The 1,153,433-nt window shown below is 37.3% G+C and overlaps 2 protein-coding genes and 3 long non-coding RNA genes across 24 annotated transcripts; 3 read left to right on the top strand and 2 right to left on the bottom strand.

Annotated features, from left to right (window-relative positions):
* Positions 1-8,166: 8,166 nt before the first annotated feature.
* Positions 8,167-74,632, top strand: TSPAN12 (tetraspanin 12). 2 transcript variants are annotated; one of them, XM_086395951.1, is made up of 8 exons: positions 8,167-8,322; positions 9,267-9,402; positions 24,126-24,208; positions 25,311-25,446; positions 47,754-47,828; positions 52,160-52,267; positions 56,323-56,466; positions 73,002-74,632. In XM_086395951.1, exons 2-8 carry the CDS (start codon positions 9,337-9,339, stop codon positions 73,305-73,307), a joined length of 918 nt encoding a protein of 305 aa, XP_086252077.1. In that variant the 5' UTR covers positions 8,167-8,322; positions 9,267-9,336; the 3' UTR covers positions 73,308-74,632. The 2 variants fall into 2 exon arrangements, with proteins under 2 accessions (XP_086252077.1, XP_086252079.1); XM_086395953.1 differs by lacking the exon at positions 8,167-8,322 and adding an exon at positions 8,374-8,790.
* Positions 74,633-109,754: 35,122 nt separating this feature from the next.
* Positions 109,755-678,164, bottom strand: KCND2 (potassium voltage-gated channel subfamily D member 2). Of its 2 annotated transcripts, XM_086395954.1 has the most exons (6): positions 675,917-678,153; positions 126,864-127,026; positions 119,592-119,687; positions 118,136-118,228; positions 114,300-114,547; positions 109,755-112,408 (listed from the first exon to the last, which is right to left on the bottom strand). In XM_086395954.1, exons 1-6 carry the CDS (start codon positions 677,029-677,031, stop codon positions 112,231-112,233), a joined length of 1,893 nt encoding a protein of 630 aa, XP_086252080.1. In that variant the 5' UTR covers positions 677,032-678,153; the 3' UTR covers positions 109,755-112,230. The 2 variants fall into 2 exon arrangements, with proteins under 2 accessions (XP_086252080.1, XP_086252081.1); XM_086395955.1 differs by lacking the exon at positions 118,136-118,228 and having other exon boundaries at positions 675,917-678,164.
* LOC147373927 (uncharacterized) lies at positions 396,026-405,712 on the top strand. Its single transcript, XR_015162222.1, has 3 exons — positions 396,026-397,051; positions 404,277-404,408; positions 405,590-405,712. It is a non-coding gene; the product is annotated as an uncharacterized LOC147373927 (long non-coding RNA).
* Positions 443,111-563,608, bottom strand: LOC147373928 (uncharacterized). Of its 5 annotated transcripts, XR_015162217.1 has the most exons (4): positions 558,989-563,608; positions 558,590-558,655; positions 524,437-524,501; positions 520,492-522,729 (listed from the first exon to the last, which is right to left on the bottom strand). It is a non-coding gene; the product is annotated as an uncharacterized LOC147373928 (long non-coding RNA). The 5 variants fall into 5 exon arrangements; XR_015162219.1 differs by lacking the exons at positions 520,492-522,729; positions 524,437-524,501 and adding an exon at positions 443,111-454,580 and having other exon boundaries at positions 558,989-563,606; XR_015162220.1 differs by lacking the exons at positions 520,492-522,729; positions 524,437-524,501 and adding an exon at positions 545,663-545,787 and having other exon boundaries at positions 558,989-563,607.
* Positions 678,165-713,777: 35,613 nt separating the features above from the next.
* Positions 713,778-879,254, top strand: LOC147373929 (uncharacterized). 14 transcript variants are annotated; one of them, XR_015162226.1, is made up of 5 exons: positions 713,778-714,087; positions 725,218-725,296; positions 834,261-834,361; positions 854,538-854,687; positions 878,540-879,254. It is a non-coding gene; the product is annotated as an uncharacterized LOC147373929 (long non-coding RNA). The 14 variants fall into 14 exon arrangements; XR_015162224.1 differs by lacking the exon at positions 878,540-879,254 and adding an exon at positions 861,053-861,363 and having other exon boundaries at positions 713,779-714,087; XR_015162229.1 differs by lacking the exons at positions 834,261-834,361; positions 878,540-879,254 and adding an exon at positions 861,053-861,362 and having other exon boundaries at positions 713,783-714,087.
* Positions 879,255-1,153,433: the final 274,179 nt, after the last annotated feature.

Genomic DNA, 1,153,433 nt, shown 5'->3' on the forward strand with positions numbered 1-1,153,433 from the left:
AGTAGTCATTCTGGAAAATATGTGTGAGTTTTCTAAAACAAACATATTATACCCTAAGTCTTTTTTTTTTTCTTTCCAGCTTTAGTTAGTAATATTCCTGATAAAGCTAAGAAATATATTAATAGTAAAAACTCTTGTAATTTATTAAAACTACCTATATGAGTTATGTATGGATGACTTATGTCCCTGACATGATATCTTTTCCTTTATTACTATGAATAGTAATCATTTGAGACTACTTTCTAAGAAAGAATACAAACGATACAAAGATAGTAAAACATAATGGCAATTGTTAGTTCTTGGCAATTAAAAAAAAGCAGTATCATCACTGAAATAAAGCAGGAATGCACTTTTCCCCCCCTTATTTTTCAGTCAATCATTCACACATTCATACCATGAAACATGAAATGAAAATTTATTACATCTCTAATTTGCCACACATGGTTATGGCTAATATATATGCACACAAATAATAACATAAAAATAGAAAGTCTAAATTTCAATGATAAAACTTTCATAAAGGCTGAATTATAATCACAAAACCACAATTCTTTTTGTTGCATAAAATAGTTTATATATGAAAACTGAGGACATTCAAGAGTTTGGATTAGCTAACTGAAAATAATTTTAAAACTTAAATATTTGTATCTGGTGTAAATAAATAAATGTTTTATGAATGTACTGTTGGAGGAACCTAAATGTTTTAAAAAACAATAAGTGAATTGAAGGGGTAGCAGATGAAGACAGATGTCTAGTATTCATGATAAATATTTGTTTATCTTTCTTCTAGTTGTATTGTGGATGTGAAAAGAAACTGATGTCACAAGATAATGGAATTATTCCTTAGGGATCTTTCTAAGAAAAATAGCGCTTGGCGCCTGTTTGTAAATGGAACCTACATTCCTTCCTTTTCTTTATAGCTTGTTTTAAAGAACTGTCAATTAAGACTTTTTACAAAGGGAAAGAATTCTTAAGTTCTGTAAGTTTGACCTTCTGAAGAGAAAGTAGGCTAATGATGTTACAAGTTCTTTGAGACTCAAAATTATGTTAGAACTTTTGGTATCTCCTGGCACAATTCTGAGTTTGTACTAACAATTAAATAAATATTTATTGAATAGGATTCGATTATTTGTACCAATGACAGCTGGTGAAATGAGTCCAAATCCTGAACTGTGTACAGAGGATGAGGTTTGGATAAACTCTGAGGAAATTCTTCTAGGAGTTTATACCAGGGTACTAATTTGGACCATTCTTTATCCAGTCATATGGTTTACAAAGGTAAATGTGGATACAGGATAGAAGCTGATGGCATGGGATGGAAATGATGTGATCTGAATTTTCTTAGGGTTCTTTGCGGTTGCCAGGATGTTCCTGCTTCAGGAACTAAGCATCTTTGCTGAGTAGGACCGCAGACATTTTTGGCTGAGAGCTGGGATTTCAGCAGTGAACAGGAGAAAAAATGGCAGCACCCATTTTTTTCTCCACCTTGCAGTTCAAAAATCTGATTATTTTCAGTTATCTACCCTCTTCCATTTGACCATGTGCTTCAGAGAATTGCCCCAGGCAGAGGAAAGGCATCTAGATTTCTTTAAACAAGTCAAGACCCATATCCTCACCAATAATCTGTGCATGCATCAGTATGTGATAGGGTTCTAGTTGATGAATCATAAGGAATAACCTGTTGCAAAACTTCTGGGAGAGGGCTCCTTGAGTATAAGGGAGAGCCATAGGTGGGAATAGCTTATGCCCTCTGTAAAAGTAAACCTGTACATAATGCCTGGATTTGCACAGTTATCTTGTAAGGCAATGGCAACCCACTCCAGTACTCTTGCCTGGAAAATCCCATGGACGGAGGAGCCTGGTGGGCTGCAGTCCATGGGGTCGCTAGGAGTCGGACATAACTGAGCGACTTCACTTTCACTTTTCACTTTCATGCATTGCAGAAGGAAATGGCAACTCACTCCAGTGTTCTTGCCTGGAGAATTCCAGGGATGGCGGAGCCTGGCGGGCTGCCATCTATGGGGTCGCACAGAGTCAGAGACGACTGAAGCGACTTAGCAGCAGCAGCAGCAGCAGCATGTGAGTATGAGAAGATGAAGCCCAAGAATGTTAGTTGACACACTGTGTGTATCAAAGAATTCGGTGGTAAAAGAGTTGATTGCTTGATGTCATTGCTAATGTGATGGATGGTTATTTTTGGATTTGTGAAATAATATATTTATGTATATCCTTATTGTTGTGGCACTTTGAATTGAATATTTAGTTTGCATAGGATTGCCAGAATTATCAAATAAAGATGCAGGATGCACAGTTAAATTTAAATTTCAGATAGGCAATGAATACTTTTTTAGTATGTGTATGTCCAGTGTGATACTTGACCCATGTAATATTTGGGACATCTTTATGCCAAAATTTTTTTATTGTTGATCTGAAATGCAAATCCTTCATTTTATTTGTCAAGCTTATAGTTGAGCGAAGTCTACTTAATTCAGTGCTGAAAGGCTATTCTCGGGTCCAACCGAGTATACTCTTTCAGAAGTAAACAGTGAAAGTAGATTCTCCAGTCATAGTTTAAGTATACATATTTGAAACAGCTTCATATGCTCAAGAACTAATAAAACGTCTAGAATATTTTTCTTCTTGAGGATCATCAGTGAATTTCCACCCAAATTTGAAATAGTATTGTAATGAAGGGTAACACTGGGAAGAATCAGACCCATCTTAGAACCTCACTTTCTTTACTTACTACCTGTATGGCCCTGGGGAAATCAGCTCTCATAGTCTCAGTATCCAACTATGTCATTACAAGGCATTAATAAGATAGTTTATGAGAAACACTTATTATGTCAGGCACCTGTGTGCATGTGTGTGTGTGCACGTGCACACTCAGTTGTGTCCGACTCTTTGTGACCCCATGGACTGTAGCTCACCAGGCTTCTCTGTCCATGGAGTTTTCCAGGTAAGAATACTGGAGTGGGTTTCCGTTTTCTGCTCCAGTGGATCTTTCTGACGCAGGGATCAAACTTGCATCTCTTGTGTCTCCCACACTGGCAGGTAGATTCTTTACCTTTGAGCCACCTGGGGAGAACATCAGACACATAATACTTCTCAAAACATATTAGATCTCTTTCCTGTATTAATTGTGAAGAACCATCAAAGGAATACTGTGAGGGTTTTATACCAAGAAGCAATAGAAACTCACTCACCCTACCAAAATACCTATGCAGTTCCTTCCCTCTGCACAATCTGAGCAGAAAGAGCACAATAAGATATGGACAAATGAGTTGCCTTGTGGAGTGAAGAACTTGTATTACCTTACTGCTTAGCTAGTGAGTTTTGTTCCAGTTCTAGAAGCAACACAAGAGGTAACCAGGATGGCAGAATAGAAGGACATGTGCTCATTTTCTCCGTGAGAACTCCAAAATTGCAACTCACTGCTGAACAACCAGAAAAGGCAATGGCACCCCACTCCAGTACTCTTGCCTGGAGAATCCCATGGACAGAGGAGCCTGGAAGGCTACAGTCCATGGGGTCGCTAAGAGTCTGACACAACTGAGCAATTTCACTTTCACTTTTCATTTTTATGCATTGGAGAAGGAAATGGCAACCCACTCCAGTGTTCTTGCCTGGAGAATCCCAGGGACAGAAGAGCCATCTATGGGGTCGCCATCTATGGGGTCGCACAGAGTTGGACATGACTGCTGCTACTTAGCAGCAGCAGCAGCAGCTGAACAACCATCAATAGGAGAATGTTGGATCCCACCAAATAAAGGATATCCACATCCAAGGGCACAGGAGAAGCCCCAACAAAATGGTAGGAGGGGTGAAATCATGTTTAGAATCAAACCCCATACCCACCAGAGATGCTTAAGAGGGCTCAAAAAAAAAAAAAACAAAAAAAACATTGTGTGCACAAGGACCCATGTAGCATGTGGCAAAACCCCCTTGGAGGAGATCGCCATTAGCCCCACCATAGAGCTGCCAAGCAGATGACCCATAAACTGCAGAACAATTATACCAAAGAAATTCTCGCACTGTTAAGAAAATTCTAGGACTCAAGATAACTGCACCTGGTCCCATCATTTCATGCAAATAGATGGGAAAACAATGGAAACGGTGACAGACTTTATTTTCTTGGGCTCCAAAATCACTGCAGATGGTGACTGCAGCCGTGAAATTAAAAGACACTTGCTCCTTGGAAGAAAAGCTGTGACAAACCTAGATAGCATATTAAAAAGCAGAGACACTACTTTGCCAACAAAGGTTCATCTAGTCAAAGCTATGGTTTTTCCTGTAGTAATGGATGGATATGAGAATTGGATCATAAAGAAGTCTGAGTGCTGAAGAATTGACGCTTTTGGTTGTTGGAGGAGACTTTTGAGAGTCCCTTGAACTGCAAGGAGACCCAACCAGTCAATCCTAAAGGAAATCAGTTCTGAATATTCATTGGAAGGACTGATGTTGAAGCTCCAATACTTTGGCCACCTAATGCAAAGAACTGACTCATTGGAAAAGACCCCGATGCTGGGAAAGATTGAAGGCAGGAGGAGAAGGAGATGACACCTCCGAGATGAGATGGTTTGATGGCATCATCAGTTCTATGGACGTGAGTTTGAACAAGCTTTGGGAGTTGATGATGGACAGGGAAGCCTGGCGTGCTGCAGTCCATGGTGTCGCAAAGAGTTGGACATGACCGAGCAACTAAACTGAACTGAACTGAGCTAGGAACAACACACATATGATTGCTTGTAAATAGTGACTGCTATTGCTTTCCACACTGAAGAGTTTTGTCTTTTCTCGAAGGGCAGACAGTGAAACAGTTAGTCACTCATTTGTGTCTGACTCTTTGCAACCCCATAGACTGTGGCCCACCAGGTTCCTCTGTCCATGGAGTTCTCCAGGCAAGAATACTAGAGTGGGTGGCCCTTTCCTTTTCTAGGGGATCAAACTTGCGTCTCCTGCATTACAGGAAGATTCTTTGCCATCTGAGCTACCAGGGGGAAGTACAGGGACCCATCTTATCCTCAGTCTCTTCAGCATATGGCACTGTAAGTGCCATATGTACCTTCACTCAAAGGTACTGAGTGAAGCGTATGCAACCATTAAACTGGGTTCCTACTTCACAGGTGGGCAAGAAACAGATCATACCTCTTTATTCGTGTGTTATTCTATGTTCAAACCATCATGCCCACTGGGGATTTTTCTATTCTACCCTTGTAGCTATTCTCACGGAGAAAAATGTAGAGCTGACAGAATGACAGCTTCACAGCTGTCAAGTCTTACTGTGCTTCTATGATCCCAGAGAAGAGAATACTTGGAGTGGGAGGGCCTAGCAGCTGCCCTCAAGGAGTCGAACGGCTGTCAGATGGGAGAAGGATTGCTTGTGCTGTGGATTCCAAAAGGCAGAATGAGAGTTGAGTGGTACCAGTTATAGGCAGGTATGGTCAGACTTAAGCTATTAAAACTAACCAGTTCTGCAATGCCTCAAATATGGTGAGGGCTCCTCTACTGAGATGTTGATCCATAGACTTGTATAAACCATTCTTCAGGAATATTAGAACAGGAATTGCAGCTCTGTCTTCTTCTTAATTTATAGAAATAATCCCAGGTATCATTTCATGGTGAGGGATTTGATCCAGCTGAACCTGAAGAAACTCCTTTGCTAGTTTTTAGGCATCTGTAGAGTGTTAGCTTCAGGGGTTTTCAAACTTTGCTACAGATTAAAATTACCTTGCAAACTTTGAAAAATCTGGATGACCAGGCCACATCTGCAGAGATTCCAAATTAATTAGTGTGGGTTATAGTCTGAGTATTTGGGTTTGTCCAAAACTACCTCAGTGGTTCTAATACACAGCGATTTTGAGACTCACTGAACTACTTAGAGCATATGATTCTGGATTTTAGCTTGGAATCTGATTCATTAGAGGTGTAACTTTTAAAGCTTCTCGTGGCTCTATATTCCTCATTTACTAAAAGCAGGTGGAGGTGAGGGTGGGATATGTACTTCTAAATCATCTTCCTCTAAAATTTTATTATTCTGGAGCCCTTTATAGGTTTAAGATTTTTTTTAAAAGATTTTATTTATTTTGTTTTTTGGCTGTGGTGGGTCTTCGTTTCTGCACTTAGGCTTTCTCCGGTTGAGGAGAAGGGGGGCTACTCTCTAGCTGTGGTGTGTGGGCTCCAGACAGCGGCCTCAGTAGTTATAGTGCTTAGGCTTAGTTGCTCTGGGGCATGTGGGATCTTAGTTCCAGAAGTGAAGTGAAGTGAAGTGAAGTTGCTCAGTTATGTCCAACTCTGCAACTCAGTGGACTGTAGCCCACCATGCTCCTCTGTCCATGGGATTTTTCAGGCAAGAGTACTGGAGTGGGTTGCCATTTCCTTCTCCAGAGGATCTTCCCGACCCAGGGATCAAACCCAGGTCTCCTGCATTGTAAGCAACACGCTTTACCATCTGAGCCACCAGGGAAGTCCTTAGTTCCAGAACCAGAGATCAAACCCCTGTCCTCTGCATTGGCAGGCAGATTCTTAACAACTGGACCACCAGGGAAGCCCAGATTGATGAATCTGAAAGATACTTTTCCTGCTTTCTAGAAAGAGAAGAGTATCTCTGTTCAGGGACTTGGGAGTGACTGGCACTCTTTCCATCATTTTTAGTGGCAGTCATAGACTCCCCTCGTGGTGGGGATATTTCTGTCACTCAGAGGAATGCGTGGCATCAACAGCATTCAGATGGCGGGTGGTTCCAGGCCTTCTGCTTGGAACTTGTATACATCCCAATTTGAGCAGTAACTGAGGATCAAAGAGGGTTGCTTTGCTCCTCGCTGTGATTCCAGAAGATACTTTGTGGCCAGACTTAGCCTCATCTGATGGGTGACTGGACATTTTCTTGGTGTTTGGAGTGTATGGCTGTCTTTGTGCTCTTTGAAGCTTGCTGCCTTACACTCAGCTTAGCCACTTGCTTGCCAAGACTTTTCCTCCCATAACCCAGGACACTCAAATTCTCTTTGGGTCTTAATTTTACTTCTATCCAAATGACAATGTGTGTCTCTTCATTACCCTGGTCATGTAGCAATTGATGCTAGACAGGCAATGAGGGACGTAGGACTCCATTTTACTCCATGTCTACTCTGAAGAAAATTTAAGGAGGACTCCTATTATTAGGTTTCTTCAAAGATACTGCTTATATTTTTAGGTAATTCATATTTGTTAGTGAAACTTTATTTGCCACACAATGTGCACAGAAGTCATCAGAAATGTGAACTACAAAGCATAAAACATCAAAATTAGATAGTATTTTACATGTGAAATTTCTTAACTTTCAAAGGAGAAGGCACGTTTGGAAGTACAGTTTCCCCTAGTAAGATTTCCTAAATTTCTAGTTAAAAAAAAACTCAAAACCCATCACTACTGTACACAATTCAAGATAAACCACCCAGTTAAAACTCAATCTTATTGCAAGAAACCTTTGGAAAATTTGGGCTACTTGTGAAAGGGTTAAAGGCATTCTTCCTATTCCGGGTGTCAGACCTCCACATGCCTACCCTGGGGTGTAAGTAAATGCTCTGAGTGCATTATGCAAGTGGGAAAGAACTGTTTTCTTTCTTTTTTTTTTTTTTAAACTCAGGGAGGGCAACAAAGCAATAAGAAGGAGTAGAGGGCACCACCTTAGTGACAAATCACAGGAGGTGGCTCTCGAAAGGTTGTGAAAACTAGTTTCTCATTGCAGGAACTAAGCTGGGCCACTCCACCCCCCTTCTCAAACACAAATATTTTCATATAATAAAAGCCTGTTTCCCTATGGCTATAACCCAGCCTCCCCTCCTCCGACACCACCATTTTAAAGGGGCTTGCTGCGCGAACGTTTTCAAAGCGCCTAGGCTTTAGCTTTCTCTGGCCCGCGTAAAGGTGAGGCGTCCCTTCGAGGGGCTCGCGACTGGCTAGGGGACAAGAAACAGCCACTAGGCTCGCGGCCGGGCGGCCGGCGGCCCGAGCATGCGCCGAGAGTGCGTGCAGCTGGCCCTGGCCGCCGCCGCTGCCTCGTCCGGACTTGGCGTGGACTTGGGAGGGACAGCGGCGCTGGGAGGTGGCTTAGCAGAGACTTTCCAGCAACTGCTGCCCAGGACTTTTTTTTTTTTCCTTTTTCCCAGGAGGCGGCGACGGCGGCGGGGGGTACGGGGGGAGAGGAAGAGAAGGAAGCGTCTCCAGTTTGAGCCAATGCAGCCCTGCGGCTGTCCGGGAGGAGCACCCCTGCCCCGATGAGCCCCCGCCGCGCTTCCCAGACTGTCCCCCGGCGGGATCGGGGCGCGGAGCCCAGCGCGGACGGTGAGTGGCCGCGCGTCTCTCGTCCTTCCTGCCCGCTGTCCCGCCAGCCCGCGGGCGCTGTGTGCTAAACTACTTAGAGGCTGGCTCCGGGGCTCCCAGCCGCCCGCGCTTCCCCGCGCGCCCTACCGGGGGCGCGCGCCGGGGTGGTGGGGCCGCTGACCGCGCTGGGCTTTGTGCTCCTCCGGCGGCTGGGAGCGCGGGGTCGCGGCCGGGACCCGGGTCGGGGCCGGGGGAGGGGGGGACATGAATGACTAAGCCGGCGTCTGCACAGCTGCACCGGCCCTAATTCCCCTGCGCCCCTCCCCGCCCCCCGCCCCCGACTAATCCATCATTCCGGGGCCGAAACATCATTTCTCACATTCTCCCAGAGAAACCCTAGTCGCCGAGCGGAATCCCAGCTCAGCGCTGCGCCCCCTCCAGTGGCCCGTGTTCACACCGGAGCTGCGGGATGCGGAAGGGGCTGCGGAGGTGGGGGGCGCAGGAACTGTCCCAGTGAGAGGGGCACTCGCACCTTCGATGTCTCTGGCGGCATTTGTGACATCTCCGGGGGTGGTGGTGTGCTTTCCAACCTTCGGGACCGCTCGGAGCAGAGCTGTCCCAGAGGAGCGGTGTGGATTGAGGGAGATTTTAAAGAGCGTCTCATCAGAATGCAGAGGACACCGCCGCGTGTCTCCTGAGAACGCAAATGTAGTGCGCGCATTCATTCATCTAGGGAGACGATCTTTTCTCTTCCCCAGCAGGTGTTATCTGAAGCCAGTTTGGAACTTTGGGAAGTTTAGGTTACTATTATAACTTTAACAAGTGATTTGCCATGAAACGATGTCTAGAATGAGATAGGCTTCGGACCAGACCCTGGACCGGGCTGAGGGCTGACAGAGGAGAGATGGGCGGGGGTTGGGGAGCGCGGTGGTTAGGAGTCTCCTGTTCTCCCCCGCCCTCTGCAGATCGCTGCTGTTTAGCCCGTCGGGGTAGGATGTGTTGAAAGGATGGGGCTTCTCTCTCTTGGGGCTCACGATGGCGAGAGAAGATTCTGTGAAGTGCTTGCGCTGCCTGCTCTACGCGCTCAATCTGCTCTTCTGGGTAAGTCAAGCAGCCCACTTGCACCAACAGGTGGGGACGGCTGGACTCGGCTTCCTGCAGCCACCACATAAAGCGCCAAAGGGCATGGCTAAGCATTAATTAATTACATGCGATCACACCCTGTATTTTTCGCAGAAGTATATTTTGACCTTTAAATGCCTTTGATCTAGCTCAAGTTCCATTTGTAATTAGAAAAAAGAAATCCACCCCTGGATACTAGTGGCAGTAAAATTAGACTTGAAGTTAATCTAGGGATATAAATAAATGCACGTGCTTGTGCTTGTAGATAAGAAAATTTTGACATACTACTTAGGGAACTGCTTGTTTTCAGGAATTTCAGATAACCGTGCAAGCCATAAATTGTTTCCTTACGTCATCCTATAAAATTTGGTTGGAGCAAGAAGTCTTACTATTTTTTTCGGTTGTAGGAATTCATACCCAGATATCCTATTAAGAGACTGCGTAGAGTTTTCTAGGAGATTCCTTATAGTCTGAAAAGGTGGTTTTCATGTAACTGTTTCTAAGTTGGCAAAGTTTTAAGGAATTTTGTGTATGCTTTTGGAAAATCCCATAACCATTTAAGGAAATAAAATACATAAAATTTAACAAGCTCATGGAAATCTTTATGCCTTTTGAGTTAGTGACTTTTTATGCTTTGCAGCCAGGCGTAAATGTTCATTAAGTGTTGTTAATAATCACATTGTTATTTACAAAACTTATGAGGAAACTATAAAAATTAAAAGTGTTGATTTCAGAAGCTGTCATGCTTAAGCAGATACTTTTTTGTGTGTGCCAAATTTGTATTCTATTAGTAATTTATATTCAGAATGTTCTGTTGGAATTTTTAATGAGTAATGTGTTTATTTGGCTGACCTGCTGGGCTTGAGCAGCTTTTTTGCATTCGGTTATGACATATGGTCTCTAGAGGATGACATTTTGGTTGAACTTATGGATGGTTCCATTTTAAGGTGACAAATTAAGCCTTAATTCTGCAAGTAATCGGAAAGATATCAAAACAGGTAACTTTTTTTTCTCAATATGAAAATTAAAGCATATTTGCTACCTGGAAATGTAAAATACCTAATTGATCTTATTGCAGTTTTTAATTCTAAAAATGTACATATTTAAGTGGGTCATTAAATTATCTGCTTACCTATAAAGTATTAAGATCTCTAACACTGTGTCTCTAAAATGTGCAATAACGGTTACTTCTGTTTACTAGTTTTTCACTTTTCTACTTTATGATTTTTAATTACAGAATCATCACATTTTTATAACTAAAAGGGAATTTAAAGATGATCTGTTGAACTTCCTTACTTTGGGTATGAGAAAAATAAATGTAGGTTAGTGACTTGCCAAAGGTCAAATAGCCCATTGGTGACAGTGCCAGGAGCAGAACTTGGCTCTCTTGCCCCTAGACAGGGCCTTTACTTGGATGAGCACTGTGTTTGAACCTTGGAATTACTAGGGCGTTTTTTATTCAACAAAGAATAATTTTTTTGGCAATTTTCTCAATAATTTGTATCTTGTGTATGTGTTGGGGAGATTCAAATCATTTAACAAAAATATTGCCCTTCTGAGTAATGAAATTTAAAACACCTATTCCTTAAACTCCTCAACGGCTCTTTGTGTCCCCAAAGAATGTAGAATGTTATTTCTTTGTTGTTATCTGGTCCTTCAACACTCTCACTTTTCTTGTGCATGTTTTGATTTATTGAAATTGCTTCCCCCTTTCTCTAGCCCTTCTCTTCTCCAAATATCATCTCTCTGCCACCAGAATAATATGTGCTAATTGCCTAGTGTGCATCCTTCAGTATTTTTCTTTATTTCATGAGAAAATATCTTTTCTCATACCTGTCCACATATACCCATTCAGGTACATATTTGCTATTTTTTATTAGGCTGTTTTTTTCTCATTTGGCTAGAGTTGCAGGAGTGGGATTGCTATGTGAGAGGATATGTAATGATGACAACCAAATAGCTGATATTTATGTAGTTCTTACTATGTTTGCCAGGCATATTTAGTGTCTCAGTTTCCTAGTCAGTGAAATAGGAATGGTAGTTCCTATATTTTAGAGTTGTTGGAAGGATTAGAGTTGATATACATAAAGTACTTGGACGGTGCTACTTAATAAGAGCCATCGATGTAGTAGCAGTAGCAATAATAGTTGTAGTACCTGCAGTTGTTACTACTACTACATAATGATGCTCCGTAATAGTCTACTGTAATAAGATTACCAGTTGAGTCAAAGGAATCATTGTATTAGTAATAGTCATTGTAGTAGTAATAGTAGTAACTGTTATTGTTATGATTAATACTACTACTGTTTCTACCACTCCTGCATTCCTTTGATCTAGTCATTCTGTCCTGGGAATCCATCTCCTAGAAATAAAAGTACCCATATACTCCATTATAGGTACACAACTATTTGCTGCCATCTTGTTGGTATTATGACACCTTTTGACTTCCACCAATCTGAAAAGTTTAAAATGTTATTTCACTATTACTTTATTGTTTTTCCTCCTCCACTAGCAGTAAGCTTGAGCATCACTTTATATAAACAAATCATTTTATATAAACAGAGTTTTGTATGTTTTCAGTAGAATTTTTCTCTTGAATTATATAAATATATATATATATATATATATATATATATATATTGTTCTTGTGTTCTCTTAAAGCACCTGCCTTTCTTATCTTGGTTAAGGTTTCTTTTTCCATATGGACTTTAAGATTGTTTTGTACAATTAAAAATATCTGTTGGGAGTTTTGTTGGAGCTGTATGAAACATATACACTAACTTTGGGAACATTGATGTCATTCTTTCAATGATAAAGCAATGTTTGCAGATCCTATATTTCTTTATTGAATGAGAAGCAGTTTTATTCCTTGTGCCGGGCACATTCCTGGACATCCTGAGGCTAATTTCTCATCTAATTCTCATAATAGCCATGAAAAATGGAAGTGGAGGGAGTAGTAAAGAGATGTTACTCAGAGAAGTTCATTCACTTGTTAGTAAGTTAGCAGAGCAGATTCAAAGTCTTTTTTTTTTCCTTTAAGCGCAGCAAAAGTTTTACTGTTGGGATTGGTGGTGAATTTATTTGCAGCAGAGAAGTAAACATCTTCAGTAGGAAGGGATTAGCTGTCCACCTGCTCATTCCAAGTCCTCCACAGCAGTGCTTCTCAACCTCCACGTGCCTACAAATCACCTGGGCATCTTATTAAAATGCAGATTCTGATATGGTACCTCTGGGGTTGGGCCTGAGAGCCTGCATTCCTAAAAGCCCCTCTGTGATGCCATTGCCTCTGGTCTGAGTGCCGAACTTGGACAAGCAAGGCTTTAATCCTTGCTTTTAGTTCTTTTGAAATTAAAAGCAGAACAAACCAGTGTGGCATGAACTTGAGTTTATCATGAGGATAGAGAGAATGATTGTTCTGGTGTCTGGTTTTGTGGGATTGAGATAACTGCTGTTGTTACCTTTGGGATCAAAAGCTATATCCTTTTACTTTTCACATAGCATTTCTTGTTTTGGTCGCTAAGTTGTGCCCGACTTTTTGCGACCGTATGGACTATAGCCCACCAGGTTCCTCTGTCCATGGGATCTCCCAGGCAAGAATACTGGAGTGGGTTGCCATTTCCTTCTCCAGAGGATCTTCCCAACTCAGGCATCAAACCCAAGTCTCCTGCATTGGCAGGCAGATTCTTTACTGCTGAGCCGCCAGGGAAGCAATAAACATAGACTAGCACTTAATGTAGACTTTTCCGCTATTCACTTCTACTATACTGATATCTTCTCCCCTTCTCTACCAAACAAGAATTTTAAGGAAAGAAAAATAAATTTATTTGGAAAAACACTGAGGACCTATACAATTTTGGTTTTGTGTTCCGGGAGTTGGATATCAAGCTGATTCGTTTCAGTAAAATTATATCTTGCATATTTAATTGTTAAGTGGGAGGTATAGATAGACCCGTCTAAGAGGAAGCAATTCACAGAGTATTCAGGATCACAATTGCACCACATTCATTCATTGCTATGTATCCAGTCACCTTGATTTACCATCTGTTGAGTGGCTCTTTTACTTAAAGAAGCATGAGACTGGTTCCGCTGTATTGGGGTGGGCAGAAAGATCTGGGCCCCTGAGGTTTGTCATGAGTTTTGTGGGTTTGTAATGGGGAAGGGCACATGAGACAGAGGGAATGTGAACAAACTGCCCGAAGAGCTCTTTTGAGACCATGATTCACGTTCTGGCCACGATGGAGCAAGGAAATGGGTTATTTTTACCTCAAATGTATCACACTTTTCCTTTCTAAATGACATATTATTTCATAAATGAAAGCTTTCCTCCATTTTAAAGACAAGTTCTGTGGCTTTATCATATGAGTGTTTGCCATTCTTAGATGATAATTTTCTGCTATTGGAAATATGAATGCATATGTTCTTTTTGGAAATTCCTGAAATTGGTGAACACAGCATTCCTCACACGTTTGTTTATTATTTTCTATAAGTATAATATCCCATCTGTATTAAAGTCTCTTTTCTCACCAGCAGATAGGAGCCATTGTTACCATTACCAAAGATAGTAGCAAGAGAGAGGAACTACTCTTGGTGAAATATGAAAAAAAGCTTATAAAAGAAAGCCTAAAAAGTAGACAGGAAATCTGGTTCACACTTTTGGGATCCATACAAGCTAGACGAAAAAAACAGAAGGCTTTATGTTTGGTTTCTTTTTCTCCAGCTCTCTGTAGTGAATCTTAGGTGTTTGACCCATGAAGACCCTAAAGAGGTTCTTGGCAAGTGGGTGTTTGCATTCAGACAGCATTTATATGGTCATATGAAAATACTACTTTTAAAATTGATGCCATCCCCCTCGCCGTCCGCCCAGCTTTATACTATGAAAGGCATTCCAGTTTACTTTAACTCTTCCTAAGGAATAGTGGGGAGCCCTCCAAGAAATGTCAGTGCTTTTTAAAAATAAACATTAAATAAACTTTAGTCTCAGGGGCAAAGCTAATACAATTTTTTTTAATGCAGTTGGCTCAGCTGAGCAAAGACAGGCCACTGCATGCTTCTTAAGGAAGCGTTTCAAGGAGAAGGGCGTGGAGGTTTCTTTGGGGCACAGTCTTGCTGCCAACTGGACTCATAGGCCCCTCACTCATCATCTCCACTCAGAACAGTCACAGTCATGTCTCTGAAGAAACCATGGTGTAGAACGAGGCCATTCCCCTTTCTTTGACCTGCAGTGTCTATGGAGTAACCGGTTCACTTATTGTGGAAATCAGGCCAAGTTTGATAGTTAAGTTAAAGGGACCGTCTCTCTTGATAATGATGCCAGGATAACAGGGATTCAAAGCGGAGCCATCCTGGTCAGAGCAGGATGTATGGTCACCTGTCTGCAGGGCAACATGATCTATAGAAACTATTAGTCAGCACAGTTCCAAGGTGCTATTGATTTATTCAGGCCTAATTAGCAGATGTTCATGCTTAAATGATGCCCACAAGTAATCTCCGGAACTCATTTCAGCCATCATTTACAATGCCTACTCTTTCACAGCATTTACCAACAGTCTTATCTGTTTGCTCTTTTCTGCTGCTGCCCCCAGCACTAGAAGGGAAGCTGGTTGAGGCGTGAACTGATTAAAAAGCAGAGGGGAGCAGGCCTGGAAACATGAAATGGGCATGTTCCTGGGAAGTCCTTGCCTTGGGCTACCAGCTTCCAAATTATCAAAAATTGATTTACCTTTACATTTTAATAAATAACAGTTAAAGTCTTTGTTTTTTAAGAAAAAAAGGGAATTTTAAGAGCACCTAGTTCAATTTCTTCATTTTCAACATGAGTGAACAGAGTTTCTAAAAGTTTGAATTACTTGTCCAAGTTCTCTGTAGAGACAGAAATGTAACTAAGTTCCCGGACTCTATTCCCCATTCTGCTCTCTGCTAACAGATTTGACATAAAAAGAGAAGTTTAGGTAGGAGGCTTTAGACATCTGTCAGCCTGGAGCAGAAATGACTGGTGTTACTGTCACCTTATATGAGATTATATATTACGTGTGTCAGACAGCTGAAGGATGAAAATGGCTGTTTTTTGACTGTGACCTTACTATTTGGTGGAAACTATACATATACATTTCATAATAAATTCTGATTTAGAAAACCTGATTTTCGTTTTTTACATGATTAGATTCAAGCAAAGCCAGAATGTATCAGCAACATAGCACATTTCATTTTTATAAATATTTGTTGAGAGCTCGCATTTTCTAAATGTTTTTGCAAGACAGAAGGTGGCAAAGGACCTGCCAAGTAGTACATTAAATATATTTCTTTAGAGTAATATTTGTGAGGACTTTCCTGGCGGTCCAATGGTTAAGACTTTGCCTTCGATGTACAGGGTGCAGGCTGGATCCTTGGTCAGGGAGCTAACTCCCACATGCATTGTGGCCAAAAAAAAACAAAACAGAAAACAGAAGCAATATGGTAACAAATTCAATAAAGACTGTGAAAATTATTCACATAAAAAAAATCTTAAAAAAGTAATATTCGTGTTATTTTCTAAATATTCCTTGAACTACAGGTAATATTTTTCTATATTGGAGAAGATGTAACGAGCTATGAACCTTGCTACATGTGATAACTACAATGCACTAATAATTTAGTCATCATGAATGGCAGTTGAAGAATTATTTTAAGTTGGAAAATTAGTGGACAATAGCATTATTAGTAAGGAGTCCTAAATTACTTGCATAATTTGTCCTTCTGGATTTAATAACATCAGGATTAGATACTGAGGTGACCGAATCTCATTTTAGCTTGGTTTCTTGCTATAATATGTACTGTATTCATTGTTACCATTATTATTTTCTCAACCCTAGTGAGTAAAATCGTTCCGAGAATTGAACTGTTCTCATACACTTAACATGGCTGGAAATAATGTCAATAAAAAGCAGCTTCTTTTCAGAATTGCTTGCTTGCTATGAGATCAAGCTTGTGCTGGTATTATTTATTTTGCCTGATAACTCTATGCACAGTTGTGACACTTGGATAACTACAGTGATAGAAAGCAGTTGAGCCAAGTAGAATATGACGTTTGCAGTTTAAAGGACTTTTGAGAACACTTAAGCCAGCTTCTGACCTGATATATAAATCTTTGATCATGTAATGTGGCAAGCGTCTCTCTACTGGAAAACTTCCAGTGATAGAAAGCTCGGTTCTACTTAAAGCATCTCCTGATTTTGCTGAGCTTCTCCATTAGTTAGCTTATCTGACAAGTTGAAATCATCTTCCTTTAATTATGTTCTCATTCATTCATCTAACATGTAGCAGGTCTCACTACTGGGCCTGGTACTCTGTTGTGAGAGGAAGCTAGAGGCAGTGGTCTGTGACCTCTAGTGGATGAGATGGGTGGGTAAGGCAACAGTAGATCAGTGCTCTGAAGTCTAGACAAGAACACTGACTCTGGGTAAGGAGGGAGCTGGGAGAAAAGCTTCATGTTTGAGTTGGTCTTTAAGGATAAGGTTGTTCTGCTCCTGAGATGGACAGGCTGGAGCAGAATTGTATTTTAGGCAGAAGAAACGACAGGGACAAAGACATAGGTTCAGGAGGTCTGCAGCGGTACATATCAGAGAAGCAGAAGCTGGACTTTGGTCATACGAGGACAGAATGTGTGTGGGAAGGAGCTGGCAGGAAATAAGTTGAAGGAAGAGGTCAAAGGGTAACTGGAGAGGGCCCCGTGTGTCTGCTGCAGAATTTAAACTTATTCTCTAGGAGAGAGCTGGAGGAAGTAGAAGTGAGCGATGGCAAGGAGCCATAAGGGGCAGCTATTAGAGGTTTATAAGCAGAAGAACTTGATTTGCATTTTATAAAGCTAACTGAAGGGTGAATTTGAGGTGAAATCCATGAACTGGAGAGTCCTATTGTAAGAGGATTATAATTGCCTGGCAAGAGGTTGAGGGCCTGGACTAGCCGGAAGTGGCAGGAAAGGGGGAGGAATTCACAAGGCGTGTTGCAGGAACAATCTGCAGGACTTGAAAGTAATGAGATGTAGACTGAGGAAGAGGGAGAGGTTCAGGCTGCCTGCCAAGGTGCCAGTGACTGTGATTGAAGCATTGATCATACCATTTACTGAGAAAGGAAGAACAGTGGGAGGGACATACAGGTTTCCAGAAGAATGAAGACGAGTTCAGTTTTAGAGATGTCAGAACCAAGAATGGCTGTGGAAGTTCAGTAGATGGTTCTATTTCAGTAGATGGTTCTAGTTCAGTAGATGGAAAAGTCTGCCTTTTTCCTCCATTTGTTAGACCTTCACATAGCGGAAGATTCCATTTTTGAACTGATTTAGGATGCTAAAGCTGAAACTCCAGTACTTTGGCCACCTCATGCGAAGAGTTGACTCATTGGAAAAGACTCTGATGCTGGGAGGGATTGGGGGCAGGAGGAGAAGGGGACGACAGAGGATGAGATGGCTGGATGGCATCACTGACTTGATGGATGTGAGTCTGAGTGAACTCCAGGAGTTGGTGATGGACAGGGAGGCCTGGCATGCTGCGATTCATGGGTCGCAAAGAGTCGGACATGACTGAGTGACTGAACTGAACTGAACTGAGGAGTTGTCTCCTAAACTGAGAAAGATTAAGAGAAAGCCCTGAGGTCAAAAGTGGCTTGAGATAGTAATAGATAGTATGTAAAAGAATCCTGCTTTTTTTTCATCCCTGGAATCCTTTATGAAGTCGGACTTGCTATTATAATGTTTTATATGGGAGGAAACTGAAGCTTAGGAAAGGTTAAGTGACACACCCAAAGTCATGAAGATGGAAAGGAGCAGAGCTGAACTCAAATTCAAACCAAGACTTTTGGATTCAATGGCATCACATGGTCATTGTCATCACATGACGTACAAACAGTGACCTCTAGGACCCGTGATCTGGCCCCTGTCTGGCTTTTCATGCCTGCCCTGTGCCGGTCTCCCTTCCTTGAACATATCCTGCTGCCTTCCACTCTGGGACTCTTGCTGTTCTTTCTGACTGGAATGTTCTTTTCAGCCTCCCTTTCCCTAATGAACTTGATAATTATCCTTTAGATCTTAGCTGTCTGGAGAAGGCCCTTTGACCCCATGGACTAGGTCAGCCACCCTAAAATGAGTTCCTACAGTAACTCATATTATTCCTTCCTCTTACTTAATTACAGTTTACAGTTACACATTTATGTCTCTCATGAGTTGACTAACATGTGAACTCTTCACTTAGTATAAAATTTCAACATAGATTTGAGAGGGTGCCTGCTATTGCCAATCAACATATCTCCAGTTCATTGCATGGTGCCTGACAGAGAGCAGCTGATCAATATATATTTTTTGAAAGAAAGAATCACTTCAGAACCATGCTTTTAACCATTCTACCATATTAGAAATGTTTTTGAATATGCTGTTTTTAGAAAAAACATTTTTGTTATGAATGGATGTTAGTCACTCAGTCATGCACGACTCTTTGCAACCACATGGACTGCAGCCCACCAGGCTCCTGTCCATGTGATTTTCCAGGCAAGGATACTGGAGTGGGTTGCCATTCCCTTCTCCAAGGAAGTTATGAATGGAAGTACTGTTTATATAATGACAGCCACTGATACTATATTATACAAAATGAAAAATCTGATAATTTATTGCTACTTGTCTTGAAAGTAAAAGTGTTAGTTGCTTAGTCATGTCCTATTCTTTGTGACCCCACGGACTGTGGTCTCTGTACATGGAATTCTCCAGGCAAGAATAATAGAGTGGGTATCCATTCCCTTCTCTAGGGGATTTTCCTGACCAGGGATCAAACCCAGGTCTCTTGAATTGTAGGCAGATTCTTTACTGTCTGAGCCACAAGCCCTAATAGCTGTCTTAGAGCTATGATAATTGAAAATTGGCTCAATAGACTGTGAGAAATTAAAACATGGAGAAATCAGTATCAGTTATTATTCTGAAGATGGTAGAAGAGAGGATTATTAATAACTGCCAAAGAATTAAGGTGAATAAATAAAATGGCACAATGGTAGAATTTCCTGACCTCCTTAAACATATAAGTTATTTGAACACCCACATATAGCCAAGTAGAGGAAGACCATTTAGCCTCAGATTTAATCAAATGGTTTATGGTCCCCTGCTAGCTCTGTGTGTTGTAATAGGTTCTGTGATTATTGAGGACTGGTAAAGCCAATAGATCAGAAGATAACTGTCATTGAAAATGGCTTCTCTGGTAGCTCAGCTGGTAAAGAATCCACCTGTAATGCAGAAGACTTGGATTTGATCCCTGGGCTGGGAAGATCCCCTGGAGAAGGGAACGGCTACCCACTCCAGTATTCTGGCCTGGAGGATTTCATGAACAGTGGAGCCTGGCAGGCTACAGTCTATGAGGTTGCAAAGAGTCAGACATGACTGAGAGACTTTCACTTCATTTTACTTCACTTCAGGGTCAACAGATCAGAAGATAACTGTCATTGAAAGCGTTGTGTGTTATACTCGAAGATCCCAAGTGACAGAGTACAGTTCTCATCCTGGTGGGCCAAGAGGGGAAGCATGGGGTCCATCACGAGGCAGGGAGAGAAGGGCACTGGGCAAGTACTTTTACTGGGGCTTCTTCAAGAAGGAACTGGCAAGGCAGGGTAAATAGGTTTTGGATTGGCTAATTTGAATTCTTTCAGCAGCCTCTCTCCCTAGTTGTCTGGCACGTGGACCTTGTGGTGATTTGGGCAGGTGTAGAGTGGCCTGGAATGAAAGAGCTCAATAAAGGAGTGGTTGGGAGTGTGCACTCTGGATTGGTTGATTTGTATTTAAAAATGAAAGCTATGTCCCTTGGAGAAGGACTCCTCCTAAGGTTAGGTAGAAGGTGGCCAAGGCAAGGTGACTCAGGCATATTATCGGTTTGTCCAGACAAAGGTGTGTCCAGCATGAGCATGTAGAACAGATGTTAAAGCATCAAGTTTGCAGGAGCTATAAGCACAGTTAATACACTGTGACAGAGCCCCTGGGGAACTTTTATTAGGTTTACAATCTGTTCTTCACTCCCAACAGGGATGAGGGTGGTAATGTGTGTGTGCTCACAAGTGTGCCTGTGTGTGCTCAGTCACTCAGTCATGTTCCACTCATTGTGACAGCCTGGACTATAGCCTGCCAGGCTCCTCCAGACAAGAATACTCGAGTGGGTTGCCATTTCCTACTCCAGGGGATCTTCCCAATGCAGGGCTTGAACCCGAGTCTCTTGTGTCTCCTGCATTGGCACGTGGATTCTTTACCACTGAGCCACCTGGGAAACCCATACAAGGCATTTTTGAGGATGGTAATAACTGGCCTCATTCTCCTCTGAGCTGTGGTCCAGAGGTTCTTAACCTGTTTTAGGCCATTGAACCCTGAGCCTTCATTCAGCAAAGAATGTTGTTCGGATGCTCAGACTGAGCCTGGCCACGACAGACAGATGATCCTCGTGCTACTCCATGCTCCCCACCCCCTTTGAAAAAGAAACCCTCCATGCTGCTGAAGCTCCTCCCGTTTATGGAGCATAATGCTTCTTTCTGCATTTGGAAGGTAGTTAGTGACTAACTCTGAAGCTTCAGAGATGAAGGCCTGGATTTGAATCCAGCTCTACCATTCAGAATCTGTAAGACCTTGAACAGGTTTTCATGTCACATTTTACACTATAATTATCTAGAAGCTCCACAGAGGCTGGGATCTTGCTACTTTTATACATTTTTTGGGTCTGAGACTCTGATACAGAGAATACAAGGCAGATGGTTGGTGCTAGGTAAATGAAGTAGTTCCCCTTACCCTCGGTTTCATTTTCTGTAGTTTCAGTCAGACATGGTCAACCGTGGTCCTAAAATATTAGATGGAAAATTCCAGAAATCAACAATTCATAAGTTTTATGTGGTTCTGAGAAGCAGGATGAAACCTCCCACTGTCAGGTCTAGGATGTGGCTCATCCCTTTGTCTACTGTAGCCGTGTTGCATTTGCTACTCGCCCATTAGTACATACAGGATTTGAGACACTCTGTGGTTTCAGGCACCCACTGGATTTCTTAGAAGATATCCTCTTTGGATAAGGGGGGAATCTACTGTATTTGCAGCTAAATGAAGACAACATAAGGTTACCAGTTGATTTTCCAGGCAGGTGACTATGTTTCACTGAACAAGAGGTCGCAGAGCTCCAGGTGTCGTGCTTACCTGGGAGCCTTTTTTGAGAAAGCATGTTTTATGGCCACTCTTTGAGTCAGTAAAGACTCATTCCTGTCTTGTATGTTCATTATTTCAGCATTTAAAGAAAACTTCTAACATAATGGTACTTAATGTTCATTAAGATGCCAGAAACTATTAAAAATCAAATTAAGCTGAAATTCACTGTATTGCACTTAAGGTAAGGCACATTTGAGAAAATTTTCTGAAAGACCTTTAGAACTTAGGTTTAACCTTCAGCTCTTAGAAAAACCTCCCAGGAAGACTCATTTTGAACATATTCTAGATAGTAGCTGTTTAATTTTGTTTTTTTAATTATGGACAATTTAAAACACACAGAAGTAGAGAGCACAGTATAATTAATCCCCATTTATGCACACAATCTCCACTTCCCACTTAACTCCCATGCATCATGATTATTTTTTAAACCATTCATCATGTATCTCTAAAACATAAAGATTCTTTTAAAAAAGTAATACCATTGTCATATCTACAATACTAAATAATAATTTCCTAATATTTTCAAATACCCAGTCATGTTAAAATATCCCCCATCATCTCATAAATGGTTCTTTGTGGTTGGTTCATTTAAATCAGGATCCAAACCAGGTCAACATGGCCTTGGACAATCTCTTTTAAGTTAAAACAGTTTCACCTTCCATCTTTTTATTCCACTTGCCAGCTTTTTTTTTTAATTGGAGTATAATTGCTTTGCAATATTGTATTAGTTTCTGCTATAGAATAAAGTGAATCAGCTGTAAGTATACATATATCCCCTTCCTCTTGAGCCTGCCTTCCACACCCCACCATCCTACCCCTCTAGGTCATCACAGAGCACTGAGCTGAGCTCCCTGTGCTATACGGCAGCTTCCCATTAGCTATCTGTTTTACACATGGTGGTGTATTTATGTCAAACCTGATCTCCCAATTCATCCTGCCCTCCCCTTCCCTTGTTGTGTCCACATGTCCATTCTCAACATCTGTCTCTGTTCCTGCCCTGGAACTAGGTTCAAATGTACTATTTTTCTATATATATGCATTAATATATGCTATTTGTTTTTCTCTTTCTGACTTATTTCACTCTGTATGACAGACTCAAGGTCTGTCCACATCTCTACAAATGACCCAGCTTTTTTAATTAAAGAAACCAGATCATTTGTTCTGTAAAATTTCTTACATTTTTTATTTTGTTGATTGCATGCCCATGGTGGCATTTAACAAGTTTAAATCTGTTCTTTGTATTTCCTGTAAACTGATAGATAGAGCTTGAGGCTTGATTAGATTCACGTTTGACTTTTTGGTAAAAATACCTCAAAAGTATCTTTGAGTACTTCTGATTGCATCACATTGGGAGATGTTATCTCTGTTGTCTCTTTCTGTGATGTTAAGATTGATCAGGGCATCTGGTATTTTATGTCCCCATTCTAAAAGTCCCCATCAGCTGGTGGTCCAGTGGCTAAGACTAACACAGATGGAGTTCCATCTGTGGTCAGGGAACTAGATCCTACAAGCCACAGCTGAAGATCCTGTGTGCCACAACTAAGACCTGGCGCAGCCAATAAATAAATTCAATGAATATTTTTTAAAAAGTCCCCATCAGTCCCTTTTCACTTAATGCAGTAGCTCTCAGCCCTGTACTACCTATTAGAACATCTGTGCAGCCTTTACACACTTCTGATGCACAGGCTCCACTTCCAAGAATTTATTCAGGGTTGACTTGGGCTCAGCAATTTTTTTAAGTGTCCTGGGTGATTCTGATGTACAGACAGGACTGAGAGCTACTGACCTGATAATTTTGGCAGTCATTGAGGATCTTTGCCAAGAGAGCCATTATTTCAGAAAAGCTTGTCAAATAGTGATATTCTATCTTGCTTTCTGTACGTATTAGCTGATATTCTTCTGTAAAAACTTTCATTAAGTCTTTGATTCTTTCTCTAGTTTGTATGGGAAAAATTGAATAAACATTGGATTCTTATCAGTTTTCTGAATGATGAGTTGAATATCTAATATCCTCCAAAGCTGTTTAGTGAGTTTTGTTTAAATATTTTTGTGAATTCGTAGACTTTAGTGTATTGGATGTTTTAACCATTGCAGTTGTTATTATTATGTATTATTTTGATGGCCAAATTGTTTAACTTTAGCCAGTGGAAGTCCTTTGAAGTTAGTGCCTGTAACTTTTTGGACATCAGTAGTATTTTATTGCTTCCTTGCTTTTACGTATGATGTATTTTAGGCTCATCTTGTACATTTGATAATTTAGTTGTTCTGTGAAATTCCTGTCCTGGTCTTTCTAATAGTTCAGCTCTCCGTGTCCTATTTAGTGACATTCTATTTAGTGGCTATGATGTAATTACAAAACAGAATGGCAGATATTTATAGTAAAAGTAAATTTCAACAGGTGGTAAATGGTCATTAGGAAAAATCGTAATAATTATGTAAATAAAATCCTCAATATTTTGTTATAAGTCCTGCAGAGCATGATGAATAACTTCTTGGTCACCAATTTGTAATTTTTTACCCACAGTTAATGTCCATCAGCGTGTTGGCTGTGTCTGCTTGGATGAGGGACTACCTAAATAATGTTCTGACTTTAACTGCAGAAACAAGGTAGGTTTTATAATTAATGATTGAATTCTTTCATCAGGGTTTCCTCAGACACTAATTTCTAAGAAACTTTGCCCTCAGCTGTTTAGATGGTAGTGCTCACCCCCGATCATTTGGAAAGTTTTTCCTGCCCATGGTAACACTTGGATTTTCTAGAATTTTCATTAAGGTATACTGCTGTTTGTAGAGGACACCTCTGGTTATGGTAATACCACCTGCCTGTCCTGGAAGTGTTTGAACCAAGCCATATTTGTTACAATGGACAGCACAGCTACTTTTCCTTAAGAAAATAATTGCCAACTTTTTCTTGCCTTCATATTCCTGAGCTAATGAAAACCAAACCCTGCATGTCATTTTCTTACCCAATTTCAAGGATTAATCCACTAACATCACAAATGGCAAACTACTTAATGTCTCTGAGCCTCATTTTCTTCATCTCTGAATAGGAATTATATACCTCTTTGAATTTTCCTAAGGATTTCTGTAAAGTCCTTAACAGGATGGAGCTTAGTAAGCACTTAGTAATGGTCTTTTTTCTGTTATCCTAGTTATTACTCTTACTGTTAAGGCTCTAGCTAATCATTTTTCATGGTTTTTGAGCAGAGAACGAATCTCCCTCCCTTCTTTATAATATAGACCAATTTCCCTTTCCGTAGCAGTGTTTCATATTTTTGGAAAAGTGCACACTGCATGCGGAGTCCCAGATCAGAGAAGAGAGTCTTCTCAGCTGGGAAATACTGAAGTTTCATGTGGTTTCCTCATGAAAGTTAAGGCTTCGGCGCTAATATTAAATGGACTTTTTAAACTGTAGGTCCCTATCTTATAATATATTTTAAATGAGCTGAGATGGGAAGTTTTTTTCTTTTTTTTTTGTACCACTTGTATAAAAAACTAAACCAAACAAGATAAAACATGAAACAAACAAGCAAGTTGGTGACAGCACAGTGCACAAGTCAGTTGTGTCTTGTGCTATGTCTTGGGTGCCTTTTTATTCTATTTATAATATAAAGACTTAATGAAAGTATCATAGAAGAATATCTGTTTGTGTGTGCAGAAAGCGAGATGGGATATTGCTATTCGACCATCTTTTCTGTTCTTCTTTCAGGGTAGAGGAGGCTGTCATTTTGACTTACTTTCCTGTGGTTCATCCGGTCATGATTGCCGTTTGCTGTTTCCTAATCATCGTGGGGATGTTAGGATACTGTGGAACAGTGAAAAGAAATCTGTTACTACTTGCATGGGTATGGTGTTTATATCTCATCTTTATTGTGGTTAAAGAGACCAACCGGTATTGTATTATTGGTTCATCAGTGCAGGAGATTATATACGTAGGGAACCGTGAGAGCAGTTCCCTAATCTGTGGTCATTGTTCAACATCCTGTGAGAAGGGAAGTGTTCTTTCCATGAGAAATGATGTCAGTACAAGTGTTTGCTGTACTCAGAAGATGAGGTGTAGAAATATGTACACTAATTATTTCACTCAGGCCACATGTTGACATTTTCATTTGAAAGTATGAGTTTTTTTTCTAGTGTCAGGGACCTTATTACTGCTCCAATAAGCCTTTTGGGACTTGAACTGAGATGTCATCATGGAATTCTGTTTCTTTCTCTCCTTTCTTGTTGTAAACAAACCCACCACTTAAACGCATATGGAATTCAGGTGGGGAGGTAACAGAGAGAAAGGCATAATAATCCTAGTGCTACCTTTACATATGGCAACCCACTCCAGTTTTCTTGCCTGGAGAATCCCTATGGACAGTGAAGCTGGTGGGCCACAGTCCATGGGGTCACAAAGAGTCGGACACGACTGAGTGACTAAGCACCAAGCACCTTTACCTAGGTTAGTGAAAAGAAGTAAGCCTCAGTTTCCATAATCTTAGTTTTTTTTTTTTTTTTTAATTTGGGAAGAATTGGACTAAATTACTTCTTAAATTCCCTTTAGTACTCCATTTCTATGATTCCAAAATCTATGATTAGATTTTTAGCTTAGAAATGAGCAACCCCCCCTTTAATATGAAACATTTAAAATACAGTTTACACATAGATTTTTGAAGCTCATTGAGTGTATAAAATATGTTAGTGGCACCAGGTAGTTGAGACTGCTAACATGTAATTGCGGAAACTTCAGACTCCTACAAAAGCAATTTATTGAGTATATCCCTTTCTTTGCAGTAGTTCTCAATGGTATCTGTGCACTCATTTCTTATAGGGAACTTAAAAAAATTTTTTTTAGTGGTGTGCTGATATGCTAGATACCTGAGCAGAAAAAAGCCCTGATTTGTAGCATTTGAAGATTTCTGTGGTGTAAATACTCCCAGCATGGTCAATTTTAGGTTACCAACACAGTGTTGCTGAATGCAGAGCTGGGGAGAGATGAGCACAAATTCTCATTCCGGAGCCAGCTCCTGCACACCAGGGCTCGCCTGGCTTCCGTCCCAAGCCCATTAAAACAGAATCTTAGCGTGAAGCTAAACTAAAGCTTTGCATTTCACAGGAACAACCTGTGTTAATGTATTACTTGGCTTCATGGATGATGACTCTTCAGGTCGCGTGACTGGAAAACAGAAAATGCTGCAGAAAATAAACTACCCTCAGAGAAGGGGTACATGCCCATTTCCTCATTTCTGTCCACTTTGGTATACAATGATCTTGATTATATTTTATTTATAATATGTCATTGTTCTTTCAGGGGAAAGGAGGTGGAAGGGTTTGGAATCTTATGTTGCAATTTAAGAAATTTGGAGAATAATTTAAACATAAAATAAAGGACTTATATAAAACATAGTTTAAAGGATGGATAAAGTATCGAAACTTAAAATCTCAGAATCATTTTCTAAAACCACAGTCTTACAATGATGTCCCATGTATACAGTCATTAGGTCTGGCTACTATTAATATGATTCTTCCTCCTCCCAACTTGTATGATTCTGGATGGTTCCTGGACTGTGGGATGGGGAGGGGTAGGATAACATATTTCATAGAATCTCAAAGACTTTTAGGAACATATTTTGAAAACCATCTATGCATTCCTTTAGGTTATTTGAATGAAAGTAAAACAATTTGACAAATAAGGTAATTTGGGCTCTCCTTGGGGCAGGATGAATCATAGAGACTTGTGCATAGGAGCTAGTTTGTGATGCTGAAAGAACCTTATGATGCAAAGGTGGCGTGGAGGGCTGAGGTTCTAAGGGACGGTAATTTGTTCATTCATTCATTCTTCAAACACTTCAGAGAATATAGGCACTACTAACCTTTGCCATCAGACCAGGTTATACACAGTGGATAGACAGTTTCACTACTGTCTGAAGAGACCTCTAGTAAGATTTACTATGAGTACTGAGGCTAGAGAAGAGCTCCAAGCTCAATCCCAAGGGATCAGCCCACCCTTCAGGAGGATGACTGGAGTAGTTTGATGATGCTGTATCCCATCCCCTGTCCTTTTGCCTGGTTGTTGTTGTTAGTCGCTCAGTCGTGTCCAACTCTTTGCAACCCCATGGACTGCAACATGCCAGGCTTCCCTGTCCTTCACTATCTTCTGGAGAAGAAGATAGTGTCCATTGACATGACTCTATCATGTCCATTGAGTCGATGATGCTACCCAACCATCTCATCCTCTGTCGCCCCCATCTCCTCCTACCCTCAGTCTTTCCCAGTATCAGGATCTTTTCCAATGAGTCGGCTCTTTTCACAGGTTGCCAAAGTATTGGAGCTTCAGCTTCAGCATCAGTTCTTCCAATGAATATTCAGAGTTGATTTCCTTTAGAATTGACAGGTTTGATCTCCTTGCTGCCCACGGGTCTCTCAAGAGTCTTCTCCAACACCACAGTTCAAAAGTGGATGTACTCTTTTCCATAAAGCAGCTTTTGGTGCATCGCTGTTCCCCATGTCCATGGCTGCCATCCGCACGTTGGTCGTTTCTTCCCCTTGACTATCTGTGGCGGTTTTTCCCCCATTCACATCAGGCTGCTTCTCTCCTCCTAGGAAGTTTCCTGTCTAGACCCAGCACAACCTATCCTTTGCTTGAAGAATGATCTGCAGTCTTAGGTCCCAGTTACCTGTTGCTCATAACTAACCTGCTTCTCAGACAGTTTTTTTCTTCCCCTCTGGCTTTCTTTCCATAGCCTCTTTCTCTAAACAGTTGCCAAGTCCCTTAAGGTTCTAGTTCTACAACTTTCGGATCCTGTGTGCCTTCTTTTCTATTCTCATTTGGAATGCCCAGGATCAGGTTCTTCTGACTTCTTACTGAAACACTTCATAGCCCCCTAACTAAACTTCCTGCCTCTGTTCTCTCTTTCTAATTTACCCCAAGTCAGTGCTGCAAGGTTAGTATAATGCTACAGTGATCACATTACTCCTGTTTTCCAAAACCCTGAAAGACTCTTAATGGGGTAATGAAGTGTTTAGAGACACCTTAATCTTGCATCAAACTCTTCTGCAATCAAACTTTCATCTGTCACTTCTAGCTTTCTTACTTCATTATTTTCTGGTCCAACTGAATTTTCTGACCCGTGAACGAACTTTTCTGGCTGTGTTCTTTCCTGCCCTTATTCTTGCTGTTCTCTTAGCTAGGGATTTCTTCTAATACTTCTGTTTCAGTACTAACAGCCTGTTACAGTTTGTCTGAAATAGTGCCTCCTGAAATTGTAATAATGATGAAGATGATGATGATAATCAAAAGTAATTGACTTTTCTCAAGTACTGACAAAACGTAAGGCTTACAGGCTGTATAGATTTACATAAAGAGTTTTATATTAATTAAACAGTTTTGTCCTCTCCACAATTCTAATGAGATGTACTGTGCTTAGTCACTCAGTCATGTCTGACTCTTTTCGACCCCATGGACTGTAGCCCACCAGGCTCCTCTGTCCATGGGGATTCTCTAGGTAAGAATACTGGAGTGGGTTGCTATGCCCTCCTCCAGTGGGTCTTCCCAACCCAGGGATCGGACCCAGGTCTCGTGCATTGCAGATGGATTCTTTACCGTCTGAGCCTGAGATAGATAATTATTCCCATATTGTAGGTAAGGGAATGAGGCACAGATTGGTTTAATTATTTGCCTAAGTTTGCATAGCTAATAAATGGAGTATATGGTATTCAGACCATCACAGTCTAGTTCTAACAACATATGTGTAGCACCTTCACGACACTGTTTTACTCTTTGTGTGTGTGTTAGTCACTCAGTCATGTCCGACTCTTTGCGACCCCATGAACTGTAGCCTGCCAAGCTCCTCTGTCCATGGGAATCTCCAGGCAAGAATACTGGAGTGGGTTGCCATTTCCTTCTCCAGGGATTTTGCTCTTTAATTGCTTCCTTTTCCTAAATACTTAAGTATCTTAGTTTAATATGGATTATGTATCTTACATTGTATAAAATGTTTTCTATAAATCTTTCATCTTAAACTCAACAATCATCTAAGATAGATAATTATAAACGAAGTTCAGAGAGGTTTATTAATATGTCCAAGGTCACTCAGCACTAACAGGTAAAGCTTTGATTCACACCTCCATGTTTCTGACTGCCAAGTCCATTCTCATTGGGCTTTTACCAGGGTCTCCAACAGACATGTTTCAACGTTTGAAGTTCAGTGCTTTTCTCTTATTATAAATTTCCTTTTTTATAACTAGCCCAGATTATCAGACTACAAACAGCTTGATAATATGAACCATTCATCTTGCCTATTGCTTTAATAATTTTTTTATGAACTCAAATAATAACCAGAAAATTAGAACAGTGTGAGTAGAAGTGGTCAGCACATCACATGAAGGATGGTGTCTGGAAGACAATGATGGATGAGATTTTCAGGCAGGAACCTGGCTGTTAGATAGGTTCAGACAATAGTGGCTTGTTAAAGTGGGGCAGCACTCATGCAGGTTATGATGGGTTATTAGGTCTTTGGCAAATATTTGCAAGGCAACTCTCATGGTTTCTTCTTTTGTGTCCTTTAGCTTTTTATCCTAATTAAAAAAAAACTTTGGAAGGTTCCTTAATTGTAGTTGTAAATTTTAAGAAAGCCCAATACGTTCAATCCAAATTGTGCACTTCCTTGTATTCAAAATCATGCTTCACTTTTAAGACCCATGAACTATCTTAGAGGAGGAAACATTTTTCTTTTTTTAAAGACAACTTGTATCTCTGAGAGCTGCCGTATCTCTTGAATGATTACTAAAAAAAGAGCTGACAACTGGGCGATGGTGCTACTTAACCATAAGTCAAAGTCAAAATGCCATTATTCATCTGACTGGTCAAGAAGAAGCTTTACAACTCCCCTACCCTCTACCCGACTCCTACCCCCACCCCCCAAAGAAACAACTGCAGGCTAGGAGGCCATCTGTAGGAAAAGATTTATTGAGAATCGTGATCAAGAATTTGACCCTTCTATTGAATTATAGGTACAAATTGTTAAAACAGCCTAATTTAAGTTTCCTAAACATACAATTAAATTTGCATTTCAGCTAGACAACGAATAATATTTTCGTATAAGTATTTTCCTTGCAACATTTAGGATATACATCTACTAAAACATTTTCTTATCTGAAAGTCAAATTTAAATGAGCATCTTGTATTTTTATTTCCTGAAGTTAGCAACCCTACTGTAACCAGATTTGTTCTTAAAAATGTGAAACTGTCACAGAACAGAAACTTCCATGTATTTGTAGGAAGAGATTATGAGTAATTAAATCCCAATTATATTGGGAAGACAAGCCAAAATGACTAAGAAGATAAACTTGAATGTGCCATGACTTTCAAAGTAATTTCAGTAGCAGAACTTCTTTTCTATTTTAGAGAGAAACTGAAGCTAAATGGAAATTGGTTTTAAGCTTTAGATGGGTACTTCCCAAGGCTTTTAGCTGTAGACTAAGTGTAATTCATTTGTTATTGCAGTTCTACCTTGCTATTAACATAGGCATTAGGAAAGCGGTGCCAGCACAAGGGAAATGTAAACAGGTTGAACAGACGTGTTTACAATATCGACAGCAGCTGAATGTCACCATCAGGAGATTGTCATTTGTCAGAGTGTGATGTTAATATGTACTCGACTGCCAGCAACCCACAACTTGTCAGGCCCTGGTCAGAAATTAAGTTGCATGCATCTCACATGTGTAAGATCAGTACCTTATATATAAATGGAAAGGTTTTATTTTTTTTCACCCTTATTATCCCAGAGAATTTTCACATAGCTAGTGATTATGTGGAAGCACTTTTAAACTTTCTTAAAATATCCAGTGGTTGCACCAGATTTGAAATGATTCTCTTGATGGAAATCAAGTACATTTTTAATGGCCATGGAGAAATAAACCATCCTCAGTGTTCTGTTGTTTAAAATCATAATGCAAAACTGGAATATCTTTAAATTGGAGTTAATTTCCTACAGACTCAAAGTTCTTCTTTCAAGTAGTTACACATTTAATAGTGATAATGCTACTGATAACCTATTAAGTTAAAATTAAACTATTAAATTAAGTATCTTTATTATCTGCTAATAGTTTTGGTTGATAGCCTAGTACCTTTATTTCTAAGTCAAGGTCCATCATATCATTGATTACATGTTCAGCATCTGCCCAGAGTTTCGCTCTGTTTTCTCAGAAAATACTTATAGCAACTTTATATGGTTAGATGTATTTTATAACTGAGGGAAAGTAAGATGCCCAAAGACACACAGCTGCTAGTTGCTTTCATCAGCATTTAGATACAAATTACATTCAAAGTCTGTACATGTTTCACTCCACCACCCAATGACTGGAATATATTTAATTAATTGCTGGCATAACTTCTATAAGACTTAAATATGCTTCATCTATTATTCTAACGTATTCAGTAGTCATTCAACTTTTAAAGGTATATAATATTTTAATGTTCTTATTACAAAAGGAATTCTAAAAATCCAACCTTAGTTCTCCCTTATCCTATCAAAGAATCAGACAGCTTCTCTTTTCCTTTCTTGCCTCTTTTCTGCCCCTGTCTTTCCTTTTCCCCTCTGTAAACATATATTGAGTACCCAGTCTGTGATAAACACGAGATACAGAGATGAAATGGGAGACTGCAAAAAATAAAAAAGCAAAATAGACCATTAAAGTTATAAATAAATTAGTGTGGGAACCCTGAATAAGGAGCAGCTGGAGGTTTCCAGGAGATTTTGCAGGAGAGTCTTTGTTTGAGCTGGATGTTGAAAGTGTATAAGAGTTTTCTGGCGGAGGAGGGAAGTTACATGCAGACTGTGTGCAAAGATACAGAACCGTGTACATGTGTTCCCCATCCTGAACCCCCCTCCCACATCCCTCCCCATCCCATCCCTCAGGGTCAACTGATCCATGTCAATGTATGGCAAAACCCACTACAATACTGTAAAGTAATTAGCCTCCAATTAAAATAAATATATTAATTAAAAAAAGAAGAAAACAAACCACATTAAACAAGCATTTCTTATATAAAAAAAAAAAAGAACTGTGAAAGAACATGGCAAGTTTAGGCAAAACTTAGAAATTCTGGTGGCTATGGTGTCAGTGAAAAGTGGTTGAAGTAGTCTGAAGACCATGAAGATCTTTGTAGGAGAGTCTAATGTTTTCCCTTGGACTGTGGTCAGTGAGTGTGTCTAGCATTTGATGAAATGATAACATTTAGGAATGGAGGCTTTGGGAAGGATGGTTAGTGGTTATACACAAGTAGGAGAGCTGGGTTTGATCCCTGGGTCAGGAAGATCCCCTGGAGAAGGAAATGGCAACCCAATCCAGTGTTCATGCCTGGGAAATCCCATGGACAGAGGAGCCTGGCAGGCTGCAGTCCATGGGGTCACAAAAGAGCTGGACATGACTGATCGACTGAGCACAACCCCTAGTCCTTGGAAGCATGGATGGGGTCTGGACCAAGACTTTGGGGACTGGATGGAAGACAGCTGAATTCAGCATATCTTGCTGAGATAGTATTTTTGCACATGATAGTAATGTTTGTATTACTTGACATCAGGAAACAGGATATTATTCAGTATCTATGTGTTTCTAATCTAATAGACACATATCCCATTCAATATAGGCATTTTATTTTGACATGTTAACTAGAATTCTTTTAAAGTTGTAGTTTTAAAATTTAGTTGTTAAACTCACAAAAATTTCAGTCAGAGGAAACCAAAGATGATGCAGGCATTTCTGCATCCAGAGGCTCAGTTTGCACATCTTGGTTTCTTAAATGAAGCTGGCCGTATTGCCTCTAATTATACCCCAGGAAAGCACATAAGCAAATGTATTTGAAAGGAAATGTCATGATATTCCTGCCCTTAGTGGTGGGTCTTTGTGACAGGATCTGGAGTGTTCTTTGGACTTTTTGCTTACTTTAGGGTTTGAAGTATGAATGGCTCAAGGTTTTGTATTTCTGACTTTGGTATAATTTAGGTATACTCTGTCATAGTAAGCATTTTAAGCTTTGTTATATATTGTTTCTTAATATATACATTTGCGATAGCTTTGGCTAAATGTAAGGGATATAAATCTATACCCATCGATTTGGTGAATGTCCCCAGTCTGTGTGGAGTTCAGTGACAGATATTTCTCTGGCAGCACATGCTCTTAAAAGGGTGATTTCAGCAAATGCTCCCTTGAGGCTAATTCAGCAATTGTGTAGAGTTTCTGCTTTCACGTTTGCTATTGACTTCCTTTGGCCTGGGTGGAGCAGTAACTATTCATTTGAAATCATATCAGTGTCTAGAAGACTTAGGCAATAGAGTTAAATCAATAGTCAAGCAAATGACAGAAAAGATGAGAGAATTAAGAATTGTTGAAGCTATAATGAGGAAAATAACTTTTAGAAAGACTTTCTGGAAAAATGAAGTTTAATATTTACTTGTATGCAATATCTGAAAAATGTGAATTTTTCTTTTCTTTCTTTCTTTCTTTTTTTTTCTTTTTGGCCATGCTGTGTGGCATGCAGGGGCTTAGTTGCCAGTAGGTGATGGTGGTTTAGTCACTTAGTTTCATCCGACTCTTTTGTGACTCCATGGCTCCTCTGTCCATGGGATTTCCAAGGCTAAAATACTGGAGTGGGTTGTCATTTCCTTCTTTAGGGAATCTTCCCAACCCAGGGATCAAACCTGCATCTCCTGTATTGACAGGCAAATTCTTTACTGCTGAGCTACCAGGGAAGTTTCCTGACCATGTATGGAATCTGTGCTCCCTGCAGTGGAAGCTTGGAGTCTTAACCACTGGGAACCACCAGGGAAGAGCCCATTTCCTTCTTTATTCAGATATAGGGTGATTACAGGCTCTGATGATGTGCTCAAATTAAGATGAATCTTCTCAGCTCACATTACAGAAACACTAATTTTAAGTATATAAGCACTGTAGTTGTATCACTTAGTATTCCTCTTAAGCAATATATTTGAATTATTCAGAAATAAGCGATTATCCCTGAATTTTCTTTAGATTACCATATTATTTCAGTTTTTGATGCTGTTGTTCAGTCGCTAAGTCGTGTCTGACTCTTTGCAAGCCCATGGACTGCAGCACACCAGGCTTTCCTGTAAAACTTTATAATTTGGAAGCTATGCATTTTCTCAGTATGGTCACAGCTGTGAAGACATTTCAGAAACATCTTTTAGAATACTGGAATTTTATTAGATTATATATCCAATGTCAAAATTGTTTCTAATTAAGTAAAAATATGAATCTGTTCAGTGACTCTTCTAGGAAACAACCATTTAAAATATAAATTTTCCAGTTTCTGTGCAGAATTTACACAGCTGAGTTGAAGACACGGACTGATAACTTTTAAGGAGACCCTGAGAAGTTTTTGTTTTGTAATTAAAATACTTTAATTCTAAAAGCTCTTTTTTGTGTTGTTAAAGTACTTAAAAACAACAACAACCACTATGAGGAAGGATAGATAGCTTCTTCTATGGGAAGTATTTAATAGCGACAAGAGGAAGCGTTTGAACTGAGATCTGAGGGGGAAGGCAGAATTCCGGTGAATCATGGGCAGAGGTGGGCAAAGGTTGATAGAAAGACCTTTGCTGGGGAAGCAAGGGACTTTGAGGAATTGAAAGGCTAGTGGAGAGAGTAATTGTGATAAGATTCAGAAGTTCATGGAGTGCTTGGCAAAGGGCATGTGTAGGTCATTGGAGAGATGTGTGCCAGGCATGCAGGGCTAAGACTTGACTGTGTGACTTAAGCCAAATCATGGGGATGTCTTGAATATCCTGTGCATATACTCTGCAGTGTGAAGTTTGGGGAGCTGAAGAGTGATGTGATCTGCTCTATCTTTTGCCACATAACCCTGAAGCAGTATCCCTTCTTACTTTCTTCTGGGCTCTTATCTCATTTACCTGGCGGGGGATCGCTACCCAATCCTGCCGCTCTGGGCTAAGCAGACTTGGCATTTAGAGAAACTTTTTTAATGATAGAAGAGAGAATGGAAGATGTATTTTTCTTCTATCAATGTGCCTTTACTAATGAAGGAATAAAGGTTTTCAGGTGGGGCAGTCTAGCTAAGGTTTTAGAAATTTTTCACAGATGTACATCAGAAATAAAAATTTTATTATTCTGGATGTTTTGAGTTCAGGTTTAATAGCAAAGTTATAGTCATATCAAGCTAAAGTAGGCACCAGGAAACTGGGTGTGCAGCAAGGGTGCTCTCAGGGAGACCAGCCAGACAAGGGCTCTTGTGGAATGGTCAGAACAGTAGTTCTTTGGAATGCTGCCACAGTTTCCCAGACTCAGGGGAAAAAACGTTCCATAAACAGTTGACTAGTAGCAGAGGATTGTTACAGAACTGCTTAACTTGTTTGAGAACAAAATTTTTAAGCACGTTAGAAGCACTTATCTAATGATAATGGATAGGGACCTTTCAAATTATTATTAGTCTGTCTATAAAAGCAGGTCTTCAAGGATCTCAAGTTTTTAACATTCTTATAACTAAAATATTTGTTGTAACAAACATGCATTAAAAAAATTCATCTGTAATTTGTGCTATTAAATTGTGTCTTTCACCAATTAGATTCTATTACTGGTGTTTGGGCACTTTGGTGAAAATTTTGTAATTATATCATTATTCACATATGATTTTCTTTCCCTGAACTTTAAGCATGACTGTGGACAGACAGGCTTGTGTTCTTACATTTTATTATTTTAAAAAGGAAAATACATATTTTTGGTTCAGGAACAAAGTACTTTTACTCGAGTAGATTTATCAAAAAAAAAAACCAAAAAACAATAAACTTCTTCACTTGTAATAAATATTTGTATTCATGAATTTATAAAATTTAAAGAATACATTCCCCTTTAATATTCTTAAAAAATTTTTTTGGCCTTGCCATGCAGTCTGCGAAAACCCCAGTTCCCTGAGCAGGGACTGACCCTGTCACCTCTTCAGTGGAAGCGTGGAGCCCTAACCACTGAACCACCAGGGAATTCTGTTAAAACTCTTTTAACAAGTTGGCTTGAGATTTTCCGAAAAATGTGCAAAGATAAGTTAAAATGTGTATCTTGTTTGAAAATAAAGGTAAAGCCAAAGAATGTGATTTAGAATATAATTTTGCAAATATAGATCAACTTAAAAGTTATTATGGATAGTAAAGTATGTATTCTCTTTTTATCTAATAAGTCTCTTAGAATTTCCAATCTCTTATCCTACTCTAACTGATGTTGTCTTAAAGATGCCTGTGGTAATGACTCCTGGCCCTCTGGTGTTTGCAGGGGATCTGACCATGTTTGGGTCTGAGTGAGAGGCGTGACTGGGATTGAATCAAGCCTAGCGTCCTTTGGTTGCTTGGGATACTTCCTCTGTACTTTCCCTCCAGGCTCTGGTGATGGAGACCCCTGTCTCGCATTGTGAGGAACAGCCCAGTAATGCATAGAGACAGCTTCTTCTAAGACCAGTAACACCCTGTAAATCATTTGCAATGGGGCCAAGCTTGTAGACTTTAGCTGACCTGGCTTACAAAGCAGCAGAAACTATATATGTGGTGACCCGTCTAGCGAGACCAGTTGCTTTATTGTCTCACCCTTAATGGTTTACCTGTCACGATATACATCACTGACCCTGAGAACCCATAGCCCTTGGCCGAGTCCCTCTGATCCTGGCATAACGCATTTCTCTGTCTCGCGGTTTGAACTGCGTGTGAAGCAAACACCTACTAATCTGAACTTCACTAGCATCTCTGATAGAGAAACTAGCTCATCAATTACCAGTGTCAATAAGATGGAAAGGAGGGTAAATTAAGATACATTATTACAAAAAGTTTTCTATATTTTTACTCAAGTGTAAACATGCGCAAAGGACCACAGCTTACCAATCACTTTCTTACTTTAGCTCACTTTTCTGCATGGGCTCAAGAATGACAAGACTTTATTTCTTCAAAAACTGGTGTATGGTTCTAGCTTTTTCTCAACTAGATTGAACTCATCTCACTTATGATTCTTTAAAGAAAGGAAATTTAATGTTGCCTTTTTTTGGGAAATTTTTGTAAAGACACATGAAGCGTGGTGAATAATTGGCCTTCAGAAAGTACCCAGCCTATGTCTGCTATGACATCGTTTTGAGACTTGGCTAAAACAAAGGCTTTGTGTAGGGACGTATTCTAAGCACAAGTGCTCTTGGACTGTTAGTTTCATCCGGGTGGATTCTTAACAGAATGTCGGCTGTTCCATTATCTTGTACAAATATTTGGCAGTGGAATTCTCTTATTTACTAACTATAAGTAATATAATATTTTTAAACCTCCAATCACTGGGAAAGGAAAAATAAACAACTGACACAGAGATACTTAACACTGAAAGCTTGCAGAGTTTAGCATTTGACAGGGTAGAGACTGGAGTTTATCATTTATCATTTAGTGAATTCAGGCTTTCATCAAACTTTTTGTTTATTAAAACTGTTGGTTACGTAGTATGTAAGTAGGAGTCCAAAGGCACCATGTTTTTAAAATATTCAAATGTCTGGTCAAGTATGTTATATTTTAAAATAATTTTTATTTGCAGAGAGGTGAGTCTCAGGTTGTATTCATTTTCCAAGATAAGCAAATCTGACTTTGGTGGTTTTAAATTGTGTTGAATGTTACTTAAGAAAAAAACCTGAGTCTTTACTTATAAATTAAGAGGATAGCAGATTAAAGTAACTTTTACAATGTTTATAATTTTTACTTTTTGCTTAGTGAAATATATCCTCACTGAGGAGTTCTGTGATATGTAGTTGATTATCTGCTTGCCGGCACAGAAAAACTTATGAGAAAGACATACAGTTTTGCTTTAATGTAAAAATTCTTTTCCAGGAAAACAGTTTGGAGAATAACTATTTTGTCTATTTATGGTAGGGCTTCCCAGGTGGCACCAGTGGTAAAGAATCCGCCTGCCAGTGCCAGAGACGCAAGAGACACAGTTTCACTTCTGGGGTGGGGAAGATCCTCTGGAGTAGGAAATGGTATTCTTCCTGAGTAGGCTCCAGTATTCTTGACTGGGAAATTCTGTGGACACAAGAGCCTGGTGAGCTACAGTCTATGGGGTTGCAAAGAGTCAGACATGACTGAGTGCACACACACACACACATGCACACACTATTTATGGTACATTGGATATAGGATTCTTTGTTTCCTTTAGATAGTATATATCTCAGAGTCCTCTGTCCATAAAACTGGATAGGATGAGGCCAAGTTTTATATTAATAGAGCATATTTCTTATAAAAAGGCTCTTCGTAATGAATGTATCTTTTCCTATATTTCTCAACTGCTTATAAAGTTTAATATCCTCAATAAATATTACCACTCATTAAATTGATTGGCTTTGTTAAGGCAGATTGCTTTCTTGTTTTCATTAGATTGAAAGAAGTTAGAAATGAGAAAATTAAATGAGTCTGTTTTCTCCAAAGTAAAAAGTATTTGAAATATTTTATATAAAAGCTTAAGTAATGCTTATTTCATTTATTAGTGTTTTTATGAAAGTTCAATGAAAGAACTGTTAAGCAGTCATTGGCCATATGGCACTGTATTTCATTATAAAAATTGCAAAATATGAATAAGAACAAAAATTAATTTTACTATTAATTTAAAAAAAGCTGATCTGACTGACTTAATGTAAGTTCAAAACATGAAAAGAGGAGGTGGAATTTTTGATGTAACTTGTCCAGGAACTTGACACAGCAGTTAAGGCAGCATTTGTGCCTTTAACTAGGCATTATTCAGTTCAGTTCAGTTCAGTCGCTCAGTCGTGTCTGACTCTTTGCGATCCCATGAATTGCAGCACGTCAGGCCTCCCTGTCCATCACCAACTCCAGGAGTTTACTCAAACTCATGTCCATTGAGTCAGTGACGCCATCCAGCCATCTCATCCTCTGTCATCCCCTTCTCCTCATGCCCCTAGTCCCTCCCAGCATCAGGTTCTTTTCCAATGAGTCAACTCTTTACATGAGGTGGCCTAAGTACTGGAGTTTCAGCTTTAGCATCATTCCTTCCAAAGAACACCCAGGACTGATCTCCTTTAGAGTGGACTGGTTGAATCCCCTTGCAGTCCAAGGGACTCTCAAGAGTCTTCTCCAACACCACAGTTCAAAAGCATCAATTCTTCGGCGCTCAGCTTTCTTCATAGTCCAACTCTCACATCCATACATGACTACTGGAAAAACCATAACCTTGACTAGACGGACCTTTGTTGGCAAAGTAATGTCTCTGCTTTTGAATATGCTATCTAGGTTGGTCATAACTTTCCTTCCAAGGAGTAAGCATCTTTTAATTTCATGGCTTCAATCACCATCTGCAGCGATTTTGGAGTCCCCCAAAATAAAGTCTGACACTGTTTCCATTCTATTAGGTGGAGGGAAAAAGGAATATTTTTGCTATCCTTAAAATTTTGATATTATTGGTAGTCTTTTTTTCCCCTACTGGATAAGTTCAAAGATGAGAGTATGGTGTTTTAGTTCAAAGACAAGAAAGCATTTGTAAACACCCGTGGGAGCATGTACTTGTATGTATGTGTGTTCAGTAGTTGGGATCTATAGGTGATGGGTTGTAAGGTATTGTTAACATCACCATCAACATGACTGATATAACATGTACTATTTGCCAACCATTATTGTACGTGCTTTACATGTATCAGCTCATTAAATTCTCTCAACTGTACTATAAGGTTCCCATTGTTGTTATTTCCTTTTTGTACATGGGGACACAGAAACACAGAAAAGTTAAGTGATATGCCCAACTATTAAGTGGTCAAGTCAGTATCTGAATTCAGGATGCTTGGCTGCAGTAACTGTGCTGTGAGCATTCTGTTGTCTCTCAGTGAATCTAGTTCCATTCTCTCTTTCAAAGGTACAGCTAATTATATTTTTGCAATACTTATTGAAGAATAACATATAATGTACATACATCCTTGGCATAATAAGCACACATACATTTGTATATATGCATATATGTGTAAGAATACTTGATTTTTACCTACTTCTATATACTTTTAACTTTATATATTTATAGTACTTGATTATATGTACAGACATAAATGTTTCTTGAGCAAATAAACTAAATCCAAGCCTCTCTCTCATGGAACAAAATTGCCCCTAACATAGAGTTCTAAGCTTCAAAATTTTGTGACTAAAGTGAATATAGACATATATTCACTTTATTTAAAATATATAGAATAGAAAAAATAGAAATAGAAAAAAATATAGAATAGAAAATAATCCAGCTCACACTGATTTAAATAGACTGTATGTGTGGTTTTAATAAGCAGTATCACAGGAGAGATTCAAATTTCCAAATAGGGTCTAGTGAAAGAGACGTCTGGGAGTTTGTAAATCACATTTGTGTGCATATATGCTAAGTCATTTCAGTAGTGTCCGACTCTTTGTGACACTGTGGACCATAGCCTGTCAGGCCCCTCTGTCCATGGAATTTCATAGGCAAGAACACTGGAGTGGGTTGCCGTGCCCTCCTTCAGGGGATCTTCCCAACGCAGGGATGGAACCTGCATCTCTTATGTCTCCTGCATTGGCAGATGGGCTCTTTACCACTAGTACCACCTGGGAAGCCCAAATTACATTTAAATATACACCTTTTGTATTTTGTATAGCATCCCTATTTTCAATTAGTGAAGGTACATTTAGCATAAGGTGTTTCATCACCTGAGCATAAGTTTCTGTCAATCACCCCCTTTACTCCCAATAAGCATGAAGTATAATTGAGCTACTTAAAATTTGCAGCCTTTTTGAATAACCTTTTCTGTACAAAACATATTAAATCCTCCAGCTACCAGCCTTTTTATCTTGATCTCCAGGTTGTCAGGGGCAGGGCTATTGTTTAATTTTATTTTTACTTTTATCAGAGTGCTTCATACACAAAATGTAAATTTAATTCTAAAATGCTTCTTATGAAAAATAGTAGTCCTCCACCTTTATCATTTTACACTCCAAAGAAAGAAGCAACGACTTTCAGTTTTTGTTTTAGCAGATTCCCTTGAAATTTTCATCCATGTCTTTACATCACATTTTAATGTAACTCTTTTCATTCTTCTAGTTTTAAGGGTCTATCCATTGACATCTATGGAATAGGAGGAACTGGTATCCTTTCCTGCCCTCAGCAAACCCCTTCCCCCACCATGGATACTTCCTGTCTCCCCTCAACACAGACATATCATTTTGGTTAGAACAGTGTTTACATGATCATGACTATGTAAATGTTATTCACAGTTGGGCAAGGTAAATTATTGGGTTTACCTTTTCTTTCTGGAATAATACTTTGGATTTTGGGGGGGGATTAATAACTCTCCTTGTTTTTCATGTATTAATATTTCTAACTCTAAACTTCTTCTGGTGTATGTTTTCTCCTTGTATATTCAAATATTTGGGGTAGTCTATCAATGATTATTTTTAAAGAAATCTCAGTGTGTCTTAGACCCAGTCTAGACTGTTGGAGCTATTGCCGTCATGGGATATCCCTTGACCACCATTCTGAGATTTCCTTTGCCTCGCTTTTGTTTTAGATCCCTTGTTTCCTGGAATCCAGGTCATTGTCCTGCTCTGTTTAGTCTCTCATTTTAGGGAGCATACCTTCCAGTAATTTCCTGAAAAAACATACATAGGAAATACAGTTTTTAAAAAACTGCCTGCCTAAAAAATGGCTTTATATACCCTTACATGTTCTTTTAAAAAAAAAAATTTTTTTTTTTTTGTTGGAGTACAGTTGATTTACAATGTTGTGTTAGTTTCAGATGCACAACAAAGTGTGATTCAGTTATACGTATACATATATTCATTCTTTTTTAGATTCTTTTCTCATGTTGGTTATCACAGAATATTGAGTAGAGTTCCCTGTGTAGTAGGTCCTTGTTGGTTATCTGTTGTATATAGTAGTATGTGTGTATTAATCCCAAGCTCCTGATTTATCCTTCCTCCCCACGTTTTCCCTTTGGTAACTGTAAGTTTGTTTTCGATACCTGTAAGTCTGTTTTTGTTTAGTAAATAAGTTCATTTATGTCATTTTTAAAAAAAATTAGACTCCGCATATGAGTGATAAGATATATGTCTTTCTCTGTCCGACTTACTTCACTTAGTACAATAATCTCCATGTCCGTCCGTGTTGCTACCCTTATATGTTAATTCTGATGGCTATAGAATTAAAGGTTGGAAATAATTTTTCCCTCTGAATTTTGAAGACATTCTTCTGCTGCCTCAGGCTTCCAATATTTTACTGAGAAGTCCAGTGCTATTTTGGTTTTGAACCTTTGTGGGAAAAGTATTTAAATATGAACTATTCTGTTTCTAGTATTCTCCTTTATCCTCGGCTATACCTAGTGTCCCCAATTTTGAGACTCTGTTTTACTGTTTCCACAGAATAACACCCCATCTTTTAACTTCTGTACTGGTAGGGGTGGGTAGTCACTCAGCTACATAGTAGAGAAGGGGACCAGAGGGCTCTAATTTCTTCCTAAACAAGTTTTCAACACATCATCCTCTTTTTAGCTCTACCTTCGTCCACTTCCACAAGTGGATGCCCATACCAGGGCTGCCAGCACATGAGCATCTGGGGGGCTCTGTATATGAATCAGGTTATTCCCAGCTTTCTCCACTGACGATTAAGCGTTCAGCTTTGGGGGACTGCTGAGAAACTTGCTATTCATCTATTTGCTTTGTACCTTCCAAAATATGCTTGCTATTGTCTTCTTTTCCTTTATCTCTGGGTTTAAGTCTTTTAAAAATATCCCTTTACTGTTGTTGAAGTGAAGTTTCAAGAGAGAAAAGGGATAAAGGCGTGTATTTAACCTACTTTCTTTAGGGGGAAATTCTGGGGAGTGGGGGAAGTGTCAGGGGACCAGCTTATTTTTATAAATCAATATTTGTTTAAGAAAAGACCTCCTTGAGATTTTACTCTCTTGTCTGTACACATGTAATAAGATGAAATAATCTTTAATAAGGGAAATGAATCCCCTTTATTTCTTTTGGAGGATGTGTTTATTTACAAGTCATGAAGGGTTAAATAGGAAGGCAGGATTCCATGCCTTTACCTTCCTCCTCAAATACTTCCAAGAGACAAAGGGACTAGTAAACTGTGCCATTCTTGCCCTTCTGTGGCCAACCTTTGTTTAAAATAACAGAAGAATTGATTTCAGTATTTTGAAAAAAGAAATCGAGTTCCCCACCCTCCACACCCTTCCTTCTTTAGTTTCCTAATAAAGATGTTTTGAAAAATACCAGCTATATTCTCAGTGGACAGGGATTTTTGCTAAAGATTTCACCAAATAACTTGGGGGATTAGCTGTTCTCTAGTGGAAGTGGCTGGTTGTCTTTAGGATGAAACAAGCAGTTTTACTTGCTGTCATCCTCCAATCATAGTTACATCTATTAAAGAAATATTCATGGAGTATGTGTTCTGTGCCAGGCAGTGTGTTAAGTATTTAAAACATAATGGTACTTCTTGTACTCCTGGAGTTTATTTTCTAATAGATACCAGGATATGGTTAATAATAGCTACCCTTTAGGTGATGAGTCCTATGGGGCAGTTCTTTACCTGGCCAAATCCTTAGTGAAGCACTGCAAGGTAATTTTAATATTCTCATTTTCCAGATGAGGAAATTGAGGCTTAGTGGTTTGCCCAAGGTCAACCAACTGGTATGTAAAGGAGCCAGAATCTGAAGCCAGTCTATTTTATCTCGAAGCTCATGTTCTTACATTTGTAGAGTTGAAAAAAGTCAACAAAGCAATTTCATCTATAGTGTTTTACCTAATCTTCTATTATCTAACTCAGTTGAGGACGCTTATTTTTTAACTGAAAGGTAGTTAGTCTCAGCTTTAGAGATTTAGTGAAAAAAATCATTAATTAATTGCATAATTTTGAAGGTGTATCTTATTATTAGCTGCTTTACTTGATGCAGTTTTTTCATGAATATGTGTTTAGGGATAAAACTTATTCATAGAACACAAATTTAGCTTGCAGTAGAACTTAGCTCTTTTAAGAAAGTCATATCAAATCATTTTTAAAGCAAATAAAATAGTTTGTTAATGCAAATAATTGTATTCTAAGTCCCTTGTATAAATATACTTCTTCAGACTTTATTTATTTAAAATATCCAGTTGATAGAAGCTCAGGAAAGATGAGGAGAGTCTGCATATGGTTCCTTTTTCTTTAACTATGTAAATTGTCTTAAATGTTTAAAGGTGTACTGAACTATCATAGGATAATCCTCCAAAAAGACAAGTAGTAAAACAGAGAGGCAATATTTAGAATAGAAATGTGTAAGCAGAAGTCAAGGGGAGTCAAATGTTAACAAGAAACTCAGAGCTTAAATTAGCCAGAGAAATTCAAGGAAATCTGAAATTGTTTTTTTTTTTTCCTCAGTTAGTAAGCTGATCATTATTCCCACTGACATTTATTAAATACCTGCTGTGTGACAGGTGCTCCTTAGGCACTGAGGATAAAATAATGTTTATGAACAAGATCCCTGCCAGCCAGAACCCATGGTCTGGCGGGTTAGTGAGCACAGTGACTTGTGGGTGAGGCAGCCAACTGCTTTAAAAGCTGAAGCCGCTGAGAGCTGATGTACAGGAGCTCTGCTACACAAGGGGGAGGAGAAACATAAAATGATAAAGAACAAGAGATGAAATACTGGAAAACAATGATGAGAAAGAAACTGCAGCACACTGCAGGGAATTAACGGCAAATCCAGGAGGAAAGGACAAGTCCATATGGGATTGTATTTCAAAAACTACTTCAGAATAGCATTTGTATAATGCTTTACAAACTCAAAATTTTAAAATTTCCCAACCGCTTTCCCATGTGTCAAATCAGATCATAACAGTAAAGAAGACTTTCTTTTTATCTTCATGAGACAGATGAGCAGACTGAACTCAGGGCAGTTGAATGATTTTCCAGAGATCAGAGTGTTTCAGAGCTGAGTTTGAACTGCTATCGGCTGACTCCAAATTCAGAGCTTTTCCCACCCTTCTAGGACAGCATTTGTGGAGGAAGAGGGCAAGAGTTACTCTGCAAATGCGATTGTGCGCTTAGTCGCTTAGTTGTGTCCAGCTCTTTGTGACACCATGGACTGTAGTTCTCCAGGTTCCTCTGTCCATGGGAATTTTCCAGGCAAAAATAATGGAGTGGATTGCCATGCCCTTCCCCAGGGGATCCTCTAGACCCAGGGATTGAACCCAGGTCTCCCACATCACAGGCAGATTCTTTACTGTCTGAGCCACCAAGGAAACAAATGTGATTGGTACAGATCATCTCAGCACAGCATGTGTGTGGGGGAGAGTAAGAGCTGGAGAGACACAGGTTGACATCATTAGGAGAGATCCACTAATGTTCCAATAATATTGAGGACAACAGACGGTTTTGTAGTGAAATGTGATACGTATGTACACTTCCTACCATAACAAAGCTCAGCAGGAGCTGTTGCTGAATTCTTTGCTGGTTTTGTTCTGTGTAAACTATGGATTAACACCAGGTTTTATAAATGCTGCTCTTAGATCCAGCCCTTAAACTAAAAGTGACTGAGTGATTCTCTGTGCAATGATCAATATGAGGATGGTTTTATCTCATCCTAACCCTAACCGGAAGTCAGTTTTGGACAAAACTTAGGTTGGAGATCTGAGAAAGCAAAAGTATATCATAGTGTAATTTTTTTTTTTTTCTGGAGTCTCACTTTCTCCTAGGGTCTTATTAAAGATAAGAACATTTACCTAGAAAATAGTTATTGAACATTTGTTGTTGTTGTTTTGTAATATAAAGTGAAGATATGATATTGTTCATGTCTAGACACTCCAGTACTCTTGCCTGGAAAATCCCACGGATGGAGGAGCCTGGTGGGCTGCAGTCCATGGGGTCGCTAAGAGTCGGACACGACTGAGCGACTTCACTTTCACTTTCACACATTGGAGAAGGAAATGGCAACCCACTCCAGTGTTCTTGCCTGGAGAATCCCAGGGACAGGGGAGCCTGGTAGGCTGCTGTCTATAGGGTCGCATAGAGTCGGACATGACTGAAGTGACTTAGCAGCAGCAGCAGCAGCAGCAGCAGCAGCAGACATTTCTTAAGTATTAAGGTAAATTTGGAGAAAAACTGACTTGGAGTACTGTGTTCACGAATTTTCTTCTAATTAAGGCTAAAATCTTCAAAGTAAGGCAGTACTTGGAAATGAGATCTGAGTAGATTGAAACTGACCAGAAATACTACATAGGCTGAAAATAAAAGGACTTATAAAATGGAATCTCTTTAAGAAAATATTACTTTATCTTTTGCATAGCAATGGTCCCCAACATTTTTGGCACCAGAGAAGACAAATTTTCCATGACTGGTCTGGCTTCTCTGGTTGCAGAGCACAAACTCTAGGCGCACGAGCTTCTGTGGTTGCCGTACGTGGGCTCAGCAGTTGTGGCTTGCTGGCTGTAGGGTATGTGGGCTTCGGTAGTTGCAGCACACAGGCTCAGTAGTTGTGGCTTGCAGGCTTTGGAGCTTGAACTCAGTAGTTGGGGCACATGGGCTTAGGTGCTCCGAGGCATGTGGAATCATCCCAGACCAGGGATTGAACCCATGTCCCCTGCAGTGGCAGGCGGATCCTTATCCACTGCACCACTAGAAAGTCCAGTGGAGTTGTTTTAATTCTGCTGGAATTAGTGAACTTTCAGAAAGCCCATTCTTTCTCACCCTTTTACTATTTACTCTGTAAAGTGACCCGCTTGACTGGAGAAGTGGCAAGGAACAGCACACAGAACACGTGCAGTGGTCTAGGTCTCTAAAATTTATTATGCATGTTCTTGAGCAAGTCATATTGTATACTTTCTCATTAATTTCTTCATTTGTAAAATAAGGTAGTGTTATCTGTTGAGAGAATTAATTATAAAAGCATTTGATAAATGGAGTACTATCCAAACGACCCACTTAGGTAAGTATTGAATGTTGTCTGCCGATGCCTCAAAATTTGCTGAAATTTTCCCCATCTGCTCCCTAGGGAGGGAGCTTCTTGAATATGTGTCTCTGGTTTCTTGTTCTTTGGGTGAACAACACTGAATAATACTTAGCTTGTCTCTGATGACTGTATTTAACTTTGATTCTATCCTAACAGCATTCATTTTCTGTTCTCCTACAGTATTTTGGAAGTTTACTTGTCATTTTCTGTGTAGAACTGGCTTGTGGTGTTTGGACATATGAACAAGAAATAATGGTGAGTTCAAAATGGAATATAACCACACTCTGAAACAGTATTCGTTCAGATACTCTGGATTTGTTAGGTACATGGTTATTAATTTGAATGTTTATGCTTTCTGTCACAATGCATACTCCCAATACTTCTAAAATGTAATGTTTTCTCTCCTGTCTCTACATCACAGTTAGTTCCAAAGTGTAATTTGTAATATTTCATTTCCTGTACTCCAATACATGTCTTTAATTCCACAGATTGCTTAGATATGGATATAATAAACCAAAATAATATATGTTCTTGAACAATTTTATGAAGTTCTGAGTGAATAATAGGAAATGTTCACATTTGCAACAGGTCTTAAGAAATCTTGAAAAGCTACTTGAAAACCTTGTAAAATGCTGACTTCAGCTGTAGGCTGATGTCTAGGAAACACACCCTTCTGTTTACAGCAAGCTGAAGTGTTTTCTTCCAAATTAAGAAGTGTGCGTTAAGAATGAATGAGAATGAGAGTTTCTTAACCTTAAGGTTTTACCAGCCATGTTTGGTTTACCACTCACACCTTTGCTCCACTGGGCATTATCACTTCTTTAATGTTTGCTCACTCCATTGGTAAAAATTGGTGCATTGATTATCAGTGAGGTTGAGCACCTTTGTATGTCTGTGAAGGCTGCCTACTCTGAGCCTCATAGAAGAATTCTATTTCAGGAAGATGATGCTTTTTTCAACATGTAGTCTTTGGGTTGTGTATAGCAGGAGTCCATCAGAGTGATTCTTTAAAATGCACAGTATAAGTCTGTAGGCCAGACCTGCTAAATTGAAATAGAGGGAAAGGCGGGGACTGGGTATTTGTATTTGTGGCAAGTTCTCCAGATGAGTCTTCAACATTTAAAAACTTAAGAGTGATCTTTTTTGTTTGTTTGTTTGATTTTTTACTATGTATTTATTTGTCTGCGTGGCATATGAGATCTTAGTTCCTTGACCAGGGATCAAACCCTTGCCCACTGCAGTGGAAGCGTGGAGTCTTAACCTCCAGATCACCAGGGAAGCCCCTAAGAGCTCTTGAGAAGAGAAAATTCTTTTACGTTTCTGAGAGGCATTTTGGGAGCTGTGTAAGAAAATTGAAGACATTTCTGGTACTGATGCAGTTTTTAAAGGTTCTATGTTGAATCTGCAACTGTACTGTGACTCTGTTTTAATACTAAGTGATAATTACAGCCTAGTGGCTACTCTACATAATTCAGCTTACACGTAGGCTGCCCTTTGGCACTGCCACACCTCTGAACCCCTCTGAAAATACTCACGCTTTCAATATGTGACAACTCTTAGGAAGAAGAGGGAATTTATCGTTATTTTCTTCTCTGTTAAAAATTGAAAAGTCAGGGCAGGTTCTAGCTAGTTTAATATAAAGTTAAACACTATCTTCAAAACAAAATGTCCCATTAAAATAGAAAGGCTCTTGCTGTCTTTGAAAATCATATTTTCACACTATCCCTAGAAACTTGGTTTGTTAAGGAAGTGAAGTGGTAATTGGGTCCAGGGACTCAGTTTTGGTGTCATTAATTGTTTCTGATTTCAAAAAACACATGGATCTCCTTAACATTTAAGAATAGATAGTAAATTATATAATTCTCATAAATTATACAGTAATTATACAGTATATTGGTGCTGGGAAAGATTGAAGGCAGGAGGAGAAGGGGAGGACAGAGGATGAGATGGTTGGATGGCATCACCAACTCGACAGACATGAGTTTGAGCAAGCTCCAGAAGTTGGTGATGGACAGGGAAGCCTGGTGTGCTGCGGTCCATGGGGTTGCAGAGTCGGACACGACTGAGTGACTGAACTTAACTATATAATTCTTGATGGCCTCATTTCAACATTTTTGTTCTTTTTTGGTAATTAAAAGGTTTTCAAAGTGAGTTTACTTTCTAGTGGATTTTAAAAATGGTTTATATAGTGTGTATGTCACATTAATATTTGATTAATTTCCTAAGTTACAATGAGTTTGAAATGAATTAATTTAAGTATTTGAAAGGAAATCTTTGGACTCTAATGTAATTCTAAGGAACTTGAGGAGACAGAAAGGAATGTATGTATTTTAGGTACTTTCTTCTATTCTATGAAGGGGTCATTGGCAAATATTTTCTTAGTATCACAGTGGTGCTGCATGGGTGTACACTGCTGTGCCAGCTGAAGCATACATCACTGTTTTGCTTGTGTAAATCTCCTCCCCCCTCCATTAAGTCACCAGGATAAAATAAGGGCTGTTTAAAAGAGAAATGTGGAAAGTAGTCCTTTAGGAAAAAAGTTTGTCAGAATTTTTTTTATTGCTTTTGCACTAATAGCAGTGTGAATGAAAAGTGCCATTAAGGTTTATTAGCTGCCAAATTTTGCAGAACCCAGCCTTTACATAGAATGGGCTTTGTGCTCTTAGCTGTTCCACGCAAGAAGCCAATATACGTGTGTGTTTTCCTTCATGGCCAGATCACTGCATTTTGTGCCAGAACCTCAATGACCTCCTCTGTTTCTTGCTATATTTAGTCTCAGATGGATTGTGGTCACAAGAGGGAAACAACTTATATTTATTTTGGAAAATAAATTAAAAATAAGACTGTTCTAATAACCAGATCTAATAACCAAAAAGATCCTGATCCTGGGAAAGACTGAGGGCGAGAGGAGAAGGGGGGCAATAGAGGATGAGATGGTCGGATGGCAGTGAACATGGCAATGAACATGGCAATCGACACAATGAACATGACTTTGAGCAAACTCTGGGAGGCAATGAAGGACAGGGAAGCCTGGCGTGCTGCAGTCCATGGGGCTGCAAAGAGTCAGACACAACTTAGTGACTGAACAATAGCAATAACCGAATCAAGATATTTGGGGTCAGACAGCCTATTTCCCCATTATTTCTGTTTTTTATACATATTCACTTCCCATTCATCATTCCTTCTCTAGATAAAATCTGTCAATAATACTAACTGCTTCCGATCATACATTTCTAGAGAATGTATTTCACTTCCATTTATTTTATGTTCAAAGGATATGAAATAATAAGAATTTATAGGAAGTAGCTTGAACTTTGGTTAGTTCTCTGAACTTTGTTCAAACCATATGAACACAAAGAATACCCAATCAACTCATTATTTAGGGAACAAAGTTGTGTGCCTAGATGTTGGGGTGTTTTCTTTTGTATTGTGCATTTCCAAGTAATAAAAATGAAAATTAACAAAGGAACAAAATGAAGATTTTTTGTGGCCAGGAATTTTTAAACTACTGTTGATATTACTATTGTTAAAAATAAGATTTCAAAAAGATATGAATCTTGAATTAGTGTCAAATTTGCTCAACTAAGCCCAGTTCATATTGCCCTATAGATCAGATGTGGACGTCTGTCTAGTCTCCTAAGAGTTACTTTAATACCACAGGTGTGGAGAGACTACGATTTGTGTGACCCCATTTCTCCTGTGACACTGTAGATAAATCTATACAAACCCTTCCAAAAAGGTTGAAGAGGAGGAAATACCTTTCAACTCATTCTATGTAGCCAGCATTATCATGATGACGAAAACTAGACAAAGAGATTAAAAGAAAACTATAGATTAATGTCTCTCATGACAGATATAAAAATTCAAAACAATGTTTTAATAAATCAAATTCCAGCTATAAGAAAATCACAGCATGATATGCTGAAACTAAATTTCTTGCCAGCTGTTGTATTGTGTACCTGAAGCTCTGTTGTGATTAAACTCTGTTAATTGCCTCTAAAATCCAATTCTTGAAAATGTATTTACAAGGTTATTCTGGAATGAGGCTTGACTTGAGCTAAACTCTTTCTGTTCTTAATTCTTCTCTGTTTATTTTAGTATCATAATCTGCAGTCACTTCAAAGAACAATTTCATAGCATTATATACTCAAATCAAAGGGCATTTTTCAGCAGGGATCGTTTGTTATTAGGAGCTCTTCAGGTGTATCTATAGAACACATTGCAGGCAGATTCTTTACTGTTTGTGCCACCAGGGAAGCCCATAGATCACATAGCTTATTTGTTTGTGATTTCCTTAAACTTGATATTGGCATTAAGTGATTTCACATTATTTTGCTTAGTATGAAGTAACTCCTCATTTAGCACATGTAGAGATTATTCACTAAGTTTTTAATAACCCTGAGTTAATTTAAACCACAAACAAATATAAATTTAAGATAGTATCTGTCAACTGCAGTATATTCCAAGTAAGTATATGTGGATGAGTCTATGAGTGATTGTGTTTGTGAATATGTAAACATATATGTGTCTGAATGTGGCTGTTTGAATGTTAGAGTTGTTGATATTTTGTTTCTTTTAATTTCTAGGTTCCAGTTCAGTGGTCAGACATGATCACTTTGAAAGCCAGAATGACAAATTATGGCTTACCGAGATACCGGTGGCTTACTCATGCTTGGAATTTTTTTCAGAGAGAGGTAAGTGCTACATTTTCTAAGGTAGAGGTTATGGAATAAATGGCACATGTTCATGAGTATGCAGAGCTTTGGCTTTGGTCATTTTCTCTGTGCTGAGCAGTTAAGCCCATGATTTAGTTACCACTGGTGTAGTTCTTTATCAAGAAGTACTTGAAGTAGCTCTATGCCCTGCTTTTCTTCCCATATACATCATTTCCCCTTCATTTCACATGGTTCACATATATTTTAGAGTTTTTTAAAGCTCTTTTGCTAAACTACTGTAAATTTTCCCTTTTTAATGAGAATTCCTTGATAACTACCCAAGCTGTATTTGAATGGATCATTTTTCATGATTTTTAGAGCTCTCCTATAATTTAAACACCATTAAGAAATTTAAAATAATGGGTCTCATTGGGGAATTAGGACTCAGTATATCATTAAAAGCATAGCTTTTTAGAAACAAAGACCTTCCTTCAAATTCTAGCTCTGCTGCTTACTATTACATGAGCTTCTGTAATTTTCTTAACTTCTTTAAGCCTCAGTCTCCTCATCTGCAAAATGGGGATAATAAAAGCACCTGTCTCTTCTGGGTGTTGAGAAAATTAAATGGGATCCTGAGTTTGATCTCATTTAGCTTATGATTGTTAATAATAACATTACAAAGTTAGGTGCTTTTAGGTTTTTGTACTTACTTTGCATATAGCACCTCATTCCATTATCTTCTCAAAGAGGGACTATATTTAGTTGCTTAAAATCTGGTTACTTTAACCATTGATTCAAGCTAAGTTCTTCTCCCAAGCAGTTTCCTCGTGATTGGAGTGAGATTCTCAGGTGACCAAGTATATCTCTTTCTGTTCATGTCATTTAACCCTGGGCTCCGAGTGTTTGAGGATCAGTGTCTTGCACAATAGGTGTCCTGCTCTCTGCTCAGTCACTCTGTCTTGGATATGGGCAGAGGTTCAAGTCCAGGGTAAACTCCAAATCTGGCTCTTTGTGTTACAGTTGTTGAGATGGTGAAAATTATCATTGCAGCACAGATTTCCTGTTTATTTTAATGCTTCCTGACTTTGTTTGTTTATTTTTCCTCTGTATTAAAAGCAATGTGAAGGGAAAATAAATGAAGCATGTGGGGAATTTATAGTAAGCTCTGTTCAGCTACTGCCCTGAATGGGAGCTTCCCAGAGCTCTTTATTTTCTGAGATTTGTGTTGTAGACCATGATATTCCAAGTCAAAAAATAAAGTGAGGTTTTGTTTTTTTTTTCCCCCTAATGGTACAAAGAGGGATCCAACTTAGGTAGACTGTATAGCACTGCAAACAATAGCACTCCTGTGTTTGGATTTGTTGTATATTAAGTTCTCTCCTCCATCTCGTAGGCCTATTTCACCCAAAAGGAGGTGGGGAAGACCTCTGGGCCTCCTGGAAGAGTTTTTCAAAGGCCCTTGTATTAATTCGCTAGAGCTGCATCCATGACAAAGTACCACAGACTGGGTGGCTTAAACATCAGAAATTTATTGTCTCACAATTCTGGAGGCTGGAAGTCTGAGATCAAGGCATCAGCAGGATTGCTTTTTTTTTTTGAGACCTCTGTCCTGGGCTTGTAGATGGCCAAAGTCATCTCCTTGTGTCTTCTTTTGTGTCATCTTCCCTCTGTGTTTAAATTTCCCCTTCTTATAAAGACATCAGTCCTATGGGATTCCCTGGAGGAGGAAATTTCAACCCACTCCAGTATTCTTGCCTGAAGAATCCCATGGACAGAGGAGCCTGGTGGGCTACAGTCCATGGAGTTACAAAGAGTCAGACACATCTGAGTTACTAAACAGCAGCATATGGGACTAGGTCCCACCCTTGTGACCTTAGATTAATTAAATTACTTCTGTAAGGATATTTCTTCCCAAATATGGTCACATTCTGGAGGTTAGAACCTCACCCCATGAATTTTGCTGGTAGGGTCGGGAGGACACAGTTCAGCTGATAACACTCTTCTCCCAAAATAAATTGTAGAGCTGAGAGCAACCTTGTCAGGCAGCAGTTTTCCTGACTTTTCATTCAGTGTGGTTTAGGCATGCATCTCACTTTAGTGGAAACTCACTTGAGACCTAGTGATGTTTATTCAATATTTTTTAAAAAAACTGATGCTAAAAATGTATTTTTTTTTTTTTAACATAGAGGTGGGAGTACAGGCTTAGGAATGAATAGGCTCCATCACTCACTGATTGGTGATCTTGGTAACTTACTTGACCTGTTCATCTGGTTCTGCTTATGTGAAATGGTGGTGGGATTTTCCAGTTGACAACATGTTAGAGGAGTGATTCCATCTCACAATGTGACTCTACAGGAGGCAGGAATAGTCTAAGGAGATGTAGTCCATAGTCATGTATGGTTTAAGAATGGGTTTGTGTCATAAGGGAGTTCTCAGGAAGAATTTCAGTATCAATTCAGTATCTTCTATTGATGAAGAAAAACAATTATGTAAAAAGAAACAATATCTCAGTGACTTATTAAAATAAAAAAGTGTTTGGTCCAAAACATGAAATGCTTAAATTATTTGGAAAAGTCATTTCTGTGCAGCCCCTCACTTCATGACAAGGCCAGATAAATGGACTGTTCCATTGTGGATGGAGTCAGAGTGTTCCCAGAACTGTCCTCCTGTCATCACACAGAAAAACACACGATGTTAGGAAATGAGAAGTAGGTTTCCTCTGCATGCAGGGATGTAAAAAGACTAACCTGGAAATGTAGTAGTTTATGATTTTGAGAAAGTGGTCATTTCTGCTATGTGTGTGTTTTTATGGATACTTAATGACAGGTGGAATATATGGTATTAAATTATGTTTGCCTTAATTTCTGATATTTGTGGCATAATTGTATCTTTTAGACAAAAATATATAAAATGAAAATACTAAAATTATTTCTCAAGTTTCTTGGAAAATTTAATATTACTCATAGCATCAGTGATTCATCATTTATAGTATTCAAGATGATTTTTTTTCTGTTTCAAAATAGATGTTTAAACAACTGAAAACATGTTAAATCATCTCTTGTTTCATTTCACAAAAGAAGTTCAGAATTCTTTAAAGTTTGTTTTAGATAAATTTTGAAATGGTGGGTTGTGATATTTTATGATGCAGAGTTAATCCTGAACACAGATTGATCAGTTGGTCCACATGATTTTCAAAGCCAGCTGCTCTTGGCAGAATTCTTCTCAGTGACTGCTCATGTATAGTCCTTCTTTCTGACTGTATGGAAGAGTAATCCTCCTCTACCCAAGGGCAGAAAGTTTTCATAGTTAATTACTCTGAATCTAATCTAAATTAAGCAGTCCTTAAGCAGTGTTTCTAAACCTTGGCCAGAGAAAGTTTTTGTTAATACTTGGTGAAATGAGACTTAAAAAAAAAAGACAATTTAGTTTGTCTTAAACCCAACTTTATTCAAGCTAAAAGCACATCATTTTTTCTGAGATTATGGTGATAGGATATGACAGCTTTTTTCAAGATTCTCACTCAGTTGAATAAAATTTTGTCGGCCAAACCTATGTTTATATCTCAGAAACTTTTGGAAATTTAGTGGTTAATGAACTCAAGTTGGGTAATATTTGTGATGTGGGCTGTTGGCCAAAAATCTTTCTACAGAGATTGCAGAAACATTTAGTATAATATTTGAATTTGTGAAGCAGTTAAGTCGGTAACTAGGCAATATGCAAACAGATTGATCAACTATTCCCTAGTAGCTAGAGGCTTAATGTTAAATGCATGATTTCAGCTATTTGTTTTGTTAGTATGCATATTAATACTATCGCTCTATGATCACTTGTAGAGGAGCTTACACTTGGGGAATGAGTCTCAGTCATGCCTGATCTGTCTTCGTGCATTATGGGCGTTATTGTTCAGAATTGTTCCATTATGAAGTCCTCTTCTACATTTCTGTTGCCAGTATAGAATGTGCACATATCATTAGGTGATGACAGAAGTGACTTCAGCTCTGGGTGCAAAAATTTAAGAAATCTAACGTTTAATCTCCCAAAAGTTAAGAAAATATTTTTGTTGTTTCTGAGCCTGACCAGTCATTCTTTTGCAGTTCAAGTGCTGTGGCGTTGTCTATTTCACCGACTGGCTGGAAATGACAGAGATGGACTGGCCCCCGGATTCCTGCTGTGTTAGGGAATTCCCAGGATGTTCCAGACAGGCCCACCAGGAAGATCTCAGTGACCTCTACCAAGAGGTAGGGCCCTGTGTCATTCACTTATCATGGAAGTAAAGAACCAACAACGGGCCAGTGCAATTTTCCTCCTCTATCTAAATATGAAGAACTTGAAATATTTTTTCCTCTGAAATGTGAAGAAAGGGAACCAAGCTAAAAGTAAAAGTCTGAATACTGATCACATTTTAACAGAGAAAATTGGGAAAGATTAGGTTTTAGAATTAATTGGAGTTTGAACTGTGTTATCTAGAACCAAGCTCCATTGCCGTCTCCTAAGGGTGCTTTTAAAATAGACATGCAGAGTGTGTGACTAACTCTGGATTTTCAGGAAGACAAGGTTTGGAGTTCCTGAGCAGAATAGGTATTTAGGGCTTCCGTATATACTAAAACATGGGAGTGGGGGAGAGGAAGAAAACAAACAAAACAAAACAAAATGACAAAACACACACACACACACATACACACAAAATTGTGTGTTTCTCTCCACTCCCCAGAGAAAATGCTATCCTCAAGTCTTCAGGTCCCCCTGCTGGTTAATGATCAGTGATGTTAGTTTTAGCTGGTTTAATGACAGATGCTCACTAGGATTCAAATCAGTTATCAAGTGGCCAAGAAACTTTCATAGTTACGTTTTCTGGGAGAATTTATTGGAATCATCAGTTATTCATTTGTTAGCAGAATCGCTCTTATTCCTTCATTTTTAATGGTGACTTTCAAACTTCATTAAGGGAATCCTATTTTCAAGTTAAAATTAGAACTACATCATTCCAGTATAGTTGTGCTGTGCTTAGTATAGCTGTGCTGTGCTTAGTCGCTCAGTCATGTCTGACTCTTCAAGACCCCATGGACTGTAGCCTGCCAGGCTCCTTGTCCATGGGGATTCTCTAGGCAAGAATACTGAAGTGGGCTTTCATGCCCTCCTCCAGGGAATGTTCCCAACCTAGGGATTGGACCCAGGTCTCCCACATTGCAGGTGGATTCTTTACCATCTGAGCCACCTGGGAAGCCCAAGGATACTGCAGTGGGTAGTCTATTCCGTCTCCAGGGGATCTTCCCGACCCAGTGATTGAACCCAGGTCTCCTGCATTGCAGGTGGATTCTTTACCAACCAATAGCTACATGTTCTTATTTCAATTAAAATTAAACCAAATAAAAATTGCATTTGCTCAGTTGCATTAGCCACATTTTAAGTGCTCCACAGCTACTTGGGGCTAGCAGTTCCTATGTAGGACCACACAGATATAAACATCTTTACAGAAGGTTTTATAGTCTTGATCTAGAATGGAGGCTCAAAACGTAAATCAGATGCTGGGAAGCTGCTCCAGCTGATGGGCTGGGATCATTTCCTAGATACCTCACCAGTCAAGCATCTGGGTACCACAAATCATCTTAACATAAAAATAACAATTGACACCATTCATAATATAATATATACACACAACACACATCTGTTTTTCCCTGGAAATACTATTATTGTTCCAAACACCTTTTAGGCCATTTGCTAAAGTCAGTTGTAAAGATACACAAAGAGAAAATCAGTTTTATTAATTTATAGTGTAAATTAACAAATTTGAAAAAGATGCTGGATTACCCATACCAATGCTTCATCTCATACATATCTTAAATATGAGTAACTTTTGGCTGTTAAAAAATTCATATGAGAGGACAAGGCTATGTCACATTTAAGATATCCAAAATAAAGTTCTTTGGGCTCTGAAGACATGCCACAGAGAGAAGTGCCAAATATTTTTAAGAGATTCAGAATTGTGTTAGTCTTCCTAAGGTAGGAGAGTACCACAGTGTGAGTAGCTTAGACAAAACATATTTATTGACTCACAGTTCTAAAGGCTGTATGTCTGAGACGAAGGTGTCAGCAAGGTCCGTTCTTTCTGATGCCTGTGAGGAAACAGCTGTTCTGTGCCTCTCCCTCAGTTTCTGGTGGTTTGCTGTCCATCACTGGCATTCCTTGGCTTGTAGAAGCATCACCCACGTCTCTGCCTTTATCTTTACATGGCAGTCTCCCTGTTTGCATTTGTCTCCAAGTTTCCCTTTTTCATAAGGACACCAGTCACACTGGACCAGGGGCCCATCCTTCCCTGCTATGACCTCATCTTAACTAACTCTATCTGCAGAGACTCTATTCTCAAATAAGATCACATTCTGAGGTTCTGGGGATTAGGGCCTTAACATATGAATTTGGAGGGGCCGAGAATTTTTGAAGCAGCTGAATAACTCAGGTTGTTTATTTTAAAGAATAATCAAAATACTTATAGTCATGCCCCACACTACTGGGAAGTACTGTGTTTAGATGTTAATCATTTTAAGCATATTATGCTTAGTAGCATTTTGGCTTTGAATGAAAAGAATATACAAGATATATTGAACAAAGAATTATTTGTTCAGTGTCTCTTGAGTTCCTCAGTGATATCCTACATCTTTTTTGGGGGGTGAAAGCTGAATATTGGTTGGTATCTGTAGTAGGGATGGTCACCTAAGTTCAATAGTTAAAGTCTTGTTGATTTCATAAAACAGGAGGTTGTGCTAAATATTTCTAAGATAATAGTAAATGCAGACATAATTGTGGATATTCAAAGACATTATAACTCACCACTAGGTTTAAAAAAAAAGCAAAACAGATGACTATAGACAAACATTTACTTATTGAAATGTGAGCCCCAGGGAGTGCTGCCTCCTGGGATAAAAAAAAAAAAAATTTCAGAATAAAATCCAAAACCAAAATCCATAAAAAGCCCCAGATGATTACAGAATAGATGTGAATGTAGACATATGAGTTGAAACCTATCAGTGTTCCTAGTGTGAACTTAGTCTAATCCATTTGTTAATTCTTAGGAGTAGGAAGTCAATATGGGAAATTATTGGGCTACATATATAATAATTTCTACCTTCTTTGGTGATTAATACTAGTAATATGATTATAACCAATATTGACCCTTGAGAATGACAGAACATGGATGAATTTGCCATATCTTCCCACAAAATCTGAATATGGACAGATTCACTTCAATTTTGTTACTTAGTTGAGAAGCAATTAATTAAATATTTAATGAAAATTTTTGGTTTAAAAAGGCAATTCGCTTTTGCTGGTAGTATTTTAATGGTGCTTTACTTCAGGATGTCTATAATTGCTGTTACATGAATTTTAAGATTAAAAAGAGCTACACTATTGTGCATGGGCCAATTGATGATCCATATTATTTTAAAAGTTTTTTTCATATTTTCATCAAAGACTTTCAAAAGCAAGCTGACATTATCAGTTCTGAGATGTTCTCTGGAAGTCTGAGACAGACTTCCAGCAGAGATAGAGGTTCATTATATCAGAGTAATTTGCATTTGCATTTTATAATTAATAACAGATGCTGATATTGATAATGATATAGCACATAATTATATGTATAGCTGACTTACAAAAGTGGATAACTTAGTAGCTTTATGGCACAAATACAATTAAATCCATCATTAAAGATAAGAGTTAATTCCTCTCTGCCCTGGAGAACGTTTCCAAATTGCAGTGTGCCCAGAGATCATCCACCTGAACCATGAGGGGTCTAAAAGGGTAAACAAGTGAGGAACAGCTATTGGTATTCAGGAAATTTATTCTGAAATAGTAAGTACTAAAAAGAGATATTTTGATGTCTCCTAATATTTCAAAGTTCATCATTCTGAACAGGAACTAGACTTATTCATTGTTGCTCCAAGGGCCAGAAGTTACAGGAAGGAAATTTTGAATCAATAGAAGGAAGACCTTGCTCATCAAAATCCGTCCAATTGTGATAAAGGTTCTCTTGTAAAACAGTGAGTGTCTCATCACTAAAAATATTAAAGTCAAGGTCAGATAACTATGTCATTGGTGGGTAGAATGGATTTTTAAATTAAGAGTGAATCTGGACTAGATGAACTTCAAGGTCCCTTTTATCTTTCATATTCTGTAAGCTTAGAGATAAGAACTGACTTTCTTCCTGCAATCTTTCTTCAGCAGTCTGAAATCAAGGAAATAAATCATTCTGAACCATCTGGTGGCCTGCATGGTCCCTGACCCAATAATATTTTATGACATATTTGAAATCTGTGAAAAATGACAGAGTGGAAATAGAGCAGTAATCACACATTTTAAAAACATTTTTATCAGAGGTATTGTTTGGTTTGGCACACAGCTCCTCAAATATCCGTAATGAGCTATCCACTTGTATAAAAGTATACATTCAAAAATTCACAGATGAAAATATCTCTGAACATCAATTTGGTTCTGTCCCATTCATTCATTCAAAAGTTTTGCTTACTGGTTTCCAAGTGCTGTTGTGAATGCTGAAGATATAGTGGAGAATGTTGGAGACAAAAAGTTCTCCTGCAGTATAACATATATTCTAGTTAGACATTTAACAAGAAAAAAATAGCAGTAAAAGATCATTTCAAGTGGTGAAAAGCACTTTGAAGACTCTCAACAGGGCCATGTGCTAAAGAATGACTTTCTTGGTGAAAGTGAAGTGAAAGTCACTCAGTCGTGTCCAACTCTTTGTGACCCCATGGACTATAGTGGAATGGGTAGCCTTTCCCTTCTCCAGGGGATCTCCCCAACCCAGGGATTGAACCCAGCTGCCTGCATTTCAGGCAGATTTTTTACAAGCTGAGCCAGAAGGGAAGGCCAAGAATACTGGAGTGGGTAGCCTATCCCTTCTCCAGTGGATCTTCCTGACCCAGGAATTAAACCAGGGTCTCCTGCATTGCAGGTGGATTCTTTACCAACTGAACTATCAGGGAAGCCCTATGAAGGGATTACTTAAGACAGGCTGTTTAGGAACAGGTTCTCTTAGGAGATGACATTTGAACCTAGCCCAGTTGGTGGCAAGGATTTGGCCTGGCAAAGATCTTTTGAAGAGTATCTTTTCACCCATAAAACTGCAAGTGTAAAAGCTACCCTTCCTTCAACCTGGAGGTGGCTGGACCACAGATTCCTGACTACTTCCTACCCTCTAATTTGATTTTTAATGTAATCACACTCTCTAAATATTAGGTGTGAGACTTGGCTTCAATGAAACATCAGAGTTTAAGTTGGTAAAATACAGGACTAAGATGCATCTCTTCCTTCTCTCCCTTGCTGAGTTTTCCATCCTGTCAGCTACTAGAGCTCTAGACTTGACTGGAGAATAAGAAGAGAGAAAGAAGACTAAAGAAGGCTGGTAGAGTTAAAAGTTTGGGTAAAATAGGGACTTCTTACTCCTTGCCCAGGGACCTTACCCCAAGCCCAACTCTTGGATGGGCTTCAAGAGAAAAGTGATACTATTGTAATTATTTTTGATATTTTGCATGCATTTTTTCAGTGACCCGTATCCATAGCTTTCATCAGCTTTTCTCGGGAAGAGACAATATACCTAAAAGTGTGAAGAAACACAGTTGTAGGGAATAGTTACAGTGCTTGCTATCTCAGACAGAAAATGAAGAAAAAACATCTCCTCAAAAAAAATTGAAAAAGCATGTTTATCCTCTGTGTGCCACCTCAAGAAAAAGAAATGGAGCTAAACATGCTAACAACAGGCCCTACTTCAAAAGGACCAACTCAAATGTACAAGCAAGAGGGAGAGAGAGTCAAGTAAAGTATATGTCCAAAGACACAATCCTTTGTTTTGTAGTTAGGAGAAAGACAACTGTTCAGAGATGGACTGCTTCTTCAGAAAATTAGTTATTCACAGAGGTTATGCAAGGGCCAGACGGTGAGCTGGTTTCCACGAAGCTGTGTGCCATTTAGACACTTTTTCTTTAGACCTTTAATCTTAACAAGTTCCCTGTGGTATTGGGTTTGAATATCAAATATTCTTAATACTTTCCTTTATGGCAAATAATTTTGCCCTAAACCATTTCTTCCTTTCTAGATGGTTGTTTGTTTCTTTTCTGAGTAACAGAAAACCTCTCTATATAAATAGAGAGAGAGAGGAGGGCAGGGCTTCCCCGCTGGCTTAGCAGTAAAAGAATCTGCCTGCAATGCAGGAGATGCAGGAGTCTTGGGTTCGATCCCTGGGTCAGAAAGATCCCCTGGAGGAGGAAATGGCAACCCACTCCAGTATTCTGGCCTGGAGAATCCCATGGACAGAAGAGTCTGGCTGGGTTACAGTTCATGGGGTTGCAGAGTCGGACACGACTAAGCACCAGCCTGAGGGGTATGGATATGAAGGGGATGTGTCTTTCTCTCTCAGTCCAGACTTGCAGGAAAAAGAACGGAGATGATAACGATGTGTCTAGGTCTGCAGTCCTCTCAGAAAGCAAACGGACATGCAGAGATGCTCCCCTAAGTTGAAGGTGGGGGCAGCCATGGTGATCATGTGAGATGGCTTGTTTTGAGGCTTTTCTCCCAGTTGTGTGTTAACCTTTCAGTGAGTTGAGAGTCAGGAATTCAGCCTTCCTGGGATTGGAGGTCCTGGCCCCACCCATCTTCTTTGCACCCTGCTGTCCTTGAAAATGATATTCATTTTATAATCTATGTACATTTTTTCTGGGGAGGGGCAGTAATCTCAGCCCTCAACTCTCTTTGTTAATACTCTTCTCCTGCCAACGTTTTTGTTAGAATTAGAAAGGTGAGTCAGTCCTCTGTGTCTGCTTTGACTAATAGAAGTTTAATTTTATGATTTTCACACACAGCATCCTACACACATAAATATTATGTCAGCACTTCTGAACCAGAGGAAGAAAGATGACAGAGTGTTGTGGGTACAGAAGGACGGGGTGGGGAATGGGGGTGTGGCCTTCTGGCAAGCTCTACCTAGGTATGGGATGGATTATTTTTTTCCTAGCTCATCCTGCTGTTGTGCTGCTAGTAGGATTCTTCTCGGGACCAGGTAAATTGCCATGCCCCAAACAAACAAAATTAGGGGAAAGTGTTGAAAAAAGGAGCCCAAGGCAGGAAGGAAGAGGTAGAACCTCTTCCTTAGAACCTTGGCCAGGTACCATCCAGTTGCACTACTGTGAAATTGGTTAAATCTGTGAAGGAATGATCCTCCCGTCAGTGACTAGGAAAAGAGGTGGGAAGGAGATGATCCTGACCTGGGGCATGGGAAGAAGCCTGACACTGGGTGGGCGGTTCTTCATGCCACTGTCTTTATAATGGAGTTGTGTGGTGAGAACACACAGAGCAGGTAGTAGATACTGGGTCTCCAGTCTTATTAAAGGCTAAGTGAATGTTAGCCAGGTGCTGAAAAACATGTGGGTGGCTTGGGTCCCTAAAGGACTTTTCAGGCAGAGGCAATGGTGCAGAATTAGAGCTAGAAGCAGGACAGCCCAGTGGGTGCAGGGGGCATGGGAAGGGCTGAACAGGGCAGGTGCTGACTTATGAAAAGCCCTGTATGTCCTGCTAATGCGTGTATTTTATCCTGAAGTCTGTGAGTAGTTGCCAGATGAAAAGACAAACAAGTTCACCAATTTGAGGCATTGTTAGGAAAGTAAAGCTGAGGACAGAGTAGTTATGGGATGCTGATTTATTAATAATGAAGCGCCATTTTCAGATAAACATACATAGAATTGCCTGAACGGTGAACGGTAGGAAGCTTTTCAAGTTCCGTGGTTATTTAGATGGAATATCCCCAAGAAGTTCCATTCTCAGGGCTCCTTTATATAAAGGCAAAGACACTCCCTCGTGCTTCTCTGCTGACTTCATTATCTCCTCCGTTAACTGCTGGCAGGGATCGGGGTTGACTGGGACCTGGGGTGATAGCTGTCTTATCATCCAAGCCTTGCAGGACCAGTTTGGGCTTGGTGGGGGTGGAAATTCCTTTTATCTTCAAGCTTTGCTTGATCTAATCAGGTCTTGAACTGTTCTGCCGGTTTTGCTTCGGGTATACAAATGCCTTCTTTCCTTTCTCTCTCTGTCTCAATATAGTCACTGGCGAGTTTCCTGTTACCTATTCACTATTCAAACAACTTATTTTTCCTCCTGTGCTTTATTAGTAGAGACTTGCAAATTTTGCCTTTAGAAGGTACCGATATAGAAAGCCATAATAATATTTTGACCTGAGAAAGTACCTCACAGAGTAACAATTTTAAATTTATGCTTTAAAAAAATCATTAGGTTGGCTTTGTGAAGTCTGAGTGGAGGTGAGAATTATGTCTTGATGGGATGAGAAGGGAATCAGGTAGGGAACTGTGCAAGTAATTCACATGAGTGATTATAAGGGCTGGAATTCAGGTGTGCCATTGAGGAGGGCAAGGAGGGAATGAATGTGAAAGACATTTAAAGGGGGAGAATGAATAGAAGGATGACTGGGGTGGGTGTGGGGAGTGAGTGACAGGGGAGCTGCAAGGACAGGATGCTTGACATTGACTTGGGCTCTGGAGAGATGAAGAAGTCATTTGTTGAGGGGAGCAGTAGGATTTGATTAGCTCCATTTTGGAAATGCTGAGCTTAAGGTTCCTATCAGGGCTTCCATGTGCAGAAACCCACTAGGAAGTATGAAGCTCAGGAGACAGAATTCAGCCAGAGATCTGGGTTTTGTGTGCCCTATTTAGGAAAGTGCTAGCTCCAAATACAATGGCTTGCATAAGGTAGAACTCTGTTTCTCTCTCATAGATCAGCCAGCTGGTCCAGGCTGCCAGGCAGCCCTATTGTACAGGTTTACCCAGGGGTCTTAGGTGGTTAGACAGTCACTTTTTTAAACATTTGTCTTCCACAATTGCTCCTCTTTTCCTTAAGTTGCAGTAGTGGGGAGGAGGAGGAAGTAGGATGGGGAGCATCCAATGCATGAAGCTCCGCCCTCCGCACCTCTGCACACATTCCCTGGGCTTACAAGACTGTGCTTAGCAGCAAGGAAAGCTGGTAAGTGTGGTCTCTGGATAGGAGGCTGTGTTCCTGTAGAAAATGCTATGCTAGGAAGAGTGGAGAACACACTGGGGCAAGTGGGATGTCTTAACAGTTTTCAGGTGTTATCAATATGTAGGAAGCAATACATTCATAGGAGGAGGTAAAACTACACAAAGAGATGACATAATATATGCAGCAAAGGACAGAAGTTGGAGAATGGCAATACTTAAAGACAGAGAAGACACCTGTTGTAGGTAGAGAAGAAATGGAAAGCAGTGTCCTAAAGGCCAAGGGAGGAGAGGATTCTAGGAATGAGTTTTCCTTCGTGAGGAATCATGGTTCAGAGGTTCCAAAGTAGACTCCAACTAGACCCCTTACTAGACTCCATACTAGACATAGGCTCCAAACTAGACTCTTTGGGTTAACCTCTCTGTGCTTCATTTTTATTGCCTTTAAAATGAAGATAACAAATACCCATCTCATGTGAGTGAATTAGCATGTTTACAACCCTTCAAATAATTCCTGTTTGTAATACATACTACAGTAATAGCTGAGACTTAAAGTAAATTAGGGATTGAAAAGGACACATAGGGTTTTTCAAATGAGTCACATATAGAACTCTCTGAGCAAGCATTTTATGTATGTCATATAAATGTATATATAAGCCCTATAACATTTATTTGAAGGTGCTGTATCATTATCTCCATTTTACAGATAAGAAAGGTGAGGCACAGAGAGGTTCAGTGCCCTAGTCCAGTTTTATAGAGCTAGTCAGTGACTGGACTCAGATCTATTTGATTCCAAAGCCCATACTTGTATTAGTCACTAAAATTTCAAGACGTGGAGTACATGGTGAGGAGGAAGCTGAGTGTTTGTAGATTTTTTCACTTCTAAACCTCAATTTCCTTATCCATCAAATGAGATAATAGTAGTATCTGCCTCATTATAATTAAAAAAAATAAATTAAGCTACTTAATAAGAAACCCTTAGCAAACCACTTGACACGAAATAAACACAAATCTTCAATGCATGGTGGTAGCAAATGACAATAATAACAGGAATTTATTAACATTTATTAGGGTAAATAGAAAAAATAGTGACCCATGATTAGATTTTTAACTAACCAAATTGCCCTAAATTTTGCTAGTAATGGCAGGAAAATATGCATTTTCTAGTTCTATTTGTGTTGGCTGAAGGTAGATTTTAGATCAAGGTTTTGGGGACTTCATGTGGTTTCTCATTTCGTTTTCACATTTTTCCAGTTCTTAAGGACAAACATTTAGGTGGACAAAAGCGCCCAGTGAGAGATGACGTCTAATGAGCAATTTGTATTTATACATTTTCTGCTTAGACAGTGAACGTCTGCCCCTGCACCTCACCTTCCTAGGGAGAATACTACCTTCTGGGTTTTCTAACACTTGTTGTTCAGTCACTAAGTCATGTCTGACTCTTTGCAACCCCATGGACTATAGCACACCAGGCTCCTCTGTCCTTCACTGTCTCCTGGAGTTTGCTGGAATCATGTGCATTGAGTCAGTGATGCTGTCTACCCATCTCATCCTCTGCAGTTCCCTTTTCCTTTTGTCTTCAGCCTTTCCCAGCATCAGGGTCTTTTTCCAGTGAGCGGGTCTTCACATCAGGTGGCCAAAGTACTGGAACTTCAGCTTCAGCATCAGTCCTTCCAATAAATATTCAGGGTTGATATCCTTTAGGATTGACTGGTTTGATCTCCTTGCTGTCCAAGGGACTGTCAAGAGTCTTCTCCAGTACCACAATTCAAAAGCATCCATTCTTCAGCACTCAGCCATTTTTATGGTTCAACTCTCACATCTGTACATGAATATTGGAAAAACCATAATTTTGACTATACTGATCTTTGTCACAAACTGATGTCTCTGCTTTTTAACATGCTGTCTAGCTTTTCATAGCTTTCCTTCCAAGGAGCAAGCATCTTTTAATTTCATGGCTGCAGTCACCATCTACGGTGATTTTGGAGCCCGAGAAAATAAAATCTGTCACGGCTTTCACTTTCCCCCTTCTATTAGCCATGAAGTGATGGGACTGGATGCCATAATCTGAGTTTTTATAATGTTGAGCTTTAAGATAGCTTTTTCACTCTCCTCTTTCACCCTCATATTTTTGGTAAAAATGACAGATGTTCAATAAATGTAGTCTTTTAAACTTGGGATTCTTCATCTCTAATAGGGATCTTGTGAAGATGAAATAAGATACAAGTGTCTGTGGGTTTTTTTGAGATACATGAAGACTTTTTCTACTGCTTTTCCTGTGTATGGGTGTGAGTAACTTTACTCTTAACAAAACAGAAAATCTGGTAGTGAATTTTATTACTTGCTGTTTAATTTTTTTTAAGGACGGGTTTATTTTCCTGCAGAGCTTATGCTTATCAGTAGAGAACTTTTGCTCCAACCTCTTTAAAGCTCATGAACTCATTAACTGCTATCACTCAGTTTTTCAATTTTAAAATAAATAGGACTGAATGTTATTTATTTGTACTTGATAATTAATACTGTCATCTCAAACTTGGGAGTTATGTTTATTATGAAAAATAGGTTATGAAGATATCAATACTGGCATGTATTGGCACCTAGATTTTATTTATACTTTATCTTCATAAGCACATTGGAAGTCTGTCTAATTTTTTGATGTGGCCTGTGAATATTGAGTACTGAAAAGCCACAGGAGTTCTTCTAATTTTAGAAACTCATCTTGGAGCTTGATCAGAGAATAATTTCAAGTGTATAATTTCCTCAAGTGAAGTAAGGCATCTTGACATGCCTTCAGATAGATTCCAGGAAATACAGGGATTAGTGATTTCTCTCTGATAAAAAGGTAGTGTTGTTATTTACAGTTGACCAGAATTTTAACATTGCAGCAAGCAAAGTAGGTTAGCCAGCTTGTCTTATTCCATACCTTTGAATTATCTGAGGTTATTAATGCAGTGCTAACATGGCTTTATTTAGGAAGAAAACATATTCAAGGTAAATCAACTCAGTATTTTATTTTGAGAAAAGCAAATAAATGCAATTTAGTTCTTTCCTATTGTGAGTAAAAGAGTCTTTGTGAAATGGAATGCAGTTTTGAACTCTAACATTTCTGTTTCCTTTTTTGTCTCACTCAACAGCAAATACTCAACAGTGTTTATTTGTGCAACTAAATATCTGTGAATAGTTGAATAGATTATATAGAGACACATTTATATTTTTTATTCTCTAGACTTAGTGTCTTGCTTTTCAACAAAAAAATCCAAGTTTACACTGAAAAGTGTGAATCTTATTCATGATTATTTGACTGGCTCAAAATAAGCTCACAACTTGTATTCAGACTGAACTACTTTGAAGAGGGTGTTGCAGAATAGGCCATAAACCCGGAGCTGTTTCTATGAAGAATTCAGAGAGTGGCTGAGGCAGACAATCATATTGTACACAGAAATCTGAAAAAAATACTCTCTTTCCAAGAAGAAGAATATTCATTTGGAAAGTTAATCCTTAACTTTAAGTAATAGTGTAAGCAATTCTCTGAAATTCAGCGTGATACCTAATAGGCTGCAAGTTTTTACAGTGCCTCCTGAATTACTAAAGAAATATTAAATTATACACAATGTAGAGGGATTTGTGCTTTATTTATATGTTTACACTTTGTATATTTTTATTAAATGATTTAATGCAACATACAACAAAAAGGCACAATGGATGAATAATAAAAATAAAATTTATTTATTGGATAAAGCTAAATAAGTCCTAGAGAAGTAATGTAGAACATGATTAATATAATTAACATTGCTGTGTGTTATATATAAAAGTTGTTAAGAGAGTAAATCCTAAGAGTTCTCATTACAACTCTTAAATGTAAAAATGTTTCTTCTTTTTCTTTTCTTTTGTATCTATATGAGATGATGGATATTCAGTAAACTTATTGTGATAATCATTTCATGATATATGTAAGTCAAATTATTATGTTGTATGCCCTAAACTTACACAGTGCTGTGTGAATTATAACTCAATAAAACTGGAAGGGAAAAATACATAAATAGCAGTAGAAAGCCAGGATTAAAGAAAGAGTAATTGGACATGCTTGATGTGAAGGCAAATGGGATTACTGTGGTTTAGTTTCATATTTGTCCTTGAGCTTTCTGAAAGCCCAGGTGAAACGACACATAATCGTCTGGATCATTTTAATGTTTGGAGGGCATGTATTCTAGTTTTTCAAAGGGAGCAAAATTCTAAAGTATTTGCTCAAGTGCAGTTTTATATCTACCACTCTAAAATACCTAGGAAAATACCTTCAATATTATTTTTCAAAATTTTTATAGAGTAATTTCTTATGGTGTTCTTCAATATCATTGAAATACACTTCAGTGGAAAATAAAACGTAAGGGCACAGGTTAATATATTGCAGAATGGCAGAATTTGGTAGTCTGGTGTGGTATTTAGATATAAGTTGAAGTACCTAGAGATGGCAATTGGTTTTATTTATTTTAAAGAGTCTATAGATAACATCTCTTTTTGAGGGGTTTTTGATAGAGAAGGACAAACTGTAATTTAATAAATTCTGATGACAAACTTAGTACTAAACTAAATACTTACATTCTGTCTAGTTTGGGAGTTATCTTTGTAAACTAAATGAAGAAGTAATAGGGCTGATTTATTTATTAAAAATTGATATTTGGCAAAACCAATACAATATTGTAAAGTTTAAAAATAAAATAAAATTTAAAAAAAAAATTGAGGAGTCTAACTAGGGCCTTTGCTTTGAATAAACCACCTTTACCCTCCTTGACATGGAGATAATCTTCCAGTCCAGTGACCTCTAAGGAGGCCAGGTCCTGACTATGAGCCATAACAATACAATCCTATGTCCACTTTTTTGGGCGGAACTGGGATCCAAACCCTTTTTTCACTGGGATCCAAACCCATTCATGACAGCCTGGATTGTCTTAATATTTTATTGCATTTTCTTGTGTGGCCACTGAGGTTTCCTTAGATTCCCAGAACCAATAAGTCTTCCAGACTTTGCTGAGGAAGCATAGAGCCTCAATTAATATGAGCCAGAGGTGAGATCTTAGGGTCTTCTTAGTTCTTTCTTGAACATGTGCACAGTCCTGGGATTGAGCATAACCTTACTCACGTGTGTAACTTTCTAGATCCCTGCAAATATGTCAGAGCTTTGCCAAAACCACAAAGGACTTCACATTCTCGTTTTTCCCCTTCGGCTTTTGACTAGCCCATTGTGTGCAACTATTATCCACTGCCTCAGGCAGCCTCGGTGTTGAGCAGTTACCTGTGAATGCTTTTGACAAATACTCCCCAGAGGGAAAATTCTGTTGCCCAGGTTGAACTGCAAGTCAAGTCAAATAAAGACAGCTTTGCTAGTGAGCTCTTTCAGGGAACCACCAGATAGGACAAATAATGACAGTTCTCTGACAGTGGGTCTTTGAAGGAGCTCCAACCCTTTTCTGTTGCCTTTGGTGGCTGCCAGACAACTGATTTTTACCATAATTGTGGGCTGTTTATTTTCAAGGCTCCTGCAGAGCTGGGGAAGGGGTATGGGAGTAAAGCACATTAAAATGCCACAAAGCTTGCTGTTCTTACTGAGATTCAGGTGCTTCTCTTGAATAAATGCTCCTCAGATTGCTGCAAGCATTTGGTTAATTTCCAGAGTTCAAAAAAAAGTTGATTCTGACAATTTTCTGTAGTGCTTATATGGGGGACAGGCTATTCAGAGGTCCTTTTTCTGCCAGTTTTGTGGATGTTACTCTAGAAGTGCTTTTTAGCCGTATTTTTACAAATTAAAAAGCTGAACTTTTTGACTTCTAAGTTCCCCTCCCACTCTGGAACATTCACTGTTATCTAATATATCACATTGCCAAATATCCTAGATAATATAATTTACTGTATCTTTGTTTTGGTATATGTGGCTGTTTAAAATAAAATTGAAACAGACTTTACTGGATGCCAGAGTATGAAGCACAGTCGATTTCTGCTTTGTTTTAATCACAAATTAAAAAGTATTAATCACAAATTAAAAAGTCTTACCTTTTCTGCATAGTTATTCAGCTTAGAGTGAGTTAGTCTAAAGGGATGGGAGATCTTTACATGCCAATGGGAAGAACTATATGGGTAAAATTTAAGCACCAGAGACTGCTGAAAAGGTAAACATCAAATAATAATTGACTTATTTCACAGGGTTGTATCATTAGCATATGCACTTCTTGAGTAGTTTACCTTTAATTGTAGATTTTATTTTAATTGTTCTTCATTCATTAAAGATCCACTTTTGTACTAAGTACTGAAAACAGTTGAGGAGTCAACTAAACCATGCAAAGCCATTTTATATCAATTTCTTTGGAGATGGATATGATGATCTGTGCTGCATTACTCGCAATGATGTTAATTTCCAAATGTCTGAAGCTAAACCTTTTTAAGTAGTTTTGATGTGCCTCTTTCCAAACTATGTTAAAGATTTTTTTGCATCATGAGGAGAGTCATGATCTAAAGTCTCAGTGGCAAACATCATTTTGGATAGTTACTTCACTGTCTTGAGAAACAGTGGCCCCCACCTTCGCTGTTACAGGTGGGCAAGGATTATTTCATCAGTACTCAGTGGGAACACAATGCCATGCTTTTGGTGTTTTATTCTCTAAAAAAGTTTTGTACTCATACTTGTCCATTAATACCTGCTTTTCATAGATTTTGCAGCTCTTTTAATTTGTGCTTTCTAATCTTCTGTGGGCTGATATATCAGATAAATCTGATCCCTACTGAGCTCTTACTATATATGAGATCACATTCTAGGTGTTTAATTGTGCTTGTTCATTTAATTTCCCCAAGATCACAAACAGGCCAGCCCTATTATCATTCATGTTTTCATACAAGAAAACTGAATCACAGAGAGATTAAGTAACATGAAAAAAGTCACAAAGCTTATAAATAGCAGAGCAGGAATTTGAATTCAGAATTCTGGCTCTGAAGTTCATGATCTATATGGTGTCATATAAGGATGTTAGAATTACATATAAGCATAAGTGCGAGTGGGTTCTGATGAATTACCTGAGTGGAACTCTTTGAAAAATACCTGAATGTCGGTGATTGTCTTTGTGTCATCTATTTTGGTTTCTCAGTGTGTGTGTGTGTGTGTGTATTAACTAGGTAAGATGAATAGAGAAGTTATTTTATTAAAGCAGTATTAAGTATCAATAGTATTACTTATAAATATTTTAACTTCACTTTTGGTGAAATTGATAAAACTGCTAATGTTTTGCTGTTAATTTGCATTACATGGTATACCAGAAAAGGTAGTTACTGAAATGTGTCTGTGACTAGTTTTACATGATTTTTATTTCTTAAGAGTAATGACTTATTAGGGTATAGTTACTTATAAGTATCTTTGGAAATTTAAGAGTTATGTATTATGTATTCCTCTCCTCTACTATAATCCACAAATTAACAATAGGCTGGTTCAGTAGCCTTGGTTTCCTTGATTTAGTTGAGTTATTTATAGAAGCTGGGGAAGGAGACAAGAAGGCAGTTATTTTAATAATTAAAATTTATTTTCAGAGAATGCACACCTCTGTCTCCAATCCAGCAGCTCACAGGGGTTCCCTCTTGAGAGTCACTATCTTAAAAGTTTGTAATTCAAGTTGTTTGGTTCCACTAACTGATGGATGATTTTATTTTTCACTATTTTGATCCTCTGTAACACAGTGAGAGGAGTATTGACCATATTATTTCTTTTACAGGGTTGTGGGAAGAAAATGTATTCCTTTTTGAGAGGAACCAAACAGCTGCAGGTGCTGAGGTTTCTGGGGATCTCTATTGGAGTGACACAGATCCTGGCCATGATTCTCACCATTACTCTGCTCTGGGCTCTCTACTATGACAGGCGGGAGCCTGGGACAGACCAAATGATGGCTCTGAAGAATGACACCACTCAGCATCTGCCTTGTCATTCAGTGGAACTGTTGAAACCAAGCCTGTCGAGGATCTTTGAACACACATCCATGGCGAACAGCTTTAACACACATTTTGAGATGGAGGAATTATAGAGACTGTCAAAGAAGGAAACCACAAATTTATTTTACTGGACTTGTGAATTTTTTGAACACACACTTAACTGTTTCAGAAATGTGTAGAAATGAAAATGTTGCCATAAAAGGATACCCAAGCACATAACGTTCCACTCTTTGAAAGGAAGTGGGAAAAGTTCCATATATGATAAAGCACCACCTGGACAATAGTTGATACCTTTTGTAATGCTGAGGACAGATCTAATACCCACTTTATAGCCTGTGTAAGATTTTTACTGAACACAGTTATGCTTTGAGGTTTATGCTTTGGCAGAGTTTGACCAACATTTCTGCATCCATGTAAATGTGCCGAAACATGCTAGGGTGGAGTTGGAGCTACAGTAAAGTTTGATTTACTTCCATAAGCTTACTAGTATATAAAGTTCCAAATAACTGCTAACATAGGAAGTTAGACAGTACTAATGACTTTTATTACTTGGTGATATATTCTTTTGAGGAGAAATAGATTATACATAAGTACACTCTGAAGATTGGTGACTACCTAAATGTGATTTTTGCTGGTTACTAAAAGTATTCTTACTACTTACAAGAGCAAACTATAACATTGTCTCAAACTGATCAGGGATATATGTGTATATGAGTCTGTGTTGAGTCTGTGTTAATTCTGTATAATTCAGTAGATTTCAGTTCTTATAACATGAAGAATAACAATTGTGAAAAGGATAAATCCATAGTGTATAGCACCATTATTTTAACCTTTCCTGTTAATAGAGCTAAATTTAACATTCTGTCTTGGGTTTATATTACATACATAAGTGTTAACTTAAATACTTAACCACTAATTTTGAAAAATTACTCATGTGATACAAAGGAATCATTATAATTCAGAATGCAGTCTAGTTTCTAGGAAGTATTAACAGAAAAAGTTTACATATAACTTTAGTTCATTCAGCAAAGACCTGGATATTATCCTTCTGCCAAACTGAGACTCATTTTGACACTAAACACTTTATAAAGGAACTTATCTTTGTCTTCTCCAAACTAGAAGCAGCAGTCTCCAAGTCTCAATATAATTCTACAGAGAATAGTTTTCCTTTTCTCTAGCAAAAAGCCAAGAGAATCTTAAAGTAAGTGACAGTTTAGCTAGAGGTTTTCTTTGCCTTATTTCACTGATTAAGATACTGTGGTGAATTACACAGATTATTAAATTTTTTACAAGAGTAAACTATATTTATTTGAAATGGGAAAAGTGCATTTTACTGTATTTTGTGTATTATGTTTATTTCTCAGAAAATAGAAAGGAAATTAAAATGTGTCAATAAATATTTTCTAGAGAGTAAAAATTTGCCTGTGTCTAATTTTTATACTTTATAATCACTTTCACCATTCAAAATATTAGCAAGGGGGAAAATCTGAGACAACATGATTGAATAAAGTAATAATAACTATCTCTAAAACCCAAAGCTACTCTGTAAGAATATGTATCTTCACTGAAAAATGACAAAAAGATGCCCATTTACTTTTCAAGTTTTCTTTTTGAGCTAAATGATAAATAATGTAGTTGTCTGATATAATACAAAATATGCCCATTTATGTCAATTTATCTTCTCAGTGTTTTCATATCCCAGTTTCTTAAAGTGATTTTCTGAAGAAAAGGAGCCTAAGGAATACAATATATGAAATCAACTGCTAAATATAATGTTTACCATAACTTAAATAAAAATTGAGTAGATAACTTGCTCAATCAGAACCATAAGCATCCCCAGGACTTCCCTGATCGTACAGTGGTTAAGACTCACACTTCTACTGCAGGAGACATGGGTTTGAACTATGGGTCAGGGAACTGAGATGACACATACTTCATGTGTGCTAAGTCGATTCAGTCGTGTCTGACTCTGCGACCCCATGGACGGTAGCCCACCAGGCTCCTCTGTCCATGGCATTCTTCAAGCAAGAACACTGGAGTGGGTTGCCATGTCCTCCTCCAGGGGATCTTCCCAACACAGGGATTGAACCTTCATCTCCTACGTCTCTTAGCTGGCAGGTTCTTTACCACTGGTGCCACCTGGGAAGCACACATACTGCATGCTGCTGCTGCTGCTAAGTCGCTTCAGTCATGTCCGACTCTGTGTGACCCCAGAGACGGCAGCCCACCAGGCTCCCCCGTCCCTGGGATTCTCCAGGCAAGAACACTGGAGTGGGGTGCCATTTCCTTCTCCAATGCATGAAAGTGAAAAGTGAAAGTGAAGTCGCTTCAGTCGTGTCCAACTCTGTGCGACCCCATAGACGGCAGCCCACCAGGCCTCCTCATCCCTGGGATTCTCCAGGCAAGAACACTGGAATGGCTTGCCATTTCCTTCTCCAATGCATGAAAGTAAAAAGTGAAAGTGAAGTCGCTCAGTCGTGTCTGACTCTTAGCGACCCCATGGACTACAGCCTACCAGGCTCCTCCATCCATGGATTTTCCAGGCAAGAGTACTGGAGTGGGGTGCCATTGCCTTCTCCGACATACTGCATAGTGTGGTCCAAAATATTAAAAAATTAAACAAAAACATAAGTATCCCTTTTTCTAATTTCTTCAACACCTCAGCTTCCTATAATTTCACCTAAAATGCCAAGTAATTAAGACAGCTGTATTATTTGAATTATTTGGATAATTTAGCTACTAAATTTTATTATTAGTCTAATTTAGCTACTTCTCTTTTGAAATATCTTACAGTCACAGAAAGAACAAGCATATGTTATGTTGAGCTCAGTTAAAAACAACAACAACAACAAAATATATAAAATTAATTTCTAAAGTTTTGATGTATTACCTGACTTAATAGTCTAAGAATACTCGACATAAATTTAGACAATCACCTCATGCACTTATACACTGCTTAATGGGGCCAAATGACATTTATAGCAGTAGACCACAAAGGCTTCTTATGGTTGCAGTGCACCTGGAATAATAAAACTGCAAGGGACTTTAAAAAGTGTATTTAATACAGTGGAGCTGAGGGAATTCACTGGGCACATTGCAAACAAATAGCTGTTTCTTTGCTATTTGTAAAAGCTTTATTTAAAAAAAAAAAAAACTATTTCTTATAGTAAGAAATTAAGAAGATTATTTTCAGACTGGTGAATAGTCAATTCAAAATGTCCTGGAGATTCAGAGATGACAATAAGAGATGGTATCTGTCCTCTTGCATTGTAAAATCTGGTTGTAATAGCCACCAATGAGAATAATAGAAGAATACGCAGCTAATGCGGCCCTGCTTAAGAATATGAGATGAAGAAGGTGGCCTGCAACCTGAGTCAGGAAGGAAGACAGGAGCTTAGCTAGCTCGAGCAGAATATTCCAGGAGCCACTAACTCTGAGGTTAAAAATTTACATTATTTGGACTCACAGACTTAGAGAACAAAGTTATGGTTACTATGGAGCAGGGGGAAGGGTGGGATAAAGGGATGGTTGGGGAGACTGAAATCAACATGTACACACTGCTATATTTGAAACAGATAACAAACAAGGACCTATTATATAGCATATGAAACTCTGTTCAATGTTTGTGACAGCCTGGATGAGAGGCAAGTTTGGGGGAGAGTGGATACATGTAGGAGAAGGCAATGGCACCCCACTCCAGTACTCTTGCCTGGAAAATCCCATGGATGGAGGAGCCTGGTAAGCTGCAGTCCATGGGGTCGCTAAGAGTCAGACATGACTGAGCGACTTCACTTTCACTTTCCACTTTCATGCATTGGAGAAGGAAATGGCAACCCACTGGTGGGCTTCCGTCTATGGGGTTGCACAGAGTCGGACACAACTGAAGCGACTTAGCAGCAGCAGCAGCAGCCAGTGTTCTTGCCTGGAGAATCCCATGGACAGAGAAGCCTGGTAGGCTGCAGTCCATGGGGTCGCAACAAAGTCGGACACGAATGAAGCGACTTAGCAGCAGCAGCAGCAGGATATATGTATACGCATGGCTGAAACCCTTTGCTGTCCACCCGAAATGATCACAACCTTGTTAATTAGCTATACTCCAATACAGAAGGTAAGAAAAGATGTCCAGGTCATACAAAATTCTAAGAGGTGGAAATGGTGTTGAAAGTGTTGGGAGAAACTAGTTACACTGCTTGAAGGACAGGGCCTGCCATTCAAGGTACATAGATGGAGCATAGAAAGCTTGAAGAGATACCATGGGAAAGGTGGTGGTGGTTTAGATGCCAAGTTGTGTCCAATTCTTGTGATCCCATGGACTGTAGCCCGCCAGGCTCCTCTGTCCATGGAATTTCCCAGGCAAGAATACCAGAATGGGTTGCCATTTCCTTCTCCAAGGGATCTTCCCAATCCTGAATCGAACCCAGGTTTCCTGCACTACAGGCAGATTCTTTACCAACTGAGCTACGAGGGAAGTCCGTGGGAAAAGGAAATGGAAGAAATTTGGGTTTGGGGACTTCGTTCTGTGAACTCAGTGGTAAGTTACCGAAATATTTTTGGAAAGAGAAGTGATTTGTGCTTGGGGAATTTAACTGGATTAGCCACTTGAGAAGCTGGGAACAGGGGCACAGGTACATCCATTACACAGCTCTGTGGGGTGGGCCATCATTTCGCTGGTATCCATTAAGGAGTGCTTTGGAGTTGCAGGAGCCTAATGTCTCTTGAAGGGCTTCCCAGATGACACAAAGTGGTAAAGAACTCATCTGCCACCAGATGGAGCAGTGGTAAAGAATCTCCCTGCCAAGGCAGGAGACACAATAGTTGCAATTTTGATCCCTGGGTCAGGAAGATCCCCTGGAATAGGAAATGGCAACCCACTCCAGTATTCTTGTCTGGAAACTTCTATGGACAGAGGAGCCCGGCAGGCTACAGTCCACGGGGCCGCAAAGAGTTGGACATGAAGCCTCTGGAGAGGGCCAGGCTAATTGCTGATGTCGTACTCCAGGAGACAGCAGAAACCTCACTAGGGCAATGGAAGTCAAACAACGGAGTGCAGGGCACAAACGACAAAAGGGCGAATCCACAAAGATGACAGCAGACTGATCTTGCAGGTTATGAGACGAGAAGTGAACGGACTGAAATGTCTAGATTTTGTACCTGGGAAATTGGCTACGGCATTAACCTAGACAGAACACTGGAGGGGGGAACCAGTGTGTGGGAAGGTAATTAATTTGGTTTGGAATATGCTGGGTTGGACATGCCTGCAGGACATGCAGATGGAAGTGTCTACAGGCAGCTGTAAATTCCCGTCTGGAGCTCAGGAGAGTTCACTTCAAGCCTGAGAATTTTTATGCACTGCTTTCCTATCTCAGGAAGCCTGACAGAAAATGGGCTGAGAACCAAATCTTGTATGACGGGAATCTTAAGCAGCATGCTACAAGATCTTTTTGTTTCAACTCCCACATCTGCGTGTGAGTCAAGGGAGGTAAAGAAAAGAGAAATGAACACACCACTGAATCTTCTGTGGCAAATGGAGCCGCCTCCTTTTGAAACAATACTGCCAACTGCCATGTTGCCTTACCTGACCCCACTTCCTATCTTTCTGTGATTTACCAGTGACTTTGTCTCTCCTAATAGCCAAGGTCTTATTTCCTCATGTGCACAAACATTGACAGTGTTCAACCACCTCCTAGAAACACGTATGGATAGTCTTCAATATCATCTTGCAAGCTCACCTATTTTCTATTATAATATGTGATTATTACAGCTATTCTCAGTCTCATGCACTCATGGGTGCCTAGCAGGTGACAGGCCAGAAGCTGCTAGGTGTTTTGCACATTTTTTTTCTCTCTGCTGTTCACAACTTTTCCAAAATCCATATCATCGTTAACCTCATTTTACATATGAAAAAGGACTAGGAGAGACTGGAAAATATATTTAAGTGGTAAGTGTGGCCCTCCATCTTCCTCGCTCTCAGTTTTGTGATGTGGCATCTTCACCAGCCTGTGGGGAAGCTTAGCTCATGCTTCACATAGAAAAGGCAGATCCTCTCACATGTGAATCAGTATCTCCAGGACCAGTTTGTCTCCAAATTCTGTTACTTCTTCCCTCAAAATGACTTTTTTGTCTAATGATTTCCTTCTTCCCACTATATTCCCAGAACAAGTTCAAATGATCTAAAGTTTTGTTTGAAGTCATAAACTGTTCTCCCCACCCCTTGTCTCCTCCCACTGATCTGTTTTGCACACACAGCCAACTTAATTTCTTTACTCAGTTTTACTGAGGATATATATATATATAAATATATATATTTACATACACACACACACACACACACACTCAAGGACGAGATCAAACCAGTCAATTTTAAGGGAAATCAACTCTGAATACTCATTGGAAGGACTGATGCTGAAGCTGAAACTCCAGTATTTTGGTTATCTAATGTGAACAGCTGACTCATTGGAAAAGTCCCTGATGCTGGGAAAGATTGAAGGCAGAAGGAGAAGAGGGTGTCAGAGGATGAGATGGCTAGATGGCATCACCGATGCAATGAACATGAACTTGGGCAAACTTCGGGAGATTGTGAGGGACAGAGGCCTGGCGTGCTGCAGTCCATGGGGTCACAAAGAGTCAGACATGACTGAGCAACTAAGCACGGTACACACACACACACACACATACAAGTATTAGTTTTGACAAACATACATATATATATTATACATACTTATGCACACACACACTCATCATCAAAACCACAATCACAATCTAGAATATTTCATCATCTCAAAGAGTTTTATCATGTCCCTTTGCTATAAATTCTCCCATTCCCCAATTCTAGCTCCAGGTAACACTGATGTGTTGCTCAAATTCTTATAAAACACAATTTTAGCATGTCACTTCCTTACAAACTTCCAAGGATTCCCTGTTTAAACTAAGACAGAACTTCCCAGTTCGGTAGTGTGTAAGTCATTTCTATAGCACACTGGGTCAACGAGCCTCAGAGGCGACTGGCCATCGTAGGGCTTGCCTGGCTAAGTGAGGACTGCAGGGAAGCAATAGCTCAGCACACACTATAGGTGTAATACACAGTGGCCTACACAAAGTAGAAGTGACTTTATAAACACGTGTGTGAGTAGCCCGAGGCTTGCTGCCTGAGGATGTCAGAGTGTCAGACTCCTCTCCTGCTACCGTGCTGTGCCATGCTCCCCTTATTCACCGGGTCCCAAATGACACACTCGACTTCCACAATTCAAGTGGCAGGCTGGGGAAAGTGAAAAGTGAAAGGGGAGGAGGCTCGCCTCTTTCCTTTGAGGACATGCGCAGAAGCCCACACTGCTTTCATTCACATATCATGGCTGGAGGGGTGAGTGGGAAACAGTCTTTGTTCTGGAGACCCATGTATCCAGCTAAGCCAGGAAGTTTGATGACCATAGAAGGAGAGGCAAGTGGGTATTTGAGTCCACTAGAAGGCAATGGCACCCCACTCAAGTACTCTTGTCTGGAAAATCCTATGGACAGAGGAGCCTGGAAGGCCGCAGTCCATGGGGTCGCTGAGGGTCGGACATGACTGAGTGACTTCACTTTCACGCATTGGAGAAGGAAATGGCAACCCACTCCAGTGTTCTTGCCTGGAGAATCCCAGGGACGGGGGGGCCTGGTGGGCTGCCGTCTATGGGGTCGCAGAGTCGGACACGACTGAAGTGACTTGGCGGCAGCGGCAGCAGCAGCCATCTCTGCTGCATGTCTAAGTGTCTACAGAATAAAATCTTCCACTTAAACTTCTTTTTCCAAACCTATCCCCTAAACGTTTCCCACTTGTCCCTGTATACCACCAGATGGGTCAACCACGGTTCCCTCATTGCCTCCACCATCCCACACATCCTGGCCTTGTCTTTGCTCACCTTATGGTGTTTCCCTGACATGCCATCATCGCCATAGTTCACCTTGCTCTCAACCTTCAGGTCCCAGTGCAGCAGCCACTCCCTCTCTGAAGCTTTCCCTGACCACTCCACCCCTTAGCCATCCTTCCTTCTCTGAGCTCAGTATTTATTTGTTGCTACTCTGCTCCTTGCATTTTCCATTTTATAATATTATTTTTCATTGATAGTATTTTTTCTTTATATTTCTGGTCTCACGAGAGAAAATATTATGCCATTTTGTATCCCACTCAGCATTTTGCATAAGCCTAGATACTGTTTCTTATGTATGTTATAAATCACTATGTATGTGAATTAATATATGCATGAACTGTGAGTCGGTTAAATGAATCAAAAGCTATTGTCCTAAATGATTCCAAGAAGGAGAAACTGCTCTAAAGGATATCGTCTCTTCTTGAGTGAGATGGGACACTGGGTTATCAAAGGCTAAATACTTATTTAGCTATAAATGGATGTAGATTGGATCTGCAGAATGTGTTTAGAGCTTAGCCAAGTCTTACTAATGTCTGAGTGAACTATCAAATTGTATTTGTGGTCTAATCATATAACAGCATCTTAGATTTATAAAATGCTTTTATGCCTAACTTTCAATCCTTTAACTTTTAAATCTACATTTATTTAACTGGGAGTGTACAGAGTAAAAGCTGAGTACACATCCTTGAAGAAATCTCTGGAGAGCTGGAGGTTGGAGCGGATCACTACTAATGTTGCAATTTCCATGCAAATTCCAGAAAGCAACTTAAAAAATAAATGTGGTAATCCAAAATTTTTTGCTAAGTACATCAGAGTGTTTGATTTATTCTTCTCGTAATCTCAATGAGGTCAGTTTTATAAAGCTAAGGTAAGTATGGATCAGTGACGTTAAAAAACATGCCCAGAATTATATGGCCAGTAAATGATAGGGTTGGGATTTTAACAGATTTTTTTAAAACTCAAGGTCTATGCTCTTAACTGCATTATAAGAGGGCTATGGCTTCTTGCTGTTTTGACTAAGATCAAGTGTGGAATGGGGGCTTTCCTGGTGACTCAGTGGTAAAGAATATACCTGCCAATGTAGGAGATGTAAGAGGTTTAATCCCTGGTTCAATCTCTGGGTCAGGAAGATCCCCTGGAGTAGAAAATGGTAACCCTATGCAGTATTCTTGCCTGAAAAATTACATGGACAGAGGAGCCTTGTGGGCTACAGTCCATGGGATTCCAAAGAGTCAGACATGACAGCAACTGAGCACATTGTGGTAACAAATTTCCTAAGTTATTTTTAATTTATTGGTCATGGTATATTGTCAATTTAATATATTGCTAAATTTTACTAACTTGTACTTTTTCCTGATTTTGTGTGTATATATTCAAAAGTTACATTCATTTGTTTCGTATATGTGTGACACATTCACTTTTGATAGATATTATCAAAAGGACAAGTTAGAGTCCTTTAAATATATTTAATTAAAACTTTATTTTGGTTTAAATATGTGGAAGGTATGCATACTGTCGTTGTTTGTATAAGAAAAGAAATTCTTTAGTCTATTGCTATCAACATTGAAAATGTAAAATAGGATTTCTGCTTCCAGCCAAGATGGAATAACAGGAACCAAATTCACCCTCCTGCCTGATATAAGCAACAATAGTGATGCTGAAGCTGCAACTCCAGTACTTTGGCCACCTCATGCGAAGAGTTGACTCATTGGAAAAGACTCTGATACTGGGAGGGATTGGGGGCAGGAGGAGAAGGGGACGACAGAGGATGAGATGGCTGGATGGCATCACTGACTTGATGGATGTGAGTCTGAGTGAACTCCAGGAGTTGGTGAGGGACAGGGAGGCCTGGCGTGCTGCGATTCATGGGGTTGCAAAGAGTTGGACACGACTGAGTGAATGAACTGAACTGAACTGAACAAAATATTTGAAACATGGATTTTAAAACACTGAATATCAGACAAGAAAGGATAGTGATCTATGAGGCTGGTGACAAAAGAGGTGAGTCCTACAGTTTTCCCAACTCATTGCCTTGAGAGAGCTTCCAGGATGTGGCAAAAGGATGGAGAATCTAAGTAGAGCCTAGGGACTCCACAATGAGAAGAAATGGAGCTCAGAATACAGGGAGAGTAGGGCATTATGAGTTTGGAGGACTGAGTAATGGAAGAGAGAGATGCACAGACAAAAAGCCTGATGGATATGTAGACTGTCCCCTTTGAGTGTTCAACATATTCAAAAGAATTAGAGCAATGCCTGGTGCCCACATACGGCTGGGAATAGTGCTGTTTCACCAGCCAGACTACAAAATCTCATAATTCACAGCGTAGTGGGTAGAGTACTCAGAAAGGCTCACCTCAGTAGTGGAGAATAGCTAGCCTTCAAATTAATATGACTCTACTGGCACCAAATACATCATAAAAGTAAGACCCTAGATTATCATACTGTTTCCACATACTATAAGTACATCTGGAACAAAGCTCAAGACTATTTAAGGAAATACAAAGGTCTCCTTGCTGGAGCATAAAGAGAACATTTATAAAATTTGATAATCAGTCAAAGATGATTAGCTAAAAAGCAAGAAACTATGATCCTAAGTGAAGAGAAAAACATAAATTGAATTAGATCCAGAATACATGTTAAAGTTAGCAAAGGTATTAAAGGAATAATTATTGTGGTGTTCCATGTGTTAAAAAAATGAAGCAGAGATGGGAAGATATTTTTAATAAAGAAATTTTTAGAGATGAAAACTATAAAGTGTGACGTGAAAGATATGCTGGATAGAACTAACAGAACACTAGTCACTGAGGAAGAAGAGACTAATGCATTTCAAGACATAGCAATATAAATGATGCAAAAAAGAAACCAGTGATAGAAAAAAATCAGAAACACTGAAAAGTGCATCACTGAACTGTGACAAGTTCAAATGATCTAACATACACGTACCCTGTGTCCTCAAAGGGAAGGGGCAAAAGAAGGACTGGAATAAATGTTAGAAAAAATTTCCAAGTTTGATTTTAAAATATCCAAGAATATAAAAGGACTCCAACCACAAAAACATGAAGGAAAATTACATCAAGGCATGATATAATCAAATCTTGAAAGAGGTCAGAGGAAAACAGTCTTTATGTAGAGACGAACAAGCATCTTCATGACAAAACAATGTATTCAAGAGGACAGTGGAATAATGTATATCTTGTGTGGAAATAAAAAATTGTCAAATTAGAGCTCTCTACCCATAGAAAAATCTTTTCAATGAGATAAAGTGAAAACTTTTTCAGACATACAAAAGCTGAAAAAAAATCCATTGTCAACAGACCATACGTGAGATGTCAAAGGATAATAGAGGGGCTACTACATGAGTAAATACATGAGACTTTTTTCTTATTCTACAAGGCAAGAAAAAGAATGAAAAAGGATTCAGATTTTCTTTATTTGTATACCACATGATTGTCTCTATAGAAAATCCATTGAAATCTACAAAAGTACTATTCGAATTAAGAAGATATTTTAGGAAGAATGCAAAATACAAAGTCAAAATGAAAAACTAAATTATTTCCTATATATTCGGTTCAGTTCAGTTCAGTTGCTCAGTCGTGTCCAACTCTTTGCGACCCCATGAAATAACCAGAAATTGAAATTGAAAAGTGCCGTTTATAATTATGGACTTCCCAGGTGGCTCAGTAGGTTAATGAATCCACCTGCCAATTCAAGAAATGCAGAAGACACAGGTTCAATCCCTGGGTAGGGAAGATCCCCTGGAGAAGAAACGGCAACCCTCTCCAGTATTCTTGCCTGGAGAATCCCATGGACAGAGGAGCTGGGCAGGCTACAGTCCATGGGGTCACAAAGGATCAGACATGATTAACTGAGCATGGATTTATAATCACATTAAGATACTAAAGGGCTTCTCTTGTAGCTCAGCTGGTAAAGAATCCACCTGCAATGCAGGAGACCCTCGTTCAGTTTCTGGGTTGGAAAGATCCACTGGAGAAGTAATAGGCTATCCTCTTCAGTATTCTTCGGCCTCCCTGATGGCTCAGCTGGTAAAGAATCTGCCTGCAACGTGGGAGACCTGGGTTTGATCCCTGGGTTGAGAAAATCCCCTGGAGAAGGGAACAGCTACCCAGTCCAGTATTCTGGCCTGGAGAATTCCATGGACAGAGAGGAACCTGGCAGGCTATGGTCCATAGGGTCACAAAGAGTCAGAAATGACTGAGCAACTTTCACTTTCAGTTCATTTCAATTCAGTCACTTTGATACTAAAAGATATTTCTTGGAATGAAAAAGATATGAAAGACCTATACATTGAAAGCTAAAAAGCATTTTTGAGAGAAATTAAGTAACACGTAAGTAAATGAAGATATATAGCATGTTCCTGAATCAGAAAGATTATTACTGTTAACATGATAATTTGTCCTCAGTTGATCTTTTGATTCAATATAATTTCCATCAGTATCCCAGAAAGTGTTCATGTAGAAATTGACAAGCTAATTCTCAAATTCATATGAAAATGCAAAAGAACTAAAATATTTTTAAAAATTTGTACCAGAAGAACAAATTTTAAGGATAAATACTGCAGAATTTTGAAGAATATTATAATGCTATCAAGACTATGTGGTACTGATATCAAAATAGACAAATAGAGTCATGAAACAGAGTAAAAAGTCTAGCAATGAACCCTACATATATAAGAACAATTGATTTTGAGCATAAGTACAAAGACAATTCAGTGGCAAAGACAATTTAGTGGTAAAAGGATAGTCTTTACTTTCAACAAACAGCACTGGACAAATTGGGTATCCATACACAAAAACAAATAAAACTTCCCCCTTCAACTTTGTTCCATGCCTCAGACCATGAACAAAATAATTAAAAACTGGTCACAAACACCTGTGGCGGATTCATTTTGATATTTGGCAAAACTAATACAATTATGTAAAGTTTAAAAATAAAATAAAATTAAAAAAAAAAGAATAAAAGTAATCACTTATGCAAAAAAAAAAAAAAAAAACACATAAATATACAACTGAAAAACAATACTTCTATAAAAACATAGGAAAAGATTTGTAACCTCAGATCAGGTAATTTCCTAGATATGGTACCAAAACATATTCCTTTTCCCTTTGTGTATGCATGGATATTCAAAGCAACATTAGTAAAAATCACAAGAATTAAGCTGAATGAAAGAGGCCAAACTATAAACATAGTGCATACTATGTGATTCAGTTTATACAGAGCTCTAGAAAATGCAAATTAATCTATAGTGACAAAAGCAGATCAGTGGTTGCTTTGGGGAGGACATGGAGGGAGGGAAAATACATGGGCATGAGGAGACTGTCATGGGGATGCTAGGAAATTTAAGAGATATCTCAAGCTCTGACAGTGCTTGAACCCCATTTCCTATAGGCTAGGTCCCTACTGGCCTGTTTGGGCTGTGGTTCACTTCCTACCTTGCTCCTACTTGAATTGTATGTTCGCAGTCATGCCCTGAGCTTCGCTGACATTTTCTTCATTAACCACTTGAGCAATTTTTGAACCCTCGTGTCTAGTCATTAATCGTTTATTAGAACTTGGAATAATTTCTCCTGCTTTAATTTTTTTTTTTTAGATTTTTTTTGATGTGGATGATTTTAAAAGTCTTTTTTGAATGTGTTACAATATTGCTTCTGTTTTATGTCCTGTATTTTGGTTGCAGGGCATGTGGGATTTTAGCTCCCTGACCAGGTATCAAACCCACACCCCCTGCATCGGAAGGTGAAGTTTTAACCACTCAACTGCAAAGGAAGTCCCTCTCCTGTTATACTTTAAGATAATTTTGCCTCATCAGAACTGAATAAATCAAATACTGAGCCAGCTATTAAGCCTGATAGGTTGGGACCTTGCAATGATTCAGCAACAAGCTAAGCAATCAGATGTAGCCTCTCTTCCACTCCTCAGGGATTTCATTCTGCTCCAACCCAGAATATCTCTACCATACTCTCAGAATGTATTCTTCTCCTTATTCTTAAAAGAAGGTTTAACAAGATAGGCCTATAAATAATGGTCTTTGATTGATCTAGTAAAGAAATACAGACAGCATCTGTTACTTACTGAGGCAGGAGAAAGTTTACCCCTGTTGTAGAATTCATTGTTTAAATGCTTATCAAAGGACAGGGTCTGGTAACTCGAACAGTTAAATGGGAGAAAAAATAGATGCATAGAATTAAAAATTAAGCCTTGGGCTATTACCTTTTATATATTATGGATGAGGTGTGTGAGAATTTAACTGCTCTTGTGTTGTTAAGTTCTCCATACATGCATAGCTTGAAAATCTATTTCCCTCTGGAAAGCTGTCCTCTGACAAAATTGGAGACGAAAATTGCTGTGATGAAGGTATAATGTGCCATTATTCTGCTGAGGTTCAATATGAATCAATCTGACAATCAGATGTCTAATGATGGTTCCTAATTCCCTTCTAATCTTTCCTCATTTTCTGTGGAATTCATCTTCTTATTTTTCTCTTGCCAAGTTTGAGACCAATTCAGTTCAGTTTAGTGAGACCCATTGAACATCTGCTATGTAGAATAAGTTGGGCTGGACACTGTGAAGATCAGAATATATATAAATATATATATATATATATGTTATAATCCCTGCCTCAAGGAACTCACAGTGTAATTGAGAGATCACGCAAATGGACATGGACTTGTTAACTGGTGCCTGGTAGTTTCTGGCAACTGAAGGTACTCATTAATCTGTGAATTGGATTTAAAACCCTGAAAAAGAGTGTAAGGCTAGATGCAATGTGTGTGGTACAGATATAGGATTTCAGAAATAGCAAGACATCAAAGTAGGCTGAAGTTTTGGTGCATCATGGAAAAATTGTATTTGTGGTGAAGCAAGTTTTAATGAGAAGGATATTTCAGGTCAGGGCCATTATGAAAATCAAAGAGATGGGTGTCAGCATCGTGTGTGTCTCCTGCAGAGAGAAGCCCTTTATGATTAGAGAAGATGGAAACATAGATGTAGGTTGGGTCAGATAATGGAGGGCCTTATATGAATTTTGGACTTAATTCTGAGGCTTCTGAGGGCATTGGAGAACCCCACAAGTATTTTTATCAGCAGAGCCCTATTTTTGAAATTTACATTTGTGTAACATGCAGGATAGTCTGAAAGAAAAGTATCTGAAGGCTAGGAGACCTGAGTGTAGGACAATAGAAACTGGGTAATGATAAGTTGAAGTATTATGTTTGCAACATGGTTGAGAAAAGAAAAGCCAATTATGGAAAGTAGAAAATCATGAATCTCACAAATTGTGAAGAACAAACACATTTTGACTTCCTGATTTGGAACTCAAAATTTAGGACAATAGAGTCCCAGATACAGAAGAGGAAAAGAAAAGGCGGAATTGTGGTAAAGATTTTGTTTTTGATTCAAGTTTGAGATTGTCATGACCAAGTCAGGTTCTTAAAGGACAAGATGTTTAATAGTGATGAGCTTAGAGCCTTGAAAACAATGGGATTGTCTTCTGTTAACTCAGCAGTGCCTCTGTTTCTTCCTTCTCCTATCTTTCATAGGAAAGAAATATGGTGCTCATTCCTCAAAATTTCCTTCTTATGTGGTTTCAGGGTAGCTTATTCCAATAAGAGCCATTTTTATGATGTTCAGAAGGCCCCGTCTTCATTTGTTCCTGAGGCAGCTGTAATCTGACTTCTTACTGAGAGCCTCATGGTAATTGAGCAATTGTTTCTAGACTTCTGGGCACCTTCTGGACTTTTGCTTCCTTCAGCCCTTAAGTTGGGCATGCTTCTAATTCCCTGTATTAAATCCCTTTCTACTCAAAATTTCTAGACTGGAGTCCTCTTTCCTCATGGATTCTGACACAAAAGCACATTCCCTGTGAAGACATGATGAGCGATGACAGAGACTGAGTGATAATTTTGTGCGTGTGTGTTGGAGAAGTACAACTAGTGAAAGACGCAGAGAAGAAATGGCATGAAAATTAAGAAAAAACTGAGCACGTCATGAAAGAGAGGCTACTTAAGGGAGGTTTTTGAGGAGAAACATTTTTTTAAAAATTCAGTTAAAGGGACAAAATAAAGAATCTGTAGAGACATGGATGAACCTAGAATCTATCATATGGTGTGAAGTAAGTCAGAAAGAGAAAAACAAATATTATATATTATCATATATCATATATATGGAATCTAAAAACATGATGCAGATGAACCTGTTTGCAGGGGAGGAATAGAGAAGCAGACATAGAGATGGATGTGTGGGTATTGGTAAGGAAAGGAAAATGGGATGAATTGGGAGATTGGGACTGAGATATATACACACCATGTATAAAGCAGATAGTAGAAACCTCTTGCATATCGCAGGGAGCTCAGCTCATTGCTCTGTGGTGACCTAGAGGGGTGAGATGGGGAAGGATGGAGGGAGGTCCCAGAGGGAGGGGATATATGTATACATATGGCTGATTCACTTCACTGTACAGAAGAAACTAACACAACATTATAAAGCAACTATACCCCCCAACATTTGTTAAAGTTAAAAAATTAAAGAGTACTGCTTGCTGAGAAAATGGTGTCATATTCGTCAAGGTGAAGGACAACTTGCAGGAATTTAGTTCCCATGTATTGTTATTCACACACATTGAATTACAGGGTCAGTTAGAATGATATCACCAAAATAGCATCCATAATGTTTGGTGGGATGATCAGATGATCAAGCTCCCTGGAACTTGGTTACCACAGAGGAGACAAAGTCTTGAAAGCCCTGAATTAATAAATGGAATGTCTAGTATTGCCCTGCCACATAAAAGCAAACTGCTTCTCTGGTCTTTACTAATTGGTCTAGAGGAAAAGCATTTGGCACATTTTATAGTGGCATGCTATTAATCACATTTTGACCAACAGTGCAAGAGGCAACACTACCTGATTATTTTTATGAGAGTCCATGTAAGTGTACAAGATCCATGTGTCTTTGGCATAAACCATGTAGGTGAATTAAATGGATTGGGTGGAAATCTCCACCACTTACTTTTCAAATTTGATACTGGCACCTGTTTCTGACATATTCCTGGTGATTTTTGAAGGGAGGGGGCTATTCCAATCACTTTCATTTGATCCTTCCTGCTTTATAGTCCTTACTCCATAGATCAAACAGCTGAAGTGGATATATTTTCTGTTGTTGAAGCATGATTTATATTCAGAAACTGCACAGATGAGTTCACACCCATGAGGTCTAATTTTTGCATTCTTTCTCTGTATTATAATAAAGGCTTTCTGGCTTCTCAGCTCCATTTAGTGTAGGTCGTTGATCAGAAAACGAAGATCATGGCATCAGGTCCCACCACTTCATGGGAAACAGATGGGGAAACAGTGGAAACAGTGTCAGACTTTATTTTTTTGGGCTCCAAAATCACTGCAGATGGTGACTGCAGCCATGAAATTAAAAGACGCTTACTCCTTGGAAGAACAGTTATGACCAATCTAGATACCATATTCAAAAGCAGAGACATTACTTTGCCAACTAAGATCCGTCTAGTCAAGGCTATGGTTTTTCCTCTGGTCATGTATAGATGTGAGAGTTGGACTGTGAAGAAGGCTGAGCACTGAAGAATTGATGCTTTTGAACTGTGGTGTTGGAGAAGACTCTTGAGAGTCCCTTGGACTGCAAGGAGATCCAACCAGTCCATTCTGAAGGAGATCAGCCCTGGGATTTCTTTGGAAGGAATGATGCTAAAGCTGAAACTCCAGTACTTTGGCCACCTCATGCGAAGAGTTGACTCATTGGAAAAGACTCTGATGCTGGGAAGGATTGGGGGCAGGAGGAGAAGGGGACGACAGAGGATGAGATGGCTGGATGGCATCACTGACTCGATGGACGTGAGTCTGAGTGAACTCTGGGAGTTGGTGATGGACAGGGAAGCCTGGCGTGCTGTGATTCATGGGGTCGCAAAGAGTCGGACATGACTGAGCGACTGAACTGAACTGACTTCCTTAAGTCCCTCCCCTGAGTAGGGCCACACTTCCAGAATTAGTGTTAGTTCTGAGCCAGTTCAATAATGTCTGAAGAGTATTCCTCTTTCCCCATGGCACAGTCACAATAGTAAATGACATCAGGTTGCTTTAGGAAACTAAAGGCAGAAGATTTACATGAACTTCTTGTGGTGGTGTGGCAAGGGAGATCCTTAAGGGAATCTGGTTCTCCTTTCATTTATAGGGCACGTTTACAAGCTGGCTCAAGTTTAGAAATTGAGTGACAAGTTGTGACTCTGTGTGATGTCAAAGTCAAGACTCTGTTCACAAGAATTAAAGATTAAAAATGGCTTTCTTATATTATCCAGTGCTCAAATATATTTGTTCTAGGAACACCATAATCAATGAGCCACTCACAAAGATTTTCGTGGATTAAACACTTTTGATTACTGCTCGAATCCTGCTATGTGTTTCATCACCTCCTGCTGTTGCTTAATGTGTGAGTCAGTGAGTGCAATTCAAAGGGAGCATCTCTCAACATCAACACTGGCTTGAAGCACCCTGAGCTTTTTAGGAGGTCTGTCATTTTCTTGGTTGTTGTTGATGCTTAGTTGCTTGGTTGTTTTGGGGGACTCTTTGCAACCCCATGGACTGTAACCCACCAGGCTCCTCTGTCCACAGGATTTTCCAGGTAAGAATACTGGAGTGGGTTGCTATTTCCTCCTCCAGGTGATCTTCCTGACCCAGGAATCAAACCTGTGCCTCCTGCATCTCCTGTATTGGCAGGCAGATAGTATATTTCTCAATGCATTGGTAAATGTAGTAATTTCTAAACACTCCCTTGGATTAGACTTACTGGTTTGGTGAATGGGACACACATGATAAATTCACTCCAAATTCCTGACTTCCTAAATCTTTGAATGTGTCCTTCTACAATATACCAAAGACATCTGGTATCTCAACTTCATTTAAATTGCATATATAATACTATACATACCTATAAACACACACACATATATAGATACAGATATAACAACTATTGAAAAGTAAATTGTCAGTGTAACATACAAATTTTAGGTTTGTATCTGAAAAGCGAAGAAGGAAACTGGAAGCTGGAAGTCTTCACCTGCCATTTTAATGCTTTTTTTCTTTAAAACAATAAAAATATCTGAACCAAACAAAGCAAAACATTAACATTTGTTGCATCTCAGTAGTGAGAACACAACTGTTTGTTTATTCTTTCTATTCTTCAGTATTTCCAAAATATTTCATATTAAAAATATTCTAAACTCTCAAACAATCAAAATGAAGCCAATGGTTGAAAGTAAATATGTTTGTAAGCACAGATCACATTGCAGGTGTTTGGAAAAGTAATTCTCAACATAAAAGCCCTTAAAAAGAATTGATCACCAAAAAATTAACCTCTAAGAAGACAAAGACAGAAGTAGATGAAATTGATGCTCTAATTCAAAATTTTTTATGAAGAGATGATAATTCTGCATGTTTCTTTGAGTAGTTAGATGCGTCAATCTTGCCATTATGATCGTTTTATTCATTCATTCCTGGAGACCAGGCACTTCTCCTAGGAATGCCCTTCTCCTTTATACTAGAGGTTAGGAGAGGAAGAAGCTAATAAAAAAGAAAAATTTAAGTCTGATGCCACAGTTATTGCAATAGCCAAGCAAGAGCACATATATTTTGTTTATACACATTTCATCTCGAAGTGTGGGTTTTATGTGTACGTGGCCTTTAACACTATCATCTGCTTACCACTGACTGCTGTGATGACTGATTCTTTTTAATGATTTTAACAGAGAGAAAGGAGAATAGAAACTGATGCTGAAAACACTAGCTAACCCAACCAGAACTGACAGCACTTCCCTGAGATTTTCTGTGTCTTTAATTCAATAAAATAGCTTGGACTGAGAATTCTCAAAGAGGAGTAAAAGCAAGCTTCTAATAACCACTTATAAAAGTGAAATAGAAGAATAGCTGAATCAGGAGTATGAAGCTACACTGAGACACTTGGGGAGAAACGTGTACTTTGGAGTAAAATGTGCTGAGCTCATGCAATATATGAACAATTTGAAAGAGGAACATTTAGGGTCACCTGAATAAATGTATTCCCTCCTCAAACAAACCATTGACCTCTATCTAGCTATTTCTATCCACACACCACTAGCAGAGGGAGTAGATAGGATTATCCCAAAACCTTGTCATTTAAAAGGACTTTTCACATCTTTTATTTAACCCTCTCATCACTATGGGAGATGAGCAGAACTTCATTTCAGAGATGGAGACATTGAGGAACAAGACTGAATACATATTCCCAGTCTCACAGCCAGGTGATGGTAGAGACCAGGCTTCTGGGATTTTGCTTTACATCTCACTGACTCCTCATTCTCCTTGCTCTCTCCGTGTTCTCTTGGTCTTGACTTTCCAGTTTTAGGGAGATTGAGAATGTTTATAGCAACTTCTTTTTGGAAATCCTTTATGAAACACACAGTGTATTGACTCTAAGGGATAGTGTTTCATCACCAGGAATACTGATTCAGGTAGGTAGTACTTTGACCAAAATAGTTGAAGGCGGAAGATGTTACCCACACATAGATGCATGCCACAAGGGCTCATTTCTGTGCTGACAAAAAATGCGATCAATTTTGGTCTCTCCAAATACACTTCGGAGAAGGCAATGGCACCCCACTCCAGTACTTTTGCCTGGAGAATCCCATGGACAGAAGAGCCTGGTAGGCTGTAGTCCATGGGGTTGCTAGAGTCGGACACGACTGAGCGACTTCACTTTCACTTTTCACTTTCATGCATTGGAGAAGGAAATGGCAACCCACTCCAGTGTTCTTGCCTGGAGAATCCCAGGGACGGGGGAGCCTGGTGGGCTGCCATCTATGGGGTCACACAGAGTCGGACACGACTGACGAGACTTAGCAGCAGCAGCAGCAAATACACTTAGCATGTTTGACTTTTTTTTCCTCTTAGGAGTAAAGCAGTAGAGGGGAAGCTTATAACACACAGTTGTTACACAATGGCACCACACTCCAGTACTCTTGCCTGGAAAATCCCATGGATGAAGCAGCCTGGTAGGCTGCAGTCCATGGGGTTGCTAAGAGTTGGACACGACTGAGCGACTTCACTTTCACTTTTCACTTTCCTGCATTGGAGAAGGAAATGGCAACCCACTCCAGTGTTCTTGCCTGGAGAATCCCAGGGATGGGGGAGCCTGGTGGGCTGCTGTCTATGGGGTCGCACAAAGTCAGATACAACTGAGGCGACTTAGCAGCAGCACCAGTTACACAGCATATCTGTCCTCTATGATGAGTCATTAGTCATCTATTGCTTTTAACATGCTAAGCCTAAAACTTAATGGCTTATTTACCAAAGGGGAAAGAAGCGTAGTGATAAATTAGGAGTTTGGGATAACATACATACACTACTATATATAAAACAGATAATCAGCAAAGACCTACTGTATAGCACAAGGAACTATATTCAATATTTTGTAATAACCTATAAGGATAAAGGGCTTCCCAGGTGGTGCTAGTGGTAAAGAACCCACCTGCCAAAGCAGGAGATGCAAGAGATGTGGGTTCCATTCCTGGGTTGGGAAGATTCCCTGGAGGAGGGCATGGCAACCCACTCCAGTATTCTTGCCTGGAGAATCCCATGAACAGAGAAGCCTGGAAGGCTACAGTCTATGGAGTCACAAAGAGTCAGACACGACTAAAGATACTTCGCATGCCCACAAAAGGAAAAAGAACATGAAAAAATATATAATTCTATATCCATGTCTATAGACATATATCTGAATCATTTTGCTATACACCTGAAACTAACACCAGATTGTAAAACAACTATATCTCAATTTAATAAAAGATACTTAATGACTTAAAACAGCAAATACTTATCTCATAATTTCTGAGAGCTGCTGGATTGGATGGCTCTAGCTCAGGTTTTCTCATGAAGACATTGGATGAGGCAACCGTTATCTGGAGGTTCGCCTGGGAACAAAGGATCCAGTTCCAAGCTGGTTCACTTAAATGGCTGGCAAGTTGAGATGAGCTGTCCACCGGAGCCCTCAGGTCTTCTGTACGTCAGTCACCTCGGAGCACACCCACCTCAGATCAAGTGATCCGAGAGAGAGAAAGTGATAAGGAGCAAGAACGCTCACCCAAAATGGAAGCTGCCATCTTTTTATAAGCTGATCTTGAAATCATAGCCCATCACTTTGCCAGATCCAATAAATTAGAAGTTACATGCAGCTCACACACAGGGGAGGGAAATTCAGCTCTACTTCTTGGAAGGGGGAGTATAAAAGAGTTCTTGGACATATCCTTAGAACCACAACAATGCCTTGCTCAAATTAGCTTTGCAGGAGAAAGCACATAAAGTAGACAGATTCTTTTTCAGCTGGTTCACATATTTCTGAGGCTGCTAAGTCACTTTAGTCATGTCTGACTCTTTGTGACCCCATGGACTGTAGCTCACCAGGCTTCTCTGTCCATGGGATTCTCTGGGCAAGAATACCAGAATGGTTTGCCATTTCCTCCTCCAGGGGATCTTCCCGACTCAGGGATTGAAACTGTGTCTTTTGCAGCTCTTGCATTGCAGGCAGATTCTTTATCCCTGAGTCACCGGGGAAACTCATGGTATTTGTCATCCTTTACTAAACAGTTTCTTCTATATTCTTTGCTGTCCCAACTTCTTCATTTGCCTTGAAATGTTGGAGGGTCCCTCGCTGCTCAGAGCTCTTCTTTATGCACACACTTACCTTCCCAACACCCTCTCGCACCATCTCCAAACTCCACCCCTATTTCTCACAATTCTTATATTTCTGTCTTCAGCCTTGATCTCTCCTTGTAGTTCTGGTTTTGTACATCCAGCTTCTCCTTGACATTTCCGGAAGGATCACAAGAATTTAAAATGTACCATGGCTCACAGAACTCTTGCTTCCAGAGTATTCTCCCAGCCTCCCCATTTTCAGTAAATCCACCCAGTTGTTTAAGCTCTTCCCCACCTCCTGTCTAATCCCTCAGCAAGTTCTGTTGGCACTTTGCTCAGTGTCTTTTCTGGGTCTACCACTGTCTCCATCTCTACTGTTCTCACTCTAGTCCAAGTCAGCTCTCCTCTCACCTGGACCATGGCAATTGCCTCCTAAAAGTTTTCCCTGTTTATTCTGTGGTCCTTGTAAGTATTCTCCATAGCCCAGCCATGATGGCACTTTGAAAATAAATTCAGTTTTTATCACACCTGCATTTAAAACATAACGACTTTCTATAGTTAGAAAGCCACTTAGAATAATAAACCCAAACTCTTTGCTCTGACTTAGAATTTTGTACACTTTCTTGTCCCTGCTCACTGACCAGTGACACTGATCGTCACTGTACACAGTACTTAGGTATGTCAGCATACACTGTGTGGGCACTTGTATCTGTGTGTATGTGTGTTTGTGTGCATGCTGTGTGGGTGTGTATAATGTATGTGTGTCTCAATGTGTTGTTAGTGTGTGTCTGGAAATGTGTCTGAGTGTATGCATGTGTGTGTGTGTGTGTGTGCCTTTCCATGTGTATCTGGTGTGTCTGGTATATACAGGGCCATCTTGATCGACCCTGTAGATTATTAGGCAGAATAGACTGCTCCCTTGAGAAAACTCAGGGACCACAGATATCTTCTCTCTCAATATTAATATTTCTCTAGAGATGCATTAAGTTTAAGTGGTTTCTTTTCAATTGCAAATCTCCTGGGAGTTGCATCCATCATCTGTATCTTTTTGTGAGTTGTGATAATTAGATTATATTCCTCCCAGCACTTGGTGAAGACAGCCAGAGATAAGACCGAGTGTAGGGAGCTCAGAAAATGAGACCCACGGCCCCTTGGGTGGTAGGGTAGCAGCTTGCTGACTCAGGTGCCACTTCCTGAATGATCTCCCTGGATCACAAAGATTCCTTCTCATCTTCAGGACTGGGCAACACTGGGGAATGAGAGACAGCACAGAGAAGAAGTGTAAGGGGAAAAAAGAAACATGAAAAAGTCCGTTTTCCCCAAGTATATATGAGTGCCATCCATGCCTGGTATGACTTTCTGCTTCAGAGATTTCTGGGTGCTCTTCAGAGTAAAGTCATTCCTCCTTTTATTCAGAGCAGTGTAAGGGCATGCTTTTTCCCATGAGACACAGTAATTCCTTGGGGAGCACAAACAGAGGACAGCAATGTAGCACATTCAGCAACTATTCCGTGTCTGTTACAACACGACTACAAGAGTACCACCATTAGAGAGGTGCCCCACAGGAAGCCACCTCCTCCCATCCTCCCTTGCAGTGTCTTGTCCTTCTCCTGCACTCTGATTCCATGCCACTCTTTCTTCACTCTCCATATTTCTCTTCCCTTCCCTGAAACTTCAACCTTTATTTTTCTATCTACTAGATCTTTCTTACCAATATTGGAACATGTCATCTTATATCCCATTAAGTTGAGAAAATGAAAACACACACACACACACACCTTTCCCTTTTATCCCATTTCTTCTCAGAAATCTCTTCATCTTTGAGCTGTGCTTTGGAGGGAAGGAGTTCCAGAATGTTTTCTCCAGTTCAAGTGTCTAATACAGTGTAGCTTTTGTTTTCCTCATGTCACATCATGGGCTTTGGTTTAATTGAATAATGCCCACTCCGGTGCCACATCGTCCAAACACCTGCACTTCATACCTTACTAGGCATGTTAGCAGTGTTCAGTGAGTTGCCCCTTCTCTTTGTCTTGAAATCCTCCACACTCACCCTGCTTCCTCTTGTTCACTGATTATTTTTTCTCAGACTACTTTCTAGCTCTTCCTAGATCATTGCAGGGATCCTTCTCTTATGTTACACTCTGTTGCATACTCTTGAATTTAAATACCTCTTCTGTGATGCTGATTCCCTGGTGAATAAGTGCAATGAATCCTCTTTTGTGCTGTAACTTCCCTCCTGTATCTGACTGCTTACTTAAAGATCAAAGAGAGAGATCCCTAGAGTTGTTCAGTTCAGTTCAGTTCAGTCCTCAGCTCAGTCGTGTTCGACTCTGCAACCCCATGGACTGCAGCACGCCAGGCCTCCCTGTCCATTACCAACTCCTGGAGTTCACTCAAACTCATGTCCATTGAGTCAGTGATGCCATCTAACCATCTCATCCTCTGTCATCCCCTTCTCCTCCCGCCTTCAATCTTTCCCAGCATCAGGGTCTTTTCCAATGAGTCAGTTCTTCGCATCAGGTGGCCATAGTATTGGAGTTTCAGCTTCAGCATCTGTCCTTCCAATGAATATTCGAGACTGATTTCATTTAGAATGGACAGGTTGGATCTCTTTGCAGTCCAAGGGACTTTCAAGAGTCTTCTCCAACACCACAGTTCAAAAGCATCAATTCTGCGCTCAGCTTTCTTTATAGTCCAACTCTCATGTCCAAACATGACTACTGGAAAAACCATAGCTTTGACTAGATGGACCTTAGAGTTATTAGGTATTCAGGATTCAGAGTCCGAGTCAAAAAGCTGTGTGACTTTATGTAAGTTTGCAAAAATTCTGCTTTTTTGTCTATAAATTAGAAGAAAGTACTAGTATGTATTTTGAGAACTGGAATGTTAGTCCTGTCATAGTAAACAAAGATGTCAGTCACCAGCAATTGCAGCCATGATGGATGGTGAGCTGGTGAGCCGTGAGGGAACTCAGGAGGGAAGGAACACCTTCCCTAGATGGCTAGAACATCTAGCGGCCATCAGACTGTAGCAACTTCCCACCATGAGCCCTGAGGAAATTCAGGATGTGAAAACACAGGATACTGGCCCCATATAGCTGAGGTGCATATCAAAGAAATGATTTCAGTGAACCCAGACTCTTGAGTCAGAAAGACTCAAGTTCTATATAACTTCCCATGCATAGAACACTAAATTTCTTAACTTGGGTTATCTGGTTTTCTTTAATTAACAATGATTTTGATGTTCAGACTTCCTGCCCTTTGTTGCAAACCTTGTATATAACCTGGATCCTCTCTTCACCTCCTCAGAAAGTTCTCTCAGGATTACTTGAGATGCTGTTTCCCAGGCTTGAAGTCCTAAAAATTCTCACCAAATAAAGCATAACTCTCAACTTTTGGGTTGTGAATATGTTTTAATTCCACAGCTTTGTAGGGTTTTTCTGATGACAATTAAATGAATACATTTAAAACACTTAAAAATTGTGCCTAACATATAGTAAACATTTAATAAATATTTATCAATTCTCCTTCTTATTATTTATCCCCTTTCTTTACATGTTCAAAGCAACACTTCTGATTGTCTCAGCAAATGACATTTCCACTCAGCTATTGAAATCAGAAATTGGTAGTTTTCTTAGAATTTTCTCATGCTGACACTCATCACTACCAAGTCTCCTTGACTTTAACTCCAGACTATTTCTTAAGTCATCCAGTTCTCTCAGACACCACTCTACATCAGCCACACCTCATCTCTCACTTCAGTTACTGAAATGGGTTCCTAATTAGACTTCCTGCCTCCTTTGCTGCCTGCTTCTCTGACTGATTCTTCAGCACACAGCAACTAGAGTGATCTTTAAAAAGCACAAACTGGTTCCTGTCACTCCTCTGCTCAAAACTCTTCCTGATTTCCCAGTGGACTGAGGACAAAGTCCAAGATCCTTAAGTGGAAGGGCCTATAAATTTAGACACCTTCTGCCATGTCTACTTCCAAGCTGTGTTCAGTCCCCCATCACTCACTGTGGCTCATCCACACAGCCATTCTAACAGGTTTTCAAACGTTTTAAGGGCTTTTCTACCTGTGAATTTCAATTTTGCTTCTAGGGGCTGCCTGGAATGTTCTTATCCCCCTTTTTGAGATAATTCCCACTTCCCTCTTTTGAGCCCCAGTAAATGTCATTTCCTCAAGAACTTTTCTGGACCTTGAATCTTAGCAATTTGAAATTATATATTATCTGTGTATTGATTTGCGTAGTGATAGTCTTTTCAACGGGATGAAAATACTATGATGATGGAAATCATTTGTCTTGTCCCTTGTTTTATTTCAAGCATTGAGCAGGGTAATGCTTAATCAACATTTATTGAATTAATGAAGTGAAGGAAAGAATTGTGGTTGGTGCAAGTCCTTAGTCATTTCATTGATGGAAACATAGTAGTACAAGTATGATAAGCAAGTCACAAGATGTGCCTAGATTTATTGCCTTTAAATGATGAAATTCAGAATTGTGTATTACATGCAGATTTGATACTATTTAGTTTTACAATTAACATAAGGAGAGACTGTGGTCGAGGGGGAAGTGCATGGGTTTTGTAGCAGATTCAGGTTTAATAACATCTTAATCATTTGCTGGTGGTGTGACCCAGGTAAAGTCCATTTCCTAGCCTGGAAAATGGTTTTTCTAACTCCAGAGTTGTTGCAGAGACTTGAGATGGATGGCTCAAGTTGATTGCTTTATAAATAAATATTAGCTGTCATTTTTACTGGAAGACCTTTGTGTTAGTACTTAAATATAAAAGGGAAAGACATAGGAACCAAAAATGATAAACTGTTGACTTGTTTAAAATATCCAGAAAAAGTTGGCCTCCAACTTTTAGATCCTATAAAGGCCTGAAATAAGACATAGTAGAAGGGAAAAATAAAAACCCATGAACTTTACTGAAATCAAATAGATTGATTCTTAAAATTCCAAAGACAAAGGTATATGTGCTTCCTAGGCCTGGAATGTTCTGTGTGTGTCTGGTTCTTCCCTCTGCATGTCCCACATGCTTTTTCCTAGAGGCCTTTTCTTTAGCACCATGTTAAGTCTCCCTCAACTTCTCCCCACCGTACCATTTCATGGCTGATATGAACATTTTATGGGCTCCCCAGGTGGCACTGGTGGTAAAGAACCCACCTGCCAATCCAGGAGACGCAGGTTTGATCCTCTGGTTTGGGAAGATCCCCTGGGGAGGAAATGGCAACCCACTCCAGTATTCTTGCCTAGAGAAATCTGTAGACAGAGGAGCCTGATGGGCTATGGTCCATAGGATCACAAAGTATTAGACATTTAGCTTCCCTGATAGCTCAGTTGGTAAAGAATTTGCCTGCAATGCTGGAGACCTGAGTTCAATTCCTGGGTTGGGAAGATCCCCTGGAGAAGGAAATGGCAACCCACTCCAGTATTATTGCCTGGAGAAGTCCATGGACAGAGGAGCCTGGTGGGCTACATTCCATGGGGTCTCATGTACTGGGGCATGACTGAGTGACTTTGGGAACTTTTTGTAGGCACTTGAAAAACAGTAAAGGCAGGGAGAGATGTGCTCCGAACTGATCTCATCTGCTTAAAGATAGAGCTCCAAAAGCAACTCCTTTGTCATCAATTCTCCCCAGGCATTTTGTCAACCAAGGTGGACTGACTGTTGCTATAGGAGAGAAGACTTGCAGTTAACACCATACCCAGACACACTTTGTCATAAACAATTATACTTTCTATCTGTTCTTCTAAGGGCCCAATTACCTTTTCTAAAAATCATTCACTCTCTCCTAAGAGATCCCGGGGCTTCTCTGGTGGCTCAGGGGTAAAGAATCTGCCTGCAATGCAGAAGCCCTAGGAGACACAGATCGATCCCTGGATCAGGAAGATCCCCTGGAAAAGGACATGGCAACCCACTCCAGTATTTTTGCCTGGAGAATCCCATGGACAGAGGAGACTGGCATGCTTCAGTCCATGGGGTCGCAAAGATTGGACATGACTTAGTGACTGAACAAAAAAATAAAAACAACATATAGGTTAATAAACTTCTTTATTTTTCTTTGATTGTTTTTCTCTTGTTAATCTGTGTTTTGTATCAAAGGATCTGAGCCAAGAATTCACAAGGGTAGAGGGAAAATGATTTTTCCTCCCTTACAGTGCCAACAAGGGTAGGATCTTGTTACTGATTTATCCCAGGTACTAACACACTGCATGGAACATAAGATGTGCTCACAAAGAAAAGGAATGAATAGAATGGCTACCTGTACAGCCTGAGAGCCATTATGCCCTTCTGCAGAACTATTTTTGTTATAGCTGGAGTTTAATGCAAGATTCATCTCTTAAAAAAAAAATCCACTTCCTTTTTAGAAAAACCTCTTGAAATTTACACAGTTTTAAGCTGCATTATACTATCAATTAAAGGAGCTGAAAACAACTTTCTTGAGTTGCATCTTCACTGTTTAATATTCAGGATGCATCTAATGTGCCCTTTGAGTAAGGGGACTTGCTTCCATCCTCTGGGGTGTCCCCAGTTCTCCACAATAGTGTCATATACAGTGATTAACATGGACTGGAGAATGTGGGCATGTGTATACCTCTGTGAATCTTATAAATTATAAAGTCCAAACAAAGTGGTTTAGTCACTTGAAAAGTAGGGAGAATAGGGCAGAAGTTCATAGATACATTTTGTAAGTGAGGATTTGAAGTTGTTAGTGTTCTTTTTAACTTCATGGTAATAGAATACAGGGATAGCTTGGTTTTCACAATTTTAATATCAGATAAAATTACTTTAAAATTGAAAACAAATTTAGCCAAGAAATGAATTAAAAATTTTGGAAACCTATCTATTGCTTTACTTCAAACTATCCTAAAAGAGACAGATTCTCAACACATTTGCAAGTTAAAAAGCAATGAGTTTCCTCTTTACATGTGTATACTAAAAATTGTTGCTGTTTTATTTTCCCCCTGTTCCAGCTAACCTGCAGTTTCAGGCATTCTAAGCTTTGAAGTTTGGAAAAGAGACAATGTTGTCTAGTAATCCTAAGAATGCTAACCGTGATGGTTCTTTTCAAGAAGATTTGTTTAAAAAGCCTAGACATTACCACATTATAATTTCTACAATCAACAAAGATTAAAAAAAAATGCCCGAAGATATGACTACTGGCAAGAAAAACTTTCCTTTCACATTTCATTAAAACATATCAGGCAATAAAATGAATGGAACTCTACATTCCGCCTCTGTGTGTGTGTTCAGTTCAGTCTCTCTGTTGTGTCCATCTCTTTGCGACCCCATGAACGGCAGCACGCCAAGCTTCCCTGTCCATCACCAACTCCCGAAGTCCACCCAAACCCATGTCCATTGAGTCGGTGATGCCATCCAACCATCTTATCCTCTGTCATCCCCTTCTCCTCCCGCCTTCAATCTTTCCCAGCATCAAGGTCTTTTCAAATGAGTCAGCTCTTCGTATCAGGTGACCAAAGTATTGGAGTTTCAGCTTCAACATCAGTCCTTCCAATGAACACCCAGGACTGATCTCCTTTAGGATGGACTGGTTGGATCTCCTTGCAGTCCAAGGGACTCTCAAGAGTCTTCTCCAACACCACAGTTCAAAAGTATCAACTCTTCTGCACTTAGCTTTCTTTATAGTCCAGCTCTCACATCCATACATGCCTACTGGAAAAACCATAGCCTTGACTAGATGGACCTTTGTTGACAAAGTAATGTCTCTGCTTTTTAGTATGCTGTCCAGGTTGGTCATAACTTTCCTTCCAAGGAGTAAGTGTCTTTTAATTTCATGGCTGCAATGACCATCTGCAGTGATTTTGGAGCCCCCCAAAATAAAGTCAGCCACTGTTTCCTCTCTTTCCCCATCTATTTGCCATGAAGTGATCGGACCATAGGCCATGATCTTAGTTTTCTGAATGTTGAGCTTTAAGTCAACTTTTTCACTCTCCTCTTTCACTTTCATCAAGAGGCTCTTTAGTTCTTCACTTTCTGCCATAAGGTTTAGTGTATGTGTGTGTATTTTCAGTCTTCTCCCTGCCACATTTTGTCTCCTGAGTTTTATCTGAGACGCAAAAGATTTCATAAGGAAACCACTGCATAAATTCTATAGTAACCTGTGATTAAAAATAGAAATGTATATACAAGAAATGTCCTAAAAACTTATGTTTTCATAGTAATATTTTATATTGCTTTACATGTTTCTATTATGATAAATGCACTGGATGCTTAAGGGAACTTGTTCAACTTTCTCTTTGTTGTTGTTTAGTTGCTAAGTCGTGTCTGACCCTTTGCGACCCCATGGAGTATAGCCTGCCAGGCTTCTCTGTCCTGGGATTTCCCGACAAGAATACTGGAGTCAGTTGCTATGTCTTTCTCGGGGGGAACTTCCCAAACCAGAGAGCAAATCCACATCTGCTGGCCCTTTGACTTTCTCTTATATTGTGAAAAACTGTTGAGGCTGTGTTCTGAAAGTATTTTGGTCATTAAAGATATTTTACTCCATTATGAGAAGGAATAGAGAAGGGAAATACAGCTAATTAAAAATGAACGATAGTCATGCTAAAGTTCATTTGTGTTTAAATGTTGACTATGTTCAGGGATTATTATAGAAACACATTTAGTCAGAATCAGAGATACTCAGACACCAAAAACTGAAGCATTTGTAATCTCACTTTTTTGTCTTACTGCCTTAACATTATTCTCCTAAATTGAGTTTATTATAATCATTTTACTGTTCATTCTAAATTTCTGTTGAGACACTTATTACAACTTGAGGCTATAGATAGTGAGTGAAATACCTTGCATTAATTTCAGATAATCATACAAAATTGATCCTCTATATCTCATAGTAAACAGTTGCAGTGTAATTGAACTAAATTCCCAGAATCTTTGCCAATGACCTGAATTCTAGGTAAGGTAGTAAAAGGAATTGACGTGATTTTGAATTCTTTGGCTTCTTCAAATTTTGTATCTTTCAAACCCCATATAGTTTCAGGTTCCTCCAGTCACTCATAGCCCCATTTCTTTCTTAGTCTCTCATTAGTTGGCTCCTGCACACTTGGATGAATAAATGCATTTTGTTTCAGATGCTAGCAGAGCTGTCTGATATTATATATGTCTCCTGTTCAAAATATAGCTTGATTTTTATATCAGACTTTATCTACTGTGTATTCCTACATTGGAAAAAGACAGAAATGAAAATTTCTCTCCTGTAAGACAATTTGGAGAAGTTTTACTATTTCATTGAAGCAAATTTTTATAATTTATCATGTTAGGATTTGAAAACAACAGCCATATATAATATTATTTTTTCTATACATTTCTTTTTAATCATATTGCACTTTAATTTTTCATATAAAGGAAGTTTTGGACACAATATTAATACTTTAAAGAAATAACACATTCACCTTTTGAGAAACAGGGAAGGAAAGATTGAGGTGGAAGGTAAAGAGATTATTAATAGGCCACTGTTATTTTGGAACATAAAACACGCAAACGATGAAACTCAAAGAAGTTTTATGACAAGCAGTTATATCCCAAGTACCATTTTAAAAGGTACATTAAATTTTCTACAGTTCCATATAAATCAAATGCCCATGTTTACACCTTTATTGAAGCTTTCTATTTTATTCGGAGAAAATAAAAGCTATCAACTACCTGCAGAAAAATGTTGGACTTCTTTATGAGGATGGAAAAATCCAAGAATATTTTAATTGTATTATATTTACTTGGAATACTGAATTATGCCATCTCTTTGCCTATCTGAGTGAATCTTTCAGTGCCTTATTTTGCATGTGGAACTAAATGCCAATAGGCATTTCATTATCATCCTCCAGAAGTTTTGCCTGCAGGAATTTGAAGAAGCTGCAAAAGATAATGAAGGGTGGGAATTGTGGGTTTGACCTTAATTCCAAAACGTTGCTGTTGTGTTATTATAAGCCTCTAGGATGTGGACTATGGGCCAGTTAGTTGCTGTACATGTGACTACAGCCCTGATCAGCAACCTTGAGAATGTTGGCAGGCCTTGTTCAAAAAGGGGGACGAGTGAGAGATGATGCACGCTCCAACACATAATTCTCTCTGTTCCTGGAAAATTAACTCAGTGTGTTTGCTGTGCTGATATGGCCTTGTTAGAAAATCTTTGTCAACTAGGACAGTACTGTATTTCCCAGCTAGGTTCCATCTTTATTTTAATTTGCCAATAGTCAATCAGGAATAGTAATTCATAGCACATTTTGCAAGATAAGAAAAAAAATTTAGATCAAAGAAAGTGGAAGGAAACATTGATCCTCTTTGATAATGAAATTGCAGCCATTAGAGCAGGGATATAATTAGGCTTCCTCCTACCCCCCATTTTTAAAATAAACTCTGTTTTACTTGGAGAGAAGAGATAGTTGCCTCAATATTTCTATAAAATAGATCTCCATGGTTTAATTAAAAATTATACATCATTTAATAGTTTTCTTCACATCTTTTGAAACTATGGAAGGAAGAGCAGAGTGTATACTTGGAAAAGACTGTATTTTTACAATGCTTAAATCATAAAGGTGAAGTTTTGCCTCCTTTTCTGTTTGCTTTGCCTTGTCTTGCTTTCCATTCTTCAGAAATACACATGTGCTCTTTTTCTGCTCCTCAATTCCTCCATAGAAAGAGGACCATGGCCTACAGAATAAGGATTTTAATAATGTGATGTGAAGATTTTAGAAAATACTTCAAAGAACACTATCTGATGTAAACTCTGTTGGAGAGATATTGTCAGGAGGTTAAGTAGGAAAATGACTGTCAATGTGGCAGGAAGGAGAATACTTATTTGGTTTGGATTCCTAATCATTATTTGTCCAGCATCTATCACAATGTGTAGTCCATCCTGTGTACCCAGTGACTTGTGTGATAAACAGAATGAATAGTACTTACATAGTGGATTTTCATAGAAAACAGAGAAAAGAAAGTGATTAGGGGAAGAGGGAGAATAATCTAGTTAAAGAATGATTAGTGCTGGAAGAGAAAGAAGGGAAAAGATATGGCAGGCAGTAAAGATCATAGGATTAGAATGTACAGTATGGATCTAATATTTTCACTAAAGGTATTTCACTATATATATATATATATATATATATATATATATATAATATTATAAAGTAAAGTGAAAGTCACTCAGTTGTGCCCTACTCTTTGTGATCCCATGGACTGTAGACTGCCAGGCTTTTCTGTCCATGGGATTCTCCAGGCAAGAATACTGGAGTGGGTAGTCAATCCTTTCTTCAGGGAATCTTCCTGACCCAGGGGTTGAACCTGGGTCTTCTCCTCCTCTCTCTCTCTCTCTCTCTATATATATATATGTATAAATGGCTTACATATATATCTTATATATTGGAAGGATGGATGCTGAAGCTGAAACTCCAATACTTTGGCCACCTGATGAGAAGAACTGACTCCTTGGAAAAGACCCTGATGCTGAGAAAGATTAAAGGCAGGAGGAGAAGGGGATGACAGAGGATGAGATGGTTGGATGGCATCACTGACTTGATGGACATGATTTTGAGCAAGCTCCAGGACTTGGTGAAGGACAGGGAAGCCTGGTGTGCTGTAGGCAATGGTGTTGTAAAGAATCAGACACGACTGAGCGACTGAACTGAACCAAACCGATATATCTTATAGGGCTTCTAAGGCGGTGCAGTGATAAAGAATCCACTTGCCAATGTAGGAGATGCAAAAAGATGTGGGTTCAGTTCCTGGATTGGGAAGATCCTCTGGAGTAGGAGGGGTCTTCCCTGATAACTCAGTTGGTGAATAATCTGTCTGCAATGCAGGAGACCCTGGTTCGATTCCTGGTCCAGGATGATCAACTGGAGGAGGGATAGGCTACTCGCTCCAGTATTCTTACCTGGAGAATCCCATGGACAGAGGAGCCTGGCAGGGGGCAGTCTGTGGGGTTGTAAAGAATTAGACACAACATATATTTTATAATTGTCTTAAGCAAATGTGGTATTCAAAAGTCAAAATTCCTTTTAAGTATAAACTTACTTTTTGGAGACTGTTTTACCACCCTAAACACAGCCACCTCCAGTGGATAATTTAAACTCTTATTTTTTAAAAAAAATTATAGTGTGCCTACATGATTGTGTTGACAGTTCTGATGAAGTTTACACAGTGCTGACCAACAACCATTCTTGAACACATGAGTTAATCAAACAAACACTTTAATAACATGCTAGGGAAGAGGAGTTGCCTTTCTTGTAAAACTCAAGAGGCATCAATCAAGAACCTTTTTTATTTTTTTAAGCAATGTGGTTGACTGACATTGGTATAATTCCCTGGAGGCTGTTTCCAGGCCAACTCTGTAACTGAGTTGAAGGAATAGGGAGGCATGTTAAATCTTTTTAATGAAAGATTAGCATCTCAATAAATCAAAGGGTGTAAAGGAAAATAATAAGAGAAAAATGGAGATTACCTATCAAGAGAATCACTAGTTGCTCTCTGGGTACTCGATGATTTACTCTTTGTCCTTCTAATAATCTCTTAACATTTTTTTGCTTTTGGTCCCCTATTGAACAGAAACCATTGGTATATGTGTATTTTTAAAGGGAGAATTAAAGGTGGGAAGATTTGGGAGAATGACATTGAAACAGGTAAAATATCATGTAAGAAACGAGTTGCCAGTCCAGGTTCGATACACGATACAGGATGCTTGGGGCTAGTGCACTGGGACGACCCAGAGGGATGGTATGGGGAGGGAGGAGGGAGGAGGGTTCAGGATGGGGAACACATGTATACCTGTGGCGGATTCATTTTGATATTTGGCAAAACTAATACAATTATGTAAAGTTTAAAAATAAAATAAAATTTAAAAAAAAATAAAGGGAGAATTAAAAAATCTGTATGTATATATAGAAATATAAATACACAAACACATGCACATATAACCATACAAATAAATCACCTCTTTCCATAGATAGAAAAGTGTCTGACTAAGAATCTACATGGTCTAGTGGCTAAGATCCTAGGCTCCCAATGCAGGGGCTTGGGGTTTGATGTTCCACCAGGGAACTAGATCCCACATACTGAAACTAACAGTTTGTATGCCGCAAATTAAGATTCCCCATGCCAGAATGAAGTCAGAGATCCCCGGTACCATAACTGAGAGCTGGGACAGCCAAATAAATAAAATAAATATTTGGGGGAAAAAATCTAACTGGGTTTTGACCAAAGTTATTACCCCAGAGCTTCTCGTTGCTTAACTCAGGCAGTGATGATCAAGAAGTACATAAAGTTCAGGCATCAGTCTTCTCTCTGATCCACACTCTCTAAGCGGCAAGTGGCATTTAGGGTACAGACTAATAACTGTGGGGTCACACACTGAAGAAAGCATTCTACTTGAAAATATCCTATACAAAAAAATCAACGGATTTCAACCCTACTTTTTTCTTAATAACTAGTAAAACCAAGCAATATACTTATATTATCATAGTTAGTAGCTATGGAGGAGTGTGTGTGTGTGTGTGAGAGAGAGAGAGAGAGAGTCGCTCAGTTGTCTCTGACTCTTTGTGACCTCGTGGACTGTAGTTCACCAGACTCCTCACTCCATGGAATTCTCTAGGTAAGAATCCTGGAGTGGGTTGCCATTCCCTTCTCCAGCTATGGAGGTGTAGTTGCCAAGATATTTCCAAAAGTGACCATTTAAAATAGTGGCACTCTTTTATCTTTAAATGATAGTAACTTTTCTACTGAAGCCTCTGCCTAAATTCCCAATGCAGGCAGAAAATTATTATCTCCACCATTTAGAGTAGATTTGTTTCACTCACAATCGATGGGTTCTTTGAGTGTGTCCACGTTACAGGTTTCCCAAAATATGTATGAAGAGTGCAGTACATACTAGATTTTGGAAAAGAAGGAAGTCTTAAAAAAAAGGGCAACAGTCAACCATGTTGTCCTGTTCAAGCATGCACATGTTTTATTTGAGTATTCTCCAAAGGTCTATTTTTTTCCAGCATAATGCAGATATTATGCTATCCTTTGAAATAAGATATATGAATTTCAAACAAAATTGTCAAAAACAATGACCTTGGTTACTCCATATGGTACACAGAAATAATTACATTTCACTTACAATACAGATGCACTTAACACAGTCATCAATAGTCATTCACCACCAACACAGTATATTTTTAAATCACCTAAAACACCAAAAAGTTTTTTTTTCTTTTCCAAAAGTCTAAAGAAATTAATAGTTTTGGATAAATGATAACTTGAAAAGGAGGCAGAATTGTCAACGGAAGTAATCTAACTGCATTTTAAAATGTAATATTAAGAACATGAAAATAGAACTTTTTATTGGGAATAAAGACCTAAGTATTCCTGATTGTGTTTTGTTTAACCTACTTTTTAAAAAGTTTTTCAACAAATGCCATCAAAGAAGTTTCACTATATATTTGCTCTAGAAGCATAAAGTGACATGAGGCAGGTGTTAATATAATTGTTAATATTCACACTTCAGGAAGATTAGTGACTTTTAAAAAGACATACTAGGTATAAAGCCAGTTTTTCCCTAGAGATAATAGAGTTTATTTGACTTTCACTCAGCAAGTGTTTATAAATCTACTGTGTGCACAGCTTTGTTCTAGAAGCTAGTCTAGAAATGGGAAGCAAGAATTTCTGGCTTTACTTGAAAATGGTTGGGTTAATTCCTTTTTATGATAAATTAGGATTAAGCATTTTAAAATCTCTATAGTAGAGGGATAATTATTTACTCTTTCCATGTGTTGAAGCTAAACTTCATTCCTTACAGTGGTGGTTTGGAATGAACAAAACTTTTCATTGGACATAAAACTTTTTTACATTGTCACGTGCAGACATGTCTGCTGATATATTTTAAAGGTGAAAAGATATCAAGACTTTTCACTTAAATGTACATAGAGATCAATTTTGCATCATCAAAATCCTGTCCTCCTGATTTAGAGGAGAAAAATTGCTCCTTGCAATAAACAGGAACCTTTCTGAGACAAATCTGTGCTGCCTTCCTCAATGGCATAGAAAGCATGCTTTCATCAAATACTGCTACATAAAGCACTCCAGTTTATCTCTGCATTTCAATTCACATTAGTTATTCTCAAAACGTATTTGAGATCTAAAGCTAAATAAATAATACATCATGTGAGAGTCTGGGATTACTGGTTCTGTGATATTAGTCCCAGCTAATTCTTTTCATGAAACATACAATGATGTATACAGTATCTGGGCTTTTCCATAACAGCAAAAAGTCAGAGATAATTCACAGATGTCAACTCCTTTTTTTTCCTAATTCTTGACAAATGGATTGAAGATGATGGTGATCTGCTGATAAGATAATTTGTCGGGGAATACAAAAGTAGGAAATTCCTTTGAACTACAAAACGTTAGTCTAGTAGATGACGATAAACCCAATAGAAAGGTGCTATAGAAATACAGGAACAAATCATTCACTGTCACAGGAATACAGTGGACCAAACAATATTACAGAAAAACGTTTATGGCACAAGGGTTTTGGATTAAAAGGTTATCTAAAACCTGGCCACACCAGAAGTTTTTCTATGGAATGTGGCTCTTAATGTATCTCTGAAGATCTGGAAATACAACAACAAAAATATCCTGATTCCTGATACAACAAGTGTACAATTAATTATTGCAGTTGTAACAGTATCTAGGTGCAAGGTAAAACAATGATTCGTACTGAACTATCTGAACACTTTAGATGTACTAGTGAGCATCCCCGTGAGAAATACTGCAGTTCTAAAAGGAGTTTATTTGCACAGCCCACCATGGAACATGAACAATCAGCTTGTTGTAAGTGCACAGAAATTCCCTCTTTCTACTAGTATAGTTTATCATGCCTATTCTGAAGACAACATAAGGAAACTGAGATAACGGCTCCAAAGAATTCTAGCATGCATTATGATGGTTTCCTTCAGTCAATACAAATGTGTTGTGTGTTTGTGTTTTTTAATGTGTAATCATCTTCATCATCGCCAATGTTCATGGTTTTAACAGGAAAAATTTTTATCAAAATGTTTTCCATATTTTTTGTTTTGCATTCAACTGGAACATTATGTTCAAAGATTTATTTTATTAAAAAAAGAGTTCTGGTCATAAGAAGCATCAATAGGCGGCATTTCATTTGTGCTCATTCACAGTCAAAGGGCCACAGACTATTTTATTTCTCTGTATAACAGGTCAAACTCTGTCCAGAAATGCCATTTGGTGGTTTTATTTCCATCCACAAGGTTGAAAGCTTTGTGTTTGTTTCATTACCAACCTCCTTGCTTTGTCATTTTCATCTGCAGAGTGTTTATTATTTCTTCTTTCTTCCACATTGGGACTCTTTCCACAGCCAGGGCTCAAATTCTCTTGAACCTGATTGCAATTGTCTTACAGAGCAGACACTCTGACGATATTGCCTCCTGAGTACTCAGGAGACTCTGGCCTGTCATCTCCTTCGGGGGTGGTGACTGGAGGTGTTGGGATGCTTATTATTGCTGTAGTCACATAAGGTTGTTCACAGTTCAGTTTAACACACTCTTCCATTTTGGCATTTAAACTGGATCGGCTGATGAGGAAGAAAAGATTTAAGAAAGAAGGTTGTTTACTTAAATTTTTTTTCTTACAACTAAAGAATATATGTTTTCATGTTTATCAGTAACATTTTAAAAGGTTAAAAACAATCACCATAATTAAGAAAAATGAAACACCAAAGCTTAAGATAAATTAACGTGAACATTAGGGCATTAACATCAAATAAATGTCTAAAAGCCAGCTCAGTGTGGTTCAATTAGTGTTTCTCAAAGTGTTTCCTGCTTTGAGAATGCAAAAAAGAGGATCAGGTGAGTTTTAGAAAACCTAGGCTGAGCAAAGTAAAAGAGTTTTCTTTAAGACAGGATCTCTGAGAAGTCTGAGATGCCATAGTGAAAGGGATGGGCCTCCCAGATGGTACTAGTGGTGAAGAATCCTCCTGCCAATGCAGGAGATGCGGGTTCCATCCTTGGATTGGGAAGATCCTCTGGAGAAGGAAATGGCAGCCTACTCCAGTATTCCTGCCTGGAAAATCTCATGGACAGAGGAACCTGGTGGGCTATAGTCTGTGGGGTTGCAAAAGAGTTGGACACGACATGGTGATTAAACAACAATGATAATGAAGGGGACATACCCTGTGGATATATCTTAATTCTTTGGACCAGAGTCACTTTACTATCTTGTCTCTTTGGGATACAGGATGCCCTTAAAGCTCTCAACTTAATGACAGCAAACATTAAGAACTCAAGTTAGTCATTATCAATACTTAAAAGTTTTCCCCAGTGCTATTTTTGCATGAGTTATATACTCTGTGTGGGGAGGCGGGGGTGGGGTGTAAGGGAAAGGGATAAGGAGTGTAGACGTAGGAGCTTTAAACTATTCTTTTTCATAGGAAACAAGATTTTTGTGTCCCAAGATTTTCTTTTTTTTTCCCTGAACACTACTCCATTTCCTACCTTGTTCTGGAATAAATGTAAAGCAACATACAGGTAGACTATCTTAGAGACAGAAATCTTCATTGCTCCAACATTTAACATTCTGATCCCAGAAACATCTGATTACATAAAATTGACAGAGCCTGAATTCAGAATCTTGTCTAGACTTTCCAAAGATGGTTGGATGTCAACAAAGAAGTTGGACTGAATTAATGGATTGTTAATCTGAAATGGTAAGCTTTTTAATTCGAAGAGCAAAGGAAAATCATTTGGGCAGAAATTGATATTTTTAATGACTTATGTGGTTGAAATGTACTACTTATTATTACACATGCATGATTATGGTCAAAACAAGTGGCATATAAAGAGAAGCAAAGGGAAAATGCCAATAGAAAAATACACTTAAATTGTCCATAAACTCACCAGAGGTAAACCATTTGAACGTTTCACTTACCTTTTTTTGGTATTGGATTGGTTTTTGTGTTTGTTGAGGCCCAAAATACCTTCATGATCAAAACCGTATACTGATTCAAAAGATCCTTCTGGCATAGTTTTATTTTTCACTGTGACAATGACTGTGTGGATATATTTTGGCATGTATTGAATACCTTACAATCATATCAATGTTAATTTGTCACTTGTGGTTGTGTTGCCTAAATTTCAGGTCATTCATGTTTACTTAGGGGACTCCTAAGTGGAGAGGTATCTGCTTAAGACAAAGTTGTGAGGTTGAAGAGGTAGAAATATATTTGTGAATGCCTGACCTTCTTATCTTCTTTCTACTCTTTTAGTACTGATTTAGCTACTGTCTTTGCCTCTACATGAATATTACAGTACATCAATTTTCCTACTTGTTTCAGATCAGTTTTGTCTCATTCTAAACCCAAGGAGTTAGGATTTAGATGTCACAGAAGTAACAGCATGACAGCTGGTGCAGATGTGCTCTGAAAAACAGCACAGGTGTGTGGACGCACACAAACTAATCTCAGGTACCTGTTAGACAGTGGGGTTCTCTCCACACATCTAATCTGAATCGTGCTGAGTTCTTGCACGCTCCCTCGGTGGCTTCCTGATACGTTGGCATTTGGAATGCGGAAGGTTTTTTTGTGTCGTCTTGAACAGCAAGTGCTGGTGATTCCTTGTTGTGAAGAAAGAGAGGGACTGTGACTTGAAGGACGATTAACTGTTGCAACTTCCATGCAGCTTTCTTCAAAGACTTGTTCATCCACAAATTCGTGATTCTATTTCGTAGCGGTAAGAAATGTGGAGAAAGCACAGAAACACAGTTTAACTTTTAAAAAAATTCTTTATTATTTTTAGTGAAGTATAGTTGACTTACAATATTATCACATTTTACCTTAAAAAAAAAAAAAGATTTGAATAGCTTTCTTTTTAGAACTCAAATATGCCCACAGTACATTTAGACTATCTAATGGGTAAAAAAAGTACCATTTTCATAATAATTAGAATAGCAAAGCTTCATGTTGTCGTTTGTATGAAAATAATATCTCTCCAGTTAGAATCTGAGATTGATATACACAGGCTGATTTAGCATCCGTTATAGACTAACTTTATTTGAAATATCATTTACTAATTTAAACATACAATCTGGAAGTTATAAACTAAATATTAAAATACTCAAAAATGAGTATAGATAAAACCCATAGGGAATGTGCAAATTTACATGTATGTTATTTTTTAAACAAATTGACAGACTGAAGTTATGATAGAGAGACTCTTTTAATAGAATGTTCCAAGTAAGATTGTCTGTTATATATTAGCAAATACTTTCACATGGGATTGAAAATATTTTTTAATCAGAAAAATGAGATAACGAAGACATTTCCCATTTCTTTAGATGCTCCTCTAAAATTCCCAGTGTACAGAAAACTATGACTTATTAAATAAGTAAAATATATTTATCAAAATGTATTACTTTATATTGGACCTAGAAGTGGTTAACACTGAACTTCTGAGGTCTCCATTCTTATCTTTGTAATATATTACTGGCTGGACCCATGATCTGTACCTATGTTCTTATAACCCAGAAGTCATCAGTGATGGACATCATTTCACATAGCACATCATACAGAAACACAGTGTAAAATTTAATTTTAAAATATTTAATAAAGAATTGGCCCATAAATTGTGTATGGAAGACTTTAACCTCAGAAATAAACGACAAAACATTTTTGGTTTGAACTACTAAGAATGTTTTCAACTACTATTATTTTTTTTTCTTTGTGTGGGTGGGAATAGTCTTATAATGGAACGTTTTGCTCATGCCAAATTTCACTTAACCACCTCTCATCCAAAAATATTAGTAAAACAATGGAAGGAAATTGCTGGCTAATAGGAAATAGATTGCTTTAGTTATTCATTTTGCCACTTCTTTGCTAAAATAAGCATTTTGCAGTAAATGAAATTTAACATTCTAAAGTCCAGAGGATACTATGATCATCTAAGACAGAATTTCATGTTAAATATTAATTTTTATAGAAAAAACTATTGCTTACAAAGGAACAGATTGTTCACACTCTGTTTTCTTCTCTTACATGCACATTTCACACACAATATACAAGTTATAAGGCATGACATTCTAATTTATCTCATCAGTGATTGGAAGGGAAGAAGCCATTCTGTGACAGGTTACCACATATTCTGGAGTAGGTAGCTCCATGTAAACTATATTAGTAATTCAGTTTAGTGTTAATAATAATTTAGTGTTACATAATTTATGATTAAAATAGCCCTAAAAAGCTTCCCTGGTGGCTGTGATGGTAAAGAATTTGCCTGCAATGCAAGTTCATGGGGTCACAAAGTGTTGGACACGACTGAGCAACTAACACTTTCACAAAAAGTAAAATAGTCAAAAAATGAAAATAAAAAGAAAAAAATGGTAAGGGTAAATAAATTTGATTAGTGTTGTCATTTAACTTTCAAAGTTATCCTAATATAGAACTTTATTTAAGATACTAATATAATCAGTAACCAGTAATATTTGTTTAAAACTTTCTAATATTTTTCCATTTATTATGAGATAAAGATCAAAGTTCTTTACGTGCCTCCAAAACCCAAGGTTATCTGCCCACTGACTTCCTCTGTTCCTCCCTTGTGTTATAAGAAAGGTCAAAATCTGACTCCATGTTGGATCTACTTCTTTAACCTTTGCTTCCTGTTGCTTTTGTTTACAAAATGATACTGTCTATACATAATGGCCTGACTTGGGGAACCCTGCCCCTCTGCCTGAATGTTAAACCAATGTGCTTTTGTTGAGGGAGACATCTTGACCCTGTCCATCTGGTACAGGAAGGAAGAAATTAACATATCCCCTCCCTGAAGCTGACCATTCCAGGAGATATTTGCAAGATTAATAGCCTTTTTATTTTACTTCCTCATCTCCCTCCACTCTGTTCTATAAAAGAATCTGGCATTCAGACTTTGATAAGATGGTTATTTTGAGACATTAGTTGGCCATCTTCTTGGTCTGCCCACTTTCTGAATAAAGTTGTTATTTCTTGCCTCAGCACCTCGTCTCCAATTTATAGGCCTGTCATGTCGTGAGCAGAGTGAACTTGGACTCGATAATACTTGCAACGTAGTACCCTCTTTCCTTCTGACAACCCTCAATTTCCTTTCCTTCCTCTTAGGCCAAGTTCCAGTCTTCTCCAGGCACTTACACCTGCTTTTAGCCCCTTCATCTCTTTGCTTAACTAACTCATAACCGTCCTGTGGGTCTCAACTCAATTTTCTCCAGGAAGCCTTGCCCGATCCTGTACCTTCTGGCTGCCCCTTCTTCGCCCCTAGTCCACTGGGGCCTCATTGTTTCTTTCCTTGCTTATTGTCCTTCTCTAGTAACATCCATATTTTGTCCCAAACCTGGAGGCTCAAGTAGGCCAGAGGTCATACTTGACTTCATGGTGTATCTTGGGTCTGGCTGACTGTCTGATACATTATAGGCAAGAAATACATATTGGTTGAAAGATTATATAGGTAAATGAATACATGGATGAACAATATGTCAGAATTGACTACAAATATGTGTCTCTGGTGAATGGACAAGCAGACTTGATTCAAATACAGTGAAAATTTTATTCTGCTCTGTGGTCACAGACTGTGATCCCTTTTGACAACCTATCTAAGAAACAGATGCCTTTGTTAAAGAGGAGGTCCAACTGGGAGCTTATAAGGGAAGAAATGCAGACTCAATCCTCAGGCCCTAGGGGTATACCAGTAACTAAACGTGTCATTTTTCTTAAGAGAATAGATAGTTTTTATTGTCTATCTGTTCATTATACCTGTGAATGAAAGAAACGTTTATTTTCAGTTATTCTCTATTTTGTTATTGCTATTCCCTTTTCCCAGATGTCGGGAACACTTAAACTTCATTATTTTTTTCTGTTTAATCAGCATTTTAAGAAGCAGGAAAAGATATTTTATAGAACTTGCAGTCAGCTATTAGAACACAACTTTCTATCTACATTCAACTGATGTTTTAGCCTAAAGTTAATAACATTTTAAATGTCTATAAAATACTTTCTATGTTGAAATGTCACTAGAGCCTTTCAAAGTAATTTCAATTATTGTGGATTTTTTTTGGGGGGGGACGCTTAGTATGTTTTGCAGTAATGCAGACATTGAAATCACACTTGGAAACCTTAAATATTCACAGAAACCAATGGGATTACTGTCTGAGTTGCAGGGGCAGGCAGTCCTGCCTTTTCCTTACCGTGGACAGTGCAATCACACTTGGAAACCTTAAATATTCACAGAAACCAATGGGATTACTGTCTGAGTTGCAGGGGCAGGCAGTCCTGCCTTTTCCTTACCGTGGTTTTTTCTAGGCAGTGAAGCAGGTGGTGGTGCTGGGTTTCAAAGCTGGAGCCAGATTTGCTAACAAAGGCCTGCTCATCCTCAGAGGACTGTTAACAGAGAGAAGACAGAAGGGCTTTCTCTTTTATTTGCAAACAATGAGAATCTCAGCTACATATTTCTACTGAGAGATCTGGCCTATTTTCTGAGATTAAATGGCAGTATTTTATTTTTACTTTTTTTTTTTTTAAACCGAAAAGGATCAAATGTAGAGTTCCTTTTGAGTTTGATAATCATCATTTACATTTTCATCAAATTAGTGGTCTTGGCTTTTAGACTTGCCTCCCTGAATTGAAAATGTAATTCTCTTTTACTCATTCATCTCCCAGTTACCTTTGAAAGTCTGAGAGCCATTATTTTTGGATAATAATTTTTAGCCTAGTACTTACATAATCCTGAAACCACATCACGCTCACCTACACAAAAGCTATTATGCAAGTAAAGATGATTGGGATCCTAAATATTAAAAGAAAGTTTTAAGGTGAAAATTAAGTTTCTCAAATTACATTTTATACTATGTGACTTTCATAACACTGAATGATGTTCCCTCTTCAGTAAGAAGTACAGTAAGTTGGTTGTATACAAACCTTCAAGTTGTGAACTTTCAAAGATTCAAATGTACATCTGGTTCCAGCAAGGAACCAGAACTTGTGCCATCAAATCCAGGTGTGAGTGAAATTGCAGCTTGCCTTCCAACTCCTATTACTGATGATTCTTTAGCTCTACCATCTCCCATGCCTCTCCCTCCTCCAGTCAAAACTCTCGCCTGTTCACTCAATGCAGTCCCTGTGTGCGAGCTCTGGTACTGTACAACTGTATACGTTTTCAAGGTGCTAGCTATACTGTAAGATTAAAAATGTTTTCTTTATTTTTTGTGTTTGTTTTTTATTATTTGTGTAAAGGATTATAAACTTATTAAAGTACAGTACTATACAGGCGATTGTGTTAGTTGGGTATCCAGGCTAACCCTGTTGGACTTATGAACACATTGGACTTATGAATGCACTCTCAGAACAGAGCTTGTTGGTATATAGGGGACTTACTGTAAAACAAGATATCACATCACCCCTCCTATCGACACCCAAATGAACTTTAAGGAACACACCTAAGTTTGAAATAAAAAAACCTAAGTATTTGAACTGTTGAGAATTTTCCCCATGTGTACACGAGATAGTGCCAAATACTGCCTGATCATGAATGGGAATCATGACTCACTGGCAGTATGACATATCCCAGCTTCTAGCCTACAGCCAATAAGATGGTACAGGGCGAGGTTACATTAACAAATGACACTTTTGTTGTTTCGGAGCCATTTTCATAATTGTTCACAATAAAATTACACGGTTAAGTAGAACTAAATCAATATTGCACCAATAAGTTGAACATTAAAAGAAGAGAAATTCTTGACTATACCTGCAGTTGGTTACTGAGTAAGCCGTTCCGTTTGCTCTGCATGTAAGCATTTGCACTTCCGCTTTTGGCTGCCCGGATCCTGGCCAGTCTGGCTTTCTGTAAGAGCGAAAAAACAATATCCTCCTAAGATCTATGATTGGTTTTCTTAAAACACTGATTGCACGCTTATATAATCCTGTTGTCAGCACACATATTTAAAAAAGCATACCAGCTTTTCACACTAACTACTGAAAAATAGACTTTCAACATTTGAGTGTTTGATTTTGGCTAACATTTATCACTGAGATTGATGACTTATTTTGGAGTTTAGAGGTAAGAATTTAGGTAATTAAGGTAATTAAGGTTTTACAGTAAGATTAAGTTATTTCAGGGCTTCCCTGATAGCTCAGTTGGTAAAGAGTCCGCTTGCAATGCAGGAGACCCTGGTTTAATCCCTGGGTTGGGAAATTCCCCTGCAGAAGGGATAGGCTACCCACTCCAGTATTCTTGGGCTTCCCTTGTGGCTCAGCTGGAAAAGAATCTGCTTGCAATGTGGGAGACCTGGGTTTGCTCTCTGGGTTGGGAAGATCTCCTGGAGAAGGGAAAGACTACCCATCCCACTATACTGGCCTGGAGAATGCCATGGACAGTGCATGGAGTCCCAAAGAGTCAGACATGACTGAGGGACTTGCACTTCAATTTCAAGTTATTTTAGTGTTGTTTCTGGTCAATTGCACCAAGAAAAATAGCAGTCTTACTTATATTTTCACTTATCCCAATCTGAGTAACTTAGTGAAATGAAGACCCAGCAAACTAGCTGCCAACTTCTTTTCATTTAAACTAATGTTCTTTTTAAATTTAGTAATTAAGTTCCAGGAACCTACTGCCGTTCTCTTTCTTCCTTTCCTCCCCAGTCCTTCCTTCCCTTCTCCTCTCTGTTTCTTGCCTTCCTCCCTCCCTCTCTCCTTCCTTCCTTCAGTCCCTCTTAAAAAAAAAAAAAAAAAGGCTATTCAGTTGAATCTGCATCCTTGAATTTCAAATTTGTTTTTGCAATTATTTTTATTCAATTGGCCAATGAAGTCCCTGTACCAAAAAACAAGGGCTCTCTTAAAAAAAAATCCTCTAATTTATCTTTGTTTACTGGTTGGACTTTGATAGTTCATTCTACTTTAAATCTGCTGTTCTATATATGTCCCAGACTTTCATGGTAAGGGTCTGGTTTTTGCTTCCTGGGGAGCACTATTTGGTGACCGTTATGTCCATACTAAACATGTCTAGCAAGTGTATTCAGGAAGCGACTGGAATGACCTGGGTAAGAACTTGTACAATTACCCTACAATGACTCTTTTGCTTTTTCTAAACAACCAGAGGGAGACCATCTCAGTCTCTAATCCTGGAATCTTCTTTTTAACAAAACAATTTTAATGATCTAGATATTTTAAATGGAAAATGAACATGTCCGCATGATACAAATTTTGACACTACAAAAGTACGTGAAAAACAAAAGTCTCTCTGGGCTTACCTACTCCTGTCGTTCAGAGTCAACTACTGGCAAAATTTCTAGAGACATTTACCAGAAATATACTAGGCAAATAAAAGTAAATATATATATATATATATATATATATATTCATAAGTATGCATCCATACATTTTTATTCATTTGGGATGATTTGCCACACAGCCTTCTGCACGCAACTGTTTTCATTTAGTACAGGTTGGACTCCTCCCATATCTCCACATATAGAGCCACCTCATTTATTTATGCTTGTATAATATACCGCTGTAGGAATGAAGCATCCTTTAGGTAGCAAACCAATCACAATGAATTTTCAAGGCATTTTTTTTTTTTTGCTACTACCAGCAATGCTGCCTTCTTGGAACGTCATGATGAGCTGATCTGCAATTTCGAGAAGTAGAACTATTCCTAGGTCAAAGGGTATGCGTGCATGTGTTTCGTTTGCTAGGTTTTACCAAACTTCCCTCCAAAGTGGTACCAAGGTGCCTTTTTACCAACACCCACAGAATTTGACAGTAACACTGAGATGTTTGAAGCTCTCAAAAAAGCATTAAGATAGCATCTGGCTTCAACCTAACCCCCTCTCTCTTCCTCTGTGAATTTCTTCTTCCTGTGTGCCAATTCCAGGTTAAAATAATACTCTGTACAAAAATCATTTTATAAGTGATGCGAAAACTGACAAATTTCACTGTTTGTTGGCACGACAGCGTTTAGATGACTCAAAATACTGAGACAATGCTCGAGAATGAAATTGGAAGGTAGAAAATGTTTAATTTGAAAAGCTGTGGTGTGCAGCCAGGATTTCAGGACAGACAATAAAACAACAGGAAGTGACAAGCACGTTTGGAAATGATTTAGAATTGATGTAATAATTCAGAAATAAGTAATAGAAATATACATTAGGTTTCCAGAAAGGGGTTATGGTTGAAACATCAATCCTAAAGTCTCACTGGTGTCCTGGAACGTTCAATGCCTTTTTTGCTTCCCTTCATCCCTTGACCTTCCTCTTCCCCACCCTTTTTTTTGCAACCACTGCATGTAATTATATTACCTATATCATAGTTACTAGTCTCACCTATGTCTTTCTCCAAGCATTAGGCTCAGTATTAAGAAGTATTACTTTCTTTCATGAATGAGACACACACACTACTCAAAGATACCCTCCGACAAAGGAAAATGACATATTTTCCATAACAGAAAACCTACATGTTACAGAAACCACTACTGCAGAAGTAGTTCTAAGTTGAGGAAAAAAGAAACAGTTGAGTTTTAGTGACTGAATAGCCATTTAGTGACTGAATAGCCACAATAGTCAGGTACTGTGTTAGAAAAAGAACTGGTTTCATTCACGACTTTTCTTTTGGTTTACTACATACAATACTACAAGTTAATTGGTTTACTCAGTCTTGTGGAGCACCATGCTAAATGTCTGTTGAATGCTAGCCTTCAACCAGAAGATCAGAAATAGGAGATTGATAAATGGAAATAAGTATAAGGCATCACAATGCAAGACATGGTACCTGCTCTCAAGACATATTAAACTTCGGCTAGGAAGATACTATTCATGAAAAGATAAAAGTCAAAAATAAAGTGAGATGTATGGAAAGAGTAACATGGAAACTTATACTGCCATATGTAAAATAGATAGCCAAAAGGAATTTGCTGTATGGCTAAGGAAACTCAAACTGGGGCTCTGTATCAACCTAGAGGGGCGGGATGTGGAGGGAGATGGGAGGGAAGTTCAAAAGGGAGGGGATATGTGTATATGTAGGCTGATTCTGCAAGGAGATCCAACCAGTCCATTCTGAAAGAGATCAGCCCTGGGTGTTCTTTGGAAGGAATGATGCTAAAGCTGAAACTCCAGTACTTTGGCCACCTCATGCGAAGAGTTGACTCATTGGAAAAGACTCTGATGCTGGGAGGGGTTGGAGGTAGGAGGAAAAGGGGACAACAGAGGATGAGATGGCTGGATGGCATCACCGACTCAATGGACATGAGTTTGAGTGAATTCCGGGAGTTGGTGATAGACAGGGAGACCTGGCGTGCTGCGATTCATGGGGTCACAAAGAGTCGGACACGACTGAGCGACTGAACTGACTGAACTGATGGCTGATTCATGTTGAGGTTTGCAGAAAACAACCAAAATTTTGTAAAGCAATTATCCATCAATAAAAAATAAATTAATTAAAAAAATAGAGTCAAATAGAATTGTCAAATGGAGACTAGAGATAGCAAGTGACATAAGATTTGGGAGAAAGAGAGAAATGACTGCTAAGGGAAGGTTTCACTGAGAATGTAGGACTTGGGACAGTAAGATTCAGAAATCTGAAGAGAGTAAGAAAAGAGATTAAGTGTCTCTTCATATTCTGTCATTCTATCCTGGGGTGTGTGTGTGTAGAAGAGGATTTCTCTTGAGATACTGAACATTTGCTATTATAATTGAAAATGGCAAGTGCAGGTATGCAAGATTCTCATTTTTTACTTAAACCCTCCACAAAGTGGTTAAAACTTTGAGTACAGTATTGTTTGCATACCTATTTTTTATTTTGTATAAGTTTTTGCTTGAGCTTGGTGCTGGCAGTGGGATTACATATAAAAAATTTTGGCCTCAAAAGCATTTTGTTATTTATTATTCAGCTTGACTGCTACTTTTTACTGAATGGACATCTTAGTTGACTGAATTTAGCTGGTTATTTCTGCATAACTTTGATATTTGTCAAATCACCCAGTTTCAGATAAATCTAAATTATTTTAGCCTAATAAATGTTTATTATTTTTTAAGACATTTCTTGGGAAGGAAAATAGAAAATACCCTTTGGTGACTTATTTAGTTCCATATTTATCTTTCTTTCTTGGATAACTATGTTCAGTTTATTGGTCACAGACTATTTACTGAACTTGTCACTTTAAGTTATTATATTTGACTTTATTAAGCCAATTATTCTAGTAGTTACAGTATGTAAAATTCACTCATTATGGCAGAAACTTAGAATATAGAGATACTTTAAAGATTAAAAAATTCATACAACATACTTTTCAATTTAGTGTTCTTTTTAAATACCATATTTATTTATGCATTTTAAATTTATTTAGATAGAAAAGCTTCTCAAATATTCTAAGATTTTCTTTATCGATTTGCTTGTTGCAGATGACAAAATTTAAAAAATACATATATTTTGAATGTTGGTTTATTTGAAAATCATATTTGTATTTCCTACAGTTTTCATGCAGGTAGCTCTTTTTTTGGTGTTCAGAAGATGAATGATAGATAGCTCATACTAAAGAAGAAATTTCTAGAAGGGAGATGGATGGATGCTGGAGAGCTAAGCTTTTGCAGGATTTCTGTTATTGTTTTTAAATAATTTTTATTTATTCATTTATTTTTAGCTGTTCTGGGTCTTTGTTGCTGCATGTGGGCTTTTCTATAGTTGCGGAGAGTGGGGGCTACTCTCTGGTTGCCGTTCTGGGGCTTCTCATTGTGGTGGCTTCTCTTGTTGCTGAGCACGGGCTCTAAGACACCCGGGCTTCAATAGTTGCGGCTCCTGGGCTCTAGAGCATAGGCTCAGTAGTTGTGGCCCACGGGCTTAGTTGCTGCATAACATGTGGGATCTTCCTGCATTGGCAGGAGGACTCTTTACCACTGAACCACCAGGAAAGCCCAGACTTCTGTTATTTTAAACAATGCACTTGTGTGTCCAGTAGAGGGATTGTAGTGTGTGGGCAGAGACAAAGCTGTGGTATGTGACAAGGCATGACGGAGGCTGATTGTGGACAAAATTTCACCATCTCTGTTTGTGAACAGTGTGACCCACAGGAGACTACAAGTGCCCAAGAGGGTACCTTTTTCTACTCCTCCTTGTTTATTGGATTGCCAGTTTTATTTGTCATCATTCTCTACAATAACTAAAGACTAGATGCTTGTCCAAAAAATGGGGGATTCTGTAAAGGAAGAAAGTACAAGGCAGAAAGAGTGATTCTTGCTAAAGAGAGCAGATCTCTGACAATGGACAAAAACAAATTCTCCGGACAACATGCTGTGTGGCCACACTGATTAACTTGCATTTCCAAAGAGTTACTTTATATGAGATTTTTATACTTTATATGGGGCTTCCCTGGTGGCTCAGTGGTAAAGAATCCACCTGACAATGCAGGAGACACAGGTTCCATTCTGTGGGGTCAGGATGATTCCCTGGAGAAGGAAATGGCAACCCACTCCAGTATTCTTTTCAGAGAAATGCCATGGATAGAAGAGCCTGGCAGGCTACAGTCCATGGTGTTGCAAGAGGCAGACATGACTTAGTGACTAAACAACAACAACAACAATACTGTATACTGTATGAAGTATAAAGTATACTTTTTATTTTGCTAAAGGCATCAACACTGTCTAAAAACATGTTTAAAACCTTGTTCTAGAATTACCTACAAAGCTAGTTACGAACTGCACGAGAATCTCTCATGGTATTTTATAGTTACACCACACTATCTAGATTGTGCATCCACTTTAGTCACAGTTTATGGATATTTAAAAAAACAAACCTATTCTTAAAGGACATGATACAGTATCCATGAAGAATCCTGGAAATCTAGCTCCGTAGCCTTAAGGAAATTATAAAAGATTTCCATAATTATTTCTAAGCAACAAGGGCTCTGACTCTCAAGGTGATTATTTTAACAAAGAATGGGGAGAGGCTATGTGCTCACCTTTAGTTAACTTTTTTTGGGAGATATCTATTATAGTGTTTAAGTGTATGAACCTGGGAGCCAAGTGCCTTGGATTGAATGAGAGATTTCCAATTTGTAAGGTATGTAATCTTGGAATTTCTCAAATTTTGGGTAGTTTAGAATTCTCATCTATGAGTACAAATAGTAATAGTAAGTAACTCCTAGACTTGCTATGAAGACTACATGATTTTTAAAACATCTAGCCAATACCTCGCACATGGGAAGCCACCAATAAATAGCATTATATTATGCTTATGTAGATTTATATACATTTGCATATAATCTTAATCTTATTGTGAGGTAGGTGTTGTTTTCTCCATTTCACGGATGCATATGCAACCTGTTTCCTCTGAGATGGATGAGGTCATTGATGTGAAGTTCAAAGAAACAGTAAGGTGCTGGGCCAAAAATAAGACTCAGCTACTAATGATCAGATTTCTCCTACTTCCTGTGTCAACTATGGTGGACATCTGAGACATATTTTGGCGCCCTTTAATAGCCCCAGTCTACTGGAACCAGCTTGATCTCTGATGGACAGAGACTAAATGAATCAGATCTACAAATCTGATTCTAATAAAATTTACCAAGAATCTATCATTGGTTTTACTGTTGTCATTAGTGCTACTCACCAAATATTTCTTTCTTCTCATCTGTGGTTGCATAGTAGGATTATCTTGTTCTGCCAGTTCTAAAGTTACACGTGACCAAGCGACTTACTTGGGTTAATGCAATAGAGATGGAAGTGACTTGGCCCACTTCCAAGAGGAAGCTTTTGGGTCAGGCTGTGATTCATCATGTCCTTTTACCTCTGCTTGATGACTGCAGATGTACATTGTTAAGATGGAGTTTCTATCACCAGAGTAATCTGTAGCATGATTAAGAAATACTCTTTGTCTTTAAGTCACTAAGATATTAAGCTTCTTTTTTACTGTAGTATAATTTAGCTTGTGCTGACTGATGCAACTATCGACCCAAACCAGAACACTGAATTTTAAAGCTCACTTTACAGAGTGGGAGATGCTAAATCATGGTTGCACAGAACTGAATACTCACCTTTTGCGCTCTTCGTTTGTCTGCTCGTTGATTCTGGTGGTAGATCCGACTGAAGTTGGATACGATCACTGGGACAGGTAGAGCGATGACCAAGACTCCACTCAGTGAACAGATGGAACCAAAAATCTTCCCTGCTATGGTTTTCGGTACCATGTCACCATACCTTGGAATAGAAAAAAAAAATTGTTTTAAGTCACAGAAAGTTATTTCCATCTTCTACAAATAGTTTTTAGCTTCCAGTCAAGTGATGTTTTGGACCAATCTATCTCTACTTCATGCTTCCTAGGTGGTAATAGTGGTAAAGAACCCGCCTGCCAATGCAGGAGACATAAGAGACATGGGTACAATCCCTGGGTCATGAAGATCCCCTGGAGGAGGACATGGCAATCACTCCAGTATGCTTGCCTGGAAATCCCATGGACAGAGGAGGCTGGCAGGTTACAGTCCATCAGGTCACAAAGAAGCAGACAAGACTGAAGCGACTTAGCAGGCATGCACGCATCTCTACTTCATGGCTAAAACATACATGGTTTAAGACTTCAATAATCCAGGCATCATGAATATCTGAATATAAAAATTACCTTTTGTCCTTGCAGAAGTGGATTCTAACATTTAGAGATTGCTTTAATTTATAATAAATTAGAAATTTATTTTAAATTCTTAAAATATTTTAAGCCAGATGATGTAATGAGAGCTATTCGATTTGTCCTTTACATTACATGGCATTGTTCTTTACATTTATTTATAGTCACTATTTCCATGCTGAATGTTATAGTCTAGATAACACTCTTTTCCACTTAATTTTTTTTCTACAATGGAGTGGTTATGAAATTTAAATAGAAAAAGTGGTACATCACATTCCTTTCATCAGATATAATGTCTTAAAAACTTGAACTCTCCAAGGTCCCATTAATCTTCATTTATGAAATACAATGGCCATTTCTCCATGATTATTCTTACTTAATCTCTTATTTATGTTTGGTTGGTTTTCTCTTTAGTTAAAATACTTTCTATCATCTTCAGGGTTAGCACATTCCCTTAGTGATCTTCTACCTCATTGGCTGCTACTTTTCCATCTTGTTTTCTGGCTCCTCCTTTTCTCTTATCTGATTTCTAAATCTTAGAGTAATGTCAGTCTCAGGCTCTTATCATCTCAGTGTTAACCCTCTTCCTATGTGATTTTATCCAATCCCATAGCTTGAACTATCTGTACTTTGAAAGTGAAAGTCACTCAGTTGGGTCCGACTCTGTGACCCCATGGACTATACAGTCCATGGAATTCTCCAGGCCAGAATACTGGAGTGGGTAACCTATCCCTTCCTGATCCAGGAATTGAACTGGGATCTTCTGCATTGCAGGCAGATTCCAGGATTTCCTGGAATCATATTTGTTGTCTATATGCTACTGACACACTAATTTACATTGATATCTCTAATGTTGGTCTTGAAAATCAGACTCATCTCTTCAGTCGTTTCTGCTCTGATTATTCCTACCACTAGATGTTTAAGAGCCTATTAAGGCTTAAATTAGCCAAAAAGGAACTCTTATTTCCCTAGCTTCCTCTGCTGCTGCTGCTGCTGCTGCTGCTGCTAAGTCGCTTCAGTCGCATCCGACTCTGTGCGACCCCATAGACGGCAGCCCACCAGGCTTGCCCGTCCCTGGGATTCTCCAGGCAAGAACACTGGAGTGGGTTGCCATTTCCTTCTCCAATGCATGAAAGTGAAAAGTGAAAGTGAAGTAGCTCAGTCGTGTCCAACTCTTAGAGATCCCATGGACTGCAGCTTACCAAGCTCCTCCATCCATGGGATTTTCTAGGCAAGAGTACTGGAGTGGGGTGCCGTTGCCTTCTCCCTAGCTTCCTCTAGCCCCTTCAAATCTGTTCCTCTTGCAATCTACCATTTCTAGTTAAATGGAACCACAAACCATCCAGTAGCTCATATCAACACTGAAAAAGCCACCCTATCCTCAGTCCATGCATCTCACTACTCAGCTAGCCTTGTTGACTCTGACCAAACCAAATTATATTCCATTTGGGTCTCTTTCCTCAACCAGAGCCAGGGATACCACTTCTCACTTGAATTCTCTTTTCTACATTAGCCCCATTACAAGTTACAATTCACACCACCATAGCAGCGAGGGTTATGGCTTTAAAAATGGAGTTTGGGCTACTGCTACTTTATTTAAACCTTCTAATAAACTTGAAACTAGAACAAACCCAGGTTCCTACTTTTGTCTCCAAAGGCCTACATCCTTCAGTTAGTTTCTGGCTATATTTCACACTGTCTTCCATCCAGCTCCCCGTCTTCCAGCCACATTGACCATCTGATTTCCTATCACATGGGAAGCCCCTAGATCATCATTATGCAGGTTGAGACTTAAATGTCTCTCTTCCAGAAGTTATTTTCTGGCCACATTCCCCATAGCGGTATTATTTTTTCACACAAGTCTTTCCCTAAAACATATTCCCATTTGATTACCTTTAAAGGAGTTATTAACACATGAAACTTTCTAATTTGTTAATGTGAAACAGTTTCCTTGGCTCCCCACATACTCTGCTGCCATGAGATTATAACCTTGATGAACTGCAGTTATTCTATTTTGTATCTCACTAGCACACAGAAAGTTCTTCCTAAATATTACTTAAATGAATATGTTTTCACTACCTTATTGATACAGAGTTCTTCTAACAGTTCATTGTTGGGGAAGGGGACAAGGAGGAGTTTTTTTTTTTTTTTTTTTTTAATTGAAATATAGGTGATACGCCTGGTATTAGGGATTCTTTGGTGGGTCAGATGATAAAGAGTCTGCCTGCAATGAGGGAGACACGGGTTCAAACCCTGGGTTGGGAAAATCCCCTAGAGAAGGCAATGGCAACCCACTCCAGTATTCTTGCCTGGAAAAGCCCATGGCCGGAGGAGCCTGGCAGGCTACAGTCCATGGGGTTGCAAATAGTCAGACACGACTGAGTGACTTTGATTCACTTTCACTTTCAGGTGATATGCAACACTATATTAGTTTCAGGTGTACAACCTATCGATTTAATATGCGCAGTTTTATTGAGATATAAGTGACACAAAACATTCTATTAGTTTCAAGAAGGAGATCTGTTATAGCATTGCACAAGTTACTGGGCTGCACCTTTGAAGTGCCAACTACTCCCTGTTTGCTTCAGGGCTTTGGGGTGCTCAGTGCACTGAGAGTTTAGTCCTTAGAAACAAGGCACAGATATTGGAATCCAGACTCAAGGAATTTGGGAGTACTTGGGGATACTCTAACTTGAAGAGTGATCTAGGACATGTCATTCTAATTAACACTGTTTTTTGGGCATTTATATGTCAATATGGTAGCTCAGATGATAAAGAATCTGCCTGCAATGCAGGAGACCTGGGTTCAATCCTTTGGCCAGGAAGATACCTTGGAGAAGGGAATGGCAACCCATTCCATTATTCTTCCCTGAGAATTCCATGGATGGAGGAGTCTGAGGGGCTACAGTCCATGGATTGCAAAGAGTCGGACACGACTGAGTGACTAACACATATACACGCGGAGATGGAAATTGCAGAACTGGCTCAGGACAGGCTGCTGAGAGTGACCACAGGCTGTACTAACCAGCACCACATTTGCTGACCCTATTCCAGGCTCTGGTCTTTTGCTTTGAAGGCCCAGTGATTCACTCTTGTCCGTATTTGATCAGTAGTTGAGCTAATTCACTATAACTGAAATTCATACACGGTTTTGGCATCAATATGACAGAATTGATTTACATTAAAACAAAACAAAACAACCCAGCCCAAGAACTTGAAACAGACTGCATCCATGTGAAACAGGACCTCTTTCCATAGTCCATCAGGGAAGCTAAATCAGAATCTGAAAATGATGTTAGTAAGGAAACAATCAAAACTAAACGAATATAGATGGTGAGCATAAAAGGCTTGGGGTCTTTCTTGCCATAAGGAGATATCAGTGGAAGATCAACTTTTTACACCGTGTTTGCCACAGATCACACTGAGTACCCAGCCGTGGTTTATAAATGTCTTCTTTCCTTTTGCACTGACTATGCGTGGGCTCTGAAGAAGTCTTTAACACACGTCCCCTTCATATGTACATGCATACATAAAAGCTGCTTTTCAAAACAGAGATTTGATTTTAATGTTTAGCAATTAAGATCTCAAAAGTCTCTCAGAAGAGAAAGTAAATAAAAACCTAACTATTTGTTATAGCCAGAGAAGATACAGATTAAGTCCATGTAATTAAAGTAAACCTTTAAAAATATAAGTAAAATAACTAAATGAATCCATCATATACTTTGTCCTGCCTCTCTGAGATTTTTTAAAATTACTATTTCTTAACTAGTTTTTAAAATTTTAGGCTCATTATATCATCCTGCAGGCAGGGCCAGCATACTTGTGATTATTAGAAAAAATAAAGGGCTGACTGAACCCAAAGCTCAGTAAGATGTTAAGAAGAGTCGGGACTAGTAAACTCAGTTGGCAGCTGATGGTGGTGATGGGGTGGGGGTAATCATGCTATCAGAAAGGCTGCACCTAAAAGAAGGGAGAAAATAGATTCTACGGGATTCAGTCAAAGAGATGCTGGGTCAATTGATAAAGCAGGTTTCCATGGGAAAGAAATTTTTGATGAGGTGTCTGGGATTCAACTAGAAAAATAATCACTGCAAATCCTTTTTGAATATAAATAGAGATTATAATTTCGGAGAAGGCAATGGCACCCCACTCCAGTACTCTTGCCTGGAAAACCCCATGGATGGAGGAGCCTGGTAGGCTGCAGTCCATGGGGTCGCTAAGTCAGACACGACTGAGCGACTTCACTTTCACTTTTCACTTTCATGCATTGGAGAAGGAAATGGCAACCCACTCCAGCGTTCTTGCCTGGAGAATCCCAGGGACAGGAGCCTGGTGGGCTGCCGTCTGTGGCATCACACAGAGTCAGACACGACTGAAGCAACTTAGCAGCAGAGATTATAATTTGAATAAATAAAGCAGAAAGTGAACTTACTACTCAGAGGGAAAAGACGGGTAAAATGAAATATCTTGTTTGTACTGTAACAAAAGGGGGAAACGTAAGGGTATGAACCAGCTTGCTGAAAGTTAGCAAATTCCCATCTAGAAGGATGCATAAGGGAAAAGAGGTAATAGACAAAAAAAGGGGTGGTTTAATGCCATAAAGCTCTGCTAATCTGCATCAAATACAATTGTATCTATTATTTGCCTTTGTCATATTTGTTTTTAAATCCGAATTTACTTTATAGTCAAGAAAGCATAAGCGAATGCTTGAGACGACTGGCCAGTGTGCTATGATTATGTGGGAAGAAGCAGGGAGAACAAAATCCTCATTGGTGGGAACACCTCTCAATGTTTTACTCCTGGGTTCCACAGATCTTTCCCACATAATAGAAAATTAGGATGGAACCTCCCTGGTGGTCCAAGGGTTAATAATCTGCTTGGCAATGCAGGGGACATGGGTTCAGTCCCTGGACTGGGAAGATTCCATATGCTGAGGGCAACTAAGCTCATGTGCTCAACTACTGAGCCCAACAGTCCTTTACAGCCCGTGCTCCAAGAGAAGCCGCCACAGTGAGAAGCGCATGCGCCACAGCAAATGGTAGCCCCCAGTTGCCGCAACCAGAGAAAGCCCGCTAGCAGCAACGAAGACCCAGGGGAACCAAAAATCAATGAAAACAAAGAAAAGTAAGATGATCCTCAAGGCCATGGAAGATGGCGAAAGCACAAGGAAGCAGAAGGGGCAGGATATTAAGACCAAGCAGCCTTGTGATTATGTGTGTAAGGGCAGCCCAAGGCTTGGGTGATCCCAAAGGAACACCTGCTGCCTCCGTCCACACGCCCTTTGGCACTAAATGTACTTTTCTGTCAGTTCTACTCCCTACCCCTCTCTCCTTTTTACAATTAAACTGCTATTGATATCTTTAATATTCAAAGCACCTTTCATTAGCTTGACTGTGTTGGAGAATCATGGAAAAGGCACAGTATGATTTGTATATGTTCTTATATTGTCCATTTGGTTTCTCTTCTCACTTGGGAAGGGGTTCCCAGGTGGTGTTATTGGTAAAGAACCCATCTGCCAGTGCAGGAGACCTAAGAGACCTGGGTTTGATCCTGGGTTGGGCTGATCTTCTGGAGGAGGGCATGGTAACCCACTCTGGTATTCTTGCCTGGAGACTCCCATGGTCAGAGGAGCCTGGTGGGCTATAGTCCATAGGGTCGCAAAGAGTTGGACATGACTGAAGTGACTTAGCATGCATGCTTGTTTGGGAATGACCTTGAGAATTGAAACAGGTAATTTTTATTGCAAACTTGTAATTGGGCATAGAATCTGGTAGGGAAGGGAAACAGTTTGCTAGCAAAACCAGCTGCTTTCCTTTGTTTCTATTCCTATTCCTACTGGAGTATTCAAACTCCAATTCTTACTAAGAAGCTAAACAGCATTACAGACCTCAGGAGTAATCTCTTTGAAATCCAGTGGAAGAAAGGCTTAGCAGAGAAAGCTTCCTCATGAGAGGTGACACTTATAGTGGCTAAATGATCATTTTAAAATTTATATATTGCCTACAATACTGCCCATCTTTTAATGATTATTCTTATCCTAGGCAACTTGTATAATGGTTGGTATTTTATTTTTTATCATATAAAAACACATCTCACTTTGCCCAACTCCTGATGTTTACATTTATGCTAAGCCCAAAAGTATTATATAGTCTATTCTTTCTGTCTTCTTCAGATTTTTATATTAGGTCTCAAGTCTTCAAAAATCCATTTTCCTAAAACAGTTACATTAGAACATTACAAAGATGTGTTTTTGTTTCCACAGAGACATTTTTTTTTCTATATGTAAATAAAACTGATTCAAAGACTATAAGAGGCCTCTAAGGTCAAGTAAGAAAGAAGAAAACAGTGGAGAGAATAGCATCATATAAAAGAAAAACTATCAATAAATTTTACACAATGAAAAATGAGCAGACTTGAACTTTATTAATGGAAGGGACGCTTTCCCGATACATCTGCTTTCCTCTCTTTCTTCTAACTTTCCCTTCTTTCTCCTACATTTACCACAGAGAGTCACCGTAGGTTCTTTCTGCTCCTTTTTCACCCTGAGCATCCCCCAAACTTTATGTTTATTGCTCCCTTTCCTCCTTATATCAGTTAAAAGGTACAATATAGGGGTATTATTCACATAAAATGTTAATTCTAAATATGTACTTACAGCCCCCTAAAATACTTGGTTAAAATGAAATATTTTGCCATATGTGAAAGATCATATTGAGTGGAGGACCAATTTCTCAAGAATAGTTTCAGTCATTGGTTCTTGAAGATTTTAATCTCAAATATTATCCAAAACTTTCATGCTAAGTACTTGAATTCTGGAATGCACTCAATGCCAAAAAAGTGGTAAATCTTGTTAACATAGACAATCAAACAGTGGTAAATCTTGTTAACTAAGACAATCAAATGAATATATCATCTATCCTTTGTCCATTTATCTTTCCAATTTATCAAGTAATACTGAAATAGATGCGAACGTGGATAATTTTCAAGCGTAATACATTGCAAACCAAATTTTACTAATATCTACTCAAACTTTCCATTGTTGGCATTTCTCCAGAAATCAGATGACTAAATACATTTAGATCTCAAATGGAGAACAATTTCCTTGAATTTTTTTTACACAGTGCGAACACAATACTGCTAGCTTCCTAGTCCTATTCATATAGCTTCTATTTTTTTCTTCTCTTTTCGTTTGGAGAGCATAAATGTAGGCTCATTGGATAAAGAAGAAATGTTATATAAGGCAAACCTCCCCAGCAAAGGCATGACTTTCCATCTGTGAAACTCTTTCCCATGGATAACAAGAAAGAAAACAAAACCCAGGAATTCTGTGAATAATTATAAAGGTAGAACAGATCTTCGTATAACAGGAAGGAAATGCTGATTTGAAAATAAACCTTGATGCTTACTGTAATTCAAACTCACTCTCCTTTTTTCTTTCTTATAATGAAAAAGTCTTAAATTGCTAGTTATCAGAGACAGAGTGAATGGACTCTGTGCAGCTGCATTGAAGTCCAGAACATCCTGTACGTTGTATAGGGCAGGTGCTGGTTCAATAAAGACTGTATTTTACTATGTTAGAGTAAAAAACCCCGACATTTTCATATCAGACATAAACCAAGATTTGGGGATACAAGTATCTGAAAAATTTTGTTGCTAAGTCATGTCCAACTCTTTTGCAACCCCATGTACTGTAGCCTGCCAGGCTCCTCTGTCCATGGGATTTCTCTGGTAAGAATATTGGAGTGGGTTGCCATTTCCTTCTCCAGGGAATCTTCCTGACTGAATTTCCTGCACTGGCAGGCAGATTTTTTTTACCAGTGAGCCATCAGGGAAGCATCTGAAAAATAGATACCTGCTATGATTATGATATATTTGAATGCCTCACTATCCCCACACACAATTCATAAGTTGACATCTTAATGTCCCTTGTGATGATGTTAAGAGGGGGGCATTTGAGAGATAATTAGGTCATGAGGGTGAGGCTCTCATGAATGGGCTTCATACTTTTATAAAAAGAGACCCCACAAAGCTCCCTAGTCCCACCGATTTGTGACGATACAGAAAGAAGGGCTGTCTGTGAACCAGGAAATTGAGCTCACCGACCATCACAAAGAATCTGCTGGCACCATAACCTTGGATTTCTCAGCCTCCAGAACTCTGTTGCTTATAAACTACCTAATCTGTGATATTTTGTTATAACAGCCCAAATGGATTAAGATGTGTAACAAAATAATTAGAGGAATATAAGTAATATGTATAACAACTTCCTTGTGAAAGCAGTTAGCTATGTGTGTGTATGTGCATAGGTGTGTGTGTGTGTGTGTGTGTGTGTGTGTGTGTGTCTGTGTGTGTTGTAATTACTGATTTTGTGTCTGAATTTTTCTCCTAGATCTGACTGCTCTTCTGAGTTAGACTGAGAAATAATTTCTTCTAACCTGGAAGCTGGATCACTTCTTAACTAATAATTCAACCCCTTAGGGTCTCAGTAGCTATGTTATTCATGAATTTTTCTGCCATCAACTTATTATTCTATAAGGATCACAGTTTGATGGATAATTTTTATGGTAGCTGCAATGTTTGCAAATAAAAAACAGCTTAAAAAAAGTGTTACTATATAACACCTGCTTATGGTACAGAACTTGTTTGCCAGAGGGGTCCTGCTATTACTTTGACAATAGACAGATTTCTCTTTGACATGTTAAAATCAATGTTTGCCTAAAAAGAGCTGCCTTGATTTTGCTTCCACCTCTCTTCCTGTAGGATCAATCACTATACTATCCTGGCTGTGTAGAAAGTTTGATATTTTTTTGGATTATCTAACATATATAGTTATTTCAAGTAATCTGTGTACTCTCTTGTTTCTTTAAATTGAAGCCAAAAATTTGAGCTATTTTTAAAAAGCGTATCTTTCTTTTTTTCTTTTTCTACTGTTTACAACATTAATAATCTTAGCATAACCCCACACTCCCTTTATTGGACGTTCCTAGCCAGGAGTCCATGGATTCTTAAGGAACTCATGGATAAAATTCAGATGAGTCAGGGAACTCCATGATAGTCTCAGTCTTCATAGGCATTTTACTGAAAATTTTTGAAGCTTTTATTGAATTATCACAAGTGGAGTTTCCAAATAATGTTCAAAATTTATAATTTGATTATTTAAGGGCATATCAATTGTCAGTGTAAGCAATTTGAACACACACTGCACAAAGGAAATGCTGTAAAAATCACAGCATTATTTTATAGCTGCAGAAATACCATATATCCACTAGGGGGCATAAAAGCCTAAATGAAAGTAGAAACCAGGTTCTTTTTTGGTTTTCACAAACTGAAGGAAAGAGAGAAGTATTTCCAGTAAATTGCCTGCACCGATTCCTTATCTTTGCCTACACACATTCAATATTTAGGATATATCTTGGGCATTTTATTCCTCTGGAAATAGTTGAACAAGACAAAAACCTTACCAGTTTCATTGATTATCTATTTTTAAGGTGCTTCCAAAAAGAGGGACCAGAATTCTGACAGCATGTTCTATTTCTTGTAGAAAGAGAAGTAAATTTCTGTAATGTGAGATATCACTAAAGTATTATTTTCAATAAGAAGCCCTTTAGCCAAGACTTTTAGTGAAAAAAATAGGGGAAATTAAAGGACCAGGTTTGGAAATTAAAGGGGAAAACTGAGGAGATGAGGGAGATTCTTTTAGCACATTTATTCCCGTTTATGCACTAAGCTCTCAACATGAGATTTCAGTAGGGCTTACTAACCCTTTCTCCAGCTTGTGCCTCTTTCAAACACAATTTTTTTTTTCTGACTTCTTTCGTTTTCTCTTGTTTTTAGCCTACTATATGATCAAATGATACTTTAAAGGCTACAAATAAAGCATATGATTATGACCCAGTATACTGATAAAACATGTTACCCAAGTGAGTATCATTAGTAAAAGCCTTTACAAATCTTTAAAGAAAAATTTTTTTTTTAACTTTGAAAGAATTCTTGTCAGAGCCCACTTTCTCATACTGTATTCTTTCTTTTTTAAAAAGCTATGAAAATACATGTACCATTGATTATTGTGAGCATGCATATAGAAAAACAAAACAAAACCAAACACCTGGAGCTGGCTTGCCCAGCTGTGGGACCACCGGAAATACTTTCCCCTGCTTTTGGAGCCTAGTCTTTGTTGCCTGGAGCTATCCTTTCACTCTCACATATCTTAGAGTCTGATCATGTCATTCTCCTGCATGAAAGCCTTCATTGTCTCTCCATCACCTGCAGGAAAAAGCTCCAGCTTCTTAGCATGATACACCCAGTTCTTCATGACTCTCCCATCCCATCCTCCACCGCTCACCCCACAAACCTTATATTGTAATCGGAGCAAATAACTTTGTATTACTGAAATGTACTAGGAATGTACTAGAGGAATCCTTCCATTCTTCTATCCTTTGTATATATTGTTATTTCTAGAATACTCCCCTTTGCATAAATCCTTTGGGTGAACTCCTAATTTTCAGTGATAAAGCTCTAGCATCAATTCTTATTTGAAGAATTTCTTGACAAGTTTATCTGTCCAATAAAAGTAATATCCTCTGTCTCAGATGCCTCCCATGTTGCTTGCAATTAATAAAGCACAATTAGTTTTGTACAGGTCTTTTTTCTCTCAATAAACTAGGAGGTCCAGTAGGTCAAGGATCATGTCATCATTATAACCCAGTTTAGCACAGACCTTGTCCGAGAGCTGAGCAAGTAGTTGAAACTCAATAAATGTTTATGGTTTAAATAAATCCTCCAGGGAGAGCCTGATGGTAAACAATAAATAATGGGAGGGAGTGAAGGTGAGTATACATCTCCTGCTCTTATTTTCTCTTAACCAGATTTCCTTTTCTTCCCCAGACCCAGCACCAACTCATCTCCTCAATTTGTCTAAATTCCACTTCAGATACTTATATGATGTGCCCAGAATAACCTAGTTCTACCCTGTCAATTAACCTTACTTTTTATACCCAGAGGAATTATTTTTAACCTACATGATTTTACATGAACAGAGAAGTCAAGAGACCTGACACTTTTCAGTTCCTACCCACTTTCCATTGTCACATGCTTAACCAACGTATATCCAGCCAGAGTTTCAAAATACAAACCCCCTCAAATTTGACAGGTTTTGCAATCCTCAAGTGCCCAACAAGTTGAACAAATATGACTCATGCTTCTCTGAATCTCACATGTCATCCTAGGAGATGGCTGAGTCTTTCCACATCTCTGTATTCTACTTGAGGATGCTGCTAATCTTAGATAGTGAGCATTATCAGTTCTCTGAAAATGTCATTGTTTGGTGCCCATTTTTCTTAACAAGGTCTATCTGCTTATGCCCTGGGAGTATATTGGAGCAGATAGGCTTGTCTTCCATCAGAAGATAGTTAATACTTCAAGCAAAGTCAAGGTCCCAGTGAATACCTGATCATTTTGGCTGTGGGCTGATGTCACCAGTTTTCATAGTTTTGTGTGTTCTGGTTGTGCATCCCAAGGGGTTTCATCTTTAACACTGTCAGAGGTACTCTCACACCGGGAACTTTCTTCAGTTACCTCCTGCTGTTGCTTCCATCTCTTCCTGTCCTTTGAAAGGTAAATCTGTTGGAGGAAGTGCCCCACTGTTCCTGTTTCCAAGTCACTGCTGCTACACTGCAGGCTGCCACCCAAAGAGACAAATCCCAAAGCCATTTTGACAGTTCTGCTCGTTAAGTCTGTTTTCTTATAACCAGCCACTGATATCTAACACCACCAAAATTATTCACTATTTACAATCCATTCAGACTCCTAAGTGCCTTTGTCATGGGAAGAAGGAGGAGTTGGTCTCCAGGAGTTTGCTTGAAGCCTAAGTCTTAGAGGAGAATTCAGTTGGGCAAAATAAAAGCATGAAGTGAAGATGTTTATTGTGAAAGTTTTTATTTTTTTCCACCTGAGTTTATAGTCTAAGACCTGTTAGCTGTTATAGGCCTCAAGGTACCTTTGAGATGTCTTCAAGTATTTACATATTTTATTTTGAGCCTTACTTTAAAAATTACTTATAGATTATCCAATAATGACCTAACACATCTTTTGTTTCTAATTCTGCCCAGGAAGGCTTAATAATTTTGCCACATATTATCTAGTTCTTAAATTTTACAGAAAAGAAGGCACACAGTTCTAATTATACTGGAGATAAGATGTGCTTAGGGAGTCAGGTTCTGCTTTGGCAGCTGCAGTGTCTCAGGAAATGGTGATGCTGCAAACACAAGTTGTGTCACTGCTGCCATCTAGAGGCTGGGAAGTCCAAGGTCAAGATGCTGACACCTCTAGTGTCTGGTGAGAACCCACCTCCTCGGTCACTGATGGCTGTTCTTTTGCCTTTTGTGAGGACCAGGCAGCAGGAGGGAAGGAGCTCTTTGGGGCACTAATCCTGTTCATGAGGGCTCTGCCCTCATGACCTAATCATCTCTCAAAGGCCCCACCTCCAAATACCATCCCACTGGGTGTTAGGATTTAACAAGTGAATTTGGGGAGGAGGGGCACATTCTGTCTGTATTATCTAAAGGTAATCCCAGGAATGGCCTGGCACCCCTCACTCAGCTGACCATGGGCAGAGGCTGGGCTTCTCTTGTCTTGTAGGGAAGGTGAGAATTCAGTTTGGAGCTCATCAACATGGAGTAGTTTCTCCAAGTCATACAGCCAGGTTGGATGCCGGCCTTGTAACTTCTCTATCTATGCATCAATCAGCCTGGTCACTGACCAGGAAAGCTACTTCTTTCCTGTTAAAAGTTTCAATATTCCTTAAGTATAAATTATTTAATACAATTATGCCTCATGTAAATAGTCACAGCTGTTTAAATACAAAAGGAAGTGAGACTGGAGGAGCTGTGATTTAACCTCCCAAAGACAGCCAGGCATTTCTGGTCTTCAATTTAACCTAGAAAGTTTCTATATCCTTAAACAAACTTTGATTTTGATGAGACTCCAAAGACCTATATTTACATTAGAGATGCTTTTGGAGAACAATTCTATTCTGTTCAATGTGCGGCAAAGTTATTTCCTACAATTGAATGAAGATACTATATTCATTTTGTGTTTAGATTCTTTCACCTCTTCTCAGGATAGTAAAGCATTGATGAAATCATCCTTTTTTCTTTAACAGTAAGAAACAGTAAATTTTAAAATTTATAATTAATTGCCTAAGTTGTATGTACAGCAAATTTTAAATTTTATAATTTAACAGTAAATTTTAAAATTTATAATTAATTGCCTAAATTGTATGTATAGCAAATTTAAGGAAGTTCTGCTTTATGTTATTTAATGACCTTGATAAGGATATAATAGTTACATGTTTCCCCAAAATACTAAACACCCACCCCTCATTACACAATCATCCTTTTAAAAAACTTAGATGGTGAAAAATTGCTATAAATTAATTATTAGACATGTTTCAAGTCTAATCAAGTCCGCTGGCACACTGCTGCTGCTGCTGCTGCTAAGTCGCTTCAGTCGTGTCCAACCCTGTGCGACCCCATAGATGGCAGCCCACCAGGCTCCGCCGTCCCTGGGATTCTCTAGGCAAGAACACTGGAGTGGGTTGCCATTTCTTTCTCCAATGCATGAAAGTGAAAAAGTGAAAGTGAAGTCGCTCAGTCGTGTCTGACTCTTAGCGATCCCATGGACTGCAGCCTACCAGGCTCCTCCGTCCATGGATTTCCCAGGCAAGAGTACTGGAGTGGGGTGCCATTGCCTTCTCCCCCACTGGCACAATGCTACATGTTAAAACTTTTTATGTTTTATCTATATAATAGGCAGAGGGGAAAAAAGCTTGTATCCAGTAATATAACTTAGACCTTTTTTAAAATTTTGTATTTTGTATTGGAGTATAGCCAATTAACAATGTGGTAACAGTTTCAGGTGAACAGGGAAGGGACTCAGCCATACATATACATGTGTTCATTCTCTCCCAAACCCCTCTCCCATCTAGGCTGCCACATAATATTGAGCAGAGTTCCACGTGTTATAAAGTAGGTCCTTGTTGGTTATCCATTTCAAATATAGCAGGGTGTACATGTCCATCCCAAACTCTCTATTTTTTACCCCATCCTTTCTCCCCCTCAGGAATCATAAGTTCATCTCTAAGTCTGTGAGTCTCTTTCTGTTTTGTATGTAAGCTCATTTGTATAAATGATCATTTTTTTTCTACTACTTATGTAAGTTAAGGCCTATTCTGAATAAACACAAATGAAGGGTCTTAAATAAACACAGGTCTCTATCCCTATAGTCCTAACTGGTCAGATTTCAGTATGAAAATTCACCTGTGTTTGCATTCTGATAGGATCTAGCTTAAACAATTTAAAATGAAACAAAAAGGTGCACCTGTTAAAACATAAACCAACTAAGAAGAAATTCTATAAAATATTATTTGCCTGAGGTTTCATTTTAAGGAAAAGAGGAAACAAATTATGTAAAAATAAGTTAAAACTAGAAATTAAAGTTTAAAAAATTCCAGAATATATCCCACATTCCAAGCATATTAATACTTTTCTTACATCTCTTTGGATTTTCCTATCTAGTTAATCTTCTGGAAATGAGATTAGATTATAGGCACAATATCTTACTTTTAAAATACTACTGTTTATATTCAAGGTCTACGCAGGAAAGCAGAAGCCACCTCAAGTATTTACAAGAGAAAGGACTTAATGAACGGAATTATTTTCATGGTGGGGGAGCAGACAATGGGGGTGGGTTGGGGTGGGGTGGTGGATTTGCAGAGACAGGACTAAAGGTTAACCCAGGGGGTGGTAGCAGGAAAAGGAAGGCATTCCTTTTCCAGGGGATCTTCCTGATCCAGGGGCAAAGGAAGAGAAAGCTTGCTGACCTCAAGAGCAAATTCCTGATGGAAGCTGGGTCCTTAGAGCCTCTGAGAAGAAAGAGCCACTGAAGAGGGTTAGCTTCTGCCTTAGAAGATGCAAAGAAGGAAACCTGACTCCTCTCCCATCCCCTTCCAATCTCCCATTGGACAACCCTGCAGAACATCAGATCACAAGCCAGCCTGGGAAATGAAGCCCTCTAGGTTCTGGGAAAGATTGAAGGCAGAAGAAGAGGGCAATAGAGGATGAGATGGTTGGATGGCATCACCAATGCACTGGAAGTGAACTTGAGCAAACTCGGGGAGATGGTGAGGGACAAAGGATCCTGGTGTGCTGCAGTCCATGGGGTTGTGAAGAGTCAGACGCAACTTGGCAACTGAACAACAATGGGGTCTAGCTAGGACTTCCCAGGTGATGCTAGTGGTAACGAACCCTCCTGTCAATGCAGGAGACATAAGAGATACAGGTTCGATCGCTGGGTCAGGAAGATCCCCTGGAGGAGGGCATGGTAATCCATTCCAGTATTCTTGGCTGGAGAATCCCATGGACAGAAGAGCCTGGTGGGCTACAGTCCATAGGGCTGCAGAGAGTTGGACACAACTGAAGAGACTTAGCATGCACACACAGGGTCTAGCTAATAAAAGGCAAAATCCAACTTGAAGCTAGGGCTTTTCCCCTCCAAACAGGTCTCTGTGCATTCACCACAGCACACTGCTAAGGTCCATCCTGATTTCAAGTTATTATGACCCAAACACAGACCTGTTTTTTGGTTGACTGACTCCAGAACTCCCCTAAAAGCAGCAAATTACATTTGACCAGAATTAGAATCCTGGTAGTCAGACTGATAGAACCTCTCTGCATAGCAGTGCCACGTGTCATGTCATGTCATCCTGCTTTTGGAAATGTCATAAGCACATCAGGCTTCCTACCTTAAGGAATAAGGGGCAGTCGGACCTCCTGCTAGGGCAGGCTTGAGGCTTTTCAGTTTCTATCAAAGGTGTGTGTTTCAACCCACTGTAAACTAAAGAACCAAAATGTCCGTTTGGACAGAGTGAGGGGAAAAAAATGCCAAGCATAAAGCAATCTCATAAAGATGTCCAATTAGATCTGATGATTGTAAAATGCTCTACTTGTATGATACTGGGCACAGTATGTAATAATATCTGGTCCCTTGGGCCTTCCAAGCCTCGTGGTAAGTAAGTGCTGACAAGAGGCTCTTCATTAGAATAAATCATTTCAGAGTTGCATCCTTCAGCAGATCATCGGGAATGCCATTAGTAATAAATTAAAGCATATTTTAAAGGCAGGTGAAGAGATGTAAAAACAAATTGCCTTCCCAGATGAAGAGAGTTCCACAATTTAGTTGTTTGTGAGGCTGTTTGTAGCAGAAGCATCTGCTTTGGTTGTTGTTATTTTTGTTGTTGTTGTTTATTATAGTAATGAAAGTCTACAGCTAAACATGATAGAGCCTGGCTGTTAGTTTTAAATTTGAGTACAGAAAAAATATTCTTATGTTTAAAAGTGAATATAAGATTGTGGGTGTGGGTTTTGGCAATAAAATGATAATATACAATGTGTGCTTTAAATTAAAAACAAGAAAGAACATAGTGGTTCCATTATAGATGTCATTAACATGGATAGCTAGAATAGTCTCTTAAAATTTGTTTGACAGCTTGCTGTTTCTACCACTAATGAGTGTTTAAGATAACTCTATTTACAGTTGTAGAGTTAAAGCCTTTATAACACAGGGCCTTAACCTCAAAGAGCAGTCACTATGTGATCAACAGTGCTTGATTTTTCACTTTGAGAAAATGAGGCTGAAACTTGAAACAGCATGAGTAACATTCCTTGAAATATTCTTTAATACATTTGCTAGTGGTTTTATGCATACAAATAAAATTGTCTGCTTGGATAAAAGCACTTAAGGTAGTGAACTTCCACATATAAAAAAGAAAAAAATAAGTTAAAGTGAATGATAAAAGCTAAAAGCAAATGCTCCTCTTAAATCTATTTTCTTCCTTTCTTTTCTCTCTCCCTTTCTTACTCAAAAATTTATAAAGTTCCTATAATGAGTGAGGTACTGATAATAAATTCAATACTTGGTTCTTTTTTCTTCCCCAAAGATCTTATAGCTGAGGAAGAAAGTTAGAGTAATAAATAAACAACTGAACTCTTGCTATTTCAGGTTTCTAAATACTTGTGTATTTTTTTCTCTTACCTCCAAGATGCCTGAGGTTATTGTTTGCAATGTTTTATTTTATCTAACTTCTACTGGAAATGTCATTAATTATCTTGTTTATACCTCTACTATTCACACTAAGAAGGGATGTCCCAATGGGTTTCTCTATTCAACCGTAAAGAATCTCTTTTCCTCATAGGCAACTGTGTCTGAACTATTTTTCAAAAGAGATGTAAATAATGTCATTTTGATCCCTGGGTGGGGAAGATTCCCTGTAGTAGGAAATGGCAACCCACTCCAGTATTCTTGCCTGGAAAGTTCCATGGACAGAGGAGCCTGGTGGGCTACAGTCCATGGGATGGCAAAGAGTTGGACATGACTGAGTGACTGAGCACACGTGTGCATGGAAACACACACACACACACACGTTATTCCTTATATGCTCATTTAGAGCCCTCTTCGTGTAAAGGACAAGATGATGATATTTTACGCCTTGCAGGACATGTGGCTTCTATAACAACTGTTCAAAGTGCAAACACAGCCCTAGAGAATCCATAAATGAATAGGCTAACTATAATCCAATAAAAATTTGTGTTCATAAATAAATAAATAAAAACTTAATTTATGGACCTTGAAATTTGAATTTCATATAATTCTGTGCCAGTAAATATTCTTCTTTTGATTTTTCTCCCTAACAATTTAAATAAATGGGCTTCCCTGGTGTTTCAGTCGGTAAATAATCTGCCTGCAGTGCAGGAGACCCAGGTTCAATCCCTGGGTCGGGAAGATCCCCTGGAGAAGGAAATGGCAACCCATATTCTTTCCTGAAGAATCCTGTAGACAGAGGAGCCTGGTGGGCTATAGTCCATGGGGTCATAAAGAGTCAGACATGACTTAGTGACTAAACCCATCACCAACTATTTAAATACGTAAATAGTCTTCTAAAATCACAAGTGGTACAAAAACAGGAGATAGGCTGTGTTGGACTTGTGGGTGGTATCTTATCAACCTCTGACTTAGAGGGGCCATTCTTTGTGTCATCAACTCACTTTGGAAATGTTAAGTGTTGTTTTCCTGTGGAAGAGCCTGAAATCATTCAAGGAAATATTTCCTCAATACTGTCACACATATTTCTTGACATATTTTGTAATTCTTGACTTTAGGAAATGTACCTTCTAGGAGGGAAGAATAGAGGAGCCCCTGTTTTCCCAGCTCATCTGCCCTTCCCATCATAGCCCACTCTACCCACGACTGGAAGCCTGGTGTCAATGAGTGTGCAGCAGATCAAAGGGGAAATGGATTGATTGTCTGGTGGCAGCCAACTCTTTATCTAATTTGGGGTACAGTGGGTAGGAGGAAAATTTATTGTGTTCCAAGCACTTTGCTAAGTCTGGGAAGGCAGAGGGAGACTAAAAGAGGCAGACCTTGTTCTAGGTGACTTCTAGTAGGGAGAGAGGCTACATAGGAAATAATAATGCAATGATTACCACTGTAACAAGAAGAATTCTGGGATTCATCAGGAGTTGAGCATACTTGAGAAATACTCCCACAAGTATTTGGAAAGTAGGTCGATTGGAATTGAGTCTAGAAGGCTAAAAAAAGAGTGAGCCAAACAATAAAGAGAAAGAATATGTTAATAATGAGAGGCTTTCCGACAAGTGTTAGCAGCAGGAATGGTCTTATAAGCAGGTGGAGTAAGTCCCTGCCTATGACCATGCTCAGATACCTTCCTGGCTACTTCCTGTCTCTCATGCTCTTTGAATTACTTGAATTCCACCATAGAGACTTATTCTGCCTAAGAACTCTTCTCTTGGCTGAAATACAACTATTCTTGAGAGTGCTAACACATTAAGCCTTTGAACTCATTTGTATCTCTTTGGGATTAAATTTATGTATCAAACCGCTTCTTAAAGGCACTTGTAATGGGGAAAAAATGGTTCAAATATGGAAATCAGGCCCAGCAATGAAGCCTGCAGCACTGAAATCCAAACTTGGACTGTTTGAAAGTTTTACCTAGGGCTGGTTGTGCCTAGAAAAAGCTTTTTTCGTGAACTGACTTTTAAAAGGGCATTTGTTTGTCTAGCAGGAGTGAATGGAGCCAGCCATTATGCCTTAGAGACCCTGTATTGATCTTTGTAGACAAACCACTAAATAGGACTTGACTGCTACACAATGGAGGATTAATTTGCCCTTCCGTATAAGCCTACAGTGGGCATGTCAATATGCATTTATGAAACCTTGCTCTGTGCAAAGAAGAGAGTGAAGAACCCAATAAGCAAATTAAACTAGGGAAGCCAAAAAAAGGAATGTGGCCAACATGTTTCATTTTCCTTAAATGAAATTTGATTAAATGAAACCAGAAAAAACAAGTTTTAATATAATTTTCTAACTCTATTCATGGTTTTTAATTTACTGTTTATACACAGTTTGATGCTAATTATTTTATATTTTAGAAGGAATAAGATATGGAAACAAGTTTTTATCATCTGAATGACACTTTCTTGTTGAAACACCCAGAGATTACAGAAGATTTGAAATAAGGGTGAATCTAGGTAATTATGAGCTCCTGCTAGCCTGGAAATATAATTTTGTGTGGAATTTTGCCTAGGCTTACTAAGTGAGTAGGGAAGTAGGAAAGTTCTCTTGGCTAATTATTTATCAAACAAATTTCACATTTAAAACAAAATAGTTTTTCAAAAACCAAACTGATTAGCTAAGATATAAGTTTAACTCCGTAATTATTAATTAATGACAAAACTCACACAAGATAGGTGGCTTTCAGGAAAGCTAGCAAGTGAGAAAAAGAAACACACAGACAGCTACATGTTGGTTTTAATGTAATCAGGGAACATTTTGGTGCCTATGAGGACTCATCACTATGTACCTACTGAAATATGGTGTGCGTGCATACTAAGTAGCTTCGGCCCAGTCCGACTCTTTGCAACCCCATGGACTGTAGCCCACCAGGCTCCTCTGCCCAATGGATCCTGAGGTAAGAATATTGGAGTGGGTTGCCATGCCCTCCTCCAGGGGATCTTCTGGACCCAGGGATCAAACCCATGTCTTCTTATGTCTCTTGCACTGGCAGACAGGTTCTTTACCACTAGTGCCACCTGGGAAGCCCCACTAAAACATGGTACCATTAACTAAAGATGTGGAGCTACGGAACCATGTGTTAATGTTAAGCTCTACAATCTTTCTTATGATGCACGTGAGGTGCTCTTTTAACCTCTTTTCAACTTTTCTGGAAAAGGTCAGTTTTCATTCCAATCCCAAAGAAAGGCAATGCCAAAGGATGCTCAAACTACTGCACAATTGCACTCATCTCACACACTAGTAAAGTAATGCTCAAAATTCTCCAAGCCAGGCTTCAGCAATACGTGAACCTTGAATTTCCAGATGTTCAAGCTGGTTTTAGAAAAGGCAGAGGAATCAGAGATCAAATTGCCAACATCTGCTAGATCACTGAAAAAACAAAAGAGTTCCAGAAAAACATCTAATTCTGCTTTATTGACTATGCCAAAGTCTTTGACTGTGTGGATCACTATAAACTGTGGAAAATTCTGAAAGAGATGGGAATACCAGACCACTTGACCTGCCTCTTGAGAAATCTGTATGCAGGTCAGGAAGCAACAGTTAGAGTTGGACATGGAACAACAGACTGGTTCCAAATAGGAAAGGGAGTACATCAAGGCCGTACATTGTCATCCTGCTGATTTAACTTATATGCAGAGTACATCATGAGAAAGGCTGGGCTGGATGAAGCACAAGCTGGAATCAAGAATGCAGGGAGAAATATCTATAACCTCAGATACGCAGATGACACCACCCTTATGGCAGAAAGTGAAGAACTAAAGAGCCTCTTGATAAAAGTGAAATAGGTGAGTGAAAAAGTTGGCTTAGAGCTCAATATTCAGAAAACTAAGATCATGGCATCTGGCAAATAGATAGGGAGACAATGGAAACAGTGAGAGACTTTATTTTTGGGGTCTCCAAAATCACTGCAGATGGTGACTGCAGCCATGAAATTAAAGGATGCTTGCTCCTTGGAAGGAAAATTATGACCAACCTTGACAGCATATTAAAAAGCAGAGACATTACTTTGCCAACAAAGGTCCATCTAGTCAGGGCTATGGTTTTTCCAGTGGTCATATATGGATGTGAGAGTTGGACTATGAATAAAGCTGAGTGCCTAAGAATTGATGCTTTTGAACTGTGGTGTTGGAGAAGACTCTTGAGAGTCCCTTGGACTGCAAGGAGATCTAACCAGTCCATCCTAAAGGAAATCAGTCCTGAATGTTCATTGGAAGGACTGATGCTGAAGCTGAAACCCTAATACTTTGGCCACCTGATGAGAAGAACTGACTCATTTGAAAGAACCCTGATGCTGGGAAAGATTGAAGGAAGGAGGAGAAGGGGACGGCAGAGGATGAGATGGTTGGATGGCATCACTGACTCAATGGACATGAGTTTGAGTGAACTCCTGGAGTTGGTGATGGTCAGAGAGGCCTGGGGTTCTGTGGCCCATGGGGTCGCAAGAGTCAGACATGACTGAGTGACTGAACTGAACTGTACAACTTTTCTACTAAGAAACAAAAGTACGTGCTAAGTTGCTTCAGTTGTGTCTGACTCTTTGTGACCCCATGGACTGTAGCCTGCCAGGATCCTCTGTCCATGGGATTCTCCAGGTAAGAATACTGAAGTGGGTTGCCATTTCCTTCTCCAGAGGATCTTCCTAACCCAGGGATCGAAATGACATTATTTATATCTTTTTTGAAAAATCATTCAGCAGCCAGCAGTTATGATTTATTAACTGGAAGCAGAGAGTTAAGTGTAGCAATAGTTTCTATTCTTTCATAATTGGATGTGAAAAGTACAAGTAATTGCAGAGAAGTACAACAAACCTTAAAAATCTCACTTTACCAGGCTACACAACTACCAATTTTCTTTTTTTTTATAAGCTAACCTTAACAATTATATTTAAACACACACACACACACACACACACACACACATAAAACAAAACAAACCAAAAAGCAAGGTAGAACTAACTTTGGGACAAGATAGAGAATCTTACTTTAAATACTCTGCCAAATCCCTGCTATTAGTAAGCAGAGAGACATGAGCCCACAGTACGACCTCTATCAGTCAAGATCCTCTTTCTTTAGTCGTTTGCTCAGTTATGGCAGTGCTCCATCTCTAATGCCCCAAAGGTGAATGCCAAAGAAAGCCAGAGAGCTGAATGAGAGGTCTATTTGGTATATTTGGTCTGCATCATCTTCATGCTCTAAGTTCTTGATTTACAATCATTGATTCCTAGTATCCCAGTAAGTCTTTAATTATCCTAAGAGCTATTTGGTGTTTCCAAAAAGTTTTTCTGTGATTTAATTTATATTTAATTCACATGAAAAATTAATATATGGCATTCTGCTCTCTAATTAAAAATGGGTGCTTGTTATAAACTCAAAATCTTAACAGAAAGATGTCTCAATTCCCAAAAGTTATAAATGGCTATTGTGATGAGATTTTCCATTTTTATCTTCTATTTCATATGAGAACATACCTCTGAGGGGAAGGTAAGTACCATAAATATTAAATGTGAGAAAACTGATAATACAGAAGGAGCAGACAAAATGCATCTGAATATTGCTAAATTTGTGTGATTACAAATTAGTATACAATTCTGGGGGTAAAAAGAGTTTAAAGATGAGAAATAGCAACTGGCAAACCAAATCAATGTAATTAATTGTTTCCATGGATAGCTGTTTGCAGGCACAATGTTGGCTCATCCTGGGTTATAACAAAATGAATCTATGAATTATAACTGAACATTTTTTACATGTTAATTGCATTGTATTTATAACAACACATGTTTTTACTTACATAATCAGATAGAAATAGTAATTTGCTTTCTTTGTCAGAACTTCCTTATCATATAAAAGAAGCTTTATCTGATTAACTTTAGGTGGTAAATTAAAATTCTCGAGGATTGAACATATTAGTACCATTCTCAAGGGAGGCATGAAGGAAGGAAAGGACAATTTTTAGGAAAAAAACATGTGAGCTTGTTTAGTAGTCCTTTATAAGTCCTTTAGCTTATAGTCCTATGACTATAGGATTCAGAATTATGTATCAAATTTTTGATTTTCTTGTATTCACTATCTCTTAGCATTAGAGATTAAATAATAATCTAAGTATTCAAGAAAGCACAGTAAAAGATCTACTACTCTCTGGATATGAGTAAAAACCTATTTTAATTCTAGAGCTTTCCTGGAATAAGCTATCATACAGAAAAAATGCTTGCTATCAAGCTAATATTGTTATTGGACTAGAGCTTCCCTGGTGGCTCAGTGGTAAAGCATCTGCTTGCATTGCAGGGGACACAGGAGACATGGGTTCAATCCCTGGGTTAAGAAGACCCCGAAGGAGGAACTGGAAACTCACTCCAGTATTCTTGCCTGGAGAATCTTATGGACAGAGGACCCTGGCAGGCTATAGTCCATGGGGTCACAGAGTCCCTATGGCTGAGCACATACACATACATACATATTCCAGAAAAACTAAACCTAACCAAACCAAGAGGAGTACATCACCACTATCCAGGCTTTTTAAAGTCCTTTCCCTCACAGTTTAGCTGTGCAGTTCACATAACTAATAACCTTACAGCAGAATCTCCCAATGACAATAAGGTCTTTGAGTCCCAGCTGGCACTTTAGTTCATTTCAGGAAAAAACAGATGCAGTTAAATTTCAGATTAGTGAGAGATGACAGGAACATTTGAATAAGGGTTTATTCTGGTGACTCTTGTCAGGAGTCATGGCCATCTCTGAGCATACATTTGCCAAGGGGTGAAATCTGCATGGATTTTGCTAAAAATAAGAATCCACCATTGCTGATTATCAAACACTAGCATAATATGCCCCTTATTAGTGTTTCCCAGTTGACAGAATTTTATTTGAAGCAACAAGATTGTGAGATATTTTATTTTAATCTTGACAAGACAGGGAGTCAGAACACCTGCAGTCAAGTTCAGACCTGTCTCCTTCCAGATTTGTGGACATGGAGTGAATAATCTAACCTGAGACTGCTGCTGCTGCTGCTGCTAAATTGCTGCAGTCATGTCCGGCTCTGTGTGACCCCATAGACGGCAGCCCACCAGGCTCCCCGGTCCCTGGGATTCTCCAGGCAAGAACACTGGAGTGGGTTGCCATTTCCTTCTCCAATGTGTGAAAGTGAAAAGTGAAAGTGAAGTTGTTCAGTAGTATCCGACTCTGAGTGACCCCATGGACTGCAGCCTACCAGGCTCCTCTGTCCATGGGATTTTCCAGGCAACAGTACTGGAGTAGGGTGCCATTGCCTTCTCCGAACCTGAGACCGCTCCTCTGCAAAATGTGGGGATAAGCATATTCACTCTTTCTACTTTCCAATTTGTGATGGGGGTTATATTCTAAATCATCTCATCCAGGTGGACTCTGCTGTTGGAGAAGAGTTGGTGCATTTTACAAATCATATTTCTAAAAAGTACATAATCCCATCATTGGGGAGGTATTATTACTACCCTTATTTTGCAGATAAAGGAAAGTAGGATTAAAAGGGCTAAGTATCTGCAGGGACAATCACAAAAGAAGTGAGGTGTAGGTGGGCCTGACCTCACACTCTTCCAGGGGCTTACATGTGGTCTTTTGACTCTTTTTACAAATGATGCCAGTTGCAAGCAGATGCCATGTATGCTTATCAATGGCAGAGCTAAAATCTGAACCCAGTACTCTGGACCTTGCCAGTGGAATAAATGTCTTTCAAGAAGCAAATGTAGGTATATCCTGAATCTGTACCCTTCAGGAAATTTAGGTTCAGCCATCACTTCAGGGACCTGTAGCTGGTTTTTGAACTTTCAGTTTAAGAGAACCATTTCTTTTGATTACCTTCTATTTTATTGTATTTATTTTTTTAATTTCCTTCTATTTTAAAATCAAATAAAATTTATTTTCTTGGGTGAAAATGTTTTGCACTTTTCATTATGGACTTCTGTTTGCTCTCCTTACCTAATATTCTTTTGTTCATTTATATTTTTCCTAGACTATAAAACTAAGTTGAAAAAAATACAATTCAGAAATTCAAACTTCAAAGGAAAACAAAAGAAATATTTAAAAAAATTAAATAGAATCCATGGATACAAGTATGAATCAGATTCAGTGAAGTAGCCCTCATAGTCAATAAGAGTCCAAAATTCAGTACTTGCATGCAGCCTCAAAAATGACAGCATGATCTCCATTCATTTCCAAGGCAAACCATTCAACATCACAGTAATCCAAGTCTATGCCCCAACTAATGCTGAAGAGACTGAAATTGAATGGTTCTATGAAGACCTACAAGACCTTCTAGAACTAACACCCAAAAAACAAACAAACAAAAAAACAGTTGTTCTTTTCATCATAGGGGATTGGAATGCAAAACTAAGGAGTCAAGAGAAACCAGAGTAACAGGGAAGTTTGGCCTTGGAGTACAAAATGAAGCAGGGCAAAGGCTAATAGAATCTTTTTTAAGAGAACACTCTGGACATATCAAACAATCTTTTCCCAAAACACGAGATGACTCTATACACGCACATCACCAGATGGTCAATACTGAAATCAGATTGATTATACTTTGCAGCAGAAGATGTAGAAGCTCTATACAGTCAGCAAAAACAAGACCTGAAGCTATAGCTCAGATAATGAGCTCCTTATTGCAAAATTCAGCTTAAATTGAAGATAGTAGGGAAAACCACTAGGCCATTCAGATATGGCCTAAATCAAATCCTTTATGATTATACAGTGCAGGTGATGAATTTATTCAAGGGATTTGATCTAGTAGATGGAGAGCCTGAGGAACTATGGACAGAGTCATGTAACACTGTAGAGGAGACAGTGAAAAAAAATCATCCCAAAGAAAAAGAAATGCAAGAAGGCAAAGTGGTTGTCTGAGGAGGTTTTACAAATAGCTGAGGAAAGAAGGGAACTGAAAGGAAAGGGAGAAAGGAAAAGATATACACCACTGAATGCAGAGTTGCAGAGAATAGCAAGGGGAGATAAGAAGGCCTTCTTAAATGAACAAGGCAAAGAAATAGAGGAAAACAATAGAATGGGAACAATTAGAGATCTCCTCAAGAAAACTGGGGATATCAAGGGAACATTTCATCCAAGGATGAGCATGATAAAGGGTAGAAACAGTAAGGACCTATCAGAAGCAGAACAGATTAAGAAGAGGTGGCAAGAATACATAGAAGAACTATACAAAAAAGCTCTTATTGACCCAGATAACCACAATGGTGTTGCCATTCACCTAGAGCCAGACAATCTAGTGTGTGAAGTCAAGTGGGCCTTAGAAAGCACTGCTATGAACAAAGCTAGTGGAGATAATGGAATTCTAGTTGAGCTATTTCAAATCCTAAATGATGATACTGTTAAAGTGCTGCATTCAATATGTCAGTAAATTTAGAAAATTCAGCAGTGGCCAAAGACTGGAAAAGATCAGTTTTCATTTCAGTCCCAAAGAAAGGCAATGCCAAAGAATGTTCAAACTACTGCAAAATTGAGGTTATTTCACATACTATTAATAGAAAGTAAGTAAGTAAGTGTTAGTTGCTCAGTCATGCCTGACTCTTTGTGACCCCTGGTGGACTGCAGCCCACCAGGCTCCTCTGCCCATGAGATTTCGCAGGCAAGGATACTGGAGTGGGTTCCCATTTCCTTCTCCAGGGGATCTTCCCAACCCAGGGATCAAACCGGGTTTCCTGCACTGCGGGCAGATTCTTTACCAACTGAGCTACAAGGGAAGCCCAATAGAAAGGTTGTGCTCAAAATCCTTCAAGCTAGGCTTTAGCAATATGTGAACTGAGAACTTCCAGATGTATAAGCTGAGTTTAGAAAAAGCAGAGGAACCAGAGATCAAATTTCAGATATTCACTGGATCATAAAGAAAGCAAGGGAATTCCAGAAAAAACATCTACTGCTTCATTGACTACGCTAAAGCCTCTGACTGTATGAGTCATAAGAAACTGTGGAAACTTCTTAAAGAGATGGGAATACCAGACCACTTTACCTGTCTCCTGAGAAACCAGTATGCAGGTCAAGAAGCAACAGTTAGAATCAGACATGGAACAACAGACTGGTTCAAAACTGGAAAAGGGGTACAGAAAGGTTTTTATTGTCATCCTGCTTATTTAACTTATATGCAGAGAACATCATGAGAAATGCCAGGGTGGATGAAGCACAAGCTGGAATGAAGATTGCCAGGAGAAATATCAACAATCTGAGAAATGCAGATAGTACCACTGTAATGGCAGAAAGTGAAGAACAACTAAAGAGCCTCTTGAAGGTGAAAGAAGAGAGTGGAAAAAGTTGGCTTAAAACTCAACATTTAAAAACCGAAGATCATGGCATCTGGTCCCATCACTTCATGGCTAAGAGACTGGAAAAAAGTCAAAACAGTTTCAGATTTTGTTTTCGTGGTCTCCAAAATCACTGTGGATGGTGATTGCAGCCCTGAAATTAAAGACACTTGTTCTTTGGAAGGAAAGCTATGACAAACCTAGGAAATGTATTTAAAAGTAGAGACATCACTTTGCTGACAAGGGTCCATATAGTCAAACCTATGGTTTACCCAGTAATTATGTACAGATGTGAGAGTTGGACCACAAAGAAGGTTGAGCACAGAAGAATTGATGCTTTCAAACTGTGGTGTTGGAGAAGACTCTTTAGAGTCTCTTGGACTGCAAGGAAGGGAAATCCACCCTGAATATTCATTGGAAGGACTGATGCTGAAGCTCCAATACTTTGGCCACCTGATATGAAGAGCTGACTCACTGAAAAGACCATGATGCTGGGGAAGATTGAAGGCAAAGTGGCAGAAGATGAAATGGTTAGCTAGCATCACTGACTCAGTGGACATGAGTCTGAGCAAATTCCAGGAGACAGTGAAGAACAGAGGAGCCTGTTGTGCTGCAGTCCCTTGGTTGCAAAGAGTCAACACGACTTAGCATCTGAACAACAACAACAAACCAAAGAGTAAGTGCTTTTAATCTCAGTCCTTTTAACGTCCATGCTGACAAACTGTAGAGCAAAAAGCCTTGGTTCTGCCTGATCACATCGACTTTTAATCATTTCAATTGGGAGGAAGCACCTGGGACATCAGCTGCCAACTCTGGAGCGCAAGCACTCAGTCTTCTTAATTTTCCCTAACCTTATTTAGAGTCTTTGTTACACAATCAGCTCTTTTGCTGTCCACTTTAGCTTATATATTTTTATTTTTTGTCTCTTGTGTTGTCTGAGTATGGCCTGAGACTAAATAAAATTAGTTGTGCTCCTAACTTTAAATACAGATCTTGGTGATCCTTCATATTAAAATGAACCAAAATAAAAAATGAACTCATTCTGAAAAATCTGTTATGAACTCCTTTTGCCCAGAAACTAAACCCTTAAGTATGAGAACCAGAATATTCTCTTAGTTGAATCTGAACAAAACTTGTATAAAACACGAAAAGCATTTAACATTTTTTACTTATTCCTAAGGAAATCCAGGGGAGTTGTGTCAAATCCTCAGTGACAAGAAAGGCTACTTTCTTATGTAATTTAATTTAGGGAATCCTACTGGGTCCCTGCTGGTGGCATGACCCTCTCCATGGCCTATCTGGTACTAGTCGTTTTCATAAGAAAATATAATTTCTTTCAATTTCTTTGGTGCCCCTTAAATTAAGTTTGGACAAGAATATCTTTATAGCTAACAGACATTGAACTATTTTAGGCTTCCTGGAAAAGTATATACAAGTCATTTAAATCCAATGTTAAATTCATTGCTTAACATATACTGACCTTCAGTTTTACTGAATAAATAATAAATGTTACAGAACATGTGGAATATAAACAGCGATCTAAATGTACATATGCACTATATTGATGAAATCAGTATTTTGAATCTGTTATCAAATGCTAAAATCAGTATCTTTGATGAGAAGATATGATATCTCTTAAAGTGAAAGTGAAGTCACTCAGTCGTGTCCGACTCTTTGAGACCCCCATGGACTGTAGCCCACCAGACTCCTCCATCCATGGAATTTTCTGGGCAAGAGTACTGGAGTGGGTTGCCATTTCCTTCTCCAGGGGATCTTCCCAACCCAGGGATTGAACTTTAGACAACTGATAATTTATCATTTTTATATAAGCATTGAATGTGACATACAATATATAAAAGTATATAAATATAATATTTAATCTACATTTTATATTTTTGTGTCATATATATGAACTAGGAAAATGTTTGGTACAAAATTTTCTAATTGTGGTATAGTTTGGAGAAGGAAATGGCAATCCACTCCAGTACTATTGCCTGGAAAATCCCATGGACAGAGGAGCCTAGTTGGGGTTGCAAAGAGTCGGACATGACTGAGAGACTTCACTTTCACTTTTCACTTTCACTTTAAGGAAATATGGGCTTCCCTGATAGCTCAATTGGTAAAGAATCTGCCTGCAATGCAGGAGACCCTGGTTCGATTCCTGGGTCGGGAAGATGCACTGGAGAAGGGATAGGCTACCCACTTCAGTGTTCTTGGGCTTCCCTTGTGGCTCAGCTGGTAAAGAATCCACCTGCAATGCGGGAGAACTGGGTTGGATCCCGGGGTTGGGAAGATCCCCTGGAGAAGGGAAAGGCTACTCCAGTATTCTGGCCTGGAGAATTCCATGGACAGTATAGTCTATGGGGTCGTAGAGAGTCTGACACGACTAAGCGATTTTCAGTTTCACTTTAAGGAAATATTCAATTTATTTATATCTTCAGGAAAGTAGTGGCAGAAAAGCAGAAAGTATGTGAGAAACAGTGTAGACAGACAAAAAACTTACCTAAGAACATGGTTAACCGATTAATGTAAATTAAAAACTCAGACTGAGGGGGGAAAAGTGCACAATATCTCTAGTTTTGTAAAACCATACAGATATTATCATTGCCATCTCCCTTGCTTTAGTGAGTGCAGTAAGAATGATCAGGTAAGGATGCATGTCTTGCCAGACTTGAGTGCAAATGCTACTGCTGCCGTGTAGCCTGGGTGTGAATTAACCTCGATGAGACTAAATTTTCCCATCTGTCAAACAGAGCTAAAATCCTCAGTTTGTTAATTTTCTTGATACAGTCTGAGTACCAATCTTATTATGGCTGCTTAAGCCAAGACAGTCACAAGTTACAATGGTAAATAAGAAAACTTGTTGTTTGGAGCACTTGCCTTCAGAACTGGGATTCATATCAGGGGACACTGAAGGCAAAATGCAAAATCAACTCAGGTTAAAAGGACTGAGATGATAATTAACTTTGTTTATCATTGTCTCTCTTTTCAAAGGGACTGAAGTGTACAATGCCCTCCTGGCTAAAATATTTGCAATTGCATTATTGTATAATTTAACTTTTATTCAACTTTTATAATGAGACAGAGGAGAAAATATTGCTGCACTAAATTACCTGCTCCCTGCTCAGATTTGAATATTTAATAGCTCAGTCAATGGCAAAGCAATTATAAATGTCTGCAAATAAAAATAATTCCTTATTCCTGGTGTGCAAACATATGCATGTGCTTTCCTTATCAGTTACAATAGGAGTTTGAAAAGAGGCTTAGGAAATATTTGTCATTCTTCCTTGTCCTCATAGTATATTGAAATTCCGGATCTTTATTATAATGATTCGTTATTGTGAATCTGGAGTGTGATTAAAGTGCCATCAGGTACTAAGCAGCAAAACACAGTAGACACACGGAGTGCACAGGGCCGGCTTCACAGGTGTGTGACCTTGCATGAGCACAAGGTCATGTGCTCACAAAGGCCCCCTGCTGGGTTTAATGTCTGCTGCTGCCATCTTGAAATTCTTCTTAATTCCATCTGAGATCGTGTTTTGTAAGTGCAATCCTGTGGGATGCTGGAGCACACGCAAGAGCAGAGGAGCTGCACACAGCCTGGGAGTCAGCTGTTCTTGCTGCTCTATTTGCATATAACACGTCCCATGGGCATAGGCTCCTGGGGGATCCACACACACTATGTGGGAGTTCAGCAAGACAGAGCAAGTACATCTTGCTCTGAGCGTTACATCCCCGCCTGAGGAAGTAGGGGTGCTCACAGCCCTGCAAAGTCACACTTTCCTCTTGAACCAGAATGTGGTTCTAATATAGAAAGAAGGAATGGCATCCTAAGAAACATGAACAAGCAAAGAACCTTCACCACATACACCCCTTTTTACTCCTGTTCTTTTCCTCCTTCGCTGACCACTTATGGGGAAGATAACCAGAAGGAAAGGGGAAAGACAGGGCAATCCGGAGCAACCCAAAGCTTTTCCCTCAGGGCTTCCTCACTCATCAGCAAGCTCGGTAGACAATGTGGGTATAATGAGAACATAATCATGAAGGTACATAAAAACAACTGAGTTAATTTTGTTTAGCATCTCTACTATTCTTATAAAACCAAAATATGCATATGTATTTGAATTATGAAATATGAACTATGTAATTTTGCTGTTTCTGCATATAAGGGGAATATTCATATTTGCATTTCACACTGATATTGCCCAGTGTAAAGATGAAAAATAAAATTCATGGTAGTAATTTAAAGTTGTAAGTTTTCTTTACTTAGAATCACAATAAGTAGCAAAGAATTACAAGTGAAGATAAACTATGGAAGAAGGGACAAAGCTTTGCATTTTAATGTTTTTAAGGGACTTTTTCCCTTGCTTTTTGAACAGAGGCTCAAATTTTTATTCTGCACTCAGTTCTGCAAATTATGTAGCCTAGCTGGCATGAGCAGGGTATAACAGTGGTTAATTTCAAACGTTTTGAAGTCACCCAGAGCTTGATTTAAATCATGTTCTGCCACTTGGATATGGCTTCACTTTTCTAAGCTCCAGTTTTCTCATCATTTAATTATTTAATTAACCTTTATTGAGCTTATTTAATTAACCTATATTTATTGAACATACTGTGCTTCTGTGAGGCACACAAGTAACTTTCTTTACCCTCATGGGACTTACATGGTAGAGAGGAAGACAGAAATTAAACTGATAAAAAATAAGTGCATAATTACACATTCGGATAAGGGCTATTAAAAAATATGAAGATATTTTGAAAAAGAAAACTGGGGAGGGTATTGCTGCTGCTGCTGCTGCTGCTATGTCGCTTCAGTCGTGTCCGACTCTGTGCTACCCCATAGACGGCAGCCCACCAGGCTCCGCCATCCCTGGGATTCTCCAGGCAAGAACACTGGAGTGGGTTGCCATTTCCTTCTCCAATGCATGAAAGTGAAAAGTGAAAGGGAAGTCGCTCAGTCATGTCCAACTCTTTGTGACCCCATGGACTGCAGCCTACCAGGCTCCTCCATCCATGGGATTTTCCAGGCAAGAGTACTGGAGTGGGGTGCCATTGCCTTTTCCGGAGGGTATTGAGACCCAATTTATTTTGGGTAGTAAATACTTAAGTTGAGACATGAGGAGGAGATAATTGGGAAAAGAATTGATCAAAGGAAGAAATGAAAATACCTCTCTCATAAGGCATTTATGAAGACTATCTGATACACATAAAAACATCAGGACAGTCCTGATAATAGTCCACAGTGAACACAAGAGAGCTTTATCATTATTAGAAGGCTGACACTAGCCTGTCTAAAAGTTGATTTTTTTTGCCTTATCCTCATTATCCATTCATATTAGGCAGTATGTGTGTAAATATTTTTCTAGAAGGTTCATTATTGACATACTGCTGCTACTGCTAAGTCACTTCAGTCGTGTCTGACTCTGTGCGACCCCGTAGACGGCAGCCCATCAGGCTCCCCCCTCCCTGGGATTCTCCAGGCAAGAACACTGGAGTGGGTTGCCATTTCCTTCTCCAATGCATGAAAGTGGAAAGTGAAAGTGAAGTCACTCAGTCGTGTCCGACTCTTCACAACCCCATGGACTGCAGCCTACCAGGCTCCTCCATCCATGGGGTTTTCCAGGCAAGAGTACTGGAGTGGGATGCCATTGCCTTCTCTGTCATTATGGACATAGTCACTCCTTTAATGATATTTAGCTGAACTTTAAGTATGGAATGGGCTTCCCTGGTGGCTCAGAGGTTAGAGCGTCTGCCTGGAATGCAGGAGACCCGGGTTTGATCCCTGAGTTGGGAAGATCCCCTGGAGAAGGAAATGGCACCCCACTCCAGTACTCTTGCCTGGAGAATCCCATGGAGGGAGGAACCTGGTAGGCTACAGTCCACGGGGTCGCAAAGAGTCGGACACGACTGAGCAACTTCACTTTCACTTTAAGTATGGAATAGGATTCCATTTTGTTCATTCTGTCTTCGTTTCCAAGCTCTTTCTTATACATGCATATCAGTTTCTAATGAATTTACTTGGGAGGCTGTAGTTCATGGTCTGAATCTATACGCTGTCGGACTCAGTTTTGTTTCATTATAATTGTGATAGCACACTTCCCTTTGGGCATAAGAGCATTTCAATTAAAGAAAGCTAGCGAAGGTCTCTCCTTCCTGTCTTTAGTTTTCTTTTACATGTCATTGATTTTAGCAACTGTTATGAAAATGAAAAAAAGAAAAAGTGCCTTTCTTCTCTTTGGGTTGTCACTTTTGTGTCTCCCTTTCTGCCAATCATGGAATTATCATCTCCCATATGCCTCTTTTATTTGAAAACAGGCTCTTCCCTGTCACCTTCCCTGGTGGAATCCCAGGTCTGAGGTCAACTTAGCTAGCTTCATGCCAAAGCAGAAACATCTGGGAAAGGCTGGCAAGTATAGAACTGTCCCCGGGCAAAATCCTGTGATGGGGAAGGTGGTCTTTGCTGTCACTGTGCCCCTCATCACTAGCTCTCTTACCGCTTCCTCCCTTGATCATCCAGAGCCCTCAGCTGATGGAAAGGTGTCCTATTGCAGCCTGCCTTGTCCCTCAGCCGCATCCTTGGTGCTCGACAACCCCTTGCTCACCCCCACCAAAGGCAAATGAACTTCAGGGCTCTGGGAAGGGGCCTACCAATGTGTCCACAGTGTCAAGTATATATTTGTTTAATTTTATAGAGTCAATTATTGTATGTCTATAGACTAGTGCTGCTGTCTCTTTCTACTTCTACTTTCCTGCCTTCATATTTCCCCTATGGTCAGAGAGTGTTGGAGCACGTTAGGATCTGACTAAAGGATTAAACTGGGTATACATTTAGTTTGAGTTTAGTGGGCTACATTTATGGGATTCATAGCCACTCCCGAGAATAGTTACTATTGTCATCGCTGTCTTGGTGTAGGGATTATTTGCAGGTATATACCTACCACTCTCTGTGTCAGTCATCCGGTACCTCACCCACAGGTACAAGGCTACAATCTTTATCAATATAGAAATATATTCTGCATCATCTGGGAACAGAAATAGGTGTATTTCTCCTAGACTAGCCAGAACTAGTCTAAGGAAAATTCTGTCAGTCATCACATGTGTAAACTAAGAAGCGAAAGATTCAGTTCCCATTAATGCAAAGTGAAAGACAAGTTCTCTCCTGCTGGGGATAGAATTGATAATGCAGGGTACATTGCATCATACATTTTTAATAGGAATCTTAAAGCAGAATTGTACTCAGCTACACTTCTGGAAAGACAGAATTCTTGCCTTTTTACTAAACAAGCCTGTAATAGTACTATAAGCAATAAATAGGTTTTATTCATAAGTGTCCTAAAAATCCTAATAATGATGCTGTTAAAGTGCTGCACTCAATATGCCAGCAAATTTGGAAAACTCAGCAGTGGCCACAGGGCTGGAAAAGGTCAGTTTTCCCAAAGAAAGGCAATGCCAAAGAATGTTCAAACTACTACACAATCACACTCATCTTACATGCTAGTAAAGTAATTCTCAAAATTCTCCAAGTCAGGCTTCAACAGTACATGAACCATGAACATTCAGATTTCAAGCTGGATTTAGAAAAGGCAGAGGAACCACAGATAATCGCCAACATCTGTTGGATCATCCCTTTGGGCATAAGAGCAAGAGAGTTCCAGAAAAACATCTATTTTTTTTCTTTACTGACTATGCCAAAGCCTTGGACTGTGTGGATCACAACACACTGTGGACAATTCTTAAAGAGATGGGAATACCAGACCACCTGATCTGCCTCCTGAGAAATCTCTATGCAGGTCAGGAAACAACAGTTAGAACTGGACATAGAACAACAGACTGGTTCCAAATTGGGAAAGGAGTACATTAAGGCTGTGTATTGTCACCCTGCTTATTTAACTTATATCCAGGGTACATCATGCTAAATGCCAGCCTGGAGGAAACACAAGCTGGAATCAAGATTGCTGGGAGAAATATCACTAACCTCAGATATGCAGATGACACCAGCCTTACGGCAGGAAGCGAAGAACCTGAGAGCCTCTTGATGAAAGTGAGAATAGAGTTAAAAAGTTGTCTTAAAACTCAACATTCAGAAAACTAAGACCGTGGCATCTGGTCCCATTACTTCACGGCAAACATATGGGGAAACAATGAGAGACTTTATTTGGGGGGGGCTCCAAAATCACCGCAGATGGTGACTACAGCCATAAAATTAAAAGATACTTGCTCCTTGGAGGAAAAGCAATGACTAACCCAGATAGCATATTAAAAAGCAGAGACTTTACTTTGCCAACAAAGGTCTGTCTAGTCAAAGCTACCTTTTTCCCAATAGTCATGTATGGTTGTGAGAGTTGGACTATAAAGAAAACTGAGTGCAGAAGAATTGATGCTTTTGAACTGTGCTGTTGGAGAAGACTCTTGAGAGTCCTTTGGACTGCAAGGAGATCCAACCAGTCCATTCTAAAGGAAATCAGTTCTGAATAGTTATTGGAAGGATTGATGCTAAAGCTGAAACTCCAATACTTTGGCTATCTAATGTGAAGAACTGACTCATTTGAAAAGACCCTGATGCTAAGAAAGATTGAAGGCGGGAGGAGAAGGGGTCGATGGAGGATGAGATGGTTGGATGGCATCACTGACTCGATGGACATGAGTTTGAGTAAGCTCTGGGAGTTGGTGATGGACAGGGAGGCCTGTTGTGCTGCGTGGTACAGTCCATGGTGTCACAGAGTTGGACATGACTGAGAGGCTGAACTGAACTGATGCATAAATGTGTGTGTGTTAGTCACTCAATAGTGTCTGACTCTTTGCGAACCCATGTACCGTAGCCCACCAGCCTCCTCTGTTCATGAAATTCTCCAGGCAAGAATACTGGAGTGGGTAACCATTCCCTTCTCCAGAGGATCTTCCTGACCCAGGGATCCAACCCAGGTCTTCCACATTGCAGACAGATTCTCTACCATCTGGGCCACTAGGGAAGCCTTTTATGCATACCACCTATCAATGAAATAAAGCCTAACTTTGACCATCCATGCTGCTGCTTCTGTTAAGTCGCTTTAGTCGTGTCCGAGTCTGTGCGACCCCGTAGACAGTAGCCCACTAGGCTCCCCCGTCCCTGGGATTTTCCAGGGAAGAGTACTGGAGTGGGTTGCCATTGCCTTCTCTATTGATCATCCATGTTATAGCAAAAACTAAATTCTGTTTATATTCTCTCTGTAGAAAATACTACAGGGACTTCTCTGGTGGTCCAGTGGTTAAGTCTTTGTACTTCCAATATGGCAGGCATGGGTTCAAACCCTGGTTGAAGAACTAAGATTCCACACACCATGCCCTGAGACATGGCTAATAAAAAGAGAAAATACTACAAATACTATTATTAAGCAAGGAGGTGTGCAGTAAGTATGCAACCTAAAAATACGGGGAAAAATATTAACAGATGTGTGTTAAAAGATTAATTCATAGATATATTTTCTGGATTTTGTAATATTTATGTTTTTTTTTTACTTTCTTAAAGTATATAATTTGCTATACCTTCATAATTCTAAACAAATATTTTTCTATGAAATGTTTCATTCGTTTTGCATGTTTGCCTTAAAAGGGTCCTCAAAATTACCTGCTTCAGCAACCCCCCTAAACTGTATCCATCCTTACTTCAACTGTATACATCTTATTAGAAAATTAATGTTATGGTGACAAGCATTTAATGTTACCTTTAGTTTTATGATGGAGTACTACCCTCTACTACATCCCCATTCTAAAGGGTCTTCTTACACTCCATAGATTGAACTGTGAACTGCACAACACCACCTACCGGTTTTACATTCTATTCCTCAGCTGGAAGTGAAATACAGGTTATTCAATAAGGAAATTTTTATGGGGATAAAGGGCTTCCCAGGTGGTACAGTGGTAAAGAATCTGCTGACTAATGCAGAAGACACAAGAGATGCAGGTTCGATCCTTGGGTGGGGAAGGTTCCCTGGAATAGAAAATGGCAACCCACTCCAGTATTCTTGCCTAGAAAATTCCATGGACAGAGGAGCCCCAAGGGCTACAGTCCATGGGGTCACAAAGATTCAGACACAACTGAGCACACACATACTCACATACATACATGGGGATAAAAGAGATAGAAGAGGGCTCCAAGGAGCTGTGGATACTAAGGCGGGAAAGGGTAAAGAAAAGAAGAGAGATATTGCAGAAGGGGAAATATCATGTGAGCAGAGATAAAGAAGGGCAGAGAGTAAGACCTTTATTCCTTTTCAGTCTTCCATTCCAAGATACTCCACCTTGAGATCCATGGGTCTCTCTGAAACATCCTGACACCCCTGCTTCACATCTCTCATTTATTGGGACTTGAGTGGCTTCTTGTTTCCAGGTAGATAAAAAAAAAAGTCCTAAAAAAATCATCCTTCTCAATGAATTTGCATTTTACTGGAGGACTCTGGAAAATAATAGCTGTGATTAATTGAATTGCCACCACAATTATTGAATGGGCTTCCCTGGTGGCTCAGCTGGTAAAGAATCTGCCTGCAATGTGGGAGATCAGGGTTCAGTCCCTGGGTTGGGAAGATCCCCTGGAGAAAGGAACGTCTACCCACTCCAGTATTCTGGCCTAGAGAATTCCATGGACTGTATAGAATTCCATGGACTATAGAATACTGTAAATTATTGAATATCAACATCATTTCTAATGTTCACAACATCCTCAGCAGGTAGCTATCATCCACATTTTAAAAGGGATAAAATAGCCTCAGAGTTGATAATAACTTGCTAAGATCATGTAACTGGAAAGCAAAGCTGGGCTGGAACTCAGCTTTGCTGACTTCAAACTAACCTCTATCTGTTATATCACACTACCTACCAGTGTCTAAAGTCAAAGGAATTAATTTCTGCTGGTGAAATTTTACGTGCTTTCGAACATATGACGTTTGGATGTCAGAAGCCATAGAGATTGTATAATTCAACCCCTCATTTTTACATTAAGGTCATTGATTTCTTACAAGTGGTACAGCTCAAAGTTCCTAAATAAGTGTTGAAGCAGAGCCTGGTTTCCTTCTATTAAGTTTTGCCTATTTTGATAGTGTACAAGAATCCCAGTCATAGCTCAGAATCGTTTTCCCTTGAATAAAAACTATTGTGTATGCTAAGTTGCTGCAATTATGTCTGACTCTTTGCAACCTCATGGACTGAAGCCCACCAGCTCCTCTGCCCATTGGACTCTCCAGGCAAAAATACTGGATTGGGTTCCCATTTCCTCCTCTAGGAGATCTTTCCAACCCAGGGATCAGACCTTTGTCTTTTATGTCTCTTGCATTGGCAGGCAGGCTCTTTACCACCAGAGGCACTATCTACTTCTGGTAAATTCACATCTAATATTTTACAGTTTTATTCCAAAAGAAAATATCAATAGGCAGTATTAAAGACATTTAAATATTTAAATTCCTTTAAAAAGTGTCTTAAATTTTATTCCACATGTTTATTCATTTTAAAGGGTTTACTCTTTATGTCATTTAGATTATTTAAAAACTGGAAAATGAGAGTAATACTTGCTATCAATAGCACCTGCTGTGTTTTACATATATTATTTCTAATCCATGCATAGTGTAGTATGATATGCATAGGGACAATAAAATTAGATAAATTAGGTAAATTAGGTAACTTACATGTGGTCACTCAAGTGATAAGGGGCAAAATAGTATTTAACACAGATCTTGGTTGACTACAAATAGCAAATACTCTATGAATTTTGTTGAAGTTTGTATATATATAAGATTCAAAATATGGGCATTTAAACATGGCTTGTGTTATGCCCTTATCTTTTTGTGCTTCTTTTCTTACTGTGAAATGATTATGACTTGCATTGAAATCAACGACCTGGTCAACAGCTTTTAAATATTCCTTGAACAGAAACCTTGGTAAATAAATACTCAAGACTGTGAATTTTCTCATTGAGCAGGAATAGCCTTTGAAGAAGAGATACATTATACATTATAAAAATAACACACCTGACCCGGGCTTTAAGATTTAAGAATCACTTCTGCATTTCAAGCTGAAGTTGAAGGATTTATAAGGCATATGTAAGCCTTTAGGAAAAAGATCATCTTGGGAATTCTATCATCCTGAATAATGCATCATCCAAAAACAAACCAGAATTTATTATGAAATTCTGATATTTTAGAAGTGCCTTTTTCTAAAAATTGCTACTTGGATATGTTATGGTTGATTATACTTGATATTGATTTTTGTTCTTCTCAAATAAACAGATAGAGGTTATGAAAGGTAATATTCCTTACCTAGACTTTTTCATTCAGGATTCTATTAGAAGGAAAGTAGACAGGTCTGGATAGTATTTGGCCAACAGCCATTATTACATGAGATGAAATGAATATAAATTTAGCACAGTGCCTGGCATACAGTAAAAACTCAATAAGTGTTTAGCTATTGCTATTTTTACTATTGGCTACAGAAAGATGCCAGGGAAATCACCAAAGATGTGGATGCTTCCCCAAAATGCACATAGTATTTTGTCAAAAGCTTCATAACACAAGTGTGCTAGGCTAGTGGTGAAATAAAGCGACTTTGTGTAGCTACAAGGTGGGATTTCTGGGAAATGGTTTGCTCCTGGCTTTTTGCCATCCATGTCCGAGCCCTTGTCGATTACCGTGCAAGTTCGATCTGACCTGCCGATGTGACGCTGCTGACACCACAGTGCGACCAGTGCCACCTGCAATGTATCAGCACTTTTCTGCAAGTCCCATGTACCTCTAACAAATATCCAATTTCTCACCCTGAGGATGCACTTTCTTTTCTCTTTCTTGTACTTAGGGCCCCATTTAGGTTCTAGTGCTGTGTGATCACTGTCCTTCTGAATGTTACAATGAGCAGGCTCAGGTCTTTTTTCAGTTGTAGCTATCTGAAAGAAAAAATTGGCAGCCAAATATTCTGTCAACATAGCCACATTGTTCCAAATAATTTTAACTGTAAAAAGTGGAAAAAAAATGAGTTCAATACTCAGCTAGGCAATCCACTCCAGTATTCTTGCCTAGAACATTCCATGGATGGAGGAGCCTGGTGGGCTACAGTCCATGGGGTCACAAGGAGTCGGACATGACTGAGCAACTTCACGAGGGATGACAACCTTTGAAAGGGAGTTTGCCAAAGTTCTGAATATCACCATCTGGATGCTGATGGCTAAATGCTGACTCCTGTCATGCAGTAGTAAGAAAGGAAGAACACTGACCTTGGATAATTCCTGAAGGAAGTTGCTGATGAGCAGTGCATGCTTAGTCGCTCAGTCATGTCCCACTCTTTTCGACCCTACGGACCGTAGCCCGCCAGACTCCTCTGTCCATGGAATTCTCCAGGCAAGAATACTGGAGTGGGTTGCCATTTCCTTTTCCATATGTGCAGCAGAGGCAGCTATCACTGAATTGCCCCTTCAATTCAGTGGATGGCCCTGATGGTTGTATCCAGCTCACGTTCCAGTGAAAAGTGGCATGTGTGAAAATTTCAGATTTTTTTTACATGTTCAGATGCTTTTTCTCTTTTATAGCAGCCATTCCAGAGTTTCTCAAGAATGTCAACTTAGCCCCCTAATCATTGGACCAATTAGGACATTGAAATTTGCCATTCCATGTTTGAGGCCAAGTTTTCCATTCTTTTCATGGATATATTAGAATTAACTGAGCTAAGACAGAGAACAATCACAAAGTGGACTACCCAAACTTTCCAGGCAATTGACTTAGGAATATGAGCTCTCTTAGAACATGACCTATTCGCCATCCTGATTTCTACCCTAAACTCTTCTAGAGCCTACTTTGCTTCTCATCTCATTCCCTGCTGGGCAAGGAGGGATCTTTTGGAAGCTTCACTGCAGGTAGAACAGTATGGCAGAGATTTCTATAGAGCCAATATAGCTAATCACTAATAGAACTGGTACATTATTTTTTTTTTTTAATTGAAGTATAGTTTATGGGCTTCTCAGGTGATGCTAGTGGTAAAGAACCTGTCTGCCAACGCAGGAGACATAAGAGATGTGGATTTGATTGCTGGGTCAGGAAGATCCCCTGGAGGAGAGCATGGCAACCACTCCAGTTTTATTGCCTGGAGACTCCCCATGAACAGAGGAGCCTGGCAGGCTATAATCCATAGGGTTGCAAAGAGTCAGAAATGACTGAATCAACTTAGCACACGTGCACGCATGCAAACTTGATTTACAATGTTGTGTTTGTTTCTATGTGCAGCAAAGTAATTCAGTGATATATGTTTTATTTCTTTATACTGAATATAGTTCCCTGTGCTTCTTATTTATCTATTTTATATACAGTAGTTTGTTTCTGATAATCCCAAACTCCTAATTTATCCCTCCACCTGTTGTTTTTCCCTTTGGTAATCGTAAATTTGTTCTCTATGTCTATGACCCTGTTTTCATTTCTGAAATAAGTTCATTTGTATCATATTTTAGATTCCACCTATAAATGATATCATATATTTGTCTCTCTTTCTGACTTACTTCCTGTAGTACGATAATCTCTAAGCCCACCCATGTTGCTGCAAGTGACACTATTTCATTCTTTTTTATGGCTGAGTAGTATTTCACTATATATATGTACCATATCTTTTTTATCCATTCATCTGCCCATGGATATTTAGGTTGCTTCCATGTCTTGGTTATTGTAAATAGTGTTGCTATGAAAAGTGAGATGCATGTATCTTTTTGAACTAGACTTTTCTTTGGTTATATGCCCAAGAGTGGAATTGCTGGATCACATGCCAACTCTATTTTTAGTTTGTTAAGAAATCTCTATACTGTTTTCCATAGGTAGTCACAACAATTTACACTCCCACCAACAATGTAGGAGGGCAGGACCCTAATTTTTTTGCTATGCATTGCAGTGTTTCAACTAGGCAATAATTCAGCTAGGTTTTATCATGTGACTAAGTTCTGAGCAGTGAAATAAATGCACATATGCTAGAAAGAACTTCAGGGGAACTTTCCTTAAATAGGAAAGGAAATATCTTTATTTTTCCCCTTTCTACCTTCTACTGCCCAGAATATAAATATAATAGATGGAACTCTCACAGCCTTCTTTGGCTGTGAGAATAAGAACACATCGTAAGGATGGGGGAGCAGTGATCTAGGAGGCTGTCTCTAGACTTTGTGGAGTCTATATCAGCCTTCTACATCCTTCTTTTATTCCTTTATGTAAGGGTCAAAAATACTTCTATCTTGTTTAAGTTGCATGCTTATCTTGTTTGTTGTCTTGATACATAACATAATGGATGTTACCTGAATTTTTTTTTTTAACTTTTATTAAGTATTGTCTCTTCCTTTATGACTCTGCGGAACCATGTATTTTTGCATTCAGTAAACATTTAATAAAGCAAATTAGTCTTAACCATCCTAAGATAGTTTTGTGCTACACCTACAGAACTGAAAATATTGATTTGTTTGATTCACTGAGGACCTTGCCAATCTAATTAAAATTGTTGTCAACTTTGGAAAATTTATTTTTGTATTTTTTTTATCATTATATGGATTTTATTTAATCTCTTGATTTCATAATAGTATCTCTCTTCTTTTACATTGAAAAATCTTGGACCTTAACAATATAAATATAACATATTAACTTGCTTTATTTTCCTATATAGTACTTTTAAAATTCCAATATTATTAAAAATAGTAAGACTTTCAAAACGTATTTTAATATTCTGTGTAGCCCTACTGTGCCTTGAGTATATCAGTATAGCAACTAAGAGTGTACAATCACAAGACTATATTCTAAAGCAATACAAAATAACTTTTTTCACTATGTACTTTTTCCCCAGCTTCATTGAGATATAATTGACACATAACATTGTCATGTTATGTATTAAACTTAAACATAAGTTTAAGGTGTACATGTTGATTTGATAAATTTTTATGTTGTAAAAAGACTACCACCATAGCATTAGCTCACACCTCCATCACATCACACAACTACCATTTCTTTTTGGTATTTTTTAAGTGCTTAAAAGTTTGCATGTTGACAGGGGCCTAATTATGATCTATATCATGGTTGTAAGATCATATCAAAATGGAATATTGACTTCAAACAAACAAAAAAACTAAGACGTAGCATATTTATCATGTCATAATTTCATATGATGGCCATAAATAAAAATGCGACTTTGTCAATTGAACAGGCTATCACTCTGGGATCATGTCTCCCACTACTTCCACAAGGCATGTTGCTACCTAGTGGGAAAGAGTTACTATGGGTACAGATAACTTTGAGTGTTCTTTTTAAAGGAAAGTGCTCTTTTCTGAAGTGTAGTTAGGCTGATATGAATTAGCCATGTGAAGCTTCTCCCTTTCTACTGGCTCATTATTTGCAGTAAATACACATAATGGAAAAACAAAACAAAACACACCATTTCTCACCACTCAGTATCCATCTACTTTACTGTCTTTTCCTTTAGCGATAAACTTAATGAAAGATTAGTGTAAACTCACTCTTTATCCTCACTTTGACGAGACTTTTCTAACATAAATTTTATGGACCAACCTTTGGCATTTGCCTCTCTTTTTAACATCATCCTGGGAAGCACTTTTAACTCCCAGCTTCTGTGGGAGTTCTGGTCCTGAATCTCCCAATTTAGTAGCCACCCCTTATTCTCAATTTGCTGTGTCTTTTCTCTCCCACCATGCTTGAAATGTTGGTTTTCTTAGGATTCTATCTTGAGTTTCTTTCTCTGTCACTGCACATGCTACCTATTTTCTGATGACTCATAATTGTACATTCTATTTCCTGAAGTTTAGAGTTGTATTTCTGTAATCGTGAAAAAATCTACAAATCTAAGACTCAGCTCACCCACCTAAATGTCAAGCTGTTGCCTCCACCTCTCCCTCCACCAGTGTTTTCTCTTTTGGGTGATATCTTTCTTGTTTTCCTATCCCTCTTTACCTTGAAAAACTCATTCATCCTCTAAGACTGATTTCAAGTTTTATTTCTGCCTGGAAATATTTCTCACCTTACTGGGGGATTTTCCTTCTCCTGCACTGCTGTTCTTTGCCTCTATAGGGTTGGGACGATTCACTGGAAGGGGAAATGGCAACCCACTCCAGTATTCTTGCCTAAAAAATCCCATGGACAGAGGAATCCAGTGGGCTACAGTCCATGGGGTCACAAAGAGTTGGATATAACCAAGTGACCAAGCATACACACACACAGAGGAAAGAACTACAGAAGAATGATAGTAGTATTTTCCTGTTTCTCTCTATTTTGAACCCAAAACACAATTGTTTTCTTGGGGAGGAGGAAGACATACATGCCAGATTCCAATACCAAATTCCTATCATAGAGTAACCGTGATTAGAAACCTAGCCCACTTATTGGGTCTGACATTTGGACTTATTCTAAAGTTAGCCAATTAATCTACAGCCTGGTACCAGTAGGCACTCACTAAATATTTGTTGAATGACTTTCTACACGAATGACTTCATCCATTATTTCAAGCTGAGATAGCATGTGGACTAGTTCATAACTCATGGTAGTCATGAATAGCTGACATTTACTGAAGGCATGCCAGGCACTGTTACTTACAGTTTTATATGTATAGTCTCATTTAATCCTCATAACAACCTTATAAGGTAGATGATGATGAATATCATTTAACAAATTGGGAAACTGAGTCACAGAGAGGTTTAGGAAATTGTCTAGGATATCATCATTTGTTGTCCTTCAGTCCCTGAGTTGTGTCTGACTCTTTGCATCCTCATGGACTGCAGCACGCCAGGCTCCTCTGTCCTCCACTATCTCTCGGAGATTGCTCAAATTTATGTCCATTGAGTCGGTGATGCTATCTAACCATCTCATCCTCTGCTGCCTCCTTCTCCTTCTGTCTTCAGTCTTTCCCAGAATCAGGGTCTTTTCCAATGAGTCAGATATTTGCAGCAGGTGGCCAAATTAATGGAACCTCAACTTCAGTATCGATCCCTCCAATGAATATTCAGGGTTGATTTTCTTTAGGATTGATTGGTTTGATCTCCCTGGAGTCCAAGGGATTCTCAAGAATCTTCTCCAGCACCACAATTCAAAAGCATCAGTTCTTTGGTGCTCAGCCTGCTTTATGATCCAACTTTCACATCCATACATGACTACTGGAAAAACTACATCTTTGACTATACGGACCTTTGTCAGCAAAGTGATGTCTCTGCTTTTTAATATGCTGTCTAGGTTTGTCATAGCTGTCTTTCCAAGGAGCAAGTATCTTTTAATTTCACAGCTGCAGTCACCATCTGCAGTGATTTTGAAGCCCAAGAAAAATCTGTCACTGCTTCCACTAGCAGGCAGGAGGGCTGAAACTTACGTCCAGCAGGATGGTGTAGCTGAAGCCTGCATGCTCTCAAGTAACCTGCAATAGTTGCTCTGTGATAAACAAACTGATTCTAAATATATTTTTAAAGTCAATTTACATAGACAGATATTCTTCCCTAAAATATGAGAGTTGTGGGTAACCTAAATAATTACTCTTTGATGTGTTTTCAGAGTGTAAATACAGTGATATTTAAAAACCCACAACCACAACTGGATGGACTATAAACAAAAGCTCTTTATTATTTTATAAAATGTCCAGTAATTTTACTTGAGAGCAGTTGATACATGATGCTGAAAATATTTCATCAGTCTCAGGCCCTGCTAACTATATTTTACTGTTTAGAGGCAGGCTACTTACACTTTAACTATATTTCACAGCTTTGTTGATCATTGTTCTTATCATTAGCCTGTCAAGAGCCTCTCAGCTTTTACTTTTCATTCTCTTGCAGTTGGTCTATGGGGATAAATCTGTTGCTTCCTTACTCTTTTGCATTTTACATGCTCTCACGTTTTTATGAAATCCCTCTAAAGGATCATCTGTATATCACCGCATGCATGACTTACATATTAGAGTCTATAGGAAAAATTTATACTCTGCAAAAGCTGTTAAAACCTGTTTAGCATATAAGACTAGGGACTCTTCATTATGAGGTATCTCTGTGCTCTTTTAAAATATCCTGGAGCGCTTTGCAGCTTCTGAAACAAATAATTATAATAAAAATTCCTCTCACACAGAGATAAATCTAAAGGGGGATTATTTTATTCATCTAGGTGGAAAAATTATTAATTTTTAGAGGCTGGCATTCTCAAAATCAACACGGGAAAGATGCTTAGTTAAGTAATGAAAAAATTATTGGGTGCAGTATAAAAAGTTTTCCTCTGATTACTTTACCTTGTGGTAATCTGGAGATTTGAAAGGAGGAAACACATAAACTATATCTGTAATTAGAATGCAAACTCACTCATTTATCAGCACTTAGGGAAGATTTATCCCCTCAATACTCTCTCGCCCTATGTGAAAATGATAACATTTCCTCTGAATCAGCAGTTCAAGACTCTACAAAACAGGATATGCTCAACATTTAAAAAAGGGACAATGTCAATGTTTGCAAATGAATATAAATGTATTTTTCAAATATTTAAGTAATTATATTTGCTTGAGAATCTAGGAGTATTTCACTTATGGATCAAACAAGACAATTTAAAGTTTCAGTTCAGTTCACAGTTTTGCAACATGACCAACTTTAATATGGAAAAATGACCCAGGAGGTCACCACATACTTCCATTAAAGTATTACATGTTGGGTGGGGTCTTTGTTGGCCGCTCCTAATTAGCAATGAGAATGATTAAACTTGGTCCTGGAACCCTTAATAAAATTGTAATTTATCCTTCAGCCTAGCCAAACTTTTTTCTGCTGAGGAAAAAAAAAAAAATATATATATATATATATATGGTGAAATGATTTCCTGTTACTCATTCAGTTCTAACCAAGAATGTCTGCAACCCATATGGAAAACAGCATCATATTGGGTTGTCTAGGAAAGATAAAACCAGATTTTTCTAAAGATAAATTACAGTTTGAGTTAGCTAGCTTTATGAAATAGAAATGTTGCTTGGGATAATGACATTTCCGGCTGGTTGCCTTGTTTGATGCCCCCAGAAGTGGTTTCCACTGAGACTATTAAGTAAAAGGATTGATATGATATGGGACTTCAGTAAGTGGTACTTCTTGTATGAGGATTAGTTGACTCTTTGATTTACTTTGGCATTTCATTTTACACCTCTTTTTGAAATCAACTTATGGTCTTGTGGTCAATCAACTTCCATTTATAAACTAGTAAACTTCTACCCTGAAATAGTTTATATGTATTTTGATCTCAAATGTTATCAAAAATAAATAAAGAGTTTTAAATGCAGTGCTCCATGAATAAGCCTAAGAAGATGAAATTTCCATTTTCACTGTTCTTATCATTATCATCAATAAATGCATTTGTTAGGTTCACACATGTACACGGCACTTTCTGTTTTTTCTTAATTATAGTTTCACTTGAAGGCACACACACTTGGTGATTATTTAAAAAAATGCTAATTCAGATAGTTTCATCAATAAACAGTATAGGCAAAATCAGATATTTCATGCAAGAGAATGAAATGAGACCCCTACCTTATACCACTCACAAAAACTAACACAAAATGAATTCAGAACTCAAATGCAAGGCCTAAAACCATAAAAATCCTAGGAGAAGACATAGGCAAAAGCCTCCTTGACATAGGTCTTGACAGTAACTTCTTGCATATGATGCCTAAATAAAGAATAAATGAGACTACGTCAAATTAAAATGCTTCTACATAGCGAAAGAAACAATCAACAAAATGAAATGGCAACCTATGGGATGGGAGAAAATACTTGCAAACCACACCTCTGATAAGGGGTTAGTATCCAAACTATACAAAGAACTCATATAACACAACAGAAAACAACAACAGAAATTTTACAGAGACTTTCTTCCTTGGAACAATAAGTCATGACTTCTGAACTTGCCCAATGCTGAGCTTTTAACTTCATAAGCATATATTAACCAGCACAGGACAAGGGCAAACATCTGAGCAACCTAGGCATTATGATGGGTAGTAACATCAACAAGTACTAGAATTGCAGTGGTCCTTCTCATTCACTTTAGTCCTAGTCTTTTCCAATCATTGGAGGCCATAGGAAATTATTATGGAAAATCTGTCTATTGCCTACTGGAACAGAGGGCAGCTGAATTTGGACTTGACATTATCTCTGGCCTGGCTCATAAAAGAAAAGATAGCTGTCCTCCAACTTGAATGTATATATGGTCATCTCCAATAGAAACCATTTACAAGTCATTTATTTATAGATTGTGTCTGACTTAATGAATTCCAGGCACTGGACCATACTGTTCTTATGAACATAAAATACTTTGTAAAGCCCACCTGTGAGGACTATACCCAGGTCTAGGTGTCCAACATGAAGGGCTAGCCTCTAAAATATCAAGTTGGCATGGGCTTGCTCTACCAAAATGTGGAGAGGACACAGAGACCAAGTTTTAAAGTTTGGGGAAATGTAGATGATAACTGCATCAAGCTGGAGGCACCAGCGCAAACGGGTTTGGGAAAGGAGGCATCAACATGGGTTGCCCAGAGTTGGTTCTGAGTCTAATTCCTAGAAAGTAGACAGAAAAGATCATGTTTGTCCATTTTCATATGTTTTGATGTTTTATCTCCTTTCTGGCCTTTCTCTGTCATATTGCTTCCCCATTGTCCCGGGAGAGCAGAATGGAAAGAGGTGGATAAATGCATTGGAGAAGTAGATAGGATACTGTTCTAGCTGCCACTTGCCGGTTGTGAGACCTTAGCTTCTCTGAGTCTCAGTTTTTCCTTCTGTGAAATGGGAACGATAATTCTTTTTTGTGAGGGTTGATTTTTGAGATGGTGTATATAGAATAGCTAATGCTGAGCTAGACATGCAATAATCACACATGGGAAGCTCTTGGAAGCTATTCCAGAAGATGCTATGGAAAAACCCAAATGAACTTTTTAGCCAACCCAACATTTTACTTCCCTACTTCTTTCCTTTCTCTCTTCTCCCCTTTTTATCTCTCCTTCTTCCTCTCCTTCCTTTCTCTCATTCTTTTTTCATTATCTATTGAAAATATTTTTAAACCACTTCCCATTTGCTAAGTATGATGTTTATCACTGAGGATAAGTTGGTGCCTCAATGTGATCCCTGCCCTTACCTATTCACTATCTAATAAACCAAAAGAAAGAAAGTGAAGGTCTCTCAGTCATGTCTGACTCTTTGCAATCCCATGGACCATAGAGTCGATGGAATTCTCCATGCCAGAATATTGGAGTGGGTAGCCTTTCCCTTCTCCAGGGGATCTTTCCAACCCAGCGATTGAACCCAAGTCTCTTGCATTGCAGGCATTCTTTACCAGCTGAGCCACCAGGGAAGTCCACGAATACTGGAGTGAGTAGCCTATCCCTTCTCCAGGGGTTCTTCCTGATACAGGAATCGAACCAGGGTCTCCTGCATTGCAGGCAGATTCTTTACCAACTGAGCTATGAGGGAAGTCCCAATAAACCAAAAAGACAAACTTTAATCAAAGTAGGACATGGTGATCATAAAGAATTATGACTATTAAGTACAAAGCAGAGGTGGATGGCATTATGAGAGTGAATAACAGGGCTATTAGTATCTTTTCCTTTTCCCCTTTCTGTAAGTATAAACAGAAAAACAGACTATGCTAGAATAGAACTCAAAAAGCTGATAGAAAATGTAAATGCATCTGTGTTGGTGAACTGATCTTGAAAAATGTATGAATGCTGATACTTCAGTATTTTGAAGTTCTGGAATCAGGAAGATGTATAAGAGACATAACAACCAAACACACTTCTATTCTATGTTTGTATCTTATGCTTGTTTGGTTCATTTTTCCAGGATAGTAGTTGTTTTAGTAGACTTTTATAGGTTTACTCTTCCTTTGATTAAATGAATAGACATTCCTTTGTTCCTTTGAGGGGAAAATGTACTTCGGAGTTCAAAACAGTCAGCTGCCCAGAAACTCTGTGTTCAATCACATTACAACCACTCAATAGGAAATAAAGCTTCTTCGCTTGTAGGAGTTCCATCGTAATGAATAGAGCTGAGGCAGCTTCACAGTATGGAATGCCTGTAGGGGCTGAATTCTCTCCCAAGCCCTGTGGCTTGAACAGAATAGAGAACTCAAAGTCCCCATCTACATAAAACCTCCTGCCAGGAAGTGACAAAAGTCAGCAGTCCCAAGCAGCAAGGCTCTCTCTTATTGGATAATAATTCTCTTTGAGTTAATCCTAGAAGGGATGGGTTCCTTGCAGGAGGTCTTGCAGTCTGGGATAAAATTAACTTTTATTAAAGGACAACACCTGGGAAATCTCTTTTCCTCACTTGTCCTTGTCTGTCAAGGCTGGGGAACGTGGGTCCAGTCACTAAGAGAAACATAATCTAGTATAACTTTTACTCTAATTATAGTAAGGGACTATTTTTATGGCCAAAACTGGGAGAGGAAAGAAAAGTTAGTTTCCGAGGATCTTTAATAGAAAATTTGGAGTTAAATGATTCACAAAGCATCATAGGGCCATCAATGATCATCAATGATGATCACAAGGGTCATCATTTCAGAAGTCATCGTTGGAGTAGATTATTACTTTTTTAAGGAAGTGTTTTCTGTTGTTGCTGTTGTTTATAATTTTATTTTTTGGCCAGGCCACACAGCATGTGGGATCTTAGTTTCCCAACCTGGGCTCAAACCCATGCCCCTGCCTTGGAAGCACAGAGTGTTAACCACAGGATCGCTAGGGAAGTCCCTGGAGTAGATTATTGAGCTGTGGTGATCTTTGTTGCTCTAGGAGGTGGCTTTCCTGTAATAATACACCACACACACACACATTCTCTCTCCTCTAATTCCCCATAATCAAACAAAAGAAAAACCTCTCTTGACTCCACTTCCCTCTCTGGCTGCCTCCTTCCCTTTATAACAACATTCGTTGAAAGAATTGCCACCCATTGTGTATCTCCTTTCATTATTAAACTTTCTTCCCCACTACTTCACCAAAATCGCTCCTTTGAATGTCCTCTAAATTGCTAGAGCTGAAGGTCAGTTCACAGTGTTGGTCTCCCTGGGTCCAGTCACAGCATTTCACACAGTGAACACATGCTCCTCCTGGCAACACTTTCTTCACTTGGCTCAGGATCTTAAGTTCTGCTGATTCTCCTCCTAACTGAGCTCTGCTTCTTAGCCTCCATGTTGCATGGACCCCTTTGGACTGGAATCACTCAGCTGTAGCCCCAGCAGCACTTCTTTTCTATATTCATATTATATTGATGATCATATGAGTGGCTTTCTAACATTAATACTCAGGTGATGCCCAAACTAGATCTTGTCCTCGCATTCCAGACTCACATATCCAACATCCCATACGTCATGTCCATCTGATGTCCAGTAAGCATCTCAACATGAACATGTCCCAACCTCCACTCCTAATTCTCTCCTCTGGTTCTATTGCTCTCTGTCTCTCTCAGTATAAAGGCAGCATCACTCCTCTAGTTGCTCAGGCCCCAAATCTCAGAGTAATCCTAGACTTCTTTCTCTTTCACTCAGTGTGCAGTCTACCAGCAAACAATGTCAGCTCAACATCTGAAATATACTTACTGTCCACTCTCTTCTTTACATGTCCTCTGACAACACCCTGGCTCAAGTCACCATCTTCTGTCTCCAGGATTATCATTATAGCCTCTTTATCAGTCTCTCTGCTTATACCTTGTCCCTCACAGTCAAGTTTAGTCTAGTAGCCAGAGATACCCTGATGTTAGAAATGTCTGATGGCTTTTACTGCTCTGTTTAAAATCCTTTATTGTCTCTTTTTTTAAGTAAATTTTTATTGGAGTAATCACTACAGATGATGACTGCAGCCATGAAATTAAAAGACGCTTACTCCTTGGAAGGAAAGTTATGACCAACCTAGATAGCATATTCAAAAGCAGAGACATTACTTTGCCAACAAAGGTTCGTCTAGTCAAGGCTATGGTTTTTCCTGTGGTCATGTATGGATGTGAGAGTTGGACTGTGAATAAGGCTGAGCGCTGAAGAATTGATGTTTTTGAACTGTGGTGTTGGAGAAGACTCTTGAGAGTCCCTTGGACTGCAAGGAGATCCCACCAGTCCATTCTGAAGGAGATCAGCCCTGGGATTTCTTTGGAAGGAATGATGCTAAAGCTGAAATTCCAGTACTTTGGCCACCTCGTGAAAAGAGTTGACTCATCGGAAAAGACTCTGATGCTGGGAGGGATTGGGGGCAAGAGGAGAAGGGGACGACAGAGGATGAGATGGCTGGATGGCATCACTGACTCGATGGACATGAGTCTGAGTGAACTCCGGGAGTTGGTGATGGACAGGGAGGCCTGGCGTGCTGCGATTCATGGGGTCACGAAGAGTCGGACACGACTGAGTGACTGATCTGATCTGATCTGATCTGATAGTTGCTTTACAATATTATGTTAGTTTCTGTTGTACAGCAAAGTGGTTGTTACACATATACATATACCCCCTCTTTCTGGGATTTCCTTCCCATTTAGGTCACTGCAGAGAACTGAGTAGGATTCCCTGAGCTATACAGTAGGCTCCCATTAGTTATCTATTTTATACATAGTATCAATAGTGTCTGCATTGTCTTCCAACTTCACTGAGGATGAAACCAAATCATGGGGTAGACCATCATTGGGATGGTCTACAAGACATACATTATCTGACACCCACTTAATTCCCTGCCCTTCCCACTCCCTGTACTAGTGCTGCCCATTGGCCTCCATGTTATTCTTCACCAATCCCAGACATGCTACTGTTTCTGAGCTTTTGTACTTTCCTGAAATTCTCTTCAAGGCCTTTAAGTTAAGTGTTAGTTGCTCAGTTGTGCCCGATTCTTTGCAACCCCATGGACTATAGCCCATCAGGCTCCTCTGTCCATGGGATTTCAAGGCCTTTAGGTCTTTACTTAAATGTCATCAAGACCTACTGGGAGTTATTTGTGGATTTCCTTTCCTTCTTAAGAAGTATTACATGAAAAGGTAATATAATCATATTCATATGTAAGTGTTTTTATTTAAAAAAGAAGAAGGCCAACTTAAAAGTCATTCTAAAGAAGGTATTTTTCTGCATGTCTCATACTCGCATAATATACTAGCTCTTCATGGACAAGTACCAGGGAATATACTTGTCTACTGGATGTCTGTCACTAAAAAGAAATAATTTTCATTTTTGATAAAAAATTACTATTAAGAAGGAAATATTTTCCAAAGTCAGAATTAGGTAAAAAAATTTGTACTTTGAAGGTGAAGATCAGGAAGTATCTAGAAGCATTGTTGATTTGAATAGAACTACTACACACCCTTTGGCTAACGGTAAAAGGGTTCAAGAGCTGGCCACTAGTATATAACCTTCAAACTCTTCCAATCCTTTCCACTGGTACAAAGGACCAGGAATTCTGCTACTTATCTGAAGGCTGCTCTGGGGAATTTACTTAATGGAGAATAATCCCAAGATAAAAAAGACATTAGTCTCCTACTCTCATTTATTTCTCTAAGGAGAAAAAAAGGGGTAGGGGGCTGCAAAATGAAGTCAACTTACATAAATTTCATGTTACAATGAAGCAGCTTACTGCAATCTTCAAGTATATTATCCAGGTAATTTTAGAGAGAAGGATAGTGATGATTTATGAACAAATTTTCATATAAATCATAATTACTAAACCAGAATATTGATCTAAAAATAAAATAAGGGGCAACCTGCATCATAAATTTGATGACTGGATATTTATTATATATATTTCAGGTAAGTATTAGGTCCAAATTATACAGATGGTGATTTTAGACTCACACTCTTTGTAAACAAAAATAGAGCAAACTACAAAATGAGATTATTGAGCTGAGGCTATTTTAGTCCAGAGACAAAACAAAACACCTATTTCAATGTATGTGTCTAAAGGGCAAATGTTTAAAAAAGGAGAACTGAACTTCTTGAAGTATTATCACTATGATTCAAAATTGGTGACAAAGAAAAGGAAAATAGTACCAATGTCTCATGGTATTCTGTATGGTACTTGTTGAATTTTTCATTTTGTGTCCCATCTTGTATTTTTCTTGTCCAGAAGGGAAAATGCAATGACAATATCTGAGTTAGGTTCACCACTATGCATGTTTCAACTCACAGTTCCATTTTTCATAAAAATAAGACTGTAATATAATGACACTGTGTGTGGATAGTAACCTTAATAAGGTTCTCTCTAGCTTCTGGAGGAATGGCAAAGCAGAGAGGGCACCAGTTGGAAGAGAAGACTGACTATGTAGGGTCTGCCTTTGGATACATCACTGAGTTATCCCGTCTGCAAACCACTTCCCTGCTTCTTCCTTTATATTCAAGATGTGACTATTGCCATACAGGAGGTAAGACTTCCCTTCCTCATGCTATGTCTTATAAAAGATCTTTCTTTTTTGAGAGCATTAACATCAGGAAATGCAGACAAAGCATGTTCACAGAGGTGCAGGTAGTTCTTTTTTAAAAATCATAACCAGCCTTGAATACTACTCTTAAAATTTTTTTCTTCAAAAATTATGTTATGTAATGAAGATGGAGTCTCAAAATGAAACAAAGACTGAGAATGACAAACTTTTCAGAAGCCCAGAGATGAGGGCAATGAATTCTCATTGCTCTACGGCAGACCTTCAGGGCCTGGGAAGATCTCCATCTATAGAGCACAGTTTGGCAAATTATAGCCCATGGATGAATTCCATCTACCTCATGTTCTTGTACAGCCTGCAAGCTAGAAATGGTTCTTAAAATTTTAAACGGCTGAAAAAAAAAAAAAAAAAAACTCATAATACAAGAAAATGGCATGGAATTCAAATTTCAAGGCCTATAAAGTGCTACCAGAATTCACGCATGTTCAATTGTTTGTCTGTTTTCTGTGATTTATTTCATGCTACTACAGCAGAGTTGAGTAGTTTCCACAGAGTGTGTGAGGTCTTTAAACTGGAAGTATTTATTCCCTGGGATCTTATACAAAAAGTGTGTGAACTCTTGGTATACTTTAAGCAACTCTTACCTAAAATGACATATAAATCAATTGCAATTTCTTATGTTAAATATAAATCAGGGATAACTATATCTGTTACATGGTAAAGCTTTAGTTTTTGCGGCCCTAAGTTTTGAGAAAGTCACATTCATCATTGGACTTATCTGAAGCTGAGATTCAAGAATGCTTTTTCCAAGTCTCAGTAGGTATTCAGCCTACTCACTCTGAAATAAATGCTAAATGCTTTCCATTACCTGCAATATTGATTTGTCTACCCTTATTTTATTATTAAAAGTACAATTAAATAGCTGAACCTCAATAACAAAAGAGATACTTTTGAAAGAAGTAAACTGTTACAACTGGCTATGGTTTTTCCAGTAGTCATGTATGGATGTGAGAGTTGGACTATAAAGAAAGCTGAGTGCCAAAGAATTGAAGCTTTTGAACTATGGTGCTGGAGAAGACTCTTGAGAGTCCCTTGCACTGCAAGGATATCCAACCAGTCCATCCTAAAGGAAATCAGTCCTGAATATTCATTGGAAGGACTGATGTTGAAGCTGAAGCTCCAATACTTTGGCCACCTGATGTGAAGAGCTGACTCATTTGAAAAGACCCTCATGATGGGAAAGATTGAAGGCAGGAGGAGAAGGGGATGACAGAGTTTGAGAACTTGGATGGCATCACCAACTTGATGGACATGAGTGAGTAAGCTGGTGATGGACAAGGAAGTCTTGCATGCTGCAATCCATGGGGTCGCAAAGAGTTGGACACGACTGAGCGACTGAACTGAACTGAAACTGTTACAAAAAGGTGAAGTATTTTAAAAGGTAAACGTCAATTCCAGTTTCACTGACTGTAAGGGTTATGTATTTGTGTGCCTTGATTAGAATATTGTTTATTATGATTTATCATTGAATGAGATGGCTGGATGGCATCACTGACTCGATGGACGTGAGTCTGAGTGAACTCCGGGAGTTGGTAATGGACAGGGAGGCCTGGCGTGCTGCGAATCATGGGGTCGCAAAGAGTCGGACACGACTGAGTGACTGATCTGATCTGATCATTGAATCTTATTCGGAATCCAGATATTCTTATGTGGGACTCCAGAAATGCAAAATGCTTGATGTAAAGATCCTCTCGGATATATCCCTCAGAGACTAATATCTTGACCTTTGCTAGAGAGAAAGTTTTTAAATTCTGCTTTCTGCTGAATACCAGAGCATGTGTGATGAGAAGATGAATCGTTAATCTTTGCAGTGTCTTGCATATGTTCTCTGAGACCCAGGGATTCCTGCTTCTTTTCCTTATAAAGGACTCAGAGGAAAGGTAGAAACAGGTTCTAATAGGACAACATCTGACTACCAAGGGAGTGGGGAAGAAAGGTTCTCTTCCAATCAGATAGGCAGCCCTTTTTCCTTCATCTTAGGAGGAAAGAAATCTAAAAGAAAAAAAAACAACAAACAATTGGCTTGTCACAATGTTCCTCAGAAACTGCTTTTTCTAAGAGCTCTCTTCCTTATGTAGAATAAAACATACTTTATCAGGATTCAAATAAAGCTGTGGAGTAGAAATGTAGCTGCTTTTGTGACAGCAGATACGGAGTTGACATTGCAATGCTGATGAAGACCAGATTCGGCAGTGACAAATAGATTGTAAAGCAAGAGTTGGCAACCCTTGAATTTGGAAATTTCTGTGTTCAGCTGTATGATCGTGCATTTATCTCAGACCTCCAAATTCTGCCAACTGACACTGTGGCATGTGATATCATCATAGCTACTTCCTATACATTGTCAGATAATTGTCCCTAGACACATAATCTGATATTAAGAAATGTTTGTGAGAACTTGGACAAGCTCTTGCATCAGTGTCTATATTGGACCATGAAAGGTCTCATGATGCTGAAGAACCCTCAGAGTGTACACATTCTCAGTGCTGAGTCAGCTGCTCAATTTTTAACAATGAAATTGTTAAAGGTGACATTCCCTGCAGTGGAGTGACAGAGTCTCACCTTTGCCCTCGTCTTAGTTTAGACACACACAGGGACTCCCCCCTTCCCAGCCTTCATCTGTGTTGCTGCCTCTGGGCCTTACTGTAAATTGCTTCTGAGACTTAAGATCTATGAGAAGATCTACCAAAGTAACTGTTGCTGTTGTTCAGTCGCTAAGTCATGTCCAACTCTGCAACCCCAGGAACTGTTGCCTGCCAGGCTCCTCTGTGCATGGGATTTCCCAGGCAAGAAATCCGTAATGGGTTGCAGCTTCCTTCTCCAGGGTATATTCCAGACCAGGGATCCAACCTTCGTCTCTTGCATTGCAGGTGGAGTCTTTGCTGCTGAGCCACCAGGGAAGTCCATCAAACTAACTAACCAGAGTCTACACAGAGTATGTATGTTCCTGTGTAGCTGAAAGTTGGCTAGAATTGCAAAACCTCTTAATTTCTTAATGGGAACAGGATGAAAACTACTAGCCAGTCTGCTAGATCTCATCATCAAGAGGTAAATTCAGATACTCTATTGGGATATTCTAGGAGTGCTTCTTATAATTTTTTTATTAATCTATAGCTCCTTAAAAATGACTTCTACTTATATGGAGTTATATAAGCCACAAAGCCCGAGGGACTGAAATGCAGTGTGCTAACTTGAACTTCATGTGACATATGTTAGCAAAGAAGAACTTGCTATATTTGAAGGCCCCAGGTGTAAGACGACTCCACGCTAGCGTGCATACAGAGTTCAGCCTTTGTACAAACTTAGGCTTTGTCTTGACAGAGGCTTTCTAGTTAATGAGCAATATCCCTTTTGCTTTTAGGTAATGATAAAGCACTCCATTTTCTTATTACAACTGTTTTACTAAATAAAGGTTCTATTTGGAAATGGCTCCTATTATCCCAATGGCCCAAGTAAGAAGCCATAGAAACATTAAAAAAAATTACAAAATAATTTTATACAAGCTGCAATGGAATCATCTGTGTTTACTTCACTATTCCTACCATTACTCCATCTGCATTTAAAGTCTCAACTCTCAAGTCAGCTGAATGTTTAAAGTGTTATTTCCACTTCTAATTTCTTTTTCTTCTTAAACAAATATCAAAGGGATTTAACTTTTATTCAGAGTTCTCATCCTCTATTTTACTGAAGTTTCTGTACAAGAACTCGCTTTTGTCGTACCTCTACTCATTGGATCCTGTCATTGATTACACTGTTATTCTCAAATTTTCAATCTCCTCAGTCATCTTTTTTCTTTGAGTACAGAATGTCCTGATTGTGCTATACATGTTCAAAGTGTGCATATATTACATGCCAGTTATAATATTATTTAAATAGTTTAAATCATCATCCCTTTTGTGAAGTATCTTAGAAAATAGAACTTTTCACATTTGAGCATCTGCTTCTTTCACCAACTATGAAAATGCTACCAGTATCTTTCCAATTAGTTCTCTTGATGTTATCCCTTTGCACAGAGGATAAAGCACTTCTGAGTTCCATGGACATCTTTCAACCCCATATCCTACAGAGTTTCTAGGGCACTCATCATTATTAGTGTGTCCTCTTGCTGACTTGTTGAAGAAATGCCAACTAGTATGTCGATAGTAGACTAAAGTTCCTCGTTCATCTCCATTTGCAGTGTCATCATCAGAGAAAGCAATTCAACAAACCATAGGACTTTTTCATTTATTCATCAAACATGTGCTGAACGAAAGACACCATGCTTGGTGTTTGATATAAAACTTGACTCCAATTGCTAGGGGGAGGAAGTAATCTCGTCAGTGTCTCTACTTTCAGGACTGACTGAAAGTCAGAATTTAATTATATTTTCCATTTGAAAAATTACACTCATATTCAATTTTTGTGGCAGATATCGATATTTTCTTTTTCTGCAGCCATATGTCTTTCTTCTTCCTTAAAGAAGTCCAATTTTGCTCACATATGAGATAATGTTTTTCTCTGAAGAAGAGGCATCCAACCAGGTTTCATGGGATAAACCAATAGCTTGTCTAAGTAAGCCATGGCAAGCCCATTTGTCTTTGCCAATAATTGGCTTTGAGATAAGCAAGTGAAGCAGTTTTGGCCAACAGGAGAGTTGGAGAGTCTGCTAGAAGCTCCAAAACTTGGGAAGACTGGCCCTTCTATTCATTTGGAAGTTGTTCTATGGAGACATGGTGCTTATAGCTGCTATTGAGTGAGTGAGTGAAAGTTGCTCAGTCATGTCCAACTCTTTGCCACCCCATTACTATATATTTCATGGAATTCTCTAGGCCAAAATGCTGGAATGGGTAGCCTTTCCCTTCTCCAGGGGATCTTTCCAACCCCTGGGATCTAACCCAGGTCTCCCACATTGCAGGCGGATTCTTTACCAGCTGAGCCACAAGGGAAGCCCAAGAATACTGGAGTGGGTTGCTTATTCCAAACCAGGGTCTCCTGCATTTCAGATGGATTGTTTACCAACTGAGCTATTAGGGACCTTAAAACCCTAAGTAGGGAAATCACCAGCACACCAAATGAAGACAGAGCAGAAAAGTGGAACAGACATTATTAAGCTAAGTCAAACACAGAACAGCCTAACCCCAGAGTTCTTGTTAAGAGAGAGACAATAATTGACTATTTCTTAAAGTACTCTATCTAGGCATTGTGTAGCATATAGCTAAAAAAATAATCTTAACTGATACAACCATGTTCCCCATTCACATAATTCTGAGCCACAGCTTCATTCCTGAAGCCCTTTCTCAGCTTTAGCTGTATGGTGTTGTTATAAAAGAGAATGCTGTATCTTTCAATAATCATTAAAATGGCTAATCAGTAGGAACAGTTTTTTTTACCATGAGTGGATAGTTGGGATGATTTTTGGTTGCTTCCATGGAATCTTTGTGCTTTTTGTATATATTCATGCTTCATAGAAGGAAAAGCACCTCACAGGAATCTTAACCCATTTTACATGTCATTTTGTAAAAGTCTTTATTGAATTTATTAGAATATTGCTTCTGTTGTTTATGTTCTGTTTTTTTGGCCATGAGGTATGTAGGATCTTAGCTCCCTGACCAGGGGCTGAATCAGCACTCCTTACATTGAAAGACAAAGTCTTAACCACTGGACTGCCAGGGAAGTCCCAATATGTTATTCCAATTCACTGTCCTAGATTTTATTTTACTTTGCAGTCTATTAATTAGGAAAAGTGACCATTACTAAAAATGTATCTGAAAGATTGCTAATTTAAAATTTTTAAGTGTCCTGATAATTTAATTTGTTATCTGCAACAACATATGTATTATGGATCTCATATTTGTTAATATTATCTTTTATTCCTCCACATATCTCTGAGATAAATAACTGAGGCAATGAAAACAAACTGCACTTGAAGAAAACATTTAGAAATCTTGTAAAATTATGTTTATGTTTCTTAATTTAGATCAAGGAAAGTAAGGAAAGGTAACTATTGCATTGATGAAATGAATTGTTTCAAGTTATGATAGCTTATGTTCTAGCAGGTTTTGAGACTATATTTTTGAAAATGATACAACAAACTGCAATCAAAGCTAAGTTATACTCATTACATTATGTAGGATTTTATCATTTTTTAAAAACCAGTATCTTGTCCATTGTACAATTATCTACCTAAAAAGTTACACTGTGCCTTTTGGGGAGTTTCATTTAATTATTTTTAAGTTAATATTAGTTGCTTAGTTAGCCTAATTATGTTATTGAGATAAATAAAATGATGCTTTTGAACTGTGGTGTTGGAGAAGACTCTTGAGAGTCCCTTGGACTGCAAGGAGATCCAACCAGTCCATTCTGAAGGAGATCAGCCCTGCGATTTCTTTGGAAGGACTGATGCTAAAGCTGAAACTCCAATACTTTGGCCACCTCATGCGAAGAGTTGACTCATTGGAAAAGACTCTGATGCTGGGAGGGATTGGGGGCAGGAGGAGAAGGGGACGACAGATGATGAGATGGCTGGATGGCATCACTGACTCGATGGACGTGAGTCTGAGTGAACTCTGGGAGTTGGTGATGGACAGGGAGGCCTGGCGTGCTTCGATTCATGGGGTCGAAAAGAGTCGGACACGACTGAGCGACTGAACTGGACTGAACTGATACAGACATTCAGTAAAGGGTATTTACCATATGGTATTAAGAATGATCCCCGATTTCTGATATAAAACCAGCATTTACATACCCTACCTGTTTATTTTTAACCAATACTGCTTACAAATAGGTTTCTTGACAGTCAACAATAAAAATGTAAACAGTGATACCCAAAAGATAGAGAGGAATTATGTAGCCCCAAACTCATTTATATGCATAGGATAGTTTGATAAGAAAAATTGAATAGAAGTAACTTCTTGATAAAAAAATTTAGTAGAAGGCACAAGTTATAATGATTGTGCCTTCATTTTATAGAGTCGGATATAGAAATTATTTGTTACTGATGCATTTTAAATCATTCTAACAGAAATGTCACCAGATCTAAGCACAGGTGAAAAATTGTAGTTGCTGAATAAATGTGCTTAGTAAGAACATGATCAGTCTGCTTTTTTCCCTCATCTTCCCCATTTCTCTATCAAAACCTTCCTCAATGAGAAAAGAATTTAGAAGCAGTACAACTGGAAAGAATTTTAAATCCAAGTATGCTATCTCTACACCCTCCATACCTCTATCCAGAGAAGAGAGAACTGAAATCTAAGGTTCCACAGAAATCTGTGGTTCCACAATTATTTAGTAGCAATGAAGGTCCTGGAACTCCTAATTTCAGTCCAGTGCTCTGAAATAATAGTCCTAGGCAGTGAACTCATTAGGGGCCATATTGCCATCCAAATGCCACTTTGAAATAAGCCACTTTGGGGGAACTGCTTGTTTACATAGCCTGAGATACACTAGCCATGAATCAGTTCAGTTCAGTTCATTTGCTCAGTTGTGTCCAACTCTGCGACTCCATGGACTGCAGCATGCCAGACTTCCCTGTCCATCATCAACTCCAGGAGCTTGCTCAAACTCATGTCTATTGAGTCAGTGATGCCATCTAACCATCTCATCCTCTGGTGTCCCTTTCTCCTCATGCCTTCAATCTTTCCCAGCATCAGGGTACTTTCCAAAGTCAGCTCTTCACATCAGGTGGCCCAAGTATTGGAGCCTCAGCTTCAGAATCAGTCCTTCCAACGAATATTCAGGATTGATTTCCTTCAGAATGGACTTGTTTGATCTCTTTGGAGTCCAAGGGACTCTCAAGAGTCTTCTCCAATACCACAGTTCAAAAGCATCAATTCTTTGGCACTCGGCTTTCTTTATGGTCCAACTCTTACATCCATACATGACTACTGGAAAAATCATAGCTTTGACTAGGCAGACCTTTGTTTGCAAAGTAATGTCTCTGCTTTTGAATATGCTGTCTAGGTTGGTCATGGAGAAGGCAATGGCACCCCACTCCAGTACTCTTGCCTGGAAAATCCCATGGATGGAGGAGCCTGGTAGGCTGCAGTCCATGAGGTTGCTAAGAGTTGGACACGACTGAGCAAATTCACTTTCACTTTTCACTTTCCTGCATTGGAGAAGGAAATGGCAACCCACTCCAGTGTTCTTGCCTGGAGAATCCCAGGGACAGAGGAGCTTGGTAGGAGGCCATCTATAGGGTCGCAGAGTTGGACACGACTGAAGTGACTTAGTAGTAGTAGTAGTAGTAGTAGTAGGTTGGTCATAGCTTTTCTTTCAGGGAGCAAATGTCTTTTAATTTCATGACTGCAGTCACCATCTTCAGTGATTTTGGAGTCCCCCCCCAAAACTAAGTCTGTCACTGTTTCCATTGTTTCCCGATCTATTTGCCATGAAGTGATGGGACAAGATGCCATGATCTTTGGTTTTTGAATGTTGAGTTTTAAGGCAGGTTTTTCACTGTCCTCTTTCACTTTCATCAAGAGGCTCTTTAGCTCCTCTTTGCTTTCTGCCATAAGGTGGTGTCATCTGCATATCTGAGGTTATTGATACTTCTCCCAGCAGTCTTGATTCCAGCTTGTGCTCCCTCCAGCCCAGTGTTTCTCATGATGTACTCTGCATATAAGTTAAATAAGCAGGGTGACAATATACAGCCTTGACGAACTCCTTTTCCTATTTGGAACCAGTCTGTTGTTCCATGTCCCATTGTAACTGTTGCTTCCTGACCTGCATACAGGTTTCTCAAGAGGCAGGTCAGGTGGTCTGGTATTCCCACCTCTTGAAAAATTTTCCAGTTTGTTGTGATCCACACACACTAGCCATGAATACTTCATTCAAAATGTGAAACTAATCTCAGTCCTCTAATGTGAAGTAGCTGTTTCACCTTAAAGCACTAACAAGCAAAGTATACCATTACTGATGTCCAACAGCTGTGCCAACACATAGCGTTACAGAGAAAAACCAATTCTGACTGCATGTTGGAAACTGTTTCTTTGACCTGCTTTTCATTGCTATTATTATAATCATATACATATGATTGCTTTCATCAAAGGACATTTCCCCTCTGACAATGAAAGTGAAAGTCACTCAGTGGTGTCCAGCTCTTTGTGATCTCATGCACTATACAGTCCATAGAATTCTCCAGGTCAGAATTCTGGAGTGGGTATCCATTCCCTTCTCCAGGGGATCGTCCCAACCCAGGGATTGAACCTGAGTCTCCTGCACTGTAGGTGGATTCTTTACTATCTGAGCCACCAGGGAAGCCCAAGAATACTGAAGTGGGTATCAGATCTTCCCCAGCCAGGAACCAAATCTGGGTCTCCTGCATTGCAGATGGATTCTTTACAAGCTGAGCTACCAGGGAAGCCCTAACTGACTGTTTAAACTAAAGTGCCTGTTCAGCTCTTAAAGAGATAATCTGACCCTGCCCACCTGTAAATGGCTACAAAAAAGAAGAGATTAACACATCCCTTCCAAAGACTGGTCCTCCCTGGAGATGTTTTGCAAGACTGAAGATGTTTTTTACTTTACTTCCTCACTGCCTCTCCTTCTCCATTCTGCCTTTTGACTTTAATTCCTCGTTCCTTCTCGCTCTTACTCTATAAAAGAACCTTGCTTCCAGACCACAACAAGGCGGTTACTTTGAGACGTTAGTCTGCCATCTTCTCTGTCAGCCACCTTTCCCAATAAAGTTGTATTCCTTGCCTCAACACCTTATCTCTCAGGTTCATCCACATGTCATGCTGCGAGTACAGTGAATTTGGACTTGATAACAGTAGTACAACATTGACATGGTCAGGGACCTCAAGACCATGGGAGAGACTTGCTCTTTTTGATCTCATGTTTCAGAGTTTACTGAAAATATCTGGTCAGTGCCTTAAATCCATTTTATCTAAAATTAAACTTATAATTTTCTACTATAACTTTATCTCTTCATTTATCTATTCAACAAATATTTACTGAATGCTCTAAAAGGAAACTATTTTCACAACAGTGGATAGAAAATTTCTTTCTTCCAAGGAGCTTACTCAGTATTGGATTTGACTGAAAATAAATTAATATTTAATAGAGTGAAAGGCAGCAGTAATAACTTTTAAAATTGAATGGTGAGAGAGAGAGAGAGATCATGCCTGGAGAAAAATACAGACTGGTGGCCAGAGAAAAACTCTGTAATATGACATTTGGTCAGAGATCCCATGTGTGTGGCACTGAGTATGAGTTATTTTGCCTTGTAATTTGTTTTAGTCATTCATTGAGTATTTGCTATGTGCCTTTTGTTGTAAAGCATGCTGCCTGGTATCATATCTGGATGAAATAGGCACAAACCATTGCCCTCATGGCCTCACAGTCTAGAATCAGAGATATAACATGTATACATAGTAGTAACTAAAACAAGTGCTAAGTGTTAAGTTGCTTCAGGAAAGTGAAAAGTGAAAGTGAAGTCGCTCAGTTGTGTCCAACCCTTAGCGACCCCATGGACTGCAGCCCACCAGGCTCCTCCATCCATGGGATTTCCCAGGCAAGAGTACTGGAGTGGGGTGCCATTGCCTTCTCTGAACTAAAACAAGGCAGATAGTAAATGTGGTAAAGAAATATTGGTAATGTGTCCAGGAGTTCAGAGGATGGAAAGAAAATGAAGACAATGCTCATTTCTATTAATCTTATCTTTCCAAACACATATTAAGGAGGTGGGGAAATATATTTTTTCTTTGTATTTCAACTTTCTCTAACAGTGTCTTTCCTGTTTGGGCCTTGTTTGTACTATGAAATCTTGCTATAGATGATAACTATCCTCTCAATTGGAGAAGGCAATGGCACCCCACTCCAGTATTCTTGCTTGGAAAATCCCATGGATGGAGGAGACTGTTAGGCTGAAATCCATGGGGTCGCTAAGAGTTGGACACGACTGAGGGACTTCACTTTCACTTTTCACTTTCATGCATTGGAGAAAGAAATGGCAGCCCACTCCAGTGTTCTTGCCTGGAGAATCCCAGGGACGGGGGAGCCTGGTGGGCTGCCGTCTATGGGGTCGCACAGAGTCGGACACACTGAGGTGATTTAGCATAGCATAGCATATCCTCTCAATACTTTTTCTTCTATGGGTTAGTAACTGCTGTCCGTAAAATGAAGGACAAAAATGATGAGAATTTTAAGTTTAAAATGAAAAGATTTTAAAAGGATGTACAGCTTGGACTCCATGGTTATTCATAGTGGAACAATGGAGCTTTCACTTCTAGTGCTTGGTTAGGCTGCAATTTCTTCAAGCAGGTGAAAAAAAATAAAGGAACTAATCATGTTCAACTCTTTGAGACCCCATGGACTGTAGCCCACCAGGGTCTCTGTCCATGGGATTTCCCAGGCAAGAATACTGGAGTAGGTTGCCATTTCCTTCTCCAGGGAACTTTCCTGACCCAGGGATTCAACTGCATTTCCTGCATGGGCAGGCAGAATCTTAACAAGCCAGGAAGGAAGCCCCTCTCTTTTAGTAGGTAAAAAATAAATAAATAAATAAATAATAATAAAGGAACTAAATTAATTATGTGCATAAAATGTGCTGTCTCTATATTTAAATGAATGCAGGGTTGTCTTCTTTTGTGATCCCTTTCAAATTCCAAGTGTCTTATTTTAAAAGGAATTCTTTCCATTCCTCTTGCAGTCAAAAGAGTAAACCATTTTAATTTTCTGAGGGAAGAAGCCCCCAAAGCCACATAGAAGTTTTTAATGCTGCCCTATTGTAAGCAGAATTTCCCAAAACGCCTGCCTCTAAGGTAAACAAAATCCATTAAAAAGTAGTTATTAAGCCCTGTGAACAGAAAACAATATTAGAAGCCTAAAAATGATAGCTCTGGGGCTGTGAAACTCAGTGGAAGTAGAGTATAGAAGCAGGCACAGAAAAGGGAGAGGACTCCTTTAGTATATAAAAAAAGAGATTATGATGAAAAATATAACTAATTAGCATTTGCATTGTTTCTTTCAATAAAAATCTCAAGAAACTTTACAGGACAAGTAGGGTGATAAAACGAAGCTTCAGGGTAGACCACCAGATGGAATAATACATACAGGATGGAAATACATACAAGTAGGGAAACTTCACTGTTTGTAAAAGCTTTGTAACTGCCTAGTCATGTCATCTGTGTATATTCTCTACAAGATTTAGTACTTTAGAAAGACTTAAGGTTTAAAAGTATTAAAATTCTTTTAGAAAGTATTGTTACCTTACACGTTTAGTTCTAAAGCCAAGGACAACTGGATCAAGTCCCGAAAGGTGTTTTGAACTAACACACACACACACACACACAACTGGGCTTTTATATTCACAGTATGCCCTTATTGAGAGGGAATATATATACATATCAATGACTATAAATATAAAATCTTAAAATGCATATATATATACACATATATGTTTGTATTATGTATCATATGTATCAATGGTAGAAGAGTTCTAGAGAATTAAAAACTATAAAACTAAGTCCTATGCAATCAAATGAACAGGGAATTGGAAATGCACAATACTTATTTAGCTGCTGGTATAAATGTAAGTAATGTTCTTACTAAGGTCAGATCCCCCTAACCAACTTAGATTTAATATTCATGAACCACAATGAAGTTTAAATATAACCCATACTAACACAGTACATGTGTTCTGTTCTGTTCAGAAAATGCCTATTTTCAATAAATGGAGAGAAGGATCAGCCTTGGTCTCAATTCATTAAAGTCATCTATTTCACTGACAATTCAACAAAATGGTTCACAAATTAATGATTATATTTCTGATAAAATATATAGATGGAACACTGATTAAAGCATATGGACTACCTATTAGTTTCATGAACCCTAAAATAACACTTTCTATACATAGTCTTACTCACCTAGAAACAAGCTTGAATTGCCTTTTAAAACACAAGCCTACATTAGTCAACTTAGACTACAATCTTTTCTTCAGAGGCTAGTCTTTGCAATAACTTAGCATTTTGAAAATGAAAATGAAAAAACTGAAATCACATATAACAACTGGAGATGATATCCCAAAGACTGACAGACCTCATCTCATTGATAGTTTTGATGTCTCTGGACGTGGGAGTTCCTATATTCTATCTTCTGGCTATTCAAATTTCTATAATTTAAAGTAACATTCAGATCAACATTGGATACTTTATATGTACTTGAGTTTTAACCACAGATTATATATGGTCATAAACACTCAATAGCAGGTCCACCTCTGTCCTTAACTATTTCACAACAACTAGCTGGATAGAGAGTCTTTGGGACTCACAGATGGTCTGTTTCATCATCCTTCCCTGGATCTTATCAGTTCTTGGCTTATTGGCTAATCCTTCCCTGGGAATGATTTTTTCCAAGGTGACTGGCTGCCTTCTGATATCAGACATGTATTAATAAATGAAGTACATTTCCATTTACTCACAGATGTTGTCTTGGTAGCACTGTCTCTATTGTCACTAAATATCAAGTCTGGAAAAACATTTTTTGTTAGGTCCAGTAGCTATGATTTCTGCTTTTATTCAGTTTCAAACACTGCTAGATAGTCACGCTGTGCTCTTAAATCCTGGCAGCTTGATCACTGTCAGGGTCTGCAAGATAAGAATAGCAGTTTTCAACTTACTCTGATCATGTATTGCTTGATTTTTCCATAGTGATTACCCACTGGATTAACAAAATGCTTATTTAATCAGGACTCAATTAGTTATGACTTCATGATTTCAGGTTTCTGTCCTTCAAAAATAGAACAGATTTGATTACTACAGATAAGTCCTCTAAAAGAAGGTTCAGTTCAGTTTTGTTCAGTCACTCAGTTGTGTCCGACTCTGTGACCCCATGGAATGCAGCACGCCAGGATTCCCTGTCCATCACTAAAAGAAGGTACCGTTTTTAATTCTAATGTTGATTGTGGTCATCCAGATATATCTTTTCTACTTTCTATCCTACATCACCAAACAGTTGATTTTATAAGCATTTTAGTATTGCATTTTGAAATAGCAAGAGACACAGGGAAGTAAATGTTGGAAGAAAACTAGAAAATAAGTCTGGTTACTGTGGCAAATATACATACAGTATTTCCCAAGAGAAATGTAAATAATTGATCAGGAATTTTGCTCACTTCTTAACTCATCGTTATATCTTGAAACATTTATCTTCAAATGAATCTGATGATAATATTCAAGACGTTATTAAAGAAATATGAGTTTGTGGTCAATGTATTTAGAATTCCTATAATCTGAAATGAATGAACCGAGTGTTAAACCAAATAAGAAAATGCTACAGGTAACTCTACTACTGAGAAAGACTAACAATCCATACAATTTAAAGACGTCTAGAAACTAAGTCAATGTGTTAAATTCAATGATGCAGAGCTGAGCACGGTGAGACTAAGCAATACCCAAACGGCAATTAAACAAAGTGAAATACATCCAAACTATGTTTCAGCTAATGATAAGAGTCCATTTAATGGCAAAAAGAGAGGGAAGCATTTAAACACAAGACTTCACGAAAAAATAAAATAAAATCGTTTCAACATTGGCAATAAAAAAAGCAACTGGCCAAAAGAATTCAATACAACAACTACCTATTGAGCATCCTTAAATGCTATGTTGTTTTGGTGCTGAGAATAGAAAAGTGAGTAAATGGATGCTACACTCAGATAATCTACAGAGTAGTCAAGGGGACAGCAGCTATATAGCTCATTATAATACCATGATAAATGAAATCATTGAGGAATAAGCAAAGCATTATGAGAACACAATGACTTTGAGGCTGTTCTCATTCCTGACATCTACAGTTCCGGCTGCAGGCACAGGGGTCTGAGATGGAAACAGGTCTGTGGCATATGGGAACTCTCTATGATTCATTCCTATATATATTCCAATATTCCAGAGATTCAAACATACGTTGCACGAAAGCATGCGTTCACTACAGAAAAAAACTAGCAACTCAAGAATCATCAGGTTAAAAATTCTAGGAGTTAGCAGGCTTCAGTAGTGTGAATGGAGTTAAAATTTTGTATTGATTCTAATTAACTAGATAGATGAAATGTGATTTGATGAAAGACTTGTAAGAAAAGGAGGAAATAAATTCAAATTTCAAAAAAAAAAAAAAACTACAGGTAGGGAAAGTTTTCTTTTTTAGAAATTCTAATCAAGGCTGGAATAAGATCAAGTTAGTAAACAGGCATCAAACTTCTATAAAAATAAAGAATTTGTTTTTGAAAGTGATGTATATTGAAGATGCATTTATTTTGAATTTAATTTATTATAAAGATGCACTTTACTATTTTACTTTTTTGAGAAAAGAAAAGCCCTCCTCCCATACACATACCTCTGGTAGACTACAAGTAAACTGCACTAACATTGCATTTGAGGGCCTTGAGCCTTGTGGGCACATGTGGATGGCTAAGAAACTACAAGTTTATGCAATTATAGAACTAGGAAGATACACCAACAAATTACCTTTAGGATGTGGCTATATTTTTTTAATAGGAGAAAGGAAAACTTAATAATTGGCTGGATTAGGTTGTTTATCTGAAAATATTTGTCTAAAAAATTCTCAAACACATAAACTATAACCAGGCCTACTGATGGTTTTCCCTCAGGAAATTCTAGATAAACTTTAACATGCCTAAACCTGCACTCATATACTCATTCCTTGATTTATTATTCTATCAAATTATATTGATTGAACTCATATGAAACCCTATGATACAAATTCAAGGTTTTTTTCAGACTTTATATCGAGTGCCTTAGATTTTCAGGTAGAGTCTGTTATAGGACAAATATAAATAAAATACTTTTGGATGTCAGCAGAGGGACACCTAGATTAGGCTGGCCAATGGCAGGTCATTTAAGTAAGGCATTTTGCATGTGTTATCTGTGTTGGCTCCGAAAGGAAAATCAGAGTTAGGCAGGTAAAGAAGGGAAGGCTATATAAGGGGAGGAGGAAGGAGAAAGAAATGTTCAAAAACATGCAATTCAGGATGCCTAGAATATAGATCGGGAAATGCAGATGATGTTGGATGTTGTGTCTAGGTCATGGAGGACATTTTATGCCATTATGAAGATGTATTTTATTCTGTAGGCTGTCAGGAACATTGAGAGATTTACAACGAGGGAATGATATCATAAGATTTACATTTTGGTAAGCCCATTCCAACCTAGACAGCATATTAAAAAGCAGAGACATTACTTTGCCAACAAATGTCCATCTAGTCAAAGCTTTGGTTTTTCCAGTAGTCATGTATGGATGTGAGAGTTGGACTATAAAGAAAGCTGAGCGCTGAAGAACTGATGCTTTTGAACTGTGGTGTTGGAGAAGATTCTTGAGAGTCCCTTGGACAGCAAGGATATCCAACCAGTTCATCTTAAAGGAAATCAACCCTGAATATTCATTGGAAGGACTGATGCTGAAGCTGAAACTCCAATATTTCGGCCACCTGATGTGAAGAACTGACTCATTTGAAAAGACCCTGATGCTGGGAAAGATTGAAGGTGGGAGAAGAAGGGGATGACAGAGGATGAGATGGTTAGATGGCATCACCGACCCAAGGAACAAGAGTTTGAGTACGCTCCGGGAAGTTGGTGATGGACAGGGAGGCCTGGCTTGCTGCAGTCCATGGGGTCACAAAGAGTTGGACACAACTGAGCAACTGAACTGAACTGAACTGAAGCCCTTTCCAGCTGCGGAGCAAAGAGTTGATTAGAGCAGGGTGAGACATGACAGGGGACTGGTCTGGAGGTTGATGAAGCACTTGAGTGTGAAATAATGATGTGGAGGATGACTTCGAGCTCCGTAGATGTAACACAAATAGGAATAGTGGCTGAAGAAACTCAGTGTACATGACAACTCTCAGAGTTCTGGCTGGGCAACTGGTTAAATGTAGATACTTACCATCAGAATGGGAATAAAACAAGAGAAGCAGATTTTGTGGGAAATACAGTGAATTTAATTTTGAACATGTTGATATTGGGGAAGTTATAAGATATCCAGTTTGAGGTAACTGGAATGCTGTATGTTTGTGGATCTGGAGTTGAACAAAAAGAGGTTGTATTACTTTGACTATACCAGACTGATTACTATGGAAAAGGATGATTCATGAGAATTTTAGTACAGATAATATCTGAAAGGTTTCTCCCAGTTTCTTATAAGTGTCACGGACTTCACAATTCATGAAAGCCACCTGTGTGAAGATTTTGCCTCTGGCAGTTGCTATTTCTATATTCTACAACTAGAAAGGCTCAGAGTTTGGAAAATCATTAAAGTGTTTCTTGTCCTTTTTGTTACAGATAGAAAATAAAGACAGCCTTTCAGTGGGTTATCTCTTTGTGCCTTCTTACTTATGGAGAAGCTCAGTAACTGAGATATGTAGTCAAATAGTTTCTATTTTCCTATGGCCAGAGCACCAAGTTAGCAAATGACCAAAATAGTATTTCACCATATCCATTATTTTCTCTCCTAGTTCTATAAATTTATGTAAATTCCACTGGTGATAACGTTCTAGCAGTTTAGAGAAACTCAGAGTAACTTCAGACGCCAAGTAAATGGAAGCTCCTGTTTGTATGACATATCCTGTTTGTATGATAATTTGAGCGACCTTAGGGAAGGGCATGGATGAAACTCAAAAGATTTATTTGTAGCCTAAATAGAATTCTCCTCTTGGAAAATTCATTATTATTACTATCACCTCAGTTTTACACATGGGAGACAATAATGTTAGACTCTCATTATTTTTTTCCTCTGGCAAATAAAGAAAGCTGAGTAACTCCGTTTATTAAATTCTATTTAGTTAGTTCTGCTAAGATCCATTTTAAATGTCTTAATATTTTATAATTATTATGGCTTCCCTAAAAGGAAAGAGCTTTACTAATCTATTTACAGGCTGAACTAGAAAGAATGGACTGCTCAAGTTCTTTGAGAAGAGCTGTTTAGAAACAGGATCATCTATAAAACACTTTTAAAAAGAACTGATCAAATTTTGCAACTGGTCTTAGATAATAAAGAGAAATGCCAATGTAGTGAAAGATAAAAATGAAATGATTTGGTAGCTCTATCATCATAAATATCAACGAGCTCTGTAATTTTAATGTTGCTGAAATTGGCACTAGGGCATTATTGATTTTCTGTATCATCTAATGGTTTCCTGCAAATATCTTTTATAAAAGTACATTATACATCTTCTTAATAATCTTTTCTCGAGTCATATACTATCAAATCCTGCAGAGTGCTATTCATTCAGCAGTAAGTTAAAGTCATCAAACATATTTCTATTAAAATTTTATTAGACTTGAACTAATATCCTGAAACCGATACAATGTAATTTTACTATTCAACTAGGTACCTGATTGCTTTATGTTAAGAAACATTTTAAAAATCAGAAACACTTTCTAAAAGGACTATTAGAATCCATTAGAATTTGTTTTTGGCATTTTTTAATGCAGAGATAATTATTTTAAAGGCCTATTGAAATAATGACTTTCCTTTCTCAGGAAATCTTTCCTCTTCCCTCCTCCACCCCCCTGCCCCTATTTCTTTTCACTTTTTCAAAAAAAAGATATTCTCAGATCATGACCTATGTGAAATGTATGTTAATTTCGGTTCTAGTCCCAGTGACTTTACATCTTGACGGAGAAGAATTACTGCACCACACCATGTTAGAAGGAGAAAGACAGAAGATAATTACTGAACTCTATGTTACTATTGATGTATGAAATTTTTCAAGGAAGAAAATCCATTCATTTTGATAATATAGGAACACTGGTTAAATGTGCAACTTTGTCCCACGAGAAATTTATTTTTAACACATTTTCCCCTTAGTAAGCCATTATATAAGAGTGCTTCAGTGAATTTTGATTCTATTTTGTGACATAAGAGACACATATTTTAATATATATATTCTTCCTCTGGGTCATTTGGGCATAGTTAAAAAAAAAAAAACTTCCTAGTTACTGACATATTTAAAGGCACTTTCTGCTTCTATTTGGGGCTGTCGGTATACAATAAGTTTACTTTGGCACCACATGTCATCTTTGGTATTCTGTGTCATCATCTCATATCTGAGAAGAGTATTTGTGCTTTTTGTCAGGGAAAGAAGCTGAGGTCAAAGTGGAGTGATGTGTCTGGCCCAGCTGTTTCTTTGTTTCCTTTTTATTTCTTTCTCCTTTTTCTGAAGTTCAATAAAGAGAAGCTCAGACATGTTCATGTCTGCTGCATGAACATCTGTAGAGACAGAAATTGTGCTTCATTGCTCAGTCGTGTCCAACTCTTTGCGACCCCACAGACTGTAGCCCGCCACGCTCCTTTGTCCATGGGGATTCTCCAGGCAAGAATACTGGAGTGGGTTGCTATCTTCCCAATCCAGGGACTGAACCCAGGTCTCCTGCATTGCAGGTGGATTCTTTACCAAATAAGTCACCAGGTAAGCCCAGAGACAGAAACTGGGTAACTGTGAAAAGGTTAGAGATATTTAGATTAGAGAGGATTTTAACATTTTACATAAATTGGGAATCATGAGGTAACTCTCATGATGTCCAATTTTTTCTTAACATCACTCTTAGAAACTGAGTATGGGGCTGAAGACCCATTAATCTCATCCAATATGATGTTTCTTAGGGTTTTTATTATATGCATGCATTCACCTGACCCAGGATTTACTATGTTACTTTGTATATATGTATATATGCATATATATATATTACATCTTACAGAAAAACCCAAAGGAAGTTTTTGGCCAACCCAATAGCTATTTATCTATCTATTATCTATCTATCCCTTTATCCAAAATAAAGTTCATTATTTTCTTTCTCATTACTGTAAATTAATTGATTGGAAATGCACTTAAAATAGATAAACTATATTCACTGATGGTTGCAAGAATTCTGAGACCACTTTGAAGATATATAGGATGTGTATCTGCACTTTTCTGGGGAGATCCACAGTTTTTAGTAGAATCTAGAAGTCCTTCAAAGTTAGGCATCTTTGTTACTAGACCACATTCCTATAACTAGCCACCATAAAGGTTTTCCTTATCAAATTAAAAATGAGAAATCAAAGCCTATGGTCTTTGCTATAGCAAGAGTCGTATTCTACTAGGGGAAAAAGAAGCTAAGCTTAAAATTAGCCTGTCACCTTATGCCTAAGTAAAAGATAGTTGATGGGAATTCAGCTTGTTATATATTTTCTTCTTATGAAGTCTTCTGCAGGATTCAGTTAGTCTTTTTTCTCTATTTCTTTCTTCCTTCTACTCTTTTCCCAATTTTTGTCTCTCCCTCTGTGTAGCTAAAAAGAACATTAGACAGCTATTGAGTAAATTTGACCCTAAAATTTCTTTACTGTTAATTTCCTAAGTATTGGTGCTTTTTTGTTGTCTTGAATTATTAAATACCCAGAGAACTACATGTAAATGGTAAATAAAAACAGACATATTGAAGGATTATCCTTTGTTGGAGCTTGCTCTTAGATAAAGTGGAGGGACCTAGTGGTCAAGAGTTAGACTAACTGTGCTGACTTAGCTTAGCAAGATTGGGTTGGGCCAGATGGTAGGCATTAGAGATGATTCCGTAAGGGCTTACAAATATGTCACACTGGACTACAACCAGGAAAATGGGGACATTCTCACTTGCACATATTCTAATTTACCCTTGAGTAAATAGAGAAGTAAAACTCTAATCTGAAATTCCCACCTGTGACCTAAACTATCATTTACATTTCGTGGCCCTGTTTTATCAGAATTGCACTGTTCTAATAAGTACTAGATTGCACATTCATTCCTCAAGCAAATTAACTGAATCTTTTATCTTAGCACTTTTTAGACACTAGTTGGGTACCTGGCACATAGTGCATATTCAAAATTGACCAACTACAGTTGTCCATCCTATATTGTAGGAATTCATATTTTTTTTTCTTGTTGATCATGATCCTTTTAAGTAATTTCTGCCTTTTAATGTCACAGGTCACAATGTTCTTTAATATTCCTTTCCTGCACCACCCCCCCGCACCTTGCCAAATGGCATATTTAGATGTATGACTAACAATGATCACATTGATCCAATATTAAAAATATTTTGTGATGTAATGCTAGACCAGCATTATGCAGTCACTTATGAATAACCGTCAAACCTGTTTGATCTTTTAAAATACAATCCTTTCAAATTTCTTGTTCAAATTACTTGTATTCTGTAATAGTTTTCTTAATAATTCTGTCCTCCCCTCCACTATTATTTTCTGGTTGATTTGAAATTTTATTTGTTTAATCAAGAACTTAATATTTAGCATATTCAGTTATTTGCAAAAATGTGGCCAATATTTGAAATACTATCTGTAATTACTAATAGAGCAATTGCAACTTTATACTTGATTGGGTATGCAAGCTTCTGGATGATTTTCCCATTTGTTATTTGAATAATGGTGCTTATAAAATAAGACACAACCACAGAAACATCTAATCTAGTTTGATCATCTCAGAGCTATTTGAAGAAAAAGAGATGGGCTGTGTGAGTCAATTATCATAAAGAGAATGGAAAGTAAATGACTCCAGTGATTCCGTTTAGATTAGTAAAAGCAGCACAGAAAAGCCTCCCAATCTTCCTTCTTCCTCCTTACGTAATTTTATGTTGGCTTTATTGCTAGCAAGTCCACAGACAAACACAACACCTTTCCTCCATATCCTGAAGGAATAAAAGCTGTTGGCAATATTTGAAAGAAAATAGGGGTCTTGAATCTGTTTTTGTGCTATATAGGCATGCAACTCAGTAAAATGGTTAATGAGGAATTAACTCAATTTAAGATAATGGAAAGTGCATTGACATATCAAGTAAAGTTGTAAGTGTAAAACAAATTGAGTGTGGGTATTGCCTTGGAGAGAGGTAGACGTTGTCATGTTCAACTGAAATATCTGTTTGTTTGTTTTTTTTATGTAGAACTACAGAAAGACAAATAAATATCAACTCATTAACCAACTCAAAAAAAATTAGATTATTTCAGTAATTACTCAATAAATTATTTGATTATCGTGACACACAAAACTTATTTCTTTCCACTCCATCATCCCCTTAAATATCCACTTGTTTGCTCTAAAATCTGAATAGAAAAAGGATTTAAGTTTATGAACTTAAATGGCAGTGTCACTGCCATCCACACAAAACTCAACTTTTCTGGAAACATCAGCATTTGGGGTCCCTGAGCTTTAAACTTTGACTAATTAAAACATGGCTTCAAGGATCTTTTCAAGAAAAAGCAGTAATCTGGAACAAATGATAATTAAATATAATATTCAGTATCTCTGAAGATAGATATTCTTATATTTTTCCAGAGTATGAGAACTAACTATTCTGTTACTATTTGATTGGAAAATTATTGCAGAGTTTGCTGCTGTTGCTTCTTAGTCATTTCACTTGTTTCCGAATCTGTGTGACCCTATGGACTGCAGCCTGCGAGGATCCTCTGTCCATGGGATTCTTTAGGCAAGAGTACTAGGGTGGGTTGCCATGTCCTCCTTCAAGGAATCTTTCTGACCCAGGGACCGAACCTGAGTCTCCTGAATTGCAGGCAGATTCTTTACCGCTGAGCCACTAGAAGCCCACTGTGGAGTTTAGAAAGTGAAAAGTGAAAGTGAAGTCGCTCAGTCATGCCCGACTCTTTGCGACCCCATGGATAAGTAGCCTGCACCAAGCTCCTCCGTCCATGGGATTTTCAAGGCAAGAGTACTGGAGTGGGTTGCCATTTCCTTCTCCAGGGAATCTTCCCAACCCAGGGATTGAACCCAGGTCTCTCACATTGTAGACAGACGTTTTACCATCTGAGCCACCAGGGAAGTCCTGTGGAGTTTACCTACCTCCAAATATCTCTCCTACAGTGTTCTCTGACTTAGAATAATCACCGAATCACTAATGTGATACCTAAGGCTTCTGAAAAGTCATAGATTAAATGGAATCAAAGTTTTAGGGCTAGAACAAGGGGTTCATGAGTTCCATTTTCTCATCAACAAAATTGTCCTTGGCACACAATGATTGTAGTACTACTTGAAAACCTATAGAGACGACTTACAAATGCTGATGCCAAGCCTGTATTTTTTTATGACGTACATCTTCCTCTTTCTTCTTGTCTTTTCTTCCCTCCTTCCTTCCCATTTTTCTCCCCTTCTTCCTTCAATAAGTTATTATAGAAATCGTACCCTGAGTATAGCAGGCTACAGCCCACAGGGTCACAGAGTCGGACACGACTTGAGGATGCACACACTTAAGCCTCAGGAGGCTTAAAGTAAGTATCATGTGGCCATAAGTATCATGACGAGAAGCACCGTTGCATGTTTTGTGTTAAAAAAAAATCCTGCTTCTTCATAATCATTTTTTAAATAAATAGAGCTTTTTGTCTCTGCTTCTAGGAGTGGTACAGATCAGTCATTCTGAGAGTTAGGAGGATCAGTCCTCTTTGCTCTCCACTCCTCCAAAATTATCATTTAGGTTCAGACCTTTTGAGTCCACTTGCTTTATAAACTGTATTGATTTTTAAAAACCTCGTCTAAATATTTGAGAATGTTTCCCATATAAAATAGGATTGGAAGACTGTGATACTAAACCCTCCTTCTTTTACCTCCTCATTTTTTGGAAAAAAGTCTCTTGGATGTTTCATTTTTATATGGTGGGTAGGAAAAAGCTATATGGCATGAACACATTTTTAAAATAAATTCATCATTCAATAGAATCCAAGAATTCTGTATTCTTAATAGAAACTACAGAACCTTTACAAGATATCCTTGGCTATGCTAATACCATTGATACTTTTGTATGCAAGCAAGCCTCAGTTCATATTATAATGATCTGTGTTCGCACATTTGCATATAATGGTTTTTCAAGGCCACACTGACAGCCCTATCCTAACCAATAATAATGGCATGGTTTGAGTTTCTATAGTAAATTAAGGCTAAGCAAACTTAACATAAAAGTTATTTCTATTGAAATCCAACCAACTGGAAAGAAATAGGAGATCATGATACACACAGGAAAGAAATGATCCGTTCTTAATTGAAGATTCCTTTTCATATCTACTTTTGTTTTATTTAGAGAAAAGACATTCTTCTTGGTTAAGAAGCTTTCTTCACATGATCAGTCATTGTTTCTCTTTTGAAAATTAAAAGAAAAGCATGTATGCATTTTAATCAAAAGACTTTCTGTACAATGCTCACTGCTTTTAATTGGAAGGAAAACTTCAGGGGCAATGAGAGTCAAAACGTGCTTTCCTCCTGGATACCAGTTACCAACTCAAAAAAAAAAAAAAAAAAGAAAATAGAATCTGAATAACATGACTTTACGTATGCCTTACCCATGTGTTGTAGTAGGAGGAAATGTCTACAACAAGAAGTTACTTACCTTGTGAACATACTGTATCAACCACAGCCACTCATAATATCTCACCTACAAGGAACCTACAGAATCTCTAGGGGGTGATAATCTTTCCTACAGATCTCCGAAGCAACAAGAAAATCCAACAGTAATCTTTCTTTTGCTATATTTGCCTTGTCGAAATTAGCTTTCTCTTTCAATGACTCATTGGATTGACGTACAAGGACAGTCGCAAATTTACTTACTATATTCTCTTCATGGTATGTAATCAACACTACAACATCTTAATCAAAGAAAAGTTTCACAATTGCAATTTAAATGTAGGAGGCAACCATGCATTTGGCAGTCATTTTCCACCCTTGCATAGACAGAATTTAAATACGTCACATAATTCCACACAGAAATACTGCTTTGCAGGTGGTGCCTTTATTGACATGCTTGTTGGATTAAGGTCTCTGATCAGGGAGTCCATGTGATTGTATCATCTTACAGCTGTAGTTATAACTCAGAGCTGAGTTAGTAAAGCGTTTGAGAGAGTGGTCTCCCATCGGCTTAGTTGTAGGACATGTGGAGGCTCAGATCCCCTCATCTTAGAGCTATACACAAACCTTCTGCATACTTTTCCACAAATGAAAACACGGCAGGGCCAGAGGAGTACTGGGAAGTCTCACAAGTTGTAATACTCTTCTTTGCTCCCATCTCTCCAAAAAACGTAGTAGAATACCTCTTCGTTTCCAGCATTTACCTTTAGGTATCCTGTTTTTATAAATCCCTATCTTAGCAAAAATTACCTCTATTGACTGAATGTTTATGTTGGCTTTCTCTTAAAAAAATTTATATATTGATCCAATGTAACAGTATTTGGAAATGGAGCTTTGGGGAGGGGGTGATTAGGTCATGCAGACAGAACCCTCATGAGTGGGGTTAGTGCCTTTATAGGAGGTTCCAGCGAGTTCCCTTGCCCCTTCTGCCATGTGAAGACACAAGGAAAAGATGGTCATCTATGACCAGGAAGGAGCCCTCATCGGACACTGCATCTGTTAATGCCTTGACCTGGGACTTCTCAGCCTCCAAAACTATGAGGAATGCATGTCTCTCGTTTATAGGCCACCCAGTTTATTGTATTTTTATTATTAGCAGTCAAAACAGGCGAAGTCATTACTCATTCCATTAGTTATATATTGAGGATTATTTCATACAATGTCAGGAAGGTTCCAATCCCTGCACATATTTCACCTCTCTTACTGGTATTTAAGTTTGAAGGAAGGATTCAGTTTTATTCATCTTCGTAATTTTTCACTACTTAATATATTCCTGCTGCTGTAGAGCCATCCCACAATGCTTATCATGTACTATACTGGACAACTGTTGAGTGAATGCATGTGGAAAGAGCGCACCTTCATTTAAAGCATTTTAATATATTGTCATATAGTACCTTCCCAAGTGGCACTAGTGGTAAAGAATCTGCCTTCAGTGAAGGAGACCCAGGTTCGATCCCTGGGTTGGGAAGATTCCCTGGAGAAGGGCCCACTCCAGTATTCTTGCCTGGAGAATCCATGGACAGAGGAACCCAGTGGTCTGTAGTCCATGGGTCAGACACAAGTGGGCAACTAACACTTTTACTTTCATATAGTACCTTAATGTGAGGCAATGAGAGGATTATAATAATTATTCAGGCTGAATCCTGGAACAAAGAAAACACCTTGCTGTGCTGGGGCTAGAACTCTGAGAAGTAACCCCTGGGTGTTTGAAGGTCAAGAGTCAGGACTTCTTTCTCTTAAGGTTTGAATGTTGGATGGTGCTGCTGATGTAGATAATGACTTAATTTCACATAATATCAGGGAAGACAGCCACGGCTGAAAATAAACCTGGGAAAACTGATCAATGAAGGGAGAATAACATAAAAGACAACTGATTTGGTTACTTTAAATAATGCTAACTTTGATCACTTACATGATGTCATTTATGCCTAAATGACAAGTCACCCGGTAGACATTATGTATATCATAAATATTTGCCAGAATAATTTTGTTTGATTAAAATAGTGAAATCACTCATATGATTTCATGTATTGGGGATGATTTGGCATAGAGGTCTGGCATCTGAACCATGAAAGAATATAAATATTTGAACAGTTTATGACATTGGGGATAGAGTAGGAACCAAGCAGATTCAATTTCTTGCTTGTCTAGGACTTACAACTAATACTACTGATAGCTCTTCTCCTTGAAAAAAATGCCTTTTGTCTATAATATCACATGAGCTTGATTAGGGGTACTGATCAAATTTTGGTGGAAAATGGATTTGGTATTAGGTTAACCAATGTCCAGGCCAGTTAGCTTCTCTTGGTTCTATAACAAGCTTAAGCATGAATATTAGTAAGATCCTTCAGAATGTGTTTTACTGGTCAAGAGTAAAATCAGGTTATATAAACCTATGTAAGTCTATCAAATAGTGAAAATCAGTCACAAGGTAAAGCACATGCATAATGAATATAAACTAACAGTAAAATCCTCCTGTCTACCAAGAACCAGCTATGGGCCCAAATGAGGGCCAGTACCATAACGTGAAAGAGAAAATTTGATATGTTGTATATCAATGCTTGTTTTCACATCTGTTATGGGCAAAAACAATCTATCTCTAATAACATATGCTCAAATTATTTTTTACTGTTTTGACAGTACCCTATTCAATTTTTCAAAATGGACTTTGTGTATTAGAGATGAAAAATCTTCCCAGAATCAGCAGTAAGAATGCATGGAACTGAATTCCATTTCTATGCATATCTGGTCCAGTAAAAATATCTCCTCTTTCCACGTGGCTATAGCTGTTTATTTCTCTGACACGACAAACTTCCAGAAAACAGAATGCTTTCCCCTCTGTGAAAGCACGGTTGAAGAGGCATTTCTCTCTGCTTTTTGCCAAAAAGTTTTCTTGGGATGTGAGTTTGCTGTATTTGCATGTATGGCCCCGAGGCCTCATACAGTCTCAGCTGGATAGGTCCCTTGGAAAGGGAAATAGCTAACATATCACATTTTATGATGAGGCTGCCAGATTGTTACTCCTCCATATACACCTCCTAGTTGTTCTGCACGGGGGACTCCCTAGGGTGAATGGGAGAGATAGATGAGGTGCTGAGGGGAATAATAATTTTGCACAAGGTAAAGGATAAAGGAAAAGTGAAAAACATTCCTGCTTAGCCACAGGATAAGTCATATTAATTAGCCAGTGTGCCACACAACTCCACAAGTGGAAGTAAAATTTATGAAAAGAGAATCATAAAATGGATACAGCTTATAGATAAATATCACTTGAATGCTACACTTCACAGCTTTTCTCACATTGTATCAAATTACTTCATTATTCATGACCTTATTAAAATACATCATAGATACCGTTGGATATGAATTCTAAATATTTAATCTCAGCCCTGTGTATTTAAAAATGTAAGGAAAGCTCCATTTCTACCATTTCAGATTTAGACATTCACTTTACAGTGACAAATGGTGCAAGGAAATAGTTTTCTATGGTTCATTTGGTTAAATATCTATAAGTCAAGTCTAGTCCACAGTAATGTAAAGATGTGGCTGCTGCTGCTGCTAGGTTGCATCAGTCGTGTCTGACTCTGTGCGACCCCACAGACGGTAGCCCACCAGGCTCCCCGTCCCTGGGATTCTCCAGGCAAGAATACTGGAGTGGGTTGCCATTTCCTTCTCCAATGCATGAAAGTGAAAAGTGAAAGTGAAGTCATTTAGTCGTGTTCGACTCTTAGTGACCCCTTGGACTGCAGCCTACCATGGGATTTTCGAGGCAAGAGTACTGGAGTGGGTCGCCAGTGCCTTCTCCGAATGTATAGATGCAGTCATGTGCATAATCTAAAAAGCACGAACGTTCTTTGGCCTCTAGAATATAAAAGTAAGTATTTTCCTCATGTTCACCTTCTGAATTTTGTTTGACTTAGGATATTAATGAAAAATTGTATTTATAACATGGGACAAAAACTGGTCATGAAATGTCTCCCAAACATTGATCAAATTTCAGACCAAGAGGGGGAACTGAGAAATGAAACATTGCTTGCAATATCAGTAAACAAAGGTTGTCATAGTTATCAGCAACTACAGCCGCCTCCAGCCACCAGGTAAGCTGGTGAGCTCTGAGGGAACTCAGGATGTGAAAATACAGGATCCTGGCCCCAGATAGCTAAGGTGAATATCAAAGGAATGATTTCAGTGAGCCCAGACTCTTGAATCTTCCCATATATTGAAAAATGCTAAATACTTTAGCTTGAGATATCTAATTTTCTTTTATTAACAGTAATCTTTTGTTCTTACTACCTTCCCTTTGTTAGAAAACTCCTGTATGTCCTAGTTCCGCCCCTTGCCTCCTTGGAGCAGTTTTCTCAGGATTACTCAAGATGCTATTTCCCAGTCTTGAAGTTCTCAGTATGTCTGTGGAATTTAAAAATATTCATAGCCTAAAAATTGAGAGTTATGTTTAATTTGGCAGGAATTTTTAGGACTTTGAGCCCACAGGGTAGCATCTTAAGTAACCCTGAGAGAACTGCTCCAAGGACATGAAGGTGGGGAGCAGGTTATACAAAAGTTTTACAATAAAGGGCAGGTAGTCTGAATGTTGAAAGATTATTATGAGTTAAAGGAATACCAGCTATCTCAAGTTAAGGAATTTAGTGCTTTTCTATGAATGGGAAGATGCAAGAGTCTGGGCTCACTGAAATCATTCCTTTGATGTGTACCTCAGCTATCTGGGGCCATTATCCTGTTTGCACACTCTGAGCTTCTCAGAGAGTCACTGTAGGGAGTGACTGCAGTCTGATGGTTGCTAGATGGCAAATATTCTTTACTTCCTGTGTTCTCTCAGGGCTCACCAGCTCACCATCGGTGATGGCTGCAAACCCTGATGACTGTGACATCCTTTTGTTAGGTAGATAGAATAGAAAACAGGAGTCCAAAATGGCGGTGGCTAAAAGACGAGGAAGGGAAAAGCCCGCGAAAACAGAACAAAGGAAGGTCAAAATAAGGTCTGAGGACCAGAGTGAGGACTTCAGGTAGAACAGCACTCCTGGCTAAGCCCAATTTGCATAGGGCAGGCCCAGGGGGATGAAAAAAACATAAAAAGAGGAGCCAAAGGGCTCTCTCTCTCTCGCTCTCTCTCTCTCTCTCACACACACTCTCTCCCGCAAGCTGGGGCGCTCTTCTCTTCAAGTCTTTGGGTTGACATGCCTTGACGCCTTGAAGATAGATTTTTCTGCTGCTGCTGCTGCTGCTAAGTCGCTTCAGTCGTGTCTGACTCTGTGCAACCCCATAGACGGCAGCTGACCAGGCTCCCCCGTCCCTGGGGTTCTCCAGGCAAGAACACTGGAGTGGGTTGCCATTTCCTTCTCCAATGCATGAAAGTGAAAAGTGAAAGTGAAGTCGCTCAGTCACGTCTGACTCTTCGCGACCACATGGACTGCGGCCTACCAGACTTCTCTGTCCATGGGATTTTCCTGGCAAGAATACTGGAGTGGGTTGCCATTGCCTTCTCCGAGATTTTCGTGCTATTATCTAAATAAAATAGAGCTGTAACACTGAGCTGTAACACTGATTTGTCTAAGAGCTATAACAGGGTCCGCTCAAGACCTGAGAGCTATAACACGGTCTGTCCAAGACCCGAGAGCTGTGACACGCTGAGGGCTTTAATGTCTGTCACCCCAAATTTTTGTTGCGAGGAGACAGAACCGAGGAGCATACACTCGCCTGATACTTTGTTTACTGATATGGCAGTATCACACTTTGTTTACTGATACCCCATTTCTCTGCCTGCTGAATAAAACTTAACTCTCAACTTAAAAAAAAAGTATTTATAAATATATCCCAACTGATGACCAGGAAAGCCAGATCAGTCATGGAAGAAATACATGCTAGTATAGAACAACATTAAGTATTAAATATGTGTTATAGATGATCTGTAACTGAATAGAGTTGATGCAATACTAAATTCCCTCCATTTTATTAAAATACTTCTGCAAATTATGAATTAAATGTAATTTTAAACAGCTAAAACCCCAGAAGAGTTTGTGATTTGAATGTGTGCCATCAAGGCAATAGTCTTTCTTTTTTTAGCTTTGCTTTATATAATTAGATTGATTAGATTAGATATACATACATAGAGATATAAAATTGTAATTATAATTTTAGGCAAATATTAATGTTTGTGTTTAGACTTTTTCTAACTAGAATATAGATAATTATTCACAAGAAAAAGGCAAATTTTTTCTCTCCTTTTCCATTTTTCCAATCTTACATTAATTTTGTTTTTTAGTATTGTGGTAAAAAAAAAACATAAATTTTATCATCTTAATAATCTTCAAGTACATGGTTCAATAATGTTTCTTTAACAAATGTCAGTGAGAAATCTAGTAGGTCATGAACAATTAGAATCTAGTATTAAACTGACTTTACGTACTTTTTCTGGAAAAACTTGAGCACAAGAGTTTACTGAAAACTCAATGCTCCTTTAAGAAATGTGTTTTTTTCTATTAACATATTCCCCTTAAAATATTGTACATAAATAATTTTATCAACAGACTAGAGTTATAGTTCTTTAAGATGTGCCTATATCAGCATTGTTTCTTTTATGTGATTGAAGCAGTAATCACCACAGTATAATAATTATCTTTTTTTTTTTCAAGGAGTAATTAGGAATGCAACCCTGAATAAGTAATGGTGTGTAAATTACGGCTGGTGTCCCAAGGATCCACTAGCTTACACATTCTTCTTTTCAAAAGTATTTTCCCTTTGATTATTATGCCTCATTTATACTATCAAATATAGGATTCATTCCTTTTTTTATAGCTGACGCTGCTTGTTGTGGAGTAAAGTAATTGAAGTTTATTGACTTCCTGGGGGAGAAAGTAACCTAGAGAATTTTAAAAATATTCTTCCACTACAAAAAAGTTCAAACTTTCTTCTACATAAATATAAAAATGAATTAACATGTATAGCTCATGAATTTACAGAAAAACTTACCTCCATGAAAATTTTTATAAATATGGTTGGGAACACATTCTGTGTTTTATGTATTTTTTTTGTTAACTCATTTAGTGCTTTTTGAATAGGTAATATATACACATCATGTCCAAAGGGAACAAAAGTATATATAATGATATGTGGATATTTCAGTTTTCTCTCCTTCCCTTGTAACCATTGTGACTATTTTTTGTCTATCATTTTAGGGATAGTTACTAATATACAAGAATCTACAAATGTAATGTATTTATCTGGAGTGATATTCAAAACTATCTATAAACCTAGTTATATCTTTCTGCATTAATTATTTTATACTATACACACTATTGTGCACTTTGCATTTTGCTTGACATTGTATCAGTACCTATTGTGTCATCTGATTGTTTTTAACCACTGCATAGAATTACATTCTATGTAACTGTTTGAATGTACATTCATACAATGCTCAAATTTATCTAATAATTAAAAAACCCCATTCACTACCAATTGAACGTTTATGTCATTTCATACTTTTTGCTGTTAAAACCACTACAATGAATATCTTTATACATACGTTACTTCACTGATGGCCAATATGTCTGTATAATACATTTTTAGAATTAGTATTGTTGAATCAAATATCCTGTGAATTATAAATAATGGTTGATATTTCCAAGTCACTCTGCATATAAACTGTACCATTTAACATGCCGACCAGCAATGGATACAGTATCTATTATTCCTCACATTCATAGGGTATTCTATAGAAAGTACTATATCTCTAGTCAACATCTGCTTAATTAAATATAAATATATTTTTCATTCTGTTAAAAATTTTTTTTCTCATTGAAAGTAGGAAATAACTGCATTCTTCAGTCATCCTAGGATTTGAAGAAAGAATCAAGCACAATTTGCTACTAAAACTGGCTGTAGAACCATGTGAGAGATTTCAATCACCCCTGCCTCCCCTGTAATAATACAATACAACTTAATGGGAAAGGGCATTAAAATAATTGCTGATCAGAAACATTTTTGAGCACAAACCATATATGAAGCATACGTCTCTAAAGTACAGAGAACTCGGAATTGGAAAAGCTCTGACTGCATTTAAGGCACAGTTTAAAGCTGGGTAGATGGAATATACACAAAAACACACCTTTTTTCAAGTCTCTTGCTTGTTAACTTTCCCCAAGCAAAGTTAATGATTCTTCCTTCCCACAGACAATTCCCACAGTGCTCTATTTATATTGTGCCCCTTCTCACTGTGTGCCCTTCTCATTGTGTTTATCTGCTGACCTCTCAGCAACTTTGCTGAGCTGTGAGACCTTCACGTCAGGAACTCAAGACTTTGTGTATCCTCAGTAGTTAGCATACCACTTGCTACATAGTAAATGTGTTAACTATTGCTTATATTGGGTTGGCCAAAAAGTTCATTTGGGTTTTTCCATAAAATCTTACAGAAAAATCCAAATGAACCTTTTGACCAATCGAGTATTATGAATTAATAGATGCTGAGCAATATCTCCTTTCATCCTCACAATAAATATATGATGTAAATAATATTATCATTTTAGATAAACTAATTGACATCTTTAAGAGAAAGCTCATTCTAGGTGACATGGCTAGTTAGTTGTAAAGGCAGAGTTCACGTCTTAAGACATTCAGACACCAAATCCAAGCTTTGGATGAAAGACAAGATACTGCTTCTGGGGAATAAATGAACTATGGAAGATATCTCTCAGGCCCTACTGAGATCACCAAGTGGCCCTTTATCCAAGTTCTGCAGAATTACTGAGATTTGATCTCAAATCTTTCCCTTATTGAGCTTTGACTATTACACTCTCCCTGGTGGTTCTTCTCCATGAACAATGATTATAGAGAGAGTAAGTTTCTCCAATCATCTCTGTTCTTGCTGTCACCAAAAATACATCTTTCATACACTAAATTTTCCTGCTAATCAGTAGGAGAAAGAAGAAGAGGTAAAAATTATAACAAGATGAGGAAATTTAAAACGTTCTGGCAAACTGCAAAGTTGTTTTTCTTTTGTGGTATGGTATCTTAGTCTTTTCCTCTCTCCAAACTCAAGTTATGCCTAGTTTCCTATTTTAGCAGAAAGAACTGAAATCATTGTCAAAATGGGAATGATTTTGAAGTGGTGAGCCTTCCAAACACCAACCTTAAGAGGTAGCTTGTGGAACCACCTGGGCCTCCCTTTGGCTCAGCTGGTAAAGAATCTGCCTGAAATGTGGGAGACCTGGGTTCAGTCCCTGGGTTGGGAAGATCCCCTGGAGAAGGGAACAGCTACCCACTCTAGCATTTTGACCTGGATAATTCCATGGACTGTATGATCCATGGGGTTGCAAAGAGTCGGACATGACTGAACGACTTTCACTTCACTTCACTTCATGGAACCACATAGAGATGATACATCTCCATTTATCCCAAATGTGATTCAATTAAGATCATTTTTAAAAATGTCTTCTTAGTTCTCAAGTTCCATTCTCTTGGACTACATGAGGGAATCTGGACTTCTGATTAGTTATCTCTACTACCACAGTCTCTAAATTATGAGTTAACAATGGTTTTTTTGCCCCAAGTTTTTTGGTTCTGTTTTTGTAATCACTGAGAAATACAGACAGCTAAAGTCAAGAGGCATGAGGGCATCTGGAACTGAACATTCTTTCTACCCTTTTAGTTGTTTATTTTTCCTGCTCCGATACATTTCTCATAGATTACATTATTTGTCATGGGAGGGCTTTGGATAATTTGGGAGGTAAAGAGATAATGTATCTTACATTAAAACTAACAGATTTCCAACAGCTTTGAAAACTGAATTGAACTATATGATTCACCAGAAATCAGCAGAGTCATTAGAAGATTGATAAAATCAGAAATGTGTAAGGTGCTCATGGGGACCAAATGTTTTCCTTTCAGAAAGACTCAAAAATGATATTAATGTTAAGGTGGAAGTAAAGGTGTCCAGAATAAATCATTTGTCTTAAAATGATTTATGACCTCAAACTTAAAATTTAGGAAAAGCAACCAAGATACCAAAGAGAAGCAGAATGATGTAGACTTATCATTAATTCAACATGAACTTTTTGAATTCCCACAATGTGCCCAGCAGTTTGGTGGAGATACAGCAGTAAATAAATCTTAAAAAAAATTCCTGCCTTCTTGGGGCTCATCTTCTGCTGGATGGAAGAGGCTCTAAGCTAGGAATTAAGTGAAATGGATTCTAATCCTAACTTCAAAACAGACTTCCTATATTAATTTCAGTTCAGTTCAGTTCAGTTGCTCAGTCGTGTCCGACTCTTTCAACCCTATGGACTGCAGCACACCAGGACTCCCTGTCCATCACTAACTCCCAGGGTTTACTCAAACTCATGTCCATCAAGTCGGTGATGCCATCCAACCATCTCATCCTCTGTCGTCCCCTTCTCCTCCTGCCTTCAATCTTTCCCAGCACCAGGGTCTTTTCAAATGAGTCAGTTCTTTGCATCAGGTGGCCAAAATGTTGAAGTTTCAGCTTCAGCATCAGTCCTTCCAATGAATATTCAAGACTGATTTCCTTTAAGATGGACTGGTATGATTTCCGTGCAGTCAAAGGCATCAAGAGTCTTCTCCAACACCACATTTCAAATAAATTCATCTATGTCTAACCTCATTTTCAAACTGAGATTTTTCCTACTTGTCTTAAACAGTGTTATAAAAATTGTGAATATAAAAGCACTATACAAAGCCTATCAAGCTTTGTTGATAGGCTTGTTGTCAAAATAACAAGATGCTATTCATTTTGTATTATTCATTATAGGTCTGTAAGTCACAGCTCAATGAGATTTTTGAATTAACTGTTAATTCTGAATTCTTACCCACACTAATAAACCATGATAACACAATTAGTCACAGTCTCCAGTTGTGTGACCATCAATATAACCAAAAAGCCAACTCCAGTATGAAGTATATTGGTATTCCCCTTTGCCCCATAAGAGTATGACACGGTTAGGCAAACTAGGCAAGACTATCACAGAAGTCTTGAATAATCTCTATAGACCAGGAAAGTTTTAAAAATATTTATGACCCCTTCCCCCAAATTCTGATGGTTTTCATTACTCTTTTAAAAGGTCACACTCCATATGTGAAACCTTAGTCAAATGGAATTTTGATGATCCATTTTTCTTTATTTTATTTTTATGAACACAAATATCAAACAATTCAATCTAAGTGCAATGTTGATTAATTTCCTTTATTCCTCAATGAAATACCTTTGTCTTTCTGAGAAAAGATACTTTGTTAGGTCTCTTTCTCCTTCCCTGGCCCTCTCTGTTTCTCTCCAACTATTTACATAAAATAAACATTCTTGGAATATCCTATTATTTATCCATTGAACATTATGTCTTACTTATCTTAGAAGATTGTTTTCTTCTCTGTAATGTATTCCAATTTTTTACTGTCTCCATAGTACAAAAAAAAAAAAAAATGCCATAGGATTAAAAAAATCTTATCAATGCTAATGTGTGAGTAATGGTGCATTACTATGCACCATTATATAGAACTATATAAAAAAAATCACAGGAGTATGTATCTTGATTATAACAAAGAAAATAAGTCTAATTTTGAGTTCTACTCAATTCTATGTCTAATTAGTTACATGCCTTCGGGGAGTATCCCTTTAACAACTGTAGCTCACTGTCTTCAACATTTAAATGAGGGGTTAATATAAGTCTATCTTTAAGACCTTTCCTTCCAGGGTCAACAGGTCCATGAAACTTCTTGTTTTTATGAGTTGCATTTCAATTTTCTAAACAAAATTTCATTAATGTGATTATTAATTTTTAATTACATGAATGTCATCTCCAGGAAGAATTTGCTTTTAAGAAATTAAAATACAATTTCAATAACTTTGTAGTATTACTAAGAGATGTAAGTTAAGTGATAAAAACCACAGTAGCCATAAATAGAAAATGCTATTCCAGTTGAAATACATAGGCAAGTTATGTCTTAGGGTTGCCGTAGTAAACTGTATACATAGCACATATGGAAGCCTAATTCTTCAGGGCTTTTAGGCCTGTTAATCTTCTTCAATTTTTGTTATTTTTAAAGTATGAGGAAGATGCCAAATTTGTAATTTAAAAGCAACCCAAAGTCATAAATACATACTGGAAGCTCAAGAGTTAACTCAGCGGCCTAGTTCCTTTTGTCTTATATCAAGCTATCCTTTGCATTTCTGCACTGTCTGAATTCCACTCTGCTTGTGTTTGCTCACATGTGTTGCTGGGCCTTCTCTGCTCCTTTCCAGATCCTTCTTCTTTCTCCCTCCATCCTTCAGTAACTGTGCTCTTGCTTTTTCACTTCTTGTCTGTCTCCTCATTCTTCTCTATTTCCATGTCCTTCTAGTAAAATATATTCCTTAACTTTTTTCTCTTTCTTCCTTCTACTTCTACTCTGCATTTAGTTTTTGCTTCCATTTCCATGGTACTCCATAGTTGAGCACCCATTTCTCTTTATTATCTTTTTAGTCCCTCTTCTGCTTTTTTTGTTTTTGATCTGCACTATGAAAATCCCATGGACGGAGGAGCCTGTAGGCTTCAGTCTATGGGGTCACAAAGAGTCAGACACGACTGAGCGACTTCACTTCACTTTACTTCATACAAACTCATCCCAATCTGTGATCATTACTGTGTGTTTGTGTGTGTGTGTGTGTGTGTGTGTGTGTGTGTGTACACGCATTTCCAGTCGCATCTGACTCCTTGCAACCTCATGGATACAGCCTGTGTGGCTCCTCTGTTCATGGACTTCTCCAAGCAAGAATACTGGAGAGGGTTGCCATTCCCTTCTCCAGGGGATCTACCCAACTCAGAGATTGAACCTGCATCTCTGGCTTCTCCGGCATTGGAAGGTGGATTCTTCACCACTGTGCCACTTTGGAATATCTTTACTTATTCATTATTTTAATTGTAAATATTTATTGAGCCTCTACTATGGGCCATCAGGTTTTCTCTCTCTCTCCTTGGTGACAAAACATTAGATAAACAGATGGTAATTTAGGTGAGAAGAAAATGATACTTTAATCATATTTTTTGTTAGAAGTATGAAATCATTCACCCACTTAGGCATTCAATAAAAAATAAAATGTAACTAATGGCTAATTAGTTTATATGCCATTGATAATATTCCTGTACTTATACATGACTGCTTAAAGAAGGCAACATTTCTGTATGCATCTCTATTCATATACACAAAAGAACCATAGCCATATTCATGATCATACCTAAGTCTATATGTAGCATATGTATGTGAATAAAAATCTATACATTCTGGTCAATGTTTCCACTAAATTAATTAAAAGTTGGAACTAGTCTTCCATGCTAGGTGAACATAAAAGTATAAAACCAGATGGTACATACACAAACATACACATATAGTCAGAACTGAATATTAAAACAGAAGGAAACTTACAACAAAGTTAATCTGACAAATATTTAATGAAGTATATTAATAGTATTATACTGAAAGACAATTAGGATTTAATGGTAAATAATTCATGTAAATGAAAAGAATTAACCTCTTTTTCCCCCACACCCAAATGTTTCCACAAACTCTTGCTTTCTTAACTAGAAATAAAAAGAGCTTTATTTTCAATACGATAACAAACATTTAATTAGACTGCTTTCCTAACAAATCATTCATGTGTTTGTAAAGGGAGTGGGAAAGGTGAGAGAAATTTTGATGTGTAGGACACACAGAAGGCAAACAGTTTTATCAGGAGTGAAATAAAAATGATGGCACATGGTCCATGGGTTGTTGAGGAACAGTGGTATAGGCAGGGACTGCCTATGGTGATGATATCCTCCTGCTTTCCTAAAAGCCATGGATGTTATGATTTAAGTATTGAAAACTAAAGGTACTATCCTCACCTGTGTAGCTAGCCACAGAGAGCTCAGTTCAGTGGCAGTCACGGCAGTCAGGCAGCCTAGGGCTGATACACCGAAAGCAAACTCTATGCCCTAAAGCTTGATATGATGCTTAACTGAGGGCAAATTAAGATCACAAACCTTTGAATTCAGATATGTTCAATAAAGTGGGCACATCACTGTGTAAGGGTAGAGCTAAAAATGGAAAACATATAACTTGTAGGGGAAGTCAAGTTCAAGACCTGGTAGTATAGAGATTATTACTTCAAATGCCTCAGATAAAAGCAATACTCTTGGCCTAATATTTTCAATGAATACTTTATCATTTAGGCTGTTTCTTAAAACTCTGTATATCTGAAAAATGAATCTGAAAGTTTAATAAAATGGTTCTGTGAGCTGTCTTTCTATAAGATTGAACACACACGAATAAATAAAATCAAGAAGGGAAGTTCAAAAATCACAGCGAGACTTATATTTTGATTTGCAAAACTATGCACTTTTCTTACTGTTGTCTAAAGGGATATGGTTTGTAGTAATTTGGTTTTTAATTTTTTACTGAGATGAAAACAAAATTATTTAATTCTTTTCCCCACCGGTAGAATATCTATATATTCCCTTGTATTTTGCTTTAAATAGCTTCCTTATTTAGAAACTGAGCTCTAGTTTCTTCCTTTCTCACCGCCCCCCGCCCCCAACCCCACCACTCCATAAAAAGGAAGCTATGCAACTATTCACAGAGTATTGGAGTGAAAAATGTTATTATATGTTGGCATGGACAGAAATCAGAAAGAAAGGTTAATGAAAGATTTGACTTAATATACAATAATCAAAACTGAGAGTCAAATGTCTAATTTCAAATCACAATCAACAAAGTCATTAATAAAGAACTAATTTTTTAAAAGACGTCTTTGGCCATGATTGCATCTCACAGCAAACAAGTCTGAGCTCTTGGAAAACAGGAAAAGTAGGTACTAGGAAGGAGCTCCTTCCTTGGAGAAGGAAATGGCAACTCACTCCAGTATTCTTGGCTGGAGAATCCATGGACAAAGCAGCCTGGTGGGCCACAGTCCATCGGGTCGCAAAGAGTTGGACACGACTGAGTGACTTCTCTCACTCACACTCAGGAGCTATCATGGTGGCAGGCATGAACCAGGCAGGAGTCAGACCATCAAGAATGCCAGTGATATAGGGTGGTTGTTGTGGAGTGAATAATTTTTAAGTTTCTTTTCATCATTTGAAAAAAGTCACTTACTGGGCTCTGTTAAATATGTCACATGTGGTTATAGGAAGACAATCTTGGGTCAGATTGTCATAGGAAAATGTCTGGATTGTAAAATAATTCCAGCAGATCTCAGTTTAATATCCTATTGTTACAGAAGTAATCTCATGGTCCAGATCTGCACAGAGGTGACAAAGCCACATCCTGGTGGTGGATGCTTACATGATGGGATCTATTTTCTTCTCACTAAATGTGAGAGCTTCCAGTTCTTCCTAAAAGAGGAGGAAAATGGGCCTTGCTAAGTGTCCCTTGAGTTTATAGCTTTATACAAATGAATGTAAAATATTCAGCCATGGGACACAAAACCATATATCAGCATGACCTTTTTCACGTGGCCAGCTGACAGGCAGACTTTTATAGCAATGGGGCCCAGGGCTACAGTTCCGTTCAATCTCTTCATTTAGTTGTGAGGACTGGAACTACTTCTGAACTTATATTTGTTTTACTAAACCAATTTCCTGAGTCATTTAACAACATATCACAAGTGCCCTCCTGAATGCATATCACTGCAGTAGGCACAGAGATTCAAGGCAGATATAGGACATATACATAGCTTACAGAGAATTAGAACAACTTCACAAGGAAAAAGCAAACTGTTGTTGCTGTTGTTTAGTCTCTAAGTCATGTTTGACTCTTTCGAGACTCCATAGACTAGAGCCCACCAGGCTCCTCTGTCCATGGGATTTCCCAGGCAAGAATACTGGAGTGGGTTGCCATTTCCTCCTCTAGGGCATCTTCCCCACACAGGGATTGAACCCACGTCTCTTGCATTGGCAGGTGGGTTCTTTATCACTGAGCCACCAGAGAAGCCGAAAAATGCAAACTAGCAACTTCTGGAGAAGGGAATGGCAATCCACTCCAGTATTCTTGCCTAGAGAATTCATGGACAGAGAAGCCTGGCAGACTAAATCCGTGGGGTCACAGAGCCAAATGTGACTGAGTGACTAATACACATAGACACAGCAACACATAAACTAGAGTAACTGTAAATCCATTCAACAAATATTCATTGTCTATCATGGTCCAGATACTGTTAACTGTCAAAACAAATGTGGCCAAAATAGATTCTGATCCTACTCTATATACTTAGGATCAAATTCCAGCTAGTAAACACAACCACTAAGACAAATTTGGCCTTGCAGTGCAGAATGAATGAGGGCAAAGGCTAATAGAGTTTTGCCAAGAGAATGCACTGGCCATAGCAAACACCCTCTTCCAAAAACACAAGAGAAGACTCTACATCTGTTGACATCACCAGATAGCCAACACCAAAATCAGATTGATTATATTCTTTGCAGCCAAAGATGGAAAAGCTCTATATAGTCAGCAAAAACAAGACTGGGAGCTGACTATGGTTCAGATCATGAACTCCTTATTGCCAAACAGATTTAAATTGAAGAAAGCGGGGAAAACCACTAGACCATTCAGGTATGACCTAAATCAAATCCCTTACGATTATACAGTGGAAGTGAGAAATGGATTCAAGGGACTAGATCTGATAGACAGAGTGCCTGATGAACTATGGACGGAGGTTCATGACATTGTACAGGAGACAGGAATCAAGACCATCCCCAAGAAAAGGAAATGCAAAAAAGAAAAATGGCTGTCTGAGGAGGCCTTACAAATAGCTGTGAAATGAAGAGAAGCAAAAAGCAAAGGAGAAAAGGAAAGATATACCCATTTGAATGCAGAGTTCCAAAGAATAGCAAGGAGAGATAAGAAAGCCTTCCTCAGAGATCAATGCAAATAAATAGAGGAAAACAATAGAATGGGAAAGACTAGAGATCTCTTCAAGAAAATTAGAGATACCAAGGGAACATTTCATGTAAAGATGGGCTCGATAAAGGACAGAAATGGTATGGACCTAAGAGAAGCAGAAGATATTAAGAAGAGATGGCAAGAATACACAGAAGAACTGTACAAAAAAGATTCACGACCCAGATAATCATGATGGTGTGATCACTCACCTAAAGCCAGACATCCTGGAATGTGAAGTCAAGTGGGCCTTAGAAAGCATCACTACGAACAAATCTAGTGGAGGTGATGGAATTCCAGTTGAGCTATTCCAAATCCTGAAAGATGATGCTGTGAAAGTGCTGCACTCAATATGCCAGCAAATTTGGAAAACTCGGCAGTGGCCAAAGGACTGGAAAGGTCAGTTTTCATTCCAATCCCAAGAAAGGAAGTGCCAAAGAATGCTCAAACTACCACACAATTGAACTCATCACACATGCTAGTAAAGTAATGCTCAAAATTCTCCAAGCCAGGCTTCAGCAATATGTGAACTGTGAACTTCCAGGTGTTCAAGCTGGTTTTAGAAAAGGCAGAGGAACCAGAGATCAAATTGCCAACATCCACTGGATCATCGAAAAAGCAAGAGAGTTCCAGAAAAAAAAACATCTATTTTTGCTTTATTGACTATGCCAAAGCCTTTGACTGTGTGGGTCACAATAAACTGTGAAAAATTCTTCAAAAGATGGGAATAGCAGACCACCTGACCTGCCTCTTGAGAAATCTGTATGCAGGTCAGGAAGCAACAGTTAGAACTGGACATGGAACAGCAGACTGGTTCCAAATAGGAAAAGGCGCACGTAAAGGCTGTATATTGTCACCCTGTTTATTTAACTTATATGCAGAGTACATCATGAGAAACACTGGGCTGGAAGAAACACAAGCTGGAATCAAGATTGCTGGGAGAAATATCAATAACCTCAGATATGCAGATGACACCACCCTTATGGCAGAAAGTGAAGAGGAACTCAAAAGCCTCTTGATGAAGGTGAAAGTGGAGAGTGAAAAAGTTGGCTTAAAGCTCAACATTCAGAAGACGAAGATTATGGCATCCAGTCCCACCACTTCATGGGAAATAGATGGGGAAACAGTGGAAACAGTGTCAGACTTTATTTTCTTGGGCTCCAAAATCAATGCCGATGTGACTGCAGCCATGAAATTAAAAGATGTTTACTCCTTGGAAGGAAAGTTATGACCAATCTAGATAGCATATTAAAAAGCAGAGACATTACTTTGCCAACAAAGGTTCGTCTAGCCAAGGCTATGGTTTTTCCAGTAGTCATGCATGAATGTGAGAGTTGGACTATAAAGAAAGCTGAGTGCCAAATAATTGATGCTTTTGAGTTGTGGTGTTGGAGAAGACTCTTGAGAGTCCCTTGGACTGCAAGGAGATCTAACCAGTCCATCCTGAGTGTTCATTGGAAGGACTGATGTTGAAGCTGAAACTCCAACACGTTGGCCACCTGATGCAAAGAGCTGACTCATTGGAAAAACCCTGATGCTGGAAAAAGAGGAGAAGGAGATGACAGAGGATAAGATAGTTGGATGGCATCACCGACTCACTGGACATGAGTTTGGGTAAACTCTGGGAGTTGGTGATGGATAGAGAGGCCTGGCATGCTACGGTCCATGGGGTCGCAAGAGTCCGACACGAGTGAGCTACTGAACTGACTGAAGGGGGTTTATAAGAATTCTCAACAAAAGTTATTTGCAGTTTCATGTGTATTAGGAGAGGGACTATATATTAGATGCACAAATAATTTCTGTAGTTCTTACTCATAAGTAAAATTGCTCTTAATTAATTCCAAAGATAGGACCTGGCTTCTAATGTGTGCATGTGTGTGCTAAGTCATGTCAGTATGTCCGACTCTTTGCAACCCTATGGACTGTAGCCCACCAGGCTTCTCTGTCCATTGGCCTCTCCAGGCAGATAGTAATGAGCATTTATCAGTAAACAAAACCGAAAGCCATCCTGAAATTATGATGTGAGTATTTGTGATGTGTATATCTCTATCTTTGTGGGAAAGACAAACATTTTCTGCCTATAAGGAACACTTTATTTAGTTGAGACAAAACTGGATACTGTCATTTTGACCAGAAATAAAATCTTTGCCAATGATTTCTTTGCTTTGATGTATATTACATCAAATTAATATAGAAATTAAATACAGCCATTTCCTGGCACTTTGTTCTTTTTTAGGGGTTTGGAAATTGATTTTTAAATCATTTATCCAAGCAGTTTCCTTTGAAAAGCTAACAGGTTTATCATTTACAGCATCTACCGTTCTCGAATCATCAAATTTTATTTGTTTATAGAGCCTGGCTAGAATCTCTGGGCTTCAGAAATGGAACTAAGTTCTGTGTGTGACTAATATATTTTCCAGGAGAGCTAAAAACAGGAATGTCCCTGAAATGAATGGTTTTCCCGTATTTAATAGTCATCTAACACTTACCATATTATCTTTCTCAGTATATAATATTCTGAAATTCCTGTCTTACCCTTTAAATATTACTCTAAACTCTCAGACATCATAATTGTGTCCCTAAGGAGATTTCATTCAGTTTCTTAAAAACTAGGATATGCGTTAGTCAACATTTAAATATATCTCACTTTAGAAACATATATACTTTCACCAGTTAATTTTGAGATGGTTTTGAGTAAGATAACATGAGGAAATAGCCTAGATTACTTATGTTTTCCCCAGTAATATGCCCTGAAAATAGCTAATAATAACATAGAAAACTAACAGTATTATACTAGCATTGTATTATAAAATTGTTATTTTAAAGATTCCTTGGATTTCTATCACTAAAAAACAAATATGCAAATATGTAATATTTTACATATATGTAAATATTTTACAAATATGTAAATATTTGCATAATTACATATGCAAATATGTAAATTTGCTCTATTTCTGAGAGTAGGTAGTAAATGTTTTTCTGTTTCACTCATGGCTAAAGTTTTTCTTGGCCATATTCTGCAGCTTGCAGGATCTTCATTTCCTGGCCACGGATTGAATCTGGGATCCAGCAGTGAAAGCACAGAGTCCTAACCACTGGCCAACCAGGAAATTCCTAACAGTATTTAAAATTTCTCTATAAAGTATTTTGTATGATTATTTTGTAGTGTTCCATGTGTGTAATATAAAATAGGAAGTATATTTGACATCAGTTTTTGAAAAAAAAATTGTGATTATTATTGTCAGTCTTCCAATTATGTTTGGTGTTAAAAAGGACTTTGGTTTCTCATTTGTTGAGAAGCCCAAACCCTGATCCTGATGTAGTGTTCTATTTCCCAAATAGCCCTCATAGACATTTAAAATAAAACATTGCACAGTTAAAGATATAAATACTACTTTGATCAAGTCATACACACTGAAACAGAGCTTGATGTTCTAAGTTAATAGTTTTGACAAATATATGGAAGTTTTAATACTATATGATGAAGTTAACTTTACAAATCAGTATATTTCTTATTCTATGATCATGTTCAGAAATCACAGCCTATCATATTAAGCCTACTTTTACATTTTCTTTTTATGTTAATATAATTCATGAGATTAAAACTGCATTTCCCATGGCTAATATTCTTAGTTCCTTACTTAGGCACAAAAAAGCATAAGTGAAATACAGAAAGGCTTTTGAGGATGATGCCTTATTCGGTAAAAAATTCTGATATATACTACTCAATCTATTATTCCTTTAATTATCAAACTTTGTTTCACACTTACTGTGCAAAGGTTAAGCTAGTTGTGTTTGGAAGGATTTTTATGACAGATATTATGGAATATTGTCCTCTGAAACCTGCAGCATGCCATAGAACGAAAGTTATCATTTTCAAAGAGTGAAAGTTTTATTATAGAATTTCTGATGTATAGTATGGAAAAAAACACATGCAATTTTGGAATCACAAAACATGTTTAAAGTCTTAGCATTTTATTTTCTAGATATATAACCTTGGCAAAACACTCAACCTCTTTGAGAACCAGTTTTTTAACCTATAATGACTGTTTCATACACAGATAGTTATATTTAAAAAGATAATATATATGAAAATACTTTGTAAATTCTGAGGTGGTTTGTAAATGTTCATTATTATAATAAAACATGGTTCCTGACTTAAAGGTGGAATATCTAACAGAAAAGAAAAAAGGCTGTTAAAATGCATCAAAGTATCTTTATTTCTCTTGAAAATATTTAATGAAAGCCACATAGTATTTTATATAATAAAATTTATATAAAGATATTTTATAAAATACAAACATTTAATATACAAAATAGTGTATATAAATTATGTGTATTTTATGTTGTTGCTGTTGTTTAGTCACTAAGTCATGCCCAACTCTTTTGTGATCCCATCAACTGTAGCCATCAGGGTCCTCTGTCCATGGGATTTCCCAGGCAAGAATACTGAAGTGGGTTGCTGCTTCCTTTTCCAGGAGATCTTCCTGACCCAGGGATTGAATCTGCGTCTCCTGCATTGGTAGGCAGGTTGTTTACCACTGAGACATCCATATATTAAAATTTTTACACAATAAAAATTGCATTTTTTTTATTAGATGAATGGACAGATCTGGTTGTAGATTTCTCTTTGAGCGTAAGATCAGTATCTTTGATCTTGGGATCTTTTTGTGATACAAATAGGGAAAGGATTCAAAAAACAAAAACACCTGGAAATAGCCAATTGTCGAAAAGATATGGAAAAAAAAAAAAACGAAGCCCCTTAGAAAGACACTTTCCAGAGCAAACATTCAGAAGTACTTTAATAAATTCTGATTCAGTAATATTTGTGTTATATGAAGTTAAATTAGGCATCAAAATCCCAGCAACGATCAGGACAGGGAAGTTCTACAAACGCTAATCTTCTTAGTGAATGACAATGACTGATTTTTCAGGCTACATGTTAGTAGGTGAACATTTTCTTTCCGCCCCCTACCATTATCTTTCATTTTTATACTTCATAATGCAGAACACTGGTCATACTTTCCAAGAAATTTTTGCAATTGGATTTTTAAGTATCAATCAAATGGATAAAATAAGAAAAAATTCTCAGGAAAGTTTTATTTTACAAGGAATATCCAATGCAGTAATATAATAATGACATTATTATTTGCTCAGTCGCTCAGCCGTGTCTGACTCTTTGTGAACCCATGGACTGTAGTCAGCTAGGCTCCTCTGTCCATGAAATCTCCAGGCAAGAATACTGGAGTGGGTTGCCATTTTCTTCTCCAGGGGACCTTCCTAACCCAGGGATCAAACCCAGGTCTCCTGCATTGCAGGCAGATTCTTTTTACCTACTGAGTCACTGGGCTGGGTGGAGCTTTTATTTTACAAGGAATATCCAATTCAGTGATATAATAATGACATTAATAATGTCTTCTTTCATTTCATGTCATTGCATGGATATGAAGCAGTGACACTGATATTTCTATCAGCCCATTGCATCTGGTGGTCCTTTCTCCTGGGATACCCACTCACAAATCCTATTAAAGTCAGTGGGATTCAGGTACCCAGTGGAAAAGAGAGGCAGATAACATGGAGAAAAATGTCCATGATCAATGTGATTTACACAAGGTCACAGATTAGTTTGGTCTCTAAAAGGGAAAAGCTTGCTTGGAAATCTTTCCTGCTTGCTCTAGGGAACTGGGAGGGCACAGGGCCTTTTGGAACAGCCGTCCCAGAAAGACCATCTTATTTTCCTCATGTTTTCTCCTTGGGTTCAACAGTTTAGGATTTGCTGGGGGCTGCTAAATGACAGCCCCTAATGAGCTGATGCCAGATCTACAGAGTCAAGGTAATTGGATCTGCCAGGTTAACTAAGCAGTTGGCCTAGATGAAGCCCTGAGCACCTCAATCAGATTCCATTTTAATTCTCTAGGTAATTAGATATTCTATATTGGTTGTAGAAGGGGCATTTCTCAACTCTCTTTCTTTCCCTTGCCTTCACTCTGTAATCCTCCTATGAGAAACATAGCCCACACAGAAAAAATGCAAATCATATCACCAACCTGGCCCTCAGCTAGATGGCTCCAATGACTGGGCTATATCTTTCAGAGCAAGAAGCCAAATGAAGGATTTATACCATGAGCTGTTAGTAATAACCAAATTCACAAAGCAACGAACATAAAACTTTTTTCTTTTGTGAGACATGTTTTTATATATTTGCATTATAACTTTAGACTTTTCTCTATGGAAATATACATTTATACAAATATAAATCACTTAAATATATGGAACTATAAACCGTTGATAAATAAGATTTATGATGCCTCTTATGTTTATGATGTATTTTTATGCAATACAACCATTTAATGAAAAGAGTTCAAGGATCCTATTGACATTTACTTTTCTTCTTACCATATATTTATTAAGCCCGAATATAACATTCACATTAACATCAAATACACGTAAAATATGAAATTGCTGGAGAGGAATGATGACATATTTTAGTACTTTGATGGTGGCGCCAACATTTCATTTAGGATATTTATATGTGTCATCTAAAAAGGACAATAAATTCCAGTGAAGGCTCAATATATTACAAGACTTTTCATCAACACACTCCACAGGGTAGGCTAAAACCACAGAGGGAAGGAAGAAATACTGCTGAATAATCAATCTTTGAAAGCATTCAATGTTATTAAAAAAGCTACATTTAAAATATCCATAAGTCTGAAAAATGAATGTGGCAGAGGTGGTGCAATGCATACGCATGTGCATGAGAATTCTACAGAACATTTACCTTTTTATATTTTTAGAATTAAGATTATTAGGTAAACAAAATATATTTAAATATACAATGGGATATTAATAATGTTAAGCTATTGAAACAAACTCCACCCAGGAGGTAGAAAAATTTCTTTGTGTGAAGTATTTTTTAGTTTTCAATGCTCACTCTGGTTAACTCAAACACATAACAAAGCAGGCAGACACACTGTTCAGTTTTAAGGATGGGTGAGTTGAATTAGATGCATTCTTTACTTGTATCTGCTACTGAAGACTGGAGTGAAGTTTGCTTATACCTCTCCTATCCTGAGTTGGAACTGATTCATGTGTCTAGTATTTCAGCATTACAGGCAGGCATCCTTATAAAGCCACTATGCCCATGTTATTGTAAATGACCAGCGTTCACGAGAAGAATGCGAGAATTAAGAGTTTGTACTGTTCCTTGCCAGAGCTGATGGTAGCATATTTTAAAGCAAAGGGACAGAGGTCCATAGTCCGGCCTCTTCTTGGAAGGAATAATTTCATCCATTATAAAAAGACCAGCATTATTTTTTTTTAAGCTTTGTTCTCTTTTACTTAAAAATGTATCATACTGAAAGGAGAAGTTTCCTAAGATCCCACCACAAAAGCAGGCCTCCTGATTCTGTGCTGTTTCAGAATTACTCTTTTTCACTTGTATTTGTTCTCTGAATAAAGTCAGAAAAAATGATAGAATTTTCTCTGTCCTCTGCTGCCAAGAAGGAGATCTCTTCCCCAAATCAATGCCATCAAAGTTGCTGCCGTTATCTCTTTCTCTAGGCCTTATTCAGTAATCCTGTGTGCACGCTAGTATTTGAAGTTCTTTCAAGTATAAATGAGGCACCAAAGGAAAACTGTTCTATAAAATTCATTCTGGGAAAATAAGCTTAAAAAACATTTGCAGCAGAATATCTCTACAGAGGAATCTGGCAAAGTGATAACCTACATATTTTTGTTTTTCATATTCATAAATCAATTTCTGTCTCCCCCTTCCCTCCAGACACTCACACACAAACACAGGCACACACATGAATACTACAAGCCCTTTCTCTCAAGGTGGGGGTGGGGTTGGGGTGGGGGGTGGGGCATGATTGTAGATAATCTATACCTAGCACTTTTAATGGTATCTTTCATTGTTATACAAGCCTAAAGGATGCATGAAGCACCTGTTGGGTGCAAGGACTCTTTTGATTTCCAGACAGCACTTTCCATTTTGAAGTAGAGGGAGGTACATGAGCCTCCTCAGTGTGAAAGCACTGTTTCCAAATAGGACCTATTATTCTCAAACTCTCAGGGAGGAAATGATTCGCCATCACACTGAGAACTATACATACATCACCTCTATCCCTCTCCTAAGGGCTAATATCATATTCTGTCCAAAGGGCCCTTTTAGGATTTACATGAAATAGAACACTCAAGAAAATAAACTTGAAAGTTTACAAAGTAAATGTCCAGTTATTAATTATGCAGAGAATCCACATCTCTCCCCAAATGTCAGGGAAAGTTCTCCTTTTTGCAAATTAGTATTTTAAAATATTTATTTATTTTTGGCTGTATCATCTTACTTGTGGTGTGTGGGCTCTCCAGTTGCAGATTTAGTTGCTTCGTGGCATGGAAGATCTTAGTTCTCCAACCAGGGATTGAACATGCTTCCCCTGCATTGGAAGATGTACTCCTATCCACTGGACTACCAGGGAACTCCCTGCAAATTAGTTTCCTAACTGCATCTATTATGGAACTGACATACCCCTCAGTTCAGTCAATTTAGTCGCTCAGTCGTGTCCAACTCTTTGTGACCTCAAGGACTGCAGCACACCAGGCTTCCTTGTCCATCACCAACACTTACTCAAACTCACGTCCATCGATTCGGTATGCCGTCCAACCATCTCATCCTCTGTCATCCCCTTCTCCTCCTGCTTTCAATCTTTCCCAACATCAGGGTCTTATCAAATGAGTCAGTTCTTCACATCAGGTGGCCAAAGTATTGGACTTTCAGCTTCAGCATCAGTCCTTCCAATGAATATTCAGGACTGATTTCCTTTACAATGGACTGATTGCAGTCCAAGGGACTCTCAAGAGTCTTCTCCAACACCACAGTTCAAAAGCATCAATTCTTCGGCGCTCAGCTTTCTTTTTAGTCCAACTCTCACATCCATACATGACTACTGGAAAAACCAGAGCTTTGACTAGACAGACCTTTGTTGGCAAAGTAATGTCTCTGCTTTTTAATATGTTGTCTAGGTTGGTCATAACTTTTCTTCCAAGGAGGAAGCGTCTTTTAATTTCATGGGTGCAGTTACCATCTGCAGTGATTTTGGAGCCCAAAAGAATAACGTCTGTCACCGTTTCCAATGTTTCCCCATCTATTTGCCATGAAGTGATGGGACCAGAGGCCATGATCTTAGTTTTCTGAATATTGAATTTTAAGCCAAATTTTTCACTCTCCTCTTTCACTTTCATCAAGAGGCTCTAGAGGTACACTTAGAAGTCATCTTAAATCTACTATCCTGACCATGTCTGCCATTCATTTGGCTTGTGGTTGAGTGTATCTTACAGATTTAAGTCTCTGAAAGGTCAGGTAAAGAGGCAGTCATGGAGAGTCCACATTGCAGATATTTTATAGCTTCCCATTGCTTTGTTTTGGATGTAATCAGCAACATAAAAAAGCTTGAGAGCATGTAGGCTCTTTAGCAGCACACAACCCAGAAATTCTGAGGGAAGGCCCTAATCCAAAATGAACCTGTCAAAATTTTGCTCTGATCTTAACTTCACTGCAGACACTTATTTCTCCTCTGTCACTTAAGCCAATATGACCTGATATCTCAGTTTTACTGTTTCCTGTATCAGTTGTGTTTATATTTTTAAAGAATGGTTATCTTCCAATATCTGCCTCTTTATATTTATTTTAGCTTTGAGGCAGGCAGGCATACCACTGGGTCTTTATTTTCAAACTCTCAGCAAAAGCCACCCAGGAGCTAATCTCTTCCGAATAGATTCCAGAACTCTGTGTTGGCTATCAAACTCTCCAGACTAAGGTATAAAGACACTTCAAGCATTTTAATTATGTTAAGAAATTTGGAAGACATATTTTCTAACTGTGACTTAGTAAAAAGTCACCATGCGTGTGTCTACGTGTGCTTAATCGCTTAGCTGTGTCCTTTGTACACGTCCTTCAGTGTAACTCTTTGCGACCCTATGGTCTGTAACCTGCCAGCCTCCTCTGTCTATGGGATTCTCCAGGCAAGAATACTGGAGTGGGTTGCTATACCCTCCTCCAAGGAATCTTGACGACCCAGGGATCAAACCTGCCTGTGTTTCTTATGTCTCCTGCATTGGCAGGTGGATTCTTTACCACTAGGGCCATCTTGGAAGCCCCAAGTTACCAAAAGCAAAGACTTTTTCACCTAAATAGTGATTACATCAAGTTAATCTATTTATCTATATTATAAAATGGGCATTGAAACAGCTAAATAAATTGTGGTTCTGGGTTAATGCTTACGTCAGAAATGGACAGAAACAAAATCTTTTCTGTGTTTGTATGCTATTGTTGACGCCCAATGAAAGAATCAAACCGGAGTTGCTTCTTACTCCTTTAGTGGACAGTTGCCTAGAAATAGTTGAGAAATGCAAAAATCGTAAAGAAAAACTTTGAATAAGAATAATATTTTTCAAAGAAAGAGACCTAGGTGAAGGTGATTAAGAGGTAAAGACTTTCAGTTACAAAATAAATAAGTCACAGGTATGAAATATACAGCAGCATGGGTTTTGAAGAGGCAGAATAAACAGATATAAAATTGCCAACATTTGTTGGATTGTAGAGAAAGCCAGGGGTTCCAGAAAAACATCTACTTCTGCTTCGCTGACTATGCTAAAGCCTTTGAGCGTGGATCACAACAAACTGTGGAAAATTCTTAAAGAAATGGGAATACCAGACCTCCTTGCCTGTCTCCTCAGAAACCTGTACATGGGTCATGAAGCAACAGTTAGAACCAGACATGGAACAATGGACTGATTCAAAAATAGGAAAGGAATACTTCAAGGCTGTATATTGTTACCCAGATTACATGTAGAATACAGCACGAAAAATGCCAGCCTGGATGACTCACAAGCTAGCATTCAGATTACTGGCAGAAATATGAAGCAACCTCAGGTATGCAGATAATATCACTCTAATGGCAGAAAGAAAATAAGAACTAAAGAGCCTCTTGATGAGGGTGAAAGAGGAGAGTGAAAAAAACTGACTTAAAATTCAACATTCAAAAAACTAAAATTATGGCATCTGGTCTCATTGTGTGTGTGTGTGTGTGCTGAGTCGCTCAGTTGTGTCCAACTCTTTGTGACCCCATGGACTGTAGCCTGCCAGGCTCCTCTGTCTATTCGCATTCTCCAGGCAAGAATAATGGAGTGGGTTGCATACCCTGCTCCAGAGAATCTTCCTACTCCAGGGATCGAACCCTGCATTGTAGGCAGATTCTTAACCATCTGAGTCACCAGGGGAGCCCAAGAATACTGGAGTAGGTAGCCTACCCTTTCTCCAGGGGATCTTTGTGACCCAGGGTTTGAACCAGGGTTTTCTGCATTTCAGGTGTAATCTTTACAGCTGAGCTACCAGGGAACCCCCCAGTCCCATTACTTCATGGAAAGTAGAAGAGGAAAAAGTGGAAGCAGTGACAGATTTTATTTTCTTGGGCTCCAAAATCACTGTGGACAGTAATTGCAGTCATGAAATTAAAAGACGCTTGCTCCTTGGAAGAAAAGCTAAGACAAACTGAGACAGCATATTAAAAAGCAAATACATCACTTTGCCAACAAAGGTACATATTGTCAGGCTATGGTTTTTCCAGTAGTCATGTTATAGATATGAGAGTTGGACCATAGAGAAGGCTGAGTGCTGAATCATTGATGCTTTAGAATTGTAGCATTGGAGAAGACCCTTGAGAGTCCTTTGGACAGCAAGGAGATCAAACCAGTCAATCCTAAAGGAAATCAACTGTGAATATTCACTGGAAGGACTGTTGCTGAAGCTGAAGCTCTAATACTTGGCCACCTGATGCAGAGATGATTCATTGGAAAAGACTGTGATGCTGGGGAAGATTGAAGGCAGGAGGAGAAGGGGGCAACAGAGGATGAGATGGTTAGGTAGCATCACTGACTCAGTGAACATATATTTGAGCAAACTCTGGGAGATAGTGGAGAACAGAGGAGACTGGCATGTTATAATCCATGGGGTAGCAGAGTGGGACATGACTTAGGGACCGAACAACAACAACAACAACCTTTTTATGGTGACAGATGACAACTAGATTTATCATGATGATCATTCTGAAATGTATAGAAATATTAATTCACTATATTGTATACCAGGAGCTATCATAGTATTGTAGGTCAATTATACTTAAAAAACAGACAAGTGAAAGTCTCTCAGTCATGACTTTTTGAGATCCCATGGACTATATAGTCCATGGAATTCTCTAGGCCAGAATACTGGAGTGGGGAGCCTTTCTCTCCTCCAGGGAATCTTCCCAACTCAGGGATCAAACCCAGGTCTCCTGCATTGTGGGCAGTTTCTTTACCAGCTGAGCCACAAGGGAAGTCCAAGAATACTGGAGTGGGTGGCCTATCCCTTCTCTAGCAGATCTTCCCGACCCAGGAATCGGTCCAGGGTTTCCTGCATTGCAGGCGATTCTTTACCAACTGAGCTATGAGGTAAGCTCTCCGAGACAGACAAAAATCACAGAAAGAGATCAGACGTGTGGTTATCATAGGCTGGGTTTGGGGGAAGGGGAATTAGATGAAGATAATTGAAAAGTACAAACTTCCAATTTTAAGATAAATAAGTACCAGTCGTGAATGTTCAATGTGATAATTACCAGTGCTATATGTTATACATGAAAGTTATTGAGAACAAATTCTAAGAGTTCTCATCATGAGGGAAAGTAATTTATTTCTTTAAAATTGTGTCTATATGAGATGGTGGATGCTCACCTCTTGTGGTCATCATTTCATGATGTATGTGAGTTGAATAAGTATGTTGTACACCTTAAACTTATATAGCGCTCCATGTCAATTATAGGCCTTCTGTGATGGCTAAATTGGTAAAGAATCTGCCTGCTATGCAGGAAACCTCGGTTTGATTCTGGGGTTGGGAGGATCTGCTGAGGAAGGGATAGGCTACCCAGTCCAGTATTCTTGGGGCTCCCTTGTGACTCAACTGGTAAAGAATCCTGCAATGTGGGAGACCTGGGTTTGACCCCTGGGTTGAGAAAATCCCCTGGAGAAGGGCAAGTCTACCCACCAGTATTCTGGCCTGGAGAATTCCATGGACTGTATAGTCCGTGGGGTTGAAAAGAGTCAGACACGACTGAGTGACTTTCGCTCACTCAGTCGTGTCAATTATATCTCAATAAAACTAGAAGAAAAACAGTATCCATTTTAAATTCTTTATCTATTTTGAGTTTGGTTACAACCCGCTGTACTTTGGCAGCACAGTTAGCATTATCATCCATGTATTTTGGACTCAATGAAGTTTTGGATTAATCCAACAAGTAAGAAGCAGAGGAGGAGCTTGATTTTCAGCCTTCATGTCTGAACCCTTTATACTATCCTTTCCAATTTCTTTTTTAATTTGACTCTTTTGAAGTCTATGGAAAGAAAAAATAAGCCAGATAGCAAGTTATGAAGACTCAATTCAAGAACTGTTGGTGGTGTTGTTCAGTTGCACAGTCTTGTCTGACTCTTTGTAATCCCATGGACTGCAGCATGCCAGACTTCCTGTCCTTTATCATCTCCTGGAGTTAGCTCAAACTCATGTTCATTGAGTCAGTAATGCCATCCAGCCATCTCATCCCAATTCAAGAACTGGGACTCATCAAAATTTAGCAAACATGTTTTGGCAGTTATGACACGTGTTTTGAAACATGACTTAACTCTGAAGCAAATCTAATTACTTACTTTGCCTAAACTGTATGTTCTTCAAGGGCAGATACAACTTCTTACTAATCTTTGGCTCCGAGAGTAAAGTGCTCACATGGAATGGTTCATAAGGAATGCCTGTTGAATGAAATTATAGGGCAGATCTTGATTCTGGATAAACCGTGTTCTCTTTCATGCAAGTTTACATAAAGGGGCCACAAAAATAGAATTTGTAAGTACCAGGTTTCCTGTTCATAGTTCGGCAAGTCCTTCAATTCAGTTCAGTTTAGTTGCTCAGTTGTGTCTAACTCTTTGCAACCCCATGGACTGCAGCATGCCAGGCCTCCTTGTCCATTACCAACTCCGGGAGTTTACCCAAACTCATGTCCATTGAGTGGGTGATGCCATCCAACCATCTCATCCTTTGTCATCCCCTTCTTCTCCTGCCTTCAATCTTTCCCAGCATCAGAGTCTTTTCAAATGAGTCAGCTCTTCACATCAGGTGGCCAAAGTATTGGAGTTTCAGCTTCAACATCAGTCCTTCCAATGAATACTCAGGACTGATCTCCTTTAGGATGGACTCGTTGGATCTCCTTGCAGTTCAAGGGACTCAAGAGTCTTCTCCAAGACCACAGTTCAAAAGCATGAATTCTTCTGTGCTCAGCTTTCTTTATAGTCCAACTCTCACATCCATACATGACCACTGGAAAAACCATAGCCTTGACTAGATGGACCTTTGTTGGCAAAGTAATGTCTTTGCTTTTTAATATGCTATCTAGGTTGGTCATAACTTTCCTGCAAAGGAATACGCATCTTTTAATTTCATGGCTGCAGTCATCATCTGCAGTGATTTTGGAGCCCCCCAAAATAAATTCAGCCACTGTTTCCACTCTTTCCCCATCTATTTGCCATAAGGTGATGGGACTGGATGCCATGATCTTTGTTTTCTGAATGTTGAGCTTTAAGCCAACTTTTTCATTCTCCTCTTTCACTTTCATCAACGGCTTTTTAGTTCCTCTTCACTTTCTGCCATAAAGGTGGTGTCGTCTGCATATCTGAGGTTATTGATATTTCTCCCAGCAATCTTGATTCCAGCTTGTGCTTCTTCCAGCCAGGCGTGTCTCATAACGTTCTCTGCATATAAGTTAAATAAACAGGGTGACAATATACAGCCTTGATGAACTCCTTTTCCTATTTGGAACCAGTCTGTTGTTTCATGTCCAGTTCTAACCATTGTTTCCTGACCTGCATACAGATTTCTCAAGAGGCAGGTCAGGTGGTCTGGTATTCCCATCTCTTTCAGAATTTTCCACAGTTTATTATGATCCACACAGTCAAAGGCTTTGGCATAGTCAATAAAGAAGGAATAGATTTTTTTTTGGAACTTTTGCTTTTTTGATGATTCAGGAGATGTTGGCAATTTGATCTCTGGTTCCTCTGCCTTTTCTAAAGCCCTTAACAGTAGAGTATTTGGATGTCAACTTGCCAGAGGGTGTTTAGGCATCATGTAAAAGAAATGAAGAACTGTGTTACTACCAGGTGGATTACAGAGGAGTGAGCCACCAATTGAGCTATCTTGCGAAATGCTTATTATGTTATTTTTTTTAACCTAAACGATGTTCTTAGTATTTTCCTTCACAGATATTCAGAGAGCTCTTTCATATTCTCTTTCATGTCATCAAGACATTTTGCTAAATCTCATCTAGCTGCATTTTTATCCAGGCAAAGCTTCAACTGTGTGGGAACTCAGTCTCTTCACAGTGAGAAAAGTGCAGCTTCATTTGATAAGAAGGAGGATATTGGCAAACACAGCAAAAAAATCTAGTTAATCACAAATTTTAACCACTATCTAGTTGACATGTGCCTGCTGTGCTAATTGCTTCATTACTTAATTATGCAAGAAATAATAGCATCCACAGCAAACATAGCCCATGAAGCATTATTAAAATACAAAGAAACATGGTCTAGACTCTTTAGCATAAGCATAAATATTTCATAATGAGGAAGAATGTTTATTATATAACAGTAATGAAGATTTTGCAGCTAGCTTGAGCTCTTCCTTTCACTAAACTTCCAAAATGATATTATGTGCCTTGACTTCTGTTGTCAGTCGTTATAATCTTGGATCTTGTCCAAATTCCCACTACCCAAAGTAAGATTATTTTTTTTAGGGCATTGTTGCATATCCCATCTCTAACAGATAATTTCTGATCACTGTGTATTTGCTAAATATATCAGTGAATAAATAAATCCATCAATCAAGAGAATAGCTGTAGAATTAGAAATGAGGCCTAGAAACCACTTTACTCAAACAGAAGATAGTGACTTCTGAAATAGAAAGACCTCAGCTGTGTTTTCAAGCTTAATAATAAATGCCTTTAGTCCAGAAATTTATTTTTAAATAAATATACCCATCCCTGGGTAAGCAAAAAAATATTGTCATTTGAAGCCTTCATGTTCCATTGTTTTAAATGTTTTTGAAACTCTAAGAATTTTTCTTGGAGAGCCTAGTTTAAGAGTCATCCAAGAAATTCAGTTTCATTATTTTTCTTTTTTCCTTAAACTCAAAAACAATATTTTACCTTTGCAATTATACTCACCATTCACAGCTCTTAAATTTGCATGGTTTAAAAATTCAAAAATATAATTGAAGCTCAAATACTTAAAATTGTTAAAGATATTATGAAGAAAATTTTTATTAACCCAAATATAATTAAAAAAATAATCTCAAGTATCATGAAAATGGAGGCATCCCTGGAATAAGCATATATGCTCCTATTGTCTATTCTGAGGAAAGTAACAAACACTCATCTCATTATGTTACCTCTGTTGCATTTTCATTCTTTCGTATTTTAACAAAGAAGCTCACCTCATCCCTTACATCTATGAATGTTTCTGTAGTTCTTATAATGTTCATAACATCTTCTGGTTCTCAAGATAAAGAGAATAAGATACTCTCTTTGCCCTCAAACTTTATAATGAGACACTAATAATCTTGACAAGTCAAGGTAACACCCACAGCCAGTACTTAGTCCTTCCAATGTGTCTCAAGATGAGATATGCTGATTCTTATCCTAGCCAACCAAATGTTTAGTATTATTTTATCCATTCATTTCTCTGTTATATCACACAGTTTTTAAATATTAATATATTTATGAATGATCTGCTCTAGAATCTAGGGCTACAGATGTGAACAAGACAGGCAAGTTTATGAAACAAGAAACTTAAATGTCATGAGTATTTTTACCAGGGAAGTAGAAGGTATTAGAGTCCGGCTAGCAGGAGGATCTAACCTGGTTTGAGGGGTTGGGAAATTCCCTGTTAAGGAATGATGTCAATAAATAGATTCTGAGGGTCAACAAGGATAATACAAGTAAAGAATAGGTAAGTCTATTTCAGGATAAGACAGTAGCATCATGTGGCCAAGATGTGAGGAAGAGGTGCTATGAGGTACTTTTGCAGCAAATTCCAAAATTGCTGATATCCAGATCTGGAGGTTGGGGAGCAGCCTGAGGTGAGGATGGACTGGGGGGAATCGAGAGTCGTGAGATCTTAACATGGACGGACTTCACCCTATGGCTGGTGTGGTAACATGGTCACTTTTGTAATTTTAAAGTTTCACTTTGGCTGCAAAGTGAGTAGACAGGAGGCGAGCAAGAGAAAAATGTGAGGAGTCTCTTAGGAGTTACCAGAAGTGTCAGATGAGGAATGATGGTGGCAGTAAGTTATGGTGGATAGCTCTGGGAGCTCTCTGGGGTTCATTTAACAGATGAGGTGAAGAACAGGATGTGGCAAATAAGCTGAGGTCTATCATGAGCATAACACCCAGGGTTCTGGATTGAGTAGCCGGTGTATATAGTACCAATCCCTGTGTCAGGAAACATGGTGAATGGAGCAGTTCAGTATTGGTCTTACTAAGTAAGAAATGTGTTTGAGACATTCGAGTAGGGACAGAATTGAAAAGTAATACTCTCCAATGTTTGGATCAAATTTTAGTGTGTTTACAGCATGCTTTCTCACTTAAACTTATAAACAAAATCTTGATGTAAAAAGGCATTATAATAAGTATTGTTATTCAATTAATGTTTGTTATGGCTTGTGTAATACCCTCTTTTTATGAACAAAGAAACCGAGGCTCAAAGAGTTGAAAAGCGTTTCTTACCGAAGGCTGGATTACAAGTCTAGAATTTGTAGCTTTAAATTTTGTAGCCTATCTATTAGATCAATATTACATTGTCTAAAATAAAAAGATTCTACAAATGTCAAGGATATGGCAATATTAGGTACTATTTAGAAAGTTTACTTTATCTTTATAACTATATATTTTCATGCATATATGATAATTTATTTTCCTTATGTTAAATAGCTTCAAAATGCATGCCCAATGCTCAGATTGAAATCCTTGCTATGTTACTCAATATAAAACTTAACATATTCTCTAATAAGGCTGATGGAAGTTCAGGCTATAGATTTTCTTGACCATAATGTGAAAGTTGCTATTTTGTCAGAAGAGACTACTTAGTTTTCTTATTTATACCATATGATAAATTCAGAGTAGTAAAATGGTTGAGAACATGGGCTATAGAATTAAATTCTCTGGGTTCCAGTCTTGGGCCCACAGTCTTCAGGTAATTTTGATAAAGCACTTAAATTTTCTTAACTTCAATTTCTTCATCTGTAAAAGGAGAAATAATAACCCTCATGAGTTCTAGGGGAGAATTAAATGAGATAATTCCAATAACCCTGTGCTTACTTAAGTTTGACTCTAATATTACAGCATGCCATAGGAAACAGCATGTTTATTGCTCTTTCTTGACCACCCATTAAATTCTAGCATTAGAGTTGGTTTCTCTTTATATAAATACATTGCAGATTCAGGTTGGGCTTTAATGTGCTTGAAAAATGATTTTCTCTGCATCAATAAATAGCTTCCTCTAACAGTCTAGTCTAGTCAAACAGATTAACAGACTAGTCTCTTCAGATCTACCTGCCAAGTTTGCCAAAAAACAGAAATTTGATAACCCTTCTTTTCACAGCTCCAGTGAAAGAGCAACTAGTTCTAAGAGAAAATTGCCAATTAATTTAAAATGAGAGAGAGACATTCTTAACCCTACAGCCTCTCAATTTCTCTTTTCTTTGAGAAGGAAAAAAGACATATCTCTCAATACTTGAAATGACAATAAATCAAAATTTTATCTATGTGATTTACATTGGATAATCAAGCCTGTAAGTGTGCTGTTACAAATGGAATTATTTTTCTTGTAGCTTGACTAACAGTTTAAGATTTTCTGCAGGTTTTAAAGTCCCTCCTTATACAAAGATTGGAGATTCACATTAATGTAGTGAAATAAAATGAGTCCTGGTCAGTGATGGGGTAATCCTGGTGTCTCTTTGCAAACAGACTATAGACAGCCAATCAGTAGACAGCAGCTAATCAGCAGACTTCCAGAAGGAGAGTCCTTCTTAGTTCAAAGGCTACCTCTAAAGGTATCAGATGAACATTGGGGTACACATATCTCTTTCAATTCTGGTTTCCTCAGTGTGTATGCCCAGCATTGGGATTGCTGGGTCGTATGGCAGTTCTATTTCCAGTTTTTAAAGGAATCTAAAAAAAAAAAAAAAAAAGGAATCTCCACACTGTTCTCCATAGTGGCTGTACTAGTTTGCATTCTCACCAACAGTGTAAGAGGGTTCCCTTTTCTCCACACCCTCTCCAGGTGTGTGTAGACTTTTGGATAGCAGCCATTCTGACTGGCATGAAATGGTACCTCATTGTGGTTTTGATTTGCATTTCTCTGATAATGAGTGACGTTGAGCATCTTTTCATGTGTTTGTTAGCCATCTGTATGTCTTCTTTGGAGAAATGTCTGTTTAGTTCTTTGGCCCATTTTTTGATTGGGTCATTTATTTTTCTGGAATTGAGCTGCAGGATATGCTTGTATATTTTTGAGATTAATTCTTTGTCAGTTGCTTCATTTGCTATTATTTTCTCCTATTCTGAAGGCTGTCTTTTCACCTTGGTTTAAGTTTCCTTTGTTGTGCAGAAGGTTTTAATTTGAATTAGGTCCCATTTATTTTTGCTTTTATTTCCAATATTCTGGGAGGTGGGTCATAGAAGATCCTGCTGTGATTTATGTTGGAGAGTGTTTTGCCTATGTTCTCCTCTAGGAGTTTTATAGTTTCTGGTCTTACATTGAGATCTTTAATCCATTTTGAGTTTATTTTTGTGTATGGGGTTAGAAAGTGTTTTAGTTTCATTCTTTTACAAGTGGTTGACCAGTTTTCCTAGCACCACTTGTTAAAGAGATTATCTTTTCTCCATTGTATATTCTTGCCTCCTTTGTCAAAGATAAGGTGTCCATAGTTGTGTGGATTTATCTCTGGGTTTTCTAATTTGTTCCATTGATCTATATTTCTGTCTTTGTGCCAGTACCATACTGTCTTGATGATTGTGGCTTTGTAGTACAGCCTGAAGTCAAGCAGGTTGATTCCTCCAGTTCCATTCTTCTTTCTCAAGATTGCTTTGGCTATTCAAGGTTTTTTGTATTTCCATACAAATTTTGAAATTATTTGTTCTAGCTCTGTGAAAAATACCATTGGTAGCTTGATAGGGACTGCATTGAATCTATAGATTGCTTTGGATAGTATACTCATTTTCACTATATTGATTCTTCCGATCCATGACACGGTATATTTCTCCATCTATTAGTGTCCTCTTTGATTTCTTTCACCAGTGTTTTATAGTTTTCTATACATGGAAGCAACCTAGATGTCCATCAGAAGACGAATGGATAAGAAAGCAGTGGTACATATACACAATGGAGTATTATTCAGTCATTAAAAAGAATACATTTGAATCAGTTCTAATGAGGTAGATGAAACTGAAGCCTATTATACAGAGTGAAGTAAGCCAGAAAGAAAAACACCAATACAGTATACTAACGCATATATTTAGAAAGATGGTAACGATAACCCTGTATGTAAGACAGCAAAAGAGACACAGATGAATAGAACAGTCTTTTGGACTCTGTGGGAGAGGGCGATGGTGGGATTATTTGGGAGAATGGCATTGAAACAGGTATATTAGCATATGTGAAATGAATTGCCAGTCCAGGTTCGATGCATGATACAGGATGCTCGGGGCTGGTGCACTGGGATGACCCAGAGGGATGGGATGGGGAGGGAGTGGGAGGGAGGTACAGGATAGGGAACACATGTTCACCCATGGCCAATTCATGTCAATGTATGGCAAAACCAATACAATATTGTAAAGTAATTAGCCTCCAATTAAAATTAATAAATTTATATTAAAAAAATAAAAATAAAATAATTATTCAAAAAAAAATAAAGGTAGTAGAGCAGAATATTAACCTCAGATCCTCACTGTGTGATCTATGGCATGCTACCTAAATTTCCATACCTATTTCCTTATCTGTGAGATGGTAAATAACAACACTTAGTGATGGTGTAATGATTTAATGGGTTAATTTATGTAGACATATATTATAAAGAAGGCAATAAATAAGTCATGGTTATTATTATTTAGTAAAATCAAATAAATAAAACAGGGGTGGTATGGGAATTTTTGGTCAAATAATATTTTTTCTCACTTTGTAATGAAAGGGAAACACTTCCATATTTCAGTAGTAAATGTGTGTGTGTGTGTGTGTGTGTGTGTTAGTGGTTTAGTCATGTCTGACTATTTGTGACCGCATGGACTGTAGCCCACCAGACTTCTCTGTCCATGGGATTCTCCAGGCAAGAATACTAGAGTGGGTTGCCATTCCCTTCTCAAGGGGATCTTTTGGACCCAGGGATTAAACCTGTCTCCTGTGTTATAGGCAGATTCTTACTGACTGAGCTACCAGGGAAGGCATATATATATATTCAGAATGTTCAACTCACTCTTCAAATAATTCTAGACAGAGCCAGTTACTTGTTCTGTATGTGATGTACTTCACCTCTCTAAAGAAAGCAGTAACTGTAAGCTACAGGTTGTTATCTCTGGCTTTAAATTTGCATTTATTTTAACCACTTTCAGTTTCTTAGATGCAAAGTATATACAAATGCAAGACAGAATTATTTGTTTTCTGGAAGTATGCCCTTGTTTCTCACTGTTCAGCATGTGTGCATATATATTGCTAAAATTACATCCTAATGATAGCAAATTGCAGAATTATGAGATATTCTGTACCTTTTTTTTTTAAGAAATAGAAAGTCGGGAGACTTTAATAGCAGATGGTGCATCATGAATACAATTTACTGGAACTGCTTTTCTCTAATCATCCAGAAATCACGTTATGTCCCAGAGAGATCTCAAAAATATATAGGAATCCATTTATCCTCCAAGAAAATGGAGGTCTTAGAGTAATGACAAGAACCTGCAATCAAATTGGAAGCCCTGACGTCATAAATTGAGATGATGCCCTAATGGCTAGATTTTCCAAATCCACAACATAGTGAAGACATGAATAAAATGAGGACAATATTGACCACAAAGGGTATCTATCATTTTAATCTTTCTCTGTTCCTTTGTAAGAGTTTTTTAAAAGAGAATTTATACATTTGTATAATGAAGGATTTATAATCTCCTTTTCTAGGTTAATTAATTGGTACTTGATGCTTTTATTAGAAACTGATAAAATGAATTATGCACACATAAAGTTACTTTTTAATATTTTCTATGTATAGCTATAGAAGGTAATCTATGTCCAAACAATAGTCATTCCTTTCAAATATTGTCCAGAATTCCAACTCCAAAAAATAGTTAAATAAGTGTTTTAGAAAGCATTGTATCCAGTAGACTATGCAATTGTATTTCCTGCTAGAGGAAAACTCTAATGTTGATTTCTCTGTGTATCTTCCTAAAAAGTGAAAAAAAATATAAAAGCTTACATTTTTAATGTGGTCTTTCACATTTACATTATTTTAAGCCTTTCCAAAGTAATGAGCTTCAATAACTTTAGACTCTAGTTTTGATTTAAAAAAATCACTGGGCCTCAAATGGAAATGTTAAAACTATCTAAATGCAAGGCTACTTTTTAGTATATTCATGGTTTTAGTTCTAGACAAGTATGTCAGGATCTCAGGAAAAAAACAGTTGGATAGATAATGATTCAGTTGATAGATTGTAAGAATATATTATTTAAGCTTGCAAAAGTGATATTTTATGATACCCTATGTTTGATTCAATGTCATCCAAATGAAAAAAGGATCAAAATATTACCATGAAATAATTTTCAGACATTTTTCAAGATAATAGGCATTCATTTCCTTTTCTATCAACAGCTTTGGAAACAGTTGTTAGAAATACATCTAATCTCTTTTAAACTGCAGATCCTTAAGGCTGCTGTGATCACTAAACCAAAGATTTTCTAATTTGCAGATTTAGTTAGCAGACGTACTTAGCACTATTCTCATAGCATTAGCAGGCACATATACCTCATTTCAATTTCTTCCTTAAAATATCATTGTAGTCTGCTTCTGGCAAGAATAATTTTCATATTAACAGGACAACAAATGAAAATGCAAAAGTTTAACCTAAATATTTAAAAACTCATGTCATTTATCCTAGAAGACCATATCGTGAAAAATACGTATGAGTCAATACCCTTTAAGAGAGATACCGTAATTATCATTGAAGTAGTTTGAGATTTCCCTAATGATTCTGCAATAAGATATAAGCAATGATACAAGCAGTAGGAAACAATTTAACTAGTATTATATGGATATTTTTATTTACTATGCTTCCTAACAGTGCCTTTATAAAAATACTTAAAACAGTCAGTCACTCAGTCAGTTCAGTTGTTCAGTCGTGTCTGACTCTTTGCGACCCCATGAATCGCAGCACACCAGGCCTCCCTGTCCATCACCAACTCCCAGAGTTCACTCAAACTCACCTCCATTGCGTCGGTGATGCCATCCAGCCATCTCATCCTCTGTCGTCCCCTTCTCCTCCTGCCCCCAATCCCTCCCAGCATCAGAGTCTTTTCCAATGAGTCAACTCTTCGCATGAGGTGGCCAAAGTACTGGAGTTTCACCTTCAGCATCAGTCCTTCCAATGAACACCCAGGACTGATCTCCTTTAGAATGGACTGGTTGGATCTCCTTGCATTTAAAACAAGTTGTTGGGAAAAACTGACCTGAACTCTCGGTATAACAGTTTCTCTGCCATTCATGTCAGAATAGATAGACTTGCTTGAATAATACAGAAATATTCATTTCTATAACTAGAGCAATGGAAACTGACATCTAAAATTTTGGATAGCATGAGAAAAAAAAAAAAACTTTTTGTACATTAAACAAATGCAACAGCAACTGTGATTCTTTACATCACTGTCTATAACACCTAGATTCTGAATCATGTTTCTTTTTATAAGACACTACACTGCCTTGATAATCTCCCAAATGTTAATGATTTTGCATTGGCCAAAGAGTAACTGTCTCAGTGTATTGGGATCAATAATGCGTGGGTCTGCCCCGTCATTATGAAAGTGACTTGCTAATTGCCTATCTACATGTCTATCTACTAATGCTGCACACAGCACAACAACTGATTTATTGTTCTTTGAGAACTTCTCCTTCAGTGAGGGAAATACCAAGATCATATGCTCATTGGCTCACTGTCTTACCTTCTTTAAATGTCAGTGCTGGCACTTGTTTCCTTTGGTGCACTCCCTCTTTGTTAATTATTTTATGTACACTGATGACTCCCACAGTTAAAACTTCAGCCCCAACTTCTCCTCTGAACTCCAGACTCCTATATCCAACAGCCTCGTTAACATTTCCCTTTAGATGCTCAGTTGACATCTCAAACTTTCTACGTTGAAAACCAAACTTCGTTTCCACCCATCTATTCCAACATAGTTCCACTATCCCAGTTGTTCAGACTAAAAACTTTAGAATCATTATTTAGTCTTTCTGTCACACACATACCACAGTTCATCTAACAGCCTTCAAATATATCTAGAATCTTGCTTTAGTCTAACCACGTCAGCTACCATACCAATGGAAGCCATCCAGCTCTCACCTGTACTATTTATTGTCATAGTTTTCCAACTAATGCACAACTTCCATCCTGGCTCCTTACATACATTTATCATTCAATGAGCAGAGTAATTCACTTAAAATATACATCTGATTAATTTTGACCTTGCTCAAAGTAAAATCAAAAGTTCTGTGCATGGTTTTTACAATTTCTACATCATTTACTTTGCACTGTCTTCTCCAACCCTAATTCATCCTGTCCTCTTTTCTTTCTCTAGACGAACCTGAGCCTTCTTTCTCATATTCATATAGGTTGAGCAGTTTCTTGCTCCTGGGCCCTTGAACAACTTCTGTTCTGAAAATTCTTCTCACAGATATGCACATGGCTCTTTCTTTTAGTTAATTTAAATTATTCCTGAAATAATACTTTATCAGACACTCTTCCATGAGCTCCTGTATCACTTGTTCTCTTATCCCACCCATTTTTCTTAATAGTGTCATCATATTCATCACATAATCCTCACCCATTATCTAGAATAGAAGTCCCTGAATTCTGAGACTTTGGTTTATCACTGTAGTTTTACCTGCACATATGAACAATGCCGGGCACAAAGTAGGAGCACAACAAAAATTTATTGAATTAATTCAGAAAAGTTGCACAGAGTGATGGTGTAGAGACTGTGGTAAATACATATTTAATTATAGAAGTTCCTTGGGGTGATATCCATTTATGTAGTGGCTGGAACTGGGTACTTGAGCTTGTGGAATATGCTCCTTATATAGCCTCTAGAATTCCTAGGCATATTAGGGAAACATTTTTCCCCAACAGGGAGATTGTTAGTTCTGATTTCATTAGTGGTACTCTTATTTATGACAGGTAGGTGCCAAGGGAAATGACATTCTTAGTCCTTTCAATTATAAGTATGTAGATGTACCTTGCTTCAAAGTCTGACTTATTCACCTGGAAAAACAGTTATTAAAAACTTGAAATTACCTAAGAAGGGATTTCCTATGGGGACAGTCACAGTTGGTTGGCAGCACCATAGCTAACATTGCCTCAGTGTCTGGTAATGTGCACATTCCCTTGAGCTTGGGGAATGTCTGCACTGATTTTCTCTCTTTGTGTTTGATGCAGTAACTCTAAGAGTGCCTGGGTTCCCACTCTGTGTTCAGAAAATAGCATGGATTTTTGGCTTGTGCATTTGTTTGGTTTTATACTTTTAGCTTCCCCACCTTGTTCTCAACTCATGAAAAGAAGTGATTGAAACCTCTGTCTTAATAATTTGAGGTAGTTACTGCTTTATAATGGATTGATGTCTTATAATCTGGCTTTTCTCCTTTCCATATATTTGAACATTTGTTGCCATCAGTGCTTCTTAGATTAAAATATCTATATCTACATATAGATAAAATGGTTTTATGTAACTGTAGCTTAGTCATGTCCGACTCTATGCTACCCAATGGACTGTAGCCTGCCAGGCTCCTCTGTCCATGGGAATTCCCAGGCAAGAATATTGGACTGGGCTTCCATTTCCTTCTCCAGGGGATCTTCCTGACCCAGGGATTGCACACGTGTCTCCTGTATATCCTGCACTGCAAACATATTATTTATCTGAGGAGCCATGGGGGAAGCATATGTATACATGTATGTATGTATATATGCCATTATATCTACAGGGTCAAAGATTTCTGGAACCAGTGTGTATTTTTTATATCAAACTTTCAGGACTAACAAATATTTTTCTTTAATTTCTCAAATTGCCAACTGTTGTAGATTCAAGTTTTGACTTTGGATTCCTTAAGACTTCTCCACCAAAGGCATAAAGGAAACAGCAATTATTAGGTGTCTGCAAATAAGTGGATGGTTTCCTCACCTATTTCTAACACACTTATAGGTGATTTTAATATTATATGTAATTGGTTATAAATGTACATACACACTGGGTATATATAATTCTATATGCATGAAAATCTTTGATTAAACTATTTGGGACATTGCCATTAACGTTCCACCTTAAACTACAGCATAGACCAACCATATTACCTTAATTCCATAGAAGAGTTAAGCTCTCTGAAAAGCTTATTAATATGACTGATAGAAGGGCATAGTCAAGTGAATCGAATTAAAGAACAATTCTTTTAGAGCTGAAATAAACTATAGTGGGTAATATTTAATAGGAATTTTACTTCTAAAATAGACATTTTTTGAAAAACTGACATAAATCAACCTCACTAATCCTACTATAACCTTTTAAATCAAATACCTCTTTGCTAAAATATATAAATATTTCTCCTTTAGTCATTTTTTAAATAATCATATTGAAAATAGGATGTTAACCTATGTTCATTTGTTTTTCTCTTCAACTATTTGAAAAGACCCAGAAAGATAGGCATAGTCTTTTCTGTATCCCCATGACAATTGTGAAGCTGGACACACTGCAGATACTTAATAAGGATTTGTGGAAACAGTGCCTTCAATTTCCAGTTCTGTTTAGGTCACTACTGTACCAAATGCTTACTCAAAGTTATATCAGAATATAATAGCTTTGTGGTATATATAATGAAAATTGTTCTGTGTACAGATGGGAGTCAATGTTGGCCAGCTCTAGATAGAATATTAGACAAACTCAAAAAGACAGAGGCTTTGTTTAGCGTGTATCACAGGACCAGATGGGAACTTGAGGATCATGAACAAACAAGCATGAGGTTTTCCATAAGAGATTCTCACAGTGATATATTTCTTTTGTGTACCACACTTTTTAAAACATATTTACTGTGAGCTTCATTTGGACTTTCAAAGAACATTATGGGTTGCATAGGGCAAAAACTATAATTTCATTTTGAAAAATGGGAAGAAAATCTTACAAACAGAAAGGCAATGATTTGCCCAAGGTCACACAATTAATCAGCTTTTGAATCTTAAAGACGGTTAAATATTAATGTACAGAGGAAGCTACAGTAACACTTATTTTTAAATAAATTCCAGTATTCAAAAAAAAAGAGTGGTGCCATTAAATATGGACTGATTTAGAGATATGCCGGTTTTTGATACTATCATTGGAAATAAATAGTGTTGACTGACGATGGTACTCATACTACAACTATCCACCCATGAACTCTTCACAAAACTCATTAACCTCAGGATCACCTTGGTTAGTACCACCTAGCTATGATTACTCTTTTAACCTACATTTCATTAGAAATACACAGAATGATAATTGGCATTTACTTTTATGAATCCTTGTTACATCTCAAAAGGATTAAATGATAGTTGAAAAAAAGAGGTCATACCCTTTTTCTATGGATTCCCCACTATCATGCTTAATGGCAAGGAAGGTTTCAATAAATTTTTCATTATATATCTAGCACACAAATATTCTTCTTAGAGTTTGTTTTTTTATGTAGAAATAAAAGTAGATCAGACAAATTTATTAACTACTTATAAGGCAATAAAACAGAAAATGCAAGAAAAGATTAAATATTAGTGTAGAACACACATTCTTAATAGTGATATTAAACTTAAAGCAAAGCTATAAGTATAAGCATTGTTACAAAAATTGAAAATAAGTTCCTGATTTAGATTAAAAAGTCACAAAATTTGAAGTGTCTCTTTGTCCCTTAGCATATCCTTTCTTTTTTTTTTTTATTTTTAGTCACTCAGTTATGTCTGACTCTTTGCAACCCCACGGATTGTAGCCTGCCAGGCTCCACTGTCCATGGAAATCTCCAGGCAAGAATAGTGGAGTGGCTTGCCATTTCCTTCATATTTAAAATCATATTCTCCCAGAGAAATTTTATAAAGGTAGTTTAAAACGTCTCTTTCAATTTGCAGTTAGGACAAAATATTGAGGATTTATCATAATCAGTGATAAAATGCAAAAGTGAAATCAGCAATGAATCCAAAATTTTTGTTTCTTGTATTTGTTCTTGCTTTTGTCTAACACATTCACAGTTCCCCCAACTTTCTCAGAAGAAAGTAATTAACATGATTTTCCAAGTCATATTTCACAGTTTGTAAAGCATAGATATGCTTCTGGATATGTCTCATTCCAATAATCTTTACATTTCATGACTTCTATTGAGTTCTCTACAAGTAAAATAAATTTTTCTCCCTCATATAGTATATGAATTAATGGATTCTTACCTTGAGAAGTTTTCTTTTTGAATTAAATGAATGATTCTATCTTAGATTGGGAAAGAGGGGAGCAAGAAATCAATTGAAATATCTATACTGTATATGGAACACTGCAACATAAATAAGAAACCTATAATAAAGTTCTAAAATATATTATTTTACATTTACATTAAGTTAAAAATTATGTGATAGTAGATAGTATCTTTGCAAAGCTTAAGAAAAATCCAGAGATGGGAAAATTGGAATGGAGACTGCATGCATTGTCTTTAATGAGATCATTACATTTTTCTGTTAATGGCAGCAGTCTTGCTTCGCTATTTTACTATGTTTTTTAAAATTCTTTTCTGCCAATTACTTACTCTGCTTCATTGGTTCTAAGTGATGCAATACGCTAAATCACTTGATCTTAGAATTACTTATGAGGGCTACTGTTCAGTTAATTTTATGGCAGCTATATACTATAGTTAGATGTTAAAACAATACAATATAGGCCAAGTTTCATTTTAGTTCCCCCCCAGGGAAATGAATCACATAATGGGCAAAATTGAAATTAGATGCTTTTAGATATACATTAGTGAGTGATTTTCTCAACTGTGAACTTTATAAATTTGATCAACACTTGAGTTGATTCTTTTACAATATAATAAAACTGCTATCTCGAATATGACTACTCCTTTCATTAAATATATTATTAGATAATGCCATGTTCTCTTTTTATGTTTTAATTTTTTATGGAAAATATCTGACTGGCTTACTCTCCCATGGATTATTAGTAATTCCATGTATTAGCTGTTTAATAACATTATTAAATATAAGAGAATAATAACAATATGTGCCAAAATATGAGTCTCCCAATCAAATGCCATAAGTTATTTTTGTAGTTTTTCTTCTTGGTGGTAAAGTTGTTGAAGATCTAAAAAGTCTGCAGGTGCTCAAATTCAGGAAAGTTGCATCATAATTAATGTGTTCTATTTGGTAGAAGGATCCATGAAACAATTTTATCTTGAGACTGAATTATACTGATTCTTCTAATTTTGTTTGGGGTTAGTTAAAATGTGATTTAACATAGCAAAAGGAATGCTATGTAAGGATGTCTTATTTGATGTCAAATTTAAATCTTGGAAGCTTAATTGAATTTTATAGTTAGAAGCTTGAGTTAAGAATCATTGAACCTCCCATCTTCCATTTTCTCTTGAACCATTTTACACATCACCACCAAGAATAACTTTCCTAAAAACATAATGATCACTTTACAGGCAGCTCAAAAACTCTACATTTGTTCATTGCTTATTAGTCAAACATTTGCATCAACTGACATGCTCCAACTTCTTTTCATTCTAAACTAAACCTTACACTTCGGGCACACTGGCTGTACTAATCTAGGAACCCTGTTTGTGCTTTGCCCTCTCCACAATTTGGCTCATGTTCTTCTTCAAGCCTAGAATTGCTTGCTGTTCACTCTGACCATTCGTATTTCTATATTTCTTTACAACCTGGGCAAATACTCATAAAATTTCCTGCAGTTCATTCCTCTGAACATCTTCCAAATGATTGTTTCTGTAATTAACTTGACAATTTAAATTGTGTGTTTCAAAGTATCTTTTTATTTCAAGAAACATTATTGAATGTCTTCCACATACAAAGTAGTGGTATAAGTGCTGTAGGGTCACGATACTCAAAAGAGAGGTCACAGGAACCAGAAGCATTGCTGACAGTGCAGAATCCCAGAATCCTACCGTGACCTACTGAGCCAGGATTGAGTCTTCATGGCAAGATTAATTAGATCTCTCACTAGATTAAAGTTGGAGGAACTCCACAGTGGAGGATGCAAACATGAGCAAATCATACCTGCTCTCATACAGATCACTGACTAATTATGGAGCATTAAAATAATCAAGGCAGAGTGAACATAAGGGTCACAAGAGAAGTTAAACAAAGTATCCAGAGTAGGGATAGTTTGAAGGGAGAAAGATCACAACCAAATACAAATCCAACTCTTTATGCTATGAAGTGGGCTTCCCTGGTGGCTTAGCTGGTAAAGAATCTGCCTGTAATGCAGGAGACTCCGGTTTGTTGATGTCTGGGTTGGGAAGATACTCTAGAGAAGGGATAGGCTATCCACTTCAGTATCCTTAGGCTTCCCTGGTGGCTCAGTTAGTAATCTGCCTGCCATGGGGGAGACCTGAGTGTGATCCCTGTGTTGGGAAGATGTCCTGAAGGAGGGCATGGCAACCCACTCCAGTAGTCTTGCCTGGAGAATCCCTATGGATAGAGAGCCTGATGGGTCCATGGGGTTGTAAAAGAGTCAGACACAACTGAGCCACTAAGCACACACATTCTTAGAAGTATCATTACTAATAATAAACACTTATTTGCTGACTCTGTGCATATGCTTGGTCCAGTGCTAGACGTTTAAGGTGCCTCGTTTCCAATCACCATAATGATCATGCTCTGTAGTTATTAGTATCCTCATTTCATGCATGAAAAATGGAGGGATTTTAAAAGATTACTAGCTACTGTCCAGGTCAGGATTTAAATCCATGTCTATTTTCTCAATTCTTTCCTTTTGACACTCCTCTCCCTAAAGTTGTCATTTATATCATTACTCACACACTAGTTTTCTGTTGAATATTCTATTTTTCTTAAACTTGATTTCAAAGACTTTTCAAGTTTTTACATTTATTTCTCTTTGATTCTGCTCTAGGACTGATTGCAGGTACAAAATAAATATTACATTAGTATCTGAAAATTAACAATGTCCAAAGGAGATTATTTTTTTCAATTTTGACAACATAGGCATACACTGGTTTGGTTTAGCCACAAATGTCTCAATATAAAGAAAGGGGGCCTAAAGTGTGTGTGCATGTGTGTGTGTGTGTGTGTGTACGTATGCCTGGAAATAGAAGAGTTAGGTTAGTTAAGATAAGTTGAAAACCTGAGAGAATAAAATAATAAAATTAGCCTGAGTATTACATGATTCCACTATAATCTCTTGAATACAGTGGAAAAGTAGAATATATTTTATTAATGTATTTGCTTACTTATTAACGGAAATGATAATACTATACATAATGATTTTACATGAATTAATTAATTAGTTAATTCAATTACCTAATAATCCTTGGTAAATAATCTTTGGGTAAAAACTCCCATTCAATTATCCCATAGAGAAATTATCATATCTATTTTGAAGTAGCATCAGGCTCCCTCTCTTAAAAAAGAATCCTGTAACTGCAAATTTATTAGTTTTCATGAACTCTAAACTTTTAAGTTTATGTATTAATAATTAAACCATTCTTCTAGAGAGGCTTAACATATGTTGAGTGCTCTTAAAACAAACTCAGACACTTAGAACTTAGAGCTTAGAAACTTAGAACATCAGTTCTAAGTTGCTTAAAATCCAATATAAGATGGCAATAAGCACTTGACTTAAATAGAGGATTATTTATTTTGGAATAAGTGGCATTTTCTTTTTCTTATAGTCTAGTACAGCATATAGAGTATACTGTAAGAGTTTTCTTTATAACTTGGTCAGGTCTAAACAGGTTAGTCAAATAAAGAAACAAGTATTTGATAAAGAAGGCTAGTTTCATTCTCCAAAATAAATTCCTTCATTTTTTTTATATAATTGAATTCTATTCATAACAGAAGTATCAGAGACAGCAGGACTTTCAGAAGAGATGAACAAAAAAGGAAATGATTGCATTCATAGCACTTCTAGACCTTCTGCCTTCAACAGTCAATGACAGTTATAATTGGAGATACTGAAATTCACCCCTTTAATCTTATTTCCTTCTTGCATTAAACTATGTAACATTTTCTCTTTTTCTTCTTTTTATTCAGTCTCAGAATGTGTTTTTCTATTGAATATTACCAGCTGCCTACATGTTTTGAATTATTTGTTCTTGGTGACAACAAATTTTTCCAACTTTATTAATTTTTTTTTAGTAAAAAACAACCTAACATTTAATATCAGCATTACTTTATAAATGGCTTCCCTGATAGCCCAGTTGGTAAAGAATCTGCCTTCAATGCAGGAGACCCTGGTTTGATTCCTGGGTCGGGAAGATCCCCTGGAGAAGGGATAGGCTGCTGCTGCTGCTGCTGCTAAGTCGCTTCAGTCGTGTCCGACTTTGTGCGACCCCGTAGTCGGCAGCCCACCAGGCTCCCCCATCCTTGGGATTCTCCAGGCAAGAACACTGGAGTGGGTTGCCATTTCCTTCTCCAATGCATGAAAGTGAAAAGTCAAAGTGAAATCGCTCAGTCGTGTCCGACTCTTAGTGACCCCATGAACTGCAGCCTACCAGGCTCCTCCGTCCATGGGATTTTCCATGCAAGAGCGCTGGAGAGGGGTGCCATCACCTCATCTGAGGGATAGGCTACCCACTCCAGTATTCTTGGTATTTTATCAAAGAAACTATTTTGTAATAAAGAGCAGATCTTAAAATAAAAAAAAATACTTTAATGAAAAGCTTATTTACTGTCCATGTTGTTTAATTTTGCTACTATGATAACTAAAAATATTTATCACAGACTTCAGAATGTATTAACCCGTATTTGAGAGTCTCTGGGTTAAGCAAACAGGCAGGTGCACTGTCTCCAGAATCACTGCAAAAATTGGCACTTCATCCTTCAATGTGTTTAACAGAAGCAAATGTGAAAGATTAAGGATAACGAGGCAGAATCAGAGAGGCTGAAGGTGACAAGAAACCATTGTTGTTGTTTAGTCACTAAGCTGTGTCCGACTCTTTTGAAACCTTCTGAACTGTAGTCTGCCAGGTTCCTCTGTCCATGGGATTTCCCAGGCAAGAATACTGGAGTGGGCTGCCATTTCCTTCTTCAGCACATCTTCCCAACCCAGGGATTGAACCCGGGTCTCTTGTATTGCAGGCAGAGTCTTTACCACTGAGTCATCTGGGAAACCCATACAGGTATGTTAAAATTCCTTTTTTAACTTTACCCAAGATGAGCCTGGCTTTGCCCAGGATCTAGACCTTTGCAAAGATGGTGTTTTCTTGTTCAGTATTGGTTAACTTATTTGGATCAAGACTTTATGATTTAGGATATCAATTATCCCTTTTCCTATCAGAGGAGAGAAGAAGCCTAATTCTTAAAATCATGAGTTTTTACAAATTCCTGGGCTAAAATTGAAACACATTCACTTAGTTTTCCCAAGAAATTGTCTTTTGTAATAGAATGTTTTGGGGAAAAATACGGAGGAGAAATGTTTTTCTTCTGTATTAAAACCACAAACACTTTTAAAATCATGTTCAGTTTTCCTAGAGTTAGTATTTTTCTTTCATTTATTCAAAATACAGGGATAAAATATATTAACTGAACTGACTACTAGGAACTGTGCTAGAGACACAGAAGTGAGCAAGATAAGCATGGTGTCGGCTCTCAATGTTGAGTCTGATCTTCAGATTATATTCTTTCATGGATGAGGACTTATAGATTGTAAAGAAATGGAAATGTCTGAATTCCTCTTAACAGTAACAGAGCTTTTTTTTTTTTTTTTTTTTTGCAGTTAGAATTCTGACAGTTTTTCATATGAGAGGATGAATGATAGTATTTAAGTGAAAAACTCAAGATACTAATTTTTAAAGGCTACTTAATTATCATTTTGTTTTCCTAATTCATATTACTATTTTTGTTCTGAAAAAATATTTTCAAGAATCTCATCATTTGAGGTGACTTAATAATTTTCTTCACATAATTAGAATTGTTCAATTTTAAGATATTAAAAGAAGGATAGTTATGTGGCCTAAATACTAGTTTTATGAATAAATCCACAGCTTGAAATTTTTGCAAAACAAATCCTTTTTAGCCTCTTGGCTCCCACATATGATCTTGAATAGGACCAATATGAATCCTGCTTTTGTATTTCTGTTCCACAAATTCATAATTTGATGTTCAGTTTTCAAAAGATTACAACAAGCCAAGAATCGTCATGACAATAAGAAAAATAAAATTAAGGCTTCCTGACTGTTGAGTTAATGCTCTTTAAGGAACCATCTCATGTGACTATATTCTGGTTGTTTAGTTTCTGTTGCCATTGTTACAAATTCTATTTCATGCCTGTAAATTATATTTTCTAAGTTTGCATGCACAAAATAATATTTATTGCACCACTGGTTGGTTTTCTGATTTCTTGAATTCATGTATGAACAGGCTGCTGTTTTGTTTCAACTATTCATATAGTGTATTAATATATGAAGTCACACATCTGGAACATTAATGTTTTGAAGCTTACTGAAGCTGTTTACCCTCAAGACACATCCATATCCTTAGTACAAAAGGCAGGTGATGTTAGAGTACAAAGTTTAGTCATGTTTTCATTTCATCATATGACACCTATTTCATTCTTTAGTCATAGAAAAAACATCTAAGATAAGAGGTAGTCAGTAAATAATGACCTTCAACTTCTGGAATTCTTTTAGCAAATCTTCCTAAAATCTTCAATGTGAGCACAGAGGATATCAGAAAGAAATACTTTATGTGTTTCTTACCTGATGTCTCTAGCCTGAAACACAGCAAAATGTTGCCGACTGAAGTTCATTTAGACTAAACTAAACTGTAACTAAAAAGGCCAATCCTAGTTCACTATAAATCAATGACTAATGTGATAATTAGAGAAAATATAGGTTAAGAGGAAGACACAAAAGCTTGCACTTTCTTCTGAAATATTTTTATGTCTTTCCTTATGAAACAATGACATTCTTACAAATACTAAATGTTATATATTAATAATTGATAAACTTCTGCACCAAATAATACATGTTTATAATTAAGGACCATAAAGTTAATGTAGCTATAATTCAGTTTAGACTCAGTGAGAAACTATCCTCTTTTATGAGGTAATTTTTTAGGAAGAAGACAATTAGATTAATGACCACTGAGACAAAGAGTTTAGATGATGTCTACATCATCTACAAAACTTTAAGGCTTCTATGATTGTATAAAATTTAAATAGAAAATATTTTAAATGTAGAAATGGAATTACGTTTTACAGAAGAGTCACTTGACTCATTGTTTGATTCTGGTTCCAAGATTGGAAAGTGGACAAATCAGCTTAAAGCAATTTCATTCCAAACATCTAGAGCACACGTTCATTACAGCTTCGTTATAAGGTATCACGCCATAGCAAAATTTGACTGTAACATGTCAAGCTGTGGAATATAATCGGTGATTTGGATGTTATCTAGAAGAACATAGTTGCTAGAAGCATCTTGTTATATCCATTTCAGGTATAACACGCTCCCAGGTCAAAGCCTAAGTGCAGTATTACAGGGAAACTAGAATAAGTCATCTACATGGCACTCCTGGAATTTACATCATACATCTTATCTTCTGAACACGACATTTATGCGGCTGATGTGGTTAATATACAATGATCATTGCAGTTAGTTAATTCATTTTTAAAATGATTAACCCTCTGGTCACTTTCATGTGCACATTGCACTCAAATGTTTGCAAAGAGACAAGATAGAATGATAAACAGAAAGGGCTGAGAATCAAGGACACTGGGAGAAGCTAAGAACAAGAAGGGCTAAGAAGATAATTAGGCATTAGAGTCTGAAGGATGCTCTAGTGTAACCCACCTTGAAAAATGCAAGTTATAGAAAAACCTAACACACACACACACACACACAAATACCTGAAACAAAGTTTCATGAAACTTTTACCTTTGTTTTTCATATTTAAATAAGATGTAAGATACATCCTATTTTATATTTTATTCTATTCTCCTCCTTAAAAATGTGACTGGTCCTTATAAAATAGGTAGATTTTACTTCACTGAGTCATGATGTGGAGCTGAAGAAAGTGACTAAAATTTAATGAACAGTTCTTACACATGGACAGTTTTGAAGAGCTTGTTAAAGCCAGAAAATTATTTGAGGAGATGGTCCATATCCATCAGATTCTGGAATGAATTCGTAATATTCCCTCAAGATAAAAGCTAAAATATATAGAACTATTTTCAATTATAATGGCACACAGTTATTATATTAACAGGGCTTCCCTGGTGGCTCAGTTGGTAAAGAATACACCTGCAATGAGGGATATCTGGGTTTGATCTCTGGGTTGGGAAGATCCCGGGAGGAGGGCATGTCAACGAACTCCAGTATTCTTGCCTGGAGAATCCCATGGACAGAGGACCCTGGCGAGCTTCAGTCTATGGGGTCACAAAGAGTTGGACACAACTGAGAAACTAAGCACAGCACATTATACTAACAACTTTATATGCTTTATCTCATTTAATCCTTACAACAGCCTTTATAGATTGGTACAAACTGTATTCAAAAATTTTAGTTGCAGAAATTAGTGTGTAATGAGAGAAAATAATTTTTCCCTTAGAGTACTTAGTTTTTAAATGGCAAATAGGATTTTTAATACAGGCCTTTTGATTCCAGGTCACAATTTTTTTCAAGCCTCTGAAATCCAGTAAACTTAACTTCCTCCCCTGCTCCCTTCCTCCCTCCCACAAAAATGTTTATTCATAATCTGCTCTCTACCATACACTGAAAACAAATGTAACAAAGACTGCCCTGATACTCTATATAATCCAGTGAAGGATAAACAGAAGTCAAGGCTGAGGGAAATTTCAAAACAACAATAAGAATCAGAAAAGCAAAAATAGATACAACTTGACCTTGAAACTATGGCAACTTCTTTAGACAGTAACTCTTTTGTAAATTTCATCATTGAACAGGAAACAACCTGGAGTTGGCTGCTTCAAAACCTGTAATCTAGGAATCTGCCACATTGAGCATATCTTGAATTCTTAGTAGTGGACTGGTATACTACACACTGGGTCACCCTGGAGGATCCTTGATTGGAACTAAGATGTACTCCCTTGAATTTTCACATGTTAACTCTAGGGTGCTGTTTGCTGTAATAAGATTAAATGCTGGTTGCTGCAACCCATTGAGAAATCTTCAGAGTCATTAGTAGTGTCTCCATTGTGGGAAAAAGGCTCAGGTGGTACAGAGCAGAATTCTTTACTGTAAAACTAATTTTAGTAAAGGTCAAATTCTCCAGGTCTGGGTGTAATTCATGAAATTCACAATGTGCCTGTCAATTTCCCTGACAATATGTATGAAAAAGATTCAGAATTACAGCGAAACAGAGAACCCTTTACAAAGAGTCACTCAAGGCTAAATTGCCTTTTTACAATGGCTAGCAGAACTCAACCTATTAGATAAGGGTTTATATTCCTTGGCTTCCCTGATAGCTCAGTTGGTAAAGAATCTGCCTGCAATGCAGGAAACCCCAGTTTGATTCCTGGGTTGGGAAGATCCCCTGGAGAAGGGACAGGCTACCCACTCTAGTATTGTCCTTGTGACTCAGCTGGTAAAGAATCCACCTACAATGCAGGAGACCTGGATTTGATCCCTAGGTTGGGAAGATCCCCTGGAGAAGGAACGGCTACTCACTCCAGTATTCTGGCCTGGAGAATTCCAAGGACTGTATAGTCCATGGGGTCACAAAGAATCTGACATGACTGAGCAACTTTCATTTACGTTCCTTTGCATTTCATATAAATTTAAATAGAAACATCTTTGCAATAGATGGTGGCTAATGCTGGTTGTAATTATTAGGAATATGTGGAATGAAGGTGAAGCATCTCAGAGGAATAGACTCTAGTTAGTGTTATCTGTTGAAATGTTTGGTATGATTTTGAAGTATTAAGGTTTCAAGAAAATGTCAAACAATTATGTAGAAACCAAGGGTCAATATGGGAAGCTACAACTACTTTCAATTATTGTGTAATTCTTCTTTTGTAATTGTCTTTTTCAGTCAGTTATTAGCCATGTGGGAAAATACGTCTATTTAATTTATAGTCTCTTTATAACCTTTGTCTAATTTTTATCCTCAATTTATATACCATACTTTGCTTATTGAAATGTTGGTTGTTTCTGAAAATTAGTTCAAAGAGTCGGACATGACTGAGCGACTGATCTGATCTGATAGAGAAAAAAACTTGTTGTTATTTAAAAGTATTCTTTCCTTTTAAGGCAAGTTCAAAGGAAGTTTCCAGAAATAATGTCATGAAGCCTCCTAAAGGGGTTGCTTTGAAGGGAAAGAACTTGTTTGGTATGTAAGCTCTGATAATGTTGATAAAATTTCTTCTATGACAACATTGCATTGTAAAGCATTTAACAATAGGCAAATGAGACAAAAAAGCCCTTCATCTCCTTTGGGATATACTCTTAATGCTGCTATAATGTTCATTTCAGCATAGTTGATGTGACTTAAAAAAGAGTGTCTGAACCTCCTCAGGGGTCTCCACGTGAGTGTTTCTGTCCTACAAACAGGGGGACAGAGAGAACTGCCTGAGTGTAGGGTTTGATGAGGCTCTATAACCACTGAAATTGGGATGACATCTCCTGGTCCCTTGACCATCACATGTGTGATGATACTTCTCTCATTCTGAGGATGTTTCCAGACATCTCAAGCTTAATACAACCAAAATATAATCAACTTGTCCTTCCCATTTTTCTCAATAAATATATTCAGTTTCTGAAGCCAGATATCTGGTATTACTCCCTTTTTCTAAACATACAACTCTGAATCATCAGCAATTTATCCACAAAATGAAATCTCAAATCCAACAACTTCTTTCCTGTCTATTTTTATTAAGCCTCCTTCACATCATTCCAACAGTTACCATCTCACCTCTTCTTTTCTACCTCCTTCCCACAAACCAGTATTAACACAGCAGCAAAGTGATCCTTTTTACCAAGTAAATCTTAATTTAAGCATGAGGTTCTCTTGTACTTATCCTTTCAATTGCAGTTTATTTCACTTAGAATGAAATCCTGTCTTTGCCACCTCCTGTGGCTTCCCTGGTGGCTCAGAGGTTAAAGCGTCTGCCTGCAATGCGGGAGACCTGGGTTCGATCCCTGGATCGGGAAGATCCCCTGGAGAAGGAAATGGCAACCCACTCCAGTATTCTTGCTTGGAGAATCCCATGGATGGAGGTGCCTGGTGGGCTACAGTCCATGGGGTCGCAAAGAGTCAGACACGACTGAGCGACTTCACTTCACTCACTAGTGGCTCTTAATGATTACTTCCCTCCTGTCCTTGTTGGTCTCTCCAGAATCATTTAAGTTTCAATTGCCCTGATCCCCTCTGAGTACTTTGGACAAGCAAAACTTTTTCCTTATTCCTCTGAATATCTTCTTTGCAGTGGTTGTGTTGAGATTCCTGCTGATCACATTAGCTGACATACCAACTTCTTAGAACCCCCATTGTTCAGCATATTATAGTATATTGTCCTAGGTCACCTTATATTTTGTGTATTTGTTTATTTTCCCCAGCATTAATTAGATTTTCTTTTTGTCTATTCCTGGATACTGAAAAGTAAACTCCATAAAGACAACAGTCATATTAGTCTATTTTCCCATCATAGTACCAAAACACAGAATCTGGAGCATGAAAATACGCACATATTTGTTGAATGAGTATCATTGTTTTTTATCTATATTATTGCAAAGGGTAAATGCCTCCCTGGGCTTTCTCAGGTGGTAAAGAATGTGCCTGCCAATGTAGGAGATACAAGAGACGCAGGTTCGATCCCTGGGTCAGGAAGATCTCCTGGAGTAGGAAATCACAACCCACTCCAATATTCTTTCCTGGGAAATTCATGGACAGAGGAGCCTGGCGGGCTACAATCCATGGTGTCACAAGGAGTCAGACACAACTGAGAGACCAAGCATAAACACAAATGTGCCACTCTTCTGGGTTATCGCTACCTTCCCACCCTCTTTCTGTTACCAGGTTTATCTTCCTAGAGCATATTATCGTTTTATTTCTTCCAAACTGTTTATGTTTCCCTTAACCTACTGAATAAAGTCAGAGGGACTCAGATGAGAATGACACTCAAAATCTTCCAAAATTACACAGGAATATCTCTGTTCTGTCACAACTCTTCAACAATAATGTTTATTGTGTTTCAGTCATGCTGATCTATTGAACCAACTTGATATCCAGTGTAATAACATCTCGGGTATTTCTCACCATTATCTCTGAAAATTTATTTACTTTAACTCACTGAAAAATTCACAACTTCAGATCATGCTATGAAGCTATCATTCTAGGAAACCTAGGCCCTGCAGAAGCAATTATTTTCTACATTTTACTCTTTCCTATTTTCTACTACAATAGCAGAATGGTTAAAAAGGTGATTTATATAGAACTAAATTCTGGTAATCACAGGCAGGAATTATAGGGGAAATGCTAAAGCAACAACAATAAACAACATTGAGAAGATTTTGGCTGTTGGGAGGAAACAGCAGCACTTTAGCATTCTGTCACTCTGAGCTGCAGTTGCCCCTTATCAGATAAGGATACATCCAGGAAAGTGACAAGTGTCAGCCTCCAGGAAGACAATGGGCATACTGCTTTGAAAGGGAGAGTATTTCTCCTTTGGACAATAAAACATTCATTGGCCTTCTTCGCTATTATTATTTCCCCGGGCTAGCTTAGCAAACACTTTCTACAAGAGAATATCTTGACCGTTAGAATAATTAGACCACTGGCCCTCTTCGCTATTATTATTTCCCTGGGCTAGCCTAACAAACACTTTCTACAAGAGAATATCTTGATCATTAGAATAGACCACTGGCCCTCAGAAATGGTGCCCCTCTCAGTGGGGTTTACAAACTTATCTGCCAATCCAAATTCTGTTTATAAATTATCCTGGAGTCAGATTTCAGTGAAGGACTTCAATGGTAAGGCCACTTTCTGTCACTGATGACTTGGCCAAGTCATCCTTCTTTTCTGGATTTCTGAAGCAATAGCAGAGTATAACAAACATGTCTATGAAGCATTATGGAGTAGTTGGGAAAACATGAGCTAGGGTCAGGGTTATAAATCCTCACGTGGTTATTGTAGATATCTAGCTGTGTGAATTTGATTTAAAAGATCATTCAAGTTTTCAGGGACTTCATTTCTTCATCTGTCCATGAAGGTTTATTAAAATGATTTTATTTATCTCCTCTTACTGTGAATTCTATAATAAACTCTATGATGAATGCAGTTAAATTGCTAGTGTATATTGTTTGAAAAGGAAAGGTCAAGGTATAACATAGTATGCCTAATATTGTACTCATTAAACTTTTCTACCACATTTTCTCATAGGCAGAAAATGGTAAATACCTCCCTCTGGAAGTTTCTTTGAAGTATCTTGTTTTATTTTAAAAACTATGCCAATGTTTTTTAAAACATTTTCTCCATAAGGTATTCTTGTGCATTTTAGTACAAAGTGCTGAATATAATTACTTAACATTAGAAAAAAATCAATACACTAAAAACATTTTTACCATACTTATCCTGTGATGTTGACTATCTCCTGGCACACATTAGCTTACTAAATGAAGTTTTAATCCAATGTTCATCACATTTTAATTGAGTTTAGCTGGGGAACATATAAATATAAGTGGGAAAGAATATGTGTGTATGGGGAAAGGATATTGGGAGGTAAAATCTGGAAGAGTTCTGGCAAAGGAATTGAATGAAACAGCAGAGTCTACAACTGCAAATAAAACTAGATGAGGTGGATTTTTACTTCTATAGACTTTATTATAGACGAAAGGGTCCTGAGGTTCAAATCAAGCAAATCTAAAAATGAGTCTCCATTGAAACAGTTTGTGCCATCTGTTTGAGGCACTTAGCTTTGAGTACAATCTTTAAAAAAAATTACTCCAAAGGTTAAAATGCTTTATTAGAGATTTGTCTACCTAAAAAGCATGTTATATACAAATAAATTTTAGACTCCAACAACAATAGGAGTATACATAATTTAAAGGTATTGGGATATGAAATATGGAATTCAACTTTGTGAAGAAGGAGCTGCCTTTTAGGGATTTTAACAATCAAGAAGATATAGAAATGGCTGTAATTCTACTCCTAAAAATGACAAAACATCTCATAAGTAAAATTAAATACCTGCCTCCCCAGCCAGAATTTCCCCTCCTACATCACGGTATAATGTAAGGAGCAATTCAAGGAAAAGGAATTTGTTCATTATGGAGGGAAAATAAAAAGCAAAAAATGCTAAATCATGACTGTCTTTAATTGTGTAAATAGTTGCAAGTTTCCTTTCTTGAGGTTTTCATTTTCCGGGTACCTGCAAGCATGGAGCAGACCAATTGACCTTTGGTGGTACTGTGGTGTGCCATTTTTTGTTTGTTTGTTTGTTTTGAGTCATTGTGTAATAGCTTATATATGTCCCTCAAACCCAGATTATGGCCTCCCAAAAGGACCTGAAAATTAAGGTAAACATTCGGTCTTCTACTATACAAAGCATTGAATTTCCTCTCAATTTCTATGGCTGTCTTTTTGCTTTTCCTAAACTCATATGCATACTATTCTGTAAAGAACAATTTATTTGAAATTTCATTTATTTTACAATTTAATTATGAACAAGTTTAAAAAAATACAATTTGAATTTATGAAATGATTTGTGAAACAAGGTCTGAGAATAACATGCAACCCTCTTCCAATTTATCAGTGGAAATTCAATTTTAACATCCTTCTTCAAATGCCTAAAGAAGTAACTGAATGAGACACATGTGATTACAATGTTCATGAGTTTATCAAGTTTCTGATAGATTAAAAAGTTATAAAGGCTAGTAACCAAAACTCATTACACATCCAATAAGAAGGGGCTCATTCTTTCTAGAACTAACCTCCATGATTGAAATGCATGTTTCTTAGGACTTACATTTTACTCAGTGAGTCATGAAAACCTGGGATCTTAATGTGTGCATGCAATAACTGAGTATTCAATGCAACAGTCGAAAAGGGGTAAAATTTAATTATTTGAGGAATAGTATGAAAGACTTTGCAAAATAAATATGCGTCTCATACAGTGCAGTAAAACAGACAGGGCTGTTTTATTTTTCTACATATTCTTTCATAATTCAGTTCCTTAGCAGAACATCTTATGTATTTCCTTCACTGCTGAATGACTCTTAATTACTTTATTTAATGGGAAACACTAGTGTACACAAAATGAGTGTCATGAGGAGACAGGGTGATGGAACTAAAGTGTAAATTACCTCTTTATTTCATGAACTATAAGTTTAAGTGTTAGGGCAGAGGGGATTTGAAAGATGAATTGCGGTGTTTTGTTCTGATATAGTTGCTTGTTTAAATTCAGCCTGAGTTGTTTATCAATTCTTTATATCCTAATTCAGGGACAAATTAGCAATGGCACAACAGCTCTCTATCTGCTCATTAGTAGGCAACAATTCACAAAAGACATATTTTGTGTACAGAGAGCTCTCGGCTAAATGTTCTATAGGGGAGATTCGGAAAGCTTTAAGAACCAACTTGCTGCATTCATTTTGGATCAGGCGCATTTCAGTGGTTGGAGAACCCAGATTGGTTGTATGCTGTCTTTTTTGGTAAGAGTAAATTCAACAGAGTTGTTAGTACACGGCCGCACCTGTGTGGTCTAAGTACCATGGGCCAGGACTTCCGTGGTAGTCTAGTAGTTTAAGACTTCACCTTCCAAAGCAGAGGGTGTGGGTTCGATTACTGCTTGGGAAGCTAAGATCCCACATGCCTTGAGGCCAAAAAAACAAAACATAAAACAGAAACAATATTGTAACAAATTCAACAAAGAGTTTAAATATGGTCTGCATAAAAAAATATTTTAAAAGAGGAAAAAAATAAACAGTATGGGCCAAAGATTTCTTCCTATGAAATATCCTTTTCTCTTCTAACTTATGTTAGTGGTTTTCTCAAGCAAGCATAGGCAAGAGCCCTGTGATGAGTCCAGGGTTTTGTAACCTGTGGGGATGTTTCAAATATCATTAAAAGGAAGTCTTACAAGGTCATCTTATTAGGTGACTCATCTTGGAACAAAGTCTGTTTTTCACTTTATTGTGGAGAACAGAATTTTTTTTTTTTTTAATTCTCTCTCTCAGGTTTTAATCTCTGCAACTTTATTCATCAGTTCCTTTCCAATCTGAACAATTCAATGATGGTCTTCTGGACACAGACAGGAGTTTTGAGAACAATTTTCCCCAGTGCTTTTCACCCCAAATCTAACCAAATAAATATCCCAAACCCATTCACATCCTCTCGGTAAAAACTCATTTCAATGCTAACTGACATCCCCTGAAAATATAGGGTGAAGTGAAGTGAAGTGAAGTCGCTCAGTCATGTCCGACTCCTTGCAACCTGGTGGACTGTGCCCACCAGGCTCCTCTGTCCATGGGATTCTCCAGGCAAGAATACTGGAGTGGGTTGGCATTTCCTTCTCCAGGGGATCTTCCCGACCCAGGGATCTAACCCGGGTCTCCCACATTGCAGGCAGACGCTTTAACCTCTGAGCCACCAGGGAAGCACCAAGTTACAAGTCTTTCATGACTGGGCCAGAGGAGGTCTATGAACTGATGCAAATGGCCTTGAAAGGTCATGGTTGGCCACCCCTGTTTTCTTTAAGATTCTGTTTCTTATTAACATGAAGTTCTGAATTGATAAAAACTCTTTGTAGCCTCATGTTGTAGAAACGCACAGAAATTATGCAAATTATGTGTATAATCATGAAACATCCTCTGAAACTATTTGGAATTTATTAAGTAATAAAGCACATGTGTGTATGCTTAGTTGGTCAGGCATTTTTGACTCTTTGCAACCCCATGGACTATAGCCTCCTCTGTCCATGGGATTCTCCAAGCAAGGATACTGGAGTGGGTTGCCATTTCCTCCTTCAGGGGATCTTTCTGACCCAGGGGGTGAACCACATCTCTTGCATCTCCTGCATTGGCAGGCAGATTCTTTACCAGTGCATCACCTGGGAAACCAACAAAGCATAGCGGAGCCCAGATATTCATCATCAGAGCAATCTTGTCTCCCACTGGCTTTCATTTAATGGCACCTTTCTCTACTTCCAGATGGCTGCAGGACCTTATCCTCCCTTAAGGATAGAACTGGGCTTCCTTGGTGGCTCAGTGGTAATGAATCCACCTGCCATGCAGGAGATGCCGTTCAATCTATGGATCGAGAAGATGGCCTGGAGGAAGAAGTGGCAACATGTTTCATTATTCTTGCCATGGAAAACCCCATGGACAGAGGAGTCTGGAGGGCTACCATCCATGGGGTCACAGAGAGTAGGACACAACTCAGCAATGAAACAACAATGATAGAACTGAAACGCAAACTAAAGCACACAGATCTTGTGTGATTTCTTTGGGTAGCAAGATGGGGGTTTTCAGAAACTGATACTGGAAGAAGCTTTTGATAGGTGGGAGCTTAGAGTTCTAAGAATAAGGGCTGAGTCGGTGGAAAGGATAAAAGGGCAGGCTGCTTCACACTCCTGAAAATACACATGTATCTACATAAAAAAGCAATAGAAACAAGACGAGCAGATGAAGAGCATCCTATTATGTTCCCCTTTAGTATGAAGACATATTTTTTTAAAAATGAGAGAAACAGCTTCCTTAAAAATGATATAACCACAGAAAGACTATACAAAGCCCTGAAAGTAGTTTCCTCATGAAGAGTGACTGCATAGTGGCACAGCTGTCCTGGGTTTATTTCTGGGCAGGTGATTGTTTGATTCCTCCAGGGCCCTGCCTTTCAAGTATAGTCCGCAGAGCAGCAGGACAGGCATCTCTGGACACCTGGTAGGAAATTCAGAATCTTGGTCCCCCTTCACCATAACTCAGACTCTGCATTTTACCAATATCCCCAGTGATTCACGTGCATATTAGAATGGAACAATCACTAGTCCAGGAAATTCATTTCTCTTGCTTTTGGGGATGGAGGTTGTTAAACCCAGCTACCCTGCATGAAACACCTGGTTCTAGTGCTGTGATGTTTTCAGTTTCTGAGGAGGAATCTGGCTTCTTATTCTTGAAATGTTTCAAAGATGATTCCATAATTCTCAGGGAGACCAAGAAGTATAGCTGATGTGGCTAAGAGGTGCTATCGAAACCTGCCTCATACTTTCATTATCTTTTCTGTAATACAGTTGGACATCTTCAGCAGTTTAGTCACCCATTCCATTGAGTATCTGGGGTTATGTATTAAGTAAGTATGATAACATATCTGTGTGTGCTCAGTTGCTCAGTCATGTCCGACTCTTTGTGACCCCATAGACTGTAGACTGCCAGGCTTCTCTGTCTATGGGATTATCCAGGCAAGAATACTGGAGTGGATTGCCATTTCCTCCTCCAGGGGATCTTCCTGACCCAGCAATCAAATCCACATCTCCTGTGTCTCCTGTATTGGCAGGTGGATTCTTTACCACTGAGCCACCTGAAACCCAGGCACTCAAATAGCTGTGTGTTTATTTATGGGATAATTACTATACTCTTTCCAAATTGTTACAAAACAGCACTGTATATTTAAACATTTAGCATTTCTATGAGTAGAATGTGAACGTAAATCCAAGGCAGAATGTTTTTATATTGTTCTGCATTCATAGTCAAAAGGAGGAAGGGCAGTTCTAGGAGCATGTGACCTGTGCCATCAAACAGGGTCCTAGAATTAGAACAGCCCTACCCACTCCAGTATTCTTGCCTGAAAATTGCATGGGCAGAGGAGCCTGGTAGGCTACAGTCTATGGGGTTGTGAGAACTGGACATGACTTAGCAACTAAACCACCACCGCCACCACACTTGTTTTAAAGTTCAGGTAAATGTCTTGAAATTCAAAAATAATTTCTATACAAGAGGCTTGGCATTTTTATTTTGAAAATTATGTAGCTGGACCTGTATGGAAGAGATCTAGTGGTAAGGAGATCCCTTAAACTTTAATCAGAAGTCTTGGCCTTAACTTTTCCCATTGTAAACACAACAGGTTGGAGGAGTCTTCAGAAATGGCTTGTGCTACAAAATTGTCAGTGACTTTAAACTTCAAAAGTTCACAAAACTCAAACTCAATTTTTCTTTTTGTACAGCAATTATAGAAAAATAGTGGGTGACGTCAAGATATCCATACTACCGGTACACAATATAGGCATTAGTCTTTCCCAGTGTTGGTTTGACCATATTGGTGTATCAGATTCCTGCAAGGCCTCAGTAGATCTGACTGCCAAGAAATATTAAGTGAGTTCCCAAAGCTACTGCAAATCGTGTGCACAGTTATGTCAGGGTTGACTGAGTGCTGTTCAACCCTCTCCTCATCAATGAAAGTGAAAAATGTTGGCTAGCAATTTCAGTCAATCTAATATGCTCTAAAACATCATGAGGGAAATGGAAGCTTTATTATAGAATATATTTCCCTCAACTTAATATTCTATGGATGTTATCAAAGTCCTTAAGAGAGTGATTCAGTAGCTTTTGTACTACTGCAGTCTTAACTGAGTAAGAAAAATATTCGGAATATTATGAATCTCTTTGCATGATCAGCATAGTGTTTTGAGATGATTAAAACCTGCTGAAAACCAAGGTTATACCTGAGCATATGTAGGGAAAGTTTCAATAAAGAGTAAAATTTTCTTTGTGTAATAGACAACTAGTCTGTGTACAGGTAACTTGTCAGAGGGCACACTATATAATTAGTAAATTACTTGTTTTTGTTGTTTTTACAAAGGAATTTAATCATGAAAGCTGAAAAGGCCTTTGGAAGTCTGAAATATTGATGGTATCAGCTACTAGACCAAACAGTGAAAAAAATTTTCAACTTAGGCATTTGGAGGAGTTGCTGGTAATACTTGACATTAACTGTTAAAAGACTACTAGTCTTCCTGATGATGTAGCTGATTGAATAAACCACTGGAAACCATCTAACTCCGAAGGGCTGGGAGTAAAGAATAGAAAATTGCTGGAAGCCCAACCAGCAGAAGTGAAATGACAGAAGAAAATTTAAAATGGGACTTTGAAGACTATACTGGAGCTCAGTTTTGGACTCTGTCAAACAAAAGATGATCAGCAAATAATCTATTGTGCTGGGATCAGAGGTACCATAAATTAGGCTGGAAAAACTAAAAGTGTCTTGTGAATAGAAAATGTGGCAACACCATTAAAAACCTTTCCATATACTTGCAAATGGAAGGAATGCCTGGATAATGTTATTTGTATGTGGTATCCTGTTTCTGGGACTTTTAGTTGTGCTTATACATGTAATGAAAGATTACTGGTTCTAAGAACCTCTATAAAGCAAACAGATCTAAAACAAGTAAGTTACAAAATAATCAGGAAGCTAGTGTCTCCATCCCCTCTTTATCTTGCATTCTATGCTATTTTCAGTTCAGTTCAGTTCAGTCACTCAGTCGTGTCTGACTCTTTGCGACCCCATGAATTGCAGCACGCCAGGCCTCCCTGTCCATCACCAACTCCCAGAGTTCACTCAAACTCATGTCCATCGAGTCAGTGATGCCATCCAGCCATCTCATCCTCTGTCGTCCCCCTCTCCTCCTGCCCCCAATCCCTCCCAGCATCAGAGTCTTTTCCAATGAGTCAACTCTTCGCATGAGGTGGCTAAAGTACTGGAGTTTCAGCTTTAGCATCATTCCTTCCAAAGAACACCCAGGGTTGATCTCCTTAGAATGGACTGGTTGGATCTCCTTGCAGTCCAAGGGACTCTCAAGAGTCTTCTCCAACACCACAGTTCAAAAGCATCAATTCTTCTGTGCTCAGCTTTCTTCACAGTCCAACTCTCACATCCATACATAAGATTTTTAAAAATAATTTCCATCTTTTTATACTGCTTTTATCTTGATGCTAAATTATATTTGATCATAGTATATCCTTCAATTAAATTTCTCAATTATTACAGATGTATAAATAATGAGATTTTTGGAGTACAGATCTAATCATGTAATCTTTAACAGCACTATGCCTCCTACAGAAAAAAGAATCCACATTCCTTAGACTGATTAAATGCACTGCTTAGTTAGTCTAGGCTTAATCTTTCTTTAACCTTAATTGTCACTATTTTCTTTCAGACTCTAAGCAACACTCAAGCAGACCTACTTCCGTTTTCCTGGCTGGGACTAGTGTTTTCTTAAAGTCCATGCCCCTGTTTCTACTGCTTCCTTTGTCTGAAATCATCTTGCCCCATCTTGCACATTTCACCTCTATTCACACACTGTCTAAAACAAGCAGCACAGCCTCTGCGGAACCACTCCTATTTATTCTCCAAGGTGAGAGCAGTATCTTTTAACCCTTATTTTAAATCCCATTACCTGTATCCCTTTAAAACATTTATCATGTTTGACTTATATTTTAGTTACACAGGTCTTATTTATCACACTGAGAATAATCTTGTATACACTAAACAGTCTATCACAGTGCCTTAAGCATAGAATTTACTGAATAAATAATGAAAAAATTAATATAATGGATGAATGTTTACCTGGGATAAAGGGACTAACAGAGATAAGTAATAACATGGTTTATGAGAGAGTAGATAGAACCAGAAAGTAAAATTGAGAGTCTGTAGGTGTCTTACCCTACAGATATTTTAAATGGAATATTCAGAAATATTCAATGCTATCCTTAAGATTACATTAATGTCTCAATAAAACTGGAAGAAAAAACTTTTCTGTAAAAGATTGCATTAATGGAGTGGTGGAAGTGGGAATGATAAGGTAGAACCTCTGAAAACCTCACCTTCATAAGAACAATGACAATGCTGACAAAAGTTGTCAAAATAGACTTTTACAAAAGTCTGGAAAATAACCAAAGGCTTGTAATAATCTAGAAAGCATTTATTCTAAGAAAAGAATGGCTGAATCTCCATAGGTGAGCTTTACATGTTTTAAATTCACATATTTCCAGTCTATTCTTCCCAGCTTCATAGGAGCCTTTAGAACCATTAGCCCTATAATTACAGTGAAAGCAAGCAGTTTGACAAGAATGAATGGTTAGTTTCACATTTGAAAAGTAATTACTGTAATACAAAACATCAATAACTAAGGGAGCAGAACACATGATTGTCTCAATAGAGGAGGAAAACTATGTGACAAAATCCAACACTCTTTCATGATAAAAATATGTCTCCAACTAGGAATAGAAGCAGAGAAGGCAATGGGACCCCACTCCAATACTCTTGCCTGGAAAATCCCATGGATGGAGGAGCCTGGTAGGCTACAGTCCATGAGGTTGCTAAGAGTCAGACACTACTGAGTGACTTCACTTTGACTTTTTACTTTCATGCATTGGAGAAGGAAATGGCAACCCACTCCAGTATTCTTGTCTGGAGAATCCCAGGGACGGGGGAGCCTGGTGGGCTGCTGTCTATGGGGTCGCACAGAGTTGGACACGACTGAAGCGACTTAGCAGCAGCAGGAGCAGGAATAGAAGGGAACTTGTTCAACCTAATAATGGGGATTTATGAAAAATCTACAGCTAACATTGTCTTTGGAGAAGGCGATGGCACCCCACTCCAGTACTCTTGCCTGGAAAATCCCATGGATGGCGGAGGCTGGTAGGCTGCAGTCCATGGCGTCACAGAGAGTCGGACACGACTGAGCGACTTCACTTTCACTTCTCACTTTCATGCTTTGGAGAAGGAAATGGCAACCCACTCCAGTATTCTTGCCTGGAGAATCCCAGGGACGGGGGAGCCTGGTGGGCTGCCGTCTATGGGGTCGCACAGAGTTGGACACGACTGACGTGATTTAGCAGGAGCAGCAGCAACATTGTCTTTAATGGTGAAATACTGAATGCTTCTCCCCAAGATTAAGAAAAAGACATTTTACTGGAGTTTATAATCAGGACAATTAGATAAGAAAAAAAAAATAAATGATATATAAACTGGAAAGGAAGAAGTAAATCTATCTCTGTTTGCAGATGACATGATCCTGTAATAGAAAACCCTAAGGAATACACACAGGCATGCATACATAGACACACACATAAACAAAGAACCAAACAATGAGTTCTGATGACTGAAGGAAATAAAATTAATATGTGAAAGTCAACTGTGTTTCTATACACTAGCAATAAACAAACCAAAAACAAAATGAGGAAAACAATTTCATTTATAAGAGGCTTCAAAAAGAATAAAATATTTAGGACTAGATCTAACAAAAGAAGCATAAGGCTTATACACTGAAAATTCCAAAACCTCATAGAAAGAAATTAAACGCCTAGTGAATGGAAAGACATCCTGTGTTTTCACGGCTAAAGTGGCAAAATTCTCCAAGTTAATCTACAGATTCAACACAATCCCTATCAGAATCCCAGCAGGCTGCTTTGTAGAAATTGACAATCTGTCCTAAGATTCATACAGAAATGCAAGAGACCTAAGATAATCAAAACAATCTTGAAAATGAAGAACAAATTGTAAGACTCACACTTTATGATTTTAAAGCTTACTACAAATCTACAGTTATCAAGACAGTGAGCCACAGGCATAAAGATAGATGCAGATCAATGGAACAGAATGAAAAGTCCAGAAATAAACTCTCATATTTATAGTCAATTGATTTTTCCACAAGAATGCCATGTCAATTCAACTGGGAAATTATGGTCTTTTCAGTGAGTAGCGGGACGGCTGTATATCCATGTGCAGATAAAGAATGAAGCTGGATTTCTATGCTCATTATATAAAAAAATTAATGTAGATCAAATATCTAAATAGATGAATTAAAACAGTACAACTCACTGAAGAAAATATAGGAGAAAATCTTTACAATCTTTGATCAAGCAGTGGTTTCTTAGATATAACAGCAAAATCATAGACAACAAAAGAAAAAGATAGATAAATTGGATTCATCAAAATTAAAAATTTTGCACTTCAAAAGACCCTATCAAGGAAGTGAAAAGAGAGTCTATGGAATGGAAGAAAATATTTGCAAATCATATATCTGATAAGGAACTTGTATATAAAATATGTAAATAATGCTCACAATGCAATAATGTAAAGACAAAAAAAAAAAAAAAAACCTCAATTAAAAATAGGCAAAGGATTTGAATAGTCATTTTTCCAAAGAAGATATACAAATGGCCAATAAGCACAGGAAAAGATGCTTAACATCATTAACCATAAAGAAAATTAAAATCAACATCACTTCACAGCTAGTATGATGGCTCTAAAAAATGATAAATAATGTCTTGGTTGAGTTTGGGGAATTGGAACCCTTATCCTTACTGGTAGAAATGTAAAATGTTGCAGACAGTTTGAAAAACACTTTGGCAGTCTCTGCAAATTCTGACATTGAGTTACTATATGACACATCAATTCCACTCTTAATTATATACCCAGGAGAACAGAAAAGATACGCCCACAGAAAATCCTGTATATGAATGTTAATACTAGAATTAATCATAAAATCCAAAAAGTGGAAACAAGCCAAATGTCTCTCAATTGATGAATGGATAAACAAAATGTGGTATAACTATATAATGAAATATTATTCAGCCATAAAACTGAATGATGTACCAATATATGCTGCAACATGGATAAATCTTGAAAACATTACATTAGGTGAAAGATACTAGATACAAAAGGCCACATATGGTATGACCCCATTTACATGAAATATCCAGAAGAGGCAAATTCATAGGGACAAAATAAAATAGAGTACAGGTTGCCAGGGATTTGAGAGAGGGCCTTAGTGACAATTAATGGGTATAGTTTCCTTTGCGATGAAAAAGATGTTCTGGAATTAGATGATGGTTGTGCAACTGTTTCAGCCATTGACAACTGTCACTCAGAGGTCAAAGTTGCCTGCTGAAGACTACTGATGTACACCTATATGTATCAATGTGGAGAGATCAATGATTGTAATAATAAAAAACAGAACCAAAATTTGCATTGATGCCATTTCAAAAATTGCCTGAAATTCAGGAGAGGAGTAAATTTCAAATGGGTAGAGTAGGAATAATCTGCACAATAATTTTCTTATATGTATTATAAGCAGTAATGTTCTACCTATGTCAAAGGTATGTTGGAATGATTAAGAGGTCACATTTATCAATGTCATTCTTTTTATAATTGTTAGCTGAAAAATGATGCACCATAAAAGATATTCTTTCTGTTATATTCTGTACTTAATACAGTACTGAAAAGTATGCAGTCTGCTTTCCACAATGATTAAAGCATAATTATCTAAATAAAAATAAATCAAACTTTGGCATATTCCAGACAAGAGAATGCAAGGAGCACCTGCTTCTACTTTAATTGCCAGGGAGAACACTGAATCTAAATTGGATCCTCTGAAAGAAGAGAGTACCACCTTAGTTTAAAAATACCAAACTAAAAAGACAGAAAATGTAAACCATCCTTGTCAAGGCTCACTTAAAAAGAATAGCAGCAATCACTAACAGAATAATAGTACATAATACAGAATAATAGTAAATGGTCATAACAAACACCCTCTTTCAACAACATAAGAGAAGATTCTATACATGGATATCACCAGATGGTCAACACCGAAATCAGAATGATTATATTCTTTGTAGCCAAAGATGGAGAAGCTCTATACAGTCAGCAAAAACCAGACCAGGAGCTGACTGTGGCTCAGACCATGAATTCCTTATTGCCAAATTCAGACTTAAATTGAAGAAAGTAGGGAAAACCACGAGACCATTCAGGTATGACCTACATCAAATCCCTTATGATTATACAGTGGAAGTGAGAAATAGATTTAAAGGCCTAGATCTGACAGATAGAGTGCCTGATAAACTATGGAATGAGGCTCGTGACATTGTACAGGAGACAGGGATCAAGACCATTCCCATAGAAAAGAAATGCAAAAAAGCAAAATGGCTGTCTGGGGAGGCCTTACAAATAGCTGTGAAAAGAAGAGAAGTGAAAAGCAAAGGAGAAAAGGAAAGATATAAACATTTGAATGCAGAGTTCCAAAGAATAGCAAGAAGAGATAAGAAAGCCTTCTTCAGTGATCAATGCAAAGAAATAGAGGAAAACAACAGAATGGGAAACACTAGGGATCTCTTCAAGATAATCAGAGATACCAAAGGAAAATTTCATGCAAAGATAAGCTCGATAAAGGACAGAAATGGTATGGACCTAACAGAAGCAGAAGATAATAAGAAGAGATGGCAAGAATACACAGAAGAACTGTACAAAAAAGATCTTCACAACCCAAATAATCACGATGGTGTGATCACTGACCAAGAGCCAGACATCTTGGAATGTGAAGTCAAGTAGGCCTTAGAAAGCATCACTACGAACAAAGCTAGTGGAGGTGACGGAATTCCAGTTGAGCTATTCCAAATCCTGAAAGATGATGCTGTCAAAGTGCTGCACTCAATATGCCAGCAAATTTGGAAAACAGCAATGACCACAGGACTGGAAAAGGTCAGTTTTCATTCCAACCCCAAAAAAGGCAATGCCAAAGAATGCTCAAACTACTGCACAATTGCACTCATCTCACACGCTAGTAAAGTAATGCTCAAAATTCTCCAAGCCAGGCTTCAGCAATATGTGAACCGTGAACTTCCTGATGATCAAGCTGGTTTTAGAAAAGGCAGAGGAACCAGAGATCAAATTGCCAACATCTGCTGGATCATAGAAAAAGCAAGAGAATTCCAGAAAAACATCTATTTCTGCTTGATTGACTACGCCAAAGCCTTTGACTGTGTGGATCACAATCAACTGTGGACAATTCTGAAAGAGATGGGAATACCAGAACACCTGATCTGCCTCTTGAGAAATTTGTATGCAGGTCAGGAAGCAACAGTTAGAACTGGACATGGAACAACAGACTGGTTCCAAATAGGAAAAGGAGTACGTCAAGGCTGTATATTGTCACCCTGCTTATTTAACTTATATGCAGAGTACATCATGAGAAACGCTGGGCTGGAAGAAACACAAACTGGAATCAAGATTGCCGGGAGAAATATCAATAACCTCAGATATGCAGATGACACCACCCTATGGCAGAAAGTGAAGAGGAACTCAAAATCCTCTTGATGAAAGTGAAAGTGGAGAGTGAAAAAGTTGGCTTAAAGCTCAACATTCAGAAGACGAAGATTATGGCATCCGGTCCCACCACTTCATGGGAAATAGATGGGGAAACAGTGGAAACAGTGTCAGACTTTATTTTTTGGGGCTCCAAAATCACTGCAGATGGTGACTGCAGCCATGAAATTAAAAGACGCTTACTCCTTGGAAGGAAAGTTTTGACCAACCTAGATAGCATATTGAAAAGCAGAGACATTACTTTGCCAACAAAGGTTCGTCTAGTCAAGGCTATGGTTTTTCCTGTGGTCATGTATGGATGTGAGAGTTAGACTGTGAAGAAGGCTGAGAGCCGAAGAATTGATGCTTTTTTTTTTTTTCATTTTATTTGGTTGCTGTTTATTAATATAAAGCTGTACAAAGGTGATACAAATTTCTGTCTTGAAAATTTTATTGGTCTTACTTTCTTTTTTTTTTTTAATATTTCAATAAATGTTCTATAGATACTCTTCATCTGATTTTCAACATAGCCATTTGACACAGCAGAATAAGCCTGCACACTGTTCTGTTCCTAGCCACATGTTTGTACAGTGAGCTTTATACTGTTTCCAATAAATGTTTTACTGAAACCTAATTCTAATAAATACTTCAATAACCTGCTTTTATGAATGTAACTAAATTAATCAGAACAATATTTTTACCTTGGTTTTCAGAATAAAACACGTATAAATAATCAAAATTCTTTAATTGTCAACTAGAATCTTTTTTTAGTATTTTCACTAAATTACTGATGTTTCCTCTGAAATATATAAGGTTTTTAATGACCAGACTTTACAGGTGAGACATTTTGAGTTTCTCTCGGTTTCTTTTTATTTTATTTTATTTTATTTTTATTTTTTTATGTTAATAAACTTCTGTTTGATTTTGTCCTGCTATTCTGTCATTTCTTACAGAGATCCTCAGCTAAGAACTCAAAAGGGTAAAGGGAAATAAGCCTCTATGTCACCCTAAGTCAGCTTCAATAATTGCCATAGTGAGCAGTCTTTTTTTTTGGGGGGGATGAAATGTCCTATAGCTATCAATTAGGTCTAACTGGTCTATTGTATCGTTTAAAGTTTGTGTTTCCTTGTTAATTTTCTGTTTAGTTGATCTATCCATAGGTGTGAGTGGGGTATTAAAGTCTCCCACTATTATTGTGTTATTGTTAATTTCTCCTTTCATACTTGTTAGCATTTGTCTTACATACTGCGGTGCTCCCATGTTGGGTGCATATATATTTATAATTGTTATATCTTCTTCTTGGATTGATCCTTTGATCATTATGTAGTGACCTTCTTTGTCTCTTTTCACAGCCTTTGTTTTAAAGTCTAATTTATCTGATACGAGTATTGTGACTCCTGCTTTCTTTTGGTCCCTATTTGCATGGAAAATCTTTTTCCAGCCCTTCACTTTCAGTCTGTATGTGTCCCCTGTTTTGAGGTGGGTCTCTTGTAGACAACATATGTAGGGGTCTTGTTTTTGTATCCATTCAGCCAGTCTTTGTCTTTTGGTTGGGGCATTCAACCCATTTACGTTTAAGGTAATTACTGATAAGTATGATTCCGTTGCCATTTACTTTATTGTTTTGGGTTCGAGTTTATACAGTGTTTTTGTGTTTCCTGTCTAGAGAATATCCTTTAGTATTTGTTGGAGAGCTGGTTTGGTGGTGCAGAATTCTCTCATCTTTTGCTTGTCTGAAAAGCTTTTGATTTCTCCTTCATACTTGAATGAGATCCTTGCTGGGTACAATAATCTGGGCTGTAGGTTATTTTCTTTCATCATTTTAAGTATGTCTTGCCATTCCCTCCTGGCTTGAAGAGTTTCTATTGAAAGATCAGCTGTTATCCTTATGGGAATTCCCTTGTGTGTTATTTGTTGTTTTTCCCTTGCTGCTTTTAATATTTGTTCTTTGTGTTTGATCTTTGTTAATTTGATTAATATGTGTCTTGGGGTGTTTCTCCTTGGGTTTATCCTGTTTGGGACTCTCTGGGTTTCTTGGACTTGAGTGATTATTTCTTTCCCCATTTTAGGGAAGTTTTCCACTATTATCTCCTCAAGTATTTTCTCATGGTCTTTCTTTTTGTCTTCTTCTTCTGGAACCCCTATGATTCGAATGTTGTAGCGTTTAATATTGTCCTGGAGGTCTCTGAGATTGTCCTCATTTCTTTTAATTCGTTTTTCTTTTATCTTCTCTGATTCATTTATTTCTACCATTCTATCTTCTAATTCACTAATCCTATCTTCTGCCTCTGTTATTCTACTATTTGTTGCCTCCAGAGTGTTTTTAATTTCATTTATTGCATCATTCATTATATATTGACTCTTTTTTATTTCTTCTAGGTCCTTGTTAAACCTTTCTTGCATCTTCTCAATCCTTGTCTCCAGGCTATTTATCTGTGATTCCATTTTAATTTCAAGATTTTGGATCAATTTCACTATCATTATTTGGAATTCTTTATCAGGTAGATTCCCTATCTCTTCCTCTTTTGTTTGGTTTGGTGGGCATTTATCCCGTTCCTTTATCTGCTGGGTATTCCTCTGTCTCTTCATCTTGTTTAAATTGCTGAGTTTGGGAGTCCTTTCTGTATTCTGGCAGTTTGTGGAGTTCTCTTTATTGTGGCATTTCCTCACTGTGTGTGGGTTTGTACAGGTGACTTGTCAAGGTTTCCTGGTTAGGGAAGCTTGTGTCGGTGTTCTGGTGGGTGGAGCTGTATTTCTTCTCTTTGTTCAGTCGCGCTGTGGGGAGGGAGGGAGGGATGCTGCAAACAAATGACACTGGCGTGCGCTCGCAGTGCCTCAGCCACACTGGGTCTGCCCCCGCTCACGGCGCGTGTAGCCTCCCTGCCCACACTGCTCGGGCTCTAGGTTGTTCCGCCGGGAGCAATCCGAGGCTGGCCCTGGGTTGCATGCACCTCCCAGGTCCAAGCCACTCAGGTTCAGGCACTCAGGTAGTCCTCAGAGGCGGAGACTCAGTTGGGCCTGCGTTTTGTGCTCTTCCCAGGTCCGAGCAGCTCAGGTGATGAGGTGTTTGGCGAGCGCCAATGCTGCGACTTATCGCCTCCCCGCCACTCGGTTATCTGGGTGTAAAACCGGCGCACCTTCTCAGGCAGATGTTGACCGTCCAGAACCCCAATAAGTTTTAGTTAGCAAAGAAGCCAGTTTTATAGATAATGTCTCTCTGAGGCTGCGATTGCCCCCTTCCGGCTCTGGCTGCCTGTCACCGGAGGGGGAAGGTCTGCAGCCGGCTATCTCTGTTTAGTCCTTTGTTCCGTGCACGGGCTGGCGGTGTCTTAGGTTAGGGCTGGCTTTTCGCATGGTAGATATCCCACAGTCTGGTTTGCTAGCCCAAATTATTTCGCTCAGATAGTGCTCAGGGTATTCAGGCCAGATTCTTACTCTCAGCGATGCAGCCCGCGCCGCGCCTCCCTGCCCAGCCCCCGCTTGTTAATGGCGGATGCAGGCGTCTGCGCTGCTTCTCCGCTGGTGGAGTTACCGTAGGGCTCGCAATCTGCGAGTTTTAATTGTTTATTTTTTCTCCCTGTTATGTTGCCCTCTGTGCTTCCAAAGCTCGGCACGGATTCGGCAGTGAGAAGGTTTCCTGGTGTTTGGAAACCTCTCTCTTTTTAAGACTCCCTTCCTGGGACGGAACTCCGTCCCTCCCTCTTTTGTCTCTTTTATTGTCTTTAATATTTTTTCCTACCTCCTTTCGAAGAGTTGGGTTGCTTTTCTGGGTGCCTGATGTCCTCTGCCGGCATTCAGAAGTTGTTTTGTGGAATTTACTCGACGTTTAAATGCTCTTTTGATGAATTTGTGGGGGAGAAAGTGTTTTCCCCGTCCTACTCCTCCGCCATCTTGGCGCCTCCAGAATTGATGCTTTTGAACTGTGGTGTTGGAGAAGACTCTTGAGAGTCCCTTGGACTGCAAGGAGATCCAACCAGTCCATTCTGAAGGAGATCAGCCCTGGGATTTCTTTGGAAGGAATGATGCTAAAGCTGAAGCTCCAGTACTTTGGCCACCTCATGCGAAGAGTTGACTCATTGGAAGAGACTCTGATGCTGGGAGGGATTGAGGGCAGGAGGAGAAGGGGCCGACAGAGGATGAGATGGCTGGATGGCATCACCGACTCGATGGATGTGAGTCTCAGTGAACTCCGGGAGTTGGTGTTGGACAGGGAGTCCTGGTGTGCTGCGATTCATGGGGTCGCAAAGAGTCGGACACAACTGAGCGACTGATCTGATCTGATTCATTAAAGGCATCAGGTCTTACAATGCCTTTTTTTATATTGCATTTAACTACATGATCCTGTTAGGTATGGCTCAAGGGTCACTCCCATTTTATAGCTATGGAAACTGAGGTTTATTAAGATTCAGGACAAATGGGTGAAAAAATGATAAGATGGGGTCCTGAATTCAGGCTTACTTAATTACAAAGCCCATATAATATACCACTTCCCATAATTTTTTTTTTTTAAGTTCTTAAATCTTAAGATTCATTGTATTTCTTATTATAGGCAGGTGAATCTGCAACTCCAACTTTGCCACCAGAGATAAAATTCACTATGATGAACATTTTGCAAATAAGTTTTCACAGGACAAGGAACAGAGAAACTTTGAACACCGGGATTTGTGGTGGGTCTGGAGAAAGTCAGGATATGATGTCTGGCTCTACCCAAAAAGAATAGGAGGTGAAAGCCACAGAGGGTTAATAGGTGTGGGGTCATGAGTGGGCCTATGCTTGTCTCACTAATGACCACCTGCTTTTTCTATAGTATTGTGCCACTCATCACAGTCCTGCAAAACAGATAAGATATATCAAATGCAGGACTGGACACCAGCCCAAAACCTTAACTGTGTACTCAGAGTATGTTAATGAATTCAGAATCACATTCACCCTCAGAAAAGAAGACAACCTGATTCCTGGGAATTGTCTGGTCTGGGGTTTGACACATGAGCAGTCCACTTGGATATTTGAGAAGTTGTTCTTAGAAGGACTTTCCTGGTGGTCCAGTGGTTAAGATTCTGTTTTCTAATGAAGGGGGTGCCAGTTTGATCCCTGGTTGGGGAACTAAGGTCACATGTGCCATAGGCCAAAAAATTTTAAAATAGGAACACCTATCATAGGCTCCTTCTGAGTTGAGGAGCTATAAATGGTGTTTCCACTTTTGCTATTATATTTGAACTTCATACGAACCCATTAAATAGGAAATCCATACTCTATTAAGCTCTAATTTTACAAATGAAGAGATGGTGATTCAAAGAATTTACACAAAATCAAGCAGGTCATATGTCATTGAGTGGGAAAGTGTATGTCTTCTGGTTCCATGTGTAGGGAATGTTCTCTCTATTACATCAAACTTATATGTAGACTACATAATTTTTTCCAGGAATTGTTTTGCTCTATTAAATACTTCTTTGAGGTTAATAATAATTGAATGCCTCACATAATTTGTGTTGAGTTTCTGCTCATCTTTCTCTCACGGGTGGAAGGGAGCATTTTAATAGCTTTCTAGAGTAATACTCACACAAACTGTTTAAGAATCTGAGTCTTTATTTTGATCTGCTCTACTTTATTTCAAGAATTCCTCTGAACTGTTTCCATAGAAACAACTGGAGAAGAAAATGATGAGCTATGTAACATTCTCAGGGATGTCTTTCTGAATTTTGGACATTCATTCCTCAGAAGATTTGAGATGGTTGTTTTGGGGGGCAGGACAAATTTCTAAAGGGGATTCTGTTCACACATCCCCTGTGAGTTTTAGGTTTGAAATTCGTAATCTATCACATAATAAAACAGTTCAAAGACTGGAAAAGAATTCAAGTTCCATTACTGTAGTTTAAGAGGGGCACCCTCCTCTGTGTTACCTGCATCAATTCTTTGCTCTGCTCAGCATCTCCATAACTTCCTCATGTTGAGGTTGGGTCATGGGGTCCGGGCATACTGGATAGATTACCTGCAGCTGAAGCAGGAGGACCAAGAAGAAAACAAACAAGAAAAAAGTGCATGAAAGCTTAGTGGTGTATTTGAAGGAAAAAAGAGTGGACAGATGCATTCCAAAACCAGGAATTTTGATCCATTTAGAGAATCACTGAGGTTGAATCTTTTTCCATGATAAGCCATTTAACATCCATGAATTCTCTACAGTGAGGAAATTTCAAAAATGTAGAGGAAGTTGAAATTTTCCATTATTGTTGTTTATATGACTTCATTATTTACATCTGTACCACAAAAAGCTTGAAGTGGAGGCCATAATTCCGTCAGTAGGAACAGAGCTCTGCAGCCTTTGTTCAGCACACAGGGAACAGCAATAACTAACACTGTCTGCTGCTGAGTGTCCTAAATTATATGCTCTTATCTTCACTAGACAGTTTTATATTGGAAAATTTCTTATTTACTTCTTAAAGGTGATCAAATTGCAAAAATCACCAAATGGATTTCTATACTGGCCTTACATGTGAACAGGTGAACCTGTAAATTAGCTAAGTGAGAAGGGGTTATGTGTTCCAAGGGATACTGTGGTTCACTGTTGGTGAGAAGTTTTAATGTTCTGAGTAGTGGTCTATTACAGGGGCTTTTTGAGAGAAGGAGGCAGAAAGGATGGATCAGGGTGACTTTGCAGTGCTAAGAATCTGTTGTAATAAATAACACACTTTGTTGCTAACTTAATATGTCCTATAATATACAACTTAATATATAGTTAGATTTCTTTAGCTGCCATTTGCATTTATGCAGAGAAGTGGATCCTAAGCAAAAAGACTTATGATTATACAGTGGAAGTGAGAAACAGATTTAAAGGCCTAGATCTGATAGATAGAGTGCCTGATGAACTATGGAATGAGGTTCACGACATTGTACAGGAGACAGGGATCAAGACCATCCCCATGGAAAAGAAATGCAAAAAAGAAAAATGCCTGACTGGGGAGGCCTTACAAATAGCTGTGAAAAGAAGAGAAGCAAAAAGCAAAGGAGCAAAGGAAAGATATAAGCATCAGAATGCAGAGTTCCAAAGAATAGCAAGAAGAGATAAGAAAGCCTTCTTCAGCGATCAATGCAAAGAAATAGAGGAAAACAACAGAACGGGAAAGACTATAGATCTCTTCAAGAAAATTAGAGATACCAAGGGAACATTTCATGCAAAGATGGGCACAATAAAGGACAGAAATGGTATGGACCTAACAGAAGCAGAAGATATTAAGAAGAGATGGCAAGAATACACAGAAAACTGTATAAAAAAGATCTTCACAACCCAGATAATCATGATGGTGTGATCACTGACCTAGAGCCAGACATCCTGGAATGTGAAGTCAAGTGGGCCTTAGAAAGCATCACCATGAACAAAGCTAGTGGAGGTGATGGAATTCCAGTTGAGCTATTCCAAATCCTGAAAGATGAGGCTGTCAAAGTGCTGCACTCAATATGCCAGCAAATTTGGAAAACTCAGCAGTGGCCACAGGACTGGAAAAGGTCAGTTTTCATTCCAATCCCAAAGAAACGCAATGCCAAAGAATGCTCAAACTACCACACAATTGCACTCATCTCACATGCTAGTAAAGTAATGCTCAAAATTCTCCAAGCCAGGCTTCAGCAATATGTGAACCATGAACTTCCTGATGATCAAGCTGGTTTTAGAAAAGGCAGAGGAACCAGAGATCAAATTACCAACATCTGCTGGATCATAGAAAAAGCAAGAGAGTTCCAGAAAAGCATCTATTTCTGCTTTATTGACTATGCCAAAGCCTTTGACTGTGTGGATCACAATAAACTGTGGAAAATTCTGAAAGAGATGGGAATACCAGACCACCTGATCTGCCTCTTGAGAAATCTGTATGCAGGTCAGGCAGCAACAGTTAGAACTGGACATGGAACAACAGACTGGTTCCAAATAGGAAAAGGAGTACGTCAAGGCTGTATATTGTCACCCTGCTTATTTAACTTATATGCAGAGTACATCATAAGAAACGCTGGACTGGAAGAAACACAAACTGGAATCAAGATTGCCGGGAGAAATATCAATAACCTCAGATATGCAGATGACACCACCCTTATGGCAGAAAGTGAAGAGGACCTCAAAAGCCTCTTGATGAAGGTGAAAGTGGAGAGTGAAAAAGTTGGCTTAAAGCTCAACATTCAGAAAACGAAGATCATGGCATCTGGTCCCACCACTTCATGGGAAATAGATGGGGAAACAGTGGAAACAGTGTCAGACTTCATTTTTTTGGGCTCCAAAATCACTGGATGGTGACTGCAGCCCTGAAATTAAAAGCCGCTTACTCCTTGGAAGGAAAGTTATGACCAACCTAGATAGCATGTTCAAAAGCAGAGACATTACTTTGCCAACAAAGGTCCGTCTAGTCAAGGCTATGGTTTTTCCTGTGGTCATATATGGATGTGAGAGTTGGACTGTGAAGAAGGCTGAGCGCCGAAGAAGTGATGCTTTTGAACTGTGGTGTTGGAGAAGACTCTTGAGAGTCCCTTGGACTGCAAGGAGATCCAACCAGTCCATTCTGAAGGAGATCAGCCCTGGGATTTCTTTGGAAGGAATGATGCTAAAGCTGAAACTCCAGTACTTTGGCCACCTCATGCGAAGAGTTGACTCATTGGAAGAGACTCTGATGCTGGGAGGGATTGGGGGCAGAAGGAGAAGGGGACGACAGAGGATGAGATGGCTGGATGGCATCACTGACTCGAGGACGTGAGTCTGGGTCAATCTGGGAGTTGGTGATGGACAGGGAGGCCTGGTGTGCTGCGATTCATGGGGTCACAAAGAGTTGGAAACGACTGAGTGACTCAATTGAACTGAAGCAAAAAGACTAAATCTCCATTCCCTGTCCACAGGTTAGCTCTTGTTAAAAGCCAGTTTCTGCAACCACTGTCTTACATGGTAGAGTCAGCTGAGTCTTGGACACTACTTTACAAGCATGAAGAGACTTTTGCTTATGCCATTCTACTATTCGACTTTCTTTCTCCCACTCATGGGATTCTGTTCAAATATCATCTCCTCTAAACAGATTATTTTTTGTTGTTTAGAGAAGAATTGGTCTTTAGAGCCTCTGTGTTGTCTCCATATTTGTTTAGAGTCCTACTATTGCAGCATCAGGCCTGTGAGTGCATGTAATGCAACATTCAGTTTTAGCACAATAGCTACAGGCATGCATAAATATAATGCATTCCCTACTCTGAAAGTATTTATAATATTTTAACTATTACTTATGAATCTAATTTACTCAGTCGAATAGCACATAAATTCATTCCAAGAAGGCACGTGCTAGCCTTCATTTATCTTTGCATTTGTAGCACCTAGCAGAAGAATTTGCATAGGAAAAAAAATCTATTTAAGTACTTACTGATTGACTATGTAGTACTAAAAAAATGTATCTGATTTACCAGATAAAGGGTGACTCAATAAAAATATATAAATACAAAAATTTAAAACTAAAATTGGACAGAGATTATGGAATTATTCATAATGGAATATTTACATTTTTCAGTAAAATGATACATGATTCATTGATTTATCTAACTGTTCAATTTAACAAACTTTCATTGAAATAATTCATGAACCACATTAAGATATTTTCAATTTCTGCATATTATGCTAAACTTGAAAATCATATATAAAGTTACTTAGAATTAGGAATAAAGGAAATTTATAATCAATTTTCCCAAATCTCTAATAAGTAATGGCAGATGATGTCTTAATATAAGCAATGATGCTCATCTGGTAATTAGACACATCATTGTTAGTCCCCTCTATTTTGAAAATTCAATTTACAATTTACTTGCACAGTCTGCTAGTTTTCTTTTGAATGAACAGTTAGTAGATTATCTGAAATTAAAAGCTAATGAAGTTTGAGATCCATTTGGAAATGCTGACATTCTTAAATATCTATTCTCTGTTAATAGAAGGTTTCAATAGAACTCACTCCAATGAGATAAATTTGAATATGTTACACATCCAATAAACCTCTGAGTTAATAGAATTACATTTAATTCTGTTAATCTTAGCCAGAATAATAATTTTAGATATTCTAAACTTTAACTTAAAAGAGAACTGAATTATTAAAAATTAATATTTGGATAATTTCTTTAGGATTTAATGAGACCAAGAAGGCTTTTCAGTATCTATCTGTTCAGCATACACAGAAGGGTGAAGTGGTATTGAATGTTTGAAGTCTGATTTAACCTCATAAATATGCACTGTGTAAACTTCAGGAAAGAAACTCCATCCTCTGACATAATGTTTTCATCTTGTGATTATCCAATGTGGACCCTTACAAAGTTCTTTAAGTAAAGAAGCACAGTATTAATACACTAAAGAAGAAAAATGAAAACCATATGATAATCTCAATGGATGCAGGAAAAAAAGCTGACACAAATCACATCATTCCATAACAAAAATTCTTAATGTATAAATTCCCTGGTGGCTCAGATGGTAAAGCGTCTGTCTACAATGCGGGCAAACTGGGTTTGATCCCTGGTTTGGGAAGATTCCATGGAGAAGGAAATGGCAACCCACTCCAGTACTCTTGCCTAGAAAATCCCATGGACAGAGGAGCCTGGTGTCCATGGGGTCACAAAGAGTCGGACACAACTGAGTGACTTCACGTTCACGTTCAATGTATAAATAGAAGATAATTATCTCAACCTAGGAAAAGGCATCTACTGAAAATCTAGGTGAAACACCATATTTAATTGGGAAAGGCTATATGCTTTTCTGGAGAAGGCAATGGCAACCCACTCCAGTACTCTTGCTTGGAAAATCCTATGGACAGAGGAGCCTGGTAGGCTGCAGTCCACGAGGTCGGTAAGGACTGAGCGACTTCACTTTCACTTTTCACTTTCATACATTGGAGAAGGAAATGACAACCCACTCCAGTGTTCTTGCCTAGAGAATCCCATGAACAGGGGAGCCTTATGGGCTGCCGTCTATGGGGTCGCACAGAGTCGGACATGACTGAAGCGACTTAGCAGCAGCAGCAGCATGCTTTTCCATTATAATCAAAAACAGGGTAAAAATGTCTGCTCCTATCATTCCAATTCATCATTTTGTAGAAGGCCAGTGAATGAAGCAAGCAAAAATGGCACACAGATCAGAGACAAAGAGATAAAATTTCTATTCACAGGGTTATGATTATCTATATAGATATCAATGAATCTTCATAAAACCTACTAGAACTGATATTTGAGTTTGGCAGTGTGGCCAGATGCAAAGTCAACATACAAAAATTAATTTCATTTCTATATACTAGCAACTGGAAATTGAAACAAAGCACCATTTACTTCAAAAGCATGAAGTATATAACTGCAAATTTCACTTAATGTGCAAGATTTGAATGCTAATAACCAAAAAACATTGATGAAAGAAATCAAGACCTAAGTAAGTGGGGAAATACACTGAGGAAGATGCAATATTGTTAAAATGTCAGTTCTTCTCAGAACTTGTCTGGAGATTCAGTAACATTTCTGCAGAATATTTTATGGAAAGGTATAAGTGTATTCCAAAATTTATGTGGATATGCAAAGAATCCAGAATAGTCAAAATAATTTTGAAGAAGAAAAGCAAATTTAGGGGACTCACTATCTGATTTTAAGACCTACTATGAAGCTACAGTAATCAAGACTGTAGTATTTGCAAAAGGATAGACAAATATATCAATAAAGCCAAATAGTGAGTTTAGAAATAGACTCACACATACATTGACAATTTATCTTTTATGGAGACTCAAAGGCAATTTAATGGAAAAATAAATGGAACAAACTGCTGGAACAATGACACCCAGATTAAAAGAAAATTATCCTTGATCTATACCTCATGCCATATAAAAAATTAACTCAAATGGGTCAGAGACCTAAAATTTAAAACACAAAACAACAAAATATGTAAAACAAAACAAAGGAAAAAAAACCTTCATAACCTTGGGTAAATGAACAATTTCATTACATTGACACTAAAAACATGATCATAAATGGAATAAAAACACATAAGTTGGTGTTCATAAAAATTAAAAGCTCTTCTCTGTAAAAGACATTTAAGAAAAGAAAGACGTAAGCAAGAGCCTTGGAGAAAATATTTGCAGGAAAAGAACACTATAGAAGAATTTTATCCAGAACATACAGAGAACTCTCAATTCTCAATAATTAGAAAACACCCAACCCAACTGTAAAAAATGAGCAAAAGTTCTGAACAACTATTTGACTAATGTGAAAATAAAATTAAGATGAAAATAACCCCCACTTTCTCCCCACCCATGTGAAAGAAACCTGACAATACCAAGTACTGATAGAGAGTGAAGCAACTGAAACACTCATCCATGGTTTGTCAGCATGACAAATTTTGGAAAAGCTTGTCAGATTCTTAAACATATAACTACCAAATAACTTAGCAATCCCATATAAAAAACTACATAATCCATGTGTCTTCCCTGTATGAAATGGTAATTTAACAATAAATATGGAGCTATCACATAAATGCATTAAACTTGTCGAGCACAAAGATAACTATTCAGTAATAAAAGGAACTACTGATATGTTTTAGGGTTAGAGTTAATAAGTATTTCCATCAATGTTCCTGAGTATTTACACAAAATTCAATCATATTAAAATTTAAGTCATAGAGGAAAGACTAACCTTTTTTTCCCCCCTCAACGAAACTACTTCATTTAGATAGTTATGAATAAAAAAGAAATATAAATAAAACCTTTTACTGCAAAACCAGAAGTACCAATGGTTTGGGGTTGAAGTACTCTCTCTGGAGAAAAAATGTTGTTCCCAGGAGGCCAAATGCTTTTGGGGAGGCAGTTTTTAGTATCTGTGAACAAATCTACAAAACCAAACCCAGATGGTCCTCTTGACTGAAAGAAGAGTCCCTGAGGGACAGAGGATGATGTTCTATATCTAAATCATAGCTTCTAGCAGTTTAGTACAGGCTGTCTTCTAAGAAGAACACAGTAACTCGAAACTAGACTGACCAGCTCAACTTCATCAAACTGAAAAGTATTTATAGTTCCCAAATAATCTTTAGCCTGAGAATTTAAAATAAAAACAATGGTTAAGTGTGGGGATACTCTCCCAGGACCTTCAGGGTGGAAATGTTTTAGTTTATTTCACTTTCCCAAATGGTAGTCCCCAGGAAGGACTGATGCTGAAACTCCAATCCTTTGACCACCTGATGCAAAGAACCAACTCCCTGGAAAAGACCCTGATGCTGGAAAAGATTGAAGGCAGGAGGAGAAGGGGATGACAGAAGATGAGATGGTTGAATGGCATCACCGACTTGACGGACATGAGTCTGAGCAAGCTCCAGGAGTTGGTGATGGACAGGGAAGCCTGGCATGCTCCATCCATGGGGTCACAAAGAGTTGGACACAACTGAACAACTGAACTGAACTGAGGTTCTTGTCAGTCATCATGTAATGAGACTTGCAGAGACTGTTAAGATCCAGGAAGTGCTGTACCTCCCAGAAATATAAGACTCTAATGAGGAATACCCTTTATTTGGTGATAGAGTTTCATGAAAGGAAGCTAAACAATATGTGTGCCCTTCCATATGTGATAGATAGCATCTTTTTAATTGGAGGAAAATTGCTTTGCAATGTTGTGCTGGTTTCTGCCATACAACATTGCAAATCAGTCATAATTATACATATGTCACCTCCCTCTTGGGTATCCCTCCCTTTTCCCCATCCCACTTATTTAGGTCATCACAGAGAGCCAGGCTGTCCTCCCTGTGTTATATAGCAACTTCTCACCAGCTATCTATTTTATACATGGTGGTGTACATATGTAGATGCTACTTTCTCCATCCGTCCCACTCTCCCCCCCCCCCCACTGTGTCTACAAGTCCTTTGTCCATATCTGCATCTCCATTCCTTCACTGCAAATAGGATAGATAGCAGATCTTTAACAGCAGACTTTCCTGCTCAATCTATATTTGTGGACATTTTTATTTCTGTGTCTTAAAAGATTAGAAATCATTGCATCTAGGACACATTTTTTAATTGAACTAAACATGTCAAAAGTTAAATCCAGAGAAAGACAGATACTATATATCACTTGTGTGTGGAATTGAATACATACAACACACTAGTGAAGAAAATGAAAAAGCAGATTAACAGATGGAGAGGACAAACGAGTGGTTACCTGTGGGGAGAAGGAAGGGAGGAAGGGCAATACAGGGGTGAGGGATTAGGGGGAAAAAAGGTTATTATGGGATTATATGAAATTATGTGTGTGAAACTTTTAAAAACTGTGAAGCACTACAGAACTTAAAGAATCATTCCAAAAAAGTTTTTAAAAGTTAAACCCATTTCTCCTCCCTCCAAACCTCTCTCGATCCTTTATTTTCTATTTTTGTTAAGGACATACCATTCGTCTCTTCATTTGGTCTAAAGCCCTTGATCTGTGACTCCTCCCTGTCTCTTATCAATACCTCTCACTGCCTCTTCCACATCCAATTAGGCATCGAGGGCTCTCATTCTTCTCTCTCAAGTGTCTCTCACCTAATTCCTTTCCAATTCCACTGCTGCCGTTCTAGTTCAGGTCTTCATCATCTTTCATGTGGATTATTGCAGTAACCTAACCGATCTCCCTTCTTTCAGTCTCTCTTTACTTTCTAACCTGGGAAGAAATACAACAGTTAAGGGCAAGAGGACCAGAAATAGTCTAAGTTTGAACTTCAGTCTTGGACAAATTACTTCCTGTCTCTCAGTCTCAGTTTTCTGAATTTCCTATGAGGTTGTCATAGAGTGGTCAGTACAGTGCTTGGCATACAGAATTTCTAAATATATGTTAACTTCTCAGGGCTTAACAACATGTAGGTTAGTCACATAAGCATCGTTTTATCCTTCTGTGGAGACTGTAGAATTCTTTAGGGTAGACATAAAATCTAACCGGTTTTTGATTAGGTAGCGATTACACAGGAACTAACACATAGCAAACAGAATGTGATGCAGTAAATATTTATTTGGTAGTATTATTTACAGTTTCAATCCTCATCCAGATTCCTAATAATATTTACCTCCAAAGAACATAAGCTTTGAAGTCAAACACACTGAGTTCAAAATAGGGTTTTGACACATGTGATTGGTGGGTTGGACTTGATGGAGATTTTGACCCTTTCTGTGCCTTTCTTTACCTGAAAAACTTGCATGACAGGATCTACAACACAGCATTTGTGTAATTTTTGCTAACATAAAATGTTAGTGTCTCCATTAACATAAAACTTCCTACTGCTAATATGCATATTGATCCTTCATATTTTTGGAACCATATCTCTGCTTTGTTACTTTCTAAGCATATATTGGCTGATACTTTTCATACATGAATAACAATCTGGTAATAGTTTGGCTAATATTTAATTCATTAAAAAGCCTCAAAGTTTACATAATTATAAAAGAATTCTTCAGGGAAAATTAGATCCAGCCTGCCTTACACTGTTGAGAAATACAATTAATAGAGACAAGGTCGCACTTATCAAAGGTTATCTGGAAAAATTCACTTAATGTCATTATAATGAAGAGGGTGAGAATCTTTATCTTCTGATTTCATAAAGATTACCAAAAAGGCAGACATAAGGTCAGTGTTAACAAGGCATTCATTCATTCACTCAGTGATCCCTCACTCTGTCCCTTAGATTCTCTTTCTTTTTCACTCCCTTTCTTTTTTCTGCTTCCTCCCTTCCTCCCTCACTTCCTTCCTTTCAGATCATATTATTTCAGAGCCTTATATCTGCTGGGTGCTACAGGTACAAGGGCTTCCCTTGTGGCTCAGCTGGTAAAGAATCCACCTGCAATGTGGAAGACCTGGGTTTGATCCCTGGGTTGGGAAGATCCCCTGGAGAAGGGAAAGGATACCCACTCCAGTATTCTGGCCTGTATAGTCTATGGGGTTGCAAAGAGTCTGACACGACTAAGTGACTTTCACTTTCACAGGTACAAACTCTACCTTTAGAGAAATTCACATTGTAGTTTCAAGGGAAATTCACTTGATCATTTAAAAGTTTAATTGTTTTTATTCTATGGGTTCTAAAGAAGGGGATTAAATAATATCATTGAGATTGTTTTGGCTTGGCAATCTCTAAGCCCCAATGTATCTTTGAGGTATTAGCAATGACATAACAATTTCTTTAAAGGGGATTTTTAAATTACTGATTTCTACTATAGATTTCATGGGAACAGAAGTGAGATTATTCTGCTTGGTGTTTGGGAGTCTTAGGCAACATCTCTCTCCAGAGGTAGAGTGTGGACTTCTGATACACCAACCACCAGATAGTCATTAAATGTTTGAGGACTTCTTTAACTCTCCCTGTATGTTTGGGGCTTTGAAGTAGGTGTTCCACTGCAGAAAGAAACAGGCTGTGGTACAAACTGTTAATTTCCAAAAGCCAATCTGTATACTGAGGTTGTACTATCTGCCTATTAATTAACAACTATTTTTTGCACCCTGACTAAATGCCTTTATTGCGGGGAACTTGTTCCAAATTCCATCGTCATGAGATCTGCTTCTAGAGTTTCATGTTAGGTTGGTTGGGGGTGAGATTCCCAAATCTATTTTTAAAAGCATATATAAGATGATTCTGATGTTCAATGAGGTTTGGAGCCTCCTGTGAAAATACCCTCATGTATTACTGTTCCAAAATCTCTGCCCTGTGAATTACTTGGTTATGAAAAGTGGCAGACCCCCATGAGTTACAGAGATGAGTGACAAAGCTGGCCATTTGGTGGAGGCTGGTTCTGGTGTGGGCAGCTGTCCAGAGGCAACAGTGGTCTGTGGGCATTCAAGCAGAGATGCTGCTCTGTGATATGCGAGCAAACCTCCCTTTGCCCTCCTCATAGAATAACTGGGTGGAGAGGAAGACTGCAGGCAAAAGTCTTGATTACACTTCTAATGAAGTGGGGAAAGAACTGGAGAAGAAACGTTTGGTTTCTGTGGTATCATATTTGTACTTTGGGTGTAGGTAATGGTCTGGTTACATCTTTTGCTTATTTATGTCTGATTTAAAAGAAAAAAAAGAATATATATATATATATAACAATGTCCTTCCATTTTGTGATTTAATAGATCTCTGGTCATAGAACATCAGTAATAGGTCCTGTGGTAGGTAAGTTCCTAGCTGACGAAATTGTTTGGATGAATTTTTCATACCTGGCTACTATCGTTGAGGATATTTGTGGCTAGGAAGTGGCTTTCCTATCAAATTAACCATTTGACCTGGTCTTAATAACAGTGGAAAGTGACAGGGAGTCTACATTTGAAAGACTTCTGTGACATTCTCCTCCAGCATATAAAAGGACAATGCCTATGGACCTCATCCAGTAGAGAAATTTACTTAGCTACTTGTTTGTGCATTTTGAAGTTAATTCTGTTTGGAGAATCAATCAAGAGGCTATTCTATTCCAAATCAAGAATTCTTTAGCAACAATGAAGAGCTAAATTAGCTTGTGATTGGATCAGCTGTCACATATTGCATCTTATTTGGGTTCCAATTCTGCTCTGGGAAGGAATATTTGATAGGTAGGAGCTTTTCATTTCATCTTGCTGCTTAGCTAAACTAAACAAGGTTTGCACAAAATGTTTTTGAAAGCATTTTATATTTATTCCTATATAGACTAACTGTTTTTGCTGGTATTTGAAATGGCTGTTTCCTGTGAACACTTTAACAAAAAATGTTTGCTTGTAATATTTGATATTTCTCAATACATACTGACAACAGGTAACTCATCGGCCTCCCAGAAAATATTAGTATCAAGAGTGTTTGTCAAGATCATGTTGCAATTCCACTAATCATTCCCATCTCCTTTTAAAATCCATAAATATCTTCATAAAAGACATTTATAAGAAATTAATACTTGAAGAAATTTTGAGTTGCAGTAGAAGCACTTTAATGACTATGCATCTTAATTTTCTTCAGATCAAAATGAAATTACTTTTATTAGACCTAGACACACTAATGTTTTCTGGTCTTTACAATTTATATAATTGTTCCAACTATATTACAGCTGCAATAAAGAGATTGTGAAAAAAGGCTGTGGCATGCATACTGAAGATGATAATTTATGATTTTACAAGAAACTTGGTTCACTTTCTCTAAAACTTTGTATGTAATTAAAACTACAATAAATCCTTCCACCCCTTCCGTAACAATTGTTACGGAGGAAGGGGACCATGGCTCTGTTGTTACAGGACTGTATTTTGTTGGAGTTGTGTTTACACCTGGACTGTGTACTTGGTGAATGAACACACCTGACATCATAAACACGTAACAGCTGCCTTGTTAAAGACCCTCAGCTGCATCCACTGCTGTTAAAATAAAAGGACACTTTGAACAGCAATTTTTAAATTTACACATTTTTCCACTAAATTTTAATCAGTGCCTAGGATCTCATTAATTATTGTTTATAAAATCTTGTCAGCCACCAGTTGCTAGTATTGGCAACCATTTAACTTTAGTGTATATATTATATTTCAGCTTAATGAAATGGGCTTTCATTTTGAAATGCCTATGAACTCTAAGGACAAGGCAAAGGAGCCCACCAGACTCATCTGTCCATGAAATTCTCCAGGCAGGAATACTGGAGTGGGGTTACCATGTCCTTCTCCAGGGGATCTTCCCAACCCAGGGATTGAACCCGGGTCTCCAGCATTGCGGGCAGACGCTTTACCCTCTGAGCCACCAGGGAAGCCCATTAACTCTAAGGACAAGGCAAAGGAATTACGTATTAGTAACAATTGCTAAGATTTCTCAAACTTCCCCACAAAGGAAAAGACTACGCAGAGAGTGTTCCATTTATTCCAGAGGGCATTATCTCATTTAATCCTCTCAAAAAGCTGTGAGAAGACTGAGGGACAGGCAGGCTCAGAAAATTGCCCAAGATCTGATAAATAATAGATGATGAAGGCAGACTAAATGAAAGACTAACTAAATTTATATTGTTTGAGAGTTCTTTAACCACAGGTTCAAAGATAAGGTTGAGGAACTTGCTGGCGGTCCAGTGGCGGTGCAGATTCAATCCCTGATGGGGGAGCTAAGCTCCCGCAATCCTCAGGGCCAAAAATCCAAAACATAAAACAGAAGCAAGATTGTAACAAATTCAGTAAAGACTTTAAAAATGGTCCACATTAAAAAAAAAAAAATCTTAAAAAAGAGGTAGGGTGGAGTGTGGTTGTGATTCTTCATTAGGCAAGAAAGTTGAATAAATCTACCTCCTCAAATTATAGTTTGTGTCAGTACTTTGTATTTCTATAGTATTTTCCACAACGCATTCTGCTGTATTATTTTGTTTATCTTAACACAATCTCATGAGGTGTATAAATGTAGTGGTAATGTCTTCTACTCCTGGAGAGGATAAACTTCTCCCTGAAGTCCTAGAGCCTAGACTAGAATCAGTTTTCCAACTCCAGGAGTAGGGCCCTGCCTACTGAAATATGCTGTCTTCCTTTGTAGGCCAATCCATTCTTTTGCTACTTTGACATTCACCTAGCAATAACTCAGGATAAATCAAGCTACAAAAGAGTACACTTTAATATTGTGACAGGTTTTTAACCTAAAATCCCCAAATATCTTCTGAGCAGTCACTGAATTTGTAAAAAAGGGTTTCATTTATAATCACAACCGTATGGGTGGAAATCTGAGGCATAACTTTACTGAAAGGCCTCAAAAATGGTTGGTGATATATACTAGGAAAAGCGCTACTCATGTTTTACTTTTTCAAAGAAAATGAGTGGGAAAGTCAGAGGAAGCAGAATAATGGCAGGTAAATAAGATTAATTTAACATGGGAAACCTGTGTATAAATTGCAGTGGAGATTTTCTAACAGTCCAAGAAAAAAAAATATTTACTTTTCTTGTAAGATAAACACAGACAGCTTTTCAGATTTTTTTCTGACACTGAGGCATAAGTGATATTTCTCTTATCAAGTCCCCATAACAAGATTATTGTGAAAGTTATTATAAAGGTCAAGCAAAATGAAGATCTACAGAATAAATGTCATTGAAACCAGATGACAATGACATAACACCAAAATCTAATTCAGTAAAAAGTTCTATGAAAGACCAAACTATCAATTATATAGTCTATATATATAATTTTATAAGGACCTGCATTGATACAAAGATAGAATCAGAATATTCAGAAAATCTCACAAAAATTGTGTCTTTGAGGCCACCTATCCTTTTGAGAATCAGATGAAAGCTTTGATTGGGATGTCTCCCTCCAAAAATATAGACACAAAATTACAGTTGCAATATCCATAATGAAAAATCTATAAAATTAAAGACCTGGCAGCATCCTATATTCCTCACATTCAGAATCCCTCCAATAAAGGAACACATAGCTTTAACGTCCCATTCATATTCACCACAATCAGGCTTTTGATAAGAACTGACAGCAAGGATTTGAAGGCTGAAGTCTCTGACAAGAATCTGTGTATTTTTGGTGACTGATCCAAGAGAGAAACAACCCATTGTGAAGAGGAAGAAGGTAAGAACCTTTATGAAAACTAAGGAACACAACCAAGAGGTAAACTTCAGAGGCCTCTCTCTGACTAAAAGTAATATATAAAATGGCAATAATAATAATAACGGTAATAATAATAAAACTGTATATTGAGTACTTAGATCCTTCCACTCAAGCTTCCAGTCAACTCTAGGAAGCTACTACTATTACAATCTCCATTCTACACAGGAACAAACTGAGGCACAGTGAGATCAAGTAATGTGCCCAAGTTCTGACCCCAGAAAAGACAGCTGAATTAATAGAATTCACTTGTAAAGTTTCCAGTTCTCCACTGAGGGGAGAAATGGTGGCTTTTGTTTTTCCAAGAGAATAAGTTATTTTAAAAGAAATTGAACTCATAAAAGGCAAACTTTTTGTATTAAAATGGGTGCTAAAATACAAAAGTAACAATCATAAACTTTATTTTATTGCCTGCTACCTTGTCCTAGCATTCGAGGATTTTAGGCTTAGTGAACTGGAAAGCACTTCAATAGTCACTGTCCCCTTGCAAATGCTTTCGCTTGTAGAAAATGGTTGTTAAATGTTATTGGTTCTATGGCTTAAAAAGTCTACAGTGTCACCTCCCAAAATAGTCCACTAAATTCTTCAATATGTTTATGTGTTCAGTTCAGTTCAGTTGCTCAGTCGTGTCGAACTCTGTGCAACCCCAGGAATTGCAGCACGCCAGGCCTTCCTGTCCATCACCAACTCCTGGAGTTTACCCAAACTCATGTCCACTGAGTCAGTGATGCCATCCAACCATCTCATCCTCTGTCATCCCCTTCTCCTTCCGCCTTAAGTCTTTCCCAACATCAGGGTATATTCCAATGAGTCAGCTCTTTGCATCAGGTGGCCAAAATATTGGAGTTTCAGTTTCAACATCAGTCCTTCCAATGAACACCCAGGACTGACCTCCTTTAGGATGGACTGGTTGGATCTCCTTGCAGTCCAAGGGACTCTTAAGAGTCTTCTCCAACACCACAGTTCAAAGCATGCTTATGTATATTATATACTAAACATATTTAGTATATTATACACTAAAACATACTAACAGTTATGTTTTAAAGTCAAAATTTCTATTTATTCTTGTGTTATGCATAGTCATAGTCACTGGAGAAGGAAATGGCAACCCACTCCAGTATTCTTGCCTGGAGAATCCCAGGGACAGGGGAGCCTTATGGGCTGCCATCTGTGGGGTCGCACAGAGTCGGACACGACTGAAGCAACTTAGCAGCAGTAGCAGCATGCATAGTCATCATTCACCTCAGGTATTTATATCACACCATCAATTTACCATATCCTAGTCCAGAGTCTAATGTACACTGAAAATCTATTGTCCATCATTTATGTTAACGTAAGTTCTCATTTTAGAAGGAAAGAAGATTCTTGAGTTACTGCATGCCTGAATTCAGCACTGTGCAAATAAATAAGGCCTAGGAATGTGAGCTATATAATAGGCCCAAATAATTTAGAGCCTAGCTCCTAATTGTAGGGTTAAATATTTGCTGGTTTCACTCTGTGTCCTCTGAAGAATGCTTCTGGGCTAGTTGAGGAGAAGGTGTTTTTGATGAATGTGTTGTGACCTTGCTTTATGATCACACATACTTTATTTTGTTTTATGACATTTTAATTTGGGTCTTTCAAACTTGCTACAAGAGATAATACTGTAAAACCCCACAATATTGCTACGTGAAACATTATTGAAAAAAATACTGCCAGATAGGCACATGGATAGGCACATGGATAATTAGGTTCCAAACTTAAAGAAATTAGATAAGGATAATTTAAAAATATACATTAGACGATGGTACAAAATTAATTCAGTCCTCTTCCTGTTTCTATTTTGCTATGCCATCCTACAACCCCTTTTAAAGTTTTCATCTTAATTGGTGAGTTAATGTAATTTTCTTCACAAGCTTGTATTTCCGAAGCCCACAGATGTCAAGAGGAGGGCGGTGAGTGACTGCAGGTGTGAAAGAGAATCATCCTTTCCAGTAAATAGGGGGGTGAGCAGTGCTCTGCTTTGTTTTCTATTGGTAACTTCCTATTAGATTCAGTTTTAAGATGATTCCAAACTAACTGGTCTCTGAGGTTCTGATCCTAGATTCTAGCCTAAGGGACCCAGATTCTATTTTGAGGGACCCATTCAGGAACAACATGCTCATTACTGTTTCCTCAAGAGCCTTGGGTGCAAATCCTGAGATAGCCTAGAACTAAACCAGCTCCTGAGGGCCTTTGCCCCTGATGGCAGAACTCAGTCTCCTGCCAATGGCTTCATCTGGACCACTTCACTTGTGACATATTGACAGAGTTAAGGAGTCCTCTGTGTGTGTGTGTGTGTGTGTGTGTGTATTTATTACATACATATGTATACATATAAATTATATATATTAAGGTTTATGTATATTTACATATTGAGTTCAGTTCAGTTCAGTTGCTTAGTCATGTTCGACTCTTTGCAATCCCATGAATTACAGCATGACAGGCCTCCCTGTCCATCACCAACTCCCAGAGTTCACTCAAACTCACGTCCATCGAGTCCGTGATGCCATCCAGCTATCTCATCCTCTGTCGTCCTCTTCTCCTCCTGCCCCCAATCCCTCCCAGCATCAGTCTTTTCCAATGAGTCAGCTCTTCACATGAGGTGGCCAGAGTACTGGAATTTCAGCTTTAGCATCATTCCTTCCAAAGAAATCCTAGGGCTGATTTCCTTCAGAATGGACTGGTTGGATCTCCTTGCAGTCCAAGGGACTCTCAAGAGTCTTCTCCAACACCACAGTTCAAAAGCATCAATTCTTTAGTGATCAGCTTTTTTCACAGTCCAACTGTCACATCCGTACATATATACGTAAATTTTACATACTTACTTTCCTCTATTAAAAGCAAGAGAGTTCCAGAAAAACATCTATTTCTGCTTTATTGACTATGCCAAAGCCTTTGACTGTGTGCATCACAATCAACTGTGGAAAATTCTGAAAGAGATGGGAATACCAGAACACCTGATCTGCCTCTTGAGAAATTTGTATGCAGGTCAGGAAGCAACAGTTAGAACTGGACATGGAACAACAGACTGGTTCCAAATAGGAAAAGGAGTTCATCAAGGCTGTATATTGTCATCCTGCTTATTTAACTTATATGCAGAGTACATCATGAGAAACGCTAGACTGGAAGAAACACAAGCTGGAATCAAGATTGCCAGGAGAAATATCAATAACCTCAGATATGCAGATGACACCACCCTTACGGCAGAAAGTGAAGAGGACCTCAAAAGCCTCTTGATGAAAGTGAAAGTGGAGAGCGAAAAAGTTGGCTTAAAGCTCAACATTCAGAAAACGAAGATCATGGCATCCGGTCCCACCACTTCATGGGAAATAGATGGGGAAACAGTGGAAACAGTGTCAGACTTTATTTTTTTGGGCTCCAAAATCACTGCAGATGGTGACTGTAGCCATGAAATTAAAAGCCGCGTACTCCTTGGAAGGAAAGTTATGACCAACCTAGATAGCATATTCAAAAGCAGAGACATTACTTTGCCAACAAAGGTCCGTCTAGTCAAGGCTATGGTTTTTCCTGTGGTCATGTATGGATGTGAGAGTTGGACTGTGAAGAAGGCTGAGTGCCGAAGAATTGATGCTTTTGAACTGTAGTGTTGGAGAAGACTCTTGAGAGTCCCTTGGACTGCAAGGAGATCCAACCAGTCCATTCTGAAGGAGATCAGCCCTGGGATTTCTTTGGAAGGAATGATGCTAAAGCTGAAACTCCAGTACTTTGGCCACCTCATGCGAAGAGTTGACTCATTGGAAAAGACTGATGCTGGGAGGGATTGGGGGCAGGAGGAGAAGGGGATGACAGAGGATGAGATGGCTGGATGGCATCACGGACTCGATGGACGTGAGTTTGAGTGAACTCTGGGAGTTGGTGATGGACAAGGAGGCCTGGCGTGCTGCAATTCATGGGGTCGCAAAGAGTCGGACGTGACTGAGCGACTGATCTGATCTGATCTGATCTGATTATTTTTGCCAATGATTACTGTCTATGCCCTTCAAAGGGACACACTATCATTTCCATCACTTTAATTCTGGAATCAGGATTACAAAATGCAAGTTATAGTGAGATATGGACTTCTAAATTACCTTCCATACACCTTTTAATATATAATGAAATAATAAGAAAAGCACTTAAAATCAGAAATGTCATTAATTCCTTACTTTGGTAAAATCTCATTAAATTTCATGTGAGTTTTTATTACAGTAAGGACCAAAGAATCATGTCCAAATTATAACTATAAACATTCAGCTAAGGAGAGGAGCACACATGTTAAAAGCAGATTTGTTATATATTAGACAAAGAGAATATCCTTTCTCTGACTGATATTCTACTACTCAGAAATGAATATGAATACAAACATATTTTTAAAGTACATGTGAAAGAAAGAGAAAGTTAAGTCTCTCAGTCATGTCTGACTCTTTGTGACCCCATGGACTGGAGCCTACCAGGCTTCTCCATCCATGGAATTTTCCAGGCAAGAGTACTAGAGTGGGTTGCCATTTAAATACTGCTTATATCACGGCAGATGGTGATTGCAGCCATGAAATTAAAAGACGCTTACTCCTTGGAAGGAAAGTTATGAGCAACCTAGATAGCATATTCAAAAGCAGAGACATTACTTTGCTAACAAAGGTCCATCTAGTTAAGGCTTTGGTTTTTCCACTGGTCATGTATGGATGTGAGAGTTGGACTGTGAAGAAAGCTGATCACCAAAGAATTGATGCTTTTGAACTGTGGTGTTGGAGAAGACTCTTGAGAGTCCCTTGGAATGCAAGGAGATCCAACCAGTCCATTCTAAAGGAGATCAGTCCTGGGTGTTCTTTGGAAGGTATGATGCTAAAGCTGAAGCTCCAATACTTTGGCCACCTCATGCGAAGAGTTGACTCATTGGAAAAAGACCCTGATTCTGGGAGGGATTGGGGGCAGGAGGAAAAGGGGACGACAGAGGATGAGATAGCTGGATGGCATCACAGACTCGATGGATGTGAGTTTGAGTGAACTCCAGGAGTTGGTGATGGACAGGGAGGCCTGGCGTGCTGCAATTCATGGGGTCACAAAGAGTCGGACACAACTGCGCGACTGAACTGAACTGAACTATATGTGAAACCTAAAAAACTGGTACAAATGAACTTATTTACAAAACAGAAATAGAATTACAGATGTAGAAAACAATCGTATGGTTACCATGGAGGAAAGGAAAGGAGGGATAAATTTGGAGATTAAAATTGACATATACATATGGACATGACTGAGCGATTAACACTACTACTATAAATAAAATAGGGGACTTCCCAGGTGGCTCAGTGGTAAAGAATCTACTTGCCAAGCTGGAGACATGGGTTCAATCCCTGGGTCAGGAAGATCCCTTGGAGAAGGAAATGGCAACCCACTCCAGTATTCTTGCCTGGGAAACTCCATGGACAGAGGAGCCTGGAGGGCTACAGTTGAAGGGGTTGCAAACAGTTGTATGCAACTGAGTGACTAAGCATGCATATTCCCATAAAAATTAATTAAAAACAAAGTACAATAAAGTCCATGTGAAATACCCTTGGCTTCTAAACACAGGTCTCAGACTTTAGAGAACCTTTGAGTCTACTACAAAATCTATCAGAGCTGCCTATAGATTAGCATTTGTGATACTACTAAATTCTTTTTTAATCTGTTTGAAACACTAAAAAGTTAAAGTTACAAGAAGATATGTGACAGCACACAGGAGGAGCTGTAATATGGACCTCATGCATTATTATAAAGGCAAAGTAATACTTCATGAGACTGATATATCATGAAGATAGGAGATTTTATAAACCTGAAAGTGGTTGTTCTTCATCATTATATGGAGAGAAAAGAGTGACTGATGTTACAAAAGAAACGTTGACGAGACAGGTTATATCACCTATGATTCACTTGACTTTTTTTCTTTCCCAGAAGATAGACATATCTGTTAGAAGTTCTATTCACTTGGAAAAAAAAATCCTGTAACTCATTATGATATGCATTCTCCTGTCACTTATGACCACATGAATAAACCATTCTTACTGACTGTGAAACCTAGATCAAGAAGAATAGTATATAACTGTCTTGAGGCTAAAATTTTGAAAAATCTTGACATCTTTCAAATAAATTGTATTCTTGGTGTCTGTCTGGCTAGGTTAGAAATAGAATTTGGGAAAGATTTCTATTTTCCACTTTCCATTTTGAATCTGATTCAACACAGGTCTCTGCTAGATTTGGTATACTACCTTGAGTATTAAAAGCAAACACCTGAAGATTCTTTGCCCTGTGTCACAATGCTAATACATACAAATTTTTAATACAAAGAAGAGAAATAACTGTGGGGTAAATTAGAGGTGTTGGGAGCTTTAAAAAAAACATGCCGCACTCATCACTAGCATTCTACAAAACGTTTGACTTAAATTGCAAAACAAGATACCAGAACTGTTTGCCTTTACAGAAAAATGTTTACAACATTGGGGCATCAAGGGTATTTGATTTATAGAGCTAAAACAGTGGACATATTAAAAATATATATTCAGAGATTTTACTCTTCTAGCCTTAAGAGAAAAAAAAAACACTAAAAACCCATGATGGATTTCAAATAGAAAATTGAAGTTAATTTAATAATGTGGTATAGTATTGGATCTATTCCAAAATCAAAGAAGTCATCTATATTTATTTGGGGGGCTTAGGAAGTTGTGCTTGATTACTGAATGAAAACAAAGTGTTATTTCATCATGATAAAGATCTTGAAGAGACTTGAAAAGTAAGGGTAGTCTTAGCCTAAATGAAACCATTCAAGCAGGGCTATGAATGTGCCTTTGGCAGAGATTTATAACATCTACTTAAAATGCTACTCTGGTAGGAAATGAGAAGAAGAAGAAGAAAAAAAATCCTCTGAAAGTCAGGAAACCATTGAGAAAGCAGTGAACATCTTAACAATAAAATACTGCAAATCGCTAATAATACATCTTCAGCTCTTTGACAGTTAGTCTACAAAATGTACAGTTGTACAGAATTATAACAGCACAGAAAAGAGAGAATCAACTGCTTAAAAGTGACAGAACATTTTTTACTTGTACCTGACAATTTCTGATACTTCAATTTATAGTAATTTTGATAACAACACCATATCTTCTAAAAGATTTTGGTGAACGTTAAGTGTAACCAAAGACTGCTTTTTCCTTTGACAGAAACAAAGAAAAAATACAATAATGATGAGCATTTCAGTATTTAAATAGAGAAAATAATAATGGAAAAAGTCTTCAGCAAAAAAATAAATAAGAGCCAATATCACTAGTCTAACTTTGGAATATGTAAGTGTGATTTTCATAAGAAGGTATAATGTCATTATATTGTAAGACGAAGCTACTATGTGCACACTTTTGTGTGTTGATAACCACTGTATGTTTTATACTGTACGCTAGCTAATATATTTAGGAATCTGACTATATAATAGTTATACTGGGGAAAAAAAGCCCATATAGATATCAAGGAGAGTAGACTGTGGTATATTTCTTGAGAAAAGATTACACAAATGAGCTCAGAATTTATACATTGACCTGGACTGAGCAATATGACTATTAAAAAATCAATCTTTAAAAGCTGCCAATTCAACCCAGTGGAATCTGGGAATTTTCTCATTAATGTGGACTCCATGAATAGGCAGTGATGGCTCAAAGACATCAGGGAAAATTGTCTAATTTACTAGAAATGAACATTTAATAGATTAAGTTTCATTGCCATTGCTATCAAATATCGCTTTTGGTAGAGGTCCCTGGTTCCAACAGCTAAGCATTTATCTGTATCAAAATGGAGCAAGACCCTATGTCCCCACCCCATGTCCTCCACCTGCCTTTTGTCTGTGGAAAAATGTTAGCCAAAGAATAAGCTTAATCAGAGAAGTGAGAAAATGCAGAAACAAGAGAAAATAGTCCAACATGACTAAATAATAATAGTTCAGTCAAGGACCTGTAGTTCCTCTTCATGAGCTATAGATAACTATATCCTGTGAGCTGTCTCGTAGATATGAAAACCCCCACAGGATGGAAGAAGTTAACTCATACTGACCAGGCCTTAGCCATAGCAGAAGCCGCCACAATTCTGAGAATTTGTATTGAAGAAATGGAGTCAAACCAACTCTGAAACTGAAGCTTAACTATACTTAAAACAATAAAGATAAACACTAGTCAGACCACCACATAACCAACTTAAAGATGACTGTCAGCACTGACTGTGGTGTTTCTACATGTAGCCCCCCTCCCTTCACCTATAAATCTCTTGCATAATGATTTTCAGAGGAGTCGGGGAGGAGTCAGCCTTTAGATTCTTTCCCCTCCTCCACCCGTTGCACAGTTACTGGTATCCAAAATAAATCAAAGTTTCCTTTCCATCAATCTTGCCTCTTTATTGGCTTTTGAGGCTCGGGCAAGCCAGACCCCACTCCCAGTTGCAGTATCACTAACCAATCTTGTCTTTAGTTCCCTGGCCCAGCTTCTTGATTCCCTGCCTTGCTCCCTGGAATTTATTCTTTACTTGCTTATATGAACGGCACTTGCCTTCTACTTTCCTACCTTCCTTTCTCCCCTACTTGCCTGGAGAATGATCTCTTATCTCCTTAAATATATGTTACAATCCGACCCTCTTCCACTCTACCTTAATTTCAGACCCTAGCTTCCTCTAGAAAGCTCTGGCATCTTTCCTCTATTTATTCTGTCTACCCACATTGTGCCTGTGTAGTGAGTACATTCGCAGTTCTCCCCTTTTGCATATATTTTAAGAATTTCAAATTGGACCACATTAAGCCTTTGTCAACTATAGTACATTCCTTACTTTCCCCATCTTTCCCCCTTTTTTCTATGTTCTTCCCTCCATGTTTCCTTGTGAGTCATCTAAGAGCTAGACATGTCTCCACTGAGGTGAATTTACATAACTTTAAAATTTCCCAGCTCTTCATGTGTACAAAAAGCAATCATTAATAATGCCGCTATCATACTTGGTCATTCCGAAGAACCGGCACACTTCGTATGTATCAGGAACACTGAGGTACACGTAGTTTGAAAAAAGTCCTGCCAACCCAAATGCTGCCATCCTGCAAAGGCTATGCTGAGCCAGATGAAAAAAGTCAGCTTTAACTCACACAAATATCCCAAGAAAATCCTACCTGTGGTTCCTTTCTTTTTCTGTCATCGATTGCTTTCTTTATTTCAGGGCTGACCATGAGAACTAATAAGGTATTTTTAACAAGCTCAACACAATGGCACAGTTTCAGCCTTTATTTTGTGTTGGCAAATATTTCATCTTTCACGCAAAGTGTGCCTGCACAGTGCAGAATGTCTTGCGTGGAGATGTGGAAGAAAGTGGGTTCATGTCCTGAGGATAACCAGTAGGGACTGTCGAGGGTTGTATTGTGTTTCTATGAGAGTTTGTGGGGTATTGGAGGGAGTCTTTGCTGCACAAGAATGTTCTTCAGGGAGCTAATTCCCAAACAGGATCCCTTTATATTGTTCCCAATGTGTCCCAATTTCAAATACTAATATGTTCAACCTTTTCACTGATAGTTTAGAATGACATTGAACATAAAATCCATTTTCGCTGAGTGAAAGCGTTTCTTCTGTTAAGAGAGTCAGGTTGGAAAATTACAACATGAGTCACCTAAGAAATAACAACAGGGATTTCAGCAAGGAAACTTTCAAATGTGCTGTAAGAGCCTCCTGAATGTGAAACTAAAACTGATCAGTAAAAGCCACGACCAAACACAATCAATAAATGACCCATGTCTGGGGACAGTTTTAGGAAATGGATCTGCATGGGAGGCTAAGCTGTTGATACACAAGGGCAGCATATGTGCTGTGAGGTAATTCAGAATGTAATGTATGCCCCCGAAGAGGATAGGAAGCTTATTTATATGAGTAAAGCATGCACTCCATATGTCTCTGTCAATTGTGCACTCCAGATATTTACCTCAGTTTCATGAGAATTTCTCAAGGGAATAAAAACTGAAATGACTAACACCCTCTGAAATTCCACTGGATCTATTAGCCACTTCCTTCTCTTTCTGAGATGAGACTGTTGAATCTGATAACCTCCCTGATGCCCTGTGGTTGACAACTTCCCAGCTGAATTCTTTAGACATCAGTCTGGTTGGCTAATTAAATTCTTGTGTGATTTTTTTTTTTTCTTCAAAGCTTAATGTCTTCCTATACATCCTTGTCTCAATTTTTTTTTTAATTTGGGTTTACATCACTGTACACACACACACACACTCCCTCACACACACACACACACACACATGGCTGAAATTTGTTATCCCCAAATTCATATGTTAAAGTCCTAATCCCCAGTATTTCAGAATGTGACTATTTGGAGATAAGAATCCTTAAAAAAGCAACTAAGTTAAAATAAAGTCATTTTGGTAGACTCTAATCTAATCTGACTATTGTCCGTATGAGAAGAGGAAATCTGGACACAACGAGATACAGAGGGAAGGCCATGGAAAGCGTGGAGAAGACTGTCGTCTACAAGCCATCAAAATTGCTGACACCTTGGTCTTAGACTTCCAGCCTCCAGAACTGGGAGAAAATAAATTTCTGGTATTTAAGACACACTCAGTCTGTAGTTCTTTATTATGGCAGCACTAGCAAAATAATATTGATACAAAATATAATATACACACATTTACACATATACATATATCTTTGTGTCTGCATGTATAAACATAACTGTGTGTATATATACATATTTTCTCTAGTTCAACAGTTCATAGTTCAATTTTAAAAAGCTGAATAACACAATATCAATAATATAAAGCACATTATAAAAAAAATTCATATTTTTAAATATAAATTTGGGAAATAAAATAGTCATCAAGAAGAACGCACCTCAGTGTTCACTGTGACACTATTTATAATAGCCAAGATATGGAAGCAACCTAAATGTCCACTGAAAGATGAATGTTCAGTATACGTATATATATACAACAGGTATTTATATATTATATACATATATACAACAGAATATAACTCAGCCATAAAAAAAGAATAAAATAATGTAATTCACAGCAACATGGAAGGAGCTAGAGATTACCATACTAAGGGAAGTAAGCCAGACAAAGACAAATATCATATGATACTGCTTTATGTAGAATTAAAAAAGATACAATTGAACTTACTTACAAAACATAAACAGATTCACAGACACAGAAAATAAACTTATATTTACCAAAGGGGAAAGGGGGTGAGGGATAAATTAGGAGGTTAGGATTAACATATACACACTGCTGCTGCTGCTGCTGCTAAGTCGCTTCAGTCGTGTCCGACTCTCTGTGACCCCATAGATGGCAGCCCACCAGGCTCCCCCATCCCTGGGATTCTCCAGGCAAAGAACACTGGAGTGGGTTGCCATTTCCTTCTCCAATGCATGAAAGTGAAAAGTGAAAGTGAAGGCACTCGGTCCTGTCCGACTCTGTGCGACCCCATAGACGGCAGCCTACCAGACGCCTCCGTCCATAGGATTTTCCAGGCAAGAGTACTGGAGTGGCGTGCCATTGCCTTCTCCACATATACACACTGCTGCTGCTGCTAAGTCACTTCAGTTGTGTCCAACTCTGTGCGACCCCATAGACGGCAGCCCACTAGGCTCCCCCGTCCCTGGGATTCTCCAGGCAAGAACACTGGAGTGGGTTGCCATTTCCTTCTCCACATATACACACTACTACATATAAATAGATAACCAAAAATGTCCTACTATATAGCACAGGGAACTATACTCAATGTTACTCTTGAGAGTCCCTTGGACTGCAAGGAGATCCAACCAGTCCATTCTGAAGGAGATCAGCCCTGGGATTTCCTTGGAAGGACTGATGCTAAAGCTGAAACTCCAGTACTTTGGCCACCTCATGCGAAGAGTTGACTCGTTCGAAAAGACTCTGATGCTGGGAGGGATTGGGGGCAGGAGGAGAAGGGGACGACAGAGGATGAGATGGCTGGATGGCATCACTGACTCGATGGACGTGAGTCTGAGTGAACTCCGGGAGTTGGTGATGGACAGGGAGGCCTGGCGTGCTGCGATTCATGGGGTCGCAAAGAGTCGGACATGACTAAGCGACTGAACTGAATTGATAAGGCAAAAGGCTCTGAAAAAGAATATTTATATATATGCACACACACACACACATATATAGCTGAATCGTGCTGTGCACCTGAAATTATTACAACATTGTCAATCAACTATACTTCAATAAAATAAAAAGAAAAATAAAAGAAGAATTAGAGGAAATGGTGATGAACTTGGAGTGGTCCTATGGTGCGGAGTATATTGATCAGAGTAGAGGTCTGAAGTAAGGAAGGAAAGGGTACAGGATATTCCTTATCCACTCTCCGAAACAATGACTAATAAAAGTGAAAGTCGCTGAGTCATGTCCAGCTCTTTGCAACCCCAAGGACTATACAGACCATGAAATTCTCCAGGCCAGAATACTGGAGTGAGTAGCCCTTCCCTTCCCCAGGGGTACTTCCCAACCCAGGGATCGAACCAGGGTCTCCCGCATTGCGGGCGGAATCATTACCTGTTGAACCACAAAGAAAGTCTGAGATCTCTGGCGTGGGTAGCCTATCCCTTCTGCAGCGCATCTTCCCGACTCAGGAATCGAACCATGACCTCCTGCATTGCAGGCAGATTCTTTACCAACTGAGCTGTTAGGGAAGCGCCACCAATGACTAAATTCTTATCAATTATCATCATGGTTACAAGTATCTATTCAACATGAACCATGAATAATATGCTAGTTTTATAGGTTATACTGCAAATACATATGATTTCTGCCCTTCAGGAGCTTACAGCGACGTTGGGAAAGAATAGATAGGCACACACAGAACACATACTCACATACAAAGAGATTGACAGAATGTAAACCAGATAGAACAAGAGACAAGAGAGTAAGTTAAAAGCTAAGAAAACTGTTTGAAGTCATTTTGAAAGTTCTATGGGTTATATAGGAGCTGAATGTGAGGCTAGAAAGAAAGAAAATAAACTATGTAAAAATAAAATTCCCTATGGGTTAAGATTGAGGCCAAGGATAAGCCCAAAATTGATGAGAATATGAAGAGATGCTTTCAGGTTTAATTAGTAAATTAAATTCATATTTTTATTATCCTTTAAAAATTTTCAGAGACATTGATTTAATCCTTGGAAGTTTAGGAGTGGATAAGGGATAAGATCTCTAAGGAAGAAAATGCAAAAAAAAAAAAAAAAAGAGAGAGAGAGAAATGGTACATATCTTGAGGGAAAAGCCCATTTTATAGAAAGGATGGATGGAGAAAGACCAGCAAAAGAGGTGGAGGAGTAGTGGTCAGAGGGATTGGAACAGACTCAAGTCCTTGCAGTGTGACAGAATCTAACATGTGACAGAAGCAGGGAGTGGCCAATAACAGAAAAGGCAGTAGAACAGTGCAGGAAAACACAGACTAATTTAAGGAGCAGATGACCGTTTTTGTATCCTTATAACAATCTCAGTACAGGATGAAGACAGAAGCTTCACTGCAGAATATTAGAATGATGAGGGTAAATATGATGGTAAAACAAAACCCTTCATTGAAAAGGTTAAACTTGCTAGAAATAATGTTTAAAAATTGAACAGGAGCTAGTAGAAGGGTTACATGATTTTTTTAAAATTTATTTAATTTTTAAATTTTTAAAAATTTATTTATTTATTTTTTGGAGGCTAATTACTTTACAATATTGTATTGGTTTTATTATGATGGAGCAGCGTCTGGATATCGGAGGGGCAGCACTAAGGGAGTGATGAACTTTGCTGCAGAATTGGGGCTAGGAGAGGCCATGGACCAGGTTCTGAAAAGTCCACAGAGAAAGGCAGGAAGCAATTATACTGCTTTTCTTGATGAAGAGTGATATGTATTACCCTTAAACATTAAGGGAACCCAGAGTTTTCTTTTCTTTTGCTTTTCCATTTTGGTAAATTGTTAAGATCTGTCAATTTTGTATTCCAGGCAAATAGCCTCCTGCTTGTTCATCATGCCTACTTTTCTGAACAGAATACTAAAGTTACAAGCCACATTTTTCTTCTGTGATGAAAAAATGTAGGTGGAGTATTGCTTCTCTCCCCATCGATAGAAACTGAAGCATTGCTATTTTGGCTCCTTTTATTGTATTTCATTCCTCTTTTATACTCTAATTATATCCCCATCAGGATATATATTTCTCTTTCTTGAGAGATAAGATGATTTAAGGTAGAAATGGATAAGATCTTTCTGTCCTAGGCTCTTCTGTTAAATCCAAACATCTTTATATCAGCACAACTGGGGGCAAGGCTCTGTTTGTTTCAAGGGCCACCTGCGATATAAACTTTATCACACTCAGAAAATATTTTCCGTAGGGCTTCTACAAGCAAGTGAGAAACAAACTATAAATTTACTTTTACTTAAACTGACTCTAAAAACTATGATCTGCTGACACTGTCACACTTAGCAAATTTGTTTAGAACAGTATGAATAAGCTTAGAAAACTGCCTTGTGAGGAGAAGGAAATGGCAACCCACTCCAGTACTCTTGCCTAGAAAATTCCATGGATGGAGGAGCCTGGTGGGCTGCAGTCCATGGGGTCACAAAGAGTCGGACACAACTTCACGACTTCAATAAGGTATTACATTAGGAACCATTTATCTTGAGTTCTCAGAAGCTTTAGTTTCAAGTTTCAATTTAGGAGACTTACAGAGTATATTTTACTATATGTCATCTCAAACAATATATAAATTTTTACAGTGGATATATAATATAAAAATTGTTTAGGCCAGTCTTCTATTGAATTTAAGATTCTTTGCAGAGCTATCCTTATTATTTGATCTTCCTTTGAGTACTTTTCAAGTTGATCATTGTGTCAGAATTAAAACAAGCCCTTACACTGAAGTTATATGGAAGTTATTTTCAGATTCAGGTTGCAAATTACAAAACAGACAGCGTAAGATATTAAAGTAGCTTGTCAAAAATAAAATATGGCTTCTTATAATTTAAAAGAAAACTATGTCTTTCTTATTAATAGAATACAAGTTCTAAGAAAAGGTGAATTGCAAATGTGTTCAGGAATCAAGAGAAAACATTAGACATTTGGAACAGGGGCAGGCATTTGTAAACAATGAGAGACTGTCTGAATAATGATCACTTAGAAGATTCCTTGTCCTAATTCTGATCAGTGGGTTCTGCTGGTTCTCAAGTTTCAAATCTGTTTTGCTATCTGTTGGCCTGGGGAGGAGAAGGAGGAGGGAGCTGGGAAAGAGGAAGGAACAAAGGTAGGAGGAGGGGAGAGAATTGAGAAGAGGAGGGACAGTTCACTTGTTTTCTGTACCACCTGCTGCTGCGGCTAAATCACTTCAGTCGTGTCCGACTCTGTGTGACCCCAGAGACGGCAGCCCACCAGGCTCCCCCGTCCCTGGGATTCTCCAGGCAAGAACACTGGAGTGGGTTGCCATTTCCTTCTCCAATGCATGAAAGTGAAAAGTGAAAGTGAAGTCGCTCAGTCGAGTCCAACTCTTAGCATCCCCATGGACTGCAGCCTACCAGGCTCTTCCATCCATGGGATTTTCCAGGCAAGAGTACACTGGAGTAGCTTTCTCTTATTCTTTTCCTTTAGGTTTCACTGCCCTACTGATAATGGTTATGGTCTACTGATATGCAAACTTGGACAGTAACAGAAGGATTGCTTAATATCTGTAAGAAATGGGATGGAGGCAGTGGGGTTGTCATGTGAAATGCTATATATGGGTATGGGTATATTCAAGGGAACATTGAGGACTTCTAAGACTCTTTCTTAACCAAATGCTTCTCAAAGATGAAGTCAAGATGTCCAGTCCTGGGCCACTGAGGGCATTCCCAGATCTGTTACCATAACTCAAGTCTAGTTCCCCTCTGCCATTGTCTCAATGCTTAACTTTTCTTCCACTCTAGCATATTTAGCACAGAGGGAAATTGCCCAATTTTATACTATACTCCTTCTATAGTTTATTTCTGGTCTATTATAGTTAAAATAAATGTTCTTTATTTAACTCAAAACAAAATTAGAAATATATGGACTCTGTACATCTTTGGAAAAACATCTTTATTAAATTGCCCATTTTGGAGTGGATCTCTAGGGATAGTTTTCATTTTATAAGAACAAATGTAGATTTCATAAAGTTTATTTCTTGAATGGTATATCTCACCTTGCTGAGGATAGAAAATAATTACAAAGCAATTATTGGCTAACTGTAGGTTTGTGGAGCAACCATAAGTAATAAGATTTAACGTGCTGAATTAGCATTTTTTATGGCAATATAAAATGGGTTGAATTTTAAGTTGGTGTTTCATTGCTTCACAAGAGGATTTTTCCTGAATGAATAAAACTTATTTGAAAGACGTTTTTCTGAAAAATGCTTTTTTTTTTAAAGAGTCCAGGAAGGCATAGTTAAGTAAGTGTTGGTCAGCATGGGCTGAAATGGAAGGCAAGTAGCTCTTTATTCTTATTTCTGCAGCCAAGAGAAAGCCAATTTGCAGAATAGTAGGAATGACTTATGTTCCAGGAAAAACATATTTTACAATTGCACATTCATAATAAATTATGGACAAAAATTAAAAGGAAAAAATCAAAATGACCTTTCAACTATACTATTATTGTTATTTCCTCTCTTCTCAGATTTAACATTTAGCTTCTCTTAAAATATGAAACAGATCATTTAAAATCTCCAAATGTTAACATTAAAAAAAGTCATCATTGCATTTTCATATATTGGATATTGGCACCAAGATCCCTTTTTTTTTTTGAACAGTAAGACATTATATAGTAAACACATCAGTCGTTATCAGGCTGTCATCATCTGTGGATTCTTCTCACTTTCTACTACTGGCCTATGGATAGAGTGGTCTATTTTTGGGAGAATGAAGAAAACAGGTTTAGAGGTAAATCTTCCATTTACTTATACAACTGACAAAAAAAGACAATTCATTTCTGTGACAGTATGGTGTCGGGTGCTCTTTCTCATGCTGCTAGAAGATTTTACATTTGCAAACAAATTTTTTTTGACATGCAGTTTGCCAATTTGAATAAAGAACTCCAGAAGTATTCATACTCTTTGAAATTGCTATCTCAGAGAACCTAGCCCAAGGAAATAATTAGAAGTAATCAAAGGCACAGAGTTTTTCCTCTTAACATTATTTATGAATACAAAAACAGTGGAGTCAACCTAAATGTTTAACAGTAGCATTTGTAAGACATAACACTGTTTAAAACTGCATGATATTTGCAAATATTTTTATTCTAAACTTTTGCTGTTTGCCACAATAAGCATGACAGAGTCTAATCAGGCATGATACAAAGTTCTGAGAGAATTAGGATACAAAACTTTATATATATCATGATCCTAGTTGAGTAGTATAGCAATACACGTGTGTCTATAATTTTATACAAAGGAAAAAAAATTCACCAAGATGTGAAAAGAAATGAAATCTACAATATGAGAATTGTTAAGAACTTTAGATGACCCTGTCAAACTCATTTATTTTAGAAATGAGAAAGTTGGGTTAAGAGACGGGGAAAGATTTTTCCAAGGGTATGAGAGTTAGGGGTATACTTATCCATAATGTGTTGATACCAAGTCATCAGCTTGCTTCTGTTCAAATGCAGCTTGAGATTCAGGGATGAATAAAAGCATATTCTCCTGATTGAAGGTTCCCCAAACTCTGAGTACCATATGGCAAGGTGTACAGATTTTAAACCATCAGAATCATTTTATTAGGAGACTCTTGATAAGTAGTTACTTATTAATACTAATATCTCTTTATAAGAGTGAAGAATGGGATCCATCTTATAGTAAGGACTGACTCTCCCAAAGAAATGCAAAAGAATGCTCAAACTACCGCACAATTGCACTCATCAAACACGCTAGTAAAGTAATGCTCAAAATTCTCCAAGCCAGGCTTCAGCAATATGTGAACCGTGAACTTCCTGATGTTCAAGCTGGTTTTAGAAAAGGCAGAGGAACCAGAGATCAAATTGCCAACATCCGCTGGATCATGGAAAAAGCAAGAGAGTTCCAGAAAAACATCTATTTCTGCTTTATTGACTATGCCAAAGCCTTTGACTGTGTGCATCACAATCAACAGTGGAAAATTCTGAAAGAGATGGGAATATCAGAGCACCTGATCTGCCTCTTGAGAAATTTGTATGCAGGTCAGGCAGCAACAGTTAGAACTGGACATGGAACAACAGACTGGTTCCAAATCGGGAAAGGAGTTCGTCAAGGCTGTATATTGTCACCCTGTTTATTTAACTTCTATGCAGAGTACATCATGAGAAACGCTAGACTGGAAGAAACACAAGCTGGAATCAAGATTGCCAGGAGAAATATCAATAACCTCAGATATGCAGATGACACCACCCTTATGGCAGAAAGTGAAGAGGAACTCAAAAGCCTCTTGATGAAGGTGAAAGTGGAGAGTGAAAAAGTTGGCTTAAAGCTCAACATTCAGAAAACGAAGATCATGGCATCCGGTCCCACCACTTCATGGGAAATAGATGGGGAAACAGTGGAAACAGTGTCAGACTTTATTTTTCTGGGCTCCAAAATCACTGCGGATGGTGACTGCAGTCATGAAGTTAAAAGCCGCTTACTCCTTGGAAGGAAAGTTATGACTAACCTAGATAGCATATTCAAAAGCAGAGACATTACTTTGCCAACAAAGGTCCGTCTAGTCAAGGCTATGGTTTTTCCTGTGGTCATGTATGGATGTGAGAGTTGGACTGTGAAGAAGGCTGAGAGCCGAAGAATTGATGCTTTTGAACTGTGGTGTTGGAAAAGACTCTTGAGAGTCCCTTGGACTGCAAGGAGATCCAACCAGTCCATTCTGAAGGAGATCAGTCCTGGGATTTCCTTGGAAGGAATGATGCTGAAGCTGAAACTCCAGTACTTTGGCCACCTCATGCGAAGAGTTGACTCATTGGAAAAGACTCTGATGCTGGGAGGGATTGGGGGCAGGAGGAGAAGGGGACGACAGAGGATGAGATGGCTGGATGGCACCACTGACTCGATGGACGTGAGTCTGGGTCAATCTGGGAGTTGGTGATGGACAGGGAGGCCTGGCGTGCTGCGATTCATGGGGTCACAAAGAGTTGGACATGACTGAGCGACTGATCTGATCTGATCTGACTCTAAGTAAGGAAATTTTGGATACTTCAAAGAAAAACAGCTCCAGAAAACCATCATTCCTAGCCCCTTCAAAGATGGAATTATTATTATTTGTATTGCAAAAGTTGATTTGGACAGAAAGAGCAAGAATGAGGGAGAGAGGCAGTGATTGAACACAGTTGAGAGACAGTCTAGAGCAGTGGATTGTAATCTGGTGCCACATTAGAATCACTTAGAAACCATAAAAATCCCCAAGCACAGGCCATCTCCCAGCATTATAAGTTCTCTGAGAGAAGGACCCAGGCTTTGGTAGTTGGTATTTTTTAATACTCCTCACGTGATTGAAATGTGCAGCCAAGTTTGAGAGCCATTCGTCTAGAAGTTTTTGAGAATTGATTTTAGTTCCTTGATACTTCGTCCTTTTGCTACAATAGCCATTTACTTAACACCCAGGTTCTCTCTTCCTTTTAAATGGTTGGGTCATTTATCATATATTGTAACCAAAGGCCTTACTGAGTGGCATTTTTGCTATCATTTGTTCCCTCTCAAGTATTGCCATTACTATTTTTAATCACCTTTCATTTTTATTTTCATGTATGGTATGTAGACAGAGAAGGCAATGGTACCCAACTCCAGTACTCTTGCCTGGAAAATCCCATGGATGGAGGAGTCTGGTAGGCTGCAGTCCATGGGGTCACTAAGAGTCGGACACGACTAAGCGACTTCACTCTGACTTTTCACTTTCATGCATTGGAGAAGGAAATGGCAACCCACTCCAGTGTTCTTGCCTAGAGAATCCCAGGGATGGGGCAGCCTGGTGGGCTGCCGTCTATGGGGTCACACAGAGTCAGACATGACTGAAGCGACTTAGCAGCAACAGCAGCATGGTATGTAGAACCTGGCTGCTGTCAAGAATTCAAGTGTTCATTTGCACAGTCACAACACACTTGACTGATTGAGTTCTCGCTACCTTGGTCGATGTACACCTAAAGTCAATTCTTTTGGAGGCAATTAAAAGAAAGTCCTTCAGATTTGAAAACCGAATACATTTAACATCATTATAAACATCTATCAACAGTGTTATTTTTGTTCACATTTTAAATTCTGTGATGGAAAAATATAAATATTGTTCTCTAACCCATGAATGGAGAAGGCAATGGCACTCCACTCCAGTACTCTTGCCTGGAAAATCCCATGGATGGAGGAGACTGGTAGGTTGCAGTCCATGGGGTTGCAAAGAGTCGGACACGACTGAGCAACTTCCCTTTCACTTTTCACTTTCATGCATTGGAGAAGGAAATGGCAACCTACTCCAGTGTTCTTGCCTGGAGAATCCCAGGGACGGGGGAGCCTGGTGGGCTGCCGTCTCTGGGGTCGCACAGAGTCGGACACGACTGAAGTGACTTAGTGGTAGTTGTAACCCATGAAAGAACAAGAAAAAGTCAAGGATCTTAAACCTCAATATTTCCTAGGATTTACTTTAATTAGTTTTATTTTTTTCTCATTCTAAGAGGATCTTTCACTTCATCTCTCTTAAAATGCCTAACACAGAGGCAAAATCACAGAGATCAAAACACTGGTGCAAGGTACAAATATTTTTAATGTCCAAATTTAAGTTATTTAAAATGATAACATTATACAGGAAAGTGAAGAAAGGATTTCTCACAGGATCCTAAATTTTGTTTTCTTGATTTAATTTCAGAACAACTTCTAAGTAATTTATCAAAGTGGACTTTTACAGAATTGGTATCTTGCTGAGGGTTTGTTTGGTGTGTCACTTGACTATATATAAAGTTTTGGCCTTGTGATTGTACCAGCTATGCAAAAGTCTCTTTCTTTTTCTGACAGAGATATTTATTTACTATTCTAGGCTTGCATTTCCATTACTCTCAAGTTGATAGAATCCCAAAGCCTTTTTTTATATGAATGAAACCTCTCTCCAAATGTCAAACTGAAGATGTATTTTCCAAACCCTTTCCCTTCATTTGTTATGAAAAAGTCTTTAGGTACACTGGACTACTAGGAGAAGCAGCCCATGTTATGTGAGTAAGAACAGTAATTGTCAAATAAATTTAAGGGGGGAAAATTCCAAGTGGCAGAACAACTGTTTCAGGAAAAGTCGTCACTTAAATTTGCAGTGCTATGGGGACTTCAGATGAGCTAAGATTGGAAGTTTGTTTCTTTCTGCATTTCTGATAGACTTCCAACATTTCAGTCTAACTTTGAAGATGGTACTTGAGGCTACCTTTCCCAACGACTACTTTACAATTGAACCTGAAATATGATTAGAAATACATAATATAAAACAAAAAATAGTGAAAAAAGTTGAGCATTGCAACATAAGTGACCCAATTTTCTTGTATATGTAAATTTACCTGTTGTGAGAGATTAAAGTAATCAAGTTTTACTGTTTTTATCAGAGGTTTTAAATAGAACTTATAGTAGTTTGTCACACTGAATAAGTCAATGCATTCTCTGATGTATACATAAGCATTTGTATGAGTAATGAACCACATACAAACCATATAAACACACTCCTAAACAGCAGTGCTTTGTTTCTATGGTAGTACAGAAAAAACTAAAAATAGAGCTACCATATGATCCAGCAATCCCACTTATATATCTGGAGAAAACCATAATTTCAAAAGATAAAAGTACCTCAATGTTCACTGCAGCACTGTTTACAATAGCCGGGACGTGGAAGCAACCTAAATGTCCATCAACAGGGGAATGAATAAAGAAAATGTAGTAGATATGTACAATGGAATATTACTCGGCCATTAAACATGAAATAATGCCATTTGCAGCAACACGGATGGACCTAGAGACTGCATACTGAGTGAGGTAAGAGGAGACATACATCATATTATATTGCTTATATGGGGAAACTAAACAATGTTATTAATACCAATGACCCTATTTACAGAACATAAATGGAGTCACAGATGTAGAAAACAAGCTTATGGTTACCAAGGGTGAAAGGGGGGAGTGATATATTGAGAGACTGGGATTGACACATACACACTACTATATATAAAATAGGCAACTAATATCAACCTGCTGCGTAGCACAGGGAACTCTACTCAGTACTCTTTAATGACCTCGATAGGAAAGGAATATAAGAAAAGAGTAGGTACATGTATGTATATGTATAACTGATTCACTTTTCTGCACAGCAGAAACTAACACAACATTGTAAATCATCTATACTCCAATAAAAATTAATAAAAAAGATGTTCCTAGACTTATGAGGTTTTGACTTATGATTTTTTTCAACTCTGCAATGGTACAAAAGTAATACAAATTTAGTCATAACTGAACTTTTTTGAATTTTGATCTTTTACCAGGCTAGTGATGTGCAATAAGATCTTCTCTCACTTGCTCTCGTGCAATCACAAGGAGAAGGTGAAGAGGATCTGTACACCTCTGCACTGTCTTTGCACATAGTGACAGAAGAGATTGCATTGAAAATCCATTCTCCAGTCCAATCCCACAGCGTATGCACCTACACATTAACCACTCTCATATTAATGTAAAAACATATTTGATCAAATGGTCTTTGTACATTTCTTAAGCAATCAATGAACTGTATTTTAATCTACCTGAAAAAAACAAAAACGCAGACATAGTACTGGTGGGAAAAATCAAGCAACAGATCCATCCTCAACCTAAGCCTGTATGATAAGAATTAGGGAAATTATTCTTTTCATTTACTTAAGTGACAAATGGATGAAGGTAAAGCAGAAAAACATCACCAATAAGGAACTGGTCATGAAGACAGAGCTGGAAAATCCTGGTTAGGAAGCTAAGCATTTCTGTTACTATTGTTTCCCTTTCAGTCAGTATTCCCTAGTTTTACCACTCTAAACAGGTTTCTGAGAGAAGAGATTGAGTGCATTGGCATCAGAGAAAACAAAGAGAAATATTCTACGTGAAAAACATAACCAGCAAATTCATATGATTGTCCTTGGAGTACTAGTGTCTGCCTTTGAGGAAGGGTAGGCTAATGGATCATGCTGTTGGCAAATCCTGGTTTATTTTTAATAGTGTAATTGGTTTTACTTAGCCAGATGTTTAGGTACTACATATTGTGGAAGATGGTTCATTGAGAAAGAGTTATGTAGCTTCTAAAGAGAAGGCAGATGTTGAACATGCAAAGGAACCCTAAGGAGTCATTTCTTGCTATGATACTTTACACAAAATAAAAACCTCAACCGAAATTGTTTCCTGTCCATTTTTCTAGGGTGGAGCAAGAGGGGCATAAAAAGCTAGTCTGCCCTCAATCCAGAAACTGATTCAAAGAACCGCCAAGCTGCCTTACCTTCTGCTTTTTCCTTATCTTCTTCCTTCCCTCGCTCAAACCCATACTGCGTCACTGCTCTATGCCTTGCACAGAGTTTTAAAAACTGTGCCCAAGTGGAGGCAGGATTCCATATTATTTATCTGATTTCAATTTAATTCATTTATTAAAGCTAAAAATGTCCTTCTAAATCCTTTTCTCTATTTTATTCATATTTCAGCTTCTCTGTTCAATTCAAAGCTGTAAAACTAGATAGATGTATTAGTCACAAACAAGGGCTAAATATAGGAAAGGCTGAGTGAAGCATAGATGCCTGGGGACAAACAGTCCATACATCAACCACGTCATAAATATCTGAATGTGAGTGGCAATGGAGAGGAAGTTATAGGCTCTGCTCTGGCGAAGCTGTGAGGTGGGGTGAGATGTGGGTGGTGGAGGAAAGGGTGTGGATGAATGTGGTCACAGAAATGTTAAGGAAGCCAAGATAAGAGCAACAGGGTGTAGGAGCAATGGAGTGTAAGTCCTTAGAATCTGCAGTTACAGCAGTATTTGTCTCACAGTGGCACTTTTATTTTTCAAACCCTTTTAACATTACTAACACAAGACATATTTAGGAAATACCAACTGTTTATGCCACTTTGGATATTAGCCAGGACAGGAAATGTTACTTGGTGTTAAGAACTGAAGGATGGGATGGGGAGGGAGGTGGGAGGCGGGTTCAGGATGGGGAACACATGAACACCCATGGCTGATTCATGTCAATGTATAGCAAAAACCACTATAATGTTGTAAAGTAATTAGCCCCAATTAAAATAAGTAAATAAAATTTTTAAAAAACAACAGGACTGGTGGTGTTATATTTTTGAAAGAAATGTTGCTTGGTGATTGGAATTTTAAGAAATCTGAAGATGAAGGTAAAAATGTGAGGAAACTATAATAGAGATAAAACTATAATGAATCCAAGAATGGTCAAATCTTTAACTGAGAAGCATCTTTAGTGAGAAAAATAATATATTATTTATACATTGGTATAAAAGAGGATATTATGGGATTTAGCAATAAATTGTTTTGAGAGAACACAAGAGAAAAGATCATACAAAGATTATCTGAAATAAAGAAAAATTGAAGAAAATGGAAAACAACTATCACTCGAAATCAATTGCTAATTTCTAAAAATTTTATTTCCTTATATCATGCAGATATTCTAAAATTATGTTCTAACAAACACAAATTATTTACACAAAGGTTAAGAGGTAGGGAGAACATCAATTAAAATAAGTATTTACACAAAGAGGGAGACTGGCACTTCTCTAAACATCCTTAATTTATTACCTAACAGAGACAGTGCTGGGAGTGTTTCAGTGATCTTTTTTCAACCATCATTAGCATTTGTCAAATAAAAATCAATCCCCCGGCTGAAAGGTCCCTTGCCTCCATCACAGCTCAATCAACCTGTCAGTCTTGTGGCCCAGCGCAGAAGCTCTCCAATTACACATCCACCTCCACTGTCCTCTATCACAGAATCTCAGTTTATAAACAAGAGTTTACAAAATCACCTTGGTGAGATATTATACTGTTTTACCAGGAAGATTACTTAAGCTAAAAAAAATGTTTTTCTATTCCCCAAAGTAAACTTTAAGTAACACCTGCTAGGTATATGACTGGAAAACAAGAAAATTTTCCCTTATAGCATAATTTTGTATTTACTAATGCAAAGTTAGTTTGTTTTTTTAAAATATGGATTGTGTTTCTTTATGGTGATGCAGGAGCATTGTGCGTGCGTGTGCGTGTGTGTGTGTGATGAGGGTGTTGGCCAAAGGTGGTAAACAAGCAGAAGGCTCAGGCTTCATATTCCAGTCTGGGTTCTTAATTTTGATTTGTACTAATAATGACATCGCCCAAAGTGAAGTAAGTGATTTGGATTATTAAGCTTTATTTATAAATAAGGGGATGCAATCAGGAAATAATTAGATAAATAATTTTCAGAGGCAATAATTAACAATTAGAAATTGTAGAACACAGCACTGGAGGGTATTCTGCTTCTCTTATCATTAATCCAGGAACTAAAGCAATCAAGGAATCAAGTCTGAAATTAGAGGTTCCTCTTATGTGTGAAGATTCTTCAGTATTATTATAGATAAGGAAGATGGTAACTAGAGCATACAGCGTGGTCACTTCAAAAATATTTTTATATGAAAGAGATGAGCATAGCATGAATAAATTGAGAAATAAGTATACTTAATACAGATGTCCTCCTGGATGAACTTAAAGTCAGAACTATGCCCCCAAATTAACATTTTGTTTTTTACTCTATTCCTATTCACTTCCTCTTTTTATCTTTTGGTGGTGCTAGTGAGAAATAGAGTGACCAGAAGTGAAAGATACATTCATTCATTCAGCCAAAGTTATGGAGCATTTATCCAGGAAGTGCCAGGGGACACAAAAAATTAAGAAAAACCAGACATGTCCTGCTTTTATAACATATTGGATGAATAATCAATTCCAAAATATCAAATCATTCATAACAATCCTCATGACATTTACCATAGCAAATACTTACACAGCACTTACTAAATTAACTTGTTTCATGGCTCAGATGGTAAAGAATCTGCCTGCAATGCAGGATACCTGGGTTCGATCCCTGGTTTGGGAAGGTCCCCTGGAGAAGGGAATGGCAACCCACTCCACTGTTCTTGCCTGGAGAATTTCACAGACAGAGAAGCCTGGCAGACTACAGTCCATGGGGTCACAAAGAGCTGGACATGACTGAGCGACTAACACACTATACTACTATCTTCATAATAACTTCAAGAGGTAGATCTCATTGTCGCCATTTTATTGGTAAGGGGCTTGAGGACACAGAGAAGCTTAGTAACTTGAAGATAAAAAATAAAGGAATGTTAGAGATCAGATAGCCTGGCCCAGAATTCAAGTGCTAATTCATCTCACAACACTCATCTAGGTGTTCTAATCTTGATTGTTAATTGTACTTTAAAGCCAGAGTTCCATGATTGGACATCTGTCACATTTCTTAAGTAACTCTTTGGAAGTCTTGGGGTTTGATTTTAAGAAAACCTTTACCTAAAAGTGGGCTTCTTGGCTAGCTCAGTTGGTAAAGAATCTGCCTGCAATGCAGGAGACCTAGGTTCGATCCCTGAGTTGGGAAGATCCCCTGGAGAAGGAAAAGGCTACCCACTCCAGTATTCTGGCCTAGAGAATTCCATGAACTGTATAGTCCATGAGGGTCACAAAGAGCTGGACAGGACCAAGTGACTTTAACTTTCACTTTTTTCACTTGCCCCAAAGTAAGATACACTTGTGTTTTGAGAGAAATTGTAATCACTTAATTTCTAATTCTTTTATAGTCATTTGAATTATCTGAGGTTCAATAAGACTTTTTACTTGATTAGTCTTTATCCTAATAATGGGAATTTACATTTTGCTAAGGATAAATTGGAATCTAGTCAGTCTCTTTAGAAACTCAGTAGTTCTAGAGTCAAATTATTTTTAATTCATCACAAAATACTTATGGAGCTTAAAGTCTGTGATTTTTAGTTTAATACAGAGCAATCTTCATGTAACCCCACTGAATTTTCTACAGTATTAATCTTCAGGGTTAGAAAAGGGTTTATTTGTTTCCTGCCTCAAAGTCATTAAACTTAGCTCCTCCACTTATGTTGGAAAGGCTTATGTAAATGTTCCTGGATATTTTTGCAATGCATTAAATTGGAAACTGATCTGTATTGACCATTTTTTATGTAGGTTTATTACCAAGAACATACATAGGGAAACGCTAAATTAATCCTATATGCAGGAGCATGTATATGCTCCTGTAGTGCTCCAGGAGCACCACATGCATCATTGGTGCAACCTATGTGTAACTGGAAAGATGAAAGAAATGAGTGCTAACCTGGTTTGATCCTACAGATTGTGATCTGACCTATAGATATCTCATTTGATTCCCTAAGCATTGGTTTTCTTTACCAGCATGATGGCACACATGATGTCGTTGTGCAAGATTTAATATCTGCAACCAGCTTTGCAGGCAGCAATATAAATCTTAATGAAAATGTTATACTGCATAATTATTGTGTCAAGAAGCAATTATAAGTGATACTTTATACTGAGAGGAGAAAAGCATTTACTCATTTTCAGTATTGGTGTTTCTCTGAAAATATCTGCATATAAAGACAAGGGATTGCAGAAGTTTATGGGATGTCCTCACCATGGCAGCTGAAATTCTGGGAGGGCTCTACCATACTCCCATCTAAAGTAGAAGACTAGAGCTCGAGCTTTGTAAGTATACCTGAAAGAAAATCAACTTCTGAGCTCAAAACTGTGACAGATTTATTTTCTTCTTAGATCTCTGGCTACTTTTTCAGATGAAAGATACATGGATTTCAAAACATCTATATCTGAGGCAGTCGTTTGTATCAAGTGGATAAACTGGATATCATTTCTATTGAAATTCTGGATTACTAAGGAATTACATTAAGTATATGCAATTATATATGGCTCTTCACAGATCAGACTATGGTTATATCTATTACAGAGCTTTTGTAAAGAAGAACCTTCATATTCTATGTAGAAGGATAGCAATCACTGTGACTGCTGAAGAGATAATAAAAGGGTTGGTTCCAATGGTCTTTGAACATAGACAAGCAGCACAACAAAAACAAGAACATGGGTATTATTTTACAGGATTTTTTTCCTCAGAGACATGTTGGATAATAGATGCACTGATGAAAAAGAAATTCCTGTTTCTAAAAATGCAAAACAGGCTTACACACAAACAAACTGTTTAGTGTTTTTCAATGCACTCATTAGTAAAATACAATCATAAGCTTCATAAGTGAGCCAACATCTTAGCCAAGTGCTAGAGGTTTAGGCATAAATGTAAATGTATTTAAATTTATTTGTATAAAGTTCTTTATGAAAATCATGTGGGAAAAGATGAATAACTTAAATATTAAGAAGGAGCAATGTCTTAAGAACAAAAAATATATATATGGAAATGAAGTTTGGAAACCACAATTTTATGTGTTTATATATATGTGTGTGTATGTATATATTCTGTTCTGTTGATTTGTTAAATGTCCCTGAGCCTCAGGAGGTCTTATAAAATAGTAATAGAAATTCTTGCTAAAGAAGTGACAGAAATATTTTAAAAGACATATAAATTTCTAGGTTACATTACACCAGGTAACTTGCGACAATTAGGAAAACAATGTGTCTTTTCCCAATTAATTCTTTCCCTTTCCCCTCAGCCATACAGTGTTCTGCTATTTCAGAGTAGATGAATACAAATGACAAAGTAGTACCCTCAGCATACACATGTCAGTAAGATTAAAAAAAAAAAAAGGTTACATATTCCTGAGCAAAAGCAACCATTTTAGTATTAAAAGTTCCCAGGGGCTCTTTCTGTCCATGACAACCATCAGCTAACCCCTGGATACAACTCTTGTGGTCTGGGAGCCCTCAATATTAAGACCCTTAAGTTTCCTTTGATGAATAGGATGGCTTGTGTACTTAGGAATTAGAGAATAATTCTGTAATCCTTGTGGATCACTGGAAAATCGACTAATCATGCTCACCTTGACAGAACTTCCGAAAGTTAAAAAATATTTGTCAACAATGCAGACTTTGATTTTCTAAATAGAACAGAAGCAGTCTTGCAAATTCCTTCTCAGGTATTCTGTAAGAATACAGAGTCATATTTTTATTATTCAAAGAAGGAACACTATAAGAAGAGAATCCCAGGCCTCTTTTTCCCCCTGATTTAACAGACAAGCATGCATTTCATCTTAAAAATTATGGAATCTCAGGAACTCTCATTCTTGTCTAGAAAATGATCCATGACTTCACACCTAGGCAGAAAGAGTCTTACAAACAAAAGTCCCTAAACCAACTGTGTTAGAACTTACTGGATCCTAAATAGGCTTTTCACAGAAAAGCTGTCAACACAACTATATTATGAGCTGATAATTTTATTCATTGGATGGATATTCAATATGGCCTTGATACCAGTCCCTTAACTGAAGAGGCAACCAGAGGGGCTGTTACAGTCCTAGAATGTCTATTTTTATTAAGTCTTATTCCTTCTTTTCTGTGATGGGCAGACTATAAGTGAAACATAAGATACATAATGCCATGATGCTTTTGAAAATATCCCATATTTATTTCTCACTCAACTCAGATTAAGAGCTATTGTCAGATATAAACATCTTTTACTTGTAAATTAAAATGTGAATGTTATAGCCTTCAATCTGAAAAGCATTTTCAAGAGCATTTAGTACAAACTCCTTGCTCAGATATGGACTTTGAAGTCTACAGCCATGAGGTGCCTTGATTAAGCTCACAGAAGCAGTGACAAGGCAGATCTTCTTGTGTCCAGTTCAGGCCTTTCCATTCTGTTTTTTTTTTAATACAATCCCAGTAACAGGATAATAGTTACATGATAATAGTTATATCATAATATATAGCATTCCATTAAAATGTAAGAAAAATGCATTATTTATCCTGCATAAGAGCTCGATTTCATCCCACTCTTTGTGACACTATGGACTGTAGCCTGCCACGCTCCTCTGTTCATGAGATTATCCTGGCAAGAATACTGAAGTGGGTTGCCATTTCCTACTCCAGAGGATCTTCCTGAACCAGGGGTCGAACTTGCCTCTCCTGTGGCTCCTGCATTGGCAGGTAGATTCTTTACCACTGCTGCTGCTAAGTCGCTTCAGTCATGTCCGACACTGTGCGACCCTATAGACAGCAGCCCACCAGGCTCCGCCATCCCTGGGATTCTCCAGGCAAGAACACTGGAGTGGGTTGCCATTTCCTTCTTCAATGCAGGAAAGTGAAAAATGAGAGTGAAGTAGCTCAATTGTGTCCGACTCTTCGAGACCCCATGGACTGCAGTCCACCAGGCTCCTCTGTCCATGGGATTTTCCAGGCAAGAGTATTGGAGTGGGGTGCCATTGCCTTCTCCATCTTTACCACTGAGCCGCCTGGTATTGAAATTTAATTGAGCATGAGTGAATATGAATCTTGAAAATGAGAACTCATCCCCACTGCAAGCATCTACAAACATCACTCTGTGTGAACAGGCATGTTCAATAATATATTAAGTACGATTAAAAATAAGAACAAAGTTGGGCACATTTTGTAGAGAGGATTCTAAAGGATAAACTGATTAAAACCTGTATCAAAATCATCTGAGGTTCTCATTAAAATGCAAATTCCTCAGCCCTGAACTACAGTACTGAATCAGAATTTCTAGCAGTAGGAGTATTAATTATATATTTTATTATAAATCTTAGGTTAGATAATAATTAGACACTGAAAATTGAGAATCAGATGTTTTAGGCCTTACACAACTACAAAAGGACTACTAGAGATAAGCTTGACATTTCTCATGCTTTATAAAAAATACATTTGTTCCTTTGATTTTTACATGTTTTCCTAAATGCATGTAAAACTTCCTGAGTTAAAAATTTCAACCACAAGCAATTCTATAGAGAAAACCCCAAAGAGTTAAATTAATTCTGATGAGTTTGAGGTTAAATCTAATTCTATTATACTCTATTAAGAACTGTATGGCAGAAGTATATGCATTTATATCCTTGTTGAATAACATCTTTATTAATCAAACAGCTCTAATTTATTGATGCAAACTCTTAGTAACCAGTTATTAATCCATGGGCTACTGTTGTGGTTTTCTCCAAGGAATCCTTTGATGGATGGGCTGTCAAAATGTGGATGGGAGAGCCCAGATCTGCAAATGGAGAAGAATATAGAGTGCTGTCTCAAGGCGATCATAAAAGCAGCTGTATCCATGGCATCAGTTTCACAGAGGACCAGTAACAAGAACAACAACAACAAAATGCAATAATATAGCACACATTAGATATCTGCCTTATTATTATTAATGAGTTCTCGCTTAAGTATCCCTTTTGATCTTTTCAGTGATCCTGTGCTTTTATGGATAAGCAAAACAGAGGCTTACAGAGAGAAAGTTACTTGTTCACATATTTTCATATTACACAAAAATGAGGGTTTTAGAAAATTTTCATTTACTCACTTTTTTCCTGGTAATATATATCTAAAAGTATAGAAGAAATGCTGTCTATCCTTAAGTTAGCTACAAGTAGAAACATAAATATATAAACAGGCAATTTTAATGTGGTTTTACAAATGTTCCAAGGGGCTAATTATGGGCTGCATGGAGAGTATATAAGAGATACTTAATTCACCTTCGGGAGATAAGGGGGAGGGGGAGGATTCCTGAAAGGGAACACAGCTATGTAGACAAATGGAAAGGTGGAGGGTTAGCCAGGTAAAGAAGCGGGAAAGCTACAGTTAAGGAATTCCAGGCAGAGGGAAGAGTTTCTACAAAGGCTTGCAGTTAGGAGTATGTCTGGACTATTTGAAAGAGTACAAGTGGTTAAGTGTGGCCTGAATGTAGAGGTAAAAGAAAACATGAATCAGATCATTAAAGATTTGGTACATCATGCTGACAAATTCGGATTTCAGTCTTTTGGTGATGGCGAGACACTGAGGAAATTACATTTACATTTAAAATGATCCCTCCCTATGCGAAGAATGGATTGGGAAGGAGCAGAAATGAAGGCAGTATGACCAGTTTGAAGGCTTAAAAAATGATAATTCAAGTCTAAGTAGGGACACTGGAGTAACAGATGATAGATTGATGTAGCCTACAAAAAGGGAATAGAATGGAAAGGATGTGGGTGACAGGGAAATAGAGTCGAGAAGGATATCTCACATGCTGGGCAATTGAGGGAACAGTGTTGTAATCTGAGGTAGGAAATTCAGGAGGAAAGGCTTTTTCCTTAAGAGAAAAGCCTGTCACTACGTAAGTATTTTTCTTCTAAATTATTTTTAAGTTTATTAAGTGCATATCCTTCCTAACAGTGGAAAGGCAAGAACGTTTGCTGTGTTAGTTTCTGTTTACAATGAAGTGAATCAGCTGTATATAAACGTATATCCCCTCTCTCCTGGACATCCCTCCCACCCGCCACTCTATCTCACCCACCTAGGTTATCATAGAGCAGCAAGCTGAGCTCCTTGCGCTATACTGCATGTTCCCACCAGCTGTATTTTACTTATAGTAGTATATATATATATATCAATGCTACTTTCCCAATTTGTCCTTCCCTCTCCTCCCGACCCTGTGTCCACACGTCCATTCTCTACGTCTGTGTCTCTTTTCTTGCCCTAGAAATAGGTTCATGTACCATTTTCTCAACTTTTAAGAGACAGCATTTTCTCAAAGGATAATTCTTTGATTACCAGGGAAAATAATTATATTGAGCTTTCCTCTAACAGATATGCTAGGGTTCTATTTTAGAGAACCACTTGTAATATTAGAACCTCTAATGGTGGTGAATAATAAACAGCTAGATTGGGGTCTCAGGTAAACTAGAATATACACATTTCATACTGCCTGACTTTTCAGATTTTTTCATGTTGCTGATAGGCTGAAGTTTTTTCCTGAATATTAGTATAGCTCCCAAATACATTTTCACAATGGAACTTCATCTCATGGATTCTATTACTGGCATATAGTATCTTTCATTATCTTGAAATTGACATCTTTACTTTTGTTCCTCATATCATTTCTGATTCTGCCTGTATTTGCTCATGATAGATCTTTAGTGCAGTTTCTGCTATGTACATTTGTAAAATTTATCTGTTTTATTTTATGGCATTAATCTTAGAGTTTGCAATTTATTTTTTTAATGTCTCAAATAATGCCAAATAATTGTTCTTTAAGAGACTGTTTTATTTTGAATACAATTAAAAGCCTGTTTTTTATGTGAGAGAACACCTTACATCTTTTTATATAAAAATCAGGACATTATTATTCAGGGCAAAAAATCCATTTTTGCTTCCCTCAACCCCAACTATTTCTTCTCTTCACAATAAATATTTTTCAACAAGAAGTCCATCTCACAAGTAATTCCTGACCACCGCAAACTCATGGTTCAACATGCAATACAACAGTTTTTTTACTCTTTTGCTCAATACCTCCTGTTTTCAATTTCAGTGGCTATATTTTCATCCTTCAACTTCTTGACTTGCCTTTGAAGCTGACACTGTGGAACATGTTCTAATCTTTAAATTTTTAATACAGTATTCTCATGTTTTATTCTTTTTCTTTCTGATGTTTCCATCTCATTCAATTTTGCTAGTTTATTTTCTGCTCTGTTTCCTTAAGTGTGGGTGTTTGAACTTCAGAGAACTTCATTTATCACTCAGTATAACCTGTCTGAACAACGCTGGCCATTAGGTGGCTACCTTTGTGTTGATAACTCCTAGAGAAAAATGCAGCCCTGACCACTGTAAAAATGCCTGACTCAATAACAGTTTCCTGAGTCTGTCCAAACTTGGAAAAAAAAAACAAACACATTATCTTTCTCCCTTCCTCATAATTCTGTTTGGACTTCTTCACACCTAGTATACTTCAGAAATACTTCCATCTGCTTAGCTACTTAAGCCGTCAAAACCATTCTGTAAAAGTTTAGTAATGAAAATTGTGGGCTCTATAGCTGAACTGCCTGGGTTCATACTCCAGCTCTGTGACTTTGGGAAATTCCAAGTTCATTATATCTGAGTCTTGGTTTCCTCATCTGTAAAATAAAGATGAAAACAGTTATACTTCATATGTTGGCTTGAGGATTAATTTTCATAAATCCTTGAATCAGTTCCTGATACAGTGAATGCAATTTATTATTTACCTTCACTCTTTCCACCTTTCTTGTGTGCCTTGAATCGTATCAATCTTCCAGTTTGATTGACAGTGTTTCCTACTCATTTTCCTTGTGTCCATCTTTACTTCTACTGCTATCCTTAAGAACAAGGAAATAATGGCTTTTATATCTTTATTTGAGATACTCAATGTGTAGTAGACTCTTAATCACTGTTAAGAAATAACTAAACACATGTGTAAATGTTGGAAGATCTGGCTCCAAATGAGGTCTCCAAAACTCTTTTTTTTTTTTTGCAATCATTGGAATGTTTGTGTATCCTCTTAAAGTAATTGTTTTGAAAGATTGATCATTTGTGCACAAGCATGTATATTTGTGCACAAGTTGGTATATTTCTGGTTGTTTAATTTTAAAGATATTTTGATGTGGACCATTTTTAAAGCTTTTACTGAGTTTGTTACAATATTGCTTCTGATTTATGTTTTGTTGTTTTGGCCACAAGGCATGTGGGATCTTAGCTCCCCGAATAGGGATCAAACTTGCACCCCTTGCATTGGAAGGTGAAGTTTTAACCTCTAGACCACCAGGGAGGTCCTGGTGTGTTTGTTAATCAGTTTTACTCTTTGTAAAGCTGCTGCAATTTGACAGTACTTCTGGTTGGTTTCCCTAGTAGCTCAGTTGGCAAAGAATCTGCCTGCAGTGCAAAGAGACTCCAGTTAGATTACTGGGTCTAGAAGATCCCCTGGAGAAGGAAATGGCAACCCACATCAGTATTCTTGCCTGGAGAATCCCATGGATAGAGGAGTCTGGCGGGCTACAGTCCACGGGGTTGCAAGAGTTGGACATGACTTAGCAACTAAACCACCAAACCACCACCACCACCATGGCTGGTTTACAGGCTAATCAACATTTAGTGTAATAACTGACCACAATGTGTCCTGTTATTTTTGTAGCATTGGGCAGATCATATACAGCTTCTCTGATGCACTTTCTTCTCTACTAAAATTGGTAAGTTGGACAAGAATTATCCAATGATCCTTTTAACATTTATGGCTTTAACAGATTTGAGCAATTATTCAGCATTTCAAATATGAGACATTGAGAGAAACACATCATGTGGAAAATTTCAGGCAGGGGGATATCAAACTAATGATCTTGATTTCTCAGCCTGCTGCTTATTTGTTCATTGAGACAAGCCGGTAGAAAGAATTTTCTAAAAGACAGCTTTTTAAATGCAATTCTGTAAGATTTCCCCCGTCTTAGCATTCATTTGCACCTTTCTCTCCCCAAAAGGCAAAAGATTTTAGCTTAAGCCCTTTACCACACTGTTTTGACCTTGAGCGTAGGAAATAATCTATAGAAACTGAATTCTTATAATTTAAGATGATAGTAGCTTTTAAAAAATGACTAGTTCCAATAATTTCCTGTCACTTTTCCCACTGGTTATTTGACTGGAGGTTTTTTAAAAGGCAAATATTTTAAATCAAATTTTATTCATCATTCTACTTCAAGTAGCAAGTCTTTTAAATGTAGCCTTTTAAAACTACTGAATACCTAGAATTTCTTTCTGCTGATTAATCTATGGCAAGGTTTTGTGTAATAAAAATGGACTGCAAAAATGATTTTGGGGACCTGGGAAAAAGACTTTCCTGTGAAAATCAGGAGTGTTTATATCAATGTTGAATTATTTATGAGTCAGCCATATTAATGCTAAATTTTAACTGAGAACGACTCAACAATTTTGGCCCACATGCACCGTTTGCTTAAAATTATTTTTTATGAAAGACAGTCACCTTATGATTTCAATAGATGAAAAGGAAAGTCATTCCAGCTCTATCATGGTCCATGGAAAGCTCTTTTGAATGCAGTATTAAATTGTTTATTTTATGTTAGTATTGCCCTTTATCTGAGAACTTTTTATTCCAAGGACTGTGGATATTTTGCAATACCTCCTTAGGTGATCAGAGTTACAATGTATTAAGGTATTGATTAATCTTCTGATTGATGTCACTAGAAAATTAATTCATAAACTCAAATTTGGATGTGGAAGATTAGCAAATCAAGTTTCAAGGATCACAGTTAACTAAAATTAAATGCTTTTTGCCATGTCTGACTCTTTGCGACCCCATGGACTATAAGCCACCAGCCTCCTCTGTCCATTGGATTCTCTAGACAAGAAGACTGGAGTGGGTACACATTCCCTTCTCCAGGGGATCTTTCCAACCCAGGGATCAAACCCAGATTTCCTGCATTGCAGGCAAATTCTTTACCATCTGAGCCACCAGGGAAGTGACTAATCAAATGCTAGCATAGAGCAACTCATGATATCACAGACTGGATTCTACCCTGTGCTCCATAGCACACTTATTTCACAGCCATGACTATCCAACAGAGTCTCAATTTCAAGCAAATTATCCCACTTTCTCATGAGGATCCTTTTCCTTTCCTATCAGATCATTTGCATAAATTTCTTCATTTAGAAAGCACAGTCCTTAACTGGAGATAAAATAACAAAGGCGGTAGTCCCTAAGGTAAATCTTTTTTTAAGAGTGGTGGCTGATATTTAATCCTGAGTCCAGGTATTTTCCTTTTAAAAAAAATAATAATTAATTTTTTATTGAAGGATAATTGCTTTCCAGAATTTTACTGTTTTCTGTCAAACCTCAACATGAATCAGCCATAGGTATACACATATCCCCTTTGTTTTGAACCTCCCTCCCATTTCCCTACTCATCCCACTCCTCTAGGTTGATACAAAGCTCCTATTTGAGTTTCCTGAGCGATACAGAAAATTCCCATTGCCTATCTATTTTACCTATGGTGTAAGATGATGCTGTGAAAGGGCTGCACTCAATATGCCAGCAAGTTTGGAAAAATGAGCAGTGGCCACAGGACTGGAAAAGGTCAGTTTTCATTCCAATCCCAAAGAAAGGCAATACCAAAGAATGATCAAACTACCACACAATTGCACTCATCTCACACGCTAGTAATGCTCAAAATTCTCCAAGCCAGGCTTCAACAATATGTGACCTGTGAACTTCCAGATGGTCAAGCTGGATTTAAAAAAGGCAGAGGAACCAGAGATAAAATTGCCAAAATCCTTTAGATTATCGAGAAAGCAAAAGAGTTCCAGAAAAACATCTGCTTTATTGACTTTGCCAAAGCCTTTGACTGTGTGGATCACTACAAACTGTGGAAAATTCTGAAAGAGATGGGAATACTAGACCACCTGAACTGCCTCTTGAGAAATCTGTATGCAGGTCAGGAAGCAACACTTAGAACTGGATATAGAACAACAGACTGGTTCCAAATTGGGAAAGAAGTACGTTAAGGCTGTATAATGTCACCCTGCTTATTTAACTTATATGCAGAGTACATCATGAGAAATGCTGGGCTGGAAGAAGCACAAGCTGGAATCAAGACTGCTGGGAGAAATATCAATAACTTCAGATATGTAGATGACACCACACTTACAGCAGAAAGTGAAGAGGAACTCAAAAGCCTCTTGATGAAAGTGAAAGTGGAGAGTGAAAAAGTTGGCTTAAAGCTCAACATTCAGAAAACGAAGATCATGTCATCCGGTCCCATCACTTCATGGGAAATAGATGGGGAAACAGTGGCGGACTTTATTTTGAGGGGTTCCAAAATCATTGCAGATGGTGATTGCAGCCATGAAATTAAAAGACGCTTGTTCCTTGGGAGAAAAGTTAAAACCAACCTAGACAGCATATTAAAAAAGCAGAGATATTACTTTGCCAACAAAGGTCCATCTAATCAAGGCTATAGTTTTTCCAGTCGTCATGTATGGATGTGAGAATTGGACTATAAAAAAAGCTGAGCACTGAAGAATTGATGCTTTTGAACTGTGGTGTTGGAGAAGACTCTAGAGACTCCCTTGGATGGCAAGGCGACCCAACCAGTCTACCCTAAAGGAAATCAGTCCTGAATATTCATTGGAAGGACTGATGTTGAAGCTGAAACTCCAATACTCCACTTGATACTGACTCATTTGAAAAGACCCTGATGTTGGGAAAGATTGAGGGCAGGAGGAGAAGGGGGGACAACAGAGGATGAGATGTTTGGATGGCATCACCGACTCAATGGACATGAGTTTAAGTAAACTCCAGGAGTTGGTGATGGACAGGGAGGCCTGGTGCGCTGCAGTCCATGGGGTCGCAAAGAATAGGACACGACTGAGTGACTGAACTGAACTGAACTGAATGTAAGTTTCCATGTCACTCTTTCCATACCTCTTATCCCCTCCTCCCCTCTCCGCATGTCCATAGGTCTATTCTCTATGTTTGTTTCTCCATTGTTGCCCTGTAAATAAATTCTTCAGTACCATTTCAAGGTAGTCAGATCTTCTCCTTTTGCCTGCACAATGTTGAGATTTTCTAGTTTGCCTGAGCCTTTGGTTTCTCAGCTGTAAAAGGAAAAGAGTACTCATCACTTACCAAGGAATAAAGTTATACACTGAAGGCTAACTGCATTCTTGTGACTCAACTTCTGAGGAATGTAGCAACATTTTCAATGTTTTTAACCAATATTTGGGTCTGTGCTGTGCTAAGTCACTTCAGTTGTGTCTGGTTCTTTGTGATTCTATGGACTGTAGCCCGCCGATCTTCTCCGTCCCACTCTCCAGGCAAGAATACTGGAAAGGGTTGCCATGCCCTCCTCCAGGGGATCTTCCCGACCGAGGGATCAAACCCACATCTCTTACATCTCTTGCATCGGCAGGCAGGTTCTTTACCACTGGTGCCACCTGGGAAGTCCTTATTTAGTTCTACATGTTAGTAATTCAAAGAAACAAAAATTACTCTGTGAACTCTGGCTATATGACTTATCATTCACTTATCTATCTATTCGGATAATTTATATTATCTTGGAGGTAGTCCAAGACCTGATGACATGATGTTTTGGACTACCTCCCACCTTTACGTTATTGTGCCCTGTTGGATATAATGATCTCTGTAATATTTGCTTCTGCTTCTCACCCAATGAGGCTGAGTCTACATAGACAAACAGGGTTGAGCTTTTGAGGGAAAAGACAATTATAGAAAAATAGAAATTTAAGGCCCAAATTATCCTGAAAATAAAGAACAAATTCATCAGTTTATCCCTTGAAAAACTCAGGGAACAGCTGACTCAATCTGTTTCACCATAGGACATAGACCATTATTTTCAATGAGAGAATCATTCAAGTGAAGATATTGTAAGAAACAGAGCAGCTAATTAGTTGTTCACATATATCCTACAGCTCCTGTTTAGTTTTTCCTAGAATTCCAAGTGATGTACAGATAGATAAAATTAATTTAATTCTGAGCTGAAAATAAGGTGTTAATGTCCCCTTCCATTCTAGGGGTGAACAGTTAGGATGAGGGAGTGCCTGTGTGTAGGAGGAAAAGGTTTTCAGAGCTGTGAATGTCACCAAGCATGCTGTAATTTAAGGGTGTGATAGTTGTCCTTCCAATGTCTTACCCCCCTACCTATGATTGCAGCGCCTCTCCTTTTGTGATTCATCAGGGCCATTTATAGTCTCTCCCTTGCACGGTTTTCTGGTTATTTTATTATTTAATTCTGGAATAAAATCTTAGCTTATAATAATCAGATCATGATTTTTTAGATATGTATACCGTTTTGTTGAGTTCCCAACTATATGAAAACATAATGAAACATCCCATGAAGATCTATGTGATGATTTTCTAAAGGCCTCTGAATATTTTGTAGTGCTATAGAAAAATAGTAGTAGTAAAAGCATCAGGGGGAAACATTAATAACAATTTTAAGAGGCCTATACTGTTAATTTTCTAACCCAGGTCACAGAAAGTTAGCCAATTAGGACAATTGCAGATATTCAAATCTTGTATTTCTTCAGGATTGTGGTACTTATATACCACAGAATAAGAATTAGTCTCTTTTAATTGCTCATTATTTCTCAGTTGCCTCTACAACTGTCATAGAAACTAGGATTACTCTGGGTGTTAACTTGAAATTTTATGCAAAGGATTTTTACTGGGTATTTATTAAGTGTTAATGTTCTGGAGTTGGAATTCAGGAATAACAGAAAACACAGTTCTGAACCTCTCAAAGAACCTAGGCTATTGGTAGAGAGACATGCAAATCAATGAAAAGTATAATATATTTTGGTAGGAAAGTTGTATGTTATTAGTACAGTAAGAAGGTTATTAGGAATAAAAACAAAAAAAAATGTAGGCATTGAAAGATTTAGGAGTATTTCTTGGAGAACATGAGCTTTTGTGTTGGAAGAGGGAAATGATGGTGCAAGCAATACCAACAGAATGATTAAAGACATGGAAGAGAATCTTAGCTACTACTTATATGAATTGTTTTATATCATCACTTTACACATGGTTTTAAAGATATCTATATACAATTAAAAATGACATAAAATATTCTGGAAAGTATTTCTCATTGATAGGAACAAGTGATGTGCTGTCTCACACACAGGAAAAATGAAACACTAGCTGCCAACTTGCAAGATTCAGAAATGAAATCCTAGGTTGCAAACTTCAAGAACTGGGGACTTTTATAGATTAACACAGGCTTCCCAGGTGGCTCTGTGGTAAAGAATCCACCTGCAACACCAGAAACTTTGATCCCTGGGTTGGGAAGATCCCTTAGAGTAGGAAATGCAATCCACTCCAATATTCTTGCCTGAGCAATCCTATGGACAGAGGAGCCTGGTGGGCTATAGAGCTGTAGGGGAGCCTGCCCCCTCTACAGCATGGGGTCTCAAAAGAGTTCAGACAGGACTTAGCAACTAAACAACAACAGAAACAACACAGATTAACACACTCATCAATTTAACAATATGCACAGCAACCTCTGTAAAAATGTTAGTGAACAACAGTGTAAAATCTCCAACTGGGACGAAAACAATAGACCTCTACACAAGGAAACTTGGTTTTATGCAATGTTAATATGCCACAAATTCCGTAGAGCGATTTATATTTCATGTCTATTATATAGGTAAATCTGTTTTATTAATATTGTAAGTCTAGGACGTTTGCCAGCACATGTTTTTTCAGGTAATACTGTTCTCTGTGCATGTGTGCAATAAATCTTCTCTCTTACAAATCTGTGCTTTAGTAGCAAGTCCTCATTTTGCATCCCAATAAAATAAAATGTCATAGTGAATACAGCAAAATGGCCACGTATCTGATGAGATCCTAAAAGAACCTTCCCAGAAAAAGACTTTGAAATAGTGATAAAACAGAATCAAATTCCTGGCTAAGGATTAAGCTTTTCTGAAGAAGGGAGAGCCTTCTAGGTGGCAAAGGTGTCCACATAGTTAGGCCCTTCTGTTCCCCCCAGCACACGTCTCCGTGCTCCTTGAGGCAAGCCTCCTCACAGCTTCTGTTGTTTTCTCCTTCCTAATGTTATCAGCAGAATAATGGGTCGCCTTAAGCTGCTTGAAATAGGAGGCTCTCTGTGTGGAGTGGGCTTGGGGGCATCAAGCCAGTCCTTGATTTAAAGATTATTCATTGTAAAGATTCCTTCTCTGTGGCTCACCAGGAAAATATATTCAATTTAGTGTTCATTATGTCTTTCCCTTTTAAAGTGTGGAGGAATGGAAGGACAACAAATAGTGTTGGAAGATTTTTAGGGGGGTCACTACAGTAAGTTTCCTACATACGAACCTTCAGGTTGCGAACTTTCAAAGATGCGAGTGTGCCCCTGTGTGCCAGCCGTGGTACTGTACTCCTGTACTTTTCAAGGCACTATACTGTAAGGTGAAAAATGTTTTATTAATTTTTTGTGTTTGCTTATTATGTATTATTTGTGTGAAAAGTATTATAAACCTGTTACAGTACAGTACTGCATATTAAATTATATACAGACTACATCATGAGAAATGCTGGGCTGGATGAAGCACAAGCTGGAATCAAGATTGCTGGGGGAAATATCAGTAACCTCGGATATGCAGATGACACCACACTTATGGCAGAAAGTGAAAAAGAATTAAAGAGCCTCTCGATGAAAGTGGAAGAGGAGAGTAAAAAAGTTGGCTTAAAGCTCAACATTCAGAAAACGAAGATCATGTCATCAGGTCCTGTCACTTCATGGCAAATAGATGGGGAAACAGTGGAAACAGTGGCTGACTTTGTTTTTTGGGCTCCAAAATTACTGTAGATGGTGACTGCAGCCATGAAATGAAAAGTCACTTACTCCTTGGAAGGAAAGCTATGACCAACCTAGACAGCATATTAAAAACCAGAGACATTGCCAACAAAGGTCCGTCTAGTCAAGGCTATGGTTTTTCCAGTAGTCATGTATGGATGTGACAGTTGGACTATAAAGAAAGCGCTAAAGAATTGATGCTTTTGAACTGTGGTGTTGGAGAAGACTCTTGAGAGTCCCTTGGACTGCAAGGTGACCCAACCAGTCCATCCTAAAGGAAATCAGTCCTGAATATTCATTGGAAGGACTGATGTTGAAGCTGAAACTCCAACACTTTGGCCACCTGATGCGAAGAGCTGACTCACGTGAAAAGTCCCTGATACTGGGAAAGATTGAAGGCGGGAGGAGAAGGGGACAACAGATGGTTGGATGGCATCACTGACTCAATGGACATGAGTTTAGGTAAACGCTGGGAGTTGGTGATGGACAGGGAGGCCTGGCGTGCTGCAGTCCATGGGGTTCCAAAGAATTGGACAGGACTGAGGGACTCAATTGACTGACAGACTAAATAGTCAATTGTGTTAGTTGGGTCCCTGAGCTAAATTTGTAGAACTTAAATTGGACTTACAAACTCCCTCTCACAATGAAACTTGTTTGTATGTAGAGGATTTACTATATTTTCTACTTACTATTGATCTCTTTAAAGTCACATACAAGATGATGGTATAAAGTGTGTGTATAAGGAATCAGCACTCTCTTGTACTTCACATGGGGCTTGCCTGGAGGCTCAGACTGTAAAGTCTGCCTGCAATGCAGGAGATCCAGGTTTGATCCCTGGGTTGGGAAGATCCCCTGGAGAAGGGAACGGCTACCCACTCTGGTGTTCTTGCCTGGAGAATCCTATGAACAGAAGAGCCTGGTAGGCTCCAGTCCATGGGGTCCCAAAGAGTCGGACGTGACTGAACGATTAAGCACTCATGTAATTCATCTGTCTATTCATGTCTGCCTTTAATTCAAGAACTGCTCAAGTGTCAGTCATTTCCAATGCTCTCCTTTTCAGTTTTAAACTCCCCCCTTTAAAATATTACAAGTTATAATTCTTTAATGCTAACAACATGGTATTTTAAATGCACTTTAAGCTATTTTCTTTATCTATAGAAAAAAACATCTCTTTATCTTGTTTATAGGTACACTCACTTAACAACTATGTACTAAACATGGTGAATTTTCTAGCAGATATGCTCATATTTCGGAATATTGAGCAACTCAATTGGAAACAATCCAACTTAAATGTCCCCTGAAACAAGTGTCATTATCTTCACACTTGATTTACATCGTACACCTGTTTAAATTTGCCTTTAAATTACATTTCTTTGAAACCACACAAAGCCTCCTTTACACTCAGATTTTAATCTCTACCTTTTAAGAAGCTAAATCCTGAGCAAACAGTTGGATTTTGTAGAAAGCTCACTGTCTTGAATTTGTAAGATGTTGACCTGACAGATTTGATTTTCATGGAGTAGAAGATTTTGCCAATCATTGTTACTTTCTACTAAGAAAATGTAAAGCAGGAAAAAATAATTAACCTGTCCATGTTTTTTCCCCAAATTGAAAGTGATTGGTCAATATCATTATGGTATATCATGACCCTGAACCATAATCCTCCCGTAGGTTATTTTCTAAAACTCAGTGTAGAAATAGGGGATGGCATCACCAACCACCAGGGGTCAGCAGACACCTGGAATGTGTGGCATCATTGTCCCTGTGAGAGAATGGGAGGATGAAGGACCTGCAGATCTCTGGGTAGCTGTACAACACTGTGGTTCCCTGGCACACATTTACATTTAAATTCACATTATAATGAAAGAAAAGCACCATATATTTAGGTGTGGGATCAATCAGGACTTTGTAGATTCCTGGTGTTTCCTTCTTAGCCCCACTGTTGCCTTTAATTATGTAAATAAATGGAGGAAAGAGATTAAGAGAAATGAAGGAAGTCTTCTTCCATGAAGAAGAGAGGGTAAAACACGTCATGTAAGAAGCATAGCTAGCCAGGTTTCATTCTGTGTTTAACTCCAAAGATCCATGAGAATGTCCTCTCTTCTTTCTGTATCGCAGGGGGTTTCTCAATGTGTCTTAAGACTCAGCATCTCCTGGGAATGTTAGAAATGTAAATTCTTGGCTTCATTCCAGAACTACTAAACCAGGAACTCTGGAGATAAATGCCAGCAGTCTTTTATAAACCTTTCAGATGATATCAATGCCAGTTAATGTTTGAGAACCATGGCTCTGACTGATATTGGAGATGATGTGAAACTGGCCAGGATTACTGTTATTGAGCAGGACCCTAAGGAGCCTTCCCACCCCTGCTACGGTCTCTGCCTACCTATTGTTTGTAGAAAATCTATAGTCTCCTGGGCCTCCCGCAAGTCACAAAAGCCTGGCTCAAGAATTAATGATTGAAAGGATATGAACACATAGTGACAAAAGTAGCAATGGGGCCAGGAAGACTGGTAACAATTGAAATAGTAAATCAGTCATGTGGAGTCACAGAATCCTCAGTTCCTCCCTGAGGTACATAGATGAAAATATCTAATGTTCATTCCCAAGTTGTTTTATGGATGTTAACCCCCCACTAAACGTAAGAAGTTAACTACATAATGACTATGAGTATATGGCCACAAGATTAGCTAGAGCCAGAGAATTGATAATAACCTCTGCCACACTGCCCTGTTTCCCCACCATCAACCAATCAGAGACTTGTACACAAGCTGATCACACACTCTGAGACGCCTCTCCCTCATTCTGCCCTTAGAAACTCTTCTATAAAAGCCACTGAAGAGTTTGGATTTTTTGAGATTAGTTGTCTCATACCCCTTGTTCAGTACCTACAACAAACACTATACTTCCCTTTACCAAAACACAGCATCAGCAAATTGGCTTTACTGTGTATGGGTGAATGGATTCAAGTATGGTTCAATAACAGTAGCAGAAGGACATATTGTATTTACTCTAAAATATATAATTGAGTTAATTCTCTGAACTCCAGTTACTGCCTCTTGGGTCCTTAGCTACTCTTTACTCTTTGGTGTGTACTTGTGGCCAAAACTAATTTTTGAATCCTCTCCAGCTCAGCAGGAAAGTAGGCTAACTCTGTAGGGAGTAATAACAAAATACCAGTAATTCCCACTCGAAGCACATGAAAAGAAAAGGCCCATAGGGTATGAGCTGCTTATCAAGGTCAGTAAGTCACAAGAGGAGATGACCCAGAAGAGCTCCAGTTTTTCCCTAAGCAATCTGCATAATAAACTTTTATTAAGGAAGAGAAGGAAAATTTGCAACATCGAGGATGCCCCCCCCTACTCCCCACCTGACATTCACACCATTCTCTGAGCCATAAAAGCTGCTAGAATCTCCTTTTCTCCTGTACTTAATTTCAGCCCATCTCTTTAAACATCTCCCCTCAGTCAATAAGTACTATGAGAATCATTTTCCTTTGCTGAGTGATCTAATCTCTGTGCTACAGGATGGTCTAAAATCATCCCCAACAGATGCAGGCCATTTCTCTATTTAGAGATGGATTGAGATGTTAATTTATCAACCTCATCAGCAGCTGCAGTAGCAGAAACAGCATATTGAGTACCCAGTGCACAGAGTATACTGTAGTAGGTACAGGAGCCACACAGTCAAGGAACCTACACCCAGTTGTAAAGGCAAAGCAGAGGTTCAAAAAATGACAGACAAAAGGATAAGGTGTTGAGAGGGGTGGCTAATGGCAGGAATAGGTAAGACGAGGTATAAAAAGTATGGATTTTAAAATTCTTTCACAATTAGTCCTTTATATCCAATAAACAAAAACACTGCCCATTCTCTTAAGCTAATAGAAAGTGACTTTTATGAATTCTTTCAGTGTAGTAAAACTGAAATTTTAATACATTTGGAGCTTATCATAATTCACATATATAGGATTATAAGGAAATGTTGCATTCTAGGATTTGCATATACTTATATAAGATTTTTATCTCCCTTGAGGGTAGAAAGTGATTGCAGTCCATTTTCTTGGAATCTCTTTCTCATTGGGTTTCTTGTATCTTGTGTCAACCTGAGTTGTTATGATGCCTGAAAAAGGTCAAAGAGAAATGCTCTGTACCCAGTACTATCATTCTATCTCCTGGTTATCAGACGTCCTCTTGGAGGTGCTTTAACTCCAGAGGCTACTTGAGGGCAAGGATTTTGTTTCATTCATCTTCATTTCTTCAGTACCTGAGTACAGTGAGTGCCTGGCACATAATAAACATCTAATGAATATTAGATGAATGAATGACTGGATATACAGATTACAGGCCACGGTGATTAGACGCTGCTATCTATCCTTTATAGCACAGACACAGTTTGATAAGAGGAAAAGCAAGAGTGCCTTAAAAAATCTAGACCTCTCCTAGTTTAGCTAAAGAGAAGTCATGCAGCTTTTACAATAGTATTCTGTGGCAATATTTTTAAGTGTGAAAGCTAACTCACAATGAAACAAATGTGATGGTGTGTCTTCCTGTGCATTGAGAAAATCTGATGAGTTATATTCCATAAAAAGCCCTGATTCACAGGTACAATCTTATCACCAGATAGAATTCAATTTCAAATTTTCTCCACATACCTTGTGTGATTCAATTTTATATCTCCAATACCTAGTTCAGGGCCTGGCAAAACTGATCAATGAATGAGTAAATATATATGAACAAAAAAAGGAACTGATAGATAGGAAGCTATGTGCTGAGCTTTTCACTACTAGAGGTTCTTAGGGATCTATTTTTGATAGATAGGAATGGTTCATAATTATATAGATTTATTTTAGAAGAAATTTTTATATGCCCACTGATAGTGGAAATCATTCAAATATTTCCAAGTAACTATTCCATCTCCTTTCTTTCTTAGAGTCTTTCACTTAAGCATAGCATAAAGAATAACTTTATTAGAGTCCTGCCAGTTTATTAAAATATCTTAATGAATAGAAAACCTTTTATTGTACTTGAATATTGATTGGCATTTATCAATCTTTAGTTCTCTACAATAAATAATTGCAAATTATCTTTATTCTTTGCTCCTCATGGGATTTCAACACAACACTACCCTTCCTTAGAGCTGGTCTGCTGCTGATTATAACACCCCAATTTAATCTTATAAATTGAGGTATTTCCATTTGAGAAGTGCTATTTCAAGGTTGTCTTTCCAACTCCATTCATGTGTGGGAAAGTCCATAGGAAAGTGACTTATTGCTTTGCTTCCTTCCTCAGAATTTGCTTTCTCTCAGACTCATCGGGAGATTCCACAAACATAAAGGCAAATTGTTCCTACTCTAGAGGCAGAGAGTTATCAAGGCATGTTTTATCCTGAAACAGCTCCCTGGAGACCCTGATGAGCATGTGTGAATACAAAACAGTGGCGCTTCCTGTGGTTGACTACAAAGTGCTTGGTTGCAAAACCATTTCCTATTTCTTAACATGAAATGGAATCAAGTACAGTCAAATACCATTTGGCAAATCTGCAGATCCATCAGCCTGCAGTGAGGTCTGACCAGTTGAGTATCATTCATTCTGTTGCTTTCATTTGGCCACACCTTGCGGGTCTCTCTGCTTCAAGCAAAATAGGTAACGAAGTGATGGGGATAATTCTAACCATTTTGTTTCTGATCATCCTGCTAAGAGATAATCATCTCTGACCAATTTCTGAAATGGCATTGAATCTTGTGTTTACTTCATTTTTCTCAGTTTGTAAAATGGGGATAGTAATCCTACTCACCGCCTACCTTACTAAATCAGCTGATAATATACTTTGCTTTTTAGGGCATTTAAACTTTAAAAAAGAAAAGGAAAGTAACTCCAATTTTAGTATCATTCCCCCCAAAGGCAAGAGAACAGGCAGAACCCATGAGAATTGGTAATGGGGTGGGGGATGAGAAGACAGGTACCTTGCAATCCTAAAACATTCTTCTGCAGAGGCAGCTTCTAATTCCAGCTCTGTGTGAGGCTGGCTGTGCACTCGGGGAAGATTGCTGAATTATCCATGCTTCCATCTTCTCTTCCATCTCATCTTTATTATCTCTATGTCCTTTATTATAATCGTTTTTGCTATGGCTCTCTCTGTGCTATCTGCCAATACTACAGAAAAAAAAAAAAAAACAAACAAAATCTGACAGGCCAACAAAGGATGTCACACTTAGGAGAGCTGAGGTGAAGAAAAGAATTCACTCAAAGAAAGCATCTCCCTAAAAAGCAGCCTAAGAAGATAATATTTTCACTTCTTCATGGAGCACTTGTTCAGGCAACTCCCATTAATGATAATGGGAGCTAATCGGTGAGAGAATAAACATCTTATAACACATTACATTTAAAACTCAGCATGAACTGAAAAATAGCTATTTTACTCAGTTAGCAGGATGAATGCTTTTAGAGTAAAGGGAAAACCTGCTGTTGAGTTCACAATTCCTCCAGGTATCAAGGAAAGAAATTATCTTAAATGTTATTTGTATCTATAACCCACTACAGGGTTCTAGCTGTAATTGGCAGCAACATGTCAGTTAAGTCATAATAGATACACTATAGCAGTGTTAGTCAACTCACAAATGCCAAGTGTGCAAAGACACAGCCTTGGTGGCAGGAGTGTGCTGTGAGGCTTGCAGAGAATGACTCTTCTCATTTGTCTGCTTTCTCTCTGTCCTCTTCCCATTCAATTTCCTATATATTCCCCCCTGTGTCCTCGCTAGAAAATGGCTAATTTCTATAAATGATGACTGATCTACAGAACAGAAAGAGATGGGATAGAGGTCCTCTTAAAAATGGCATGCCTTTTATTTCCAACATGGCTCAAATATAATGCAGTATGAATGTACCTTCCCTTTAGGATCTCCATGTCTAATGCTGACACGCTGCTTCTGCTTTCACTTCAAAAGGGTCAGCCTTGTCTCTGTGGCTTTTGGCATCTTAATGGATATAGGGTCAGATTTCCCTGAGATACCAACCCTGTTAAAATGCAATTCCTGAAACTGAGTGCTTCATTTGAATTCAAAGTCTAGTTAATAAAAAAAAAAAAAAAAGATGACATCTGAATGCCACAACCAAACAGAAATGGTGATAGGAACAAAATCTGTCACACTGTCACTGAGCTAGATGTTCATCTGTGGTCAGTTCTCCAAGGTGCGTCCCTCACTCTGCCTCCTGTCCAGGGCTCTCCACCTCCCTTGGCAGCCTCTCTGGTCCAGCCCTTTATACAGTCTTCATTAGCACCATGTAGCCATGGAACTTGACCACCACCAGTAACAACCCCCTCTCTTTCTCACAGAAATATAACTTCTATTCCAGTTCCCCTTCAGCAGGCTCTGCTAAAATGACTGAATCTGACAGTATACTTCCCAAGGGAAAGCTACAAGAGCCCCATTCCTTCATTTCTTTTTAATTCATTCATTCAACAAATATTTAATGAGCATATACTGCTAAGGTACTGATGTGGAACCTTGCTTTCCCACTAAGAGCTTTGTGGAGGCAAGACTTCCCTTGTTTGATCTCAAAGAAATAAGTCTCTCTGGGGAAGGTGTGCTGGGTAGGAATATAAAGGCAGGCTGGAAGGGGGGCCATTCTGGAGGATGCTGGGCTTTCAGATTCTCCTAACTCACCCCACATAGAAACTGATCACACCATTTTAAACTGAGGAAGACTCCTGCTCACCTCCCTAGTAGCAGTGCTTCTAATTAGTTCATCCAGTCAGGAATAAGTTTCTACCTTCTCCTTCCATACCTTCCCCTCCACCTAACACTGTGATTTGGGACAGTTTCATTCTGACACAAAATTTCACACTATGAAAAAGTCACAAGTAAAGTAGACTTCCACAGAAGAGAAAGCTTGATTATTCTGAATGAGTCTCCAGACTCCTCCTCTGGTTCCTGAACTAGGGGGCAATTACCCAGGTAAACACATGCTCTATTGGAAATCCTACCGGTCATTTCTCTCAGCAGTTTCTCGGAAGCACCCAGGTGCTGACTAGAGGAGGCATCTTTTCTTTATAGCACCGAGGAAGCATTTTTAAGGTCATAACATTGGAACAGCTGCTTCAATACAGAAATGTGGAAACTGAGTCCCCAAGAATTTAGGCCTCTTGGTCACTGTCACACTTATTTGTGACAGAATCTGAGGCCAGAGCTCTGTTTGAAATACTGGTGCCTCCTTCCATCCTTGAAAAGGCTGTATCTAAAAATCCGTAGGACGCATAAAGGTGAACAAAGCTGACTGCCTCACATTCTTAATGTATTACTCAAGTCTCAAGTCAGTATTCACGTTTCATCAATCATGTGATGACATTCTATACTATTGACGATACAAAGAACATTCAGGAAGCACCTGTTAGTCTTTTTTTTTTTTTATTTAAAATTAAATATAGAAGAACAGCATAATTCTTAGTTGCCTAGAGTTATTTTAAGTAAAGTACTTTTTTAAGATGAGTGAATAATTTATCCACATCCTCAGGCTGACTTTGAAATCCATATCACCCCTAGATGTACTGGACTCTTTAATAGCAACAACAGAAAGAAAAAGCAGAGGCAACTGAGAGTTCTAATAGCTTCTACAGGACTGCAACAACCATATCTCTGAGTCTTTCTTTGTCATTTTGCCAGAGAAATAAGAAAAAGGGAAGATTTTTTTTTTGCTGTAAAAACTGAAAAGAAAATGGAGGCTCGGGGACAACATGACCCACAAAAACCCATTTTCTTAGAAAGTGAAATCAGAAGCAGAGGTTCTTCAGATACTATTAGAGCAGAATGGACAATGATTTCAGTCATTGAGCTCTTATTGAGGTTCATGGTGAAAGTCCGAGGGATTTTGGCAACTCTGAGGCTGGCTATTGACTGATTCACAATTTGCCTATCTGTCTTGGGCCTTTTAGCTCTCGTTTTATTTGAATGGAAGGAAGATTTAAATTGTACATAACTATTGAGCACTCAGGTGAATTTCTCATAAATTCATGCATATTACATATTTTGTTTTCAAATAATGATTCTGACTCTGGTACCAGTGCTTAACAGTTTATAATTACTGAAGAACATTGGTTATAACATGGCTGTTGTCATTTCAGATTTTGACAACAGATCTAGATTTCATGGGAAGAGTGAAATAGAAGATGAAAATGGGAAAAATATAAATATTATTTCATATTGACTGAGAAGCCACAACATGAGAGCATAAACAATGTTCAAGGATGTAAGATTTGTTTTTAACATTGCATTGTAGATAGCATGAAGTACATATTATACTAGACACTGATGTAAAATGGATAATTTCTCTTACTGTGCTAAATGTTAACTTAAATCTGTATCCTGTATTGCATTCTTATCCATGTAGACAATAATCTTTTTGAGTACTCAATGAACTATTTATTGCCCAAGAGTTTAACAAGCTAACTGTCCAGCTTCCAATTTTGATACTGTCAGGGTGAACTTGTGGAAGGAGATGTTTTCCAGGTGTCAGAGGATTTAAAAGAAAAGGACCTGAACTTACAGTCAGATGAACCTGGTGACTTCTACTTTTGCATCTATGACTTAGTAGTCATGAGATTTGGGGAAAATAAATGTTTTGAATTCTGGATTTCCAATTTCAAATACAGAAATAGGTAAACCTTCCTTAATTCACAGTGTTATTAAGGGAATCAAGTGAAATAATGGGTGTGGATTACTTTGAAAAGTACATATAAAATGATTTCTCTCACATACATTGCTAAGTTTCAATAGATCTGTCTCCCAAATTCAAGGAAACAAAAGAGTATTTACTGCTGATGCCTCCATTTTACTCATGTCCTTCTTCCAACCCTTTTGCACTGTTGCATTAACGGGGTTAACTGGTGTTCAATAAACTTGTATTGGGGCCTACTAACAAATTTGATTTTCAAAGTAGAGATCATTACTTTCCTGAATTGTCAGGTTCTACTGGGAGGCAGAGATAGAGGTCAGAAGACTGCTATTTGATGTTTATCTTGCCAAAATTTGGGGAAGAAAATTAAACATGTATATATATTGTGAATACGTTATTGTATATTTTAGTTCTGGATGTTTTATTTAAATTTCTTGTGCAATCTCTCCTTGTAGATTATGTTTTTTCCCATACTTTAAGTATATTTGTCAGTATATGGTCAGTTCAGAGAGTCAAGAAGCTAATAATGCTGAATTCTAAAAACAATGATTTTTGAGCTCTAATGGTTTGCTAGTCAAAGGATGATTTATTCCAAATTTGATTGTTTTCTTGGTAACAGCAGTTGTAAAATGAGAGGTTAGAACATGCTATTCATTTATTTTCTGAATGACATTTTTTTCTATAACCCTGAGTACTTTTTTAAACTGCTTCAACACCAATAACTTCTACCTTGTTTTCAAAGTCATGCTTACTAAACCCTACATTTCATTTACTAGTGTATTAGTCCTGTGCTGGCTGACCTACTATCTGCAAACTGGAGATGCAAAGAGACTCTACACAGATTATACTTGAAATTTAAATCAGGTCAATGGAAAAAAAACAAACAAACTGAAAGAGATACTTCTGTTTAAAGGTAATTTATATAGGAATTATTCTGATTCTTTCTATTTAACTTTAACTTGGCAAATAGTTTGTCTTAAAGAATAAAACTTTATAGACTCAGGGAAGACATTTGCCTGTAATTTACACAATGAAAATCTTTCTTTGGGTATTTAATCCCCATTTTGTTATTTCTTAACACCTGTAAGACATAGTTGAATACTCAAATGTTCAAATAATTCTGCATAAGTCAAAGTTCTCCAATCTTTTCTCTTAGTTCTGACTGAACTTCAATGAGGGCAGACTAGGAAGATGGATATCTGCCTTGTTCAATTCTACTCTCTCATTCTTGGTGCCCGACTACTTCAGGGTAGGCACATAGAAATACAGAGATTGATGGGTGGGAGGTAGAAGTAATTTCTGCACAGAATGACAGCCTGAATCAAGTTACTTTTGCAAGACATTTTTCCTTTCAAAGACATGTCTCAGATTGGAATCTAAATATTCAGTTTACATCCATGGCCATGTTTGCTTGGATAGGAGAGAGGGAAAAGGTCTCTAAAGTAGTTTTCAGAACCATGAAGGAACTAAGAGTATTGAGTATCCTCAAAGGCTTTCTATAAGTAGGAGTTATCTCTATTTTTTGATATTCAGACTTGTTCTTATTTCTAAGATAACTTAGGGAATTCTCAGCAGACTTACACATAACAGCACTTATCATTGCTTATCATTTGACTTCCCGAGAAAATCAGGTGATTTTTGAACTTCAACTTTTTCAGTCACTGAGGAATTAAGAAATGAGCAAAAGCTATTGAGGATGAGTTTGTGGGAACACGTGTAATTATTATCAAGGACAGAAATGCAAGAGAACAAAATTTGTGCTGAGAATTTGATCCTGACATAGTTAAAATGATGTTGTAGATGGAGCCATGATTCATAGATTTTTTCCTAAGGATTAACCAATTACAAAGCCAAGGTCAAGAGGCCACTGCTAATTTTAGATTGATATGTATTGTCTATGAAAACATTTCCAGTATCTTGTGGTTGCATAGGGATTCTTAATTTATAATGGTTATTAATTTAAAAACAGTTCCTTAAATAAAATTTATTTAGGATAAAATGAAAAAGATGTTTTAATGATGATATTGTATTTTTGTATTTCCATTGTTGTGAAAATATTAAAGAGTACCTATAAAGTAAATGACATCCTTGCTCAAAATTGTGTAAAAGATAAGGCTGTGTCTATTATGGGATGGCATCCAAGCATGAGCCATTCCTTAGAATTTCTGTTAATCTTCTCAGTTGCAGTTTTTTGTTTTTTGTTTTTTTTTTGCTTTCCTGTTTCCTACTGCTCCTAACCTATTATAATTTGCGTTAACATAGAATATTATTCCTTAAGAAATTTATTTTTCACAATATGCTCCTGTCTCAGTCAAAACCTATTTTTGAAGGTAGCCAGTTCAGAGGGGAGTAAACATTTCCATGTGAATGCTAATGCTTTTAGCTATGGAAATCCACAACTCAAATTGATAAGGTAGACAGCGATCACCAATATTTGCTTTCTTGTGAGTCATGGGATCATCACTTCCTTCTCTATTGACTCAGTTTTTCAGATTAGTTAGTTAGAATGATGGTCTATCCCAACTACACATGCCACCAAAAAGCTCATACAAAGGGACACCTTTTTAGGAGATAATAATTGTCTAAAATGTAGGTTCTTATCAGAAATGAATGTCAGTTGCATTTGATGATGTCTATCATTCAGAAGGCAGGCTGGGTGAGAAAAAATTCCCAGGCTTCTTTTCAAATTAGACACTTAAATGGACTATGCAACCTTGGCTTAGAAAGAGAGATAAAAGGAACTGGCAGATTTTTGAGAATCAGTAGGAAGCACATATAAAGGATGCATCCTGTATACTAGACAACTATCTTTGGTTTTTAAAGTTCATATGTTTGGACATAATTTCTACAATAAACAGCACTATGCAGTGAAAAAAATAAATTTAGAAACCTATTCACTTTAAATTCTTGAGTGCAGCGTTTGTGTGTGTGTGTGTGTGTGTGTATGTACGTGTGCGCCCCTGTGTGTTATCTTTTTCTGGATGCAAATTTATCAAAATTGACTTTGGTCATGAAAAAGTAGGGTCAAATGCCTGGGTTAACAGGGACAATCCTCGCCTTGCTGGACTGCTATAACAGCTAGAATTATTTATTACATTGCCTGACACATAGCAAGTGAGCAATAAATAGAAGCCATTCACTGTATCCTAATGCAAAATATTGTTACAACAGACAACTTTTCAACATTAAGTCATGCTTTCCACGTGCTCTGGCCTCCAAATTGTATTAGATGCTATCAACAGATTACTGGGAAAGGTAAATATCTGTCTATATTTAGGAATAAAAGTATTCCACTAACAGGACACATTTCATTAAACAATGTGGAAATATGCTGAAGTGAACTGAAAAAAAGATGGTGGATGGTTAGGGCATTTTACTTAAAACAATGTCACATTAGGTTTTAATAACATGATGTTGTTGCTGTGCTAGAAATTAGGACACTTACTGGGGTAGTTTTATTATTTTTCTCACAGTTATGGAGAATCAATACATTAGAAATCCTGTGCTATTTAGAGAGGAATGACCAACTTCTTTCAAAACTGCTTCACTCTCATAATATAAAATAATTATACAAGTGAACAGTGTCAAGTGTTGTGACTCTTTCTCCCAAAACCAGTTATAAAACTGACTTTAAAAATTTCTTAAAAGGTGCTGACATTTGAAAATGAAATAAAATTACCCAATGTATGATAAGTGCTTACTGTAATGAATTGGAATGTAATCCAATATATTGATATTATTGTTTGATGGCTGATGCTGACACTGTCTTTGATTTATTTACTGCTTTTCAAACAGAGCACTGAGTCTTGAGAATCTGAAATTTCGGGTTATATTTTTAACTCCATTAATTTATCAAGTAGCAGTAAGCAAATAGGGGCTTCCCAGGTGGCTCAGTGGTAAATAATCTGCCTGCCAATGCAGGAGATGCAGGAGACATGGGTTCAGTCCCTGGGATGGGAAGATGCCCTGGAGGAGGACACTGCAACCCACTCCAGTATTCTTGCCTAGAGAATCCATGGGCAGAGGAGCCTGGCGGGCTACAGTCCATAGGGTCGCATCCATAGGGTGGCAAAGAGTTGGACACTACTAAACGACTAAGCACAAGCATGAGTGAACAAATAATTGACCCATGTTCCTGATATATGACTCAGCTGGTCAAGAATCTGCCTGCAATGCAGGAGACCTGGGTTCAATCCCAGATTTGGAAAGATCCCATGGAGAAGAGAAAGGCTACCCACTCCAGTATTCTGGCCTGGAGAATTCTATGGACTGTATAGTCCATGGGGTCACAAAGAGTTGGACATGACTGAGTAACGTTCACTTTCCCAATATCAAAATATCTGAAATATTTAATCAAAATTAAGTCACAAAAAACATCTTTTTAAACCAATAAACGATTATAAAATGGTACATGTATTTAAGGTGAACATTCAGAGTGTTATAATGATGTCTTCCTTCCTCATACAGAAAAATGCTAAATAGAAGAGCCAATATGACATTGGTTATAAAATACCTTCAAATGAATTGCCCTAGATGCCTGTAAATTTATCATCAAATATATACATGTAGATACAATTTTGATGATTAATGACATAATCTGGCCCATTTCTCTTTCCTCCTGACCAGAAGATTTATCACAAAAAAAAAAAAAATTTTTTTTAAATTTTATTTTTTAACTTTACAATATTGTATTGGATTTGCCATGTATCAAAATGAATCCGCCACAGGTATACATGTGTTCCCCATCCTGAACCCTCTTCCCTCCCCCCTCCCCATACCATCCCTCTGGGTCGTCCCAGTGTTTGTGCAAACCACTGAGGCCAAGTTCCTCTTCCTACTCTCAGGTCATCTGGTGCTTCCAGGCTTGTCACCAGGAGCAACTGGAAAGGCCAGATCCAGGACTATGGCCTATCCTGGTGGCTGCCAACTGATGGGCCTTATGTGCTTACAGCATGCAAGCTTCACGCGTGAGCTCAGAAAATCCTCCTCCAGACTGAGAATTCTGAAATTTGAACTTGGAAGCTCTCCAGTTTTTCTCTGTTTCATGAGGTTCTGTGGTAGCTGTTTTTTGTGTGCGTAGATGATGCACTTTATACTCCTATCTAAATGGGAAGTGCTCCCACTTCCTCCATCATCTGAATAAATGCATTCAATGAGGATATCTCTCGTTTATAAAGCTTTCCCAGTGGTAGCTCTAATCATTAGCCAGATTGGGGAACAACAGATCTATTCTAAAACAGAGGTACTCAAAGGAGCTAGGGTTCTCCGCTTCCTCCAACGTTAAGTTGAGATAAGGACAGAAATTGAGAGTACAGATTTAGAAATTTAACAGCAATTTGATGAGTACTTGTATAACTTTTGAATCTAATAATAGGTAGCACTTTATGGTTCTTTATTTTTCCATTAATCTTTTTAACTGCATTTGAAAGATGTATTGGGAAAAAGTAAAAATAGAGCATAGGCTGGGGTGGAGAAAGGATACACGAGCGATATTGTCCTGAGTTCTACCATATTGAATGAATTTTTATAAAAACAATAAAATAATTTCAAGTGATTTTGAAACTATCAAGTCAGTATGTTAACTATTTTGCACATAAAATATGTTTTAGCTATGTAGAGAGATACTAGCCAATTCAGTCACTGACCAATGAAAGCTGTTATCATTTCTGTATTTAGTGAAGCAGAGTCAATCCCATTCAAGAAAGTCAGTCAAAAAAGTCAACATATTATTTTGATGAATTTGATTATATTTTGATCAACTTATCTACTATAGTGGTCAAAAGTTGCCTGTGTAGACACAGATATCCTCCCAGGAAGCAGCTTTCTTGGGTACAAATTCTCTTGTAGTTGGCCTGCTAACAAAGTGTGTAAAATTTGAGCATTACTCCATATATGAATATTTATCTAAGACTTTGGCATCATCCAAATGTCTGAGGCTCTAATTAAGAAAAAAATGTAATGTCACTCCCAAATTTTGACATGTTTTAAAAACACAGTCAAAACTAATATATATCAACAAGGTATGACAAAAAGTTGCTATAAATGGTGCTTCTCACACCAGCTGGAGAATATTTAAATAACTATATTAGGACATGAAGCTTAAAGCCTATACAAAAAGTACATCATTAATGCGTAGATCTATCAATGCTTATGCACTCATATTAAAACAGCACAATTTATAAAAATAGTCTTAAAGAGGTTTTGACAGTTTTAAATCATAAGGTAAGCTTAAACAGCATTTTAACTTGTTATATAACATCTACTGCTGAAACATTTTACAAGAATATAATTTCATTTGATGCCTTTGCTAGTTTGATTTCTAAGTCCCTTTCTGTTGGGTTCACTATGGTGGAACCTTGTTCTTCTAGTTGAAGACATTCGATTATTTTCACCTCTGGATGTGCCACATGTCTTTGAGTTGTGCTATTAGGAGTCCAGAGTTAATAGGGATGTCTCACTATGCTATCCACCAGCTCAAGTCAAGGCTTCATAGCCAAAGTTTGTTTCTGGGTTCCCATCATCAAGTTCCATTTTGGATGATACCCGAGTCATAGCCTTGGGAACTATACGGGGGATGCCAGTCCGTGTCTCTAAGAATCTCATCTCCCCATCTTCCTTCCTTGGTTCTACACCTGTGCTCACTGTTCCTTGGCAAGAATTTCTATCAAATGGAACCCAGACATCAATACCCTTGTAAGGAATCAGCAAACCTTTGCAGGGCTTCCCAGATGGCGCTAGTGGTAAAGAACTTGCCTGCTAATGCAGGAGATGTAAGAGATGTGGGTTCGATCTCTGGGTTGGGAAGATGCCGTGGAGGAAGGCATGGCAACCCACTCTAGTATTCTTGCCTGGAGAATCCCATGAACAGAGAGGAGTCTGGTGGGCTACAGTCCATGGGTTCATAAGGAGCTGGACACAACTGAAGTTACTTAGTACAGCACAAGGAATCAGCAAACTGATCATAAGCCATAAAGCTTTCTTTAGAGGCGACTTTGGTTTCACGCGGCTAGAGGCTTTTGCCAACCAAATCCAGATAGTTTCCATAGATGTCCCTGAATTCCTAAGGCAAATATGCAAATGAACTGTTTATAAGAAAAGATGAATTTAAAGATATGTGTATATGCATCCTGTAATACTAGCTATCAATTGATAATCTAAATATTTATTTGACTTTTTATAATAATCTTCATCTTTGTTCTTACCTATATGTATGGATTTCTTACCTATAATTTATATAATTGATATACATTACTTATATTACATATAACAATTGTTTGTTTTACAAAATAATTTTAAAGGGTGACTAGCTTAACTAGTGGCCACATTGCCTGGGGATCTCTAGCACAAAAATGAGCAAAATACAAAATTACTAGACTGTATATTTTTCAATTACCTTTCAGCTGTGTTACATACACATGCATACACACTCACACACACAAAAAATACAAGTAATGCTGAAGATCTTCTGAGGATCACAGACTGTCTCCAGTTGGATCCTTCATCCTGCTGTGGGTTAATATATAGAATATAAATGAATGTATATCCTATTATCATCCACGAATGATACAGTACAGTTTTAAATGGTTACTTCACTTGTCAGAAATGTATCAACATATTCTGTAAGAAACTGTGATAACTACACATTTAAATAACTTTATTAAAATCCAGAACACTGGGGAAAAAACAGCTGTGAATATTAGTTTGTGGGAAGTATGTTAGAACAATAGTAGGAATAAGATGTACAGTACATGCTTTGCAATGAACTATGCATATGTGTGTTATGTACTATGTACCCTTAGGTAAATCATCTACCCCTTTTTGCCACAGTTTCTTCCTTTAAATAATAAAGGTTCTATGGCAAGTGAACTCTGTTACCTCCCAGCTCCAAAATAAACTACTAGAAATAAACAACACCGCCTCATCTAATTGTTGCACAAAACACCTATTAAGTAAAGGTTTTTGTGAGAGACTCCCAATAATTACCTTTTCTCAAAGAAACCAGAAACTGGAATGGAAGTGCAGAGAGAAAATACTATTAAACCCTTTATGGCTCAAAGTATACAAATCAGCAGAATGAGTCTTCATTCTTGAACTACATACGCCAGATTAGACAAGCACACAGAATGTATATATATTGTTATTTGTGAAGGGGAATAATGATGGAACTAAGTCATGCTTTAGCTACAGAAGAATGGAGACATCCAAAGGATATAGAACGGCCCATAATTCTCCAGAAGATTACTGTAACAGTCAGGTTTTACTAGGATTCATCCATTTTCCCTCTTATTTATTGAGACATGTATTTCAACTGTTTGTAGTAGTTATAACTCTTTAAAACCAAAGACTATACATAAAACACAATCTTGCTGGAGACATAGAATGACATTCTAGAACAATTCTTCTTTAACCAGCACCATTTTCATTTAAAGAGTATTACACACCAAAGATCAAAAATTATTTCTTGTATCACTGTACTTGATGTGGTATGTTCCTGTAAACATTAAATGTTACTTCATAGTGGATAGTACAAAAGACATTTTATAATTTAAATAATACTTTTATTTTAGAATAGATTTGGATTTATAGAAAAGTTGCAAAGATAGAAATCCCATTTATACCTATCCCAGTTTTGACTATTGCTAACATCTTGCGTTACTATAGTGAATCGCCTCACTTAAGAAACCCACATTGGTTAATTGTTATTAACTAAAGCCCACACTATGCTCAGATTTAACTGCTTTTTTCCCTTTTTTGTTCTGTTCCAGTATGCAATCTAAGATACCACCTTACATTTAGCCATAATGTATCCTTAGGCTCCTCTATACAGGAGTGGTTTCTCAGATTTTCTGTGTTTAGATGACCTTGACAGTTTTGAGGAATATCACTTGGTATTTTTTAGGGTTCCTCAATTTGGGTTTGTCTGTTGTTTTTCTTGTGGTTAGACTGAAGTTAGGGTTTGGGAGAGGAAAACCACAAAAGTAAAATGCCCTTCTTATTAAATCCTATAATGGTACATGCTATCAGTAGGTCTAACATTGAAGATGTGAGCCTTGATCACATAGATGAGGTCCTGCTTTACACATTACTCCAATATAAGTTACGCCCTGCTCCTTCCATATTCTACTATTAAGAAGTAAGTCCTAATGCCACCTTCAAGGGGGTGGAATTACTATACTTCACTTCCTTGAGTGGGGTGTATGTACATAAATTATTTGGACATCTTCTGTACAACAGATTCATACAAGAGACATTTTAATATTTGTTTTCTATACTACTGTGGAATGTTGTCAAACAAAACAATTTTTTTTTTCAAAATGTTTGAGCTAGGAATGACAATGCATCAAGCAGATGAAGAATTTTTCTTGGCCTTACCACTCCATTTTTATGACTGGAATTTTTCAATCCTTTTCAAACTAGTCAGTTTCAAAGAAGACCCTTAATTATTCTGCATCAGTTATCATTTAACAAGAGTTATATTATGTAATTGATATCAAGCTATTAACTCCCCATACTTACAGTGGATAAAGGACTGCAAAGAGAGCTGTAGAAACATTTATATGTCAGGATGGAAGGGACTGTGAATAGATCTGGACAAGAAGCAGTAACAATGGGATGTTGAAGATCAACTTACCTAGTTATATGACCCATTTTTCATAAAACTAACATATTTTAAATTTATCTTCGGTTAAACAAATACATGTCTTCGTTTAATATAAATTATTTTAAAACATTAGTAACAGATTTATGTTAGCTTGCATATCATCCTTTAGAATAATACCAACATTTGTTAAGGATCTTTGTAGGTAGAGCTCTCAGCTTGATGCAGGTTACTTACTTTGTTTCTTTAGTAATGTCAAATACTTAGGGAACACAATTACTTAAATTTTAAGAACTGTCAGAAGTCCTTTGTCTTCTGACAAGATGAACAGTATATAGAAAATGCTCTTAGAATCTAGAGTGAGAATAATCTCTAAAGGTTATAATGGTCTCAAAGGGTTCATGGAGGAAATGAAATGTGAGCTGGACCTTGAAGGCATTACAAGTTTAGCTAAAGGTGAAAACCTGCACAATGCCTGAAGATCAGAAGGCAGATCTCTTTAGTTGGAGCATTTTTCACATTATAAACCATAAAAATGACTAGAAAGTTGCTAAGTGCAGTAGACTTTGAAAGTCCTTTAATTAAAGGTGAAATACTTTGTAAATATATGGAGATTAAGGTTTTAAAGATGGGCTGTAATTTATTTAAATAATGTACTGTTATTAACCTTTGCTGATATGAAAATAATGAATATTTACCAACAAAAATATAAAATACAGGGTAGTAAAAAGAAGACAGCAATATCATGAGTCAACTTTTCATCTGTAAACTACTATAAACATGCACGTCGTATCTTTCCAGGGGAATGTATGTGCGTGTGAGTTGTGTTTGCATTTAATGAGTCTTTTGTTCTATTTGTAGATTTTCACAACTAATATATTTCATCTCAAATTTTAATCATGTTTTTACTATTGTTTTATGCTTCTTTTCTACATCATCCTGCCACTAAAGTTCAGTAATCTTGCATATCTTTTGTTTTTGTAATAATCTGAAAGGAATACATTATCTTTGTATCTCAGCTAGGGGGCACTTACAAGTTTTGTTGTCAGTACTTAACCCTGCTTTACTCAAACTGATAGGTCACAACTATCTTTGTGACATCTGCTTTTTTCATTAAAAGAATACAAGATTTTAGAACTAGAATACTGTAACAATTTTAATGTTATATCATCCATTGTATTAGGATATTAAAAATAATAATCTAGCTCAGGTTTCAGTGATTTAAAGGTTTATTGCCTATACTTTATAACTTGGTTAGATGTGAGCCTATTTGTTTGATATATTTTTTCTGTAGCCATGTCACATGTTGACAGGTATTGATATTTGATATTTTTAAAGAATGTGAAAATAGTTTTTATTTTTAATAAAAAATGATGCATTGAAACTATAGGGAAAATTTGAAACATAATTGATATTGATACAATCATTGCATAGATTTAGCAAGAATCACCACTTTTCTTTGTCTTCCCTCCAGTTTTTAGAAATAAACTTAAAAAGTATGACTCCATTCACACATCACATACATCAAGGGTTCTGTTTGATATGCCTGTTGGACAGGCAAGCAGAACTCAGGAGAATATGAAGCTTGAGGCCTGAGAGGTTTTGCAATATTTAAAACCATAAGACTGGATAAGATCATCTGGAGAGTGAATGTGGATTAAAGAGAGATGAGGCCCAAGGTCAGATAGCTGCAAAACTCCAACATTTATTAGGAAGGGAATAAAGAACCAAGAAATGTGATTAGAAGAGGAGCTAGTCAAATAGGATAGAAACCAGAAAAGTGTTGTGGCATGGAAACCAAGTATAGAAAGTCTTTTGCAAAGGAGGGAGTAAATTAACTACATCAAAGCAGCTATCAAATAAAACGAAACCTGAGAACCGACCACTGAAGTAAGCAGGGTTGATGTTCCTGGTGACCCAGGAAAGAGAACTCAGAAGCAAAGTGGGCTTAAAAGCACATCTATAAAAATATCAAGAGAGAAAGTAATAGAAACAAACCTTTTGAGGAGTTTTTCTATAAAGGGTGACAGCTGGAGAGGGATATTTGATCAAAGGAGTTTTCTCCCTAAGGTGGGAATATTTCAGAACATTTGTATGCTGATGAGAACAATCAGTTAACTGGTGCAGGAAAAAAGTGAAATTATTTATAAGAGCAAGACTTTGAGTGCATGAGAAGAGGAGGATACAGTTTGGATTGCTGGATTTCAATGGTGTCAGGGACAGTTCAGCCACTAAAGTAGGAGTAAACAGAAGTACTGATACATAGGTAAATAAAGAAGGTTGGTAGATTTGTGGTGGGCCAATTAGAAAGTTATCATCTGATTGCTTCTCTTCAAAGGATATAAAAATAAAGGTAATCAGCTGAAAAAGTTAGGATGAGGGAGGAGGCACTTGAGGTTTGAGGAGAGAAGAGAAGGCATCAAATAGCTATTTCAGAGTGTGGGAGCATGGATTGACTAGAGAAATGCAGGAGGATTTCTGGGCAATGCTGAGTCATAAATCTGTGGCCATAAATTTAACATCTGTCAGTACAACTGTCAGTTTCTTCAACCATGTTCACTGCACAGTGTAGGCTGGCAGTAGGAGGAGAAATGGATTTTTAACAAAAGCTCAAGTCTGACAGGTGAGTTTGATAAGGTAAAAAAGAAAAAAAAAACACGCAAAGAACAAGAGAGGGTAGGCAAAGGAATGACAATTATAATGGTGAGTCATGTAATCTAAGATACGTACAAGGGCAGTGAGGAAGGTTAAGTGGGGGTGAGGGACAGTAAAACCTGAGTAGTGTCAATGAATTGCAGGTTCCTATGGGATTGAATAATGGCTAAAGCTTGGCTAATAGAAGTGAGGTGGAGAGGTGGTGAGTGGTGGTCAGACTGTGAAATATTTAAAAATGAGATTTTAGAGATGTTGCCTCCAATGACTGATACTGACCAGCTCTAGGGAGACCCTGGAAACGGGCTCATAAGATGGGATAAAAACACAACTTGTTAGGATGTGAATGTTAGATGGAAGACCTTCATGAAATCCCCCAAAGTGATGAAATACAAAGCAGGTAATGTCAATGATGACTTTGAGAGTGAAGACAATGTTACTTAGCACTACTAAGAAAAGGGGCGGATGTAACCATCAGAAGCCACATGCTTTGAGTAGTTTGTTTCAGAAGAGAAAGGAAGGGGCTGTTTACAGAGGCTGAAGTTATCCAAGATGTATGATATGGTGAACTGACTGGTCCCGATGGCTTCTTAGGGGAACACAGATGAGCTCCCTTTTCAGGCATGTTTCTGGCATTTTACACTGGTGACTGGTGTAGTGGTGGTCATACCTGCAGCTCAAGAAGTACACTCCTCAAGTATTGCCGTGAGCTGAGTTCAGTTTAGGGAGACTGGCGGCTCCTTTAAACCGAGTTCAACAGTGGAATGCCCTGCACAAGAAAATGGCTGCCTTTATTAAAATTGACTGTGGAATAATCCTACTGGTAGGTGTTTCTTCTCATATTTGGGGGTCAGGGTATATTTACTTAGGAAAGGCACTTTAGCTGCTAAGCTTGATTTGCTATCTGGGATTTTACTGACATAGTTGAAACTTAGCCAAGGTAATAGAGCATTTCAAATTCCACTAGAAGAAAAGCAGCTGGAGGGTTGCCATGAAAAGCTTTCTAGAAGAGAACAGGGTGAAGGTGAAATAGCTCCTCATCTTTTACATTCCAATAATTCAGAGACTCAGTTTCATTGCTGAATAAGCCACTACGAGAACATCTTGCTCACTTAAGCTCTAATGTAGACACTGTCTAGTCTCAAATTTTAGTACAACTGACACTTGTGGGAAGGTAAGAAGGGAAGATATGAAAGAAGACTGAGAGCACGGCCCAGACGTAGTTTCCAAATGGGTTCGTGGGCTCCCAGATATGCATTCACTGCACGTTTGCTGGACACCACCTTCACTGGAGTCCCTTGTTTGTGAAAGCTGCCAACAGCCAAGGAGGAAAAATACTCAGCAGAGAATCTAAGTACTGACTTTAGGAGATGTCAACTCACAATATCTATCTTTATGGCGCTGACTTCTGTGTTAGTTGCTGTGTGTGCTCAGTCTCGTCCGACTCTTTGCAACTCCAGGGATTAGAGTCCACTAGGCTCCTCTGCCCATGGGATTTCTCAGGCAAGAATACTGGAGTGGGTTGCCATTTCCTCCTCCAGGGGATCTTCCCAACTCAGAGATAGAACCCATGTCTCTTGTGGCTCCTCCAGTGGCAAGCGGGTTCTTTACCACTGTCGCATCTGGGAAGCTCGATATTAGTTGCTAACAGGAAAAAAAAAAAAATTATAGGAGATAATTAGCTAAAGAGGTTTATAAAGATATTGGTTGGGGATTCCCTGCCAGTCCAGTGGTTAAGATTCAACATCCAGTGCAGGGGGTACCAGTTTGATTTCTGATCAGGGAGCTAAGGTCCTGCATGCTTTGCAGCTAAAAAACCATAAAACAGAAGCAATATTGTAACAAATTCAATAGACTTTAAAACAGTGGCCCACATAAAGAAAAATCTTAAAAAATATACAGATGTTTGTCAATTTGAAGGTTCCCACAAATCCCACAACTTTATACTCTTGTTTGCCACATAGGTCAATGCTAAGGAACAGTGAACTTGTGAATGGCAGTCAAATTGGAGCAAGGGTTACCATTATGTATTAGTACGAAACAGCTGACAACAGCATGGAGTGGAAACATTTTGTAATACTGTAGCCATGGTTGCATAGAAGAAGAGTGGTATCATTTCAGGGAAGTTTGCGTCATCTTTCTGTTTCATTTTCTTGTGGGTTTATCTCATTAAGGCGAGCCAATTTCTGTTCCGTGTTCTGGAAGGTGCTGGCTAGTCTTAGTGTATTAAGATGGATAGAGTCCAAAGAATAATAAAAGAAGATATTTACTCCTATCACAATTTTGTTTCTTTTTAAATGACATACAATACCTTACATGACAGTGAATTAATGTTTTGCCCAAACTGTATATTTAGATTGACTCAAGGAGCCCAAACTGAAAGAGCTCATTGCTAAGTGACCTTCTATTCAATAAAATGTCATCAATTTATTTTTTTCAATAATGAATCACTTTTAAAACCTCTTCTACATATATAACAAGTTCTCCTTTCCAATCTAACCTCTAAATCATTCTTCACAGCTAGGAAGAATTGAAAATTTAATTTAATATTGCAGTCGAAGAGTCTAAATTCTATGACTGCTGTCATTTATAAGGAAGCTTTCCTGATCCAGTTTAAAGAGTCATGTTTGTATAAACTACTTTGAAAATCATTCTTCCTTCCCTGAGGGTCTGAAAGTATTGGAACAATGTTTGTCTTTGTAGCAGAAAAGTAATAAAATCACAGAGAAAAGTAAGTATATCTGAATTGTTGTAATATGTTATTGTGTAGCACAATAATAAAAACCACAGCTACATTTTAAAATGTATTTATTTTATTATTTCCCACAATTAGGTCACAGAAATTCTCTGTGATCAAATCAGATGGATAAATACCCCTGTTCTACAAACCTATCTGCTCCTTAGCATGCATTACTTATCCTATTTCTGAGATATGCCATATGGTCCTCCATGTATTCACTTAATAAACATATCCTGATATTTTCTATGAGTGTGGCTGCTAATGTAAAGATATTTTAGTCATTGTCCTGATTTTTAATTAATCAAGGGTCCCAAGTGAAAGACATAAGACAATAAAGAATACAATTAATGCTGCAGTAGAAGTTTAAGAAAAAACTTTAGAAACCACTAAAAAAGAAGTCAATCTGAACAGAAGTAGGATAAAAAAATGCTTTAGGGACAGATGGCCCCCTGAATTGGCCCTGAAAGAAGCATAGAGCTTTTATTTTTTTTTATAACTTGCACTGATTATAAAGGTAATACAAGCTACTGGCTTAAGATGGTTGATTGACTATTTTACCTCTCAAAATATCTGAAGCGGCAGAAGAAATAGAATATGTCTATGAACGGACTGTTTTGGTTTATATCTATTGGGCTAGCCAATTTCTTCCTAATTTTTCTGAGAATGGGGAGGATGTGCCTTCAACAAAGCAGACTGTGAAGGGTTTCTAGAAGATATCACTCAGCTTGGAAGACACTGAGTACAAGTTCCACCAGAGTTAAAAATCTGTGTCTCAACATGGAAGAGGGACATGGCTCCCAACATTACTCAGTTTCCTTGAAGAAATCTCAATGCTCAAAGTCTATAGCCTGGAGGAAGGAGGTGGGGGCAGTTGAAAGAGAAAAAGGGAAAGGATCATGGGCTTTTGACTGAATTATTAGTAGAATGTATTGGAATAATAAACTAGGCTTATATCAAGGCAATCTCATTACATACAAAAAAGTCTGATTATTAAAAAATATTAACTGAAAAGAAAAATATATAAATATACTAGATAATTTTAGAGAAACATGTACAATCTTGGGGTCAGAAAAAAGTCAAATCATTCACCCAAAACAGTGGTTAAATATAGTATATACATTATAGATAATAAAATGGAGTTGTTAAAAGAATGTGGTATATATACTATTAGTGAAAAAATATCAGAATAATACATAAAATGTTACATCAGTTATAGAGAATATATATGTGATGGCAGGAATACACACACACACACACACACACACATATGGGGCTTTCAAGATGACACTAGTGGTAAAGAATCCACGTGCCAATGCAGGAGACAGAAGAGATATTAGTTCAATGCTGGGTAGGAAAGATCCCCTGCAGTAGGAAATGGCAACCCACTCCAGTATTCTTGCCTGGAGAATCCCATGGACAGAGGAACCTGGTGGGCTACAGTCTATAGGGTCGCAAAGAGTCAGACATGACTGAAGCAACTTAGCACACATATGTATATGTGTGTGTGTGTATACATACATACATATATGTATAACTTATTTCTAGAAGAATACATACTAGGCTGAAAACAGCAATTACCCGAGAGGCTAGTAGTTGAAAATGGAGATGGGGGAAGCAGGAAGTGGTGAAGAAGACATGTACATATTTGAACTTTTGCTATCTTTCAAATATGCTTTATTTTATTTATTTATTTTGTAATGGCAATTACAAATACACAGTCATTTTAGAAAAGTTGCAAAAATACATATATGTATAACGAGGCCATAGAAAGCACGGACATTCCCACAATCATGAAGGAGTAGGATCTGAATAGGGGAAAATAGATGAAAACCATTTCTGGTCAAGGAATCCTTGGGTTTTAAGGGAAAAACAAAACAATCTCACGAATTTCACTTTTCTTGCAAGAGTTTCCAGCTGACGTTAAGTTAAATTCACAGATCACTTGCTGTGGTGCTCTCTCAGGCTCAGCTCCATGCATAGGGCGAATGCATACCTAGCAACCCCTTTAGAGATGCAGGGTCCCTGAAGTCAGGAGCCTTCAGGTTTTTGGCAGTTTTCAGGATGCCCTTGAACTGAGTCCAACTAACAGGCAAGAAGATGTTATAAAAATATGACCCTTGAAATGTTTTATTGATTTCCAGGAATGAGGCCCCTAATGACCACTATACTTTGCTTGCAACATGTTTTATAGATGTTTTTATTAAAGTTGATTTAATTTCCCCCAGTTCACGTGTTCTTGCTAATTGAATCATTTCCCTCAGTTCCCAGAAGACTATAAAATAGAGAATTTATTGCATACTGCATAACAATGTATATCAGGGTAAATATATCGATGGGACTCCTCTGCCAGCACCTTGTTCAGAGCTGATAAAGTGCCATCATAATTACTCAGTGAATCTGATGTACTTCATTATATTAGCATGGGCTCTATTGGTTATGAAAGTTGAAATGGTCTGTTGCTGTTATTATTGAATAAAAGTCAACTATTTATGTGCTCTTAGGTATAGGAAATAGATTTTACCTTCTCAAAATTGTTTCTGGAGCATTACCTGGGGGTTCAGCTTATTGTCCTTCTGAGAGTCAATAAGATGTCAGTAGAAATAGGAAGACTGAAAAAAATCAGATCCCTTTTTTGAAAAAAAAAAAGAAGCAAAAAATTTTAAGAAAATTTAAATTAAAAAAATATGGAAAAAAATTTTTCCAAAAAAGAAAAATTAAGAAGCAGCAGCATGTCCAGCATGAATATGTTGGCATTTAAAAGCTAAGAATCGGGACAATTATCAATTTAAATATCCATTTTCTATAATGAATAATTATCAAACCTTAATATTTAAGGATTTAATTAAATATTTCCCCTCTACAATAAGTTTCATTTCTAAGTCATTTATTTGATTGGTCTATTGGACACATGATATTTTCAAAAGTTGAAAAAAATCAAAATATGATACTGATTTTGTCAAATTTCTAAAATGAATTAAAATCTATTTTCTTTGGGGGTGTGTGGGGGTAATGAGCACTCTATTTAGAGTTCTTTGTTAGGTACAATCAGAACAAAGAATAAGATACTTCCTTAAAAATTTTATTGTAAGGTAACATCTACATCCTTCATTTTTACCTTCGAGTATAACCTTCCTTTTGTACATGGAAAGACAACTTCAGGAGAGTTTAATGGAATTATTTTCCCTCAAAGCTACATAGATTTCATAGTTGGGATCCATTTCTTGTTCTACACTCTACCGTGTTTCTATAATATGCAATCAATATTGATTAGTTGAATTCTGAAATGGATCAGAATCAGAAAGTACCTTGGTTGAATTATTCATAAACATTCATAAAAGACAGTGTATAGATTACACTCATATGTCAGCATGATAAGAAGCATGATCTAGTGAGAATGTGCTGGCTCAAGAAAAAGGCAGGGACTTTTATTTTCCTGTGGGTAAGGCTTTAGAGACCTTGGGAAATCCCAGGATTATTAGAGGCGATTATCTGTTAGGAGAGTAGAAAGGACGGAGAAGAGGAAGCAAACATGCTTGTCTAGACTATGAGTATTAGAATAACACAGTAAACACGATTATGCTATAATGAGGTTATTAACATGGGAAAGCTGAAAACATTTCTAAAGGAGAAATCAGACAGGATCATGTGCACAGAAATGAATATAAGAAGTCTCAGTTTGGCTTTGCTGAGGTAGTATGGGTCAATAGGGCACTTATGATAGGTTTTCATTTTTTCACTCATTAATTTACAAAATGATTACTGAATGGATAAATGGCTTTACACAAGGCCCATGGTGTTTACTTGCATTCGTGAGTAAAGACTGTATAATGTTAATGTTGCAAGATTAATATAAAGGGTGTAGAGAGATTTGTGAGTCAATTCAAATGTTGCAAAATCTTAAACTCTCCAAGTGTGTGTGTGCCCCCCTGGGAAAAAGACTAGGATTTCCTGCCAGATACTTAATTGTGCCCTCAGAATTGGAAGCAGGAATTTTGAAGTTATTTAACTTACACCAGCTTCTATTATGCTGATTTAAGACTAAACAGTCATAGCATTCAAATACAAGCTAGTGCCCTAAAAATAAAATAAAAAAACATTCCCAGAAAGTAAGGTAATTCAGAAACTAATTAAAATTCTGGGGACTCAAAGTGGGTAAGTCTCATGCCTGGGTACATTTTATGACTTAGGTTTGGAATCTAAAAATCTCAGTTTCCATTCTGGATGTCTAAACTTTAAAACTTATTCCCCAAATCATAGTTTATAGATATAATTTTAAGGTTTTCTTCAAGTGATAGCTTGAATTTGTACAGAAGAGCAGATAAACATTTAGGGAAATATTTAGGAAGTATCCCAAATTCTGGGAATTTATCCTATAAAACTAATGCTAATACCAATGGTAAGTAACAAAAGATAAATGCCCTTTAGCCTAAAACACAGTTCAAGATGAATTATAAGTATACCTCATTAAGTTAGAATGACCAAAGAAGGGTTCAGAAATAAATGAAGTGTTAGGTATTTTTAAAAAAATGCAAGTTCTAAGTCATACTAGACTGTGAGGTCCTCAAAGACAGGTTATAGTATGTAACAGCTTTGCTATCCTAATGTTGAATACACTCCCAAGAAAATACTATTATTTATCTCTTAGCATAATTTGCGGAGAAGGCAATGGCAACCCACTCCAGTACTCTTGCCTGGAAAATCCCATGGATGGAGGAGCCTGGTAGGCTGCAGTCCACGGGATCCCTAAGAGTCGGACATGACTGAAATGACTTAGCTGCAGCAGCAGCATAATTTGAAATCCTAGGCTAGCTAAACTGAAGCAATTTGTTGGCAAGAAAGCATCTCTTATATTTTAAGAATACTCATCAGGATATTGGCTGGTCCCAGTAATATTAGAGGGCTTTCCAGGTGGCACAGTGGCAAAGAATCCACCTGCCAATGCAGGAGACACAGGAGATGTGGGTTTGACCCTTGGGTCAGAAATATCTCCTGGATTAGGAAATGGCAACCCACTTCAATATTCTTGCCTGGAGAAACCATGGACAGACGAATCTGGTGGCTATATATAGTCCATGGGGTTGCAGAGTTGGACACGACTGAGCACACACGCATATGCACAGTATTATCAGAATAATTAAGAGCTATACTAAACTTGTCAAGCTAAATGAATAAAGTACATCCTCAGATGAAGTACCCATGACTTTTATTATATTTGTTCATATACTTAGTAATTTGCAAAAATTCAGCAATTGTCTCCCTGTCATTAGTTTGAATTAACAAAGCCCTACTGGAATAGCAGTTAGGATGGTAATTATGGAAAATGAAGTTACATTTCTAAATAAATGGAGGTTATATTCATATTTAGTAAAGCCTGAAGACTAAGCTTCAAAGTAAAAGCATTTTAGAAAATATTTTAAAAGCTAGTATGGTACTGAAACAAAAACTGAAAAAGCAATGTAATTTTTACATGTTTTATTATTTACTATCAGGCTCAACTCCTGTTTCTCAGCTCCTACTGTCTTATTGTTTTAGTACATTTTGTTAGTTCCCTCTGACTTTGCCCTTCTGGACATTAGCTGACACTTTAATTTTTATAATTTCAAAAATATTGATTTTCAACAATTTTTAAATTAAATTTCTATATTTTTTCTATTTCAGGGCTCTTGATACAACAATATCTTTTTCTTTTTGGGGGGCTTACCAAGAATATCAGTGTCTGCTTCCTGTTGATATGTCTCAGAATGTTGAATTGGTATAATCTGGCATATGATAATTTTTATGTAAAAATCATGTCAGCTTAAAAAAATCTCTATATATCTTAAACTGTTTGTCCATGTAAAGATACATAAACATACATATACAGATTACTACCTACCAAGAGAAAGTCATTAGTATTTTAAATATTTATTTACTCAACAAAGTAAGACTAATTTGTTCTGAGATATCTGGAAATCTGTTTCATTATTCAAAACACACATAAAATTTTGTCTCCTTGGATTTCTGCACAATACTCTTTAATGGCAGAAACCAAGCACAGTTATAATAGAGCCATAACATCGAAGTTAACCTTAAAGGCTTCCCAGTTGTCACAGTTGGTAAAGAATCCACCTGCCAGTGCAGGAGACACAAAAGATGTGTGCCCTACCCCTGGGTTGATAAGATCCCCTGGAGTAGGAAATGGCAAACCATTCCAGTTTTGCCTGGAAAATTCCATGGACAGAGGAGGCTAGCAGGTTACAGGCCGTGGAGTCCCAAAGAGTCAGACACGATGGAGCGACTGAGTACTCAGTGTTAAAGAACACAGCTTTTGTTAACCAAAGTTAATACATAATATAGATAGTAGGGATAGCACAATAACAAACACAGTTTTCCACATCTGAAATGTTAGGGCTTCAATTTAAAGGGCAGATGGTGACCATCTACAAGTATTCAGTTGGCCAAAAAGTTCATTTGGGTTTTTCTTTATGATTGTAGGGAAAAATCCAAACAAACTTTTTGGCCAACCCAATATTTCACTGCTTATCTTTTAACACTGTATTAAAGATTATTAGGTGAGTCAGGGTAAAAACGTCATGCATTGGTCACTTTCAGTTCAGTTCAGTTCAGTCACTCAGTTGTGTCCGACTCTTTGCGACCCCATGAATCACAGCACACCAGGCCTCCCTGTCCACCACCAACTCCCGGAGTTCACTCAGACTCACGTCCATCGAGTCAGTGATGCCATCCAGCCATCTCATCCTCTGTTGTCCCCTTCTCCTCCTGCCCCCAATCCTTCCCTGCATCAGGGTCTTTTTCAATGAGTCAACTTTTCGCATGAGGTGGCCAAAGTATTGGAGTTTCAGATATAAAATTCAAAGTCGGATTTGATGCCATGTGATTTTATGTTCAATATGCCAGCAAATTTGGAAAACTCAGCAGTGGCCACAGGACTGGAAAAGGCCAGTTTTCATTCCAATCCCAAAGAAAGGCAATGCCAAAGAATGCTCAAACTACCGCACAATTGCACTCATCTCACATGCTAGTAAAGTAATGCTCAAAATTCTCCAAGCCAGGCTTCAGTAATACATGAACCGTAAACTTTCTGATGTTGAAGCTGGTTTTAGAAAAGGCAGAGGAACCAGAGATCAAATTGCCAATATATGCTGGATCATGGAAAAAGCAAGAGAGTTCCAGAAAAACATCTATTTCTGCTTTATTGACTAAGCCAAAGCCTTTGACTGTGTGCAGATCACAATAAACTGTGGAAAATTCTGAAAGAGATGGGAATACCAGACCACGTGACCTGCCTCTTGAGAAATCTGTATGCAGGTCAGGAAGCAACAGGTAGAACTGAACATGGAACAACAGTCTGGTTCCAAATAGGAAAAGGAGTACGTCAAGCTGTATATGTCACCCTGCTTATTTAACTTATATGCAGAGTACATCATGAGAAACGCTAGACTGGAAGAAACACAAGCTGTAATCAAGATTGCTGGGAGAAATATCAATAACCTGATACACAGATGACACCACCTTTATGGCAGAAAGTGAAGAGGAACTACAGAGCCGTTGATGAAAGTGAAAGAGGAGGGTGAAGAAGTTGGCTTAAAACTCAACATTCAGAAAACAAAGATCATGGCATCTGGTCCCATCACTTCATGGGAAATAGATGCGGAAATAGTGGAAACAGTGTCAGACTTTATTTTTGGGGGCTCCAAAATCACTGCAGATGGTGACTGCAGCCATGAAATTAAAAGATGCTTACTCCTTGGAAGGAAAGTTATGACCAACCTAGATAGCATATTGAAAAGCAGAGGCATTACTTTGTCAACAAAGGTCCATCTAGTCAAGGCTATGGTTTTTCCTGTGGTCATGTATGGATGTGAGAGTTGGACTGTGAAGAAGGCTGAGTGTCGAAGAATTGATGCTTTTGAACTGTGGTGTTGGAGAAGACTCTTGAGAGTCCCTTGGACTGCAAGGAGATCCAACCAGTCCATTCTGAAGGAGATCAGCCCTGGGATTTCTTTGGAGGGAATGATGCTGAAGCTGAAACTCCAGTACTTTGGCCACCTCATGCGAAGAGTTGACTCATTGGAAAAGACTCTGATGCTGGGAGGGATTGGGGGCAGGAGAAGAAGGGGACGACAGAGGATGAGATGGCTGGATGGCATCACCGACTCAATGGACGTGAGTCTGAGTGAACTCCAGGAGTTGGTGATGGACAAGGAGGCCTGGCGTGCTGCAATTCATGGGGTCACAAAGAGTCGGACATGACTGAGCGATTGAACTGAACTGATGTTATGTTCTAGTTTTATGTTCCGACCAGAATGTAATTATTTGGGCCCTGTTTGGATTACAATTAATTTTTAAAAAGAAATAATTCTCTAAACACATAATTAATGATGTACTGAAAATAAATCAAAACTATTTTAAAGTATTAAAAAAAGAAAAGATGATCAGAATCTGCACACAGTCCTACAAGGCTGAAGCTCTTTCTGAGATTTGAGAAAAGATTACAGAGAACTGCCATTTCAGCTGAGTCTTCTGCAGAGGTTTAGATGGGAGAGAGAACCCTGCACCTGTGGTGTGCTGCACATAATTTAGCATGGCTGTCATTCAGAGTGGATGTGAGAGCATGATGGAGAATCAGTCTGGAAATCAAGGCAATGTCCATCCAAATCATGAAGAACTCATGGAAGTATAGCAGATATACACCCCAATTTTCTCAGAACAATAGCAGTTTATACTTATTATCACAGAAGTAATTAGTAGCAATGCCTCCTTTCACTTTAAGAGATGAGATGTATGCTATGCCCACTCTACTTATAAACTACAATAAAGGTTTGGTGGTTATCCTATAGGCAGTAGGAAGCAACATTCTGTTTTCTCTAAAGAATTAATAAACCATAGTCTTGAACTTTCAGAACTTTATAGACAAGTAGAAGAGACGTACACATATCTATAATATGAGATGAGAAGTAACCGGCTTCATAGGAGAAGTATGGTAATTTCAGGCTAGCTATATCTTCCCTCTGCATGAACCAGGGAAATCTCTGCGGAAGACGTGGCATTTGAGGAGACCCTGAATGAAAGCTAGGGACCGGACCTACATTTGTTTTATATCTAGTGGTCTAGGCAGCTCAAATTTACATATAGGAATAATGCACCAATCTGGTTAACTATCATACGAATTATACTTAACTATTGTGCTAAGTTGCTTCAGTCACGTCTGACTCTGTGCGACCCTATGGACTGTAGCCCTCCAGGCTCCTCTGTCCATGGGATTCTCCAGGTAAGAATACTGGAGTGGGTTGCCATGCCCGCCTCCATGCCTCCCTCCTCCCTCTTCCCGACCTAGGGATTGAACCCACGTCTCTTAACATCTCTTTCATTGGCAGGCAAGTTCTTTATCACTAGCGCCCCTGGGAAGCCTATTGTAAGAATTTAAAAACCAGTAATATTAGGAAGCACATAATAAATTGGTGCCTTTAAAGATGTAAGTGCTGAAAATGATGATTCAAGGAAACTTTAAAGTTACAGTTTACACCACAGAATTAGACAGGCAGATTGGTAAAATCCATACATACTCAAATCACTTCCTGTGTCAAGTCTTAGAAAAATGCAGCTGTGTCGGCAGGCAAAGTGAATTAACATCAGTGATTAGGTTTATGATCCTACCGACCTAGCTGATGAGGAGGGGGGAAACAGACAGTAGTAAACCTGAACTGTGTATCTGTTGCAAGATTTACAAGTGTTCCTTGCAATCAGGGTTGTTCTCCACCCATTGAATTGTCCCTACCAATATATTATTTTTTATGGTCCAGTCTAATATAGTCATTTGTGAAAATGTTTCAGCTCTAGCTGATGGTTTGTAGAACCATGACTCTAAACCTTGCCAGATTGGGGTAGGGAATATTTGGCTTCCCTCAGCTTTGCATGTGGCTCTGTGTTTTAAATATATTTTACAGTCAGCAAAAACAAAACTGGGAGCTGACTGTGGCTCAGATCATGAACACTTTATTGCCAAATTCAGACTTAAATTGACGAAAGTGGGGGAAACCACTAGATCATTCAGATATGACCTAAATCAAATCCCTTATGATTATACAGTGAAGGTGAGAAATATATTTAAGGGACTAGACCTGATAGACAGAGTGCCTGATGAATTATGGATGGAGGTTCATGACATTGTACAGGAGACAGGGATCAAGAACATCCCGAAGAAAAAGAAATACAAAAAAGCAAAATGTCTGTCTGAGGAGGCCTTACAAATAGCTCTGAAAAGAAGAGAAGTGAAAAGCAAAGGAGAAAAGGAAAGATACAGCCATCTGAATGCAGAGTTCCAAAGAATAGCAAGAAGAGACAAGAAAGCCTTCCTCAGTGATCAGTGCAAAGAAATAGAGGAAAACAACAGAATGGGAAAGACTAGAGATCTCTTCAAGAAATTAGAGATACCAAGGGAACATTTCATGCAAAGATGGGCTCAATAAAGGACAGAAATGGTATGAACCTAACAGAAGAAGAAGGTATTAAGAAGAGGTGGCAAGAATACACAGAACTGTACAAAAAAGATCTTCATGACCTAGATAATCATGATGGTGTGATCACTCACCTAGAGCCAGACATCCTGGAGTGTGAAGTCAAGTGGGCCTTAGGAAGCATCACTATGAACAAAGCTAGTGGAGGTGATGGAATTCCAGTTGAGCTATTTCAAATCCATAAAAGATGATGCTGTGAAAGTGCTGCATTCAATATGCCAGCAAATTTAGAAAACTCAGCAGTGGTTACAGGACTGGAAAGGGTCAGTTTTCCTTCCAATCCCAAAGAAAGGCAATGCCAAAGAATGCTCAAACTACCACACAATTGCACTCATCTCACACACTAGTAAAGTAATGCTCAAAATTCTCCAAGCCAGGCTTCAGCAGTACGTGAACTGTGAACTTCCTGATGTTCAAGCCGGTTTTAGAAGAGGCAGAGGAACCAGAGATCAAATTGCCAATATCCTCTGGATCATCAAAAAAGCAAGAGAGTTCCAGAAAAACATCTATTTCTGCTTTATTGACTACGCCAAAGCCTTTGACTGTATGCCGATCACGATAAACTGTGGAAAATTCTGAAAGAGATGGGAATAGCAGACCACCTGACCTGCCTCTTGAGAAACCTGTATGCAGGTCAGGAAGCAACAGTTAGAACTGGACATAGATCAACAGAATGGTTCCAAATAGGAAAAGGAGTACGTCAAGGCTGTATATTGTCACCCTGCTTATTTAACTTATAGGCAGGGTACATCATGAGAAATGCTGGGCCGGAGGAAGCACAAGCTGGAATCAAGATTGCTGGGAGAAATATCAATAACCTCAGATATGCAGATGACACCACCCTTACGGCAGAAAGTGAAGAAAAACTAAAGAGCCTCTTGATGAAAGTGAAAGAGGAGAGTGAAGAATTTGGCTTAAAGATCAACATTCAGAAAACAAAGATCATGGCATCCGGTCATATCACTTCATGGGAAATAGATGGGGAAACAGTGGACACAGTGGCTGACTTTATTTTTTTTGGCTCCAAAATCACTGCAGATGGTGACTGCAGCCATGAAATTAAAAGACATTTACTCCTTGGAAGGAAAGTTATGACCAACCTAGTCAGCATATTAAAAAGCAGAGACATTACTTTGCCAACAAAGGTCCATCTAGTCAAGGCTATGGTTTTTCCAGTGGTCATGTACGGATGTAAGAGTTGGACTATAAGGAAACCTGAGCACTGAAGAGTTGATTCTTTTGAACTGTGGTGTTGGAGAAGACTCTTGTGAGTCTCTTGGATTGCAAGGAGGTCCAACCAGTCCCTCCTAAAGGAGATCAGTCCTGAGTGTTCATTGGAAGGACTGATGTTGAAGCTGAAACTCTAGTAATTTGGCCACCTGATGTGAAGAGCTGACTCATTGGAAAAGACCCCAATGCTGGAAGGGAATGGGGGCAGGAGGAAAAGGGGACGACAGAGGATGAGATGGTTGGATGGCATCACCAACTCAATGGACAGGAGTTTGGGTAAACTCTGGGAGTTGTTGATGGACAGGGAGGCCTAGGATGCTGTGGTCCATGGGGTCACAAAGAGTCAGACATGACTGAGCAACTGAACTGAACTGAACTACAAAAGCCTGCATTTAAAAGGCATTTCCACGATACTGGATGCTTGGGGCTGGTGCACTGGGAGGACCCAGAGGGATGGTGTGGGGAGGGAGGAGGGAGGAGGGTTCAGGATGGGGAACACATGTATGCCTGTGGCGGATTCATTTTGATATTTTGCAAAACTAATACAATTATGTAAAGTTTAAAAATAAAATAAAAATACATGCCTGCTAAAAAAAAAAAAAAAAAGAACTTGAGGTTGTTTGTTACACAGCATTATTGCAATAAAAACTGGCAAATCCAAAAAAAAAAAAAAAAAGGCATTTCCTGGTACTCCAGAATCCAACGGATTGGAGACTCTTTTTTCCTCCTCATCTGAATGATTCACCTACATAGGCTCTGGGGTTTTTCTCTCTCTAGTGCTCCAATTTAGGCACAGTCTATTGAAAAACAGTATGAATTCAGAATAAAAATAAAAAAGACATGTATATCTAAGTATTGAAGCCAAGAAGCATTACTGAAAATAGCAGAATACAAGGAGTCCCTTTATTATTTAGTATATCCATAAAAGAGCACTTTATAGAGATTTGTTTTATTATTATTGAAACCAGCACTAAATTTATCAGATTTTAGAGACACAGAACCTGAGACTTATCACAATGTGATTTTTCTAACCTTACCAAACATTTCTATCAAATTGGTATTTAGAACATAGAAAACCTGAATATTCATGACTTTTATTTACCCTCTCTGGTCCAGCAGGGGTAATTTTTAGTACTGTTATTCTAACTTACACTGAATGACCACTTTTCCTAGGATTTGCAGCAGTATATGAAAGTGAACCACCTACAAGGCAATCATAACAAAAAGACATTAGAGCAATTCATTTAGAAAAGCAGGAGAGGATGCAAAGAATTCTTGTTTACCCCTCTGCTTCTTTCCAAAAACCACTTTACATATTTTATCCCACTGATCTTTCAATTTCTCTATCCTGGAATGAGTAACTAAGGTAATTCCTTTAGCCTAAGCCTGATGAGATTAAGTGATTCACTCATGGTCATGCCATAAATCCTGGGTTTCAGGAATCAGTCTGTGCATTCTGTTCTAATTCTGTACCCTGTGTCCAACTGGGTAGATTAACTTGGACTTTTGAATAGTGCTTACACAAGATCTTTTCAGAAAAGTCCAAGTGAAAGCCAACACAGAGGACTAGAGTGGAAAATAATTTCACTTCCTAACAACAGGCTGAGAACAAGAGGGCAAATAAAGCTACAGAAGAGAGATTACGAAGAGTGAGAGGTGGAGTCCCAGAAGGAAGCTGGGAAAAAAAAAAAAACAAAACAAAGTGGAAGCTGAGATTGGAAATAGTGAATTGTAACTCTGTGTGTGAAATGTAATTCCACATTATTATGATATTACTTTTTCATAAAATAATAGAGGCGGATGGCACCCCAAGAGTCTGTTGGGTGCAATATTTGCCTTCAGGCACTAATTGGCTGATGATACGGGCAGAGGGATATCAAGATACATCTAAGAAAATAGGCCTTTCTTCTAATTTACTTAATTGGAAGTAATTGGTTATTCTGCTGTTCTAATCCCCCATTACATTTTAGCTGTGCCTATAGTGTATGTCTCTGCTTTTGAATATGCTATCTAGGTTTGGACTGTGAAGAAGGCTGAGCACCGAAGAATTGATGCTTTTGAACTGCGGTGTTGGAGAAGACTCTTGAGAGTCCCTTGGACTGCAAGGAGATCCAACCAGTCCATTCTCAAGGAGATCAGCCCTGGGATTTCTTTGGAAGGACTGATGCTAAAGCTGAAACTCCAGTACTTTGGCCACCTCATGCGAAGAGTTGACTCATTGGAAAAGACTCTGATGCTGGGAGGGATTGGGGGCAGGAGGAGAAGGGGAAGACAGAGGATGAGATGGCTGGATGGCATCACTGCCTCGATGGACGTGAGTCTGAGTGAACTCCGGGAGTTGGTGATGGACAGGGAGGCCTGGCGTGCTGCGATTCATGGGGTCACAAAGAGTCGGACACGACTGAGCGACTGATCTGATCTGATCTGATCTGATAAGTGTATGTGTGCATACATAAACAAACTACTTACCTACACACACATAAACAGGTAGAGCTAGATACTGTATTTATAAAGTACTTTTAATGTTCTTTTCATTTGAATCTTGTAACAGTCCTCTGAGGTATCTGTTCAGTTCAGTTCAGTTCAGTCACTCAGTCGTGTCCGACTCTTTGCGACCCCATGAACCACAGCACACCAGGTCTCCCTGTCCTTCACCAACTCTCGGAGTCTACCAAAACCCATGTCCATCAAGTTGGTGATGCCATCCAGCCATCTCATCCTCTGCCGTCCCCTTCTCCTCCTGCCTTCAATCTTTCCCAGCATCAGGGTCTATTCCAATGAGTCAGCTCTTTGCGTCAGGTGGCCAAAATATTGCAGTTTCAGCTTCAACATCAGTCCTTCCCATGAACACCCAGGACTGATCTTCTTTAGGATGGACTGGTTTGATCTCCTTGCAGTCCAAGGGACTCTCAAGAGTCTTCTCCAACACCACAGTTCAAAAGCATCAATTCTTTGGAACTCAGCTTTCTTCACAGTCCAACTCTGACATCCATACATGATCACTGGAAAAACCATGGCCTTGACTAGATGGACTTTTGTTGGCAAAGTAATGTCTATGCTTTTTAATATGCTCTCTAAGTTGGTCATAACTTTCCTTCCAAGGAGTAAGCATCTTTTAATTTCATGGCCACAGTCACCATCTGCAGTGATTTTGGAGCCCCCAAAAATAAACTCTGCACTGTTTCCACTGTTTCCCCATCTATTTGCCATGAAGTGATGCAACCAGATGTCATGATCTTAGTTTTCTGCATGCTGAGCTTTAAGCCAACTTTTTCACTCTCCTCTTTCACTTTCATCAAGCGGCTCTTTCGTTCTTCTTCACTTTCTGCCATAAGGGTGGTGTCATCTGCATATCTGAGGTTATTGATATTTCTCCCAGCAATCTTGATTCCAGCTTGTGCTTCCTCCAGCCCAGTGTATCTCATAATGTACTATCCATATAAGTTAAATAAGCAGGGTGACAATATACAGCCTGGATGTATTTCTTTCCCAATTTGGAACCAGTCTGTTGTTCCATGTTCAGTTCTAACTGTTGCTTCCTGACCTGCATACAGGTTTCTCAAGAGGCAGGTCAGGTGGTCTGGTATTCCCATCTCTTTCAGAATTTTCCACAGTTTATTGTGATCCACACAGTCAAAGGCTTTGGCATAGTCAGTAAAGCAGAAATAGATGTTTTTCTGGAACTCTCTTGCTTTTTCCGTGATCCAGCAGATGTTGGCAATTTGATCTCTTGTTCCTCTGCCTTTTCTAAAACCAGCTTGAACATCTGAAAGTTCATGGTTCACGTATTACTGAAGCCTGGCTTGGAGAATTTGAGGTATATGTTATTATGCTCAATTTAGATACTGGGAAATCAGTGTCACAAAACACTAATTAAATATATTTAAAAATTCTGTTTTACCTATTCCTTTGCTGCATGTGACTCAGTGTTTAAATACTTATACTATTTAATAAAAAACAATGCATTAAAATTTTTGAAAGTCCAAGGAGGAAAAAATATTCTACAAATTTAAGATTATCTAATCATGCTTATAAAGTAAATATGATATAGTAAAAGAAGCATGCTCAGTTGCTTTAGTAATCATTCTGTCATTCTGTAATTCATAATTACAAGTGAAAATTAAAGGCAACATTTGGAATATAACCATAGAAATGATTTCCTGAAATTGACCACCTTATATTGCACCCTAAGAGTAAAGCTGTTAGGTTTCATGCTTTCTAGAAACTGAAAATTGCACATTTGGGGGTGCAGTTTTTTAAAGTAGAAAATATTTATTTTCCTTTCACTGACTTTATAGTATTCTATATGTGTTCTATAGTATTCTGTATGTGAGGGTGTTGAGATTATAAATTTTGCTTTCATGTGCATCAATGTAAACTTCACAGAGCTTAACTGGTAGAAAACTACTGTCATTTAATGACGTTCTTTCCATAGTGTCATCTGTAGATTACGTTTCCCAGTCATCCTACCTTGCATCCAAGCTTGATCCTATGACTAGATTCTAGTAATGGGATATGGACAGAGTATTCACGAAGTGGGCATACCTTCTCCGTTCTCTTTTCTCTTCAACTACTTAAATGCAGAAGAGGATGGTAAAATTAGATGGATGGAACATGAGTTCCTGAATCACCACATGGAGGAAACCTTGACATGAGGGCCAAAAAACCTCTATATGTGTATCCATTAAAAGCTGGAGATTATTTGTAATAGCACTTACAGTTATCTTATCTAGTATACATATCCAAACTCTCTCTCTCTCATCCTGCTTTTTAAAAAAGAATGCTCTAAATTCTACATTTTCATCTTTCCTTCATTTGCTGGCATTTTATCACCAATAAAAAATTAAATGTGTAGTTGGTTTAGTTCATCATTTGTCCAGTAAAATAAAATAACTTTAGCCTCATGTCTGTCACATAATCTAGTTACTATCACACGTCTTCATTCAGAAATTATATATTCTCTATTATTTTTCATAAGCTTCCTTGAGCACATACACAGTTGTAGTTTATTTTACTGCATTTTCTTTTATTTCAGTGATTCATGTTTATTGCCTCTAACTTTCTCAAGGCAAGAACTCTCTTCATCTCTCTATCACCTTTAGGAAGTGTTTGTTAAACAAATATTTCTATTTTCATATACATATATATGCATTTTTTTTCTCATCTTGTGCAGAAGCCAATGGATATTGGCATATTAAATTAAAATATATTATAAATGACCACACATGGTTTGGGAAAGGCTGGTTGACCATATGCAATAAAAAATTATAAGGTAACTTTGTTAGGTAGACCTTTCGCAGTTCAGGATTAGAGTGAAATCCAGCAAATCCCCAAACTTAATAGGGTCCTCATGTTGAAAGAGCCCTACTTCCTTGGGCCAGGGTTACATATGAAAAATTTTACATAAATCAGAATATTAACTTACTGATTTACATGAGCACAACTGACAACTGAGCTAGCACATTCATGTTTTATTGCCATCACATTTCTTCCTGTAAACCTAATCACTTCAAAAGCCAACTTGGAATCAAAAGGTTTATTTTGATTTATTTGAAAAACAACATGAAGACTTAACCTGTTGATTCAAATGTTTAATGAATTAGACTAAGCCAGATTGATGGACTCATTTATGCATTAATGCTCTTTGCCAATGAAACTATAATTCTCGAAGTCCATTGGCACCTTCATTTGCCATACTGTACTGGCAATTTGATTTTTATTTAAAGGTGCCTTTTATTTTATTTGTGAACTAATTTATAATGTCACTTCCCATTACTCACTCACTCATTTATTCACTGAAAAATGTTCATTGAGCACCTATTATATGTCACTGTTCTTAGCACCCCAGTAACAAAGTAACAAAGATAGACCTAATCTTCCTAGTGATTCCAAAATGTTAATGGAGACAGGTAATCAAATCATTTAAAAAATGAAAGTATAATTACAAACTGATTAAATAAGCAGTCCATAGAAATGAGCCTTAGATAAGGGCATATACCATAACAATAGATTCTGAGCTGTAATGCACATGTTAGAGCTGATATCTGAAGGATAATTTGGTATTAATATCGCAAACAGATTACAAAGTGGTGCAGAAGGAAGAGCCTGCGTAAAGGACTGCGGTGTATGGGACAATGTCTGAAGGATGATGTAGCCAAAGAGAAGAGTGTGAGAATGTGAGGGCTTGGGAAGCAGTTGGAAAGTCTGGTGGGGGAAGGCCATGCTCAACTTTGTTAGCAAAGAATTTTATCCTTTAGCCTCAGAGCTAAGAAGAGCTATTAGAAAATTTAAGCAAGGTAATGTGAGCAGATTTCCTGCTGAAATCCATCATTCTGACTGCACTGGGCTGTGAGAAATGGACTGAAGGAAGACAAGGTGCCTGGTGCTGTAGCCTGGACCTGGACTGGTGAAGATGAACTGGAGAGAATGGCTCTCCTACTGATTTCTATGAGCAAAATGTAAAGGGTCAGTTTTTCTCTCCTTCATTTTCAAGATTTTTTTTTTGATACTTTATTGTAAGAATATGCAATATTCATTCCTATTCAAGCTCAGACTCCATCAAGCTATGGAATTATATGAGAAGAAAGGCTTCAATCAGACTCATAGGATTCAAGAAATAAGTATGATGTTTATTTTTAACACATGTAAATAAAATTGCACAAATTATGTAACCATAAATTGTTTGAAAATACAAATGAAAGAGCTACTACCATGATTCCATTATTCATAAAAGTATTAATATGTGTGCATATTGTCTTCCTTTGCAAATATTAAAAGTTTTAAGTAATTATAATCTTAATAACATATTTTTTAATGTATTCACTTAAAACCATAATCTTATGAGTTTCTATATACTCATAGCTGTCTTTTATATAAGTGCATCATTTTTCATTGCATTTATATCCCAGAATTTGGGTAAACATTTCCCTATCACCTAGTTCACTTAAGTATTTTTGTTATCATAAATGACACTGTAATGACTATCCTTATGCATAACTTTTTCATATTTAGAAGTATTTCATTAAAATAGATTCTTAGAATTGGGATTACCGAAATGGCAATATTTGTTAAATACTATACCCTCTGCTAACTTGTATTATGCATAAATGGCAGGCTAAACCATTTAAACAAGGATTTTCTACCTATGTTGGAATTATTTTTATTCTTAAATGACTATTATTACTTATTTATTATAAAGAACTATTGTTAACAAATTCATTGTGAAAGTATACTTGCAAAATTAATAAGAGCAACCATTACTTTTGAAAAAATATTTTCACCAAGAAAATATTATGATCTTAAATAATTATGATAATTTGTAATTTATATTCATGGCTTACCTGATAAAGTCATTACATGTCTTAACATTAACTCTGATTGCATAAATATTACATTAACTTCAATCACATAAGGATTTTAGAAACTATTTTAAATAAATATGAAGTAATAAATCAGGCTTGAGGGTAAAACTCCAAGTACATAAGAATAGATTTTAGTATTTAAAAAAGCTTTAGTTTGTCTGATTGCTCTGTTATAGAAATAACACTTTTCATATTAAAGACAACTGGGGAAATATATATACTAATTTTCTACTGTTACTTTAACAATTACCATAAAGTTAGTGGTTTAAAATAATATAAATTTATTATCTCAGTTCCCTAAGGTTAGAAGTCCAGGTGAGGTATAATTCTGGAGAAGAATCTATTTCCAAGCTCATCCAGGTTATGAGCGAATATCAGTTCCTTGTAGAAGGGCTGAGGTCCCTCTTGCCTTGATAGCTGTTAGCCAAGAGTCACTCAGATTCTTAAGGCCACTTGCATTCCTTGCCATGTTGGCCCCTCCCTTTACAGACTAGCAACAGCTTGTCCAGTCTGTCTCAAGCTTCCAAGCTCTCAGTCTTCCTCTTCTGTGGCATTGCTTCTTCTTCCAGCCAGAGAAAGTACTCTGCTTCTAAAAGCTCATGTGATTATATTGAGACTCTCTGGATGATTAATAATATCCTTAATTTTAACGGCATCTATAGTCTCTTTTGTGACATGAAGTATCATATCCACAAGGTCCAAAATTAGAATGTAGGAATCTTTGGAAGTCATGATCTATCTATGGCAGAGTACTATCACAGAAAACAAAGAGTTGTTTCAGTTCTTCAGCTTTTATTTATTTACCTCAGTTTCCACATTTCTTACCCATATAACAAATACAAGAAACTCACTATAATGATATTTTCCTACATCATATCCACATGTTTGTAGAGTGAATGAAAATAGTCTGTATATGTAACTTCATTCCTGAACTTTATTCTAGCAGATGGTTTAGTGTAGTGACAATTTTTAGGGGAACTCTACTGAACTGAAATGAAGTTAAGAACTGTAAAAATTCTCCAGATGATACAAGGAGAAAAACTATACAAAATTGCTGATTTAACATAGTATCTTTGAAAGAAGCCTAACAGTCAAAGCCATAATTTTTCCAGTAGTCATGGATGGATATTAGAGCTGGGCCATAAAGAAGGCTGAGCGCCAAAGAATTGATGCTTTCGAACTGTGGTGCTGGCGAAGACTCTTGAGAGTCCCTTGGACAGCAAGGAGATCAAACCAGTCAACCCTACATGAAATCAATCCTGAATGTTCATTGGAAGAACTGACGTTGAAACTGAGGCTCCAATTCTTGGCCACCTGATGCAAAGAGCTGACTCACTGGAAAAGACCATGATACTGGGAAAGATTGAGGGCAAGAGGAGAAGGGGACAACAGAGGATGAGATGGTTGGATGGCATCACTGACTCAATAGACATGAGTTTGAGCAAATTATGGGAGATAGTGGAGGATAGGGAAGCCTGGACTACTGCAGTTCATGTGGTGGCCAAGCGTCAGACACAATTTAGTGACTCCTGCACTGGCGGATGATTCTTTACCACTGAGCCATGTGGGAAGCCCTAGCCAATACTAGCACAGATTTTTTTTAAATGAGCTATTTGACCAGGACGTTAAGGTTACGGGTAAGGAGAGCTTAATAATATTGAAAATCATTATGAAATACAAGAGGATTTATATTTAAATGCACTCCTGAAATGAGTATCTTATAAGTTGTTCATGCATAAACACATAATGAAGACGTACAAAAAATGGTTAAATTTGACAATAGCAGTGTTTTTATAATAGCCATCCTGTATTGAAGTTGTGTGCTAAATACCTGAGCTCCAAAATTTTTTAAATCTGCATAACAAACCTAAGAAACATTGAGAGGTTCGAATAAATGAAATAATTTGCTAAGATCACATGCTAGTAAGTGAAGGAGGCTGTATTTTAACACAAATCCTCTGCTTTTTTACTGTTATGCTACACTGCTTCTTTAAGCAATCAGATAATAAACTGATTTTGCTGACACTTCACAGCTTACTAACATTAATTATAACTTGAACTTCAGCTATGGATAGTATTTGTGAGCAACAGTTACAGAAACAGTTCTAGAAGATGCAATTCTGACTCGACAACTATATGGAGAATAATAGTTTCCTTATTTTCTTCAAAAAAAGAATATTGAGTATATCATTAACAGGGTCTAACTCTCATCAGATTTAACTATATGACTGTGCCTCCTGCTGCACAGATCAACTCACACAAAAAAATCATTATCTGAAAAATTGTGTGCAAATCCAGTTGTGATAAATGGAATTGCTTTTTGTATATGCAATGAGGTCCCATTAATAAAAGTAATTGTAGAGTCAATAATTTGTAAAATGAACAATCAATTCCTAGTTTGCCATTGTTCTGTAGGTCAGAACTTGACATACCATACATAAAATTGTTACACTGGAACAAACGGTTTCCTTTCAAGTGAATAAAATTTTGACAAGAAGTTATAAGGCTGATTTCATACCTCTCAGAATAACATCAGGACTTCTAGAGTTTTATATAGAACTTTATGCAACACTTCTTCAGTTGATGAGGAAATATCTCATTGTAAAATCTTTCTATGCATTAAGAAGCCTTCCTGAATCTCTGAAGTATAACATGTAATGATCCGTAGGTTTGAGTCTGTGTATGTGTATTTTGTATAAGTAGATATGCATTTGTGGGTCAATAGCAGAGTTCCCATTTTCTGTCAAGTTAAATACAGACCATTTAAATTAACAGAGTTCAGCTGATTCCCCTTTGTGAGCTAACTCTGCAGTACTTGGAGAGTCAAGCAATACATATGTAAACTTGAGGAGGGAATGGCAACCCACCCCAGTACTCTTGCCTAGAGAATTCCATGAACAGAAGAGCCTGGTAGGCTACAGTCCATAGGATCATGAAGAGTCACACTCACTCTGTGATTGACTTTCACTTTCACCAGTAAATCATTTCTGGATGAGAGTAGCATAAAGATCTTCATCTTGAACCCCAGTTTCTTCTCCAACTTTTTGATGCCCTATCCTAACAGCTCCTTCTTCATTTGGCTCATCTTCGGGAACACTGTCAGTGTCTCTTTCTTGGGTTCTGCTCTCTCTCTTAGTAGAGACAGGAGAACGCGGCAAGGTTGAACTGAGAAACAATTCATCTCTTGTGAAATTGAAGCAATATTTGCCTAATTTATATACAGACTGCTAAAAGATTAATTTTAAAAAGAAGACTCTTGTCTGCTTTTGTTTGGATATATGTATTATCATACGAATACTCAATTAAATCCTAGAAAAATTATTTGAAGCGTCAAAGAAAAGAAAAACTAATTTTCTATGATCTTCCTTTATAAAGAAACATTCAGTACTTACAATTGAAAAGGAAAAGGCTTTGATTTGGGAGAGTTCACTTATCCAACACTATTAATTGAAATCTGAAAGATCAAGATATGAATCATACCATTCTCAAGGATCCTTAGACACTGAGAGGAGATAAGATAATCTAGAACACTATATTAGAAGGAATGCTAATGCTAAGTATTTGAAAGAGGTATAATTAAAATGCTAAAGTGCTGGTTACTTAGTTACTATGTCTCAGTTTCAAATCTGCCCTTCTGCTCTATTTTGTTATGCTGAAGTTAGCTTCTCCTTTGCCAGCTGGCTCTCTGTTAGTTTTCTTCAATCAAAAGAGTAGACGATTGAAGAAGGGAGAAGAGAGATGGCACTTTACCTTCTTCCTTCCTTTCCCTATCAACATCAACATGGGATTCTCTGGTGGCTCAGATGGTAAAGAATCCACCTTCAACGCAGGATACCTGGGTTCGTTCCCTGAGTTGGGAAGATCCCCTGCAGGAGGGCATGGCAACCCACTCTAGTATTCTTGCCTGGAGAATCCCATGGACAGAAGAGCCTGGTGGGCTACAGTCCAAGGGGTCACAAAGAGTCGGACACAGACACAACTGAGTGACTAAGCACACCTATCAACATCATCTCAGCAGTTGACTCAGAGTATTAATTCGTTCCATATTCCATTTTCCCCTCAATCTGTGAAGCCAGCTGTGATACCTCATTCTCAGAATTCAGTCCTCATTCTGTGGGGGGAGTTCCTCTGAGTTTCTGAGGCACCAGCCATGGCAGAAGATGTCCCCTCCGGAAGATGTGGGGCCCAGCCCCAGGGGGACTTCCTCTAAAATTCTAGGTTCTCATAACCATAACCTCTAGGGCTAGGTTCTCCCAGCTCTAGGGGTGGTATCTTTTCCTACAGTTACTGTCTCTTTGTAAAGTCAGGGTTCCCTTCTCCTTTTGCCCTCCTATACCTGTTTAAACAAATTCTTAATTAAATTCTCTCTGGCAAAATAAATGGAATGGATTGTTTTTCTGACTGGATCCTGACTAACAGAGCAATAAAAACTTAGAGAAAGGAATAAATACTTCCAGATGCAGTGATCAGGGGAGGCTCCACAAAACACATGTATTTCCACTGCACTGTGAATGAGAAGTCTGACATGAATTGGGATTGATGGTCAGGAAGATAGAAGAGGAAGTGGCAGATAGGAAAGCAGGAGGAGCCAATCAGGGGGAAATGAGCTGGTCATTTTGACTGGGGCCCGGGGAGGGGGAGGGGGCGGCAAGAGCATCAGCAAATAGAAAGAGTGAGAACAACTCAAAACTACCTGTCTCTTTGTGCAAAAAAACACAAAGTACTGGTTGGAGGCCTTTTGATCTCATAAAATAATGTAACAAGAGAACAACAGATTTAAAAATTGAACAAAAGAATACATTTTAAAAAGAAGTGAACTTCCTGACTTCAATAACTTATGTGGAAGTATACATTCACTATCTAACTGGTTGCAATAAGAGTAAATTGTAAGTTAATTTTTTTTTACATGATTGGGTACTAGAATGTCCTATTTAAACATACTTAATAAATAGTTATATTAGATGGGACTATCAATTATACTTAAGTAATGCTTGATTTAAATCTTATGAGTGAGGTCTCAGTTTCCTGGGCACAGTGTGACATGCATTAGTGGAGTGCTTATAATTTGGACATTTGCAATTTATATATTGTCTTTGAGAAAACTGAACCACGACTTTTGCTTCACAGCTGATTTCATGTTCTTTTGACAGTTTTTTCATATTTTTGACAGTTACAAAGCATTCTTTGCCTTTTGGGTTTTTGGTATGGACAGGTAAGAATATGAGCAGGTCATTGGTCATAAGCAAAACCGTCAATCATACCAGGTTTGGCTGTGAAAATCAGATCTAGCTTATATTGTTTATATTTGCAACATATTTTCTAAGAAGTTCTATTCCATGAGTATGCTATACAGAAAAAATAAATCCTTTTATCAGCTGCTTAATCCTTCTAGCATATATTCCACTGACCTCAAAGGAAGCAACATGTGAGCATTCAAGGACAAGTCTAGGCCACTATTACTAATGAATTCACATTTAATACTCATTAGTGAGTTTAAATTGTTAGTAACAATGCATTAAATGTCAGCCTTGGTGTTTTGCTAGAGTAATGGTATGGTTTAAATCAAGTTGTCTTCAAAACAATTCCTGAAGTATACAGTAAGTTTAGCTTGTAAGACCTTTGGATGGATATTTTAAATCCCTTTATTGCCTTCTTAAAATAAAAATGTCTACATTAAATGTGATTTTTACCTTAAGGATGCATTTTTCTATATTCACATGTGCAAACGGGTTGACAAAGAGCTGGCAATTAGTAAAAAATAACTCCCAAGTGCTAAAACTATTTAAACTACAATCTGGTTTCTCTATATCTTTATATTGAACTACTTACCTTGTGTTCACCAACCAAAGCCACTGGCTAATTCCATTAAGTTAATGAAACTGGAAGGCTAGTTCAGTGAAATAAATTAGTCCAATAACTTGTTTTTTAAGAATGGAGTACCTGAGTCTATAAAAATGTTAAATTATTTAACCTCACATGGATACAACCTAAATCTGAATTGTAAGTGGCAAAAAGAATTTAAAAGTGAAATGAATTAAGATAATAAAAATAAATGTGTGTGTGAGCGTGTGGGGGGGTAGAAAAATAGTAGGTAGAAAAATAGTAAAGCAATGTCACTACTGATTACCTGTCTTGGTTGGCTTCAAAGTCTTCTATAGTTAAAACCTTCCAAATACGCATCTCACAACACCTGATTCAGAATGTGTGTACACAATCATTAGAATTTTGTGAGCTGCTCAGGTTAATAGACTAAGATACAAAAACTGGGTTTCACTAGGAAATTGCTCCATTCATACTTTAAAGAAACTTCAAAGATATCTCAAAACTGTAATTGTTCGTTGATTTAGACAGTCTCTGTCCTTTCTGCTTTTTTAAAAAAGGAGAAAGAAAACCTTCAGTAATTTGTTAAAATTGATCCTAACATGCATGTATCATCTACAAATAACCTCATCAACATTCAGAAAAGATTATCTAAATGAACCTGTCTACATATTGCTCCTTATAATGAGTCCCCACAAGACTAATAACTTATTAGTGCCATGGGCAATGAATGATTAATTGGTTGATTCTTTTAAAGCGAATTGATAAGAGTATAATTGCTACCTTTTCCTAATTTCTGAAGGTTAGAAGAATAGGATGCTAATGTAGCTGAACAGATACAATAAATTTTTTGTTTATTAACAAACTTTAAAAATTTAAAAACTAACCATAATACATACTAAAATTTTAATGCTTTAATCTCTAGTATCTAATATTTATAACAAAATAAGCAACTACATACATCAAAAATCTTTCCTAGTTTTCTATCAATATTTATCTTTAATCTATAATTTTTATCAATATCATTATCAAATTTCAATGTAGATAAAAATTTTGCACTTGCATTGTTTTGAAATGCATTAATTCTTCTTTATTAATTTGGAGGTTGTGAATTCTGTTTTGAAAAGTGAACTGTACTATGGGATTGTTGATCCTCCTGAATACAATCAACACTCAATTATTCAATGTCAATGAAGGGAGGCATTGGTATGAATAAATAATTGTGGTGGGTAATTCACACACCTAGGTTAGGGCGAAGGCAATTTATCTCAGGTTGCTCCCATCATCTGAATGAAAAGCAAGCATAATTAAAGAAATTCCGTAGGTGCCATGTTTGGGAAAGCAGTGGGGAGGTGGCGCTGTTATCATAATACAAACAGGCTGGTCTGGGCTCCTCTTCTGTCATGGTCACAAATGTTCTCCATGATGAACAGCTGTATATTAGCCTGACATTTCCATAAAACTCTAAATTAGTATCTTCTAGGTATTGTCTCCTCACTGAAATCTGCAAGATAGCTGTTATTATTCCCATATTACAGTTGAGGACACAAACTCAAAAAGGTAAAAAAACTTGTCATATGTCTCTCCTGTGCTGAAATTGAGATAGTAACAGCTTATTGTATTCAAATAGTGTAGAAATCATTCTTAGGATGTATAAATCGCCAAGGAAGAAAAGAAAATAGATTGATAAGTGTATCCCACTACATACTGCATAAGGCATATCATACTTTTTAGATTCATTCATTCATTTAGTCACACAACAAATATGTAGTTTACACCTATGAGGGACCAAGTGCTGGAGATATTCAGTAAACAAAAGTAATCTCTGCCCTCAAGAAGATTACATACTTGGGGGACAGGATAAATTAAAAATAAAATAAAATAGTGTATAAGGGTGTTGGATGGTGATAAGTTTTTTTTTGGCGGGGGGGAGCAGAGCATGGTAACAATGATTTGCATGCATGGGGCGAGTCGGATTTGGGAAATGCTCTTTTATATAGGTGATTTTTTTAGAAGAGATGTGAAAAAAGTGAGAATGAGCCATAGAGCTTTCCAGGTGAAGAAACACTCTTCAGAGAAGAAATATGATGCCCTGAGTTGGAGTATTCTTGACGTGTAAAAAAATAATGAGGGGATAAGAGTGGTAAGGCTTATCTCATAGCTTCCCTCATAGCTCAGTAGGTAAAGAATCTGCTTGCAATGCAGGAAACCCAGGTTTGACTCTTAGGTTGGGAAGATCCCCTGGAGAAGGAAATGGCAACCCACTCCAGTATTCTTGCCTGGAGAATCCCATGGACAGAGGAGCCTGTCAGGGTACAGTCCATGGGGTTGCAAGAGTCGGACACGACTTAGCGGCTAAACCACCACCAAGAGTGGTAAGGAAAGAGTGTGCAAGGGAGTCAGTAGTTAGAAGAAGCTCCGGGAAGTGTGTGTGTATGTGTGTGAGATGGGGGCAGGTGATGCACTAGGTGAGGCATTTTAGGATTATAGAGCATTTTAGGATTTTGGTGTTTTTTTTTTTTTTTTTTTTTTCTTTCTTTCTGAAAATGGGAAGCTTTTAGAAAGTGTGGATAGGGGTGTGATTAAGGTTTGCAAAGACTTCCTAGCTGCTGTGTGGATAACTGCTATAGGGGACAGAGGATAAAGTAGGAAAACCTGTTTAGGATGGCTAAATCTGTAATTTGTGAACATTATGCCCAACATCTTAAAATGTTCTAAAAATTAATACATTTAATTAGTTGTCAACTAATTTTGAATGTGGGAAAGAATTTAGTGCTTATTGAGTAGAGAATTTTCAAAAGTCATGGAGAGGGTTGTTAAAAGATGGGGTGTCAAATAGTCCCTTCCTCCAACCAACCTTTGGGAAACTGGCATTTACTTAAATCACATATATTTATCAATGAATAAACTGAGATAAAGTGTTTTAAGTACTTCCAGCTAAGGTTTGGCTTGGATTTATGTCTTTACATTCCCCAACAAGGCTTCTTTTGATAGTTTCAAGCACTGACACGATTCTGAAAGGTGGTGTACAGTGGAGAATTTGGATCTGGGGTGAAAGTGAAAGTGAAGTCGCTCAGTCGTGTCTGACTCTGCGACCCCATGGACTGTAGCCCACCAGGCTCCTCCATCCATGGGATTTTACAGGTAAGAGTACTGAACTGGGTTGCCATTTCCTTCTCCAGAGAATCTTCCTGACCCAGGGATCAAAGCCGGGTCTGCCTGCATTGTAGGCAGATGCTTTACCGTGTGAGCCACCAGGAAAGTCCCAGGATCTAGGGTACTGTGGATTGAAAATCGGGTTCCAGTACTTAATGGTTTGTGATCTTGGGCAAGTGAATTAAAAACTTCTGGCCTCATCTTCCTCTTCCTGTAAAATTAAGAACAGTGCCAACCTCAAAAAGTTTGTTAAACGTGAATTTTAATACATGTGGAGTGCTTAGACCTGCCTGGTTGTCTGGGACAGCTAGAACATGCAGTATTTCATATGCTAATATCAACCTATTTTGCTGACTGGGGGATTCTTTGAAGCCAGAAAAGACTCAAGGCTGCTTAGCCTGAATGTTAGCGCTAGGGATGTGTATACAAGGGAATTTTTTGTCACATAGGAAAACATAAACATTAAACTTCAAACACTGAAGCACAAAGAATGATGGAGGAGAAAGAGACTGACTGTCTCTAGGGTTTTATGACTGCTACTACTAAGTCATGTCAGTCCTGTCCAACTCTGTGCGACCCTATAGACGGCAGCCCACCAGGCTCCCATCCCTGGGATTCTCCAGGCAAGAACACTGGAGAGGGTTGCCATTTCCTTCTCCAGTGCATGACAGTGAAAAGTGAAAGTTAAGTCGCTCAGTCGAGTCCAACTCTTAGCGACCCCATGGACTGCAGCCCACCAGGCTCCTCCGTCCATGGGATTTTCCAGGCAATAGTGCCAGGAGCCGGCATGTTGCATATTGAGTGCATATTGCATATTGAGTGCAGCACTTTCACAGCATAATCTTTCAGGATCTGGAATAGCTCAACTGGAATTCTATCACTGCCAGGAGCCAGCGTGAGGAGCTCCACCCATGACAAAGGTCATGAGGAAGGAGGCTTGGCATACGCAAAGGCGGGATCGAGCCTCAGGAGTCCCCCTGAAAATTCTCGAGCATCTACCCCCAAAACCAGAGTCTGCCTACTTTCTGCTTTGTGCTTTCACCTACACCTCTGACTTTACGGGGGGCTGTCCCCCACTACCTCTCTCTGAAAAAAGAGTTAGCTTACAGCTCCAGTTAATAATTCCTGGGTGTGACAGTATTTCAACCTACAAACTCCTTTGGAAGTCCTCTAGCCTGCCTGAATAGGTTTTTCCGGCCACATGTGATTGCTCAGAGCCTCCCAACTGTGAGAGGCATGAGATGTTCTAAACTGTCTAAATACAGATTCCTTTGAGCAGTTAAAAGATTGATTAGAAATTGTATTGGTGAAGGGATTTTCACTTGTTGGGCCAATGTTTGCTGCTAAATTTCCATATCCCTTACCTGCTGTGTCCCTGGCAGTGTATTGATTAATATAATTGGTGTAAGTAGTAGCTTTAATGTTTGTAACCTGGGACCCTTGAGTTAATTCTTTTTCTTGTTACAGCCCACCACACCTTTGCTCTGTAGGAATGCAACTTTATCTAATGCTTTTGGAGGGTGGCGCCTGACTAATCACCTTTAAAGAAAAATAAGTTTTCTGAAGAAAGGGTCTTAAAATGTTAACAGGCCTCCAGGCCAGAAGATGATGCAAATCACCTGAACTTTTGCATATGATAAGTCTGCAGGAACAAAGCCTGGCTTACTGCATGACTCTACCCCTTCCCCCATTATCCTCTATGCATAATTTAAGGTATAAAAACTACTTGGGAAAATAAAGTGCGGGCCTTGTTCACCGAAACTTGGTCTCCCCATGTCGTTCTTTCTCTCACCTTCTGGCTGAATTATTCAGCCTCTTTTCTCCACTGAATTTCCTCACTGAGCTATCCTTATTTCAGTCTCTTTTCTCCACTGAATTTCCTACTGAGCTATCCTCATTCTATTACTCTTTATATCCTTAATTAATGTTTAATTAAGCAGTTGTTTCCTGATCCTCGCCGACGCCGTCCCCACTTCGAATTCCCTGGATCCACCTGGCATGGACCCCGGCACAAGAGCACTGGAGTGGGTGGCCATTGCCTTCTCCTGGCCATAAAGTATGTAAGGGATTAAGAGAGAGAGAGCATTCACACCACAACACCTATCCTGCTGCTCCTGGTCTTGGCAAATGTTTGGCTAGAACAAAGAACCAAAGGTCATCCCAGATGGTGTCACATACTAAGTCCCAGGTAGGTATTGTTTATCTTATTGAAAGAATGATAGGAATTATTTCCTGAGAAAGAGGCAAAATCCATTTTAAGTAAATGAATATAAGTTCGCAAGTAATTTTGAAGCTGGAAATTGCTTTGCATTACACTGACACAATATAAAAAGTGGCATTGAGGTAACTCAGTAATATGTTGGGTGAACCTGCCAACCTGCCTGTCGTTCAGTAAACGACATAAAATTAAGGTGCCATTTGAACATCAACAAGCTATACAACCTCTCCAGGTTGCCAAAAGAACTAAAACGTTCAATATTTGTGACACTTTTAAATTGAATTGAGAATCCAACCCTAAACAAGAGATTCTTTTTGAATGCCTATCTCTAGATAACATAATATTTTAATATATTTTTAAAATGCACTTTTTATTTTAGAACCACTTTACATTAACATAAGAAAAGCAGCATATAGAGAGTTCCCACATATATTCCACAATTTCCCTTATTATTAGTATCTTTCATTAGTGTTGTATATTTGTTAAAATTAATAAAATAGCTATTCATACATTGTTATTAACTAAAGCTCATAATTTATTCAGTTTTCCTTCGTTTTTACCTAATGCTCTTTTCCGTTCCAGGATCCCATTTAGGTTACCACATTACATTTAGTAGCCATTTTTCTTGGGATTCATCTTGGTGCTGACAGTGATTATAATATTTTTACATTATAAATATAATGACAAGTAAAATGAAAAGTTAATTAATACATACTTGGGCTGATTTGAAAACTTCTTGACAGAAACATCTCTTTCATGTTTTCCCACTTCATCACATGCAAATCATATATACGTCTTATTTCTAATATTTTATCAATGTTTAGTATTTTATCAATATCCTATATTTCACCTAATAGTTAATTACTGCCATTCTCTGGAAACAGAAGGGCAAAAACAGTTTGAGCTTGGAAGAGACTATTGGAAGAAAAAAATAAATCATAGACGGTAACTTACAACCTGAAAGTATGTATTTGGAAGAGGATAAAACTGGATTCATCTAGTTAGGTTTGGTGTTAGTATTGCTGGATGCCACAAAGTTGGCATAACACATATACAATTCCTGTGGCACACAAGCTTTCTATAGTTTGGATCACTGATTTTATAGACCATTGGGAACAATTTTTAAAGCAATTGACAAAACAGATAAAATAGGCAGTTGTGGAACTTGAGGCATCTGTGTTTTTTCATATTTATTTTTACTTCAGCTTCCTTTTATTTTTTAATTTATTTTTTATTGAGGTTTAATTGACATGTAACATATTTGAGGTGTATAGCATAATGAGTCAATATTTGTATACATTATAAAATGATCACCACAGTGAGTGTAGATAACATCCACCACCATGGCTTCCTTTTAGAACATTTCTGAAAGACCACTAGGAAAAGACTGCTAGAGTAATCATTTGAAACATAGAATTTAATTTTTTAAACACTACATTCTTTCTTTCTGCCTTACTGTGAATATGTAGTATATGGCAGCCAGAGGGCTGAATGAATGCAAGAATTATATCTACTGCTACCTTCCTTGAAACCATCTTTCTGGCAACTTCCTTTGAGTGGGAACTCTTCAAAATCTATCACTTCATTTTGGATGTTATAAAAAAAAATAGAGTTCTTGTTTAGAGTTTCAGATAATGTTAAATACTCATTTCTGATTGGAAATCTCATATACCCAGAGAACAGAAATATATTACAATCGATTTTTTAAAGTTAGCTTTCTGATATAATGTAAAACTGTGGATATCAGCAAAATATATAAACATAAGAGAAGGGATCTTTCTAATTATGAAAAACAATTTTTATTTGTTCTATAAACTATTAAGAATTTTTTAAAAAAAGAGGAAAAAGTAACCAAATCTGTTTATGATTTTTGTTTTCTTAAATAAAAGACTAATTAAAAATCTTAGAAATGTGCCTTGATTTGCATTGTGGTTAATAAGGAAGCAAAACTCTGAATTTCTTTAAAATAATTACAGTACCAATCTAGATTCAGCCTCTTAATGCTAAAAAGAAAAAGTTTACTGTTAAATCAAAGCTTCAAGATAAACTTTTACATATTTGACATTTACTCCCAATGATCTTATTTTTATGAAAATCAACTTAAACATATCATGTAATACTGCAATGTTATGTCAAAAATGCTTTTTTTATATGTTAGGTATAATTAGTTTGAAATGCTAGTGCATGCCTGCCTGTGTGCTAAGTCACTTCAGTTGTGTCTTTATGACTTTATGGACTGCAGGCTCCTCTGTCCATGGGATTCTCTAGGCAAGAATACTAGAGTGGGTTGCCATTTCCTCCTCCAGGGGATCTTCCCAACCCAGGGATCAAGCCCATGTCTCTTGCGTCTCCTGTGTTGGCAGGCAGGTTCTCTACCACTAACAACACTTGAAATGCTAGTAAAAAAATATTTAAAGAAAAATCCAGTGTCTTATGTAAGATAAGAACGTATTTCTTTCTCACCTGAAAGTCCACAATTAAGAGATGTAGGACTGACAGAAGCCCCTGATAAAAAGGATACAGACACATTCTTCCTTGATACTCTATAACATGTAGGCTCCCCTTCTCAAGGCTTCCTCATATTTCAGATAACTTTTGAAGAAGCCGTCATCAGAAATGCATTTCACTCAAGAGAGAGGAGGAAGGGGAATGGACATAAGGAAAGCTGCACACTTACGACTTCTGCTTACAACCCATTAGCCAGAACTTCTGATATGCAGGATAATCAGAAGTCTTTGCCATGTATGTGGGTACAGAAAAATCAACAGATATTACCATACAATACAAATTTGATAAATAAGTAGAAATCCTGTTCATAAAAGGATCTCTTATTTATCTGACATCTAAATCTCCCTCTCCTTTCCACGTTCCTGCTCTGGAAGAACAAGACTAAGAAAAATGATTTTCATAAATGTTTAATGCATTTTATTAAAAGATGAAAAAATAAGGTCTGTAATCATGTATGGTTTTACTAAATACTGTTGAATAACCAGTTTGAATAGATAAATTTAACTGAACCAATTTATAAAACAATGATTATGTAATATATAACATATACAGAAATGCAGAGATACCAGCCTCTGATTATTTATCAGAAATTCCATCCTTAGTTTCTTCTTTGTGGGATTCCTCAGCAAATGAATATATAAACTTATGATTATTATGATTTCCACAATAATTAAAGACAGGAAAATAATGCAGATAGTAATTAAATAAGAAAATTAAAAAGGACTTAATAACTCTAGTGAGGAAAATTTGTTTATAGATAGTCTAGCTATAACTAAGAAATCTCTCATTCTTCAAATTATTATCTTTGGATATTTGTATCTGTTATCCTAAATTTAGAGTCTATATTTAAGGTTTGGTTTCTAATAAACGAATTTGTTGTTGTTCAGTTGCTAAGTCATGTCCAACTCTGCGACCCGAAGGACTGCAACATGCCAGGCTCCTCTGTCCTTCACTGTCTCCCAGAGTTTGTTCAAACTCATATCCATTGAGTTGGTGATACTATCTAACCATCTCGTCCTCTGCTGCCCCATTCTTCTTTTGCCTTCAATCTGTCCCAGTGTCAGGGTCTTTTCCAGTGAGTGGCTTTAGCATCAATGGTGGGCAAAGTCCTGGAGCATCAGCTTCAACATCAGTCCTTCCAGTAAATATTCAGGATTTATTTCCTTTATAAGGGCTGGTTTGATCTCCTTGAGGGAACTGTTGAATTTCTTTACTCTATTAAAACCACCTTACATTTTTAAGTATTTTCCAGATCGCTGAATTAATCAATACATTTCAGTTTCAATGTGTTTCATAGGCTAAAATTGAAATACATCTTTTTGTAAGTTTGAATAGCCTTATGAAATACAGTCTCAAAAAACCTTTTCTATTATCTTTCACCAAGTTTCTGTACTCTATATATCTTTGCTGGATGCTCTTTCAAGTTCTTTTTGGCAAGAGATAGAGTACAAATGCACAAACCCATGAAAACATCTTATCTGTATGCAATCTATGGCCATAGAACAAAGACAAGCTAATTGGTCCATAAGTGGAATCTATGATCTTGGCATCATTTAGTATGCTGTTCTAATCCAATTAACCAGCCATTGCCCTTGCCTATATGCTATTCAAGGGCAGGAATTGTATTTATTTTTGTGTACCCAGCATCCAGCACATGTCCCAGCACATGAATTGAGCTTAATATTTATTGAATAAAACAATAGCCCCATACTTTTCACTTAAAATATAGATACTTTTTTTAAATGTATTTCTATTTACTTCCAAATTTTGTGGGAAAATAAACAATTAAAAAATAGAATTTTGAAAGAGAAGGCAAGATAGTCATTCTTCCTCTTTGGATGGAGGAAACACATATATATAAGGCCGATTCATACTGATGTATGGCAAAAACCAACACAATATTGTGAAGCAATTATCCTCCAATTAAAAAAAAAAAAAAAACAACAGCTTAAAGTATTGGTAGCAAATATAATGTAGAAGTGACTTTAAAAATTCTTTTATTAAATTCAAATAATAAAAACTTCAAAAGGAAATAAGGTATTTACTTTTCTTGATGAGAAAATAGGTTTTAATGACAAATGTGTTTTTTTCCATACAAGGTTAAACAAGGAATTAGATGTGTTAAAAGGATGAGTAGCACCCAGACACTGAATGGTGGGTAAAATTAGATATGAGAAAGCAGTTTGGTCCTTACGACCCTGCTTCATCAGTATGCTTTTCTCATTTATCTATTACACTGACTGAGTCCAGAATGCTTACCACTCTGCTGGCTGTTCATACATCATGCAAATAGCTCCCTGGGTTTAGGTTGACCTGGTGGAGGAACGGTCAGAGCTGGAGAGGATGTGCGCTGACACAGGGTCAGGGGCAAGAGACTTAACTGAAACTTAGATTTTTCATTGATATGATAAAATCCCACTTTAGAAAAAAAAAAAAAAAACCCAAAATGCATTTTTTGTTATTTTATTACAAGCATGAAGTTTCTCTATATTTTCCTAAGTTTGTAGCTCACTGCTTCTGTATTTGTATTTGCAGCTCAGTGCTTTACTTCAGCAAACCCAACTTCTGTTTCTGTGTCTTATTTTGTTTCTCTCGCTCTCTGCTCTGAGATTTGTTTTTGAAGATTCCTAAGATAGATGTCAAAAGGAAGAAGGAATGAGAAGACACGTCTTTTATTTCAAAAGAGCGTCTAGTGTTTTTATCTTCAGCTAGCTTATGCTAGTCTCTGCCTGACATATTTTTACTGAGTTTCAAAAAATAAAATAATAACAATAAAATATCATTTAATGATGTTATTCAATGGTAGCTAGCAGAGTAGCTGTTTTACACTTTGTGAGAATAAATTTATGACATTAAATAATGCCTGAGCACTTTTACTATTTTTTAAATTGGGAAAAATGTTACCTTTAACAAATATTAATAGAATCTGGGCCCTTTATTTTAAAAAGCTAGAGTGTCCTATATTTTATAACAGGATAGTATTTCTTAGTGTCTTATCCAATATCCAGATGCCAACAATATTTACCCACCTACTCACCTGCTAAAAAAGTGTATATCAATATCCATGAGTGATGCAAAATTCTACCAGCAGAAACAGTGATCATCAAAGTCTTACCACAAGTAGAAAAAGTATACCTGTGTATTGTAATGATACTTAGAAATTAGGCCTTTGGCTGAACTCAAACCTTCATAATACTTTGCTGAGTTTTCCATAATTTATAGAACCACCCCCTAATCCTTAATTCAAACATGTATAACAATATTTTTCTAATTTTAATGACAATTGTACCACATGGTCTTTAGTATGGCAGCCTGCCTAGAAACTGTTTCAGTAAATTACACACCAAGATGATCTACTCTTTGGATTGTCTCCAGAACAAAGACTATGATGTATAATTAAAACCAACTAACAATTAACTGCCATCAAATATAACACAAGGGACAAGCATTGTAAATTTAGTTATTTACAATAAGAAGCGACATAAAGGCTTTTTTCAATGGATGATAAAAATAGGTTTATATTCTTGAGGTTATATTTTAAGGTTTATGTAAAATAATAATGAAACAAGAGAAAGCTAACACTTTCCATATTTTACTATGTTGAAATACTTTTGTTAGTATAATAAGGAACTGTCTAAGAACTCAAAAACATATTCTATTTATTGCATGTTTTGAACTAAAGAATTATTTTAAGAGACATAGTAATATTACTTTGGCATCATTACTAGTTATATAAGTGTGAGGGTGTTGAATGAGCCAAAATTATGTTTTTGTACACTACAATATATTTGCACATTCCAAAAAGAGTTACTTAATTACTGTGATGTAGCTTTTATATTTAACACCCACGTACGAATCAGATCTTGAAGATCTGAACGAACAAGTTTCTTCATTATTTATTCTTATATAACCTAGGGGAAAGACATAGGGAAGCAGCTAACTAATTATGACTGTTTTAGAAAGACAGAAGGAAAGAGCAAAAGATTTTTCAAGGCTTTTTATATTTGGATGCAGAGGCGGACTTGCTGCAAAGCTAATGAAGCTTCACGGCCCCTCTCTTGCAGGGGTCCTTTCCAAGGTCTCGAACTTAATTTTACATTCTTTATTTTGTATTTTATTTCTACTGCTTACTGTGGTTTGCTCCCCACCCCAAATTGTATAAACCTGCATACAAAACGGATACCCTGTGTGGAAGTGTGACCATCTGGATGTCTTTTCAGTTTTAAATAGCTGGGGACCTCAGAATCAAGAAGGGACTATTTAGTAGAGGAAACTGAAGGATTACGAGCCAAACTGCAGAAAAGTTTGCATCATCTTCAGAAGGAAATAAAAAAGAGAAGCAAAGGACAGCAGGCAGAAAGGTGAACAGAGGAGGAAACGTAGAGGTAAAGGAAGGGATGTGGAAAAAAGAGCCGAAGCTTAAAAAACGTACGTAGAAAATCTCTCGAGTCTTAGGGATTGAAAGAGGACACATGAGTCTCATGTGTATTCTTGGCCACAGCTTTCCACTCTCTACTTTAGAAATGAATTTGTAATCTCAAGTTTTAAAACATCAACTCTGTAGTATTTGTCTGGATTATTGTTTCTTTCATCTTGGATCTAGGCCATACAAATATTGCAGAGACATCACTCTGACTTCAAAGTTCAGTGTAGCCTAAACTATGTTTATTCCTGGAATCATGTACAGATATAAGAATTGGACCACAAAGAAGGCTGAGCACTGAAGAACTGATGCTTTGAACTGTGTTGTTGGAGAAGACTCTTGAGAATCTCTTGAGCAGCAAGGAGTTCAAATCAGTCAATTCTCACTTCAGTTCAGGTCAGTTCATTTCAGTCACTCAGTCTTGTCAGACTCTTTGCGACCCCATGGACTGCAGCATGACAGGCTTCCCCGTCCATCACCAACTCTCAGAGCCTACTCAGACTCATATCCATCAATCAGTGATGCCATCCAACCACCTCATCCTCTGTTGTCCCCTTCTTCTCCTGCCCACAATCTTTCCCAGCATCAGGGTCTTTTCCAATGAGTCATTTCTTTGCATCAGATGACCAAAGTATTGAGTTTCAGCTTGAACATCAGTCCTTCCAATGACTATTCAGGACTGATTTCTTTTGGGATGGACTGGTTGGATCTTCTTGTCATCCAAGGGACTCTTAAGAGTCTTCCTCAACAACACAGTTCAAAAGCATCAATTCTTTGGCACTCAGCTTTCTTTATAGTTCAACTCTCACATCCATACATGACTACTGGAAAAACCATAGCTTTGACTAGACGGACTTTTGTTGGCAAAGCAATGTCTCTGCTTTTAATATGCTGTCTAGGTTGGTCATAACTTTTCATCTAAGAAGAAAGTATCTTTTAATTTCATGGCTGCAATCACCATCTGCAGTGATTTAGAGCCTAAGAAAATAAAGTCTGTCACTGTTTCCATTGCTTCCCTATCTATCTGCCATGAAGTGATGGGACCAGATGCCATGATCTTAGATTTCTGAATGCTGAGTTTTAAGTCAACTTTTTCACTCTCCTCTTTCACTTTCACCAAGAGGCTCTTTAGTTCTTCTTCACTTTCTGCCATAAGGGTGGTGTCATCTGCATACCTGAGGTTATTGATATTTCTTGAGGCAATCTTGATTCCAAATTGTGCTTTAATCCAGTCCAGCATTTTTCATGATGTACTCTGCATATAAGTTAAATAAGTGGGGAGACAATATACAGCCTTGACTTCCTCCTTTCCTGATTTGGAATGAGTCAGTTGTTCCATGTCAAGTTCTAACTGTTGCTTCTTGACCTGCATACAGATTTCTCAGGAGGCAGATAAGGTGGTCTGGTATTCCCATCTCTTGAAGAATTTTTCACAGTTTGTTGTGATCCACACAGTCAAAGGCTTTGAGTTAGTCAATAAAGTAGAAATAGATGTTTTTCTGGAACTCTTATTTTTTCAATGAATCAATGGATGTTGGTAATTTGATCTCTGGTTCCTCTGCCTTTTCTAAATCCAGGTTGAACATCTGGAAGTTCATGGTTCACATACTGTTGAAGCCTGGCTTGGAGAATTTTGAGCATTACTTTTCTACCACGTGAGATGAGTGAAATTGTGCAGTAGTTTGAGCATTCTTTGGCATTGCCTTTCTTTGGGATTGGAATAAAAACTGACCTTTTCCAGTCCTGTGGCCACTGCTGAGTTTTTCAAATTTTCTGGCATATTGAGTGCAGCACTTTCATAGCATCATCTTTTAGGATTTGAAATAGCTCAACTGGAATTCCATCATCTCTACTAGCTATGTTCATAGTGATGCTTCCTAAGGGCCATTTGACTTCACATTCCAACATGTCCGGCTCTAGGTGAGTGATCACACCATCATGATTATCTGGGTCAGGAAGATCTTTTATTGTATAGTTCTTCTGTGTATTCTTGCCATGTCTTCTTGATATCTTCTGCTTCTGTTAGGTCTATACTGTTCTGTTCTTTATTGTGCCCATCTTTGCATGAAATGTTCCCTTGATCTCTAATTTCCTGAAAAGATCTCTAGTCTTTCCCATTCTCTTGTTTTCTTCTATTTCTTTGCATTGATCACTGAGGAAGGCTTTCTTATCTCTCTTTGCTATTCTTTGGAACTCTGCATTCAAATGGGTATATCTTTCCTTTTCTCCTTTGCCTTTCACTTCTCTTCTTTTCACAGCTATTTGTAAAGCCTCCTCAGACAACCATTTTGCTTTTTTTTTTTGCCTTTATTTTTCTGGGGCATGGTCTTGATCACTCCCTACTGTACAATGTCACGAACTTTCATCCATAGTTCTTTAGGGACTGTCTATCAGATTTAGTCCCTTGAATCTATTTGTTACTTCCACTGTATAATCGTAAGGGATTTCATTTAGGTCATACCTAAATGGTGATACCTGAAAGATGAACTCCCCAGGTCAGCAGGAGCCCAATATGCTACTGGAGATCAGTGGAGAAATAACTCCAGAAAGAACAAAGAGACAGAGTGAAAGCAAAAACAACACCCAGTTCTGGGCATGACTGGTGATGGAAGTAAAGTCTGATGCTATAAAGAGCAAAACTGCATAGGACCTGGAATATTAGCTCCATGAATCAAGGCAAATTGGAAGTGGTCAAACAGGAGATGGCAAGAGTGAACATTGACATTTTAGGAATCAGTGAACTAAAATGGACTTGAATGGGTGAATTTAACTCAGATGACCATTATATCTACTACTGTGGGCAAGAATCACTTAGAAGAAATGGAGTAGCCATCATAGTTAACAAAAGAGTCCAAAATGCAGTACTTGGGTGCAATCTCAAAAACGAAAGAATAATCTCTGTTCGTTTCCAAGGCAAATCGTTCAAGATCATGGTAATCCAAGTCTATACCCTGACTAGTAATGCTGAAGAAGCTGAAGTTGAACTGTTCTATGGAGACCAATAAGACCTTCTATAAATAACACCCTCAAAAAATGTCCTTTTCATTATAGGGGACTTGAATGCAAAAGTAGGAAGTCAAGAAATACCTGGAGTAACAAGCAAATTTGGCCTTGGAGTACAGAATGAAGAAGGGCAAAGGCTAATAAGAGTTTTGCCAAGAGAATGCACTGGTCATAGCCAACACCCTCTTCCAACAACACAAGAGAAGACTCTACACATGGACATCACCAGATGGTCAATACCAAAATCAAATTGATTATATTCTTTACAGTAAAAGATGAAGAAGCTCTATACAGTCAGCAAAAACAAGACCGGGAGCTGATTGTGGCTCAGATCATGAACTCCTTATGGCCAAATTCAGACTTAAATAAGCCTTTGTGCATATCACAACAAACTGTGGAAAATTCTTAAAGACATGGGAATACCAGACCACCTTATCTGCCTCCTGAGAAATCTGTATGCAGGTCAAGAAGCAAGAGTTAGAACTTGACATGGAACAACTGACTCATTCCAAATTGAGAAAGGAGGAAGTCAAGGCTGTATGTTGTCTCCCTGCTTATTTAACTTATAAGCAGAGTACATCATGAAAAATGCTGGACTGGATAAAGCACAACTTGGAATCAAGATTGCCTCGAGAAATATCAATAGCCTCAGATGTGCAGATGACACCACCCTTATGGCAGAAAGCGAACAAGAACTAAAGCTCCTCTTGGTGAAAGTGAAAGAGGAGAGTAAAAAAGTTGGCTTAAAACTCAACATTCAGAAACCTAAGATCAAGGCATCTGGTCCCATCACTTCATGGCAAATAGATAGGGAAGCAATGGAAACAGTGAGAGACTTTATTTTCTCAGGCTGCAAAATCACTGCAGATGGTGATTGCAGCCATGAAATTAAAAGACACTTTCTCCTTAGATGAAAAGTTATGATCAACCTAGACAGCATATTAAAAATCAGAGACATTACTTTGCCAACAGAAGTCCATCTAGTCAAAGCTATGGTTTTTCCAGTAGTCATGTATGGATGTGATAGTTGGACTATAAAGAAACCTGAGCACCAAAGAATTGATGCTTTTGAACTGTGGTGTTGGAGAAGACTCTTGAGAGTCCCTTGGACTGCAAGAGATCTAACCAGTTCATCCTAAAGGAAATCAGTCCTGAATATTCATTGGAAGGACTGATGCTAAAGATGAAACTCCAGTATTTTGGCCATCTGATGTAAAGAAGTGACTCATTGGAAAAGACCCTGATGCTGGGAAAGATTGAAGCTGGGAGGAGAAGGGGACGACAAAGGATGAGATGGTTGGATGCTATCACCAACTCAATGGACATGAGTTTGAGTAAACTCCGGGAGTTAGTGATGGACAGGGAAGCCTGGCTTGCTCCAGTCCATGGGGTCACAAAGAGTTGGACACAACTGAGTGACTGAACTGATCTGAATGGTCTAGTTGCTTTCCCTACTTTCTTCAATTTAAGTGAATTTGGCAATAAGGAGTTTATGATCTGAGCCTCAGTCAATCCTATAGGAAATCAACCTGAATATTCATTGGAGGGACTGATGCTGAAGTTCCAATACTTTTGCCACCTGATGTGAAGAGCTGACTCATTAGAAAAGACCCTGATGGTGGGAAAGATGGAAGGCAAAATGAGAAGAGGGAGACAGAGGATAAGATGGTTAGATAATATCAACAACCCAGTGGCCATGAATTTGAGCAAAGTCTGGGAGAGACTGGGAAGGCAGAGGAAGTAGGCATGCTGCAGACCCTGCTTCCCAGCATGGGGTCACAAAAGAATCAGATATGACTTAGTGACTGAAGAACAACAATCATGGATATGCTGTTTAATTTCCATTTCATAAAGTATGAATTGGAGAAAAACCTCAAGATATGCACTGAACATGGGAACCCCCTCTTTTTCTCTTTCTTCTCTGAATTTGATTCGTTTTAGGATGCTTGCAAAGGAAGTGCTAAGTGGCTATAGTGCAAGAGATTACATTGGTTGTTGTTTAGTCACCAGTACACATCTAACTCTTTTGTGACCCTATGGACTGTAGCACACCAGGCTCCTCTGTCCATGGGATTTCCCAAGCAAGAATACTGAGTGGATTACTGTTTCCATCTCCAGGGGATCTTCTGAACCCAGGGATTGAAGCTGCATCTCCTGAATTGCAGGTGGATTATTTACCACTGAACCACCTGGGAAGCCCAAAATTACATTAACAAGATTTTAAAATGGATATCAGCCTAGACCCTCAGGCAATCAGTAGCAGATAAGTAAGAGGACGTATCCTGCAAAATATTCAAAATAGGTAAATTAAAACTGAAAAACCAATTTTGCCTTTCCTACTTTAAGCATGTAACATGGTTAGAAAGGTGACCATGAAATGGAATGTTTACACAGCAGAGTTTTCTGAAAAGAGACGGTGCATGTCAAGAGAGAAATAATTTAATGGACCATTTGGAAAACCTTTATGTGTTTCCCTGCAGAGTGACAATGAAAGTCACTTCCGACTCTTCACGACTCCACGGACTACAGAATCGATGGAATTCTCCAGGGCAGAATACTGGAGTGGGTAGCCTTTCCTTTCTCCAGGGGATCTTCCCAACTCAGGGATCAAACCCAGGGATCAAACCCAGGTCTCCTGCATTGCAGGTGGACTCTTTACCAACTGAGCTACCAGGAGATTACAAAGAACCAGGGTCCAACTTCCAGCCAGAAGAACGAACAGCAAAGAAGCTTGCTCACTGCTTTGGTGCTATACTGAAGAATGGCTGCTGTGTTCAAATTACCTTTAGTTCCTATGGTTTGTTCAAGAAATGGAGGACAGAGTCCTGTTTTGATAGAAGCACCTCAGCCAACCAAAGTTGGAAGTGGATTGGTGAAGTCTTAGTTGCTGCTGAAACAGGAAGCAACCAGCTAGAACAGAGAAACCTTCACCCAGACTGAGGGTACTTTGGATGACAGACCCCAGGTTAAATGGCCCATGAGAAAGTCTGAATACCTGTGAGGCTCAGGGAAGGGGCAGTCATATTAGCAGGTGCTCTACCTTTGCTCTCTGCCTGCCTCTCTCCATCCTTCTGTGACTCTGCTAAAGTCAGAAATTTTAGTTCACCATAGGGTGGAAAAAGGAGTGAAAGATTGGGAGAGGGGAAGGAAGTAGGAAAGGCAATTTCTTATATTCTCCAGTCCAATAGACTGGAGCTATTTAGTAGCTATTTAGTAGCTCAGTCGTGTCCAACTCTTGAGACCCCATGGGCTATAACCTGCCAGGCTCCTCTGCCCGTGGAATTTCCCAGGCAAGAATACTGGAGTGGGTTGTCATTTCCTTCTCAGATCCAGTAGTCAACCATTATCAGGCCTCAGCTTTGGGGGATGAAACAATTTACTCTTAAATCAGTATTGGGATTGTCATAGGGAACTGACTGTTACATGGGACTGAGTTTGCTACTAACCAAGATAGTAGTTAGGGGCATCTTACATTTCAGCCACTGGCTAGAGACCTCCGCACACTGAGTGAATTTTAAAAGTATAGCAGGTACAGAAATAAAGATGCTTTTTAATTATAACGCATTCATCCAGCTCATTCAAAGCCCTGTTTAAAAACATTTTATAATTTTTACAGATTTTTTTCTGTGACTATCCTTTGTTTAATCGATTCAATGAAACATTTTTAACGTATATGTTCTGAAAAACTTTAACTTTGTCAAGACATTTTTCTTCTAGTCATCTGAATATTTAATGGAAAATTAAATTTTAAAAATGAAGATATTTAAAAATATGAATCACCTAGGGAAATACAAAAAGCCACAGAAGGAAACAAATGATCTCATATACTAGAGTTGGGATTCCCTAAACAAAGTAGAATTGTCAGCATAGACTGAATTTCTTATGTTTGTGTGTCTGTGTCTGTCTGCAATTCCCAGCCTGGAAATGTATCAGAGAGCATGCTGAGTTTAGAAGCTAAATAATTCAAGTAGATTTTTACTTTAAATTCTTCATCTATACACGAAGAAATAATTCTGTTTTTTGCAAAATCATATATGTTTTTACAAAGGTGATGCTCCGAAAGGGCAGAGGGTATTTATTTACATGCCACTTGCTTCTACTACACTGGCAAATACTCTGTAGATGGCATGGAAGAAATATGATAATTAAGTGCATTGCTTAAGAACCTGAATCACAACTCATTCCTTCTCTGTATGCATTTATTTGCTCCCATAATGTACAAAACCTTAAGGGACCTGTCATATAAATATTTCTAAAGATCAGTCAATACCTGCAGCATTGCCATCCATCATTGCTGAACAAGTTCAGTTTTACACAGTAATCACATAAATCGACATACAAGAGATTGTAATTCTTTAAGACACACCTCTTGGTCCTTGGCAAGGTCATTACTGTGCTGTGAGTCTGTTCCCCTAGATGACATATGTCAAAGTATAAAGACAAGCGCAACTAAGAAATAAAGAACATGCAGAAACAGATTCTGGAGCAACTAATCTTACTTGAAAATTATACTGAAAGCATGACTTTAGGTTTTAAGCTAAAATTTGATGAGTTCTTACAAAACAAAGTGAGTTTAGCATTACATTTATTTTCGATGCAAAAAGAACAAATTCTAGGCAGAAGTCAAATACAAATTTAACCATTATTTGTGGTACAAGAGAACGAAAAGAGATGCTTTGGTATTAAAGAGGAATGTTCTTAGTAATACTGTTGTTCAGTTACTAAGTCCTGTCTGACTCTTTTGCAACCCCATGGACTGTAGCCACCAGGCTCCTCTGTCCATGGGATTTCCCAGGCAAGAATACTGGAGTCAGTTGCCGTTTCCTTCTCCAAGGTATCTTCCATACCCAGGGATCGAACCCACGTCTCCTGTTTCACAGGCAGATTCTTTACCACTGAGCCATCAGGAAAACCCTGTTAGTAATAATACTTAAAACTAATATTCATCATAATTCATAGATGCATATGTTTTAAAAAAGTGAAGTTTATCTATCAGATCAGATCAGTTGCTCAGTCGTGTCCGACTCTTTGCGACCCTGAGAATCGCAGCACGCCAGGCCTCCCTGTCCATCACCAACTCCCGAAGTTCACTCAGACTCACGTCCATAGAGTCAGTGATGCCATCCAGCCATCTCATCCTCTGTTGTCCCCTTCTCCTCTTGCCCCCAATCCCTCCCAGCATCAGAGTGAGGCAAAATCTTAAATTATGTAATGATGAAATTCTGTCCTTATTTGAAAAGTTACAGAAACTTGAGTTTTTGTTTTATTTTGCTATTGTTATTGTTGTTTGTTAGACTCTCTGGTTTATTCAGTTTTGTTCATTTTTTTTTATTGAATCACCCTAGGATGTTGTTTAAAGGTTTTTTAACCTCTTATTTAGAACAACATTTCTTTGGAAGCCTTTCAAAGAAGTACACGCACTAAGAATTTCTAACACTTGGGCATTGTTATATTCTTCATGGAATTTTCAAGAACGTTTCAATATTCTTGCCCGGAAAATTAAATGGACAGAAGAGCCTCATGGGCTCCAGTCCACAGAGTCACAAAAGAGTGAGTGAGGAAGCAACAGCAGCATCCTAGAATGAGGGCTTAGTATCAAGTCAGATATTTCAGAAAACATACTGTACTTTTATTACTTGATGGGAGAAGGAAATAACAAGTAATACAGCTTGTTTTATAATTGATAATACAGTGCAATATCAGTTTTATAACTGATAATCCAGCTATGGAAAAGCAAAGTATTTAAGTATAAGAACACTGACTTGTTTAAGATGGTTTGTGGAGATGATGGGTTAAATAGAGGCTGTCCCTAGCAGGGCCCTTCCTTGCTAGCATTTGGTGAACTATAAAATAATCATCATTTCCCATCTCTGGACTTTGTTGTGCATGCATACTCAGTTGCTTCCGTCGTGTGCAGCTTTTTGCAACCCCATGGACTGTAGCTCATCAGGCTCCTCTGTTTATGGGATTATTCCCAGCAAGAATACTGGAGTGAGTTGCCATTTCCTCCTCCAGGGGATCTTCCCAACCCAGGGATCAAACCTGCGTCTCTTGCATCTCCTGCATTGGCAGGCAGATTCTTCACCAGTAGTACCACCCTTGTAAGTCACATCAAAAAATTCTAGAAATGCAGGTTAGAGACCTTCTCTGATCTCGGAGAACGGTAACTAGTAAAACACTGATAACAAACAGAGTGAATCAACTCTCTGGAACTAAAAAAGTCCATGTAGAAAACATAATGTAATGAAAATGACAATATAATCCAGTATTTATTGAAGTGTTGCTATATTCTACATCCACAACTATTCATTGTTTGAGCATTAAACATGTGCCAGGTATCCTGTGCTACCTGGGGACAAGTGGTGGAACCAGAATTAATCAGATACAGATCTGGTGCTCAAAAATGAGTCATCTAACAGGAGGGATAAGATTAAGTCAGGATTCTATACCATAAAAGTGTGTGCTGTATGATAGACCAGACAAGTACTTGTGGAGGGTAAAAGAGGTTGGCATGGCTTTTAGGTGGAAACGGCATAAAAGATTTTCATGATAGCATGTAAACTGGATGCTAAAAGTATGATTTTCTCTCAGAAAGGTGTGTGATGAGGAGGGGACATTGGCAGAGAGGAGTGGAGCAAATTGAAGGACATTCTAGATAAAGAAAACAGAATGATTAAAAGTGCCACACTATAAGAAATTCTGTGATGAAAATTATTACTTGAAAATGGCTTTAGTTCTTAAAATTAAGACTATACTTTTTAAAATGTACTTTGTACAGACCCCAAATACAGCATATAAAATCAGAAATAAAATGGCTTTTTGCTACTGATGATAAAAATAAGGGTATGGTTTCCCCCTTTATTTTGGAACTTTAAATATAAAATAAAAATAAAAGGATAATATAGATTATTTATGATTTGTTTTTAATTGAGTTACAATCTACTTATAATAAAATACATGAATATATTTTGAACATTCATTAATTTCCATAACTCTGTTGGAAATGGCTTTGTAAAATTTCCCTTATCAGAGAATCCATTTAAATACAGCTCAGCATATAATGAGGTTCTCTTCCCTTTGCTTCAGCTGAATATTTAGCAGTATAGAAACTTGACAGGTTAGGCAATTAGAATATAATTTATGATACATGGCTCATGTGAATGAACTGCTTCCTGCCTATAATTTTGAGTGCAAGTCAAATCACAGATTTCTTGCACTAGTCCCAGAGAAAAATTTTCCTAGGAAATGAATAGTATAATATATTAATACTTTTAACTCATATCTTCAAGTGACCATGCTAGGAAACAGTACTGAGTGCAATCCATTTGACCTCTTTGCAAGCAATTAAAAAAAAAAAAAATTTCCACACTGAGCAGCCTAAGTCTTTCAGACAAAATTTATTTCCTGTGGGTAGACATTAACATGCTTGAGTTTCCAGGGTGCCTTTTAATGTATTGTTCTTATTTGGTTTATTAAATGCTCTTTTAATAGCCCCTGGGAGCTACTGTGCCTTATAAGAGGCCTACCTCAAGGAAAGTGGTATCTGAGACTTACAAAACGTTGGTCAATGGAGATCTCCTCAAAGAGATTATTAAATAAGAAGCTTCATGGCAAATTGCAAAATTCATGAAGACCTTGTTGCTTCTTCTACTCGTTTCATTCATTCATTTCTCTAAAAACCTTCTTTTTAATGGGTACTGTTTTGTGGCAGTGGTGCTAGGGGTCTTCTGACATCTGTATCACTTCTCCCACCAGACTCAAACCCGTGAGTTTTACCTGAGGACATATTTGAAGTAAAACTACTTTCTCCTGTTCTTCTGCATTAAGTTTGACTGTGCAATGAATTCTGGTCAATAAAATGCAGTTGGTGTATAGAACAGTCTTATGGACTCTGTGGGAGAGGGAGAGGGTGGGAAGATTTGGGGGAATGGCATTGAAACATGTATACTATCATGTATGTAACGAGTCGCCAGTCCAGGTTTGATGCATGATACTGGATGCTTGGGGCTGGTGAACTGGGACGACCCAGAGGGATGATATGGGGAGGGAGGAGGGAGGAGGGTTCAGGATGGGGAACACATGTATACCTGTGGCAGATTCATTTCGATATTTGGCAAAACCAATACAATATTGTAAAGTTTAAAAATAAAATAAAATAAAAAAAAATGCAGTTGGAAAAAATGTCCTGTGCTTCTGCGCTTCTGGGACCATTACTTAAAACACAGTAGTGCTACAACCCTGACCACTTTTCCCATTGTCCATAGACACTGAGTGTATGAATGGAGCTACACCTGCCACCTTGGAATGTGAGGAGGATGGTTACACCTGGGATGAATGGAAGGTGCCTGGGTCCCTGAGGACTTTGTGGAGCAGAGTCATATTTACCTCCTGACACAAGGGAAATCAAAATCTCTGTCTCTTTAAAACCTATTATCACAACCTGGTGGTCAGTGGTAAAGACTGCCTGCAGTACAGGAGACAGGGGTTTGGCCCCTGGGTCAGGAAGATCCCCTGGAGAAGGAAATGGCAGCCCACTCTGGTGTTCTTGCCTGGGAAATCCCATGGACAGAGGAATGTTGCAGGTTACAGTTCCTGGGGTCACAAAAGAGTCAGACATGGCAGTGACTAGACAACAACAACTTAAATAAACACAGGAACTTAATCTTATGGAAAACAAGTTGTTAGCTCTTATCTTTTAAACATTCTGAAGGATTCACTTCTTTCAGAAAATTTGCCAAGATTGAGCAGTATGCTGCCCTGTGAATAATTTCATTTTCCAATTGTGGCCATATTGACTCTTCAAAGGGACCCTAAGGGCAAGATGATCTCTTAAAATATACATCACTTGAAAGAAACCGTGGGAGCTTTCTAGCAATTAATGATAATGCAATTAAAGAGATCTTGATAGAACTGTGTGCTCTTCTGTGCTTATTATTTTTATCTCTAAAAGTTAGCAGCATCCTTTATTTTTACTTCACATTTCAGTCTGGTTAACAAAGAGAATAATTAATCAGTATTTTTACATGCTACTCATAACAATTAACAGAGAAAGGATATTATTATAGTCTCAGATATATGACAGTTCTTGTAAATTATCTTTATCTTAAAAAGAACCAGGACAAAATCAAATGCCATCATCAACATCATTATGCTACATTAATAGTTTTTCATGAAGCTGGGTAATGCATTTTCTTCCATGCATTTTCTTCCAGCTAACAAGTGATTGCACTAAGTACTACACCTGGAATTCCACTGTTAGGGCTTCCCTTGTGGCTCAGATGGTAAAGAATCTGCCTGTAATGCAAGTAGACCCAGGTTCAATCCCTGGGTTGGGAAGATCCCCTGGAGAAGAGAATGGCAACCCACTCTAGTATTCCTGCCTGGAGAATTCCATGCACAAGGACCTGGAAGACTACAGTTCATGAGGTCACAAAGAGTTGGACAGGACTGAGAGACTCACACTTTCACTTTTTCTCCCACCACTGTTAGGGAGGTTAACATCTTATAGGTAAGATAAGACAAAAATAATGAAAACAGAAACCAGAGAATGAAATCTGCTATCAAGTACAACAGAGATTTGGAGAAAAGAAAAGTCAAAGCCTGCGGGCAGGGATTAGGAAAAGCTTCAAGAAGCAGGTGGCAGCAACATATTGCAGAGCAGCAATTCAGTTTAGAATACGTGGTCATCTCATCTGATACCACCTGTAGCCTCAACTGGGACCAGCAGTGACCATATCAACTAAGTCTGAGATGAGAGATCCGAATCCTCCAACATTTATCTACCAAGGAAACTTCTCAGGGAGAGTGAGGTGCTTTATAGAATGGCTATTGCCCAAGGAGCTCTCACCAGAAGAGATCCCTTTTCCTCATCTGATTAAATTATTGCTTCTAAAAGCCGTGGGTCTTGCCTTCTTGATTCCCACAACCTTTGGAAATGATTCCCTCTTATTTGAAATCAGTTCTGAAGCCACCAGTATATATTGAACTTTTAGTAATTTGATTTTGGCCTCTCTTGTGTGAATTTATCCCCTTCCAGAATTTCTTTGTCTCTGTCACAGTTCTCCTGCCTGTCCCTGGTACACTGCCTGTTAAACAGGTAGAACATTTTACTTCCTCAAAGCCTAGGAAATTCTTGTTCTTTTTGCTGCCTGAAAGAAAGTGTTAATGATTTGAGACTGCTTTTCCCTCAACTGAGGTAGACATCCCTCCTAAGGCGGGTGGAGCAAGGACATTAGAGCATATGCTGTATGCTATAATGGCAATGCCTAATAGCAATTAAGCATACACAGAGTAGTTTGGACTGTTGTCTTCATTTTTTCTAGTAATTCATCTATCTATCTTGACCTTATCCAGAAGTGCAGTAGGTTTATGAGTGACTAAGTCTATGAAATACAGGGAAAAGAGAATCTCAACCAAAAATCTACCCATGACAAATCTAAAATTGTAACTATCCACATTTTCTTTTCCTTCCTGGGAACAGGGAAAAGTTAATGGCATTAAAATGCATTAGGGTGATCAGCCATTATGCTAATGAACAATCTGCCTAGTTCTGGGTCAGTAACATTAGAGCCCCAACTTTCCTGATTGAAAGGGACACAGTGACCTGGGAAAATTGGTTTGACAGGCTTGTTTCTTATCTCACCAAAATAAAGCAGGTCTCATCAAAGAGCTGGGTCATATTGAATTGGTTAAAAAACATTTGTCACTCTGTCCTGTCTTAAAATATCCAAGCGTGGGTCACCAGTATTTTTGTTTTTGAAATGGATGTTTGATTTCATTAATTTTCAAAACATAGTTTGTTTAAAAACAACCCACATTTTCCCACTGCTTGTAGAATAGGTTTGAATGTTTGCTTTTATAAAATGTAAATATGAGGGGTTTCCAGGTTAATATATTAGGGAGAAGGAAAAATGAAACAAATGTATTTTAAAGATTTGATTATATTTCCAAAGAATCTACTTATTATTACTAATGCACATGATTTCAGGGGAGTAGAGAAAAGCTGAATTTAAATAACTACTTATGGCAACACAGCACCAATTATATACTCCATGGCTATTTACGTCCTCTGGTGATCAACTAGCAGTGGGAAGTCAAATTGACAACACACTGGTACAATCACAATTATGGGTCAAACTTCAACAAGCCTGTATAAATGGTTCCATTAGGTCCTACTTGAAATACTGATTTACATATATTTTGACTATTTTCAGACATGTTATCCACTTTAACATGCAGTGATATAATCATTTCCTTTAAGAATGCATTAGTCTAAAGCACTGAAAAATAAAATAGCATGCCAGGCACACAAATTTCTGCAGAATTTCAATTGCGTCAGAATACATCCCCAACCATATTTTAGAAGATTAAAGTATCATTTGGCTTCCACAGCAGGGCTATTTAGTAGGGAATTTGGATATTTTTAGAATTGTCTAAATTGGCATTTCCTTGGAGCATTAATGTATTTTTAAGGTAAACAAAAACTGTGCATAAGCCATGAGATGTTTTCTTATAAAGAGCTGTGCCTTACCTAATTTTTATTTTTTATAATAGTGCATGATCTAAATACAGCTTTTCCAGGTGATTTCTCTCTCCTTCACAATGGCAAGTCTTCTGCCATGCTTTCTAAATATTGCTCTTTGAAAGACACATTTTCACGTGACATAAATTGTTCAGTTGCTAAGTCGTGTCGGACTCTTTGTGACCCCATGGATTGCAGCACACCAGGCTTCTCTGTTCTCCACTATCTCCCAGAGTTTTCTCAAATTCATGTCCATTGAATTGGTGATGTTATTTAACCATGTAGTCCTCGGCTGTCCCCTTCTCCTTTTGCCTTCAACCTCAGAAGGTGACATAAATACCTTATTTAAATTCTTCCCTTTAAACATGTTGTCATAATATGTAGGAAAAAAACCAACATATGTACTGCATACTACAGGACATTATAATGATACAGTATACCTGAAAACTCATCAATTAACTTATGTCTCGACAGTACTGCTTCTTGACACTCCTTGAGTCTTCTAAGTGGCATCTTCCATCTTTCCCACCAAAAGAAACAGCTATGCTAAGCTTTATCTTATGACTTTAGTGCTTTAAGATGTAGCTTTTACCCCACATATGTTTCCCTAAACAGTATACTGTTTGCTGATTTTTAAACCTTCAAAAACTTATATTGTTCCTTGCATATATATTCTATTTTTAATAGTATTGAGAATCTTTTTATAGGTTTACGGTGTTTCTGTGTTTGTTCTAATGTGAAAAGAAAATGCCTGTTTATGTCTTTTGTCAATTTTTCTATTTGTTTCTTTCTCTTGTATTTGCATTAATTCTTTATGAAATCACATATTGTTTCTTTAGATGTCGGTCTCTGCCTATTAAACTTTAAATTCCTTGAAAAGAAGGATTACTCCTTCTTTACTGTTAAATCCCCAATGATCATCATTGTGGTTCAAATATATATTTCTCTCTTTTGCAGAGGACATGTTTCTTTTGCTAAAATTTCTTCTTAAATCATTACGAAAAATACTAATTACTCTATAGGATGCTTATAGCATGATGGGATAGGAAAGCTGTGGGAAGGGAACAGGCTTCTTTCTAAGCACATTTATATACATATGTGTATATGCATATATATGTGTGTATTTATAACAATGTTTTAGTAGAGAGATGCTATCAAATTTTGATGTGGCTTATCTATAACATACTTCAAGAAATTCACCTACCTTAAGACTTTCTTTCTAAATCGCACATTATGTCATAATTTAGTTACTATGTATAATATATAATTTTCTATCTGCATGTATATCTTACTTTTTAGTAGAGTCTCATAAGTATAGTGGGGAACTGAAATGTTCCAAGATCTAGAGAAATGAATTGCTTATTTGATTGATGGCCATGAAATAATGTGGTCAAGAAAATACCGATGTCTGCAAGCAACTTCTATAAGGCATAATGAAGACAGTTTCCTGCTTGAGAGCATGAAATTGCAACAGCTATTTTACATAGCACTATAGATTTAAAAATTTGATTAGATGTGATTTAAAAGGCCAAAGATTTATAATAAAATTTCTACTGTTACATGAAATTTCTTAGCATTATAGATATTTTATTAAAACATGAGGTGAAAGTTGCTCAGTTGTGTCTGACTCTTTGTGATCTCATAGGCTATACAGTCCATAGAATTCTCCAGGCCAGAATACTGGAGTGGGTAGCCTTTCCCTTCTCCAGGGTATCTTCCCAACTCAGGTTCAAATCCAGGACTCCCGCATTGCAGGCAGATTCTTTACCAGTTGAGCCACAAGGGAAGCCTGAGATTACTAGAGTGGGTAGCCTATCCCTTCTCCAGCGGATCTTCCCAACCCAGGAATTGAACCAGGGTCTCTTTCATTGCAGGTGGATTCTTTACTAACTGAGCTATCAGGGAAGCCTTATTAAAACATAACAAACTGTGATTGCTGGTTCTAATTATTTATATTAATTATGTAATTGAACTAATCACATAAATAGTTTTCAAACATTTCCTGCTGCTGCTGCTAAGTCGCTTCAGTTGTGTCCGACTCTGTGCGACCCATAGACGGCAGCCCACCAGGCTTCCTGTCCCTGGGATTCTCCAGGCAAGAACACTGGAGTGGGTTGCCATTTCCTTCTCCAATGCAGGAAAGTGAAAAGTGAAAGTGAAGTCGCTCAGTCGTGGCCGACTCTAGCGACCCCATGGACTGCAGCCTACCAGGCTCCTCTGTCCATGGGATTTTCTAGGCAAAAGTACTGGAGTAGGATGCCATTGCCTTCTCTGAAACATTTCCTAGCTGCTTCTAAATTTTTAAATATATGAAATGAGAACTAAAACTAAAATTAAAAATGAAGAGATGACAGAATTCCGAGAATTCATTTTTTAAATCGGTTGAAGGGTTTATAGGACTGAAATAAATACACAGATATTTTGCTAAGATATGATATTACTCCTATGCCTTTAATACTTAAAGATAATAATTATTTACTGTGAATATGCACAATACTTGATCTGTTATGTACCAAGGATCTAGATTATTATTCCCATATGCATTAGGTAAGACTTTTTACTATAGTTCCATGAAACATAAAAGGAAGTTACCTTTAATTATGAATTATATGCTACCAACCACAGTATTCCATCTCTTCAAAAGAAAGAAAAACCTTTCTGTAATACTGGAAAACCTTTCTTTTGTTTCTAGAATGTCTGTAATCATATGTCTATCCTATCGCTGTAGGAATGACACATTACTGCCTTTCCATTGTGGGCACCCAAATGCTACTTGTCCTATAATAAATTGAAACATTTTCATTCCAGGGAACATAGGCTTACCCAATAAGAAAGCTTCCCATGGTATCATCAACTCACTTGTCTCAACACTTGACATGTGATACGTGTTTCTTTTTTTTAAATATAAATTTATTTATTTTAATTGGAGGCTAATTACTTTACGATATTGTATTGGTTTTGCCATACATCAACATGAGATATGTGTTTCTTAAACATGATTCACAATCTTATTGTGATGAACATGGCATCAGTCCTTCCAATAATATTTAGGGTTGATTTCCTTTAGGACTGACTGGTTCAATCTCCTTGCAGTCCAAGGGATTCTCAGATGGTTAGATAGCATCACTGACTCAGTGGACATGAATTTGAGCAAATTCCAGGTGATAGCGGAGGACAGAGGAGCCTGGTGTGCTGCAGTCCATGGGCTCGCAGAGTGGGACACTACTTAGCGAAAGAACAACAACTTAGCATTCCCTAAGTCCCTCATTCTGGTTTGTACATGTGGCCTATGTACTTTGCCCAGTCATTCTCAAAACCTCAGTATAACTTCAGCAACAAGATGACAGATTTGCTTGCTTTAGCAATTTTATGCCAGATGGTGATGACTAATGCTGAATATGGAGAGAAATATTATTTCCTGAGCTATCCATATTTGTTTTTTGTAAATAATTCTTTCATCCAATCACTGCAAATCCCTTTGTGGCTATTAAGCACTTTTGCAATCTTCCAGGGAGTGCTTAAGGTAGAATAGAGCCACAGAGGCACGGCACAGAAATCACTCAACACCTTAGACTTGATATGATCTGGTGCGGCTACTTAACTTGCAGTCTGCATTTTGAGCATCTTCACTATTTATGCGCCATGCACACCTTTGGAATTTTTATAAAATACATGGGTTCCTTTTCTGAATAGAGTTCTAAAATGCATAAAATAAATATATAGGATTAAAACAAAAACATCAATACCAAAGTTCAGTTAAAAGTGTATTAGAAACTAAAATCCTGGTATGCTTTGTTAACAACAAATTAGCTAAGATAATATCTAGGATTGGGTTCTCTTGAGTACCTAGATCACAAAGTAGAAATGAGTTTAAATGCTATATGAGTACAACTACCATAATGCTATATAATATAACACAGAAGGGTAGCAATACTACCGTGTATGCTGTTTAAATTTACATTTGACAGAAGTGCTAAGTATAAATGAGATTTTGGGGAAAATGAAATTGTAATTTTACTTACAGCCAAGTTTCCAGACACTAGATTATTATTGAAATCTCTGATTCCTGGGAGTTATATGCTCTAAGCCCAACTGTTCTCTGCCCGGGAAAGCTGTGGAGACAGAGCATTCTGGTAGCTTTCCTAGGGTTCATCCAGGTGCCTTGAAAAAGCCTAGGTTTTAAGTGTAATTTAATAAAGGTGCTCCTTTGTTTATAGGATGACAAGATGACTTGCCTGGTTGCCCATTTTTTTGCTCATCTGGCTGGTTCATCGACAATGGTGAGTGTTAAACTGAGTTGCCATCTAAAATGCTTTCAGATATATTCTGTATTTCTGACAAAATTATCATTGCTTTTGTTGAGTCTCCCAGTTGTGTTCGACTCTTTATGACCCCATGCACTGCAGCACGCCAGGGCTCCCAGAACCTCACCATCTCCCAGAGTTAACCTTCACATTCACGTGCCCTAGTTTGCATTCATTGCATTGGTGGTACTGTCCAGCCATCTCATCCTCCAATGCCCTCTTCTCCTTCTGTCCTCAATCTTTCCCAGCATCAGGGACTTTTCCAATGAGTCATCTGTTCGTATCAGATGACGAAAGTACTGGAGCTTCAGCTTCAGTATCAGTCCTTCCAGTGAATATTCAGGGTTGATCTCCCTTGAGATTGACTGGTTTGATCTCCCTGCTGTCGAAGGGACTTTCAGGAGTCTTCTCCAGTACCACAGTTTGAAGGCATCAATTCTTCTGCCTTTTTAAGGTCCAGCTCTCACAACCGTACATGACCCATGGGAACACCATAGCTTTGACTATAGGGATCTTTGTCGGCAGAGTAATGTCTCTGCTTTTCAATGCACTGTCTAGGTTTGTCATCGCTTTCCTGTTAAGTAGTAATCATCTTCTGATATTATGGCTGCAGTCACCTTCAAGGATCACTACCTTGTCATGGCGAAGGGGCTTGCACAACTCAATGAAGCTATGGGCCATGATGAGCAGGGCCACCCAAGATGGATGGGTCACAGCACAGAGTTCTGACAAAACGCGATCTGCTGGAGGAGGGAATGGCAAACCACCCCAGTGTACTTGCCATGAGAACCTCATGAACTGTATAAAAGGCCAAAAGTATCATAGAGCACACACAGAGTGAGTTAGGTAATCTTCACTAATTTCCTAAAGTTACAGGATCCACAGTGTTTACTGCTTTAAATCTCCTTCTATGTCCCTTTAGGATGGGACAAGAAGCCTAGTGCTTTCTTTAACTACATAAAGTACCACCATTTTTCAGATTAACACTGATTCTAATAACTGATTAAATGAATAATAACTGAAATAAAAGCACTTTCGTCTCTATTGAAATTGCTATTAATGCAACATGAAAAAATAACTGTATGGAACTCTGTCAGCAAGTCAGATGATCCATCAGGGATAGGAGGAGTAGGTCTTTGAAGTGGATGTGGAATTTCTCTGAAAGTTACTTATTTAGAGCATGTGATGACTTTGTGTTAATTGTATAAATGTCTATCGTTCAAAAGAAAAACCAGAAATAAATTCACTAACAAAACAATAGACCTATTATTCTATTTAGGTTATTAATCTTTAATGTATATACTACTGTATACATCTGACATACAAATATTAACATATAAACATATATGATTTATATCCATATCTGAGTCATTCATATATTAGTTAAAGAGACTAACTTATAATTATGGGCTTCACTGGTAGCTCAGATAGTAAAGAGTGCACCTGCAATGCAGCAGACCTGGGGGTAGGGAAGGTCCCCTGGACAAGGGTATGGCAATTCACTCCAGTATTCTTGCCTAGAGAATCCCATGGACAGAGAAGCCTTGTAGGCTATGGTTCATGGGGTCGCATAGAGTCAGACACAACTGAGCAACTAACATACACATACAACTTATAACAAAAATAAAACAATCTAAAGATATATAGATCATTTTTATTATATATGAATTAATTTCTATTTATGCTGTTTCAGATATGATTTATTAGCTATTAAAACTATTCTAGATGGGAATATAAGATTATTTTGGCTTATGTTTAATATACAGAATATTAATATATATGCAGAAAGGCTGAATTTATTTCTAGCAGAGTGGTAATTTTAATCAGGATACTTGTTAACATTTAGCTGTAGTTGTTGATTTATCCTAATGATCTAACATTCTACACTTTCAAATGGTTGGGGAAAATTGGACAGATTATTTACAGTCACTTATTGAATATGTACTTATTTTTGAAAAAGTCTGGAAAATATACTTTGGCTTTAATTAGCATGTTAGATACCTAAAATAAGTCACAAGTAATTAATTTGACTTTCCAATTAATATTACTCTATTTAAAGGACATAATGCTTTTAAATTCATTTTTTTTGCAAATATAGAATAATGGACTGAAAAGATAATTTATGAAAGGAATATAGAATTAGTAAAAAAAAAAAAAAAACCATGAAATAACTTAAATAAAAAGCATGAGGGTAACATTTGTTTTTCCAAATAAAGGAACTAACTTTATTGTATATTAACAAATATTATTTTAATGTTTAAATAACATAATCTTCTACAAACAATATTTTTAAACTATTAATACATAGTTACATAAAATATTTAAATACAATTTTCACAAATATTTTAAACAATATACTTCTAGTCCTTCAGTGACTATAAAGCCACTGGTAGTACTATCTTGGGCCTCTATTTAACTGTGCATTCTTCGTCTGCTTAATGGATAATGAATTTTGATTCTGTTTTTGTATTTGATATGTAAAATCTTTAGACCTTTTCCATATTACTTGAAAAAAGGTCTTAACTGAGGTGAAGTCTAGGCAGTTGAGGTGAGATATGGTTTCAGTATTTCATTACCTTGCCTTTTCAAGGCCATCAGGTTTAGTGATGGTGATACTGTCCAGAGAGTTTCTACATGAACTCGTAGATGGAGAAGGCTTAGGGAGACCCTGCATGACCCATGCAGTCGAATCTATTGTTTAGATTTGGTGAAATTTAGTGACATTGGAGATAGATAAAGACATTCAATTTTCTTCCCTCTTTATTTTTCTTATTCTAGCTCATGTCTTCCAATTCCTTAATTTTCCCTGATATTCTACTTTTCAAAAAGTTGCTCATTTTTCTCCCATTTGGACTTCGGCACTTGGTTGTACAAAAAAGAGTGACTTAGCTCAGTTTCTGATATTAAGAGCTAAATTGTTTCTTGCTCTAATATTAAGGGTATGTTTCTTTTTTCTCTTTTACTTAAAAAACAGTCCTTATTTCTAGTAAGAGCTGAAGGCCTCTTTGGCAAGAAAGCCAAACCTGTTGAAATGTAATTTATAGAATGGATGCCAGGCACTGGTGGGAGTGAGGCTGACCACGAGTGTTCCTGCACTGTGCTTTTCACATTGGCTTCCAGTAGCTTAGTGTATTGATTTTACAATTTATGGCTTTCAAAGCCGTTTGCAGCACTGATTCTTCATATAGTTCCAATTTGCTTATGTCAGTCAAGAGCACTGAAATTGTTCTGGGGTAGTGTGTTTCCTTTGTAGCTTAGATTTTTTAATAGTTCAATTCATTTAAATTGGGATTGAAAGTTAACATTGATTTTACTTTTTAATGTCTAGCATTCCTCAAGTTCCAGCCCCATATATTTAGAGCTTATATATATGTTTAAAAGGACAGCATTGGTAGTAGCATTTTACAGTTTCCTTTTGCATTGTTTCAATTACTGTAACTGATTCACATAATTTGTGAGTTAGCCAAACTAGAAAAAAGAAGTGGGCCAGTCACAGAAAGAAGCCTGCTATTTCTCACCACTCAGCATGGACATTTTCACTCATTTTATTTGTGTTCATTTCAAAGCTCTACCTCCATCTGGAGTCCATGAATCTACCTAATGGTACTCTGATTCCACTTTGTGGCATGGAAACCTCTGAATCCTAATACCCTTGTTGGCTGGCTAACTCCTCCCCATTTTAACTTGTAATCAATCAGTCTTACCTTACCTTTCCACCTTCAGAAGAATTTGGTACCTGCAATTCTTGAGTGTTTTTTTCTAGAGTTCTGCAACATTAATCACCTCATACCCTCTTGGCTTCCTTCTGAAGCCTTAGGTTTCATGTTTTATGGTCTGTTAACTATCATTCCTCTCTTCCACTCTTGAATTTCCAAAATCTCTATGATATTTCTCATTCATCATTGTTCTTCATATTCTCTTTGACTTCTCTAGTTTTGTGCCTTTTTATTTTATATTATTAAAACCATGGTAGGCCTCCTTGATGGGGGGAAGAGTTAAACACATATCTTCCATTAATAACAAACATATCTAATGTTTTTTTTTACAAAAAAAGCTTTACCCTAGAAATACATTTCAAAGGTTTGTGTTGATAACATTCAAACATATTAGGTATAGTTTTCATTTTCATTACCATATAGCTTATAATTATTTAGCTTTTCACAAATTATTATGTTAATATAAATATACATCAAAATACTCATGGGTGAATGAATTCTAATCATTCAGATCTGTTCATTTCATTCATTTATGCATTTAAATTATTTTGAACACATCATGTATGTTACGGGCTGTAAATAAGCAGTGAGGGCTTCTCAGGTGGTACAGTGGTCAAGAATCCATCTGCAGTGTGGGAGATGTGTATTCCATCCTTGGGTCAGGAAGATCCCCTGAAGAAGGAAATGGCAACCCACTCCAGGATTCTTGACTGGAAAATTCCATGGACAGAAGAGCCTGGTGGGTTTCAGTCCATGGGGTCACAAAAAATTGGACATCATGACTGAATGACTGAGCACTCATACACACAAGAAGCAGTGGACAACACAAACAAGGTCCCTCCTCTTGTGTAGCTTATTTTCTAGAGAACGGAGATGGAAAATACAAAAATAAAGGAACAGCGTGTAGTCATACCAAATGCTAGGAAGAACACCATGAGGGATCTTCAGGTGATTATTTTACAAAAAACGGAATAAACAGTATCTTTGATGAGGTGACAATTGTTATCAATTTTCTTTTCTATATTTCCTACTTGATTAAAAAAACTGTCTAGTGTCTTCTGCATATAGAGTACATCTTTTGTCCATAGGAAATCCAGTCAAGGCAAGTCTGCTGTGAAACACCTTAAGGTCACTCTTCTGTCTGAGCAAATCAAGGACTACTTTTCTCCTCTTTTGTGCTTTATGAAAAGCTATAGTCACATGTCATTATCCAGATTCCTATTCAGGAACCATATTTCCATTTCTACACTTTGATATTTCATGTTGCCATGGAGTCAACTCCTTGGCATTATTAGAAGGGACAACAGAGATTTTGTTACTCTAGGATAATTAACCCTGGGCATTTTAGGATTTGAGATTTAGATGAAAGTTTTATAGGGTAGAGAAATAACATCCAAAATACAACCTCAGTAATTTCATCATTAATATAATACTAAACACACCAGTTATTGTAACAAATGTTAATGGGTACAAGTATTACATGAAATGAAAGATTATTTTCTATTTCATCCAAAACAAAAACACAAAACCTAAAAGCATAAACTTTAGAAGTTTTCACAATGTTTACTAAAATGCCTCCAAAACATTTTAAATTTGTTTTAATTTTTCTTTATACATATATGTATAGAGTTTCCCTGGTGGCTCAGCCGGCAAAGAATCCACCTGGGCAGGAAACCCAGGTTCGATCCCTGGGTTTGGAAGATTTGCTGGAGAAGGGAATGGCAACCCACTCCACTCTCTTTGGGGAGAACCCCATAGACAGAGGACTCTGGCTGGTTAGTACCCATGGGGTCACAAAGAGTCAGACGTGACTGAGTGACTAACACACATATATGTACATGAAAATGTACATATATATGTATATCTATATACATATATATATATATATACACACATAGAATATAGGTAGGCCTGGATCTTAGAAATAGGGTGTATAATTCATTCATTCAATAATGTGTATAATTCATTTTACTATGAAGAAAAAAGTACCCAGAGGTATAAAACTCTCATATTGCTAGCTTTTATCAAAACTATAAAATTTTGACAAGTTTGTAAAATAAAATGGTCATATAAATACTAGATTCCATCTTTTAATTGGAGATCCTGCAAGAACTTTATATTATGCATATTATATGTTATCTAAAAGAAATTTTTAAAAAACACTTAAAATGAAAAAAGTATTAAAAGTATAATAAGCAATTTCAACTGGTAATGTTGAAAATGACCATTTTAATTTTAGGGAAAAAAAGTATTTGTTGGAATGTATTTCAGCAGAAATGCATTCCATATTAGAAATTTGTTGCTTTTTAGAGACGTATACGTCTCCTCTTATGTAATAAACTACATTGCTATGCTATGCTATGCTAAGTCGCTTCAGTCATGTCCGACTCTGTGCGACCCCATAGACGGCAGCCCACCAGGCTCCGCCATCCCTGGGATTCTCCAGGCAAGAATACTGGAGTGGGTTGTCATTTCCTTCTCCAATGCATGAAAGAGAAAAGTGAAAGTGAAGTTGCTCAGTCGTGTCCGACTTTTAGCGACCCCATGGACTGCAGCCTACCAGGCTCCTCCGTCTATGGGATTTTCCAGGCAAGAGTACTGGAGTGGGGTGCCATTGCCTTCTCCAAAACTACATTATGTATCTGCATAAAATAAAGCAGGTGTGAATCCTTTATAGAATTATGGAAATTAATTCCACAATTGGTGGCCTCAAGAGGACAAGGGACAGCTGACCATCTCCCTGAAGTCGTAAGATAGGTATAAGACCTTTCCAAATCTAGAAGCAGAAATGAAGGATTAACTGATAACAAAATCTCAAAAAGAAATCAAGATTTATAATAGTCACATCAGAGTGTCCTTTGTCTACACTAGCCTTGCCCTCACTTCCATATCCAAGAATTACCTTGCACCTCATAAATACTTACTTTGTCTTTTTTTTATCTTCACATTAAAACTTTTTTTCAGTTTCTTATTATCGTTTTTAATTGGAGGAAAACTGCTTTACAATGTTTCTGCCATACAACAAAGCAAATCAACCATGATTATATGTATACGACCTCCCTTTTGAGCCTCCCTCCTCTCTCTCCCACCTCTCTCATCACAGAGCACCAAGTTGGGCTCCCTGTGTTATTCAGACACTTTTCCAGAGAAGACATACAGATCACCAATGAATACAGGAAAAGATGCTCAACGTCACTAATTATTGGAGCAATGCAAATCAGAACTGCAAAGAGGTATTACCTCACACCAGTCAGAATGCCCATCATCAAACAGCTACAAACAATAACCGCTGGGGAGGATGTGGATAAAAAGGAACCTTCTTGTACATTACAACATTTTAAACATTTTTTCAGCTATCACATTTTAAATTTTCCATGCTAAAAAATTATCAAAAAAAAAAACCCTAAAAAACAAACAAACAAAAAAAAAACAAAACAAAAAAAAATAAAAAATTATCAAAACAAAATATAACCTTAACAACAAAAGCATCTTCTCTGGATTCTTCTTCCCACTCAGAGACCTGATCATACCCATTCTTCCATTTTATCAAACTTCTAGAAACAATATTCTACACCTGTTGTGTTTGATTATTTAACTAAATTTATTCATCAGTAACAATCATTTGCTAGACTGAAATTCCTTTCTTCAAGGTTACAGATATCTAATTTTCAACTTTTGAATTCCAGCCCTACTGAATGTATCTATAACATTTTCTACCACTGTTTCTTTCTTTCACTATTTCTCTCCTTGGCTAATTTGACACTGCAAGTTCATAACTGTAGTCCTCTCATGTCTCTGAATCTTCTCAGTTACCATTGCTACCTTCTTTATTTCCCTTTCTCTAAATGTAGATGTTTTCAAGAACTCTTCACTAGTGTTCATTTCTTTCAGCTTTCTACTATTCCTTTCAGATAATCCCAGATATTTCTACTGAAAATATCATTTTTAAGCAAATGACTCTCTGACCTGTATGTCTGGCATTGACTTTTTAAAAAAACTGAAGGATCCAGATTCATATTTCAGTTGCCTGCTGGTTATGTCCTCCTCTGTCATTCTGGCATCTCAAACTCAATCTGCACAAATTCTAAATCATCACATTTCCTTTTCTTGTATTTTTTTCTCTCCTCAATATTCCCCTTGCTGAAAGCCACATACTTTTCAAGATCTGATGCAAATACTACAGTCTTCTTAAAGTCTCTGATCATGTAAGTAAAATAGGTTAATGAAAGGTTTTTTTAATGTCAGTTTTTAAATAAAATATAAAGCCTTTACTTCGAAAATCCCTACAGCACAATGTTGAAGAAACTAAACTTTCAAGTTAGATATCCCTGGGTTTGCATCTCAGCTATACCTCATAGTAATGCTGTGAACTTTCTCAAACCACTTAACCTTCCAAAGCCTTGGTTTTCTCACATGTTAAATGAAGATAATAACATAAGAATTGCAATTATTATTAATATAACTAAATTAATAATAATTTAGGTAATGTTCATTGTAAGTAATTATCACTGTTAACCATGGCAATTTATCACTGTTCTCAGAACACAAATACTCAATAAATGCCAGTAATTATTATTATTAAAAATTCAACGCAGTCACTAGAGTATAGGGTATGCTCCCAAATGGCAGTTTGAGTTAGAGAACGTCATCTATCTTTAGAGAAGCATTGAAATAATACAGAGAAAGGTATGTTTTCTCTCTTCAAAATTTTCCTGAAAGTTGCCTAACTTTTGTTTCTCAAACTATAGCTGTAAGAGAGCCTGTGAAATAGCTTCTTTAGTTCAATGGAGGACTACTGTGAATAAGGTAAGGAGAAAAAAGAGTAGAGCTTCAGATAAGCAACTAAACATCACTGCCCCAAGACTATGGTAGTTTCAAGTTTAGCAAGATTAGCCAAATAGACTTGATTATATCAACTGTGTGGCTTAATGCAATTAAGTTATCCAGTGATTATTCCTAAGACAATAAGTTTATATGGGCTCCCTTGATAGCTGAGTTGGTAAAGAACCTGCCTGCAATGCAGGAGACCCCAGTTTGATTCCTGGGTTGGGAAGATCTGCTGGAGAAGGGATAGGCTACTCACTCCAGTATATCTGGGCTTCTCTTGTGGCTCAGCTGGTTAAAGAGTCTGCCTGCAGTGCCGGAGACCTGGGTTTGATCCCCAGGCTGGTAAGATCCCCTGGAGAAGGGGAAGGCTTCTCACTGAAGTATGCTGACCTAGAGAATTCCATGGACTATATGGGGTCGCAAAGAGTAAGACACAACTGAGTGACTTTCACTTTCACACTTTCTTATAGGTTACACCCAAGAAATATGATGAGAGTATTATTTCAATGTTCCTTAGATTCACATTTAGAACTAATGTGAGTAATGTATGAACTGCAAATTTACATGCTATTTGAAATGGGAAAAAAATGAAAATGTGAAAAAAGTCAATTTGGCCTTTAAATGTAAGAAGAGCGGGGAAATAGGCCCACAAAGGAGGGGATTTATAATTATGGCTGATTCATGTTATTGTATGGCAGAAACCAATACAACGTTGCAAAGCAATTATCTTCCAATTTTAAAAAAATTAAGAAGAAAAGATTTTAATTTACAGATTTTTAAGAGTTTTCTGGACATGCTTTTTTAGATGTCCAAAAAATGCCACAAAGAGTTTATTTTAATGACCAAAAAGAACTCAAGACATATTTTCCCCATGTATTTCTAAAGTTAGACATGTTAAAGTTAGCACAGAGATAAGAGAATTAAATCTGATTTCAAAAATGACAAATGCTTACATAATACAAATTTATGACTTTTCATAGTCAAAAAGATATTTTTAATAAACTTCTTGAATATATTAACCATAGAAATGTAGAGATAAAAATAAGCCAAATTCTCATAAAATCATCAAACAGATTCAACAGTTTTCATGATTTTGCCCCATTCACTTTACTCTCTCTATAATTTTCCTGAGGTATTTTAAAACAAATTCCTATAGCATATCATATTACTAAAATGATATCAATAGCTTTTAAAAATAGTATGCAATCATTAATTGACAATGTGTCTCTACCATGTGTCTTCTAGGGGTTTTGTCAATGTATTTGTAAAGTTTTCAAATGATGTATTTATCAAAAAGGAAAAACACTCTGCAAATGGTTTGTAATTTCTATTATGTATTTTTCTTGTATAGCAGTCATCTACAGATCTTAAGTGTTAAAACATCCTCCTTCTGAATGGTGAAAGAAAATTTAGCATATGCACAGACCTAATTATAAGTAATATTAAATGTAATCCTTTAATTACCACATGAAAACTGATCAAATAAAAAAATAGTCAACAATAAGATATGGTAATATTATCAGTTTGAACCTTAAAGTCTTTTTATGAATAAAATTCTTGACAATTGAGCACAGAAATTTATGTTTTGGGCAGATATCAGCCTTCATCACCATGCCAACACTACCATGTAATAATGGTTTATATATCCCTTCTGTATTTGAGTACTATATTCCGATTCTTTCTCTTTTTACAATGGTGTTTATGAAAATCAAATAGAAAATTCAAACAGAATTATCAGAATAAACATTTTAGAAAGCCCTTGAAAAAATCAGAATATTAAAAAAAAATTTTTTGAAATAACTCATATATAAAGTAATTTTTTGAAAATAATGATATATGTTTTGAGGATCATTATGGTTTGCTTTAGGTGGTAAAAAATCATTTGTAGTTAAATATGTTTTTCCTAGTTCTTTTGTAACTCTATATACTTGTACTTCTTTCTTGTCTTTAAAGTTCACAAATTCACTAAATTAAAAGTATTTCAAAATCAAGCTGAAGAGAATACCATTTTATGCGTGAGTTGATAAAAAATATATTTGAATGATTTATAATATATCTCTTAAAATATTAGGATATTTTATTACACAAAAAAGCTGAAATTTTATGAACATCTAGTATAATTTTTATCTTAACATATTGTCATACAGGTATATATGATAGATATTCTACTAGAATACATTTAATGGTAAATCTGAGTAGATAAGAGTGATTTACTAAATCTATAATTAATATTGAAATACTGCTTTAACTCTACGTTCTACATGTGAAATGAAAACAAACAAATGTGTAACATACATTTAAATTTTTTCTAATAAACAAATACCAATACAGCTGCACATGAAAAGAATGTATTTAAGTTTCCTAGGAAAAAATGCATGAGGTTTTGCTCTTCTTTTGTCTCTTGTTGATGAAATTGTATGCATGAAGCCTCACAACACATCTGGAACACTACAACCTTGAATTTTAAGTTGATATTGCCTGTAGTCAAGTGTGAGTCATGAATTTCAATACATTTGTTTCAATTGTTCCCTACAGCAAAAATTCAGAAAATACTTATTTCCCTGGTTAGCATCAAATTCAAATGAATATTATCATTTGAATCAAGACTCCTCTAAGGTACTATCCTTCCTATAAAAATGCATAATGAGGGAGAAAAATATTAATGGTTTAATATTTAATACATTATTAAATAAGAGAGGCTCAAGTTTCTTTTTTACTTGGATATAATTATAAAATCCTCATATGGTTATTTTCCTGGATTGTCTAAAAAAGGGATAAAATATCCTGTTTCTGGAGTCTGGTAGAAAACATTATAGCCAGAGGCCAGTAAAAGAAATTGTTATAGAGTTGGAAATATAAATTGTTAGTAGGGCTTTTAATCCAATTCAATTTTTTCTTAGAGCTATAATTATACTATTTAAAAATATTTAAGCAAACCTTTGCCTAGATCACCAGATATTTAAATTTAAGTTCTTTATTTTTCATATTACGTCAGGAAAGAGACATCTTTTTTCATGATTCATTACGCAAGTTAAGGATAAATTATTTCCACTTTTCCATGGGCTTCTGGCATAAAGAAAAAATGAAAACAGTAACAAAACTTGGTTCCAGTCACATCCCTATAGTAAACTGAAGATGTTACTTCTTTGACAAGTTTTTCTTTTTCCTTGTGTAAAAATGAGTAGAACTTATTGTTGATACCATCCCCAAGAAAAAGAAATGCAAAACGGCAAATGGTTGTCTGAGGAGGCCTTACAAATAGCTGTGAAAAGAAGAGAAGCTAAAGGCAAAGGAGAAAAGGAAAGATAAACCCATTTGAATGCAGAGTTCCAAAGAACAGCAAGGAGAGATAAGAAAGCATTCCTCAGTGATCAGTGCAAAGAAATAGAGGCAAATAATAGAATGGGAAAGACTGGAGATCTTTTCAAGAAAATTAGAGATACCAATGGAACATTTCATGCAAAGATGAGCACAATAAACAAAAGAAATGGTATGGGCCTAACAGAAGCAGAAGATCTTAAGAAGAGGTGGCAAGAATACCAAGAACTATACAAAAAAGATCTTCACAACCCAGATAATCATGATGGTGTGATCACTCACCTGGAGCCAGATATCCTGGAATGTGGAGTCAAGTGGGCCTTAGGAAGCATCACTATGAACAAAGCTAGTGGAGGTGATGGAATTCCAGTTGAGCTATTTCAAATCCTAAAAGATGATGCTGTGAAAGTGCTGCACTCAGTATGCCAGCAAATCTGGAAAACTCAGCAGTAGCCACAGGAATGAAAAGTTTTCATTCCAAACCAAAGAAAGGCAATGCCAAAGAATGTTCAAACTACCGCACAATCACATTCATCTCACATGCTAGCAAAGTAATGCTCAAAGTTTTACAAGCCAGGCTTCGACAATACGTGAACTTCCAGATGTTTAAACTGGATTTAGAAAAGGCAGAGGAACCAGAGATCAAACTGCCAACATCTGCTGGATCATCGAAAAAGCAAGATAGTTCCAGAAAAACTTCTACTTTTGCCTTATTGACTAACTCAAAGCCTTTGACTGTGTGGATCACAACAAACTGCTGAAAATTCTTTAAAAGATGGGAATACCAGACCACCTGACCTGCCTCCTGAGAAATCTGTATGCAGGTCAAGAAGCAACAGTTAGAACTGGATATGGAACAACAGACTGGTTCCAAATCAGCAAAGGAGTTCGTCAAGACTGTTTATTGTAACCCTGCTTATTTAACTTATATGCAGAGTACATCATGCAAAATGCAGAGCTGGATAAAGCAAAAGCTGGAATCAAGATCGCCGGCAGAAATATCAATAACCTCAGGTACGCAGATGACACCGCCCTTATGAAGAAAATGAAAAACAACTAAAGAGCCTCTTGATGAAAGTGAAAGAGGAGAGTGAAAAAGTTGGCTTAAAACTCAATATTCAGAAAACGAAGATCATGGCATCTGGTCCCATCACTTCATGGCAAATAGATGGGGAAACAGAGGAAACAGTGACAGACTTTATTTTGGGGGCTCCAAAATCACTGCAGATGGTGACTGCAGCCATGAAATTAAAAGATGCTTTCTCCCTGAAAGAAAAGCTATGACCAACCTAGATAGCATATTAAAAAGCAGAGACATTACTTTATCAACAAAGGTCCGTCTAGTCAAAGCTTTGGTTTTACCTGTAGTCAAGTATGGATGTGACAGTTGGACTATAAAGAAAGCTGGGCACCAAACAATTGATGCTTTTGAACTGTTGTGTTGGAGAAGACTCTTGAGCGTCCCTTGGATGGCAAGGAGATCCAATCAGTCCATCCTAAAGGAAATCAGTCCTGAATATTCATTGGAAGGACTGATGCTGAAGCTGAAACTCCAATTGTTGGCCACCTGATGTGAAGAACCGACCAATTGGAAAAGACCCTGATTCTGGGAATGATTGAAGGCAGGAGGGGAAGGGGACGACAGAGTATGAGATGGTTGGATGGCATCACCGACGTGATGGATGTGAGTTTGAGTAGGCTCAGGGAGTTGGTGATAGGCAGGGTAGCCTGGTGTACTGCTGCCCATGGGGTCGCAAAGAGTCAGACATGACTGAGTGACTGAACTGATTGTTGATATCAATTGTGTTGCTAGAATGACTAAGTGACAATTTACAGGTGACGTAAGGCAAATTTCAATATATGACATAGTGAAAATTTATAATTGATAAAAGCACACTTTAAAAGTATCATATTTAATATGATACCACAGTATCTTTTATACTAGTAGTATGTTTTAACACATTCATTGGAGGCTCAGTGGTAAAGAATCCACCTGCAATGCAGGAGACATGGGTGTGATCCCTGGATCACGAAGATTCTCTGAAGAAGGAAATGGCAATCCTAACAGCACAGCAATTATAAATGTAACAGACTTTATAAAGTTTATTTCTTGTTATTTTTGCTACAAATTTTTGATGAATTAATCTGTAATAATTGTTGATGAATTCATGTGTAATGCATGACAAATAAATGTAAAATAATTATTATAATAAACAGCATTATATTCTTAGCATTCATTTAAAGGGATAGATTCCACTCTGAACATTTTGAAGAGAAAAGCTAGTGATGAGAGATCAATGGAGATAACAGTGACCAGAATTTTTTAAAAAAGCAATTCTTACTATTAGTTTTGACTTCAAGCTATGTGTCTTCTAATAATTAAAGATACTTATGCGGATCTCACCCTACAAGTGTGGAACCCAAATAAGGAGTATCCAACAAGGTTTCTAAAATATTCTGTAGGCCCTATATTATTCTAATTTGGTCAGCTCTAAATAAATGCCATCCCAATGTGTCCAGCACGCTTGCCTGCAGTGCCTTATTCAGACCTACCTCCTTAGTACATTTCCATGCAATTCTTTCTCTAAACAAATTCAAGCTATCATGTAGCTACTCTCTCACATATCGGTATCTTAACATTTATACACTGATGTTAGGACAGAGGGAGAAATAAGCTGGTGTTATGGAACAATCTAACTACTACTCAAAAATGTCCTGTGTAATGGCTACTCACTTACCACTTTAGCCATGAAATGAGGCTAGCCCTGCTGGATGGCATTTGTAAAATTTAAGGGCTGTACAAATGTTGAGGCCATTGTGATGCTCAAATAGCAATGGCTTGTATGGTTTAGCTATTTCTTTCTTTTCCTTTTACTGAACGAAATTTTCCTCCTTCTGTTTTATCACATTGTATTGTTCTCTAACATCAGTCGGCACAAATTTCTTTTGAAAAGAGAAAGAGTATAATAGATATTTTGAAAGGAGAAATAAGGATGCGATTAGTAAGGTTATGTATAAAAGCCTTATTTCCTAGTGCTTTTATACTTAAACTTCCTACCTCACCCTCCCCACCCAGACACACATGCACACACCATATACCAGAAAAACGACAATTCAATGTGCGGAAGAGCAGGTCAAATCTAAAGTGCTAATAGACTTAAAGCATTCATGGTAGGAAACAATGGCATGGGCTGATCAGCTTCACATTGTCTAGAGTGCCTATTTGATTAAATAAAATTGTTCAATTAATTGACATAAATATTAAAGTATATTTCTAGGTTAAGTACTGTTATAGACACTGGAATTACAGTAGTAAAGAAAACAGACTAGAATTTCTGCTTTCAAGAGCTTATAGTTTAGTACAGCTCTGTGCCAGGCACTGTTAAAGTTGGCTTATGTCTTTTAAATCTCATGACAACCTCATCAGATGCTGCTGCTAAGTCCCGTCAGTCGTGTCCGACTCTGTGTGACCCCATAGACGGCAGTCCACGAGGCTGCCCAGTCCCTGGGATTCTCCAGGCAAGAACACTGGAGTGGGTTGCCATTTCCTTCTCCAATGCATGAAAGTGAAAAGTGAAAGTGAAGTCGTTCAGTCGTGTCCGACTCTTAGCGACCCCATGGACTGTGGTCCACCAGGCTCCTTCGTCCATGGGCTTTTCCAGGCAAGAGTGCTGGAGTGGGGTGCCATTGCCTTCTCCGATAGGAACTATTAACACAGATGAGATAATTTCTCCCTAGGTTGTATGCACTCAACAACATATAGCTGAGGCCTCACAGAAATAAAGATTAACATTCATAAAGCAACTGTTTTCTGAAAACTACATTCTTTTCTAGTGGAATTAAGGAGCATTTCTTAGGATGATAAATGTTCACCTTTGAAAACTTATTGCATTTTGCATCCTCCTAAAACCATTTAATGGCATTTATCAGTGTATGGTTTGAGGTAACAGAATTTGATTTCATGGGAACTCTATAATATTTTGTCTCTTCTGTCCTTAATTTTAACCAAATTTAAGTAAATTGGTCAGATATGTACTAAGATTAGCATTCGGCAACATTATTGCCACAATACTACACAACTTAGATAAAAAATGAAAGTGAAAAGTGAAAGTTGCTCAGTCGTCTCCGACTCTTTGTGACCCCATGGACTACACAGTTCATGGAATTCTCCAGGCCAGGATACTGGAGTGGATAGCCTTTCCCTTCTGCAGGGGATAAAGTTGAGGGTTCAAACCTTCAACCCAGGGATTGAACTCAGGTCTCCCACATTGCAGGCAGATTCTTTAATGGCACATTAAACATTCCATCACTTACTCTAATGCTATAAGAACACGAAGAAGCTTGGAAGAGAAGGGCAAGATGACATTCCCTCCTTGCAATTTATTTCTCATCCACCATGCTCTGTTATTTGACATTGGAACCAGCCATTTAAATTCTGGGAACCTCAGCTTCTACTTCTAAAACAGATCTACCAACAAGCTTCTTCCACACCAACAGGGCTACTGTGAGGATCTCATAGGGAAATGTAAATTAAAAGGCTTTGACATTTTTAAAAGTTATTCAAATTTTCAGATACAAATAAAATTTTAAAGGGATATAACATGTAGCCTATTCCATAGCAAGCAGTATGTGAAATCTTTATGCAGACTCTACTTAAGGGAAGAGGAAATGACAGAGCAGCACCCTGGGTGTAATTGAAGAAAATAGAAATGTAATTACCTCTTGCTTCTTAAGGGCGTGAAAGTGAAAGTGAAGTCGTTCAGTCGTGTCCGACTCTTTGCGACCCTATGGACTGTAGCCTACCAGGCTTCTCCGTCCATGGGATTCTCCAGGCAAGAATACTGGAGTGGGTTGCCATTTCCTTCTCCATCTTAAGGGCATAATATTTAGAAACTTACATAAATACATAGGAATATATTCTAGTGTATCAGGGGAACAGATAAACTAACATTTGTCAAGGGACTGATACACTCAGGGTGCTGCTCTGTCATTTCCTCTTCCCTTAAGTAGAGTCTGTATAAAGATCTCACATACTGCTTGCTATGGAATAGGCTACATGTTCTTAAGAGCATAATATTTAGAAACTCTTAATCCCTTTTAGTCCCACCTTTGCCTTTCTGCACCTAAGACTTTTCTGAGCAAAAACGTCAACAAGGAATTGGCATTTCTTATAGCAATAGTTCTCAAAGAATGAAATGTACAGTGCTCAGTTAGGGTAGCTAAAGCCAGGTCCTTTATGATCAAAAATGAAAGCCCAGAGGTGAGCAGATGACAGAGGTCCTGATTGACAAGGGCTAGAATGAGACTATGTATAGAGAAGCATATGATCTTAACTCCCCCACCCTCTTTCCCTGGAGAAACTACATAAAGATCACCAATGTTGGGGTGGGGAGATAGTGGTTAGGGGGTGTCAGACAGCTGGGGAAGCAGCAAGGGCACAGAACTCTCCTGTTTCTATTCCTCATTAAGGACTTTGAAGAGAAGCCAACCTCAAATGACCCCCAGTGCACTCTGATGCCCTCATGTGAACTTGGCAGAGTAGAACAGTCAGGCACAGGGAGACCTCCATTCCCATATGGCATCCATAGCACCCACCTAGAAGCAATGGCCAGTGAATCTGTGGGTGGAGGACACCACGAAAAATAGCTGGGACAGTGGCTTCATAGAAAGAACTGGGCATCACCCAAGCTAGGGTTAACAACAAGATGCAACAAAACCATGGAGTGCCATAGTGAAGGGACCACTGAGATGAGTGGGTCATGGCAAAGAGCATCATTAAGCCACATCACTAGTTACATGACTACAGCTTTCAGTCAAGTGTAAATACAGGATGGGCATCAACTTGTCAAATAAAGAATAATACCTTGAGGTCCCAAAGACCTGAGAACTCCTTCTGGGAATACTGAATCTTCCTTCTCATGATATGGTCACAAAGCCTCCTCCTTCCCCCAATATACCCAGGGATAGGGAAGGGAAGCAGAGTTAGGGAAAATTAGTTGAAGACTGGGCACTTCTAGCCATAAAAGCTGAATATCCCTCCACATTGTTAAAATTACTAAATTCAAAAAATATTTTTGGTTAGATTAAAAGTTTTTTTTTTTTTTTAATTAACCACTGCATAGGTTAAGCATAAAGGAAGCTAGGTTAATTATGGAGAAGGCAATGGCAACCCACTCCAGCACTCTTGCCTGGAAAATCCCCTGGAGGGAGGAGGAGCCTGGTAGGCTGCAGTCCATGGGGTCACGAAGAGTTGGCCACAACTGAGCAACTTCACTTTCACTTTTCACTTTCATGCATTGGAGAAGGAAATGGCAACCCACTCCAGTGTTCTTGCCTGGAGAATCCCAGGGATGGCGGAGCCTGGTGGGCTGCCGTCTATGGGGTAGCACAGAGTCGGACACGACTGAAGCGACATAGCAGCAGGTTAATTATGACATAAACAGAAATTACATTACTTCTAAGCATGAGTTGGTATTGAGTGACATTTGCTATCCTGACGCAAAAATAACTGAGCATGGAGGAAGAACTATTATGTATACTGGTCACAGGAGGCCCTTAAAAGAAGATGGCACTGGAGCAGCAAGCTGAGTGGTTAGAAACACTCAGCCGAAGCATCATGGTGGAGAGTCTCTTTCAGTCAGAGAAACTGCAGCTCCCCTGCATCATGAAACTGACATGAATGCCTTCCAAAAATGATGCTTTTCATTGCTGTCAACAGATATATTATTCCCCATAAGAGCAGCCATGGAAGGCTCAGTCCTTTAAATTAAGCACAACCCATTGTTGCTTGGGCTTCCCTTGTGGCTCAGCTGGTAAAGAATCCACCTGCAATGTGGGATACCTGGGTTAGATCCCTGGGTTGGGAAGATCCCCTGGAGAAGAGAAAGGCTACCCACTCCAGTATTCTGGCTTGGAGAATTCCATGGACTGTATATATAGTCCGTGGGGTCCCAAAGAGTCGGACGCAACTGAGCGACCTTCACTTCACTTGATTGTTGCTTAGGATTGCATTCTATGAACCACCAGCTCCATCACATGCTCCATACCCAGGTCTCACATGTACCTCAGAGCCCAGTTTCCTCCATCCCTGGGTGCTCTCATCTGAACCTCAGCACTGCTTCCATGCAAACCTGGGGGCTGCATGCTGGCCTCATGCAGGCTGGACTCCAGGCTGATTGTGATTGGAAGGCTTTCCGGGTCAGGATCCAGCCATCCTTGCTATCAGGGAACTCCTAACTATCATCATCTACATTTTCACATATGGATTTCTCTTGGGTTTTGATTTTTAGTTTTATTAAAAATCCTTCATCAACTCTTACAAAGGATTTTGTAATTTCAACCTTGTGGATTTCAGCCTTATGTTGATTCCCAGGTTCACAGCTGTAGCTTTTTCTGAGTGTCTTTCCTGCGTCACCATTTGTCTTCACAAACAATATAATTATAAAATTAGAGCCAGTTTTGGATTTCCCATTGTTCACAGCATTCTGTATCCTTGTGATTCCTAAGTTTTAGGAGTCTAGTTTGCAGAGTCTAGTTATGGTTGTTCTAAAGCTTGAACTTTTCAATAGATTCCAAGCTTCCTCCATGAAGTTAAGAAAAAAAAAAAATCAAATAAATAAAAAACAAACTGTGTGTGTCTGTCGGTACCAGTGTCTGTGTGAGTCTCTCCGTATATGTATTTCAAGCTTCACAATAATCCTATGAGAAATATGTTATTATTGCTATTTTACAAGAACTTGAGTCCTGATAAAATAAATTGCCCATGATCACAAGCTGATGACAGGGATTTGCTACAAGCACAGTGTTATTGTAAAATCCATGTACTTTCCACTGTGACTCAATGGACTCTTTTACTCCAGGTACTCTCTCTTCTGAGAGGCCTTTTTCCCTGGCCTGCTTTCCACTCATCCCTGAGGTCACACTATACTGACATACTCCTTTTAGCAAGACCTCCCACCCACTTGCCACCCGGCAGCACTACAATCTCATGTAAATTATATCACCTATCTGAATTTAGTTTTCCTTATTTCTAAAATAGGGTAATAAATATAGTAATATAGTGAGGGTTAACTGAGGAAATACTCGGCACACGACACATATTTATTCTTCTAGTCTAACTGTTGCTTTGTTGAAGATTTTACCATTTGTGATTGCCCACCCTGGTGAAGGTATGTGATTTCTTTCCCTACACTTTGTTTTACTGAATATTACCATATTACTACAACTCGCTCTAATACTTTACTCATTTTAAAAAGTATTGCAAAGAATATTTGACATGGGCTCTGATATTTTATAATTGAAAGCAAAATTCAGTATCCTATCCAATAGGGTTAACTTTTGAAAGACTAATGTTATCTTGTCATCCTTAGTCTCCTCATGACATAGTCCCTGAGGATGGTGATTGTGAGGTCATAGTGAATTAAAGTCTCAGAGAGATTAAATAGCTTGACTCTGAATGAAGTGGACAGATGGTGACAGCAAAGAGCTCAAATTTCTGGACACTCATTATTAGAATGCTACCCAAGTCAAAAAAGGTATACCTTGCAGTATCAAAGTGATTCCATTTCTGTGGTGTCAATATATTCCAAGCATGTATTTTCTATTTAGGCTTAATTTGAAGATTTCTAAAAATAATTTTTTCCTCCAATTAAACATTTGGAGGAATGTATAATCCCAGTCAAGATCACAATACATTATTATTATTTGTACATCTGCCCAGTGATTTATCTTTATTTTGAGGATTTATAATATGAGAAAAAGAATGATATCTTTAATTTGAGGATAGGTTAATAGTGAGGCTAAAAAGATACTAAATTCCTAGTAGATTCTCAAGGAGTACTGCTAATAGATGAAGAAACATAGTCTTTCCTATCATATTAAAATATAGCAGCACAATCAAAAACAGTCTTTCCTATCATATTAAAATATAGCAGCACAATCAAAAACTACTTTATTCACATGATTGATATATAATGTGTATACATACATGTAGCATTAAGTACAGTTTGCCTGTAGTTCATTGTGGCAGTTATTTACATTAAAATTATATCAGCATATTAACCAAATCCAATGCCTTCCATGTTTATTAATTGATGGTTCACTTATAATTTCTTATGGTTTTGATGTTACACACACACACACAATTTTCCTTTTTTTAAGTTAATGGAACATATGCAGGAAATTATTAAACTCTGTGACCAACTTATACATTGTGAGGTAATGCATTGAAGTTTAAGCAACTTCGAGGCATTACCAACAACATGAATTCAATCAAAAGGAAAGTTGGATGCATTTTAACTACATTCTATATTACATATGTAGTATGTAATTAGTAAATTGTATGTAATTAACTACATCAATTAATTATATAGTATATTACATAGTCATATAATAGTATATTTATGATATTATAACAGATGTATTGAGTTACCATGACATCCATCCTTCTCTATTCCCTCTTGTCTACTATGATAGTTCCATTTTATGCCTTTTCTAGACAAATTTATTAATTCTTACAGAATCATCAACTCTAAACTCACTAGGCTGTGGAAGGGAAGTAAAGGTCATCGAGTTGCTTCTCATTTCTATTTACCATTATTCTGAAAGCAAAAGCAAACAACCAACATCACCAAGAACAACCACACTCTCTATTTTAAAAGTTTATGGAAATTTGATGAGACATGTGAAAGGAATAGCCTATGATGGAAAGAATAGCCTTCGCATGGTTAAATTTGACAAAATTATGTTAAATTATTAGGTTTTTAGAGCTAGGATATAAACCTTCTTAATCTGTATTTTAAAAGTTGGCATTAGCTTACCTAGAGAAAAGACAGATTGGCAGGGCACATGGAATGCACTTACATTAAAGTGCGTGTTAGTTAAGTGGAAAAGGAAGTTGGAGACTTCAGGGATAAATGTCCCAGACTTCTGGATATTCTTAGTTAGCTAAAATTTAACTCACTTAACAATGCAAATAACATTTTAATCCCTTTCTTTTGAGTAGATATAGCTGACAGTGGTAATGGTAAAATGGTGCAAAGCAAGGTCTGAGCTTTATTATTTTGTGATTGCATGAGTGTTTCTTAGGAAGAGAAGTACTATGTATACCAATTATCATACACAATTATGGAAGGAGTATCAATCTTGTTATTATGAAAAGGAAACCATTTCAGATAGTAAGTCACTCTAGGGATCTAAAGCTCAATAGTCAGCATATGAAGTGAAACTTTACAATATCCTCTATCATCAAGGATAAGTGACTGGTCATAATTTCAGATTTCAGAGCAATTCTCAACCAATATTCTTAATCTGTATAATGAACCAAAATGCCAAGTGTGATATTTTTATACTAGTAATAGGACCTAAAAATTCAGTGTTGTTACTTTCTGGTTTTTATGAACCAGAATATAGATTTTCAGCCTCTGATTTAAGTAATACCAACACTGGCATCATGCAGTTATTTTGGTAGTTTTCAGTTTAGCAGACTCATATCAGATTTATAATTGTTTTTATCAGAAAAATACAAACAATTGGTCTAACAGAGAAGAGGGGAGACATTTGTGCTGATCTATATTTCACACCAGTTCATGGAGACAGTCCAGGGCTGCTAATTTGGTTTTTGACTCTGTCATAGTCCACTGAACCTTTCTGGGGAAATATCCTATGCATCTGGCAGTTAAAAACAGACAGAAACGGAAATGGGACTTGAGTTCCCAATCCTCTTCTGCTGAAAGGGCACTGACTAATGATGATTTCCCTAACAATATTAGTGTTGTTAGACTCTCCCATATCCCTTTGTTGAAGTTTTCTGGCACCAGGGAGCTAAGAATGAACACGCAGGACATATTTAATGCTAAAAAGCTAAGCATCAACTAAAGACGTTTAAAATTCTAAAATGAAATTATATGTAGCACTTCACTGTGAACAGAATTTAAATATGCCACTCATGGATGAAAACAGGAATTCCATTTTACTTTCAAATACACATCTTTATAAGATTATATTCAGCTAATAACTAAACCTATTCCATTATAGGTATGACAAAGATGAAGTGCCGAGCTTCACAAATGAGAGAATCCAATTCATCTCTGTTTTGTGAATTACTCAGGCTTGGCATTTGAGGAATTTATACCAATAAAATGCATAATGGATCAAAAGTTAGTAAGTTTTCAATTTAGTTTTCAAATATAGGGACCTAAGGTGGGGAGGGGAACTTTGAAGATAAGAGGCACATTTTGTGTGTGTGTATGTGTGTGTGTATCTATACATGCCATGAACATAAAGATTTTTCCAGAATTTGTCATTATCATCCAGGGGCCACGTTTCCCAAGTGGGCTCTAATATGCAAACAAGTAAGATTTCATGGTCAGCTGTATTCTAGCTTTCAGTCAGGGATCAATGAAGAATAAGCCTGAAGCTGGGCCTATATCCTGTGCAATCTCATTATGACAGGTTTCTAGGAAATCAATCTGTCTGCTGTTTATTGCTCATTTCTCAGGCAGATCACATTGAAATTCAGCCCTAAAGTTCTTCAACTCTCATCCTGTAGAAAACAGCAACACTGGAACCAATTCAATGTTAAAAAGTACATAAATATGTAAATAAAGTTGTAGCATATAGATAGGCTTGTTGTGGCTGTGACCTTTTAAATATCCATAAAAGAATACAATTTCTATAAATATCTACAGAAAATTAAGTTTTTATGTAGAAGTCACTTGATTTTTTTTTTTTTTTTCAAAAAGGAAGGTTATGAGTATATATTGGGGAGTTTTCATGAAAATAATCAGTGGAAAGAGCCATTATTACAGTACTGTCTGAGGGATGTTACAGATGCATATTACAGATAAGGTAATGACATTAAGAAGGACACTTCTTAAACAGTGTTCAGACAAGGCCATCTTCATTTTCCTATCTGCTTTAGAGAAAATCATATTACAGCAAGGAGACTCCATTTGTTATTTACTTTAAAGCTGCAAATAAATCACTAATTGTCTTTCTCTTATTCATCTAGCTGTGAAATGAGAATGTAAGAGAGAATTAAGTAAAGTACTTAGTTAATATTTGTGAGGGATTTAAATGGAAAACAAGAAGAAAAGTCCTAATAGACAAATGCTGTTTTCTGCACTTAGATGGAATTAAAATGTTTCACACCCCGGTTACTAAACCAGCTGCGTGCATTCTCCCGGAGACCAATTAGTTTAGAACACACTCTTTATTTAACAGAGGCCCAACGCTTCCAGATCCCACCTTGATGAATGCAAGTTTATACATACATGCATAATTGTCATTTATCAACACTAACGCTAACAGTGAACTTCATAAGTGGCCATTAAAAATTCTCAGTAAGGCCTGATTTTTCATTACAAAAATACTACAGAAGTACCTTCATGGATTTATGTTCCAGATGGTAGTACCATCTGGGAGCTAAGTTTCATTGTCTAATGGTTTTTTGCTACATTTACATGTATTAGGCATCAACACCCACTTCTGGTTACAATCGTTCCCTTTCCAGAGTCAGTGCTTAGTAGAAGGTGTTCTGTGTAGCTTATTATGAAAATGATCTCAGGTGACAAGAGAAAGTAAACAGATTGAAAATTTCATATTGCTAATGATAGAAGGCACAGCCATAATGCAACCTCCATTGACCATCTCAGATCAGTAGCATTTGGGCCCTAACACATTTGCATGGAATGTGTATCCTAAGCAGGTTGGGTCTGCCACCCAGCTTCCTTGGGAATGTAGACTTGCAGATGGTTCTGATGAAACTTCATTTTCTTGAGAGGCTGCATTTAAAAAATACCTGATGGCCTCCAAATGCACCAGAAACGAAACTGCTAATTTTCTAGTAGATTGATAAAAATGAGAATGAAATGGAGTGAACATTAGCTACCACCATGGATTTATTACCCCTTCCTTTAGGGCATGGGTCCTATTCTGGAACAATCTTGAGAGTCAAGCAACAGATGGATAGGCTGATCTCTTTTATTTCACATATCATGACCAATTTGATTTACTTTCAGAGAAAATATAATTCTTCCTCTTCCATTCCCTGTATCTAACCTACAGTAATTCTTATCATAGCTTCACAGTCTTTCTTTCACTAAAGAGTAGGACCACCCAAATATGTCCACATCTTAACACTTGGCAACTCTTAGTATGTTACCTTACATGGCAAAAAGGAATTTGGAGATGTGATAAAGTTAAAGACCTTGAGATGAGAAGATTATCCTAGATTATCTACTTGGACCCAGTGTAATCACAAAGATCCCTCTAAGACAGAGGAACAAAAGTCAAAGTCATAAGAAAGAGATGGGATGATGGAAGCAGAGGTTGAAGTGATGCACTTTAAAGACAGACAAGGGATCATGAGCCAAGAGATGTAGGCCAGCTACTTCCAGCTACTCTGGAAGCTGGAAAAGACAAGGGAACAAATTGTGCCCTAGAGCCTTCAGAAGAGCACAGCACATTGATTTTAACCGCATATTGCTCATTTCAGACTTTAGGCCTTGAAAACTGTAAGAAAGTAAATTTGCATTGTTTTAAACACTAAATTCGGAGAAGGCAATGGCAGCCCAATCCAGTACTTTTGCCTGGAAAATCCCTTGGACGGAGGAGCCTGGTAGGCTGTAGTCCATGGGGTTGCTAAGAGTCGGACATGACTGACTTCACTTTCACTTTTCACTTTCATGCATCGGAGAAGGAAATGGCAACCCACTCCAGTGTTCTTGCCCTGAGAATCCGAGGGACGTGGAAGCCTGGTGGGCTGCCGTCTATGGGGTCGCACAGAGTTGGACACGACTGAAGCGGCTTAGCAGTAGCAGCAAACACTAAATTTGGGGTAATTTGTTACAGCAGCAATAAGAAAGTAACGCACATTACCTTTTGTGTCTGTGAGTTCAAGAGCTTTTTTCACAGAATCTTGAATTATTTTTATTACAGAAATAATCCATAGAGAGGGACAATTTGTTGCTGAGGAAGAGTAAGAGAGTATTGCTAAAGCAATGATCTCAAGGAAGTGAGAACAATGGGAATCCAGGACTCAAGTGGGAGAACTGTCTTCAGCTAGCAACAGAGACAATTGTTTTCATTAAAAAAATATCTGATAATGAGAATATCACAGGCTATGATATCATTGGCTGGCAGCTTCTTTCAGTTTTCCTCCAAATCCTGTAAACAGTGTTACTCTCCAAATTTTCCTCCATCTTTAAATGTTTGTATTCCCAACGAACCCATCAACAGACTGTTTTTCTTTCCCCAATGGATCTCTTAATATTCAATCTCATCCTCTTCTAATTGCATTTATACTTACTGATTGCTTATTTTAAATGAATGCCTTCTAAAGCAATGGTTCTCAACTGGGGATAAATTTGCCCTCAAAGGTATTTGGCAGTGCTTGGAGATATTCTGATTGTCACGAGATATTCTGATCGTCACAAATATGCTGCTGGCATCCAGTGGGCAGAGCTCAGGGATGGCTGTTAAATATCTTACAATGCACAGAACAGCCCCCCATAACAAAGTTATGCCTCCCCAAATGTCTACTGGCTGTTGAGAAAGCCCTGTTTGAGAAGATACATCATTCTTTAATATTATAGCGCGTATTTTCCTCTAAGCCAAGCTTCTTGAAAGAGTAGTCTCCACTCATATTTTCTACTCTATCACTTCCCATTAATCCTTTACTACAGTGCGTTGATTTTGACTCCTATACCTGTACGTTCTCCTTTGGGATGACTCTTTCAAGCCCCTGACTTTAAATACTACCAATATACAAGTGACGCTCATATCTTTATATTTAGCCAGTACTACCTCCAAACTTCAGACAAAGAAGTCTAAGTGACTGCTGCTGCTGCTGCTGCTGCTAAGTCGCTTCAGTCGTGTCCGACTCTGTGCGACCCCATGGACTGCAGCCTACCAGGCTCCTCCGTCCATGGGATTTTCCAGGCAAGAGTACTGCAGTGGGGTGCCATTGCCGGCATCTCTATTCATTTCAAACACCTCCAATTGAACATATACAAACTGATCTCCTCAGTTTAATATTGAAACATATTCTTTCTTATGCACATACCACTTTCTTCCCTCTTTGATATTTTGGTTTTTTCTTCATGGTCCATTCATTATCGCCACCCACTTACCTGGAAAATAGGCCTATTTTTAAAAACTCAGTTCAAGTTTCTTCATGGAAATCTTTCTGAATACCTCCATCTGCTGAGAGTTGAGTAAGATGCCCCTTTTCTGTGCTCATTCTCTATGTCTTATTGTATCCTTCTCTTGATACATCTATTACACAGTCTGCCATATGGTATTTGCACTTAGCTGCACAGGAATCAAAATCTATAAAACTGCACAATATTACCCCATAAGAATCCAAGATGAGTATCACCTGACTTTTTTGATACAAGCACACTCGACTTTCCCAGTTGTCTTCACAATATGACATAAACTTTAATGTCCCGTTGTCTCTGTCCTTCCTCTCTCAAATGCTGGGTTCAACCTTAGATCTATAAAAAGACTTCTTGAACTTAGTGTGCAGAATTCTAGAATGGCCCACATGACCTTTGCCTCCTGATGTTACTCCAATGATTATGTTACTTTAAGTGGCCAAAGGGATTTTGCCCTTATAATTAAGATTACTAATCAGTTCATTTTAAAATAAGAGATCATGTAGGTAGGTTTAATCTAATTATATGAGCTCTTAAAAAGTAATGAGTTTTTCTGCTGCTGCTGCTGCTGCTAAGTCACTTCAGTCATGTCCTACTCTGTGTTACCCCATGGACTGCAGCCCACCAGGCTCCCTGTCGCGGGGATTCTCCAGGCAAGAACACTGGAGTGGGTTGCCATTTCCTTCTCCAATGCATGAAAGTGAAAAGTGAAAGTGAAGTCGCTCAGTCATGCCCAATGAGTTCTTCTGGCTGGTAGCAAAAGGGAAAAGTCAGAGATGTAAGTAGCATAAGGACTTTAAATGCCATTGCCAGATTTGAAGATGAAGGAGACCCAATGATAAAGAAGGCAGATGGCCTCTGGAGCAATCAGTGGCCCCCAGGCTGACAGCCAGCCAGGAAACTAGGAGCTTAGACCTATGACCACAGAGAACTGGGTTCAGCCAACAACCTGAGTTGGCATGGAAGCAGATCCTTCTTCCTCAGATCCATCAGATAAGAGCTGAACTTAGCTGACATCTTGATGCCAGCCTTGTGAGACCCAGAACATGAAATCCAGGCAAACCCACTGGAATGTCAAGCCCAGAGAACTGTGAAATAATGGTTATTGTTTTAACCTGCTAATTTCCTGTGACATGCTAGGCAGCAATAAACAAAACTAATATCCTAAGCAAGCTCCAGCTTGTCTCAATGAATGAATCACTCCTATTCTATACTATAGTTCAAACAGCTATTATGATTCTTACATGTATCATGGAGAAGGAAGTGGCAACCCATTCCAGTATTCTGTCCAGTCCCCATGGACAGAGGAGCCTGATGAGATATAGTCCTAGGGGTCACAAGGGTGGGACATGACTTAGCTACTAAACCACCACTACATGTATCTACTCCCTCAACCAGTAGCTTTGAAGTCTCCTAAAGGTAGGCATTGTGTATTATTCATGTAATATCTAAGGAATAAATAAGCAAATGAGATAAAAATTTTCATGTGACAAATAGTCATACTATTGGTTTGGCTCTGTGGAAATGGACATTTTATAACCTTAACTAGGCAAATCAAACTATCCAACTAGCTTGCAAGACTCAGCCAGAGCCAGGACCTCTGACAACTCAATTTGATATAGCACTGTAGTCTAATTGACAGCTAAGGGAAAACCAGGCAGTGCTGATATGCTTGGGGGTGGCTCTGTACATGCTCTTCTTGAAAAAACAGGCTCAACTGCAAGAGAAAGAAATGAAAAACCTTTGCAACATCCAGATGAATTTGGTCAGGATATTCTATTACAATATTTATGCCTCAATCCTTCCTTACCTTTCAAGAATAGAAAGGCATTATTTTCTATATGCAAAGATTTCATGTGCTTGGTGAAAAAGTTCAACTCATGACCAGCGGTCCCTTTCTTGGAGTAATATAATCAGCAATGTCACCTTCAATTTTGATAAACCAAGATATAAATGGTAAAAGAGGTTGCAATCAAAGAGGCCTCCTTTGTTTCTTTCTGTAAATCAAATACTGTGACTCCTGGTAAATTCAACCTGTAATTTACAACCCAAAAGTAAAGAGAGAAGACTGATAGCTGAATGATTTTGTTTAAACTGTACAGATTAGCCACTTTAAAGAATGTGTCTCTCATTTTAGACTAGGTCATATCAAAATGGGAAGGAATCAGACAGAGTGACCCAAAATCACAGAGGAATTCTGCTTATCACACTGTGCTCTTTGTAATACTCTGCAATACAAAGTAATTTGAAGAATAAAAAGAAATACTAACTGCTTGTTTATACACCTATGGATCTGACTTTATAGAGATTACAAATATAAAAAATAAAATCCTAAAATAACTTTTAAAAAGAGGCCTTTAATAATATTATCAGTTGCATTTACTCTGAGAGATTTAATTAATACAATCTTTCAAATTATATCATTACAGTTGAAAAGACAGAATTCCTCTGTCTTGAAGGGTACAATATATTGTCAAAATTTAAAATTAAATCATGATTTAATTATATGAGCCTATATGGGAAAGATTCTATTTAAAAAGTAGATACAAGAAAAAACTAGTAAGTTATATGCTTTCACTGAACTTCAAAAGACTTCACAGGATAACAAATAAGATTGTGTTGTGCTAAATTTTGAGATTTTGTGATTTGTAACTAGTAGCAGCACGATCTATCTTAGTTTGTCATACAGATGGTAAGAAAATAAATATGGGTGAATACATAAACAAAAAACAGGATTAAAGCAGAGCAAGAAACAACTAGTATACTCATTTATTTTTACTTTCAATATTTGTACACTCCACTGGAAACATGAAAATCGATTACAGTGGTATGGTTTTATATTGTGGTGCTCATTTGAAAAGTTTGGTTTTTTCCTTTCTTATACCTTTCTATTGGTTATATCCTTGTTATTTCTTTTCATGGAAAAGAGCTGCACATTGCCTGATAAAATAGGGATTGTTATTACTTAATACAGAATAAAGTAAAAAGGTAGATGATTATTTAAGCCAACAAGAGAAAGAAGTCAGGGTAGAAAGTGTATACTCTTTTATTTAAGTGAGTGAAACATTTGCAAAAGCATTTTAGGAGTTTACATAATCATTAAGTATTATTCTACTACAACAGCACTATTAGAAATGGTGATATTTCTCCCCAGCCAGAGACTCATTACACTTAAGAGTTTTCACTATTTAAGCTCTAAAATGCTCAGTTACCAGCAAATTTATTCTCAACAAAGCAAAGCTGAATGAATCTCAGAATCTAGACTCCATACCAGAGTTGAGTGGTGAGTATTCATGTTGGACTTTCCTCTTTTCAAAAGTTGATACTCTGTTTGTGTTAATTTTATCAGGTTTAAAATCTTTGTTTATAGGATTTCATTTCAGATAACAAATTTTAAGTTATCTGCTAAAGACTTTAACTCTGTAGACCACTGCATACCAAACTAAAAAAAAAAAATCCATTTTTCTTGGGATTTTTTTTTTTTCTTGTACAATACATTTTGAAATCTGCTAAGGAAACAGCATTAGTGAAATTATTTGTAGAAAGATGAATCAATACTAAAAATTTATCAGAACTTTCTTACATATTCCATTCAACTGTTGTTTAGCTGCTAAGTCATGTCTGATTCTTTTGCGACCCCATGAACTGTAGCCTGCCAGGCTCCTCTGTCCATTGGATTCTCCAGGCAGGAATACTGGAGTGGGTTGCCAGTTTCTTCTCCCATTCCACTGTAAGAAGAACTTAATCTTACCATTTTATTTCTGAAATTTTTAATATCCTAAGTGCCTTAATTTCCATTTAGATGGATGAAAATAATCATCTTTTTGATTATTTTTAAAAAGGAAAGTGTGTAAGGATCCAACTTTCTTGAGGACATTTAAAAATTTCATGAATTTACTAAGCATACTCACTATTTGTTAAATTTGCAATGGAAAACTACAAGTACTGCAGTGGGAAGATTATGATTTTAGAAAGGTAAACAAAAGATGAATTAAATGAGGGCAGAAATCTTTATTTTTTCGAAAAAACAAAAAATAGCATTCTATATTACAAAAATAACACAATCTCCATTAATCTACATACATATTTATAGTCTTGTTTGAAAAAGTATCCTGCATCTCTTAGAAAACTCTGACAGTTAGTAAAGTCTCTGTCAATTATATAACTTCAAACAGCAGCTCAAATATTTAGTAACCTTCTGAAATACCTAGAACCATACATGTGTTGAAAAGAATAACATGAATGATAAGGAAAGAGTCAAGCAGGTTTTAAGAGAGCATTGATGAAAGCATCTGTGTGTCTGAAAAATGAACCAGGAAGGGTGGGAAAAGGTAAGGCACAGTAGCTATATATCTGAAATATCCAGCAGCTTGAAGGTAACAGCAGCGATGGAAGAAATGTTATTATTGTTTTAATGTGAGAAAAAACATAATTAGAATTTACACTAGGAGCCATAGTGAAAAAGGCACCTGCTTTTGTGAATATTTTCCACAAAGAGGACAGAAGTGAGTGACCTCAGTGGCATCTGATAAACCACCAAAGCTAATTAGCTGCTATTCTGTCAATGGTACGAATCCTTGTAGGAGCTGCAGGAGTTCTTTAAATAGGGGCGCCTGGAGCAGAAGGTGCTAATGACACCATAACCTCCAGCAAGGAGGCTTGGGGCAGTACATTGTCTCCTAAGTATTCTGGCATCCAGGAACAGGGAAAGTGCTGGGTGTCTGCAGAACAAAAGTCAGATGTTAGGTTTAACAATAAAGCATGGAGTAGAACGTGTTTTTCCCCCAAGTCATGTATCAAAGCAGTAAAACAAACATGTCTCAACTCTCCAGGAAGGTATTAATTTTTTCTGATAGTCTATAAGAAAAAGAATTACTTGTCTTGGTTGAATTTGTAAAGAAGAGTGTCAAGCCTCTTAAATCTTTTTTTTTTTTTTTTGTATTCTTTGTGCTGCTTTTTGTTTGGAATGAAAGAAAATGGTCAAAGGCATGCTGAACCCTCAAATTACGGTGATTGTTTCTAGTGTCTTGTTAGCGTACTGTATCAGCGCGCTAACAATCAGCATCAGTATATAAATGCCTCTGATATTTCCACAGGCTGTTTTTAGCTTTTTTGGTAACTTACCTCCCTTCATGGATTCAAAATGGATAACTGCTTCTGTGGTTTATATTCCAGATTCTAATTACAAATGTTAAAATGAAAGAAAAAAAAGAAAAAAGAAAAAAACAAGGTCCTGGTGATGAAACAAATTCTCTTAAGCTGTTTAGTAACTTAAAGATGTCTTTGGGGACTGAGAATAAAACTGGAATGATGGAAGAGGAGACACTTGATGAAAGAAGAGATACTTGCAATTATAGGAAACACAAAGAAATATTTGCAAAGAGAAGGCAATGGCACCCCACTCCAGTACTCTTGCCTGGAAAATCCCGTGGATGGAGGAGCCTGGTAGGCTGCAGTCCATGGGGTCGCTAAGAGTCAGACACGACTGAGCAACTTCCCTTTCACTTTTCACTTTCATGCACTGGAGAAGGAAATGGCAACCCACTCCAGTGTTCTTGCCTGGAGAATCCCAAGGCCGGGGGAGCCTGGTGGGCTTCCGTCCATGGGGTCGCACAAAGTCGGACACGACTGAAGCAACTTAGCAGTAGCAGCAGCAGAAAAAGAATCATTGCTGGAGTCAGGATGATGTGAGTGGATGTAAGCTCCATCACTAGATAGCTGACTGTAGGCACGCTGCCTATTTTTGTCCAACTTCATTTTTCTAAACTGTAGTATGGTGGTAAGAACTTACAGCCCTAATATTGTTATTGGAATTAAACTACATAACACCTTTAAAAGCTCCTAAAGGGTGCCTGGTCTATAGTTTTCATTTAATAAAATTTTCTAAGGAGAGCTCAACTAAGTGTGCTGCAGAAACTGTTGCAGGAAGGGGGACCCCTTCCAGGATCCGAAAATGGGCTCTTGTCTAACACTTGGAAATGAATTGTCCACGGAGACACATATGCTGACAAAGCAAGAGATTTTATTGGGAAAGGGCACCCAGGTGGAGAGCAGCAGGGTAAGGGAACCCTGGAGAACTGCTCTGCAACATGGCTGCAGTCTCCAGTTTTATGGTGACGGGATTAGTTTCCAGGTTGTCTTTAGCCAATTATTCTGACTCAGAGTCCTTCCTGGTGGTGCACGCCTTATTCAGCCAAGATGGAAGACAGAGAGAAGGATTCTGGGAGGTGGTCGGACATGTGGTGTCTCCTTTTGACCTTTCCCGAACTCTTCCAGTTGTTGGTGGCTTATTAGTTCCGTATTCCTTACCAGGACCTCCTGTCGTAAAACAACTCATGCAAATTATTACTATGGTGCCTGGCCAGGGTGGGCGGTTTCAATCAGTGTGCTTCCCCTAACAAAACCAGTATTCTTGAGAAACCAAACACCACACTTGGAGAGCTGGAGAACTTAGGTTTATTATGCCTGTGGGCCCAGAGGAGTTAACACTCCAAGATTTGAACCCCGAACAAAGGGGTTACACAGTTTTTTATACACAGACAGGCATGATAAAGCAGGTTTGTGGGTTTGCAGGGGCTAGGGTGATTGCAAAGAGCAGGACAAGGGTGAGTGAGTTAAGCTGCAGTTCCAAGTATTGTGAGTTCCCACTTTCTGAGACCTACGTGATCTAGACTTTGCAAGGAGCAAGCTGGGTTACAGAGGCAGAAGGAGCAGGAGCTTATGTAAAATTTTAACTGTTCCTCTTCAAGTATACACAGAGATAGTAATGTTACACTTAGCTATAGAGGAAGTTGGTGGCCTAGGACACACTTAGGAAAAGAATTTCCCTTACCCAAGTTTGAACAAGGAAACATTCTCTTCTGCCTAGATTAAGTTCTTGGATGAGAATTATTATCAGAGAGAGGCAAAAGGAAGGAGGCATTGAAAAACAAACAAGTAGAAGATGCAGCCTGTTTATTAAGTACACTATTTCCTAAATCTTTTATCTCTGTTATCTGGAGGACAAGAAATGATGGTATTTATTTGGGACACAAGGAAGATTCTTGGACTATGAGTTCACAAGGGTGGAGATGGAAATATACTCAAATAAAAGATTCTAAAGTTAAATTACTAGGAAAATAAATTAAAAGACACAAGGAGAAAAAGTTATGGCACAAAGGGAAATCTGTCTGTGTTTCTATCCTTCAACTGGGATCTTTAGTCAATCACGTATTTGAAAAATATCTGTGAGTGTTTACCATATGCCAGGGTTTCCCAGGTGGGGCTAATGGTAAAAAACTTGCATACCAATACAGGATCAATCCCTGGGTTGGGATGGTCCCCTAGAGGAGGGCATGTCAACCCACTCCAGTATTCTGGCCTGAGAATCCCATGGACAGTGGAGCCTAGTGGGCTACAGTCCATGGGGTTGCAAAGAATCAGACAACTGAGCACAAAGTTCTATCTGTTGTAGTTTAGATAATTTCAGATATAGATATTATCTGAACAGTTCATAAAACAGAGAGAGTACTGAAAATGATTCTCTTGATTCATCAGTACACACAGGCCTCACTTATGACCTACTATTTGGAAAATTCTTCTAAGCCACTGAGATTTATAGGAGTCTAAGTGGCAACTAATCATAGGAAATCGAGAGTTTAGACCCATCTGGGGTTATGACAGCATGAAGACGGCAAATGTATTCAATGTCTCTGTATCAGTGCATATTGATTATGTTGTGATTGATCAGCAAAATCTGAAATGGTATTGGAAGGGGAAATGACATCACCTTTGCCATGAGCTTAGCTGTTTCATATAAATCTTCTTATGTTATTCATTTGAACTTTACCAGTCTATAGAAACATTATAATAACGCAGTCATTATTATTTAGTATTAGTCATTATTATTATTAGGAGTTTGTCAATCTATAGTTTGAAGTTATAGGGAATAATTGATATAAAAATATATAACACATGGTACAGCACTTGGCCTATAATAATATAATCATCAATGATACCTCTTATTATTTTTATTATTTAATTTTTGTAAGAAACACCTAAATAAGCTAAAAAAACTTTTACTGATATCTTACACAAAAGTGCCTGTCACTTAAATTTCCGATTCTGTCCACAGACTTTGTCTAAACATACTTTTTTCTTGAGAGCTGATGCTCCCTAGGACTTAGTGCTTTATTGAACACTAATGTAAGCCAAGTAGTTGACCTGTTTCCTCCTATAGATTCCAAACAACTGTGAGCAGACACTGAGAGCCACATGACAATCTGATACAGCACTGGCTTTGCTATTGTTACATACAACAATAGAAAACAGCCTCCGACCTCAAACCAAATGGTCTCTGGAAAAGTTCTGAGATACACACAAATAGGAAGCAAAGGGGGAGGGAAAATGCACTGTTGAGAAAAAGGCAAGAGAGAGAAGCAAAGAGGGAATGAGAAGGAAGAGGAGAGAATGAGAAGGAAGAGAATTACAGAGGATTGCTTTCAACTTTTAGTTAAAGGAAATTTTACCCATTCTTGGGGCATGGCCCAATGCATGTTAGGTCCTCAGTCTCACCTGCAAGTAAATCCTTCCATCTCCTCTCCAGGCAAGGCTAAGTAGGAAGAGGTATCAGAAACCTTCACTTTAATATCTTCTCTCCTAGGCAGTGGATGGGGAGTCTTAACCTCTTTATGAAAATATGAGATGAAGGAAATGTCCTCTAGCTCAAATATGACCTCGAGCCTGTAACTTTAGGTGATTTTATACTCAATCTCAGACCAATTTTGCTTCCTCTGTCTCTTCTCCTGGTATGTAAAAATCAGATCATGCATTCGTATCAGCCCACTTTTATTGAAATCCTATTATATACTTAGGTGGAGAATGGTAGTTTCTTCACTTAAATTGAACACATGTATTTAAGCAATACATGCAATGGAATCTTTAGAGGATACTATTATGACAGCCCACTGTAGGAATCCTGATTTGTTTTTTTCAAAATTTCATATTATAGAGAGTGGTTGCAGTGATATATCTAAACCTGAGTCTTGCTCAATGATCTTATTCACAAACGGCTGAAAATGGCACTTTTTCATTACAGATGCAGATTTGAAATGAGCCCAACAAGCTGTGGTGTTATGTACTCTGACATCATAGTTGTCAGGCACTACAGGTAAATTACAGAGTAAACTGCAGGCTTCTCTAAGCTCTTTTTTTTGCTTCTTTCAGTTGAAATACTCCCTAAGGAATAATTTTTTTTTTCTTAATGGTTTACAACATTTTGAATCTACTTCTATTAATGCTAATAAATCTGTCTTCACACCCTAACTTATCACAATAAAATTAAACTCTTAGTCTTAAATAAAGATGTATTTTTCAAATATCAAAAATGTTTAACTGTTAATGAATCAATGTTTTCTAAAAACAAGCAAAAAAAATTAAAGCAAACTGAGACTATATTACCTTCTTTTACAGATAATCTAAAATCTTTTAAAATGGTGATTAATTCTTACTTTCAATCTGATCAGGGAGAGGCAGTGAGGCAAAGTGGACATGTATGCTATCCTTTGAAAACCAAATTTTTAAATCTGAAGGAAAGATATTTCTTCCTGTCTGATTGATTGTTTAGGTGAGAGGGGCCTGGGGAAGTTCATATGACAGAGGCTAACATAACACAAGTTTAAGTTCAACTTAAATATAAAGAAGGAAATGAAACTGAATTATACTTTCATTTTGCTAACTATTACTATTATATGATATGAAAAAAGTCAAATAATTCAAATGAATCCACAGTTTAAAAATTAAAGTTTTCTTTGTCAAATTTGTCAGTGGAATTTAAAACATGTTTTCAAGCTAGTAATTCGTGAATCAAGCTGGTGATCTAATTTTAGAATTAGTAAAAAGTAAACTGGAAAAAATAAAATTATTGCATTTGTTTCATATTTGGCCAAGAATAAAAAATTGGTATATAAAGGAAAAAAAGTCTTACAAATACAATCATACCTATATGAAAACCTGAAAGAACATAAGATGCTCATAAATACTCATATGGGAATACTAATCTTGCTGATTAGAAATAAAAATGTCATATTTTATGACAAGATCTAAGAGTGGAATAAATCAGCGATTTATACTTTCATCACTAGGACGATATGAACTGTAGCTAACAATATTCAACAAAAAGTAGCTTTAGCAAAAAAAAAGAAGAATTACTACTCTCACAGTATAAGCTATTCATAAGGAAGGAGGTCCAGGGTTAGTACACAAGCCTAGATATGTACAACCACAGAGTGACACTGTAATTCTCTTGACCTTCTTTTCAGTTGCGAGATGGCTACAGAAGCTCTAAGCATTACATCCTCACACATCAATATCTAAAATTAGGGAAGAAACTGGGCCTCTTTTAACACGTCTTTTTATTTTTTTGCCAGTGTAGAAAATTAAAGACCCAGAAGGCATTTCTTCTAATCCTGTTGGCCAGAACTAGGTTACATAATCCATCCTTGCCTTCAGGGAGATCAAGAAAGTAACTATCACACAGAAAGGGTCTCAGAAAGGATCTGGGGGGCAGAGGCTTTGTGTAGGCAACCTACGGGGTCTGCCAGCAATATGGCAAGGTAGTTACAACATTGGCTCTGGGGCCAAAATTCCTAGGTTCGAATTCTGGTTCATCCATTTCCAAACTGTGATTTTGACTATTATTTAACCTCTTGCAGTTTCGGACCTCCCTGGTGGCTCAGACAGTAAAGAGTCTGCCTGCAATGTGGGACACCTGGGTCCAGTCCTTGGGTTGAGAAGAACCCCTGGAGGAGGACATGGCAAACCATTCCAGTATTCTTGCTTAGAGAATCCCTGGACAGAGGAGTCTGGTGGGCAGTTCAATTTCTTCACCTATATTTATGGGGATAAAATAGTGTCTACCTTAATTAATTTAGTTATTGCTTATAAAACATTTGCTTACACTTTATATAGTGAAACACTGCATTATTTGATTAGCTGCATTATAATTTTGAATTTCTTTGAATCTTTACAGATTTAGAACTAGGTACATCAAATTTTGAGAGATGCAGAACACATTAGAATGGCCTGTGAAATTACATTAATTCAATGTTAAGGGTGTCTATAACTGATTAATAGCTGTATTAGACTCAGAGTAAAGTTTAAAGTATTTTATTTGCTATCCTGCATCTCCCATAGTAGCAGAAGTTGAATACATACAGGGCCAACTTGTCGTTGGCCCATGGGTAAAAGGGAAATACATATTCATTTAGTGTCCCTGAGTTAGAAGCTAGAATCTTTACTTAACTCCTCTACTTCATATGATAATATATTTGTGTGTATTTATAAACATATCAGAGAAGGCAATGGCACCCCACTCCAGTACTCTTGCCTGGAAAATCTCATGGACAGAGGAGCCTGGGGGGGTCTATGGGGTCGCACAGAGTCAGACATGACTGAGTGACTTCACTTTCACTTTTCGCTTTCATGCATTGGAGAAGGAAATGGCAACCCATTCCAGTGTTCTTGCCTGGAGAATCCCAGGGACAGGGGAGCCTGGTGGGCTGCCATCTATGGGGTCACACAGAGTCGGACACGACTGAAGCGACGTAGCAGCAGCAGCAGCAGCAGTAGCATAAACATATAATATACAAATGCAATATTGCAACTCTTCCTTTAAGATTGGAAGAATTACACTCTAATGAAACTATAAGATGTCACAAAAAAGTATCATATTCATCTCTGCTCTTAAATTGCATATGATCTAGTTGAAGAGTCAAATTTACCATGAAACTAAATAAACAGGGCTAAATACTGTTGCACTGAATATGGTTGTGAGTGTTAAGGAGACAGAGACTAGGGTGAACTGCTGCTGCTGCTAAGTCGCTTCAGTCGTGTCCGATTCTGTGCGACCCCAGAGACGGCAGCCTACCAGGCTCCGCCGTTCCTGGGATTCTCCAGGCAAGAACACTGGAGTGGGTTGCCATTTCCTTCTCCAATGCATGAAAGTGAAAAGTGAAAGTGAAGTCACTCAGTCCTGTCCAACTCTTCACGACCCCATGGACTGCAGCCTACCAGGCTCCTCCGGCTGCAGTCCATGGGATTTTCCAGGCAAGAGTACTGGAGTGGGTTGCCAGTGCCTTCTCCAGGGTGTACTAAGAGCAGTATATAAGAATCAGGAGGTGATGGAGCTCAAATGGCTCCTCTGATGGAAAAGATTAAAGATGAAAAGCCCCAGGCCATGATAAAGGATGGTTGGGTGAACTGGCTAGTTGAATAAATGTACAAATAAAGTGGAATATTTATCTTGAAAAGAATTGGATTAATATTTACTGAATGCTGACTATGTGCTAAGCCAGAGTTACATGATAAAAATGAAGAATCCAGTAAGAAATGGTCCCTATACTCAGGCAATTGGATCGAATAGCTATGTTGGATTAAGAGAGGCAGAGAGAGATAAAAAATAGTATTTGGATTAGTCAATAAGTCCCATTCTTTGTTATTCACTGACTGTTAGGAATTAAGAGTCCTCTAAAATCATTATTCATATAGCATGTTTACATTGATATCCTTTTCCCTAATATAGAGTAAAATAGAATAATCACATCAAATATATTTTAAAAGAGCATAAAAATAAAACAAATATGAGAATTTATCTTGTTTTTTCCAATATAATATGTTTCATATTTATGATAATAATATCGATAATGAACATTTACTGGCCATCCCCAGGAGCTAAGTGCTTTAAGGGTATTAATTCATTTTAACTTCATGATCTTAAGAGGTAGGAATTCTAATACTTTCAATTAATCAGTAAGGAAACTGAGACCCAGAAATGTTACATAATTTATGTAAGATGACAGAGCTGATTATCAGTAGAATCAGTCTGTGAACAGTTTGGTTTCAGAGACTGTCCTTTTAACCACTATTCCATATTTGATTTATGAAAAATTTTAAAATGAACATAGAATCAAAGTTTTGAAACTTTTCCAATATATCATTAATCCTAAAACTTTACAGTCAGACAATTAATATATTGTTGTCTTGTTGTTCTTCAATAATGAATTTTCTTCTTTGTTCACAAAAAACTTTGTTTTTAAATTTTCAAATTCCTACTATTTTCCAAGTATGACTAAAATGTGTGTCCAAATTCTGATTTTCAAAGGTGAGTATATATTAAGGAATACTGTGGCTTTTGCTTTTTATTTAGTGTTATCAAGGATAACAGAATCAGTTTTATTGTAAATACAATGTGTGAAGAAAGATGTTCAACATCAATGCTCCAGTCATTCAGCCTGACATTTCTCTGTGAAGTGGGCAGAAAATTAAATTGCCTCAAATTAGAGGAGAAAATCACACACCACAAAAAGTAACATGTCCAGTGACAGTTGAGGTCATGCTTCCACTGCAATATGTGTGAATTTTACCATATTAGTTTCATTGATGGTAATGGAAATTGTGCAGTCGCCCCTCTTAATATGCTCTGAATTGTTACCCATTAACATCCTCAAAATATCAAATTTTTCCTGGCATTTTATGTTGGTTTTAGAGTATTACATTGTTATTATGTATTCGTTTGAAAAGGTAAAGCTAATTTCATTATGTTTCTTTAGTTTTAATTTTTTCAGCTGTTTTCACCCAATCTTCCTCATCCCAGACCAATGATCAGATATCCTGGATTTTGACTCTTTTGAACTTCCCTGGGTTATAAAATAAACACTGGAAACTGGAATTCATTAGTCATTTTTTTAGAGTCCAGATTTTTATAGCAAGCATTTTTATGAGACTGTTTTGAGATCCCAGTGTACTCTGCTGGGATCCTTACAGAGGGTAAGATATGAAAATGGCAAGCCTAGGCAAGAACTAAGTCAATATATTGCCTTTATGAAAATTAATAAATGGTGTTTCATATCTAGGATAGAAACTGCTGAATGTTAGATGTCTAAAAAGATTAGAGAGCTTAGATTTAAGCTCTAACTTGCCCTCTGGTGAGAAGAAGATGGAAGAGGTAGGAGGGATGGCCTTTGTGAAGTAAGTTTCAATATCACTCACTGTGAACCAGGAAGGACAAAGTTAAGGGGAAATAATGCATATAAAGCAAGTAGCAAGACTGCCTGGCATGTGTAGGCATTCAATGAATATGAATTGCCTTGGGAATTCAAAAGGAAGGTGAAATCTCTTTGAACTAAGAATTGAGGTGATTTCATTAAGGCATCATGAGTTAGCTATGAAGACATTTCAAACCAAGGCAACAGCATGAATAAGGAATGAAGGCAAGTGAAGTTCGAGAGCATATCTCATCTTGAAGGATAGTAAAGCTCTCTTACTGAAGGTTCAGAAATAGGTGAGGCATTTTTGTTTGTCACTATGACTTGAGAGGTGATGTTGGTGTTAACAGCACTAAAGCTAAGCAGGTGTGTGTGTGTGTGTGTGTATGTATATATATATATATATATATATATATATATATATATATATACATATAGTTGCTCAATCATGTCTGACTTTTTGTGATCCCAAGGACTTTAGCCTGCCATGCTCTTCTGTCCATGAGGATTCCCTGGGCAAGAATACTGGCATGGGTTGCCATGCCCTCCTTCAAAGGATCTTCCCAACCCAGCGATTGAACTCAGGTCTCCTGCATTGCAGGTGGATTCTTTACCCTCTGAGGCACCAGTGAAGCCCATGAATACTGGAGTGGGTACCCTATCCCTTCTCCAGGGCATCTTCCCAACCCAGGAGTCGAACCAGGGTCTCCTGCATTGCAGGCAGATTCTTTACCAGCTGAGCTACCAGGGAAGCCCAAGGAGGTTAAAAGCCCAAGGAGGTTAAAGGCTATTTAATTAGTGCTCCACAACAAAACACTCCTACAAGAATACCAAAGCAATCTATCTGAGAAAAGCTGAAGGATACAGTCTATGAAAATAAGCAACAAAAGACAAAATTGGAAAGTGGGTTCCAACATCACACTGGACACCAAATGCCATGGAAATAAGTGTGCCTCAATTGGTAGACAATGGGATGTTTTTAAAAGCTTTGTAATGGAGGAAAGATACGATGAGTCTTTGTAAGTACTGAGAATAATATTGGATTACTGGAGTGGATAGCCGTTCCCTTATCCAGAGGATTTTCCCAACCCAGGGATAGAACCCAGGTCTCCCTCATTGCAGATGGATTCTTTACCAGCAGAGCCACTGGGGAAGCCCACTGAGAATAAGGAATATCACAATTCAACAAGAAGACTTTGGCCCTTATTGGCGAGGTGAGTTGGGGAAAAATTGCCCATGGGCAGGTGTTAGGTAGAGTTTATAGGCAGTGAGAAGGGATAGGAGAGAAGTGATGCAAAGCCAGTTTCTCCAAGGAAAGAGGCTATGGTTCTAATCTTACTCATATCCCTTTCCTCCATAGGAAATCTCTTTTTTTTCCCACTTGGAAATCGTTAACCAGTGAGATATTCAAGTTTTTCTGAGTGCTTAGGACCTGAAAGGGGAGGAAAATTCTATCAATCTTTCAAAGCCAGAATTTCTTTTCCCCTACTCTTTGGTCTGTCACAATAACATTGCCTTGAGGGAGATAGTGGGAAAGCAAGCGTCAAAAATGCAATTTCAGCAGCACACCTTACCCTGATTAGCAGTTAAAAGCAAGTACAGGAGCTGCTCCTCTGGGGCTACACACCTGAGGTTGTCTGTTAGACCTAACACAGTTCCCGTGCTTCATGACTAAGAGCCACTCGCCCGGAAAAACTTGGATATGACAGAGTGAGTCACATAAACACACAAGCATTCACATCTCTGCATATACACTCTTGTACACACTACTTCTTTCCCAGAACAAAATAATGGCAACCAGTTAATAATCATGAAAACATTTATAGACCTTAAATTACTTCTTTTACTTTGTCTTTAAAAATTCACATAGCTTAAGATGGTTTGTTCCTGTCTGTTTTGACACAAAAGGTGGAAATGATGGGCAAGCATGGCCAACCACACCAGCCAGCACTGTACAGAGGAACTGCTGGCTATGTACAGTCTGCTGCTGGAACCAGTCACAAAGCTGTTTTGAAAATGTTCTGCGACTTCTTAGATAAATCTCTATAAAAATTACTTGATGTGTGTCATGTTAAAAATGCCCAGCAATTAATCCTTTCCAACTATATAAACCATGATGTTCAATAGGTTAATTACATGTTGCTTCAAAATGGATTTGCTAGTTTCTTCTTTCACTCTGCTGACTTTTAGGTTTCCACTTTTTTTTTTTTTTTTGGCATAGCATTTGGTATTTTAGATTCTGTAATGTCTCCACTTATTACTTTCCTTCTCAATTAAAGAAAGTTTTAATTATTTAATGCAATAAAAGAAGGAGTTGAGTTTGTAACTCTTGGTTCTGTATGAAGAGTTGCAAAGACAAATCCACAAATTTAAGATAACAGGTTTCAGAATGGACTGCAGTTGACTAGGAAGAGCACACCAGCCTACAGGCATTCACATTCAATGTTATTAACCATGACCATGCTGGAGGTACACAGTGTAAATGCTGGCTGCATTAAACTCATGGACTACAATCCTGAGGTCTCCCTTCCTTCAATTCTTTTAGTGCTAATGGGGGCTCCACATAGTACAGTGGGTGGAAGAGTCTCTTTGTTGATAGGCAGTGTCCCTTGACACTGGAACTTCTGAACTTCCTCTGTGGAATCAGGAGAAGAGCTGTGGTATGCAGTCTCTGTTTGGATCAGAAGAAAGTATATGCCAGGGTCTGTGGTACTTTTTACCAGAATTGGGCCTTGTCCTTGATTCTAAATGGGTTTCCCATTCAGTGAACCAAAGGGAAAAGATAAGAAGTGGAAAATAGGAAGAACTTGCTTGGATATCATCTGACTGCCAACCTGCTGGTGCGTGTGTGCATGCTTAGTTGCTAAGTGCAACTCTTTGTGACCATGAACCCCCACCAGCCTCCTCTGTCCATGGGATTTCCCAGCAAGAATACTGGTCTGGGTTTCCATTTCCTTCTCCAGGGTATCTTCCTGACCCAGGGTTCGAACCCAAGTCTCCTGGAAGGTGGATCTTTACCATGAGCCACCAAGGAAGCCCCAACTTGCTGGCAGTTTACACAAATTTACATCAATAGCCGGAAAGAAATTTACAGCCATGGGCAGAGTGTGGTAACCATAAATTTTGAGCACATATATTTTCTGATAAGCTTATTCCTTGAAGCACCATGGTATTTCCCTAGTTGATTTTAGTTCTGTAACTAGTCATTTGTTAAACTCACTAAACTCACTTAGCAATTAATTGTTGTCTAACTAAGATAACAGGTTGCAGTCAAAGATGGAGAAGTTTCATTTTCCAACTAGGTGTAGGAAAATCATCTAGGTCCCCAGCTTTTTTTGCACCAGGGACTGATTTCATGGAAGACAATTTTTCCATGGACTGGGGGTGGGGGGTAGGTTTTGGGATAATTCAAGTACATAACATTTGTTGTGCATTTTATTTCTAATCTAATGCCATTGCTATTGGGACTGAAGGTACTGGTCTGCAGCCTGGAGGTTGAAGACCCCTGGCAGGATAATTACATGTTGTATAAAAGACAATTTTTCTGTTCCATTTTCTCTGGGTTTCCTGTTAGATACCCATTTATTTTTACAAGTAATTTATTGTCTTACAGACTATTATAGAGTTCATGTTCACTCTACATAAAGGAAAAGTAAACAAAGCTCATCCTGCCATTTGTTCACAGAATTAAAAGTCAACCCCTACTTCAATAAACAAGCCTCAAAACCAAAGAGCTATTTCCTGAAGAACAAAGTGAATAGGATGTGCCCACTTGTTGTGCAACAAATAAAATAAATATGTATTAAGTTTTTACCATGTGCCACATACATACCTTTGATGTTAATCACATTATTAAATTTCACACTAATTTCATTCTAACAGGTTTTAGGCATATTTTATTAAAATAGGTGAGTAATCTGTGTAACAGAAAAGTTTAATAGCTTGGACACAATTTCACACAATTTCAAAGAAAAGACTCAAGGATTCACATGCAGAAACATTGTTTAATTTCAAAATATCTATAAAATTATCCTTTCCCTCATGAACTAATCCTGTCTTTCCAAAACTAGTTTGATGTACCAAATGGTTTGATGTACCTTGTCTTCCATGAAATCACTAGCTGTAGTATAATGTGAGGTGCTCCTGTATTATTTTATTTCCATGCAGCCATCAGTGTGGGTATTGGAAGATGAATCAATAGCATAAATGTTCTGCCTACTTTTCACTGAACTGAAGGATTACTATAGTCACAGGAAAAGGATACCCTCAACATTTGAGCACTTTTGGTTACCTGTTTATTGAAAATCTGTCCTTCATTAAGATATTTCTTTTTTTTTTTTTTGCAAAGACAGAATAATTAGACATATCTTCAGAGAAGAAAAATCCAAAAAAGATGTAACCCAGAAACATATTAAAGCTAATTGGGATTACAGAAACTCTGAGATTCAACAAATATTTCCTCATTTCAGGAGGAGGCTTATATGAGCACAATTCAGTGTGTCAGAAGTCAGGTAGGGATCTGGTTATACAGGGAACTCTGGAAGTGCCCCTCTCTGGGAAAAATACGAATGAAAATAAGTGAGAGGTAGAAATGCAAAGTACACATTTTAGGTTAACTACTCTCCTTTCAAAATATTTTGTTAGTATTTTGTTACCTGTTTTTATTCACTCAGTTTCTATATAGCAAAGTGAATTCAGAAACCTACAAGTAACTAAAGAAAACCTTGTTTTCTACCTGGATGAATAAAATGAAATAAATTCTTGCATTTCTGAAAAGTGTTCATCATCTCTCATCTGAAATCACTAGCCATTTGTTTTAATTTTGTAAACAGCCTCATCTAAAAGTCAAAGATTAAATTATATTGTATTCCTGTTATTCTTCCTTCCCTGGAACATGAATATGAAGTTTAATCTTTGTTTTCAACAATTTTTTAAGGAGGAATGACCAAAATCACAGAACTAGCTTAAGAATTTCTTTTTCTATACTCGATGAATATAATTCTATATTGAAAGTAAATAGGATTTCAGGAATCCTAGAATTCAATTACACTTTGGTATGATTTATCTGGTGACATATCAAATGGAATTCCTCACTATCCAACACTCAGTACATCTACAGGAGATTTAAAAATAATGTTTCATAATGATGAAGGCATCACTATAAAATCCCTATGCCTTCTGAACCTTCAAAGATTGGATTATATTTAAAAGAGTTTGAATTATGAATGTTATTTGTGCCATTCTAACTTCTGGATTCAGTAGAGATTCCAAGAGGGAACAAAAACACCCTGACATCACACACACATTCCTTCTTGGCATGGCAGCAAGCAAGACAGAACACAGAAGAGGCTATGCAGGAACTAAGTACATTCAAATCTCATGAGAAGGTTTATGTTTTCCCTAAAAATTAGTATATAGGAAATACCTGGTGAACCAATGAGGAAGGTAAATTTTTATGGTATAATTTCAGGAGAGAGCTTGTGGGGAACACAGACGCATATAAAAACCAAGATTATAAGTTCTGAAGAGGAGGCCTTGTCATTAATTTTATACCCAGGTCTACCATGCTGACCAACCCAGAATGGGGATTCAATTAATATTTAGTATTTACCTGGTAATGATGTGTAAATGATTATTGAACTGATGCTGAAGAATGGCAAATTGAGTATTTCTTAGAATTCACATTAATGTATCTATTTACTTTTATAGAGCGAAGATGCAGCTAAATTTGGAACTCAATTATTCTTCTGAAAACTACTATTTTGATTACATATTTCAAAATAAAACACTATCTGAAGATCCTCTGACTCAAAACCAATTTAAATCCTATTGTAACTGGTTGACTCTAGATTCTGAGAAAAATCTATTTCAGTTATTTCCTTAAATATGGCACCTACAACATATATTTGAAGAACAGTACACCCTAATTTTCCCTAAAAGGCAATTCAAAGTTCAGTGTTTTTCAAAACATTATGTTTGCTTTCTTAATTAAGTGGAGACTTGATTCTCTCAGCCCAACAGTTCATATACAGAACAAAGCAGCATCAGGCATGGCTATTCCACCACTGACCTTCTTGAACTAAGACCCAGACACCCTGAACAAGATTTAAATTTCTAGATCAAGGTTCTGACCTGAATAAGAAGGTTAATAAATATCTGTGAATTGAATATTGCATGAATATTATGGGGGGAAATCTCCTTAAAACAATATAATACGGTTTATAATTTCAGTAACTGTATATAAATAAACTGAAAATGAATAAAAACAATTTATGTCAGGTTACATGTACACAATAAAATCTGATTTTTAATGATACACATATCAAGGCAGACAGAGAGATGTTCTACAAGATCACTTTTTAGTCTCAAAATATATTTTTTAATGTAGGACTTTACAATTTCAAGGTATTTGAGATTTAATTGGACTTAAGTAATTCTTAAAATGCATCTTACATGGTTTTATTACTATTTTGATCATGAAGTGGCCGTGATAAAAATAAACTGCTCTTAGTATCTATTAAATTCTTCACTAAAGATATAAATATTCATCTACATTCATCCACACCCCTTCTTTCCTTTCCTTCCTACCTTCTTTTGTCCTCCATGACTTCCTTTCTTCCTTCTCCTGTCTTTTATTTCTTGCCTTCCTCCCTTATCTATCTATATTATGTAAATATTATACCTTATGTTAATGTCTTTATCTTTGACAAACATTATTTGAATTGATCTATATGAAAGATTTTATTTAAAGCCGAATAAACCAAAAATAATGCCCAGTTGTGGATGTGACTGGTGATGGAAGTAAAGTCTGATGCTGTAAAGAACAATATTGCATAGGAACTTGGAATGGTCCATGAATCAAGGTAAATTGGAAGTGGTCCAAGAGGAGATGGCAAGAGTAAACATCCACATTTTAGGAATCAGTGAACTAAAATGGACCAGAATGGGCGAATTTAATTCAGATGACCATTATCTCTGTTACTGTGGGCAAGAATCCCTTAGAAGAAATCAAGTAGCCCTCATAGTCAACGAGAGAGTCTGAAATGCACTACTTGGGTACAGTCTCAAATACAACAAAATGATCTCTGTTCATTTCCAAGACCAACAATTCAAAATCAGTAATTCAAGTCTAGGCCCCAATCACTAAAGCTGAAGAAGCTGAAGTCAAACAGTTCTATGAAAACCTAAAAGAACTTCTAGAACTAACACCAAAAAAAGATATCCTTTTCATCAAAAGGGACGGGAATGTAAAAGTAGGAGGTCAAGAGATATCTGGAGTAACAGGGGAGTTTGGCCTTGGAGTACAAAATGAAGCAGAGCAAAGGCTAACAGAGTTTTGCCAAGAGAACACACTAGTCAAAGCAAACACCCTCTTCCAACAATACAATAGGTGATGCTACACATGGACATCACTAGATGGTCAATACTGGAATCAGACTGATTATATTTTTTGCAGCTGAAGATGGAGAAGCTCTATACAGTCAGCAAAAATAAGGTCAGAGGTGACTGCGGCCCATATCATGAACTCCTTCTTGCAAAATTCATATTTAAATTGAAGAAAGAATAGAAAACCACTAACCATTCAGGTATGACCTAAATCAAATCCCTTCCAATTATACAGAGGAAGTGATAAATACATTCAAGGAATGTGACCTGATAGAGTGCCTGAAGAACTATCGACAGAAGTTCATACACTGTACAGGAGGCCATGATCAAAACTATCCCTAAGAAGAAGAAATGCAAAAAGGTAAAATGGTTGTCTGAGGAGGCCTTACAAACAGCTGAGAAAATAAGAGAAGCAAAAGGCAAAAGAGAAAAGGAAAGATATACCCATCTGAATGCAGAGTTCCAAAGAATAGCAAAGAGAGTTAAGAAAGCCTTCCTAAGTGATCAATGCAAAGAAATAGAGGAAAACAATAGAATGGGAAAGATTAGAGATTTCTTCAAGAAAATTAGAGATATCAAGGGAACATTTCATGCAAAGATGGGCACAATAAAGGACAGAAATGGTATGAACCTAACAGAAGCAGAAGATACTAAGAAGAGGTGGAAGGAATACACAGAAAAACTATACAAAAAAGATCTTCATGACCCAGATTACCAGGATGGTGTAATCACTTATCTAGAGCCAGACATCCTGGAGTGTGAAGTCAAATGGACCTTAGGAAGCATCACTAAGAACAAAGCTATTGGAGGTAATGGAATTTCAGCTGAGTTATTTCAAATTCTAAAAGATGATCCTGTTAAAGTGCTGTATTTAATATGCCAGCAAATTTGGAAAATTCAGAAGTGGCCACAGGACTGAAAAAAGTCAGTTTTCATTCCAATCCCAAAGAAAGGCAATGTTCAAACTGCCACACAGTTGCACTCATCTCACACTCTAGCAAAGTAATGCTCAAATTCTCCAAGCTAGGCTTCAACAGTACATGAACCATGAAATTCCAGATGTTCAAGGTGGATTTACAAAAGGCACAGAAACCAGATATCAAACTGCCAACATCTGTTGGATCATTAAAAAAAAAAAAAGGTAATTCCAGAAAAACATCTACTTCTTCTTCATTGACTACACTAAAGTCTTTGACAGTGTGGATCACAACAAACTGTGGAAAATTCTTCAAGAGATGGGAAGACCAGACCACCTTACCTGCCTCCTGAGAAATCTGTATGCCAGTCAAGAAGCAACAGTTAGAACCGGACATGGAACAATGAACTGGCTCCAAATTGGGAAAGAAGTACGTCAAGACTATATTGTCACCCTGCTTATTTAACTTATATGCAGAGTATATCATTGGAAGGACTGATGCAGAAGCTGAAACTCCAATACTTTGGCCACCTGATGTGAAGAACTGACTCAATGGAAAAGACTTTGATGCTGGGAAAGATCGAAGGCAGGAAGAGAAGGGGACAACAGAGGATGAGATGCTTGGATGGCATCACTGACTTGATAGACATGCGTTTGAGCAAGCTTTGGGAGTTGGTGATGGACAGGAAAGCCTGGCGTGCTACAGTCCATGGGGTCACAAAGAGTTGGACATGATTGAGCAACTGAACTGAATTGAACTCAACATTATGTAAAATGCCAGGCTGGATGAACCACAGGCTGGAATCAAGATTGCTGGGAGAAAATCAATAACCTCAGATATACAGATGACACTACTCTTACAGTAGAAAACGATGAAGAACTAAAAAGCCTCTTGATTAAAGTGAAAGAGGACAGTGAAAAAACTAGCTTAAAACTCAACATTCAAAAAACAAAGATCATGGCATCTGGTCCCATCACTTCATGGCAAATAGATGGGGAAACAATGGAAACAGTGACAGACTTTGTTTTTGGGGGCTCCAAGATAACTGCAGATGGTGACAGCAGCCATGAAATGAAAAGACACTTTCTCTTTGGAAGAAAAGCTATGACAAACCAAGACAGCATATTAAAAAGCAGAGACATTACTTTACCAGCAAAGGTCCATATAGTCAAAGGTATGGTCTTTTGAGTAGTCATGTATGGATATGAGAGTTGGACCTTAAGGAAAGTTGAGTGCCAAAGAATTAATGCTTTTGAACTGTCATGTTGGAGAAGACTCTTGAGAGTCCCTTAGACAGCAAGGAGATTAAACCAGTCAAATCTAAAAGAAACCAGTCCTGAATATTCATTGGAAGGACTGATGCTGAAGCTGAAGCTCCAATACTTTGGCCACCTGATGTGAACAACTGATTCATTGGAAAAGACCCTAATGCTAGTGTTTGAAGATTGAAGACAGAAGAAGAGGACAACAGAGGATGAGATGGTTGGATGGCATCACCGACTTGATGGACATGAGGCTGAGCAAGCTCCTGGAGTTGGTAATGGACAGGGAAACCTGGTGTGCTTCAGTCTGTGGGATCGCAAATATTCATACATGACTGAGCAACTGAACTGACTGAAATTGAACACATTGTTATCAAGTGGATACACTAAGAATACTAACAATGAGCATAAGATGTTCCAGGAGAGCATAAGGAAATTGTTCCACCACTATGACCAACTCATGATAACATCTAGATTGAATTTTTCACTTATTACTAATATCTATAAGATTGTGGGTACTAAATTAAGCACTTGACCCCTAATGCCACAAATCCTAAATTGTTCCTGGAAAAAATGAGGCTGCCTGTGGACACTTTTGATTGGAGGTGGACTGGTCCTCTATAAAGTCCCTTCAGCTTCATATAAGTTGCCAAGCTGTTCATCTGACTTTCAAAATAAATACCTTACCTTTCATGATCATTAAAAGTCAAATCTTCCAGACTTTCACTATGTAGCACAATCCATAATCCCTTCTCTTTAAATTCTAATTCATCAAGTCAGAGAAGTGATTTTTAGGAAATATTACCTAAGAGGTATGTATCCCTAAAGGCACTCCAAACTTTATTACTGGATAAAGTTGGATCACATTTGTTAGCCATTCAGAATCTGACAACACAGACCTGCAGTCTAATGTGATGGCTTCAGTTTGTTTCCAGTGGTTAGTACAAAAAACCAATAGTTTCAAATCTAGAAACATATTCTCTGTATTGTTCAGTATCTGATGAGAAACAGGTGAAATGAATTACCATATGGTTCTGTAGCATATATGTTAATACATAATACAGGTTTAATTAATTTTATCTGATTATTTGAAAATTAGCTCTAGAAGGTTAGAATATTATCATATTACCAACGTGACTTCTCTTTTTGGTACTTGGTTTTTTGTTTTTTTTTTATCTTATGCTCCTTCCCCTAATTCAGGTAGTTAGAATATTTCATTCTCATTGTATCAATTAGTGACCAACATGCTAGAAATAAAATGAGATAAAATATAGCCATAGGATTTTGAGTTTCAAAACCCAAACAATTTGGAAGAATGCAGAAAGTGTAGATGAAAGCTGTTTTCCTATGTTAGCTCCCTCTCCACGGCAAAATTCCATTGGCTAGGAAGAAAAAGAAAGTGAGAGGCAAAAAAGAAGAGTCTAGCTATCACTGAGACATTGCTGAGAAATGATGATTGCTTTATCAATGTCCACGGAATAAACCCAGTGTTGGGAGAATAATGACAAAAACTTCAAATGAATCAGGACTCTCTAAAGGCAAGACTTGAGTAGGCATGTAGGCTAAGAGCAGCTCACAGAGTTGTCCTTAGCCTAGGGCAGGATAGGAGAAGCAAAATTTCTCCAGCAAAAAATGCAGAGAGAGCCAGCAGACTGAATGTGTCCTTGGAATGAGGACAAGGAGGCTGCAGTGGCAACCTGCAAGGACCAGTGACCACAGACCAGACTGAAAGAAGGACGTCTCAGCGGGTGCCAGCAGGGACAGTTGATGACACGGAGGGCCAGATGGCCCCCCACCTGGCAATTTGTAGACACAGTCCTGGAGGAGAGTCGGGGAAAGCTGATTGAGATTGAGTTTCTGCCACTTGATGGAACTGGGGCCCAGAATACAAATTAAGTTCAGCTAGAGAAAAATATAGAAAACTGTTTCTTGCATACTTGAACACCTGAGCTTATACACTGAAATTTCTTTCTGTTACAAGTCTGTAAATGACTCATAGGACAACTCTTATTAATCAAATACTGCATTCTAATTATTGTATTAACATAATCTACTTAATTATTTTATTTACCTCCTACTCTATATTTCCTAACTAAACTATATATCATCATTATTTTATTTATAGACTACCCTTCATTCCTGAATCACTGTACATATTAATATCTACCATGAGAATATTTGTCTACTCTACCCTGGGTTTCCTCTCTACTTTTTTTTTTTTGTACTCCCCTTAAACTTGTCAATAGTGATGACAGCTAATTTTGACTGGAAATAATGTAATCTTTTTATATATAACAACAATAGTTTATCCATCTCAGAAGTATAATAAAATCTGACGGTCTTCCCTTTTTTTTATTGTTTGTGTGTCTCTTTTCCTTTTAAGCTCTGTACTTCTCAAGTCTGTAGTCATATTTTAAATTATTATGATCAACATTTCAGCCCTCATACTCTAAGTCCAATTTCCTAACATTTCCATCTAGTTAGACCAAGTATCACATGGCTGCAGATCTAAATTCTGGATCTTAATTTTCCTTAATATAGCACACAGCACCTTCATGGGGCAGCAAAGTCTGCTAAAGAAAGCTGAGAAAACACTTCCATTGCCCAGATATGGAACCAACATACTTAATTGAGAAAGGGAAAAATGGGAAAGGGTAGAGATGATGGATTCCACTGAGGCCAGCCAAAATGTATACACAAGTGTTATATATTCCAGAAGGAACTATAGTTCAATTTAATTATTTAGATTTCTCCTGAATTCTGTTGTTGTTATTAATATTATTATTACTAATGTTCAGTCTAAGGTTAGATTGGTTCTAAATTGTATGAATGCACAATTCATTTTTTACCAAGCTTCTCCATTTGTGACACCCGTCATTACCTTGTGCTTTATACTATTTTCTGTAAAAATGAGATGCTGTCCTTCCTGTATATCCAGTTACTTTCAAAGTTTAAGAAACACAAGCTTTTGAAAACATAATGCAAACTACAAGGAATGGGAAGATAGACAGTCTAAAATTTATTGTCTATATATATGATTTTTAATATTCAGTACATTATTCATGTTTTATTCCTAAAGATTTGATGTCAATAGTTTCCTATGATGCAAATACATCTCATTTCTTTTTTCTTAAATTCTGCCACTCCTGTGAGTCTTAAGTAGAAGACAATGTGTCCTCTGACATCTACTAATGGACAATGATCGCAGATGAACGCAGGTGGGAAATGCTATTTCAGGGTAATAGCTCACACCTGGAAAGGTCTATTTTTTTTCTCTAAGATCTTTCTACACAGCAGTGAAAATAAACTAATTAGGTCAAAGCATCACATTGGGACCCATGAGCTTTAACAATCTCTATAGTTTGTGTCCCCACAAGAGGCCACTGTCCAAAGGCAAACAAGCAATAAACTCCAAACCAGAACAGGAGCTCTTGGCTTAACCATTTCTCTTTTTAGTATAGTTTCTCCTTCAGTTCACTGCATATGAATTCCTGCATGGTTCACAGAGGAGAAAATTGGGATAGAAAAATAAGTAAAATGCAAGAAAGGAAAGAAAAATAAGAAGAAATGGTGTTTCCTAGAACCATAGCCTGTGCTCAGACCCAAGTGCTACAAGGTCCTGCTTATGAGAGAAAGGGCTAACAACCGCGGCTCAGGAGTGTGATTTGTCAGCCTCCCTGGGCTTCAGTGAAAACTCTACACTGACAGCACTGAAAGAGATGAATATTCCAGGCATGGACACTCCTGCTTTTTTTCCTTTTGATAGTTTTACCTACTGCACAAAAGGAGAAAAGGAAAAAAGGAAAACTAATAAGAACTTGCTATCTTTTCTCTGGTAGATCCCTCCTGTGGTTTAGTTAAACTCTCCTAGGAAGCTTGACCTCATCACCACCTTTAGGACACAGGTCCGGGATCTGAGGGAGTTGGACCTCCAACAGCACTGGACCCATTTTTAATTGTTTCACCAGTGCTTCTTCTAAATGCGACTGAAGCAAGTCTAGCTTTGATTCACTTGAATCCTTTAACAAATACTTTCTAGCTATTTTTCCCTTACCTAAACTTTTGGGCACTTAAATTTTCCATTTGTTTAACAAACAGTTGTTGATCATCTATAACACAGCTGAATAATGAAAATGTAAGGAGATGTAAAGACATAACATTCTAGGCCCTCAACAGTAAGCAAATGGTATGACACATGCCTACCCTGTATATTGTCACCCCGCTTATTTAACTTCTATGCAGAATACATCATGAGAAATGCTGGGCTGGAAGAAACACAAGCTGGAATCAAGATTGCTGGGAGAAATATCAATAACCTCAGATATGCAGATGACACCACCCTTATGGCAGAACGTGAAGAGGAACTCAAAAGCCTCTTGATGAAAGTGAAAGTGGAGAGTGAAAAAGTTGGCTTAAAGCTCAACATTCAGAAAACGAAGATCATGGCATCTGGTCCCATCACTTCATGGGAAATAGATGGGGAAACAGTGGAAACAGTGTCAGACTTTATTTTGGGGGGCTCCAAAATCACTGCAGATGGTGACTGCAGCCACGAAATTAAAAGACGCTTACTCCTTGGAAGGAAAGTTATGACCAACCTAGATAGCATATTCAAAAGCAGAGACATTACTTTGCCAACAAAGGTTCGTCTAGTCAAGGCTATGGTTTTTCCTGTGGTCATGTATGGATGTGAGAGTTGGACTGTGAAGAAAGCTGAGTGCTGAAGAATTGATGCTTTTGAACTGTGGTGTTGGAGAAGACTCTTGAGAGTCCCTTGGACTGCAAGGACATCCAACCAGTCCATTCTAAAGGAGATAAGTCCTGGGTGTTCTTTGGAAGGAATGATGCTAAAGCTGAAACTCCAGTACTTTGGCCACACATGCGAAGAGCAGACTCATTGGAAAAGACTCTGATGCTGGGAAGGATTGGGGGCAGGAGGAGAAGGGGACGACAGAGGATGAGATGGCTGGATGGCATCACCGACTCGATGGATGTGAGTCTGAGTCAACTCCGGGAGTTGGTGATGGACAGGGAGGCCTGGCGTGCTGTGGTTCACGGGGTCTCAAAGAGTTGGACATGACTGAGCGACTGAACTGAACTGAACCCTGTATTTAAAAATGAAAGTGTTAGTCGCTCAGTCACGTCCAACTCTTTATGATCCCATGGACTGTACCCTGACAGGCTCCTCTGTCCATGGAATTCTCCAGGCAAGGATACTGGAGTGGCCTGCCATTCCCTTCTCCAGGAGATCCTCCCAACCCAAGACCAAACCCAGATCTCCCACACTGCAGGCAGATTCTTTAGCATCTGAGCCACCAGGGAAACCCCACCTGTATTTAACCAAAACTTAAAAATGCATTTCTTTTAAAAATATTAAGTTAAAAGAACATAATTTCTCAATTATAAAATTATCATAATCTCATCACTTATCTTAACATTTCATGCTTTTTTCAAACTTTGTCTACTTGCATAAACCATCTTATGTTTTAATCCTGTTGTTATACTACAAGTAGTACTGCATGTTTGCTCATGGTCTCAATACTGAACTAATTTTGATGATTATAAAATGTCATATTACTTCTACCATTGAGTATTCGTCTATATATATATTTAAAGTCATCATCATTTCATCCAATACTCATTTTTCGAGCATTTACTACAAGCCGGGTAATAGTGCTGGCTATCAGGAATACAATGTGTTTTCTATGCTCCAGAGGTACCAAAGTGGGAGACAGACTTATTTATAAACAAGGGATTAAATGCAGTGAGAGATGTGCTCAGAGATCTGCTAGTAGATTGAACCATATTACACTGAGTGTCCTGAGGGCTAAAAATGACCAAATAATAGCTGTCTGATATAGCTCAAATGAATACAATGTGTATGGAACCCCTGGTGATAGAAGACAGACAGAGCTTCAGTGAAAAGGTATATTTGAACAGAATTCTGAAGAGATTTGGATTTTACACGGCACACAGACAGGGAGAGCAGTACTGCTCCATCTTTTATCTATTTTATCTATTTTAATTCAACCAAAGGACATGACACTCTCTGTTCACAATGGCTTAACACTGCCACGATGCTCAACAAGGGGTCCCCACCTCTGGTTGGGGGATATGAGTATTTCTGAGAAATGGGAGAGGGACCTCTACAGTTTGAGAAACTTTCAGATAATACTGATTATGATCCTCTTCTCACCCTCCTCAAGTCACCTTCCTGCATCCTCTAAAAGGTCAGAGCTGGAGGTATAAGACCCACCCACCCACCGTATGACTGAAGCCTGGAGGGGTAGATGGGAATAGGAGATGGATATGGAAACAGGCAGGATCCAGACTGTGAAAGGCCATGGAAATCGAGTTAGGAAATTTGACTTTGCAATTGATGGGGAACCACTGGAGGGTTTTGAAGTAGAAAGGTGAAATGACTAAATTGGGACTTAGAATAACATGTCTGGGAATGAAGCAGTAGACAGACTAACAAGGAAGAGACTGCAGATGAAACGAACAATTCTCCAGGACAGAGACAAAGATGTTCAAGCTCAGGCAATGGCAGAGGGGTTATCCTTTTTAAAATTATCCCTATAAAATCAATTATCAGGAATGGTGTTACTTGGCAAAATGTTACAACTATTTTCATTTCTCTTAAAAGCTATTTTGAAATTGTTCTCTAAAAATGCTAAGTATGCACATATACAAGTATATGTATATTATATTCACACACACACACACACACATATATATATATATATATATATAAGGTATGAATGGTATTCCATTTTATATGTCTCTACAAAACATCATCCTTGTCTAGCATGGCATTATCCTTGGCACACTAGACAAGTAAATGTACATTTATGATGTTTCTTTAAGTTATTAAAAAAAACTGTAGTTTCTATGTCAAGAGGTGTAATAGTTCCAATGTACATGTATAATTGTAAACACACCTGAAGAAATACAGAATGCAATCTGAGCAATCTTTATAGAGGCATTAACATACCAAGATATGTCTTGAGGGAAGCTATCAGGATGAATGCAGTAATACAAATCTTGTCAAATGAGAACTGCTTGAAAGAATTGGTGATATTTACATTGAAGAACAAAATACTAAAAGGATAAGAAATGACTGTCTTTAAATATTTGAAGATCTGTCATAGTGAAAATATTAATGTTTTGATTGATTCAGGAGATGTCTTCTAGGATTCATCTAGGATGAATGAGCATACATTTAGTGGCATTAAATGTAGATTCATCCTGAGGCCATGGGCTTTAGGAATTAGAACTGATCAACAGGGATTTATGTTGTTGAATGAAGTAATAACCCTCCTACCACTGCATCCTAATCTAAGGTCTCAGGAACAGTTGTGAATGGAGGATTGTGTGTGCTTGTGTGTGTGTGTGTTTATGAAAGACAGAGAGAGAGAGGGAGCGGTGATTAAAGTGAGAGAAACGTAGGGTGATAGGCACCAAACACTAATGATGAGGCTGATTAACCCAGAAACTTTCCTTCCCTCAAAGACTGGACAGTCCTCCTTTCTCATCTGAGAGAGAACTGGATGATGACCCATTTTCTGAATGCTAAAAAGGCAGAATCCTCAGGGTGTTGTAACCATTCCATTCCCACTAACTCTGCTTTCAACAAGCACACCACGACCAACCCCCTTGACTCCATGGGGAGTACTTTTTTGTCCTTAGCTAAATGTATTCTCTGCAGTAATCAATACTCACCTCTCCCTTCTAAAACCTCTCCTGGCCCCTCTCCCCCCAAAATTTCCCCCCCTTTTTCCATTGAACTGTAAGCTCAGTGGAAGCATGGACCACATTTGTTTTGCTTATTTCAGTGTACCTAGATCTCAGTATAGCACCTCACAAAATGTAGGTCTTCCTTTCATTCTTTACCAGCTCATTCTTCTCTACCTGACCTTTAAATACAAGTATTTCTCAGGCAAATATATATATATATATATATATATATATATATATATTTTTTTTAAATCAGTTGCCGATTTCTTCTAACTTGTTCTTTGACTTTGATGAATCATCTTCAGGGTAACCACAAGTTATAAAGTCTCATAGCTAACATCTGTGCTGATATTCTAAAGCTGTAGATGTTAAACCTTTAGGTCCAAATAACCCTTCAGACACTTAGAAAGTAATGAGGACCCAAAACAGCTTTTGTTTATGTGCATTGTGGTTACAGATATTAATCATGCTAGATATTAAGATAAAAAGTATTGATGCATTAAAAATAATAGAAAAAATTCCATTGGATATTTATAGAGCATGTTTTTATGATAAATATCTTTAAAAGTAAACAATCAGTGGGAGAAAGGCATTGTTGTACATTTTGCAAATGTGTGGCTTAATATAGGCAGCTGGATATATGCGTTCAATCTCTTATACTCTGTTTTGTTTAAAGTATGTGAAGAAAATCTGGCTTCACAAAAATATATATTTGAAAAAGGGAATAATAGTTCAACAGCTTTATCAGATAATTATGGATATGCTTCAGTACTAGACCAAAACTTGGGAAGTGGTAGATGCTTAAAAGTTGATTTCAATATGGAATCCAAAAACAGATTGTTATAAACTGAATCATGTCCCTCCAAATTTATGTTTGAAGCACTAATCCCAGTGTGATTGTTTTTGGACATAGAGCTTTCAAAGAAGCAACTAAGATTAGACGGGGTTTTAAGGGTGAAGCTCTGCTATAAAGTGAATAGTAACCTTATAAAAAGGAGAGAGATAACAGGGATGAAAAAGTCCCTATGAGGATGCAGCAAGAGGATGGCCATCTGCCAATCAAGCAAAGAAGGCTCAGGAGAAATCAAATCTGCTGGTACCTTGATCTTGGCTGGACACACAATGGTTGGAACTTTGAGAAAACAAATTCCTGTGGCTTAAGCCATCCTGTTTGTGATATTATGTTATGGCGGCCCTAGCAAATAAACACACCCATCAGTGAGATGGACTCTGTAACATTAAAATCCATTGGTTCAGCTTTCACTTTGAATGGATCTGTTATCTACACATAAGTTTGTGAAATCATATCTAGGTCATTTGGAAAACATTAATTCATTGAGACAGATTTTCCAAATGTTGACATATTTCATTATACTAAATAAAAAAGTCATACTTAAAAAATATTCCAGTCCCATCAAGAATGTCTTTATTAGATGTCAATCTTATAGTGACAGACACGAGTTTTCCAACTTTCTGATTTTCACCAGAAAATGTGAATTTTATTATTGGTAACAAATATTGTCAGTAGTTTTTCTTTACATGAAGGGTTCATTTTATTCATTTTTTGATATGTCAGCCAGACAACCAAATCTGAACAATCACAAGTTTGTCTGTCTTGCTCTTTCAGGTAACGATGAAGCTCAAAGAAAAAATTGTCTAGTTCAGCTCACAACTGAAGACAACCACGTGAAGTTTTTTTTTCCCTTCTACCTCCCCTCCCTGAGACAGTTTATATGGAGTGCAAGTTCTTTTTGCACTTCTCCCATTTGGTCACAAGATTATTAAAAAGATGAGTACCCAAGGGTTGAAATTACTAATTACATTACTAATTATTAAAATTAGTAATTTACTGGCTTTTAAAGGTTTCTTTTGCAAGTGAGGAATATAATGACCACAAGTGACTATAACAAAACTATCAAGGGTTTTACAAACATTGCTTTTGCATCATTAGTAAAAAGACCAACACAGTAGGGAAAAAATAACATCTTAATAATATGAAATTAGATTTGATCTTGTGAATTCCCAGAAATGTCCTGGGGGAACCCTAGAGGTCAATGAACCTCACTTTGAGTTTGGTTGTGTTGGAGAATCATAAGGAATAGAGGTTACAAATTTAGAAGCACACAGAGGACTTTTAAGAAATGTTTCATGTGTGTCTGTGCTCTTTTTATAGTCTACATTTAAAGGTAAGAAATCAAGTTATAAATTAATTTCAATTTTTTTCTTTTGATTGAAAATCCATCAATAATGCTCTTATTTAGTTTAGAAAACACCTCTCAATCAAATTATTTCAATATGCACCTGAATGTTATGCACTGCACCAATCTCCTTCCAATTTACTCCTCCTAGAGCCAGAGTTAATTCACTTATAGTTCTTTAGTAGTTCTCCATTGCCCTCAATATAAAGTCCCAAATGCTTTCTCATAGTTTGATTCTTCCTAATTGGACCCTCTTAACCTTTTCCTCTTTTGTCATTTACCACAGCTACATCAAACTTCATGATAAAGTTAAGCATATCTGCAGTTTCTTAAATATCATATTTTTTCTCTCCAGACTCCTAGTCATCACATATGTTATCCTTTTTGAATGAAATTCTTTCTTTTCTCATGATATTCACTTTCTGTTCCTGTCGTTTAATGCTATTGTTTCAACACTTCATCATTGTTCAATTCTGCTTCAGTAGCATCTGTACCTCTTCTATCATAGCATTTATTACAGTATATTGGAATCGATTGCTCCACAGAATGTAGCCCCTGTTAGCTATTAAGCAGCATACTGTTAGTAGTTGTCACACAATCAACTAAGGCAGTTACCTGTTGACTTGGTTTTATAGAATTTTAATTGTAGAGATGTTTAAAGAATGGGTTGATACCCATATTAGAATATGATAAATGCATTTTGTTTAAATGCCCTATGTTCCAGTATGTATATCATTCAAACTCAAAAATATAGTTCTGAGAATTTCATAGGTATTGCTTAATATTTTTACTGTTTCCATTCCCAACATTTTCAAATAAGATGTAAACCAACTGAAGTACCTAGAGCTTGCCAGATTTACCTTATAATTCAGCTCATTGTTATACAAAATGGAAACAGGGGTGATTGTATGATCATACAGAAGGATACATGTTACAAAAATGTACAATTTTGAAAGATTTTCAGACATGTCAAAGACTAAAAAGAGAGAGAGAGAGAGATGGGCGTCTTTTTCTATTATTAGATAACTGGTATCTCTATAAATATGGTAAAATATATACATATATATATATTTCTCTATAACTATGTGAGAAAAGAGACACAACACCAATGAAGTAAAAATTATTCTAGCAGCAAACAAAAAAAGAATCTGAATTTTTTAAATTAAAATGTATCAGTATTATCTTTTTAACAGATTCAAAGAATTCTTTCATACAAAAGTTCTTACAAAAATGGATAAAGATTTTCTCACACATTTTCCTATTCTTAGACTCTCATATTTGTTTCACATGTAAAAAATACACATTCATTGCCAGCTTTTAATAATTCGTTCACAATTTACTATCCTTAATACTGGAGCCTTGGCATTGCTAGGGTAGCACATGGCATTGCTTAGAATAGTGGGTGAAATGTTGATTTGCCCAGCTCAGTCTTTCCCATTTGTGGATGTTAATGGTCTGAAGAGTTTTCTCATCTGGAGACAAAAAGTGGTCAGTCTAAGGTTCAGACTAAAATTCATCAAGACTTCTGGTCCGCTGAATGATGTTTGAGTGTGCAGTGCAGCCCACGGGGCAGAGTAACAAGGCCCTGCTTACAACAGGATATTCCTGAACTGTGGCAAAATATGTGGGAAAAGGGCTGAGCGAATTATGTGCTATACCCTAGGAATTTGGGGTCCTTATGTAATTTAAATATGTGTGAAATATTAGCAGATGCTGGTTTATGATCAAAACCATCCAATGACACTGACTTAGGTAAAATAAACATGAAACAAACTGTGACAAAGGCACTGGGAGACACTGGGGGATTTGCTCAGAGGCCACTCTCTACATCAAAGCAAACGAGAGAACATGACTAGCTTAAAATGCCAAACTGGGACTTTTCTGTATTCATCATGTACACTTGACAATGAAGGTATCTCCCATGGAGCTTTTTCCACTTAAAAGAAGTCATATTATAAACGCAAGGGAGACCTGTAAACAAACAGTACACTGCCCCTTACAATATTTTCCAAAGAGAGTAGTGTATTCTACGGCTGCAGGAAAGATGATTACAACATTTAAATTTAGCTTGGTAATTTCAGTTTTAAGAGTCAAGCCCAAAATTAAATCGATCATCAGCATCTTGAAAATGCTAACATGTAAATCAATTTTCAGTGTTATAGAAGTTTTGTAGAACATGAAGAATTTCTAAATTCTTTCTTCCATTTGATTTTTACTAAATGAATACCCTTGTCTTTAAGACATACAAGTGTTATGAAAATGAAATTTGGATAGGATTTCATATTTTGGGTAGGTTGACATGTAGAGAATATATTTCAGTTTAAGTAAATATTTTAAGAAATAGAGTTTAATTTTTATTTTTTTCTTCCCTTCATTCATTGAAGCATTATGATTGAATACAAACCTAATTATGTGTTCTTTTCATTTTAGACCTAGGAGATACTTTCTTATTAATTTTAAAACTACAATCCATTATTGATACACCTAAGATAATTTACATATAAATAGATAAGTCAGTTTTTCCAGTAATCATGAATGGATGTGAGACAAGAACCATAGAGAAGGCTGAACGCTGATGAATTGATTCTTTCAAACTGTGGTGCTGGAGAAAACTCTTGAGAGTCCTTTGGACAGCAAGGAGATCAAACCAGTCAATTCTAAAGGAAATCAACCCTGATTAGTCATTGGAAAGACTGATGCTGAAGCTGAAGCTCCAATACTTTGGCCACCTGATGCGAAGAACTAACTCATTGGAAAAGACTCTGACTGAGGGCAGAAGGAGAAGTGGGTGACAGAGAATGAGATAGTTGGATGACATCACTGACTCAATGGACATGAGTTTGAGCAACCTCTGGGAGATAGTGAAGGACAGGGAAGCCTGGCATGCTGCAGTCCATGGGGTTGCAAAGAGTCAGACACGACTGAGTGACTGAACAAAAGTCAGTACTATATGCAGGTCATTCTCTTACTTCCAAAATAAAATTGACAAGTTATAAAAAATGAAAATGAAACAGGAAGGGAGGAAGACTATAAGGGAGAGACAGAAGAATGTAAAAGAAGTTTACTGAAATTTAGTAGGGAATTTAAAAAGGAATAAAAAAGAATGGTGTAGCAGATGAAGTGATTGAGAAAAATCACTTCATTTTGCCTGCTCCTCACAAGCCAGGGGGAAACATGATACAGCCAGGCAATAGGGTCAGGGTTAATGTGCTTCCAGTATATCTCTGAAAACGACGGTGTGACTTGGGGGAATGGTGCAGTATAGAATCACGGGATGGGGCTCTGTAGCACACTCACAGTGAGATTTTGCTGTGCTAAATAACAAAGAGAGAATCTTAGGAGAGTTAAGTTACTGAGACAGTACTGTGACAGAAAATAGAAAATGTCTTCAGTATAAAAGTAGCTAGAACATATAGCAGTGGTAGGTGCAAATTAAATAGGTGATGTTGGCCCTGGGGTCAACATGAAGGCAGAATTCAAGTGTTTGCTTCAACTCTTTCATCACTGTATGCCATATTCCTTTGGATATTAACTACCCCACAGATAGGTGTTTATTGAATAGATGCTGAGAAACATTGCCTCCTGCAAGAATTACAAATCTGTGGCCTTGAGAATGCTGTCTGTGTGCATGTATGTGTGTATTTTCATTCCAATATCCCTTTGCAAAGTTGCAAAATGTTCTTTATAATGAGAGTGAATAGGGCAAGATAAATTTCTAGCAACCTAGATGGAGGGGCTGAGCCAAGATATTATTGTTTATTACTGTGTTTTTCCCTCCATTATATGCTCAGTTTGCACCTGTTACATAAATATAAACATAGCAGAGAAGAGCATAAAGAAGAGGAAACAATATACAAATATGCCATACAAAGAAAACTAATTATATCCATCCTTGAAAAACAATAAGGAGAGAGAAACAATTGTGAAGTTTTACTAGAAAAATTGAATCAAATTGTCCCCACTTTGAGTAAACTTTGTCTTGCAATGTTTTCTTTTTTTCAAGACAAATCTGTGATAGCAGCAGATATTAACTGTGGAAGTACACTAGCAAGATGCATGCCACACTAAAGGACAAAATAGTTAGCTCAGCCTTAAAGATGTGGAGAAAAAAAACTGTCCTTCACTTATTTGCCTTTAGATTAAGTGGTAGATTAAACCTGACTTCACAAATATTGCCAAGTAAGCTGATAATTTATTTTTAATTCCATTTACTTTGATACTTCCAATTATTTTCTTTAGTAGCTGGGTTCAGATTTCCTATATGGGGCTGATTTCTGGTCTCTGCTTATGAAATGAAAGATGAGGTCAAATCCATCTGTAGGGATGGATTGTTTATTAAAGAGGGGACCTAGTTCCAGAGACATTACAAAAAAAAAAAAAAAAAAGCCTCCAGATCAAATGCATCTTTCTTCCTATGGCATCCGTTCTTAGCTTTCAGGGTTAGGCGTCACCACCATTAACAGAAGAGATTATGACCAAAATATCCCACCACTTTAATTACTTGTTATTGATTTGCAAGGCAATGTGATAGCATCATCTTAATTAGTTGCTCTGAATTGTATCTGACAAACCACTGGATAACATATTCACTCTTTTCCTATAGGTCTTATGTTGAACCAGACTCTTCATATGTTTTATCTCATGTGGGCTTCATTCAGTTTCGTCAAGAGGTTAATACCATCTACAATTTGGAAATGACAACTTTAGAGACATTATTAACATGCACAGAGTTACAAACCCAATGGTGGCTGTGCTAGGGCTTGAATTCCCAAGGTTCTGATCCCAAAGCTGCATAGTTACAATGCTCCACTGACTTGAGAGTCAAGTTTCCATTGAAATAACATTAACTTTGGCATCGATATCAACAGAAGACATTACAGTTTGTCAATGGCATAGATACCGTGAGAACTTCAGAAACACAGAGTAATTAACCATTTTCTCAGAAGCCTATAGGATAACCTACCACTTAAATGGGCTTCCCATGTGGCTTCCCTAGTAGCACAGATGTAAAGAGTCTGCCTGCGATACAGGAGACCAGGGTTCTATTCCTAGGTTGGGAAGATCCCTGGAGAAGAGAATGGCTACCCACTCCATTATTCTTGCCTAGAGATATTCCATGGACAGACCATGGGGTTGCAAAGAGTCGGACATGGCTGAGCACTAAGCAAACCCAGGTGGCTCAGTGGGTAAAGAATCTGCCTCTAATGCAGGAGACGCAGGTGATTTGGGTTTGATTCCTGGGTCAGGAAGATCCCCTGAAATAGAATGGCATCACACTCCAGTGTTCTTACCTGGGAAATCCCAAGGACAAAGGAGCCTGGTGGGCTATAATTCAGGGGGTCACAAAGACTCAGACATGACTGAGCACAAACACAGCATTTAAATATTTTTATCCATGAGAAGAATTAAGAAAAGTGCCTTATAGTTAAGCTTAGTGTGAAACAAGCAAGTTTATCTTAAAAGAATGTGGGAATTAATATATCCAAAATTATTATATTTTATTGTGTTCAAGTAGAGTTCAAATACTCTGATAGAAAATAAAGAGCAAAATCACTATAAGAAGCAGTTTGCTTTTGATAGAAAGCCAAAATTTAAAATGCCAGTGGTATGTACCAGAACAGGAAGGGTTAGTAAACAAGGTGATAAAATGTATCATTTTGTTATAAGAGCCAGCCAACATGGTAACAGGTTCTTTGAGAGTGAGAAATATTTCCTGTCTGTCAAGGAGGGTAAAGGAAGACAAGTTAGTTCAGTTTCAACCGTCTTCCATCTTAGATGGGGTTCTTGTGCTTAGAACATATGGAGACTCTGTAAGCGGCTTTCTGGGAGAAAAACAAACAACAAACTCAAATATCAATTTAGATGTGATCTGTGAGACTGATATTTAAGACAGCAGGATGCTCTTACTTTAGGGGTTAAGTTGAAGGTGTAGTCTGACAATGGACTTCTGATATCTCCAAAGAACTGCCTCCCTCAGAGTCTAGGGAAATCTTTTAAACAGTATTGAGCTAATGAATAAATCATATTTGCCAAAAACCCTTCCAAATGTATGGTCTCAGGTTAGAAAGAAGGGCCCACACTACTTTTAGACGAGGCAACAAGACTAACAGGAAGACTTCTGTGAAAGAGGACATCAAGGAACTGAGTGCCCTCTGGTCTAGGGGAGGTAGCTGGAGGCAGAGAAGTCAATTAAGAGCTCTGACACTAAGGTCTCCATTTAAAAGCTATAAGGTGGTGAAGACTAACCAGATGAGTTTGGGAAAATCCCGTGGCAAAAGATTTGTATCTTTTTCTAAAGGTGTAACCCACAATGATTGCACGCTTCTGAGAGAAGTCCTGTATACAGTAGACCACAAGCTACATACATAGCAACAATTCAGAAATGTCTATGGGAAGCATCAACAAAGAATCAGTCCTAGGACAGAATGCCTTCAGTGTGCTCTTACAAACATCCCTGAGCAGTGAGTCTTGAAGTCTATGACAAATTTTTGGTCAAGTTGTTTCCACTGAAAAGTACTGGTTTGAAAAACCAATAATTTAGAATGGCTACACACAAAATAAATGGTTCACAAATTTTCCTTCTGAAGATTTTGTGATACATTGTTATCATTAACCAGTCCTTTACTATTAAAATTCAATAGCCAATTGAGACAAACTGTTCTGAGCCTGTTCTTCCACCTCTGATTAAGACTGGGGGGCAGATACTGGGGATAATGACATCCCTGAGCAGTGAGGTGAATTGACTCTGATATACTGTCTTGGGGCTTCCCAGGTGGCATGGTGGTAAAGAATCTGCCTGCCTACAAAAGAGATGCAGGTTCCATCCTGGGTCAGGAAGATCCCCTGGAAGAGGAAACGGCAACCCACTCCAGTATTCTTGCCTAGAAAATTCCATGGACAGAGGAGCCTGGTGGGCTACAGTCCATGATGCTGCAAAGAGTCAGACATGACTGAGCGACTAAGCATTCCATGTTGACTCCTGGAGTAGAAAAAATTTCCCAAATCTCACAGGGTCCCAATGGGTACAGGGAGGGAGAAACTGAGTCGAAGACTAGAGGGTTGCCAAGTAGCTACGTTCACAGCAAGCAGAGTAACCAAGGACCTAAAGCTACAGACTAGGGAACCCAAAACAGGAGCCTGGATGGAGGAAGGATCTTAGCCTCAGGTTTATAGCATTAGTTAAAGAAGCAGAGTCCAGAGAACCAGCTTGGAAGAATGAGAACATTATGGTTATCCTCATTGGATAGTTTTAGCGTTAGAGGCTACTAACAGGTAACATATGAAAAGCAAAGAGGGACAGAAATGCCTCAGCAGTCACCAAGGCCAGAGAAGGGCATCCCAACAACATGATTCACCATAACACATGAGGGTAGAACCAGTCCAAACTCAGAAGTTAGCCCTAGGAAAACAGATCCTTTTTCCAGTCTCATAAAGATAACTGCACTGATGAAGGAGGGAGAAAAGGGAAAAACAGCATTGAGTGGGATTTTTTGGATTTGAATTGATCCCATATTTTCTTGAGACTGTTTCGAAATGTTTTGAAGAACAACAACAAAAGGTTTTAAATAAGGAAAGCTTGAGAACCTTGTATTTATTTTCAACCAGCCAGAATGGCAAGGCTCATGAGGATATTTAGATCACTTTAGAACATAAAGAGGGAACAGATTTTGGCATATCTGTATTAGAGTATGCAAAACTCCAACCATGCTACATATGCCAAGCCCAGATGAGAGGATCCACCCCTTCACTCTTTTTCTACATTTAGCACTTTGAACTTAGTAATTTTCCTAAAGATTGTGCAGGGAGGATGTACTGAACAGCCTTCTACCACACAGTCATCCTGCTGCTTCTCTACACTGAATCTCCCAGAAGCCGCTTCTGACAGGTGGTGCCCTCACCGTGACAACTCCTTAAAAAGTGAGTGCAAGTCCAGAGCTCCCACCCCTTTTCTGGGGAGAAGCATTTGTGCTGGGCTGGCTGGTTCCAAGATTGTGCATGGAGGAGTTCTACCTTGCTATCTAGGCTATAATTAGACCAGCCTAGCAATTCAAAGTGTGGTACCTCCATAATGAGGGAGCAGCCTGAAATGATGACTGGTATTCATATGGTCCTAACTAAAAACAGGAATTCTTTGTAAACTAAGATCAAGGTGGTTCATGTCAGGTTCTCATCAAATAGCATTTATAAACAGTAAGCTCTAAACCTGGCTGAAAATGAACAATCATCAGTGGAGTTTTGGGAAAAGGCTCTTAGTGTCATCAAGGTCAGACCCAATAATATATGGTAAATGTTTTAAACACTTTCACATTGCTTTCCTTACAAATCAGTGCTGTGATGAACATGTCCAGTTCTTCTATATTCAAAATAGAAACCTGATTTTCAGCAGGGATGTCATGTGGGCAGTCATTTGACAGGAAAGGCTAAAGTTTCCTGGCCACAGACAAGAGACAAGGTCTTTGCCCTGGACTTCTATGCAAAATAAATTGTCTAAGCTCTCTGACCCAAAGTTTCATCATCTCTAACAGAGAGATAATTATCTATATTTACAATTATTATGACAATATGATCACAGTGCTCAATTCACACATAAAGGACACTGACATTATTGTTGTTGGCTAAGCATCACCCCTCCGTTAGCCACACCTGTCACTAACTAAAGTGGCAAATCCTTGAAGTGCACATACTACGATTAGGAAATCTAGTAGTGTCAAGTACAATCTCATAACTGAATATGTGTCAATCATATCTCATTCTTCCATATGTTAGTCATATCTCATTCTTACCATTATGTATTTTATTGATATATTTTATTTTTATAGGATCAAATACCTGTCACTAAATTAACCATAATTACAATAATAGTATAATATATTGTTATTGCTGTAACAAAATCACTCAGCACTTGAATTTGTTCTCTTATACATTTCTGTCTCACAAAGCTCATGATTTTATATATGTCAAATTATACAATGAATGCTTGATTCCTATGTTAATAGTTTTCAATGGCATATACATGTCAGTAATCATTTTGAGGACAGTGTTCTCTTCCTTTGGTCTTCATAATATTTTTTTTGACATTATTTTTTCCTTCTTATCTATACTCAGAAAATGAAAGTGTATCCCACCTCCTTAGTCATCAAAAGACAGATGACAAGATTATGGATTTTGTTTCACTGTCTACTTGCAGGCTGATCAAATGTCTTTTGAGACACTTCTCTCTCCACTCCAGATGGATACACATCTCTTCTACTGAAGTTGTCCTTGACTACTGAGCATGCAGTGTATGTATGATTGGCTTGCAACTAGTTAAGTGAAGCTCATCTCATTAAGTGCCTGGGAAACTGCTCTTTTGAGATACACCATTGCCAAAGTCTTCCTTTTTCCTTCCCATCCTATCAAGACCTATTTTCATCAATTCTACAAATAATTCTTGAGCCCTTTAAACCAACCACGCAATCTTATAATAAGTCTCCTCTACTAACCTCCTAACTGCAAAGAGGTACTGTGTTCCAATAAATTCTTTGTTTCTGTTTTCTGTAATTTTAAATCTCTGAATATTATAAAATTGGTATAATGTCTACTTATGAAAATATCTTTCTTGCAGTGCAATATTTATCATTACTAATCACAGAGAAATTATTCTATGCAAGGCACTAACTATAGGCTTTAAATGCATTAATTGTATAGTATTCATAACAACCCTAACGTAAGTTTTAAAAAAGAAACTTAAATTAGAAAATTCCTTAAGGCCAAGCTGCAAGAAACTGACAAAGCCAGAACTCAAATTCAGAGAACTGTATTTTTACCATTATGCAAAACTAATGACCTTAACTTCCTGATTCTTTGCTCAGGGTCTAGTTAGTAGGGGTTAGGGAAGGGGAGAGAAAAAGTATCTTTCTAAAATTTTTTTTCTGGCAGGGAAGTTTACTTAGGCCAGCCATGTTTATTTTTTCTAAATCAGTCAAAACACTGATGATTAATGGAATTCACTCTGAGATCCCGACTATAAGTTGTAGCCATCAATTTTTTACAGTATTTTTAACTTTTTCTATATCCTTAAATACACGTGCGTGTGTGGCGGGAGAGTGTGTGTGTGTGTGTGTGTGTGTGTGTGTATCTTAGGTAGTCAGTAGAAAAAAGGTGAGTCCAAAATGATGGTTAAGAAAGCCCTGGAGAAAGAGAACATAGGAAAAATTCCAGGACTAGAGTGGTAACTTCTGGGGAAAAAACACATCCCTGATTGATGGCAAGTATGAGCCCTATCTTCATAACACAGAACCAATCAGGCTCCAGTGGGAGGAGACAGAAAGTAAGAAAAAGGGAAGCCCAGTAGTGTTGAGGCCGCTTCTTTGGGTCAGCCAGCCCTCCCCTCTTTGTGGTGTAATGTTTGCTGTCTGCTTAATAAAACCTTGAGATGTAACTGAACCACTGGTCCATTATTTCAGATCTTTGCTGTGAGGAGACCACACTGAGGGAAAAGAACACACCACCTGACATACACACACACACACGCATGCACACGCACACACATTTACAGTTGACCTTTGAACAATGAAGGGTTTAGGGGAGCCGTCCCCTGCACAGAGGAAGATCCATGTGCTGTGCTTCCTCTGTAACTGAGGTTCAGCCCTGAGATTCAACCAGTGGCAGACATGTAGCACTGTTGTGTTTACTGTTTAAAAAGAACCCTCCCATTAATGGACTCATGCAGTTCAAACCCATGTTGTTCCAGGGTCAATTGCATGTATAAAACCTCCTACCACTGCCATTTCCTGCCTTGTCAATTAAGGTGCTCCAATAGCCAAGAACATATTTTGGCTCAGCTCCAAGAGAGGCTTCATATTAGATCCTATTGCTTAGTCAATTGCATTAAAAGGAGAATCCTTTGTATATACAAATGCCTGTAACATGTTGCCAGGACAAATGGGATTCATCTGCATTCTAAATATGCTGAAATTTAACAGACATCACTTACAAATAAAGGGCTTTTTTTTTTTCTTTGACCAGTCATTTTAATTTTGCTTCCTAAAAATGCAGAAGCTATGAGAAATTCATTAGCAGCCCCTTCAGCAATGCATAGCAGATGGGAATTTGAAGCTTTAAGAGCTGCAGGAGGAAAAAGTTGCCCCTCCCTGGTAGTAGCCCTTTTATTTCAGGATAGACAGTGATCCAGGTTTAAAAATGACTTGTGGGTGATATATATAGGAAGTACAATATGTTCCAATTTGACAACAGGAACAAGACTTTTTAGAGGAAAATATAATGCAGGAGTCACTCATATTCACTTATATATTTTAAAAAGGCAGAGGGATTCAGTGATACAATGATAAATTATTTCACCAACAGAGGATTTAGGGAAGGCCAATCGACTGAATTTTCAGCAGAGAGAAAGTGTCAATTAGCTAAGCAAGTGATTTAACTCATGATTTCTTTTTCCACCGAATGACCTGCCTGCCTGAATAATTTAATGCCTATTTTAGCAATGGTTAGGATAGTAAAGCAATGGATTCGTTTGGTGGAACAATTAAATGAAAAAAAGAGTCCAACCCCTTATGGGTGGGAGGCTAGATAGCATTCTCAGAGTTTCAGTTACTCAAAGTTGTTTCTTTAGCCTGAATGCTGCTGCTCAATTGAGAGTAGTGAGTTGAGGTCAAGCGAAGCCAGTGATTCTCAAGCCTAGATGAACAGAAGCATCACGTGGTAAACTAATCAAAGATTACCCATGTCAGGGTCCCATTCAGTATCAGTTCAGTTGCTCAGTTGTGTCTGACTCTTTGTGACCCCATGGACTGCAGCACACCAGGCTTCCTTGTCCATCACCAACTCTTGGAGCTTGCTCAAACTCATGTTCATTGAGCGGATGATGCCATCCAATCATCTCATCCTCTGCTGTCCCATTCTCTTCCTGCCTTCAATTTTTCCCAGAGTCTCATTAGAAACCAATTTCATTAGAATCTCTGCATGTCAGGCATCTGGGGAATGGGTATTTCTAAAAGCCACCCCTTTCCTGTACAGGGTGATTCTGATAAGCTCTATGGGTTGAGAGATCAGTTGGTGTTTTGGATACAAATTAAATCCAGTTCAAGGCAGACTTTGGTTGCTGAAAGTAGTCTGTTCTTGAGGTGTATCTTTTTATCACAAGATAAATTCTCCTTAACTTTTCTTGCTTATTGGGTTGGGAAAATAATAAAAGGTGCTTTATAAATCTTAACCAAACACTACACTTTGTGATATCATTGTAATTTATGTATGAGCCCCTTTCTTCGTTATCACAATGTGAATATAACCTTCTGAAAGGCATCCTTGTTTATATCTAGATAAATGCTTGCCAAGATCTTGGCATTAAGATGATAAAGTCAAGCTTCTAAGATCTCTTAATAGGATTTAGAAAGAAAAGGAGAGATTAATATCACAACTGAGGTAGAAAGTAGAATTGACCTTTTGTATTAGAGGAAAGACAATCTTAAAAAAAAAAAAAGGTGTTCTATCTTAAAACAAGTAAAACACTTCATAATCCAACTGAAATCTTTTCTTGGATCAGCTTTTACCAAGTGGCTATTTAGTGGTTTCTTTTAACTGAACATTTATTATATATATTTCTGAAATTTATAAAAGGCCAGTAAAAGAAGTCTTAGAACGCCCAGTGTTAAATCTACACAGCAGGGCCTGGATACCTGGTTCAAAGAAATTAAGTTTATATCCACCATAAGCCAGATCTTCTTTCTTTAAACTTTGGATTCTGTGTTGTGCTGTTCTCACTGAGACACTGTAAATTAAAGGATAAAATGTGACTTTCCACTCTGCTTCCCGTAATGATGTATTCTTAGTTGAGCTTAGGTGAGAAATTTGAATGTTTCAGAAAACCAGATTGCTTTTTTCCTGCCTCAGGGACTAAAGTGGCACAACACAGGATCGTATATCATTCCAAAAAATTTATACTTGCTTACATATTAGATTTTGTTTTAGCCTTTTATTTCTTCTCAACAGATTTTTCATAGCCACAATACTGGAGGCTGTTTCTGAAAACTGCTAATTTTTAAAAATAGACCAGTCAACCAAATTAGCAGGATGACTGAGGGAGAACTTTATTAGGGAATGAACAGCCGGAAGGTCTCAATAAATCTTTTCAGTCATCTGAAAAAATGAAAAACTTGGAAGGATGAGGGGGATGGGCTATGATTAGCTCAGATTTATTCCAACAACCAAGAAAAGCAAATGCATGACTTTGTATAAGTCCCTCTGAGATTTCATTCTCACAGACTTAACTTTTTCTTGCCTGGGGGAGTGGGGGATGGGGAGAGGGGCCACAATCATTTCCTATGATTTGCATGGATTTAGGTACTGGATATCCTATTAGGAAGGTATTTACTTTAAAATACTTATCAGCATGTTTGACCTTTCCCTTATCAGAAAGCTTTCTTAATATCTGCATGATATACAGCTCACTATAATTTTTAAAAACATTTTCCCTCATAGTCTAAGTCCCCTTAGTGCCAGGTTGTGTTTTTCTTTTGTGCCTGGCGTAAGCTACAAAGGAAACATTCATTCAATCAAAAGAAGGGCTGTATTACTCTTTGAAAGTACTGTTTTGCTTAATTTTAAAAATGTGTGTGATTTCTCTGATTATGAGATTTTTAAGAGCACAGACTTGGTCTGGTGTTAAAGTAGACACTAAGAAATCTTTTGATGAATTGAACTGATTGTCATGAAATTGACTGTTATTTTAATACATACTTAGAGTTATTAAGCCAGATTTTATGGAAAATGATTATAAGTTATTGTGAAAGTCAATTGCAAGAAATTAATATTATCTAGAGTGTCAAGGAGATTTCTATGAAGTGATATTTGAGCCAAGAGCATAAAAACAAGTAGGCAAAGGTAGGGGGTGGGGTGGGGGAGAAAAGTGGGACAGGGAGGGGGTACCTTTGAAATAGAGGCAAGAGTATTTGCAAAAGCCCTGAGGCAGACAGAGGGTTGACACATGAAAAAAACTGATAAAAGCCAATGCAGATGTAGCACAAAATGGGGTAGAACAGTTTTAAGAAAGATTAATAATTCAAACAATTTCTGGCTGTTACAGAAAAAATGATAGACACCTAAGAAAAGACATGGGCAGGCCAGACAGGATACTACTGAAGCAATCCAGGCAAGAGAAGACGTACCTGGGTGTGACAATGTGGGTGATGTTCAGAAAGGGAGTGACTCAAACATATTTGACAAGGTTTGCTAATGATTTGAATAATGACTGAAAGAAATAAAGATGTTCAGAACGACTCTCCAGATTCTAATTTTCTAGTTTTGTAAATAGGAAGAGGACTGTCCATTCCATTAAGGGATGGAACACAGAAGGAGCACAGGGGTGTAATACTGTATAATCTGGAACACGCTGAATTTGATGTGCTTTTGAACATCTAACAGGTGATATCTAGAAGAGATCTGATACACTCCTCTGGAGGTCAGGAGAGGAATGAGTTAGAAATATAATCAGAGTCATTGGCAGGAACAACTGGTTTTGAGCTGAAGCCATTCACTGGGTTAACTGGCCTACAATGAAATATAGAATGGAAAGGAAAGGCAGGCCTTAGACTAAGCCTATAAATTTAGATTTAATTTGTATAGAATAGAGCAGGCTTGAAGTAATATTTTCAGAAGGTAGGAGCAAAAAAATATAGTAGGATTTTATGACAATAATAGTCCAGTTGAGTTAATTCATATACACTACATATCATGTGTGTAAGTAATGTATGCACTAATTTGACATGTATTATTATTGTATCTGGCTGAGCCCAGATGTACAGACACAGGCCACATAAAACGAATAGTTGCCTTCATCAGGGGTTTGTGATTTTTATGATCAGAAGGTTAAAGCCAGTGGGGCAATGGAATTTGGGATAGTGACATTATGATCCATGCAATTCAAGCTGGTTAAGAAGAAAAATGAAAATAGAAGGAAAGAGTGGGAGCAGGTAATCAATAAGGAGAGATATCTGATAGTGATAAGAAGGTACTGGATGTCCTGATAGGGTGGAAGAATGATGAAGTGAGGGTGCTTCAACAACCAAGCTGATGAATGAAGAAAGGACAATTACAGTAGCACTAAGGAAACTGAAGTAATGATGAAGTGGAAAATCATCATACGGAGGTTGCTGCTGCTGCTAAGTTGAGTCAGTCGTGTCCGACACTGTGCAACCCCATATATGGCAGCCCGCCAGGCTCCTCTGTCCCTGGGATTCTCCAGGCAGAATACTGGAGTGGGTTGCCATTTCCTTCTCCACATATGGAGGTTATATGGAGGTTATTTCAATAATTAAAGGTATACTTCCAAAGTAAAATGCTCAAATTAGTGGAGGTGATACGGTTCTGAGGGATAAATATAGAGCACAGCTGTGAGACTGATTGCCTGAATCATGGCAGAAAAGTTTGTGGGAGATGAAGAGGTCAAAATGAGGCAATAGACTCTACCAAATAGGGTATCGTGAGGGTAACTCACACCAATCTGCACCATCACTGCAGGAACTGGGTTGCAGAAGAAAACGGAAGTAAATGGACTCAATAAATTTAATTAAATGATCCACAGTGATGAAATACTCAAATGGAGGTAATGCTAACTAGAAAACTGGTAATTATTGGAAGAAAATTTTTTGGAAAAACCCTAAATGGCTTGTGATCTAGCTGAAAGTAGAATAATCTGTTTAAACTACTTTAAAATACAATGTCTTGGTTTCTGCCTCTGGAACCATATTTTTGATATAAATGAACTATTAGAATGAAACTTTGTTATTGTTATTTTTAAAGCTTGGCATGATTAGACTGTTCCCAATATGAAATTTAAAAAATTATTAAGAATGATAAAGGATAAAGCTTTCCAAACAGAGGATTTCACCCTATATTGCCTTTTTTTTTTTTTTTTTTTTAAGCAGGAGATTTTTTTCCCTAGCAGGAGAGAATTATAACATCATCAGATTTAGTACAAGAGGAAAAAATTGAACTTCAATCTAATAGATTAACTCACTGTACATGTTCAGAAAAAAAGGAAATTGCCTTAGGAAATATCTGAAACATAATAAATCAGTTTAAGGAATAAAACAGTACTATATATTATAATGCCAAAAAATCATCCTGGAAGCATTGATTTATCTAAGTCTTCCACAGAGAAAAACCCCTAGCTAGCTAATGTTAATCACCTAACATGAAGCATTTATTTAAAATATTCAGAGAGAAAATGCCAACTAACAGGCAGTAACATGAATTTCTCTTTTCCTATTAAGTTGAAGAACTTTTTCTTGATGTTTTATTATAAACTGTAGTACAATGCTTCTTCAGAATTTCAAGGATAACTTACATGAAAAGGATCAAATTGCTACTGAAATATAATTTCATTATGTTGTACTGAATAGTTTGAGATTATTCTCTCTCTAGATATATGAGTGTATATGTATACATGTGTATATAAATACACATGAACGATTATTGATATTATATATCAAAGAAATGTCAAAAATTAACCACATATTTTTCTAATAAATTGCAAATGTAGACATATCTGGACAAACCTATAAAAAACTATGGTTTGTTTAGCACCTTAAAATTCTTCTACTTCTAGTTATTTCCTAGTTGAAAAACTGTTGGTGCTGCAGATAATGTTCCAGTCAATAACTCTTCAAACTTTTACTTTACTCAAAGAGCATGTTACCATTTCACTGGATTGTTCAGCAGATTTCTATAAACTAGCCACTATCAACATGGTCCATATTGATGTGAATGTTAAGTGTTCCTTTAAATGTTTTTCTTCTTAAATAAACATTCTTCTTCATTACTGAATTGGGAGGATGGTGCCAGTAGTCACAATTATTACTCTTTGGAGAAGGAAATGGCAATCCACTCCAGCACTCTTGCCTGGAAAATCCCATGGATGGAGGAGCCTGATAGGCTACAGTCCATGGGGTCCCAGAGTCGGACACGACTGAGCAACTTAACTTTCACTTTCTATATCATTTCAAGAAATTTCCAAGATTTTTCATAGGTTAGGATTTCAACAGAACTAACTGAAAGCAGGGAATTTATATTGAACATGTGAATGAAAAACACATGATCTGGTGTAAAGAAGTATTTCCAAAATGAATGCATTGTCTTAGAAAAGGCTAGCAACATAAAAAGATCCTTGGTTATGACACAGAGTGGTGAGCTCAGAATAGAGTGACATCAGCCACAGTTATTTTCAGGCTCAGAAAAGAAAAACAGAAATTACAGAAAAGGAAACTATGTAGGAGACCACAAGTAGCGGTTTAGTGTAGGTACTAAACATGAATTTTTCAAAAGGAATAGGAAAAGTGAATCCAACTAAAAAAGTCTTGGTAACAGGTGAGTCACAAACCTAGTAAAGTGTAGTAAGATTCTTAAGCTCTCCCTACAATACATATAAGGAAGTGATACATCAAGGCTTTGAATACACAGGAGCAGAACTGAGAACAACCCAATCAAAAGACCACCATCACCGATTACCTAGACAGAGGTAGGATATTAAAACTATGTTCATGCCAATTCAATAATTCTGAATTTAATTTTTATTTATTTGCATGAGTTAAATGTGTAACTTCTCAGTGACTCAGTTCTAAAGTCTACTAATAATGGAATTAAATAATTATAAATCAATCCATTTTTACTTGACTCCTGACTAAGCAATGATAAAGAAACCTTGTTTTTAATATTCTTTTGGACCAGGGAAAACGTAAGTAAAAAATAAAATGTAGTATGATAGTGTTAGAAGTAAAACACATTAATCCAGTTGTACCTACTGATCACTGGCTGCTAGATAGTATTCAGGCAGAAATAATTATCTATATATAATTCTTGAAAGATGCAATTAGTTACACAAGTTGCAAAAGTCCTAACTAGGTAACCTGAGAGGAAAATAGAACAATCGAGAGAGACAGGATTCACAAGGCCCAGGTGCTGCTGCATCATTTGCTACTATTTTTTCTATAGTTCTGAGAATGGCACATATTTCCAATCTTCAGTTTCTTCTTTTGTAAATAATAAGTAATATAACCTGTACATTATGTAATACTTAATCGTGCACTATGAAAATACAGAAGTAAAAAACATTGTTTGTTTGTTTGTTTTTAACTAGTTAACATATAACCAGGTATAAAGTAACAATAAAAAGATGTGTGCTTTTCCCCACACGTACTGTCTCAACATTCTTCAAGGATGATAGACAAGTAAAAACTTAAAGTTAAAAATGCCATTTATAGTCATATCTAAAAGTATGAAATACACAGGAATAAACTTATAAAAAATATGCTCAGGATATTTACATTGAAAACTACAGAACACTGCTGAGAGAAAGTAAAAGAGACATAAGTAAGTGCTGGGATGTACCATGTTCATGAAATAGATGACACAATATTATTAAGATGCATATTTGCCAAATTAATTTACACATTTAATGAAATATCAATCAAAATTTCAGAAGGAATTTTTGTAAACAGTGACAAAATTAATCTAAACTTACATGGAATTACTAAGGGCCTTTCATAGCCAAAAGCATTCTAATGAACATATTTGGAGGAATTACACTATTTCATTTAAAGACTCAGTATAATGCTATTGTGTGGTGCTATAGAAACAAACATAATACTAGGATGAAGGTATAATCATTAATGGAATGGAATAGAATATAGTGTCTAAAAATTGACTCTTACACATGTGGTCTGACGATTTTCAGCAACAAGCAAGGTAATTCAATGAGAAAGGATAGTTGTCTCAACAAACAGCACTGTAACAATTACAGTATCATTCAAATAAAGAAAGAAGGGGAAAAAAGAAAGCAATCTGTATCTGAATATAAAGTGAAGTCGTTCAGTCCTGTCTGACTCTTTGTGACCCCTTGGATTGTAGCCTACCAGGCTCCCCTGTCCATGGAATTTTCCAGGCAAAAGTACTGGAGTGGGTTGCCTTTTCCTTCTCCAGGGGATCTTCCCAACCCAGAGATCAAACCTAGGTCTCCTACCTCGCAGGCAGATGCTTTACCATCTGAGCCACCAGGGAAGCCCTGTATCCGAGTATGCTCCTCAGTGAATAAGAACATCAAACTGTGTGTGTGTGTGCATGTGTGTGTAGGTAGAGAGGGCAATGATCACAACTAATTGATGAAATAATGAGGAAGTCTGGTTTTGAACTGAACAGCAGTAGACTATAAAATAATTTCTAATACCATGTTTGGGTAATTCTAGTCTTAATCTCTTTTTTTCTCAGATGATATCCTTGGTGATCCTTCAGTCTTCACTATTGTTCTGCTAAGTGTTCTCATCACCTCCATGTCTTCACACGTGTTACAGCATGCAGTGATTTGCAAATCTTTATCTCTAAATTAGATTTCCTTCCTATGAGAATCCATATTTGGGTTCCAGAAATGTAAGTTTGATTATCTCATTGATAGATTTCTCTGGCTATACTACCGGGACCACAAACCCAACATCCACCACAGATATATCTCACTGTTTGTCTCCTTGCATTATTTCTCTTTCATCCCATTCAGCTCTTCTTTTGTTCCCTGAATTGATTACTGATACTGCTTTTCACTCAATCTCCAGAGTTACAAGTTCAACATTCATTCTTAACTCCTTTGTAACCTTCATAGTCAGGAGTTTAAGATTATATTCCTTAAATATTTTTGAACTGACCTTTTTTGTCCATTTCTGCTTCTATTTCCTTGGTTCAGGTCCCCCTTACTTAAATAAGCAATTATAGGAATCTCTTGGCTTGTTACCAGGATGACCGTTCAAAAGTATAAATCTGAATATGATAATCTTCCTATAACCTTCCCTTGACTCCCCATCACCTACATAATCAAGAACTTGGATGATCAAGTGAAAACTCTTCAGTATAACTTTCTAGCCTCACCCTTCACCTTTGTGTCTTCATACAGTACTATTCAATAATATCAAATTCTTTTAAATTTCTAGCATATCTGAAGGTGTATCCTCATAGTTTCACAATGCACATTAATATACTAAGGGCTATATGAATATCAGTTGTATGGAAAGTTGCTTACTTTATTTTTAATTGAGAAGTTCCCAAACACATTGAACTTCTAAGCTTCATTCCTATCTTTATTCCTTCCCCAGGAGTAACAATCGCATATCATAAAACTGTTTGATGACTATGATCTGGAAAATACTTATTTGAAGGATAAAATCAAAACCACTTAACCAGACATTCAAAAGATATTATTCTCTGACTCTAAGCTAATTTTCTAGCCTTTCCATTCCATATAGAAGCTCTTCATATATCCATGCTCACTCTTATCTAAAAAGACATGTTACTTTCTCATCTCTCTGCCTGAGCTCTGGGCATTTTTTCTGACAAGAAGGCCTCTCTGGCCCTGACCCCATCCTTCATTTCTCAGCTCAGTTCCTACCTGTGGTTAAATGTGCGGCTCACCTCCTCAATGAAGTGATCTTTTCCTGTGAACTCCTTGGCAATTATTGCCTAAGTCATAACTTTTGCGATTAACATGCACTACTTTGTCACATATTTCTGCTGTTGACTAGAAGTGATTTAAATGTTTACCATGCGTAAGTTTTGCTTTTCAAAAAATTTCTTTAAACACTTTGACCTATACCTGGATTCTCTTCCTATTCACTCAGGGCAAGTATGACTCATCTTTTGTTGCTGCTTCTAAACCAGCAGAAGGGATTTACTAAAATCATAAGCTTTTATATTAATGCAGTGAAAGAGAATTTCAAATGATGGGGAATTTACATATTTTATGTTGTGCAAACTAGGCTGACTTTAAGATTCCTAGAAGAAATAATGCATATCTTAAAGCTAGAGCTCTGAATTTTATTTGAAATAATTATTCTTTGACAGGGAAAAATAACTGTATTCAAGAAGTAAAGGCAAATTTCATCCATTACGACTATGACTAACTATTGATGCGTCATAGTTACTTCGCCAGATATTTTATATCTCTCCTGTTCCACTGGAGAACAAATAAATTACATTAAGATATTTTTATGTGATTAGAACTGAATTCTAAAGTAACACCTTTCTGCCTCTGCAAGACAAATACATCTACCAGAGAGCACACAACTGAAAAACGAAAGCTACAAACAAATGAATTTCCCTTCACTTTCATCACTAACCAATAACTACCATACCATGGCAGAAACCAATAAACTCTCAATGCAATGTATAGCCACACTAGCATATGGTATTTCCCCAGGAGTTTTCTGAGGTCTAAACCACTACCTTGAAAAGTACTGAATACTCCTACCTTCATTCTACATTTAATATCTGTCATGATTCTGCCTTTAGAAAGACAAATTAGTCATATGATGACAGGTAGTTCAGTAACTACCTGACAAATCAGACTTTTAAAAAAGCCTGTTGTTCTCTTAATTTTGATTTGAAGGTGACATTTATTGTTATAAATTTGGCAGATAGAACCTTATAATGGTATGCATGTAACCGATATATTTTAGTGCTTGTTTACTCCTTTTACTTGAAACATTTATGTAAATATACATAGAATGTGTTTTTTCTTTAACTGCAAATTAAAAATTATTCTGCATTTTTGGCAAGTCATCAGAATAAGATGCCGTCTTTGAGTAAGATGTATTTTACATCACTCTTGTTTCTAATCCTTGTTTATATTCATATTAATCTGCTCCACTCAGCCTACTGGACCTGCCCAACTACAAATCACCCTTGAGGAAATATCAGAAGATAGTCAGGATTCCCTGGGATTTGCCACACGAGGTATCAGCAGTGATAGACTTTTGATGTAGCACATGGTAAATGTTAACTTTAGAAGTACAAGTAACAAATAATGTACAGGACTTACTTTTTTTTTTTTTTAATTTTATTTTATTTTTAAACTTTACAATATTGTATTCATTTTGCCAAATATCGAAATGAATCCACCACAGGTATACATGTGTTCCCCATCCTGAACCCTCCTTCCTCCTCCCTCCCCATACCATCACTCTGGGTCGTCCCAGTGCACCAGCCCCAAGCATCCAGTATCGTGCATTGAACCTGGACTGGTGACTTGTTCCGTATATGATATTATACGTATTTCAATGCCATTCTCCCAAATCATCCCACCCTCTCCCTCTCCCACAGAGTCCAAAAGACTGTTCTATACATCAGTGTCTCTTTTGTTGTCTCGTATACAGGGTTATTGTTACCATCTTTCTAAATTCCATATATATGCGTTAGTATACTGTATTGGTGTTTTTCTTTCTGGCTTACTTCACTCTGTATAATAGGCTCCAGTTTCATCCACCTCATTAGAACTGATACAAATGTATTCTTTTTAATGGCTGAGTAATACTCCATTGTGTATATGTACCACAGCTTTCTTATCCATTCATCTGCTGATGGACATCTAGGTTGCTTCCATGTCCTGGCTATTATAAACAGTGCTGCAATGAACATTGGGGTACACGTGTCTCTTTCCATTCTGGTTTCCTCAGTATGTATGCCCAGCAGTGGGATTGCTGGATCATAAGGCAGTTCTACTTCCAGTTTTTTAAGGAATCTCCACATTGTTCTCTATAGTGGCTGTACTAGTTTGCATTCCCACCAACAGTTACTTTTGCACAATTTTTATAAAATGCTTTGGTCTTTAAAATACTAAAGCTATACTAGATATTTTTATTTCTGATCCTTTTGAAAAAACATGGATCCTTCGCTTTCTCCTGTTAACTTATGAAATTCAGGTGGAGGCATTTAAATCACAAATCCATTACCTTCTCTCTATCATCTTTTTAACCACAAATAAACAGCATTCAAACTTTGTTAAATTCATTCCCCAAAGAGTTTTCATACAGTCAAATATGAATTTGGAGCTGAATGAATCCACTGACATATCACAATATTATCTTTACACCTATACAATGAAGTCCCTGATTTTACCTGTGGTGCCTATCACCACGCCTGACACTTGTTATTTGATTTATCAATGGAGAGAGAGGGATACTAGAAAAAACATTCAGAAAAAGCCCTAAAAAAAAAAAAAAGTCAGGTGTAATAATAAAAGATTCATATAACTGTTTTCCTATATCCTATTTTCTGTATCCTAGATCAAAAAAGTATCTAAGAGAAGTTAAGAGAAACGTTATTTTTGGCAGAGCTGGGTCTCGAATCCTAGCCTGAATCACCTGCTCTTGCCCCTATCGGATGCTGCCTCACCAGGACAGAAGAACTGACAGGAAACAAGCACTTCTTCCCATTCAGTGTATTAGCATACTTATTTTTCACAAAATCTATCGATTTTTCTCATTTTCCTTGCTTTACACCATTTAATCATCTTTAAAACATGTTTAGAAAATTTAACAAGCTATAAATGGTATTTTTTATTAAGAGATGTGACATTAAGACGTGTCACAAATGTAGAGATATGAAGTGTTTGCTGTATCCTACCAGCAATGCTGTAAAGGTTAGAAAAATGACATGTACTAATAAGTGATCAGACCCATGGCACTAATGAGAGGCTCTGGTGCCACATGGTATCTTAAAACCCTCCCCAGTGTTCGTTACTATGCCACGTTGATCATGTCATTTTTAGTAAATTCAAGAATGATTCATTCCTGGCTGACAGGTAAGTGCAGATACTGTTATGTTACTTCTAAAGCTCTGTCAGTGAACTTGTCAGAAAATAAAGCAGAGCTTCCTTACTAAGAAAACATAAATGTCCCAACTTCCCAGGTTTTTGTCTTAATACATTGAAATTTCCTTCTTTGCTCTCTGCTGAAACATAAATTTTCAAGCATGGTCTGACCAAACAAGCTTTACAGAAAGAAAAAAATCAACATCGTAGCTTCACACAAAGGTTATATTATCCTTTTTTATCTTAGAAATAGATTTCTGTTTTCACATGAGTTTGAACACTGAGCAAAAACCCTTATAAATTCTTTTCAAATATCTTAATATTTTTATTTCTTTGTATGCAGAAGAAAATTAAATTTCTATTTCCCTAACAGAAAACATTTTTTTGTATCTAGGCAAAACTGCCTTTAAAATGTCTCTTTGATTAAATAAACTGTGAAATGAGTGCTGATACATAATTATTCTAATGTGTGTTTTTCCCAAAGAGGACATATTCATATTTTAATTGCTTTCATACAATTAAAATTCTGCATGAGGAATTGTTTTCAATCATAAATGTTATATTTAAAAATAGAGAATTTATTCTGCATTGGTGACCAGGTAATTTGGGTAAGTTTCTGAATTGATCTGTGGCTGTCATCTCTGGGGCATCTTCTTACCGGGCAGTGAGAAGTGTTTGTCACACACGTGTGGTCACAAATGTAGAGTTTGGTTTGGATTAATCTCCGAAAAGGAGAACTTACAAACTCTTGGGAGCTTTGGCTCACCATCCTGACATGAGGACAGTGCATGAGAGAAAGCCAGACAGCTGGAAAAAAGAAACTCAAGAAGATGTGGAAGAGATGGAGACAAAAGCAGGATGCCTGACCACTTCCCAATTCTTGCATGCAATCCTGAGGTCATTCTGCCTGTTTTGATTTTCTGAGATACTTGATATTTTATCAGTTCCCCATTTTTGTCTTGCTTTGCTTTGCATTGCTTTTCTACTTAAGCTCTCTGTATTTGGTTTCTGTTCTTGTAAATAGTCTTATTTGTTATCCTGGTCTCAACTATTGGTTGTGGTCTCTGTGTGAAAATGAGATGAGGATAGATAGCTTTTTTAAAATAAATTGGACTGCAAGATGCATAGTTCTGGTAGAATGGGACAAACTACAGATCAACAGGATGAAAAAATTATAGGTATCCATCAGGCTGGCTCAGTTGGGGAAGATGCCTCCAGAAGTCAATGAGTAAAATCTAGCAAGGTAGAATATTTTATCAGAGAGGTTTTACACAAACATGGTTCATGTGCAGAGAGGAGGGATGGAGGATACTGTAGCTGAGAATATGATTTTCACGGTGACTGAGATTCAGGTATTGGGGCCAGTGTGAGGAAAGCAGGAGAGACTCCATCTTGAAGCTGTCATCCATCTTAAAGGCAGGATGTGAACTGGGCCTGAACCCTACCCCAGAGGGAGAAAACCATTGCTAGTGAAAGCCCAGTCTCCTGGAGACTTCCCTCCCTACAGATGGCAAACGGAGACTGTAGTTGAGGTCAGGCTGCTCCTGTTAGATTTACCATTGAGACATCCCCCCCTTGATGTATAATCATTGTTCCCCTCCTTTAATCTTAATTGTTTGTTCTCCTAGCACCTATTTGTTGTAAAAGTCAATCACATACAACAAAGAGGTTGCTAACATGTAACCAGTCACATAGTGGAGGGGAGGTGGTATAAAACAGCCTCTCAGGAATATCAGGGTCCTTGTTGGGAACTGATTCCCTTTGGACCTGCTGGCATAATAAACTGTACTTGACTGTCTTGAGTGTCCTCTGAGGTGTGTTTTGCGACTCCATATTCCACAACACAGGGAGAATACAATATTTAAATTTGGGGCTGTCCATTTCTGGCTATAAATACAGGTACCTAGAAAGCTGCTGTTAAGACAAAGCCCAACTACTGAAGTGGAGTCTCGTTGCAGAAAACAAGGTTAATGGCTCAAGAACTGCAAGCCCATGGTTCTCAATCAGAGGTGGTGATGCCCCTTGGGGATAGCTAGCAACATCTGGAAACCATGGTGGCTGTTAGAACCAGAGTAAGGGTTTATTTTTGGTACAGTGGTAAAGAATCCACCTGCCAATGCAGGCGACACAAGAGACTTGGGTTTGATCCCTGGATCAGGAAGATCCCCTGGAGAAGGAAATGGCAACCCACTCCAGGATTCTTTCCTGGAGAATTCCAGGGACAGAGGAGACTGGTGGACTACAGTCCATGAGGTAGCAAAGAGTTGGACATGATTGAGTCCCTTGGACTGCAAGGAGATCCAACCAGTCCATTCTGAAGGAGATCAGCCCTGGGATTTCTTTGGAAGGAATGATGCTAAAGCTGAAACTCCAGTACTTTGGCCACCTCATGTGAAGAGCTGACTCATTGGAAAAGACTCTGATGCTGGGAGGGATTGGGGGCAGGAGGAGAAGGGGGCGACAGAGGATGAGATGGCTGGATGGCATCACTGACTTGATGGACGTGAGTCTGAGTGAACTCCGGGAGTTGGTGATGGACAGGGAGGCCTGGTGTGCTGTGATTCATGGGCTCGCAAAGAGTCGGACAGGACTGAGCAACTGAACTGAACTGAGCGACTGACACAGGGGTTCATTAGTGACATCTAGTGGGCAGAGGCCATGGATATTCTTAACATCCTTGACTTCCCAGGACAGCCCCCCAACAATAATTATCTGACTCGGATTTCAGTAGGACTGAGGTTGAAAAACCTTGCTTAACCAATATATAGACTCAAAGTGGAATCTTTAGATACTTCAGGGTGAATCTCCAAACTCCAGGTTCAGAGTTCTCCTGGTTCTCATCTGTGGAGATAAATTAGTTTTGGGATATTAAAGAAGGGTTGTGGGGAGAGGAGCTTATCCTTAACTGAGTCAAGGTCTACTTCCCAACTGGCATTTTTAGTCGCTGCAGTTGTTTTTAAATATTATTTTTTTCTCAGCCTATGGCTAGCCTGCATTTGTAGATCCAACTTAATTGTACCTTGGTTGTTTCAAAGCCTTGTCCGTACTGTAGTCCTTGAAGGCTTAAAGCATTTCCATCCTGACACGGTAAGCCACAACACAAAGTTGGCAGCGTGGCCTGTTTTATTACATGCCAGAACCCACTCCAGTACTCGTGCCTGGAAAATCCCATGGATGGAGGAGCCTGGTAGGCTGCAGTCCATGGGGTCGCTAAGAGTTGGGCACGACTGACAGACTTCACTTTCACTTTTTACTTTCCTGCATTGGAGAAGGAAATGGCAACCCACTCCAGTATTCTTGCCTGGAGAATCCCAGGGATGGGGGAGCCTGGTGGGCTGTCGTCTATGGGGTCGCACAGAGTCAAACACGACTGAAGCGACTTAGCAGCAGCAGCAGCAGAACAGAAACACTAAGCTAGGTGACTATACTATTTCATAACAGGAATATTACAGGAAGAGAGTGTTTACAAAACTTCTAACTTGATGTCTAGTAACTTGAAAAGTCAACATGAGCGGAAATAAGATGAATTTCTACAATTTTACTTTTAAAAAGAAATACAGGAAAATGTTGATGTGTCAGTGCAGCGGTCGTTCATCTACCCTGTCTCTGCATTAGGCCTCAACATGTGTAGCTATTTGCGCTGCACAAAGATTCTGAACAAGGCAATATTTCATAAAGGTACCCTTACACACAATCACCAAGATATGGGAATTCAGCAATTTTGGTTGACTGACTCTCCATGAAACATCATGAGAATGCTCCTATCTTTGACTCCAGTACTCTGTTTAACAGCTTCCTATTGCCGCTGTAACAAATTACCTAAGCCTGTTGGCTTAAGGGCTTTCTAGATGGCTCAGTAGTAAAGAATCTGCCTGCTGATGCAGGAGATGCAGGTTCAGTTCCTGGGTTGGGAAGATCCCCTGGAAGAGGAAATGGCAACTTACCCCAGTATTTCTGTCTGGAAAATTTCATGGGCAGAGGAGCCTGGGAGGCTACAGTCCATGTGGTTGCAAAGAGTGGGACACGACTAAGCACACACACACACAAATGGCTTAAAACAACACAAATTTATCATCTTACACTTTTGGAGGTCAGAAACCGAAAATGGGTCTCACTGGGCGATATTGCTTTGTGGGGCTCTAGGAAAGAAACCATTTTCTTTCACTTTCAGGTTCTGGAGACTCCCACTATTCTTTGGGCCATGACTCCCTTCTAGCATCAAAACCAGCAATGATTTGAGCCTTTCTCAGGACCCCCTCTCTAGTTCTGACTCTGCTGACTCTCTCTTCCTTTTGTAAGGACCGTTGGCCCAGCAGGATAATACAGATAACCTACTTATGCTAAGGTCAGTGCTTTGTCATGTAACACAACATACACATAGATTCTGAGGATCAGAATGTAGGCATCTTTGGGGGGACCATAACTATTGCTACCGCATTCACTAAAACCTCATTTTGCAAACAAGTAGATATAGCTTCGGAGAAGGCAACGGCACCCCACTCCAGTACTCTTGCCTAGAAAATCCCATGGACAGGGGCCTGGTGGGCTGCAGTCCATGGGGTCGCTAGGAATCGGACGCGACTGAGCGACTTCACTTTCACTTTTCACTTTCATGCATTGGAGAAGGAAATGGCAACCCACTCCAGTGTTCTTGCCTGGAGAATCCCAGGGATTCCCAGGGGGAACCTGGTGGGCTGCCGTCTATGGGGTCGCAGAGTCGGACACGACTGATGCAACTTAGCAGCAGCAGCAGCAGATATAGCTTACTAAGTTGTATTAGTCACAGAATCAAGCTTTGGCACTTGAAATGAAATAATTACATCAGACATTTAAACAAAGATAGCAAGCAAAACCTTGAGGCTTTAAAAGAATTTCATGAATCTTGTAGAAAATTCATTTTTTAAAACAATCTAACTCCTGGAATGGTCAAAAAACAAATGTAATTTAGGAATGAAAAAATTTCAGGGTAAAATGACATTATCAAGTAGTTATTAATTTTCTTATTGCCATACTATTAAGTATAGAATTTCTAATCTTATTAACTTTTCAATATGTCACAAAAATTCTGCAAACACTCCAGCTCTCCACTCTTAAAAATATAATTTTCTATCAAAAACTACAGAAGTTAAAAATACTTCTCCTTTTTACACTGGAAATAAAATCAAAGCAAGTGCTATAGAAGATAGGGTGAATACTGCGGTGTTGTAGGTGATCTTACACATTGGTGATGAGGAACTATGAGATGACATTTCAAAGATACTGACAAACTAAGAATCATTGATACCAATAATAAAGTTGATAGCTTTCTACAGAATGAAATTACCCCTTGGAAGGAGTATGCTTTAGCCTTTGATTCACTTATTAATTTAGTAGTCATTTAGTAGAAAAGGCACAGGAAATCACGTAACTGCCTCACACATTTTTAGTTGAAAAAATAAAAATGACATAAAGGTAGATCAATAATGCATTTTTCCAGGAAACCAAGAGATTTCCATCATATCCACTCAACAGTGACAATTTTACTTTGAAATGATCACAAACCAAGATGCACATAATGACACCTCTAAACAGAAAAAAAAAAAGAAAAAAAAAACCTCGATTTATTCTTTTTTAAGACATCAAAGAAATAAACAGTGCACTTAAAAATGCTTACATCCTATAATAACAAAATGATAATGAGGAATAAAATGAACACTTTAGCATTTAATAGATTTTTGCTTTATCCACAATACCTAAGTTGTTATAGAAAACAAATACAAAAAAACCAAGCAAATGCATCTTCTCTGAGGTACAAAAGTTCATGAATTTAAATAACTATTTAAAGCTACAGAATAGGAGAGCCTAAAAGATATAAATAATTGTCAGCTGAGTTGTATGAAAAATAAGGAGTGTGAGATGTGTGTTTCTGAAAACAGAAGCATATAGCTTACCTATCATTTTATCTATCTATCCCTCAAATGCATTTTGAGGTCCTGGAAGGTTGAGAACATGTCTCCTTTTCTTATAGCCCATATGATGTCCAGCAATAACTTGACCTTAGTAAGGAACATTGTTTTTTTGCTATGCATTCTACAGTACTGAATACTGACATCATCAGATATAATAGAGTGATTAAATGACAAAGAGCTTTAATATAACATTTTAACTGCAAATCCATTGTTATCTACATTAAGTATATTCTATACTTCAAGACTGAAGGCAGGAGGAGAAAGGGGCGACAGAGGATGAGATGGTTAGATCGCATCACCGACATGAGTTTGAGCAAGCTGCAGGAGTTGGTGATGGACAGGGAAACCTGGCGTGCTGCGGTCCATGGTGGGGTCACAAAGAGTTGGACATGACTGAACAACTGAGCTCAACTGATATTTCAAGCAATCTTTTCCAATTGTATGTATCACACTGACTTAATTAGACACCCTTTGCCCTGAGTAGTAAGTACTATCTCCATAACTCAACTATAATACCAAGAGAAGGTTTTACAAAGCACTTCATTAACATTATAACATCATCCACTACAAACTCAACGGTCTAATAATTTAAAATATGTAGATTGTAAAAGTAAACTATGCAAAAAAGATAATCTGTATATAATTTTTTAAATTATAAGTTCATTTTAAGTTCCCAGGAATGTAGAAAAAAATTATGCTGGAATTTATTTATCAAAATTTTCCCTGTTAAGCAACAAAATGAAGCATCTTTGGATGGTAATGAAAGTTTTCACTCTCAGGTACTACGGTACATGACTAATAACCTTAAAATAGAAACCAGCTTGCAATAACTGAAGAAACTACTGTGACATGAATCCACACAATGTAATTGATTTGATATTGCCTTTTCTGATCTCTTTCATATCTTTAGATAAAACCCACTATACCACATTCCAATTAAGAAAAACAGTATTTATTAAAAAAAAAAAAAAAAAGCAATTGTTAGTACATAGAAAAGAAGCATCTATGGCTCTCAAAAGCTAGACTACACTAGGTTGCTAAGATCACTATACTGTGCTTGCTGTTCCTTGCTTTCTGTATTCCAGTCAACATCCATTTTGTGAGAAAGGGATGCACACAGGAAGCTGCCTTAATTTAGTTCCTTTCATCTGAAGATTTCAAAAGCTGTGCTGATGGTCATTATTTACAGTTGCTGAATAAATGGGAGCACAGACTCAATGGGAGGCCATAACCATTCTATAAATGAATTACAAAGAGTAGAATCTTGTTAAAACAAGTTGGAGTATAAAACATCTTAGATGTCCTGCTTAAATTCTGAACTTATTTTCCATTTTCTAAGCAACTTTCCTATTTTGTAACTTTATTCTTACATTTTAAGGTTAGTAATGACCTTGCTCACTTGTTCACACAGAGTCACTGGCCCCTGATTATTTTTAGAAATGTAAGTCAGCTAATGTGCTACCTATGTGCGTATGCATGAAAAAATGGAAGGGGGAAGAGTACATGACATTATGACATGTAATTTGAAAGTGCTTTAGGATATAAATTGTGCAGAGGAAATAAAAGGAAAGAAAAATAAATTTTTAGACTGAAAATTGCTAGAAAAGGAAGAGAGGAAATTATTATTATGGTTAGAAGTTTAGAAAGAATGACTCATGACAAAGTAATTTTGAACAGAAGACTCCTAAGAGCCAGATAAGGAGAGGAGCTGTGTGCAAGAGGCAGAAATATGTGGTTAAAGATGGGGGCAGAGAGATATGACTCCTAATAGATACAATAAATTTTCTTCACTAATGAAATGCCTATGGAGGCTTTTCAAAGTAATGGCTCTCACACCAGGCCAACCATCTGAACCAACCACCTAAAGAACGCTCAGAAGCCAACTCCTACTGTGTGCTCCCCAGAGATGCTGATGTATCAGTTGTGACTCACTGTCCAAGGATTTGAGCAATATTTTTCAAAGATTCTGATGAATTGATAGTATAAACACTTAGACAATCTATCCTTCCACCATGGCCAATACCTAAGAAGTATACTCAGTGCTGGGAGCAGCAGATACTTTGCTAGCTCCCATCAGGTAACACTGAGAAAGTGAACTTAAAACAGCAACTGAGGAAGAAAGGGTCTGTTTAGGAATCAGAAGTCATACTCAGAGTTTCCTGGTCTCAATATCCTTGTATGATCTATATCTTGAGATGAGATGCTTGTCAGTTATCTGGCCTAGATTTTGTTCCTTGCTTATTTCTTGGCTTGAACCATTGGATAGTGACCCCAGTGCAGCTCAACTGGAAGACTAGACTTTGTCTGGATACTTAGGATGTCCTGAAGTCTGCCCACACTCTCAAGTTTGTCTTTGGCTTTACTTCCTATTCATTCAAATCCCACAAATCTAACAGACATGGAATTGGGGAAAGTTTGAGCAAAGGCTTTCACCATTGTGCCCAATGAGCCCTTCGGGCCTTTTCTTACACTATATTCAATCCTCACTCACTGTGACCCTCTCAATCAGTGAACAAGGCCCAGTGATTTTGCTAAAACTTACCTGAATCAGGAAGAGTTCTTAATCAGGTGAATGATATTCTATCAATGTTTTCAAAGGCTGATCCTTGCTCCTGAGTCAGAAACACTGGTGACCTTGTTAAAATGCACTCTTTTAGGCTATATAACATATAGAATTAGAATCCATGTGTGCAGAAGTTATCAAATTACACTTTAAAACTAAATTTGCAGATAATTTTTCTCCACACTGAAAGTCTGAAAATCCTTGGAAAGCACAGACATCCTTTAATTAATTAAATAATTATTTACTTCATTAATTGAATCCATAAACAACAATTGCCTTCCATGTGCCAGGTACTAGGTAGGCTCTGGGAGTGTAAAGATGGTTTGAAAAGGATGAAATGTCTTCCAGAGGGAAAGTCAATAAAAGACAGAAACAGAGCATTACAGGTTCTGTGATAAATAAGCACAGAGCCCTCTAAGTATGTGGAAGGTTTAGATGTTCTGGAATGTTGCTGTTTGACAGCTGCATGTGTTCATAACATGAATTTCCTTTATTTGGGTGCCAGTTGTTTTCCTTCTACTTTACACACTTAAAAAAATGATAAAATGTTTCCTTAATTTTTTTCCAATGACATCACTGTGTTTTTCCTTTTGTATAGCCCTGATGCATTTAGATATTTTTCAAAGGCATCACTGTTAATATAAAAAACAGTTGTATTCAGCTGTAACTTAAAAAAAATCAAAACAGAAGCACCACATTAAGACAACCAAAATGCCCTGACCTCTGTTTTTGCTCCTACTCAGTGAGGTGCTTAATGATGCTCTGAGATAATATGATTGAGTTGTTAGTGTTTCATAGACACAGCCTCCCTGAAATTTTAATTTACATAATCAGTTTAGGCTCAAATTACCTATTAGAAAGATATATGCAAAAATTGTTATGGGAAGAATGACAGTATAAAAAAACACGTTTGACAAATCTATACATTATTTGTTAATAGGTTTTTCCAGATGTTTGAGTTACATGAGGTTCTAAAAAATATGGGATATTTTAATATAACACTTACAAGGCTATATAAAGATTTAAGGTTTTCTATCATATCACATAAGTGAAAGGACATCTAATATTTATTTTTTAAATCATGAAAGCAAGACCCAATTTTTTTCAAGGGCAAGAAGCCCATGATCTAACTTTTTTCCTTCTAACACACTGTAAGCATGATGAATATACAATAGATTCTGCCCACAGAACCCACTGTGTGAAAGGGAAACTATATAGTATTACAAGTGCTCTGATAGTTTCCACTGAACCACATACACTGTGAAAATATTAAGTATTGTGTTATATATAAAATATTTAAATTTTGTGTCTCTACTCTGTATGATAGCCAACACTAAAGAGGATACAAGATAAATAAAGCTCTAATATCCAATATACTGGATGAGACAAAGACATATATATTATCATCTCAGTAAAAGAATGGTGGATATTAAGAGAAAATATAAGCAAGGAGCTCAGAAAGGGTGAGGTTGGCTTTAGAGGAAATGATAAACGAAGACTTTATGGAGGGGAAAGAACTGAGATGAGTTTTAGTACAGTTGTTTATTAAATGCAATGATAATAACAAATGTTTATTATTGCTATCACTTACTGAATGCCTCCAAATCAGGAAAGAAGTATTGCCACCTTGTTTATTTAACTTACATGCAGAGTACATCATGCAAAATGGTGGGCTGGATGAAGCACAAGCTGGAATCAAGATTGCCAGGAGAAATATCAATAACCTCAGATACTCAGATGACACCACCCTTATGGCAGAAAGTGAAAAACTAAAGAGCTTCTTGATGAAAGTGAAAGAGGAGAGTGAAAAAGTTGGCTTAAAGCTCAACGTTCAGAAAACTAAGATCATGGCATCCAGTCCCATTACTTCATGGCAAATAGATGGGGAAGCAATGGAAACAGTGAGAAACTTTATTTTCTTGGGCCCCAAATCACTGCAGATGGTGACTGTAGCCATGAAATTAAAAGATGCTTGCTCCTTGGAAGAAAAGTTATGACCAACCTGGACAGCATATTAAAATGCAGAGACATTACTTTGCCAACAAAGGTCCATCTAGTCAAAACTATGGTTTTTCCAGTAGTCATGTATGGATGAGAGCGTTGGACTGTAGAGAAAGCTGAGCACCAAAGAATTGATGCTTTTGAACTGTGGTGTTGGAGAAGACTCTTGAGAGTCTCTTGGATGGCAAAGAGATCCAATCAATCAATCCTAAAGGAAATCAGTCCTGAATATTCATTGGAAGGACTGATGTTGAAGCTGAAGCTCCAATACTTTGGCCACCTGATGCGAAGAACTGACTTGCTGGAAAAGACCCTGATGCTAGAAAAGATTGAAGGTAGGAGGAGAAGGGGACAACAGAGGATGAGATGGTTGGCTGGCATCACCGACTCAATGGACATGATTTTGAGTAGATGACAGACAGGGAAGCCTGGCATGTTGTAGTCCATGGGGTCACAAGGAGTCAGACATGACTGAGAAGCTTAACTGAACTATCTGAGATTTCTAACCAGCATAATATAGAAGAATATTTCATCATATGGGAAAGTGTTTATTATATAGTTAGGTGGACAATGAATTACAAAACAGTGTATATACTAGCTTGAAAGACATTTGTATAAAATATACACTGTGGAGTACAGGAAGACATTTAAGAGAAAATGCTGGAGAATGAATTTAAAAAGAAAAAATTAAAATTTTAAAGTTATAATATATCAAATAATTAAAATGGTAAGTGTTAAATAGCATTCATGTTTGATAATAAAATCAGTTTTCCATCAAAGTAGATGTTATGTTGCAAGGATCTTCAGAAGTGTAAGACCTACTACATAATTTCTACTAAATAAAATGCTCTTAGAAATCAGGTCACACTTCACGTTTTCCCTGATCACAAATGAATAATTTAGTAGAAGAAAAAACATGAAGGGTAAAAGAATGATTGTATCCCTTCCGATGCATCCTATTTTAAGGTCAAACATACTTAGCTCTTTGTAAATGGAAGTACTATGGCAAATATTTAGGAAATATTATAAAGAGAATTCTTACTGAGAAGGTGTTAAAGTGGCCCCCATGCTTGCCAAAATATGTTTCTTCATATATTGGAAAGCAAATCATATCTTTTAATGTAAGAGATTAAAAATTGGTTATTATTTTCCCAAGCACTATAGAATGTGTATGTGTATATAACTAATAAAAATATGTCCCACATGCCATAAAATAATTATAGATGTATGATAAATGCTAACTTTAACAAGAGCCCCCAGGTAACTTTAAATTATTAATAAACATACAATGAATGCAGGAGACCTGGTTTGATTCCTGGGTTGGGAAGATCTGCTGGAGAAGGGATAGGCTACCCTCTCCAGCATTCTTGGGCTTCCCCTGTGGCTCAGCTGGTAAAGAATCTGCCTGCATTGTGGGAGAGCTGGGTTCAGTCCCTGGGTTGGGAAGATCTCCTGGAGAAGGGAAAGGCTATCCACTTCAGTATTCTGGCCTGGAGAATTCCATGGACTATATAGGCCATGGGGTCACAAAGAGCTGGATATGACTGAGTGACTTCCACATATCATATTATTCCTTCCTTCATTCTTTTCATTTATTCATTAAATAACCTATGGTTAAGAGTCCAATAGGTGTTAATACTGTGCTAATTTCACAATGACCAAGATGTTTTACTTCCCCCACATATTCCAAATTCTAGCCACTAAGCAGTGCCTAAGAACAAACATATGTATTTACAAGGTAGTATGGAAATGTAAATGGCAACCCACTCCAGTGTTCTTGCCTGGAGAATCCCAGGGACGGGGGAGCCTGGTGGGCTGCCATCTCTGGGGTTGCACAGAGTCGGACACGACTGAAATGACTTAGCAGCAGCAGTGGAAATGTAGGGAAGTAGTAGGGGAAAGGGCTTCCCTGGTAGCTCAGTTGGTAAAGAATCTGCCTGCAACACAAGAGATCCTAGTTCAATTCCTGGGTCTGGAAGATCTCCTGAAGAAGGGATAGCTTACCCACTCCAGTGTTCTTGGGCTTACCCAGTGACTCAGATGGTAAAGAATCTGTTTGCAATGCGGGAGACCTGGGTTTGATCCCTGGGTTGGGAAGATCTCCTGGAGATGGGAACGGCTACCCACTCCAGTATTCTGGCCTGGAGAATTCCATCAGAGAAGGCAATGGCACCCCACTCCAGTACTCTTGCCTGGAAAATCCCATGGGCAGAGGAGCCTGGTAGGCTGCAGTCCATGGGGTCTCGAAGAGTCAGAAACAACTAAGTGACTTCAATTTCACTTTTCACTTTCATGCATTGGAGAAGGAAATGGCAACCCACTCCAGTGTTCTTGCCTGGAGAATCCCAGGGACAGCGGGAGCCTGGTGGGCTGCCGTCTATGGAGTCGCACAGAGTCGGACACGACTGAAGTGACTTAGCAGCAACAGCAGTATAGTCCTTGGGGTCACAAAGAGTTGGACATGACTGAGCAACTTTCACTTCACTTCACTCCAGGTGGCACAAGTGGTAAAGACCTGCCTTCTATAGCAGGAGAGAGAATGAGACACAGGTTTGATCCCTGGGTCAGGAAGGTCCCTTGGAGGAGGGCATGGCAAACCACTCCAATATTCTTGCCTTGAGAATCCCCACGGACAGAGGAGCCTCTCAGGCTACATTCCACGGGGTTGCAAAGAGTTGGACATGACTAAGCACAGCACAGGAGGGGAAAGGGTCAGAGAACTGAGATGAATTGGACTTTAAATTGAATTAGGCTGAGCTGATGGCAAAGGAAACCAAAAGAAGCTGCAAAAGCAGAGGCACTGGAGGCACAGCAGAGTCCGTGGGCGGAAGGAGTGAAGAGTCCTTTGCATTTGGTTTTGTATTGACCCTAAGAACTACATGAGATAATTGTGGAAAAGAAAAATGAGCAAAACGGAACAAAACACACTATCGAATTTTCATTTCATCCTGTATAATAAAGAGCTAGAGACTGTTTTCACTTGTTAGTTTGTTTCCCATAGAACATTTTTATTTGTTGTTTGCTTATACAAGAGGCAGTAGATAAGAAGATAGATAGGTTGGTTTCCTGGGTTGTTGTCTGGTTGGTTGGTGGTTCTATTAGGGAAGTAAAACAATCAGAAATATAGAAGGATGAACCACAGCAATGAAGCCAAAGTGGTCAAAACTACCATGCAAATCACTATGAACATCAATTAAATACATAGATAATAATGTTTATTTTTTCTTCTTTGCCCATCTGGAATATACTGAAGACTGTGGGTGTCATATCAATTGCCATGATTATTTGAACACACTATTATGATATTTGCTATGCATGTCTTTTTCTGCCAATAAATTTTCCCTTTGTAGAAAGTTTTCACACTCAGTTTTAATAATAGAGTTGCCTCTAGTATTGAAATTGGTTATTATTTTATCCTTAATGACCTCTGTGCCTTCAAAGCAGTTTTTAAATGACTGAGTCTATATGTCTTTCTCTGTTTCTGTTTTTCCATAAATGACCTTGATTTGCTCATATAGAGTTAAAATAAACAAAAAAAGAAGCAATAGCTAAGAGCACCTTATACTCATTTCAAACTCTTACAGATACAAATTACCAGGACAGTAGGATTATTTAAGTAAACCCATCCAACAGAAATGCTAAAACTACAACTTGAATATTCATTCCATTGCCTTTCATTAGAGGTTTGACCTCAGTCACCAAGTAAACAGATTAACCAAAGTTAGGATTTAGTTGTTAACTAGCACATTTTAAAGAAAATGAGGACCACTGTTAAACTTGACAAACGTAGAGACTTTTTATAGCACTACCACTGAGAACTTTAAAGTCCATCACCCAACAGGACCATGATACAAGAGAAAGAAACACATATGTTAGAATGTTCTAACTTTGTATTGTATTGTATTGTATAGTATTTGTATTATAGTTGTAGTCAAAAAACCTTACATGTAACAGTGGAATAAGGGAAAGAAGTACCAAATACTGACTGAATAAGTGGGGAATCTGTTAAAAATATCTAGTCTTACATACCAGGGTCTTTAGCAATATTCTTGGGTATGTTTTGAATCTTATTAAAATGATTTTTACTACTTTGGTGAATGACTTTAATAAGAAGACTCCAAATTGAACTTGAGTTTAGCTAATTTTAGCTGTTAAAATAGCACTTTTATATTGACTGCTATATCACCTTTCAACAAAGTAAAGTCAAATGGAGAATAAAATGCATACATAGACACAGGGTCTTCATTCCTAGCAACCTGTAGATAAACTAAGGAAGAAAATCAGATAAGTAACACAGGAATAGCTCAGAAAGATTAACTTAAAGAAAATGAAAAATAATTAAATGTGGATAGCTTGACTTTCCAGAGCCTAGAGGACATGCTAACTACTAATAAAATAGAATAGTGAAATAATTTAGCAAGACAGGTCATTCAGTAAAATAACGATAACAAAATCCCATTAATGTCTGGTCTGTTTTATAACATGGTCATGGTATTCCATAGGGTGTCAGAGATGGAGCTGAAAGTTTCTTGCTCTTGCCACTGAATCACCCTATGACTAATGGCTCACACTTGTTAAACACACAAAAATTATTTAGAGTGTTATATTAAGACACACACACACACAAAACCTAAATTAAACTCAGGAATACTGAATACTTACCGTCTAATTAACTGAGTTGGCTGGAAGTTACACCATTTCCTGATGTTAATAAAAACTCACAAATAATAATCTAGTTAGTTAAAAATATAAACTCAGTGAAAAATATAAATTCAAGTTAGATGACTAATTTTCTATTGAAAAATAAATCCTATAATAAAGTCTTATTATGGATGCTAAAATATGACTGGTATAGCCATCCCAACGGAGAAGGCAATGGCACCCCACTCCAGTACTCTTGCCTAGAAAATCCATGGACCAAGGAGCCTGGTGGGCTGCAGTCCATGGGGTCGTGACTGAGAGACTTTACTTTCACTTTCATGCATTGGAGAAGGAAATGGCAACCCACTCCAGTGTTCTTGCCTGGAGAATCCCAGGGACGGGGGAGCCTGGTTGGCTGCCGTCTATGAGGTCACACAGAGTCGAACACGACTGAAGCGACTTAGCAGCAGCAGCAGCAGCAGCAGCAGCCATCCCAAAGAGTAAATCATTTGGAATTGTTCCAGGCTAAGTCAGCAGAGTGTCACGGACATTTAACATAAAAAACACTTCTTGACCCTGAGGATATAAATCAGGAAACTATTAGCTGAGGCATACCAATCGACTCTGTGAAGCCCTAAACAGAGCTTCACATAATATCCTCAACAATAAGGAGGAAAACCAATTGATCTTATAATTAATTTGACCAATACAGAATGTACATTTAGGTCAAAGAGTAAATATTGGGTTTGACACTGACCAACTTAGCTATGTACATGGATCAAATTAAACAAGTAATTGCTTGCATGTGGCCAGATCAGACTATGGACTTGAACCTATTAATCTGACTATATTTGGAAGTTCAGCTATTAAATCTGGGTAAACTATTTACCTCAATGTATGGCTGAACTTCTGGAACTTGCTCTGTTGGAAGTTGTAAGTGAACATAAAAAGTACACCCAAGTAAAATAGGCAACTTACATACATAGAGTACAAATTCTGTGCAACTGTGGTTAGGGAGGAAAAAAAAATACAATTTCTATGTCACTGGAAAATCTAATTATTTAATAATCCAAGCCAATGTTAAGTTTCTACCTTAAATATTAAATAAGAAGTCAAAGAACTGGAGCCATTTTACTAGTTAACATTTACTTATATTGAGTAACCTTGAGTTTGAAATTAAATATTAGAACAGTTACTGAAAACTGTCTCAAATATGTTTGCCATGTACAATGTAAAACTGTAACTAAAGAATGCGGAATAATTTTTTTGAGTTCACCATACATTAAAGATTTTAAAAAAATACAAACAAAGCCAAATTCTTGCAGAAATAATGTGACCTTGCAGTAATATATGAAACTAGAAATCTTTAGGATAAAATCCCACATAGCTAAGCACCAAAGTTTGAGGACTTAGAAGTAAGAGAGTTTTATTAATGGAGAATATAAACAGCATCCTTAATTTGAATGACATAAGATAGCATATTTCTGACAATCAAGTAGCCAAAGAAGAATCTATCTGCTTCCAATAAAGCTAAAAGAAACTACTTTCCTTCTCATTCAGTCAAAGGCAGGTCAAAGCAACATTAATCGTAAGACATATATGAACATTTCATTTGATTTAGATGGTTTAAGTGGTGAGTTGACAGCAGGAAGATCTAACAGATAGTCACTAGAGTCTCTTTCATTCCTGGTTATTTTTCCTCCTACAAATTCATTATAGCATATACTTAGAATGATTATTTATGTCCTAAAACAGAATATATTATCTGCCTATATTAATTTATCATATTTGTTTCCCTTATGAAATCATACATTTTTACAAGTAACGTGAAAAGTTGCTTCCCTTCCAGAAATTTCACCATTTGAAGTTTATGGTGATTGGAGAATTTTGGAAATTATTGGAATAATCTGTGGATTACTAAACACAGTGGAATTGTAAGAAATTCTAAGAATAAATTGCATGCATTAAAAATAGAAAAGAATACACCTTAATCACCCTGTGATTTAATGGCTTTATCTGGAGATATTTCAATGAGGTGCTGACAAAATCATCACATGAAAAAAAAAATTTAAGTAACTTAAGCACCAAAACAAAGTAATTGGTCTGAAATATCAAAATCTTATATTCTCACAAATTTCCATAATCAAATCTCATAGGATATGTGATGTTTAAACAAACTACAGGTCATCAGGGTTATACTGATACAAAATAAAGAGGAAAGAAAGTACATTAAACATTGCAAACATTAGGTAAAACTTTGAACAGTACATGTGTGCATTTTACCTGCTTAAAGAGAAGTGAAAGTCAATTTCTAGATGATACTAAGAAATCTCTCCTTGTGACAGTATCTAAGATTAAAAGTAAATAATTTTAAATGAATTTTTCAGTACTTATTAGGTAAAAGTAACTAATATTCACAGTCTCTATGAGCCTGGTATTATGGCAGGCAATTAACATACTGGTAAGTAAGTAAGTGAATTTGCTCAGTCGTGTCTGACTCTTTGTGACCCCGTGGATTGTAGCCTACCAGGCTTCTCCATCCATGGGATTCTCCAGGCAAGAATACTGGAGTGGGAGAAGGAAATGGTAACATACTGGTATCTGATTTAATTCTCTCAAGTCTGATAGTTATGTACTCTTATCTCCCATTTTTTATATATATGTATCCTAGGGCACAAAGAAATTAAATCTTTTTCAGGGTCACATAGTTTCATTAGATGGGAAATTAATTCAAAGTCCATTAATTCAAAAAGTCTGGGTACTGTGGACAGTTCAGAAAACAAAATAAGAGAAATTGAGACTATCAAACTTCACCCTATTAACTCATTTTTCATACTGAGTATCAAACATCTCCATTACAGTTTGGAAGAAAAAACTGAATGAAACACAGTATGGTAATAAACATAAATTTAATATAAAAATGATATTTGCTTTAAATATGTATTCTTACCACTGGAATCCACATAGGACAGATTGGCAAATAGTTTAGGTTTAATAAAACATCTCTAAATTCTATGATATTTGTATACATCAATTTTAGTATTCTATATCCAGTAGTTAAAGAGCTTCACTGGTGGCTCACTGGTAAAGAATCCACCTGCCAATGAAGGAGATACGAGTTCAATCTCTAGGTAGGGAGAATCCCCAGGAGAAGAAAATGACAACCCACTCCAGTATTCTCGCCTGGGAAATTCCATGAACAGAGAGGAGACTGGTGGGCTATAGTCCATGGGGTTGCAAGAGAGTCAGACACAACTTAGCAACTAAACCATAACAAATACAGTTAGTTATGTGAAATGACAACATCACCTCTGACCTATAAACTAATATTAACATAAACATTACAAGAGAAGTAATGGTACTTTTGACAGTTCTGGAGGAGCAATTCTAGAATTGCAAAAGAAATCATCCCAGAAAGAAAATCATTCTCAAAGTCATTATCACTGGCTTTGTTGTGATAAATACCTTTTTACATAAAAAAGCCTGGAGAACAAATTAAATATAAGGAAAAAATTACTCATAATATCCACATAGTAAATCTGGAAAATATTAATAGGTCTAACTTTAAGAAATATCCTCTTTTAAAACATTCTAAAAACCAAGTTTTTTATATTTGATATTGGCAATATCATCCACTTCCAATCTATGCAAATTTTAAATGTGAATTACCCAGGGAATAATGAATGACAAATAGGCTTCATTTGTATCTATTACTGAACAAGTAAAAAATTATGAACAAAGCCATATTCATTGATACACAAAATGAAGAAAACTAAAAGTCATAACTATCTTCTAGTTACTTATCTTTACATTATTATATTATTTAATACTGGATCTTAAACATAAAGATGCTTTAATATAACTTTTGAGGGGAATTATATAGCTTAGGGATTAAATTGAATCCCATCCAGTTCCACTTTGCAAAAACTGTGTGCCCTTAGCTCAATTATCTAAGCTCTGAAAGACTCAGTTTTTCTTATCTATAAGACAGGAATGATAACTATGTCTTTCTCATGAGGCTACCATGGGGATTAAACTAGGTAAAATATATAAGCACTGATTATATAACATAAACCACACCACTAGTAGGTGGTAAATTCCCCTTAAGCTATAGCAATCATCATCATTGTGATCAGAATGATCATCGCAAGGAATGTATCCCTAGAAACAAGGAATATGCCATTTTTAGAAACTCTGTATCATATATTTTTATATTTTAATTAGTAGATAGTATAACACCTTAGATTTATGAAATCAAATCAAAGAAAAGTAATGTAGAAAGTATGGTTGGGAGGAGGGATAAATTTGGAAATTGGGATTGACACATACACATACTACTATACACAACATAGATAACTAATAAGGACCTACTGTGAAGAACAGGGAACTCTACTTAATTCCCTGTAATAACCTATATGGGAATAGAATTTAAAAGAGAGGCGATGCATGTGTGTATATAACTGAATCACTCTGCTGTATACCTAAAACCAACACAACATTGTAGATGAACTATACATCGATAAAAAATACATATTTGGTTTGAGAAATTGCTAATGTGCTCATTTTTACCTTATTAGTTAATGCCAACTTAAATATTATAATAGGAAATAAACATTTGATCCATTTATCAAATAATATATAATGAGATAATATTAATATATATTGTGAATTTTATAATGAGATTAAAATTCCAAACCAGCTCTCTCTCCTTAATAGCTGACTGAAGAAATTTCTCATGACTCCACTTCTCAAACTGAAACTTGAAAAATACCTTTATTTTAATGCTTCAACAACCCAGGAGAAGTTTGTTTCTATACTGCACAACTATATAAATATAAATCTATGTTAAACAATCCTTCTGCTTATAATTGTCATAAGCTTAACTAAAATGCTACAATTTAAAAACAAAACTGTGAAACCAACACAAATACAAGTTAATTCTAAATGAAATTAACAGGTTAAAGGATGATTTTTAAACTGAATAATTTTTAGCACATGGCAAATTAAGTAACTGCTATCTTATATACCTTTTGAATCGACTGTGTGTGCTAAGTCACTTCCGTTGTGTCCAACTCTTTGAGACCCTGTGGACTGAAGCCCGCCAGGCTTCCTTTCCATGGAACTCTCCAGGCAAGAATACTGGGGTGGGTTGCCACTCCTTCTCCAGGGGATCTTCCTGACCCAGGGATCTAACCTGTGCCTCCTGTGTCCCTTGCACTGCAGGCAGATTCTTTACTACTGAGCTACCAGGGAAGCCCTTTGAATCCACTAAACCTTTGAATCCACTAAGCCCACCCTATTGAACATGTTATGTGAAGATCATTGTCCTCTTACTTTCCTTAATGGACACTGTAAATTCTTATTTCTACTGTATGGGTTAAGGTCATTGGCCTCTCTTTACTGAAAATGCATTATTTATGTGTTGTCTACTTGTATTCTTTTCTCAGTAGCCCTAGATAATTAAATAGAACAACATGGAAGCAATATTTTGTACATAAAAATTATAAAGCAAGGAGTGAAGTCTAATAAACTCTAGAATATATATACATATATATTCATCAAGAAATAGGCTTGTATTTATTTATTTTAGATGATTAGAAAGAAATATCACTCATTCAAAAACAGAATTACTGTATAGCAAACTCACATCTCTGAGAACACGCCCATGGAAGCCCATATAAACAGCTTTGCTCTAGTCCATCTGGACTGACGTCTATAGCAGAACCTTCACTGGGGTGGTTTTTGTTCTCAATCAGCTCCCACAGATTTAAAGTTTTCCAATTGTCCTTTTATTCCCAAATTTCCTGGCTTGGGCTTTAATTTTGGTTCCCTTAGGTCCCCTCCCTAAAACTACAAACAGGTCTTACCTTCCACCTTTATCACAGCCTTTTCTTACCACAATCTGAGTCACGGACCCAGGCCTCTACCTTACTGAGGAAAGGAGATTTATGCACACACTCATTCATTCATTCAGCATATACTTATTGGGCACCTACTTTGCATACTAATGCCTCATGTTGGCACTGAGGCATAGGCGATGGATTATACTGATGATGTTAGGCCAAAATATTTCTTCCTACACTCTCATTTGCATCAGCAGGTATATTTTACTGATCCTAGAAAACTCTACACAGTTGAATTTAAAAGTTGGCTTTTATTCAATTATATAAAGATGCTTTTCCCAGGGGCAGGGGTTAATTTCTGTATCACCATAAAAGTTTCTACTTTATCAATAATTTGAAATAGATACTGGGTGCTTTAAACTTCCATTTATCCTAGAATAATTAGTAAACACTTAAAAGATAACCTGTTCAATTAAAAAAGTTAAATATATCAAAACTTTAAAAATCTAAACACATTTACAATAATCGAGTTCTATGGAAAACAGGTAATGGCCAACTAACACTAATTTCGTTGAGAATTTTACTTGAGAACTTTAGCCTAAAGTGAAAGTGACAGTCGCCCAGTCGTGTCTGACTCTTTGTGACTCCATGGAAAATACTATCCATGGAATTCTCCAGGCAGTAGGTAGCCTTTCTCTTCTCCAGGGGATCTTCCCAGCCCAGGGATTGAACTCAGGTCTCCAGCATTGCAGGTGGATTCTTTACCAGCTGAGCCACAAGACAAGCCCAGTTTTAGCCTAAGAATCTCATATATTTTCTTTGATTATATAAATGTATGTTGATGACTGTTATTCATCTGTAATGATGATCAAAAACATCACAAAATTATCATTCGTGATAGTAATAATAATAATTGCAAAAATAATAATCTATTATCACTAGTATCCTATTAAGAAAAGACAGACAGTAATTCAGGGAGAGGTTTATAATGTTAAAACAAAGAGAAGTTTCAAAGCTTACTGAAAAAGGAAATCTTCAACTGTTAAAGGATACAAGTTAAAAGAGAATATTCATTTTCTCCAAACTTCTTGTGATCAAGGTCTCCCTATCTTTGTCATTCACAAAAGGACATTTTGAAGAATTATTTTCCTAATCAATTTATAAAATAAAACTTGGATTTCATGTTGCTATCTTAATAGATTGCATAATGAAAAGACTCAGGGGAGGGGGCTATAGCTATAAGGAGAACCATGTGCTTAGATTTAGTGCAAAAGTCCCCATTTGGCTTATGCAATGACCTACAGGCAAAAAAATAACTTACTCAAATGTAAAGATAATTACAAATATTAAAACTCTTCATTAAATTGCCCATTAGAAAATAAAACAATTATAATTTCTATTATTTTTGGCAATTTTCCCATGTCATCATCTTTACTTCAAGAGTCAAACTAAAGTAACATAAATGTCAATAATACCAAAATTCTTTGACAATAAATTGGAAAATCTTATAAATAACATGGAATTTTTAGTAAAAATAATATACATATTTATTCAACATGTCATTCAATTATTCATATAACAACTATTTATTGAGAGTCTGCTATGTGGCATACACTGCTTTAGCTGTTGGGAATCTAGCCAATAGTCAAGAAAGACCAAAAGTCACTACTTTCAAGGAGCTTATGTTCTAGTGGGGGAAGGCAGATGTCAAACAAGACAACAAATAAAGTATATAGTGTGTTAGACAGTGACATGTGCTCAGAAGAAAAATAAAGCCTATAGTAATGGGCATAGTAATTTAGTTTAGTTAGAATGGCCTCCCTGGAAAAATTACATTGAATAAAGAACTGAAGTTGGTAAGGACAGAAATACACTTTAATTACTGTCATACTTTGATTGAGGATTATGGAAATGTTAAGTAGAGTATAATTTCTCAATATCTTCCTCTCCATTTCCTTCAAAGAAATCTCTGGAAAGCAAGCAGCTTAATACAAGCAATGTTAAGATAATGTTAAGAATGTTAAGGCACACTTCTTTATGGGGAGGTAAGGGTGATCAGCCGTTTTGTTCAACAGTGAAATTTCTGGAAATGTCAGCATTTGTCAGTAGACTATAAATGTAAATGGTTTGCATTTCTTAGATTTAAAAACATTCTAAATCCCACAAAGATTTCAGAATTCCTAAATATAAAAGAAAGGGATGCCTTAATTTTAACTCTTTTGCCTTTTTAAGAAGAATTCCTAACTAAATACCAAGGAATATTTGGATCTGTATTTACTCTTTCTACTTGAGCCCTTCTCATGGAACTCCTTGGGGTCATCTGTGGTTTTCAGTCAACCCTGAAATACTGGGAGAATCTTAGATCATTCTGTGCTCTGAAGAGCCACTGAGGAGGGAGAGGCAAGAAGGCAGCCAGGGCCAGAGGAGAAAGGTGTTGGCAAGAGAAACTATTAACCTGTGATACATTAATTACATGTGACCATATAAAACATCTCACAAATGGATGTGGAACAAACATAAAAATAAATATGCTTAACTCTTCAGAAATACTTCTATATCCTGAACTATTCTAGAGTCATCTTCCAAGTTGAAATCTGAGTGCAGCAACTCCTGGCATAAACAATGTACAAATGCTTCTGACTTTGTGCTACTGTCAAACCTACATTTTAATGGCTATGTCATTCTGACAGACTCCTGAGGCTAGACAAAAAAAAAAAAAAAAAAAAAGGAAAGTCTTGCACTGAATTCTTAGAATCAATACAAAGCAGTGTCAAACCAAAAATAACGTGTGCTCCATCTTGGAATACAAAGAAGGCTAGATGGAAGCGGTATCATCAGGTGGTCACTGCACTCATTTCCAGGTGAGACTGAAAATAACTATGAGCTAGAATGAAAATAGCTCAATGCAGAACGACTGGAAACCAGTGCACCAGCCAACTGAGCTATAATTGTAAAGGAAAGGAGAAACATATGAAAATACTGGTACAGGACCAATGAAACTGTGTATATCAAGACAACTTTTCTCTCCTCAAAACCTTTAATGTTGTCTTTGGCTAGGCATTGCTCACAGTTCAGCTATTTCTAGAACAGTAATGAGTCTACATACGAAAACATCAAATCCCTTGGAACTGGGCATTTTTTTTTCTGCCAGAGTTACTGGCTTTGATAGCTGTTTTTTTACTGACTAAGAATTTGGAAGAATTGAGTAGTCTTTCTTCTATTCCAAATTAGAAGTTAAATTTGCCCCTTTTCAGTATTCATCTATGTACTAAGTCTCCTTACTTTGGGAGTAAACAAATATAATTGGTGATAATGTGGATGTTTTGAAAGCTGGAAAATTCAGCCATTTAACTAATGTTTATTAAGCAACCACTTTTTTTTTTTTCTTTCAAGGCATAGATCTAGGCATGGGATATTCAGAGATACATAGGGAATTTCTGTATTAGAAAAACTCATCCTTACAAAATGGTAGGATCCATGCTTTAAGTGAAATTATGTACAAATATCTTTGCTTACTTTATATAAACAAAAGAAAGAGTAATTAGTCTGGGAATTTATGAAAGACTGCTAGTTTTCACTAAAAATTCATTCTTTCTTGTACAAGAATAGAGTTCTGGCTAGGCATAAGGACTCCCTGCTCAAGACTACACTACCAGCCTTGTCTGGTAGATATGGCCATGTTATTAAGCTAGATATGGCCATGTTATTAAGATTTGACTGCCTGAATATGAGTAGCAGTGATATGAACCAGTTCTGAATTTTGCTCTCAGAATGGCTAGGAGTGTTATTTTTAAGCAAAGATTCACTTAGCCTGTTACCTATATTGTGCCTAATACCTTCCAGGCAGGAAAATCAAAGTTCTTAAAAGATTTTGTATGTCTGTGTAAAAGAGATTTAGGTCAAGTCAACTAGTGGAGTCGGACACGACTGAGCGACTTCACTTTCACTTTCATGCATTGGAGAAGGAAATGGCAACCCACTCCAGTGTTCTTGCCTGGAGAATCCCAGGGATGGGGGAGCCTGGTGGGCTGCTGTCTATGGGGTCGCACAGAGTCGGACACGACTGAAGCAATTTAGCAGCAGCAGCAGCAGCAGCAACTAGTGGACAGTTTCCAGTGGTATGTAGTACTCTGTATACTTGAACCAGCCCAAGAATCACATGAATGCATCATCTTGGACATGGTTCCTTCAGCCCCCTCCTTCAGTGCAGATGCCCTAGGTGAGCACCATGGCATAGACCAGCTGTTAACTGCTGAATCCTGCCTGAAGAGCAGACCCATGAGCAAAATGAGTGACTTGTTGTTTTGAGTGATGAAGTTTTGGGGGTGGTTCATTATGCAACAATAGATAGTTGACACACATGTCCAGTTTCAAAAAATAGTATCACTAAAATTTATTGTAAAACTATAGAGCATGTTATGCAGGCACAGGAGTATCAGATACATACTGAAATTATGCGTATGGATGGAGGGAAGGGGAGCAATTTGTACTGAGACCTAGCAGCAACTACTACTGTACCACTATCTAAATATTAACTTGTTGACAGTCTTTTGCTCCCTGTTTATATAAGATTTATAAAACTTATCAATAGATACATAACTGAGAAGCAGAATGCAATACAGATAGTCCCTGACTTATGATGGTTTAACTTGGAAATTTTCAACTTTATGATGGTGTGAAAGCAAGTAGGTAGAAACCATACTTCAAATTTTGAATTTTGATCTTTTCCCAGGCTAGCAATATGTGGTATGATACTCTCATGAGGCAAGGCAGCAACAGTGAGCTGCAGCTCCAAGTCAGCTAGGCAATCATAATGATAAACAACGGATGCACTCACAACCATTCTATATCCAGAAAACCATTCTGTTTTTCACATTCAGAACAGTATTCAATAAATTACATGAGATATTCAACACTCTATTATGAATCATCCTTTGTGTTAAATGATTTTGCCCAATTGTAGGCTATATAAATGTTCTGAGCACTTTCAAGGCAGGCTAGGCTAAGCTATGATGTTCAGGTTAGGTGTATTAAAATGCATTTTCTACTTATATTTTTCAACTTACAGTGAGTTTATTGAGTATTAACTCCAACATACTTGTACAACATACAAGTAGATTCCCAGGTGGCTCTGGTGGTAAAGTACCCGCCTGCCAATGTAGGAGACATAAGGGATGCATGAGGGTTCGATTCCTGGGTGGGGAAGATCCCCTAGAGGAAGGCATGGCAACCCACTGCAGTATTCTGCCTGGAGAATCCCCGTGGACAGATAAGTGTGGCAGCTACAGTCCACAGGGTTGCAAAGAGTCCAACACAACTGAAGCAACTTTCATTAGCATAATTCCAACATAAGTTGAAGAAGATCTGTATATACAAACTTTGTTACATTTAGCCTCATGTAATTTAATCTATTGGTAATGTAGATAGATCTAGTTTTACTAATACGGTTCAATTTACATATAAGCCAGCATATATGATGATCTGGAATATAAGATGAAAAGGTAAAATGCTGTCTTCTTAATAATTAAAGGTTATTTAATACTGCCAGAGAATGTCTCTTTAATTAAGCTTTGCGTTGTTAGTTTTTCTTCTGAGATGAGACATACGAGGGTAATATGGTACACACATCTGTGTGTATGTGTGTGTATGTACATATATTTATACATTTTCTATACCGACACATCAAATGTGGGACCAAAGGTTGCTTGTCTGTTTTTACATATTCAATGATGTTTTGCTAAAGTCAAGTCCTGTCCCTTATTTTGCCATCATATGTCAACAAATACATGATTTCTGACTAAACTTTAGAGCATTTAGTGCTTAATACATGAAACACTATTTGGTTTCATATATATACTTAATAGCCTCTAATAGTTTAAATAATCACTCTTTGATAATCAAAAAAGAAAAAAATTTAATATTTTCACATTTATCAAGTAAACTGTTCCAAAAAATAACCATAATGTGCTGAAAAGTTCTTTATTTATTCAGTAAGGAATAAATGTGAGTATAAAAGCAAACTTTGCATATTAGATCTGTTGGCTGACACAGAGTAACAAGATAAAAAGAAAATCTTGATAAAAAAACAAGGAAAAAAGGAAAAGAAAATGAAGTATAAGCTTTAAATAATGCATTAAGAATTCAAGGGAAAATGATTTTACTGAAAAAAAAAAGTGGTAGGATATTATTCAAAATAAATTTCAGGACAATTCTATGACATCTGAACCTTTACACCCTTAAAATATTTTCTTCAAGAGAAACAAAACCACATGTATGCCTTAGAATCACACAGGTCAGAGCCGTAAACTGAGATATGATTTCATGTAACTCTGCTCAAAGCAATGTGGGAGCCTGGATGGGAGGGGAGTCTGGGGGAGAACGGATGTATGTATATGCACGGCTAACTCCCTTCACTGTTTACCTTAAACCATCACAACACTGTTAATAGGCTATGCTCCAAAGTTCAAAAATTAAAAAAATACAAAACCTAGATGTGACTAATGGGCAAATAGGTAATGTCATTTGAGACGATGGCCATGGTGTGGCTGGCAAACACATCCATTGAGTGACTCTGCTAATATGAAAACTCTGAGTATGAGGGAAAAAAGAAAGATTATGTATAATATACACTATTTATTAAAACCAAATATTCTTGAGGAACATAGAAAGATGATCTAAAACATAACTCAAGAGTAATCCTTGGAATGCTTCCATAGGGGTTTTTTTAGTAATATCCCCAAAGTCTTAATACTACAATATACTTCAATTTGACTATTACTTAGCCACTACTTTCTGGTTACATGAAAGTCAGGATGAATGATAACTAGACTTACCGTGGTGATCATTTTGAAATGTACAGAAATTTCAAATCACTATGTTGTGTACAAAGAACTAACATAGTGTTGTAGGTCAATTATACTTCAAAAACAAATGAACACACAATCTCATAAAAAAGAGATCAAATTTGTAGTTATCGGAGGCCAGTGTGAGGGGAATGGGAGTGGGGAGAGTGGATGAAGGTAGTTGAAAGGTACAAACTTCCATTTATAAGATAAATAAGTACCAGAGCTGTAATACACAACAGTGATAAATAGTAATACAATGAACACTGCTGTAAGTTATACTATATGAAAATTGAGAATAAATCCTAAAAGTTCTCATCACAAGGAGATAGGTTTTTCTTTCTTTGATTTTATATCTATATGAGATGGTGAATGTTCATGAATCATATAATCACTTCATGATATTTGTAAGTTAAATCATATACACTTTAAACTTATGAAATGAAGTGAAGTGAAAGTCGCTCAGTCGTGGCCAACTCTTTGGGACCCCATGGACTATACAGTCCATGGAGTTCTCCAGGCCAGGATACTGGAGTGGGTAGCCTTTCCCTTCTCTAGGGGATCTTCCCAACCCAGAGATCGAACCCAGGTATCCTGCATTGCAGGCGGATTCTTTACCAGTTGAGTCACAAGGGAAGCCCAAGAATACTGGAGTGGGTAACCTATCCCTTCTCCAGCAGATTGTCCCAACCCAGGAATAAAACCGGGGTCTCTTGCATCTCAGGTGGATTCTTTACCAACTGAGCTATGAGGGACGCCCCATTTAAATTTATACTGTATGTCCATTATATCTCATATGAAATACTATATGTCCATTATATCTCAATAAAAGTAGAAGAAAAAAAGAAAGGATGACAAAATATACTCATGGAAAGATACTCATGTATATCTGCATATTAATTTTAGTCATTAACTCAGAGTAGCAAAAAGTAATGTTTATAGGAATAATAGAGCAGATATTTCTGTTCCACAGTGAAATTTCAACAACATGTGGCAGTTAGACTTTAAAAAATTACCAAGTTATTACATTTGTATTTGAATTCTATTAGTGGTAAACATTGTTATTTCATTTGGGACAAAAAAATGCGTTATAAATATTCTAAAATAGATAGAATGCTTTTCTATGCTTGCAGTCTTCCAGTAGCTTAACAAATTTACCATGTTTTTGTACCCAGCATGGAAATTTAGCTATATAAAATTTTAATTTGTGCTCTTAAATGACCTAATCAATATTTAACCAATTAGGGTCTTGGACTCATATTCAGATAATGAGATTATCTGGGGAAAGTAATATTGGATATTTTTAGATCTTAAAATATTTCCCTATTTTCTTAAATTAAAATAGAAAGAAAAAAAACTTTATCCTAGTTGGAATATGCTTCATAATTAGCTATACATATTCTTCAAACTACTTAAGGAAAAATGAAATGTGTTCAGCATGACAAAGTTGATTGGATTCTAGGCAAACTATAAAGTCAAGTAAGTAAATCACATAAAACCACTGACTATAGTCTTATTTCTATAAGTATTAAACTTATGCATTAGACTTTTATCATTGTTTAGTTTTAGGGAAACCAAACAAGAAAGTACTAATTTCTTCTTTTTTCTTCCTTAAAATTTTATGGCATAGTCATATTTACATATAATTTTTTAACATACCTAAGAATTCTTTCTACCAGAAAGAAAATTTCAATCTAATCAAACCTTACAATTATACATCATAGAAACCATTTACTCATAATTTTGCCGTGACCACCTTCAGGGGATCATCCTGACCCAGGGATTGAACATATGTCTCTTAGGTCTCCTGCATTGGCAGGATTGTTCTTTACCACTAGCGTCACCTGGGAAGCCCAATTCTTGCCTATATTTCTGGCTAATATTTGGGAGGATCTTATTTCTGAGGACAATTGAATCTTCCTCAGATATATCTGAAATTATAAACATTTCTAAGTATTATTCCATCATCACTAATTTACTACTTACTTTTCCATCTAACACTTAAAAAAAGGCTTTCTTTTATCCCTCCCATTATATCAAATTAAAATGATAATAAAGAATTTGGCAGAATGTAGCCACAAATAAATCTGACACGTTTTATTTTCATTGTGTATCATATTATTAACAATGAAACTTGAAATCATTTCCCATGAGCAAAAACCAATTATAGTATATAATTACCTTCAAGAAATAAGAATTGTATTATGTGTAATATTTTGTTACCTGATTTCTTTAGCAATATATTCTGGGAATTTTTCATATCTTCAAACTTTCTTTAACACCTTTAAATCTTTGGTGCTTTTGAGAATTCCTTGAGAAATCATTTTGCAATTTAATCCATTTAATTAAACCACTATTGTTGGTAAATCAGTGCTTTTGAGATAACTGCATCTAAAACTGGAGAAGGCAATGGCACCTCACTCCAGTACTCTTGCCTGGAAAATCCCATGGACAGAGGAGCCTGGTAGGCTGCAGTCCATGGGGTCGATAGGAGTTGGACACGACTGAACGACTTCACTTTCACTTTTCACTTTCATGCATTGGAAAAGGAAATGGCAGCCCACTCCAGTGTTCTTGCCTGGAGAATCCCAGGGATGGGGGAGCCTGGAGGGCTGCCGTCTATGGGGTCGCACAGAGTCGGACACGACTGAAGCGACTTAGCAGCAGCAGCATCTAAAACAGTTTTAATAATGTATATTTCCTTCTCCAAACAATGTATATACACATATATAAATCTGCAAATCTGGTTATATGTTGTAGGCCACAATGCTGTCTCAGTTTAGATTTGGGGAATGGACTTATACTATTTTTCTTTATCAGCTTTTTATATATACCGTGGCCATGATTCATCTCTAAAGTAGTCAGTGCCAATATAAAACTGGGCATTTTCTTTACAAAAATATTTAGTGTAATATCAGTAGTAAGTCTGTAGCTCTAAAATCCTGTGTTATACTCTTCAGCTTTTTTTTTTAATTATTTCCCAAAGTTATATGACTAAGGAATCTGTGCTGCACCAGAAGCCACGCCAGGCCTTAAGCTTTCAGGCACCAATTTATCATCCCCACATTCCCCTGACCTAAAGATCCTCTACTCACCTTAGAACAAATACAGTACTTTATAAATGAGTAGAGGAAAGACATATACGAATAACAAAGACAGCACTGTCCCACAATACACAGATTAGTCACATGATTACATGTGACTTACTGGTCCTGTTTATAGTACTGTATATGATGATGTTGGTAAAGCAATTCTAGTAAGGATTTTATAATATTCCCATATAAAATAGTTATGACCACTGATGTCCTTTTCTGTGTGCAATAATTATTTCTAAAAGCTATCTACAATTTGAACTGGCATTATGATGTTTGCCATCTTGTTCTTTTCTCATAAATTCATATTTTCACATAGTAAACACATTTATTGCAGTTATCCTATATCATATTTCCTTCAGAAAGTAAGATATATGTCAGGGTAGTATACATTATGTTCTGGGAACAAACAAACCCCGCCCCCACCAAAGCTCAGTATCATAACATCATAATTAGTGTCAATGAAAAATTTACATTTGATTGATATAGACTTGATGTCTGCAATACTCTAGGACTACTGTGCCTGTGACACATGAGGTCAACTTGACTTTGTGCATCCCCCATTTGGACAAGAGGCTCGGCTAGTAGTGTTTTCTGCCCCTGCCCACACATCACACATATTTCCCCCAATTACATTTTATTGGGCAGAATATCATATAATCTAACTCAAGACATTTGGAAAGTTCACTTTCATGTGTACTCAACAAGGAGGAATAAGAAACAAATCTTTTAGAAAGACTTCTAGGCCAAGACAGTAATGGATTATGTGTCCAGGTATTTTAAGGATGATTTCAAGAAAGGCCAATTTAAAATTTCTTTGGAAGTCACCCAAAGACTTTTGAATATATTTTATTTCATTGAAATAAACAATATTTAACATATCATTTTTGAAAGCAGTATAGTCAATTGGCAAGGAAGCTAGGGTCATGAAACTTAAGCTAAAATTGATCAATTGTGACTTTATAGTATGACACCTTATCTAATTTTTCTGTGCCACTATTTCATCAACAAAATAAGAGTAATAATAATAATTCAGCAATCATTTTTATTTCCCTGACACAGGTTATTATATATGGGTGAAGGACTTCTTCCATGGCTGCATGCCAAAAACCAAAATATTATCAGTGGCATTTTCAAACTCAATTACATTACTGACATTGGAAATTCCATGGTTCATAGAAAATACACTGTCTTGCTTTCCTTGACTATGCTATATGTCAGAATCATCTTTCTTCCCCCATTCTTAGGAAAGAGTTAACCTTGAAGAAAAAGCACACTAAACCTTTCTTATATCAAAAATATGCATGGGTAGAGATCTACCTCCTTTTAAATAACTATTAAAATTTCCTGGCCTTATTTCCGTTTTATTATATTTGCAGTAACAAATGAGTTCTCCTCTTAAACACGGATATAAATTTCCTGCTTAGATTACAGAAGATATGAGCCATTTGCTACTGAGAAAAGCAATATTACAACTAAGATTTTATCATTCTTGTAATGATTCTTAGAATAGTTCTAGTATATGACATTACATATTCTTTATGAAATAAGAGTCAAACAACAAAAAAAAGCAAAATATTCAAGGAAACTTTCTATATTTCGTGTCACATTTTTTAGATGTTTGCGTTTTTGAACTATTACTTAATAGTGAGCTCTTACAGTTATGTGAAAGCAGATTATACCAAAAGATTTATAGGGTTAGGTAATGCAGTAAAAAAATCAAATTTCTATAAACCTGCTTTGCATGTAGTTTTTTCCTAATAAAAACATCTATTATTTCAAGCAACTTTTACAGTTAATGCAAGACTTATACAATTATTATACTGCATCATATTGTACTCAGTTAAGTTACTGTATTTACTTAAAAGGGCTTCCCTGGGGGCTCAGACGGTAAATAATCCATCTGCAATATAGGAGACCCAGGTTCAATCTCTGGGTCAGGAAGATATCCTGGAGAAGGGAATAGATACCCATTCCAGTGTTCTTCCTGGGAAAATCCCATGAACAGAGCAGCCTGGCGTTCACAGGGTCACAAAGAGTCAGACATGACTGAGTGACTAACTCTCTCTCTTTCTCTCTCTCTCTCTCTCTCTCTCTCACACACACACACACACATACACTTACTTAAGATCTATATTTGTGACAATAGAGGGCCACTAAAGAAATTTCTGATATAGATGTACCATTTATTGAGATACCTTAATTAAAAGGCAGTTTATTCCTAATTCCCACAAAATATTCCATGGGGAAAAAACTTTCATTTCAGCTGGTATTAGTTTAATCAAAGGAGATATACAAACTTGTGATTGCTGGTTTAAAGTTTCTATTCCTAATATCTTTGTCAAAATTCATACTTATTGAAAAAAAGCAATATAATATGTGTTTTTTTATGTATTTCTGCACTTTTAACTAGCCTTCTTTTTATTCCTAAAAATGGAAATCATGGCATGTAGTAATCATAAGATATATTTTTAACTATTGCATATATAAATGCTTTTAAAGTCTTATTTTAAAATTCAAGTTATATATATATATATATACACACACATATATATACACACAGATACAGACTATATTAGATGTTTCTTATATTCACTCATTTACTAAGTAATTATCTAGTACTTTCTATGCATCATTCTCTTTCTTCTAAAAGTATACAGTCTGGTTGGGAAAAGGGTAAGCAAAAAATAAAAGAAAAATGAACCAATAATAACAGCTCTAGAGGGGGTGACATTTCATATGTAGGGTAGCATATGGAGAGGGACACCTAAGCTGTCTGACTGCATTACAGAAGGCAAACTGAGGACACCACACCTTTTGAGATAAAATGGAAAGGATATACAGAGGTTTTCTAGGTGGACAGATCAGGTAAGATCATTCCAGACAGGATAGTATAGGCAAAGCCATGGAAATATAATAGAATACTATAAAGTCCTAAAATATGTGCCATTTAAAAAATAATACAAAACAAATATACTGGCCCCCACTCACAAATAGAAATAAGACAGGGAGTTTAAGAATCTTAGTGGCAAGCCTGAATATAAACTTATGTTTGACCCCTTAATACACTGCCTTGACCGTATACATTCCTTCCTTTATTAAGGTCAGAGAGTAGGGAATGCCAGGTATACAAAATTGGTATTTTTAAAAACTGTCATGTCTAGGAAAACTACTAACATATTGCTCACTGATTTTGGAAATTAAAGAGGATAAAGAGCTAGTCAAGGGATGGGAAAAATCAAACTTTACCAATCCTAACATAAACCCCTCCTGGCTTTATAATTTTGAGTCCATCAACCTGCAGTTGTTTGCCTTCTCTGGATGTACTTTCTATGCACCAAATTAAGGAATGAACTGTAACATTCTATGACAAATACTTCATCTACATATAATTTGCTTTAAAAATTAAACCTATACCCCATATTTCTCTGATCCTTCTAAAACCTCTCAGGGGGAATTAAGTTAAGATGATTACTTTCAGATTTAGGAGGACAAAGTTAACTTTTACAGAAGGTAAGTGATCTGTCTAAAAACACAGCTGATGTATGACCTGAGCTAGAATTTGAACCCAAGTTTTCAGAGTTCAGTTTCCTGAATACAACATCTGATGTTAGCCAAAAAATCTAACTCTAATTTGAAAACATCCTCACTTCAACTTAAGTCAAAATATTAAGAGACACTGTGAATAGAAGCTGCTAAGTCGCTTCAGTCGTGTCCGACTTCTGTGCAACCCCATAGATGGCAGCCCTCCAGGCTCCCCCGTCCCTGGGATTCTCCAGGCAAGAACACTGGAGTGGGCTGCCATTTCCTTCTCCAATGCATGAAAGTGAAAAGTGAAAGTGAAGTCGTTCAGTCCTGTCAGACTCTTAGTGACCCTATGGACTGCAGCCTACCAGGCTCCTCCATCCATGGGATTTTCCAGGCAAGAGTACTGGAGTGGGGTGCCATTGCCTTCTCCAGTGAATAGAAGACATACACTAAAAAGCCCATCTCCTGTGTGAGAGAGAATACCTGAGCTATAGTTTCTACCCATACTACCAGAAAAGCTGGACAAAAATAAAAAATTTAGTAAGTCATCAAAGTCATTTAAAAGGAACAATAAACATGTACAAATCTCTTAAAAACTTAGTATTGGTGAATTTTTTAATGCTGTCATTTTAGCATCCAGTTAAGCTAAAACTGATAGAGACCAATATTTTTCATGATTCTTGAAAGGCAGACAGAATTAGCTAATGAACTGATATAAATGGTGTCAATAGGCTCAAACTCAATATTTCAGAGTTCCTGATATTTCTGATCTAGTGATTCTAATAGAATGCATATATCAATATATATATAAATTATAACAACTTGTTTTATATTTATATCCCTGTTATAAATTATTTTGTATTTAACTATGTTTATTTTTATATAAAATAAGAGAAATATTTAAAAATAACAATAGGGAGATGACAATTATCATTCAGTGACTATAAATGAGGTTTTTCAATAACATACTCTCTTAATAAGGCAAAGAAAATCTGGCATTTCCTCAAAAGCTGATAAAAGATTTTTGCAAGGATTATTTATTTATAACTGGGTTCTTAGCTCACACGTTGTGTGACCTTCCCCCTACTCAACAGCCTTTTTTGATACTTGAAATTCATCTAAAATTAATGGAATTTCAAAAGGAGGCAATGGAATATATATAAAAGTCACTGAAAATATTGCTTGATACTGTAAAAGATAGTTTCTTATTTGAGAGACAAGAAAGGCATATCAAATGATGTAATTCGACATATAGTCATATATACCAAGGGTATGGCAGTGTGTATGCTTGGTTGAGACTGATTAAAAGGTAGAAAAAACAAAGTATGTTTTAAGGCAAATATTCACATTTAAGTAAGAAATATTTGCTAAAACAATTAATATTCCTCATAGGATTATTTTTCCCTTAAAGCCCTATATAACTTAGTTTGATTAAATATAACTTGGTTACTTTTTTTAGGTCATGCCAGCCTTTGTTGGGGGCAGAAAGGGGTTATTTTGTAATGTTGAAAAATAAGTTCATGATTGTTGCAACAACCACACAGACTTAATTCATTTATAAACTTGAGCTTCATCAGGAAAACTCTATGATAACTGGCTTTTCAAATGCCAGAGAATGGTTCATTAATTTTAACTGTAATATTATGATGACAATTTATGTAATAGAGTGGAGAACTATATCTTTTTATCTACATAAAAATAATGCAGTCTCTGATGAATTCAGGATTTCCGACAGTTATCAAGCCTTGGTATAAATTCATGTACCATATTGAAAAGGCATATTTCCATTGCTCTGGTACATTTAAACTGACAAGGAATAGAACTGAACAATGAGTCTTTCTTCTAAAAAGACTTTGCATGGTATGTGATAAGCAATGTGCCACACAGCTTTTACATATAGGAGACAGAAGGAATCTGAATTGCCAAGGATATTCTGGTTAGAAGTGGTATGGACAGAAGTCCTCAATTAATAATTCTTACTTAGATGCTATTGTTAATAGTGTTTGGTGAAGAAAATATAGCTGTTTTACTTATTCCTTCAAAAATGTATGTTCCACTGGAAACAAAGAGTATTTACACAAATCATAAATACTATAGTCTAAGAGACTTTCAAGATTTTAATTCAGAGTTTGTGGAATACTCATCAAACAACTAAATAAAAAATGAAAACAAAACCAAACCATGTGTCGTGCATCTAATAGGTTCCCAGCCCTCTGCCAACGTCAGATGTGAGGCAAGTGACTGCTCATCTGAATAAGCTTAGTTTCTGATGTGAGAAATGATTAAAAGGCAGGGATACGTTTCTTTTTCAGAAAGGTGCAAGGTCTTCAAATCCTGAAAAGAGCTAGTACTTTGGCCTGAATAGATAAGGATTGGTGAAGATCATCAGAACAAATACAGTGGAGGGAAGAATTGGCTCCTAGATCCTCATGCTGTATTCTAGGACCCCAGAGATACCAAAATTCATGGATGCTCCACTCCCTGATATAAAGTGGCACAGTACAGCTGGCCCTACTTATATGTGGGTTTCACGTTTGGGGATATAGAAGACAGACTCAACTAGCAGACTTTTATCTTAAAGGACTGTTAAAATACAGTAGGGTAGTTGAAGGGGGAGATGTTCATCCAGACAAAAGAAACACAAAGTCTAATGGTATGGAAATGCCAAAGGGCAAAGTGCTTTTAGGAGAAGTGCTTTAGTAATTCAGAAGATGTGTTACAGGCCTTGAGGATGAAAGAAAAGCAGAGGCTATATAAGAAAGAACACAGGTTGCCCATTACACAGTCTAAATTCTATCTGAAAAGCAATGTGTGATCTTTAAAGAAAGTCTCTTAATTAAGATCAAAGTATATATTAAGAAGCTTAACTTCTTGGCAATTTGGAAGATGAAATTGACACAGGGCAGAGAGAGAACTATATGGAGGAACTTGCAGTAATTCAACTAAGGAACATCTTAAAACAGTAATAGGGGATATAATTAATTATCTTAACCTTTAGTCTAAATCTGCCTTCTTTCTCAACCCACACACTAAACTGTACACACACTAAACTATATTGTATGAGGAAGTAAACCAGGTCATAACCAAATCAGAATCATAAAATGCTCATTTACAGTACAACATCTTTGGTCACAAATACTTTACCTTTTAGTTCCCTCTAAAATTTTGTTTAAATATTTGTTACCTGAATAAACTAAGGAGTACCCACTGAAGTAATAATAAACACATATACAGGTCAAACAACTATATATTGATGAAGAATTGCTAAAAATTACATTTAATAAAAAAAAATGTAATCCCAGGCTAAAACAGACAGGCTTCTCCTCCAGGATAGATGGAAAAAGGAAAGAAAAAAACCTACTCAAAAAGGCAATTGTAGACAATTTTTAAAAATACTTTCAATCTGCTCTTTCAACAAAACTATGCTAATTATGAAAACTTTTTTAACCACAAATAAGCTAGTAGTAGAATGAACTATTTCAACTGTTGTATATTTCTGGCCTTATTACACTAGTCAGAAAATTTAGAACTATAGAATATAAAATCACTGTCTATATTTCATTTTCATGAGATTTCAAATCTCTCTGAAAATTTCATAATTGAGGCAGAGAAACTACAGAATTGTTTAATTTGAATGGCACTGCCTTAATTCTTCAATGTTGTGAAAACTGTTAAGTCATTCAGTTGTGTCCGACTCTTTATGACCCGATGGACTGTAGCTCACCAGGCTCCTCTGTCCATGGAATTCTCTAGGCAAGAATACTGGAGTGGATTGCCATTCCCTTCTCCAGGGGATCCTCCTGCCCCAGGGATTGACCCCCCTGGGTCTCCCACACTGCAGATAGATTCTTTACCATCTGAGCCACCAGCAAATTCTTCAATAGTGAACAGGAAAACTTGTCATCAAATTTTCCATGGTATTTTTCTGAGCTGAAACTTGATACTGAAGGGCAGCAGAATTTGTTACCTCAAAATATATCTCTTTGGCATAGGGATCATCTTGAGCTGGTCATTTATTTTTTAAGAAAGAGAAGACACAGGATACCAAGTAAAAGTTACCCTTTTGCAAAAGACATTTACATTTATAAGGGAAAGTTCCATGTGTAAAGGTGTCTTCCCTTCTAGACCAGAAGATGAAGATGGCTGAATCTCCAGAAACTCTTATCAATGGAGAAGGTATAGACTTAAATCTAAATAACAATCATACCTTTGTTTACTGTGCTACCGCCTGAAAACCTCCCATAACTGGCTCTCTGCCCCACAACATCCTCTCTTGTCTTTAGTTGGAGAAGGTATTTTAGAGCTGAGGGTGTGGTCTCAGCCAAGAACCTAGAAGAGTAGAGAGATAATTATTTTCCTTCCCAACAATACCCACACAAATAAATGTTTAAAGAAAAAGTCAGTAAAATAAGTTTTGTTAACATATAGGATTTTAAATTTTGTGTATTACTGAATCTATCAATAGATGTAAAGTTTAAAATTAAGAAGGTATTGCTGGCTCAGTTGGTAAAGCGTCTGCCTACAATGTGGGAGACTCAGGTTCAATCCCTGGTTTGGGAAGATCCCCCTGGAGAAGGAAATGGCAACCCACTCCAGTATTCTTGCCTGGAAAATCCCATGGACGGAGGAGCCTGGTAGGCTACAATCCATGGGGTTGCAAAAAGTTGGACACGACTGAGCGACTTCACTTTCACTTAAATATTTAAAGCTTGAAGTGTTTATACTCATGAACATTTCTTCCCAGTGTGGAGATAGCTCTTGATGAAACCCAGAAACTGTGAAAGGTCCCTCCTTACAGTAGCACCAACAGGCCTAAAGAACAATTAAGTGCATTATGACTTTCAAAAATGAAGAAGCAAGTGAAAGCTAAGTCAATTATAAGGAGGTGGTAAAGAGCTTTTACATTTCATTATGAATCACTTCTTATAGAAGAATCTCCTGCTTTCTAACTTGAGATGATACATGTACACTGGTTATTCTGGATTGAAATGTGCCGATTAACACCAGTCAGAAATGAGACCAGGGCCTAGGTGTGAGTTCTGTTCTCCACCTAGCAAAAGGATCAGATCATTGTATTTTTCTACCTTCTTTATAGGAGAAAAAGGAAGTAAAGTAAATCAATGTTATATTTTAAAAAACCTAGTATGAGATAAGAGGAAGGCAAAAATAAGATGAAAAACTCCCAGGGTAGAAACAACCTCTATAAAAATCGAGTAAATTACTGCCTGAATTTAATAATTAACTAGGGGAAGGAAAGAAGTGCCAGAGCACTGGCAACTAATTTGAAAATTCCAACAGGACTCAGGCACAAGTCACTGAAAGGTATCAATTTTTTCAGAGAATATTCTAGTGAAGTCACAGGATCCCTGAGGGGAAATGAAGCTAAGGGCACCTAACTAGAGTAAAACTTTATAAAGGGAATTCAATTGACAGACTTCTAACTTGTGTCCCAGAAGTCCAAGTTCATAAAGGCTTAAAGCTGAAAGGCTGGTGGCAGCTATTCCATTTTGGAGACTGAGCAGAGGGCTTTGATTCCAGGGTATTTGACAGTGCCAAACTTAGCAGTCCTGTTCTTCTATGGAAAAGGACACCTATCACAAAAGAAGTTTATCAGTAAAAGAAAAAGATAAATTCCCACTCAAAGTTTGGACTATTTGGGCAAAAGTTCTAGAATTAAAATTTTAAAAAAGGAAAAGAAATGAGGGGTGTTACAAAATGGGTTTACAGCTCCATAAGTGAGTTTTTTGTTTGTAAAAAGTGGAAGATCATTCCAAATGTTGTGCCTTTTTCTCCTGGATCTACAAACTAGGAGGATATTTTCATCTGAAAAAATAAAAGAAAGAAAGAGAAACAATGTAGTTCATATACATATATATACACATATACATAGGTATATAGAAGTCAATTATTTTACAAAAAGGAATTCAGATGTTTAAATATTAACCTTTATTCATTGCATTGTAGAATAGTAAATAGTGATATTAAATTTTCAAAGTAACTGTTCATGAGAAAACTCCAAATTTTCCACTATTCAGATCAATTTGATTTATAGCAATTCTAGATTCATAAGAAATGAGAGGATAGGGAGCATGATGTTTGAAGAAAAATTAGTAGAATATTTAAACACTGGAGAATCTTTAGCAAAACAATTAATTCAAGAAATAAACAGGGTAAATTACTCTCTTAAAAATATCTTAAAATTATCCTAACTCTCAAGAAAATTCCTATCACACAGCTTATAACTGATATCTAAAATAATACCAGAGACTCAGAAAGGACAAAACGAAACTAACCGACAAAAAAACACATGTTCTCTGATATATAGAACACATTTTTTATGACATTCTAGAGTGGCTACGTCCCCTTGAGCAGTCCCATTCCTAAGAAAGACCTTCTAGTGCACAGTTCAACTTTGTGGAGGAAAATCAATCGTATAGATCCATTCATGATTTCCTGGAGAGGCCATCTGCACGTCCTCTTTGGAAAAAATGTCTGTTCAGTTCTCCTTCTCATTTTTTAATTGTATTGTTTGCTTGATGTTGAGTTGTATGTTCAATATCACTAACTATCAGGGAAATGAAAATCAAAACCACAATGAGATATCACCTCACACCTGTCAGAATGGTGATCACCGAAAGGAACACAGATGACAAATGTTGAGGAGGATGAGAAAATGGAACCCTCTTCCCCTGTTGGTGAGAATGTAAACTGGAGCAGCCTCCGTGGAAAATGGTGCGGAAGTTTCTCAGAAAAACTAAAACCAGAACTCCCATATGACCCGGCAATTCTACGCCTTGGTATACACCCAAAAATACCAAAAACATGAATTCTAAAAGATACATGCAGCCCGACATACATAACAGCACTATCGGCAATTGCCAAGATAGGGAGACAACCTAAGTGTCCATCAACACATGAGTGAATAAAGAAGATGTGGCATATCTATATATATAGATAGATAGATATGCATTTTTCCATTTGCAGCAATGTGGATAGACTTGAAAGGCATTATACTAAGTGTAGCGACAGAGAAAGACAAACACCATAATCACTTACATGTGGAATCTAAAAAATACTACAAACTAGTGAATAAACCAAAGAGAGAAGCAGACTCACAGATACAGAGAGCAAACTAGTGGTTACAAGTGAAGAGAAGGAAGGCAGGAGGGGCAGCACAGGGACAGGGTAAACAGGTGTATTATAAAATTATATGAAATCCATGTATGAAATTTTTGAAAATTGTAAAGTACCACAGAAGTTAAAGAATCTTGCATTCTATAAAAAAAATCTTAGAAAGATTCTATGAAGTGAAGCATCAAAAGCAAAAATTAAATTATTAGAACCATTGGCATATCACTTGCTTTTAGGACAACCTTGATCAAATAAAGTCACCTGGCTTCAAGTTAGTCATTTCATTCATTCATTCACTTCTTCATTTCATGAATTCTGACTGACTACCAAGGCTTTGTTTTTAGGAGCAAACATTTCATGGAAGAAATGTGCAAATTGATACATTATGATACTACATGTATCTTCTAATGAAAGCAGAAGATAAGATAGTGAATAAAAGTTTATTTTAGGTCCAACTAATTCTCTCCCTTCATGAGATATATACAGCTGGATGCAACTCAGATTACCTGTCTCCCAACCTTTTAGAGTATGCTATTTTTATTTTCCTTAGAAGAAACTGATTTCATGGAATCTTACAATCCACTTGCTGAGAAAAATCCAGAAGAACACGTCTCCCATCCTTTCCCCCACTGAGCCCTGATCAGGAAAACTTCCGCTCTTCTTCACAATGGTTTTCTGCCTAGGCACTGATTTAAATAGACTAAGAGATCTCCTAACCCAAGGAATCCATTAGTTGTGCTGTGTACTACTTTATATATAGGTTGGTCCAGCCTTAGAAAATGCCAGCAGGTTAGCAGCTACAAAGTATGTAAGCATGATTCAAATAAGTCAGTGCCACTGTGGTAGATTACAATCTCCTCACTATTTCTTGTCACATTCTATGGGACCTGTTCCTGTGGGATGTGTATATAGCACAGCTCTGTTGAGCTCAGGAGTGGTGATGTGACTTGCAATGGCCAATGAAAGGTGGGCAGAGGCCATGTGTGTCTGTTACCTAACAGACTTAAGAGGCAGCCTATGGCCTGGCATATTCTCTTTGCCATTATTTATAACACAGACATGTCCCAAATGAGGGCTGTTCCTTATCGTTCCTTAGAATGATAATAGTAAGGAGTAAAACTGCTGCAGGCTCTTGAGACTTATAACACCAGACTTGTCCCCACAACACAGACATAAGATATTACTATCTTTAGTAATATAATTACTCCTCTTCAGCCCTGTCAATACTTCTCAGCTTTGTAATTTTTTCCTTGTAAAGAAGCAAAATAAGATTCATTCTTTTTTTGTGTGTGCTTTTTTTTTCTTTTTAATTTTATTTTTAAACTTTACAAATTGTATTAGTTTTGCCAAATATCAAAATGAATCTGCCACACGTACACGTGTTCCCCATCCTGAACCCTCAATAAGATTCATTCTACACTCAGAGCTATTCATTGTTTTTGTTCAGTTCCTAAGTTGTGTCCAACTCTTTGCAACCCCACAGACTGCATCACTTCAATCTCCTCTGTCCTCCACTGTCTGCTGCTGCTGCTGCTGCTAAGTCGCATCAGTAATGTCCGACTCTGTGCGACCCCATAGACGGCATCCCACCAGGCTCCCCTGTCCCTGGGATTCTCCAGGCAAGAACACTGGAGTGGGTTGCCATTTCCTACTCCAATGCATGAAAGTGAAAGTGAAGTCGCTCAGTCATGTCCAACTCTTAGCGACCCCATGGACTGCAGCCTTCCAGGCTCCTCTTTCCATGGGATTTTCCAGGCAAGAGTACTGGAGTGGATTGCCATTGCCCTCTCCACTACTGTCTCCTAGAGTTTGCTTAAATTCATGTCCATTGAGTCGATGAGGCCATCTAACCATCTTGTCCTCTGCCATCCCTTTCTCCCTCTGCTTCAATCTTTCCGGCATTAGGGTCTTTTCCCTGATGAGTCACCTCTTCGCATCAGGTGGCCTAAGTATTGGAACTTCAGCTTCAGCAACAGTCTTTCCAATGAATATTCAAAGTTGCCTTCCTTTTGGATCAGCTAGCTTGATGTCTTTGCTGTCCCAGGGACTCTCAAGAGTCTTCTCCAGCCACAATTTGAAAGCATTCATTTACCTTTTCCTATTTGGGGCTTCTCCTATAAATAATCTTTGCATCAACACATAAGAAGGTCAGGTTATGAGCAAGGCATTCTGTAATGCTGGATTTAAATTCAACTTCGTCCCTTTTTGGCTCTGTGATCTTGGGTAAGGAACTTAATTTTCTATGCCTCACATTCTTTTCTATAAAATGAGAATAACAGTTTACACCCAAAAGAGAGTTGTGAAAATTTATGGCATTTGCACATGTAAAACAGAGGAAGTATCTGACATAGAGCAATGCTTTGTATATTAATATTTACTATGACTATAGCTATTACTATTATTATTTGCTATCAATATTATTTACCAAGATATCTGTGGTTTTCACAGGTAAAACATATAAGTGTGCATCTTTTTGAACTCAATTCTAATCAAGTAGAAATTCCTCTTGACTCAATTTCTGGACAGTATCCACAATCCAAATAAATCAGATGACATCACTCTGTGCTCAAAACGTGGCAGTAGCTTCTCATTTTTCTCAGAGCTCCTCTCATGACCAATTATGCCCAGGATCTGCACAGGTCCACAACCCTCTGGCCCCTGTCTAATCTCATCTCCTGAGACCACTCCCTGGTTTACTCTACTATAGCCAGACTGTCTTCTGCTGCTCCTTAAACACTCCAGGAAAAGCTTTTGCTCTTGAGTCTTTGTTCCAGCTTCTCTCTCTGCCTGGAATGTTCTTCCTCAAAAGTATTCTCACTGCTAAGGTCGTCACTTCCTTCAAGTCTTTGTCCAAAGGTCACCTGCCTAATAAGGCAAACAGATCATCCGTTTTAAAATGCAACTCTCTGTTCCATCCCCACATGCACTTGGCACTCATGACTCCACTTACTCGCCTGCATCTTCTTTTTTATTATTGCCACAGCACTTATCGCCTTCTAACACACCATGTAATTTGCTTATGATGCACGATTAATATTCATGTATTTTATCTTCCATAAAAATGTAAGTTTCATGAGGGTAGGGTCCTTTGTTTTGTTCACTGATTCCAAGCAATTCCAATAGTGACTGGCACGGTAAATGCTTGTTACGTTTGTTACTCATTCAGTCATGTCCAACTCTTTGTGACCCTATGGACTGGAGCCCACCAGGCTTCTCTGTTCATGGGACTCTCCAGGCAAGAATACTGGAATGGGTTGCCATTTCCTTCTCCAGGGGATCTTCCCGACCTAGAGATAGCACCTGGGTCTCCTGCATTGCAGGCAGGTTCTTTATCATCTGAGCCACTAGGGAAGCCCAGAATAGGCAGTAAATAAATATTGTTAGCTGAATGAAACAACATCAAAATGAGCATAATGTGAAACCTTCCTTTTTATAAACAAAATCTTTATTTAGCAGTTAACTATGCCATCATGGAAAGTAAACTTTTTAAGAAACTGTGCCTACAAAAAGGTAAATAAAGGCCAAATGATGAGGTAGAGACAGAATAAGGATTTCATATACATGCAGATTTTACATTTAGATTGAGAAAGGTCAGTTATTTCAGGCTAATAAGAAAATCATGCTCTCAGAAGCCCTGAGACTGGAGCACTGTTTAGATCTCTACTTTAATATTTAATTTCATACATTTCCTGAAGGAAACTGATTAATAATTGCAACCAGTGAAGCATATACTTTAAAAGATTGACCCCCGCAAGCTGTTGTGTTTTGAAGATTAAAATAGTGCCTTTTTTCTTATAAAACAAGTCACTGGTGTGACATCTTTCTAACTTCACAGAGCTGAAAATAAACTGAAGCAAAATATGAGATAACTAATTAGCCACATGCTTTGCAAGTTGTTTGTGGATTTTTTCTTTTTTTGAAGCAACAACAAAGCGGGTTGGTGCACATTTGGATAGTTTGAACTGATCCTAATGAAATATTAACTTGAAGTTATATTTTTCAAAATTCCTTTCTGCTTTAACCAATTTACCTCAACCTCCAAAGTACTGTTGACTCTCAAGCTCTAGCTCAAGTACATGGATCAAAGAAGGAGCAAAAATAATAAAACCAGCACCAAATACGGCCTCTGCTGCAGTGCCTGTCAACATACTTAAGTGTGTCCAGTCAGGAACTCCAGTTTTATTGGGAAATGAGCAGCTGTAGGTTGTCCTCAGTGTAACCTTTTAAGGACAATGAATAACTGAAATCTGATGAAGTAAAAATATTTGAGGCTTCCCTGGTGGCTCAGTGGTAAAGGACACGTGCCTGCTAATGCAGGAGTATTGTGTTTGATCCCTGGGCTGAGAAGATCCCCTGGAGAAGGAAATGGCAACCCACTCTTGTATTCTTGCCTAGAGAATCCCATGGACAGAGGAGCCTGGCAGGCTGTAGTTCAGGGAGTTGCAAAAGACTGACACAACTTAGCAACTAAATAACAACAAAAATATTTCAGGAGAAACTTAGTGGTTCAATTTCTCTGCAATGCCTTCTTTAATTTAGTTCTGTCCTTCATCTTCTAGGAAAGTATTCTCTGTCTCCATTATAGTTTTCTCCCCTTTCAGGTTTCAATGGAAATTAATAATTACATCTAAGAGATCTGACTTGCAGTCAAATTTCCTATAAACACCTTCATATTACTAACAAAACAAAAGTGATAAAGGAGAATTAGTAAAAATGATTGCTTTTGAAAATTCAAATGGAGTGCATAGAGATTTTATATACTTTGGGATAAATTTGTACATTTTATTAGAAATAAAAATGCTATCAAATATTCCTAAGTTACAATCAGAATTCCTCTAGTAGACAAAATTAACCTTTAGAATAACAAAGATAATTGGTCATTTTCACATTTACTGAGAAGCACTTTAAGTAGACTTTTAAAATTTACATCAAGGATACATGATTCGGTTTCTTTCAGTGTAGTTAACTAGGCTTCCACATAAAAAAATACTTAAACTGTCAAACAATACCTTGATACCCAATGAAGTTTCATTAAAAATAAAAATTCTTTACCCTATTTTCAACTAACAATTAGCAGTTTCACCACTAACAATGAAAAATAATCTCTGGATCTGCAAGAAGAACCTGAAGAGTAATATAATCAAATTATTAAAGGTTAAGAAATCTTTAACCTTTACATTCTGGAGATTTCTTGCACTGGGGCCAGTGAAAGGCAAAAGCTAAAGCTGAAATGCTTTGGATCAAATGAACCTGGACATAGTACTACAATCCAAGCCCAATCACGGCGGGAGATGAGCAGTGTGTTCAGACATTTGGATGTGACACGCCTGGTTATGGCTTGCCCAGCTGAATTAGTATCAGATAAAACAACTATCCCAGGTCTTTTTACATTCTGGCAACAAAGATCCCAAAGGAACTTCAACCTTTAAAGCAGGTATTTGTCAGGATTGATGGGACCCTTCCCTGGTCACCTTGACAGGACAATGAAAGAGAAAGATTTAGCTGTTAACAGCTGTGTCCTCGTTGCTATGTGTTCCTTTGAAAATTATTATGAAAATAATTGATCACTATTTTCTGAAATGAACTGACCCTTACAAGCTGAGTCTCTGGGCTTTCTTCGGAAAAACAAACCCATAGCTATTTAGTAATCAGAATGACACTTCTAAAATTTTGCAAGGTCTCTCCCCACGCTCCGCTTTTTAAAAAATGCTTTAAACCACTGAATAGACATTCTCATTGCAAGGAAGGTCTGTTTGAATCACCTGTGGGGCTTTTAAAAATTATTCATGTCCTGAAATTCCCCATCGAGGTACTTCCTTAACACTGACTTTAGAACAATTATTAAAACTTCAGGATCCTCGTGATGAGATACTGCAGTAATGCTAATATCATCAGGAAAAAGAAACACCATTTCCAAAATTATCTCCCAGCTCTACCCCAGAGAAGAAGCTATTCAGACCCCCTTTATCTTTTTTTTTCAAAGAAAACAGAAGAGTAGCCATTATATTCTGTCAGAATAGAACAGGAAAGCCCCAGCTGCCTTGAGCCCTTTGGTTCACCTCATGAATCTGCTTTTCTAAAAACCACAGGAAACAAGTCTGGCAGAATGACATCAGGCACACCAGGGTACGAATCCTAAATTCTGCTATTTATGCTTTGACCTTAAATATATCCCTTTACTTCCATGGATCCCAGATAGCAAAAATACAATAACCACCATGTATGAAACAGTACTTATAAACTATATATCATAATATGAAATATTATAAACAGACGTATTATAAACACAAAATATATACTTGCCACATAACACGCATTCAATAGCTGTTAACCTATCTTCCCCTAGAAACCGAAATCATGCCTTGAGGTTATATACCAGTTTGAATTCTTTTTTTAGTTTTTTTTTTTTTTAAACTGGCTGCACCACTTAGCATGCAGAATCTTAGTTCCCTGATCAGGGATCGAACCCATGCCCCCTGCATTGGAAGCACTAAATCTTAACCACTGGACCACCAGGGAAGTCCTCCGCATTTTGAATTCTTAAAGTGCTTTCCTGTGTATTGTCTCATTCACTTCTTAGGATAAAGAAAGAAAGAAGGAAAAAAGGGAAGGAGGGAGAGATGAGTGAGGCTAACAACTATTATTCCACTTAATTGAACAGAAGACGAAACAGACAAAAAAGTTGATAAACTACCCAAGGTCACTCCTATTTAAATTAGTACAAAGTGCTATGTTTTATTTTTTCAACTATATTTACAAGGTTTCTTTAACTTGGTCTTTTTTTATTGGAGCAAAATATGCATAGCATAAAATTTACGAGTTTGAGCAAGCTTCGGGAGTTGGTGATAGACAGGAAAGCCTGGTGTGCTGTTGTCCATGGGGTCGCAAAGAGTCAGACACGACTGAGCGACTGAACTGAACTGAACCATGTTTAAGTGTACAGTTCAATGGCATTTTAAGAACATCCACAGTGTTGTGCAATTACCACCACCATCACCGGAACTTTTTTCATCCTTCCAGCTGACAGGGTTTGGTATTAACCCTGGCTCCAGAGAGTCCCATGATATTCCTGTGTCTCCATTTCCTTCTTCTGCACAGTGGTCTTGCTATCAGATGCCCTCTCCACTTGGGCAGTTTTTCTGCTGCTCTTTTTTGTTATTTTCTGGTTTAATTCTCTACTTCACTCTTCTGGGCTGTGCTCTGCTAAGCCATTTATACAGCACCACATACATTTCTCCCAAAGGTTCTATACAGCAGTTATTATCACCCACTCTTTCTAAATGAGGGAGTAGCAACACAGACATAACATACCCAAGGTCATAGTAATTTCAGAGCCAGGATTTGATTCTGGACTCTCTGATTGTACCCACTTCATCTAGTTCGGAATGTCATACAAAATTTAGTACAGCCAGCCCTGACTATTACATTAGTGTCTGCTCCAGAAGGTTTCTAGAATCTTCATGGATTTGGGAATGTATTCTATGAACCATCTTCCACTAGAATCCTCAACTGGAGACTTTAGCCAAAAATAATTTTCTTGAAAATGGCTTAATTACATGCCCTAGATAAACTGCTAATGGAATTTATCAAACTGCTAAATTAAGCTTTTCATCTAATTACACATCTACTAGAAAAGTGTGAGCCTGGCTTTGGCCATGGCTCCAGGAAGAGAGATGGCAAATCTTCCCTAGCCAGGAGAAAACTAGCCACCCTATCATTTCTTGCTCTTGATCGTTATTGGTTATGCTTTTCCCTGCCCTCCTGGTGCCTTGCTGTACTTGGCTCTACATTTACTAAGGACAAGGTAATGTATTCCTATGGTGTGATTGTCCTGGCCACAAATATGGCTGAGTGTATTAACCATTTCTCCAGCAGGCATTCTTTCCAGCATTTTTATCTTTTGTGCTGTCTCTGGTGCATTTCTTATTGCTTTTCATTTCCCTCTCTGTAGACTGCCCTGGCTCCTGCTGTGTCGCCCCATACTCAGATTTCAGGGAGTTGTCTTTGCTCAGAACTCGAGAGTTCTGGCTTTGGTAGACATAACTTAACTCCCAGAATGAATCAGCTGAAGCAGCAGCCAGGCACCCAATGACGTTCACGTGGGCTCCATGAACAATAAGATAATTTACTGCCATGTGCCAGGCTCAGTTTCGAATCTAAGACTTACCATCCCCACTTTACAGATGAAGAAACTGAGGCTCAGGGCGGTTAAGTGATCTGAGTTCACACCTTGAGTTCTGGTGTAGACACCTACATCACAGACACCTCAGCCTGCTGTTGATTCCTCTGCACCAGATTGGCTCTCCACGAAGGGCTGACCCCGGGGGTAGTGGGGAGGTCTGCTTGATAACAAAGCTTTGTTAACACACCTGTAAAACAGGAGGTGAATCCACTGACCCCACACAAGTAAGGAGCCCCAGGCACAGGCGGGTCAGAGGTACAGGGGTGGGGATCGCCTATTTAAGAGTCTGCTATAGAACTTCCTTTTAAGGAATGTCATTTTAACACACTGAACCACAGCTTGAGTCAGAAACAAAGACACAAAAAAGAACTGCTAAGTGAAATGAATATTAATGAAAAAAAATTACTAGGCCTCCATTATGCAATCACACATTGCAAACTAAAAATATATTTTTTTAAACACATAAGTTTACTGGAGTTAGAATAAAAAGCTCTAATTTGTACTGAATAGCAATCACTTCATCCCACAAACCACATCTGAATTTTCTGACACATGAGGGACTAAATCAATGTGGCATTTTTGAATGTTAATGCCAAATCCCAAAATACTCCTCAAAACATAAACAAAAGAGGCCAACAGTCAACAGATGTTTAATGAGCACCTACGATGTGCAGTGTGTTATACTAGGAGGAAAAACAATGGCCTTAATAATTGTTTTGAAAGCATATGTGACTCTTGCCAAAGTAGTGGGACAGACTCCCACTATATATATATATATATATATATGAGATTCACTATATATATAATGAATATATAGAAAGAAAGAGCTATTAATAAGTGGGAAAGAGCTATTAATAAGTGGGGCTTCAAGGTAGAATGCAGTTGATAGGCCAAGGCAGGAAGCCCTAGGAGGAAGGTTGCATGAGGGTTCCTTCTGTCCATCTCAATAAAGTGTCTGACAACCAGTTTGCATGGAAATTAAACTCATGAAGCTCTGCCCAGGCACTAATATGTGCCTTAAACCTACCGATATGTCTAAGGGTTACCCCCTCCACCTGTTGGCCCTCACTCAGTTTAGAATCTGAAAGATGTGAGAGACCAGGAGGTGATTCTGGACTCTGATTCTTCCTCTTTCATGGAGTCACAATGTCGTATCAAACCCAGCACAGGGGCCCTGCCTGGGTACACAATTGTTTACTATGGGAAGTTTCTAGAATCTGCATGTATTTATGGACTATGTTCCACTAGTCTGGGAATGGTGTTCAGAATCTGCAGAGTGGTGTGGGTCTGCAAAGTGGAAGCAGGTGGAGCCACCCTCAGCGACTCATTCTCTTCAACTCAAAGTTACCCACCAGGAAAATCGACCAAACCAGCCTGAGGGGAGAAGCCCAGGTGGTAACTCTTGTAACAACAGGCCCACTGCTGAATTCTCTCAGATCTGCTGCTTGATTTCTTTTCAGCTGTGGGTGTAGAGGGGCTCCCCAGGTGGCTCAGTGGGTAAAAAATATGCCTGCAATTTAAGAGACGGAGGAAATGCAGGTTCTATCCCTGGGCAGGGATGATCCCCTGGAGGAGGGTATGGCAGCCCACTCCAGTATTCTTGCCTGGAGAATCCCAGGACAGAGGAGCCTGGGGGGTTACAGTCCACGGGGTAACATACGGTTGGACACAACTGAGCACGTATGCATACACACACTGATTATAGAGACAAAGGCAGCTTTTTGCAGTTTACCAGTTTACCATGTCCAAGGCTCAGGAACAGTGGTTGCTTCCGTCCTTTCTGGCCCTGTTTGCTCAGATTCCTGACTTGTCACTCACCATGCCACCGTGTCATGCTCCGTCTGCTGTCTGCAAAGTCTCCCAGGCTGGGCTGTCCCAGAGGTCCTTGAGAAGGAGAGGTTAACCAGCACTGTGAGGATCCCCATGGCTGCCTTATTTATAATTGTCTTTAACACAAATGATTCACCTAAACACGTGTTTTCCCTACATACAGAAATGTATATTAATAATGTACACAGAGCTTCTGTTTAGAACATGTGCACCCAGTTTGAAAAAAAAAACTCATTTTTTTCTTTTCTTGCAGGTGGCATTTTCCATTTCCTTCTTTTACTACAGCCTTAACCAAGGGCATAAAAAGTAGTAACTGCACAATTGACATGTCAGTAGTTTTCTCATCACTGCATTCATCCCCTACAGGCCCAGCACCTCGGCCCTTACCTTTCTCAGATGAAGACAGGATTGTCAAGGGTACTGACCAAACCCAGGACAAACACACACCTGCATTTTCTGCACTAAGTAGAGACAGAAGAAAGGAACAAGATCTCTAACTGACACACGGACTTCCGGCCTGTGCGGTACAGGGCCTTTCAGTTTTCTTTGTCCTTGGAGTCCTGATCACTATGATCTGATACAATACCCAGTCCTCACTTGTCTACCTAGCCTTGAACTCTTCTTGCTCCCCAAGTCGAAAAGTGATTCCTTGGCTCAGGACACATCTCAAAAGCAGGCCACGTCAGTTAGTACCCGTGATTTAGCACCTCTTTCCTTCCTTCCCTCCTTCCTGGCTTGCTATCTCAAAGCTAAATACAAAGAGATGAGTAACAGCTGTGAATTTTACCTTAGCTTTGTCATAATATCACCATCTTGTTACATCTTTAAATGCCTCTTTTTTTTTTTCCTTTGTTGACAATATCAACTATGTTTTCCAATATGTTCTTTGTGTACTTTGTACCTTTTCTATTTTGCTTCTTACAATCTCTGTTATCCTCCTATCATCATCTCAGCTTTTCCTAGCCTTAAGGTGTGTCTCCTAGTCTGAGGATGGTTTTATTTTGAAAGTTGATCTACTCTTTTCCTCGCTGTGTTTCTCCAGAGAAACCTGAGTATCAAAAAGGCCTCCATTTACTAAACTAAGCTTTTTTCTTCTGGAGAACACTTAGTACATAGCTGTGGATGGCACTTTGGGCAATGGTGAAGTGCCCCACCCCCCACCAAGAGACTTAGGCAAAACCAAGTACAGAGCTGATGTCAGGGTTCGATTTATAAACTAGGCACACCATGGATGTGGATGAGATTAGCAACTAAGACGGTAAGACAAATTGCAGTGGTACAAGTACAGCAGTTAAGATTAATACATCAACACACATTTCCCGAGTACCTTATTCTATGCCAGGACCTGTTCTATCAATAGATGGTTCAGGATGCATCAGTGAACAAACCAAACTGAGGGGCAGGATTCAATAACACAATAATGCAGAATCTTAAAGGAGGTGATACAGTTAGCATTTGGGAAAAAGTGTTCCAGTCAAAGGAGTAGTGAGTGTTAATACAAAGGTCCTTCATATTCTCTAGGAATAAGAAAGGCAGTAAGAAGGCCAATGAGGCTGGGGCAGACCGATCAAGAGCAACAGCTTGCAGAGACATACCAGAAAGGCAGAAAAGCAAAGAGATGTCAGGAAAAACTGTCAGAATGGGAGAAGATCATGTAGGGCTGTGGTAACTGTTATATGGACTTTGGGTTTTACTCTGCTTCAAATGGGAAGCTACAGTACATCTCTGAAACAAAACTCAGGTTTTGACAAGAGAACTCTGGCCACTGAAAATGGGGCAAGGGTTGAGCAGAGATTCTGGTTAAGTGGCTGGTGTGATGATGGAGATAAATGATGACAATGGCTCTGACCAGTGTGGTAGCAATGTGAAGTGGTTGTTTTCTGGATACATTTAGAACAAAAAGTCATAGATAACCGGTGGGATGTGAGAAAGCTTGGAATCAAGGATGCCTCCAAGATGTTTCACCTGGAAATTGGAAGGATGTGATATCTATCACCTGAGATAGCTAAGATGCAACTAAAGGAGATTTTGTGTAGAATATCAGAAGTTTCAGTTTGGGCATATGCAGTTAAAGAAATTTACTAGGCACTCAAGGATTTATACCAGAGTCACCCTAAAAGACAACTCTCTTCCCTCCTTTCACCCCTCCCCCTCTATGTCCCAATTAATAATTTATTGGGAAAATATTCCACTCGGATGTTTCCTGATTCTGTACACCATTGGTCCAACTTATGGAAGTACTCAATCAAAAGGCAGAAAATATAGTGTGTAGTTTTCAAAGATAAGATGTATTTCCTTGTTGAACTGGTCCTGATAGGAAGCCATAATATATATAGCCTATGTCAGAGAATTAAAGACCTTTAGGAAACTTATGCAGAATCTACAGCAACCTCTTATTTTATACTTGAGGAAGCTGAAGCCCAGGGAGGATAAATGACTTTCAAAAGGTCAGCCATCTAGTTATTACGGAGTTAGAGCTAGAACCCAGAGATCCTGTAAGCTATTAGAGCACACAGCTTCTCCGTTGTTTTCCTGCTTTTGCCATTATTCATATGCTGCAACATTCACAGTCGATTTACATATTTTTATTTGGAAATATAATTAAATACCAGACCATTAGCATAGGGTCACCACTTTGCTGGCCTTGAAAACAAAACTTTTTCTTTTCCTTCCTTTTCTAATTAAATGCTTTTTGAGACCTTCAGTTAACCTCAAGATGAACAGGGTGATGGATTGTAAACCATCAAGCAAATAAATGGTTTATACTAGTAGGATGGTCTCAGATTGAAACCAGGAAAAAAATAAGTAACTTTTAACTTTTAAAGACATTTAAATGAGTAGAGTTGGGCTATATAAAGACTATGACATTACAATAGTTCCAAAAAAATTATTTATGGAGCAAGTGCTGGACGATCATAATCTAGAAAAAAAAAATTTCTTAAGAACTTAAATTCCTTAAGAAAGCAGCAACTTTCTTCTAGTACACATTTAGTTATAATTTCATCGGGAAGGATTTAGGATCAATTGAAAATAAATGATATCTTAAATACCACCCAGGAAGACAACACTGTGTAGATTTAGTTATAAATTCCTATAGTTATAGAAGGGCTTCCCAGGCGGTGCTACTGGTAAAGAACACGTTTGCCAGTGCAAGCGAGGTAAGAGAGGCGGGTTCAATCTCTGGGTCCGGAAGATCCCTTGGAGGAGGGCATGGCAACCCACTCCAGTATTTTTGCCTGGAGAATCCCATGGACAGAGGAGCCTGGGGGGTTACAGTCCATAGAGTCACAAAGAGTCAGACACAACTGAAGCGACTTCGCATGTACAGACATAGTTACATAAAATGGAAGGCTATTGGTGAGGTTATCATTTTGCTGCTGTACTTCCCATATCACTTTTAGGAAATCCTCATACAGCCATAATGTTTATGGAATTCACAAAGAAAGTACTAGATTTTTCAGGAACTGTACATCCTTCTACATAGTTCTGATGGTATAGAAATAAACTAGACTTCTTCAAGGTAATTGAACAGCCACACAAAAATCTTTAATACAGAATTAGAACTTACTTTGACATTTCCTTTCAACCAGATTCTCTCATTACATTAATGAACCAAATAAGGATTAATGAGATTATAGCAAATCAGTATGTACAACTGTTGAAGCTGTGTTTTCCAGCACTTCTGATTCTGCCTTTCTGCTTTTCGGTCTTCGATCATGGCTCTCTGCTTTTCACACACATACTTAACATTCAGCTCACTCACTGTGCAGTGGTCTTTCTCATTCTTATCTGTCCTGAACGCCTCAAATCCCAAGTCTCCAGCCCCGAATCAATGGCTTTTACAAATTGTCCTTTTAAGCACAGGAAGGTGATTTATTGAAAACTTAATGTAGGCAGATAATCTACTGAGAAATTAACTTATGTTTTATTTCTAACCTATATTCATTAAGAAAAAAAAAAGAGAAGCGGTCTCATCTTTAGAATGCAATAAGAAATTAATTCTAGGGCCTGAGCTCTGCTCATGCCAAGGGGTGAAAAAGAGATTTTTTTATTCCATTTTCCAGAGTGAGATAGGAAAATTTTTAGGATAGGGTGGCCTAAAGGCAACTCATTAAGCAGCCCTTAGTTTCATGGTTTAACTCAGGTGTTCAGTGTACACTTGGGTTACATGGGAACTTTCAACCTGTAGGGATAAAGGTTACTGTGCCAGTCAAAACAGAGGGACCACTCTGGAGATTATGTAAGCACCACCAAACCTGTATGTAGTCACACAGACAAGCATGGATTTTCCTGCCACAATGAATGTCCAATAGTGAAAGGCCTACCAATAAATGTGTGTCAATAGAAAGAGAGTGGGTATTTGAGCTGAACTTAATTCATTTAGGAGAAGGCAATGGCACCCCACTCCAGTACTCTTGCCTGGAAAATCCCATGGACTGAGAAGCCTGGTGGGCTGCAGTCCATGGGGTCACTAAGAGTCGGACACGACTGAGCGACTTCACTTTCACTTTTCACTTTCACGCACTGGAGAAGGAAATGGCAACCCACTCCAGTGTTCTTGCCTGGAGAATCCCAGGGACGGGGGAGCCTGGTGGGCTGCCGTCTATGGGGTCGCACAGAGTTGGACACGACTGAAGCGACTTAGCAGTAGCAGTAGCAGTAATTCATTTAAGCTACCCCTCTCCCAAGGTCGGGGCGGTGGCCGAGAGGAGCTACCCCAGGTCCGAGGTCAAACAAAGATATATGATATTGTCTGCACAAATGTTTTAAACAAATCTTACCTGTTGCTTACACAGATTAGGCTCAAAAATAACACAAAGTGGAAAAAGAAAAAGCAAAATGAACACATTGTTTTAAGTCTTCGATGAAGTAAAATGGATAAAAAGCGATTTCCATTTTTTGAAAATTGTGAATTTACTTAAATGCCCCATTCATTGTTTCCTTGTATCCAAAATGTAAGTCTTGTTAAATTGAAATATATGCAATGACAGCATCAATATTTAGTGTAAGCACCAAATCACATTTCCTTTAATGAAGAAAGGACATGGGGAAAAAAGAGTTAATGAGACAGGGAAAAGAAATTAAGCTTCAGGCTGTCCCAAATTATCTAAATCAGATTCTTAATTAAAAATTTATTTAGAGCCACTCAGTCTACTTTCAAAGTGAATGTCAAATAAAGCTAAATAATATTAGTACAAAGGCATCATCTTTTAACAGAGCTTGGGTATACTCTGTTAAATTTCTGTAACATTTAAATTGATAGCCTTCCAAAGCTTCCATATCAGAGATTAAAGTATGATATGATGTGACAAGAGTGTAGAACATATAGTAAAATAAAGGGTGGGTGGAGAAGACTTTGATAAACTTTATCTCTACTAGAATGTCTTTGGAAATCTTTGTTCAGAAAAATTATTAGACTAAAGACAACCTTATATAGTTTCTTGAAATCAAGACAGGTACCCCTTTGTCCTCTCCCTGCAAGACCTATCAGAGATCTAATACATAATAAAGGTCAGTAAAATATAGTGTATTGAACTGACACAGGGAAATGAGCTAGCTGGTGTGAGAAATCATTACCATCTTCCTCAGTAGCCTAAACCAGAATTCTGCATGGGGAGTTATACTGCCCCCAAAGGAAAAGGCCATATTAACATAATTTCCACACTTACATTCTCTGGTTAAAATCTTTTCTGAGCAGAACTTGTTCCCAAATTAAGCACTTTCATTATCAAAGGAGAAGTTCTTAAAGTCTGCTTCCCTTATTTATCAGTTCAGTAAGTCGCTCAGTCATGTCTGACTCTTTGCGATCCCATGGACTGGAGCACACCAGCCTTCCTAGTCCATAACCGACTCCCAGAGCTTGCTCAGCCTCGTGTCCATCAAGTCAGTGATGCCATCCAAACATCTCATCCTCTGTCATTCCCTTCTTCTGTCTTCAATCTTTCCTAGCATCAGTCTCTTCCAATGAGTCCATTCTTTGCATCAGGTGGCCAAAGTATTGGAGTTTCAGCTTCAACATCAGTCCTTCCAATGAATATTCAGGACTGATTTCCTTTAGGATGGACTGGTTGGATCTCTTTGGAGTCCAATGGACTCTTGAGAGTCTTCTCCAGCACCACAGTTCAAAAACATTAATTTTTTGGTGCTCAGCTTTCTTTATAAGTCCAACTCTCACATCCACACATGACTACTGGAAAAAACCACAGTTTTGACTAGACGGATGTTTGTTGACAAAGTAATGTCTCTGCTTTAATATGCTGTCTAGGTTGGTTCCTTATTTATACTGGCCATTATTTTTATGGAAAAGACAAGGGAAACAATGAGAATGAAAATTTACCTTGCCATTTATACAAAATAGATGTAACATTATATAGTTTTTAATTGTACAGGTACTCAACATTGTGAAGATCTTAAAATATCATGAAGTCTTACAATATCTGAAATGCTTAGAGACGTCCAACATTCCGTGGCCTACACTGATTATTGTATAAGCCCTGCTGTGTTTAAAAGGTCACCAGAGAGGTGAATATAAAACAATTTCCCATCCTCTCATATACTGTCGGATAACTTTACTTGTACAGAATGTGTTGTTACAAAGAGAGGAGAGGCACCTTTATTGGCAGAAAATTCATGAAATTATTTAAGCACAGCATATAAAATCTTTTCCGAAGTTGCTATTTATAAAGTAGGCTTCGGACAGAGCTCAATCTGTTCCATTATAGAAAGCGCTGAGTATCATAACCTGATTTATTCCAGTTTGTAAAATACCACTACCATCCCTTATGACACACAATGGGAAAGATGAAACACTAAAGAACAATGAATGAATGCTACCTGTAGCTAGTGAGGATCACTTTCTCTCTCTCTCTTTTTAATTACCTATGCCACAGAATAGCTCCTGCTGTTGTAGCAAAAAGGGTTACAATGTATTTAAAGGGGTAATTAAAGTTAAATGAAGTCAAAGGGTAGGTCTCTAATCCTAGAACTGGTGTTCTTTTAAGAGTAAGAGACATCAGGAGTACACACACAAAGGAAAGGCCAAATGAGGGTAGGGCAGGGAGGCAGTTGTCTGCACCTGAGGGGAGAAGCCTCAAGAGAAACCAACCTGCAAACACCTTGATCCTGGATGACAGTTTACAGAACTGTGAGAGGGAATTTCTTTTATTTAATACATCCAGTTTGGGATATTTTGTTATGGCAGCCCTGGAAAATTAACATACTACTTGTACTTAATGAATACTTTTCTTATCTCCCTTATTTGACTTTGATGCTCTCCAGGGCAGAAAATAAAATTATCCAATTTTTTAAAAAATCTCTTATATTGTTCAGGGTATTTGATTCACTGCAATAATACTAGATGATTAAATGTTTATATGCACAAATGAGTGAATTTCAGATTCTTACAGAGGAAAGTTCTCTTTAAGGAAGATTTAAAATACTGCTAGACCAGGAGTGTTAAAATCACTTAAGAATCCCAGTATAAAACAGGGAGAGTGCACTGTAATGGAAATGATTTTGATTTGGGAGTCATAAAACCCTGACTTTGAATCCTGGCTCCTCTAGTTAACAACTGTGTAGGTGGTCTTCAATTTAATCATTTAAAAATTGGATAATAACACTTAACTTTCAACTATTGTTAGAATTAAAAGAAATTGTTAAGCACTGACTCTAATTTCTGATGATACTTGCTTAATAAATGTTGGCTATTTTGACAATTTTACATAGTACAATTAGAAAAAGAATAAATTAGGGAAAGAATAAAGATGACAAAAGGCAGTAAATGTATTAAGAGAAGTCTGATAGATGTTGATGAAGTTGAGAGACAATAACAATAAATAAATAAAGAGCTTACTAGGAAAAAAAAAAGAGCTTACTAGGGGCAAAGCAGTACTGAAAAGCACAATGTGGTCTGTTACCCTAACTTTTTATAGATATCTATCCACAGGGGCATGTAATTCTTTCCAGCAATGCTAACTAGCCTGGAAATAAAAGAGAATGACTGGATTCACATGGAGCTTGATAGCAGTCTGGAGAAAGTGGCCAAAATAAAAGAAGACACAGAGACAGTGAGAGTACTGTGAAATATTAGATTCTTAGTCTATGCTGGAGAAGAAAATATGACAAGCCAAAAAGGAGCCATTAGCAAGGGAGGAAGAGGAAACAAAAATCGTGAATTTTTTTCCTCCTTCCATTTTAGTTATTTCTTGATTTTACCAACATTCCACACTTGGTTATACCCAAACAGTGAGGCAAACTGGGGTCCTCTATTTTGATCAACTATTTTCAACTAAATTATGGCAACAGAATTTCAATTTTACAATCATCTCATTTCTTACCTATTGTCATTATTCACTACTGTAGGACTTGTGGTCATTGAAATTATTTACCTATGATATAGAATTTCCATTACAGTGTATTAAGATTTTATATTTATAAAGAAAGAGCTTACTATTTGCTCTTATCCTTAAAGCAGCTACTCTCAGCAGTGTAATTATAGTTTGTATGATATTAATGGCATACCTCTGGGAGCACACATTATTTCATGGCTTTGTAAAAAAATGTTATAATTATATAATCACCAGGGATGGCATTCTATCTTCTCAGGGAGCATATAACATCTCAGTAGTTTTCCATTAGAGTATCACTGATTTGGAGTTGGCATATAGAATTAGGCGCCCTCCCTCAGTTCAAGGTTAACACATAGGAATCACAGAATTCATACTCCCATTGAGACGAGTTTGTCCTTTCTTATAACTTTTCCTCATCTAAATGAGTTATTTGATATATAGCAGCTCTTACCTCTAAAATGTAACATTTTAAAAGCTCCTTACTATAATAATTTAAAAAACAAAAACAAGTTCTCCAAGTACCTAAGTACAAATTAATTATGCAGATTTTCTCAAGCAATAAGAAATATTTTCATTTATTATAAGAAAATTTTCATGGAGGATTTAGAAATATTATCAAGTATGTTTCTCAAAATTATAAATAACTATATAAATTGATAAAGCTATGGCTTCTGCTGTATGAATTTCTTATTAGAAGACACATGTGAGCTTCCATACACAATGAAGCAAAGAAGACGTTGTTTAGATGGATAAGGTTTAATAAGAATGATTAAATTTATCAGGATACTGACTTGAAGATTTCTTTATTTCTTCCAAAAATATGGCTCAATATTATTCATTTGAATATATTTTGGATACATGCTGCTGCTAAGTCACATCAGTCATGTCCGACTCTGTGTGACCCCATAGACGGCAGCCCACCAGGCTCCCCCATCCCTGGGATTCTCCAGGCAAGAACACTGGAGTGGGGTGCCATTGCCTTCTCCTTTGGATACATATATAAGCTAAAGAGTATTGCAGTTTACAAAATTTATATCTAATATATAAAATGTTATGAGTTCTGTCTACAATATATTTAATTAAAGTTACCAAAGCAAAATAAAAATTCCCTTAAAGTATATGTGCCTATATCAAATAAGCATCTCCTTAGTCACATGATTTTTATGTGTATGGACACATTTCTGCAATGGAAGTCATATGCAAAGGGATACAAGATTATCTAAAAGAAACCTCAGGGAATGGCAAGTGGCTGAGCTATATCTTTTCTGTTAGAACTGAGAGTGAAACCACTTCTAAATCAACCAATACACTCTAACTTTTTAATTTAAACTTTTTATTACTTTAAAAAAGCAATAATAAACTCATTATCTGCTCACATAAATAACATCTTTATCATTAAAAATAACTATACTTTCTCAAATAAATTAAAAGAGTGGCTCTTTGTTTTTCATTCTGGCAAATCTCTTTACTGACTAGATTAACAGAAGAGAGCTGGATTTTCCTGTCTGCTTTTGTATTCAATCTGTTAATATGTTCTCTTGGTTGAAATATATGAAGACAATTCTGCCTAAAAAAGATATTTATTTGGGAAAAGGTGGTATATTTTAATAGCATCCTTAGATAATTGTGGATATTCTTTTTTGATACCATACCAAATCGTGACAAGTGCAGTTTCTTAAAGTAGTTCCAAGGTGGAATTGGAAAACCCATCAATGAACTTTTGATATTCTTTTACATTAAAATCCATTCCTATACTTTGTGCTTTAAATTCACCTTTTGCCCATGCATAATTTTGTAACATCCTGCACTGGACATTTGTCATTTGTAAAACACAGTTCCCTGAGTTATATTCATTTTTCAAGTGTTGTCACATTTCATTATACACCAAATATATAAAAAAAAAAAACCCACAAGTCAACATCACCACCAACACTATCATAAAAGTCTCTTATGTATTAGAAAGCTGGAAAATTAATGGTAGTGATTATGACAGGCTCACTTCACTCTTTTCTGAAGAAATATCTGCCAAATACACACATCTCAGTAATCACAGGAGGCATAGCAATTGTTCTTTCAAAAAAACCCAATGGTATCGCATGAAAAAAGTGGCTATTTCAGTCTGCCACTTGAGCACGTGCACTATTTCTTCTCAAGACAAGCAGACTATTTTGTTTGAAGCATAAGGGCTCTGTGAATATTTACCATTTAATCACACAAAATATTTAAATATTAAAAATCTCAAAGGTTGAAATTTACTAAGATTAATATTGCTAATTACTGCTTCCACATTCCTAAGTGAAACTGGCTCTTTATTTTTAAGCAGTGAAAATATGGCATGAAGAATGTGAAAATTTGATGTCCCTGCCTTCATTTGTGCTAAGGCACCTCTATTCATTATTATTATTGCAGCATCGATGCAAATACCAAGACAGTGAAAAAAGACATAGACTTAAGACATTATTTAGAGTGTCAGACCCCATTGATTCCCTGAGTGATCTTAGAGACCCCCTAGGTGGCTGTGGAGCATAATTTGAGGGCCCTACACAAGTTCAAAACCCTTTCTTGAGCTCCTAACCCGTATGTTCAAGGGTCCACTAGATGTCTTATGGGTACTGCTATTTCAAGAATCTTAATTGATTACTGGTCATATTTCTTCTTTGTTCCTCATGCTATTCATCTTTTATTTCCTATCTCTGACACCATCATTACACAAGTCACTCAAGCTAAAAACCTGGTAGTCACTCTTGATTTTTTTCTCCTTAACTGATTACATATTGGAGAAGGAAACGGAAACCCACTCCAGTATTCTTGCCTGGAAAATTCCATGGACAGAGGAGAGTGGTGGGCTACAGTCCATGAGGTCACAATGAGTTAGACACAACTGAGTGACTAACACTTTCACTGTTTATATATAAAATCAAGTCCAATGTCTTATATAATCATTTCTAACACTATCAAGATGGAGTTAGTTCAAGCCTTCAGTATCTCAAAAAAAAACCTGCCCTAAAACTAGTTTTCTTCCCCTAATCTCCTTCTATTCAACCTCTACTTTCCTACTGAAGTTACAAATTTTGATGATGCAATATTGAGAAATAGAGGCTCTGTGTCAACAAATCAAGCTCAATTCCTTCCTCTGCCACCTCCTAGCTGAGTGACCTTGGCAAATTACTCAGGCTCTTTTTGTTATACTTTTGCCTTTCTGAAAGACTTCTCTGGTGGTTCAGGAGGTAAAGCATCTGCCTACAACGCAGGAGACCTGAGTTCAATCCCTGGGTGGGGACGATCCTCTGGAGAAGGAAATGGCAACCTACTCCAGTATTCTTGTTTGGAAAATCCCATGGACAGAGGAGCCTGATAGGCTACAGTCCATGGGGTCACAAAGAGTTGAACATGACTGAGCAACTTCACTTTTGCCTTTATGAAAGACAAAATTAGTAAAAGTATTTATCACACATGGTTGCAAAGACAGAATGAGATAATTCCCATAGAGTGTTATCTAAGTAAGTTCACAGAGAGCATTATCACACAGCCTGACATCTAGTGAGTTTTTAATAAATGATAAGGATGATTATTTTGTCAATTTCCTCCTTAAAATACTTCCTTTACTGTAAACATTATCTGACATGTCTTTCTCACTCCTAGATTATGATTTCCTTGAAGTTAGAAACTTATCTTCACTTATCCGAGGGTGTAGAACTGCATTTGAAACATGAAGAATGTGTGCATCCATGCTCAGTCCTATCGGACTCTTTGCAAACCCTTGGACTGTAACCTGCCAGAGTCCTTCATCCGTGGAATTTTCCAAGCAAGAACACTGGAGTGGTTGCCATTTCCTTCTCCAGGGGATCTTCCTGAGTCAGGGATTGAACGTGAATCTCCTGCATTGGAAGGCGGATTCTTTACCACTGCACCACCTGGGAAGCCCCTGAAACATCAGTTCAGTTCAGTTCAATCACTCAGTCATGTCCGATTCTTTGCAACCCCATGGACTGCAGCACACCAGGCCTCCCTGTCCATCACCAACCAACACCTGGAGTTTACTCAAACCTACATCCATCGAGTCAGTGATGCCATCCAACCATCTCATCCCCTGTCGTCCCCTTCTGCTCCCGCCTTCAATCTTTTCCAGCATCAGAGTCTTTTCAAATGAGTCAGTTCTTCTCATCAGGTGGCCAAAGTATTGGAGTTTCAGCTTCAACATCAGTCCTTTCAGAGAATATTCAGGACTGATTTCCTTTAGGATGGACTGGTTGGATCTCCTTGCTGTCCAAGGGACTCTTTGCTTAATAATTATCAGTAATGATTGCAAAGTGTTCTCTGAATTATCTACAAATGTAGACTTTGAATTTGAATTTTTTGTCATATGTCTCAATTCTTGAAGATTCTACCTAATTACTGGATATAAATATACTGTAATATATAAACATATACAAGTTAAATTATATACTAGGATTAACCTGCTGACAGATTGCCCCAACTGGAAAAATCCAAACATATTCCTTCTAAAAACTTGTAAAAGCAAGTCATCACATGTCCACTGATTGGCTTGAGGAAGGGTAGAGTGGATGTATAAAACTCATTAAGTTATATATATATGTCATTTTCACTGGATAGCATGTATGGAAAGAATGTCTATTGCTTTCTTCATGTCCTCAAAAGAGGTCTGTGATCCAGATAAGGTTAATAACCATTGTTACAGAAGATGACAGAGAATATGGAACCAGGAGTTAGCTGTGTTCATGGCAGACAGGTGGAGATATATTTTTCAGCATAAAATTTTTGGAATATGCCAAATCAAACAATAAAGACAACTGCCTACCAGATCTATATTTATCTGAACTTTGAAAATAAAAATGAAATCCACAAACCTGAAGCCAAGCACCTGAACTCTGAACAAGAATCAATAAATAAAAACATGAAATCACATTGTCAATTTTTCTTTACAGTATACTTTGTGTTTGCTTGTTGCCAACACTGCTGGGCACCTAGAAAGAGTCCTTGACGATCATAATCTTGGATTTTGTGTGTGTGTGTGCGCATTCTCTCAGATTTTTTTAGGTGGTCCCACTTAAACCAATGAGTAAATTTTTAAAAATATAACTATGATACATAATATACATAACATAGGACACAGTAAGCCATGAATATACACTATATAACAACATAGGTAACATAAAATACAAACTGTAATATGCAATACAAAATAAAGCTTATACCATATGTAATGCATAACGCATAGAAATGCTTTCTAAAAAACTATGGCTTTTCCATCATAATAGAATAATTTGCATACTTAATGTAGATAATTCACAAGAATTTTATAAAAAATATCATTTGATTGATAATTAAAAGCCATTTTTATTTTAATAACTACATTCAAATAACTTTATGACAACATTTTGTAGGAATATACCAGCTTAAGGTAGCTATTTGTTTGGATTCAATTTTATGTTGTTGAAGTTTATAAGTGATTTAACAATTAAATATACATAGTGGAACTGAATGTATGTTGCTTAAATCAGTACCTGTCAAATTGAAAGCATGAATGGAACGCCAATTTAGGACTTGACAATTAATTTTACTTGCAATATAGAACAGGTATTCGGCTACAGGCTATCAGGTGAATTGAAATCTGTCTCTAAGTTGAAATTTTCTAAGAAACCAAGGTGGAACTATCATGGACATGTTATAAGCATAAGCATTCTGAAATCAAACACACTGATTAAAAATTCACAGGGTTGTCTCTAAATTATCTAATAAAATAGTCATCAGGCTGAAATAATCATGATCAACTTTTCAACCTTTATTATCTGTTCTTGTCTGCTTCATAAAAATTAGAAAATTAAATGCAAAATCTTTCCATTAGGGCACTGATAAAGCTGTAAATTTAAAAACAAATTGGAGAATGTGAAAGTTTAGATCCTCCTAGTAAAATTAACTTGTCCAACATTGATTATATATAATTCTGGTACTGCTGGTTAGTGTTCTAAATGTACAATTTATTATAAGGCTTAAGAAATATAAGGAAATTAATGCTGTTATTAAAACTCTAACTTTTCATTTTATTGAAGGTTGAAATCTGTAATCTTAACACTGTATTAGCATGAGATTCTGCAATTTAAATAAAATAAACTGGTTGAGAAAATGAACTATGCTAACAATAAAAATGATGCCTGTTTTCTTGTATGGAACACTTAGAGAACCTCACTTGATGGTAACAGATGAAAACTTTAATAATTTAGTAGTTTTTATAAACACTGATAAAATTACATCATAAATAGTATTATTTTATATACCTGCAAAATCTGTAAAAATCTTATCTATATAATGTTATATCAGGTTATAAAAACTTTTCATCCATTAAATAACAGAGACACATTTATATACAATATAGTGTATCTACCTGTCATATATATAATTAATTCAATTACTGTCTATTGCATTTTTAAAGGCACTAAAAAAGCACTTGATGGAAAGAATAATATATAACATTAAGATCTCATTGTTTTTATGATGTGTATAATGAACTACAGCCTAAAAACAGTAAAAGATAGAGAAACAATAACATAACTGATAAACAAAATTTAAAATTAAATCCCCAATACGGTCACAGTCTTTGCAGGGTGTTTGCTCAGTGATAAAGTATACAGAACAGTATCTGGGCTATAATTGCTGTTCAAAAACATTTGTCAAATAAATTAATTTGCATGGTATCTTCAATAATATAGAAATTTAAAAGCTCCCCTTTATAGACAGTAAAGTTCCATGAAAAGGATTTAGTGACAGGGCAAATTTGCATAACCAGGATAGCAACTATGCTCTCCAGAAAAAAAAAAAAAGACCATAAAAATCAAGTTATTTCCACAATGAACATCCATCCAAAGATATTACCTGAGACGAGTGGCTGCACTTTCAGCTATTTTACTCATATTTACTTCTCTGGCCTAAACACTGAAGGTAGGTGGATTAAATTTAGAAAGACACCATTAAAATGTTCACATTCCCTAGGAAAGCATCATGTATGTGAGTGTGTGTGTGTGCACATGTGTGTGGATAGGGTGTAGATCATACATGATGGTGAAGTGGTGTTGGTGATGGTGATTGTGGTACTGATGGTGGTCGTGATGGTGGTGGTGGTGATGATGGTGGTGGTGATGGTGATGGTCTTGTATTTCACACACAGTGTGAGATATTCATCTAATTAATCCATGAGAGATTTCAGGAAAGCATGGTGAGTCGTCTTCAGGTGGATGTAGAAGAACAAAATTGAATTTCTTAAGAAAATTGAGAAATAGGTTATGGCATACTTGCCATAAATGGGACACATGGTGAGATGTTAGCAGAGTGGAATGATGCCAATTCTAGAGTGGGTCAATTAAAATTATTCTTTGGAACCTATAACACAAATATATATGCCAACATGTTTACTCACATTTTCAACAAATATTTATCAAGTGTTTGGTATATTATTATGGACTCTCTAGGTAGGTTATTTATGTTCAAGTCCTACTCTACCACCAGTGATATACTGATGAGTAAGGCATGACATCCGTCTCTGTAAGGACACTCTAGTAAACTATAGGAACTAAGAAACAACAGTTTAATAAATACACAAAAACTCAGAAATATACAGTCTTATATCCAAAAAATAAAGATACGGTTAATCCCTAAACATACCTTTTTTAAAACTTTTGTCCATACCACATGGCATGTGTTCAAACCTGCATCCCCTGCATTGAAAGCATGGAGTGTTAACCACTGGACCTCCAAGGAAGTGTCTAAACATATCTTTAATAATGGGTAAAGCAGCATCTATTAAGGTGCAGCAAGACAGGACCCTTTCTCTTTGGTCTTTCATATTCTTTGTTAGAAAGAATGCTGGATCTGGGAGACTGCTTTAACTTACAATGAGGTTGTCAAGTATGTTTTGATCAGTTTTATTGAGGACAGAGCAGGCTAGCTGTTCTGATCTCTGTTCAAAACAGAGGAACTATTTCTCAGCTACTTTGCATGCACAAAAATGGTTAGTGCTAAACTCCTGACTCAGATAAGAAGACTGGAGTTTTACCTAGCAAGATATATATTATCTTTGTTTAGGCACATGAGCCTAGTTTGTTTGGTTCTAAACTGAGAGCCTTTTAAATCTTTTAACATCATTTGAACAACAAAATAATCATGAGAGGTTTTAGTAACAGGATCAGCAATGGCTTCTTAAAGTTCAATTCAGAAAGACTTCAAATGATGCCAGCATCTCCAGAAGCCAAGCCTCTGTTAGCCTTCTTCTGGTTCTGGCTTAGTCTCTAAGTCATGTCTGACTCTTGAAACTCCATGGACTATAGCCTGCCAGGCTCCTCTGTCCATGGGACTTCCCAGCAAGAATACTGGAGTGGGCATTTCCTGTTAGCCCTCTTAGGGAGGTGTTTTAGTCTGTTCAGGCTGCTATAACAAAATACCATGGACTGGTGGCTTATTACAATGAAAATTTATTTCTCACAGTTCAGTTGTTGTCTGGAGAGAGGCTACTTTCTGGTTCACAAATAGAACCTTCTAGATATAACCTCTGGAGAAGGCAATGGCACCCCACTCCAGTACTCTTGCCTGGAAAATCCCGTGGATGGAGGAGCCTGGTGGGCTGCAGTCCATGGGGTCGCTAGGAGTCAGACACGACTAAGCGACTTCACTTTCACTTCTCACTTTCCTGCATTGGAGAAGGAAATGGCAACCCACTCCAGTGTTCTTGCCTGGAGAATCCCAGGGACAGGGGAGCTTGGTGGGCTGCCGTCTCTGGGGTCTCACAGAGTCGGACACGACTGAAGTGACTTAGCAGCAGTGGCAGCAGATATAACCTCATGTGGTGGAAAGGGCAAGCTAGTTCTTTGGTGTACCTTGTATAAGGGCTCTGCCATCATGGCCTAATTACCTCCAAAATGCCCTCATCTCCTAACACCAATCCCCGTGAAAGGTTAGGATTTCAACAAAGAAACTTTGAGGGGACACATTCAGTCCATAACAGGAAGAAAACTGGTTAGACTAATCTATAACAATCACTTCATTCTGTAGAATGGTGGTTTGTGGGATACCTAAGAGAAATCATCATATTTGAAATCAAAGAGGCAGCATTATAGTGTTCAATAGTTCCCAATTTATCTTCATCTAGAAAATGTACCTTTTAGTGTCAAACATAAGGGCTTCCTTCTTGAGGTTATTCAGCTCCTTAATGAAGTTGCCACTGAGTCTGCAAATCCATATAAGTGAAGGGCCCAGATGTAGATGTTAAATAGCTGGGTAAGAACAAGGTCTCTTTGTTTTCATAACTGTGTGTACATAGCCCCAAACCTGTTAGGATTACTTGAGTATTTAAGGGCTAGAGACTCAAATTATGAGCTTAACAACTATATATTGGAAGGTTAAAAAAAAAAAAAAAGACCTGGAAAATCATCAAAGCTACAAATCATATAGATGCTAGTTAACATTTTTGAGTTTAAACCCTCTTAGAAACAACTTCAGGAGTCCCCAGTCCAATTCCTGGCTTGGGAAAATTCAAACAATGTAAAGATTTGGACTTACCTATTTGGGTAAATATCACTCATCCTATAGTTTCAATCAGAAATAGTAAACACTGAAGGCCATAAACATATTTCATCCAGTTGTATTGCCTCAAATTTCCTCATTGAACTAAATATTTGGAGAGAACTAACTATTTGGGAAATAAACTGTTCTATCCTCCTTTTCAGAGCAGAGCATACGACTACTCTTAGTATGTATTACAGAAATGACAGCTTGTATCACTAATACTGCTCATAGCAGTCAGTGAAATATCTAAAAGGAAGCTTCTCTCACATTTTCATCAAGACCATATTCTAGATTTCATAATAGAGAGACCAAGGCACCAGTAAGGCAGGAACAGTATAAAGAAATTTACAGAGAGAGAGATACGGAAACAAAGAAGGAGAGAGACTAAGAGAGAGAGATGAAAGATAAAAGCAGCAAATTTTGAAGAAACAATTTCCTTTCATAGTAAGTATACATTTTTCTCATACTTGGAAAAATTTAAATTTTGCAGTTTAAACTGTCTTTTTTTATTATTATTAAATATGCCACGGGGCAGCATAATCTGTGCTGCATTTAGGGACTTAAATACAATAATCTCATCCTTGTCAAGATGAGCATTAACAACCCATATTTTAAAACAGAATTAATTAGTATCTTAAATTCTCATTTGCCTGCTAGGGCAAAGGTTTTCCTTCCCTATCCATGAACATCTCAACTACTGGATTTCCTTTGAGTTGCTTCAAAGAACATTTCTGAGTGACACAATCAACAGCACGAAAAGGCAACATAAAGAATGGGGGGAAATATTTGTAAATCATAGATATAAAAGTTATTAATATTTAGAATATAGAACCAAAACTCAATAAAACAAAACCAAATAACTCAATTAAAACAAAGACCTTGAATAGACATTTTTTTAATAGACGATTACAAATGCCAAGACGCATAAGAAAACATGCGTCACTAATTACTGGGAAAAGGCAAATCAAAACCACTTATAAAGTCATTTATATTCATCAGGATGGCTACTATCGGAAAAAATAAAATAATCAATGTTAGAATGTGGAGAAAGTGGGACTCTTCTGCACTATTAGTGGTGCAGTTGCTATGGAAAATAGTATACTAATTCTTCAAAAAATTAAAACTAAAATTACCAGATATTCAATAATTTCACTTCTAGGTATATATTCAAATGAACTGAAAATAGGGTTTCTACAAAATATTTGTATACCCATATTCACAGCAGCACTATTCATAACAGTTAAAAGGTAGATATATCCATGGATAGCTAAGCTAAGTCGCTTCAGTCGTGTCCGACTCTGTGCGACCCCATAGACGGCAGCCCACCAGGCTCCCCCGTCCCTGGGATTCCCCAGGCAAGAACACTGGAGTGGGTTGCCATTTCCTTCTCCAATGCATGAAAGTAAAAAGTCAAAGTGAAGTCGCTCAGTCGTGTCTGACTCTTAGCAACCCCATGGACCGTACCCTACCAGGCTCCTGCGTCCATGGGATTTCCAGGCAAGAGTGCTGGAGTGGGGTGCCATTGCCTTCTCCATATCCATAAAATAAAATGTGGTATATATATACAATGGGCTTCCCAGGTGGCTCAGTGGTAAAGAATCTACCTGTCAGTGCAGGAGATGCAGGTTCTATCCGTGAGTCAGGAAGATCCTCTGGAGAAGGAAATGGAAACCCACTCCAATAGTTTTGCCTGGGAAATCCCATGGACAGAGGAGACTGGCAGCCTATGATCCATGGAGTCAGAAAACAGTCAGACATGACTTGGTGACTAAACAACAACAAATATATATACATTAGAATATCATTCAGCCTTTAAAAGGAAGAAGATTCTGATCACAGGGCTGAACTTTGGGGACATTATGCTAAATGAAATAAGCCAATCAAAAACTATTTTATGATTCTACTTATGTGAGAGATCTAGAGTAGTCAGATTCATAGAAAGCATCATGGTGGTTGTCAGGGAATGGTGAGGTTAAAAATGGAAAGTTGTTTTTTGGTGGATATAGTTTGTTTTGCAAGATGAAAAAATTCTGGAGACTTGGTGCACAATAATTTAAATTTATATTGAACAAAACAATAACACACAAAGTGATTAAAATTGCAAATTCAATGTAATATACATTTTAACACAATTAAAAATAATCCAGACTTTCATTTTAAAAGCAGGAAACGTCTCAATCTTACAACTTATATAACAGAAAATCATACTACTGGGTGAAAAATATATGACCAGTTATGTTTAAATAAGGTCAAAGGTATCAATCAAACACCCATTCCTCAAATTTTAGTACTTTTTATCCAACCAGTTCTCCTAAAGTTTAAACATCTGAATATTACTGTTTTGGTTCTCCAAAGATTCTCTCAAAAATACCTGCACAAAATTATGTATTTTTTCAGATAAGAGAAAGTCCTGCTCATTTTTCTTTTAACATTTGATCTATTCATACTTTAAGATCAACTCAATATTTCTTCCCACATGGGGTTTTCTTCTTTTGGCTAAGCCGACCACTCCTTCCTGTGGGCTCCCATTATGGCTTACAAATAACCCATTGATGGAGTTTACTACCTATTTACTATCTGTGAGCTCCTTAAGGGTAAGGATGCTTCCTGTTCATCTGTGTCCAAAGAATTCAACAGAGAGTCAGGCAAAAAATAAAAGTTTAGTATTCTTTTACAGGATGATGGTGAAGCTAACTCTTGTAAAACTGCCTTATTAAATAATTACAAAATAATTTCCTCTTAGAGATCAGAACTATTGGAGGATAAAAGCCCAGCTGCTCCTTCTTTTTACTGAATAATATCTTATTTTACCAAAAATTGTAAGTTTGCTCTTCTTTTTTGATGTGAATGCCAAGAAGCTAAATGCCAAAAGTTTGTCCTAATAAAAGTTTACCCATGGCATTAGTAACCTAGTATAAGAAATCTGGTATTATTATCCCAATACCCCAAACCCCACTTATATCCTTGCATTCAAGCTATCATAATGTTATTTTCCTATAAACTATCTCAAATCTATTTTGGAAGGAAGTGAGATATGATTAAAATATGTAAAATATGCAATATGAGGCTAAATATGAAGGTGCTGCTTCAAAGCTGTTCTCTTAAGTTTCTTTTCTTTGTTCCATGAATAATGTCTCCCACATTTCCGTCAAATCCTAAACAGCTGTGCTCTCATTACTGCAATATCTGTTCTTACATGCTTTATCTTGTCTGGTTCAGTTCTGAGTAGGCGGTATAGTCTGTTCTCCATAATTTGTTTTCTAATGTATATCCACTTGTGTGCCATATTAGTTATTCTATTTTTCCTTAAACTGCAGCTAAATTAAGCTATTTTTCAAAGTAATAGGACAATCTAGTCAAGACCCTTTCAACGTAAGATGTGCACACTTCAGTTGCTATAATTAAGACAATAGAAAATATGATTTCCTTCATAATAATCTTAAACTGCAGAATTTAGGAGACTTATATCCAGATGTAGATTTAGGATGAACTGTGATTCTTTAGAAAGGTCATTTGACTTTTTAAGACTAGATTACTTCAAAAGTTCTTTCCAAGTCTAAAATTATGGATCTAGTAGTATCTAAAATGATAGCTGAGGTGCTAAACCCTTGCCTGGAAATAAACATAAATCCTCATCAGCTTATACAGTGATTTCAATAAAAAGAAACTATCCTGAATATCATGTTAAAATAGTTCTTTATTCAGATTAAAACAAAATTAAAGCTTTAGAATTGAGGATTACACTTGTGTTTGCTATGAACTTTATTAAACATATTGTCAATAGTATATTACCTTCAGTATAACATAACCACAAATACAGCTTCTCAATAATCACACCATCTCTCATTTCAGTATCCCATATAAACATTAGTCTAGTCAACTTACCTATCCTATCTAAATATGTATGAGGATTTCTTATGCCTTAGTAATTGAAGCCAATTTCCCCTTCAGATGAATTTCACTGCTGAAGTGTACTGCAAGTTCATTTCTACTCTCATTGCTATTTTCTCCTTGAAAAACAGAATGGACCCTTTCCCAACAAACCAAATTTCCTGAGCATTGCAAGGCCTACCTGGATTGTCCTTATCTTCTGTGAAGCATTACCTACTACCTAGTATTCAGATAGCTTAAAATGACCTATCCATTTTCTACATTTTTGCTGAACCACAGAGTTCATACCTAACTTCTAATATAACATCTAGTAATACAGCAGCTCCAGAGCAGACCAGCTAGTTCACCCATAAATACACATTCTCCTTCTTGCCACATGTTTAGACTGTATTGTCCAACCTCTTTGCACTGGGGTGAACCTTATGACTAGTTCTGGCCAATGCCATGTGAGCAAATATGATGTTCAACTACTTTGAGGCTTGACCTATAAAAAGACTTTTACAATCTTTCATGTGCTTTCTTCCTTTGAACTTTTCTACCAGCTACACACAGAGGATCTGACAAGGACTATAACAGTTGAGGTGATGTCAAAGGTCCTAAATACCTCCATGAATGAAGACACGGAATGAAGCTCCTCCCTCTGACACAATATACAACTTTATATGGAATCTTTGTTTTTCTTGGGTGATATTTTACTTCCCTTGTTGATCTTAAATGACTGAGAATGTATCTCAAAGCTTTTTAAAATTCTGTATATAAGCGATTACAATTATTTTATAGCATTTATTCAACATGAAGTGAAGTGAAGTCGCTCAGTTGTGTCCAACTCTTTGCTGTGGACTGTAGCCCACCAGGCTCCTCCGTCCATGGGATTCAACATGAGCATATTTTTAATCACAAATGCATATTGTCTTTAAAGTTATACTATTCTCATTCAGCTGATGTGAAGAACCAACTAATTGGAAAAGATCTCGAAACTGGGAAACACTGAAGGCCAAAGGAGAAGGGGGTGGCAAAGGATGAGATGGTTAGACAGCATCACCAGCTCAATGGACATAAATTTGAACAAACTCCAGGAGACAGTGGAGGACAGAAGATCCTGGCATGCTACAGTCCATGAGGTCACAAAAGTCACTTAGCAACTGAACAACAAATTATCAGTCATATGCATTCCATTATTCATAAAATATTCTAATTGTTTAATTATAAAATACTAAATGTTTACTGTATATATTTACATACTGTTCCATGATCACATAATATATAGTATATATCCACATAATTTTAAAAAGTAAAACAAAAAAGGGACACTTGGTTTAGTATTCACTAGAAAAGAGAATCATGGCCAGATTTTCTTCTGATTGTTATTCTCTATAGGTGTTATAATAAGTCATATAAAGCTAGAAAATCAAAAAAGGAAATCTCTAAGAGTCCATGAGCACATTCTCAAGTCACTGAAATAACACACAGTTGGTACATGAATGAGTTCATGAATCATTTATCAGTTGTGATAGAAATAGAAATTATTTCCCTCAGAATTCTATCTTTGTTCCAGTGCCTTGTAAGTATGTTCAATATTTGAATCTCTACTTTAAAGAAGGGAACACATATTAATTGAAGGTTTATTCTGTGGCAGGTGCTTTACATAAATCATTGTACTTACCCCTCACGAGGGCTCTGCGAGGCCGTTATTTTTACCCCCACTGCAGAGGTGAAACACCTAATGAAGAGCACGCCACTCACGATGGCAGAGCGTGACCGGAGCCCACCCCTCCGTCATTCCTTCATCCTTCTCTCTAACACAGAATTCTCTCCAGCCTCTCTCACCTATGTACTTTTTCATGACACTTTGTGTTCAAAATACTATTCTTCTCTATTCTAAATATCAATATCAAAGTTCAAACTGTTATAACTATTTCAGTGAGTTTCAACGCAAGCTGGACAGAAAAAAAGTTTAAAACTCATGTAAGAAATTGCCTTTTATGAAAGGTCACACTGAAAGATGGCCACTCGCATTATGATGATCCTTTCTATATCATTTTTCTCCTCTTCTCCCTATGAATCCTGGCTTCTAGTCTCCTGTCATCAGATTATATGGCCCATTTTCTTCACTGTTCCAGTCACTTAACGACTTTCCAATTAACTCCTCCAAGTCTCCTAACTATTTTAGCTCCTGCCTAATGGTCACTCTTTCCAACATGACTCTTGATTTAATTATTGACAATTTCAGTATATACTTATATGATCCTTCCTGACATGTGGCCTCTTGCTTGCTTAATCTTCTTTCTTTTAAATATCTTGTCCTCCCTGTTATCTCAGCCAATTAACTCCATGGCCATTTCTAGATCTATTCATTACAAGTAATACCCATACTTTCACAATCTGTTTTATGCATCCAGTTCTCTGACCATCATCTCCTCTTTCCAGCTCATTTGCTCCAGTATCTCAAGCCATCTGCCCACTGGGATCTTCAATCAATTGAATGACACACATTTCAATGTCCCTCAACTCCCTTCACTAGGCAAAATTACAGTCCTATTTGGATTTAACTCTCTGCCTCTTCAACACCTACACTTGTGCAGCTAAATATGCCTGCAGAAACACACAGCAATTCTAAATGATCTCACGTTAAATTCAATTTGAAAAAGTGCTTGAGGACGCTGAGGGCTGCCCACAATCATAGCATATTTCACTAGTACATGTACTCTCCACCCATGAAGGACTTCATACTTTCTCCTTTATTCTTAAATTTCCAGCACTTCTGTTGTAATACTCCCAGTTAATTAGCTTTGCTTGGCCTCTACTGAGAAAACTGAAATGACTAGAAAGAAGCTCCAGAAAACCTCACAGTCACATGTCAGTTCAGTTCAGTTCAGTCGCGTCTGACTCTTTGTAACCTCATGGACTGCAACATGCCAGGCCTCCCTGCCCATCACCAACTCCCAGAGTTTACCCAAACTCATGTCCATTGAGTCGGTGATGCCATCCAACCATCTCATCCTCTGTCGTCCCTTTCTCCTCCTGCCCTCAATCTTTCCCAGCATCAGGGCCTTTTCCAATGGGTCAGCTCTTCGCAGCAGGTGGCCAAAGTATTAGAGTTTCAGCTTCAACATCAGTCCCTCTAATGAACACCCAGGACTGATTTCCTTTAGGATGGACTGGTTGGATCTCCTTGCAGTCCAGGGTACTCTCAAGAGTCTTCTCCAACACCACAGCTCAAAAGCATCAATTCTTCAGTGCTCAGCTTTCTTTATAGTCCAACTCTCACATCCCTACATGACTACCGGAAAAACCATAGCCTTGACTAGACGGGCCTTTGTTGGCAAAGTAACGTCTCTGCTTTTTATATGCTGTCTAGGTTGGTCCACCACAATTGAACCCATATACTTTGCTTTCTCTTAAGTTTCCATAAATAAATGGTATTTACTCCTCTCTAAAACCTTCCCTTGTGCACTAAACGCGATTTCCATCATATATCCAATAACTGGACAATGGAATTGATTCCATTTTCTCTGCATTATTAATTTTTTTATGTAGTATAGAAAATCACCACCAACAAAAAGGTTATTTGTCCCATTTTAAAAGAATCGTCCTTTAAACCCCATTTCACCTAACAGCTATAACTGATTATCATCTCATTTTTGCAGCAAAATATCTTGAGATAGGATCATACTAATCAGTTCTTATCATACTAATCAACAGCAAGTACATTGTGCTTGACATATTTTTTTCACTTGGTTTCCATGATAACACTACCATGGTTCTTGTCTAACAATATTATTTTTACATCTCAATCTTTGTTGGTTTTTCCTCTTCTCCCAGATCTCTTAATGTTAGAGTTCCCTAGATTTCAATCTTCTATTCTCTCTTCTTCTCTGTCTGCATCCACTACACTATGACCTCAATCAGCAGATAAATTTTAATAACAGCAATAAGTCTTCAGCACCCAAATTTATACTTCTTGTTCAGACATGTCTTCTGAACCTCAAACTCATATATACAACTACCTACATGTCAGATGAATTGAGTTGTCAATAGATATCTCCAACTGACATGCACAAAACTAAACTTCTCATTCTTTTGTCCTGTAAACCTATTCCACTCAGGCTTTTTTTTTTTTTCCTCTCTCTCTCATTTAAATGGATAACCCATCCTCTTAGTTGCTAAAATAAATCTTGGCCTCACTCCAGATTTTTCCCTTCTCACATTCATATTCAATTTGGGGGAAATCCTGTTGCAGTATCTTAAAATATATCCAGAACCCTTCTGAAAATTTTCACTGGTACCACACTGATGCCAAGCCATGATTATTATTCCAATGATTCTGAAATCATCTCTCAACTGGTTTTCCTACATCCACCTATGTGCAAATGATTTCAACACAACACCCAGTGATCCTTGTAAAATCTAAATCAGATCAAATCTTTCCTCTGCTCCAAACCATCTACTAGTTCCTCTTCTTAGAGTGAAACTCAAGTCAGTACAAGCGTCAAGAAGGCGCTACAGTGACTACGAGAACAGCTTCACTTCCTTTCTGAGCTAATTGCTCCCTCACTCATTCACCTCCAGCCACCTGACCTCCTCACTGAACACACCGAACACATACTTACGCTCTACAGGTTAGCACTAGTATACCTTTCTCTTGAGATGTTCTCCAGATATTTGCTTGCCTATTCCTCTGAACCACTTCAGATAACACCTCTTCAATGACATCGACTTTGGCCATTTAAGTGAAAATGCAAACCAACTCCCTTCTCCTTAGCTCTGCTTTGTTTTCCATAGCTTTATTACTTCCCAATTATTTAAATATTTTGTGAGTGTCCATATGTACACGTGTTCCCCTAAAGAAACCCTAGTGCCTAGAATAGTGTAGACACATTGCAAGTGTACAATAAATATGTAAAATTATAGAGGAACCAATAATGAAGTATAAGCTTAGTCAAACTGACATTCTACACACAAATAGACACAGACATACACACATCACACAGAGTTCTACAGAGAAGTGGAAATGTATCCTTGAGAATTGAAATATGATGCTAATATACATCTAAATGATAATTAATAATTCTCTATACAGAATAACAGACTTTCCAAATTGTGACCAACCTTAAAGCTATAATCCAATCAGGCATGTGATGTTTATGCCTCTTCTACATGTTTCCCCATAATAATTTTCTAGTCTATTCCTGAATACTGCAGTAATGGTCCACCTTTTGCATAGTTTGCAATGAGAAAATTGAAATTCAAGGTTAATGTTGCCTAATATTTTACAGCAATTAAAGAAAGTAGGAATGACAGAATCTGAAACCAGGTCATTTGCCTACGAGGCTAGAGCCCTTCATCACACTCAGCTCTGTATAGAAAACCTTTAGTGTATTTAAATATATGTTTACTGAATAAACCAGATGCTTCTTTATAACTGGCAGTTTAAAAATATTTATATAACTGAAGTCAATTTAAAAATACTATGAAGAACTTGTATATGTAGACAATCCTCACCTCAAAAAAAAAAAAAACACACTTGAAAAACACACATTTTAAAATTGAACTTATGTTGTCAGTTTTCTCATTATCAGGCAAAAAGGTTGATAAGACAGTACCATCAAGCAATGCTAAGCCTAGGGGAAGAGAATTCACAAAGTATCTGAGGTAGATAATTCTACTGGTAACTTGAAAACACCACTGTATAACACTCTAAGAAATCCAGCTTTACATTAGAAAGATGAAGACAAAAATGAAAGCAAGAACATAAATAATATAGATAAAACAAAGACCTTTAAAGTTTCCCTCCCCAAATAATTCAAGTAAAGACTGACTATATCACTTTTCACTATACATTCTACTACAAGGTGAGTAGAAAGAGGTATAAAAAGAAACAAAACCCACACATTATGTCTGAACTGTGCAAGCGTTTCATATTTTAATTATGTTTTGGACTTCTGCTCATTGTCACACACTATGATACAAATGAATAATACAGTAATAAACTTATAAGAGGTAATGAAACAGTCATAATTAGGATGCCTAAAGACAATACAGTCATCGTGAATAACAAGCTCAATGTGCTCAGTGGTATCATTAAGCTGTTCAAATTTCTAAAGCTCTTCCTATCAGTGTTCTTCTGTAAAGATGTTATATTTAACGGATAAAAGGACACTTTTTATTACTGTGAGACTCTGAAATGTAAAACAGCTTGACACTTTTGATGCATCATGTTACAGCATATCATGTTCTAATAGACTTTATTCTGTGCAGCTCAGTAAAAACTTCTAGGAACTTCAAAAGAACACAGTGTCTAAAAATCATTTATCAGAAGGAGCAAGTTCTTGTTACCGTGTTAGAAAACTGAAAAATTTTGTTTTCAAAACAAAAAATACATCTCATTAAAATTTTTATAAACTGATTCTCTGGAATATTTTTCTTCCAAACTCTATACCTACGTGTGCTCTTGTTTTGTCATTTTATATGTGTGTGTGTGTGTATAAAATACACATGCATTTATTTATATATAATTTATACACAAATGCATATTAGTTCCTTGGGTCTAGAAAGTTAAGTGGAAATATGACTTTAGAACAGGAAGGGAATTTATTTGAAATGTATTTCAACCTCCTGATTTTACAGATGGAGGAACAGAGTGAAAGACATTCAGAAACCAACTCACCAACAGAACCCAGATCTCCTGAATTTCACTGCAGTGTTCTTCCTAGTACTTTGCATTGCTTCACTATGTACACAAAGTGCAGAGAGCCACATTAAATCAAATCTTTGGTAGATTATAATGTTTTATATCATATACACATTAGATTTGACGATCTTGGCTTGAACAGATTAAAAAATAACTTCAACTCCAATTGCAAAAATTACTATTCTGGGCTTAGTTGCTCAGTCATATCCAACTCTTTGCAATCCCATGGACTGTAGCCTACCAGGCTCCTCTGTCCATGGGGATTCTCCAGACAAGAATAGTGGAGTGGGTTGCCATGCTCTCCTCCAGGGGATCTTCCCAACTCAGCAAAAATTACTACCTGCATGGAAATTCATTCAGAATATCCTTCATGTTTTAAATGACCTACCTGCAAAAGTTAAATAAATAAAAGAACCACCATTGATTAGTCAGGTGAATAAAAATAGTATTATATTATTGAAAAGCTAAGTAAGATACTAGTTTAAAGATATGGGCCACACTCTGCAGTATGGTAAGTATGTTCACTCTTGAGGACACCTACTATTTTTCTTTCTTTTCCTTATTAGTAAGTTCCACAAAGAGCACAACAACAACAAAGCAGAGCAAACAGTGCTAACAAAATTACTCGTGAGGCATAGTTAATCGTGCCTGTTCATGTGGGAAAACAGAGTTTAGGATTGTAAACAAATCCTTGCTGGAGAGAAAACAATTTCTTAGATCAGTGCTTATTTTGTCTGTTTAGTGTTCATGAGAATTGTCCTATAATCCTTAAAAAAAATACAGATCTAGGCTTCTGTCATTCCAATTCCAACCTCCACTACTTGGAGATTTTAATAAGCATCATACCTGATAATAATGCACTGGGTGAACTGTACATTTAAGGGAAATAGTTTCTCACCTGTCTGCCCTCTACGTTTAGTAAACTGATTGTTTCACAAAAGTACTTAACTTCAGAACTGCAATAACTCTAACTCCCTCTACATATAGAGAAGCATATATTGGTTTGATCAAAACTCAGAATATGAATGATTTGTATAATTACTTGCATATTTTTACAATAATATTATTGCCATTAAGTATATCCCTATGCTACCGAACTGTAGGAGATAGACATAAACATATTTACCATTCACAGAACCTGATTTCAAAGAACATCTTCCTAGGGAAGAAGTTACACATGTAAGGGCAAGACAGACTATGTTAAGGGGCCTGGAAAGAACTCAGACTAACATATAAGCCACACACATGCACACACACACAAACAAAACAGGAGGTGAAACTACTTTGGATGTCAATATGCACAATTTACTTGAAGTTTTAGGTTAGGAATCTGGAATGGGAGAGCAGGGTTACTATTAACACAATTGTATATTCTAAGGTTTGGAAATTGATACAGCCATTATTCAATATAGTTACCCTTGTTGTTGTCCTTAAAGAAACTACATAATATTCTTGACAAAGCCTTGATGGTTTCTGATTAAATACTTCCTGTGACAAATGAATGAGATGGGAACTTTAAAAAAAAAAGTAACTCTGTGTGTGTGTGTGTATATATCGCTCAGTCGTGCCCAACCCTCTGCAACCCTATGGACTACCTGCCAGGCTCCTCTGTCCATGGAATTTCCCAGGCAAAAATACTGGATAACTATGTTTATCCTGTCTTAAACAATTTGTTGTTTAGTTGCTAAGTCATCTCCCACTTTTTTGTGACCCCATGGACTGTAGCCCGCCAGGCTCCTCTGCCCATAGGACTTCCCTGGCAAGAATGCTGGAATGGGTTACCATTTCCTTCTCTAGGGGATCTTCCTGACCCAGGGATAGAACCTGTGTCTCCTGCATTGGCAGGAAAGCCCCATCTTAAACAATAGGGTTGGAAAAAAAATAATCAGAATAGATAGTTTTGAGTTTACATTAGGATAAGTTTTTACCTCTTAGCAATATTGGTTGAGATATTGCTTCTTTGTGCTTCCCTAAGTATGATTAATTATTTGAGCCAAATAGGAAAAATCCCATGATTAAAATGAACGTAGCAATTAAATTGTGCTTCTAATGCAGTAACTTTGGGGGAGTTTTACTTTAAAAGGCAATCTTCACATTATTGCTGCCAAGAAAGGGAAGGGAAAACAAATTAAAGTAAAATAAAGACATGGGACCCACCTTGTGGTCCAGTGGTTGACTTAAACTTCCAAAGCAGAGGCTGTGGGTTCAACCTCTGGTTGAGGAAATAAGATCCCTCATGCTATGGGGCGAGGCCAAATGTTTTGGGCTTCCCTAGTGGCTCAGACAGTACAGAATCTAACTGCAATGATTTGGGCAGGAAACCCACATTTGATCCCTGGGCGGGGAAGATCCCCTGGAGAACGGAATGGCTACCCACTCCAGTATCTTTGCCTGGAGAATCCCATGGACAGAGGAGCCTGGTGGACTACAATCCATGGAGTTGCAAAGACACAACTGAGTGACTAACATACAAAAGACACAGATACACCATGACTTGTTACCAAGGTCATTATAAATGTCTCCTATTTGTATTGCTTCTTGAAACTCAATCCTACTCTCCCATCCCTCACTTCTTCAATGGGAGGAGGGGTGTGACTTGATCGGGAAGTTCATGGGGTCACAAAGAGTCGGACACCACTGAGCGACTTTCACATTTCACTTTAGCACAGGCAGGCTGTAGTCTTCAAGGAGTCACCTCCAATCTAGCACTTGGCACATTCACCTTGGAGAATAGGTCTTAAACTGTGACAGTATCCTTACTCTGGCAAAAAGAATTGGGAAAAAAGGGAAAAGCTAGTTTTTATTTACAGAAGCACAGATTAAAATCGTATGCCTAAAAAACCTACATACTAGGAAGAAGTCACGATATTTTAGCATGGTAGGTCCTCAAAGTGACACAAATAAATGTTTCTACTACTAACCCCAGGACACAGAATTTGAAGAAGAGAGGTGCATAATCCTTTTTCCCTCTTAGAGGCAAGTTCAAAGTGGAACATTTGCACACCTTTTTACACATGAACCAAGTTGCCGAGACTCTTAGGACAAACACTAAATTATGGAAAGTATGGTTTTACTGAGTATCATCAATTGGTTTGTTTGCAGGTTCTCAGAAGGTTAACTTTTATTCTAGCCTTGATTGAAATGCACGTTCTTCAAGTCAGAAACAATTATCATCCCACTAGTGAGAACACATATGTGTTACTACAGAAACATAGTGGACCTAGCCCCCAAAAATGAGAATGATCAGAAGAAGAAAGCAACTAATTCTATAGATATGTGATTAAACTGATTAGAAAATTCTGTTTTTCCAAAGACACAAAATGAAATGAATGATCCTGGAACCACCACTGACTGCCATTAGTTCTAGCCTTTATAAATAGGTAGAATAACTACCATCAATCTTCAAAATGGCATCTATTCCACTATTTCAAAATTTCTATTTTGTTGCTTAAATATTCTATTCTTTAGTCTAATCTGCCATGGCTGTTTGACCTGTTTTGATGTTCCTGTGATATAGATTCATGACCTCCTCTTTCTTCTTCTACACCTAGGTTTTCCTCTGTTCCTCTTAAAGAACTGTCCATTGCAACAGAAAACCAAAATAAAAGTATTAACAGCTTAAAATGTCAACTAGATCTATTATCAGCTTAAAATGTCAACTAGATCTATTATCCCAAAATAAAAGTATTAACAGCTTAAAATGTCAACCAGATCTATTATCTAGTTTCCTTCTACCCTTATACCATAGCATGGAATTCTGTCAGTAGACAAAATTAATATAACATTAATTAATACTGTAGTTAATTTACATGAGATAAAAATGACTATACATGAAATTTAAAAATAAAAAATTTTAAACTAACAAATTGTAAAGATCTAAGGTATCAAGACATGTTTTGAAAAGTACTTTAGAAGATGGTCCTTGAAGACTGTCTACAAATACATTATATAAAGTATAATTTTGGCAATAATAATTTCTTTTTACTCATGCTAATAGCTATTCTACTGAATCCAGTACCAAAGTGTTATTATGAATGGAATTAGCTAGTTAAAATATTTGTATTGATCAAAATGAAAGAATAATTATAATTGATTAAATTTCAGTCAAAATTATGTAATGAGTGGATTACAATCTGGAAAAATATATAAATTCTTTCCACAACTTTAAAATTTTCTTTTTCTTATCCTGCCAACTGTGCCATTAAGGCAAAGGTTCTAAAGTGCTTCCATAGAGACTGTTGGTCTGACCCAAACTGAAAAGTTTGGGTTGCTTTTCAACAAATGGGGTTGACTTTCTAAGGATCTGCCCATCTTTTATCATCTTTTTCTTCTGATGATTGACAGAAACCATCTGCAGGATGGCTGATCTGTGTGGAAAAAGAAACTCAGACTTCATAAGACCCAGCCAAGTAGTGAAAAAACATTTGAACATAATTACATCAATTGATCTATCATTATAATAATCTGATTACTATAAGCCCTTCCTAATTTGAAAACAAATGATATTTCCATTAACTCTTGCAATAAACCTATGAAGAATTTAAGACAATCCTGCAGAACCTCAGTTTTCTTAACATATCAGAATAACATGGTAAGTAAGTGACTAAAACAGAATCAGATTCAGGTATTTGTTCTCCAGTCCCATGCTCTTCTGATTATAAGACAATACTATAAGGAGTGATTGTTAGGAAGATAAAGTCTAGAAGATACCAAAAACAGCAAAGACCATTCACAACAAATCTGGATGTGTGTATTAATTTACATAATTTTATAATAGCATGTGAAGTGAAATGATTTTGAACCTGCTAAATAAGTTATCTTTATTATGTTGGACAAATTTCTGATGGCTTAATTTCAGATTTGTCGAGTTCTCTTTTCACTTATTATAAAATGACTTTATTTGAAACTTTATGTAAAATTGTCAAATTTAGGCTCCATAAGCTAAAGTAGATCAGTAATTAATACCATTTTTTTTTTTTTTTTGGTAAAATAAAAGAGGGAGAAAGAGGGAAGAGAGAAATTTTAAGACACCAAGTAACACTGAGCTTTTATAATTTGTTTCTCTTTTGTACAACTCCCCATGTGGTCGTCTAGGGCAGGTTTCTGTCCCAAGCTTTATGAAAGACTCCTTTAAATAAGCTCCAAACTGGGATGTCAGGGTATTAAACATTCAGTGAAGCATTTAAGAAAAAGTACGGGATATAAAGGCTTCAATAGCTATTCATTTATACTGGAAACACTACTTGATTAAATGAAACGCTAACTGCATTTGGGTTTCTTACATTTAATAAAGAACCTTCCAAGAAATGTCAGCCACATCTACTTTTTCTTACTCCACATAATCAGTCCCCTCAAACTTGCTTTGTAAATGTATCATTGATTTTTAAACATGAATAAAATATATTTGGCAAACTGCCTTATGTCTCACATTAGGAAGTGCTGAAAAATCAGTTTTGATAAGCTGTAATAATTGGCTTAAAGTTAGGAACATTTTAACATGATTCCACAAGTGGATATTTGCCTTTCTCTGATACTTTAAATTATTATTTCATTATTTTTTTTATTATTGTTTTACTATTTTATCATTATTTTATTCTTGTTTTAATTTGGTGGAAGATAATTGCCTCTGGTATTAACTTGTTCACTACTTTATACTTTCCTAATAACACTGCAGCAGGTATTGCTTATAATGGAGTAAAGTTACTAAAATAAGGCAGGAGAATGGGACACAAAAGACATTTTAAAAGAAGAAAAAAAAAAAAAAAGCAAAGAAATGCCTGTGGCTAGAAAGAATGGTATAAAATCTAGGTATTCTAAAATCTCAGAATGTGGTACTTAAATGCAGGCAAATATCAGCATGGCTCTTGGGTTCTGTGGGTTCTTTCACTTACTTCTGAAGAACCACAAGATAATTTATTATGCTGGCATTTTTTCTTTTAACATGACAAATTCTTATATGTTTTTACAGAATATAAATATAAGTGTAGCTACTACTTTATAATCTTTGTTAATTTATTCAAATAACTTATGCATTACAGAAGCTAAAACAAAGCAAAAACAGTTTTCTGTTATTCCTCTAATAGAGAAAATAGCAGCAAAATCTACCTGACCTATCTAATCCGTCCCTGAACTACACACATATTTTTATACTTCTCTCTCTCTCTCTCTCTCTCTCTATATATATATATATATATATATTTCTTTTTTCATAATGAAAAAGCACTCTTCAGATCCCAGGGCAAGGACAAAACAATTTTGAAAACTATCAAGATAAAAGTATTCAACTATTAAAAACAGAATTTTTTTTAAAAAAGGATAAGGTAAAAAGAGGAAAAGCAAATATTCTTTACCTTGATCCTTTTTCACTACAAATCTGAACCATAAAAAAATAACTAAATTATAATTAAAACATATTAATTTATTTGAATATTACTAGCTACCTCTAATACTAAAAAGAAGCCCAATAAGACATATGGTTAACATTTAAATCTGGAAAAATGTTACTTCCTTAGATGTTTCATGCTATATGTCTGTTAACTCTCATAGTATGAAAAGCTAAAACACAGGAAGCTATATTGCTTTGAAATCTTAAAAAAATGATTAAGAAAGAAAATTAATTAAGCTGATTACAAGTAACACAGTGAAATTTTCATTAAAATATTATTTGCAATTTAATATTTTTTTTTATTTTCAGATCAGTTTGTAACCTGTTTTATTCCTCATTTTAATTTCAATTAGGTTTGTCTGTGGATTTTACATAGTTAACAACATTGATGCTTTATAATCTATTTTTAAAATCCTTTCTAAGGTGTTAAAAACACCATGCTTTATTTAGAAACAGTAGCATAAAAATAATGAAATAGCCAAATATCTACATAAATTAATTCATCTGCACCTGTGTAATTGTTCTATCATTTTTCACACCATAAAATGGAACTCATCTATCATTTTTGATATGAGTAAATGAACAGTTTCTTGTGTCTTTTTCTTATTTCAGCAGCTTTCGTGTTTGTGTTTGACAAAAAAAGCCTATATGAAGAATAGTAATGTTGGCAAATACCTACTGATTTTTTTTTAATATGCCAGGCACTCATTTTCATATTTAAAATAGATGGACTCCTGTTTTTTCAAAAACTGTACATATTTTGCAATTCTCATTTCAAAGAAGAAACTTAATACATAAAAAGTTTAAGTAACTTGCCCAAGGTTTACCTATCTAGTGAATTAGGAGCTGGGGTTTCAACTCAGGTCATATAGTTCTAGATATTGGATCAATATTCAATATTCTCTCTCTATAGATCTTGATTTATTTATAGCAAAACAAAAGAAACTAACAAATTCACCAGTACTCAGTAGTGAATATTAACAGAGAGTTCTATTTAATCATTTAGGATGTAAAATAAATTGCAATATATGCTAATTTTAAAGTTGTGAATAGTGAAACATGAGTCCTGGACAAACCTGCAACACAATCAGCAAGCATTTTCTACAGTTTTGGAAATTCTGAAATTCACTGGACTCAAACAAAACAAAACAAAAACAGTTGTGTGGGTAACAGCAGAGAAAACTTCCTTTACTCTCGATACAGAAACAGTTACTTTGAACCCAAAGTGGCCAGCTTAAGAATAATTTGAAAGAATTCTTTGTCAAATCATCGCTAATTCTGGAGCTCAGAATAGTTCACTCATTGTCAAAAAAGACCTGAGCAAGCAGGAGATGAGTTCAGAAAAGACAACATGATGATTCAAACATATATGTTCCCATTTTATTGGACAAAAATCATTTTCTATCAGAAAAAGCAAGAATTCTTTCCTTAAAATTCATTAAATTTTGAAATTTTCATGAAAATAGCATCAGAATGAATTCTTGGGAGATAAAATTTCATTTTGAAATGTCAAGGAACATTTACATTAAGGTTCTGAATCAGAAAGTATGTGTGGGTATAAATAAATACTAAGTTAGTTATTTTTTCATTATCTTGTAGTTTTGTCTTACAACATGATATTATTTTATTTCCATGACAATATATTGCAGTAGCTGCCCATTAGCTAGGTTCAGCTCAGTTCAGTTCAGTCGCTCAGTCATGTCCAACTCTTTGCGACCCCATGAATCTCAGCACGCCAGGCCTCCCTGTCCATCACCAACTCCCAGAGTTCACTCAAACTCATGGCCATCGAGTCAGTGATGCCATCCAGCCATGTCATCCTCTGTTGTCCCCTTTTCCTCCTGCCCCCAATCCCTCCCAGCATCATAGTCTTTTCCAATGAGTCAACTCTTCACATGAGGTGGCCAAAGTACCGGAGTTTCACCCTTAGCATCATTCCTTCCAAAGAAATGCCAGGGCTGATCTCCTTGAGAATGGACTGGTTGGATCTCTTTGCAGTCCAAGGGACTCTCAGAAGTCTTCTCCAACACCACAGTTCAAAAGCATCAATTCTTCGGCGCTCAGCTTTCTTCACAGTCCAACTCTCACATGACCACTGGAAAAAACATAGCCTTGACTAGAGGGACTTTTGTTGGCAAAGTAATGTCTCTACTTTTCAATATGCTATTTAGGTTGGTCATAACTTTTCTTCCAAGGCTGTAAGCATCTTTTAATTTCATGGTTGCAGTCACCATTAGCTAGGTTAAAGGGATTCATAACTGAATTATGACAGGGCAAATAAGTAACCAACTGAACAATTTATAGTGAGATATTTTTATGGTATTTCCCAGATGACTTTAGTGAGATAAAAGTATGATGTTTTAAAAAGTACTGAAAGCTGAGTTTCACAAATATTAAATGCATACTTACTGAAATATCATCTGTTAATTTACATAATTTACATTTAAAGAAAGTGAAAGTGAAGTCACTCAGTCATTTCCGACTCTTTGCGACCCCATGGACTGTAGCCTACCAGGCTCCTCCATCCATGGGATTCTTCAGGCAAGAGTACTGGAATGGGTTGCCGTTTCCTTCTCCAGGAGATCTTTCCAACCCAAGGATCGAACCTGGGTCTCCCGCATTGCAGGCAGATGCTTTACCATCTAAGCCACCAGGGAAGACTCACATTTAAAGAACATATAACTAAAACAAATTTGAATGTATTTGTATATTCAATACTCGAGGGAAAATTAAGATTGTAGTATGTCTATGCATCTAATACAAAGGCTCAGAAAATTACTGTCTTATTTTTAAGTTTAGAAGCAAAATATGAAATGACAGATAAGCAAACTATAGATTAAATTTTCACATTTCTTGATAATATTCCCTGTCATTCCTTATTGTTGAGACATATTTCAGTAAGTATGCATTTTATGTACTAATTCTCTCACTCACTGATTCACTGATTCATCCATCAATTGATTGATCAATAAATTCATTGATACATTCATTATTTAAGGTAAAATGTCTGTTATTGATGCTATAATCAAACAGATCCATCTATTCACAGCACAGTTCTGAAGCATACTTACTTAGGAAACAGATAATCTTAGATTCCCAACTTGCTATTTACAACTCATGTGAAATATCAATAACCACTTGTGAGAAGTATCAATAACCTCAGATATGCAGATGACACCACCCTTACAGCAGAAAGTGAAGAGGAACGAAAAAGCCTCTTGATGAAAGTGCAAGTGGAGAGTGAAAATGTTGGCTTAAAGCTCAACATTCAGAAAACGAAGATCATGGCATCTGGTCCCATCACTTCATGGGAAATAGATGGGGAAACAGTGGAAACAGTGTCAGACTTTATTTTTTGGGATCCAAAATCACTGCAGATGGTGACTGCAGCCATGAAATTAAAAGACACTCCTTGGAAGGAAAGTTTTGACCAACCTAGATAGCATATTCAAAAGAAGAGACATTACTTTGCCAACAAAGGTCCCTCTAGTCAAGGCTATGATTTTTCCAGTGGTCATGTATGGATGTGAGAGTTGGACTGTGAAGAAAGCTGAGTGCCGAAGAATTGATGCTTTTGAACTGTGGTGTTGGAGAAGACTCTTGAGAGTCCCTTGGACTGCAAGGAGATCCAACCAGTCCATTCTGAAGGAGATCAGCCCTGGCATTTCTTTGGAAGGAATGATGCTAAAGCTGAAACTCCGGTACTTTGGCCACCTCATGCGAAGAGTTGACTCATTGGAAAAGACTATGATGCTGGGAGGGATTGGGGGCAGGAGGAGAAGGGGATGACAGAGGATGAGACGGCTGGATGGCATCACTGACTCGATAGACATGAATCTGAGTGAACTCCACGAGTTGGTGGTGGACAGGGAGGCCTGGTGTGCTGCAATTCATGGGGTTGCAAAAAGTCGGACATGACTTAGCGACTGAACTGACTGAACTGAACTTGTGTGAAAGTGAAAGTGTTAGTCACTCAGTCATGTCCAACTCTTTGGGATCCCATAGACTACAGCCCACCAGGCGCCTCTGTCCATGGATTCTCCAAGAATATTGGAGTGGGTTGCCATTCCCTTCTGCACAGAATCTTCCCAGTCCGGGAACTGAATCCAGTTCACCTGTCCTGCAGGTGATTCTTTACCTCCTGAGCTACCAGGGAAGCTCAAATAACAGGAAGGAGGTGGACCTGGGATTTGAACCCAGGCAGCTTGCCCTCAGTCCTTGTTCTTCTTACCCACTGTGCTATACTGTGTGGCTGTTGGCAAATTAATTGCTCTAAGCACCAGCATCCTCACATATAAAGGGAGAACAATAATAGTGTCTACTCAATATAGTGGCTCTAAAAATTAAAGGAGATAATGTATAGAACATAGCACAAAGTTAATACTGAAAAATATCATCAAATGTTGACTAAAAAATGAATAATGACTATGACTACTGAAGCACTTAAGAAACATTTTTATAAAACCTCATAAGATCTGTGTTGTATTCTTTGGAAATAAACAATGAAGACTCTATCAATAAAGACTGAGCTATTGCAAGATGTTACCATGAGGTCCAGTTGGAAATGCCATGAGATTAAATCATGAAATCCAAATAAAGTATACGAACTGTAGCGGAAAGAAAAATTAGAGGACGTAATTGAGAAACATGAAGATATATGTGTTAGTGGGTGATTATTAGTGACAGATCTTAGGATGTGCTCCATGAGATCTGAGATAACACTGAATCTGAAGACTTAGGAACCCAGTTGTTGAGGCATGCTCTCAAACTCACCTAAGGAAGAAAGGACTATATGGGAATTTGACCATGTTATATAATTGATATTTTCACAAATTTCATATAAATTCAATTAAAAAATAAATCCCCCAAATTCTTAAATATGATGAGTTTGCTTTTTAAAAGGTTATATCTCTAGTTACAAGACAATTAAAAATCATACATTATAATAACAAATATAAATAATTAGGGAAAAAACAACACATGCCTAGCTCTTGGCTTTTTTTTCCCATGAAATCTATAAAATTTATTCAGAGTAATAAAGACTTGAATAAGAGTTTTACCACATTATTGGATAGAAAGTTTCAATTGAAAAAAAAAAACCTAAGGGTTTTGTTTAAAACTTTCAAAAAGCAGAATTCTCATATAGGAAGAGTGATCATCTCTATAAAGTACTTTTCAAAACTCTCAGTTTGCATATTTTCTATTCTTTTATGATAAACAGAGTTTAATAAACTCAATGTAGATGAAGAATGTTGTCATATCAGTAAACAAAGGATGTTGCAACAGTCAAGCCATCTGCCATTGCAGCCACACCCATCTGCGAATCCTGAGGGGATTCAGGATGGAGAAAAACAGGATATAGGCCCTAGACAGTTAAAATGCAAATCAAATGAATGATTTCAATGAGCCCATATGCAGAAAAGTGCTACATTTATTAATGTGAGATATCTTCAGATCAGATCAGTGGCTCAGTCGTGTCTGACTCTTTGCAACCCCATGAATCGCAGCATGCCAGGCCTCCCTGTCCATCACCAACTCCCGGAGTTCACTCAGACTCACGTCCCTCGAGTCAGTGATGCCATCCAGCCATCTCATCCTCTGTCGTCCCCTTCTCCTCCTGCCCTCAATCCCTCCCAGCATCAGAGTCTTTTCCAATGAGTCAACTCTTCGCATGAGGTGGCCAAAGTACTGGAGTTTCAGCTTTAGCATCATTCCTTCCAAAGAAATCCCAGGGCTGATCTCCTTCAGAACGGACTGGTTGGATCTCCTTGCAGTCCAAGAGACTCTCAAGAGTCTTCTCCAACACCACAATTCAAAAGCATCACTTCTTCGGTGCTCAGCCTTCTTACAGTCCAACTCTCACATCCATACACGACCACTGGAAAAACCATAGCCTTGACTAGACAGACCTTTGTTGGCAAAGTAATGTCTCTGCTTTTGAATATGCTATCTAGGTTGGTCATAACTTTCCTTCCAAGGAGTAAGCGTCTTTTAATTTCATGGCTGCAGTCACCATCTGCTGTGATTTTGGAGCCCAGAAAAATAAAGTCTGACACTGTTTCCACTGTTTCCCCATCTATTTCCCATGAAGTGATGGGACCAGATGCCATGATCTTCGTTTTCTGAATGTTGAGCTTTAAGCCAATGTTTTCACTCTGCTCTTTCACTTTCATCAAGAGGCTGTTTAGTTCCTCTTTACTTTCTGCCATAAGTGTGGTATCATCTGCATATCTGAAGTTATTGATATTTCTCCCAGCAATCTTTATTCCAGCTTGTGCTTCATCCAGTCCAGTGTTTCTCATGATGTACTCTGCATATAAGTTAAATAAGCAGGGTGACAATATACAGCCTTGACGTACTCCTTTTCCTATTTGGAACCAGTCTGTTTTTCCATGTCCAGTTCCAACTGTTGCTTCCTGACTTGCATACAGGTTTTTCAAGATTTAGTTGCACATTTTTTCTCAGTGAATAACAAGGAAAGCTATAAAGTGTCAAACAGTGTATTTTGTGCCTCATATTAAAACTGATCATTCCCTATAATTTTATTAGTTCATAAATTTATTTAGATGCTATAATTTGGGATTTATTCTAGCAAACAAAGTTTAGTCTTAAAATAGTAAATCTTCCTATTTACAGTTTGGGGAGAGTAATTCTTGACACAAGAAGAGAGGTAGATGGAATTCTAAATGTTAAGTAGTCTATACAGGAAATATTTTAGATAAATGTGGAGATCAAAACAGTTGCAAACACATTCTGAATTTAGTGAACATTAGCCTTCCCTCCTGAGGTGTGCAAAAACTCATGTAGGGCCATCTGTATCTTTAAGGATTGATGCAGCTCCTGTGTAACACCACTTGCAATCTCAAAAGACCTTCTATGACAATAGGTCACCAGAGGTGACAATATTCAAATTCACACCCTTAGTTCTAGAGTATAAACTGCCAGACATGTCATAGATTCCATATTCTTTATCTCTTCTCCTTTTGAGCCTAAATGTAAGTAACTTAGAATGCATGATTTATGACAATGCATATTTTATGACAACATGGAAGAGAAATTAACTATCAACAAAGTGACATATTTCAAGCTAGGCTTCAGCAGTTCATGAACAAAGAACTTACAGATGTACAAGCTGGGTTTAGAAAAGGCAGAGGAACCAGAGATCAAATTGCAAGCATTCATTGGATCATAGAGAAAACAAGGGAATTCCAGAAAAAAACATCTATTTCTGCTTCACTGATTACACTAAAGTGTGGATTACACTGTGTGGATCACAACAAACTGGAAAATTCTTAAAAGAGTTCGGAGTACCAGACCACCATACCTGTCTCCTGAAAGACCTGTAGGTGGGTCAAGAGGCAACAGTTAGAACGTTATGTGGAAGAACAGACTGGCTCAAAATTGGGAAAGGAGTATGAGAAGACTATATATTGTCACCTTCCTTATTTAACTTATATGCAGAGTACATCATGCAAAATGCCAGGCTGAATGAATCACAAGCTGGAATCAGGATTGCCAGAAGAAATGTCAACAACCTCATACATGCAGATGATGCCATTCTAATGGTAGAAAGTGAAGAGGAGCAAAAGAGCCTCTTCATGAGGGTGAAAGAGGAAAGTGAAAAAACTGGCTTAAAATTCGACACTCAAAAACTAACATCATGTCATCCGGTCTCATAACTTCGTGGCAAATAGAACGGGAAAAGTGGAACCAGTGACAGATTTTATTTTCTTGGGCTCCAAAGCCATTGAGTAAAGGTGACTGCAGCCATGAAATTAAAAGACACTTGCTCCTTGGAAGGAAAGCTATGACAAACCTAGACAACGTATTAAAAAGCAGAGACATCACTTTGCTGACAATGGTCTATATAATCAAAGCTATGGTTTTTCCAGTAGTAATGAATGGACGTGAGAGTTAGACCATAAAGAAGTCTGAGCATGGAAGAATTGATGCTTTTGGTAGAGCTGGAGAAGACTCTTGAGACTCCCTTGGGCAGCAAGGAGAACAAACCAGTCAGTCGAAAAGGAAATCAACCCTGAATATTCACTGGAAGATATATGAAGCTGAAGCTCCGAAACTGCCACCTGATGCGAAGAGCGGACTCATTAAAAAAGACCTTAATGCTGGGAAAGATGTAGGGCCGGAGAAGAAGGAAGAGACAAGGATGAAATGTTTAGATAGCATCACCAATTCAATGGACATGAATTTACACAAAATCCAGGAGAGTTAGTGAAGGACAGGAGAGACTGGTGTATTGCAGCCCATGGGGTTGCTAAGATTCAGACAAAACTTAGCGACTGAACAAACATTTACAAAACTGAAAAAAAAATGTCATTTTTTTCCCTTAATAGTGTTTAACACAATTGCCACTAAATATTTATTGATATAAGTATTTGATGTTTTCATCTACCTCAGTCCCTCAGCTGGACATTAAGGCAGTCGAATAGATCTGTTTTGATCATCGGCATCTGCCTATCATAGGGCTTCCCTGGTGGCTCAGTGGTAATCCCCCTACAATGCAGGAGACGTGGATTCAATCCCTAGGTTGAGAAAATCCCCTGGAGAAGGAAATGGCAACCCACTCCAGTATTCTTGCCAGGGAAATCCCATGGACAGAGACTGGCGGGCTGCAGTCCATAAGATTGCGAGAGTCAGACACAACTTACTGACTACACCACCACCACCACCATATACGTATCATGCAGTTCAGTACCAGGCACTTACTCATTCATCTGTGTTTACTGACTGTCTCTTGCTGTTGAGGCACAGTGAAGGGTACAGGGTATAATGCAGTGATCAAGGCAAACCATGTCACTGTTTTCCTGTGGTTTACATTCTTGCAGGCAAGACAGAAGATACACACATAGGCTCTGAATACATATTTGCAGAATATGTGGAAGAACAAAATGAATAAATATTTATTCTGATCCATTATTTTACATTCTGAGTCTGGCAGAATATGATTTTAATTATCTGTAAAAACATTCTTGAAGAGTTCTTCCAATTCTCCATTTTAAAGACAAAATAAAATCCATTTTTCCTACAGCAGTAGGCCACCAATTATTCTTGATTTTACTTCCATATCGATAAATATACATGGATGTTTATGTTCACTTACGCATATTGTTGTGACTAAACAAATCACTTAAAGAAATAGATTAATGTAAATATTATATGTAATCACTTTCCTTGTGAACATTTGGGTATAAGTCAGAAATTTCCACTTTTTTTTTTGACCAGATGTCCACGATCAAAGTATAAAACAAGAGTCATTTTTCTATTCCACTCTGTCATAAAGTAATGAAACATTTATTAATGAACTGTACTAAAAAGGATACATTCAATTTATCAGAGTGCTCTTCTCAGTCAGTTCAAAAGAACAGAAGGCAGCAGCTGTGCATGAATGTGTTCTGTATTGGTCTTTCCCAATCAAGGAAGTGCATATTCAACATATGAATAAACAGTCATATATTTACTTAACATAAATATTTAAATGCTTATACAGATAATATTTTAATAATATATTAACATAAGAAAATAGAATGTGACCAGAGAGGGTTTCATTTATAAGCTTTTATGTGGGTCCAACCCCATGTCATTTATCAAACTCCTATCTTCAAAGAAATCAATTTGTGCAATTAAGAAAAAGTTTGAAAACTAGAGTTCCTAATTTCACTGGTAATTGAACTATTACTCTCCCACTTCCCTTTAGATGTCACTTTCTTTTTCTACTGTGAGTATTGGGCTCCATTATGACCAAAGGTCAACACCTCATCGTAGCACATGCCAACACCGCCATGTCAATATTAATCACCAATGATTTCATACTCACTGACATTGCTATTTTCAAATGGCTGATTCTATTTTTAAATACTAACAGTTTTTCTTCCAGGTCATTATTTGAACCTACTAATCAAAGCCATTGTGCTGATCAATGACTTTGTTTCAGAACAGTTTTATTTTTGCATTATAAATCAGAAAGTTATTTTATATAAAAAATTACTTTTGTAACATCCAGGATTTAGTTTAAAACTTTTAGTTTAATAGCCCAAGATAAAAAGCCAAGTATTCATTGATCCAACAGATAAAACTCATTTATTGGAACACATTACCTGTTACTAAAAGAGAAAGTCATTATATATTTGGGGCCAATAATACTACTGAGTTCTGCTCAAATCACAGACAACAACTAACTAGCTAACCAAGAGAAGAGTGCCATCTTTTATTGCTTTTTTTTAGGTATGTTTGATCAACTTTATTTTTAATTTTTAAAACGAGAGTATAATTGCTTTACAATGTCGTGTTAGTTTCTGCTGTACAACGATGTGAATCAGCTACATGTATACATATATCCCTTCCCTCTTGAGACTCCCTCCCACTCACCCCCATTCTACCTGTCTAAATCATCACAGAACCCACCTCTCATTCCTACAGTGACCTAACACCCAGAGAACAAGATACAGAAATTGTCTAAATGTTAGATGGTGTCAGTGGCAAAATTTTTTTTAAAAAAAGGATTCCTTAAATGGATAAGTTATGTGAAGTATAAATAGCATCTTATTTAATCTATGCAAAACTAGAATAACAATCTCAAGATAAAAGTTACATTATAATAACTAGAAGTACTTTTGTTTGCTTTATGAACTGTTTCCTTTAAAATACTCTAAACTTTAACATATGACATACATGTCCTTGCTGTGTGGCAGGAAGAACCACAAACAACGGAAGCTGGATCTTCTCCTAATTCTGTCACTAACTGGTAATGCTATCTTATGTGAGGTATGTAGTAGCCCTGGGTCTTAGTTTCCCCACTTGAAAGTATATAATCGAGAATGACTCAATGTTGAATTTTCTTACAGTTCTAAAACTCATAAGCCTATAAAGGTAGATTATATTTGACATAAAAAGTGTTATTAACTAGACTAATTTATATACTTTATTGATTTCAATTACCCTTTTTTAAAAGACTTTTCACTGCAATACTGATTCATTTCACCTAAGATTAAGTTTTTTTTTATTTTTTATTTTTAAACTTTACAATATTGTATTAGGTTTGCCCAACATCGAAATGAATCCACCACAGGTATACCCGTGCTCCCCACCCTGAACCCTCCTCCCTCCTCCCTCCCCATACCCTCCCTCTGGGCAGTCCCAGTGCACCAGCCCCAAGCATCCAGCATCGTGCATCGAACCTGGACTGGCGACTTGTCTCATACATGATATTACACATGTTTCAATGCCATTCTCCCAAATCTCCCCACCCTCTCCCTCTCCCACAGAGTCCACAAGACTGATCTATACATCAGTGTCTCTTTTACTGTCTCGTACACAGGGTTATTTCTTTCTAAATCCATCTTTCTAAATTCCATATATATGAGTTAGTATACTGTATTGGTGTTTTTCTTTCTGGCTTACTTCACTCTGTATAATAGGTTCCAGTTTCATCCACCTCATTGGAACTTACTTAGAAACAAAAACTTATTAATGGTAAAAACGGAGAATTTAGATTGGTTCTCATCCAGGTTTACAATAAAAGTTGGGAGTTGGTTCTTAGAAAAGTAAATATTCTTTGCCAAATTATTAAGTTGAAAAATTTAAGAATGACCAAATAAAACAGGAACAATTAACCATGAACTGCCTCCTACCATTATCTAGTTCCTTTCTCCAGTAACTGATTAGTTCAGATATTCAAGATGTTGTCCGATAGTTTCTCTTTAACATCTTTTAGAAATGCCATATAATAGATTAGATCTCAAAATCTCTAGAGTGTGGATTAAACTAATCCATCAGCCTTATTTTTCTCGTTTTACTGTCCAAATTACCTTTTTCTATTTCTTAATCTCTTATCCGATATCTGTATCTTCCTCAGCTCAAAAAATATTCTTAAAATGGTTCTTATATTCATTTGTTCAAACTCAATGTATCATTTATATTTCTGAAAATATAAAATTTCACAAAAAAGCATAGTTTGCATGCCCAAAATGAAAACACAAAACCCTACCACTGTGCTGCTTGAAAAATACTTGCTTTTCATGCTGTCTTATTTTAATCTTAGTCATTGTTAATTTTCAGATCAATAGCTAGCATACACTTTACTAATTCCAGTATTTTTTCAATTTTTAAAACCTACATTTCAGCAACTGCATCTACGTTAACTGCTTTTACACAGACTTCCCTCTGTTACTAGTAATTATCTTTTGAAAGTACTGATAATAATGAAAAAAAGTAAATAAATAAAACATGGTTGTTGGACTCAACAACAGAATTCTAAAGCTGAAAAATGACTCTAATCTTCCCGTTCCTCTTCAGGAGATGCCCCCATCTCAATACTCAACAATCACGTTTCATCAACACAGACACTAAACTGTCTAAATGCACTAAACTAAACTTAGGCACTAAAACTGTCTAAGTTTGATGTACTTTCTATAAAAGTTCTGCATCTTTATGATACACCCTCCAATCCTCCCTACAAAACACACATACTCAACATGCATTTTTCAGAAATCACAACAAGCACATACAAACACACAGCATGAATAAGATAGTTTAAAAAACTCCATCTAGAGGTAAAATCACTATTATTAATATGTCAGCATCTCTCTTCTTCAGTCACCCCCTCTCATATAAAAGGAGACACCTTTTAACGTTTAATGTCTATTCATATCATTCTCCTGATTTAAATGCTTGGCCTCTCTCAATGTCTAATAAACAAAAATCCAAAAGAACATTAAAATTTCTTCGTAAGGCACAACAAACCCTTCACAATCTGACCTAGGTTACCTTCCTTTCCCTGCATGGATTCTTCTATGTGTACAGTTCTCCAGCCAACCAGAATCATCTATTGCCTCCAAAATATCAATGAAGTGAAGTGTTAGTCGCTCAGTTGTGTCCACCTCTTTGCGACCCCATGGACTCCTTCAGGGACCCCATGGACTCCTTCAGGCAAGAATACTGGACTGGGCTGCCATTCTCTTCTCCAGGCAATATATCAATACTTAGCATTTAATTTAGGAATCTATGAATTTCTTCTTTCTTTTTTTTTAATTTAATTTTATTTTTAAACTTTACAATATTGTATTGGTTTTGCCAAACATCGAAATGAATCCACCACAGGTATACATGTGTTCCCCATCCTGAACCCACCTCCCTCCTCCCTCCCCATACCATCCCTCTGGGTCGTCCCAGTGCACCAGCCCCAAGCATCCAGTATCGTGCATCGAACCTGGACTGGCGACTTGTTTCATATATGATATTATACATGTTTCAATGCCATTCTCCCAAATCATCCCACCCTCTCCCTCTCCCACAGAGTCCAAAAGACTGTTCTATACATCAGTGTCTCTTTTGCTGTCTCGTATACAGGGTTATTGTTACCATCTTTCTAAATTCCATATATATGCATTAGTATACTGTATTGGTGTTTTTCTTTCTGGCTTACTTCACTCTGTATAATAGGCTCCAGTTTCATTCACCTCATTAGAACTGATTCAACATTGCAGAACTGTTTATAATAGCCAGGACATAGAAGCAACCTAGATGTCCATCAGCAGATGAATGGATAAGAAAGCTATGGTACATATACACAATGAACTTATTCTTTCTACTTGTAATATCCTTATTTACATTTTTCTGGATACTTTAGTGGCAATTTCCTACTCATCTTTTCTCATTACTACAGATGTCACGTTTTCTGAGCTTCAGGACTGATTTCCTTTAGGATGGACTGGTTGGATCTCTTGAAGTCCAAGGGACTCTCAAGAGTCTTCTCCAACACCACAGTTCAAAAGCATCAGTTCTTCAGTGCTTAGGTTTCTTTATGGTCCATCTTTCACATCCATACATGACTACTGGAAAAACCAAAACTTTGACTAGATGGACTTTTGCTGTCAAAGTAATGTCTTTGCTTTTTAATATGCTGTCTAGGTTGGTCATAACGTTTCCTCCAAGGAGCAAGTGTCTTTATATTTCATGGCTGCAGTCACAATCTGCAGGGATTTTGGAGCCCCAAAAATTAAAGTCTGTCATTGTTTCCATTGTTTCCCCATCTATTTGTCATGAAGAGATGGGACCGGATGCCATGTCTTAGTTTGCTAAATGTTGAGTTTTAAGCCAACTCTTGCATTCTCCTCTTTCATTTCATTTAGAGGCTCTTTAGTTCTTCTTCACTTTCAGCCATAAGTGTTGACTCATCTGCATATCTAAGGTTATTGATATTTGTCCCAGCAATCTTGATTCAAGCCTGTGCTTCATCTGTCCAGCATTTCTCATGATGTACTCTGCATATAAGTTAAATAAGCAGGGTGACAAAATATAGCCTTGACATACTCCTTTTCCAATTTGGAACCTGTCTATTGTTCCATGTCAGGTTCTAACAATTGCTTCTTGACCTGCATACAGATTTCTCAGGAGGCAGGTAAGGTAGTCTGGTATTCCCATCTCTTTAAGAATTTTCCAGTTTGTTGTGATCCACACAGTCAAAGGCTTTGGCATAGTCAGTAAAGCAGAAGTAGATGTTTTTCTGGAACTCTCTTGATTTTTGATGATCCAACAGATGCTGGCAATTTGATCTCTGGTTCCTCTGCCTTTTCAAATATCAGCTTGAACATCTGTTAGTTCAGTCCATATACTATTGAAACCTGGCTTGGAGAATTTTGAGCATTTATTTGCTAGTGTGTGAGAGGAGTGCAATTGTGTGGTAGTTTGAACATTCTTTGGCATTGCCTTTCTTGGGATTGGGATGAAAACTGACCTTTTCCAGTCCTGTGGCCATTGCTGGGTCTTACAAATTTGCTGGCATATTGAGTGCAGCACTATCACAGCATCATCTTTTAGGATTTGAAATAGCTCAGCTGGAATTCCATCACCTCCACTAGCTTTGTTTGTAGTGATGCTTCCTAAAGCCGACTTGACTTCACATTCCAGGATGTCTGGCTCTAGGTGAGTGATCACACCATCGTGATTATCTGGATCGTGAAAATCTTTTTTGTATAGTTCTTCTGTGTATTTTTGCCACCTCTTATTATTTTCTGCTTCTTTTCTGCTATGGTTAGGACCATACCATTTCTGTCCTTTATTGTGCCTATCTTTGCATGAAATGTTCCCTTGGTATCTCTAATTTTCTTGAAGAGATCTCTGGTCTTTCCTATTCTATGGTTTTTCTCCATTTCTTCGTATTGATCACTGAGGAAGGCTTTTCTATTTCTCCTTGCTGTTCTCTGGAACTCGGCATTCACTGGGAGGACTGATGCTGAAGCTGAAACTCCAATACTTTGCCACCTGATGTGAAGAACTGATTCATTGGAAAAGAATGGGAAATATTGAAGGTGGGAGGAGAAAGGAATGACAGAGGATGAGATGGTTGGATGGCATCACCGACTCAATGGACATGAGTTTGAGTAAGCTACGGGAGTTGGTGATAGATAGGGAAGCCTGGCATGCTGCAGTCCATGGGGTTGCAAAGAGCTGGACACAACCGAGCAACTGAACTGAACAGAACTTCTGAGCTTCTGTAATGAACTTTAAGCATATTTTATATATCTTAACATCTCCAGAATGCTATACCAAATAAATACTTACTGTGTGAGTGATTATTTGTGATAGGGAGCACAGAAAGATATCCAAAATTTGGTTTCCTCTTTCCAAGACATATTACTGAAGTATGGAAAAGAGAGTGTGTTGGACTTAACTAGAACAGTAGATGTATATGAGAAGAAATGGACTAGAAAGAAAAGTTAAAGAATGGAAGAAAAAAAGGTGGATATGCATATGCTCTCGAGGCACAATGCAAGGTTGGTCACATGTGTCGTCACCATCTCTGAGATACCTGATTATAAACATTTTTCATTATTGGAAAGTGTAACTAGGACCTTCTGCAGAATTGTTTAGAACCAAAACCTCCCTGACACAATTTTTATAGTGTCTGTATATTTGTGATGCAAGGTCTTATAAAGGTTTTTACTGAAAACTACCTCTAACCAGTCTTTTTACCAACAATAAATTATTAATTAAAAAAAATAAAGTGCAAACACATTCTTGTGGTCTTAATAATAGAAAAAAACAACAAATAATAATCAAGTATATGATATGGACAATAACATTTTCAATAAACAAAGCTTATTAATATTACAAAAATAAAGGACCTAGTCAAATGATATTTAAACTGTTGCTTTTCAACAAACAGATGGTCAAAAGATACAGACAGAAAAACCATAGACAGAAGAAACAGCACTAGGTAATAATTATTTAAATATTTGTCCTAATAATCACATACATGCAAATTAAACAACAAATTACCATTCCCCAATGTAGTAAGCCACAGAGCACTGTAATTGTTAGTTTACCTGTTAGTATTTTCTGCTAAGTTAAAATAGTAGAAGGCTAGACTGTGGCTTTTGATTAAGCAGAAACATGGCTACCCAGCAAAATCTATGACTATCTCTTGAACAAACTAACTGATGAATGTATGCATATGTGAATGGAAATGATAGCACTTATCAACAGAAGGTACTGTGGACCCTTTCAAACACTACACTTCAGATATAGATTCTAAGCATAGCAACATATGCTTACTGAACAATCCTTTATTCATTCATAAAATATTGTGTTATAGGTACCAAACATTTCCACAAACCATTTAACATCCAAAACCAAACTTCTCATCTTCAACAAACCTGCTGTTCTTGCATTCTTTATCTTGCTCTCCCCCACAGGTCAGAGGCAGAACGATTACCTTCCTCCCTCCAACTCCCATTTTCAGGATGTCACTATATCCCTTTGCTTCTACTTCCTAATTGTGCCTCTCTCCTTTACTACAATCTTCACTCATTTCCTTCCTTTTCAGCCATTACAATAAACTCTTAATTAACTTTTCTGCTTTCAATTTCAACCCACTTCAATCAGTTTTCCAATGTGCAGCGACACTGCACATTGATTTGAAATTCCTGAGTGACTTGAAGTCCTTGCGTAGAGTGGAAAGGCATCTCCTTAATTTGCAGCTACATGATTTCACTCTGATTGCATTATAAGCTTCACATGCACACAATGAACCACAGACATACCAAATTCTCATACTTCTGGGTTTTGCATCTATTAGTCCCTGGATATTCTTTCCAATCTCGAACACCTAGCAGGGTCATATTCATTCTAAGTTCTCTCTACAGATATGATTACTCTTTTCTTTTCAATACCTGTGTATCTCTATATAAGGGGCTTTTCCAATGGCTAAGCAGGTAAATAATCCGCCCTCAACTCAGGAGACATAGAAAATGTAGGTTTGATCCTTGGGTCAGGAAAGTCCCCTGGAGGAGGAAATGGCAACCCACTCCAGCGTTCTTGCTTGGGAAATCCCGTGGATAGAGGAGCTTCGTAGGCTACAGTCTGTGCAGTCGGCCATTATTACACCTATCTTACTATGTTATGAGTCTGTCAGCTACTCATCTTCTGTGTACTTTCAGTGCCTGGTACATGCAGTTCGAAAACTATTCAATGTTTGTTATTATGCAGATAGTACCAAATGGCAAAGGAGCTCTAGGTGGGACAGAATTACTCAGGCAGGCTGATTGACTCAACAAACTTGAATTTCAGCATATTTCCTGTTAAAATTTTTTAAAAGTATTTTCTTACATTTGTATTTTCATAGCCTAAAGCAAGGAGAAGGCAATGGCATCCCACTCTAGTACTCTTGCCTGGAAAATCCCATGGACAGAGGAGCCTGGTGGGCTGCAGTTCATGGGGTTGCTAAAAGTTGGACACGGCTGAGCGACTTCACTTTCACTTTTCACTTTCATGCATTGGAGAAGAAATGGCAACACACTCCAGTGTTCTTGCCTGGATAATGCCATGGATGGGGGAGCCTGGTGGGCTGCCATCTATCGGGTTGCACAGAGTCGGACACGACTGAAGTGACTTAGCAGCACCAGCAGCCTAAAGCAACATATGTACTTTAATATTTAATACTGTGATATTGTGATTTACAAGAAAAATATATATTTGTTCATTCAGATGACCAAAATATATTTCTTATACATATATATTCAGTCTTCTTCTTTGATTCCTAGCTCACAGCTCCCAAAACCCTTGGAATCTCCCAAGTGTTCAGAGTGATAAATGTGTCTTTTGTTTGCCAGGTTAATGAAATGACTTTTGGAAACTGATATTGTGATCAGACGGTTGGAGCTTATAGTACCACCCTCTGAATTCTTGGGAGGGGAGAGTGGCTGAAGGCTGAGTGACTTCAATCACTAAAGGCCAGTGATTTGAACAATCATATCTTTGTAATTAAACCTCCATAAAATCTCCAAAAGGACTAGGTTTGAAGAGTTTCTGGGTTGGTGAGCACGTGGAGATGTAGAGAGAGGGGTGTACCTGCAGAGGGCATGGAAACTTGGTACCTATCCCCATACCTGTCCTAAACATCTCTTTCTTCCCTCTGGTTTTTCCTGAATTCTTTTATAATAAACTGGTGAACTAGTAAGAAAAATGTCTAAGTTCTGCGAGCTACTTACCAAACTAATCATACCTAAAGAGGGGGTCTTGGGAACCTGATTTACAGCCAGTTGGTCATACAGATGATGCCAAGCGTGAACCTGGCATCAAAAGAAGTGGGGGAAAGAGTCTTCTACTATTTCTCCCTAACCTGTGGAATCTGTCCGTAGGCCACCCTGATGATGTCTGGAGCACTGCTTGATGTACCTGGGGTGGTGGGGGGAACACCCTTCTCCACACATTGGAGTTGATGTCAGGACATTTTAATGCTGACCAACTATAATCTGAGTGTTAAGAAAATACTTCATAACTTAAAAGATAACATAATGCTAATTAGAATATATAGCATGAAACGTGCACTGTAATATTGATTCTATGACTTCTATATAAAATGGAGGGCAAAAATATTTATACTGTAAGACTTCATGGAATCAAGAATATAATTATATTAAGCCTTATTTCTAGTTTTCTGAAACATTTAAAGTGTTGATTTAGCAATACAATTATCTAAAATATATTTTAAAAATAATTCCCAAGTGATTTTGACATGATTTTGTTCTTTCAATGGCTTAAAGTAAGAAGAATGTACAAAAACATGGCAAATTTAGATGAATTAACTATAGTGTTATTTATTGGAAATGGCAACTCACTCCATTATTCTTGCCTAGAGAATCCCAAGGACAGAGGGGCTGGTGGGGGGCTACAGTCCATGAGATCACAAAGGGTCAACATGACTGAAGCAACTTAGCAAGCAAGCAAACCTTCAGAAGCAGAGTAAGAACTCGGTTCGATATTCCATTTGCTTTCAGTTTCATAACCAATATTCTGAAAAGCTTTTGCACCTTATGAAGAAATGTAAATGCCCATGCCAATTATTTTTGATGTTAATAAGAAAGTCTACTGTAATGTATGAAGTTGATGGAATAGCATAGTGAATTGTAAGGTCTTTGTCCTATTTTTGGCTTAGATTTTTAAGAAAAGTGAAACTTGGTATACTGTATTACTATTCTATAATTTATTCTTTAAAAAAACATAGTTATATAGGTTTTCCCATGTTTTTCCATGCTGATTTTGGAGAAATGCCAGAGATTATATTTACAGCCTTATAAGAAATAAGAAAAAGATGAAACAGAAACTTAAGGTTCATTCAGAAAGAAAGGTATTAGAATCATCTCTATTAATTAGTTTAATGGAAGGGAACCATAGCTCAGAAAATAAAAAACTAAATGCTCTGATGTGTCCATGTAGTAACATTACAGGGAACAAGAAGAGTAAAAAATAGTGAGTGAAAGGAAAACTACCTAGCAGGGATGAGAACAACAGCATCATGTCTCTAAATTATAGGTGAATAATTTAAAACACCAATGATTGTTACAAAATGTAAAGTCTACCATATGTAGACATAAGGTTATTTCATTTAATTTCTAGGTTGCTAAGAGATACAGTAAGGATGATCTGTTTATAAGCATTTAAAGCATTTTTCACAAAGAGCAATACAAATATTTGAAAGTCATCTTTTGAATTTGGCATGCTAGTATCGACTATGAATTTTACTTGGTAGATTGATAAAAAGTGTTTCCATTTTCTTCAATATAAGACCTAAAAGAGAGCTTGAAGCCCTAAAAACATTACATACACCACTGAAAGACTTTCTCATCAGCTTTTATTCAGTCCACAACCTCTGGATTTAGACCACCGGGAAGTTATTTTAAGATATTTCCAAGTCAAATGAGCAGCAAGCATAGCCATTAGAGCATACAGGTATGCTGCAGAAACATGAGAATGTTGTGTTGCTGTTACAGTTAGATGTAAAGTACTACAAAGTGTTAATTCAGCACATGTTTTGGTCATTATGAAATAATCAACAGATAATTCATCTTTCATATGAAATCAGTGATAATGATCGCATCTGAAAAAGGACTATGATCTAGATATAACAATAAAACCAAATACTATATTTAAACATCCCTTGATGCTCCTTCCATGGCATTATCTGAACAGTTACACTTCACTATCTTTAGTCAGTGCTTCCCTGGTGGCACTGCGGTAAAGAACCCGCTTGCCAATGCAGGAGACACAGGTTCAATCCCTGGTTCTGGAAGATCCCCTGGAGAAGGAAATGGCAACCTTCTCCAGTATTCTTGTCTGGAGAATTCCACGGACAGAGGAGCCTGGCTGGCTATAGTCCTTGGGATTGCTATTGCTAAGTCACTTCAGTCGTGTCCGACTCTGTGCGACCCCATAGACGGCAGCCCACCAGGCTTCCCCATCCCTGGGATTCTCCAAGCAAGAACACTGGAGTGGGTTGCCATTTCCTTCTCCAATGCATGATAGTGAAAAGTGAAAGTGAAGTCGCTCAGTCGTGTCCGACCCTCAGCGACCCCATGGACTGCAGCCTTCCAGGCTCCTTCATCCATGGGATTTTCCAGGCAAGAGTACTGGAGTGGGGTGCCATTGCCTTCTCCTAGTCCATGGGATTAGAAAGAGTCAAATACAGTTGAGCACACACGCATTACCACACCACCACCACCACATCTTTATAGTTAACCCAACACCTACTCTGAGTTCTTAGGTTCACTTGTTTTAATTGTGTTTTCTCTTGTGTGTTCTAATTCTAGTACTGACACTAATTTTAGATGCGAGAGCTTAAGCCACTCACATTTTCTAGGTCTCAACAATAAAGTAAGAAAACTGGACCAAGATTTTGTCTAAAGTTCTTCTCACATCTAACATTCCCTAGCTCTCCTACATCTTTCATGACAGCCCTCACACCTTAGAGTACACAGTGGGAAAAGACATAGCAGGTGCTTAATGAATCCTTGTTTAATTAATATGGCATAGTTTTTACTACTTTATGTCATTCCGGGCTGACTGTAGGATGATTGTGCTTCTTAAAATTTCTCACAAAACTAGTGGTTGGAACATCTCAGAATTCTCCAACTGATTGATTTGAAATCATTGGCTTTACACTCTTCCCATAAAACCACAGGTCTGTACAGCTTTATAGACAATAATGAGAACACTTAATTACACATGCACAGTAGCAATAATCTCCAAAGGCAGTTTAATTTCTAAGCCATGTACTATAATCTCAGCCAAATGACAGATTTGCACAAATCAAATTGGGATGAAGTTGAAGATGAAAACCAATCTGTCTCACTTTGCACAACCCTAAACCTAACTTTAAATCTTTGGTAACTTGTAACTTATAAGTCATATTAGGACCAAATACGGTAAAAGAGTATTTTTTTAATTAGTGAGATGCTCTCAGTGAAAATATATAATCCAGGCTGTGCACAGCTGAATGCTGAAAGCATAACATACACATTCCTTTTTTTGGAGAAGGATGTAATTACAAGTAAGGACACAAACTTGCTGTGTGTTAGGTAGGTACCACATGTATAAATTGTGCTGAAATACTTTAAAGGTTAATGAAATAATAATGTAAAAATAATCTAATTTATAATTAACGCATTTTTAGAGGTTGTGATGTCATTTTTGATGGCTTTATTTTTCTCAGAACATCTACCATTCATCATTAAACAGATTGATATAAAAGTAGTCCTAACTGTTTTTTTCAGAAATTTGAGATATATAATAATACTTTGGCCACTTGATACAAAGAACTGACTCATTTGAAAAGACCCTGATGCTGGGAAAGATTGAAGGCAGGAGGAGAAGGGGATGACAGAGGATGAGATGGTTGGAAGGCATCACCGACTCAATGGACATGAGTTTGACTAAACTGGGAGCTGGCGATGGACAGGGAGGCCTGACATGCTGCAGTCCATGGGGGCTGCAAAGAGTCAGACACAACTGGGAGACTGAACTGAACTGAATATTTCTGCTCAATAAAGCACTGAATATATAAATGACTTACAAAAATGATCTGCAAGTAGCATGTCACAATTTGATTTTTTAAAATTTGGACATAAGGTACAATAATTTAGTACAATAAAAAACTATATCATTACTTTGCCAAATATAAGGCTTTACCCATAGACTATTTTTTTTTCCCCTGCTAGGAACAATTAACATGAGATTTACTCTTTTAACGAATTTTGAAGTGTGCAATACAGTACTGTTAATTAACTGTAAGTACTATATTGTAAAGCAGATCCCTCGAATCTGCTTAGCATGTTGTTGTTGTTGTTCAGTCACTAAAGAGTCAGTTGAGTCTGACTCTGTGACCCCACAGACTGCAGCATGCCAGGCTTCAATGTCCTTCACTAATTCCTGGAGTTTGCTCAAATTCACATACACTGAGTCAGTGAGGCTATCTAATCATCTCATCCTCTGCTACCGCTTCTCCTTTTGCCTTCAGTCTTTCCAAGCATCAGAGTCTTTTCCAATGAGTTGGCTCTTCACATCAGGCAGCCAAAGTATTGGAGCTTCAGCATCAGCATCAGTCCTTCCAATGAATATTCAGGATTGATTTCCTTTAGGATTGACTGGTTTGATTCCTTTGCTGTTCAAGAGACTCTTTACAGTCTTCTCCAGCACCACAATTCGAAAGTATCAATTCTTCAGCACTCAGCCTTCTTTATGGTCCAACTCTCACATCCGTACATGCTATATTATCATATATAATGGAAATTTTATTGTTTTAAAATGTCATTAGTTCTTCTTCATAGTAACCAGAACAAGAAGCTAATACATCATCTTGATTTGAAAATACTCTGTTAAATGTAAAACTAAAATTTACATTAATTACTTTGGCTGTAGCTCAAATAAACCAACTGGGGAAAAAGAAAATCTGTATACTGTATTTCATAGGTAGTAACAGGAACTTCATACAAGTACGATGCTGAAAGCTTCAGAAGTCTAGGAGAAATAAGTTATTTCAAAAATGAGTTTTGATTTAAACATAAGCTTGAGGTAGTTATGAAAAACATTAGGGGAAATTGGAAAGACCTTGTTAAAATAATTGAGCTTACAGAAGCAGTGATAAGAATGTAAATCTGAAAATTGCCTTTGCATCACATAGCTAGCTAAATAATCCTAAAAGTGGAATCACTTTTCTTTCTCTCAAAGCAAAATTGGAATTTTAATAGGTACAAGGAAAAGTGGTATGGTAACCAGAGCACATGGATTTCCATATCTTGCAAGACATATTAAGGCAGATGAAAAAGGATATGGTTTTAACTTTTAAATTTCTAAAACTGAAGATACTTTTAATTTTCTATTATAACATACTATGACTTTATCAACCATGGATATATTTAAACTTTGGGAATAAACAAATAATATTTCCAACTTTTCTCCCCTCAGAAAGACATACACCAATTATTGATGTATTTATGCATTTATCTTATACTTTGTTTTGTTTTGTTTCAAGGTACGCTTACCCAGAGAAGGCAATGGCAAACCACTCCAATATTCCTGCCTGGAAAATCCCATGGACGGAGGAGCCTGGTAGGCTACAGTCCATGGGGTCGCTAAGAGTTGGACACGACTAAGCGACTTCACTTTCACTTTTCACTTTCATGCATTGGAGAAGGAAATGGCAACCCACTCCAGTGTTCTTGCCTGGAGAATCCCAGGGACGGGGGAGCCTGGTAGGCTGCTGTCTATGGGGTCACACAGAGTCAGACACGACTGAAGTGACTTAGCAGCAGCAGCAGCAGCAACTCCTTTCAGATGTTTGGAATTTTGATGCATTTGTAAAAACTGTGTTTTGACAATGTTACAAATGATTTAGTTATTTTTCATCAGTTTGCAGGGGCTAGATTTCTTGGTCTGGTGCTGCACAATTGATAGGACATCAAGGTTCATGAACTATAATAACCGTGACAGCACTGGAGAAAAAGGGGAACAAATATATCAGTGAGGCTATGTGACAGCTGCTAGGTTTCCTCGAGTTGAAGAAAGCTAATTATAAGCATCAAGTATTGTCATAGATGGGCTTCTCTGGTGGCTCAGTGGTTAAGAATCCACCTGCCAAAGTCGGGGATGCAGGGTTCGACTCCTGGGTCAAGGGAGATCCCCTACAGGAGGAAATGGCAACCCTCTCCAGCATAATTGCCTGGAGAATCCCATGGACAGAAGAGCCTGGCTGGCTACCATCTACAAGCTTGCAAAGAGTCGGACACAACTGAGTACACAGACACACAAATTGGCATGCATAGGAGCTTAGGTGAAAGTGCAAAAGAAAAACAGACACAGAGAGCAGTTGGTTAGAAATATCGGATAGGCTTGTGCCATCAAGTACATATGCATCAGGCACGATGAACCGAAAGACTGAGTCTTAGAAGATTTAAGTAGGAGACAGAAATCTGGACAGTTTTAGAAAAAAAAACACTGTGTTGCTATTATTTCTTCCAAACTATTCTAGGAGATAGTTTTAGCAGATTGTGTGCTATGTACTTAGTCTGTCCCACTTCCTACGATGAACCTGCCCAGAACTGGGTGAGTGCACATATTCTCTTCTGATTAATGGCTTGTCAGGAAGTCTTAATGTTTAATGTGCTCTCATACTCTGATTATCAAGTAGTCTGTTGACTTCTCTAGTTGACTTTCTGCATCTCACCTACCAATGATTTGGTAATTCTAATTCTTACTAACTTTACAGATCTTGTTAAACCATCTAATTTCTAACATGTTGAGGAAAGCTTCAGAAATCCATGCCAAATATAATAAAATCCCAACATATGCTCATTTACTATCCCTCAGAAATTTACGCTAATAAACAGAGCTGAGAAAACACCACTGCTAAAGTTTCCCTAAGAGGAAAAGTGCTATATAAACTTTTTAAGCATGACACTAATTCACAAAGTTCATTTTCTCCAACTATGAGAGATCAAAAATTCATCTATGCTATGGTCACTTCTCAGTAATGAATTGTTAGTCTTCAACTTAGGTAGGTCTATCTAAATACTAAAGCTAAAATGTCTTGAGATCTGACATACTTTCTGCAATCCCATTGAAAGCAGTTCTTATAACAATGAAAGTCAAAAAATAGATCAGAATTGTTGCCATTATAAAGAAACACAATGATGTAACATCTAGAGAAACCAACTTATCTGTGTTTTACTTTTAAAATCGTATTTGTCCTAATAACTTCTTTCTCCTAGTGATTTGTACTGTTAGGGAAAGAAGTCTAAGCAAGTGTGTGCTTAGTAGCTCAGTTGTGTCCAACTCTTTGCAGCCCCATGAACTGTAATCTGCCAAGCTCCTTTCTCCATGGGGATTCTCCAGGCAAGAATACTGGAGTGGGTTGCCATGCCCTCCTCCAGGGGATCTTCCGAACCCAGGGATCGAACCCAGGTCTCCCGGATTGTAGGTGGATTCTTTACCATCTGAGCCACCAGTGAAGCCCTATCTAAGAATATGTATCAGCATTACCTATCTCCATGTTCACTCTTCTTGGATATGAGAAGTCCAGATAACAATGAACAATTCTAAGACTTTTTCTCCCATCATTTCGGGAGACAGCACCATGAAACTCATTGGTCATAGGGAACGCAGTAAGTTTCTTTGTAGCTCTTTACCAACATTTGCTATTTCTCAGTCAGCTACAAATTAGAATAGGTTCTTGTTGGTCATAAATGCCACTTGACAGCGGTGAAAAACAAAGAAGATTAGATGTGTGAGCTCTCAGAGTCTGGAAAATTTTTTAAAGTTAGTTTCAACAGGTTAATACATTTGTTTACCAGTTGAGTACTATGTCACATAATTCAGCATTTTGAACTTACTGCTATACTTCCCAAACTGTCCACTGTCATAACCCACATGTTACTTAAGAGAATAAAACTTAACTATTACTTTGGAGTAAAATTGAGGTTCTATTCATTCATTATTTAATCTCTGTTGAAACATAATTTCTAAGCAATCATTGATGAGATCACTTAGTCTTTGAAATTCACTCAAAGATTGTAGCTTAAATTTGTTTATTCCGGTAAAGTGTCTGCCTACAATGCAGGAGACCTGGGTTCGATCCCTGGGTCGGTAAGATCTCCTGGAGAAGGGAATGGCAACCCACTCCAGTATTCTTGCCTGGAGAATCCCATGGACGGAGGAGCCTGGTGGGCTACAGTCCACAGGGTCAAAGAGTCAGAAACGACTGAGTGACTTCACTTTCACTGGGAGTAAGATAATAATTTAGCTAATGTTTAAGGTGAATATGATTTTAAATTTTACCTAAAGATTTACCTAACTGGGTGATTTATGTGAATATATAAAGGTAAAAGGAAATTATAAATATTATGTTAACAGTCATTGTATTTAGAATATCATCAAAATTATCTTATAACTGGATGTTCTTGTCTAGAAATACCTCTTCAAGGATTAAACACAATATATATATATATAAATATTTATATAACAAATATACAAAAGCCATTGGTTCAATATAAACCAAACAGCTAAGAGATACCAAAGACCCATAGTTTATTGCATGTATTTTCCTTTGACTTAAATATCTGTCTGTTCTAAAATGTATACTATCATTGGATTCTTAGTAATCTGCTTACCCCCAAATTGAAGCTAATCACTAATTCAAAAATACTAAGTATTTTTTAAAAAGGCCAAAATACTTACTTTCAAGGAAAAAGCACAAAACAAGACCCTCAATATTTCACTGTTTGACTTTCCTTTCATTTGTAACAGTGATCTACAACATGGTGATCGAGGGGTCACTATCAGAGTCAGAGTGACCCCCACATACTGGGGCTTAAGGGACTATTCCAGAACGGAAGAGTGACAGCAAAATGTGCCAAATATTTCAGAGCCAATAAATGTGCTATTTTCCATGTCTTGCTAAGGGACATTGAGTTTCACTGCAGGAGTAGTAGCGGACAGTTTCAGATACCATTCTGCTTCTGAGTCTTCCACGTTGCTTTAGAAAATTCAAGTACCATAGGTTTCCACTGTTTCTCATTTTGCTGTGTCACCCGAAAGTAACCTGTAAAGGTTTAAATTTCTAGAGACCCTGAGAAGCCTCCCACACTACACATCATCAGGAGTTTTCAGATTAAAGTGTAATAATTATTAACTCAAACACTGTTTCCTGTGAATTCATCCATTTCCACAGAAAATGCTGGGTCTGCTCAAACTCTGCTTTTGTGAGTGGGAGTTAAGCATGTATCTGTGGTGGTGGAAGGAAGAAGAGGAAACAGCAGAAGCTGTAATGAAATGCTGAACAAGGTTCAATTCTCTAAGGCTTGCATGGGCCTGAAATAAATCTTACTAATGCTTTTGTCCCCCTTTACAAGGCAATTCATTGGAGTAAGCTTTGATTGATTAATAAATTGACAATTTACTTTGATGTATCTTTCGATTATTGTACTTTTCATATTCTCTGCAGATCAGATCATGTGTGTGTTTCCCTTAAACTTGTGACTATCAGTGATGATAATGGACATTTCTCCAAAGAAGACATACAGATGGCTAACAAACATATGAAAAGATGCTCAACATCACTCATTATCAGAGAAATGAAAATCAAAACCACTATGAGGTACCATTTCACGCCAGTCAGAATGGCTGCGATCCAAAAATCTACAAGCAATAAATGCTGGAGAGGGTGTGGAGAAAAGGGAACCCACTTACACTGTTGGTGGGAATGCAAACTAGTACAGCCACTATGGAGAACAGTGTGGAGATTCCTTAAAAAACTGGAAATAGAACTGCCTTATGATCCAGCAATCCCACTGCTGGGCATACACACTGAGGAAACCAGAAGGGAAAGAGACACGTGTACCCCAATGTTCATTGCAGCACTGTTTATAATAGCCAGGATATGGAAGCAACCTAGATGCCCATCAGCAGATGAATGGATAAGAAAGCTGTGGTACATATACACAATGGAGTATTACTCAGCCATTAAAAAGAATACATTTGAATCAGTTCTAATGAGGTGGATGAAACTGGAGCCTAATATACAGAGTGAAGTAAGCCAGAAAGAAAAACACCAATACAGTATACTAATGCATATATATGGAATTTAGAAAGATGGTAACAATAACCCTGTATACAAGACAGCAAAAGAGACACTGATGTATAGAACAGTCTTTTGGACTCTGTGGGAGAGGGAGAGGGTGGGATGATTTGGGAGAATGGCATTGAAACATGTATAATATCATATATGAAACAAGTCGCCAGTCCAGGTTCAATGCACGATACTGGATGCTTGGGGCTGGTGCACTGGGACGACCCAGAGGGATGGTATGGGGAGGGAGGAGGGAGGAGGGTTCAGGATGGGGAACACATGTATACCTGTGGCGGATTCATTTCAATATTTGGCAAAACCAATACAATATTGTAAAGTTTAAAAATAAAATAAAATTAAAAAAAAAAAAGAAAGAGCTCTATGACATAAGCTTCCAATGTAGCTAATAGACAGATACAGTTTTAATTTAACACACTCAACTTTTTATAATAACATTTCATTATTTTTCATATTTAATATAGATTACTTGTATTTTAGTAGAAATTATTATGAATTTCAAACCACATATCATATATCTTTGTGCTTGGCTATAATTATATAGTGGTTTGCATTATAACAAATACAGGAAACAAATTTGTAACTATTCTGGCATTCTTTATGTTGTTTATACATCCATTGCTTATCCCAGCTCTAACACATATTAGCTGAATGAATGACCAGTCAAGCCTCTAAAGTCTGGTTCCCTATGCATAAATGGGATTTATAATTTCTTCTTTATGTTGTTGTGGAATAATCAGAATAAAATATATGAAATGCCGAAGAATTACTAAGTAATAATTTGATTATGCATTTATTCCTTCATACTGTCTATAAATCATTCATCTTACTAATTAGCCTTTTAAGCCAAGAGTTGGAAAAAAAAAAAAGGTCCATATGGTCTTCGGTCTTATTTGCTTGACAAGTAGCACACACAAAAAAATGTATTTGGAAAATAAATAATGTCCCATGTTATCCATAACCTTCCACAAAAGTAATTACAAAAAAACTGGAAATAAGTTCACTCAATCTGAATAGGGCTCTTTCCACTTGCACTTGTTCATTTTTCTATCCTAGTATAGGGATACTTTTGAAATGAGTCAAAGATCAGACTCTGCTTTTTTTGAATTTATACAAAAGAAATGAGAGTATCTTTACAGAGGCTTAAAATAGAAGTTTAAATTCCCAGGATTACTTATTATTCAGCTTCCTGGACAGGGATGTGTAAACTGTTGGCTTATGTCTTACAATATAATATCACAAGATTCTAAAATTATTGCATGTTTCCAAAGAAGGACACTGTTCTTTAAATTTACAAAAAATTCCCTGTAGACATCTTGAGCAGAGTTTTCTGAAGAACAACTAAACTTAGGCACTCCACCAGCAGGGACAGACCTAGAAGCAATTTAGAAGCCAACAGGCATTCAACAAAGACCCAGCTGCTACAGCTTCAGGAATTTTCCCTGTCTTTGCCATCCATGTCTTGTAATTACTATTGAAAGGAAAAACAGAACTGATAGAAAATGTGGTTGGAGTTTAATTAATTATTGCTATGCTTTCTATAGTCACTATTACAACAATGTATTTTTTTAAATTTTGGTAATGTTTTTTTTTTCACAAGAAAACACTTAAGACAAATGCTTTTAGTCCCTTCCCTTTTGGTTCAGCTGGTAAAGAATCTGCCTGCAATGCAGGGGACCTGGGTTCGATCCCTGCATTGGGAAGATCCCGTGGAAGAGGGGAAAGCTACCCACTATAGTATTTTGACCTGGGGAATTCCATGGACTATATAGTCCATGGGTCACAAAGCGTCGGACACGACTGAGCGAATTTCACTTTCGCTTTGGTCCCTGAAAGTCCTTACATTAATAATGAAACAAGCTATACACCTTCTATCTCATTTTCATGCATACATGTATACACATATACAACAGAAATATCCTATTTTTCAGAGTAATATGATTAAAAAAACTATCTTTATTAATTCATGTAAGATAACTGCCCTAGTCAGCAGTAATTGAGGCTAAATTTCTAATCCACAAGCATCTTTATGCATGTTCCCGTCAATCCAATCTTCTGCTGAACCAGATATTCTATTTTCAGTGAAGTTTTCATGGGATCACAAAGAAAAATGGAAATTTGTAAGTAAGCAGACAATTACTGGCTTCCTGAGTGCAGCATTGGTTAATAAAGTTCCAAATGATCAACAAACTACCATCAGTAAATTCACTTTTTCAAATTTCTGCGGTGGAAAAGCCCTTAGAATGTCTTTAACTGCCCTGTGCCATGTTAGATCCTTCTAGATCAGGTAATGCCATCAGACTTGGAAGCCCAAGATTTGTGAAAATGTTGGGAAGGATCCCATCAGATCAAAAAATAAAAAGAACAAAAGAGCTCCTTTGGATATTCTTGAAATAGTTGAAGAAGACCCATTCACCTATTCATTTACCATTTATATATTCATTTATTCAACTTTATTCTGTGGTTACTATCCTTACCACTGTCAATATCCACTCTTTTGAGTTTACTTTCTGTAATTCCCATGATGATAATGCTCATATTTAGGTAAAACCTGGGAAAATTAGTTAAGCCTCTATGTAATTGTCTGAGGTTGTATGTTAAGATGTTCATTGCCACGCCCATGAATGGGAATTTTTAAATATCCACAGCTGAATCAAATATCTATTCTAAATATCTTCTACACCATCATGTTCTACCTGTATGAACTTGGCAACTGCTTTACAATTCTGTATCATTTACTTATCTAAAAAATAGTGGGTAAAAGAAATCACTGTCTCTTAAGAGTTCTAAGGATTTACTTAACTCTGTATGACAGATGTAGAGAAATGACACATGGACACAGTGGGGAAAGGGGACAGTGGGATGAATTCGGAGAGTGACATCAACATATATACACTGCTATGTGTAAAACACACAGCTAGTGGGAAGTTGATGTATAGTGCAGGGAGCTCAGCTCGGTGCTCTGTGATGACCTAGAGGCATGGCAGTGGTGGGAGGGAGGCTCAAGAGGGAGAGGATATATGTATACATATAGTTCCCTGATGGCTCAGGCAGTAGCAAATCCGCCTGCAATGTGGGTGACCTGGGTTCGATACTGGTTTGGGAAGATCCCCTGGAGGGGGGCATGGCAACCCACTCCACTATTCTTGCCTAGGGAATCCCACGGAGAGAGGAGCCTGGTGGATTACAGTCCATGGGGTCGCAAAGAGTTGGACGTGACTGAGCGACTAAGCGCAGCACAGCACATAGCTGATTCACTCTGTTGTACAGCAGAAACTATCACAACATTGTACAGCAATTATACTCCAGTTAAAAAAAAAGAGAGAGAGAGAGTTCTAAGGATATAAGGAAATAATCCATTCAGGATAGTTACTGTAATATTGTAGTACTCAACCAAAATCAGTCACTGCTATTACTAAAAGAAGGCAGTTTAGAACTTTGGGCTTATTACCAAGTCTTATTCAAATTAAAAGATCCCATTCTATCCCATTTACTCTATAATTAATAAAATCACACTATCATTGTAATGGGAAACTCTGACATATTTTAAATATTTATATTGTTCTCTGTGATTTTGCCTTATAACAAAGGCCACTTGAATAATTATCTATAAAACACTTAAAATATCTTTAAAATAGGCATTCTTATTCAGCTTCTTGAAACTTCAACTAAGAATTATGGATATGTTGGCAAAAATTCCCAAAGAGCACAGTTCTGCTAACAAGAGGATTTGGGATGCCTCTATGCTTTATTTACCAGGAACTTAAATAAAGAAAAGGAAAAAGAAAAAAGTATACATGCTATGAAAGTAAGAATACAAAGAGTCTAAGGTACCCATCCACCAAGCAAAATACAAACTGCAAAATATACTTTAACTTTCTATAATATACACTAGCTTTCCTTTAACCACATTATTTAAAGACAATTACATATACTAGCAGTAAACTCTATAGGGGGGAAATAAAGGCACAAAAACAAACTCAATCCTCTGCTTGTCTCATTCTGTATGTTTTAAGCCAGATATCAAAGTGAGCTTTTTGCAAATAATACCGACAGGGGTCAATTATCTATGAATAAGAAAAATTTATTTTAAAGAAAACATTAATATAATGTAGGATAAATCAAGTTAAACTGTTCTTCATTGTCCTTAGAAACTGTAAATAATATATGCTGTGCTACTAAAAGATAACTATAAGTTCTATTAATATATTTACTATTATAAAAGATAAACAATTTTTAAAATTTTAGCTTAATTCAAGTGACTTAGCTTCAGATAAATCATTTATCCTTTATGTACACATTTTAAAGCTCTTCTTAATCCTAAAATTAACACTGTGTGTTGTTCATGTTATTCTCTTTCTCATTTTGTCTCTCTCCCTTTCCCTGAAATGTTTCATACGCTCTGCAAACAGAAAAGGACTTACACAAGTAACAATTGAAATAAGATTTGAAGAAATTGTAGAAAATTCTTCAAATACACAGAAAACTAAGATCATGGCATCCAGTCTTAGTTTTCTGAATGTTGAGTTTTAACCCAACTTTTTCACTCTCCACTTTCACTTTCATCAAGAGGCTCTTTAGTTCTTCTTCACTTTCTCCCATAAGTGTGGTGCCATCTGCACATCTGAGGTTAATGATATTTCTCCCAGAAATCTTGATTCCAGCTTGTGCTTCATTCAGCCCAGCATTTCTCATGATGTACTCTGCATATAAGTTAAATAAGCAGGGTGACAATATACAGCCTTGATGAACTCCCTTTCCCAATTTGGAACCAATCTGTTTTTCCATGTCCAGTTCTAACTGTGGCTTCTTGACCTGCATTTCTCAGGAGGCAGGTCAGGTGATCTGGTGTTCTCATCTCTAAGAACTTTCCAGTTTGTTGTGATCCCCACAGTCAAAGCTTTGGTGTAGTCAATAAAGCAGTAGTAGATACTTTTCTGGAACTCTTGTTTTTTTGATCATCCAATGGACATTGCCAATTTGGCCTCAGGTTCTTCTGCCTTTTCGAAATCCAGTTTGAACATCTGGATGTTCATGGTTCACGTACTGTTGAAGCCTCGCTTGGAGAATTTTGAGCATTACTTTACTAGCATGTGAGATGAGTGCAATCGTGCAGTAGTTTGAGCATTCTTTGGCATTGCCTTTCTTTGGTATTGGGATGAAAACTGACCTTTTCCAGTCATGTGGCTACTCTTGAGTTTTCCAAATTTGCTGGCATATTGCGTGCAGCACTTGAACAGCATCATCTTTTTGGATTCTCAAGAATCATTCTCAGGAAAGACCTTTAACTCATTCTCCACTCATTTCTTCCAAAATACAGAGTATTTCAACTTCCTGAGCTGCATGGCTTCCTGAAGCGCACCACACTGCCTTGTTTTCTGTTGGTGTTCTCTGTAGAAAACGTTTAGCTCTCAGCATATCTGATCTAGTGAGTCATCTACCAGTGTCCACAAGGAGTAGACACAACATAGCAATTGAATAACAACACATTTCCCAGTCCTTAAAAACATATGATAAACATTCATTAGTTGTCACCCAGGCTTTATATTCAGTTTAATAAGGTCTTAGAAAGGAAAAGAGATAATTATTTTCAAGTTTATTTGCAAACTAGAAATCTTTATCTGTCATATTCAGGTAGGGAAATAGTCTCAGAGAAGTTAGTAATTAGCCATTGACACAGCTGATAACCGGTCAAACACAAAATTAACTTGAGATGTATCTGTCTCCGAGGCCATTTTTCTCTTGCCCTGTACTTCTTTAGACAAAACAATTAAGACTTCTTGATAAGGACACTGAGACATGTTTCAGCGATCAGTAACAAATAAAAACAATGTCTGAACCAACAAATCATATGGACCAATAGAACTTGAGATAATTTTGATAATAAAAAACATAATGCCTATGCCCCCTGAACTCTTAATTCTCTAATTTTACCTTTGAGTTTTTGCTCACTTACTGTTAAAAAATAATTGTACATTCCTACTAAGCCCTCGAAAGACAAACCAAAAGAGCTCTCGTGCTGACAGCAATAAGGATGGTAATGTATCATCCCGGCATGGTACTGCTTGGAACTATTTCAGTAAACAGGATAAAGCTATGTTAGACCAGAAGAGCCAGTGCCCTCCCATCACCTTTATGGGAGCCATACAGTGATTATGAGAGGCATGGACATAAAACCACCTTTATAATCATAAAAGGTTTTATACCATTTGAAGCTGAACTATGGATGATGCTAAGGGATAACTTTCTTTTTCTCTTTAGTAAAGTCCTTCAGCAAGTGATATTCTAGGAAAAAGTTTAAGCAGCTTTGGGTTTAAGAGAGTTGAATTTCAACAGCTAAAATGTTAAATTGGTAATTGCCCACATAAACAACTCAAATATATCTGTTTACTTTACATGTTCTTGTGGGGGAAAAAAGGGGGGTTGCATCATAAAATTCTAAAACCCACAAGTTTTAGCTCTTCTGTCACATCTCAGTGCATTTAATATCCTTCTGCCATATTATTTATGACTTCACAAAGAAAGTAGTTACTTCCTATTATCTGTTCAATAAATAAGTAGAGAAATGCAGGCTGCAGAGATACAATTTGTTAATGAAATAGCCCAGAGAATCTTCACGGTGTCTGGTCTTAGAAACTTGTGCAGCATCTATTAAAGCTTGCTTCTGTTCTATAAAGTGACTCCAATATTTTACACATGGATATGCTGCACTCAGTTGTCTGAGACATGCTTCCAGGATAGATCATGCAACATGAGTAATGCATGCTGTGCTACAACAGATACCTAACAGCACAGGCATGTTTAAACACTTCTCTCTACTTGTTCAACCTTCTTCTACTACTGGGAAGACTGTCTCACTTCAGAAACAAGGTAGATGTCGAATTGTCAGTTCTCAAAACTATTTTCAAGATGAAGAAGAGAAAGATATTGTGCTGTAGTTTTAACCCAAATGTGATGACACTATGAATGCACTATGCTCAAGAGAGAAGACTGCATCAGTACACATTATAGAAAAGTTGTAAGAGATGCACCAGGGTAGGTAGGTACATCACTATCCCCTATTCGTATACTTTTGCCACCTTGTAAAAGAATAATTATAGAAATTCTCATGTGCTGTTTTTGAAGAACATTCACTTTTTGCTGACAATTTCCACTGTTAAAAGGAATAAGTGCAAGGAAAAGAGTAGTTACAATAATCTATGCTCCCTTTATTTGCTGTGAAATTTTATTTTTCATGTAAAAAGTGAAGCTCTCCAAAGGATCTATGTCTTGTTATCTAATGACATAAAATTTTGGGGAAAAAAATCTAGTGGAAGAAATATATAAGACATGAAAACTTACTCCTAATCCTAAACACAGTAGGTGTTTTAAAAGTGAACCTATGAATATATTTTGACTGTAATCAAAACCTTACAGCGACCAAATGATGCTTAGGTCTGAAATACTGTTTACTCTTTAAAAAGCAATTTAATTTCCTCTAAGAAAAAATATCTTATTTTTTGCCAGGGCTGGAGTAGAGTATTGGCTCAGATTCACAATTTGTATGAAAGACTAGGGTACAAAACTCTGGGGGATATTCAGTACATATACATTTTTGTAATTCTGATGCTGAATATTATTTGTGAACTAATAATAGTCACTTTGATTTTTCTTAAATATTCAATTGTATTAACATGTAGTTAGGAAATATTCAAACCTATAACTCCCATATTTTGGCCACCTGATGTGAAGAGCTGACTCATTTGAAAAGACCCTGATGTTGGGAAAGATTGAAGGCAGGAGGAGAAGGGGATGACAGAGGATGAGATGGTTAGATGGCATCACTGACTCAATGGACATGAGTTTGGGTAAACTGTGGGAGTTGGTGATGGACAGGGAGGCCTGGCGTGCTGTAGTTCATGGGGTCGCAAAGAGTCAGACATGACTGACTGAACTGAACTGAACTGAACCATTCTTATATATGTTAAGAGCCTTGCCAAAGATGAATTTGAGTAGTCTCAGAAACTGATCTGCTATCAGTTGTTAGGCCCTTAAAAAGCATTCAAATTCAGAATTTAAGACCCTGCTCATAAAATCAAAATTAAGCTGGCAGTAAGAAAGTTTATTACAGGATGCCTTCAGGAAAACCTGGGCTAAACTTGGTACAGACAAGACTGGTCTCATTTAGGGAAAGTGAACTTGAAGATCGAAATCAAGAGAGGAACTACTTGGAGGGTTGAGGATAGCTATGAACCATAGACTCTGCAAAGCCACTGAGGATTCCGAGCAGGAAAATGCAAGTGGAACAGTTTGGAGAACAATGAGCTTATGGTTGAGAATAAAAGAGACTAAAGTGGGAAGCAGAAAATCACGTACAGCTTTATCATTGCTTCATTAAGATTTAAGAAAAAATTCCTTATTGTCTCTGGGTTGAAGATGTCACCTACTTAATTTCCTTTATTACAGGTTGTCTACTTTTTTACTTATCTAATCAACTCCTCATGAAGCCTTCAGGGTAAGATAAAATGTCATAGGAACATAGGGCCACTAGAAAAAAAGAGAATTCAAATTTATGTCTGGCTTAACTTGGACACATTTTCAACTGAACAGTTTGAACCTACAGCCTCATAATTTTCATGCTCTTGAAAAAGACACTTGTAAAATTATTTTCTTGCTACTTTTCAAAGCTCTGGTTCAGAAAATTACTACCCTTTTGATGTGAAGGCTGATGTAACTAATTATAGCTAGGAAGACACAATTCCTCCTTTAATAATAAAGAAATAGCAATCTTTCACCTAGAATATAGCACAGTGTCTGGATCTGAAGCATGAAAGATTAAATCAGTAAGCTTTGAAATTCTATTATATTCAGGGAGACGATGTCTCCAAGGACAATAATATTGACAATAGAAGGAGGTTTCTTCAAGAGCATTTCAACCTATTAGCAGACTGTGGCACAGTGAAAAGAATGTGGGGCTGAATGCAAGGAGACAGGCACTTCTATCCAGGCTCGTTTAATTATCAGCTGAGTATTTAGTTTAAATTAGTCTTCTTCTCTAGTTTCAGAATAATTCACTGCTTACTTTCGACCACCTATTCACAGTAGAGAGGACAGAGGAACAGAAAGGGCAGAATGGAGGGAGAAAAAGGGAGATAGGTGGAGAGAGAGAGGAAAAGATGGTGGTAAAAGGAAGGAGACTGAAAGTGAGACATGGAAGGAAAAAAATTGAGAGAGGCCTTTTTTATATATTAGTGGTCCTTTGCTTTAAGGAGCATCGAAATAAGCTGGAGGGCTTTTTAAAACATAGATTGATAGGTTCTGCCCCCAGACTTCTTAATGTAGATCATCTTGGGGGTAGGGGAGGGGCTGGGGCATATGAGTTTGCATTTCTTCTCTTTTATCTCTCTCTCTCTTTTTTTTTTTTTTTAAGGTAAGAAGTGGATTTATTTAGAGAGAAACACACTCCACAGACAGAGTGTGAGCCATCTCAGAAGGTGAGAGTGGCTCTAAAATATGGCATAGTTTTTATGAGCTAGGTAATTTCATAGGCTAATGAGTGGGACTTCCCTAGTGTCTCAGTTGGTAAAGAATCTGCCTGCAATGCAGGAGACTCAGGTTTGATCCCTGGGTCAGAAAGAGTCCCTGGAGAAGGGAATGGCAACCCACTCCAGTACTCTTGCATGGAGAATTCCATGGACACTGAAGCCTGGTGGGCTACAGTCCACGGGGGTCACAAGAGTCGGACATGATTTAGAGACTAAAAAACCACCACCACCACCACCAATGACTGGGAGGATTATTCCAACTATTTTGGGGAAGAGGCAGAGATTTCCAGGTCTTTGGTCTTTGGTGGTCAGTTTTTGGTCTTTGATGATCAGCCTTGGAACTGTCATGTCATGGTGGGTGTGTCACATAGCTTATGCTGATGTATTACACTGAGCGCTTGATAAGGCTCAAGGTGAACTGGAAGTCGAATATTCCACCATCTTGGACCTAGGTGGTCCTAGTTTTTGTTATATCCTATGGCTATCTCATTCTTTTAAAGGCTATGCCCTGCTGAGTTTGCATTTCTAAAAAGTTCCCGGATGATGGCATCAGTGCTGCCGGTCTGAGGACCACACTTTGAGAATACTGTAACAGGCCTCCATCTATGTGGAATCTTACCAAGAAAAAAACAGGTGTCATTCAGTTTGCTCCTTACATTATTAAAAACAAACAAACAAACAAAAAAAGTCTCAATAACCATCTTTCTAAAAGGCATTATTTTTTCTATGTGCCATGTTCATTTCAAGACACTGAACTTCTCCTACCTATTCCTAGGATAGAATCATTATTACTTATATTTTGGCTATGATTAAATGGATTTATTTTATATTTAACTATGTATCAGAGGTGCAAAAAAATAAAAATAAAAAAAAGTAGTACACATTTATGCTGATAGGGTAAACACAGATAAAATGAGCATTCTCATTCATGGCTGGTGCAAGTAAAATTTGGCCCAGTTGTTTCAGAATACCTTTTAGTGCCATACAAAAAAAGCCTTATTAACTCAACAGCTAAAGGTAATACCACAACCACAATTAATAACAGTAATTGAGCACTTACTCTGTTCCAGGCATTTGACTAAGTGCTTTATTTTACATATATTACAATAGTTAATCCTCCCAACATTCCTAAGAGAAAAAAGGATCCCTTTCTTGGACAGATCAATTTTTTAGTTATTCATTTGTGCAGGTGTTATTTTAAAAGAGACACTGACACACTGAAGAGAGATATGAGTGTGTGTGTGTGTGTGTGTGTTTGTGTGTATATTCAGAATGAAAGTAGAAAGGTACATTTTCTATTTCACCCACCTTAGGATGCCTAGGAAGACAGACTGAACTTATTTTCTCCTGCTCCAGATGAATACCCAAAAAATAATTCTAAATCTTGATACATCCAAAAAGAAGTTGAAGTCATAAAAGCCATTTCCCCTAATTCTGCCAAAATCAAAATTTTGTTCTTGGCCAAATATCCAGAAGCAATAAGCAAACTTATATTCAGGACCTTTGGGAACTTGGTTCCAAAACCCAGGGGATACCAAAATCCAAGAATGCTCAAGTCCCTTATATATAATAAAATAATGTAGGACAGTCAGTGATGGAACCCATGGATGTGAAAGCCTGATTGAAATGCCTTTTCTGAGTTTTCAAGGACAAGTATTTAATGATCTGATCTTTAACCTCTAAAACCTCTTGTTCCAAATAAGTAAACAGTAGCTCTATTTGGAAAAGAAATTTTCAACTTCTGTGGGAAAAAAATCACTAATTTTGTTGTTTCATAATCCACAGAGGTAAGACTAGCTTGTTTTTTACAACTATAGGTGAGTTTGATCATTGATCTTGTGGAATAAACCTCATTATCTACTCTTTTTTGAAACTACAATACCTCTTTTATGAAGTAATTTCCTCATCTCTCCCATTTTAATCTATGAAAAGTTTATTGCCAAAAGACAAATCTCAAATCATTTTGACTCATAATAACCATCTTTCATCTCTTCTTTATAATATGTATTTGCCAAACAATGTAAAGTATATTAAAAAAAGAACTTTGAATTGTACAACATGTAGCACAGGAAACAAAAGGTGCCATAAAGGATGGGAATGAGGAGACTGAGGTTCTAACAGCTTGTTTTTATTTCTAATCTATCTCTGCCTGTAAACAACTGAGTGACCTTGTAAAGATCACTTCACCTTTTGGCATCTCATTTTTCTCATATGTAAAATGAGAGCATTAGATGAGATGACCTCTAAAATCTATTCAAGCTCTTCAAATGTATGATTTATTCTGATAAATTGTCTATGGTCTTGGGATGGTTTCTGGTTAAAAGATTATATATTTCTTAGTTCAGAAAGACACTTTTAAATACAGTTTGGGCAAGAGTTCTAACAAGACGACATTATATTTTCTGGTGGAATAAAATTAACAAGCTGTTTTTATATCACTCTCTTAGACCCAAACATTCCAAACATACATAAAACATTTTAAGACCCTTTTTAATAGTATGCTTAGTGTATTAATTAAAATTATTTAAAGTGCATAGAATATGCAGTAATTCATTTTATTACAGTAATAATACAGCTAGATAAGTTGTAAGAGAACAGCTTTGAACTTTCAGGGTGTCTTCACTAATGACACTAGCTATTGTAGATAAATTAACTAGGTAAATAGTTCTCTGTGTTATATATTTGTAATATGTATATAAATGTATAATATAGAAAGAATCTTATAGCAATGTGTTGAAATACTACCTGTGCAGAATTTGTTCTAACTTCCAATGAGTAACTTAAAGCTGTATTTAGAGATGAAAAACGTAATACAGTAATACTGAAATTATACATACGATTCTAGCAAACATGTATTTTAGTAAGAAATATCCACTGAGTAACCTATTTCAATTTGCCCTGTTCTCTTATTCAAGGAAGCATCAGGGGGGTTAGGCAGAATATGATGGCAGCACAATTTCTGTTATTTTTGTTGATTAATTAAAAGAAAGACACGACATAATGATCAAAGGATCAATCCAAGAGGAAGATACAACAATTATAAATATATATGCACCCAACATAGGAGCACTACAATATATAAGGCAAATGCTAACAAGTATGAAAGAGGAAATTAACAGTAACACAATAATAGTGGGAGACTCTAATATCCCTCTCACACCTATGGATAAATCAACCAAACAGAAAATTAGCAAGGAAACACAAACTTTAAATGATACAATGGACCAGTTAGACCTAATTGATATCTATAGGACATTTCACCCCAAAACAATGAATTTCAACTTTTTATCAAGTGCAAATGTAACATTCTCCAGGATAGATCACATCTGGGCAATAAATCTAGCCTTGGTAAATTCAAAAACTTTGAATTATTTCAAGCATCTTTTCTGATCACAGTGCGGTAAGATTAGATGTCAACTACAGGGAAAAAAACTTTAATTAAAAATAAAAACATATGGAGGCTAAACAACACACTTCTGAATGTGTGAATGAAACCAACTTCTGAATGAAGCCAACAAATCACAGAAGAAATCAAAAAAGAAATCAAAATATGCACAGAAACAAATGAAAACACGACAACCCAAAACCTATGGGACTCAGTAAAAGCAGTGCTAAGGGGAAGGTTCATAGCAATACAAACTCACCTCAAGAAACAAGAGAAAAACCAAATAAATAACCTAACTTTACACCTAAAGCAACTAGAAAAAGAAGAAATGAAGAACCCCAAAGTTAGTATAAAGAAATAAATCATAAAAATTAGGGCAGAAATAAATGAAAAAGAAACGAGACTATAGCATAAATCAACAAAACTAAAAGCTGATTATTTGAGAAGAGACATAAAATAGACAAACCATTAGCCAGACTCACCAAGAAACAAAGGGAGAAGAATCAAATCAACAAAATTAGAAATGAAAATGGAGACATCATAACAGACAGCACAGAAATACAAAGGATCATAAGAGACTACTATCAGCAACTATATGACAATAAAATGGACAACTTGGAAGAAATGGATGAATTCTTAGAAAAGTATAACCTTCCAAAACTGAGCCAGGAAGAAACAGAAAATCTTAGCAGACTCATCACAAGCACAGAAATTGAAACTGTAATAATAAATCTTCCAACAAACAAAAGCCCAGGACCAAATGGCTTCACAGGTGAATTTTACAAATTTTAAAGAGTTAATACCTGTCCTACTCAAACTCTTCCAGAAAATTGTAGAGGAAGGTAAACTGCCAAACTCATTCTATGAGGCCATCATCACCCTAATACCAAAACCAGACAAATATGCCACAAAAAAAGAAAACTACAGACCAATACCACTGATGAACATAGATGTAAAAATACTCAACAAAATTCTAGCAAACAGAATCCAACAACATATTAAAAAGATCATACATCATGACCAAGTGGGCTTTATCCCAGGGATTCTTCAATATTTGCACATCAATCAATGTGATACACCACATTAACAAATTGAAAGATTAAAACCGTATGATTATCTCAATAGATGCAGAAAAAGCCTTTGAAAAAATTCAACATCCATTTATGAAAAAAACCCTCCAGAAAGCAGGCACAGAAGGAACATACCTCAACATAATAAAAGCCATATATGACAAACCCACAGCAAACATTATCCTCAATGGTGAAAAACTGAAAGAATTTCCCCTCAAGTCAGGAACAACACCACTCTCACCACTACTGTTCAACATAGTTTTGGAAGTTTTAGCCACAGCAATCAGAGAAGAAAATGAAATAAAAGGAATACAAATTGTAAAAGAAGTAAAACTCTCACTGTTTGCAGATACATGATCTTCTACATAGAAAACCCTAAAGACATCATCAGAAAATTACTAGAGCTAATCAACAAATATAGGATGCAGGATATAAACTTAATACACAGAAATCCCTTGCATTCCTATATACTAACAATGAAGAAACAGAGAGGGACATTAAGGAAACAATTCCATTCACCATTGTGACAAAAAGAATAAAATATTTAGGAATAAATCTACCTAGAGAAACAAACAACCTATGTATAGAAAACTACAAAACACTATAAAACACTGATGAAAGAAATCAAAGATGACACAAATAGATGGAGAAATATACCATGTTTATGGATCAGAAGAATCAATATAGTGAAAATGAGTATACTACCCAAAGCAATCTATAGATTCAATGCAATCCCTATCAAGCTACCAATAGTAATTTTCACAGAACTACAACAAATAATTTCACAATTTGAATGGAAATGCAAAAAACCTCGAATAGCCAAAGCAATCTTGAGAAAGAAGAATGGAACTGGAGGAATCAACCTGCCTGACTTCAGACTATGCTACAAAGCTACAGTCATCAAGACAGTATGGTACTGGCACAAAGACAGAAATATAGATCAATGGAACAAAACAGAAAGCCCAGAGATAAATCTGCACACCTATGGACACCTTATCTTTGACTAAGGAGGCAAGAACATACAATGGAGAAAAGACAGTCTCTTTAACAAGTGGTGCTGGGAAAACTGGTCAACCACTTGTAAAAGAAGAAACTACAACACTCTCTGACAGCATACACAAAAATAAACTTAAAATGGGTTAAATATCTAAATTTGAGACCAGAAACCATAAAACTCCTAGAGAAAAACATAGGCAAAACACTCTCTGACATAAGTCACAGAAGGATCTGTGGGGAGCGAGCTCCGCCCGAGGCAAAGGTCATGAGGAAGGAGGCTTGACATACGCAAAGGCGGGATCAAGCCTCAGGAGTCTCCCTGGAAATTCTCGAGCAATCTACCCCCAAAACCAGAGTCTGCCTACTTTCTGCTTTGTGCTGTCACCTACACCTCTGACTTTATGGGGGGCTGTCCCCCACTACCTCTCTCTGAAAAAAGAGTTAGCTTACAGCTCCAGTTAATAATTCTTGGGTGTGACAGTGTTTCAACCTACAAACTCCTTTGGAAGTCCTCTAGCCTGCCTGAATAGGTTTTTTCCGGCAACATGTGATTGTTCAGAGCCTCCCAACTGTGAGAGGCAGGAGATGTTCTAAACTGTCTAAACATAGATTCCTTTGAGTAGTTAAAAGATTGATTAGAAATTGTATTGGTGAAGGGTTTTTCACTTGTTGGGCCAATGTTTGCTGCTAAGTCTCCATATCCCTTACCTACTGTGTCCTTGGCGGTGTATTGATTGATATAATGGGTGTATAGAAATGTAAGCAGTTGCCTCAATGTTTGTAATCTTGGACCCTTGAGTTAATTCTTTTCTTGATTGAGCCCACCTCACCTTTGCCCTATAGGAATGCAACTTTCTCCAGTGCTTTTTGGAGGCTGGCGCCTCACTTTAGAATAATCACCTTTAGAGAAAAAGAAGTTTCTTAAAATGTTAACAGGCTTCCTGGCCAGAAGATGATGTAAATCACCTAAACTTTTGCATATGATAAGTTTGAAAGCCTGACTTCGATAAGGATCAGGAACTGCTGTCTTTGCATGCCTCTACCCCTTCCCCCCATTATCCTCTATGCACAACTTAAGGTATAAAACTGCTTTGGAAAATAAAGTATGCCCTTTTGTTCACCGGAATTTGGTCTCCCCATGTCGTTCTTTCTTTCACCTTCTAGCTGAACTTTTCCTCTGAGGCAGGGAAGCTCGTCAAGCCTACTAATTTTGCCTGGGCTTCTAAGATCTGACCGGGGAGGCCTTAGTGTCTCCTCTCCTTCGGGAGAACGGGAGGACACCTGCGGCCTTCGTAGGTGACGTAAATTCCCTGCTTTGGAATTTTATTCAGCCTCTTTTCTTCACTGAATGTCTTCGCTGAGCTATCCTTATTTCACCACTCTTTATATCCTTAATAAACGTTTAATTAAGCAGTTGTTTCCTGATCCTCGCCAACGCCGTCCCCGCTTCGAATTCCCTGGATCAGCCGGGGCTGGTCCCCAGCAAGGATCCTCTATGACTCACCTCCCAGAGTAATGGAAATAAAAGCAAAAATAAACAAATGGGACATAATTAAAATTAAAAGCTTTTGCACAGTGAAGTAAACTATAAGTAAAGTGAAAAGACAGCCTTCAGAAAGGGAGAAAATAATAGCAAATGAGGCAATTGACAAAGAATTAATCTCAAAAATATACAAGCAGCTCATGCAGCTCAATACCAGTAAAATACATGATCCAATCAAAAAATGGGCCAAAGAACTAAACAGACATTTCTCCAAAGAAGACATACAGATGGCTAACAAACACATGAAGAGATGCTCAACATCACTCATTATCAGAGAAATGAACATCAAAGCCACAAGGAGGTACCATCTCACACAGGTAAGAATGGCTGCGATCAAAAAGTCTACAAACAATAAATGCTGGAGAGGGTGCGGAGAAAAGGGAGCCATCTTACACTGTTGGTGGGAATGAAAACTAGTACAGCCACTATGGAGAATAGTGTGGAGATTCCTTAAAAGCCTGGAAATAGAACTGCCATATGACCCAGCAATCCCACTGCTGGGCATACACACAGAGGAAACCAGAATTGAAAGAGACACGAGTACCCCAATGTTCATCGCAGCACTGTTTACAATACCTAGGACACAGAAGCAACCTAGAAATTCATCAGCAGATGAATGGATAAGAAAGCTGTGGTACATATACACAATGGAATATTACTCAGCTATTAAAAACAACACATTTGAATAAGTTCTAATGAGGTGGATGTAACTGGAGCCTATTATACAGAGTGAAGTAAGCCAGAAAGAAAAACACCATACAGTATATTAACTCATATATATGGAATTTATAAAGATGGTAATGATGACCCTATATGAGAGACAGCAAAAGAGACACAGATGTAAAGAACAGACTTTTGGACTCTGTGGGAGAAGGTGAAGATGGAATGATTTGAGAGACTAGCATTGAAACACATATATTCAGTTCAGTTCAGTTCAGTCGCTCAGTTGTGTCTGACTCTTTGCGACCCCATGAATTGCAGCACGCCAGGCCTCCCTGTCCATCACCAACTCCCAGAGTTCACTCAAACTCATGTCCATCGAGTCGGTGATGCCATCCAGCCAACTCAACCTCTGTCGTCCCCTTTTCCTCCTACCCCCAATCCCTCCCAGCATCAGAGTCTTTTCCAATGAGTCAACTCTTCGCATGAGGTGGCCAAAGTACTGGAGTTTCACCCTTAGCATCATTCCTTCCAAAGAACACCCAGGACTGATCTCCTTGAGAATGGACTGGTTGGATCTCCTTGCAGTCCAAGGGACTCTCAAGAGTCTTCTCCAACACCACAGTTCAAAAGCATCAATTCTTTTGCACTCAGCTTTCTTCACAGTCCAACTCTCACATCCATACATGACTACTGGAAAAACCATAGCCTTGACTAGACAAACCTTTGTTGGCAAAGTAATGTCTCTGCTTTTGAATATGCTATCTAGGTTGGTCATAACTTTCCTTCCAAGGAGTAAGCGTCTTTTAATTTCATGGCTGCAATCACCACCTGCAGTGATTTTGGAGCCGTATGTGAAATAGATCACCAGTTCAAGTTTGATGCATGAAACAGGGCACTCAAAGCTGGTGCACTGGGACAACCCTGAGAGATGGGATGGGGAGGAAGGTGGGAGGGGGGTTCAGGATGGGGAACACATGTACACCCATGTCTGATTCATGTCAAAGTATGGCAAAAACCACTACAGTATTGTAAAGTAATTAGCCTCCAATTAAAATAAATAAATTAATTTAAAATATATTGTCAATTTATATAATCTCTATTTGAATCTTAGCTTATACAAATGCTACCTTTATGTGCATAATTCAAGCAAAATTTCTAAGTTGGTAAAACTCAGATTCTATTGCCAGCAAAAATAACAGTGGAATCATACAATTTCAGAGGTTGCCATACCACATTCCTCTGAAGAAACTGAGCTGCCATAGAATTGGAGCCAACATGGTGGTAGTTTGGTGGCACTTATTTATAAAGAAAATAATTCCAGGATTTAATAAATTGGCAGAAATTTATTAAATTTATTAAATTTCATTAGCTCAGAAGCAATAGCAGCAGCAGAGAAAAAACCTTTAAAGCCTCTTCTAAGCTTTTGGATGGTAATGCACCCAAAAAATGAGATCTTTGGTAAATCTGGCAGGAGAAATTCAACATTCACCTGATGACTACTTCTGCTTCATTGTTTTACTGAGCAGATACTAATGTAGTGGTTGTGCATTTTTATGTTTACATGCTCAGAAGCAGCTGTTTCTAAATCTTGTGAAAGAGTAACATCAACCACATAAAATAGGAATGATTATAACAACAATACTTGCCTCAGAAGCTTGCCGTAAGGATTCAATGAGTTAATTAATATAAAACATAATAGCATTGGTTCCATACTTAATATTATAGAAACTTTGGTTATTGTTTGTTATGTGTTGTATGATTGTTATATGCAATTTTTCATGTCCAATGGAGGTATTTCTTCAGATTCTTATGTGGCTATCCAAGGAGACATTATAACCCCACTCTCCCTTAAAATAATTAAAAGTGGTATTTTATAACTGTGTTGGCATAAATATAAATATTGATATCAATTACTAAAAATTTTTGACCTAAAATTTCATTTTTCCTTATTCTTTTAAGTAAGTGAACTCATTCCACGAACCTTCAGAAAGTAATGTGGGCCACAGAAACTGCATCTATTGTGCTTAATGTGAAGTTGATCTTTTGGTATCATAAGGTTGGTGAACTTGAAGTATATGGGGGAGGATAGATTTTAGCTGTTAAAGTTCCTGGATGATAATTAAAACTTTCATTTAACATAATAATCTGTTTCATTAAATTTGTGAGAATATTCACAGTGCACCTGTCACTATACAAATAATTTGATCAAAAGGAAAATATACCTTTAGTATATGTTCACTACTTAGTGTTCTTTTTTTCTTGAGTAATATCCATGTTCATTGTATACTTTAAGGATAAACACTATGCTTCAGATAATTTCTAAATGAAAAAAAACCTATACCAGTATTATTAAATAGCAATACAAATGCTGTTAGTTCATTCTCTTTCTGCTAAGCCAGCATCAGAATGCAAGTCCAGAACTCAAGGATATTATATGAATTTATGATTCCTTGTTGTGGAAACCCCATTTAGTTCTTTTATGTTTTGGCTCTGAGGAGTTCATCATTAGTTTAAGTTTTATCATCTGCCTCTTATTTTCTGGACAAAATACAATGGAATTACAAAACTATAAATGTCCTACTAACATGAATTAGTCCATTTAGTCCATTCTAAGTTAATTTAATCTAGTGAAGTGAATCTTTCCCAAATTGTCTAAAAGAAGTGTGTTTCTTAGGACCTGGACTTGTTTCCCTCAATGGAACCAACTCTTTTTACTGTGTGAGAAAGAAACGGAAAATGTTTAGTCGCTCAATTGAGTCCAACTCTTTGTGACCCCATGGACTGTAACTCACCATGCTTCTCTGTCCATGGAATTCTCCAGGCTAGAACACTGGAGTGGGTTGCCTTTTACTTCTTCAGGGGATCTTCCCAAGCCAGGGATCAAATCCAGATCTCCTGCATAGCCAGCATATTCCTTACCATCTGAGCCACTTTTTACTGTGGCTTTTTCTTAATGCTAACTTTGCTACAACAGATAGCCAGTTCTGGATTTTCATTTAGAGGTTTGTACATATCATAAACAGTTCTACTATGTGCCAAAATAACAGTCTATTTCTACAATTAGGCAGGAAAGTTATTCTACTTCAACATTAATCTTCAAAAGGAAATCTTATTATTGGAACCTAAATGTTTCATCTCCTTTGTCAAAAACCCCTGGATTAGCAAGCTGCTTCCTCACAGGGAGGCATGGTCATATCAGTTCAGTTCAGTCACTCAGTCGTGTCTGACTCTTTGCGACCCCCATGAATTGCAGCATGCCAGGCCTCCCTGTCTATCACCAACTCCCAGAGTTCACCCAGACTCACATCCATCGAGTTAGTGATGCCATCCAGCAATCTCATTCTCTGTTGTCCCCTTCTCCTCCTGCCCCCAATTCCTCCCAGCATCAGAGTCTTTTCCAATGAGTCAACTCTTCACATGAAGTGGCCAAAGTACTGGAGTTTCAGCTTTAGCATCATTCTTCCAAAGAAATCCCAGGGCTAATCTCCTTGAGAATGCACTGGTTGGATCTCCTTGCAGTCCAAGGGACTCTCAAGAGTCTTCTCCAACACCACAGTTCAAAAGCATCAATCCTTTGGCGCTTAGCCTTCTTCACAGTCCAACTCTCACATCCATACATGACCACTGGAAAAACCATAGCCTTGACTAGACGAACCTTTGTTGGCAAAGTAATGTCTCTGCTTTTGAATATGCTATCTAGGTTGGTCATAACTTTCCTTCCAAGGAGTAAGCGTCTTTTAATTTCATGGCTACAGTCACCATCTGCAGTGATTTTGGAGCCCAAAAAAATAAAGTCTGACACTGTTTCCACTGTTTCCCCATCTATTTCCCATGAAGTGATGGGACCGGATGCCACGATCTTCGTTTTCTGAATGTTGAGCTTTAAGCCAACTTTTTCACTCTCCACTTTCACTTTCATCAAGAGGCTTTTGAGTTCCTCTTCACTTTCTGCCATAAGGGTGGTGTCATCTGCATATCTGAGGTTATTGATATTTCTCCCAGCAATCTTGATTCCAGCTTGTGTTTCTTCCAGTCCAGCGTTTCTCATGATGTACTCTGCATAGAAGTTAAATAAGCAGGGTGACAATATACAGCCTTGATGTACTCCTTTTCCTATTTGGAACCAGTCTGTTGTTCCATGTCCAGTTCTAACTGTTGCTTCCTGACCTGTATACAAATTTCTCAAGAGGCAGATCAGGTGGTATGGTATTCCTATCTCTTTCAGAATTTTCCACAGTTTATTGTGATCCACACAGTCAAAGGCTTTGGCATAGTCAATAAGCACAGGCGGTTGCAACCGGCACACTTCGGTGCACTAAGCTCGGCTGAGAGGAGCTACCCTGCATCCGAGGTCAGGGGCAGTGGCCAGGAGGAGCTACCCCAAGCCCCCACGCCCGAGGCCAGGGGTGGCGGCCAGGAGGATGAACCCCATACCCAAGGCCAGGGGCGGCGGCCGGGAGGACCAACCCCATGTCCAAGGAGCGGTGGCTGCGCGGGCGCAGGAGGGCCTAGAGGAGCTATCCCATGTTGAAGGTCAGGAAGGGCAGTGGTGAGGAGATAACCCTCGTCCAAGTTAAGGAGCAGTGGCTGCACTTTGCTGGAGCAGCCATGAAAGAGATACCCCACGCTCAAGGTAAAAGAAATCCAAGTAAGACAGTAGGTGTTGCAAGAGGGCATCAGAGGGCAAACACATTGAAACCATACTCACAGAAAACTAGTCAATCTAATCACACTAGGACCACAGCCTTATCTAACTCAATGAAACTAAGCCATGCCCGTGGGGCAACCGAAGATGGGCAGGTCATGGTGGAGAGATCTGACAGAATGTGGTCCACTGGAGAAGGGAATGGCAAACCACTTCAGTATTCTTGCCTTGAGAACCCCATGAACAGTACGAAAAGGCAAAATGATAGGATACTGAAAGAGAAACTCCCCAGGTCAGTAGGTGCCCAATATGCTACTGGAGATCAGTGGAGAAATAACTCCAGAAAGAATGAAGGGATGGAGCCAAAGCAAAAAGAATATCCAGCTGTGGATGTGACTGGTGATAGAAGCAAGGTCCGATGCTGTAAAGAGCAATATTGCATAGGAACCTGGAATGTCAGGTCCATGAATCAAGGCATATTGGAAGTGGTCAAACAAGAGATGGCAAGAGTGAATGTGGACATTCTAGTAATCAGCTAACTGAAATGGACTGGAATGGGTGAATTTAACTCAGATGACCATTATATCTACTACTGCGGGCAGGAATCCCTCAGAAGAAATGGAGTGGCCATCATGGTCAACAAGAGAGTCCGAAATGCAGTACTTGGATGCAATCTCACAAATGACAGAATGATCGCTGTTCGTTCAGGGCAAAGACTAATAGAGTTTTGCCAAGAAAATGCACTGGTCATAACAAACACCCTCTTCCAACAACACAAGAGAAGACTCTATACATGGACATCACCAGATGGTCAACAACGAAATCAGACTGATTATATTCTTTGCAGCCAAAGATGGAGAAGCTCTATACAGTCAGCAAAAACAAGACCAGGAGCTGACTGTGGCTCAGATCATGAACTACTTATTGCCAAATTCAGACTTAAATTGAAGACAGTAGGGAAAACCACTAGACCATTCAGGTCATATCAGGCCTATAAAGAAAAACTGCCTATGGAAACTAGGAAGAAATTTCTTAAAAGGCATCTAATGTAAGGATTTTTATTTTCCTTTTCTTTTTACTCTCTGGAATGCAGATGTGATATCAAGAGCTCAGTTAGCCACCTGATCATGAGGTAGAAGCCATGTATTGAACTTGATAGAGAACTTGATAAAAGAAGCCTGTGTCTCTGATACAGAAATAGCCAAAACAGCTCTGGAATACTGACTTTATTTGAGAAATAAATAAATGTCTCTCTTGTTTAAGCCATTTCATTTTCTGTTACTCATAGCTAAACTTAAGTCTAAACCATACAAATTTGGTGTTTAAAACTGGGTAAATATTAATATAACAAGATAGTGAAAACCTCACATATCCAGGAGAATTTTCATATGCAAGTTTCTCTCTCCCTTTCTCTCTCTCACACACACAGAGAAGGATGAAAGTGTAAAAGTTATGACAGTCTCACTCTTTATCAAGCTCTTAACTCACATATTTTGACTCATTTATTTATGTTTATGAATGGCATTTACCTGTTTCTTTTACTGATGGTACAAACTTTTACTAAGGAAACAGATGAAAGAGAACCAAACAGTAATACAAGTAAGGCTGAACGATGTATGATGCGTTAACACATGAATCTGTCCTCAACCCTTTCTCTTGGATCAAGAGTCAGTAGCCATATCAAACACAGCTTAAGAGTTACACTTCCTAATAGCAGTGCTCAATTATTATTAACATACATGAGCAGAACAAAAATGGATCTTAATCCTCTGTGTGGTTTCTCCAAGATTAGGCTTTGAGAGAAACATCTCCTAGTCTGCTCTAACATTTATTGTTTTGAATTCATTAAAGCAGAAATTAAAAGAAACGCTTAAATCAATGTCCTTTTCTGTGCTGGCTCTCGACATTTATTTTTAGAGTTTATTAGCAGGAACCAGAAATGTATGGCTGGATAAGGAAGTACTCTCAATCATTTATCATCTGAATCACACTGAATATTCAATTTAACATCACGAACTCATCAATCACTAAATAGCTAGACTGAAAAGTATCAGCGGCCAGAAAATTTTAGTCAGTGGACTGCTATAGTTCATATTTCTGGTTGTTCTCAATGTGAAAACTTATTTTTGTTTTCAACAACATCGTAGCACAGTGGTGTGGCTGGAGTACTCTATTTCAATGAGTTTCCCTTTTAGGCGATTGTTCTAATTTTACAGGAAAGTTATCCAGGGAGAGGATAGTCCTTGTAGAAGCTTGTGCCACCTTTGTATAGATCTTTTTATGATGCATTTGCTTGTCTAAATTAATATCTCAAATATACATCTTTAGAAATACAAAAATGTACTAGTCACAGTTAAATGTACAATTAATATATAGTAACTAGAAGTGCTCTACACAAGATAGCTATTAGCCACATGTGACTTTTAAATTTTTAAATAATTAAATATAGATAGTGAAGGATGGGGGAGCCTGGTGTGTTGCAGTCCATGGGGTTGCAAAGAGTCTAACACAACTTAGTGACTGAACAACAACAACAACTAAAATGCAACTGCTGGTCATGTTAGCCATAATGCATGTGCTCAAAAGAGTGGCTATTCTTTTGAACACAAACGATATAGAATATTTCCATCATCACCGAAAATTCTACTGGACAATACTGAACTAAAATTTTGTATATCAACACACTTGAAAAGAGTATTAATTGTGAAATGTTTACTCAACAGAACAAAGAGAAAATATCTCCAAAAATGTCCAAAACACTTCAGTTAGAGGCCTGCAGGCTTGAAATCCATGGGAAATGATAGCTATTCATAAAACAGCCATGAATAGAAATATTTTAAAAAATAGTCTCTGAAAATTAACACTGATGCAGGGAAGTTATTTAATCTAATTTAACAGAGGCATCACAGAAATATAAATGTCAAGTAAGAGCTTTCACTAATAAAAAGAACAATGAAATCAGGTCTCCTTACCATATCAAAATTATACTTCTAAAAAATTAACAGCTTAAAAAACTCTTAGAAAATAATTACTAACTGGATGAAAGGTTTAGTGTTTGGGAATTCTAATTGCTCTTTCTTGGCTCCTGGTAACAATGCCTCTTTTCCAGGTCTAGCTCTGGGTTTTTCTACCTTAGCCAACAGATCCACGTGAAGTAGCTCAGTTGTGTCTGACTCTTTGCGACCCCATGGACTGTAGCCTACCAAGCTTCTCCATCCATGGGATTCTCCAGGCAAGAATACTAGAGTCGGTTGCCATTTCCTTCTCCAGGAGATCTTCCCGACCCAGAGATTGAACCCGGGTCTCCTGCATTGTAGGCAGACACTTTACCGTCTGAGCCACCAGGGAAGTTCAACAGATCCAAATACTACTTCATATGTTTGGTTCTTCATTTCTCTAACTACTGGAAAACTGCATCTCTCAGTAACTATGTATAGCACAGTATTGCACTTAAAGTATTCTTCCAAATTTATGTGATGAGCACCACTTAGATAATTAGGATGCTTATAAAGAATTCTTTCTTAGACTACTTCACTATAGACTTTTTGAAACTTTTTCAAAAAAATTAATATTCCCACATGATCACACTATAGACACATACTGAGTTAGGCTTTTGTAAAAGTGAAGGATAATATGGAGCCAATTATTAGGACAAAGTGTTTCTCAGGAGAATTATCTGAAATCAGATATTCATTTTTAAGAGATTAAATAGAAATAGAGATTTCCTTTCTCCATGGTCTTAGAAATTCAACTTAATGAGATCCAGCTTGTTGAATCTTTTTGAAAATTTCATGGGACAAAAGTCACAATTAGAACTATAACCTCAAACACTTCAGTTGGAAGAACATGGCTTGTAAAACACAGCTTTCCAAAATTGGAAGAAATGTCAACTTCAAATGCAACACACTTGTCAATACTGTACATGAATATAATCCTGACCTACGAAGAGGAGACTGAATGACTACAGATAAATTCTCCAGCACTAGAAGAGTTATGCCAACCTTTTAAATGTGTGGAAAACAGAATTAAATCTTAAGTATTGTGCATTAGAAAAAGTCCAATTGTTTTAGTTTATACTTGAGTATTCAGTGTTTACCTCAAAAATTTCCATAAACCCTCACTGTATGGGGTCCAGCCCACTTGTGAATCATTTTTGAAGAAACAGTTTATAGCCACTCTATAGCACTGGAAGTGTTCCAACCCCAAAGTCAAGATTGTATAAAGGTGCTTGCCAGCAGGAATTTTGAAGTCAGGATGCCTGCACTTGAATCTTAACTTTCCTATATTTGGACTCTTGAGTTCGTGCTATCTCATCTGAAAAATAGTAATAAAAGTTGCAAATCTCTATAGAGTTATGGTAAGACAAAAACTAGAGAATCCATGTAAAACCATTAGCACAGTAACTGCTGCTGCTGCTGCTGCTAAGTTGCTTGAGTCGTGCCCGACTCTGTGTGACCCCATAGACGGGAGCCCACCAGGCTCCCCCGTCCCTGGGATTCTCCAGGCAAGAACACTGGAGTGGGTTGCCATTTCCTTTTCCAATGCATCAAAGTGAAAAGTGAAAGTGAAGTCGCTCAGTCGTGTCCGACTCTTCGCGACCCCATGGACTGCAGCCCACCAGGCTCCTCCGTCCATGGGATTTCCCAGGCAAGAGTACTGGAGTGGGGTGCCATTGCCTTCTCCTACTGAACTTATGATATCTAATATTTGTATTACTGCTAAAATGCCCTAGACTTTTGCTTTTGTTATCCCCATCATCTATAATGATCTTCCCATTCTCCATCCTCATTTCTTTTAAGAGTTCATATTCCCTCTTATATATTTTATTCAAAACTCACTATAAGCAGCTGTCTCTGAGACTCCCAGCTAGATCAGCTGTCCCTCTCTAAGTCTCCTACAATTCCCTGGCATAACTTTATTGTTATTCCCTTTATTCCATTCACACTGTAATATAAGCACGTGTGTGTGTGTGTGTGTGTGTATTGTGAGAGAGACAAATTACACTATAGCATATGTCTTCAAGGCAGAACCTATGCCTCATTCATCTTTGTATCCTTAACACTTAGTAAGAGCATGTCCAGAGTAGGCATTCAAATGCTTGCTGAATAAAGGAAAGAATAGAATCTTGATATTTTCTAATAGTTACTGAAACAGAACATTTTAATATTCTTGCAGCCAACACTGAACTAAACTGATATTTTATTGAGTTTGCTTCCTTGGCATCAATATGAATTCTTAGTGCTACATATTGAAAATCATTATCTCCAAACTGAGATAATTTCCCTTTATAAATAATATACTGCATATTTTAATCAAAACCAACATAAAAATCAGCAAAAGAACATATTAGATCAAATTAAGTTAGATACAAGTCCTGACCTCTAAAAGTTATTAATACAGAAGAGAAAGCATAAGATAAACATAGATGCCTTTCAAACATGTTTTATATATATGTCTGCATGTTTACATATCTATGTACATAGATACAGTATATATAATAGAAATGTAAAGAAGTTAAATGTACAACACAGGCTGCAGTGTTTACCTAACAAGTATATTTTCCTTGCAAATATTCTTTACCGCATTTATGACTTTTATAAATTTTTTATCATAGGAATGGCATTTAATCAAGTCCTAATTAATTTTTAGTAAACTAGGAAACCATGCTAAGATGCTCATTATAATGTAAATGTATGTTGCTCTAAATTTTAAGTCACATGATAATGTCTTTATAAATATATACTTTGTAATCATACCTTTTTATTTTATAAGTCACTATCAGCAAACTGAAATGGACTGGAAAGGGTGAATTCAACTCAGATGACCATTATATCTACTACTGTGGGCAGGAATCCCTCAGAAGAACTGGAGTAGCCATCATGGTCAACAAAAGAGTCCGAAATGCAGTACTTGGATGCATCTCAAAAACGACAGAATGATCTCTGTTCATTTCCAAGGCAAGCCATTCAATATCACAGTAATCCAACTCTATGCCCCAACCAGTAACACTTAAGAAGCTGAAGTTGAATGGTTCTGTGAAGACCTACAAGAACTTTTAGAACTTACACCCAAAAAAGATGTCCTTTTCATTATAGGAGACTAGAATGCAAAAGTAGGAAGTCAAGAAACACCTGGAGTAACAGGCAAATTTGGCCTTGGAATATGGAATGAAGCAGGGCAAAGACTAATAGAGTTTTGCCAAGAAAATGCACTGGTCATAACAAACACCCTTTTCCAACAACACAAGAGAAGACTATACATGGACATCACCAGATGGTCAACACTGAAATCAGATTGATTATATTCTTTGCAGCCAAAGATAGAGAAGCTCTATACAGTCAGCAAAAACAAGACCAGGAGCTGACTGTGGCTTAGATCATGAACTCCTTATTGCCAAATTCAAACTTAAATTGAAGAAAGTAGGGAAAACCACTAGACCATTCAGGTATGACCTAAATCAAATCCCTTATGATTATACAGTGGAAGTGAGAAATAGATTTAAGGGCCTAGATCTGATAGATAGAGTGCCTGATGAACTATGGAATGAGGTTCGTGACATTGTACAGGAGACAGGGATCAAGACCATCCCCATGGAAAAGAAATTCAAAAAAGCAAAATGGCTGTCTGGAGAGCCTTACAAATAGCTGTGAAAAGAAGAGAAGTGAAAAGCAAAGGAGAAAAGGAAAGATATAAACATCTGAATGCAGAGTTCCAAAGAATAGCAAGAAGAGATAAGAAAGCCTTCTTCAGCAATCAATGCAAAGAAATACAGGAAAACAACAGAATGGGAAAGACTAGGGATCTCTTCAAGAAAATCAAGGATACCAAAGGAACATTTCATGCAAAGATGGGCTCGATAAAGGACAGAAATGGTATGGACCTAACAGAAGCAGAAGATATTAAGAAGAGATGGCAAGAATACATGGAAGAACTGTACAAAGAAGATCTTCATGACCCAGATAATCACGATGGTGTGATCACTGACCTAGAGCCAGACATCCTGGAATGTGAAGTCAAGCGGGCCTTAGAAAGCATCACTACGAACAAAGCTAGTGGAGGTGATAGAATTCCAGTTGAGCTATTTCAAATCTTGAAAGATGATGCTGTGAAAGTGCTACACTTAATATGCCATCAAATTTGGAAAACTCAGCAGTGGCCACAGGACTGGAAAAGGCCAGTTTTCATTCCAATCCCAAAGAAAGGCAATGCCAAAGAATGCTCAAATTAATGCACAATTGCACTCATCTCACATGCTAGTAAAGTAATGCTCAAAATTCTCCAAGCCAGGCTTCAGCAATACGTGAACCGTGAACTTCCTGATGTTCAAGCTGGTTTTAGAAAAGGCAGAGGAACCAGAGATCAAATTGCCAACATCCGCTGGATCATGGAAAAAACAAGAGAGTTCCAGAAAAGCATCTATTTCTGCTTTATTGACTATGCCAAAGCCTTTGACTGTGTGGATCACAATAAACTGTGGAAAATTCTGAAAGAGATGGGAATACCAGACCACCTGATCTGCCTCTTGAGAAATTTGTATGCAGGTCAGGAAGCAACAGCTAGAACTGGACATGGAACAACAGACTGGTTCCAAATAGGAAAAGGAGTACGTCAAAGCTGTATATTGTCACCCTGCTTATTTAACTTCTATGCAGAGTACGTCATGAGAAACTCTGGACTGGAAGAAGCACAAGCTGGAATCAAGATTGCTGGGAAAAATATCAATAACCTCAGATATGCAGATGACACCACCCTTATGGCAGAAAGTGAAGAGGAACTAAAAAGCCTCTTGATGAAAGTGAAAGTGGAGAGTGAAAATGTTGGCTTAAAGCTCAACATTCAGAAAACGAAGATCATGGCATCCGGTCCCATCACTTTGTAGGAAATAGATGAGGAAACAGTGGAAATAGTGTCAGACTTTATTTTTGGGGGCTCCAAAATCACTGCAGATGGTGACTGTAGCCATGAAATTAAAAGACGCTTACTCCTTGGAAGGAAAGTTATGACCAACCTAGATAGCATATTCAAAAGCAGAGACATAACTTTGCCAACAAAGGTTCGTCTAGTCAAGGCTATGGTTTTTCCAGTGGTCAGGTATGGATGTGAGAGTTGGACTGTGAAGAAAGCTGAGTGCTGAAGAATTGATGCTTTTGAACTGTGGTGTTGGAGAAGACTCTTGAGAGTCCCTTGGACTGCAAGGAGATCCAACCAGTCCATTCTCAAGGAGATCAGCTCTGGGATTTCTTTGGAAGGAATGATGCTAAAGCTGAAACTCCAGTACTTTGGTCACCTCATGTGAAGAGTTGACTCATTGGAAAAGACTCTGATGCTGGGAGGGATTGGGGGAAAGAGGAGAAGGGGACGACAGAGGATGAGATGGCTGGATGGCATCGCTGACTCAATGGACGTGAGTCTCAGTGAACTCCGGGAGCTGGTGATGGACAAGGAGGCCTGGCGTGCTGCGATTCATGGGGTAGCAAAAAGTCGGACACGACTGAGTGACTGATCTGATCTGATCTGAACAATCTAGTGATTTTACAAATGAGATAGAATGTAATAAATTAATTCCAGGAAGAAAAAAAGAGATGAATATTGTTGAAAATATTGTTTGTCCATTTATTGAGTGTCAGCTGACATAGTTTTCTGACTTAATATATGTTCATTAGAGCTAAAGCAACACGTTATCAATAACAAGCAAGTCAGATGAGAGTCTATAACTAACTTCTTACAGACAACATAAAGTCTGTTTCTAAAGTAGTGACACAGTTAATCCTCTCTGTTGTACTGAATGTATATTTTAGCCAGGAATGTATTATTTCAAAGATGCTTGGATGATAACTTCAAACAGAAGATGTCAGAAAACATCTTAGAAGCTTTTTCCTTAGGCTAAAAGATAAGCAAGATTCCACAACCTACCCATCTTTTCAGTAAACTATTTTAGAATGGCTGTGGTCTAAGGATTGTTTCATCCTGAGTGACTCCAATTAGGAACACTACAAATCACAAAAAACACAGGCTTGGAACATTCTAACAGTCTTCGTAAATACACTTCTAGAGAAGGAAATGCAGTTTTGTCATTGCTGGCCCTGATGCACTTTGAACCAAGCCTTTTCTACAGCACCTCTACCTCTAGGAAAGCAGTTTACCTTCCTACTACTAGTTATTTGACAAATGTCAATAATTTCCACACCAATGTGCTTAGTGTACATGTTCTGGAGACAGAATTAATATCAATTTTTTCTAAGTCACATTTTGTATATCTGTGAAATAAAAGTAAGGCCTATGTTGTAGAATCACATGTAATGAGAAACAATGTATGTAAAACAGAACTGATTGCAGCGCCTGACCCGGGGTAATGACTCATTAAATGAGAGCTTCTGTCATGGTGATAATGATGATGGTCTCCATTTTTTATCCCTCGGAATGAATCTGATCAAATAAGGAAAGCTGCATGTGTCTGACCCTTCTCCTCTTTCTATCTCAGTTGACTTAATAGGCTCATTATTGATGATCTTCCTAGGAAGTAAAGGGAAAAATCACCAGAAATCTGAATGAACCTCAGCTGCTGGTCAAACAGAACCAGAATAGCCCGTGGGTGCTGGAACAATTCAATTAGGATTTTTAATATACTCTCTGCTTCTCTTCTCCCAGCCCTACCGGATTCTAAGTATCTATCTGCACTAGATGGATGCCTTCAGGTACAATGATATGGATAAACACTTCCAGGGAGGTGGACTCCTTTATAGCTTTTCCAGAAGAACACTGTCTATTGTGTGTTCTGTTTCATTTTTATAATATAATTAAACAGACACATGGAGAAGTTTGAGCCATGTAGCTAGGTAACACTCAAACAATGCATTTTTATTAGCTCACAGGATGAAATTTAGCAAGGATTCTAAAAATCTGGTAGAATTTATGCTCAAGTAGTAAATAGTATAAGGAAAGAGAAGAAAGAAAGGTTTTATAGCATTTCAAGTAAAAATAAAAGACCTGTTATTTTACCACAAGATCGATACAAGTCATTGCATTAAGGCCCTCTTCAGAGATACACAGTATTAGTGTCACTGCAGGTCATGATCTCAATGTACTTTCTTCCAGTCAGATCAGCTTTAGAGGATTTGAGATCAAGGCAATGAGAGGGTCCAGAAATCACATAACATGACAAAGTTTGAATGACTTAAGAAAGTTCACCCCAGCAGAGAAAAGCCTATGGAGGAACTGATATCACTCTTCAGTGATATCAAGCATAGCCCTGGAAAGAATGTGAAAAAGAAACATATTCTGGGGACTTCCCTGATGGTACAGTGGATAAGAATCTGACTGCCAATGCAGGAGACACAGGTTCGTAACCCTGGTCCAGAAAGATTCCAAGTGCTGCAGAGCAACTAAGCCTCTACGCCGTAACTACTGAGCCCGCCCCTAGAGCCTGTGTCCACAAGAGGAGCCACTGACTGCAGCCAGAACCTCGTGCACCACAACCAGAGAGGAGCCCCCACTCCTGCAACTAGGGAAAACCACATGCAGCAAGGAAGACCAAGGGCAACCAAAAATATATAAATTATAAGGGGAAAAAAAAGAAAACATACTCTGTTCAATCTCTAAAACCTAATTTGACTAAATGGATGATACAGAAAGGTGTCCCATGTCAGCTCAGTTTTTAAAACTTGATAAAACATGAGCTGTGCTGCAAAGAATCGGGTGGTCTTAAACTTCCAAATACACAGAATATTCCAAAAATTTCATAGAAGTCCATATAAATAGAATATATTAAGAAGAGGGGCTTTCGACTGGTAGAAGTTAGAGCCAGATGACCTACAAGGAAGTTTTTAGCTTCAAGATTCTATAAGAACATAAATAAGTACTGTTCGACAACTCTCACTTAACTCGAACCAAGGGAGTAAAAGCACTAAGAAAATCAAGAAGTAATATTTAAATGAATTGCCCTCTTATCAAAGAAATGGGTCCTTCAAAATACAACTAGAACATTTAAAGACATTTAATATATTTCAGCATACTTATCTCTTAAGCAACATACTTAGAGAGCAAATATTATAACATTCTCAATGGTGATACTGAATTATTTATCAATTTGTGTTTAGCATTGTGATACAGAATTAAGTGGCTTCCCAGTTGGCGCTAGCAGTAAAGAACCCGCCTGCCAATGCAGGAGACTGAACAGACTCAGGTTCAATCCCTGGGTTGGGAAGATCTCCTGGAGGAGGGCACAACAATCCACTCTTGTAATCTTGCCTGGAGAATCCCATGGAAAGAGGACACTGGCAGGCTGTGGTTCATAGGGTTGCACAGAGTCTGATATGACTGAAGCGACTTAGCAAGCACACACTGAATTATTTATCAATTTATGTTTTGCATTATTTAAAACTACAAGGGACATAGGCAATCTTATGTCCATTTGGATTTAAGATTGCAAATACCAACTATGTTTTACCAACAAAAACATTAAGAGAAAAACAACAGCTATAGAAATCAACTCAAAAGTTACGTTAATATAGCCTAGCCATTCTTTCCTATCGACTAGGACAGGCCTCAAAGGAGGAAAGGAGACCATGACAGAATAACTGTGTTCAAATATCCTTGCAATTTGATATACTCCATAGTCTCTAACTTGACTACAAGAATTGAGGGTTGACTCTTGTTCTTTCCAACCCAGGCAAACAATCGCTTATTTCAGAGGATTAAAAAGTTCTTCACACATCTTATACCAGGCAAACACAAATGTATCTTTAAACTGTATCCAGGCTCTGTAGAGTCAGCCAGTGAGAAGAGCCAGGATTTAAAATTCCAGCTCTGCACAGAAATTAGTCTCTCATACTTATCTTTTCTTCATAGTGCCAAGTATATTCTCTGGCACCTAGGGATACTTAATAAATTGAGTTAACTGACATCTATATTCTAATGCTTACTTGCTACGTTTTGTATATGACCATGGATTTGTTTTTCTGGGCACCATATTTGTTTCTGTTACACAATAATGTTCCAGCATATTCAACTGTATGCAAAACTTGATGTACACCAGTTTCAATTGATTATTAATAAATACCAATGCTAAGGTGATGGTGAGAGATAGTTACAGAGAATAACATTACAGAGAGATAAAGTCATATGTTATGTATCACAGATTATTTGGGATGCTCAAGTGTTACAACCATAAAACAAGATTCAAATGCCATCTAATTCAATCTCTATTCCATTCTCCTGCTAGAATTGCTTCTCCAATTTTGCAAATATGAATAGAATTTTATGCATTCATAAAGACATTTTTTATTCATTTCCATTTATTCCAGGGATATTTATCACCTATGAGGGTCAAAACACATGAGAAAAGTAAAAGTACAAATATTAGAACAAATAAAATTTACAAGTGAAGGGACTGTTATTTGTGTTACAATAATTACTTTCAAATTCATTCACAGCAGAATTTATTAAGCTTTAAAATGTGACAAATGATTCCAGATTTTTGTTCAGTCAACATTCAACAGATATTTGAGTGCCAAAGGAATCTATGCGCTGTGCCCAGAATATACTCTGCATTTTTCTGCCACTGAGGCTGCTTATGCCAGGTAAGAAATGCTCCTCAATTCCCCACTATGGCCAATGTCACTAATTGGCCATGGCATACATTACTGGTGATCCTGCATGTGCCTTAAAATTCTTCTCATCAGTCACACAGGAAACATATAAACTCTAATCAAGTTAGGATAGAAGAAAAAAAATATATATATATATATACACACTTCTATAGCTGTTAGTATATGGGATGTTGAGTAATGTGCTAGCTAGAAAATACACTATATCTAATGGTTTTCCATTACATTGGAAATATTCTCTTAATGGCCACTTCTTATGCTGTCTATAAAAACCAAGACCATAATATTTCCTGATAGCATAAATCTGGAAATTGTTGTCTGAAGCTCAGAAGACTGGCCCAGGATAGATAAGTATAGCTAGGAGCCAACAGCATAGAGATGAGAAAATAATATAGAAATGTAGACAATTACTTTAGAAGGTTAAGGAAAGTGAATACGGATTTGGAAAACAGTTTTACAAAGGAATAAATCATCATATTAAAAAGTGTCAAAACTCTAGACATTTATTTCAAGTATAATTTTTTTAATGTATGTTGAACTTTTGCATCTGTGGGATTTTTATTTCTATATGCAGATATCTGTGTGTCAGAGAATATGTAGCTGAGACAGAAGAAGCTAGAAAGTATTGTGAGTGATACAAGTACTTAAAGTGAGTTGGAAACTTAACTCTACAGTAAAAAGGAATAAAAATCTTTATTCAGCATCTGCAATTTGCAAAGCAATGTTCCAGGCATTGTTATAAAAGCTGCAGGGGAGATTTCAACTAAAGTCTGAGGTTCTTTGAAGAGAGAACTTCTGTCAGCAGGCATAGTGAAGCACCTTAAACACAACAAGGCTACAAGTAGAGCATTATAGGTTCCTGGGTATTTTCTTAATTGGTTCCTAGGGACACCACAAATAAACAGAAATACAATGTGAGGTCAAAAACAAATTATTAAGAATAAATTGCATGTGTAGCTCTTCAATTAAACAGATTCTTCTAAATCAACTAAAACTAAGGTGAAAATATTATAGACCCGATTAAAATATATTCTGGATTAAAACTTTAAAATTCATTTTTTTAAATATTTCAGATTTCAATAGCAGGTCAGAACTTTGAAGGATGACATGCGTGATATTTGGTTGATATTTATGTCTGGCTCAAATCTTCCATAGAAGCCTAAGATCCTTTTACTGGGATACCTGATTCGGAACATGAATTTCTGTTGAATATATTCTGATATTCTCCTAAAAGAACTTCATATCAAAATTCAGACCTATTTCTCAAATATATTCTATTGTTTTTGGTTCCAGTTTCCTATTTTAACTAAAATAATTTGCTTAATTTTTTTTTAGATACTAGTTATAGCCATTTGAATTAAACATGTTTTTAAAGGACAGGCCTTATTTTGGTTTCCTCTCTCACACTTAATTAAATAATTACTTATTTTCACTTATCATTCCTGTCAATAAATCTAGACTTTCCCTTGCCCCATTACAGGAATCAAATTATCTCCTTACACACTCATTCATTCATTCATTCATATTCTCCCTCTCTCTCCTTCCCTTTCTCTCTCTTCCCACATCTATTCTGTATAGGAAAAGTGTCATTATGGAGGGTTTATAAGACTGTCTTTCCTATTTACCTGACTTGGAATAAACCTGCACCATCTAACTAATCTCACTTCCAATTAAGATTTTGAAATGTCAAGCCAGTCTCTTAATCCTGACAAAGTGACTTTCAAGTTTCCATGAGTTTACAATTATCAAGACTTTTATCACTGAATCATAAGGTTTGACCAAAAGTTTCCTCTTTAAACTAAAGTTAATAACAAGAAATCCTGTATTCATAGCCAATCAGACAGCACCCTCCAAGGCAGGAAGAAAATTTCAGTTCCTTGTCATAGGAATTCTCAATCAATCTTTCATAAGTATGTTCTCTTTGCATCCACACCTCATGTGAAAAGGTTTATTACATACTTTCCTATATTTACCAGGAAAGAACATAAAGTTATTTTGGACAGGCCAGCAGCCATGAAAAGCCAATTAAAAAGCTCAACATCAAATCAGTCATTCTCTGAATTTTTACATAAAACTTTCCTTATGCTCAATTATAATCTAAGAATGCACTAGTAATTTGTTTTCTATCTTTAGGTTCTCCACAGTTGAAATTCCTAACATGTGATTAAAAATTATCCTCTTTGGAAAGTAAATCCTCTGAACCAATTTTCTGCTTATATAGAAGAAAAAGAAAAGAATAAAAAGGAGAAAAAAGTACCTAAAGAAAATTCTGGTCTCATGAGATTTAGAATGACTTAATACTGGGTGCTGTCTTGGCTTCTCATAAGCTCTTCCCTTCTTCAGAGACCCAGATCTAAGACTCCATGTTCCTTATGTTCATTATCAACTGGTCAGTTAACTTGTGTCCACACTGAGGAAAGATCAGGCCAGCCACTCCTGAGAGTTTAGGAAATCAGTAACTTTAAAAGCTCACAATCTCAAACTCCCAAAAGGATGCAGTTGTGTCTTCATTCCAGCTACTCTGCAGAACGCTAGGACTAATGGCCATTAGCCACAACATCTTGTCCTTTGGTACAAGATAGGATGGGGCTTTTACAAAAAAGAATCCATTCATTACCCACATTGAAGGTTACTAAATTTCTATCCATGTATTTTATATATATATATATATATATATATACATACACACATACACATATATATATAGGCTTCCTAGGTGGTGCTAGTGATAAAGAACCCAACTGCCAATGCAGGAGATGTAAGAGTCACGGGTTTGATCCCTGGGTCAGGAAGATTCCCTGGAGGAGGGCATGACAACGTACTCCTGGAGAATCCCATGGACAGAGGAGCCTGGTGGGCTACAGTCCAATGGGTCACAAAGAGTCAGACACAAGTGAAGCAACTTAGCATGCATGCATATATATACATACATAACTACTACTTTTGCTAGTTTTAGCTCAGTTCAGTTGCTCAGTCATGTCTGATTCTTTGCAACCCCAGGGACTAGAGTACGCCAGGCTTCCCTACCCATCACCAACTCCTGGAGTTTACCCAAACTCATATCCATTGAGTCGGTGATGCCATCCAACCATCTCATCCTCTGTTGTCCCCTTCTCCTCCTTCCTTCAGTTTTTCCCAGCACCAGGGTCTTTTCAAATGAGTCAGTTCTTCAATCAGGTGGCCAAAGTATTGGAGTTTCAGCTTCAGCATAAGTCCTTCCAATGAATATTCAGGACTGATTTTCTTTCTGGTTAGATCACCTTGCAGTTCAAGGGACTCTCAAGAGTCTTCTCCAACACCACAGTTCAAAAGCAACAATTCTTCGGCACTCAGCTTTCTTTGTAGTCCAACTCTCACGTCCATACATGACTACTGGAAAAACCAAAGCTTTAACTAGATGGACCTTTGTTGGCAAAGTAATGCCTCTGCTTTTTAATATGCTGTTGAGGTTGGTCATAACTTTCCTTCCAAGGAGCAAGTGTCATTTAATTACATGGCTGCAGTTACCATCTGCAGTGATTTTGGAGCCCCAAAAAATAAAGTTTGTCACTGTTTCCATTGTTTCCCTATCTATTTGCCATGAAATGATGGGACCAGATGCCATGATCTTAGTTTTCTAAAAGTTGAGTTGTGCTAGTTTAGCTAATATTGAAAACTATCACTTTTGCTTCTTCATCTAGATCACTATTTTTCGGTTTTGTTTTGATTTTTTCACCTCCAAATCTAGTTTTTATTGTCCTCTTACAAGTTACTCTTAATGCAAATTCCATAGCCCAAATCCCAACCGGAAGGAATGACAAAGGACAAAAGATGAAAGTAAGAATTCACATGAGATTATAAAGAAAGCTGAGCACCGAAGAATTGTTGATTTTGAAATGTGGTGTTGGAGAAGACTCTTGAGAGTCCCTTGGACTGCAAGGAGATCCAACCAGTCCATCCTAAAGGAGATCAGTCCTGGGTGTTCATTGGAAGCACTGACGTTGAAGCTGAAACTCCAATACTTTGGCCACCTGATGTGAACAGCTGAGTCATTTGAAAAGACTCTGATGCTGGGAAAGATTGAAGGCAGGAGGAGAAGGGGATGACAGAGGATGAGATGGTTGGATGGCATCACCGACTCAATGGGCATGAGTTTGGGTAAACTCCCGGAGTTGGTGATGGACAGGCCTGGCATGCTGTGATTCATGGGGTCGCAAAGAGTTGGACACGACTGAGTTGAACTGAATATGATGAACTTTGCATACTTACAAATATATGCCACCTATTTGTCACCAAGGAAATGCAATAAAGTTCTTCAGGCCAATGAAAAGCTATTTTTCTCTTAAGAAAGAAAGAGTATGCATACAGTGCATAAAGGATATTAAGTACTTGATGCCTGACAGGCCAGTACAATGAACAAACAAGGACCAAAGTGTCATTTTTCAGTGTTCCCTTGTTTACAGAGAATTTACAAAATTATTTAAAAATTAAATCCACTTGCCTATTAGAAATACACTTGAATTCACCCATGGATCCATTGTTTTAAACAGTGTGTTTTTACCTCCTTTCAAAAATCAGCTCAAGGTCAGTAATATTGGTGGATGAAACTATGGGAGGTATCCTCAACATACATTCTTCCAGATCACTGGTTGTTAATATTTCATGACAGAAGTGAAAATGCAGTTGTCACAGTTTCCACCTCCAGACATTATTTGTTTTAGGTGACTGCTAAGGAGCTACATTTTTCTAAATGTCCTGTGCATGCATGTGTGCTAAGTTGCTTCAGTCATGTCCAATTCTTTGCAACCCTATGGATTGTAGCCCACCAAACTCCTCTTGTCTATGGGGATTATCTAAACAAGAAGACTGAAGTAGGGTGTCATTTTCTTCTCCAGAGGATCTTCCTGAGTGTCCCAGGTGGTCCTAATTCTTACGGTCTTCCATCACTCAGAATTTTCTAAATTTTACAAATGAATCTTATAATTATCTAGAAGCAATATACTTTATTATATAGTTTATATTTCCTCTGAAAATACTTTCATATTCTTAAGATACTATTATATACTTTTCTTATAAAGATGTGTATAATATATGGTCAGTTCAAACATAGTTCTAAATACTTTGTTAAGTCATTGGTGCAGATACTGTTCATTATGTTGTTAAATAACCTGCTTATAAAGATCACATGATAAATTTTTCTTGGGCTCTACTCTTCTAAAACAACTGATCATGAAGTTAGATACTTTCCTTTCTTGGCTAAACAGAGCTGTAAAATATGCTACACTTTCCCTCCTTTCTTTGGCTGCCAGGAAGTCCAGAGCTGAATTTATGCTTGGTAAAGCTTTATATAACAGGACTTTTTGTTCTCCATCATTTCCCCTTCTTCTTTAATACTTGGCACTTGTTTTATTTAATCTTTTTGGTCCATTTGAGAGTAAACTGTTTCAAATCCTCTTTAAAAGTTGGCAGAGTATTAAATAATAAAGGTGAGCTCAATTAAGTACATAATATCAAAACAAGTTTACCAGAGACATAGGATTTTTATTATTTGGTAATCAAATGTATTAACTGTTGAGTTTTCAATGACAAAAAGTTTCATATGGTAAATCTAAATTCCAGCTTCTAAATAGGAAATGTCTCCTGATTGAATGTGTGTCTTCAATTAATAACTCCTCATCTTCAGTAGTCATTTCTTGCCTAATTGTTTATTGGATAACTGACTAGAGACTTATTCTTTTATTTCATTAAGAGTTTTTTTTTTTTCCCTTTGCTTTTCTTCCTGCCTGTCCTTCTCTCTCTCTCTCTCTGAAGCTATACATACTCAATATACACAAACTCTAATGAATTTGGATGATAAATATACACCAATGAAACCATTACTATCATCAAAGCCATAGACATACCATACCTTCCCAAACTTTCCTTCTGCTCCTTTACTATTTCTTCTTTTGCAAAAAATATATATATGTAATATTACATTTAATATCATATGTTTAATAATAATATTATAATAATTCCTCATACAGCATCTATGTAGAAGGTAATGTTTTAGAACTTTACATATCTACATTGAATTTTTATAAAAGTCCTACCAGGTAGATATTACTAACCTATTTTTGTAGATGGGAAATCTCAGGTAGAGTTTAACATAACTTGATCAACATTACTAAGCTTGTGTTTAAATCCATGTTGGCTTGACTCTATCGTCCTATATACTAAAGACCATTTTTGAGTGAATTATCAAATGATTATTTTAAGAGAAGGGATTTAATTTTAAATAAAATTTGTAAAGTTTTTATATAGAAACATATGAAAACACGTGTACCCCAGTGTTCATCACAGCACTGTTTATAATAGCCAGGACATGGAAGCAACCTATATGTCCATCAGCAGATGAATGGATAAGAAAGCTGTGGTACATATACACAATGGAGTATTACTCAGCCATTAAAAAGAATACATTTGAATCAGTTCTAATGAGGTGGATGAAACTGGAGCCTATTATACAGAGTGAAGTAAGCCAGAAAGAAAAACACCAGTACAGTATACTAACTCATATATATGGAACTTAGAAAAATGGTAACAATAACCCTGTATATGAGACAGCAAAAGAGACAGTGATGTATAGAACAGTCTTTTGGACTCTGTGGGGGAGGGAGAGGGTGGGATGATTTGGGAGAATGGCATTGAAATATGTATATCATCATATATGAAACGAGTTGCCGGTCCAGGTTCGATGCACGATACTGGATGCTTGGGGCTGGTGCACTGGGACGACCCAGAGGGATGGTATGGGAAGGGAGGAGGGAGGAGGGTTCAGGATGGGGAACACATGTATACCTGTGGCAGATTCATTTTGATATATGGCAAAACCAATACAATATTGTAAAGTTAAATAAAATAAAATTATAAAAAAAAAAGATCCTAAATATCATTAGAAAGCCCTCTTCTAAGAGAAATTCTATATGCTAATGAAAAAAAAATTTTAATACAAAATGGTACACCATGAAATACAAAATGGTTCTTTCTATATCCCACATGTCCAGACTTCTTAAAAGTTTTATTATCAATAGTTCATTTTATGTCCTTCCAGAAAAATAAAAGGAGAAGGTATGTGTACATCAACATATGCAAATGTGTATAATACATACATATCTGTACATTTTGTATTGACATATATGTTTGTGTTGGAGAAGGCAATGGCAGCCCACTCCAGTACTCTTGCTTGGAAAATCCCATGGACAGAGGAGCCTCTTAGGCTGCAATCCATGGGGTCGCTAAGAGTCGGACACGACTGAGCGACTTCACTTTCACTTTTCACTTTCATGCATTGGAGAAGGAAATGGCAACCCACTCCAGTGTTCTTGCCTGGAGAATCCCAGGGACAGGGGAGCCTGGTGGGCTGCCATCTATGGGGTCGCACAGAGTCGGACACGACTGAAGTGACTTAGCATAGCATAGCATATGTTTGTGTTTTTGAAATGTATATGAGCATTTTGCATTCAGACATATTTTTAGTAATATTTAAAACAATGGATATAGATCCTGAAACTGGGCACTGAATAATGTGGGAAATAACAAGGAGACAGAATTAAAAAAAGAATAGTCTATAAAGTGATTTATTAATTTATGCAAAGTTTGGCTTAAAATGGTTCAGTATATAGTGCCAAAATTTGCTACCTGATTTAAAAAATCACCTCCTTTCAACTGTTTTGAAATAAAATAATCTTACTTTTCATTTAGGTGATTTTGAAGGTATTTGGACTCTTTACACAAAAATAATAAAATTCTTTGAGAAATCAATAGGCACTTTACTCTAGGACTATGTCAATCCTTAATAAAGTACCCTATTTTCATAAATAAAAGTTTATAGTAATTTTCTAAATTACATTCTTTTATTATTAGCATATTTACAGTGATATCTTCTGGTATTTCTGGTATTTGATATCAAATTCATGTAATTTTTAAAGCCTAAAGCATAATTGCTATATTAAAAAAAAATTCAACATGTATACACTGTAAATTCATTAAGCTTTTCAAAACAATTGTCTTTCATTTAAAACATGTAAGAAGTTGCAAAGTTATCTATGAAGGGTTGGAAATAATATTCACTTAATTTCCATAATTAAGAATTTCCTGAAATGGAAGTAATTTCCTCTTGACATTTATTCTTATATCCTATTTCACAATGATGTATCCCCTTCTGAATGTCTGAGAAGCCTTGAAATTAGCATATTTTCTCTAACTACAGCAAAGTTCTGATAAATTGGATAATGTGAATAGAGAGGATTTGACTACTTTCTTAGCAGTACATATTTGTAAAAAGTTATATGTAACATTTTATAAAATACTATGAAACATCAGAAGAATCAATTGAATATCAACTTCAATCCTCATTTTTAATTTCACAAGGATGAGTGAACCAAAGCCTAGTCAGATATTTTCAGGTTTCATTTTTTCATATTATTGACTTGGATATGGTTGGTCTTGAGTTCAAACACATAGAAATTAATATTTTACATTATGAAAATATGAATGTAATGTGTAGACCTTCTTAGGCTGAAAAAATAAGAATTCAACCACAAGTCATGGAGTTGAATAAAATGCAAGTTATAATTGCTACAATGATAATCATTGCTTATCTTAAAAAGATCAAGGTAAAAGCAGAAGTATCAATTGAAAAAAATCCTTAATGTCTTCATTTTAGCCAGTATCTTCCTCTCCTCACTTGGTCCCACTGCCTCATAGAAATTGTCTTTTTGGAAATTTTACTTATTTACATTTTTTGTTTACTCTTTGCTAGTGGAAGTACCAATCAATGCAGCAACTTTGGAAAATCTGGATTTATCCCTCAAAGTTGTACATTCATACCTGTAACCTACCAATTTCACTCCAAGTTATATACACAGGAGAGATAACTGTACATGTCAACAATTTGCAAATGAGCACCCTTCTGAAAAACTCAGAATCAAACTGAATGTCATTAACAGAGTGGTTGAATAAATTGTAGTATATTCACACAATGGAATAAAATATTTTATAGCAGCCAAAAATGAATTATAATGCATGGCAACAACATGGATGAACCTAAATAACAAAATATTGCATGAAAGAACCAAAAAGACTGCACATAGCAAGATATTCTTTTATAAAGTCAATAAAACCTCCACTAAACATACAGCTTTCAGAATGATAATTTCAAATAATGACTACCTATAGCACAGAAAGACAATGGGACACAATGGAGAGAAGAGGTGCTTATGATTAGATTCAGGTAAATACCAAAGAAATAGCTTTTGTTTGGTGGTATGTTCACCTGTGCATATTACACGAATAAAAGTTATTAAATAAAATAATAAGGAGGACCATGATGGATGAATGACAGAAGTATGTCATGCAAAAGGGTAATAACTAGTTAAATTCTGTGCACCTAAAGCAGAATAAAAGCATTGCATCTTGGACTAGTTCTTTAAGCTGTTTGTATCAAACATTTAGCTTTCTTCAATTGAATGTTTCTTCTATTGACATGTAAGCTCCTTGGTTATAATTTATCAACTTAGCTTCATCTTGAAGATTTTCTGTAAAGTGTTACAAGTATCTGCTTACTAACTAAATTTCTAGAATATTAATTGTCAAAAATTTGATGAAATTAAAGGAGTTGTTGTCCCCTTAATAATTCTAGGGAAAAAAAACACACAATTTTTATTATGATTTTCAGAATAGAAATGTACTATTTAAATAAGCTTGAGAACATCACCTCGAAATATGATATATAATGCTGAACTGAAAAACATTTTAAAGTATTATTTAATTTGAATCTTAATATGTATTTTCATTTAATGAATAAAACATACCTTAATATTTTTGGAGCAAAATGTAAATGAATCTGATATTTCAAATTTTGAATTCCTGCTCTTTAGACCAAAACAAGTCAAGCAAATTATTTAACACTGATTTCATAGCCTGTTTTCAAAATTGTTGATGTTAAAACAACAAAATCATCTCTTTAGATAACTGTCTAAATTCAAAGTTGAAACTTCAATAATGAATTCTTTTTAGTTTCAACAAGATTTAACAGATTAGCAAATTGGTAATTTAGCAAATTACCAAGATAAGAATGAAAAAATGAGACTTATTACATGAATTTGTTTATCTGTGTTACCAGTTCATAGTCCCTTCATTCATATATAGATACAAATATATATTTCATATATATTATTACATAAATAATTTATAATCTAATGGAGGACTATGAAATATACATATAACATATACATACATATATATAATATGAAGTCACTGAAAGTAACAAGTTTTATTTATATTACAATGAAATGTCATAATTATCTAAGGTCTTTTTAAGTCTGCATATATACTACCTGATTTTGTTTGCAATATTTCATTTAAAGAGAAAGAAATATGGAGGAAAGAAGACTTCCAGTGTATTGCGCTCTAAAGAGCATTAGACCTCAATAGTTTCCCCAGAAATCTAGCTTATGTTCTTCCACTAACTAGTTCTATTTTTCCTATTTTCTTCAAGGAAATTAGGAATTATCTACAAGATGATTTCTAAAGAGCCCTGTACCTCAAAATTCCATGATTTTAGTACCTTTTTACTAAAGCAGAAAATCAGACATTAGGGAGAATCCATAAGCACATTCTTTTCTGACCCAACAAAATGTCTAATGGAATGACTAGGTCCATCTAATTTAAGAATACAAATACATATGCTTATTTTTCATTTCCAAAGCACCACATTTGGTAAGAACTGGAAACATTTTCATAAGTCCCAAAGTGTTATCCAAAATATGCATAAGGATTTTTCTCCAAAATGCATTAATATTGATACAGCTTTAGAAAGCTTAATTTCTGTAGCACAGTGAAAGGAAACCAGTTCTCCATTAAAAATATACAAAAGATAGTAATAATGAGAGTGTGATTGTCTTTCACCACAGGCAAAGAAAAGTAAATACCAGGACTTTTTCCTTTGTGATACCCCCATGAGTCCTAGTTTGTTCCACCAGGAATCAAATCTCTTGGATAGAACTTCTGGGTAGGATGCAGGACTATTTGGAGGGCAGATGTTTTAATGAAAAGAACATGTCCAAGTGAGATGACACACTGAATTCCCTTAGATACAGGAAGTATTTTCACAAGTTGCTTATTGGGGAGATAGACAAATAGATGGAAAGATAGATAGATAGATACCTTTATGCTGTTAATCCAATTCTTGTTCTTCTAAACCCAAGTTCTCTCCAATTATCCATTCATAATTATGTTTTACTCTGTAACACAGTGTTTCTCAACAAAGCAATGCCTCTGTTAATTCTCATTATACATTTGCTACAAGCTGGTTCCAATTTAACTTGGGTTAAAAATACATATCCTCTGGCAATTTTCACATATTTCAAGACACGTAAACCATTTTTACTTTCAAACTCACAAAAATAACAAAACACCTGAAGATGATATATGTATTTCAGGTTGGTACCTATACAAGACTGAAAAAAAATGAAAAATCTTTAAATAGAATCCAAAGTGTAGGTGATATTCTTAAACACTAACATTAGCATTGATAACTCTAAGTCTGCAAATCTATATTCAAAATAAAGAATTATCCTCAGTCATTTCCCAGATTGTTCCATTTCTATTGAGAACCAGTTTTGTCTTTTCAGCTAAAATGTGGAATTTCAGTTTTTCATTTGAACTAGATTTATTTTTGTCAGCTAGGAAGAATTTAATCATGCACTCATAAAGTACTCCATTTTTCTGGAAAATCTCATGAATAATTGGATATAAATTTTAAGTTAAGGTAAGTATAATGAATCTAGCAAAGAATGAGAATTTATACATGGGAAATAAATTAATGTTAAAATGAGTATTTTAAGATTTTAAATGTTTCAGGGCTTGGGCTTATTTTAATACAGAAACCATATCCCATTCCTACCCTGCTCACAACTCTCTAATGTCTCCTCATGCGTGGGTTATAAGTCGTTTCAGTCGTGTCCAACTCATCGAGACCCTATGGACTGTAGCCCACAGGATCCTCTGTCCATGGGGATTCTCCAGGCAAGAGTACTGGAGTGGGTTGCCATGTCCTTCTCTAGGAGATCTTTCTAACCGAGAGATAGAACTTGCATCACCATGTCTTCTGAATGGGCAGGTGGGTTCTTTACCTCTAGCGCCACCTGGGAAGCCCAATATCTCCTGATTATGTCTCAAATGAAATCCAAAAAGTCTTTACTATGGTCCATGATGTCCTACGTCATGTCATCCCAACTACCTTTCAGATAGTATTTGTTCCTAAGATCCTCCCTCGCTTTGCTTCAATTACAGCCTTAGGGAGAACACACCAAGATTCCTTCTGCCTTGCAGTCTTGGTACTTCTTTTCTCTCTTCTAAACTCTTCATCCAGATATTCAGAGGACCCTCTTCATCCTTTCAAAAAGCCATCATCACCCTTGGAAAGGCTTTTACTATACCCTATCCACAATAGCATACTTCCTATCCTTATTTTCTTTATAGCACCCACCACTGCCTGGAACTATATTATATATTTGTATTCACTTTCTGCTTCTCCTACTAGAATACACAGATCCTAAGGTCTGAAAGTTGGCTATTATGCTTACTGCCGTGGTCACTGACAGGTAGCAAGTGATCAGCAGAAATCTATTAAATGTAATTGAACCCTATGAGTCACATTTTTATCTCCTGAGAGCATAAATAACTGGTAAGACTTTGAGTTTCCAAAAGTACTGTTCCTGGTGTTCTTAAACGTGAAGAAAGTAAGAAAGATGGAAGAATGAGGCCCACGTAAGAACAAAAGGAACAAGACCTTTTACTTTTAGAACAAAACTTTCCCATTCTATTTGACATTATTTCAACTGTCATCCTACTCTTTTCTGTTATGTTTTTCTCATTATTAACTTCTGATAACTCATTCCCTCCTCTCCCCACACTTTTATGATTCGGATCTTCTTTACATAACAGATCTGTCAAACTTTTCAGCACAACATTGATTGTACCGTACCAGAATAAGTATCTACACGTATATTTACATTCTTTAAACCCACCTTTTAATCACTTAGAATGAGAACTTCTTCCTGAATAGAGAATATATTTATCTCATATGTCATTTACAGACAATAGTTCTCTGTTTTTAAACAATTCCATGTTACAAGTGAACCTAAATAAACAAAAAAAGTCCAATTTGTGTTTACCAAGACAGAGAATACCTTTCTAGTGACTAAGTATCTGTCATCTAGGTATCTTTCTGACCCATGAGCCCCTTGAGTTACTCATCTTTAGAAAGAGACTGAGCCTGAAAGAGAAGACAGTACATCTCTGCACAGATTCACATACATTATAACATATTTCCATATGCTTCCCGGAGCCATCTGCAATTTACCCAGCTTTCACCAGATACCAAACTGATTAAGGAAATAGCCATTGACAGCTTTTAACTCTAACTTTGCAGAGAAGAATGACTTACAGCCCTCCTTAGTTAAAAGAGAAAAATTAAAAGGATGGATTGTAGTACATCCAAAGACAAAGTGTTCAAATAACAAATTTCAAGTTTGTTTTTTTTTTTTTAACATGGAACAAAGCATAAGATTAGATTAGTGGACTCTTGATAATGCTGCAATGGTATGAGTTATGACTAAGGAGCTCTCCATGGTGTCCACATATCCTCTCACAGAATGATCATCAACAGAGTAAACAGGTAACAAGTCTCCAAAAGGTACAGACCCAAACCTCAAAAGCCTTTCAATGTAGTTAGGTGAGCAAGGTATAAAACCATAAATTATATCCCCCAAAATAGCACTTACTACTGTCAAGTGTAATTGCAATTACAGATGATGTAAGTTTGAGAGGCTGAGAAGACTTCAAGGAGAAGATCAGTGTAAAAGCTGGCTCTCAAAGGAGAAAACTAAAGGACAAAAAATTTCAATGGAATCTACTAACACAAGGAGAAAGGCAGATGTACACAGACATGTAGAGATGGAGTTTCACCCTGAGTTTCTCTTCAATACCAGACCATACCCCACACCATCAAATGTAGCAGCTGAAGTTAGTGGGAAAACAATGCCTACATATATATATATATATATATATATATATACACACATATATATACATATACATATATATATACACACACACTCATGCTCAGAAGACAATATAAGACATATGGAGAGTAGGGGGAAAAAAGAGCAAAATTATTCTTACAGCTCAGAAGAACAATACCTCCTTTTCAGGGAAGTTCTTTTCACCATTCCCCTTCTTTCAGTGAAAGAGAAGTTAAACTGTACAGTGTTTAACAATCCACAGGCAAACTCTTTTTTAGATAACTCAGGCAAAATAACTGATTTACTTTCTTATCCATCAGGCCAGGTACAATTTCACCATTAAGTAGGTTTTCCTCAAATGGTTTAATAGTTCACCAGATGAGAATACATGCTTGTGTTGTGTCAACTGGGCCCCTCATGATGAATTCCAGTACTGTATGAATGAATGCTGGAGAAGGAAATGGCAACCCACTCCAGTGTTCTTGCCTGGAGAATCCCAGGAATGGGGGAGCCTGGTGGGCTGCCGTCTATGGGGTCGCACAGAGTCGGACATGACTGAGTGACTTCACTTTCACTTTTCACTTTCATGCATTGGAGAAGGAAATGGCAACCCACTCCAGTGTTCTTGCCTGGAGAACCCCAGGGACAGTGGAGCCTGGTGGGCTGCCATCTGTGGGGTCGCACAGAGTCGGACACGACTGAAGTGACTTAGCAGTAGTAGTATGAATAAATGCAGAGTTAGCAGTGATACTGAGAGATGTGGAAAACGTGAGTCATAGAGAGTAGCACTAGGAGAGAAATGCATTAAAATAATGCAGGAAAGAATAAATTTATTCCTTTCTTATCTCTGAGCATCAGCAGTAATCCCCAGATAATTATTATTGCACATTCCTAGATAATGTTTGGCAACCCACTCCAGTGTTCTTGCCTGGAGAATCCCAGGGATGGGGGAGCCTGGTGGGCTGCTGTCTGTGGGGTCGCACAGAGTCGGACACTAATGAAGCGACTTAGCAGCAGATAATGTTTTAAGGTCTTGAGAGAATAAAAAGAGTAACAAATGAAATTTCAGAAAGTACCACTAATATTAACTGTGTAATTATGAGCAGGCCAAAAAAAAAATCTTGTATGTGTAAAATGATGAATTTTAAATAGATAACATCTAAATTTCCTTCCACCAATAATTCAGAAACTAGGGAATAAGAAATTTGAACTTGATTAATTCATCTTCAAAGATGAGTAAAATTAGGAGGAAAGTTTACACAAAAACAAACTGCATGACATCAGAATTAAATGAAGTGACTAAACAAACAAAATATGTATAAAATCAAGTCTATCTGTACTTTAAAAAGAAATCCTGAAAAGAAAAAAGAATATCATATCAGACCCACTGAAAATTAGAAAATGATCCCTTTTCTAGGATGCTGCACCCAGAATACATATATCATCTCTTCCTGACATATCTTTGTCTAACAACCAAAAAAATGCTCTTAGAAAATAATGCAGAAAGATGGGTAAATACACACTTTTTAAAAATATATACCTCATGTCAAATATTACCTCTAATTCAGATGGTGACTAGAACAAAATGTATACACTTAAGATTTGGTTGCCCATAATGCTAAAAGAGGAATATATATCACATTTTCTACATTTCTTTATAAATTCATTTTCAATTCTCAAGTAACATAATCTATAAAGAACTTTGTAAAAATGTGTTGTAGTATGCCAAAGTAAAAATGGATGTTACTCACAGCACAGCTCTTCACCAAAAGATATAAATTTTGGTACCCTCCCCTGCACCTTGTAAAGACATATTTGATTAACACATTATGAGCTCTCCTGGTGGCTCAGATGGCAAAGAATCTGCCTGCAAGGCAGGAGACCTGGGTTCAAGCCCTGGTTTGGGAAAATCCCCTAGAGAAAGAAATGGCAACCCACTCCAGTATTCTTGCCTGCAGAATCCCATGGACAAAGGAGCCCGGCACAGTCCACGGGGTTGCAAATAGTCAGACGTGACTGAGCAGTAACCTTCACTTAGCAATATTCATGCGTGTGGTTTTTCAGGTGGCGCAGTGGTAAAGAATCTACCTACCAAAGCAGGAGACGTTCATCCCTGGTTCCCGCTGAGAAACGACAATGGTATGTTACAGTCCAGAGGTCATTAAGACAAGAGAGGAGTTCCAGGTTCTTACTTGCCCAAAGCAGTTTAGGGTAGGAACTAGAGATTACATTACAGAAAAAGAGGGAGGCAGGAGAGTTAAGAGGTCATCAGGGCCCCATGTAGGTCAACAAGTATGCTCAGAAAGAGCATGGAATTCCTCCATGGAATGGAGGAAGAGACATATAGGGCCATTCGATTTAAACATTGTTAAAAAGAAAAACAACACACACACACACAACTTTTCTGACATTCTTTCATTCATTTTGAAAACTGTGCTTTTGATATTTTGAACTTAATTAATAGGAAGTAGGTAGGCTTAAAATTATAAAGTATTGATTTTACTGGCAAATTAATTAACTACTTATATAATGAGCATGGATAAAATATAGAATAATCAGATATTTGCTATTTCAGGATTAAAATGATTAGCTGAATACACAATAGTAAACCCCACTCATTTCTTCAGACCAAAAAACCACCTGAATATTGCCTAAAATGACCTGAGAGGGTAACAGATAATTTTGCCAGTCCCAAATTACAAATTCTTGGCTCTTTCTTCTTATGTAGATAATGTTTGCATGAACTAAACTTTTGAAAACCACTAAGATTCCATTTTCACTTCTATTATCATTAATTGATGAACATTAGCTCCATTAAAAATAATAGCCACGTAAAAGAGCTCATACACTGTAATGGGAAATTCCTGGTCATCTATCAGACACAGATTGATTTTATCTTCAACTACTGCATATTTTCCAAAAAGTTTGAATCTTACACTTCATCACACAAGACTACAGTGTAAAAAATAAATTCAAGTAATGGCTTTGTTGAATATTTTCTACTCTTAAATAAAGCTGTTGAGTCACAATGCAACCAAAGTTAAGACACCAAAAAGGCAGGGTTTTTTTTTAAATCTATTTCTTCAGGAAAGTACAATACATTATAAATCTATTTTGATGAGAAACAGAAGACATTTTTTGAGGAAACTTTGCTATATTATAAAGCATATGCTTTGTTAAATGTTCATATATGTTATCCAATAAATGGATTGTATCTTCATTGCATCAACATTTCTACATCTTAAAAATTAGAGTGCTATATTTCATCAGGATCATTAATACCTTAATTTCCTGAAAATTAAAATTTTCAACTAGAGTGGAACTTAAATCTAAAAAGTGACTCCCCTTTTGCTTCCAAGTTCTGAGAAAGTGTGTTTATTTAACTTTTCTTATGTAGTAACATAAAGAACCTGTAAACTGAAACAATTTCATAGATTTTACTCAGGCACATTGATTTAGTTTCTCAAATCATTTCAAAATTAGAGGTTTCTGAGCACTTTATTTATATAACAAAAATTGTCATTAATGCTTAACATTTCCTTATCTTTTCCTAAAAACAAAAATAAATTTCAAAATAAAATAAAAATTTGAAAGTCATTTCAGGAAAGAAGCTTTAAAATAATACTAACTTTTCATATCTGGACTAAAACTTTCCAGCCAGATGAAATTAGCACCTCATCAACATTCATTGTAATAATGCCTATATTCAAACAGATAGAGGGCATTTAGTATTAAAATGATTTACTGATACTTCATGAAAAACACTGCCAGAGACACCTAATTTTTTAAAATATATTTCCTTTTAATACTTCTTTCATTTCCTCTTAACCTAGAGTCCTCTTTTTACTCATGTGTACTTCTCATCTGAAGTTCTTCCAGTAATTTACACTATCCAACTGCCCTTAATACAGACTTCAAATGACATAAACACAACAAACCTCTGGGTTAGAGCTAAGCACCTACAGTGCTAAGGTATTCTGCATCTTCTTCAAAATGTGTCCCAAAATTACCAACACGATAAAAGGAAAATATAAACGATTGGATATAGAATTTTCACTGATTCATTTTTACAAATCCACCAGTAGGTCTTCAAAAATATGTGAGACTAAATCAAAACCATAAGTCACTATATTTTACTTTACCATAATTTCTTAACTTAGCCAGAAATTCATCACATCTAAAATATTCCATTAGCTATAGAACAACATGAGAAATTCTGTTCAATACAATATGTCTAATAAAATCAAGTTGACTTTAACCACACTGTCATTTAAAGAAGGCAATTAAATTAGGCTGAAACACAAAATTTAAAAAGCAGCCTTGGGAATAACTTCTTTTCTTACAGCCATTACCAAATCCTTATTGAACTGATTAATTATGCAAGAAAAGCAGCATAGAGCTGAAGAAAAAATGGCACTAACATCACAGCCTGGCTTATCTAAGAACTCATAAAAGTTAAAGGATCTTATCATTTTATTTTACCATACTCTCTAACATATAAATGCTGCTATTGTTCTGCAGTTTAATTAACACAAGTAATAATGTCGTATCTTTCTTCAATCATCTAAAAATCTTAATTCTAGCTTAAATTTTATTTTAAAGAACAACATTAATTCAGAATATGTCCCTTTGGTTGCAAAGCACTATTAATGCCAAATAAAATAATGAAGAAAAGAATTCTAGAAGGAAATCAGGACGCTAAATTCCCTTATACAACCAGACCTTGGTGACCATCAATCTATCAGCTACTGCTTTGCCCTCTGTGTGGACATGGGCCCATTGCCTGATGGGATCTGCAGTTTCTTTACAAATGTGTGGATAAGTCATTTGCTTCTTTATTTGAAACTATGAACTTAAAATCTTAAAATATGTTGCAAATATCATTCCACTGCATTTTGTTGAGTTGATCAGTTTCAGTTCTGATATTCTAAAACACTGCATAAGTTATCAGCCATGATGAAAATGCATATGATGGATATGTGCATATGTATCACAAAATCCTTTGATAATATCTATAATCTATGTTTTAAAATGCTGTAAAATGAGAATTATATTTCTTAGTGGGAAAGTGTATGCCAAAGTATTCATATGAAAATAATACTTCAAATATACATGCAAACTTTTCATTTCAATGCACCGAAGCACTTTCTAGGCATTTCAATACATAGTTTGTATTTTCATACCTTTACTTGGACACAAATTTTGTGTTTTTCACTGTAATTTTATGTGTTCATACATATAATATCAATGATCTTTATGTTCAGGAATTTTAAACTTTATGTATTTATCACTTTCAAGCATTAATATTCAACACTGGCCAGCAACTCCCTAAATACTTCAATCACTGTATCATACTCATTTCATAGATCAAAAGAGTTCTTCAAAAACATTTAAAGAATATTTTCCTAAAACCATTTAAGAAAGAGAAAGATTATTTGCTCTGAATAAGTATATAAACTTAGTATCTGCACAACAATCACATATTTAACCTCCATCCCATTTCCCTTGATGGCACCTACCCTAGCGTTGTCATGGTGACGATGGTGTACCAGAAAGCAGCAGGGATGCTGGTGAACTTGCTGGCCGAAGACCCCTTCTCAGCGTAGAACATAACTGTAGCGAAGATGATGATAGCCATGGTGAGCGAGAAGAGCAAGAAGCCCAACTCTGAAGCACAACTTTTCAGCGTGTACCCCAGAATGCGCAGGCCTTGAGAGTGGCGGGAAAACTTAAAGATGCGGAAGACCCGGAAGACGCGGAGTGTGACAAAGGCTCCACTGACATCCTCATTGTCTGTCATCACCAGCCCAATGTAATATGGTAGGATGGCCACCACGTCGATGATACTCATGACGCTTCGCACAAAGCGGTAACGGCTAGGAGCTGCCGCCAGGCGAAGCAAGTACTCCACTGTGAAGATCATGACACAGGCTGTATCCAAGCAAAAGAAGGCCACGGCGTACCGCTCACCACAGGGCAGTTCTTTAATGTGACCCGGGCTGGACCCACATGGCACTGTTTCTACTACATTAGCGATGACTGAGACGGCAATGAAGAACCCGGTAACATAGTAGAACACCAGGGCCATGGTGCTGGTGTGGGGGTTCTCAAAGGCCCGCCAGACCCTCTGCCGAGCGGTCATGGTGGGCAGCGCACTCTCGCCGGTGTTGTCCGTGTCAGCATCGTCCTGGAGACGCTCGGCGTTCTCTCGCCGGCGATCCTTGTACTCCTCGTAACAGCAGTCACCAATAATTTCTGGGATGAGGCCAAAGAAGGCCAATTCTTCATCATAAGCGGAGATGCACTCATGGCGAGGATAGTGGAGCTTTCCAGTGCGGTAGAAATTCAGGATGTGGCGAAAGATGTCTGGGTCACGGTCAAAAAAATACTGCTGAGTCTCCGGATGGTAGAAAAAGTCCCTCTCTGAACTACCCAGCAGAGTATCTGGGTAGCGTTCCAGGGTGTCCTGCCATGTCTGGAAACGAGTGCCACTCACGTTTAGCACAATGAGAGCATCTTGAGTCCTTTTCCTCTCCTGCCTTGGGGGAGCTGGCATGGGCCCCGAGGCCACGGGCATCCACCCGATGGCAGCTGCCCTTGCAAAGGGCAGCCATGCTGCTACTCCTGCCGCCATGGTTCCTTCAAGCAGATGCCGGAAGGGCAATCAAGTCTACAGTGGTTCCCTCAGTGTAGCCACAATCACCCACTTCTGCCCGTCAAAGAAAACACTACTGAGACACGTGGTCCAGACGTATCAGCCTTATTCAAGGGAGGGCTCCTGATGGAAGTCACAGTTTGCAAAAGGGCAAGTTCCCTCAAAGACAGGTAATATTTTTGGAGTAACAGGAAGGGGGAAATACAATGTCCTAATAATCACGCCCAACAGAACCTAACCAAACCTTTCCAGCAGTTGGACTGGGCCAGCCTTGGCACAAATAAGTACACAGGTGACTTTAGATGCTGCAGTTGATTTCAAACAGGTGTCTCTGATTTCTTCCCCGACACAGTCTGGATAACGTGGGGTCAGTATGTATTGTGTAGAATAGAGACAAGGACAGTCACTGAGTGGTATTCTGTTGAAGAATCAGGGAACCCTTCCACTCTCCCTTTCAGCTCTTTCAAACCTTCCCTTTTCCAAGTGGCCCTTCCCGCCAAAGGAGTCTCAAAAAGGCGACCTGTTGTAGTAGCCTCCAAGATGCGGTCCCAGCCGCTGCCCCACGTCTCCTGGGGAGTCCGGTGGCCGCCTCGACTCCTCGGGCCGTATATTTGCAGAGACGAGGTGCTGGGCGGTGGGCCGGACTGCGGGGGGCCGTTAGTATAGATCCTCCTTCCCCGCGTCTACGAGCACCCCCGGGTTCTGCCGAAAGCGCTCGCCCAATCTCCCCTTTACTCTCTTTTCAAGTTCAGCTCAGGTACAGTGTGACAGTTACAGCGCCCGGGAGCTGGCAGGCGCCGCCGCTGCCGCGGCAGCAGCATCTGCTTCCGCGCGGAACGCGCTTCTCCCGCGGTACATACCTGGTAAAGTGCGCGCCGGGGCTGAGTTGCATAGAGACTTTCTCCTCGTCGTGCACCCGGAAAGGGCTCCCGAGAAAGCAGCTCGCGAACAGCCTAAGCCGACGCGCCGATGGGAGCATAAATAAAGCTCAAGCGAGCTCTTCTTCCCCTTCCCCCATCCCTCCGTGCCTCCCTCCTCCTTTTCACCTTCCAAAAGCCAGGCGCAGGCGAGCCGAGCAGCAGCAACAAGTTCAAAAGGTGCGGGGGAGGCGAGAACGGAGGGGACTCGCTGCTGCCAACTTACTGCGCCGCGGCGGTGGCCGGGGCCGGAGCGGCGCGGCGCGGGGCGGCGGGGCGGCTGGGCTGCGGGGCGGCCGGGCGGGTGGCGGCGGCGCGGCGGAGCCGCGGCCGGCGCGGGCAAACGCCGGAGCGCGGAGGCAAGGGGCGCTCGGTAGCGCGGGGGCGCGGGAGGGCGGCTCGCTGCTTCCCCGCCAGTGGGTGGTCCGGCATCTCCCCTGGGCTCCCCGCGCCGCTCTGCTCGTGCGATCAATAAATAAGGAGAAAATAAATAAATAACCGCGCGCCCTCCCCGCCACGCAGGTTATGAAAGGCGTCTCCTGCCTTTCCCTCGGCTTGACCTTTCTCCGCCCCCGCCCCCTCGGGCTCCTCTCGCTCCACCCCAGCCACCCACCAGCCCCGGCGCAAAAATGTCACCGAGGGAGAGCGTCCAGGTGGATCTGCTGGGGAGGAGAGCGGAGCCTCGTTGAACAAAGGGAAGCTTCACGCGCTCGGCTGCGGTGGTTTGGTGGAGGAGAGGAGCAAGGGGACCGACGCCTTGCTTCTGCCTGCCTGGGTCCCGGTTCAAGGCGAGCGAGCGTGGGAAAAAAAAAAAAAGAGAGAGAGAGAGAGAGAAGCTGGGAAGGAGAGTGAGCAGAGCGGAACGCGCAGGAATTGGCTGTCTTCTGAGGGCTACTGGGTAGCAAGACCTGCAAAGCCCCGCGGCGGAATTTTTAAGTGCTTTTCCCCTCTTTATTTGTTCACACCAGACGTTAACGTTGCAGGAGTTAATATGTCATCTGTCCAACTTGCTGAAAAGTCAGACAGTCACCTCGGTCCAGGTCTCGCCACAACTCCTTTTCCCGTCCTTTGCAAATGACAGGAAGGATTTAGAACCCTTTTCTAAATGTCAGCGTCAAAGGACATGCGTCTCCGCGAGTCTGCGTCCCCTTCATTCTCTCTGCGCCTCTCTGAGTACAGATCTGAAATGGTTAAAGTAGTTAAAGCTGTCCCTGTGAGGGGTAGGTGATGTGAGAGACTAGGAAATTGTCGCGGCCAAGCGTTGTGTTTTTCGTGTACCCCGCCCCCCAGTCATTTAGGCATCTTCCTTAAAACCAAACATATAACGTGTACAACCACTAGGTGGCGGGAATGGCGAGAAGTTAAACCCACACCTCAGGTTTGGACGCTTTAGAAAGGTGAAGAATCAAAATGAACTGACCCAACAGCGCATCAGATCACGCTGATATCCTCAAATCCACCCACCACCCACCTTTTTAGTATTTCTAGGAGATACACTACTCACGTCTGCCCTGAATTTTGATGGATATGGGATGGAATGTGGAGAGTTTCCGTTGAAATGCCTTTCAAAATTAAAGCTAGATTAACTGAGGAATAACAATAATAAAAGTGTTTGGAAACAGTGAGGCTTCATACATGTTGATTAAGGAGAGACGCCCAATTTCTGCCTGAAAATTACCTTTTCGAGATTTGGTTTGACTGTTCTTGATTTGTGAAATAAGTAGATTGGACTGTGATGTATAGTCTTAAATTGAATCACCTTTCAAGCCCTGGAGATCTTAGGCATGATGTCTCAATCTTGAAATTTTGAAACAGAATACCTCAAAGAAAAGTTGTGAACTAAACAACAGAGTCTATAGAAAATCACCAGAGAAGAAGAAAAACAAACCTCACAGTGCACAGGGTTTTCTGTAGAGATGCAAAGATTGCAATCTTGCTTACTGCTGTAGAGGCTTAGGGTATCCCTAGTTAGTAGTTAATGAAGTCGGAGCTAACATAGCATGCAAATTTGCGAATACAGAACTGAAGACCTCTGCTGTTATTCTGTTTGCCTTAGCTGAGCTGAAAGATGATTGTTAAGGAATTTATATAGCCTGCACACCTGAAAACAACAATCATCTGACCTGTTAATGGGAAAATAATCAAAAGAAGGGGCTGTTGTTGTTAGGACTACTTAGGGCTTAGGACAAAAATTAACCCCTTTCCAAGCCAGACATGCCAGGTGCATCCAGAGAATGGGTAATCATGAATAACCAATTGATGCCAAACTAGCATGCCATCCTTTAGAGATGAAGCAGGTGACCTAAATAGAACCTTTAAAATTTCCCTGTAGGAAACTGAACTTACAAATCTAAATGTGTATGTTTAACCCAACGAACCTCCTAAATAAGCCATTATATGGAGTCTGCAATTTTCCTCCTGCAATGCGGGAGACCTGGGTTCGATCCCTGGGTTGGGAAGATCCACAGAAGGGCATGGCAACCCTCTCCAGTTTTCTTGCCTGGAGAAGTCCCATGGACAGAGGATAGTGGTGGGCTACAGTCATGGGATCGCAAAGAGAAGTACACGATTGAGCAACTAAACACAACTGCAATTTTTAAGGTTTTATGATCTGCTCTCCCTCACTCTCTACAAGCTTCTTAAGATAGTGGAGAGTTAATGGGCTTAGAAGTCAAACACATCTAGATTCAAATTCTAGCCTGAGAAGTAACTCATTGGCTTTGTTTCATTTGGCAAATGACTTAACTTCTCTGCTTAGAAAATATAGATAACAAAACAACTTTTGAGGCCTATCATGAGGATTAAGCAGAATAATACTTCTGAACATCGATGGGGAACTTGGTGCATATAGTGGGTAATTCAGTTCCTTTTTATTTTATTGCATAATGGATATGCAATTCATTTTATTCAGCTATCTTTTGAGATCCCCACAGATACTTTTATATATTTACTCTTGCATCTAAGTTCAAAAATTCCCCTGTTGTGATATACAGGTTACTGATATTTTAATATTCATTCATGTGTTGAAATGCTATGTGAAGAGTATACATAAAAAATTCCAGCAAAAGACTGTATATTTTTCTCTTCTCCAGAAATTCCTGTTTTTCCTCCTTGTATTACATTTTACATACTGTGCTTGGCTGACAGAAAATAAACTCAGCGAAATCAAAATTGAATTCATCACTTTTCTTCTTGAGTCAGCTACTCCTGTTTTCTCTCCTTGGGTGAGTAAAGTCCAAGAAAGAAACCTGACAGGCATCATAGTTCATGTCCTGTTTTTCAGTACTTCCCTCCTAAAAACACGCACACTCATCCAGTGACCCTTGTGTATTCCACCCTCATTACCATTCTATTCCTATACTGCTCCTTGACTGATTTTGTAAAACTATTTTGAGATAATTATAGATTTTTATGCAGCTGTAAGAAATGATAGGTTTCCCTTATATCTATTACATAGTTTCTTCCCAAAGTGACCTCTTGCATGCTGCTGTTAAGTCACTTCAGTCGTGTCCGACTCTGTGAGACCCCATAGACGGCAGCCCACCAGGCTCCCCATCCCTGGGATTCTCCAGGCAAGAACACTGGAGTGGGTTGCCATTTCCTTCTCCAATGCATGAAAGTGAAAAGTGAAAGTGAAGTCGCTCAGTCATGTCCGACCCTCAGCGACCCAATGGACTGCAGCCTTCCAGGCTCCTTCATCCATGGGATTTTCCAGGCAAGAGTACTGGAGTGGGGTGCCATCGCCTTCTCCGGACCTCTTGCATATTATAGTACAATTCCACAACCAGGAAGTTGACATTGATAGGATTCATGGACTTTATAAGGATTTCATCAGCTTTACATACATTCATTTTTATGTGTGTATACTTAGTTCTTTCTAATTTTACCTCAGGTGTAAATTTATGTGAACACCATCACAACAAACATACGGAAGATTTCCATTACAAGGATCCACAAAACCACAGCCATAACCATCTCCTTCACTCCCCCTTTGGTATCTCTTGTCAATCACTAATCTATTATCCTCTGTTGTTGTTTAGTCACTCAGTTGTGTCCAGCTCTTTGCGACCCCATGGACTGCAGCACGCCAGGCTTCGCTGTCCTTCACCATCTCCTAGAGTTTGCTCAAACTCATGGCCACTGAGTCAGTGAGGCCACCCAACCGTCTCATCCTCTGTCGTCCCCTTCTCCTCCTGGCTTCAACCTTTCCCAGCATCAAGGCTCTTTTCCAGTGAGTTGGCACTTCACATCAGGTGGCCAAAATATTTGAGCTTCAGCTTCAGCAACAGTCCTTCCAATGAATATTCAGGGTTGATTATATTTAGGATTGACTGGTTTGATCTTGCAGTCCAAGGGACTCTCAAGAATCTTCTCCAGCACCACAGTTCAAAAGCATCAATTCTTCGACACTCAGCCTTCTTTATGGTCCAGCTCTCACATTCATTCATGACTACTCGAAAAAGTATAGCTTTGACTAGATGGACTTTGTCAGCAATGTAACGTCTCTGCTTTTTAATATGCTATCTGGGTTTGCCTTAGCTTTTCTTCCAAGGAGCACGTGTCTTTTAATTTTATGGCTGCAGTCACTGCAGTGATTTTGGAGCCCAAGAAAATAAAGTCCTTCACTCATTCCATTGTATCCCCATCTATTTGCCATGCAGTGATGGGACCAGATGCCATGATCTTAGTTTTCTGAATGTTGAGTTTTAAACCAGCTTTTTCACTCTCCTCTTTCACCTACATCAATTTTGTAGTTGATCTTCACTTTCTGCCATAAGGGTGGTATCATCTGCATATCTGAGGTTATTGACATTTCTCCCAATAATATTGTCCTTCATCAAGCCTGGCATTTCAACATAATGTACTCTGCATGTAAGTTAAAGAAGCAGGGTGACATTATACAGCCTTGACGTACTCCTTTGCAAATTTGGAACTAGTCCGTTGTTCCAAGTCCAGTTCTACATGTTGCTTCTTGACCTGCATACAGATTTTGCCGGAAGCAGGTAGGGTGGTCTGTTATTCCCATCTCTTTAAGAATTTTCCAAAATTTGTTTTGAGCCACACAATCGAAGACTTTAGTGTAATCAATGAAGCAGAAGTAGATGTTTTTCTGGAATTTTCTTGTTTTTTTTTTTTATGATCTCTTTTCTAAATTCAGCTTGTACATCTGGAAGTTCAAAGTTTAGTTGAAGCCTAGCTTGGAGAATTGTGATCATTACTTTACTAGTGTGTGAGATGAGTGCAATTGTGCAGTAGTTTAAACATTCTTTGGCATTGCCTTTCTTTGGGATTGGAATGAAAACATCTTTTCTAGTCCTGTGGCCACTGCTGAGTTTTCCAAATTTGCTGGCATATTGAGTGCAGCACTTTCACAGCATCATCTTTTAGGATTTGAAATAGCTCAACTGGAATTCCATCACGTCCACTAGCTTTGTTCATAGTGATGCTTCTAAGGCCAATTTGACTCCACACCCCAAGATATCTGGCTCTAGGTGAGTGATCATGCCATCATGGTTATCTGGGTCATTAAGATCTTTTTTGTATAGTTCTTCTTTGTATTCTTGCCACCTCTTCTTAATATCTTCTGCTTCTGTTAGGTCCATACAGTTTTATCCTCTATGAAGGAAATCATGCAATATGTACACTTTAGAGATTGTCTTTTTTACCCAGTCCCATTATGTTGAGACCCATCCAGGTTGCTTCATGTGTCAATAGCTCATTCCTTTTTATTGCTGACTAGTGTCACACTCTGATTAAACATTCACCTACTGGAGGACATTTGGGTCAGTTACCTGCTGGGCTATAGTTCATGGGATGGCAAAGATTCAGACGTGACTGAAGCAACTTAGCATAAAGCTGTTATGAACATTGATGTACAAGTCACTGTGTGAACATGTTTTCAATTCTTTGGAAAATCAAGAGTGCAACTGCTAGGTTCTGTAATGGGTATATGTTTAGTTTTGTGAGAAGCTTCCATAATCTTTTCCAGAATGACTGTGTCATTTTATACACCACCAGTAAGGTTTCTCAGCATCCTCACTGATATTTGGCATCATCACTAATTTTTCTTTTAGCTATTCTGACAGTGGGTAATGATATCTGATTGTGGTTTTAATTTGCATTTCTCTAATGGCTAATTTTGTTGAACATATTTTTATGTTTATATTTTCCATCTGTATATTCTTCAGCAAGATGTATGTTCCTTTTTTTGGTCCATTTTTTAATTGGATTGCTTGTTTGTTTTGGTGTCTTTTTTATTTTTTTCTATTGACTTAGGAGAGCTCTTTATATATTCTGATAATTGTTCTTTGTCCAGATATGTTATTTTCTCCTAGTCCATAGCTTGTCTTCTCATCCTCATCAAAAGGTGTTTCCCAAAGGAAAAGATTTTTTTAATTCTGTTGAAGTCCAATTTATCAAATTTTCCTTTTTATAAAGCAAGCAAAATCTTATTATGCAAATTGTGAATATACATAAAAACAGAGTGAACAATATAAATGACTTTTTATATTTTTTATGGATTTTAAAATTATTATTATTTTTAAACCTGACACCTGGTTTCTAAAGATATTCTTATATTTTTCTAAATGTTTTATAGACTTACACTTTAAGTCCACCTATTTTTGAGTCAATTTTTTGTGTAAGGGCAAGATTCTTTTTTTTTTTTTTTTTTGCCTATGGATAGTTGGTTACTTCAACAACATTTCTTTTTTTAATTTTTTAACCTTTTATTTTGTATCAGGGTATAGCAGATTAACAATGTTGTGACAGTTTCAAGTGAACAACAAAGGGACCCAAACATACATATACATGTATCCATTCTCCCCCAAACTCCCCTCCCTTCCAGGCTGCCACATAACATTGAGCAGAGGTCCATATTCAACACAGTTTCTTGAAAAACGTATCCTTTCTGTATCAAATTGCTCTTGCTATTTGGTCAGAAATCAGTTGGGTATATTTTTGTGGTTCATTTTCAGGTTCTCTATTTTGTTCCACAGATATGTGTTATCCCCTCACTAACACAGCCCTTTCCTGATTACCATAGCTGTATCGTAACTCTTAATCTCAAGTCAGGTTATTCCTTCCACTTAATTATACGTTTGCAAAATTGATTTAGTTATTCCAGGTCCTTGTCTTTCTATATAAATTTCAGAATTAACTTGTCTAAGTTTACAGAACACTTTTCTGGGATTTTAATAGATGTTGCATTATAACTATAAATCAATTTAATAGAATGGACATGTTTACCATGTTGAGTCTTTCAATCTTTGAATACAGTATGTCTCTCTATTTATTTAGGTCTCTTATTTTCAGTTTTTTTCATCAGCATTTTCAGATCCTGTAGATGTTCCATTATGTTTATAACTAAATATTTAATTTTCTTTGGAGCAATTGTAAATAGTATTGTATATTTTTTAAATTTCAGTTTCTATATGTTCATTGTTAGTATGTAGAAATGCAATTGGTTAGTGTGAATTGATCTCTAGCTGCAATTTTGTTGAACTTCCTTATTAGTTCTTGGGTTTTCTATGTGGACAATCATGTTACCTGAAGATAGGATCAATATTATTTCTTCCTTTGCAGTCTGTCTGTCTTCTATTTAGTTTTTTTTTTTAATGCAGTTATAATCATGTCACTACCCCTTTTAATAGTCTTCCATCTTTTTCAGTAATCAGACCTTAGCAGAGAATATAACCCTTCAAGGTCTCAACTTCTACTGCTAAGCCTCATCTCATGCTATCTTAATATTAGCTTAGTCATGGTCTTGCTCAGCTGTTTTTAGTTTTCACACTTGGGTGTATTTTATCTTGATTTTGGGTCTTGATTCATGAATCTCTTTCCCATGTCTCAAGAACTCACCTTGAGTGTCACACCTTCCAGCAACTGTTTCCTAATCTCTTCAAAATGATGTCCACCTCAAGTGCTCATCAAAGGCAGTAATAGCTTAGCTAAGGTCTGTGTCTTTCCTTTTTGTCCTTAGCCACTAGACTGTAACTTCTTTAAGGGAAGGCAGTGGTTTTTTATCTCTATATCCTCTGTATCTTCCATTGAACTTGGCACACAGTAGAAATACAGTGAATGTTCATTGAGTGAATGAATGAGTAATTGATAGTTAATATGTACTTTTTTCCATTATAGATTATTATGAAGTGAAGTGAAAGTTGCTCAGTTGTGTCCGACTCTTTGCAACCCCATGGACTGCACAGTCCATGGAATTCTCCAGCCCAGAATACTGGAGTGGGTAGCCTTTCCCTTCTCCAGGGGATCTTCCCAACCCAGGGATCAAACCCAGGTCTCCTGCATTGAAGGCGGATTCTTTACCAGCTAAGCCACAAGGGAAGCCCAAGAATACTGGAGTGAGTAGCCTATCCATTCTCCAAGGGATCTTCCCAACCCAGGGATTGAACCCAGGTCTCCCGCACTGCAGGCGAAAGCCCAAGAATACTGGAGTGAGTAGCCTATCCTTCTCCAGTGGATCTTCCTGATCCAGGAATCAAACCGGGGTCTCCTGCATTGCAGGCAGATTCTTTACCAACTGAGCTATCAGGGAAGCCCATAGATTATTATAACTCTCTAAAAGAGTCAGAGAATCAAGCTGACCTAATACCAAGATGTAAAATGGAAAACAGATTAACAATGAGACAAATGTGTATGGCTATTTAAAAAAAAAAAAGCTTTCTCAATGTACATACTGTAGTTGACTCTTAAAAGGGCTTTGCTATTCTTATATTTATTTTAGCCAAAAAGAAACAAAACTCAAGATTTTTCAAAGATTATATTCTACATCTGAATCACAGTTTTCCTTTCCAGGTCTGCTAAGCCTAAATCACATGTTCCTTTAAGTCTATAAACACAACAATATCTGCAATAATTAATTCTCTTTGCCAGTTTGTTGTTGTTTTTCATACTGACGATGAATTTGCACAGACAGGTACATACTACCTTACTCATCCCCCATGGCACATCTCTGGGAGGTCTCTGGCCAGGACAGGAAATCCGTCTGTGACCATGGAGAAGGGGAGCATTGCATCTGTTCATCCCATATTTTAACCAGTTATGCTAACCTTCCACAGATGTAAACAAATTGCAATATCTAGATTAGTATATCCAACTACATTCTTATAACCTCTTCTCTGACAACCCATTGTAAGAGTTTGTATTTGATTATTTTAATGTTTTGTTTTCCAGGTGGTTCAATGGTAAAGAATCTGCCTGCAATGCAGGAGACCCAGGTTCAAGCCCTGCATCAGGAAGATCCTCTGGAGAAGGAAATGGCAACCCACTCCAGTATTCTTGCCTGGAGAATTCCATGGACAGAGGAGCCTGGTGGGCCACAGTCCATAGGGTCACAAAGAGTCGACAGGACTGAAATGACTGAGCATGCAGTGTTTTTGTTGACATATAATTGACGTATATATGGTATTAGTTTTAGGTGTACACCATGATTGACATATATAATATGATATATGTATATATTGTAAAATTATCTCCACAATAAAATTTTCAATTTAGTTTGTATCCATCACCACATGTTGTTAGTGTTTTTTTTTTTTTTTTCTTGTTCTGGTCAGATCAGATCAGTCACTCAGTCGTGTCCGACTCCTTGCGACCCCATGAATCGCAGCACACCAGGCCTCCCTGTCCATCACCAACTCCTGGAGTTCACTCAGACTCACGTTCATCAAGTCCGTGATGCCATCCAGCCATCTCATCCTCTGTCGGCCCGTTATCCTCCTGCCCCCAATCCCTCCCAGCATCAGAGTCTTTTCCAATGAGTCAACTCTTCGCATGAGGTGGCCAAAGTACTGGAGTTTCAGCTTTAGCATCATTCCTTCCAAAGAACACCCAGGGCTGATCTCCTTTAGAATGGACTGGTTGGATCTCCTTGCAGTCTAAGGGACTCTCAAGAGTCTTCTCCAACACCATAGTTCAAAAGCATCAATTCTTCGGTGCTCAGCCTTCTTCACAGTCCAACTCTCAACTCTCAAATATACAATATTTGTATTGTTGCAACCTTTAAATATATGTTACAGTATTATTAACTGTCGTCATCATGCTGTACATTACATCCCAAGACTTATTTATCTTATAACTGGAAGTCTGTACCTTCTGACCACCTTTACCCATTTCCAAATAACCCTGTATTAGATTATTTTAATATAGTATAATCCCAGGGATGGGGGAGCCTGGTGGGCTGCCTTCTATGGTGTCGCACAGAGTCGGAAATGACTGAAACGACTTAGCAGCAGCAGCAGCATTCCTATTAGAAAAAAAAAAAAAGTCCTGAATTAAGAAAGAAATTCAATAAACAGGAAAAATAAGCAAAACCTTTAGTGTGTAATTGAAATTTTGTGAGTTAGATCTTAAGGTCTAGCAACTTCAAATTTCACATATGTTATTTTTCCTAAAGCAACACATTTGTTTTAGTGTTAAATATTAGGGAAAAAAATAAATGTTTTCACCTTCAAACATTTGATAGAAATTACAAAATTTCACAAAAAATTATGATTCCATATAAAATACATAGTTTATCTGTATTAATTTCTGGGCTCCATATTATTTTGTGTTTAGCCCAGGTACTTTTTCAATGATGATTTTGTTCGGATTCTTGATTCAGTGGAAGATATACAAAACCACTGTCTCTCTTTAACGCTCTCTCTCTCTCTGGCCTTTATTCCTCAGAGAAATAAAACCTGACACACTACGAAGATGCAGGGGACATGAGAAAGTCACAGCACAGGTAAAGCTAGTTAAATGTCTAAAACATACTTGAGATTTCAAATACCTCACAGTGTCCCTAGAATATGGTCATCAAGGAAAGGGCAATGACCCTGTGCCTTTTTTTGGAGCACTATTAAAAAGATAAGTTGGCAACCTGAGCTTAACTTCTATTCCCCTTTATTAGTACCATCAAAGTCCTTTTCAAAGTCCTTTTCAAAGGATTGTCCCCTTTTTAGGTTTTAGACTTTGAACATCTCCCATTAAAAATAACCCATTTCAGAAGCTTTATTCCTCAGATACAGAAAATCTTAAATATATTTTATCTGATAAAAATGGACTAGACTTTCCAAGTTCCTGCAGTGCTGCCCTGAGACTCCGTCACATTCCATGTGATTGGCACTCCAAAAAGGCAGCAGATTTTGAACATAGATATACAAAATCTAACCCTCATATTACAGCTTCAATCCTGCCTCATGGGATGGCCATCATTAAGAAGGAACACGGTGTTGTTTTAATATACAGAATATACTTTTGTTATTAAAATATTCATGATCTCATGAATGGTGAAGCGCACGTTGTTCCTATGGTTGAAGAAGCAGAGAACAAATTAGAGGGAAAAAATCAGTTTTAGCATGGTGTTATTACAGGTCACTTAAGATATGCAAGACACCAAGTTAGACATTAGCATGACCCAAGCTGTTCAAGATCAGCCTGCCCTCAGGTGAAGTTTGATATCTGGGATGAAAAAGAAGAGCATGGAAATCTCTTTCAATTCAAACATAACCTTGCTTGTTAGTTTCACTTCAGAATATTTTCCCTAAGTGTTTTATTCTAAGAAACTGTTTGTTAAAGATGGGAAAAGAGGGAAGATAAGAAGGAACCTATAAATTTACTTCTTGGACTTATTATCATATTTATAACTTTGGATTAATTGCTATGGAATAATTCCAGTGCCATAAACTTAGAATTGTGACTACAAATGAGAAAGAAGCAGTGAAGTTTCCGGAAAAACAAAAGTCTCATTTTTCTGAAACTGGAAAAAAGTAAATTCTTGCATATGTTACTAACATTGGCAAAGAAGATAAATTAGTCTTCAGTAGTTCATGGCTGTTGAAAATCTTAAAGTCTTATAAGGTTTTCATCATTTAAGAAACCACATTCTGTGAGAAAATTGGCAATTAATTTGTTTACTTTCTTTAAAACTACTTGATATGCTCCAGCAAGCCACTTTGCTACACAAAGTATATTTGCTTCATTATTTCTATATACAATTATAGAGTTGGTGTTAATAAATCATTCAAAGTATTAGAATGAAAAGAAAAGCACAACAATACAATATTTTTAAAAATTTGGTTAATAGAAGATCACTATATTACCCTACTTTTAGAAATTGATATTATGTAAATATTGTTTGTTTACAACTTAGCCTGCATTGGATTTTAATTTAAATAGACTATTTAATAGAGTGTTATTAAACAGGTTTCTACATTGCAGCTGTTCCAGTCCCTCAGGTAAACACTTATTGAGAGAGCTTATTAAAGTTTGTTCTACTTATTTATGTTTAAATTCTTTTTCTTTTCCCCTTGCATGAAGCCTTTGTTGGGGCAGAACTCCTACTGACTTTAAAGAGTTCTGTGAGTATAGATTTGGGGAGGGTAGCAAGCTTGGAATGCTTTATAAAGTAATTTCCTTTTATGTTTTCATCTATAGGTGTCTAATTTTCAGTATTATTTTTTTTGAAATATGAAATCTACTCCAGATAGTACATTTTGGAAAGCTTAGCTTTCTACCCTAGGAGACGATTTCATGGTAAGAAGGAGGCGTGAAGAATTACATAAATATTTAAAACATATTTTATGATATATAAACACATTTAAAACATGAAATATGAAAATGTTTGGATAATGCATGATGAGAGGTGAAGTTACTGTGTGGGACGTAGATATTGCTTGCATGGAAAAGAAACTGCGAAATTAGAGGAGAAAGGAGTTTGAAAAGATTTTTCAACACTTTTTGACTATGTCTAGTTCTATGACTGTTTTAAGGATAAAACAACAAATATGTTTATTTCATTTTAGCTACATGCAGGAGAAAGTTAGAAAAGACCAACAGAAAAAAAAAAAATACCCTAGCTACTCCAAATAAAGTATACAATAAAAAGTAAGTGAATGGTGGACGTAAGACAAATTATGAAAAAAAAATTGTACCACATATATGATTATTTGAATGTTGAATATGGAAAACTAAGGAGAAAAAGATATGTGCTGCCAACTGTGAGACCAGTGATTGGGAGAATAGGTATGAAAAACAGGGAAGGAAAACTTATTCAGGGAAAGAAGCTACCCTCCCCACAGGTGTGTTCAGACAGATGTCCTAGTAAGCTTTATATGCAGAAGATAGTGTGACTTAATGGAACACCCAAGTTTATGATTCTGGTTCTACAAGTTTATTTTTTGATATTAAACATTTGGAGACTAATATCTCTTCCAAATCTCTAATTTCACTTCTAGTTCTCTTAGATGCAGTGACTTACTCTTGAAAGAGGGAAAATAAAAAACTTTAAGAACCTATTAGCAATCAAGAGCCCTAATACATTTCACTGGTACTCATATTCTATCTCCTTACTTCTCTCTCCCTAACAGAGGAGTATGTTTTTATCAAAATAATCAGTGGACTATTTGGTTAAAGAACATGAGTCCTATCTCTCATTATCCTAGGTATGTTTATTTGTTTTATTGATCCTCCTTTATGGAGCTAATCATTCTTTTCTGCCACTCTTCCCCATTCATCTTCCAATAGTTTCTACCAGACACTGCTGCCACTGCCTACCTCCACCCTCTACCGCATGTGGCCCCTCTACCCCTGCCCTAAGATGTCAAATCCTCTCCTGGACCCTGCCCCCACACACCCCCACCGTTCCGCGCCTTGCCTGGCTGCCCTAGTCACCGCTCTAGGCTGGGACACTACATGTCAGGTTACCTCTCCATAGGAATATCTCATCATGGTTGGGCTCCAACATCTTGTGCAAGTTTTCCTACCCTGTGGAATCCTTCCTTACTTCCAACTCCCTGCTTGAGGGCACCATAGCTCAGCCAGCCTCCTTTCCACCTGACACATGGACATATATTTATCCAGCCTTACTTAATATTAGGGATAAATTGTTCAGAAGAGAAAGGGGATGGACTATACAGACATTAAAGTAAAGGGACTTAGTAGTAGTTAGGTGCTCAGTAGCGCCCAACTCTGTGTGACCCTATGGACTGCAGCATGCCAGGCTCCTTTGTCTATGGAACTCTCCAGTCAAGAATCCTGGAGTGGGTAGCCATTCCCTTCTCCTGGGGATCTTTCTGATCCAGGGATCGAAGCCAGGTCTCCTATATTGCAGGACGATTCTTTACCATCTGAGCCAACAGGAATTATTTACATTTTCTTTACTAAGCACTTTTATTAAGTGCTTAGTATTTTCGAGGCTTCATGTAAAAATGTATATGGAGTAAAATGGGTGAGACGGCTAGATGTAATGGTACTCCAAAGTAGGAAATACTGAGATATCCAGGGAGAGCACTGAAGATCAGCATCTACCTCTCCAGGAATCAGAATTAAATCTTCAGGGGTTACTTCATGTGCAAACAAGACTTATCATAGCAAATCTGAGATGTCATCTTTACAAAGGCCTGATTGAAAAGACTGGCCCTTGATTGGCATGTGGAAACTTGGCCCCCAGTCAGTAGCTAACAAATGAAAGTTCATTCTGCCTAGACTATGCAAACTATATGCTTTATGCTGAACACGTTTTTTTTCCTATCTGAGAGTCTTAAATATTAATACATGCTAGGCAGAAAAGTTATGACCAACCTAGATAGCATATTGAAAAGCAGAGACATTACTTTGCCAACAAAGGTCTGTCTAATCAAGGCTATGGTTTTTCCAGTGGTCATGTATGGATGTGAGAGTTGGACTGTGAAGAAAGCTGAACACCAAAGAATTGGTGCTTTTGAACTGTGGTGTTGGAGAAGACTCTTGAGAGTCCCTTGGACTGCAAGGAGATCGAACCAGTCCATTCTAAAGGAGATCAGCCCTGGGTGTTCTTTGGAAGGAATGATGGTAAAGCTGAAACTCCAGTACTTTGGCCACCTCACATGAAGAGTTGACTCATTGGAAAAGATTCTGATGCTGGGAGGGATTGGGGGCAGGAGGAAAAGGGGACGACAGAGGATGAGGTGGCCTGATGGTATCACCGACTCGATGGACGTGAGTTTGAGTGAACTCTGGGAGATAGTGATGGACAGGGAGGCCCTGTGTGCTGCGATTCATGGGGTCGCAAAGAGTCGGACACGACTGAGTGACTGAACTGAACTGGACTGAGGCAGAGTGTGCCTGCATGACCAGTCCCCCAACTAGGTCTCTCATGGGCTTCTCTGAGTAGAAACAACACACAAATGTTCGGGCATTTTGTTAGTTGAAAAAGAGGACATTCTGTGCCACGTCATGGGATTGAGAGACAGAAAAAAACTGGACTCCTTCAGGCACTGTGCCTTTTCACCATATGATGCAGCCATGTAGTCTAACTCCATTGCTCTAATAAATCTTAGCGGTGAATATCTCTATCTCCTGTCTCCTGTGAATCTTTCCAGCCAATCCAAAATAGTGGCAGTGGCCCTGGGGACACCCAGCACACCCTTGAACTTAGTTTTAAGGTCTCTGAGTCAAATTTGTTCAAGTGAAGATGACATTGAGAGGATTTTTGGAAAGAAAATATAACAACAACAACAACAAAAAAGACAAATAAAAGTATTGAAATGGGAATCAAATGGGATCTACAACTCATGGATTATTTCCTAAGCAGAAGGTTTAAGGAAAGCAGGGTCAGAAAATATAAGCAGAAGGTGAATTTCAGAAGCCTTTCTATTTAGTATTAATATTTTAGGAAGTATTCAAGATGAGAATAAATAAATTTGAAGGATTCAATCAATTGTTGAATCCTTTTGGGAAAGTGAAAGAGGATATGTTTTTATCCTTCTTATTCACACTTTTGAGTAAAATATTACTTATGTTATTATTTGTAAATTATTGGTCTGGAAAACTACTAACCCATTAGCTATTTGGTATTCTACATTTTCAAAAAGAGAATCATTGAAATTCTCTTCAATTTAATAGTCCCTTATAATAGACTGTGGTACACTTTTACTTTTATCCTTTTCATAAATTCAGATAAATATTAGAAGAGGCAATAAATTTGTCATTCTTTACTCAGTGATACTAGCATTTTGTTTTATATCCTTTTGGGTATTTGTTAGCTTAAGACCCACCCTATGTGTTTCAAAATATAATATATCTATGAAATGAAATTTATCACTTATGCATTATATGCAATATGAAATACTGTATTAACAATTTAAAATATAATATCTGTGATATACAATGTCTGTATGAGTAAGGTTCTTAAATATTTGTCTTTGAAAAATAGGGCTCTTCATTTTAATTCTTTGTTGGGCCACCTTTGGAAAATATATAAAAGAGCAGTGGGTTAGAACTAAAACCATTTGTGTCAGGCTTTTGATGTTGTTATTTTATATTTTTAATTCCAAAGACTTCCAAAGGATATAGTTTCAAAGTGAAACATTATGAAATCTGCAATTTAAAACCTTTACTGTAGAGTATTTCTAGTTTTTGTAAAACACAAATCTCATCATTTGACAAATTTTAGGGTAGTGACTGTATCTAGATAATTATTTGAATAAAGTAAAAACCAAAGCTATTTAATAAGAGTTTATATTATTTCATAAATATTTCTTTCTGTCCAATATATAAATTCTATAAATAGAATAATGGTTTATGATATTTTAATAAATTTCAGTTTAAAAATACTTAAATTACAGAATTTCCTCTGAATTTACTGAGCCCAGTGATTATAAATGACAAGAATCAATGAATAATTTTGCTATTTTTTAGAACATACTGGAATATCTTTGTGGGAGATTTGTAAGATTCATCATAGGTAAATTTATAGTACAGAAATGTAAAATGCCTAATAATATTATACTCAGTGACTTTTTACTCAGTAATTTTTCTCACACTGATTTTTATGTGCTTCTGCCTATTTAGTTAATGTTCCTGCTTGTCGATCACACTAGGAATGAGTTCTGCATCACAATGCAGAGGAAATAATAAAACATTTTTTCACATTAGGGAAATTTTCCCTAAAGCCTGGTGTTGTTTAGAGAAGATATGCTTTGCATCAAGTCAGTAAAGTGAAAAACACACAGCTGAATCTGGACCTTTGGCTGGATAATGTCTGCAGAAACCTTTTCCTCTAGGAGAAAACCTTAAGACACACCTACCTTCCAACGTATATTACAAATCAAGAATTCAGAAGAATAGTTGCCTTGGGGTAAATAATAGCATATTTTGAATCAAAATTACAGGTATTACCTGATATTTGAAAGAACATATGAAATACGTATTAATATATTAAATAAATTCCTGTATCTCTGGTATTAGTAAAATGTTAAATGAATAAATACACACAACTAAATAAAAAATTGGTATACCAAATTAGCCATACTGTTGAGGGTCAATATAAGTGCATATTTGAAACAAAACAAGAATTGAATGTGAGAAACAGGGTATGTGCTATATTTTGAGATTCTTATGGCTCTAAATGTACCCAAAAAATTTTTTTTGCTAATTCTTAAGTGTAGTAACATTTTCATAAATTTGGAAAACATTCTGACAAATTTCACTTTGCAAAAGTTTTTAATTTCATGTTTTCCAAAAGCCTTTATTATTTTGATTTATATAGATCTCATCAAAAATTTATTATTACTTTATGTGCTAAATACTCTGAGCCAAGTCCTGTTCTAAGCACCAAGAATACAGAAGCCAAGCAAACAAGCAAGCACTGCTGTTCTGGAGGTCACATTCACATTCCAAGGAAAGGCTCTATAATGCGAAATGTACCTCTTACAAACACTTTACTTACCTTTGTTCATGTGACTATTCCTTTTTGACAATCCTTCATAGTCTCAAATAACAACAAAAATTTTATTTTGCTCCTAAATCTGTAATGCGGTTAGGGCTTGGCAAGGACGGCTCATCTCTAAGCCACGTGACATACACTCATTTAGCTGACAGGTGGTGCTAGTTGTTGGGTGGGGGCTCAGACATGCAGACCTCCCCATGTGGTCAGGTCTTCCTCATAGCATGATGGCTGGATTCCCAGGGCAGGCATCCAACACAAGAGCCAGACAGAAGTTTTATTGCTGTGATATCTAAACTTGGCTGTCACACGGAGCCAGTCTACTTCATTATTTCCTCAACAGGCTCTTCCAAGGTCAAGTGAATGGAACCTAGACTCCAACCTTTGATGGAAGAAGGGCAAGATTCTAGAAGATTGTGTGGGACTAGAAATATTGTTGCAGCCATTTTTGAAAAGTCTAATCTATCGTAATTGTAATGTATGGGAAAATATTATCCTATTTTTGACATACAAAGTATTGTTGTGTTTATGAAATAATGGATGACATGTTAAAGACAATTAAAAAAAATCAAGGTCTTATGTCAAAATAGCCTATATAATGGAGGTACAGTTAGAATAACTTGTTAGGACTCCTAACTCAAAGTCTTATCAATAAACTATGGTCCAATCAAGAGTAAACTTCATTCTAGTGTTCTATTTTAGGCATTGAAATAATGTTTAAATGTAGTAAAACTCTATGGGACCAATAGTTTGCTGTTAGTAGTAATGATAACTTGAATAAATCAATCTAAAATTAGATGTTATGATAAAACTCTTCATTATAATATTATAATAAATGTGAAAGCGTGTACATGCAAATATTTGAGAACAAAAATTAACTCTTACATATATAGATGGAATTCAAAGGTACACTTCTCTTTTGTGTATAATATTGAATAAAGGTGAATATGCCCACACGAATCATAGACTAGGGATTCTGTGTTATAACATATCACATGGCAGTTTATCACTCAAAGATAACATTATAAAAATTAAGGTTGAGTTTGACTCAGTTATTTTCAGTATACATTTATCCCATATTTATGATCAAAGAAATCCGTGTCACAGATGGTCAAACACAGCATGATCCCCACCCTGGAGGATTCTATGTGATAATAAATATAACAAAAAGAATAAAAACTAGAACAAAAGGTATAAGTAATACAAAAAAGAGCAAAGAAGGAGAAATAAATTCTGTCCTAGGTGGGAAAATGAAGACAAGCATAATGATGTATTAGCATGTGAGTGACCCTAACAAGATGAGTCATTTTTAGATAATGAGGTGGAAAACTTTGATGAGAAAAAAAAAAAAAAAGCATTTCTTCCTGAGGTAAGAATGTAGCTTTTGGCTGTATGAGAAAATTTAATTGAATAGGGAAAGTAAGAATCTGAACTGAAGTACTTATAGTGTCTCTGTATCGAATCAATAAAAAGTTTACTAGCTACTTTGGTAAGTAAAGTAAAGTGCTTATAACAAAGTATAAAATTACTCTCAAGTCCTTGCATGCATTCCATTTCATTGCTATTCTTTCTATAAACTCTTCTTTTCCGTGTGGCCCAAGGCCGTGGTCTCCTAACTGGCCTAAAGAACCCTTGCCCCCTGTAATGGAGGCATGGAGTTTTAACCACTGAATCGCCAGGGAGATTCCAACAAATTTTCCCTCCACCCAAAGTCTACAGTGGCTTCCTAGGTTGCGCAGTGGTAAAGAATCCTCCTGCCAACACAGAGGATGCAAAAGATGCAGGTTTGATCCCTGAGTTGGGAATATCCCTGGAGCAGGAAATGACAACCTACTCCAGTATTCTTGCCTGGAAAATTCCACGGACAGAGGAGCATGGAGAGCTATAGTCCACGGGGCCACAAAGAGTGGGACATGACTGAACATGCATACACAAGGTCTGCGGTGCACAGTGATCTGTTGGAAATTAGAAAAATGAAACAAGACATTTACTTCCCTTGTCTGCTGAACTTTGAAGAGATCATTATCCAGGTCATACAGTTACCATAGTCCAGGCAATGGTTCCATTTCATTTCCTGACATCTGTGCGTGTCCCTCCCCATAACCCTGAACGACCACCAGCACAGACATATGTTGTCAGAATGTTTGCCATTTCCAGATTTCCTTTGTATTCCTTTGTTGTTGTTTCTGGATCCTCTGCTGTAAGTGCCATTCCTCTCCTTTTCTATCTGGTAATTTCTTACTCAGGTATGTCATCAAAACCATTAGCTGCAAGCTTCCTCCTCTTTATTCCAATAGAACCTTATATCTCTATGATAGTATTTACCCTGTTTTAAATTCTTCAAGGATGGAATAGGATTCAATTTATTTAATATCTTTGCCTCTCACTTGATAGACCCACAGTAGGTGCTGTCTTCTGCCCATAAAGAGAGCTTTTTTTAATGCTCTCCACTCCTTATCACTCCTTAAGAAAAGAAAACCATGAGAATCATTAAGTGACTAAACATAATTTAACACAAGCTAAGTTACAAAAAGGTAGTAAAATGTCGTCTTAAAAGAACTTTGACTTTATCAATCATTTTAAAGACATGTTTATAGGCATAGATATTAATGGAAGATTTCAGAATTGATTGAGGAAACTAAATGGCACTATGAAAATAGTTTACCAGCTTAATTTTTAAACATTCCTTGTATAGAATTTCTGCTGTATAATTAGCTATATTACTTGGAATTGGAATTAGGGATGGTGATGCTATACTTTTCCAAATTCATCAGATTGTTATGTACTTCTCTTTCCTCACTACTCTGGTTACATTATTCTAATATACATGAATATTGTTAGTGGATTGATGCTTGTGATCAAGAAATATATTTTATGGAAGGAAAGGGATTTGACTTTCAAGTAACAAGCTACAAAGTATCTAGACTCTACATAGATCTATTATTTCATCAATTTCAGTTTATAAAACATGCTCATTATTGAATTTTTATATCCGGGCAAAGTTTTATAGTCTTTAGAGGGATTACATTAAGCTGTTGAGCCTATTCATATATATAGCCAATAGGGATATCTCTAGCTACATACAATTTTATACTTATTTGAATAAAATAAAAATTCTGCAATTTATAATACCCAAAATGACAATGTTGGAGTTTGAATAATTGAACAAATGGATGTTATACTAAGTCATAAATGTAAATGTTTAAAATATATAACAAGAAAATCATGATTAATGTTTAATTTACCAAAGATTTTTAATTGGATGTGTAAACAAATACAGAAGATTGTAAGCCATAAAGTCCAACAAGGTCACTTTAACATGTGCATCATACAGCTAGACATCACAATAAATTGTCTAGATAACATGCTATAGAGTAGAGTCAGCCAGCATCACATATCATGTGGTTCTCACTTTTATGGGGTATAAAACTGGATATATTCTATTTTAATCCATACATCATTTTCTGATGGAGTATCAGTAAAACTTACTCGAGTTTTGACTTTTATAGTGCAAGCACTTCTAATAAGGGCAAATGTGATCATTTAAAAAAATACTATGATATCTTTAGCTTGATGGGAATAAAGTGAAAGTTAATGTTTTATACAAGAAATTGATTAGTAATTATATGACTTGTCTAGACTATATTGCCCTATGATTAATACCATGTTTATGGACCCAGCAAAGGAGGTAATTTCTGGGAGTAGAAAGAAGGGGAAAACATTTAAAAATAATTCTAGTTTAAATTTATATTTTTGATAGAATTTCCATATAAATCTTTCTAAATCCCCTTGAAATATTTTTCAGGTTGTATAAAATATAATCATAGGTCATTTCAAGAGTTCTAAGCATTGCCATTTTTAAAATATTCAATCAGATAATTCTCATTGAAAGTGGCGTGCATGACTAGCTTAAACAGAGTATATCTTCTAAATACAAACTTTGATATCAGCAAATTTATTTCCAGAGGAAAATGATAGCAGAAAAACTGCTATATGTGAGGACAAGGATTTTTTTCCTCCACAAGTTGGAGGCTTCCATTATGAGGCATCTTGAAATTTTAGTAAAGAGAAGGATGCTTGAGAACAGGGCTCAGAAGACTAGCTCAGCTTCAGGATTTGTCTAGGTAGAGTTCACACCACAGGATATGAAAGAATGTGATAAATTCAGAGATGATTAATTGGCTTCGTTTAAGATCATATGCAGGACTTCCGTGAAGGTTCAGTGGCTAACCTCTTTGTTCCCAATGCAAGGGGCCCAGGGTTCAATCCCTAGTCAGGGAACTAGACCCCACATGCCTGTTGCAGACTGGTTGCAGCCAAATAAATAAAAATAAATATTTTTAAAAGATCATATGCAAAAAACACATCCTGAAATTCTTCTGAAATAAAATTGTTTGATGTACATACAATAAAATTTCTCCATATAAATATGTATTTTAATGAGTAACCACGATCAAACTATGGAATACTTGCAGTACCCAAAAATGTTTCCCATGTACTTTCCCAGTCAATTCAAACCCCTAAAATCAACCCCAGAAAATCACTGATCTGCTTTTCATTATAAATTATATTTCTCTTTTCAAATTTTCATATAAAAGCAGTCATAATTCATGTACTTGATGTCTAAATAAATGTCCTAGGAAATTTTGTTTACGAGTATTTTGGGGACATATAGCTTCATTTCCTCTTCGTTTCTCTTGCATAAATACCTAGAATGTTGGAATTGCTAGATTTAATGGTTACCCACTCCAGTATTCTTGCTTGGAGAATCCCATGGACAAAGGTACCTGGTGAGCAACAGTGCATAAGGTTACAAGGAGTCAGACACAACTGAGCACCTAAACATACACATGTACTGATATATATAATTTGGGGGCTTCCCTTGTGGCTCAGACAGTAAAAAATCTGCCTACAAGGCAGGAGACCCGGGTTTGATCCGGCATGGCTACCCACTCCAGTATTCTTGCATGGAGAATTCCATGGACAGAGGCCCCTGGTAGGCTACAGTCCATGGATTCACAGAGTTGGACACAACTGAGCGACTAACACTTATGATATATGTGCTTAGTTATTCAGTAAACTGTCAAAAATATTTTACAAAGTGGTTGTGGAATATATCTTCCCTTCATTCAGTTCTAATTGCTCTGCAACCTCACCAACAGTTGGGATGGTAAATCTTTACAGTTTAGCCATTTTAATGAGTATGTATTGGTATCTAATTATAGATATATTTGCATTTCTCTAATAACAAATGATGTATATTATCTTTATATACCTTTTGTCCACTTAGATAAAATTTTTTGCAATACCTCTATTTAAATCTTTTGCCTATTTTGCTTGGGCTAGCTACTTATTTTTCACTCGTAACATTTAAAAAAGTATTCATTATGCATATTCAGTTTGATACATGTATTGCACATATCCTGTCCTACTCTATTGATTGCCTTTTCCTTTTCTTTATAGACCCTTTCAAAGAGTTTGTCATTTGTTGAAGTTCAACTTAATTATTTTTCATGTTAATGCTTTTTCTGTCCTAACAGATTTCTACCTATTCCCAAACCTTACAGTTTTTCTCCTATATTTGTTTAAGTTTTATTTTAGTTTTAGCTTTTTTATTTAGGTCTGTGGCTCATTTGGAGTCAATTTGTATGTATTACATGAGATGAAGGTCAAAGTTTATTCTTTTCTATATGAATATGTAGTTTGTTCATGGACCTTTTATTGAAGACTTCTTTTTTCCCATTGAAGCACCTTGGTAACTTCTGAAAATTAATTAGCCATATGTGTGAGTGCATCTCTGGATTCTCTGTCCCATTTCACTCATCTATACCTGTATCCTTGCATCAGCACTATGCTTCTTTGACTACAGTAGTAGCTTTATAATAGAAATCTTGTAAGCCTCAAAAGCAGGTAGTCATAGTCCTCCCGCCATGTTCATAATTTCAAAACATTTTTGTCTACAGCAGATCTGTTATATGTCCATATAAATTTTAGAATCAAACTGTTAATTTCTACATAAAAGACTATAGAAATTTTGTTGAAACCACAATGAATTTATATATCAGTTGACAAAAATTGACAATTTATGATGAATGAACGTGGTATAGCTCTTCATTGCTTAGGTTTCCTTTAATTTCTCACAGCAGTGTTTTGTAAGCTGCAGGATATTTTGAATTCATGCCTAATTACTTTATGTCTTTGAATGCTAGTGTAAAGTGTTTTTTAAATTTTTTTTCATTTCCAGTTGTTCCTTGCGAGTATATGCCAACACAACCTAGTCTGCATTGATCTGTGTCATGCAACCTTGCTAAGCTAAGTAGTCTACAAGCTTTTTTATCACTTGCTTGCTTATTTGACTGACTAACTGATTTAGGTTTTCAATGTTGCTGTGGTCTGCATATAAAAATGACTGTAATTCTTTTCCAACTTGTAAAATTTTAATTTTTTTTCTCTTAGAGCAGTGGTTTAAGTCTCTAACACAGTGTTCAATTGAAGTGGCAAAAATGGATAAGCTTGCCATGTTGCTGGCCTTAGAGAAAAACCATTCAGTCTTTTACCCCTATATATGATGTTAGCAGTGTATTTTTCCTAGACTACCATTACCAGGTTGAAGAAATTTCTTTTTATTCTTAATAGGCTGGGAATTGTTTTTTTTTTTATTTATTTTTTTATCATGAATGGATATTCAATTTTTGAAATTAAATTCTGTACCTTTTGAAAAAATATTTTTCTCCTTCTAATAATATAGTAAAATATACTATTATATATACTATATAAATATAGTAAAATATACTATATACTTCTTCTTCTAATAATATAGTAAAATATACTATTTAATTTTTTGAATATTAAACCAACATGCCATACCAAAATACTTTTTCATGGTTTATTTTCCTTGCTACATGATTCTGGGTAAGATTTGCTAATGTTTTAACAAAGATTTATGTACCCTTGACCATTAAAGCTATTGATCTTCAGTTTTCTTTTCTTACACTGACTGTGTCTGGCTTTGCTATGAAGATAATGCTGGTCTCATAAAATGAAGTTTCTCTTCCTCTGTGTTATACAATCATTTTATAGGGTTTTTATTATTTCTTCTTTAAATGTTGATAAAATTCACCAGTGAAGACTTCTTGGTATGGAGTTTTCTCTGTGAGAAAGTATTTAACTAAAAATTCACTTTTTAAGTAGATATAATGCTGTTACTTCTGTCTTATATTGAATAAACTTTGGCTGTATAGTAGTGTATGTTGTTCAAGGAAATTATATTATTAAAGTTAATCAAATGTTTGTTGGACATAAAAGTGTTTATATATATTTCATTCAATGCAGTAGGCTCTGTAATGATCTAACCTTCATTTATGATACTGAAATGTGTCTTACCTCTTTTTATCTTGATAATTCTAGCTACAGGCTTAGAAACTCTGAATTTTTGAAGGAAATGTCTTTCCATTGTCTTTTTCTATTACTTGTTCATTTGCATTTTTGTTGATTTCTGCTTTTATTATTTCCTTCCTTATGGTTATTTTGGGTTTACTTTTTTTTTTTTAAGTTTTATTAAGGTAGATGGCATACATATCTCTCACAGGATCTGATACTTAATATTAACTAAATATTTTTTACCTCTTTGTCTCTTTGTTTTACAGCTCTAGTGACTATAGACTATATTACTTCACACCTTTTTTCATACCCCCAAATATTTATTGACCATCTATTACATGGTAGACAGGGTTCTATGTAATGGAGGTATAGCAATGAACAATGTAACATCTCTGGGTTCATGGAACTTATAGTCTACTGTGAAAAGGCAATAGATAAATTAAAAAGTATAGACATGAAAGGTAGTGATAAATGCTACAAAGGAGATGAACCAAGAAGGAGTGGGGAGAGACAGACAGTGACAGAGAAAGAGGCAGAGAGGGAAAAAGAAAGATGTTTTGGCTACGAATATCAAAAAGGGCCCCCTCTAATATGCACCAGTTAATCAGAGTACATTAAGAAATAAGAGAAAAGTAAGAGAATGGATCATATGAACATTTGGGAAAAATATTCCAGGCTGATATAAGATAAAATGTTAAACAGGGAGACAAGAGGATGATTGACATTTTAGAGCAACAGCACGGAAGCCAGTGTGCTTGGAATATAGTGAAATAGGAAGAAATGGTAGGATACAAGAGAGAGTAGTAGAACAGGCTCAGATCAACAGAGTGCTGTAACCATTTCAGAAGCTTAGAGTTTTACCCAAATGTGTTTGGCGAACCATTAAAAAATGGAGGAGCTACATGATGAACTTAATATGCTACAGGTTAGGTTTAATTTTATATCTTTCCCCCCTGTGAATTATCATTGATAACACAAGACTCTGGCAATATTAAAGCACTAGATTGATAGGTGTGGTTTCACACTATGGAGTGAAAGTGAAGTCGCTCAGTCGCATACGACTCTTTGCGACCCCATGGACTGTAGTCTATAAGGCTCCTCTGTCCATGGGATTTTCCAGGCAATAGCACTGAAGTGGATTGCCATTTCCTTCTCCAGGGGATCTTCCCAACCCAGGGATTGAACCTGGGTCTCCCACATTGTAGATAGACGCTTTACCATCTGAGCCACCAGGGAAGTCCCTTTTAGTCCCTACATTATGGAGTAGGGAATACCTTAATCAGCTCCCTCTCCCTTCATTCTGTCTTCTGTCTTTCTTTCCATCTCTTGGTCTCTCTCTCTTTCTCTGTCTCTGTCTTTCTCACTTCTTCTCTCTCAGCTGTAAACTTCATCCTTCTGGGAATCTCACCTGTATGGATTTGCAGATTTTGATTCTCTGCCTTAATTCTGTCCCTGTAACTGTTTTGAAATTCTTCATTTTATCTTTCAACTGGTGCTTTTCAACTGAAATCTGATGCAACATGGTGCATATGCATGAACAGAGAAAGTAGGCAGAAGAAAGAGTTTTATTGTTTAATAACTTTTTATGTTTTTGAACAAAGGTTTTGCATTTTGTACTAGGGCCCACAGATTATATTTGCATTTTGTACTAGGGCCCACAGATTATATAGATGGTTCTGTTCACTTAATTATATTTCCCAGCTTTGCCTCACATATAGGGATGAAGGATGAGATGAAGACAATTTATTAGATGCTATAAGGGACACAAAGAAATCAGTGCCGCATTCACAGTTCTGTGTGTGTATATGTGTATGTGTGTGTGTGTTTGTATGGTAGAGGTGAACGATTCTACACTTCTTTATCAAACACCTAATAGAATAAACAACATGTGCTTCAGAGGGTGCATGCATACTAAGCTGCTTCAGTCATGTCTGACTCTTTGTGACCCTATGTACTGTAGCCTGTCAGGCTCCTCTGTCCATGGGATTCTCCAGGCAAGAACATTGGAGTGGGTTGCCATACTCTTTTCCAGGGAATTTTCCTGATGCCTCCTGCATTGCCAGGTGAGTTTTTTACCACTAGCACCATGTGGGAAGCCTGTGCTACAGAGCTAAAGAAGACAAAATTTTACTTCATCCTGCAAAAGAATAGCTCTTTACTTGTCCTGTCTCTTACCAGCTCTTTTTGTAGGGCGTAGGCTGAGTGTTATTGGGACTGTCAATATCTTAAGTAATAATAATTTATCATCTATTGAGCAGTTACTCTATGCTAAGTCCTCTTCTGAACACTTTTAGAGCCTTAACCCACCCATTTCAATCTCACAACTTTATGAAGTAGGTAGTATTGTAATACCCATAAATAGTTGAAGAAACAAATTAACAAATACATAGATGATATAAAAATAATCTCTCAGAAAGATTAAGAAAACTTTTCCAAGATCTTATAGCTAGTAAGTGGCAAAACTGGGTTAAAAAAAACAAGCCGTCTGGCCCCGGAAGCTATATGCTAAATTGTATTCTATACTGAATTTTACGAAAGCTAGAAATACAATTCTATGGGAGTAGAGAAGAGAGACAAATTGGCTTCTGTGCTGACCTTAGAAACAAAGGTCAAACCTTGCCAGACACAATTATGAAGGAAGAGAGGCAAGGGGAATTGTCCATTTGTCATTTTACTGACATATATAACTTTGCCGAAAAGAATCGTAGTCATTATCTGGTGCAAGTCACTCTTTAAATTAAGAACATAGGACACAGAAATGATAATTGATTCTAAAAAGGTCACACAGCTAATTAGAGAGAAGTCTGGAAACAGAACTTAGGTTTCTTGATTTCTGGTTCAGAGCTCTTTCTACAAAGCCGCCTGCTTTGCATACATACTGTACAGACTGTTCTATTATGTGCCATTTGCATGACTCTCAGTCATTTTCAACAGGGATATTCATCATTCAGAAGGAGGGAACTACAGTATATAAAGCATAGTTCCAAGAACAATGGTGAATTATACCTATCAAAACACCAAGGGTGTTAGTTACCCCGTAGTATATGTTTTTTTTAAATTAACATGTATGGTACATCCATTTAAATTAATAAAAAGCAATGCATTTTCAAAATCATTTTAATCAGTGCATAGTATGAGCTGTGATCTATCCTAATACAAAGATGAATTGTGAAAAAAGATAATTAATACACAGCTGCCTAAATATGTCATCCTGTCTATTTGATGTCTTCTTGTGGAAGGTCCTCTCATAATAATCCATACTCATTTAAAGCGCTTCTTCCTCTGAGAAGACTTCCTTAACAGCAGGACCTAGTTACACGCGTGCTCAGTTGCTCAGTGTTGTCTGACTCTGTGATCCCATGGATGGTAGCCCAGAGGACAGGCTCCTCTGTCCATGGGATTTCCCAGGCAAGTATAGTAGAATGCATTGCCATTTCCTCCTCGAGGGGGTCTTCCCCACCCAGGGATTGAACCTGCATCTCCTGCTTGGCGGGTAGATTCTTTATCACTGCGTCATGTGGGAGGTCCAAGACCTAGTTGGATGTAGTTTAAAATCGCACCCTTTCAATCCCCATCTGCCTTGTCCCTACCTCTATTTTAGCACTATCATATTCTGTTGTATAAAACCTTGTCAACCTGCTCACCTTGAACATTGAGAAGTCACATTCTAATTTTGTTATTTAAATTTGTATTGTTAACCAAGCAAAACCAAAACCCAGCCAACAACTAACACATAGTATGTACTAAATAAACTAATCAATGTTGAATAAATATTAATGTGCTTTTACCTTAATAGATATTGGGGAAAGTGTTTTCCAAAGTCCTTATGAATTAAATCGATGATGTAGTAATAGTAATAAAACACTATTTACTCACTTTGTTTTTTCTCCTCTCACTTTCAGATGTCAATATATTGTGATACTTATGTAGATTAATAGAAGCAGGTTTTACCTTAATTTGGGTTGAAACATTTCCAGCATTCATTTTGGATTATTGTATGTGCAAAATCTATCATTTGGACAATACAATACAAATTTATTAAATGGCCTCATATTTACTGAATACAGATTTCTATGACATGCAGATGAACGAGAATAGCAATACCAAGAAAGCAGAGGAAGTAGAAATCTTGAGGTTATTTAAAGAACGATATGGTAGGATTGATTGGCATATTAGATGCGGCAAAACAATGAAGGAGACAGGAAGAAGTCTACTGTCTAACCTCAATAATCAGAAACATGATAGTTTCTTAAAGGACAATTGAGAAATAGGGAAAGATACATATCCTGGGAGATAAAAAGGGTTAATGTATGGACATGCTTATGTATTCAATAGCTTATTTTTAATATGGCAACATCACGTAAGTCTTGTGAATATAAAGTTGAATGACCAATGAGAGAAAGGGATATACATGTGATGACATCATCCATACATAAGTGAAAATCAAACACAAAGAAGTGGCAAATTTTCAAAAAAGAACTATAAAAAAGCCAAAAAACTGAGATCCAAGAAAGTGATGTCAGAGCAGAAGTATATTTTTGAGGAAAGAAAATGAAAAAGTATTAGAAAAGAGAACCAAGTCACAGTTTATATTTACTAAGCTTCAGGTCAGTAATTCTGAATGATTTGGTTATGTTATCAGAAAATATGAGTTGCTGCATTTTAGAAATGAAGTAAGTAAGGAAAAGAAGCAGAATGAGTTTGTGAGCAATTTAACCCTCTTAAAAAAAATCTTAGTTGCATTAGTAATAAAATATAACATTGATGATGGTTGCTGAATGGAGTGCAATATTGCTTTAGCATTTTGCTAACTATGAATTTATTTAGTTCTTAAGAAAACAGCAAGAAAAAAATATTGGACATTCAGTTAAAGTTGGCAGACTGATCACATATAATTTTGCTCTCTCTAGAAAACCCACTAAAACAATTAAAGTATGTAATGGCTAACACAAATTCACAGTCAAGAGAAAAGGAAAAAAAAAAAAAAACTTGAGCAGGATAATTTTCAAAGCTGAAATGCAAAGTTAAGTGGTAAACTACTCAGCATATTGTCAAAAGTGAGAATTAATCCAGCAATGCTAAATACCAAGAAATAATCACACTTGTATCACATAATACCCCCAAAATCTCAGAAATTGTTATGACCAGGTATCTCTGAAAGTGGGAGGATTTTGAAAGGAGAATTCCTTTAAATCTGTTTTACAAGCAGTCAGAGTCATAGATCCCTCCTCTACTCTTCATAGCTGGAGTGACTTCCCAGACCCTGAGAAAAGCAGGTACAACAGCAGGACCTTTGGAAGGTGCCCACGAGGATAAGCAAGGGTCGTTGTATTGTACAGAAAGCAAGAGAGTTAAGGAAGTAAAAGCATAAAAAATTGCAGTCATCATCCCCTCATTTCCCTGACTTGTCTCCTAGAATCCCGACAGTCAGGCTCTGTTCTTTGGATGACAAAATAAATTTCTGTTGTTTAAACCACCAGCTCTATGACATTTTGTTACAGCTACCCCAGCAAACTAATGAGTGAATACCTGAAATTAAATGATCAAAAAGTCACTTTACAAGAATGTTATGTAGAACAAAGAAGATAAATTCTAGAAGAGTGGGAGTTACAAAAACTCCCACTTTTTGTAAATACGAGTGTGGAGGTGGGAACCACTATTTTTCACCGCAAACCTTATATAACTGACTTATTAATATGAATAATTTTGACAGAAATTAAAACTGAGCCTTAAAATGTGTCGACTTTTCTTCACTGGTTAAATGATTGAACATATAAAACAAGTTATCTTATGTCTTTATTCTTGGGAATCTAGGAGGCTTTGAATTGATGAGCCTCTAGAAAATGAAATTCCATCCTGAATATCATTTCACGTTGTAGTGGATGAAGAGATCATAAAAAGCAAGTCTGAACTCTCTGTTTAGATAACATATGTTTAGATTAACTAAAGATCTACCCAAATATAAGCTGTTATTATTAATATCATTATATTTTACATTCAATTTGAAGGAGAAAAAGTTCACTGATCATGTGGAATGTTTTCTTTCTGACCTCCAGGTACACATATCAGGCTCTTCCTCATCTCTCTGTCTTGGCAAGTTGAACTTTATAGATTGTATCTATAAGCTTTCTTACCTTCTGTATCAGATTGGATGTTGATCATGGGCAAGCAAAGAAGGAAGTTAGAGAGAAGGAGGAGGGTGAGACCAGGGAGTGTGACGTGGCTTTGCTCCTGCCAGGATGCCTTGAGTTGGCTGCCTCTCAGTGGAAGATGACTATTGTTCCCAAGGCTATTGATTCTGTAGGACACTTTCCTCCCAGATTCTAGTTACTAGTCTTTTCCTCCCTCTGATCTCCAAGCTTACTACTAACCAGTTTACTGAACTAGCCTTGCTTTCCCAATTCCCACGCTTTGTAAATAACCCCTCTATAAACAGTCCTTAAAGTATAGCCTGTTTTGAGTGTGCTAATGGCTTTCTGTTGGGCATATACTCATTTAAAATATGATGAAATATTTTAGACATTAAACAACCACTCCCTTGCCTTCTGATTGTATGGCTTGTTTTAATATAGGTAGCAATTTCAAAGCCATTTTGAGCTTTAATGTGGCTATTCAGGTAACTGCTGCTGCTATGTCGCTTCAGTCGTGTCCAACTCTGTGCGACCCCATAGACAGCAGCCTACCAGGCTCCGCCCTCCCTGGGATTCTCCAGGCAAGAACACTGGAGTGGGTTGCCATTTCCTTCTCCAATTCAGGTAACAGACAGTATTTATTAGTATATCAAGATTTGTTAACTATATAAATGAGCAAAGAAATTGAAGTAATTTACTGCATGTAAATGGTGAGGTAAAACAGGGAATGACTGGGCTCTTTGATATGGCTGCATGAAAAGAGAAGGCACATAATTATCACACATCAAGTCCAATGCGTTATAGATTTATTATTTATTTATGCCAACTGTTTAAATTTGGAGGGAATGGCTTTGTCTTTAATGTAGCTGTATCACTTGGGTAGAACACAGAAAGGTGTTAACTAAAGTGGCTTTCTAAGTAATAAATTGCCTGATGTAAGTCCTTTCTTTCATATATCTATATCTATATCTATATATATATCAAGGTAGACTTTTAATTCTTGTTAATTGAGAAAGAGTGTTGAGAAAGACAAATATTCATATCCACTTCATGGGTAAATTAACAAAGAACCAGGAGGAGTGAGATTGAAGGAGGCAATAGCAGGCCTTAGAAGCAATTTCTGCCTCTGTTTGGCCTAGTGTACTAACTTGTGTGTTCTTTCTAAATCCTAATGGACCCTGCCTTTCTTCAAGCAAATTTTGTTCCCTGGAGAACAACGTTGCTAGCATTCATTTAGGCTAAATGTTATTTACTTCAATTCACTTAGAGATTTTGAAATATGCTCAACAAAGAAAAACTATTTCTAAAAACCTCTAAAATGTTTCAAATCAGGTACACAAGAGATTTGGGATAGCGCTTTATATCATTTAACTTTTTTATTTTTTGCATTCTTTCTTGCTTACTTTTCTTTATTTTGTCTTAATGTAGCTCTTATTTTCAGATTATAAAATTGTAAAATTATTTGAAAAATATGGAAAAGTATAAGAAGGAAATAATGTATGGTCAGGCCACTCAGGATGACTGTTCTCCTGTCCTCAGTACATCCCCTGGCAGAGGAGTGCCTGCTTCACCTAAACCCTGAGCACAGGACTGACCATCCTGCGTAGTTGCCCCGGGCCCTAGCTGGTGATTGTTCTTATCAAGGGGAGGTAATGGGCGGGCATGTCCCTCTACTGGTTTCCCTGGCAACTGATGAGCCCCTGTGTGAGTGCATGAGTGCCTGAGTGCTAAGTCCCTTCAGTCGCATCTGACTCTTTGTGACCTTGTGAACTGTAGCTAGCCAGGCTTCTCTCTTCATGGGATTCCCCAGGCAAGAATACTGGAGCAGGTTGCCATGCCATCCTACAGGGGATCTTCCCAACCCAGAGATCAAACCTGCGTCTCTTGTGTCTCCTGCATTGGCTGGCAGGTTCTTTACCACTAGCGCCACCTGGGAAACCCATTGATGCGCCCACTTGAAAGCAATTCCCCTGTAACGGGTAATCTCCACCCACCTCAAGCAAAGTCAGACACCATATCCTGCCCGTCATCTGCTGCATACAGTGGAGTGTCGTTCCAGGACCCTGCTTCAGATATGTAAGGTCCCCTATTCATTAAGTCACAGATGTCTCTTGCTGAATCCAGACTCTTCCATCCGTCTTGATACTTGTTTTGATGCTGGGCCCTACAAAGCCTGTGGGGTGTACCCAACAAATGTACACACCAAGTTTTATCATATTATGGTTAATGAAAGTGAAAATCTTAGTTGCTCAGTCGTGTCTGACTCTTTGCAACCCCATAAACTGTAGCCTGAAAGGCTCCTCTGTCCATGGACTTCTCCAGGCAAGAATACTAGAGTGGGTAACCATTTCCTTCTCCAGGGGATCTTCCCAACCCAGGAATTGAACCCAGGTCTCCTGCATCACAGACAGATTCTCTACCACTGAGCCATAATGGGAAGCCCATTATGGTTAATACCCAATGTTTATAAATCAGACTATGCTACATTTTATGTTTATTCTGATTTTCTACAAAATGTTATAAGTGATAATTATGCCATTATATATTTTAAAAGCAAGATAAAATGTATTTATTCTTAACAATGGCATATATTAAACATTTGTGAATTATAGGCACATACATCAGGACTTGATTACATCTTTCAACCTAAAGTAAATAATTTGGAAGAACAGGTAATGGATTGTGGATGGGAGAGTGATGGTGCTGCTGCTGCTGCTGCTGCGTCGCTTCAGTTGTGTCTGACTCTTCGCGACCCCATGGACTGCAGCCCACCAGGCTCCTCCATCCATGGGGTTTTCCAGGCAAGAGTACTGGAGTGGGGTGCCATTGCCTTCTCCAATGGTGCTAGCGTGTTCTATATAAGGAGATCAAGACAAATACTGTATGGGCAATAGCTCGTTGGATTAGACAGTAAACGTCCTGTGTTCTAGGCTAGGTGCTACTAGTAACTATAATCTGGGGAAATCAGTCAATAGAAAAAAAAAATTTGAAATGACTGCCGTTTACATTTAGAATACATCCATCATGTAAATATACCATATCCTATATAACTAATTCCCTATTGATGGATGTTTAGGCTGACTCCAGTTTGTCAATATTGAAACAAATATGAACATTGTTGTGTATAAATAAGGCTCTAACATGCAACCTTAGTCACCTATTCCTAAGAGACTATTTCCTGCTGTGGATTCCTAGCAAAGGCTTGCTCCCTGAAGCCCTTAGAAGCCAATACTATGGGACTTGCTTTTGAGAAAAGTGATAGCTTTATTGTGAGGTTGATAGACAAAAAGAGACAGGAGGCAGGGATCATCAACCCTGTCTCCTCCATCCAAGGTTGGGATAAAATTTAAGGAGTTAGGGGAAGTTCAAACTTGGCAGAAGTTGATTGGCTAGTCAATGATCAACCCATATATGGTAAACAAGCTATTCAGGTTGCTGGAAGCCAGATTTTCCTTATTGAAGGACTTCTTGGTTTGTGAAGAGCTCATGTGAAAACATTTGTATTCTTTGACTTTGATATTCTTAAGATTCTCGATTCCTGGGTCAACCTAGAGTCATGGGTTCCCATCTCACAGATGCACAGTGCTGTCTCTCTAAGACAAGTCCAGGTTTGATTAAGCAACAATGTGTTTCAAGTAAGAAAATCCAGTTTAGGATGGTAAGTGTCTTATGTGGTGTGTACGTGCTGTTTTGGTGCTGTCTTCTCTTTGTTCAGTCCTTTGATTTCCATGCAAATATGGAAAGCTAGTGATGCAAGGTGAACAGACAAATGGTTAAGTTAAAGAGTTCAAGGTTGAAAAACATCACTCTTTCTGCTGCTGCTAAGTTGCTTCAGTTGATTCCCACTCATTGCAACCTTAGGAACTGTAGCCAGGCAGGCTCCTCTGTCCATGGGATTCTCTGGGCAAGAATACTGGAGTGGATTGCCAAGCCCTACTCCAGGGGATCTTCCTGACCTAGGGATCAAACCCACCTCTCATGTCTCCTGCATTGGCAGCCAGGTTCTGTACCACTAGTGGCACCTGGGAAGCCCCTCTTCTTTCTAGGTTTTCAACATTGAGAATTCACTTAATCCTTCTTAAAATAATAATGTAAGTGCTTGAGGTTATAGTTTTTTGTTTTTTTAATCTGTCCCATGCATGGCTGCTGGATATATATACATATTTCACCCTCTGAGGACACAGCAGGTCAGGAACTGCTGGGAGGCCTTGATATCTGATAAGACCAGGGAATTCAGTGGTCATGTGTGTACTATGGCACCCCTTTGCCATGAAATGGTTCCTTAGTCCAAGTCCGAGGCAGTGTCATGCTGGGTCTATTAGCGGATTAAATAGTTTTTTACTTTTTAAAATAGTGGTATGAAAAAGGCAAATGTATGCCTAGATACGTATTCTTTCTGTCCAAAATTAACTGTTGGCTTTTTCGGGGTGGAAGGAGTTGAGTGTAATTAACGTGGCACTGAAACCATGGGTTAAATCCATTTCACCTGCCTTTACTAATCAAACATCTTTGAAGACTTACGTCTTTCAAAGAGCAGGTAGGCTAAATAATAAGATGTGCGCCTGAGTTGTTTTCTAGAAACTTCAAATCAGTTGCGTTTAGTTTCAGCTGAACTGCTTAAGACAGGATAGGACCACCGGCTCTTCAACTGGGCATGCGCAAGTGTCGGTGCTTGTTGACCTTTCAAAAGCCCCACCTTTAGCTTAGTTACGCCTGCCCAGAAAGACAATCGCGTGGCACCTTTCTCCAACTGAGACTTGTTTTCCAGTCTTCTGGCTTGATTGCCTTGCGAGTAAACTTGCGCTTTGCAGCAAACCTCGATGTCTTGGCATTTCGGCTGGCTTGCCGTGCTGGAGCCAGAGGAACCTGGTTTGATAACATCAAGCTGCGGATTCTTCTCCTTTAGGTAGGATGCCACATTAGTACATAGGGTTGATGTTTCTGGCTAAAAGTTGGACGTTTAGCAACTGTAGTGGCTACATAAGCTTTGCTGAGCAGGAACTTAGGCGGTTGGAGCCATGCATATTTTTACCACCATGAGTCTTTTGTGAACTTAACATGCCTGCCGTGGGGTAGACAATGTCACGGGTTGGTGATCATGTCAGAATAACGGATCAAGTAATTCTGTCCCCTTGGTTGTTGAGTGCCCCTTTTGTAGTGGATACTCTCTGGTAGGGGTTAATAAGAAATATAAAGAACCTCACTCTTTCTTCCCGCTTCTTTGGTGCCTTCCACATGCTTAATCCTGGCACCTCCTTATCCCTGGCCTTCAGGTTTTTCTCTTTCTAGGCATGGTCCAAAAACCCGTCTTTTGTTACTGCGTGTCTTAAGTGTTTTAATCTTGGGTCCCCTCACAAGATGACAACTAAGCATACTGCCTGAAGCTTTATTCAATAGGAGAGGTCCCCTTACTGCTGTCTTGGGTAGGGCAGAAGTACAGCAGCAGATCATTTTAGCCTGCCTCCTCTTGCGGGGACTTCCCAGGTGGGCCAGTAATTAAAATTCTGCCTTCCAGTGCAAGGGGCTTCGTTTCTAGTCCTGGTCAGGGAACTAAGATCCCACATGCCCTGTGGTCTTGCGACACACCAAAAACAAATAAAACCCTTCTGTTTTGGGGGGCTTCCTAGATGATGCTAGTGGTAAAAGAATCTGCCTGACAGTACAGGAGATACAAGAGATACTGGATCAATCCCTGAATTGGAAAGATCCCCTGGAGAAGGAAATGGCAACCACTCCAGTATGCTTGCCTGGAAAATTCCATGGACAAAGGAGGCTGATGGGCTACAGTCCACAGGGTCACAAAGAGTCAGACACAACTGAGCACATGAGCACTTTCCACATGTGGAACCCACCTCGGTTCAGTTCAGTAGCTCAGTTGTGTCTGACTCTTTGTGACTCCGTGGACTGCAGCACGCCAGGCTTCCCTGTCCATCACCAACTCCCAGAGCTTACTCAAACTTATATCCACCGAGTCAGTGATGCCATTCTACTATCTCATCCTCTGTCATCTCCTTCTCCTCCTTGCCTTCAATCTTTCCCAACATCAGGTCTTTTCCAAAGAGTCAATTCTTTGCATCAGGTGGCCAAAATATTGGAACTTCAGTCCTTCCAATGAATATTCAAGACTGATTTCCTTGAGGAATGATTGGTTTGATTTCCTTGCAGTACAAGGGACTCTTCAAGAGTCTTCTCCAACATCACAGTTCAAAAACATCAATTCTTCGGTGCTCAGCTTTCTTTATGCTCCAACTCGCACACCCATACATGACTATTGGAAAAGCCATAGCTTTGATTATGGTTTAATCATAGCTTTTGAACAAAGCTTACTACTTTCCCTCCTCTGTCACCTGGTGATAGAGACTGCACTCTACCCCCATGAGTGCAACAGTGCTAAATGCCATGGGTATCTATCTAAATGCCATGGGTATCTGGACCCTCTATCTCCTCAACCTCCACCTCCCTCTCCACTCTCCCCTTCTTTCCCCATCTATTATATAAACTGAACAATGACCTCATTGCCTGTCCAACTTTGATCCTAGGGACACTGAATATTAACTATATCCATACCTCTTTGCAATCAGCTTTCTTGGCTTTTACGCCAACTTCATCTCTTATTAAGACAATGGTAATTCTGTTTGCTTCACTGGTTCAATACTTCCATCTGGTCTCTGGTATGAGGGAGAGGGAGTGAACAATCCATGTTACTATCAGTGAGCTTATTTCTATGACGTATTACAATTGTGCCTGTTACAAGTGTCAACAACCTCTGTGGTTTATAGCCTTGCTTGTGTCGCCTCACTAGTGCATTCTGTACCGTTCTGGTTCTTCAAGTTCTTGCATCACTAGTGGATCTTCCAGCCTTACACAGCGTGTGTACTCTAACATGCCTGTTTCCGAGCGTTTTGATCCTTTCAGTGTCTACCACAGGTATTTCTGTTTAACTTAGGGTGGACCATTACTTTCTCCATGCTTCAAGAGCAGTATGTGTAATACTGTTTCCTGAGATCCCTGCCAAAGCATAATACCTTGTTTCTTAGGAGAATGCCCAGTACTTCCCCAATCCCCAAGCATGTTGTGACATAGCTTTGGTAATAGTGGTTGGCCATGAGGGGAAGTGTGAAAGAGTACACATATTGTCTTGAAAACCAGAGCTTCTGCTGTAGCTTTAGTAGCTCTACCCTCTAACAGTAAGGAGTGGGCCACTTTGGCAGGTCCAGACAGAGTTCAGTGGACTCTCCTCAAGCCAAGTTTTACTCCATCTGTCCCAAGCATGCTCCGTATAGCAAACGTGGGGTGTGTAGTTGGGGCTAAGAGTTAACTGTTCCTGAACTTTGCTACTTATATTGAATTACATTGAATTGTTGGTCTAATTTTTTAGATTTCTTTTTCCTCTCCTCCCTAGGAACTCTACTACCTTTCATAATTAAGCCGTGGGTTTCTTCCTTACCTTTACTGGTCTCTGGTTATAGGAAATGAGTCTTTTTATGCTACCAAAGAGGACTTCTGCCTTGCACACCCACTTTGATTCAGTGATTAGTCACCTACTTTTTAATGTCTTCCTCCAGTAAGAGTTGTCAAGGTAGGATTGTTCTTATAACTTGCTCTTCCAAGGAACTTAAATATTATAGCTGCCAGTGTATATGTCTTATCTCACCAAAAAAAGACAGTAACTATTGACAAAGCTTAACAGTTGCATTTCAACTGCCTGCAACCGATGGGGATAGCACTGTGTACCTGGTTGTTGGGTGATCCAATTTTAACATTCTGTTTTAGAGCCTGCTTCCTTGGAGCACTCCTGGTAACAACAGTTTTATGGTGGTTTGCCTGCAAAATAGATTATGAAGCAAAAATTTTTATGCTAAAAATTTATAAGGGACTACCCTCAGGGTCAACATCTGTGGAAGAGTAAAGGAAAACAAGATTAAATAGAGAAGAACTGAACTGTGATGTAAACCCATAGGTCTCAGTCTATCCTTGGGGAGCTCTAGGCTGAAGGAACAGTATTTTAGTTTGCTGTAACTCAAAGTAAGGGCACCAGCTATTAATATCCCAGGATCAACCAGGTGTTGGCTGCACACTGACCTTCAGGAGGAGATAGGAACTTGGACAAGTATATTCTTCTCAGCTGAGAACAATTACCTGAGATGGAATCAGCTAAGACCTGACAGTAGCCAACCCACCCAGCAACTGGAGGAAGGTGTGCTTTAGGCTAGAAGGGGAATCTAGGTGGCACACACCACCACTCCAGAAAATATATGTATATTTTTCTTTTTTAATAAAAATTTTTAAGATAACTAGACTTACAGAAAAGTAGCAAATGTAATGCAGAAGTTCCCATTTATCCCTTGCCCAGTTCTTATTGTTTACAACTTATGTTACTGTGGTATGGTTGTCACTACTAAGGAATTGACACTGTACATTTCTGTTAACTAAATTCTGTACTTACTCAGATTTCACTAGTTTTTCTCTAATGTCCTTTTTCTATATTCTTTCAGAATGGCATGTTACATTTAGTTGCCAACTAAATATAATGATTAGTTCCTATATTCTGTGATTAATTCCTACAGAAAATATACTTTAAAATTGACTTAGGATCTGTCTTAAAATACTTTGTCAAATATTACTAGCATATTGCTAGTATTAGTATATAATGTCACCAACATGTGAATGTACCATTATGTATAAATATATACAGATATATCCATCATAAATTACATAGGTCTTATGTTTACATATTTCCAGGTTGTCTGAAAATATATTATCACAAATTGCACTATTAGGCATTAGTATCTTATAAAAATCTGATTGTGGTTCTGTTTTAATAAAAGCTGATATTCAAAATAGGAGAAAGGAAAAAAAGAAACTTAAAGATATGTTACATTATTTGTGTCTTCAGTACAAGGAAAAGGCAGAAATAATTCATGGTAGCCAAAGGGTTTGAAGAGAATAGAATTTTACAAATACTTGAGATAGAAGGGAGCACAAGATGTCAGGAAGGAACATTAATAAATAAAGACTGGTAAGTTAATGATGACTCTGAAGGTTCTGAGCTGTTGAGCTCATTTTTAAAAATTCATACTGGAACAAAAGAAAGGAATGGAAAGCTTTGGGTTATTTATCAGTAATCAGGCAGATCTTGGAAAATTATTTATTAAATAATAAGAAAATATGATGAATATGTTCTTTATAGAACTGAGAGTTAAATAAAAATCTTAACTGGTCTTAAGTTTCTCTCTTTCTGTTTTAAATAATTTGTAAGGTTATAGCCTATACCTCCCATCACCTCATTATCTGGCTCTTGACTTTGAACCTAAGGCTATTTCAACTGTGATTTCCAGTCCTCTGAGTTGGGGGATACATGATTCTCAGTAGACAAGTGACTCCTTTTGCCTGGTAGGCAGCCCACCAGCTGACTCTCTACTACAAAAATGTCAGCCATCTTCTCCTCGACCTGTGTTTGTCCAGCCCTGACACTGTGTTCAGACAGCAGTTAGAGGCAAACACAACACTAAGCTCTCTAAAACTGTGATGTGATATGTGTGATGTACAGGCAAACAGAATCTTGATCTAGTAATTTTCTTTCTAGTAACCATATCTGTTTGCAAGAGCTCTACATTTATAAAGTAAATACCATCTCTCTAAGAGTTCAGTCTATGTTCTACTCTGAATTTGAAATTAAATAAAACCAAAACCTTGACTGAGGAGAAAGTGAAGTCGTCGTATTATCTTCAACTAATAATCTCAGGTTCACAAAGTAAGTGTTCTTTCAACTTGCCCTCACATCTCTGGTAAGATGACCACTGCCTGCTGTAACATTATTATTATCAATAATGAATCTCAATGATATGTTTGATGGTAAGATATGTTTCTAACTAATTTTTTAAATAAAATGTGATAGAAATGTTAATTCATGACCATTCATATTACTCTTACCTGCCCGAAAAGTACTCAATAGAGTACTTTGCCAGAGTAGTTACTGGACACATACCTTGAAGAGCAACAAGCAGTGTCAGGAAGCCAGAAAGGCCAGTAGGATTTACACTGGAAAGAACGGTGTGTCTGGTAAATATTAGCTACAAACAAGTGAATGTGTTAAGGCTGAACTCATGTACCCTCCCCCATTCAGATGTTGAAGTCCTAACACTGGTACCTCAGAATGTGACCCTATTTGGAGATAGGGACTTTAAGAAGGTAATTAAGTTAAAACGAGATAAGAAGGGTGGTCCCTAATCTGACATGAATGGTGTCCTAATAAGAGGAGATGAGGATACAGACATCTCACAGGGAAGACCATGAGAAGAAATATAGAAGACAGCCGTCTTATATCAGATTTCCAGACTCCAGAATTGTGAGAGAATACATTTTAAGCCACACAGCTTGTGGGAATCTGTTATGGTAGACCTTGTAAACTAATACAAAAGGAAAAATTCAAAATGGCCAAGTAAGGCCATTTCTGGGAGGTAGCTTGGAGTATTGTAGAAGAAAGAATGACTACAACTTTAGGGGAAGCTGCTTGTGGTTTGAGTTAGGACAGAGTGTAAGAATGAAGATTGTAAGGTAGTTTGACATTTCTTATGTATATGACCTCACCTGACCTTTTTGGGGGCGAGAAGTTATAACAAAAATTTTAAATTATTTAAAATTATTTGTATATATCAAATGTTCTCTGAATTGGTAGAGATTAGAAAAAGGCACCAAGTGCTTGCTTTCAAATGTACATATTAACAATTACTAGCTGTTGAGCACCTATCATATGAAAAAGGTTCAAATACATTACTTCTAGTTATGACAACTTTGATACCATGCTAATGGCAGGAAGTGAAGAGAAACTAAAGAGCCTCTTGATGAAAGTGAAAGAGGAGAGTGAAAAAGCTGGCTTAAAACTCAACATTCAAGAAACTAAGATCATGGCATCTGATCTCATCGTTTCATGACAAATAGAAGGAGAAAAAGTGGAAGCAGTGACAGATTTTATTTTCTTGGTCTCCAGAATCACTGCAGATTATAACTGCAGCATGAAATTAAAAGATGCTTGCCCTTTGGAAGGAAGGCTATGACAAACCTAGATAGCATATTAAAAGGCAGAGGCATCAGTTTGCTGACAAAGGTTCATATAGTCAAAGCTATGGTTTTTCCAGTAGTCATGTATGGATGTAAGAGTTGGACCATAAAGAATGCTGATCACTGAAGAATGGATGCTTTCTAATTGTGGTACTGGATAAGTCTTGAGAGTCCCTTGGACTGCAAGGAGATCAAGCCAGTCAATCCTAAAGGAAATCAGTCCTGAATATTCACTGGAAGGATTGATGCTTGAAGCTCCAATACTTTGGCCACCTGATGCAAAGAGCTGACTCATTGGAAAAGACCTTGATGCTGGGAAAGATTCAGGGCAGGAGGAGAAGATGACAACAGAGGATAAGATGGTTGGATGGCATCATTGACTCAATGGACATGAGTTTGAGCGAACTCCTGGAGATAGTGAAGGACAGAGAAGCCTGGCATGCTGCAGTCAATGGGGTTGCAAAGATTTGGACAAGATTTAGGGACTGAACAAGAACAGCGAAGTCATGACAAAGGGAGTTTCCTAGGCCAGTAGATGAGAGCTAACTTGTTCAAGTTAACCCAGAAATTCAAGAACTGGATTTAACTTAAAAAAATTCAGTCTGACTGTAACACTTGAGTTCTTTCTAGATTATACTGTGCAGTTTAGGAGGCAGTTGGTGGTTGTGGTAGACTGCAGTTGCCTTGCTAAGATCTCCTTTCCTGATCTGAGATCACCCATCTCCCAGGTCCTGTGAGAGTTGGCTACTAACAGTTGAAGGTAAACTCCTCTCCCTAGAATTCCCCTTAAAGTGTAGGAGACAACTTGCTTCAGGATAAGATGGCCCTGTGGATGTTCCTCTGCTTAGAATTCCTCATCAGATTAGGCTGAAGGTGGATTTCATCTGCATGTACATATTGTAGGCTTCTTCCTCTCTCCTGTCTTTCTCATCTCCTTAAATGTTTCATCTGAGAATATCTTAGTTACTGGATCAAGAATCCCATCCAGGGGCTAAGCTTCTTGAGAATCTAAGATTAGGTTGTAGTAACTAGCTGAATATTAATATGAATCAAACTTATGGGCAAATATAATGATACAAAGAAAAAACCTAGCAGCTTCTTGAGAGTTAAACATGTATCACATCAGAGAAATGAAACCACACAGTCCAGAAAAAAAATGCTTATTGAAGTCTACAATGTTATGAAGAAAATTAAAAGTGTTATTTTTTAGTATGGACTGTGCAGTTTTTGCCAAAGTACATTGGACGGTATATAAATCTTACAGTTTATGTCAGGACTATTTTGATTGCAAGTATAGAACCTCAATTCAAATTTTCTTAGTCCAAAAAAAAAATTCATTGTCATTTCTGTCTGTGAAATTCAAAGGTCAAGTTTACTTTACACATATTTGGACCTAGAGGTTTCCATTACTTACTTTCTACTTACTTACTTACTTTGGCTTTATTTGCTTTGTTCTGTACACATTTAGGAGAAGGCAATGGCAACCCACTCCAATACTCTTGCCTGGCAAAGTACTGGAGAGGAGCCTGGTAGGCTGCAGTCCATGGGGTCGCTAGGAGTTGGAAACAACAGAGTGACTTCACTTTCACTGTTCACTTTCATTCATTGGAGAAGGAAATGGCAACCCACTCCAATATTCTTGCCTGGAGGATCCCAGGGACGGGGGAGCCTGGTGGGCTGCCATCTGGGGACGGCACAGAGTCGGACAGGACTGAAGCGACTTAGCAGCAGCAGCAGTACACATTTAAGGGGCTTCCCAGGTGGTGCTAGTGGTAAATTACCCACCTACCAATGAAGGAGATGTCAGAGATGAGGGTTTGATCCCTGGGTCAAGAAGATCCCCTAGAGGAGTGCATGGTGATCCACTTCAGTATTTTTGCCTAGAGAATCCCATGGACAGAGGAGCCTGGCAGGCTACAGTCTGTATGGTCACATGGAGTTGGACACGACTGAAGTGACCTTAGCACCCATAAACATTTAAAAATGTCTCTGTAAATGTAACTTTTCTAATGCCTAGAAAAGATTTGAATTGGCCATGCCTAGGTCATTTGCTAGTGTTGAAGTAACCACGGTGTGTAGTACTCTATTTAAAAACCTGAGTAGTGCATATACCCATTGCAGTGGAAAGAGGAGATATTGAAGCACAGCTGTGGACCATCAAAGGAAAAAATCCCTAGTGAAACCATGAAAAGAGGCATGTGAATGTACTAATAAAAACTTTGATTTTGAAAGATGGATATCTTATAGATTATTTTCCAAATTTATGTGAAATTGGAAGTTATTTTTAATGAAATATTTTATGAAATTCAGACACACTTGGGTCCAAGAACAGATGACTCTACTTACTAGCTATATCACTTTGGAAAATCAGTTACATTCTCTAGGCCTCAGTCTTCAGTTGTAAAACTGGAATAACCAAGTGTACTATAAAGATTAGAGAAAATACATTATTAATGCTTGGCTCCATAAAAGTAGTTTCTATTGAGCAAGCTAGTATCAACTTGGAGATCTTTGAATGTCTCCCAAAAGTGTTAAAATTAATTTTTTAAAAAGTACTTTGATCTCATTTTAACAAGCTGGGAAGAGAATGCAGTGTTTATGAGGATTAATTTATAAGTTTGGTATAGGTCGAATTGGGTTTGGGGTGACAATAAAGAAAAGAGCCAGAGATATGGAGGACAGGCGAGAGGTTATTGTAATCAATTATGAATTGATAGGTACATGAACCAAGGGAACATAAGGCAGTAATGTACAACTATTAAGAACAAACCATAAAAATGATTAGAAGGCTTTCAGAATGGTCCAATTCAGCAGTTTACCATGAGGATTTTATTTTTCAAATAGTCTGTTTAATTCAATAATGATGGGTGCTAAAAGATTTGCAAGGTGTCCTCTTTCCCCAGGTTAATAAAACAATACACTGCAAAATACAATACAATTTCAGAAGTTTAAACTTCAGTAAAATCTTCCTTTATATATGGCCACTCATTTTGTAGAGTCTACGTTTCTGCTAATAGAGTGTGGTGTAAAATAGGGATTTTACTTCATTTGATCATTTAGGAAAAGTCTTAGAGTATGTACTCAGATAAAAACCCATATGCAGTCATGATCATATCTGAGACAAGATTATAAAATTAAGTAGTCTGTTTTCAAATGTTTTAGAGTAATAACCATAAAAACTGAAGGGTCTTAAAATACAGAAATGGATTTATGGATTAGAAGTAGAAATTAATAAAAGAGAAACTGAATTGAAATATCCTAAAATCCTTGTCACTTAATTGTGATTTTATTTAGTAAGCTTTACAGAGAGATAATTTTGGAAAAGGAGTACGTCAAGGCTGTATATTGTCACCGTGCTTATTTAACTTATATGCAGAGTACATCATGAGAAGTGTTGGGCTGGATGAAGCACAAGCTGGAATCAAAATTGCTGGGAGAAATATCAATAACCTCAGATATGCAGATGACACCACCCTTCATCTAGCCCAGTGTTTCTCATAATGTACTCTGCATATAAATTAAATAAGCAGGGTGACAAGATTCAGCCTTGACATACTCCTTACCCAATTTGGAACCAGTCTGTTGTTCCACATCCAGATCTAACTGTTGCTTCCTGACTTGCATACAGATTTCTCAAGAGGCAGGTCAGGTGGTCTGGTATCCCCATCTCTTTCAGAATTTTCCACAGTTTATTGTGATCCACATAGTCAAAGGCTTTGGCATAGTCAATAAAGCAGAAATAAATGTTTTTTCTGGAACTCTCTTACTTTTTTTGATGATCCAATGGATGTTGGCAATTTGATCTCTGGTTCCTCTAAAACTAGTTTGAACATCCGGAAGTTCATGGTTCACGTGTTGTTGAAGCCTGGCTTGGGGAATTTTGAGCCTTACTTTACTAGTGTGTGAGGTAGCTTGAGCATTCTTTGGCATTGCCTTTCTTTGAGACTGGAATGAAAACTGACCTTTTCCAGTCCTGTGGCCACTGCTGAGTTTTCCAAATTTGCTGGCATATTGAGTGCAGCACTTTCACAGCATCATCTTTCAGGATTTGGAATAGCTCAACTTGAATTCAATCACCTCCACTAGCTTTGTTTGTAGTGATGCTTCTTAAGACCCACTTGACTTCACATTCCAGGATGTCTGGCTCTAGGTGAGTGATCACACCATCATGATTATCTGGGTCTTTTTGTATAGTTCTTCTGTGTATTCTTGCGACCTCTTAATATCTTCTGCTTCTGTTAGATCCATACCAGTTCTGTCCTTTATTGAGCCTATCTTTGCATGAAATGTACAAAAGCTTGAACTACCTTAAACAATAAAATAAATGCCAAAGATGGGATAGTTAGGGAGTTTGGGATGGGCATGAAAACTCTGCTATATTTAAAATGGATAATCAACAGAGTCCTACTGTATATCACATGGAAATCTGCTCAATGTTATATGGTGGCCTGAATGTGAGGGAGGTGTAGGGGAGAGTGGATACATGTATATGTATTGTTGAGTCCCTTCCCTGTTCACCTGAAGCTATCACAACATTGTTAATTGGCTATACCCCAATACAAAAAATTGTCAAGGAATTAGAGGAAATATTAAAGAAAAGTTTGAGAAGAAACTTGGAACGTTTTGTAGTTTTTGTAGCTACACGATTAATATGATTCACCTTTAGCTTGAGATACCTACCTGTAGTTATGTGTTTTTTGTTTGTTTTTGTGGAAGATAATGAAATTGGCCCAACTTGAATTAGAGGTTAACCTTAATTCAGTCAGCTGTGGCCTGGATTCAGGATCCTGTCATAGAAGGATAAGTCACCTTTCTCATAGAAAAACTGGTGTCCTAGGTGCCAAGGACACTTGCTAAATCTAATAATTTAAAACACATACAACTTGATCTTTACATAAGATGAGCAGAGATAATAAATACATAAATTTGGTAGCCTTTCAAAAATATTCTAACCTTATAGTTCCTATTTCTCTAGGTAAAGCTTGAGCTGCCATCTTGGTGTAGCCAGCACTCCATCCATCTCACAATCTGAAGTCAGAAGTCTTGAGTTGGAGGTAAGCTTGATATATGAACTTTTAATGTAAGGAATCACTTTTAGCAGTCTTTGTACATGACATATACAATGTTTCGTATTGGAAACTTGTTTGTGTTGTTTACTTATTGGAATTATGTTTTTAAAAAATTTCAAATGTAATCTTAACATCAAATACCAATTTAAGCAATAGAAACAGGGTTGCTTTGATTGAAGCAAGAAAAGATGCTGCTGGCAGCCCCACTGGCTTGGATTCTCTGCTTTCCCCTTATGGTGAGTGATCCTTAAAATTCCTTTATAGAGATCCATATCATTGCAGAATATAATCTGAAACAAAATCACTAATGTAGTACAATAAGCATGGATAAGATTTGGAATCAAAGGATCAGTTTTATAAAATGCTGATTCTAGCACATACTAACTTGGAGATGGAATAAATCACGTATTAATAAATTCTCCAAATCTTTCTTCAGCTGAGAAGTATACATAATACTTATACCATCAAACTTAGAAGGTTCATTTATTAAATGTGATGTCAACCGTAGAAAACTCTACAATGTTATATACAGTGTTAATTGATATTGCATTGGATATCTATTTACCCACCTTGAGAAAAACATCCAAACTGCTAGGTACTTTAAGGGCACCCTGGCCCGCATTGACCACATTCTCAATTTCAAAACTTCCTTCTCCTTTACAATAATTATGTTGGCCTCCAAGGACATATGAATCAGTGACAATATATATCCTAAAAAATATCAGCTATTTGATTATTTTGACATCATATAGCTTGCTCTAAACGTGCTAGTGGCTGTTTATCGTCTTCTGTGGTCCTAGAAGAGGGAGAAAGCATGAGCAGCAGAGACGAAGGCTCCTAAATCACTGATTTGACCCCATCCCAGGGAGCGACTTCACTTTCACTTTTCACTTTCATGCATTGGAGAAGGAAGTGGCAACCCACTCCAGTGTTCTTGCCTGGAGAATCTCAGGGACGGGGGAGCCTGGTGGGCTGCCGTCTATGGGGTCTCACAGAGTCAGACACGACTGAAGCGACTTAGCAGCAGCAGCAGGAACTTGCACAATCAAATGTGAATAGCAAATGCAGTCTCCCTCTAAAGCTCCTCTGAGGGTCATTCATGGAGGTACAGAAGGGTACCCAAGGGAGATGGAGATAAAAGCACCTTCTTGATAATATTCACTTGAGAATGATTATAAACCATGAAATGAGTGACAGACAAAAACTGCTTAAGTTGAGGCATACATTTTCACTCTGTTTTGGATGCTGGTACTCTGGCAATGTATTTTAAGCTCAGCGTTTGCTTTAAAAAAACAAAAACCAAAAAAAACCACAAAAATTCTCATTCAACTGTACGAAACCCATTCTCCTCAAGATTGAAGCTTTTCTGTAGTGATGTTATCTGTTTAGGTTTGAAGCCACTAGGGCCCTGGCACATACAGCTGGAATACTCTATTTTTAAAGATATATTGTGTCTGTTGATACAAAGGTCATGATGTAGACTTTTGCACTTAGAATCAGCATGAGAATGTGGGACTGTTCTTGCAGATCTTGGCTCCATCAGCAAAATAAAATAAACTGGAGGCTTGAAATAGAAATAACCCTCCTTCCAAGTGTTTCATTTAGAGAATGACATCCTGTTTTCTTCAGAATATCATGGGTAATTCTGCATATGAATGAATTTTGCAACAGAAAAGGCCCAGCAAATGAAATACGCAAAATAACTTAGAATTTCAGGAGTCAGTAATAAAAATAAATGATGATGCTTTTCCGCTCAAAGTGTGAAGGGAATTGGAAACCTGAAATTTAGTTACATAAAGTTTTAAGATTTTTATAACGATTTGTGATAGCATGGTAAGCTGAGTTCTCCTTATAAGAGAATGTAGTGTGTCTTTAGTACAATTTACCATTTATCTTATAAGGAAATTTTGACACAGTTTGCCTATTAGCTATTGAAGTCAGACCAATTTTCAAATTATAGTCATAAGTAGAAAGGTGTATTTCAGAAATAACTGGACCCAAAGCATCGTTCACCTGGAAATACTTTGATTTGGCTCCCAACTGAGCCTGGAGAGGTTTTACCTGAAGTACAAAGTAACTACAGTCAAAGTTGTAGAAATTCCTAGTTTTGTCAATAAAACCCCATTTCTATATTGAAAAAAGCACAGTGACATAATATGTTAATAATATAACATTATATTAAATTTAAAAAATAAATTTCAATTTATAATCTTACATATACATTTTCCATTATGTTGCTGCTAAAACTCACCCAGAAACTGGCCCCTTTCCAGCCCTAGTGTCTTTATATTGGATTTTACTACTCTTTTCTATTTGAAAGGAATTGGTACCTTAGCTGACTTCCTGTCTTGAGTATAGAAAAGATCAGTAGGGTTCTTTTATGTATTTGTATTGCCTACAATAAAAGGATTTTTTTTCAGACAACATCTTTTTTAGGAAGAAGTGAAAGCTTACACTGGAAATGTCATGGCAGCTTTTGTGTTAAGATGATAATGATAAAAACAATCATTATTTGGAACAATTTGAGTCTATAAGATTCATGTTTATGTGAAATTTGTGTCAGAGATTGGCCGGATGTTTATTTGGCTTTTCCTTTTTCTTGAGTATAAATTGTTTTCTAGCTCTTTTGATTATAAGTGGAGTCGTAAGACTAGTTGCCACCAATGAAATGTGAGCAGATATGATGTGTCACTTCTGGCAAAAGACAGTTAAGAATTGCTCCATGATCTCGTTCTTTCCTTGTTCTGTTGACTGGATGTGAATTTGAAGCTGTATATTAGAAATAGCCAAGCGTCAGTTATACAGGCTCTCTGAAATTCTGCACCCTTTATAAAGCAAAGGTTTATTAGAACCTTTTCTTCCCACACTTGGGGGACCATTTTATACTTTGGCATAAGCCAACAGCCACCAGTTAACATTTATATTGTTAATCATCCAAGATTTTAGGGTTGTTGGTTACACAGCTAACATTACTTACCTGACTAATAATACTCAGATAGAAAGAGGTAATAGTACTTGTGATTACAGAAGGCAATTGTGATACAAAAAACATAGGATATAGGCAGGAACCAGGAATGACTGGGAACTGAGTATAACAGGATCAGTATTTCAGAAGCAATAACAATTGTTTCAGTTAAGTAGTGGTAATATCAATTAAGACAAAGTATACTGGAGTCAAAGTTAATTGCTTTGGTTGTCACAGTGAGAAAAAACGAAAAAGTTTAAATATTGAGATCAAAGTGTTTCCTTGGTCAAATGTTTCAAAAAAGGAAAACTGATAAGACACAAAGTCCTCATCTCTTAGGAGATGAGTTTTTTAAATGATACTGATGTCCGGTGACCTTGACCTGCAACAGCTTGAAGCAGGATTTCGGTTCCTAGCCAGAGACTGAAGTCAAGCCGCGGCAGTGAGAGCACTCGGTCCTAGCCACTAAGCCAAGAGGGACTGGTAGTCAATGACAAGGCCCTGGCCTATGTGCTGTGTAGAAATAAATTTCCACATGGAGACAGAAAGTAGAGAAACAAGAAAAGTATATATTAGGAGGAAAAAGGATGTGTGTGGATGGGCACCCGGATGGGCTCAGAGAGTCACACCCTCATTGTAGTTTGAATCACTTTTATGGGGCATTTCTCCCAGGTTTCGTTTGGCCAATCCTCTTGCTCTGCCTGGTTCTGAGTTCGTATTTGGCATTACTCTGAGTCCTCTATGTGTGCGTGTTCATTTCTTAGCCAAGATGAATTCTAGCACAGAGGCTTATGGGTAGGTTGACATCACTTACTATGAAGTGATGCCACCTCTCTTTTGACTTTCAAGGAGTCTTTCTGTACATGTGTAGTCAGGATGGTCTCCTTGACTTTGAGGAATATGTGGTCTTTTATCTCTTATCTGGGCAGGACTAAGCTCCTCTCTCGCTCCTGTTATTTTGGGGATACCTGTCCACAGGGGACTAATTCTGGCTGCTTAACTTGGGGCTCTTCTATATCCTGCCTCAATACTATTAATTATCATAAAATGCTAATGAGGTAAAATTTTAATAGTGCTAGCAGAACAGGTCAACATATCATGATATTAGGGCAATGATTTTGAAATAAAGGTAAAACAAAATTGGGAATGGATGATAGGTATATTTTGAGATTCAAACTAGGTTTCAAAAAGCAAAACTTGTTGAACAAAAGGTAATTATTAATAACAATTTAACAAATACTTGCTTTTGAAGATTCACTGATTTTTAGACTTTCTTCTCTGTGTTTGGGATATGGGTGCCTACACCATACATTTTAATCAATTTAAACATTAAAATAAATGTCAGGCTGATGTCAAGAGAGTCTTCAGTTTGAATCTCCAAAGGAAAAGAATCCTAATTCTGTATTTTGGCCAAAAATCAGTAGATGGATAATTTAGATCCTTGGCTAGTTGGATTTGGTATTCTTTTAACTTCTAGTAAAAATACTGCAAGCAACTTATAAAGTATGTAACTCATATTGCTAGAACCGTGCTGTTGCTAAATCTTATCCAACTCTTTTGTGCCTCATGGATTATAGACTATTAGGCTCCTCTGTCTGTGGGATTTCCAAGGTGAGAATATTAGAGTGGGTTACCATTTCCTTCTCCAGGGGATCTTCATGACCCAGGGATCGAACCTATATCTCCTGCATTGGCAGGTGGGTTCTTTACCACTGAGCCACCAGGGAAGCCCTACTAGAACCATAAATGATACTAAAATAAAGCTATAAGCAAAATTATAAACTATTATATATGCTTCCCTGATAGCTCAGTTGGTAAAGAATCTGCCTGTAATGCTGGACACCGCATTTCAATTCCTAGGTCGGGAAGATCCACTGGAGAAGGGATAGGCTACCCACTCCACTATTCTAGGGCTTTCCTTGTGGCTCAGATAGTTAAGAGTCTGCCTGCAATGTGGGAGACCTAGGTTTGATCCCTGGATTGGGAAGATCCCCTGGAGAAGGGAACGACTACCCACTCCAGTATTCTGGCCTGGAGAATTATGGACCGTATAGTCCTTGGGGTCACAAAGAGTTGGATGTGACTTTCACTTCACTTTACTTGTATATAATGAAGACATACACTTACATTGTGTTTATATGTAGATTATATATTTTAAATCTTTTTTGTATTGTTAATTCAGTATGTTTTATTTGCTGTTTAGGATGTTTGAAATGTTAAAAAGTATTGAAACGTGTAAAATATCATGTAGGAAACGAGTTGCCAGTCCAGGTTCGATGCACGATGCTGGATGCTTGGGGCTGGTGCACTGGACGGCCCAGAGGGATGGTATGGGGAGGGAGGAGGGAGGAGGGTTCGGGATGGGGAACACATGTATACCTGTGGCGGATCCATTATGATATTTGGCAAAACTAATACAATTATGTAAAGTTTAAAAAAAAAAATAAAAAAAATAAATAAATAAATAAAAAAATAAAATAAAGTAAAAATGAAAAAAAAAAAAAAAAAAGAAATTTTGGTCCTGCCTACCAAAAATGAAAGAGCTCTGAGAAAGTTTGAAAGAAGAGATGAAGGAATATCACCAATAAGTACTGAATGAAGAAAGAATTTTCCAGGTAAATTTTGTGCCAGGGTTTATATAAGAACACTGTAACTTTTAAAACAATCCAAAAATAGATCACCATTTTACACCTGTGGAAACTATAAATTAAATGATTTTTTTCTTCAGTAGTCATAGCACAAAACTAGGGTTAGTTGTTTCCTATTGTATGTTATTTCTATTGTATGGCATTGTTAGGTCAAGTCACACATTTTGAAAAAAGTTTCCAGGCATGGTCAACCAGTCTGGTCATTTCTGGCAAAAAATAGAAACACAGAGTTTGAGAAGACAATAGGTAAGTGTATGATCTGTAATTCCTTCTAGAGAGGAAGCAAGACAAGTTGGAGTCAGAGCTGGGGAATAAAATTGACTTGGGGGAACATGAAGGAATAAACTATAACTCTTAAATCAAAAAAAAAAAAAAAAGTACTCAGAATAAAAAGTTTGTATTCAGTTTAAACTTGTCTGCTGCTGCTGCTGCTAAGTCGCTTCAGTCGTGTCCGACTCTGTGCGACCCCATAGACGGCAGCCCACCAGGCTTCCCCGTCCCTGGGATTCTCCAGGCAAGAACACTGGAGTGGGTTGCCATTTCCTTCTCCAATACATGAAAGTGAAAAGTGAAAGTGAAGTCGCTCAGTCGTGTCTGACTCTAGCAACCCCATGGACTGCAGCCTACCAGGCTCCTCCGCCCATGGGATTTTCCAGGCAAAAGTACTGGAGTGGGGTGCCATTGCCTTCTCCGTTAAACTTGTCTAGGGATTTTAAATTAATAAAAATCTGTAGATAGTGCTTAAATTCATAAGAATTTAGTTTTCAGTGTTTCATTCATTTGGTATGAACTCCAGGAGGACCTGGCAATATGACTGGGTCTGCTTTCTTGTAACTCTGTCTTCTGCAAAGTATTGAGTTAACACATTATTGACGGGGATTTTTGCAGAAATTAACACCTGTGGTTGGTGATTTGTTATGTAAGTGAATGTTGAAACACCCATGTTTGAGTAAGTATCAACAACTATTTTTTGTTTTTTGTACTTAAGGCATTTATTTGAAACTTTTTAAATGTCTTGCTGAAGCATTCTAATATTAGAGTGTGATAGGCCGATAGCAGGCACCTCTGTGCAGGGGAACAGAAGGTCTATTACAAAAATGCTGTGTTTTACTGTGCTTTGTCTTGGAAGTGCAGACTGCAGGTACTGGCCGCTTTTTTTTTTCTTTTTTTTTTTTTAGTCCTATGGGTATTATTTCCTCTAAAATATGTTCTTTTCTTTCACCTGATAGTCAAAAAAAGTTGGACCTTTGTGGGAGGGGGGCACTTTCATATTTTAAACTAATTTTTATTGGAGTATAGTTGCTTTACAATAGTGTGTTAGTTTTTGCTTACAGCAAAATGAATCAGCTATACATATACATATTATATCCTCTTTTTTGGATTTCCTTCCCATTTAGTCACCATGAAAAGTGAAAGTGTTAGTTGCTCAGTTGTGTCCAACTCTTTCGGAGCCCATGGACTGTAGCCTACCAGGTTTCTCTGTCCATGGGATTCTCCAGGCAAGAATACTGGAGTGGGTTGCCATTCCCTTCTCCAGGGTGTCTTCCCGACCCAGGGATTAAACCCAGGTCTCCCCCATTGTAGGCAGATTCTTTACCTTCTGAGCCAGCCAGTCACTATAGACCCCTGAGTAGAGTTCCCTGGTGATACAGAATAGGTTCTCATTAGTTATAATTCAATGAGTTATTATCTCATTAGTAATACTTTATTACTCTACTTTATACATAGTATCAATAGTGTATATACATCAATCCTAATCTCCCAATTTGTCTCACCCTCCTTTCCTCTTTGGTATCCATGTGTTCTATACCTCTGTGCCTCTTTCTGCTTTGCATATGAGATCATCTATACCATTTTCCTAGATTCCACATATATGCATCAATATATGATATTTGTTTTCTTCTTTGTGACTCCCTTCACTCTCTATGACACTCTCTAGGTCCACCCATGTCTCTTCAAATGACCCAATGCCATTCCTTTTTATGGCTGAGTCATATTCCATTGTGTGTATGTACCATATCTTCTTTATCCATTACTATGTTGATGGACATTTAGGTTGCTTCCATGCTTGGCTGTTGTAAGTAGCACTGCAATAAACATTGGGGTGCATGTGTATTTTTGAATTATGTCTTTCTCTGGGTATATGCCCGGTAGTGGCATTGCTGGGTCATGTGATAGTTCTATTTTTAGCTTTTTAAGGAACCTCCATACTGTTCTCCATAGTGACTGTATCAATTTACCTTTTCACAAGCAGTGTAAGAAGGTTCCCTTTCCTCCATAGCCTCTCCAGCATTTATTGTCTGTAGACTTTGATGATGGCCATTCTGACCAGTGTGAAGTGGTACCTTGTTGTAGTTTTGATTTGCATTTCTCTAATAATTAGTGATGTTGGGCATCATTTCATGTGTTAATTGGCCATCTGTATGTCATATTTGGAAAAAAGTCTAGGTCTTCTGCCCAGTTTTTTTATTTTTGTTTTTAAATCTTGAACTGCATAAGCTGTTTGTAAGTATTGGAGATTAATCCTTTCTCAGTTGCTTCATTTGCAAATATTTTGTCCCATTCTGTGGGCTGTCGTTTCATTTTGTTTATGGTTTTCTTTGCTGTGCAAAAGCTTTTGAGTTTAATGAGGTCCTGTTCATTTTTATTTTTATTACTCTAGCAGGTGGGTCAAAAGATCTTGATGCAATTTATGTCAAAGATGCAATTTATGTTCTGCCTATGTTTTCCTCGAAGAGTTTTATAGTGTCTGGTCTTACATTTAGGTCTTTAATCCATTTTGAGTTTATGTTTTGTGTATGGTATTAGGGGTTTCTAATTTCATTCTTTTATAATATGAAATTGTCTAGTTTTCCCAGTGAAACTTATTGAGGGACTGTCTTTCCTCTATTTATGTTTTGCCTCCTTTGTCATAGGTTAGTGCCATAGGTGTGTGGGTTTATCTCTGGGCTTTCTATCCTGTTCTGTTGATCTATATTTCTGTTTTGTGCAATTATCTTATAGTCTTGCTATTATATAGTCTTGACTATTGATATAGTCTTGACTATTGTAGCTTTGTAGTATAGTCTTAAGTCAGGGGCCTGATTCTTCCAGTGCCATTTTTCTTTCTCAAGATTGCTTTGGCTATTTGGAATCATTTGTGTTTCTGTACAAACTATAACATTTTTTTCTTCTAGTACTGTGAAAAATGGCATTGGCACTTTTCTAGGGATTGTATTCAATCTGTAGATTGCTTTGGGTAGTATAGTCATTTTCACAATACTGATTCTTCCAATCCAAGGATATGGTATATTCCATCTGTTTGTATGTTTGATTTCTTTCACTAGTATCTTATGGTTTTCTGTGTACAAGTCTTTTGCCTTCTTTTTTTTATTTTTTTAATCTTTTTTATTTTATTTAACTTTACAATATTGTATTGGTTTTGCCATATATCAAAATGAATCTGCCACAGGTATACATGTGTTCCCCATCCTGAACCCTCCTCCTTCCTCCCTCCCCATACCATCCCTCTGGGTCATCCCAGTGCATCAGCCCCAAGCATCCAGTATCGTGCATCGAACCTGGACTGGCGACTCATTTCATATATGATATTATACATATTTCAGTGCCATTCTCCCAAATCATCCCACCCTCTCCCTCTCCCACAGAGTCCAAAAGACTGTTCTATACATCAGTGTCTCATATACAGGGTTATTGTTATCATCTTTCTAAATTCCATATATATGCGTTAGTATACTGTATTGGTGTTTTTCTTTCTGGCTTATTTCACTCTGTATAATAGGCTCCAGTTTCATCCACCTCATTAGAACTGATTCAAATGTATTCTTTTTAATGGCTGAGTAATACTCCATTGTGTATATATACCACAGCCTTCTTATCCATTCATCTGCTTTTGCCTTCTTAAGAAAGTTTATTCCTAGGTCTTCTTTTTGTTGCAATGGTAAATGGGATTGTTAGCTTGATATCTCTTTTTGATCTTTTGCTGTTAGTGTATAGGAATTTAAGAGACTTCTGTGTATTAATTTTGTATCTTGGTACTTTACCAGATTTATTGGTTAGCACCAGTAGTTTTCTGGTGGCATCTTTATGATTTTCTGTATATAGTATGTCATCTGCAAACAGCTGACAATTTTACTTCTTTTCCAATTTGGATTCCTTTTATTCTTTTTTCCTCTGATTTCCATGGTAGGACTTCCAAAATTATATTGAATAATAGTGGCAAGAGTGGACATCCTCGTCTTATTCCTAAACTTAGAGGAAATGCTTTTAGTTTTTCATCATTGAAAATAATGTTTGCTGTGGGTTTGCCATATATGCCCTTTATTATGTTGAGATAGGGTCCCTCTATGCCCACTTTCTGGAGAGTTTTTTAAATTATAAATCAGTGTTGAATTCTGTTGAAAGCTTTTTCTGCATTTACTAAGATAATCATATAATTTTTATTCTTTAGTTTGTTAATATAGTGTATCTGATTGATTCGTGTATACTGAAGAATCCTTGTATCCCTGGGATTTATCCCCCTTGATCATGGTGTAAGACCTTTTAATGTATAGTTGGATTTGGTTTGCTAGTATTTTGTTGAGGTTTTTTGCATCAATGTTCCCTGGTAGCTCAGACGGTAAAGCGTCTGCCTACAATGCAGGAGACCCAGGTTTGATCCCTGGGTCAGGAAGATCCTCTGGAGAAGGAAATGGCAACCCACTCCAATACTCTTGCCTGGAAAATCCCATGGATGAAGAAGTGTGGTAGGCTACAGTCTATGGGGTCGTAAAGACTTGGACACGACTGAGTGACTTCACTTTCACTTTCATCAGTGATACTGGCCTATAATTTTCTTTTTTTATGTGTGATTTCTTTGTCTGGTTTTGGTATCAGGGTGATGGTGGCCACAAAGAGTGAGTTTGGGAGTGTTCCTCCCTCTGCAGCTTTTTGGAAGGATAGGTGTTAGCTCTTCTCTAAATGTTTGATGGAATTTGCCTTTGAAGCCATCTGGTGCTGGACTTTTGCTTGTTGGAAGATTTTAAATCACAGTTTAAATTTCATTACTTGTGATGTATCTGTTCATATTTTCTATTTCTTCCTGGTTCAGTCTCAGAAGGTTGTACTTTTCTAAGAATTTGTCCATTTCTTTCAGGGTGTCCATTTTATTGGCTTGGCTTCCCCTGTGACTCAGTGGTAAAGAATCCACCTGCACTGCGGGACACATGGGTTTGATCCCTGGGTTGGACAGATCACCAGGAGAAGGGAAAGGCTACCCAATCCAGTATCCTGGCCTGGAGAATTCCATGGACATATAGTCCAAGGGGTTGCATAGAGTCAGACACGACTGAGTGACTTTCACTTTCACAGTTGCTTGTGGAAAATAGAAATTTCACAGTGCATCATTTAAAAAATTATGATAATAAATTTGCAATAATAATACACACAAGGTTGGAACAGAAAACTTACAGAGCAAAATGTGACATAGTGACAATCATAAGTTGTATAATGAACATTAAGCTCTTAACAACTTTGCACTGTGATGTTAATTGTATCACTGTCTAAAAACATATCGATACATCTCTGGTCAATCACATTTACATAACAAAAGATATATTAATATGTCTCTAGTCAATAATATGTGAAGATAAATGTAGAGTATTGATTTGTTCATTTGTATCAAGCCAGCTGTACTCAGGAATCAAAAGTGTGCATTGTTAAACCTCTGATTGGCGGGTTTCAGCTATAATGAGTTGGCACATGCTCCAAGGGTTATTTGGAATAGTATAAAAGTTTAGTGAGGGATGATGGAGGCTCCATCCTAAACTGAAGTGGTCCCCATGCACTTCAACTTCATCTCTTGTAATGAAATATTCCTCCTGAGGCAGAGGACCTAACATTTGCACCTGAGATGTTTCAAGAACTCTGGATGCAGCTGCTGTCTGGCTGAATGCTATACTACTTTATTTGTGTGCTTTGAATTTATGTGAACTGGGTACGTTTTGAATCCAGTGAATCTTCTTTCTGATTCCCAACTAAGGACAAATAGAAATTGAGTCAGTAGTTGTATAACACTCAGGGCTTATATTTAATGTATTTAACTTTTTAAAAATATGTTTTTCTTATGGAAAGCAAATCATGTGTAATCATGTGGTATTTTCCCAATTAAAAATAATCCCAAGGGCTGTGTTCTTGAGAAAGTTTGCAATGAGATACAAAGATAGTCTATTCCCACTAACCCCTTGCCCATGACTGACTGTGAATCTGTGATCTGTAGTATTTGCACAGAATCATTAAACCCCTCTCCCGTCCCCTTTTCCTCACTACACCTCCTTTCCCTCTCTCTTCTCCCTCAGTCTGTCTTTTTTTGTTTCTGTTGGGGCTTCCCTGATTGCTCAGTTGGTTAAGAGTCCGCCTGCATTGCAGGAGACCCCAGTTTGATTCCTGGATCGGGAAGACCCTCTGGAGAAGGGATAGACTACTCACTCCAGTATTCTTGGGCTTCTTTGTGGCTTAGCTGGTAAAGAATCTGCTTGCACTGCGGGAGACCTGGGTTCAATCCCTGGGTTGGGAAGATCCCCTGGAGAAGAGAAAGGCTACCCACTCCAGTATTCTGGCCTGGAGAATTCCATGGGCTGTATAGTCCATGGAATTGCAAAGAGTTGCAAAGAGACTGAGGGACTTTTCATTTTATTTGACTTTCAGGCTACCAAAAATAGAGGAGTTAGGTAGATTTCTTTTCATAATCAAATTGTATTAGATATTGACCCACATTTTTATATAGATTACTAGTAAATGCTATGGAGAAGGCAATGGCAACCCACTCCAGTACTCTTGCCTGGAAACTCCCATGGATGGAGGAGCCTGTAGGCTGCTGTCTGTGGGGTCACACAGAGTCGGACATGACTGAAGTGACTTACCAGCAGCAGTAAATGCAATTGATTACATTTCACTGTACGTAGACATGATAGGTCTATAGGATGGAAAAGTCTACCTCAATAGTAGTTCTCTGAATTTTGTAATTTAAATTCCTCCTGCATTGACAGTTAACCTGAACTTCTATAATTGCAGTAACGTAAAGTGTTTGAAGAAGGGTAGAGATTATAAAACTTCTACTCTTAATATCATTTCAACTGATTAATACAGCCTTTATTGTGCCCATCTTTGCATGACAAGTTCCCTTGAAATCTCTACTTTTCTTGAAGAGATCTCTAGTCTTTCCCAATCTGTTGTTTTCCTCTATTTATTTGCACTAATCATTGAGGAAGGCTTTCTTATCTCTTCTTGCTATTCTTGGGAATTCTGCATTCAGAGGGTTATATCTTTCCTTTTCTCCTTTGCCTTTAGCTTTTCTTCCTTTCTCAGCTATTTGTAAGGCCTGTTCAGACAACTGTTTTGCCTTTTTGCATTTCTTTTTCTTGGGGATGGTCTTGATCACTGCCTCCTGTACAAAGTCACGGACCTCTGTCCATAGTATGGACCTAACAGAACCAGAAGATATTAAGAAGAGGAGTCTAGAATACACTGAAGAACTATACAAAAAACATCTTCATGACCCAGATAACCACAATGGTGTGATCACTCACCTAGAGTCAGACATCCGGGAATGCAAAGTAAAGTGGGCCTTAGAAAGCATCACTACAAACAAAGCTAGTGGAGGTGATGTAATTCCAGTTGAGCTATTCCAAATCCTGAAAGATGATGCTGTGAAAGTGCTGCATTCAATATGCCAGCAAATTTGGAAAACTCAGCAGTGGCCACAGGACTGGAAAAGGTCGGTTTTCATACCAATCCCAAAGAAAGGCAATGCCAAAGAATGTTTAAATTACCGCACAATTGCACCCATCTCACATGGTAGCAAAAGAATGCTCAAAATTCCCCAAGCCAGGCTTCAACAATATGTGAAACATGAACTTTCAGGTGTTCAAGCTGGTTTTAGAAAAGGCAGAGGACCCAGAGATCAAATTGCCAACATCTGGTGGATCATCAAAAAAGCAAGAGAGTTCCAGAAAAACATCTACTTCTGCTTTATTGACTACGCCAAAGCCTTTTACTGTGCAGATCACAAGAAACTGTGGAAGATTATTAAAGAGATGGGAATATCAGACTTTCCTCCAGAAAAATCTGTATGCAGGTCAGGAAGCGACAGTTAGAACTGGACATGGAACAACAGACTGGCTCCAAATAGGGAAAGGAGTACGTCAAGTCTGCATATTGTCACCCTACTTATTTAACTTATAAGCAGAGTACATCATGTGAAATGCCAGGCTGGATGAAGCACAAACTTGGAATGAAGATTGCTGGGAGAAATATCAATAACTTCAGATATGCAGATAATACTACCCTAATGGCAGAAACTGAAGAAGAATTAAAGGACCTCTTGATGAAAGTGAAAGTGGAGAGTGAAAAAGTTGGCTTAAAACTCAACATTCAGAAAAGTAAGATCATGGCATCTGGTCCAATCACTTCATGGCAAATAAATGGGGAAACAATGGAAACAGTGAGAGACTTTAGTTTTGGGGGCTCCAAAATCACTGCAGATGGCAACTGCAGCCATGAAATTAAGAGACACTTGCTCCTTGGAAGAAAAGCTATGATCAACTTAGACAGCATATTAAAAAGCAGAGACATTACTTTGCCAACAAAGATCTGTCTAGTCAAAGCTATGGTTTTTCCAGTGGTCATATATGGATGTGAGAGTTGGAGTGTAAAGAAAACTGAGTGCTGAAGAATTAATGCTTTTGAACTGTGGTGTTAGAGAAGACTCTTGAGAGTCCCTTGGACTGCAAGGAGATCCAACCAGTCCATCCTAAAGGAGATCAGTCCTGAATGTTCATTGGAAGGACTGATGCTGAAGCTGCAACTTCAATACCTTGGCCACCTGATGTGAAGAGCTGACTCATTTGAAAAGACCCTGATGCTGGGAAGGATTGAGGGCAGGAGGAGAAGGGGAAGACAGAGGATGTGATGGTTGGATGACATCACCAATTCAATGGACATGGATTTGGGTGGACTCCGGGAGTTGGTGACAGACAGCGAGGCCTGGCGTGCTGCGGTTCATGGGGTCACAAAGAGTTGGACACGAGTGAGCAACTGAACTGACTGACTGACTGATGCTGAAACTCCAATACTTTGGCCACCTGATGCAAAGAACTGACTCACTAGAAAAGACCCTGATGCTGGGAAAGATCGAAGGTGAGAGAAGGGTACGACAGAGGATGAGATGATTGTATGGCATCACTGACTCAATGGACATGAGTTTGAGTAAGCTCTGGGAGTTGGTGATGGACAGGGAAGCCTGGCGTGATGCAGTCCGTGGGGTTGCAAAGAGTTGGACATGACTGAGTGACTGACCTGAACTGATCAATACATCTTGTTTCCCACTTAACAAACTGAAAAACAGGATATAATTATATTGCTTGTTAAAAGGCAGTATATACTCTTTCATTTGGATAAGAAAAATAATTTCGCTGCTATTTAGTTATAGATGTTTTATGTATATTTTTATAAAAGGGCATGGCTAGGCAATCTTTATTACTCATTTCTTATACTAAGGTGGATATTAAAATATAATCCAGAAAAAATGTCAAGGTGTTAACATAATGTGCTTGAGGCAGGAAGATGAGAACAATAAAATTTAGGGGAAGGAAGGACAATGTCTACCTACCTTTTTCCCCTTATTTTTTTCAAATGATGGCTATCTTAAAAGTATTTACTTACTTGGATGTGCCAGATCTTAGTTGTGGCGTATGGGATTTAGTTACCTGAACAGTGATTGAACCCGGGCCCCCTGCTCTGGGAGTGTGGAGTCTTAGCCACTGGACCACAAGGGAAGTCCCAAAGAATGCTTATTTGGATTTTCACATGAGCCACTTGTAGCAAACTCAAAATTAGTATGTTAGTTAATGTTAATGTTCTGATGACGTTTGTACATTATTTGATTTTTACCTCTTATAATAATCTTATGAAATAAAACAGCTATTAGCCAGTTATGTAAAAAAAAAAAAAAAAAAAAAACAAGGAAATTGAGGGACAGGTTTGTGAAGTAACTTGCCCAAAGTAACATAAACAGGAAGAGGCAAAGCTCAAGTTTGGTCTCTGATGGTTTTCCTCTAGAGCCATTGCCTCAGATTTCTGTGCTTTCTTCTGTCATGGATCGTAGGATATAGGTAAATTCATATTCTGGTTACTAACCACCGGGTGATACCTTTACTTTAATGAAGAAAATTAAGACATAATTTGCATTTTCTTTCAAGAATTATCTAAACCTAAAAAAGATATCAAGGGGGTCTCTAGATTAGGTCACAACTATTCTAAGAAGTATCTGTATATATATTTGGATAATCAGTTGAAAAACATCAATTTTCATGTCACAGTTTGAATAGATAATTTAATATTTAAAATTCTAAAGCCAAGTATTAGTTATTAGCAGTCACAGTTGAAATAGAAATCAATTAGGCATTAAACTTAGGGCCTATCATGAAATATAAGATGTAAAAAGTTTCACTCCCATTGTTATTGTTCAGTTACTCAGACGTGTCCAACTCTTTGCGACCCTATGGACTACAGCATGCTAGACTTCCCTGTTCTTCCCAGAGTTTGCTCAAACTCATGTCCATTGATGCTGCCATCCAACCTTCTCATTCTCTGTCACCCCCTTCTCCTCCTGTCCTTAATCTTTCCCAGTATCTGGGTCTTTTCTAATGAGTTGGCTCTTCACATCAGGTGGCCAAAATATTGGAGCTTCAGCGTAAGTCCTCCCAATGAATATTCAGTGTTGATATCCTTTAGGATTGACTGGTTAGATCTCCTTGCTTCCAAGGGACTCTCAAGAGTCTTCTCCAGCACCATAGTTCGAAAGCATCAATTCTTCGGCACTCAGCCTTCTTTATGGTCCAACTCTCACATCCATACATGACTACTGGAAAGACCATAGCTTTAACTATACAGACCTTTCTTGGCAAAGTGATGTCTCTATTTTTTAATACAACATCTAGGTTGGTCATGGTTTTTCTTCCAAGGAGCAAGCATCTTTTAATTTCATGACTGAAGTCACCATCTGCATTGATTTTGGAGCTTAAGAAAATAAAATCTGCCACTGTTTCCATTTTTTCCTCATCTATTTGCCATCAAGTGATGTGACTAAATGCCATGATTTTAGTGTTTGGAATGTTGAGTTTTAAGCCAGCTTTATCACTCTTCTCCTTCACCTTTATCAAGAGGCTCCTTAGTTCCTCTCCACTTTCTGCCATGAGGGTGATGTCATCTGCATATCTGAAGTTATTGATACCTCTCCTGGAAATCTTGATTCCAGTTTGTGCTTCATTCAACATGGCATTTTACGTGATATACTCTGCATGTCAGTTAAATAAGCAGGGTGACAATATACAGTCCTGATATATTCCTTTCCCAATTTTTGAACCAGTTCATTGTTCCATGTCGGGTCTAACTGTTGCTTCTTGACCTGCATATAGGTTTCTCTGGAGGCAAGTAAGGTGGTCTGGTATTCCCCTCTCTTTAAGAATTTTCAAGTTAGTTGTGATTCATACAGTCAAAGGCCTAGTCAATGAAACAAAAGTAGATGTTTTTCTGGAACTCTCGCTGTTTCTATGATCCAACGGATGTTGGCAATTTGATCTCTAGTTCTTCTGCCTTTTCTAAATCCGGGTTGAACACCAGGAAGTTATCAGTTCATGTACTGTTGAAGCCTAGCTTGATGGATTTTGAACATTACCTTGCTAGCCTGTGAAATGAGTGCAGTTGTGCAGTAGATTGAACATTCTTTGGCATTGCCCTTCTTTGGGATTGGAATGAAAACTGTTATCATTTCCAATCCTATAGCCACTGCTGAGTTTTCCCTATTCACAAGCATATTGAGTGCAGCACTTTCACAGCATCATCTTTTAGGATTCAGAATAGTTCAACTGGAATTCCATCACCTCCACTACCTTGGTTCTTAGTGATGCTTTCTAAAGCCCACTTGACTTTGCATTCCAGGATATCTGGCTCTAGGTGAGTGATCACACCATTGTGGTTATCTGGGTCATGAAGATCTTTTTAGTATAGATCTTCTGTGTATTCCTGCCATCTCTTCTTAATATCTTTTGCTTCTGTTAGGTCCGTATTATTTCTGTCCTTAATTATACCCCTCTTTGCATGACATGTTCCCTTGATATCTCTATTTTCTTGAAGAGATCTCTAGTCTTTCCAGGAGCTGACTGAGGCTCAGTTCATGAAGTCCTTATTGCAAAATTCAGATTTAAATTGAAGAAAGTAGGGAAAGCCACTAGGCCATCAGGTATGACCTAAGCCAAATACCTTATGATTACACAGTGGAAGTGACAAATACATTCACGGTCTTAAATCTGATAGAGTGCCTTGAAGAACTATGGACAGTGGTTCATAACATTGTATAGAAGGCAGTGACCAAAACTATCCCAATAAAAAGAAATGCAAAAAGGCAAAATGGTTGTCTGAAGAGGCTTTACAACTACCTGAGAAAAGAAAAGTGAAAGGCAAAGGACAAAAGGAAAGATAAACTGATCTGAAAGCAGAGTTCAAAGAATAGCATGGAGAGATAAGAAAGCATTCTTAAGCGAACAATACAATGAAATAGAGGAAAACAGTAGAATGGGAAAGACTAGAGATCTCTTCACCCCAGACCTAGGTTAGCCTATGTGAATGAAATTACTTAGCATAGTCCTTTCCTAGACTGCAGCAGAAATTAGGTGAAGTTTTGGAATGAGTGCTGTTAGGCTATTTTTTCATTATTTATCTTATCAAACTATTACTTTAAACAATTATTAGACTATTTAATCAGTGGACCGCAAAAAAATAAATGGTTTTCTTTGTCTACAGTAATTGCCTTTTATCATGCTGTTGAATTTCCTTATTTTTTTTTCCTTTCCAAAATGACACTTTTGGAATATCCCATAGGTTTTAAATCTTTCAGTTTTCATAGACTTCAGTCTATTCCATTCAAGATTTCCAATATCACACCCCATTTAAAGATATCAAAATTAATTGGTTGATACATTTTCATCCTCAAAGTGTAGAAATGTAATAAATTTTTGTGTTTTGATTTGCATTGAGTTGTATACTGCAATTTTACTGAATTTATTACTTTTAACAGTTTTTGGTGAAGTCCTTATGGTTTTCTAAATATAAGATTATATCATCTGAATATGGGAATCTTAATTTTTTCTTTTCAATTTGGATATCTTTTTTTCTTTCCTAATTGCTCAGGCTAGAACTTCTAATATTATATTGAAAAGAGTGGCAGAGTGGCATCTTTATCTTGTTCCTAATCTTAAAGGAAAAACAGCTTTTCACCCTTGAGAATGATGATAGTTATGGTTTTGTCATATATGACCTTTACTGTGTTGAAATATATTGCATTTATACCTAAGTGGTTGAGAATTTTTATCATGAAAGGAACGGTGTTTTGTCAAATAATTTTTATGCATACATTGAGATGATTATGTAATTTTATTCTTTTGTTAATGTGATGATTATATTTCAGTTCAGTCGCTCAGTCATGTTCGACTCTGTGACCCCATGAATCGCAGCACTCCAGGCCTCCGTGTCCATCACCAACTCCCGGAGTTCACTCAGACTCATGTCCATCGAGTCGGTGATGCCATTCAGCCATCTCATCCTTTGTCGTCCGCTTCTTATCCTGCCCCCAATCCCTCCGAGCATTAGAGTCTTTTCTAATGAGTCAACACTTCACATGAGATGGCCCAAGTATTGGAGTTTCAGCTTCAGCATCAGTCCTTCCAGTGAACACCCAGGACTGATCTCCTTTAGGATGGACTGGTTGGATCTCCTTGCAGTCCAAAGAACTCTCAAGAGTCTTCTCCAACACCACAGTTCAAAAGCATCAATTCTTCGGCACTCAGCTTTCTTCACAGTCCAACTCTCACATCCATATATGACCACTGGAAAAACCATAGCCTTGACTAGACGGACCTTTGTTGGCAAAGTTATGTCTCTGCTTTTCAATATGCTATCTAGGTTGGACATAACTTTGCTTCCAAGGAGTAAGCGTCTTTTAATTTCATGGCTGAAATCACCATCTGCAGTGATTTTGGAGCCCAAAAAAATAAAGTCTGACACTGTTTCCACTGTTTCCCCATCTTTTTCCTACAAAGTGATGGGACTGGGAGTTATGATCTTTGTTTTCTGAATGTTGAGCTTTGAGCCAACTTTTTCACTCTCCTCTTTCACTTACATCAAGAGGCTTTTTAGTTCCTCTTCACTTTCTGCCATAAGGGTGGTGTCATCTGCATATCTGAGGTTATTCTCCCAGAAATCTTGATTCCAGCTTGTGTTTCTTCCAGTCCAGCGTTTCTCATGATGTACTCTACATATAAGTTAAATAAGCAGGGTGACAATACTCATTGGCAAATGCTTTTTATATCAATTGAATAAATTTTTTTATTATGTTTCATTGAGGCATAGTTGATTTACAGTATTATTAGTTTCAAGTTTATAACAGTGATTCAAAATTTTTACCTTATATACTCCATTGGAAGTGATTATAAAATATCAATTATATCCCATGTGCTGAATAATATGTTCTTGTGGTTTATTTTATAAGCAATAGTTTGTGCTTTTTAATCCTGTACTGCTATCTTGCCCCTCCCCTGTTACCTCTCACCACTGGTAACAACTAGTTTGTTCTCTATATCTGAATCTATTTTTGTTTTGTTCTATTCATTTGTTTATTTTTTAGATTCCATAAATAGGTGATAACGTAAGTTTTGTTTTTGATTTATTTAACTAAGCATAATACCGTTCAGGTTCATCCATGTTGTTGCAAGTAGCAAAGTTGCATTCTTTTTTTATGGTTAAGCAGTATTCCATTATACATATATATCATGAGTTTTATCCATTCATCTGTTGATGGACACTAAGATTGCTTCCATATTTTGGATATTGTAAATAATTCTTCTATGAACATTGGGATGCATATATCTTTTCAAATTTGTGTTTTAATTTTTTTCAGGTATATATGCCCAGGAGTGAAATTGCTGGATTGTATGATAGTTCTATTTTCAGTTTTTTGAGGAAACTCCATACTATTTTCCACAGTGGCTGCACCAATTTGCATTGCTACCAACAATATTCAAGGGTTCCCTTTTCTCCAGATTCTCACAAATACTTGTGGTCTTTTTGATGACAGTCATTCTGACATGCATGAGGTGGTATCTTATTGTGTTTTTGATTTCTATTTTTCTTATTAATGGTGTTGAGCATCTTTTCACATGCCTGTTGGTCATCTGTATGTCTTTAACAAAATGTCCATTCAAATCTTCCACCCATTTTTAATCAGGTTTTTTGTTTTTTGATGTTGAGTTGTAGGAGCTGTTTATAGTTGTTGGCTACTAATCCCTCATCAGTAATACCCTTTGCAAATTTTCCCCCACTCAATTTGTTGTGTTTTTGTTTGTTGGTGGTTTCCTTTGTGATACAACATCTTCTAAGTTTAATTAGGTCTCTTTGTTGTTTTTGTTCTGGTTTCCTTTGTGTAAGGAAAGAGTAAAAAAAAAAAAAATCCTCTGATTATGTCAAAGTATGTTCTGCCTATATTTTATTCTAAAAGGGTCTTATGGTTTCCAGTTTTATATTTAGGTATTAATCCATTTTGAGTTTGTTAACGGTGTGAGAAAATGTTCTATTTTCGTTCTTATACATGTAACTGCCCAGTTTACCCAGTACCATTTATTGGGGAAAAAAACAAAACAAAAACACCTCTCCTTATGCTTTTTATTGCCTCCTTTGTTATAATTAGACATAAGTGCATGGATTTATTTCTGAGTTTTCTGTACTGTTCCATTCATCTACATACCTGCTTTTATTCTAGTACCATACTGTTTTGATTATTGAGGCTTTCTAGTATAGCCTAATGGAGAAAGCAATGGAACCCCACTCCAGTACTCTTGCCTGGCAAATCCAATGGACGGAGGGGCCTGGTAGGCTGCAGTCCATGGGGTAGCTAAGAGTTGGACACGACTGAGCGACTTCCCTTTCACTTGTCACTTTCATGCATTGGAGAAGGAAATGGCAGCCTACTCCAGTGTTCTTGCCTGGAGAATCCCAGAGACAGAGGAGCCTGGTGGGCTGCTGTCTATGGGGTCACACAGAGTCGGACACAACTGAAGTGACTTAGCAGCAGCAGTAGCAGTATAGCCTAAACTCAAGGAGCACAATACTTCCACCTCTGTTTTCCTTTTTCAAGACTGTTTTGGCTATTCAGAACCTTTTGTGGCTCCATAGAAATTTTAAAATCACTTGTTCAATTGCTGTAAAAAAAATGCTATTGATTATTTTGATAGGGATTTCATTGACCCTATAGATTGCCTTAGGCAGTGTGATTATTTTAATTTCTAATCCATAAACTTGGTATGTCTGTCTATCTGTTGATGTTATCTTCAGTTTCTTTCATCAGCATCTTAGAATTTTCTGAGTACAGGTCTTTTATCTCTTCAGATTTATACTTAGGTAGTTTATTCTTTTTGATGAGATTATACGGATAGGGTTGTTTCCCTAAGTTCACTTTCTAATAACTCATTTTTAGTGTATAGAAATACAGCAGATTTCTGTATATTAATTTGTATCCAGCAACTTTACCAAATTTATTTGTTAAGTTCTAGTAGTAGTATTTTGGTGATGTCTTTAGGATTTTCTTTGTATAATATTATGTAATCTGCAAACAGTGACAGTTTTATTTTTTCCTTTCCAATTTGCATTCCTTTTCTTTTACTTATCTGATTGCTGTGATTGGGACTTCTAGTACTATGTTGAATAAAACTGATGAAAAGTGGGCATTTTTGTCTTGTTCCTGATCTTAGAGGAAATGCTTTTAGCCTTTCACCTTTGAATATGATGGTAGCTGTTGGTTTATCATATATGGCCTTTATTATGTTTAGGTATGTTACCCCTATACAAGCTTTTTATAGAGTTCTTACCATAACAGAATGTTGAATTTTATCAAAAGACTTTTCTGTACATATTGAGATGATCATATGATTTTTATTCATTTTGTTAATGTGATATATCACTTTGATTTTCAGATATTGAATCATCCTTGCATAACTGGGATAAATCCCACTTGATCATGGTGTATGACCCTTTAAACATATTGCGGATTTATTTGCTAATGTTTTGTTGAGGATTTTTGCATCTGTATTCATCAGTGATATTAGCCTGTAGTTTTTGGTTTTGCGATACCTTTGTCTGGTTTTGGTATCACTGTTGGCCTCATAGTATGAATTTGGAAGCATTTTTTTCTCTACAAAGTGTTGGAATAGTTTGAAAGGGGTAAGTTGTTACCCTTCTCTACATTTTTGGTAGAATTAACCTGTGAAACCGTCTTGTCCTGGACTTTTGTTTTTTAGGAGTTTTAGAAGTATGGATTCACTTTCATCCTCAGGATTGGTCTGTTCTTATTTTCTCTTCCTGGTTCAGTTTTGGGTGACTGAACATTTCTCTGAATTTGTCCATTTCTTCAAGGTTGTTCATTTTATTGGCATATGGTTCATAGTAATCTCTTACAATACTCTGTATTTCTCTGTCAGTTGCAACTTCTTTTTCATTCCTGATTTTATTGATCTGCACCCACTCCCCCCCACGCCCTGCTTTTGGTTATGAGTCTGGCTCAAGGTTTATCAATTTTTGTTTGATCTTTTCAAAGAACCAGCTGTTAGTTTCATTCATCTTTTCTAGTTTTTTTTTTTTTTTTTTTTGGTCCCCATTTCATTTGTTTCTGCTCTGATCTTTATTATTTCTTTCCTTCTCCAAATTTTGGGTTTTGCCTGTTGTTTTCCTAGTTCCTCTGATGTAAGGTCAGGTTCATCAGAGATTTTTTATTTCCTGAGGTAGGCATAGATTGCTCTAAGTTTCCTTCATAGAACTGCTTTTGCTGTATCCTGTATATTTTCATTTGTGTTTTAATTTTAATTTGTCTCTAGGTACTTTATTTTTTTCTTTGATATATTCAGTGATACATTGATTAGTAGCATAGTTTTCAGGCTGTATGTGTTTGTGTTTGGGGCATATTTTTCCTTGTACTTGATTTCAATGCTCATTGCATTGTGGTCAGAAAAGATACTTGATATGATTTCAGTTTTCTTACATTTTATTGGTGCTTGTTTTGTGGCTTAGCATATAACAGTACTGGAGAACGTTGTATATACACTTGAAAAGAATGTATATTCTACTGCTTTTAGCTGAAATCTTCTATATATATCCTTAAATTCATTTCATCTAATGTATCATTTAAGGCCAATGTTTATTTCTGTCAGAATGATCTGTCCATTGATGTAAGAGGGGTTTTAAAGTTCCTTATTATTATTGTGTTACCATTATCTCCATTTATGTTTGTTAACATATGCTTTATGTATTGTGCATGCGTGCATGCTCTGCTGCTGCTGCTAGTTGCTTCAGTCGTGTCCGACTCTCTGCGACCCCATGGACTGCAGACTACCAGGCTCCTCCATCCATGGGATTTTCCAGGCAAGAGTACTGGAGTGGGGTGCCATTGCCTTCTCCTGCAAGCTCAGTCATGTCCAACTCTTTGTAACCCCATGGACTGCAGCTTGCCAGGCTCCTCTCTCCATGGGATTGTCTAGGCAAGAGGACTGGAGTGGATTGCCTTTTCCTCTTCCAGGGCATCCTCCCAACCCAGGGATTAAGCCTGTGTCTCCTGCATTGGCAGGCAGATTCTTTACCACTGAGCCAGATGTTAGGACAGGCTTTATGTATTTAGGTACTCCTATTTTGGGTACATTTGTATTTACAATTGTTTATCTTCTTGAATTGATCCCTTGATCATTATGTAATGTCCTTCTTTGTTACATGTTACAGTTTGTGTTTTAAAGTCAGTTGACTTATATACGTATTTCTTCCTTGCCTTTACTTTCATTTTTATTTCCATGAAATACCATTTTCCATCCTCAGTTTCATTCTTGGTCTTTCTTTAGATCTGAAGTTAATCTCTTGTATGCGCCATGTATATGGATTTTGCTTTTGTATCTATTCAGTCACTCTGTCTTTTGACTGGAGCATTTAGTCAATTTACAATTAATGTAATTAATATATATGTATTTATCATCATTTTGTTTATAATTTTGCAGTTGTTATTGTAGTTCTTTTTGTAGTTCTTTTTGTTCTCTTGTTATTGACTATCTTTAGTGTTGGATTCATTTTTCTTTTGTATGTTGATCTTTTATAGACTTGGTCTGTGATTGCCATGATGCTTATATATAGCAGTGTGTGTGATTATTTAAGTTGTTCCTCTCTTAACTTCAAATGCATTTTTAAAACCTTGTATTTCTCCCCCCAACCCCTGTGTATGCTTTTGTTATCATATTTTGCATATTTTTGCTTCATATATCCCTCACTACATATTTCAGATATTTCCTACTTTAGTCTTATAACATTTCAGCTAGCATTGTATGTAGTTTATTTATTACCACTACAGTGGCTCAGATCATGAACTCCTTATTGCCAAATTCAGACTTAAATTGAAGAAAGTAGGGAAAACCACTAGACCATTCAGGTATGACCTAAATCAAATTCCTAACAATTATACAGTGGAAGTGAGTAATGGATTTAAGGGACTGGATCTGATAGAGTACCTGATGAACTATGGACAGAGGTTCGGGACATTGTACAGGAGACAGGGAACAAGACCATCCCCAAGAAAAAGAAATACAAAAAAGCAAAATGACTGTCTGAGGAGGCCTTGCAAATAGCTGTGAAAAGAAGAGAAGCCAAAAGCAAAGGAGAAAAGGAATGATATACCCATTTGAATGCAGAGTTCCAAACAATAGCAGGGAGAGATAAGAAAGCCTTCCTAAGTGATCAGTGCAAAGAAATAGAGGAAAACAATAGAATGGGAAAGACTAGAGATCTCTTAAAGAAAATTAGGTATACCAAAGGAACTTTTCATGCAAAGATGGGCTCAATAAAGGACAGAAATGGTATGGACCTAACATAAGCAGAAGATATTAAGAAAAGGTGGCAAGAATTAGGAAGCATCACTACAAACAAAGCTAGTGGAGGTGACGGAATTCAAGTTGAGGTATTTCAAATCCTAAAAGATGATGCTGTGATAGTGCTGCACTCAATATGCCAGCAAATTTGGAAAGCACAGCAGTGACCCCAGGAAAAGGTCAGTTTTCCTTATAATTCCTAAGAAAGGCAATGCAAAAGAATGCTCAAACTACCACACAATTGCACTCATCTCACATGCTAGTGAAGTAATGCTCAAAATTCTCCAAGCCAGGTTTCAACAATACATGAACCATGAACTTCCAGATGTCCAAGCTGAATTTAGAAAAGGCAGAGGAACCAGAGATCAAATTGCCAACATCCACTGGATCATCAAAAAAGCAAGAGAGTTCTGGAAAAACATCTATTTCTGTTTTATTGACTATGCCAAAGCCTTTGACTGTGTGGATCACAATAAACGATTGAAAATTCTGAAAGAGATGGGAATACAAGACCACCTGACCTGCCTCTTGAGAAATCTGTATGCAGGTCAGGAAGCAACAGTTAGAACTGGACATGGAACAACAGACTGGTTCCAAATTGGGTAAGGATGCAGTCAAGGCTGCATCTTGTCACCCTGCTTATTTAACTTATATGCAGAGTACATCATGAGAAACGCTGGGCTGGATGAAGCACAAGCTGGAATCAAGATTGCTGGGAGAAATATCAATAACTTCAGATATGCAGATGACACCACCCTTATGGCAGAAAGTGAAGAAGAACTAAAGAGCCTCTTGAAGAAAGTGAAAGAGGAGAGTGAAAAAGTTGGCTTAAAGCTCAACATTCAGAAAACAAAGATCATGGCATCCGTCCCATCACTTCATGGCAAATAGATGGAGAAACAGTGGAAACAGTGGCAGACTTCATTTTTTGGGCTCTAAAATCACTGCAGATGGCAACTGCAGTCATGAAATAAAAACACACTCCTTGGAAGAAAAGTTATGACCAACCTAGACAGCATATTAAAAAGCAGAGACATTACTTTACCAACAAAGGTCTGTCTGGTCAAGGCTATGGTTTTTCCAGTGGTCATGTATGGATGTGAGAGTCGGACTATAAAGAAAGCTGAGCACTGAAGAATTGATGCTTTTGAACTGTGGTGTTGGAGAAGACTCTTGAGAGTCCCTTGGACTGCAAGGAGATCCAACTAGTCCTATCTAAAGGAAATCAGTCCTGAAGATTCATTGGAAGGACTGATGCTGAAGCTGAAACTCCAGTACTTTGGCCACCTGATGCGAAGAATTGACTCATTGGAAAAGACCCTGATGCTGGGAATGATTGGAGGAGGGAGGAGAAAGGGATGACAGAGGATGAGATGGTTGGATGGCATCACCAACTCAATGGACATGAGTTTGAGTAAACTCTGGGAGTTGGTGAGGGACTGTGAAGCCTGGCGTGCTGCAGTCCATGGGTCTCAAAGAGTCAGACATGACTGAGCGACTGAATTAAACTGAACTGAATGTATATTTGCTTCTATTAGTTAGGTTTTTCCTTTCCTAATTTTCATGTTTCTAGTGTGCCTTTTTGTCTTTCATTTAGAGTCGTCCTCTTAGTATTTTTTGTGAAGCTGATTTGGTGGTGCTGAATCATTTTCACTTTTGCTTGTCAGTAAAACTTTGATCTCTCCATTAATTTTGAATAGAAGGCTTGCTGGGAAGAGTATTCTTGGTAGTAGGTTTCTCCCTTTCATCACTTTAAACATTATCATGCTGCTGTCTTCTGTACTGCAAGGTTCTGCTGAAAAGTCAGCTGATTGCCTTATGTGAATTGTCTTATATATGTAACTTATGGATTTTACTTGCTGCTTTTAATATTCTTTTATCGCTAATTTTTGCCATTACAATAAAAGTGTATGTTTCTTGGTGTAGTCCACTTTGTTGTTTTGCAATCTCTATGTCATGTCTGACTCTCTGTGACATCATGGACTACAGCACACCAGGCTTCTCTTTCCTTTTTTTATCTCCAAGAGCTTGCTCAAACTCATATCCACTGAGTTGGTGATGCCATCCAACCATCTCATCCTCTGTCACCACTTCTCTTCCAGGCTTCAGTCTTTCCCAGCATTAGGGCCTTTTCCAGGGAGTCAGTTCTTTGCATCAGGTGGCCAAAGTATTGGAGCTTCAGTTTCAACATCAGTCCTTCCACTGAATTTTCCGGGTTGATTTCCTTTAGGATTGACTGGTTTCATCTCCTTGTAGTTCAAGGCACTCTCAAGAGTCTTCTCCAGCACCACAGTTTGAAAGCATCAATTCTTTAGCGGTCAGCTTTCTTTATGGTCCAACTCTCACATCCGTACATGACTACTGGAAAGACCAGAGTTTTGACTAGATGGACGTTTGTCAGCAAAGTGGTGTCTCTACTTTTTAATACAATGTGTACATTTGTCATAGTTTTTTCCAAGGAGCAGGCATCTTTTAATTTCATGGCTCCAGTTACCATCCATAGTGATTTTGGGGCTTAAGAAAAAAAAAAAAATCTGCAACTGTTTCCATTGTTTCCCCATCTACTTGCCATGAAGTGATAAGCCTGGATGCCATGATCTTAGTTTTTTGATCACTTTGTCACTCTCAGCTTTCACCTTTATCAAGAGGTTGTTTAGCCCCTCTTTGCTTTCTGCCATTAGGGTGGTATCACCTACACATCTGACATTGTTGATACTTCTCTTATCAATCTTGAGTCCAGCTTGTGCTTCATTTAGCCTGGGGTTTCTCATGATTTATTCTGCAAATAAGTTAAAAAAGCAGGGTGACAATATACAGCATTGATGTACTAGTCCTTTCTCAGTTTTGAACCAGTCCATTGTTCCATATCAGGTTCTGTCTGTTGCTTGTTGACTTGTAAACAAGTTTCTCAGGTTGGTAAGGTGATTTGGTATTCCCCTCTCTTTAAGAATTTTCCACAGTTTGTTGTGATCCACACAGTCAAAGGCTTTAGTGTAGTCAATGAAAAAGAACAGATTTCTTTTTGGAATTCTCTTTTTTCTGTGATCCAACAGATGTTGGCAATTTGATCTATGGTTCCTCTGCCTTTTCTAAATCTCGCTTGTACATCTGGAAGTTCTCGGTTCATGTACTATTGAAGCCTAGCTTGAAGGATTTTGAGCATTACTTTGCTAGCAAGTGAAATCACCACATTTGCATGGTAGTTTGAACATTCTTTGGCATGGCTCTTTGGGATTTGAATGAAAACTGACCTTTTACTGGCCTGTGGCCATTGCTGAGTTTTCCAAATTTGCTGGCATATTGAGCGCAGCACTTTAAAAGCATCATCTTTTAGGATTTGAAATAGCTCAGCTGGAATTCCATCACCTACATTAGATTTGTTCATAGTAATGCTTCCTAAGGCCCACTTGACTTAATACACCAGGATGGGTGGCTCTAGGTAAGTGACCACACCATCGTGATTATCCAGGTCATTAAGATCTTTTTTATATTGTTCTTCTGTGTATTCTTGCAACCTCTTCTTAATCACTTCTGCTCCTGTAAGGTCCTTGCTATTTTTGTCCTTTATTGTTCTCGTCTTTATCTTTTCCTGAAATGTTCCCTTGATATCTTCAGTTTTCTTGAAGAGATCTCTAGTCTTCCCTATTCTATTGTTTTCCTCTATTTCTTTATACTCTTAAGAAAGCTTTTTTTTTTTTTCTTAATCTCTCCTTGCTATTTCTGGGATTCTGCATTCAAATGGGTATATCATTCCCTTTCTCCTTTGCCTTTTACTTCTCTCCTTTCTCAGCTATTTGTAAAGCCTCCTCAGACAATCATTTTGCCTTTTTGCATTTCTTTTTCTTGAGGATTTTTTGGTTACTGCCTCCTGTACAGTGTTATGAACCTCCATCCATAGTTCTTCAGGCACTCTGTCTACCAGATCTAATCCCTTGAATCTATTTGTCACTTCCATTGTATAATCATAAGAGATTTGGTTTTGGTCATTACCTGAATGGCCTAGTGGTTTTCCCAGTTTTCTTCCCTTTAAGCCTGAATTTTGCAACTAGGAGTTCATGATCTGAGCCACAGTCAGCTCCCGGTCTTATTTATGCTGACTGTATAGAGCTTCTTCATCTTTGACTGCAAAGAATGCAATCATTCTGATTTCGGCGTTGACAGTCTGGTGATGTCCACGTGTAGAGTCTTCGCTTGTGTTGTTGGAAGTGGGTGTTTGCTATTGCCAGTGTACTGTCTTGGAAAAACTCTGTTAGTCTTTGCCCTGCTTCATTTTGTACTCCAAGGCCAAACTTGCCTGTTACTCCAGGTATCTCTTGACTTCCTGCTCTACCATTCCAGTTGCCTATGATGAAAAAGACACCTTTTTTGGTGTTAATTCTAGAAAGTCTTATAGGTCTTCATAGAACTGTTCTACTTCAGCTTCTTTAGCATAAATGATTGGGGCATAGATTTTGATTAACATGATGTTGAATGGTTTGCCTTGGGTACAAACTGAAATCATCATGTCGTTTTTGAGATTGTACCCAAGTACTGCATTTTGGACTCTCTTGTTGACTATGAGGGCTACTCCATTCCTTATAAGGGATTTTTGTCCACAGTAGTAGTAGATATAATAGTCATCTGAATTAAATCTACCCATTCCCATCCATTTTCATTCACTAATTCCTAAAATGTTAATGTTCACTATTGCCATTTCCTGCTTAATCACATCCAGTTTGCCTTGATTCTAGGTTCCTATGAAATATTGTTCTTTACAGCATCAGACTTTACTTTCACCACCAGACTCTCCACAAATGGGTGAAGTTTCTGCTTTGGACCGGCCTCTTCATTTTTTTCTGCTCTTCCACAGTAGCATATTGGACACCTCCTGACCTGGGGGGCTTATCTTCAAGTTTCATACCTTTTTGCCTTTTCATATTGTTCATGGGGTTTTCAAGGCAGGAATACTGAAGTGGTTTGCCATTGCCTTCTCCAGGGGACCACATTTTGTCAGAACTCTCCACCATGACATATCTCTCTTGGGTGGCCCTGCACAGTGTGGCTCATAGCTTCATTAATTTCTTAAGGCTTTGATCCATGTGATCATTTTTGTTAGTTTTCTGTGATTGTGATTTTTGTTCTAGAGGCCATGGGATTGTAGTTCTTGCTTTTTCTGTCTGCCCTCTGATGGATGAGGATAAGAGGCTTGTAAAAGATGCTAGAGTAGAGGGATATGCACTCATCTTGGAGCCCACCAAAAAAAAGATACCCCACATCCAAAGATAAAGGAGAAACTGTGGGAAAGGCACCAGAGACCCTTGGATGTCACAAACAAAATCTTGTGTGCAACCAGGACCCAGGGGAAAGAAGCAGTGTTCCCCACAAAGATTGAGCCAGACTTGCCTGTGAGTGTTTCAGGGTCTTTTGCAGAGGCCTGGGTCAGCAGTGGCTTGCTGCTGGAACAGGGGCACTGGGCAGAAGCAGTAGTCCTGGGAGATGCGGAGTGTTGGCATAAGTACTTGGACTGCAGAGGCTTTGACTGGGCAGCCTCAGGCCCAACAACTAACAAGGAGGGAACACAGGCCCACCCATTAGCAGAAAATTGGATTAAAGATTTACTGAGCAGGCCCTGCCCATCAAAGCAAGACTCAGTTTTTCCTACAGCCTGTCCCTCCCATCAGGAAGCTTGCACAAGCCTCTTATCCTCATCCATCAGAGGGCAGACAATATTCTTCTTTGGGTTGATTCTGAGACACATCCCAGGTCTGGATGTTTGTTTCCTTTCCCAGGTTAGGGAAGTTTTCAGCTATTTTATGTTCAAGTATGTTCTCTGCCCCTTTCTGTTTCTTCTGCTGCTGGTTACCCTATAATGAGAATATTATTATGCTTGGTATTATCCCACAGGTCTCTTAAAATGTCCTCATATATTTTTATTCTTTATTCTTTTTTTTCTGTTCAGCTTCTTTGATTCCCCCTACTCTGTATATTCCAGCTCACTCTATTCCTCTGTATCATTTAACCATTTAATCTACTGTTGATTTCTTCTAGTGTATTGTTCATTTCAGTTATTTTATTCCTCTCTGGTTGTTTATATTTTCTGTTTGTTGAAAACTTCTAACTTCTAGTCTTATGCATCCATTCCTCTCTCAAGTTCTTTGACCACGTATATGATTCTTATTTTAAAATCTTTCTTGGGTAGATCACCTAGCTTTACTTCACTTAATTTTTCTTCTAGTGTCTTATCCTGTTCATTCATTGAAGCATATTCCTGTGTCCCCTCATTTTTTCTAATTTGCTGCTTTTATTTCTATGTATCATGTAGGTTGGTTATATTTCCTGACCTTGGAGGAATGGCCTTTTATAGAAGAAGCCATATGTGTCCAATCAGCACACTCTCTTCTCTAGTGGTGCCCCTATGTGGGCTGAGTGAGTCTGTCTGTCGTTGTGGTCTGACTACTATGGGTTATCTGGTGGGTTTGACTGGCTCCTGTCCAGTTACTTGCCAGGCCCTACTTTGTGTAGAGGCTGATGACCAGTGTTTGGTAGGACTGAATCACAAGGTGTATGGAACCTGAGGGTTCCTAGGACTAGAACTGGCTCACCAGCAGGGAAAGCTGGGTTCTGGGGTGGGCGACTGGGGAGGGGGGCAGTGTTCCCACATCTGTTGTTGGCCTGCTCTTATGTGCGGCTGGCTTCTGACATGGCTGGCTTTGGATTCCAGGGCATCCCAAAGCTTGCACTGGCCCACTGGCTAGTGGGGCTGGATCCCAGGATGGCTGGCTGGCTGCTGGTGAATCAGAAGTATTTCAGACCTGAAGTGGCATGCTTGTGGGCAGGCTGGAGTCTGGGAGTCCTAGGACTCTGGTTGGCCTGCTGGTGTGTTGACTGGGTCTTGAGAAGGCAGGCTGGAGGGCTGCTATATTTCTGTGGCTGGTGTGTGTTTGTTGCTGAATGGGTCCAGGGCCCATGGGGTATTGTGGTTGGTGCCTATTCACTGGTGGATACCACAGAGTCCCAGAGTTTCTGGCTGTAGGGCCCTGTGGACCCTGTGTCTGGAAACTGCATGCTGCTATGGGGGACTGCTCCTGGGCCCTCTGGTAGGTTTTGATTGTTGTTATTGTTCAGTCACACAGTTTTATCTGACTCTTTGAAAATGGCAAAAAGTCAGATAAAACTGTGTGCTGCCATCCACGGATGACTAAGTCATCCGTGGATGGCAGCACACAAGGCTTCCCTGTTCTTCACTATATCCTGGAGTTTGCTCAAACTCATAGCCATTGAGTTGATGATGCCATCCAACCATCTTGTCCTCTGTCATTCCCTTTCCTCCTGACTTCAGTCTTTCCCAGCATCATGGTATTTTCCAATCAGTCGGCTCTTCACATCAGATGGCCAGAGTATTGGAGCTTCAGCCTCAGTCCTTCCAATGAATATTCAGGACTGATTTCCTTTAGGATTGCCTGGTTGGATCTCCTTGCGGTCCCAGGGACTCTCAAGAGCCTTCTCCAACACCACAGTTTGAAAGCATCAATTCTTCGGTGCTGAGCCTTCTTTATGGTCCAATTCTCACATCCATACACGACTCCTGGAAAAACCACAGCCTTGACATGATGGACCTTTGTCGACAAATTGATGTCTCTGCTTTTTAATATGCTGTCTGGCTTTGTCATAGCTTTTCTTCCAAGGACCAAGTATCTTTTAATTTTGTGGCTACAGTCACCATCAGCAGTGATTTCAGAGTCCAAGAAAGTAAAGTCTGTCACTGTTTCCATTTTTTCCCTATCTATTTGCATTAAGTGATGGGACTGGATGCCATGATCTTTGTTTTTGAATGTTGAGTTTTAAGCCAAATTTTTCACTCTCCTCTTTAAACTTCATCAAGAAGCTCTCTAGTTCCTCTTCACTTTCTGTCATGAGGGTGGTGTCATCTGCATATTTGAGGTTATTGATATTTCTCCTGGCAATCTTGATTCCAGTTTGTGCTTCATTCAGCCTGCATTTCACAGGATGTACTCTGCATATAAATACAATGTGCAGTGCTTACACACACACACACACACACACACACACACACACATATATATATTTACAATGGTACAGCAAGCAGGGTGACAATATACAGCTTGATGTACTCCTTTCCCAATTTGGAATCAGTCCATTTTTCCATGTCCTGTTCTAACTATTGCTTCTTGATTTGCATACAGGTTTCTCAGAAGGCAGGTAAGGTGGTCTGGTACTCCCGTCTCTTTCAGAATTTTCCCCAGTATATTGTGAACCACACAGTCAAAAGCTTTAGTATAGTCAATGAAGCAGAAGTAGATGCTTTTTTTGGAATTCCTTTGGTTTTCTGTGATCCAATGGATAAATCCAGCTTGAAAATCTGGAAGTTCTCAGTTCATGTACTGTTGAATCCTAGCATGGAGAATTTTGAGGATTACTTTGCTAGCATATGAAATGAGTGCAGTTGTGCAGTGGTTTGAACGTTCTTTGGCATTGCCCTTTGGGATTGGAATGAAAACTGACTTTTTCCAGTCCTGTGGCCATTGCTGAGTTGTCCAAATTTGCTGGCGTATTGAGTGCAGCACTTTCACAGCATTGTCTTTCAGGATTTGAAATAGCTCAACTGGAATTCCATCACCTCCACTAGCTTTGTTCGTAGTGATGCTTTCTAAGGCCCACTTGACTTCACATTCCAGGATGTCTGGCTCTAGGTCAGTGATCACACCATCATGATTATCTGGGTCGTGAAGATCTTTTTTGTACAGTTCTTCTGTGTATTCTTGCCACCTCTTCTTAATATCTTCTGCTTCTGTTAGGTCCATATCGTTTCTGTCCTTTACTGTGCCCCTCTTTGTACGAAATGTTCCCTTGTTATCTCTAATTTTCTTGAAGAGATCTCTAGTTCTTCCTGTTGTATTGTTTTCCTCTATTTCTTTGCATTATTTACTTAAGATGGTTTTCTTCTCTCTTCTTGCTATTCTTTGGAACTCTGCATTACGTTGGATATATATCTTTTCTTTCCTCTTTGCCTGTCACGTCTTTCCTTTTCTCAGCTATTGTAAGGCCTCCTCAGACATTTGTCTTGTTGCATTTCTATTTTGGGGGGATGGTTTTTGTCACCATCTCCTGTATAATGTTACAAACTTTGGTCCATTGTTCTTCAGGCATTTTGTCTATCAGATACAATGCTTGAATCTATTTGTAATTTCTACTGTATAATCATAAAGATTTGATTTAGGTCAAACCTGAATGAGTTAGTGTTTTTTCCTACTTTCCTCAGTTTAAGTTTGAATTTTGCAATAAGTAGCTCATGATCTGAGGCACAGTCAGCTCCTGGTCTTGTTTTTGCTGTCACTGGTAGATACAGACATGTCAGTGGGTGGCTGTGGACTCATGGGGTCCTAAGGCAGCCTTCCTGCTGATGAGTGGGGCTGTGTCCCAGCCCAGTAGTTGCTTGACCTGATGCTTCCCAGTAACAAACCTACAGGTTAGTTTGTAGGGGGTGGGTTTCCCTGGTGGCTGAGATGGTAAGGAATCTGCCTGCAATGCAGGAGACCAGGTTCAGTTCCTGAGTTGGGAAGATTCCCTGGGGAAGAGAACAGCTACCCACTCCCGTATTCTTGCCGGGAGAATTCTATGGACAGAGGAGCCTGGTGGGCTACAGTCCATGCGGTTGCAAAGAGTCAGACAACAACTGAGTGACTAATTCTTTCATTTTGGGTTCCCAGGTGACTTTAGTGGTAAAAAATCTGCCTCCCAATGCAGGAGACATGAAAGACATGTGTTCGATCCTTGGGTCAGGAAGATTCCCTGGAGGAGGAAATGGCAACCCACTCTAGAATTCTTGCCTGGAGAATTCCATGGACAGAAGAGCCTGGTGGGCTATGGTCCATAGGCTCACAAAGAGTTGGACACAACTGAGTGACTTAGCATGCACAGGGCTGTGTCCTGAAATTAATAAGTTCAAAGGAGGATTCCAAAATGGCACTTTCTAGTCCAGCGTCCACATTGTAGAGTGAGCTCTCCAAAATGGCAGTAACTAGTGTATTTGCCCCCAGATGAGTTCCAGTTCCCTCCTGTCTCTTTGGGAGACTGTACAATATTAGCAGGTTCATTTGACCCACGCTCCTTTCAAATTACTTCTATCATAGGGGCAGGAGTATATGAGATTTTGTGTGCATCCTCTAAGAATGGGATCTCTACTTTCCATAGCCCTTTGGATCTTCCCTAAGTAAGCCCTGCTTCCTTCAAAGCCAAACATTGTCAGAGCTCATCTAACTGGTTCATGACACCATGACTGGGGAGCCTGATGTGGGGTTCAGTCTCCCCACTCCTTGAGAAAAACCTATTGGAATTGTAATTACTCTTCCATTTGCAAGTCATCCAACAGAAAGTATAGGTTTTGACTATACTGTGAATCTGCTCCTCCTCCTGTCTCCTTGTGGTTCCTTCTTCATATCTCTAGTTTTTAGAAGTTCTTTTCTGGTAGATTGTCCTTCTCATCAATAGTTTTTCTGTAAATAATTGTAACTTTGTGTACCTATGAGATGAGGTGAACTAGGGATCTTCTTACTTTGCCATGCCATCTTGTATTCAGTTCAGTTCAGTCGCTCAGTCATGTCCGACTCTTTGCGACCCCATGAATCGCAGCACGCCAGGCCTCCCTGTCCATCACCAACTCCGGGAGTTCACCCAGACACACGTCCATTGAGTCAGTGATGCCATCCAGCCATCTCATCCTCTGTCCGCCCCTTCTCTTCCTGCCCCCAATCCCTCCCAGCATCAGAGTCTTTTCCAATGAGTCAACTCTTCGCATGAGGTGGCCAAAGTACTGGAGTTTCAGCTTTAGCATCATTCCTTCCAAAGAAATCCCAGGGCTGATCTCCTTCAGAATGGACTGGTTGGATCTCCTTGCAGTCCAAGGGACTCTCAAGAGTCTTCTCCAACACCACAGTTCAAAAGCATCAATTCTTTGGCGCTCAGCCTTCTTCACAGTCCAACTCTCACATCCATACATGACCACAGGAAAAACCATAGCCTTGACTAGACGGACCTTTGTTGGCAAAGTAATGTCTCTGCTTTTGAATATGCTATCTAGGTTGGTCATAACTTTCCTTCCAAGGAGTAAGTATCTTTTAATTTCATGGCTGCAGTCACCATCTGCAGTAATTTCGGAGCCCCCCCCAAAAAACAACAAAGTCTGACACTGTTTCCACTGTTTCCCCATCTATTCCCCATGAAGTGATGGGACTGGATGCCATGATCTTCATTTTCTGAATGTTGAGCTTTAAGCCAACTTTTTCACTCTCCACTTTCACTTTCATCAAGAGGCTTTTTAGTTCCTCTTCACTTTCTGCCATAAGGGTGGTGTCATCTGCATATCTGAGGTTATTGATATTTCTCCCATCAATCTTGATTCCAGCTTGTGCTTCTTCCAGCCCAGCATTTCTCATGATGTACTCTGCACAGAAGTTAAATAAGCAGAGTGACAATATACAGCCTTGATGTACTCCTTTTCCTATTGGGAACCAGTCTGTTGTTCCATGTCCAGTTCTAACTGTTGCTTCCTGACCTGTATACAGATTTCTCAAGAGGCAGGTCAGGTGGTCTGGTATTCCCATCTCTTTCAGAATTTTCCACAGTTTGTAGTGATCCACACCATCAAAGGCTTTGGCATAGTCAATAAAGCAGAAATAGATGTTTTTCTGGAACTCTCTTGCTTTTTCAATGATCCAGCAGATATTGACAATTTGATCTCTGGTTCCTCTGCTTTTTCTAAAAACAGCTTGAACATCAGGAAGTTCACGGTTCACGTATTGCTGAAGCCTGGCTTGGAGAATTTTGAGCATTACTTTACTAGTATGTGAGATGAGTGCAATTGTGTGGTAGTTTGAGCATTCTTTGGCATTGCCTTTCTTTGGGATTGGAATGAAAACTGATCTTTTCCAGTCCTGTGGCCACTGCTGAGTTTTCCAAATTTGCTGGCATATTGAGTGCAACACTTTCACAGCATCATCTTTCAGGATTTGAAATAGCTCAACTGGAATTCCATCACCTCCACTAGCTTTGTTCGTAGTGACGCTTCCTAAGGCCCACTTGACTTCACATTCCAGGATGTCTGGCTCTAGGTCAGTGATCACACCATCGTGATTATCTGGGTCGTGAAGATCTTTTTTGTACAGTTCTTCTGTGTATTCTTGCCACCTCTTCTTAATATCTTCTGCTTCTGTTAGATCCATGCCATTTCTGTTCTTTATCAAGCCCATCTTTGCATGAAATGTCCCCTTGGTATCTCTAATTTTCTTGAAGAGATCTCTAGTCTTTCCCATTCTATTGTTTTCCTCTGTTTCTTTGCATTGATCGCTGAGGAAGGCTTTCTTATCTCTTCTTGCTATTCTTTGGAACTCTGCATTCAGATGCTTATATCTTTCCTTTTCTCCTTTGCTTCTCCCTTCTCTTCTTTTCACAGCTATTCGTAAGGCCTCCCCAGACAGCCATTTTGCTGTTTTGCATTTCTTTTCCATGGGGATGGTCTTGATCCCTGTCTCCTGTACAGTGTCACAAACCTCATTCCATAGTTCATCAGGCACTCTATCAGATCTATGCCCTTAAATCTATTTCTCACTTCCACTGTATAATCATAAGGGATTTGATTTAGGTCATACCTGAATGGTATCGTGGTTTTCCCTACTTTCTTCAATTTAAGTCTGAATTTGGTAATAAGGAGTTCATGATCTGAGCCACAGTCAGCTCCTGGTCTTGTTTTTGTTGACTGTATAGAGCTTCTCCATCTTTGGCTGCGAAGAACATAATCAATCAGATTTCGGTGTTGACCATTAGGTCAGTCCATTTGCAAATGTTGAACCATTTTTGATTTCAGGAATAAATCTCACTTGGTCATGGTGTATGGTCCTCTTAATGTGAAGGAAAATTCAGTTTGCTGATACTTTCTTGAGGTTTTTGCATTTAAGTTCAACAGGAATATTGGTCTGTAATTTTTTTTTTTTTTGGTAATGTCTTTGTGTTTGGTATTAGGATAATGCTGGCCTACTAAAATGAGTTTAGGTGTGTTTCCTTCAATTTTTGGAAGAGTTTGAAAAGGATTGACATCAGTTCTCTTTAAATATTTCATAGATTTCCTCAATGAAGTCTTTTGGTCCTGGGCTTCGCTTTGTTGGGAGGTGTTTGATTACTATTCCAGTCTCCTTAGTCTTTTTCAGATTTTCTGTTTCTTCATGATTCAGTTTGGGTAGGTTGTATATTTCTAGGGATTTATTATGATTCTTCCTGAGATATATCTATAATTATTTGGAACCTTTTTGTTTGATTAATCTTTTTTGGCATACTTGCATTTATTTTAATTTTCATTTTCCTTTCCATGTTGGAGAAATCCACAAATTTTTTTCTCATGACAGCTGCTGATTCAAGTAAAACTTTTGTTATTTACTGTTGTCAATGAAGATTTCAGATGTAATGTGTGTTAAATAGGACATTGTGTGTGGTTGTGAGTGTATGTATGTGAATGTTTTCAAAGAAATATACCCTAGACAACACATAGCTTTCTATCCCAATATTTGCCCAGGTTAAAGATTATCACCCCATTTTATATTACTATAGTACTTAATATAATATGTTAATATAGTACTTTAATCTTGGTGTCAGCAGCAGTCAGTAAGGATGAGGAATCACTCCTTTTTGATAGCTAGTTAACCATAATAGGTTTTTGCTTCTGTGGTTTTTTCCCCTGTAAAGTATCTATAAAGATTCATCAAAATCAAAACACTTAATGATTAAATTACACAATATTGCCAAATTTTCAACAAAATTGCCATCTTATGCAATTAACATGAATTGTAATCTGGAGCTAATGTAGATTCATGTCAATTCCAAAAATCTTGATTTTTAGCAGTACATCATATAAAACTGGAATCTTCTTAGCCTTCTGTTGCCCTGTTATATAGCAGGAATACACAGAAATCCTCACAATTTATTGTCTCATGTACTTGCTAAATATACTCTGCAAGGATACTAGAGCCTAAATAGCAAGTCAAGTTGCTCATAGACAGATGCCTAGAAAAGAAAGCCACAGTGCTGTTCCCTCCATCAGAAGTGTCCCAGATGTGATGGGGGTTCACAAAGGGGCAGGATGGAAATACAGCATAGAGGTGACAGATGATGGCTAGGCTCTTTTCTGAGGCTGTTAACAATTAAAATGATAAAACCATGTAGGCAGCATTGATGACATTCTTTATGTAATGGCAAGAGGGCAAGCATCCAACACATTTAAAATATTGTATCTTAATGTATTAATTGCTTGGTCAAATAAAGTGAAAGTGTTAGTTGCTCAGTCATATCTGACTCTTTTCGACCTCATGGATTGTAGCCTGCCAGACACCTCTGTCCATGGGATTCTCTAGGCAAGAATACTGGAGTGGGTTGCCATTGCCTTCTCCAGGGGATTTTCCAGACTAAGGGATTGAACCCAGCTCTCCCACATTGCAAGCAGATTCTCTACCATCTGAGACACCAAGGTCAAATACGGCAAAGTGATAATTCAGCCTTAAACTACACAATTTGAAATTGGAATTTCATTTACCAGCAACTGTCTTCTCTTCACTCCTAATCTTGAAACAACACCAATATGCTGATTGGAATTTCATTTACCAGGAACTATCTTCTCTTCACTCCTATTCTTGGCCTGGATGAGTTAAACATAAAGGAATCAATAACCTGATGTATAAGTCATTTTGCTAAACTGATAGACATTCCTGATCATTTAATCAAAGGCTGTGAATCTTAGCTCAATAAATTATGAAATCTTACATTGCTTACATATATATATTTTGTGTGTGTGTATGTGTGTGTGGTAGTGTAATGGTTGTATCTAAATCCTTTTACAGAGAAGGCAATGGCACCCCACTCCAGTACTCTTGCCTGGAAAATCCCATGGGCAGAGGAGCCTGGTAGGCTGCAGTCCATGGGGTCGCTAAGAGTCAGACACGACTGAGCGACTTCACTTTCACTTTTCACTTTCATGCATTGGAGAAGGAAATGGCAACCCACTCCAGTGTTCTTGCCTGGAGAATCCCAGGGACAGGGGAGCCTGGTGGGCTGCCATCTATGGGGTCGCACAGAGTCGGACACGACTGAAGTTTAAATTAATTAATTTTAATTGGAGGCTAATTACTTTACAATATTGTAATGGTTTTTGCCACGCATTAACATGAATCAGCCATTGGTGTACATGTGTTCCCCATTCTGAACCCCGCTCCCACCTCTCTCCCCATCTCATCCCTCAGGGTCATCCCAGTGCACCAGCCCTGAGCACCCTGTCTCATGTATCAAACCTGGACTGGCGATCTATTTCACAAATTTAGGTCATAATTAAAATTGATTTTTACACACACAGTTTATTTCTTAGGGTTACAAAATTGCAACTAGATGTTTTGAGAGGAACCCTTTAGGAAATAATTCTAGGTCTTTAAACCCAGAGATATTCTCCTCAATGCAAAGTTTTGCTCCCCAAATTTATTTTACTAAATATATTGTATTAGTTATATATTTCATTGTACTATATTTCAATTGTTTGATTCAGTTGTACTGATTATGTTGCATTTGTATTAGTACAAATATACTCTATACAAATATATTTTATTCACTGTACATTAACCATAAAATTAATGTACAGTTAATGTCCCAACCAACAGTTGTTTTATGAAATCCAGCTTCTGCTAAATTATACATAAGATATTTAACATTAGGCAATGGCACCCCACTCCAGCACTCTTGCCTGGAAAATCCCATGGATGGAGGAGCCTGGTAGGCTGCAGTCCATGGGGTCGCTAAGAGTCAGACACGACTGAGTGACTTCACTTTCACTTTTCACTTTCATGCATTGGAGAAGGAAATGGCAACCCGCTCCAGTGTTCTTGCCTGGAGAATCCCAAGGACAGGGGAGCCTGGTGGGCTTCCATCTCTGGGGTCGCACAGAGTCAGACACGACTGAAGCGACTTAGCAGCAGCAGCAGCAGCAAACTGTCTTGACTTTAAGTCTTCTTTCTGGTTTCTAATAAATGGCCTATAATTATTTGAAGAAGACAAGTGAGATATTAGCTCCCTTCCCACTTACAGTAAGGATTTCAGATTCTTAGGTGTGGGGTAAGGAAATTTGAATTCAGCCTGCCTTAATCCTATTTCTCTGGTTAGTGAGGAAGGCTTTCTCAAAAGTACCCTTAGAGTGGTGGTTATACTGAGGGTGTATGTGCTTCCTTTTGACCTTCTTAATTTAACAATCCTGCCATCCGGTTATATTGACTCATATTCAAAGAAAAAAATTTGATAAGTACAATAAATGTAAAGGTGAATTTTTTCACTTTTTAAACAAAATTGAAGGCAACTTTTTCATTATCACAATATCAAGTGGCTAATACTGAAACATTCAATTACACTGATCTAATGACTAACATTCCTGAAATATGATTGAAATAATCTTTAAGTCCCCTCACAATATTGCTATATTCATGTACAATATTTTTTGAAGAAGGGTGAGCAAAGAAGGCTTGGAGAAGATGCTAACAGTCTCCAAAACAGTATTTGCAAAGGCCATCTAAAGACGTGAAGACTAAAGAAGTTGAGATGATAGCACATCTCAACTTGGATATATTTTGTGTCAAAGTTATGTAAAATCCCAATCTTCATTATTACTAAGCTTTTCAATTTCTTTACTTTATAATACATTTTACTAGAGAACTAAAAATGCTCATATCTGCAAAGAGAATAGTATATCCAGTCTATGTAAGTGGTCCATGAATGTTGTATTTTGTACTGAGAATTCCAGATGTTATCTTTTTATTCAGTTCTGTTAAAATAAAAATTTTTTCAAAGAAGAAAAATTTATTGTAGAAATATAATTGTGGCCATTATATATTTCATGTTTTCTGTAACTTTCTAATTATACTTTACTTAAATTTATAGATTGAAGATTCTTTTTTCAATCAACATTAACACAATATGTTAAAGTTTTATAAAATATATCAAAATATTTAAAAATATAATCTGTGAAATTTGGATTACAGAGTGACATAAGTAACAGAGAAGCATGTGTTCTTTTGAATCACATACTATAAAGTGAGAGGATGGATATGTCATCTTTTCTTCTTCTAAAGTATTTGAAGACTAGAAGATTGGTCTAGTAGTAAATCTAACAGGAATGGTTTTATAGATTGTGAAATTGGGGTCCGACAATGTCAAGATGGAAGGTCGTAGAGCAGCTCAATGGGTCAGAAAGGACAGGAACTTGGAAATTTCTTTTATCTTCACTGTTACTCAATGAAAGTATGTTGGAAAATGAGGTTAAAATCTGACCTGTTGTCTGGTGTGGTAAAACTGTGCAGATGATCAATATATGATTTTGGACATGTCCTTTTATGTATTTTTTTTAATTTGGCAGTTTTCTTGATTATATATTTATATTTAGTTCAATTTGACAATTACACATTTTCTTCATTTGTTTAAAATAGTCTTAGGCTCAAAGATACAATTTGAGTTGGATTCATGAGAAAAGGAAATGGATAAGCAGAGGTAATTACCATGAAGCAGGAAAGGAAAGCATGCCAATATGCAGACCTTGATATCATATTTGTTGCAGTTCAGCTGGAATGATTGGCATTTTGTGTTTTAATAATAAACAGTAAGTTTTATGTTAAGGAATCACATTTCTGTATTTAAGTTATAATTCAGAATCCTTTAGCTACCAAAGAGAATTTTTTCTCATAAGCATCTCTGTATCAGTTTGTTTGGTTTATAAATTTTATTTCCTAGTACACTTATAAAATATTAAAGTGTAAAACTGCAAAAATAGGGAAGTAATTGAAACCCCAGGTCTTCTTACAAAGATATTTCTACTTCTAAATGGTTTATTTCACCCTTTTACCTTGAAGCTTCTGAACACCCTCAAAAAAAGATCTGCTTACTGTCTGTGCTTCAGTGAAGTCCACGCTGATACAACAAGCAGCCATCCAAATTAAGAATCAGAGTGGAATAGCAATATTGGGTCCTAGAAATCAGTGGAATAATGACTTCAAATCCTTAAAGGTATTTCATTACCTTGGAGAGGAAATTGTAGAGGAGTAAAATTGACAATAAAATTTACTAAGCAAATCCAGCTTAACAGCATTTTAGAAGTATGTTAACAATCTGAAGAGGCTAAAATGGTTTGCATTAAAAAATGGAACCCAAAGTATTGAGAATAGGGGGAAAAAAAAACAGATGGATTCCATTTAATACAACTGTTGTCTATAAGATATTAAGAAAAGGATGTGCTCTTTCTCTGCAAAGATTTTAAAGAGATACATAATATAATAAGAAGTGATGAGATGTGAAAAATATAGCCTAAAAACCCAGCTCACTCGGTATATTTTGACATTATAGTTGAGCAGGCTGACTTGGGGAGAGAAGTAAACAGGATCTGTGTCCTATCCTGAAAGAGATATTAGATGGAAAATTAGATAAGGTCAAAATCTGGTACAGAATGGTTTGTATAGATAAATTCCAGCCTGTGCATTTGGGAACTTCTGGGTACTGTAAACTTTTTTTTTCACTGGCATGGAGTCTGGTGAGTGAGATGTTTTTCAGTGTTATCAGATTTCACATTGTCTGCTACATTATCTGTATCACTGCAAGGACAGGGTTTATGCTGGAAGGCACTAGAATCTATGCCTTTGGGTGTTTTTATCAGGTGAATCAGGCCTGTAGCACTCAACAGCCTAATGTTGCTGATAGCCTCTTAGGAGAGACCGCACAGTGAGGTTGGAGAGCAGGAGAGATCTAAAGTCAGCCAGGTTCACTCAAGCGACAGGATGCGTTATAACATTGTAAAATACACAAATAATTAGAAAACAGTACATTTTTTATAATTTCCTCTTTTAGAAGAGACAGGAGAATATGCTAAGAAAGAAACATTAAAAAGATGGCATTCAGGAAACAAGAGATTCCCAAAGGTGAATCATAGAAGCAGTTCCCAATATTGACAACTGTCCAGGTGAATTTAGAGTTGAAGACAGCTATGGAAGGAATCTGAGGTACATGGGCATTTGGAACAATTATTGTGCTTTTACAGATCTATTAAAGCATATTATATATTAGCTACAGGGGTATAAACAAAATGAATAATAACTCTAGACAAAATGTTACAAGTATGGAAACTTACTCCTAGTGTATTACATCATGTGTGCATGTGCTAAATTGCTTCAGTCATGTCTGACTCTTTGCCACCCCATGGACTGTAGCCCACCAGGTCCTCTGTCTATGGGGTTCTCCAGGCAGGAATACTGGAGTGGGTTGCCATGCCCTCCTCCAGGGGATCTTCCTGACCCAAGGACCAAACCCATGTCTATTGCATTGCAGGTGCATTCTTTACTGCTGAGTAGGGAGCAGAGGATTCCCAAAAGCTAAGTGATTCATAACAGAATATCAATAATCTATGACTATAAAAGTGGAAATAAATTATAAAAGCATATTTAGAAATACAGAAATTAACAGCCAAAATACTCAAGAGTATCACAGGTTGGTGATGTGGGAAGTGAGAGTAGGATAAAGAAGTGTGGAGAAGGAGATTATTATTTTTAGCATTTTTTAACACTGATGAATTTTTAAAAATATGTAATTGCTTGATTATTAAAAAATAAAACAATTTTAAAGTAAAGTATCAGTCTATAAATTTTGAGGATACCTTTATTTCATATTGCTTTAAAAAATCCTACTTAATTCTAATAACATGGTTATTAGCCCATGAAGTTTGGTAGGGCATATCTTCCTACTCAGAGTTTTCAGATAAGAATTTGAGGCTCAAAGAGGTTAAATAACTTGCCTCAGGTTACATGTTCATAAGTGTTGCAAGTATAACATCTTTTGAGTTTGTATTCTATTTAAATACATTGCTATTAAGATTTTGGTTGTTTGTTTAATATGGTTTCTATATAAAGATATATTTTATTGGAAATGTCTATATACAATGCTTTGTTTCCATTATGGAAGTATTTGTATGCCAAAACAGATGAGCAAATTCACCCACTTAATAATTCTTATTTAAATTGTCAAAAACATTGAGACTCTTGAGAGGATCTAATCAAGTTCAATAAATTTATAAGCAGTGTTTGTGTTAATTTTCAACTGCAGACAACTTAATCTTTTTTTTTAAAAAACCAAGTTGTAGAAAAAATGTGTTTTATGGCAAGTTAGAAAACAAAAGGAAATGAGCTGTCTCTGTGGAATTCAGCATTGTGCACAAGGGTGGATCTTTCTTGTCCTGTGTTGTTAATATCAAGGATGCTCTGAACACCTGCGAAATGTCAGCCATGCTTAGCAACTCCTCAGACTCAGCTTCCAGGATTCAGAGAAGCTATGGAAACAAGAGGGCTAAACCAAAGACAATTTAGACTCTTGGATCATATGTCCAGTTATGTCGCAGTCTTTTTGTTCACTTTTGATTAAAAGTGTTCAGTTGCACGGTGCAGGGCTCGTGGCTACTGCATAAATTCAATATATGGATGGAGGAGAAGAGCTTTCTTTATTTCACAAAAGAGCAGAACCAAGAAAATAAAACATAAGAAGTAGATTCAGCTGATCTCTTCTCCCTGTTTCGAAGGTTGTAGGTTTTATTTCCTCTTGCTTGGTGAGAAAAATGTTTTACTGACCACAGAAAAGACATGGTGTGAAAGACACAATGCTTAAGCATATGACTGAAACATAAAGGTAAAAGTTAAAAAAAAATACAGCATGTAGATAGATCTAAAGTTGTGGTTGTTAAAATAAATTACCAAATTAAGGACAATGGAGACCTCTTCTATCTTGGATCTGTCAAGAGCTCCTTTTCCTTTGTTCTTGAAATTGGCTTCTTTACTAAGAAGCCAGCTCAAATCAGTTCACATCTTTCCAGGTAGATTCTTGGATATTTTCATCATTGCAAATGATTTTTTTTGCAGTTCTTTAAAATTTAGATATTAATGTGCAGAAAGTTTATCAGCTTGTATTGAATAGTTTTAGTTTTCTAGTTTTTATAGTTACTGAGGATTTTGGAGACATGACTCCCGTGTGCAGATATTTCTGGTAATTTCTCTTTTACCAAGATGGGGCAATCTGAATTATTTTTCACAAACCATATATTCCATTCTTATGTTGTCTTCCACTTTGGCAAGTATTCTTTCAAGTGGCAGTGAGCAAAAATGGAGTTTAGTTCTTTAGCCATTTCATCATCTTTATATGTTTTTTGTATATGTAAAAGGAAAAGTCCACGACATAAGTCCTATACTGGCTGTGATTGTTTTGCCAAAAACTTTATCAAGGCCTTCAACTAGTCAGCTTTTCCATACATTTACTCTGGGCATTTCAATGATGAATTCTGCTAACCTTTCATTAAATCATTTCTCCAACAAATTCTTGAGCACTAAGAATATTGAATGCTTGGGTTTGGCTCTACAGGGGGAATGTGGTAGTCAAATAAGACAGTAACGCTGTAATTCATGGGGTCGCAAGGAGTCGGACACAACTGAGCGACTGATCTGAAGAAACAAAAACCAGAAAATTGGTGGCTACTGTCTTTAATTATGATTTAGAGGAAATAATAGGTTCTGAGCCCCTTCTAAGTTATTAAATAACATTTATTTATAGTAGCCCTGTGACAAGAATGTCACACCTTCTTTGTTAACTGGCCTTTGTTTTAGTTCTCCAGGGTTGCTTACAAAATGCACCAAACTTGGTGGCTTAAAATAACCGCTTTATTCACTTATGACCAAGGCACTGGCTAGGCGATGCTTCCTTTGAAAGTTCGAGGGAAGAATCCTTCCTTGCTCCTTCCTACTTTCTGGGGCCTGTTGGGAAACTTTGATGTACCTGAATTGTAGCTGCGTTACTCTAGTTTCTGCCTCTGTTTTCATATGACCTTCTTCCCTCTGTGCCATGTGTCCATGTCTGTGTGTCTTCACAAGACCTTCTGATAAGGATATCATTTAGGGCCGACTGTGACTGCAGCCAAGAAATTAAAAGATTTCCTTGGAAGGAGAGTGATGACGAACCTAGACAGCATATTTAAAAACAGATCCATCACTTTGCAGACAAAGGTCCCTATAGTCAAAGCTATGGTTTTTCTAGTAGTCATGTGCAGAGGTGAAAGTTGGAACACAAAGAAGGGTGAGCACTGAAGAACTGATGCTTTAGAACTGTGGTGCTGTAGAATACTTTTGAGGGTTGCTTGGACTGCAAGGAGATCAAACAAGTCAATCCTAAAGGAGAACCCTGAATATTCATTAGAAAGACTGAAGCTGAAGCTCCAGTACTTTGGCCACCTGATACAAAGAGCTGACTCATTAGCAAACACCCTGATGCTGGTAAAGACTAGAGGCAAAAGGAGAAGGGGGAGATAGAGGATGAGATGGAGAGCAACACCGACTCAATGGACATGAGTTTGAATAAACTTGGGGAGATAGTGAAGGACAGCAAAGCCAGGTGTGCTGCAGTCTGGGACATGCAAGAATCAGACACATGTTAGTGACTGAACAACACTGATCCATAATGTTGTCATCTGATGTAATTAGATCTGCAAAGGCTCTAATTCCAAAGAAGGTCACAGTCTGAGATTCTGGGTGGATGTGGGTTTTTATAGGAAGATATTCAATCCAGTAAAACATTATTTATAGCTTGAAATACTAAATTCAATGCTTTATTTTAGGAGAAATTGTAACTTAGTAGTAGAAGAACTTTGGAATCAGAGTTTTAACCAGTTTTAACCTGGGTTAAAACTCCATCCTTCTCTTTGACCTTGGGCCAGTTAGTGATCCACTGTCCTTTGTAATATCTGGATAAAAACTATCTCGAGGAGAAGGGGACAACAGAGGATGAGATGGTTGGATGGCATCACTTACTCCATGGACATGAATTTGAGTAAGCTCTGGGAGTTGGTGATGGACAGGGAAGCCTGGCATGCTGCAGCCCATGGGGTTGCAGAGTCAGACGCAGCTGAGCGACTGAACTGAACTGAAGTGATGTCAGATACAGTGATTCATTTAAAACCAAGCAGTGGCAAATACATGCCATCTCTGTCTTCTCTGTATCTCCAAAGGAAGAGAGGCTATAACAAACCTACCCAGAAACTAAGAAGTGATTTTTGTGTCAAATTGGAGAAGATAATGCAGCATTGTAAAGTTATTTGGACTGGGTTCACATATGCAGAAAATGCAAATAACACATTTTACATGAGTAAAATAATTTTTCAGGAAAAATTTCTGCCTTCAGAGTGGGAATACAAATGTCATGCAGAAAAGTCTTGTTCTCCTAAGCATTGGCCTAAGACTTGAAGTTGTCAAGACTCTGTTAAAACTCCCCACTGCTGAGAATGACCTCATCATCCAGAGGTGAATCAAGCATCAATAATGCAGTTAATATTCATTTTTTATTTATCTGGAATAATGACATAGTGTGATCTGGAGGGGGATTTTTAAAGAAACGGAAAGTTATTGCTAATGGATGACTCACCATTGCTTGTAGGTCTCCTTGGAGTAACAACCTACTGGACTAAAACTTGCTTTGCTTCTTGGGACACTTATTAATCCATCCATTCTTTTCCTTGATCTATATGTGTGTGTGTATTTTTTTTTTTTTAATATCACATTCTGACCAAAATGGCTGTCAATGTAATCAGTCCTCATCATTCTTATAGGAAATCCAAGAATTGTGGATTAAATATTCATAATCTTTTTTATTCAGATTTCCTTTTAGATTTTCCTATTTGTGTTTTTTAGACTTGATTTGTGTTTCTGGTATCTGTAAGCAGATCAAATACAACCCTTTACAAAAAGTCATGCCTCAGTAATGTTATAAGTACAACAACAATTCCATCTGGTGCTTTCAGTAATAAAACCCTTGAAAGGCATCAAAATATAATTGCTTTTGTATATTATGCCAAAACTAGTTTGGCCATGGTGAGGCTACAAAATATGTATAATGAGTATAAAATATCTCTTCTCTAAATTTTAGAAATGCATTATATTAAAGAGTGCTTAAATGTGAACTGATAAAGGTGAGAAGAGGTGCATACATTTAAAAAATCATATAATCTCATTTTGTTATAAATTATGTTTTTTGGTCCATGTGTTACTTTATTAATTTTTCCAACCATACATGAAAGATGAATAATTGAAAAACAGCAACAGATCATCTATATTTTTGTTTGTTGTTCAGTCACTCTGTTGTGACTGACTCTTTGTGACCCTATGGACGCCAGCACTATCTTTCACCGTCTCCCAGAGCTTGCTCAAACTCATGTCTGTTGAGTTGGTGCTGCCATCCAACCATCTTGTCCTCTGTCATCCCCTTCTCCTCCTGCCGTCAATATTTTCTGCATCAGGGTCTTTTCTAGTGAGTTTATTGTTAGACGATCACTATTTTTGGTGAGATTATTGTATTAAAAAGATAAAGTTTATATACTTATCATTATGAAAACACTTTAAATAATACATTATATAAAAATAATGGAAAATATGATATCTTTATTCTTATTAAGATTATACTACTTGAATATAATGTATTTGGATTACATCATTAATTTCTTCACTGAGCCTTCAAATAGTACTGTCTATATTTTTAACTACTTGGTAAAAGAAAATGTTTTATGAAGAATGCTTATGCAATTTGATTAAAACTTCTAATAAGATAGTACCATGAATGCTATTTCTGTCATTTATGATAATTTATGTGAAGAATTTATAGAGGTACAGTATTTAATACTGGGAGGAGCTTTGTAGAAATAAAACATCTCAACTAGAATGTTTCATTAGACAATCATTTATATAATCTTGTTCATTTTCCTTTGGCAACCAAGAACCTAAAAGCCACAAGGGTGGAATGATTAATGGCAAGAATTATTTTATCTTGACTCTTGTATAATTAGTGTATTTGTTTTTCTAAAATTTAAATTCTTTCCATTATCAAAGCAGTACATATACAAAATAGCTTTTTAATGTTTAGAAAACAATAGATAGATGTAAAGATTCTCTTAAAGCTTACATTAATCCCAGATGGTGACCAAAGTTTTCTCTTAGTTACTGTTCCAGAGTTCAGCCCTCGGTGCATTTGTACTTTTTTAGTACTTCAGAAATACAAAATTGAGTATTTTAAATGCCAATGAATGCCTCAAAATTGCCTTCAGAGTGACTGCAACAATTGACACAGCAACATTCATCCATACATCAATTCATTAAAAATATGTCTATAAATTAAAAATATATTTTCTTGAGTGCTCTACATGCTGTAACATCATTTTGCTGTCCCACATCATTATATAACCTTTTCTTGTGTCTTGTTCTTTGTTCCGGGAGGATCACCTATTTAACCACATGAATAGCCTACTCACTCTTTGGTTTCCAATTGAGTTCAACCTTAGAGATGTGACAAAAGATCTAAGGCAGGGAGGAATGTAAAGCTGAGGCTTCCTTTCTGGTTTCTTTAGGCTGAGGGCATCCCTTAAAAGGAGAGCACGCCTCCTCTCTTATGCCAGTTTCCAGTAATCACTGTTCCCTGATCCTTTGGGTATCAGGGTTGGAGTATTAGTACTGCTAAACTCAGAGAACTCAAATGTCCCTTGTGATCTCTCTCTCTCCTGATCACATTTGATCCATCATTCAACAGTCCTTGATTACCCTAAATTGAGTGTGTGCCACCTGATTCCTGCTGAGAAAGTGATCCAAGAGTATTTTAATTGTTTCTTATTGTTCATTCCCTATGTAATGTCTGACTCTTTGAAACCCCATGGACTCCAGCATACCAGGTTTCTCTGTCCTTCACTATCTCTCAGAGTTTTATCAAACTCATATCCATTGAATTGGTGATACCATCCAACCATCTCATCCTCTGTCGTCCCTTTCTTCTCCTGTCCTCAGTCTTTCCCAGCATCTGGGTCTTTTCCAGTGAGTTGGCTCTTTGCATCAGGTGGCCAAAGCATTACAGCTTCAACTTCAGCATGAGTCCTTCCAATGAATATTCAGGGTGGATTTTCTTTAGGATTCACTGGTTTGATCTCCTTGCATTACAGGGGACTCTCAAGAGTTCTCCAGCATCACAGTTCGAAAGCACCAGTTCTTCAGAGGTCAGCATTCTTTATGGTCCAGCTCTCACATCCATACATGACTACTGGAAAAATGACAGCTTTGACGATATGGACCTTTGTTGGCAAAGTAATGTCTCCGTTTTTGAATATGCTATCTAGGTTTCTTATAACTTTTCTTCCAAGGAACAAGCACCTTTTAATTTCATGGCTGCAGTCAAAGTCCACAGTGATTTTGGAGCCCAAGAAAATAAAGTTTGTCCTAGTTTCCATTTTTTTGCCGTGAAGTAATGGGACCAGGGCTTCCCAGGTGGCTCAGTCGTAAAGAATCTGTCTGCAGTGCAGGAGCTACAGGAGGCACAGGTTTGATCCCTGGGTCAGGAAGATCCCCTGGAGAAGGGCATGTCAACTCACTTCAGCCTTCTTGCCTGGAAAACCCCACAGACAGAGGAGCCTGGTGGGCTCCACAGTCCATAGGTTTGCAATGACTTGGACATGACTGAAGCGACTTAACAGTGGGACCAGATGCATGATCTTAGGTTTTGCAACTGAGTTTTAAGCCAGTTTTTTTTGCTCTCTTCTTTCACTTTCATCAAGAGGCTCTGAAGTCTCCTTTGCTTTCTGCCCTAAGGGTGGTATCCTCTGCATATCTGAGGTTATTGATATTTCTTTCAGCAATATTGATTTCAGCTATATCCCTTGTAGTTCAGTTCAGTTCAGTCTCTTAGTCGTGTCTGACTCTCTGCGACCCTATGAAGCGCAGCACACCAGGCCTCCCTGTCCATCACCAACTCTTGGAGTTTACCCAAACTCATGTCCATCGAGTTGGTGATGCCATCCAGCCATCTCATCCTCTGTCGTCCCCTTCTCCTCCTGCCCCCAATCCCTCCCAGAATCAGGGTCTTTTCCGATGACTCAACTCTTTGCATGAGGTGGCCAAAGTACTGGAGTTTCAGCTTCAGCATCAGTCCTTCCAATGAACACCCAGGACTGATCTCCTTTAGGATGGATGGGTTGGATCTCCTTGCAGTCCAAGGGACTCTCAAGAGTCTTCTCCAACACCACAGTTCAAAACATTAATTCTTCGGCGCTCAGCTTTCTTCACAGTCCAATTCTCACATCCATACATGACCACTGGAAAAACCATAGCCTTGACTAGACAGACCTTTGTTGGCAAAGTAATGTCTCTGTTTTGAATATGCTATCTAGGTTGGTCATAACTTTCCTTCCAAGGAGTAAGCGTCTTTTAATTTCATGGCTGCAGTCACCATCTGCAGTGATTTTGGAGCTCCAAAAAATAAAGTCTGACACTGTTTCTACTGTTTCCCCATCTATTTCCCATGAAGTGATGGGACCCAATGCTGTGATCTAGTTTTCTGAATGTTGAGCTTTAAGCCAACTTTTTCACTCTCCTCTTTCACTTTCATCAAAAGGCCTTTCAGTTCCTCTTCACTTTCTGCCATAAGGGTGGTGTCATCTGCATATCCCAGCAATCTTGATTCCAGCTTGTGGTTCTTCCAGCCCAGCGTTTCTCATGATGTACTCTGCACATAAGTTGAATAAGCAGGGTGACAATATACAGCCTTGACATACTCCTTTTCCTATTTGGAACCAGTCTGTTGTTCCATGTCCAGTTCTAACTGTTGCTTCCTGACCTGCATATCAGTTTCTCAAGAGGCTGGTCAGGTGGTCTGGTATTCCCATCTCTTTCAGAGTTTTCCACAGTTTATTGTGATCCACACAGTCAAAGGCTTTGGCATAGTCAATAAAGCAGAAATAGAGGTTTTCTGGAACTCTCTTGCTTTTTTGATGATCCAGTGGATGCTGGCAGTTTGATCTCTGGTTCCTCTGCCTTTTTGAAAACCAGCTTAAATGTCAGGAAGTTCATGGTTCACATATTGCTGAAGCCTGGCTTGGAGAATTTTGAGCATTACTTTACTAGCGTGTGAGATGAGTGCAATTGTGTGGTAGTTTGAGCATTCTTTGGCATTGCCTTTCTTTGGGATTGGAATGAAAACTGATCTTTTCCAGTCCTGTGGCCACTGTTGAGTTTCCAAATTTGCTGGCATATTGAGTGCAGCACTTTCACAGCATCATCTTTCAGGATTTGAATAGCTCAACTGGCATTCCATCACCTCCACTAGCTTTGTTTGTAGTGATGCTTTATAAGGCCCACTTGACTTCACATTCCAGGATGTCTGGCTCTGGGTGAGTGATCACATTATCATGATTATCTGGGTTGTGAAGATCTTTTTTGTACAGTTCTTCTGTGTATTCTTGCCACCTCTTCTTAATATCTTCTGCTTCTGTTAGGTCCATACTATTTCTGTCCTTTATCAAGCCCATGTTTGCATCAAATGTTCCCTCGGTATCTCTAATTTTCTTGAAGAGATCTCTAGTCTTTCTCATTCTGTTGTTTCCCTCTATTTCTTTGCATTGATCTTTGAGGAAGTCTTTCTTATCTCTCCTTGCTATGTCCCTCGTAGTTCAGCAGTAAAGAATCTGCCTGCAGTGTTGGAACTACAGGAGAGACAGGTTTGATTCCTTGGTTCAGAAGATCCCCTGGAGAAGGAAATGGCAACCCACTCTGGTATTCTTGCCTGGAAAATCCCATGGTCAGAGCCTGGCAGGCCACAGATCATGGAGTCACAAGAGTCAGACATGATTTAGCGACTAAGCCACCACCCCCAGTATTGATTCCAGCTCATGCTTCATCCAGCCTGGTATTTCTTATGATTTACTCTGCACATAAATTAAATAAGCAGGGTGACAATATATAGCTTGACGCACTCCTTTCCCAATTTTGAACCAGTCCGTTGTTCCATGCCTGGATCTAACTGTTGCTTCTTCACCTGCGTACAGATTTCTCAGGAGGCAGGTAAGATGGTCTGATATCCCCATCTGTTTAAGTGTTTTCCACTGTTTGTTGTAATCCACACAGTCAAAGGCTTTAGTGTAGTCAGTGAAGCTGAAGTAGATGTTTTTCTGGAACTCCCTTGCTTTTTCTGTGATCTAACGGATGTTGGCAATTTGATTTCTGGTTCCTCTGCTTTTTGTAAATCCAGCTTGTACATCTGGAAGTTCTTATTTCACATACTGTTGAAGGCCTAGCTTGAAGGATTTTTCAGCATCAATTTGCTAGCATATGAAATGAGTGCAGTTGTGTGAGAGTTTGAACTTTGTTTGGCATTTCTCTTCTTTGAGATTGGAATGAAAACTGACCTTTTCCAGTCCTGTGACCACTGCTGAGTTTTCCAAATTTGCTGGCATTTTGAGTGCAGCACTTTAACAGCATTATCATTTAGGGTTTGAAATAGTTCAGCTGGAATTCCATCACCTCCATGAGCTTTTTTTGTAGTAGTGCTTCCTAAGGCCGCTTGACTTCACATTCTAGGATGTCTGGCTCTAGGTGGGTGATCACACCATCATGGTTATCAGGGTCATTAAGATCTTTTTTTGTATAGTTCTTTTGTATATTCTTGCCACTTCCTAATATCTTCTACAACTGTTAGGTCCATACCGTTTCTGTCCCTTATGTGTCCATCTTTGCATGCAATGTTCCCTCGGTATCTCTAATTTTCTTAGTCTTTCCTGTTCTACTGTTTTCCTCTATTCCATTGCATTGTTCACTTAAGGCCTTCTTATCTCTCCTTACTATATTTTGGAACTATCCCTTTAAATGGGTATATCCTTCCCTTTCTCCTTTGTCTGTTGCATCTCTTCTTTTCTCAGCCATTTGTAAGGCCTCCTCAGACAACTATTTTGCCTTTTTACATTTCTTTTTCTTGGGGATAGTTTTGGTCACTGCCTCCTGTACACTGTTACAAACCTCCATTCATAGTTATTCAGATCTATCAGATCTAATTCCTGAATCTATTTGTCACTTCAACTGTATAATCATAAGGGATTTGGTTTAGGTCATACCTGAATTGCCTAGTGGTTTCCTCTATTTTCTTCAATTAAAGTCTGAATTTTGCAATAAGGAGCTCATGATCTGAGCCACAGTCAGCTCCAAGTCTTGATTTTGCTAACTGTAAAGGTTCTTCATGTGCAGCTGCAAAGAATATAATTAATCTGATTTTGTTGTTGACCATCTGCTCATGTCCATGAATGGAGTCATCTCTTGTTGGAAGAGGGTGATTACTATGACCAGTGTCTTCTCTTGGCAAAATTCTGTTAGCCTTTGGCCTGATTCATTTTGTACTCTGAGGCCAAACTTGCCTGTTACTTTAGGTATCTCTGGACTTCCCACTTTAGCATTCCATTCTCCTATGATGAAAAGGACATCTTTTGTTGCTGTTAGTTCTAGAAAGTCTTGTAGGTCTTCATAGAACCATTCAGCTTCATCTTCTTTGGCTTTAGTGGTTAGGGCCTAGACTTGGATTAATATGAGATTTAACAGTTTGCCTTGGAAATGGTGATGCTTTTCTCTGCTTTAATTGCTTATTTCTGCTTTAACTTCTTGGGAATATAGCCCCATGGTGTGGGGGTGGGGGTGGGGGATCCAAGTCAATAAGGATGATTGCTCCTATGAAGAACAATCTAGGCCCAGATGACTTCATTAGAGGATTCTAGCAAATATTCTAAGAAGAAAAACAGAAAATATGAGTAGACATCTTACAAGTAGACATTTTTTAAAAAGATGGTTAAAAACAATCATTTATTTACCTTATAATTCTTTGAGTAAACAATTTATGATGGGCTCTCTTGGTGCCTTTTTGGTTTTGCTTGATCTCACACATGCATTTGTAGTCAGCTGCTGAATAAGTGAAGTTGGGCTGGTCTAGGAGAGCCTTAAGTGTGAAAGGCATCACCTCTTGTGGTCTCTTAATCCCCCACTTGTATGCTTGGGCTTGTTCATATGGAAAGTAGGCAGAATTACATGAGTGAAGAACCAGGCAGGTTTTCTGGTGCATGAATTTGGAAATGGCACATGATGATTACCCTGGATTTTATTGGTCCATGGGAGTCACAGTGCCAGCCCCCCTCAATGGGAGGAGTTCTCAAGTTATAGTGCCAAAGGTAATGAAATATTTATGACATCTCTCATGATCATAATTCAGCTTACAGTTAATCATAAGTCATCACAGAAAAAAAAAGTACCAAACTTTTTCTTAAGTTTTAGGGTTGTTTAAATATACTCTACATACAGGTTGGTCATTAGACACATGAGGGGTATTTTCTCTTAATCTATGGCTTGTTCATTTCTTAAAATTTATTTTGATAGAAATTTTAAATTTTGATGAGGTCATATTTATTAGTTACTACTTAATGGTTAGTGCCTTTGTGCTGTCCCTAAGAATTCTTTGTATAACTCAGGGTGTAGATAACCTTTGCTTTCTTCCTAAGCATTATTTTAACTTTTATATTTGGGTCTATGATACTGCTCATATTAATTTTTATTATGGAATGAGGTTTCATTTATTTCCTATACACTTATCTATTTCAACACCACCTTGAAAAGACCTTTTTCCCCCTATCAAATTGCTTTGAGTCAAAAAGCAAGTGACTGTTTACCTGTGGCTCTATTTCTAGTGATTCTGTTCTTGGCATTCACCTATTTGTCTATATCTACACTATTTCCACCCTATCTTGATTTTATAGGAAGTACTGAGATCAGATAGTGCAAATCCTTAAAATTTGTTCTTCTTTTTCAAGATTATTTTGCCTATCCTATGTCCTGTGAATTTTCATGTAAATATTAGAAACTGCTTAACAATTTATAACAAAAAGACTACTGTAAGGGTGATGTCAGAAAAATGGTAATACAGGAGTTTCTAACACTCATCCCTTCCCAGAAACAGCCATTTGAACATAGAGAAGGAGCTCCTTGACATCAGTCCTGGGAACAATTTTTTGGATATGAGATTAAAAGCACAAGCAACAAAAGCAAAAGTAAGTAAGTGGGACTGCATCAAATAAAAAGCTTCTACATAGCGGAAAAAAAAACAAAAAAACACACAAAACAACAAAATAAAAAAGCAGCCTACAGAATGAGAAAAAAATTTGCAAATTATTTATCTGATAAGGGTTGTTAATCAAAATATGTAAACAAACCACAACTCAATCGCAAAAAAAAAAAAAAAAACAACCCTGAAAAATTGGCAGTGGAACTGAATAGACATTTTTCCAAAGATATTTCAAATGACCTGCAGGCATATGAAAAGATGTTCAACATCACTAATCATCAGGAAAATGCAAATCAAAACCACAATGACATCATTTCACACCTATTATTAAAATGGGTGTTATTAAAAGAGATAACAAATGCTGGCAAGGATGTAAAAAAAATGGAATCCTTGTACTCTGTTGGTGCACTGTAAATTGGCTCAGCTACTATGGAAAACAATTTGGAGAGTTCTCAAAAAATAACAAATACAACTATTAATACCATATACTCCAGCAATCCCACATCTGGGTATATATATATGAAGAAAAGGAAATCACTATCTTGAAAAGACATCTATACACCCGTGTTCAATGTATTAATAGTATTAATTCACAATAGCCAAGGCTTGGAAATGGCCTAAGTGACCATAAACAGATGAATGGATAACGAAAATGTGGTCTATATATAATACACACAGATGTTTGTTATTCAGCCATCAGAGAAAGAAATCATTTGTGACATGTACGGACCTTGAGACACGTAGGGACCTTGAGGCCTTTGTAATAAGTGAAATAAGTCAGAGAAAGACAAATATTATATGATCTCTGTTATATGTGGAATCTAAAAAAGCCCAGCTTATAGAAGCAAGAGAATAATTGTGGTTGTTAAGGGTTGGGGATGGGTACAAAGGAGGGACAATAGTCAAGTGGATATAAACTTCAAGTTATAAAATGAATCATATCTGGGGATCTAATGTACATCATGATGACTATAGTCAACAGTAATATATACTTGAAAGTTTCTCACCACAAAAAGTAGTAATTATGTAAGGTGATAGATATCTTGAGATTTGAATTTATACTTTTTTGGGAGCTTAAACTTGTATTGGTCCTTTGAGGAATGCTGGACTCTGACTCTAGGAGCCTGGAGGTTGTTTGGCAGTAGGTAAAGAAAGAAATGTGCTTTCCTTGGCCAATAAAGTGCCTTAGAGACATCATCACAGTGTCTTCAGGGAAGGTATCAAGACCCTCATAAAGTAGTTTTTTCCATTTCTAAGGGAGACTCTGGCTCCTCTGTTATGTTTCTTTACAGGCTCTTTCTTTTCACATGTGAGTCTGCTCAAAGCTGTGAATTCAGCTGATACTGTAGTTTGGTAAAATATATATAATGCAATGACTGCACTGAATTCTTAAACAGAATCAGAGAAATCTTTCATCTAGTTAGATTTTGAGCCAAGAATTTTGGACTTCAAATTTATAATTCATTTTCTTAAAAAAATTTAGTATGTTTACAAACAACCAGCAAACTAACACTTTCTTAGCTTACTTATTACCCATTACATATTTTTCTACGATAGTGGCTTTATTGGTCTTTCAAAGTCTTGCCTTCCAAAAGTCCTTCTTTCCAGTTGACCAAAAGTTATTACCTATGACGCTGAGATGTAATGGAAATCAGATTCACATTGGTAAAAAACCAAAGAAAGTGTTACTGTATTTTACTCTGAGACAGGTAAGAATATAATGTTTCTGAGCCCAAAAGGAAATAAAATGATTGAATATTAATAGGCTCCTTCTCACTGCTCTGCTGGGGGCTTCCCTGGTGGCTCAGATGGTAAAGAATCTGCCTGCCAAGCAGGAGACTCAGGTTCAGTCCTTGGGTTGGGAAGATCCCCTGCAGAAGGAAATGGCAACCCACTCCAGTATTCTTGCCTGAAGAATTCCATGGGCAGAGAAGCCTGGTGGGCCACAGTCCATGGAGTCACAAAGAGCTGGACACGACTGAGCCACTAACACACACTGCTCTGCTGAGAGTAGATTTTAGGAACAAAGATAAAATCAGGGAAGCCAGTAAGGAGTCATTGGAATGATACAGTTGGCAGATAATAGTGGCTTGTACTAGCTACAGTGAAGATGGATGTCTTTTAAAGATAAAACAATCAGAGTTTGATGAGATATGAGATGAGATATGAGAACAAGGAGCCAATGGAAAAGATAATGTTACCAGTTACTAACATGGGGAAGACTGGATGAGCAGTATGAGAACCAAAGGGGAATGGGGTAGGATGTGGTATCAGGAGTTTCACTGTTGACATGTTAACTTTGAGATATCTATTAGATATCTACATGTAGATGTCAAGAAAGTGGTTGAATACTTGAGTCTAGAACTCAGGGACATGTTTAGGCTAGATACAGAAATTTAAAATTCATTGTGTGTTTTGAGGAAATTACATATGATCCCCAAAGTAGTCAGTATGGACAGAGAAGTTGTTTAAGGACATAACCTAGGAACTCTGTAACTTTTACAGCTTCTAGTATGAGAAAGATTAATTGAAATGTTAAAAAGCTGTAGGCCGTGAGGTCAAAGCAACATCAGGACATACTCTGATATCCTATGTGAAGAAAGTAAGTCTTTTCAGAAGAAGGGTGTAATTCAAGTGTCAAATGCTGCACATGGGGCAGATAAGATGCAGGCTGAGAAACGGTCGTGGGGTATGACAACACGGTCATTGGTGATGTTAGCAAAAGCAGTTTCTATGTGATAGGAGGAGTGAAGGACTGATTGTATCGGGTTCAGGAGGGAAAAAAAAAACACTTTTAAAGTTGTGCTCTAGGGGATGTTGAAATCATTTCTTCATAAAGTCTATTTTCTAATAATGCATTGTTATTTCTTTATAATAATTCTATTGTATTTCTGTTTCATAATATTTTTTTTATTATTAACTCCCTGCTATCAGAGATGAAGTCATTATCACCATAACTTTCACTCTCTACAACTTTTGTGTTTTGGAATACATCTGGACCTGGTCCAAGTTTGCAGTGCTTACACTTCTGGTCTATCTCTTTAGTTCTCTGTGTTTTCAAATTTTAGTTTATATGATTTGAATAAACACCACCAGTTCTTCTAAATGGCTTCTCATTTCTGAATTGTATGTTTTGACTGTCTCTCGGTTAGCTAAATTTCAATAAGTAATTTTCCCCAAAGGGCTTATGAATGCTGTCTCTGAGTTTCTTCATATTTGAGAATATATTACTTTGGCTTTTATTCTTGAATGAGAATTAGTATGAATATATTTTTCTTGGTAACAATATTTCCTCAGTGCTTTCAAAATTTTGCTGTTCTGTTTCTGGTTTTATGAATAAGCCTGAGTCTACTCTGATTTTGCCTTTGTGGTTGGCTTTCTTTTTTTCTACCTAGACAAAATATACTTTTAAAATATATGACCTTTTTAACATCCAGTAGAGAACTCAATGTTGATTTTTATCTTTTAATTCATTTTGGTATAATTGGCATCTTTAATCTACTTATGCAATTTTTCATTTCAGGGAAATTCTGCTGTGTCATTTCTCTGAATTCATTTTTAAGATTTCCGTTGATGTAGTCTCCATTTTAAGACATTTCTGTTGGATCATCAGTCTCTTTGTACCTATTATCTCATTCTTATCACACTATTCTTTTTGTCCCTTTCCTCAGTGTTTAAAGTGAGAATATAGATTTCAGCAATAACTATTCTTTCTTGCTGTTTCAAATTTTTTTATTAGATCAGCTACTTTATCATTTGAGCTTATAACATGCTTCCTTTGCTCTCTTTGTAACATGTCTGAAAGAACTGGCATTATAGGAGTTTTTTTCCCTTTAAATATACTTGGTTTCTTAATGTTTTCTTCATTCAGTTTATGCATCTTTTCTTTGTTTAAAAAAAAAAAAAACCTCAGTAAAAGTCAGGTAAGTTACTTGTTAGAAAGCTAGTATGTAGAATGACATTAAAACCTAAGCCTCCTTTTTTCCTAGTGTGGGTTTTATGCTACCATTTTATGTTCTTGTCAGAGCTTGATCTTGCTATTCTGTTTCAGAGGGCAAAGCAATTACAAGCCATGGACAATACAATAAACATCATCTGAATTGGAATATCTCTGTACATATTCTGACAAATTGATGATTAATACACTTAGTCTCCTTCCAGTATCATTGCAATGATAGGCTAGCTAGGCTAACTTGAAGTGTACATGGATGGGAAGCGTATGTGAGGAGCAGGAATGAAGGCAGGGTAACAGACTAACCATGAAGCTAGATACGCTTACATTTTAGGACCCCTGGCCTGACTGGACCTCTGCAGGAAAAATGTTTTTTCCCAGTAACAGGAATTTTAGCAGTGTTTTCCTGATCAGCTCTTTCTGTCAATATTTCAAATAGAAGATATGTGATCCTTAATATCCCAGTCTAGTTTCTACTTCTTTAGACTGTCCCTCTTGTCAAACGGCATTGTAGTGCCTGCTGGGACTTTTGGGGACCCAGGGAAGTTGAGTTGGAGACAAGTTTAGTTTCAGCTTAGATGAAAATTACTTTTACTTTTGCCAGGAAACAAGGATTCTACTTATCTGGACCAACTTTATTACCTTTGATAGTTCTACCCTAATATTCTCACACCTTGGTACAGACTCAAGGCTTTAATTTCATAGCTTAACTTGCTTTTTGACATTTAAACCAAGGTAAAACAATTACTTGCAGTGATTATCCTAGTCTGAATTTAGCTTATTTTTTGTTTATTTTGTTCTTTCTGGTGATTTTTATTTTTATTTTCCTATGAGCCCACAAATGCTTTACAAAGTATGTCTCAATTCAAGACTATTTATATTTTAGTAGGAGAATCTTTCTTTATACATTATGGTCAGGAATCAGAAGTCTCTTTTCAATATTTAGCACACATATTTAAACTTATGTTTTCCAAGTACAAATAGAATTAATCAGCATCTATAGTCTGTGTCTCAAAAAACAAATGACTAATCATTCTTTTCACTTTTTTTCATTCTCTTAGCTATCTTCTGTCAAATTTGGTCTAAGGGGGAGTCTTTATCAATCTTTATCATCAGTCTTCACTTCCCTTATTGATTACATAAATTTGTTTATAGATTTATAATTTGTCCCATTATGCATATTAATACATAAAATCTGTGTGCAAACGTGCTTCAGTCATGCCCGATTCTTTGCAACCTTATGGACCATAGCCCACCAGATTTCTCTGTCCATGGGATTCTCCAGTCAAGAATACTGGAGTGAGTTGCCTTACCCTTCTCCAGGGGATCTTTCCAACCCAGGGATCAAACTCGCATCTCTTATGTCTCTTGTATTGGCAGACAGGTTCTTTACCACTAGCACCACCTGGGAAGTCCAAAAAATTTAGCCTTCCTAACTACATCGCTCACATTTTCTTCCTGCAACCTAATTATCTTTCTCTTGAATTAAAGAAGTATGTCCTCTAGAATTTCTTCCATTGGGAATTTATAGGTGTTATATATAGTTTCTGAGAATTTTCATGTTTAAATGTTTTTTCACTCAAACCTCATATTTACTTAGAAATAGAATCTGTTATTCCTCTTTTAAAATGCTGTTCATTGTCTCCAAAGATTTTATTTTAATGAGAACACTGGCAGTTTTGTTTTTAATTTTACATTAGAGTAGTTGATTTACAATGTTCTGTCAGTTCCATGTATACAGCAAGGTGATTTAGTTATACATATGCATGTATCACTTTGCAAATTCTTTTCCCATGTAATTTATTAGAGAATATTGAGTACAGTTCCTTGTGCTATACAGTGGGTCCTCATTGGTTATCTATTTTAATATAGTAGTGTATATGTTAATCCCAAGCTCTTAATTTATCCCTCCCCCACACCTTTCTCCTTTGTTAACCATAAGTTTGTTATCTAAATTCATGAATATGTTTCCATTTTGTAAACAAGTTCATTTGTATCACTTTTTTGTTCTGCATATAAGCAATATCATATTTGTCTTTGTCTAATTTACTTCACTTAGTATGATAATCTCCAGGTCTAATCATGTTGCTGCAAATGGCATAATTTCACTTTTTTATGACTCAGTAGTATTCCATTGTATATACACATGAAATCTTAATCCATTCATCTGTTGATGGACATTTTGGTTACTACTATGTCTTGGCTATTGTTAATAGTTCTACTATGAACAATAGAATGCATGTATCTTTTTGAGTTAGAGTTTTCTTCAGATATATGCCCAGCAGTGGGATTGCTGGATCACATGATAGCTCTATTTTTAGTTTCTTTAGGAAACACTCCATACTGTTCTCCATAGTGGCTATACCAATTTATATTCCACCAACAGTGTAGGAGAGTTACCTTTTCTCCACACCCTCTCCAGTATTTATTGTTTGTAGACTTTTTGATGATGGCCATTCAGATGCATGTGAGCTGATATCTCATTGTGGTTTTGATTTTCATTCTTCTAATAAATAGCAATGTTCAGTATCTTTTCACATATGTGTTGGCCATATGTATGTCTTCTTTGCTTTTAGCTTCTCTTGAATTTGTTCACAAAACAGAAGCTAAAGGCAAAGGAGAAAAGGAAAGATATACCCATCTGAATGCAGAGTTCCAAAGAATAACAAGGAGATATAAGAACAAGTCTTCCTCAGGGATCAATGCAAGGAAATAGAAGGAATTCAAGAAAATTAGAAAGACCAAGGAAGCATTTCATGCAAAGATGGGTACAATAAGTGACAGAAATGGTATGGACTTAACAGAAGCAGAAGATATTAAGAAAAGTTGGCAAGAATACACAGAAGAACTATACAAAAAAAGATCTTCATGATCCAGATAACTATAATGGTGTGATCACTCACCTAGAGCCAGACATCTTGGAGTGCGAAGTCAAGTGGGCCTTGGAAAGCATCACAGTGAACAAAGCTAATGGAGATGATGGAATTCCAGTTGAGCTATTTCAAATCCTGAAAGATGATGCTGTGAAAGTGCTGCACTCAATATACCAGCAAATTTGGAAAACTCAGCAGTGGCCACAGTACTGGAAAAAGTCAGTTTTCATTCCATTCCCAAAGAAAGGTAATGCCAAAGAATGTTCAAACTATGTGTGTATAATGAGCACAATTGCACTCATCACACACACTAACTAGCAAAGTAATGCTCAAAATTCTCCAAGCCAGGCTTCACCAGTACATGAACCAAGAACTTCCAGATGTTAAAGCTGGATTTAGAAAAGGAGAGGAACCAGAGATCAAATTGCCAACATCCACTGGATCACTGAAAAAGCAAGAGAGTTCCTAAAAAACATCTACTTCTGCTTTATTGATTATGTCAAAGTCTTTGACTGTGTAGATCACAACAAACTGTGGAAATTCAAGAGATAGGAATACCAGACCATCTTACCTGTCTCCTGAGAAATGTGTATGCAGGTCAAGAAGCAACAGTTAGAACTGGACATGGAACAACAGACTGGTTCCAAATAGGAAAAGGAGTACATCAAAGCTATGTATTGTCACCCTGCTTATTTAACTTATATGCAGAGTACATCATGCAAAATGCTAGGCTGGAAGAAGCACAAGCTGGAATCAATATTGCTGGGAGAAACATCAATAACCTCAGATATGTAGATGACACCACCCTTATGGCGAAAGTGAAGAAGAACCTAAGAGCCTCTTGATGAAAGTGAAAGAGGAGAGTGAAAAAGCTGGCTTAAAACTCAGCATTCAAAAAACTAAGATCATGGCATCTGGTTCCATCACTTCATGGCAAATAGATGGGGAAACAATGGAAACAGTGAGAGAGTTTATTTTCTTGGGCTCCAAAATCATTGCAGATGGTGACTGTAACCATGAAATTAAGACACTTGCTCCTTGGAAGGAAAGCTATGACCAACCTAGATAGCTTATTAAAAAGCAGAGACATTTCTTTGCTGACAAATTCTGTCTAGTCAAAGCTATGGTTTTTTCCAGTAGTCACATATGGGTGTGAGAGTTGGACCATAAAAACAGCTGAGCACTGAAGAATTGATGCTTTTAAACTGCGATGTTGGAAAAGACTCTTGAGAGTCCCATAGACTGCAAGGAGATCCAACCAATCCTGAAGGAAACCAATCCTGAATGTTCATTGGAAGGACTGATGTTGAAGCTGAAACTCCAGTACTTTGGCCACCTGATAGGAAGAAGTGACTCATTGGGAAAGACCCTGATGCTAGAAAAGATGAAGGTAGGAGGAAAAGGGGACGATAGAGGATAAGATGGTTGGATGGGATCACTGACTCAATGAACACAAGTTTGATCAAGCTCTGGGAGTTGGTGATGGACAGGGAAGCCTGGAGTGCTACAGTCCATGGGGTTGCAAAGAGTCAGACACATATAGAGCAACTGAGCTGATCCGACCCTGATGTCTTCTTTGGAGAAATGTCTTTTAGTTCTTTTGCTCATTTTTCTGATTGAGTTGTTTGCCATTTGCTTTTTTTGTAATATTGAGTTGCATTTCTGATTTTATGCTTTGGAGCTGTATCCTTTGTTGATTGCGTCATTTACAATTTTTTTGTCCCATTCTGTGGGTTGTTTATGGTTTCCTTTGTGTGCAAAAGCTTTTGAGTTTAATTAGGTCCAGTTTTTTTTTTTTTTCAATTTTTCATTACTCTAGGAGGTGGATCCAAAAAGTTATTTCTGTGATATATGTCAAACAGTGTTCTGCCTATGCTTTCCTCTAAGAGTTTTATAATACCCAGGCTTACCTTTAGGTCTTTAATCCATTTTGAGCTTATTTTTGTGTATGGTGTTAAAGAATATTCTAATTTCATCCATGTAACTGTTGAGTTTTCCCAGAAGCAGATATTGAAGAAGCTGTTTTTCTACATTGTGTATTCTTACCTCCTTTGTTGTAGATTAATTGACCATAGACCAGTTAAGTTCAGAGTTCATAGATGCATGGGTTTATTTCTGGGCTGTCTGTCCTCTTCCATTGATCTTTATTTCTGTCTTTGTGCAATACCATATTGTTTTGATGACCATAGCTTTGTTGTATAGTCTGAAGACAGGGAGCCTGCTATGTCCAGCTCTGTTTTTCTTTCTCAAGATTGCTTTGGCTAATCAGAGTTTTTTGTGTCTCCATACATATTAAAAAAATTTTTTTTTCTAGTTCTGTGAAAAATGCCATTGGTAATTTGATAGGGAGTGCATTGAATGTGTAGATTGCCGTGGGTAGTAAATTCAATTGGCAGTGTTGATTTTTTTCCAATTTAAGAACACGGTATGCCCTTCCTTTTTGTGACGACATCTTTGATTTCTTTCATCAGTGTCTTACAATTTTCAGAGTATAGTTCTCAAGCCTTCTTAGGTAGGTTTGCATGCATGCATGCATGCATGTCCGGTTGTGTCAGACTGTTTGCACCTATGGAGTGTAGCCTCCCAGGCTTCTATGTCTATGGGGTTTTCCAAACAAGAATATTGGAGTGGGTTACCATTTCCTCCTCCAAGGGATCTTCCTGATTCAGAGATCGAACCTGTGTCTCCCACGTCTCCTGTATTGCAGGTGGATTCTTTACTACTGAACTGCTGTGGAAGTTAGGTAGCCTTCTTTATTTCTAGGTAATTTTTTCCTTCTGATGTGATGGTAAATGGGGCTGTTTCCTTAATTTCTCTTTCTGCTCTTTTGTTGTTAGTGTATAGAAGCCAGTAGATTTCTGTGCATTCATTTGGTACCCTCCAACTTTATTGAATTCATTGATGAAATCTAATAGTTTTCTGGTGGCATCTTTAGGATTTTCTATGTGTAGTATCATTTCATCTTAAAACAGTGATGGTTTGAATTCTTCCTTTCTGGTTTGGATATGTTTTTATTTCTTTCTCTTCTCTTACTGTGATGGGTAGGACTTCCCAAACTGTATTCAGTAAAAGTGGTGAGAAGTGGGCATCCTTGTTTTATTTTTGATCTTAGAGCAAATGCTTTGAGCTTTTTACCATTGGGTATGATGTAAGCTGTGTGTTTGTCATATATGTCCTTTATTATACTGAGGTACGTTTCCTCTATGCCCACTTTCTGGAGAGATTTTATCATAAATGAATGTTGAAGTTTATAAAAAGTTCTTTCTGCATCTATTGAGATGATCATATGGTTTTTATTCTCCAATGTTCAACAGTGATATTGGGCTGCAATTTTCTTTTGTGTGGTACCCTGGTCTGGTTTTAATATAATGATGATGGTGGCCTCATTTGAATGAGTTTGGGAGGGTTCCTTCCTCTGCAATTTTTGGAATAATTTCAGAAAGATAGGTGTTAACTCATCTGTAAGTGTTTGATAGAATTTTCTGCTGAAGCCATCTGTTTGTGGGGATTTTTAAAATTGCAGTTGGGAGTTTTTAAATCACAGTTTCAATTTCATTACTTGTGATTGGTCTGTTCATATTTTCTGTTGCTTCCTGGTTCAGTCTTGGAAAGTTGGACCTTTCTAAGAATTTGTCCAATTTCTTCTAGGGTGTCCATTTTATTGGCATATAGCTGCTGGTAGTAGCCTCTTATGATTCCATGTATTTCTCTGGTGTCCATTGTAACTTCTCCTTTGTCATTTCTAATTTTATTAATTTGAACACTCAATTTTTTTCTTGATGAGCCTGGCTAAAGGTTTATCAATCTTGGTTATCTTTCAGAGAACCGTCTTTTAGTTTTATTGATCTTTTCAATTTCTGCACTGATTTTTCTGATTTCTTCCCTTCTACTAACTTTGGCTTTTGTTTATTCTTCTTTTTCTAGTTGCTTTAGGTGTAAAACTAAGGTTGCTTGTTTTATATTTTTCTTGTTTCGTGAGGTAAGATTGTACTGCTGTAAACCACCCTCTTAGCCCTGCTTTTGCTGCATCCCTTAGGTTTGGGGTCACTGTGTTTTTGTTTTCCTTTGTCTTTAGGTATTTTTTAATTTACTCTTTTATGTCTTCAATGATTCATTGGTTGTTTGGTAGCATATTATTTAGCCTCCATTCATTGTGTTTTTTTATAGTTTTTCTCTTATAGTTGATTTCTAGTCTCAAAAGGTTCTGGTGAGAAAAGATGCCTGGTATGATGTCAATATTTCTTTTAAAAATTCTTTATAAGAGTATAGTTGCTTTACAATGTTGTGTTCCTGCTTTACAGCAAAGTGAACCAGCTGTATGTATACATATATCCCATATTTTGGATTTCCTTCCCATTTAGGTCATCATAGACCATTGAGTAGACTTCCCTGTGCTTTACAATAGGTTCTCATTTGTTATCTATTTTATACATAGTAGTGTATACATGTCAATCCCAACCTTCCAATTTACCCCATCCTCCTTTCCCGCCTTGGTGTCCATATGTTTGTTCTCTACATCTGTGTCTCTGTTTTGCTCTGCAGATACATTCATCTGTACCATTTTTCTAAATTCCACATATATTCATTATTATACTATATTTTTCTCTTTCTGAATTACTAACCCTGTATAACTGTCTCTAGGTCCATCCATGTCTTTGCAGTTGGCACAGTTTTGTTCCTTTATATGACTGAGTAATATTCCATTGTACATTTGTACCATATTTTCTTTATCCATTACTCTGTTGATAGATATTTAAATTGTGTCCATGTCCTGGCTATTGTAAATAGTGCTGCAATGAATACTGGGGTGCCTGTATCTTTTGGAATAATGGTTTTCTCTGGATATATGCCCAGGAGTGAGATTGAGATTGTTGGGTCATATGGTAGTTCCATTTTTAGTTTTTAAGGCATCTCCATACTCTTGTCCATAATCGCTGTAGCAATTTACATTCCCACCAACAGTATAAGAAGATTGGTTTTTCTCCACACCCTCTCCAGCGTTTATTCTTGGTAGACTTTTTGATGCTGGCCATTCTCACTGTAATTTCAGTTTGTATTTTTCTAATAATTAGTGATATTGAGCATTTTTCATGTGCCTGTTGGCCATCTGTATGTATTCTTTGGAGAAATATGTATTTAGTTCTTCCCAGTTTTGGATTGACTTTTTTTCTTTTACATTGAGCTGCATATGCTGTTTGTATATTTGAAGATTAATCCCTTGTCAGTTGCTTTGATTGCAAATATTTTGTTCCATTCTAAGGGCTGTCTTTTCATTTTTTAATGGTTTCCTTTACTTTTGGAGAAGTAACCCACTCCAGTATTCTTGCCTGGAGAATCCCATGGACAGAGGAGCCTGGCATGCTGCAGTCCATGGGGATGCACAGAGTCGAATACAACTGAGGGATTTCACTTCACTTTCCTTTACAAAAGCTTTTGCAAAATTCCTTTACAAAATTTACAAAAACCTTTACAAACCTTTGTAAAAAACCTTTACAAAATTCCTTTGCAAAAACTTTTGAATAAGGTACACTGATTTTTTTTTTTTTTAAATTTTCAGTACTCTGGGAGTTGGGTAAAAAAAGATCTTGCTGTGATTTATGTAAGAGTGTTCTGCCTATGTTTTCCTCTAACAGTTTTATAGTGTCTGGTCTTATATTATTTAGGTCTTTAGTCCATTTTGAATATGATGGTAGGGAATGTTCTAATTTTTTACACAGATGTGTAAAAAGAATGTTCATTCTTTTACACAGAGCTGTCCAGTTTCCCCAGCATTACATACTGAAGAGTGGGACTTTTTTCCATTGTATATTCTTGCCTCTTTTGTCATAGATTAGGTGACCACAGGTATATGAGTTTTTCTCTGGTCTTTCTATTCTGTTCTATTGATCTATAGTTCTGTTTTTGTGCCAGTTTCATACTGTCTTGATTACTATAGCTTTGTAGTATAGTTCCAGCTCAAGGCACCTCATTCCTTTAGCTCCATTTGACTTTCTCAAGGTTGCTTTGGCTATTTGAGTCTTTTGTGTTTCCACACAAATTGTAAATATTTTTGTTCTAGTTCTGTGAAAAATGCCGTGATAATTTGATAGGAATTGTACTGAAAATGTTGATTGTTTTGGGTACTATAATCATTTTCACAATATTGACTGTTTCACTCCAAGAACATGGTAGATCTCTCCATTGGTTTGTGTCTTTTTGATTTCTTTCATCAGTATCTTACAGTTTTCTGTGTACAGGTCTTTTGCTTCCCTAGGTAGGTTTATTTCTAGATACTTTATTCTTTTTTTTTTTGCTGGTGGTAAATGGGACTGTTTCCTTAATTTCTCTTTCTGTTGTCTCATTGCTAGTATATAGGCATGCACAATATTTCTGTGTATTAATTTTGTATCCTGTAACTTTACCAAATTCATTGATTAGTGCTAGTAGTTTTCCAGTTGCATCTTTAGGATTTTCTTTTGTATAGTATCATGTCATCTGAAAACAGTGACACTTTTACTTCTTTTCCAATATGGATTGCTTTATCCTTTTATTTCTTTTTTCCCCTTCTAACTGTAGTGGCTAGGTGGGTCAGACAGTAAAGAATCCACCTGCAGTGCAGGAGATCTGGGTTGATCCCTGGGTCGGGAAGATCCCCTGGATAAGGGTATGGTGACCCACTCCAGTGTTCTTGCCTGGGAAATCCCATGGACGGAGGAACCAGGTAGGTTCCAGGCCATGGGGTCACAAAGAGTTGGACATGACTGACTAACACTCACTCACTCACTTAGTAGGACTTCCATAACTATGTTGAATAATGGTAGTGAGAGAGGACATCCTCGACTGGTTCCTGATCTTAAAGGAAATGCTTTTTGTTGTTTTTATCATTGAGAATGATGTTTGCTGTGGTCTTGCCATATATGACCTTTATTATGTTGAGGTAGTTTCCCTCTATGCCTACTTTCCGGAGAGGTTTTATCATAAATGGCTGTTGAATGTTGTCATAAGTTTTTATGCATCTATTGAAATGATTATATGATTTTTATTCTTCAGTTTTAAAATATGGCATATTAGATTTATTGATTTGCATTTATTGAGGAATCCTTGCATCCCTGGGGTAAATCCCACTTGATCAAGGTGCATGATCCTTTTAACGTGTTGTTGGATTCTGTTTGCTAGTATTTTGTTGAGAATTTTTGCATCTATGTTCATCAGTGATATTGGTCTGTAATTTTCTCTTTTTGTGTGATATTTTTGTTTGGCTTTGGTATCAGGGTGATGGTGGTCTTATGGAATGAGCTTGGGAGTGTTCATTCCTCTGCAAATTTTTGGAAGCTTTAAAAAGTATGTGTATTAGCTCTCCTCTAAATCTTTGATAGAATTTGCCTGTGAAGCCATCTCATTCTGGAGTTTTGTTTATTGGAAGATTTTACATCTCAGTTTCAATTTCAGTACTTGTGATTGGAATATATATTGCCATATAGTTGCTTGTGGTATTGTCTTATCATCCTTTGTATTTCTGCCTTGTCCATTGTATCTCCTCCTTTTTCATTTCTAATTTATCCTCTCCCTTTTGTTTTGTTGAGGAGTCTTTACCAATAATTTTGTTAACCTTCTCAAAGGACAAGCTTTTAGTTTCACTGATCTCTGCTGTTGTTTTCTTAGTTGCTTTTATTTCTGCCCCAATTTTTGTGATTTCTTTCTTTCCACTAACTTTGGGGTTTGTTTGTTGCTCTTTCTCTGGTTACTTTAGGTGTAAGATAAGGTTGTTCATTTGAGATTTTTTTTTCTTTCTTGAGGTAGGATTTTATTGCTATAAACTTCCTTCTTAGAACTGATTTTGCTGCATTCCACAGGTTTTGGATTGCCATATTTTTGTTGTCATTTTTTTCCAATGTATATTTTGATTTCTGATTTGATTTCTTCAGTGATCTGTTATTTAGTGGCATATTGTTGAGCCTCCATGCATTTGTGTATGTTTACAGCTTTTATTCCTGTAATTGATTTCTAATCTCATAGTACTGTGGTTAGAAATGATGCTTAACATAATTTCAGTTTTCTTAAATTTTATGAGGTCTGATTTGTGCCCCAAGATGTGATCTATCACACAGAGAATGTTGCATGTGCACTTTAGAAGAAAGTGTGTTCTGATGCTTTGGGTTGGAATGTTTTATAAATATCAGTTAAGTTTATCTAGTCCAATGTGTCATTTAAAAGTTGTGTTTCCTTGTCAATTTTGTTTGCATGATCTCCCTATTGGATTATGTGGGGTGTTAAAGTCCCCGACTATTGTCACTATCAATTTCCTCTGTTATTATTTGCCTTGTGTATGTAATGATGTGTTCCAATGTTGGATGCATAAATATTTGTAATTATTATATCTTCTTCTTGGATTGATCCATTGATCATTACGTAGTATCCTTGCTTGTCTCTTGTAGTCCTTATTTTAAAGTCTATTTTATCTGATATAAGTATTGCTATTTCAGCTTTCTTTTGATACCCTTTTCCACTCCTTTACTTTCAGTCTGTAAATATCTCTAGATCTGAAGTTAGTCTCTTGCAGACAACCTGTATATCAGTCTTATTTTTGTATCCATTCAGTCTATGTCTTTTGGTTGCAGCATTGATATTCTTGCATTTAAGTTAATTATTGATATGTATGTTCCAATTGTGATTTTGTTAATCTTTTTGGATTTGTTTTATAGGTGTTTTTCTTTTTTTGTTTTTGTTTGGATTTCTTTTTCTTTTTTGTGTGTTTATGGATTGTAGATTTTCTGTTTGCAGTTACTGTGAGGCTTTAAAATAGCCATCTATATATAAACAAGACTTTTAAATTGCTGGTCTTTTAATTTCAAATGCATTTCCAATATCCTGCATTTGTCCTCTCCTCTTTTCACAATTGATTGTTTTGATATCATATCTATGTGTGAATGATTTCCTACCTTACTGTATATTATTGGTGAGCTTTTCTATTCATAGTTTTCTTATTTCTAGTTGTAGCCTTTCCTTTTCTGCCTAGATAAGTTCCATTAACATTTGTTGTAAAGCTGGTTTGGTGGTGAATTCCCCTACATTTTTCTTGTCTGTTAAGATTTTGATTTTTCCATCAAATCTGAAAGAGTCTTTGTGGACAGAGTATTCTTGGTTGTACTTTCTTCACTTTCATCACTTCAAGTATATCATGCCATTTCTGGCTTGCAAAGTTTCTGCTGAAAAATCAGCTGATAATCCTATGGGAATTCCCTTGTATGTTATTTGTTGCATTATATATATATGCCAGAAAGTGAAGAGGAACTAAAAAGCCTCTTGATGAAGGTGAAAGTGGAGAGTGAAAAAGTTGGCTTAAAGCTCAATATTCAGAAAACAAAGATCATGGCATCTGGTCCCATCACTTCATGGGAAATAGATGGGGAAACAGTGGAAACAGTGTGAGACTTTATTCTTCTGGGCTCCAAAATCACTACAGATGGTGACTGCAGCCATGAAATTAAAAGACACTTACTCCTTATAAGGAAAGTTATGACCAACCTAGATAGCATATTCAAAAGCAGAGACATTACTTTGCCAACAAAGGTCCGTCTAGTCAAGGCTATGGTTTTTCCTGTGGTCATGTATGGATGTGAGAGTTGGACTGTGAAGAAGGCTGAGTGCCGAAGAATTGATGCTTTTGAACTGTGGTGTTGGAGAAGACTCTTGAGAGTCCCTTGGACTGTAAGGAGATCCAACCAGTCCATTCTGAAGGAGATCAGCCCTGGGATTTCTTTGGAAGGAATGATGCTAAAGCTGAAACTCCAGTACTTTGACCACCTCATGCGAAGGGTTGACTCATTGGAAAAGACTCTGATGCTGGGAGGGATTAGGGGCAAGAGGAGAAGGGGCCGACAGAGGATGAGATGGCTGGATGGCATCACTGACTCGATGGACGTGAGTCTGGGTGAACTCCGGGAGTTGGTGATGGACAGGGAGGCCTGGCGTGCTGCTATTCATGGGGTCGCAAAGAGTCGGACACGACTGAGCGACAGATCTGATCTGATATATATATATATATATATATATATATATATATATATATATATATATATATAAAGCTTCCTTGGTTGCTTAGAGGGTAAAGTGCCTGCCTGTAATGCAGGAGACTTGGGTTTGATCCCTGGGTCAGAAAGATCCCCTGGAGAAAGAAATGGCAACCCACTCTGGTATTCTTGCCTGGAAAAATCTCATAGACAGAGGAGCCTGGTGGGCTACAGTCCATGGGGTCGCAGTCAGACATGACTGAGTGACTTCATTTTCACTTTCACTTTATATATTCATACATATATAAATATATCTCCTGCCTGGAACTCTCAGTGTTTCCTGGACTTGGGTGACTGCTTCCTTTCCCATGTTAAGGAAGATTTTTTTAGCTAATATCTCTTTAAGGAGTTTCTCAGGCCCTATTTCTCTCCCTCCTCTTTCTGGGACCCTTATAATGCAAATGTTAAGAGGAGAATGAAAAAGTTGGCTTAAAGCTCAGCATTCAGAAAATGAAGATCGTGGCATCTGGTCCCATCACTTCATGAGAAATAGATGGGGAAACAGTGGAAACAGTGTCAGACTTTATTTTTTTGGGCTCCAAAATCACTGCAGATGGTGACTGCAGCCATGAAATTAAAAGACTTTATTTTTTTGGGCTCCAAAATCACTGCAGATGGTGATTGCAGCCATGAAATTAAAAGACGCTTACTCCTTGAAAGGAAAGTTATGACCAACCTAGATAGCATATTGAAAAGCAGAGACATTACTTTGCCAACAAAGGTCCATCTAGTCAAGGCTATGGTTTTTTCGGTTGTCATGTATGGATGTGAGAGTTGGACTGTGAAGAAGGCTGAGCGCCGAAGAATTGATGCTTTTGAACTGTGGTATTGGAGAAGACTCTTGAAGAGTCCCTTGGACTGCAAGGAGATCCAACCAGTCCATTCTGAAGGAGATCAGCCCTGGGTGTTCTTTGGAAGGACTGATGCTAAAGCTGAAACTCCAGTACTTTGGCCACCTCATGTGAAGAGTTGACTCATTGGAAAAGACTGATGCTGGGAGGGATTGGGGGCAGGAGAAGAAGGGGACGACAGAGGATGAGATGGCTGGATGGCATCACCGACTCTATGGACGTGAGTTTGAGTGAACTCCGGGAGTTGGTGATGGACAGGGAGGCCTGGCGTGCTGCAATTCATGGGGTCGCAGAGTCGGACACAACTGAGTAACTGAACTGAACTGAATGCCTTTAAAGTTTTCCTAGAGATCTCTTTGACCGTCCTCATTCCTTTTCATTTTCTTTTCTGTTCCACAACAGTGATTCCACTGTTCTCTCTTTCAGCTCACTTATCTTTTCTTGTTGTTTATTCTTCTATTGATACTTCCCGGTGTATTTTTCATCTGTTTGTTCTTTAGAGCTTCTAGCTCTTTGTTAAACATCTCTTTTAACTTTTTTGTTTTTGCCTCCATTCTTTTTCTGATATCTTGCTTCATCTTTACTGTTATTACTCTGAATTATTTTTTTGGGAAGGTTGCCTATCTCCACTTTACTTAGTTGGTCTTTGAGGTTTTATCTTATTCCTTAATCTGGAACATTTTCTATCTCATTTTGTCTAACTCTGTATTTGCAATCTCCATTCAGCAGGCTGCAGATCTGTGGTTCCTCTTGCTTCTGCAGTCTGCCCCTGGTGGATGAGGCTGGTCTAAAAGGCTTCTGTAGGCTTCCTATTGGAAGGAATTGGCACCTGGCCACTGGTGGGTAGAGCTGGGTCTTGTCTTCTAAGTGGCATGGCTATGTAAATGGTGTGTTTAATAAGTGGTTGTGGGCTCAGGAAGAGTTTAGGCCACCTGTCTGCTGAGGTTAGGGACAATGTTCTCATCGTATCAACTGTTTGGTCTGAGGTGTCCCAGCAGTGGAACCTACAGGCTATTGTGTGGGGGCCAGGTCTCAAATGGTGGCCTCCAGGAGCGTTCATGCCAATGAGTACTCCCTAGAACTACCACCACCAGTGTCTTTGTCCCCACAGTGAGCCACAGCTGTCCCCCACTCCACCACCACAACCTCCCCAGGGAATTCTCCAAGACCAGCAGGTAGGTCTGTCTTAGGCTCTTACTGAGTCACTTCTTTTTCTCTGGGTTGTGGTGCACATGAAATGTTTTGTGTGCCTTCTAACAGTGGAGTTTCTTTCCCCTCAAGTCCTGTGGAGTTGCTGTAATCACACCCCACTGGCCTTCAAATTAAATGCTCTGGGGGCTCTTCCTCCTGATGCCTGACCCCCAGGCTGGGGAGCCTGACATGGGGCTCAGAACTCTCTTGTGGGATAATGTCTGTGATATAATTATTTTCCAGTTTGTAGGTTATTCACTGCCCACTGGTATGGGATTTTTAACACAGCTGTACCCACTCCTTGGGCTTCCCAGGCAGTGCTAGTGGTAAAGAACCCATCTTCCAGTGCAGGAGAGGAAAGAGACAAGGGTTCAGACGCTGGGTTGGGAAGATCCCCTGGAGGAAATGGCAACCCATTCCAGTATGCTTGCCTGGAGAATCCCATGGACAGAGGAGCCTGGCAGGCTACAGTCCATAGAGCCACATAGAGTCCAAGATGATTGAAGTGACTTAGCATGCACCCCCTCTTATCTACCATCTCATTGTGGCTTCTTCATCTTTAGTTGTAGAATATCTTTTTTTGTAGCTTCCAGTGTTTTGTTATATAGTTGTGATTTTGGTGTTTTTGTTAGAGGAAGAAGGTCATATCTTTCTAGTCAGTCATCTTCCAATTAGCCCTGATTCTGCTTTATTAAAAGTTTAATGTTCTTTTATCTGAAAACATTCAGAAAATTTTTTATTGAAGTATAGTTGATTTCTAATGTTAATTTCTGCTGTACAGAAAAGTGATTCAGTTATACCTATGATATTTTATTTCTTATATTGTTTTCCATTGCAGTTTATCAGATGGTATTGAATATAGGTCCCTGTGCTATACAGTAGCATCTTACTGTTTGTGTTAAAAGTGTTAGTCTCTCAGTCATGTCCAAGTCTTTGTTACCCCATGGTCTGCAGCCTGCCTGGCTTCTCTGTCCATGGAATTCTCCAAGCAAGAATACTGGAGTGGTTTGCCACCCAGTATTCAACCCAGGTCTCCTGCACTGTAGGCAGATTCTTTAGCATCTGAGCCACAAAGTTGCTGTTTATTCACTATAAATATGATAATTTGCATCAGCTAATTCCAAACTCCCAATCTATCCCTTCCCATCCCCCTTCCCCACTGGCAACCACAAATTTGTTCTCTACATGAATCTATTTCTATTTCATAGTTAAGTTTGTGTCAGTTTATATTCCACACATAAATGATATCATATGGTATTTGTCTTTCTCTTTATGACTTACTTCACTTAGTATGCTAATCTCTAGGTCCATTTATATCACTGCAAATGGCGTTATTTCTTTTCAATGGCTGAGGGGCATTCCATTGTATGTATGTAAAACATAACATCATCTTCATTCATGCATCAATGCACATTGTTAGGTTGTTTCCATGTCTTGGTTATTGTGAATAGTGCTGCTCTGAACATAAGGGTGCATATATATATTTTTTTAAATTATAGTTTCCTCCAAATATATGCCCATGAGTCATATTGCTGGATCATATGGCAACTCTATTCTTAGTTTTTTGAGGAAACTCCCTTACTGTTTTCCATAATGGCTGCACCAACTTACATTCATACCAACAATGTCGGAGGATTCCCTTTTCTCTACACCATCCCCATCATTTGTCATTTGTAGAAGTTTTAATGAGGGCGATGGTTCAGGCTTCTTTTTTATGTTAATAGTAGCTCTACTGCACATAGTTATTTGTATGTAGGTATGTTTCTTCCCATCAATTCCTGGTCTTTTCAATCTGTTCTACTGCTTTTCCCTCAGATTTGGAGTATATTCTATTTCTTTAAGGAGAAGCTTTCTTCCCTTTCTCCTTTCTCCTTTGTTCACCTTTATAAGGATTTAGAATGTCAGTTTTTTTATCTACCTCCTTTGTCTTTCCTCCCCATACTTTTCACTGTCAATTCCTCTGTGCTACACTCTGGATAGATTTCCTTGGACAGATCTTTTAGAAAAGTAATATGCTATTTAACTCTGTAAGAGCAGCATGTAAGAGCAGCACAGCTTCTCTTTTAATATTTCAAAAATACTTCAACAACTATTTAAAACTTTCAATTGTTTATATTTTCTTTGATAGGCTATTTCTTCTGTCTTATTGTCATACTTCATTTAAAACTGTATTCATTGTAAATATCACAAATCACTTTTATTTCAGATTTTAAAGTTATGAACACTTACAAAAAATCAAAACTTATCTAAGTCCCTAAGAGGCAAAGTAAAATTCTCCACCTCTGTTCTGGAAGACAGAAGTAGGTATAATTTGGAGAAACAAGAAAAACTAGTATAGGAAAGTTCTAAGGTAGAGTCAGCAGAAAAGGTCCAAATTGAAACTTTGAGATTATAATATGTAGGGATTGATTTAACTGTTTGCCCATGATAGAATATTTTATGAACTTGTAAATACTTCCATTTGTTAATATGGTGCCAAATGGAACAGGACTTAAGTCTGCTCATTCAACACATGGCAAAGTCAATCCACTCACACTGGGCTGTGGTGAAGGAAAGTATCAATACAACATTTACTACATGGTGCCAGGCAAGGAGAACGAGCAGTTAGTGCTCAAAAGACCCAAACCACCAATGGTTTTCAGGCAAGGGTATTTAAAGACAGTGTTATGGGAAAAGGGTCACAGAATGTGTCATCAGCTCATGGATAATTTTCTGATTGGTTGGTGGTGAAGTAGTAGGGTGGTGTTTTAGAAATCTTGACTATTAACCTTCCGACTCCAACCAGTCCAGAGTCTACAAGTTTGAGGTCGGCAGTTTGCACTTGGTGGGGGAGTCTAGTCTCCACAAGACTTTCTGATGAACATTCTTATCTATTTTGCTAAAGGAGAGTTAAGGTCCTCTGAACCCATCTCACAGTTTAAGTTACTGCTTATATTACTATCTCCTTCCTTGCTCAGTTGCTTCTTTGTTCCCATTCCTGTCCCTACTTAAATGGTTAACTGCTTGAGCCTATGTTTGGAACTCAGGGATGCCTGGGAGATAAAGCTTGTCCCACAAACAAGAGTCTGGGACATCGGAAGGGCTTGTGCTAGGAAGACTTGCAGGGTCCTGCTCAGTTTCAGCTGTAAAATGTTTATGTTTTTGGCTTTCTTCATATATTTGTTGAGTATTGACTGTACTTTCTTCTTTGCATTTGGGATTTTTTAAATTAAATATTCTTTTGGTCTGTATGCACAGTTCTTTTGTTAGGGTGCTACAAGTGAATGCTTTTTTACTCTACCTATCTTTCACGAGGAAGGGAGTGGGCAGGGATGCACAGAGAGGCAAGATCTGCAGGTAACTTCTGGGTAGGGTCTTCCTATTCCTTTGGAAATTAACTATCACTTGAGACAATCTTTTGGGGAATTACCTGTGAGGGAAAATGTGGAAAGGAAAAGATTCTGATCGAAACTTCATAATCAGAAATGAATGAACAGCAGTATATGTGAAAAATATGTAGGCAAACTGGAAAAGTATTTTTATATTTAAAAGAAAAAGAAGAAAATGTTTGATTTTTAAAGCAAATAACCTATGATAATCGCACAAAGTTTAGAATGCAATACATGGAGCTGACCTGTTGTAAAGTTCTCATGTTGTTTGAGATGTGGTAAAATAATTATCTCTAGCAGCTAACCACAAAAAGAATAATATATAACAATATAAATAACATATGCATGAAAGAAATAAAATAGGAAAAGATAATTCATTATTCAAAGGGATGTTAGCAAAGAATAAAATACATGGAACAATTAGATAATAAATAGCAAGATGGTGATCTAAGTCTACCTGTATCAGAATAAAGTAAACATAAAAGAAATCTATTTAAATGACAAAAATTGTCAAAGGACTAAAAACATTAAAGAGCCATTTTATTTTTATGAAAGTCACGTTTTTTAATTTTTATCTAAAAATGTTAACTTTATATTGTAGTATAGATGATTAATAATGTTGTGTTAGTTACAGGGATATACAGCAAAGTGATTTAGTTATACATTCCCGTTTAGGTTATTGTAGAGTATGGAACAGAGTTCCCTTTGCTGTACAGTAGGTCCTTGCTGGTTGTCTATTTTAAATATAGAGTGTACATGTCAATCCCATACTCCCAATCAGTCCCTCCCTCCAGCCTTTCCTTTGGAACTTTGTTCTCTGAGTCTGTTTCTGTTTTGTAAGTAAGTTCATATGTATCATTTTTAGATTCTGCATATGTGACATCGTATGATATTTGTCTAACTTACTTCACTTAGTATAATAATCTCTGGGTGCTTTTAATATTTTCTTTGTCTTTAGTGTTTGTCAGTTTGGTTAGTATTTGTCTTGCCATGTTTTTCCTTGAGTTCACCCTGTGTGGGACTATTCCCTGGACTTGGGTGAGTTTTTCCTTTCCCATGGTAGGGAATTTTTCAGCTATTTTCTTTTCAAATATTTTCTCAGGCTGATTCTCTTGTCCTTTTGGGACCCCTATAATGTGAATATTGGTACATTTAAAGTTGTCCCAGATATTTCTTAGGCTGTACTCATTTCTTTTCTTTATTATGTTCCATAGTAGTGGTCTCCACCATTCTCTTTCAGCTCACTTACCTGTTAGTCTGCCTTATCTGTTAGATTCTGCTATTGAATCTGTGTCGGGGGTATGTTTATCAGGTAGCCATGTACTCAGTAAGACTTTAAGCAGCCTACCTGCTGATTGGTGGCCCTGTGTTCCTGCCCTGTTGGTTGTTTGGCCTGAGGCATTCCCACACTGGAGCCCACAGGCTGCCGGGTGGGGCCAGGTCTTGGTTAGAAAACCAAGTAGCCTCCAAGAGAGCTTACACCAAGGAGTACTCACCAGCACTACCACTACCAGTTCCATTGTCCCCACTGTGAGCCACAGCCAGCCCCTTCCTTCACAGGAGGTAAGTCTGGCCTCATCTCATGAGATCACTGCTTTTTGCCCTGGGTCCTAAGGAGACCCTGTGGGTGCTGTCCAAGAGTGGAGTTTGTTTCCCTCATCCCAGTGATCAAATCTTCCTGGCCTTCAAAGCCAGATTCTCTAGGGGCTCTTCCTTTTGTTGCCAGACCCTGAGGCTGGGCAGCCTGACATGGGGCTCAGAACTCTCACACCTGTGGGTGCACTTTTGAGGTATAATTATTTTCTAGTTTGCGAGTTGCCCAGCCAGCATTTATGGGATTTGATCTTATCTTGATTGTGTTCCTCCTACCATCTCACTGTAGCTTTTGCTTGTCTTTGTATGTAAGGTATCTTTTTTGGTAAATGGCAACCCACTCCATTATTCTTGCCTGGAGAATCCCATGGACGGAGGAGCCTGGTGGGCTACAGTTCACGGGGTCGCAAAGAGTCGGACACGACTGAGTGACTTCACTTTCACTTTCTTCCAGCAATTTTTTGGTCAATGATTGTTTGGCAGTTAGTTGTGATTTTCATGTTACTATAAGAAGAGGTGAGCTCATGTCTTTCTGCTCTGCCATCCTATCTGTATGAAAGTCACATTTTAGATGAGAATATAGAAAGTGACTTTTAAAAAGTATACTGTAGGGGAAGGCGCCAAGATGGCGGAGGAGTAGGACGGGGAAAACACTTTTTCCCCCACAAATTCATCAAAAGAGCATTTAAACGTCGAGTAAATTCCACAAAACAACTTCTGAATGCCGGCAGAGGACATCAGGCACCCAGAAAAGCAACCCAACTCCTTGAAAGGAGGTAGGAAAAAATATTAAAGACAATAAAAGAGACAAAAGAGGAAGGGATGGAGTTCCGTCCAGGGAAGGGAGTCTTAAAAAGAGAGAAGTTTCCAAACACCAGGAAACCTTCTCACTGCCGAATCCATGCCGAGCTTTGGAAGCACAGAGGGCAACATAACAGGGAGAAAAAATAAATAAACAATTAAAACTCGAAGATTGCGAGTCCTACGGTAACTCCCCCAGCGGAGAAGCAGCGCAGACGCCTGCATCCGCCATTAGCAAGCGGGGGCTGGGCAGGGAGGCGCGGCGCGGGCTGCATCGCTGAGAGTAAGAATCTGGCCTGAATACCCTGAGCACTATCTGAGCGAAATAATTTGGGCTAGCAAACCAGACTGTGGGATATCTACCATGCGAAAAGCCAGCCCTAACCTAAGACACCGCCAGCCCGCGCACGGAACAAAGGACTAAACAGAGATAGCCGGCTGCAGACCTTCCCCCTCCGGTGACAGGCAGCCAGAGCCGGAAGGGGGCAATCGCAGCCCCAGAGAGACATTATCTATAAAACTGGCTTCTTTGCTAACTAAAACTTATTGGGGGTCTGGACGGTCAACATCTGCCTGAGAAGGTGCGCCGGTTTTACACCCAGATAACCGAGTGGCGGGGAGGCGATAAGTCGCAGCATTGGCGCTCGCCAAACACCTCATCACCTGAGCTGCTCGGACCTGGGAAGAGCACAAAACGCAGCCCCAACTGAGTCTGCGCCTCTGAGGACTACCTGAGTGCCTGAACCTGAGCGGCTTGGACCTGGGAGGTGCATGCAACCCAGGGCCAGCCTCGGATTGTTCCCGGCGGAACAACCTAGAGCCTGAGCAGTGTGGGCAGGGAGGCTACACGCACCGTGAGCGGGGGCAGACCCAGTGTGGCTGAGGCACTGCGAGCGCACGCCAGTGTCATTTGTTTGCAGCATCCCTCCCTCCCTCCCCACAGCACGACTGAACAAAGAGAAGAAATACAGCTCCACCCACCAGAACACCGACACAAGCTTCCCTAACCAGGAAACCTTGACAAGCCACCTCTACATACCCACACACAGCGAGGAAACACCACAGTAAAGAGAACTCCACAAACTGCCAGAATACAGAAAGGACTCCCAAACTCAGCAATTTAAACAAGATGAAGAGACAGAGGAATAGTCAGCAGATAAAGGAACAGGATAAATGCCCACCAAACCAAACAAAAGAGGAAGAGATAGGGAATCTACCTGATAAAGAATTCCAAATAATGATAGTGAAATTGATCCAAAATCTTGAAATTAAAATGGAATCACAGATAAATAGCCTGGAGACAAGGATTGAGAAGATGCAAGAAAGGTTTAACAAGGACCTAGAAGAAATAAAAAAGAGTCAATATATAATGAATAATGCAATAAATGAAATTAAAAACACTCTGGAGGCAACAAATAGTAGAATAACAGAGGCAGAAGATAGGATTAGTGAATTAGAAGATAGAATGGTAGAAATAAATGAATCAGAGAGGATAAAAGAAAAACGAATTAAATGAGGACAATCTCAGAGACCTCCAGGACAATATTAAACGCTACAATATTCGAATCATAGGGGTTCCAGAAGAAGAAGACAAAAAGAAAGACCATGAGAAAATACTTGAGGAGATAATAGTTGAAAACTTCCCTAAAATGGGGAAGGAAATAATCACCCAAGTCCAAGAAACCCAGAGAGTCCCAAACAGGATAAACCCAAGGAGAAACACCCCAAGACACATATTAATCAAATTAACAAAGATCAAACACAAAGAACAAATATTAAAAGCAGCAAGGGAAAAACAACAAATAACACACAAGGGAATTCCTATAAGGATAACAGCTGATCTTTCAATAGAAACTCTTCAAGCCAGGAGGGAATGGCAAGACATACTTAAAATGATGAAAGAAAATAACCTACAGCCCAGATTATTGTACCCAGCAAGGATCTCATTCAAGTATGAAGGAGAAATCAAAAGCTTTTCAGACAAGCAAAAGCTGAGAGAATTCTGCACCACCAAACCAGCTCTCCAACAAATACTAAAGGATATTCTCTAGACAGGAAACACAAAAATGGTGTATAAACTCGAACCCAAAACAATAAAGTAAATGGCAACGGGATCATACTTATCAGTAATTACCTTAAACGTAAATGGGTTGAATGCCCCAACCAAAAGACAAAGACTGGCTGAATGGATACAAAAACAAGACCCCTACATATGTTGTCTACAAGAGACCCACCTCAAAACAGGGGACACATACAGACTGAAAGTGAAGGGCTGGAAAAAGATTTTCCATGCAAATAGGGACCAAAAGAAAGCAGGAGTCACAATACTCGTATCAGATAAATTAGACTTTAAAACAAAGGCTGTGAAAAGAGACAAAGAAGGTCACTACATAATGATCAAAGGATCAATCCAAGAAGAAGATATAACAATTATAAATATATATCCACCCAACATGGGAGCACCGCAGTATGTAAGACAAATGCTAACAAGTATGAAAGGAGAAATTAACAATAACACAATAATAGTGGGAGACTTTAATACCCCACTCACACCTATGGATAGATCAACTAAACAGAAAATTAACAAGGAAAAAAAAAAAATGTATCTATAAAGTTCACTAAAGCAAAGCACAGTAAAATTAAAAAAAAAAAATAAAGAGTAAAGTATACCCTTCTTAGCCTATAATAAAAATAAAATGAAGAATAACAAGTCATTTGATGTTAGGAAGATTACAGTTATGGTTTATTCTAATTTACGAACGAATATAATTTATTAATTAGGTTGATTTTGAGAATCAAGCATACATGACAAACTGGCTCAATGAACGGGTTTCCTTATAACTAAGTTGAAAATAAATAAAAGTAAAATGAACTACTGCTGATGTCTCCAAACTAATGATAGCCCAAACAATGACTTTACTGCAAACGCCAATTCTTGAACAGTATTGAAAGACCTTCAGTATTTGTATGGACTAGTTTCAGAAATATAGCAATGGGCAAGCAGGGAAACTTTAACTATACAGCTGAATTAAAATGAAGCTCATTCTTACAGTATTCTCTTAAAAAAGTTATTCCTAAAGCACTTCAGGAAAATGGAAGATGTGTTACATTCTAGTAGTTAGTATCTGATATGTTCAGAACAGACATACTTACACTTTTCTATATCTAGGAATCAAAAAAAAAAAGTATACTGTAAAAATATTTAAATACTAATCAAATTAATTTGATATAACTATACTAATATAAAAAAACTTTGATATAGGAAATATTAGAGGCAAAGGAAAGACATTTTATGTGGATAAATGGTCTTTATAAAAATGGAGATACAACAATCCTAATTTACTTAAAAATGCAAAAAGCCAAAATTTAAAGAAATAAACAGAAAAATTACCAGTCACACTTGGTTATATGAACACAAATCTTAGTAACTGTTAGAAAAGGCTAACACAAAGCTGTAAGGAATATATATAACCATTCTGTTCTGTTTGATATTTACAGAGTTCTACACTCAAAAGAAGCAAAATGTACATCATTTTTAGTAACAATGTGGCACTTTTCCAAAATGAATCTATATGCTAAACACTTAAGTATAAACAAATTGCAAAGTATTGAAATAATACAAAGAATATTTTCTTATCCGAGAGGAATTAAACTAGAAAGCAACAACATAATAATTAGAAAATCCTCAAATGTTTGGAAATTAGACATAAACTTCAAAACCAATGGGTCAAAAAATTGGAATAACAATTATAAAATACTTTGCACTGAAAAATAACATGGCTTATAAAACAGGAGATGCAGCTGAAGCAAAGCTATATAGAGAGACATTTACAGCTTTAAATGCATATGCAGGACAAAAAAGAATGAAACATTTCAAGGAGCTACAAGTTGAATAGTCATAAAATACTCTATGTTTGAGAGTCTCATTCAATGCATAGGATGGTAATTCTCTGAGCAAGAATCATAATTTTATTTATAATTTTTATACATTTGTTGTCACAGTCTTAAAATGAAAACATGTTTATTACACACAGGGAAGTTAATTACTATAATGAGAAGTACAAAATAAGTTACATTAAAAAGCACATATAAAAGATTAATTTTTTCAGTGAAGGTTATTGTTTCTCAGCACTAAATTAAACCCTCTATACTCTGATTCTGTTACTGGGATTCATTTCACTGAGAGCTGACTTTAATTTAGGTCAGGCAGTAGAAACCAGAGAAAGCTTGGAATATGGGAGTTGTAAAGAACGTATTTACTACTTCTGTTCCCCTAGTGTTGCTGTAGAAGCAGTGACAAACTTTAATCTCCATTTTTTTTTTTTTTTTTCCCTCCATCTTCAGAGCCAACCTGACTGTATGACCCCAGGTAGCAGAAGCACTGAGGCAGGTTAACTTTACAGAGGTCCGAGCAGCCGCTCTGACCAACTCCTTCTGAACTATTAGGTTCTTAACGACTCTATCTCTTCTTCTTTTCCCTTAGACTTAAAAGTGGTAGCTGCTGCTTGTCATTATTAATTCTCCATTTTCTTTGAGAAAGTCCTATTTTTGCTCTTCCAGCCACCACGTAACCAGTTTCCTGTTAGAAATGACTAGGAAAGTAAAGAAAGTGGAGAAATTGTCAGTTGCTCAGTCATGTTAGACTCTTTGCAACCTGTGGAGTGTAGCCCACCAGATTCCTCTGCCCATGGGATTTTCCAGGCAAGAACTGGAGTGGGTTGCCATTCCCTTCTCCAGGGGATCTTTCTGACACTCAGGGATTGAACCCCGGTCTCCTACTTTGCAGGCAGATTCTTTACCACCACAGTGGTTTCCAATTTCTAGATAGATCCCAACTGATCCAATTTCTATTAAAGGAAGAAAACCAAGAGTAATATAAAAACATGCCTAGAAAGGTTCAGAATTACCCCACAGATAGGGTAAATTAAAGAAGCCACAATTTAAGGTGGAAGGTATAATAAGATGGTGACAGACACCTGAGGCAGATGCACGAGAGCAAATGACTAGGTGGTAGTTCAGTTAACAGAAGTTCTCTTGCAATATTTTGAAAACTGAGTTATGTATTATTTATTCAATATTAATAAAGTATTCTGAGTGATTTTAAGGTATTCATGTTAATATATCATATACACTGTAGGTAAACAGAAAGTGAATAAAATAAAGTGCATGGTCTCTGGATTCAGTTCAGTTGCTCAGTCATGTCTGACTCTTTGCAACCCCACGAATCGCAGAACGCCAGGCCTCCCTGTCCATCACCAATTCCCGGAGTTTACTCAGACTCATGTCCATTGAGTCGGTGATGCCATCTAGCCATCTCATCCTTTGTCATCCCCTTCTCCTCCTGCCCTCAATCCCTCCCAGCATCAGAGTCTTTTCCAAGGAGTCAACTCTTCGCATGAGGTGGCCAAAGTACTGGAGCTTCAGCTTTAGCATCATTCCTTCCAAAGAAATCCCAGGGCTGATCTCCTTTAGAATGGACTGGTTGGATGTCCTTGCAGTCCAAGGGACTCTCAAGAGTCTTCTCCAACACCACAGTTCAAAAGCATTAATTCTTCGGCGCTCTGCTGCTAAGTTGCTTCAGTCGTGTCTGACTCTGTGCGATCCCATGGATGGTAGCCCACCAGGCTTCCCCGTCCCTGGGATTCTCCAAGCAAGAACACTGGAGTGGGTTGCCATTTCCTTCTTTGGCGCTCTGATACCATATAAAACAATGCCCAGGAGAGGTATCTATTTTAACTCTTTTTATAAAAAGTAAATATAACACAATTTATCTAAAATAGTGGAGGACAGAGGAGTCTGGTGTGCTGTAGTGCATGGGGTTACAAAGAGTTAGACACGATTTAGCAACTGAACAACAACAACTTGGAATTTAATGTAACAATTAATAGGCATCAAACCACACACACAAAAGACAAAGATTTAGAGCAGGAACTGCAGGGTGAAAATTGGCTATTGCTTTGAATATTACTGAATATGGGTATGATTCCATTACTCCATGGGATCTTTCTATCCTGTTACCAACTGGCTTATTTTCTGGTCTGATATCTTTTCTCAGTTTTATAATGGTATATGCATGTTTTCTGATTTTTGATTCCTCAAAACTCAGTCGAAAGATGATAATTTACAACTCTGTGGCTTTTGATCCTATTGCAGCATACTCTTTTTGTGTTTTCCAATTCTCATTATTAAGGGAAGTATGGTTTTATTTTTTTCTTATTCAGTCTACAATATGGATCACCATCAGTTTGTCAGATAAGCAACACTGTTTCAACTAACAATGAGTAAAGTTATTTTTTTATGTAGCTTTTGTAAAGTTTTAGATTCCAAGATGGATAACATTCAACAAAAACTTGAGACATTTGCTGTTTTGCTCCTAAACTGATAACTGTTTCTTACAAGTAAGATTCATGAATATTTCAATCAGAATATTCTACCATTCTTGTTAAAGAATGGATTCTACTGGATCCATTCAGAATACATGCTGGATTCTACTCCAAATCTGTTTTATCTGGAATCTGTGGTTTGTGTTGGAAAATATGCATTTTAATTATTTCTCCAGTAAATCTTAAGTACCAAAACACTTAGAAACACTAACCAAAATGCTGTTCTATACTTTAAGTGAAATGTATACCATCCATTCTTCAGTATTTGAATACTCCAAAAATCATCCCAATGAGAGACTGTATGTGTTCTTTTGAGGGTAAAATTGTACCCCAGCTGCTACAGATTCTTGAAGACTTAAAACACACAAACATTAAATTGGCATCAAAATATAAATTTTTCTTTCTGGGAAAAATAGATTAGATAAAAAGCTGCAAAAATAAAGATTTGTCACTTTTTCCAAAATCCATCTGAGACCTATGCAAAAGGAGATTTGGACTGCAATTGGACAGTTACTTAGGCAGCCTAAGAAAAAGTCACAGTTTCATACTTACCTTGTCCTGAGACTGGGATAAATTAGGCTCCCATTCAAACCTGCATCTAAAAGGCAGACCCAGACGTGCTTATTTTATGAAACCTGAATTCCACGAGGAATGATTTGTTGTTATCAGTTCAGTTCAGTCACTCAGTCGTGTCCGACTCTTTGCGACCCCATGAACCACAGCACGCCAGGCCTCCCTGTCCATCACCAACTCCCGGAGTTCACCCAGACTCAACGTCCATCGAGTCAGTGATGCCATCCAGCCATCTCATCCTCCATCGTCCCCTTCTCCTCCTGCCCCCAATCCCTCCCAGCATCAGAGTCTTTTCCAATGAGTCAACTCTTCGCATGAGGTGGCCAAAGTACTGGAGTTTCAGCTTTAGCATCATTCCTTCCAAAGAACACCCAGGGCTGATCTCCTTCAGAGTGGACTGGTTGGATCTCCTTGCAGTCCAAGGGACTCTCAAGAGTCTTCTCCAACACCACAGTTCAAAAGCATCAATTCTTCGGCACTCAGCCTTCTTCACAGTCCAACTCTCACATCCATACATGACCACAGGAAAAACCATAGCCTTGACTAGACGGACCTTTGTTGGCAAAATAATGTCTCTGCTTTTGAATATGCTATCTAGGTTGGTCATAACTTTCCTTCCAAGGAGTAAGTGTCTTTTAATTTCATGGCTACAGTCACCACCTGCCTTTTTTAGAGCCCAGAAAAATAAAGTCTGACACTGTTTCCACTGTTTCCCCATCTATTTCCCATGAAATGATGGGACTGGATGCCATGATCTTCATTTTCTGAATGTTGAGCTTTAAGCCAACTTTTTCACTCTCCACTTTCACTTTAATCAAGAGGCTTTTGAGTTCCTCTTCACTTTCTGCCATAAGGGTGGTGTCATCTGCATATCTGAGGTTATTGATATTTCTCCCGGCAATCTTGATTCCAGCTTGTGTTTCTTCCAGACCAGCATTTCTCATGATGTACTCTGCGTATAAGTTAAATAAGCAGGGTGACAATATACAGCCTGGACGTACTCCTTTTCCTATTTGGAACCAGTCTGTTGTTCCATGTCCAGTTCTAACTGTTGCTTCCTGACCTGCATATAGGTTTCTCAAGAGGCAGGTCAGGTGGTCTGGTATTCTCATCTCTTTCAGAATTTTCCACAGTTTGTGATCCATACAGTCAAAGGCTTTGGCATAGTCAATAAAGAAGAAATAGATGTTTTTCTGGAACTCGCTTGCTTTTTCCATGATCCAGTGGATGTTGGCAATTTGATCTCTGGTTCCTCTGCCTTTTCTAAAACCAGCTTGAACATCAGGAAGTTCACGGTTCACATATTGCTGAAGCCTGGCTTGGAGAATTTTGAGCATTACTTTACTAGCATGTGAGATGAGTGCAATTGTGCAGCAGTTTGAGCATTCTTTGGCATTGCCTTTCTTTGGGATTGGAATGAAAAGTGACTTTTTCCAGTCCTGTGGCCACTGCTGAGTTTTCCAAATTTGCTGGCATATTGAGTGTAGCGCCTTCACAGCAGCATCTTTCAGGATTTGAAATAGCTCAACTGGAATTCCATCACCTCCTTTGTTCTTAGTGATGCTTTCTAAGGCCCACTTGACTTTACATTCCAGGATGTCTTGCTCTAGGTGAGTGATCACACCATCGTGATTATCTGGGTTGTGAAGATCTTTTTTGTACAGGTCTTCTGTGTATTCTTGCCACCTCTTCTTAATATCTTTTGCTTCTGTTGGGTCCATACCATTTCTGTCCTTTATTGAGCCCATCTTTGCATGAAATGTTCTTTTGGTATCTCTAATTTTCTTGAAGAGATCTCTATTCTTTCCCATTCTGTTGTTTTCCTCTATTTCTTTGCTTTGATTGCTGAGGAAGGCTTTCTTATGTCTTCTTGCTATTCTTTCTAGCCTAAAGTGAAAATAACATAGAAACAGTCATCTTTAACACTTCAATCCTTACTAAGAGGAAGGAATACTAGTAGCTGTGAGATTCTTGTCATTCCACTAATCAGAAATCAGAATAAATAGTTACAAGGATGAAGGCAGAGGCAAAAGTAGTTTTCCCATTAGTCCCCGAAGAGATGAAGTTCCCATTATAATAACTAAAAGAATTTGAGAAGAAAATTATCCACAGCCTAACCCTTCAAGGTCTCTACCTGGATGATATATACTTTTGTTTTAATTTTTATTTCATACTGGGGTATAGCTGATTACCAGTATTATGATAGTTTCAGGTGAACAGTAAAGGGACTCAGGCATACACATACATGCATCCATTGGATGATATATACTTTAAAAACTTTTAAATTTGCTCTCAGTTAACTATATTTAAATATTACTTCTGGACTATTGTAGAGGAATACATAAGAAATGACCTAAGAAATTTGGTATGTTATTTATATAAAAATGTTGTTTTGAGGAAGTTGCTTCCTCTGTTATATGTCTTCTTTTGAAGACCCAGAGGGAAAAATTCACTATCCTTAGTTTCAGAGATTTGTTTCTTCTGGGCAGCCTCAGACCCCATTTGTCCAAAATGAAACTCATCTCTCCTTCCTCAGAACACACTCCTCCTCTTGTTTCTTAATCTTAGACAACAGTGCACCAGCCAAAGATATGCAATCAGCCAAGATATTCTTTCTTGGTTTCTCTTATTTTTCCATGTTCCATATAAAAGCAATCATTGAATATTGCAAATATCTACTTCTTCTATATCTCTCTAGTCCCACTACAAGTGCCTTAGTTGCCTGGATACTAGAACATCACTCCCATTGTGTGTCATGCCCTCCTTTACTGTACTAAACTAGGCCACATATTTTGACCTAATAGGCTTCCATAAGGCAGTGGATTGAAACTGCATATTTGTTTCACAGATTGGACTGTAAATACTGAGAAGACAGGTTCTATGTCATGGACACTATAGTTAACAATTATTTTTCCTTATGTTAGACATTTGTGAACTCATTTCAGTTTTTATATCAATTTTGACAATGATGTTGGACCTCCTGTATTAAGTAGTGATATCTCTATGGATGTATCATACTTTGAATCTCAGCTAATTTACTCGTTTACTCAATTTTCTTCTAGTATGAAGTTCAAATCCAAGTCACCTTTGAATTAGGCAGGATGTAGGTAAATATTGTTGGCCAAAAATGTTCATTCAGAGTTTTCCATAAGATGTTCAATTTTTTGGCCAACTCAATAATTTAAACATTAATTCAACAGACCTGGGTTGGCAGACAACCAGCAATGTCCTTGAGGACAGTCAGTTTCCTGTAAATCACATCTGGAGAACCATTAATCTTGTTCAGGGCATGTCTGTTAGCTAGCTTCTATGTCTTTTTATACCTGTACTTTCAGTGATGTCATGCTTCAAGCCAACTCAGCTCTTAACTGTAAGGTATTAATAGATATACCCCTAGAATGCTCTTTTATTTCATGCTTCACATGCTCAATGATTTTGACCTTTTAAACATTATTAATAAGTGTCTTAACTCTCTTTGACCTCATCATCTTTAAGAGACACTTCTAAAAGCATTGCTGAGAGACATAATACTAAAAAAAAATAATTTGGGAAAACTGCAGATAAGCTTATAGAAATGTGAAAAAAATGTAGTTTTTCAGAATCTATGTTGATCTGGAGATATTTATGGGGCTTCTTAAAGGGGAAATGAGCAGATAATGCTAGGAAGGTATTCCTCCCTGATTTTCTGCTTCAGTCGTAACATTCTACTTTTTTGGAGATTTGTGGTGGGGAATTTAAAAATATTTTTAAAAAGGACTATAGGATTTCAGATCTATGTAATTCTTAGAAGCATGCTCATTTAATCAAATATTTTCTCAGTTCTCTTTTCCTTAGAAAGCTTACCCACAAACACATAATTTGCTGATTTTCACCTTCTGCCTAAAGCCCACAAAGTATCCTAATGCTTCCGTTAATCATACATGGGCCTCAATTTTTATTTAGAATTTAGTAGTATTAATAGCACCATTCAAAAATGTATTACTCATCTACCTGCAGAAAAGGCAGAATCTTGAAATATAATTCTTTAAAATAGTTATAGATTTTTATGTCACCAGTTTTTTATATGTTAAATAGAACTGCATCAGATTAAAGCTGAATTAACAGTGGGAAAGTATTATGTACACAAGAATTTGAAAATTAAAGCATGAAAATGAACATTTTTAGCAGTTAACAGTAATTTAATTTGTGTTGCACATCAATCTGAAACTTAGAGGAGTATAAAATGCATTCTGTTTACTTCTGATTCACTTAATCAGGAAAACTTCAAGAAGCAAATATCTCAGGGTAAATTGCACTACAGAACAGTTGTTACCAAGCATCTGGCAAAACACCTAAAGAGGATTATTCTCATTGACAAGATTTTTTGAATCTACATTTTAAAACCATTAAATAAACTTAATCTGGAGGATCACTACTACTCCATTATCTACTTAAGAAGGTAAAATATAAGACCAGTGTTTCCTAGATGAACCAGAACATTTCCAGAATGATGAAAAATATTCTAGCCTACTGAGTATAAAATTAGATTGCTGGATGGCTGTGGCTGGCTCAGATTCTGAGGTCATGATGACTCTTCCTTATGCTAAGCAGATGAAATGTCAGAATAAAATCATAGCCTGGCTTTAGTTATGAATCTTAAATTAGGTGAGATAAAAAACCTTTTGAAGTGTCATGTACTATGATTTAAGTTTTATCTCCTTATTCTTATCCAGGGTACCAGAAATCTTATTATATACATGAAGACTACTTGCTAGCTAAGCTGACTTTAAATGAGGTTGTACTAACCCTATGGGACCAAGTGAAGCATCTTCTCAACGCAGATAGTTTACACATAAACATGCACTGAATTCACAGCTTATTTTATACTTTCATGGTTAATACTGTAAGTGGTAGGCAGCAAACCACACAAAGCCTACTATATCATTTCTCCTGCAGTGGAAAAATGTATTTAATTTGGGTGGAGGGGATCAGAGATCAATGAGAGAAAAATATGAACTGAAATTTGGGGAAGGGGAAAAAATACTGTTATCTAGCTATTTTAAACACTCAGCTATGTTTCAGCCTAACTCTCTATTTTGAGGAATATTGCCTAGGAAATGGTTTAATGTGTTAGCACCAGTACACTTTGCTTACATTTTAGGCACTCTGTATAAGGCATGAGTCTTTAAGTGTTTTAGGTAAGGATACTACTATTATATTCTTATTTGGAACAATAAGTCATTGGCTAAGATTTTTTTTTGTTCTTTAATATACTTTGTGGCCCAGTGACGACATATCTTGCTCAGGCTTCTGAATTTTGGGATATTAATATTTTGGTAGCACCGAACTTTGATTTAAAAATTTTCCCTTATTCATATCAAAGTTTTGGGAAAGATAACATGCTCTGCAGGAGTGAAAGCTTCAGAGCTCAAAGGAACAGCATCTTCCAGGTTTATCTCTTCCAGGAAACTTTATTTGGAAGAAAATACAGATCTAGACTTCTCACATAATAATGCTTTCTAGTTCACTCAGTCTCCTCCTCTAATCTTCTATAACTTTAATCTTGTGAGAGAATATATTTATCAACATATAAACGTACATATACTGCTTATATCTATAAATAAAAGTTGTATCAAAATTATGAGCCTCAATTTTGGGAGAAATTTATCAAATACTCCAAGGTTCTATTTGCTCAGTTTTGCACTATTAGAGACAGGTCAAAGGTGTTCTGGGATCTGAATTCCTTTATTAATATTAAACGTGGTCTCCAACTTCATTTTACATATCAAATTTTCTAGACCCCCAATTATATCTTCCTAATTAATTTAAATCACTTTCTACTACAGAATTTTAAATATGTCATTGGGTATTTCCTTCCTTCTAATGATTTGAATGGATTGCTCTATCATTTAAGGAAACTGATTAATACTTCCATGTATCATTTTTAAGGGCTTTCTAGAATTTTAATGGATACCTTTATACCGTACCTCAATACCATACCTCAATTTCAGTCAAGTTTGCGACACTGATGACAACCAACAGTTTGATTATAGTAATTCGTGGGATCAGATTCTTGAAGAAAAATGGAAAATAGACTATTTAAGATAATAATAACTGCTTTAAAATATATTAGACATTTAAAAGTTAGAAAATATAGAATAATAAATTGATAGCTCTAGCCAACAATAACATTTTTGAGAACATTAGTTTCTACAACCTGGTTGTACAAAAGAATCACCAAGGGTAGTTTTTAATATTATGGTGTCCAGATCCCAAACTTGATAAAATCTCTAGAGATCTGTTTTTCTAAGAATTTTCCTGAATGGGTCTTATAGAGCCATACCAATAAAAGAAAAATAGACCAGCCACCTGGGACCCCCTAGTTAAGAATTTTATGCTAAAAGCACTTAGTTATACTTTACATCTCATTTCTTACATGTAAAGAGCTTGGAAATCATTATCCCATCCTTATATCAAAAAAAAAAAAAAAATAGGGAAAAGAGAAGATCAGTGATTTCTAAGAAATCACAGAACTGAGGTTGCAATACCCCCAATCGGTAGAAACAGATGTTTCCAGAGAGCTCTAATGATTGGGATCTGCTTACTTGGTGCACATGATACTGGAGCCCTAAAGTGGTAGAAACACCAGATAATTTTGATGGATTGTTGAATGTGACTAGTGTGAGAATGAGGAAGTCCTCATTATCACAGTTTTGGGAGACTCCAATATGTCTAGAAAATGTACCAATTTCTCACATTGAGGATCCAAGAAAGATGTTTCATGGCGCTGGCAGGGAGAAGACAGGAGTAACAGTACATAATATGTCCAGACCTTCACCATAATAAAGGCATACTTTCCAGGGGAAAGGACTTTAGCAGAACATAGTTCCCTACCAGTTCAGTCCGGTCGCTCAGTCGTGTCCGACTCTTTGCGACCCCATGAATCGCAGCATGCCAGGCCTCCCTGTCCATCACCAAAATAAAAGATTTATTTGGAATATTAGAGAATGCTTACTCCTCACAATTTATAACACAACAAAGTGAAACACACACAGAATAAGGAAAGATAGAAAAGGATATCCAAGAACTCTGGGACAATTTCAAATGTGTAAACTATTTTTAATGAATGCCAGAGTAGAGGGGAGAGAAAAGATCAGAAGAATATTTGAAGTAATAATGGGTGAGAAGTTTTCAAAACTGATTCCAGACACTGAGCCGCAGAACTAAGAAGCTCAGATAACACCAGAGTAATACTGAAAACAACACAAACAATCCCCCCAAACTCACTACAGCTAAATATTATTTTCAGACTGCAAAAATCTTCAGCCAAAGGAAAAAAAAACTTATATATTTATGAACAAATTTAACATTACAGTGCATTTCTCATCAGAAATTTTGAGAGAGAGTAGAATGGAGTAAATATATAGACAAAGATTTGAAAAATGCCCACATATATTGAAACCATCCTTCAAAAATGGAGATTTTTCTCTTACAAACAAAAACTGAGGTATTTGCTCAAGAGACTTACCTTGCAAATTTTAGATGTTCTCAAAGCAGAAAGAAAAGAATATAGATCAGAAACTTGGATCAATATAAAGAAAACAAAGAAGGAGTAAATAAAGATAATTTTTTTAAATTATGAATTGATCTTAAAGGTACCTGCTTACTTTAATATCAGTGACAGTGTTTGGAGGATTATAACATATGGATAAGTGAAATGACAGTGATGTTATAAGGAATGAGAGGAAAGAATTGGGAATTCTGTCTTAAGTAATACATAAAACAGTATAATGTTAACTGAAGGTGAACTTTTAACAGTAAGAAATTTGTATTGAAAATTCTAGAGCAACCACAATTTTTTTTAAAAAGCAGTGTACTTGAGACAATCTTATAAAATAAGTTAAACAGAAAAAGCAGAGGAAAATGAAACAAAGAACAAATGTCACATATAGAAAATAGCTGTGCACATGACATATATTTATTCAAGCATAATGATAATTACTTTAGATATGAATGGTCTAAAAACACCACCACCAACAGATTGTTAGAACTGATAAAATACAAAGGTCCAAGAGATCTGTGTCTTGTCTAAAAGTAACTTACTTTAAATACAAAGAAACAGACAAAAGGATAGCAAGGGGTTGGAGAAAAATATGCTAACAGTAATCAAAATGAAATCTAAATTAGCTAATGTCAGACAAAGCCTACTTATGAACAAGAAAGATTATTAAGTTAAAGAGGCATGTTAAATAATAAGGGTTCACTCCTCCAAGAAGATCAGTCTTTCAGTTGTGTCCGACTCTTTGCGACCCCATGAACCACAGCATGCCAGGCCTCCCTGTCCATCACCAGCTCCCAGAGTTCACTGAGACTCAAGTCCAAGAGTCAGTGATGCCATCCAGCCATCTCATCCTCTGTCGTCCCCTTCTCCTCCTGCCCTCAATCCCTCCCAGAATCAGAGTCTTTTCCAATGAGTCAACTCTTCGCATGAGGTGGCCAAAGTACTGGAGTTTCAGCTTTAGCATCATTCCTTCCAAAGAACACCCAGGGCTGATCTCCTTCAGAATGGACTGGTTGGATCTCCTTGCAGTCCAAGGGCCTCTCAAGAGTCTTCTCCAACACCACAGTTCAAAAGCCAAGAAAATAAATGACCCGAAATGTATATACACTCAAAAAAGAATGTAAAACATGAGGGAAAAAAATGATAGAAATAAAATAGGCAAATTTACTATTTTAGCTGGAGTCTTCAGCATCTTTCATTTAGGAAATGATTGGTCAAATATAAAAGAAAATCAGTAGTATATAGTTGACCTAAACAGTAATATAAATGTATTTGTTCTAAGTGACATTTATACAATGCTCCATCCAACAGCAGCAGAATCTACAGTATTCACATTATTCTTAAGTTCCCAGGTGTTCATTAGTATTTACTACCATCAAAGTGATAAAACATACCTGGACAAATTTTAAACATAAATTATACAAATTGTGTTCTCAGGACAAAATGGAATTAAACAAGAGCTAAAAAACAGGAGGATAACTGGAAAATCTCCAAATAATTGGGAATTAATCAACATACTACTACTAATAGGAGACAAAGGTATAATGTAAAATATTTTGAAGTATGTAATTGAGAAATTACAATGTATAAAAATCTGGGATGAAGCCAGAGGAATGGTTAAATGTTTTAGGATGAAATTAATATACTGGAAAATAAGGTTGATCTAAAATCAATAAGCTTTCACCTTGGGAGGTTAAAGAAATCAATGAAAGGTAAAACAAACAAACAAACAAACGAAAACCTTAACAAACCCTAAAGCTGGGTCTTTGAAAATTTCAATGAAATAGATAAGCTAGCTAGGCAAACAAGAATTTTTTTTTTCATCTAGAAAAATTAGAGTTCTAGGAAAGTTTTGAAGATACTTAACTAACCCATATTTTGTCCTTTGAAATTATACTGTTTCCTTATTTCAGAAACAGTAAGACTATTTCAGAAACAGTAAGACTGAGGACACAATAAAATGCCTCTACAGTTAGTGTCAGAGCTCAGATTGTAACACAGATCTCTGAACTCTGAAATTCTGTGCTTTTTCCTCTTCCAGACATGGCTAATTCTCCATCTTCATCTGTGGTCTTGAATTCCAGTCTCAGATATAATTTAGGATAATTCTTCCAGCTTTATTCCCACATAACTGGGAATATATTAGAATAGCATCTGAATAATCTATAAATATAGACTTTTCTAAAAAATTTACAGCTGTATAATAATTCTTTCAAATATGTTTTTTAAAAAGTTTAGAAATTACACATTTTTCAAAAATGTCTCAAGTATTTTTTTTGGAAAATGTATTTCATTTTTATAGCATCTTTTATAGTAAATCATTGTAATACAGACTTGATATTTTTATCTCTGAAATATTATAAGCCATTTTAACCTAGAGATGGCCCATACAGAGCACCTGTACTGACCTAATAGACAGTAATGGCTCATTTGTAAGTTTTATAACCTAACGGTTTAATATTTCGCTGGAAAGACTCTAATAGGCTTTGGCATAAGGCATAAGGAAAAAATCTATGATAGATCAGATGACTTTTTATAGATTATTAGGTAAATAACACCCATTTGAAATATATACACTTCAGTCCCAGACAATTATGTAAATATTAAAGGTATCTTTTTGAACCAGCTGTTTTAATTTCTACCACATTTATAGTTTTCTTCCACAGTCCTGGCTTACCGGAGGTTGATATGCATTTTATAAATGATTGTTGAGCACATTTCCTTAAGAGAAAGAATACTGAGATCATTTCAGCTCCATTACCTCATCAGCATCTCAATTTCTTTTAAATTAGACTCATTATAACAAGCATTTCATACAAAACATACAATGGGTGATTTCAAATGTTGGTTTTATAATTAGCATATTATTACAAAGTGTTTGTTTAATTTTGAACAAATTCTTTTCCTGATTACTTATTCTGTACCCTGCAGTTTATCAACACATTTCCCCAAACTTTTATATATTTAGCACCTAGTTAGGCTATTTATTAAAAATACCATTTCCAAGTACTTTATTTTAGAATGCTTTTTAGAAAATTACTCTTATTAGAGTAATATCAAGCAATTCTCATGTAAATTAGTGGCCCTGCTGAACAAACTCTTTGAAGTATCTGATACAGTATATTGATCTACTTACCATTGTGGATTAGGTAATCCTATAGAACCAACAGGATCTTCCATATCTGAAAAGTGGAGTATTCTCATGTTATATAAAACAATAGCTATAACTGTGCATGGTCTGGGATGATTCTACAGAAAAGGCGATGATGTTTACTGAGGAATTACACAGACAAGGAATTGTGAAGGAAATCAATCCCTCAGTGAGGCAGAAAGGCAGGGGTGATGAAACAGAGTGCAGGGGAGAAGCCAGACAGTTGTTGCTCTTGGCTAGTTTGAGGAAAGCAAAGAATAAAGGAACTCTCTCCTACAGAAAATTCCTGCTATCTGAAAATAACACTTAAGGAAAGCAAGATCCAACAGTAGCAAAGGACACATTATTCTCAAGTTCATATGGAACATTTGCCACGAGAGACCACCACCTGCACCATAAAAAACAGCTTAATGAATTTTCTCAGAACACATGGATTTAACCTAGAAATCAATAACATAAAGACAGCTGGGAAATCCTCAAACAGTTAGACATTAAGCGACAATTTTAATATTTGACTTAAATTCTCAAGAGAAAAATATTTTGAATATAATAGAAATATAAATACAACTTACAAACACTTGTGGGTTGCAGCAAAAGCAGTGCTTAGAGGGAAATTTATATCATTGAATGCATATATGACAAAAGAAGATCCAAAATCAATAGTCTACATTTCCACCTTAGGAAATTAGAGCAGGAAGAGCAATTTTAAGTCAAAAGCAAGCAGAAAGATATAATAAATACTGCAGAACACATGATATTGAAAACAATAAAACACTGGAGAGAAAATCACCACCACTAAAAGCTGATTCTTTGAAAAGGTGAAAAATATTGAAAAACTTGTAGCTGGTCTAACCAAGTAAACAGAAGAGAGGAGACAAACTTCTAGTATCAGAAATGAGAGAGGGTTCTCACTTCTGACCTCATGAACCTATAATCCCACAAAAGATTATAACAGAATAATACAGACAGCTCCATGCCTACAAATGTAATAACTTAGATGAAACAGAATTAAACACAAACTCCCAAAACTTACATAAGGAGAAATCAATGATATGACTATCTCTATCTACTAAGTAATCTGATTCAATAATGAATACCTATGCAAATAAATTCACTACAAAAAAGAAATCTACAGACTATTATCTTTCTTTAATATACGTGCAGAAACTTAACAAGATATTAGTAAACGAAATCCAAAAATGTATTAAGATGTTATACTCAATTAACTGGAATTTTTCCTAGGTATGGGGCTTCCCTGGTAGCTCAGCTGGTAAAGAATCTGCCTGCAAAAGAAGACCCCGGTTCGATTCCTGGATTGGGAAGATCCCCTGGTGAAGGAATAGGCTACCCACTCTAGTATTCTTGGGCTTCCCTGATGGCTCGGGTGGTGAATCCACAAGAGACCTGGGTTGAGAAGATCCCCTGGAGAATGGAACAGCTACCCACTCCAGCAGTCTGGGCTGGAGAATTCCATGGACAGAAGAGCCTGGCAGGCTACAGTCCATGGGGTTGCAGAGAGTAGGACAAGACTGAGCGACTTAAAATAAAAATTCTAGGTGTAGAAGGCAGGCTTAACATTCAGAAATCAATTAATGTAATCTACCACATCAATAGGATAAGGATCAAAAAACATAATATCAACTGGCAAAAAAGAAGCATTCTTACAATTGCATATAAATCTGAGCTCAACTACAAAAACAACATCAGAAAGAGAAAATGCTACCCTGGAACACAAATTATATAAACTAACAGAAAAACATACCATATTTTTTGATAGAACTCTTAAACCTCCTGATTTTAATTTTCCCTAAGTTTGTTTGTAAATTTTTGTGGATTTAACACCAAAACCAACTTTTTCAATTTAGAAACTTACAAACAAAAAAACATGAAAAGTCAAGCCAGTATATAAACTTAAGAGACATTATGTTGGCTTATCAAAGTTTGAAATAAAATTGATACTCAAAGTACAATATGTTTAAGTGTTACACTGCTGAATAGAAAATCTAGAAAAACATATTTGAGTTTAATGTACTGTATCAGTAGGTAAAAATTATTCAATATATGTTGAGTGTTAGTCACTCAGTCATGTCCAACGCTTTGTGATGCCATGGACTGTAGCCTGCCAGACTCCTCTGTCCATGGAATTCTCCAGGGAAGAATACTGGCATGAGTAGCCATTCCCTTTCTCCAGGGAGTCTTCCTGACCCAGGGATTGGAGGCAGGTCTTCCACATTTCAGGCAGATTCTTTACCATCTGAGCCACCAGAGAGACAACGGGGACAACAGATTGTCGTCATAAAAAAGCCAAGTTCCCAACTCATTGTGGCAACCTGGATGGGAGGAGAATAGATACATGTATATGTATGACTGAGTCCCTTTCCTGTTCACCTGAAGCTGTCACAACATTGTGAACTGGTTATATACTCCAGTAAAAACAAAACATTTTTTTAAAAAAGTGAAGTTTCATGTATGGCACAGGGAACTCTACTAGGTGCTCTGTGGTAACCTAAATGGAAGGGAATTATCTAAAAAGACAGGATATATGTATAGGCATAGTTGATTTACTTTGCTGTACAGCAGAAATATACAGTAATACAATAATGTATATATACACATTACAATAATAATGTAATTACATACATACAATACATACATTAATGTATATACATTAAAATAATGTATACATATACAATAATGTATAGCAACTATAGTTAAAAAAATCAAAGTTTTATTCTTTTCTACTACCTTACACATTTCATATTTCTACATAAATCTGGAACTTAAACATGAGAAATTAAATCTTTCAAAAACATCAGATTTTATAATAATATTAGAGTGAACAAATTGATACAATATCTAGGTATCATAAAAGAAAACTGATAATTTCAAATACATGTAAAATATCTGCATGAAGAAGAAATACATAAAAATGACAAGTTGAAAAATGAGAATATATTTGCAACTTATATCACATAAAAAGGGTTAAATTCTCCAATTTTTAAATATACTCAAAATGTCAACATGATATATCCATTAATGTAATGAAAACACAAAGAACATGGACAGTTAATTCAACTAAAAGTCAATATAAATAGCTTTCAAACATATGAGTATTTGATCTCATTCATAAAAAAAAAAAAAACCTAAAATCAGGAAATGCCATTTTTCACAGTTTCATTAGGCACAATCACATTTTGATAATATATTCTGACAGAGTGAGGCAATAGGCACTGTTGTCCTTTTATGTTTTAGCAGTTAGAAATATTAATTGAAATCAAGATATCCCATGTCGGCTGACATGGCAGTTGTATTATCTGATCTTTATTATTATAAGGCTGACAATAACTATAGCACAGTCATACACAGGTATACATATATATGCTTACATATGTAGCTATTAAAGAGAATACAGAAGCTGCATATTTACATATGTAAAAATTTCAAGATATATTGCAAATTAAATATATATAAATATGCAGAATGCTGTGCACAGTGGGCTACATTTTGCCCGTCTAAACATGCATATGTGGATAACTGTATATGCATATATGCTTATACATACCTGAAATATCTTTGAGACCATCTTTGAAAGCATGAACAAGGACTGACAACAGTGGTGGCCCCTGGAAAGATAGTTAGAACCCAGGGCAGGGGTAACATACAGGTTTGTTTTTCTGTATTGCACGTATTGTATTACTATTACCAATGGAAAAATAAATGTGTAAATAAAACATTAAAAATAATTGTACATGTTAACTGCTATCATTAGTATCTAATCTGTTTCATTTACTGCCAAATGTTGATGCTTTAGTTGGTCATAAATGCAAAGTATAGTTTAAAGGATGTTACTCTATTTTGTATTCTAGAAGTATATCTTTGAAATACCTTTATCCTGATTGTTTTTCTCCTATTTCCATGTCAGTGAATTTAAATTTCACATTATGATGTAGATCTGAGTTGAGATGGTTTATTGTTCTTTTTTCTATTCTTTATATACATGGAGAAAATAACAGCTGGAATAATTTCTGAATGAGGCTGTGATTTCCTGGACTCATTTACCTTTTGAACTTGCCTCCTTGAGAACATTTCTATTTATTATCATTAGTAAAAATCAATTTCTTGAAGCTCATTTCAACAAAATAGTTTCCTTTCCCCCCTCTGTTTACATTTAGGAAATCCTTACTCAAACTTGCCACTCTCTCCACCCTTGAATAAAATGCTGTGGGTGTCTTTAGTTTTTAATTAACCCCTTGTTATTTATACAACTTCGATTCTACAGTTGTTTTCTATTTTTATTTGATTCAGAGGGAAAGGCATCATTCATTTGTAAACTTCTTTGTGATTCATTATTCATCTAAAAAGTCAGGATTGTGTGAAGATGTTGGCTCAGTAGTAAAGAAACAATTTCTTTGTTCTATTTGAAGGCTTTCCTTTTTCATCTTTTTTCATCTTTCTTTGATATCTGGAGGAGGATTTAGTTAGGGAAATATAACCCCTAATTCGCAATTGTAAAAAATGCAATGGAAGTATTTTAAAGAGATGATTTATCTTGTATTTTTTTGGGGGGTGGGGATGTCACCGTCATTGTATTTCATTCTTATTACTTCTCAAGCAGCCTTTCATATTTTTCTTTTTCTACATGTTTACCTAAAATAACTGGTTCTTGAACATTCTTTTTAATGTCATTGAAATACCAGGAAAAAGGCTATTTGATGAATAGTTTTTCTTTCCCATTATTAAATACAGTGCCTAACTAACATAGAGGGGTTTCCCAGGTGGTGTCTGCCTGCCAGTGAAGAAGGGGTAAGAGACATGGGTTCAATCCATGGATTGGGAAGATCCCCTGGAGTAGGAAATGGCAACCAGCTCCAGTATTCTTGCCTGGAAAATTCCATGGACAGAGGAGCCTGGTGGGCTACAGTCTTTGGGGCTGCAAAGTCAGACATGACTGAGTGTGTACACACACAACGGATACAGAAAGTGACTTTCTGAAGCAGGGTTTTGCCTTGGCAAAAACCAAAAATGTGGCATTGACTTAGCCACGTGGGGGATTAATATTGGGGATTTAAAAAATGGCAATCCATGTTTTAAGCTACAAGAGTTAATAAATCATCACCTGAAATAATAAGGAAATAAACATGTATTTGCTGGGTCAGCCACTTGAGGAGAAGCGTCTCAAAGGCAGGACTTAGAACATAACTTGTTAGGGTGTGCTGGCTTCTATGAGATGGATTTTAAAACACATTGTAAGGGATAAGTGAACACATGAAGAAACGGGCCAGTTTACAGTCAGAGATGAAGGGTAAGAAGTTCAGGGTTGAAAAGCCACTGGTTCTAACTCCAAACAATGGGACATGGGAACCAACCTTTTGATAAAATATCTCAGATAAAAAAAGTGAGAAAGAAAGGGGGTGGAGGGAGGGAGAAGCAGAGACCACTCTGAGGACTGAGCTCAAGTGGGACACATGGGAGCAAAGTGATAGAAAAATAATGCAGATTTGAGATCTATGATTAAGAAAGAACTTTGGGTGTGCTTAGTGGTGAATGCAATGCCGAGTAAATGTGTGAATGTCGAAATTGCTCATACGTGTCTGACTCTTTGCGACCCCATGATCTATACAGTCCATGGAATTCTCCAGGCCAGAATACTGGAGTGGGTAGCCTTTCCCTTCTCCAGGGGATCTTCCCAACCAAGGGATCAAACCCAGGTCTCCTGCATTGCAGGTGGATTCTTTAAAAGCTGAACAACAAGGGAAGCCCAGTAATTGTGTAAAGGACTCTTATTAGTAAAGAAATTATAAGGCTAAACTAAAAACACCTTTGACTTTTGGAATCATTTAGACTCTGAGTCTTACATGAGCAGTAAGTTTTAAAGGTAGTACAATTCTGAAGATGGCATGCTTCGAAATATTCATTTGAGGTATGGCCAAGGGCTACCCCGGTGGCTCAGATGGTGAAGAATCTGCCTGCAGAATCTGTGGGAGACCTGGGTTTGATCCCTGGGTTGGAAAGATTCCCTGAAGAAGGAAATGGCATCCCACTACAGTTTTCTTGCCTGGAGAATAGGGTCATAGAGTTGGAAAGGACTGAGTGATTAACATACACACACACATCAAAACTACACATTATTGCTGTTTCTTTATCATTTGTACTCTAATAGACCCTGCCTTATTTATTAAAAAGCATATACACTGGACTACCTTAGTCAGGGAACTAGATCCCGCATGCCACAACTAAAAGTTCGTATGCCACAGCCGAAGATCAAAAATTCCATGGGCTACAACTAAGACCCAGGATAGCCAATTAATATTTAAAAATAAAATGCATGTCCTTTCCCTTTTTCATAATATTCTGATACATAAACATACATCCATGTACATTTCTCTAAGAATACAGCTGCACACACATGTTGAGAATTGTTGTAACCTATATGTGTACATATATATATATATATATGTTGGTCTCCTTTATACAACATAGCATCAGAATATTTTGCCTACTTTTCATGTGTGTGTGTAGTCGGTCGTGTCTGACACTTTGTGACCCCATGGACTGTAGCCCACCAGGCTCCTCTCTCCATGGGGATTCTTCAGGCAAGGATACTGGAGTGGGTTGTCATGCCCTCCTCTAGCGGATCTTCCCAACTCAGGGATCGGACCCAAGTAGCCCACATTGCAGGTGGATTCTTTACTATCTGAGCCACCAAGTCCAAGAATACTGGAGTGGGTAACTGCTTCCTTCTCCAGGGGAACTTCCCAACCCAGGAATTGAACTGGGGTCTCTTACATTGCAGGCGGATTCTTTACCGCACTGCTAAGTATGAAGATAAAATTACTTTTACTAATAAATAGGACTTTTGGAAACAATGCCGGTGATCAAATGGGGATGAAATGAGGATTTCCCAGTGAAATGGAAATGCACAAATATTCACATAATACTTATATTACATACTCTGCTGTGTGTTAATTTTATTCATAATAACTAAATGAGTGACAATACTGCTAACATTTAAGGCAATAGAAACAAGAATGAATTCCTTTCACTTTGCACTATAATAATAGGTTGAGATTTATCTAATAGATTTAAAATATTCTGAGTGGAAGAGTTACTGATTCGATCCAATATAAAGATGATATAGGAACAAAACCACCTTCAGAAAAATCAGGTTACTCAAAATGGATACAGAAATTATTTAAGAATCATTTTATAAGAAAGAGTTGAAACTATTATTTCAACTATATATTTTTATCTCATTACCAGTATTTCTGTAGCCTGAAATTTAGATTAAAATACTGCATAATAGCTACTTATAACATGCATTTTAAAAACATTTACCTTTTTAAGCATCATGAAAAGTGTGATTTAGTATATAGTACTTTGGAAAGATTCTGAGGCATATGGCTGATTGTAGAGATTTTTAAAACCCCGTAACTATTATACTAATCTAAAATCTGAAATCAGGAAAAATATTCAAGGAGTCATTTATAGATGACTGATTTGTGAAACATTTTGTAGTTCATTAAACTCTTTTAAACACTGCCTGCTAAAATATTATCTCTAGATAAATTATTAATGTGTGCTTTTAATGAGAATATTATATGCAATTCAAATACCAGCTAACTTAGCAGAAAGTGCTAACTGAAACCAATAACTAATTTCTTTATTACAAGAATCTTAAGTGATTTCCCAGAGACATATATCTATTAGTTGAAACAGTACTTAAAAATATTTATATATCAAAGCTCTCTAAAATACAGAGGTTTTTTTTTTTTTTAATATATATATATTTTTTTTTAATTTTTTTACAGGGCAGTAATATCAGGACAACCTGGGGCTTCCCAGGTGGCTCCGAGGTAAAGAAGAAGCTGCCTTTAGGTAAAGGTAAAGAAGCGGGAGATGTGGGTTTGATTGCTGGGTCTGGAAGATCCCTTGGAGGAGGATTGGCAATCCACTTGAGTATTCTTGCCTGGAAAATCCCATGGACAGAGGAGTCTGCCAGGTTACATACAGTCCATAGGGTTGCAAAGAGTTGGACATGATTCAGCACGCATGCAATATAAAGACAAAATTATAATAGGATGAATATTTAAATGGATTACAAGTGTAATCATTTCATAAATTTAAAAGTATTGCTGTAGAAAAGGAAAAAACTTTGTTTTCAAAATATTTTAATAACAAAATTAATACATATTTGGCAGTGAAAATGAATTTTAATTATTTGATTACATTGGTCATGCCATATCTGTGTAATAAAATTTCTATCATGGTGGTAAGTTTTCAGATGATGAAAACCTCAGTTTTTTCCCCCTAAATTTGTGTGTACTGTATGGCCCAATAGTATGTGAAACAGTGCTCGGATTCTTTACAAAGTTGTGTAGTAGATCTCTTCTCTTATACAGTGTCTAATTCACTGTATTCCTTGTAGCCAAAAGTGATCGTGAGATCATTCAAAGATTTCCGGTTTAACCAAGAATGATAAAGGTTAAATTGCTTGCCAAAGAAACAAAGTGCCAAGCTGTTTTCTAATGTATAGGTTGTGAGTGTGTCCTCAGTTGTGTTTGACTCTTTGTGACCCCATGGACTTGTAGCCCACCAGGTTCCTCTGTCCATGAAATTTTCCCAGGCATGAATACTGGAGTGGGTTGCCATTTCCTATTCCAGGGGATCTTTCTGACCTAGGGATCAAACCTGTGCCTTTTACCTCTCCTTCATTGGTAGGTGGGTTCTTTACCACTGTGCCACCTGGGAAGCCTTTATATTTAGGTTACGTTTAGATTATTTCAAGTTAATTACTAATTGCATGGATTTTACTAAAGTTATCTAATGTTCTAGGATATCTAATTAAGTTTAGGAAAAAAAAAAACTCTACACTATGTTTCTTTTTCTTTTTAAACCAAATCAAGTTTCTGATTTTTTTTGAGAAGTTAACTGGAAAGACTGAGTATTTAAATTTATCCATTAAATCACTTAAAAATTTAAATATACAGTTAGAACGCCTGCGGATAGCTAATGCACACTGAAGATTACTTAAGATTATACTTTAACATTTTAGATCAAACCAAGAAACAAGAATTTTAATGGATGCATATGAAGCAGAATCTATCCTGTTTGCAAATACTTCTAACTTATGTTGAAAGGTACTGTCCATAAAAGGTATGTGCAATTATTTTTGTGGAAGAGTAAATACTGTTAGGAAATAAGGTATTTTCTAAGAGAAAATGGTCAAAATAAAGTAAAAGTGATGACGAAGGGATAAGCAAAGACCAAGGAGCGTTACTTTACTTCTAGTTCGACAAAAATTGAGTTGTAACCTGTGCGGTTGCTAATCAGCAGAACACCCTTAAAGGAATTCAGGATGAAAAACAGGACAAGGCATTCTGTAGTTTGGAAAAACAGGTTCCACAGATAGATTGATATGGATTTGAGGAGGAATTTTAATGAACCCAGATAACTACATCTTCCTATACACAGAATATCACTAAAAATCATTAACTTGAGATTAGCAGTAATCTTTTACTAGGAATATATGCTTGGATGCGTGTCTTCCTCAGCCAAAAACCGTACATAAATGGTCCTCTCCCTGCCTTTTCAGAGCAGTTCTCTTAGAGTTAGTGAGAGACTATGTCCTTGGCTATTGTCATGACCCTGAATAAAATTGAACTCTTACATTGTTCATTTTTCTTTAAGTTCACAAAGCTAATAATGACAAGTAAACCAGGGATGGCATGTTAGTATGTAGATATGTGCACTGGGATTTGAGATTATCTCTGCTGGATTCTGCTGAGATTGGCTACAGGGTAAGTATTAGGAGTAAGTCAGTTCCACATGCCTCCTCCCTGCGGAAAGGAAAACACACCTCTCATCTGGGACTTGGGGTTTTCATGAAAGAAGGAAGAGTGCAAGAAGGGTAAATAGAAACATGCCATGCATCTTAAGGTTTCTGCTCAGAACTAGCACATATCACTTTAGCTCAAGGGACTTCTGTGCCCTCATTCAGAAATCCATTAAGAACATTTCTACCCCAAGTTATTTCAGGATAGAATTTTATCAAATTGAGTTCCACTGTTATACATAGGTTGAATTTTTCTGTCTATAATAGCAGCCTAATGGCTAACTACCATTTATCTCTAATGTCAATGCCACATACTTTATGTTTTGTTATGGCAGCATTTTACATCTGATATCAATGTCTGTATTGGCAAGTTTTATTATACTCATGCATAACGTTCAATCAACAACACTGCCATTTACAATGCCTTGCATTTCTATCTTGCTTTCATGTTTAACAATGTGTTGTGACTCTTCAGAGCTCTACTGGGCTTATCTTTGCTAGATTTTGATGCAGGATGCAATATTGCTTCACATGTCTCCTTGCTTTGGGAACCAGTATGAAGGAGTGTATCTTGCATATGATGTGCCCTCAAAGTAGAAGATGGAAAAACTGGGGTAGTGAAAGGAAATAGTGGCAAACTCTGTTCTGTCCACCTTCTATTGGTCAAAAAAATTACCTGGCCAAGGAAAAAGTCTGTGGGAAATAATTTTTTTTTTTCCATATGAAACCTTTGCAAGAGTGAGGAAGAAGAACCATGTAAATTGTAAACAATAAATTGTAAACAATACAATTTATAAACCTAGTAAACTAGATAAATACCCTTGCATTTTTATGTCCTTGCCTAGCCTACTTTCTTTCAAAAATAAGCACTATTCAAAAATATTTCACTAAGCTAGATGAAACTATTATCAAGTTGACTCATTCTGGCTTTCTCTTTTGTAAAATTAATGCTATGGTTTTGTATGCAAATCATCAATTTTATATATTCTTCTATCTCCACATATTAGAACAATGCAAAGAAGCCTGATGTTTCTGAAACTAAAGGCTGAGACAATTATTATTAATAATCATGGTGATGAATATTTAAAGTTTATGACAATATGAAGATCAGGTAAATGTTTCTAACGATAATGTTTTGGCTAAACAATTTGTTCAACATATTATGTTATGTTGAAAGATGAAATTACTAGATATTTTCAGCTCTCTAAGGAGTAGCAGTAGGCAAGGGTTTGGGATTTTTATTTGTTTGTTATGTTATTAATGTACACATAAGCTCACTGAAAAATGAAGCTGTCTTTGCTGGGCATGGGCTCAATGCCACTGATTTTATCACCAGGGAGGAATATGTGCAATAATTGCAATTTCTATATTTCAGCTTTTGAAAAAAATTTAACAATGTTATGAATGAGAGTGATTCTGTAATAATTCTGAAATAAATATATGTTCAAGCAGTTATACATGCCTACATAAGACATTCTACTTCTAAACTTCTTTGAATTTTAGAAGAATTAATTAGTAATTAATTAGTAACCTGTTACTAATTATTTTTGTTCATAAGAGCTGGTCAAACATAACTTACTAAGCAAACTCAGTGGGGATGAATACAATATATATTGTCTTTTAAACTTATACCAATCTCAAGAATTCTAAATTTATATGAAATGATTTTATACCTGTAAGTGACTAAGCCCTAACCATTTCCTTAGGGAAGAGGGAGTCGTACTTCAAAATGTGTCTTCCTTTCTGGTAACATGATTAGATTCTATGTCTCACTTCCATTGCAGTGAAATGCACAAGTGATTGTCAGTGGAATGTAAGTAGAGAATTATAAGAATTGTCTTGTAAACACTGACTATTAATTTAGAACTAGTACAGAAAAGTGAAATACACTTGCCTGTCTTTTTCAAACACTGTATTATGGTGCTTTACATTAACACCAACAAACCCATTATAGTCATTTGACTTAGCAATAAGGCATAGTCATTGTAATAATACCTTCTTATATATTAATAGCATATACACAGAGAGATGTTAAGATAGAATCTCTCACTAAATGTAAAATCCCCTTTTGTTCACTTTTCATCACATAAATTAGGTAATGTCTTGGGTAACAGAGAAGACATCTCATTTTACATCACTTTACAAAATCATACAAAATAAACATACCCAATATCAAAAAGTACCACTGCTAAGTTATATATATGTAAAAACATATGTCAGTTTTGCTGTTCCTCATTTAGGGTTAAAATAAATTATTCCATATTACTTTTTTAAAGTTCATATTTTCAAAAAGAGGTATTTCAAAAATCAAACGTAGTTGAAAACTTACCGGAAACAAATAATATTCAGAATGATATTTGGAATGTTTATACACAAAGTCTGAAAACCCAGTTGACAAGAAATATACAAGATTAAAGATTTTGTTGTTTTTAACTATGTGTTGAAATGTAATTATTTAAGCTTAAGGAAAGATAATTATTAAATATGAAATGATAAACTATTTGTTATTTATAAGATGAGTTCTCTACAATTTAAACTTAGAAAGGTACTTAGAAGTAGCAGGGTGACAGGCGCTGACATAAAGACAATATAAATGCACACTGCTGTACAAAACATATTTGAAATCTATTTGTACTTTAAGTATTGACTAAGTTATTTTAATGCATAATTTTGATGACTCTCAAATTTGCTCTTTTCCTAATTCAGACAAACAAGCCATTTATTCCTATGTGCTTGCTCATTAACTCAACTTGATGTAATACTAACTACTGCCAAGAGGAAATATCATTGATGACTTAAGTGTCTACAGTTTGGGTTCTCCCAAGTGTAGTCCTTACAGGCACAGGTGAATATCTGGGGGAAATAGGACAGAGAAAATTTAATAAAAATTATATTAATAAGGGAGTCGCTCATAAGGACAACTAAGGCTCAATCCTCTCTGGGTGTGGGGAAGGTCTGAAAAATACAGTGGAACAAACCCCCAGGACTGTTTTGCCAGAGGGAAACAGACTCCAGCATTTACCTACTAACACTCGTCCTGCATTGGTGGAGCACAGCTCTTGAGTGATGAATCCCATAATTATAGAACTGTATTTGACATGGGGAGTTAAGTGTCCTTGGTGCTGGAGAAAGCTCTCAGTTAGAGAAGGGATACAGATGCAGTCTGTGTTGGAAAAAGACTGTAGCTACAGGTGGGGTCACGTGGCCCAGGGCAATGTTCTGCTTCCTCAACAGCATCTGCCAGGCTCTCCTTTATACTTATTACACTGTATCTGTTCATCTGTTATTTATGGAACACCTTTTAGTGGGCTGGAGAAGGAAAGGGCAACTCACTCCAGTACTCTTGCCTGGAAAATCCCATGGATGTAGGAGCCTAGTAGGCTACAGTCCATAGGGTCGCAAAGAGTCAGACATGACTGAGCGACTTCTCTTTCTTTTTTTCCTTTCTTTTTAGTGAGCAAGGTCTGTTCTAAATGTTTGACGGACAGCAGTCAACAAAATAAAATCCTTATCCTTGTGGAAATTCTATTCCAGTGGAAAATAAAGATGTTAAAATAAAAAGTAAATGATTAATTATGTATATCTCTTAAGTATATAAATATTTAGAATTTAGATAAGTTGTCTACATCCCCCTTCCCCACCTCCATGTATCTGGGAATGACAAACAGCAGGTTTTTATTAATTTTAAGCAAGAGTTTTGCCCTACAGGTACCTGAAAACGATGAAACAGATTGCTCTTAAATAGTTGAATTTTTATTTATCAAGGATAATGTAGAATGATTAGTAGATTAAATAAGATGTTAGATTAAATGAGAATTCAAATCTTTTCTGACTTTAAGAGGAGTACTGATTTAATTTTAATATTTGTTTTGGTTCTTTAAGCTGCAAAAATTGTTAGCCCCTTTTGGAATTGAATAATATTTGAAATATTTCATCTCATCAAAGGACATACTCTGATTCAAGGTGGACATATCTTAAAACTATGTAAACAGCATATATTTATTAAATTTCTAGCCCCTATAATAATACCAGATATACAATACACACTACAATATCTGTCCAAAATACATATGTATGAACTTAAACATTAATTTAAATATCTTGAAAGTATTAGATTAATATTTAAATTTTCATATTTGTCAACAAGCCATTTATGCATGCATTTTTTCTCCAACATATATTTAAATTTTGAAATTAAGTTCAGAGTTTAAAGACGAGAAAAAGGAATTTTGATTCTAAAATTTAATTGAGAATATTTTGCAATTGAAAGTCATTACGTAATAAAGATTTGAATACAATGCTATTTCTTCTGAAGTTGACGGTTGGTAGGGGGCTGCTACTGCTAAATTGCTTCAGTCGTGTCCAACTCTGTAATCCCATAGACGGCAGCCCAGCAGGCTCTCCTGTCCCTGGGATTCTCCTGGCAAGAACACTGGAGTGGGTTGCCATTTCCTTCTCCAATGCATGAAAGTGAAAAGTGAAAGTGAAGTCGCTCAGTCGTGTCCGACTCTTCGCGACCCCATGGACTGCAGCCTACCAGGCTCCTCTGTCCATGGGATTTTCTAGGCAAGAGTACTGGAGTGGGGTGCCATTGCCTTCTCCCTGGTAGGGGGCAGGCATGCCCAAAACACAATTTCTGAAATGTCCTATATAAAATATATTGTATACAAATATCAGGGAATTTTGGAGAAAATAAATTTGTGAGAAATATATATAATAAGTTAAAGAAGTATCTGTCTTCTTCTGATTGTTTTTATTTGAACCAGAAACAATGAAAAATCAGAAATGTCTGAATACATAGTGGAGACCCTTCCTTCCTGGAAGAGCTTTAATAGAACAATATAGTTGTTGTTCTATATAAGTATAGTATTTCTTATAGTTTTGCTTCTTCTCTGAAATATCTGATGTAGATTACTCTAGATAAACTTTTAAACTACTACTAAGGTACATAATATTATAGCACTAATACACCTTCAAACATCCCTAGAAAATTACTACATATACTACATATACATGTATACACACACTCAAACACTTGAAGTAGAGGCTTTAGTTAAATTCTCTAGTAGTTATAATGTTTATATACAGCCATTATCCCTGGAGGAGGGCAAGGCAACCCACTCCAGTATGCTTGCCTGGAGAATCCCATGGATAGAGGAGCTGGGAGGGCTTCAGTACATGGGGTCTCAAATAGTTGGATATGACTTAAGCGACGTAGCATGCACACACAGCCATTATAATTTGATAATTTCAAATGAGAGCTATTTATAATATTTATATACACATTATAATTGATTCCAGAAACTGACAAAACAAATACAAAATCATGGTCATATAAACAAGATAACTACATTCCAGGAATCATTTCTACTAGACATACAAATACATAATAACGCCTGTAAAGCTACATTTTTGGATTTGCATACAATTTGGATGTATATGTTCCTAATCTTTATATACTACATTATAAAAGAGAAATAGTGTATAATTAGAGGTGGTGTATTTCTTAAGCTAGACTCATAAGAGGTTCTTTATGTTCAACTGAAGGTGCCCTTAGAATCCCAGAATAAATTTGTGTAGACTTTTTTTTTTTTTTTAATGAGCTGAGGTTCTAAGAAAAGCCTTGCTTAAGATGGCAGTCTCACTTTAGATTCCTAAAAGAAAGGACTGGAAACAAGTTACAGTGTTACTGCAGTTATGGGTAGTGTTATGCCACAGGGCAATAATGGCTTTGTGTGTGTCATAAGCATTGTGATGAATATGGTAAATGTGCATTATGAAAAAAAAAGACATTTTTTGTTTTGTTTTGGATGATGTTCATTAGATGTATGTTAATATTAATACTTACCTTTTCATTGTAGACATATCCTCAACCAAGTTGCAAGTTTTTATCAAGGAAGTGAAAATGACCTTATGGGCTTTTATCTAATAATTAGGACCAATATCTACTTATTTTAATTTTTTCATTTCTTTACTTAGATGATATCTACAAAGGTGATATAAAAAGCCAATACCTATGATCCATTCATTATATTCTAAGCGGGACAAATATTTAGATTGAATTATCTTCCTTTCATGTAACCTGGATTTAATGTTAAGCATACAGTATGACTGTGTGGATCATAACAAACTGTAGAAAATTTTGAAAGAGATGGGAATACCAGACCACCTGACCTGCCTGAGAAATCTGTATGCAGGTCAAGAAGCAACAGTTAGAACTGGACATGGAAGACTGGTTCCAAAGCGGGGAAAGAGTATCTCAAGGCTGTATATTATTACCCTGCTTATTTAACTTATATGCAGAGTACATCATGAGAAACGCTGGGCTGGATGAAGCAAAATCTGGAATCAAGATTGCTGGGAGAAATATCCAAAACCTTAGATATGCAGATGACACCATCCTTATGGCAGAAAGGGAAGAGGAACTAAAGAGCCTCTTGATGAAAATGAAAGAGGAGAGTGAAAAAGTTGGCTTAAAACTCAACATTCAGAAAACTAACATCATGGCATCTGGTCCCATCACTTCATGACAAATAGAAGGGGAAACAGTGACAGACTTTATTTTGGGGGCTCCAAAATCACTGTAGATGGTGACTGCAGCCATGAAATTAAAAGACATTAACTCCTTAGAAGGAAAATTATGACCAACCTAGACAGCATATTAAAAAGCAGAGATATTACTTTGCCAACAAAGGTCCATCTAGTTGAAGCTTTGGTTTTTCCAGTAGTCATGTATGGACATGAGAGTTGGACTATAAAGAAAGCTGAGTGCTGAAGAATTGATGCTTTTGAACTGCAGTGTTGGAAAAGACTCTTGAGAGTCCCTTGGACTGCAAGGAGATCCAACCAGTCCTATCTAAAGGAAATAAGTCCTGAATATTCATTGGAAGGACTGATGCTGAAGCTGAAACTCCAATACTTTGGGCCACCTGATGCGAAGAACTGACTCATTGGAAAAGACCCTGATGCTAGAAAATTTTGAAGGTGGAGGAGAAGGGGACAACAGAGGATAAGATGGTTGGATGGCATCACTGACTCAATGGATATGAGTTTGAGTAAGCTATGGGAGTTGATGATGAACAGGGAAGCCTGGCGTGCTGCAGTCCATGGGGTCACAAAAAGTTGGACACGATTGAGCGACTGAACTGAACTGATACAATTTCTAGCATTATATCAAGTACTTGAAAGGCCACACACACACACAAAAAAACCCCACAAAGAATTCTTCCGTCTTAATATTTAGCTAATAACTGCTTAATAATTTACCTTAAGATAGCTATCATGGAAATAAAGCACATTTTGTGTTGATGGATACCTGGTAGGATACAAATTATCTGTATTGGAGATGAAAAAAGTAACTAGTATTGCTTCCTTTCTCTCCGTTTTCTTTTCCATTTTCCTTATATTTTTCTTTTCCTCCCCTTGCCTTCATCTTTATCTTTCATGTTTTACTCCCACTTCCTTTCCTTTGAATAATTCTATTCTATTATTGTCAGGCCAGAGAAGGCAATGGCACCCCACTCCAGTACTCTTGCCTGGAAAATCCCATGGACGGAGAAGCTTGGTAGGCTGCAGCCCATGGGGTCGCTAAGAGTCAGACATGACTGGGTGACTTCACTTTCATGCATTGGAGAAGGAAATGGCAACCCCCTCCAGTGTTCTTGCCTGGAGAATCCCAGGGACGGGGGAGCCTGGGGGGCTGCCGTCTATGGGGTCGCATAGCTTCGGACACGACTGAAGTGACTTAGCAGCAGCAGCATTGTCAGGTACCTTATTTCCCTCTTTTTATCGCTGCTTTCAGCTTTACTAGCTCTTGTTTTGCTGCCTTTCCCTCCGATGTCTTTGGCTAAGGGTAAAAGAGAGGATGAGCTCAGAGAGGTTATGTCTTGGTTCATAAACCACTGGCAATTTGTTTTTCACTTATAATTTAAAATAACACTTGGTTAACCCACTGCTGATTGTATGGTGCTTATGCCATGTTGTTTCCTAGAGATAAATTATCTTCTTTGACTCTTACCAAAGACCACTTTAAAATGCTTTGGAATCCAGTCTAGCTGCCTCAAATTTATTCTGTAACACAGATGATTTGGGGAGTGGTGGAGAAGGGGAGGCTTGCATGCTTGCTTGCATACACAAACACACACACACAAGACAGGGAATACATAATGACTGTATTAACATGTGAATTCCTGTTTGCCACCTGCAATGTTGAATCAGTAAACACTACTGAGCTCAGTGCATGCATGAAACTAACGTGAAGGACATTTATTATTCCATATATTATTACTAAGCCCTAAAAATACATGGTGTCCTGAAATGGATAACAGAATGCCAAAAATCCTTTAGTTCTTCCATTTGAGAGTTGGGTATATTCTTATTCTCCTTGTGGCCTGGCTCAAGACTGCTCTGGTGACACTCTGTGTTTAAGCTCTAAAACATGCAGCAAGTGCTACCCTTAGCCTTTGGAAGTCTGAGTCACCATGAAAGATGGCCAGCTATTTGGGGAGACGAGCTGGAGAAGTCCTAAGATTACATTGCAGGGGGATCTAGCTGAGTTCAGCTTTCAGCCTTTTCCTCCTTCCCAAGATTGTCAGACAGATGAGTAAAATCACAGACCATTGAAATCAGTCTAGGTGCCAGCAAAATACAGTTACCAAGGAGTTGATGCCGCATGGAATGGAAGAATCATCCCTGTGTGCATATTTATGCCTCACAAAACAGTGAGACATGTTCAAGTGGTGGTTATTTAAAGCCCTGTGTGTTCAGGTGTCTCTTGCTTATCAGCAGACAAAGAGATCATGTTTTCTCTATGGACATGAGAAAAAAAAAATCTACGTAGTCTTCTGCTTATTTATGTGGCTACTGTATATTTTTTAGGTGGTTAATAACATTTCATATCTCTATCCTGTGGCTCTGAGTTGAGGAAAAAGGAGAGAGCACTGAACGGATTCTTGCATCAAAACCCCTGATATATTTCTCTTTCCCCTTCCTTTGTGATTTTAGTGAGAGAAGCACGCTTAAGACAGGAGGGCATAATATAAATAAGAGGTCTGTCAGAGAGGAAAGGGTCAAAAGCTAGCCAAGTTGATGCCAAATATCAGTAGCGCTGCCCTGAAAGAGAGACACTTCTTTGGGGTTCAAAGCTGTGATTTAGTGATTGCATCGCTGCTTATAACTTTCCATAGGAGTGACTGGAGGAGTCGTGGTGCATGCAGGCAGCTCTCATAAGCCTGAGCACACTTTCTGTGTTTGAGCAGCTCCCAGTGCTGTAACACAGTTTCAAATTGCACTTCACTGTTCCTTTGAAGCATTATTCTGTCTTTCTTTTGGCCCAGTCTGCTGCTTTTAAAGCCCCTCCTTCTGCTTTTAAAAAGATGAAAGGATCCGTGAGAGTCAATTATTTTTAAAAGAATAAGACAGAAAAACAATACTAGGAACCGAGAAGCTGGGTGATAAATATCTTTGTGAGTTACTTACAACAGGTGAAAAGTGTGAGACTTTCTTGATGTCAACTGTTCACAAAAGAGTTTAATAACATGTAGTCTCCTGGTCTGCAGATGTATGGAATTCTATTATGTGGCTGCACTGTACTGGGAAAACATCACCAAAATAAGACAGCCAGTGCACATTCATATCATTATCCATCAGGTTTTTGTGTGCTAAGTCGCTTCAGTCAGGTCTGACTTTTTTGCGACCCTATGGACTATAGTCCACCAGTCTCCTCTGTCCATGGGATTCTCCAGGCAATACTGGAGTAGGTTGCCATGCCCTCCTCAAGGGCATGAATTGAGCCTGTGTCTCTTACATCTCCTGTATAGGCAGGTGGGTTCTTTACCACTAGCATCCCCTGGGAAGCCCCATCAAGTTATTACTGAAATGTAATTATAAAGTACTTCTCTCCTGAAAAGTATAACTAAATGTGGCAGTATTTTAAAAACATCTTTTTTGTGACCAAATACTTTGAAAATATATGGAAAGGTGAGTTAGCTTATTTGATGATCATAAAAATGAAAATATGATTAAGAAAAATGAAACTGTGAAATTCAGAATTTAAGCTATTACTAGACACTGCATTACCTACTTTTCATAAAATATTTCAAATACCTGTAAAAATATAAACTAATACCCAAATTTTAGCCTCACAAGGAAAGGCCAGCAGTCAATCTATTGCCAAAATCTTCCACGATGTTCTGCTACCTATTGATTTGATGAAATAAATAGCACAAACAATGCCAAATTTGAGTACAATTTGAAATAATGCCTGCTAGCTGAGGCTACTGAACTCCAATTGAAATATCTATGAAAACACAGCAAGAGACACAAAGTTATAATACTAAATAAAACCTGTGAACACCAGACAAGGATTTGCAAGGTCCCTGAAGAAACAGTTCTGAACCATAACAGAGATAGTGGAAGTGAAACTCACTCAGTCATGTCCAACTCTTTGTGACCCTGTGGACTATATAGTTCATGGAATTCTCCAGGCCAGAATACCGGAGTGGGTAGCCTTTCCCTTCTCCAGGGGATCTTCCCAACCCAGGGACCGAACCCAGGTCTCCCTCATTGCAGGAGGATTCTTTACCAGCTGAGCCACAAGGGAAGCCCAAGAATACTGGACTGGGTAGCCTATCCATTCTCCAGCGGATCTTCCCTACCCAGAAATCAAAGCGGGGTCTCCTGCATTGCAGTTGGATTCTTTACCAACTGAGCTATCATAAGACCTACAGCAAAAAATGAAAAACTTTAAGATGATGATGGTAGATTTCCATGCAATCACAAAGAAAACGAATCTTTCCAGACTAGACTGGGGAAATATCTGATCCTTCATCCACCCAAAATATACATGAATACACCTTACAGGAATATTCTGTTCTTAGTCCCCTCAAATGTGACTACATTAAATGCTCTGGTTCTCATTCCATCTCAGGAATGAGTTAGACATTCAGTGATCTGTTATCCCTAGGATGTGAAGTCCATCATAAGCCAAGACAGAGATGGAAAAAGCTGGAGTGTTGGTATGTGAGGGGCTTCAGAGGCTCATGTGCTGTTTCTGAAAAGGAAAGAATTGCATCCTGCTTCAAATACTCCACTAATAAATTCTTGTCATTGAAAAAATGAAAGCCCTTTAATTTCAGTAGAATATCAGATATAAACTTTAAACAACAGACAGTTGGGTACACATATATTACAATCCAGATTGCTTTCTGACTCAGAGAATTAGGAGGGCAGAAATAATTTACCCATTCTATTTATGTCAAAACCTCAGCCAAGCTGGAGCCCTCTCCATTTAAGACTGGGAAACAAAGAGCACTTGAATTTGTAATAAAACTGATAAAAAGCCAACATGAAAAGTGAATAGCAATGAAGACAAATATGAAAAATATAACTGCGTACTCACAACTCAAAATGCTGACCGTAGAGAATAGATAAAAGATAAGATGATAACATAATGAGAATTTTTGATAAAAATAAACAGAGAAGAAAAGGAATCTCATAGGGATATGAAAATATTATAAGGAAAACTAAAAAGTTCTAAAGCGGTCTATTTTGAAAGAAACCTATGTAAATTAGAATCAGTATTACAGATGAAAACTGTAGGACTCTCTCTTATAATCTAGAGAATAAGGACAAATAATTAGAATATAAGATATATTAATATATAATTAAGAAGGGCATCCCTGGTGGCTCAGACTGTAAAAAGTCTGCCTACAATGCAGGAGACCTGGGTTCCATCCCTGGGTTGGGAAGATCCCCTGGAGAAGGAAATGGCAACCCACTCCCGTAGTCTTGCCTGGAAAATCCCATGGACGGAGGAGCCTGGTAGGCTGCAGTCCATGGGGTCGCGAAGAGTCTGACACGACTGAGCGACTTCACTTCACTTCAATATATAATTAATATATTTAAATGTAGGGTATTAATGTGACAATAAATAACATGAAAAACGGAATGAAATGAAACAAAATATAACATGCATCCTTGAAAATGAAAAGGAAAGTTGATTTAAGGTAATATAAACATGGGTATATAAGAGAGAAAGAGCAAAAGTAAATCTTTAGAAAGCACAAAACATATTTAATAACAATAATCTGGTTCTAGAAATCTATGATTTTTATCCGCAAAATTGTACTGATAGACTCAAATGTATACATGTGAAATCCCAATGGTGATTTAAATTTGACAGAATGATGAAGGATAAATAAGAACATCCAAGAACATATTTTAAAAGAAAAATAATGTGAGAGTACATATTATGCCAGATACTATCATATATTATAATGTTGATTTGAGTGAATGAAATAATACAGGCATAGTTAATTAACAGAATTTACCCATTCTTAAAGATGTTAGTAGTACTCTCTTTAAAGTCAGGCAGGAGAAAAGAATGCCTTCTATCCCTGCATATACTGAATAAGGGAGGTTTGGGTAAACACAGGAAGTAAAACATCTAAGGAAAAAAGAAAAATATTGATCTCAAAAAAGGAAAACTGTCATAATTTGCTAGCAAGATAAATTTATAAAAAATAATTTTTGAACTGATACACAAATTTACACAGATCAGTTGTATTTATAAACACCAGTATAAACAATTAGAAAAAGTTACAAATGAAAGAAGGGGATTTTCCTATAGTCTCTAAATTTTGGCTAAGGCACAAGACAGGGAAAAGAAACGTGCACTCACTAATCAAGATGGCCTTAATCTTCCACTCATTTTGACTAAATTTTAGACAAGCTTCTTCCTGACTCAAGGCTCTGACCTCCCTTTACTTAGAACATTTACTTTAGGAAAAAAGTGTACTTGTAAATTCTTCCTCTGCCACATTGACATGTAAATCTTTTTAAAAGCCTCTTGCCAGTTTTACTACCTAAAATTTCTTTCTGAAGGACCTGGGAGCCAACCTTCAAAATGCAGTCATCACGGAGGATAGAGCATCTATCTTCTAGTTTCTGTGGGATGATAGGAGGCTGATTTCAATTGGAGCCTTGCTCCAAGTTTTAAACCTGCTTCCTCTTATGAAGTCTACTTATCCCTTGGGTAGAGCCAATTATAGGAAACAGGTGGCCTAACACTTCCCCACTCCAGTTCTTAAAAACTCTCCAACCGTTTATTTGAGACTGAGCTATGGCCTCTCACCTCTATTACAATAGTCTTGAGTAAATTGTCCTTACCTGTTTAACTTTGTCCAGTAAAATTCTTTGCTTTGACACTAAACTTACTTTGAAGAAGGAAGGGAAACCCAGAAGTTGCAGAGAAGTTGGGAAAGTAATGAACAAGGAAGGAAGAGTAAAAGAATCTTCTCCAGGGCTTCATTGTATGTGTCAGCCCAGAGGTAGGGAAAGAGAAAAATCTATGACCTGGGAGTCAGATTGAAATTTTCAATTGCACTCTACTGGAACCATCATTTTAATATTGAACAATGACTTGAAAGCAATAGCTTCTGTCTTAGGAGCTATTCAAGGGGCAGGTGTTGGATAAATATAGACTTCCTGATTATTCTTCCAAGTTAAGCAGATATTTAAATAAATTTTAAAAAGTATACCACTTACAAGGGGCTTCCCTGGTGGGCTCAGAGGTTAAAGCATCTGCCTGCAATACGGGAGACCTGGGTTCGATCCCTGGATCAGGAAGATCCCCTGGAGAAGGAAATGGCAACCCACTCCAGTATTCTTGCCTGGAGAATCCCATGGACGGAGGAAACTGGTAGGCTACAGTCCACGGGGTTGCAAAGAGTCAGACACAACTGAGCGACTTCACTTCACTTCATACCACTTACAGTATTAAAAGACAATTAAGTACCTAAAATAACTCTAACAAAGTATGTGTAGGAATTTACTGAAGGAAAAAAACACAATAAATGAAAACATATGAGACAGTACTAGTAATTTCCCTCAAATACATTTCTAATATTTAAAATTCAAATTAGATTACTAATTAGATTGTAAATTAGATTACTCCTACTTTTTTGTAGATGTGTAGTCCTGTAGGATCTATTTACTGAGAAGAAAAAAAAAATCAGCATATAAGTAGATCCATGCTATTGAACTGATACCTTCCAGATGTTCAAGCTGGATGTAGAAAAGGAAGAGGAACCAGAGATCAAATTGCCAACATCGTTGGATCATAGAAAAAGCGAGAGAATTCCAGAAAATCATCTACTTCTTCTTCATTGACTATGCCAAAGCCTTTGACTGTGTGACTCACAACAAAAGGTGGAAAATTCTTTAAGAGATGGGAATACCAGACCACCTGACCTGCCTCCTAGGAAATCTGTATGCAGGTCAAGAAGCGACAGTTAGAACTGGACATGGAACAACAGACTGGTTCCAAATCTGGAAAGTAGTACGTCAAGGCTGCATATTGTCCACCTGCTTATTTAACTTATATGCAGAGTACATCATGCAAAATGCCAGGCTGGATGAAGCACAAGCTGGAATCAAGATTGCTGGGAGAAATATCAATAACTTCAGATATGCAGATGAATGATGCCACCCTTATGACGGAAAGTGAAGAGCCTCTTGATGAAAGTGAAAAAACTGACTTAAAAGTCAACATTCAAAGAGTGAAGATGGTATCTGGTCCCATCACTTCCTGGCAAATAGATAGGGAAACAATGGAAACAGTGACAGACTTTATTTTGGGGGGCTCTAGACCCACTCCAGTACTCTTGCCTGGAAAAATCATATGGATGGAGGAGCCTGGTAGGCTGCAGTCCATGGGGTCTCGAAGAGTCGGACACGACTGAGCGACTTCACTTTCACTTTTCACTTTCATGCATTGGAGAAGGAAATGGCAACCCACTCCAGTGTTCTTGCCTGGAGAATCCCAGGGACGGGGGAGCCTGGTGGGCTGCCATCTCTGGAGTTGCAGAGTCGGATACGACTGAAGCGACTCAGCAGCAAAATCACTGCAGATGGTGACTGCCGCCATGAAATTAAAAGATGCTTGCTCCTTGGAAGAAAAGCTATGACTAACCTAGACAGCATATTAAAAAGTAGAGACATTACTTTGCCAACAAAGTCTTTCTAGTCAAAGCTGTATGGATGTAATCATGTATGGATGTGAGAGCTGGGACCATAAACTGAGCATGAAAGACTTGATGCTTTTAAACTGTGGTGTTAAAGAAAACTCTGGAGAGTCCCTTGGGCAGCAAGATCAAACCAGTCAATCCTAAAGTAAATCAGTCCTGAATATTCATTGGAAGTGATCTCTGAAGAAGAAGAGTTAACTTCGAGACCAGGGACCAGGCTTGATTACTCAAGAGCTTTTGAGTAGCAGAGTTTTATTAAAGTGAAAAAGGGACAGGGAAAGCTTCTGGCATAGACATCAGAAGGGGACAGAGAGTGCCCCCCTCACTAGTGTTAGCAAAGGAGTTATATACTTTTCAATTAGTTTTTACAATAAATCAAAAGAACGTCTCCAGGTTGTAAAGATCTTACTAGACCCACTCCCATAACTTACATTTTAAGATAACAAGATTAGCCAGAAGGTTTTCAGGAAGGAGAAACTGTCCTCAAGCAGGATACATTGGTGTTATATAATCCTTAGTACAGAGTTTAAACTGAATTGTTTGTTGTGTAATCATCAGTTCCAGGCTTAAAGAAAAAGTCATTTTATGTGACTGTGACTAAGAAATGTACAGGAAAAAAAAGATGTTTGTCCTTTCTTCTTCCTTGAGAATTCCAGACCCCTTTCTCCTCCTCAGGGACCCTAGACTTCTTATCAACCTGCCTAGGAATTGGCTCTCTCAGAAGGACTGGTGCTGAAGCTCCAATACTTTGGCCACCTGATGTGAAGAGCTGACTCTTTAGAAAAGACCCTGATGCTGGGAAAGATTGAAGGCAGGAGAAGAAGGGGACGACAGAGGTTGAGATGATTGGATGGCATCACTGACTCAATGGACATGAGTCTGAGTAAGCTTCGGGAGGTGGTGATGGACAGGGAAGCTTGGCGTGCTGCAGTCGATGGGACTGCAAAGAGTCAGACATGACTGAACAACAGCAGCATGCTGTTCAAACCCATGTTGTTCAAGGGTGAACTGTTTAGGAATATATTTTAATCACATCAAATAAAGGAAGACCTTTTAATGAAAGATGTGAAAACTACAAGTCCTATAGGAAATGATTAATAAAATTGACTACATCCCACTGCTGGGCATACACACTGAGGAAACCAGAAGGGAAAGAGACACGTGTACCCCAATGTTCATCGCAGCATTGTTTATAATAGCCAGGACATGGAAACAACCTAGATGCCCATCAGCAGATGAATGGATAAGAAAGCTGTGGTACATATACACAATGGAGTATTACTCACCCATTAAAAAGAATACATTTGAATCAGTTCTAATGAGATGGATGAAACTGGAACCTATTATACAGAGTGAAGTAAGCCAGAAAGAAAAACACCAATACAGTATACTAACGCATATATATGGGATTTAGAAAGATGGTAACAATAACCCTGTGTACGAGACAGCAAAAGAGACACGGATGTATAGATCAGTCTTATGGACTCTGTGGGAGAGGGAGAGGGTGGGGAGATTTGGGAGAATGGCATTGAAACATGTGTAATATCATGTATGAAACGAGTCGCCAGTCCAGGTTCGATGCACAATACTGGATGCTTGGGGCTGGTGCACTGGGACGACCCAGAGGGAGGGTATGGGGAGGGAAGGGGGAGGAGGTTTCAGGATGGGGAACACAGGTATACCTATGGCGGATTCATTTCGATATTTGGCAAAACTAATACAATATTGTAAAGTTTAAAAATAAAATAAAATTAAAAAAAAAAAAAACAAAAAACTAAGGATGTTCACTCAAGGAAACACATGACCAAGGAATAAGGATCAGGCACTGTGAACAGTTTCCACAGGCTCTCATTACCATGTCTACACACCTTCCTCATTTGCACCTAACTTCATGACTCAAAACTCGGTTGTTCCTGTTCTTTGTAAAACCAAACTCTGTACTCCTGCACTAGGTTTCTTACTGTCGTTTTTAGTTGAGATCTTTGCTACAGTAATTCTTGCTGTTTAGTTTACACATTCAAATCCTAGCTCTTTACTAGATAATTCTCATTAGTTTGCAAGTAGACTGTATTTCTCTCACTATAAGTATGAAATAGAATATAGAGTTTGTCTTGAACCGACTTACCCAGCCTGCTGGTTAATCATTGTTCTATTCCCATTTTACAGCAAAAGTCCTTGAATGACTTGTCTCTCCTCCTCTCTTCCACTCCAAATTCTCACTGAAACCCAATCCAATTAGGTGTGTGCCCCACAGACATGGAGATCCTGTCTTCTAAGATGTTAAATTATCGGCACACTTGACTGAGGATTAGCGTTTGTCACAACTGCCCATGCTCTTCTCCATTCCCCTTCCACTTTTCCTGACTTGCCTCATATCTCATTTCCTCTGCCCTTTTTCCTGCTTCCTTTGCTGTCTCTTCCCTCCTTTCTTTCCTCTCAGTATTAAAGTGGCCCAGAGCTCACTGCATGTTCCTTTTCTCCTATTTTTCTTGTGGGATCTCATTCCTTCCCAGAGTTTTAAGTATTACTTCTGTGCCAGCAATTCTAAGATTTACATCTCCAATTCAGATTTTTCCCCTGAAATCTAGACTTGTATATATAATCACCAATATCACAGCAGAATAAATGTCTAATTAACTATCCTTTTAGCGATATCTTTAAAATATTTCCAGAACCTGGTTTTCTCTTACCATCTTTACTGCTTCTCTATTTAAAAGGCTACATCATGTAAAGGCTACATCATTTCTCCCCTGATTTCTGTAGTATTTCCTAACTTGTCTTTCTGCTTTCACTTTGCCTCCTTCACAGACTATTCTTAAGACAGTAGCCAAGCAGATAATTAACGAGGACCTACTGTACAGCACAAGGAACTTTCCTCGATACTCTGTAATGGGATGTATGGGAAAAAAAATCTACACAAGAGTGGATGTATGTATATGTATCCCTAATTCACTTTGCTGTACACCTGAAGCTAATACAACATTGTAAATCAACTATATTCCAATAAAAATTTATTGTAAAAAGACAGTGGCCAAAGTTGAATCATGCTTTAAAAAGCTAAGTGACTTCTCTCCTCAAAACCCAGCGATAGTTTCCAACATTACTTCAAGTTAATGCTAATGATGTTACATATCCTGCTAGGCCTATATGCCCTCAATCCCCAACTTCAGACATCATTTTTTAAAATTACCTGCTTCATTCCTTTCCACTCAAGTGACCACTTTCCTCTCCTTCTAACACTCCAGGCATGTTCCTGCCTAAGACACTTTGTTCCAAATGTGAAAATATATGACGATTAATGTTTTTATTACACAAAAAGCATTCTCTATGTTACATATAATTCATTATGAACAAAATGAAAGGCATCAAGCAAAACACTAAAATGGGCAAAGGATATGGACACATATGTCAGGAAATATGAAATATAAATTAGCAATAAGCATAAGTATAGGAACTAGTGATGGCAGTATAATTCTTACAGTCTTGAGAGCTATTATACATTTTGTATAGGAACATTAAATTTTTATTAATGATCTTTTAAACAATAATTTCTCATCAATTGATTGGGAAATAAAAAGCAATGGTTATGAAAGTTTTACACATATGCATTTTATCACACTATTTATTTTAATTAAACACTGGAGAGATAAGCCATTAATTTTTAAATAAATGATTTTATAAAGTATATTTAGTAACCACTCAAAATAATATTTTGAGGATATTTACTGATTCAGAATATGAAATTAAAATGTAGCATGCATGTATTTATGTATTTATATGTGTGAGAATGTGTGTATATGTGCAGCAGAGGAAAGAAATACATTGAAAATGCCCCTGTATTTTCTCCAAGTAGTGGTAACAGAGTTTATTTAAAATGTATTATTTATCCTTGGCTATATTTTCCATGTCTTGTAAGATAAATGTTAGTGAATTTCAGAATTTTATAATCAAAATTTTATAAATTAATCTGTGTTATGTTTTGTGGTGTCAGAAACAGTATGGCTTGTTCTGAACGTACATGACATAAAACTAAAAAGTGGAAATTTAAACTAGAGAGGCTAAATAGAAAGCATCCTTATCTAAGTAAATTAGTTTATTTTTAATTTTATGGAGATTTTATATAATAAGGTTTTAGAATAGAATGTTTTAAATAGACGGTAAGGAATCTGACTATAATGCAGGAGACCCAGGTTCAGTCCTTGGGTCAGGAAGATCCCCTGGAGAAGGAAATGGCAACCTACTCCAGTATTCTGGCTTGGAGAATTCCATGGACAGAGGAGCTTGGTGGGCTACAGTCCTTGAAGTCAAGAAGAGTTGGACGTGACTGACCGACTTTAACACTTTCACTTTCATACTTTTAAAGCATTTATATCTATTATCCAAGTTGATTTTTGTAATGCTTTGTAGTATAAATTTACATTATAACATGTCTTGCCCAAAGTCATGAACACATTTATTCATTTACATATAGATGTGGGTTACTGGTATGTGCCCAGTGTTGTATCTACTGAAATGCAAGAGTGAACCAGACAGATTTTCTGGGTGTCAAGCAACATCAACACTGATGAACCCTGGATTCAAGCCCATCTTCTGGACCACAGGCTCACACTCTTTCACTACAGTAAGTGTTTCTTAGTGATTTAATTTGAAACTTTGTTTTTGTTTTTTACAGGTTTCTATTTGTCCTCTCACAAAGTAATTGGTCTGAATCTCCACTTCGCAAATGAAACCCAGACTTTGTATACTTTGTAAATATTCAATTAAAATTTAAATTATCTGGATCAAATATTTCTCTTCTATGTATCATTCTGCTGGTGGGCACCTGCTTATACTGTACTTAGAAAGCTGCCAAACAAATATATTCTTTCCACTTGGTAATAGGAAATAATTTCCAGGCCATCACCTTCCACATTATGTTTCATCTTGGCATTAATTTTAATGAAATAATAATGTACTTGGCACCAGAATATCATCTACCATCCAAGGATCTCCAAGTATGTAACAAACATTAATTAAGTAGCACAATAGCTCTATAAGAGAAAACATCATTATCACAATCCTGGAATTGAATAGATTGTTGAACAGGAAAAATAATGATGAGGAGCCCATTTATTTTGAACTAATCAGAAGGGCGTAGGCTGCCAACTTGAATACTTCCAGTTCATTACCTTACTCTAAGAAGTAGGAAAGGGTTGGGATGAGCTGGGACTCCTCAGAAAAAACCTTAAATCCTGAGAGTGGAGTAAAAATTCCCACTTCTTCACCTAGTTTAACATATGAATGCTCTGTGATAATAAATTTAAAACGATTTGTCTGGTTGACCATTGCCTGAGAGCACTAGATTTCAAATCACAAAAAAAGCCCCTAACTCAATCTTAGTTCATTAAAAAAAAAAAAAAAGATAGTTGTAACTGAGATGGCTAGATGGAAGTTATTGTTTAGCCACTAAGTCGTGTCTGCCTTGTGAACCCATAGACTTGTGAACCCACCATACTCCTCTGTCCATGGGATTTTCCAGGCAAAGATACTGGAGTGGGTTGCCATTTAGGCATATACAGATCAATTAATAAAAAAAAAATACAGTCATTATGGCTCCTAAAAATGACTCAAATCTAGGTCTTCTGCAATGACTTATGAGATATTTGCTCAGGAAATATAACATTTTTCATTATGGTGAAATGTATTTGTTTTATAAAAGGCAATTAATTTCTGGATAAGAAGATCACTATTTCCCATTTGGCATGGTAACATCTGATCCTTCAGTATCCCAAAGTCAATGATGGTCTTTATCCCAAACAGAAAGGGCCAAAAAGTAACTTCAATATGTTATCTGCAACCAATAAATATAAAAATCATGTGTCATTCTGTTTATCATGCAGGGTTTTTTTATATTTAATTTTATCTAACTTTAATAATTGCTGGATTTTGTGCAATTTCACTATAAAAAGATTTCACACAGTTTGCTGATTTCCAATTGGCAGTGCCTTTCAAAGGTAAAGCTGTGAAGACACATCAGAGGTAAGGGGCTAATGTTTTGCTCAGGAAATGTATTACATTTGCATTTCCTACAGCTCTTCTATTTTGTAGCAGTGTATGTGTTTGTATGAAAGATGATTTTAGAATTACTTCTATCCTTTTAAGCAGAAGTAGTTGAAAAATGGTGAATGAAGATGAGATTGGTCATTAAACTCCAGAATATTCAGAGAATGTCCTACTGCATCTGCATTTGGGTTATATCATCCATAAAAAATAACTTTCTCAGTTATTTTGATTGCCTTTTCAAAAAATACTTGACAGATGCACACTCTTAATTTAAGAGTTCTTGGAAATGTGTGTGTTTCCTTAGTTATAATGTAATAAAGTTAAGATCATTATATTAAATAGTAATTAAATAGTTTATAGAGAATTCTAAATGCTTATTATGAGTTAATCTAATCCTCTGAAAAGAGAACTGTTAATGTTTTACATGTTGTACTTAAAAATAAAAAAAATAAATTATTGCTTAAAAGTGAAATTACTTAAGATACATCACATAACTGCTCTTTTTGAAAGCTTTTACCTGAAATTTTATCTTGCCTATATTCATTCTTATTTCATCATCAATTTAGTTAAAACATTTGCACATATTGATTATTTTGAGAAATATTACTTACTACCCAGCAGAGGAGTTCTGTGGAAAGAATACTAGTAAAGAGGAATTAATATATTTTTTTCTTGTTTAAAACAGTAATACTAACATTTAATATTTAGTAAGCAATAAGTTATTAGGCATGTGGTAAATGTTTTCTAAGTACCTGCTTATTTAATCCTCAGAATCCTGTGGTATAGACATTATACTATAGTTAACATTATATATGTATGCATTTGGGAAATAGGTATAAAGTAAAAATGTAATTTACCCAAAAAGACAATTAAGTGGCAAACCTGGATTGTGAACACAGTACTGGATTGTACTTACTAAGTAAATAGAGTCCATGAGGCATTTCAGTCATGAGAATAGATTAAGGACCATGGATAGTTCCACTCCCCTGCAGTCAATGAATATGAAACTGAAAATATGACTTTGTTTTTCAATATTTGATAAGGAAATCTTAGGCCTGGACTGTAAGACATTGGTGATAGTGTCTGCATTATAAAATGGCTGGGCTAAACTTGGGCAAAATACTGAGATTGTATCTTAGTAATTATATTTTCCAATGTTATTTATACACTATTAAGCCAAACAAATCTCTCCCTTCCTATGTACTAAGGAAGGAACATTTTTCAGATTCACGGTATAAAATTTGCCCCCCCCATAGATGATCGCATATTTCTTTTATAAGCAGACCTGAATAAACTGATCACAATGATTGCATGTGGTAGAACACTATAATTGACCATCTAGACTAAAAAAAATAGAATTATATTCTACACAGTGTAGCTAAGCTACAGATGCCAAGCTTAATTTAAAGGATATTGCAATTGACTTTCAGGTTATAATTACAATGACCAAATTCTAAGCAATACATGTGAAGCTTATAGGAAAACTCTAGAGCATTCAAAATAATATTAAAGGCTTCCACAGAATAGTGCTGCATAAAATTTTAAACTAAGAGGCAATATTGTCACAATCAGAGCAAATTATGTCACTGGTCTATGTTTTAGCATATTAGAGCAGAGCCACTCTGCTATGATCCATGCCCACAGCTTGTTCGTTCTGATTGCAACATAGTCTTTTAACTATTATACACATCATTTCACACCTAACACCTAACGTTTCCCGGCTAGCACTAAGAATGGCTTTTCTTGTGTGCTGTCTACATTTTTTCCCTTTCATTTTTAAAAGACTGAAAAATATTATACTTTGTAAGCACTATCTACAGGTTTGATTCAAGTAGAATGGATCAGCATTTATTAGGAAAAAACTAAACTGCACAAAGCAAAATGTTGCTTGGTGATAGAGTTTTCCTAGTTTGAGATGCTAATGCTATTACTGCATATTATTAGTGCTGTTCAACATTTCTCCATCTGAAAGTAAGAACACAGTCTTGATGAAATATCTCAGGCCTAAATTTTAGTTTTTATAGGGTATCTTAAAAAAAAAATACAATCATAGTATTGGCTTAAGTTTTGCAATATATACAACCATTACTCAATTGTAATCTAACAAAAATAATATTGAATTTGTAAGTCAGTAGAGTTCTTATTTCAATGGCCGATTTACTACACAATTTCAGAAATCATATTCTGTTGATGCTTCCCAAAGTAAATAATAATATTTATGTACAATGCTTCTGAAAATTAATAAGCAAATGAAAAAGGATGAGTTGTTGGGGAAGGAGCAAAATCTGTATGATCTAATCTATATAAAAGATACTATTTTCATTCGTTTTTACCACCAATGGGGAACTAGTTGCACAGAGAAGCTATATAACTCCCTAAAAGTTATACAAGCAGTGGGACTGAGATCTGAACTCCAGATCTGGGAGATCCAGATCCCAGTGGCGCTAATGGTAAAGAACCTGCCTGCCAATGCAGGAGACATAAGAGACGCAGGTTCAGTCCCTAGGTCAGGAAGATCCCCTGGAGAAGGACATGGCACCCCACTCCAGTATTCTTGCCTGGAGAATCCCACGGACAGAGGAGCCTGGTGGGCTACAGTCCACAGGGTTGCAAAGAGTCGGACATAACTGAAGCGACTTAGCACACACACACAATCTGGCTCCACAATCTATGTTCTTAATTATTAATACTTAGATATGTCACCTTTCTATAACTTTGGAACATACTGCCATCCTAACACCTTATCTTTATAGCTCTGTGACCTTTTTTTACAGAGAAGGCGATGGCACCCCACTCCAGTACTCTTACCTTGAGAATCCCATGGACAGAGGAGCCTAGTAGGCTGTAGTCCATGGGATCGCTAAGAGTCGGACACGACTGAGCGACTTCACTTTCACTTTTCACTTTCCTGCATTGGAGAAGGAAATGGCAACCCACTCCAGTGTTCTTGCCTGGAGAATCCCAGGGACAGCGGGGCCTGGTAGGCTGCCGTCTATGGGGTTGCACAGAGTCGGACACGACTGACGCAACTTAGCAGCAGCAGCAGCAGCAGACCTCTTTTTAACATGTGAATCTACTGATCCATAGAAGGAATATTTGTTTTAAATTACCTTTTGTTTTCGGCTATACGGATGGAACTGCAATGTCCACTCATATATTTATAACCTTCTAAGGCATAAACATACACAAGCAAGATAATCTACAGGTATGCTACAGTCTTGGCCACTCATGTACTTGGTCAACTGAAATATACACAGGAAACACTTGATTTCAGAACAAAGCAGGATACCTCCAATTCTGAGCCCTCACAATTTCCTGGAATTGTAGGTTAAAATAACTGCTTCAGATATGTGAATGGTCTATGGTAGGTGTTGACTGATATGTGCTACATCCCAGGTGGCGCTAGTGGTAAAGAACCCGCCTGTCAGTGCAGCTAAGAGACGTAGTTTCAATCCCTGGATCGGGAAGATCCCCTGGAGCAGGGCATGGCAACCCACTCCAGTATTCTTGCCTAAAGAATCCAATGGACAGAGGAGCTGCATGGTAGGCTCCAGTCCATAGGGGCACAAAGAGTCAGACAGGAATGAAGTGGCTTAGCATGCATGCATGGAAGATATATAACAAAACATTTTTTTTTGCCCTATTTACTGCACCTACTATTGCCAAGGGGTGTCTGTGCTCTGCTCTGGGTGGTGTAATGTGGATTGTCCTTGTCCTCAGGAAGTTTCCAGTTTAATAGGGGAAGGTAAGCATTGAACAGAACAATGGCAGTACAGCATCTGTCTCCAAGGTGAAATATAGAATGCTAAAGGAGCAACTCTGACTTGGCAGAGCTCATTCAGCCTAGGATGTTCAAAGAATCAAGACTATTGGGATCTGAAGAAAACAATTTTCAGCTAAACAGACTGGAGGGGGTGGCAGAGGTAGAAAAAAGGAGAATGTTCCAAGCTTGTGGCATGATACTTTCAAGGACTGCAAAACAGAAAATGGAAGGGAGAGTCTTCAAAGTGTACGAAGATTCTTGCAAGATGATTCATGAGTAGGTGGTTAAGTCCTTGAAATCTAACTGTGCTCAGTCAGAAATCTCTGTGCTTCATAATTCCTTCTGCAAAGGATAGGGAAGCTTTAGAAACAGGCCTGGAGGCAACCACAGCTGTGTAAGATGACAAAGGTTCTTTTACCTGCTTCTGACTTGGCAGCAGCAGTGCTGTCTTGGGCTCCTAATTTCTCAGAAGTCCCTTGTTTCTACTGTTTGGCAGCACCCTTTTTCATAAAAGGGGAAGTCTGTCTGAGCTGTGACTGTACTTAGAGCACAAGTGATTACATAATGGGCTGCTTCTTTCTGGGGCCACATCCTGCAGCTTCTCCCATTTCTAAGACCTTCCCTGTCTCCATGTCTTACCTTGGCAGGATGCAGCACAGCTGATTGTTCAAGAGGAAACCAAACCAGTACCCTAGAGTCAGAAAGTTTACCTTTCAAATTTTCAAATTTGGCTTCTTCCAAGTACAAAATCAATCTGTGTACGTGTGTGTGTGTCCACATGCATATATTCATGTATGCAACATGTAAGAGCTAAAAGGCATATTGCATTCTAAAAAGAAGTAACAGATCATATTTATGAGGAAACTAAATAGTCTCTTCAAGTGTTCAAGATCCGTGGACATAAAGAAAGCAAAGTTGAATTCAGAAATCAGTTAATCATACATACTGTTTTTCTTGTTTTTGTTTTACTATTTCTCTTGTTTTTCACCTGGGCACATTGCAGAGATTACCATCCTGACCTTTACTGCAGCGAAATGTGGCTACAAAACTAAATTACAAAGTAATGAGAAGGGAGTACTATGTGCTACCTCTAGGACAGACGTATAAAATTTCCTATGAGCACTCTTCGATGTGCTAAACTTTCCCCTTCTTTTTTTATTGTTGTTGTTTCTGTTGCTTAGAGAAGCCACATGTTGAAGACGGATAGTCTGGGATTCAAATGCAAGAACCCCCATGATCATCTCACCGTGACAACTATTACACATGCACACATCTTTTCTCATTGACTGGGAATATCAGTCCTAGATTATTAGATACATTGTTTTTTGCTTAAGTGTTTAACATTTTGTATATATTTGTTACTGCAGCTTATCCTACCCTACCTTGCACAGAATCTGCAAGTTCTCATTCTATTTTTATGAAATGTATATATTACAGGTAAACAGCCTGTAAGTGTTAATATGATTCACTTACTTTTTGATCAAATAAATTCATTTGATAAGGTCAAAAATTAACCAACTGTATATTTATTTTTGCTTTATAGTTAATAATATTTTATACTTTGCAAACAACCTAAAAGTACTAGTAGCACCATTATTAACCCAGGAAAAATGTTCTATTTTAATGGAGAGTTCTTTTAAAGTACCACTTTTTGGTTGAAGTGCCCTAATATTCTTAATCATGTATTTCAAATACATGAAAATCAAGTTTTTATAATACTTCTCTATAACTCTTACAATAATGGTTCAAAATAATAACACCCTAATTTGGACCTGAACTTTTCTCTATTTCAACACATATATGTATGCTGAATTTAGTGTGTTCTTTTGAAGCACAGTTATCAAAATTTTTACATAAAATTTTAAACATTTAGAAAATGTAAAACCTATAAATAAGCCATAGTTCTATATCTTTGTACCTAACTGGAAAATTATTAATAAGGGTCATGATTCTAAAGTTACTAAAATTTCCCAAGATGTTCTGGAGACCTCCGATTTATCAAGCTGTATATATTATGCTACTCACATTCAAGGTCAAAGTCCCTGACTTCCTTTGGTCTAAGGGCTATGCATATGAAGGAGTCCTGTGGGTTGCCACTACATAAGCCAAGGCAAATTTCTTCCCATTTCATTATCTTACTTTTTGTTACAAATAAGCAAAAGCAAATCAAAAGAAAGCAAAAAACCTACCCCCAAATTCTTTTTTGGTTAGCCATGATCAAAATACTAAAATATCTAGAAGGATCTTCTATTAAAGAAGACCTTTATTAATGCTCACTTTCCTGCAAAACGTTTGTGCAATAGTTGGATTAACATACAATTTAAAAATTGGAAATGGGCCTTCCGACACACTAAATTCTGTTGCTTTTCTCTTAAGTCAGTGGTTTCTTGTGTTTTTACTGTGACTTGTTACAATTCATCTAAGCCAATTTTAATGCCACCCCATTTCTTCTCACACCTTGAATGAGATTAGGAGCAGAAATGCCTTGGTGCCTAAAGATTTTGAGAATCTGGAGTCTTTTTTTTTTTTTTTTAATTTTATGTTTTTATCCAGAAAAGGTAGTTACAGGAATCTCAGAAAAGCAGAGAAGGCAGCAAAGGTTTGCATAATCTTCTTATAGAATCAAGCACTATCCATTCTTCAGCCATGACTCTGAGTCAAGGATTATCTTAGTTTGAAGTTCCCTCTGAACTCCAACAGATATCCATCCATACAGGCATGCACATACAAACAATCAAAAATGCTCAGCAAGAATATACCAATATTAGCAAATAGTTTAAATCAAATGATATATATATATATATACATATATATATATATATTTTTACATTTGGCTCCTTTTTTGTGTGTTAAAGATTAAGAAGAGTGAACAGCATAATATAGTGATTATTAGCTTCAGGAAGAGAATAAAATTTTGAGGAGATATTCAGTATGCTATATTATGAGTTGATCACAGTTATTGAAATTATGTGAGTTGTGATTCTTAGAAGCAAAATAAGGATTCTGTTTGCAGGAGACAGACAGGACACATGCATTTATTATTTCCTTCTACCTGCTTTCAATTCAACCCCTTTGAATTAGCAGGAAGGATATTTTAAATATATAATAGCAATAAAGCAAGAAATGGAAAGGTAACAGAACTTAATAGAAAACAAATGATACCATGCTGCTGCTGCTACTAAGTTGCTTTAGTCATGTCTGATAGACGGCAGCCTACCAGGCTCCTCTGTCCATGGGATTTGCCAGGCAAGAGTACTGGAGTGGGTTGCCATTGCCTTCTCCAATGATACCATATTTTGAAAAGAAAAAAAAGCCCAAACAGGCACAAAACAGAACTATTGCATAAGTAAGAACAGGCTTTGCCATAGAAGCTGCTAAGAAACTCAAAGTTCAGAAACAACTAAAAGTCAGCTGAGTATAAGTACTTAATTGAAGAGCTGCTTGAGAAATAGATTAACCACTCATGGCTATAAGAATAGCTGGACTGTTATGTTTACCTCTAAATAAACTTCTAAACTCAAAGTGATGGGAAATTCTTCCATGGTTACTGGGGTTGGGGAAAGAGTAGCAAAGCTTAAATTAAATCTGTACTTTCACAATAAATATGGAGGAGCAATAAGTAAGAAGGAAAGTCAGCTTCTCTGCTGAAACACACTACAGCATTCACAGTCCAGTGTAAAGCCCTGCTCTACATGGTCAGAGTGGTCATCATCTGGATCCTTAGTTCCACAACCTGAAGGAAAACTGGCCTGCCATCTAAAACAATATATTGTATCGTAAACTGGAAGTATTATTAAAAGTAAATAGATACATGTGCTTTGACTAAAGATTTCTACTTCTGGCTATCTACCCTGAAGAAATTTTGTACATATGCACAGATATATATGTAAGTAGATACTGATTTTAAATTTTATACCGGAGGAAATAGAAATGGCACAAATGTATATCAATATGACACCAACAAACATACATGTACTCATACAAACCAAAACTATCCAGTCATTAAAAATTACGTTGCATGGAGATGGAAGTAAGAACAGTGAAAATGCGTATCTTGACTGAAGGGTGAACATGATTGCATACACTTGTCAAAGATCAAACTGTTCTCTCTACATTTTAGTAAATGTAACTATATGCCTCTCATACTTAAAACTAACAGAGAAGCCATCATGAGTTTTGTTAAATGGGTTAGGACGCAGAAATAAGAACTCTGAGATATTCTGTAAAAAAAATTATTTACAAAATATTTTGTCAGTATTTAGACCTCACCATTAAGGGGGGTGCTTATGATGGTAAAGCAGAGCAAATGAAAAATATCAATATGACAGCGATGGGCAAACAAATTAGAGACTTCTACCCCAATAAGGCAGAGGCAATGACTATTTTGATATGACTACCTAAAAATGATTGATTAATCATTGGTTTTCAAACTTGGTTGCTGCTTCGAATCTCCTGTGAACTTTGAAAGAACTACAGCTGCCTGAGTCCCATTCCCATAAGCCCAGCTTAGTTGGTCTAGGGTATTACCTGATATCAGGGTTTTAAAAGCCTCCCAGGTAATATTAATAAGCAGAAAATTTTACAACTATTTAATAAGTCTCAGACTGAGAATTATGGAATTACTAATGAATATCCTTTCTTCTGCTGAAGCTAACAGAATGAAACTCATTTACCTAAAGTTAAACAAAAATGGCTTTAAAAGCATTTGAAGTATTTCAGATTACTGAGTAGATGCTACTGACACAGATAAACTGTTTAATATACAATCTGTTAAAACTTGAGTGTGGGGAACCATATTTCCATGTTAACCTAAGTAAATGCTTAAGTAATTTCCATGTTAACTTAAGCTTTGCTAAAGAAGTTACTTAAGATGAATTAAGATTACCACTTCCTCTCAATCAATGGATCTGTTTCATTCTGTATTAGCCACTCTTGTATTATCTACTCTGGCACAGATATACTCACAGAGACATGAAGTGGATAAGAGACTGTGGGTTTTTAGACTCTGCTTCAAGATATACCATTCTAGATCACATATCATGACTGAACTGTTCAAATGGAACTGAAGAATGCCTACGGACTATCTCTGAAATCTTCCTTTGGTAACCTCATACTCGCACTAACATCCAAATATGAGGAATCTCTGAGCATCCATTTGCAGCATTTTGTCTGCTGGTTGGATCTTCTTCATAGAAGCACTGTTAAAAAACAGTCTTCTAACCCAGGGACCAGTTAACAATGCAAGGATATACAGATAAACATGTGTAATGACCAACTCTAAATCTTTATTGTAAGAGATGAGGGTTGATTCCAATTACTGAGCCAGAATGAACCCTGTTCTTGCCTGTTCTCTCTAGCCAACATCTCTGTGTGTCCAACCACAGTGATTTATACCCATGATGGAAGGACTAAACTCACAGGGAAGACATAATCTTACCGAGTCAAAGCCAAATGGAGATAAGCTGATTTTCACAGAAGGTTTGAAGCAAGAGAAACTGGATACAGAACTCGAAACATTTCTTATTATCAGCAAATGTGCACAACAGCTGCTGGTAATCGCCAATCACAATAAGCAGATAAACAGAAAAGGGGAAAATATTGTGGATGCACCCAAATTCAAAATCTTGGCACCTAACTGAATTTAGCACAGAGCATTAGCATGAATTCAAATATGTGTGAATCACAGTAATCATGCGAAGTGCTAAATCACACATTTCCTGATATCCAAGCTTCCAAAAACACTGTATTCTGTGTGCCACAATTTGTACTAAGCATTTTAGGGTCAAATTTCTAGCATCACACCACACACACACTCTTTCCAACAAAGTGCTCTGCTGTAGCATTATATAGCAATTATCATATTAAAAGAAATAAAACATTTGGATGTGAAATCAAAGATATTGACAAGAACTTTCATCAAGATCAACTTAATAAAAAGCAAATTCAAAGAACTATATTTGTTTGTTTGTATACATATGTTTATCTATCCATCCAAACACTCACACACACGCACATACACAGGCACCACACAAAAGCATCCAACCAGAAAATAACCAATATTTATTAAATAGCAATAGGCCCAATCTCATGGAGTTTATTATGCAATCAGAACAAGTTAAATCAAAGAGGGGAATAACATTAAGGGAAACTGAGGAATCCTTGTGGTGTTGAAGCTGTTCTGTATTTTGACCATGGGGATGATACATAAGCCTACACTTGTGCTAAAATTGCATATAAACAAATATGCATGCTCACACACACACACAGTCCAATACACCTGAGTAGACCTGAGTAAGATTAGTGGATTATATCAGTGTCAATAGCCAGGCTGTAATATGCTTTGCATATGTTACCAAAGGGGAAAATCGGATAAAGGGCTCATGGATCTCTCTGCATTTTTTCTTACCACCACATATGAACCTACAGTGATCTCAAAGTTAAAGGTTTAGTGAAAGTGAAAGTAAAGTCGCTCAGTCGTGTCCGACTCTGTGCGAACCCATAGATGGTTTCCCACTAGTCTCCCCCATCCCTGGGATTTTTTAACATAAAACAGAAATGCAAAGTGATAAGTGCTAAAATAAAAGGAAGCACAAGTTGTTATGGGGGCACATAGTAGGGATATATAATCGAGATTGGTAGGTTAAAGAGATTGAGTAGAACGAAATTAAGCGATTGGCAAGTCAGTTAAATGAAACCTGAGCATAAAGATTAGTTTATGCTAATAATGTAGTCTAGAACCTGATTTCTTAGTATTGTTGGGTAATTTTAAATATTCTCTAGGTGACAGAAAAAAGATTCTATCAGAGAGGGAGTTAGTAGCCAATTCTTTAAGGAATATGATTATGGATCCAAACTTTAAAAGATACGTGAATCCTTTAAAATTTTCTATCTAGAGACATTAAGATGATCTAACAGCAGGGATGTGAAGGTCATGGATGAGGCTAACCTAGAGGCATGAGCAACCATACTGCTGCTAAGTCGCTTCAGTCGTGTCCGACTCTGTGCGACCCCATAGACGGCAGCCCATAGGCTCCCCTGTCCCTGGGATTCTCCAGGCAAGAATACTGGAGTGGGTTGCCATTTCCTTCTCCAATGCATAAAGTGAAAAGTCAAAGTGAAGTCTCTCAGTCGTGTCCAACTCTGTGCAACCCCATGGACTGCCTGCCGCCTACCAGGCTCCTCTGTCCATGGGATTTTCCAGGCAAGAGTACTGGAGTGGGGTGCCATTGCCTTCTCCGGTGAGCAACCATAAATAGGTATAAAAATCCAGGTGAAATTCAAGACAGAGTGCCTGTCACAAATTGAGAACTGGACAGATATGAGTTGAATGTAGGAGGAGGCAGTGGTAGCAGAGAAGGTAAGGAGGGGAAGTGCAGCCTTGACTATCCATTGGGTGTAGATGGTATGTGAGACAAAGTTATCATGCTGATGCCTAGATTCCTCTTGAGATAACTTAGGAAGGGAACACTCCAGGGTTACAGGTTTATGAGTTTAACGTGTTTAATGGTTTCATTGCTTCCACATAAACACAAATAAATGTCAGCTTATAACTCCTTTTCTTCTTCTCCTTTCTTTAACAAAACAGTGTAATCTACCTTGTGTTGGAAAAATCGAGGGAAAGTCAAAAGGTTATCAGGGGAAAAGATAAGAAATTCCAGTTCTTTTTGTTTATAGCATCTCAAACCATGCTGGGTCCTCCCAAAATAGTGAGACTGTATTACATTTTTAAATTCACTTTGGAAAGAGGTGGACACTATACTTAAGTTCCAAATATTCAAATAATATGTTCCTACTGGAAATCAAAAGCATAATAGCCACCTGGACTACATAAGCAGTGACCCTCAATAATTTGCAATGCTTTGAAAGCTGCCAAATAGGTGGCAAAAACACTAGTTTTAACTTCAGGATAACAGATTGTATTTCTTTTATGTATCCCTGCAGTGGTGAAAATGGAAATTATTGACTCTGGGAACCCAGCCTACAGTGCTGTTAATCACTGTATTGCTATTAATTGATTTCCTTAAGAGTGAGCCAGACCCAGCAGGACACTACTTATTAAACCTCTCTCCCACTTGTAATGCAGTGATTTTGACATTGCATATAGAGTTTTCAGAGAGGAATGTTTGGTGTTCACAACAGAGAAAACTTTGAACAAAACAAATAAGAACCAGTTTAAACTATACAGTAATATGTGGATCCTCCAAAAGGGAGAGACTTGAATTGTTCTTTCCTCTGTCTGCATTATCATAAGTAAATAACTTGAAAGTATGCATTCAGATGTTCAGTCATGTTGCTTGTATGTGCAGAAACCTCAAGATCTTTTACTATCCTGAATAATACCCGTGACTCCGCTACATTGTCCAACATACCTAGAAAAATCTTTTTGTCAAAAAAAGCAACCCAACTTCCTAGGAAGTAGAAGCTAAAAGCTATTTTCTTGCTTTAAAAAAAAAATTCTATAACTGGCAGTGGAGACCATGAGATTAGATATTAAATAAAACTAAAATTCAGAAGAAAAAAATTTTAATGATATATTAAAAATAATAGAACACTATGCTGACATAAATATATTTATGGGTATATTTAAACAATGAATATATGTCTATCTTAACTAGGCAAAACTGGAGGACTATTATCTAAAACATTAGAAAGTTTGATTGATTGATCATTTTGCCCTTTTTTCTTAATAGACTATTACAGCAGTAGACAAAGGAAGAAATAAAGTGCCCAGCTAATCGATCTGTATCACACTAGAAAGGTCAAAATAGAATTGTACATTACTACTGTCAAAAATATATAAAACATTAACATTTCCATACCATAGTCTCATCACAGAAATTGTAATGGAGACTGAAAAAGACACAATATTCGTCCATTCTTATGACTAAAATACCTCTTAAGTGGCAAATGGAATGGCATAAATCTAATCTCAGGAGAGGTGCCGACTGGGAGAAAATACTACACATTCATTCCTTTCTTTTGTAGCATCCTGACTTTTCACTCAAGCCATTCTATATGTATTCAGGTATTTGTTTCCTAAAGAAGACCTTGAACTGACATGTGTGTACGCGTGACTAATCTCTGTTAGAAACAGGAAAAGACATAAATTAAAAGCAAATAACACATTTTAAAAGTAACAAATATAGAAATAATAAATATAACTATTAAGAAGTTCAGTTAAGTAGTACATTTTGCATTTTGGACTTCCCTGGTAGCTCAGTGGATAAGAATCTGCCTGCCAGTGTGGAGGACATGGGTTCAATCCCTGGTCCGGGAAGATTCCACGTGCTGTGGAGGAATTAAGCCCAAGCACCACAACTACTGCGTGTACATGTCAAAAACAGAACCGTATTTTGCATCTTGTTAAATTTATGCAGTAGAGGAACTTGAGAATTGTACATAAATGTAAATGCTCTATGAACAGCTTCAAATTTAATGGATTATGTTATTTTAAAACATACCTCCTAACCATTACCTACATAATTGTGTTATAGAGAAACAAATGTGAATATTATTTATTAAGATTTGTATTAATACAGACTTTGTATTGTATTCCCTGGTGGCTCAGATGGTAAAGAATCTGGCTGCAATGCAGGAGACCTGGGTTTGATCCCTGGATCAGGGAGGTTCCCCTGGAGAAGGAAATGGCAACCCACTCCAGTATTCTTGCCTGGAAAACTCCATGGACAGAGGAGCATTGACAGGTTACTGTCCATGGGGTCACAGAGAGTCAGACATGACTGAGTGACTAACACTTTCACTTTCACTTTGTATTGTTATTATATGTAATTTAAAAATAGTAATGTGTGCATGAGTTATACACACATGTACTCATACACCAAACCATGCATTGCATTAATTATTTAACATGTCTAATAGGACAAAATTAGTACAAAAACCAAGCATATATTTTTAGAGATATGAATTTTAAGAAGTATTAAAAATGTGAGACTCTTCTTAGCTCTGAAGACAATTTTTTTTTCTGACTCCTGGCAGTTTAGCTTAAGATGAAATTTATATAGCAAATACCTTATCGTAATTCCTACCTCTGAAGAAACTAGGTAATGATACTGGCACAGAAGCTTCATTGTCATTTCACTTGGGAAAAAAAAAATTAGATGTTAAACTCAGCATAACTGCTGAAGATACAATATTTATGAAAATAAAAACTTCCAGAAAAGTTTTTGTTTTGGGGGAAGAAAGATTGTATTATTAACTTGACATTAAAAATCAAACATAAATCAACAGATATAGGAACACATTAAATACAACACAGTTTGTTATGAGAGACACATAATAAACGAAAGGGAATGCTCTCAAGTAGTTTACAATCCAGTATAGACATAATAAAAAGCTGAATACCATAAATACTACAAAAGGCATTAAAATATGCAGTGAAGAAAGTTTGTGGAAGCAGGAATAATATGGAGAAAATATCAGAAAATGCTTCAATGAGGAAATAAATAGAGCTTCACAAGCAGAATTGTCAGAGGAGAAAACTTGAGGAAGATACTTAAAATTAGGATATAAAAAAGACAGTATGACTCCCTAAAAAAAAGAGAGAGAGAGGGATAGTGTATGAAGAAATTTCTAATGTTCCAGGTACATTAGAAAATAGTCTAAGCACCTAAAGATGTACCAGGATAGGAAGGCTGAAAGTATGATTGGCTCATTTTGTCAACAGACTAAATGTCAAGCTGAAGATTTAACTTGACAGGAAATGAAGAAACTGAAACTTATTGAAGAAGTATGTACATGAATAAGACAGCTTAATTTAGTAATTGTCCATAGAATGACTTGTGTGAACCATTTTCCAACTCATCTTTTTTTCAAAGGCTTTTATGTAGATTAAAGAGTCCTGACTCCTAAATTTGAGTTCATCACTTTATCCATACACCTCACACAGCACCATTAATGCACTCATTTAGAGAGGCTGGTATAGTGTTTGACACTGAAAAGAGAAGAAATAATGTTTTCTGCATGACTGCAAGAATGAGATATATAGATATATAGAGATGACTAAACTAGTTTGAAGACTTATTTTCTAATCAAGTAGAAATTAAGAATGAAATAGGATAGGACAGTGCTAATGAAAACAAAAAAGTAGTTTTCAGAAAATTAAGGTTTATTCTAAGGTTTTGATCTGAGGATTTTAAAGAATGGAGAACAAGTCATCAAGCTACAAGTGTTAAAATCAAATTATTTAAAAATAGTGGGTTCATGGGTGTTTGGGATCATTTTAAATTTCAATTGCAAATGAAAGACAGATAAATTTAGGTAGAATAAAGTCAATTACAGGACAGGATTTCTAGAAAGGTAATTTCTAGAGGTGAGGTTGTATTAATAATCAACAACATGGAAATGATTAAAACAATGGAAGTATCACTCAAAGCATAGAAACTATAAAGAGAAATTCAAAGTCATTCCCATTTACTATAGAAAGACTACATTTACGAAAAATGGTAAGCAAGGTAAATGGGGAAGAAAGACTGAAGAATAAAGATATTTGAAGTGATGATGAAAATGTTCCAGATGATGTTGTTGGTGCTTAAAATGGAAACAACAGTATGACATTTAGCTTCTACTTCTGCTATATGCTAACCACGCAGCCAGTTATTTTCAATGATCTTCCGATTTAACCCCCAGAACACGTCATATGATGTCTACATTATAATTTTTCCTTTTGTTGCTTAAATATATGGAAAGTGATGCCCAGAGAGTTTAAAGAAAAGGATGACATCGGGATTCAGAGACTGTCATACTGAGTGAAGTAAGTCAGACAGAGAAGGAGAAATATTGTATGACATTCCTTATATGCAGAATCTAAAAATAAATGAAGGTTTCCCTGATGGCTCAGATGGTAAAGAATCTGCCTGCAATGTGGGAGACCTAGGTTTGAGCCCTCGGTTGGGAAGATCCCCTACAGGAGAGCATGGCAACCCACTCCAGTATTCTTGCCTGGAGAATCCCAATGGCCAGAGGAGCCTGGCTGGCTTATAGTTCATGGGGTTGCAAAGAGTTGGACACAACAGAGTGACTAAGCACAGCACAAAAAGAAATGATACAAATGAACTTATTTATAAAACAGAAACGGACTCACAGACTTAGAGAACAAACTTATTGGTCACCACGGGGGGAGGATGAGGGGAAGGGTTAGGGAGTTTGAGATCGACATGTACATACTGCTGTGTTTAAAATGGATAACCAACGACATATGGCATAGGGAACTCTGTGCCATTTTATGTGGTAGCCCCAACAGAAGGGGCGTTTGGGGAGAATGGACACATGTATATGTGTATGGTTTAGTCCCTTTGCTGTCCACCTGAAACTATCACAACATTGTTCATCTGCTATACTCCAATATAAAACAAAGTTGTTGTTGTTGTTTTTTTAAAGAAAGCTATTTTTGAAATTTGGCTCAGACAGTAAAGCATCTATCTACAATGCGGCAGACCTGGGTTCGATCCCTGGGTTGGGAAGTTCCCTGGAGAAGGAAAAGGCAACCCACTCCAGTACTCTTGCCTAGAAAATCCCGTGGACAGAGGAGCCTGGTGTCCACGGCGTCACAAAGAGTCAGACACGATGGAGCGACTTCACTTTCACTATTTTTGAAATTTAGGATCTTTGATCTTAACCTTAAGAATATTTCCCTTAATAATAAGAAAATCAAAACGGGAGAAAAAAATTCAAGTCTGTACACTCACATTTTCAGTGGAAGTACAATAAATCTCCAAACCTTCCCCACAGTATTTGCATACACGAGAGAAGAAATAAATGATAAAAGACTGCACAAAGAGGAAGATGTCATACCTAACTACCTTAAAGTTGGAGTGGAGGTGAAGGAATGGGTGAGCTAAAGGAAAACCCAGCATAACGTTTGGAAAGCTTCAGGATCTGACATACTTGATATTGTGTGAGCATGAGTACTGATGCAAAAAATGAGAGCTTGGTGGGAAGTTGATTATAGATGGGGGAAGTCTAGAAAATCAACCCTGTATATTTACTGCAAGGACTGATACTGAAGCTCCAATACTTTGGCCACCTGATGAGAAGAGTCAACTTATTGTAAAAGACCCTGATACTCAGAAAGATTGAAGGCAAAAGGAGAAGAGGGCAGCAGAGGATGAGATAGTTAGATATCATCACCAACTCACTGGACATGAGTTTAAGCAAACTCCTGGAGACAGTGAAGGACAGGAAAGTCTGGCATGGTGCAGTCCATGGGATCACAGAGAGTCAGACGTGACTTAGGAACTGAACACTTGAAAAGTCTATATTTGTCCCTGGGCTTCATACCCAATGTAGGTGCACAATGTGGAATGCAGTTTTTTTTTTTTTTGTATTAAGTTCATATCTGACTAGCTGCCCTTTTGCCTAAGCAGATCCAGAAAAACAGCAGCCAGATTTATTGCACACAGGCAGGACACCTGACTACCCTACAGTAAATTCAATGTACACTGAGCTTCCAATCAATTTTTAGTACCTAATTTGTAAATATAAATGAGCTGCCAACATTTAAGGATGAGTGATTTAGACAAAGCAAACAGAAAAAAGGAAATGATGACAACAATGAAAGAAAAAATGTGTATTAGTAGTAATGTCTTTAAAGCTGTTGAAGTATTGCTGCTGCTACTGCTGCTAAGTCGCTTCAGTCGTGTCTGACTCTGTGCGACCCCATAGACGGCAGCCCACCAGGCTCCCCCGTCCCTGGGATTCTCCAGGCAAGAACACTGGAGTAGGTTACCATTTCCTTCTCCAGGGCAGGAAAGTGAAAAGTGAAAGTGAATTCGCTCAGTTGGGTCCAACTCTTCATGACCCCGTGGACTAGCCCTACCAGGCTCCTCTGTCCATAGGATATACTTAAAAATCATTAACAGAAAAAAGAGGTATTGGTATTTTAAATATAATAGCTACAAATATAGAAAAATAAGTGTAAGGAAAGTAAAGTCTTATCTCTCATGGAAAACAAACAAAAAAGATAAGAGGACGTTCAATAGGAGAAAATAGATTAGAAAATTAGTAGAGAAATGGAAGCAATCCAAAATCTAACTATAAGAACTTCAACCAGAGAAAAGTAAAATTAAAGGAATGGAAACTTCTGAAAGCAATAATTAAAATAACCTCAGAAATAGGTACATGGATTTTCAGAAAGACAAGGTCCAAAAAATGCTTGGCACAGGGAATGAAAAAAGAGTCTCTTATTAAAACATTTTTTTTTTTAACCATGAAATTGTAGAATATAAAAAGAGGAAGTTTCTAAATGGGGTTTAAGTCCCCACTTTAATATTATTCACTGCCTTGATTTTGTAAAATCTGGACTGCCTCAATGGCTGCTCTGCACCCTGCTCTGCTCCTGCAGATGAGGGTCGCTAGCCAAACAACCCTCCTCATTATAAGAAATCAGACAGAGTTCCTACCTATCCCCAAGGTTCTGTTTCCTGTCAGCCCAGGCAATTATTTAAATAAGCCAATCACATCCTTCCACAGGAACGAAGAGCAGTCCAACCTCTTGGTACAACAAAGCCTGCTTCCCCCAGCCCCTGGTTTCTTACCCAAGTGCAACTCCCAGAAACAGCTTCCTCTCAGGGACTGTAAGCAATGAAATTAATAGAACTGTGTTAATCTCTTCTCAGTGTCAGGGGTCATATATTCAAACATCTCTGTAGCCCTGGAGTGTGCCACCATCCCTCAATAAGGGGGTTGATACGAGACAAACACCAAACTATTTCAGAAAAAGGTAGGTCCAATACAAAGGATGGTGAATCAGTGTGTGTGTGTGTGTGTGTGCGCGCGCGTGTGTGCGTGCGCGCGCGCAGGCGCGCGTACTTGCTCAATAGCTCACTCATGTCCAACTCTTTGCGACACCATGGCGCTTCTAAGTCCATGGAATTTTCCAGGCAGGAATACTGGAGTGGGTTGCCATTTCCTTCTCCAGGGGTTCTTCTTGACCCAGGGATGGAATCTGCATCTCCAGAGTTTCCTGTATTGGAACGCGGATTCTTTCCCACTAATTCTCGAATGTGGCAGAAGAAAGAAGAGTCTTGAACAATGTTTTCCAAATTATGAGTAAAAACTACTTACAATCTAAAATGCTTCATCCCTTCAGACTACCTAATCCATAGCAGAAAAGAATAAGAGCATTTTTAGACTTTCAAAGTATAGAATATTTGACTAGGGTGTCTATTTTGCAGGAAGCTACCTAAGGATAATTTCTGTCAAAACAAGGAAATGAACAAAGATAGAACTGTGACCAAGGAAATAGGAGATCTCATATAGCAGACAGATGAAAAAAATTCCCAAGACTATGGCAAAAAAGGAAGTATCCATATGATAGTTGTATAAGAGGCCTAGAGAACACAAAGACTCTGTTTTAGTAGAAGGTCAGATGTCTCAGCAAGTCAGGTGTTCAGAAGATAAAATATGCTTGAAAATGAGATAAAAAAATCATGATCATATGAAAAAATTATTGAGGCATTTTATAGAGCTTTTCTGGGGTGATATTCATAGGTTGAAAGTAAACCAAATCAAAAGAGGGCAATTTTTAACTCCAGTTTAAATACAAGAAAAGCAGAGGAAGGAAATGTAATCAGATAATCTTCTAGACTCAGAAATGAACACTATTTAAAAAGTTATGATGGAAAACCTAAATGTTTTTAAATAAAAATTGAGGCATAATTATATTGATAGGAAAATAGAGAGTAAAATTGAGTCAAAATGATAAAACCTTACAAAAGAAGCTGACAGTTAAGGTTTAAACTGATACAACAGTATATTCATATTCTGTTGACCTGTGGAGATAATTACCAAATAAAATAGCTAAATATTAAATGTGTTTGCTCTTGAGGTATAGGACAAGTCTTAAATTGTCAAGAAATAATTTTTTAAAGAATAGTAATTTCAGGGATAGGTCTTTTAACCAGTTTTATCTAATAACACATTTATTTCAAATAAATATTAATTTTAAAAGCAATCTGGCTCATATTTCTGATTATTAAAAATGTGTTCCATAGTTATACACACTAACAAGTCACTTGAGGTTTTCTAATATGTTTCTGTTGAAAATATAATAATTGCTTTTAGTATGACAATTTTTGCTATATTAACTCTAATTTTTTTTTTTTTAGCTTCATGTTAGTATAGTTCATTTGCCTTCAGCTCACATGGTAAATTAATTGGAATTGTCTTAAGAATCATTTTAATACTATCATTAAGATTACCCTTTTGAGATCAAATTATGTTAAAAATAAAATGGTTTCTGAGTTCTAATTTATCTCTGGTTTATGGCCACTGGGAAACTTATTCATCTAATGATGGCCATCTTGAACTGCTAGGCCATGGGTGGTAAAGGGCATCTAATCAATTTTTAGAATATTGTTATTTCTAAAGATTCTAGTTATAACATGAGATGTAAAAAATAAGTTGATGATTCATTAAAAAACTATAGCAAAATTAAGTTAAAAATCTACTCTAATGAAAAGTCTTTTAAATGTTTGATAATTCACTTTGAGTCCAAGTGATATAAAAATATAATGAAAGATTATCATTAGAATTGAGTTTGTATTTCTACATTAAGAAACTAAATATTACCCAGATTGGACCCTGGGATTTACATTCAGTTTGGTACACAAATCCTTTCTCTTTTGGCTATTCAAACTAATCCTTATATTAAATATGTTTTTACTTATTAAAAAATCTTTATATTTGTGACAACACATATATTGCTGTTTGGTTCTAAAGTTATGGTCATATGAAGATATACATAAAGGTGCTTTTAGTATTGCACTTAAATCCAACATAAATCTGCAGTTTGGCACCATGGTTAAGGAATGAGGGGGTTTATGTATAGCAGCGCCCATAGAGATAAATGTTGAGGAGAATATAAATCATGCAAACTTCAGAGAGCTGGGCCACCTAAGAGTATAATAAAAAGAGGAAAAGGTGAGCAGTTCAACATGTAGAGCAAGGGGCATAAAATAGGAGTGGCACACCTGAGGCCACTCCAAGGTAAAGAACATTTCAAAAATGTATCCCTGAACATTTCATTTTATGTACACATTTTATGTACACATATCTTTCTCTTTTAAAAATGCTTCTTTTAATTCAGATAAATTCAAAACATTTTATAAATTAGAAAAACTAACAGTTTAGTAGTGGACACTGAGATTTGAGCCATCGAACGATTATCATTGATTTTGAAATTAATATTTGCTAAGATAAATGGATTGAGTTTCATTTTAAGACTGTCCAATTAGACAATTAGAAGAGCTAAGTGAATATCATAATATTTAAGATATTTATTTCAGGCTCATTTTACCCTTGAAAAAAGATGAGCATCTAAAAAATAATTTGGAGCAGTACAGTAGCTGGCAGACAAAAGAAACTTACAGAAAATTTTTTTAAAAATTTCACATAGATTCATCAATAATCCATACAAATAAAGGCATAAATATATTTATCTGATAGAATTAAAATATGATTCTGGTTAAATATTAAAAGAAACATGACAATACCACATCAAGTATCAATAAAACACATATACACATCAAACAGTTTTCAGTTAAAAAAAAAAAAAAAACCCAGCCAAATAAAAGCAAACACATTAATAAGTAAGAGACAGCAAATAGTACATGCATTTTCTCACTAAATCAAGTTATATCAAATTATTTCATGAGCCTTAGGACTAAATGAACTAATTTCAGTGGTTTCTGTAAACAGTATGGCAATTCAAGTAAGATATGCAGGCAGATAAACCTACTTTAATAAATGTCTAGGTATGTTTTTCTTGAAACCTATTCATAAATCACATAAATCCTCATTTCTCCTATTTCATCTATACTTAAGGTTTACTAAATTCTAACAAGCTATAGTACAAAATAATTGGCACTCTGCTCTAACAGGTGTAATATGTACAGGGAAGAGAGGCAATGTAAAATTGACAGCTGAAACCTGAAGTTAACATAGAAATCACCATAAAATCTGGTAACTCTAAATCAAGGCAACTTACAGAGGTGATATCCCCTCTATGCTCTTACTTTATACCTCTTATCTGTGAACTAATTTAATAAGGGTATTTTTCACATTCTTGTGGAAATGCATGACAGTGTCCAAGTGTAACGAAAAGAAGAAAGTCTTCCTGATTAAGGAAAAACCAAACAAAACCTTTTTAAACAAAGCATCCAGAGCTGTATTTAACCAGATAAAAGAAAGTGAAGAGAGGTTGCTATCTGAATAACTTATTGATATATCTTGCCATTGGAAATGGATAGTAATACATGTATCATTTACACTGTCTCAATTGGTCCTCTACTTTTCTCCCCCCAGGGTATGTAGGGTGAAGCTTTAGAAAGTTAATTTTGACCTGCACACATTTATGCCTATGACTAACAGATGATTTATTCTTTCCTTGGGTAAAAAAGAAACTGAGCTCACTATTTCTAAAATTATAGAAATAACTCAGTTCTCTGCTAGTGTTCACATCTATACTTGCCTTCACCAGTTTAGGTGCCTGAAGGGTTGACTAGAATACCTTGTTCTACTGCTGTATTACTCACTATATGGACTTTATTCATAGTGTAAATTGATGTGGCCAGTAGTTTCTACAAAGTGAATATAAAGTGAAAGGGTAGTAAGTGACGTTACATTTCACAGAATTCTCTTGTTCATTTCAGAGTTTGTGGAGAAAGAGATGGCAGGACCCTGACAAAGAAATGTGTCCACAGACAGGCAAGATTTTGAGCCCAATAACAACCTCATGTTGATGACATTAGCTTGTTTTATAATCTACTGCTACAAAACTAACTTTGACTCTGTAGAGAACAATACTGTGGTGATGCTAGGAAAAAAAAAAAGAGAGGAAAACTTGTATTATTAATGCATTTGGGAAAGAAAAAAAATCACATAAAGAAAATCTTGCCAGACTTGTGTCCTTAAAATGTGTAAAAATGATGATTTATTTTTCTAAAAGTATAGGACAGAATCCCATTGTGCAAATATTAAAAATTACAAGCTAAATTACTTGGTATTGTGTGTTACTAATTTAATAAGCACTTCAGAAGTAAAAATCTGTCTTGATAATGGATTGTACTGAATCACTAGAACTAAAGATCTAATCTATCCTTTTCCTTTAGTGATTCAGTCCATCATTTTGTTGGGGAACTAAACCTGGAAGCACCCAATGAAATACTGATAAGATAGATCTCTACTTTATTGCTCAAAAATGTGTATTTGCTTATTGCTCAAAAACATGTATGTGTTCATACTCCAAAGGAAGCTTAAATATGTTTAACTGAAATTTCTAATTTCTCAAATGACGTAATTATAACCCATATAGATGATGCTCATACCCAATGGCACAGAATAAACCATTAATATGAACCCTCTTAATCTCACCAGCCACTTTGTTCTGATGTATCACGTGTTGTTCATGCTTGTGTGAAGCTGAAAAAAGTCTAACGTGGTATGTGACCTGGTAATGTTGGATGTAAATATTTTTAAGTATTGGAAGAAATCTCGAGTTTACTTTTATCTGAACATCTGATGCCAGAAACCTTTACTTTTTCCCAAAGCACACAGAAATCAGTTATTTAACAAATATGATATTCCTATTCTCATCCTAGTGATTTTGCTTACATGAAATGTTTGGGTGAAGAAGATAAAAAGGCCACCATTTCAAAACAGTACAGTAGGGAATTGTGGTGATAAATAGCTTTTCAAAGACAGGAGGACAGATGCCATTAAAAGCCACAAGCTGTTAAACCTACAGACTCATATGTGCTTTGTTCTTGATTTCTAAATTTATCCCAGGTTGTTTTCAGAACTTAAAACACAGTCATGGGAGGTTGGTGATTAGAGAAACTATTTGAAGTTTCACAATCAGAACAGCTGGTCTAGAGATGACAGAAGATGATGCTGAGTCTTATGAAGAAAATGCAAAGTAGTAATTGGGGAATGTTTTGGCAAGTAATAAGAGAAACCATCAGAGACTTATTGCAGATGTCAAATCACATTTAGGTTATATATGTTTTCTATACCCAGTGTTTCAACTGGCTGTCTAATGTCTAAGTGAAAAAGCTGTATGATTATTTGAGAACTATAGAAGGGAACAGAGTTTTTGATTTCAAAACAGACATAAAACTAATACATGGAAGGGGTACTGATAGGAGAGGCTCCAAGTTCTAAGGGTATACAAGATCATCATCATCTCTCATCTAAACTACATCAATCATGTCCTAACTGGTCTCCCTGAATCAATCTTCCTCCCGTTTCCTTTCAAAACAATACAGAGTGACTACTGCTTTTTTTTTTTTTTTTTTTCACTCAGATCATCTCCTTGTTTTATTCCAAATCACTCCACATTTAGAAAACAAATTCAAACCCTATCCTATTGCCTGAACAGTTCTAAATGTTTTGGCTCCTGACTACTACTCCATCAGTCCTGGTTTCTCTCCCATGCCTAGATACAATGGACCCCTTGCTGTTCATCAAACATGCCAATTATCAATCCATTTCAAGATCTTTGTCCTTAATGTTTCCTTTATCTGGGATGGTCTTCCCCCAGATATTTGCATAACTGGCTCTCAGACTTAATTCAAGTTCATGTTCAAATGTCAGCTTCTTGACAAGTTATCTGAAACAGAATTTCCCATGACTTTATATCCTGCAGTTCAGTTCAGTCTCTCAGTCGTGTCTGATTCTTTGCCACCCCATGGACTGCAGCACGCCAGGCTTCCCTGTCTATTGCCAACTCCCAGAGCTTATTCAAACTCATGTCCATTGAGTCAGTGATGCCATCCAACCATCTCATCCTCTGTCGTCCCCTTCTCCTCCCACCTTCAATCTTTCCCAGCATCAGTGTCTTTTCCAATGAGTCAGTTCTTCGCATCAGGTGGCCAAATTATTGGAGCTTCAGCTTCAGCATCAGTCCTTCCAATGAATATTCAGGACTGATTTCCTTTAGGATTGACTGGTTTGACCTCCTTGCAGTCCAAGGGACTCTCAAGAGTCTTCTCCAACACCACAGTTTAAAAGGATCAATTCTTCAGCACTCAGCTTTCTTTATAGTCCAACTCTCACATTCATACATAACTACTGGAAAAACCATAGCTTTGATATAAGGTTCATATCCTTATCCTACTTTAGTTTTCTTCATATTACATGTCATTATTTGTATTCTATTGTCCATCTGTTTTATTTACTCATTACCTGTTTTGGGTACTTGAGTGTAAACTCTATGGGGTCAGATTCTTGTCTGTCTTGTTTATTTTGTATTCTCAAAGCCTAACACAGTGTCTGGAGAAGGCAATGGCACCTCACTCCAGTACTCTTGCCTGGAGAATCCCATGGACGGAGGAGCCTGGTAGGCTGCAAACCATGGGGTCGCTAAGAGTCGGAAATGACTGAGCAACTTCACTTTCACTTTTCCTTTCATGCATTGGAGAAGGCAATGGCACCCCACTCCAGTACTCTTGCCTGGAGAATCCCAGGGATGGGGGAGCCTGGTGGGCTGCTGTCTATGGGGTTGCACAGAGTCGGACACGACTGAAGCAACTTAGCAGTAGCAGCAGCAACACAGTGTCTAGTACACAACAGATATCCTTTTAAGTAAAAAATGAAAAAAAAGCTTTTTTTAACTTTTATTTTTTATATGATATTATTATTAATGTCTTCTCTTGGATTATTACTTGACTGTCTTGGTAACCCATCTTAAATTATATTCATTTCCCAGTGTTTACTGTAGATGATGTAGAAAATAATGGATTTCCAGTTGAATCTCAAACATCATCTCATCAAACAAAATGTATACCACACTAGTTCACCTTATCCCCACAGCTTTCCCCTGAATTTTGTCCAAAACATACGACTGTAGTCATTCTTGGTTTGGATGAAACTGTCAACTCTAGTAGAGCAAGACAACTCTCAAATGGATCACATCTCTGATTGGATCAGAAATGGGTCTTCATTCTGGTCCCAGATATACTCCAACAAGCAGGGAATTTTATGATTATTGTCATAATGCTTATCTTATTTAGACTCATAAGCCTATTAATACTTACCAATGAACATATTTCTTAATCCCTTAAATCAATTTATACAATACAATGTGAAATTCATTGCATAATCTAAGCAACCTCATACTGAATTCAAAACTGATGACATCTATAAGGAACTTCTCCTTTAAAAAGGAAGCATAGTGCCACCATTCTGACAGACACAGGGATTCCTAGAACTGCAGGGGAGGAGGTTAGCCTGAGGCACATGAAATAGACAATTGCCTCCTCCGGTGGTGTGTGTTGTAAGATCTTGTTTGGATGTCACATTTTTGTTTTCACATTGTGCTTCTTTAAGGTTTTCTCTTGGGTAAGGTGAAAGGCATGCTTAAATTGCCTGACTCAGTTGTGAATCTATTTTATTACGATGCTAACATTTTTTTCAGTATGGCTTACTGAGAAAACCAAATATAATGCAAAACCTTGAACTTTATCTCTGGTTCAATATCATCAGTGTCCTCATGACCTTATCTTCTTGCCAAGGAATTGGTATGCTCTTCCAAAGATGAAACATTATAGGTCCGTTGGTTCTGAGGCTTAGTGTTGATGCCAAATGCCCTGTGACATGTTCCCTCTCTTTCATGAGATCTGAGCCAGGTTAATTTTATTTGTCCCTCTAGATACATGTTCAATCTTCTCTCTTCAGCTTTATGCCCCGGGAGGCTGACCTCTACGTACTTCACCAAGGAGATCCTTCGTGCTTCAGTTAAGACTAGAGAGTAAAGAGCACTGGCAGAAGCTCCAAGAGGGAGGACAATAAGGAGGACCCTGGGTCTCTTCTGTGGCATGTTATGTCGCATGGCAGGTCTCTTTGAGTGATTCTGTGGGATTCTCTGCTCAACACTTGAGCCTCAGTATGTTATTTGTCCACAGTGGCTAGCTCTAGGACACTCCACAACTACTGTGTTTTCCTCATTTCTTGTCCTGCCCACATCTCTGTAAAACAGTCTCTGTATTAAATTTTCCTGCAGTTACTCAGTTTGAGGGTCATGTTGGAAATCTGACTGATACAATATCCAACATTCAAGAAATCATGGACATAAGCAAAAGACAAGTCCTCTGCCTTTAAAGAACCACTTTAACAGACCACTTCCAATTATAGCTTTCCGCTAGGAGTACAGACTTGACTTCGAAGCAGAAATGGTTTCACACTGTATAACAGAAACTAGGTTTAAAGAAGTACAATGAAGAACAAAGAAATGAGAATACTATTTGGTGAGATAAGTGCTTTGACAAATCTTAGCCAGTTTAACTTTAAAAAAATTTTTTGATATTCTGTTGCCTTGCTAATTCCAAACAACTTTGGAAAAGAGACCTTAAAAAAGTAATAACTTTAAGATAAGGACTCCATCTTCTCTCTCTTCTTTTGGATACAGAATTTATGATAAATTGTTCTGTGATTTATCTGAAAAACATATTAATATCAATTCTGAATACTTAGGATGCATGAATTTTTCTGAAAATGATAAAGTTTGCTGTTTCAAGATTTTTTAATTCACTGACTCAAAATTTTGTTTGGCTATGACAAACATTAATTTTTCAAAAATATTTTCCTTATTTAGGAAAATTCTTATTTTCAAATTTTCTTTGGTATATTTTAATTTTAAATGCAATCTTAATTTCTAGAGTTATTTCATTTTAGAGAATGTGAATAACATATTTTATTTAGGGGAATTCATTGAGGCTATATTTGTTATTCAAAATACTATTAATTGTGATTTATTTTCCATGGAGACAAAATATGCATTATTATACTTTATTAAATGTCAAATATTTGAAAGAGGATCACTAATCCACACCTCTCTTCCTCCCTGAGTTTTAAACCGATTGAGAACTAAGACAGAAAACAGATGGAGAAAAAGTACTAACTTAATTAACAAGAGGCTGGATTGAAATATATAAATTACTATATATGTAATGATTTATTGATAGTTGCTAATTCTTTCTCTGCAGCATTAACTGTAGCCCAACACAAAGGAATGTGATTTGCAGAGCAGATAAACTCACCTATCTTCTATAGGCTTAAGGATCAAAGAAAGTGGCTATATTGGCATTGGAAATAAAACCATAATACATTTTATTTAGCTTCTCAAAAGTAAGAGTTCTTCAAACTTAAAATCTAGATTAAAAATACCAGATAAAATCTTAAATTTAGTGGATCATACTTTTCTTTCTTGCAGTATGCCTGTCTGCTGCTGCTGCTACTAAGTCGCTTCAGTTGTGTCCAACTCTTTGTGACCCCATAGACGGCTGCCCACCAGGCTTCCCCGTCCATGGGATTCTCCAGGCAAGAACACTGGAGTGGTTGGCATTTCCTTCTCCAATGCATGAAAGTGAAAAGTGAAAGTGAAGTCGCTCAGTCGTGTCTGACTCTAGCGACCCCACAGACTGCAGCCTACCAGGCTCCTCCGTCCATGGGATTTTCCAGGCAAAAGTACTGGAGTGGGGTGCCATTGCCTTATTCATCTATCCTTTTTATTCAGTTTTAATAACCCTGTGTACGAGACAGCAAAAGAGACACTGATGTATAGAACAGTCTTATGGACTCTGTGGGAGAGGGTGGGAAGATTTGGGAGAATGTCATTGAAACATGTGAAATGTCATGTATGAAACGAGATGCCAGTCCAGGTTCAGTGCACGATGCTGGATGCTTGGGGCTGGTGCGCTGGGAAGGCCCAGGGGGATGGTATGGGGAGGTTGGGAGGGAGGAGGGTTCAGGATGGGGAGCATGTGATTTTTTTTTAAATAAAATTTTTGAAAAAAATAAAAAAATAAAAAAAAAAAATAAAAATACCATCTAAAATCATAATAAAATCTTATTAAAATTCAAAAAACAGATAAAGTAATATCTCTCCATATCTAATACACAATCTCATTTTCCCAACTCAACAGGTAATAATGAGGAATTTAATGTCTAAACTTCTAGATCATTTTCTGTGTATTCTCTTGTTCATATTCACATGAATGCATAGAATTATGTAGTTTTGCTTTGTATATGTTTCATTTTTTTTGCACCCTGCTTCTTAAATGTAACATTTTGATTGAAAGGTTAATGGTCTACTGGACAGATAGACAAAATTTCTTTTATGTTCCTTTTGCACAATATAGGGCCCTTAAGGCAGAGAAGGAATGACCTGAATAGGCCTAACAGTGACTTTTCCATTCTGTCTGAAGTAGAGTGGTTATGGAAGCAGAAATTACAGCTGTGAGTTGCATTTCTTCCTAGAAACATGAACTTTCTGATCAACCTGATGAGATCAACTTTAACAGCCTTTGCCACTGGTATCTGCTTTCCCCAGGGCTGCTATTAAGGGCCATGATAGCCATTTTTATATAATTATTTTCTTTTTTAAAAGTTTATTCTTTTAAAAATCCCTTTCTCTCTAGTACCCAATATAATTGTCCTCTTTTTTCCAGTTACATTTCTATTATTTTCTTTTATAGATACACTTATCACTCTTTCCCCTGTGCAGTCCTTTGAAGTTTCGGCAAATATACCTCAGGAAGTCAGAATTGGGAAGCTTTAAACTTAAATTGCTGGTTTTTCCATTGTGTACCGTTTTCCATTTCATTCTCACTAGTTTATTGAGCCTACTCTGAACAGAACTGAGGTTAATATCCAGTCCTTTTCTCTACCAGAAATGAGGATTCTACTATTGTATGTGACAGAGAGGAATCAAGTATATAAAGTTCTTGAAGTAAACAACAGCAACAAAGTTTTAAAGTAACCTTAAGATACAATATGTACATGCATGGCAAAAACTTCAAAAGGTATTAAACTCAGGAATAATGAAATTTAAAATCTTCTGATTTTTCATTGTCACCATTCAAGTCCCTATGTCATTTATTTTTAAATTTTCTTGTATATTTCCGGGAATATTCTAAATGTAAACAGGTGCATGTTATCATATATCTACATATACACACCTTTCATACAGTTTAACATATATTCTTACACACAAACCCATATATTCGGTTATAGACATGTGTGTGTGCTCAGTCACTCAGTTGTATCCTACTCTTTGCAACTCTACGGACTGTAGCCTGCCAGGCTCCTCTGTCCAGGGCAGTTTTCCTACAAGAATACTGGAGTGGGTTGCCATTTCCTCCTCCAGGGGACCTTCCTGACCCAGGGATCAAACCTATGTCTTCTGCATCTCCTGCATTGGCAGGTGGGATTCTTTTACCACTGAGTCACTGGGGAAGCCTGAGTTGCACACATAAATATACACAAACAAACTTACATACATACACAAATCTGTAATTTATCTTTTTTACTTATTTTACTTTAGACCTCTTTTTTGCCACGCCTATATACCTAGATCTACCTTAACCTCTCCAATTAGTAACTGATATCTTTTCAACTTAATGCAGTAAGTCTATTGATTTTACTTTGATTGCAGTTTTCCTATTAAAAACAGGGCAATAACAAGCATATATATAAATCTTCTAATAACCTTTGGTCAATTTAAAATTTGACAGATTTTGTAGTAATTCACTTATAAATTTATTAAAACCTGCGTATACAATGTTTCTAATCCTTAGCTTATTTTTATATGTCATATTTCTCATGTCTTGATTGCTTTCAATTTATAAAAGATAAGGCATTAAACTTTGCATTAATACTCACACTAACCCCTCTGTGGACACTCTACTTTTTATTGCCAATGCAACAAGAGGAGATTTTAGATAATAATGCCAGTCTATATCATGGATATTTTTATAGCCATGTTATAACAGAGTTCACCATAACTTGTTATGGTGTTATGTTATAACATATTATAACAGTTATAACAGAGTTCACCATAAGGGCTGATAATGATCTCTTCCCAATTATAAACTTTCAGCCCTGAGAATTTCCAGATTTTAACGTAAATATTCTTATATAATGGAGAAGGCAATGGCACCCCACTCCAGTACTCTTGCCTGGAAAATCCCATGGATGGAGGAGCCTGGTAGGCTACAGTCCATGGGTCGCTAAGAGTCAGACACGACTGAGCGACTTCACTTTCACTTTTCACTTTCATGCATTGGAGAAGAAAATGGCAACCCACTCCAGTGTTCTTGCCTGGAGAATCCCAGGGACGGGGGAGCCTGGTGGGCTGACGTCTCTGGGGTCGCACAGAGTTGGACACGACTGAAGCGACTTAGCAGCAGCAGCAGCAGCATTCTTATACAAAATTTTTAAAAATATTTTTAAGAGTGTTTTTTATAGTTGTAGAGAATTGTCACTCAACTCTCATGCATCTTTCCAAAAAGTGCTGAATTTAAAAATGAAAATAGTTCTTCACATCTCAGCATCTGTGTCCACTCTTTCAACGGTAAGTATAGGGTGAACTTAGGGACCTAACAGAAGCAGAAGATACTAAGAAGAGGTGGCAAGAATACACAGAAGAACTATACAAAAAAGATCTTCATGACTCAGATAATCACGATGGTGTGATAGCTCACATAGAGCCAGACATCCTGAAATGTGAAGTCAAGTGGGCCTTAGGAAGCATCACTATGAACAAAACTTGTGGAGGTGATAGAATTCCAGTTGAGCTGTTTCAAATCCTGCAAAATAATGCTGTGAAAGTGCTGAACTCAATATGTCAGCAAATTTGGAAAACTCACAGTGGTCACAAGCCTGGAAAAGGTCAGTTTTCATCCCAATCCCAAGAAAAGGCAATGCCAAAGAATGCTCAAACTACCCCCAAATTGCACTCATCTCACACACTAGTAAAGTGATGCTTAAAATTATCCAAGCTAGGCTTCAGCAATATGTGAACCATGAACTTTCAGATGTTCAAGTTGGTTTTAGAAAAGGCAGAGGAACCAGAGATCAAATTGCCAACATCCACTGGATCATCGAAAAGCAAGAGAGTTCCAGAAAAACATCTATTTCTGCTTTATTGACCATGCTAAAGCCTTTGACTGTGTGGATCACAATAAACTGTGGAAAATTCTGAAAGAGATGGGAATACCAGACCACCTGACCTGCCTCTTGAGAAACCTGTATGCAGGTCAGGAGGTAACAGAACTGGATATGGAACAACAGACTGGTTCCAAATAGGAAAAGGAGTATGTCTAGGGTGTATATTGTCACCCTACTTATTTAACTTATATGCAGAGTACACCATGAGAAACGCTGGGCTGGATGAAGCACAAGCTGGAATCAAGACTGCTGAGAGAAATATCAATAACCTCAGATATGTAGATGACACCACCCTTATGGCAGAAAGTGAAGAAGAACTAAAGAGCCTCTTGATGAAAGTGAAAGAGGAGAGTGAAAAAGTTGGCTTCAAATTCAACATTCAGAAAACTAAGATCATGGCATCTGGTCCCATCACTTCATGGCAAATAGATGGGGAAACAGTGGAAACAGTGTCAGACTTTATTTTTCTGTGCTCCAAAATCACTGCAGATGGTGATTGTAGCCATGAAATTAAAAGACGCTTACTCCTTGGAAGGAAAGTTAGGACCAACCTAGATAGCATATTAAAAAGCATAGACATCACTTTGCCAACAAAGGTCTGTCTACTCAAGGCTGTGGTTTTTCCAGTGGAGAGTATGGATGTGAGATTTGGACTATAAAGAAAGCTGAGCTCAGAATTAATGCTTTTGAACTGTGGTGTTGGGGAATACTCCTGAGAGTCCCTTGGACTGAAAGGAGATCCAACCCATCCATCCTAAAGGAGATCAGTCCTGGGTGTTCATTGGAAGGACTGATGTTGAAGCTGAAGCTCCAACACTTTGGCCACCTGTTGCAAATAGCTGACTCATTTGAAAAGACCTTGATGCTGGAAAGATTGAGGGCAGGAGGAGAAGGGGACAACAGAGGATGAGATGGTTGGATGGCATCACCGACTCAATGGATATGGGTTTGGATGGACTCCAGGAGTTGGTGATGGACAGGCAGGCCTGCCGTGATGTGGTTCATGGGGTTGCAAAGAGTCAGACACAACTGAGCAACTGAACTGAGCTGATAGGGTGAACTGGGTCGTTGGTTCCCCTTTGATTCCCTGGGCTCTTGTTCTTCAGTTTTATCTCCCTAGTCATATGCTTCCTCAGCATTGCCCTTAGATTATGCTCCTGTTCTCCCTGAACCTATCAGGTTTGCACATTCATCATCCTTTCAAGAAAGATCATGTTACTGGTGATCAGTACAGTTCAGTTGCTCAGCTGTGTCCAACTCTTTGCAACACCATGGACTACAGCATGTCAGGCTTCCCTGTCCATCACACCGATTCAAACCCATGACCATTGAGTTGGTGGTAATTATTAATCTGTGGTAATCTGTGTTTTCAGTGGGACTCACTATTCTACTATTTACCAGAAGCTTATTACAAACAGTAGAGTGTTTAATCCTGATGCCTTATTTATACAGGGGAAATTTAAGCTTAGCAAAATTGAAAAACTGTTGACTGTCCATACCACCTTTCTTGTCACCACAAATCCCTACCCATGTATGACCAAGGTCCATGAGTGATAAGACAGAAGTATGCTGTGTTCAGTACCACAGATTCTTAGAGGCAAAACTCTCGCTTGACTCCCTAAAAGTGGGGTATAGATGACTCTGTTGTTTCATAAAAGATTCTCCATTTCTGTTTGGGGAAAAAGGGATCTGTTGGTTTTAGATCCCGGATGGCCATAGTAAGTAGTGTCTGGTTCAACGTGAAGGAACCAATCCTACAATAGGCCCTGCATCACAAACAAGATGAACTCCATGAATCAGTCTCCATTTGACTTAATGAGTTAGTTTTGGGGAAAATGTAAATTTTAAGGTACATACATATTTTCTCTGAAAACAATAATTTTTGTGTTTGTGGATGCTATACAAATTAAGCACCTATATTCATATACATTCTATGTAAGTACAGACAGATTGACAGGTATATGTAAGCATAAATGTAGATCCTGTGAAAACAATGGTTCAGAACCTGGCTTCTGAATCAAACTGCCTGGTTTCATATCTCAGCTCTGTGAACATTGTCTTCATTTATAAATTTGATATCTGAAGTACAGCCTAAAGGCAGACATAATCACAATACAACAAATAAAAAGGAAGAAAGAAAACTTTGAAGGCTAGTAACAGATTCAAGTAAGAGCACCAGTACTTACCAGAAATATGATCCTGGATGACTTATTCCACTTCTTTCTTCCTCACTTTCCTAACCTATAAAGTGAAAATAAAATTCCGGTCACTTCATGCAGTTGTGAGGAATAAAGATGAATGTAACTTGGACTCTTATCTGATCTATTATAAGAACTCTAAAAGTGTTAGCTATTATTGCCATTCAGTCTGTTCAGAAACCAGGGGACAGAAGGGGATGCAATTCATTGAGGGTTTCTTGAGTTTAGCATATGGTTTGCAAAAAAAATATGGACTGCAACCTCCACTAGAAATACTTTCTTTCTACTTGAGAATGAAAGGGAAAGAAAGTGATGTCACTCAGTCATGTCTGACTCTTTGTGACTGCATGGACTATACCCTGCCAGGCTCCTCTGTCCAAGGGATTTTTGAGGTTATAGTACTGGAGTGGGTTGTCATTTCCTTCTCCAGAGTATTTTTCCCCACCCAGATATCCAACCCAGGTCTCCCACATTTCAAGCAGACTCTACTGTCTGAGCCAAGTCAGTCAGTCAGTTCAGTTGCTCAGTCATGTGCAAATCTCTGCGACACCATGGACTGCAGCATGGAAGGCCTCCCTGTCCATCACTTACTCCTGGAGTTTACTCAAACTCATGCCCATTGACTTGGTGATGCCATCCAACCATCTCATCCTCTGTCATCCCCTTCTCCTCCCATCTTCAATCTTTCCCAGCATTAGGGTCTTTTCAAATGAATCAGTTCTTTGCATCAGGGAGCCAAAGTATTGGAATTTCAGCTTCAGCATCAGTCCTTCCAATGAATATTCAGGACTGATCTCCTTTAGGATGGACTGGTTGGATCTCCTTGCAGTCCAAGGGACTCTCAAGAGTCTTATCCAACACCACAGTTCAAAAGCATCAATTCTTCGGCGCTCAACTTTCTTTATAGTCCAACTCTCACATCCATACATGTGATGTGAGATATAGTTTTGACATGTAGATACAGTTTTGACATGTAGATACAGACATGTAGTTTTGACATGAGATACAGTTTTGCTCACTGGCAAAACCAAAGCTTTGATCAGACGGAACTTTGTTGGCAAAGTAATGTCTCTGCTTTTTAATATGCTTTCCAGGTTGATCATAACTTTACTTCCAAGGAGCAGGCATTTTTTATTTTCATGGCTACAGCCACCATCTTTTTGGAGACCCCCAAAAAACACTGTCACTGTTTCCACTGTTTCCCCATCTATTTGCCATGAAGTGATGGGACCGAATGCCATGACATTATTAGATTTCTGAAAGTTGAGCTTTAAGCCAACTTTTCACTCTCCTCTTTCACTTACATCAAGAGGCTCTTTAATTCTTTTTCACTTTCTGCCTCATCTGCTTATCTGAGGTTATTGTTATTTCTCCCAGCAATCTTGATTCCACCTTGTGCTTCATCCAGCCTAGAATTTCTCATGATGTACTCTGCATATAAGTTAAATAAGCAGGATGACAATATGCAGCCTTGACGGACTCCTTTCCCTATTTGGAGCCAGTCTGTTGTTCCATGTCCAGTTCTAACTGTTATTTCCTGACCTGCATACAGATTTCTCAAGAGGCAGGTCAGGTGGTCTGGTATTCCCATCTCTTTCAGAACTTTCCAGAGTTTGTTGTGATCCACACAGTCAAAGGCTTTGGCATGGTCAATAAAGCAGAAGTAGATGTTTTTCTGGAACACTCTTGCTTTTTTGATGAACCCGCAGATGTTGGCAATTTGATCTCTGGTTCCTCTGGTTTTCTAAATCCAGCTTTAACATATGGAAGTTCACAGTTCACCTACTGTTGAAGCCTGGCTTGGAGAATTTTGAGAATTACTTTTCTAGCATGTGAGATGTGTGTGCAGTAGTTTGAGCATTCTTTGCCAATGTCTTTGAGATTGGAATGAAAACTGACCTTTTCCAGTCCTGTGGCCACTGCTGAGTTTTAAAAATTTGCTGGCATATTGAGTACAGCACTTTCACAGCATCATCTTTTAAGATTTGAAATAGCTCCACTGGAATTCCATCACCTCCACTAGCTTTGTTCATAGTTATGCTTCCTAAGGCCCACTTGACTTTGCATTCCAGGATGTCTGGCTCTAGGTGAATGATCACACCATCGTGGTTATCTTGGTCATGAAGCTCTTTTTTGTACAGTTCTTCTGTGTGTTCTTGCCACTTCTTCTTAATATCTTCTAATTCTGTTAGGTCCATACCATTTCTGTTTGTTATTGAGCCCATCTTTGCATGAAATGTTTCCTTGGTATCTCTAATTTTCTTGAAGAGATCTCGAGACTTCCCCATTCTATTGTTTTCCTCTATTTCTTTCCATTGATCACTGAGGAAGGCTTTCTTATCTCTCCTTGATATTTTTTTGAACTCTGCATTCAAATGAATATATCTTTCCTTTTCTCCTTTGCCTTTCACTTCTATTCTTTTCACAGATATTTGTAAGACCTCCTCAGACAACCATTTTGCCTTTTTGCATTTCTTTTTCTTGGGGATGTTCTTGATCCCTGCCTCCTTACAATGTCACGAATCTCTGTCCATAGTTGTTCAGGCACTGTCTATCAGATCTAATCCCTTGAATCTATTTCTCACGTCCACTCTATAATGGTAAAGGATTTGATTTATGTCATACCTGAATGATCTAGTATTTTTCTCTGAACCAAAGCAAACCTTAAAGTTCTTTGACAATGATCATTTTTAAAAATTTCAGTATTGAAGCATCAACATATATGTAAAACAGCTGGTGAGAAGTTGCTGTATAACCCAGGGAATTCAGACAGGTTCTGTGTAATGATCTAGAGGGGTGGCATGAGGGAAGGGAGGGAGGCTCACGAGGGAGGGGATAAATGTATAACTGGCTGATTTGCCTTGTTGTATGATAGAAACCATCACAACACTATAAAGCAATTCTCTTCCAATGAAAAAATAAACTTAAGAAAATTTAAAGTTCCAGGAGTTAATGATATAATTGCTCATAAAACAAATAACCTATGAGTTTTATTTAGTTTTTGCTACTGAATGATCATGGCATCCCATTGGGTCATCATCAACTACCATTGATAGGAACTAATATGTAAACAGCTCATACAACTAAAAATCAAAAAAGTAAACAACCTGATTTTCAAATGGACATTTTTCCAAAGAGGAAATGCAGATGGCCAAGTGGCACATTAAAAGATGCTCAACATCCTTAATCAGGAAAATACAGGTCAAAACCACAATGAGGCATCAACTCACACCTATTAGAATGGCTATCACCAAAGAGAACAAAGAAGAATTGTTGGTGAGGATATAGAAATCAAAGGACTCTTTGGACACCATTGGTGGGAAATTGATTCAGCCAATGTGGAAAACTGTATCGGTTTCTCAAGAAAACTAAAAATAGAACTATTATGACCCAGCAATGACACTCCTAGGTAAATATTTGGAAAAATGATGGTAAGGGGAGGGAGGAGGGAGGGGGGTTCAGGATGGGGAACATGTGTATACCTGTGGCAGATTCATATTGATATATGGCAAAATCAATATTGTAAAGTTAAAAAATAAAATTTAAAAAAAAAAGAAAGAAAAAGCACTAATTTGAAAAGATATATTCACCTCAGTGTTCACTACAGCATTGTTTACAATTGTGAAGATACAGAAGTAACCTAAGAGTTCATCAACAGGTGAGAGGATAAAGAAGATGTGGCATATATAGATAATGGACTACTACTCAGTCACACACACACAAAAATTGAAGCTTTGCTGTTTGCAGAGATGGATGGACTTAGAGGGCATTATGCTAAGTAAAATAAGTCAGAGAAAGAGAAATACTGTATGATATAACTTATATATGAAATCTAGAAAATACAACAAACTAGGGAATATAGCAAAAAAGGAGACTTAGATATAGAGAACAGACTAATGGTTACCAGTGAGGAGTGGGAAGCAGCAATATAGTGGTAAGGGGTTAAGAGGTGTGAACTATTCCATCTTAAAAAAAAAGTACAAAGATTTACTGTATAACACAGGGAATATTGCCAATATTTTATAATAAATGCAAATAGAGTAGAAGCTTTACAAATTATTACTATACTGTACACCTATAATTTACATAATATTGTACATGAACTATACTTCAAAAAAAGAATTCATAGTAAACTCTCATATCTCTTTTGATCATTTCACCTAAAGTGATGAATTCAGGATAAATTTTAAGAAATTTACATATTCATAGTATGACAATTATAAGGGTGTAACATTATTTTTTTTCTCTGTACTTTTTTTTTAAATTTTATTTTATTTTTAAACTTTACATAATTGTATTAGTTTTGCCAAATATAAAAATGAATCCGCCAAATTTTTAAAATTAATTTATTTATTTTAATTGGAGACTAATTACTTTACAATATTGTAGTGGGTTTTGCCATACATTGACATGAATCAGCTATTATTTCATGGAGAAATGGCATATCTAAATATTAATAATAATTCAATTATTTTATTTACCATCAGTGAATTTTAAAAACATAGCTTTATGGAAATTTTTATCCCATGTAAAACTTTCCTAAAACAAATTTTGAAATAATTTTGATGTCTAGCTATTTACATTTTATCTCTTTCAGAACTAAAACAATGTAAGAAAACAGCATATCAATGGAAAAAGAACAAAAAACAAAGAACTAAAGCAGCATACATGATAGAAATTAAAATGTTATAAATTAACCACCCATAGGTAACAATCAGGAAAAATTTGATATGAATATACAGAATATTTATGTGCATTTATGTGTGTGTAGACAGTAACAATTGTTTTTAACATTCTTATACATAATTTTGCAACTATTTTGCTTTTGTTAAAATCTCTTTTCCTAGAACATTATTTTAGATTTCTTTGCTCTTGGTAACTATATATAATGATTTCACAGTTTTTATTTTTTATAAGTGAATCATAGTTTATCATTCCCTCAAAAGTCATTTATATTAATAGTAATATGTGGTCATTATAACAACGTTGCAGTAAACATTCATATATATGCAAGATATTTGGATTATTTCTTAGAGATCAACATTTTACATAAAATGATATTATTAATATCAACAGTACTATATATTAACAATCCTTGTTGTTCAGTCGCTAAGTTGTGTCTGACTCAATCTGATAGATGGACAGTTCCTTTTGATTTTTATTAAAATCTGATGGCTTTGAATATCTTATTCTGTTTTACTGAAAAAATATAGTTTATTTTTTAAAAAATAAATTACTTCATTTTCCTTTATTTTGTTGTTGTTGTTCAGTTGCCTAGTTGTGTCTGACACTTTGCTACCTCATGAACTGCAGCACATCAGGCCTCCCTGTCCCTCACCATCTCCAGGAGTTTGCCCAAGTTCATGTCCACTGCACTGGTGATGCCATCCAGCCGTTTCATCCTCTGATGCCTTCTTCTCCTTCTGCCCTCCATCTTTCCCAGAATTAGGGACTTTTCCAATGAGTAGGTGTTTGCATGAGGTGACCAAAATACTGGAGCTTCAGCATCAGTCCTTCCAATGAGTATTCAGGGTTGATTTTCCTTAGCATCACAGTTTGAAGGCATCAATTCTTTGGTGCTTTGCCTTCCTTATGGTCCAGCTCTCACAAACATGTGTGATCACTGGGGAGACCATAGCCTTGACTATATGGACCTTTGTCAGCAGAGTGATGTCTGCTTTTCAAAACACTGTCTAGCTTTGTCATAGCTTCCAACCAAGAAGAAATCATCTTCTGACTTCATGGCTGCAGTCACCATCCACAATGATCTTAGAGTCCAAGAAGAGGAAGTTTGTTATTTCTTCCACCTTTTTACCCCTCTATTTGCCGTGAAGTAATGGGGCCAGATGCCATGATCTTAGTTTTTTTAATATTTAGTTTTAAGCCATTTTTTCACTCTCCTCCTCCTCTCTCATCAAGAGGTTCTTTATTTCCTCTTTGCTTTCTGCCATTGGAGTGATATCATTTGTGTATCTGAGGTTGTTGAAGTTTCTCTCACCTATCTGGATTTCAGCTTGTAACTCACCCAACCTGGCATTTCTCATGATGTGCTCAGCATGTAAGTTAAATAAACAGGGTAACAACAGACAGCCCTGTTATACTCCTTTCCCAATCCTGAACCAATCAGTAGTTCCATATAGGGTTTTAACTATTGCTTCTTGACTTGCATACAGGTTTGTCAGGAGGCAGGTTAAGATGCTTATTTTAGAAAATCTTTATATATTAATCTTTTGCCTTCTATATTGAGAATATTTCCCTTAATATTGCTTGTATACTGACAGTATTTATGATATTTTAATATAGAAAATTTTCATTTTATGTTGGCAAAACTGCTGGGCTTTTTCCTATCATCTGATTTTATCTTACCACTTTTCCTAACCAAAATCAAGTGGCAGGAGCTCTGGATTAAATAGTTCAACTCAGAATATTTTTTACAAAGCAATTGTAAATGAATGAATGTGATTATAATTATTGTAACATCAGTATTATGTCAAAGGCGTCTCAGACAATTTGGAAGGATGTATAGACTAAAGGTGTGTTGTCACTGCTGATCATACACTGCCATTTGATATGTCTATGAAGTCTCATAACAGCTCTGCTTTACCATTTAGAATGATGATCAGCATATGCTTTTTACATAAGTCAGTTTATTTAAATTGATTCATCTTTATTTATTTTTTGATATATTTAAAAAATTTTTTTAATTAATTTTATTTTATTTTTAAACTTTACATAATTATATTAGTTTTGCCAAATATCATCAAACTACATTAAGAAAATCATACTACTCTCAGAGACACTGATTTAAAGAAACATTTAAAAGCAATGTTCAGGCCAAACTTAATCATATTCCTGGTTAATCATACACTGTCCCATCACTAAGTCTATTCACTAGAAGAAAAACAAAAATGAATCTGGTAAAGGTAAGTAAGTATAAGGTGTTTAGTCCATTTGGGCTGCTAAATAAAAATAGCAAAAACTGGGTGGGTGGCTTACAAACAATGAAAATTAATTTCTCACAGTTCTGGTGGAGGGGAAGTCCAAGAGTAAGGCACCAGTAGTTTCCGTATCCAGTGAGGGCCCACTTCCTGGTTCATAAACACTCTCTTATTGCTGTGCTAGTAGTGATGGGGTCTCTTTCCCAAGGCACTAATCCAAGTCACAAAAAGACTCCATCCTCATGACCCAATCACTCACCAAAGGTCCCCCCTCCAAATAGCAGCACATCGAAGATTAGGTTACAATCTATGATGTTGTGGGAGATATAAACATCAAGTACATAGCAATGCTAGTAAAACAATATGTATTCCATCTTTACTTTCATCGTCATCATGTCCTGAAGTCGCTCAGTCGTGTCTGACTCTTTGCGACCCCATGGACTGGAGCCTACCAGGCTCCTCCCTCCATGGGATTCTCCAGTGGGTTGCCATTTCCTTCTCCAGGGGATCTTCCCAACCCAGGGATCAAACCCAAGTCTCCTGCATTCAGGCAGACGCTTTAACCTCTGGGCCAGGTTAAAGCCCATCTTTACTTTAATGTGTCCTAATGGCAACCCACTCCAGTGTTCTTGCCTGGAAAATCCCGTGGAGGAAGGAGTCTGGTAGGCTCCAGTCCATGGGGTCACTAAGAGTCGGACACGACTGAGCGGCTTCACTTTCACTTTTCACTTTCATGCATTGGAGAAGGAAATGGCAACCCACTCCAGTGTTCTTGCCTGGAGAATCCTAGGGACGGGGGAGTCTGGTGGGCTGCTGTCTATGGGGTTGCACAGAGTCGGACACGACTGAAGCGACTTAGCAGCAGCGGCGGCAATGCTTACTTGGTGATTACAGGAAAAAATGAACTGCATCCTTTAATAATTTACAAAGAGAGGAACAGACTCAAATCCGGATGATGTTATTCAAGGTCAGATATTTTATTTTGCTCTGTTTCCCACTGTGCAACTAAATAAGCTAAGTTAAAGGTCCCTTCAAAAGTTACTAAAATATTTGAACGTTGATTCTACACTGAACTGGACAAAATTAATCACACAATGAAGACATTCTAGACTACTATGGTAGAGGACAGGGGCTGAAACTGAGTTTAAAGTCAACTCCAGTGAAATACAGGGTGGCAGGTTTTCTCTGGGCTGAAATCAGCTAGTGGAAATTTACTGGATGATGCTCTAGGTCATGACTTGAAAGCTGAAATGACTCCTTGGTTCATGCAGAATAGATCTGTTAGCAGGCATGAAACCAACATTAATCTCATTGTACCTCTCCATCAGAGCTCTTAAGTGATAAGGTGCATTGCCAATGAAAAGAAAAGTAGGTCTGAACAGGGGCTTCTATTTCAGTAAACCGTGGTATTAACAGATGCGCTGTCTTCAAGGCTTTGTTGTTCCATTTACAGACAACAGTAAATTTAGCATAATTTATAAAGGCTCAAGAATTTTCAGAACGGTAAATGAGCACTGACTTTGACTTAAAGTCACCAGCTCTGTTAGCCCCTAGCAAGAATCTTCTTTGAAGCCAGGCACTGACTTCGCTTCTCTAGCTGTGAAAGTCCTAGATGACATCTTCTTCCAATAGAAGGCTGTTGAGTCTACACTGAAAAACTCTTGTTTAGTGTAGCCACCGTCATTACCTTAACTAGATTTTCGGGATAAGTTTAAGCTTCTACATTAGCACCTGCTGCTTCCCTTTGCACCGTTATATTATGGAAATGGCTTCTTCCCTTCAGTCTCATTACCTAACCTCTGCTAGCTCCAAACTTTTCCTCCGCCACTTTCTCACACCTTCTTCAGCCTTCACTGAATTGAAGAGAGTTAGGGTTTTGCTCTGGATTGTGCTTTGGCTTAACGGAGTGTTTTGGCTGGTGTGAACTTCTATCCAGACCACTAAAACTTTCTAAATATCACAGCAATAAGGCCCTTTCGCCATAATTGTGTTCACTGGAGTGGCAAGTTTAATTTCCTTCAAGAACATTTCCTTTACATTTACAACTTGGCCAAGTGGCACGAGAGGCCTACTTTCCAGCCTATGCTTTTGATATGCCTGCCTTACTAAGCTTAATCATTTCTAGCTTTTGATTTAGAGACTTGGGACTCTTTCATTTGAACGCCTAAAAGGCCATTGCAGGGTTACTAACTGGCCTAATTTCAATACTGCTGTGTCTCAGGGAAGAGGGAGGCCCAATGAGAGGAAGAGAGAGGAGGAACTATTGGTTGGTGGAGAGGTCAGAAGACACATAATTTTTATTTCTGAAGTTTCCCAACTTATACAGGCATGGTTCATGACACCCCAAAATAATTACAATAGTAACAATGAAGATCACTGATCACCATAACAAATATAATAGCCATGAAAAAAAATTGAAATACTGCAGGAATTACCAAAATGTGACACTGAAGTAAAATGAGCAAACAGTGGTGGACAAATGGTGTTAATAAGCTTTCTGGATGTAGGGTTGCTCAAATTGTCGATTTGTTAAACAACAGCAACAAAAACACAGTATCTGCAAAGCACAATAAAGTGAAGCACACTAAAACTAGGGAGGCATGCCTGTACTATCACCTTTGATGATTATATTTCAAATAAATGGCTCTCAATTCCTTGAGAAAAACATTCCTAGGTTGTAAAACTTGCAAGAGGCTTTTAAGAAGTTTTACATCTCAAAAGGGCAGAGGAAGAATTTACAGTTACAAGTCTTCTAAAGTAAGTGCTATAAGTAAAGGGAGGTCAGAGGCCTATAGTTAGTAAGAAGCTTGTCTAAAGTTTAGTGAAGCTGGAGGTTGGGGGGTGGGCATTAAGGCCACTGTGATCAATACAAACTGAAAATTTCAAACTAAAAGCAGATCTTCCAAATAATGCTACTTGTAACCTCAGCATGAGACTCAAATCCCTGAGTGATGTTTAAGATTGAGCTATATTCAGAGATACACATATTGAATCTCAGTAATTGGAAGAGTATAGATGTTTTGGACTGAGTGAATTTATTTTGCTACAATTCATCTTACACAGAGTGTGATACTAAACAGTAAAAACATAATATATCCTTTTCAACTAAACAATTTATCCTTCTAAAGATAAATAATTTATCCTAAATTAATGTTTATCCTAAATGATGTTTATCCTTTACTAAACTGTAAAAAATATTTATCCTTCATTAACATATGAAAGAGAATATCTTCTACCATATTAATAAACAAGTGTGTCACAACTATCCATGGTTGCAGCCCTCCAAAAAGTGAATTAAAGTCCAGGAGGAACAATGCCTGCAAAGAGCAGCCATCTGCCACTCCCTAAAGTGAACTAGCAACTTAAAGATTACAGCCCTCCAGTGTGAACCAGTGAGTTCTAAGGGATTTCAAGAAGAATACTTGCTGTCAGGCTACAGACATTCCCTAAGCAAGGGAGACATTTAAAAAAAAAAGGAAAGAAATGATTTCAGTAAGCCCAGACACTTGCAGCAAGGTAATGCTCAAAATCCTCCAAGGTAGGCTTCAACAGTATGTGAACTGAGGACTTTCAGATATACAAAATGAATTTAGAAAAGGCAGAGGAACCAGAGATCAAATTGTCAACATCCATTGAATCATAGAAAAAGAGAATTCCAGAAAAACATCTACTTCTGCAGCCTTTGACTGTGTGGGTTACAGCAAACTGTGGAAAATTCTTAAAGAGATGGGAATACCAGACTACCTTTCCTGCCTTCTGAGAAACCTGTATGCAGGTCAAGAAGCAACAGTTAGAACTGGACATGGGGCAACAAAATGGTTCCAAACTGGGAAAGGAGTACATCAAGGCTATATATTGTCACCCTGCTTATTTAACTTATATGCAGAGGACATCATGTGAAATACTGGGCTGTGTAACTCACAAGCTGAAATCAAGATTGCCAGGAGAAATATCAATAACCTCAGATATGCAGATGACACCACCCTAATGACAGAAAGCAAAGAGGAACTAAAGAGCGTCTTGAGGAAGGTGAAAGAGGAGAATGAAAATATTGGCTTAAAACTCAACATGCAAAAAACTAAGATCATGGTATCTGGCCCCATCACTTCATGGCAAATAGATGGGGAAAAAAATGGAAACGACGACAGCTTTTATTTTCTTGGGCTCCAAAATCACTGCAGATGGTGACTGCAGCCATGAAATTGGAAGATGCTTGCTCCTTGGACAAAAAAGCTACGACAAACCTAGACAGCATATTAAAAAGTAGCAACATCACTTTGCTGACAAAGGTCAATGTAATCAAATCTGTGGTTTTTCCAGGAGTCATGCACAGACGTGAGAGTTGGACCATAAAGACGGCTGAGTGCTGAAGAACTGATGCTTTCAAACTGTAGTGCTAGAGAAGACTCTTGAGAATCCCTTTGACAGCAAGGAGATCAAACCAGTTAATCCTAAAGGAAATCAACCCTGAATATTCATTAGAAGGACTGATGCTAAAGCTGAGGTCCAATACTTTGACTACCTGATGTGAGGAACCAACTCATTGGAAAAGATCCTGTGCAATCCAAAAGTCTATAAGCAATAAATGCTGGAGAGGGTGTGGAGAAAAGGGAACCCTCTGGTGGGAATGCAAGCTAGTCCAGCCACTATGGAAAACAGTGTGGAGACTCCTTAAAAAACTGGAAATAGAACTGCCTTATGATCCAGCAATCCCACTGCTGGGCATACATACCGAGGAAACCAGAATTGAAAGAGACACGTGTACCCCAATGTTCATCGCAGCACTGTTTGTAATAGCCAGGACATGGAAGTAACCTAGATGTCCATCAGCAGATGAATGGATAAGAAAGCTATGGTACATATACACAATGGAGTATTACTCAGCCATTAAAAAGAATACATTTGAATCAGTTCTAATGAGGTGGATGAAACAGGAGCCTATTATACAGAGAAGTAAGCCAGAAAGAAAAACACCAATTCAGTATACTGCTACTGCTAAGTCACTTCAGTTGTGTCTGACTCTGTGCGACCCCATAGACGGCAGCCCACCAGGCTCCCCCGTCCCTGGGATTCTCCAGGCAAGAACACTGGAGTGGGTTGCCATTTCCTTCTCCAATGCATGAAAGTGAAAAGTGAAAGTGAAGTCACTCAGTAGTGCCCGACCCTTAGCGACCCCATCGACTGCAGCCTTCCAGGCTCCTCCGTCCATGGGATTTTCCAGGCAATGCATATATATGGAATTTAGAAAGATGGTAATGATAACCCTGTATGCGAGACAGCAAAAGAGACACAGATGTATAGAACAGTCTTTTGGACTCTGTGGGAGAGGGTGAGGGTGGGATGATTTGGGAGAATGGCATTGAAACATGTATAATATCATATATGAAACGAGTCGCCAGTCCAGGTTTGATGCATGATTACTGGATGCTTGGGGCTGGTGCACTGGGATGACCCAGAGGGATGGTACGGGGAGGGAGGTGGGAGGGGGTTCAGGATGGGGAACACATGAATACCTGTGGTGGATTCATGTTGATGTATGGCAAAACCAATACAATATTGTAAAGTAATTAACCTCCAATTAAAATAAATAAATTTATATTAAAAAAAAGATCCTGATGCTGGGAAAGATTGAGGGCAAGAGGAGAAGGGGGCAGCAGAGGATGAGATGGTTAGATAGCATCACTGACTCAATGGACGTGAGTTTGAGCAAACTCTGGGCGACAGTGAAGGACAGGGAAGCCTGGTGTGCGGCAGTCCATGGGGTTATAAACAGTCAGATACGACTTAGCGACTAAACAATAACAACAGAATTCCTCAGTTTGAGATAGCTGGTTTTCCTTAATTAACAATAATCTTTGATGTTCAGGCCATCTGCCCCCTTTGTTGGAAACGTCTATATAACCCTCCTCTCCTGACTTCTTGGAGCAGTCTCTCAGAGCCACTTGAGATGCTACCTCCTTGGCTTGAAGTCCTAATTTCCCACCAAATAAAATAACTCTCACCTTTCAGATTGTGACTAATTTTTAAGTTGACAAAGGCATTGCATTTGGTTTTTAAAAGTATGCAATCTCTGTCATTTATATTTACTTTAAAAAACCAGGTGGCTGTTGTACTTTTAATAATCTTACCCTATTTTTCTCTTTAAATTGTTTTCCAACAAAGTAAAATTCTTTGATTTTATTTTATGCTATTTTATAGCTCTAGATATTAAAACCTAATTCTCTACACTTTTAAGTAGATTGTAGATGAGATCTGCATTTTGGAATGATAATGTTTTCATTGATTATGAATGATTTAATACATAATTATAGAAATATATACTCAATAAATTTGGCATTCACTGGCAGATGTTTAAGAGATGCCATGTTAGAAACCATGTGTTAGAAATGACACCTCTCTAGGGCATTGCTTAATAATATAGTGAAAGTTCACAGCATTCAACGCAGCAATTACTGTAATGATTGTGCCTTTAAATGTGTCTTCCCTTGTAAATCTTTAGGCAATTAGTTTTAACAATGCTGACATACTTTTACCTACCAAACACCTCCACATTTTCATAAATTATAAAATTCAAGTACTTTATGGTGAAGAAATATATATTAAATTGGAAAGAAAGAACAATAACTGGATATATTCATATCCTGTAATGTATTCATAAAAGAGATAGAGATAAAAATGGTCAAGGTGGCAAAATTCAGTAATATTTGACAAAGTAGCCGAGAACACTCAATGGAGAAAAGGTGATCTCTTTAATGTAAAAAATGGAATATTCACATGCAAAAGAATGAAAATAGAGTAACAGTAAAGACAGAAAAATGTAAAAGAATGAAAAGGTTGTATACCACTTACAAAAATGAACTCAAAATGAATTAAAGACAAATACATAAGACCTGAAACTTACAAAGGTCCTAGAAGAAAATGGAGAAAAGTTTCTTGACATGAATCTTGGCAGTCTATTTTTTGATATGACATCTAAGAAAGACATGAAAAAGCAAACAAGGGCCACAAGCAAACTAAAAGCTTCTGCACAGCAGTATCAGCATTCATCGGAGAAGGCAATGGCACCCCACTCCAGTACTCTTGCCTGGAAAATTCCATGGATGGAGGAGCCTGGAAGGCTGCAGTCCATGGGGTCGCTGAGGGTCGGACACGACTGAGCGACTTCCCTTTCACTTTCCACTTTCATGCATTGGAGAAGGAAATGGCAACCCACTCCAGTGTTCTTGCCTGGAGAATCCCAGGGATGGGGAAGCCTGGTGGGCTGCCGTCTATGGGGTCTCACAGAGTCGGACACGACTGAAGTGACTTAGCAATCAGCATTCATAAAATGAAAAGGCAATCAGTGGAACAAAAGAAAATATTTGCAAACCACATATCTGATAAGGGGTTAACAACCAAAATATATAAGGAGTTCATACAACTCAATAACAAAAAACCAAACAATCTAATTAAATACTGGGCAAATGACTTGAATAGGCAATGTTTCAAAAAGGATATTCAAATGGCCACAAAGTACATACGAGGTGGTCAACATCTTTAATTTCTAGGCAAATGCAAATCAAAAGCACAATGAGATATAACCTAACATTTCCTCTTAGAAAGGCTACCATCAAAAAGACAAATGACAAAAATTGATGCTGAACGTGCAGACTCTGGTTATGTACATGTCCTGAGATTACTCTCTGATGCATAAAGATAACTCACCACCTAGCAGTTTTCTTACAGATCTTAACAGAACATGGCAAAAATGTGAAGAATACCATATATCTAAATATGTTTAAATTGAAGGGTACATTTTTTAAAAAGATTTAATGGTTTTCAAAAAATAGAATGTGAAGAAATTAATATAAAATTTAAAATACTGGCAAATTTTATTAAGTGTCTTTGTTTCTCAATATTAAAAAGAACAGTATAAATAAAATTCTTAAAAAATTCTTTATCTTCAATATGAATAATATTGATAGGTAATAAAGAAAATAATAACAGAGCCATAACACTAGACTAACCATCTATAATGTGTTGTATCATATATTAAGTATCTGAAACTATGCATGGATAAAGCTATATTACACTGAAGGTCATAATTTTGAGAGATGGTAGTATGAAAGAACACCAGACTACATATTATTGCTTTAGAGACCGTGGCCAAAACTTGAGTTTGAATGGATGTACAAAAGGCAGAAGTGAACTATAACACGTTATCATTTTCTTTAATTATTAAAATAATTAAACATTATAAAGAAAACCCTTAAAAAGTGTCTGCTAAGCAAACTAACATATGATTTTAGAAACTGGAAAAGGTGCCAAGAGTATTGGCAGTCAAGATTACTGAGGCCTAAAATATCTAGAGGGACATAGGACAGGCAATCAGAGGACAGATAATTCTTAATACCAGCTTCAAATAAGAAGAATAAAAATCTGAGACTGTGTCCTTACATTTATTAAGGCTGGTGAGCTCTAGAAAGGGCTGCCTGCATGAAAAGAGTGGAACAATTGAAGATCCATTGTATTTTTGTTCCTGAATATTTATTTGCTTCTTTGAAATATCCACCCTCTTCCATCTGGTGTTTTTAATGCCTCCCTAAGGATGGCAAATATATTTCTTCCCCAGTATCAGGCTCAACCGTGTGCTTTGCTTGGGCTAATAAATTATGAGTGAATGTGACAGTGTGTCAATTCCAGTTTTGCATAGCGTTGCATGAGCCTCCTAATTCTAATTCAAGTGTGAATTTCAAATATAATGAATGGGGCAATAATCTGTAGCAGAAGGGTAATAACCATTCAGTTACATGACAGGTGTTTTGGTTTAAGATATTTATTCCTTCTTTCAGTCAACAATCATTTATTGAGCACCTATAATGTGCCAGATTCCATGGCAGGCACTGAGGACACATCGCATGAGCATTCAACATCATTGCAGATTCCAAAACAGAGTTTGAATTTTCTAACAAGGAGGGCACGTGGCTCACTTGAGCTTTCTCCTTTACCTGCCATGTTCTCAGGCTACAGATATGTGGTTAAAACAGGAAATGACAGTTTTAAACAGTAAGAAAGCAGGGAAACAAACAATATAGATATGATGAGATTACAGTGAGGATATGTCAAAGAGAAAAGAAAAGATGTGGACAATGTTACCCAAGCGAGAAAAAAAGAAGAAACAGAATGGTAGCAATGAAAATTAATTAATGTAAATGGATCATATTATGCACAAGGCAGACTACTTTGTATGATGCTGAAATAGAAAAAAAATTCTGATTAAAAACAGTATCTCTAAGACAATGTAAAGGGAAAAAATGGGATATAAATGTAGCTTTGCAGACTTAAGTCAGATCAAGGACAAAAATAGCATTTGGGAGAATAAAATTCAAAACAGCAAGAAACAGGTTTTTGTACAAGGTAAAAATGACATAATCACATACATTCTTTATGATCCTTCATAATACAGAAAAACATTACAGAACTTCAAGTTTGAGGAAAGCCACCAAATGGGAAAAAATCTTGGATAAAGGAGAACCAGTTAGCCTAGAATTAAACATTTCTCATACAATAAAATACTTAAAAACAGAGCTGGAAAGCTCCGAATAATGGAAAGTGCACCCTAAGAATACTGCAATTTAGATGTTTCCAAGTTTAGGATTGGAGAAGGAAATGGCAACCCACTCCAGTATTCTTGCTTGGAGAATCCCATGGACAGAGGAGCCTGGTGGGCTACAGTCCATGGGGTTGCAAGAGTTGAACACAATTCAGCAACTAAACCACCAAGTTTAGGATATAAGCTAACAGGTAGTGTCAACTATCGAAGAACTCAGGAATGACAACACACATGAACCTTCCTTGATATATCGAAGATAAAATTCTAACCAATTAAGAAATAGTCTAATTAAAGAAATCAAGAAGAAAAAAAGCTTCAAATATGAGTCCATGCAGCAGCAGCAGCAATAACATAAACAAATATAAATGGTTACCTAACAGACTACAGATGTTATAAGATGTTACATTGTAATAATAATATTACTAACAAGAATTTGAAGATTAAAAAGAAAAAAATTTTAAAGCTGTGTAAGACTCCTAAGGACTTAGTAAAGTCTTGATTTTAAAATATAAACAGCTAAACATTACATAAGGATTCCAGTCTTAATGTGCTCCATAATTGCTTTTCGTATCCATAGAATAACCTTTTTATTCACCACAAAACGTGTTTTTAATTAGAACATCCATAATGTTTTTATTTTTACTTTATTTTCTGATGTTACATTAAAGATACATGATTTTAAGTATAGCATAGGATTCTTGAACTATTTTAATATCAATTTATATAAATCAATCTTTTGATCAATATCTAGCATAAAGTATACCAGGCCTGATGTTTTTAAAAATAATGGAACACTGTGGAAAATTCTTAAAGAGACGGGAATACCAGACCACTTTGTTTCCTGAGAAGCATGTGAGTCAAGAAGCAACAGTAAGAACAGGACATGAAACTACAGACTGGTTTATAATTGGGAAAGGAGTACAAAAAGGCTGTATATTGTCCTGTTTACTTAACTTCTATGCAGAGTTCATTGTGTGAAATGCTCTACTGGATGAATCACAAGCTGGAATCAAGATTGCCAGGAGAAATATCAACAACTTCAGACATGCAGATGATACCACTCTCATGGCAGAAAATGAAGAGGAACTAAACAGCCTCTTCAGGAGGATGAAAGAGCCAAGTGAAAAATCTGGCTTAAAATTCAACATTCAAAAAATGAGGATCATGGCATTCTGCCCCATCACTTCATGGCAAACAGAAGGGGGAAAAGTGGAAGCAGTGACAGATTTTATATTCTTGGTCTCCAAAATCACTGCAGATGATGACTGCCATCATGAAACTAAAAAACGCTTGCTTGCTCCTTGTAAGGAAAACTATGAAAAACCTAGATTGAATATTAAAAAGCAGAGACATCACTTTGCCAACAAAGGTCCATATAGTCAGAATTATGGTTTTCCCAGTAGTCATTAATAGATGTGAGAGCTGGGCCATAAAGAAGGCTAAGTGCTGAAGAATTGATGCTTTCCAACTCTGGTTCTGGAGAAGACTCTTGAGAGTCCCTTGGACAGCAAGAAGGTCAAACCAGTCAATCTTAAAGGAAATCAACCATGAACATCCATTGGAAAGATTGATGCTGAAGCTCCAATACTTGGCCACCTGATGTGAAGAGCCAACTCATTGGAAAACACCCTGATGCTGGGTAAGATTGAAGGCAAAAGGAGAAGAGGTGGCAGATCGTGAAATGGTTAGATAGCATCACCAACTCAATGGATATGAATTTAAGCAAACTTGGCAGGGGTGGGTAGGATGGAGAACAGGGGAGCTGGGCATGACTTAGCAACTGAACAACAAATGGTGCCGAGGTCCAGCCCCAGCTGATCTAGGGAGTTTGAAGCGGGGACGGCGTCGGCGAGGATCAGGATACAATAGCTTCAATTAGATATTAATTAGAGATGTAAAAAGCAATAGAATGAGGATAGCTCAGTAGGAAAATTCAGTGGAGAAGAGAGGCTGAGTAGCTTGGTTTACGTGGGAGACCAGTAAAACTTCAAGAAAAGAAGTTTGCACCACTTACGTAGGCCGCAGGTGTCCTTCCGTTCTCCTGAAGGAGAGGAGACACTGAAGCCTCCCTGGTCGGATCTTAGAAGCCCAGGCAAAATTAGTAAGCTTGGTGGGTTCTGCGCTCCAGATGGAGACTCAGCCAGAGTTTGAGAGAGCGACATGGGGAGACCAGTATTTCGAGAAACTGATCCCAATTCTTTATTTTCCATGGTCTACTTTTATACACTGAGATGTTGTTATGCAAAAGTCATGTGGGGTCAGCAGTCCTGACTTTTATCAAAGTCAGGTGCTTCATACAAATGTATACAGAGGTCTTAGGGGTGTTACATCATCTTCTGGCCAGGGGGCCTGCTGACAATTTATGACCCTCTCCTTGTGACAGTGGTCAGTCAACCAGGACACTTATTTCTCCAGGGGTGATTATTCTTAAAAAAGACTCCACCTTCCGAAGGTACCAGAAAGAATTTACTTAGCCTAAGGTCTAACGTGATTAATATCAAAGGTTAATAGTTATTTCTTCTGTATATTCATTAATGTGTATAAGGGCAGGGGATGTGGAGACTTAGCAACAAACATTGGCTCAACAAACGAAAAACCCTTCACCAATACAATTTCTAATCAGCCCATTATACTTATACTAATAGTTTTCTAACTTCTCTAAAGAACTTGTTTTTAGAAGGTTTAAAGCATCTCGTGCCTCTCACGGTTGGGAGGCTGTGAGCAATCACATGTGGCTGGACAAGCCTGTCAGGCAGGCTAGAGAACCTTCAGAGGAGTTTGTAGGTTGAAACACTCCTGTCACGCCCAGGAGTTTTTATTAACTGGAGCTCTAAGTTAACGCCTTCTCCGAAAGAGGTGGTGGGGGACAGCCCCCCATAAAGTCAGAGGTGTAGGTGAGAGCACAAAGTAGTAAAGTAGGCAGGCTCTGGTTATGGGGGTAGATGCTCGAGGATTTCCAGGGGGACTCCTGAGGCTCGATCCCGCCTTTGCGTACGTTGAGCCTCCTTTCTCATGACCTTTGCCACTGGCGGAGTGCCTCACGCTGGCCCCCAACAAAATGGAACATTAGCAAACTGAATCTATCAATATACAAAAACATATATACTACAAGCAAGTCAGATTTATTGAAGGTCCTCAACACTGGTTCAACATTTGAAAATGAAATAATGTAATCCATCCACCTTTTTTAACAGGATAAAGAATAATAACCATATGATCATATCAATTAAAGCAGGAAAAGTGTTTTCCAAAATAAATATGCATGAGTACATACTGATGTACATAAATGACTTAATGTAAAAAATGGTGAAGAGAAAAATTTCCCCTGCAGAATTCTAAGTAATTTATGTCCACTCTACATCTTCAAAGAGTTATAATTGTCTGCAGCTTAAGTGTGGGCATCCTAGAGTGAGTTTCTTTTCAAGAATGTAGCATGTAATAGGGAACAGGAGTAACTTACTTGTGTGCTAAGTCACTTTTGTCATGTCTTGACTCTGTGACCCTATGGACTGTAGCCCGCCAGGCTCCTCTGTCCATGGGGATTCTCCTGGCAAGAATACTAGAGTGGGTTGCTGTGTCTTCCTCTGGGGGATCCTCCTTCACCCAGGCATTGAACCTGCATCTCTTATGTCTTCAGAATTAGCAGGTGGGTTCTTTACCACTAGCACCACCTGGGAAGCCCTCAAGAATAACTTAACAGTAGAGAAAACTAACATATACCATCTCAACAAGGTGACTGAGGTCAACGTTAACAGTTATAATTAATATCAATAGTATGTACCCTTAAGGTGATATAATAAAAATGGCATTTTACCTCTGTGATCTTCCTCCCCAAAATCATAATCATAGTGTAAAATGAGACAGATCTCAATAGAAGGATATTATATGAAATATATGATCATTAATCATTAAATCTGGCAAGATCATCAAAAGCAAAGAAAATCTCAGAAGTTGTCAGAGTCAGGAGAAGTCTAAGGAGACATAGCAACTAATTATGTTATCCTAGATGGGATCCTGGAATAGGAAAGGGACATTAGGTAACAATTAAGGACAGCTGAGTAAGATAGACTAGTTACTAATAATTTATTAAATTTAATAAGTATATCATACCAATAATGTGGGAAACTAAGAATAGGGTATATGAGAAACCTCTTTATATTGTCTCAGTTCTTTCTGTAAATCTAAAATTCTTCTAAGCAATTAAGTCTATTTCAGTTCAGTTCAGTTACTCAGTCATGTCTGACTCTTTGCGACCCCATGAATCACAAAACACCAGGCCTCCCTGTCCATCACCAACTCCCGGAGTTCACTCAAACTCATGTCCATCTAGTCGGTGATGCCATCCAGCCATCTCAGCCTCTGTCATCCCCTTCTCCTCCTGCCCTCAATCCCTCCCAGCATCAGAGTCTTTTCCAATGAGTCAACTCTTCGCATGAGGTGGCCAAAGTACTGGAGTTTCAGCTTTAGCATCATTCCTTCCAAAGAACACCCAGGACTGATCTCCTTTAGAATGGACTGGTTGGATCTCCTTGTAGTCCAAGGGACTCTCAAGAGTCTTCTTCAACACCACAGTTCAAAAGCATCAATTCTTCTGTGCTCAGCTTTCTTCACAGTCCAACTCTCATATCCATACTTGACCACAGGAAAAACCATAGCCTTGACTAGACGGACCTTTGTTGGCAAAGTAATGTCTCTGCTTTTGAATATGCTATCTAGGTTGGTCATAACTTTCCTTCCAAGGAGTAAGTGTCTTTTAATTTCATGGCTGCAATCACGATCAACACTGATTTTTAAGCCCCACAAAATAAAGTCTGCCATGTTTCCACTGTTTCCCCATCTATTTCCCATGAAGTGATAAAGTCTATTTAGAAGAATATTAATGATGGGTATAGCTAGGTGGTATATTTGGAGAAATGTTTCTCCATTAATGCTTTATAAAGAGAATTTAACTTACATAAAAATGTATTTTTTAATAAAGACCAACTTTAGAAATAGTAATTCCATGATATTGTAGACAGCTGTTCTCCTGAGTTTATGTTGCTAAAATTTTATTTTCTAAAACATTTAATTGCATCTTAGAGTACTGTGGGCTTCCCAGGGGGTGCTAGTGGTAAAGAACCTGCCTGCCAATGCAGGAGACGTAAGAAATGTGGGTTTGATCCCCGGGTTGGGAAGATTCCTCTGGAGGAGGGCATGGCAACCCACTCCAGTGTTCTTGCCTGGAAAATCCCAAGGGCAGAGGAACCTGGCAGGCTACAGTCCACTGGGTGTCAAAGAGTGGGACACTTCTGAAGTGATTTAGCATGCACACACAACACACAAACACACATGCAGCTTTCTGAGAATTCAGAACCTAGGGTTGCATGTAGCTACTTTAACACTTTCTCTTCAAATATCTTTAAGATAATCCAGCTGTTTAACCTATAAATCCACTTAATGATTATTGGCAACTACTTTAACTCTACATGTTATCAGATGCTTTTTAAAATATGTTGGCATTACTTTTGTCCAAGCATGTTTATGGTATGAACAGGACCAGGCCCTTTCCACTTTGGGATACTTCTAACACTGCACAATGGATACCTTCACCAACATTGCTATTTTAATATGTTAATGAAAGCAGGACTGTGTACTATCAATTGAGTAACAAGATTATGTTTCTGCTAAAATTTGTCTTGCCTTAGGTATTTTTTAATCCATAAAAATCACAGATTCTGCTTGGAATAAGTCACAGTTGCTTTCATTTACAGAAAACAATTTGATTCAAGCTATATATATCTTAAACTGAGGTACAGTGTATAAAAATAATAGAGAAAATTAACATATACATCAGCAGGGAAAGGCCTGCTGACAGAGATCCAGTCAATAAACCAAAAATTGTTAAAATTTTTCATTCTTTATTTCCTATTCCTCTCTTAAACATGAATACGCAGAACTTAAAACTTAGAGTCTCTCTCTCTCACAAACACACACCCATGAATGCACTCTTCAAGCTTAGACATTTCCTTAGACTCAAAAGTTCAGAATTAGAATTATTATTACACAGAATTACTGAGTCTTGAGGATTTAAACAGTATTTGACAACAAGCAACCTCCAATATTTTATCTTCTACCACTCCACTAAAATAAGTACATACGTAATGATGAAAACCCAATTTTAAAAATAATCAGAATAAAGAGAACTATATAATGTCAGAATATTGTTGTATGCTTCCCTATCTAAGGCCCAGGAATTTTATTATGAGGAATTTACTGAGCTTCCCTTTATTAACCAGCATGGTTTTTTTTTTTTTTTTTTCATTTCTCTTTCCCTCTTTTTCATTATAAAAAGACTCCTTGGGAAATGGTAGAAGGTGCTTTAAATTTTTCTTATAGTCAATCCAATGAGTTAAAAAATCAGTCTTTATGACATGAAAACTGAGCAAACCAAACCTGCGTTGGCCGTTTGCTGATGCTTTTTCTTTTAGACAAAGTATTGACCTTTCAGTTACCTACCATTTTTCACATGCATTCAAAGGTAGCGATTCTCAGAAGAGAGAAAAAAATCATGGAAGATAAATGAAGTGTGTGTGTGTGTGTGGGGAGGAGTTAACAATGAGTTTTAAATTCTCAGCTGTACAGTCTCCACAAATAAAGGACTATAAAGAAGTAGAAGAGAGGAAAAATTGTATGACAGAGGTGCAGATAATAAAATAGTTACAAGAGGATGTAGCCTCATTAGAGGAGAGATATACATGGGAAGAATCTGAGGGAAATTGTGGATTGTGACTGGAGCTCTAGATGATAAACTGTCCTTTATATGCAAACCAAAAAGGGAAATGTACAAGTAGAAAGCTAAGAAAGATAATAGTAATTACTATTGTTCAGTCACCAAGTTGTGTCCAACTCTTTGAGATCCCAGGGACTTCAGCATGCCAGGCTTCCCTGTCTCTCTCGTCATCTTCTGGAGTTTGCCCAAGTTCATATCCATTGCATCGGCGATGTCACCCAACCATCTCACCCTCTGTTGCCTAATTATTAGTAACTGCTATTAACTAGTAACTATTACTGTAATAACAGCAGCAGCAACCACTAAAATTACTAAATTTTCTTCAATTTGAACTTTGCACATATTTAATTTTCAAAATAACCAAGAAACAAATGCTATTACAAATCTCATTTTACAGATCAGGAAACACATACAGTGTCAGTTCACTAGAGTCACACAAGTGCAAAACAGTATTTGAGGTGTTAACAGGCATAGAGGGCTTAAATTTGTTGCAAATTCTGAATGGCAGGACAACTGGGGATTATTGACAGAAGATGTAATTTTGACCAAAAAAAAGAAAAACTGCAAAATTTAAAAATAAATTTTATTAGGAATTATACTACATAGCTGTATACTGTTCGGATATGAACTATATTCTAACCTTGAATCCTGAAGAAATTTGTTTCATATTCATTCCTTTAAATATTTTTTTTAATGTTTTAAGAAATTATCTAAATCTTTAAAAGCCTAGGTCTTAATTTATTTCATCTTTAAATAGGGAACTGTTAATGAGCTTTCTCTCCGCTGAGAGTTATCTAACCTGAAGCCCAAAAATGCCATAACCTTTCTGGATGTGTTTTTAATTGATTTGTAATTACAAGTAATTCAATTAAATGAGCTCATTTTTATTTTTAATGAAGTTATTATTGTAATAATTATTTTTGGGCACTGTACTTCAGGCATATAAACATATTTCTCTTTGCCTAAATAATTCCTTGCAAAAGTTAAAAGGATGCCTTTTTCAATTTTTAATCTTTTCCTTATCACAAAGATGGCAATAAAAAACCCATTTGGAGAGTTTTGCATCATCCCCAGACACTGCTACAATATTTTTAGACAACGTTTTACATGGTTTTATTATGTTAAGTAAAAATAGAATAGTTTAAACACAGATGTGGAGGATCACATGGCTTTATTATCTTTTCTAATACTGAAAAATTATCTGTAAAGGTAAATCTAGCCACAGAAGAAGAAAGGAAAAGCAGTTGAGATATTAGTAAGTATACAGGTCTCCTATACAAACATTATGTAAGGAAAAAGAGAAGCATTATTTGAATAAAATAAACAATAGGAAGGAGGTAGGGGAAAAGTGAGGAGTGGGTGGGAAAGTTAAAGAATCAGAATATTTCAAAGTTGAAAATGTATAGTTAATAATTCAAGTGGCATGCTTTCTCTGAGAGGGGGTGATTTCTACTTAAGGATAATAAATAAGCAAATCTGTGAGTTGGAACAGTTTGGGACTTTAAGGATACAAACAATATTTTCTGTATATATTTATATATCTAAAATATATAATCCTATGGAACACTGATACATTCTGCCATACCTGCTTATAGATAGAGACTCAGTATGAAGAAAATCCAGAAGATACCATATGAAATAAGAGAAGGAAGTTAAAGAACTGAGTAACATGTTTATCCTAAACCAAAGAAAAGTCTCAGAGTACTTGCAGGTATTTCCAGGTGATACAAGATAAATTGGTGATTCAAGTGATTGAAACAAGGTCAGTTTCTTCCATTTGTTCAACTAGGTAGACAAGAGGTAGTGATTAACGGACTGACTTTTGCAGACTCAGGAAACTGAGAAATGGTGTTGACAATGAGACTAGAAATAGGAGGTGATTTAATTCAGTTTCCTCAGCTTATTTTTTTAGAGGAAGAGGACAAAAGAGTTATCTTTCAAGAAAGGACACTGATATCTGAAAAAAAAAAATGTTCCTGGCCCTTTAACTCCTTCAGAAGAAATAAATTTTCTAGCACTTTTTGTACAAAAAGAAACAGTTCAATAAGCTGTACATTATCAGGGAAACTTATTCAGTATGTTGAGTGTCTTTGATGATGTAAGATTGTATCATGGTAAAAGATGCAATATTACCTTCTCTGAATATTTTCCTAACCATGAATGTAAGAATACTTCACTGAAATATTCTCAAAACTTTAGCTGACTTCAAATGCAAAGACAATTTCTGTAAAAAGAAAAATACTTATGATTAAATATTTGAATAAAAGCCAGACTGCATCTTGAAAACAAGAAGGAAGATCTTCATGGAGTAGAAAAGATCTCTGAGCAAAAATACTCAAAAACACAGGGGGAGAAAAGAAAATATAGATAACCTTTAAGGATCATTACATACAAGGGAATGTGTGTATTAGTTGCTCAGTCATGTCCAACTCTTTGTGACCCCATGGACTGTAACTGCACAGGGTGCTTTGTCCATGGAATTCTCCAGGCAAAAATACTGGAGTGGGTTGCCATTCCCTTCTTCAAAGGATATTCCCGACCCAGGGTCTCCTGCCTTTCAGGCAGATTCTTTACTATCTGAGCCACCAGGGAAGCCCCTACAAGGGAATAACAGCCTGTTATTCATTAGGAAAATAAATATATTTTGATTTATCTGAGAGTACAGAAACTCTCAGAGGATGAATATATTTCAGAAAGAAAATTTAAAAGCACCACAGAAAAAAAAAGTAATGACCTCCAAGGAGAACAAGCAAGTAAATCATTAAAGTATATTACTAATCCATACAACTATAATTTTAAAACTTTAATTAGAATAATCCAATTTGATATGTTTAAAATTAAGTTTAGATATTAGAAATATCTAAATTAGCAAAGAGAAAGTTGAAAAATTAAGGCAACCTTGTAATTTACTGAAAATATGCGTATATATGTATTTTGTGTTAAGATTTAAAGGGAAAAACCTAAAAGAATGTGTAGATGTATATATCATCCAAACCAACAGAGCAAGAAAAATGAAAGTCAAAGAAATCCAGTCAGTGTAAGGGAAGTCAGGGAAGGTTAATGAAGGAAGCACAAAAAATAATGTTAAATACAAAACAGAAAGATACAGTGTACATAATTCCAAATAAATCAACAATCATAATGAATATGAATAGATGCAACACTCACTTAAAAACCATAGACTTTTATGGATTAAGAAAAAAAATCTATCAAGTAATTTCAAATAAATCAGTAATCATTAAAAAATATAAACATATTGACCTCTTAGCATTGATTCCTTTTGATTTAAAAAATAAATCAGATTGAATGCTTTAAAATGAGTATGAATAAACTGAGTGGAAAGAGAAATTATAATCACCTGTTTTGAAGGAATCTTGCTGAAAACTGAAAAAAAGTATAACAGTAGTTAGCAGAAAAGTGAGGATATGAACAGTACCTATTTTTTTTTTTTTAGAATAAATAGTAGGTATGTATTCATGGAAATGATGCAGTAAAAACTGAAAAAATTGAGGATGGAGGAATAAATGTGAATAGTTGCTAAAGCAACATTTTACGTAGGTATCAAGGCCTGCTTAGAATTTGCAAATCAAGAAATGTTTTAATGTAAAAGTTCAATCATGAAAATAACATGCTGCTGCTGTTGCTAAGTCGCATCAGTCATGTCTGACTCTGTGCGACTCCATAGACAGGTAAGCCCACCAGGTTCCTCTGTCCCTGGGATTCTCCAGGCAAGAATGCTGGGGTGGGTTGCCATTTCCTTCTCCAATGTATGAAAGTGAAAAGTGAAAGTGAAGTCGCTCAGTTGTATCCGACTCTTGAGGTAATTACAAAAATACCCCTAATAGTACATGTGAAAAGAGTAGGAAATATGAATTAATGAAAGTATTCTAATTCATGATGGTACATCAACAAATGCTCTTAAAAACAGATAAGCAAACAGTTTTAAGGTAGCTATAAACTACACACACACACACACATATATATATAATAATGGACATTCAGTTTAATTCAGTTACTCAGTGTGTCCAACTCTTTGCAACGTGCTGATCCACAACACATCAGGCCTCCCTGTCCATCGCCAACTCCCGGAGCTTACCCAAAGTCATGTCCATCAAGTCGGTGATGTCAACTAACCATCTCATCCTCTGTTGTCCCCTTCTCCTCCTGTCTTCAATCTTTCCCAACATCAGGGTCTTTTCAAATGAGTCAGCTCTTTGCATCAGATGGCCAAAATATTGGAGTTTCAGCTTCAACATCAGTCCTTCCAATGCACCCAGGACTGATTTCCCTTAGGATGGACTGCTTGGATCTCCTTGCAGTCCAAGGGACTCTCAAGAGTCTTCTCCAACACCACAGTTCTAAAGCATCAATTCTTTTGTGCTTAGCTTTCTTTATAGTCCAACTCTCACATCCATACATGACTACTAGAAAAACCACAGCCTTGATTAGATGGACCTTTGTTGACAAAGTAATGTCTATGGTTTTTAATATGCTGTCTAGTTTGGTCATAACTTTCCTTCCAAGGAGCAAGCGTCTTTTAATTTCATGGCTGCAATCACCATCTGCAATGATTTTGGAGCCTAACAAAATAAAGTCTGCCACTGTTTCCACTGTTTCCCCATCTATTTGCCAGGAAGTGATGGGACTGGATGCCATAATCTTAGTTTTCTGAATGTTGAGCTTTAAGCCAACTTTTTCACTCTCCTCTTTCACTTTCATCCACGGCTCTTTAGTTCCTCTTCACTTTCTGCCATAAGGGTGGTGTCATCTGCATATCTGAGGTTATTGATATTTCTCCCAGCAATCTTGACTCCAGCTTGTGCTTCCTCCAGCCCAGTGTTTCTCATGATGTACTCTGCATATAAGTTAAATAAGTAGGGTGACAATATACACCCTAGACATACTCCTTTTCCTATTTGGAACCAGTCTATTGTTCCATGTCCAGTTCTAACTGGTGCTTCCTGACCTGCATACTGAAACTTTTAGCACTGGTTGTCTTTGTCAGTTACATAGATGAAGGCTTTTATTTTGAATTCTATATTCTTCTGGGCCATTTGAAAAATATTAACACCTATATACATCATCACTACGTTAGAAAACAAGAACTTATTTTTCATGGTAATAACTTATGGCACATTTCAAAGGAATATAAGATCCAGTTATGTGGAATAAGATACATATATACACTTTGGCAAAGAAAATGGCCCAGTATCATTATATGAAAAAATTCCAGTTGTGGAAAAATATATATTAAATTAAAAATACATACATTTGGGTATAGAATTGAATTGGGAAAAGGAAAAGAAAATCTATTTTTGACTTGGACTCTACTGATCATGAACCTGAATTACTCAAATAACTATACTCTTTACTCATATGTTTTAATAACTAATAAGAATTCTAGATGTCAGAGGTTTCTGAGAAATATTTAAATCATAGTGTAAGTTTACGTGGGCTTCCCTGGTGGCTCAGTGGTTAAAAAAAAAAAAAAAATCTGTCTGTCAAAGCAGGAGACCTGGGTTTAGTCCCTGGGTCAGGAAGATTCCCTGGAGAAGGAAATGGCAACCCACTCCAATATTCTTGCCTGGAAAATCCCAGGGACAGAGCAGCCTGATAGGTTACAAAGACTTGGACACGACTTAGCAACTAAACAGTAATAACAAAGTAAGTAGAAGTATCATTTTGGAGGATAAAAAGCTCTTTTCTTTTGATGCTGGAATAAGATCATTGAGTCTCCATTAACTTACAGCAGTTTGATCATAGTGACATCAATTACTGACCACTGAGAATGAAAATCTACCTTTCATTTAGAATTTCTAAAGAGATGAAAATTGTAAGTCGGATCTTATCCTTCTGCATTGACTCCCTGTGTAGTATTTGTTATAATTTTGAATACCTGCACCTGAATTATGAAAACAGCTTTGATCATTTGCTAGGGCCATCATATGTATTTAAATTCTATTAATTTATAAATTAAATGCAAGTTGACAATTTTTATTTTTAAAGACAAATGTTTTAGACATTCCAAAGTAAAACTGTATTAATCTTTGCAATGTTATAAAGTTGTCCATCTATGTTTTGAATTTAGCTATATAACAGAGTTTAAATTCAGGAGCTGAGAATATCCCCTGGTTCTAATATTCATCAGCTGTTGTGACTTGTAAAAACCACTTAATAACCTCTCTGTGTGCTTCAGTTTCCTCATCTGCAAACAGGAATTAAAACAGCACTTTAATTAGACAGCATTTGTAAAGTGCTAGGAAACATGTTGGCAGATAGTAAATGCTATATACATTATTAGTTAAATCAATTGACTAAATATGAATTAATCAGAAAACTAAGAGTTAGAGTCTGGCAATGTTGTATTAGACATGGTCAAATTTTTTCTCTAAGTCCACTTCCAATGACAATTTCAAATTTTTGAGAAATTAATTTTTTAAGTAGATATTGACTGAAGGGAAACACACATACATTTATTTCCATGTGTTTGTATAAAATTAAAGTCATCTTCCCATCTCATGTTAGAATAATTAACATGATAAACCCATGTAGTAGGAAAACTTCTGTCAAATGAGCAAAGAAACCTGGCATATTCTGAACATCAAACACACATCCTAGATGAACCAAAGGATTAGGTTAACTAGATAAAACTTGGCTTTACAATATGGTTCCAATTGTAAACAGTCACAAGGACCATTTGAGGAGCTTTAGAAATAAAGATAGTCAGACCTTATAACAGTTAATTGATCCAGAATCTCTAGATCTCTAAGGGTACAACCCCAGAATAACTCTTAAAATAAATAAATAAATAAAAACCTTTTAATAACCAGCAGGGAAAGTAGGAAGGAGAGAGAAATTGAAAAACTGAGATTGACATATACACATTACTATATATAAAATAGAAATCTGCTGCTGCTGAAAAGTCGCTTCAGTCGTGTCCGACTCTGTGCAACCCCAGAGACGGCAGCCCACCAGGCTCCCCCGTCCCTGGGATTCTCCAGGCAAGAACGCTGGAGTGGGTTGCCATGTCCTTCTCCAGTGCATGAAAGTGAAAAGGGAAAGTGAAGTCGCTCAGTCGTGTCCGACTCTTCTAATAAGAACCTATTGTATAGCACAGGGAACTCTACTCAGTACTCTGTAATGACCTATATGGGAAAAGAATCTAAACAGAGTGGATATTTGTATAACTGATTAACTTTGTTGTGCACTTGAAACTAACACAACACCGTAAATCAATTTTACTACAATAAAAATTTTAAAAAGAAAACCCTCTTCAGATGTTGTAATTATAAATACATGTAAGAACCTCTGGCTAAAAGATCTCTGAGAATGCTCATATTTACTTATATCACTGATTTACATAGGAGTGTGAATCTGTGTCTGAACTACCTACCGAGTTCAGTTCAGTTCAGTCGCTCAGTCGTGTCTGACTCTTTGCGACCCCATGAATCGCAGCACGCCAGGCCTCCCTGTCCATCAGCAACTCCCGGAGTTTACTCAAACTCATGTCCATCAAGTTGGTTATGCCATCCAGCCATCTCATCCTCTGTTTTCCCCTTCCCTTCCTGCCCCCAATCCCTCCCAGCATCAGAGTCTTTTCCAATGAGTCAACTTTTTGCATGAGGTGGCCAAAGTACTGGAGTTTCAGCTTCAGCATCAGTCCTTCCAATGAACACCCAGGACTGATCTTTAGGATGGACTGGCTGGATCTCCTTGCAGTCCAAGGGACTCTCAAGAGTCTTCTCCAACACCACAGTTCAAAAACATCAATTCTTTGGCGCTCAGCTTTCTTCACAGTCCAACTCTCACATCTATACATGACCACAGGAAAAACCATAGCCTTGACTAGACGGACCTTTGTGGGCAAAGTAATGTCTCTGGTTTTGAATATGCTGTCTAGTTTGGTCATAACTTTCCTTCTAAGGAGTAAGCGTCTTTTAATTTCATGGCTGCAATCACCATCTGCAGTGATTTTGGAGCCCCAAAAAATAAAGTCTGACACTGTTTCCACTGTTTCCCCATCTACTTCCAATGAAGTGATGGGACCAGATGCCCTGATCTTTGTTTTCTGAATGTTGAGCTTTAAGCCAACCTTTTCACTCTCATCTTTCACTTTCATCAAGAGGCTTTTTAGCTCCTCTTCACTTTCTGCCATAATGGTGGTGTCATCTGCATACCTGAGGTTATTGATATTTCTCCCGGCAATCTTGATTCCAGCTTGTGCTTCAATTATGCTTTCATCATCTCATCTATCTTGCCTATGCCATTCTTAATAATCCAAGCACTACCAAATTCAAATCACTGTATATAGAGATCATCCGTTTTCCATGCCCTCAGCTTGTATGATATGAGTAACATGAGTCATACAGAAACAATGGGCTCATGGAGATAAAGGAAACTGATTTCCACTGAAGACACAAACTAAAGTATGGCTGCAACCAAAAGAGCATTGTGCTTTCAAAAATCAACATCGGAGAATTAGGTCAGTACACAGTGATATATTGCATTTGATATGGAAATTAGCTGCAGAAGATTGAATTTTTTTTAAGGGGATTGGTAGGGGTGTTGACATTTTAGTTCAGAATGGGCCAGCTGACACAGCTCAAATGTACTTGGGAACCATGTACGTGAAAGAATGTACATTTCTACATGATTCGGCAAATCATGATTTCATAGTGCCATGTTGTTTATTTTCTAGATAAAAAAGACAGCTACATCATTAATAAAACTAAGGTATGTGACTATTAAGAGGTGATTTGTTAAGAAATATTAGGTACAGTATCTCAGTAGGCAGATCACATAAATCCTCTTGCTTGTTCCACTGATTTGGTACACCTTGCTGGTAATGAGATTCAAGTAAATTATAAGCAGATGGTTTATTGGGAGGAGTTCACACTGAAGTGTTGACAAACATTTCAAAAAGACTGCAAGGGGTTCCATTTCATAGTCAAATCAGCTATAATTGTCTATCTTTCATTAACCGGTAATAAAGAGATGCATTTTAACAGGGTCTAATTGGCTTTAGATTATCATGTCTTTCATCTCTTTTCCATAAAGTTCTGGAAGTATCCTGGAAAGGTACAGATAGTTCTTTCATTCCTTTGGTCTTTATTCACAGAATGATATTTAACAGTAACTCTACTGCTACTGGTTTCTATGGGAATAATATGCTTTCACTAAAATGAGTAAATACACATACGGACTTAGATACTTAGACATTTTCATCTGCTGCTCTAAGATGTTTGTCAAGCAGAACGAATTACTGTTTTTACTTACATGATATTTTACCAGTACTTCCTTCTATGGCTCATTTTTTTAAATCCCATTAGGGTTCACACAAGTTTATTTTTGTTCAATTTCTTATTTCCTTGCCTTCCATTTTCCTTTTCAGAAATAAATATATTTCAGGTCAATGTGTTGCTCCTTTTAAGTTGTCTTCTCCTAAATCACCAATTGAATAAGAAAACCTAAGCAATTCAAACCAGCAATTTCCTGATATGTATCAAAATAGTGATGTGACTAAGTTGTTGACACTTTACATTGATGGACCATATATATATATATATATATATATATAATAAACCTGAGGGAGGCACAATTTAAATGGGTGCTTTATTTTAACATAGTCCAGTTTGCTTGTTTTGACACTCCTCTTACAGGGCTGCAGGGAGAAGAGTGCTATTCTCATCCTCAAGTAAGCATCTGTGCTGGGCTGATTCAAGCTTGCTGAATAAAAGAAAAGTCTGGTGGTCCCAACTGGGCAGATGGGGTTTTTGTGCCAACAGGCTCTCAAAACTCACTCTTATAAAATTATTTTTATTAGCAAATATTCAACTTCCCAAAAGCTTAAATAGTAAAATTTTATAAGACAATTAAGGTACACTTATGATTGGACTTCCTTGGTGATGTAACAGGAGAATCCACCTGCCAATGTAGGGTACATAGGTTCAATCCCTGGTCCAGGAGGATCCCATATGCCATGGGGCAACCAAGCCTGGCTGCCACAACAACTGAGAACGTGCTTTAGAGCCCACAAGCTGCAACTACAGGGCCCATGCTCTGCAACAAGAGAAGCCATAGCAATGAGAAGCCCACGCACGGCAATGAAGAATAGCCCCAGCTTGCTGCAACTAGAGAAAGCCTGCACAAAGCAGAGAAGACCCAGCACAACCAAAAATAAAAATAAATATTTTTTTTTTAAAAAGAGTCACCTATAATTGTCACATGTCTTTTATAGCAGAACAATGTATCCATTCCACCATAGATGAACTATGGGCTATGGACATACTTCCTACAAAATCAGGAAATAGAAATTACTTTCTTCATGGCAGAAAAAACTTGACATGATTTTATAGTTGTTATAAGTAAATAAACCATGCAGATGAACTCCTGGCATATTCTGCTCTGAAATCTATTAGAGATATTAGAGTTATAGTCAGAAAGAGTCTACTAAATCTCCGTTTCCACATGATGTTTAGAGGAAATACTTTTCAAAATGTTTTTATTCTAAGTTAACTAGAAATTTCATTAAATAAAATGGTCAATAATTTATCCAATTTTAACACTGTAAAAGGATTATATAATTGTACATTTTAGTTGTGATCCTGTGTCATTAATAATAATTCTTACTAAATTTTCTATCTGCACTGAAAATAGTACAATAGACCCTCCATTTATTACTCATTTATTTTGGGGTCTTTGAAGATTTGCCAGAAGTGGATTAGTCAGTGTGTGATAATTGTATACTTGCTGCAATGGTATTGTTAGCTGCTTGTGCTTTTAAAAATTCAGGTAATTATTAAGTGTCTCTGGCAAGTACCTTCTATACTATACTTGCACGAAGAGAAACTATACTGTAGAATATTGTGAATTATACCAGCTGAGCTTTAAATGCTATACAAATGTCACCTATATGAGTAGGCTGAACTCCCACCTGCTGTGGGAACACAATACTAGATATAAAAACTGTCCTGGAACTGAGTTGAACAAACATGGAAAGAATATAGAACACCAGCTAAAAAAGAACTTATGGAAGCACATCTCTCCTTTTTCCAAAAATCTTAAACATCATTATTCAGTGGCGTCTGTGACAATTAAAACACAAATATTTTAGGTAATAACTAAAGTATAATAACAATTTAATTATATTTATATAACTAAACACATTTTCCTTGAAAAATGGCTACTTTCCTGAGAACTTATATCTCAATTTAAAAAAAATATTTCTTGACATTTACTATAATTTAAAATGTCCTACAGATATAATTTTAGCCCACAATATAAATGAAAGCCATATTTCAAAGTAAAACACATATATGCAAAAGGGTAAATAAACATGCTAAAGCAATAAATTGAATGTTATGAAAAGATAGTTTCACAATTAGTAGCATTGTCTCTTACCAGTAAGTAAAAACAGAGGTTTCATCTCAACAAAGAAAACTCATAGTATTTTTGGAAAGAAAGAAAGAATCCACAATTCACAATTCAGGACGAATGGATGATCATGGAATGTGGTATTTTTTTTCAGGGCTATGGATAAGAATCAAAATGTGAAAATCTGAGCAGTAGATAGAACTATAGCCTCTTCTTCTTGGCCTAAAACCAAAGAATGAACTGAAAGACATTAAAAAAAAAAAAAAAAGGTATATTTTTATGAAAAGAAATATGGATTTGAATAAAAAAGGAAACCACAACTCCAAACAAACAGGAACAGACTAATGCAAAAGATACCACTGAGTCAAGATTAGATCAACTTTGGAGAGCTGGAGTAGAATCTGCCAGGCAAATCTATGTTTTGTTAATGATGGTGAGCAGGGTAGTAGGGTCAATGAGTTTGAGATCAAGGGAAGAGTTGGCTGAGAGGTAGAGGAAATCCAGGAGCATGAGGAAGGTCCTTAAACCAGAGAAGAGTTACTGTTGTGTGCGATCTAACATAGAATATGAGCTTACTAACAAAATTGGAAAAACAGAAAAATTAGCAGTCCAATAATTCATTTGAATTACAGTGAACTCCAGGAGTTGGTGATGGACAGGGAGGCCTGGCGTGCTGCAATTCATGGGGTCGCAAAGAGTCAGACATGACTGAGCAACTGAACTGAACTGAACTGTTGCTCTCTATGACTGTTGTTAGGGTGTTTTTTTTTTTTTTTTTTTTTAATCAATAGCCATACCCTCTAGATCTTATGATGACATCTTTTTTTTTTTTTCCCCTTGTGAAAATCCACCTCTCCTTCACTCTCAATTCCTCCATCTCCTGTGAGGTCTGGAGCAGCTGTTGCTGCTGCCCTCTTGAGATCACAAGGAGAAATATTTTCTGAGAAGGAAAACTACATACTAAAATGCTATAGCTGATACAAGAGACATTGAGAATCAGATTCTGGGACTTTGAAACTGTATCAGGTCCATTTTGTACTCACTTTTAACTTTCCACTTAGAGGAGTTCAAAAATTATTTTTTAGATTGAGGCATTTTGAATGAATTACTTACCACTTGGCAAGAGACCATTTCTAACATGTAGTATAAAGTCAATAGATGCAAGGAAGATAAGGCCCTGGAATGCAGGGCATTGAAATGAACATACAGAATTTCCAATTTTTTTCCAGATAGGAACTCCTGAAAATAAATTGGCAAAATGTAAAAAGAAAAAAGAAATCAGGGTTGGATAAATAGTAGCATGAATAAATGAAGACACAACATCTAGAGGTACCATGATAATATTTCTGGATGTCTGTTGTTGCTAAGTCTCTTCGGACCCTTTAGGCCCCATGGACTGTAGCATACCAGGCTTCTCAGTTCTTCATTTTCTCCCACAGTTTGCTCAAATTCATGTCCATTGAGTTGATGATGCCATCCAACTATCTCATCCTCCGGTTGCCCCATTCTCTTCCTACCCTCAATTTTTCCCAGCATCAGGGTCTTTTCCAATGAGTCAGCTCTTTACACCTGTCTAGGGTTTTAAAATTTCTCACTTCCAATCATGGAAATTTGGTTACTCTGCCTGACTCCATTTTTAAAACCTATCATTTTCTCTGAGGATACTAGAGCATCTAAGCCCAACAGGTACAACAACTGTCCTAGTTCTCTTCAAAATTCTTTAAAGTATTTTGTTTAATGTTCTGGATTTCCATGTTGTTTGAGAATCTTCTATTCATCTGCATTTCCTTGCCTCATACATTTGGGAAATTAGGGTTAAAGCTCTAAATCTATATCCATTCAATTCTCATTTGTCACCTCTTCTCAGTTTCAGCCACTCACTGCTTTAAGTAATCTCCACATTTCATTCAGACTACTCAGACCAGACCATGGGAGCTCTATGGTAGCGCACTCTTATGACACAAAAAATCTAGTTTTCTAAGAGAATACAACTTATTTTCTGATCCAAATGTTTGGAGCTGCTGAAAATAATGACTGGCTTCTGAATATCAGGGTAATGAAAAGTTATTGAAGCTTTCTAGTTTACTGGCAACATGTACATTAAATGTTCTTATGAGCATTTAAAGAAATTCTAAAGCTGTATTCTGCAAGAAAACTCTAGGAATTCTGCCAAATATTCCATGATTTGGCTGATATTCAGGAAAAGTTTTATGGGGCACGGTTTTATTGCCCCATTCTGTATGACATTGATTTGCCTTTGAACTGAACTAGAATCCATTACTCCATAACTTAAGTTAATGCGTATATAAATAGGAAATTTCCTTACCGCAGCAGTATGTCTCTCAATATTTTTTATTTATTAAATTTACTGAACACCCCAAACGAATCAATATCTAGGAGCACTTCAAAGAATAATAAAGGATGATACTGAAATGTGTGCATCATTGCAAACCTAATACAGAGTATCAAGGAGTTTTCCATGTAATACAGGCCACAATTTTTTAATCTTATCTGGATAGCATAATTTTTAATTACCTATGATAATTAAAATATACCCTAAAAACTTAGTAATTTAAGAATATAATGGTGCCAGATAACCGGCCTGTAAGTGCCTGAATGCTTCGGACTTAATATCTGCATATATTCAGTCATAATTTTGATTGTTTTATGATACAGCTACTTTGCAGCCAACTACCTGGAAGCAATGCATATGACAAAGAAATTTAATCCCAGAGAGCTAGGCATCACAGATAATAATTGAGAGCTTTAAAATGGCTTCTCTCCCTCTAATATCTATTTTTGAACGTGGAGCCACTAATCAGTGATTCTGAGAATGAACTGAATTACATAAGACAATCACAGCTGATATCCCAAGGGATCAGCCAATAGTCCACTACAGCCCAACTAATCAACTGCCAGATAATATGCCTCATGTCCAAATATTCTGTAGGAGGTCAAATTGCATTTTATTCTATACTGCATACGATGTTCTGTTTTAGCAAACAGAAGAAAAGTTGGAGGAGAAAGAAAAGAGGAGACACATTTTCACAACTGAACATACCCATGCAAATCATCCCTTGCATTGTAAAAATATACACAAAGAATATGTCTAATGCTCAAGAAAAACCTTGAGTGTTTCCTTTCTGAGGCACTCCTACCACTCAAAGGGTAAGCACTCTGCTGACTTCTAACAGCACAGGTTAGCTTTGCCTGTTTTTGCCCTTCCTATAAATGAAATCATAAGACACTGTCTTGTGCCTGGCTTCTTTCACTCAACATTATGTTTATGAGATTCAACTTTACTCCTACACACAGTGGATCTTTCATTCTATTTGCTATATAACATTCTATTATGTGGAATGACTAGAATTTAATTTTCTGTCTGCTGTCAATAGCCTTTATTATTACAGGTAGTCTTGCTCTGAAGATTTTGATAAATTTACAGGATTATTCTATTTTTATTTTAGTACTCTGTATATAAACATATAGTGGAACTTCTAGGCTATAAAGTATACATATAAAGTGGTTCAACTGTACCAGTATTGACCAGAGTATGTATCTCCCACCAGCAGTATATGAGAGTTTGGTTGGTTCTTCCTTATCAGCAATATTTGGATTTCACTAATTAAAATTTAGCCATCTTTTTGAGTATGGAGAGGTATCACCATGAAGTTTTCACTTCCTTTTCTGAAGTAGAACATCTTTTCATGTTATTTGGCCCCTTAAATATCCTTTCCTGTGAAAAGCTTTTAAAAGATCTTATCCTTTGCCCATATTTATATTGGGTTTTCTCTCTTTGACTTATTTATTTGTAGAAAAATTTAATGTAATATTATAGATACTATATAATTAATGTTAGACACATTATTAAAATATCTTCTCTCACACTATTGCTTCTATTTCACTCTCAAGGTTATTATTTGATAAACAGAAATTCTTCAGATTAAGTTGTTTCAACACATTTTTTTATAGCCAACTGTTTTTATCTTAAGAAATTCATTACTATCTTAGGTAATGAAGGCTTATTTTTTCTGTTAATTTTTTCTCACTTATAATATTTAAGTATTAAATCTATCTAGAACTTTTTTTTACAATGTGTGAATAGCAAAACCTGTGAATAGTGTAGAAGCCAAGATTTATTTTTATCTCACTGGTATATCCAATTGATGTAGCAACTTTACTGAAATATTTTTATAAACACCTACTGCTCTGATGTGTTCCCTTTGTCGAGAATCAGATTATTGTTAAATGTTTGTTTCCTCTCTATGCTCTGTTGAACACTTGTAAAAGTATAGCTTTAGGCTTGATATCTGATAATGTAATCCTTCCAGCTTTGTTCTTTTTCTTCAAATTGCCTTGGCTAATTTTGGCCCTCATCAAATTTTTGCAGTTCTCAGTGAGATCTTGCGTACATTTCCTTATACTTATTCTACAGCTATATGACACTGCATTTTTGTTTCTTTGATGGCACTGTATACAGTATTCTTTCCTATGTGTTTTTGTTGATACATAGAAATGCAATTATACTTTTTAATACCAATCATATGGTCCGTGACTGTGCTAAATTCACTATTATACCTAGTAGTTTATATTTAATGGCCATAGCCACATGGAAAGATGAATATTATCATTATTCATTTGCATTAATATACAAATAATTTCTAAAATAATATATTATTATTGTTCAAAGTTTTGCCATAATGGCATTCCATTTAACACACTAGAAAGCTAAAATTAAAAAAATACTGACTATACCAAAAACTGGTAGAAATTGGAGTAATTGGAATTCTCAAACTTCTGATGACAATGTAAAATGGTATAGTTCATTGGGAAAACAGAAGTTTCTTAAAAAGGGAGACGTGCACCTACGCTATTATTCAGCCATAACATTCCCATATATTTATACAACAGATATGTGAGCATATGTAGAAGTGAAATATTCAACAACGACATAAGCACAAAATAAGGGGAAGTAGAAGTATGCTGTTTTATAATTACACTGCATGTGAAGTAACACATTATCATCTGAACACTGTGTATTTTCCGTTACTATGCATAATGCATTTGTGATGTAATTCATGTTGAAATTGAATCTGGACTTTGTATTTACTGTGGAGCAGTATTTTAATGTCTGAGGGTAACACTGCTTGTCCATTCATCATTTAAAGGACATTTTGGTTGTTTCCAGTTGAGGGAGTTTATGTATAAAGATAGTATAAACACCTACAGTTTTTTTGGCAAAAATATTTTCAGTTCTATTGGGTAAATAGCTAAGTTGTGCAATTTCTGGGTCAAATGATAATTATGTATTTAGCTTGAAAAGAAACTGTTGAAATATTTTCCAAAGGGACTGTATCAGTTTCTGCTCCCACCAATCATATATAACTATTTTAATAATAATATAGCCAGGCTGGTTTTATTTCCACTAATACAAGCACAGTATCTTCTTTCATTCTTAAACTGGTTGGTTATTCAAATGGTTGTGCCTTTTGCTGTAGTAGTTGTTTTAAGTATTTTAATCTAAACTGACAGTCTCTGCCTTTTAATTTGGATGTTTAAATAATTTACAAGGTGTGATTATTAATATATTTGGATTTAAACCTACCATATTAGTAACTGTTTTCTATTTTCATCATCTACTTTTGTTCTCTTTTTATTTTGCTTGAGTTTTATATCATTCCACTTTATTTCACTGGCTTTTTCTTACTGCTGTATCTTTGTTATAATTTTTATTGGTTATATTAGGGCTTATAGTGTGTTAGTCATCAGAGTCGACACTCAATATTATTTCATTTATGGTAAAATAGTATCAGAGTATCCTATTTTGCATAATCTGGTGCTCACACAATCATTGCCCTACTGTTTTACTTCTATATATGCTACACACTCCGATACTTGTTAAAATTATTGTTTTTTTGCTTTAAACTTTGAAATTTCTGTAAGATTCTTTAAATAAAATATATTTTATATTTACCACATTATCTATCATTTTCAGTAATTATCCTTTCTGTAGGCCTGAATTTCCATCTGGTATCATTTTCCTTCTACCTGAAGAACTTCATGTTTCTTAAAATCCTGGTCTGCAGCCAATGGCTTTTCTCCCTTTATTTGTTGTAAGTTTGAAAGTTTCTTTAAAAATCATAAGGATGTTGCTTTACAACATAATGGCTTACTTCATTTAAAAAAATGTTCTGTAAGCCTCTGCTCCTTTGGACATGTCTCTCTCTTCTGGACAATGTGTCTTTCTTCTCAGCCACTTTTATGATTCCTCTTCATTGTTAGCACTGAACACTTGTAGGATAATGAGTATTGGTGTGATTTTCTCCACGTTTAGTGTGGCTGGTGTTTGAAATTCTTGGTTTTGAAATTCCTGTTTAGGGGTTTTGTCAATTTTTGAAAATTGTAAGCAATGATTTAGTTTATTTTTCTGCTGTCTTCACACACTTAACTTCTCTTTCTGGGACCCTACACAACTATTAAGATGCTTAATGCCGACTTATAGATCACTGATGGAACACAGTTTAGTTTGCTCAGGTTTTTTAAAATTGTGGATAGCTTCTATTTGAATGCAATGTCTAAGCTGATATATAAGCTGATATTCTCTAAAGTTACATATTTATTCTTCTAAGTTTGATATGTGTCTTTTTGGTACTTTCAGATATATCTTTATCATGTGTATGTTTTGTTTCTACCGTCACCACTGAAATCTTTTAAATAGCTGTGATAATTATACTGTCTAATAATTTTTTAATTTCCAAATCTAGAATTATTTCTTGATGTGCATAATTGTTATTTTTATGTTTTTTGGTATGTTTAATAATTGAATGGCATACATTTGAACTTTACTTGGTGCAAGATATATTGGGAAGGATGGTAATATCCTTTGAAATAGTTTTAGCTTTGACTTAGTTACATTACTTAAAAATGATTTGATCCTTTCAATGTGTGATTTTTTTTTGCATGTTTTATCTCCCAGAAACTAGTGTAACCTTTCCTAGGTAAAACTTGGCCCCACTAATAAGGCATAATGCTTCTGTGTATTTTATATGATCTGTAGTATCTTGGTAGGTTTTCTCCACTCTACCTACGCTGCACCCTCATGACATCTGGGATTTGTGTCCTGCTGTTGGTGTGTCTTGGCTTTAGGTGATTTCTTCATAAGCATATACTGCTTCATACCAATCAAAAGACTCAGCCAGAGTTCTATGTGTAGATTTCTTTTCTTTAGTACTCTTTCTTGTGAATTCTTGCCACCTTAGCTTCCCTAAATTCTGAACTATTTCCACAACTCAGCACATTTTTTTGCTGTGGCCTAAGGAGACTTGCAGCTGACTGTGGCTCAGATCATGAGGTCCTTATTGTAAAATCCAGGCTTAAATTGAAGAAAGCAGGGAAAATCATTAGATCAGCTTTGATCTAAATATAATCCCTTATGACTATATGGTGGAGGTGACAGAGGATTAGAACTGGTAGAGAGTGTGCTTGAAAAATGATGGATCGAGGTTTGTAATATCATACACGAGGCAGTATCTAAAACCATTCCAAAGAAAAGGAAATTCAAAGAGGCAAAGTTGTTGTCTTAGGGGGCCTTACAAATAACTGAGGAAAGAGAAGAAGTGAAAGGCAAGGGAGAAAGGGAAATAAATACCCGAATGAATGCAGTGTTCCAAAGAATAGGAAGGAGAGAAAAAAGAAGGCCATTGTAAATGAACAAGGCAAAGAAATAGAGGAAAACAATAGAATTGGAAAAACTAGAGAAGTCTTTAAGAATATTGGAGATTAGCCTACCAGGCTCCTTCATCCATGGGGAGTCTCCAGGCAAGAACATTGGAGTGGGTTGCTATGCCCGCCTCAAAATAAGTATAGTGTGTCACAAAATTAAAGTTTTTTTTTTTTCTTAATTTTACTATGTTTGTGTCATGTGTCAGTTATTTAAAATTTAGTATTATCTATTTTCATTAAATATGTATCTTTTATCAAATATAACTTTTGAAAATCATTTTGTATTACTTTTTACCTAAAGATGTCTTGCAGACTGTCTGAGTTTAAGCTCTCACAAAACTGGGATTCACCACTGCCGCTGTCTGGAACATAGAAACAAACACTGAAAGAAAATTTTGTATGTGTAGTCATTCCAATTTAAAGGCTTTCTGTGTTTCGTATCTTGGCTCAATTAAAATTGTCACACTTAACTCCTCTCTTCCGGAGTGAGTGAGTGAGTGAAGGTCGCTCAGTCATGTCTGACTCTTTGCGACTGCTTGGACTATACAGTCCATGGAGTTCTCCCGGCCAGAATACTGGAGCACCTTTCCCTTCTCCAGGGGATCTTCCCAACCTAGGAATTGAACCCAGGTCTGCCACATTGCAGGCAAATTCTTCACCACCTGAGCCACAAGGAAAGCCCAATTAAAATTGTCACACTTAACTCCTTTCTTTCTACTCTATTTAAAAATCTCAAGAAAATTTTAAAATGTCTTCTTTTGTTTCTAAGTCTTTTACTGTGACCTTGAACAAGTTACTGGTCCTCTTCCACAGTGAACATATTACCTCTTTTCACTACTCTCTTGTTTGAAATAAAAATAATATTTATTATAAAAAAGGGTTAACAAAAATAAGCCTAACACAAACTTTTGAAAATGAAAATTATCAAATTTATGAAATTGCATACAAGAATTTTATCAGTCCTTTCTTGAAATTTCTTCATAATTTATACAGAAACATACTTATCTATTCATCACATCATTTTTAAACAACAAAAATGATGCCCTTAAACAGAAAACTAATTCTCTTTTCTGTATCTAGTCCCCTTCACATATAGGAAGAATCTATCCCATAAGAATTAATTGTAACTCATGACTGATTTCAATGACTCCTGCTGATTTTTATAAATGCTGCAGCTTATATTTCTGTGCACAGTCACCAGAAATTTCTCTTGTTCTATTCAAAAGCTTCAGTACTATTATAGCTGAGATTCTGTATTATTTGCTTCAGGGTGTTGGGCTTTATAAATGTACAACCACTAGCTTTGAGGGATCTCATAAATAATTCCCTTTGCTCTACTGCTCTCCTTTCAACCCCCTCATCCAAACTGTGTTCCTTCAACACATCTCAAAATATATCTCAGTGAGTCTGTAAACAGACTCCTCTTCATCACTCAAATTATCACACTTGGCTAGTTTATATCCCCCACTTCACTCCTCTTTATTTTTTAATTCTTAGCCAATAATCTGAAAGTTGGTGTGTCCTGAAATGGTTTCAGCTTCCAGATAAATTGCTCTATGATTCTGGAACCAACAGATATAGAATCTGGTGTGGTAAAGACTTCAGAAGCAGCCAAACTACTCTTTGCAATGAGATTGGGCAAAACTCGGGAATATTTCTGAAAATTATCACTTTTCACCATTTTTAAATACCTGCATTTGAATGATATTCCTCAAAATAATAGTTCATGCTTTGGAGAAGTCTATTATTTCTGCAAAGCTACTTCAAGAGCAGTCATGAATGAGGAGTCTGTTCAGTTGCTCAGTTGTGTACAACTCATTGCGACCCCATGGACTGCAGCACAGCAGGCTTCCCTGAACATCCCCTAAATTCCGAGCTTGCTCAAACTCATGTCCATCAAGTCGGTGATGCCTTCCAACCATCTCACCTTCTGTTGTCCCCTTCTCCTCCTGCCTTCAATCATTGCCAGAATCAGGGTCTTTTACAATGAGTCAGTTCTTCCCATCAGGTGGCCAAAGTACTGGAGTTTCAGCTTCAACATCAGTCCTTCCAATGAATATTCAGGATTGATTTCCTTTAGGATAGACTGGTTTGACCTCTGTGCAGTCCAAGGGACTCTTTAAGAGTCTTCTCCAACACCACAGTTCAAAAGCATCAATTCTTTGGCGCTCAGCTTTCTTATGCTCCAACTCTCACATCCATACATGACTACTGGAAAAACCATAGCTTTGACTAGATGGACCTTTGTTAGCAAAGTAATGTCTCTGCTTTTTAATATGCTGTCTAGGTTGATCATAACTTTTCTTCCAAGGGGTAAGCGTTTTTTAATTTCATGGCTGCAGTCACCACCTGTAGTGATTTTTGAGCCCCAAAATATAAAGCCTCTGTTTCCATTGTTTTCCCATCTATTTGCCATGAAGTGATGGGACTGGATGCCATGATCTTAGTATTCTGAATGTTGAATTTTAAGTCAACTTTTCTGCTCTCCTCTTTCACTTTCATCAAGAGACTCTTTAGTTCTTATTTTCTGCCATCCTTTATCATTTCTTGGGGTTATCTGTGTATCTGTTATTGGTATTTCTCCCAGCAATCTTGATTCCAGCTTTTGCTTCATCCAGCCCAGCATTTTGCATGATGTACCCTTCATCCAGCATGTACATTTCACATGCATATAACTTAATTAAGCAGGGAGACAATATACAGCCTTAATGTACTCCTTTCCCAATCTGGAACCAGTCTGTTGTTTTATTTCCAGTTCTAACTATTGTTTTTGACCTGCATACAGATTTCTCAGGAGGCAGGTAAGGTGGTCTGGTATTCTTATCTCTTGAAGAATTTTCCACAGTTTGATGTGATCCATACAGTCAAAGGCTTTGGGATAGTCAATAAAGCAGAAGTAGATGTTTTTCTGGAACTCTCTTGCTTTTTTGATGATCCAATGGATATTGGCAATTTGAGCTCTGGTTCCTCTACCTTTTCTAAATCCAGCTTGAACATCTGAAAGTTCACAGTTCATGTACTGTTGAAGCCTGGCTTGGAGAATTTTGAGCATTCCTTTGCTAGCATGTGAGATGAGTACAATTGTGCAGTAGTTTGTACATTCTTTGGCACTGCCTTTCTTTGGGATTGGAATGAAAACACTTTTTATAGTCTTATGGCTACTGCTGAGTTTTCCAAATCTGCTGGCATATTGAGTGCAGCACTTTCACAGCATCATCTTTCAGGATTTGAAATAGCTCAACTGGACTTCTATCACCTCCACTAGCTTTGTTCACAGTGATGCTTCCTAAGGCCCACTTGACTTCACATTCCAGTGTCTGGCTCTAGGTGAGTGATCACACTATCATGGTTATCTGGATCATAAAGATCTTTTTTGTATAGTTCTTCTGTGTATTCTTGCCACCTCTTCTTAATATCTTCTCCTTCAGTTAGGTCCATACCATTTCTGTCCTTTATTGTTCCCATCTTTGCATGAAATGTTCCCTTGGTATCTCTAATTTCTTGAGCAGATCTCTAGTCTTTCCCATACTATTGTTTTCCTCTATTTCTTTGCATTGATCACTGAGGAAAGCTTGTTTATCTCTCTTTGCTGTTCTCTGGAACTCTGCATTCAAATGTGTATATCTTTCCTTTTCTCCTTTGCCTTTCACTTCTCTTATTTTTTCAGCTATTTTTAAGGCCTCCTCATCGACAACCATTTTGCCTTTTTGCATTTCTTTCTCTTGGGGATGGTGTTGATCACTGCTTCATGTACAGTGTCATGAACCTTCATCCATAGTTCATCAGGCACTCTGTCTATCAGATCTAATCCCTTGAATCTTTTTGTCAATTCCACCATATAATTGTCAAGGATTTGATTTAGGTCATACCTGGATGGTCTAATAGCTTTCCCTACTTTCCTCAATGTAAGTCTGAATTTTGCAACAAGGAGTTCATGATCTGAGCCACAGTCAGCTCCGGATCTATTTTTTGCTGACTGTATAGAGCATGTATGAATGAGGAGAGATTATGTTAAAAATAAGAGAAATACTTCTTCTCATTCAAATAAAAATCAAGGTAACAAAGCCTACTATTAATATTGTTATAATTTAATAATTTTTCTAGAACCACGAAAATTTAAATGATGATTCTGATAAAAACCAAATATATATGGAGAGGAAAAAATAAAGGCACAATAAATTATACAAATATAAATGAATAAAATTAGCACATTTCCTTACACTAGCAATAATAAAAGTAGAGAAAATATTTGGCAACCAATCTGTTTTTAGAGAAACAACAGTGTATGTGGCTTATATATATTAAAACAGTATTGAGGATATGGATGGATAAAAATGATATGGTACATATGTATTCATATACACATGTATCAATATATACACATGTGTGTATATAAAGAAATATTACTCAGTCATAAGAGAGATTGAAATAATGTCATTTGCAGCAATATGGATGAACCTAGCCCGCTTATTTAACTTATATGCCGAGTACATCATGAGAAACGCTGGGCTGGAAGAAGCACAAACTGGAATTAAGATTGCCGGGAGAAATATCAATAACCTCAGATATGCAGATGACACCACCCTTATGGCAGAAAGTGAAGAGGAACTAAAAAGCCTCTTGATGAAAGTGAAAGAGGAGAGTGAAAAAGTTGGCTTAAAGCTCAACATTCAGAAAACGAAAATCATGCCATCTGGTCCCATCACTTCATGAGAAGTAGATTGAGAAACAATGGAAACAGTGTCAGACTTTATTTTTTGGGGCTCCAAAATCACTGCAGATGGTGATTGCAGCCATGAAATTAAGAGACGCTTACCCCTTGGAAGGAAAGTTATGACCAACCTAGATAGCATATTAAAAGGAAGACATTACTTTGCCAACAAAAGTCCATCTTGTCAAGGCTATGGTTTTTCTAGTGGTCATGTATGGATGTGACAGTTGGACTGTGAAGAAAGCTGAGTGCCGAAGAATTGATACTTTTTTTTTCAGTTTCTCCTACTGTTCTTATTGATTCCATCTAGTCAAGGCTATGGTTTTTCCAGTGGTCATGTATGAATGTGAGAGTTGGACTGTGAAGAAAGCTGAGCACCGAAGAATTGATACTTTTGAACTGTGGTGTTGGAGAAGACTCTTGAGAGTTCCTTGGACTGCAAGGAGATCCAACCAGTCCATCCTAAGGGAGATCAGTGCTGGGTGTTGGAAGGACTGAGACTGAAGCTGAAACTCCAATACTTTGGCCACCTCATGTGAAGAGTTGACTCGTTGGAAAAGACCCCGATGTTGGGAGGGATTGGGGGCAGGAGGAGAAGGGGACGACAGAGGATGAGATGGCTGGATGGCATCACCGACTCAATGGACATGAGTTTGGGTAAACTCCGGGAGTTGGTGATGGACAGGGAAGCCTGGCGTCATGGGGTCGCAAAGAGTCGGACATGACTGAGCGACTGAATTGAACTGAAAGATTACTATGCTAAGAGAAGTAAGCCAAAACAGATATAGTATATACCATGATATTACTTATATGTGGAATCTAAAAGATGATATAAATGAACCTAAATAATAAATACAGAAAAGAAACAGATTCACAGACATAGAAAATAAATGTATGGTTAACCAAAGGGGAGAAGGAGCAAGGGATAAATTAGGAATCTGGGATTAATATATAAACACTACTATGTATAAAATAAATAACAAGTACCTACTATATAGTACAGAGAACTATACTTGATATTTTATAGTGCTCCTAAGAGTAAAGAATCTGAAAAAGAATATATGGATATATGTAAAATGGAATCACTTTGCTGTACACTTGAGACTAACACAACATTGTAAATCAGTATACTTCAAGGTGAGAAAAGACAGCTCTAAAAGTAGTATTAAGACATATAAAACACGTTTAGCAATTTAGAGACTCAAATCATGTATCTTGCTTACAAGTATTAATTTATAGGTTTAATGTCTTTATCCAATTATCTTAAGACTTTTAAAAACCAAACTGGATAATACCATTATAAAAAACACCTATAAAATATTCAAATTTCAAAAATATTAATAAATCATTGTGATAACAGAGGACATGATAATTGCATATAAAATACTCAAAACTATATTAATTGGTCTTAAATACATTAGAATCAAAATTGAAATAATGGAACACACCTGTGCTTGTGTATGAATAAGATTATACCAGAGGAAATTACAAAAACTGTCATTCCCTTAATTAGCTTAAACAAATAATTTCTTTACACCTCTCACACACCTTCTATATTACAAAGTCCTATCAATTCTGTTCCCCAAGTCTTAAATGTTTCAATTCCTTTTCATCTGTGCTCTCAACTACTCCAATACAAGCAACCATCATGTATAACAAATTTTCACGATAACCTTGAAAAAGCCTGAAATACAAATTGACCAACATGAGACTTTCATTAAGTCAAAGGAAATAAAGATTTAAACATAATAGAATACAGAATAAACTTTAAGAGACAGCTATTACGATCACATTAAAAGTTTGCCTTTTAGAGTACATACTTTAGTTTGTGATATGATAGAACAAAAAAAATACATCACATATTTTTCAACTTCCCTTATCAAGGGCTAGAACACCTAACACATTGTAAGGCAGCAAGAATAGAGAGGAAGATGAACATCAAAGGGAGCACTGATAAGAAAAATAAGAAACATAAATGGCTACTCTTAGCCATCTTTTAGACTTTATGTGTTAGCTTTATAATTTGGTATTTAGCCATTCTTTCTAGAAATGGAATTACAACCTTTTTGCCTTATGATTATACAGTGGAACTGAGAAATAGATTTAAGGGACTAGATCTGATAGACAGAGTGCCTGATGAACTATGGACGGAGGTTTGTGACACTGTACAGGAGACAGGGATCCAGACCATCCCTATGGAAAAGAAATGCAATAAAGCAAAATGGCTGTTTGGGGAGGCCTTACAAATAGCTGTGAAAAGAAGAGAAGTGAAAAGCAAAGGAGAAAAGGAAAGATATATTCACTTGAATGCAGAGTTCCAAAGAATAGCAAGAAGAAATAAGAAAGCCTTCTTCAGTGATCAATGCAAAGAAATAGAGGAAAATAAGAGAATGGGAAAGTCCAGAGATCTCTTCAAGAAATTAGAGATACCAAGGGAATATTTCATGCAAAAATGGGCTCAATAAAGGACAGAAATGTTATGGACCTAACAGAAGCAGAAGATATTAAGAAGAGGTGGCAAGAATACAAAGGAGAACTGTACAAAAAAGATCTTCATGACCAAGATAATCACGATGGTGTGATCACTGACCTAGAGCCAGACATCCTGGAATGTGAAGTCAAGTGGGCCTTGGAAAGCATCACTATGAACAAATCTAGTGGAGGTGATGGAATTCCAGTTGAGCTATTTCAAATCCTGAAAGATGATGCTGTGAAAGTGCTGTACTCAATATGCCAGCAAATTTCAAAAACTCAGCATTGGCCACAGGACTGGAAAAGGTCAGTTTTCATTCCAATCCCAAAGAAAGGCAATGCCAAAGAATGCTCAAACTACCGCACAATTGCACTCATCTCACACGCTAGTAAAGTAATGCTCAAAATTCTCCAAGCCAGGCTTCAGCAGTACGTGAACCGTGAACTTCCAGATGTTCAAGCTGGTTTTAGAAAAGGCAGAGGAACCAGAGATCAATTTGCCAACATACGCTGGATCATCGAAAAGCAAGAGAGTTCCAGAAAAACATCTATTTCTGCTTAATTGACTATGCCAAAGCCTTTGACTGTGTGGATCACAATAAACTGTGGAAAATTCTGAAAGAGATGGGAATACCAGACCCCCTGACCTGCCTCTTGAGAAACCTATATGCAGGTCAGGAAGCAACAGTTAGAACTGGACATGGAACAACAGACTGGTTCCAAATAGGAAAAGGAGTTCGTCAAGGCTGTATATTGTCACACTATTTAACTTATATGCAGAGTACATCATGAGAAATGCTGGGCTGAAAGAAAACAAGCTGGAATCAAGATTGCTGGGAGAAATATCAATAACCTCAGATATGCAGATGACACCACTCTTATGGCAGAATGTGAAGAAGAACTAATGAGCCTCTTGATGAAAGTGAAAGAGGAGAGTGAAAAAGCTGGCTTAAAGCTCAACATTCAGAAAACGAAGATCATGGCATCTGGTCCCCTCACTTCATGGCAAATAGATGGGGAAATAGTGGAAACAGTGTCAGACTTTATATTTTTGTGCTCCAAAATCACTGCAGATGTTGATTGCAACCATGAAATTAAAAGATGCTTTATCCTTGGCAGAAAAGTTATGACCAACCTAGATAGCATATTCAAAAGCAGAGACATTACTTTGCCAACAAAGGTCCGTCTAGTCAAGGCTATGGTTTTTCCAGTGGTCATGTGTGAATGTGAGAGTTGGACCATGAAGAAAGCTCAGCACGGAATAATTGATGTTTTTGAACTGTGGTCTTGGAGAAGACTCTTGAGAGTCCCTTGGACTGCAAGGAGATCCAACCAGTCCATTTTAAAGGAGATCAGTCCTGGATGTTCTTTGGAAGGACTGATGCTGAAGGTGAAACTTCAATACTTTGGCCACCTCATGCAAAGAGTTGACTCATTGGAAAAGACTCTGATGCTGGGAGGGATTGGGGGCAGGAGAAGAAGGGGACGACAGAGGACGAGATGGCTGGTTGGCATCACTGACTCGATGGACATGAGTTTGGGTGAACTCCGGGAGTTGGTGATGGACAGGGAGGCCTGGTGTGCTGCAATTCATGGGGTCACAAAGAGGGGGACATGACTGAGCAACTGAACTGAATTGAACTGAACTGAAGGTTTCCTTTGTTTTCACCGGTTGCACTGAGAAATATGAAATGGACGCTATCTTATAGAATCTGAGGGCAAATCCAGTTGAACAGAGATGTAAAAGCATCAAGAATACTTATAAAGTGTAGTTTAAGCAAATGACTCAGCACTACTTGAACCAGTATTACATTTAGATTGCTTAGGTAACCAAGATAATGAATTCTGTTATTGATCTACCTGATGTGAATTGGCTGTCCTGCTGCTAGCTACAAGAGTGATATAACTATTAAAAAAAATAAAAGAGCAGGAAAAATGATTTTTTTTGTATGTTAATTGGCTTTGTTGGTGATTTATCTCTGTAGTCACTAAGACCTCCAAAGGACAATATATATTACAGAAATCTACAAAATAGTCTCATTTAACTGTGGTCTCACCTATCACTTCAGTAGTAAAAAAAAAAAAAAAAAAAAAAAAACCAAAGTTCCCCAAATTATATAATTAAGGTATTAATTCTCAATGACATTGTAAAAGCCAAAAAGGATGTTTCATTCTATTACCAAGAATAGATAATCTACAAGGGCAGATTTATATTTTTATATTTATATTTTTAATTTTCACAGAGGGCTTATGAGAATCATGTGATTATCTGAGTATTCAATGTATTCAAATGATTAAGTTTTACACTAGAACAGAAGGCTCTGTTGAGTAAATGTTGAAGGCCAAAAAAAAAAAAAAAAAAAAAGGTGCCAAAATCAACTATCTTAGATACATGCTCATTACAATTGTGTCTACTGCAGCTAGTTGATGGCTACACCTGAAACTATAATGCTTACCTTCAAACTCACTAGATTTCAATTTGTTCTACTGTGAACAGAATTTCAATATCTTTATGTTTACAACAAACAACATGCAATACATTCTACATTTCAGGAATTATTGTAGGTCCATGAGCAAGAAATCCTAGACTTTCTGGCAATCTTCTAGCCCCTGGGACTCTAGTTAAATAAGAAATGGTTTGAGAGAATATAGAATTCTAGGATGAGAAAATCCAAGAATTTAAATGACTTGCTTGTTTCAGACACCTTCTCTCTAGGAAAGCTAGAAGAATATAAATTTGATTTTTGCTTTTTGAGCACTTCCACTGCATTTGCTAACACACTCATGCACACACAAACTGTTTTACAAGAATTTATCACTTTAATGGTTACCAGTTTCACTAAAACTCATCTCCTCATGATGTACTGTGAGGACCTTATTTTATTTGATTGAAACTCAGCACACTGTTTATAAGTCAAGGTCAGGGTTGCTGCTGTTGACGGGAAAATCTGGCAAGGCAATAAGTAATATGTATGGAGAAGGCAATGGCAACCCACTCCAGTACTTTGCCTGGAAAATCCCATGGATGGAGGAGCCTGGTAGGCTGCAGTCCATGGGGTCACTAAGAGTCGGACACAACTGAGAGACTTCACTTTCACTTTCATGCATTGGAGAAGGCAATGGCAACCCACTCCAGTGTTCTTGCCTGGAGAATCCCAGGGATGTCAGAGCCTGGTGGGCTGCTGTCTATGGGGTCGCACAGAGTCGGACATGACTGAATCGACTTAGCAGCAGCAGCAGCAGCATGGAGAAACTAAGAGTCCTACTCTGGCAACTAGTTCAGAAACTCATCAGGCAAGAGGTCAAGAATTATGCATTATCAAGTAATATTTGGGGCTTCCCAGGTGGTGCTAGTGGTGAAGAATCTGCTTGCGATTGAAGATGACATGGGTTCAATCCCTGAGTTGGGAAGATCTCCTAGAGCAGGAAACTGCAACCTGCTCCAGTATTCTTGCCTGGAAATTTCCATGGCAGAGGAGCTTCTCAGGCTACAGTCCTGGGGCTGCAAAGAGTCAAAAACGACTGAGAGTTCATGCACACACACATACATACACATGTAATATTTGAGGACATTTGTTTTGAAGCATGAGAAATGCATACAGACCTATTTAATGAAAGGACAAATATTTATATGCTATTTGATTGCAGCTGTCTTCTAACTTTAAAAGATTAAAAAAAAAAAAGATTGCCAGAGTAAACAGTGTGTTTAGCACTTTTTTTTTTCTCTAGTGCAAAGTAAATATTTCTTCCTAAGATTTACTTAACCAATATCTAATGGATTTTATATTTCTGGTAGAATTTTCTATGTGCAGACAGTTAAATAAAACTTCACATTGAGATCTACAAAGACATGATAAATTCGTAGGGCTTCCCTCATAGCTCAGTTGGTAAAGAATCTTCCTGCAATGCGGGAGACCTGGGTTCGATTCCTAGGTTGGGAAGATCCCCTGGAGAAGGAAATGGCAATCCACTCCAGTATTTTTGCCTGGAAAATCCCATGGACAGAGGAGCCTGGTGGGCTACAATCCATGGGGTCTCAAGAGTCTGACACGACTTAGCAACTAAACCACCAAACACATTCCAGATGATAATCATTAGAAATTTTAAAAAACTGAATGTCTGCTTTGTTTTAAATAGATTTTATCAGTTATCTGAGAATTTTAAAAATATAGAGGAATTTCTCTTTGTAACATTAACTTGGTAAATGTATTTGTGAATACCCTAAATATAATTAAATGGAATGGGATTTGTACAACTATGATGACTGGGCTTCAATTTTAAATGACAGATATTTTTGAAATATTGTCTGAAATAAGGACATTATTTTTAAATTAATATAAAATAACAATTTTCAAATGTAGTTTTTCACATTTAGATGAGTTTCAATATAATATTAACTATACACACATGCAGATACATACATACATCACTTTGCTGACAAAGGTCCATCTAGTCAAAGCTATGGTTTTTCCAGTAGTCATGTATGAGAATGAGAGTTGGACCATAAAGAAAACTAAGCACCAACGAGTTGATGCTTTTGAGCTGTGGTGTTGGAGAAGACTCTTGACAGTCCCTTGGACAGGAAGGAGATCCAACCAGACAATCCTAAAGGAAATCAGTTCTGAATATTCATTGGAAGGACTGTTGCTGAAGCTGAAGCTCCACTACTTTGGCCACCTGATGCAAAGACCTGACTCACTGGAAAGACCCTCATGCTGGGAAAGATTGAAGGCAGGAGGAGAAGGGGATGACAGAGGATGAAATGGTTGAATGGCATCACTGATTTGATGGGCATGAGTTTGAGCAAGCTCTGGGAGCTGGTGAAGTGCAGGGAAGCCTGCCATTCTGCAGCCCATGGGACTGCAAAGAGTTGGACACAACTGAGTGACGGAACTGAACTGAGCTGAGGGGATTCCCAGGTGGTGCTAGTGTACAGAACCTTCCTGCCAATGCAGGAGACATAAGAGATGCAGGTTCAGTCTCTGGTTTGGGAAGACTCTCTGGAGGAGGAAATGGCAACCCACTTCAGCATTCTTGCCTGGAGAATCCCCATGGACAGAGGAGCGTCACAGGCTACAGTCCACAGGATTGCAAAGTATTAGATACATCTGAAGTGACTGAACACACACAAGTTCTCAGACGTTTTTGATCCTTTAGATTCTGCTTCAAATACTGAGACAGGAATAGTAATTCAAATTGGGAGTATTATTCCTCTATCCCTTTTGTTTTTATTTTTACTTTCCTTCTCATCCCCTTCCCTTGTTTAGTCTCTCAGTTGTGCCCTACTCTTTTGAGACCCTGTGGACTGTACTCCACCAGTCTCCTCTGTTCATCGGATTTTCTAGGCAAGAACACTGGAGTGGGTTGCCATTTCCTTCTCCAGGGAATCTTCCCCACCCAGGGATCAAACCTGAGTCTCCTGCATTGCAGATGTATTCTTTTACTGCTGAGCCACCGGGGCTCAAAGGGAAAGTGTTGCTCAGTTTTGTCCAACTCCTTTGAGACCCCATGGACTGTAGCCCACCAGGCTCCTATGTCCATGGAATTCTCCAATCAAGAATACTGGAGTGGGTTGTCATTCCTTTCTCCAGGGGAATTTCCCAACCCAGGGGTTGAACTCGAGTCTTCTGCATTGCAGACAGATTCTTTCCTATCTGAGCCACCCATCTCCTGCCCTGAAGTGAAGAAATAAGTCTTTCCATCTCAAGCCACATCATGAGGAGTCCACAAAAACTGTTCATAGATCTTGAGGATGCCCACAAAATTGCAAGTGTCTTGCTCAGGCCCACAGGGCCACTGTGAAGTTTCCATGGGAGTTCAGTGTGGGAATAGATTTCTGGAAAGAATCTAACATATAATCTCTGGAAGACTGGGTAATACAGAGTGTGGAGAGGGGGTCCAAAGACAGAGTCACTACTCCTCCGTTTGGAAAGGCAAATGGGTATGACCTTACCATGGTCTGTGTGGATGCTACAGAATGGAGCTGAGCTTGAGCTCCCAAAAGGCTGGTCACTAGGCAAAAGGTCCCATGTAGCCAGGGCCTATTTTACGTACTATGAAGAGTGACACCTGGAGACTGTGCATAGTGAGCTGTCACATCTAGGATGCACTTTCATATCAGAACACTCTTCAGTGGGGAAAACTCCTGCAGAACCTCCAAGACTAAAACACATCTATGTTCCCTGAGGTAGCAATACTGGAATGCCCACCAGAAAAAAAGAATTAGCCTCTTTAACGTCCATTCAGTTTGTTTTTTCCTTGGTGGATGAAAAAAACAGAAGGTAGAGGGTATGCAAAATGGAGTGAAAAATAACGATGGAGAGAAGAAACAAACTCTCCTTCTTATTGCTGTATATTGGTCATAAATCATGTCTCCAATAAAGTGAGGGACAAAGCATTGCACTGGGTATACAACCGAAGTGATGGCTTAGAATGAAGTAAACTCATTACAAAGTGAGTCTTAATTACCACAGGGATAGTGTCTTATTAATTAACATGAATAGACAGCTGTAGAATAAGCCCACGGTGTCAACAAGAGACAGGAAATGGATATTTAAGGGAACTTGTTTGAAGAGGTGAAAAATAAAGATGTTTATTCTATAAAGTTCAAATCATTCATCATACCGATTACCTTCATGTATTCAATTTCCTATTACCACCTTTTTAATTTTGCTTTGCCTTTTCATTCTGGGAAAGTCTCAGTTTTGCATTCAACATACTGATTTTGTTTTCTAAAATGCAAAATGTGTCATTTGTTTAAAAAAAGGGAATTTCAGATCATAAATTTATCATGCATTTTCCTTTTTACTTCTGATTACCCATCAGCTTTTTAAAAAAGGTCATGTATTGTTTTACAGCTTTTAATTTTCTTCTGATGATTTTAGGAATGGTCTAAGTTTTAGGTACACTGAAGTCCACTTAAGATTCTTTTGTTATAACTTTCCAAGTTTTCTATACTTTGGTTTTTATGAAACTCTTAAGAATAATGCTGGCAGCCAATTCTAATTCATCCAGAGACCTTATAAACAGAAAACTACAAAGTACAAACAAAAACATACACATGTTCATAAAAGCCATTCTTGCTGGGGCAAATGAAAGTAAAAACATGCCACATTTTGTCATACACATTGATTCATAGAATTATTGTAATGTTAACATATACTAGGCCATTGTCCATGATAAAAAAAAAAATAACTCAAGGGGTGGAAATGAAATTTAAATTAATCAGAACTACGAGAAATAGGCAAAAATTGATTTTGCTCAAATTGATTAAATCTTCAAAAATTCAACTAAGTTTGCAAGGTTGTTATATTTACTGTTAAGTCATAAAATGCAATGAAATGTATTGGTGAAAAAACAATTTTATTAGATGCCCAATCATAGCCAAGGATTATGGACAATATAATGATGAATTCTCACTGGCGATTTTTATAGGTTCATGAGTGAATGAATTTATATTTTGTGAAATATAATCTATGCTATATAAAAAAATTAGATTAACATTTTGAATCAATAGATCAACAGCATTACTAGCCAGTTTTCTCATAAATAATCAGAACATGCAAAAACTCTTTTCCTTACTTATGGAAAGTCATTATAAAACCTACTACTACTACTACTACTAAGTCGCTTCAGTCGTGTCCGACTCTGTGCGACCCCATAGACGGCAGCCCACCAGGCTCCCCCGTCCCTGAGACTCTGCAGGCAAGAACACTGGAATGGGTTGCCATTTCCTTCTCCAACGCATGAAAGTGAAAAGCGAAAGTGAAGTCGCTCAGTCATGTCCGACTCTTCGCGACCCCATGGACTGCGACCTACCAGGCTCCTCTTTCCATGGGATTTTCCAGGCAAGAGTACTGGAGTGGATTGCCATTGCCTTCTCTGTATAAAACATAGAATTTATCATAAATGATGTTAAATATATGCTATGCTGATAATACATGCCAAAAATTCATTTGATAAAATATTTGTGATTTGAAACAACATAACATACTTCCAAGTTCAATAATATTACAAGTATTATGCTGAAAAAGCAAAATGCTAACAATAAACAGTATACAAAAGATTTATAAAGCAAAGCAATATTTGAAAAACACTATTTTTGGTAGATTAGGATGGTGGGGAAAGCAAAAAGATATTGAAGCTAACACTTGAAATAACACAGAAAATTTAAACAGCCCTATTTACCAAGCCAGGAACAAACATAATATACTGATCAAAAATTATATCTCAAACGGTCTTCCCTGGCCTTCCCCAAAGTTTCCTTCTCTCATGCATTCCTGCTCTATTTCCTGATAATACTTGGAGACAAAAATGTCAAGATGGGATCAATAATACATAAATTGATGGAAATAACTACTACATTTAAATAAATTGTTCTAAGTATGTCTCTTATGGGTTTTTCTGGTGGCTCAGTCAGTGAAGAATCCACCTGCAATGCAGGAGATCTGGGTTCAATCCACGGGTTGGGAAGATCCCCTGGAGAAGGAAATGGCAACACTTTCTAGTATTCTTTCCTAGGAAATCTCATGAACAGAGAAGCCTGGTGTGCTATAGTCCATAGAGTTGCAAGAGTCAGACACAACTTAGCAATTAAACCACCACAACTATGTCTCTTATACTAAATGAAATAAAATGAATAGTTTAACAAGATTAAATGAGCATTTGAAAATAAAACTTTCTTTACAAAACAATTATTAAATACTATGGAATATTTAGCAAAATGATAGTTATATCAAAAGGTCTTAGAAAAATGACGTACTCAATTTTTAAAATTAATAGTGGTTGTATTCCTTCTCCTTCACTGTTATTAGACACATTAGAACTTATATAAAGCAAAATGATCTGTAAAACGGAAAATTATCCAAGCATATTGATTTTTCTTTAAAAAAAATCAGCATAGGTAACAATGAAAATATGTACACATGAAAAACTAAGTCTCTTGCTTCCATCTTCACTTTTAATTTATGCTTCTTAGACTCTACAAAAGGGATTTGAATATTCAAATAACATCATAAATCAAAGACCCAGGAGAAGTACAGAGGGAATTTTAGAAAAATGTTTGGCTTTTCAATTAATTTAGTGTCCCATTTGTACCCATCTTTGTATTCTGTTAGACACTGGAAGCAGATATAAGAAGGAAACAGGGTTGTTATTGCTCTATTTCAGGGACACATTTGTGGTTCTTATTAAAGATTATGTTGATATTGACCATCTGAATGTAGTGTTTGTATTCTTGACAAAGGGGAAATATAATCAAGAGCTTCAGTTAGAATTTAAATGCTGTTTAGTTTAACTTCCAGACCCACAGCTCTCTAAATGCTGAACACATGTCACACAATGGGCACCACATAGAAGCTGAATGACTGGACAAAACAATGCCAAGTTCACTACTGTTTCTCTCTTCTTATGGACGTTATCTTCAATCCTTGCTTAATAAATGTCCAAGCAGAGGAAAAATTCTATATTTTCATTTCCAGAATCCTGTTTATTCACTGTTGCCCACTTAACATGGGCCGCCCTGCCCAGGACAGTTTGAAGTGGTTGTCCCTGCACATGTCCTGGTCCAGAAAGGAGGTTGTAGAGAATTGAACCTTAAACTTGAAACGAGGCTACAACACTGCAGAAGTTAAAGTAGTTGGCCAGTTTCACTAAGTCTTATCTAATTTCTTAAATTTCAAAAATTCTTATCTTTTTGAAATTTTCACAAAGGTACATTTTTATTTAAAAAAAATTCCAAATTGATTACTTCAACAAAGTTCCCATAAACAGAGAATCTCAATGAATGGTTTTCAGGTTCAAAGTAACTCATTCAGGTCTCAAATGCTTTCCCTGATAATACATGATACAGATGAACAAATCTATACAGATACATCTCTAGAGATGAACAATCTATGTCTATACTGTGGACATTTTCTTCATAATTATATAATCGGAAATCATTGTATTTTAGATTGATTAATCCTATTTAGAAAGAATGAACTATTTTTCTATAGGTACTTGTTTGCAAACAATTATTATTTCATGTCTTTGTATGTACACTTAAAGGGCAATTTAAAGTCATGTTTAGATTTATGTATTCCAAAGGAAGACAATTCCTAGAATTTTCCTTCTCATTGTTGTGTTGACGGGGACATAAAAAAACAAAGGAAAAAAAACAGCAAAAAGTGATGAGGATATATTTCAGCAAAACTTTTCCATTCTGTTTGAAAAAAATACAACACAAAATCTAATTATTTAAGATCTGTTAAAGTATTTAATCAGAGAGGCCATTACACTGAGGTGGCTCTAATGCCTTGGTAGCCTATATAAGCAAAACAAAATCTTAATGTACTTGAATCCAAGATAATAAAATTTAAGAACAATCACAACCAACCAATTAGGCGTTACTAAATAAGCCACCTGTTTGAGCTACAGCCTATTAATTTCCTTGCTTTGCTTCCTGATCTTCTCCATAGAAACTGCTCTCCAAGCTTCTGTGTGTGTGCTCAGTTGTGTCTGACTCTTTGCAACCCCATGAACTGCAGCCTGTCAGGTTCCTCTGTCTGTGGAATTTTCCAGGCAAGAATACTGCAGAATACATTTCCTACTCCAAGGGATCTTCCCAACCCAGGGATCGAACCTGCATCTTTTACATCTCCTGCATTGGCAGGCAGATTCTTTACCATGGTGCCACCTGATAAGCTTCTGTAGAGCTACCATGACCCCCTTTAGTTCAACGATACGAGATTTCACCATACGTACGCAAAGATAAACTCCTGAAAAAAAACTGTTAAAGTGCCTCAGTTTACCTATAACAGAGTACATTTGAGTTTCTGCTTAGAAATTAAATACATATGATTTTTTGCATTTTCCTGGTTTTATATTCAGAACGAACTCTAAAATGCTTGTTTAAAATATACATTGGCATCTTTCAAAGAAGTTCTAACATATGTCCAAATATCTCTATATGAAATATATATATATTATTCCAAAAAACTTGCACTGAAGAGATATAGTTTTTAAAATTTCATGCTTTCTAGAATTATTAACTCCTAACCTGTAATATTTTTATATTAATGTAATTAATACAGACAGATTTGCACATATACTGTGATTTTATATTACACAAGTTCACTTCAGTAGCTCAGTCATGTCCGACTGTGATCTCATGAATCGCGGCATGCCAGGCCTCCCTGTCCATCACCAGCTCCCGGAGTTCACTCAAACTCACGACCATCGAGTTGGTGATGCCATCCAGCCATCTCATCCTCTGTCATCCCCTTCTCCTCCTGCCCCCAATCCCTCCCAGCATCAGAGTCTTTTCCAATGAGTCAACTCTTCCCATGAGGTGGCCAAAGTACTGGAGTTTCAGCTTTAGCATCATTCCTTCCAAAGAAATCCCAGGGCTGATCTCCTTCAGAATGGACTGGTTGGATCTCCTTGCAGTCCAAGGGACTCTCAAGAGTCTTCTCCAACACCACAGTTCAAAAGCATCAATTCTTCGGCGCTCAGCCTTCTTCATAGTCCAACTCTCATATCCATACATGACCACAGGAAAAACCATAGCCTTGACTAGACAAATCTTTGTTGGCAAAGTAATGTCTCTGCTTTTGAATATGCTATCTAGGTTGGTCATAACTTTCCTTCCAAGGAGTAAGTGTCTTTTAATTTCATGGCTGCAGTCACCATCTGTAGTGATTTTGGAGCCCAGAAAAATAAAGTCTGACACTGTTTCCACTGTTTTCCCATCTATTTCCCATCAAGTGGTGGGACCGGATGCCATGATCTTCGTTTTCTGAATGTTGAGCTTTAAGCCAACTTTTTCACTTTCCATTTTCACCTTCATCAAGAGGCTTTTGAGTTCCTCTTCATTTTCTGCCATAAGGGTGGTGTCATCTGCATATCTGAGGTTATTGATATTTCTCCTGGCAATCTTGATTCCAGCTTGTGTTTCTTCCAGTGTTTCTCATGATGTACTCTGCATATAAGTTAAATAAGCAGGGTGACAATATACAGCCTTGACGAACTCCTTTTTCTATTTAGAACCAGTCTGTTGTTCCATGTCCAGTTCTAACTGTTGCTTCCTGACCTGCATACAAATTTCTCAAGAGGCAGGTCAGGTGGTCTGGTATTCCCATCTCTTTCAGAATTTTCCACAGTTTATTGTGATCCACACAGTCAAAGGCTTTGGCATAGTCAATTAAGCAGAAATAGATGTTTTTCTGGAACTCTCTTGCTTTTTTGATGATCCAGCAGATGTTGGCAATTTGATCTCTGGTTCCTCTGCCTTTTCTAAAACCAGCTTGAACATCAGGAAGTTCACGGTTCACATACTTCTGAAGCCTGGCTTGGAGAATTTTGAGCATTACTTTACTAGCATGTGAGATGAGTGCAATTGTGCGGTAGTTTGAGCATTCTTTGGCATTGCCTTTCTTTGGGATTGAAATGAAAACTGACCTTTTCCAGTCCTGTGGCCACTGCTGAGTTTCCCAAATTTGCTGGCATATTGAGTACAGCACTTTCACAGCATCATCTTTCAGGATTTGGAATAGCTCAACTGGAATTCCATCACCTCCACTAGCTTTGTTCGTAGTGATGCTTTCTATGGCCCACTTGACTTCACATTCCAGGATGTCTGGCTCTAGATCAGTGATCACACCATCGTGATTATCTGGGTTGTGAAGATCTTTTTTGTACAGTTCTTCTGTGTATTCTTGCCATGTCTTCTTAATATCTTCTGCTTCTGTTAGGCCCATACCATTTCTGTCCTTTATCGAGCTCATCTTTGCATGAAATGTTCCTTTGGTATCTCTGATTTTCTTGAAGAGATCCCTAGTCTTTCCCATTCTGTTGTTTCCCTCTATTTCTTTGCATTGATCGCTGAACAAGGCTTTCTTATCTCTTTTTGCCATTCTTTGGAACTCTGCATTCAGATGTTTATATCTTTCCTTTTCTCCTTTGCTTTTCGCATCACGTCATAGCAAATAGATGGGGAAACAGTGATAGATTTCATTTTGGGGGGCTCCCAAATCACTGCAGATGGTGACTGCAGCCATGAAATTAAAAGACACTAGTTCCTTGTAAGAAAAGTTATGACCAACCTAGACAGCATATTAAAAAGCAGAGACATTACTTTGTCAACAAAGGTCTGTCTAGGCAAGGCTATGGTTTTTCCAGTAGTCATGTATGGATGTGAGAGCTGGACTATAAAGAAAGCTGAGAGCAGAAAAATGGATGCTTTTGAACTGTGGTGTTGGAGAAGACTCTTGAGAGTCCCTTGGACTGCAAGGTGATCCAACCAATCAATCCTAAAAGAAATCAGTCCTGAATATTCATTGGAAGGACTGATGTTGAAACTCCAATACTTTGGCCACCTGATGGGAAGAACTGAGTCACTGGAAAAGACCCTGATGCTGGGAAAGTTTGAAGGCAGGAGGAGCAGGGGACGACAGAGGATGAGATGGTTGGATGGCATCACCGACTCAATGGACATGGGTTTGGGTAGACTCCGGGGGTTGGTGATGGACAGGGAAGCCTGGCGTGCTGCAATTCATGGGGTTGCAAAGAGTTGGGCATGACTGAGTGACTGAACTGAACTGAATATCCAAAACATATAAAGGATTCATGGAATTCAACATCAAAAAAAAAAAAAATGGGCAGAGGACCTGAATAAACATTTTTCCAAAGACAACATACAGATGACCAACAGACACTTGAAAAGATGCTCAACATCGCTAAACAGGGAAATGTAAATCAAAATCACAATGAGGTATCACCTACACATGTCAGAATGACTATTAACAAAATGACAATAAATAAATGTTAAAGAGGATGTGGAGAAAAAGGAACTCTTGTGCACTATTGGTGGGAATGCAAGTTGGTGCCACCACTATAAAAAACAGTATGGAGATTGCTCAAAAAACTACAAATATAACTCTCATATGATCCAGCAGGGGCTTCCCAGGTGGCATCAGTGGTAAATAATCTGCCTGCCAATGCATGAGATGTAAGAGACATGGGTTTGATCCCTGGGTGGGGAGCATGCCCTGGAGGAAGGCATGGCAGCTTACTCCAATATTCTTGCCTGGAGAATCCCCATGGGCAGAGGAGCCTGGCAGACTACAGTCCATAGGATTGCCAAGAGTCAGACACTACTGAAGCAACTTGATACACATGCGCACATGATCCAGCAATATCACTCCTGGGTATTTATCCAAAGAATATCAAAAACACTAATTAGGAAAGATATATATGCATGCCAATTTTCAGAGCATTATTTACAATTGACAAGATATGGAAGCAACCAAAGTGCCCACCAAAAGATAAATGGATAAAGATGGGGCCTGTGTGTGTATACACACACAGATACACACACACACACACACACACACACACACAATGGGATATTACTCAGGCACAGAATATAATGAAATACTGCCATGTGCAACAACATGGATGAACCTATTTCAGTTGTGCTAAGTGAAATAAGTCAGAGAAACGCTGTGTTCCACTTATAGGTGGAATATAAAAAACAAAATAAATGAACAAACAAACAGAGTTATAGATACAGAGAATAATCAGGTAGCTACCAGAAGGGATGAGGCAAGGGGGAGAAAAGAAATAGGTGAGGGAGAATAAGAGGTAAAAACTTTCAGTTGCAAAATAAATCATGAGTATGAAATGTACAGTATGGGGAATAAAATCAGTAACAATGATGTTTTTGAATGGTCACATACCGTTACTAGCTCTACCATGGTGATAATTTTGAAATGTTTAGGAATATCAAATCACTACATTGTGTAACAGGAACTAACACAGTGTTGAAGGTCAATTACACTTCACAAACAAAGCGAAGTCAAGGAAAAAGATACATGATTACCAGAAGCAGGGGATGGAGATAGGGTGAATTTGATGAAGGCAGTCAAAAAGTACAAACTTCAAGTTAGAGGATAATGTACTAAGAATGTAATATTATGACATGACAAACAGAATTAACACTGATGTATGTTACATATGAAAGTCAGTAAGAGTAAACCCTATGGGTTCTGATCACAATGAAAGCATTTTTTCTATTTCTTTAATTTTGTGTCTATATCATATGATGAATGTTCACTAAACTGGGATAATAATTTCATGATATATGTAAGTCAAATCATTATGCTGTACATGTTAAACATGTACAGTGTTGTATGTCAATTGTATCTCAATAAAACTGGAAGAAAAATTGTTATAAGCAGCATTTTGCTAAGATTCTTATTCATTTTGTCATTTCCAATCATGCTTGAATTTTTATCTGTAAAAATTGCTTTTCTTTCACATTATGGATTATATTCAAATATTAATTTGAATTAAAATATTAACAACAATGAGCATCAGTGGAAGCTGTGTCATTCACATGAAAACATATTATTTTGGTCTTGCCCTATCAGCAACAGTACTTATTCAAAACCAATAAATTTTCTCCTCTTATTAATACTGACTTTTAGCATTTGAAGACATGAAAAGTAAGGGCAGTAATATTCTTGAATATGTTTCAGGGTCAAAGGTTCAATCTTGAAGGAAAATACCGAGCTTTCTCCGTAAGTTAATGTTTCATAGTGGAAAGTAAAAGCACTTGAATTTTTTGGAATTGGATGCAGAGATACACAAAACATTTGGCAAAGACATAAGCAGAGCTTATTACAAGGTTGAGTTCATTGATAGTGCTCACATTAATTTCCGCTGCAGAAAATAAAAGAGTGTCTTGAGAGCAAGGGCAAAGTTGCCGAATAAGGAGTTTTCCTTTTATTGTGTGAAAACTGCTTCAATACTCAAAGCTTTAGGGCATTTTACCCTGGCATCACTTTGAAAATGCTTCCTTCTGCTTCAGTTACCAGAGGAAGCTGAATCTGATCTGGTCTTTAAAGTATTTATGGACCTCGTTCTTGTGTTCATAATCTATCAAATACTCTCAGTGCCTCATTACAGGTCGAGGCATTCCCTTGGTACAAAAGACCACAGAAATTCTCCATCTTCAAACTAAATTTTCATAATATTCTCATTGTTTTTATTTAATATTTATGTAACAAAGTAGCTTTACAAAGTAAGCCATAAATTAACATAATTAATTATCTGAATTAACAAGTTAGAGTCTATAGACGAAATGGAGATTGTGATTTTATGAGTATCTTATGAAAAATTTTATTGTTTAATTTTTTTTATTTATTTATTTTTCACCAGGAATCAAATCCATGCCCGTTGCATTGGAAGTGTGCAGTCTTAACCACTGGGTTGCCAGGGAAGTCCCCTGTGAAAAAGTTTTGCAGTGATCTTTGAATCATGTTTAGTATTTTTTTTTACCCACCTTTAGTCAGAGGTAACTTTGGGGAAACAGCTGAGTTTAATTTGGAGTCAAACTAGTAAATAAGAGAAAATTAAATGAAAATAATCATATTCCATATTTCAAATAATCATATTTCAGTGGTAAAATGAAGTAGCCTAAGCTAAAACTTGTTTTTTGTATATTAGTTGTATTTCTATACACTGTGGCTAGACAGAGTGGAGAAAATTTTAATACTTGGAGCATAAAGCAATCCAACTGTATCAAAATAAGAATGTATCCCCTTGAATCTGATAGCCCAAATAACAGTACAAATGAAACTGGACACCATCCAGAGCCAAAAGGAAATCAAAATGTAGCCACTGTCCCATGCCTGCTTGCCAAATAGTGCGTAACATTTATATAACATATACTCAGTAAGGAGTTGTTACACTGAAATAAATTGAAGAGAGACAAACAGAAAGTTCTCTCTTTAAATATTAGTATTTGATTAGATTTCTCCTTGAATTATTTCCTATTAAGAAAAGTATAGGCAAATAAAATACCTTTCTTCTGCTTCTGAAATACTGCACTGAAATTTTACACCTAGCTGCATACTAAAGAGATATTTCATCATTGACAAGATAAAGGGTATTTGTACTCCCTCAGTTTCCAGGATATTCACTTGGGTCTATTTATCTCATTAGGTGACAATTTTGTTTTCCCTTAAAGTCCTTCTAATTCTTAGAGGTTCTGTGAAGACCACCACAAGATGGCAGTATTTCTGAAATTAATCCTTGGAGAGAACAATCATTCCTATATAGTACCTAAAATAATGTAGTATTTTGACTACATTTTCATGGACTAAAGCCATTTAAAGTCATCACTAAAGTGATTAAAAATTAGTGTTACTAGGATGTCTGTTTAGTAATAAATAAGTTGTTTCCTTTAAGTAATATAACTGTCAGTTTGATTGTTCCGAAACATTAGTAAGCTTCATCAACATATAAATGAGTTGATGCTAAAGGATTATCAGTAGATTCATAAATTTCATAATTGCCTACATATTGGTCTGTAAATATAACCATATTTTTTAAATGGTCTGAAAAAATAACTCATTCTAATAAAACATCTATTGTATTTTATTTCTGCATGATTGCTTAATAACCAGTTTTAGAACAAGAAGTGGAAATTAGCGATTACATATTAAACATATCATTTATATTTCTCAAAACTGTTCAGAATTGGGGATTAGCACACTTTTTTATTGTAACTAACCTCATAAAACTCTAAATTATTGCCTGTAAAAAAAAATATGGGTATACTGAAAATACCTGTCTAGGAAACAATATAGTATATTTTCACATACTATATGAATTCTGGTGCAGTATTTCAGAATTTTATTTTCTGAAAATTATATTTTCCACTGTTACCCCACTTATACACAGTGGCTATGGCTATTTTGGTTATCATCTTTATGGAAATCACATTAACTTTTGTCACTGACTCCACAATTATGAAGTGTATACACACACACACACATATATGCACATATATATATATATATATATATACATACATACATACAGACCTATACATACGTACTTTTCAAAGGTAGAGTTATTCCAGCAGTGTATGGGGAATTGCCATCTATATTGAAGAAGGCAAATTTATCCTTTTAATAGTTTTTAGTTATCTAATGGAAATCTAGCAGTATTTACATCAATTTTTAATTAGTCTATTTTGAATCTATTTTTTCCTTTATATCTGTTTTTAATAGTTTATTCCACTTCTCTATTTTTTGCTTTAGGCTTAGAAAGTAGGTACATGTTTCACATAATATCCTTTCTATTAGTCCAATTCTGAACTACTCTAGCTGTGAAATAAATCCCTGGATCTCAGTGATTATCAACCTACAATTTCATCCAGAGATGACTTACAAGTTATTAATTAATCACTTTGAAGTAGATATTTAATAATTCTGAGATATTTCAGTATGGCATTTCTAGTCCTGGGAAGACATCCACTAAAATTAATATTGTTTTCTCCTAGATCTTGGAGATCCAACCAGTCCATCCTAAAGGAAATCAGTCATGAGTATTCATTGGAAGGACTGATGTTGAAGCTGAAACTCCAATACTTTGGCCACCTCATGCGAAGAACTGACTCATTGGGAAAAGACCCTGATGCTGGGAAAGACTGATGGCAGGAGGAGAAGGGGACGACAGAGGATGAGATCGCTGGATGGCATCACCAACTCAATGGACATGAGTTTGAGTAAGGTCCAGGAGTTGGGATTGACAGGGAAGCCTGGTGTGCTAGTGTCCATGGGGTCACAAAGAGTTGGACAGGACTGAGTGATGAACTGAACTGAGATCTTAGTAAGAGTAATCAGTGGTAATAATTATCATTATTCAATTAAACTGCAAGTAATGATGCAAACTTGTCAACCGTCTAGTCAAACCTATGGATTTTCCAGTAGTCATGTATGGATGTGAGAGTTGGACTATAAAGAAAGCTGAGCATCAAAGAATTGATGGTTTTGAACTGTGGTGTTGGAGAAGACTCGAGGGTCTCTTGGACTACAAGAGATTAAACCAGTCAATCCTAAAGAAAATCAATCCTGAATATTCATTGGAAGAACTGATGCTGAAGCTGAAACTCCAATATTTTGGCTGCCTGATTTGCAGAACTGACTCACTGGAAATGACCCTGATGCTGGGAAAGATTGAAGGCAGGAGGAGTAGGAGACGACAGAGGATGAGACGGTTGGATGGCATCACTGACTCAATGGACATGAGTTTGAGCAAGCTTTGAGTTTGAGTTGGTGGTAGACAGGGAAGCCTGGTGTGCTGTGGTCTGTGAGATCATCGAGAGTTGGACACGACTAAGCAACTGAACTGAACTGAATGATGTAAAACAAAGCACACAGCTTACTGTCCAGTTCCACAAGGATAAAGTCATTAGCTACCACAGTTGTTGACTAACCATGCACCCTGAGAGGAATTCAGAATGAAAAACAAGATGAGGTACTCTGCACTTTAGAAAAACAGGCCTCTTAAGGTAGTTAGATGTTTATCTCAGGAAAAATTGTAATGAACCCTGATTCATGCATCTTTCTACTCACAAACAAAGCACTATAATCATTAACTGAGATATCTGTTCCTTGGGACTATCAGTAACCTTTTACTGAGATGACTGCACACATTCCTTAGCCAAAGTCATATATACACTGGCTTCTCTCCTATCTCCACAAAGTAATTTTCTCAGAGCTACTGAGAGGCTGTTTCCCAGACCTGAGTAAAACAAACTTACAGCTCTTACACTGTGCTCAGTAATGTAAACTCAATAGATAATGACACTGTTTTCCTATAGCTCTATTTTTATACCTGGGGTAACAAAACCAAGTCATGTATTTTACTGATACAAAGTCTGTAACATAGGCAACAGAGGAAAACGGGTTTCTCTGCTTACAAGAGAAAGAGGAAGTACCTCCCACTGACTCCCTCCTGTAGAGAGACAGAAAATTCTTTGCCCCTGGGACAGAATGGACAGACTCCTGGATTGTCACTCTAAGCTTTGAGAATATAAATGCATCTCCCCAAGAACAAAATAAACCTGGCCATGTCCCCTCTTTAAGACTTAAAAATGTCCAAGTTCTGCTGTCATTTCTCCCTAAAATGGGAAGATGGACATCTCAGAGGTAAGTAAATCTCCCAAATTCTCTCTCCACCCAGTTGTAAATTAACTTTCTAAGACTTTATCTTAAGAATTTAATCATATTTTGTGCTAATTCTACTGACACTTGTATATATTATTCTCTATTTTGTACCCACACAATTATTATATTATTTCTTGATTACCTATTACTTAGTTCCCTTGCTCTTGATATATTAACATTCCACTGTTAATCCTTTGAAGGGAAGAATATGCCACCCTAAAATAGGCATCTTTGGCATAAGAACGATTTTAGGCTGATTGTTAAGAAACATCAAACATAGGAAAAGCTCTGAAAACCAGTAGAAGTTACCCTTGCATAAAAGAAACTTAATATTTATAAGTGAAATCTCCATTTGAAGGGTGTCTCCCTCCCTGTGCAAGAGAGGAGGTACACACACACACGTACATATAAACATATATGTATACCTATAAACATGCATGTATACCTATAAACATACATGTATGCATATAAACATACATGTATATACACATACATAGTTCTTTACCACTAGTATCACCTGCAAAACCCACACATACATACACATACACACACTTCTGTTTTTATCCTATTAATTGAGCTTTTTATTACAGAGGGTCTCAGTCAAGAACCTAGAAGAGTCAAGGAAAAATTACTTTTCCTCCCAAAACCTTCCTTTTAAATCTGACTTAAAAAAAAAAACCAAAACTCTATATAGATTGCAACTGCCAGAGTATTTCTACTTCATTATGCTAATCGTCATTGTGTATAAGGCAATTTTCTTTGTGAGTGCAAAGTGGGAATGATTTTCTTGTGAGTACTGAGACATCTACACTGCTCAAAGGTACAACTGACATGTGTTTTTAGGGGCTGTTTGAAATTTTGTCTAATAATTAACCTTTGCTGTGCAGTGAACCTGCTATTTCAGTGATATTTTCTATTTAATTACTAAGATCAACATGAATCTCCTTTCTCCACATGTGAATCACATGTTTCCAATATTGTTTTTTGTTTTTTGATAAAAATTTAGAGGACAATTAAAAGAAAAATGGTCCAAAAAACCATCCTCTATTTCCCATAGATTTTCTTTTCTAGCTAAACGGAGAGGTATATGTACTGGTTGTTTAATCAGAATTTTTTCCTAAGATATTTTATGATATCTTTCATACTTCTCTGATATTATATAGATGGGTATTTGAAGTTTGACAGTATGTATAACAAGATTACATGCATTTTTATCTATGTTAAATTTTATTTGTTCACATATTTCCTTAGTTTTTTTCCCCAATACCCATCTCTATTACATTCATAAGCTGGTGCTTTTACAGTTTAGTATTTTTTTAATGGCCATCTTGAAATAGTTTTTTTTTTTTTTTTTAACAGCCATCTCCATTGTTCACTTTCCTGTCATCTGGTTAGAGGACTTACAGTGCTGCAGGCTAGAGTACATTATTTTTTCCCCCTGTGTTCTTGTGTTGTTTTTTAATCCAAATCTTGGTTCTAGTATTTGTTGTACACTAAGTCATGTCTGACTCTTTGCGACCCCATAGACTGCAGCACACCAGGCTTCCCTGTCCTTCACTATCTCACGGAGTTTGCTCAAACTCATGTCCACTGAGTCAATGACAGCATCCAACCATTTCATCCTCTGTTGCCCTCTTCTCCTCCCTCAGTCTTTCCCAGCATCAGGGTCTTTTCCAACGAGTCAGCTCTTGTTTCCAGTATAAGACATTTGGTTTTTCTACCAGGGCTTTCATAGATTTTTCTAATTATCTGGATTATACCATTGTTTATGTATTATTGGTAAGGAATGTTTTCAGTTAAGGGTGTTTTCTTGTTTTCATTCTTCCTTTTGCCACCAAAGTATCATTTTCATTATCTCTTTCATGCTACCTACAGGTAATAAACATGTTTGCCTTTAGCAATGTTCCTATCAATTATGAATTTAAAGATATTTTTCTGTTTCTTCATAAAAAATGCTTAGATATGTGTGCACACACATTTTTGAGTATGTGTATATAGTTTTTTATATTTAATTTGTAAAGAGTAAGATTTATACTGAGCATTCTCAGTAATTCTCAAAGCATTTATTGATCCCTCAATTTTTTTTTTTCCTATAGCAACTCTAATGCTACAAAATTTAGTTTTGTTCTGTTGGTGGTCCAGATCCCATTACTATCTTTTTAATTTATTCTGTTCCTTCAACTTATAGAAGGCGGTCCACTATACCTTTCTGGTTGTGCCTAACATATCCATTTAACTCTACCACTACAGTTACTAATTCCATGGCTGCCACTATGGGTTTTGATGGCTTTATTAGGTTCAAACAATCAACGTTTCCATTCTTTGAACATCCACCTTAGTAAAGACTTGGTAATATTTTTACACATGACTATTGCTTTTTTGATTTTTAATTTTTCTGCCATCTCTTTGGGTCTACTTCTTGATCTGCCATAAACCAATATCTTCTTCCTTTAAATAAGTAGGAGCCATGGGGCTTTTGATGTTTCTGACTCATGGCAGAATCCTTTTCTTACCTTTTGTAGGTCTGCCTTAATGTACGAGCTGGTTCCTACGACTTCCTCCATTTTAGCCAGAGCCATTGCTCTGGCTATCAGAGACACGTCATCATAATCAACTTTTATACCAGGCAGACAACCTGTAGAACTAGGACCATATGGGTTATCATGTGGTAGACAGTTAAGCTTTTATATTTCACCACATTTTTCTACCCTACCTAACTGTCACTGAACACTGCATGGGGTCACTAGGCTTAACTTTAGGGAACAAAAAGACAGACAATATGGAGAGATGTCACTGATAACAAGCACACTCCTGTTTAATGTAAGATTTACAGCTGAGGCGGTGAACACAGGAGGAAGAAGGGCATTAGGGACACACTACATCATCAGACATGGTCAGCCTCTCGTTGCCTTTGAGGCACAGTGACCTCTGAATCACAACTGTACCAGCAAGATTTTTATTGTTTTGTCCTTAAAAGGACAACGCAGTTGCTTCACAGTTAGTGTGTCATCATCTGCAGAAAATTTGATTTTTCCATGAGAGACAAAGAGGTTTAATGTTTGGTGCTCAAAGCTCAACAGCAGTATGAGTGGGTAGGCCATAATATTAAAATGTTCAGTAAGGGACATAGGGGTGAAAGGAGCCAGGGGTCACCATAGCTCCTTGTTACTGCTTCCCTCTAATTTGTATCTCAGGCAAGCATCTTATTTATATTACACACTTTTCAGGTAAAAACATGTTTTCCACTTTTTAACTTTTCTCAAAAACAACATGTTCAAAAACAAGTTTTAAATAAACATGTTTATCACATTTCATAAGAACAACAACAACTACCAAAACAAGTTCATATTTTATGGGACAGGAGATGAACCATCCTTTACTCACTTTCATGCAAATTAGGCATGCTACCTATATACACATGTTAGCTACACCAAATTAGTAATCTAAAGATTTAATTTTTAAAGTTAGTGGAATATATTTGATTTTTTACCTCAAAGAAGAGAAGTTTTTTTTTTTTTTTTAATCAAAGGTACATGTTAAAATCCAGCCATGCTCCAATAATACGTGAACCATGAACTTCCAGATGTTCAAGCTGGTTTTAGAAAACGCAGAGGAACCAGAGATCAAATTGCCAACATCCACTGGATCATTGAAAAAGCAAGAGAGTTCCAGAAAAACATCTACTTCTGCTTTACTGACTATGCCAAAGCCTTTGACTGTGTGGATCACAATAAACCGTGGAAAATTCAAAAGAGGTGGGAATACCAGACCACCTGACCTGCCTCTTAAGAAACCTGTATGCAGGTCAGGAAGCAACTGGACATGGAACAACAGACTGGCTCCAAATAGGAAAGGAGTATGTCAAGGCTGTCACCATGCTTATTTAACTTATATGTAGAGTACATCATGAGAAACGCTGGGCTGGATGAAGCACAAGCTAGAATCAAGATTGCTGGGAGAAATATCAATAACCTCAGACATGCAGATGACACCACCCTTTTGGCAGAAAGTGAAGAAGAACTAAAGAGCCTCTTGATGCGGGTGAAAGAGGAAAGTGAAAAAGCTGGCTTAAGACTCAACATTCAGAAAACTAAGATCATGGCATCCAGTTCCATCACTTAATGGCAAATAGATGAGGAAACACATGGCAGACTTTATTTTGGGGGGCTCCAAAATCACTGTAGATGGTGACTGCAGCCATGAAATTAAAAGATGCTTGCTCCGTGGAAGAAAAGCTATGACCAACCCAGACAGCATATTAAAAAGCAGAGACATTACTTTGCCAACAAAGGTCCATCTAGTCAAAGCTATGGTTTTTCCAGTAGTAATGTATGGATGTGAGAGTTGGACATAAAGAAAGCTGAGCACTGAAGAATTGATGCTTTTGAACTATGGTGTTGGAGAAGACTCTTGAGTCCCTTGGACTGCAAGAAGATCCAACCAGTCCATCCTAAAGGAGATCAGTCATAAGTGTTCATTGGAAGGACTTATGTTGAAGCTGACACTCCAATACTTTGGCCACCTAATTCGAAGAGCTGACTCATTTGAAAAGACCCTGAAGAAAGGGTCTTCCCCTGCTGGGAAAGATTGAAGGCAGGAGGAGAAGGGGACGACAGAGGATGAGATGGTTTGATGGCATCACCGACTCAATGGACATGGGTTTGGGTAGACTCCAGGAGTTGGTGATGGACAGGGAGGCCTGGCGTGCTGCAGTCCATGGGGTTGCAAAGAGTCAGACACGACTGAGCGACTGAACTGAACATGTTAAAATATTGATTGATCTAATGGAAGACATGAGCTCTGTTCTTATTCCCTAGCCTCAATTACAAACAATCCTCCAAACAAATTCAAGTTAGATGATAATTATAATTATCTAGTAGTTCAAGATTTTGGAACATAGTATTAGAAATATTCATACTAGTGCTTATTTTAACTCCTAATCATTTATTTTTATGATTATCATATCACTTACCTCATTTCAAATAATTGTGGTTGGTATATGTAATATTATACTAGATTATGTTACCTTATTTAAAATAGCTCATATTAAAAACTCAGATAATGTTATATATTTATTTTGTATGGTAAGTGTCAAGGGGAGGAAAATTTCCTTAAGAGGAGTACACTTGAGTTCTGTGGCAGGACTAATAATAAAAAATTGACAAAAACATATTAATAAGAAAAAGAGGAGAGAGAGAAACATTTTAATTCATATGAAGTCCCATAGAAACAAGACCTAAGAAGTGGCCAGAGTAGGCAGTTTTATAATTTTTAAACAAAGAAACAATAAACTTGTGAAGAAATGACAGGACAAAGAAACTTAGGTTTTGGGTGCCCAATTAGTGAAGAATCTAAACAGAATTTGGGCTTGGGTAAGTTAAAGAGGTAACAGGTCTGTTTAATTGGACTTCGAGGTGCAAATTCCATTATCTTTGATGACAATGGTGTCTTTCTACTTCTAACTGTGAGAAGGGTATCTTTCACATGAGACAGATCTTCTCTGCTTTCAGGAAGAAAGAAAGGAAGGTCAGAGTCCCTTTTCCTTGGCCATTTCCTATGTAACTTTAATTCAAAATAATTAATATGCCATTGAGGCACATTTGGTCTAGCCAACCCTAGACCCCAACATAAATGTTTTCTTGGTGGTATCATAAAAAGGATGTTTAGATTTTACGTAACTTCGAAGAAATAATGGATCTATTTTTGATATTATTAACTATTGGTCTTTTCTCTATTTTCTAGTCCATTTTATATTTATACTTATATATGATTCCATTCATTACAACAATTTAACTTAGGGACTGAAGACATTTAAGATTTAACTTAAACTCAAATTCCATTTTCCTCACTTATTACAGAAGTTACATAATCTAGAATACCTTTGTTTTTCATCAAAAACAAAAATAGTAATGAAAGAAGTGTATTTATCTCTCTGCTTTGTGCTGAGGACTCAATGGAGAAGTATGTGATAAAAAAACAAATGTAAAACGCTGTATCCTCTCATTTTACAATGCAAATCGAAGAAACAGAGGGTTTAAGTGATTTTTCCAAGTATACCCAAGTTAGTGGTAATTTAAGAATCAAGTTTCCTGTATTGATGAGTGTTTAGACATAATGGCCATCTGATTATATTTGTAAAGACAATACATGTTTTTATCAGAGACTGATGCATGGAAAGATAATATCTACACCATTTGTTAAGGCATCTGGGACAAGCATTCTTTTATCCATTTTTATCTACGCAGTTTGTCAACATGACTACAACTTCTGATAACAGAGAGTAAATAGTGGAAGCAATATTTGAATATATAAAAAATATTGACTTATCAATATTATCTTGTTTCTAATATATCACTAAGTTCTGTGTTATATAATATGGGACATTTTGGCAACATAACCCACAGAGATTATGTTTCTAAATGGCTGTCTATTTAGGAAAAAGAGATAAGCATAATAAAAACAAATGTGCAATACATGTTACAAATGGCATGTAAAGATAATATGAAAGCTCACGAAACAGCATGGGATCAGTTGATAAGTGAATGGTATAGACCATGTACATGGTGGGAATTTAAATGAGGGAAAAACCTGTTTGTCCTGCTTCTCAGAAGTCAGCTAACAATTGGAATGGCAGGTTGGATAGACTCACTCCAGATCCCTCTCCAGGTTTAATTTCTCATATAAGCTATAACTTCTACCTCTCTGACAACTTTTCCTGTGATTCTAAAAGAAAGGTAAATGAATTGGTTTAGATTTCAACTTTGACTATGCACTGTGCAGTGGGTTCAGGACTTTTTTTCTTTCTGTACATATCCTGTGTCAATGTCCACCCCCTTTCCTCTGAGAAACATTCCTTGACAATGAATGTAGTCACTGATTGGCTGAACTGTGTGCACTATCTTGTGTATTCAGAATCACACTGCTTGGCTTCATAACATCCTTTGACACTTGAATCACATAGGATTTGATTTGGCTTAACTGCTTTATCAGACTGATACACTAATTAAAAAATCACGAAGAGAATTAACAAAAATGACCTTATATACAATCTCATCAAAAAGAATAAAATACCTAAGATAAATTTAATCAGGAGGATAAAGACTCATGCACTGAAATCTATAGGACACCGATTAAAAAAAACGAACACACAAATAAATGGAAAGGTGTCCCATGCTTGTGAACTGGAAGAATTAATAGTGTTCAAATTTCCAAACCACCCAAAACAATCTACAGATTCAGTGCAGTCCCTGTCAAAATTCCAATGGCATTTTTCATAGAAATAGAACAAATAGTTCTACATTTATAGAAAATCAAAGACATATATACCAAAATAAACAAAACAAAACCAACAAAGCAATCTTAAGAATCTGGAGGCATCATATGCCCCAATTTCAAATATTATAAAGCTATAGTAATCAAAACAGGATGATACTGTGATATTGGTAGGAGACACAGATCAATGAAACTGAATAAAGAGCCTAGTAATAAACTTAAACAAATAGGTTCAACTAAGTTGTAACAAAAGCACCAAGAATATACAATAAGGGAAGGATAATTTCTTCAATAAATGGCACTGTGGAAACTAGAGTCACATGCAAAAGAATGAAACTGAACCTGCTATCTTATACCATACACAAAATCAACTAAAAATGGATTAAAAACTTCACCATAAAACCTGAAACTAAGAAATGCCTAGAAGGAAACATAGGTGGTAAGGTTCTTGACATTGGTCTTGTTATTTTTTTAACCTGACTTCAAAAGCAAAGTCAACATAAGCAAAAACAAATGAAACTATATCAAACTGAAAAGCTGTACAGCCAAAGAAACCTACAAAATGAAAAGGAAACCTACAGAATGGGATAAAATATTTGGAAATGATATATATGATAAAAGGTTAATATCCAAAACATAAATAACTAATTCAACTCAAGAACAAAAAGCAAACTATCAAACTTAAACATGGGCAAAGGACATAAACAGTTCTGATGGAAGATATACTCAAGCTAACAGGCACATGAAAAGAGGCTAAGCATCACCAATCATCAGGAAAATACATATCAAAATCACGATTAGGTATCACCTGACATGTGTCAGAATGGCTAGTAACAAAAGGACAAGAAACATTCGGTAACAGGTATTGGCAAAGATGTGAAGCAAAGAGAATCCCTGTGCGCTGTTGGTAGGAATATAAGTTAGTGTATCCACCACAAGTGGAAAACACTTCTGAGCATTTACCCAAAGGAAATATAAACACTAATTCAAAAATATATATGTACCTCATTTTCATTAGAGCACTATTATAGCAGCCAAGAGATGGAAACACCAAAATGTCCATCAGCAGATGTATGGATAAAGAAACTGTGGTTATCTACCTATATAATCTATATACAGAAGAATATTATTCAGCCATAGAAAGGAAATCTTACCATTTTGGCAATATGCTAAATGGAATGTCATTATGCTAAATGACCCTGGAGGAGGAAATGGCAACCCACTCCAGTACTCTTGCCAGGAAGACTCCATGGACAGAGGAGCCTGGTTAGCTAAAGTCCATGCGGTCACAAAAAGTCAGACACAATTGAGAACATGTGTGCGTGCACACACTCGCACATATACACACACAAAATGAAATGTTAAAGAAAGTCAAATACCATATAATCTCACTTATATGCAGAATCTAAAAGTAACCCTCAAAAGCAAAACCATATTTATAAACAGAGAATAGACAGGTTGTTGCCAGAAGTGGGGGATGGGGTAGGAAGAAAGGTGAAGAGAGTCAAAAGTACAAACTTCTACTTATAAAATAAATAAATCATGGGGATGTAACATACAGTGTGGTGACTACAGTTCATAATAGTGCTTTACATATTTGAAAGTTGCTAAAAGTTCGCATCAGAAGAAAAAATTTGTAACTCTGTATGGTTATGGATGTTAACTAGACCTATTATGGTTATTTGGCAATGTGTGCCTGTGTGTTCAGTCGTATCTGACTCTTTGAGACTCCATGGACTTGTAGTCCACTAGGTTCATCTGTCAATGGAATTTTCCAGGCAAGGATACTGGAGCGGGTGGCCCTTTCCTCCTCCACGGGATCTTTCCGACCCAGGGATCAAACCCATGTCTCTTGCATCTCCTGCAGTGGAAGGCAGATTCTTTACCACTATACCATAATACATATACAAATATTAAAAAATTATGTTGTACATATGAAAATACATTATGCAAATTATACCTCAATTTAAAATATTCATAAAAGAAAAAGTTTATCAGACTAGATTTTTAAAGTGTGTTTTAAAATGTATAATGTATCTATGACTTCAGTCTGGAAGTAAGCTTTGAGGAGAAAGTATATGAATTCTTTCTCCCCAAGAATTCTACTCCCCAAGAAATCATGAGGGGATATCTGTGAGAATGGACTGAATTATGTTGTTGTAATAGACCCTTAAACTGAGTAGTGTACTTAGTCATTTCCGGTAGGAGGGCTCTGTTCATGATGGTCTTTCAGATCCCCAGATGAACTGAGCAACCACTATCTCAAAAATTACTATCACTATGCCACTATGCTACAGGGAAGAAAAAGAACTTGGAAGGGTCAGACATAAGAATGCACTGCTCCAGGAGCTTGGAAGTGCCATACAATAACTCAGCTCACAGAAGACTGATTGGGAAGAGTCACAGGAAACAGTCGGCAGGGTGCTAGAGAAAGAAATAGGGAGAACACATTTGATGAGTAACATCTCAACTACAAAAGTGGATTTGCCCAAATCATACCTTACTCAAGGCTGATAACATCTAGAGAAAGAAGTGAGCTAGGAAGTTCTGACTTTTCAAGTCAACACCAGGCAACTCTGCCAGGCAATACTTGTTCCAGATCTCCTATTATATTGGTCAAAGCTCTGACAAGTTTGCATCACAGCTTGACTTTGTCCTCTGTTCAACTCTTCTTCCTCCCCTTACCCTTCAGAGATCTTGATCCTTAATTAACATCCTGTAACCTAAACTCCATCTCAAGTATTCAGACTTCTGGTGGACCCAAACTGAGAGTCTGTAATTGGTTCAGACTTTATGAATACAGTCAATTCATAGAAAGTGTTCTTTATTACACTTTTTTATCTTTCAAAATTTCCATTTCTAGGGCAAGAAAATACATATGACTACTATGTATTTTATTTTTTTTAATTTTATTTTATTTTTAAACTTTACAATATTGTATTAGTTTTGCCAAATATCGAAATGAATCTGCCACAGGTATACCTGTGTTTGCTGAAGATCAGAAGTTCAGTTTCACCATTATTTCTAAAAATTTTTATAGAGTTGATTAAAATATGCTACTTTTTATATTCATTTAATTAAATTTAATTCATTTAATTTAAGTTAATTTCAGTTAACTGTGTGACAAAAACTAAAGATTTCATTTCTCTATGAAGACCTACAAGACCTTTTAGAACTAACACCCCAAAAAGATGTCCTTTTCATTATAGGGGACTAGAATGCAAAAGTAGGAAGTCAAGAAACACCGGGAGTAACAGGCAAATTTGGCCTTGGAATACGGAATGAAGCAGGGCAAAGACTAAAAGAGTTTTGCCAAGAAAATGCACTGGTCATAGCAAACACCCTCTTCCAACAACACAAGAGAAGACTCTACATATGGACATTACCAGATGGTCAACACCAAAATTAGATTGATTATATTCTTTGCAGCCAAAGATGGAGAAGCTCAATACAGTCAACAAAAACAAGACCAGGAGCTGACTGTGGCTCAGATCATGAACTCCTTATGACCAAATTCAGACTGAAATTGAAGAGAGTAGGGAAAACCACTAGACCATTCAGGTATGACCTAAATCATATACCTTATGATTATACAGTGGAAGTGAGAAATAGATTTAAGGGACTAGATCTGATAGATAGAATGCCTGATAAATTATAGACTGAGGTTCATGACATTGTACAGGAGACAGGGATTAAGACGATCCCCATGGAAAAGAAATGCATAAAAGCAAAATGGCTGTCTGGGGAGACCTTACAAATAGCTGTGAAAAGAAGAGAAGCAAAAAGCAAAGGAGAAAAGGAAAGATATAAACATCTGAATGCAGAGTTCCAAAGAATAGCAAGAAGATATAAGAAAGCCTTCCTCAGCGATCAATGCAAAGAAATAGAGGAAAACAACAGAATGGGAAAGACTAGAGATCTCTTCAAGAAAATTAGAGATACCAAGGGGACATTTCATGCAAAGATGGGCTCGATAAAGGACAGAAATGGTATGGACCTAACAGAAGCAGAAGATATTAAGAAGACATGGCAAGAATACACAGAAGAACTGTACAAAAAAAGACCTTCACAACCCAGATAATCACGATGGTGTGATCACTCACCTAGAGCCAGACATCCTGGAATGTGAAGTCAAGTGGGCCTTAGAAAGCATCACTATGAACAAAGCTAGTGGAGGTGATGGAATTCCAGTTGAGCTATTTCAAATCCTGAATGATGATGCTGTGAAAGTGCTGCACTCAATATGCCAGCAAATTTGGAAAACTCAGCAGTGGCCACAGGACTGGAAAAGGTCAGTTTTCATTCCAATCCCAAAGAAAGGCAATGCCAAAGAATGCTCAAACTACCACACAATTGCACTCATCTCACACTCTAGTAAAGTAATGCTCAAAATTCTTCAAGCTAGGCTTTAGCAATACGTGAACTGCGAAATTCCAGATGTTCAAGTTGGTTTTAGAAAAGGCAGATGAACAGGAGACCAAATTGCCAACATCCGCTGGATCATCAAAAAAGCAAGAGTTCCAGAAAAACATGTATTTCTGCTTTATTGACTATGCCAAAGCCTTTGACTGTGTGGATCACAATAAACTGTGGAAAATTCTGAAAGAGATGGAATACCAGACTACCTGACCTGCCTCTTGAGAAATGTGTATGCAGGTCAGGAAGCAACAGTTAGAACTGGACATGGAACAACAGACTGGTTCCAAATAGGAAAAGGAGTTCGTCAAGGCTGTATATTGTCACCCTGTTTATTTAACTTATATGCAGAGTATATCATGAGAAACGCTGGACTGGAAGAAACACAAGCTGGAATCGAGATTTCCAGGAGAAATATCAATAACCTCAGATATGCAGATGACACCACCCTTATGGCAGAAAGTGAAGAGGAACTCAAAAGCCTCTTGATGAAAGTGAAAGAGAAGAATGAAAAAGTTGGCTTAAAGCTCAACATTCAGAAAACGAAGATCATGGCATCCGGTCCCACCACTTGATGGGAAATAGATGGGGAAACAGTGGAAACAGTGTCAGACTTTATTTTTTGGGCTCCCAAATCACTACAGATGGTGACTGTAGCCATGAAATTAAAAGATTCTTACTCCTTGGAAGAAAAGTTTTGACCAACCTAGATAGCATATTGAAAAGCAGAGACATTACTTTGCCAACAAACGTCCATCTAGTCAAGGCTATGGTTTTTCCTGTGGTCATGTATGGATGTAAGAGTTGGACTGTGAAGAAAGCTGAATGCCAAAGAATTGATGCTTTTGAACTGTGGTGTTGGAGAAGACTCTTGAGAGTCCCTTGGACTGCAAGGAGATCCAACCAGTCCATTCTGAAGGAGATCAGCCCTGGGATTTCTTTGGAAGGAATGATGCTAAAGCTGAAACTCCAGTACTTTGGCCACCTCATGCGAAGAGTTGACACATTGGAAAAGACTGATGCTGGGAGGGATTGGGGGCAGGAGGAGAAGGGGACGACAGAGGATGAGATGGCTGGATGGCATCACTGACTCGATGGACGTGAGTTTGAGTGAACTCTGGGAGTTGGTGATGGACAAGGAGGCCTGGCGTGCTGCGATTCATGGGGTCACAAAGAGTCGGACACTACTGAGCGACTGAACTGAACTGAACATTTTTTGTTCTCTTCTATAGCAATAGAGCCTTTCACCAATTATTTGTTGTTGTCTAGTCTCTAAGTCATGTCCAATTCTTTGTGACCCTATGGGTTGTAGCCCGCCAGGCTGCTCTATCCATGGATTCTGCAGGCAAGAATACTAGAATGGGTTGCTATTTCCTTCTCCAGGGGCTCTTCCTGATCCAAGGATCAAACCTACACCTCCTGCATTGTCAAGCAGATTCTTTACCACTGAGCCACCAGGGAAGCCCAACCAATTCTTACTGTCGCATATACATTTCACACTGTCTTTTTTTTTTTTTTAACTAACTGTGGTCAATAAAATGTGCAGGAATGTGATATTACAACATCTCATGACAGAAAATGAAGAAATCATGTCCCTTAACCTCATAAAAAATTAATAAACAGAAAGCTTGAATAGATTTGGGAGACCAGAAAGGGGAGCTCTCACACCCTGAAACCATATCAGAAACCAACAAGGAGAAGACATACTTACTCCTCTTCTTTCTTAGCAAGGACCCAGCCAATGAAAAACCAAGTACTCTTTCTTTACTATGACCCTCACAGCTTCCTTTTTCCTCTCTGTAAGAATTCTTCTTCCCTTGCCATTTAGGGACTACTATGAGGCTCACCATAGTTGCAGACCCTGAATAAATCCATCTTTGCTGGAGAAATATCTAGCAGTCTGTTTCAATTAAACATTTTCATTCACTTCCTTTCAGTTTCTTAGAACATGGAAATGATGGCTGACATTTGTCTATCTCAGACCATGAGGATAAACATCATAATCTAGAAATCACAAAAGGAAAGACTTGAATCACTAGATTCTGGACAAGGCAGAGCCAACACAGGATCCCTACAAGGCTTAAGTTTGGACTGTTCAAGAGGGAAAATTGTTTTAGCCACTATTTAGCCACCTGATGGGAAGAGCTGACTCATTGGAAAATACCCTGATGCTGGTAAAGATTGAAGGCAGGAAGAGAAGGCGATGACAGAGGATGAGATGGTCAGATGGCATCACAGACTCAATCACATGAGTTTGAGCAAGCTTTGAGAGGTGGTGGATGACAGGGAAGCCTGGTGTGCTGCAGTCCATGGGGCCACAAAGAGTTGGACACAACTAAGCGACTGAACTGATAAATGAAATTGATTTATAATTTTATTTGCCAGTTGTTTCCCATATGAACACACATACACACACACATATATACACACACACATAGATATAGGCCTTGAATCAAGCAACCAAATTTTTTAGTTATAATTATTTATATATATACATAGAAATTACAGACACATACATATAAAATAATTTAGTGTTTCTAAGGGGAAAAATCATTATCAGCATATAAAGACAATTTGACTTATACCCTAATTAATAGCCCCTTATTAATTTTATCTTCAATTACTTCACTGGCTAAAAATCAAGTATAGAATTAAATAGAAGTGAGATCTGACATCCTTGACTTATTCTCTATCCTATTGGAAAGTTTCACTATTTCAATAGTATTGAATAAAATGTTGAACAGAAAGACAAGTGTTCATCCTTGCTTTGAACTCAATTTATGGGGGAAAGCATTGAGTATTTCACCATTAGGTATGCTGCTATCTGAGCATTTTAGTAATTGTTTTTATTAAACGGATGAAATTTCCTTCCATTAGTAGACACTTGAGAGTTATCATGGATATGTATTAGATTTTTTTCAAATGTTACTAATGTATTGAAATTAACTCATGATTTTATTACTTATCCTGTTAATGTGATGAACTGTTTTCAAATATATAAAACAAAATGTTTAAAAAGTTCTTAGATATCTGGAATACTTCCCTTGATTATATCACAACTTTAATATATTGCTGGATTTAAATTGCTGATACTGGTTAAAGAATTTGACCTTTATATTGAGTGATACCAGTCATATATTTTACCATACTGTGAAAAATATAAGAATAGTTCAACAATGTAATTTTTCATGCATCCAACGTGCTATTGATGGCAGTTTTTTATGAATCATAGATGCAGGCCAGTTTAGTAGAAATTAGTAAAGGAAGCCATTTATCTTAATTATATATTTGTCATTCCTGGTGCACTCCTCCCTACTCCCCTACTCTGGATCCCAGTTTCCTTATGGTGGTATCATTTACCTTCAGCATGAAGTGTCATCTTTATTCTTTCCTGATAGTTCAGATGTTTCCCTTCAGCATGAAGTATTATCTTTAGGATTTAATAGACCAAAGATACACTGCTATTTAAATTTTTATAGCTTTTGGTTATATATAAATCTATTTTACTCTCATTTCTTTGAAGAATTGTTTTGGGTGTTTATAGGTATCTGGAGAGGAGACCTTGGAGAAGAAAATGGCAACCCACCCTAGTATTCTTGCCTGGGAAATCCCATGGACAGAGGAGCCAGACAAACTGCAGTCCTTGAGGTCACAAAGAGTTGGACACAACTTAAAGACCAAACAACAGAGGTATCTGGATTGAAAGACTTTTTTTGTTCCTTTCAGCAAATTGAATTGAACTTGTCATTGCATTACCTCCCAGCTCCCTTTTGCTATACTCCCATTATTTGTACTGCCTTCCGCTCAACTCTTCACTACTCATCTTTTTTCTGTGAATGCTTAAGATATTTTTGTATATATATGTGTTTTTGGTTGTTCGATATACCATCCGTCAATCCTGCTTGTGTTTCAGATTTCTCAAAACTGTAGACTGAAATATTTTTTCTATTTCAGAAATTGCTAGTAAACATATTTTGGATTATGTGATAATATTTCACAGTTCACTGATTCTCTTTATTTTTCATCCCTTGCTTTCTTTCCCTCAGACTGGAGGGAATGCTATGTCCATTTACCACTGTTACATTTCTCTGTTGGCTTCAACCTGCTCCAATCTTTAGTATAGCCCATCTGTTGAATTTAACATTTAAGATTACATAAATAATTCAAAAATAATTTTCATTTACTTGCTTTTTTGAACTTCCCTGATGTCTCAGACGGTAAAGCATCTACCTACAATGTGGGAGACCCGGGTTCAATCCCTGGGTCGGGAAGATCTCCTGGAGAAGGAAATGGCAACCCACTCCAGTATTCTTGCCTGGGAAATCCCATGGATGGAGGAACCTGGTAGGCTACAGTCCATGGGGTCGCCAAGAGTTGGACATGACTGAGCGACTTCACTTCACTTGCTTTAGATTTCCTATCTGTTCACCTATTATTTTCATCTTTTCCTTATATTTGGTAAATTATCTTCTGTGATAACTTTAAAGTTCTTCCTGAACATATATCTCTAGTGAAAGTGGGAAAATCTAAAAATCTAATGGGTGTTAATTGCTTCCCCATTGAGTTTGGCAATTACAACTAAAAAAGACCAAGAAAAATTTGCCAAGGTTATAAGCAGATATGCAAAAATAATACAATGAATCTGGATAATTTGACTGCTTCTAGCCCCAAAACAGGTGTAAACAGGACTGAAAATATCTGCAAATAAGACCAGTGGAGACTATTCAACTAGATGAAGTTATTCTGAACTAAAGCAAAGATCAAAATATTAACATGGCTTTCCTACCAAGCTTATACTCCTTAGATTGTACAGAGAGGCATATTTAAAATGAAATGGAGAAACGGGTATGAGAAAACAAGTAAGGTATGAGAACAATGTTGCTGTTACGTGCATTTTCATAGAAAAATATATCAGGAGCCTACTTAGTTTTTTTTTTTTTTTTTTTTTTTACCACATTTACTCTATTACTAAGTTCCACTACATTACCAAACTACTTATCAAAAATTAAAAGTTTATGTTTGTACCTTAAACACCAATCTTGGGTCCCCAAGGTCCAAATATGAACAACCATTAAGAGTGACATAAAGGCTATCTTAGATACCTAAGATAACCTACTGAATGGGAAAAAAATATAAATGTTATGATCAATAAGCAGTTAATATCCAAAATATATAAACAGCTCATACAACTCAGTATAAAAAATTGGCCAGAAGACCAGAATAGGTATTTTTTCCCCAAGGAAGATACAGAGATATCCGACAGGCACATGAAAATATACTCAACACCGCTAATCAGAGAAGTGCAAAACCACAATGAGATACTACTTCACACCTGTCAAAATAGTTATTTATCCTCAAAAAGTTTATAAATAACAAATGTTCCAAGGATTTAGGGAAAAGAGAACTCTAGCACACTGTTGGTGGGACTGTAAATTGGAGCAGCCAATATGAAAAATAGTATGGACGTTCTTCAAAACACAAAAAAATAGAGCTACCATACAATCCAGCAATTCTAATGCCAGATATATAGCTTCAGAAAATTAAAACACTAGTTTGGAACAAAATGCACCCTAATGTTCATAGCAGCATTATTTACAACAGCCAAGATATGGAAACAACCCAAGCGCCCATGAACAGATGAATGGAAAAAGAAAATGTGGCATATATCTGTATAAAGAAATATTACTCAGCCACAAAAAAACAATGAAATTCTGCCATTTACAACAACGTGGATGGACTTTCTATAGAGTACTATTAAGTCAGACAAAAGATAAACTGTTACTACCATACGTATAACCTAAAAAATAAAACAAATGATTGTCTATAAGAAAACAGATTCAGAGATATAGAGTACATTCGAGTGGTTCTCACAAGGGAGAGGGAAGTGGGGTCGGGAGAGATCGGTATATGAAAGTTAAGAGACAAACAACTATGTATAAAATATGCAAGAAGGATAACAGCACAGGGAAATTCAGCCATTTGTTTATAATGACTTTAAAGAAGAATAATCTATAAAAATAATTACTATGTTACATATTTAAAACTAATATTTTAAAATCAACTATACATCAATAAAAAATTTGAAAACTAATAAGATATCAAGGAAGGAATATGAAGAAATTCTAACATTTTAACACATAATGACTAAGGTAAAAGCAAAATAAAACAGACATTTTTCTTGCACATTTACCTTCATGACAAACTTCTTACTTGGAGTTTGTCAAGCTCATTCTCTAAACTACTTGCTATCTTCTTAAACTTAAGTCAAAATCAAAGTGTTCTAATGTCTATAAAGGTCAATATCATCTAACTCTACCCACCTTTTATGAAGGGTCTGACTTCTTGGCTCCTGACTGTTGTTCAAATATTGCAGACGTATTTCTGAATTAGATTCTTGGCACTGGCAGTTATCTCTATTGGAACTCTTTTCCCCCAGATGTTATGATCTACAGGGAATCTATGAGCAAAGGTTTAGCAAAGCCCCTTTTTTCCTTTTTATGAGAACCTACCTGACTTTCAGTTTAGTGTCCCACTCTAGTTTTTAACATTACAAGGATGACATTATGAACAAAATTACTAGGCAATATTACTTTACATAAAAATGATGCCTGATTGGTAATTTTTTTCAGGAATGGGAGGAAGCATATATGAAATAAAATATCTTTGGACAATCTGATTTGAGATTCTCTAAATGCAATGACATTCAGTGACTCTTGTAAACGATCATATCCCTTGTACAGCACCAGAAACAATGCATCTGGAAGTATAACAAGGTTTTTGGCTTTTAGATAATACAAGGATTTCAAAACAAGCAATTCCTGCCTGTGGGACTCTTCTTCTGGTTCCATATGGACTGCTTCAAGGATATTCACTGAAGGGGAAGACCATGCTGTGGGAGCTAATCTCGATCTCTGAGTAGACTGGTGCCAAATGTGGTCTAACATAGTGTAAATCTTAATGTTTAGTTGAACCAAAAAAGAGTCCCTTGATGGTCAATGTCATAAGGCCTTAAGTACCATCTACACATTTTCCATGAAGCCAAAATAATTTTTGGACAAAAAACATTTTGTGAAAATCCTTCATATTTTACCACTGGTCTGAATTCCACTGGATTCAGATATGAATTATGCCACATAGGTTTTCAGGTTCATTGTTATTTCTGGGTCCTGTTCATCCAGTGACTAATTTTTGACAATGCCTTATTTTCATCTGCCTCCTCCAAACTAGCTTCTCCATGGATTATTTCAACTATCATATCCCAAACATTAGGCATTTGAACTTTGTTTTACACACCAGGAACTCTGTAACAAACGGTAATTTTTTTGCAGAACTTTCTGTTTTACACACCAGGAACTCTGTAACAAAAGGTAATTTTTTGTAACAAAAGGTAAATTTTTTTGTAATAAATTTGAAAAACCCTTCAAATTTATGCAAATCTGTGCTGATATTTTTTCTACTTTATTAGAAAGGGATGGTTGGGGAAAGAGGAAAGGAGAAGAGAGTGAGAGTAAGGTTGATTTTGTTTATTTGGATATTTGTTTTTGTGTTTATTATATATTTGTCCTACATGAACATACAGACACACACACACACACACCTCATGGGCTGTCTACTTCACATTTTAGGTCCCCAAGTGGTATAACTGTTTTGATCACCAATTCTTTAACATCATGAAAACATCTGTGATGGGCCACAGAGTGCCCAGATAATTGGTGTGTGCATGTATATAAACACAAATGTACATATATGTGTGTATATATATATAAAATATACATCACATATATAATTAGATTCCATGAAAAACTGTTAGAACTAAAATTCTGTGAAGTTTCAAGCTACAAAAATTCAATATACAAAATTGTGTTTCTACCCACTGCTTATGAATAATCTGAAAGAACTTAAGAAAGCAATCCCATTCACAACTGCATTGAAAAGAATAAAATATCTGGGAAACATTTATAACCAAAGGGGTGGGGGGAATTGCACACTGAAAACTAAGATGTTGATGAAAGAAATTAAAGACATAAATAAATAGAAAGATTCCATGGTCATAGATTGGAACAATATTATTAAAATATTCACACTACCCAAAGCAATACACAGGTTCAATTCCCATCAAAACTTCAATGTTATTTTTCACCAAAATAGAACAATCCTATAGAACAATTTGTATAGAACCACAAAAGGCCCCAAATAGCCAAAGCAAACTTAAAAAAGAGTAACAAAGTTGGAGACACTATGTTTCCTGATTTCAAACTATATTACAAGACTATAGTAATAAAAACTATATGGCCCTAGTATTAAAACCAGCACATAGATCAATGGAATAAGATTGCTGCTGTTGTTAAGTCTCTTTAGTTATGATCAATTCTGTGTGACCCCACAGATGGCAGCCCACCAGGTTCCCCTCTTCCTGGGACTCTCCAGGCAAGAACACTGCAGTGGGTTGCCATTTCCTTCTCCAATGCATGAAAGTAAAGAGTGAAAGTGAAGTCGCTCAGTCAAGTCGGACTCTTAGCGACCCCATGGACTACAGCCTACCAGGCTCATCCATCCATGGGATTTTCCAGGCAAGAGTACTGGAGTGGTTTGCTACTTCCTTATGCAAAAATCTGCACACCCTAAACATACACAATTTTTTTTGTCTTTTCTGTCTCAATAAAGCCAGGGGAAAAATGAGTTGAATGTTAAAAACAATTCATATAAATGATTAATAAGGAATAGACTACAGTAAACACAGATATCCATATATAACACTAGGTGGTATTTTGAAACATTTTATTCTGGATAAAACAGTGCTTGGGAACATGGGACAACAAATATAGTTGACCAGGCATTTCATGTGAATTCGTAAATGAATCTTGGTTTTTGTTAGCTAACTTTTAGCTAAGAGAGGAAACACTAGTCAACAAAAGAGTCCAAAATGAAGTACTTGATGCAATCTCAAAAACAGAATGGTCTCTGTTCATTTCCAAGGCAAACCATTCAATATCACAGTAATCCAAGTCTATGCCCCAATCAGTAATGCTGAAAAGGCGGAAGTTGAATGGTTCTATGAAGACCTACAAAAACTTCTACATTTAACATCAAAAAAAGGTTTCCTTTTCAAGGGACTGGAATGCAAAAATCAAGAGATATCTGGAGTAAAAGGCAAATTTGGCCTTGGTGTACAAAACGAAGTAGGGCAAAGGCTAACAGGGTTTTGCCAAGAGAACACACAGGTCATAGCAAACACCCACTTCCAACAACACAAGACAAGACACGGCACAAGGACATCACCAGATGGTCAACACTGAAATCAGACTGATTATATTTGCAGCCAAAGATGGAGAAACTCTATACAGCCAGTAAAAACAAGAGTGGGAGCTGACTGTGGCTCAGATAACAAACTCCTTATCACCAAATTCAGACTTAAATTGAAAAAAGTAGGGTAAACCACCTGAGAAGGCAATGGCACCCCACTCCAGTACTCTTGCCTGGAAAATCCCATGGATGGAGGAGCCTGGTAGACTGCAGTCCATGGGGTCACACAGAGTCAGACACGACTGAAGTGACATCAGCAGCATCAGAAGGGCAAACTACTAGGCCATTCAGTATGACCTAAATCAAATCCCTTATGATTATACAGTGGAAGTGACAAAGATTCAATGGATTAGATCTGATAGACAGAGTGCCTGAAGAACTATGGACGGAGGTTCGTGACATTGTACAGGAGGCAGTGATCAAGACCATTCCCAAGAAAAAGAAATGCCAAAAGGAAAAATGGTTGTCTGAGGAGGCCATACAAATAGCTGAGAAAAGAGGAGAAATAAAAGCCAAGGAGAAAAGGAAAGATATACTCATTTGAATGCAGAGTTCCAAAAAATAGCAAGAGGAGATAAGAAAGCCTTACTTGGTGATCAATGCAAAGAAATAGAGGGAAACAATAGAATGGGAAAGATTAGAGATCTCCTCAAATTGGATACCAAGGGAACATATCACACAAAGATGGGCACAGTAAAGGACAGAAATGGTATGGACCTAACTGAAGCAGAAGATATTAAGAAGAGGTGGCAAGAATACACAGAAGAACTATACAAAAAAGATCTTTATGATCCAGATAACCACAATGGTGTGATCACTCACCTTGAGCCAGACATCCTGGAATGTGAAGTCAAGTGGGCCTTAAGAAGCATCACTACAAACAAAGCTAAAGGAGGTGATGGAATTCCAGTGGAGCTATTTCAAATCCTAAAAGATGCTGCTGCTAAAGTGCTGCACTCAATATGCCAGCAAATTTGGAAAACTCAGTGTTGGCCACAGGACTTGAAAAGGTCAGTTTTCATTCCAATCCCAAAGAAAGGCAATGCCAATGAATGTACAAACTACCACACAATTGCACTCATCTCACATGCTAGCAAAATAATGCTCAAAATTTCAAGCTGGATTTAGAAAACCAGAGGAACCAGAGATCAAATTGTCATCATACATGGGATCATCAAAAAAGCAAAAGAGTTCCAGAAAAACATCTACTTCTGTCTTATTGACTACACCAAAGCCTTTGACTGTGTGGATCACAACAAATGGTGGAAAATTCTTCAAGAGATGGGAATACCAGACCACCTGACCTGCCTCTTGAGAAATCTATATGCAGGTCAAGAAGCAACAGTTACAACTGGACATGAAACAACAGACTGGTTCCAATTAGGAAAGGAATATGTAAAGGTTGTTTATTGTCACCCTGCTTATTTAACTTAATGCAGAGTACATCATGTGAATGCCGGGCTGGATGAAGCAAAAGCTGGAATCAAGATTGCCGGGAGAAATATCAATAACCTCAGATATGCAGATGAAACCACCCTTATGGCAGTAAGCAGAGAAGAACTCTAAAGAGCCTCTTGATGAAAGTGAAAGAGTGAAAAAGTTGGCTTACAGCTCAACATTCAGAAAACTAAGATCATGGCATCTGGTTCCATCACTTCATGGCAAATAGATGGGAAGACAATGGAAACAGTGTCAGACTTTATTTTGGAGGGCTCCAAAATCACTGCAGATGGTGACTGCAGCCATGAAATCAAAAGACACTTGCTCCTTGGGAGAAAAGCTATGACCAACCTAAACGGCATATTCAAAAGCAGAGACATTACTTTGTCAACAAAGGTCCGTCTAGTCAAAGCTATGGTTTTTCCAGTGGTCAAGTATGGATGTGAGAGTTGGACTATAAAGAAAGGTGAGCACCAAAGAATCGATGCTTTTGAACTGTGGTTTTGGAGAAGACTCTTGAGATCCCCTTGGACTGCAAGGAGATCCAACCAGTCCATCCTAAAGAAATCAGTTCCGAATATTCATTGGAAGGACTGATGCTGAAGTTGAAACTCCAATATTTTGGCAACCTGATGCAAAGAATTGACTCATTAGAAAAGACCCTGATGCTGGGAAGGGTTGAAAGCAGGAAAAGAAGGGGACAACAGAGGATGAGATGATTGGATGGCATCACAACTGGATGGACATGAATTTGAGCAAGCTCTGGAATTGTTGATGGACAGGGAAGCCTTGCGTGCTATAGTCCATGGGGTTGCACAGAGTCGGACACAACTGAATTATTGAAGTGAACTGAACTTAGCTAGCAGAAAGATATAAAAGCTATATATCACTAGCACAAAATATAAAAATAACTTTCTAGTTGCTTTGAAAACTCAAGGAAAGTCAACATACAGAATATGTCATTTTGTCTGTGTGTGTCTGCGTTTTGTAAGGAGTGTTAGTCATTCAGTCATGCCTGACTCTTTGTGACCCCATGGACTATAGTCCATCAGGTTCCTCCCTCCATGGATTTCTCCAGGCAAGAATACTGGAGTATGTTGCATTCCTTTCTCTAGGGAATCTTCTTAACCCCAGGGTCAAACCTTCATCTCCTGCACTGCAGGTAGATTCTTTATTGTGTTGTGTATAGGTGTTACAAATTCTCCATAGCATACTTTTTATAGCTAAAAAGCTACTTGCAGATTGCAGGTAAAGAAAATAAGGTTCTATTCAGTGTTTTAGTGCTCTTTTCTGAGTAAAAAAAAATCTTTTTTCTTTTCACATCAAGTTTGTTAATTCCCAAGAGAATTAAAGTGAAGGGTTTGGGCATCCAGCCAGCAACTTTGTCTGATATTTTCATTCTTTCAAGGTAGGAAAGAGGCGGTTGTTGTTTCAACTCTATTGAACAGAAAAAGTAACCTTGTTTCTCAAAGTTCATACAACTAGGCAGCACTGACAAATGTAATAATGTCCACTCTTTATTGAAGGCCCTTTTTATCAGAGGTAATTAGCTTATATTGTATTTTTGATACATGTTTTAAACCCTTAAACATTAACCTTATTTTTCTTTAACAAAAATTATCAAATTGTGGCTCAGAGATTCAATAAGTTATCTCACCTCACACTAATTTTAAATACAAAGCTGAGATTTTTACAAGGATATCTATGTCCCCTAAACTTTCTACTTACCCTCTCCCTAATAATAGTCTACATTCTTATTGAGAGTTAAACAATGCTGTGAATGCTAAAGGAGGTCTAATAGAAATACACTAATGAGAGGACCTATATTAATGGATCTGCTATATATTTTTCAAGGAAATGCAATTTTATCACTTTCAATTTATACAGTAATAAGTTTCTATTTGAAGCCCTGGTAATTTAATAATGAATAATTTCATATTGTGGTTTCCAAATACTCTGAAGCACACACATTTGGGGGAAGTTTGTCTTTTTAAGTGTAAAAGTGACTTCAAGTAAACATGACTGCCATTCTATTTGAAACTTTTAAAGTCATGAACAAGGTCTGTATTATATCAACCCTCAGATCCCATAACAGAGATCCACCTATTGAAAAATAATTAATCCTATTTTTCTGGCCTTTTCCCTAAACCAGAGCCCTTTATTTCCTAACATACCAAAATATTTGAATGAGAAGGGCTTTCCTCTGCAATGTGAAACCGAGTGGAATAGCTACTATTTGAATATCTTATGTTGTGCTGTGCTGTGCTTAGTTGTTCAGTTGTGTCCAACTCTTTGCAACCCTGTGGACTATAGCCTGCCAGCCTCCTCTATCCATGGGGATTCTCCAGACAAGAATACAGGAGTGGGTTGCCATAACCTCCTCCAGGGGATCTTCCCAACCCAGGGATCAAATACAGGTCTCTGGCACTGTAGGTGGATTCTTTATCATCTGATTCACCAGATAATATCTTATAGGTTATGAATAATAACTGCTTCATGAAGGAGAGAGAATACTTTAAATGGTTATTAACCATTGAATATTTCCACATTGTACTAATGGTATCTTACATTTATAATGAAATTTTTAGCCAAGAGCAATTTTCAGAGATTACCATCTGATATATATGGCAACATGCATACTTTTCTATAATATACCAAGGTAGGACCATAAGTATGCCATCCAAATAGAAATCTGGAGGGAAAAAAAAAAAATAGAAAAAGACCTGGCAGCTAGAATAAGGTTAAAAAAGCATATAAACCTGAGTAGGAAAGGAATTATTTCCTTTCTCCGTGCAAGGAAATGTTTGCTAGAATAAAGGGACAGTATAGTAGACAGGAAAAAGCACTGTATTTGGATTCAGAAATCTTGATTGTGAATTCAACCACCCATGAGACCTGATGAAAATTACCTAACCTCTCTTCTCAATTCCAAAAGGAAAATAATCATTCTTAATCAGCTTATCCTTAATGTGAAGTCAAATATTAGTATGTATCGACACATTTTTTTAAATGACAGCTGAACAAAATCAGGCATTCTTCTGTTCACTGCTACATTTATTGTCAAACTTGGTCAATCAAATATCTTAGGCAACTTGCAAAACTCCTGAAGTATTTTCTAATCCTAGTATCATTTCAAACTCCTTATAGCTGACCACATTCAAAACTAATCTGCATACCAACCAGTGAGTAACTGCTAACATGAACTGATATTAACAGGATGTAAACAAAAGAAGCAAAGAAGATTCCTGCAATTCACAATGGGTTTTGTTGGGAGGAGGTGACAACTCTTGTCAGAATCTGTAAGTCCTGAAATTAGCATATATTTAATGCTGATTGAGATGCCTTTTTATATCTAAGAAGGATTAGTTTCTGTCTTTTAAGGTTGATTTTCTGTAATTTGAGGAGAATAATGTACTCTACAACTGGATCACAGTATCTTGTAATAGAATAGTGCACATTTTCATACAAGAAATATGTCCTAAGTATTCCTATCATGATTGAGACATTTGTCTCTATATTTTATGTAGATGAGCAATGCAAAAATTATGATAACATAATATACTAACACTATTCTTTGGGGCTGCATGCCAATGAGTGATAAACTCCTCTCATAACAGTGGATATTTCTTCTGTGACCTCAACACAACTCTCCAGCAGGTACTGCCAATTAATTGCCATTTTAACCAATTTACTCTCTGAATTAAGGTTTGGGTTAGCCTTAAGTAGGTCATGGGAGCAAATTTTCAGTTCTTAGAGAAAATATGCCCTTACTAAAATTTTAAAAAATCTTTCCTATTTTACTGCAATTCCCTATGTGCTGTGGCACAAAATGACAATTATATTAATAATTATTACCATCGGTTAATTTTAAATATTATGTCAATGCTAAAAAAATACTTTAAAAAAAGAAAATTCAGCAAATGAGTAAAAAAAGATGAACAACAACTCTGCTTTCAGCCAGAAAGGGAAAACTGTTAATACGCACTGTATGTTAGTCGCTCAGTTGTGTCCAACACTTTGGACAGCATGGGCTGTAGCCCACCAGGCCTCTCTGTCCATGTAATCCTCCAGGCAAGAATACTGGAGTGGGCCATTCCCTTCTCCAGGGTATCTTCCCAACCCAGGGATCAAATGCAGTCTTCTGCATTGTGGGCAGACTATTTATTGTCTGAGCCACAAGGGAAGCCCTAATATTGTGTGCCCTAAGTCACTTAGTCATGTCTGACTCTCTGTGACTCTATGGACTGTAGCCCTCCAGGATCCTCTGTTCATGGAATTCCCCAAGCAAGAGTACTGGAATAGGTTGCTGTGCCCTCCTCCAGGGGTTCTTCCCAACCCAGGGATTGAACCCACATCTCTTAAGTCTCCTGCATTGGCAGGTGGGTTCTTTACCAACTAGTGCCACCTGGGAAGCCCAGTATGCACTATAAACAGCCATAATACTATTCAAAATTTATGAAACTTTTTTTTTTAATGGACAATAGGCAGTATCAGAATGATGTCTCAAAGAAGAGACACAATGAGGTGGGCCCGCCACCACAGTTTCATGGCTTGAGGTAGCTTCCCACTGTGACCACAAGTAAACAAAACCCAAGTACAGCACCCCTGTCCCAGTGAACTGAGGAAGCAGCAATCAGGATTTGGCATTATAGTAAACAAAGCGAAAGGGAAAATGTTAGTCACTCAGCTGTGTCCGACTCTACGTGATCTCATGGATGGTGTTCCTCTGTCCATGGGATTTCCCAGGCAAGAATACTGGAGTGGGTTGCCATTCCTTTCTCCAGGGGATCTTCCCGACCCAGGGACCAAATCCAGGTATCCTGCATTGTAGGCACACTCTTTATCGTCTGAGCCACCAGGGCAGCTCATAGTAAACCTGTGTCTTTTACATCTTCTTAATATCTCTATCTTCCCTGTGAGGCACCTTCGGAATAAGAACTGTATCTCAGACCTGCTCTCATAAGACCCAGTGAAGCCCTGACAAAACTCAGTTGAGCCCAACCAAGGAAGAGGTGCTTAAGAAAAAAGTACAAGAACAAAACTATCCAAGTCCAAACTCATCACCCACTATTTCAACTGCCTGCTATTTTAAGAATCAAGATTCTTCAGAGAAAAATAGTAAGAGCTCCTACATTATCCATATGTCCAACATTCCATCAAAATTAATAGATTTAAAACTATGAATCATAATCAAGAAAATAGGCAATAGAAACAGAATTTAAGATGAACCAGATGACAATGAATTTAGCAGATAAAGATTTTAAATATTTTAAGTACTATATAAAATATGATAAACAAAAATAGATTCTTAGTGAGACAATATAAAATATCTTCAGAGTAATAAAAATTGTCAAAAAGAATCAACAGCACATTTTATATCCAAAAGGTACAATATCAGAAATCAAAAGTGTATTGAATGGACTTATCCAACTGGGCATAGTAACAGACAAATCAAAGAAGTAGAAGGCATACCAATTAGTTAACAATACTTTTGTAAACAGTGGGGCAAATTGTTCTGCATACTATTGGGATGTCAGAATGTCTGAACACAAAATTAGAAAATAACTTTAAGATATGAAATGATAGGAATGAACTTATTTATAAAACAGAAACAGACTCACAGGCTTTGAGAATGAATTTATGGTTAACAATGGGGCAGGAGGGAAAGGAGGGATAGACTGGGAGTTTGAGATTCACATGTACACACTGCTATATTTAAAACAGATAACCAAAAAGGGCCTACTATATTGCACAGGGAACTCTGCTCAACATTCTATAATAACATAAATGGGAAAAAACTTTGAAAAAGAGTAGATACATGTATAACTGAATCACCTTTCTGTACAGGAGAAACACAACACTGTTAATAATATAACATACATAACATATAATGACATATAACTTGAAAAACTGTATGACTATCACTAACTCACAAGATAAATTTATAAACAGAATGATATCTAGGCATATCAGAGTCGTACAGCTGGATACCAAATGTAAAGAAAAAAGTTAAAGCAGTCAGAGATAAAAGAAACATGCTCTACTAGGAAACAAGGATAATAGTGACAGCTGACTTCCCTGGGAAAGGGACAGAATAAAATCTTTAAAATGACCAAAACAAAAATGAAAAGAATATAATCCTAGTATTGTATATCAGTAATAAACATTTTTTTAAATGAGACTAAACAAATATCCAAATAACATAATAATATTCCCTGCAAGCACAGATAACATACTATAATGGAAACTACAGGGTACCTTTCAGGTTGAAGATAAATGACATGATACAGAAAAAAATTTCATCCATGAAAAAGAAGGAAAAACATGATAAATATGTGGACAATTACATAAGAATATACTTTCTCATAATTACTTGAATGTAACAGTCCAATAAAATGGTATTAAAATATATGTGGAAGTTAAAAATACATGAGTCACAAAGATGCAGGACATGTAAACAGAATTACTATAGAGTTTAAAGGGTTATTACATTTGTAAAATGGAAAATTAGAAGCAAAAAAAATGGAAGGTAAAAGTGGGAAATACAAAGAGTTTAGTGAAAATTGAGAAGTGTGAAATGTCACATGAGGTGGGTCATAGAAGATCCTTAAACAAATGGGACCTAATTAACCTTAAAAACTTCTGCACATCAAAGGAAACTATTAGCAAAGTGAAAAGACAGCCTTCAGAATGGGAGAAAATAATAGCAAATGAAGCAACTGACAAACAACTAATCTCAAAAATATACAAGCAACTCCTACAGCTCAACTCCAGAAAAATAAACGACCCAATCAAAAAATGGGCCAAAGAACTAAATAGACATTTCTCCAAAGAAGACATACAGATGGCTAACAAACACATGAAAAGATGCTCAACATCACTCATTATCAGAGAAATGCAAATCAAAACCACTATGAAGTACCATTTCACGCCAGTCAGAATGGCTGCGATCCAAAAGTCTACAAATAATAAATGCTGGAGAGGGTGTGGAGAAAAGGGAACCCTCTTACACTGTTGATGGGAATGCAAACTAGTACAGCCACTATGGAGAACAGTGTGGAGATTCCTTAAAAAACTGGAAATAGAACTGCCTTATGATCCAGCAATCCCACTGCTGGGCACACACACTGAGGAAACCAGAAGGGAAAGAGACACGTGTACCCCAATGTTCATCGCAGCACTGTTTATAATAGCCAGGACATGGAAGCAACCTAGATGCCCATCAGCAGATGAATGGATAAGAAAGCTGTGGTACATATACACAATGGAGTATTACTCAGCCATTAAAAAGAATACATTTGAATCAGTTCTAATGAGGTGGATGAAACTGGAGCCTATTATACAGAGTGAAGTAAGCCAGAAGTAAAAACATAAATACAGTATACTAACGCATATATATGGAATTTAGAAAGATGGTAACAATAACCCCGTGTACGAGACAGCAAAAGAGACACTGATGTATAGAACAGTCTTATGGACTCTGTGGGAGAAAGAGAGGGTGGGACGATTTGGGAGAATGACATTGAAACATGTAAAATATCATGTAAGAAACGAGTTGCCAGTCCAGGTTCGATGCACGATAATGGATGCTTGGGGCTAGTGCACTGGGATGACCCAGAGGGATGGTATGGGGAGGGAGGAGGGAGGAGGGTTCAGCATGGGTAACACATGTATACCTGTGGCGGATTCATTTTGATATTTGGCAAAACTAATACAATTATGTAATTTTTAAAAATAAAATAAAATTAAAATTAAAAAAAAAAAAAAAAGAAATGTCACATGAGGAGTTAAAAGTTGGAGGACTTGATCAAAAGTAGACTGTGGGAAGATGAGGATACATATTAAGTCTAGAGCAACTAAAAACAATAAAGTACAACTAAGGCAACTGTACATGATAAAAAAAAAGGGGGGGAACACTAAAAATTTAATAACCCAAAAGAAGGTAAGAAATCACGAACAGACAAACCAAAAATAGAATGAAAATTAAGCAATTAGCAAGATGGTACAGTTAACTCTAAATACCAAACAGTAAGTAGATTTAACATCCTGTTTTAGAGAGTTTGTGATGTGAACTAGATTTAAAAAATATAATTAGATGTATTTATACAATGAACTTTAAATGAAAACACAGACATGTTGAAAACAACTGAATGGAAAATAAAATACCTAACCACCATCAAGCATAAAAGAACTGGCCTGGCTATTTTAATATCAGGCATATGAGACCTCAATGCAAAATAAAGTTTGAACATTATACAAAAATCAGGTGCGATTTACTAGGAAAATGAAATATTAAAGTATCAAAATTCATGAAGCATAAATGGAAAGAACTAAGGCATAAAGACAAATTTAAAATAATATTGAAGATTTAACAAGCTTTCCTTAATAGCCAATTGATCAGTAAACAAAAAAATAACTATATAGAAAATCTAAAAACCTGCTATCAATCTCTTGAACTAACTTTTATGGATTACTATATTCAATGCCTATTGACTACATTTTAAAGTACATGCGGAATGCTCACTTAGATTGACTATTTTCTCACATGGACACAATCAAACTTAAAAACCAAAAATCAGTTAACAGTCATGTCAAAAAAATTCCCTACACATATGGAGACTCCAATACATGTGGGAAATAACAAATCTGAGGAAACTCTGGGAGACAGAAAAGGACAGGGAAGTCTGGCATGCTGAAGTCCATGGGGTTGCAAAGAGTTGGACACAACTTAGCAATTGAACAACAAAGAAACATGAGTCAAGGAGGAATCACAAGAGAAATTTTTAAATGCTTTAAAATAGTTTCAAAAGAATATTTGAAAGCAGTGAATAGAAGAAAACAGAATTAAATATCAATGTTGCAAAGGATAAAAATCTATATACTCTATTAATCTAGAAAATGAAATCTAACACTAAAGAAAGTTGTAGAAAAATTAATTATGAGAGCAGAATTCAAAATAAAATTGACAACCAATAGAGAAAGACAAAGAATAAATTGGTTATCTCAACCAATTAATAACACTGATAAAAACCCAGAAATAATACATAAAAGAAGAAACTGAAATAGTCTTCCTGGGCTGCCATAACAAAATACCACATACCAGGTATTTCACAGTTCTTGAGGCTGGAAGTCCGAGATCAGATGCTATCATGGTTTGATTCTGGTAAGAGCCTCCTTTTGGCTTGCAGGTGACTGCCTTGCCTCTCACTGTGTCCTCACATAAATAAAAGTGACAACTCTGGTGCTTCTTCCTTTTCTTTTAAAGGCACTAACCCTACCACAGGAGGCTCAACCCTCAAGACCGCCTCTAAACCTAATTACCTTCCAAAGGCCCCCTCCCAATACCACTGAGGGATAGGGCTTTACACATGAATTTTGAAGGCATATTCAGTCCATAATAGAAACAAGATACAAATTAGCAGTATTTGAAAGGAAAGTAAGGTTATAACTCCAATTCTTACACATATCAAAAGAATAAGGGAATATTATGAAACGTTCTCAATAATTTCAACAGAAGAAATGAAAACTTTCCTTAAAAGGCACGTTTCTGAAACTGACACTAAATGCATTTTAAAAATCTGCATAGTAATAAATATGTGTACAATTTTTAATTAAGGAAACTCCCAGCAAGAAAACTCTAGGGCTGGATTGTTTCAGTAGCCAATTACAGTACTAATAAAAATAAGAATTAATGCCAAACCTGTAAGTTTTTTTTAAAATACAGAGAAAAAGGAAACATACCCTGACTCTAATTTTATAAGGCTAGGGTTAACTGTGATATTAAAATGTGAGATATTACAAGGAAAAAATAATTCAAAGAAGCTTATATGCAAAAGGCCTCACATAAAATTTTCAAATCAGACCTTAAAATATATAAAAATATAATACAACTTGATCAAGTGAGGTTTATCTTAGGATGTAAGAGAAACCTGATGTTATCAGTAAAGTTTTCCATCTTAACAGTAAGAAAAATAAGATCGATTCAGTAAATATACTAAAAGCCTTTGACAAAATTCAACACATCCATTCAAGTTAAAAATTCTCAGAAAATCACATTTTAGAGTGCAGAAGTCAGACCAAAAGGTGATCCAAACATTCCTGAGTTCAGTTCAGTCGCTTAGTTGTGTCCGACCCTTTGTGACTCCATGAACCACAGCACGCCAGGCCTCCCTGTCCATCAACAACTCCTGGAGTCCACCCATATCCCTGTCCACTGAGTCAGTGATGCCATCCAACCATCTCATCCTCTATTGTCCCCTTCTCTTCCTGCCCTCAATCTTTCCCAGCATCAGGGTCTTTTCCAATGAGTCAGCTCTTTGCATCAGGTGGCCAAAGTATTGGAGTTTTAGCTTCAACATCAGTCCTTCCAAGGAACACCCAGGACTGATCTCCTTTAGGATGGACTGGTTTGATCTCCTTGCAGTCCAAGGGACTCTCAAGAGTCTTCTCCAACACCAACACAGTTCAAAAGCATCAATTCTTTGGTGCTCAGCTTTCTTTCTAGTCCAACTCTCACATCCATACTGACTACTGGAAAAACCATAGTCTTGACTAGACAGACCTTTGTTGACAAAGTAATGTCTCTGCTTTTTAATATGCTGTTTAGGCTGGTCATAATTCTCCTTCCAAGGAGTAAGCGTCTTTTAACTTGAATGGATGTGTTGAATTTTGTCAAAGGCTTTTAGTATATTTACTGAATCGATTGCATGGCTGCAATCACCATCTACAGTGATTTTGGAGCCCAGAAAAATAAAGTCAGCCACTGTTTCAGGTATTGTGAAATCCCCTTATCTTGAGTGTAGGTAGAACCTATGTCTTGTTTCTAACCAAAAGAATAAGGTCATAGTGATGGACTGTCATTCCCATGGCTGTGCTATGCTCAGTCACTTCAGTCATGTCCTACTCTATGTACGGTAGCCTGCCAGGGCTACACGGCCTTTTATAGGACTTTATTTTGCTAGCCAACTGGCTAGAAACTCTCACTGCTGGCTTAGGAGACCATGTTAGGAAAGTAAACACATGCAAGGAAATGCATGTGGCCTTTAGGAATAGACAGCAAGAAGCTGTGGCCCTACGTCTTACAACCACAAAAGAAAAAAAAAAAAAAATTTCATTGTGCCAAAAACCTGAGCAAGCTTCAAAATGGATCCTTACTTAATAAAACCTCCAAATAAGAACACAATTCAAATATATTCCTGTGAGACTCCCAAGCAGAAGATCTCAGCTAAGCTAGGCATGGACACCTGACTGGCCAAATAAATTGGGTGTATAGTTTTAAGCCATTATGCTGGTAGTAATTTGTTAGGCAGCAATAGAAAGCTAAGGCAAAGTTTGATACTAGGAAGTGGGGCTGCTACTCTAACAAATACCTAAAATGTGAAAGTGACCATTAAACCATGCATAGGATGGAGGCTGGTGGATATTGAGGAGCATGATAGAGCAGATACAAACTGCCTTGAAAAGGCAGTTGGTAGAAATATGAATTTGGAGGATACTGCTGGTTAGGGTTCAGAAGGAAGCAAGGAAAATGTTATTGGAAAGTAGAAGAGAATCTTGTTACATACTAAAAAATATTTTTCTTATTGATTTTATAATGTAAAACAAACTTGTATTCCTGTTATCAATCTTACAGCCATGATATATCAAACTCAGTGTATTAATAGTTTTGTTATGCTATGATTTTGCTTAGGGCTTTTGTATCAGTATTTCATGAGGAAAACTGACTTGTCATAAATTGTTTCCAATTAGGCTTTCTTAATAGGACAAAACAGTAACACTGCCAGAAACTGTGGAACCAGTCCATTGCTTCTTTATTATTTGAAAAAGTTTAGGTAGAATTAGGATTGCCTATTTCTTGAAAGGTCATTTTTTGAAAGCAATGATCATGACTTTCTCATATTTAATTCTTCCAACTTTCAGTCTGAGACTTAACAGAATAGTCAATAAATAGCTTAACAGGTAGTCAATAAATAGCTCTTAAACTGACTTAATCGGAGAAGGCAATGGCACCCCACTCCAGTACTCTTGCCTGGAAAATCCCATGGGCAGAGGAGCCTGGTAGGCTGCGGTCCATGGGGTCGCTAAGAGTCGGACACGACTGAGTGATTTCACTTTCACTTTTCACTTTCATGCATTGGAGAAGGAAACAGCAACCCACTCCAGTGTTCTTGCCTGGAGAATCCCAGGGACGGGGGAGCCTGGTGGGCTGCTGTCTATGGGGTCACACAGAGTCGGACACGACTGAAGCGACTTATCAGTAGCAAACTGACTTAATAGAAGATTTTAAGTGTTCGAGAAACTTCTTAGTAGGGAAATGTCCTGGACTTCATTTAGTTGATAAACAGTGCATAATATTGAGAATGTAAATAACTGCTTCACCTATAGTTAATTTCAGAAAAGCTGTGATAAAAGGACTCTCAAAATAGAAATAATGAATTATAAAAATTGTTTGAAATTTTAAGTAAAATATATATGTAAAAGCAGAGTTTTTCTAAAATGTATGCACAAAAAAGTTTTGCAAAAAAGACATATGGCTTAAGTGGTCAGCGAAGCAAAATATTTCTGGTAACTACATATTAACTTAAAGAAATTAACTTGGCATAATGAAACATGTGCTTAAGTTTCAGTTGTAGTTAAGAGTCATAGGGTTTCAGGTCAAAATTAAGTTCTCTGAATCTCTGATATTCTTTACCTGAATATAGCACAATTATTTAAGGATGGAATGAGGTTGTATATTTTAAGCACCTGTGAACTATAAAGCACTATACAAAGTGTTATTGGAGCTGATTAGGTGTAAAGTGAAACATGGCAGGTGAAAAGACTCAGAAGAATATCACATGGTAGTCTAAAAATCACAAATACATTTTTTCATAAATAAAGGAGTTAGCTCAATAATTATTAAAGCTACATTTTCAAATGCACTGCTCAGAAAAAGGGGAGACAAGCTAAATGAGGATTTTATGGGAAAAGTACTTTTCTAATGGATTTTCCATATACAGTTATCCACTGCCTGTTGGGAGATAGTGTATGATTTATTGGGCAATTTTTAGTATAATCAATTAGCATCCAATAGAGGATACTGAAGTATTTCAATAGTGAAACTGGGGAATGTTTATCTAAATGGGTATTATCTGAAATTAATTACGTGGTAGGCAGATGGTCTCCAAAGATGTCTCCTGGAACTTATGAATATTACACTGCAAATCAAAGGAGAATTTACAAAATATAGTTAACATTACAGACCTTAAGAAGAGTGGCCTGGATGATCCAGGTGGAACAAATAATGCCTGACCTTTAGAAACAGAACTGCCTCCAGCTGGAAGCAAGAGAAAATCCACGGGGAACTCAGGAAGAACCCTGACAACAAATTCAACCCTCAGAAGAATCTGTTGCATGATTGCTACTACTGCGAATTCTAGGTTCAGTGACCAAAAACAGGTCTCCAGGAACTAAATGCAGTATTGCGCTATTAGTAAGAGAAAAAGGGCCTTAATCCGAAGACCTCAAAGGCCAGAAATGGAGTCCAAGACATTAGTTATATGGAAGAGAAAGACTTTTTTGAAGAGGAAGGTGGTAAGGTGAAAAAGGAAGCAAGGAGATCATTTAAAGTTCTATAGAAACAAAGGAGTCCCTAGAAATTAATACTCTCTCCCTCAAAATATGCCATCCATTAAAGAAATTGCACTTACTAGTACCAATGGAATACTACAATATTGATTTAAGAAACCTGAGAAGCTGCTCAAATTCTTTAATACTGCTTACAGAGAAATAATTATTACTGACGTTTTAGGAACTTACTAGCAATTTCAAAATAATCCACAGTATCATAAAATGCAACTAGAATATGATAAAGTATTAGAGGTGCTGAAAAAATCTTCTCAAATCATTAATAAAGCACAAAACCTCAACATAATATTCTTAAACAAGCATTAGTGATATTCAGACCTCAAAACAGAAATTCTGCTCAGTATATAAATGGATTCTAAACAGGTAAATAATTATGAAAAGGGTTACTAAAACAAGTGAAGAGAAAAACACCAGAAAGACTCATGTCAGTAGTTAACATTAAATGACAAAATGTGCAAGAGAGATTAAATTTAACTCAAATACTAAAAACTATTTCAAGATGCAACAGAGCGGGGAGGGGGAACAGGGACTAAGGAGTAGAAAAAATAAAAAGGTAAAAAGCCTCATTTGGCTGCTCAGACAGCGCAGTGGTAAAGAATCCCCCTGCCAATCCAGGAGACGCAAGAGATGCAGGTTCGATCCTTGAGTTGGGAAGATGCTTTGGAGTAGGAAATGGCAACCCATTCAAGCATTCTTGCCTAGAAAATTCCATGGACAGAGGAGCCTGGCGGGCTATAGTACATGGGGTTACAAAGAGTCAGAGGTGTCTGAACACATAAGCATGAAAAGCATAATTATTACAGGCAATGAATACCCAAAATATAGAATAGTGAGGAACTGAGGAGCCACGTGGTGGTAAATTCCATGGATTATCTTCTTTATGCCCGTATCCCAGATTTCCAGGCAGCAGGAACCCAGAAACCACACAGGTGTGTTGTGTTTTTTTTAATTACCCATAGAGGTAAAAACGCCATTCCCTTCACCTAGCTCTACCGTCTCTACAAGGACCACTGAAGGAGCAACCTAACACAACACAAAGCTTTTCAAAGATAACCACTGTATTCCACCCAAATAGCACAGAAAAAAACCTGATAGCCCCATTTGTGTCCAATCCAGCAAGGGCTGGCAGGCCTGTCTTACGGTTCTCCAGAGAAACACAACAAACTGGATGTATTTGCACATGTATATATCCATACACACATATACAAAGAAAAGGATTTATTTTAAGAAATTGACTCACATGATTGTGGAGGCTTGGTGAATCCCAATCTGACGGAGTAGGACTACAGACCGCAGACTCCAGGAAGAGGTGCAACCCAAAGGAGCGCTGCCGCCACAACACTGGCTTTTATTGGGTTGGTTCTAGTAAGGCCTCGCCAGATTGGTGGAGGCTTTCCCACACCATGCGGGGGCGATCTATTTAAAGTCCACCCATTTAAACGTTAACTTCAGCAAAAAACAACAACAAACAACGAAACTCTTTCACAGAAACATTCAGGATGTTTAGCTAAATATCTGGGTTTCATGGTCCAGACACGTTGACACATAAAATTAACCAGTACAGATGCCTGGATTCCAACTCTCACCAGGAGGGGTACCAATCACCCCTGTGAGGTGGTTTTAAACATCTGAGTAAGGAATTTCATCCCACCAAGTGATAAGAAGGTGCATATCTTACTATAGTATGACATAGATACGGAGAAGTGCACAAATTAGATGTCAGCATCTCAAGGAATTTTAGCCAAGCGTCAGCACAGATTTCAAGGCAAGAGTGCATCTCTCCCCTCACCTGTCTGTAATGAAGCCTCTCTTCTTCACACTGGGGCAGGTGCCAGAGGAAGCCTAGGGGACAGCTAGGGCTTTCACCAGTACCCCACGGTAACAAGGTAACCTCCTTCCCAGCGGTATCAGTGGATCCCTAATGGTAGCTGGAATGCCCTCTCCCCTGTTGGGAGTAAGAGCGAGTTCTTCCCTGTCCAGTGTCAATGGAGGCCCAATGGGGAACCTGAATTTCTACCCCACTCAACAGTACATTTTGACAGCCACTCTCTGCCAGTCTGGTGTCAAAACAAACCAGCTAAAATGATATTTAAGTAACATCAAGCATTCCCTACTATAATACTCAAAATGTCCATATTTTCACTTGGAAATTAGTTATCATATCAAGAACTAAATGTATCAAACGGCAAAGAGATTGTTAAGATACCAAACATACCTAATAATAAAAGAAATTTATGTTAAAGCTTATATTAAACTTCACACCAATCAGAGGTTCCACGTTAATTTTTAAACTGTAAAAACATACCATCAAGGAAAGTCAGGTCAATGTGCTGAAAATAAATTGTCAGTCTGATTATTTCACTAAACATAAATCCATCATATAGCAAACATGCCTTTTTTTCTGAATTTTTCAAATAAGAAATTCATCAAATTGATCAAAAATGTGTTTCTCTTAATGTCTTATGAGAATGTTCAAAGTGTTCAATGTATTTCTGGGAATTAAATTTTTGTGCATTTAAAATTTTAAGTGCCAAGCAGTCACGATGAATCTCTAAAAATAGTTTGGGGTTTATGTTTTCCAACACATTTTCAATTCATTTTACAGCCTTCCCTGCTTTCTTAATGGCTTGAATTTGCATTCTTTGTTGGGAGAAAGTGGGTATGGTGAGTTATCAAAAACTGGAAGAAGTTTGGTAGCAACATGCAGAAAGAATCTTGATAATTCACAAGTTAGAACAAAATGAAAATGTGTTTCACACTGCATGACTTCTTCCAGAACTTGGGTATGTCTCTACACCTTCCTAAGATCCCTTAATCCAATTAAGGTTTAGGGGCCTTTAACCCTGCTTATATAACTTATATGCAGAGTACATCATGAGAAACGCTGGACTGGAAGAAACAAGCTGGAATCAAGATTGCTGGGAGAAATATCAATAACCTCAGATATGCAGATGTCACCACCCTTATGGCAGAAAGTGAAGAGGAACTCAAAAGCCTCTTGATGAAAGTGAAAGTGGAGAGTGAAAAAGTTGGCTTAAAGCTCAACATTCAGAAAATGAAGATCATGGCATCTTGTCCCATCACTTCATGGGAAATAGATGGGGAAACAGTGGAAACAGTGTCAGACTTTATTTTTTGGGGGCTCCAAAATCACTGCAGATGGTGACTGCAGCCATGAAATTAAAAGACGCTTACTCCTTGGAAGGAAAGTTATGACCAACCTAGATAGCATATTCAAAAGCAGAGACATTGCTTTGCCAACAAAGATTCGTCTAGTCAAGGCTATGGTTTTTCCTGTGGTCATGTATGGATGTAAGAGTTGGACTGTGAAGAAGGCTGAGCACTGAAGAAGTGATGCTTTTGAACTGTGGTGTTGGAGAAGACTCTTGAGAGTCCCTGGGACTTCAGGGAGATCCAACCAGTCCATTCTGAAGGAGATCAGCCCTGGGATTTCTTTGGAAGGAATGATGCTAAAGCTGAAACTCCAGTACTTTGGCCACCTCATGCGAAGAGTTGACTCATTGGAAAAGACTCTGATGCTGGGAGGGATTGGGGGCAGGAAGAGAAAGGGACGACAGAGGATGAGATGGCTGAATGGCATCACTTACTTGATGGACATGAGTCTGAGTGAACTCTGGGAGTTGGTGATGGACAGGGAGGCCTGGTGTGCTATGATTCATGGGGTCGCAAAGAGTTGGACACGACTGAGCGACTGATCTGAACTGAATCTGCTGAAATATCTTCACCTGTACATAGGTCACATCTTTTTGTACTTCCTGGTTCTCATCTCCCGTTTCTTGTTTTCACTTTTAACAGGTAATTTATATCCCTTTGGTGGTCAGAAACTTGCTCTTCTATCACTTTCTACTATTACCCACTCTATTTTTTTAATTAAAAAAACTATAATTTTTGTTTTATTAAACTATTTAACAGGAGAAGGCAATGGCACCCCACTCCAGTACTCTTGCCTGGAAAATCCCATGGACTTAGGAGCCTGGTGGGCTGTAGTCCATGGGGTCACAAAGAGTCGGACACGACTGAGTGACTTCACTTTCACTTTTCACTTTCATGCATTGGAGAAGAAAATGGCAACCCGCTCCAGTGTTTTTGCTTGGAGAATCCCAGGGACAGGAGCCTGGTGGGCTGCTGTTTATGGGGTCGCACAGAGTCGGACATGACTGCAATGACTTAGCAGCAGCAGCAGCAGCATTTAACTTTTTTTTTTTTTTTTTAGCATTTAACATTTTGAGGAGAATTCTAGATTTAAGAAACACTTCTTAGAAATTTCTCTCAATGGAGAAAAATAGTTCTTGCCTTTAAGACAATTATCTCTAAGTTTTATTTCCTTTAAGATGTTTCAGTTACTTAGCTTCAAGTATATATGCCCTGCCTCATAAAAGAGTGAATATAGAAAGTTATCAATTCCTCCTGAATGATGAAGGAAGATATAAAAGTGCAAAGAATTTCTGGGGAAAAAAAATGTCCGTGAAAACTACTCCTCTAGATTTGAACAAACATACACTTTACTTTGGCACAAGTGAAAACTGAATGGCAGTTTTCTCATGTTTCTTTTTTCTATAAGTAAAAAAAAAAAATGAAACCTTTATGGTAGCACAGAATACTGTCATGGGGCATCCCTGGTGGCTCAGATAGTAGAGTCTGCCTGCAATGCAAGGAGACCTGGGTTCAATCCCTGAGTCTGGAAGATCCCCTGTAGAAGGGAATGGCAACCCACTCCACTATTCTCGCCTGGTGAATTCCATGGGTGGAGAACCTGGCAGGCTACAGTCCATGGGGTCACAAAGAGGTAGACACGACTGACACCTAATCTCTAGTCACTAAGCCAGTAAGGACACCACCACAAAGGATAGTGCAAAGAAAAAGAGAGGACAGAAAATCAAAACATGAAGTTTTTGTCCTCCATTAATTCATACACTAACGCAAGAAATAGACATATGTCTAAAAGCCAAACATATTGTAAATGCCATGTAGACCTTAATTCCAAATGATGGAATTTCTGAGAACTAAATAATATTTAACTGAGTTCTAACAAAAATACAGAACACTGTATCCCCAAACTTCAGGGAACCTTAAGGATATAAATCATTTATGGTTAAATGTAAGAAAATAAGTGTTAAGCAGAATGGGAACAAGTCTCAAGATGAAAGTAAAGTAAGATTACTAGAATTCAGGTTTAAGTAGCCTGAACAATACACTATATGGCTGGGTTTCTATTGGAATTGATTACCTAGACATAAAATAGGCATTTCCCATATGTAATACAATATATCAACTTTAACAAAGGTTGGATAAACCACACTTGAAAACAGCCGTTCAATGTATTTGTCACAGACTTCATATTCAAGTTAAAAATGTATAGTGGCATAATGGGTTTTGCCTTCTGTTTATTCTTCTGTTCTCTCTCTCTTTCCCCCTCTGTCCCTATTTCTCTTTCCTCCTCCCTCCCACTCTCCCTCTTTCCCTCTGTCACTCTCCCTCTTTCCCTCTGTCACTCTCCCTGTCTTTCCCTCTGTCTCTATTCCTTTCACTACCAAAATATCAACCATTGAGCTACTGGAGAAAATAATACAGACTACTTCAGACCCACAATCCAGATTTATTGACTTTAACAATTTAATCCTATATATGACAGTTTTTTAATGTATTACAGATATATATGAAGAGCCCTGTTTACCCTTGCTCACCCCCTTATAAAAATATCAACTTTTCCAAATTTTAATTTTATTATTCCAAAATATTTTTTATATCAGACTATGTACATATACCCATAAAATATATAATAAATATATATATATGTATAAAATATATAATAAATATATATATATGTATATGTACATAGTCTGATATAAAAAATATTTTGGAATAATAAAATTAAAATTTGGAAAAGATATTTTTATAAGGGGGTGAGCAAGGGTAAACAGGGCTCTTTATATATATATATATATGGGTATATGTACATACCCATAAAATATATATATATATTTGGAGAAGGAAATGGCAACCCACTCCAGTGTTCTTGCCTGGAGAATCCCAGGGACGGGGGAGCCTGGTGAGCTGCAGTCTATGGGGTCACACAGAGTCGGACACGACTGAAGCGACGCAGCAGCAGCAGCATATATATGTATATATTGTATTGTGGCGTTGTCATCCTTCTAAAACTTACTTCATTAACATTTGATTCTGGATTAGATTATCCATATTCGTATGTGTATGAAGTTCAAGTTCATTCATATTCATTGCTATTTATCATTTCACTGTAAAAAAAAAAGTAGGACATTTGTCCATATTTCTCCTGACAGAAATTCAGTGTTTCCAAGTGACTACTGTTATAAAAGATAGTGTGATAAACATTCTTAGAGTATTTTCTTGTTTGTGTGATATTCCTGCAGGTGGAATTTTAGGGTAATACATACTTTAGTTATTGTTGAGGTCACTCTCAAAAGTGGCTGTACAAATTACTCTCCTTCATGACTATGTGAAGTATCCCCTGTTTGACACCTAAGCCTCATTTGCTAATGTTATATATTCAAATTTTTTGCAAATATTTTTAATTCAAAATGTTTTGCTTTCCACTGATTATAAGAAGACTGAGAGCATCATAAAATCTAATGATTTTGACTTTGTTTTCCTTCTATGAATAGCTGATTTATAATTGGGTCATACATATTTTCATTATTTATTTGTATGAGATATTCATATACTGGCTATAACTTTTAATTAGTTAACTATGCACTGCAAATTAACTTCCATATGTATGTTGCTTGGTTTGCTTATTATTTATGATGATTTATTATATTTAATGTATTCAGTAGCTAAATATATTAATCTTTTTCTATGTGGTTTGTATATTTTGTGTCCTATTTTTAAATGTTTTTAAACACTTAGGTCATAAGGGTAATTTATAGGATTTTCTGCAAAAATGTTAAATTTTTGTTTTTGAAATTGAGAATTACATGCCAAGTGAAAATACTTACTGTATATAATGCTAAATCAGAATTTATGCATTTCTTATAAAAAAAGCAGTTAACTCAGAAAAATTTATTGGAAAGTTTATAGTTTCTCCCCCAGTCTCTGTTGTATAAATTTTCTCATCACAGTAGTTTTTTTAGACCTTCTATTGTATTTGTTAGCAATATTTGTTGACCTGTGAAATCTGCTGCTGCTGCTGCTGCATCGCTTCGTCATGTCTGACTCTGTGTGACCCCATAAACGGCCTCTTACCAGGCTTCCTTGTCCCTGGGATTCTCCAGGCAAGAACACTGGAGTGGGTTGCCATTTCCTTCTCCAATGCATGAAAGTGAAAAGTGAAAGTGAAGTAGTTCAGTCGTGTCGGACCCTCAGCGACCCCATGGACTGCAGCCTACCAGGCTCCTCTGTCCATGGGATTTGCTGGGCAAAAGTACTGGAGTGCAGTGCCATTGCCTTCTCCGATGAAATATGCTACAATTACCTAATTATTAGAGTTTTATATAATATCTTGCTTTGAGTAATAGCGTGTGTAATATTTTTTTTTGAAATGGCATTGGCAATTGTTGTTTCATGTGCCATATAAATAAAACTGTCATTTTCCAGCGAAAAACTGTTTTGAAGATTCTGTTACAAAATATTAGTTCACATTAATGTGAGAAAGTGGTAATTATTTTAATGTTATACAAAAAGTTTTCTCTTACAAAGAAACTGCTGTTTTACAAAGTGGTAGATATTCCCCTATGGTTCAGCAGGTAAAGAATCCTCCAGGAATGCAGGAGACACAGGAAATGTGGGTTCAATCCCTTGGTTGGGGAGATCCCCTGGAGAAGAACATGGCAATCACTCCAATATCCTTGCATGAAAAATCTCATGGACAGAGGAGCCTGATGGGCTACAGTCCCATGGGTTGCAAACATTATTTTATATTCACACAGAGTGCCTGATGAACTATGGACAGAGGTTCGTGACATTGTACAGGAGACAGGAATCAAGAGCATCCCTAAGAAAAAGAAATGCAAAAAAAGCAAAATGGCTGTCTGAGGAGGCCTTACAAATAGCTCTGAAAAGAAGAGAAGCAAAAGCAAAGGAGTGAAGGAGAGATGTACCCATTTGAATGCAGAGTTCCAAAGAATAGCAAGGAGAGATAAAGTCTTCCTCAGTGATCAATGCAAAGAAATAGAGGAAAGCAATAGAATGGAAAAGACTAGAGATCTCTTCAAGAAAATTAGAGATACCAAGGAAACATTTCATGCAAAGATGGGCTCAATAAAGGACAGAAATAGTAGGGACATAACAGAAGCAGAGTTGGACATGACTGAAGCGACTTAGCAGCAGCAGCAGCAACAGAAGCAGAAGATATTAAGAAGAGGTGACAAGAATACACAGAATAACTGTACAAAAAAGATCTTCACGACCAAGATAATCATGATGGTGTGATCACTCATCTAGAGCCAGACATCCTGTAATGTGAAGTCAAGTGGGCCTTAGAAAGCATCACTATGAACAAAGCTAGTGGAGGTGATGGAATTCCAGTGGAGCTATTTCAAATCCTGAAAGATGATGCTGTGAAAGTGCTGCACTCAATATGCCAGCAAATTTGGAAAACTCAGCAGTGGCCACAGGACTGGAAAAAGTCACTTTTCATTCCAATCCCAAAGAAAGGCAATGCCAAAAAATGCTCAAACTACCTCACAATTGTACTCATCTCACATGCTAGTAAAGTAATGCTCAAAATTCTCCACGCCAGGCTTCAGCAATACGTGAACCGTGAACTTCCAGATGTTCAAGCTGGTTTTAGAAAAGTCAGAAGAACCAGAGATCAAATTGCCAACATCCACTGGGTATCAAAAAAGCAAGAGAGTTCCAGAAAAAAACATCTATTTCTGCTTTATTGACTATGCCAAAGCCTTTGACTGTGTGGATCACAATAAGCTGGAAAATTCTGGAAGAGATGGGAATACCAGACCACCTGACCTGCCTCTTGAGAAACCTGTATGCAGGTCAGGAAGCAACAGTTAGAACTGGACATGGAACAACAGACTGGTTCCAAATAGAAAAAGTAGTACGTCAAGGCTGTATATTGTCACCCTGCATATTTAACTTATATGCAGAGTACATCATGAGAAACACTGGGCTGGAAGAAGCACAAGTTGGAATCAAGATTGCCGAGAGAAATATCAATAACCTCAGATATGCAGATGACACCACCCTTATGGCAGAAAGTGAAGAACTAAAAAGCCCCTTGATGCAAGTGAAAGAGGAGAGTGAAAAAGTTGGCTTAAAGCTCAACATTCAGAAAGCTAAGATCATGGCATCCAGTCCCATCACTTCAAGCAAATAGATGGGGAAACAATGGAAACAGTGTCAGACTTTATTTTGGGGGGCTCCAAAATCACTGCAGATGGTGATTACATCCATGAAATTAAAAGAGGCTTACTTCTCAGAAGGAAAGTTATGACCAACCTAGACAGCATATTCAAAAGCAGAGACATTACTTTGCCAACAAAGGTCTGTCTAGTCAAGGCTATGGTTTTTCCAGTGGTCAAGTATGGATGTGAGAGTTGGACTATAAAGAAATCTGAGCACCGAATAATTGATGTTTTTGAACTGTGGTGTTGGAGAAGACTCTTGAGAGTCCCTTGGACTGCAAGAAGATCCAACCAGTCCATCTTAAAGGAGATTAGTCCTGGGTATTCCTTGGAAGGACTGATGTTGAAGCTGAAACTCCAATACTTTGGCCACCTGATGGGAAGAGCGGACTCATTTGAAAAGACCCTGATGCTGGGAAAGATTGAGGGCAGGAGGAAAAGGGGATGATAGAGGATGAAATTGTTGGATGGCATCACGGACTCAATGGACATGGGTTTGAGTGGCCTCCGGGAGTTGGTGATGGACAGGGAGGCCTGGAGTGCTGTGGCTCATGGGGATGCAAAGAGTTGGACACAACTGAGTGACTGAACTGAACTGAACTGATAAAAGTTTGAGTTCCTTGGTGCTACACTCTTGCTAAAATTTTATGTATGAAAACTTTTAATATTTTGGCTTTTTAACATTTTGGGGATATTTTTAATTCTGATGGAGTATATAATGGTATCTTCTTATAGTTTTATTTTTTTCTACCGACACTGGCCATAACTTCCTCTGCTTATTGGCCATATTCATACTTTCCTTTGTGAAATGCCTGTTCAAGTTGTTTGCTCCTGTGGGAACTGTTTGACCGTTAGTCATCAATTTATAAGAACTGTTTGTACATTCAAATATATTTTCTTTGTGATATCCATATATTTGTTATTTATTAAAACTCATAATATGTGAATATTATCAATATTCATAATATAGTGTTCCTAGTCTGCAGTTTCCCAATTCTTTATTTACTTTCCTCATTTTGATGAATAAAACATTTTTGATAGACATTTTCCTTAACACTGACATTTTTCAATTAGTTTTATTTGATCTTTTTATTCTTCTCATAGCATTTGAAAATTTTCGTATGTTTACCTTTATGGTTTCTTGTGAAAACTCAGTCATCATCCTTATCACTTACCTTTATGTAATTTTTTTCTCTAGTTGTGTTCAACTTTGGTTTTTAGCTATTTGAATATGATGTGCTTGGACATCTTTTGCTTTGCGTTAATTTAACTTTGGATAGGTAGAGGTTCTTAGATATATGGTTGATGTTAAATATCAAATTTTTAAAATATAGGTCATTAAATTTCCAATGACTTCTCTACCCCATCATCTCTCTCTTCTCCCTTTGGAAATAAGTTACATTTTGTTAAGCTGGTCTTTCTTTTGTTGTGTTCAATATGTTGTTAAACCATTCAATTAACTTTTGATTGTTTAAATTTAATTTTAAAATTTTAATTGCCATTATTTCTTATGTAGAATTTCTTTTCCTTTCCTGAAACTTCCATATCTTCATATATTATTCCCTCCTTTCATTTTACACATTTTAATGGGTATATTAAAATCCTTGTCTGCTAATCTTAAGTTGATAAAAAAAGTTCATCTATTCCTATTGTTAGTGTCTTTTATTGATGAAGATTTCCTTTACCATACTTCTCTGCATATTTTATACACTTTCATAATTTTATTCCATATGTTGGATATAAAATATAAGGAATTATAATTACTATGGTTTTGTTGTGTTGATTTTCTTAAGATTGAAAGCCCATTACTCTTTATTGTGATTGAAAAGAAGATCTAATTACTCAGATTCCTCCTAGAACAGAGTTAAGCTGGTGATGGCCCAGAGCTATAATTAGATTGAGTTCACCTGTGATTAGATCAATTTTCAATGTCCTATACCCTCAATAGCTTTTGACCTTGTTAATATTCCAACAGAGATCTGAACTGCAATATTGAGATATTTTTAATACACATAAGAATTCAACTCCAGCAAGATTCAAGAATTCAAGGGCAGAAAAAATGTACAGTATCCTCAATTTCTCTGTGCTTTCTTCTCCCTTGTGGCTCAGCTGGTAAAGAATCTGCCTGCAATTAGGGAGACCTGGGTTCAATCCCTGGGTTGGGATGATACCCTAGAGAAGGGAACGGTTACCCACTCCAGTATTCTGGCCTGGAGAATTCCATGGACTGTATGGTCTATGGGGTTTCACTTTCACTTTCTTCTTCCCTATATGGGTGGTTATTCAGGCCTGGTCACTCGTGTTTACTTTTTATGCTTTTCCATATTCTGTCAAACCATACTACCATTAATGTATTCACTGAATATTTCCACTAACCTGTTCAGGCTGCTCCTTTGTCTGAATTAAATAAAAAGCCAGATAAATCTATTCAGGAATGGAGGCTGCCACTAGATATATATTGTTATTTCTCTTTAGAACTTACTTGGTCATGGATTTTTTGCATCCTGATCTTTGTTAGGTCATAAAACATTTTGACAAAATTTTTCTCTTGGGATATTTTTGTGTTACCATAGATGCAAAACCTGTCTGGATTCTTCTAAATCCTATCCATATATGAAGTCCCTAACATCTAGTTTTAAAGCGGCTTACCTAGAATGCTAACTGTAAGACTAATGCTATTTGGCTTCATTGGCTTTCTGCTTGTGATAAGCTTTCAACTCAAGATGTTATTTTTAGGACAGAAAAATCTGAATATCTTTGACTGATTTCTTCTTCCTTCTCAGCAGCTTAACAAGGAAGTATGCCTCAGTATCCCTCCTTTCAAAATAGACTGATATGAATTCATTTGCTCTAGAAGCCCCAATCCCTAACAGTCGTTACTGTCACAAGGAATCTTTATCTCCCTTCCCTTGAAGTTGGTTGAGAATTATAGGTATGGGATTACTTTTGCATGGAGGCTAATTCATACTGCATATTATCTAGCTATGCCCAGTTGCAGTATGCATCTGTACAATAAATGAGGTCCTCCTTTATCTTGTACACTGTGTAATGCTTCCACTTGTAGGTTTTATCCATTTAGCTCTATTTCATATTGAAATATGATACCAGTATTGGGTATATTCATTTCTCTTTAATAGGGCAGACTATTTGTGACCTTCATACACAGCCAAGGTAGTTTCTTGACTAGTCTATTATCTGTCTGAATAACTTTAAGCCCCCAATATCCTTCAGAATTCAAAATCTTAATTAACGTACTTTGCTTCCAAGGTTTGACCCAGAGTGCCCTTGACAACAGTCCTATTTCACCATGTTGTTCTTCTTTTCCTTTCTGCATGTTCACCTAGATGTTTAATTTGTTTTTAAACACAGCAAGGTATATAAAGCATGAAGTATTGATAGAGACTATCTTAGATTTGAATTCTGACACCACCATTAGCTGTGTAATAGGAAATAAATAAATTAAATAACTACTCTTGCACTCAGTTTCTTAAACCATAATAGAGTAGTAATAAACATCATTAATGCTTACCTTACAGAGATGTCACAGAAATTAAAGTTTGGAGAAAACTGAACCACCTTCTAATCATCAGGAATAGTAATTGTTTGTATATTATACTTTATCCTCTATCATTAAATGTTTAGAGGGGGATTAGGAGAGGATCATAAATTTTTCACCATATATATTCCCCCAAATTCCCCTCCCCTATTTCTCCTGCACTTAACTTGATTATATATAGAAAATAAACCATGTACAAATAGACTCATATCACTAACCCTAAAAATCTTTACAAAAATCAGTCAAGAAAAGGTTACCATTCTATTGGTGAACTACATATTCTGGGAGCCCTCCTATAAAATTACACAAAATATATATACATATATATTTTAGTGCATTCCTGTACTCACTAGTAACCAATGGAATTCTCTGACTCAAAAAAGTAAAAAGAGGAAGGAAAAGGAAAGAAAGGAAGGAAGGAGAAAAGGATGAAGGAAGGAAGGAAGGATGGGAGGAAACATTAAATTAAGGAGATGGCATCTATGCAAGAAGCAGGAAGTGGGGTAAAGTAAGCAAGATGGAAGGTAAACAGCAAGGTTAACCCAATGAAAGCCTGTATCAAAGGACACTAAGCCTTTATGCAAGGGGAGCTGGGGAAGTGATGCTTGAAAGAAGCTATTAAGTGGCTCTTAATAGAAGCAAATAAAATTTCTCTATGGGTAAAAGCATTCTGTAAAGAATCTGGCTGCAATGCAGGAGATGGCAAAGAATCTGTCTACAATGCAGGAGACTCAGGTTTGATTCCTGGATAGGTAAGATCCCCTAGAGAAGGAATGGCAATCCAAACTACCATAGAATTGCACTCATCTCACAGGATAGCAAAGTAATGCTCAAAATTCTCCAAGCAAGGCTTAAACAGTACCTGAACCAAGAACTCCAAGCAGGATTTAGAAAAGGCAGAGGAACCAGAGATCAAATTACCAACATCTGTTGGGTTGTAGAGAAAGCAAGAGAATTCCAGAAAAACCTCTACTTATGCTTCATTGACTACACTAAAACCTTTGACTGAGTGGATCACAACAAACTGGAAAATTCTTCAAGAGATGGGAATATCAGACCACCTTACCTGCCTCCTGAGAAATCTGTATGCAGGTCAAGAAGCAAGGGTTAGAACCGGACATGAAACAATGGACTGGCTCCAAATTGGGAAAGGAGTGTCAGATCTGTATATTGTCAACTTGCTTATTTAATTTACATGCAGATCACATCGTGTGAAATGCTGCGCTGGATGAAGCAGAAGCTGGAAACAAGACTGCAGGGAGAAACATCGATAACCTGAGATATGCAGATGGTACCACCCTTATGATAGAAAGTGAAGAAGAACTAAAGAGCCTCTTGATTAAAGCGAAACAGAGTGAAAAAGCTGGCTTAAAACTCAATATTCAAAAAACTAAGTTTATGGCACCCAGTCTCATCACTTCATGCCAAATAGATGGGGAAACAATGGAAACTGTGAGAGACTTTATTTTCTCAGGCTCCGAAATCACAGAAGATGGTGACTGCAGCCATGAAATTAAAAGACACCTGCTCCTTGGAAGGAAAGTTATGACCCACCTAGACAGCATATTAAAAAGCAGAGACTTTGCTTTGCTGACAAAAGCCCATCTAGTCAAAGCTATCGTTTTTCCAGTACTCATGTATGGATGTGAGAGTTGGACCATAAAGAAAGTTGAGCACCAAAGAATTGATACTTTTGAACTGTAGTGTTGGAGAAGACTTGAGGGTCCCTTGGACTGCAAGGAAATCCAACCAGTCCATCCTAAAGGAAATCAGTCCTGAATATTCATTGGAAGGACTGATACTGAAGCTGAAACTCCAACAGTCTGACCACCTGATGTGAAGAACTGACCCATTGGAAAAGACCCTGATTCTGGGAAGGGTTGCAGGCAGGAGGAGAAGGGGATGGCAGAGGATGAGATGGTTGGATGACATCACCGACTCGATGGACATGAGTCTGACCAAGCTCTGGGAGTTTGTCATGGACAGGGAAGCCTGGTGTGCTGCAGTCAATGGGGTCACAAAGCGTTGGACACATACTGAACAACTGAACTGAACTGATACATGGGAAGATGCAAGATTCCGTGTTCACTGAAATAATTCCTTTCATATGCATGTCAGCTATCTAGAGCCATATCTAGATATGTTTTTTTTCATATCCTAAGCTGCCTTGGGTTCACCATAGGAGAGTGGCTGCAATCTGATGGCTGTTAGATCACAGGTATTTCTCTCCTTCCTGTTCCCTAGATGTTTGTCACTGATGATTGTGACACCCTTGATTACTGATATAGCAGGAAATACTCCATTTTTCACATACATGTGTGTTTATAGTTCCAAATTTAAATATTTACTAAATAGTTGGCACTCTAGTTAGACACAACTGCAATACCTACTCAAATGCAGCACAGGAAACCAAAGATTTAAAATATGAAACAGAAGTTAAGTGAACAATTGACCGAAAGATGAAAGAGGAAAAATCAATATGCAGGTTATTTGAGATCCCAGAGGAAAAAGTGCAGGCTATGCACAAGAGCAAATAACTAAAAATAAAATGCTAAGAACTTTCCAAAACTAATCAAAGTACAAATTGTTAGTTATAGAAATTAACTTTAATGTTAATATCTAATTGCTCAAAATTTCAGAAGCCAAATAAAAAGATATTTTAACGTTCAGTAATAAGGAGAGTTCACACATCTAAAAATTAGGCTGATAATATAATCCCTAACGTTAGGTTGAAAACCAGAAAATAATGTTGTGAAATTTCAATAAATCTAAAATTTCAGACTAGCCAAAAGTATCAAGATGGAAGGTAAAGCAAATATTTTCAGGTGAACAAAAAACTGACTGATTCCTTTCTTATACCATAAACACCTAGATTCATTTGACATATCCTACCTTGCACATTGAAATTCCCTCACGTAAATATTTTTAAAAATTGTTGGATTAAATTTGCTAGTATTTTGTTGGAAATTTTTGTATCTATATTCATGAGAGATATTGGTTTGCAGTTTTCTTGTAGTGTCTTTGTATGATTTGGTATTAGTGTAAATCTGGTCTCACAGAATGAATTAGGAAGTATTCCCTCTGCTATTTTTTGAAAGAGATTAACAAATTGGTATAAATTGTTTTTTAAATGTTTAAGCCATTATTATTTTAAATACTTATTCTACTCAAATCTTTCATTCTTCTCTTACTATTATTCTACTGGCATGCATGTTAGTTACATCTTTTGAAATTATCTTTTGAAAATATATTGTATATTCTGTTCTTTTTTTTTCCCCTTTGCATTTCTATTTGTGAAATTTCTTTGGCAATATCTTTAACCTTTGTTTTCCTTGGTCAAGTCAAGTCTATTTGTGAACCTATCAAAGGGATCCTTTCTTTATTAACAATGTTTTTTATTTCTCTCAATCCTTTTTGATTTGCTTTTTGAAATTCTATGTCTATGCTTACATTCAGTTCAGTTCAATCGCTCAGTTGTGTCCGACCCTGCGACCCCATGGACTGCAGCACGCCAGGCTTCCCTGTCCACCTCCAACTCCTGGAGCTTACTCAAATTCATGCCCATTGAGTCGGTGATACCATTCAAACACCTCATCCTCTGTCTTCCCCTTCTCCTCCTGCCTTCAATCTTTGCCAGCACCAGGGTCTTTTCCAATGAGTCAATTCTTCAAATCAGGTGGCAAATTCAGCTTCAGTATCAGTCCTTCCAATGAATATTCAGGACTGATTTCTTTTAGGATGGACTGGGTTGATCTCCTTGACAGTCCAAGGACTCTCAAGAGTCTTCAACACCACAGTTCAAATGCATCAATTCTTCAGCACTCAGCTTTCTTTCTAGTCCAACTCCCACATCCATACATGACTACTGGAAAAAATAATAACTTTGACTAGACAGACCTTTGTCAGCAAAGTAATGTCTCTGCTTTTTAACATGCAGTTTCTCATCTGTTTTTGCATGCTGTCTACTTTTTCCATTAGAACTCTTAACATATTGACCATTGTTTTAAATTCCTCTTCTGATACTTCCAACATCTATGTCATAGAGATGTTTTGATTATCGTATAACTTTACAAACTTTGTCTTTTCCTATCTTTAGGCATACCTTTTAATGTTTTATTGAAAGCCACATATGTTTTAAGTGTATTAATAGAAGTAAATGAGCCATTAGTGTGAGGACCTTATGTTAATCTGTCTGGACTTTGGGCACTCTTTAATGTTTGCAGTAGCTATACATATTCCACAGACTTTACATTTTTCTATTGTTTTTGTCTCATCAATTCTTTTGTTTTGAGACTTTCCTAAGTACTTCTAAGAGTCTATCTCTTACAGCTCATTCTTCCATAATTCATTATCATTCTGGAGCACTGTCTGTGCAGGGGTAAGGTGCCTGAGACAAGCATTCTGTAGTTTTCCAGTTAAATATCTCTTTTCTTGACTATTGTCTCTGACCTGTGACAGTCACATGAACAGGAACGCTAGTGAGAAAAATGTCTTAGCTCCGCTACATCCCTGGTGGCTCAGATGATAAGAAATCTGCCTGCAATGCAGGAGATCCAGGTTTAATCCCTGGGTTTGGAAGATCCCCTGGAGAAGGGAATGGCAACTTGCTCCAGTATTCTTGCCTGGAGAATTCCATGGACAGAGGAGCCTCTTGGGCTACAGTCCCTGGGGTCCCAAAGAGTTGGACATGACTGAGCAACTAACACTTTCACTTCCACTGCTCTAGGACAAGGATCTGATAATGATTTTCTCCTTAAGAAATAAGTCATCACTTCACAGGGATGACTCTCTGAGTATTTTACAATAGTTATTCTCCTAATAGACCAACCTGATGGTATTTTTCATATTTTTACCATGGGAACCTGGTAGGATTCTTGATGGTGAAGCCCAGGAATGTGTTGGGGGTACCTGTGCATTCTCATGTTAGTAAATCAACCTCCAGTAATTCATCAAGATCACCATTTAAGGGACCTACACGTTTGTATTCCAGAGCCAGAAATTTTGCTCCAGGTAAGAAGTCTCAGTTGTGACTCTAGATTTATCTATGGAGACTTGTTCTTTGCCCAATAAGAGTCACTGATGTTAGTCTGTCCAGTTTTTTTCTAATTTTAAGGAGGGGAGTACAGTTTCCAAGATTTTCACATGTGAAAGGTGAAAACTGAAACCCCAAATAGATTATAAATTTAATATTAAAATCTTAGAAAAACTGTTATAAAAGAGGAAATATTTATGAATTACTTTTGCCTAATTCCCATATTAGATCTGCTTAATTTAAGTCCCTGAATCTTTGGATCAACAGCATAGTTAGTTATATTTTCATGCTGATTTAATAAAACCAGAAAAGCTGAACAAAAATTAGATTCAAATGACTTTGTAATTGAAATTCTGTAATTAATAATTTATGTTCTCCTTGTATGAATAGCCAAAGAACTAAATCCTGGATTAATCTTGCTGCCAGTTAAATTTGAAAGAACATTTGGGGAAAAATATGACTAACAGTTAAAATTTTTTTAAAAACACATATTTTCTCTTTTATTTTCTCATTTGTAACATTGTATTTCACTAGTTTATTTATTCAGTATGTTCACATTTATAATCAGAAGTGAGTAGTGTTTCTATTTTGGCCAATTCTTTATATGAGCTTAAATCAAAATGATAAAAGGCAACTGGTAAGTCAGATTTTCTAAATTCTCTTTTGAATGCTAGAAGAATAATAACCCCCAGGAACACCATGCTATATTTTTTAAGTCGAATTATTAGGCCAGCAGCAGACTTTGTCCTCATTTTCTGCCTCCTCCACACTGCCTTTGGCATTCGAGACTGTGTTTTTTTAGTATGCGATCCCTATCATTAAAGGGTTGGAACTGATACAGAGCCAGTTCCACCCACCTCACAGATGCAGGAACCAATGGGGGGAAGAAGAAGCTGAAAATAAGTACCTATGATTTGAAAGGAAATAGAGTTGTCTTAAAGACAAAACATCAGGCACTGTGAAGGCAAAGTATGATACAAGTGAGCTATGCTAGAATACCAGGATGATTTAATTGGCCACATATCACAACTGAAAACTGTCTGCCTCATGGTTTTCAAAAGAAAAACAATAGTTAATAACGAAGTATTCATTCAAAATTATTTTTACTGCTTACACATTCTTATTTGAAAAATGTTCTTGTATTAATCAATGTCCATATTTTAATATTAAAAGAAGGAAATAGTGCTGGATTTTGAATGCTTTCCATAGGAAGGAGACTTGGGTAATTCACATGCCTTGTTTTCCTGCTTCTTTTGTATAAAAATAGATATTAATTGGGATGGTGCAAAGCTTTGGGGATTGCGGCCGAAAAATGATTTGACTGCTTTTAGGAGTATGAGTTTTCATGATATATATTTTGTTGTGACATTTAGTTTAGCCTTTTGACTACACTTAAAGTGTGTGCTATTAAACCTTGCTGCTGCTGCTAAGTTGCTTCAGTCGTGTCCGACTCTGTGCGACCCCATAGACTGCAGCCTACCAGGCTCCCCTGTCCCTGGGATTCTCCAGGCAAGAACACTGGAGTGGGTTGCCATTTCCTTCTCCAATGCATGAAAGTGAAAAGTGAAAGTGAAGTTGCTTAGTAAGTGTCCGATTCTTCATGACCCCATGGAATGCAGCCTACCAGGCTCCTCCGTCCATGGGATTTTCCAGGCAAGAGTACTGGAGTGGGTTGCCATTGCCTTCTCCATTAAACCTTAAGCTCACACTACAAAAAAGATTCACTAGAACAATTTCAAAAGCTTCTCTTTCCTTAACTCAAGAATAAACATCTCTGCATGAAAATTCTTGGTAACACTATCTCCTCTTCCATGTGTTATTGTATTCAGAAACAAATTAATACAGAAAAGTTGCCCCATGGGTCACAAGTTTTGACTGTCCTGACTGGAACATTTTGGCATCTTCACACTGGCTTCTCCAGAGCATTGCACACCTCTTTAGTATTTCTGTGAGGTGGAACATCCTTGGGGCCTCAGGACAATTAAGGCACTGGTTCCATTACAAAGAAGCAAAGCATTTTCCCAAAGTAGCTATTGAGCCACTTGACAGTGAGATAGATTTTTATGGAAAAGATTAATGAAGTTCAAAAAGTAGTGAGTTCAGTTCTTCTTGGTATAATCTTGCAAAGCTTTTACTTTTTACAAAGACTAAAGCACTCAGTTCCCTCTTGTCATCTTTCCCCTTTTAAGCTTCAATAGCGGCTTCATTAAGTGAAACAGCACTGTCACCATCCATCATCTGCCAGGCCTTAATTCCCAATACAGCCTGGTAGTCTGCAATCCCAGCACGCAGGTCACAGTTGCCATATGGATTTGCATTTTACTCTATGAATTCATAATATCCATAAGTTTTCTACAGATATTAAAAACTCCAGAGTGAAAAGGAACAAATACATGTTTCTCTTTTCAATTCAGTTTCTGACACAATGCATAACTCTTTTTATATTTATTGTTTTGGAAGCAGGTCTTCATCCATTTTGTCATTTGCTGTATTCCAATCTCCAACAATATTTTCTGATACACACTGAGCTGCTAATATACATGCTGAATTGGTTGGAATAAAAATCTCATATTGGAAAATACAGATGTATACTACAAAGGTATTTGCATAATTCCATAATTTTACCTGGCTCAGTACAATATATAAAACATGTAAAATAAGTGTAAATGAATAAAAATAAAAAGATTCAAAATAATTACCGAAAAGAATGTAGAGCATAAAAGATTTCATGAAATGTAGATAATCATGGACAACCTACTGGCTAATAGATTAGCTTTCTGTTCTCTTTGTTCTAAGGGACAATTCTGTTATTTCAAGTTTAAAACTATGTCTCCATGTCTGTTTTGACTGAGACCTTTACTAATACCCATGCCAAGAAATTGATCATGAAGAAGGATATATAAGTGCATGTGGACAGTAGAGCTTTATTTGATCCATTGGAAAGGGTTAAGTCATGACCCATTGGAGAGGATAAGTAGAGTCCTTTGAAGGCAAGGAGATACTGTCTATTTATGAAACCTAAGGAAAAAAGGCACTACATTTGTTTTCTAGTGCTGCTCTAATGAAGTACTACAAAACTGTGTGTCTTAAATAAAAATCCTAACCTTTCTGTAGGCTGGAAATCCAAAATCAAGGTGATGACAGGGTTGGTTTCTTCTGAGGGCTTTGAGGGAAGGATCTGCTCCACACTTCTGTCCTTTGCTTATTGGTGGTCATTTTCTCTCTACATCTCTTCATATTGTCTTCCTTTCATATATGTCTCTGTGCACAAATTTTCCCTCTTTATACTTCTCAGGTGGCACTAGTGGTAAAGAATTCACTTGCAATGCTGGAGATGTAAGAGATACAGGTCGATTCCTGGGTTGGGAAGATCCCCTGGAGGAGGGCATGGCAACTCACTCCAATATTCTTGCTTGGAGAATCCCATGGACAGAACAGCCTTGAGGGCTATGGTCTATAGGATCACAAAGAGTCAGACAGGACTGAAGCGCCTTAGCAGGTACCTTGAAAGTGTTAGTTGCTTAGTCATGTCTGACTGTTTTGTGACCGTATCGACTGTAGCCTGCAAGGCTGCTCTATCCATGGGATTCTCCAGGAAAGAATACTGGAATAGGTAGCCATTCTTTTCTAAAGGGGATCTTCTTGATTCAGGGATCAAACCTGGGTGTCCTGCATTGCAGGAGCATAGCATGCATGCACACACAAAGACAAAAATGTTATTGGATTAGGGTTCATGCTAATAACCTCATCTTAACTTGATTACATCTGAAGAATCCAAATAAGTCATATTCTGATGTACTGGGATTTAGGGTATCAACATGAATTTTTAGGGGTCACAATTCAGCCCATAGTGAGCCTTCACTGGATGTAGTTTTGAGAAGTCTTATGAGCTCAGGATCATATTCTCTGGTGTTCTGCATGATGGCAGATGATACTTTTTTCATTTAAAGAAAGAAAGAAAAAAATAAATAAGTAGAAAAAAATAACATTTCATCTACAAGACTTCCCTGGTGGCTCAAATGGTAAAGAATCTGCCTGCAATGTGGGAGACCTGGGTCTGATGCCTGGGTTGAGAAGATCCCCTGGAGGGGGGCATGGCAACCTATTCCAGCATTCTTTCTGGAGAATCTCCATGGATAGAGGAGCCTGGTGGGCTACAGTCCATGGCATCACAAAGAGCTGGACACGACTGAGCACCTTAGCACAGCACATACAAATCATGTTCTGTTGCTGCTCACATTATTGTTGCATGCAAGCTGATATATTCCTAAACCTAGTCCTGCTTCAAGCTTCTTTGTATGTCATGCCAGTGGCATGACACAACTCCTTGAGGAAAGGCAAGGGTAACAGAAGAATCTTGCACCCTAGCCTCTTGACATCCTGCTTTCTTTCATGGACAGATCAGGAAGTGGCTTGCTCCTCTCTTACAGAACTAGATTTTAACTCTTTGTTATTAATTTACAAGAAAAGTTTTCACATATTTGTGATGTGTACATCCTAAGACCTGATACCAGCATATTTACTTGTGGCATAGCCTCTCATAATCAAAATCTTTAAACACTAAAGATTAAAAAGAAAAAAAAAAGATAAGAGGATAGTTAGGAAATTGAAAATGTGAAGAGCACAGTAGAATAAAAGCATATAACCTGTTTCTCAGAGAGCACCTTTGTTCTCTGCTCCTGTTATTCCTTACCTGGATGAGAATTTATGACTTCAGATAATTTCTTTCTGGAGTAAATGCTATTTCCTAACCCTAAATTTACAGCCTTTCTTTCTGCACTCCAAAGTAGAATCTAGCTAATATTTATAAAAATGTGTGTGCATGTGTTGGTATGAGAGGATGGCAGAGTTCAACTGTTGTAGCCAGGCGTTCCGGAAAACAAACTCACTCAGAAGAACAATGCAGATAGTGGAGTGCAGTTTAATACACCAGTGGGCCCAAAGCAGAGTCTCCTCTTAGCCAAGGACCCCGACCAGTTTTTTGTGAAAACCTTATAAATCTGAAGCGTAAGTACCCAAACCCACCTCTCCCAAATTCCCTGAAACTAGTCTGAACAAAGGAAAAAGAAAGATACAATCAAAGTTAACCAGTGATTCATATGCCTTAAGCCTAGGTAGTTAACAGTGGACAATTATCAATAGGCTTGTGGTCATACCCCGATAAGCATAATAGAATGTATGATTCTATTCGGTCACACAGAAAATTAGGGTATTCTTTTAGGTGATGGGGAGCCCTGGGGCTCTTCCTTCTGGGGGCCTGGTTTTCCTGTTGGTTTGTCGTTTCCATAGATACTGGGCATATAGCTAAATCCACCGACCGGCCCAAGATGGAGTCCTGCTTTCAAGATGGAGCCTGTTCTGTTTCCTCCTTCACGACAAGCTTTGATTTGGCACCCCTCGTGGACAGATGTCATGCCTGAGGGTTACAGACAATGGTCCCCGAAACTCTACCAATGGGTCCCTTAGAGTTTTGGTAGTCACAAAATTGTGGGTCTCTTCAAATGCTCTTTGTTTATTGTTTCAAGACATTTGGACTGAATGCTTCTTCCTAGAATGTATTAAACTGATGATGATATGTGTATTGTTTGGATCATAGACAATAGTAGAGTCCTGCTTCTTACCATATTTCCTGGATGCATTACAAACACTGGGATGAGCCATGTACTTCTTTAGACTTCTGGGGTTACAATATAGCCTCCAAAAAATTCACTCAATCCATGAACAACTGTGATAAAGGTATAAAGCAGTTGCCAATAACACTCCATGTTCAGATTCTTTCAAGGAGGGAAAGGAATTCAAGAAAAAGTGGCCTGCCCTATAGAAACTTGCAAACTACCTCTTCCTACCAGCAATCTCTCCTTGCATCTATTCTCTACAAGGTATCTTACTAGCATTTCTAAAATGCAAATATAATTCTGTTACTTCTCTGCTTAAATTCCTTTGAGTCTCTTCATAGTCTTTTGATAAAGGCACTTTGATAAAGTGGTGATTTTTAGGCATCTAAGATCTTTTGGAATCCTAGCTCATTTCTTATAAGCATGATCCATGCCTATGTTAGGTGCGTAGAATAGGAAAAAGGAGTCCAAAATGGCGGTGGCTAAAAGACAAGGAAGGGAAAAGCCCAAAAAAATAGAACAAAAGAAGGTCCAAGGACCGGAGTGAGGACCTCAGGTAAAAACAACACTCCTGGCTGGCCTAATTTACATAGGACAGGCCCAGGGAGAGATAAACATATAAAAAGAGGAGCCAAAGCTAGCTCTCTCTCTCCCTCTCCCGCGCGTTGGGGCGCTCTTCTCGCGTCTTTGGATCGACGTGCCCTCACTCCTTGAAGATGGATTTTCCTGCTATCTTCTAAATAAAATAGAGCTGTAACACTGAACTGTAACGCTGATTTGTCTAAGAGCTATAACATGGTCCATTCGAGACCTGAGACCTATAATAAGGTCTGTCCAAGACCCGAGAGCTGTGACACGCTGAGGGGGTTTAATGTCTGTCGCTCCAAATCTTTGTTGTGACGAGACAAAGAACCGAGGAACATACACTCGTGTGACACCTTCTACAATATAACCATCTTGAATGACTAGAAAGATCGTAAATGATTCACTTTCTTTTTCTCTATATGTCTTCCTGCATGCTGATTTCTCTGCCTTGACTAAACTGTCATCACATTTTAAAAATCTCTTCCCAGCCATTTTAAACTGGTGAAGTTCAACAATTCAAACAGATATAACATTGCTCTGCACTCATGAACTTGGCTGAGAAAATAGAAGGCTGTTAATATTCTCCATAAGTCACCTTCAGAGTTATCACATAATTTATTGGAAGGGTTTTCTGGCATGAAATAATATTATTCTATTACTCCTTAAAAATTTAACCAAAATTTGAATCAAGTTTAATTCTGCTATAACTTTTACAGATTTACTAAAATTACAGGAAGTTAATTCTTAATTTAGTAGGTGTTCTACATTTTCTTACTGATGCTTGTCAAAACTTTTGTCTCCAATGACTAGGTACTGATCAGAGTCTTTAAACTGTTATTAATTGAACCATGGTTATGAATGTTGACTAAAAAATATAGTCACAACCTGAAAGTTGAGGGTTATTTTATTTGGTGGGAATGTTTAGGACCCTGAGCCCCCAGTGACAGCATCTCAAGAGCTCTGAGAAAACTGCTCCAAGGAGGCAGGAGTAAGTCAGGCTATATACAAGTTTGCAACAAAGAGAGCAGGCAGTCTGAACATTAAAGAACAGGTATCAAGTTAAGGAATTTATGTATGGGATATGCATTCTATGTATGGAAAGATGCAAGCCTCTGGGCCCACTGAATTCATTCCTTTCATATGCAGCTCAGCTATCTGGGGCCAATCTTGTTTTCTTGTTCACCTTAAGGAGTGGCAGATGGCAGCTTCTTGCATCCCCCGCTCAGGAGCAGTCACCATGGGGAGTGGAAGCATCCACTGGATCAGTTTTGGGAGCCCTCATTCACATTTGGAGGCAAGAAACTGCTGACGGCTGTGACATTTCTTGTTTAATATGACAGGAGATATTTTCATTTCACATGAAGAAGTGTATATTCTACTAAGGGCAAACTAAACTATATTCATATAATCATAAAAAGAGTACAAGCCACTCCAGTACTCTTGCCTAGAAAATCCCATGGATGGAGGAGCCTGGTGGGCTACAGTCCATGGGGTCTCCATGAGTCGGTCTCGACTGAGCGCCTTCACTTTCACTTTTCACTTTCACGCAAAGGAGAAGGAAATGGCAACCCACTCCAGTGTTCTTGCCTGGAGAATCCCAGGGATGGCAGAGCCTGGTGGGCTGCTGTCTATGGGGTCGCACAGAGTTGGACACGACTGAAGTGACTTAACAGCAGCAGCAGCAAAAAGAGTACACAAAATACAATATTACTATTGAAACGCTTGACCTTTCCTTTATATAACTCTACATAGTGATAGGAGCTTCACTGGTGGCTCAGTGGTAAAGAATCCACCTGTGATGCAGAAGATGCCACGGGTTTGATTCTTGGGTCGGGAAGATCCCCTGGAGGAGGGCATGGCAACTCATTCCAGTATTTTGGCTTTGGAGAATCCCATGGACAGAGGAGTCTGGCAGGCTACAGTCCATAGGGTCGCACAGAGTTGGACATGACTGAAGCAACCGAGCATGCACACATATTAATATATTAAATACAAGTAATCCTTCCCACTAATGTACAGCCAACAGGACCTTTACTTAAACTTAGTGTGTTAGTGTTAGTCATTCTGTCAGGTCTGACCGTGTGATCCCACGGACAGTAGCTTGCCAGGCTCCTCTGTCCCAGGAATTCCCTAGGCAAGAATACTGGAGTGGGTAAGCCATTCCCTTCTCCAGGGGAACTTCCTGACTAGGGATTGAAACTGGGTCTCAATCTTCAGCATTGCTGGCAGATTTTTTTTACCTTCTGAACCACCAGGGAAGCCCCAAGAATATAGGAGCAGGTAGCCATTCCCTTCTCCAATGTTCTCAACCCAGAGATTGAACCCAGGTCTCTCACATTTCACATGGCAGATTCTTTGCCATCTGAGCCACCAGGAAAGCCCCTATTTCAACTTATTTAGCTTTAATTAATCTATATTGTTATTAAAAGAAAAATAATTTTATTTTATCCAAATAATTAATATTTTATAGCTTTCATTTATTCAAATACTTTCCCCTTCCCTCTTACCTCACATACACAGAGAAGAAAAATACTGATTTTTTTTCAAAGCTCAAAGATATGCTAAGGCATTGGAGAAAGCAGCATTTGATTCATTAAATTTCAGGAACACACAGAGCTAGTTGTGCTGCTGAATATATACAAAGCTTCTGGGCACCATATGTGGCTGGGACTAAAGAAATTTCAGTATGTTATTACATTGCTTATGACAGGATGTAGGGTACTAATGTACTGAGATTGTTGTAAGAAACAAACCCAGGGGAGACAGACTGTCATGAACGAAGGTAGTTACTATAATAAAGGAGTGACAATTGCACTGTCCTAATAATACTCATTTTCAAATTGCTTCTGTTTAGCATGTCTCCTTATTCTGAGCACAGTTTTACTTTACATAGGATTGGAATATGGGATAGATTCATTTGAAATGGTGGTTTCTGTTATTCTTGTAATATACTTAAAATCTAAGTTCACTAACATAGATGTGAAAGAATAATTGTCTAAAATAAAGAAACAAATGGAAAAATATAAAGTGCTGGTGGGATTCACAGTTCAATGATATGAATTAAATGTGTTTCTAATTACACTAGGAAAATACTCTAAGTGGTTCAGCAAATATGAGTGTAGTAGCCTAATTTTCCATAGAAAATTCTCATTCTTATTCATGTTATTTTGTATGTTTAGTGAGTGTCAGTGTTATTAATTCTATACCAGAATCTGTGTAGGAAGAATGTCTGTTGTTTCCATTTGTTGTGGTTAATTTAGTAGAAAATAGCCAGTCCCGTAGGGTGTGTCATGAATTATACCTATTTTCTATTGTCCAATGTTTGAAGGAATGCACCAGACAAAAATAATTTAGAAACTGACAAACAATGCCCATATACTCTCTTTGTAAAGTGTCAACCCAATTCAATTTTATCTTTCTCTGTGCTATAAATTTTAGCTTTTCCCCAGTAGGGAAAGTTATATATCTTTCCCTTAAACATAGAGCACTTATAAGGACAATATTTATACTGGCTTTTAAAACCTGCAGTTATTAATTAAGGATCATTCATTTTGCATCCTATTATGAAAGAAGGAATAGAAAATAAAACACTTTTCATTAGCACTGAGTTTTTAGGATGCTTGAAAAGCACTGAGTGGGACTGACACTTTGATTTTAGGGTCAATATTCCACAGTCTGATACTGACAGGAAGGCAAAGCCATTCTATAATGAGACCCACAGGATCTGAGAAGCCCTGTGTTCTGTGATGCCAACTGTGAACTCTGGGGAGCCTTCAACACAGTAAGAGTCTCAGGGTGAATTCAAAATGAAAGTTTTATCTGACAAAAAAAAATTAAAATTAAAAAAAAAAGGAGGCAAAGAAACTTTGGGACGTATTAGATATGTCTTTTACCTTGATCATGGTAATGGTATCACTGGGTGTTTATGTATACTCTTCTAATTGTACATATTCATATAGAGTTCTTTGTATATCAATGTGGGCTTCCCTGCTGGGTCAGACTGTAAAGAATCTGCCTTTAATGCAGGAGACCCAGGTTCAGTCCCGGGGTAGGGAAGATCCCCTGGAGAAGGAAATGGCAACTCACTCTAGTATTCTTGCCTGGAGAATCCCCATGAACAGAGGAGCCTGGTGGGCTACAGTCCATGGCATCACAAAGAGTTGGACACAACTGAGCAACTGACACACATATCAACTATACTTCAACAAAGCTGTAAAAACAAAAAACAAAGCAGTTAATATAGGAAGTAGAGGTAAGAACCATGAGGTTGGAGGAAAAACTGCAAGAAAATTCAACTTCTTGCTTTCTAGGTTCATTTGAGTTCTTTTGAGAGTTTGGGAGGAATGTTTTTGGCCAGGATTATTCTGTTTGGACAGACAGGGAACACTGCCTTGGCGGTGTGGGAGACAGAGATTCTAGGATGTGCTTGGAATGTGCATATGAAAATCTGATAGTAAAAGAGAGCAAGCCATTAGTCACTATGTTAATTTCCTAAGGCTATTGTAATGAAATACCACATTCTGGGAGAATGAAAACAAGAGAAATTTATTCTCACGGTTCTGAAGGCTGGGCTTCCCTGGTGGCTCAGACTGTAAAGAATCTGTTTGCTATGCAGGAGACCTGGGTATGATATCTGGATTGGAAAGATCCCCTGGAGGAGGAAATGACAACTCACTTCAGTATTCTTGCTAGGATAATCCCATAGACAGAGGAGCATGGTGGGTTACAGTCCATGGAGTCACAAAGAGTTGGAAAGAACTGGGAAGTGCCTTCTGGTAAGCCCACAGTTTATGGGATCACTTATCAAAGGGAGTACTCTCTTCTCTTTGCATTTCCTTTGACTAGTTCATTGGCAGAGTTAAATAAAAGAAGGAAAAACTGAGTGTGTATCACTGCATTTCAAGTCCCCGCTTTCTGAGGTTACCTGGAGTTATATATCTTGGTACTCAGTTATTTTGCAGCCACTACTTTGCTACTCACAGTTCACATTCTTTACTGTCAATTGTTTAAAAACAAGCTGATCTCAAATCTCGAATTTTAATTATTTCTTACAGTTTTTTACAGAAGCGGCAAAACAGAGAAGTACTCACTGATTAAAAACAAATCCTAGATCCCAAGATGAAATTCACTCCTTAATTACAAAATAGGAAAAATCCAACTTGTAAAAAATAAATGAAGAAAAATAGTATAGTAACATTAGCCCTCGATGGACATGGGTTTGGGTGAACTCCGGGAGTTGGTGATGGACAGGGAGGCCTGGTGTGCTGCAATTCATGGGGTCACAAAGAGTTGGACACGACTGAGTGACTGAACTGAACTGAAGTATGTAAACATGAATATGAATGTGCAAAATAAAGGTGGATTATGCAGTTTCCCAGACAATCAAATCCAAAACAGAAAATGAAAAACAGCTGCATCAATTAAGGCATCTCCAAATGTCAGTTGAAAGCTATTTTGCTGCTAAACTATTTAGTGCATAGATAAGAACTACAATGCCATATTTTCTTTAGCGAAGATTTTTATCATCTGGCCTGGTTGAGTAATTTATGAGAGATGGAAAAGATCAATATTACAAATTCATACAACAACCTGTTTCAAATTTTTTCAATCATCCTTACAGTGCCTGATGCCAAAAACAAATTAATAATATTATTTTTATTAAAATGCATGTATAATACAATTTTATATAACAAAAAATATCTTTTGCACACACACAAAAAAGAAATAAGGAATAAATCTGATTACCAAATTAGTAGGTAGGAATAGATTCAGTGAAGGGAATGGAATTTCTTTGAGGATACATTTTGATATATTTGCCTTCTAAATTCTATTAACATTTTTCCATATTTTAAAAGGAAAATTATATGTGTAGGATGAAAAAAAAAACTAAAATTGAATAGAAATGCAAAACAAAAATATAACTTTATATAAAATTGATAACCATTTGGAGGAAGTAAAAAAAGAATTAATCCAATATCTTTGAACATGGTACTTTTGAGATTCTCAGGTATATTCTAAATCTTAATTACTAGCTTTGCTGTTGGTTGTAGAAATGGGAGCCACAATAATAAAATTATTTTTAATAAAAGTATTTTCATGAGCAAATAGTTTACTATGTTGGTATTTTGGGAAATATAATAAACAGAAATATTTTTCTGATGTGGTGTATTAAAGTCATAGTACCTTTTCTGTAGCATGACAGTGTTGATCTTTGCTCAGGCCTGTCGGACCCTTTGTGACCCTAAAAAACTGTAGCCCACCAGGCTCCTCTGTCCATGGAATTCTGCAGACTAGAACACTGGAGTGTTCTTCTCCAGGTGATTATCCTAACCCAAGGATTGAACTCACGTTTCCTGCCTTGCAAGTGGATTCTTTACCATCTGAACTAGCAGGGAAGCCCTACTACTTACATAGAGTCCCTGCCAAAAGTGTTTAATCTGGATATAATAATGAAGAAACAATGATAGACAGCTTGATTTAGATTCAAATGGTATTGAAATTTTTAAAGAATCAAGGCTAGTTGTCCTCCCCACTGGGTGTGCCCTCAGGGCCACGGTTGCAAGGCACCTGCCTCCTTGGTTCCTAGCAGCCAGGTTAGAACCGGTGCGGATGAGGGGAATCTGACTATTTAAAACAAAGCATCAGGAAGGCCCATACCCGGTGTTGACCTGATGCGATTTCTGCTCAGTGCTCTGAATGTCATAGTAAAGAAATTCAATGAAGGGCAGGTAAGTGGTGGGAGTAATGATGACTCTCTTAAGAGAACTAAAGCTTCATCATATAATTACTGATGCACATGAATGGATGAACCGATTCCCATTGTCCCTACCTACTATCCATGAAACCACAGCCAAGGGAACAGGCCCAGAATCATCTGGGGAAGAAGACCTTGTTGAGCTTGACTTTAGTCTGGCACAGTGAAGAGATATGAGAGGTGTAGAGTAAGTGGGAGGCCTGGAAAACCGCTAGCCTTGATTCTTTAAAAATTTCAATACCATGAAATACCAAAGAAATGAGACACCCGTCTAGAAAAGGAGACAGGTTCACGACAAAACCTTGTTTGTATTCTGGGTTAATTTCTCGAAATTTAAATCTGTGCTATGTATTAAGTACTGATAATGATATGGTTAAATTTCCAGAGGTGATAATTATATTGTGGTCAAGAAGACGACTGTCTTTTTTTTGAGAGGAGATATATTCTAAATATTTAGAGCTGATGTGTCATGGTACCTACAACTATGTGTTTCAGTGTAAGAGTGTGTGTGTGTTTGAGGGAGTGAGTGTCTGAGGGAGGAAGAGAAAGAAAAGGTGGAAAGAAGATAGAAGGGAGAGCGTAATGGAGAAGGAGAGTTACTTAATTGGTGGATCTAGGTGAAGGTTATATATTTATTTTTTAAAATGAAAATTGGCATAAAATTTTTCTTCAGAATACAGTTTATACTAACTTCATTAATTCTAGAAGAATATTTCTATAAGATGGAGTCTGGGTAGTCATTTTCCATGCATTTCATAATCATTCACTATAAAAGGGCAAACCAAAAGAAACATAAACGCTCTATCTGATACAGTGCAATTTACATTTTATAGCACACCAACCTTAACTTCTATAATAGTGAAAATGTTGAAACTAAAGAGTGTGAAAGTGGATGGAAATGGCAAACAACGGAAATTGATCTGAATCAGCCCTAAGAGAAGTGCTTTTGTCCATGTGCAACTCAGTTTGTCTTATAGCTTATAGATGGACTCTAGCAAATCTGGTATATACATCTGGTCCACCTAATCTACGATGCATGGCCTTCAGTACCATGGTAGTGCTGGCCTTTCAGAAAGATGGGGCAGAGATGTCTGGTGCAAGACTCTTCTTGACAGAATGAGCCTCACAATTAGGAAGGTCTTTGGTAGTATTAGGAGTGTGATTTAAGTATTTTTATTTCTGGTCAATGCCATTAAATGAAAAGGATGGTCTATTTCAGATGACTATTTCTTTTGTTTCATCATAAATTCTTTATCTGAGTAAAAAGAATACACATTAAATATAAATGTAGTATATAATTCCATTGATTTAACTTTCTCTAAAAGGACAGGGAGGCCTGGAGTGCTGCAGTACATGGGACCACGAGGAGTCGGACACGACTGTGTAACTGAACTGAACTGAATTGAAAGTAAATAACGACACCTAATAATAAATTGCATTTTATCTGCATCTCCTAATTCCTATAATAGATACTATACCCCATTTAGCTATAACAGAGGTAAATGAATACTCACCATCTAAATATTCAGAGTTAATAGGGTGAATATACTTTCAGGTTTTTCCTGGGACTGTCATAGTTCATACCTGTTTCCCAGTGCTCTATCCAATTAATAACCCCTTTTACTTTCATAATCATTTAACTGTGACAATGATTCATATGATAACTTTACTAACATGTCCATGTACTCAATGTTCCCATTGGTTATGTACTTAAAATGTTATCTTTGTTATGCCACATTGTTTATTCTAGTTATTATCGCGGTCTTATATTTTAAAATTGATAAATATGAAGAAATAATAAAGAGTTCTTATATTAATGAGAACTAAGTTAAATAATTTGTAAAACTCCATACTGTAATAAAATTGTTTGTTATTGCTACTCACTTAAACATGGGTAAAAACTATAAAATATATATTTTAATCCTGAAAATCGATATTTATGCTTACATTAAATGAGGATTCCTGTATTTTTATATTTTATGTTTGAAGTCTTTTAAAGTATGTGTGATTACTAGTCACTCTTGGGACATAGTTTTTAAATTAAATGACCCATTTCTTGTCACTGCATAATCTGAGGCCTACTCTCTTCAGAATTCTAAACGGTGTATTCAAAATTTTTTTAAATATAATTCTTCTTTAAATGAATACAAATGGCAAAGTTTAACATGTTCCTTTTTTGCTATTTCAGTTACCATTCTTTAATAACAATGTATTCTTTCTCCTTTTCTCTCTTTTCCTTCTTTTTCTATAGAAAATAAATTTTAACACCCTGCTTCCTTATAATTCTATAAGTATTGAAAATCCCTGGGCCTGTAGCATGCTTTCTTTTGCTGAGGTTTTATTTGGGAGTCTTTTGATAGCATAGTATTTTTATTCTGCTTGAATGTGCTCAGCTCTCTCTAGCTATCCAGTCTCAATTTCTCAGCACAAGAGAAAAATTGGCTTCTAGTTTCATACATCTTCACTTATAGTGGAAGAGAAAAATATCACCAGCCACATTGTACTAGCACCTCCTGGCATTTCTCAATAAGTGTTATATTTCTAAAGGGGAAAACATTTCTGCTCCCTCCCCTATTAAACATACCAACTTAGAGTATCTTTAGTTTATTGATGGACTACTGCCTGTAACTGACATATTTCTGACCCAAATCATTTCTAATAAATCTAAAATGCAAAATGTAATTTTCATCTATAAATTGTGAGACAGAGAACAAAATCATTGTTTCTAATGAAGTGAATTTGCAATTTCACCTCAGTTCTGCCATGATGTATGAAATGATTAAAAAAACAAGAGTTATCTTCAATTGTAATGAGAGTCAGTTAGGAATGTATTCAGCTGCAAGTAAAAGAAAAGCTAACTTTCATGATTTAGGTAAACTTGATTTTATTTTTATTGCTCATAAGATGTCTGAAGGAGACAGTTGTTGATGTTGGGTCAGCTGTTCAATAATGCCATTAGAAAGTGAAAGAAAGTGAAGTTGCTAGGTCGTGTCTGACTCTCTGCTGCCCTGTGGACTGTAGCCTACCATGCTCCTCTGTCCATGGGATTTTCCAGGCAAGAGTACTGGAGTGGGTTGCCATTTCCTTCTTCAGTGGATCTTCCCAACCCGGAGATAGAACCTTTACTGTCTGAGCCACCAGGGATGCCATTAGAGACAGAAGCTTTTTATGTTTTTTTGGTGCCATCTGAGGACTGTCTGTGACTGAACCATCACAAGATGCCTTTATAGCTCTAATCATGAAATCCAATTTTAAGTGAATAAAAATGGACCATCAAGATGATAACCTTAGCTCCATCTCTACCTTCTTGCTGGGAAGAAAATTTACCCAGAACTTAGTACTTATTTGTTTGTATACCATTGCTCAAAATTGTGCCATACACCTACCCCTAGATGCATGGAAAAGCTGAAAAATTGTATAATTATCTTTCAGCTTCCAAGTTAAATAAAATAATGAAAGGAGTTTGGAATGAGTTATTGAGTGAACCAAGTTGTAGGGTATACCACAAAGGCTGAACAAGGGCTTGAGACAATCACAACACACAAAAGAAAAAAAAATAATTTGTCCCAAGAATTTAAACAAAGTATGTCTTACCTCAACAAAACTCTTTAAAATGCAGCACAGAACTATTGTTAATAAACTAGGAAGAATTCACAGCGTGTGCATGAAGTAAATATTTGTATTATTCTTCAATATTTTAACTACCAAAGCCACAGAACCAGCACATACTAGGCACTAAGTACATATTTGTATGAAAGAATAAATACCATCATAAAAATATACAGCAGGTTGTAACTGAAAACTTATAGATGTTGTTAAATTGAGATGCCTTTCTTAAATGTAGATTCACCCATTTCTGTATTACTTCAAGAAAGATTTTCAGTAGCTAATACATAATAGTAATTGTGAGAGAGGGACATAAATATATGAAACTTGTTTGCCATAAAGGCATGCCTCTTTCAGCTGAATTAAAAATAAAGGGATTTCATATATGTATTCTTAGTTAAAATTATTGAATAAACACAACTTTTAAAAAAATATATACTAATAAGGTTTATTCAAGACAGAATAAAAAAATGAAGACATTTGAGTTTTAAGGGGTACACTACTCATGATTTAGGGAATCAGTAAAAACTTTATGGAAATGATGACCCTCAGCTTGTTTCGGAGCAGTTAACAGAAGTGTATAACCCTCCCTCTGTGATCATGAAAAATTGGCAACTCTTTCTTTACTCTTGCCAGTAGATACTGTGGTTGTGATTTTATGTTGCTATAAGATCCAAAGACATAAAGGGAAGCAAAGGGAATCAGAATTTATTGCATGAGATTGTAGAGAGCAAGAATGTGTTTTAACTTAAATGAATTGCCCCTATCAAAAGAGCTTACCTTGCTATCAGTTTTAACAATAAAAATAAACATAGTGCATGGCCATAAAGATTAAAAGCCATATGTAGTAATAATGGATTGCTAATTAGAACATGAAAGGTGAGATTTAGTACCTGGTGCTGGATTATCAAAACTTCTGGAGCTGTCAGGAGACCATTCTTCTACGCTTTATCAAGAACTTTCTCAACAGACTGAGGCAGAATCAGCAGTTGAACTATATGCAAACTGTATCTATAGCTATGTAAATATGGTCATGCCAGAAAGCGAATAACTATTTAAATGAACAGTATTTCAGGTTCTGTAATATGGAAATAGCTCCTTGTTTTCAAACTGTTTTACAAAAGCCATTATTTATAACTATCCTAAAATTATGCACATACATGAAATTTGAATAAATCAGTTTCTTTCTCCATTGACCTATAATTTCTTTCAGCCTAAAGTCAATGGTTCCTAGCATGCTTTGTCAGGTGCTTTTTCTTTATTGCATGTCTTTCTTAAGTCTAATTTCTCTAACAGTCTGTCTTCTCCTTTCACTCTTTCACTAAATATTTATTCAATATCTATTATGAGTCAAGCACAATTCTAAGCATTGACTTCATGTCTATTTGCCAATCTGTCCATTTTATTTATAGTTTATATTTGAATTATATATTGTCATAGCATATGCCTAAAGCAGTAAAAGTCCTTAATGATGATTGTTAAAAATAGAAATGATACAGAGAGGATTTAGCAGTTAATAAAATCACAGGAAAATTGGACAGAAGTAGTGAAATGGAGAAAAAGAAATTCTTCTCAATATAAAGCAGTATATCTTGGAATAATAATCTAGTTTATCTTTGTACGTTCCTATCCCTTTTTTCTTCCCACTTACATTTCAGGGATTTCTCTGTCCTAGAGCCTATAATATAGCAGGAAAAAATAATAGCTAAAGAAACTATTTCCTTTTCAAAATATCCAGGGCATCATTCAACTATATGTGAGGTTCTCAGTTAATGGAACCAAAACATTTAGTTTTCTACCTACACACAAAAAAATGTGGGATTATAAAGGAGTGAAATTGATTTAGTAGAATGGTCATTTGATCTAAATGCAAAGTAATACTTTATAGAGTGATATGTAATTGAAACTTCTACAACTGAATGTGCTAAATTACCTTCTTAAAAGGACTACAAGGCGTATAAAATGAATGGTGATGCTTTCTAGCAAGATTTGTGACACCTGATTTTCATGAATAAATGATATCATCTGTGCCTATGTGGAACAGTAAATACCAGTAAGTGCAAGTTATGTGTCCATCATTGAACTCCTTGAGTAATTGAATTTGGTACTTCAATGAGCCACCTCATTGGAAAAGACCCTGATGCTGGGAAAGATTAAAAGCCAAAGGAGAAGGGGGAGGCAGAGAATGAGATGGTTAGCTAGCCTTACCAACTCAATGGACATGAATTTGAGCAAACTCTGGGAGAAAATGAAGGACAGAGAAGCCTGGCATGATGCAGTCCATGGGGTTGCAAAAAGTTGGACATGATTTAGTAACTGAACACATATTTAAATTTACATTACACATGACTTTCCTGTTTTTGAGGTAATTACTAAAAGAAGCATCCTTGCAAAACTGAAGTGATTCCAAATAATATAAATAAACAGTAGACTTACTCTACATAAAAGTACAAAAATCACTGTAGCAAGAGCATCCATACAACTATCAATTTATTGTTACAATTATTCCTTATATATCTAACCTAACCAATTACAATGTTTCCCTTTGACAATGCCAAAGGGTTGCACGGAAGCTATAGTTGGCCAGCCATGACATGGCACAAAGGGTGGCACTCTGACCAGGAAAGTAAGTAATATCAAATTGTTTTCATTACCACTTAACAGTGGAAATAGCTTTTCTAGCCATTTGAATCCAAGATAATTCATTTTCCAGGAAGCACCATGCAAACAACTTGAAAAGTAACCTGTGCTTGGAGAATCAGAAAAAAGAACTATTTGTTGACAATCTTTCATATTTGAACACATGGTAAAGTGATCATTCTTTTACCGCACATTCATTCATTAAGAATTAGAACAGACCATGGCAGGGAAAAGAAATTTCTTTTAATGCAATGTTAATAATAATAATAAAATTTTAATAAACACTAAGTTGAGACAATAGTTCCAAACTCTTATTTAAATCTACATATATGTTAACCCAAGATTATGTCTGGTTTTTATTGTTTAGTTGCTAAGTCATGTCCTACTCTTCTGCAACTCCATGGACCATACTCTGCCAGACTCCTCTATCCATGGGATTTTCCATACAAGAATACTGGAGTGGGTTGTCATTTCCTTCTCCCAGGGATCTTCCCAACCCAGGGATCGAACCTGTGTCTCCTGCATAGGCAGGTGGATTATTTACCACTGAGCCAGCAGGGAAGCCCTGTTAAAGACTATTAAATATTCCCTTAATACTTACATTTATTACTTTTGTTTTGTACAGGTGGCACATCTGCTCAAATAGATCTAGTATTTTTCTTAAAGGAGTTGGGGTGAAAATAAATATATATCTTTAAAAAGCAGAGAATAAAATTAAATTATGAAGTTAGAAGGAAGAGTATTAAAATATTTTCATTGGGTCATGATAATTAGCAGTTATACTTCAGAGCTCCATAAAGGATTACTATAGGTATTGATGATTCAAGGGTGTGGCTTGAAGAATGAGACAAACAGATTGCCTTCTTTCAGAGGGCCTTCTTTCAGCTTGTTTAATCTGAAGACTCTGGTTTCTTTACCTTTGTAATAGTGCCTGACAGTTTATGCCCTCAATAAATATTTCTTGAATGGAACTGAATTTAATTTGAAGGAATACATGAATTAAATCATGTGTGATTGAAAGGTCAGAGACCAGACTGGAAAATAGAAACCACACAAGGAAATCAAGGCAGGGGCTTTCATATAGGAAATTAGGTACCAAGGTGTTGGAGAGATGAAAGGGCAAATGAGATCCTATAGGTGACCTAGAGAGAGAATCACCCAAGGAGGCAACTCGCCCTTCTAGGGCTTGAGCAGCAGCAGGGCAGAGGTGGGGGTTAGCAGAACCTAGAGTTTAGGAACCTGAAGCTTAGTAACACAGGTTCTTCCTGATCCTCATGAAAATTGTGACTATTGAAGGATATACTCATAAACCTCCCAGAGCCTCCCAGTGCCAGGTCTGAGTATGTGCTTATTGTTTTTGTTATTATATCATCATTACTATCACCACCATGAAAAGCACTCAGTACAGTGTCCAGTGCCTGGTAAGTAATAAAATTCCACTCGATACAGTATTTTTAACCTCCCTGGAAGGAAGTATGGAAAGTAAAAGTACACTTTAAAATGATATGCAGATACAGCTTACTGTAAGTGTAAGATAAAGCTCATGTCTTAGAGAATTTAAAATCAAATGCTCATTTTTATGTTTAGTTATTAGATTTTGCCATTTTAACTTTTCTAATATGGAGAGACTTTTAAAATGTTCCCCAGAACATATAATGCAAGATTTAACCTCTGGTGAATATAAATATACCCCTATCTCTCCTGTGCTTTTCAACATATTCACTGGTGCATGCTGTGTTGATGCTTTTTACAAGGATAATCAATCTTAGGTTTTTCAATGTGTCTGTTTCCTACATTACGGACTTCTGCAGCAGTAAACTCACACTTTATATTGATATAAAATTCACTTACACTGTAAACAAGGGGCTGTTCAGAAGAAAATCATACAAACAGGTATATGTCTTCTCAGCACAGATGGTGTTTTCATTTCATTGAATCAACTCTTGTCAGCACTACAGCAGTTGCATTTTTAGCTACTGTATAAGATAAACTTCCTCATTTCATTAGGTTTAACACTGCTTTTTGCTACTCTTTAATTAAATGATTAAAAAAACACTGTGACAGTCTAACAACTAAAAGGCCAAACCTGGAATTTATCAGTGTTAATGCAGGAATATAGTTCCATAGATATGCAGAATATAGTGAAACTACTGATATACTCTCAACCAACAATAAGCCTAAACTAAAACTAATTAATTCTGATATAAATTCAGTAATTCTAAATACACTTTCAAACTCTTTCCCCTTGTGTTCATACCTCATCAATAAACCCCTTTCTGATACATTTTAAAGCCAATAATCTAGAAAGCTCACATTTTAGATTTTTTAAATAGGAAGCCTTAAATAGTAGGATACTTTCTCTTTGAGCAACTGAATAACCAGTAAAATTCCTTTTACAAATTATTGAAAGAGTAATGATAACTAACAGTTATTTTTTTTCATATTTTCCAGACAATTGTTTAATAAGTATCTCGTGTCTCATAACATTGACTATTTTAATCCTCAAAATAAACCTATAAGGTAAAATTAAAATAAATAAATTAATTTAAAAAACTCTATAAGGTAGAGTTGGAATCAAAATGAATTCTTTATGTTTCCCCATATAATTATGAATCCTTCAAAATGCCATCTAAATGTCACTTCCCACTACATTATATACATCTATCCTTTTTTTGTACACTGTTGTAATTCACTGTTTTCTCTATGATACTATAAATATCTTTTTGGTAAAACTCTGACTAAAGTATATTTAAATCCTCTAGAAAATTATAATATTCCATAAAAATAGGACTAAAATAATTCGGTAGCATGTTTTAAACATTCTTAACAAGGACTTCCTTCAATACTTTTTGCTATTAATCTGTGCAATTCAATGCGTGTTTTGAAAATGCTTTAAATCTATTCATTCAACTTTATTTACATGAATTAGAATTAACCACAAGCAAAATTAACACAAATAGATATGTCCCATTGTTTATGTTAATCGACAATTACTATAGGAAAAAAAAATCTACAATTACTTACATTGTGGAAAATAAGCAACCAAATTTCCCAGGCTTAGCACCACCCTTTGCTCCTTTAAGGCCCTTGGATTTACTATATCTGGCATTGCATAGAATGTAAGGTAAGGTCTATATGTGTATGTGTATATATATATATATATATATATATACCAACCTAGATAGCATATTCAAAAGCAGAGACATTACTTTGCCAACAAAGGTTCGTCTAGTCAAGGCTATGGTTTTTCCTGTGGTCATGTATGGATGTGAGAGTTGGACTGTGAAGAAGGCTGAGCACCGAAGAATTGATGCTTTTGAACTGTGGTGTTGGAGAAGACTCTTGAGAGTCCCTTGGACTGCAAGGAGATCCAACCAGTCCATTCTGAAGGAGATCAACCCTGGGATTTCTTTGGAAGGAATGATGCTAAAGCTGAAACTCCAGTACTTTGGCCACCTCATGCGAAGAGTTGATTCATTGGAAAAGACCCTGATGCTGGGAGGGATTGGGGGCAGGAGGAGAAGGGGACGACAGAGGATGAGATGGCTGGATGGCATCACTGACTCGATGGACGTGAGTCTGAGTGAACTCGGGGAGTTGGTGTTGGACAGGGAGGTCTGGCGTGCTGCGATTCATGGGGTCGCAAAGAGTCGGACACGACTGAGAGACTGATCTGATCTGATCTGATATATAAAATTATTGCTGTTGTTTAGTCACTAAGTTGTGTCTGACTCTTTTGCAACCCCATGGACTGTAGCCCACCAGACTCCTCTGTCCATGGGATTTCCGGGCAAGAATACTGGAGTGAGTTACCTTTTCTTTCTCCAGCAGGGGATTTTCTTGATCCAGGGATGGAGCCGAAGTCTTTTGCTTTGGTAGGTGGATTCTTTACCACTGAACCACCAGGGAAGCCATATATATATACACATATACGCATACTTAATATATATGAACCATGGACAGGGAACTATGGCTGTAGGATCCACAGGGTCGCAAAGAGTGGGACATGACTGAAGCAGCTTAGCATGCACGCACTCATACTTTAAAAATAAGCCAAGGTTTTTCCACCTTTATACTTTCAGAGTCTAAACATTTCTTCTGAGCTCACAAATTACTTATCTACTGAGTTCCATATTTAAATATCTAATAAACATCTAAAACTTAACATGCCCAAAGCAGTGTTCATGCATGACTTTCCCTCTTACCATCTTATCCATAGCTTCCTTTCCTCAATGAATGGAATCAATACTATTAGATTCATAAATCCAAATTTTAAGAATCCTCCTTGAAATGCCTCTTCTCTCACGCTCAAACCATAAATCCAATCATTATATCAATTATACCTTGTAAATATTTCATGAGTCTGTTCACCTCTGATCATTTACATTCTGAATGGTCTTTAAAAAAATACCAACGTGCATACTATCACTTATACTGCCGTGTGTGTACAATCTGCCTACTATCCCATTCTCTACTCTACTACTCCTGTATTACAGCCATGCCTTCTAATATATCTTGAATGTCTCATCATCTGATTCATCATAATCATTTGGTCTGAGTTTTGCGGGGTCTAGAATGCTTTTCCATAGTGTTTACATAACCATTTGTGAAGAACATTATTTAATTCCAGTACATTTGACTCTTAACTGAGTTCTCATATTATGAGATATGAAATATCTCATATTATCCCCATATGCTTACTTCATAGCTTGTATCATATATTTTAATGATATATTTGTTCTGGTAATTTAAATAATGCCTTTCTGTTGTGGAAAATTTGTACTCAATTAGGTCAGGAATTGTGTCTCTATTGGTAACAATATCATTAATAAGAGCTATTGTAATACTTCACAGATATGATATTCATTAATTTAAGTGAATATGAAAAAAGTTGTTTTAATTCTATAGAAACAATGGTTCAATATAAGGAAGCTCCTGAAGAAGATTTTTGAGGAGAGGATGTTAGATACACAGAATTAAAGAAGATAAATATTTCCTAATTTCATGAATGGGAAAAGAAGTTACAATATGACAAAATGTAAGAAAAATTCTCTAAAAACTATGACTAACTAATAATAATGCTGTTTCTCAGTTACTAAGCACCATCTACCTAAATGCACAGGTAAATTGCTAGCTGAAGCTCTAGAGCTGTAACTCAGCCTTTTGTTTGGAACGAGGGGGATTGACAAGGGTTCAGAATCCTTTTCCCCACCATTATGGGCTGAATTGTTTCCCTGCAAATTCATATGTTGAAGCCCTAATTCCCAGGATCTCATAATGTGCCTGTTTTGGAGATATGACCTTATAAAGAGATGACTAAGTTAAAATAAGGCCATTAAGGTGGGCCATAATCCATCTGACTGGTGTCTTTATAAGACACTTGAACATACAGATAGCACAGAAAAGCTATGTAAGGACACAGTGAGAATATGGACAGAGGCCAATCAAGGAAAAATATCTCACAAGAAACCAAACTTTCTGGCACTTTGAGCTTGGATGTCTAGTTTCCAGAACTGCAAGAAAATAAATTTACCTGGTTTAAGTCACACAGTATTTTGTTATGACAGCCTTAACAAACTCATACAACCACTATCCCAGACTAATTTTGAGAATTTACCACTGCCTGTTTTCAGCAATTTCATTAAAATGGAAAGTCAAATTTATGAGATTTATAAGCTTCATTTGGGGCTTCCCTGTGGCTGGGTGGTCAAGAATCTGCCTGCCAGTGCTGGAGACATGCAATCTGTCCCTGGATTAGGAAGATTTCCTGGAAAAGAAAATGGCAACCCACTCCAGTGTTCTTGCCCAATTCCATGGACAGAGGAGCCTGGCAGGCCATAGTCCGTGGGGTCGCAAAAGAGCTGGACATGACTTAAGGACTAAACGACAAAAACATCAACTTTATTCAAGACCAATAATGTTTGTCTCAACTGATTTATATTATATACAACTGGAATCAAAACAGGTATTTTGGCGTGAGATTTGTATTCTTCTACAAAACATTCACTAAAATAAAAAAATAAAAAGACTGTAAACTTATTTAATGGTACATTTTTGTAATTTTACAGATAAGCTTTTAGCTTAGAAATACATATTCATATAAGCAAAATCAATTGATTATTAAAAATTTAAGAGGTTGAAGAAAAGTACATTGTTTTACAACACCTCCTTTATTACCTAAATTTATGATGTTACCAAAAATACCTGCTTTATCTAAAGCCACTTTCAACTTGCTGTATTTTGTCACTGTATAAATAAATCATTGCTATGATATCTTTTTAGTATCTTGGGAAAATGGGGAAGTTAGGTATCAACAGTTTGTACATCAACCAGGGATAGCAAATCCCATTATATAACTTACTCAATGATTTCATTATCAATCCAGATCTTATACTAAGAAGAGAAATTTCTTTTAATGAGTTTTGCAGTATTATAATTTTGAGATACTCTTCATGCCACTGCAATTAATGATTTATGTGATTTAAAGGAAAAATAAATCTCACCATTTTCTAAGGAGAGGAAAAAGTCTATAGAGAGGAAGAAATAATTGGAGTTTCTCAAGGCACCAGAGTATCCCTGAGGACTCCAAATATTTGACTTCTACTTGATTTCTTCAAGTGCTCTAAGAATCTTCAACAAAGTCTGTAGCAAACATTGCTGTTTCAGGGTCATTCTGTTCATTTTCTAAATAAAAAAGAGTTTCAACAAACAAAATCTTACATGTTAAAAGCAGAAATTAGAAAACCCAGAAAATAACAAAGGAAAAATATCTTTTATGATATTTAATCCATGACATTAGACAGTACACTCTACATGGCTAAAAGGGGAAGGTCATTACCAAAACAAGGCAAGATTAATTCATGACATTAGACAGTACACTCTACATGGCTAAAAGGGGAAGGTCATTACCAAAACAAGGCAAGATACAAAAAGTGGAATTTATGGTATCATTTTGATATTTGAGTGACTGCTCGTTGTATTAGTTTGTGAAGTTCATCTTAACAAAGTACCAAAGACTGGTTAGCTTAAATAATAGAAATGTTTTGCCTCACAGTTCTGAAAGCTGGAAATCTGAGGTCAAGGTGCTGGTAAGATGTGATCCCCTGGTGGGTATGAGGGAAAGATCTATTCAAGGCTTCTCTCTTTGGCTTGTGGAAAGTTGTCTTCTTTCTAGTTTCTTCACATGGTCTTCCCTATGTTTGCATCTCTCTGTCCAGACTTCCCCCTTTTTAGGGACACTGGTCATATTGGATTAGGCATGCTGTATGCTGTCACTTCAGTTGTGTCTGACTCTTTGCGACCCCATGGACTGTAGCCCACCAGGTTCCTCTGTCCATGGGATTCTCCAGGCAAGAATACTGGAGTGGGTGGCCAGTTCCTACTCCAGGGGATCTTCCCAACCCAGGGATTGAACCTGCCTCTCTTAAGTCTCCTGTGATGGCAACTGTGCTCTTTACCCCTAGCTCCAACTGGGAAACCCTACTGGGCTAGGGCCTACCTTAATGATCTTATATTAACTTCATTTCCACTGTAGAGACTCTTGGTCTAAATAAGGTCACATTCTGAGATACTTGGGATTAGGACTTCAACATAAAAATTTAGGAGTAGAGAGGACACAATTCAACCCATAACCTTCTCCAGGGGTTCTTCCCCATCCAGGGATTGAACCTGGGTCTTCCGCATTGCAGGTAGATTCTTTACCATCTAAGCCACCAGAGAAGCCCCAAAATACTTACCATGACTCATCAAATTTTGAAGTGACTTCCTTAGAAAAATGGATACAATTTTGAACTTAAAATTATGAATGTGAACCTTTCTTATGTTCAGCCACATTCCAGGAAATACAGAAATGTAGTATGAACTGAGAAATATCCAGTAACTTCAAAGTACTTACCAAATGTTTTCAGAAGAGCAAAGCCCTTAGAACATAAACTAATAATAAATAGTACCATATATAAAGGACCTCCCTCCTGGCTCAGCTGGTAAAAGATCCTCCTGCAATGCGGGAGACCTGGGTTCGATCCCTGGGTTGGGAAGATGCCCTGGAGAAGGAAACAGCTACCCATTCCAGTATTCTGACCTGGAGAATTCCATGGACTATACAGTCCATGGGGTTGCAAAGAGTCGGACACAACTGAGTGACTTTCACTTTCACAGTATATAAAGACATGTATGGAGAAGGCAATGGCACCCCACTCCAGTACTCTTGCCTGGAAAATCCCATGGATAGAGGATCCTGGTGGGCTTCAGTCCATGGGGTCGCTAAGAGTCAGACACGACTGAGCGACTTCACTTTCATTTTTCACTTTCATGCATTGGAGAAGGAAATGGCAACCCACTCCAGTGTTCTTGCCTGGAGAATCCCAGGGACGGGGGAGCCTGGTGGGTTGCCATCTATGGGGTTGCACAGAGTTGGCTAGCAGCCGACTTAGCAGCACTAAATGAATAATACAGGTGTTTTGACTCTCATCTGCACAAACCAACTCTCTTAAAGCACTAACAATTGGCAAATCTAATAATATCTGTCGTGTGTACATGCTCAGTCACTCAGTCGTGAAGGACTCTTTGTATCCCATAGACTATAGCCCACCAGGTACCTGGATAATACTCATGGGATTATCCAGGCATGAATACTGGGGTGGGTTGCCATCTCCTCCTCCAGCTAATGTCTGTCAGGTGACTCTTAATGTTTTTCTTTTCAATTATTTTTTGAGTCCTATGTTTCCATATGCTATAATATCTATATTATCCAATTTGCTTACATGCTGTTAAATCTAGGTTTCGGGTTTATCTGCCCTGTTTTCAGCTTTGCCATTTATTCACTCATACAGGCCTTCATGATTGATTGAATGTCCTCTATGTTCTAGATGATGTGCTGGGCCTGGGAAAACATTGATGAATAACACAGCTCTCTATTCTTCAGAAATCCAGATCTAATAAATGAGGGGGAGAAGCAGATTAATGATGCAGATATTTAACTCAAGTGCTAAATAGAAAGTATAGGATCAGAGAATGGATAAACAACTCCTGTTTGGGGTTTTTATGAAAGGTTTTACTTAAACTGAACATAGAAGGAGAATGGAGGTTTCACTTGGCAAAGAGGAGTATGAATGAGAGGGGGGAGTATATGTGGGGTTTGGGGGATGATAGGCCTTCAAATTGGGGGAACAGAACTGAGAAATAGGAGAATATGAAGTTACAGAGAACACTATACAAGAATGATTGTCTGGGGAGCAGAAGGGAATTTGACCCTGGGGAGAGAATAAGATACACAACGGTAAATCTGAGGAATGAAGCTGGAGAGAAGGTGAGTAGCCAGAACTTTATGACCCTTGGAAGTTCTTCGGCTCCAAATCTTAGCTTAACAACCAAATTCAAAAGATATGTTTCATATCATAGTTTCTGTTCTTTCAGACTCCTATAGGAGTAAAAAGTATACAAAACAACAGAGGCATAAAAAATCAATTTTTATCTATGGTTTTGGTTTATCTTGGGATTTTAGTTAATGTAATAATTGCAAATACCCCTCTATTCTTACTTTATTGTATTGTTCTTAGTATTTCATCAAATCTATATTTTACATTTATATGTAAATATAAATAAAATAACATTGTAAATGCAATCCAAAACATTTGTAAAATCATATTTAAAGATGAAATCAGAATTTATATCATGATATGTTTTACTCTCACATTATTGATCTGGAACATATTGGACCATTGAGATCTGTTCTAGATTTCCAAATGTCTAATCCCATTGCATTTTTTGGTGGGACATGAGCCAAATCTGTTTGACTTAATAGAATGTTCGAATTTAGTCACCTATCATAGTCTTAAAAAAAGTCTACTTAAAAATCTATATTAAGTAATATGAATCCATTCAACAAATATTTATTGAACAAATTGTAGATAGCAATGTTACCAGACACTGAGGATACAAACACTATAAAGATAAGGGTGCTGTCATCTGGGAGGACATTATAAGTTGCTAGGAAAGTTAGACATAGATTATTATGAAACAGGGAACTGAGTCCACCATGAACCTGTTCATATTATTTTATGAATTATTTTCCATTACTTAATTGCTACTATAGTAGCAATTCTTCCTTCTGCCATGTTCTCTAATTCATATTATTGCTTTTTGTTTTCTTTTTTTTTCCAATACCATAGCTACAGGAAGTGTTGCTGTAGAAAAAAAAGTTACAATTTGTTTTGTGTAAACTAAAGCTGTTAAACAAATACCACTGGACAGAAACAATATGCAAATCCATTTTTATTTAATACAAGACAACATTTCTAACAACTGTAGCTAATAACAGGATAAACCACTTTGGAAAGTGAGTTCCAAATTATCATAGATATCCCATGTATGAATAAGTATAAGTGGTAACGTTAGCTGTTTCAGTGACACTGGAAAAAAAAAAAAAAACCACCATGGCAAAATGATAACTGAAATGAAGACCACAGGATTCAAAAAACAGTATCCTTTTTGTTGGTTCTGTTATCTAACCAAAAGTATATAGAGATCTGACTGTATTCATGGGTGGTAGGTCATTCAAAGTCCTTGCAAAACAGGGCATCTCTTGACTCTAGGATGAACATGCTGAGTCCTCACAGGGACAGATGGATTTGATGACAGCAATACTGCATAAAAGCTTTTATTAATAGCTTTTATTTTTAGCCTAGCATATGCTATTCTTGTATAAATGTTTAATCATTTTTGAAACTAAGTATTTTATCTCTTATAATATCCTGTTGGAAAAAGTTCCAGTTTAATTATATATTACTCGATAAAAAATCACAATGGTATGGTGACCTCTGAATGTCCCAGAGGAAAGAATGCTAGCTTATATGTCAGCCTAAATTTTCTTAATCCTGTTATAGAGATCATGGCTTTCAATAGAAGATGAGACAGTAGAATGGAAATTAAATCTGTAAATTTATCAGTGGAATGAACATAAAATTCAATTACATGTAACCAATATGCATATAAAAACGTACTTTTAGTATAAGGTACATTTCCTTTCAAGTCTAATATTGGTAGCACCCAAGCTTCAGAATATCATTTATAATCATGACATTGATGACAACATGACATTGTATCTTTTCAAACTGTTTATAATACTTCATGGCAGCACATGATGTGAAAATTTCAGATGAAGGAGAACATAGTAATTATGAAATATAAATTAAAATGAGATTTAAATAACCACAAATAACCAATTATTTCAGACTTTGTATCATATCTATACTTTTATTTATCCTCCTTGAAATGGGTCTGTGACTGTTTTCCCAAGCAAGTTGAATTGCAGAGTGACCCAGATGTTATTTTTAAATATGTCAAAAGAGAATATTATCCAGTGAGTTAGTTTCTAATTGTAGTTCTTCCACTAATTAACTCTATAGTTTTTTATGTCTCCTTTGCTCTTTTATATAATTTGAGGGTTGAAATAGATGATTCTACTGCTTTCCATATTTAAAATTCTGCAAATATATGAGTCTAAATATAATTGCCTCTAAATGATATCCAGAGAAAAGTTACACTTTAAACATGATTAACAATGCTGTTTATAAACTTCAAAATTCAAGCAAGCAAAGATTTCATTTTATAAATGACAGATAAACCCCAAAATGTATTTAAATAAATTTGTATTAAAGAAACACTTATTGCATAAGATGTAGAAATGTTAATTGTAAACCTTGGTGAATATTGACAAAGATTGAAAGAATATCCCCTACATAGCAATCCTCTAGATAAAGAAAGAGAACATTACCACTGCCTGAGAACCCTCCCTTGTGCCAAATTATAGTCATTAGTCCCCATAATAATAGGTTGAAAAATAAATTTCCCTTAAATAGATTTTAAAATATAGAAGGAGAAAGGACATCATGAAATTCTCTTCTATTAACATACTAAATATTAGGATAAATTAATCACAATTAAGAGGTGAAAAGTCATTGACTTAGAGTTTAGATGTGCACAGTTTATATTAAGTTAATGCCATGAAATCTGTTTAGTTGCTAGTATTACCATATCTTTAAATTAACAATAGCTATATTAACAGATACAATTTAAATTTAAACAATAAGCAAAAAAGTAGAGGAAACAATAGTATTTGAGATATAATGAAAATCTAAATACAGAAACAAAGCTGTTGACATCATGAGACTTGACTATAAGGTGGCTACTTCCATGATCTTGGGACTAAGGAAAAATAATTGTTCATTGAAGTTAAAAACTGTGAAAAGTCTTAGTCTGCATGGACTGGTGTCACAAAATGCCAATGACTTATAAGCAACAGCAATTTATTTCACACAGTTCTGGTGGCTGCAAGTCTGAGATCAGGGAGCCAGCATGGTCACTTGAGAGTTCTCTTTTAGGTTACAGACTTCTCATTGTATCCTCACTGGGGGAGGAAATGAGGGAACTCTCTATAGTCTCTTTTATGAGAGCACTAAGCCCACTGAGCACTGAAGAACTGATGCTTTTGAACTATAGTGCTAGATAAGACTCTTGAGGGTCCCTTGGACAGCAAGGAGAACAAACCAGTCAATCCTAAAGGAAATCAGTCCTTTCATTCATTGGAAGGACTGATGCTAAAGCTGAGGCTCCAGTACTTTGGCCACAGGATCAGTTTAATTCAGTTGCTCAGTTGTGTCTGACACAATGTGACCCCATGGACTGCAGAATGCCAGGCCTCCCTGTCCATCACAAACTCCTGGAGCTTGCTTAAACTCATGTCCATTGAGTCGATAATACCATACCACCATGTCATCTTCTGTTGTTCCCTTCTTCTCCCAACTTCAATCTTTCCCAGCATCAGGGTCTTTTCCAATGAGTCAGTTCTTCACATCAGGTGGCCAAAGTTTTGTAGTTTCAGCTCAGCATCAGTTCTTCCAATGAATATTCAGGACTGATTTCCTTTACGATGGACTCATTGGATCTCCTTGCAGTCCAAGGGACTCTCAAGAGTCTTCTCCAACACCACAGTTCAAAAGCATCAATTCTTCAGTGCTCAGCTTTCTTTATAGTCCAACTCTCACATCCATACATGACCCCTGGAGAAACCATAGCCTTGACTAGACGGACCTTTGTTGACAAAGTAATGTCTCTGCTTTTTAATATGGCAACAGGATGAGTAGAGCCAATTCATTGGAAAAGACCCTGATGCTGAGAAAGATTGAAGGCATAAGCAGAAGGGGGCATCAGAGGATGATCACCAACTCAATGAACATGAAGTTTAGCAAACTCTTGGAGATAGTCAAGGACAGGGGAGCCTGACATGCTATAGTCCACGGGGTCACAAAGAGTCAGACACAACTTAGCAACTGAACAACAACAGCAAAGCCCATTCCTGAGAGCTCCACCCTCACAACCTGATCATCTCCCAAAGTCTCCACTTCCTAAAACCATCACACTAGGAGAGCCTATAGCAAGAAATATGTTCTATAGAACTTGAAAAACTTTCAGTGTAAGTCTATCGTGGATCAAGAATTTTATCACATTGTATATGTTTATGAATGTTACATTTGTATATATATGTATATATATCAAATTATATGTGTATATGTTTGTAGGAGGGAAAGGAGTACTTAACAATGTGTGTGTCAAGAGAAAAAAGGCACATTGAATATGTCCTACATAAAATAACAATGCTATGAATCAGTATAACTAAACAAAAACAGTGTAGGACCAGTCAAATAATCTGCTTGACTCTATTTCTCATTGTAAATTAATACATCTTCTTTCTAGATTTACACATTTCTTTGATGAAGTTGTTTAGCCTCCTGACCATCAACCTCAAGGTATTAACAAAAATAACTTTAACATTCAAGGATTGTTGGTATCATAAGACAGATGCCTCATTCTAGGACAATTTTGGCTTACTACTAACTTTATAAAATTTCACCTGAAGTGCACTAAATTTACATTCAAAGTTTTGACTCTATAAATTAGGGATGAAAGATGAAGATAACAAAGTCATAAAAGCAGGAAAAAGCATTAGATGAGACTATTTTAAAATAAAGACATATATTTAACAATATATCGATTATATTTTTGGAAAAATTATGAAAATGAAGGCTAAGTAGGCATAAATTTAAAAAATAATAAGAAATTGTTATCTCATTGTCTAGGGAAACTTTATAAGAGGTGAACCCTTTATAAGAGGTGAGCTCCACCTAAGGACAAAATATGAGTACAATAAAATAATTTAATTGGACATTAGCAAAGAAATAAATAATCTAATTAAAAACTGGAAAAGGGTTGCTGTATTACATTAGGGTTATCAAAATTTCTCTAGAATTTTTAATCATTAATTCTTTGAGGTAATTGATTACTCAAGGTAATGACTAGTATATAAAAAAAAAAAATCTACTGAGTCTTTGAAACATCTAACACCTGGGAAGAAGAATAGAGGGTTAAGAAGTCTATTTTTACCTTATATCTGTAAGGTTTTTTTTTTTTTTTTTATAATGGTGGTTTTTCTATTTTCTTTTTCCCCATGCTCCCTCCATCTAAGTTCTGAGACTTTTAACCTTTACCTCTTCCTACTATCCCATTTGTTTATATTTCCCTTAACCCTTTCTAATTGTTTTAAAGTTTGAGAATATGGGTGATTCATCAGCCTTAATTTTGCATAGTAAAACAAATTGCTCACTATCATTATTATTATTGTATACATTTTGAGTTGGGTTGTTCAAAGAAAGTTGCAGCTAAATATTCACATTCATAGAATCAGAGTGGAACGGTGATAACCAGGGCTTGGGGGATGGGAACATGGGGAGGTGACAGTCAAAGGGTACACAGTTTCAGTTATGTGAGATGAATAAGATGTGCTGAAGTTCTACTGCCCACTATATTGCCTGTAACTAACAGTACAGCCCTATATACTTAAAATTTGCTAATAGGTTAGATCTTACCATACATACAAAAAATTAATGAAGGCAGCAGGAGGAATGTTTTGGTGTTGATGGACATGCTTAAGTCTTTGATGGTGGTGATGATGGCTTCACAGGTGTATACAAACTCATTGAGTTGTACACATTATATATGTACAGCTTTTTAACAAGTCAGCTACACCTAAATAAAATAGTTTTTAAAATGTATCTCACTCACTCTCAGGGCTTTAAGTCTGCTTTCAATTTTTGGGGTGCTTTCTTGGATCTAATCATTCCCTGTTGGTGGAGAATACCAGCTCTGGAGACTCCTCCATGTTATTTTGAGGGCATCTGCTGTATATATATTTTACATGCTTAATGTGCATAGATTACTATTTTCCATCAAGACTCACAGATATGTTATACAATTCCTGGCTTTTTTTTTTTTCTATTTGTCAGGCTTGTGGGACCTTAGTTCCTTGACCAGCAATTGAACCTTTGCCATGGCAGTGAATGTGGCAAGTCCTAACCACTGGACCGCCAGAGAATTTCCATCTTGAGACTAATTTTTGATCCTATAAAATGATAGAAGGACTAGTTAGACTAAAATAAACATGCATTTTTCTAAGCAGGAAAAAAAAATCAGAATGCTAATTGGAAAAACATAAGTTGAGTGCCTGCTACTGCATGCTGAATATTCTGCTAGTCACAGAAGTCTGGGATAGGGGCAGGGGCAGCTAATTTGGTAGCTAATTCCCAAAATAAGAACTGAGTAAAGTAAAAAAAAATTCACAGCATTTAATACTGCACTTTAGGGAGATATAATCTAATATACCAGAGAAGGCAATGGCACCCCACTCCAGTACTCTTGCTTAGAAAATCCCATGGACAGAGGACCCTGTTAGACTGCAATCCATGGGGTCGCTAAGAGTCGGACATGACTGAGCGACTTCACTTTCACTTTTCACTTTCATGCATTGGTGAAGGAAGTGGCAGCCCACTCCAGTGTTCTTGCCTGGAGAATCCCAGGGACGGGGGAGCCTGGTGGGCTGCCGTCTATGGGGTCGAATAGAATCGGACACAACTGAAGTGACTTAGCATCCATCTAATATACACAAACACACACAAATGCATACTCTTTATACAAATAATCATATGATAATGCACAAGAATCATAAAACTAAACATGTTAGAACCATATAGAGTCAAATATAACATGAAACAAATTGCCATTTAAAATATTTAAATTTAGTACAGTAACTAAGGTACAGAAAATCCTAATGAAATAATTATTATCTTGTACAATGACCTTCTTCTATTGCATGGGTTTTCTTTTATACCTTTTTATTTTAATTGGACTTTTGAGGTAAGTTTAAAATCCTGCATGTCTTTGTTAACTTGGCTACTTAAACACCTATGAACTTATCTCATATATCTATGGAAAATACACATTTGAAATTATAATTTCAAGAAATTCTTGGCTTAATAGAAATATAGTATAAATTAGATATCACTATTAATGTTAACAGAAACTTATGTAATAGAATTATATTGTTTTTCTTATTTTTTATTAATTGTATATGGGAGATTAATTTCTGTACAGCTAAATGAACTACATGAATTTCTCTATAATTCCAAATGATAGCCATAATGATGGAGAAGGCAATGGCACCCCACTCCAGTACTCTTGCCTGGAAAATCCCTTGGATGGAGGAGCCTGGTAGGCTGCAGTCCATGGGGTCGCTAGGAGTAGGACACGACTGAGTGACTTCACTTTCACTTTTCACTTTCATGCATTGGAGAAGGAAATGGCAACCCACTCCAGTGTTCTTGTCTGGAGAATCCCAGGGACAGGGGAACCTGGTGGGCTGCCATCTACGGGGTCGCACAGAGTTGGACACGACTGAAGCGACTTAGCAGCAGCAGCAGCAGCCATAATGACAACTAGAACATTTCAAAATATATTAAGCATCACATGGATAAATAAATCATGCATACACATATATATATGAATTTTAATGAGCTACTGAAGTTAAGTGGAACAAAAATACGCTCACCCATTTGAATATAAATATTTAAAAAGAATAACAAATGGTATTTGACTAATCAATACCAGAATGATATAAACGGATAAAGAAAATGAGGAAAAGTATAATAACTTTGATATTTTTAAGAGAAAAGGAAAAATACTCTCGTAATCAGGATGAGTATTTCCATACACCGAAGGAATTCAATTCTTAGAAGAAGGTGTCAATTCAAAGCTTTAATTGTGGGAGTAATTACAGGGCATAGAGTGAACATAGTTCACACTTCAACATCTTTTTCACTGTATCAGCATTTCTTTGTAATTCTGTGGGCACCTTCACTGTAGAAATATTTTATGTACAGAAATGTGTCACAGAAATACGGTTTTTCAGGAAGATCACTGAACAATGTGAGACAGCAAGGGATGAAACTGACGCTGGTTCTGAGGGCAGATGATGACTAGGGTGGAAATCTGGGAGCTCCTACTTGTTCACTGCATGAGCTTACTACATCCCTAACCTTTCAGAGTGCCAGCTTTGCCATGTGGGAATAATAGTAATCCTGCCTCAAACACAGATAGCAATCATTAAAATAAAAGGAAATATTTATATGTAAAGAGCACACTATATAAAACACTATAAACATAAAAATGTTAGTAGTTTAAAGGTGTTTTCCTCCATTCACTAACACACACAAAGCAGCACATTCATTTTAAATTTAACATCATGTATGTGGGTGCATGATCAGTTGCTCAGTAGTTCTGATTCTCTGTGACCCTATGGACTGTAGCTGGCCAGGCTCCTCTGTCCATGGCATTCTTCAGGCAAGAATACAGGAGTGGGTTGTCATGCCCTCCTTCAGGGGATCTTCCTGACACAGGGATCGAACCTGCATGTCTTGCATCTCCTCCACTGGCAGGTGAAACTTTTACCACTGCACCACCATGGTCAATTCTAATTTTTCTGTGAGTATCAGAGTTAAAGACGATCCCTAATAATCTTCAGTTACCCCAGGCACACCCTTTCCTCAGGAGCACAAAGCCCTCCCCAGAAAAATGCTTCCTGGTTTCCTCATGTTTACTTACTTACATCATTTAGGTTTTTCTTTAAATGTCAACTTTTCTGTGAGGACACTATAGACGCCTCTATCTAAAGTCATAAAAATGTTTATACCCTCTAGCATTTTTCCCTTTTACCACTGCATATCACCACCTAATGTATTATTTATTTTACAGTTACATGTTTATTTTCTGTCCCTTTTCCTCTTCCTAAATATCAGCTTTAGTTTACCAGAGATTTTCATTAGGAGTTTTTCCTAATTTTTCCAGCACCTATATCAACACTGCATGGGTAAATGTTAAATAAATATGTACTGAATGAGTAAATAATAAAAAGTTCTTCATATACTGGGCCATGAAGAAAACTGGAAATTCAGAAGATATGCTAAAGACTAATAACTCTCATTTGATTCAAACAGAAAAATGTCTTAACTTTGATAAAAATGTTTCAGATGCTTACATAAATTAATAGATAGAGAGTATTAGGGAAGACAGAGACCCAGAAATTTATAAACAGAGACCCCACCTTCACTTTTGAACAAAAGTTATTAACAAAGAATGGATTTGCTGTCCTTCCTGAAACAACACAAGACAAACAAAATAAATGAAACAGTGGTTTGCAAGGCACCGGACGTCAGGCAATGAAAGACAGTGATTCCTGAGAGATGGGAAATAAGTGGAGGAAGTCCTACATTTGCCAAAGCTAAGTGCCTCCTGAAATTTTTCAGGTACCATTACAAACATGGTTAGCCCAGGAGGAGCCTAGTAGACAATTCGACTTTAAGAGGCAGGAGTGAGAGTCTAAGATGGAAAAGGTGGTGAAGATGTGCAGGAAAGAACAAAAACAGGAGAGTTGCACACAGAGCCACTCAGGAGATCTGTAGGGCCAATCCCTAGTAGTCAGCTGAGTAATCATCAGCATACGCATGCATGGAAACTACGTGGGGAAGTCATAGTATGAATTCTCATGTAGCAAACTCTGACAGAACTTCAAGAAATAGATAAATCTCAAATTAGCAGGAGATTTCAACTTCTCTATTTTAACAAATGACTTGCAGGGAAAAATAAGGAAAGAAATTCTAAAATCAAGCAACTTGTGCTAATTGAAACAGTAACAGAATACACATCTCTTCAAAAACATTTATAAATATTTAACCATATTGATCAGAAACAATTACATCACAATGGTAACACAAATGTCTGGAGGGGAGAAAGTACACTGTTTTGAGATTCTTACACCTACACCTAGGTATAATTTCACTTGAAGGTAGACAATAACACATTAAAGATAAATACTATAAACCCTTAAGCAACTAAATGGCAGGAAGAAACATTTGGAGTCATTTTTCCTGATTGTTCTAATGGTATGAAAGTTCTGTATAAATATGTCAAAATGTATCAGATTATTTAATTATGTATAGTATTATATGTTTCTACACCTCAAACTTTGTGTGTGTGTGTCCACTTCTTAGAAACTTACTATCAGCATGATAAAAAGTTTTATGAACACGTTTAGTTCAAAGTCAGTTTAGCCAAAAATCTTTCACCTACTCTTTGGGCTCTAAATGAATTGTTAGATGAAAAGACATGCTAACTGACTAGATTCTTATTTTTACCTCCAATAAGAGAAATTCCTGTACTTATTCTGAAAATCTTTTAAAAAAAAAGTGATTCTCATGCTGTGAGTAAATTTGGAATTAACAAACTCCCAGGCATTAAACTAAAAGAAACTGGAACAGAATGGGTCAAATTTTCATTCTTTGTAATATAAATATAAATTTAGAAGTTGGTACTGGAGGATCTCCTTTAGCAAGTGGGACTGCACTTCCTGAGGTAATTATTTAACCTTAATTAACTTAATTAACTTTTCAAAGATAAACTTATACACCAGTTAATTGTTATCATCTAATATACACACACATATTTACCTACATATAATGCATATAACTGAGCTTTATTTGTTTTTTTCTTTTTATATTTCCTTTAGATGTAAGTTTAGATTTTTTTCCCATGTTTCCTGACGTAACCTTGTATACTATAAATCTCCCTCTTAGATCATTCTCTAACACCATATACAAGATAAACTCAAAATGAACTAAAGATGTAAATGTAAGACCAGAAAATATAAAACTCTTAGGAGAACACATAAGGAGAATACTTATTATACTTATACTCTTTCTGACACTTATACACTTTCTGAGAATACTTATACTCTTTCTGACACAAATCATAGCAATATTTTTTGGACCTGTCTCTTCAGGCAAAGGGAAAAAAAAGCAAAAATAAACAAATGGAACCTAATTAAACTGAAAAGTTTTTGTACAGTAAAGGAAACCATCAACAAAATTAAAAGACAACACACTAAATGGTAGAAAAAATGTGCAAATCATATGAGGGATAAGGGGTTAATATCCAAAAGATATTAACAGCTGATACAACTCAACATCAAAACAAACAAACCAATTAAAACATGAGCTGAAGACCTGAATAGATGTTTTTTCAAAGAACACAGATGGTCAACAGGCACATGAAAAAATGCTCAACACTGTCAGTTAGAGAAAAGCAAATCAAAACCATGATGAGATACCACCTCAAACATATCAGAACGGCTGGCAACAAAGAGACCACAAATAACAAGTGCTGGTGAGGATGTGGAGAAAAGGGAAACCCTGTGCACTGTTGGTGAAAATGTCAATTGGTACAGCTACTGAGAAAAACAATATGGAATTTCCTCAAAAAAACTAAAAGTAGAACTATCATACTACTCAACAGTTCCTTTTCTGGGTATATCTCTAAAGAAAACGAAAACACTAGTTCAAAAATGTATATGTACCCCAATGTTCACAGCAGCATATTTATTACAGCCAAGATATGAAAACAAAGGCAGTCTGGTCATTGACTTTCTCTTTATTCAACCCACCCTACATTTACTTATTCTCTTTCAATCACAGTTGAGCATGAAAAAATCAATATTTGCTGAGTGATATCCAACATTTTCTGGTGTTGGCTACACAAGGTTTTGAGCACACTTGTTCTTAGATATTACAAAAACTAACTATAAAATGTCTTTAACAGAGTAACAATTTTTAAGAAACACATGAGAAGATGATGTTTAATTCTGTGGTGCTCAAGAGATAACACATTTTTACCTTTTATATATACAGTAACATGAGCAATATTGAGTTAATGAATTTCCTTCAATAAAGAAAATATATACATGAAATTTTAAAGTTTTTTCTGTAGGTAATAATGTTTAAAAAAAAATGCCTATGGTTTTTCTTTGCACTACCAGATTTTTAAATAATTCTTAGTTCTTAAAAACTTAACATTGTGGAATTGTTTCTAAAATTGTTAAATTCAGATATTTCAATATTTCTCACTACTTGTTTTGATAATATTAACAGACTGATCTCGGTTTGAATCTGTATTTTGTCAACAGTTGTGTGAACTTTGAGTTTTCTAACCTTTAGTTTGTTGATCTATCAAATACGGATAATACGGGAACCTATGTAATATACTTGTTGAGATTACCTGGACTAATGCAAGCAAATGTTTAGCAGAGTAAGAATGCTATACACATATTATCATTACTATAGTCTGTTCTTTGATGAGCTGATGCATGAGTGGCAGTGATAAGGTTATAATATGACTTTTGTAGTAATGATTTTTAAGGTGTTCATTTGAAAATTTATTTAGAGAATCTTAATTACTTCTTCATATGCCTATATATTCCCAGAATTCTGCCATTGACTTTAAAAACTTTGACTTTCACATATCTTCAGTTTTATTAAAGAGGGAGCCTTCATCGATTCTTTGGGTTTTTGGAAGTCACCTTTACTCAATTTTTTTTCTATTCCTCTAATTAAGCCTGCATTCATCAATTGTAAAGAAGTGTAGTAAATACACTGAATATTTGAAGCAGTAGCATTGAGTCACTTTGTGTTAAAAATCATCAAGAATCCCACTTGATTCTAATGTGAGTCAGTGGAAAACCCTCCTTAGTCCAGAAGCTAAAAGAAATAAAGGTCTTGTTAAACCCTTTACCAAGTCACATATTGTCCTCAGAGTAATCAGGCTAATTGATTCCTGTAAAACAGTTGTTGAGTTATTTGTCACTTTACACATTTATATGACAGATTTATTTTCTTAATACTCTCAGTTGAAAAACAATTAGGTTGCATATATAAATAATGAAATGGCACCTTTTAATAATGCCAAGGAGGTAACACATATCAAACAATGGCAGAGGTTCATCATGAAGCTTTTTGAGTGACGGGAGTAACATGTTACTAATGATACTGGTGGCCCAGGGGAAAGAAATTAGCTAGGCTTAGCCAAAGCAGCTGATTAATAGACATGAATAATGCCTTTGATATCCATGAGGTCTAATGGATATCATTATATAAATGATTGACTTGTTATCAGCCACAAGCATTAATGTTCTCCAAATTGTGGTAAAGGTCAAAAAGCATTATTTAGTTTGATTCATTTTATTAACCAGAATGTTTTGTGTTTTACAAAGGTCTCCCTATGTGATATTATACTTATGCTATTTGATAAAAATATAACAATAGAAAATTAGGAGTCCCTCAAGTTCCAGAGTTATTGGCCTTACTATGGAAGCAGATTTATTTTTTCACTGTGAAACATCCAAGAATGATGAGATTACACAAAAAGGGTAAATCTTCAAATACTAAGCAATAAGTTCTAATAAAAAAAAAGATTTATAAATTGAGAATAGATTCCCTTTCACTTCAGAGTTTGAAATTTTTTTCAATGCAGTTAAATGTTGTGATCTGGAGTTTTAATTAATTTTAGTTTTTATTATAAAATAATAATAAATTCAAACCTGAAAAAATGTATGGAACTAAAATAGATATCCATCTATGAAATTAAAGGATGCTATAAAGGTTAAAAAAGAGAATATTTGCAACTGTATGGTAGATAAATATTTTAGTAGGAAAAAAGGCCTGCTTCATCACTGAGTTTCCTCAGTATTCACAGTAGTAGACTCTCAGAAGAATAATGCTTATAATGAATAATCAATTGGTCTGTTAAGGGGTAGCTCTATTTAGAAAAGATTGTTTGAGAGTTTGGGAAGGAGGCTAGAAACAGTTAGTTATAATGGGTTGGTTCTTAGAGTAGAAATATATATTACCTGCTAATGTATATGTATATATATATATGTATATGTATACTCTTTCCTAATATATTAATATATATATATATATATATATATACACATATAGTTATTACCTGGTCCTTCCCCTTCCTCCTCCTCCTCCTCCTTCATTTACCCTCACTCCATTTTTCTTTCTTCTTGCTTTCCTACCTGCCATCTCTTCTAACCTCCTACTTTCCTTTATTCACTACTTTTTTTCCTCTTTAAGTTAATGTGAATTGCTTACTATAACTTGCAAAGAAACACTGTGTGACAAAACCTACCTTCCTTGCTAATGCATGTGCATGTATTTGTGTGTGTATTGGTTTTCATATCTCAGTAATCTGAAAACATGGAGCAGATAAATGGCAATAGAACTATAGATGATAATTTGATGTGTATTTGCTTTTTATGCTATGTATTGAAATTCTATGTTGTGAAATTCACTTACATTCACAATCAACTGAAGTAATTTATAATCTATCATACAGAATAATAAGCTACATATTAACATTTTAAAATATAAAAGGGGGTAGATAGCTATCATTTATTGAATAATTGCTATGTGTCAGACACTATGGTAGGCACGTCATTAACTTTAATTTTTGAAAATTTCATAGTCGCGCTATTGTTTAGTTGCTAAGTTGTGTCTGACTCTTGTGATCCCAAGGACTGTAGCAGGCTCCTCTGTCTTTGGGATTTCCCAGGCAAGAAGACTGGAATAGGTAACCCATTTCTTTTCCAGGGGATCTAACCCCATTTTTAACCAATTAACAAGGTTAGTTACATTAAAATAGGAACTTCTGTTCAGCAACAGTCACCTCAATAAAAATAAATAAAACTCCAAAGGAAGTGTAAGGACAAACCTAAATTGTGAAGAAGATATTTGCAAAAAATATTACGATAGTGACTCATGGGAACTGTTGCATATGTGCATAAGGAAGAATTCAAAGCTTAACAGATTTTTAGATTTACATATTCATCTCATTAAGCCATGTATCAAATAAAAAGTGAAGGCATGATCAACATCAAGCCCCGAATACTGATATCTTTAAGAGGGAAGAAGAAGACACTGGGAGAGATGGGGGAAGAACATAGAGGTAGATGTGAGCTATCAGTAATGTTTTCTATTTTCATTTTTCGTGGTTTGTTTTTGGTGCAAGTACCTTGATGCTGGGAAAGATTGAAGGCAGGAGGAGAAGGGGGTGATGGAAGAAGAGATAATTGGATAGCATCACCAACTCAAGGATATGAGTTTGAGCAAACTCCAGGAGATGTGAAGGACAGGGAAGCCTGGCTTGTTGCTGTTCATGGGGTCACAAAGAGTCAGACACAACTTAGTGATTGAATAGCAACAATGGAGAGGCTAGTATTTGACTAATGCAGTTATACTATCTGATTTCAAATAGTAGATATTGCCAACCTAGATTATTGTTTAGTTGCTAAGTTGTGTCTGACTCTTGTGATCCCAAGGACTGTAGCAGGCTTCTCTGTCATTGGGATTTCCCAGGCAAGAAGACTGGAATGGGTAACCCATTCCTTTTCCAGGGGATCTTCCCTACCCAGGGGTCAAACCCATGTTTCCTACATTAGCAGGTGGATTCTTTACCACTGAGCCATCAGGGAACTTCTTTAATTGTTTATTTAAGAAAATAAATGATGGAGTGGGTGAATGAATGAGATATAAACATATACAAATAAGTAAAAATTTACAGCAATAAACGTTCCTCCCTCAAAAACACCAAGAATACAACTCTGTCATACTAAAGGTAATCCAACTAATACATGGTAGAAACAGCACTAAAAACATACTTTTCTTTGACTTTCAGCAAAGTGCTGTCCTCATCAAGAAAATACTTCAAAGTTATAGCGACTGCATTGCATTCTTTCAACAATATTTGCTACTGAGATTAATTTTAGGTAACTGAGGGCAAAAGGGAAAATGTTTGACTGGAGAAATTTTTGTTTGCTTGTTTACTTAAATTCTTCCATTCCTTATAATTCTCATTTCTGTCGTCAATGTAATTATTATATCCTCTCACTTTGTTTCACCTTTATTCAGATTTCCTAAGATTGATTCATTTTTCTCTTTTCTTATTCTCATGTAAACCTTTTACTTTTGATTATCCATTTTTTACTATCTTTTTATTCCTTTCTCATTTTTTCTTCCTGATGTTGTCTCTTTTTACATTTTCACATTTCTTATCATTTTCATTTGACAGTTTCCTGTAGACACAGAGGGGTGAACATTAATAAAATGCATTTCTCAGCCATATATGAAGCTTTCTTTTATGTTCACAGGTATAAATATAGAAAAAATCAATGTGAGAAATGTGATTTTAATTCTAGAGTCTATCAGTCACTTTCTGGTCCTATCAAGGGTCATTACTCCTTTCTGTCTTTTTTTTTTTTTTTAAATAACTTCAGTCATCATTAAGAGTTATTATTTAATTGCCATCTTTCAAAGTTTTTAGATGGCATGATACTCTTTAGCCTTTGAGAGAGACTAGTGGCCAGGAAGTTTTCTGCCTAAGATGTAGGAAAACAATTTTATTACTTTAGATAATCTGAAATAAAGTCCTAAGATAAGTTAAAGAAATATTAATTTAGACTTCATTGATATAACCATTAAATCCTTATATTCCCCAGTGTCAGGAAGATCAGAGTCTAGACAAGGAAATGAGCAAATGATTGCAATATATAACTGTGGGTTGAAAATAGTTTAACATTAATATTTAAACAAACATGGAAGTATTTTGTTTAAAGAATCTACTGTGTAGGAAAGAGAGAAAAATAAAAAGGAAAATTTAAAGGATCATGAGGAAAGATTAATATAGGTGATCTAGTCAACTTTTATGATCAGTTATCATCCTTCAACGTAAAAACATAAAATAATAATGTGTGGTTTGTTTATTTAAAAAATAAAGATACTGACATTTCTCCAAAGAAGTTATCAGATCAGATCAGTCGCTCAGTTGTGTCCAACTCTTTGCAAACCCGTGAATCGCAGCATGCCAGGCCTCCCTGTCCATCACCAACTCCCAGAGTTCACTGAGACTCATGTCCATTGAGTCAGTGATGCCATCCAGCCATCTCATCCTCTGTTGTCCCCTTCTCCTCTTGCCCCCAATCCCTCCCAGCATCAGAGTCTTTTCCAATGAGTCAACTCTTCGCATAAGGTGGCCAAAGTACTGGAGTTTCAGCTTTAGCATCATTCCTTCCAAAGAAATCCCAGGGCTGATCTCCTTCAGAATGGACTGGTTGGATCTCCTTGCAGTCCAAGGGACTCTCAAGAGTCTTCTCCAACACCACAGTTCAAAAGCACCAATTCTTCGGCACTCAGCCTTCTTCACAGTCCAACTCTCACATCCATACATGACCACAGGAAAAACCATAGCCTTGACTAGACGAACCTTTGTTGGCGAAGTAATGTTTCTGCTTTTGAATATGCTATCTAGGTTGGTCATAACTTTCCTTCCAAGGAGTAAGTGTCTTTTAATTTCATGGCTGCAGTCACCATCTGCAGTGATTTTGGAACCCAGAAAAATAAAGTCTGACACTGTTTCCACTGTTTTCCCATCTATTTCCCATGAAGTGATGGAACCGGATGCGATGATGTTCATTTTCTGAATGTTGAGTTTTAAGCCAACTTTTTCACTCTCCACTTTCACTTTCATCAAGAGGCTTTTGAGTTCCTCTTCACTTTCTGCCATAAGGGTGGTATCATCTGCATATCTGAGGTTATTGATATTTCTCCCGGCAATCTTGATTCCAGCTTGTGTTTCTTCCAGCCCAGCATTTCCCATGATGTACTCTGCATATAAGTTAAATAAACAGGGTGACAATATACAGCCTTGACGAACTCCTTTTCCTATTTGGAACCAGTCTGTTGTTCCATGTCCAGTTCGAACTGTTGCTTCCTGACCTGCATACAAATTTCTCAAGAGGCAGGTCAGGTGGTCTGGTATTCCCATCTCTTTCAGAATTTTCCACAGTTTGTAGTGATCCACACAGTCAAAGGCTTTGGCATAGTCAATAAAGCAGAAATAGATATTTTTCTGGAACTCTTGCTTTTTTGATGATCCAGCGGATGTTGGCAATTTGATCTCTGGTTCCTCTGTGTTTTCTAAAACCAGCCTGAACATCAGGAAGTTCACGGTTCACATATTGCTGAAGCCTGGCTTAGAGAATTTTGAGACTTACTTTACTAGCGTGTGAGATGAGTGCAATTGTGCAGTAGTTTGAGCAGTATTTGGCATTGCCTTTCTTTGGGATTGGAATGAAAACTGACCTTTTCAAGTCCTGTGGCCATTGCTGAGTTTTTCAAATTTGCTGGCATATTAAGTGCAGCACTTTCACAGCATCATCTTTCAGGATTTGAAATAGCTCAACTGGAATTCCATCACCTCCACTAGCTTTGTTCTTAGTGATGCTTCCTAAGGCCCACTTGACTTCACATTCCAGGATGTCTGGCTCTAGGTCAGTGATCACACCATCGTGATTATCTGGGTTGTGAAGATCTTTTTTATACAGTTCTTCTGTGTATTCTTGCCATGTCTTCTTAATATCTTCTGCTTCTGTTAGGTCCATACCATTTCTGTCCTTTATGGAGCCCATCTTTGCATGAAATGTTCCTTTGGTATCTCTGATTTTCTTGAAGAGATCCCTGGTCTTTCCTATTCTGTTGTTTTCCTCTATTTCTTTGCATTGATCGCTGAGAAGGATTTCTTATCTCTTCTTGCTATTCTTTGGAACTCTGCGTTCAGATGTTTATATCTTTGCTTTTCTCCTTTGCTTTTTGCTTCTCTTCTTTTCACAGCTATTTGTAAGGCCTCCCCAGCCATTTTGCTTTTTTGCACTTCTTTTCCATGGGGATGGTCTTGATCCCTGTCTCCTGTACAATGTCACGAACCTCATTTCATAGTTCATCAGGCACTCCATCTATCAGATCTAGGCCCTTAAATCTATTTCTCACTTCCACTGTATAATCATAAGGGATTTGATTTAGGTCATACCTGAATGGTCTAGTGGTTTTCCCTACTTTCTTCAATTTAAGTCTGAATTTGGCAATAAGGAGTTCTTGGTTTGAGCCACAGTCAGCTCCTGGTCTTGTTTTTGCTGACTGTATAGAGCTTCTCCATCTTTGGCTGCAAAGAATATAATCAATCTGATTTCAGTGTTGACCATCTGGTGATGTCCATGTATAGAGTATACAAATGGCCAATAAGCACAAGAAAGGATTTTAAACCTCATTAGTCAATATGTTCATGCTTAGTCTTATCTGACTTTTTGCCATCCCATGGACTGTAGCCTGCCAGGCTCCTGTGTTCATGGGATTTCCCAGGCAACAATACTGGAGTGAATAGCCATTTCCTCCTCCAGTGGATCTTCCTGACCCAAGGATCAAACCTGCATTTTCTGCATCTCCTATATTGGCAACTGGATTCTTTACAACTGAGCCACTTGGGACGATTAGTTGATCAGTTCAGTCGCTTAGTCATGTCCGACTCTTTGTGACCCCATGGACTGCAGTGTGCCAGGCCTCCCTATCCAGCACCAGCTCCTGGAGTTTACTAAAACTCATGTCCATTGAGTTGGTGATGCCACACAACCATCTCTTACTCTGTCCTCTCCTTCTCCTTTTGCTTTCAATCTTTCCCAGCATCAGGGTCATGTGTCAGCTCTTCCCATCAGCTGGCCAAAGTAGTGGAGCTTCAGCTTCAACATCAGTCCTTCCAATAAATATTCAGGACTGATTTCCTTTAGGATTGACTGTTTGGATCTCCTTGCAGTCCAAGGGACTCTCAAGAGTCTTCTCCAACACCACAGTTCAAAAGCATCAATTCTTCGGTGCTCAGCTTTCTTTATAGTCCAACTCTCACATCCATACATGACTACTGGAAAAACTATAGCCTTAACTAGATGGACTTTTGTTGGTAAAGTAATGTTTCTGCTTTGTAATATGCTGTCAGATTGGTCATAACTTTTCTGCCAAGGAGTAAATGTCTTTTAATTTCATGGCTGCAGTCAACATCTGCAGTGATTTTGGAGCCCAGGAAAATAAATATGTCAGTGTTTCCACTGTTTCTCCATCTATTCGCCATGAAGTGATGGGACCAGATGCCATGATCTTAGTTTTCTGAATGTTGAGCTTTAAGCCAACTTTTTAAATCTCCTCTTTCGCTTTTATCAAGACGCTCTTTAGTTCCTCTTCACTTTCTGCCACAAGGGTGGTGTTACCTGTATATCTGAGGTTATTGATATTTCTCCCAGCAATCTTGATTCCAGCTTGTGCTTCATCCAGCTCAGCATTTCTTATGATGTACTCTGCATAGAAGTTAAATAAGCCTGGTGACAATACACAGCCTTGACATACTCCTTTTCCTGTTTGGAACCAGGCGAGTGGCAGCTGCACCATGCTGGACCAATACCTCACGTCCAAGGTCAGAGAAACCTCAGTAAGACGGTAGGCGCTGGAGTGACTGTGAGGAGAAACTCCACATCAAAAGGCAAAGGAGAAGCCCCAGCAAGATGGTAGGAGGGGGGAATTCACGTTTAGAATCAGATCCCATTCCCACCAGAGATGCTCAGAGGGCTCAAACAAACCTTGTGCGCACCAGGACCCAGGGACCCCTGAGACTGATACAGAACTGTGTTTGAACGTCTCTTGTGGAGATACAGGTCAGCAGTGGTCTGCTGCAGGGACAGGGGCTCTGAGTGCAGCAGACTTGGGTATGGCATAAGCCCTCTTGGAGGAGGTCACCATTAACCCCACTATAGAGCTGCCAGAACTTACACTGGACTGGGAAATAGATTCTTGGAGAGCACAACAGAACCTTGTGCACCAGGACCCAGGAGAAATGAGCAGTGACCCCGCAGGAGACTGTCCTGGACTTGCCTGTGGATGCCCCAGCATCTCTGGGCACAGGCGTGGCCTGCTGCAGGGGTGGGGGCACTGAGTGTAGCATTACATGCCTGGGATCTTTTGAGGGAGGTCACCATTATCTTCATTACCTCCACCATAGTTTGACCCCAGGTAAATAGCAGGGAGGGAACCCACCTCCACCAATCAACAGAAAATTGGATTAAAGATTTACTGAGCATGGTCCCTCCCATCAGAACAAGACCCAGTTTCCCCCTCAGTCAGGAAGCTTCCATAAGCTTCCTGTTCCCTTCTATACCATCAGGAAGCTTCCATAAGCTTCCTGTTCCCTTCTCCAACAGAGGGAAGACAGTCTGAAAACCACAATCACAGAAAACTAACCAATCTAATCACATGGACCTCAGCCTTGTATAACTTGATGAAATTATAAGCCATGCCATGTAGGGTCACCCAAGATGGCCAGGTCATGGTGGACAGTTCTGACAAAATGTGGTCCACTGGAGAAGTGAATGGCAAAACAATTCAGAATTCTTGCTTTGAGAACCCCATGAACAGTATGAAAAGCCAAAAAGATAGGACACTGAAAGATGAACTCCCAGGTTGGTAGATGCCCAATATGCTACTGGAGATCAGTGGAGAAACAACTCCAGAAAGAATGAAGAGACAGAGCCAAAGCAAAAACAACACCTAATTGTGGATGTGACAGGTGATAGAAGCAAGGTCCGATGCTGTAAAGAGCAATATTCGATTACTTGATAGGGAAAGGCAAATCAAAATTACTATGCAATAACACTTCACACCCATTAGGATGCTTAGAATATAAAATAAACATTAGTTTTGTTTCTGTTTCAGTTATAAATTCCATTAGAGCTTTACCGCTCAGCCTCCCTGGTGGCTCAGATGTTAAAGCGTCTGCCTGCAATGTGGGAGACCCAGGTTCAATTCCTGGGTCAGGAAGATCCCCTGGAGAAGGAATAGCATTCCACTCCAGCACTCTTGCCTGGAAAACCCCATAGTCGGAGGAGCCTGATAGGCTACAGTCCATGGGGTCGCAAAGAGTCAGACACTACTGAGCGACTTCACTTTCACTTTCAGAGCTTAATCACTGCAGATGGTGACTGCAGCCATAAAATTAAAGACGCTTACTCCTAGGAAGGAAAGTTATGACCAACCTAGATAGCATATTAAAAAGCAGAAACATTACTTTGCCAAGAAAGGTCCATCTAGTCAAGGCTATAGTTTTTCCAGTAGTCATGTATGAATGTGAGAGTTAAGGACTATAAAGAAAGCTGAGTGCCAAAGAATTGATGCTTTTGAACTGTGGTATTAAGACTCTTGAGAGTCCCTTGGACTGCAAGGAGATCCAACCAGTCCATCCTAAAGGAAATCAGTCTGAAGTGTTCATTGAAAGGACTGATGTTGAAGCTGAAACTCCAATACTTTGGCCACCTGATGTGAAGAGCTGACTCATTTGAGAAGACCCTGATGCTGGAAAGATTGAAGGCAAGAGCAGAGGAGAGGACAGATGATGAGATGGTTGTATGGCATCACTGACTCAATGGACATGAGTTTGGGTGGACTTCTGGAGGCAGGAGGAAAAGGAGAGGACAGAGGATGAGATGGTTGCATGGCATCACTGACTCAGTGGAGATGAGTTTAGGTGGACTTTAGGAGTTGGTGATGGATAGGGAAGCCTGGCGTGCTGTGGTCCATAGGGTTGCAAAGAGTCAGACATGACTGAACTACTGAACTGGACTGAGTGCTTATGCTTGTTCCATGAATCAAGGTAAATTGGAAGTGGTCACCCAGGAGATGGCAAGAATGAACATTGACATTTTAGGAATGAGTGAACTAAAATGGACTAGCATGGGTGAATTTAACTCAGATGACCATTGTACCTACTACTGTGGGCAAGAGTCCTGTAGAAGAAATGGAGTAGCCCTCATAATCAAAAGAGTCTGAAATGCAGTACTTGGGTGCAATCTCAAAAAGAATAGAAGCATCTCTGTTCATTTCCAAGGCAAAATATTAAATATCACAGTAATCCAAGTCTATGCCCTGACCAGTAATGCTGAAGAAGCTGAAGCTGAACGATTCTATGAAGACCTAGAAGGCCTTCTAGAACTAACACCCAAAAAAGATATTCTTTGCATTATAGGGAACTGGAATGCAAAAGTAGGATCAAGAGATACATGGAGTGACCTTGGAGTACAGAATGAAGCAGGGCAAAGGCTAATGGAATTTTGCCAAGAGAATGCATTGGTCATAGCAAACACCCTCTTCCAACAACACAAGAAAAGACTCTACACATGGACATCACCAGATGGTCAATACCGAAATCAGATTGATTATATTCTTTGCTGCCAAAGATGGAGAAGCCCTATACAGTCAGCAAAAACAAGACTGGGAGCTGACTGTGGCTCAGATCATGAACTCCTTATTGCCAAATTCAGCTTTAATTGAAGAGAGTATGGCAAACCACTAGACCATTCAGATATGACCTAAATCAAATCCCTTATGATTATACAGTGGAAGTGACAAATAGATTCAAGAGATCAGATCTGATAGAGTGCCTGAAGAACTATGGACAGAGGTTTGTGACATTGTACAGGAGGCAGGGATCAAAACCATTCCCAAGAAAAAGAAATGCAAAAAGGTAAAATGGTTGTCTGAGGAGGTCTTACAAATAGCCTAGAAAAGAAGAGAAGCTAAAGATAAAGGAGAAAAGGAAAGATATACTTATTTGAATGCAGAGTTCCAAAGAATAGCAAGGAGAGATAAAAAAGCCTTCCTCAGTGATCAATGCAAAAAATAGAATGGGAAAGACTAGAGATCCCTTCATGAAAATTAGAGATACCAAGGGAATATTTCATGCAAAGGTGGGCACAATAAAAGACAGAAATAATATGGACCTTGGGAGAAGGCAGTGGCACCCCACTCCAGTACTCTTGCCTGGAAAATGCCATGGATGGAGGAGCCTGGTAGGCTGCAGTCCATGGGGTCGCTAGGAGTCAGACACAACTGAGCGACTTCACTTTCACTTTTTACTTTCCTGCACTGGAGAAAGAAATGGCAACCCACTCCAGTGTTCTTGCCTGGAGAACCCCAGGGACAGGGGAGCCTGGTGGGCTGCCATCTATGGGGTTGCATAGAGTCGGACACAACTGAAGTGACTTAGCAGCAGCAGCAGCAGCAACAGAAACACACGATATTAAGAAGAGGTGGCAAGAATACACAGAAGAACTATTCAAAAAATCTTCATGACCTAGATAATCATGATGGTGTGATCACTCACCTAGAGCCAGACATTCTGGAATGTGAAGTCAAATGGGCTTTAAGCAGCATCACTACAAACACAGCTAGTGGAAGTGCTGGCATTCCAGTTGAGCTATTTCATATCCTAAAAGATGATGATGTGACAGTGCTGCACTCAATATGCCAGCAAATTTGGAAAACTCAGCATTTGCCACAGGACTGGAACAGGTTAGTTTTCATTCCAATGAAGTCGCTCAGTCAGCAACCCCATGGACTGCAGCCTTCCAGGCTCCTCCATCCATGGGATTTTTCAGGCAAGAGTACTGGAGTAGGGTGCCATTGCCTTCTCCAAATCCTAAAGAAAGGCAATGCAAAAGAATGTTCAAACCACTGCACAATTGCACTCATCTCACATGTTAGCAAAGTAATGCTCAAAATCCTCCAAGCCAGGCTTTAAAGAACATGAACTGTGAAATTCCAGATGTTCAGGCTGGATTTAGAAAAGGCAGAGGAACCAGAGATCAAATTGCCAACATCCATTGGATCATCAATAAAGCAAGAGAATTCCAGAAAAAAATCTACTTCTGCTTTATTGACTATGCCAAAGCCTTTGACTGTGTGGATCACAACAAACTGTGGAACATTCTTAAAGAGATGGGAATACCAGAGCACCTGACCTGCCTCCTGAGAAATCTGCATGGAAGTCAAGAAATAACAGTGAGAACTGGACATGGAAGGACAGACTGGTTCAAAATCAGGAAAGGAGTATGTAAAGGACGTATATTGTCACCCTGCTTATTTAAGTTATATGCAGAGTACATTATGCGAAATGCTGGGTTGGATGAAGCACAAGCTGGAAACAAGATTGCCATCAGTACCCTCAGATATGCAGATGACATCAGCCTTATGGCAGAAAGTGAATAAGAACTAAAGAGCCTCTTGATGAAAGTGAAAAGGGAGAGTGAATAAGTTGGCTTAAAGCTCAACATTCAGAAAACTAAGATCATGGTATCTAGTCCCATCACTTCATGGAAAATAGATAGGGAAACAATGGAAACACTGACAGAAGAAAAGACACTTGCTCTTTGGATGAAAAGCTATGACCAAAGTAGACAGCATATTACAAAGCAGAGACATTACTTTGCCAACAGAGGTTTGTTTAGTCAAGGCTATGGTTTTTCCTGTGGTCATGTGTGGATGTGAGAGTTGGACTATAAAGAAAGCTGAGCACCAAAGAATTGATGCTTTTTAATGGTGGTTCTAGAGAAGACTCTTGACAGTCCCTTCGACTGCAAGGAGATCCAACCAGTCCATCGTAAAGAAATCAGTCCTGAATATTCATTGGAAGGACTGATGCTGAAGCTGAAGCTCCACCACTTTGGCCCCCTGATGCAAAGAACTGACTCATTTGAAAAGATCCTGATGCTTGGAAAGATTGAAGTCAGGAGAAGAAGGGAAGGACAGAGGATGAGATGGTTGGATGGCATCACCAACCCAATGGACATGAGTTTGAGTAAACGCTGGGAGTTGGTGATGGACAGGGAAGCCTGGGTCCTGCAGTCCATGGGGTCACAAAGAGTTTGACATGAGTGAGTGACTGAACTTAACTGAATTGAACTGAACTGAACTTATGCTTGGAGAAGGAAATGACAAGCCATTCCAGTATTCTTGCCTGTGAAGTCCCATAGACAGAAGAGCCTGAGAGTCTTATATACATGGGGACACAAAGGGTCAAACACAACTTAGCAACTAAACAACAACAGTGCTCATGCTTATAAAATAGTAGAATAAAAACCCTGTGTAGCTCTTTGTTATTCTAAGTAAGGGCAGCACTTTATTTGGACACTACCTTTCTTCTTTTCATTATTCAGGATATGACTTCACTCTCACTCTTTATTTTTCCTCTACATCATTATCCACTCAGGTTGTCAAACGAAATATCTCAGACTGGGTAGGTACTTAAAAAAGCAGAAATTTATTACTCTCTGAAAGTTAGAAATCTGAGATCAAGTCACCAGTATGGTCATGTTCTGGTGAAGGTGATCTTCCTGGTTCAAAGCCTGCTTACTTTCCACCATGTACTCAAATGGTAGAAAGTGAACTGGACTCTCTCTGGAGCCTCTCTTGTAAAAACTGTGATTCTGTTCATGAAGGCTCCATCCTTATGAGCTCAATACCTCCCACAGGCCCCACCTTCTAATACTCTTGTCATTGATTTCAACATACGAATTTGGTTTTGGGCAGGGAACACATTCAGAACACAGTAATCATAATTTCCCTCTCTGTTGGATCATACTTAATGATCCAACAGATGTCTTGTAATTCCTTCTATCTTAAAACAATATCTTTCTCTTGACCCCACTTCCTCTCCTACTATACTCCCTATATTTCCTCCATTAGAACCAACTTTTCTGATAATGTTATCTGTTATTATTTTCTCTAATTCCTCTCTTTAAGGTTCTTAGAAATCAATTCCAATTGAGCTTTTCACCAGTACTCATCTGTACCAGCTGTATTCAAAGTAATCTATTAATATCAACTCCAGGATTCAAATTTATATCTTGAGTGAACTAATAAAACTTAAGCATCAGTGGCACAGTAGATCTTTCCTTCTTCTTGGAATATCTTTCTTCTTCTTGCTTCATACATTGTTTTATCTCTTACCCCATAATTGTTCCTTTATCAGTTCAGTTCAGTTCACTCACTCAGTTGTGTCCAATTCTTTGTGACCCCATGAACCGCAGCACGCCAGACCTCCCTGCCCATCATCAACTCCTGGAGTCCACCCAAACCCATGTCCATTATGTCAGTGATGCCATCCAACCGTTTCATCCTCTGTCATCCCCTTCTCCTCCTGCCCTCAATCTTTCCCAGCATCAGGGTCTTTTCAAATGAGTCAGCTCTCTACATCAGGTGGCCAAAGTATTGGAGTGTCAGCTTTAGCATCAGTCCTTGCAATGAACATTCAGGACTGATTTCCTTTAGGATTGACTGGTTGTATCTCCTTGCAGTCCAAGGGACTCTCAAGAGTCTTCTCCAACATCACAGTTCAAAAGTGTCAATATTTCAGCACTCAGCTTTTCATTTATATATATATATATATATATATATATATATATATATATATATATCTGCTGTTTTGAAACTACCTCCCATCTTCTTCCCTATCCCATTGCTCTAGGTTGATACAGAGCCCCTGTTTGAGTTTCCTGAACCATAGAGCAAATTCCCATTGGCTATCTATTTTACACAAGGTAATGTTAGTTTCCATGTTACTCTTTCCATACATCTCACCCTTTCTTCCCCTCTCCCCATGTCCATAAGTCTATTCTCTATGTCTGTTTTTCCACTATTTCCCTGTAACTAAATTATTCAGTACCATTTTTTTGGTTCCATATATATGTGTTAGAATACAGTATTTATCTTTCTGTTTCTGACACACTTCACACTGTATAATAGGTTCTAGTTTCATCCACCTTATTAGAACTGACTCAAATGTATTCATTTTTATGGATGAGTCATATTCCATTGTATATATGTACCACAACTTCTTTATGCATTCATCTGTGGATGGACATCTAGGTTGCTTCCATGTTCTAGCTATTGCAAATAGTGCTGCAATGAACAATGGGATACATGTGTCTCTTTCAATTTTGGTTCCTCAGGATATATGTCTAGGAGTAGGATTGCTAGGTCATATGGTGGTTTCATTCCTAGCTTTTAAAGGAAACTCCATACCATCTTCCATAGTGGCTGTATCAATTTACATTCCCACCAACAGTGCAAGAGCATTCCCTTTACTTCACACCCTTTCCAGCATTTATCATTTGTAGACATTTTGATAAGGGCCATTCTGACCTGTGTGAGGTGATATCTCATTGTAGTTTTGATTTGCATTTCTCTAATAATGAGCGATGTTGAGCATCTTTTCATGTGTTTGTTAGCCATCTGTATGTCTTCTTTGGAGAAATGTCTGTTTAGGTCTTTCCCCCACTTTTTGTTTGTTTTTTGGTATTGAGTTGTATGAGCTGCTTGTATGTTTTGGAAAACAATCCTTTGTCAGTTGTTTCATTTGCTATTGTTTTCTCCCATTCTGAGGGTTGTCTTTTCTCCTTGCTTATAGTTTCCTTTGCTGTGCAAAAGCTTTTAAGTTTAATCAGGTCCCACTTGTGTACTTTTGTTTTTATTTCCATTACTCTAGGAGGTTGGGTCATAGAGGATCTTGTTTTATGTCATCGAGTGTTCTGCTTATGTTTTCCTCTAAGAGTTTTATAATTTCTGGTCTTACATGTAGGTCTTTAATCCATTTTGAGTTTATCTTTGTGTATGGTGTTAGAAAGTGTTCTAATTTCATTGTTTTACATGTAGCTGTCCAGTTTTCCCAGCATCATTTATTGAAGAGGCTGCCATTGCCCCATTGTATATTCTTGCCTCCTTTGTCAAAAATAAGGTATCTGTAGGTGCATGGGTTTATTTCTGGGCTTTCTATCTTGTTCCGTTGGTCTATATTTCTGTTTCTGCTCCAGTACCATACTGTGTTGATGATTGTAGCTTTGTAGTATAATCTGAAATCAGGAAGGTTGATTCCTCCATTTCCATTCTTCTTTCTCAAGACTGCTTCTGCTGTTCAGGGTCTTTAGCGTTTCCATATGAATTGTGATTTTTTTTTTTTTTTGTTGTTCTAGTTCTGTGAAAAACGTCATTGGTAATTTGATAGGGATCGCATTAAATCTGTAGAGTGCGTTTGGTACTATAGTCATTTTCACAATATTGATTCTTCCTACCCAGGAACGTGGAATATCTCTCCATCTGTTTATGTCATCTTTGATTTCTTTCATTAGTGTTTTATAATTTTCTCTGTACAGTTCTGTTGTCTCCTTAGGTAATTTTATTCCTAGACATTTAATTCTTTTTGTTGCAATGGTGAATGGGATTGATTCCTTAATTTCTCTTTCTGATTTTTCATTGTTAGTATACAGAAATGCAAGAGATTTCTGTGTATTGATTTTGTATCCTGCAACTTTACTAAATTCACTGATTAGCTCTAGTAATTTTCTGGTACTATCTTTAGGGTTTTCTATGTACAGTATCATGTCATCTGCAAACAGTGAGAGATTTACTTCTTCTTTTCCAATCTGGATTCATTTTATTTCTTTTTCTCCTCTGATTGCTGTAGCTAGAACTTCCAGAACTATGTTGAATAATAGTGGTAAAAGTGGACACCCTTGTTTTGTTCCTTATCTTAGGGGGAATGCTTTTAGTTTTTCACCATTGAGAATAATGTTTGCTGTAGGCTTATCATATATGGCCTTTACTATGTTGACGTAGGTTCCTTCTCTGCCCATTTTTTTTAAGAGTTTTAATTATAAATGGGTGCTAAATTTTGTCAAAGGCTTTTTCTGCATCTATTGAGATTATCATATGGTTTTATCTTTCAATTTGTTAAAATGGTATAACACATTGATTGATTTGCATATATTGAAGAATCCTTGCATTGCTGGAATAAACCCAACTTGATCATGGTGTATGAGCTTTCTGAAGTGTTGCTGAATTCTGTTTTCTAAAATTTTGTTGAGGATTTTTGCATCTATGTTTGTCAGTGATATTGACCTTAAAGGTTTCTTTTTTTGTGTTGTCTTTGTCTGGTTTTGTATCAGGGTGATGGTGGCCTTGTAGAATGAATTTGGAAGTGTTCCTTCCTCTGCAATTTTTTGAAAGAGTTTTAGAAGGATAGGCATTAGCTCTTCTCTAAATGTTTGATAGAATTCTCCTGTGAAGCCATCTGGTCCTAGGCTTTCGCTTTTTGGGAGATTTTTGATCACAGCTTCAATTTCAGTGCTTGCAATTGGTTATTCATAATTTCTATTTCTTCCTGGTTCAGTGTTGGAAGATTGAACTTTTCTAAGAATCTTTTCATTTCTTCCAGGTTATCTATTTTATTGCCATATAGTTCAGAGAAGGCAATGGCACCCCACTCCAGGACTCTTGCCTGGAAAATCCCATGGACGGAGGAGACTGATGGGCTGCAGTCCATGGGGTCGCGAAGAGTTGGACACGGCTGAGTGACTTCACTTTCACTTTTCACTTTCATGCATTGGAGAAGGAAATGACAACCCACTCCAGTGTTCTTGCCTGGAGAATCCCAGGGACTGGGGAGACTGGTGGGCTGCCATCTATGGGGTTGCACAGAATTGGACACGACTGAAGCGACTTAGCAGCAGCAGCAGTTGTTCATAATAGTTTCTTATAATCCTTTGTATTTCTGCATTGTCTGTTGTATTATTTTAATTCTCTCTTTTTTATTATATATTTTGAGTTAAACTCTCAGTTGTTTCATTGTGATTTCAATTAGCATCTTAAAGCAATCTAGTTAGGATGAATACTAATTTTATTTCAATAGTGTAAAATGTTTCTTCCAATATATCAACACTTTTATAATTATTTCATTATGCAGGATATACTTTCCTATACCTGTTTTCACAGATGGCCACAAATTAAGTGGCTTGAAAGAAGAATAATTTATTCTATCACTGTTATGAAGGCTAAATCCAAATCTAAATGTCAGCAGGGCTATACTCTCTGAAATCTCCAAAGGAGAGTCCTCCTTTTCCTCTCACAGCATCTACTGGTTCTCAGAAATTCTTAGTGTTTTTTGGCTTACAGCTTCATTATTCCAGTATCTGTTGGCAAATGGTCATGCGGAGCTGAATTGGCTTCTATCACAGGTCTTCTGGTGTAGCAGTAAGCTGCCTGGTACTCTTGTTCTCAATAGTCTCTAGGCCCCTAGGTACACTGGGTCCTATCAGCACTCTAACATAGGCAAGGCATATACTAGTCCTTCAGGCAGTCCTCAGAAAAGCCAGATTGTTGAAAGATGCTCATCAGGAAGAAACCAGGAGTTGGGAATTTTCTCCCACTCATTCCACACTGGGTTTGATGGAAAGACTAAGGTGAGTGAGTGCATGGTAACCCAAGCCATTGTCTTTGTTCTCAGCAGCCCTCACTCTGACACCCTGCCTTGTCAGTGGGCTAATTCAACCAAGATAGAAACGAGTCCCTCATGCAGCTCCCCTAAATATCTTCACATTGGACTCATATTCTAATTTTCCCTTTTCTTCACCAAGAAGCCAGGAGCTGAGATTGTTTTTTCCCAGTGGATCATATATCAATTAGCCAATGGGAGGAACTGTGGCAGGTAAATGCCATGGATTTTCTTATCAGTTTCAGTATGGCTGATTTTATGCTCATTCAGGTGCAGAAGACTCTTAACTGATACATGGATTTCTCACAAAGGTAATTGTGTTTATTGCCTTTGAATCAATGTCATCATGGGGGAAAGAAGAAGGCTCCCATTCTTCCATCTTGCTGATGTCCCAGAAAATAATCTTATAAACTCCAGATTGTTTACATATGATGGAGAATCAATTTTTGTAAGATACTTTAATTTTTCCTTTGTAACATTCATTTACCAGAGACTTGAAACTCAGGGAGGTAACGGCTGACCCTCAAAGCTCTGAAGCAGATCATCTAAGTGCTTTTTTCTTTAAGTTTTCTTTGAGCTTCAGAGAAAGGGAGACTGAAGCTTAATTAAGCTTCCATGTGCTCCAAGGCTAGATTAAGTTTTCTTTGATTAAATAAAAAATGAAAGAAAAATTCATCTATGGCCTGGTTTCCCTGTGCTCTCACTGTTCATGCTCAAGTTTCAAAGGCTGATTTGAAGATGGGATAAAAGTAGAAAAAAGAAGAGCAAAAAATAAAAATGTGGAATTCTTCAAACTTATGAAAGTACAGTGAAGATTTTCAGCTGTTTGAAGGCAGCAGATATTTTTGAATATCTGAAGAATGCAAGAGGAACAGAACCAAACTGCTTACCTTCCACATCTCTTGAATATGGCTTTCCTAGGGTTGATATTTATTTTTACCTAAGAAAATTTCTGACTAGGTTCTTTATTTTACCTTAGCATTCATTCAGGAACTCACTTTGAATTTAACATTAGTAGTTTGAACATCCTATAACTGATGAGTGTGCTAGGTTGCCAGTAGATTCATGTTCACTGAAGAGCTAGACCATATCTGAATTTCAAATTTGTGTTTTATGATAAATAGAACAAAACTACACTTTTATGTTTGATCTATTTCTAAGTAATTGTTTACTATTGGAAATAAAGACCCTTAGCAGTTTATGTTCTCATATAAGAATCAGGGATATTCTCATATATGAAGCAGGGTAGAAATGGGTGGGTTTAATCAATTCAAGTAATATATTGTAGATTATAAATTGGCTGTCTTCCTAGGTATTTATGGACCATCTCCTACTTGATTCTTAAGAAATTGACTTTCAGTTAAATTCCTTGAGGGAACTAAGGCAAATATTGGACTTCTCAAAATAGGATAATAAAGAAAAAAATGAAAACTAAACTCAAAACCTACTTTGAGAGTGAAAATCATAGAATATACATATATATATATATATAATGTAATGCATCTGACCATAGCTTTCTGTCCCGTAGAAGAGACTATACAAATAATGAGGATTTATAATCATTCCAGTAATTGAAAAAACAAGCTTATATGTTTTGAAAATGGAGGAGGGAGGAGGGTTCAGGATGGGGAACACATGTATACCTGTGGTGGATTCATTTTGATATTTGGCAAAACTAATACAATTATGTAAAGTTTAAAAATAAAATAAAATTAATTAAAAAAAAAAGAAAATAATGACAATCTTATTTTAATAAATTAATATGACATTCCCAGTTATGTGATCCTTTATCACTAAGCTATAGAAAGCAGCTTTTAAAATATATTTTACTGAAGTAAACTTGCATGTGTGTGTGTTCAGTCGTTTCAGTCCTGTCTGACTCTTTGCAACATTATGAACTGTAGCCCACGAGGCTCCTCAGTAGTACACAGTGTTAATTTCTGCAGTACGGTAAAATTATTCATTTATACATGTAGAGTCAGCTGTTTTTATAACCTATGAAATTTTTGGATGCTTATATTAACCTGTGCATTTAGTCAGTATTTAGTTTGTCACTCTGAGAACTCATTAATAGACTGTTATCTCCATCCAATACCATTACTTTTCTTTCTGGGAGAAAAGGGAAAAAATGGAAAATCCCTGTTAATGTTTAAATAGTCTATAAATAAGTTACACCTCAATAAGGTAAATTAAGTGGATAAGAAACTAAATCAATAGCATTTGCTATGACTTTTTCTTCCTCTTCTTCAAACAAACTTGTGCCATATTAAATGAACTACACTAATAAGATTTTGTATTGTTCTACTTTTCCTTTTTAACAAGATTATATAAAGCAATAATGACATTGTACGTATAAAATGCAATATTTTCTAAGTGGCCATAATTTCTGTTACTTTTGGGCCTAGAAGCCAATTATGGAAAGAAGTTCCATCTTTTAATAGGCTCAAGTGATTCCACAGCATTTGCGATTTTTCTTCTCCTCAGAAGGAAAGCAGCTCATCAAGAAAATGTCAAGTTCTTATCTACTAGTATCCCATATACTTAGTAGCCCACACTGCTTTCAAATCCAATCACTTAATAGAAACAATCCTAGGTTTCATTTATTTACTCTTTTAACAGATTTAGTAAAGTGTATAAATCCTTAGGATGACAGTTTTGAAAAAGACAGAAAAACAATATCAGAACCAAGAAGGGAGGAAGGAAAATTAGAGATAATAGAAAGATAACAAAGTGACACAGTGATACTGTGTGCCCTGCTCAGTAGCTCAGTTATGTCCAACTCTTTGAGACTCCATAGACTGTAACTTGCCAGGCCTTCTGTCCATGGAATTTTCCAGGCAAGAATATGGAATCGGTTCCCATTTCCTTTTCCAGAGGATCTTCCCAACCCAGAGATTGAACACTTGTCTCTTGCATCTCCTGCATTGATAGGGCAATTCTTTACCACTGTGCCACCTGCAAAGCCCAGAATGATACTACAACACCAATATTTTTGAAATTTAAAACAAATTACAAAATTATTTTAAAAATTAACATAAACATTGGCACAAGAGGAAATAGATCAAAATACTTTTACATATGTTTAGAAATTAATTTTGTCATAGTTAACCTTGCTATAAGAAAATGAGCCAATTGGTCTAACCAAAAGCAAAAACACAAATCTTATACAATCTTATGTATTTTTTCAAGAAATATATGGGAAAAAGCAATTTTAAATAATTTTTATGAGGCCAGCACATTCTAATATCAAAACCAGTAAAGGACATTATAAGAAAAAATATACTACAAAACAATATCACTTGAATGTGAATACAGCATTCCTTTAAAAATTATCACAGAAACAAATAAAGAAGAAAATAATGATCAAGTGAATTTATTTCAAGAAACCTGGGCGCAGCACTAAAGTAAACCCCAAGAGAAAAGATAAATATTTTGGTATACTCATTTTTTGGAATATTACTCTGCAATGATGAAAAATGAACTATTGTTACACAACTTGAATGAATCATGAAATACAATGTTTAGCAAAAAATTTCATGTACCTACTGCTCAGATATGCAGATGACACCACCCTTATGGCAGAAAGTGAAGAGGAACTCAAAAGCCTCTTGATGAAAGTGAAAGTGGAGAGTGAAAAAGTTGACTTAAAGCTCAACATTCAGAAAGCGAAGATCATGGCATCCGGTCCCACCACTTCATGGGAAATAGATGGGGAAACAGTGGAAACAGTGTCAGACTTTATTTTTCTGGGCTCCAAAATCACTGCGGTTGGTGACTGCAGCCATGAAATTAAAAGACGCTTACTCCTTGGAAGGAAAGTTATGACCAACCTAGATAGCATATTCAAAAGCAGAGACATTACTTTGCCAACAAAGATTCGTCTAGTCAAGGCTATGGTTTTTCCTGTGGTCATGTATGGATGTGAGAGTTGGACTGTGAAGAAGGCTGAGCGCTGAAGAATTGATGCTTTTGAACTGTGGTGTTGGAGAAGACTCTTGAGAGTCCCTTGGACTGCAAGGAGAGCCAACCAGTCCATTCTGAAGGAGATCAGCCCTGGGATTTCTTTGGAAGGAATGATGCTAAAGCTGAAACTCCAGTACTTTGGCCACCTCACGCGAAGAGTTGACTCATTGGAAAAGACTCTGATGCTGGGAGGGATTGGGGGCAGGAGGAGAAGGGGACAACAGAGGATGAGATGGCTGGATGGCATCACTGACTCGATGGACGTGAGTCTCAGTGAACTCCTGGAGTTGGTGATGGACAGGGAGGCCTGGCATGCTGCGATTCATGGGGTCGCAAAGAGTCGGACACGACTGAGCGACTGATCTGATTTGATCTGACTCTCCTATATGGTTTAATTCACATGGGCTTTAAGAAGAGGCAAAATTAGTAATGAACTTCAGAAAAAGAAATTAAGGAAACAAGCCCATTTACCAACACATCAAAAAGTATGAACTATACAGGAACAAACCTACTTAAGGAAGTTTTCCTTTGTTGTGCAAAATATTCTGAAAACTATAAGACACAGATGAAAGAAATTGAGGGCAACACAAACAGAAAAATATACCATGTTTTTGGATTGTAAGAATCAATATTGTCAAAATGACTATACTCCCCAAGGTAATCTACAGATCTCTATCAAATTACCAATGACAATTTTTGAAGATCTAGAACAAAAAATATTAAAATTTGTATGAAAGCACAAAACCCTTTGAATAACCAAAGCAACCTTGAGAAAGAGAAATGGAGCTGGAGGAATCAGACTCCTTGACTTTAGATTATGCTATAATTTAAAGTTACAGTTATCAAACTATTGTACAGTCATCAAGACAGTATGGTACCAGCACAAAGACAGACTTATAGATCAGTGGGACAAGATAGAAAGTCCAGAAATAAACTCACAAACCTGTGGTAAATTAATCTATGACAAAGGAGGCAAGAATATGAAATGGAGAAAAGACAATCTCTTTAATAAGTAGTGTTGGGAAAACTGGACAGCTATATGTAAAAGAATGAAATTAGAATATTCTCTAACACTATATACAAAAATAAACTGAAAATGAATTAAAGATTTAAATGTAACACTGGATACTATAAACTCTTAGAGGAAAACATAGAACACTCATTGACATAAATTGCAATATCGTTTTGGATCTGCCTCCTAGAGTGATAAACATAAGAACAAAAATAGACAAATGGGATCTAATTCAACTTCAAATATTTTTGACAACAAAGGAAACCATAAACAAAGTGAAAAGACAGCCCATGGAATGGAACAAAATATTTGCAAACTATGCAACTAAGAAGGGGTTAATCTCCAAAATATATAAATTGCTCATGCAGCTCAATATCAGGAAAACAAACAACCCAAATCAAAAAATGAGCAGAAGATCTAAATACACATTTCTCCAAAGACATACAGATCTCCAAAAAGTACATGAACTGATGCTCAGCATCACTAATCTTTAGGGAAATGCAAATCAAATATACAATGAGGTATCCCTTCACACTAATCAGAATGGCCATCATCAAAAGGCCTACAAATAATAAATGCTAGAGAAGGTGTAGAGAAAAGGGGAACCCTCCTACACTGTTGGTGGAAATGTAAATTGGTACAGTCATTATGGAAAATGGCATGGAGGTTCCTTAAGAAACCAGAAACAGAGCTACCATACGGTCCAGCAATTCAACTCTTGGCATATATTTGGAGAAAACTATAATTAGTTTATAGTGTATAATTCAAAAATACTCATGCACCCCAATGGTCATAGCAGCACTTACAATAGCCAAGACATGGAAGCAACCTAAATGTCCATCGACTGATGAATGGATAAAAAAGATGTGGTACACGTAAATACATACATTGGAGTACATAAATATATACATTGGAATATTAGCCATAAAAAGAATAAAGTCATGCCATTTTCAACAACATGGACTTAGTGATTATCATACTAAGTGAAGTAAGTCAGACAAGTAAAGTCAAATAAGATATCACCTGTATGTGGAATCTTAAAAAAGGATACAAATGAACTTATTTACAAAACAGAAACAGACTCATAGATTTAGAAAATGAACTTATGGTGTCCAAAAGGGAAAGGTGAAAGGAGGGTAAATTACAAGATTGGGATTAACATATACACACTATTATCTATAAAATAAATAATCAACAAGGACCACAGGGGACTCTATTTAGCACTTTGTAATAATCTATATTGGAAAAGAATCTGCAAAAGAATAGACATATGTACATGTATAACTAAATTATGTGCTATACAACTAAAACTAACACAATATTATAAATTAACTATATTCCAATACCAAAAGTTAAAAATAAATGGGAAAGAAAGAATAAGCAAAAATAATCTTTGGTTATTAAAAATATCAGTATGGTGGTCGTCTACAATATGCAGAAAATGATTTCAAGGGGCAAGAAAGAAATGTCTATTCATGAAAATATTCTATAGCATGATAAGAGTACTGGTTACATGTTGTACATATTTGCAACAGTTATAAATTGAAATAATTTAGGTCTGTGCATTTCACACATATGAATGTTTTATCAATTAAAGATTAATAATAAAAAAAATCACGAAACCTTGGATTTGATCTAGACTCTTGAAAACTTGCCCTTCACATATCTGGTGTCTGAAAGAGTTTACTGATTCAGATATTTCATGCAACATAATGATTTTCCAAGGACAGCCAAATATTTATTGTATTAATTTGCTAGTGTTATCATAACAAAATATAGATTGGAGGACTTGAAAAGCAGAAGTTTATTTTCTCACAGTATGGAAACTGGAATTCAAAGATGAAGGTGCTGACAGACTTGGCTTCTCCTGAGGCCTCTCTCATTGTCCTAGAGATGGCCACTTTCTCACCATGTCCTTACAGGACCTCTCTGCATACCTCTTTGGTGTCTGTCTCTCTTGTCATAAGGTTATGACAAGTTATATTGGATTAGGGCTCCACATTTAGAAGCCTCATAAAAAACTTAATTACCAGTTTAAAACCCTCACCCCTCAAGAACCCTTTATTTTTTGGTGTTCCAAAATCACTGCAGATGGTGACTGAACCCATGAAATTAAAAGACACTTACTCCTTGGAAGAAAAGTTATGACTAGACTAGACAGCATATTAAAAAGCAGAGATACTACTTTGCTGACAAAGGTACATCTAGTCTAACTATGGTTTTTCCAGTAGTCATATATGGATGTGAGAGTTGGGCCATAAAGAAAGCTGGGCACTGAAGAACTGATGCTTTTGAATTGTGGTGTTGGAGAAGACTCTTGAGAGTCCCTTGGATGATGGCAAGGAGATCAAACAAGCCAATCCTAAAGGAAATAAGTCCTGAATATTCACTGGAAGAACTGATGTTGAAGCTGAAATTCCAATACCTTGGCCACCTGATGCAAATATCTGATTCATCGGAAAAGACCCTGATGCTAGGAAAGATTGAAAGCGGGAGGAGAAGGGGACGACAGAGGATGAGATGGTTGGATGGCATCACCAATTCAATGGACAAGAGTTTGAGCAAGCTCCAGAAATTGTGATGGACAGGGAGGCCTGGGGTGCTGCACTCCATGAGGTTGCAGAGCCGGACACTCTTGAGGGACTGAACTGAACTGAACCCCGTAAGAACAGTCTCAATGAGTGTTAGAGCTTAAACATATGAATTACAGGGGGACACGATTATATTCATAACATTTATCCTCTAAGTATAGGCTGGAATATCAACAGTGCTGTGACCTAACAAAGAGTGATGGCCATACTTGTCACAGACTGACCTAGGGTGGTGAAAATTCCATTTTGAGACTATTACTGATTCTTCACCGCAACCGTGATTAAAAGCGAAAGTGAAAATGTTAGTGACTCAGTCATGTCCGACTCTTTGCAGCCCCTTGGACTGTAGCCCAGAAGGCTCCTCTGTTCATGAAATTTTCCAGGCAAAAATACTGGAGTGGTTTGCCGTTTCCTTCTCCAGGGCATCTTCCCAACCCAGGAATCAAATCTGGGTTTCCTGTGTTGCAGGAAACTTTTTTACCCTCTGAGTCATCAGGGAAGTCCCAATGATAAGGAAACTCCAAAAGGAGTTCCAGAGGAGGATGTCCTCACCAAGGGCATTGCTCTGCTTAGATGGTTCATTTTTAAGAAAGGAAAGAGTTGACCCACAGTAAGTAGTCCTAGACTACTTATTACTTTGTCTTCCATTTGTAAGTAGGCTGTCTCTGGAAGCACTGTTTGTTGGTGCTGTTATACACAAATAATAAACAACATATTTAAAAGAAGGTATACATTGTAAAAAAACATGGTATATTCAATTTTTCTCCATATGTTAACTCATGGAGAATTTCTGGACTTCAATTAAGAATTCTTGACTTCAGTTTCTTACTAATTTTAAATATATTTTTCATTTTCCTGGGTATACTACAATGGGGTAGAATTTATATTCAAATTTCAATTATCTGCATAAAACCTTTGTTGAAGTAGTTAAATTTTTATTTATTTTCATTGTATAATCTCTGATGAAGACAACATATATTAGTTTATATAATGTAGATTGTCATCTTTTGGGAAGTGAAATTAATTTTGACCACAAATGGTCCATGGAGTTTCCATAAAGGAATAGTGGCTGGTTTTATGTGAGTAGTCATGTCTGACTCTTAGCGACCCCATGGTCTGCAGCCTACCAGGCTCCTCCGTCCATGGGATTTTCCAGGCAAGAGTACTGGAGTGGGGTGCCATTGCCTTCTCCGATGAAGGAAGAACATAGGCTTAAAGGCTAAATTTCAATGTTTAAGAGATCAAAGAACTGGGAGATATTCAGGGCTTAGCTTAGCATCTCTTGGTTTTTTTGTGTGGAGGAATTTTTACATGAATTCTCTTGATACCTTGTACTCTCCTTCTTATGCATTTATTGAAGATAAAATGATTCACCTTATTGGTGGAGAACATTTCCCAGTTGTGTATAATAATGATAAGCAATTGTCTGTCATTCTTTCCTTCCTTCATCTGGACCTGGCATGAGACAATGATCCAGGTAAGACTGCTTACTTTGGAGATCCAAACCATCCCTCAGGTGAGATATTCCTAGAACATTAATGAGATATAAAGATGGAGGGTTACCAGTCTCTTTTGGCTTTTACATTAAATTTTCTAATGTTGGCCTTATCAGAAATAACACTGAACATTTTACATCCTTTCGTTTTGGATTCTTAAACTGGAAATATGCAAAGGAACTTTATGAGTCCTTTCAGACCATACAAGAGCTTCTCTGGTGGCTCAGAGTCTGCTTTCAATTCAGGAGACCTGGGTTTGATCCCTGGGTTGGGAAGATTCCCTGGTGAAGGAAATGGCAACCTACTTCAGTACTCTTGCCTGGAGAATTCCATGGGCAGAGGAGCCTGGCAAGCCCCAGTCCAAGGGTTTCAAAGAGTCAGATACAACTGAGTTACTAACATTTCAGACCATACAAATAAGTAACATCAGCAATAAGTATCTATCTTGAACGATAGACTCCTCAGTGTTTATCAGTTCAATACTGTTATGGTACCTATTTCATTGCCTGCTCTTTTCCCTGTCAGCTATGTTTTAAAATTCCTCTCCTCTATTAGAAGAGAAATTTTTTGAGGGCAAAAGTTCTTTGTTTTTCTTGATCTCCCTACCACTTGGTACAATATCATGTATACAATTCACAATCAATGAATATTTTTAATTACTTGTATACAGTTTCATTTGAAATGAATTGCTCAGTTTCAATAGTCAGAGAAATGATCTGTTTAAGCATTTGTTTAAATTTACTATATTTCAAACTAAGCACTTTCAGAAAGTGTTCTTTTTATTCATGAAATATTTGTCTTTAAAATATTATTTAAAATTCTTTTTAAAAAGGCAGTAAGCACATTTCAAATCGTTGTATTCAGAGTTTATTTTTTTAATTGAAAGGGTCATATTTTGATGAGTAAAGGAAACAGAAACCCCATTTTATTTTTCTAGTATCAGTTGATTTAAATAGAGAGAACTGAGTTTTAAATTTGTGTTTTATTCATTTGTATTTGTTATCTCCATAAATTGGTAGGCTCATAATAATTGGATTATATCATTCCTCGCCAGACAATTATAGGAGGAATGGGTTGAAAAATATTTGAGGTTGCAGAACACAGTCAAAATTTTTTTCTATGAAATTTGCTTTCTTATTTTATTTCAGCTGAAGTCCTTCAGAGCTCAGAACTCAGGCTAATGCTATATTTATCTTATTTTCATACAAAGGATAAGATGTATGAACAAAGAGTTAGACACACTCTCTCTTCCCATCCATATAATATCTATTTAGGACACCAACACCTTTTATGAATATCAATCAACCAATTACAATGTATGGCATTCTGAACTCAAAGTCAAATCTTTTAGGTAGATGCCTAGTGAATAGACCCTGCATTTAACAGAAAAAAAAAAAAAATCAGCTTCTGTTCTGTGCATTTTGTATTCTTCTCTAAAACTATAGTTTGTGAGTTTACAGTTCAAATAAACAAGCAGACTAAAAAGTGTAACTGTGCCTTTTCGGCTTACTTCCTATGTGAGATGAATACTAATATTTCACTTCCTTCAGTGTGAAAAACTGGTCATTGAAAACCCTGTGTATGTTGGTGGTGCACTCGCTGGGTCCAGTGCTTCATTCATCCTTACCTTGATTTAAATTGAATTTCAGCTCACAGAGAGGACAAAAAATGGGAGAGAAAGGAAAAAAAAAAAAAAAGAGAGAGAGAGAGAATCAGTAGAGGCAATAAAAAGTGTAGAGAACATAAATATAAATCTGTCTCCCCTCGATGTGCTACAAAATATCAGAAATCAGCTTGCTTTTTTTCTTGAGTTAAACATTTGTGGGGAAAGTTCAAAAATTATTTTGTGCTTTTGCTTTTTCACTTGTTTCCAACCTAGACTGTCTTCTTGATTAAAAATATGTGTATGTAAGAATTGATTTAATTTCCCAGAATTGTCTTGAGGATAGTTTTGAAAATACAGAGAAAATACAAGTATCTTAGGTCAATACTTGAAAGGCTTATTTTCTTGAAGGTATGTGTAAATGTTTTGATATTACGTGATTACAGGACAGCTTAACTCTATGCTTTTGACTTCCACGTTCTGAAAGCACTGCTTTCTCCTGTCTCCCAAACTATTATACTCACTGGGTTTACTTTATTTTTAACTGGTTTTTAATTCTGCAAGAAACTTATATGCTTCATGTCCTTGGCATATACAATAGATATTAGTGTTCTTTAGGGTGCTAGTTTGTGTCTTTGAGTATTCTCACTCTCACTCTCTCAGTCACTTCACTTACTGTCTTCATTTATTATCTGTGTCTGCTCACTTCTAAATTTATTTCTACCAACTTAGATATGACTCTCATATACCTGACTGCCATTAGATATCTCTTCTTGAATTTATCACATCAACTACATTCAAAACAGTTTATCAACTTGCTTCTCCAGCATGACTTCTCAATGAAAGTCCTGAAAGCCTGTGCTGGAGTCCAGGCCACCATCACTTACTCTCCCATTTATTCTTCTTCTTCCTTATCTTCACAGTCAATCAATAATCAGATACTACTGATCCTATTTCCTAATTGTATTTTTTTGTTTTCAACACTCTATACTTTCTACAATCCCTGCACTAGTAAGCATCATTGATAATTTTATAATTAAGAGATTCCTAAGTGGCCCCTGCATATGGAGTTGTATATCTAAAGGGCAAACATTAAGTCATCTTAAGATGCCTCTTTGCTGTCTCCCCATTGCTACTAGGCTGTTTTAAACCTTCACATCTGGCCCCTGTTACATCTCTCTCCTGTGTTCTCAATTTTTTAATTGTACAACTCAATTTTTTAGTGTACAACTGTGTTCCAATCACATTGACTTTACTTGCTTCTTTTCCTTAAAATTTTATCTTTGTGTGTGTGACAATACAATCAACATTAACCCATTTTCTGTGCATTGTTGATATCTCAAATTACACATTGCCACTTCCAAACTATTCCTCATTATCTCTCTCATCTAACTGGACTGATTATGCCCCACAGACAGCTCTAGTTCTCTGTCATAATACTTAGCACACTTATAGGAAATAATTGTCTACCTTCCTTACATAAATGGAATTTTCATTGCATAAGTAAATGGTCTATCTAATATACTGTTGTGCCAATATTAAACAAATAGATAAATGCATTTTTCAAACTGTGATACTCCACATGGAGAGCAGTAAATATTTTATTAGGCAGCATTACCAAAATGAGCATAGTTTCCTCTTAAGTTCTTTAGTCATGAGAATATGATTCAGAAAGCCCTTAGAGTCTTCACGTTGCTTCTTACAGGCATACAGAGAAGAAGCAAGTGCTCAGATGAATTTGATTTCATGGTTTCTTGCCTTGCTGAAAAACACTAAGTCCTAAGCATATAAGGATCATATGGCTCCAGAGGCCGCAGGCAGTTTGGAGGTGGGAGTTGTCTTGGTAACTAGCCAGGGATTACAAAGTGAGAGTCTGTCCCCAATGTTTCAATAATAATTACATATCCGCATGTGTGAGGTTGAATGCTAATCATTCTGTGACGTTACTTAGGGCCAGGCAGAACACACTTGAAATTTACAGACTGTGGTTCAGAACTGCAAAACATCTAAAAGAAAATCATTCTGGACTCCTTTATATATACCATAGAAAGAGTCTAACTAGTTGATCGAGTTTGAGTCAGTTGAAGTGAAGTGGATAAACCTAGATCGTGTTACATAGAGTGAAGTAAATCAGAAAGAGAACACGAAATATCATATATTAATGCATATTCATGGGTACTAGAAAATGGTACCGATGAACCTATTTGCAGGAAAGGAATAGAGACGCAGACATAGAGAACAGATCTGTGGACATGGCGGGGGGAAGGAGAGGGTGGGATGAATTGAGAGAGTAGCACTGACATATATTCACTGCCATTTGCAGAACAGATAGCTAGCGGGGACGCAGCTGTATAGAACATGGAACTCAGCTCTGTGCTCTGTGATGACCTAGAGGCTGGGGTCAGGGGGAGGTGGGAAGAAGGCTCAACAGGGAGCGGGGTCTATGTATACTTGTAAATAATGTGCATTGTTGTACAGCAGAAACAAGCACAACATTGCAAAGCAATTATCCTCCAATTAAAATAAATTTTAAAAATAAATTAAGAAAAAGCATCCACCTCTTCTGACTAGGCAATTATATATTCAAAAATAGTTTTGAAAGTCTAATATATGCCAGGCAATGATAGATGCTGAAGATCTAAAGATGAGTAAGACAGAGTTCTCCAATTAAAAAAGCCTGAATTGTCATAAGGGAGACAAACATATCAACAACTAATCCCAGTATCTAAATGCAATAATATAGGCATGTATAAATCAGTGCAATGGAGAAAGAATTAAATTCTGCTTGACTGTCAGAATAACATTCCTAAAGGAAAAAAATGAATTTGAATTTTAACTAATAAGAAGAGAATTGTAAATCATGAAAGATGACATTGTGGCAAAAGGAACATATGTGTAGTTTAAAAACAACATGCTGTTTCTTAGGGAATTATAAAAGGTCTTTACTGTCTTTTCTTGAACTTAAAAAGAACAGAACATTATCTGTATGGATGTTCATATGGGTGTTTCTATTTAAGGAAGAAATAAAAACTGAAAATCTCCATCTTCTTGTCAGTATGAGGATATTTCATGGATGTTTAAAACAAACATATCCTAAAATGTTAAAAAAATTTTAGAGGAATTTTATTGTTCTGGTGGCAAAATAACCGACTATATTTTCCATATAATAGAATAATAGTATGTAAGATCTAAAAGAAACTATATTATCACTAATTACAGAAAAACAATTAGATATGCTTTTTTTTGTTGAGAGCATTTAGTAGGCTGTGTCTTCCCAGTGTCTCAGGTTGCTGAGGCCGAGGTCTCATTTAGTCTCAGCAGAGAACTGGTCATGAGTCACATAATCCCTCATTCAAATGTTTATTGAAGTTTTACTTTTTGTGCCAGGTAATCACTTGGTTTGCTGTAATATACCAAAGAAGGGAGAGGATGGACAAAATTGTTTGCCTTTTTGAAGTTATATTTTAGTAAAAATGATAAAGGAAAAGAAGACATATCAAAGGAATACACAGTGAATTATTCCACTTATATAAAATTCTATACAAAGCAACAAGAGTACAAAATGCAATACTTGGGTGCAATCTAAAAAATGACAGAATGATCTCAGTGTGTTTCCAAGGCAAACCATTCTGCATCACAGTAATACAAGTCTATGCCCCATTCCTAATGCAGAAGAGGCTGGAGATGAGCAGTTCTATGAAGATCTATAAGACCGTCTAGAATACCAACGAAAGATGTTCTTTTCATCAGGGGGGACTGGAATGCAAAAGTAGGAAGTCAAGGGATACCTGGAGTAACAGGCAAGTTTAGTCTTGGAGTACAAAATAAAGCAGGGCAAAGGCTAACGAAGTTTTGCCAAGAGAACATACTGGTCACAGCAAACACCCTCTTCCAACAACACAAGAGACAACTCTGAAATCAGATTGATTATTTCCTTTGCAGCTCAAAATGGAGAAGCTCTAAACAATCAGCAAAAACAAGACCTGGAACCTACTATGGCTTAGATCATGAGCTCCTCATTGCAACATTCAGACCTAAATTGAAGAAAGTAGGGAAAACCACTAGGCAATTCAGATATGACCTACATCAAATACCTTATGACTATACAGTGGAAGTGACAAATAAATTCAAGGGATCAGATCTGATAGAGTGCCTGAAGAAATATGGATGGAGGTTTGTAATACTGCACAGGAGGTGGAACTGGACATGGAACAACGGATTGGTTCCAAACTGGGAAAGGAGTACATCAAGGCTGTATATTGTCATTCTGCTTATTTAACTTATAATCAGAGTACATCATGTGAAAGGCCAGGTTGGATGAAGCACAAGCTGGATATCAATATTGCCGGGAGAAATATCAATAACCTCAGATATGCAGATAACAGCACCCTTATGGAAGAAAGTGAAGAGGAAATAAAGAACCTCTGATGAAGGTGAAATAGGAGAGTGAAAAAGTTGGTTTAAAACTTAATATTCAAAAAATGAAGATCATGGCATCCAGTCCCATCATTTCATGGCAAATATATGGGGAAACATTGGAAACAGTGACAGACATTATTTTCTTGGGTTCCAAAATCACTACAGATGCGACTGCAATCATCAAAATAAAAGATGCTTGCACTTTGGAAGAAAAGCTATGACCAGCATGCTGTGCTGATGTGCTCAGTTATGACCAAATCTTTGGAACCCCATGGACTATAGCCCACCTGGTTCCTCTGTCCATGGAATTTTCCAGATAAGAATATTGGAGTGGGTTGCTATTAGACAGCATATTAAAAAGCAGAGACATTACTTTGCTGACAAAGGTCCATCTAGTTGAAGCTATGGTTTTTTTAGTAGTCATGTATGGATGTAAGAGTCGACTGTCTATAAAGAAAGCTGAATGCTGAGCACTTTTGAACTGTGGTATTGGAGAAGACTCTTGGAAGTCCCTGGGACTCCCAAGGAGATCAAACCAATCAATCCTAAAGGAAATCAGTCCTGAATATTCATTGGAAGGACTGATGCTGAAGCTGAATTTCCAATACTTTGGCCACCTGATGCGAAGAACTAACACATTGGAAAAGATCCTGATTCAGGGAAAGATTGAAGGTTGGAGGAGAAGGGGATGACAGAGGATGAGATGGTTGGATGACATCACAAAATCAATGGACATGAGTTTGAGCAAGCTCCAGGCATTGGTGAAGGACATATGTGCTGCAGCCTGGTGTACTGCAGTCCATGGAGTCACAATGAGTTGGACACAACTGAGCAATTGAACAGAACAGAAGGTAGTGACCAAAACTATCTCAATGAAAAAGAAATGCCAGAAGGCAAATTGGTTGTCTGAGGAGGCTTTACGAATAGCTGGGAAAAGAAGAGAAGCAAAAGGCAAAGGAGGAAGGGAAGGATATACTGAACTGAATGCAGAGTTCTAAAGAATAGCAAGGAAAGATAAGAATGACTTCTGAAGTAAACAATGTAAAGAAACAGAGGAAAACAACAGAATGACAAAGACCAAACATCTCTTCGAGAAAATCAGAGATATCAAGGAAACATTTCATGCAAAGATGGGCACAATTGACAGAAATGGTATGGACCTAAGAGAAGAAAAAGATGATAATTAGGTGTGGCAAGAATACACAGAACAACTATATGTAAATGGACTTAGTGACCCTGATAACCCTGATGGTGTGGTCACTCGCCTAGATGCAGATATCTTAGAGTTCAAAGTCAAAGTGGACCTTAGGAGGCATCACTATGAACAAAGCTATTGGAGGTGAGTTGAGCTACTTAAAATCCTAGAAGATGATGCTGTTACAGTGCTGCACACAATAGGTCAGCAAATCTGGAAAACTCAGCAGTGGCCACAGGACTGGAAAAGGTCAGTTTTCATTCCAATCCCAAAGAAGCGCTTTGCCAAAGAATGTTCAATTCTTTTTGTACAGCAAAATTGTACTCATTTCACATGCTAGCAAGGCAATGTTCAAAATGTTTCAAGCTAGGCTGCAACAGTATGTGAACCAAGAACATCTAGGTGTACAAGCTGGATTTAGAAAAGGCAAAGAAACTAGAGATCAAATTGCTAACATCTGGTGGATCATAGAAAAAGCAAGAGAATTCCAGAAAACATCTACTTCTGCTTCATTGATTACAGAAGAGCTTTGACTGTGTGGATCACAACAAACTGGAAAATTCATAAAAAGATGAGAATACCAGACCACCTTACCTGTCTCTTGAGACATGCAGGTCAAGAAGCAACAGTTAGAACCTGACTTGGAACAATGGACTGGTTCCAAATTGGAAAGGAGTACTTCAAGGCTGTGTATTGTCAACCTGCTTATTTCACTTATATGCAGAATACATCATGTGAAATGCCAGGTTTGTTGACTCAAGCTGGAACCAATATTGCTGGGAGAAATATCAACAACCTGAGATATGCTGCTGATATACTATGTTAATGACAGAAATTGAAGAGGAATTAAAGAGCCTATTGACAAAAGTGAAAGGGGAGAGTGGAAAAGCTGGCTTAAAACTCAACATTCATAAAACTAAGATCATGGAATCTGATTCCATCACTTCATGGCAAATAGTTGGCGGAAAATGGAAACAGCGGCAGATTTTATTTTCTTGGGCTCCAACATCACTGTTGATGGTGACTACAGCCATAAAATTAAGATGCTTATTCCTTGGAAGGAAGGCTATGACAAACCTAGACAGTGCATTAAATAGCAGAGATTACTTTGCCAACAAAGATCCATGTAGTTAAAGCTATGTTTTTTCCAGTAGTCATGTATGGATGTGAGAGTTGTACCATAAAGAAGGCTGAGTACTTAAGAATTGATGCTTTCAAACTGGTGCTGGAGAAGAGTCTTGAGAGTCCCTTGGGCAGCCAGGAGATGAAATCAGTCAATCCTAAAGGATATCATTGAATATTCACTGGAAGGACTGCTGCTGAAGCTGAAGCTCCAATACTTTGGCCACCTGATGCAAACAGCCAACTCACTGGCAAAGACCCTGATGCTGGAAAAGATTAAGGGCAGGGGGAGAAAAGGGTGACAGAGAATGAGGTAGTTGGGTGGCATCACCGACTCGATGGACATGAATTTGAGTCAGCTCTGGGAGATAGTGCAGGAGATGGAAGCTTGGCATGCTGCAGTCCTTGGGGTTGCAAAGAGCTGGACACAACTTTAAGTGACTGAAAAACAAGACAAAGCAAAGCAATTTATAGTGACAAAAATAAAGTGTTATTGGCTCCCTGACACTGAAGGGAAAGCAGGAAGACACGGCTTACAACTGTTCACAAAGTAACTCTGAAGTTGATGTAAATCATTGTTATCCTCACAGTGATTATGACTTCATGGGAGGATGTGTATGTGTATGTGTATATATCTATCTATCTATCTATCTATCTATCTATCAGTTCAGTTCAGTCTCTCAGTCGTGTCCAACTCTTTGCGAACCCATGATATATATATATGTATCAACAATTTTGTTAAATTGTATAATGTAAATGTGAGCATTTTAATATGCATTATACCTACATATTACCTTAGAGCTAGAAGCACACAAATGTAAATTACAGGTACTTCTAGACAAAGGATAATGCAAATTCACTGCCAACTTTCTGCTGCATTAAAACTATGATAGTGATTTCTTAGAAGCATCAGAAAGTGATCCAAGGTGGAATCAGAGAAATGCAAGAAATAAAAAGCTATATAAGAGTAGAAATATAAGGATATAAAATCAATATTGAATTTAAAAACAGTAAAAATAATGTCATCTAGAGCATAAAGTAAATGTAGAACAAATATGGCCAACAACAATAGTGTAACAGTCAGTTAATATATGGAGATAAATTACACGAAGATCCAAGCATTATCTGCCAGACAGTAAAAGCATTGTTACATTGGGTTGCAATAAGTGAGGAATACGGCACATGCACTTATTCTATATTTTAGTTTAGCCACTAAGTGAATAGTAAAGTATAATAATAATAAATTCAATATTTCAGAAGAAGGTAATAGGAAAGAGATAACCATAAACGGTGAGAAAAACAAACTAGCAAAAACAGAGTGGGATAGTATCTAAAACTCAAATATCATTACATTAAATGAAAATGGTCTAAGTAAAATAATATCAGGTTAGCTTTAGACTATGGTTTTCCTCAGTAATTTGTAAGATTTGATGTTAAATTATGTTCATAAATTGAAGAAAGCAATTGACATTTGACTACCCTTATTAGTTTAAAACTCATTTTTCAAATATTTCATATATATATATATATATCACTATACATGCATACATCTTTTTTTGCCCTTTCAAACGTTCATGAGTTTCTCAAGGCAAGAATACTGAAGTGGTTTGACATTCCCTTCTCCAGTGGACCATGTTTTGCCAGAACTCTCCACCATGACCTGTCCATCTTGGGTGGCCCAACATGGCATGGCTCATATTTTCATTGAGTTATACAAGGCTATGGTCCATGTGATCAGTTTGGTTAGTTTTCTGTGATTGTGGTTTTCATTCTGTCTACCCTGTGATGAATAAGGATAAGACCTTATGGAAGCTTCCTGAGGGGAGAGACTAAGATCCTGGCATCTGGTCCCATTACTACATAGCAAATAGATGGAGAAGCAATGGAAACAGTGACAGACTGTATTTTCTTGGGCTTCAAAATCACTGCAGATGGTGATTGCAGCCATGAAATTAAAAGATGCTTGCTCCTTGGAAGAAAAGCTATGACCAACGTAGGCAGCATATTAAAAACCAGAGACATTACTTTGCCAACAGAAGTCCCTCTCGTCAAAGCTCTGGGTTTTCCAATAGTCATGCATGGATGTGCGAGTTGGACCATAAAGAAAGTTGAGCACCAAAGAATTGATGCTTTGAGGGTCCCTTGGACTGCAAGGAGATTGAACCAGTAAATCCTAGAAGAACTCAGTCCTGAGTATTCATTGGAACGGCTGATGCTGAAGTTGAAACTGCAATACTTTGCCCACCTTATGTGAAGAACTGACTCATTGGAAAAGACCCTGATGCTGGGAAGAGTTGAAGGCAGGAGGAGAAGGGGACGACAGAGGATGGGATGCTTGGATAGCATCACTGACTTGATGGATGTGAGTTTGAGCAAGCTCTGGGAGTTGGTGATGGACAGGGAGGCCTGGCATGCTGCAGTCCATGGGGCTGCAGAGTCGGATATGACTGCGCAACTGAACTGATTCATGCATATAGGGCTTCCCCAGTAGCTCAGCTGGTAAAGAATTTGCCTGCAATTCAGGAGACCCTGGTTGGATTCCTGGCTCAGGACGATAAGCTGGAGATGGGATAGGCTACCCATTCCAGTATTCTTAGGCTTCCCTGGTGGTTCAGCTGGTAAGGAATCTGCCTGCAATGCATGAGACCTGGGTTTGAACTCTGTGTTGGGAAGATACCCTGGTGAAGGGAATGGTTATCCACTTCAGTATTTTGGCCTGGAGAATTCCATGGATTGCATAGTCCATGGGATCACAGAGTCAGACATGACTGAGTGACGTTCACATACATGTATATGTATGTATATATATGTGTATATATATATTTATATATATATATACTCCACAGATTATAAATATAATTCATAATGAATTTGCACTTTGCACAAATTTAAAATCCCATATAGTAACAACCCAGCTCAAAGAACAGAACACTAGTATAATTACAAAGTTGTATTTTAACATGTATAAAATAATTTCCCTTGTAAATTCTTTGTTTCTTTGTTATATAAGAGTGCATTTTTTTTATTGTCTATGTAATAGGAATTGTATTATCTAGGTGTAGTTTAATTACTTCCTGGTCATAAAATAACTTTTGAATGATTTTAAACATTTGATATTCTTTGAGGCTATTATTATTATGTGCAATATTTATTGCATGCTCTTGACTTTGGTAAACAATCTATGTGCATTTGAAAATAATTTGAATTATTTAATCATTGAATTCAATTCCCTATATTTGTCAAATAGACCAAGTTTACCAGTGTGTCAGTCAGATCTTTTGCAAACTGAAAAAATAAATTTTTTTGGTTCTATTGAGAGAAAGGCACTAATATCTATATTGTGATTGTAGATTCTTTTATTTTTCCTTTGATCCCCACCAAATTATGATTCATATCATTTAAAGCTTTTAATTATGAGCATATAGATTTAAAATTGTAATATCTTTCTGTTAGATTTACTATCTCAGACTAAAATGTCCATATTTTTCTCTATTAATGCTTCTTGCCTTAAAATTCAGTTTACTTTTGTATAACTAAAAAAGATACTTATTTGATTAGTATTTGCATTATAAGTCTTCTTTCATCCACTCATATTAATCCTTTCTCAGTTTTTATATTTTAGGTGTGTCTTGTATATGTTTGGTTTCCCAATTTTAAATCCTAGTCTTTTATTTGGAGTAGTCAGCCTACATATGTTTTAATTCCTGATATAGTTGTGTCTTTATCTGTCAGTCACCATCCTGTTTGCTTTCTTTTTAACTCATCTGTATCCTGTTTCTCTTTTGCTCTGTTTTTAAATTATCATTTATTTTGTTATCATATTTTTATAGCAGTTTGTTATTTTTTTCATCTCTTTATATAATTTAGTGGTCACTCTAGAGTGGTCATGTCACTTGATATTTTGGTCTGAATAATTCTTTTCTTTTAGAGACTCTCTTTCATTTTATACAATATTTAGTAGCATCTCTTTATTCTGCTCACTGTCTGTTGCACCATTTCCCCACTTGAGACATTCAAAAAGTATATAAGATACTGTCAAATATATATTAGGGGGCAAAATTTGCCTTTATTGAGAGCCATTACCTCCAAACATACAATATGCATTCCTGAACATTGTAGTCAATGAAAATAATTTATTTTATCAGTTGCACAATAGAGTAGAAACTTGGAATACTTTAAAATTCACTTACCTCTTTTACCTTTACAACATTTTCATGTAGATTAGTATTATGTATATTTTAAACTATAAATTATGACAAATTTTTACAGTAGTGTAACTACTATTCTTTTTTTCATGGGTAAGTGAAATTTTACTTTTAGGGTAATTAGATTTCCTCACTCAAAAATCTTCTATCTTTTTTTGAGGTAAAATTATACTAGTTTCAGGTATATAACATAATTATCCTGTATATTGTGCATATATATATATATATAATAAAATATATAGCAGAGTGGTTATCTCAAAACATCTAGTTAATATCTGTCACCATACATAGTTACATTTTTTTTTCTTGAGATGAGAACTTGAAGATCTCTTTCAGCAGCTTTCATATATGCAAGATGGGAGCGTTAACGACAGTCACCATGCAGTATATATCCAAAGTTTTAAGGATGCAATTTTAGAAAACAAAGGACTGATATATCATAGTGACAGAAGATAAAATTGGATATATGTTGCTAGAACAAAAGCATTCTACCAAATAATTCTCTCTCTTATCATGGGACAGAGCATGTACTGATTGTATCTCAACTTTTAATCTTTTGTCTGTTGATCAAAGCTCAATTGGAAAGTGAAAGAAATATTAAAATCAGAGAAGTAGTCAGTTGGCAAATGGCTGACATATTGGAGGTTTTGTTTTCCTTTTTATGTATGATGTTCAAAAGATCATTTCATCAATGGTGTATGAACATATGCATTAAAGTGAGAATAATGACAAAATAAGGTCTTCCTGATACTTTAGAAGTAAAGGATCTGCCTGCCAAAGCAGGAGAGATAGGTTCAATCTCTGGGTTGGAATGATCCTCTAGAGAAGGAAATGGCAAGCCACTACAGTATTCTTGCCTGGGAATTCCCATGGACAGGGCTACAGTCAATGGGATTGCAAAGAATTGGACATGACTTAGTGACTAAACAACAACAATAAAATAAACACCTCAAGGGCTATATAAATGTATATTGTAGTTCAGTCTCTAAGTCATGTCCAATTATTTGTGACCCCATGGACCATAGCCCTCTAGGATTCTCTGTCCATGGAATTTTCCAGGCAAGAACACTGGAATGGGTTGCCATTTCATTCTCCAGAGGATCTTCCTGACCCAGGGATCAAACCCACATCTCCAACATTGGCAGACAGATTCATTACCACTAAGCCACAATGAAAGCCCATATAAATACATATTCAATCATAATAAGCTAGAGTACAACAATTTACAAGCTTTATTTAGCAGCCTAAAATTGTAACTTATCTTCGAGTCTATTAATACTGATTTATTGAATGGTGATAGATAAGGAAAAAATTACTTTTCTACATTGATTGTCCTCATAGCTAACTCAAGATTCATCACATTAACAACTAGTATAATAATCTAGTTACAAATGATTCCTAGTGGTTTTCTTGATATAAATTCAACTCATCTAGATGAAAAACTTACTTTGAAGTGAAAGGTATTTCTGCTTTTATTTTTTTCTCTAGGTTTTTTTTTTTTTATTGTCACCCTGCTTAATTATTTATTTTTTTAATTTAATTTTATTTTTAAACTTTACAATATTGTATTAGTTTTGCCAAATATCAAAATGAATCCACCACAGGTATACATGTGTTTCCCATCCTGAACCCTCCTCCCTCCTCCCTCCCCATACCATCCCTCTGGGTCATCCCAGTGCGCCAGCCCCAAGCATCCAGTATCGTGCATCAAACCTGGACTGGCAACTCGTTTCATACATGATATCATACATGTTTCGATGCCATTCTCCCAAATCTTTCCACCCTCTCTCTCTCCCATAGAGTCCATAAGACTGTTCTATACATCAGTGTCTCTTCTGCAGTCTCGTACACAGGGTTATTGTTACCATCTTTCTAAATTCCATATATATGTGTTAGTATACTGTATTGGTATTTTTCTTTCTGGCTTACTTCACTCTGTATCATAGGCTCCAGTTTCATCCACCTCATTAGAACTGATTCAAATGTATTCTTTTTAATGGCTGAGTAATACTCCATTGTGTATATGTACCACAGCTTTCTTATTCATTCATCTGCTGATGGACATCTAGGTTGCTTCCATGTCCTGGCTATTATAAACAGTGCTGCAATGAACATTGGGGTACACGTGGCTCATTCCTTTCCGGTTTCTTCAGTGTGTATGCCCAGCAGTGGGATTGCTGGATCATAAGGCAGTTCTATTTCCAGTTTTTTAAGGAATCTCCACACTGTTCTCCATAGTGGCTGTACTAGTTTGCATTCCCACCAACAGTGTAAGAGGGTTCCCTTTTCTCCACACCCTCTCCAGCATTTATCGCTTGTAGACTTTTGGATCTCAGCCATTCTGACTGGCGTGAAATGGTACCTCATTGTGGTTTTGATTTGCATTTCTCTGATAATGAGTGATGTTGAGCATCTTTTCATGTAGCCATCTGTATGTCTTCTTTGGAGAAATGTCTATGTAGTTCTTTGGCCCATTTTTTGATTGGGTCATTTATTTTTCTGGAGTTGAGCTGTAGAAGTTGCTTGTATATTTTCGAGATTAGTTGTTTGTCAGTTGCTTCATTTGCTATTATTTTCTCCCATTCTGAAGCCTGTCTTTTCACCTTGCTAATAGTTTCCTTTGTTGTGCAGAAGCTTTTAATTTTAATTAGGTCCCATTTGTTTATTTTTGCTTTTATTTCCAGTATTCTGGGAGGTGGGTCGTAGAGGATTCTGCTGTGATGTATTGTCGGAGAGTGTTTTGCCTATGTTCTCCTCTAGGAGTTTTATAGTTTCTGGTCTTACATTTAGATCTTTAATCCATTTTGAGTTTATTTTTGTGTATGGTGTTAGAAAGTGTTCTAGTTTCATTCTTTTACAAGTGGTTGACCAGTTTTCCCAGCACCACTTGTTAAAGAGATTGTCTTTAATCCATTATTTATTCTTGCCTCCTTTGTCAAAGATAAGGTGTCCATATGTGCGTGGATTTATCTCTGGGCTTTCTATTTTGTTCCATTGATCTATGTTTCTGTCTTTGTGCCAGTACCATACTGTTTTGATAACTGTGGCTTTGTAGTAGAGCCTGAAGTCAGGTAGGTTGATTCCTCCAGTTCCATTCTTCTTTCTCAAGATAGCTTTGGCTATTCGAGGTTTTTTATATTTCCATACAAATTGTGAAATTATTTGTTCTAGCTCTGTGAAGAATACCATCGGTAGCTTGATAGGGATTGCATTGAATCTATAAATTGCTTTGGGTAGTATACTCATTTTCACTAAATTGATTCTTCCAATCCATGAACATGGTATATTTCTCCATCTATTAGTATCCTCTTTGTTTTCTTTCACCAGTGTTTTATAGTTTTCCATATATAGGTCTTTAGTTTAGAATCATCAAATTTAACATAGATCTCATGCAAAGCACATTTTGTTCTGCCTTTTGACCCTATACCTTAAAATTTAGAAAAAAAGAAAAACTTCAGATATATCCTTATTTAAAAGTTATTTCTATGTTCTCCTCTAGGAGTTTGATAGTTTCTGGTCTTACATGTAGATCTTTAATCCATTTTGAGTTTATTTTTGTGTATGGTGTTAGAAAGTGTTCTGTTGCTGCTGCTAAGTCACTTCAGTCGTGTCCGACTCTGTGCGACCCCAGACGGCAGCCCACCAGGCTCCCCTTTTACAAGTGGCTGACCAGTTTTCCCAGCACCACTTGTTAAAGAGATTGTCTTTTCTCCATTGTATAAGACAAGGTGTCAAAGATTAAGGTGTCCACAGGTGTCTAAATTTATCTCTGGGCTTTCTATTTTGTTCCATTGATCTATATTTCTGTCTTTGTGCCAATAACATACTATCTTGATGACTGTGGCTTTGTAGTAGAGCCTGAAGTCAGGCAGGTTGATTCCTCCAGTTCCGTTCTTGTTCCTCAAGATTGCTTTGGCTATTCGAGGATTTTTGTATTTCCATAGAAATTGTGAAGTTATTTGTTCTAGCTCTGTGTTTCTGACATATATCACAGCAGGATCCTCTATGACCCACCTCCCAGAATATTGGAAATAAGAGCAAAAATAAACAAATGGGACTTAATTAAAATTAAAAGCTTCTGCACAACAAAGGAAACTATAAGCAAGGTGAAAAGACAGCCTTCAGAATGGGAGAAAATAATAGCAAATGAAGCAACTGACAAAGAATTAACCTCAAAAATATGCAAGCAACTCCTGCAGCTCAATTCCAGAAAAATAAACGACCCAATTAAAAAATGGATCAAAGAACTAAACAGGCATTTCTCCAAAGAAGAAATACAGATGGCTAAAAAACACATGAAAAGATGCTCAACATCACTCATTATCAAAGAAATGCAAATCAAAACCACAATGAGGTACCATTTCATGCCAGTCAGAATGGCTGCTATCCGAAAGTCTACAAGCCATAAATGCTGGAGAGGGTGTGGAGAAAAGGGAACCCTCTTACACTGTTGGTGGGAATGCAAACTAGTACAGCCACTATGGAGATCAGTGTGGAGATTCCTTAAAAAACTGGAAATAGAACTGCTATACGACAAAGAATCCCACTGCTGAGCAAGGAAACCAGAATTGAAAGAGACATGTGTATCCCAGTGTTCATCGTAGCACTGTTTCTGATAGCCAGGACATGGAAGCAACCTAGATGTCCATCAGCAGACAAATGGATAAGAAAGCCGTGGTACATATACACAACGGAGTATTACTCAGCCATTAAAAAGAATACATTTGAATCAGTTCTAATGAGGTGGATGAAACTGGAGCCTATGATACAGAGTGAAGTAAGCCAGAAAGAAAACATCAATACAGTATCAGATCAGATCAGATCAGTCACTCAGTAGTGTCCGACTCTTTGCGACCCCATGAATCGCAGGACACCAGGCCTCCCTGTCCATCACCAACTCCCGGAGTTCACTGAGACTCACATCCATCGAGTCAGTGATGCCATCCAGCCATCTCATCCTCTGTCGTCCCCTTCTCCTCCTGCCCCTAATCCCTCCCAGCATCAGGGTCTTTTCCAATGAGTCAACTCTTCGCGTGAGGTGGCCAAAATACTGGAGTTTCAGCTTTAGCATCATTCCTTCCAAAGAAATCCCAGGGCTGATCTCCTTCAGAATGGACTGGTTGGATCTCCTTGCAGTCCAAGGGACTCTCAAGAGTCTTCTCCAACACCACAGTTCAAAAGCATCAATTCTTCGGCACTCAGCCTTCTTCACAGTCCAACTCTCACATCCATACATGACCACAGGAAAAACCATAGCCTTGACTAGACGAATCTTTGTTGGCAAAGTAATGTCTCTGCTTTTGAATATGCTATCTAGGTTGGTCATAACTTTCCTTCCAAGGAGTAAGCATCTTTTAATTTCATGGCTAACACATATATATGGAATTTAGAAAGATGGTAACAACAACTCTGTATACAAGGCAGCAAAGGAGATCAAAAGAGACACAGATGTATAGAACAGTTTTTGGACTCTGTGGGACAAGGCGAGAGTGGGGTGATTTGGAAGAATTGCATTGAAACATGTATATTATCATATGTGAAATGAATTGCCAGTCCAGGTTTGATGCAGGATACAGGATGCTTGGGGCTGGTGCACTGGGATGACCCAGAGGGATGGTACAAGTAGGGAGGAGTGAGGGGGGTTCAGGATGGGGAACACGTGTATAACCGTGGCAGATTCATGTCAATGTATGGCAAAACCAATACAATATTGTAAACTAATTAGCCTCCAATTAAAATAAATACATTTATATTAAAAATAAATTTAAAAAATATAAAAAATAAAAGTTATATATGGTGCTTTATAATTATAATTTATTACATAAGGAATTTTATAGATTTTCAGGAAATAATACTCTACTACCTTACTCATTCTTCTAGGTCTCCTCTCTATTCTGACCTCGTCTAACATTATTCAATTGACAAAAGACACAAAGATGACTTTTAAATGAAATATAGTTATAAAATATGGAGAAGAGGGATAAACAAGTTTTTGTATCTGAAGAAAAATTGATTGAGAAAGAAATATGAAAAAGTGAGGGGGACGGAGATAGGACAAAAGAAAAAAGTGTGTGGTAAGTTGAGGTGAATAAAAGGCAACTTTGGGCAGTCCTTTAGTATGCAGAACTATTTTTGAATAATCAAGAGTTCTACGTGGATAATCAGAGGATACAAAAATGATGAACTGTACAAATGGTAATTCTAAAATTGCTTTAATATATTAACAATATCTGCATAAAAATTAAATAAAGTTTAATTACTTCCCAAAGTTGAAAAGTTTCCTTCCTAGTAGTTAGGTTTGTATTTTTCAGGCTATTCTAATACCGTTATAAAAGCATCATATCTGGTATACTGTGAATCTTGTTTGGACATATGTGTGACATATGGAGCTAATGCTAGTTTTACAGTAGGGGTGATTTAAATACTCTTTGACATATAAAATTATGCAGCATTTAGAATACTTGTTTCATCATCGTGGGTGCATGCTGAATAGTGTCCGACTCTTGGTGACTCCATGGACTCTAGCCCGCCAGGCTAGAATTTTCCAGGCAAGGGACTTTCCAGGCAAGAACATTGGAGTGGGTTGCCATTTCCTTCTCCAGGGGATCTTCCCCATCCACAGACTGAACCTGTGTCTCTTGCCTCTCTTGCCTTGGGAGATGGGTTCTTTACAACTGAGCAACCTGGGCATTTCCCTTAATTAATAAATTTAAGTTTTATTTAATGGGCACCATTAAGGTAGCTGTGTTGATAAACTTGATTTGTTTTATTGTAAAATAAACATAAATGCATTTTTATTACTTTAAAGTAATATCTTGTATTTAAATCAGACATAGTTAATGAAAAGTGACTACATTCTAAAATAATTATGAATAGACCTTTTCAGTTTTTTAATGTTACAAGTGTATAAAATATACAAAAATAGAATCACTTGAAACAGAGAAAATGTTTGAAATTATGTGTAACTCTCATGCATTGTTCTTTTCTAAATGGCTTATCTGAAAATTGTATTTTGCAAATTATTATCCTAATTATATTTATTTCAGTAAGATTTTATTTTTTGATAGTACACTTTAGCATCTCATCAAGGAATTTTTCAAATCAAAATGAAATATTTCCAAAGAAACAACAGTTTTAGATAGAATTATCATTTTAATTGTTGAATCAAAACCATATTAAAACAAAGCATCTTAACTACCAAAGACACAATTTAGTGGGCTTGCTATAAAAAGAGGAAAACAATATGTTAGGAACATATTTTAAAAAACAACTGGCCTGCCAGAATCAGTAGCATGTCAGATTATTAAAGCAAACACACAAGAAGACAGGCGGCATGACTAACACCACTGAAGAGGCAAAAATGTGTTCAGTCAATCCCACTAACTGGAAAGAATTTGTATTTATATTACATGAGAATCGATTTAAGTATTTAACATTATTCCATCAGTTAAAAAAAAACTATCTTTCATGTATTATATTGCACCTTAATGATTTTGTCCATACTGACAGAATTTTTTTTTTTTTTTTTTGTAAACTAACTTACATGAATAGGCACAGAAAACTGCTGTGAAAAAATAGAAGAGGTTTGCTAGCAAAAGGTGGACAGGAATATTTTAAAAGTACTGTCTTCCAAACATATAGCCCCGAGAGATTTTTTTTTTTTTTAAGTTAAAGGAATTACCCCTCTTTGACATGGGAAAACAAGAAAAAATGGAAACTTTAGGGTCCTTCAAGACAAAAGTAAATCACAAAATCAGAGGCCACCCTTCTGTGTGCTGTGCTGTGCTTAGTCACTCTGTTGCATCTGACTTTGTGACCCCAAGGAGTGTAGTCCGCCAGGCTTCTCTGTCCATGGTGATTCTCCAGGCAAGAATAGCGGAGTGGGTTGCCATGCCCTCTTCCAGGGGATCTTCCCAATCCAGGGATTGAATCCAGTTCTCCTGCATTGTAGGTGGATTCTTTATTGTCCAAGCCACCAGGGAACCCTTCTCTGACTGTGGGCAATTCCCCCAGACACTAAGCATTATCACTAAAGTGCTTAGACTGTGCTAAACTGACAGAAAAGGGTGCTATGAAACTAGGAATCTTATAAAGCAAATCAGTATCACAAAATTATTAAAGGGAAAATAAAATCCATAACAATTTCAGAAAACAAGGAAACACAACTTCACACCTCAAATCCTTCCCTTGTCCACAAGAAATTCAACTATGTTGTAGAACAGAATTATTCACATGAGGATACAGAAAGTCACTTTGAATTACATTTTTCAAAAACAAAAAAGTAGACTGAACAAAAATAGAGAGAAGTCAAAATAAAAGTTGATTTAACTCAGAATTCTAAGAAGTGATAGAAAAGAAGAAAATTACCTCACATATGAAAAATAAATTATATGATATCTAAGAGATAATTAATTCAAATAAAAGCCTAAATATGGGGATTGAAAATACACATGAAAACAACCAGATGAATTAAACGATAGAAGATTTAGTGGAAATAGACAAGAAAAGAAGGAATGATCACCTTTTAAAATTTGAATTAAATGAAAAAAAAAATAATGTAACAGTGAATATGTAAAACCAATATCCAGTAACACTGGATAGTTAATAGAACTATTAACTCTGAACCATAACCTGAGAAAACCTCTAGATTTAACAGATAAAGATGGAGTCCTTCAAGGACTCCATGAAAAGATAAAATAATGTACAAAGGCACAATAATTATGTTAGCACCAGCATTTTTTTAAATTTAATTTTATTTTTAAACTTTACAATATTGTATTAGTTTTGCCAAATATCAAAATGAATCTGCCACAGGTATACATGTGTTCCCCATCCTGAACCCTCCTCCCTCCTCCCTCCCTATACCATCCCTCTGGGTCGTCCCAGTGCACCAGCATTTTTAAGGCCACCATCAAAGCAAGGGAGAAAGGGAGTAGCATAGGAAAAAAATGAAAATGTAAACCAACAAATTTATGTGCAGTCAGCCTAAGCTCCAATTAAATTACCAAGGCTATGTTAAATGAGCTTCCTTTCAACACACAAAAACTTAGAGATTTCAGAACCTATTTGCTTTTCTGAGAAATATACTAGATCAGAGATAGGCAAAACTTTTTGTTAATGTCCAGGCAAGAAATAATTTTCACTTTGTCAGTCATATGCTCTTTGTTGCAGCTCCTCAAATTTTCCATTTTAGTGTGAAATCAGATATAGAAAATGTGTAAACAAGTGGGAATGACTGTGTTCCAGTATAACTTTATTCATAAAAGTACATGGTGGGCTGTATTTGGACCACAGGGTGTAGTCTATCAACCTCTATACTCCCTGATGGCTTCAATTAGCCAAATGATGATAGAGAAAACTTCAGCAAGAGGACTGATGGCGGACATTTAAAAATATATGAATGCACCTATAAGACAAAATGGTGGTGGTGGAATATTAATGTATGAATACTATACATTGTGACAAAGTAGAAATAACACAATTAAAACACTGGAAGAGAAAGAATAGAAAGGAAAAAAACATCCTTTTTAAAATAAAAATGAATATAGAAGAAAAAGGTGCTTTTTTTTTTTATATACAGCAAATATGTAGATATAAAGGACAGCCAAACAACTGGTAAACCAGACAGTAAAAAGAGACATAGGAAAACAGGGAGTGAAAATGCATTAAAAGGAATAAATACAAATATCATCACTAGAACAAAAATATAAACCTTTTTAAAGAGAAAAATATCAAGAAACATAGCATATCTAACAAACTGCACATAATTATAAAATATTTTGATAGAGTCCCAACAAAACAAATTTGAAGAAAATAAATTATTAGTAAAATTTGAGTTTCAGTTTGCCACAGTGAATAAAACTCATTTATATGTTGTATATTAAAGGTATGCTATATATTTTACAGATGTAAAATAAAGAATTCACAAAGGCTAAATATAAAGGATAGACAAAAGTATTAGACAAATAGGAACTACAAGCAGCAGCAATAGTGGTCCTAATAAGACAACAAGCATTAATGATGTCAAAGAACTATATGGTTTGATGCTCAAATCTACAACCTGCTGTGGAGATATAGGAATACTTAGAAATATTTGTGCATCAAATAACACAACAATGACTTTCATCAAATTAAAACAACAAGCATTTCAAGGAGACTACAAAGAAAGTCACTATATTAGGAAATTTAATCAGCTCTCTCAGTAGAAGATAAAGTGGACAAAAATAAGAAAAACATCTAAACAAATAATCTATATCATAGATATCATATATCTTATAGATTTATTTTGTCTTCATAAATACTAAAAAACATTTTCATTTTACTTTTGAAAAAAATGTCTTACTTAGACACATTGCCAAAGGAGATAAGAATAAATGTTCAGACAAAATTATATATTCTTTCATTTAGAGTTGAATGACTTTTCCCCCAGACTTCATATATTACATCCTTCAATTTTTTTCCTCAATTGAATATTATTTAGAGATCTTTTTCTTTCATTCTTCAAAAAGGTAGAGAAAGTTAGTTTTTCTTTATTAAAAGAAATCAAACAAACAAGAAAGCATTTACATGACAAAAACAGCATAACATCCAAAGATAATGGAGAATATTCAAGACATATACTATGGAGTGGTAATATCTGTAATTTATAAAGAATTCTTAAAATTTGAGGGGGCAAGCATCAAAGACCCAATAGAAAAGTGTATATTTTTAATCTCACACTTTGCTAATTACTTTGGTCTCACAATTCTGGTGCAGAAATACATTTTTTGCCTCATAAGACCATATATCAATTTCTTATCAAAATGGAAAATGAATTTGGGAAGAAACTTATTTTTTGTAAAAGTAAAGCCACATTATATCAGCACTAATCATAACTCACATTAGTGTAAGGAAAATAAGTCAGAGATATTTTTAAGGACAGAAAGTGAATAGATGAGGTTCTTGATAAACTAGAGTATAAATTTAATACTGTACATGAAATCAAAGTGTGCGTGTCTGTGAAATGATTACACCTGACAGATTTTACACATATACATTATATATATCTTCTAGATAGCTATGTTAATTACAAGTTTATTAAGCTAAGAGGAAGGAATTCTACTGTATGGATCAGGATAAATTTTAGATAGGATTTAGAATATGTCATGAATGTGGATGTTGTCCATATTCCCTTATTTCCCCTTGTGAAATCTGTTTCTCTACTTCCTACTCTTTAAAGTCTGTTGCAGTATCTCTTCACACACACTAAGTACTACCTGACTGATCACAGCTTAGAGGACTCTCTGAAGGGCATTTACATTTTATAAAGTATTTGAAGTGTGAATGTTGTGGGTCAGATATCAGAGAGACAATATGAAGGTCATTAGATCTTCCCAGAATTCTGGAAACCATTTTATGCTTACTTGGAGAAAAGCTGACCCATCTGAATTTAGTTTAGCCTACTGAACTGAACTGAACTGAAAGAATGGTTATACATATCAACTGCCTTATCTCTCAACCTACATTTTCTAAGTCATATCATCTTTCCTATAATCATCTTTGCCCTAATTTAATTCAAAAACTTAAATTTCCCCTATTGTTTGCAGCTATGTATATCAACTAAATAATATTTAATTACCCATTTAAAATAAAAATGAATATAGACAACATTATAAAAAGTTCTACATCATAAATGAAATAGATTTCATTCTTTGAACTCCTATAACAGTCTACTGCCTAATAAGCTCTAACGTGTAAATCACCCTAGTCACTCCATGTCTGGCTCATTTTGTCAGCTGCAGGGGAGGTTACCTCTAAAATCATATATGACAATGACATTTACAGCAAAGCTTTTATTATGTTATATTGATATAAAAAAGACAAGACAAACAATTTCCCTTTATAGTATATGTATCTTTGCTTACTGAAATTTGGTAAGAATGACAAGCTTATAAAGAAGGATTACATATACTTCTTCTGATTCCATAATCTTTTTTTTTCATTTTGATAAGAACGCACATGAAATTGACAAATTAAAAAAATTCTGAATAAATTTTTATGTGCACAATACAGTCTTGTCAGCTATAGGCACAATGTTGCACAGCAGATATCTAGAATTTTCTCATCTTGTGTAACTGAAATTTTATTCTTGAAATATCCTTGCGATTAGTGGGATGAAAGAAAAGTTTTGAGGAGATTCCACTGTTCTGTGTAAGAGTGCATACTTGCACACATCAAGAAAAAGAGAGTGGCTTTTGATGGTGTATTGGAGCTTGGTGGGCTATAGTCCTTGGGGTCACAAAGAGTTGAACATGACTGAGTGACTAAGCACACACAGCACAGCAAGAGTGTTGAGATGGATTGTATCATTTCTGAGTTTTTGTCTAAGTGCTGCTTCTCACAAAATACATGATTGAGATTCTTTTTAAAAATCATTAAAGTAAGGCATAAAATAAATTTTTATGAGAAGAGGAAAAGTCAATAATGTAAAAGTTTTAAGTGTAGAGCACTGAATATACGTAAATTAATGTACATTTGTCAGGACAAATTAAATAATATAATAAACTAAGTATGTAATATACTAATAATATAATAGTACTATCTGAAGTTTTATTGATATATGATATTCTTTAGATAATTGAAATTGATAATTTTTAATTGAATTCTATTTGATAACTGAAGCCAGCTTGGACATCTGGAAGTTCTTGGTTTGCATAATGCTGAAGCCTAGCTTGCAAGATTTTAAGCATGACCTTACTAGCATGGAGGTGAGTGTGACTGTCTGATGGTTAACACATTCTTTGATACTACTCTTTTTGGGAATTGAGATGAGGATTGACTTTTCTAGTCCTGTGGTAAAGGAAGACAAACTAAGATCAAATTGCCAACATTCGCTGGATTATAGAGAAAGCAAGGGAATTTCAGAAAAAAACATCTACCACTGTTTCATTGACTACATTAAGGCCATTGACTCTGTGCATCCTGACAAACTGCAGAAAGCTCTTAGAGAGATAGGAATACCAGACCATCTTACCTGTCTCCTGAGAGACCTGTAGAAGCAACAGTTAGAACCCTGTGTGGAACAACTGATTTGTTCAAGATTGAGAAAGAAGTACGACAGTGCTGCCTGCTGTCACCCTGTTTGTTTGTGAGAAATGACAGACTGGGTGAGTTACAAGATGTAATCAAGATAGGCAGGAGAAATATCAACAACCTTGCATGTGTGTGGATGATACCACTCTAATGGCAGAGAACAAAGAGAAAGTAAAGAACCTCTTGATGAGGGTGAAGGAGGAGACTGAAAGGGCCTGCTTAAGATTAGTTAGTTAGTTAAATCACTCAGTCTTGTCTGACTCTTTGCGACCCCATGGACCCCAGGCTCCTAATCCATGGAATTTTCCAGGCAAGGCTACTGGAGTGGGTTGCCATTTCTTCCTCCAGGGGATCTTCCTGACCAAGGGATCGAACCTGGGTCTCCCACACTGCAGGCAGATTCTTTACCATCTGAGCCACCAGGGAAGCCCATAGCATAAGATTAAATATTAAAAAAGCCAAGATTATGGCATTCAGCCCCATTACTGCATGGCAAATAGAAAGGGCAAGGATGGAAGCAGTGACAGATTTCCTCTTCTCGTGCTCTAAAATCACTGCAGATGGTGACTGCAGCCATGAAATCAGAAGACAATTGCTTCTTGGCAGGAAAGTGATGACAAACCTAGACAGTGTGCTGAAATGTAGAAACATTACTCCGCTGACAAAGGTCTGTAAAGTCAAGGCTATGATCTTCCCATTGGTAGTATATGGTTGTGAGCCCTGGACCATAAAGCAGGCAGAACTCCAAAGAATTGATGCCTTTGAACTGAAGACTCCTGAAAGTCCCTTGGACAGCAAGATTAAACCAGTCAATCTTAAGGGAGATCAACCCTGAATATTCAATGGAAGAACTGATGCTGAAGCTGAAGCTCCAGTCTGATGTGCACAGAAAATTTAATGGAAAAGTCCCTAATGCTGGGAAAGATTGAGGGTAGAAGGAGAAGAGGGCATCAGAGGATGAGATGGCTGGATGGCACCATTGATGCAATGAACATGAACTTGGGCAAATTCTGGGAGATGGTGAAGGACAGGATGGTGAAGGACATGAGGCAGTCCATGGGGTTGCAAAGATTTGGACATGACTGGGAGACTGAACAAAAACAACAAGATAATTGAAACTTGACAATAAATGAGTGCTTTTTCTGGTGTTATGGTAGAAGTATTGTTGCTTGAGAGCAAGGAAGAAGGATAATGTCATTGACTTAAAAGTTACAGACACACATACATAGAGAGCAAACTTGTGGTTGCCAAGGAGGAGGGTGTTGGGAGAGGAATGGACTGGGAGTGTGGGTTTAGTAGATGCAATTTATTACATATAGGATGGATGGAAAATCAGGTTGTCCTATATAGCACAGGGAACTATATTCATTGTCCTGGGATAAACAACAGTGGAAAAGAATATAAAAAAGAATCTATCTATCTATCTGTCTATATACACACACACACATACATGTAACTGAGTCACTTTGTTGCATGGCAGAAAGTAACACAACATTGTAAATCAGCTATACTCCAATGTACTAAATAAGTAAATGGGATCAACAAAGAAAAGTTAATATCTGTTTACATGAATATTCATAGACTTAATATTAGACATATATATCTCCTGATATATTAAGAGACTTTATTTTCAGTCTAAGTTTTATTACTAATTTGCATCTCACTGGGCCTCAGTTTTCTTCAAATGTAAAACATCCTGAGAAAGTATTGATTTTACTCAAACTGGACATGATAGTAACCAATGGAGTATGAATGAGAGCCAAAATGATGAGTCAAAATCAGGCTTTGGAGATCCCTGCCTATCCCTCTTCAGCCAATACAGTTCTACTCATCTTCTGGTGGTGGTGATCTAGTCGCTAAGTCATGTCCAACTCTTGCAACATCAGGACTGTAGCCTGCCAGGTTCTTCTGTCCATGGGATTTCCCAGGCAAAAATACTGTAGTGGGTTGCCATTTCCTTCTCCAGGGGATCTTCCCGACCAGAAATCGAACCTGGGTCTCCAGCATTGCAGGTAAATTCTTTACTGACTGAGTTTCAAGGGAAGTCCCTTGTCTTCTATAGTTTCACAAAAGATTTACTGTACAAATACAGTTCAAAAGATGAAAATGTAAAGATACTTCTGGCTCTAATCTCCTGTGATTAGAAAATTCTATATAAAGCTCTGGTGTGGAAAATTGAAAATCCACACATGAGCTTCACAAAGACAAATGTAGTGATAATATTACTTTCAACTGAAAGAAAATAAGAGTAGTCTCTGTGATTTATTCCACAGTATGTTGGAGGTCTATTCACACAGATGATATCATGCATATCTCTCCTCAAGTGCTATATTTTTACACTGAGGATGCTAGGGCAGAACTAACCAGGAAAAGACTGGAATATTTTGCAGGTAAAGCATCTGAGAGAGGAAAACAGAAATGGAAATATAAGTCAGGAAAAGAGGAGTCAGCAAATATTAAGTCTACTGCAGGGAATTCTGGAAAAAGCAGGCATTATGGGTTTAAGTCAGTGAAATCCAGAATCTAGGCAGACAGGGCCAGTGACCTCTTTCACAAGAAGCTCTCTAGCATGAAATCTATTTGCAGCAGCTGTGATCTCTGAGAGGTGGGGAAAATGGTAGAAGTGAAGTCTTCATTGGTGAATATGCTTGCTCCTTTACACTGACAACCTTGGCCTGATTCTAATGATGATACTACTAAAATAGCAGCTAATTTCTAAGGTGATTTCTTTCAGCAAAAATTACTTGAAAAATGAAAGCATTTGACAGGCACCACAGAAATCATTAAAAACAGGTATAGTGAATCTAGAGTGACACTGATCCTCACAATGGAGCATGAGGAACAAAGCAGATAAATACTGAACCTGCAAATTGTTCACATTCTTTGGCTTTAACTTGAATGCGATTATTTTATGTAGGAGGGAATGGCGACTCACTCCAATAATCTTGCCAAGAAAACCCCATGAGTGGTATGAAAAGGTAAAATTATATGACACCAGAAGATGAGCCCCCTAGCTAGGAAGGTGTCCAATATGTAACTGGGAAAGAGCAAAGGGCAATTACTATTAATAATAGCTCCAGAAAGAATAAAGCAGCTGGGCCAAAGTGGAATACACACTCTGTTGTGGATGTGTCTGGTGGTCAAAGTAAAGTGTGATGCTGTAAAGAACAATACTGTATAGGAACCTGGCATGTTAGGTCCATGAATCAAGGTAAATTGAACATGATTGAGCAGGAGATGGCAAGAGTGAACATCAACATCTTAGGAAGTGGCAAACTAAAATGAATGGGAATGGGTGAATTTAATTTAAATGACCATCATATCTACTACTGTGGACAAGAATCCCTTAGAAGAAATGGAGTAGCCCTCGCAGTCAACAAAAGAGTTTGAAATGCAGTACTTCGGTGCAGTCGAAGAATGACAGAATGATCTCAGTTTGTTTCCAAGACAAATAATTCAACATCACAGTAATCCAAATATATGGCACAACCACTGATGCCAATGAAGCTGAGGCTAACCAGTTCTGTGAAGACCTGCAACACCTTCTAAAGTAAAGTGAAAAATGTTAGTCCCTCAGTTGTGTCGGTCTCTTTGCAAACCCATGGACTGGGGCCTGTAAGGCTCCTCTGTCTGTGGAATTCTCCAGGCAAGAATAATGGAGTGGGCAGCCATTCCTTTCTCCCAGTATTTCTCCCAGGGTCTCCAACAAGTCAGGCAGAGTCTTTACCGTTCTTAGCCACCAGGGAAGTCCACAACATCTTCTAGAACTGACACAAAAAAGTAATGTCCTTTTCATTATAGGGGATTGGAATGCAAACATAAAAAATCATGAGACAGAGATAATAATAGGAAAGTTTGACCTTGGAGTACAAAGTGAAGCACAGCAAAGGCTAACAGAGTTCTATCAAGAGAACATGCTGGGTATAGCAAACACCCTCTTCCAACAACTCAAGAGATGATCTAAAAAGGGACATAACCAGCTGGTCAATATCAAAATCAGACTGATCATATTCTTTGCACCCAAAGATGGAGAATCTCTATCAGTTCAGTTCAGTTCAGTAGCTCAGTCATACCTGACGCAGCACACCAGGTCTCCCTGACCATCACCAACTCCCAGAGTTTAACCAAACTAACATCCATTGAGTTGGTGATGCCATCCAACCATCTCATCCTCTGTCATCCCCTTCTCCTCCTGCCTTCAATCTTTCCCAGGATCAGGGTCTTTTCAAAGAAGTCAGCTCTTCGCATCAGGTGGCCAAAGTATTGGAGTTTCAGCTTCAACATCAGTCCATCCAAAGAACACTCGGGACTGATCTCCTTTAGGATGGACTGGCTGGATCTCTTTGCAGACCAAGGGACTGTCAAGAGTCTTCTCCAACACCACAGTTCAAAAGCATCAATTCTTTGGCACTCAGCTTTCTTTATAGTCCAACTCTCACATCCGTACATGACTACTGGAAAAATCATAGCCTTGACTAGACAGACCTTTGTTGGCAAGGCAATGTCTCTGCTTTTTAATATGCTGTGTAGGTTGGTCATAACTTTCCTTCCAAGGAGCAAGTGTCTTTTACTTTCATGGCTGCAGTCACCATTGGCAGTGACTTTGGAGCCCAAAAACTAAAGTCAGCCACTGTTTCCACTGTTTCCCCATCTATTTGCCATGAAGTGATGGGACTGGATGCCATGATCTTAGTTTTCTGAATGTTGAGCTTTAAGCCAACTTTTTCACTTTCCTCTTTCACTTTCATCAAAAGGCTTTTTAGTTCCTCTTTACTTTCTGCCATAAGAGTGGTGTCATCTGCATATCTGAGGTTATTGATATTTCTCCCAGCAATCTTGATTCCAGCTTGTGCTTCACCCAGCCCAGCGTTTCTCATGATGTACTCTACATATAAGTTAAATAAGCAGGGTGACAATATACAGCCTTGACATAATCCTTTTCCTATTTGGAACCAGCCTGTTGTTCCATGTCCAGTTCTGACTGTTGCTTCCTGACCTGCATACAGATTCAAGAGACAGGTCAGGTGGCCTGGTATTCTCATCCCTTTCAGAATTTTCCACCATTTATTGTGATAGTCAATAAAGCAGAAATAGATGTTTTACTGGAACTCTCTTGCTTTTTTTGATGATCCAGTGGGTGTTGGCAATTTGATCTCTGGTTCCTCTGCCTTTTCAAAAAGCAGCTCAAACATCTGGAAATTGGAAGTGTTTAAACAGGAGATGGCAAGAGTGAACATTAACATTCTAGGAATCAGTGAACTAAAATGGATTGGAATGAGTGAATTTAACTCAGGTGACCATTATTTCTACTACTGGTTGCAAGAATCCCTTAGAAGAAATGGAGTGGCTATCATAGTAAACAGGAGAGTCCAAAATGCAGTACTTGGATGCAATCTCAAAAACGACAGAATGATCTGTTTCCAAGTAAACCATTCAATATCATAGTAATCCAAGCCTATGCCCCAACCAGTAATGCTGAAGAAGCTGAAGTTGAAGGTTCTATGAAGACCTAAAAGACCTTCTAGATCCAACACCCAAAAAAGATGTCCTTTTCATTATAGGGGATTGGAATGCAAAAGCAGAAAGTCAAGAGATACCTGGAATAACAGGCAAATTTGGCCTTGGAGTACAAAATGAAGCAGGGCAAAGGCTAATAGAGTTTTGCCAAGAGAACGCACTGTCATAGCAAACACCTTCTTCCAACAACACAAGAGAAGACTACATGGACATCACCAGATGGTCAATACTGAAATCAGATTGATTATATCCTTTACAGCCAAAAATGGAGAAGCTCTATACACTCAGCAAAAAACAAGACCCAGAGATGACTTTGGCACAGAGCATGAACTCCTTGCCAAATACAGACTTAAATTTTAAAAAGTAGGGCAAACCACTAGACAATTCAGGTGTGATCTAAATCAAATCCCTTATGATTATACAGTGGGAAGTGACAAATAGATTCAAGGGATTAGATCTGATAGAGACAGTACCTGAGTAACTATGGACAGAGGTTCCTGACATTGTACAGGAGGCAGGGATCAAAATCATCCTCAAGAAAAAGAAATGCAAAAAGGTAAAATGGTTGTCTGAGGAGGCCTTACAAATAGCTGAGAAAAGGGAGAAGCTAAAGGCAAAGGAGAAAAGGAAAGATATACCCATTTGAATGCACAGTTTCAAAGAATTGCAAGGAGAGATAAGAAAGCCTTCCTTAGTGATCAATGCAAAGAAATAGTGGAAAATAATAGAATGAGAGAAACTGTATACATGCAGCAAAAACAAGACCTGGAAATGACCGTGGCCCAGAACACCAGCTCCTTATTGCAAAATTCTTGCTTAAATTGAAGAAAGCAGGGAAAACCACTAGGCTATTCAGATATCCCTTATAATTATACATTGGAGGTGATGAATAGATTCATGGTGTTAGATCTGGTACACAGAATGTCTGAAGAACCATGGACAGAGGTTTGTAACACTGTAACCAAAACCATCCCAAAGAAAAAGAAATGCAATATGTCAAGGTAGTTTTCTGAGGAGGCTTTACAAGTAGCTGAGGAAAGAAAAGAAGCAAAAAGCAATGGAGAAAGAAAAAGATATACCCAAATTAATGCAAAGTTCCAGAACTAGCAGGAAAGATGAGAAAGCCTTATTAAATAAACAAGGCAGAGAAGTATAGGGAAACAACAGAAAGGGAAAGACTAGAGATCTTATCAAGAAAATTGGAGATATCAAGTGAACATTTCATGCAAGAATGTGCAGGATAGAGGACAGAAATGAAAAGACCTAAGAGAAGCAGAAGAGATTAAGAAGAGGTAAGAATACACAGAAGAACTATACAAAAAAGTCTTAATGAACTGGATAACCACAATGCCATGGTCACTCACCTACAGCAGGATGTCCTGGAGTGTGATGTCAAGTTGGCTTTAGGAATCATTACTACAAATGAAGCTGACAGAATTCTAGCTGAGCTATTTCAAATCCTAAGACATGATGCTGTTAAGTGATGAACTCAATATAACAGCAAATTTGGAAAATTCAGCAGTGGTCACAGGACTGGAAAAGGTCAGTTTTCCTTCCAATCCCAAAGAAGGGTTCAAGTGCCAAAGAATAATCAAATTGAGGCTAAAATAAGTACTCATTTCCCATGCTAGTAAGGTTATGCTAAAAATTCTTCAAGCTAGGCTTCATCAGTATATGAACCAAGAAATTCTTGAGGTACAATCTGGATTTAGAAAAGGCAGAGGAAGAAGAGGTCAAATTGCCAACATTCGTTGGACCATGGAGTGAAAAGTGAAGTCGCTCAGTCGTGTCCGACTCTTTGTGACCACATGGACTGTACAGGCTCTTCAGTCCATGGGATTTTCCAGGCAAGAATACTGGAGTGGGTTGCCATTTCCTTCTCCAAGGGATCTTCCTGACCCAGGGATTGAACCCAGGTCTCCCACATTCAAGGCAGATGCTTTACCATCTGAGCCACCCAGGAAGCCAGGAATCATGGAGTAAGCAAGGGAATTACAGAAAAACATCTACTTCTGCTTCATTGACTATGCTAATTGCTATGACTGAGTGGATCACAACAAACTGTGGAAAATACTTAAAATGTTAGGCATCCCAGACCACCTTACATGTCCCCTGAGAAACCTGTATGTGGGTCAAGAAGCAACAGTGAAAACAAATATGGAACAATGGTCTTGTTCAACATTGGGAAAGGCTGTATATTGTTACCATGCTTGTTTCACTTAGATACAGAGTACATCATGCAAAATGCTAGGCTTGATTAATCACAATCTGGAATCAAAATTGAGGACAAAAATATCAACAGTCTCAGATATGCAGATCATACAACTCTAATGACAAAGAGTGAAGAGGAAGGGTCTATTGATGAGGGTGAAAGAGAGGAGTGAAAAAGATGTCTTGAAACTCAACATTAAAAAAACTAAGATCATGGCATCCAGTCCCATCACTTCATGGTAAATAGAAGGGGGAAAAGTGGAAGCTATGACAGATTTTATTTTCTTGGACTCCCTTGAGCTCCAAAAATCACTGCAGACTGTGACTGCAGCCAGGAAATTAAAAGATGCTTACTGTTGGAAGGAAAGCTATGAGAAACCTAGACTGTGTATTAAAAAGCAGAGACATCACTTTGCCAACAAAGATCTGTACAGTCAAAGCTCTGGTTTTTCCAGTAGTCATGTAAGGATGTGAGAGTTGGTGCATGAAGAAGGCTGAGCGCAAAGAATTGATGCTTTCAAACTGTGGTGCTTACGAAGGCTCTTGGGAGGCCTTGGACAGCAAGGAGATCAAAGCAGTCAAACATAAAGGAAATCAACCCTGAATATTCATTGGAAGCTGAAGCTCCAATACTTTGGCCACCTGATGCAAAGAGCTGACTCATTGGAAAAGTCTGTGATGCTGGGAAAAACGGCAGCAGGAGAAGAGGATGACACAGGATGAGATGGTTGGATAGAATCAGCAACTCCATGGACATGAGTTTGAGCAAACTCCAGGAGACAGTGAAAGACAGAGGAGCCTGGAATTCTGCAGTCCATGGGTTTGCACAGAGTTTGCCGTGATTAGTGACTGAACAACAATGACATTTCATGCACTTAAAGGAAACAAAAGGATTTCTATAATACTCAAGATGAGCATTATATAAGTGTGACAAAGGTCCCTAGTAAAATTTTAGAATTTTGTTCTGTTCATTATTCAACACAATTAAGTCCCTCTGATATGACAATCTTTGGATAAGGAAAAAATGGTGAAAAAACAGCCTACCTGGTCTCATACAAAAGAGTATAAAGGATATATAAAAAGAGAATGAATGGAATGTAATATGACAAATGCCACACACAAAAAATCAACAAAATGCTGCGTTATCATAAATGGGCCATCCCTTTTCTGATATTCATCTGACATCACTTAAAGGTTTTATGGGTCAGAGGACTTTAACTGCTTATATTCAAATATGGACAAGATATCAACTGGCCACTCCAAAGTGAAAAATCAATTGGACATAAATAAACGCCTTGCCAGTCCTTGTGCTCAATGGCAAACTCTATGCTATGTTGGAAGAAAGCCAACTTGAAGTTTTAAAATAACAGCATGTAGTGTGGTAGGGGATTTGCCCTCTTGTTAAAGCAGCATTGTATAATTTGATGTTGTAATTCATTATTTAAAAATAATTACATTGAGAATAGATTTATTTCAGTATAAAGTAGAAATTGCTTTATTTAATATGAAAGATATTCTATATTATTTTTCTTTTTTAGCAATAGGTTGAATTTTCATTAGAAATAAATCTGCTGTTATATAAAAAAAATCACAGAAATGTTTCCAGAAAATTAAGGCTACAGACTTTCAACTTCTTTAATTCATAGGCCAGATGTCATTCTTATTGACAGAATTGGAAAAGTTTAATGGACTACACCTTGCCAATTAGAAAAACTACTGAGTTCCCGTGCTCTGATTTCTGTTCTCTAGTGCTTTTCCAGAACATAGCAATGAAGTTTATGATATATATGAGGTGAGATCTAAAACAAATGGTGACACATCCCTCTGAGCTGATCATGACTGCCTTCTTATCCCAATTAGTATTATGGCAATTAGGAGACTTACAAGGAGATCAGTTCAGTTCAGTTCAGTCGCTCAGTTGTGTCTGATTCTTTGTGACCCCATGAATCGCAGCACGCCAGGCCTCCCTGTCCATCACCAACTCCCGGAGTTTACTCAAACTCATGTCCATCAAGTCAGTGATGCCATCCAGCCATCTCATCCTCTGTCATCCCCTTCTCCTCCAGCCCCCAATCCCTCCCAGCATCAGGGTCTTTTCCAATGAGTCAACTCTTTGCATGAGGTGGCCAAAGTACTGGAGTTTCAGCTTTAGCATCAGTCCTTCCAATGAACACCCAGGACTGATCTCCTTTAGAATGGACAGGAGATCAGCGATGCTCAAAATGGACCACAGATTTCAAGTCTGGCATGGCTACACCTTTCTTGGATGTTACTAAACTTGTATATTGCTTTCCTACCTTCCTTTACTCAGCAACAGTATACACACACACACACACACACATACATCAGTGTGACTATCTCCTATTTGGACATAGGGACTATTAAGAGATACTCAAGTTTATGTGATGTCCTAAGGTGAGGCCTTTATCCGGTAGGGCCAGTGTCCTTGTAAGAAAAGGAAGAGACACTCTGACATCTCTCTTCCTCTTCCCACTGTCAATCATGAACAGGTGGAAAGTCATGTTAAGGACATAGCAAGAAGGTGGCTATCCACAAGCCATGAAGCAGGAGTATCATCAGAAACTGACCCTGATAGCACCTTTTTATGTGAACCATGAACCTCTAGAACTGTGAGAAAATAAATTTCTGTTTAAGCCCCTAAATGTACGGTATTTGGTTATGACACCTTGAATGGACATACAGATCTATCTTTATCTTCTCTAACTCTACTTCTGACTTCCTAGGTGGCTCAGTGGTAAAGAATCTGCCTGCAAAGCAGGAGATGTGGGTTGGATCTCTGGGTCAGGAAGATTCCCTGGAGAAGGAAATGGCAACCCACTCCAGTATTCTTGCCTGGGAAATCCCATAGACACAGGAGACTGACAGGCTACAGTACGTAGGGTGTCAAAGAGTTGTGCATGACTTAGTGACTAAACAACAACAGCTCTACTTCTATCTGTATATGAAATGATACCTGCATATCCTTCTTTTCTTGATCCTCTCAGATAGGAGAGTTGAGGTAATTTTTATTTAGTTTTTCATACTGTGACTTGTTTAGAGATGACAATGGATAAATTATTAGCTTACTAATTTCCCTATTTGTAACACATTAAGAGAAGTTTTAGCAACCTCTGGAAATCAAATTATTAATGATGCCATTTTCTTGAACATGTTCACAATCCTATGCATTAATACTTTTACAAAATCAAACTGTAACTATTCTCCATGTGGCAAACGTATCCCTTGCTTCTTTTTCAGTGTGGTCTTCATATGGTGCTATTATTTTTCAAGTAGTATTTTCAATGTGATTATGAAATTTAGTCTTCTAAATAGCCTTCTGTTCATGTGAATAAAACACAGACCCAAACAGAAAATTTCAAAATACCTGATTTACTGGCAACACAAACTTATAAAGAATTAAATGGAACTAGGCCTGTATGCAGTAGAAAATGCACATAATTTTAGCAGAATCTAAAATCAAGCCTGTAGTTTTCTTTTTTTGTGGCATCTTTGTCAGGTTTTAGTATTAGGGTGATGGTGGCCTCATAGAATGAGTTTGGAAGTTTACCTTCCTCTGCAATTTTCTGGAAGAGTTTGCAGGATCCTCTATGACCCACCTCCCAGAATATTGGAAATAAAAGCAAAAATAAACAAATGGGACCTAATTAAAATTAAAAGCTTCTGCACAACTCAGGAAACTATAAGCAAGGTGAAAGACAGCCTTCGGAATGGGAGAAAATAATAGCAAATGAGGCACCTGACAAACAACTAATCTCAAAAATATACAAGCAACTCCTACAGCTCAACTCCAGAAAAATAAACGACACAATCAAAAAATGGGCCAAAGAACTAAACAGACATTTCTCCAAAGAAGACATACAGATGGCTAGCAAACACATGAAAAGATGCTCAACATCACTCATTATCAGAGAAATGCAAATCAAAACCACAATGAGGTACCATTTCATGCCAGTCAGAGTGGCTGCTATCGAAAAGTCTACAAGCCATAAATGCTGGAGAGGGTGTGGAGAAAAGGGAACCCTCTTACACTGTTGGTGGGAATGCAAACTAGTACAGCCACTATGGAGAACAGTGTGGAGATTCCTTAAAAACTGGAAATAGAACTGCCATACGATCCAGCAATCCCACTGTGGGGCATACACACCGAGGAAACCAGAATTGAAAGAGACATGTGTACCCCAATGTTCATCGCAGCACTGTTTATACTAGCCAGGACATTGAAGCAACCTAGATGTCCATCAGCAGATGAATGGATAAGAAAGCTGTGGTATATATACACAATGGAGTATTACTCAGCCATTAAAAAGAATACATTTGAATCAGTTCTAATGAGGTGGATGAAACTGGAGCCTATTATACAGAGTGAAGTAAGCTGGAAAGAAAAACACCAATACAGTATACTAACGCATATATATGGAATTTAGAAAGATGGTAATGATAACCATCACTGTATGCAAGACAGCAAAAGAGACACAGATGTATAGAATAGTTTTTTGGACTCTGTGGGAGAGGGAGAGGGTGGGATGATTTGGGAGAATGGCATTGAAACATGTATAATATCATATAAGAAACGAATCACCAGTCCAGGTTCGATGCAGGATACAGGATGCTTGGGGCTGGAGCACTGGGATGACCCACAGGGATGGTATGGGGAGGGAAGTGGGAGGGGGGTTCAGGATGGGGAACACGTGTACACCTGTGGTGGATTCTTGTTGATGTATGGCAAAACCAATACAATATTGTAAAGTAATTAGCCTCCAATTAAAATAAAATAAATAAATTTAACTTAAAAAATAAATAAAAACAAGCGATCAAACAATCAGTCCTGTAATGATATCTATGTTATCAAAATTTAGTCAGTAGGCTTGTTCATGGAGAAGGCAATGGCACCCCACTCCAGTACTCTTGCCTGGAAAATCCCATGGACGGAGGAGCCTGGTAGGCTGCAGTCCATGGGGTCACTAAGAGTCGGACATGACTGAATGACTTCACTTTCACTTTTCACTTTCATGCACTGGAGAAGGAAATGGCAACCCACTCCAGTGTTCTTGCCTGGAGAATCCTGGGGACAGGGGAGCCTGGTGGGCTGCCGTCTATGGGGTCGCACAGAGTCAGACATGACTGAAGCAACTTAGCAGCAGCAGGAGCAGGCTTGTTCATATATGGAAATATTAACTAGCATAATAATTGAGGAAAGACTACCAAGTCCATCTCTTGTCACAAAAAGGAAATCAAACTTGCTGGGGTTCCTCATGTTCTATAATCAGCATTTTAATTTAAGAATGCCTATGTCAATTGTAAAAGCATTAGTACCATTAACTATATTACTATAAAGTTGAAAGGAGCTTATTCTGATCTTAGAAGGCAGTTATATGTGTCAGGAATATTTTTATCTATTGCATTTTTTGCATTTAATATTTTTCAAGCTAATTAAAATATGTAAAACTTATAAGAAAGAATAATAAGAAAAGTACTTATCATCACATCACCTGACACATGGATAAAGTTCTAAAATCTTTTTCCCCACTTTATGTAATTTTGTATAACAGCATTAGAAACACTGCTTTGATTTTGAATTTTTTTATTTAAGATTTTATTATCAATATTACCAGTTCTCCTTATAGTATTACCAATTCTTATAACTTTCAAAATAATCATAATAACCATAATAACATCTGCATCAAAATGAGTATATCATATCTTTAATTTAATGAGCCAAAATTAGACATTTCATATATTTATTATTTTGTTATATATTATTAATAATGTGGCAATGAATATCTTCATATGTATTTTTCCTTAAATTATTTATTTTAAATAAATAATCTTTTATAAAGAATTTGAGTTTAAGTTTTATCACCATTTCCATGGCTGGAAAACAATTTATCAAACTGATTTTTGAAAGAGTTCCAATTTATACTATTACTATCAATGTATGGACTTATATGAACTCAACAATGTACTTTTCAACTCTGGTTCCATGATCTTTAATCATAAGTTAATATGCACCAAGGGGCTCCTCTTTTGAGTTCAAATTTAGCAGAATATATTTGGCTCGTTTAATTACCTTTGTGTGACTATTATAAAATTGCAGAAGGGCACATGTAAAGCAGCAAGCAACATATTGAAGGACTTTTGAAAAGGAAATCATTAAATCAGGAGAGCAGAGAGGTTGAGTACTATACAAAACATGCCAGAGTTTTGGTTTGGCTTGGGAAAAGCTAATGACTAGAACCTGCTTTATTACTTAGAATACTGAAAAGAGTACAGAGTAAAAAGAACACTACTGCTGGCAGTATGGGGTTTATTTGCTTCTTCCTTAAAATCTCATAGTATAAACATAAGCCATATTCAAAGTGAAGAAAATGTTTCTGATAATTTGATATATAAAAATTTAACCAAATTGATCAGTATTATATATCTAGGCAAACAAATGTGGAGCTAGGAATTGAACCCAGATAAGTACTCTTTCATCTATAGCTTACCCCCTCCACCACCACTTCCTGTCAAATGGCTATTATTTGTACTTTACACTTAAAGAACTTTAGAAATGATTAACTGTAAGGTATAATTTGAGAGTATTTATCACCCAGAAAGGATCACCATTACATAAACTGAAGCTTCCACTGTTAATTATTCCTTTGGTTAAAGCATTCAAGGCCACGGTTAGAATTAAAATAACATGGGGAAGTTGGGACCAAAATTTAAGCTGTTGTCAATAAATAGGTTAGGTTTCGATTCCATAAACAACCAGAATCAATATACTTTTTTGAAAGAAATCTTGAGAGAATGCTTTGAAGCTCCTCTAGAAGCTCAAACAGCAATAGGAATACACTAGATTCTTCAGGTGAATGATGGCAGTGTGCTGCTGAACCTTTAGTTGGAAATGCTGATGGTCAGTTGGTCTGGCATAGAAATAAGCTTGTACATAAAAAAATAGTGCTTATAGGTGAATCAAATAGGAGAAACATATGGGTCTTCACTCATACATCTATAATTCCTTCAAAATATCTAAAACATTTTAGATCTATTAAAATATTATTAAAAAAACATATCTCAAATATAAAATAGGTACCACCTGTTTCCCTTCTTCCAGATCACTTGTTTGACCCAAACTATCAAGGTCAAATCAATTGATTCTGTGCTAACCTCCCGTAATCCTTGAGCAAGTTTTAAAACAGCATTTATTATCTTTTAGCAACTATTTACTCATTCTGCTATCTTTCTCATTAGATCTGTAGATTCTAGCAAGCAAAAAATTATTTCTTTGATGTTATATTTCTTTCTCATAACTCAGGTCCTGGTACATAGCTAGAAAGAATAAATGCTTTTTATGTTTGGATGAAAACCATCTATAAATAATAATGATGATGTTAATGGAATGTAAAGACACTTTAAACTCATTGTAGGTTTCAGTGGGCAAGAACAATATTGGTAAATAGTATATATAAAGAACTCAATCATATTTTTGTTCAGCAATAAAGCACTAAATTTCAATTTCTATCTGTCTTACATTATAGCTCTTTACTTGATATTGACTAATGGTACACATAGTGTGAGACCTGAAGAAAAAAATCTGTCCTTCGTTAGCTACTGGTAATTCTGAATTTCCTCAGAGAAGTAGATCTTATGGTGTATAAAACAAAGCCCAATGAGAATAAGTTTAATTCAATCCTAAATAGCATTTCTTAGATGCCGTTTCTTAGGAGGGTGATTTAGTGCTTCATCATTTATTTTCCTTTAGAGAAATGTTCATCACAACTAGAACTAATAAAGTATTATTGGGAAATATTTACAAAATTTCTAGAAAAGGAGCATTGTTTTGAGTAAAGTCAGAAGAATGTTGTATTTAGATTTTGATTGGTACTAGGTTATGAGTAACAAATGTAAAAGATGAAATAAAGATGAAATTGGAGGGTGTTTTTTCTTTCTGAAGACAACATTCTAATATGTTACTGTAGCCAAAACAGCTGCCAAAATGGAAGAATTCATCACAAGGAGTGTTATAAACCGAACAACTTGCATATTTACTATCCTAAAACATATGCCAGTTCTACTGGAATACTGTGCAATAAAGTCTTGGTTGCTGCACATCAAGAATAAAAGAAACATTCCAGAGAAAAAGCTAAAAGAAAAGAAATTTTCAGTTTGTGGGAAGGAGAGACTTGTTTATATAAAGAATATTATAGTATATGATGGGAAATGTATATGCAAATGATTATATAGAAAATTTTGTGTCACAAATGTGGTATAAAATTGTCAAGTTTGGTAATAGACAAAAGGACTAAATGATTGTTCCCCTTACACATGGGGATGTTTTATAGAATGAGATGACATTCGACTTAAGCCTGGTTGCATGGAAATAATTTGAGTAAGAGAAGGAACAGAAGTGAATATATTTGAGAATCTAGATGTATAAGGTAGAAGAAATTATAGGGACACATCCTCAAAGCAGAGGTATGTTGGTGTGTATAAAGATTAGCTGGTGGTTATTTGGGGAAGCAATAAAGAAATGCAAAAATACTGGGAGCTAAGATTTAAATATAAAAAGGTTTAGTAAAGAAATTCTAAATAAGCTATCTTCATGATAAAATAGAGATGAGCAGATTTTCTCATCTCATGCATAATTTAGCCATAAAGCTATGAAACAAGTACACCTTAAGCAAAAGAAGTGGGAGATATATTGGCCAAAACTGAGATTCTGTCTTCCGTCCCCAGAAATGTTTATCTCAAGGGGTAAAAATTGTAGTTTCGCTGTTTTGCAACATACAATATTAGGAAAGTGATTTTGAAATTTTTTATGGGAATTTAAGTATGAGCAATTTTTTCCCAGAAGACTTACATATCTTAAGGAATTTTTTTGTGACCTGTAGTAATCCTGAAATATTTGAGATTGGACCTCATCCAATTTCTGGATCAATAAGGTACAGAGTACCTGTATTATGCTGAAGATATATGAGAATCCATACACACATTTGAATCACAGTTATTTCACAGCAAAGCTTATTATAAGGGCAATATATTCCACTCGAGTGACAAGCAAAATATGGATATAGACTCTCTAACCTTGTTCCTTATTTAAGTAAAGATAATTCTATTTTTTCAAGGATACTTAATTTTTATACTTACAAATTCAAACAATAATTAGTAGTTTTCTAAATCATATCAATTGAAATTCATGAAAACAAATCTTTTAATGCCTTAATAAAATTATATGCATGTATTATTTAAAATTTTATATATATATATTATTTATTGGAAATTAGTCAATAAGCTGCAATTGCACTTATTTTTAATGAACATATCTATATAATCTAGGAATGGTCCATTTATGACTGATGTTAAGATATATTACAAAGCAATACTGAATATTTCAGTTGAAAATATTTAGTATATGCTGGAGATTTTATATGCCAAATTTGACTATAGTTATTTTATTCAGATTCGTATGTTTTGTTTACTTGTTTATTTCAAACCTACTACAGAAGACATCTTTCCTTTGCGCTAAGGCCTCTGTAAGAAGAGGTTATCTCTGTAGTGAGGATTAACTCTGATCACAACTAAAAGTTAAAATTCTTAGCTTCTGTGTGATAGGTGGCCTTTTCAGTAAAACTCAACTAGCCATCTCTGATGTAGAATTTTTACTCAAATGTATCTAATTTTACTCTGACTTGTCATACAGATCTAAACAATAGGCCAGTACTGTAAAGTTCAATGTGATTGTTGTCATTCACTCACTAAATTGTTTGACTTGTTGCAACCCCAAGGACTGCAGAACTCCAGGCTTCCCTGTCCTTCACTATCTTCTGGAATTTGCTCAAACTCATGTCCCTTAAGTCGGTGATGCTATCCAACCATCTCATCCTCTGTTACTCCCTTCTCCTTTTGCCTTCAGTCTTTCTCAGCATCAGGATCTTTTCCTATGAGTCAGCTCTTCACATTAAATGGCCAAAATTTAGGAGCTTCAGCTTCAGCATTGGTCCTTCCAATGAATATTCAAGGTTGATTTCCTTTGGAAGTGACTGGTTTGATCTCCTTGCTGTCCAAGAGACCCTCAGGAATCTTCTTCAGCAGCATGATTTGAAAGCATTAATTCTTCAGCACTCAGGCTTTTTTATGGTCCAACTCTCATACCTGCACATGACTACTGGAAAAACCATAGCTTTGACTATATGGACCTTTGTCGGCAAAGCGATGTCTCTGCTTTTGAATATGCTGTCTAACTTTGTCATAGCTTTCCTTCCAAGGAACAAGCATCTTTTAATTTCATGACTGCAGTCACAGTCTGCAGTGATTTTGGAGCCCAAGAAAATAAAATCTTTCACTCTTTCCACTTTTTTCCTTTCTATTTGCCATTAAATGATGGGACCAGGGGCTTCCCTGGTGGCTCAGTGATAAACAATCCACCTGCAATGCAGAAGATGTAGGTTCTATCCCTGGGTGGGGAGAAGCCCCTGGAGGAGGGCTTTGTGAGTCACTCCAGTTTTCTTGTCTGGAGAATCCCATGGACAGAGGAGCCTGGCAGGCTACAGTCCATAGAGTTGCAAAAAGTAGGAGACGACAGAAGAGACTTAGCCTAATGGGACCAGATGCCACGATCTTAGTTTTTTCAATGTTGAGTTTTAAGTCACCTTTTTCACTCTCTTCTTTCACCCTCATCAAGAGGCTCTTTAGTTCCTCTTCACTTTCTGCCATTAGAGTGGTAACATCTTCATATTGTGGTTGTTGATATTTCTTCCAACAATCTTGATTCCAGCTTGTGAATCATCCAGCCTGGCATTTCACATGATGTACCCTGCACGGAAGTTAAATAAGCAAGGTGACAATATACATCTTTGTTGTACTCCTTTTCCAATTTTGAATTAATCTGTTGTTCCATATCTGGTTCTAACTGTTGCTTCTTGACCTGCATACAGGTTTTTCAGGAGATAGATAAGGTGGTCTGGTATTTCCATCTCCTTAAGAATTTTCCACAGTTTGTTGTGATCCACACCACAAAAGTCTTTAGCATAGTGACTAAAATAGGATTTAGTAAATGATAGAATAATTAAATATATAAATGTTTAAACTGTTTTAAAATTACTCATAGCTCTAAATATCTCTTAGATAGTCTAAGAAATGGCATAAATTGAAATTGTCTATCTAACATAAAACTTAATGGAGGTTCTATACTTCTGTATTAGTCTGGTTTCAGCAGAGAAAAAGAATCAATAAGCTATATATATATGTTTACATAATAAATAGATAATGGAAAATGGGATAACCTTTACTCAAATATCCAGCAAAGTCAGAGGTTCTATATCATCCATACTATTAATATATCCATATTTTACTTGTGACTTGAGTGGAATATATTATCCTTATTATAAGCTTTACCCTGAAATGTATTGGCTTATGGAACTATGAGGACTCATTAGGCAAGTCTGAAATCCTTATGGCATGATGTCAGAAAATGCAGACTGGAAGCTAGTATAATACAGAAGAACCTGGCATTATAGTCCACAGGATATTTTCTTATTCTAGTAAATCTCAATTCTGCTCTCAGGATCTTTAAACTGATTGAATAAGACCCACCCAGATTATCAAGTATAACCTCTTTTAATTAAAGTTAATAGATTGTAGATACTAACTATATAAGAGCTTCACAACACCTTCATTAGTGTGTGATTGAGTAGTTGGAGTCCGTATGCTGCCAAGTTAAAACATAAAACTACCACAGAGCCCAAAGTTTGGGAAAAAGTCACTGGAATTCCATCACCTCCACTAGCTTTGTTCGTAGTGATGCTTCCTAAGGCCCACTTGACTTCACATTCCAGGATGTCTGGCTTTAGGTGAGTGATCACACTATCGTGATTATCTGGGTCATGAAGATCTTTTTTTGTACAGTTCTTCTGTGTATTCTTGCCACCTCTTCTTAATATCTTCTGCTTCTGTTAGGTCCATACAATTTCTGTCCTTTATCGAACCCATCTTTGCATGAAATGTTCCCTTGGTATCTCTAATTTTCTTGAAGAGATCCCTAGTCTTTCCCATTCTGTTGTTTTCCTCTATTTCTTTGCATTGATTGCTGAGGAAGACTTTCTTATCTCTCCTTGCTATTCTTTGGAATTCTGCATTCAGATGCTTATATCGTTCCTTTTGTCCTTTGCTTTTTACTTTTCTTTTCAAAGCTATTTGTAAGGCCTCCTCAGACAGCCATTTTGCTTGTTTGCATTTGTTTTCCATGGGCATGGTCTTGATCCCTGTCTCCTGTACAATGTCACAAACCTCTGTCCATAGTTCATCAGGCACTCTGTCTATCAGATCTAGTCCCTTAAATCTATTTCTCGCTTCCACTGTATAATCATAAGGGATTTGATTTAGGTCATACCTGAATGGTCTAGTGGTTTTCCCTACTTTCTTCAATTTAAGTCTGAATTTGGTAATAAGGAGTTCATAATCTGAGCTACAGTCAGCTCCTGGTCTTGTTTTTGTTGACTGTATAGAGCTTCTCCATCTTTGGCTGCAAAGAATATAATCAATCTGATTTCAGTGTGAAGAGATACCCCACGTCCAAGATAAGAGAAACCCAAGTAAGGCAGTAGGTGTTGCGAGAGGGCATCAGAGGGCAGACACACTGAAACCATAATCACAGAAAACTAGCCAATCTGATCACATGGACCACAGCCTTGTCTAACTCAGTGAAACTAATCCATGCCATGTGGGGCACCCAAGATAGATGGGTCATGGTGGAGAGGTCTGACAGAATTTGGTCCACTGGAGAAGGGAATGGCAAACCACTTCAGTATTCTTGCCTTGAGAACCCCATGAACAGTATGAAAAGGCAAAATGATAGGATGCTGAAAGAGGAGCTCCCCAGGGCAGTAGGTGCCCAATATGCTACTGGAGATCAGTAGAGAAATAACTCCAGAAAGAATGAAGGGATGGAGCCAAAGCAAAAACAATACCCAGTTGTGGATGTGACTGTTGACAGAAGCAAGGTCCAGTGCTGTAAAGAGCAATATTGCATAGGAACCTGGAATGTTACATCCATGAACCAAAGCAAATTGGAAGTAGTCAAACAGGAGATGGCAAGAGTGAATGTTGACATTCTAGGAATCAGCGAACTCAAATGGACTGCAATGGGTGAATATAACTCAGATGACCATTATATCTACTACAGTGGGCAGGAATCCCTTAGGAGAAATGGAGTAGCCATCATGGTCAACAAAAGAGTCCGAAATGCAGTACTTGGATACAATCTCAAAAATGACAGAATGATCTCTGTTCATTTTCAAGGCAAACCATTCAATATCACAGTAATCCAAGCCTATGCCCCAACCAGTAACACTGAAGAAGCTGAAGTTGAACAGTTCAGAAGACCTACCAGAGCTTTTAGAACTAACACCCAAAAAAGATGTCCTTTTCCTTACAGGGGACCGGAATGCAAAAGTAGGAAATCAAGAAACACCTGAGGTAACAGGCAAATTTGGCCTTGGAATACGGAATGAAGCAGGGCAAAGGCTAATAGAGTTTTCCCAAGAGAACGCACTGGTCATAGCAAACACCCTCTTCCAACAATACAAGAGAAGACTCTATACATGGACATCACCAGATGGTTAACATCGAAATCAGATTGATTATATTCTTTGCAGCCAAAGATGGAGAAGCTTTTACAGTCAGCAAAAACAAACAAATGACATATTAACAAGGGGTAAAAGAAATGAACAAATGACTTACCAAAAAAGATATACAGAGGTAAAATAAGTGTATGAAGAGATGGCCACAGGATCATTTTTCCTTAAGGAAATAAAACCTGTGGGATAATTTTCTGTCGTAATTCAATAATCAAATTTTTCTCTAACATTTTATGACCTTGACTTCATATTTTTGATATTTCCAGTTTTTTCTGACTTTTAATTCCCAGAGCTCTGTCCCTTCAACAGTAGACTAAATCTCTGGCAACTTAACTGGTGCTTTCTTTATGATAAATTGTGATTATATTTCCCTAACCCATACTTCTATCGGTTTCTGATTTGTACTGTTTTCTTGCCTTCTAGCCATTTTGCATGCTTAAATCTAAATTCATCTATAACCAACTTCAACCTCAAATTCTATTTTTTTTTTGCATTTTAATTGCTACCAAACAATTATATAGTATAGGTTTTACTGAACTATATAAAGTTGCATTTGAATATTTTTAAGATTTCAGATATGTTTTAAAACCCTATAAACACATTTTCCTTTTTTATTTGATTAATATATTTTCATATATTTATTTTAAAATATTATTTAAATAACATAGAGGTGCTCTGACAATTAAGACCTCAAATTCATTTTCTGCTTAGTATTATTTAGTCCACATTTGAGCAATGTGTTAAAATAATAAGACTATCTAAGCCTCTAAAGATCAAATTTACTTTCCATTTCCTTCCCTACATAAGAGCAAAATCAGAATAAATTCTGTATCTTGCCAGGGTTCGATGCAAATTTAGAATTTCCTAATAGAAACAGAAGTATCAAGGTGACAAGTAGCAAATTTTAGAAGAAACAATTATTTTACATACAACTAAATAAATAAAAATCACACTGCTAACAGAATATTGGGAGTTACAACTACACTGGAAAATATTGTGACTTCTCCCTGATAACACAAAAATATTATGACTTCTCCCTCGAAGTAATAAAAAATCTTCCTGATTTATCAATTGTCTCAAATGAAAATGGGATATATGGCAGCACTGATTCTCACACCCACAACACCAAATGCTCCGTTTATTTCAATTCAAGCATCATGAGTTTCATTCTGCCAAAGACCGTCACAATTATCACTGTACCTAGGAAATGACCATTCTAAAGTAGAAGGAAAACAACCAAATATACAAATGCAATTTGTCTGAAAATAAGTTTTAAACATGCTGACTTACTCAGAAAATGATGTCTGAAATACATATGAATGACTACAAATAATGTTTAGGCTAAAACTCCTTGGAAAGAAGAGTCTAGCAGACTACAGTCCATAGGAGTCACAAAGAGTTGGACATGACTGAGCACACGCACACACACACACAGGCTAAGATTATGTGTGTTGATGAAGGGAGGTAGTTGTATGGAAGTCTTACTAGAAGTTAGTATTTTTATGGTGTGTAGTTTTTATTACAATTGATAATGAATCCATTAGTACTTTTTACAAAATGATGAACTTAAAATATAAATCCTAAAATGAAGAGAATGTAGAGAATATAACAATTTCTCCACTGTACATATATAAACATATATTAGGCCTATAAGCTGTACATAGTTCTGTGGGTTTTGAGAGAGGCCTAAAACTGGTCAGGAAGATCTCCTGGAGAAGGAAATGACAACCCACTCCAGTATTCTTGTCTGGGAAATCCCATGGACTGAGGAGCCTGGCGGGCTACAGTCCATGAGGTCACAAAGAGGTGGACATGATTTAGCAAATAAACAACACAACAAAAAGTACCCTATCACCTGTTTTTGTGACTGAATTCATTGTGTCACCACTACACAATGCCTACCAAAGCAACCCTTTGAGACTAAAAGCAGAATTTGTCACCATTTTTCTCTAAAAAAATCCCTCAGAACTAATTTCACTATGTATTTCATTGCTATTTATCTCATTCACCAGTGGAATCTCAGGTTATAAATAATCCCCTATAATCCACTTACACCCTAAAGTTATCCAGTTTTCCACTCCATATTCCCATTACCTTCCTGATCTAAGTGAAAACTGTTTATGGTTCAACAACACACTTTATACCAAATTTCTTCCAAGTGTGGCCAGGTATTTTCCTGTTTATTTTTCCTTCCCTTTCATCCCCATTTTAGGCAAAATGTGTAAAGGTTGCATTATCTGCCGATGTTCGATCCTAATTCCTCTTCTTTACCCTTTCTCCTCCTCTTGACACCCCATCCTTGTGTCATTCATCCACTACTTCATAAAATGAAGATTTTAGCCTATCTCTCACCACTTTCCTCTTCATCCAAGTGCTGGCAACATTAATGGCAACATAAGCCCCCATGGTCATAACTCAGAACTTGTTGTTACCACGAACTTCACCACTTCTGAAGTCTGAAAAAGTCTTTTCACTTTGAAAAAGTTTTATAAAATGTTTAAACAGTTGATCCTTTAATCATTATGTACTGTCCCATGTGTTCCTTCATAAATTAAATGCCAGATATTATTGGGTAAAAGGCACTGAGATCAATAGGCCTTTAAAGTTAATAAAATTAATCTGTTAATCTGGCAAGGAACTGGGTTGTTTTTAAATGTGTGCTGTAGCTATAGGGTCCAGGATTTTCACTTCCTTGAGTGTCTTTGTTTATCCCTCCTCTGTTGTCTTTGTGTTTCTTTAAGAGTTTTTAAAAATAGGGTTGGAGATTTGCACTCTCTTGGCTGCTCCCGTGTGCTTAGTTGTATCTAACACTTTGCAAACTTTTGGACTGTAGCCCACCAGGCTCTTCTTTTTCCAGGCAAGAATACTGGAGCAGGTTTTCATTTCCTTCTCTAGGGCCATTTCCTTCTCCAGGGGATCTTCCCAACCCAGGGATCAAAGGTGCATCTCCTGTGTCTCCTGCATTGCAGGCAGATTCTTTACCTCTGAGTCACTGGGGAAGCCCTCTTTCAGCTGTAATCTGTGGCTACATTATGCTGGAGCTCTGCTGACGTGGTCACAAGAGGTGGGGGAGGGGATCATTCTTATAATCACATGATTAAATCTCTGTTTTATTGGATCCGTGCTCCTGGGCTGTGAATTTCAACAGTAGTTCAGTGGTTAGGGCTCTGTGTCTTCACTGCAGGGGACATGGATTCAATCTCTGCTCAGGGAAGTAAGATCCTGACTGCTGGGCCATGAGGCCTGCCCCCCGGCCCCTCCAAAATGTATTTCTAAGTAATCACTATTATTCATCCGTTCAGTTTCTCTGTTTCTGTCACAGTCATATCATCTCTTTCATCATCAGATGTCCGACAACTTTACAATATCTCTGTCATAATTTTACTGATGACCATGTTTCCAATTTCACTAAGAAAATAGAAGCAGTAATATAACAACCTAATTTCTCCCCCTCAAATTTATCAGTCTACCTACATCTTACCTACAAATTCTGGCATTCTTCCAGTTTCATTAGAAGTATGGGCCCTTGAATTATAGAGAGACACTATCCCTCTTGCCTACTAAATGGATTCTCTTGTAAGTAACTCCTCTACTCCATCATCTGATTTCTCCTTTATATGAACATTTCTGAAAAGTCACTAAGTGTTGTAATATTCCTTAATGCAAAATCCAACCCTCCTTTCTAGCTACTGCTCCCTTATGTTCCATTATCATAACAAAACTACTAAGAAAAGTTTACTATGCTCAATTTTCTTACTTTCATGTTTTGAATTCTTGGCTTTTAGCACAGCTCACTAGTAAGTGATTTTAACCATTATGTTGTTCAATCAATATTTCATGAGGATGTACTTAATGCAAAGCACTAGTCTAGGCACATGAGAACAGTAACAAAGACAATGACTGTGTTGTTCTGGAAATTACATCCTAGAGAAGTAAAGAAAGATCATAGAAAAACAAAGGAGAATAATTTATAATCTCAGGTGTTGATATGTGCTATGAAGAAAAATAAAACAAAGAAAGGGTATAATATGTGACTGTAAAGAAAAAAAAAAAAAGTCTGCTGTCCCAATTCCATAAGAATCAAGACAATAACCACTGTAGTTGCCCACCAACAGTGGGCCTGGGGGAAATTCAGGGTGGAGAACAATAGGCAGTATTCTGTGCTTTGTATACACTGAACCCTAGATAATTAAGATACATATGTATCTAAGGAAAAATCTCAATGGCCCCTGATTCTTGAATCTCCCAAAACATAAACAGGAAAGGAAAAAGGAAAGTTAGTCACACAGCCGTGTCCGACTCTTTGCCATTACATAGACTGTAGTCCACCAGGTCCTTTGACCATGAAATTCTCCAGGCAAGAGTACTGGAGTGGGTTGCCATTCCCTTCTCCAGGGGATCTTCCGAACCCAGGAATCGAACCTTGGTCTCCTGCATTGCAGGCAGATTCTTTACCAACTGACCTACTAGGGAAGCCTAGTAGTAAAGCAGTAATATCATTAATCTTGAGATGTCTGTTTTGGTTAACAGTAATCTTTTGATGTTTAACTACATACTTTTTCCCAGAAAAAAATATTCATGTACATCCTAACTCCTCCCTTACCTCTTTGGAGCAGTTCCTTTGAGCTATCTGAAGGCTGTTCTCCTGGGCTATCATCACCATTAAGGTGCTCAAATAAAACTTGACTCACAACTTTTACACTGTGCATTTTTGTTTCAGTAGACAGGAAGAAGAAAGCGTCCATGAAAATGTAGTCAACTGAATCCACTCTGTCCTAGTAACTCAGCACATATCTTATTGTAAAAGCTTCTGAACTTGTGTTTCTCCTGACTGTACCGATGTCAGTCTCCTTTTCTAAATTCTCCTCATGCCCCTGACTTTAAATATTTTACTGCTCCCTGTCTCAGTCCTCTGATGATTTTCATTTTCTATATATGTTCTCTCCATAGATTTTCTCTTCAAGCTTCATAACTTTAAAAACCATCAATAATTCATCAGTGATGAAGAAAATATTGTGGGCAAATTGCTCAGTCTCTTGTTCTTTACATGGCTAATTCTGCAAAGCATTCTCTGCATTCCTCAGAGATCCAGATACTATAGAGTTCCCAAGTGAATACAATCCTATTTTATTTGTCTTCCTTCCTTGTCTCACTGTCCTCACTTTTCCACAAGTTTCATGAAATTAATTCACCCTAAAAATATCTGAAACCTAATCCTTTTCTCAAAGTCTACTTTTGGGGAGAATCCAAATTAAGTTAGTCATCCTTGATTTCCCTTATAGTGGTTGAAGTGAAGTGCAGTGAAAGTTACTCAGTTGTGGCCAAATCTTTGCGACCCCATGGACTATACAGTCCATGGAATTCTCCAGGCCAGAATACTGGAGTGGGTAACCGTTCCCTTCTCTAGGGGATCTTCCCAACCCAGGGATTGAACCCAGGTCTCCCTTATTGCAGGCAGGTTCTTTACTAGCTGAGCCACTCCAATCATCAGTCTGAACTTCATCTGCAACTTTATCTTCTATATATATTTCAAATACAACCCTGCTTTGCCACTTTTATTATTTCTCTAATAAACTATAATATCATGACTTTTATGGTTGGACTCATAGACTCCATTCCTTGGAGTGTAACTTTAACCTCTAATAATAACCTTTCTTTCATTTATCCACTAGAGCCTCTTCTTTATGAATTCATGTGCTCAGTTGTGTCTGACTCTTTGTGACCCCATGGACTGTAGCCCACCAGGCTTCTCTGTCCATGGAATTCTCCAGGCAAGAATACTGGAGTGGGTTGCCATTTCCTTCTCCAGGGGATCTTCCCGACCCAGAGATTGAACCTGCATTTCTTCTGTCTCCTACATTGGCAGGTGGATTCTTTACTGCTAGAGCCACCTGGGAAGCTCTTCTTTACACAGCCAACCAATTGAGCATTATAAAAGATATATAAAACAGATCCCTTCTCTATATGTGAGTTTCTGTTTTTCAAAAACCACCATAATTTGTTTCATGTCTGACTTCATCTCAAAACATTCTATCCTTTTCTCACTATGAACTAGTTTTTCTGGCCTTTTCTCCTATTTTTTGAGTATTCTAAGCTGTCCTTGGTGAAGACCTTTATATTTATTGTATATGTGTGTCTAAGGCTATTCTTTGCTTGTCTCTGTCTTTTTCATGACTTTGGTCTATCCTCATATAGTAGTAGCGTAAAGAGACTCTTTGATCACCCAGTAACATAGCCCACTCATACCCTATCTCCAACCTTCTTATACTTTTGTATAGCATTACTCACTATCTGGAATTTTATTCTTAATCTTATATTCTTATTATTTTAAATTTTAATTGTCCTCCCCTAGTAATTAAGCTTCTTAAGGAAGAAATATTTTCTTCTAACACAAGGAATAAAATCTCTGTTGTAAAATATAAATCAAGTAGCAGAAATCCTACTACAGTTTTTATCTCTGAACATATTTTGCTCACAGCAAGTAGAAAATGATGCTGTATTACAAATATTATAATGAACTTATTATATAAAATGAAGTTATGATGGCAATGGGATATTATTTGGAACATATGTAAACATTGTAAGTCAATATAACTTCATTGGAATTGAATTTACTTGAGATAGACTTAAATAAACATTTTGTTTGGGGGCTAAAATTTAATTGAACCTTAGAGAAAATGTAAGAATATGAATTCCAGTCGTTTAGATGAAGGGAATAACTGTTCTGTGTGAGAAAATCATGAACCAAGTTGAGTTTAATGTGAAATCATTTATTGGGAAAAGCAGTACACAGATCAATAGTTGCTCTGGGAAATAAGTACATTCTGCTCAAAAGCATATAAATATTTAATGGTATTTTTGGTTCAGAAACCTTTTAGTCACCTAGATTATATTTTATTCTATCTCTTTGTTCTGGAGATCTATAGCATGCATTGTGAAACTGTCATTTACATTCATCTTGTAAGTGATTGATAACTATTGGGAACACAAATGTTCACATACATAATTTAAATGGAAGTATGTTATATAGTCTGTAAACTAAATGAATGAGAAGAGCAAAATCAATTTATCAATGCTAACATTTGTGCAAAAAACCTCTTAAATTAATATTGACATAACTTTTTAAGAGTAGCTGATGTTATCTTTCAGGAAATCAGACATTTTGCCTTGTAGCCTGTAAATATTGACAAGAAATTATGGAGGAAATAGATCTCATATTATTTAGCTAACCTTACAGTCTAAAAAGTGGCTTCCTTCATAGCTCAATTGGTTAAGAATCCACCTGCAATGCAGGAGACTCCAGTTCAATTCCTGGGTCAGGAATATCCCCTGGAGAAGGGATAGGTTACCCTCGCCAGTATTTTTGGGCTTCCCTTGTGGCTCAGCTGGTAAAGAACCTGCCTGCATGCAGGAGACTTGGGTTCAGTCCTTGAGTTGGGAAGATCCCCTAGAGAAGGAAAAGGCTACCCACTCCAGTATTCTGGCCTGGAGAATTCCATGGACTGTATAGTCCATGGGGTCACAAAGAGTCAGACATCACTAAGAGACTTTCACTTTCACAGTCTAAAAACTTGTTATTAATCTGCATGGAATATAGAGGAATATGGTAACAAAGAATAATGATTTTAGTGTATTTCTTCCAAAAGTATTTCAATTCCTATATTTTAATTCCTTTCTGGATATATTAGTTTTCTATTGCTGCTGTTACAAATTACTAAAAACTTAGTGAAAGTGAAAGTCGCTCAGTCTTGTCTGACTCTTTGTGACCCCATGGACTGTACAGTGCATGAAATTCTCCAGGCCAGAATACTAGAGCAGGTAGCTTTTCCCTTCTCCAGAGGATCTTCCCAACCCAGGGATTGAACCCAGATCTCCCACATTGCAGGCTGATTCTTTACCAGCTGAGCCACAAGGGAAGTAAAAATAATTCCAACATACTAGCTCACAGTCTGTAGGTCAGAAATTGGACCACTGAGCATGGTTTACCTGGGTTTTCTGCTCAGGTTCTCAAAAGGCAGAAATGAAGGTGCTACAGGCACCATTTCTCCTGCAGCTAGGGTTTTCTTCCAAGCTTATCCAGGTTTCAGGCAGAATTAAGTTTCTCCATGGACTGAGGGGTTGTCCTCATTATCATTAAGCCAGGAGAAATTTTCTTACATTGTCAAATCTCTCTCATTCTTAGAGTACCTCACTTCCTCAGGCTCTGACCTCTGGACTCAGATTTAAAGGATTCACATAATTAGGTCAGCATTGCTTTGGATAACCTCTTTTTGGTAAGTCCATGTGACATATGCAGTATCCCTCTCATGGGAATAAAATACATTAAATTCACACTATCTGGAAATATTTAGACATATCCACTCTGGTCACTGATCTTGGCAGCCCATCATAGAATCCTGCCTGATATCTAAGTAATACAACCTCTCTAAAAATAATTGATTTTATTCTACCATTAAAAAAATTCAACTATATTTAAGGTAAATGTTTATTAAAATCTTTACTCTATTAAGAACTGTATTAGAATTTATAGTGGGTTTCAAATATATGTATACATATATATATATATATATTTAATAACTCTGCCCTAGGGAAACTTAGGATTTGTGTTTTTATAAGTAACTAGAAAAGGGTTGGGATGGGAGTTATATGACAAATTGCCACTTTAAGTGTGTGTGTGAGTGTGTGTATGCTCAGTCATTCAGTCGTGCCCAGCTCTTTGTGACTCCATGGACTTTTGCCTACCAAGCTCCTCTGTTCATGGGATTTCCCAAACAAGAATAAAAGTGTGTAGGAAACATAATTTCCTTTTCATAAAATATGCTTACATTATTCCTTTTACACACTAACACTTGTACTCACACATGACATTCTCTCTGTGCTGTTTAAAAAGAGTATGGTTAGTATATACAGTTGCATTAAGATAACTTCTCAAATCTCCAAAAAGTATACATCACCATGTGGAGATATGATGTATCAGATTTTTTTTCTTGATATCTAACATCTTCAATTTCTATGTATATATCATATGCTTATTATTATATTCTGATGAGAATTCTTTATCTAACCATTTCCTTTGCATAGTCAGTTCTCACCAATTTTATTTCAGTCACAAGCACAGAAGTCATCTTCACAATTATCTAAGTGGATTACTAAAATGATTATAAATTATTTGCTGCTTCTCCCATTAAAAGGTAGATAATTATTTCCTTATCCCTTGATTTTGGGATTTGCTTTGACCAATGGAATTCACAGAATTGAATTTTGCATGAATTCTGAATAGGAGTCAAGAAACATTACATCTTTTGCTCTCATTTTCTTGCTGCTCTGACAATATAATGTAAAAATAGATTGACATAAGCAATTTAGGAGAGAAAACCACATAGAGAGAGAAATGTACCTGAGAGTCACCTAAGGCCATCTAATCTTTACAGTATTTTGACAGTTAACCAAATAATTAATTGAAGCTTACTTACAATCATGGGTTTAATTTTATTAAATCATTTGATCTAATTATATTCATATTAAATTATATTTTGTTGACTTGGTAAAATAAATCTTGTCCTTTTGTGCAATAATTTTCTATTGCTGTATAACAAATTATCTATTTCTGTTTTCTATTGCTGTGTAAAAACTTATCACACACACACAGCTTAAAACAACATGGATTTATTATTTCTCTGTTTCTGTCAAAGTTTGTTCATGATTTAGTGAATTCTCTGCTTCACGTTCTCATCAGGCTACAATCCATGTGTCGCTGAGTGCTGTGATCTTATCAAAGATTCTACTAGAGAAAGAACCTTTTCAGCTCTCAGATTTGTGAGCAGTAATCTTTTTTTTTTTTTTTTGTGAGCAGTAATCTTTTCCTGTAAGTGGCACACTGTGTGCTTAGCCGCTCAGTCATGTGCAACTCTTTTTAACACCATGGACTGTAGCCCACAGGCTCCTTTGTCCATGGGGATTCCCCAGGTAAGAATACTGGAGTGGGTTGCCATGCACTCCTCCAGGTGTTCTTCCCAACCCAGGGATTGAACCCAGGTCTCCCAGATTGCAGGCAGATTCTTTACCAGCTGAGACATCAGAAAAGCCCGAGAATACTGGAGTAGGTAGCCTATCCCTTCTCCAGGGGATCTTCCCCACCCAGGAATTGAACTGATGTCTCCTGCATTGCAGGTGGATTCTTTACCAGCTGAGTGACCAGGGAAGCCTTTTAAGTTGGCAGGTCTGAGGGCATTAGTTTCTTGCCGGTGGCTACACTCAGCTCCTAGAAACATCTTAAGTTTCTTACTAGGTAGCCTTTTGCAACATGTCCACTTACTTAATGAAAACTCGCTTCAAACTCAACAGTACTGAGTGAACAAATTTACTTGGAGGATAGAATCTTACATCAATTCAGTTCAGTTCCGTTCAGTCGCTCAGTTGTGTCCAACTCTCTGTGACCCCATGAATCGCAGCACGCCAGGCCTCCCTGTCCATCACCAACTCCCAGAGTTCACCCAAACTCATGTGCATTGAGTCAGTGATGCCATTCAGCCATCTCATCCTCTGTCGTCCCCTTCTCCTCCTGCCCCGAATCCTTCCCAGCATCAAGGTCTTTTCAAAAGAGTCAACTCTTCACATGAAGTGGCCAAAATATTGGAGTTTCAGTCTCAGCATCAGTCCTTCCAATGAACACCCAGGACTGATCTCCTTTAGGACGGACTGGTTGAATCTCCTTGCAGTCCAAGGGATTCACAAGAGTCTTCTCCAGCACCACAGTTCAGAAGCATCAATTCTTTGGTGCTCAGCTTTCTTCAGAGTCCAACTCTCACATCCATACAAAACCACTGGAAAAACCATAGTACCGCAATTTACAGGGATGAGATCCCATCATGTTTGCCACATTTCATTGGTTAGAAGGAAGCCAAAACCTTATCCACACTAAAGGAGAGAGGATTATTTAAGAAACTGAAAGTGAAGTCGCTCATTCGTGTCTGACTCTTTGAGACCCCATGGACTGTAGCCCACCAGGCTCTTCCATCCGTGGAATTTTCTAGGCAAGAGTACTGGAGTGGCTTGCCATTTCCTTCTCCAGGGGATCTTCCCGACCCGGGGATCTAACCCGGGTCTCCCGCATTGCGGGCAGACGCTTTACAGTCTGAGCCACCAAGGAATCCCATTTAAGACTATAAAAAATGAAAAAGCAACAATCATGGAGAGTCAATAGAATCTCTTCACTAAAAGCCCAATTTGTGGAATAGAGTAAATAGAATTAGCTGCCTAAGAATTGTTATAAAATCCACAGAGTATAATAACAACAAACATTTTACCACAATAGTCCTGATTTATCTGTTTTCCTTTGTGATTCTTAAGGCTCATGCACACAAAGAGATACTAATCGGAAACCAATTTAAAACATTCTAATGGAAAAAAGACCAGAGAAGAGAAGATAAATGAAGATATGTGACTTGAGCCGCTGTTCACTGATAATCAGCAGCACACATATCTGAGAACCTAGGATTTACTCATTCTGGCTAAGTCTGGCATATACAGTTTTCAAAAAAAATGTATCTTAGGGAACATATTTGATAGAATCTGAAATCCATTGGTCATTCTGATAAGGTATAAGATAATTTATGACTACACTTGTTATTGATAATTTTTTTTGTTCTTTTTTTTTCTACATTAGGTTTCAAAATCTCTGCTCCATGTGGCAAGATAACTGAAAATCTGATAACTGGTTACAAGGAGGTTATCTTTCGTTTTTCAGAATGTCTTCTTAGAGCTTACCAATTTTAAAGTGTTTTACACTTTCCCTGAAAATGATTTGCATTTAGTGACTTTTTGGGTAGAATTGGAAAATAATGCTGTTTATTATCAAAAAAGGGGAATCATTTCCCCCCATTTGCTACTGTTTTCATATTTTAAATAAGCACTTTTATTATCACAATTTTCTTAATTAACCTTTTAATTTATGATTAATATCTTATTAAGTAAGTTTTTAAAAGGTGAAAAATTTCTTCAGGTAATTTAATAGGGAACACAAAGAAAATTGTCTATACTAGCCACAGAGGTAATACCAGGACCACTGAAGGTGCTGAATAAAAATCTGTTAAAAATATAATCATTTTTCCTTCCAGTTATATTTTCTAGTACTGAAAACGTTAGTGATTTGTAGATATTTGTACACAGTGGTTAATTCCTTTAGTAGCAAATAAAACCCACAGTATTGAATCACACAGAATGACAGTTTTGCTGTGATGACACAGAGCTTCTGTAGTGAGAGATGTGTGGGGAAAGAGGCATCATCACTTCAGAGTCAAATGGAAAAAACATATCTTAAAGCATAACTTTCTGTGTTCTATTTTATAATAAGGGAAATTAATTGGATTCATAAAACATGAATATGGAAATATAATATGTACAAGAGGGATAGTAACAACTTCAAAATCACATGTTAATAATATCATTTGTTGTTGTTCAGTAGTTAAGCCGTGTCTGAAGCATGAACAAAGCTGATAGTTTGAATTATATAATTTGCTTTATGGAAGCACCTTAATTTAGCACCTAAGAACTAGTTTTGCTGTCAATAAAATTTGATATCTGAGACTATGGCAACTTGATATAAAGTGGGCATCTGGATATGATTTAGTATCTAAATTAGGGAAGTAGAAAAATATAAAAACATTTTAGCAAAAAAAAAAAAGAAAAAACATTGTACAAAAGAATCATACAGATGGTCTTTCAAATCCTCATATTTATTAAGTTTGGCAGTTTTGTGATAGTGGAAGTTTAACACAATATTTTAGTATAACAATGTTGGAGAGAGATGACTTTGACCATGAAATACCATTCCAATAGTCAATTAGTTGGGAAGTGGTAGCCATGCATGCCAAATTACAGGAAAATTCACAAAGCTTCTCTTTTATTTTTACTAAATAGATCATGTCAACTTCCCTCAGAAGTAAAGATTTCAGGAAGCAAGTTAATTAGCACATGTAGTCAAAACCTTTAACATCTTGTTATATAAAAATTACCTGAATCGTCTAGTGGTTTTCCCTACTTTCTTAAATTTAAGTCTGAATTTGGCAATAAGGAGTTCATGATCTGAGCCACAGTCAGCTCCTGGTCTTGTTTTTGCTGACTGTATAGAGCTTCTCCATCTTTGGCTGCAAAGAATATAATCAATCTGATTTTGGTGTTGACCATCGGGTGATGTTCATGTGTAGAGTCTTCTCTTGTGTTGTTGGAAGAGGGTGTTTGCTATGACTGGTGTGTTCTCTTGGCAAATCTCTATTAGCCTTTGCCCTTCTTCATTCTGTATTCCAAGGCCAAATTTGCCTGTTACTCCAGGTGTTTCTTGACTTCCTACTTTTGCATTCTAGTCCCCTGTAATGAAAAGGACATCTTTTTGGGGTGTTAGTTCTAAAAGGTCTTGTAGGTCTTCATAGAACCATTCAACTTCAGCTTCTTCAGCATTACTGCTTGGGACATAGGCTTGGGTTACTGTGATATTGAGTGATTTGCCTTGGAAACGAACAGAGATCATTCTGTTGTTTTTGAGATTGCATCCAAGTACTGCATTTTGGACTCTCTTGTTGACCATGATGGCCACTCCACTTCTTCTAAGGGATTCCTGCCCGCAGTAGTAGCTATAATGGTCATCTGAGTTAAATTCACCCATTCCAGTCCATTTGAGTTCGCTGATTCTTAGAATGTCGACGTTCACTCTTGTTTGACCACTTCCAATTTGCCTTGATTCATGGACCTGACATTCCAGGTTCCTATGCAATATTGCTCTTTACAGCATCGGAACTTGCTTCTATCAACAGTCACATCCACAAATGGGTATTGTTTTTGCTTTGGCTCCATCCCTTCATTCTTTCTGGAGTTATTTCTCCACTGATCTCCAGTAGCACATTGGGCACCTACCGACCTGGGGAGCTCCTCTTTCAGCATCCTATCATTTTGCCTTTTCATACTGTTCATGGGGTTCTCAAGGCAAGAATACTGCAGTGGTTTGCCATTCCCTTCTCCAGCGGACCACATTCTGTCAGACCTCTCCACCATGACCCATCTGTCCTGAGTGGCCCCACATGGCATGGCTTAGTTTCATTGATTTAGACAAGGCTGTGGTCAGTGTGATCAGATTGGCTTGTTTTCTGTGATTGTGGTTTCAGTGTGTCTGCCCTCTTATGCCCTCTTGCAACACCTCCCATCTTACTTGGGTTTCTCTTACCTTGGACGTGGGGTATCTCTTCACGAGCTGCTCCAGCAAAGCACAGCTGCTGCTCCTTACCTTGGACAAGGGGTATCTCCTCAGGGCCACCCCTCCTGACCTTGAACGTGGAGTAGCTCCTTTCGGCCCTTCCACACCCACGCAGCAGCTGCTCCTTGGACGTGGTGTTGCTCCTCTCGGCCGCCACCCCTGACCTTGGGTGAGGGGTAGCTCCTCTCAGCTGCACTTCTGCGCAGTCTGTTGCAGCCACCGTGCTTACAGTGGAAGCAAGAAATAGATTTAAGGGACTAGATCTGATAGACACAGTGCCTGATGAACTATGGACCAAGGTTTGTGACATTGTACAGAGGACAGGGATCAAGACTATCCCCATGGAAAATAAATGCAAAAGAGCAAAACAGCTGTCTGAGGAGGCCTTACAAATAGCTGTGAAAAGAAGAGAAGTGAGAAGCAAAGGAGAAGAGATATGAATATCTGAATGGAGAATTCCAAAGAAGAGCAAAGAGAGATAAGAAAGCCTTCCTCAGTTATCAGTGCAAAGAAATAGAGGAAAACAACAGAATGGGAAAGACTAGAGATCTCTTCAAGAAAATTAGAGAAACCAAGGAAACATGTCATGCAAAGATGAGCGCAATAAAGGACAGAAATGGTATGGACCTAACAGAAGCAGAAGATATTAAGAAGAGGTGGCAAGAATACCAGAAAAACTGTACAAAAAAGAGCTTCATGACCAATATAATCACGATGGTGTGATCACTCACCTAGAGCAAGACATCCTGGAATGTGAAGTCAAGTGGGCCTTAGAAAGCATCACTAAGAACAAAGCTAGTGGAGATGATGGAATTCCAGTGGAGCTATTTCAAATCCTAAAAGATGATGCTGCGAAAGTGCTGCACTCAAAATGCCAGCAATTTTGGAATACTTGGCAGTTGCCACAGGACTGGAAAAGGTCAGTTTTCATTCCAATCCCAAAGAAGGGCAATGCCAAAGAATGCTCAAACTACTGCACAATTGCACTCATCTCACACACTAGTAAAGTAATGCTCAAAATTATCCAAGCCAGGCTTCAGGAATACGTGAACTGAGAACTTCCAGATGTTCAAGCTGGTTTTAGAAAAGGCAGAGGAACCAGAGACCAAATTGCCAACATCCGCTGGATCATGGAAAAAGCAAGAGAGTTCCAGAAAAACACCTATTTCTGCTTTATTGACTATGCCAAAGCCTTTGACTGTGTGGATCACTACAAACTGTGGAAAATCCTAAAAGAGATGGGAATACCAGATCACCTGACCTGCCTCTTGAGAAACCTATATGCAGGTCAGGAAGCAACAGTTAGAACTGGACATGGAACAACAGACTGGTTCCAAATAGGAAAAGGAGTACATCAAGGCTACATACTGTCACCCTGCTTATTTAACTTATATGCAGAATACATCATGAGAAGTGCTGGGCTGGAAGAAGCACAAGCTGGAGTCAAGATTGCTGGGAGAAATATCAATAACCTCAGATATGCAGATGACACCACTCTTATGGCAGAAAGTGAAGAGGAACTAAAAAGCCTCTTGATGAAAGTGAAAGAGGAGAGTGAAAAAGTTGGCTTAAAGTTCAACATTCAGAAAACTAAGATCATGGAATCTGGTCCCATCACTTCATGGGAAATAGATGGGGAAACAGTGTCAGACTTCATTTTTTTGGGCTCCAAAATCAGTGCAGATGGTGATGGCAGCCATGAAACTAAAAGATGCTTACTCCTTGGAGGGAATATTATGACTAACCTAGATAGCATATTCAAAAGCAGAGACATTAATTTACCAACAAAGGTCCATCTAGACAAAGCTATGGTTTTTCCAGTGGTCATGTATGGATGTGAAAGTTGGACTGTGAAGAAAGCTGAGCACTGAAGATTTGATGCTTTTGAACTGTGGTGCTGGAGAAGACTCTTGAGAGTCCCTTGGACTGCAAGGAGATCCACCTAGTCCATTCTAGAGGAAATCAGACCTGGGTGTGCATTGGAAGGACTGATGCTAAAGCTGAAACTCCAATACTTTGGCCACCTCATGAGAAGAGTTGACTCATTGGAAAATACCCTATGCCTCAAGGGATTGGGGGCAGGAGGAGAAGGGGACGACAGAAGATGAGATTGCTGGATGGCATCACTGACTCGATTGACATGAGTTTGAGTAAACTTTGGAGTTGGTGATGGACAGGGAGGCCTGGCGTACTGTGATTAATAGGGTCGCAAAGAGTCAGACACAACTGAGTGACTGAACTGAACTGATATGAAAATTACCTCTGCTCCAAGAAAAATACACTCATAACTTGGCTTAAAAATGTATGGCTTTATATATACATACATATATCATACATTTCTATAGGCTCTTTTTCTTACTGGATCTCCACATTGCCTATCTCTGAAGCAATGAGTATAAGCATACCTACAACTTGATCATCATCTTTAAAGCTAGACATATGGGTAACATAGTCACAACTTGAAGTTTACCAAAATACTCATAAACAGGCATAGCAGCACAATGTGGCAGATAGGGTATTTTGAGAGATGAGAATTTAATTATATAATGAAGAGGGGACTAATTGCAACAGATGGAAGATAATAAATAAAAATGACAGCATAGCCACGAAACTAGACCTCAAACATTGAACAAGGCTTTTTACAAAGGAGGGAAACTCAAGTAAAGCAACAATTCATTTAAACTGGAACCCAAAGGCAATTAAGAAAACAATGCAGCATAACCAATTGGATAAATTTCCTGGGTCCTCTTAAGATTCTGACTAAACTAACAGTAATATATATTACTATGTATTAGCTCTTCTCTGTATGTTTTGTGTCTCTTCTGCCATTATCAACTACCCCTTAATATCTCAAATTTAAATTCTCAAGTATTTGATAAGTGATTTATAAGCAGTGCAATCTCATATTCATATTCTCTCTCCCTATGTCAGGATCCTTCCCCATGTTTATTTCACAAATCTATCGGTTCATCATTGGTTATCCTCAGTTACTAAACAGTGTCTCTTATCATCAGTTGTGACTATTTAAGAACTTCTAAACAAGCAAATGTCATACTCACTCATTCATGAATTGTTTCAGTAAAGGGGCTGTCTTCTGGAATTTCCCAAGGAACATAGTCATCTGGTAGATCCTTGGATCATATAACACTGATTTGTTCTAATGTATATTTGATTCCTTCCTTAAAAGTCTGCTAAGGTAGTTCTGACATTTCTAACTCGCACATTATGGGTAATAACTTTTTCCACTGTTGCAAATGTCATCTTAGCATTGTGTTAGGAAAGTCTCCAGGGACATTAAACACTGAAACAGGAGTTGCCCCCATATCAACAAATGATCCCCTATTAAGATTTATATTCTATTCTACTTAGGCAAGGACTTTCAAGATCACTCCATCATGCTTTACAAGATAATGATGGTGTGTCTCATCCAGGTCCTGCTATTCCTTGTGAATGATTTATTTTCTTCCTTAGCAGAGCCTGAATTGTCCCTCATTCCATATTGAACCATGCTGAAACTCTTTGTTATTGGCTACAGACCAAGACAAAAGTGGGAGAAGGTCTTCAGTAGAACAAGTATTAGCTTGTAAGACATCGACAAAGACTTCATCAAGGAGGAGACTGCCATTCTTTGGCACTGAGGATGGGAGTCAGGGGTTTGATATTTTCAAGCATATGCATCCATTTATCCTCACCTCAAATCTCGAGTCCAACTCCTTTCATATAAGACCCACCATTTTGTTTAGAAATTTACTGCATCTGTGAATACAGGTTTTTCCAAAATTCCGACACTCATCAAATTGTTTGCCTGTTTTTCAGTATAGTCCGTCCTTCAGCTATAGAAGAGAGGAGGGTCTCTGTAAAAACTACCATGGGTACTTTCTTAACTATTAAAGAATTTTTGGTTCTATGTCTTTAAATGCTCTCACATATTTCTCAAATACTAAGGATTACATAATCCAGTGCTTTTTAGCCCTACTATAGTTTCAGTCATTAGTACTAAAGAAAACTGTGAGCTGTAACACTTTCCATAAATAAAATAAACACCTTCATAGTTTCCATTCTTGGTTGCTAGAACAGCAAGATTCTATATACATCATTTTCATTTTATCACTGTGTATTGCTGTGCCATTCCAGCCTAATTAGAATTTCTCTCTGACATTAATCATGACATCACAGGTATTTTAACCCTCAGAATTTTGTGACAGCTCAGGGCTGGTAGCTGTTTTTTACTAACAAAGTCCAGCAACAGGCAAGTTATTTTACTTTGAACAATATATATTTAGCTGATGTATCAGGCAACTTCCATGAAAGGTAGAGAATACTGCTCACTATTTAAAATAACCAAAGAAAAGCACTGATATATTTGCTTTCCAAGCAGAGGAGAAGTAGTTGTGAAGCAGCAATTCATGGATTCTGCAAATATCTTACAGCAACTGAGAAAGTTCCCAGTGAATTCTGAACAGAGTCAAGGATGCTGTCTATCCACTCTTCCAGTCAATGTTTATTTTAGCAGTTAATTAAGATAGAAAACATTTTGAACAGCAATTTTAAATTATTATTTAAACATAATAATTGGAAAAGGAGAAATAAGCCTGCCATTATTTCGGTTCAGTTCAGTTGCTCAGTCGTGTTCGACTCTTTGTAACCCCATGAACCGCAGCACACCAGGCCTCCCTGTCCATCACCAGCTCCTGGAGTCCATCCAAACCCATATCCATTGAGTTGGTGATGCCATCCAGCCATCTCATCCTCTGTCGCCCCCTTCTCCTCCTGCCCCCAATCCCTCACAGCATCAGAGTCTTTTCCAATGAGTCAGCTCTTCGCATGAGATGGCCAAAGTATTGGAGTTTCAGCTTTAGCATCATTCCTTCCAAAGAAATCCCAGGGCTGATCTCCTTCAGAATGGACTGGTTGGATCTCCTTGCAGTCCAGGGGACTCTCAAGAGTCTTCTCCAACATCACAGTTCAAAAGCATCAATTCTTTGGTGCTCAGCTTTCTTTATAGTCCAACTCTCACATCCATACATGACCATTGGAAAAACCATAGCCTTGACTAGATGGACTTTTGTTGGCAAAGTCAAGTCTCTGATTTTGAATATGCTGTCTAGGTTGCCATTATTTCAGGCAATACTATTATGCAAATAAAATTTCAAAATATAATTGATAAAGAGCCTATTTGAATATACAGGAAAATGCATTTGACATCCAGCTTAGTGTGTGTATGTTCTTATCCTGCGTGTGTGTTAGTCACTCAGCCATGTCTGATTTTTTATGACTTCATGGACTGTAGCCCGCCAGGCTCTTCTGTTCATGGGATTTTCCAGGCAAGAATACTGGGGTGGGTTGCCATTTCCTTCTCCAGGGGATCTTCCTCACCCAGGTATTGAACCTGGGTCTCCTGCATTGCAGGAAGATTCTTTATCAACTGAGTTACTAAATTTCTGAATCATAGAAAAAATTACAAGAGAAATAAAGTAATTCTCAGAACTAAATCATAAAGAAAATTCAGTAGTATAGCTTATAAGTAATACTAGATTATAAGTGAAATAGTATGAAAATTTGTACAGAACAAAGATGTCTATTAACATTATATCTATTTAACATTGTGAAGCAGGTCCTCTCCAGTATAATTAGCCAGTCTGAAACTATGAAAGAATGATTCAAGATGTCACCCTACTTTCATAGTTATACATTATTATAGAATCTGCCTGAAATTTTGGAGTCCCAGGTTCGATCCATGGGTTGGGAAGATCCCCTGGAGAAGGGAATGCCTATGGAATCCAGTATTCTTGCCTGGAGAATTCTATAGACAGAGGAGCCTGATAGGTTATAATCCAAAGAGTCAGACACAACTGAGCAACTAACATAGCACATACACACATACAAGTAAAACCAGGAATCCCCTGGGATCAGAGGTAGCCATCTAATTCCTCACAGAATACCTATACCAGTTTTCATGCTCTGAATCCCCATAGGGTGATGATGGGATGAAAACAGATGCAGGGTATGTGTCACAGGAGAGTAACCACTAAACTGTGAAACTGGGTGGTTGGTACATCTAACTCTCTAGAGATGGAAAGAAATTGATGTCTGTTATGGAATATAAATAAATAGTCTGGAGAAAGGAGAAGGTCTCTAGGTTTACAACCCCTGGAACGTAAACAAATGGCTCCAGGGGAGACTGTCTATAAATCTCTCAGAAGGTCTCTATGTTTAACTTCCAAGGCTCATTTTTCCTTCAATCATCCTTTACATAGGTTGTCAGTAACCTTTGTTCAGTAAGCTCTGAAAGTAAGGTAACTTGAAAATATTTATGGAACATTATTTCCTGATAGCTGCAACAATTACCTTCATATTTTTTTCTTGGCAGTTGACTTTTTTCCCCAGAATAAATTCCATATGTAGAAGTAAGTGAAATTAGGTTACTTGCAATGAAATAAAAGTCAAGCTAGGCATGTATTTATTTTTTCAAAATATTAATTACAAATAAAGTAATTGAGGTGTCATGATCATAGAATTCTACATGCATTCAAGCTCTCATTCACATGTTAAAATAATGAGAAAAATCAGAAATATTAAAAATGTATTTTGACCTTATACTGCCTCCTCAGAAATACTAGAAAGTATGATTTTTATGAATGTATAATTTTTTCTTTTCCAGTTTATGTTCTTTATAAATTAGTTTCCATTGTTTAGTAGAGGTGAGACTAGTACATGCTCCTTACATTCCATATGTATAGTGTTTGTAGTAACAGCTTGAAAAATTATACAGCATTATAAAAATGTTGTTTTGTTAGGCAAATGAAAAACATCGACCGACTGTTTTTGGTAACACAGTATACAGAAGAAGCATGAGAATTTTTTTTAATCAAAAAGATAATGGTTTAAAGAAGAACAAGGAACAATTATTTGTTTTTTTCTAGTTGCGAAGCTGTGTCTGACTCTTTGTGACCCCACGGACTGTAGCCTGCCAGGCTCCTCTGTCCATGGGATTTCCTAGGCAAGGATACTGGAGTGAGTTGTCATTTCTTTCTGCAGGGGATCTCCTTGGCTTAAGGATGGAACCTGCGTCTCCTGCATTGGCAGTCAGATTCTTTACCACTGAGCCAACAGGGATGAGGAATACTTGTACACATTGCTGGAAGAAAAAGCTGAGTTAACTCCTATTTTAACTTGAAAAATAAACAATTAGTTTTCATTATTGCTTCAGCTTTAATAGGGAATAGTTGACAAACATTACAAATTATAGGTTGTATTCAAGGTATAAATATCATGATTTGATATTTGCTATATGTATACATTGTGAATGATTGCCACAATCAAGCTAACTAACACATTCATCAGCTCACACAACCACTTTTTTTTTTTTTTTTTTGAATGTGGTGACATTACTTCAGAGCCATTCTCTTAGCAGATTTCAAGTATACAATACAGTATTACTAACTACAGTCAGCATGTTAGACATTACATCCCCAGAACTCATTCATCTTATAACTGAAATTTTATCCCCTTTGACCAATATCTCCCCATTTCCCCAACCCCACAGTTCCTGGCAATTATCATTTACTTTCTGGCTCTGAGTGTGTCATTTTTAGATTTCACATATAAGTGAGATCATAAAATACTTGTCCTTCTCTGACAGCCTTATTTCACTTAATGTTATGAACTGTTTCGTTAATGTTGTTGCAAATGACAGGGTTCTCTTTTTTTAATGACCAAATAATATGCAAAGGGAACAATCAAAAAAATGAAAGGCAACCTACAGAACAGGGGAAAATATCTGCAAATGGTATAACTCATAAGGGCTTAATATTCAAAATATATTGTTGTTGATTCACTAAGTTGTGTCCAACTTTTTGTAACTCCGTGGACTGTGGCCTGCCAGGGTACACTATCCATGGAATTTTCCAGCCAAGAATACTGGAGTGGGTTGCCATTTCCTACCCCAGGGGACCTTCCTGACACAGGGATAGAACCCCATCTTCTTTGTCTCCTGCTTAGCAGGAGGTTTCTGCACCACTGCACCAAAAAACTCATATAATTCAACAGGGAAAAAAAGGAAACAAAAAACCAAAAAACCCAACTGAAAAATAGACAGTGGCCTGGAACAGACATTTTACCAAAGAAGATTTACAAATGGCTAACAAGTATAGTCTGAATTTGGGAATAAGGAGCTCATGATCTGATCCGCAGTCAGCTCCTGGTCTTGTTTTTGTTGACTGTATAGAGCTTCTCCATCTTTGGCTGCAAAGAATATAATCAATCTGATTTCAGTGTTGACCATCTGGTGATGTCCATGTGTAGAGTCTTCTAATTGAAGAAAGTAGGGAAAACCACTAGACCATTCAGGTATGACCTAAATCAAATCCCTTATGATTATACAGTGGAAGTCAGAAATATATCTAAGGGACTAGATCTGATAGAATGTCTGATGAACTATGGACTGAGGTTCGTGACATTGTACAGGAGACAGGGACCAAGACCATTTCCATGGAAAACAAATGCAAAACAGCAAAATGGCTGTCTGGGGAGGCCTTACAAATAGCTGTGAAAAGAAGAGAAGCGAAAAGCAAAGGAGAAAAGGAAAGATATAAGCATCTGAATGCAGAGTTCCAAAAAATAGCAAAGAGAAATAAGAAAGCCTTCCTCAGTGATCAATGCAAAGAAATAGAGGAACACAACATTTGGGAAAGACTAGAGATCTCTTCAAGAAAATTAGAGATACTAAGGGAACATTTCATGCAAAGATGGGCTCGATAAAGGACAGAAATGGTATGGACCTAACAGAAGCAGAAGATATTAAGAAGAGGTGGCAAGAACACACAGAAGAACTGTACAAAAAAGAGCTTCACGACCCAGATAATTACGATAGTGTGGTCACTGACCTAGAGCCAGACATCCTGGAATGTGAAGTCAAGTGAGCCTTAGAAAGCATCACTATGAACAAAGCTAGTGGAGATGATGGAATTTCAGTTGAGTTATTTCAAATCCTGAAAGATGATGCTGTGAAAGTGCTGCACTCAATATGCCAGCAAATTTGGAAAACTCAGCAGTGGCCACAGGACTGGAAAAGGTCAGTTTTCATTCTAATCCCAAAGAAGGGCAATGCCAAAGAATGCTCAAACTACCTCACAGTTGCACTCATCTCACACACTAGTAAAGTAACGCTCAAAATTCTCCAAGCCAGGCTTCAGCAATATGTGAACCATGAACTTCCAGATATTCAAGCTGGTTTTAGAAAAGGATCAAGACCTTTAGACAGGGATCAAGACCATCCTCATGGAAAACAAATGCAAAAAAGCAAAATGGCAGAGGAACAAGATATCAAATTGCCAACATCCGCTGGATCATGGAAAAAGCAAGAGAGTTCCAGAAAAACATCTATTTCTGCTTTATTGACTATGCCAAAGCCTTTGACTGTGTGGATCACTACAAACTGTGGAAAATCCTAAAAAAGATGGGAATACTAGATCACCTGACCTGCCTCTTGAGAAACCTATATGCAGGTCAGGAAGCAACAGTTAGAACTGGACATGGAACAACAGACTGGTTCCAAATAGGAAAAGGAGTACGTCAAGACTACATACTGTCACCCTGCTTATTTAACTTATATGCAGAGTACATCATGAGAAACACGGGGCTGGGAGAATCACAAGCTGGAATCAAGATTGCCGGGAGAAATATCAATAACCTCAGATATGCAGATGACACCATGCTTATGACAGAAAGTGAAGAGGAACTAAAAAGCCTCTTGATAAAAGTGCAAGTGGAGAGTGAAAAAGTTGGCTTAAAGCTCAACGTTCAGAAAACTAAGATCATGGCATCTGGTCCCATCACGTCATGGGAAATAGATGGGGAAACAATGGAAACAGTGTCAGACTTTATTTTTGGGGGCTCCAAAATCACTGCAGATGGTGAATGCAGCCATGAAATTAAAAGACGGTTACTCCTTGGAAGGAAAGTTATGGCTAACCTAGACAGCATATTCAAAAGCAGAGACATCACTTTGCCAACAAAGATTCGTCTAGTCAAGGCTATGGTTTTTCCAGTGGTCATGTATGGTTGTGAGAGGTGGACTGTGAAGAAGGCTG

The sequence above is a fragment of the Bos grunniens genome, chromosome 4 (assembly GCF_055505025.1).
Source record: "Bos grunniens cultivar Pamir isolate PY7600 chromosome 4, Bosgru_T2T1.0, whole genome shotgun sequence".
Lineage (NCBI taxonomy): Eukaryota > Metazoa > Chordata > Mammalia > Artiodactyla > Bovidae > Bos > Bos grunniens.

Bases quoted from the DNA above. Each gene is read 5' to 3' on its own strand.
- TSPAN12 (XM_086395951.1), top strand. From the start codon at position 9,337: ATGGCGAGAGAAGATTCTGTGAAGTGCTTGCGCTGCCTGCTCTACGCG. The intron at 25,447-47,753 runs GTATGGTGTTTA...GTTCTCCTACAG, and splicing joins ATCTGTTACTACTTGCATGG to TATTTTGGAAGTTTACTTGT. The intron at 47,829-52,159 runs GTGAGTTCAAAA...TTTAATTTCTAG, and splicing joins CATATGAACAAGAAATAATG to GTTCCAGTTCAGTGGTCAGA.
- KCND2 (XM_086395954.1), bottom strand. From the start codon at position 677,031: ATGGCGGCAGGAGTAGCAGCATGGCTGCCCTTTGCAAGGGCAGCTGCC. The intron at 119,688-126,863 runs GTGAGTATTCAG...TCGCTCTTACAG, and splicing joins ACAAACGAAGAGCGCAAAAG to AAAGCCAGACTGGCCAGGAT. The intron at 118,229-119,591 runs GTATAGTCAAGA...CTCTGTTAACAG, and splicing joins TACTCAGTAACCAACTGCAG to TCCTCTGAGGATGAGCAGGC.